Source organism: Cupressus sempervirens, chromosome 10 (assembly GCF_028749045.1).
Source record: "Cupressus sempervirens isolate cs-2001-9-10 chromosome 10, ASM2874904v1, whole genome shotgun sequence".
Lineage (NCBI taxonomy): Eukaryota > Viridiplantae > Streptophyta > Pinopsida > Cupressales > Cupressaceae > Cupressus > Cupressus sempervirens.
In genome coordinates this window covers 700289577-701443009 of record NC_143127.1, presented here as the reverse complement: position 1 = coordinate 701443009, position 1153433 = coordinate 700289577, and the positions used below count along the sequence as shown (strand labels likewise).

General features: G+C 33.7%; 1 pseudogene; it reads left to right on the top strand.

Moving 5' to 3' along the window:
• The first annotated feature begins 1151322 nt into the window (after positions 1 to 1151322).
• Positions 1151323 to 1153433, top strand: part of LOC149535755 (nucleosome assembly protein 1;2-like) — a 2845-nt pseudogene continuing 734 nt past the window's right edge.

Here is a 1153433-nt window from a genome sequence, read left to right as displayed (position 1 = left end):
TTTCCATTCACACAACATAGTGGTGGCAAGTCATTCTTGGCTACATAACATATTCTAACCTACATGAAAGATTCCACATGAACATGTATCAAGTTACCTCTGTATAAATCTCAAGCTACTAAAGAGTCTCTTTTATGAATGCTTAACCTACTTTCTAAGGGCTCCGACTAGGATTCCTATAGAAACTATAAACCTAATCCATCTACTTCAAAGAAAAGCACTAATAGCATAATCTGGCATGCATTTAGGTAAGGAAAAGTAGGGAAACAGTTACTTGGGAAGGAAAAGGAAGAATACAGAGTGACCCAAATGTTCTAACAGCACTAAGATTAAGACTTTGGCTTGTGCAATAAAATACAACTGACTATTTTAACCTTTGCTACTTTGGAATTACCAAAGCCTGGAATGAGCTGTGAAAATAAACAAGGTGGTGGGAAGAATATATAGTAGAAGGTGCATGATTGATAGCCAATGGGGGGCTGAGTAGATCTGATATTGTAACTTTAATGTGTACAATCATGTCTGAACATCTTTACAGCTCCACCATACATTGGAAACCAATCACAAATATGGTATTGCTTCTCGGCAGTAAAGTCTACTATTACTTTATAGCTTTAGAGAAATATGTCTAATAATACAAGGTCATAAAAGGGGAATGTAGGGACGCATAACATCACACACTAGAGCTTCATTCCTAAATTAAAAGTGTTAAGTTTAAATTTTATCTAAGTGTGGAATGTTTAAGAATGGTTGAATGCATGTACAGATACCAAATATTAATCCCAATTAAAACAGACTGTGAATTAACTGAAAATGGTTGAGTACTGTTAGAATGCAGCTTTTAAAGATTCCCACTTTCATATCCTAAATAGGCAATTGAATGCTTAAAATTTTAAAACTTGTAGCTAAACAGTAGTTAAATACAAAGTGACGGCTACTGTTAGAATTGTGCTCAGATAGGATAATCATAGACCTAGAGGCCATGAACAAACTATAGACCTCGATAGATTTACATTCACATAAATATTGGGTTAGTCGCGATTTATATTTATAAACTGAAATTCAGTTGAATAATAAATTAAAGATTGAAATTGAAAATAAAAACAGATACGATTAAAATTTGAAGTATCTTAACTAAAAGTTGATCTTCAGCTGAACTGTCTCCATGAATATAATCAATTTGAGTTAAGAAGAGTTTGAAAACAAATTAAATCTTAACAACTGACATAATCCTTACCAATTGTTTTGTGCATTTCATTAGTAAATATAGTGTTTTATGGCATTGTGCCTTGACTATTATTGATATGTGTTAGGATTCACATACTTCCCTGGGCCGAATCTTTGCTATACTTTTTCTAATTACGATTGTGTTCATTAAATTTTATGTTAAAAAAAATTTGCGAGTGAACAAAATTATGCATGTCTCTCACGATTTACATTTTATGTATACTTTCATGTCTGTTTTAGAATCTGAAATATGAGAAGTCTCTTAATCTAATAGTGGGCATTTTATACTATTTGGTTCAAGCTCATTATAATATGTTAAGTAGGTGACTATTTATTTATTTATGGAATGGGACCTTTCCAACCGATTATTATCTTCAGGATGGCGATTTTACCATCTTCCTGGGTTTGTTGTTTTATGTATATTTATGTGATGGATTTTATTCTTGATTGTCACGTTTTTTAATTTGTTCACTTTTCTAATAAGTAAAATGTAGGTTTTTAGAATCTTTTAGTTTCACCAGAAATCATAGTTAATTTGCTGGCTTCAAAGCTTTTGTGTCAGTGAAGGTATGTATCTACTCTTGGTTCATCTTGGCATCATGAAATAGATTTCCTCTCAATGTCTTATTGTACAGCTGGTCAATAGTTCTATTTTTTTTATGGAGGATCTTGATTATAACAATTGTGGTGTAACTTATGGCATTACTATGTATTGAGGTTAATGTAATCTATGGTTTGGATGATCTTTTAATCTTTGGCTTCATGTTCAATATATTCCTTTGGGTTAGGGTTTTTACTAACAATGCAATCTAAATCAGATATTTTCATTACAGAGGAAAACAAGGCATGACATGAAAATCACATGTAGAAATATTATCTTTTACTTGACGTAAAATCCACTTACATAATCATCTAAAAGATCTAAAATGAAATAATAAAAGGATGCCATGATTTGAAACTCAAATCTAGGCGAGAAAATAAAACGTTCACCTGGCCTATTAAATACACCCCTTAATTTTGGTCTATCTACATTATAATATTTTCAACACTAATAATTCCCAATTGTTTTAGAATTCAAAATTTGCTTTAGCTAGAGGCTTAGTAAATATGTCTGCCAATTGCTTTTAGAATTGCAATGTTGTAGGTTTATTTCTCCATTGCTGACCAATGCTTTGATGAAATGATAATTTGAGTGTCAATGTGCTTGCTCTTCTGATGAAAGAATAGATTTCTAGAAAGTACAATTGCTGAGTTGTTGTCACAAAGATGGAGATTGGATTCTTTTTTGTTGTTGTTTCATGATCACTTATCAATATCTTCATCCATACTACTTGACAGGCTGCTGAAGTGCATGCTATGTACTCTACCTCTACTGATGAAATGGTGACAATTGGATGCTTCTTGGATGCCCAAGAAAGTATAGATGTACCCAAACAAAATGCAGAACATTATGTGCTTGTTTTCTTGTCTACACTTCCAACATAGTCACTATTTATAAATTCAATTAGTTGGTTTTTTTCATTACAAGTACATACAAATATAATGTTTAATTGTTCCCTTAATACATCTTAGTATTGTTTTGCCAATTTTCCAATGTTATGTCTTTAGTGATTCCATAAATCTAGAGAGAAGGTTGATTGAAATGATAATGTCTAGTCTTGTTGCTATCAAGTACATTAGGATGCCTAGTAGTTGCTTGCATAAAGTTAATTTCACTGCTCCACCTTCATCACTTTTGCCCAATTTTGTACCTTGAATAATAGGTGTGCTAGTTGGCATGCAATTATTCATCTTGGATTTTGTCAATACATCTTGCGCATACTTCTTTTGACTGATGAAAATGCCATATTCCAATTGCTCAATCTCTAAACCAAGAAAGTACTTCATGTGACCAAGATTAGTCATTTCAAATTCTTCCCATGTCAAGCCAAAATTCTTTAATATGCAAGTTACCAGTATATAGTAATCATCAACATAGATACATACAATCAAAATCTCACCTTGTAAGTTTGTTTTGGTGCACAATGTTATTTCATTGTTGCTGCACTTGAACCCTTTGTTGAGCTGATAGGAATTAATTCTTTTGTACGAAGCCCTTTTTACTTTTTTAATCTATATAAGACCCTTTTAACTTATTGACCTATTGTTCTTGTCCTTTGATCTCAAACCTAGGTGGCTGATCAACTTATACTTCTTCTTATAAAGTTTTATTTAAAAATTTTGATTTCACATCTATTTGATGAACTTAGCAATGATGTTTTGTTCCTATTGCTATTAAAATACTTCTAATTGTTCCTAATCTTTCTATTGGTGCAAAATTTTCTTCATACTATATATAAGGTTGTTGTACATAAACTTTGCCAATTAGCCTTGCCTTGTACTTTTCAATTTGGCCTTTCTCATTAAACTTTTTCTTATAAACCCATTCAATGCATATTTTGGTCTTTTTCTTGTGGCAAGTTGTAATGATCCCATCTTTTAGCAGTTGACCAAGTGTGTGTGTGTTAGCCTTGTTCTACATGGTCCCGAGGGCTAACGAAGGGTTTAATGGGATCTTGGAGTGTTTTGGCCTAGTCATTTCCAGTTTGGGCCAAAACGAAGTTGATTTAGTCAGTTTCAAGCATACTTACTATATTTAGTAAGTCGACAGAACACAGTGCAGGTCAATTTTGGTGATTGGATTCGATACTCCTTGGTGAGAGCTTTCCGATGAGCTATCACTCGCATTATTCGAAGTCCGATTGCTAATACATTTTAATGCCTGAAGTTTTATTAAAGTAACGTCTAATTTAATTGTAAAATATTAAAGTGTTACTTTAATATTTATTTTATGGTGATGTGTACCCAAGGGAGACATAAGGGGTATTTTAATATATGTTTTATATTACACATCTTTTATCCCACATTGTCCATATGAGTTGAGCAGACCCGTGGGAATAGAATAAAAGGAAGCATTTGTGGCTTCATTAGGCAGGTGGAATATGAGAAGAAATTGGTGTGTGAGTTGCAACTTTGTTCTTGGCATTTGAGGACGTCTATCCTCTCTTGTAACATTCTAGACGTCATTCCCTTGGGGTTTGGCCTTTGGAATTCTTTCTTATTGGCTTCATTATTAGGCAGTTTAAGTGCATTTCCGGCTACAGGCAGATTTGATATTTTGCTCATATCTTCTTCCCTACTTGTCCGACGCTTATGCCACTTTGAGGGAATGGTATTATGAAGGTAGTGGACTGATTGAAGGACAAAGTATTGTAGCAGCAAGTTCGGAAGCATGGGCTGGAGTATTATGTCAATACTGCTGAAGTAATTAGTGAGTTGATAAATCTGCCATGTATTTGGTTTTATGAATTCTGAAAATAACATTTTATTAGCAGCCGTTCACTTCCACTTTGCATATTATTGTAGTTTCTTTCTTGTTTATGTTGTATGATACCAATTCCATGCATGAAACACAACAAACAAATAAACGTTTGATTTCTGGAGTTATAAGGGGTTTTAAGAAGTTGAATGCAAACTGTTTGACATAATTCCTTTCAGCAATTTGGTTTAGTTTTTTGGGACATCCAGGGGTGCCCACTACAGTGGTATCAGAGCTATAAGTCCTGCCATCCTGTGGAGGTCTTATAGGGAATTTGAAACAGCCAGATAGAGGGAAAAAGTGTTTGACAAAATGTCAAAACACTAAAATCAGAAATAAGTAAAACACACAGGCTAAGCATTTATGTTTGAGCATGCGACAAGGGTCTTATAAATTCTATGATACCAGAGCAAGAAAAAATAGGATTTCAGACTTGCAAAGCAAACGGTCTAGTACATCCATGCAGGTGGACATTGAATCCAACCATACAGACACGGAGGAGATATTCTTTGATCAGGACAACAATATGGGTGATCGAGATGACAGGAATACAAGATTAGGCGGAGGCGGGAATGCTGGTCTAGATCAGGGGGAGGTACTGTTCAGACAGTTATTGGGTACATTAGAGAAGGGGCAACGTATGCAACAGGAGCAGAATAGGCAAATGGATATGATGTTGCAGCTTATGGCTAGACAGATGGGCATCAACATTGATGATTTGTATGCTGCTCCAGAGCAGAAGGTAGTTGATTGCTCAGGTGGGATCGAGACACGTATAGAGCCAACTAGTTATGATGTTGGTGATGTGGGCATTTCGACAAAGTCTGTAGACACATGCGTGCAAAGTCAGGAGACCACATATGAAGCCTTGTCAGGGGATGATGATGTAGCAATAGTGGAATTAGGAGAATGCAAGGGAACTGTCATATCAACAACCACTTCTATGTCAGTTGAACCATCCAATGAGGAGTTTGGTAATAAGCATGCGGTTGTAGATGTGTGCTCTGATGATAATACACTTGTTATTGCTAATGAGGTGAGCAATATAGTGACAGAGTCATATTATACTATCGATCAACAAAGTGTTAATGTTCACTCTTGGGATAGTACTATGTTCAACATGGATGCAACATCATCTTATGACAATCTGATGCTGGAGGCTGATGTTGATCATTCACTTGAGTGGAGTTGGGCTCAGTTTTCACCATCTACAAAGATTCAGTTTTGTGTTGCAGCAGTTGGGAGGAAGAGGTTGCATAGATCTTCTATGGAGCCGCCTTCTGGTGACATCCAGACTTATACTTCATCAGCACAAGTTTTGGGAGCTAACTTGCAGGACATGTGGTTGGTCCTAATGATGTTCATTTGCAGTTTGTTTAATGTCTATATGGATATCACACATTACTTCAATTGGGATCCAAGTGGAGGTTGGAGTTCATTATGTTACTTAATTGCTTGAGGACAAGCAATTTCAAGGAGGGCGGATTTGTAATGATCCCATCTTTTAGCAGTTGACCAAGTGTGTGTGCGTTAGCCTTGTTCTACATGGTCCCGAGGGCTAACGAAGGGTTTAATGGGATCTTGGAGTGTTTTGGCCTAGTCATTTCCAGTTTGGGCCAAAACGAAGTTGATTTAGTCAGTTTCAGGCATACTTACTATCTTTAGTAAGTCGGCAGGACACAGTGCAGGTCAATTTTGGTGATTGGATTCGATACTCCTCGGTGAGAGCTTTCCGATGAGCTATCACTCGCATTATTCGAAGTCCGATTGCTAATACATTTTAATGCCTGAAGTTTTATTAAAGTAACGTCTAATTTAATTGTAAAATATTAAAGTGTTACTTTAATATTTATTTTATGGTGATGTGTACCCAAGGGAGACATAAGGGGTATTTTAATATATGTTTTATATTACACATCTTTTATCCCACATTGTCCATATGAGTTGAGCGGACCCGTGGGAATAGAATAAAAGGAAGCATTTGTGGCTTCATTAGGCAGGTGGAATATGAGAAGAAATTGGTGTGTGAGTTGCAACTTTGTTCTTGGCATTTGAGGACGTCTATCCTCTCTTGTAACATTCTAGACGTCATTCCCTTGGGGTTTGGCCTTTGGAATTCTTTCTTATTGGCTTCATTATTAGGCAGTTTAAGTGCATTTTCGGCTACAGGCAGATTTGATATTTTGCTCATATCTTCTTCCCTACTTGTCCGACGCTTATGCCACTTTGAGGGAATGGTATTATGAAGGTAGTGGACTGATTGAAGGACAAAGTATTGTAGCATCAAGTTCGGAAGCATGGGCTGGAGTATTATGTCAATACTGCTGAAGTAATTAGTGAGTTGATAAATCTGCCATGTATTTGGTTTTATGAATTCTGAAAATAACATTTTATTAGCAGCCGTTCACTTCCACTTTGCATATTATTGTAGTTTCTTTCTTTTTTATGTTGTATGATACCAATTCCATGCACGAAACACAACAAACAAATAAACGTTTGATTTCCGGAGTTATAAGGGGTTTTAAGAAGTTGAATGCAAACTGTTTGACATAATTCCTTTCAGCAATTTGGTTTAGTTTTTTGGGACATCCAGGGGTGCCCACTACACAAGTCCAATGAATCCCATGTGTCATTTTTCTCTATTGTTGCAATGTAATTGTTCAGTTATTCTACCCACTCTTTCATCTCAACTACTTCTTCAAAGCATATAGGCTGACTAGATTGGGTTCTAGAGTCTTTTGGTTCAATAATTCTACTAATGCGGAGTCTAAATTGCTACTAGAAGAAGGAAAATGCACTTGTTGTCCTTGGTTTTTTCATGCTACTATAACCCTTAATAGATGCATTCTTTCTCTTGGTTGATCAACATCTGGTGGTTCATAAATATGCAGAGTAGGCTGACTATGAGTTGTTCCATTATCTTGTTCATACCATGACTTATTTTGAAGAAACATGACATCTCTAGACACTATTGTCTTCTTAGTTATACAACTTGTAGGATTTTGATGCATCACTATAACCTACAAATATTCATTTCTCACTTCTATTGTCAAGCTTTTTTCCCTAGGTCCTTGGGTACATGTGTATAAGCTACACTTTCAGAGATTCTCAAATTTGTTACACATGGTTTTACTCCACTTCATGCTTTTAGAGGTGTCTTATCCTTCATACTTTTTGTAGGTGATTTACTAAAGCTATAGATTGAATATGCAACTTCCTCTACCCAATATTCATTTGGTAAATTTTTATCCTTTAGCATACTTCTTTCCATGTTCATTATTGTTTGGTTTTTTCTATTTGGTACTCCATTTTTTTGGAGTATAATAGGCAGTAAATTGTTTATGAATTCCTTGTTTTGTACAATATGCAGTAAATCTTTTGGTATAATATTCAACTCCTCCATCAGACCTTAACAATTTATTTTTTCTACCACTTTGATTTTTAGCCACTACCTTAAATTGTTTGAATCTCTCGAATGTGTTTGATTTGATCTTTGATAAAATACACACATGTCATCCTAATACAATCATCAATAAAAGTTAAGAAATAAGGGTCTCCTTTAATTGATTCTATTTGCATGGGTCCACAAAGATTGGCATGCACTAGCTCTACAAGATATTTGTTTCTATAAGTTATAGCATTTGGAAAGGTACACCTCTTATGCTTGGAAATCATGCAAGCTCACAAGGATTATGGTGAACATTTGTTATTGGTAGACATACAACCATTGACCTTTTTTTACAACATATCTAGATTGTTAAATGCTAAGTGACCATATCAAAGATTTCATTATTGGGAATATGGCTAAGCAAGATAAGTTGGTATAGTTATTGGGTTATCATTTATGATAATATATATCTTATGTGAAGAAGGTACTATGTATAGATAAAGTTTATCCAATTAGATATAGAAAATTATCTAAGTATCAAACAATTATCTAGTATAGTAGAGGCAATTTTGATGTGTGTGGATGACAAAGTAATAATTGACACATGCACATTTAAGGAAATATAATACAATATGTTAGAATGATGTGACTAAATGTGCAAGTCTGTACAGACAACATAAAAGAATTTATGCAATAAACACCACTAAAGGTAGTGTACAGAGTAGAACATAATATAACAGTAATTATGGGCTAAAAAATTATTTTGTTGACGAAATAATTATTTAAGTAATTAGGGACATGATTTTAGATGTTAACCCTATGTTAGAAAGAACAAATTTTGTATTGTGATAAGTGTGTGAAAGCTTGAAGACCGACTAGGCAGGCTTGTAAAATATAAAGTTATAATGGAAAAGATTGTATTATGCAAAGGTTTGTGTAAGTTGAATGTGATATGCAAAGTGACATGCATACTATACTAATGTGAATTCTAATGTATGATTATAATTATGCGAAGAGTGGCAAAGGAAAGATAAGATATTGAAGATATCAATAGTAAGAGGTTTTTGGATCTATCTCTTTTTGTATTAAGGAACTATATTATATAATTTCATGTTTGGGATTGGGCTCATCTTGCATACATCTTGTAATTGTATATACCAACTCCTAACAGGGTTGAAGCAACTCCTAATAGAGTTGAGGCTTTTAACACGGCCTAGTTCTCTAACAAGGAATGAGCCACTATACATATGTAATAGAGTCCTAATAGGGTCAACATCCTTAACAAGATACTTTTTCTTAGTGGATTATTTTGTGGGTGCTATCCCCACCAAGGCCTTCCCTTGGCTAGGGTTTACCTAGTTAACAAAATATGGTGTTATGATTTCTCTTTGTGTATGGTTATGTTTACTGTTCAACATTGTTAGTTTACTTTCATGTGCAAGTTATAAAGTAATTAACAACATTCATTTTTGGGCTAAATTTTGTAAAATACTTATTAAACCCTCACTCAATATTCCCTATTTCTAACAATTGGTATCAAAGCCTAGTTACTATGAAGAGGCTAAACAGCTTGAGTAAGATGCCTATGAATATGGAACAATTATAGAGGATTCTTGAAGAAGCCCTTGAGAAGATTGATCTTCTTACTAAAAAAGGAGACGACATAAAGGAAAGGTATGACGATAATAGAAAACAACAAAGAAAGAATTACCTATTTAAGGAGGTATAGAGCCAAACTTTAAGTGTGTGCAGAGAAGAAAAGAGAATATGCATAGAGAGAACATAAATGCACAAGGGTGAACACACATGTGAATGTAAGGACAAAGAAAAAGGAATTGCTTGCACAAATGCTACTAATATTGATAAGTGAATCTAAGAAAAAGGGTTAAGTTTTAATGTGAAGGGCGATGATCACTTAAAGAGCTACCAGGTAAGTTAAGGAACAAAGATGACAATGGGGAGCTTTTCAACAAATCAACAGATGAATTGAATAGTAATCTGAACCTGCAAAAATGAATTGTAATCATACTAATAAAAATCCTATTTTTTCCTTTATAATCATTGTAAATAGTTTGTATTGAAATCCTTTTGATAGAGGTTGACCTAACTTTAATTTGAAGGACTTAATAGTCTATTTAAATCCTTTAGCAAGGTGACATTTTAAATGGAAAGATAAAAGTTCTCTAACAAGGCCACTCCTAACAGGGTGATTAAATCCTCTAACCAAGTTAGGTTTAATAGTGTGTATTGTAACCTTTAATAGGATTGGCTCCTAACAGATCTCACTTTGAAAGAGTGACATTTAGCAGTGACATGTTGCTAGTGGTTTTTCCCAAATTGGGTTTCCACATAAAATCCTAGTGTCAAATTTGTGTTGAATGTTTTATATTTGATAAAGTTTACATTTAGCAAAGTATGCTATGATTAGTATAGTGATTTTTTATTGGTATAGTAGAGACTAGGCAATAGTAGAATAAGAAGAACAGTGATAGCTGAGCTCACTTGGGCATAGAAGGCAGTTTCCTATATATGCTGACCATTTAGTTGTAACCAACTTTAGAGACAGTATTGACTAAGCTTAGTCGATTAATGAAGAAAAGTCTATATTGACTTAGTTCAATGAGTTATCAAAGGAAAATCAACATGAAGTTAGTATTGAATGAGTTGGGTCAATTAATGAAGGGATCCTCTATGTTGACCAAGTACTCAATTATATATTAGCTGACTGTCGACATTTTTATTCTAATAAATTCACTGGTTAATATAAGATGACTTAAGTGATGAAAAATGTTTGATTAAAAGAGTATTCATGCTGACTTGCTAAGATAAATCATATATATGAAAGGTTAAGATGAGGATTGAAATGTGAAATTAAAGAAGATGAATTAAGGAAGTGAATTTGAAGGATTTCTAGAAAGGGTAGAGTATTGATGTTGACTGAGCTACAAAGAACATTTTGATCAAGGAGGATCAAGTAATCAAGCCATAACCAGGATCTAAGGCAATAAATTTAGTTGCATCAGCAATCAAGTCAAATCATTGTTACTCTGTAATGATTGTAGCAGTGAATCAAATCTCCTAATAGAGTTAACCTAATAACTATTCAACAAATCCTCTAACAAGGTGACATTTCTAGATTGAAGTGTCTAAAGACCTCTAACAAGACCACTCATAATAGCATGAATTTAATCCTCTAAAGTGGTCAAGCCTAATAGTGTGTTTTGTAACCTTTAATAGGGTTGGATCCTAAGAGGGCTCACTTCAGAAGAGTGAAAAATATTAACTAGTTGCAATTGGTGGTTTTCTCGAATTGGGTTTCTATGTTAAATCTTGATATCTTTTGTGTTCATGTTATTTCCTTTATGTTTATGCAACTAATTTAATGAAGGCTAATCAAATTAATATATTAACATCTAATTATATTTCTACTATCCATGTGATAGGTAATATATTTAGTGTTAACCAAGTTACAATAGAATATTCAGTATTAACCAAGTTACAACAAGATTTTGTTTTATATTGTGCTGACATCTTAAAAGGGACTTGGATTTGTTTTTTTAGTAACTGATTAACCCCTCCCCTCTAAGTTACTCCTTTCCATTTCCAACAATAAAGTTTCAAGTACCTAACCTAAAGATCAAGACATCTTACAGAAGGGAAATTCCTAAGTTGAACATAGATAACTTCCAAGCATGGCAAAAAATTATGAAGTTGTATTTGGAAAGCATTGGAAACAAACACCTAAAATACATAAAGAACAAGTATGTGGCACTTTCCAAACCTTTGTATATGGACCAAATTGTGGAAAGGAAGAATTAAAACATAATGATGATTTGCATTACTTTTACTGTCAATTATGTTGAATTTGATGAAGTCAAAGATTGTCCTACTACTCATAAAATATGGATCAAGATGAAAGATACCTATGGATGAGATGAAAATGTGAGGAGAGTTATGATGGATACAATTGATTAATTGTGTTATCTTTGATGTTACAAAATGTCATATCAATTAACAGTCAATGCATACCAAGCTCACTTGGTCAGTAAATACAATTTTCCTAGTCTACCAAGTGTTCCTAAGTTTACTCTATGGAGAAGACAGTTTCTATTGAGCTCACTTAGTTAAAGAATGGAAAGTTGAATAGAGTTAGTGGCAACCGAGTTCACTCGGTTACCAAAGGAATTTTGTATGTTCATAGTGTTAACTAAGATTCTATTGGTTAACACAAGAAATCATTTCAGAATTAGTTTCTAATGTCCTGGGTTGACTACCAAAGGATTTTCTTGTTGTGGCATATAAAGATTAATTATTTTACCTATTGATTCTAGCTGACTGAGGTGATGAATATTGGTTATTCTAATATTTATTTGAGCCGACTTGACAATTTGAAAGGTATAAGTAAAAGATCAAGTTGTGATTTCAACCTCAGTGTGAGATGCAAGTTGAATGAGTTGAGAGAGATAAGAAGAGGAAGCTGAACTTCAAGGATAAGGAGATATCCTTGTGGTGCAAAAAAGTATTATTTTATCAGGAAGGATCAAGTATGAACTAGAACAGAGATCTATAATTATAAATTTAGTTGCATCACAATTAGGTCATTTTATTGTTACTCTCTAACCATTGTAGCAATGATCTAAAATCTCTTAATAGAGTTGGTTTAATAGCCATTTGTAAATCCTCTAACAAGGTGGCAATTCCATTAAATTGTTTCAAGAAGTTTTCTAAGGCCACTCCTAATAGGGTGATTAAATCCTTTAACAACGTCACACCTAAGAGTGTGTTTTGTAAGCTTTAACAGGGTTGGTGACTAACAAGGCTCACTTTAGAAGAGTGAAAAATAGTAACTAGTTACATTGGTGGTTTTTTCCAAATTGGGTTTCCACGTTAAATCCTAGTTTCTCATGTGTTCATGTTATTTCTTTCATGCTTGCAAATAATTACTGATAACATCTTGAGATTCACTAAAATAATTCACACTCCGCATTTACTGAGTTACAACAATTTCTATGTGTTTACCGAGTAAGAGCGGTAATTTGTTTTATCAGTCTAAACTTTATAGTTGACATCTAAGAGATCTAAGATTAATTTTAGTGGTAACTGATTCACTCCCCCACGCCCCACCCCCACCCCTCCCCCTCAGTTACTCGTCTTATATTTCCAACAATTGGTATCAGAGCTTTTGGTGCTTGCAGAGAAAGTTTTAAGGACCTAAGCTAAAGATCAAGATGTCTTACAAGAGAGAGATTTCAAAGCTAAACAAAGATAACTTTGCAACATGACAAGGACTTATGAGGCTTCATCTAGCTACCATAAGTGATGCAAGATGTAAATATCTTGATGAAGAATATAAAACTCCCTCTAGAACATTATCAATTGATGATATTGCTGAGAAGAAGAACCATAACATCATGATGATTGACATTGCATCTGCTCTTAGTTATGCTAAATTTGATGAAGTCAAAGATTGTAAAATTTATTTTGACATGTGGAACAAGCTGAAAGAAATCTATGGAGGTGATGAAAATGTAAGAAGAGCCAAAGCAGAAAGCCTTAGAGGATAGTTTGATCAAATGAGGATGAGAGAAGATGAAAATGTAGCAAAACATGTGGAAAAAATCAAGGCTAGCATAAGTGCAATCAGAGCATCTAAACAAGAAATCAAAGAAGAAGTAAGAAAAGTACTTAGAACTTTGCTTCCTATCTATGTAATTAGAGTATTTTCTATTCAAGAAAAGAGATGTGATCCAAATCACAAGTTAAGTTTGGATGCCCTAGTAAGAAGATTGACTACTTTTGAACTAAACAACATTGACAACTATGTTCCTACTTTCAAGAATATTGAATCTACATTTGAAGCTAAACTCTCACTCAAAGAAAAAGGCAAGAAAATAAAAGATAATCAATTAGAAAGTGAGGGAGAAATTGAAGAAAGTTCAAATAGTGATCTAAAATTGTTGAAGCTTTACTTGCAAAGAAATATTCTAGGAGTAGAGGAAACTACAAAGGTAAAATCCCACATATATATTTTTCTTGTGAAGAAATTGGTCATATTGCTGTTAGGTGCCCAAACAAAGAAGGCAATGAAGAGAAGAAAAGCCACAAGTACAAAGGCAAGAAGGAATTCAAAGGTCACAAATCCTACAAAGACAAAGGTAAGATTTTTTTTTTTTTTATGGCTAAAGATTCTTATAATAGTGAAGATGAAATAGTGTATATTATTGTAAAAGATGAATATGATGATGAAGGAGATAAGATGACACTTGTCTCTCATGTTAGCAAGAATGACACATAGATCATAGATAGTGGATGTACTCACCATATGAATGGAGACAAAACTAAGTTTGAACATTTTGAACACTATGATGGAGGAAGTGTAAGGCTTGGAAATAATGAACCTTGTTGCATAAAAGGGAAAGGTAGAATCTCATTAATCAATGAACTTGTATGTGATAATGCCTATTGGGTTGAAGGACTGAAACATAATTTGTTGAGTGTGGCACAATTGAACAACATTGGATGCAAGGTAGAGTTCATGAATGGAAAGGAAAGACTACTGGATAACCAAGGAAATCCAATTGGATCAGGTAGGCAAACAAAGGGTAATCTATTTTATCTTGATCTTGTTCATTGTTCATGTTTTATTGGTCAAGTAGAAGAAAGTTGGTTATGGCACAAAAGACTATGCCATGTAAACTTTGATAATATGGTCAAGATCAATAAACTTAGAATAGTAAGAGGTCTTCCTAATTTGAAGAAACTTGATGTTGGATTATGCAAAAAATTGCCAAATTGCTGAAATGGAAAATACTAGTTTTAAAAGCAAAAACTACCAATCAGAAGATGTCTTGGAAATTGTGCATACTGATTTGTTTGGACCCATTAGAAAAGGAACTTATAGTGGAGAGAAGTTTTTCATTCTCTTTGTTAATGATTATTCTGAGAGAAAAATTAGAAGCTTTTGAGAAATTTAAATGGTATCTTGCTAAAGCAGAAAAGGAAACTAGAAAAAGATTGAAATGCTTAAGATTAGATAGAAGTGGTGAATTCATCTCAAATGAATTGAACAATTTCTACATTGCAAGTGGAATCAAAAGACAAGTATCAACCCTTAGTACTCCTGACTAGAATGGAATAGCTAAAAGAAGAAATAGATCCATCATGAATTGTGCAAGGATGCTAATGATTGAGAAGAATGTTGCTATCAAATACTAGAAGGAAGCTATTAGCACTATAATTCATACTTTGAACTGAGTTTAGTTGAAGAAGGACTCAAACAAAATTCCCTAGGAACTATGGTATGGCTACAAACCCAATATAAGTTACTTGAAAATATTTGGTAGAAAATGTTATAGCTTCAAAGAATCAAGAAAAGGCAAATCTAATGTAAAAGGTGATGAAGGTATATTTTTAGGATATTCTTGCAGAAGTAAAACATATAAATGTCTAAATTTGTCTACTCACAAAATCATAGAAAGTGTACATGTGAGAATTGATGAGTTTGCAGAAAATACTAAAAAAGAAAGCAAAAATGAACTATGAGATTATAGAAGATTTGTCTACTACAAACTTGATACATTGTCGAACACGTCTGACAAAAAGGAGACTTCATCTCCCGAGTTGACCAAATCTCCATTAGCTACCAAGCTACAAGAAGTTTAAACTAAGTCATATGGACCTAAGTCACATTTAGAGGCTACTAATTTAGTGCATATAGAGTCTAAAGAACCTGAGCCATAGATAGAAGGACCCAAGCCAGAAGTTGCAATTCAAAATGAAGATAGTACAATTCATTGAAATGTCAAAGAACCTGTATTGGCTAAATATGTGAGAAGGCTTCATGCACTTGATCAGAATATTGGAGACAAATCTAATGGAACAATGAAAAGAAGAAAATTAAAAGGTACATGTTTACTTGTTGAATTTGAATGTAGAAGTGTTAAAGATGCATTGGAAAATGAAAGTTGGATTGAGGCTATGAATAAAGAAATAGAACAGATAGAAAAAAATAAAACATGGACTCTTGTACCTAGGCCCAAAGATAAAAATGTAATTGGTACAAAATGAGTATTTAGAAATAAGCTGAATGAAGATGAAAAAGTGTCAAGAAACAAAGCAAGATTGGTATGTAAAGGATATTCTCAAGAAGAAGGCATTGATTATGGTGAAGCTTTTGCCCCTATTGCAAGATTAGAAGGTGTTAGGACTTTACTTGCTTATGTAGCTCACAAAGGATTCTGTAAGAATTTGTCAAGGGAAAAATTCACCCAGGAAATAAGAACTCAAACACAAGCACAAATATAGACTAGAAAGAGAGAGTATGATCAGAATGACGATATATTCAATATGCCATACTAAGAGTACACTATGAGTGCCAATATATAAAGGCCTCTAAGATATAGCTAGAATGCCTTGTAATCAGCATCATGATAAGTCATACAACTAGGTACATGTCCACCAGATATGGGTTATTCTCCATTAAGCATGGAAGTATGTGTGGTGATGAGAGGTTAAGCCTACAAGGGTGTGACATGCAAATCAATGTTGTAGACACCATGTACTAAAATAGAGTTGTGTACTCTTGTGTTGTCAACATGACAACTCAAAAAGATGTGTAAACTCCTAAATGTCTCACAAATAAAAATAATAAAATAATGCATTAACCTAAGTAAACTTAAGTAAGTGTAAATAGTAAATACTAATTTACACCAACAAAATAGTAGTGTAAATAGTGAATAGAAGAATGTTGACAAGTGAAAGCTGCTCCGATGAAGAAACTAGTCAAAGAATGCAGAATGGTGTTCCTCCCCTTAGGAAGTAATAAATGGAAAGGTACAATCCTGAAGATGTATTGTGGCCCTGAAACCTGCTCAAGTATCCCTGTGTTGATTCTAGTGTTCACCCCTTCCAACTGCGCTGAAAAGAATAAATGTAGATCTATCAAGGATGTTTGTTGAACCTATTCCAGTGAACTATCTATGTCCTCTACTAACAAAGAAACCTCCACTAATTGCTATTCATAAGGATCCACAATCACACCAACCTGTGAAGATTGATCATGTAGAGAATGGACATGAGGGTTAGAGTGAGCCCTCACAACAACTGTAAAAGGATCACCCTCATCAATGAGAAGATGTAAGTCCTCAAGTCTATCTCCCAAGTCAATTGAAGTTGGAGCCAGAAGAAAAGATGTACCAAACTATAATGGACCTTTCACTATGGCAATATAAGGATGTGGACTATGATGTGACCATCTCACTACAACTGTCGATAGAACCCCACATGTCTCAACCTATTGAAGCACTATCACATGTATCATTGTCAATTTCCACTATGTATGATGTGTGGAGAGGATTAGAGGATAAGCTGGGTGAACTTTCCTCAAAGTGAACATCCTTCTCCACATAAATCTCATGTGTCTTGGGATCCATTAGTATGTAAGCCTTTGCATTGTCTTCATACCCAATGAAAGTACACATCCTAGGTGCTGGTGTCTTACAACCCCTGGAAGATAGATTTGCCCATGTTGGAAAACTGAAGACTTTGAAGTGACTCACAACTGGTTTTCTATCGCACCGTGCCTCAAAAGGAGTCTTCTCGTTTAGGGCATTATGAGGAGACCTATTAATATGTGAGTAGCATTGCTAATGGCTTCAACTTCAAGTGTTGGATCGATAGACTTGGCCTTTATTATGCAACTTGCCATGGTTTTGAAAGTCCTAATCCTCATAGCTGCAACATCTATCTTGTGCAGACTGAATGCTGGTGGGTTCTGAAGATCAATCCCCTTAATTCTGCAAAAGCTCTTAAGTCTTCTATCTACATATCTATTCTCATTGTCCACCCTTAGTACCTTGATTGATTTCCTTGACTTGTGTTCTACATGAGTCTTGAAGTCTTGAAGGTTATGAACCACTTCATTCTTATGATGAAGGAAGAAGACCCAAGTGAATCATGAAAAGTCATTAATGAATGTGAGTACGTAGCAGCCTTGGTTGACTAAAGTCATTGCAAAAGGTCCTGCTAAAACCATGCAAACTAGATGAAGAACAACTGGAGCTCGAGAAGACTTCCCTTTATCATACTTCTCCTTGAGATTCATATCCAATGAACAAGATGAACATTCTCCATTAGAAAAGCTAATATTAGGTAGACCTTTGACCATATGTTTTGAGCAAAGTTGCTAAAGAGAGTAAAAGTCAAGGTGACCAAACCACTCATGCCATAAGTTGATGTGTGAAGTAGAGTGAGTCAACAAGGCTTCAGAAGGAGACTTAGGCACAAAGTGGGAGAAGGAATAAAGCCTCTTGTCATCATTGACTTGCCCCACTGCAACCAATGTATCATCTCGAAGACTTTGCACCATCACTAAATTTGGAAGGAACTCAACTTTATGACCATCTCCAAGGTGAGTGACTTGGTAAACTAATAGGAGATTGGAGCTAAGGTTTGGAATGTAGAGAACATATTTGAGTTCCCCATTTTCCATTTCCACATGTCCTTTTCCTTCAACTTCCATTTTAGTATTATCTCCAACAAAGATGTGTGGTACCTTTGACTACTTCAATGAAGAAAAGTCTTCCTTTGAAGAACCCATGTGGTAAGAGACACCAGAGTCAACTATCCATTCCAAAGAAGAACTTGTGTTTTCCATAAGTGCTTTCCCTTTATCCTTTGAAGAGGTTGGAGTTGAATCCTTTGAAGTACCTAGAACTTGAATCTTATTTTTCCTAAGTAGATTTTCTAACTCATCAATTCTTTTTTTCTTGCAATGATGCTCGTCATGATTTGGCTTTTTGCAGTATTCACAAAATAGTTTGTCCTTCTTTTCATTACTTCCCTTCTTGCTGGAAGAAGTATTGCCTTGTTAAGAGGAGGAATGTTGTGTCTCAGATTGTGATTTCTGCTTCTGCTACTTCTTCTTGTTATTGCTTGTCCTTCCTTGACTTGATTTATACTTATCACTAGCCACCAAGGCTTTGGTCTTTGATGACTTGAGAAGTCCTAAATGCATCAAGTGAGATTGCTCGGCAATCAACATCTCTATAAATGCATCAAATGAAGGCTTTTGGTAAGGAGATCCCATGGTCAACTTGTGAGTATTAAAATTCAAAACAAAGTTAGCGTACTCAAAAGGTAGTCTCTTCAAGATGTGATGAATCAACCTATCATCCTTCATGGGATTTCCACAATCTTTTACTTGTGCCCTATACTCATTGACTTCGATGATGAAATCTTGAATTGTGTCAAAATTCTTTGGATCCAAGAGAAGTAGATCATCTTCAATCTGAAATCCCTTTTCTTCATCCACCTTATCATACAACTATTCAAGTTTATCCCAAGCTTCTTTAGATTTTGAACAATTTTTAATGTGAAAGAGAAGATCCCCATGTATGGAACTCTTGATAACTCCTAAAGCCTATTGGTCTTGAATTTTCCAATGAATGAGTTGTTTAGCATTAGTAGGCTTGGTAATTGTACCTTCAACATAAAGACTATATCCTTTTTCCATTAATCTACTCCATGCAATATCTTTCCATGTAGAATAGTTGCGTAAAGTTAAAGGAGGACATTTAAAACCCATGATGTAGAAATTAAAAGAGCACAATAGAGAGACACAAAGACACAATACACCCCCCCACCATTTTCACTCAATCAAAAGACACCCCCACCCCCCCCGGCCAAAAAAGAAGAAGATGCTTTTAACACTTTATAAGTAGTGCATTTACAATGGGCCACTTGTCAAAATGAACAAAGTGGACTTTCTAATTTTTCTTTTGCAACTTCCTTATGAGGCCCAAGTCTATCACTAAGCACTGTAGCTTAAATTTACAACAACTTTGAAAAAGAATTAGAGCTTTACAATGTTGAGAAAGGCCTAATTCTGAAAGTGAGATTTTGGTTGACACAACCCTAGAATCTAACTTTAGATCTAGAAAGTAGATGAAAAAATACACACTTTCAGAAAAAAAAAAAAAGAACTTGAAAAAATGACCAGATGTGTCCCTACAGAGTGTTTGAAGTTGTAAAATGTAGGATTATGTAGGTACAGTTACCAAAAATCATAATTTCTGCAAAATCTGTGCACTAAAACTAGAAAACAACACCACTACTAAAAAATTTAGGAAATTTTACCCAATTCCAAAAGAAATTGCACCTAAATCAGAGTCGTGATGTTTGAGATATGAGCTCATGAAGTCAAGTTCCAAAATGAAAAGCAATCTGGAGAGGGGTCTAGAGCAAAAATTATGAGTCTAAAATTGATGGTCAAATGGCCATCACTGTAGTTGTAAAATTCTTGGGAATGAAAGTCAAAAGGCTATCAAATTTAACCCACCAAAATGTTGACATCAACAAAAAATTTGGGCCCCCTACTGATGTGTTAGGCTGAGGTAGCATCTGTACCATACAGATTTGGACATGTGGATGTATGAAACAACTCAATGTCAAGTGCAGACCACTGATGTGTGTACATGCTGTCAAATGATGTAGCTTATGTGGCAAGCTCTGTCATGGAGGTGAAGGTGCCTAACATGGCGAAAGCTGAGAGGTCCACATGTTGCCATTTTACTGCTTGCATGGAAGCAATCGTGGGTGCACAGTTGTTGTACCTATTTCCTTATAGCATCGACACAGGGTTGAGATTTTTTGGTATATACTATCATTGTCCATGTGTTTTAAAGCTTCACCAGAATAGCAACAAGTCCCAGAAACTATATAATGGCCAGGGCTCAGATTTCACAATAGATCTTTTGCTATTCGCTGGGGTTCAAGCTTGTTTATCCCACATTAGTGGGAGGGTAGCCATGTGGAGTTTTTAAAAAGAAAAGCCCATGCTACTCTTTGAAGAAAATCCTACGAGACTTGAAGGACTCGTTGATGAGTTGTACCGTCAGTGGAGAAACGTTGATAGATTAAGTTAGCCAGAATTTTTGTAATATGACCTACGATTAATAAACCCCCTTGTGACAAAATAATACCCTCCAAATGGAAGAGCCAAGGTGTCACTATCCAATTCTGCTAAATTTTTTTTCCTCTACCAGGAAGTAAATTTTGAAATTTTTTGAAAAAATGTAGAGGAAAAATAAATATTGTAGATTTGAATAATTAAATTATAGATCTATAAAAGACCATACCCAAACTGCAAATCAGGGCTTGCGTGTTCCAATTTGCAAAATTTTTTTGACTCATGGTAGACTTTGGGCCAAGTTAGCCAAGTTTATAGTCAATTTTCATCGACTCAGTGTTTCAAAGGCAATGACAATTTCAGATCTTGCTCTAGACACTCCAATTTCTGGAGTACTTCAGATTTGGGCTAAGGTTTTGAAGAAAGCATGGTCTCCTAACAGGTATGTGATGAGAAAATCTCCAAGCTTTGATACCATGTAAGAATTTTCTTAAGGGAAAAATTCACCCAGGAAGTAAGAACTCAAACACAAGCACAACTATAAACCAGAAAGAAAAAGTATGATCAGACTAACTATATATTCAATATGCCATACTAAGAGTACACTAGGAGTACCTGTATATAAAGGCCTCTGAGATACATCTAGAATGCCTCGTAATTAGCATCATGATAAGTCATACAACTAGGAAGATGTCCACCAGATATGGGTTATCCTTCATTAAGCATGGAAGTATGTGCGGTGATGAGAGGATAAGCCTACAAGGGTGTGACATGCAAATTGGTGTTGTAGACTCCATGTGCTAAAATAGAGTTGTGTACTCCTCTATTGGCAACATGACAACTCAAAAAGGCACGTAGACTCCTCAGTGTCTCACAAATAAAAATAATAAAATAATGCATTAACCTAAGTAAACTTAAGTAAGTGTAAATAGTAAATACTAATTTACACCAACATATCCAAAGTATATGATATGGATGTTAAATCTACATTCTTAAATGGAATTCTTGATGAGGAAGTCTACATTGAACAACAAGAAGGTTTTGTTGATCTAGACAAAAGGGACATGGTCTACAAATTACATAAAGCTCTGTATGGTCTCAAATAAGCTCCTAGAGCCTGGTATGAAAGACTACATAACTATTTGATATAGATTGGTTTTCAAAAAAAAAATGATAACAAAAACTTATATATCAAGGACTAGATCAGAAGATTGTGTTGGCAAAAATATTTGTGGATGATACTCTATTCACAGGAAATGATGACTTATGTAAAGCATTTTCAAAAAAAATGAATAAACAATTTGAGATGTCCATGTTTGGTGAAATAAAATTCTTTGTTAGATTGTAGATACAATAGAACATAAATGGTATCTATATCACTCAATCTAAGTATATCAAAAAGATACTCAAGAAATTTGGAATGGAAGATTCAAAACTAGTTGGAACCCCTATGTGTACTGGACTTAAGCTTACCAAAGATGAAGACTCCAAAGAAGTAGATTAGACCTTATATAGAACAATGATTGAGAAACTACAATATGTGGTACATACAAGGCCTGGCATTGCCTTAGTAGTTGGGATAGTGGCAAGATTCTTAGCTAAATCTAGAGAAAAATACATGATGGCAATAAAAAAATCTTGAGATACCTAAAACATATTGAAGACTATAGCTTATGGTACAAACTTGGAGGCAACCTTGACCTAAAAGTATTTACTAATGCTGATTGGGTAGGAAATCTTGATGATAGAAAGAGCACCAATGGTGGAACATTCTTTCTTGGTAAAAGACTCATATCTTGGACAAGCAAGAAGGAAAATTGCACATTTCAATCTATAGAAAAAGAAGAATATGTAGCAACAATAGTGAATTATTCTAACATTGTTTGGTTCAAATAGATGTTGGATGGAATGAAGGTTGAAATCAAAGAGCCAATAGTGATGTATCATAATAACACCAGTGCAATCAACATATCAAAGAATCTAGTTATGTATTCCAAAACAAGCCATATTGCTAACAAATATCACTTTGTAAGAGAATTAGTATAGGACAAAGAAATCATATTGGAATATGTATATACAAAAGAATAGGTTGCAGATATATTCACCAAGCCATTATCTAAGGATGCATTTTTTTTTATCTAAGAGAAAAGCTAAAGGTCATTCCCCTATCTGAAGCTCACTAAATAAAGTTCAGTGATGTATCAACATGAACCAAGTTGAAGATCAATCAGTTGATGCAGTATTGACAAGGATATATTGTAGATGAATCTATACTCAAGATACATTGATACTAATCAAAATTATCTTTGGCATGTGTTGTCAAAGAGGGAGAAGTTTATTGTCATATTTTTTTGAAATATTGTAGATGGAGAAGTTAAGTAGTTCCTTCACAGAGGGAGAACACTTTAAGAGAAGTTAGAGGGAGAAACTTGTTCTCAAAATTTCATTGTTGTATGACATATTGTGTTGCCATAATGCCAAAAAGGGACATTGTTGGATACAACTAATTACTTGTGTGTTGTCTTTGATGTTACAAAAATGTCATATCAGTTGATAATCAGTGCATACCGAGCTCACTTGGTCAGAAAAGATAGTTTTCTTAGTCTATCAAGCATTCTTGAGTTTACTTTTTGTAGAAGGTAGTTTCTACCAAGCTCACTGGTTTAACAAAGGGAAAGTTGAACAAATTCAGTGTCAATCAAGTTCACTTAGTTACCAAAGGAATTTTTTATGTTTGTAGTATTAATCGAGCTTCTGTTGGTTAACATAAGAAATCACTTCAAAATCACTTTCTACTGTGCTAGGTTAGCTACCAAAGGATTTTCTTGTTTTGGCATGTAAAGCTTAATTATTTTACATATTGATTCTAGCCAACTAAGGTGATGAATATTGGTTATTCTAATTTGTTTTTGAGCTGACTTGACAATCTAAAAGGTATAAGTAAAAGATCTACTTGTGGTTTCTAGATGAGTGTGACATGCAAGTTGAATGAGTTGAGAGAGATAAGAAGAGGAAGTGAACTCAAAGCATAAGGAGATATCGTTGTGATGTACAAAAGTATTATTCAATAAAGAAGGATTAAGAATGAACTAGAAAAAAGATCTGTAATAAAAAATTCAGTTGCATCACAATCAGGTAATTTCATTGTTACTCTCTAACCATTGTAGCAGTGATCTAAAATCTCTTAACAGAGTTGGTTTAGCAACCATTTGTAAATCCTCTAACAAGGTGGCAATTCCATTGAATTGTTTCAAGACCTTTTGCAAGGCCACTCCTAATAGGGTGATTAAATCCTTTAATAGGGTCACACATAATAGTGTGTTTTGTAACCTTTAATAGGGTTGGCTCTTAACAGGGCTCACTTCAAAAGAGTGAAAAATAGTAACTAGTTACATTGATGGTTTTTCCCAAATTGGGTTTCCACATTAAATCCTGGTGTCTCATGTGTTCATCTTATTTCTTTCATGCTTACAAATAATTAATGATAACATCTTAAGACTCACTAAAGTAATTCACACTCTACATTTATAGAGTTACAACAATTTTTATGTATTTATAGAGTAACAACGGTAATTTGTTTTATCAGTCTAAATTTTATAGTTGACATCTAAGGGATCTGGGATTTATTTTAGTAGTAACTAATTCACCCCTCTCTCAATTACTCTTATATTTCCAACAAGCTAAGGTAGACAATTTAGGAGGCTAATTTGATCAATTGAAGATGAGAGAAGATGAAAACATTGTACAATACAATGAAAGAATCAAAGGACACGTGAGTGCAATCAAAGCCTAAGAAGGGAAAATAGATGATGTGACAATGGTAAAAAAGGTACTTAGAACTTTTCTTCCTATTTATGCAATTATATTTTTATCTATTCAATGAGATGTGATCTCAAAAATGATTTAACTTTGGATGCACTAGTGGGAAGGTTTACAACCTTTGAGTTAGATAACTTTGATAACTATATTCCTAATTCTGGTAGCATTGGGCCTGCTTTTCAAGATAAACTATCACTCAAGAAGAAAGGTGAAAAATATAAAAGAAAAAGGTCTAATAGTGAAGATGGAGATAATTCTAATGATTACCTTGAAATTATTGAGGCCCTTCTTGTAAGAAGATTCCCTAAAGGAAAATTAAAGTACAAAGGTAAAATCCCCCTAATATATTTTTCTTGTGAATAAGTTGGTCACATTGCTGCAAGGTGTCCAAACAAAGAATGAAAAGAAGAAAAGAAGCATGACAATCACAAAGGCAAGAAAGATTTCAAAAGATACAAAAGGCTACAAGGATAAAGGTAAGAAATATTGTTACATGGCTAAAGACTCTAATGGTAGTTTATGAAGATGAAAGGGTTTACATTGTTATTAAAGATGAATTAGATGATGAAAATGATAAGATAACCCTCATTTCTCATATTAGAAAGAATGACAAATGGATTATTTTTAGTGGTTGTTCTCACCACATGATTGATTATAAATCAAAATATGAGCACTTGGAACACTACGAGGGTGGAAGTGTTAGAGTTGGAAATGATGAACCTTGTTATGTAAAAGGAAATTGTTGCATTACATTGAATGATGAACTTAGATGTGACAATGCTTACTAGATCGAAGGACGTAAGGATAATCTACTTAGTGTGGTATAGTTGAACAACATTGGATTCAAGGTAGAACTCATGAATGGAAAGCCCAAGTTGTTTTATGGAAAATGAAATCTAGTTGTGACCAGAAATCAAACAAATAGTAATCTATTCTATCTAGGTCTAACTAAAAGTTCATGTTTCCTAGCTCAAGTAGAGGAAATTTGATTATGGAATAAAAGGTTGTGTCATGTGAATTTTAATAATCTAGTCAACATAAGAAAGAATAAAAGAGTGAGAGACATTCCAAGTCTAAAGAAACTTGATATGGGGATGTACAAAAATTTTCAAATTGGGAAGATTGGAAAGACATGTTTCAAAAGCAAGAATTATCATTCTAAAAAATTTCTAGAGCTAATTCAAATAGATCTTTTTGGACCTATTGGCATAGAAAGCTACTATGGAGATAACTATTTATTTAATTTGTTGATGATTATTCTAGGCTGATAACAGTGATGTACCTAAAAGAAAAATCTGAAGCCTATGAAAAATTCAACTAGTATTTGGCTAGAGTAGAGAAAGAAATAGGAAAGAATCTAAAACTTCTAAGGTTAGATAGAGTAGGATAATTCATCTCAAATGAATTCAATGAATTTTTTAATGAAAGAGGAATAAAAAGACATGTATCTACACCTAGTACACCCTAGCATATTGTCATAGTAGAAAGAGGAAATAGATCCATTATGGATTGTGTAAGAACACTAATGATAGAAAAAAATGTTGCAATCAAATACTAGAAGGAAACAATTAGTACAATAGTTCATACCTTAAACCAAGTTTAGCTAAAGAGATCTTGACACCTTATGAATTATGGCATGGCTATAAACCTAATGTTTGTTATTTCAAAGTATTTGGAACAAAATATTATATCTTGAAAGAAACAAGGCTAAGAAATTTTGATGTGAAAAGTTATGAAGGAATATTCTTAGGATAATCCAACAAAAGCAAAGCATATAAATGTCAGAATCTTACTACTCACAATGTCATAGAAAGTGTACATTTAAAAATTGATGAGTTTGTAGGAAAGAGTGAAGATCAAAGAAGAAAAGAACCTAAAAAATACAAAAAAAAATTCTACTTTGAACCTGACACTTTACTAGAAATTTCAAAGAAAATGCAATTGGAAATCAATAGTCTTCACCACTCGAGTTCACTAAATCTCCAGTTCAACCTGAGTTGCAGCCAGTCCAACTTAAGTCACAATCAGAAGGGCCCAAGTCGTAGTTTAAAGGACCTAAGTTTCAACTAGTGTAAACAAAGACCTAAGTTACAAATAGTGCGACCCGAACATGATTCAGAAGATCATCTTGAGCATGGGAAATAGTGTTAAACAAGTTCTAAATCCAATAGAAGGTACCTATACTTGCTAGATATGTTAGAAGGCATTATGTACCGCAAAAATCATTGGAGATCAATCAAAAGGAACAGTGAAAAGGAAAAAACTAAAAGGTACATGTTTTCTTACTAATTTTGAATCTTGAACTATTAAAGATGCATTAGACAATGAAAGTTTGATTGAGGAAATGAATGAAGAGATTGAAAAAATTGAAAGTAACAAACCTTGCACTCTTGTTCCTAGACCCAAGGATGGAAATGTAATTGACACACAATGGGTATTTTGAAATAAGTTGAATGAAAATGCAGAAGTTTCAAGGATCAAGGAAATGTTAGTATGAAAAGGCTATGCTAAAGAAGAAGGTATTGATTATGGAGAAATTTTTTCTCCTTTTGCAAGATTAGAAGGTGTTAGAACACTAATTGCTTATGTTGCACATAAGGGATTCAAAGTATATCAGATGGATACAAAGTCAACTTTCTTAAATGGAATCCTAGAAGAAGAAGTCTACATTGAGCAACTTGAAGGTTTCATAGCTCTTAAAAAAAGGGATATTGTTTGTAAATAAATTACAGGTAAAAGTGCAAAGCTATGTCACCTTTTAGGCTAACTTATTAGAATGACTAAATTTGAGTATTTCTATCTAAAATCAATTTAACCAAACATATGACCTAGGCAAATTCATTCAAGCTAAGTTATATATGGTGTCACACTTTTCCAAATGGAAATGTCTATTAAATGCATGTTTTATACTAGTTTGTATCCAATTACTAAAGAAATAAAATTATTTTAGAAAATTGACGTTTCAATGACTCTTACTACTTTTTATGATGTTTTGAAAATAAAAAATAAACACCATTTTATAGAGATTAGAGTCAAGAATATTCTCATATAGAGTTTATAGTGTTTTATTTAGATATACTATATTATAATTAAAAAATTCTACAAGTATGCATTTTAACACTCGAGAAGATGTCAATTTTGAGAAAGGAAAAAATATTAGATCATATCAAAAAAAAAAAAAAATTTACATGACGTTCTAGAGGAGAGAGTCGTCTTCAAGAATGTGTAATTTTTCTTTTGGTTAGAATAGATTTGTTTTGAAAAAATGTGGTGGGAGATGAAAACTATCTACTTTAGGTGAGTTGAAATGCGAATCATTATAAAAGATAAAACATAGGTCTAAAGCCAATTTTTACTTTTGATTTTTCTACCTAGATATGTTATCTATAACATCATCTAAGATTGAAGGGAATAAGTTTATTTCCATATAGTTTTGTGATAGGAACTAGACCCCTAAATTTCAACATTTTGTAGGATGTAAAAATTTGACATTAAAAATTAGAAAAATATATCAATTCTTATGCCAAATAATTATTAAAAATTATAATCCTATAATTTATCCATTTCTACACCTTTCATTAGTTTACTTCATAATCAAATTCTCTAAAATACTACTAGTTTTATGTCATTGAAGATGAATAGTTATACTTTTGTTATCCTTTTCCTTTATAAAAGGGTGACATAGGTTTGTGCTTTAACCCTTACTCAAAGATTTATGTAGTCTCAAAAAAGCCCCCAAAGCCTGGTATGGAAGATTACACAGTCATCTAGTAAGAATTGGTTTTTAAAGGACAAATGACAATAATAGTTTATACATCAAGGAAGGACTAGAAAAGAAGATAGAATCAACAAATTTTTTGTAGATGATACATTATTCACTGGACATGATGACTTAAGCAAATATTTTTCTAATGAAATGAGTGAAGAATTTGAAATGTCAATGTTTGGATAGATTAAATTCTTTGTTGGCTTCCAAATTCGATAGAAGAAAGATGGTATCTACATTACTCAATCAAAGTACATCAAGGAGACATTGAAGAAATTTGGAATGCAGGATTCTAGACCAATTGCGAAACCTATGTGTACTGGACATAAGATTTCCAAAAATGATGATTTGAAAGAGTTATATCAGACTACATATAGATCAATGATTGGAAAATTTTAGTATGTGTTACACACAAGACTCGATATTACGTTAGTAGTTGGCATGGTGTCAAGATTTTCTGCTAATCCAAAGGAAAATCATATGATGAAAATAAAAATAATTATGAGGTATGTAAAAGGTACTGAAGATTATGGTTTGTGGTATAAGAAAGGAGACAACTTTGAATTGAAAGCCTTCACTGATGTTGATTGGGTAGAAAGTATTGATGATAGGAAAAACACTAGTGGTGGATCATTCTTTCTTGGAAAGAGGCTAGTGTCTTGGATAAGAAAGAAACATAATTGCATCTAGACATACTCACCAAGCCATTACCTAAGAATGCATCTCCCAGTCTACAACAGAAGAAAAATATGTTGCAATAGCAACTAATTATAACATCATCATTTGGATCAAACAAATATTGTCAAGTATAAAGGAAAAAAACAAGGATCCAATCATTACCTTCTTTGATAACACAAGTGCAATTATCATACCCAAGAATCCAGTGATGCATACCAAGACAAAGCACATTGCAATAAAGTATCATTTTCTAAGAGAATTAGTGCAAGACAAAGAGGTTAGATTGGAATATGTGAATACAAAGGAACAAATTGTAGACATACTCACCAAGCCATTACCTAAGAATGCACTTTTGTATCTAAGAGGTAAGCTAGAGGTCATTCCCCTATCTAAAGCTCACAAAACAAAGTCTAGTAATGCATCAACCAAGCATTTTGAAGATTAGTAAAGTTGATGCAATATTGTTAGAGATAATTGCATATGAAATACTACATCAGGTACATGGAAAATACATTAATTGTTGTTGTTGGCATGACATGTCAAAGAGGGAGAGTTTTCTTTCATATCAAAGAAATTTTGTCAACAACTTCATTTTACATAAGAAGAGATGAATAAGTACAAAGGAGAGATTTAAGTTAGAGAAAATCATTCCAGAGTGAGAGATTGATATCAGAGCAAGTTGTCACTAATAGAGGAATTTCTCATGGATGAGAATCAGAATGAAACTAGGGGTATTATCCTTACTTTTGTTTTGCTCTAAAATTTCTTTATATTATGCCATATCGTGTTTCCATGAATGAAAAAGAGTGAGATTATTGAAAATAATTATTCAATTTTAGGTTGTCTTTGATGTTACACAAAATGTCAAGCCTTTACCAAGAAATTAGTGATAGTCGAGCTCACTCAGGCATTGAAGGAAGTTTTTGATATATGTTGAGCATTTAATTATAACCAAGTTTAGAGATAGTATTGATCGAGCACAATCATTTAATGAATAAAAAAATTTATTTATCGAGTTTAGTCAGTTATCAAAGGAAAATAAACATGAGGTTAGTATTGACTAAGTTGGGTAAGTTAACATTAGAACTCGTACTCTAATTAAGTTGGCTTAGTTAATGAAGGGATCCCCTATGTTGACTAAGTACTCAATTTTGTATTAGCTGACTGTTAGTGTATTGAGTCTGATAAATTTATTAGTTAATACAAGCCATCTAAAGGGGTGTAAATTGTTTGATTCAAAGAGCATTCAAGCCAAATTGACAATGTGAATCATATATAACAAAGGTCAAGTTGAGGATTGAAATATGGATTTGAAGAAGATGAATTAAGGAAGAAAATTTGAAGGATACCTGTAAAGGACAGAGTATCCTAGTTAACCAAGATGTAAAGAACATTATAGTCAAGGAGGATCAAGTAATCAAGCCAAAACTAAGATCTAAATCAGAAAAGTTAGTTGCATCAACAATTAGGTCAATTCATTATTACTCTCTAATAATTATAGTAGTGAATCAAATCACCTAGTAGAGTTAGCCTAATAGCTATTTAAAAAATCCTCTAATAAGGTGGCATTTCTAGATTGAAGTTTCTAAGGAACTCTAACAAGGCCACTCCTAATAAGGTGAATTAAATCCTCTAACAAGGTCACATCGAACAATATGTTTTGTAACCTTTAACAAGGTTGGCTTAGGCTCACTTTATAAGAGTGAAAAATAGTAACTAGTTGCAATTGGTGGTTTTCCCAAATTGGGTTTCCATGTTAAATCTTGGTGTCTCTTATGTTATTGTTATTTCCTTTATTTTTTTGCAAATAAGTTAATAAAGGATAATCACATTTAATATCTTAACATATAATTATCTCTATGCTAACTGGGCGATAGTAATACATTCAATGTTAACCGACTTACAATAAAATATTCAATGTTAGCCAAGTTATAGTAGGAATTGGTTTTATATTGTGTTTACATCTTAAAAGGGACTTGGATTTGTTTTTATATTAACTAATTCACCACTCTCGTCTGAGTTACTCCTTTCCATTTCCAACATAGGATAATGATTTTGTTTATTAGTACAATAGAGACTAAACACTAAAAGAATAAGAAAAACATCGAATGTTTGATGTTTAATTATTCAAATGGTACTTATGGACCTTGAGTAACTAATTCACCTCCCCTCTTAGTTATCCTAAACATTTCTAACAATTGTTATTAGAGCTAAGTGCTTATAGATAAAAGTTTGAAGGTATTTGAAGCAAAAGATGATGGCTCACAAAAGAGAGATACCAAAGATGAACAAGGAGAACTTTCGTACATGGAAAACCTTGATGAGTTTGTATGTATCTAATATCAGTGATGCTACTATCAACTTTGTAGATAATGTGTATATGTGAAGATAACAACTATACTCCTCTAATAGTTAAACAACTAAAGAAAAAACAAGAACATGATCAAACAATTTTGGAGATTTCCTCAACCCTAAGCTAACTCGAGTTTGATGATATAAAAGAATGTGACTGTGCAAAGAAAATGTGGGTAAAACTGAAGACCATATATGGAGGTGATAAAAATATCTTTAGAGCTAGATTCGAGAGCCTAAGAGGTAAATTTGATGACATGAGAATGATGGAAGGTGAGAACATAGTTCAATATTGCACAAGAGTCAAATAAGTTGTTAATGCTATTCATGGTGCAAATGTATAAATCAAATATGAAAAGCCTATAAGGAATTTACTCCCTCTATGTTCCATTAGAGTATCTACTATTCGAGAACTAAGATGCACACCATTTAACACATTGACCTTGGAAGGTGTAATTGGTAGACTTACTACTTTTGAGATGTCTCACATTGATAACTATACACCTACTACTGTTGAATGTGGTTTTAAGTTACAACTAGTTCTTAGCAAAAGAAAGGAAAACATGCAAAGAGTGAAAATGATAATTCTGATATTGAACTTAATGAAATTCAAATCCTTATTTAAAAAATATCTAGAAGAGGTAGAGGTAAATACAAAGGTAAACTACCTATTATTTTTTTTTCATACAATAAAGTTGGTCATAATGTTTTTTTGTTAGATGTCCTGATAGAGAGGATAATGATGAAAGAAAGGAAAAAAAGTACAAAGGAAGAAGAGATGAATGAGACTAAAATAGAAACAAGGAAGATAAACCTAAAAAATCTTGTTATATTGTTGAAGAAGAAATTGATAATGAATCTAAAATTAATGATGATGAAGATATCTATGTTTCTATGAAAGAAGATTGTGATGAAGATGAGAACAATACTTTAATCTCATATGTTAACAAAAGTGATAGATCAATAATTAATAGTGGATGATCCAATAATATGATTGGTGATAGAGATAAATTTAAGGGTATTGGTCCATACAAAGGTGGATGTGTTAAATTTGGTAATGATATTCCATGTAATGTAAAAAGTAAAGGGACTATTCCAGAGACTAACAAAATCAAATGTGATAATGTTTCCAAGGTTGAAGGACTTAACTATAATTTGATAAGTGTTTTATAGCTAAAAAAATTAGGTTATTGAGTTGAATTCCATCTCAGGAAGGCAAAGATATATGGTATTGATGGTAAGCTGATTGGAAGTGGTGAGCAAACAAGAGGTAACTTGTTCTATCTAGATTTATCTAATGAGATATATTTGTTTTCAAAAAAAGAAGATTTTTTGTTATGGAACAAGAGGTATTTCATGTGAATTTTGACAATCTGGTAAAAATTAATAATATATAGAAAGTAAGAGAGTTTCCTAAACTGAAGAAGCCTGATAATACTATGTGTAAACAATGTCAATCGGGAAAAATTACCATGTCTAGTTTCAAGGGAAAAACATACACTTCTAGTAATATTTTGGAATTAGTTCATACTAGACTATGTGGACCTATTGATGTTCAATGATATTGTGGAGACAAGTATTTCATTATATATGTTGATGTCTATTCTAGGATGATATATGTAATGGTTCTTAAAGATAAATATGATATTTTTCAGTTATTTAAGTGGTATTTAGCCAGAGTTGAAAAATACATAGGGAAGAGTTTGAAGTTTTTGAGATCTAAAAGAGGTGGTTATTTCCAATGAATTCAATATATTCTATTGTGACAGACGAATCAAAAGAGAGATGCCAGCACCAAGGACCCCTCCTTAGCATGAGATAGCTAAAAGGAGAAACAAATCAATAATGGGTTTTGCAAGAACATTGACGATGGAGAAGAGTGTATCAAAGAAGTATTGGAGAAAAGTTTTTAGTATTGTTGTCTATACCCTAAACATAGTACAAGTCAAGAAAGGTACATATGCTACACCATTTGAACTATGGTATGGATATGCTCCTAATTTGAAATATTTCAAAATCTTTGGGGGTAAATGCTATATACTCAAAGATAATAGGAATGAAAAACTTGATGCAAAGAGTGAGGAAGGTATATCCCTAGGATACACCATGGAGAGTAAAGCTTACAAGTGTTTAAATTCTAACCCTAAAAATGTTGTGGAAAGTGAAAATATGAAAGTTGACAAGTTTATAGAAAGAAGTGGCATTTCATGCAAAGAAGAATCTTAAGCCTATAGTACATTCATCTATCTGAATGATGATTCTCTTAGCACTACAAATGGTCAAGAAAACCAAGATGCAGTTTACCAATAGAAAGGAAATTATGATGTGTAACAATGAATATCTAAGTAATAGATAGTGGTTGTTGAGCAATAGATTGAAGATGCTGAATCATAGATGGGAAATGTTGACCATTAGAGAGAAAATGCTGAGTATTTAGAAATAGGGCTAGACCCTAAAGAAAAAAAGAGGAAATGAGCTTGAAATTATTTTTCAAGATGAGCCTATTGAAGAGTAGACAAGGAAACCACCTGTGCTAGCCAAATTTCTAAGAACACATCATAAACCTAAACAAATCATTGGTGATGTTGAATTAAGTGTTATGACAAGGGAAAGACTCAAGGATGATCCATTTTTACTTTGCGAATTTGAGTCTAAATCAGTAAAGGATGCTCTAGACATTGAATATTGGATTTAGACAATGAATGAGGAAATTGAATAGATTGAGAATAACAATACTTGGACCCTAGTACCAAGAATTGAAGATAAAAAATTTATTGGAACAAAGTGAGTTTTTAGGAAAAAAACAAGGAACAAAGAAAGACTGGTATGCAAGGGATATGCTCAAGAAGGAATTGACTATGGAGAAACTTTTGCTCTAGTGGAAAGACTAGAAGGAGTCAGAACCTTGCTTGCATATTCAGCCTACAATAATTTCAAGGTCTATCAAATGGATGTCAAATCTACATTTTTGAATGGTATACTTGAGGAAGAAGTATAAATTGAACAACCTAAAGGATTTATAGATCTAGACAAGAAAATATCGAATGTAAAATGAAAAAAGATCTTTATGGATTGAAATAAGCCTCTAGAGCATGGTATGAAAGACTGTATAATTATTTGGTAAAGATTGGTTTTGAAAGGAAAAATGATAACAACAATCTATATTTGAAGATGTGCAAGAATAATGAAGCACTAATATCTGAAATATTTATTGGTGGCACTATATTTGGAGGAAAAGAAGAACTTTGCAAATCATTTGCTAATGAAATGAAGATGGAATTGAAATGTCTACATTTGGTGAAATCATTTTTTTTGTTGAATTGCAAGTATATCAAATGAAGTTTGATATTTTCATTACTCAATCCAAATACATCAAGGAGATACTAAATAATTTTGCAATGGAAGATTCAAGACTTGTGAGTACACCCATATCTACAAGACATAAGTTATCTAAGAATGATGAATCTACTAATGTGAACTAGACATTATATAGATCCATGATTGGAAATTACAATATGTTTTTCATAGTAGACCCGATATTGCATTATTATTTTAAATAGTTGCTAGATTTTCAGAATATCCTAAGGATAATAACATGATGGAAATGAAAAGGATCTTGAGATATCTAAAAAGTACAAAAGACTACAAATTATATTACAAGAGAAGTGATAGATTTGAATTGAAGTTATTCATTTAATCTAATAGGGGAGAAAATATTGATGATAGGAAAAGCACTAGTGGAGGTGCATTCCTTTTAGGAAAGATATTGATGTCAAGGAAAAGCAAGAAAAACTATTGTATTTCCCAATCAATAGTTGAAGCTGAGTATGTAGTAGCTACAAGGTATGTACATGATCATTGTCAACCAAACTATGCTCTTAAGTGGCAATAAAAGATTAGGAAATCAGGGTTATGTCAACTTGACGTGCAATTTTCTACTTGTTATTAACTTTATATCAAAAAGTTGAGAGAAAACAATATCTAGCACATTGAATGTAGTTTCTAAACTACTAGGACTTATCTCAAAAAAATAAAAATTGATTGGTTAAAATTTTGAATTTTAATGCTATATTACAAAAAATTTAGAAAAAAAGAAGAAGTAGATGTATGTCTGATCACCTTAATCAAAATCAAATGATAATATTTTTTAATAATATTCTTGATATAAGTAGTAGACTCATGCGTAGATGTGACACATTTTTTTGGGTATTTTTATTCTAAATAAATAATAATTAATTAATTTTTGGCTTTAGTATTTTTGGAATAAAAAAACTCTTGTGTCTAACCACCTTAACTAATTCAAAACTCTGCAAAATTCAATTTTTCATTTTTTTCCCTTATAGTAGAAGAAACATAGAATGCAATGCATCTTTTGAATTTAAAAAATGTTGTACCATTTGAAAGTTATAGTTGTTTTTCAAGTAGTGTGTTAGTCAACACTTTATATGTAACTCCATTAGAAAATAAGTAATAATTACTTACTAAACTCATAATTTGACAAATCTTACATTCATGGAAAGATAAGAACATTCTTAAGAAACCCTTTTCATTTGATCAACTTTTGGTGAAAAAAAGTCATTAGCTACATATTTGAGGTAAAAATCACATAAAAATAGGCAAAAATCACATTTTTAGGATGATTTTAAAGTTGACCATATAGTTTTGATATCAAAAGAGATAGTAGATTTGATAAATATATTAATTGTTTTCATTTAGTATTAGGGGAGGTGGGAAAAAATGTTGGAATAGATTTTGAAATGGTTTGAGATATTTCAAGACTACAGATTTTTTAGATCGCCAATTTTTGGCACACCATGGTCTTGCACATACCCTACAGTGAACTATTCAAACACTATGTGGATCAAGGAGTCACTAGAGGGAATGGAAAAAGAGGTTGCATATCCAGTGGTTATCTATTGTGAGAACACAACTACTATTAATATTTTTAAGAATCCAATGATGCACACAAAAACAAAGCACATTTCTATCAAGTATTGATACTTAAAGGAACTAGTTTAAGAAAAAGAAGTGAAGTTAGAATATGTATAGACCAAAGAACAAATTGTTGACATATTCACTAAAGTCTTACCTAAAGATCCTCATGAATATCTTAGAGGTAGATTAGGGGTGATTCACCTAAGTAAAAATACTTAAGGTGAAGAGGTGTACTACATCAAATGTGCTAACCAAAATATCATACACAGTGATGCATACAACTCTACTTTGGGAGATGCCTAAGGTAGACAGTCAAGGAAAGTATAATAGGTTAGTCATAGAAAAATGATAAAGAATTCATATAGACATGTAAATAAATAAATAATTCAGATGTATGAATTGATTGAAGGTAGGAATGTTAAGTTTCTTTGGCATTATTGTCAAAGAGGAGGAGATATACAAAAATAGCAAAAAATATATAAGCCTACAAAGAGGGAGAGATATTTAGTCAAGGAGAGATGTAGCAAAGAGAGAGATATAATAGAGGAAGTTTCTAAACTTGTAGAGATTAGAATCAAAATGAAACGAAGGATATTTATTTTTGGATTATTTGGTAACAAAGTGGCGGGGGGGGGGGAGGATTGTTGTAAATATATGAGTTTAAAGATACATTCAAATGTTACGATATTGAGGTTTTTCTATCAATGCCAAAGATGGAGATTGTTGGAAACATAAAATTGGAACAATTATTGCTTTGTCATTGATGTCAAATCTAGTGATAAGACATATTTTTACCTAATCTAAATGTTATATCTATTTGATTGATAAAGATGATTTGAGAGATTACTCATAACAATAACACCTAGAGGAAAGGCTGAGTTATGGAAAGGAAAATATAATGGAAAATTTATTAGTTAGACTTTGACAAGATAAAGCAATTTTTTAATATAAAAACTGTAAATTGCAAAGCCAAACATTAAAGTAAAAGCTTAAGGAATGTTGAGTGATGCTAGTATTAACCAACCCATAGTAAGTGTTGAGAAAATTCAGTGTTGACCAAGCATCAATATCAACTAAGAAAGTTAGTTGATGTCGAGCCAAGGAGTTCTATAATGACTAAGAGATTAAGTGATAACTAAGTATTAAAACTTAGTGATTGTCGAGTGATTACATTTTGAATATACTCTAAGGAATTGAGTTTTCTAGCTGACTTAGTTGATTTCTTGGCATATGTAAACTATGTTGAAGATAATATTGATGATTTGGATCATTAAATTAAAGGATAAGATTAGTTATTATATCTATGATTTTTGATGGATGAGAAGTTTCTAGAAAAGAAGGAAGATAAATGAATACAATGAATTTGATGAACTAGATGTTAAACCATAAGATCTATAGTGATCATGGAAAATGGAAAAGTAAGCATTACCAATTTAAGGAGGTATAGAGTGTAAGAATTTGGTATAGATCTGATACCATGTAAGAATTTTCCTTAGGGCAAAATCACCCAAGACTAAGAAGTTCAATAAATAGCACAAAATAGACTAATAGAATATTATTAGAATAACAATATGTTATTCAATTGATGTTATTGATTGATTTACAAGTATAGTAGAAGTGCCTATAAATAAAGGCCTCTAGAATGCATCTAGAATGTCTAGGAGTTAGCAATATGATAAGCTCCACAACTAAGCACATGTCCACCAAGAGTAGATTATCCTCCATTGAGCACATGAGTTAGTATGATGATGAGAGGATAAGCCTACAAAGATGTGTAATGTAAAATTATGTTGTAGACACCATGTGTTTAATTAAGAGTGTGAATAACTGTGTTGTCTACATGAAAACTCAGTTAATTATGCAAACTTCAATGTTGTATCTACAACATGTGCTAAAGTAGAGTTGCTAAATCTTATGTTGTCAACAAGACAACTCATATGAGTACGGATACTCCTAGGTGTCTAACTTAATAAATAATAAAATAATACATTTCTCCTAAGTAAACTTAAGTAAAGTGTAAATAATAATTATTTACACTAGCACCCCCCCTTAAGTACAACTTAGGGGAATGCACTTAAGCTCACAAAAGCTATGATAAAATACATAGTGGGTCCCAACTACTAGGCCATGTTAGATACAAAAGTACAAATGCAATGTTGTACAAACAATGTAATGTAATGAAATGCAACACAATCTCTCTAAAAATGGAGAAAGAGGGAAAAACTCATGGGAAAAACTCTCTCCCAAAAAGAGAGATAAGTGCAATAAAGAAAGATTCATGTATGGATGGAGTAATTAAGACCCCCCCCCCATTATTCCATTCATCAATCATATAAAATAGAGAATCTCTCCATGAAATCCACCCCTTAGTGAAGGATCTGCTAATGATGAGTGCTTGAAGACAAAAGAGAATCCAATGCCTACAAGCAATATTTCTCCCTTTAGGAAAAAGATACTCCAAGTATAGGTGCAAATATACTTCCCACTGTGGATAGGAACATGGAAGAGGGATCTAGATGTAGTATGGTGTGGATGCTACCTCTGAAGTCTGCTCATATGTTGACAAGTCCTTGATGTCATATGTCAACAAGTCCTTGATGAATGTAGATGCCATAAACCAATCTAGTTGATGCCCAAAAAGTGGTGGCAAACAAGGTAACATGTCCATGTAGGAAACTAAAACAACCTCCAAAGATGATGAAGCGACCAGATAGGAAGATATAGGAAGAGAAGTAATGTTGCCTCCCCTCAATATTGTATGCACACCTATGATAGAAGCTCCTTGATGACTGAACACGCTGCACCATGAAAGCTAAATGATGTTCCTATTGGTAGGAAGAAATGGTGCCATAGGTGTAGTAGAGAACAATCCCCAACTAATAGGAAGAGTCCTCAAAAAATATGATGTCTGAGGAAATTGGAAGACAATCTCAAAAGACTAATATGACTCCTTATAAGTGAAAGAGTTATTCTCCATCTACTATAAAGAAATTTCCACAATCATGTCAGGATGATCAAGTGGTTGAGTGTCAGAGTGTGCCCTCACAACAAGTGAAGAAGTCTCCTCAATAGAGATGAGATGAATGTCATTGATGATGTCTCCCACATCTTCAATGTAAGACTCCACAAAAAACCCTACAATTTCTAGAAGGAAGTCATCCCATGAAGCTGAAGTATGAAGACATGGTATAGCCTATAGTACTAAATTAGGAGCATCAATGGTTGGAACTAGATTAGTATAAGTAATAGGAGCATTAGGAGGTAGGATCTCATCTAGAGTTGAAGGTACTATAATTGGAGTGACTGAAGATAGAATGTCTTTTGGAAATGGAGGAATTATTGGATCTCCATATGCTTTCCAAAGAGCCATCCAAATGTCATAAGGATGACTAAAATTGTTCATAATTTCAAAGCAAGAATGACTGACACTAAAATAAATGACATCCAAAATTATTTTAACAATTGGTAGATCAAAGGAAGAGGGAAGTTCTTTGGAACATAGATAAGGAAATACTTCCTTATGCTCTCTTCTTAGATGATCAATTATCAAGGCACTCCATTTGTGATAATTCCTCTTTGTCAACCTTGGTCTAACACCAAACTGACATGTGAGAAAAAAACTCCATGAGATCAATGTATGTATGCACCCCCTAAAATGCAAAAATAATCAATTAAACCCCATAATGCATGATTTGGCATCCTATATGTAGTGTGATTATAATAGCCACTTGCCAATTTTGGCCTTAGTGGTCTTCTGATTCACTATTGACAACTTCCTTTTGAAGTTCAAATCTAGAACTTTACAATGTAGTGTAGAAATATAACAATTTTGAAGCAATACAATGCAAAGAAAGGACCTATTTCTTAAAGTGGTATTTATGTCCACACAAGCCTATAACCTAATTATAGATCTAGAAATTAGACGAAAAAATATACACCTTCAAAAAAAAATGGAACCTGATTATGTGTGTAGACAAGCCTATACTAAGCATTTGAACTTCCAAAAATCAGGATTTGCAATTTGCAAAAACTTCAGGAACATAGATCTCAAACATCTTGCCCCAAAAAAAAACAAAATTTCTACAAAAAAGTAGTCCATTTGGGGGAGATATCGTTGTTTGAAAATCACCTCTATAATTATTTTTCTTGAATTGCTGCCATCGTAGCTCCAAAAATCAATTGACTCTAGATATCACCTTAGATGTCTAATTTTGATGAAACAAAAGTCAATTTGAGGGTTTTTTGACCTTCTGAATATGATGCCAATATCTAATTTTCACTAACAAGCTCCAATCTTTTCCTACAAAAGATCTCTCCTCTATAGATTTCATGGCCAAAATGTTTTTGAAGAAAATATGAAAATCCAAAAAACAATGTAGAGAAATTGCAGAGATTAAAATAATAAAAACATGTAGATCTAAAAATTAAGTTTAGAGATCTAAAATTACCATACCAAATTTACAAATCAGGCCTTCAGGTGCCAGTTTGCAAAAAAAATTGCCTCAAATTTGACTATGGCCCATAATAGGAAAATTTATAGTCAAATTTCACCAAATCAATGCTCCAGATGCAATGGTGAGGTCCACTTTGGCTCTAGACACTCCCAATAGCCACAGATACTCCAAATCTAAATCAAGGTGTCTTCAGAGGGGTGAAGCAAGAATGATCTCCAATTTCTATGAAATGATGCTCCTATGGCTCTAATACCATGTAAGAATTTGGTATAGCTCTGATATCATGTAAGAATTTGCCTTAGGGAAATATCACCCAAGACCAAGAAGCTCAATATCTAGCACAAAATAGACCAATAGAGTATGATCAGAATAATAATATGATATTTAATTTATGTTATTGATTGATTTAAAAGTATAGTAGAGGTGCCTTTATATAAAGGCCTCCAGAATGCTTCTAGAATGTTTAGGAGTTAGCAATGTGATAAGCCTCACAACTAAGCACATGTCCACCAAGAGTGAATTATCCTCCATTAAGCATAGGAGTTAGTACAATGATGAGAGGATAAGCCTACATAGGTGTGTCACATAAAATTATGTTGTAGACACCATGTGCTTAATTAAGAGTGTGAATAACTATGTTGTCTACATGACAACTCAACTAATTACAAAAACTCCAGTGTTGTAGACAACATGTGCTAAAATAGAATTGCTAACTCTTATGTTGTCAACAAGAAAACTCATATGAGTACACATACTCCTAGGTGTCTAACCTAATAAATAATAAAATGATGCATTTATCATATGTAAACTTAAGTAAAGTGTAAATAATAATTATTTACTCTAACATAGAGACTAACTTTAATTGTGTGTGGAGAATAAAAGAGAGTATGTGCACAAAGAACAAAAATGCACAGGGGTAACACAAGTATGAGTGTTAAAAAAATAAAAAGGAATGGCTTGCTCATATGTTGTTGATATTGATAAGTGAATTCAAGAAGAAGGATTAACTTTGAATTTGAAGGGGGATGACCTCTTGAAGAACTCTTGAGTGAGTTAAGGAACATAGACGACAATGGGGAGCTTATTAATGAATCAACATATTAAAAAAAAAGTGATCTAAACCTAGAAAAGTGATGCAGAGTTGTATGTTAGTTAGTTGGTGAAGTGCTTGTTTGACAACATTTGTATTCGGTGCCGAGTTGTCTAGATTGGTATCAAGTGTCGAGTTGTTTAGAATTGTATCAGGTGCTAAGTGATGTAGAGCTGTATGTTTCTTACCAAGTGAAATTTTGTACATGCCAAGTTTTGGTGCTAAGTTTAAGGCTTTCAGTTGTCGAATAAGTGTCGAGTTTCCTTGGTAACAGAGTACATGTTAATAAATGTCACATGATTTGCTTAGAAAAATTTATGATGACGTGACTCGTACAGTATATTTTAAGTGCTTCAATTCTGATTATTCCCTAACAACATTGAATTTTTTGATATTGGGATTTGATTTTCTCATGTGGCTAAGTTCGAGTCATTAAAATACACTATTGCTAGTACTTTTTTTTAGCTCTTGCAAGGACATTCTCTTGTGCGAATATAGATGACTTTTAGCATGTTGCATTGTATAATTTATTACATGAGGATTGCAATCTTTATTTACCTCAGTCTTCAATTACATTTTTTGCAAGAGTACAATTTTGTGATCTAGTTACAAGATGAATTATGGGTGGGATATTGCTCAGGCTTGTGATATGTGTCACAAACAGCACCATGCCATCATGCCAAAGAATTTTTGTATTTTCTTATCTTCATCTTTGGAGGAAAAGGTGTTATCGAATATTATTATGGATGAAGTGTTGGATCAAATGTTTTAAATTTACTCAACCATAGTTCGAAGAGCTATTTAGCATATTATTGGTGAAGAGTTCTTTTGCTCTTCGTCACTTATGTTTCTATATCCATCTCAGTTTATTTAAATTTTCCTTTCTAATGTAATGGATTTAATATAGTCACCTATTTTGCTTCAAACATTGGCCCATAAGGTAATCCATCCTCATTATCTGGTTGATAATAAACTGATTTTGGCTATGCAAAAGTATGACTTATGGAATGGAGCAACACTAGTTGGTGGTTTGTTCTCACATTATGAACTTCTGCATAAACATGAGTTCTTTGATATTTTTGAAGCAATTAAGAAAGCTGTAGACACTGGCAGCTTTAATTATTTGAAATATGCTTTGCCCTCTACACCAAATGTAATGGATGTTCAATTGGTGGATCATATTAAGTTAGTAGGTCAGGCTTTGTTTGATTTATAGATGGATTCTACTACTTCAGTTTCTAGGGGTATGAATGTAGCTGCAGTGCTGCTGATTGAATAGAATTTTTGGGAATTAATTGATCAGGTTTACTTGGATTTGGAATGGAATCAAACCTCCTCAGAGTTTTGTACTATCTTGGGCCCTCTTCTTGGTGAGCTAGGGTCATTTGAAGGTGGTTTTGGATCTGATTGGGTAGATTTGTAAGATTTGTATTTTTTGCTTGGTCATTGTCATGAAGATAGTGCTTGGGGACTGCCAAAATGCCATGATACTTTCTGTTTTGCAATGGGTGGTAGTTGAATTACCTCTTGTATTTATTTGTTTAAACTATCTATACTTTTGTATCTATTAGGGATGATGTTGGGTTTTCCTTTCTGATTCTTTCCCAGTTGACCTCGTTGAATCATAATTAATAAAATAATATAGTGGCTTGCCACTTTTTCTTTTAAAAAATAAAAATCATACAAATAGAAACCCTACTATTTTCTTTCTAATAATTATAAATAGTTTTTATTGAAATCTTTTTAACAATGGTTGACCTAATAGTCATTTGAAGGACTTAATAGTACATATAAATACATGAACAATGTGGCATTCTAAATGGAACAATCAAAGTCCTCTAACAAGGCCACTCCTAATAAGGTGATTGAATCCTCTTATTAAGTCACATTTAATATTGTGATTGTAACCTTTAATGGGGTTGGCTCCTAACAAAAATCACTTCAAAAGAGTGAAGTATTGGTGACATGTTGCTGGTGATTTTTCCCTAATTGGATTTCCACATATAATCATAGTGTCAAATTTAAGTTAAACATTTTATATGTTTTACATCTGATAAAATTTACATTCAATAAGGTATATTATGATTAGGATAGTGATTTTATTTATCAATACCATAGAGACCAAGCAACAACATGATAAGAAGAACAATGGATGTTTTAATGTTTAATTATTCAAATGGTACTTATAGACCTTGAGTAACTAATTCACCGCCCCTCTCAGTTATTCTAAATATTTCTAACATATTTGTGAGAAAAATTAAAGGTGAATTGAAGCATTTTAATTGGGAATTGAAGAAATATCTAGTTATGCACAAACCTTGAGTATTTTCCAAATTTATGGTTGAGTTTCAAAGCTTTTTTAACCACTAAATGGAGAACCCTACTATATGTGATGTTATTTAGAGGCCAAGGTACAAGTTCAAGAAACATCCACATGTATCCATGGAAGATGATTCCTTAGGAGCATTTTCACAAGTTACACACAATGTGTTACACATAGAGGATGTGAAGGTGTACATACATCATGAATTTGATAGTATTGGAGATAGTGAAATTCATAAGGAATTATACCTTGTATGCAATGGAGACCTACCATTAAAATAGGAGTTTGCATACTTGAATTGTTTGAATGTTGTGAACAATATATTCTCTATAGAGTTGAACAATTATGAGTGGAGTCAAATCAATATAAGTAGAAACCATGAATGAATATTTTTGGGTAGGAGATATTCTTAAGTTGATTGACAATAATATGATCCATAAGCTCACTTTTTTGAGCAATGAAGGTAGCCATCTAGTAAATGGTAATAATTTGAAGAAACTGGTTGAAACCAATATTAAGATTAAATCTAATGGAAGGAACATGAGGATAGACTTGATAAGTAAGAAAAATGTTAGAGTTATCAACAAGATTATTGGATATAAGATGAGCCATAGCTCTAGAGTAAATTTAGTGCCTATTGGATTCATCCATGCAACCTACTTAGTAAGCATAATGAAAGAAAATGAAAACATGTGTGACGTTATGAAGCAACAATTATTGGACAACATAGAGAAGCTAAATAATAAAAAATGTAGTGTCCAGATTTGAATCCTTGCTAACACACCTATTCTTCCAAGTAATTAGAAAATTCCCTAGCATGCTAGACCAAGAATGCGATGTAGATCAATGCACTACAAGGTTGATAACTAAACATTACAAAGTGTAGTCACATGAATTGATAACTACAAATATATCCAAAATGTTGAAAAAAATTTAGTTAGCAATGAAACAAAGATTTAGGATTCCTTCTACACTAGTTGAGAAGTACAAGGATGACATATGTTTCATAGTTGAAACTCATGTGATCCATGTATGTATGAAGTTAAGCCTAGAGTCAAGATCATAGACCCCATGGGCTATGAAGTGAGGGAAGATATCATAGAAGAGTATAAAAAGATCATATTAGAGTTAGAAAGAGACAAGGAATTTCCTAGATGGGAGACAAGTGATGAAAAAGTAAGATAACTACAAAGTGAACTTTACAACAAACAAATCAAATGGAAAGTTGAGAAGATTGAGACTATTCTCAAGAAGAATGACATCACAAAAGAAGAATATAAAGAGGAAAATTAAATTTCCATGGAAATCAAGGCCAAAGGATAAACAAAAGTGTTGGTAGCTACACACCTAGAAATAGTGGGACCAATAGAGGGAGTTACATTAACTAGACCCTCTAGATAGATACCAAATGCCCCTTATGCCATAGTAGAAAAAGTATAACCTACTATTGTTTAACCAATTGAAAAGAAGAAGAACAAGGATGAAAATAATTGATGTAAAATTAGTCACTCCTCTAGGCATAAGGAAGTCAGAGAGACTAGCCAAAGTTAAACACAATGTAGAGTCACATCCTAGGAAGAGAACTAAGGAATTGTCAAGTGAACGAGGAAAGAGATGGAAAAATATATAGATGATTGAATCTAATGAATTAAAAGGAGAAGAAGAATAGAAGGATAGCACCATAGAGAATATGACAACTAAAGTCCAAGAAAACTCGGGCAAGAAACCTTGGAAACCAAAGATAGAGAATCTAAATTTTTATATTATTGATAATAATGCCTTTTTTCTATTTTTTGATAAGAAAAATAGGTTTTACAGGGATCTTGAAACCTAAGAGTTAAAACATATCATAGGCTAATAATAAGTAGTTAAAGTTGAGCTAAAAATAGAAGGCCAAATAAAGGGCCAGTAAAATAGACAAACAAAAAGCCAAAGGCTGATAATAAGTAGCTAGAGTGTAGCTAGAAAATGAAGGCCAATACAATAGATAGAAAAACCAACTAGCCAAAAAACTATAGTAGTCTAACAGTGCAAACGATAGGAAAAGAAAAATCAAATTTATTCCTCTATCTTTCTCTCAAGCTCATGCATCATTTCCACTATTTCATAGGATTTGTTAATCTCCTTAGCCATCTATTCCTACTTCTTTTGACCACCCTAATCCATGCTACTAAAGGTAATGTTAGTCATCACATACTCTTCCATTCTAGCTCTTTCTCTATCCTTTTCCTCATTTTCATCCAGAAGACCTCTATCTTTTAGCAATCCAATAAGGGATGAGATATTATCATTGATAGAAGTCAGAATGGATGTCATTTGATTTTCTAGATTATGATTGTAGTTTTCCAAAATTTGGATTCTATTCTTAGCCAAACTTAGTCAACCCCTTTGTTCATTCAAATTACCATAATTTGGCATCTTCCTTTTATTTTCTAGTTGGTCTATTTTTCTCTGAACTCCTCCATTTCATGATAAAGCCATTTGATCGACCTAAAATTATCAATCATATTGTTTCTAGCATTATTAATAAAATTCATGCTAGTATCCCTTGCATTATCTATTATGGCCACTATTGCTGGATCAATGAGATCCTCCAACTATAGTTGACCCTATTTTTCTTCTAAAATGTGTGGGTTCATAGTCTCTCTTACTATACCCATTTTGGAAGTTCTAACATTAAAGTTTCTCTAGGCCATGTGCCTATCCTTAATTACCACCTCTCCTCCCTCACCATCTTTCTTCTCCTTATCTTGTTCCTGAGGATGAACAGGGGAAAGAGGAATGGTAGAGAGCTCTAGCCTAGAATCCAAAATCCCCTCTACATCCTTCTCTTTAGAGCTCCTCTATTTTTTAGCCACCGACTTTGCTGTCTTAGTTTTTGCCTCCTTTTCAACCTCTTCATCAGTTTTCTTATCATTCCCTTCCTCATTTTACTCTTCATCTCCTTGGCCTAAGGATTTAGACTCATGTCCTCTAGGGCTCTTCCTACTCTGGGTTTGATTAATGAGGGTGATTTCTTTTCTAAATCCTTGGTCTTCTTTCTAGGGGAAATGTTCTCTTCACCCTCTGAACTAATACTTTGGGCATCCTTTGAATTAGACAAGAAGCTAGAGCTACCTATATCCACAGATGCATCCACACCTTGCAGGGGGGTTTTGCTTATGGTTTGAGCCTTGAAATGCTCATAAATTAGAAGCAATAACCCCTCATGTAGGGCCATACTCATAGAGGGTTTCTTCTTGTGTCCAAAAATACCCTTACAAATTGAAGTATATAGATAAAAAGGGAACAAAATCTTGACACCATAGTGAAAGTGATTGAGTAAAACAAAATGGTGTTTTCTTACTCTATCAAATCTAGTGTCCCAAGAAATATACTCTATAATAGCCCGTAAAACATACCTACATAACTTCTTGGTAGAATCCATTTCATAGTAAGTTTCACACTTTACCAATTCATTTATCTCCTTAGTATTCTTTGCAAATTCCTTCACAACATTCACTGACACCTTCTTATCTCTGTAAAACTTCAGCCCCTCTACTGACATTTTAGTTACAAGGGAAATGACTTCCTTGGTGACTTGAAACAAGACCTCATCCACTTTAAGCCTCCCATCCTTTTGTGAATCAACCATACTATTAGTGATCACATGGTCAAAACCATGAAGAATAGTAATATATTTGGCTATACCACCCCTTTCTAGATTTTCCCAAACTTTAGTCCTTTGCTTCCATTTATTTGCTTCACCAACAAGTTCCTTCCTACTTCTTTCCCCCACCATTTCTATATTTTCAATACTAACTATTCTCATAAACTCCAACCTCTAATATCCCTTGTCCAACCTCTAAAAACCCTGATGGCTACCTCTATGATAATTGCCAATATTTCTTTCTTTTCCTCAAAAATGGTAAAGGAAGAGAAAAAAATTGATCGAAGAAACATGTTGATTTGACGTTGATAACCTCATGTGACTACATTTTTTGTAAATGCCATAATTATAAATACTCAAATCCCAACTCTCATTAATAACCATTATAACAATTAGATATCCACTATACCTCCCTAGATTTTGTCTAGCTCAATTAGGATTTTTGCTTCTTCTAGGATATTTCTATCAAAATTCCAAATCATCCCCTTTTCTTGCCTACCTACTTTGTTGGCAAACTAGTCTACCATGGAATTTGCCTCCTTGTATTCATGGGTGACATAGACACTTTCAAAATTGCCAAGAAAGGAGTAGGCCTCTTCAATAATATTAGCTATGGACCATGATGGTAAGGTGACCCCTTTAATGCACCTGATGATGTTATTTGAATCACCCTCCAACCATAATTTTTTAACTCCCATGTCCAAAACTAATTTCACTATTTTACATGTAGCACTGGCTTTTGCATAATGGTTTGTCTAATAACTTGAAGGATGGGAAAAAGCCATCACCCCTCCACCATAGCTATTTCTACTGATACCTTCACAACTTGAAGGTCCAAGGTTTCCTTTAGCTGCACCATCAAAATTTTCTTTATGTCATCCCTCAGGAGGGAGCAACCATTTCATCTCCTATCTTTTAGTCCTCCTCTCTATCTTTCTCCTTCTTATTACCACCATTTTCAATATCTCCCCCATTTCTAACTTGGTAATTTTGCTTCATGCTTCTATATATCTTTTCCACCAAAATAAAAGCAAGTTCCTCTCTATCTCTGAAGATTCTATTGTTTCTTTGCTTCCAGACTCCCTAACAGAAATGAGGCAAAGACCAACTACTTAAATCCTACAAATCTATAGCTTTCAACATGTTATTCCATTGACAAAAGAAATCTAGTACATTACCTGGCTTGCACCAACCTACCCCAAGATTCTTGGTTAAGCTATCCCAAACCTCCCTTGAATAAAGACAATGGATAAACACATGATTAGCTAATTCCATTTGATGTTTACATAGTATACATTTATTAGGCATATAATTTATTCTTTTGATCAAATTGTCCTAGGTAAGAATTTTTTCTTGTAAAGCCAACTACAAAAAAATTTTAATCTTTGGGGTAAGACTAGGTACCCAGGCTTTAGCCCAAGGGGGCTTCTCATTCAAGCTCCAAAGAGAGTTATATCCCATTGCAATTGAGTGAAAACCATTTGGGTTGTCTACCCATATTAATTCATCCCTCATGTTATTAAGAATCATAGAGTTTAGCATCATCATAATTGTCTTGAGGTCATCTAAAATGAAAGATAGGTCTCTCCAACCCTAGTCAGTTCTATAATCACTAACTTTCAAACCAAATTGCCTAATACAAATATTTGGCTAGTTTTTGAAGATAGGATTATTTATAAGGGGGCCTTGAACCAGCCAATTATCATGCTAGAATAGAATCTCCTCACCATTACCCACTTTCCACTTAATCTTAGCTTTGGCCAAGTCCCTTGCCTTAAGGATTCCATTCCAAATGACAAACCCATTCAAGATGTCTTCATTATTGAGCAAGAACTGAATAGTAGGTATTCTATCATACTTATTAATAGAAACATCTCTTCATTCCCCTATACTATTTATAATATGCAAAATCTATTTACCTAGAAGAACCTTATTAAGATGCTTCAATTTCCTTATTCCAAAGCCCCCATAGCACTTGGGAAGATAGACATTATCCCAAGCCATGAGGGGGATATCTCTTCTGACCCTCAAGGCTAGACTAAAGAAAAGCTCTTTGAATCTTTTCCATTTTGTTAGAAAACTTGACCTATATCCTGAATAGACTTAGGGAATACATCAGGAGATTCTAAAGAGTGGATTTAACCAAAAGACATTCACTTGCTTGATTAAGAGAAGCCCCTTTCCACCCCACTAGTTTCTTACTAAACATGTCAAGAATCCCATTCTAGAAAGAATTAGGAGGCTTAGTACCCATAGGGAGACCAAGGTAAGTAGAAGGGATCTTTCCCACTCCACACCCAAGAATCCTCACAATTTTCCTTTTTTCTGTCCTCTGGAGTATTAATGAAGAAGATAGAACTTTTCTTCCAATTAATAAGCTATCCTAATCCTCTAATATACATATCTATAATATCCTTCATCACTTTTTCCTCCGTAACTAATACCTCCACTCTCATAATGGTATCATCCAAAAATGATTGATGAGCAAAAGAAGCACTCCTTGAAGATGGTTTGATCCCTTTAAGTCTTCCTTCTTGTTTATTTCTCTCAATCAACCTTCCAATACATTCAACCATGATAATGAACAAAATAGGAGAGATATTAGGGAGCCCCATTTACCAAGATTGCAATAGAAGAAGAAGCAATAAGCTGAGATATAAGGTTGCAAATTTTCTAATCAAAGCCAAAAGTCTGAATCACCAAACCAAGGAAAGTCCAGTCCACCTAATCATAGACTTTATAAATATCTAGCTTAAGAAGCATACCTTCTCTTTTTCCTACTTCCATGGAATGAATCACTTCATGAACCATCATGATAGAATCCAATATCTATCTTCCAGGCACAAAAGCCTTTTTTTGCTATGATATAATCAAAGGGAGAAATTTAAGAATTCTAGAAGTTAACACCTTTGAGATAATCTTGTAAAAAGAGTTACAAAGACTTATAGGTCTAAATTTATTCAAAGAATGAGCCCCAAGGACTTTAGGAATGAGGACCAAGAAAGTAGAATTGATCTTCTTTAGAACATTTCTTGCTCCAAAAAAATCTTGAATAGCCTTCACCACATCTTCCATAACCACCTCTCAAAAAGTTTCTAAAAAGAAAGTTGGAGAACCATCCAGTTCAGGGGATTTGTTAGTAGGCAAAGAAAATAAAGCTTCTTTAACTTCCTACACTTTTGAGATCACCCTCAACATTTTGTTATAATGGGGTTGAATAATCTATGGGAGACAAGAGAAAATTTCATTCTAGTCCATCTTCAATAACAAGGAATCCCAGGATAGAAGAGAAGAGAAATAAGAAACAACCTCAATAGAAATATAATTCTTTCTTGTCAAAAGAACTTGCCCCTTTTTTAAACCTAATATTCTGTTATTTTCTCTATGCTTAAGAGTAGAAATATGAAAAAACTTGGTGTTCTGATCACCCTATTTAAGCCAATTGACTCTTGATCTTTGCTTCTAGAACTTCTCTTCTTTGCTTATAATATTGTGCAAGTCAGTCAAAATGGACATCTCAACATTCCTATTCATATCATTATTCCCATCTTGTTGAATAGTGTCCTAAATAGAAGTGAGCTTGATAGATAGCTCCTCTTTGTCCTAAAAAACATGGCCAAAATCCATCTTATTCTAGAAATTAATCATTCATTTCACATTACTCAACTTCTTAGCAACTCTAAAGATAGTTGTTCCTTCCACTTCCATACCCCACCAATAACATATCCTATTCAATAAATTAGGATGGAAAGTCAACATCTTTTCAAACTGAAAAGGAAAGTTCCTCCTAGGTTCAAGAGAGACAACTAAGAGGGATATAAGGGAGTGATCCAAGAGAACTCTTGGGAGCAGGGACAACTTACAAGAGAAAGAATTCAGCTAGTTTGGAGAAATAAGAGCTCTATCCAACCGAACCTAAATATAATCACTACCAATACTTTTATTGAACCAAGTGTAAGTTCCACTCGAAAGATCCACATCCAACAAAGCCAAACTATTAATAAAATTGGAGAGATCCATCTTGCTTCCCCATTTCGAGGCCAACCCTCCCAATTTCTCCTCATCTATTATCTTTAAGGAATATTGAAGTCCCCCATAATGATACCTTTATTCAAATCACTAGTCTAAACCATATCGCAAATCTTAGTCCAATAATTGTTCCTTTCCCTTTTAGAATTAGGGGCATAGATGAATGCACATGAAACACTTTACAAACGAGAATATTACCATCATTATACAAAGAAACAAATCTAAATTGTTTATTATTAAAAAGAGTAAGAAAACCTCTTGATGCACCTTCAAAGTCTACAACCTCACCAACCATATCATTGCTAAAGGACATCTTATTCATAATCTCCTTCTTCATTTTTGTCTCTTGAATCATCAAAATGTCAGGTCTTTGATCTCTAATCATATTCCTAAGAATTTCTTGCTTATGGACCCCATTAAGGCCCCCTATATTCCAATAAATTATCTTCATTTCAAATTAGAAGTACATTCCAAAATAGTTCTTTGGCTCCCATCCATAAAACTCCTTCTTGTCTCATGTTGTATGACTTGACTAACAAGCTTCCTTCCTACTAACCTTAACCTCCCTCCCATATCTAGTCTTCCATGACTCCTAGTCTGTGCTGGAGAAGCTGGGGAGGGCTCTTGGCTATTTTTCTTTTTAGGCTTTCCTTTTTTTTTCCTTCAAATAGTCATCAACCCTTCCCATCTTAACTAGAGATAATGAATTGTCCATCTCCAATCTCTCTTCTAGATTACATGAAACAAAATGGTCCTTCCTAGAAGAAGGAACTCCCAATACTTCATCTTGATTTTCCCTCTCTAACTCCCCTTCATTAATCAATTCTTTCTCCCCCTTTATCTTCAATAGACTATCATTCTCTATCCTACTCTCCTTCCTCTCTACTTGAAATGAAGCTAAAATAGCCACCTTAGCTAGGGAATCCACCTCCTTGACTTTGGGGAAACCAGGGTTCTTGACTAGATCTTCCACCTCACTTAACTTAGATCCAAAACAAACGGTATCCACTATCTTGTCTACTCTTATGATAGGGCCTTTCACTATTTTGAATGCATCTTCCACCTCAATAATCTTTGTTCCAAATAAGACTTTTTCCACTTTCTTGTCTACCTTTGGTTCATTCTAGCCTAGTTTGTTCTCTCCTATGATAGGAGCCTCTAGGACCTCCTTTGAAATCTCTTAGGTCTTCTAGGCTTCCTTTATATCCTTTATTTTCCAAATATTTTTCTCCTTTTGATGTTTAGAAAAAAATGGAATCCTTTTCTTTTCAGCTATAGCCTTAGGACATTGATTTGCCTTATGCCTAGATTTCAGGCAGTAAAAACAAGCAAAAGGAATGCTTCATAATCCAATTTTTGAATATGTGTTCCAAGTTTTGAGTGAAAGCACACAAGTGATAGCATATCAACCTCTTCCCTCACTCCAATACAAATCCTATCATACGTTAGTCTCCTTCTACAAGTTGTTATCAGTTCTACAGACAAAAGCTCACCAAAGGAATTTGCCACCCCCATGAACACTTCCTCATTCAAGAACTCTAGAAGAAACTCTAGAAGTCTTACCCAAATAGGTGCTTGCACAAAAAATGAGTCATTCAAATCTAGCTTTGAAGATCACTTTTGGAGCACCAAGGTTGAGCAACCTATGGTCCAAGGCCCTTCACACAGGATGTTTGATAGGTCCTCAATGCAAGAGAAATCAAAAGATAGGAAGCCTTTCACCATTTCCATTACATTGACCTATCCTTTAAGGTTCTATTTATTCGGAGTGAAAGATCTTACAATATCTATGTTCAGCCTTTGACCAATAAACTTTCCCACTAGGGTAGAAGCCATTGAAACAATGCTATGGTCTATCAACTTGTCTAGACTAGCAATTGCACAAGAACCCTTTTCCAAGCTCTATAGAATTTTAACCAAAGGAAAGGAAGACTTACCAGTAGGTTTGAATCCAAAAAGAGATGACCATTTTGTCAAAAGTACCCTAGACCGATCCACCTTAGGTGGTGAAAAATCCTTGTCTGGACCTCTACTCTTGTCATGTGGGTCCCCATCTTCATTCTCTATCGCATCTCTGATTTCTACTATCCCTTGACACTCTGTAAACCCCTCCTATGTTCCAAGGTTTTGATTCCCTCCTCCCTAAGGAATCTCACCTAGGGAAAGTTTCAAATTTTGAAAAGGTGCACTTCCCCATCCTCTTCAGTATCCATTCCCACTTGCCATCTTCATTCCTAATGCCTTTTTCAAGTCGAAAAAGTATTATTATTTTTATAAAAACATGGATAGAATGCAATTAGAGAATGTAGTTGTTAGAAACATGATTATTGAAAATAAAAGGTTTGAGGATATTCATAAAGACATTCCTTAGGACTTGTTAATAGGTTACTTAATAGATAAAGAAGAGTACAAGAAGAGGATAGAGGAATAAGGAAGAATTAGATAAGAAAACTGTGTGAAGAAAATAACAATAAGGAAATGAAAAATATAATGAAGGGTACTGAGCCCTTGTTGAGGAATAAGAGAAGAACAACTTTGTTGATGTGTAGAAACTATGAGGAAGTGAGTCAGGAAACTAAGAAAGATATTTTTAGTTTCATGACTTCTATGCCCACTATTACTAAACCAAGCAAGGAGTTAAGGGGAACTATCTCTATGTTAGTGGAAAAGTATGCATCTACACTAGCAATAGTGGAAACTAAAGACACTACGATGCTAGAATCATCATGACATAGTATTGAAACCATGCAAGTGGACAACAAAGAAATAAAAGTTGATGATAAAGAGGTTCCTTTTAAGGATTATGGTTCCAATATTATTGTCAATCTTACTAGTTACTCTAGTATAGATAGGGAATAAAATGAAGAAGAGGAGAGCAGAAAGAATGAGGAAGAAGAGAAAAACAGAAAAAAGAAAGAGAAAAGAAAGGAAGAGGAAGAAAAAAATAGGCAAATAATAGAGGGTGGAAATAAGGAGAAAGAAGAAGAAGACAAAAATAAAAAGAAGGAGAAGGAAGAAGAAGAAAAGAAAAAGAAAGAAGAAAAGGAGAGAAGAAAGGAAGAAGAAATGAGAAAAGATGAAGTTGAAAGATTAGAGAACAATTGGAAAGTTGTGATGTAGGAGCCAATATTTAAACTCTAGTTGAAGCATGTTGCAATGGAGATTCATAAAGTTGAATGTCAACACAAGGCTGACATTTTGTTACTAGCCCCTATTAGAGGTAAATATTCTATGATAACATAGCTAGTTATTGCATCTAATGATGAAGATGTTCAAAAGGGACTTTTATTATCTTTAAGAAAAGTGTTGGAAAAGAAAAGAAGGCTTGAAAGCTTGAAAAGACTTTTGATAACATGGTTCAAAAATTGAAGAAAATAGTCATGATTAAGGTGATAGAGCAAGATTTATAGTTAAAGGTAGAAGAGTTATTGAGGCATTTTAATAAATAATTCACTACTTTATCAAATATTGCATCAGTTCAAGCCCAAATAAATCATAATTCATAGTTGTTTGGTAGTATTTACAACAATGTGAAGAATGATTTTTAGACCCTTGATACCGATATCAAGGAATTGAGAAAGTTTTTAGAAGAAGGAAGGAAATTGTATGGATAGTGCACCATGTTAGAAAATTATTGGAAAGATAGAAATGATGAGATAATTTCAAAGTTGAATGAACTTTAGACATTGATATAGACATTGCAATAGCTCGGTACAATGATTGAAGATCTTGAGGCCGCAGTATCTAAATTTCATGATGATATACAAATCATTGAACTTCAGAAAGAAAGAGTGATTAAATAGTTCTCTCTACTCAGAGAACACTTGATACCAAAGGTTAGTATTGTACATCTAAGAATTTGGATGAATTCCATACAACTAAGGCATCTTTTGAGAAATTTTCCTATATGGATCTAATGTTGGAATTCTTTATAATAACTGAGAGGGTGGGTGAATTAGATATCAAAGGTCTAGATGTACAAATCAAAATTTTCACATCTTAGTGAATCCATATCTATAAAACATTTTCATCATGCATGCATCTATTACATTACACAATCACTTAAACTTATAGGTTTCTATCAAATCAATTTGTAGAAATGTAAACATGAAACATAATAGATACAATAACATATTTGACACAATATTTTAATGTGGAAACCCTCTTTGGGAAAAATGACCAGTAATATGCTATTCATTCTCACTCTTCTAAAGTGATGCACTATGAAAGGCCAACCTTGTTAAAGGTTACAAGACACAATGTTAAATGTGACCTAGTTAAAGGATTTCAATCACCTTATTAGGAAGGAGCCTTGTTAGAGGAATTCAAATCATTCACTTGTAATGTCACCTAGTTAAAGGATTTACAAATGACTATTAGGTCAAGCATAATCCAAAGGATTTACCCTAGACTAAGACAATGATTAGAGAGTAACAGTAGGGCTTGACCTATCAACTTAAAAAATCATTTGTAGATTAGAAATCTCTATTTCAGTCCTCCATTTTACTTGAATTTCACACTCTTCATTTTTGATAGCTTGTCCACCCTTCAAGAATCCATACTCTTAAAACTTCTTACTTTGTTTTACAATGCAGTCTCTTGTCCTAGCTCACCGAATGAAGCAAGTACCCTAAACTCCTTGTCTTCCTTAGGTTCTTGCACATTAACTCTGTCTTCTAACTAGCCATCTCTATAAATAGAAAATTAAAATATTTTTCTATTTCAATCTCCATTGTGCATTTTAAGGTTAAGTTGGATTAGGTAGGATTCAATGAATCTACCCCTCATTTCATTTCATTCTCTTATAGAAAATTCTCCTTCAATCCTCTTTGAATTTGCCTCAATATAGTTCATCTTGAATTTTGTGCCACTAGCTCATCAATCTTATTTTCCATACTGTTCACACAATCCAGGAAATTAAACTTCTCAGCTCAAATTCATCAAATTCTTGATCTTTCTCATAATTCTGACACCTGACATTAACTAGCTTCTGATGTTGAGCTATAAAAAGCACAAACCAGTGTCACCTTTTATGAAGAAATGGGATATCAGAATGCGATAGTTCAATATTAATGACGAAAAAATGGTATTTGTATTTAGAATTTGAAGATGATGTAAACTGATGAAATGTGTATAATTGGATGAATTTTATGCCTATCATTTTTTTAAATTTTTTGAGTAAGAATTTATTAATTTCTTTTATTTTGAATTCCCTTTTTTAACTAAAAAAATTTAGGGTGTAGTTCTCGTCAAAAATAAATATGCAAATCATCTTTTTTTGTTTTGATTTGAAAATATCTTATATATGAAATGTATAGCTAGGGAAAAAAAAAAAGAAATAATTATTTTTGATCCATATTTTCTTTGTTATAAGTACTCAAGCTCAACCTTCTCAGAAGCTCAACCCTCTCGTCAAAACTTCCCAATCAAATCTGCACTTGTTGGCATTATATTATATTTGTCATTAGTGACAACACTTATTCGATTGTAAATGATCACCGAGCTCATCACTTAGTCTACAATGTATACTGAGCATTTAGTGGTTATCTTGTAGGTTCATCACTTAAGCAGTTCACATTGAGCATTCCTAAAGCTACTAAGTAAGTGTGCAGTCTAGCAGTTCACACCAAGTATTCCTGAAGCTATCGAGTGAGTGTGTAGTCTAGTAGTTCACATCGAGCATTCTTGAAGCTATTGAGTGAATATGCAGTCTAATAGTATCTACCAAGCCTACAATGTTCATCGAGCTTCACAGTGTCTACCGAGTCATTAGTTTGTGTGATGGAAGTGTAGTGTTTACCGAGTGAAAGCAAGGTAAACAAAGGATTCAATTTTTACTGAGTGACATTGTATCTACCAAGTCTCCAATGGTTATCGAGTTCCAAGCTACATTGTGTGATTAGTATGGATTGAGCTTCTAATTCTACCGAGTGCATGATGATGCTGAGTAATGCAGTGGATGCCAAGTATCAAAAGGTTACCAAGTTAGCTTGAAGAACTCGAGTTTTCTACTACTTTGCTGACTCAGTAATATTTTGTTCACTTGTGTTTTGGCTGACCTTGCAATTGTAATTATTGGAATGGTATATATGTAATGTATTATATCATTTACAATGTGTATTAAGGAATGGACATGTAATTCTTTGAGAAGAATAAATGCAAATTAGTAGTAGAGTATTCAGCAATGTCTACAAGGAACAGTAAAGATTCATTAGTCATAAGAGGTGATTTGTACTTCAAGGATCTAATCAGTAATCGAGTTGTAAGTAGATCCACTATTTCATCCTAATAGGTGAGTTAGTTTTGTAAATCCTTTAACAAGGTAGACTTAATAGTCTCTGTATAAATCTCATAATAGAGTGCATACTTCATTATATGTTTGTAAATCCTCTAACAAGGTGAATCTAGCAGTCCAAATTGCTCTTAACAGGGCAGATCATTAGAAGTGATCGATGTAAGCCCTAACTGGCCAACTTTATACTATAGTATTGAATTTTTGTGGGTATCACCCCCCCTAGTTTTACTTTCTATTTGGAAGGTTTCAAGGTCACCAAAATTCTGTGTTCATGTGTTATAAATGTTTATCTTTCTCATGCATACAATAGATTAGATGAATGAATGATAAATGGATTAAGTATTGAATTGATTTAAAGTTTTTGTGGTTACCGATACACCCCTCCCCTCTCAGTAACCTAGCTAGTCTTGATTATTTCCAACAATTGATATCAAAGACTTGTGGTTCTTAGGATAAAGTTTGACAGCTTGAGCAAAGATTTAAAGAACAAATGGAGATATTTAGACTTGACAAAGCAATTGAAAATGAAAAGCTAGATCTGGAAATGGCTATGGCTCAACTCAAAGAAGAAAAAGAGCATATTTCTCAATCCCTGAAGAGAACGAAGGAACTTGCAAGACAAATGAATGACCATCAGTATGTTGAAGAAAAGATTGAAGATCTTTTACTATCAAGTAGCTCAAATGAAGCTGATGAGGCAATCAAGGAACTCCTAGCAAAGAATGGCTCTCTATAGGAAGAAGTAAGAAAACTTTAAAGAGAACAAGAAATCCAATCAATCTGGCTATGTGAAGTTTTGGAATAAAGGAACAAGGCAAATGAAGACTTAGAGGCAAGAAAAAATCAATCCAATCAGCATGAAGACCTCATGAATCAAATCTCTAAAGAAAATGAAGAAATTAGGATTCTCAAAGCACAAAACGACAGAATAAGAAGTGATCTAAATAGTGAAATGGAAGTTAATGAAATAATACTAAGAGAATTAAGATGTGAAAAGAAAATTATTGAGAAATTAAAGAATGACCTAAATGTAATACCCCAAAATTGGCTTATTGCCATGATCACCAATTATGGTCTATTTTTGATCAATTCTAAAGTCCTATTTCATTAGGCAAATTCTTGTTCTAACATTTGCTACTTGACTTAATTGTCAAATGTAGAAAACCCCAATCTACATTCATCATACTTTTTATTTAATATCTATAGTACGCACTCATATTAGCCATGTTAAACCTATTTGATTTCAAATTGATTTAATATAAAGTGTTCATACTTTATTAAATTAAACTATCTCCTAAGGTTAATGTTCTACGGGATTAAGTCTATTTAATTTAATAAATATTCCTATTCTAATTAATTAAATGGAATTATTTAATTAAATGGAGAAGCTTCTTCTAAATTATTTAAACAAAGTCATTTAATTAAATGGAAAGTTATTCCTAAATTAATTAAATGGAGTTATTTAATTAAATAAGAAAAGTGTCTCTAATTAATTAAATAGAATTATTTAATTAAATAGAAAATGGTAATTATGAGAGCATATATCATTTTATTAAATTAAATATCTCTCCTAATTTTCTCTTTAGTTCAAGAATGGAAATTCCTAGTTCACTGCTGATCAAATTAGAAGTGACCCAGATCACTTGTTCTCACACTAAAGTCTATCTGAGTTGACTGACTCTTACACTTAGATCTGAGCTAGTTAACTCCCTCTAATTTGGGAATCGTCCACCTTAACTAAACCTCATCTTCAATCTTGACCGTTGATTGAAATCGATCTCAATTGTTGATGGATTCTAGGAAAGTCTATTTAAGAGACCCTCATTTCTTCATTATAGATGTTAAATTTTCATGCTATTGAATTGATGTTGAATTGAGTACTCACCTTATTTTCTAATCTCCACATTGCTATCATTTTAGATTCCTATCTAGCTTACCAATGCATACATCTAGTTGAATTTCTTTTATTATTTAATGGAATAAATTGCATCTCTCATATAGAATACTTTGCACATTCACTTAGATCAATTGCATTCAAATCCTTCATTCTTAGAGGGTCTGGTTGTGTGCACCTCGATTCTAAGGATATTAATAGGAAAAATCCCTTTAGATAGAAGGCAATAGGTTGACTCACAAGGCTAGTCTTGGGTGAACAATCTCATGTTCATTCTAGGATGAATCCGTGTATAATGACCATGTTGAAGTATCTGTGAGGTTTAGAGGCCCACAATTCATAGGTACACTAAATACTAAAAATAAAATTAATGAGCGAATGATGAAGTCTCAAGAAGACATGAATCAACTAATAGAGCAAAATGAACAGAATCTTCATAAGCAAAATAGTAAAGCAAGACTTGGATACAATGAAGAACAAGGTGAATCTTCCAAGCAAGGTGCTTAAAGGAATCAAAGACCTACTCGCAATCACTGTGGTAAGTTAGGTCATACATCAAACAAATGTTGGAGTAATAGAAAAGAAAAATTCAATGGAAAATGCTACAACTACAATCAGCATGGTCACAAAGCTAATGAATGCATGTAAAAACTAAAATTTGAAGGCAAATGTCACAAATGCAAGAAGCATGGTCACAAGGCATTCCAATGCAGATCAAAATCATTCAATCTAGTTGAGAAACTTGTTAAGGCAATATTTGGATGGGATTAAAATACATGGTGCAAATGTCATTATTGTGGAGAATATGGACACATTGGCAAAGACTACTCAAGGCATCACTTGAGAAAAAGAGATACAATAGTAAGATGTTATACATGCACTAAACTCAATCATATAGCCAAGAATTGCATGAATATAGGAAGAATTGAAGATGAAAAGAAAGCTAAAGCTGATAAAATTTGGAAATAGAGGAGACAATTCCTAAATCTACCAAGCATAATAGTTCAAATGATGGCCACGTCAGTCAAGAAGTGGGTGACTCCACCATTTCCAATTAGATTCATGAAGGAAGGTCTGGAACTGTATCATCAAGCTATATCTAGAGTAGTTCCAAATGAAAGAAAGCAAAAGATCCAATCAATATTTCAGATACAAAGGGTCACAAGAAATCAGATCATGCTGAGCTAGGTCAATCACAGACTCAACCAAGCTAGATCGGGAGTAACAAAAGTTTTGTTCAATCACCAAGTCACAAGTTTCTACCAAGCAAGTGAGTGAATGATAGCTTGTCAAGCACTATGTCATCACTATAACTTTTGTACTTAGCATTAATCGTAGAATTTACATCAAAAAGGTAGAATTTGATTTCATTTTTCATCATTTTTTCAAAATTCTTAGAGCTAAGTGATTTTAGGTGCATATAAGCTATTTCAAGAAATTTTAGAGTGAAGGATTTGTTCAAAAAATTTCTATCTTTTACCAAGCATCAATGGCATCTAGGAGTAGCAGTGGTAGCAAGGCAAAAAGAGGTTCAAAAATGCTAGTTAAGGGTGTGGAGTGGAAAGCACAAAATTTCAAGCTAGTTCTAGCAATTGTAGAGTCGCTTGACCCCAATGGAGCTCAATTGCAAATTCCACCAAAGGTACTCTTTATCAATGATATTCGTACACATTTCAAATGTTCTATTCAAGAGATTAGAAACCTAGAGATGGATAATGCCCTGGGAGAAATGTTTGTTGATGGCTCTTTGAAACCTAAGCATAAGCATCTAGAAACCAAAGGATTAACCCATATCTCACATATGCCGAGGAGTTTCCAGATTAAGTGGATTAGGTACATCCTTAGTTGTGTGCACAATGGTCAACTATGGTTAAAGCATCTAGTATTAATCACCAAGAAGATGATTCATAAGATTACTGGTCTCCCCATGCTAAGTAAAGAAAAAACTACCAAAACCCTAGGTTAGGATGAAATTCAGAAGAAAACCCTATCTGAATGGGATAGTAGAGGTTTGAAGGTTAGCACTATTTCTAATGTTGAATTAAGGTTTGGTATTCATGTCATTACTCACAAGATTTATAGCTCTAGTCATTTGAACAGTGTGCCCTATGAGGCCATGGATTTTCCATTCAAGGTTGTGAAGAAAAATATGGAATTTGATCTATCAAAATTATTGTTAATACAACTGAACAAGAATATAGAAAGCATTAGGACTTCAAAGAACAACCCTTGCAAATTTGGTTCTTTTTTGACATGTCTTTTCTTCTGTGTACAAAAATTCTTTCCATCCAAAGGAACTATTGCATGGAGAAAAGATATTCCTATTCTATATCAGATAAATGAGTTTGTAGTAGAAATGGGTGTAAACTTTGATAGCATCATCGATAATTATTTTGAAGATGTCAAGGAAAGGATGAATAACAAGTTTCAAATTCCACCAAAATTGGTTGTAGACTACAAAAATGATGTATGCTTTATGGTTGATTGTGATAGAGTGTACATTCAGGTTGTCAGGCCCAAGGTTGCATGGGTGAAACCTCTTCCTTATAAGGTCAATATTGATGAAACCAAGGATATTATTGAAGCACTAGTGAATGAGCCAATAGATCCAAAGAAACCAATTTTTGAAACTTATGATGAGGGAAAGGCCAAAATAGAACTGGAAATCAAACTTCTTAAAGCAATTAATAAAGGCAAGAGAAAGGTTGCCAAGTTAAAAACTGCTACCAAGCCCTTAATGACTATTGAGGGACAAGGTGAAGATGAAGAAGAGCAACAACAATTAGAAGATGAAGAAGAATCTAAGAAAGAGGCAGAGCCAGTAAAAAAGAAGGGCAAGGTAATCATCACCAAGCCACCCAAAGCATCCACAACTGTGTTTACTAGAAGATCAAAGAATAAAGGAGGGAGTGAAGTTGTATTCAGTAAGCCCCCTCTTACCTTCAAAGAAAGAGTGAAACAAATGGAAGAAGGCACAAGCATCTCAAAATTCAAGGCTTTAAAATATGAAATTAGAACAGATGCTAAGAAAATGCAAATTGAGGAGCTAGTACTCTCCAAGATGGGAAAATGGAAATATTCCCTTGATCAAATTGCCTCTCAAATTTCTAATGAGTTACTAGCAAGAATACAACCTAGATGGGAATCAGCTATTCAAACTGCAAAAGATATATATGAACAATCTTTGAGACAGTTGCTACCAAGTCTTACCATTGTAGAGGTAAAGGAAGTAATGAATAAGAATGAAGACAAGATGACAATTAGGTTTCATATTTGTTTAATTTTGATAAAGGCATGTAGTTAAGGATGCTACAAAAATTTGGAAGAACATCTATCATCTGCATAAGCCAAGTAATAATCTTGTAGAAATCAAAGATGATGATAATGATAGTGACAATGATGAAGATGATAATGCTCCATGTATCACTTTTTATGATAAGGACTATCAAGCACTAAACGATGATGATGAAGCTGAAGAGGAAGACAAGGATGTAGAAGATCTAGTGAAAATTGCGTCAGAAGTTATTGCATCCCTTCCTCACTCTCCACCAAAGACTGTTACATCTACTATGGAGATAGCTTCTACAAGTGAGACTGTGAGAACAACTGTCACATCAATAGCTCAATCATTACCTATCACCTCCCACTTATAAGTATCTTCAATGGAAGTGTCAAACACTTCATCTACCAAGCTCCAACACTCTTCATTAGCTCCTGAGTCATCTACTATAGCATGTGCAGTAAGTTTTCTAGATTGTTCTATAGTTTTGTCATCCATAGCTTCAACTGCATCAATTTTTGTTCCAATTAGTTCTTCAGTTGTAAATATTCCAATTGGTACATTACCTATTGATATTTCATTTTTGAGAAGCACATCAATTTTGGATATAGTTAGCACCTCTCTTAGTTTTACTCCACTTAGATCAATTCAAGTTTTTTCTACTAGTCCAACTTCATCAACTATTGTTTTTGATTCTAAATCCAAGGAAGTAAGCACTTAGTAAAACCAAAGACTCCACTAAAAATTCTACTTACTGGCAAAGAAATTGATGAGGATATAGACTTGGACAAGGAAATTATTATACCTAAGATAGATCTAGATACTACCATACTTGATGAAATGAGACTGGTCAGTCAGCGTTTAGAGAAAAGAGTAAGGTAGAAACAACTTAGAGATGAGAGGGATAGAGAATTCACTATAATTGAAAGTGCTAAAAATATAATTATTGAGGCAATAGGTGTTAATGTGGATTCATCTCAACACATTTTGTTACAATTAGAAGAGGCCATACATAAGTTCAATGAGGACACTTCTAGTCAAGAGAAGCTTATAGAAAAGGCAGAGAAAAAGTTTAACTATAAAGTGGTTGAGCACATTTCTCAGCAGATAGCCATTAAGCAGATGAAACTTTCTACGATTTTGGCTAATCTCAAAAATTCTTTTACAAATGTAACATCCCTTTTTGCCAAGCTATGTGATGTTACCGAGTACACAAAATAAATAAAGGTAAAATTGAATAAAATTGATGAGGATTTGAAGGTCAATGCTCAAAAGTTGCAGCTTGACCCCAGTTCAAGCTCCACACATCACATAAAGATCAGATTCTTGTCAGATATGTAGGCTGAACTATTGAGAGAGGAAGCAAGGATCCGGTCTACACTAATAGAAATCTAGAACATGATCCTTCCTATCATGGACATAATGCATAAGCACATTGCTTATTCAAAAATATTGATCCATGATAACAATTTTTTAGTTGCAAATCATATGATGGAACTATCAGTAGAAGTCCAAGGTACACTTCATATTTGCAAAAATTTGCAAGAGAGCTGGGATAAGACATTAGCTCTTATTCTTAAGGTACATTCTAAGTTTCTCTCACATTTTGATGTCTCTATATCAGTATGATTACCTTTGGCATTATTGTCAAAAAAGGGGGAGTAAGAGATAGTAAAAGTCAAAGGGAGTAAGAGACAATGGAGAAAATAAGGGAGAATATAATAGATTGATATATGTACAATATATACCATGCCATATGTATGGGGGAGATATGTAAAGACATGTAAGAAATGTATATACAATAGGTTTACAAAGATCAATTTTGAAAAATCAAATCCAGTATGTCAGTGTACACAAAGTTTGGCTCATAAGTTTTTTGTCACTAATGCCAAAGGGGGGGATTGTTGGCATTATATAATATTTGTCATTAGTGACAACACTTATTCAATTCTGAATGATCACCAAGCTCATCACTTAGTCTACAATGTATACCAAGCATTTAGTGGTTATCTTGTAGGTTCATCACTTAAGCGGTTCACACCGAGCATTCCTGAAGCTATCGAGTGAGTGTGTAGTCCAACAATTCACATCGAGCATTCCTGAAACTACTGAGTGAGTGTGCAATCTAGCAGTATCTACCAATCCTACAGTGTTCACTAAGCTTCATAGTGTCTACTGGATCATCAATTTGTGTGATGGAAGTGTACTATTTACTGAGTGAAAGCAAGGTAAATGAAGTATTCAGTTTTTACCAAGTGACACTATATCTACTAAGTCTCCAATGGTTACTAAGTTCCAAGCTACATTGTGTGATTAGTATGGACCAAGCTTCTACTTCTACTAAGTATATGATGATGCCGAGCAATGTAGTGGATGCTGAGTATCAGAAGGTTACCAAGTCAGCTTGAAGAGCCCAAGTTTTCTACTATTTGGCTGACTTAGTAATATTTTGTTCACTTGTGTTTTGGCTGACCTTGTAATTGTCATTATTGGAATGGTATATATGTAATGTATTATATCATTTGTAATGTGTATTAAGGAATGGACATGTAATGCTTTGAGAAGAATAAATGTGAATCAATAGCAAAGTAGAGTATTCAGCAAGGTCTACAAGGAACAATAAAGATTCATCAGTCACAAGAGGTGATCTATACTTCAAGGATCTAATCAGCAATAAATTTGTAAGTAGATCCATTGTTTTATCCTAACAAGTGAATCAATTTTGTAAATCCTTTAACAAGGTAGACTTAACAGACTGTGTATAAATCTCCTAATAGAGCGCATACTTGATTGTATGTTTGTAAATCCTCTAACAAGGTGGATCTAGTAATCCAAATTGCTCTTAATAGGGCAAATCAATCGAAGTGATCAATGTAAGCCCTAACAGGCCAACTTTATACTATAGTATTGAAGTTTTGTGGGTATCATCTCCACCCTAGTTTTACTTTCTATTTGGAAGGTTTCCGGGTCACCAAAATTCTATGTTCATGTGTTATAAATGTTTATCTTTCTCATGCATATAGTAGATTAGATGAATGAATGATGAATGGATTAAGTATCAAATTGATTTAAATTTTTTGTGGTTACTGATTCACCCCTCCCCTCTCAGTAACCTAGCTAGTCTTGATTATTTCCAACAACACCTTCTTGAAAAAAATTACATATTCATGAAGAGGACTCTCTCCTATAGAGATAAATATAATTTTTTAGTTTTCTTGATATGATTTACTATTTTTTTTCTTTTTTTAAGTGAGCATCTTTTTAAATGTTAAAAGATCGACTTATAATATTTTGAAATCATAACATATTATAAGTAATCAAAAAACTCAAAAATTTATATAATGATGATATTGAATCTGAGATCTATAAAAGGGTATTTTTAGTTTTTGAAAAAAATTGAGTTTTGATAGAGAAATAAAATTTGACCAAAATAGGTTTTGGTATCACGAACAGTGACACAGATCTGTGCTTTTACCTCACTAGCACATGTTGCATTGGATGACATCCATTCTCAAAACACTCCACATGAACTAAATTTTATTGGTGCTCAACATCAACTAAAATTTACTCAAATTACACTGATATTGACTTTTCTTAGCTCCAGCCAATGTGTTGCTCAATTTGCACTAACTTTTCTAGATACCTAGTTTCCACTCAGTCAAGCTTGGCAGAGAAGCTTTGTTTAACTTGTTCTTCTAAACTAACTTAGCGTAACCAATGTTTGTAACCTTAAGTAGATTATCAATACACTATAATATTAGTGTCTTAACTGATCCTTGTACTCCTTTTCATATTATAACTCAACCTTTCCTCTAGGTGCTATTGTTACCTCATTTGATCAAATCCTCTTCATCAATCAAAAAATTGATATTACTTAAATTATATAAGTAATTATCTTACTAGAAAGTCATAGGTTTGGGATTAGTGACAAAACAATTCTTGAAACACATTTATCATACTTGCATCAATCTATTTTCAACAATCTCCCTCTTCGGCATTGATGGCAAATCATACTAACCAATTTTAATTAGTATGACCAATCAAAATACCAAAAAGAAAATAATTCCTTGTATTGCAATCTCTCCCTCTATTAGAAAATTTCATCTTTTGAATAGGATACAAAATTCTATTATGATCAATAGATAATCAACTCATCCTTATGACTCCCTCTTGGTCACTTCTTATATCTTTCTCAACATCATCTCTCTCTTACTACGTAAGATCCATTGCATCAATGTGTAACATATGTAAATCAACTTGTTTGATGTAGGGTACTCCTCATGTTTCTTAGATATCCTTTAATAGGGGTATCACCCCTAGATACTCAAGAGAATACTTAGGTAATGCTTTTGTGAAGATATCAACTATTTTCTCTTTTGTGTAGACTTGTTCCATCCTCACGTCTTTATCTTGAGCTAATTCTCTCAAGTAATGATACTTGATTGAAATGTGCTTAGTCTTTGTACATATCATAGGATTCTTTGATATATTTATAGAACTTGTATTATAGTTGTTGGAAATATAAGAGAAGTAACTAAGAGGGGAGGGGTGAATTGGTTATTACTAAAATAAATCCTAGATCCCTTAGATGTTAGAACAAAATAAAGTCTAAAAACTAAATACTAGTAATGCTCGTTAAATACACATAAAATGTTGTAACTCAATAATTACTGATCAAGCAAATCTTTAAAAGTTATATATGATTACCCTTACTTTAACTTAGTTGCAAACATATAAAATAAAATAGCATGAACACATTTGACACTAGGATTTAACATGGAAACCCAATTTGGGAGAAACCACCAATTGCAATTAGTTACTATTTTCACTCTTCAAAAGTGAGCCCTATTAGGAGCCAACCCTGTTAAAGGTTACAAAACACACTATTAGCTGTGACCCTATTAAAGGATTTAATCACCCTATTAGGAGTGGCCTTGTTAGAGGCCTTAAGACAATTTAATAGAATTACCACCTTGTTAGAGGATTTACAAATAGTTGTTAAGCCAACTTTGTCAAGATATTTAGATCTTTGCTACATCAGTTAGAGAGTAACAATGAGATGACCTAATTTGAATGCAAGTGAATTTCTAGTTACGAATATCTATTCTAACTTGTACTTGATCCTTCCTAATTAAATATAGCTTTTCTACTCCATAAGGATATTATTCTTATCATTCAAATTTGCTTCCTCTCTTCATCATTAAATATTCAATAAATTCATAACATCTTCACACTTGCACTTTGAATCCACAACTTGACCTTATACTTATATCTATCATATTGTCAATTTTTTCTCATATGCAACTTAGAATAACTAACATTCATTTCCTTTGTTAGTTAGAACCAATAGATAAATCAATCAAGCTTAATATGCCAAAATAAGAAAATCCTTTGTTAGCCAACCAAGCTTGGTAGACACTAACTTGAAAATTATTTCCTATGTTAACCAATAGAAGCTTAGTTAACACTACATATTTAAAAAGATCGTTTGTCAAGTAAGTGAGCTTGGTTAACACTAGTTCCATCAAAATTTTCTTCATTAACTGAGTGAGCTTGGTTAACACTCATCTTCTATAGATTTTCGTTCGAGGCCTAAGTGAATTTGATAGATACTACCTTTTGAACTAGGCAACCATAGGAATGCTCAGTAGAGATAGAAAAGTATTTTCACTGCCACAATGAGCTCAACATACACTAGCTGATAATGATATGACATTTATGTAACATCAAAGACAATATACAATTAATCAATTATATCCAACAATCTCCCTCTTTGGCATTGATGGCAACATAACATTTCATAACACAATGAAATTTTGGAACAAGAATAACATATCTTTAGTTTTATTTATGAGAACTCCCTTTGTCAATATGAGCTCTTCCTTTCACTAGATTCTCCCTTTGTTTGCAACAACTTCTACAAAGTTCAAGCCCCTCTTAAAGCAAACTTTTCCTTCTTTGGAATGACCAAAATTTCTATGTGATATGATAGTAAATTTCTCCCTCTTTCACAACACATGCCAAAGACAACAATTCTATTAATGTTAATGTACCTTAAGTACCAATTCATTTGTAATGTACCCTTTTCAATTTTGCACCAACTAATTGATCTTCAACTTGTTCTAGTTGATACATCACTAAACTTTATTTAGTAAGCTTTAGATAGGGGAATGACTCCTAGCTTACCTCTTAGATACAAAAATGCATCTTTAGGTAATGGATTGGTGAATATATTTGCAATCTATTCTTTTGTATTAACATATTCCAATCTAACTTCTTTATTCTATAACAACTCTTGTAAGAAGTGATATTTTATAGTAATGTGTTTTGTTTTGGTATGCATCACAAAATTCTTTGATATATTGATTACACTAGTGTTATCATAGTATATGACTACTAGATCTTTGATCTCTATCTTCATTCCTTCTATCAATTGTTTGAAACAAACAATGTTAGAATAATTAACTGTTGCTACTACATATTCTTCCTCTATTGTGTATTAAGAGATGTAATTTTGCTTCTTTCTTTTCTAAGACACTAGTCTTTTACCAAAAAAGAATGCTCCTCCACTAGTGATTTTTCTGTCATCAAGACTTCCTGCCTAATCAGCATTAGCAAATACCTTTAAGTCAAAATTACCTCCAAGTTTTTATTATAAGCCATAGTCTTCAGTACCTTTTAGATATCTGATGGATTCTCTTGATTGCCATCATGTGATTTTCTCTGGGATTTGCTAAGAATCTTGCCACCATACCAGTTGCTAGTGCAATATTAGGCCTTGTATATACCACATACTACAATTTTCCAATCATTGATCTGAATGTGATCTAATATACATCTTTGGAATCATAATTCTTTGAAACCTTATGTCTAGTAGACATAGGGGCTCCAATTGGTCTTGAGTCTTCCATTCTAAATTTCTTTAGTATCTCCTTGATATACTTGGATTGATTGATGTACATATCATTTTTTCTCTACTATAGTTGTAACCCAACAAAGAATTTTATCTCACCAAACATGGACATCTCAAATTCTTTACTGATTTCTTATGAAAATGCTTTGCACAAGTCATCATTTCATATGAACGAAGTGTCATCAACAAATATTTATACCAACACAATCTTCTTGTCTGGTCCTTCTTTGATATATAGACTACTATTATCATTTGTTCTTTGAAAGCCAATTTGTACCAAGTAATTATGAAGTCTTTCATATCAAGCTCTAAGAGCTTTCTTGAGACCATATAATGCTTTGTGTAACTTGCAAACCATGTCTCTTTTCAAGAATTCCATTCAAGAATGTAGATTTAAGATCTATTTGATATACTTTAAATCCTCTATGTGTTGTATATGCTAGTAAAGTTCTAACACCTTCTAATCTTGCAATAGCGGCAAAAGTCTCACCATAATCAATACCTTCCTCTTAAGAATAATCATTACATACCAATATCACCTTGTTTCTAGAAACTTTTCCATCTTTATTTAGAATATTTCTAAACACCCATTTTGTGCCAATTACATTTTTATCATTGGGTCTATGAAAAAGAGCCCAAGTTTTGTTTGTTTGTATCTATTCTGTCTCTTCACTCATTGTGTCAACCCAACTTTCATTATCCAGAGCATATTTAGCATTTCTAGGTTCAAATTCAACAAGTAAACATGTACCTTTTAATTTTCTTCTTGTCATTGTTCCATCAGATTTATCTCCAATGCTCTAATCAATTGCATGATGCCTTCTAACATATTTTTCTAACATAGGTTCTTTTGGTTGAGAATGAGTTCTATTGATTTCATCATGAAATTCAATATTAAGCTTGATGGGGTCAAGCCAAATAATAGAATGGACACAACAGGAAAGGGGGAAACTTTATTAACTATGTAAATATTCTAATACATCTAGTACAGAGAAAATAGACTTCAAAACATGCCTTAAGGGCTTACAATAGTATAAATCTGGAGATAATTTCTCTTTTTAGTACCTCCTCTCAAACTCCACTCCAAACTTCCTTTTACAATGCCAAAAATATTCTTAAATAGAGCTTGAAGGGTTAAGGATTAGGAATACATTCTAGAAAGTGATAGTTGGCATCCACCAACCAAATAGAAGGCTCTAGAAGTCGTATTAGAAGTCGGCACAAAGTTAGAAGAATCTTGAAATGGTAACCAAATTTTTGGGAGGCATAACTTTTGAACCCTAGCTCCGATTGACAAACTGTTTACATTTCTAGAAGGCTCTTGAAGTGCTCTATAGCCCTATGGATAGGCTTTTCCTCTCCCCCATTTTTTGGTCCTATTTGAGGTCATTTAATTCCCCTAACCTAACTTTGAAGCATTCTTAGGATGTCTCTAAAAATCAAAAAATTGTGATAACTTTCAAACCGTGGGGCCTTTTGACCTAATTCTTTTTCTAGAATGCTCTAAATTACAATGAAAATCATCTAACCAATTTACAACTTCTAGTTCACCAAAATGATGGCTCAATTACATACTCCTATTTTTTTGGCATTTACACGTATCCCAAGGTGATTAAAAACTCTAACCTAGAACACTAATAGTAGAATTTTGAGAGTTGGAACCTTTATTTGACCCAAATGGGTATCTAGAAATGAAAACACATGAAATAGAAACTAAGTCTAAGTACATTTTTTTGGAGGCCATGTAGTCTTACCACCTCTCTGAAAAACAAGTCTGCAATATGGACAACATCATGAGTTTTGGGCATGGAATGAAATGTGCCATTTTGGAGAACCTATCAACCACCATAGATATTGAGTCATTACCCCTTTGCATCCTTGGCAATCCAAGAACAAAATCCATACTTATGTCCTCCCACGACTTTGATGGAACAGGCAATGGCTGATATAGTCTAGTATTGTGACTAAATCCCTTGGCCACTTGACAAACCTGGCAATTATGTACAAACTTCTTCACATCCTATCACATTTGAGGCCAAAAATAATGTTCTTTGAGAATGGCAATGGTCTTATCTCGACCAAAATGTCCTACCATCCCTCCACTATGTTTTTGCTTAATTAGATTTTCCCTCATGGAACTCCTTGGAATGCACAATTGACTACCCTTGAACAACATACCATCCTGAATCAAATAGTCTAGCCACTTGGTTCTATCTACAACAACAAACTCTTTACAAGCTTTCCATGCTTTAGCAAAATCAAGATCCTTAGGGTGCAAATTCTTGAGTTCATCAAACCCAACTACTTCAACCTGCATTACTCTAAGCAACAACTATCTCCTACTTAGTGCATCTACAACCCTATTAGATTTTCCACTTCTATGCTTCAACACAAATTTATAGCTTTGCAAGAAATCTACACACTTCATATGTCTCTGATTCAATTTACCTTGGCTATTTAGGTACTGTAATGCCTGATGATTAGTATACAAAAAAATTCCTTTGGCAATAAATAATGCCTCCATTTCTATAAGGCCTAAACTATTGCATAGAACTCTTGATCATAAACATAGTATTTCTTCTCGGCATCATTCAATTTTTCACTAAAATATGCAATAGGCTTACCTTCTTGGCTCAATACAGCTCTAGTAGCACTGCCACTAGCATCACAATCCACCTAGAACACCTTTCTAAAATTTGAAAGTGCCAACATAGTTGTTCTGTTACCTTCTTCTTTAACAATTCAAAACTTCTCGTAGCTGCTACAGTCCATTTGAACTCTTTTCTATCCCCTCTTATTGTGTCAGTCAGGGGTGTACATATGCCACTAAAATTCTTAATGAACTTCTTGTAAAAACTAACTAGACCATGAAATTATCTTACCTCAGTAGCAGACCTTGGAGTAGGCTATTCCAAGATGGCTTTTACCTTCTTTGGATCCATTTTGAGACCTTCAGGTGATATAACAAACCCCAAGTAGACTAATTCCTTCTTAGCAAAGGTACACTTCTTCAGATTAATTAACAATTTCTCTTCCCTTAACCTTTCAAGGACACTACGAATATGCAATAAATGTTCTTCCAAAGTCTTGCTGAAAATTAAATTATCATCCAAATAGACAATAAAATTTTTTCTCAAGAACTTCTTAAGTACCTCATTCATAAGCAGCATGAAGGTGCTTGGGGTGTTCGTCAATCCAAAGGGCATGACTAATCGCTCATAAAGACCCTCCTTGGTCTTGAAGGCAATTTTCCACTCATCTCCTTCTCATATCCATATCTGGTAATAAACACTCTTGAGATCTATCTTTGTGAAGTATTGAGCTCCACTCAAACCATCCATAAGATCATCTATTCTTGGAAAAGGAAATCGATAGTTGGTTATCCTATTTATAGCTCAAGAGTCCGTACACATTCTCCACTCTCCATCCTTCTTTGGTGCCAGTACTGTAGGTACTTCACATGGACTTAGGCTCTCTCGAATCAACCCCTTCCTCAATAGCTCTTGAACCTATCTATTTAGCTCCTCAGTTTTAGTAGGAGTCATCCTATGAGCAGCCTTAATAGGAAAACTAGCTCCTGGGATCAAATCTATCTGATGACTGATTTGCTTTACCGGTGGCAATCCTTCTGGAACATTATCAGAGATGATATCTCCAAACTCACCTAGTAAATTTAAAACTTCAAGTGGTATTTCACTAGTACCTTCTTTATCTTTCCTAGGAAACAAAGCATAACACATACGCTAATGTTTAATGCCATCTAAAGACTTCCTTCCATCAACAAGACAAAACCTAGCACTACTACCTACCTTTTCACCTTCCCTTTTCATGGGCTTTAGTTTGTGGTGAACTCCATCATTTGTTAGACAGTATGTCTTTGCATGACCATCATGTACTGCATGCCTATAAAACTACCATGGTCAACCCAATAATAGATGGAAAACATCCATTGGAATAACGTCATAGAGAACTTCATAATGGTAACTCCCAATTTTGAACTTTACTAAACATTGTTCACTTACCAGGACCTTATGATCATCCTTCACCCAAGTGATCCGATAGGGCTGGGGGTGTTTCTCCCTCTTGAGCTTCAACTTAGAGACCATCTCCTCTGATACCAAGTTATCAGTGCTACCATCATCAATGATCACATCACAACATTTATCCTCACACTTGCACATGGTACAGAATAAAATTCTCCTTTGTCCTGGTTCAATCTCACCACTTAGTAGGACCCTTTCATTTACTAGAGTCTCTCCTCTTTTTGCATCCTCTAAATGTGATGATTGTGCATCCTAATCCACATGAGCAACCCTAGCTTGACCCTCAGCTCTCCTATATGTCTTTCTTTGTCATTGAGGGCATTCCAAGGTATGATGACCTTCTTCATTGCAATGGAAACAAGTACCATAGAAACCTCCTCTTCCTTATCCATGTCCTCTGCCTCTTCCTCTCTAATTTCCAAAGTCTTGATCATGGGAGCGATTGAAACCCTCATTCTTCTAGTTCCTACTAGTACCCACATCTTCATTTTTCTTTTGGGTCTCATTTTGTCCTCCAAATGACCTACCACTACCCCTTCCTCCTTGACCATGCCCTCTTTGTATCACTTTAAACCTTTTATTTAGCTTCTCTTCAACTCATAGGGAAAACTAGTATGCCTCTTCAACATTGGTCATTCTTACCAGACTTAATTCCTCTTGGATGCTAGGTCGCAATCCACTGATATATTAGGAAACCTTCTCCTTATTTGCTTCTACATGCCCTGATCTAATTAGAAGTTGGTAAAACTCCTCTATATATTCTTGGACTGATTTTCATGCTTGCTTTAGCCCATGCATCTTCTTAAACAAATCAAGCTCATAATCAACAAGAATAAACTACTTCTTTAGTTTGTCCACCATGTGATCCCCACCTTGTGATCTTATCCTTTCCTCTTCTATTTCTTTCCAATTGAACCTCTTACCACCAAATTTTGGCATAGCCTTTTAGTTTTTCCTTTGCAAACTTAACCCTATCTGGATCCCTGATATCCTCACTCAAAGTACTCTTCTAGTTCATTAATCCAGTCGATCAACTCATTTGGTTTTAGATTTCTTGAAAATACACCCACATTAATTGTAGGTCTTTTCCAAAACTTAGTAATGGCTCTAAAAAGTGTCTCCTCTACCTAATTTAGAACTTCCTCATCAACTTCCCCTTCTAGTCTAATTTCTTCTTCTTCATTGTCATCCTCACTTTTGTCACTTGTAGCAACATTTGTTCCTCTACGAAGCTCCTCCTGCAACGCTTGAACCTACCTTTGGAGGGCTCTAACCTCCATAGGATTAATAGCTTAAGCCCTTCCACCATGCTCTCTTTGTGGATTCATCTTCTTAATTCAAATTCATAACCACATAGTCCTAGTGCAAACTGCCTCACAGTCGGTGCTCTATCTGCACACTCAAGAAAACCCGCTCTGATACCACTTGATGGGGTCAAGCCAAATAATAGAATGGGCACAAAGAGAAAGGGGAAAACTTTATTAACTATGTAAATATTATAATACATTTATTATAGAGAAAATAGACTTCAAGACATGCCTTAAGGGCTTACAATAGTATAAATCTGGAGATAATTTCTCTTTTTAGTACCTCCTCTCAAACTCCACTCTGAACTGCCTTTTACAATGCCAAAAATGTTCTTAAATAGACCCTGAAGGGTTAAGAATTAGGAATAAATTCTAGAAATTTCTAGTTGGCATCCACCGACCAAATAGAAGGCTCCAGAAGTTGCATTAGAAGTCAGCACAAAATTAGAAGAATCCAGAAATGGTAACCGAACTTTCGGGAGGCATAACTTTTGAACCGTAGCTCCAATTGATGAACCGTTTACATTTTTGGAAAGCTATTGAAGTTATCTATAGCCTTATGAATAGGCTTCACTCATCCCCTTTTTGTCCCTATTTGAGGTCATTTAATGCCCCTAACCTAACTTTGAAGCATTCTTAGGATGTCTCCAAAAATTGAAAAACTGCGATAACTTTCAAATTGTGGGGCCTTTTGACTTGATTCTTTTTTTGGAATGCTCTAAATTACAATGAAAATCATCTGACCAATTACACCTTCTAGTTCACCAAAATGATGGCTCAATTACATACTTCTATTTTTTTGACATTTACACGTATCCGAAGGTGATTAAAAACTCTAACCTAGAACACTAATAGTGGAACTGTGAGAGTTGGAACCTTTATTTGACCCAAATGGATATCCAAAATGAAAACACATGAAACAAAAACTAATTCTAAGTACATTTTTTTGGGTGACAAAGGATTGCCCTTATACCTCTAGATGCTCCTGCATCAAAGCTCGAGTCCTTCTATCTATGACTTAGGTTCATTAGACTGTGGCTCAGTTTGAACTAGCTTGATAGCCTCTGATTATGACTCAATTTTCATTGTCTTGTTTCTAGAAACTTTTCCATCTTCATTTAGCTTATTTCTAAACACCCATTTTGTGCCAATTATGTTTTTATCATTGGGTCTACAAAAAAGAGTCCAAGTTTTGTTCTTTTGTATCTATTCTATCTCTTCATTCATTGTGTCAACCCAACTTTCATTATCTAGAGCATATTTAGCATTTCTAGGTTCAAATTCAATAAGTAAACATGTACCTTTTAATTTTCTTCTTGTCATCATTCCATCAAATTTATCTCCAATGCTCTAATCAAGTACATGATGCCTTCTAACATATTTTTATAACATAGGTTCTTTTGGTTGAGAATGAGTTCTACTAATTTCATCATGAAATTTAGTATCAAGCTCAAGTCCTTCTATCTATGACTTAGTTTCGTCAGACTGTGACTCAGTTTGAACTAGCTCAATAGCCTCTGACTGTGACTCAATTTGCATTATCTACAACTCAATAACTATTGGTGATTTTGGGGACTTGGGAGATGAAGCCTCCTTTTTTCGATAGGTTTGGTAGGGTATCAATATTCATAGTAAATAAATCTTCTATAATCCTTTGGCTCCTTATTTCTTTCTTCTTCACGCTTATCTACAAACTCATCAATTCTAACATGTGTAGTTTCTATTATTTTATGACTAGACAAATTCAAACATTTGTGTGCTTTATTTCTATAATAGTATCCTAGAAATATTCCTTCATCATATTTTACATCAAATTTTCCTTTTCTAGATTCTTTCAAGATATAACATTTGCTGCCAAATAATTTCAAGTAACTTACATTAGGTTTGTAGCCATACCATAGTTAATAAGGAGTTTTGTTTGAATCTTTCTTCAATTGTACTCTATTCAAGGTATGAACTATAGTGTTGATAGTTTCCTTCCAGTATTTGATAGCAACATTCTTTTCAATCATCAAGGTTCTTGCACAATCCATGATAGATCTATTTCTTCTTTTAGCTATACCATTCTGTTGTGGTGTACCAGGGGCTGATACTTGTCTTTTAAATACTCTTTCAATGCAAAAATTATTTAATTCAATGGAGATGAATTCACTAGCTTTGTTTGATCTTAAATATTTCAATCTCTTTCTAGTTTCTTTTTCTACTCTTGCCAGATACCACTTGAACTTTTGAAAGGCTTCTAATTTCTCTTTTAGATACATTACAATCATCATTCTAGAATAGTCATCAACAAAAAGAATGAAAAAATTTTCTCCACTATAACTCTCTATTCCAATAGGTCCAAATAAGTCTGTATGAACAATTTGGAAGACTTCTTCTAATTGATAGTTTTTTCTTTTGAAACTAGTCTTCCCCATCTTACCAATTTGGAAATTGTTGCATAAACCCATATCAGGTTTCTTCAAACTAGATATACCTCTTACTCTTTTATGTTTTCTTATCTTAACCAGATTATCAAAGTTTACATGACATAAAATTTTATACCATAACCAACTTTCCTCTACTTGAGCAATAAAACATGAACATTCACTAGGATCAAGATAGAATAGATTACCTTTTGCTTGCTCTCCAAATCTAACCAAATTTCCTTTTCCATCTAGTAGTTTGGCCTATCCATTTATGAATTCTATCTTGAATCCAATGTCATTCAGCTATGCCACACTTAGTAGATTATTCTTTAGTCCTTCAACCCAATAAGCATTGTCACATACAAGTTCTTTAGTTAATGAAATACATCCTTTTCCTTTTATGTTTCAAGGTTCATTGTTTCCAAATCTTACACTACTTCAATTATAATATTCCATGTGCTCAAATTTTCTTTTGTCTCTAGTCATAGGACGTGAATAGACACTCTCAATAATCCATATATCATTTTTTCTAACATGAGAGGTAAGTGCCATCTTATCTCCTTCATCATCAGATTCATCTTTTACAATAATATACACAATTTCATCTTCACTATTATCAAAATCTTTAGTTATAAAACAATATTTCTTACCTTTGTCCTCATAGTTATTGTAGCTCTTGAAATCCTTTTTTCTTTTCTACTTATTAGTTTTTTTTCAATCTTTGATTTCTTTGATTGGACACCTTGCAGTAATTGACCAACTTCTTTATAGGAAAAGCAGATCAGAGGAACTTTACCTTTGTACTTTCCTCTACCTTTGGAATACTTTCTTGCAAGTAGGGCTTCAAAAACTTCAAGCTCACTATCTAAAATTTCTTTTATTTCTTCTTCTTCACTTCCCAATTTACTAGTCTTTGATTTATTACCCTTTTCATTGAGTGCGAGTTTAGCTTTAAAAGAAAACTCAATAATCTTTGAACTAGGAACATAGTTATCAATGTTATCTAACTCAACAATTGTCAACTTTCCAACTAGAGGATCCAAAGATATTTTATTATTTGGATCACATGTCATCTCTTGAATAATAGACAATATAATTGCATAAATGAGAAGAAGTTTTCTAAGTATCTTCCTTACAACTATTTTCTCTTCAATGTCTCCTCTAGATTTTTTGATTGCACTTACACTTGCTTTGATCCTTTCCACATATTTTTCAATGTTATCATCTTCTCTCATTTTCATCTGGTCAAAATGACCTCTAAGACTTTCAACCTTAGCTCTTCTTACATTTTCATCTCCTTAATATATGGCTTTTAGTTTGGTCCACATCTCATGAGCTATTTTGCAGTCTTTAACTTCATCAAATTCAACATAACTAAGAAAAGATGCAATATCAATTATGATGATGTTATGATTCTTCTTTTCAGCAATATCTTCAACAAATAATGTTCTAGTAGGAGTCTTGTATTTAGTATCAAGATATTTTCACCCTAAATCACTGATAGCAGCCAAATGTAATCTCATAAGTGTTTTCCATGTTGTAAAGTTGTTTCTATTCAACCTAGGAATCTGTCTTCTATAAGATGTCCTGATCTTCTGCTTAGGTCCTTGAAACCTTCTTTGCAAGTGCCAAAAGCTCTGATACTAAGTTTTAGAAATATGAGAGAAGTAACTGAGAGGGGAGGGGCAAATTAGTTATTACTAAAATAAATCCCAGATCCCTTAGATGTTAGAACAAAATAAAGTCTACAAACTAAATATTGTTGATGCTTGATAAACACACATAAAATGTTGTAACTCAGTAATTACTAATCAAAAAAATCTTTAAATGTTATCTATGATTACCCTTACTTTAACTTAGTTGCAAACATATAAAAGAAAATAGCATGAATTGTGATATCTCCATTTTAAGATAGAATTTTAATAATAATTAGATAATAAAATGTTATTAAATAAATAATGATAATAAAGTTATGTTTATAAAACTAGAAAATATTAATTATTTAATCTATATTATTAATGAAATAATATTTACCATGATATTTTAAATAAATAAATAATAATAATTTTTCAAAAAGTGAATAAAGAAATAAAATTGAATACAAGAGACAATATTGTAGAAAGTATCTTAACTTTCTAAATAGAATTTCATAATAAATAATAATAAACACAAATAAGTAAGTAAATAAATAGTACAACATAGAATAATATAAATTAACTAAATATAATGAAAAAATCAAGAGAGATTTAACAAATAGATATGACTCCTTAAAATTAAGATATAAAAGGGAGGAGAGTATATTTTAGAGGGGCGTATATTTTAGAGAGGAGTTCAAAAAAGAAAAATGGAAGAGGAAAGTAATATGATAAAGAAAATAAGAAAGTGACTTTGTGAAATGGTATGAATGATATTGAAAGAATTCTAACTTTCAAAAGAGTCATAATTATGAATAGTTTTGACTCTTCAAAAGTATTGTGATTATAAAGTATTGGGATTTTTCTAAAGGATTTTAGTTATGAAGTGTTGTGAGTTTTTGAAAGGATTATAACTATGAAGTGTTGTGACTTTTCAAAGGAATTGTATTATGGAAGGTTGTCAATCTTCGAAAAGAAAAAAGGTAATAAGGTGAACATTTGTTATTTTAAATGTTGTTTAATATTAATTATAAGAAGGAGGCAACATGATTATATAGAAATACCAAGGTAATAAGAATGAACGTTTTCTTTCATTTGATATAATTAAATAAAAAGAAATAAACATCTAATCAACATAATTAATTAAGAAGAGATAATGATTCAAGAAAGATCTCAAGATTATGATAATCTGTAAGAACTAGGTGGATAATAAGGTAGGGCTAAGTCCTGAGGCAAGAGGCGAATTTACTAACTCTTGGGCTTAGGTTTATCAAGCTTTTGGACCCCACCCCAATGTTTGAGGACAAAGGTATGGTATAGCATCTAGGCATGGTGAGGGATTGAAAGCACTCATTTGAACATATATGAAGAATTATCTTTTATTAAATAATGCAATGATAATATTTTAAATTGATTCCTTGGAAAAAATAGGACAATATTATAAGCCCTTGAAAGTAGGGACATTAAATAAAAAGAAATAAACATCTAATCGAAGTAATTAATTAAGAAGAGATAATGATTCAAGAAAGATCTCAAGATTATGATAATCTGTAAGAACTAGGTGGATAAGAAGGTAGGGCAAGTCCTAAGGCAAGAGGGGAATGTACTAACTCTTGGGCTTAGGTTTATCAAGCTTTTGGACCCAACCACAATGTTTGAGGACAAAGGTATGGTATAGCATCTAGGCATGGTGAGGGATTGAAAGCACTCATTTGAACATATATGAAGAATTATCTTTGATTAAATAATGCAATAATAACCTTTTAAATTGATTCCTTGGAAAAAATAGGACAATATTATAAGCCCTTGAAAGTAGGGACATTACATGATCACATTTGACACTAGGAATTAACGTGGAAACCCAATTTGGAAAAAACTACTAATTGCAACTAGTTACCATGTTTACTCTTTTGAATGAGCCCTATTAGGGGCCAACCTTATTAAAGGTTACAAAACACACTATTAGGTGTAACCCTATTAAAGGATTTAATCACCTTGTTAGGAGTGGACTTGTTAGAGGTCTTAAGAAAATTCAATAAAATTGCCACCTTGTTAGAGGATTTACAAATAGATATTAAGCCAAATACATTAAGAGATTTAGATCACTACTACAATGGTTAGAGAGTAAAAATGAGATGACCTAATTTGAAAGCAACTAAATTGCTGATTATAGATCTCTACTCTTGCTTGTCCTTCATCCTCCCTGATCGAATATATCTTTTCTACTCCACAAGGATATTCTATTATCCTTCAAATAGCTTCCTCTCTTCATCATTAAATCTACATTCATAACATCTTCACACTTGCACTTTGAATCCATGACTTGACTTTATATCTTTCATATTGTCAAGTTAGCTCATATGGAACTTAGAATAACTAATATTGATTTCCTATGTTAGCTACAACCAATAAATAAATCAATTAAGATTAATATGGTAAAACAAGAAAATCTTTTGTTAGCTAAGCCAACTTGGTAGACATTAACAAAAAAACAATTTTATGTATTATTCAATAGAAGCTTGATTAACAATAAATATTCTCAAAGATAATTTGTCAACTGAGTGAGCTCAGTTAACACTAGTTTAATCCAACTTTTTTTCATTAATTGAGTGAGCTCAGTTAATAGTCATCTTTTGCAAACTTTCCTTCGATTCCTGAGTGAACTCGATAGGCACTGCCTTCTGAACTAGAAAACCATAGGAACACTTGGTAGACACAAAAAACTATCTTCACTGCCCGAGTGAGCTCGACATACACTGACTAATAATGATATGAAATTTGTGTAACAACAAAGACAATAGACAATTAATCAATTGTATCCAAAAGAAGTATTATAGTTTTAGTGATTTCTTCCTTAATACCTTTGAGTAGCATTTGATCAATTCAATGTTTGTTCAAGTTATTGTGGCAAAAACATATTCAACTTCAATAGTAGATTGAGATATGTATTTTACTTTCTTGCTAGTCCAAGAAACTAGCCCTTTGCCTAAGAAAAATACTCCTCCATTGGTGCTCTTTTTGTCATCAAAATTTCTAGCCCAATCAACATTAGTATAGGCTCTCAAGTCAAATTTTTCATTTTTCTTATCCTTTTAGATATCTTAGTATTATCTTAACTACCATCAAGTGATTCTCCCTAGGATTAGTATAGAATATTGCAACTATCCCTATAGATAATGCAATATTAGGTCTACTATGTACTACATATTGCAACTTACCAATCATAGATCTGCACAATATTTGATTCACCTCAATGGAATCATCATTATTTGACAATTTATGTCATGTCATCATAGGTGCACTAATTGGCTTGGAATCTTCCAATCCAAAAGTTTTTAGTATCTCCTTCAAATACTTTGACTGAGTGATGTATCTACCATATTTCATCTGATGTACTTGCAAACTCACAAAGAACTTGATCTCTCCAAACATAGACATCTCAAATTCTTGCTTCATTTCATTTGCAAAAAGCATTACATAAAGTATCTTGACCTCTAAATATGATATCATCAACAAAATTTAAGATAAAAAAATACCTTCTCTTTTCTCTATCATCAAGTATAGATTGTTGTTATCATTAGTACTCTCAAATCCAATCTTTACAAGATAAAATCATGAAGCCTTTGATACCATGCTCTTGGTGCTTGCTTCAAACCATAAAGAGCTTTGTGTAGTCTACATACCATATTTTTTTGTTGGCATGAACAAATCTTTCTAGCTATTCTATATAAACATCTTCCTCCAATATACCATTCAAAAATGCATTTTTAGCATCCATTTGATAAATGTTGAAACCTTTGTATGTAGAGTAAGTAGAGTTCTTAGTCCTCCAGTCTTGCAATTAGGACAAATAACTTTCCATAGTCTATTCCTTCTTCTTATGTATATCCTTTATAGAATAATCTTTCCTTGTTCATTGTGGCTTCACCATTTCCATCTAACTTGTTTTTGTATACCCACTTGGTACCAATCACATTTTTGTCTTCTAGTCTAGGAACTAGAGTCCATGTCTCATTTTTCTCAATTTGTTCAATCTCTTCTTCCATGGCTTTACTCCAGTCCATATCTTCTAAGGCATCTTTTACTAACTTGGGTTATTGCATGCTCAGTAAACATGTATCATTTCTTAACTTTTTTGCTGTCATTGGTCTAGCATCTTTATCTCCAATGATTTGTGTAGTAGGATGATGTCTCTTGATATACTTAGTCAATATTGGTTCAACATTGGCTGCTACATTGAGTCTCTCAACTTCTAAATTACTATGTACCCCCCTATTAAGTAGTCCAACATCTCTTTCATGTACACTAATATTAGAATCAAAATGTGCCTCATCTTCATTCTATAACATGACACTTGAATGTAGATTAGTTCCTAAATGCAACTCAACATTCATAGTACATGACTTGGTAGTCACTAAAACTTGTTGTTGGTTTGCAACTTGATTTAAAAAATCTTCTTTAGTAGGCATACCTTAATAAAAGTATACAGATGATTTGCATTCTTTTGGTTCCTTCATAGGTTCAACCTCGTATACTTCTGTATATTCATCAAATTTCACATCTTTACTATACACAACTTTTTTAGTGTTAGTATTTAAACACTTATGAGCTTTACTTCGTGTGGAGTAACCAAGAAATATACCTTCTTCACTTTTTTCATCTAGTTTACCATTCTTGAAATCTTTGACAACAAAAAAATTATTTGTAAATACCTTAAAATATTTTACATTAGGTGAATATCAATACCATACTTCAAAATGTGTTTAATGAGTACCTTTCTTGACTTGTACATGATTCAAGGTATATACAAATGTATTTACAACTTCTCTGTAATATTTGAAAGCAATATTTTTCTTATCATGGGTGTCCTAGCACAGTTTATTTCAAACTTGTTCCTCATTTCAACAATTCCATTTTGTGGAGGGGTTCTAGGAGAAGTTTTTTGTCTTTTAATTCCTCTATCATTACAAAACATCTCAAACTCATTTAATGTAAATTATCCTCTGCTCTTAGATCTCAATTATTGTATACTTTTACCCATTTCCTTCTCAACTCTTGCTAAGTACCACTTAAGCATTTGAAAAGCATTAGATTTCTATTTTAGAAACATAGTTGTCATCATTCTAGAATAATTATCAACAAGAATTATAATGTACTTATCTCCTTTGTAGATTTGTTCTCCAATTGGTCCACACAAATCAATATGAATTATCTCTAATATTCCTTTAGAGGAATTAGTCTTACTCTTAAAACTTGACTTTGTCATTTTGCCTAACTGACATTGTTTGCAAATTATATTGTTAGGATTTTTCAACTTAGGTAAGCTTCTAACTATTTTCATGTTACTGATACTAACCAACTTATCAAAATTGACATGACATAACCTCTTGTTCCATAGTCACACATCATCAAATTCTATAACTAAACAAGTAGCATTCTCTATATCAAGGTAGAATAGATTACCTCTAGTTTGATCACCTTTCCCAATCAATTTTCCATTAGTATCATATATCTTAGCAATTTTTTTCTCAAACTCAACCCTAGAGCCTAAATTATTTAGTTGTGACACACTCAATAAGTTATAGTTAAGTCCTTCAACATAATGACATATAAAAAGGTTTTTGTGAGCTTGATAGAACCTTTTCCTTTTATTTGACATAGTGCATCATTACCAAACCTTACACTATTTCTATCATAATAATTCAAGGTAATAAAATTATTGTTATCTCTAGTCATGTGATGTGAACACCCACTGTTAATAATCCATATATCATTCTTGTTGACACAAGACACTAGTCCAATTGCCTCATCTTCATCAGATTCATCCTTCATTGCAACATACACTACTTTATCATCATGATCTTCAGATCCATCTTTTGTTTCCTCCTTAGCAATACAACAATACTTCTTGCCTTTGTCTTTGTATTCTTTGATGTCTTCATCACTTCTAGTTTTGTACTTGTGACCAACTTTGTAATTCTTCTTCTTTTGACATCTAGCAACAATATAACCAACCAAAATGTAATTGAAACACATGATAGCTAGATTACCTTTAAACTTTCCTTTAACTTTGTGAAATCTCCTTACTAGTAGTGTTTCAAGTTGATCTACATGTTCCTCATGGGTATCACTATCACTGGACATACATTTAAACTTTTTCTTCTTCTTCTTATCATTGGGTTCCTTCAATGATAACTTAGCTTTGAAAGCATATTCAATGTTTTTAGGTTTGTAATTATCAAAATTAGATATCTCAAAAGTAGTGAGCTTACCTACTAGACCTTCAAGAGTTAGATTATTCCCTATTATACATCTCAGTTCTTGTATTACAAAAACTCTAATAACATAAATAGGTAGCAATGTTCTCAAAAATTACTTAGTACATTATCATCATCTATTTTACCAGTAGCTCTTATTATTGCATTAATGACATCTTTTTATCCTAGAGCAATATTGAGAGATATTATCACCTTCTTGCATTCATGTCATCGAACTTACCTCTAAGACTTTCAACTTTAGCTCTTAGAACATTCTTGTCACCTCCATAGATTGTGTGTAGAGCATCCCACATTTTCTTTGCACTATCAGAACCTTTGATATCATCAAACTCACCATAGCTTAGGGTAGAGGAAATATCCAACATTTCTTGGTTGTGTTCTTTATTCCTTTTCAAATTTTTAGGATCAATATGCTCAACAACAATGGTAGATTATGCATGATCTCAAAGACCTCCTAGGTGTAGATTCATCATACTTTTCCATTAAGGGAAGTTATCTCTATTGACCTCAGGAACTTCTATTTTTGACATTTTGATCTTTGTGCTTCTTCTACCTTCAAACTAGTCCTCTTAAACAAATGGCTCATATAACAATTGTTGGAATTCTTTACAATAACTGTTGGGGGGGGGGGGGGTTGGGGCGGGTGAATTAGATATCTAAGGTCTAGATGTACAAGTAAAACTTTTCATAGCTTAGTGAGCCCATATCCAGAAAACATTTCCATCATGCATGCATCCATTAGATTATGCAATCACTTAAACTTATAGGTTACTATTAAATAAATTTGTAGAAACATAAACATGAAACATAACATATTTAATAACACGTCTCACACAATGATTTAATGTGGAAACCCAATTTGGGAAAAACCACCAATAACATGCTACTCATTCCCACTGTTCTAAAGTGATGCCCTATGAAAGACCAACCCTATTAAAGGATACAATACACATTGTTAATTGTGACATGGTTAAAGGATTTCAATCACCCTATTAAGAGTATTCCTTGTCAGAGGAATTTATATCATTTACTTGGAATCTCACACATTAACTCTTGCTTTTGACCAGCCATCTCTATAAATAGAGAATTAAGATATTTTCTCATTTCAACCTCCATCATCCATTTTAAGGTTAGGTTGGATTAGATAGGATTTAATAAATCTACCCCACATTTCATTTCATTCCCTTCTAGAAACTTCTCCTTCAATCATCTTTGAATTCACCTAAAAATAGTTTATCTTGACTTCTATGCCACCAACTCATCAATCTTATCTTTCATACAGTTCACACAATCCAAGAAATGAAACTTGTTGGCTCAAATTTGTAGAATTCGTAATCATTCTCATAATGCTGACACTCGACATTAACCAGCTTCTAATGCTCGACACATACTACATTGCATGACATCCACTATCAAAACACTTGGCACAAATTAAATTTTAGCTGTGCTTGACATCAACTAAACTCTACTTGGCTTAAACTATTTCATTCAAATTACACTAAAATAGACTTTTCTGGGCTCTAATTGATTTTTTGTTTGGCTTGTAGTAACTTTTCTTAGCACCTACTATCCACTTGGTAAAGCTTGGCAAACAAACTTTGTTTAACTTGTTCTTCTAAACTTACTTAGTGTAACCAACCTTTGCAACCCTAAGTATATTATCAATACACTATAATTTAACTATCTTAAGTGATCCTTGTACTCTTTTTCATATCATAACTCAACCTTTTTCTCTATATGTTATTGTTACCTCATTTGATCAAATCCTCTTCATCAATCAAACAAATGATAATACTTAAATCATATAAGCAATTTTCTTACCAGCAAGTAGTAGGTTTGACATTGATGACAAAACAATGATTGAAACAAATTTATCATACTGGCATCAATCTTTTTTCAACATCTAAATGTAGTTTAAGTAGCCTCTTATAGCTTGTGTGCATTTCTTAGGACAATAGAGGTAGCAAGCGACACTTGGAAAAAGGAACTTGAGTTGCTCAAGATTTTTCTTCATATTGTCTCTCTAGAATCTCAAATTAAGAAGAGGTAAAATATTTTTGACTTGTATATATAAAATTTTGACACCTTTGTCATCGATCACAAAGGGGGAGAAGTATGAGGAAAATTCTATATATCATATGATGTATGTAGAAAGAGGGAGTAATAGAGTAATATCTATGAATAGTATATTTTATATTATACTAGGAGTAATAATGAAAGATAATTATAAATATACTTTGATCCAAAATTTTACAATTTTGAGTTTTTGCAAAGGCCAACTTTTTAAGGAATTTTTTAATAAACATTTTGGAATTTAACAAAAAATTTCATATGTTGCCATCAATGGAAAATGAGAAGATTATTGGCCAAATGGATAAGTAAGATAAGTTGGTATACTGATTGGGTTGTCATTTATGGTAAAATATATCTTATGTGAATAATGTACTATGTACAAATAAAGTTTATTCAGTTAGACATGGAAAAATGTCTAAGTATCAAACAATTATCCCATATAATAGAGACAATTTTTATGTGTATGGATGGTTGAGTAATAATTGGTGCATGTATAGTTAAGGATATATAGTATAGTATGTTAGGATGACATGACTAAATGCACAAGTCTAGATAGATAATACAAAAGGTATTATGCAATAAACACTACTAAAGGCTATGTACAAAGTAGAACATAACATATTAGTAATTGGGTAATTCTGGGTTAAACCAATATCTTATTTACAAAATAATTATTTAATTGATTAGAGATGTCATCTTATACGTTAACTCAAAGTTAGAAAGAACTAATTTTGTATTGTGCCCAATGTGTGAAAGATTGAAGGCTAACTGGGCAGGTTTTGTAAAATATAAATGTATAAAGGAAAATATTATAGGATGCAAAGTTGTGTGTAAGTTGAATGTGACTTGCAAAGTGACATGAAAAAAAATACTAATGTGAATTCTAATGTATCATAAAAAGTATGTAAAGAGAAGCAAAGGAAAGACTAGATAGTGAAGATATCAATAGTAAGAGGTTTCTGGATCTATATCTCTTTTTGTATCAAGGAACTATATTGCATAATTGCATGTTTGTGCAGTGGGTTCATCTTGCATAGATCTTGTAATTTAACATACCAACTCCTAACAAGGTTGAAGAAACTCCTAATTGGGTTTAGGCTTTTAATAGGGCCTAGTCATCTAACAAGGATCATGATGTTGTATATATGTAATAGACTCCTAACAGGGTCAACATCCTTAACAAGATAGTTTTTTTTAGTGGATCATTTTGTGGGTACCATCCCTGCTATGGTTTTCCCTTGGCTAGGGTTTACCTAGTTAATAAAATATGGTGTCATGAGTTCTCTCTAGTATGGTTATATTTACTATTCAACATTGTTAGTTTACTTTCTATGCAAGTTATAAAGTAATTAACAACAATCACTTTTGGGATAAAGTTTGTAAAATATTTATTCACCCCCTCTCTCACTATTCCCTATTTCTAACATCCATAACTAGGAATCATAAGAATTTGTAACATACTACAGCATAACCAATAGGTTTTTTGTAACTTCTCAAATTTAGAGGATACAATTTATTTCTTTCTATTTAGACTCTAGTTCTGACCACTTTTCTTGGGGGTTCGTCTTGTATAATTCAAGTGGCTCCTTTGAAATTAACTTCAAACCCATTATCACTCATTTGACCCACACTCAATAGGTTATGCTTCAAATTTGAACTATATAATAAACATTATGGATATCTTTCTTTTTTTTTTTCTTATTTACATCAGTTAGATTACCTCTTCCTAGGACATGAACCAAGTGATCATCTACTAGCTTTATCTTGGTCTTTACCATTTCATCAAAATTAATGAAATGGATTTTATTGAATTCCATGTGATTGATGTAGGTGTCATCTAACAACCATGTGTCTTCTTGGTTTTTATCTTATGCTAATAAACATGATGGAAATATTGAATGAGTTTGTTCTTTTATGTTGGACACATTATCTCTTCATTTGTTTTGGTTTGCTTATTTTTTCTTGTGCTCACTCTCATAAATGTCCATATATTTTTTAGTATTAGCACTATATGTTGGATTTATCAAACTAAAATCTTCCTTTATTTCTTCTTCTCTTCCTCTTCAATTTTGTTGTTATGACAACAACTAATCATCTTGATTTTTAATACCATGCCTGCTATCAATTTTTTTTTTAAAAAATCCTCTTCTTCCTCTTCCTTTGATGATTGTGGCTTATGTTTGTATAGAAATCTCTAAAGATTCATTTCTCTTTCATATTATAGATTCATGGTTTACCATTGAACTGAATAAATCTTCAATGGAATAAGTAGAAAGATCGTTACATTCTAAAATTGTAGTTACCAAATTATCATATGAGTGTGAAAGACTTCTAAGGATTTTCTGCACAACTTTTTTATTTGTGACATTTTCACCATTATCTCTTAGCCGATTCATGACATCCATAGCTTGAGACATGAACTAGTCTATAGTACCACTATCCTTCATTTGGAATCTTTCAAACCTTTCTCTCAAAATCTGTAGCATTATCTACCTTTTCTACTACTTGATATGTTATTGCAAATTTATCTTCCATGCCTAATTTTCTTTAGTAGTTGCTAATTTTTGGAAAGATGGATTCTTCAACTCCATCATATATGTTATACAAAGCTCTTGAATGTTTCATTTTTCTCTCTATAGTTTCACTCTTTTTTGCATTTTTAAAATGAGCTAGTTCTTGTATACTGAGTTTTTCATACTTAGTTTCTATAGCCTCCCGACAATCCCATTTCTTCAAGTAACTCTTCATTTTAATGACTCATATAGAATTTTTTTTTAATCTAATAGTGGTTATAGTGTGCTAGGATTAATTTTGAAACCATGACCACTTTAATCTATTTTTTCATTTTTCCTAAGCTAAAAACCAAATTTATTTTCAAACAATTAGCTAGACACTTTATCACCTTGATCCTCTCTTTTTCCGAAAGATATTGTGTAAACTTGGAAACTTTTTCTTTATATGTTTCTATCTCTAAAGGTTAAATAGGATTGGTGTAACGTTGTTGGTTAATATCTTGTCCTCCTATTAGATTCTATAACCTAACTCTTTGATACCTAATGTTTAGAGAGGCAAAAGGATATTTACCAACAAATGGCTCAATTTATGTATTCTACCATTGCCCTCTAAATGAATAAGTACAACTCACTATGATTTGCAATGGTATACAATGAATATATTTTAATGAGATCAAAATTTTTGACATCATAAGCTCTTAATCTTAGAGTAGTAAAGGATAACCAAGTTGTTAGTAGGCACAAACAATTCAGGAAAGATGGATTTGAATAACCTTTCACACTAAATGGAATGAATTGAGTAGATTATCTTGATATTTCTAACCCTTAATTCTATTCTAAATGTAGATTAACCATCTAAATGAAGAAGAGGAATGAAGATATATGCATATGAGGGAAAATGAATTTTATTTCACTATCAACCTTGAATGAAATGGAATCCAACTAATAACTGATATATTCATACACATTTATCTTTCATTTTCCAGTGAAACTATCTAATATGTTATAAAATTAACAAGAGAAGAAACAAAACCATATATGAAGAAAGTAAATAGAATCACTATACTACAAACATCACAGTGAAATGGAATTCATATGATTATTCATAGAATCATACATGATTGTCTTTCAACTCTTAATACAAAACCAATCTATGCATGGGCCATAAAACATAATAAGCAAATAGCATAAATAGAAGTACAAACCAATTCACTGTCAAGTTTTTTGAATTTTATATTATCAAAAGAGATTAAATTTATAGTTTTCTATCATTGTTTAGTTCAACAAAGCAATAGTCATAAAATAGAAAAGGAAATAAAATACAAAAATTATCTAATGATAAGAACACATGGCATGTTTTCTCTATTGAAAATTTTAAATCCATGGTACTTCTGAAAATACATGATGACTATTCAACTTCATGCAATCTCTTGAATTCTATAGAAAATCATCATTTTCTTCATATTCTATTATTTGGTACCAAGTCTATATAATTCATATTATAACGATCATTGCAAATTTGAATTTCCATTGTTGATCTCAAATCAATGGTCAAGATTAAATCATTATAAAACAATTCATTTCTTCCATTGTACTTTCCTTCATGGGTCCCTCTATTTACACATGTCAAATTGTCATTTCCCCATATTAGTTATCTTTTTCACATCTCATAAAACTAGGAAATCAATGATGGTGGTGATAAAATATCTTAACTCTTTGTTTATTTTTTGGTGTGGGTCCACTTTCCAACTATGCACATTATGGCAAATATGTGGCACTATTCAATTGCTTGGAGAATCTAACATTGGATTGCCTTGCTTCATGGCACTTCATGACTAGGTTTTGATTGTATCTCATGGAATATGATCAACCCAATAGGAAACATGTTTCTTTGTCATTATGTCACTTTGGTTTTTTCTTTGCATAACTCTTTATGTTGACATAACTTTGAGTGTAGACTATTTAAGATTTGATGGCTATAGAAAATTTGTCTTATATTGAAGGTGAATTGACTCATCAACTTGATGGCATGGATGTTTAGATGTCTTTTAGACCATCAATTTGATTTCAACTTAGTTTCCACCACCTTTGACTGTGTTCTTTGCCATTTCTTCATCCTTCAGTATTCAATCTACACCAAATTCCACTGATACAATTTTTGGCTAGTTCTCACAATCTAAATATCATCTTTTAGGTTTGGTCTTCAATGTTCTCCATTACCATTTTCTGTAAATATCTCTGTAATCTCTTTTAGATGCATCTTTCCTTTAGATAGAGACCTTTTACAGGTTCTTCACCATTTTTGATGATTTATTTTCTTCTCTTGCACTCTATCTTGATCATCTCCAATGTCTTTCATGAAAATTGCAATATAGCATGAATTTTTTTCTCCAACATGATTAAGAATAAATACATATAAATCATTGAGATATCCAAACTTCTTCTCATCAGGGAAACACATAACAAACCTTTCAAAACCTAATCACCTTGTCATCAGATTGGTGCATGGTTCATATGATTTCTCATATCAAGTCAGCACAAAGGAATGATGAGAAAAAAGGCCATCCAATGGGAAATCTAGACTTAGACTCAAGATATTAGCACTTGACTTGACCCAAAACCCTAGAGAAAAAAGATATGAACTAAAAATTGGGCATCAAATCTTTGTCTTTGCTAGGTAAAAATATGACTGAATCATCCAAAGATTTTACGAACTCCAAAATTCTATTCTAGAAGAACTATTTTCTCCAATAAGCTCTTGATCATCCTCCACTTCCAAATATTAGCTCTCTACCATTACCTTTCACTCATTATCTTTCAACCATCATCTCAGATACCATATAAGATATTTTTAGAACAAAGGAAAACATAACATAACATTAAAAGAATAGGCATAAATATTACTTATTACTTAATTAGAACCCACTTACAAAATCATCTAGAATATTGAAAGTAAAGGAAAAAAAGGATGCCATGATTTTAAAATCAAATATGGATGGGAAATCATAATGTTCACCTAACTTATTAAATACAAAAGATAACTACCAGAAAATTCAAGCATGCATTTAGCACAATGTATGGACAAGGTTAACAAAAAAACAATTACAAGAAACTTATAGATTCAATAATTACATTCAACAATCTTGGTTTATGTCTTATTTTATCACTACTAGAGACTTAGTTTTTAAGGGTTTCTTTAGGAGATAGATATAACAATTGAATAAATTTTTTTTTTTTTTCATTTATATATAATAATATTTAGCAGTACACATTAAAACTTTTCTTTTAATATAAAAATGGTAAATAGTGCTAAATTTTATTAATTTTATTTATGAACTTGGGTCAAAAAGCATCAGTAGGAAATAAATAGGAAAATAAAACCTCTATTCTTTCTCATGAAAGAAACATAAAAACCTTAATCTCTAGTGCAATCAAAATAGAGAGACCAATACAATTATATTGTTATAAATGGGCACTAAAAATTCCACCTTAAAAGTGCATTGAATAAAAAACCCACCATTAATATTGGCATATACACCCAAATGGTGTGCAAAAAGGTGGACAACATGTAAAAATTGGTCAAAAGTACACATAACACAATCACATTATCTATGCTTTCACTCAAACTTCAAAATGGGCCTTCGCTCATTATAGAGCCAAGAAAAAAACATTTAAAAATTTGAATTTTTACATAATGTGATTGCATTAGGATTAAGAAAACATTATCAAATTTTTAGGAACTAGAAGCATGGCTTCTAGTTCTCCATAACCTCGTCAATTTATGAAGAACTAGAAGCATTGCTTCTAGTTCTCCATAACTCCATTGTGTTATGAAAAACCAAAAATAATGAGAATATATATATATATATAAAGGCGGGGGCATGAAGGATATGCAGAGAGAGAGAGAGACAGAGAGAGAGAGAGAGAGAGAGAGAGAGAGAGAGAATTCATATTGCTCTATTGATAATTCCACAACACGTGTCACTTCTCTATCTACAAATTTTTTTTAGTGCATGTGTAGTGAAGACCTTCTATCACTACTTGAGGTACTAGTAGATGGAGTGTATTCACTAGCATCATCATCTAACATAGGCTCACATGCATATCTTACTTCTTTCCTTTATTTTGTTACTCTTTTTAGCTCTTTAGGTCATCATTTGTAACTTTTGCAATGGGACCAAGAAGCTCTTCCCACTCTTTTTCATTAACTAGGAAGGATTTGTCTCTTAATACCAAGTAATTAGTTAATAGCTTAATTCTTAACAAAATTCATAACTAAGGATGTAGAAATTACAGAGGAGCCCACTGCTAGCTCCAAAAAGAAGTAGAAGAGGACTAAAGAGGAGGACATGCCTCTAGAGGGGGAAAATGATATGGTACCAGAGATCTTTGTGCCACATCCCCTTACCATTCTCCCATAGGAGTAGGAAAATGACAAAATGGTGGAGGGAAGAGGTGAGGTTGTTATAAAAGATAAGTATATGGCTTGGAGAAATTTCAATGCCAAAACCTCAAAAATAGGGATTTTGAGAGAAGTTATGAATCCTCAAATCCTTGAAGAAAAAGAGGACAAGATATAATTGGAGGAACTAATAGAACTGGCATTGGTGGCCATCACAAACAATTGAGGGAGGTGGGTATGAATTTATTTAATAATGCAAAAAACAACATGATTGATAACTTTGAATCTATTAAACGGATTTTTCATGAGTTGGAGGAGGTAATAGATAGAATGGGATAGATGGAAAGCTAGGGGAAGAGGAACGAGCAAGGGATGCAAAATCTAGAGAATTACAACCATAACATGGCTAATCAAATGCTCACTATTATAAATTCTCTCAATGAAAACATTGTCAGTCTTGGTGGTAAGCCGAATGCTAGGGGTTTTTTTGTGGAGAAGGATGAGAAAGAAAATGTTGAAGATGCGACAGAAGAGGACACCATAACAGACATAACCCAAATCCACTTGGATTGGACTTATGATAAAAGCTAGGAGCTCATGGAAGAGGAGAATCAAAGAGCCTATGAAGCAACATAGACTATCCATGACCTCAAAGGGAATGTGGGGGAGAAAGTGAAGAATTTTCAAATTTTGTACATAGTTTCTGTAGTCTCTCTAGGTCTCTGTCATTTTGGTTTTTCACCTTTTTTTTGTTTTCATGTTTCTATTGGCCATCATTCTATTGTTGAGCTTGTTTTGTTAATTTACAGCCCTTTGTTATGTAAGAACTTTTGGGTTTTAGGATTCTTATAAAACCTATTTTTCTTAATAAAAAAACAAAATTCATAATTAGATTCTCTATAGCTATTGTTCTTGATTACTATAATATTTTCTCCTCAACTGAATATTTTATAATTAGATGATATACAATCACAATTTTCTTCTTTCTAATCCTTTAGGCATATGATGTTAGAATATGGTTTATGTTGCACCAAAAGACCAATGTATCAATGCCTAAAACAACCACTCAACTTATAGTACACAGGATATAGTTTAGTCCCCATCATGAATCTCGAGGGGAGTGTTGAATTTTTTTATAACAATCTCCCCCTTAACATTACTCGAGGGTCTAAGGATTTGAATATGTGACCAAGCTCTAATACCACTTGTTAGAATGGGGTTGTTGCTGCACCAAAAGACTGATCTTACAATGCATGACACAACCACTCAACTTATAGTACATAGGAAGTGGTTAAGCTCTTGTCACAAATCTTGAGGAGAGTGCTAAACAAATTTCTAACAGATGATTTCAAGCCTTTAGATCCACAAAAGAGTTGAACTCTAGATATGATAGAAGAATATTTTTGATTCCCCAATTTTAAAACTTCATCACCCTATAAATTTTCAATTTTGAATGACACCATTTGATAGTTTCTATTGGAACCAAGACCTTCTAAAACTATAAGCATTTTAAGGTAGACATCCCCTATCATCCTCATAAGATCAAGGCTTGAACTTCTTTCTAGTTGTTCTTTATCCAATGATTCTAAAGCGAATAACATTCTTACTAGCAATTAAGTTGCCAAGCTCATCTTTTCCTTTTGGTTGTGTGGATTAGATTTTAGTATCAAAATCATCTTGTTATTTTTTCCCAATGTAAACAAGAATGTACAACCATTGTAATGTGCTCCATATTATCATATTCATTCATTGTTGTTAGAGTTTACATAAGTGTAAAGGTTTTATCAACTTCATAAGATATAGACCCCCAAGGACCACTAACAATTTGATGCCTTCCATCTACTGATAATTTGAATGAGGGATAGGCAAGATATCTATGGATAATCATATACATACCTTTTTTGAAAAGACCTTCTCCTACTAAAATCCTATGCAAATAGATGATAGTTGAAACATACACCTCCTTTTTCTATACTGCTTGTGATAGTTTTTGAGCTATAAGACTCTCACGCATTGATAGACTTTGACGATCCCTTATACTATTGAGACTAGGAAGATGTAGTTAACATTCACCTTGGTTGTGTGTATCAAGTTTTAGTATCAAATCCTCTTGATGTCTTTTTCTCAATGTACACAAGAATTTACATCTACTATAATGTGCTTCATCTTATCATCTTCAATTATTACTGTTAGAGTGTGCATAATTATGAAGGTTTTATCATCTTCACAAGCTATACTCCAAAACATCACTAGCAATTTCATTACTTCTTTCTGACGATAATTTGAATGATTGATAGGAAAGATATCCAAGGATAATCATATACAAACCTTTTTTGAAAAGGCATTTCTTTGTTGAATGCTAATGCAAATAGATGAAAAAATTGAAACATATACCTCCTTTTTCTACACTGCTTATGATTCCAGTACCTAGAATATGGATTCCAAGGATCACTCAACATCATAAATCAAGAATGAAATCATCCCACCATAAAAATAACATACATACTTGTCTACTATTCATATTGTGCTAAATATGCTTTTTGATGTCACATGATGATGATGAATACTGATGCAGGAGCATCCAGAGGTATAAGGGCAATCTTGTGTCAACCAAAAAAATGTACTTAGACTTAGTTTCTATTTCATGTGTTTTCATTTTTGGATACCCATTTGGGTCAAATAAAGGTTCCAACTCTCACAATTCCACTATCAGTGTTCTAGGATAGAGTATTTGAACACCTTGGGATACGTGTAAATGCCAAAAAAATTGGAGTATGTAATTGAGCCATCATTTTGGTGACCAAGAAGGTGTAAATTGGCCAAATGAATGTAATTGTACTTTAGAGAATTCTAGAAAAAGAATCAGGTCAAAAGGCCCCACAGTTTGAATGTTATCGCAGTTTTTCAATTTCTGGAGACATCTTGAGAATGCTTCAAAGTCAAGTTAGGGGCATTAAATGACCTTGAAAAGGGATTAAAAATGGGGGATGAGCTAAGGTTATTCATAGGCTATAGAGAACTTCAAGAGCTTTTTGAAAATGTAAACGGTTCGTTAATCGGAGCTACAGTTCAAAAGTTATGCCTCCCAGAAGTTCGGTTACCGTCTCTGGATTCTTCTAATTTTGCACTGACTTCTAATGCAACTTATAGAGGCTTCTATTTGGTTGGTGGATGCCTACTAGCACTTTCTAGAATGTGTTCCTAATCCTTAACCCTCCGGGGTCTATTTAAGAACATTTCTGGCATTGTAAAAGGCAGTTCAGAGTGGAGTTTGAGAGGAGGTACTAAAAGGAGAAATTATCTCTAGACTTATATTGTTGTAAGCCCTTAGGGTATGTTTTGAAGTCTATTTTCTCTATACTAAATGTAATAGCATATTTACATAGTTAATACAATTTTACCTTTCCTGTTGTACTAAATGTAATTGCAAAGGCCAAACTGAAAGGACATGCCAAAATTTGGTGGCAAAAGGTTCAATTAGAAAGAAATAGAAGAGGAAAGGAGAAGATGACAAGGTGGGATCGTATGGTGGACAAATTGAAGAAGCAGTTCATTCCTGTTGATTATGAGGTTGATTTGTTTAAGAAGATGCATGTGTTAAAACAAGTACGAAAATCAGTCCAAGAATATACAGAGGAGTTTTATCGACTTCTGATTCGAGCAGGGCATGTAGAAGCAAATAAGGAGAAGGTTGCTCGTTATATTAGTGGGTTGCGACCTAGCATCCAGGAGGAATTAAGTCTAGTAAGAATGACTAGCATTGAAGAGGCATACCAGTTTTCCTTACGAGTTGAAGAGAAGCTAAATAAGAGGTTTGAAGGGAGACAAAGAGGGCATCGTGAAGGAGGAAGGGGTAGTGGTAGGCCATCTGGAGGCTGAAATGAAACCCAAAAGAAAAATGAAGATGTGGGTACTAGCAGGAACTAGAGGAACAAGGGTTTCAACTGCTCCCATGATCAATACTTTGGAAATCAGAGAGGAAGAGGTAGAGGACATGAAAAAGGAAGAGGAGGCTTCTATGGTAGCTGTTTCCATTGTAATGAAGAAGGTCATCATGCCTTTGAATGCCCTTAACGACAAGAAAGGATAGATAGGAGAGTTGAGGGTCAAGCTAGGGTTGCTCATGTGGATGAGGATGCACAATCATCACATTCAGAAGATGCAAAAAGAGGAGAGAATTTGGTAAACGAAAGGGTCCTACTAAGTGGTGAGATTGAACCTGAACAAAGGAGGAGTTTATTCCATAACAGGTGCAAGTGTGAGGATAAATGTTGTGATGTGATCATTGATGGTTGTAGCACTGATAACTTGGTATTAGAGGAGACTATCTCTAAGTTGAAGCTCAAGAGGGAGAAACACCCCTCGCCCTATCAGATTGCTTGGGTGAAAGATGATCATAAGGTCCTGGTAAGTGAACAATGTTTAGTAAAATTCAAAATTTGGAGTTACCATGATGAAGTTCTCTGTGATGTTATTCCAATGGATGTTTTCCATCTATTGTTGGGAAGACTGTAGCAGTTTGATAGGCATGCAGTACATGATGGTCATGCAAACACATGCTCTCTAACAAAGGATGGAGTTCACCACAAACTGAAACCCATGAAAAAGGAAGGTTAAAAGGTATGTACCAGTGCTAGGATTTTTCTTGTTTATGGAAGGAATTTTTTAGATGGCATGAAGCATCAGTGTATGTGCTATGCTTTGATTCCTAGGAAAGATAAAGAAGCTAGTAGTGAAATACCACTTGAAGTTGTCAGATTTACTAGGTGAGTTTGGAGATATCATCTCTGATAATGTTCCAAAAGGATTGCCACCAGTAAGGAAAATAAATCATCAGATAGATTTAATCCTAGGAGCTAGTTTTCCTAACAAGGTTGCTCACAGGATGACTTCTACTAAAACTGAGGAGCTAAATAGACAGGTTTAGGAGCTATTAAGGAAGGGCTTGATTTGGGAGAGCTTGAGTCCATGTGCAGTACCTATAGTACTGGCACCAAAGAAGGATGGAGAGTGGAGGATGTGTATAGACTCTCGAGCTATAAATAGGATAACCATCAAGTATCAATTTCCTTTGCCAAGAATGGATGATCTTATGGACTGCTTGAGTGGAGCTTAGTACTTCACAACGATAGATCTCAAGATTGGCTATCATCAGATACATATTTGAGGAGGAGATGAGTGGAAAACAACCTTCAAGACCAAGGAGGGTCTTTATGAGTGGTTAGTCATGCCCTTTGGATTGATGAATGCCCCAAGCACCTTCATGTAGCTTATGAATGAGGTACTTAAGAAGTTCTTGGGAAAATTTGTTATTGTCTATTTGGATGATATTTTAGTTTTCAGCAAGACTTTGGAAGAACATTTATTGCATATTTGTAGTGTCCTTGAAATGTTAAGGGAATAGAAACTATTAATTAATCTAAAGAAGTGTATCTTTACAAAAAGGGAATTAGTCTACTTGGGGTTTGTTATATCACCTAAAGGTCTCAAAATGGATCCAGAGAAGGTAAAAGCCATCTTGGAATGGCCTACTCCAAGGTCTGCTACTGAGGTAAGATCATTTCATGGTCTAGTTAGTTTTTACAGGGAGTTCATTAAGAATTTCAGTGGCATATGTGCACCCCAAACTGACACAATAAGAGGGGATAGAAAAGAGTTCAAATGGACTGCAGCAACTACGAGAAGTTTTGAAGTACTAAAGAAGAAGGTGATAGAACAACCTGTGTTGGCACTTCTAGATTTTAGAAAGGTGTTCTAGGTGGATTGTGATGCTAGTGGCAGCACTATTGGGGATGTATTAAGCCCAGAAGGTAAGCCTATTGCATATTTTAGTAAAAAATTGAATGATGCGAAAAGGAAGTATTCTTTTTACGATCAAGAGTTCTATGCAATAGTTCAGGCCTTAAAGAAATGGAGCCATTATTTATTGCCAAGGAAATTTGTTTTCTATACTGATCATCAGGCTTTACAGTACTTAAATAGCCAAGGTAAATTGAATTAGAGGCATATGAAGTGGGTAGAGTTCTTGCAAAGCTATACATTTGTGCTGAAGCATAGAAGTGGAAAATCTAACAGGGTTGCAGATGCACTAAGTAGGAGACAGTTGTTGCTTACAGTAATGTAGGTTGAAGTAGTTGGGTTTGATGAACTCAAGAATCTGTACCCTAAGGATCCTAATTTTGCTGAAGCATGGAAAGCTTGTAAGGAGCCTATTGCTGTAGATAGAACTAAGTGGTTAGACTATCTGATTCAGGATGGTATGTTATTCAAGGGAAGTCAATTATGCATTCCAAGGAGTTCCATGAGGGAAAATATGATTAAGGATAAACACCGTGGAGGGATGGCAAGACATTTTGGTCAAGATAAGACCATTTCCATTCTCAAAGAACATTATTTTTGGCCTCAAATGTCACAGGATGTGAAGAAGTTTGTAAAAAATTGCCAAATTTGTCAAGTTGCCAAGGGATTTAGTCACAATACTGGACAATATCAGCCATTGCCTATTCCATCAAAGCCATGGGAGGACACGAGTATGGGTTTTGTTCTTAGATTTCTGAGGACACAAAGGGGTAATGACTCAATATTTGTGGTGGTTAATAGGTTCTCCAAAATGACACATTTTATTCCATGCCACAAAACTCATGATGTTGTCCATATTGTAGACTTGTTTTTCAGAGAGGTGGTAAGACTACATGGCCTCCGAAGGAGTATAGTTTCTGACAGAGATACTAAATTTGTGGGGTATTTTTGGAGAACATTGTGGAAAAAATTGAGAACGGACTTGAAATTCAGTTCCACACATTACTCGTAGACTGACGGCCAAAGAAAAGTGGTAAAATGAAGTTTTGCAATTTGCTGAGATGTTTAGTTAGGGATAAGCCCAAGGGGTGGGATTTTATTCTACCACAAGAAGAGTTTGCTTACAATAACTCTATAAATAGGAGTACTGGCAGATTACCATTCCAAATTGTATATGGAAGTAGCCCAAGAACTGCACCAAAATTGAGGAAGATAGAGCAAGGGGAGAGGAAAAGTGCTGAAGCTAAAGAATTTGCTAAAATATCAAGCATCTACATGGGGAGGTTTAGGAAAACATTACCAAGATGAATCAAGAGTATAAAGCTAGGGCTGATCAAAGGAGAAGACATAAGGAATTCCAAGTAGGGGATCTAGTCATGGTACACTTATGAAAAGAAAGATTTCCAGCCGATACTTACAACAAGCTGAAAATGAAGAAATTTGGCCCCTACAAAATTTTGAAGAAACAAGACTCAGGAAATGCATATGAGGTGGATTTGCCAGATGGTATTCACATTTCTCCTATTTTCAACATTGCAGACTTAACAAAGTATCATGATGATGGTGCAGATGAGGAACTGATGTTAGAGCCATGTCCAATTCCTGCTTCTAAAAAGGAGGGGATAGAAGATATTTTAGATCATCGTGTGGGTAAGAGTACCAAACATAGGCAGTATGCAGAGCATTTGGTCAAGTGGAAAGGATGACTAATCAAGGACTCAACTTGGATATCAACAGATGAGGTTTCCCATTTGGGATTTCCTCTACCATTCATAAAGTCACACGGTCACTTTTCAATCTACCTTGGGTGTCTGATGTAGGAGCATCCAGAGGTATAAGGGCAATCCTATGTCAACCAAAAAAAATGTACTTAGACTTAGTTTCTATTTCATGTGTTTTAATTTCTAGATACCCATTTGGGTCAAATAAAGGTTCCAACTCTCACAGTTCCACTATCAGTGTTCTAGAATAGAGTATTTGAACACCTTGGGATACATGTAAATGCTGAAAAAATAGGAGTATGTAGTTGAGCCATCATTTTGGTGAACAAGAAGGTGTAAATTTTCCAGATGAATGTAATTGTAATTTTGAGCATTCTAGAAAAAGAATCAAGTCAAAAGGCCCCACGGTTTGAAAGTTATCACAGTTTTTCAATTTCTGGAGACATCCTAAGAATGCTTCAAAGTTAGGATAGGGGCATAAAATGACCTCAAAAAGGGCCAAAAAATGGGGGACGATCTAAGCTCCTCCATAGGGCTATAGAGCGCTTCGAGAGCTTTTCAAAAAAGTAAACAGTTCGTCAATTAGAGCTACGGTTCAAAAGTTATGCCTCCCAGAAGTTCGGTTACCATTTTTGGATTCTTCTAATTTTGTGCCAACTTCTAATGCAACTTCTAGAGCCTTCTATTTGGTCAGAGGATGCCTACTAGCACTTTCTAGAATGTATTCCTAATCCTTAACCCTCTGGGGTCCATTTAAGAACATTTCTGGCATTGTAAAAGGCAGTTCAGAGTGGAGTTTGAAAGGAGGTACTAAAAGGAGAAATTATCTCCAGACTTTTACTGTTGTAAGCCCTTAGGGCATGTCTTGAAGTCTATTTTCTTTGTACTAAATGTAATATAATATTTACATAGTTAATAAAATTTTCCCTTTCCTGTTGTGTCATTCTATGCTTGGGTTGTGTCCCCATCAAATAGTCACCATCTACTAGTAGCTAATGTAGTGCCAAAAGGTATTCATTACAAATGTTTTCATAAACAAAATTTAGAGAGATCTTATGGGATCCTAAGGGATCCTAATGTCTTTTTTGATACACTAGGAACCCCCATGAATCATTTTGATACATTAGAGCCAACAATTCTCTGTAAGAACTTGTACTTGTAAATAGAGGAGATACACCCATTGGTTCTAAAATAATTTTAGATATCTCACCTTATTTTATGTTATGTAAGTATTGAAGATTTATCCAAAATAAACCTCCTAATCATTTTATAGTACCTATATAAAAATAGAAATATGAAGTTTAGTGATAAGCTATAAAGAGACCTTGTAAAAGAAGGTGCAGTAAAACACAACTTAACATTATTTTAAAAAAGATATAGGAAAGATGACAACAAATAAAGAATTCTAGTTAGAAAAAATATCATACTGTACTTCATTGAAAAATGTTTTTTTTTATCTTGACTTGATATGTTTGTCCATCTCTATGTATTTGTTCTTATTCTTGATCTTGACACTCAAAATAATTTTGTGAATTAGGATTCAATGGTTTTACAAAATCTATATGAGAAATCTAAAATTAATATTTATTTCTAAATAATAACAGTATTTAAGCCATGCTACATACCCCATTAACATCTAGAGGCATAATTACATACTTAAACCCAAATACTTATGAAAACATTTGTTACAATTGAAAAAAGCTCATGTTTACAAGTGGTGAAATGATTGCAACATATGAAATTAAATGTAGTACATATGATAATTATGGTTTCATTTCCATGCCCTCCAAATCTGGTGGTGGTGGCATATTGATAGGCTTAGATGATTTATGAGATTGTTGAGACTGGGAAGACCTAGTTAACATTTTCCTTGGTTACACTTAACACATTATATGAATGTGAGCCTATGTTAGATGATGACTATGAATACTCACCATCTACTACTAGCTCAAGTAGTGACTAAAGGTCATCTATTCACATGTTCTTAGAAATTTTTTGATGAAGATGAAACCTTCAACTACTAGACCATCATGGAAAACTTGTGATGAAGATGACACCTCCAACTACTAGTATGTCATGGAAAATTTGTGATGAAGATGGAACCTATAATCACTAGAGTGCTTATGAATACTTTTCACCATTTCAAGATCTACACTAAATTGGTTATCGATGTTGAGGATCAATTTTAATTTCATCTTGACAAGAGATCTAATAATTTTCTAGCTATTTGAGAAGAATATTGTTGTAGGTTTCCTTGTTTGTCATGGTGATGCACCCTTAGCTTAGTTTCAAACACTTCTTCTTCCTATTATTTCCATACACACAAAAACCCATCACTGAATTATCCTACATGATAAAAATCAAAGAGAAAGTTTAGTAAAAGGAATTGATGTAAATTATATCCTTCAGAGAAAGTCTTTGTGATTTCTTCAAAGGAAGATCTATCTTGTAGTTTAAACACAAGAATATCTCTCTCATATCCCAACCTTACATTGTATTATTGCATTACAATTAGATCTTGCATGCAAGGGTCACCATTTTTATGAACAACAAGGTGAATGATTCCAAGACCCACAGTCTGAGTTCCATAAGCTAACCATTCCTTGATAGAATTTGCATTTGAATCTTTGTATAAAAGAAACTTTGCATCTTCCCTTCACCACACTTTTTCTTTGTATAAGACCCATTGTGCATCATGTCTCTAATAATTTATTTGACAAAATTAATCCATTTTTTTGTAGTTGCTTCATTAATTGGGCCTAATTAGGCTTATTAGGCCTCTAAATGATTGACTATACTTTTACAGAGACATAACACAACCACATTATGTCTAGTAAAGTCATACTAGACATAATGTGATTGAATTATGTCTATTAGACATAACATGATTGTTTTATGTCTAGCATGATAATTTAGTCATATGAATAATAACACAATCACATTTTCTTATAAAAAAAGGTGTGCTCAACTTTAGGCTTAGGTTGATGTTTTCCCTTCATTTTTTGTTAGTTTAGAAAAATTTTCAACTTCTAAAATCAATTCTCATCTTTGACTTCATCAAGATTACAAATGGTGAAATGGGCATATATATAATTACCAACTTAATCTCATGCATTATCTTACCTTTCTAACCATATTATTATTTTAATTTTGGACAAGTTTAGCATTGTGAAGTTGATTTTTCTATATTAGTGTCTTGACAATCCTCTTAGACATATGTCTACCATTTTTTTAATAAGCTTTGATCTACTTAACCAGGTGGAACATAAATTACATATTATTGGTCTACACTTGATTCTATACAATTTCTTTTTGAAAAAATGTTGATTTTAGATTATTTTGATGCAAGTTATGCCCAATGCATGAATACCAAAATTTTAGGATGGAGTCATTTTAAAACATTATAGGAAAAAAACTACTCATGAATAAATTATCAAAAAATACACAACTTCTAGATCTCAGTCTTACCTATCATCCAACCAAAGGGTTTTTCAAGTATGCTATCAATACATCATTTAACCATTGGCTTAACTGATCCTTGCACTTCATTACAATATCATAACTCAACCTTTCCCTTAGGTACTCTTGTTACATCTTGTTGATCAAATAATCTTCATCAATCAACTAAGTGATAGTACTTGTATCTTTAAAAAAAATGTCATTCCTACAAATAGCAAGTTTGACATCAATGACAAAATAACGATTGAAAACATTCTATTAACAACAATCTCCCTCTTTCAATCAATTTTATTTGGCAATGATCTTTTCAATCAGATTTCCAACAATCTCCCTCTTTGGCATTGATGGAAAACTAAATTGATCAACCATTAGACTAAACTATTTAACCAAGTTAAAGTTAACTAGGTTAGAATAGTAAGTCAAATCCCAAAAAGTAATTGTGTAACCATCAATTTTCACATCTCCCTCTTTGGATCTATTATCCTGATTGCTTCATTTCTATTTCTCCCTCTTAGCTATTGTATCCTTCTTCTTTGTTTTCTTCCTTCGTATATTTTCTCTCCCTTTGTATGCATTACTCATCTTCTACTATTTTCTATTCTAATCATTTTCTCCCTCAATCTTTTGATCAAAACTTTTATCAATTGAATGTTGTTAATTAGTTTTTTCTCTTCCTCCCATCATTGATAAGTTTTTGCTTTACTTCTCCCTCTTTGACAACAATGCCAAAGACACAAATTTTTAGCATCTTAATATGCAAGTGTAGCTTTTGTAAGTTCTTCCACTTTCTCCCTCTATCACCTTCCTTATGACTGATTTGGAACTTCATTACTTCAATTACTTTAGGAATGAATCCTAAAGTAAGTATCCTTTGCATCAGCATGTAATATTTCATCAATCAATTCATTTGATGCAAGGGAGCCTTGTATTTTCTTAAGTAGCCTTGTCTAGGGGTATCACCCCTAGGTTACCTCTAAGATACTCGAAAGCATCTTTAGGTAGTGCTTTTGTGAAGATGTTAGCAATCTGTTCCTTTGAGCAAACATATTAAATCTTCACTTGTTTGTCTTCCACCAATTCTCTTACATAGTGATACTTGATTACAATTTTTTTGGTTTTGGCATGCATTACAGGGTTCTTTGATATATTGATAGCACTCTTATTATCACAATAAAGTATCACAAGCTCATTTACCTCTTCCTTAATACTGTGTAGCAAATGTTTGATCCATATAATATTGGTACAATTTATAGCAGTTGCAACATATTTAGCTTCTGTTATGGACTGTGAGGTACAACTTTTCTTTTTACTGGTCCATGTAATAAATTTCTTTCCCAAGAAAAGTGCTCCTCCAATAGTTTTTTTCCTATCATCAATATTACCTCCCCAATTTTGCATCAGCTTAGGCTTTTAGCTCAAACTTTTCACTTCTATTGTAGTACAAACCAAAGTCATTAGTTCCTATTAGGTACCTCAGTATTCTATTTACTACCAACAACTGATTTTCTCTTGGATCTATAGAAAATCTTGCCACTATCCCAAAAACTAATACAATGCTTGGTCTACTATGTACAAAATACTGCAACTTTCCAATCATTGATCTATACATTATTTGATTCACTTCAGCTAATTCATCATTTTTAGATAAATTGTGTCCTGTTGCCATTGGTGTGCTAATTGATTTTGACTCTTCTAATCCAAATGTCTTGAGTATCTCGTTGATTTATTTTCATTGGGTCAAAAATATGCCATGCTTCAATTGATTTCTCCAAACATTGATATTGAAAACTCATGTTTCATTTGATCAGCAAAATATTTGCATAGAACATCTTTTCCTCTAAATATTATATCATCAACAAAGATTTTAGATATCAAAATATCTTTACCTTTTTTAGCTTTGATATACAAGTTGTTGTTGTCATATGTTCTCTCAAATCCTATCTTTACAAGATATTTGTGCAATCTCTAATACCATGCTCTTGGTGCTTGCTTCAAACCATAAAGTGCCATATGCAATTTTTAGACCATATCCTTGTTATTGTCATCAAAAAATCCCTCTGGTTGTTCAATGTAGACTTCCTCTTCTAGTATACCATCTAGAAAAGTAGACTTGACATCCATTTGGTAGACTTTGAAACCTTTGTATGCAGCATATGCAAGTAGTGTTCTAACTCCTTCCATTCTTGCAACAGGGGCAAATGTTTCACCATAATCTAGTCCTTCTTCTTATGCATAGCCTTTGCAAACTAGTCTAGCTTTGTTTCTTGTCATCTCACTATTCTCATCAAATTTTTTCCTAAACAACCATTTGGTACCAATTACATTCTTATTAGCTAGTCTAGGAACTAGGGTCTAGGTTTTCTTCTTCTCAATTTGATCTATCTCCTCTTCCATAGCTTTATACTAGTCATCATATTTTAGTGCATCTTTTATTGTTTTAGATTCAACCTTTCTCAATAGACATTCCTAAATCTATTCCTTGTCATTGGTTTGGCATCCTTGTCACCAATGATTTGATCTGCAGGGTGATGTCTTCTCACATACTTGGCTAGTCTTAGTTTTTTCCTTCTTTGCATGTTTGATCCTTTAGCTTCAAAGTCATTTTGATCTTCTCCATGTAGTATTTCAAAATCTCTTTCATGTATACTATTTTCAAAATCAAAACGTGCATTTCCCTCATTTTGTAGCTGAGCTTCTGAATGTAACTTGACATTCACTGGGTGTGACCTAGCTAATACTAAAATTTGTTGTTGATTCTCAACTTGATTAGTAGCATTGTCTTTAGTAGGTATTCCTTCATAGAAGTATACAAAAGATCTATAATCCTTTGATTACTTAGTTCCATCAACTTGAACTTCTACATGCTCATCAAAATTTACGTTTGCACTCTTCACAATCTTGTTAGTCTTAGTATTCAAACACTTTTATGCCTTATTTCTAGTGGAGTAGCCAAGGAATATGCCTTCATTAATTTTTTCATAAAACTTTCCATTTCTAATATATTTAAGAATATAGCATTTATAGCCAAATACTTTGAAATGTTTTACATTAGGTGAATGACCATACCATTCTAAGGTGGAGTTCTTGGTGCTGATAATTTCCTTTTGATATCTTTATCATTGCAAATTATTTCAAATTCCTTTGATGTAAACTCACCTCCTCTATCTGACCTTAGGCACTTCAGACTCTTTCTTGTTGCCTTTTCAACTCTAGCCAAATAACACTTGAACATTTGAAATGCATTATATTTTAGCTTCAAGAACATATTAGTCATCATCCTTGAAAATTCATCTAAAAATAGCATTATGTATATGTCTCCTAGGTATCTTTGTACTTCTATTCGTCCACATAGGTCTATATGGACTAGCTCTAGTACTTCATTGGAAGTGTATATTTTTCTTTTGAAACTAGAGTTAGTCATCTTCCCAAGTTGATATAGTTTGCACATTATATTTTCAGGTTTCTTCTATTTAGGAAACCCTTTGAATTTCTTCTTTTTTTTGATGCCAATCAAATTGTCAAAGTTAACATGACACAATATTTTATGCCATAACCACACATCATCAAGTCTAACAACAAGACAAGTTACATCTTCCATATCTAGGTAATATAGATTACTCAAAGTTTGTTTATATTTTCCTATCAAATTTCCATCAATGTTATAGATCTTGGTAGTTTTGTTTCCAAACTCTACTTTGCAACCTACATAGCCTAACTATGATAAACTTAAAAAATTGTAGTTCAATCCTTTAACATACTATGGATTATCACATGAAATTTTCTTAGTAATTTTAATGGAACCTTTTCCTTTGATTTGGCATGGAGTATCATTTCCAAATCTAACACTATTTCCATCATACCGAGTAAAGGTAATGAACTTACTTTTGTCTCCTATCATGTGATGTGAGCATCCACTGTCTATAATCCACTTTTCATTCTTGTTCACATAGATTACCAATATTGTTGCTTCATCTTCATCTTTATCTAATTTATCCTTCATGGCCACATAGACTACTTCATCATCATTCTCATCGAAATCTTCTTCAACAATGTAGCATCTTTTGCCTTTGTCCTTATAGTCTCTTCTATCATCTTCTCTTTTGTTCTTGTACTTGTTTGCTTCTTTGTAGTTCTTCCTTTGTGTACATCTTGTTGCAATATGACCTACTTCATTGAAATTGAAACAAATGATGGGGAGTTTACCTTTGAATTTACCTTTGCCTCAATAGAATCTCCTAGCCAATAGTGCTTCCAACTATTCCACATCTTCCTCATCTGTGTTGCTATCACTAGATGCATGCTTTCCTTTTCTACTCTTCTTCTTTCATGTCACTTCCTCAGTGTCTTTCATTGTCAACTTGGCTTTGAAAGTAGATTCAATGTTCTCAGGTCTGGAGTTGTCAAGGTTGGACAATTTAAATATAGTAAGTCTTCCCACTATTCCTTCAAAGGTCAATGCATTTCTTGGTATACAATTTAACTCTTGGATGGCTGAAACTATAATAGCATAGATAGCAAGTAGGGTCCTCAAGTATTTTCTATTGATAGTCTCTTCTTCTAATTGACCACCTAGACTTCTTATTGCACTTACCACTTATTTCATTCTAGATCCATATTGAGAAGCATTCTCTCTTTCCTCCATTTTCATGTCATCAAACTTTCCTCTGAGGCTTTCTCTCTTTTCTCTCTGAACATTCTGATCTCCTCCATAGATATCTGACAAGGCTTTCCACATCTTGAATGTAGTATCACATCCTTTGATGTCATCATATTCAACATAACTAAATGCAGAGGCAATCTCTAGCATTGCTTGATTTTGCTCCTTCCTTTTGTTCAAATCTTCTGTAGTAAGAGTTCCAGCTAATTCTACATGTTCTATTCCAGTTGAGGTTTTTGCATAATCACCTATTCATCCAAGGTACAATTTCATCAAACTCTTCCATGAAACAAAGTTGTCTTTGTTGAGCTTGGGAACTTCTTTCTTGGATATTTTGATCTTCCTACTTCTAGTACCTTGAAACTAAATCAACAAATGGCTCTGATACCAATTGTTAGAAATTCTTTAGAATAATTGAGAGGAGGGGGGGAGGGGGTGAACTAGTTATTCAAAGTCCTAATGTCCAATTCAAATTTTTTAACTAACTAGAGTGAGCCCATTCAACCATTAATTCATCCAAGCTTTAACTTTCCTATTTAGCAAGTTACTGTCAATCGACATGCAAGCATAACACATAAAAGATCAAGACATAACATAGTGATTTAGATGGAAACCCAATTTGAGAAAAACCGCCAGTAACATGCTATTCAATTCTTAATCTTTTGAATTGATGCCCTACGAAAGGCCTACCCTATTAAAGGCTTACAACACACTATTAAATGTGACCTTGTTAGAGGACTTATCCACCCTATTAGAAGTGGGCCTAGTTAGAGGACTTTAGAACATTAACTTGGAATGCCACCCTATTAAAGGATTTACAAATGGCTATTAAACCAACCTAGGTCCATAGGATTTTTATGTCTAATATAGTTGCTAGAGAGTATTAGAAAATCTTTGACCTGATTACAACATACAACTTAACTTGTAGATCTCAGATCACTCTTTAGCTATTTACATTGTCTGGCCTTCAATCTTTGCAACTCTAACAACTTGGCCTCCTTTCAAGCTTTGTCTCCTTGAGTCTTTATGTTTAATGTACTAGTGCAATCATCTTTCTTTGACCACTTATTGAAGTAGATCCTCTGTGCTCTTCCTTCTCCTAGATGTCTTCTTCTTGATACCCTTCTAACCACTTCACAATTTTTTGCACTTCAGAAGCAATAGTTGCTTCTTGGTTTATGACTCCTTAAATAAAAGTCTTCAAGTTTCTTTTCTTGCTTGATTATTCCATCCTTTAATTTCAATTTGTATGGATTAGGTAGGATTCATTGAATCTAACCCATATTTTGTTTCCTCTAGAAACTTTTTTAATAATCCTTTTGAATTTGCCCAAAAAATGATTTACATAGAATTCTGTGCCACCACCTCATCATCCTTATCCTCCAACTAGTTTAGAAAATTTAAAATAACAACTATGTCATCTCAAATCTGGTGAATCTTTGAAATTTCCTATAATGCAACAACTCGGCACTATTGAAATACTGGTGCTTGACAAATACTGTGTTACTCGGCACCTACTATGTTTTAATGATGCTCAACACCTAAAGTTCACTCTGCACCTACTAAGATTTTTTGATGCTTGGCACCTGTTACTTTGATTGACACTTGAACTTCACTTGGCACCTAAAGATTTCTTAGGACATGCTAGATTTTTCATTTGCTCGGCTCAACCTAAAAATTTGGTCAGCTTCAACTAGCTTGCTCGGCACCCATTAATGAACTTAGTTTAAGCTTTGCAGTTAGCCTTGTTATAACTTATTCCTCCAATGTTTCTAAGTATGACCATCATTTCTATCTTCAAGTATGCTATCAATACATCATTTAACCTTTGGCTTAACTGATCCTTGCACTTCATTACAATATCATACCTCAACCTTTCCCTTAGGTACTCTTGTTACATCTTGTTGATCAAATCCTCTTCATCAATCAACTAAGTGATACTTCTTGGATCTTATAAGAAAATTTCATTCCCACATGTAGTAGGTTTGACATCAATGACAAAACAATGATTGAAAACATTCTATTACCAACAATCTCCCTCTTTCAATCAATCTTCTTCATTAATGATCTTTTCAATCAGATTTCCAACATGTATAGTTAACATTCAGCATAAATATCAAATGGAAATCAAATTTATTTATTCTCTATATGTAGGATATGATATTCTCTTAATTAGAATATTAGTTTACTAATTAAAAATTTGTGTAGAATTTCATGGCAATTCTATAAAATAAATTAAAGATCTTGGTGAAAGAAAGAAGTCAAAATTATAGATTAAAAATAGAGAAAAAAAAAGGTTATAGGACAAATAATCTATTCATTTAATGAAATATAATTTACAAAGAATGAATATTTGTATAAATATAATCAGTATTTGAAAGAGCAATTTATAGTGAAAGAATAGGAAAAAATCATTGCAAATCCTTAGTAATGCATGAAGGATAATTGAAGGTTACAAGATTATTTAGTGTAGGAATTATACTAAAGTTCTAGTTATAACTATTAATGCTATCATTCCCTTAGTTTCAACTAACATGAATAAGAAATTTAAATAAGAAAAGAGGAAAAACTAAGTGGGAACAAACCCCACCCTAAAAATAGATGTTAATAAAGAAAGTGATCTATTGTAGTATAGTTTATTTCAGTCCAAGAAGGTGTTAGGATGAATGTTGATGATATTCCTATGAGGGAGTATATTAGCATTATTTGAGACATGATTCAATGGTTATGTGTTGCATTCATGATAGTGATTTCATTGATTAGTCAACATACTTGTTATTTTGGGAAGATTCGTAAAGTTAAAGATGAGGAAGTGTTCAGTGCAGTTTGAGGAGTGAGTATCATCTTATGTATATTTAAGGATATTGTCTTTGTGTAAAGATAATCACTATTTTAAAGAGTAATGTACCATGAAAGAATGGGAAAAAAATCAATGCATATCCTTAGTAATGCATGAAGGATAATTGAAGGTTACAAGATTATTCAACGGAGGAATATTAGAATTTCTTTAGAATAACTAAGAGGCGAGGGGTGAATCAGTTATTCAAGATCCAAATGTCCTATTCAAAATTTTCACTAAGGATAATGAGCCCATTCAACTATTCATTCATCTACATTTTAACTTATCTAACTAGCAAGTTATTGTAAATCAACATAAAAGCATAACACACAAGAATTGAACACATGACACAGTGATTTATGTAGAAACCCAATTTGGGAAAAACCACTAGTAACATGCTACTCAATTCTGAATCTTCCGAAGTGATGCCCTTTGAAAGGCCTACCCTATTAAAGGTTTACAACACACTATTAAATGTGACCTTGTTAGAGGATTTAACCACCCTGTTAGAAGTGGGCCTAGTTAAAGGACTTTAGAACATTCACTTGGAATGTCACCCTATCAAAGGATCTACAAATGGCTATTAAACCAACCAAGTCCATAGGATATTCATATCTAATACAATTGCTAGAGAGTATTAGAAAATTCTTGACCTGACTACAACATAAAACTTATCTTGTAGATCTTAGATCACTTCTCAGCTCATACCCTTGCCTAGCCTTCAATCTTTACAATTCTGATAGCTTGCCCTCCTTTCAAGCTTAGTCTCCTTGAGTCTCTATGCTCAATTTACTAGTGCAATGATCTCTTCATGGCCACTTATAGAAGTAGAGCATCTATGCTCTTCCTTCTCCTAGATGTCTCCTCCTTGACACCCTTCTGACTACTTCACAGATTTGGCTCTTCAGCAGCAACAGTATCAACAGCTCTTTGCTTCTTGGTCTATGACTTCTTAAATAGAAGTCTTTGAGTTCTTTTTCCCACTCGATTCTTCCATTTTTTAATTTCAATATGTATGGATTAGGTAGGATTCATTTCATCTAACCCATATTTTGTTTCTTCTAGAAACTCTTGAATAATGCTTTAGAATTTGCTCAAAATAGTTTGCATAGGATTTTGTGCCACTAGCTCATCATCCTTATGTTCTAACTTGTTCATAAAATTCAATGTAACCATTATATAGAATCAAATTTGGTGAAGTTTTTTCATTTGAAATAATGCAATAGCTCAACACTATTGAAATACTAGTGCTCAACACATACTATATTACTCAGCTCCAACTATGTTTCTCCTGATACTTGGCACTTTAAGATCACTCGACATAAACTAGAAATTTTCTAATGCTTGGCATATAATCTTCACTTGATACCTAATCTTAACTTGGCACCTAAAGATCACTCGACACACACTAAATTTTTTGTTACTTGGCTCCAACTGAGAATTTTCTCTACTTCAACTGACTTGCTCAACATCCACTAATGATCTTAGTTTAAGCTTTGCATTTAATCTTATTACAACTTCTTCCTCTAATGTGTCTAAGTGTGACCAACCTCTATATTTTTGAGTATGCTATCAATGCATCATTTAACCATTGTCTTAACTAATCCTTGCACTTCATTACAACATCATAACTCAACCTTTTCCATAGGTGCTCTTGTTACATCTTGTTGATTAAATCATCTTCATCAATCAACTAAGTGATAGTACTTGGATCTTATAAGCAAATGTCATTCCTACAAGTAGTAGGTTTGACATCAATAACAAAAAAATGATTAAAAACATTCTCTTCCTTTTTTCCAACAATCTCCCTCTTTGATCTTCAACAATGAGCTTTTCAATTAGATTTCCAACAATCTCCCTCTTTGGCATTAATCGCAAACCAAATTGATCAACCATCAGACTAAACTATTCAACAAAATGCTAGCTAGGTTAGAACAGTAAGTCAAATGCCAAAAAGTAATTTGTAGCTTCACATCTCCTTCTACTATTCTAATTACTTCAGTTTAGCTTCTCCCTCTTTGCTGCTATATCCTTGTTCTTTATCTTTCTCCCTCTGTATTGCTCATCTTCTACTATTCTAATCAACATCTGATTATTTATATCAATTTCTCCCTCTATCTTCATGTGATCAATTTTCTTCTATTTCTCCCTCTTGATCCTTCTCCTATTGATCAGTTTCGAACATCTTCTCCCTCTTTGAGAACAATGTCAAAGACATATTAGCATCTTAATATGCAAGTGTAACTTTTACAAGTTCACTCAATGTTTCCCTCTATCACCTTTCTTATGATTAATTTGGAATTTTAGAACATCTATTACTTTAGGCATGAACCCTAAAGTAAACATCCTCTACATCAATGTGTGAAATCTTCATTAATTAGCTTGTTTGATGCAGGGCATACTCAATTGTGCTTCAATTAGCCTTAGCTAGGGGTATCACCCCTAACTTACCTCTAAGATACTCAAAAGCATCTTTAGGTAGTGCCTTTGTGAAGATGTCAGCAAGATGTTCCTTTGAGCTAACATATTCCATCTTCACTTATTTTTCTTCCACCAACTCTCTTACATAGTGATACTTGATTGCAATATGCTTGGTTTTGGCATGCATTACAGGATTCTTTGATATGTTGATAGCACTTGTATTATCACAATAAAGTATCATAGGCTGAGTTACCTCTTCCTTCATACCTGCCAGCAAATGTTTGATCTATACAATATTGGTGCAATTTATAGTAGCTGCCACATATTCAGCTTCGACAGTAGACTACAAGGTGCAACTGTTCTTTTTGCTAGTCGATGTAATCATCCTTTTTCCTAAGAAAAATGCTCCTCCACTAGTGCTTTCTTCTATCATCAATGTTACCTCCCCAATCTACATCAGTGTAGGCTCTCAGTTCAAATTTTTGACTCCTCTTGTAGTACAAACCAAAGTCATTAGTTCCTTTGAAATACCTTAGTATTCTCTTCACTTCCATTAAGTGATTTTCTTTTGGATTTATTAAAAATATGGCTACTATTCCAATAGCTAATGTAATGTCTAGTCTACTATATACAACATATTGCAGCTTTTTAATCATTGACCTATATAATGTCTAATTTACTTAAGCTTACTCATCATTCTTGGATAGCGTATGTCTAGTTTCCATTGGTGTGCTAACTAGTTTTAACTCTTCTAACCCAAATTTTTTGAGTACCTCCTTGATGTATTTCAATTGGGTCACAAATATTCCATGCTTTAGTTGATGTACTTGTAATCCAACAAAGAATTTGATTTCTCCAAACATTGACATTTCAAATTCATGCTTCATTTGATCAGCAAAATCTTTGCAAAGTACATATTTTCCTCCAAATATTATATCATAAACAAAGATTTTTGATATCAAAATGTCTTTACCTTCTTCAACTTTAATGTATAAGTTGTTGTTTTCATCTATTCTCTCAAATCCTATCTTCACAAGATATTTTTGCAATCTCTCATACCATGTTGTAGGTGCTTGGTTCAATTCATAAAGTGCTTTGTGCAATTTACAAACCATGTCCTTATTTTTCTCATCAAAAAATCCCTCTAGTTGTTCTATGTAGACTTCCTCTTCTAGTATACCATTCAAAAAAGCATACTTAACATCCATTTGGTACACTTTGAAACTTTTGTATGCAATATATGCAAGTAATGTTCTTACTCCTTCCATTCTTGCAATATGGGCAAATGTTTCCCCACAATCTAGTCCTTCTTCTTGTGCATATACTTTGTAAACAAGTCTGGCTTTGTTTCTTATTATTTCTCCATTCTCATCAAGTTTGTTTCTAAACACCCATTTGGTACTAATCACATTCTTATGAGCTAGTCTAGGAAATAGAGACAATGTTTTGTTCATCTAAATTTGATCTATCTGTTCTTCCATGGCTTTATACTAGTCATCATCGCGTAGTGCATATTTCACTATTTTAGGTCCATCCTTTCTTAAAAAACATGATTCATTCTTGAGCCTATTCCTTGTCATTAGTCTAGCATCCTTGTCACCAATGATTTGATCTACAAGGTGATGTCTTCTCACATACTCAGCTAATATTGGTTATGTCTTTCTTTCCATGTTTGGTCCTTTAGCTTCATGGTCATTTTTTGCTTCTGTATCTGGCGCTTCATCATTCCTCTCATGAATACTATTTTCAGAGTCAGAATGAACATTTTCTACATTTTGCAACTCAACTTCTAAATGTAACTCGACATTCACAGGCTGAGACTTGACAAATACTGAAGTTTGTTGCTAATTCCCACCTTGATTTCCAGCATTGTCTTCAACAGTCATTCTATCATAGAAGTATATAAAGGATCTATAATCCTCTATTTTCTTGAACTCATCAAGCTAAAATTTTGCATGTTCATCAAAATTTACATTTGTACATTCCACAATCTTGTTAGTGTTAGTGTTTAAACACTTATATGCCTTACTTCTAGTGGAGTATCCAAGGAATTTTCCTTCATCTCTTTTAGCATCAAACTTTCTATTTTTAGTATCTTTTAGAATATAACATTTATAACCAAATACTTTGAAATGTTTAACGTTGGGTGAGTAACCATACCATAATTCAAAAGGTGTTGTATTTGTACCTTTCTTGACTTGAACTCTATTCAATGTATAGACTACAATGCTTACAACTTCTCTCTAGTACTTTAGTGCAACATTTTTCTCCATCATCAAGGCTCTATCACAATCAATTACTGACCTATTTCTCATTTTAGCAATACCATTTTGTGGTGGAGTTCTTGGTGATGATGTTTTCTTTTTGATAACTTTGTCATTGAAAAATATTTCAAACTCCTTTGATGTAAACTTACCTCCTCTATCTAACCTTAGGCATTTCAGGTTCTTTCCTATTCCCTTCTCAACTCTGGCCAAATACCACTTAAACATTTGAAATGAATCAGATTTTTTATTTAAAAACATAGCAATCATCATCTTGGAGTAGTCATCTACAAATAGCATTTTGTATCTATCTCCTAGGTAGCTTTGCACTTCTATTGAACCACATAAATCTATATCAACTAACTCTAGTACTTCCTTGGAAGTGTATGTTTTGCTTTTGAAACTAGACTTAGTCATCTTCCCTAGTTGAAATTTTTTGTATATTATGTTTTTAGGTTTCTTCAACTTAGGCAACCCTCTGACCTTCTTCTTCTTGCTAATGCTAATTAGATTATCAAAGTTAACATGACACAACCTTTTATGCCATAGCCACACATCATCAAGTCAAAAAAAAAGATATGTTGCATCTTCCATATCTAGCTAAAACAAATTACTCCTAGTTTGTTCACCTTTTCCTATCAAATTTCCATCAGTGCCATAGATCTTAGTAGTTTTGTTTCCATATTCAACTTTGCAACCTACATTGCCTAACTATGATACACTCAACAAGTTGTAGTTCAATCCTTCAACATATTATGCATTATCACATAAAATTTTCTCTGTGAGGTTAATAGAGCCTTTTAATTTGATTTGACATGGGGCATCATTACCAAATCTAAAACTATTTCCATCATATTGAGTAAAGGTAATGAACTTACTTTTATCTCCTGTCATGTGATGTGAGCATCTACTATCTATGATCCACTTTTCATTCTCATTCACACAGGTAACCAATGCTATTGCTTCATCTTCTTCTTTATCTAATTCATCTTTCATGGCTACATAGACTACTTCATCATCATTCTCATCAGAATCTTCTTCAACAATGTAACATATCTTGCCTTTCTCCTTGTAGTCTTTGCTATCATCTTCTCTCTTGTTCCTATACTTGTTTCCTTCCTTTTATTTCTTCTTCTATGTACATCTTGAAAAAATATGACCTACTTCATTACAATTGAAACATATGATAGGAAGCTTACCTTTGAATTTACCTTTGCCTCTATTGAATCTCCTAGATAGTAGTGCTTCTAACTATTCCACATCTTCCTCATCTATGCTGCTATCATTAGATACATGTTTTCCATTTCTTCTCTTCTTGATTGATGTTTCCTCCCCAGTGTCTTTTATTGTCATCTTGGCCTTGAAAGAAGATTCAAGGTTCTTAGATCTATAGTTATCAAAATTGGATAGCTCAAATGGAGTAAGTCTTCCCACTATTCCTTCAAAGATTAGTGTTTTCCCTTATACACACCTTAGCTCTTGTATGGCTAAAACTCTAATAGCATAGATAGGGAGCAGAGTTCTTAAGTATTTGTTGATTCTAGTTTCTTCTTCCAATTCACCACCTAGACTTCTTATTGCACTTACCACTTCTTTCATTCTTGTAGCATACTAAGCAACATTTTCACCTTCCTCCATTTTCATGTCATCAAAATTTCCTCTTAGGCTTTCTCTTTTAGCTCTCTAAACATTTTGATCTCCTCCACAAATTTTTGATAAGATCTTCCACATTTTGAATGCAGTGTCACAGTCTTTGATGTCATCATATTCTGCATAATTAAGTGTAGAGGCAATCTCTAGCATTGCATGGTTGTGTTCCTTCTTTTTGTTCAAATCATCTACAGTAAGAGGTCCTACTAGATTTATATGTTTTGTTCCAATTGAGGTTTGTGCATAGTCACCTATTGATCCAACATGCAATTTCATCAGACTTTTCCATGTAGTAAAGTTGTCTCTGTTGAGCTTGGGAACTTCTCTCTTGGAAATCTTGATCTTCCTATTTCTAGTACCTTGAAACCAAATCAATAGATGGCTCTAATACGAATTTTTAGAATTTCTTTAGAATAACTGAGAAGTGGGGGGGGGGGGGGGGGTTGGTTGAATTAGTTATTCAAGGTCCAAATGTCATATTCAAACTTTTTCACTAGTATAGTGAGCTCATTCGACCATTCATTCATCCAAGTTTTAACTTATCTAACCAACAAGTTACTGTAAATCAACATGAAAGCATAACACTCAATAAATCAACACATGACACAATGATTTACGCAGAAACCTAATTTGGGAAAAACCACCAGTAAAATGCTACTCAATTCTCAATCTTCTAAAGTGATGCCTTGTGAAAGGCCTACCCTATTAAAGGCTTACAATACACTGTTAAATGCGACCTTGTTAAAGAATTTAACCACCTTGTTAGAAGTGGGCCTAGTTAAGGGAGTTTAGAACATTCACTTGAAATGTCACCCTATTAAATGATTTAGAAATGGCTATTAAACCAACCTAAGTTCATAGGATTTTCAAATCTAATACAATTGCTAGAGAGTATTAGAAAAATCTTGAATTGACTACAAAATACAACTTATCTTGCAAATCTTAGATTACTTCTCAGCTCATACCCTTGCATGGCCTTCAATCTGTGCAACATTGACAACTTGCCCTCCTTTCAAGCTTAGTCTCCTTGAGTCTCCATGCTCAATGTATCAGTGTAATCATCTCTTCATGACCACTTATAAAAGTAGAGCCTCTGTGCCCTTCCTTCTCCTAGATGTCTCCTCCTTGACACCCTTCTAACTACTTCACAAATTTGGCACTTCAGTAAAAACAATATCAGCAACTCATCACTTTTTGGTCTATGACTCCTTAAATAGAAGTCTTGGAGTTTCTTTTCCCACTTGATTCTTCCATTTTTTAATTTCAATTTGTATGGATTATATAGGATTCATTACATCTAGCCCATATTTTGTTTCCTTTAGAAACTTCTTGAATAATCCTTTAGAATTCACTCAAAAATGGTTTGAACAAGATTTTGTGCTACAAGCTCATCATCCTTATCTTCCAACTTTTTCAAAAAATTCAATGTAGCCATTATGTCAACTCAAATTTGGCAAATCTTCATCATTTGAAATAATGCAGCAGCTCAACACTATTGAAATATTGGTCCTCGACACATATTGTGTTACTCAGCTCCAACTATGTTTCTCCTAATGCTCGGCACCTGAAGATCACTCAACATGAACTAAGAATTTTCTAATGCTCGACACTTGATCTACACTTGGCATCTAAAGATCACTCAACACACACTAGAATTTTTGTTACTCAACTCTAACTGAGAATTTCCTTGGCTTCAATTGACTTGCTTGGCATTCACTAATGATCTTAGTTTAAGCTTTTCATTTAACCTTGTTACATCTTCTTCCTCTAATGTGTCTAAGTGTGACCAACCTCTATATTTTTGAGTATGCTATCAATGCATCATTTAAGCATTGTCTTAACTAATGCTTGCACTTCATTATAGCATCATAACTCAACCTTTCCCTTAGGTGCTCTTGTTACATCTTGTTGATCAAATCCTCTTCATCAATCAACTAAGTGATAGAACTTGGATGTTATAAGAAAATTTCATTCCTACAAGTAGTAGGTTTGACATCAATGACAAAGTAATGATTGAAAACATTCTCTTCCTTCTTTCCAACAATCTCCCTATTTGATCTTCAATAGTGCACTTTTCAATTAGATTTCCAGCATAGGAATTATACTAAAGTTCTAGTTTTAATTATTAATTCTATCAACCCCTTATTATTGAATAACATGAATAATAAATTTCAATGGAAAAGAGGAGAAACTAAGTGGGAACAAATCCCACCCAAAAAATAGATGTTAATAAAGAAAGTGATCTATTGTAATCTAGTTTATTTCACTCCAAGAAGATGTTAGGATGAATGTTCATGATATTCCTATGAGTTAGTATATTAGCATTATTTGAGACATGATTCAATGGTTATGTGTTTCATTCATGATATTTCATTGATCTGTCAAAATACTTATTATTTTGCAAAGATTCATAAAGTTAAAGATGATGAAGTGTTTAGTGTAGTTTGATGAGTGAGGATCATCTTATGTATACTTGAGGATATGTTCATGAGTAGTTATAGATAATAAATCCATGAGTGTATATGTAAATATGAAGACTAGTTCAAGTTATGAAGGATTTAGTTAAGTTAACTTTCAAACAATATATGTTACTAGAAAGATGGTTCAATTGTCCTCCTTTCAACTCCCAAAAGGGTTGGCACAACTCTTGACTTGGAATCATATGTATTGATTGTATTTATTGACTCCTAAGAAGGGCTATCCTTTTACAAGGAACTTTTATATTATTAAACTATCTTGTTGGAATCAATCCCACTAGAGTTTTCCCTCTAATAAGGGGTTTTTCTTCAAGTATATTGTGTTATTATGCATGGTTATCTTTCTATGTTTTTGCATCTAATATTTACATGTTTCAAAATAAATATGGATATTGAGAGACATTTTAATTGCATTAACTAATTCACCCCACTCCCCTCTACATTATCTTGGTGAGCTTACTCTCTAACAATTGATATCAGAGCTTCAAGTTCTTGAAGTAAAAGTTCATGTTGAGGAGATCCATGGTGTATTTCAGAAAAGAAATTTTGAAGGTTGATGAAATTAACTATGATAGGTGTAAGGAAAAGATGAAGACACATCTTCTATGCATGATTTTGGAATTTTGGTTGGTTATAATAAATAAGAAGAGTGTGATTGAAGAAGGTAAACTTGACTCTTGTAGAAAAGTTGAGAATGATATGTCCATGTAGAATATGCTTGATAGAGAAGCAAAATTGATATCCCTTCTTGAAATAGAATATGGATAGGTAAAAAAAATAAGACTTGCTAATGAGATTTTACTTAAGCTTTATGAAGAATAGTTGAAGGTGGTGAATGTGCTAAGAAGGCTAGATGGAAAAGGTTGGATATATTTATTTCAAGACATAAAGGTGTTGGAAGATGGAATTGTAATGGGTTATTTTGTTATGATATTAGAGATTGTTATAGGAATTAAGGGTTGTGGAGGTACATAGATAGAAGATGGATTTGTGTGGAAAATCTTGAAGACCTTAACACTTTCTTATCATCAGGTAGAATAGATGATTGAACAAATTATTCATTGCACACAAAACTTTACAACAAAATTTCTTCTTGTGAGATTATATACATCTATTTAACGTGAATGAAATAGAATAGAGAGTTGCCTAGAATAGAGCCTACTTTTAGCATACAAAGTGATAAACCTACATTGACAAGAAGTGGAAGTATAAGTGTAGATTGTTCTAGAAACAACCAAAAAAAAAAGTGAAGAAGACAAGAAGATTGAGGAGGGACTTTCCCTTCTTATGAAAAGAGAACCTAAAGGAAACAAAGTTCTTATTTTTTGGACATGTAATGTGCTTTGTCATCATTCTTCAAAATGTTAGGCTAATATCTAGTAAATATGTTCGGCTAATATAACTAAAAATCCATACAAATCAAAATTACCTAAGGATTATTTCTTTATTGAGAAGGATGGTGAAGTTTACTTTAAGAGAATAAATTTATTAGAAGATAATGATGACAAGCATGATGAGATTGGATTAGTTTCTATTAAGAAAGAAAGCCCTAAAAAGAAGAAATTAGAGAAGAAAAAATACTATTATCAAAAAAACTAAAAAAAATAATTATTATGATTTGATTATATAGATAGTACTTGTTCGCATCACATGACTAGAGAATTTTTTTTGGAATTCAGTCATTGTGATGGAGGAGTGCTTAGAGTTGGAAATTATGCATCCTATCACATATTAAAAAAATGATCTATTACACCTGATGGAAATAATAACACTGAAGATATTTAGTTTTTGAATGGTTTGGAACATAATCTTTTGAGTTTTGGGCAGCTTATCGAAAATGGATATCAATTGGAGTTTAGAGAAAAGATTTGTATTATCAAGGACACAGATGGTGAATTGATTGATATTGGTACAAGGACACTCGGTAATGTATTTAAGTTGAATCCTTCTTAACGGACATGTTTAGTTGCTAAAGTGGATGATAGTTATGACATAAGAGATTTTTCCATATCAAAATTGATAACATTGTAAAGATCAGTACTACATTTTCAGTTAGAGATTTTCCTAAGATTGTGAAACCTACTAACATGATGCCAAAAGAATGTATACTAATAAAGAAAAATAAAATTTCATTTTCAATAAAGATATTTACTACTTTGGTGAGATTGGAGATTGTACACATAGATTTGAGTGGTCCTACAAGACCAAGAAAAATTAATAGTGAAAGGTATTTCATGCTTCTTATTGATGATTTCACTAGAATGATGTGTGTTGCATTTCTTAGAGATAAATTTGAAACTTTTGGGAAATTTAAGATATTTAAGAGTAAAATTGAGAATAAATTTGGCCTAAAAATTAAATTCTTGAGATCTTATAAAGAAGGAGAATTTATTTGAAATAAGTTAACAATTTTTGCAAGGATAATAGTATAAAGAGACAACTTTGAGCCTATAAAACACCATAGAAAAATGGAAAAGTAGAGAGAAGAAACATATCACTAACATAGGAAGAAAGAGAAATGAAGTTTAAGAACAATGTATCAAATGCATTTTGGAGAGAAGCAATAAGTATATTTTTTGCATATGCAACTAATAAGAACTTTATAGTTTATGAAATGTATGTACCTTTTCTAACTTGAGAAACTGAAGATGTATACATTGAACAAACTAATGGTTATCCTTTGGTAGATAAACATGATATGTTTTGGAAATTGAAAAAGGTACTATATGGAATGAAACAAGCTCCTAAAGCCTAGCATACAAGATTGGACAAGTATTTGACAAGTTTGGGATTTTTTGAAAGTTAATGATAATAGTAACTTGTATCTAAGAAAGAATAATAATAGCTTACAAATTGTTGAAGTATTTGCGGATTGCATTATTTTTAGAGGTAATGAAGAACCAAGTAAAATGTTTATAGAAAATATAAAGAAAGAATTTAAGATGAGTATGATTGGAGAGATGAAATACTTCTTAAATTTGTAGATTGAATAGAAAAAAGATGGAATTTTTATATGAAAACCTAATTATCTTAGAGATTTGCTGAAAAATTTTGGATTGGAAAGTTGAAAACCTATTGAAACACCTATGGTAATTGGTTATAAACTATCTAGTAAATATTAATCCCTTAGTTTTGAAAAGAAAAATTACATATCTATGATTGGTGGACTGTACTATTTGACACATAGTAGACCTAATATAGCTAAAGTACTTGGAATTGTGGAAATATTTCAAGTAGATCCTAAAGAGACACATTATGTTTTAGTAAAATGAATTTTTAGATATTTCAAAGATACATCTAATTATGATTTATGGTATGATAGATCACATGATTTCATTTTATGTGTGTACATTGATGTTGATTGTGAAAGAAGTGTAGATGACACAAATATGAGCCATGGTGGAGCATTCTTCTTGGAAGGAAGATTGGTTTCATGGATAAGAAAGAAATAGGATTGCATTTCACAGAAGACAATAGAAGTAGAGTATGTAAAAACATAAAATAATTGTAATCAAATTATTTGGATGAAGAATACATTGAAGGAAATTGGGATAGATTTCATTGAGTCTATTATCATACATTATGGTAATAGTAAAATGAGTATGCCAAAGAATACAGTTTTAAACATTCAAAAACAAAGAAAATATCTATTAAGAATGACTTTCTAAAGAGAGAAATTTGTAGAGAGAGAAATCATAGTGGAAAATGCTATAACAAAGGAGAAAATAACATATATATTTACAAAACCTTTGGCTAAGGACACATTTGAGTACCTTAGAGTTATGGTTGGGGTTATGCCCCTTCAAAGTAGTTGATGAAGAGATTGCATCAGTCCAGGTGGTAACATAGCACTATTTCTTTATCTAGTCCTAGTATTGGTATTTAATAGTGTTCTTGAACACTTGAGTTGGGTATCTACAGGATCATGGTGTGCCAAAAGTGGCAATTTGAAAAACATGTAGTTTTCAAATGCCTAAAAGCATTTCAAAATGTACTTTGACTTGTCTCCCACCCATTGTGGTACTAAAACAAAAATGTAATACCTTTCCTAATCAGGTATCAAATTTGAGAATGGGTATCCAATTTGAGAATAGGTATCTGATTTCAAAATGGATATCCAATTTGGGAATAGGTATTCAATTTAAGAATGGGTACTCAATCTATGTTACCAAATCATAGTGCCAAATTCAAATGTAAAGCGAGTCGGGACCAATTTTAAAGTTATATCAAGTCCTAGTATAATATAGTTATAGCATAATTAGGAGGAGGCCAATTATTACATATAGTTCCTAAAATTTATTATATAGTATTAAATAATAATAATAATATATTATATAACTAATTTATATATAGTTATTGTATAATTATATATCATATATGTTATTATTATGTATTATATATATATTAATAACCTAATTTAATAAACTATATGATGATGTATGTTCCTAGGGGTCCCCCAAATTACATACATGTGTTCCAACAAGTCCAAATTGGTCACGGGATAACCTATGACCTATTTTTACCCATTATACATGACAAAATATCTTCCTAAGGATCAAAGGATGCCTAGGGACATACATCTTGTCTTTCAATGGGTAGAATGGGGTTATGGAGTATCCTATGATGCCTTTTGACCTATTACATGATAACATATGTTCCTAGGGGTCTTAGGATCTTTATAAACATATACATTGTGTTCCAATGGTTCAAAGGGGTTATAGAGTATCTTATGACCCTTTCAACCAATTACATGACTACATATGTTCTTAGGGGTCATAGGACACCTAGGAACATATCATGTATATCCCTAGGGGTCCTAGGTCCCCTAGCAACATGCATCATGTGTTTGAATGGGTTGAAAGGGGTCATAGGGTTCCCTATGATCCCTTTTGACCCATTCAATGATAACATATGTTCATAGGAGTCCTAAAACCCCTAGGAAAATATATCATGTGTTCAAATGAGTCAAAATAAGTCATACAGTACCCCATGACCCCTTTCAATACATTATATGAAAATATATGTTCTTAGGAGTCTGAGGACCTCTAGGAACATAAATCATGTGTTTAAATGGGTTTAAAGGGGCCATAGGATAACCTATGACATATTTTGATGCATTAAATAATAACATATGTTCCTAAGGGTCCTAAGACCACTAGAAACATATACCATGTATTCAAATCAGTCGAAAGGTGTCATAGAGTACCCTATCACCCCTTTCAACATATTTCATGACAACATATGTCTACCAAGGTCCTCTGAGTACTAGGGACCTATTTTATTTGTTTTAATGGATCAAAAGGGGTCATAGGATAATCTATGACCTCTTTTAATGCATTTCATGACAACATATGTCCTTAGGGGTCCTAGAACCCCTAGGAACTTGTTCCATTTGTTTGAATGGGTGAAAAGGGATCTTAGGATAACCTATGACCCCTTTTGATACATCTCATTCTAGAATATGTATTTAGAGGTCCTATTGATGTATGAAAAGGGATGAATAACTAAGGCCAAAGGCTCACCTAGCTATCTAAACCATCTTGCGAGAGTTAACACAATAGAAGAAAACACAAGGAACAATAAAAAAAGGAGGAAGAAGAGTGAAATACTTTTATTGATTCATCAAAATACCTTCATACATGCCCAACTATAAGGCCTTTTGGTTTATAGCCAAATATAATACATTCACATTCAAAGATCCAACAACGAATTCACACTTTAAAGTTTTGCTCTACAATCCTCTTCCCCAAAAAAGAAAAACTTCCTATCTCTATTCCTAAACACTCTATATATACTTGCCAAAATAGCTTACAAATCATTCTAGAACATTACATAAGAGGAAGGCTGACCCAACAATGGTCTGGACACATCCCAATAAAATATCTTAACATACATGTCATGATCAAAATAAATCTTACAAGTTAGCTCACAAAAATCATGTCCAAATGTTGACACTTGGCATACACTGGATAGTTCAACACATACTAGAAACTAGCAACTTAGCATCAACTGGAAACTAGCAACTCGACATCAACTAGAAACTGGCAGCTTGGCATCAACTGGAAACTAGCGACTTGACATCAACTAGAAAATGGCAACTTGGCAACCACTGGAGACTGGCAACTTGACATCAATTGAAAAATTGGCAACTCAAAATCAACTAGAAACTAGCAACTCGACATCAACTATAAACTAGCAACTCGGCATCAACTGAAAACTAGCAACTTAGCATCAACTAGAAACTAGCAACTTAACATCAATTGGAACTTGTTAGCAACTAGAAAAATGAACAAAAATGAGCAAGATAACAAGGAAACCTAAGATGCTCCTGCATCAGAAAAGAAAGGTTGAAATAATTGATTCTCCTTAATCATTGAGATGTCACAACCTAAGCTAAATCCACTTCACCAAATATTCATAGTAATCTTTTCCTATTGTGCTCTTGCCAACTCTTTGATTCAATATATGTTCAACTTCTTCAATTTGCATCTTAGGATAATTATCTAACTCATGATACTTATATAGATCAGCAATATTGAATATAGGAGATATATCCATGTCATCAGGTAACTCAACTACATAAGAATTACCACTGTCAAACCTCTTCAAGATCTTACAAGGCCTAAACTTCTTCATCTTTAGCTTACTATATGTTCCAACTAGGAATCTTCCTTTCTTTAGATGAACCATCACCTCATCACCTACTTGAAAATCATGGTGTCTTCTAGACTAATTAGCATTCTTCTTATACTTTTGATTACTTTGTTTCAACCTCAACTTCACGTCCTTATGCAAAGACTCCATAAAATCAAAAAATTATTTTCTTGTAGTGCTTCTCTTTTCTTCACCAGTAACATCTCTCAAATCTGATATACCTCTAGGATGCATTCAATAACAATCTCAAAAGGTGTCTTCCTTGTACTCCTATTCAAAGAATTGTTATATGCAAATTTAGCTTGTGCCAATACCATTTCCTAATTACATGGCTTATTCCCAACCAAACATCTCATAAAATTACCCAAGCTTCTATTCACAACCTTTGTTTGTCCATCTATCTATGGATGAAATGTAGAACTAAACTTCAACTCAGTACCCATCCCCTTCCACAAAGTCTTCGAAAAATATCCAACAAACTTACTATCTCTATCAGAAATAATACTTATTGGTAATCCATGCAATCTCACAATCTCTTTAAAGAAAAGTTCAGCAACATGCTCAACATCTAATGTCTTCTTACATGGTATGAAATGAGCCATCTTAGAAATTTTTTCCACTACAAAAAATATGGAATCATACACCTTCATTGTCTTAGGTAATCCAAGAACACAATGCATATTGATGTCACTCCAAGGTTTCTCATGAATAGTAATAGGTGTATACAAACTAGTATTTTGACTCACTCCTTTTACAACTTGACGGACTCCACAACTCTTTACAAATTTCTAAACATCCTTATACATTTGTGGCTCTCTTTTAGCAAACTCATTGTCTTATCAATTCCAAAATGTCTAGCCAATCCACCACTGTGATTTTCTTTAATCAGATTCAACCTCATTGAACTTCTAGGAATACACAACTAAATACCTTCAAAAAACACACCTTCTTGAATGAAATACTCATTATGCTTACTTATGTGATCTATTAGATTTGATGCTCTACACTCTCTCCATGTCTTAGAAAAATTAGGATCAACATCATACAATTTTTTCATTTTAACAAAACTAAGAACTTCAACCTTCATTTCTGTCAACAAAGAATGTCTTCTACTCAAGACATCAACAACTCTGTTAGTAATTCCACTCTTGTGCTTAATAACAAGTGTGAAACTTTGCAAGTACTCAACCCACTTCATATTTCTCTAATTCAATTTACATTGACTTCCCAAGTATTGTAAAGCTTTATGATTACTATACAACAAAAACTCCTTAGGAATCAAATAATGTCTCCACTTCTTCAATGCTTGGACAATAGCATAAAATTCTTGATCATACATAGAATACTTCCTTTTAGCATCATTAAACTTTCCACTAAAGAAAACAATAGGTTTACCTTCTTGACTTAATACAGCTCCTATTGCATTACTACTTGCATCACATTCAACTTGAAATACTTTGTTGAAAACAACCAAAACCAATACAGGTTATTCAGCAACCTTTTGCTTCAAATTCTCAAAACTCTTATTAACTGCATAAGTCCACTTGAATTCCTTTTTATCTCCCCTCATTTTCTTAGTCATAGCATTACAAATAACATTGAAATTCTTTATAAAATTTCTATAAAAGCTAGCCAAACCATGAAATGAGCATATCTCACCCAAATTATTAGGTGTAGGCCATTCCAAAATTGCTTTAACATTCTTAGGATCCATCTTCAATCCATTAGCTGAAATCAAAAATCCCAAATACAAAAGCTCCTCTTGCATAAAAGAACACTTTTTTAGATTAATCAACAACTTTTCTTCTTTCAACTTCTACAATACTTGTCTAATATGCTCAAGATGTTCTTCCTTAGTCTTACTAAATATCAGAATATCATCCAAATAAACAATCACAAACTTACCCAAAAATATTTTTATAACTTCATTCATCAACCTCATGAAAGTACTAGGTACAATAGTTAAACCAAAAGGCATAACCAACTATTCAAATAAAGTATCTTTTCTCTTGAAAGTAGTCTTCCATTCATCACCTTCCCTGATTCTGATCTAATGATAGCCACTCTTCAAATCAATCTTGGTAAAATACATTGATCCACTCAAAAAATCCATTGTGTCATCCATCCTTGGCATAGGAAACCTATATTTCACTATTATCTTGATAATGGCTCTGGAATCAGTACACATTCTCCATTCTCCATTCTTTTTAGGTGCTAATGCAATAGTACAACACATGGACTCAAGATTTCTCTAGTCAAACCTTTCTGCAACAACTTACACACTTGTCTATTAAGTTCTTTAGTATTCATAGATGTCAATCTATATGGTCCTTTGTTTGGAAAACTAGCTCCAGGAATCAGATCCATACAATGACTTATACTTCTTACTGGAGCTATACCATGAAGAATATCATTAGCAATAATGCCTTTATACTCATTTAGCAATTCTATAATTTCTATTGGTACTTGGCTATCACTATTTGTTGTCACTCGGTCATTATAGCTTTTGCTGCTCGGGCATTACTACCAACACTCGGTCCTCTAGGAAATATGGAAAAACAAACTTGATTATTTTTCATTTCCTTTTCAAATTGTTTCCCATCAACCACGCAAATTTTTATAGCAGTACAACTAACCTTATTTGGACTTTCAATTAAACATAGCAATGTTTGTTTCTTCCTATTTACCTAAAGATTATATTGATTCAATCTTCCATATGTACAACATATCTATCATATTGCCAACGTCTACCCAACAAAATATGACAACAATCCATGGGCATAATATCACACAAAACTTCATAAAAGTAATGTCCAATCTTGAACTTCATAAGGCATTGCTCACTTACCAATATCTTATGCTCATCTTTGATCCATGAAACATGGTAGGGTTTAGGATGCTTCAGCCTCTTCAATTGCAAATTGGTAACCAGCTCTTCTAATGCTACATTTGTAGAACTTTCACTGTCATTGATCACTTTGCACCATTTCCCAACCATCTTACATCTTGTCTTGAAAAGACTTCTCCTTAAAATAGGTTCCTCATCACTTCCCTTATTACATAAGGTTGTTCTGACCATTAGATTTTCTCCAGCCTTAGGGCCACTTGGTGAAACCTCATTATTTCCTTGAATCATAGTATTTTTATTACCTTGTGCACTTTTAGAGGATCTACATTCAAAAGATCTATGTCCTTCTTTTCCACATCTGAAACTATTACCATGAAATCCACCTCTAGAATAAGAATTACCTCTTCCTTGGTAAGAATTAGTACCTCGCCGATAAGAATTACAACTTTACCATTTGGTCTTGCATTTGTCATCATTATTCCATTTAGATTTGCTTTTATCCTATACAAAATTGTCAGATCTGCCTCTTTTACCATTAGATCTACCTTTGCATCTATGGAATCTACCACCTCTACCTCTTTGTCTTTGTTCATGCTTCTTTGTCAAGATCTCCTCAACTTTCAAGGCATATTTATATGCTTCTTCTACACTTTCAAACTTCACAAAATTTATTTCATCTTGTATTCTAGATCTCAATCCATTAATGTACCTTGCAATTTTCTCAACATCATCATCCACATTTCTAGATTTGATGTACAATTTAAAGAATTCCTTAGTATATTCTTTCATAGATATGTCCTTTTCTTTCAAATTTTGCATCTTTCTCAAAAAGCTAACCTAGTAATCAGTAGGAAGGAATTTTTTCTTTACCTTGTTCACCATCTTTGGCCAAGTTTTGATCTTCTCCTTTCTTCTTCTTTGTCTATTAGTTTGCAAGTGCTCCCACCATAGTGATACATGACCTTTCAACCTAGTGACTGCAATCTTCACCTTTCTATTATCAAGAGTGTTTCCATACTCAAAGAAATTCTTCATATTAGAGATCTAATCCAACACAACATTGATATCCAATTTTCCATCATAAGGAACAACTTGTACAATAGGCTTTGAATTTTCCCTAGACAATACTCACAACAATCTTTCATCATCTTGATCTTCTAGAGCTCCTAGATTATGGTTTGGTGCTACTACTTCATCATCCCTTACATCATCAAGATGTGCTCCTCTCCTCTAGGTTGTCTCTATAGCATCTAATCTAGCTACAATTTCTTTGAACTGATCCAATATATCATTATCAACATTATTTCCTCTACCATGAACCATGTTTACAAATTAGGTTCCTGCAAGATTGTAACCCTCTACAAGTTATAGGTTAAATCTACACATCTTCAACCCTACAACCAAATTCAAATCAGGGTTCTACATGATCCAATCTCCACAAGGATGAACCTCAAGCTCTAATACCAACTAAAGCAGGCAAAGGGATGAATAACTAGGGCCAAAGGATCACCTGACTATCCAAGCCACCTTGCAAGAGTTAACACAATGAAAGAAAATACAAGGAACAATAACCAAAGGAGGAAGAAGAGTGAAATATTTTTATTGATTCATCAAAATATCTTCATACATGCTAAGTTATAAGGCCTTCTAGGTTACAACCAAATACACTACATTCACATACAAAGATCTAACAACAAATTTGTGCTTTCCAGTTCTGCTCTACAATCCTTTTTCTCGAAAAAAAAAACTTCCTAACTCTAAGCCTAAACACTTTATATATATTTTCCAAAATGGCTTAGAGATCATTATAAAACATTACATAAGAGGAAGGATGACCCAACGATAGCCTGGACACATCCCAATAAAATATCTTAACATAAATGTCACAATCAAAATAAATCTCACAAGTTAGCTTGCAAAAATCATGTCCAAATGCTAACACTTGGAATACATTGGATAATTTGGTACATATTGGAAACTTGACATCAATTAGAAATTGGCAACACAGTAGCAAATGGAAACTATCAAATCGACATCAATTGAAAAACTAGCAACTCAGCATCAACTGAAAACTAGCAACTCGACATCAATTGGAAACTAGCAACTCAACATCAATTGGAAACTGACAACTCGACAATAATTGGAAACTAGAAACTCGGCATCAATTGCAAATTGGCAACTTGACATCAATTGGAAACTAGCAATTCGATAACAATTGGAAATTGGCAAGTTAGCATCAACTGAAAAATTGGCAACTTGGCATCAATTGGAAACTAGCAACTTGACATCAATTAGAAATTAGTAACTTGACATCAACTCAAAATTGGCAGCTCAGCATGAATTGAAAACTAGTAGCTCAGCATCAACTGGAATTTGATAGCAACTGGCATAATGAACAAAAGTGAGCAAGATAAGAAGGCAACCCAAGATGCTCCCGCATCACCTACATCCCCTAAGTACTTATAAAATTTTCTCAAATGGATTGAAAGGGGTCATAGGATAACCTATGGTTGCTTTCAACATATTTCATGATAACATATATGTCCCTAGGGGTCTTCGAACCTCTAGGGACTTAATTCATTTGTTTGAATGGGTCAAAAGTGGTCATAAGATAACCTATAACCCTTTTGACACTTATTGTGACAACATATGTCTCTAGGGGGTCCTAGGAACCCTAGGGACCTATTTTATTTGTTTGAATGGGTTGAAAGGGGTCATAAGTTAATTTATGAGCCCTTTTGACATGTTTCATGATAATATATGTTCTTAGGGGTCCTACAACTCATATGAAGATATTATGATTGTTTATATGGGTTAAAAGGGGTTGTAGGATAACCTATGACCCTCAATGCATTTCTTGACAACATATATCCCTAGGTGTTTGAATGGGTCAAATGTGGTCGTAGGGTACCCTATGACCCCTTTTGACCCATTAAATGATATCATATGTTCGTAGGGGTCATAGGACCCCTAACATATATAATGTGTTTGAATGAGTTGAAAGGGGTCATAGAATACCCTATCACCCCTTTTGATGCATTATGTGTCAACATATATTCATAGGGTTACTAGGATCCCTAGTGACATATAACATGTGTTTGAATTGATCTAATGGGGTCATAGGGTGTGTTATGACCCCTTTTGACCCATTAAATGAGAACATATGTTCCTAGGGGTCTTGGGATCCCTTCAAACATATATCATGTGTTTGAATAAGTTGAAAGGGGTCATAGAGTACCCTATGACCCATTTAGACATATTATATGACAATATATGTTCGTAGGGGTCATAAGACCCCTAAGGACATACATTATATTTTATGAATGGGTCAAATGGGGTTATTAAGTTCCCTATGACCCCCTTTAACCTATTAAACAAGAAAATACATTCCTAGGGGTCCTAGGAACATTTATTATGTGTTTGAATGAGTCAAAAGGGGTAATAGAGTATCTTGTGACCCCTAAGAGCACTTAATGTCATCAAATGGGTCAAAAGTGGTCATAGGATATTCTAAGGCCTATTTGAGACATTAGATCACATAATTTGTGTGGTTAGGGGTCCTATGATTCATAAGCACACATATTGTGATTGAATGGGTCAAAGAGTGTCAAAGGGCACCCTATGACCCCTTTTGACCTTTAGAAGCATTATATGTATGGTTAAGGGTCCTAAAGCCTTTAAGAAAACATATTAAAGATCCTAAATATGGGTCATACTATTATAAAATAAATTGAGAAAATTTAATTTAAATTTTTTTAAAAAATTAATAAATCAATAAAAAGAAAAAAAATGGGAATCTAATTTGGGAACGGGTGTTCAAGTTGGGAATGAATACCTGATACTATTGGGTACTTGATTAGGCTTGGTTTTTCTCTAGATGCCAACCCTCCATGGTCAACACTAAAATATCCCAAAAACATATTTTTAGTCTACTATTGCGTGTTTCTAACTTTGATGATGTAGTTGATGACTTTTTTTCATCCAAATTTGATGAATTAAAAAGGGTCTCTTGATAATGTTCTCAGCTTACCATCAATATAATGTCTATCAAATTATGAGTTTAGAAAGTAATTATTACTTATTTTCTAATGGAGTAATCTAGAAAGTGTTGATTTACATACTAATTGAAAAATAGCTATAAATTTCAACCCATATAAAGTTTTTGAAATCCTAAAGATGTATTGCATTCTATTCTTCGACTACTATAAGGAAAAACAAATTAAAAAAATATAATTTTGATTTTTTTTTTAATTAGTTAAGGAGGTCAGACATGGGTGTTTTTAAATTCTTAAAATAATATAGTAAAAAAATCATAATTAATTAGTTATTTGGAATAAAACTACCCAAAAGTATGTGTCGCATCCAGGCATGAGTCTACTTTTATATCTATAATTATATTTAAAATTATTATCATTTGATTTTGATTAAGGTGGTCAGACATACACCTTTTTATTTTTTCCTCGAAATTTTTGTACTACTGCACTAAAATCCAAAATTTTCACCAATTAAATAATCTTTTCTCTAGGTAAGGCCTAGTAGTTTAGAAACTACATTGAATTTCCTATAGATTCTTATCTTACAAATTTTTGATATAAAGTATAGAACTACTTTAATATTACATGTCAAGTTGGCATAACCTCAATTTGTTAATATTTGGCTACAAGTTAAGGCCATATTTTGGTTGACCATGATCCTACACATACCCAACTTGAACATAATATTTTGGATATGATTGAAATTAGAGAATTGAATAATGATAACTTTTTCATTATGTCAATGGTGGGGGGGAGAGATGTGTTCATGAAAAATATCCTTTGAGGGAGAAAATAGTGCATGCAAAATACTAATTGATGTCATTGGGGGGAGGTTTGGAAGAAAATATTAACACTTATGTATGGGGGAGATTAAAATCCTTCCTTATGCATGTTTTTTATTGTATGGTTGTTATTTAAACATTAAAAACTCTTTACAACCATTGTCAAAATGAGATGTAGATTGCTTTCATGAGCAACATGAATGGGGGAGCAAACAGAGTTGAGAAAAGTATATATTTAGTATTCAAGGAACTTAGATGTTTTTCATCTATGTTGGCATCAATGCTAAAGTGGAAATTTTTATATTAATGTTACTGATATTCCTATGGAGGAATATATTAGCATTGCAGCAGACATGATTCAGTGGTTATGTGTTCCATTTATGACAACAATGTTTTCCATTGATGTCAACATACCTATTATTTTTGTTAGAAATGCTTTAGAATAACTGAGAGAGGGGCTAAATCAGTTATTCAAGGTCCAAATGTCATAATAAAACCTTTTCATGAAGTAAAGTGAGCCCATTAATCTATTCATTCATCCAAGCTTAAACCTTTCCTACTTAGCAAGTTACTATATATCAACATGCAAGCATAACTAATGAAGAATCAACACATAAGATAGTGATTTACATGGAAACCCAATTTAGGAAAGACCACCAATAACATGCTACTCAATTATCACTCTTCTAAAATGATGCCCTATGAAATGCCTACCCTGTTAAAGGCTACTACACACTATTAAATGTGACCTGGTTAAAGGATTTAGCCACCTTGTTGGAAGTGGGCCTAGTTGGAGAAGTTTAGAACATTCACTTGGAATGTCACCGTATTAAAGGATTTACAAATGACTATTAAACTAACCTAAGTCTATAGGATTTTAACCCTAATTGATACAATTGCTAGAGAGTAATAAAAAGAGGTTTTGACATAATTATAATCCACAACTTATCTTGTAGATTTTAGATCTCTGTTTAGCTCACAACATTTTCCTAGCTTTCAATCTATTCAACTCTGATAGCTTGGACCCTCCTCTCAAGCTTTTTCTCCTTGAGTCTTCATGCTTAATGTACTAGTGCAATCATCTCTCTCTAACCACTTATCAAAGTAGAGTCTCTATGCTCTATTCCTTCTTCTCCTTCACATCTTGTCCTTGACACCCTTCAACCACTTTGCAATTTTGGCACACCAAAAACTCTTGCTTCTTGGCCTCTGACTCCTTTAATAGAAGTCCTGAATCCTCTTTCCCACTCCATTCTTCCTTCCTTTAATTTTATTTTGAATGGATTAGGTAGGATTCATTCAATCTAACCCACATCTTGCTCCTTCTAGAAATGTCATGAAGTATCCTCCATAATTTGCTCAAAAATGATTTATCTAAAATTCTGTGCCTCCAGCTCATCATCTTTATCCTCCATGTAGTTCAAAAAATTCAAGGTAACAACCTTTTTGGCTTGGATTTGGTGAATGTTTGACTTTTCACATAATGTAGCAGCTTGACACTATTGAAATTCTAGTGCTCGACACATACTGTGTTACTCGGTACCAACTATATTTGACTAATTCTTGAGACCTACTATGAATTCACTTGGCATCCACAAAGTTTTTCTAATGCTCAACACTTGTTACTTTGGTTGGCACCTAAGCATGCTCGGCTCCTTCTATATCACTTGGCACACACTAGATTTTGCATTTGCTTAGCACCTATTGAAAATTTGTTTGACTTGAACTAGTTTGCTTGGCACTCACTAATGAACTTAGTTAAGCTTTGTAGACAACCTTGTTACAAATTATCCTCCTAGTGTTTCTAAGTGTGGCCAACATCTATATCTTCAATTATACTATCAATACATCATTTTAGCATTTTATTAACTGATCCTTGCACTTCATTACAAAACCTTAACTCAACCTTTCCCTTAAGTAATTTTGATACATCTTGTTGATTAAATCCTCTTCATCAATCAACTAAGTGACAGTACTTGGATCTTATAAAAAATTGTCATTTTGGCAAATAGCAGGTTTGAAATCAATGACAAAATAATGAGTGAAAACATTCTTTATCAGCCATCTTCCTTCTTTAGAAAAATCTCCCTCTTTGATGGTATTCTTTTTCTTACAATGATCTTTTCAATTAGATTTCCAATAGTCTCCATCTTTAGCATTGATGGCAAACCAAACTATTCAACCAAGTTATCAAAATGCTAACTAGGTTAGAATAGTAAATCAAATGACAAAAAGACAGTGTGTTACTATCAGTTTTGACATCTCCATCTCTAATCTATATCCTTATTACTTTACTTCTGCTTCTCCCTCTTAGCTATTGTTTCCCTTTTCTTTTTTTTCTGTTATATCTTCTTGAACATCCTTTTTCTCCCTCTTTTTTGTGGCTTACCATTGTTCACTTTGATCTTTTACTACTCCTAACTCCTTCTTACATTTTTTCTTCCTTTGTATATAGTGATCATGTTTCCTTTTTCTATCCATTTGATCCTGTAGCTTTTGATCAGTTTCTTGCTCCTTGTTCTTTCTCCTCAAATGTTGTTGATCAATTTTTGCATATCTCTCCCTCTTTGACAAAAATTCCAAAGACATATTATTTTAGCATCTTAACATGCAAGTATAGCATTTTTGAAGTACTCTAATTTCTGCCTCTGTCACCTTGCTTTATGATCGGTTTGGAATTTTAGTACTTTGATTAGTTTAGGAAAAATTCTAAAGTAAGTATCCTCTCCATCAATTTGTGATATTTCAATAATCCACTCATTTGATGCAGGTTAGTCTTTCTTGTTCTTAAGTAGCCTTGGCTAGGGGTATCACCCCTAACTTTCCTCTAAGATACTCAAATGAATCTTTAGGAAGTGGTTTTGTGAAGATTTCAACAATCTATTCCTCTAGGCTAACATATTCCATTCTCACTTCTTGTCTTCCACCAATTATCTTACACAGTGATACTTAATTGCAATATACTTTTTTTTGGCATACATCACAAGATTCTTTGATGTGTTGATTGCACTTGTGTCATCATAATAGAGTATCACAATTTCAGTTACCACTTCCTTCATACCTTGCAATAGATGTTTGATCTATACAATATTGGTCCAATTGATAGTAGCAACAACATACTCAGCTTCTGTTATGGACTATGAGGTACAACATTGATTTTTTCTATTCCAAGTGACTAACCCTTTTCCTAAGAAAAGCGCTCCTCCACTGGTGCTCTTTTTGTCATCAATATTACCTCCCTAGTCTGCATCATTGTAGGCTATAAACTCAAACTTTTCACTTCTCTTGTAATATAAACCAATGTCATCAGTTCCTTTTAAGTACTTGAGTCTTGTAATCCAACAAAGAATTTAATTTATCCAAACATTGACATCTCAAACTCATGGTTCATCTAATCAGAAAAATCTTTGCATAGAACATCTTTTCCTCCAAATATTATATCATCAACAAAGATTTTAGATATAAGAATATCTTTACCTTTTTCTGCCTTGATATATAGGTTGTTGTTGTCATTTTTTCTCTCAAATCCTATCTTCACAAGATATTTATGTAGTCTCTCATACCATGCTCTAGGTGCTTGCTTCAAACCATAGAGTGCTTTGTGTAGTTTGCAAAACATATCCTTGTTGTTGTTATTAATAAATGCTTCTAGTTGTTCTATGTAGTCTTCCTCTTCGAGTATACCATTTAGAAAAGTAGACTTCACATCCATCCAATAGATTTTGAAACCTTTGTAGGTAGCATATGCAAGTAATATTATGAGTCCTTCCATTCTTTCCTTTTCTTAATATTATGAAAACTAGTCTAGCCTTATTTCTTGTAATTTTCATCAGGTTTGTTTGTAGAGACCCATTTCATACCAATCACATTCTTATTAGATGATCTTGGAACTAAGGTCCAAGTTTTGTTCTTCTAAACTTGGCCTATCTGTTCTTCCATAGCTTTATACAAATTATCATCTTGCAGTGCAACTTTCACTAGTTTGGGCTCAATCTTGCTCAGCAGGCATGATTCATTCCTTAATATATTCCCTGTCATTGGTCTGGTATCCTTATCACCAATGATTTGTTCTATAGGGTGATGTCTTCTCACATATTTGGATAGTCTTTGTTCTGTCCTTCTTGCTTCCATGTTTGATGTTTTAGCTTTAGGGTCATTATGCACATCTCTATCAAGTATTCCATCATCTCTCTCATGTGTACTAACTTCATAGTTAGAATTTGCATTATCTTCATTTTGCAACTTGGCTTCTGAATGTAGCTTGACATTCACTAGATGTGACTTGGTTGATACTGAAATTTTTTGCTGATTCCCAACTTGATTAGAAGCTTCATCATCAATTGGCATTTCTTCATTGAAGTATACAAAAGATCTATAACCTTCTAATTTCTTAGATTCATCATCTTGGACTTGTGCATGCTCATAGAAAATTTTCATTTTCACTCTCTACAATCTTGTTGGTGTTAGTATTCAAACACTTATATGCCTTACTTCTAGTGGAGTATCCAAGGAATATGCCTTCATAAATCTTTGCATCAAACTTTCCATTCCTAGCATCTTTAAGAATATAAAATTTACAACCAAATACTTTGAAATGTTTTACATTAGGTGAGTGACCATATCATAATTCAAAAAGTGTTACTTGTACCTTTCTTGACTTGAACTTGATTCAGAGTGTAAATAGCAGTATTGATAGCTTCTCTCTAGTATGTTAGAGCAACATTTTTCTCCATCATTAATGGTCTAGCATAGTTTATCACTAATCTATTCCTTCTTTTGGTAATGACATTCAGAGGTGGAGTTCTTGATGTTGATTTTTGTCTCTTGATTCCTTTATCATTGCAAATTATCTCAAATTCTTTTGATGTAAACTTTCCTCTATCTGATCTTAGGCACTTCAATTTTTGAAATGCATTAGATTTTTTCTTTTAAGAACATGGTGGTCATCATCCTAGAGTAGTCATCTAGAAAAAAAATTATATACATGTCTCCTTGGTAGCTTTGGAGTTCAATTGGGCCACATAAGTCTTTACGGACTAGCTCTAATACTTCTTTGGAGGTGTAGGTTTTACTTTTGAAACTTGACTTAGTAATCTTTCCTAGTTGAAATTTTTGCACATTCTGTTTTCAGGCTTTTTAAATTTTGGTAACCCCCCAACTTTATTCTTTTTGCTAATACTATTCAGATTATCAAATTTAACATGACACAGCCTTTTATGCCATAACCACACATCATCAAGTTTTACAATGACATAGGTTGCATCTTCCATATTTAGGTAAAACATATTACTCCTAGTTTGTTCACCTTTTCCTATTAGATTTCCATCAATATCATAGATTTTGGTAGTTTTGTTTCCAAATTCTACTTTTTCTAATTGTGATACACTCAACAAATTGTAGTTCAATCCTTCAATATAGTATGCATCATTACATGAAATTTTCTCTGTAAGTTTAATAGAACCTTTTTCTTTGATTTGACATTGAACATCATTTTCAAATCTAGCACTATTTCCATTATACTGAGTAAAGGTAATAAACTTACTTTTATCTCTTGTCATGTGATGTGAGCATCCACTATCTATGATCCATTTGTCATTTTTGTTCACATAGGTTATAAGTGATGTTGCCTCATCTTCATTTAATTCATCCTCCATGGCTACATAGACTATTTCATCATCATTCTCATCAGAATCCTCTTCAACAATATAACATCTTTTTCCTTTGTCCTTGTAATCTCTACTGTCATCTTCTCTTTTGTTCTTTTACTCATTAACTTCTTTGTAGTTCTTCTTCAATGTACACCTTGCAACAATAAGACCAACTTCATTACAATTAAAACATATGATAGGCAGCTTGCCTTTGAATTTACCTTTGACTCTATGAAAGCTTTTGGTCAGTAATGCTTCCAATTGTTCCACATTTTCCTCATCAGTTTTGCTATCACTAGATGCATATTTTCCCTTTTCCTTCTTCTTTGGTTTCACCTCCTTAGGGTCTTTCAATGTTAGCTTTTCTTTTAAAATAGATTCAAGATTCTTAGGTCTATAGTTATCAAAGTTGAACAATTCAAATTCAATAAGTCTTCTCACTATACCTTCAAAATTTAGTGCATTTCTTGGTACACATCTTAACTCCTGGATGGCTAAAAATCTAATTTCATAGATAGGGAGTAGTATTCTTAAGTATTTTCTATTAATAATGTCATCTTCCAAATGACCACCCAAACTTCTTATTGCACTTAACACTTCTTTCATTCTAGAGACATATTGGACATCATTCTCACCTTCCTCCATTTTCATGTCATCAAGATTTCCTCTAAGGCTTTCTCTTTTTGTTGTTTGAACATTTTGATCTCCTCCATAGATATCTATCAGGGCTTTCCACATCTTGGATGTAGAGTCACATCCCTTGATGTCATCAAATTCAACATAGTTGAGTGCAAAGGCAATTTCCAACATTGCTTGATTGTGCTCCTTCCTTTTGTTCAAATCATCTACAATAAGGATTCTAGCTAGACCTACATGTTCCACTACAATTGAATTTTTTGTATAGTCACCTATTGATCCAAGGTGTAATTTCATTAGACTTTTCCATGCAGTGAAGTTATCTTTGTTAAGCTTGGGAACTTTAGAATAACTAAGAGGGGGGGTGAATTAGTTATTCAAGGTCCAAATGTCCTAATAAAACTTTTTCATCAAGTAAAGTGAGCCCATTAAACTATTCATTCATCCAAGCTTAAACTTTTCCTACTTAGCAAGTTACTGTATACCAACATCCAAGCATAACTCATGAAGAATCAACACATAACATAGAGATTTACGTGGAAACCTAATTTGGGAAAAACTACCAGTAACATGCTACTCAATTCTCACTCTTTTGAAGTGATGCCCTATGAAAAGCCTACCCTGTTAAAGGCTATAACACACTATTAAATGTGACTTGGTTAAAGGATTTAACCACCTTGTTAGACGTGCACCTAGTTAGATGACTTTAAAACATTCACTTGGAATGTCACCCTATTAAAGGATTGAAAAATAGTTGTTAAACCAACCTAAGTCCATAGGATTTTAACCCTAAATTATATAATTTCTAGAGAGTAACAAAAAGGGGTTTTGACCTAATTACAATTCACAAATGATCTTGCATATTTTAGATCTCTATTCAACTCACAACATTTTCCTAGCTTTCAATCTCTTTATATTTGATAGCTTGTCCTCCTCTTAAGCTTTGTCTCCTTGAGTCTTTATGCTCAATGTATGAGTGCAATCATCTCTCTTTAACCACTTATCAGAGTAGATTCTCTGTGTTCTATTCTTCATTCTCCTTGATGTCTTCTCCATTACACCCTTCAACCACTTAATAATTTTGGCACACCAAAAACTCTTGCTTCTTTCCCTATGACTACTTCAATAGAAGTCTAGAATCCTCTTTCCTACTTGATTGTTCCTTCCTTTAATTTTAGTTTGAATGGATTAGGTATGATTTATTGAATCTAACCCACATCTTGCTCCTTCTAGAAACATCATGATGTACCTTCCATAATGCACTCAAAAATGGTTTATCTAAAATTCTGTGCCTCTAGCCCATCCTCCTTATCTTCCATTTGGTTCACAAAATTCAAGGTAACAACCTTGTCAGCCAAGATTTGATGAATCTTTTACTTTTCACATAATGCAATAGCTCATCACTATTGAAATTTTGGTGCTTGACACATACTGCATTACTTGAAACCAACTATATTTTACTAATGCTCGACACCTACTATAGATTCACTCAACATCCACTAAGTTTTTATGATGCTCAACTCTTGTTACTTTTCTCAACACCTAAACATGATTGGCTCCTTTTGTATCACTCGACACACACTAGATTTTGCATTTTCTCAGCACCTATTGAAAATGTTCTCGGCTTGAACTAGCTTGCTCAAAACTCACTAATGAACTTAGTTAAGCTTTGTAGATAGCCTTGTTACAACTTATTCTCATAGTGTTTCTAAATGTGGCCAATATTTTTACTTTCAACTATACTATCAATACATCATTTTACCATTGTCTTAATTTATCCTTGCACTTCATTACAAAACCATAACTCAACCTTTCCCTTACATACTTTTGTTACATTTTGTTGATTAAATCCGCTTCATCAATCAACTAAGTGATAGTACTTGGATGTTATAAGAAATTTTCATTCCAACAAATAGCAAGTTTGACATCAGTGATAAAATAATTATTGAAAACATTCTTTATCAACCATCTTCCTTCTTTGCAATAGTTTCCCTCTTTGATAGTATTCTTTTTCTTAAAATGATCTTTTTAATTAGATTTCGAACAATTTTGTGAAGACTGACATAGTTATAGAGAAAAAAGTATTTAGTGTGATTCAAGGTGTAAAGATCAGCTTATAAGAATCTAATGATATGTTCATTAGTATGTCTAGATGCTAACCATGAGCACATATGGAAATATGAAGAGTGGTTCATGTTATGAAGGATTTAGTGAAGGAAACATTCATATAGAATTTCTTGAAAGTGAGTACTATTTTTTTGTTTCTATCTCCTTAGAGGGATGGAATTAGTTTAAGAAGACCAGGACAAAGGTTGAAGACAAGATAGAGATGTATTGGTTAAGAGGGAATAGTCAAAAGATTATTGTATGAAAAGTTATAAAGATTTTTTTTATATAACCTTGAATAAGTGTATAATTGCAATGAAGTGTATATTGTAATATCTAAAGAATGTCCAATATTATTATTGTAAATTGGAAAAGCCTCAAGGCTAACTCAATAAGTTTCTTTAGGACTTGGTATAAGGAAAAGGTAATTTCCTTATGCTAGTGTGTGGTTTTTGATTAGTGAGATGAGGTTTTGTAATGCAAAATTTAAAGAGAGATATAGTGAGGATAGTTACTGTGTGAGCAAACTTAAATGTGAATATATTTTGACAAGAGAAAATATTGATGAATATTAATGTGTTGTATGTTTCAAAGGAATTGTATTGGCAAAGTAGTTTTTATTTGTTATTTCAAAGATCTTAGATATGCTTATCCAGAAGATTGTCTAGTGAAGACTATTTTTGAGGCTATTTGGACAATGAGTTCAGTTCTCCTCCTGTCAATTTCTAATAGGGTTGGAATCTCTTAATAAGGATTAAAATTATCCTAACATAGACTCTGGCAAAGGGACCACAACACCCTTACCAACTCAAAACCAAGAATTTAAATATATGGAGACAAAGAGAAGATGAACTGCTTTGAAAGCATGCTTTTATAATTTAAATTCATTACAATGTTCTCTAAATGAGAGAACTCCAAATTATTACAATATAAGAGAGCTTCCAAAACAAGAGGTTCTAGAAGAAGAGCTTCCCAACTAAGATCTAACACATTAAGATCTTTCATCTCCAAAGCTTATATACAAGAAGAGATCAAAACTTGAGATCTTGACTACAAGAGCTTACACTTGAAGAGCTTATAATTGAAGAGCTTCATTACAAATTATTATAAGCCTTTCTTAGATAGACACTTACAATCAAAGATGTTACAAACACAACCAATGTGGGATAAAAGGTAAATATAACTACCTTATAAAAAATATTAATTTCCCATCCAAATACAACTAAGATCCACCCTATGGTCCAATTAGAAAATTACATTATCATTGTGGATCATAATAAATATAAAATGCATGATTTAAGGAACTTTCCATAAACTTCAAAGATGCCACCTATATGCCTCAATAAATGGAATGAAAACTATTTTTCTTTTTTTTCTATTTATGTCATTTATGCACCTTAAAAATAGAAATTTCTCTTTCCCCTATTTTCCCACTTTTTTAATTAATTTATTTATTTTCCTCTAATTTTTGTCACTTTCTCTCTCCTCTTTTTTTTTTAAAATTTAAAATTTCTATTTTTTTTATTTTAAAATTTTTATCACACCCCTTTTCTTCATGATGCAATATACTCTTGCATTAAACTCATATGTACTGATTGTATTTCAATAAATCCTAACAGGGTCTATCCTTTCACAGGGAACTTTTTGATGCAGAAGCATCTTAGGTTTTCTTTATGACTACTTTGAAGTTCATGGGAGGAGGCTCAGTCATTTCTTTGGAGGGTGCTTGGACTGGTACTCAATCAAAGAAGGACTAGTGCTTGACATGCTCTAGGAGCTCTACATGCTCTGGGACCTCAACATAGTCTTCGAGCTCAGCATGTTCTATGGAGCTTGGCATGGTCTTGGAGCTTGGAATGGTCTATGGAGGTTGACATGATCTTTGAGCTTAGCATGGTCTTGGTTGCTTAGCATGGTCTTGGAGCTCGACATGGTCTTTGGTTGCTCGACATGGTCTTTGGTTGCTTGACATGATCTATGGAGCTCAGTCTTGCTTAGGAATTTGGTGCCAATTGCAAACTATGTTAGTAATTTTTTATAATAATTAAGAGGATGAAAATTTAATAGGTTTTAGAGGACATATATTTTTACCTACAGTTTGAAGCTCAATTTCTAATTCCATTAGATATAGGAGATATCATGATTTTACTCGGATATCAATTTTGGTCATTTAATTGTTGTTGTAGGCTAACTTGTGGCATTTAATTTATGTATTTGTATTTAATTTATGTTTTCTAGTTTGACTTGTGGCTTAGATTGGTATAAGTAGGGTTTGTGGTGGAGTCATCTATTCATCCATCATGGAGAAGAGGAGGTAGCTAAAGAGAAAATTTTCTTGAGTCTATGAATAGAGCACTGAATGTGAGGCAGTTTATAGTAGGATTGTGATGGAATTATGAATGTGTGGACAAAGCATTGAATGTGAGATAGTTTACACTTGGATCTTGGAACTTGGAGAAGAGCTAGTAGCTATGTCTTGGAAAACAAGGAGATTTCTTGGTGGGCTTGCGAGCACAAGTTGAGATTGTCCTTGGAGGTTTCTACTAGAGTGGGGATCTAGACTAGCTAGTGTTTGGATTGGATCTTGAGAGATCTTGCAAAACTATTATTGTAATTGCTGTTGAATTTGGCTATAACCAAGAAGACCTTAAAACTTGGCACATTGCATGTAACATTTATTTTATGAATATATTATTGTCATTTTCTATTACATCTTGCATTATTGTCTTTTGTGTTTGTGTTTCCGCTATGTGGTTGTATTGTTGGGGCCTAGGAAATATCCTTTCCAGATTCTCCTACCTTACACTACACTAGGTGGTAATAAAGTGAAGGTTGTTCCTAAGTGGGTAGATAGATCACCAAAGTTGAGGTAGTTTGCACCAAGACTTGGGTGGAGAAGTAGATCTTGATCTAGTGGTGTTTTATTCTTTTTGGAATCCTAGTTCTCTTGGTTGCAAGGTGGTAGATTGTGGTTCTAGCTTGCAATTATAGAGGGTTTATAGATGGATCAATGGATGAAAATATGGAAGACTAATCTTGTTGAGGCATGGTCATAGAGAGCTATGGATTGCAGATCAATGGTCTTGGACTTATGATATGGTTTCTGATTGTTCATGCAAGGTGGTAAGTTATGATCTAACTTGCAAATAGTTTGAGGTTGTCACAAGGAGCGTGGGAAGGATTTTTTGTAGAGGGTTTACAAAGATCTTGGTAGATGGCTCCAAGAGGATTGGACCCTGAGCTGATTGCAAATCTATGTGATGTGGTGGACAGAAAGTTTTTTGAGATGACTATTCAATTTGAAGCTAGCTTGGCTGATTGAATTAAGGATGGGGTGAGGAAGGAATTATGTAGTTGTTTCTGGAGTTGGAGTCTACCAATCTAGAAGAGATTTGTTTGGCTAGTTAAGAGACTTGTTTGTGAGAGAAGATGGCATACCAAGGTTGAGGTAGAAGAGGTTGGTTTTGTTGATCGGATTGTGGAGTCTAATGCAAAACTTGTAGGACAACTAGGGGTTGTTGCTGAAGATATTCCTAACCTTGTTGATGCCAGGATAGAGATTGGTTTTCATGATTAGCTGGTTGAGTCTGACATGGAAATTGCAGAGTACTTGGTTGTAAATGATTTGGTTGCTATTGATGATGACTTGTGTGTTGTAGAGTATCTTGTTGTGAGCATTGAGATTGCTAGAGTTGTGATTTTGGCATGTGTTGATGGAGATCTACATGTTGTTTCTAATGTGGAGTTTGTTGCTACTGGTGTGGATTCACTAGTTGCTGATATGGATGAGGATTTGATGTTGAAGTATTATGTTTAGTTTGTTCCTAGGAGTGAGCATGCTAATTAGGTGGTTGAGATTTTGGTGTTTGATAAAATGATGTGGATGTGGATGATGTAAAGATTGGTTTTCTTGTCCCTATTGGAGTGGAAACCTTTGGTGAAGATGCCGATGGTTATCGCTCTTTTTTTGGGCATCAAAGTGTGGGACACGCTTTTCTATTTACCTGAGGAGTCTGATGTAGGAGCATATTATATTTTCTTGGTGACTACTTTAGATTTCATGGGAGGATGCTTAGTAGTTTCTTTGGAGGGTGCTTGGACTAGTACTCAATTGAAGAAGGACTGGTGCTCGACATGCTCTAGGAGCTCGGTATATTCTATGGAGCTCCGCATGGTCTTGGAACTTGGAATGTTCTATGGAGATTGGCATGGCCTTAGAGCTTGGCATGGTCTTGGAGCTTGGCATATTCTTGGTTGCTCGGCATGGTCTTGGAGCTTGGCATGGTCTTTGGTTGCTCGGCATGATCTGTGGAGCTGAATGTTGCTTAGGAATTGTGTGCTTGTTGTAGGCTATGCAAATAATTTTCTATAACGAGTTAGAGGATGAAAATTGAATAGGTTATAGAGGACCTAGATTTATACCTATAGTTTGAATCTCAAGTTCTAATTCCATCGAAGATAGGAGATAACATAATTTTACTTAGATATCAATTTTGGTCATTTAATTGTTGTTGCAGGCTGACTTGTGGCATTTAATTTATGTATTTGTATTTAATTTGTGTTCTATGCTGACTTGTGGTTTAGATTTCTATAAGTAGGCATTATGGTGGAGTCTTTTATTTATTCATTCATGGAAAGTATTATTCATCCATCATGGAGAATAGGAGGTAGCTAAAGAGTGAGTTTTCATGAGTCTATGAACAGAGTGTCGAATGTGAGGTAGTTTACAGTAGGATTGTGATGGAGTTGTGAATGTGTGGACAGAGCATTGAATGTGAGGTAGTTTACACTTGGATCTTGGATCTTCGAGAAGAGATAGTAGCTATGGCTTGGAAAACAAGGAGATTTCTTGGTGGGCTTACAAGCACAAGTTGAGATCATCCTTGGAGGTTTCTACAAGAGTGTAGACCTACACTAGCTAGTGTTTAGATTGGATTTTGAGGGATCTTGTAGAACTATTGTTGTAATTTCTATTATATTTGGCCATAACTAGGAATGCCTTATAGCCCTATACATTGCATGTTCTAGTTATTTTATGAATATATTAATGTCATTTGGTATCAGATCTTACATTATTGTCTCTTATGATTGTGTCTTCACTGCATGGTTGTATTGGATGGGGCTAGGAAATCTCTTTTGCGGATTCTCTTGTGTTGCACTACATCACTTTTATATTAGTACATCATCTTGTGAGCATCATTCCCACTAGGGTTTTCCATCCAATAAAGTGTTTACCTAGTTAGCATATCTAATGTTATTATGGATGGTTATACTTCTATAGTTTCTGTATTTACTATTTACATGTTTAATAATTAATAAAGATATTGAGAGTTGTTTTGATTGCATAACTGATTCACCCTCCACCCCCTCATTTATCTTGGAAGACTTTACTTTCTAATAGAAGATATTTGAGAAAATGGAACTATAGAGTAGATAGATTTCTCGACAATGTGTAGTCAATGGTAGATGCTCAAAATTTTGTCAAAAAAGGAGGTCCATGATCTTTGAAAAATATTTTTCCCATTAGGAAGAAAGAAAAAATGTCTTAATTAAGTCTCCCCAATTTTGCAAAGAATATTTAGGAAGAAATATCAAGATGTATGATGTCTTTGAAAATTGCTCCATAGAGTTTGTATTAATTATGAACTGACTAGAATATTTTAGAAACTTATGTAGAAAAAAATAACAAACAAATTTATCACCTCAAAATAAGAATATTTGCCCATAAAATAATGTGCAAATATATCCAAACTCTTATCAATTTGTGAAGAATGACCATAGAGAAGCAAGAAGAGCATTAGGAGATTCCCTCACATCAACTAAAGAAGAGTCTCTTTCATCAAAGAGAAGATGTATGAAATCAATACTATCTTGTATATTAAAAATGAGAGATCCATGAAAACAAAAATGACATGCCTAGTAGTAATTGATTCCAATGAGCTAAATCTAGAAGACAAAATTGATCAATGCTATAAAAAATAATTGGAAGCTTTCATTCAAGACACTCTAATCTATAAAGAAACAACATGAGCATTTGGTTTATCAATAAATTGATAATCCAAGAAGGATATTTTGACATAAGATGGGAAAAAAATATCTTAATATCACTCATAGAAGCTTAGTTATCCAAAGAATCATCTCTTTCAGATGAAGAGTAAAATTTTCTATACAATTGTCGGATGATGGTCCAAGAAATGAAAGGGCACTACATGTGGTCTATATGATGCAAAATCTCCTCGAAAATATTAATGCACATTAATTCATAGAAAATATCTTTAATATTTGACCATGGATTTTTTTTCATAATTGCTTGATTCAAAAATGTGTACAAGAAGATAGGGCAATAGATCTCACTCAAGTGATTTCTATCCCATTTTTTCATTACAATTTTTGGGGTAAGGATGAGAATAAATAATAGAGATCATTGATATAGCCAAAGTGAAATTTCATCTCAATTAATCATCACAAAATGGAACATAATAAAGACCCTAATGTAATGAAAAAAAAATGTTCTAAAACGGTTTTGATTGCAATACCTACAAAGGAAATTAATGCTTCCTCTTCCATCTCCCATGGCCTCTAATATCATGTACAATTATGTAAAATAAATTAAAGATCTTGGTAAAATAAAGAAGCCAAAATTGTAGATTAAAAGTAGAGAGAAAGAAATCTATAAAATAAAATAATGAATTGATTCATTGTGATGCATATTTGTACAATGAGTACTATCATCTAAAAGATAAATTAATACCATAATTTAGAATGGGCAGAAATCAATGCAAATTCTCAATAATGAATTAGGGATAACTAAAGGTGAATAGATTAATCAGTGTAGGAACAAAACTAAATTGGTAAAAGAATGAAAAAAAACCAATGAAAATATTAATTAATGCATGAAAGATATTTACAGGTTACCAGATCTATTAACATAGTACACCTAAACTAAACTATTTGTTAGGATTATAAATGCTAACACCATGCACACTTGTCTCTAGTGCATACATTAGAAAGAATTATTTTCCAACACTTACATCATGCACAATTGAATATAGTTTCTATGCTTCCATAAAATAATTAAATGATGGGAAAATGGTAAATCTTAATCTTTCCTTATTATAGTCAATCAATTAAAGTGTAGGAATTCAAATTAAGCATTGGGAAGAAGTGGGAGGCTAAAAATAAGCACAAACTGCTTAGTAAAAAATGTGAGGTGGCTCCACAGATTTATTTCCCTCTTATTTTTCTTGTTATTACTAATTTTAATCCAAAATAAAATAAATACAAAGTAAGTAGGTGGCTTCACAAATTTATCCTAAAAATGTCAAGCAATGGGTGCTAGCCAAAATAAGCTAAGAAACTACATAGGGACCTACCCTTAACTAATTATAATTATTATTTTGGTTTCTATTAGAAAAGATGAACATTGTGGCATCTACAATGAGTATAAGGGTTAAAGAATAGTGATTTTAAAGTGGTGTTCAAAAAATATTTTCTATTATTCTTACTTTTAAGTACAAAAAGTAAATGTTGCAAAACTCTTTTATTCTTAAAGGTCAAAAAATGCTTTTCAAAATCTTTCATGATGCAGGAGCATCTAGAGGTATAAGGGCAATCTAGTGTCACAAAAAAAAATGTACTTAGACTTAGTTTTTGTTTCATGTGTTTTCATTTTTGGATATCATTTGGGTCAAATAAAGGTTCCAACTCTCATAGTTCCACTATTAGTGTTCTGGGTTAGAGTTTTTAATCACCTTGGGATACGTGTAAATGTAAAAAAAAATAGGAGTATGTAAAATAGCCATAATTTTGGTAAAGTAGAGGGTGTAAATTGGCCGGATGAATGGAATTGTAATTCCAGAACAAGAATCAGGTCAAAAGGCCCCACCATTTGAAAGTTACCACAGTTTTTCAATTTTTGGAGACATCCTTAGAATGCTTCAAAGTCAGGTTAGGAGCATTAAATGACCTTGAACAGGGCCAAAAAATGGGGGATGATTGAAGCTATCCATAGGGCTATAGAGCACTTTGAGATCTTTCTTGAAATGTAAACGGTTCATCAATTAGAGCTACAGTTCAAAAGTTATGCCTCCTGAAAGTTTGTTATTGTTTCTGGATTCTTCTAATTTTGTGCTGACTTCTAATGTGACATTTGGAGCCTTCTATTTGGTCAGTGGATGCCAACTAGAAATTTCTAGAATGTATTCCTAATCCTTAACCCTTCAGGGTCTATTTAAGAACATTTTTAGCATTGTAAAAGGCAGTTCAGAGTGGAGTTTGAGAGAAGGTATTGGGAGAAGAATTTATCCCTAGATTTATGCTATTGTAAGCCCATAGGGCATGTTTTGGAGTCTGTTTCTCTGCACTAAGTGTTTTATCATATTTTCATAGTTAATAAAATTTTCCCTTTTCTATTGTGTCCATTCTGTGCTTGGGTCATGTCCCCATCAAGTGGTATCAGAGCAGGTTTTCTTGAGTGTGTAGACAAACTGTCGACTGTGAGGCAATTTGCACCAGGACTGTGTGGTTGTTGGTTTGAATTAAGAAGATGCCTCCATGAAAAGAGCATGGTGGAAGGGTCAGAGCTATTAATCTTGAGGAGGTTAGAGCCCTCCAAAGGTAGGTACAAGCATTGCAGGAGGAGCTCCATAGAGGAACAAATGTTACTATAGGCGACAAAAGTGACGATGATAATGAAGAAGAAGAAATTGGACTAGAAGGGGAAGTTGACGAGGAAGTTCTAAATCAGGAAAAGGAGAGTCTTTTTAGGGCCATTACTAAGTTTGGGAAGAGACCTACAATTGATGTAGGTGTATTTTTATGAAATCTGAAACTAGATGAGTTGATCGACTAGATTAATGAACTAGAAGAGTACTTTGAGTATGAGGATATCAGGGATCTAGATAGGGTTAAGTTTACAAAGGCCAAACTGAAAGGACATGCCAAAAATTGGTGGCAAGAGGTTCAATTGGAAAGAAATAGAAGAGGAAAGGAGAAGATCACAAGGTGGGATGACATGGTGGACAAACTAAAGAAGCACTTCATTTCTATGGACTATGAGCTTGATTTGTTTAAGAAGATGCATGGGTTAAAGCAAGTTGGAAAATCAGTCCAGGAATATATGGAGCAGTTTTACCAACTTTTGATTAGAGTAGGGCATGAAAAAGAAAATAAGGAGAAGGTTGCTCATTATATCAGTGGGTTAAGACCTAACATCCAAGAGGAATTAAGTCTAGTAAGAATGACCAGTGTTGAAGAAGCATAATAGTTTTCCCTACAAGTTAAAGAGAAGCTAAATAAAAAGTTTGAAGGGAGATAAAGATGGCACAGTCAAGGAGGAAGGGGCAGTGGTAGGTCATTTGGAGGTCAAAATGAGACCCAAAAGAAAAAAGAAGATGTGGGTACTAGCAGGAACCAGAGGAACAAGGGTTTCAATTGCTCCCATGATCAAGACTTTTGAAATCAGAGAGGAAGAGGTAGAGGATGTGGACAAGGAAGAGGAGGCTTCTGTAGTACCTATTTCCATTGTAATGAAGAAGGTCATCGTGCCTTTGAAAGCCCTCAATGACAAGGACGGGTAGATAGGAGAGCTGAGGGTCAAGCTAGGGTTGCTTATGTGGATGAGGATGCACAATTATCACATTTAGAGGATGCAAAAAGAGGAGAGACTTTAGTAAATGAAAGGGTCCTACTAAGTGGTGAGATTAAACTAGGGCAAAGGAGGAGTTTATTCCGTACCAGGTGCAAGTGTGAGAATAAATGTTATGATGTAATCATTGATGGTGGTAGCACTAATAACTTGGTATCAGAGGAGATGGTCTCTGAGATGAAGTTCAAGAGGGAGAAACACCCTCAGCCCTATTAGATTGCTTGGGTGAAAGATGATCATAAGGTCCTAGTAAGTGAACAATGTTTAGTGAAGTTCAAAATTGGGAGTTACCATGATGAAGTTGTCTGTGATGTTATTCCAATGGATGTTTGCCATCTATTGTTGGGTAGACCATGGTAGTTTGATAGGCATGTAGTACATGATGGTCATGCAAACACATAATCTCTAACAAGGGATGGAGTTCACCACAAACTGAAGCCCATGAGAAAGGAAGTTGAAAAGGTATGTAGCAGTGCTAGGATTTGTCTTGTTGATGGAAGGAAGTTTTTAGATGGCATGAAACATTAGCGTATGTGCTATACTTTGATTCTTAGGAAAGATAAAGAAGGTAGTAGTGAAATACCACTTGAAGTTTCAGATTTACTAGGTAAGTTTGGAGATATTGTCTTTGATAATTTTCCAGAAGGATTGCCACTAGTAAGGCAAATCAGCCATCAGATAGATTTGATCCTAGGAGCTAGTTTGCCTAACAAGGCTAGTCATAGGATGACTCCTACTAAAATTGAGGAGCTAAATAGATAGGTTTAGGAGCTATTGAGGAAGGGCTTTATTTGGGAGAGCTTGAGCCCATGTGTAGTACCTGTAGTAGTGGCACGAAAGAAGGATGGGGAGTGTAGAATGTGTGCAGACTCTCAAGCTATAAATAGGATAACCATCATGTATCAATTTCCTTTTCCAAGAATGGATGATCTTATGGACTGCTTGAGTGGAGCTCAGTACTTCAAAAAGATAGATCTCAAGAGTGGTTACCACTAGATATGGATATGAGAAGGAGATGAGTGGAAAATAGCCTTCAAGACCAAGGAGGGTCTTTATGAGTGGTTAGTCATGCCCTTTGGATTGACGAACACACCAAGTACCTTCATGCAGCTTATGAATGAGGTACTTAAGAAGTTCTTGGGAAAATTTGTTATTGTGTATTTGGATTATATTTTAATTTTCAGCAAGTCTTTGGAAGAACATTTATTGCATATTCATAGTGTCCTTGAAAGGTTAAGGGAAGAGAAACTGTTAATTAATCTAAAGAAGTGCATCTTTGTAAAAAGGGAGTTAGTCTACTTGGGGTTTTTTATATCACTTGAAGGTCTCAAAATGGATCTAGAGAAGGTAAAAGCCATCTTGGAATGGCCTACTCTAAGGTTTTCTAAAGAGTTCAAATGGATTGCAGCAGCTGTGAGAAGTTTTGAAATGCTGAAGAAGAAGGTGACAGAACAACCTATGTTGGCACTTCCAGATTTTAGAAAGGTGTTCTAGGTCTATTGTGATGCTAGTGGAAGCACTATTGGGGCTGTATTAAGCCAAGAAGGTAAGCCTATTGCATATTTTAGTGAAAAATTGAATGATGCAAAAAAGAAGTATTTTGTTTACGATCAAGAGTTCTATGCAATAGTTCAGGCCTTAAAGAAATGGAGTCATTATTTATTGCCAAAGGAATTTGTTTTATATACTGATCACTAGGCATTACAGTACCTAAATAGCCAAGGTAAATTGAATCAAAGGCATATGAAGTGGGTAGAGTTCTTGTAGAGCTATACATTTATGTTGAAGCATAGAAGTGGAAAATCTAACAGGGTTGCAGATGCATTAAGTAGGAGATAGTTATTGCTTACAATAATGCAGGTTGAAGTAGTTGGGTTTGATGAACTCAAGAATTTGTACCCTGAGGATCTTGATTTTGCTGAAGGATGGAAAGCTTGTAAAGAGCCTATTACTGTAGATAGAACCAAATGGCCGGACTATTTGATTCAGGATGGTATGTTGTTCAAGGGTAGTCAATTGTGCATTCCAAGGAGTTCCGTGAGAGAAAATTTGATTAAGGAGAAACATAGTGGAGGGATGGTAGGACATTTTTGTCAAGATAATACCATTTCCATTCTCAAAGAACATTATTTTTGGCCTCAAATGTCACAAGATGTGAAGAATTTTGTACAGAATTGCCAAGTTTGTCAAGTGGCCAAGGGATTTAGTCACAATACTAGACTATATCAGCCATTTCCTGTTCCATCATAGCAATGGGAGGACATAAGTATGGATTTTGTTCTTGGATTGCTAAGGACACAAAGGGGTAATGACTCAGTATTTGTGGTGGTTGATAGGTTCTCCAAAATGGCACATTTCATTCAATACCACAAAACTCGTGATGCTGTCCATATTGTAGACTTGTTTTTCAAAGAGATGGTAAGACTACATGGTCTCCCAAGGAGTATAGTTTTTGACAGAGATACTAAATTTGTGGGGTATTTCTAGAGAACATTATGGAAGAAGTTGAGAACATACTTGAAATTCAGTTCCATACATCACTCACAGATTGATAGCCAAATAGAAGTGGTAAATAGAAGTCTGAGCAATTTACTGAGATGTTTAGTTGGGGATAACCCCAAAGGGTGGGATTTGATTCTACCACAAGAAGAGTTTTCTTACAATAACTCTATAAATAGGAGTACTGGTAGATCACCATTCCAAATTGTATATGGAAGTAGCCTAAGGACTGCACCAAAATTGAGGAAGATAGAGCAAGTAGAGAGGATTAATGTTGAAGCAGAAGAATTTGCTGAACATATCAAGCATCATGAGGAGGCCCAGACACACATTACCAAGATGAACCAATAGTATAAAGCTAGGACTGATCAAAGGAGAAGACATAAGGAGTTCCCAGTAGGGGATCTAGTCATGGTACACTTAAGAAAAGAAAGATTTCTAGCCAGTACTTACAATAAGCTGAAGATGAAGAATTTTGGCCCTTGGAAAATTTTGAAGAAACATGACTCAAGAAATGCATATGAAGTAGAGTTTCCAAATGGAATTCACATTTCTCCTATTTTCAACATTGCAAACTTAATAGAGTATCATGATGATGGTACAGATGAGGAGCTGATGTTAGAGCCATGTCCAATTCCTACTTCTAAGAAGGAGGAGATAGAGGAGATTCTGGATAGTCTTGTGGGTAGGAGTACCAGAAATAGGTAGTATGAAGAGTATATAGTCAAGTGGAAAGGACGGCCAATATAGGACTCAACTTGAATATCAATAGCTGAGGTTTCCCATTTGGGATTTCCTCTACCCTTGATAAAGTGATAGGGTCACTTTTCAATCTACCCTAGGTGTCCGATGCAGGAGCATCCAGAGGTATAAGGGCAATTATGTGTCATCCAAAAAAATGTACTTAGACTTAGTTTTTGTTTCATGTGTTCATTTCTAGATACCCATTTGGGTCAAACAAAGGTTCCAACTCTCATAGCTCCACTATTAGTTTTCTAGGTTAGAGTTTTAAATCACCTTGGGATACATGTAAATGCCAAGAAAAATAGAAGTATGTAATTGAGCCATAATTTTAGTAAACTAGATGGTGTAAATTGGTTGAATGAATTTAATTATAATTCTAGAAAATGAATTAGGTCAAAAGGCCACACGGTTTGAAAGTTATCGTAGTTTTTCAATTTTTGGAGACATCTTAAGAATGCTTCAAAGTCAGGTTATGGGCATTAAATGACCTAAAATAGGGCTGAAATATGGGGATGAGCAAAGCTTTTCAATAAGGCTATAGAGCACTTCAAGAGCTTTTTGAAAATGTAAATAGTTCGTCAATCGGAGCTACGGTTCAAAAGTTATGCCTCCCAAAAGTTCAATTACCATTTTTGGATTCTTCTAATTTTGTGCCGACTTCTAATGCAACTTTTGGAGCCTTCTGTTTGGTCAATGGATGCTGACTAGAACTTTCTAGAATGTATTCCTAATCCTTAACCCTTTGGGGTCTATTTAAGAATATTTCTGGTATTGTAAAAGGCAATTCAGAGTGGAGTTTGAGAGAAGGTACTGGGAGAAGAATTTATCTCCAGATTTATGCTATTGTAAGAACATAGGGCATGTTTTGGAGTCTATTTCTCTGCACTAAGTGTATTAGCATATTTTCATAGTTCATAAAATTTTCCCTTTCTTGTTGTGTCCATTTTGTGCTTGGTTCATGTCCCCATCATTTCTTTATGAATTAATTATTGGTATTCTATTGGAAAATTTAGATAGTAAGAGGGGGAAGGGGGCGAGGGTTCAATCAAGATCTATACAACTTATTTGTTTTCAAACAATTAATATCACTGATATCTTCCACTTTAAGTCCTTATGTCAACATATCACATACCACATAAATATTTATCGCAATAATGTATCAGATCTAAAAGCTAATTGTATCATTGCAACATGCAATAAAATGATCACAATAAAACAAAGATTTTGGTTACCCAAAAACAATCCAAGGTGAAGGTGCAACTAGCATTGGGATGACACCCACAAATATTCACTTCTACAACAATAAAGGTCGCCTATTATGGCTACAATTTTGATCACTTTTGATGATCTACCCTATAAATGATTTTCCCTCTTAAGAGATTACAAGACTTATTTTGTCTACCTTGATTAAAGGATGTAATATTTACAACTAGGTAAGCACTAGGTTAGGAGATTTGCAAAGGTATGTTAGGACCACTCTATTAAGAGATTTACCTTGAAATAATAAAGGTCACCTATTAGGGCTACAATTTTGATCCCTTTTGATGATCTACCCTATAAAGGATCTGCCTTCTTAAGAGATTACAATACTTATTTCATCTACCTTGATCAAAGGATCTAAAATGTACAACTAGGTAAGCACTCAGTTAGGAGATTTACAAAGTTCTTTTAGGACCACTCTATTAAGAGATTTATGCTAAGATACTTCACTAGAATGTATTAGTACCCAATCCTTTAGTTTGCACTTAATATGAAAATTATAGATCTCCTCTTTTCAATCCTTTATTTGATCTCCAATCTCATATATCTGTATGTTTCCCTTCATTGCTCTATTTAGTCACTATATCTATTTTACCTTCACACTTTGCATATGGAATCCAAACTTTTCTTCTCTAATACACAACTGAAATAGGGTTTGGATCCTTATTTTATAGCCATTTGATGAAGGTTCTAGATCAAGATCAACATTTCATATCTCTTCTCTTTTGCTACTTAGTCCTTCTATTTTTCTAATTGGCTGATCAACATGCATAAGGATTGATAATCCTTAACAAAATGCATGATCACTTATGTAATTGATTGCATGAACAAAAACATACATCTTTGGATCATAAAAAATTGATTACCTCATTGTTTGTGTCACTCCAAACAATTATGTTAAAACTAGTTTACTTGACACTTGAACATTATGATGCTTGATCATAACTATTCTATAATGTTGTCACTCAACCTCTATCTACTTGGCTTATACTATGTGACTCAACATGTATATTCTCTACATGAACTATATTATTGATGATTTAACATATATTGGAGTAAGTTCAGTGACCATAGATGTGTTTGATAGTCAATATTTCTCATTTTGTAGATGAATATATATAAGTCTCTTTAATATGGTTTCCCATCATAGGATGGATCAGTTGTAGTGATGACCGACCAACTCTGTCAAATATATGACTATTTGACATAAATAAGACAACATAACTTAGGAATCAATAATCCCCCCTTTGGTATTTGTGACAAAAATACTTTGTCGTGATCAAACATTACATATAAATACAAAAATTACTCCCCCTTAGACTATAATTCAGAAATCTTATGACTCCAAAACTAATATATAATTTAAAATTTTAATATTTACATACATGATCAGATAAATATACAATCTTTTATACTATCATACTATTAATCATGCATCATAATAATTTCCCCTTTTTTTTTCATGGATGTTCTAACACATAATGGGGGTCAAGAAATGAATCCATATCTCTCTAAAAATGATATCTAGGACTTTAGAATCATGTATATTGTCTTCTCCAATTTGCCTTGAATTCATCAAGAATGTGACTCATAATTTCTAAGGTGGTGAAAAGATTAACCATATTTTCACCAATGGAGAGATGATGATTTCTCTAGATTAAATATTTATCAATCTTAAAAAAATTTTACATGACTTCCAAATGTAGAGTCATTAGAGCTTAAATTGTAAGCATCTCGAATCTTATATTTCCTTCTTCATGCAAAAGTTCAGATGGCTTCTTCTTAAAAATTTGTAACTTTGAAAAGTTCAAACTTCTTTCTCTAATACTATTTGTTGGAAGTCTATATTAATCTCATAGGGTAATGGTGTCAACTATGCTACACTAGTTGGAAGTCTATATTTGTCAACAAGTGACTTAGGGATCCTCAATCTATTTTTTAATCTTTGGTTTCAAATCTTTAAATTAAGTATTCATCACACTCTAAAAATTCTCACCAATTTGTCAAATAAAATCACCAATCTTCCTATTCACAGGTTTTCCTTGTTCCCATACCATATCACCAATTTTAGGGAAAGAATTATGAACATAAAGGAATACGCATACAATAAGTGATCCTAATTTACACATAGAACTATTTTCTTTTCTAATTGAGACCAAATTCTTAGCAAATTTTGTCCATTGTAGCTTGATAATGTTGTATTTGTGATTCTTCTTGAAAAATTATAGGCTTGGTCAATCACTAGAAAGGGCTCGTTGTTTAGTCAACTTGACTAATAAAAATTTTGCACTATCACTTAAACATAAAGATCAATAAGAGGGTTTTCAATGGTTGTGATCGTCAATACTCTTTCATTCTATAGTGCCTTTGTATTCTCCTCAATTACCTCTCTACTTTGAAATCGTATTGTCTTCTTTCGATCACATGTAGGGTATCTAGTCACAACATGAATAATTTCCTTTGTAATATTGATTGGTCCAATTTCCAATAACAACTACATATTATGAATTTGACTGAGAAAAACTTTGATCTATTCAGCTTTGAAGTTCTTTACGAAATCTAGCACAAAATTTAACCCTTTCTCAACAACAATTTTAAATTCATCCATCAATATTCTTTCTTTGTACAACTTCTCATAAGCCTTTGTTATCTCATAATCTCCCACTTCACCAATTTTTCATGTATAAAAATCATACATCTTGTATTATTATAACCTTAGAATTGATGATAGGGCTCTCATAGAATCTTTGTTCATTGTAATTTTAGGTACAACCTTAAACTTTGGAGGTGGACAAGCATTATTCTTTACTAATTTTTATTACTGACCTCAATTTATTGCTTCTTTATGCTTGTAGATGATCTAGTTGCCATTTTATCATTCTAGGGTTTGATTGTAAGCTTCTATAAAACTCACAACAAAAATCTTCTAAATTTCAATTCACTCTGCTGATGGCATCCACTTAGATCTTTACAAGTTTTGTATAAATTAGCCTACAAGCACCTTAGTATTGCTTTGAAAGTTTTTTTTTTTCCCTTGGTGAATGAAAAATGAATCACAATATTTTTTAAATAGGTTCAAATGGTCAAATTAGGTCTTCCATTAATTCTCTATACATAGGAAGGTGTAATACAGTTATCTTAGTGATCACTAAACAACTTGGTCACCATTTTCCATTTTTCTTGCTTGGTCAACAACTTGACTTGGTCGTAACTACAATCTTAATCTTAATCTCAACTCTCTCGATCATAACATCTCGGTCGATATGGGGCTTGGCCCACTCAATAACTTAGTCACATCTTACATTGATATTGATGATCGATACCAAGCACTAGTACATTGGAGCCAAATTGTGAGGATAGGTCATCACAATTGTGATGAAGACCATTGCCTAAGCAATAGTACTAGGAATTAGCTCCTATTGGACAAGCCTCAAACTTTTGGCAGCACAAATTGTGATGAAAAGCTCCTTTGTCGCAAATATGATGCAAAAATTCATCACAATTTGGTAGAAGGCAAGGCCAAAAGTTCATCATCACATTGTCATAATTGCGATAGGCCACTATCTCATTTACAACATCTTATACTTTCACTGTGTTATTGCAATAGAAACACTTGCACTCTAAGGTCTGTAGTCATCCTTTGGAATGTCCACCACAAGTGCAATAATATGTGATAGTAGTGTTGTGGGTGTGATGACCATCCATTAAATGTATCCATCACAAGTGCAATAGATATGCGATGAAAATGATATTGGACCAATGACATTCCATTGGACCAGGCCATCACAATTGCGACGACCTACTGAAATATTTATTTTTGTTCTTCTTTGTTAGAAATACATTTTACTATGTTGATCAAACACATACATTATTTAGCTTAGGTGATGTAGTTTCCTGTTGGGCCCCTCACAAAGATTGTGTTTGACATTCTTCTAAGTTATCTAATTGATATTGCTTCTACTCAAGTGTTTGACAAATAGTGTTGCATTTCTATTTCCTTTTCATAGTACTATAGGTAATAAGCCCAATGTCATGATTATTTCTCCATGTAGGAAGCCATGGATTCAACATACATTTTTTCTACATCATTAGTTTATTGAGGACTTGACATGGAAACAAGAGAACCACTACCAAGTGTTTCCAAGTGGCCTTTTGGATATGGTCCACCTATTTTCATGTCAAGTACTCAATAAACTAATATTACACACAAAATTTATATTGAATCCATGACTTCCTACATGGAGAAATAATCACAATTTTTGGATTCTTATCTATAGTAATATAAAAAGTAAATGGAAATTCAACACTTCTTGTGAAATGGTTGAGGAAAAGTAGTATCAATAAACAACTTAGAAGAATGTCAAACACAATCTCCATGAGAGGGGCCAAAGAGAAAACTACATGACAGGTGCACTAAATAATGTATGCATGTCATCAATATAGTAAAATGTATTTCTAACAAAGAAGAACAATTTTTTTTAACATGCTCAAATATTTTCCTTGTGGTATCATTCAATGTTCGTTATATCTCATGTCTTGACACATGATGAGATATTTTGTTGTATTTATTTATCTACACATCTCCTAAGGGATTTACCATGCATTTTTATAGCTTAGCATTTCTTTTACAAGATCCTTTCAATGTTGTGCAACTTTATTCATGTAGCACAAATTTCCTCCTTCTGAAGAACACTCCATTTTCTCTCTTGTAGGTCTACCTAATATTGCATATGACCTCAATTGTACAAGGTCTACTTTTACTATTTTATTCTAAATATATTTTTCTTTTATTATTTTTTATAGTAGCCAATTTCAATAGAAAATATTTAATATAGAGAATTATATAAGTATCCCCTAAAATTAATGAGAAATGAATGTGATTTTGTAGAGTGTTTGAAAAGAATCACTTGCCTCTAAATAATGTGTACTAACATATTACAAGTATGATCTTAAAATTATTCTTAATTACTCACAAAATTATGTAGAAGATTAGATGATTCAAGAACATGTTGTCATGGTTCTAATTGCTTCTATCATAGTTTCAGTTCCTCTTGTTATTGGTGATGGTTTCAACAGAGCTCATTTCCTTGGTCCTTGCAAGGTCATGTCCACTCTGCCTATTGGTAATTAAATGGGCGATGTGTGTCTTCCTTGCTCATCTCTTGCTTGGAGGTTCCTCTTTCTCATATGATTTTGGTCACAACTTCTATTGGTGTGATTGTCCCTATGGTTGCTAAGATTTGAACTTAGCAAGCATGTCTATTCCATCTTTGAATTAGTATGTTTTGACAAGGCTCATTGAATAGAACACATATCAAAATAATATTCAATAGAGGATAATTGAAATCAGATCACAAAAATCAATTAGAATGCAATACTCTTATTTTAGTAATTTTCCAATGGAGAAAGTGGTATCCCAAGGAATGAAAATATCTAAATTATCATATGGAAAGGGCACAAGTACAATGTTGTGCATCTCTTCTTCAAGCTTTTACATATATGTTGTACTAAAGTTAAATATTTTCTAGATACATTTATTGTTTATTTGTTCATTAGTAGTTGTAACTAACTAATACAGACATGCATGTGGTTAAGAAGATTACTTAGAACTCCACAAAAAATGTTAGAAAAGGAATGACTGTTAAAGCATCTTCCTCCATCCATGAGAAAACAACTAATCCTAAATTGTTAGAAAATGAATGATTGTCAATGCTTTTATCCTAAATTTGTTAGATACTATTGTTATCTAAATTCTACACACTTTACCACCTTTTTTTTGTATCTTCCACACCATTCTACTTAGTTCTTGACTAAAAGTGTTTCAGTGGATAGTGAGATAGATTTCATACTATACACAACTCGATCTAAGTTCAATTGTTTTATTTGCTATATCAAGTGATGACATGAAAAAAAATCTTAGAATATCCTGGAAAATGCATCCAATGTATTTCAAAACAATAACAACATTAGGTCTATTGAAGATGTTTCTATAGTAGTAGAAAAAAATACAATGCTCCAGATTTTTCAAATCAGCACATGCCATGCTCTTTAAGAATAGAGCTTCAAGCATATTTATTGTTCAAATAAGTCCCATTAATGCAGTTTGGGAGCGGATCAAAATATTATTGATTGTTGTCATTTATTTATAATCATATGTTCAAGGATGTAAATGATCAATTGTCTCTAGTGTGTGCTCATTTCTATTATGACTGGCATTTCTTTCCATTTTTCATGTTTGGGCAAGTTTGCTATAACTTTATGTTGAATAGTCATGTTTTAGTAATCAACAATCTTTATTGTGTGTTCAAGTCTATAATGGAAGTTTAATATATAGTAGAATGATTATTCTAAATATATAAGTACACCAAAATATGCTATGATAATAAGAAGTTCAATTCCATTAAGAATCTTTTAAGATTCATCAATCAAGAGGAAAAATCTACATCCCACAAGGCATTTTTTGTTTTGAAGGTTTAGTGGTATGCTTAATTTTGAGAGCTGTAGATACTGATCTGAATTTTCTTTTGATTTCATTTTTTCCTTTGTTTGAGTCATATATTGTATTCTTTTTAATGTATTTCTTTTATTATACATTGTGATCAAATTACATGCATTATGGTTATGGTGAGCTAATGGGCAGCTTTGTCCAATTTCTATATGCAGCTAGCAAAACGTGAATGCCACAAATAGAGCGTCCTCATTCAAGGGTATAAAGTCATCATAGTTTTAGCACAATTAGCAATCATGCCTCTTAAAAATGTGATTAATCTATCTCTAGTGTACATTTTTGGGAAAGTATGACTTTAAAACTCTTTTGCCCCAAATTTTTGTGGCTACTACATACATGATTATAGTATTATTACATAGATTGTAGTAGGGAAAATATATTAATAATAATGAATATTATTTAATTTTGTATTTTTGAAGTATTAAGCACTGCTACTCTATTGAATATAGGTAATGATAATCTTGTAATTGAAAATTTTCTTCCTTCTCTTATTCTTTGAAGGATAATCAATTATTGAGCTTGTGGATATGGTGAAGGGTGCCCCCTTAATACCATAAACTCATAAAAGAAACAAAGAAACAATAGAAATGTTGCAAATGCAGTATTACAAAATCCACAAGTACAATATGCTAACCCACATGGGTGCTTTCATGACAATAATCTACAAGACAAGCTGCAAACTATCACCCAGAGTTGTCCTAGACAATGTCAGTGCCTTTCTTAAATGGGCTATTTTATGCTACCCGATAAGGTTCTAGATGCTGAAAATTAATACCTAGGGCCAACAAACCTTAACAATACATATATAGAGTTGGGCAAATACATTTTTGACATTTATTTTAGATATTTTAGGTAACCCAACTTCAGAAGGCCATAACTCTTGAACTGTTACTCTGATTAGCTACTATAAACACTTTTTGGAAATGCCACTTTTTGGAAATGCTAGCTTTTGATCTATAGGTATGGAATGGTGCAAGAACCTTTCCATCAAGATTTTAGACCTCATCTGGGCACTCTAAGGCATCCAATAGTGAGCATGAAGACTTTTTTACAATTTTTTCCACCAAAAATCCATAATAAATTCTCCAATACTTAAGCTAGAGCAATGAGATTTTTATGGTAGGCTTACAACTCTAAAATGAACCTTCCTATAGAAAATAAGAACATTTCAAGCTCATATGGAAAACTTAGTAAAAATAGCAAGCCTCCATAAATAATAACCGCCCTATCTACTAGTCCTTATTAAAATAACAAAGGCTGAAAAGAAAATATTTTTTTGGGTGATGCAAGATTGCTCTTACATTTTTCTAGATAAGGCAAGACAAGCATTCTCCAAAGATTCTTAAAATGAAATTCTTCTCATATAGAATCTATTTCATCTTTGCAATTGTCATTTTTTTCCTAGTTATATAATATAAACACCAATTATAGCCTTTTATTGATTAAAAAAGACTACATTCTTTCATGAAGATGCCAGGATATAAAAGTGATTATGATCTCGGTAAGAGCCTGGGTTGTGAATAAGGAAACACACAAAAGATTAATGTGGATCTATTAGCAAAGATAGAGTGTAGATTTATGAAGGCTTCTATGGATAGATTTATGAGTATATATAGGACTATGCAAATTTACAAAGCATTTTGAAGAGGTTATTATGAGAAGTTTCTATGGAAGTTTTATTAGACTTGAAAGAAGTTTGGTGGAAAATTTGTTTTCATCATAATAGGAATTTGAGGAAGAGGGATTGTGGAGAAAAAATTGTCCATCATCTATAGTAGAAGCAACATTTTAGACAATTTATTACCACCTCCTTTGGATTGTATCTAAGCAAGTTGAGATTTCCATTATATTGACCAACTCTACATATTAGAGGATATTTAATACTAATTTCATATGTGTCTTCTAATAGCATGTGCATACAAGAAAGGATAAGAACTATTAAATTTATCACTTTTTTTAACAAATTTCCCTAGATGCTCTTCAATTACAACCTAAAAAGACTTGTTCTAGTTGTTTATATCATCATTTATATTGGAGGCCTCATAATTACAATGCATTCTCTTTCAAAAATACCTTGCCAGATCAGACATAGCACCAACCATTGCTACAAAAGGCTATGATTTTGACTATTGTGCAAGGATAGCATATATTTTAATTCAAATGTTAATATGCATTCAAGGTTGTTGCACCACATTCTCATAATCAATATATTTAATGATCATGGACAATAGGAAATGAGTAGAGTGACCTACAAATTGACTAGTAAAAAAGCATAAAATATCATAAAATATTAAAAGAAAAATGTGAACTTGGCATTTGGAAAAAGTAACTGAAATATTTATGTATAAATTATAACTTAACCAAAGTATTTTGAAAGTAAAATTCAAAATTCAAATTTGTAGATATCATATATTAAAACCTAGCTTGAGATGTATCCAATTAAGTTTGACTTTTTCATATTGTAATTTGCAACAAGAATTTTATATTGTGAAATTATAAATTTTACTTGCTTGTTCTATTAAGCATTGCATGTGATATAGACTTCATGATCCTCTCCTTCCTCCCTATAATATTATTCAACATATCACCACAATTAAAATAAATAATGAGAATAGTTCATGAATCAATGTATACTTTAGAATGATCTAATATTATTCATTTCCACTATTCAAATTCTTCTGTATGTCTTTCAATTTACAACAAAAGTCATCAAATGCAATCAGACATAATTGTAGATAAATAGAAACAATAGAATACCTTATAGAGGAATAACTTGAGGAAATCCCATAGAAGGTAATTCTTTCAAATACTTCATACACTATAACTAAATTTCATAAATAAATTAGTTTGATTATGGTGTCCTTCTGCATTTCCTGAAACCAAGAGATTCACACAATTAGTTGTCATGCAATCATCGGTTAACGTTGAGCTTCACTTGGTCTCAAGAATAGTTTAATATTCTCTACTAATTAGTACCAACCATGTAAAGGTGGAAGATCATTTTTCCCCACCCTCCCTAACATCCACATTCACTATTAACATCTAAAATTCATTCATTTTATTAATAAAATGTAACATTCATGAATTATGACAAGATAACATTCATTAACACAATAGTTTCATTAGAGAATTCACATTAACATTGAAACATAAGATTCATTAGAACATTCACATGAACATTCAATAGAACATAAATACAACATCTATACATAAACATCATTCATTAAAAATTTAGTTACATAAAAAAGTTACAGAAGTTCACATGAATCATTTCTTTTGTCCTTCCCTATATTGTTATAGAGGCATATCCATGTGGTCATTGATATTTCTTCTCACCCATAAATGTGCACTTGCTATCCTTTGCAAAGGTTGGTCCTCTACAATAACAAATAAAAGGTTAAATTTAAAATAATTAAGACTTTAAATATTTTAAAGAATAATATTGTAGTGTTCTTTACCTTGTCCAACCACATCTTCTTTCCCAATGGATTCAACCTCAACATGCTCATCATCTACATCCCTTGCAACTGCAATACAAGATGTTTTCTTAATTCCAACAAATATTATAGTAAAATTTGTATTACTACACCAAATTAAAATTAAAATGTTTAGTTGTATTAATAATTTAGAAATGAAAGATCAAATAAAAAATATTTATTTGTATATTATGAAACAATAGTCCACCAAGATAACTAGAGAGGGGGGGGGGGGGATGGGTGAATTAGTTATCCAATAATTAAAACATTTATCTTCTTTAAACATAATTATCCATTCAACCAAAACAAAAAACAACCTTAATAGAATGCTCATAGAGAAATACACTAGATATGTTGACTTTGATAAGAGGGAAAACCCTAGTGGGAGTGACGCCCACAAGATTATGTATGAATATAAATATTCCTTGTTAGAGGATGGACCTTGTTAGGAGTATATTGCAACATTTAGTACAATGAGTCCCTCTTAGGAGAGTTTGAATCCCTCTTAGGAGATTCCAGCCCTGTTAGGAGTTGTGGTATAATGTATGCAAGATGAGTCCATTGCCCAAAAAAGCAATTTCAACTACAAGAAGAGATCACAACACAAACATGTAATTTAGTATTATGTCCTCCTTTCCTTTGTTATATCAATCAAATCAATCACTATCAAACATTGTAGACTAGGTCATGAACCTTGGATCACTCTTCAAAACCTCAGTAATGAAGTTTCCTTCACTTCTACACTGCTATACTTAACTTCACATTCTACACTCTCTGCTAATTATCATCAATCACCATAAACATATCATTCTCTTAGTGATAAAGAAAAATGCAATTCATTTATACAAAGTCCTAAAAACAATTCCTTGAGTTGGCTATTAGTCCTTCTCAATTAATTATTATAGGACCACATTAAGAACATGTTACACTTAGCGATAACATTAATCTTCTGCCTTGCAATTTTGAATAAATTTTTGTAAATGCAACATTATGATGAGGTATCTTGACCATGTCATCACCAACATGTCTTCTTCATGTCCTCAACCTTGATTCTTAAAATAACAACTCTACTAGGAGATATAACAAGTTTACTAGAACATGCCTCTGTAAACTCTATCTTAGAACAAACATTACCAAAATTCTCATAACTTCTTCTAGACTTATCATATCTTCTTCTTGTTGGTGTTTTCAAACAATTTGTTTCAAATTATCCCGATGAGAACAAGATAAATCTGGGGCAAGTACTTCCTATCCCTAACATATCCTTCCAGACACTGGGCCAACTATAAGGCTAGACTCTCCTTTTACTTTAGGCTCTACAAAACCTAGGCAGGTGTACCTCAGATTAACTTATATGTTACCAATGTAATTAAAGATATAATCTAAACCTATTAATAGCTGATTTAGCCCTTATTTCTCCTATTTATTCATGCAATAACATGGATCTGTAGTAGCTAAATGCAACACAATGCAATTTATAAGCTGAGTGAGGGCATTCTATTTTAGTTCTTCAACATTAAAGGGAAAATACTTGATTAATGATGTTGATTTTCAAAAAAACATGACATGAACAACATAATACTTTGATCCTTCAAAATGATCAATGCCTTATCTATTGGGCAATTTCACAAAACACATAGTATACATCCTTGAAAGTCATTGGAATATCCCATACATCATGACTTCTTGATCTATCTATTCACCTTGTGAATAGACATCTGCATCTTTTTGAACCTCACACTCATCCTATCCCTTCATAAGATCTATAATCCTATGATGATAAATCAAGAATTTATATAACTCATTGAGTCATAAGAAAAATAATTCAACATATACAACCAATAGATTGCAATTGAGTTTCATAATCTTTGTTTACAAAACACAAAAGATCATGAACAACATGAATGGGAGACAAGATATCAGAATGAATACAAAATTTTTGTTGCCTTTTCATTCATTTCTTTGAAACAAAAAAAATGAGATGCATGAAATTGAAATGCAAAACTACCTAATAGATCATAACTATCTGTATTCTCATTTCTTGTTGTTCATTACAAGAGAAATTGCTGAAGGAAATGGCATCATAGTCATGAAAACATATCAAGAATTAAAACCAACCATTTTCATAATGAAAAAACTAGAACCCAAATGGTATCATAGCAATGAATCTTTTTTCTCCAAAACTTGAACCATTACAATATGAAGGAAAGAGAATGATATAGATGAATGAATTCCCAGATCTACTCTATGTCTAACATGTGTCCACTTGGAAAACTTCCTTAAGAAAATAAAAGAATCACTCTAATCTCTCTCTACAACTAGTAAATCAAATCCTCCATCATTTTAGCTCTCAAAAGCACAAAATATCTCAGATATTTGATGCAAAGGATAACTAATTTTAATGCCCATTTTGAAATCAAGGAAAAGGCAAAAGATTAGCTAAAAATGACCTCTAGAAATAAGAATTTTTTTTTTACAATTCACTTAGGCTTCAAAAAACTTCAATTTTTTCCTTCCAACTGATTTTGATACTCAATGATGAAATCTACCCATTCTACTGAGAATGCCCCAGAAACTACAAATTTTCTTATAGAGTTAACTGATGAATATTTGTGGAAAATTTGACCTCATATTTGGAAAATTCATGTTGTCTCAATTACAACAATATATTGTAGTGCACATTTTGGACAAAAGTTGCCCTCCTGGTGGCCATTCAAAGTTTCATATTCCCAACCATGTGTTTCATATTTCAAATGAATAAAATTGAAAAATTGAAAATATTTCTATAGCATAAACTATAGAAAATCATTTTTTTAAAACAAATTTTCCAAACTCTACCCAAAACTAAAAAAATATCATTTTAAAAATGTAATATTTCCTTCCCTTAGCCATTTAGACAATGCCACGTGTTAGCCTTTGATTTTCCAATGACCTTGGATGGGCCCCACAACATCCCACAATCTCCTTGCTAAATTTTTGATTTTCTAGGAGGTCATCATGGTAGTTGTTAGAAAACCTCCAATTTTCTAGTGCCGACATGGTAACCACTAGAATCTTCAAACTTTTTTGGCACCTCCTAATCATGCTGATGTCATTAGTTTTGTTCAAAATGTATCTTCCCAGATTTTGAGGTCCTTTGGCTGACCACAGGCCCCACCACATGCCTCTCCTTTTCAAAAGGCTTATGTCTTGAATACACTTACCTATTGATGCTTTAGTATTTAAACGTTTAAATCTATCCTTGCTTTGGTAATGTGGGATAATGGTATTATGGTTTTTCCTCCACTCTTACATCTTGCAAGTTGATTGCCTCTTGATTTATCTTCATTCTTTGATACTATTTTAAAGAGCAAGATAAAATATAAGAAATATTTCTGTATTGAGGTGACAATCCATCTAATCTAAAGTATACTAGACTAGAATGCTCTGGTGTGAGGGGATTTTAGAATTTTATTGTAACATTCAATAGATGACCTTCAATGGGTTGTTGCAACATTAGAGTAGTTAGGCAAGATTTATGATCATATGAGAAGGTTGTCACTGTAGATTCTACGAGACACTTTGTTGGCCTTATTGATCGATAGTCATCAAATCTACCACACCCATGAATTATTATCTTTGTTGTTTGTGATTGTGCTTCATATTCTAATTTGTGGATAGCTCCTTCAACATTGAACATGTCAATTAGGCCCAGTGAAGCAAACAAAATGCCCTCTCTTCAATTCTTTATATGTTGTGCCTGCGGATTATTTTACCACTATATCTTTTCTAGTTCTAATGACCTCAACCTGTTAAAAAAAAATTCTCATCTTTTCATCATCAACATTTAACTTCAACAAATTGTTTTCCCATTTTTTTTATTCAAGTGATTCTTGTTGAACCTCTGTATATTCAATAAGATTCTAGTTTTACTCTTCGATATATAATACCGTTGCTCTACACTGGATGTCCTAATTTTGCATCTAAATCAATGCATTCCACAACAACATTTCCCTTGCATGGAGCTCTTCTTACAAGCCATGCATTGCCTCTAAATGGTTGATGTCCTACTTGACCTACTCTAATTTGCCTTATTTGCAAAACATGGAGCTTTCATCTTCACCCATGCCAAGCCCCTACTGCTTGGGATTGCTCCTCTTTAACATGGCAACCCTCTAAAAACATGGTTCCCTACTAGCAAAGAGACCCCTGCCTCTACTTTGCATGAGTTACTCCTCATATTGTTGCAACTTAGTCTTTTATGGTCTGCCTCTAATGTGGAGTTGTCCCTTGCTGTTGACGTGGATACTATATTTTGGTAACAGACGTGGGCTTCCCCCTTTCTACCAAGCCATGGGCTTATGGCTTTTGTGAGTTTTCCCTACCTTCCTTCTGTGTGGTATGAGAACTTCAGCTTGCATGGGTAATTTTTCATTTAGTGGATTATTGTTAGGGTTTATTATGACCAAAGATGCTATAGGATCAGGCATCGAACCCAAGATGGACATGCGTCTTCCACAAGGTTGAACAATCAAAATTCCACATGGGTCAAAATGGTTGTGGATATTATGTAAATAACTTTTTATAATAAATGAGCTACTTCAGCTTCACACACATTTTTGCCCACTCAAACATCATTCTTCAATCATACATATTTGAAATTTCTAAAGCTCATATTTTTAAGAAATAAGATGACAATTTGATGTCTCTATGAGATTCTTTGGCCTATAAGATTTTACTTCTTACAAATTTCATAGAAAATGGAAAGGTTTCTTGGTTGACCAATAGATCATCCTCCTCATTAGAATCCTTAGCAATCTCAAAAGCACTTATAATAGGAGATTTGGGGGTCATCAGTCTAATCACTGGTGCTACTACTCTCTTTCTAGAACTAGGGTGATTGAGAGAATTGGTTGCTTCCATGCAAGGAAATTTGGCATCTCAAGGCTCACAAGTCATGAAAAATCATGAAATCATACTGATTGATATCATTGAAACATCTCTTTTAAAATCTATGTTTGATCAATTTGCTGAAATAGGTTAGGCCCCAAAGTGGGTCCAGCGAATTTTTTTTTGAATTTAAATACTTGAACTATCAAATTGATCTGTTAATCATCTCATATTCACTAGAATTAATTTCAAGTAATTGATCATTAAAACTCATTTAGCATCTTCTCTTCAAACTATGATTTTCTACTAATAGGGCCTGTCAGTTGGCTTTAAAAACTAACCCAAACAGATAATGAGGCTTTGAATTCAACATACTAATTCTTTATTCCACATAATTTTACTCAATTGAATCTTGTCTCATGACAAATTCTCAGTCAAAAGCTATCAACTATCAAAGTTATCGTTTCAAAATTTCCTAGAAGCAAACATGTCAGAAAACCATAATTTGCATTTGGATTTGACTTTAAACATAGGGTAAACTAACACTTGGGGAAACAAAAAATGGGACATTAGTTCACTATCCTGAGGATAATATGAGTCTACAATTACTAATCATGAAAAATAACTAGATGTATGTGGTGAATGGTCAAGGTTGGCTACTTGGAATTTGCAGACTAGAAATACTGGCAAAAAGGTGCTTTTTGCAAACAAAATGGACTTGGGAAAGTGCATTAACAGATTCATCAAGACTTCCAAATAGGCACACTTAAAGTATTTCTAGAATAGAACACAATGATACAATTCATTCAATCTCACATATCATGGATTCAGAGTTATGACATCATGAACCAGGGTACTAACAAATCTGCATTTGCTAACACTAGTAAAAAGTTACAAATTGCATTTGGAATCATATTCAAAAACATATCAAATGGATTTGTCATAAGCTCAAAATTTAAAAAAAGTAATTATTTGACCTATAAAATGTAACACAATAAGAATTGTATGATTTTAGTCAATTGGGTCAAAATTATAACAAGTCAAATATAGCCTCCCAGAATTTATAACAAATTGCATCATCATGACAACAAGAAATGACCAACTTTGAGGGGTTCAAAACCTAGTCAAATAGATTCAAAACAACTCAAAATTTGAAACATAGGCTCTTTGGTATGGACACTAAATAATTACAAAGTGGTGAGTCATGAAATGTTATTGGTTGTTAAATATTCAAATGCAAACACAACCTGATGTCATTGTTTGACACAGGCAAAAATATAGAATTAGACATTGCTCAAAATGGGACTTTACAAAATGGCTTAGAATGGAAATTTATCTTCATGGGACATATAGACATATAGAATGCATTGTGTTAGAACCATTAGACACCTGTTAAGCCTTGAAAGGACAACTAGGTACACATGTATCAAAAAGCACTTATGGGGCTTAATTTTTCAATGGTACTCAAAATCGGGGCTTCAATTTTGAGTCTCAAAAATTTTGACATTAACTACATATAATAGATACTAATAATTATCTCTCATAACCTCAGATAGTTATAATAATCAACTAGCCATCTGTACCAACTTGATCTTCTATTATTCTTCTATTAGATACCATAACAAATTGCAATGTTGATATCCATGACAAACTCAGTCATGAATGTAACATATCTACAATACTCCCCCATAGGAATATCATCAGCATTCATGCTTGCAACCAATCTTCTAACAATCTCAAAAATCTTCCAATAATCTCCCCCTTTGGCATTGATAGCAACGTATATTAAAAACATCTAGTTCCAAGAATACCAATAAAATACTATTAATCTTCTTTTCAAATCCCCTTCATCAACCATTATCTGAATTTTCTTTCTTTAATACTTCTCCCCATGTTGTTCCATGATGTTTTTCATGCAATACTCTTCCCCATTGACATCAATGTCAAAGGTTTCAATAACCAACATCTCTACATCAAACTTTGTAACAATTGATTCTTACTAACTCGAGTGTCAAAAGACACTAGTCACAACAATATCCAATAAAAGTCCTAGATGACTCTATCCATTATAGATACTCTCCCATATAGGAAGCATCAACATTTAGTCCAAAAAATACCTAGGGATTGATGCATTCTTACATCCTCTACTCTGATGTAGGTAGGGGCATAGCCTCAAGCATACCTTGCAAATACTCAAAAGTTTCTTTGGGAAGAGGCTTAGTGAATATATCTACAATATTCTCTTTAGTGCTCAAATACTCCAATCTAATTTCCTTGTCTACAAATTTCTCTCTCAACATGTGATACTTTATAGAAATATACTTAGTCTTAGAATGTAACACTAGATTCTTAGACATGTTTACCATGCTTGTGTTGTCACAATGTATGGCAATAGGTTCATTGATTTTATCCTTATATCCTTTAGCATCTCCTTCATCCTAATGACTTGAATGTAATTATTTGCTAGTACAACATACTATGCTTTTACTATACTTTGTGATGTACAATTCTGCTTCTTGTTTAACCAAGAAACCAATCTTCCTCTAAGAAAGAAAGCTCCACTACTGGTGCTTTTTCTATCATCCATGCTACCTACCCAATCTACATCAATATAAGTACTTAGAGTTAAATTATTAGATATGTCATATCATAATCCAAACTTTGAAGTTCCTTTCAAATATCTAAATATTCTTTTTACTACTACATAGTGTGGTTCTCTAGGATTGACCTAGAATATTGCAATAATTTCAACTACATTTTCTATATCTTGCATTATGTGAGTTATATATTGCAATCCTTGAATCATAGATCTATACTTTATCTTCTCAATAAAAAGTGTCTCATTCTTTGTACCTAACTTGTGTCCAATTACCATAGGTGTTACAACAGGTTTACATGCTTCAAAACTAAACCTTTTCAGTAAATTGTTCAAGTACTTAGTCTAAAAAAATAAAGATTCCTTCTTTATTTTGTACAATCTAAAATACTAGGAAATATTTCATCTCTCCTATCATACTCATCTCAAATTCTTTCTTCACCTCTTCAGAAAATTTTTCACTTTCTTTATCGTTTCCTCCAAATATGATATCATTGTCAAATATTACCAAAATCATCAAACCATCATCAATTTCTTTACAATATAGATTACTATCTTCCATAACTTTTCTATATCCAAGCTTTGTCAAATACTTGTCCAACCTCGCATAATAGGTTATTGGTGCTTTCCTCAATCCATACAATGCTTTCCTTAGTCTGCACACTATGTCCTTGTCATTTGTGAAAGGACATCCTTTAGGCTACTCAATGTACACTTTTTCTTCAAGTTATCCATTTAAAAATGCTGACTTGACATCCATCTAATATACTTTGAATTTCTTCTATGTTGCATATGCAAAAAATAATCTTACTACTTCTATTCGAGCCACTAGAGCATGGGTTTCGTCATAGCCTATTCCTTCTTGTTGTGAGTAACCCTGACATACCAATCTTACTCTGTTCCTTACAACTTCTCCTTGTTTATTCATCTTGTTCTTGAATACCCATTTGGCTCCTATCACATTCTTGTCTGCTGGTCTAGGAATCAATTCCCATGTTTCATATTTTACTTTCTAATCCAATTAATCTTTCTTAGCTTGTTTCTAACAATCATCTTTTCTTCCTTCATTCACATTCTTAGGCTCAACTTGAGATATTAAACATAGTTCTTCATTGACTCTACTTCTTGTCATCACTCATTTGTCTTTGCTTTTGATGATCTGTTTGGATGGTTGATTTTTTGTTATATTATTTCTTGAAGTAGGAGTTTCTATCTCAACTCTTAGCTCTACATGAGGTTGTGGTTTATGATTTTTGGGAAATATTGTGTAAGAATTTTTTCATCAACATTTCAGATCATAGTACATGATCCATCATCAGGACACCAGAAAGTTAATGAGAACATGAGGTTCTAATCTTTGTTCCTACCTTGGCTCTCCTTTATTCTACAAATCATTGTTAGTCTCGAGAAATACCTTAGCATTCCTTGGCTTGGTAACAACATCATCATTTGAATTGTAATAAACTATTCTCTCTTGTATTATAAATTTCTCATCAATACTCATGTTTGGGATTTCCATATTATTCTTAGTTCTCTGATTATAATATCTATAAGCCTTTCTTTTTCAATGAATAACCAAGAAACATACCTTTGTCACTTCTAGCATCAAACTTACCAATATCTTCATCTCTTTTGATAGAATGCTTACTCTGAAAATTTTGAATTCTTAACTGTAGGTGAGTGACCAAACCATAGTTCAGAAGGGGTCTTTTTTGTGTCTTTCCTAACTTGCACTTTATTCATAGTATATATTCTTGTATTCACAACTTCTCTCTAGAATGTCTTGGAAAAATCATTTTCAGCTAACATAGCTCTTGTAGCTTTTGTAACTGACTTGTTCCTTCTCTCTACAATGACATTCTATTCAAGGGTTCTTGGAGCTAATAGTTGTCTTTTAATTTCATTTTCTTTAGAAAAAAGGTTAAACTCATTCAAACTAAATTACCCTCCTCTATCTGATGTTAAACATTCAATCTTCATACCAGATTCATTCTCAACCCTATTCTTGAATATCTTAAACTCATCCAATAGTTCTTTTATTGCTTCATTAGCTTCACCTAAATTGCTTGAAGGGATGTCTTTAACTCTTTCTTCAATGTAGAGTGAATCATTCATCTAGATTGCAAGGTCTTTTCTTCTTTTCAGGGTCTAAGAGAGTTTCTCTTTTGCTTTCTTGAGTTGTCCAATGGCCAATTCCAAATCTAGCTTCTCATTGTCAATAGCCTTATCAATTTTGAATACCTCCATCGTCTTTGATCTTTGTTCAAGATTTTAAAATTTTTACTAAAAACCACATTTCTTTGATAAAAATTGTTCAAAATATTATGATATGCTAAGTTACTAAGAGGGGAGCAGTGAATTAGTGACTTATCAAACAATTTATCCCAGTTATTAATCAAACCTTTATGTGAATTTTGATCTAACTACATGCATAAGAAACTAAAAAAATGAAAGCATACATAACACTTCAAAACAAGATTTGGTGACCCCAAAACCTTCCAAATAGAAAGTAAAATTGGGGTGGGGATGACACACACAATATTTAGTACTGTAGTATAAAGTTTGCCTAATAAGGCTTACAATGATCACTTTTAATGATCTACCCTATTATGAGCAATAAGCACTACTAGATTCACCTTGCAAAAGGATTTACAAACATACAATGAATTAGTATGCACTCGGTTAAGAGATTTACATAAGACTACATTAGGTCTACCTTCTTAAAGGATTTGATCGATCCACCTGTTAGGATGAAGTAGTGGTTGATCTAATCTACAACTTGGTTTGCTAAATAAGATTCCTTTAAGTGTACAAATCACCTTGCTATGATAGATGAATCTTTGTTACTCCTTATCCTAATGTAGCCTTTTTAATTCACTCTTCTAATCTTATCTAATGATTATATTACTTCTATTTTTGATGATTTGGATGTGATACAATACGTTAGATATATACCAATCCAATTACATAATTACAAAGTTGACCACAATAAAAGTTTACATAAATATTACAAAGTTGGCTAAAGAGTAGAAACTTGAGTTCTAAAGGTTGACTCAGTGAGGTTCTGATACTTGACATCCAAAATCAATGCTTGGCATTATCATGCACTCGATAGAAATAGAAGCTTAGTCCATAGTGATCACTTCCAAGTAGTCTTGAACTTGGTCTGCACTGGTGACTTGATGAATACTACAAAACTTGGCATATAAATTGAATCATTTGACTTACATTGAATAGCTTGGTCGATGCTATCACTTTGAGCTTGATATAAACTAAGTCTCTTGGTTCACACTAAGTAGCTTATTTAATACTAGAGTCTCATCACATCAACTACAATTTCAGTAAGCACTGCACAACTTGGTTTGTATTGGTAAACTTGGCATACACTAAGATGCTCGATTTACACCATCAATCATCACCTTGGTAGTAGCTACTTGGTGGAAACTAAAATCTATCCATAAGACTCAGTAGCAACTATAGAACTTGGTAATAAGTGAAACTCTTGGTTAACATTGCTAGCTATATAATATGCTCGGTATGAATTCACAATCTGAATAAGTGTATGTCACTAAGAACAAACATGATTAGAATATCAACAATCTTCCCCTTTGGCATTAGTGACAAACACTTATTAGTCAAAACTAAATTCAATAATGTTCCACAACACCTTTATTCATTACCATATATCTCCAACTTGATAGAGTATACTCTTTTGATATATAATGTTCATTTTCTCTACAATATGCAAATTTTATTTTCATTTTCATTCTTATTCAATATTCTCACATCTTCTCCCCCTTTTTGACATTAATGCCAAAGAATTATGCTATATGTATTTATATAGTAATGCCAAAATGAGACAAGAAATCTGAGTGCACCTTAAGTATGAGCACCAAAGTCTTGTCACAATTCTCTTGCAAGACCCTACATGTGTACAATGCCACCTTTAGTTCTACTGAAAATTCAATCATGTGGTCTGCAATAGAGAAATTATTATCATGAATGATGGTTTTTGAATTTGTAATATGCTTTTGTAGTGCATCCATGTTAGGGAGAATCATCTTATGGATATCTATCAAAGTTGATCTTATCCTTGCTTCTTCTTGGAGTAGTTCTTCATACATATCTGTATGAAATCTGACCCTATTGATGTGAGTAGAGCTAGAAATTAGGTCAAGCTACAACTGCTATGCACTTGCCTTTAGATCTTCATCAATTTTATACAATTTGACTTTTATTTCTTTTGTGAAAATTGATGTATCACATAATTTTCCAAAAAGTAATGATACATTAGTGCAAGAAGTTTCTAGAGAGCCCAAAATAGTAGATAACTCTACTTGGTGAATGTCAATCTATTGAGCAATAAATTCTAAAACTTTATTCTCAAACTTTTTCTCAGCTTTGTACAATAATTTATCCTATCCATTCAAATCTTCATTGTATTTTTGGACTGCCTCTACCAACTAATACAAAATTGGTTAAGAAGTGTCAATCTCTATACCTAGGGCTTCTACTAGAATGTTCTTGGCATCCTCAATGATCTTGAACTCCTTGTTTCTTTCTTCTCTTAGCCTTTGCTACTCAACTTTCTTTTGAAGAAGTTCACCAAAGGTTTGTATCTGATTTGGAGTTAGATTTGAGATGTCCCATTTTGAAATGACAATCTCCTCATCAAGATCTATATCCTCGTCTTTTTCTTTTTCCTTGCCCAAAAATTTTGTGCTTGGTTGAGGCTTGGTCTCAACGATCCTTGCACTTATTGCTTCTATACTAGGAATGGAAACAATAGTTAAAATAGTAGGACTTGTTGCAAAAATTAATACTATACTCATTATTGAAATACTAGCAGAAATACTTGTTATAGCCAAAATTAATGTCGAGGGTAGAACTTGCAGCTCGATAGATGAAGTTCTTGGTAATTTAGTCAATGATATGCTAAGTTGGACTGGTATAAAGACTGATTGAATGCTTGTGCTTGCAGTGCTAGTCACAATCAATCTTGCTGAGGTTATCTCCATACTTGATGTTATTAATGTTTCACTTGGAGAGTGAGGAAGTGAGGCTGTAACCGCTGCAAAATCTTAATTGGGTTAGTTTTCTCAACATCATGTCCATCTTCCTTGATAACCTCTTGCTCTTATTCCTCTTCATCATCAACATTATCAAAATGAGTTACTCTTCATTATCATCATTATCCTTGTCACTTGTACTAATTAGAAAATCAATCGACACATGAAGGAGATAGACATTCTTCCATGTATTTGTAGCTTTCTTCACAACATGCTCTATTTCATTCAACAAAATAAGACAAGTATTGAATCCTAAGGTTAACTTTTCCTCATTTTTCTTTAAACATTATTTTACTTCCTTCTCCGTCAAATATGGCATAAGTTTCCTTAAGGTTTTCTCAAAAATATCTTTTGTAGTTTTCATTTCTTGTTCCCATCTTGGCTTGATATTATCCATTAAAGTATTGGTAATGTGGTGAGTGAGCTGGTTTGGTGAGTATTTACACTCACCCATCTTGGATATTAGTATATGTTCAATCTGCTTCTTCTCATAACTAGTTCTGGTCTAATATTTTTATGCTTTGAAGTTTGTTATTCTAGAACCTAATTCCAATTCTTTCATTCTCTCCTAAACTGTTGGTGAAGACTTCTTAAAAATTATGTCTCCTCCTTTTTTTGTTTTCTTTCTAGAGGGTCTCTTGGTGAACATAGCAGTGCATGTCTTGGCAGACTTGGTAATGATTACCTTTCCCTTCTTCTTCAATGGATCCTCTTCCTCTAATTCTTCATCCTCTACTTCCTCATCTTCACCTTTTTCCTTAGTCAATAGGAGAGTAAAGCTTGTTTTCATCATGGCAGTACTCTTCTTGCCTTTGTTAACTACATAAGGGAGATTAATCTCTAGTTCTATCCTGGCCTTTACCTCATTACATGTAAAAAAATAGCCTACTTTAGGATTAACTGGTTCATTTATCAGTGCCTCAATTATATCTTTTTTTTCATCACTATTCACCTCATATCCTAGAAGTTTCACCCATGCAATTCTAGGCCTAACTTCTTGAATGCATACCTATTCACTATCTACCATAAAACAAACATCATTTTCATAATCTTGAACTAGTTTCCTTAGCATTTGGAATATATTATTCATTTTTTCCTTGAATAAATCAAAATAATTGTCCATGATACTAGTATAATTTTTTACCATCTCAATAATGTATTCATTAGTCTGATAGAGTATCGGCACATCTTTCTTCCAAACAATAGTACCTTTTGATGGAAATAATTTTTGAACGTAGAAAAATAAACATGTCAATAGTAAACCAAACTTACATGGATTTTTCTTTGATGTCCTGATGCTCTCCATGTTTTTTTTTGAATTGATTCAATAGTAGCTTGGCAAGGTCAAGAGATAGGTTGTCCTTGACTACCTTGTAAGCTAAATCAATTTCTTTGCAAGACACATTGTTCAATCTAGTCAAACTATAGGTTTTGTGGATAATGACGTGAATACTAAACTTTAGTTCCATGTCTATCACACTGCTTATTTTCATTCCCCTTCCATCCCACTTAGCTAGTGTTTTCTTCTCCAATTCAATCTGACCTAGGGTTTTAGTCATTTTAGCTTTTGATAACATGGGCAGACTGGTGTTTTTGTGGATCATCTTCTTTGTGATCAAAATTAGTTGCTCCAACCAGAACTGACTTTTATGCACATGACTTAGGATGTATCTTATCCATTTAACTTGAAATTCTTGTGGCATATGAGGAATGTGTTAAACCTTTCACTTCAAGATGTTGGTGTTCAAGTTTCAACATGCCATTAACACATAGCTTCTCTAGGGTTTCATCCATTTCTAGTGTGCCAATATCTTGAATTGTATATTTGAAATGAGAGTAGATATCATTAATCAATAGTATCTTAGGAGAGATTAGAGACTGTACTCCACTTGGATCTAGAGTTTCTGTAACTGTAGGAGTGTGCTTGAAATTTGGTGCTTTCCATTCTACACCACAAACCAACATGTTTGAACCACATTTTGCCTTACTGCTAGCAGCTACATTTTTTTCTTGGTAGGGATTGAGAGAATTCAAAAACTTTTTGTAACAATTTTCTTAAATTGCTTGATTACTCTTCAAAATTGTTCTCTACGAATGGCTTAAAAGTTCACAATGAAAAATTACTTCAATTTCATTCCTTTTATCAATTTTTTCCATAAATGCCTTGTATAAATGTTAGATCAAATTAACAGACTATCATCCACTTCACTTGCATTGATTACTCAATGGAGTCTTTTGTGACTCAGTAACCACATAAGACTTAGTTACTCCTGACCTTGTTTAGTAGAGTCTATAACCTGACCTCACTCAATAAGGAATATAACTTGGTAGTAATTGGTACCTCTTACTTGGTGATCCCTTTGCATCTTGAATGCTGATATTGATCTTTTGTCCTTTCAACTAGAACTGATTTAGATGTCTTCTTTAGTAGCCTAGTTCTAGTTCTCCTCTAAGAAATCAAGTGGAAATGGTGGAGTCACCCAATTCTAGAGTGACTTGATTATCATTTCTTAGACATGCATTCTTAGTAGACTTTGGATCCCATTGTTGTCTCATTCCTTTTCATAATGTTATCAACTTTTTCCTCCTTTTCATCTTCTATTCTTCCAGTATTCATATAGTTCTTAGCAAGATGACCAAGTTCTATATAGATGAAACATCTTTTGCTAGTATCTCTTTTCCTCGTGTGATGTTTTACAGAATTCATTCCAATGTGTCCAAATTCTCCATAGTAATGACATTTACACCAAGTGTTATAGTCCAAACAAAATATAGCATTCACAATTTTCTCTATTGGATTCAATATCTTAGTTTTACATTCTGATGACTTTTGTCCATGCTTCTTACATTTGTGGCATTTTCCTTCAAATATTGGTTTTTTTATTGCATTCATTTTCTCTATGACCATGATGATTAAAATTATAGCATTTTTCATTGAATTTTTCTTTCCCATTGCTCCAACATTTGTTTGATGTATGACCTATTTTACCATAGTGATTACATATAGCTTTTTGATTCCTTTAAGCTCCTTGCTTGGATGTTTCACCTTCTTTTGTATATCCAATTCCCACTTTTCATTTTTGTTTGAAATGACTTTGCTCATTTGTCTAATTCATGTCTTCTTGTGATATCATCATTCTTTCATTGGTTTTTTTTTCAATGTTTAGATCATTCTACAATATTTCATTCTTTGATCTTAGGTTCATGATTTCTTCATTTGTATTCGTGAGCTAATCCATGAAGTTTGCTTGCTGAAGGGATAGGTGTTGAATTTCATTGTTCTTTCCTTCTATCACTTCTCTTATCTTGTTTTTCTCTTTCGTGACTTCACACATTCTTACTAACTAAATTTCTTTCTCTCTTCTTAGTTTTCTTACTTCTTCTTAAAGAGTACTATTCTTCTCCAATAGTTCTTTGATTGCTTCATCAGCTTCATCTAAATTGCTTGATGGATGTCTTCAATTATTTCTTCAATGTAGAGTGAATCATTTATCTAGATTACAAGGTCCTTTCTTCTTTTTAGCAATTGAGAGAGTCACTCTTTTTCTTTCTTGAGTTGTCCAATGGCCAATTCCAAATCTAGCTTCTTATTGCCAATATCCTTATCAAGTTTGAATACCTCCATTGCCTTTGATCTTTGCCCAATCTTTTAAAATTTACACTAAGAACCACAATGCTTTGATACCAATTGTTGGGAAATATTATGACAGGCTATGTTATTGAGAAGGGAGGGGTGAATCAATAAATTATCAAATTTTTTATCCCAATTAGCAATTAAACGTTAATGTGTATTATGATATAACTGCATGCATGAGAAACTAAAAACATGAAAGAATACATAACACTTTAACATAAGATTTGGTGACTAGAAACCTTCCAAATAGAAAGTAAAACTATGGTGGGATGATACCCACAAGCTTAAGTACTATAGTATAAATTTGGCCTATTAAGGCTTAGAATGATCACTTATGATGATCTACCACTGCTAGGTCCACCTTGCAAAAGGATTTACATATATACAATGAAGTATGCACTTGGTTAAGAGATTTATATAAGACTGTTAGGTCTACCTTGTTAAAAGATTTGACTGATCCACGTAGTAGGATGAAGAAATGGTTGATCTCTGATCTACAACTTGGTTTGTTGAATGAGATTTCTCTAAGTGTACAAATCACCTTGCTATGATAGATGAATCTTTACTGTTCCTTATACTATCATAGCCTTTGTAATTCTCTCTACTGATCTTCTCTAATAATTACATTACTTATATTTTCAATGATTTGGATGTGATACAATACATTTCATATATACCAATCAAATTACATAATTATAAAGTTTGCCACAATACAAGTATACACAAATATTACAAAATCAGCCAAAGTGTAGAAACTTGGGTTCTGAAGATTAACTTGGTGAGGGTTTGATACTCGACATCCACTATCAATACTTGGCATTGTCATGCACTTAGTAGACATAGAAGTTTGGTCCATACTGATCACTTCTAAGTATTCTTGAACTTAGTCTGCACTGGTGACTTGGTGAATACTATGAAACTTGGCAAATAAACTAAATCATATGATTCATACTGCATAGTTCGATCAATGCTATCACTTTGACCTTAGTATAAACTAAATCTCTTAGTTAACATTTAGTAGCTTAGTTAATATTAGACTCTGATCACATGTATTATAGGCTTGGTAAACATTGCATAACTCAATTTACACTGGTGAACTTGGTATACACTGAGATGCTCAGTTTACACTGCTGATCATCACCTTGGTAGTAACTCCTCAGTGTAAACTAAAATTTATCCATAGGACTCAGTAGCAACTATAAAACTTGGTAGCAACTAAAATGCATGGTTAACACTATTAACTATACAATATGCTTAGTGTGAACTCATGATCTAAATAAGTGTATGTCACTAATAACAAACATAAGTAGAATGTTAGCATCCCGTTGTACTTTTTCTCTCTTTTAGGACACTTAGATTCATAATGACCATATTCATCACAAGTCATTTGAAAATTCTCTTACCTCCTTTTTCTCTTCTTATTAGAAGGGATACTCCTTCAATATTTTTGTCCTCCTTAGATTTACTATTGCTAGAAAAATATCCTCTAGCACTTGTGCTCCATGATAGATTAGGTCGAATATTCAAGGCACTAAAAGTTATCTCTATTCTGGTCAATTCTTTGAACTATATAAGTTCATTGTCAACTGTTTCAAGTCTTCCAATCAATGTCTCCTTTGTGAAATCGTTAGTACAAGATATCAACAACAATATCATCTAAATGGCTGACTTAAATGGTGTGTTAGAGTTTTAAATATCTTCCATATAACCTTATCATCTTATTTGGTTCCTCCTTAAGATTTAATACCTACAATAATTTATAGTATCCTACCTATATATGTTCTTGCAGATTCATCTTCAATCATTTTAGCATCTTGAAATGCACAAATCCAACTTTATAACCTCACCTTCTTAGAATGTGCATCACCTTCAAAACTATTTTTCAAAGGTTTCCAAATCAAATGTGAAGTAGCAAGTGATTTTATCTAATTGTACTCAATTACAAGAAGTGCGGCCAATAGTGCTTCTCTAGCTCTCAAGTCACACATGAAAATATCTCTTTCTTCCTTGGTACAAGTTTCCAAGTCTTCTTTAGTAATGATTATGTTCTCTAATTTTGTCAAGATCCAATATCCTGAACCCATACACAATATATGTGTCTTCATCTTTTCCTTCCAGCTATCATAATTTTTTCCATCGAACTTCAGACTATCTTTCTTCAACATATTAACCATGGATGATGCAGGAGCATCAAGAGGTATAAGGACAATCCTGTGTCACCCAAAAAATGTACTTAGACTTATTTTTTGTTTCATGTGTTTTCATTTTTGGATACCCATTTGGGTCAAATAAAGGTTCCAACTCTCACAGTTCCAATATCAGTGTTCTAGGATAGAGTATTTGAACACCTTGGGATATGTGTAAATGTCAAAAAAAATAGGAGTATGCAATTGAACCATTATTTTTGTGAAATAGAAGGTGTAGATTGGTTGGATGATTGTAATTATTAGAGCATTCCAAAAAAGGAATCAGGTCAAAAGGCCCCATGGTTTGAAAGTTATCGTAGTTTTTCAATTTTTGGAGACCTCCTAAGAATGGTTCAAAGTTAGGTTAGGGGCATTAAATGGCCTTGAATAGGGACAAAAAAAGGGGGATGAGAAAAACTGATCAAAGAGCTATACAACACTTTGAGAGCTTTACGAAAATTAAAATAGTTCATCAATCGGAGCTACGGTTCAAGAGTTATGCCTCCCAAAAGTTCGATTACCATTTTTGGATTCTTCTAATTTTGTGTTGACTTCTAATGTGACTTCTAGAGCCTTCTATTTGGTTGGTGGATGCCAAATAGCACTTTCTAGAATGTATTCTGAATCCTTAACCCTCTGGGGTCTATTTAAGAACATTTCTGGCATTGTAAAAGGTAGTTCAGGGTGGAGTTTCAGAGAAGGTACTAGGAGAAGAAATTATCTTTAGATTTATGCTATTGTAAGCCCATAGGGCCTGTTTTGGAGTCTATTTCTCTATACTAAGTGTACTAGCATATTTTTATAGTTAATAAAAACATTTCTTTCCTATTGTATCCATTCTATGCTTGGTTCATGTCCCCATCAATGGATCTCCCAAAGTTATTAAACTTTATCTTCAAGGACCTAATGCTCTAATACCAATTGTTAGAAAGAATAGTCCACCAAGATAACTAAGAGGGAGGTGTGAATCATTTGTCCAACAATTAAAACATTCATCTTCTTTGAATAAACTTAACTATTGAACCAATGCAAACAACAACCATAGTAGAATCCTCATAGATGAATACACTAGATATGTTGACTGGGAAACCCTTGATCAGAGGGAAAACCCCTATGGGAGTGATGCCCACAAGATGATGTACTAATATAAATATTTCTTGTTATAGAATGGACCTTGTTAGGAGTCTATTAAAAAAATTAGTACAATGAGTCCCTATTAGGAGGCTTTGAATCTCTCTTAGGAGATTCTAACCATGTTAGGAGTTGTGGTATAATGTATGCAAGATGAGCCAACTGCCCAAACATGCAATTTCGACTACACGAAGAGCTCAGTAATCAATCATGTAATTTAATCTTATGTCCTCCTTTCCTTTGTTTTTTCAGTTGAACTGATTACTATCAGACCTTGTAGACCAAGTCATGAACCTCAAATCCAAATACCAAATCTTTGATCACTCGACAATGAAGTTTCTTTCACTTCTGCATTGCTCTGCTTAACTTTGCATTCCATAGTCTTTTCTACTTATCACCAATCATCATATACATATCATTCCCTTAATGATAAAAGAAAATGTCCTTCCTTTTTACCAAGTCCTCAAAACAATTCCTTGATTCAATTTTTAGTCCTTCACAATTAATTATTATAGAATCACATTAAGAACATGTTATACTTAGCAATAACATTAATCTTCCACCTTGCAACTTTAATAAATTTTTGTACACATAACATTATAATGAGTGAGCTTGGCCATGTCATTACGTACATGTCTTCTTTATGTCCTCAACCTTGATTCTTAGAATAACAACTTTTCTAAGAGATATAAGAAGTTTACTAGAACATGCGTCTGTAAACTCTATCTCAAAAAAAAACATCACCAAAATTCTCATAGCTTATTTTAGAGTTATGATTTCTTCTTCTGATGTCAATTTCATATACCAAATAGTATCCTTGACAACCTCAGATAGTTATAATAATCAACTAGCCATCTATACCAACTTGATCTTTTTGTTGTTCTTCTATCAAATACCAAAGAAAGCTGCTATATTGACATCAATGATAAACCTAGTCACGAATGTAGCATATCATCATAACTTAGCATATCTACAGTACTCCTCCATAGGAATATCATCAACATTCATCCTTGTAACCAATCTTTTAACAATCTCCCAAATCTTCCAATAGTATATACATTGATATTATTCTTCATCCATCTCATCATCAGGATCATCATCAATGATATTATCACCACCACTATCTTGGTCATCATCATTCTCTTCATCATCATCATCATCATCCTCCTCCTCCTCCTCATCCTCCTCCTTATCATCATCATCTTCATGATTAGTAGAAGCATCATCTACTAACTCTTGATCATGATCCACTTCTTCCACTTTCTCATGAGTATCTTCTTCTTCCATCATATTATACTTTATTGACATTCCCTTTGGAACATGTCTAACTATAAATGACCAACCCTATTTATATGGATTTTCTAAGTAAAATACTAGCTTCCATTGCCTTGGAAGAACATAGAGCTCATACCCAATTGGCTCAAACAACCTAGTATTAATCACTGTAAATCCATTCTAATGCTCAATAATAGTTCTATTGAGATCATTTTGATTGAGTTGTAATCTATATCATTTGATGATGAAGAGAAATGATTTGAGGGAATCAAAGTCACAGCCAAGTATATCAACAAAAATGTCATAACTTATCAAATTTGAGATAATGGAGGATGTAATTCATTTCTATATGAAATATTGGTCACTTGGAAGACTGCACTTATCCTAAAATCACAAGTTCTCTTCACGTCATCTAAGTCTTTGATGCAAAATTTATAACTATTGTAAAATGCATTCTTGTAGTGTTTCACCTACAATAATGTCAGACATGTATAAATTATTCCATCACGAGTTGAAAAACATATGATTGATTAATAAATTTATAAGTACCTGGAGATCTCTTAAATCATATGCTAAATCTATTTCCTTTTGTGTAACATTTGGATCTTTATTAAAATGAACTTGTTTAACTAATAAAGACACGTATTCTCATTTTAATTGATAACATAAATGTTGATATCATTTAATCCATACCATCATCTAATATTGATTGTTTGCAATAAACAAATGTACTGCATCTCACTCTTTAGTAGCTATACAACAGTAAATAGATGACTTAGAATAGATTTTTTTTTAAGATTAAGAATTAATTGACTACAATAACACCACATAATTTATTACCTTTCACTTTCCTAAATCTACCTTTCACCACCAATTACTCCCCTTCAAATTTATAAATGGAGTTAAGATCCCAAATGCTATTTATATCAGTATTTTTTGCAAGATTAAGAATATATTGAGTTACATACACAATCATTTGGTATGCCATATATCCCTCAATCATAGAACCCTTGGGATATGCTCTTTTTCAAACCAAACCATTCAAAAATTTCAAGTGTCTCTCAACCATCCACATTGACGTAGGTTGTGTTGAGAACTGTGTCTCAACATTGCATGCTTTCTCAAAAAAACTTTAGAAATTTTGTAGAAAATTCTAGAATTTGTTTGTGGTATTTTTTCACATGTTTATGAGTTGAAAAAAGGTGTATGAGTTGTTAAAAGTGTGTCTAGTCTCTAAAAAAATGTAGAAAGGCTATTTTTAGAGTGTAATAAACTCATTGTTGACAATTAACTATTTGTGATATGTAATTGTTGTCATTCATATATATATATATATATATATATATATATATATATATGTATATGTATATATGTATATGTATATGTATATATATATATATCTATGTGTGTGTGTGTGTGTGTGTATGTATATATATATGTATGCATGCACACACACACACACACACATATGTATATATATGTATATATATGTATATATATATACATATACATATATGTATATACATACATACATACATACATGTTAGTGTAGTTTTTTTTTTTTTTTTTTTTGCTAGTTTTTTCTTACACTTTTAATAATCTCGCTTAGGTTAATAAAGCATGTCTTATTAGGTGAATGGTTGTGAGGTGTCACCTTCCTACATGTGAGCATCCATTAGCTATCTTGGGAAGATACTTTGCTATCTTTAGTCCGATAGATGGTTGCTCCTCATTGGTTGGTGTTGCCACCTCCTCCCTCTCCCTAGCCTATATAAGCATGCTACCTGGCTTGTATTTGTATCTCTTGTTTTTGCATCCTCTTAATGCTATTTTGCTTCCAACATTTGCATTACTCTCTTGGAGACTAACTCTATGATGCTATTTTGATTTTGTATCATTTGCATTCATAGTTTAGATATTTACTCTTTGCACTAGTTTTCCGAGTTATTAATCTTATCAGATTCTAACATGGTATCAGAGCTTTTCTATGTGCAAGAGTAGATTTTAGTTTCATTATTTGAGAGATTCGAGGGGGGCAAATAAACTTTATTGTAGTTTTTTGAAAAACAAAGTATGCTCTTCTCTTGCATCTTTGGATGATCCTGAGAATCAGAAAAGTTTTGACAAAAACAGTCTTTCTCTAGGGTTTCAATCTCAAATCTAACAACCAACTCGCATATTTGGAGTTTTCAATCAGTTTTGCAAGTTCCAGCATGCCATTGATGGACTTAGGAAGCTGATCTAGCATTTGCATGTCATATTCTGGTTGCTGGAGTCATTTTTTGATTTTTGGAGCCATTTTTTACTATTAAAGGCGTCTAATTTACACTACAGCAACATCTTTTGTACATCAGCAAGAAAAACACTTTCTGGGTTTTGTTCGCAGCCCTGAAAAACCATCTAGGTATCTTTTAGATTTTGCATGCAAGCTGTATATTTTGTATAATCGAGCATGCAAAGCTACAGCCAAACCCCTCTCCATTAGCAGTCACAGATTTGAACGCAGTTTTCAAATGTCTCATTCTTGCTCATACGGACTCCAATTTTGATGATTCTTGTTATGAACTTGGCTATTTTTTTGTGCTCTATCCAGTAGTGGAGTTGTTTTTTGATTTTTATGCATGAATTCTTTAGAAATTGTAATTCTCAGTCGTGACTGTGCACAGTTCTCATTTTGGAAATTTTGGAGGATCATAACTTTCTCATACGACCTCGTATCGAGGTGATTTTTTTTTTGGAAGTGCATGATTTTTCGAGTAGATCGTAGTGGTGCTATTTGTTTCCTTGATTATTGTACTCAAGTTTCACTTTTAGCATATGCTCTTCATGAGGAGGCCTTGTTGGTTTTTCTTCTGTAACATGAGCATACAGACATATTTTTTTGATCTGAAAAATGTGTCGAAAAGCTGGTTCTGAGACGGAGATGATGGTATAGGTTTTTTTGATTTTCTCTATAGTCTAGTTTCTTGTTTTGGCAGTCAAAGCCAGATGTTCTATTTTACCTTCCGGGAGCCATATCTCGCTCATTCAGACTCTTTTCTGGGCTCACCAGATATCATTGGAAAGCTGGTTTTGTGAGTTATTTATTTGCAGAGGTCTTTTATCTAGATTTTGCTCTAGGTTCTTTCTCCTTCAAGTTTTGCACTTTCGCACTCTGGCAGATTACTTGGATTCTACAGGTCCTGGAATCTCTTCTTCTGTTCTTTTAGCTCACTCTTCCTTCTGACTTCTGAGCATTGTATGCTTCTATTCTGTTGCACTCCTTTTTCTATAAATGTACAAAGATAAAGTGTCTGCTTTTGTATATCTGGGATCTTGTACACCTTGTGTTTGTTTGTACTCGCACTCAATTACAAAGTGTCGTGGGGGGTCATGATGTTTTGCCATTTTGTGCTCATCCACCTTTGTCAAGTGAATTTTTTTCCCATGACATTAGCCCATGCAGTGTGTCGGTGACATCACCCTTTATCATGTGCTTGTACTTCTATTGCACTGTTGGTGTTCCTGATTCTTCTTCTTGCAGATGTTTTTGGCATTGCATTTCAGTGTTCCTGTCACCCCTCTCCTTGTTCGGCATTATGGGGGGGGGGGGGGTTCACCTGTTGGCTCTTTTGCTTCCTTGGTTTGGTTGAGTGATCTACGTATTTAGTTTTTGTTCCTATGTACTAGGCAGATGCAGTGGCTAGGCACCTATGCATTTCGGTGAGATGGTTCATCTACTATATAGACACTCATTCATTCTTACTTTTGGAGGTCACCTGTTCGATTGATCAGCTCTTCAGGCTTTGCCTTCTCTACCTGGTCATGCATTATTTCAGTGGGGGTTCCAGCGGTTTCTTCTGATAGTGTTTGCAGCTTCATGCTTCGGAGATGCTTCATGCTCTTTGTTTTCCCTCTCTTTGGGACATTTCCTAGATTGGAGGCTTAGTTTCCTTCATCTAGTTCTTTTTCTTGTATTGGGTACCTAATCAGGCCTTGTTGCCGGGACCCATTTTCCTGCTTTCATAGCTTTGCTACGTTAGCATCCACCTAAGCTTCTCTTACGGGGGGTTGTTAGGGTAGTTTTTTATTTTTCCTATTTTGCTAGTTTTTTCCTACACTTTTAATAATCTCGCTTAGGTTAATAAAGCATGTCTTATTAGGTGAATGGTTGTGAGGTGTCACCTTCCTACATGTGAGCATCCATTAGCTATCTTGGGAAGATACTTTTCTATCTTTAGTCCGATAGATGGTTGCTCCTCATTTGTTGGTGTTGCCACCTCCTCCCTCTCCCTAGCCTATATAAGCATGCTACCTAGCTTGTATTTGTATCTCTTATTTTTGCATCCTCTTAATGCTATTTTGCTTCCAGCATTTGCATTACTATTAATCGGTCATACATTCCATTCAGCTATACCATACAGCCATCGTGACCTAGTGTAGGTTTGTCTTGAGTTTTTGGAGTTCCCTGAACAACAAAACATTACAAGAATGATATGTCATAATTCTACATTTTTCCACCTAAAACCAGCAAATTCTTGCTCCAAAGTTGCCAATGTTCTTCAAACAACTTCCTCAAAAGGTAGAAGATGTTTTTTGTCCACACCTAAAAGCAATAAGAATACACTTAAGAAGAGACTAAGAATCTGTCTTTGAGTCCCACCGGGCATGCCAAAACTATTAACTACCAAAATTTGCACCCTTTACTGGACTGAAAAAGTCCAATAATTTTGTTATAACATGGGAATCACTTGGATGTGGGACATGCAATTGAAGTTAGACCTCTAGATTCTAGGCCGGTTCCTCTAAAATGCTTCGCTTAAAACTTGTAAACTTTCTGAGGGAAAGGGATAGTAAGATAATAAAAAATGAAACTAAACCTATGGTGATGCACCTAAAGTTTGAAATGATGATATTTAGATAAACTTTAACACTTGAAACCCAATAAGATCAGTAATAGATTTACACAGCTTGGCTATGTGATTCATGCACAACAGTTTGAGCCACTGCTACTCGGCCGCCACCCGTGGACCACCTCGATGCTGCCCTCCCACAGAACTTTGCTTGCCACTACCACCGACAGTGCCATCGCAGAGCCACTACGGCCCTACCACTTCCCACGGGCCACCGTGGCACAACTTCTCCAGCACCTTCACTTGCATAGAGCTCCTTCCCGCCACCTCTGCTAGTGTTCCTCCTGTGCACCGCTCAGTCCTAGTCAGCATCTTTGTCGGGTTCATTGCACACTCAACACTATTGCACAATACTTTTTTGTAGGCCATGTCAGCAGCTATGGGGGTGACACGTGGCCTAGGTGCCACATGGCACTTTACCACATGGACCCTACCACGTCACCTGCCACATCATCATCTGCCATGTGGATACCATGTGGACATACCACATGGCATGCCATGTGGCTTCTTTTTTGTAGCAACAGCCTCTAAGCCATCAATTTTAATGCTATGACTTGCTAACATCAGCATGACATCAACACTACATCATCAAGCCTCTTGTACATCTCTTAGGGTCATTTTGAACCTACTTGTATTTTTTGGCCATAACATGAGCATACAGAGGTATTTTTCTGATCCGAAAGAAGCATTGAAAAGCTTATTTCAAGATGGAGACTTTGGTGTAGGTATATTAGGTTTTGATGCTTTTTCATTGCCCTTTTTTTAGTTAAAATCCAAAGTTCTATTTTTTACTCTGGCAACCATATCTTTTGCGTCCCATGCCTATTTTTTGAAAACTTTATATTTTTGGAAAGATGGTTCTGTCACCTTTTCAGAAATGTGGTCCTTTTTCTTAGTTTTTGGGTCATCCTCTTTCTATCATAGTTTTGGAATTTTTGCTATATGGTGGATATTTTGAGTGTTTTAGGCTCGAGGATCATTTTGTTGGCATGGTTTCTTTTTTTTTAGTTGTACTTTGTTTTTATTGCAGCTCTTTTTTAGTTTTTATCATTGTAGCTATCATTTTGAAGCACTTTTTTGTATCGCACTAAGATAAAGTGCCACTTTTGCATTCTGGGAGTCATGAACATTGTTTTGAGTTAGTTGTACATGCACTATTTTCATAAAGCACCATGGGGGGGATAGTTTTTTTGCTATTTTAGGCATTCTCCCTTTGTCAAGTGAGTGTCCCTTCCACAACATTAGCCCCATGCAGAGTTAGTTTGACCGTGTCTTTATGGGTGTTTTGTACCTCTCTTCCTCTCTCATCATTCTTGGTTCATCTACAGGAGACTTTGTCCCACCTTCTCCGTTGCCTATCATCAAACCCCATTTGCATTAAGGGGGGGTTATGTTGTTGTTCTAATGCATCCATGGTTCGATGGTTCGTTAGTGTGAACTATGCATTCAATGGTTGATCCTATGTACAAGGAAATTGCATTGGCTAGCTACCTATGCATTTCACTGAGACGAATCATCTACCATATAGAAATGGTCAGTTTGTTCCTTCTTCCATGGAGGTTCTTCAGTTCTTCAATTTGACAGATTTGTGGCTTCTTCATGCTTCAGTGATGCTCGTCATGATCACTCCTTGTTCCTATTTTAGGGGACATTTCCCTAGTTGGAGGCTTCTTCAGTTCTTCACTAGGTTCTTACCTCTTTTTGGGGGAGGATTTTTCCCACGTGGTTTTCTCTCTTTCCCCATTTTATAGAGGTTGCATCTTTTGTTGCATTGTACTTGGGTACCTAACATGGCCTCGTTGCCAGGACCCATTCTGCATTTATCTTATTTTTGTGAGCTTAAGGCATTTCCCTAAGTTGCACTTAAGGAGGGGTGTTAGAGTAAATAATTAATTTATTAATTATTTATTCTATTTACTTAAGCTTACTTAGGTAAATGCATTTATTTAATACTTAGTATTTAATGCATGTAGTGGTTAGTTGTTGACAACACGGGAGTTTGTTCCCTTCTAGCATGTTCCACCTTTTGTGGATGTGTGCTGAGTTGTCATCCTTATCTTCTACCACCTTCCAGCTTGTTCTATAAGCTTCCATGAGCTCTTTATAAGTGGGCTCCCTCTTTGTATTTTCAACATAATCACATCATTCTCATTGTAAATACATTTTCATTGTGTTTCAATATCTTGTGGTCTCTCATGTCCGTTTAGGGTTTTTCCCTTGCTCCATGCTCTTCCTGTCCTTAGCTTCTCTTTGATAGGTTTTTGCATGCAGGTGATCTTGGGCATCTTTGGAGTTGGCTTTCATCAACTCCAACAACATTGAAATAAGATGATAAAGAATTTCATAAGTACAATATTATTGTGAAAGGTGAATTGAAATAGTGCAAACAATAGCTTGAGAAATTTTATTTTAGTAGAAAAAAGCTTCATGATTCTAAGTCTATACAAAGGCCTTCTTATTACAAGACTAGTGCTAGATATTTAATTAACTTGTCTATGAAGAAACCTAAGATTAGATCAAATCCAAAAGAAAAAGACCAATCCGATGATAAGATTGAGTGAAGTCAATCTTCTGAGTAACCAAAGGAAATTGAGATAATTAGGGAAGTTGAAATCTTAGATGAACCAAAGCTAGTGGAGACTCTTAAGGAAACTTGGTATGAATTTAGATGTGTCTTTTATGTAATGAAATAATTCATATGAAAAGAGATTGTACTAATAAGTCATTTAATCATGTTAAGGAATTTCATTGTCATAATTGTCATGGTATCGATCATAATGCAATTGATTGTAGGAAACCCAATTATGATAATGATAGAAGAAATAGTAGAATGTCTAGAAATACTATCCCTACAGGTGGAAGGAGATCTTATGATGATAGAAGATAGATCGTGTGTTATAAGTGTAACAATTTAGGGTACATTTCTCAAAATTGTCATGCACCTAATGATGAACATAATCCTAGAAGAAGAGCACCTGTAATTCAGTTATGCAATAAATTTAGACACATAGAAAGGTACTATAGAATGGAAAAAAAACTATAGAGATAGAAGGAACAATGGAAGAAACTTTGGGAATAGAAGGAATGATGGAAGAAACTCTAGAAATGGCAGAAGGAACTAGGAAAGGAACTCCAGAACTAGTAGAAGCAATGAAGAAAATAGAAATATTGTTAGTGAACTTTGAGAAGAACTTTATGAAGTATTTGTGAAGGGAACAAATATCTCAAAAGAAAATTTAGATGATGATGAGATAGGAGGATTGAAGTCAATTGTTGAGTTTGATTTAATAAAGTTGAATTAAGCTTGCTCACAACATCAAAATTTGAGAACTTTAGTTAGAGACAAAATTAGAAGTAGCGAAGTTGGGAAATGGTGTATCCGGTTGCTTTTAGATGGTACCTAAGCCTACTTGTGATTTGGAGCTCATCTAAACAAGTTATGATGAGTTCTAGAGTTACTGGTATTATAGTAAAGGGTAATTCTATAACAGGAGATGAAAAGTACATTTTTGCAATGAATTTCATGATGCAAAGTTTTGAGGATGTTTGTCATGATGAAAGGAGGCTATACTAAACCTTAGATGACGTTTGAAGATCAAATAGATTATTCTGGATACTTATCTAATTATAGAACACAAATAGTAGCTTTTTCATATTTACAAAGTACGCAATTAATGTAGTTTCAAGTTGATGCATAAATGGAATATAAAATTGATTTTACTTCATTACAAAAAATTTCAAAGTGAAGAGCATTCTAAAGTGACTTTTTAAAGTTATTTCAAAGAAAAACCTATTTTTGAAAAGAGGTATTTTATCATTTTTTCACAATATTTATTCAATAAAAGATATTGTTGATAAGAATTATGGATATGTCAATTTTTTGCAATGTAGAGAATGAGGATAGACCTAAGTTTAAGGTAGTTTCTATAAAACCTAGTAATGGAAACCCTAATTCTGCATTGTCTATCACCTCGAACAATGTAGTCTATTTGGAAGATGTAGAAAACTATTTGAATTGCAAGTTTAAGTCTATTGGCAGTGAATATATGAACAAAGATATGGAATTAGTATTAAACCACAACATGACAATGAAGGCTAGATTTGAACATTTAAGTGAACTGGAATTGTTTAAATATAATTCTTATTGTAAACTAGATATAGATTAATGAACTCAAATCATATTGAGTAGGATTCATGATGGAAAACTGTGGATGCAAGATAATGTAGTAGACATTTATGCTAACATTATACATGAGGTAACTAGTCTTAGCAAATAAGCCAGTGTAACAATCAACTCCATCAAGCAGGATGATGTGAGATTTCCTAGCAAAATAATAACTTATTTAGTTGTGCAAGTTCTAAGATAGATGAACTTTCAGTAGGTTATATATATGTAGCTTACAAGATTTGTGTTGAGAAAGAATAGGTGGATTTGAGTGAAATTATGAGAATGCAAGTCCTAGAGAACCTTGAAAAGATTGAGAGGAAAAAGAATGGTGTATTTAGATTCTGATCATTACTAAATCACATATTCTTTCATGTGTTGAAGAGATCCCCTTACTTGTCAGTAATAGATATATTGAGTAGTGATAAATTCACTATGGAGAAGATATTAGAGGTATGTAGAAGACACCCTATAGACAAGGTATTGAATAGTGAAAATTTGATTACAAGAGCATTCCAAAATGAGATGAAACAAAGGTTTGGGATCTCACCTACAATTTTGGATAGGTTTAAGGAAGATATATGTATTTTAGTTGATACTTACTATAGATACATTCAAGCAATAAAACCTCAGGAAATTTTTTTGGATCCTTTGAGCTATGAGTTAAGTGATGATATTGCAGTTGCCTACATAGATTTATTGTTGAATTCTAGGAAAGATAAAGCAGAATAAAAATTTGGTACATTTGATGAAATCACATAGCATGTTCACAACCCTAGAAAATGCGTCTCACAAGAAAGTTGAGTCATTTAGGAAGAAAGCATTATCTAAGTCTAGAATGATAGAAAGTGAGTCTAAGGTAGTGAGATAGACATTGAAACAAGGTGTATTAAATATTCAACCTTTGTTAGTTTTAGTTGCAGAGATAACTTTGGGATAGAGTATACCATATGCAGTAGTATTCAATGTTTAACCCAGTAAACATAAGGAAAAAGTAGAAACATTAACTGAAGTAGTTCCTATAAAGACTAAGAGAGTCAAACGAATAGCTTCAAGACATGGCAAGAAGTAGAAATAATTGTTGACAATTGAATCCAATAGTGATGAAGAAATTGAGGAATAGGAAATCAAGCAAGCTAAAAAGGTGACTCCACCTAAACAAGTATTAGGAAAAGCTCAACAACCATGGAAGCTAAAGATTGAGAAGATTAATAGAATAATTTCCAATGAAGGAATCTTTGTTCAATTCAATAAATTTTATGATCTTTATAATAATTTTGAGAAGGATCAAATTGATAAATCTACTACAAGACATACCATTGCGAATAATTTAAGAATGAAGGATATAAAAGGAGCAGTGAACCAAAAATTCTATGAGCGACTTATAGAGATCTTGCAAGGGAAGAAGACCTTGAACTTTGGAAGTCTATGCTAAGGACAATTTGCAAGACTGATGATGAAGATGATAGTAAGATATTGCTAAATAAACTTGCACCATACTTGAGAAATAAGTTGAGGCCATTCATATTTATGGTTGGTGGTAAGGATAAGTTAAAGAAGGAGATTGTAGCAGCCATCAATCAGATGTTGTCAGAATAAAAAACAACAACTCCTCTAGCTTCTAGAACTGTAGAAGTATCTGTTAGTGGTGATGCAATGAAAATTGGTCAAACCATCTTATAATCAGCATTGATGGTAGAAATCCATTTGGTGGTTCCCAAAATGTACATAATACTGAAGATGTTGAAGATAAGTTGAAAAAAATTGAGGAAGAAAAGAGGCTAATAGAAATTGACAAGTAGAAGATAGAGGAAGCCAAGTAGAAATTGCTTGAGGATGAAATAAAAAGAAAAGAAGATGAAGATAATAAGAGAATTACAAAAGAATAAAGGAAAAAGAAATCAAAAGAAGAAGAGAAGAAAATATTAGAAGAGAAGAAACAGAGAGAGGAAAAGGAAAGGAAAGAAGAGGAAGATAGGAAAGCTAAGGAAACAACAAAGAAATAGAGGGAAGATGAGACTAAACCATCTAGTTCACCTACTCCACTCTCTTGCTAGTTGGCCACTGATGATGATGATTAGGCTAATCTGATGTCATTCTTATACAAAATCCTATAGAAAAATAATAAAATGAAGAATTTGTAGAGATCATCAATGAAAGTAACGGGTAGATTACATAGTACTTTGATAGTATAACATATTGAGTTAGATCCCAAATTGAGAGCACAAATAGTGCTAAAATCTTTTGAGAAAGAGTTTACAAATTTGCTCAATGTTGCAAAGGAAAAACCTCAAATTCCCCATGATGCTAACTTCTTTAACACCATCTACTAGAATACCAATAATGAATTAGTCAACCTTGATACACGCACCAAATATCTTCGAAAGTATCAGCATGAAGGGAAATTCTTGTATGTTCAGTGTACCTTATCATACAAATTCTAAGGATTTGGATAGTTAGTTAGAGGCTTTATCCAAGTTAATCCATCAAGTAAAGGTAATGATATTGAGAGTCAAGTTGCCAATGTTCATAGCAAGATCAAGAAACTAGAACTTTGGAAAGAGTAGATATTGAAGAGAACATCTGATTTTAGAGAATCCATTACTTTGAAGTTATCATTTGTTGAAAAATAGTTAGAAGAATGTGTCATGTCCTAAGACACATAAAAAAATTTTGTATTCCAATCTAAATGTAGTTGAGATTGCATCATATACATTATGTACGATTCTCACATCAACAGAGTCTACCAAAGAAACATGGAACAAAGTTTTGGAGAATTTGAAGGGTATTTTTGATGATTGTATGAAGTTTATTTCAGCATAAAGGAAAGGACAAGTAGTTTTGATAGTTTTGAATAGAATCTTGACATTTTGAGACCTTTGTCATTGATGTCAAAGGGGGAGTAATAGTAGAAGAAAATTGGAAAGCCACAAGAAAATTAGAAAGCAAAAAATTTTGATGGAAAAGGGGAGAGATACATGTGTAGTTTGAAGTATATTGTAAGGAGGAGCATATTTGTAAAGTTGTAATAGATGTAATTTTTATTTTGATAGTTTGTTTTTTTCACTTCACCGATTTTGCCTATTTTTTCACCATTAATGCCAAAGGGGGGGATTGTTGATAATCGGCTAATTGTGATATGTAATAGTTGCCATTAATGATAACACATGATGTACATGTTGTAAGGAAACCTTAGAAATAAAGATACTTAATGTTTGTTTATTAGAAAATTATCTAAGTATAGAATTTGTTTTACAATAGTGTATCATTTTGATTATAACATGTGGAAAATGTCATATTATGACAATCAAAGTTACATGGAGATAGTATACATGTTGGTGATGATGTGTATAGCCTTGGAAGGTATTATTACTCACTTTAAACCAGTCATAAAAAAGAAATAAATTAATGCTAAATAGTAATAGTAACAATGCACAAAGATAACTCATAAAACCATATTTTGTTAACTAGGGAAACCTTGGCCAAGGGAAAACCCTGATGGGGATGATACCCAATAGATAATATACTGATATATATGTTCCTTGTTAGGAGTCAATGAGAAAATTTAGTATAACAATCCTTGTTAGGAGACTTTGAATCCTTGTTAGGAGATTCCAACCCTATTAGGGATTGTAGTGTAATGTATGCAAGAAGAGCCCATTGCCCAAACATGCAATTTCAACTACATGAAGATCTCATTGCTCAATCATGTAATCTATTGTTATTTTCCTTCCTTTACTGATCTCTAATCTTCTTCTCAATCTTAGATCACTAGATAGTTCATACAAAACTTTGCATGTATCACTTTCACAAAAGTTTGCACACTTCATACAATAACATAATCATGGGCACACACACTTCTTATTGCAAGAAGTCCTTTGCATAAGTACCATGCCTTTACATAAAATATTGTTGGGTCGATTAAGACCACAATTCACTTTTCCAAGTTAGAGTGAAGACAAGAATGAAAAGATCGCTCGATCAAAATAACACAATAAAACTATTGGATCCATTACACTCCATGAACATACATTTACAAAATACAACACAATCAGGAAAGAATAACAACACTCTGAATGAGAAAACCAATAGCATATATTATTGCATCAAAATTGAGATAGTGCAAGGAAAGAGTATCCCCAAAGGAGATGTCCTATCCCCCAGCTATATAACCGCATAGTGGAAACATGACAACAAGAAGCAAAAGTGCAAGATTTTATACCAATTTACAGTAATTTGATCATATAACATAACTAATTACATGCAATATTCCTAGCTATAAGGCCCTCCGAGTTAGGGCCAAATACAAATAGAAAATTAAAAAATTAATTCAGCAAGATCCAACAAGATCCAATATACAACTAATCTTAGCTTGTTTGGATGCACAACTAGATAAGAACACCAAGAAGAACCCACATTTGTACCCTAAGGTGCACCAAGAGATCCTCTAGTTCCTAAGCTAGAACTCTAGCTCTTAAAATTCACATCCATCTTTCCTTCCATCCCAACTCTATAATGAATAAAATAGTCCAAAAGATTCCTAGTTATACCAATCTAATCGACAAGTTATCATAGAACACAAATTAAATAAAAATACATAAATTAAATGCCACAAGTCAGCCTACAACAATAATTAAATGTCCAAAAATTGATATTCAAGTAAAACCATGATATCTCCTAGCTCTGATTGAATTAGAACTTGAGCTTAAAATTTTAGGTATTAATTTAGTTCATCTACAACCTCTTAAATGTGTCAAAGTTTTTCCCCAAGGAAAAGTGTGCATTCATCTTGAAAGTCATGCATAATAGATTGTCATACAAAATTGCTAGCAATCAATACTCTTAGAGAATTACCATATCTCCAAACTTATAATGAATTAGGACTTGCACCCTTAATAAAAAGATAGTAATCTAGTCCCTCTTCAATCCCTAAAGTGTGCAAGCTCTCATTCATTAAGGATAATTAGTTACATGGTTTGCAATAGGCACCTAGAAATAAGAAAAATATAGTTTTAGTAGCAAGGGAAAAACAATTCAAACTTCAACTCAATCCATTCAATCTCTATGCAATCATGAGGAAAGGTTCTCCAATGTGTCTCCAACACAACCTAACCATGAAAAAATAACTCCACCAAAATCCAAGCTAGATTCTCCTCAACACTTAACCAAAATCCCTCCAAACATGCAAGATTGCATGAAAGCCTAGGAAGCTCCTGCATTAGACAACCCTAGTTTGAAAAGATGTTCTAGTAACTTGAAGAACATCTTTTGGGATTCAGCACATAAATCTCAAATTGGATCTTCAAATACATATACTCCAAGTCTTCAACTTGCACATTCTTTCCCTTGTTTTTCTTCTTCTTCACATCCACCATAGCTATTCCATAGGTCTTCTTTCCATGCTAATTTGTGACCTTCTCAAAATATGCTAACTCAACTCACCTGCCAATACTCAAGTTCCTCCTATCAAGCTCTTCACTCTACAATGGAATCAAGAAAAACTTCCTACCACCTTTGTCAATAGTAAACACATTCCTAACACAATCATGCACAACCATGCAATCATACTACCAAGGTCTGTCAAGTAACACATGACAACTATGCATATCCAGAATATCACTTGACACTTGATCCTTATATTTCCAAATCCAAAAATCAACATGACATATTTCCCTCACTTCCAAATATGCTCACCTTCCAACCAACCAATCCTATAAGGATAAGGATGTCTCATTCTCTTCAAACTAAGTTTTTGAACCATCTCTTCAGCAACAAGGTTATCAATAATACCACCATCCATAATCACCTTGTAGACTTAACCATGAGACTTACAACAAGTCCTAAACAAACTAGTCATCTAACAACAATCTAATGCCCTGTCCCAAACCAATACTCACTAACCCAAAAAACTCTTTCCTTGCCTATGCTAACTATCCTAGACTGCATCCTCATTCACAATAGTAGTTGTCCTCCTAATTGGACATTCAAAAGATCTATGCCCTTCTTGACCACACTTGAAACAATTATCTCTAAACCCACCTCCACTTGTCCTTCTTTTCTGTTCAATAGGTTTTTTTCACCTTCTACTTATGATTTAGCTTGTGCCAAACTATCTTGCTTCTCCTTCCCTTGGGAACTACCTTAACTCTTCCTCTTCAACTTCTTCTCTGCTTTCAAAGCATACTAATAAGAATCCTCAACTAAAGAAATATTCAGCATACCAACCTCATATTGAATATTAAATCTAAAACCGCTAATATATTGAGCTACTTTCTCTTTTGACAATTCTCTATGCCCAGACCGAATAGTCAACTTGTAGAACTCCTCTGTATAACCTTTCATAATCATATCCTTCTACTTTAGATTCTACAACCTATTAAACAAATCAAGTTCATAATCAACAAGAATGAACTCAGTCTTCAACTTAGTCACCATCAATTTCCATCTAGTGATCTTCATTTCACCTTCCTCTTTTCTATCTCTTTGTAGTTCTTTCCACCAAAGAACGACATGTACCTTCAACGTAGTTTGTGCCAACCCTACTCTAAGTTGATCCTCAATATCCTCAAGCTCAAATTAGTCTTCCAATTCACCAATACAATCAATCATGTCATCAGGATTCAAAGTGCCCAAAAAATTAGAAACCTCCATCTTATGCTTCAGTTTCAATTGAGATCCATGTCGAGCAAACTAACCAACCCTATTTTCCATAGGTCTCTCCATATGATCAATTCTGTCCTCACCACTTGATTCAAAAAATTCAAAGTCTTCAGCAGCTTCCTCATGACCATCTTCACTACCCACATTTCTAGGTACACCACCTAAAGCACTTACAATTTTAGCAATGATGTCACTCTTCATCAATGCAATCTCATATCTAAATTTTGCTCTCATCTTCTCTAAAATCCATTCTTCTACAACATTTCTAAGATCATTAATTTCCCTAGGGTCTAATCTTCTTAGAGGATTATTCCAAAATTTTAGGAAACCCAAAGCAACAAATCCACCAACAGATCAAGATCAACTCAAATCTACTTCTTCAACCCAAGTCTTGGTGCAAATAGCCTCAACTTTAGTCATCTATTGACACACTCAAGAAAAACCTTCACTCTGATACCACTTGACATAGTGCAAGGTAGTAGCATCCCTAAAGTAGATGTCCTAGACCCCAAATATATAACCACACAATATAAACACAACAATAAGAAGAACAATGCAAGATCTGATACCAATTTACAATAATTTATTCATAAAACATAACTAATTACATGCAATATGTCTAGCTATAAGCCTTTCAGGTTAGGGCCAAATATAAATAGAAAATTACAAAATTAGTTCTACAAGATCTAACAAGATCCAACTTAAAACCAATCTCAGCTAGTCTGGATACACAACTGGACAAGAACACCAAGAAGAATCCACACTTGTACCCTTAGGTCCACTAAGACATCCTCTAGTTCCTAAGTCATAGCTCAAGCTCTTCAAATTCACATCTATCCTTCCTTCCATCCCAACTCTATAATAACTAAAAGATTCCACAAGACCCATTCTTACACCAATCTAATCCACAAGTCATCCTAGAATAAAAATTAAATATAGCTACATAAATTAAATGCCACAAGTTCGCCTGCAATAATAATTAAATGTCCAAAAATTGATATCTGAGTAAAATTGCAATATCTCCTAGATCTGATAGAATTAGAATTCAACCTTTGAGATATATGTATTAATTTAGGTCCTCTACAATGCTACAAATGTGCAAAGGTTTATTCTCCAAGAAAAAGTGCGCATCCATCTTAAATGTGATGCACAACAAATTATTGTGCAAAACTGTCAGAAATTGATACTCTTGGAGAATTACCATATCTCCCAACTTATAATCAATTAAGACTTGTACCCTTAAATAGAGATATTAATATAGGTTTTCTTCAATCCTTGAAGTGCATAGCCTCTCATTCATTAAGGATAATTAGTTACATGGTCTGCAACAGGCACCCAAAAACTAGAATAACACAGTTCAAGCAACAACGTAAAAACAGTTCAAACTTCAACTCAATTCATCTAATTTCCATAAAATCATGAGGAAAGGTTCTCCAATGTGTCTCCAACACATACATAACCTTGAAAACATAACTCCACCAAACTCCAAGCTTTATTCTTCTCAAAACTTAACCAAAATCCCTCCAAACATGCAAGATTACAAGAAGCCTATGATGCTCCTACATAAAAAAATAACAACCTAGAATACATATTTAATGGACTCAATTTATTGGAAATATTCTCCTCAATTTTTGTTGAGAGTGAGAGATTACTTCATGAAAATATATGCTTCTAAACTAATAAAAGAAATTTATTTATGTACAATCTGAATCTCTAACTAGTGCTAAGTAGGACTCCACCCTTGTTTATATCATTTAATGGGTGCATGAAGCTTAACATGCCTTAAAAAAAATAAAACATGAGAAAGTAATAAGAACAAATCCACTAGATGATGTAGGAGTCTCAGGAGATGCCAAAAATAGAAATTTAATCTTCTTTTGATGTTTGTAGGAGTTAAACTATCATTCGAATATGTTTTCAATGCACGGAAAGCTCTAAATTTGGAACTAGTAGTTAACTTTTGGTGCACCTAAGAATTCTTCAAAAACTTTTGGTGCACCTTTAGATAGGCATACCTTGGGAGAAGCTCATCTTGGAAGACAAGGTTCAAAAAAATGTAAAACTTTACCAAGTGTTAAAACTGAAATTCTAACTTCTGGGTTGTGTTCCCCTTCATAACAAACCTATTTCTGGATATTTGTTCTTGAATTTCTCTATAATATCCATTACCTAGGTTACATATTGCAAATCTAAAGCATCATATTTATCCTTTAGTTTTTTTTGATAGTTGTCCACCTCTATACAAATCTACAAAACCTCCCAATTTCACATGCAATTCTAGCAAAACCTCTTTAGTCTTAAATGCTTGTCTAATATCCTTATCAATGGAATATTCTTCAAAAGTCTTCTAAAATTTTTCAACAACTTCTTATACAATCATGAGTCTATCCCTTGAATCATCTTCAACAATGTCAAGGAAAGCATTGTCGTAATGTCTCTGTACTTCCAAAATATTCTTTTGGGCTTGATCCTTGAGCTTATGAATATCTAGATGTAATGTTTGCATTACTTTATTACCATATACAATCTTCTCAATCCAATCATCTATTTTATCTAACTCATCCATAGTATATACATCCATCAACATCTAGTACCTCTGACCCTTTATTGATTGTAATGCTTATAGGTCATTACCCTAGGTATGTATTTCATCTATCAACCCAAAATATTAGTTCAATGTAGCAACCAACTTGTCTTCATTATTCTTCATGTGGTACAATAACTTAATATTTCCTTATATGATTTACCCACCTTTCTATTCAAAACATTCCTATCATTATTGACAAGCCTCCAAAAGTGGATCTAATTGTACATTATCCTTATCCCTCTTATCGAGTACCATACCTAAAGTATTCTTAGGATTTTTAGGATCTAATGGACCAACTACTTCATGCAAATAACCTCTTAGGACTTCATTCTTCTTTTGGAGGTTTAACAATTCAAACTCATCTTGTTCTAAATGTCTAAACACTTCTTTGATTCCTGTAGTGATCATCAATTTGGTAGTATCCATAGTGGGTTTCCCAAGTAAGACCTCTTTGATTTGATAACCTTTTGCAATCAAATCCTGAATATTTGCATGTAGAGGAGTGATAAAAACATGGGTGAACAAGTCCTAATTTGATTAGTCATAACAAAGGAAAATGTTCATTCATCACCCAGGGGTATCTTAGGTTTCTTGAGAGCTTCAATTAATTCACTCATTCCCTCTTCCTCAGTACAATACAACTACCTTTTATGTCTAACGATCACCTCTTTTCTCAATGATCTTGGAGTATCTTTCATTAGAGACTTATTCTTAGATGAAGAGGGAGCTCATACCTCTAAGCCCTTTCCTTTATCACTTCTCTCCAAAGTCTTCTCATTTTGTGAGAGATCTATATCAGGCATCTCTGTGTCTGTTGAGTCCATAGTTCTCACCTCTACATCTTGGGAAGTCTATTGAGGTTCCTCATCTATTTTCCCCTCCTTTGATACTTCATCGGTGGGTCTTTTTTCTAGCTCTTCTACTTGTTCATCTTGTACCTATTCTTCATTAACTAGAGGAAGAGGAATAATTAAACCTTTATCCAAGCAAGATAAATCTTGACTTGGTGATGGTGGAGCAATTAAAGGTCCTTGTGGTTAAGATGGCAATTGACTCCAATCCTCTTGTGGAGGTTGATTTTTTGATGTATCCCTTATTTGATCTCCTACAAGTTTAGTGCCTTCATGAATGAAATAAAAATATGGCATCTTGAAGACATCAACCCCTTTATCCTCTTGCTCATCAATCCATTGTTGTAAGTCATCCTCTAAAGTTGTAACCTGAATAGTTTGTGTAGGAATGTATGGTGGTTTTATAGTGGACTTTCTTCTTTATTCTACCTCAGTATCTCTATCAAGATGAGTCCATTGAATCAAGGGAAGGTTATCCTCTTGGTCTTCATAATTCTGCTTTTCTTCCTTCGAAATAACTTCTAGGAGTAATGGAAAAGGAATAACCTTTCTCATCATCTTTTGTCTCCTTGTTCTTTTAACTAGATTTTTCATCTTTCTTTTCTTGGGAGCCAATGGAGATGTTTCTACCTCTTGGGCAGGCAGAGACACTTCCTATGCTTCTTCTTCAACTTATTGCCCTTGTTCTAGCAATGTCACCAATGAATTATCCTAAGTCTAGATAACTTTTGTATTCTGTACCCATTGGTTCTTAGGTGCCTGAGTTGCGTCCTCTTTAGGCTCAACTTTCTAAGGGAAAATTCTTTTTATTTTTTATTTTTACCCTTATGTGCCCTAAAGTATCCCACTTCTCTATCAAGATGATGTACCATTTTCAACCTTATTGGGGATTGAGCTATGAATGTTGGTACTATCACTTGGCTCCTATACCTTTCACTAGGCAAGCTGTAGCTTAGAAAACTATTATTTGTGGAATAGGATCCAACGTGAATGGTCTCTTAATCTATTCCTTGGCTAACTAGATGATATGCCTCACCCTATGATTGATATCTATGTTTTCTTCTCTATAAATCTCTGCATTCACTATAATATAATCATATCACTTATCTTGGTTATATAAGGCATCTAAGACCTCTTTAGTGTCTTGCTACACAACGTATAATGGGACCTTCATTTTCAAAGCGCTGCCTACCAAATAAAGAGTCATCCTACAATAATCCCTTGGTCAGATCTTGTAGTCATCTATAGCATTCATCAAATGGTCCTTTATGGCATCTTCATGTTTAAACTATTTTCCCACCAAGTGCTAAACTTTTCCAATCTTATCAAAACACGGATGAGGGGAGTTATAATCCTCCAAGGGATATTGATCCTATTCTAACTCAAAAGTTGTGATATCCTACTTTGTTTGACACCAAATGGACCTACAAGTGAATGCACAAAGTTCGGTTACAATTCTGCAGAAGTCAAATCCTTAGAATGAGACCTCTTAGAAATGAATACGTCATTTTAAAAATGGGCACCCATTTTCAGCTTGGGTTCCTGACCCTAAATTTAAAAAATGGGCACCTATTTTTAAAAAAATTGAGTACCCATTATTATTTTCAAAAAATGGATACCTGTTTCTCAAAAATTAAAATTTTGAATTTTTTAGAAATAGGTACCCATTTTTTAAAAGTAAAAAGCATGTACTGGTTTGTAAAAAATTCAAATTTTTTAGGTTTGGGGGGATTTCACATGTGGCTTTTAGTTTTCCAAAACAGGTACCCATTTTTTGAATTTCAACTAACAAGTGCCCGTTTCTTACAACATGAGGCAAGATTTTTTTCCTACCTTGGATTTTGGTTTGGGACAGGCTTGGTGAGACCAAGCCTATGCCTTGGCATCTCAAGATTTGGCTAAGACATTGAACTAACAAATTCATGCCTTGCCATAATTTTTAGAGAGTCTTCCCGATCAATTTTTTTACGAAACAAAAACCCATTAGAGCTCTCATTGTCCTTATTTTAGAAATATAAATTTTATAGTGTTATGATTTTATTTAATATTTTTGCATTATTTTTTAATCAAAGGTGGTACCTAAATGTCAAATAGAAATGTTTATTAAAACTTTAATAACTTTTTTATTTTATGATTTTTCTTAGATTAATTTATATGTCATCAATCTACATTCAATTCTTTTGAAGTTAAAAAAATATGAAAAAGTGAAATTTTGATCAAATTATGGTGTCCATACATGAGAGGTTTTAAAATTTACCTTTATAGCCAATTGAAAATTAATTTAAAAAAATATTCATTAAAAAATTTAAGAAAAATATTCTCATCAATCCTTGTTGTGTCAGGTAACTCCGTTTAAAATGATTTATGAAAATTCAATTAGTTGTGTCAAATAATGGTGTCCATACACAAGCATGGTATGGTCCTAAAACATCCATTTTGAAAAAGTGGTTTTTAAAGATCCATAACAAAAAAAAAAATCTATCATATGGGTATACAAATAAATTGCATATTCAAAGAGAAGATTCAAGCACTACAATTTTTATTTTTGAGGTTTTTTTATATTTGATTTCTAAATGGCTCAAATTTTAGCATCAATTGACAAAATATTTTAAAATTAGGAAAAACACTTCCACTTTTTGTCCAAAAGTGAGACCCAACTTCTTGCACTGACCCATGTTACTTCATTACTCTATTGTATGTAGATGAGAGTTGTTGTCTAATCTTTAGCAATATGAGTATATCACATCGACACTTAGGGAGATTCTTTGGATTTATAGTTGTACTCGTTACCCTTAAATATGTGAATGTCTTGAATTGGATGTAGTAGGCACTTTTTCTATAATCCTTGTTGTTCGCTCTTTTGACATCCTTTTTGCGTAGTCCCCCTTAATGAACTAGATGACTATAAAAATGAAATCATCATTCATTATTATGTATTCCTTACTGTGATTTGATATATTTTTCCTCACTAGTTGGGGGTATACCATAATGTAAGGTCATGTATTAGCATCTTGCAAGTTGCCCCTTTTAAACAACCCTAGACAATTTGGGTAAAAGTACAAAGTTGTGTAATCTTTTGAGCTGACTTATTAGATGACTAAATTTGAGTATTTCTATCTAAAAATCAATTTTATTCAAACATATGATCTAGACAAATTCATTCTAGCTAAGGTATATATGGTCTAACACTTTTCCAATTGGAAATGTTTATTAAATGCATATTTTATACTAGTTTCTATCCAATTACTAAAAAAAAATTAAAAATTCAGAAAAATAATGTTTCGATAACTCTTACTATTTTTTATGATATATTTTTATTAAAATATAAACACCATTATAAAGTTAAAAGTCAAGAATAATCTCATATAGAGTTTATAGTGTTTAAATAGATATAGTATATTGTACTTAAGAAATTCTACAAGTATGTATTTTAACACTTGAGAAGATGTCAATTTTGGGAAAGGAAAAAATATTAAATCATATAAAAAAATTTTAAAAAATCACATAGCATTCTAGATGAGAGAGTCCTCTTCAAAGATGTATAATTTTTCTTTTGGTTAGAGTATATTTGTTTTCACAAATGTGGTGAGAGATGAAAACTAGCAATTTTAGGTGAGTTCAAATTTGAATCATTATAAAAGATGAAATATAGGTCTAAAGCCAATTTTTATTTTTTATTGTTCTAGCCATATATTTTATCTATGACATAATTTAAGATCAAAGGGAAATAAGTTTATTTGCATATAGTTTTGTAGTAGGAACTCGACCCCTAATTTTCAACATTTTTGAGCAAGTGAAAAATTGTTTTTAAAAATTAGAAAAATCTATTAATTCTTATTTCAAATAATTATTAAAAATTATAATCCTAAAATTCATCCATTTCTACACATTTCATTAGTTTACTTTATTGTCAAATTCTAAATAGTAGTACTAATTTTATGTAATTGAAGGTGAACATTTATACTTTTGTTAGTCTTTTCCTTTATAAAAAGGTGACATAGGTTTGTGTTTTTAGCCATCTTTTTCTCTTGTTGCTAATAGATACAACAAATAAGATGTCATATATAACCTTAGCTCATTTTTAACCACCACTAGTTGGTCATCTAAATTCTCACTAAGAATTGTTGCCTAGTCAATTGGCATCTTTGTCATTCTGATAGTTCCAATGAAGTCTACCATCCCTATATTTATTGCTATTGTTACCAGACTTTGATGGACTAGTTTTATGTAGATGGATTAGTGGTATTGTTTTGACAATATCAGACATTATGTTATGGATTCAGTTATCATGTGATGAGATCATTTAGACTTCACATTTCATGTATGTATGATGATCATTATATTGTTTTTAGTTAATGCTGATGATTAGTTAGATGGTTGATTATCTTATGTGCTTTATTATGGATACTTACCCCATACTTGCATGTGTATGGTGTGTGTGTTTTCTTATTGTATGGCATTTCTAATGTGGTTAAGGAAGGGAGTCGTAGTCACCTGCTTAGTCAGGATCTACACGATGCACCACTTCCTGCCATTGCTTGTTTAGCTTAGCACTATATATTTTGTATGTACATGCATGGCTTTTCTGCAGGTTGCAGGTACTGGGTATCAACTTCCTTGAATTGTCAGGATGAGCGTACCCTATTATACTACCTCAATGATAAGAGAGGGGAGATAAATTCTCAAGTCCAAATCCCAAACCCTAAAACCATTTGTCCTAGTGAGTTAGGACAAGTATCTGAGTTGAGTACCCACTGAATGTGTCGGATGACATATTTTGTGATTTTTAATCTTTTAGACTGATTTCGTATGAATTGCCCTATGATGGGTTTTCATATTTTATAATGAAGGTCTATGGTGAATTTTCTATTAACTAAGTTTTAATAAATAGATTTAATTAACAAATTAATTATTTGAGAGATTAAATATCATGATTTTGATATATTGATTATAATTAATTCAAGGAGAATTAATTGAGAGAAAAGAATTAAATTAAAAGAAAATTAGAAATTAAAATAAATAATAATTATAAAATATTAATAAATTAATAAACAAATATTTATAATAAAAATTATAAAAATTAAAATAAAAGTTATGAAGATTAAAGTGGGAGTTATAAATATTTAAATGAAAATTAATTTTAAAAGTTATTGGAGTTATAAGTTTGCATAGGAAATAATGCAGTTCCCTATTTTTCATGTGTCAACAACACGGGGGTTAGTGCATCAATTAAGCACATGGTGTCTACAACCCTAGGGCTTATCAAAAAGGTTGGAAATAGGTCCATGCTTAGTTGGCGATATCTTCCAACTGATTCTAGAAGCATTCTAGGGTTATCCGAAAGCTCTTTATATTCAGGCATTCCTTAATAGCTTGGAGATAGCGGGGACATAGCGTGGATAGTATGGTTAGCGTGGAGAATAGTTGAGGCATTGGAGGATTCGAGAAAATTCTGAAGAAGGGGAGCTTGCTCGGCGGGTTGTCTAAGGATAAGCGAGTTTAGCATCAGAATCCAGGTAGATTCTTGTGATTTCATTATGATACTTCTGCATCTTGCTTTCCCCTGTCTTCTTCGTATTTTCCATATGTCTTCATTGTGCATTTTCAATTTGGGCAATTAAGTTTTATTTAAGGATTCTATATGTTTAGATCTGAAAATAATATGGACTAGGGTTGTAATTTCATGGACAAACCCATTAGAATTAGTCATCAGAGAATTTTAAAAGAACAAGTTTCATAGAGAGGTTCTGAAAATGAAAGCTTGTATTTTTATAAACATACTGTGATTCTGTATATTATTATTATGTATTCATATATATATATATATATATATATATATACATAACCCTTAATTTTATATATATATATATATATATATATATACATACATATATATATAATATATATTTATATATATTCATAATCTTACTGCGGCAGAAATGTTTTAATAAACAAATTTCGCAACTTATGAAATTGCATTGCTATTTTATGTTAAAATATATATATTAATGCATGCTTGGGTGGGGGCGAAATTGCACCCCGTACCCGTGCTTTAAAGGGGCGCGCGGTACCTGCTGCGCAATGTACCCACGACCGTATTGGTCGCAGGGTACACACGGTAATTGTCACCACAGTGACAGCCGACGACATAATTGATTCGGCTTTGTTCTAAGGAAACTTTGTTATTCGATTTCCTTTATGAATCGAAATTAATAAAATTCGGTTCCATTTTTTATAAAATGCAAAAAAATAAATATTATATTATATATGTATGTATGTATATGTTTAAATATAAATATATATATATATATATGTATATATGTAATATATATATATGTTATTAAAAGATTTAAAGTTGATAATAAAAGATTTATAAATTCATCTCTTTTTAATGATGAATAGTTTTGTAATTTTATAGTTTTAACTATTATGAATTAATAGTTTAAGATTATAAGATATATGAAGCATATGAAAATTAAGTTAGTGGAAACGTCTTTTAAATGTTATAATTGGAAACTGAAGTTTAGAGGGAATTTTTAATCCATCCAAAAATTAATACATCGAAAAACGTAGGAAAATGTTCTTTATCTAAACTTGGGATACAAAAACTGAGATTTTGCATATGAATTCAAATTTGAAAACTTAGCAAAACCAAAACATGTGTTTACATTGTGTATTCATTATGCTAATGTTTTGGGTTTTGGGTTGACTAGTGTTGACCGGTATAGGACGTCTACAAGAGGCTTGGGGGTTACGTGAATGTGATGTCTTGATGATGTTTTAATCTCGATCTTTATAAACCCAACCATGATTATGTGATGGAATGCTCTATGAATTGGTTGTGAATACTGATTGTTATAGTTGAGATTTCTTATATCTAGAACCCTTGACTTAACCATCATTTTGGTCATCGATCAGTTATCCTTGGATATATTCTAGTCACCATGATGGGACTAATATGTGGATTTATTATTGATGATTTCATGATGTGACATGTTTGACTCAACCATTTTGGAGTCTTCGATCAGTATGATTTTGAGATATATTTTGGTTATTGAGAACCAATGGATATTTTGATTATCAATGATACTTCAGTTGCCAATAGAGAGCTGTTGTGTTCATGATTTTCTATGGATGTTGCTCATGGTGATTTGATGCTTTTATGCATATTTAATCATGGATATTTGTTGATCCTTATTATGGTGATTTTGTGGATTTTCTTTATGTTTATGATACCATGAGCATTAGGGTAGGATATCTGCATGTAGTGTCGGGAAGTGGCTTGCAATGGGGGTCGGGGCCCTAAGAGGCTACCAGGGTAACTCATTGTAAGTTGGTTAATAAGTGATAACATTCACACACTTAATACTAACTGAATGAACCTAAAAAGATAAGAGTTTTTGGTTCTCGCCCATGCCTTGAGTGCTTGTATAGGCTAGGATGGGAGTAGAGAGAACGCATGGTTGCAACCTTGCATTCCATAGTATGCCTCGTCAGTACGAAAGGATACTAGTGGCCGCATGAGATCTGTATGGACCCGTGGAGTTTAGCTAACTACTAGGGTAACTTGTATGAGATAAATGCAATGACACTTTCCCGCTTGCATAGTAAGTTCCTACATGTCATTGTGTGCCTCTAGGAAGTAGATGTCTGTTTTGTGATTGAAACCTTTGAGCTAGTATACTTTTAAGATTCCTAGACTTTAGAGTTGTGTGCTATGTGGTTTTGATAACTTGTTTGGGACTTGAGATTATCTCCTCAGCATGGTGGGAGTGGACCACTTAGGTACCACGCGGTCGGGTGGTAGTGTATTTTCCACTCTTATCATTTGAGATTCATTGAGACCTTGTGGTTAATGCGTCCTTCGTGATGGTGGATATGTATCCTTTCATTGATGATTAGCATATGTTAGATGATGATATCTTATGCTTTACTTTTTATGTTAGTACGATGTTTAGGAGTGACATTCCTACTATGATAATATCGATGATCTCTTCGGTGCTTGGAATGTTACGCACGAAGGGATGGCTAGGATCCACGATGGTCTAATGATGCTATTAACGGTTGGGAGGAATCGTGCACTTAGTTTATTTATTTGATCTTTCTGATAGATGTAAATGACTTTTATGATGATGTATCATGAGTATCATGTGATTATCTTTACTTTGATGTATCATGGATTAGAATAGGATGATGTACCTTGTTCTACATATGTATATTCTTTTAAGCCTTCATACCTTGTGACATGTACAGTGGATGAATGAGCGGTTGGATATGTAATAATTGAACATTGGACTTATCATATTATTTCATGTGGATGTTGTACTAGATGGATTCATGTAAGTAATTCACGTTAAGGGGATCTTAAAGAATGTAATCTGTTGTATATGTTAAGTTTATTCTTTAGATGGACATTGCTATTGCTTCCATTATTGTGGATAAGTTGTATGTGGTAATTACCTCCAGAAAAAAAAAAAAAAATGCTACCAAACTTAGTGAAATACTAGGTTAATTCATTGGATCCCTTGACGGGGCATTACATTTGGTATCAGAGCCCGAGTTTCTACATTGGGAACTCTGGGTATTTCGGAACAACTAGAACTTGAACTATTAAGTGTATCTCTTCAACTTGAACTAGGTAAACTAAAAACAAAACTTGAACTGTACTTGTATGGTTCTCATACTTTAACACTTAGTTGTCAAAACAGAAAATTTACTTAGACCTAAACATAGAACTGAACTTAGTTTATTGTAACATGTGACTCTTGATTGTAATAGTACTCTGTACTATTGCAGGATGGTATCTGGGACTAGGTCTTCCGTTAGAGGCTGAGGTAGGGGCCATGGAAGAGGCCGTGGTCATGGCAGAATCGTCAGCGCCCATGAGTCTGCCCATGAGGGATCGGTTCGTATAGAGAGCAAGGAAGAGCACTCTAATAGGCAGCAAGAAGAGAGCCGTAGAGAGGACCAAGTTGAGTCTGAAGAGGTTGGTCTGAGACAGTTGATGCAAACTATTCTAGAACGTCTACCTCCTGTTCAAGAATAGCCTAAACTGCATCAGATAGAACAAGAGCATAGACCCAGATCTAGAAGCCCTCGGAAGGATCATCAGAGGTCCATTATGTCCACTCAGATGAAGGATCTTTCAAGATCCAAGGTTAAGCCTTTCAATGGGCAAGGGTCTGGTTATGTGGCTGAGCAGTGGCTAATTTCTCTTGACAGGATTTTCGCTATGCAAGACTTTGACAACAATGTTAAGGAAAGATTTGCGATCACCAATTTAGAGAACTTTGGAGCCACTTGGTGGAAAATTGAGGAGAAGAAACTAGGGATCGATATGAGCAGTGTCACTTGGGAACTATTTTTGGAGAGTTTTCGAGAACGATTCCTACCAGAGGAATGGAAACAGCAAAGGGCAGATGAATTTCATCATCTCAAGCAGTGCACTATGTCAGTGACCGAGTATGAGCGTAAGTTTTATGAGCTCATGTCTTTTTCAGGATTCAGTGAAAATTCAGCTCAGTTGACACAACATTTTATTAGAGGTTTGAACAACCGTATTATTGGGGGTGTCAAAGTATTTGAGCCAAAAACCCTCAAGGATGCGGTACATCGAGCAATCCTTGTTGAGAAAAGCATCAACCTTGGTCAAGGTGGTTTTGTAGGAGCGCCAGCAGCGTCAGGATCTAAAAGAAATTTTAATTCAGATGGCAACAAGAAGCCCTTCTCTTATAAAGGAAAACAGTTTCACCAGCAGTCTCGGCAGACGCAACAACAGAAGGGATTTAATTCTCAGGCTCAAGGTGGTGGCAAAGGTTCTAACTTTAAGAACAATCGCAATGCTCAACGCAATAAACAAAATCAACCCAATCAGCAAGCTCAGAGTAGTCAGTCGTTTGTTAGCAGGAATAGCCGACAAAAATCAAATGTACCACCTATGGGTAGAGGGTCTGGCAGGAATACAAAATGTTTTTCATGTGGACAGATTGGTCATTATGCAGCTCAGTGTCCACAACAAGCGCCTCAATTTTCTGGACCTAGGCCTACAACCTTAGAGCCTACAGTAGGTGATTTAGGTAGAGCTCATAGAGTGTTTGCAGCAGTTGATCACCATTAGGTGGATCATCAGGGTATAGTGGTTGAGACCACAGGTGCTATTCGAGGTATATCTTTTTCAGTATTATTTGATTCAGGAGCTACAAATTCATTTATTTCACCATCTATAGTTTCTAAGTGTAAGTTGGATGCGGTGAAGCAAGATCATGGTTGGCAAGTGGAACTAGCCTAGGGTATCAAGGTCTCCACGAATTTTGTAGTTCATAAGTGTGGGCTTAACTTAGGAAGCTTTGTTTTGGTAGTGGATCTTCGAGTCATACCCCTTGGTTCCTATGATGTGGTTTTAGGCATGGATTGGCTTGGAACTCATAAAGCCAGTATAGATTGCAGGAAGAAGATAATTATGTGCCAAGATGACCAAGGGAATGATGTAAGGATAGTTGGGATACCAAGGCCTATATCTCTGTGGATGATTTTTGCTATGCAAATGAAGCAAAGTTTCTGTAAAGGATGTCAAATATTTTCTGTTATGGTAAATGATCTTGATGAGGAAGATCCTGTGAGGAAGACTTTAGATCACCCAATTTTGCAAGAGTACGCAGATGTTTTTCCAAGTGAGATCCCAGGCATGCCTCCAAAGAGGGATATCGACTTTAGCACTGATCTAGTTCCTAGAGCAGAACCTATTTCTAAAGCTCCTTATCGTATGACCACATAGGAACTGGGAGAGTTACGTCTTCAGTTAGAGGAACTTCTGGCCAAAGGGAGCATTCGACCTAGTGTATCACCATGGGGAGCTCTAGTGCTCTTTGTGAAGAAGAAAGACGGTTCTTTGCACCTTTGTATCGATTATAAACAGTTGAACAAGGTGACTATTAAGAACAGGTATCCTTTGCCTAGGATTGATGACCTATTCGATCAGATCAAGGGGGCTACAGTTTTCTCCAAGATTGACCTTAAGTCAGGATACCACCAGCTTTGCATTAAGCAAGCTGACATTCACAAGACCGCTTTTCGAACTCGCTATGGTCATTATGAGTTCACAGTGGTACCTTTTGGGTTGACTAACGCTCCATCAGTATTCATGAGTTTGATGAATGGTGTTTTTCGATCATATCTGGACAGATTCGTACTTGTGTTTCCTGATGATATATTGATATATTCCAAGAATCAGAAGGAGCATGAGGAACACTTGCGGTTGGTATTGCAGTGTTTGAGAGACAACCAGCTTTATGGTAATGCAGCCAAGTGCGAATTCTTCAAATCAGAGATTCAATATTTAGGGCATGTTATCTCAGGTGATGGTATATCAGTGGATCCTGTAAAGATTCAGGTGATAATAGATTGCCCAACACCGACTAATGTGTCAGAGATTCGTAGTTTCATGGGTTTAGCTGGTTATTATCACAGATTTGTCCAGAACTTCTCTAGGATAGCACATCCTATCACTTCTCTTCAGAGGAAAGGAAAGAAGTTTGTGTGGACAGAGAAATGTGAGGAAGCGTTTCAGAAGCTCAAGGAACTTTTAACTAGTGCACCCATTTTAGCAGTACCTTATCCAGAGGGAGATTTCATGGTGTGTACAGATGCTTCTCTTGAAGGTATTGGGGCAGTGTTGATGCAGAATGGATGGGTGATAGCGTATGAATCACGCAAGCTCAAGGATCATGAGTTAAATTATCCTACGCATGATCTTGAGTTAGCAGCAGTAGTTCATGCCTTGACAAGATGGAGACACTTCTTGTTGGGGCACAAATTTGAGCTACACAGCAATCATCGCAGTCTTCAGTATATTTTTACTCAGCCTAATTTGAATGCTCGCCAGAGACGATGGATGGAGTTTCTATGCGAGTATGATTTTGAGGTTAAGTACATTCAAGGTAAGGAGAATGTGGTGGCAGATGCTTTGAGTCGCAGGAGACATGTGGTATCATCTATGACACTTAGTGTTGATTTGAGGGGTCGGACTCTTCAGGCAATTCCCATGGATTCATGGTATCAGGAAGTGTGCAGAGAGTTAGATTCAGGAAGACCCTTGGAAGGAAAGTTTGCAGGCTATGTTCGAGAACCAGATGGTCTTTTGAGACATTTGGGGAGGATTTATGTGCCTTTAATGGATGAGCTTCACAACTGGATTCTAGCAGAAGCCCATTGTACACCATACTCAGCACACCCAGGTGTTAAAAAGATGCATGCTGATTTGAGACGTTTGTTCTTTTGGTCCGGAATGAAGCGAGATATTGCTAATTTTGTGGCTAGGTGTCTTGAGTGTCAAAGAGTCAAGGTAGAACATCAGCACCCAGCTGGACTTTTGTAGCCAAATCTCATTCCTTCTTGGAAGTGGGATATTATTTCCATGGATTTCATTATAGGATTACCTTTGACAGTTGGTCGTCATGATGCTATCATGGTCACTGTTGATTGGTTGACTAAGGTGGCACATTTTTCACCTATCAGGTCTTCTTACACAATAGCTTCTGTAGCTAATGTCTTCATGCGTGACATTGTGAGATTACATGGTATTCCTAGAAAGATCATTTCTGACAGGGATCCTGTATTCACATCTGCATTCTGGACATCGTTGCAGCATGAGCTTGGAACGCAGTTAAACTTCAGCTCGGCATATCATCCAAAAACTAATGGTTAGACGGAGAGAGTGAATCAGGTTTTGGAGTATATGTTACGGATGTATGTGATGGATAGGTAGACACAATGGGAGGACTATCTCTATCTAGTGGAGTTTGCTTACAACAATGGATATCATAGTTCTATTGGCATGGCACCTTTTCAGGCATTATATGGTCGTCCTTGTCGTACACCCTTGAGTTGGGACAACCTTGAGGATAACATTATGTTGGGTCCTGAGATGCTTTGTGATATGGAGCAATAGGTAGTGCGTATCCACGAGCATTTAACTACGGCACAGGATAGATAGAAGAAGTATCCTGATGCTCATAGGATAGATAAGCAGTTTGCAGTGGGAGATAAGGTTTTCTTGAGAGTGCGACTGCGAAAGAGTCCGATCCGATATGGAAAGGGTTCTAAGTTAGCACCTCGTTTTGTAGGACCATTCAAGATTTTGGAGAGGATTGGCCCGGTTGCTTACCGCCTTGCTCTACTGCCCAGCCTAGCTCGCATTCATGATGTTTTCCATGTTTCAGTGCTTAGGCAGTATATTCCTAATATTGTGCATGTTCTTGATTGGAATGCATTGCAGGTAGAGGACGGGCAGCTGGCTTTGGAGCTGGTTCGTATTTTGGAGCAATGGGGGTTGACCCTCAGGGGTCGAACCATCAAGCAGGTAAGGGTCCAATGGGACCCTACTGATGATTCTTAAGCTACTTGGGAGGATGCAGCTAGATTGAGGGAGTTATATCCCTATTTGTTTGTAGGCTTCCAGAAGTAAGCCTAACCCAAGGGGGGGTGGATGTAGTGCCTACCCTCGTTCACATCTTCTCTGGACATATTATTGCTATTGTTATCAGACTTTGATGGACTAGTTTTATGTAGATGGATTAGTGGTATTGTTTTGACACTATTAGACATTATGTTATGGATTCAGTTATCATGTGATGAGATCATTTAGACTTCACATTTCATGTATGTATGATGATCATTATATTGTTTTTAGTTACTGCTGATGATTAGTTAGATGGTTGATTATCTTATGTGCTTTATTATGGATACTTACCCCATACTTGCATGTGTATGGTGTGCGTGTTTTCTTACTGTATGGCGTTTCTGATGTGGTTAAGGAAGGGAGTCGTAGTCACCTGCTTAGTCAGGATCTACACGATGCACCACTTCCTGCCATTGCCTGTTTAGCTTAGCACTATATATTTTGTATGTACATGCATGGCTTTTTTGCAGGTTGCAGGTACCGGGTATCGACTTCCTTGAATTGCCAGGATGAGCGTACCCTATTATACTACCTCAATGATAAGAGAGGGGAGATAAATTCTCAAGTCAAAATCCCAAACCCTAAAACCATTTGTCCTAGTGAGTTAGGACAAGTATCTGAGTTGAGTACCCACTGAATGTGTCGGATGACATAGTTTGTGATTTTTAATCTTTTAGATTGATTTCGTATGAATTGTCCTATGATGGGTTTTCATATTTTATCATGAAGGTCTATGGTGAATTTTCTATTAACTAAGTTTTAATAAATAGATTTAATTAACAAATTAATTATTTGAGAGATTAAATATCATGATTTTGATATATTGATTATAATTAATTCAAGGAGAATTAATTGAGAGAAAAGAATTGAATTAAAAGAAAATTAGAAATTAAAATAAATAATAATTATAAAATATTAATAAATTAATAAAAAAATATTTATAATAAAAATTATAACAATTAAAATAAAAGTTATGAAGATTAAAGTGGGAGTTATAAATATTTAAATGAAAATTAATTTTAAAAGTTATTGGAGTTATAAGTTTGCATAGGAAATAATGAAGTTCCCTATTTTTCATGTGTCAACAACACGGGAGTTAGTGCATCAATTAAGCACATGGTGTCTACAACCCTAGGGCTTATCAAAAAGGTTGGAAATAGATCCATGCTTAGTTAGCGATATCTTCCAGCTGATTCTAGAAGCATTCTAGGGTTATTCGAAAGCTCTTTATATTCGGGCATTCCTTAATAGCTTGGAGATAGTGGGGACATAGCGTGGATAGTATGGTTAGCGTGGAGAATAGTTGAGGCATTGGAGGATTCGGGAAAATTCTGAAGAAGGGGAGCTTGCTCTGCGGGTTGTCTGAGGATAAGCGAGTTTAGCATCAGAATCCAGGTAGATTCTTGTGATTTCATTATGATACTTCTGCATCTTGCTTTCTCCTGTCTTCTTCGTATTTTCCATATGTCTTCATTGTGCATTTTCCATTTGGGAAATTAAGTTTTATTTAAGGATTCTATATGTTTAGATCTGAAAATAATATGGACTAGGGTTGTAATTTCATGGACAAACCCATTAGAATTAGTCATCAGAGAATTTTAAAAGAACAAGTTTCATAGAGAGGTTCTGAAAATGAAAGCTTGTATTTTTATAAACATACTGTGATTCTGTATATTATATAGATACATACATATATATATATATATACATAACCCTTAATTATATATATATACATACATACATATATATATATATATATATATATAATATATTTATATATATTCATAACCTTACTACGGCAGAAATGTTTTAATAAACGAATTTCGCAACTTATGAAATCGCGTTGCGATTTTATGTTAAAATATATATATTAATGCATGCTTGGGTGGAGGCGGAATCGCACCCCGTACCCGTGCTTTAAAGGGGCGCGTGGTACCTGCTACGCAGTGTACCCGCGACTGTATTGGTCGCAGGGTACCTGCGACAGTAGGGTACCCACGGCAATTGTCACCACAGTGACAGCCGATGACATAATCGATTCGGCTTTGTTCTAAGGAAACTTTGGTATTCGATTTCCTTTATGAATCGAAATTAATAAAATTCGGTTCTATTTTTTATAAAATGCAAAAAAATAAATATTATATTATATATGTACGTATGTATATGTTTAAATATAAATAAATAAATATATATATATGTATATATATATATATATGTGTTATTAAAAGATTTAAAGTTGATAATAAAAGATTTATAAATTCATCTCTTTTTAATGATGAATAGTTTTGTAATTTTATAGTTTTAACTATTATGAATTAATAGTTTAAGATTATAAGATATATGAAGCATATGAAAATTAAGTTAGTGGAAACGTCTTTTAAATGTTATAATTGGAAACTGAAGTTTAGAGGGAATTTTTAATCCATCCAAAAATTAATACATGGAAAAACGTAGGAAAATGTTCTTTCTCTAAACTTGGGATACAAAAACTGAGATTTTGCATATGAATTCAAATTTGAAAACTTAGCAAAACCAAAACATGTGTTTACATTGTGTATTCATTATGCTAATGTTTTGGGTTTTGGGTTGACTAGTATTGACCGGTATAGGACGTCTACCAGAGGCTTGGGGGTTATGTGAATGTGATGTCTTGATGATGTTTTAATCTCGATCTTTATAAACCCAACCATGATTATGTGATGGAATGCTCTATGAATTGGTTGTGAATACTGATTGTTATAGTTGAGATTTCTTATATCTGAAACCCTTGACTTAACCATCATTTTGGTCATCGATCAGTTATCCTTGGATATATTCTAGTCGCCATGATGGGACTAATATGTGGATTTATTATTGATGATGTCATGATGTGACATGTTTGACTCAACCATTTTGGAGTCTTCGATCAGTATGATTTTGAGATATATTTTGGTTATTGAGAACCAATGGATATTTTGATTATCAGTGATACTTCAGTTGCCAATAGAGAGTTGTTGTGTTCATGATTTTCTATGGATGTTGCTCATGGTGATTTGATGCTTTTATGCATATTTAATCATGGATATTTGTTGATCCTTATTATGGTGATTTTGTGGAGTTTCTTTATGTTTATGATACCATGAGCATTAGGGTAGGATATCTGCATGTAGTGTCGGGAAGTGGCTTGCAATGGGGGCCGGGGCCCTAAGAGGCTGCCAGGGTAACTCATTGTAAGTTGGTTAATAAGTGATAACATTCACACACTTAATACTAACTGAATGAACCTAAAAAGATAAGAGTTTTTGGTTCTCGCCCATGCCTTGAGTGCTTGTATAGGCTAGGATGGGAGTAGAGAGAACGCATGGTTGCGACCTTGCATTCCATAGTATGCCTGGTCAGTATAAAAGGATACTAGTGGCCGCATGAGATCTATATGGACCCGTGGAGTTTAGCTAACTGCCAGGGTAACTTGTATGAGATAAATGTGATGACACTTTCCCGCTTGCATAGTAGGTTCCTACATGTCATTGTGTGCCTCTGGGAAGTAGATGTCTATTTTGTGATTGGAACCTTTGAGTTGGTATACTTTTAGGATTCCTGGACTTTAGAGTCGTGTGCTATGTGGTTTTGATAACTTGTTTGGGACTTGAGATTATCTCCTTAGCACGGTGGGAGTGGACCACTTAGGTACCACGCGGTCGGGTGGTAGTGTATTTTCCACTCTTGTCATTTGAGATTCATTGAGACCTTGTGGTTAATGCGTCCTTCGTGATGGTGGATATGTATCCTTTCATTGATGATTAGCATATGTTAGATGATGATATCTTATGCTTTACTTTTTATGTTAGTAGGATGTTTAGGAGTGACATTCGTACTATGATAATATCGATGATCTCTTCAGTGCTTGGAATGTTACGCACGAAGGGATGGCTAGGATCCACGATGGTCTAATGATGCTATTAACGGTTGGGAGGAACCGTGCACTTAGTTTATTTATTTGATCTTTCTGATAGATGTAAATGACTATTATGATGATGTATCATGAGTATCATGTGATTATCTTTACTTTGATGTATCGCGGATTAGAATAGGATGATGTACCTTGTTCTACATATGTATATTCTTTTAAGCCTTCATACCTTGTGACATGTACAGTGGATGAATGAGCAGTTGGATATGTAATAATTGAACATTGGACTTATCATATTATTTCATGTGGATGTTGTACTAGATGGATTCATGTAAGTAATTCAAGTTAAGGGGATCTTAAAGAATGTAATCTGTTGTATATGTTAAGTTTATTCTTTAGATGGACATTGCTATTGCTTCCGTTATTGTGCATAAGTTGTATGTGGTATTTACCTCCAAAAAAAAAAAAAAAATGCTACCAAATTTAGTGAAATACTAGGTTAATTCTTTGGATCCCTTGACGGGGCATTACATCTTGTCATATCTACTTTTTCTATTTTTTGTCCAAGAGGAGTTCCATCAATGAGATACGAGGACTGAATAATTTCCGTGACTTCTTGTTCATGCTCTCTATACCAGCTTTTTGCTTGATGATATGTTAGCCTAATGTACTGATATTCCATTAAAAGATGAAAAACTTTCTCTATGTTCTTATATCTCAAATCTAGAATGATCTCTCCAGTTATTCTTTTACAACTCTTTTCTCCAAAATATAATTTATGCTAATTTGATAACCAGCTCAAATGATTGTATTGAAACTCGGTGTGAAGTTGCATTTACTAATCCTGATCTGATGAGTGTAGAAACCATTGGGGCGCTCTAATTTGGTTTGTTATGTAGGACCAAGAATTTTTTCTAGTCAATATGGCCTAACTTAGTGTCTTGGATCTCCGAATGAGCATACAAGATGCATGACTTTTATGGAACACCTTGAAATTTGAAGACCACCAGTTATGGAGCCATCTTTGCAACAAGGGAGGACTAGGAGGAAGCCATTTTATCTACCCAAAATAGACATCCATTAGTCTAAAAGGTTGAAAAAAACTCCAAACAATCCCTAGTTAAGATAAAAAGAAACCCAAAATGTAAAACTATCATAAAACACCTGAAAATCCTATTTTACACCTCTAATAGACAAATTTGGCACACCTTATGCACCTTGAGGGTGTGCTAGGTGTGCCTTCTCCTTTGGCCAACCTACAACTAAGAGTGCACACATAGAAAACATGAAGGAGTGCTCTAGGTGCACACCCTTGCAATGCAAAATAAAGCCAAGTGTTGAAATAAAAAGGTTCCCACATAGCACACCTTGTGGGGTGCGCTATGTGTGCATCCTTACTTTCCATGTGGGGGATTCTTTTCCTTTGAAAGGTGCACATGCACACACCTTGGATAGGTGTGCACATGCATACTTTTCACTTAAGTGAAGTGTTTGGGTTTTAAATTTTGATTCAAAAAAAGGTGCGCACCATGCACACCTTGGATAGGTGTGCAAGGTATGCACCTTTTCCTTAGCTATTTTAATGTGTCTGTGTGTGTAGGTATAGGAAATGAAGTACACCTCACAAAGTACAGAGGTGTGCTCACTAGAGAGCAAGAAGAAGCAATGAGATAGGAGGAAGGAGGGGTCTTCAGCTTTTATAGGCTCGGGATGAAGCGCACCTTTGGAGGTGTGCACTTCCAAAGCGAAGTGCTCCCACACTAGTGTGCTTCACACACTAGTGCAACTTGAATGGTGTACTAGGTGTGCTATTGTGCACCTTTTGACTCCAAAATCACTTTTCTCCACAAAATCTCCAATTTTTGGGAAATGAGTTTCGCAAACAGATGGCCAAACTAGGCTTAGGCACTATGCAGATCCCTAAAAAATACTAACTCTAGACTAGGGGTTTGGAAAATAAAAAAATTATACTAGGGGGGCCCTATTTATAGGAGAAATTGGTTGTGCATTGTGAAACCACAATGACTTTGATACTTAGGTTTTTTGTGGAGGAAGTTCCTATTCTCATGAAAAACCTACTTTCTTAAACTTTTGGAATAATGAGATTTCATCTTTAGACCACACATTGGACATGAAAATTTTCCCTTTGTTTGAAGACCTATAAGATAATGGTATAATTGGATTAAATATGTCCATTTTTGGAATTAGTACTATTACGTACAATTAGATTTTGGCATAACATACCACAGAAATGTGTCAACCCTGGGACATCATGAATTGTCCACACAAGCATTGCATGAAATTGAATTTTTTTTTGTCCAATTGGTCTAGAGATATCATACCTAGTGAAACCATTCCATAACACCCACAACCTTTCGATAAGAGGTGCAATATATACATTCATATGTTTCACTTGGTACTTACCTAGTTGAATGAACAACATCAAATAATTATAGTGGTCATTTCACTCCAAGACTTATAATTACATGTAAAAAATAAAGTAATTAAATACCTAGAACAGTCATTGCGAACATAATGTGCTTCCTCTTTATTGAAATCCATGGAGGAAGCTTATTATTGATAACAAAAATAGGCCAAACCACATAAATGAATCTCATCTCTTCGTATGGATTGACATCTTCAATTGCCAAAGAAAACCTAAGATTTTGAGGTTCTTTTTTAAAGTGTGGCCACTTTTCCTCTATGTTCTTAAATGTTAAACCATCTATAGACATTTGAATAATTTCATCCAAACTTCTACTATGTCCATAATAATCCATAAACTATGCCAACCTACTACATCTGAATAATTTTTTATGATACAAAATAATGGGAATGTAACAAAGAACCTTGCAATGCATCCTTTTTTTTACTTGATCATCTTGATATCTTCTCACATGACATTCAAGGTATTCTATTTCATTTTCATGTTCTTTATGATAAATTACATGATCTTGAGGACAAGCATCTATTGATTGATACTTTATTGGACAATATGTTTTATAGTGGCACATAACTCTTGGTACAAGTGAGGGAGAACATTTGATGGTGGCAAAAAATAGTTACCTATCAATATATAGAAAAAAGTATTAGTCATTGGTATAAACAATCTTAATTATACATATTTCACCTTTTATAGACTATAATGACATATATCACAAACCTTAGCACATGTGACATGGTTATGTCATATAAACCATTCATAACCTTCAAATTCACTAACAAAAATACAACAAAGAGAAGAGTTGATTGGGATCCTTCATAAAGGGTTGTGTTTTCCTTCTCAAGTAGTGGTATATCATGGACAATCTCAATGTCATCCTTGTCATCCTCATCATTAACAACAACACCACTAGTACAAATTGTGTCATGGATTGAAGCATTTGTACCATCATCTTCAAATATGTTTTTTGGCACATGATTTTCATCCTCAATGGTATCATAATCTTCTCCTTCAATACTCACACCTCCATGTTCCTCCATATTCACACCTCCATGTTCCTTCGAGATGTGTCGATCCATATAATGTACTACCCTATGGAGATCAACCTATATAAAAATGATGATAATAAAACCCTTGTTCCATGGTTCATATGCATATTAGTTGTGAAAACAATATAAAAAAAGAACTTACCAATGGATGTTAATCAAACTCCCCTTTATTGTGGCCATTCTCCCAATAATGTCTCTTAGTTGTTTTGATTTTGATTATATTTGTCTTTAAGCTATTATAATGCTTGCAAGGACAATAACATTTGTCATTCCCTACCCTTTGAAAGTTAGACAATAATCAAGAAATTATTTCCCTATTTTGATCAAACTCCATTGTATTATCTAACATGATCCTTCTTCATAGGAATAACTTATTCATGTACCCTTATTGAGTTGGTTGGCACATATGGTTTTGAAAGAAATATTTGGTATAATGTGTATATCTACAAAAATATTGGACATGTTGTACTTGATGTTTATATCTACACATATGGTTCTGAAAGAAAAATTTGGTGTAATTAATGTGTATGTCTACAAAAATATTGGAAATAATGTAGTTTAAATCTACACATATGTTTCTGAAAGAAACATTTGGTATAATTAATGTGTATATCAGTACAAATGGTTTTGAAAGAAACATTTAGTGTAATTAATGTGTATATTTACAAAAATATTGGATATGTTATACTTAATGTTTATATCGTACATATGGTTTGGAAAGAAACATATGGTGTAATTAGTGTGTATATTTGAAAAAATATTAGACATGTTACATACTTAATATTTATATCTACACATACATTTTGAAAGAAAAATTTGGTTTATTTATGCCTCTTCATTTTAACTTTGTTCAAGGGAATCTCGTCAATGGTAATAGAAAACAAGAATGCATTTTCTAAGAGTTTATAATTATTCAACAAAATTAATGTTTTACGAAAAAATCAACCTGAAGAATTGTTAGCTCAAAAGAAAGAAAATGGTGTTGAAATTAGATCTACCTTGCTAACTCCTAATGGGTTGTGATACTACTATTTGTCCCCATGACATTCACTTTGATAGCCATGTTAGGAAGGGGATCTCATCTAGTTCATCCTCATGACTTTGAGGTCCTTAATCATGATCTTGGGTTTCATGTTGTGTATGGTTACCATGTTGATGTGGACCCATCCTTCATCATCCTCCTAAGAGTGCAAGCCTTGACTCTTTATATTTCTTGAGTTATGAACCATTTTATGTGGTCTTTGACCATATTGGCCATTTTATTGGACATTGATGCAATTTGAAAGGGAACTCTTTATTTGTCAAGATTAAAAATGAACTCCTTTCCTAGTTTTTGATAAACTACTCTAAGGACCAAAAGATATGTAGAAAACAACATTCCTTGATTATGATTTCTACTATACGCTCATCAAATACTCTTTCATACATAGGTCCATGAAGCTCAAGGGTGATTTCCATAAATGGACCTAATTTAAATTGATCGTATATTATACTGACATATTGATTGTATGTTATACAAATATATTGTCCAGAATGGAAAAAAAAATTGAAACAAAACACAAAGAATTAAAGGGTTCAAAGTGACTAAGGATTAATTTTTTTAAAGTATCTAAGATAGTCCAAACTAACTGTTAAGTAAAGTAAAATCATTTTCTAGAAATATGGATGGTTATCCAAGAATCTTAATACACACAATACCTTCATATCTAATGTAGGGCATAAAGCTAAATAATATCTAAAGGACAAGAAGAATTCACTTTCTAGTGTATACTGTGGCTTTTCACCCTCACAATAGACCAAAAAAAGGGGAAGGTTTGTAGTGTAGGATGAAAAAATCCCCATGTACTATACAAATTGATCTATTATGAATATTCATCTTTTTATCATTTGGTCAATATGGCCCATCATGAAGAATGGAAAAGACTTAAAGAATAGATTTTATATTATTAAATAATAATAGAAAACTATCATCTAACTCTAAAAAAATCAGACATCATAGAGACTAAACTTAAAATCTATACCAGAAGATAAGCTAGAAACATAGAAAAATTGACTCTCAATGAGAGAGAATAAATTAAGATATAAAGAGAAATATCCAAGGGAAATAATTTATGGGGAGATAGTTATGATTGGGAGTACTAGTCTCAAACATACTACATCATTAAAAATAATTACCCATAATTATAATGCACAAGATTATGTTGTTTCTTCTAAATGAAGGAGATATAATGCTTATCTTAGAAATCAAAGCCATGTGGTTTCAACCATATATACTGAATATGATATAAATAGAAAATTAATCTTATTACTATCCAAATCCTTTATCTTATAAAAAAATATTGTATATAGTAAATTTGTAGATGCAAGGAGAGGTTTACAATGAAAATCAAGAGTTTCTATAGGAACAAGTCACGAAGATAAGACTCCTAATATAATATGAATTTTTCTTTGTCAATAATTGTATTAATCCTTTGAATTGGGAGTTTCAAATTAGAAATGATTATTTTTCAACCTAAATTAGAATAGCACCTGCCAAAAATTGGATTATGTGCTAAAAAGCTATTATACACATGATTTGAATTATTCCCTTTACTATTTGTTTTATTGTACCTAATCCAATGAAAGTTCTATAGGAATTTGTAATCAACCCAACTAATCAACAACTACACCAATTTACCTAGGTTATGACTTGTTTCTTTCTAAAAATATCTTCTATGATATTTTTTTGTAAAATTTGTTCTGAAGTCTACCAATTTTTCATGGTCTACACTATTTTTGTGCAGGATCTTGAGGCAAGTCACTTAGCATGGGTTGAGTAAGTTTGATTGTTTTATCATTTGGATTCTAGAATATGTATGTAGCTGGATCATTTTTGATAAAGTTGATTGTTCATTTTATTGTGCCTAATTTGTTGACAGTTCCATATGAATTTGTAATCAACCCAGCTAGTAAACAACTAGACCAATTTAATTTGGTTATGGCTCGTTTCTTTCTAAAAATATCTACTATGATATGTTTTTGTAAAATTTCTTGTGAACTCTGACCATTTAAATGGTTTGCATTATTTTTGTGCAGGATCCTGAGGTAATACACTTAGCATAGCTTGAGTGAGTTTTATTATTTTATTATTTGGATTCTAGAATATGTATGCAACTAGATCATTTTTTATAACTTCTTAATTGTTCATTTCATTGTAGCTAACATGATGATAATTCTATAGGAATTTGTAATCAACCCAACTAAGAAACAAAATTTAACTCAGTTATGGCTTGGTTCTTTCTAAAAATATTTTCCATGATATGTTTTTGTAAACTTTCTTGAGAACTTTGCCCATTTTTGGAGGTCTACATTATTTTTGTGCAGGATCTTGAGGTAATTCATCATAGGTTGAATGAGTTTTATTGTTCTATTATTTGGATTATGGAATATGTATACAACTAGATCATATATGTAATAAGCACCTTGAAAAAAATCTCATTGAATATATAAAGAGATACATACTTAGAAGGAAATATAAAGGCATACATGTTTACAAGGAAAAGAGCAAAAACATTACATACATACCTCTTCTCACCGTTGAAGAAAATCGTAGAGCAAGGGTACATAGATCACAATGGTATGACATGAAAATGAAATCATAGAGCAAGGGCATAAAACGACAATGAAATCATAGAGCAAGGGCACAACTGACAATGAAACCACTGAGTAAGAGCATGAAAACAAAATGAAGAGATCATGTGGGCACAACAACAAAAAATGCACTAATCACAAGGGCCATGACAATGTTCACATCTCTCCACCCTTGTTTAGAGCTCTCCACAACTTTTGCATGTAACTCTCCAAAATCAAAACAAATGAAAAATGATTGTCGTGTTTTTTTAATGCTCACAAGAGCATAACAATTACAATGTAGACATCAGTATTGCAATAGCCTCAGGGATAATTGCAAAAAGAAAAAACCTTTAAAATAATCACAAATTACACCACTGACACAAATTTGCATCACAATTTGACCCCAAATGCTAGTGAATTGTGCTCTGATTTAGTTCAAGTACCCTTTTCTTAGTTTAAACTTTAGATCTCTCCTAATGCATCTCATCTCACACAGATCTCATCTAATGTGGATATGGACTTTAACAAATAATTTGTCTGGAACTGATGTAAGATATAGCATTTAAATGTGTAGTTCCTTACATACCTTCTTTACTTAGTTTGATGAGGTGCAATCATCTAATCAAGTGGATTGGGTGATCTCAAAATTATTTGCTCCACTAGTGTTTCCTTAATCCTGCTTGCTCCATGTTTAATTCATCTGATTTCTTCTTTGTTCAACATCAACAATACCTTTTCCTTTGTTTTGTTCATTTCTAGGTGCTAGTGCTTGAGTTTTACAGTCTCTACTCAAATGTCCAATCTTATGACAACAACTATAACAAACTATATTGTCATTCATCCAATAGTTGGAACTTTCTCTAAAATGTGTCTTGATACAATTTACAACAACATGACCATATTGACCACATAAATGACAATTTTAACATGTATTGTAATCCTAATTATATGAATTACCTTTCTTAAATGTATTTCCTTATTCCATGGGTGTCTGGTTGGGTTTTTCCTTTGATTTGCATTCTTGTGCTCTATGCCCATACTTCTGACAATTGCAACAATATCTGTCAAATCTAGGTGCAATTGGTGTATTAGTCTCTTTTGATCTACACTCATGTTCTTGATGTACTTGCTTGTTACAATTATAAAAGTATTCATTCAATTTGGGCCTAGGGTTTTGCTTACCAATCTTGCTTCCGCATACATTTGTTTTGTCCTAGTTTTCCATAGTAATAACATATAGGCTTGTTGTTCTTTGGCTTGGAATTTAGATCTATTCTCCACTCTTTGATGATTCTCCTTCCTTAGTAGATGATAGGTACTTGGCATAGCCTAGTCCAAATGTGTCATGGGGTTTTATTTGTGATTTCATCAACTCTTCATAGTATCTCATAGCTTCTTTGGGTTTATTCAACCTTTCAATTAATTCCTTTTTAGATCTTAGATTGTTCCTCATATGATCATTCTTTGATCTTAAATTTGCAATATTCACATTTTTCTTATTCAATTCTTGATTTGAACTTAATAGTTTATTGGACATATTAAATTGCTTGTGTGTGAGCTTCCGCACATCACATATCCTTTCATCAATTCTTGTGGCCATTTGTTTCTTATCATCATCAACCATTATCGTAACTTCTTCAACTTTCCTTTTATATTTGGTCACTTCACACAATCTTACTAATTATATTTCATGATCTTTCTTTAGTCCTCTTATTTCTTTAATAAGTATGTTGTTCTTCTCCAATTGATTTTCTATTGCCACATCACTTTAACTAGAATTGTTCTTCTCCAATGGATTGTCTATTGCTACATCACTTTAATTGGAATTTCTATCATGAAGAAAACCTTTAGTGTCTTCCTCTTGATATGAACAAGTTTGTCATTCTACAAGGTTTCTATCTCCTTTCTTCTCTTTAAGGATTTCTTCAATTCTTCTCTTTCAATAACTTAATATATCTAATATCTTTCACCTTAAACCCTTATCTCAACAATATTGCAAATCATATAAATATTTTCTACAAGAAGGTATATGATCTAACAACTAATCACATTAATGAAATATGCAAGAAAATGATTAGCACAAAACAAAAAGATTTTGATTACCCAAAAATCCTCCAAGGTGATGGTAAAACTAGGAGGGGATGGCACCCATAAATCTTCACTATTGTAGCAATACAATTTTTCTGTTATGGCTACAATTTTGATCACTTCTGATGATATACATTGTGAGGGGTCTACCACGTTAAGAGCTCATTAGACATATTAAGTCTACCTTGATTAAAGGATTAAAACTTACAACTAAGTAAACACTATATTAGGAGATTTACAAAGGTCTTTTAGGACCACTCTATTATAAGATCCAACCTGAAACACTTTGCTAGAATGTATCAATACTTGATCCTTTAGGTTGCAAGTAATATGCAAATTATGGATCTCATCTTTCCAATCTCTAATTTGATGTCCAATATGATATATATGTATTTTTCCATTCACTACTCTGTTCAATCACTATATCTTGTTTACCTTTGCACTTTGCCTGTGACATCCAAACTTTGATTCTCTTGCACACACTACTGAAATAGGGTTTGGATCCTCCTTTTATAACCGTTTGATGAGGGTTCTAGATCAAGATCATTGATCTAGATCTCTCCTATTTTTCCACTTAGTCATATTTTTTTCTTTGGTTGATCACCATGCATAGGGATTGATGATCCATATTAAAATGCATGATTACCTATGTAATTGACTCCTTGAACAAAAACATACATATTCCAATCAACAAAAATGGTTTACCTCATTGTTTGTGTCATTCCAAACTAGTTTACTTGACACTTGAATATTTTGACACTCAGTCATAATTGTTCTGTAATGTTGTCACTCAGCCTCTACCTGCTCAGCCTACACTGTGTGACTCAACATGTATATGCTCTGCATGAGCTATATTTTGGTTGACTTGACATATACTCAAGTACTTGACATATACTCAAGTACTTGACAATCAAAAACTTGCTCGACGGTCACTACTGCTTGGTTCGTACATAAAATATATACAAGTCTAATTACAACACTCAGCCTTCATATGATGGTTCGGTCATAGTGGTGACCCACCAACTTTGCCAAATATATAAGTGTTTAGAAGAAATAGAGAACGTAACTTGAATATCAACATTACTTTTAGTAGACCATTATTTATATCAGTAAAGTTGCATACTTAATGTAACTAATACCTTGTTTTAAAAAAACCAAAAACAATCAGTTGATACATGTTAATTAACAAAATCCAGTATAGAAAAGCATGTTCCATAACTTCAAACTTCCCCTAGTATAAAAGGATAGTATCATAAGAACTAATCCGAATGATGAATTGGATTTGAAAAACTCTGGGTACGTGACCAATACGCATTTCACTCAATGGGATAAGGACATGTAATAAAGTGGGCTATTTGTCTTGAGATCACAAGGTTCAAGAAGTAATTGATGATCCTTGGAAGAGTAAAATTTGAAATGTCTTTTCAGTTGGTCATTGAGTTCGGACTCAACAAAATGCAGTGAGCCACGCAGTCCTTATCTATCGTGTGGTGTGTGGGTCTCACAAGTTATTACGAACCAATGAAAAGGGATGGAATGGAATCTATGTAAGATCATGCATCTAGTCATGTAAGTAGTATGTACATACAATTCACATTGAAAAAGGAACCACTAGAAACAGCTGCATTTCCGTTGCCCAGTAGCAGAGAGTGCAGTTATTCACACCATTGGAGTTCCTGTTTTAATTATTGCACTCTGTAATTCTTCGTACCACCCAATGTCCTCGCATTTTCATGTTGGCACTTGAGAAATTCCGAACAATGAATAATTAGATGCTTTACAAAATCAATCAGTCCGAGGAGAATACCCAGACAGTGAATTCGATAGGTGCTTAGAACACTTTGCAAAAGTTGTCAGATGACAACAGACAAAAATGTCGCTATTCATTAAAAAAAATTAAAAAAATCAGTTCGATCAGTAAGAGCAAATGGGCACTGGCTAAATAGCAGAATATTTGCACTGTTATAGCGAGTGCCAAATATTGCCAAGGATCGTATTTCTCTCAAATGATTATATTATGATAAACGATTATATTATGATTATGTTTTAAAGTTTTTCAATGCAATTGATTATATTTTAATATTTTGTTTTTGAGTCTAGAGGTTTCAATATTAAAAATATATAATGCATCTATTTAAATATTTGAAATTTATAATAGTGAATATTTTATTTTAAGTTATTGATTTAGTTTATAAATTAATTTTAATTAAGCCGAGAGGCTTCTACAATGGGAGCAAATTTGGTTGTAAACAATCTAGCATTTTAAAAAAAATTGACAGGCAGCTGCCTGTATGACAGGAATTATAAATTGTTTTTAAAAATCTGATGGCATGGCAGGCAAAAGGCAGATCCAACATGGCAACGTGTAACGCTCCGCTGATGTGGAAATGGAGGAAAATGAAGGTAAAATCCTACTGAGGACCAGAGGAGAGGAAACAGACAAAGAAGTGGATGCCTTTACGAGGAAGCACAAACGGTAAGATCACAGGAATTAAGGCTAGATAATGTAAATTTTTTGTAGGTGTGTTTGCAAGGAAGTGGAAATGGCAAAACTGTAGTGCTTAGGGCTTGAATAATGTAATTTTTTTTGTAAATGCCTTTCTAAGGAAGTGCAAACAGTAAGATCAGAGGTCTTAGGGCTAAATAATCTAAATGTTTTGTGCACGTCTTTACAAGAATGGCAAACGGTGAGATCCCAAGGTTTAGAGCTAAAAATATGTAAATCTCAGCTACAAAAGGATTTTCTGAAATGGAAGTTTATCTTTTGTTTTCAAAATTTTGAAATAGAAATATATAGAATATGCTATAGAGTCATGGTGAAATTTCGTATGTTAGAGAGGAAGTGAATTTTTGTTTGAATTTTTTGACACTATGGAGAAGTAGGATTTCGAGTTAGATTGAGTTAGAGGAACATGAAATATGTTAATTTGTATTAAATGCCTCGCATAGATGGATTTTGTGAAACATAAAATTTTCTAGGTAAATGCAGATGGATATAGAGTCAAAAGAATATGTCATGGACCAATTTTTTAGTGTAAGCATGTTGATTTATGTTAAATGCATTCTATAGAGGGATTTTCTTTAATAGAAGTTTGTCTTTTCTACTTTGTAATTTTCAAATAGAAATATAGAATGGGTTGTACAATCACTGTAAAATGCCATATGTGGGAGAGTTAAAAGTGATTGTAATTTGTAATTGTGATAAAATATGAATTTTACTATAATTATTACTCAAACTATGCAATTTTGTTTTCAAAAATTAAAACACTCGGATCTTAGAGCCCTTGCTCTCCCTAGTAAAATCTCAGTTTTCTTGAGAAAATATAAAACTAGCTTTTATATATATATATATATATATATATACATTTGGAAACAAATCTGAAGTGTGGTGAGGCTTAGAAAACTTAGCTCATCCTAAATAGACCATTGAAGGCCATTTAAATACCTTGCCACCTTGATACTCTCTACTTTTTATAGCCTTGACCTTAGTGCCAACTTTTGAAACTCTTTAGTGTAGGTAGCCACATAAGGTTCCCTTTGTCTAAGATTTTTCCTCTACTTATGGATCTAAATCTCATAATCCTCTAGTAGGTAGGTCTCTTTAATCTTTGCCACCATTTCCTTCCAGTTGACTACAGGCTTCTTTCCCTCACTTTTTCTTTCTTCTTGCACAAATTTCCACCATGTCAAGGCTTGACCTTTCAACCTGGATTTTGCAAACCTCATCTTTTGGGCCTCTTTTTTCCCTTCACACAAAAGATTGTTCTCAACACTTTCCAACCACTCCAAGACTACTTCTGCATCCATCTTGCCATGGAATAGAGACACATTCTGTAGAATTTTCCCTCCAAATGCTTTGAGGACTTTTAGGAATGGCTCCTGCTCACCAAGTGGAGGATCTGGTTTAGGAACTTCATCTTCCAAACTTACTTTCTCTTTACCCTTTCTACAATTTCCAACTTCCTTTGCTTGGTTTGTATCCTCTATTCCTTTCATCTTGTCTCTGACCTCCTCTAGGACATCAAAAAGAACCCTATTCTTTTCTTTTAAGAGTTTCTTTCTCTCATCCACCTCTTTCTCCATCTCGACATTAGTCACCATTTTCACTACCCACTTGATTTAGTAGGTTGGAACATCTACCACAAGCCACAAATCTTTAGGCTCTAAGACCACTTTGATGAGGAACTTCCTTCCACAAGATCTCACTAGCTCCAATAAGGTATTCCTTGGCCTCCTAGGGTTTTTTATTCAACCCTACACTCAGGAATCATATTCTAGATAGCCTTCCTCCAAGAAAACTCCCCAATATTTCAAGTTTACTTTCTATCCTTCCCACTCTTTCCACTAGGCACATTTAAGCCTCTAAGGGAAAATCCCATCACACTATCAATTCTAGGTTTTGATAAAGCTTAGGCTCACCTAACAAGTTTCTTATTCCATTCCCCACCATTCTACATCATTCTTTTAGCTCCATCACACCCATAATCCTGAATTACTCAAATTGGCCTTGAAGCACTAAGAGCCCTTGTTAGCCCTCCTAAAAATAAGGGTTTAGCATTTCCTCTTAAAAATCCTTAATAAGGCCAGGTGGAGTCTAAAGGACATTGTTTCCTATGGAGCAAGGCTATAGGATTTTGGGGGTCTTAGGTCATAGTACTATGCGTATAGTATAGTTTCTAAAAATCCCTATTTTGAGGGTTTCTAAGGTAAAAGCAAGGTTTCTCTCCTTCTAAGGAATTTCTCTTCATTTCCTGCATCCTCCTCTGAATCCAACACTCTTAGTATCCTACTCCTGCCATACCTTATGGGTATGTGCAGGATCATGGTCAACCAAACTAAGCTCTTAAGTGGCAATAAAAAATTAGAAAATTAGGGTTATGTCAACTTGATGTGCAATTTTCTACTTGTTATTAACTTTATATGAAAAAGTTGAGAGAAAAGAATCTCTAGAAAATTGAATCTATTTTCTAAACTATTAGGACTTATCTCAAAAAAAATAAAATTTAATGGTCAAAATTTTGAATTTTAATGCAATATTAGAAAAATTTTAGAACAAAAATAAGTAGATGTATGGCTGGCCACCTTAATCAAAATCAAATGATAATATTTTTAAATAATATTCTAGATATAAGTAGTAGACTTATGCTTGGATGTGACACATATTTTTGGGGTTTTTATTCTAAATAAATAATAATTAATTAATTTTTGACTTTAGTATTTTTGGAATTAAAAAACTCTCATGTCTGACCACCTTAACTAATTCAAAACTTTGAAAATTTTAATTTCTCATTTTTTTTCCTTATAGTAGAAGAAACATAGAATGTGATGCAACTTTTGGACTAAAATTGTTTTATACCATTTGAAAATTATAGTTGTTTTTCAAGTAGTGTGTCAGTCAACACTTTATATGTAACTCCACTAGAAAATAGGTAATAATTAGTTACTAAACTCATAATTTGACAAACATTAGATTTATGGAAAGATAAGAACATTCTTAAGAAATCTTTTTCATTTCATCAAATTATGGTGAAAAAAAAGTCATCAGCTACATGTTTGAAGTAAAAATCACAGAAAAATAGGCCAAAAGCACATTTTAAGGATGTTTTTAAAGATATTAATTGTTTTCATTTAGTATTAGGGTGGGTGGGAAAAAAGTTGGAATAAATTTTTAAATGGTTTGAGATATTTTAGAACTAAAATTTTTTTAGATCACCACTTTTTGGGACACTATGATCTTGCGCATACCCTTATAGAGATTGATTCATACCAATCCACTATTCACTATTGTATCTTCTTACAAGCATACATTGCACCTTGCCAAGCTCTGCTAACTTGCCTAGAGCTCACTTGTAACCATCAACAACTACCTTACACAAACTCCAACTTCCATATTTACAACATGTACAAATGCTATTGCCTAACTTCCAAAGGCCATGAGAGTTTGACTATGGAGGTTCAAGCCATAGCCATCTCTATCCTAACAACTCAAAACTAGACAACAGTATCAAAGAAAGAAAATGATTTTCTAAACCTAAATAAATGAAACTCTTGAATCCAAACAACTATAAATATTTTCAAAAAATGACCCAAGTAAGACAAATCAATGAAAAGAGAAACACACTCAACTCCTCTAGTTCATTAATTGACAAAAACTGCTCCTAACGTTCACATAGTGATGTATTAATAGATATTGTCTGTACATCTAAGTATCCAACACCTAAATTAGATTGAAGGATGTTTAAATAGTCTACCCCCTCCTTCTTGACCATTGAACTGATCCATAACTACTAGAAGTAGTTCATTTCCAAAAATTGCCCAACTTTGCAAAATTTAAAAGTTGTCAATGAGCAACTTTTCAACAACTTTTACAATTATTGTAAACCAAGACCCCAACCTTGACTAGTTTGGTACCAAACCTCTCCACATGGATTCATATCATCAATTGACCATTTTTCACCTAGGTTTAACCACTCATTGGGTCTTTTCACCTTATTTTTCCAGTTTAACCACTTTGAGCAACTTTTTCTTCGTACGACCTACTTGACAACTTCTAGCTCCTCTATTCAAATCAACCAAATTAACTTTCCTACACTCACCTTGGGACTCTAAAAGTAGTCCTTATTTCTTCAATGGATGGTTAGACCGTGTACAAATCAAAATTCTCTTAGGGTTTGACCTTACTTGTAGGTGCTCCAGCACCGAGTAAGAGGGTAGTGGGAAGATCAAGATAAAGGATGATAAGGATATATGACATGATAAATAGAACTAAAAATAGAAGAAAAGAAAGAAGGGTAAGGTCAAATGAAGATATAGAATGATAAAGATAAATGAGGTTATTGAATAATAGATAGATTGAGAAGCTCAAAGAGAAATAAAAAGTAAAATAAAGTCAATTGAGATGAACTTTGCAAATGAGTCACATGTGTTTAGAATATTATTTCTTAAAATAAAAAATGAACATAATTTTCACACATATGGAGTAATATACATATAGATTAATAAAGATGAAATTTTCTAACCAAATATTTTACTATATACCAAAAAAAATGTTATGAGTAAATCCATAAACAAATCTAGTGACATAATTTAACTTCTACAAAACTATTGGCTTAACCCTTGTAGCCTTCAAAGATGAAAGTGCTAGTTACTTTAATCTAAAAGGTATTGCATTTTTTGTTATATGAACATTTTGTCACAATGCCATAAGCTAATTAATTATCTGGTATCCATGGATTGTTTGATTCCATTTTTATTGATATGTGGTATAGTACATCTCATTTGATCTTAATTTCTAAAATAGTTTATCTAATACTAGAAAAGGAAATAATGATTAGGTAGAAATTAGAGGAGAAAAAATAGTAGGTAAGCACTCTAGCTATGCTCTTGTCATAATATTAGGTCAAAATATCAAATCACTTTCATTTTTTTTTCACATTTACAATGGCTTATTTAGAAAAAAAAGTGAGAGCAAACACAACTCCCCCGAAAAGTGAGATTAATGGTAGTGCAAAAGGGACATCCATAGTTGTCTAGTGAGTGTGGCATCACATAAAAAGTTTGTTTAAAAAAAAGGAGATTCATTTCATTCAACTATGAGTTGTAATCATCAACAAAAATAACTTTAAAATCACAACTATTGGTGTGATTTTAGAAACAATATTTTATTAAATCAACAACCATTGCCCCAACTATTGAAACGTGTTTAGGTACCTAGCATTCCAAGGGAAGTGGGAGTACATGAAAAAAAATACTTTAGATGTGGGTATAGAAGAGGTATTGTAATTAAAATGGTAGAGGTACTATATTTTCAATATTAATAAAGGAATGAGGTGTTGAAGTGTCGTACATATTATGATTTTTGGATACCATTATAAGAGTTTTTCCATGAGCTATGAAATAAAGTAGAAACAACTACAAAATTGCTAGGTACTAAATGGTAGCTAGTCCATCTCTCCCAAAATTTATCATTAATCCTTGTACCATCACAACTTAAAGTATATTTTCTTAGACTAATAATCTAGATACTTCATAATTTTTCTAGGAACTACATAATTGATTGTTAAATCACCATTTTTCTGATGTGTGTCGACCACCAACCCTATTTAGCCATCTATTTCCTATTTTGGGCTTGCACAGGAAGGTGTATTTCACCTACATTTGACATTCCTACTTATTAATCCTGTGTAATTTGCCAACCTAGATTGAAATATAAGATATTATATGCTCCTCCAACTCTAGTTAAACTTACTCCACCTACAATTGTATTTTGACGATTGCCAACATACTGAAGATGGCCCATTCCAAATCCTGGCATTTTAGGACTATTTTTACTATTTTGTATAGAAGCTATAGGTGCATACATTAGTGAAGTAACTACTGATGGTGCTTGTGGTGTCATTCTCATAAATTTTTTCTTTTTTGCACAATGTTCATCCATGCTAGTGCTAGTACTAGTGGGATCAACTATAACTGTATTTGAAGATTTAACAAATAATGTGTTGGGATGACCTTCAGAAGAAAAAGTAGAATGTTTTTTTCCCTTTCTAGATGAATCATCTTCAATGTCATTAAAGAGTCCAATGATTGGTTTACCTCCTCTTTTGGGTGGGTCTTTTATTGGAACAGTATTCCAAATCCCTTCACAACTTGCACCAATGGGCCCTATACCCACATAACACATTTCTTATACCATATTTTCCCCTTTAGTATATGTTTGTTTAATATAATCACTAAGTTGAAGATTAAAAATATGTCTACCCTTGGTTGACCCGAAATCCTAAGTACCTTGAATGTTTCCATTAGACTCGAGGTCCTTCTATCTTTAACTATCAGTGTAACTGCAACTACCAAAATTATATAGTACAAGTGGATGCTCTATATTCCAATAATCGCTAAAAAGTTCATCCTCCTTAATTTTCTCAAAACCTATTGATGTCTTTGGTTCACCCAAATTTTGCCTCAATTTCCAAAAATCAATCATCTTGGTTTGACACCATAATTCAGATGTACATGCCTCTTTAACTACTTTTGGCATAAACCTCTTAGAAGGTTGAGATACATTCTTGTAGAAATTTAAGTATGTCAGAGGCTTTGATTTGGGTGACTTTGATGTGTGCAATATCGTAATTTGGTATGATAATTCTTGCATTGAAATATTATTCTCGGTTGCATGTTTCTCCATCTCTCTCTTAACCTCATCCCACAAATCCTTTTTTTAAACTTTTCTATTAATGACAACTCTTGATATTGATATTTGCTCGTAGGGTTCCCATTGGCAATAAGTCTTATTTTTATTATATTCAGTAGATCATAATTCCAATGACTAACAAAATCAAAGCCAAAAAAAGTTACCAATTCATTTGCCACTTTGAAAGCCTTTCTCTCAAATGTGAGGCCTCCAATTATGAAAGGGAAGGAAGGAAATATTGTTTTCTTTTGTTGTCTAGTCAAAAGTTCATCTACACTTTTCATCTATTGTACATATTCTAGTGCAAAAAATATTTCTGTAACATGCATTGAGAGTTTGCCTAGTTCAACCACTGAACTGTAAAACCTTAAGACATTGTACTCTTCCATGAAGAACCAGTTAGCCAATTCAATTTCACTTCCTAGTTGAATGCAATATTTACAAGACATAGGCAATCTAGACATTGAAGGGCCTATGATTTTATGGTAAATAGGTGCCAAAAATAAGTCTACAAAATGGTTGTAGTTATTATTGTTAGCAATCATCCTCATCTTATATGTCCACTCATATACTAGACTTGTAGTCTCTGATTTCTTTTGGGTTCTATCATCAAACTTATAAACCTCAATATCAAGCTTGTTGTTCTCTATCTCAAATATTAGGTAATGCTTTGCTAATAGAAGGTAGAAGTAACTTTTGAACCTAAATATCTTCTTCTTTCCTCTAGTTGTACTTTGCTTAATCATTAGTAATTGTTGTTGCATAGAGTCAACAATGTGCTAAACAAAATTATATCTTACATCTACCTTCTCAACTGACTTACCTCAACAATAGATATTATAAATCATTTCAAGAACACTAGCCCCCACTTCCTTGTTAGTATTCAACCCAAGACAAAATGATAATAAAAAAATAGTATTTTGAACCCATGGCACAAATATATCATACTGATAAGGAGGCTTATGGTCTATGTCCAGTGTAACACTAGTAGATGACTCTGAGTTTATTAAAACCTTAATATATGAATCTTAAAAAACTCTTTCCAATTTGTCATAAGCTTGTGCTAGTTTATCCAAGTCATTGCACTCATTAAAACCATCTAGTTTAAACCCTAGCCCTAGGTCTAACGGAGTGAAAAATTCACTCTCAGTTATGGATAAAATTTCTTCCTAAATGTCTTGGATTACAATTGCCTTTCTAATTTCATGATAATTATGAGTTCATAGCATTACAATTTTTAGGCAAGTGAATACTTTGGGTACAGTGAGGTTTGCCAATGTAGTAACCAAAGCAGCTAGTTTATTAGTATGTGCATGAATACTATTGTTAAATTTGTAATAATTTCTCCCCTTTTATGGATCTTTCCACTTATTAAACAATGAATTTATAATTTTCATGATTCCAAAACCTCCATGGATAATAGGATAAAAAATATCATGACATTCATCGGTGAAACCTGGGGTTTGTAACACTTGCCTGAGTTCTATAATGTCTTTCTTTTTCTTTATGTTTGCACTTGTACTGGAGGTTTTTGACTTTGTTTTTCCCATGCCTACTACTAGTTATTACAAAATGTAAAGTGTAAATCTAAGACAATAAAAATCAAGATTTCTATTGCTGCAAATTACAATGAAATAAAAATTAAATATGAAAATTTGAGATTCAATAATTGGTGTTGTCCCGTGATACTCAAGTTTCACACTTTCAATCTTCAAGACAAAAAATGGAATTCAGTCAGTCTTTGAAAAGTTGAAATTTGAAAACCCTATCGTATCAGACTCTCGACTTGGAGAACTTTCAACTTCATACTTTAAAAAATTCAAAGGTAAATAATTAAAAGTTAAAATGTAACTATTAATTAATTAATGATTTTATGTACTTTACTAATACTATGTACAATGTACATGTAAATGACATAAACACTCAATAATTTAGTAATGTTAATAACCATAATAATAAAAAGTAAAAAATTATTACATTAATATTTTTAATTTTAAATAAATAAATTAATATAAATTGAACTTAATTATCGATATGATTTTTAGGTTAGTTTGTGGAATGCTATCACTAGTGTCAAGAGTCATCTGGAATCATGAAACTTGTCAAGGACAACTGTCAGGATTCTAGATGTTTCTTAACAATAGCGATACTGAACCCAAAATTTACCCAATATTCATCCCAGGCCATTGTCATTGGCATTGATCTTTCTTTTAGTTAACAATCATGGCATCACTAAGTCAAGATTAAGTAATAATTTTTTAAAAGACTAAACATAATTATTAATAATATTAATCGAGTCCTACACTTAATTAAGCTTTGTAATGACTGGACATGTGTCACAATTCTGAATGAATCTAGGCACATGGAAAAACATTCCCGAAATCTACATAAAATTCATCTTGGGCTGTCAATCTTTCTTTTAGTCAATAGTCAGGAGTTAGGAGTCGGGAGTTGCCAAGTCGGACATAACTACAAATAATAAGTTATAATAAAGAATCTTTGAGTACACATGTCCTCATTTCAGGTAGAAATAGAATTTAACTTTAATCTTTTAAAATTTGGCCCAAAGTAGAGCCATGGTCACTGATCTATCATTCATTGAATAGTCTAGAACAAATCATGAATCATTAAAACTTAAACCTTTTGAATAACTAATAATAATAATTTAAACAAGGTTCCATAGCAACTAAGTTCATGGCAAAAAAATTGCTAGAATTAGTAAAAAAAATTGATTTAAAAAAATATTAGCATAAAAAGAATTTAAATAGCATATTAATTGATATAGAGAAAAATATTGAAATGAATATTGTTAAAGAAATTGTTATTAATTATTATTATTTTATTTTTATGTTTGAGCATGTCAAAATCATGATGTTAATTTAATTATTTATATAAAATATTTTATATATATATATATATATAATTTAAAATAATTATTATAATAGTTATACTATAATATAAATAAAAGATTTTCTTTTCTATCATAAACTTTTTATTGTAAAGATGATATGAAAAATTCAATGGAGATATAATAAATTTTATAAAATAAAATTGATGCAAGATATGAAATAGTAATGACAATAGTTTCATTTAAATAAAATAATTAAAATTAAAAAATATAATTACAAAAGCTATATTTTTATTCATATTTATTATTTACTTTCAAAATTAAAATGTAATATACTTTAATTATCTATAAATTATTAACATATATTGAAATGTGCTTGTGATAATTGTTTATAGACTATTCTTTATCATTTAAAATATTTCATAATGAAAAAAAGTTAGGTGAGAAGATAGGTATAAAATAAGAAATTGGCACATTAATTATCAAAAATTTATTTAACTTTGTTATGGTTATAATCTTTAGTTTTCCTTGAAATCGGCTCTTATTGCACCATTTGTTTTAACCAATCAAATTAAAGAAAAATAGTTTTAGAAATTACAAAACTTTTAAATTATGCATTTTACTTTATCAAATATTAAAATTTGATATGTAGAAGAAAAATTATGAAAATTGATTGGTTGATGTTCAATAGTTTAATTAATAGTTAAAAAAAGATGATGCCTATAGTTCTATAGCCTACAACATAGATTAATTATGATCACCCTATCATGAACTTCACCTAGTGGGTTGCTGGTGAATCCCACCCCCATGGGCAAAATCTAATGCTAAGAGGAAATTGAAAGAGGGGGCCTTGCAGGAGGAGGAGATAGATTCAAAGGATTTGAGCTGCCCCAAATGGAGCATGAAAGAAGAGGCAGTTAATTTTGAGATGGTTGGAATGGACGAGGAGGAAGAGGAGGTTTCAGACTCTTCTAGGTCTATTTCAAGAGAAGGGAATGTTGGAAATATTCAAGACTATGCTAAGTTACTAAGAGGGGAGAGTTGAATTAGTAACTTCTAAAACTTCTACCAATTTCAATTCTTAATTTAATAAACCAATTAGCATTTAATTCATCACATCTGATCTAGTTTCATGTATAAGAATCCAAAAATATAAAAGCATCCACAACACTTGAAAACAATGATTTGGTGACCCAGAAACCTTCCAAATAGAAAGTCAAACTATGGTGGGGATGATAACCACAAACATTAGTACTACTATATAAAGTTGGCATGTTATGGCTTACATTGATCAGTTTTGATGATCTACCCTATTAGGAGCAAATATGACTGCTAAGTTCACCTTGTGAGAGGATTTAAAAACATACAATGAAGTATGCACTCAATAAACAGATTTAGAAAAGACTGTTAGGTCTACCTTGTTAAAGGATTTTGACTAGTTCACCTATTAGGATGAAGCAATAGATCTCTGACTTGCAACTGAGTTTGGTGATAGAGATTCCTTGGTGTACTGATCACCTTTCTATGATAAATTTGTCACTACTACTCCTTATGCTGATATGGCCTTCATAAATCTTTATCTACTACTTACATTCACATTCTTACACTTGCATTACACATTCATTACATTCCATACTACATTGGATATGATACAATACATCACATATATATACCAATCTAATTTACAAAATTACAAAGTTGGCCATGACACAAGTTAACACAAATATGACAAAGTCAGCCCACATGAAGATACTTATGTTCTAAAGACTGACTTGGTGAGGTTTTGATACTCGAAATCCATTGTCACTGCTTGACATCATCATGCTCTTGGTGAGGATAGAAGCTTGATCCATATTGATCACCTTCAAGTAGTCTTGAACTCGGTCTACACTAGTGACTCGGTAGATATTGTGCAACTTGGCAAACATTGAATCACTTGGTTACCATGAGTGGCTTGGTCAACACTAACTTCACATTGCATGAACTGAGAACTCGGTATACATTATAATGCTTGGTAACCACTGACTTCACATCACATGAATTGTGAACTTTGTAACCACTGATAAACTTGGTATATACTAAACTACTCGGTTTGCATTGTTAAACTTCACACTAACTAAATCTTCTTGGTAACCAGTGGAGATTACTCCAAAATACTTTGTAGCAACTATAAAGACCAGTGGCTACTGAATTACATGAAAAACACTATAAACTATTCAATGAGCTTGTCAACTACATAAAATCTGAATAAGTGTGTGTCACTAATAACAAACTTGACTGATATGTCAACAATCTTCCCCTTTGACATTAGTGACAAAAACACTTATTAGGCCAGAACTGAATACCTTGTATTCATCACCATGTGATACTAGCTTGGTCTATTTTTTAGATTTTTCAAGATTGATCTTTGTAATCTATATACAAAGTATATCTACATCATAGCACATATCTCCCCCATACTATATAATATACTATGTACATGTAACTTTTCTCTTATATACATTTCTCCCCTTGTAAATTTTCTTTTCTCCCTCTTTAACTTTTCTCCCACATCTCATCTCTTCTCATATCTCATCTCCCCCTTTAACTCTACTCTCCTCCACCTTTTTGATAGTAATGCCAAAGATTTGTTCTAGCATATTTACATGGAGACACCAAAAAAGATATAAGAATTCAAAGTGTACCTTGAGGATAATTGCCAATGTTTTATCCTAGTTCTCCTACAATACCTTGCATGTTTGAATGACAATTTGCACTTTTGCTGACAGTTCAATCATGTGATCAACAATAAAGAAGTTATTATCATGAATCAGGCTTTTTGAATAAACAATGTGTTTCTACATAGAATCCATGATAGGTAGGATCATATTTTGGATATCAACCGGTGTGGAACAAATCCTTGTTTCTTCTCTTAACAACTTTGCTTGCATATTTGACAAAAATCTAATCTTCTTAAAATGTACAGAGCTTGAGCTAGGGTCAAGTTGCAACTGTTGATCACTTTCCTTAAGATCAATATCCATTTTGAAAAATTTGTCCTTAACTTATTTGGTATACTCGATGACATCACAAGCTTAGCAAAAGGTGGTGACACATTAGAATAGGACACCTCAAGATTGACCAAAATTGTTGATAATTCAACTTGATTAATAGTAATTTTCTAAGCAATGTGCTCCAACACTTTTATTATTGAACTTCTATTTTGCCTTTACAATCAATTTCTCTTATCCCTTGGTGTCCTCTTTAAACATTTGAACTGCCTTTTCAAGCTAAAACAAAATGGACTGAGAAGAATCAACCTCAACTCTAATAGCCTTAGTCAAAATTTTCTTAGCATCATCTAATATCTTATATTCTCTATCCCTTTCTTCTCTCAATTTTTGTTTCTTGGCCTTTTTCTAAAGAAGTTCACCAACTATGTGCATTTGATCTATAGAAAGATTGTAGAAATCCCATTTGGGAATTTTTATTTCCTCATCTAGATCTATATCTTCTTCTATTTCTTTTCCTTTCAAAAACTTTGTACTTGGTTGAACCTTAGGTTCAACTATCTTTTTACCTATTGCCTTATTACCTAGAATGAAAATAATGGTAGACATACTCATGCTTATAGTAAAAATTTCTATAACACTGACTAGTGGAATGCTTATAGAGATGCTAGAAGAATCCAAAATTGATGATGACAAAATTGTAGATTCTAAAATTGAAGTAGACAAAATTTGAGTGCTTTCCATGGATGAGCTCAAAACTAAAGAAGTCAAAATTGAAGAGGTGATGACTAAAGAACTTAACTCAGTAGATGAAGAGGGAATCTAGAGCTCGATTAATGAAGTGGAAGTCACTTCTATTAATGATATACTGAGCTATTTAGGGGCAAATATTGATTGGACATTTGATGTATCTATAGTAGTCATAGCCACACTTGTTGAAGCTACCTCCATACTTGATGTTGTCAAGGGTTTGCTTAGGTAGTGAGCAAGTGAAGCAATGACTATAGCTATTGTCTTTACTAGGTCAGTATCCTCAGTAGCTTCTGCACCTTGCTCCTCTTCATCTTCCTTTTCTTTAGCTTCTTGCTCATTATACTCTTCATAATCAATAGTAACATAATGAGTTGATCCTTCATCATCGTCTTCATCCTTAGCTTCTCCTTCTTCATCATTCTTTACATCCACTAGGAAGTCACTTGGTTTATGAAGATGATAAATGTTATTCCACATGTTTGTAGCAATCTTAACTACATGTTGTATATCTTTAATCAAAATTAAACATGCATTAAACCTTAAAGTCATTTTGTCTTCATTTTTCCTTAAAGACTCTTTTACCTCAGCATATGTCATGCTCAGTAGTAACTGCCTCAGGGTTTGTGCATATATGTCTTTTTCTATTTGCATGGAAAAATCCCATCTTGGCTTTATTTTCTATAATAATTCATTAGAGATTTGAGAGGTGATCTAGTCTGGTGAATACTTCCATTTTCCCATTTTGGTCAACACCAATTCTTCAACTTGTTTCTACTTTGCCTCTATTCTTGTCTCATACTTCAAAGATTTGAATTTTTTTATTCCAACACCTTCTTCCATCTACTTCAAATTTTGCTGAAAGGTGGGAGGATTTATACTAAGAACAATGTCGCTTCCTTTCTTCCTGGACCTCCTTTTGAAGACTGTAGTGGATGCCTTTGGAGGCTTGGTGATGATCACCTTGCTCTTTTTCTTCAAAGGTTCTTCCTCTTCTTCTATTTCTTCTTCATCCTTTTCCTACTCTTAATCTTCACCTTTACCCTCGATTAACATGAGAGGTGCACTAGATTTCAGTTTCGCTATCCTCCTCTTTCCTCATAAGTGCCAAAGTAAGGGGCCTTGGGATCCATAGGTTCATTGATAAGGGCTTCAATGATATCCTTGGTCTCATCAATGTTTACATCATAGCCAAGAGGCTTGACCCACATGATTCTAGGCTTGACTGCTTGGATGTATACCTTGTCACAATCAATCATGAAGCGCACATCATCCTTGTAGTCCTCAAGTAACTTCTTAGGTATCCTGAACCTATTGTTCATTTTGTCTTTAAACACATCAAAGTAGTTGTCCATGATGCTACCATAGTTTTCTCCCATTTTTGCAATGTATTCATTTATTTGGTACAATACTGGCACATCCTTTCCCCAGACCAAAATGCCTTTGGAAGGGAAAAAAATTTGCACATAAAAGAATAAACATGTTAATAGAGAACCAACTTTGCACAGGTTATTCTTGGAGGTTCTAATGCTTTTCATATTTTTGTTGAATTTCCTCAATAACAACTCAGTGAGGTCATAAGACAAGTTATTCTTCACCACTTTGTACACCAAGTCCACAACTTCACATGATACGTTGGTGAGACAACTTGGACTATATATCTTGTGAGCTATAACATGAATACCAAACTTGAGTTCTACATCTGTGACACTGCTTATCTTCATTCCTTTTCCATCCGACTTGGCTAGGGTTTTCTTTTCTAACTTAGCTCGACCAAATGTTTTGGTGGTTTTGGCTCTGGTGTGCATGGGAAGGCCAGTGATTCAATGGATCATCTTCTTAGTTATCAATATTGGCTGCTCCAACCATAGTCGACCACTATGCACCTGGCTAAGAATATACCTAATCAATTTAACTTGAAACTCTCAAGGCATATGGGGAATGTGAGTTAATCCTTTCACTTCCAAATTTAGATGCTCGAGTTTTAGGGTTCCATCAACACACAACAAAGCTAGGGCATCATCCATCTCAAGAGTACCAATTTATTGAATTGTACATTTAAAATGAGTCCTAATGTCACTAATAAAGAGTAACTTGGGAGAGATTTGCAATTGAGCTTTGTTGGGGTCTAGGGTCTCTACAACGGCGAGCATGAGCTTGAAGTCTAGCACCTTCCATTCAATACCATGAACCAACATATTGGATGCCACTTTTCTCAATAGCTTGAGAGAACTTTGAAAATGATTGTAGGAAATTCACTCAAGTCACTTGATCACATAGAAAATAGCACTATGCAATAGCTCTTCAAAAATTCACAGTGAAAAATGAATTCGCTTCCATGCCTTTTGTTAAAAAAATTCCATTAATGCTCAGTACAACAGTAGGTAAGTCAACATAATGCTTCACGGGCTATCATCCACTACTCTATTTTGATCACTCAGCAAAGTCTTCATGGTTTGGTAACCATAAGTGCCTATGTTACTCTTGACCTTGCTTGGTGGAGTCTATGACCCGACCTCACTCGGTCGAGCAAGTAACTCAGTAATAAGTGATACACATCTTGCTTAGTGATCCCTTTTTATCTTGCATATGGATTTGGATCTTTGTCACCTTTCAACTATAACTAATTTTGATGTCTTCTTTGATAGCCTAGTTCTAGTTCTTCCTTAAGAACTTAATTAGAAGTGGTAGAGTCACCCAATTCTTGAGTGACTTTACCATCATTAATTAGACTAGTATCCTAGGTAGACTTAGGGATCCATTGCTATCTCATTTGCTTTCCAATGTTATCAACTTTTTGCTTCTTCTCATCTTTAATCTTACTAGTATTCATACAATTCTTGGCAATATGACCAATTTTTTTACAAATGTAACATCTTATAGTAGTATCTCTTTTCCTCATATGATGTTTAACACAATTCATACCAATTTGTCCATATTCTCCACAATAATAACATCTACACCAAGCATTGTAATCTCAACCAAATATTGCTTTTACAGTTTTCTCTATAGGATTCAATGTCTTTGGTTTGCATTCTAATGCCTTGTGTCCATGTTTCTTGCATTTATGACAGTTGCCTTCAAATTTTGGTTTCTCTTTTCATTCATTAGCCTTGTGACATTGCTGATTGCAATTTTAGCATTTCCCATTGAATTATGCTTTTCCGTTATACCAACATTTGTTAGATGTATGACCTATCTTACCAGAGTGATTTCAAGTAGGTCTTTGATTCCTTTGAGCACCTTGTTTGGAGGATTCACCTTCTTCTTTGTATCCAATTCTTGCTTTTCCTTTTTGCCTATAAAGGTTTTTCTCATTCAGTTGAACCATGTCTACCTGAGATTTCATCATTCTTTCATTAATTTGCATATCAGTGTTTAGGTCATTTTTCAATCTTTCACTGGTTTTGTTTTCAGATCTTAGCTCATTTCTTATTATTTCATTGATTTTTCTTTCAAAATTTAGATCAATTCTTAATCTTTCATTGATTTGTCTTTGGCTCATGATTTCCTCATTTATATTGGAGATTTGATCCATAAGGTCTACATGCTAAAGGGATTAGTTTTGGATCTCATTGTTCCTTCCATCCATTCCTTATTTTATCTTGTTCCTCTATTCCAAGATCTCACATAACCTTATTGACTAAATTTCTTGCTCTCTTTTTAGCTTTCTTACTTCTTCTTGTAGGGAACCTTTCTTCTCTAGGAGTTCTTTGATTGCATCATTTGCTTCATCTGAACTGCTTGAAGGGAAAAAATCTTCAATTCTTTCTTCAATGTAGAGATGATCATTTATTTGATTTGCAAGTTCCTTTCTTATTTTTAGGGATTGGGAAAGTTGCTCCTTAGCTTTCTTGAGTTACACAATGGCCATTTCCAAATCCAACATTTCATTGCCAATAGCCTTATCAAGTCTAAATATCTCCATATGCTTGATCTTTGCTTAAGCTATTAAACTTTCTCCTAAGAACCACAAAGCTCTGATACCAATTGTTGGAAATATTCAAGACTATGCTAAGTTACATATAGGGGAGGAGTGAATTAGTAACTTCTAAAACTTCTATGAATTTCAATTCTTAATTTAATAAACCAATTAGGATCTAATTCATCACATCTAATCTAATTACATGCATGAGAAAGTGAAAATGTAAAAGCATCCACAACACTTGAACACAATGATATGGTGACCTAGAAACCTTCCAAATAGAAAGTAAAATTGAGCTAGGGATGATACCTGCAAACTTTATTACTACAATATAAAATTGGCTTGTTAAGGCTTACATTGATCACTTTTGATGATATGCCTTGTTAGGAGAAAATAGGAGTACTAGGTCAACCTTGTGAGAGAATTTACAAACATAAAATGAAGTATGTACTTGGTAAAGAGATTTAAAAAAGACTGTTAAGACTACCTTTTTAAAGTATTTTGACTGGTTCACCTATTAGGATGGAGTAGATCTCTAACTTGCAACTGAGTTTGTTGATTATATTCCTTGGTGTATTGATCACCTTTCTATGATAGATTGGTCATTGTTGCTCCTTATGCTGATGTGGCCTTCATAAATCTTTATCTACTACTTACATTCACATTCTTGCACTTGCATTAACCACTTCTTTGGATTATATACTAATCTAATTTAAAAAATTACAAAGTTGGCCATGATACAAGTTAACATAAATATGACGAAGTTGGCCGACATAAAGATACTCAGGTTCTAAAGACTGACTCAATGAGGTTCTAATACTTGGCATCAACTATCACTACTTGGCATCATCATGCTCTTTGTGAAAATAGAATCTTGGTCTATATTGATGACCTTCAAGTAATCTTAAACTCGGTATGCACTAGGGACTCACTAAATATTGTGCAACTTAGCAAACATTGAATCACTTGGTTACCATGAAGTGGCTCAGTCAACACTACCTTCACATCACTTGAACTAGGAACTTGGTAGACACTTTAATGCTTGGTATCCAGTGGCTTCACATCACATGAACTAAAAACTCGGTAACCTCTAAAAAACTTGGTATACCTTGAGCTACTCAGTTTGCACTACTACACTTCAAACTAACTAAATTTTCTTGATAACCATTAGAAATTAGTCCAAAAGACTCAGGAGAAATTGTAAAGCTTGGTGGCTACTAAATTACATGGAAAACACTGTGAACTATCTAGTGAGCTTGGTAGCTATACAAAATTTGAATAAGTGTGTGTCACTAATAACAAACTTGACTAATATGTCAATAGGGAAAAAAGAGAATAAGGATGTTTTGCATGTTTTAGCTATAGTTGATTTGGGGTTTGTGGACCTAATGAGGGATCAGTTCCCTGATATAGTGGATAGGGTGCCCTCCTCATAATGATCTCCTCCCCTGTTAAGGATTTTTCTAATGATGCAACTAATCCCTCAATTGTGCAGGAAGCTACATAGACTAGATCTGATGGTTACCAAAGTGAGTTGAAAAAGGCTAGTAATGAGGTGTCAGAGAGAATCCATACACTAGAGGAGAGAATGTGCTTAAGGACCAAGTTCATAGTTAAAGTGACACATGTAACTGCCACCACATTGAATCTTCTTAAGGACATAGAGGGAGACTTTCTTAAGGAGGATTCTAACATGTTGTTTGACTTCCTTGCAGAAGATTGGGCAAACATCCTCTTGGGGAGGAAGGAGGCCAAGAAATCTTAAGGGTTTCCTCCTTTTTATTTTTATGCTATTTATCTACTAGTTTCTAGACTTGATAGGTTGCTAGGTTGTTAAGCATTTGTTTATATTTTACTATAGTTTCTTTAGTTTGAAAATGGGCTATATGTTTAAGCCTACTAAATTTTTTTTAATTATGGTTCTAAACCTTGTTTTTGTTTTACTTAGTGGTAGGGGTTAATTTTGTTTGATGGTAATCTGGTGGTAGTTGACTAGTTTGTCTATTATGGGCTAGGCCCTTTGTTTTGGCTACTTTTAATTCAAAAACATAGAGTCCAATCTTCAAACACAATTTTACTATTATATTATATATTTTAATTAATTGAATTATTTGTACATATAAACAAATTTAAATGTTGACAAATTAGTATAGATATCTTAAATAAATCTATCTAAAGAAATGTCGGTACATTTCCACTACAAAATAATAATAATTTAATTTACTACATCTAAAATTATTTATATTTCCTTTATCTCCATTTCTTTAGTTTTTTTTACTAACTTAAGCTTTTTATTTTTATTTCAAAGAAAATTGATGATTTATATTTAACTTTTTGAAATAAGAAGTGACCAAAACAATGGGGTTGACTCTTACAACCAAAAAGGTGACTACCAACACACTACCAACAAAAACAAGAAGATGGCAGTCACCACTTTAGAGAATTACAACTATCAACCAAAAAACACCATACAAAAAAATATAGCTAATAAAGAGTCATCCATACTAAATCTAAAACTATAGTACTAAACATACTATGAATGTTCAAAACATAAACTATTGGCATAAAAAAAACAACCCAGCCCAAAAATAGCACATGATCATTTACAACTACCACAGTATCATCTATACTAACTATGAAGGCTATAGTATTAAACATACTATTAAAGTTTAGAACATAAAACTATTGGCATAAACAAGTCAACCCAAGTCTAAGAATAAGTTGTAGACCAAGAAACCAAATAGCAGTAGGGAAAAAAAATAACTAGGGTAAAAAAACCCCGAGAGACTACCGCATTATTTCCCATCCTTATCTTTTCCTTTCCAAGCCAAAAGCACCCTATCCCAATCCTTAGCAAGAAATTTATACAAGAGCTTGTTGTCCTCCATGTCCAACCTCATCTTGTCCTTCTCCTATACTACTAATTGGAGGGTAGTAGTAGCAACATGGATAACCTTCAAGGAAAATTTAGAGGAGTAAAACCCATCCTCTAAAGATTTAACCGTTTTCTCCATCTGTGCATTCTTCTCGTTCTATTCCTCCTCTTTCTCCTTGTTTCTTTTTTCTATTTTCTTATGTGCCTCCTTGGTCTTTGTCAATGGCTATTTCTCATCCTACAAAACTTGGGGTTAATAAAAACATTGGTTTTTTCCTTTGCGAGGGAGGAGATAGTGATAGAGGAGGTATCCACTTTATTTATGTCCTCACAGAAGGTAATAGGCTTCAAGGTAAAACTAGCCAACACATGCTTAGTCTTAGTGTTATTGACATTACCAGTAGACACCTATGTGTTATCAATAGAGTTTTCACTTTTTTCTTTCTCGTCATTCCCATTTTCTCTCTTGGAGTCAAAATTTTTCTCCTCCTCCAGCTCTCTTTCATTATTCTCAAAATTCTCCTCTTCCGCCTCCTCAACCCAAAATCTATTTGCCTTTTATTTATACCTTTCTTATGTTTTGGCTAACCTTCTCAACCTTATCCTACTATTTTCTCCCTCCTCTAAATTTCCAATGTCCACCTCTGATGGCTTCTCAATTTTGAATTTTTTACTACCCTTTTGTTCAATTACAAGGTCTAGGCTCTTCTTTCTCTTATTATCCCTACTAGGGGAAGGGTGTGGCGTGTTGATTTTGGTTCTAGTGCTAGTACTCAGAGGTGAATTTTAGTGGTAGCATTGATTATCAATTAGACCTTGGTGAATGATAGTAAACTTATTACCCTTCTTTTCTCCCTAACATCACCTATCATGTCCTCAAGGGAATGTAACAGAAAGAATGGAATAGAAATAAAATCCCTATTTCTAAAATGGTTAAGGGAAAAGTGATAATAATAATAAACTCGTACTTCATGATCACCAGATAGAAATCGTCCCAAGGAGTTGGTAGCTTATCCCTCTTGAAGCCTCCCCTATAGTGAGCATGTTCTTCATCCTCAGCAAAAAAGCTATTCATGCTAGCCTCATCATTTACTTGGAACATGATACCATTTATGGTAACCCTGCAGTTATTCCACCCATTCACAAACTGAAGAGCACAATTTTTGTCTTAGCCCACCATTGCCTGCATATAAGGAATAAATAACCCTTATTGTAATAGGAACTAGGTCACCATTCTATCCTTAAAAATTTCCATCTTTGTTGTCTCTAATCGATTCAAATATCCACCCATTTCTTCCCTAGTGATTCTTGACCCCCCAACCTCAATAATTTGCATCTGAACCTTCTTACCCTCAAGCTTGCTAACAACGAGGATATTTTTAGTCAATAACAACACTGTGATGTTGAAAATAACATTTTTAGGGCCTTTAAACATCCTACAAGAAAGTTTTTCAGGTACTTTGAAATGCCATACCTTTTCATTATGGGATTCATGTATACTTTATATCATAACTCTAACATCTCTTAAATATCTGACAGTGTCTATTATGATATTTTTCGTATTTTGAAAAAGAAAATATTTAAAATTTTGCATTATGTTACCATAATTGTGAAGTAACTCTTGCCTCAAATTGCATCAATTTATTATCTAGCCTATATGATGATGTCTCGTCAGTTTCCTTTATACATGATTCATGATGTTACACGTATCATAAGTTTAACTTTAGCAAACTATTTTTTTATTTATTTAATATTTTTAAATAAATTAATAATAGTTAAAACTATTATACTTAATAACTATTAACTTGCATGGCCCTGGCCCCTGCATTCATCTATTATCAAATTTTAAAGGTTTTGAATTTAAAGGACATACATATATAGATTATAAATTTATAAATTTTCATTAGATAATTTTAAATTGAATATTTTTTAGCTATAATTTGTTAATCAAATATGAAACCATAAAGGGATTTTTGAAACCCTTTTTTTTGTTTCTAACTTTATAACTATTAACAATTAATTTTTTATAACAAAGTCACAGACTAAGATTTCAATAGGGCATTGAGATTCTCCAAAATTGGTTTTCTGGGTTAGTTTTTCTTAGTGCCTTGGGATATGTGCCAATGCAAAAATAGGTTATTTAAGAATTGACCCATAAATATGATGAGTTAAAGGGTGTAAGTTGGATGGAAAATTATACTTGTAATTTAAAACACTCCAGAAAAAGAATCAGGTCAAAAGGCTTTATGATTTGAAAGTTATTGTAGTTTTAAGTTGCCCAGAGACCCCCTAAAAGTGCTTCAAAGTCATATTTGAGGAACTAAATGGACTCGTACAGGCAAAAAAAATGGAGGAGAAAATAATTTCCATAGAGCTATAGAGCGCTTGGAGAGCTTTTAAAAAATGTAAATTGTTCATCAATTAGAGTCCCAGATCAAAAATTATGCCTCCTAGAAATTAGACTACCATTTCTAGATTCTTCTAGTTTTGTACTAACTTTTGACATGTTTTCTAGAACCTTATGTTTTGGAGGTGGATGTCAAATGGCATATTCTAAAATTTATTCCTAACCCTAAACCTAATTTGGGTTACTTAAGGTCATTTCTAGCATTGTAAACATAGTTTTGGTGGAGTTTGGGAGAAGGTACTGTGAGTAGTGTTTTTATCTCTAGAATCAAACAATATTGTAAGCCCCTAGGGCATGTCATTGAGTTTTTTTTCATTAAAATGAATGTAATAGCATATCACTTCTAATAATAATATTCCTCTTTTCCTAGTTTATCTATTTTGTCTTATGTTGTGCCCTCATCAAGTTGTATCAGAGCTAGGTTTTCCTGAGTGTGTAGATAGAGAGCTGAATGTGAGGTAGTTTGCACTAGGACTATGTGGTTATGGATTTTTATATAGTGAGAAGATAGCTACATGAAGAGAATGTGGTGGAAGGGCCAGAGTTGTTCCCTTTGATTTTAAGCGTAATGCCCCACCCGAAGATCCTTGGAAACAAGGATTCAAATCAAGCCAAGATTTTTTTTTTACAAGTATGAATGCACATGACAACATCATACAGGGATCGCAATGGAAGACTTCAACACAGTCTTGGCAACCAACGAATCTCCAAACACCACTAACAAACTGACACACACAAAAAGCCAACAACGACAACGCACATGATGAGGGATCAAGAAACAACCACTCATCAACAACACACCAAGCTGGGGTAAAATGCAGAATCCTAAAATTTGGCTAAGCTTGAAATCTTGAAGCCCTGAAAACTGGCTAAGTTTGGATTTTTGAAGCCCTGAAATTTCCTAGAATCTATAACTTATACTTAAACGATATACTTTACACCCCAAGAGACTAAAACAGAAACACAAAAACTCAATTTCAAGAGAAATTGACAGAATTCAAAAAGTGATGGGGACACAACCCAACAACAGAATAGACACAATAGAAAGGGGGAATTATATTAACTGAGAAAATAAGCTGGTACAAACAGTGCAGAGAAAATAAACTTCAAAATATGCCCTACGGGTTTACAATAGCATAAATCTGGAGAATATTTCTCCTTTTAGCACCTCCTCTCAAGCTCCAATCCGAACTGCCTTTTACAATGCCAAAAATCTCCTTAAATAGACCTCGGAGGGTTAAGGACTAGGAGTACATTCTAGAAAGTGCTAGTAGGCATCCACCGACAAAACAGAAGGTTCCAGAAGCTGTGTTAGAAGTTGGTGCAAATCTAGAAGAATCCAGAAACGGTAGCCGAACTTCTGGGAGGCATAACTTTTGAACTGTAGCTCCGATTGACGAACTGTTTACATTTTCAGAAAGCTCTCGAAGCACTCTATAGCCCTATGGACAAGCTTCCCTCGTCCCCCATTTTCAACCCTTTTTGAGGTCATTTAATGCCCCAAACCTGACTTTGAAGCATTCTTAGGAGGTCTCCAAACCCCGAAAAATTGCAATAACTTTCAAACCGTGGGCCCTTTTGACCTGATTCTTTTTCTGGAATGCTCTAAATCTCAATTACATTCATCTAGCCAAGTCACACCTTCTAGGTCACCAAAATGATGGCCAAATTGCATGCTCCTATTTTTTTAGGATTTTCAAATGCATTGATAGTTGAACTATGAGAGTTGGAACCTTTATTTGAGCCAAAATGGGTATCCAAAAATGTAAAGACATGAAACAGAAACTAAGTCTAAGTACATTTTTTTTTTGGGTGACACAGGATTGCTCTTATACCTCTGGATGCTCCTGCATCAGACACCTAGGGTAGATTGAAAAGTGACCCTGTCACTTTATGGATGGTAGAGGAAATCCCAAATGGGAAACCTCAGCTGCTGAAATCCAAGTTGAGTCCTCGATCGGTCGTCCTTTCCATTTGACCAAATACTCTTCATACTGCTTGTTTCTGGTACTCCTACCCACACGATGATCTAGAATGTCTTCTATCTCCTCCTTCTTAGAAGCAGGAATTGGAAATGGCTCTAAAACCAGCTCTTCATTTGAACCATCATCATGATACTCTGTTAAATCTGCAATGTTGAAAATGGGATAAATGTGAATACCATCTGGCAGCTCAACCTCATATGCATTTCCTGAGTTATGTTTCTTCAAAATTTTGCAGGGGCCAAATTTCTTCATTTTCAGCTTGTTGTAAGTACCAACTGGAAATCTTTCTTTTCGTAAGTGCACCATGACTAGACCCCCTACTTGGAATTCCTTATGTCTTCTCCTTGCATCAGCCCTAGCTTTATACTCTTGATTCATCTTGATAATGTGTGCTTGAACCTCCTCATGTAGACGCTTGATGTGTTCAGCAAATTCCTCAGCTTTAGCACTTGTTCTCTCCCCTTGTTCTATCTTCCTCAATTCTGGTGCAGTCCTTGGGCTATTTCCATATACAATTTGAAATGGTGATTTTCCAGTACTCCTATTTATAGAGTTATTATAAGAAAACTCTACCTGTGGTAGAATCAAATCCCATCCCTTGGGCTTATCTCCAACTAAACATCTTACCAAATTGCCCAGACTTCTATTTACCACTTCTGTTTGGCCATCAGTCTGTGGGTGATGCGTGGAACTGAATTTCAAGTTTGTCCTCAACTTCTTCCACAATGTCCTCCAGAAATACCCCACAAATTTAGTATCTCAGTCAGAAACTATACTCCTTGGAAGACCATGTAGTCTTACCACCTCTTTGAAAAACAAGTCTGCAATATGGACAGCATCATGAGTTTTGTGGCATGGAATGAAATGTGCCATTTTGGAGAACCTATCAAGCACCACGAATACTGAGTCATTACCCCTTTGTGTCCTTGGCAATCCAAGAACAAAATCCATACTTATGTCCTCCCAGGGCCTTGATGGAATAGGAAATGGCTGATATAGGCCAGTATTGTGACTAAACCCCTTGGCAACTTGACAAACCTGGCAACTCTGTACAATCTTCTTCACATCCTGTGTAATTTGAGGCCAAAAATAATGTTCTCTAAGAATGGCAATGGTCTTATCCCGACCAAAATGTCCTGCCATCCCTCCACTGTGTTTCTCCTTAATCAGATTTTCCCTCATGGAACTCCTTGGAATGCACAATTGACTACCTTTGAACAACATGCCATCCTGAATCAAATAGTCTAACCACTTGGTTCTATCTACAGCAACAGGTTCTTTACAAGCTTTCCATGCTTCAGCAAAATCAGGATCCTCGGGGTACAAATTCTTGAGTTCATCAAACCCAACTACTTCAACCTGCATTGTTGTAAGCAACAACTGTCTCCTACTTAATGCATCTGCAACCCTGTTAGATTTTCCACTTCTATGCTTCAACACAAATGTATAACTCTGCAAGAATTCTACCCACTTCATATGCCTCTGATTCAATTTACCTTGGCTATTTAGATACTGTAATGCCTGATGATCAGTATACAAAACAAATTCCTTTGGCAATAAATAATGCCTCCATTTCTTTAAGGCCTGAACTATTGCATAGAACTCTTGATCATAAACAGAATACATCTTCTTTGCATCATTCAATTTTTCACTAAAATATGCAATAAGCTTACCTTCTTGGCTTAATACAACCCCAATAGCGCTACCACTAGCATCACAATCCACCTGGAATACTTTTCTAAAATCTGGAAGTGCCAACACAGGCTATTTAGTCACCTTCTTCTTTAGCAATTCAAAACTTCTCGCAGCTGCTGCAGTCCATTTGAACTCTTTTCTATCCCCTCTTATTGTATCAGTTAGAGGTGCACATATGCCACTGAAATTCTTAATAAAATTCCTGTAAAAACTAACCAGACCATGAAATGATCTTACCTCAGTAGCAAACCTTGGAGAAGGCCATTCCAAGATGGCTTTTACCTTCTCTGGATCCATTTTGAGACCTTCAGGTGATATAACAAATCCCAAATAGACTAACTCCCTTTTTGCAAAGACACACTTCTCATTCATGAGCCGCATGAAGGTGCTTGGGGCGTTCGTCAATCCAAAGGGCATGACTAACCACTCATAAAAACCCTCCTTGGTCTTGAAGGCTGTTTTCCACTCATCTCCTTCTCGAATCCGTATCTGATGATAGCCACTCTTTAGATCTATCTTTGTGAAGTACTAAGCTCCACTCAAGCAGTCCATAAGATCATCCATCCTTGGTAAAGGAAATCGATACTTGATGGTTATCCTATTTATAGCTTGAGAATCTGTACACATCCTCCACTCTCCATCCTTCTTTGGTGCAAGTACTGTAGGTACTGCACATGGACTCAGGCTCTCTCGAATCAAGCCCTTCCTCAACAGCTCCTGAACCTGTCTATTTAGCTCCTCTGTTTCAGTAGGAGTCATCCTGTGAGCAGCCTTGTTAGGCAAACTAGCTCCTGGAATCATATCTATTTGATGACTGATTTGCCTTACTGGTGGCAATCCATCTGGAACATTATCAGAGATAATATCTCCAAATTCTCCTAGTAAATCTGAAACTTCAAATGGTATTTCACTACTACCTTCTTTATCTTTCCTAGGAATCAAAGCATAGCACATACGCTGATGTTTCATGCCATCTAAAAACTTCCTTCCTTCAACAAGACAAATCCTAGCACTGCTACATACCTTTTCACCTTCCTTTTTCATGGGCTTCAATTTGTGGCAAACTCCATCCTTTGTCAGAGAGTATGTGTTTGCATGTCCATCATGTATTGCATGTCTATGAAACTACCATGGTCTACCCAACAATAGATGGCAAACATCCATCGAAATAACATCACAGAGAACTTCATCATGGTAACTCCCAATTTTGAATTTTACTAAACATTGTTCACTTACCAGGACCTTATGATCATCTTTTACCCAAGAAATCCGATAGGGTTGGGGATGTTTCTCCCTCTTGAGCTTCAGCTTAGAGACCATCTCTTCTGATACCAAGTTATCAGTGCTTCCACCATCAATGATCACATCACAACATTTATCCTCACACTTGCATCTGGTATGGAACAAACTCCTCTGTTGTCCTGGTTCATTTTCACCACTTAGTAGGACTCTTTCATTTACCAAAGTCTCTCCTCTTTCTGCATCCTTTGAATGTGATGATTGTGCATCCTCATCCACATGAGCAACCCTAGCTTGGCCCTCAGCTCTCCTATCTATCCTTCCTTGTTGTTGAGGGCATTCAAAGGCACGATGACCTTCTTCATTGTAATGGAAATAGGTACCACGGAAGCCTCCTCTTCCTTGTCCACATTCTCTACCTCTTCCTCTTTGATTTCCAAAGTCTTGATCATGGGAGCGGTTGAAACCCTCATTCCTCTAGTTCCTGCTAGTACCCTCATCTTCATTTTTATTTTGAGTTTCATTTTGGCCTCCAGATGATCTACCGCTTCCCCTTCCTCCTTGACCGTGCCCTCTTTGTCTTCCTTCAAACCTTTTGCTCAGCTTCTCTTCAACTCGTAGGGTAAACTGGTATGCTTCTTCAACGCTGGTCATTCTTACCAGACTTAATTCCTCCTGGATGCTAGGTCGTAACCCACTGATATAACGAGCAACCTTCTCCTTATTTGCTTCTGCATGCCCTGCTCTAATCAGGAGTCGGTAAAACTCCTCTATATATTCTTGGACTGATCTTCCTGCTTGTTTTAACCCATGCATCTTCTTAAACAGATCAAGCTCGTAGTCCACAGGAATGAACTGCTTCTTCAATTTGTCCACCATGCGATCCCATCTTGTGATCTTCTCCTTTCCTCTTCTAAGTCTTTCCAGTTGAACCTCTTGCCACCAAATTTTGGCATGGCCTTTCAGTTTGGCCTTTGCAAACTTAACCCTATCTGGATCCCTTATATCCTCATACTCAAAGTATTCTTCCAGTTCATTGATCCAATCAATCAACTCATCTGGTTTCAAATTTCTCGAAAATATACCCACTTCAATTTTAGGTCTTTTCCCAAACCTAGTAATGGCCCTAAAAAGCCTTTCCTCTACAGGATTCAGAACTTCCCCATCAACTTCCATTACTTCCTCTTCATTTTCATCCTCACTATTGTCATCTGCGGCAATATTTGCTCCTCTATGAAGCTCCTCTTGCAATGCTTGTACCTATCTCTGGAGGGCTCTAACCTCCTCAGGATCAATAGCTCTGGCCCTTCTACCACACTCTCTTCATGGAGACATCTTCTAACTCGAACCCACAACCACACAGTCCTGGTGCAAACTGCCTCACAGTCGGCGCTCTGTCTACACACTCAGGAAAACCTGCTCTGATACCACTTGATGGGGACAATAACACAACAACAAAATAGACACAATAGAAAGGGGGAATTATATTAACAAAAAAAATAAGCTGGTACAAACAGTGCAGAGAAAATAAACTTCAAAATATGCCCTACGGGCTTACAATAGCATAAATCTGGAGAATATTTCTCCTTTTAGCACCTCCTCTCAAGCTCCAATCCGAACTGCCTTTTACAATGCCAAAAATCTCCTTAAATAGACCCTGAAGGGTTAAGGACTAGGAGTACATTCTAGAAAGTGCTAGGAGGCATCCATCGACAAAATAGAAGGTTCCAGAAGCCGCGTTAGAAGTCGGTGCAAATCTAGAAGAATCTAGAAACGGTAGCCGAACTTCCGGGAGGCATAACTTTTGAATCGTAGCTCCGATTGACGAACCGTTTACATTTTTGGAAAGCTCACGAAGTGCTCTATAGCCCTATGGATAAGCTTCCGTTGTCCCCCATTTTTTGACCCTTTTTGAGGTCATTTAATGCCCCAAACCTGACTTTGAAGCATTCTTAGGAGGTCTCCAAAACTCAAAAAATTGCAATAACTTTCAAACCGTGGGGCCTTTTGACCTGATTCTTTTTCTGGAATGCTCTAAATCTCAATTACATTCATCTGGCCAAGTCACACCTTCTAGGTCACCAAAATGATTGCCAAATTGCATGCTCCTATTTTTTCAGGATTTTCAAATGCATTGATAGTTGAACTATGAGAGTTGGAACCTTTATTTGAGCGAAATGGGTATCCAAAAATGTAAAGACATGAAACAGAAACTAAGTCTAAGTACATTTTTTTTTTTGGGTGACACAGGATTGCCCTTATACCTCTGGATGCTCCTGCATCAAAAAGCAACAACATAAGTTCGAAGAATGCCCAAAAGGGTATCCAAAACAACTCTCAAAAAGATCAGATTATGAAGAGAAGTGCTCGCTGATGGCACGCATAGGTTTTTCACAAAAACCATGCGACACTTCTTACTAAGGGAGGGCGACACTTCTCCCTTAGTGCGTATGACACTTCTCAAGAAGGCATGCGATACTGGAAAAGTATCGTGCAACATTTCTCATGAAGCCGTGCGACACTCTTCTAGTGTCGTACGATACTTCTCCAGTAATGCGTGCAATACTTTATAGTATCATACGACATTCTTTCTATGGGCATGCGATACTTTAACAGTGTCAAGCAATGTTGAACAAATGTCGCCCATAGAAAACAAAAACACTTCAAGAAACTCGAAAAAGGCCAAACACATAGAAAAAGCTCCACACTGGGGAGTACCAGATCCACATTTCAAGGCGAGAGCACTCAAACAATAACAGAGTAACTGAAAGATAGAACACTAGATTCTAACCATCTACCAAACATAAAAGGGAAAAGTACAGAAAGAAAACATCACATTCAATTGAAAGAAACATCACAATAACATAGTTAACATTGCCATGAGAAAAATAACCAACTAAGTACGTGATTCCTCCCAACCGTTAATGGCGTCATAGGACCATCATGGGCCCTAGCCATCCCTCACGTGTAACATCCCAAGCCACCGACTAGATCGTCGGTACTGGGTATGTGCAAGATCATGGTGTGCCAAAAAGTGGCAATTTGAAAAATATGTAGTTTTGAAATGCCTCAAAGAATTTCAAAATCTATTCCAACTTTTTTCCCACCCATCCAGATACTAAATGAAAACAATTAATACCTTTATAATTCCTACTATATCTTTCGATACCAACCTTATATGGTCATCTTTAAAACATCCCGAAAATGTGTTTTTTGCATGTTCTTATGTGTTTTTTACTTCAAGCATGTAGCTGACGACTTTTTTTAAACCAAAATTTGATGTAATGAAAAGGGTTTCTTAAGAATGTTCTTAGCTTTTCATAAATGTAAGGTTTGTCAAATTACCAGTTCAGTAAGTAATTATTACTTATTTTCTAATGGAGTTAGCTGCAAAGTGTTGATTGACATACTGGTTGAAAAATAGCTATAAATTTCAAACCGTATAAGATTTGTGAAATCCAAAAGATGCATCACATTATATGCTTCAACTAGTATAAGAAAAAAAAAAAAAAAACTTAATTTTGATTTTTTTTTAACTAGTTAAGGTGGTCAGACACGAGAGTTTTTTAATTCTGAAAATAGTATAGTAGAAAATTCATAATTAATTATTTATTTGGAATAAAAATTCCCAAAAATATGCATCACATCTAGGCATGAGTTTACTTTTTATATCTAAAATTTCATTTAAAAATATTATCATTTCATTATGATTAAGGTGGTCAGACATACACCTACTTTTTATTTTCGCCCTGAAATTTTTGTAGTACTGCATTAAAATCAAAACTTTTAACCAATCAAATATTTTTTTCTCTAGATAAGGCCTTGTAGTTTAGAAACTAGATTCAATTTCCTACATATTATTTTCTTACAACTTTTTGATATAAAGTCTAGAACCACTTTAAAATTATGTGTCAAGTTGACATAACCCTGATTTGTTGGTTTTTCACTGCCACTTAAGGCCATAGTTTGGTACACCATGATCCTGCACATACCCTACTATTGTAATAGGGACATCACTACTAAAAACATGCAACAAAATAAGCATAAGAAAATCTAACATGCTAGTAGAAAAACATAAGATAATCCTACAGTAAATAACATCACCTATCACATGCTAACAGCAATAAGCAACAGATATGCTAATACAACAATTCACAGTATCTAATCATATGCTAAACATCATAATAAGGGAATGTGTCAAATAAAATAATATCATCTAAACATGATATACAAGCATCCCAATGAAAGCATAAATCACCAGAAAGCATACTCTAAAACTCGAAGTACCAAGTGAAGACATCCAACAACAGTCGTACTAGGAAAAAAGATCGTCTTTGTACACCGATCCCTAGCAGTGGTGAAGGTAGTTACACCTCCCAACCACATGGAACCCATAGTTCTACACCTGCCATGCTAATGGAGATAATGATCCAACCACAAACACACAAAAACAACATCCATGGCTAACACTCACGCTGGATAGTATGATGGCTGCAACCAAGAACCTAAGACAATGCAAGGAGAACAGGTCCTGGTCAGATACTCAAAAGGCTACTAAGTAGGGACTGACATCATGGAGAGTTGCTTGGCATCAAAAAGCCCAAGTTTGGATCATGTGTCCTCAAACTTAAATGGGTGCTCACACATTATTTCCTTGAACTTAATCGGGTGCTCACACATTTTACTTATCTTAAGTTTTATTAACAATTACACATTTTCTTTAATTATCACTTATTTAAAACTTCATATCCTCCGTCAATCTCTGGCACCATAAATGCTGAGCTACGAGATAGAAGCCCCCTCCATATGCTACCCTACCCTACCCATGCTCATCCTACAACAAGTGCCCATGGGCATGCATACTCCCATCCCAACCCTAATGATCATAACTTCTAGCAAATCCATGGAAGATTGAGCCTCACAAGTCATGCAACAAATGTACCTGCATGTACTCGTGTGTGGCATACCACCATCACAAAGATCATAACACAAGGATAAGAATGAGAGCACAATGCAAAAAGGTACACCCAACTGAAAGCAACTCAAGAGGACGGATTCTACACGAATCCCAAAGCCAATAAAACCATACATCATAAAATCACTCAATTGGCTTCAATCCAAGAGTATGGATTCTACACGAATCTCAATGATACGACAAGACCAAACATCATGAACCTACTCAACCAGCCTCAATCCGAGAGTATGGATTCTACACAAATCCTAGCATTCATGAAACAAAAGCAAAGGTCTTAAAGACACAAAAATAACAGGTATAAAATCACTCAATCGAACACAATGTCGGGAGTACGGATGCAACATGCATCCCAATGCAACATAAAAGTGCAATAGTGGTCTGATTGATATCCAAATGGATCATCCAATTCAATGACCCACATTGTGCCAAGAAAACCTGAGAAAACAAGGTGGCATGCAAAACGAGGTAAGAACCCCAAATTTTGAAAAACTTTCAAAATTAAAACCCATTTGACCTTTGGGCATAAAAACCCCAAAAATCCAAAAATAAATGGAATTGGACACCATATGCAAAAATGGCCAGCATAATGATGCAAAATCAAAAACCCTCATCTCGAAAAATAAGAAAATGTTCATACCTGCCCAACCGGGTAGAGCTAGCATATAGAAATGGAGGGGAACACTAGTTCTCAATCTCCAAACAAATGGCTACCAAAAACAGAAGCAAAAACAAAGAAGAAACAATAAAATGGGAAAGCCCTACCTCACAGCCAAAAGGGTAAAACGAGAATCTGAACTATAAAATAAATAGCTCGCAGAAGTAGCTGAAAATCATGGCAATCCAAGGTTTTCCCGAGCTGGATCCAACGAGCCCAACCTCGCAACGATCTCACGCCCGTAGCTCCCACAAAGAACAAAATAGTAAATCCTCATGAAGAGGATTTTGGGTTTTACTCTCCAACTTTCCAATTTGAAAGTGAGAAGTGAGGAATTAAATTCCTCTTTGGATATTTATGAACTTTTTGAGTGAATAATCGATTAGGAAAAATAACTAGCCAACTTAGTTAAACCCCGAATCGACCCAAATGAAAACAGGCTATTCCTATAAATAGGAATTCATCTATGGCAAAGCTATCAGAAATTAAAATAAAACAATTAAAAAGCTCAAAAACCCAAAAACACATAAATCTCCTTAATAACTTTTGCAACAATGTGAACCTCTAAATGCACAGACAAGCTTACTGGTCTAATCACATAATGCAAATGAGTTCAGATTTAATAATCACTGAAAGGTTTAATTTAAACATTTAATAAACGATATGTCGACCATATAAGGATGACATTGGTAAAATATGAATGGCTGAATCACTAACTCCATGTGCCACTGCCAAGGATATAAATCCTGCACACTAAACAACATGATCAAGTGCAATTGCATATAATAACATAGCCAAAGAAATAATGCATTAAATCACTTAATTTAACCATTTATTTAATTAGATTAAAATAATCTATTTACATCACTCACGTTCGCATAAAGCATAACAACATAGGAATGAAGTAAATAACCATAGCATTAAATCCATCACATAACATAATCAGAGGTATGTCTTTGAAATACCAGATATCATCATAAAACACACTATCATCTCAAAATGGCATCATCATGCAATATGATCAACTGAATAGCATAATAGTCTAAAATCTATGATACTGAAATCAAGGTATAACATCTGACCCTCAGGTCGTCTCAAATGTAAAACATCACATAAGAATAGATATCTCTCAGATCAAAATGTAACAAGGTAAATGTATGCAGCACATAACCAAATAATCCAATTCTATTTACTTAAGCATTAAATAATGATTGTTTACTCTGCATTAAAAAGGCATTTAAAACATATAAACAACCATAGTCATAAACATGACTAACCACTGCTACAAGAACCTAGTCCAATGTAGCATGGTAAAAAGTATGCAATACAATCTCTACACACATCTCAAGGTAATCATGAAACAACCTCATGATACCACATTGATCCTAGTAACCACTGGTACAAACCTCAGTGAACCAAAAATCAAATCATAATCTCAAAGATCAGTCAAAAGCATAATCAAAGCAACTGATATAGAAACATAAAACGAAACACCTAAACGGTGTAGAGCACTCAAGGTCACAATCATGATCCATCACAGCAAAAGATCAGCAAGGTTGCATCCATCAGGATGACTAACAAAAGTCAAATGGAAGAGGCACTACATTAAGCCCTCCAAAGAAAAGTTCAAGAATTGCAAAAGGAGATTTGTAGAGGGATGAATATTGTTGTAGGCAACAAAAGTGAGGAGGAAAATGAAGAAGGAAAAATTGTGCAGGATGGGGAAGGAGATGGAGAAGTCCTAAACTAGGTGGAGGAGAAGCTCTTTAGGGCCATTACAAACCTATGAATAAGACCTAAAATTGACGGCAACATGTTTTTGGGAAATCTAAGCCTAGATGAGTTGATCAACTGGATCAATGAGCTAGAGGAATTTTTTTAGTATTAGGATATTAGGGACCCTGATAGGGTTAAGTTTGTGAAGGAAAAAATGAAAATCCATGCCAAAATTTGGTGGCAAGAGATTCATTTGGAAAGAAATAGAAGAGGAAAGGATAAAATCACAAGATGGGATTGTATGGTGGATAAACTAAAGAAGTAGTTTATTCCTATTGATTACAAGCTTGATTTGTTCAAGAAGATTCAAGGGTTAAAGCAATTGGGAAAATATGTCCAAGAATACATAGACAGGTTTTACCAAGTCCTTATAAGGGTGAGGCATGCAAAAAAAAACAAGAAGAAGGTTGCTAGTTACCTTAATAGGTTAAGACCTAGCATTCAAGAGGAGTTAAGTCTTATTAGAATAACTAGCATTGAAGAGGCATACTAGTTTTCCTTGCAAGTTGAGGAGAAGTTAAAGAAAAAATTTGATGGAAGGAAAATAGGGTGTAGTCAAGGAGGAAGCAGTGGTGGTAGGGCATTTGGAGACCGAAATGAGAACCAGAGGAAAAATGACGATGTGGGTACTAGCTAAAACTAGAGGAATAGGGGTGTCAACCATTCCCATGATCAAAACTTTGGAGATTAGAGAGAAAGGGGTAGAGCACATGGACAAGGTTAAGGAGGAGTAGGCTTTTGTGGTACCTATTTTCATTGCAATGAAGAAGGTCATCATTCCTACGAATTACCTCAATGCCTAGTAAGGACAGATAGGAGAGTTGATGGTCAAGAAAGGGTTGCTCATGTGGATAATGATGCATAGTCATCACATTCAGAGGATGTTGAAAGAGGAGAGGTTTTGGTAATGAAAGGGTCTTGCTGAGTGGTGAGACTAAACTTAGACAAAGGATGAGTTTGTTTCATACTAGGTGCAAGTGTGAGGTTAAATGTTGAGATGTGATTGATGATGTTGGGAGCACTGACAACTTGGTGTTAAAGGAAATGGTCTCAAAGCTAAAGCCCAAGAGGTAGAAACATCCCCATCCCTATTAGATTGCTTCAGTGTAGGATGATCATGAGGTCCTAGTTAGTGAGCAATGTTTGGTAAAATTCAAGATTGGGAGTTACCATGACAAGGCTCTTTGTGACATCATCCCAATGGATGTCTACCATTTAATGTTGTAAAGGCCATGGTAGTTTGATAGGCATGCTATACATGATGGTCATGAAAATACATACTCTCTGCCAAATGATGGAGTTTTCCAAAAATTGAATCCCTCGATAAAGGAGGCTGAAAAAGTATAAAATAGTGCTAAGCTATGTCTTGTTGATGGAAGAAAATTTATGGATGGCATGAAACATTAACACGTGTTATGCTTGAATTCCTAGAAAGAATAACGAAGGTAGTACTAAATTTCCACTTGGAGTTTTAGGTCTATTAAGTGGGTATGCAAATGTAATCTCTGACAATGTTCTAGAATAGTTGCCACCAATAAGACAAATCAGTCATCAAATAGATTTAGTCCCTAGAGCTAGTTTGCCTAACAAGGCTGCTCATTGGATGACTCACACTGAGATTCCAAATCTAAATAGACAAGTTTAGGAGCTATTGAGGAAAGGTTTAATTTGAGAGAGTCTAATTCCATGTCCAATACCTATAGTGCTAGTACCAAAGAAGGATGGAGAGTGGAGAATGTGTACAAACTCTTAGGCTATAAATAAAGTAACCATCAAGTACCAATTTCCTTTGCCAAGGATGGATGATCTTATGGACTACTTGAGTGGAGTTCGATACTTCACAAAGATAGATCTCAAGAGTGGCTATTGCCAGATATTGCAATACCCCAAAATTGGCTCATTGCCATTATACCAATTCTGGTCTATTTCTGATAATTTCTAAGTCCTATTCTAATAGGCAATTCTCATTTTGCTATTCGCTACTTGACTTAATTGTCAGATGCAGAAAACCCTAATCTGCATTCATCATATTTCTTATTTAATTCCTATAATACGTACTCATATTAGTCGCATTAAACCTACTTGATTTAATTATAATTTAATTATTAAGTATTTATACTTTAATTAAATTAAATTATATCCTAAGGCTAACGTACTATGGAATTAAATTTATTTAATTTAATAAATATGCCTATCTTGATTAATTAAATGTAATTATTTAATTAAATGGAGTACTTACTTCTAATTAATTAAAAAAAGTTATTTAATTAAATGGGAAGCCATTCCTAATTAATTAAATGAAGTTATTTAATTAAATAAGAAAAGTATCTCTAATTAATTAATAGATTATTTAATTAAATAGAAAAGGTAATTATGAGAGCATATCTCATTTTATTAAATTAAATATTTCACCAAAATCTCTCTTCAGTTCAAAAAAGGGAAATTTCCAGTTCACTATTGATCAAAAATGAGTTAAATTAGTTAACTCCTTTTTCTACTCAAATTGAATCAGTTAACTCCTTATTTTACTCAAATTAAATCAGTTAGCTCCCTTTAATTTGGAAATCTTCCTTTATGACTGAACTTCACCTTTAATCCTGACCATTGATTGAAATCGATCTCAACTGTTGATGGATTCTAGGAAAGTCTATTTAAGAGACCCTCATCTCTTCATTTTGATAGGGGGTTGAATGAAAATTTGCATTGAATTTCTGCTGGATTGTGCATTCATTTGAGCTTCCTACTTTCATATTCATTTTCTAGATTTAATATGCATACATTTTACCATAGCTTTCTTTTACATGTTTTTAGATTAAACGTGCACACTCCATTCTAGATTAATCTACATTCTCATATAGATTAGTCATATCTTATTTTTAAATCTTTCATTCTTACAGGGTCTGGTTGCTTAAACACCTCGAATCTGAGGATATCTGACAAGTAATTCTCTTTAGATAGAAGGCAATAGGTCACTTCGCAGGCTAATTTTTGGATGAACAATCCAATGTTCATTCCGGGATGAATCTGCATACAATGACCATGTTGAAGTGTGTGTGTTAGCATAGGCCACATATTCATGCATACAGATATAGGTATGAGAGAAATATGAGTGGAAGACTATAGTCAAGACCAAGGAGGTTTTATATGAGGGGTTAGTCATGCCGTTTTGACTGACCAATGCGCCAAGCATCTTCATGCAACTTATGAATGAGGTACTAAAGAAATTTTTAGTGATTTTTTTTATTGTCTATTTGGATGATATTTTGATTTTCAATAAGTATTTGGACAAAAATTTATTGTACATTCATAGTGTCCTTGAAAGGTAGAGGACAGAGAAATTATTGATTAATTTGATGAAGTGTAGGTTTGCAAAAGAGAGTTAATCTATTTGGAGTTTTTTGTATTAGCTGAAGGTCTCAAAATGGACCCACAGAAGGTGAAGGTCATCTTGGAATGGCATACTTAGAGGTTTTCCATCGAGGTGAGGTCATTCCATGGTCTTGCTAGTTTTTATCTGTGTACCCTTAACCGAAACAATGAGGGGGGATAGAAAAGAGTTCAAGTGGACTATAGGAGCTGCAAGGAGTTTTGAATTATTAAAGAAGAAGGTGATAGAACAACTTGTGTTGGCACTTCTTAATTTCAACAAAGTGTTCCAAGTGGATTGTTATGGTAGTGGTAGTGCTATTGGGGCTATGTTGAAACAAGAAGGTAAGGTTATTGCCTATTTTAGTGAAAAATTGAATGATGCAAAGAAGAAGTATTTTGTTTATGATCAGGAGTTTTATGCAATAGTTCAGACCTTAAAGAAATAGAGGCATTATTTATTGCTAAAAGAATCTGTCTTGTATACAAATCATTAGACATTGTAGTATCTAAATAGCCAAGGTAAATTGAATCAAACACATTTGAAATTAGTAGAGTTCATGCAAAGTTATACATTTGTATTGAAACATAGAAGTGAAAGGTCTAATAGGGTTGTAGATGCATTAAGTAGGAGACAATTATTGCTAATAGAAACTCACATTGAAGTGGTTAGGTTTGATGAAATCAAGAATCTATACCCTAAGGCCCTAACTTTGTAGAGGCTTGGAAGACTTGTAAAGAACCTATTACTCTAGATACGACCAGGTGGCTAGCTTACTTGATTTAGGATGGTATCTTGTTCAAGGGGAGTCAATTGTGTATTCCAAGGAGTTCCATGAGGGAGAACTTGATCAAGGAGAAACATAGTGGAGGGATGGAAGGACACTTTTGTAAAGATAAGACCATTGCCATTATTAGTGAACACCATTTTTGGCCTCAATTATCACAATATGTGAAGAAGTTTGTGCAAAGTTGTCAAGTATGTCAAATAGCCAAGGGATTTAATCAAAATACTAGACTCTATCAGCCATCGCCTCTTCCATTGAAGCCTTGGGAGGCCATAAGTATGGATTTTGTTCTTGGATTGCCAAGGACAAAAGGGGGTAATGACTTATTTTTTGTGGTTGTTGAAAGGCTCTCCAAGATGGCACATTTCATTCCATGCCACAAGACTCATGATGTAGTGCACATTGTAGATTTATTTTTTCAAGAGGTGATGAGGCTACATAGTCTCCCAAAAAATATTATTTCTGATAGAGATACTAAATTTGTTGGGTATTTCTAGAGGACTTTGTGGAAGAAGTTGAAGATAGAATTGAAGTTCATTTTTGTACATCATCCGTAGACTGATGGACAATTAGAAGTAGTAAATAAACGTTTGGGCAATTTGTTGAGGTGCTTAGTAGGAGATAATCCCAAGGGATGGGATTTGATTTTACCACAAGAAGAATTTGCTTACAATAATTTTGTAAATAGGAGTACTAGTAGATCACCATTCCAAATTGTGTATGGGAGTAGTCCAAGGACTACACCAAAGCTAAGGAAGATGGAGCAAGGAGAGAAAACAAGTGTTGAGGCAAAATAATTTTTTAAACATGTCAAGAACCTACATGAGGAGGTCCATGCACATATTGCCAAGATGGACATGCAGTATAAGGCTAGAGTAGATCAAAAGAGGAGACATAAGGAGTTCCATGTTGGGGATCTAGTTATGGTATACTTGAGGAAGGAATAATTTCCAATTGGTACCTACAACAAGCTAAAGATGAAGAAATTTAGTCCCTACAAAATTTTGAAGAAACATGATTAAAGAAATGAATATGAGGTGGAGTTGCTAGATGGGATTCACATTCCTCCTATTTTCAATATTGCAGACTTAACATAATATCTTGATGATGGTATAGAGGAGGAGTTGATGTTGGAGCCATGTTCAATTCCTAGTTTTGAGAAGGAAGAGATTGAAGAAATTCTAGATGGCCATGTTGGTCAGAGTACTAAAAATATATAGTATCAAGAATACCTGGAAAAATAGAAAGGATGACTAGTGGAAGATTCAACTTGGATATCTATGGCAAAGGTTTTCGATTTGAGTTTTCCCCTACTAGTCGTAAAGTGACAAGGTCACCTTTCAATTTACCCTGGGTGTCTAATGCAGGAGCATCCAATGGTGTAAGGGCAATCCTATATAACCAAAAAATATGATTAGTGTTAGTTTCTATTTAATGTTTTTTTATTTTTGGAAACCCATTTGGGTCAAACAGAGATTCCAACTCTTATAGTTCCACTATTGGTTTTTGGGTTTTTTTTTAGCACATTGGGATATGTGCCAATGCAAAAAATATGTTATTTTGTAATTAAGCCATAATTATAATGGGTTAGAGGGTGTAAGTTGGAGGAATAATTATTCTTTTAATTTAAAGCACTGTAAAGGAAGAATTAGGTCAAAAGGCTTTACAGTTTGAAAGTTATTGCAATTTTAAGTTGCTTGGAGACCACTTAAGAGTGCTTCAAAATCATATTTGAGGCACTAAATGGCCTTTTTATGGGCCCAAATAATGGGGGAGGAGTAAAGCCTATCATAAGGGTATACAATTCTTGGAGAGCTTTCCAAAAATATAAATAGTTCATCAATTAGAGTCCCAGATCAAAAGTTATGCCTCTCGGAAGTTAGACTACCATTTTTGGATTCTTGTAATTTTGCATTGACTTCTCATGTATTTTCTAGAACCTTCTATTTTGGCAGTGAATACCAAATGACATATTCTAAAATGTATTCCTAACCCTAAACCTAATTTGGCTTACTTAAGGTTATTTTTGACATTGTAAACGTAGTTTTGGTGGAGTTTGGGAGAAGGTACTATGATGAGTGTTTTTCTCTAGAATCAAACAATGTTGTAAGCCCCTAGGGCACATCATTGAGTCCATTTTCATTGTACTAAATGTAATAGCATATCTCTTCTAATAATAATATTCCCCTTTTCCTATTGTGCTCATTTTTCTTGGGTTGTGCCCTTATCAGTTACAAGCCCAGAATTTTCCATTACATTCTCATGACACACTTACCGTAATAATATACTATGAGTTAACACTAAGAATTTTTTACATAAAAATATAATAAACTATTTTTGAATTGAATAAAATGATTTGGTTGAGAAATTGATTGAGTTGATATAAATTGGTATGGTTTTCACTAATGTCAAATTGATATTGTTATCATTAATCATTACTTGTGTGGAACCTATGTTGAGTAGTTTTCTCTACACATTCTATGCATTTTGAAAATGTTGTTGAGATTTTGATGTGTTGTTGAAAACTATTTTGAGTTATCAAATTCATTTTGTGGTTCAAAATAAGGTACTGTAGATTTGATATTTTTTGTGTACAGTTTTCACTTATAGTTGTTTCTGAGAAAATTACATGCTTCAAATTTATTTTCATTATAATTTTTGATGGCATGCTTCTTAAAATGAGATATGTCCTTAACTTCATTAAATTTACATGACATGATTTTTTTTTTCCATAGATTTGGTTTCAAAATTCACTCATGTGCTTACTTTAAATATAGCCAATCTTAGGAGTTTACTCTTAATTTATCTATCTTGTTATTTTCAAGATAGATTATAGAATTTATGATGACATTTTTGGTCCTAGACATAATCTGGCATGATCTACCCTTTATACCTCGCCACCATGGGAATAATTTATTTAAACCCATTTAAAATTATCTTTTGGCTAATTGCTTGGTTTACATTGGGAGATTCTATAAGTTATAGATTAGTATAAATAAAGTTCAAATCACTATTAGATGAGTGTAGAGAGTGCAATTTGAATACTTGTGTGATGTATTTTTCAAGTGGAGTCGTATACAAATAGGATGCATGAAATACTATCTATCACTTTGGTTTCTTAAGTTTCTATAAACAACATATTTATCAACATACAACATATTCATAAGTTATACACTAGAAACAATGAGTTGAAAATATCTATAGATTATTTTTTGAGTTGGTGTTATACATCAATGGTGGGTCTACTCTTTATTATTTGTTCATCTTTTAGCACTGAATAATTTCTCTTTGGATAGTGAATCCTTTGGGATAAATATTTCTCTATAAAGCTAATCTCATCTAGTGTCATCTTAATAAGTATTCAAATTTATGAGACTAATCTTCCTTGCAATTTTCCTATTAATTGTAACTTCTATGTAAATCCAAAGCTTCATGTGTTTGGTGATTAGGTTTCTTTCATATTTTTTTCTCTCTTCTATTAAGGATTAACATGTATTTAGTGGAATTAAGGAAGGTTGCATTAAGTGTTAAAAGTTTCTAGACAAATAATTTACCCCCCACAGTTGTCTTGAATATTTAATAATTGGTATCAAAGTTGTGGTTCACTAGAGATGAGGTAAACTACTTAAGGACCTCTTGATGGTGTAAAACTAATAGCTACTAGCTTTGGTGGAGTCAATTATGATTTTTGAAAATTACAGATATGATTCAAACATTTTATCTTTCTAAGTTATTAGACTTCAAGAGTTATGAAAGGTTAATATGTGAAACTAATAGGTGGTTCATTAATATTGCATATGAGACTGAAGAAAATAAGTATAATGAAAGGGAGACATATGCAATTTTTATCACTCTAACTAAATCTAAATTGACTAGAGTTGTATCTTTGGAAAGTTCTCATGATGTTTGGGAAACATTTAAAAAATATAAATAAAAGAAATGATATGGTCAAATAAGATAAGATGTAGAATGGAAAGGATAAATGTGAAATATTGTGGATGGAAGATGATGACATCAATATGAAATACATGAAAAAGATTGATAATATAGATAATAAGAATAGAAGTTTTGCTAAAAAATTGGATGAAAATGGGGTGGTCCAAATGATACTTAGACCCCTTAAGTTAAAGCTTGTAGATCTAAAGTCTTTGCTAAATTGAAGAAACTTATATTTGGAATTATTCCTATGGAGAGAAAATATAACAGTGCATTTATTGTGTTTGAGATAAGACAATTTGTAAAACTAGCACAAAAATTAATCTCAAATTCATGACTACTAAATCCATAGAAAAAGAGAAATCAAATGAATATTTTTTGATGATATAGAAGTAAAAAATTTAGGAAGAATGAAGAAGGAAAATAAAAAGGAAAATGGTTGTGAAATAAGTAACAAGTCCAAATCTATGATCATTTAGATACAAAAAAAAGCCTTGATTGTATTAGTTTAAAATTGTTAGTGGATACCATTTTATGTATCAGATCAATGGGAGAAATTTCTATGTTTAAAGGATGCATCTTGACAATACTAGAAACATGATGAAGATAAACTCATTGTATAAGGTACAACATCTACCAAACTTGAAAATACCTTCTAACAAAGAGAAATAAAGAAGGATGATCTTCCTAGCGAATGAGTTATTCATCATCAAACTAGTGGAATTTGTGTACACAACTAATATATGCTAACCAAAAAAATTGAAGTTTTTAAGGACAAAGTTACCTTATACATTTGATGTTGGCATAACTAATGATGTAATTAGATATTATTAGTAATGTTGTAGTGTTGATTTGATTGCATGATGATTTTTATTATATCAAATTAATTTTAATTATTGGCCTAGTGTTCTTAGTATTTTGTTAAGACTAATTATGGTACATAAAGTATTGTACTGACAATTAGTGAGTATGATTATTAAGAGAACATAGGGGTTATCTCTTGAAGAGTATATATTGACCATTGTAGTCACCAAAAAGATGGTCTAGTAAACTCTAAGCCCCTTCTCAACATATTAAATCTCTATGCTAGACTACAGATTATGCTTAGTGAATTTTACATAATTTATCAAACACTTATCTTTGGTCAAATCACCATTTTATGATTTATTTGCTTATAACGTATGGCTTTCCACCTTATCCTAAGTCTTTATTTCATTAGAAGAACATATCCTCTTTTAATTATAATCCCTCTTATCCTATGTGTGCACATGAGAAAGGAATTTCCTAATTTAAATAAAATAAAAGTCATTGTTGTCTACACTTTGAATGCACACTTTTCTAGGTTGAAGGAATCTCTTTTTCCTCTTATCGTGCACACATATTTTTCCTCTTAACCATATCCTTAGATTTTTTCTGTTGAGAATTAGTGCACCAAATTTAACATGAGGATTATTATCCACCATAGATTTTGCCTCTACATCTATCATTGTCCTTTTCTCTTTAAAAGGAGGCTCTCTCCTCACTTTTCATCTTCCAATTTTTCTTTTAGAGCTATTCAAACACTCATTGCATTCTTGCACTCTTGCATCTTGTTGGACCATTGTTGCATGCACACTTGTTTTTTAAAATTCTAATTAATTTGAATTTTAGCTTAGTTTCATTTAATGTACTTAGCTTAGCTCACATAACTTAAATAGGAGGTATATTAATCTTTGTCATCTTGCTAGCTTAGCTATATCGTTCTTGTCATTGATTTCCATTTTAGATTAGCTTTCAGTCTCATCTAGCATCATTCACACTTTCATATTGATTTGATTCTTGGATACTAACACTATTTCTCCTATCTTTGAAACTTTCATTCTTTGGTTCACCTTGCAAGGGTCTCCTATTGAGGTTAATTTGAGAGGCATATACATTGATACTGATGAGGACACAACCCAAAAAAAAATAACATAGCAAGAAAGAATACTTTTATTGTTCAGAAATGATATGATAGTACATTTATTACACAAAGAATAGACCCAACTATATGCCCTATGGGCTTACAACATAATCAAATTTTGGAGAAAACCCCTTCTCTTAGTACCTCCCCTCAAATTCTACAAATACCACCTTTACAATACAAGAAATGACCTTAAGTAACCAAATTTTGGTTTAAGGTTATGAATAAATTTTAGAATTTTCCATTTGGCATCACTACCAAAGAAGAAGGTTCTAGAAGACATGTCAGAAGTTGGTGCAAAATTAGAAGAATCTAGAAATGATGGTCCAAGTTTTGAGAGGCCTAATGTTTGATTTAGGACTTTGATTGACAAACCATTTACATTTCCATAAAGATCTTTGAGTCCTCTATATTCCTATGGAAAAGCTTTGTGTGTCCCCCATTTTTTGGGCCTCTACAAGGCCATTTATTTCCTAAAATCTAACTTTAAATCATTCTTAAGAAGTCTCCAAGCAACTTAAAAATATTATAACTTTTAAACTGTAAAGCATTTTGACCTGATCCTTTTTCTTGAGTGCTCAAAATTATAAGTAAAATCATCCCTCCAACTTACACCCTTTCAATCATCATAATTATGGCTTAATTACAAAATAACCCATTTCCTACATTGGCATGTATCCCGAGGTGCTAAACACTAACCCACAAAACTAATAGTGGAACTATCAGAGTTGGAATATTTGTTTAGCCCAAATGGGTATCTAGAAATAAAAATAGATTAAACATAATTTAACACTAACCATATTTTTGGATGATACAAGATAGCCCTCACACCATTGGATCCTCTCGCACTAGATACCACTTGCTTAGTTTTCCCTTTTACATCATAGATAGGAATTTCTAAGTCCTCATTCAATGTTCCTAATCAAGACACCTTAATTAGAATGTCTTAGGGAAGTGTGTTTAATTTTTGGAATACATTTTCTATGCCTATCATGGGGCTATACTCTAGGGTTGACCTCATTTTCTCAAATTTCTTCTAAGTTTCTAGAATATCACTACGATTTACTATGAAATATCATCTCCCTTTTGGTCAAATATGGTTTCACATTGGCATACTCTATCTACTTGACACAGTGCTAGGTAGGAGAATCCTCAAAGTAGATGTCCTAACCCCCAACAATAAGCACACAGTGAAAATACAACAAAGAAGCATAATCTAATACTAAATCAGAGCTCTTTATTTATAAAATAATTGTTTACATGCAATATGCCTAGTTGTAAGGCCTTACAGGTTAGGGCCAAATAAAATAGTAATGGCAATAACAGTGTTGCAAGATCCTACAAGATCCAACTCACAACACTAAACCTAGCTAGTCTAGATCTGCACTCTAGTAGAAACCGCCAAGGATGATCTCAACTTGTGCTCACAAGCCCACCAAGTAATCTCCTTGTTTTCCAAGCCACAACTACTAACTCTTTAAAGTTCTATCCCAAACTCCTTCCTCTTTTTCTAGCTTGCAACTCCACCATAATCATGTTCTAAACTACCTCACATTTGGTTCTCTATCCATAGACTCAATAAAACTCTCCCTTCAGCTCCTCCTCCTCTCTACACTACTCTAACTCTAAGCCTCAACATCCTATTTATAGTTTCCAAAATGGCTTGCAAAACATTCTAGAACATTACAAAATAAAAAGGTTGACCCAACAATGGTTTGTACACATCCCAATACAAGATGTAATCATAAACATCATGATAGAAATAAATTCCACAAGTCAGCTTGCATGAAAAACACAAAAAACATGTACAAAATGCTAACAGTCAACATCAACAGGAAAACTTGGCACATGAAAGATCACTCGGCACATGAAGAATAGCTCAAAACACGCTGTAGAGTGAGATGGGATAACACACTAACCTAAGTGTTAACATGACATGGGATAACTTTAACTTGACTTAAACTACAAAATTACTAGCACTCGGTAATTTCAATAACTCAGCAGCAACTAATAGAATTAGCAAGATAATGTGATGGTCAGGATGCTCTTGCATTAAAAACTCCCAAGGTAAATAGAAAACTATGTCCCACACTTTGATGCCCAAATAAATATCAACAACCATCTTTATCTTCACCAAAGGCTTCCACTCCAACACAGACAAGAAAATGGATGCACATCATCCACATCTACATCATTCTAGCAAACCCTAGAATCTCAACCATAAAATCAGCATGCTCATTCCTAGGAAAAAATTGAACATAATGCTTTATCAACAAATCCTTATCCACATCAAAAACTAGTTAATCTACACCAACAACAAAAAAGTCCACATTGATAGAAATATGTAGATCTCCATCAATACATGCTAGACTCTCAACACCAGCAATCTCATTGCTCACAAAAAGATGCTCTACAACATACAAGTCACCACCAATAGTAAGTAGATCATCGATGACCAAGTGTTTTCCAATCTCCATGTTAGACTCAACTAATAGATCATGAAAACCTATCTCCATCCTAGCATCAACAAGGTTAGGAATATCCTCAGCAACAACCTCAAGTTGCTCTATAGGTTCTACATCAGACTCCACAAGCTGATCAACAAAACCAATCTCTTCCACCTCAACCTTGTTATGCCATCTTCATTCTCAAACAACTCTTCTAACTAGCTACACAACTCTATTTCAGATTGGTAGACTCCAATTCCACAAACATCCATAGAATGCCTTCCTCATCCTATCCTAAACTTGATTATCCAAACTAGCTTTGAACTAAGAAGCCATCTTAGAAAACCTCCTCTCCACCACATCAAAGAGATTTGCAATCATCTCAGGGTCCAATCCTCTCAGATCCATCTCCCAAGGTCTTCATAAAACCTTGTACAACAAGTCCTTCCTATGCTCCTTGTGATAAACCTCGAATCATCTACAAGTAAAATCACAACTTGCCACCTTCCATGAATAATAAAGAACCATATCACAAGTCTAGTACCATGGATCTGCAATCAAAAAATTCTCTATGATCATATAACATGAAGATTAGTCTTCCATCTTCACATCCATTGATCCATCTGTAGGAACTCTATAATTTCAAGTTAGGACCATGATCTACCACCTCAGAACCAAGAGATCTAGGATACGTAAAAGAAAATCTACCACTAGATCAAGATCTTCTTAGATCTAGTTTTCCAACCCAAGTCCTGGTGCAAATTGCCACAACTTTGGCAATTTGTCTACACACTTAGGAACAACCTTTGCTCTAAGACCACCTAATGTAGTGAAAGGTAGTAGAATCCCCAAAGGGGATATCCTATCCCCCAATAATAACCATATAACAATAACACAACTACAAAGAAAGATCTGATACCAAATCGCAACTCTTTATTTATAAAATAACTATTTACATGAAATATGGTTAGCTATAAGGCCTTATGGGTTAGAGCCAACTACAAAAAAATTTATAATAATAGTTCTATAAGATCCCACAAGATCCAATTCCCAACACTAATCCCAATTAGTCCATATCTACACTCTCGTAGAAACCCCATAGAAAGATCCCAACTTGTGCTCAAAAGCCCACCAAGTAATCTCCTTGATTTCCAAGCTACAACTACTAACTCTTCAAAGTTCTCTCCCACACTTCTTATTTTTCTAGCTCACAACTCCATCATAATCCTATTGTAAACTACCTTAGATTTGGTGCTCTATCAATAGACATAGGGAAACTTTCCCTTCAGCTCCTCCTCTCCATGTTGCTCTAACTCTAAGCCTAAACACCCTATTTATACTTCCCAAAATGTCTTATAAAACATTCTATAACATTACAAAATAGAAAGGACAACCCAAAAATGGTCTACACACATCCCAAGACAATACCTAATTATAAATATCGTGGTCAAAATAAATCTTGCAAGTTAGGTCACACCAAAAATGTAGAAAACATGTCCAAATTGATGACACTCAACATCAATAGGAAATCACCCAGCACAAGAAGAATAGATCGACACACGCTATGGGACTTGACACACACTACAGAGTGAAATGGGATAACATGCTAACCCAAGTGTTAACATGATTGATGCAGAAGCATCTAGAGGGATAAGGGAAATCCTGTGCCAACCAAAAAAATATACTTAGACTTAGTTTCTGTTTCATGTGTTTTCATTTCTGGATACCCATTTGGGTCAAATAAAGGTTCCAACTCTCATAGTTCCACTATCAGTGTTCTAAGATAGAGTATTTGAACACCTTGGGATACGTGTAAATGCCAAAAAAATAGGAGTATGTAATTCAGCCATCATTTTAGTGAACAAGAAGGTGTAAATTGGTCAAAAGATTGTAATTGTAATTTAGAGCATTTCAAAAAAAGAATTAGGTCAAAAGGCCGCACGGTTTGAAAGTTATTGCATTTTTTTGGTTTTTGGAGACCTCCTAAGAATGCTTCAAAGTCAGGTTAGGGGCACTAAATGACCTTGAATAGGGCTGAAAAATGGGGGATGAGCGAATCTTTTTCGTAGGGCTATAGAGCGCTTCGAGAGCTTTTCAAAAATGTAAACGATTCGTCAATCAGAGCTACGGTTCCAAAGTTATACCTCTCGAAAGTTTGGTTACCATTTTTGGATTCTTCTAATTTTGTGCTGACTTCTAATGTGACTTCTAGAGCCTTCTATTTGGTCAGTGGATGCCAACTAGCATTTCTAGAATGTATTCCTAATCCTTAACCCTCTAGGGTCTATTTAAGAACATTTCTAGCATTGTAAAAGGCAATTCAGAGTGGAGTTTGAGAGGAGGTACTAAAAGGAGAAATTATCTCCAGACTTATACTGTTGTAAGCCCTTAGCATATTTACACAGTTAATACAATTTTCCCTTTCCTATTGTGTTCATTCTATGCTTGGGTGGTGTCCCCATCAAGTGGTATCAGAGCTGGTTTTCTTGAGTGTGTAGACAAAGCACTGACTATGAGGCAGTTTGCACCAAGACTGTGTGGTTGTAGATTTGAGTTAAAAAGATGCCTCCACCAAGAGAGCATGGTGGAAGGGCCAGAGCTATTAATCCTGAGGAGGTTAGAACCCTCCAAAGGCAGGTACAAGTGTTGTAGGAGGAGCTTCGTAGAGGAACAAATGTTGCTGTAGGCGACGAAAGTGAGGATAAAAATGAAGAAGAAGAAATTGGACCAGAAGGGGAATTTGACAGGGAAGTTCTGAAGTAGGTAGAGGAAAGGTTTTTTAGGGTCATTACTAAGTTTGGGGAAAGACCTACAATTGATGTGGGTTTATTTTCAGGAAATCTGAAATCAGATGAATTGATTGACTTGATTAATGAACTAGAAGAGTACTTTGAGTATGAGGATATTAGGGATCCATATAGGGTTAAGTTTGCAAAGGCCATGCTAAAATTTGGTGGCAAGAGGCTCAATTGGAACGAAATAGAAGAGGAAAGGATAAGATCACAAGGCGGGATCATATGGTGGACAAATTAAAGAAGCAATTTATTCCTATTGATTATGAGATCGATTTTTTTAAGAAGATGCATGGGTTAAAGAAAGTGGGAATATTAGTCCAAGAATATACAGAGGATTTTTACCAACTTTTGATTAGAGCAGGACATGCAGAAGCAAATAAGGAGAAGGTTTCTTGTTAAATCAGTGGGTTGCGACCTAGCATCCAGGAGGAATTAAGTCTGGTAAGAATTACTAGTGTTGAAAAGGAATACCAATTTTCCCTACAAGTTGAAGAGAAGCTAAATAAGAGGTTTGAAGGGAGACAAAGAGGGAGTGGTCAAGGAGGAAGGGGTAGTGGTAGGTCATTTGGAGGTCGAAATGAAACCCAAAATAAAAATGAAGATGTGGGTACTAGCAGGAACCAAAGGAATGAGGGTTTCAACCGCTCCTATGATTAAGACTTTGGAAATTAGAGAGGAAGAGCTAGAGGACATGGACAAGGAAGAGGAGGCTTCTATGGTACCTATTTCTATTGCAATGAAGAAGGTCATCGAGCCTTTGAATGTCCTCAATGACAAGGAAGGAAGGATAGTAGAGCTGAGGGTCAAGCTAGGGTTGGTCATGTGGATGAGGATGCACAATCATCACATTCAAAAGATGCAAAAAGAGGAGAGACTTTAGTAAATGAAAGGGTCTTACTAAATGGTGAGATTGAACCAGGAAAAAGGAGGAGTTTGTTCCATACTAGATGCAAATGTGAGGATAAATGTTGTGATCTGATCATTGATGGTGGTAGCACTGATAACTTGGTGTTAGAGGAGATGGTCTCTAAGATGAAGCTCAAGAGGGAGAAACACCCCCAACCCTATCAGATTTCTTGGGTGAAAGATGATCATAAGGTCTTGGTAAGTGAACAATGTTTAGTGAAATTCAAAATTGGGAGTTACCGTGATGAAGTTCTCTATGATGTTATTCCAATGGATGTTTTCCATCTATTGTTGGGAAGACCATGGCAGTTTGATAGGCATGTAGTACATTATGGTAATACAAACACATACTCTCTAACAAAGGATAGAGTTCGCCACAAACTGAAGCCCATAAAAAAGGAAGGCGAAAAGGTATGTAGCAGTGCTAGGATTTGTCTTGTTGATGGAAGGAAGTGTTTAGATGGCATGAAACATTAGTGTATGTACTATGCTTTGATCCCTAGGAAAGATAAAGAAGGTAGTAGTGAAATACCACTTGAAGTTTTAGATTTACTATGTGAGTTTGGAGATATCATCTCTGATAATGTTCTAGAAGGATTACCACCAGTAAGGTAGATTAGTCATCAGATAGATTTAATCCCAAGAGCTAGTTTACCTAACAAGGCTGCTCATAGGATGAGTCCTACTGAAACTGAGGAGCTAAATAGATAGGTTCAGGAGCTATTGAGAAAGGGCTTGATTCAAGAGAGCCTGAGTCCATGTGCAATACCTATAGTACTGGCACCAAAGAAGGATGAAGAGTGGAGGATGTGTAAAAACTCTCGAGCTATAAATAGGATAACCATCAAGTATTGGTTTCCTTTGCCAAGAATGGATGATCTTATGGACTACTTGAGTGGAGCTCAGTACTTCACAAAGATAGATCTCAACAGTGGTTATCACCAGATATGGATTCGAGAAGGAGATGAATGGACAATAGCCTTCAAGACTAAGGAGGGTCTTTATGAGTGGTTAGTCATGCCCTTTGGATTGACGAATGCCCCAAACACCTTCATGTGGCTTATGAATGAGTTACTTAAGAAGTTCTTGGGAAAAAATTTTATTGTCTATTTAGATGATATTTTAAGTTTCAGCAAGACTTTGGAAGAACATTTATTGCATATTCGTAGTGTCCTTGAAAGGTTAAGGGAAGAGAAACTGTTAATTAATCTAAAGAAGTGTATCTTTGCAAAAATGGAGTTAGTCTACTTGGGGTTTGTTATATCACCCGAAGGTCTCAAAATGGATCTAGAGAAGGTAAAAGTGTAATGCCCCATCTGGAGATCCTTGGAAACAAGGGTGAAATACAAGTCAAGAATTTTTCTTTTACAAGTATGAATGCACATGACAACATCATACAAGGATCACAAAGATCGCAACGAAAGACTTCAACACAATCCTGGCAACCAACGAATCTCCAAACGCCACTACCAAACTGACACACCCAAACAAAACCAACAACCACCACAATCAAGATGAGGGCACAAGAAAAAACCACTCATCAACAAAACACCAAGCTGGGGTAAAATGCAGAAACCCAAATTTTGGCTAAGCCTGAAATCCTGAAGCCCTGAAAATTGGCTAAGTCTGGATTTTTGAAAGCCTGAAATATCCTAGAATCCATAACTTATCTCTGAGAGGTCTGAAACCTATCTCAAATGATTTTTCGCATATATTAAAATATATCTTAATTCTTATACTTAAACGATATATTTTGAACCCCACGAGACTAAAACAGAAACACAAAAACTCGATTTCAAGAGAAATCGATAGAATTCAAAATGCAACAACATAGGGTCAAAGATTGCCCAAAAGGGTATCCAAAACCACTCTCAAAAAGATCGGATCACGAAGAAAAGTGCCTGTTGTCCGCCCGCGTAGGTTTTTACAAAAAACCGTGCAACACTTCTTACCAAGAGAGGGCGACACTTCTCCTTAAGGCGTGCGACATTCTTCCAGTGTCGTACGACATTTCTCAAGAAGGCGTACAACACTTTACAGTCTTGTGCGACATTTCTCAAGAAGGCGTGCGACACTTTTCCTGTGTCGTATGACATTTCTTAATAAGGCATGCGACACTTTACAATGTCGTATGACATAGTTTGTATGGGCGTGCGATACATTTTTATGTTGCACAATGCTAAACAAATGTCGCCCATAGAAACATGAAAACACTCCCAGAAGCAAAAAGGACCAAAATGGAGCAAAGAACCTCCACACCAGGGAGTACCTGATCCACAAAGGCTCAAGGAATGAACACTCGAGTGCAAGAACAACATAGAATGAAGAACATCAAACCATCTAAACTACAGCAGCAAAGAACACATTGAATATAAACATCACAGAGAACAAAAGCAACATCTCAATGTGTATAAATACATCTCAGGAACAAAACAACCAAACTAAGTACGCGTGTAACATCCTAAGCCATCGACCAAATCGTCAGTACTGTCGTAATAGGAATGTCACTACTAAAACATGCACAATAACAGCATAAGAAAATCTAACATGCTAGTGATAATGCATAAGATAATCCTACAATAGATAACATCACCTATCACATGCTAAACAGCAGTAAGCAACAGATATACTACTAAAGTAAATCACATCATCTAATCATATGCTAAACATCATAATAAGGGAATGCGCCAAATAAAATAACATCATCTAAACATGATATACAAGCATCCCAATGAAAGCATAAATCACAAGAAAGCATACTCTGGAACCCGAAGTACCAAGTGAAGACATCCAACAATGGTCGCACTAGGACAAAAGATCGTCTCTGTATACCGGTCCCTAGCAATGGTGAAAGTAGCTATGCCTCCCAACCACGTGGAACCCATAGGTCCACACCCGTCATGCTGATGGAGATAATGATCCAACCAAAAACACAAAAAAGAACATCCATGGCTAACACTCACGCCAGACAGTATGATGGCTGCAACCAAGAACCTAAGACAATACAAGGAGTACAGGTCCTGGTCAGACACTCAATAGGCTACTATGTAGGGGCTAACATCCTGGAGAGTTGCTTGGCGTCAAAAAGCCCAAGCTCGGATCGTGTGTCCTCAAACTTAAACGGGTGCTCACACATTGTGTCCTCGAACTTAATCGGGTGCTCACACATTGTGTCCTCGAACTTAATCGGGGGCTCACACATTTTACTTATCTTAAGTTTTATTAACAATCACACATTTTATTTAGTTATTACTTGCTTAAAACTTCTTATCCTCCATCAACCTCCGGTGCCATGAACGTCGAGCTGTGAGATAGAAGCCCCCTGCAGATGCTACCCTACCCTACCCATGCTCATCCTACAACAAGTGCCCATGGGCATGCATACTCCCATCCCAACCCCAATGATCATAACTTCCAGCAAATTCACGGAAGATTGGGCCTCGAAGTCACCCAACAAATGTACGTGCATGTACTTGTGTGTGGCACACCACCATCACGAAGATCATAACACAAGGACAGGAATGAGAACACAATGCAAAGAAAACACCCAACTGAAAGCAACATGGGAAGGATGGATTCTACACGAATCCCAAAGCCAATAAAATCATACATCATGAAATCACTCAATCGGCCTCAATCCAAGAGTATGGATTCTACACGAATCCCAATGATGTAACAAGACCAAACATCATGAACTCACTCAAGCGGCCTCAATCCGAGAGTATGGATTATACACGAATCCCAGCGTTCACAAAACAAAAGTAAAGGTCCAAAAGAAACCATAACAGGTAACAAATCACTCAACTGAACACAAAGTTGGGAGTACGAGTGTGACACGCATCCCAATGCAACAAAAGGTGCAAAAGTGGTCTGACTAATATCCAAACGGATCATCCAGGTCCATGACTCACATTGTGCCGAGAAAACCTAAGAAAACAGGGTGGCACACAAAATGAGGTAAAAACTCCAAAAATTTGAAAAATTTCAAAATTAAAACCCATTTGGCCTTTGGGTTCAAAAATCCCAAAAATCTAAAAATAAATGAAATCGGACACTGTATGCAAAAATGGCCAGCATAACGGCGTAAAATCCCAAACCCTCATCCCAAAAAATAGGGAAATGTTCATACCCACCCAATCGGGTAGAACTAACATACAGAAACGAAGGGGAACACTAGTTCTCAGCCTCCAAACAAATGGCTACCAAAAACAGAAGCAAAAATAGAGCAGAAACAATAAGACAGGAAAGCCCTACCTCACAGCCAAAAGGGCAAAACGGGAATCTAAACCATAAAATAAATATCCTGCCAGAAGTAGCTGAAAATCACGGCAATCCAAGGTTTCCCCGAGCTGGATCCAATGAGCCCAACCTCGCGATGATCCCACGCCCGTAGCTCCCACAACGAAAAAAACAGTAAATCCTCATGAAGAGGATTTTGGGTTTTACTCTCCAACTTTCCAATTCAAAAGTGAGAAGTGAGGAATTAAATTCCTTTTTGGATATTTATTCACTTTTTCGAGTGAATAATCAATTAGGGCAAATAACCAGCCAACCTAGTTAAATCCCGAATCGACCCAAATGAAAATAGGCTATTCCTATAAATAGGAATTCGTCTATGGCAAAGCTGCCAGAAATTAAAATAAATCAATTAAAAAGCCCAAAAACACATAAATCACCTTAAACAACTTTCGCGACAATGCGAACCTCTAAATGCACAAACACGCTTACTGGTCTAATCACATAATGCAATGAGTTTAGATTTAATAATCACCGAAAGGTTTAAATTAAACATTTTAATAAAGGATACGTTGACCATACAAGGACGACATTGGTAAAATATGAAAGGCTGAATCACTAACTCCATGTGCCACTGCCAGGGATATAAATCCTGCACACTAAACAACACGATCAAGTGCAATTGCATATAATAACATAGACGAAGCAATAAATGTATTAAATCACCTAATTTAACCATTTATTTAATTATATTAAAATAATCTATTTACATCACTCACGTTCGCATAAAGCATAACAACGTAGGAATGAAGTAAATAACCATAGCATTAAATCCATCACATACCATAATTAGAGGTATGTCCAAATACCAGATAACCAAATATCATCATAAAACACATTGTCATCTCAAAATGGCATCATCATACAATATGATTAACTCAACAACATAGTAGTCTAATATCTATGATACTGGAATCAAAGAGTAATATTTGACCCTCAGGTCATCTCAAATGTAAAACATGTCATGAGTAACAAATATCTCTCTAATAAAAAATATAACAAGGTAAATGTCTGCAGCACATAACCAAGTAATCCAACAAGAACAATCCATTCTAATTACTTAAGCATTTAATAATGATTGATTACTCTGCATTAAAAAGGCATTTAAAACACAGAAGCAAACATAGTCAAAAACATGACTAACCACTGCTACAAGAACCTAGTCCGATGTAGCATGGTAAAAAGTACACAGTGCAATCTCTACACACATCTCAAGGTAATCACGGAACAACCTCATGATACCACATCGATCCTGGTAACCAATGGCTCAAACCTCAGTGAACCAAAAATCACATCATAATCTCAAAGATCAGTCAAAAGCATAATCAACGCAACTGATAAAGAAACATAAATCCAAACACCTCAACAGTGTAGACCACTCAGGGTCACAATCATGATCCATCACAACAAAAGATCAGCAAAGGTGCATCCATCAAGACTACTTACAAAAGTCAAATGGGAGAGGCACTACAAAAAGCCATCTTGGAATGGCCTACTCCAAGGTTTGCTACTGAGGTAAGATCATTTCATGGTCTAGTTAGATTTTACAGGAAGTTCATTAAGAATTTCAGTGGCATTTGTGCACCCCTGACAGACACAATAAGAGGGGATAGAAAAGAGTTCAATTGGACTGCAGCAGCTGAGAGAAGTTTTGAATTGTTGAAGAAGAAGGTGATAGAACTACCTGTGTTGGCACTTGTAGATTTTAGAAAGGTGTTCCAGGTGGATTGTGATGCTAGTGGCAGTGCTATTGGAGCTATATTAATCCAAGAAGTTAAGCCTATTGTATATTTTAGTGAAAAATTGAATGATGCAAAAAGGAAGTATTCTATTCATGATCAAGAGTTCTATGCAATAGTCCAGGCCTTAAAGAAATGGAGGCATTATTTGTTGCCAAAGGAATTTTTTTTGTATACTGATCACCAGGCATTACAATAACTAAATAGCCAAGGTAAATTGAATCAAAGGCATATGAAGTGGGTAGACTCCTTGCAAAGCTATACATTTTTGTTAAAGCATAGAACTTGAAAATCTAATAGGGTTACAGATGCACTAAGTAGGAGAAAGTTGTTGCTTATAGTAATTTAGGTTGAAGTAGTTGGGTTTGATGAACTCAAGAATCTGTACCCTGAGGATACTAATTTTGCTAAAGCGTCGAAAGCTTGTAAGGATCCTGTTGCTGTAGACAGAACTAAGTGGTTAGACTATCTAATTCAGGATGGCATGTTATTCAAGGGCAGTCAATTATGCATTCCAAGGAGTTCCATGAGAGAAAATATAATTAAGGAGAAACATAGTGGAGGGATGGTAGGACATTTTGGTCAAGATAAGACCATTTCCATTCTTAGAGAACATTATTTTTGGCCTCAGATTTCACAAGATGTGAAGAAGTTTGTACAGAGTTGTCAAATTTGTCAAGTTGCCAAGGGATTTAGTCACAATACTGGACTATATCAGCCATTGCCTATTCCATCAAAGCCATGGGAAGACATAAGTATGGATTTTGTTCTTGGATTGACGAGGACACAAAGGGGTAATGACTCAGTATTTGTGGTGGCTGATAGGTTCTCCAAAATGGCACATTTCATTCCATGCCACAAAACTCATGATGTTATCCCTATTGCAAACTTATTTTTTAGAGAGGTGGTAAGACTACATGGTCTTCCAAGGAGTATAGTTTTTGACAGAGATACTAAATTTTTCGGGTATTTCTGGAGAACATTGTGGAAGAAGTTAAGAATAGACTTGAAATTTAGTTCCACACATCACCTGCAGACTAACGACCAAATAGAAGTGGTAAACAGAAGTCTAGGAAATTTGCTAAGATGTTTAGTTCGGGATAAGCCCAAGGGATGGGATTTGATTCTACCACAAACAGAGTTTTCTTACAATAACTCTATAAATAGGAGTACTGGTAGATCACCATTCCAAGTTATATATGGAAGTAGCCCAAGGACTGCACTAGAGTTGAGGAAGATAGAGCAAGGGGAGAGGACAAGTGCTGAAGCTGAAGAATTTGCTAAACATATCAAGCATCTACATGGGGAGGTCCAAGCACACATTACCAAGATGAATCAATAGTATAAAGCTAGGGCTGATCAAAGGAGAAGACATAAGGAATTTCAAGTAGGGGATCTAGTCATGGTACACTTATGAAAAGAAAGATTTCTAGCCGGTACTTACAAGCAACTGAAAATGAAGAAATTTTACCCCTGCAAAATTTTGAAGAAACATGACTCAGAAAATGCATATGAGGTGGAGTTGCCAAATGGCATTCACATTTCTCCTATTTTCAACATTGTAGACTTAACAGAGTATCATGATGATGGTGTAGATGAGGAGCCGATGTTAGAGCCATGTCCAATTCCTACTTCTAAGAAGGAGGAGATAGAAGACATTCTAGATCATTGTGTGGTTAGGAGTACCAGACATAGGTAGTATGAAGAGTATTTTGTCAAGTAGAAAGGACAGCCAATCAAGGACTCAACTTGGATTTCAGCAGCTGAGGTTTCCCATATGGGATTTCCTCTACCATTCATAAAGTGACAGGGTCACTTTTTAATCTACCCTGGGTGTCTGATGTAGAAGCATCCAGAGGGATAACGAAAATCCTATGTCAACCAAAAAAATGTACTTAGACTTAGTTTCTATTTCATGTGTTTTCATTTTTGGATACCCATTTGGGTCAAATAAAGGTTCCAACTCTCACAGTTCCACTATCAGTGTTCTAGGATAGAGTATTTGAACACCTTGGAATATGTGTAAATGTCAGAAAAATAGGAGTATGTAATTGAGCCATCATTTTAGTGAAAAAGAAGATTTAAATTGGTCAAAATATTATAATTGTAATTTAGAGTATTCTAGAAAAAGAATCAAATCGAAAGGCCCCACGGTTTCAAAGTTATTGCAATTTTTTGGTTTTTAGAGACCTCCTAAGAATGCTTCAAAGTTAGGTTAGGGGCATTAAATAACCTCAAACATGGATAAAAATGGGGGATGAGCAAAGCTTGTCCATAGGGCTATAGAGCACTTCGAGAGCTTTTCGAAAATGTAAACGGTTCGTCAATCAGAGCTACGGTTCAAAAGTTATGCCTCCTAGAAGTTTGGTTACCATTTTTGGATTCTTCTAATTTTGTGCCGACTTCTAATGCGACTTCTAGAGCCTTCTATTTGGTCGGTGGATGCTAACTAGCACTTTCTAGAATGTATTCCTAATCTTTAACCCTCTGGGGTCTATTTAAGAACATTTTTGGCATTGTAAAAGGTAGTTCAGAGTGGAGTTTGAGAGGAGGTACTAAAAGGAGAAATTATCTCTAGACTTATACTATTGTAAGCCCTTAGGGCATGTTTTGAAGTCTATTTTCTCTGTACTGAATGTAATAGCATATTTACATAGTTAATATAATTTTCCCTTTCCTATTGTGTCCATTCTGTGCTTGGGTGGTGTCCCCAACAATGATGTGGGATAACTTTAACACATCTTAAACTGCAAAATTACTGGCACTCAAAAATTGGTGTAAAACCAACAGAATCAATGGGATAGCAAAATGTCTAGGATGCTTCTGCATTACTTCTTGATGCATCTTGATGAAGGGTGCTCCCCTTAATACCACAAATAAACACAAAAATAGAGAACAAGATAATTTTTGTAGAATAGAAAATTGGATTTTTATTATGTCAACAAATAAAGAATTGATTTTTTTTTAAAATATAATATTATAACCCACATGGATAATTTCTTTACAATACTCTTAAACATAGATCCACAAAACACCCCCCAATTACTGCCTAAAGATCACAAAGGACCTTTCTTATATAGGAAAATTTTCACCTCCTAGGAAGCTTCTAGACATTAACCTGAGCCCTTGAGGTTGAGAAAACTCAAATTAAAAATTATTTACTAATTTATTACATAGGGTTGTCCCTATTTATGTTTTTACGTAGCCCAACTTCTAGAGGCCATAACTTTCAAACCATACATCTTATTTTCAACTAGAAGTACTTTTAAGAACTACCAACTTCCCAACTATAGCAGTAGATATGCACAAGCATCATTCAACATAGGAACAACCTTATTTTAGAGCCACTAAGGCCTTCAAATATATGCTCAGAGGTTTTGTAACAAAAAATCTCAATAGTTTATGCAATTCATATGATATTACAATGCATCTCTATTGGCTGGTTGATATGACTAAGATGAACCTCCACACATGAAATCAAAACATCTTTGGGTCATATGACCCACTTAATATAAGTATTAAGTTTCCAAAAATAGTAAATCTAGGCTGAAATAACTTTTATTGAAAATAATAAAACAAATATATCTATTGGGTGATGTAAGATTGCCCTTACTCCTAGGATGCTCTTGCATTAGACATGGGGTAATTTAGGAAGTGACCCTATCTTCTCTAAGGTATTCAAACAAAAACAAAGGTCGTTAACCTTTTCTCTTGTCATCGATGATAAATCCTCAAATGGTCATCCTTTGTCCCATTCCTTTTACTTCTCCCAAATCATGTTTCAAGTATTTCGTCAATCTCCTTTGTAGTTGAAGTAGCTACTAGAATAATCTATTGCACTTTTGTTTCTTCATTACCATCACCTCCTGCATGATACTCTATTAGATCTAAAATTTTAAATATTGGTTGAATATTTAGTTCAAGAGGTAACTCTACTTCATATGATTTTCAATATTTATGCCTTCTCACTATCTTGCATCATCCAAACATCTTCATTTTCAACATATAATTAGTGCCCATTAGAAATCTCTCTTTCCTCAAATGAAACATGACTTTAACTCCAATATAAAATTCCATATATCTCATTTTCAAATCTTCCTAAGCACTATATTGTGTATTTATCTTTGTGATGTGCTTCCTCACCTCATTATGGATGTTCTTCAAATGTTTAGCAAAATCTTTTAGTTTAGCACTACCTATCTCTCCTTTATATAATTGCCTCAATTCAAAAGCATTTCTGAGAGTACTATCATATAAAATCTAGAGTAATAATTTACCAGCACTCCTAATCAAAAAATTACTATATGTAAATTCTTCCTCTCGTAAAAGTAGATCCCATTATTTCTCTTATCTCTAACCAAGTGATGCATCAACTTCTAGGAGTTGTAGCTTTTGACTCAGACCTCAATTTTCTCTCAAATTCTTATATTTGTTTCATAAGGGGGAATTTCATATCTTAATAATTTAGCTCTGCTTGATTCTATCTTGAATTATTTATTTTTCAGGTCCCATAAAATCCATTTAGACCCCCAAAACTCAGTTGTCATAATCTTGTATGTATTTTAGAGTTTGTATTTTGTAATCACTTCAAATGGACATTTCCAAATTTGAAGATTAGTTGGAAAGTCAAGTTATTGTAGCTTAACAAAAGTCTAGTTTTATTTTCATCATTTTAGTTGTTGATTTCCAAGGTTGGCTAAAATGGAAAAATTGAAGATTTTTTTAAATTTACTAAAAAGGGTAATTTTCTATTCTTTTGAATTTAGAGAGTTTTTAGTTATTTAAGAAGCAATAAATTGATGTAGAAGGAGGTTGGTTAATGGAAGATATGCAAGTTTTGAAATATGTTTACTACATCTATAATTTTTTATATGTTTTCCTTCTCTAGAATGCATCACTATGAATAGCCACTTGGGTACCACATCATTTTGTATCAAAGTTGGAAGATGGCTAGGAGAGGAAGAGAAAGAGGAAGAGGAGGTGTCACTCCAATGCAAAGATTGATACTATATATACAGAGATAGATCGTTCCACTAAAAGAGAAAATGTATAATCAAGGGATACTAGGAGTGCATGGAGGAATGAATTAGATGAAGAGGGAAACCAAAGTGTGCTAATAAAAATGAATAAAATGAAGAAGAATATTTAGAAGAGTTGAGTTATGAAGATAGAGTGCTTTGGGCTTTAGAAGGTAAAAATAAAGGAATCAAGATTGAAGTTTTAGACTATGATGGTAGTCTAAAGCTAGAAGAATTGATAGATTGGTTAAATGAGATGGGGAAAGTTTTTGAGTGGAAGCCTATGGTAGAGGAAAAGAAGATGAAGTTTTCATGCATATTATTAAAAGAACATGCAATGATATGGTGGGATTACCTCCGAAAGGAAAAAACCAAAAAAAAAAAAGAAGAAAGATTAGAATGTGGAATAAGATGGAGAAAAAGCTAGAGAAAAAGCTACATGAAAAGTTCTTACCCTTGGATTATTCAAAAACCCTCTTTCATAAGTTCCAAAATTTGAAGAAAAAATTGTTTGCTAAACAAGAGTACATAAATGAGTTCTATAAGTTATCAATGAGAAGATATCATTAAGAAGATGATGAGAAGATGGCTACTAGATACATGAATGGCCTAAAACTTTTTATTCAAGATGAGTTGAGCATGCATCATATTAGTAGTATGGAAGAAGCCTACCAATTGGACCTAAAGGGTAAAGAAAAAATAAATTGAGAGTACAATAAGAGGAATAGAGGAGGAAGAAAGGGTTCCTTAACATCATTTTGAGAAGGTCCTAATTATGGTCAATGAGAACCCTCCCGAGGATTTGAAAGAAATACAGATTCTAGACAAGACCCTACAAGATAGGAAAGTTGAAGGGGGTTTAAATGAGGATGAGGTTATGGTAGTGGAATAGGCTAGGAAAACTAATGGAGGCCATTTACTTGTTTTAGATGTGCTAAAGAAGGACACATTGCCTTTGAATGCTCAAATTATAAGACAATAGAAATAAATCAAGGAAGACAATTGAGAGTGATCCTAGTTTAGATAGAAGAGGGAGAGCAAGAAGTTTCACTAGAGAAGATCAATGATCATTCTAGAAAAATATGAATTTCCTACAAAGAAATTCGATGATTCATGGCTCTAGACCAACATTTTCAGAACTAGATGCACTTATGGTGGAAAGGTATGTCAAGTTATTCTTGATGGGGGTAGTTGTGAGAATATGATTTCTAGAGAAATGGTAGAGAAATTGAATTTACAATGTGAAAAAAATCCTTATCCTTACTATATTGCATAGTTTAAGAAAGGAAATAAAGTAACCATTTATAAAAGGTGTTTAGTCAAATTTACCATAGGAAAGATTTATAAGGATAAAATACTAGGTGATTTTATCACTATGGGTGGTTTCCATATATTGTTGGGAAGACCATTGCAGTTTAATAGGAAGGTCATACATAACGGGGAGAAACATACCTACACATTTTGAAAGGATGGCTCTAAATTGGTTCTCTTGCTACTTAAAGATGAAAAGAAGAATGAAACCATGTTGCTTTCAAAAGAAGTTGTCAAAGAAATGAAATTAGTAGGATGCTATTATACACTACTATTAAAAAGATGAGAAGAACAAGAAAACTTCATGCCACCTATGGCAATAAAGATACTGGAGGAGTTTGTTGATGTTGTTCCTAATGAACTACTTGTTGGTCTCCCACCAAAAAGAGATATCCAACATCACATTGATCTTATTCCTAGAGAAACTCTACCTTGTTAGGCAAGCTCTTAGTTGAATCCAACACAACATGCAAATTTTAATAGACAAGTGACAAAACTAATGCAAAAGGGTTTGGTCAGAGAAAGCATGGGTCCATGTGCAACACCCACATTGTTGAATCCAAATAAGGATGACACATTGAGGATGTGCATTAATAGTAGAGAAATTAATAAGATTACCATTAAGTACTGATTTCATATTCCTTGGATAGATCCACAAGATCCACATTTGAGAAGGTGGATAAATGGAAGACATCATTTAAGACAAGAGATGTTTTGTATGAATGAATGGTTATTCCTTTTGGGGTTTCTAATTCACCTAGTACATTTATGCCATTGATGAATACTATGGTATGACCTTACATTGGTAAGTTTTTTGTAGTTTATTTTGATAATATCTTGATATATAGTAGAAGAAAGGAAGACCACTTACAACACTTAAGGATCATCTTGAGTGTAGTAAGGAAGGAGAAGCTCTTTTCAAATTTCAAGAAATATAGATTCAAGAAAACTAGTTTGACCTTTCTAGGGTTTTCCATTTCTCAAGTTGATTTTTAGATGGATCTAGAAAAAGGTAAAAGAAATACTAGAATGGCCTAGTCCTTTTAGTATAATATGAGTAAGAAGTTTTCATGGGTTGGCATCTTTCTACCAAAATTTTATATAAAATTTTAGCAATATTGTACCACCCATAACAAGTTGTGTACCAAAGTAAGTGAATTCACATGAACAATGAATACTGAGGAGAGTTTTCAATTCTTGAAGAAAAAGGTAATTGAAGCTCCTATATGGACACCTCGAGGTTTTGATAAAGTTTTTGAAGTAGAATGTGATGCTTGACATGTTGGGATAGGCACTATTTCTAGCCAAGTAGGTTAGCCTATAGCATTCTTCAAAAAGAAATGGAATGAAGTGAGAAATACATATTCTACCTATGATCCAAAGTTTTATGCAATTGTGTAAGCATTAAGACACTGGGGGCACTATCTAGTCCCACACAAGTTTGTGTTATTTACTAATTACATTACTCTAAAATATCTAAACATTCAAAATAAGTTGAATAATTGACATGACTAGTGGGTATCTTTCTTATAGGACTATGCCTTTTTTCTAAAACATAAGTTTGAATTATTTTTTAGGTTGATGATGCTTTCAGCATTCTTGCTACACTATTAACCACAATGGAAATTGAAGTCACTCATTTTTATTTTGTTAAGGCCTTGTATGAAACTAATGATGATTTTTGGGAAATTTTTGAACAACTAAAGGCTTCACCTTTTAGTAAGTTGGATCATGTGAAAGGTGATTATTTTATGCAAGATGGTTATCAAACTAGAGATTGAACAGGAAGGAGAAAAATGAAAACAAAGATAAGATGTGAATAAGGAAGGATATTTGATTAAGGGAAGAATATCTAAGGAGCTACAAGAATATTTTGATCAGGAAGGATCTAGAGGATAAACTATAATAATGATGTAAATTTGAAAACCAGTTGCTCCATCGACTAGGTCAATCATTGTTACTCTCTGACAATTGTTGTGGTGAACAAATCTCTTAACTAAGTTGACATAACATTCATTTTGTAAATCCTCTAAAAAGGTGGTGGTTTTAGATTGAAGTTTCTTAAGACCTCTAATAATTCCACTCCTAGGAGGGTGATTCAAATCCTTTAACAAGGTTACACCTAGTAGTTTGTTGTAACCTTTCATAGGTTTGGCTCCTAATAGTGCTCACTTAAGAAGAGTGAAAAGTTGTAACTAGTTTCATTGATGGTTTTCCAAAATTGGGTTTCCACATTAACTCTTGGTGTCACTTGTGTTCATGTTATTTTCTTACTACTTTATTTTTATTCAACTAAGTCACTAGAGGTTAATGCACATTGATATCTCAAGTTTTCTTTGTTAACCAAGTTACAGTGAATATCTAGTTCTAACTAAGCTCAATAAGGATTTGAGTTAATAAGAAGTTTGTACTAACATCTAAGGGATTTGGAATTATTTTAGTGGTAATTGATTCAGCCCTCCCCTGTTAGTTACTCTTCTTATATTTAAAACAATTAGTATTAAATTTTTTGGTGCTTGTAGATAAGGTTTCAAGGACCTAAGCTAAAGATCAATATGTCTTACATAAGAGAAATTCCTAAGTTGAACAGAGAAAAATTCAAATCATGGTAGGAACTCATGAAGCTGCATTTGGGAACCATTAGAGATACAAGCTTATACATCTTGGAGAATTAGTATGTGAAACCTCATAATCCTTTGATTGTGGATCAAATGCTGGATATAAATAATTACAACACAATGATGATTGATATAGGTTCCTCTCTCAATTATTCTGAATTTGATGAAGTCAAAGATTATCCTACTACCTTTGATATGTGGAACAAACTAGAAATTATGGAGGATATGAAAATGTGAAAAGAGACAAAGAAAAAAGTCTCAGAGGCCAATTTGATTAGATGAGAATGAGTCAAGATGAGAAAATTGTAAAATATAGTGAAAGAATCAAAGCAAGTGTGAGTGCAATCAGATTTGTAGGAGGAAAAATAGATGATGCAATAGTAGTTAGAAAGTTACAAATAAATCTTCTTCATATATATACAATTAGAGTTTAAGCTATTCAAGAGATGAGATGTGATCCTAAAAATAATATAACTGTGGATGCACTGGTGGAAACATTAACAACTTTTTTGGTAGTATGGTCAAATAGATGTCTTGATGGTTGTCATTTATAGAAACATGTATTCACATATCTTAAGAGTATGGATGACTCATTGAGAGTTATCTTATACATAGTTAAGTAAAGCTTTGTGACATTGTCATGATGATGTGGTTAAGTATACAGATGTGTACAGACAATAAGGTGCAAGTTATGATTAAAATACTAGTGTGGGTATTTAATAGAGCATAACAAAGCATATTAGTAAATAGAGTTGTATGGCCTTAAAAATTATTTTTGTTATTAAATAATTACTAAGTTATGATGAGACAACTTTATGGACATTATTTTATATTGTTTCAAATGTGTGAACACATGAAGGATGACTAAGAAAAGTTTTGTGAATGTTCAAGGTATAAGTAGAGATCTTATATTGCACAGTTTGAAAAAAGTAGTGAGATGTTGTAGATGTGATGCAAGCTATTATGCAAGCCTTATGCGATGCAATATCTAATGTATGACCAAATCAAGTGTAAGTTACAATAGTAAAGTAGGTATTGTATGTATTTCTATCTTGTAAAGAACTAAATTGTATAATTACATGTTAGGGAAGTGAGCTCTTCTTGCATATATTGTATTTGTTTTAGCAACTCCTAATAGGGTTGAGGCTTCTAATAAGGCCTAGTCTTCTAACAGGGACTTGAGACACTATATGTATCTCATAGACTCCTAATAGGGTCAATATCCTTGTCAAGATCCTATGGTTTAGTGAATCATCGAGTGGGTATCATCCCAACCAGTGTTTTCCCTTGGCCATGGTTTCCCTAGTTAACAAATAATGGTGTTATGAGTTCTCTATGTGTGTCATTATATTTACTAGTCAACATTGTTAGTCTACTTTTAGATCCATGTTATAAGGTAAGTAGCAATTATTTGAAGAATGAATTATGTTGATACTTCTATGGGAGAGTGTTGTAGAAACATGATTAAATCACTATCATGAGGATATGTTACATTAATGATTATGTTTGTCACTAATGTCAACATAGAAATTTTTTGTGGTATCTTACAGAAGAAAAGCAGTAAAGATTAAGTTGGTACAAATAGATAGTTAAGCATTTTTACTAAGAGAGGTTAAAGGGAGATAATAATAAGTGTCTAGTATATGTAGCTAAACAAAAAAGCATAAGATATTAATTTTGTAAGAAGCTAGTAAATTTTTGGTAAAGACCATATTGAGATAGAGTTACAAAAGCATGTTTTGGTAAACTTGTTATATCTCTTAGCAGATTTGTTATTCTGAGAACCCAAAGTTAAAGGTGTGAAGAAGACATTTTGGAGATAATGTAGCTAAGCTCACTCATCCTAATGCCACACATATGAAAATTTATGAAAGTTACAAGGTGAAAGATTAATGTTATCACTAAGTTTAATGTGTTTTGAATGAGGTCCTAAATAATTAATTGAGAAGGTGTAATAGATGATTCAATGAATTATTTTATGGATTTAGTATAAACGAAGGACATTTTCCTTTATTATCGAAGGAATATACTAAATGATTGTAAGAAGCATAAAGATAAGTATGTGAAGATAAACAAAGCAGAGTGAAGGTGAAGAAAATATCACTGCCTAGGTCTTATTCTGAGATTTGAGGTTTGATATTTGGATCTGAGGTTCGTGACCTAGTCTACAAGGTTTGACAATGATTGGTCTAGTTGATAGGATAGAGAAAAGAGGTTAAAGTATAGTACAAACAATTATTCTACAAGGAATAGTTGAAAGATTAGTTGGATAGTGAGCTTAGTAGTCTTCCCCCAAAAGCTGTTTGGATAGTGGGTCCTTCATCCTTCAACAACTCTTAATAGGGTTGGAATCTTCTAACAGGGATTCAAAGTCTCCTAAAAAGGAATCATTTATGTACTAAATGTTGTAATATACTCCTAACAAAGTCCATTCTCAAACAAGGAATATTTATATTGGCGCATCATCTTGTGGGAATCATTCCCACCAGGGTTTTCCCTCTGATCAAGTTTTTTCCTAGTTAACAAATCTGGTGTAATTGTGTATGTGTATCTTGGTATGATTTCTATTTACTCTAAGTGAATGGTTAATATTAATTAAGGTTGATAATTTTTTTATTTGGATAAATAATTTATTCACCCCCCCCTCTTGTTGTTTTGGTGGGCTATTATTTGTAACAAATGGTATCAAAGCTTTAGGTCCTTGAAGATAAAGTTTCACAATTTTGGGAGATCCATGGAAAACATAGTTAGAAAGGATAGTCAGAAGTTCAATGGAACATATTATGATAGTTGGAAGGAAAAGTGGAAGACACATCTACTTTGTAAGGGTTTAGGATATGGGATCTTGACAAAATTAAAAAAGACAATTATTGCTAAAAGTTCTTTGGAATCTTGTACCAAAGAAGAGAGAGAACTTTTCATGTGTGACAAGAGAGCTAGAGAAGCACTATTATTCACACTTCCTAAAATTGAGTACAACTAGGTAAATCATTTAATACTTCGCATTAGATTTGCGAAGCTTTGGAAAATATTTTTGAAGGTGATGAACATTCTAAGAAGTTGAGGCTACAAAGCTAGATTTTTGTATTTCAAGATGCTAAAATGATGGAAGATGAATCTATAAAAACATATGTAGGTAGGATATTAGAAATTGTTATAGGTATTAATTCTCAAGGAGGAACCAAGAAAGATTTGATGAGGTGATGTAGAAGGTATTGAAAAGATTAACACCACCATTTAGGAAAGTAGTTCAAATGATAGAGTTGTTGATCTCATATACCAAAGATTTCACAAAGAAAAAATTACTTGGGAGGCTTGAAGTAGTTGAGAATGAGCTTAGATAGTCTAGAAAATTGACCAAAATAGAAAAAATTTGAGTGCCCTAAATATTTGACCTAGTTTATCAAGGAGCACAAGTGCTAGAGGAAATTTTTCTAGTAGTAGATGAGGATAGAAAAATAAAAGAAGGAGTATCCCTTTTGGTAAGGAGACAAAATAATGGCAAGAAAATTTTTAACTATTGGACTTGTAATGAATTTGGTCATTATGCATCTAACTGTCCTAAAAGAGAGAAAAATTATAAAGAAAAGTTCAAACCTAGAAGAGATAGATATTGTTTGTATGCAAATGAAGAAGATGATTCTGATTAACAAGCAATAAGTACTAGTGATGATGAAATAAAATTTGTAGCTATTAAAGAAGAAAGTCTAGAGAAATGGCTTTGGTATCATAAGTTGAAAAGAAATTTGATTGGATAATTGATAGTGGTTGTTCACATCATATGATTGGTGATATAAAAAAGTATTTTGACTTCAAAAATCATGATGGAGGCATTGTCAAAATTGGAAACAATGTAGTGTACCATGTTAAAGGTACTAGATCTATAACTCTTGATGGTAAGACTAACACTGAGAATGTATATTTTATTGATGGTTTGAAAAAAAATGTTCTAAGTGTTGGACAACTAGTGGATAAAGGTCATCAGTTACAATTCACAAAGAAGACATGCATGATCAAAGACAAAAAAGGAAAGGTAATTATAATAGGAACCAGATCTAGAGGTAATGTATTTTAGTTGAATCCCACTAAAATGACATGTTTGGTTGCTAAGGTGGATGATAGTTGGTTATGGCATAAAGTATTTTCTTATATAAACTCTGACAACACTATGAAAACTAGTAGTATGTTTGTAGTTAGAGAGTTTCCTAAGATTGTGAAGCCTACTAGTTACATAATTTGCAAGGAGTGTGTATTAGAAAAGCATGCCAAAACTTCTTTTCATAGAAAGAAATTTACTACTATAGAAAGTTGGAGATTGTACATATAGATCTCAGTGGTCCTATGAAGACTAAAGGATTCTATGGTGAAAGGTATTTCATGATTATAGTTGATGACTTTTCTAGAATGATGTAGGTTAAATTTCTAAAAGAAAAATATGAGGCATTTGATAAGTTAAAGATATTCAAGAATAGAGTTGGGAATGAATCAAGTATGAAGATTATATGTTTAAGATTGGATAGAGGAGGAGAGTTTTTTTCAAATGATTTTAATATCTTTTGTGAAGGTAATGTAATCAAAATATAGTTCTTAGCTCTAAGAACCCCTAAACAAAATGGCATTGTAGAGAGAAGAAATAGGTTAGTAATAGAAGCAACAAGAGCTATTTTAGCTAAGAATGGTGTATCCAAGATTTTTTGGAGAGAAGCTATGAATACATAAGTCTACACTATGAATAGAGTGCAAGACAAGAAAGACACAAACAAGATCCCTTGTCAACTATGGTTACATCACTACTTATAGTTAAGTATTTTATAATTTTTGGTAGCAAATGTTTCATTAAAAGAGATGACGATGTTGGTAAGTTTGATGCTAGAAGTGATGAAGGTATGTTTATTGGTTAATCATTAAAAAGGAAATATTTTAGATGTTATAATCAGAGAACTAACACTATTGTTGGAAGTACAAATGTAAGAGTTGATGAGAAATTTAGGATATAAGAATGAGTAGTTGATTACAATTCTAATGATGAGAATGTTACTAAACCAAGGAATGATGAAGCATTCTTTGAGACTAACAATGATTTGAAAAATGAAGGTGAGAAAAGACATGAACAAAGTGTAGAACCTTCAATAGAGCTAAGTGTTGAGATAACAACTCCTACTTCTAGTAAGAATATGACAAAGAATCATCCACCAGAGCAAATCATTAGAAGTAGAGATAAAGATGTGATGACAAGAAGTAGAATCAATGAAGAACTATGTTTGATATCTCAAGTTGAACCAAAACATGTAGATGAAACATGTAAATATGACAATTGGAAGCAACTAATAAAAAGAAGAATTGGATCAAATAGTGAAGAATGAGACATGGTAATTGGTCCCCAGACTAGGAGACAAGAATGTGATAGGAACAAAATGGGCATTCAGGAACAATATGAATGAACAAGGTGAAGTTGTAAGGAATAGAGAAAGATTGGTATGCAAAGATTACTCACAATAAGAACAAATAGACTATGATGAAACCTATGCTCTTGTGGAAAGAATAAAAGTAGTAAGGTTATTCTTAGCCTATGCAGCACATAAGAAATTCAAAGTATATTGAATGGATGTCAAGTTAGAATTTCTAAATGGAGAACTTGAAGAAGAGGTATACATAGAATAGCCTAAAGGATTTTCAATTAACAGATGACAAGGACATATTATGCATATTGAAGAAAAGAATTTATGGCTTAAAGCAAGCACCTACAACCTAGTATTCAAGGTTGGAAAATCATTTAACAAAGCATGGATTTAACAAAGGTATGGATAAAAGTAATCTATGGTGGAAAGAAATAGATGATGTATTAAGGAATATGGTAATATTTGTTGATGATATCATATTTGGAGGACATGATGATGAAAGTGACAAGTTTATAGAAGAAATGAAGAAGGAATTTGAAATGAGCATGATAAAAGAGATGAAATATTTCCTAGGATTATAGATTATGTAGCACAAAGAAGGAATCTTTATTTCTTAGACTAAGTATTCGAAAGATCTACTAAAAAATTTTGGTTTGGAAACATGTAAACTAGTAGGAACACCTACGGTAACTAAACACAAGTTATCTGCAAAGAATGAGACACCTATTATTGAGTAGAAGAAGTATCGATCTATGATTGGAGGGTTGAAATATATAACTCACATAAGACTAGATATAAGAAATTTTATTGGAATTCTTGCAATATTTCAAGTTGATCGTAGAGAAGCACATTATGAAGTATTCAAAAAGATATTTAGATATCTTAGAGGAACACTAGAGTTCAGATTATGGTATGATAGAACTAATGAGTTTACTTTATATTCTTATAATAATGTTGATTGGGAAGGAAATATGGATGATAGAAAGAGCACCAGTGGTGGAGCCTTATTTCTTGGAGGAAGATTGGTTTCTTGTTTAAGCAAGAAGTAGGACTATACCTCACAAAGTACAACAAAAGCAGAATATGTTGCAATAGAAAACAATTGTAATCAAGTTGTTTGGGTGAAATAGATACCAAAGGATATAAGGATAAAATTTATTGAACTTGTTGTGATACATTGTGATAACACAAGCACAATGAATATTTCTAAGAATCTAGTCTAGAATTCTAAGACTAAGCACATTTCTATCAACTATCACATGTTGAGAGATAAAGTTGCAAAAACAAAAATAAGATTGGAGTATGTAAACACCAAAGAGTAGATTGCAAATATTGTCACCAAGCTTCTTCCCAAAGAGACTTTTGAGTATTTTCCAGGTATGCTAGGGGTTATGCCCCTTCCTACATCAAAGTAGATGACGCAAGAGTGCATCAATCCACTGTAACAGAGCACTATTTTTTGTCTGAACTAAATGCTGATGCTTCCTATATGGGGCCATATCTATGATGGATAGGGTCATCTAGGACTCAAGTGTTAGATGTTATTTTGAACAATGTCTTTGGACACTTGAGCAAGTTAGAGATAGTTATTGCAGAGATTGATGGTTGTTGAAACCTTTGACATTGACGTCAATGGGGGAGATATTACATCATGAAAAATAGTTAGATATAGAGTACATTGAGGTATATCAATGAAGAGATTGATGATTGATGAAGAGGATTTGAGAAGAAATAATAACAATCTTTTTCAGTTGGTATTTTTGGAACTAGATCTTTTTCATCTATCTTTCCATCAGTGTCAAGGGGAGATTGTTGGAAGCATGAATGTTAATGATACTTCTAATTTGGGGCATAGGGGGGGGTGGGGGTAATTTTAGAAAAATTATTAGATCATTATCATGATGATATGTTACATTCATGACTATATTTTTCATTGATATCAACATAGTAGTTTTTCGTTTCTAATAGAAGAACTATGGTAAAGATCAAGTTGGTACAGACATTTAGTTGAGCATTTTTACTGAGGTTAAAGAGAGATAATACTAATTTTTTAGTATTTGAATCAAAACTTAGAATAATAAGATATTAAGTCTAGAAGAAGTTATGCAGGTTTTGGTAAATACTATTTTGAGGTAGTCTTTACAGAAGCATGCTTTGATAAACTTGTTGTATATCTTAGTAGATTTGTTATTCTGAGAAGCCAAAGTTAATGATGTGAAGAAGACATTCTAGAGATGAAGTATCTAATATCAATCATCATAATAACATACATACATAAAGTTATTTAGGTTACAAGGAAAAAGATCAATGTTATCACTAAGTGTAAAGTGTTCTTAATGAGGTCCTATAATAATTAATTGAGAAGGTGTAATAGCTGACTTAGGGAATTGTTTTATGGATTTGGTATAAAGGAAGGACATTTTCTTTTATCATGTAAGGAATGTAATGAATGATTGTAAGAAGCATGAAGAGAAGAATGTGAAGATAAGTAGAGTAGAGTGAAGGTGAAGAAAACTTCACTAACGAAGTTTTATTATGAGATGTAAGGTTTGATATTTGGATCTGAGATTTGTGACCTAGTTTACAAGGTCTAACAATGATTGGTCTAGTTGAAAAGATAGAGGAAAGAGGTTAAAGTATATTATAGAAAATTATTTTACAAGGAATAATTGAGATATTAGTTGGATAGTAAATTCAGTGGTCTTGCCCTAGAAGCTATTTTGATAGTGGGTCCTTCTGTCTTCTACAACTCCTAATAGGGTTGGAATCTTCTAACTGAGATTCAATCTATCCTAAAAGGGAGTCATATGCACTAAATGTTGTAATAGACTCCTAATAGGGTCTATCCTCTAACAAGGAATATTTATATTAGTACATCATCTTGTTGGCATCATTGTTACTAGGGTTTTCCCTCTGGTCAAGGATTTCCCTAGTTAAAAAATATGTTGCATCTTGGTATGGTTGTTGTTTACTTCAATTAAATGGTTAAAATTAATTAAGGTTGATAATTGTTTTAATTGGATAATTTATTCACCCCTCTCTTAGGATTATCTATTTCTAACAATTGGCAATAGAGCCTAGTGAGGAATTTTAACATCTAAAGTAAGATCATAGTGAATAAGGAAAAATTGAAGAAAAACCTAGAAGAAGCTCTAAGCAAATTGACCTTCATAATGAAGAAAGAGATAACCAAAAAGATAGGTACGAAGATGCAAAAGTTTACATTGGCAAGTTAAAAGACAAGATTGATTATTTAGAATATGACAAGGAACTAATTGCATAGACCAATGACAATGATGTAGTAGGAGATATTTAGAAGGAAAATGAGATCTTGAAGCATGAATTAAAAATAGTTGAGCTTAAGTAAAGTCTTAAGAAAAATGGTGGCATTAGTGAACTAGGACTAAAACCTAAGAATGTAGATCTAAGATCTCAATTAAGTCAAGTTACCTCTGAATTAGATACTATCAAAATTGAACATGTTGAGTTAGAAAAATAAAACATTATTGTGAAAGGAGAATTATCACGAGATAAACAATAGTTATAGAAACTTTATTCTAGTAGTGAAAAGATAGATTAGCAGATATTTCATTAGAGACCTTCTTATGATAAGACATGACTTGGATATCTGATTGGAGTGAAATTAGCCAAGAAAGTTGAAATTAGAAGAGAACTAGATCTAGTTACTAAATCCCCTAAGGAATCTAATCTAAGTAAAGTAGAATCAAGCACATCTACTAAAGTATCAAAGGGAGCTAAGTTAATTAATTTGATAGTTAAACCTAATGAACCTAAGAAACCAAAGCAAGTTGATGAATCTAAGAAAGATGAACCACCCAAGGAAGTAAGACTTGAGTTCAAAGGTACATGTTTCATTTGTAATGAAGTTGGACATACGAAGAGAGATTAAAATTGTAAGTCTTTTAAACCCATTATAAATTTTTACTGTTATAATTGTCATGGTTATGGATGTAAAGTAATAGATTATAAGAAACCTAAATTTGATGGTAATAATAAGAATAGTAGAATTTTTATGAATACAAACCCTATAGGGAATGGAAGAGGTAGATCTCAGAGAAGATCTAATGATGGAGAAAAACCTAATGGTGAAAGGAAGCACTTTGTTTATTACAAATGTAACAATCCTAGACATATTTCAAGGAATTATAGAGCACCTCAAAGTTAGTATAGAACCAATCAAAGGAGGAATGCACATGTATGTTAGCTATGTAATAACTTTAGACACACAACAAGATTTTATAGAATGGAAATAAGGAAATTTAATAGGATTCCTAATCATAGAAGGAACAACAATAGAGATAACAAAATGAATGAGAATGGAAGTGATAATCATAAAAAAGAAATAGTTAAGGAACATGTTGATGAGTTCAAGCAAGCAGTTGTGAAAGCTTGTAATCTAGAGAGTTCACATGTAGTATTAGAAGAATGACATTTTGATGCACCTAATATAAAGTTGAAGTCACAGATTGTTTGTGGCTCATCCTACCTGAATTAAGTAGCTCTAGCAGTAGGAGAGCATCAATTGGTCATAAGTAATGTTAGAGAGAAAGTTGGAAGTTGTGGAGCCAATAAGAGGTAGAAGACATGGAGAGGATGCACAATTGTTGATATGATCGAAGTAAGCAAAGATTTAGAAATCAAGCTTACTAATAAATAGAGATAGTATTTTTAATTTTTGGTAGATACATATTTAATGCATAGTTTGATTTGAAATAATTTAAGGATTGAAAGTAGGATTGAGTGTACCATTTGTTCATGTGAAGTGTCTAAAGAAAATTGAAGAGAGATTTGATAATGAATTGAAGTGTGAAGTAAAGTTTGAGAAGTCAAAAGTTGCAAAAGCCCTAAATCATGAATTTGAAGTATTTTACAAAGTATTGAATCCAATTTATTATAGTATTTATAGGTTATAGAGTTATGGCTAGTTAAAGAGTGTATGATAGTAGTGATAGATTGAGGGATGAGTTCAAGAAATACCCAATTTTTTTTTATTAGATGATCCATTAGAAAAAAATTTGCCAGTTCTAGAAAATGTGTTGCAAGTAGAAGATATCAAAAGTTATATACACTATAAGATTGAGAGCATTGGTAATGATGAAATTCACAAAGGCTTAGGTGACAAGTGTAATAATGATTTACCCCTAAAATATAAGTATGTGCACCTAGAGGAATTGAATTTAGTAAATTATATATTTTAGAAGAAATTCAACAATCATGAATGGACTCAAATATATATGGGTACAAGTTGAACCATGGATTAAGGGTTAAATCTGTACTAACTAGATTTATTCATGTGCAACATATGTGATGGTTGTTGAAGGAAGAAAAGTGAATTTGTGTGATATTATCAGATTACAACTATTGGACAATATTGGAAAGATCAAGAGAACAAAGATTTTTGTATTTAGATTTGAGAACCTATTGACTAATATATTGTATTATGCTACAAGGAATTTTCTTGGACTAATTAATTGGGATAGCAGTGAGTATGCAATGAAGTTGGTGAGTCGATGCTATAGATCTAAGCCAAAGAATGTGATAGATAATGACATAGATAAAATGATGATGAGTTTCCAATCATAGATGAAACTAGGGTATAGGATATCTCCTTCTATGGTGGAGAAATATAAGGATGATTTATGCTTCATTGTGGAGACTGAAAACACCTACATTGAAGAAGTCATTACCAAAATGAAATTAATTAAGCCTATGAGTTATGAGATGAGCATAGTGCTGAGAGAAGGGTATGTGTAGATCATACTCGATCTGATAAGGATATAGAATTTTGTATATGGGGAACCTATGATGAGAGATTAAGGGTAGTTGAATATAAACATCACAGAAAAGAGCGAAAGAAAAGGTAGAAAAGGAGATAGATTCCATCCTCAAGGAATTTGGTATTTTAAGGAAATAATTCAATGAGAAAAAAGGAATTGCATTGGAGATGAAGGGTAGTGGGAAGACTAAAATGCTAGCTACAACACCCATTCTAGTAGCAAGACCTTTAGAGGGAGTAATAATGGTAAATCCTTGTGCACAAGTGCAACTAGTAAGAGCAAGTTTTGAAGAGACAAGGAGATAGCCAGAGGTCAAGGTACCTACTGCACAAAGGAAGTATGGTAGATTGGTGAAGGTTAAGTAAGAACCTACACCACAACAAAAGAAAAGGGTCAAGTAGACCACTAGGGGGTAAATAAGTAGTTCTAAGAGTTCATAGGATGGTGCTAAAGATAAATCTGTTAAACAAGATGTGTACGAAGCAAGGAAAACAACAAGCAAGAAAGCATGGAAACCAAAGGTAGAAAATCTAAATATGTAGACTATAAATGATGATAATTTTTTTTAGTTAAACAAATTTTATAACATGTATAATAATATGGATAGGAGTTAGTTAGAGAACACCATCATAAGAAACATGATTTTGAGAAATAATAGGTTTGAAAGGATACAAAACAAGATTCTTGAAGACCTATAAAATAGGTTGGTTAATAGGAAGGAAAGGGTATCAAAAGAAGGTCAAAAGATGAGGATCACATCAATGAATAAGTTATGTGATGTTGGATCAAAAAAAGAGTCAGAAAGAGTTTTGAAGGGTATTGAGAACTTGCTAAGAAACAAAAGAAGATAAATTCTTCTAATGGGAGGCAATTATGAGGAAGTTAGGAAAGAGAAAGAGGAGGCTATAGTAAAATATATGTACTTGGTACCTAAGGTGAGTAAACAATCTAAGACTGATAGTCCAGTGTATGTATAGGCAGATACACCTTCCAATGATGAGGAAGAAGTAGAGGGGATACAATAGCACTTTTACCACCTCACATTATTATGGGTACTAAATCCATGCAAGTGGATAATACACACATAATTGTAGATACAAAGGACAATCCTTTTGCAAGATATGGAGCAAATATTGTTGGGAATATTAGCACTATCACTACTTATATCAGCTTAGATGATGAGGAAGAAGAGAAGAAGAAGGAAGGAAGAACAAGAAAAGAAGAAATAGGAAGTAGAATAAAAGAAAACAAGTGAAGGTGAATAAAAGAAGAAGAAAGAAGAAGAGGAAAATAAGAGGAAAGAAGAAGAGGAGGAGGAAAAGAGAGCAAAAGAGAAGAAGAAGAAAAAAGAGGAAGAACAATAAAAGAAAGAAGAGGAAGAAAAAAGGAAGAAACAAGAGGAAAAGAAGATAAAGGCTACTGCAAATTTAGTAGTATATGCAACTCAAACATCAATAGTAGTACCTATTCCATCTAATGATGAAGATTAGAAAGAGCTAATGAGAACTTTCAAAAAATTGTTTGAGAAAGACAAATCTATAAAGTATTTGGAGAAGACTCTTGCTAAAGTCTTGGAGTAGATGTAGAAGATAGTTTCTATAGTTGTAGAAAATTTAGACTTGTAGGTTAAGGAAAAAGAGTTGGTGAAGACCTTTAATGAGGAGTTTGAAACTTTAGCTAAAGTAGTAGCAACGCAAGCATAGACAAAGCATGATGCATCACTATTTGACACAATATGCACAAATGTTAGAAATGATATGAAAACCTTAAATGTATGTATAAAGGACCTATGGAAGAGATTAGATGAAGGTAAGAAGTTGTATGAAGAGTGCATAGTGTCTTACAATTACTTATTAGATTTGATGCAAAGATCAAAGGCCATATGAGTAAGCTTTAGATACTCACTAATAGATTGCAGCAACAAGAGGTCAGAATTGGAGATTGTGAAACTAAAATTAAGAAGATTCACAATGTTGTTAAAGAATTTGAGTTTGACAAGGAGAAGGTATTAAGGATATTATCTATTCTCTGAGAATATTTCACACCCAAAATTGTCATTTTGTAGAAGCAATTGAAGGAATATCTTGCAACAAAGACACCCTATGAAAAATTTTCGTATAATGACTTGAGCACAGTTGAAGTATCATCTTATGCACTTTATGCACTCATCAATATATTAGATACATTCCAAGGAAATTTGAAGAAGGACATAGATAGGATGAAGATTTGTAGTTTATATATCTAGAATGATGAGTTTATCATCAACAAGTAGCAAGTTTTGTGATACAGTTCTTGACATCTTTTTCATTGATGTCAAAGGGGGAGTATTGTGTGTGTGTGTGTGTGATATATGATCCATCAAAATGTGAATAAAATTGTTCTGTTTTCAAGACATTTTTCAAAGTTAATTTATTTTTCTTTTTTATATGAATGACATCATTTTGGGACTTAGCCAATTTTCCCAAATGTTTCTATCAATTCCATAGAGGGAGATTTTTGGCAATATGGTCAGATAGACATCTTGGTGGTTGTCATTTATGGCAACATGTATTCAACATTTCATTTATGCATTTAGAGTTAGAAAATTGTGTAAGTGTTAGACAATTTGCAATAGTATAGAAAACATATCTTATGTATGTTTCAATGTAATGGAGTGGTAAGGAATGCAATGATCCATCAAAACATGAATAAATTGTTATTTTTTGAAGACAATTTTGGAGTTACTTTTTTTTTTGTTAATTTTTTATGTATGACATCATTTTGGGAATTCACCAATTTTCCAAAATATTGCCATGAATTCCAAAGGGGGAGATTGTTGGAAATATGTTTAGATAGATGTCTTGATGGTTGTCATTTATGCCAAGATGTATTCAACATTTCATTTATGCACTTAGAGATATAAAATTATTTAAGTGCTAGAAAGTTTGTAGTAGTACAAAGTATAGATCTTAAGAGTAAGAACGAATCATTGAGATTTATCTTAACATAGTTTAGGGAATCTTTGTGACACTATCATGATGATATGGTTAACTGTGCAGGTGTGTACAGATAATATGGCATAAGATATGATTAAAATGTCAGTTCGGGTATTTAACAGAGCAGAACAAAGCATATAAGTAAACAGAGTTGTACAACCTTAGGAATTATTTTTGTTACAAAATAATTGCTAAGTTATGATGAAGCAACTTTATGGACATTATTTTATAATAGGTCAAATATGTGAGCATGTGAAAGCCAACTGAGTAGAGTTTTTAAAATGTATAAGGTATTAAGTAGAGATGTTATATTGTGCAGTTAGCAAGAAGTGGTGAGATGTTGTAGATGTGATGCAAACTATTATGTGAGCCTTATGTGATGTGAGATCTGATGTATGATTAGAGAAACTATGAGTTACAATAGTAAAGAAATTATTTTATGTATACCTATCTTGTGAAGAAGTCAATTGTATAATTGCATGTTAGGATGGTGGGATTTTCTTACATACATTATATTTTTCTACCAACTCCTAACAAGGTTGAATCTTCTAACAAGGCCTAGTATCCTAACAGGGACTTGAGACACTATATGTATTTCATAGACTCCTAGTAGGGTCAATATCCTTAATAGGATCCTATTGGTTAGTGAATCATCTTGTGGGTATCATTTGCACCAAGATTTTTCCTTGGCTAGGGTTTCCCTAATTAACAAATAATGGTGTTATGTGTTCTCTATGTGTATGGTTATATTTATTGTTTAGCATTGTTTTTTTACTTTCATTTGCATGTTATAAAGTAAGTAACAATATTTAGTCATGGGTAAAAGTTTCTAGAATACTGATTCACACCCCCCCACTAAGTATTATCTATTTCTAACAAACTTTTGAGTTCAACAATTTTAATAACTATTTTCCTAGCTCCTAGAATATACAATCTACTTTCAAAGCCAAACTAACTCTTGGTAGAAAGGGAGGAAACTCAAAAGGAAAATAGTCTAACAATGAAGAAGAAGAAGAAGAATTTGATGATAATCTTGAAAGTATTGAATCCCTACTCATAAGAAGGTTACCAAAAGGAAAAGGTAAATATAAAGGAAAAATTTGATTGATTTGTATCTCTTGTGAAGGAGTTGGTCACATTGCTTCAAGTTGTCAAAACAAGGAAAGAAAAGATGATAGAAAATTTAAGAAAATTCAAAGGAAAGAAAGATTTTAAGAGCTACAAAGACTACAAAGAAAAATTAGGTAAGAAATTTTGTTATATTGCTAAAGATTCAGATAGTCATGATGAAGATGAAATGGTGTATATAGCTATTAAAGATGAATAAGATGGTGAGGAAAATAAAAATATGGAACTTATTTCTCATGTTAGCAAGAATGACACATGGATAATTTGTAGTGGCTATTCTTATGACATGACTAGTGACAAAAACAAGTTTGGCCACTTAGAGCACTATCATGGTGGAAGTGTTAAATTTGGAAACAATAAACCATTTTAGGTGAAGGGAAATGGATGCATTGAATTGACCGATGAAATCAAATGTGAAAATGCCTCTTGGGTTGAAGGACCAAGACACAATGTTCTAACTGTTGCACAATTGAGCAACATTGGATTCAAGGTAGGATTCATTAATGGGAAGGCAATGCTTTTGGATGGTAATGGAAACCTGGTTGGAATCAAAAACCAAATAGAAGGTAATATATTCTATCTTGATCTCATTAAAATTTCATTTTATTTGGCACAAGTAGAGGAAAGTTGGCTACGGCATAAAAGAATGGATCATGTGAACTTTGATAATCTAGTTTCTATAAGTAAGAAGATAAGAGTAAGAGACATTCCAAATCCAAAGAACCCTAAGATGGCTATATTTAAACAATGTTAGATCAAAACTATGGGTAAAACTAGCTTTAAAAGTAAAAATTATAATACTAGAGAAGTTGTTGAACTAGTTCATATAGATCTTTGTGGACTAATAGGTACAAAGAGATACACTAGAGATAAAATTATCATTTTGATTGTTGATGATTATTCTAGGATGATGAAAATAATGTACCTAAAAGAGAAATTTGAAGCTTTTCAAAAGTTCAAGTGCTATCTAGCTATAGTTTAAAAGGAAAGAAGAAAGAAGCTAAATTGTCTAAGGTTAGATAGAGGAGGAGAATACATCCCAAATGAATTCAAAAATTTATACAATGGAAGAGGAATCAAAAGACAAGTATCTACACTAGTACACCTTAGCAGAATGGCATAGCAAAAAGAAGGAATAGGTCCATCACACTAGAATGAAGCAATTGACAGTGCAATTCATAACTATAGAGAAGTTTAACTAAAGAAAGGTACAGATCAAACACCTTAAAAATTATGGTATGGCTATAAACCTAATGTCTACTAGTTGAAATTATTTTAAAGCAAATGTTATATCTTGAAAGAATCAAGGAATGGAAAGTTTTGTGTGAAAAGTGATGAAGGTATATTCCTAGGGTACTCCAACAAGAGAAAAAGATACAAATGTTTGAATCTTTCTACTCACGAGGTTATAGAAAGTGCACACATAAAAATTGATGAGTTTTTAGAAAAGAATGAAGAACAAAGTAGCAAGGAACCTAAAGACCAAAAAAATTTGTTTAATTTGAACCTGATACAACAAAAGTACAAACAAATGTGATTTGGCAAAAGAAAGAAACAACACTTGAGTCACTTAAACCTATAGAGAAACCTTAGTTGTAGCAAGTTCAACTCAAGTCACTACTAGAGCAACCCAAGTTGTAGTTAGTTCAAACCAAGTCTTGGATAGAGGAACCCAAATCACAAAATGAGAGAGCTGAATCTTAGATAAGAGAAACATAATAGTATTTAGAAGTTCACAAAACCTTTGAGCATGGTCAGCCAAGTGGATCATGTCTAGAATCCAAAACCATGCCACCTATAGTTTCTAGATATGTCAAAAGGCATCATGTACTTGAGAAAATAATTAGAGATTAAAGAAAGGGAACAATGATGACGAGTAAACTAAAAGGTATATGTTTTATCAGTAAATTTGAAACTAGTACTATTAACGATGCATGAAATAATGAAAGTTGGATTGAGGCAATGATTGAAGAGATTGAACAAATTGAAAGGAATAATACTTTGAATCTTGTTCTTAGACCCAAGGATAAAAATTTAATTATTACAAAGTGGATATTCATAAACAAGTTAAATGAAAATGGGGAAGTATCAAGGAACAAGGTAAGGTTAGTGTGAGAAGGATACACTCAAGAAGAAGGTATATCAAATGGATGTAAAATCTTCTTTCTTGAATGGAATTATAGAAGAGGAAGTTTACATTGCTCAACCTAAAAGTTTCATTGATCCAAGGAAGATAGACATGGTCTTAAAGTTACATAAAGCTTTATATGGTCTAAAGAAACCTCATAGAGCATGGTATGAGAGACTACATGGATATCTGGTAAAGATTTGTTTTCAAAGAAAAAATGATAAAAATAATGTATATTAAAGAAGAACAAAAAATAAAGATATTATTGGCAGAAATATTTGTGGATGATATACTATTTATAGGTCATGATGACTTATGCAAGTCATTCACTAAAGAGATGAGGAAAGAGTTTGGAATGTTAATGTTTGGAGAGATAAAATTCTTTGTGAGATTACAAGTTCATCAAATGAAGGATGACATTTACATTAATTATTTAAAACACATCAAGGAGATATTGAAGACCTTTGGAATGGAACATTCCAAACTAGTTGGACAACCTATGTCTACTAGACATAAACTATTGAAGGATGATGATTCAAATGAGATAAATTAGTGCAGAAGCACCTAGGGTAGGGTAAAATTGTAACTCAATTTTTGGTTTATAAATGGTCTAAAAAACCATTGAGTGAATAAGGACTCAATATACAGTACCAACATAGGTTTAGGATGTATGGATAGGTGGGATTTGGAGTGTGAGTCAAATGTTGTCAATTAGGCCCTAATAGGCAAAAATTGCTCAAAATTGCTCTATAAGGAAAAACATGGAAAATTTTCTAAAATGGTGAAAAAAAGTGTCCAAAAGAGGTCCTTAGGTGTTTTAGGTTCATTTTTTGAGGTTTGAAACAAACTATTCAAGGTTGGAGGCTTGAATTGCAAAATTGCAAAAGTTGTCTAAAAGTTGCTCATTGTCAACTTTACAACTTTTGCAAAATTGCATTAGCAACCTTTTACACAATTTTAGAGAAAGAGAAACATTAGTAGTCATGGTTCAAACCAAAGGCCAAGATGGAAGAGGGAACCTATCCAAACACTTTCAAACTTATTTCCAAGGGTTGGAAATTCAATTGTATGGACAACTCATGTTTGAAGGAGAGTTTTGTTTGAAAGGAAATAAGTTTTTGAGGACTGAGTAAAGAAAATTGATTGAAAAGCTTATTATTTTGAATGAGATACTTTATTGGATTGATGTAGTGATTTTGTGATCACTTTTTATTATTATTAGTTATGATTTATCTAGGTTTGCAAAATTAGTTAGCTTCTTCATTCCTGTTGTCCAATTTTGAGAGGGTTTCATGAAAATGACCAAAGCTTGATTTCCTATTTTTGAAAACCTATGACCTTGGGGAATTAGGTGATGGTCTATATACACTATGTAAATAGCCATTTTAGAGAGTGTGGTAGTTTGGTTGCCAGTTTTACAAGCAAGCCCTAGGCAAGTAAGAAAGTCTTGGCAAGGTGCAATGAAGGCTTGTAAGTAAGTTTTAAATAGAATAAAAGATTGAAATGTGCCAATCTAGGATGGCCAATGGAAGGTTAGAGTTTTATGGGTCATTAGAATAGATGAGATGGTCTGGAACAAAGTTTTGATTTTCTGGTAAGATTTTGGTCGTCATTGCCCATAAAACCATCAAAATAGGGGCAAACTAGAATCATATAGTATATACACCATAGGGGCTTAAGACACAGAAAATATTCAAGCTTAGGTCATTAGGAATAAAATTATTTAAGGCATCAAGTAGCCTTGTGAATATTTTTTGGGTGTTATTACTAGTTCCTTATTTTTAAGAGGGCTAATAGGGGCTCTTAGGGCTACAAGGGAAAACAAGGTAAATTAGAGTTGTGGATACAGTAGACCTATCCAAAGGATGTAAAATGAAGTGAAAAGAAAAAAAGAACCATAGGAAGATGTTAGAAACTTGATTTCAACCCTCTGTATGCATTTGGTTTATTTTTGGCTCACTAGGTTAAAAGATGCATAGTTGGGGTTGCAGAGCAAGAAGGTTGGAAACTTGAGTTCATTGGTGATTTTCTTGGAGAAAGGGGATTGAAAGTGAATCCTCTAGGTTGTGGTTGAGATAAGAACCCTAAGTAGGCTAGGATAAGAATTGGTAGAGAAAGAAGGCTCTAAAGTGAAGATGCACACCATCAAAGTGGTATCAAAGTCATAAGATTTGTGGCTTGTGGTGGTATGTTGTAGTCTATTGCATCAAGTGGATATTCAAATATGGTTACTACAAAATTGGCAAAGGAGGTAGATGAGAAAAAGAAGCTCATGGAAGAGAAGGTCATGCTTCTTGATGTGGCCATAGTGTAGATGAAAGATAAGTTGAAAGAAATGGAAGATACAACCCAAGAAAAAGAAGATCAAGACTTTAGCAAGGGTAAAGAGAAGGTGAGTTTTGATCATGAGATACCTAAACTAGATCCTTCACTTGGTGAACAAGAACCATTCCTCAAGGTACTAAAAGAATTTGGATGGAGGAGTCTTATAAAAATTTCATTGTTCCATGGAATGATGGGTGCAAAGGTGGTCTTAGAATGGATTGAGAGCATTGAAAATTACTTTGAGTATGAGGGGACAAAAGAGGCCCAAAAGGTGAGATACACAAAATTCATATTGAAAGGTCAAGTATCTACTTGGTGGAAGTTTGTGCCAGAGCAAAGAGAGAGTGAAAGGTAGAAACCAATAGCCAATTGGAAGGATATGGTAGAAAAGATAAAGGAGACCTATTTTCTAGAAGATTATGAGATTTAAATTCACAAGCATACGTAGAATCTAAAATAGAAGGATCTTTATTTGGCTGCCTATAGTCACGAGTTTCAAAAGTTGGCTCTAAGGTCAAGGGTATAAGAGGAAGAATGCATCAAGGTGGAAAGGTATTTAAAATGGCCTTAAGTGGTCTATTTAGGATGAGTTGAGTTTATTTAGTCTCACCACATTAAAATCTATTTTTAGATGGCTAGGAAAGTGGAAGATAAGTTGAGGAGAAAAGGGGACTCAAGTTCCAAAAATAGAGGTAGAGGTAAAGACTTCAAAGGTGGCTCAAGTGGAGGTTCTTCTATGATGACCAATGAGAAGAGAGGCTATGGGAATTCAAAATGGAATGAGTAGGCTAGGGAGACTAGTCAAAGATGAGGCTCTAGTAGAGGTAGAGGATCCAATAGTAGAGATAAAGGCAGACATGGGAATATAAGTAGAATCTCACACTTTAGCAATATGAAGTGTTACAACTATGGCAAGTTGGGGTGCCTTTCCTTCAAATTTCTAGAGAAGGCATCATCATCTTATGGGGATAAGAATATCACTTACATCCAAGAGAAAGACAATCATAAAATAGGAGAAGTAGAATTTGACATAGAGAAAGGTGAGAACCTCATGTTGAGAAGAGGCTTGGTTAAGGAGCCAATAAAGGATGAACCCAAGTAGAGAAGACCGCTATTCATAACTGCTTGTAAGATACTAGGTAAGGTACTTGTCACCACCTCTATAGTTCTTCTTCTCTAGACATCTAGCAGAAATATAACCAACCTCATTGCAATTGAAACAAATGATAGGTAATTTACCTTTGAAATTTCCTTTACCTTTGTAGAATCTTCTTGCCAGTAGTTCTTCAAGCTATTCTACATCCTCCTCATTTGTATCACTATCACTAGAAACATCATCTTTTTCTTTTTCTTCTTCTCATCAAGTCCCTTCAATGACACCTTAGCTTTGAAAGTAGATTAAATATTCTTAGGTTTTTAATTATCAAAGTTAGATAGCTCAAATGCAACAAGTCTCCTTCAAGTGATAGATTATTTCCCAGTATTCTTCCTAGTTCTTGAACTATAGAAACTCTAATAGGATATATATGTAGTAGTGTCCTTAAAACTTTTCATAGTATAGTATCATCATCTATTTTTCCAATAGCTCCTCTTATTGCATTAAAAAATTCTTCTATCCTTGCAACATATTGAGAAATATTTTCACCTTTTTCCATTCTCATATCATCAAAGTTACCTCTGAGGCTTTTAGCTTTGGCTCTTAGAACATTAGTGTCTCCTCCATAAATGATGGCTAAGGCATCCCACATTTTATTTGCACTATCAAGATGTTTGATATCATCAAACTTAGCAGAGCTTAGGGTAGAAGTAATCTCAAGCATTGCCTGGTTGTGTTCTTTCTTCTTTTTCCTATCCTTAATAGTTGGGGCTCTAGCAAGATCAACATGCTTAGTAGTAATAGTAGATTGTGCATGATCTCCAAGTCATCCAAGGTGTAGCTTCATCAAACTTTACCATGCAGGAAAGTTATCTCTATTAAGCTTGGGTACTTTTCTTTTTGACATCTTGAAGTTATTTTAGTACCTTCAAACTAGTCCTCTTAAGAAAATGTATCTAATACCAATTTTTGGAATACTATTAGAATAACTGAGAGAGCCTCTCATTGAAGATAGTCAAGGGTTAGCTTTGTCTTGTTTTCATTAGTTAAAGGTGATCAGGTATCACCTCTACCTTATCATTTGCTATTGAGTTTCTTTAGTTTTATGAAGTGGGGGGAGTGAATTAGTTATCCAAGGTCTAGATGTATAAATAAAACTTTTCATAGCTTAGTGAACCCATAAAACATTTATCATCATACATGCATCCATAAGATTATACAATAACTTTAAACATGTAGGCTATTGTCAAATCAACTTGTAGAAATGTAGCAATGAAACATAATAGATTAAACAACACATTTGACACAATGATTTATGTGAAAACCTAATTTGTGAAAAACCACAAGTAACATGCTACTCTTTTTCACTCTTTTGAAGTGATGCCCTATGAAAGGCCAACCCTATTAAAGGTTACAATACACAATGTTAAATGTAACCCTACTAAAGGATTTCAATCACCTTTTTAGGAGTGAGCCTTGTTAGAGGACTTTAGACAATTCATTCAGAATGCCACCTAGTTAAAGGATTTAAAAATAACTGTTAGACCATCCTTAATCCAAAGGATTTATGCTAGACTGGTACAATTATAAGAGAGTAATAGTAAGGCTTGATCTGATAACAACTTACAACTCCATTTATAGATTATATATTTCTATTCCAATCTTCCATTCTGCTTGGCCTTCATACATTTTAGCTCTAATACCTTGTTCACCCTTCAAGTATTCATACCCTTATGCCTTGTTGCTTAACATTCCAATATAGACTCTTCTTCTTAGGTCACTTGATGAAGCAAAACAACTAACACATTGTCTTCCTTAGGTTCTCATACATGAAAACCTTTCTCTATTCATTCCTATAAATAGGAAATTAAGATCTTTTGCTACTCATTCTCCATCATCTAATTTACTTTTATGATAGATTAAGTAGGATACAATGAATCTAACCTTACATATCTACTCTAGAAATTTCTACTTGAATTCTCTTTGAATTTGACTAAAAATGGTTTATCTTGAATTTACTGCCACCATCTCATCAATCTTATTTTCCATCTAGTTCACACAATCCAAGAAAATAAAATTGTTGGCTCATATTCATTAGATTTATGATCTTTCAAATAATGTAGCCACTTGGCATTATTTGGCTTATGATGCCTAACACATACTGCATCACTCAACATCCTCTATAAAATCACTTAGCATGAACTAAAGTTTAATGGTGCTCAGCATCAACTAAACATTACTCAACATCCACTATTTTTCTTAGCATACTCTAAAATATACTTTTACTTAGCTCCAATTGATTTTCTACTAAGCTTGAACTGACTTTTCTCGACACCTACTATCCAATCAGTCAAGCTTGGTGGACAATATTTGTGTAAGTTGTTCTTCTAAACTTTCTTAGTGTAACCAATCTTTGAAACCTTAAGTATATTTCAATGCATCATGTTATCATTTTATTAACTGAGTCTTGTACTCCTTTGCATAATCATAACTCAACCTTTCCTCTATGTGCTATTGTTATGTCTTTTGATCAAATCCTCTTCATCAATGAAATAAGTGATACTACTTAAACCATATAAGCGATTATCTTACCAGCAAATAGCAAGTTTGATATCAGTGACAAAATAATGATTGAAGCATATTGATCATATATGTATAAATATGTTCTCAACAATCTCCCTCTTTAATAGTCTTCTTCAATCAATTCTCAACACAACATTACCTGCAAAGAGAGCCATAAGTCATCAAATTGACTTCATACTCAAAGCATCACTACTAAACAAAACTACATACAAGATGACTCTAGAGTAGAACAAAGAAATTTCAAGACAATTCTAAGAGCTTTTGGATTAGGGGTTGATTAGGAAGAGCATCATTTCATGTGTAGTACTAGTGGTCCTAGTACCTAAAGAGGGAGGTAAGTGGAGATTTTGCATTGATTCTAGGGATATCAATAGAATCACAATTAGATATTGATTTCCTATTCCTAGACTAGAAGATCTAATGGACTATCTTGAAGGGGCTAGATATTTCTCTAAGATTGATCTCGAGAGTTACTATTATTAAATTAGGATGAAGAAGGGTGATGAATGGATGTTTGGATTCAAGACTACTAAGGGTCTTTATGAGTGGTTGGTAATTCCATTTGGCCTTACCAATGCAACAAGTACCTTCATGAGAGTCATGAATGAGGTCTTAAAATACTATATAGGAGTGTTTATTGTTGTGTATTTGGATGATATCCTCATCTTTAGCAAGATAAAGGAGGAGAATATGAAGCACTTAGAAATGATGTTGAGGAAGCTTCAAGAGGAAAACTTGGTAGCGAACATAGAAAAGAGTGATTTCATGAAGGAGGAACTAGTGTATCTGGGCTTTGTAGTATCCAAGGAAGTTTAGAAATGGAAAAGGGTAAGGTAGAGGCTATCTTAAGTTGGCCTACTCCTAGATCAGCTAATAATGTCAAAAGTTTTCATGGTCTAACATATTTTTATAGGAAGTTTGTAAAAAGCTTTAGTGAGATTTGTGCACCAATGAATGTCACCATCAAAGCAGGCATGAATACCAAGCTCACATAGACCAAGGAAAAAGATGAAAATTTTGAGAGATTGAAGAAGGAAGTGGCAACTCAGCTAGTATTTCTTTTTCCTAGTTCTAAAAATAATTTTGTGGTGGAGTGTGATGCTAGTAATGTAGTAGTTAGGGTAGTTGTAAGCCAAGAGTTCTAGCTAGTAGCATTTTTAAGTGAGAGGCTTAATGGAGCCAATACAAGGTATTCAACACATGACTTGGAGCTCTATGAACTTATTCAAGCTCTTAAGAGTGGATGCATTACCTATTGCCTAAGGAGTTTTTCATCTTCACAGACAACCAAGCCCTAAGCTTTATCAATTCACAGGATAAACTAAGTTTGATGCACACCAAATCGATGGAGTTCTTGTAGTCCTACACTTTCACAATTAAGCATAAGAAGGGAACAAATAACAAGGTGATAGATGCTTTGAGCAAGAGGTTTTAGAGCATAGGATTGAATGGATTTAATGACTTATAAGAGGAGGAAACTAATTTTTTAGAGTCTTATAAGGTATATTCTAACTTTAAAAATCATTTCCATAGTAACTTTTTTGAATATACCTTGCCAAATGGGTTATTGTTTAAGGGTTAGCAGTTCTACATCCCAAGGGGATCTATGAGGGAGAATCCCATAGAAGAAAAGCACAATGGGAGCATGAATGGGCATTTTAGGCTTAACAAGACCCTAGACCTTTTGGAAAGGTTTTATTACTAGCACAACATGCAAAGGGATGTAAGGAAGTATGTGGAATAGTGTGGTATATGTCAGAAGGTAAAGAGCACTTCTTCCAATGTAGGACTCTACCAATCTCTACCCATTCCTAATAGGCCTTAAGAATGTATCATCATAGATTTAATAGTGGGATTGCCAAGGACTAGGACATGGTTTGGTAGTGTGTTTGTGGTAGTAGATAGGCTCCATAAGATGATCCATTTCATCCTATGCAAGAGAACACATGATGAAAGTAACATAGCCAATCTATTCTTCAAGGAGGTGGTTAGAATACATGGATTACCAAGGAGCATAATGAATGAAAGAGATGTCAAATTTATTTGGTGGTTTTGGAAGACCATATGGAAGAGGAAAGGAACAAAGCTGGCTCATTTTTCTTCTTACCATCCCCAAATAGATAGCTAGACAAAGGTCATCAATAGCAACATAGGAAACCTCTTAAGGTGTCTTACCTAGGAGTATGGAAAAAGTTTGGAGCAAGTCATCCCTTAGGCAAAATTTTCCTCCAATGATAGCAAGAAAGAGACAATAGGGTTAAGTCCTTTTTAAGTAGTATATGGCACACATACAAGGGGCATTATGGAGTTACAAGACTTACAAGCACATGACAACATTAGTGGGCATGTTGATGACTCTGTGTAATCTATGAAAGAGGTGTATGATCAAGTTAATCAAAACTTAATGGAGGAAAACCAAAAATTAAAGGAGAAGAAGGATGAGGGAAGAAGGGATCTATAATTTCAAGTCAACTCCTTGGTGATGGTCTATTTTAACAAATACAAGTTACAAAAGGGTATCTCTAGCAAGTTGCAAATGAAGAGGATTGGGCCATGTAAGGTACTTGTGAAATATGGACATAATGCCTACAAAATAGACGTACCCAAAGACATGGTTATCTCTCCAATCTTCAATGTCAAGGACCTAATCCATTAAAAAGGTCCAAATTTTGATGAAGCAAAGTATCAAGAAGAGAAAAGAAAGGACATCTTAGAACTATAGGTATCTTAAAGGAAACAACCACATGTGGAGAGGATTTTGGATTTTAGAGTAAAAAAGAGCACAAGGAATAATGTTTTTAAAGAACATATAGTGAAGTTGTTAAATACACCTGAAGCTGAAGTAACTTGGAATTTTTATAGTGATTTCAAGAAGCATGGAATCAATAAGGATTTCCTCTCTCCACAAGTATCTTAGGCTTCTTCTTGCAAGGGGAGAATGGTACAAGAGCACCCACAGTAAGGTAAATCCTTAACTCAAGTTTTGATTTGTAAATGGTCTAACCATCCATCTAGTGAATAAGGACTCAAAGTATCAAGATTGGATTAGGAGATATGGATAGGTGGGATTTGGAGTGTGAGGAAAATGTTGTTAATTAGGTCTTGATAAGAAAAAATTTCTCAAAATCACTCTATAAGGAAAAACATTGAAAAATATCTAAAAAGGGGAAAGAAATATTCAAAATAAATCCTTAGGTATTTTAGGTTCATTTTATGAGGTTTGAAAACAATATAGTCAAGGTTGGAAGCTTGAATTTAAAAATTGCAAAGGTTGTCAAAAAATTACTCATTGACAACTTTGCATTTTTTGCAAAATTGCATTAGCAACTTTTTGCATAGTTTTGGAGAAAGAGAAACATGGGTAGTTATGGCTCAAAAAAAAAGCCAAGATGGAATAGGGGACCTATTAAAAAACCTTACAACTCATCTCCAAGGGTTGGACATTCAATTGTATGAACAACTCATGTTTGAAGGGGGGTTGTGTTTGACAGGAAACAAACTTTTGAGGATTGAGTGAAAAAAACTTATTGAAAAACTTACTATTTTGAATGGAATAGTTTCTTGGATTGATGTAGTTATTTTTTTCACACTTATTATTATTATTATTATTACCATTTATCTAGGTTTGCAAAATTAGTTAGATTCTTCATTCTTGCTATTTAATTTTGGCAGGTTTCATGAAAATGACCAAAGCTTGATTTTCCATGGTTGAAAAGCTATGGCCTTTGGGAATCTAGTGATGGTATATATATACTCTATGAATTTCCATTTTAGAGGGTGTGGGAGTTTGGTGGCCATTTTTACAATTGAGCCCTAGGAAAGAAAGAAAGCCTTTTCAAGGTGCAACAAAGGCTTGTAAGTAAGCTTTAAATGGAACAGAGGATTGGCACATGCCAATCTGGGATGGACAATGCAAGGTTAGAGTGCTATCTATCCTTATACTAGAGGAGAAGGTCTAATATAAATTTTTGAGCTTTTGGTAAGAGATTGGTTGTCATTGCCCATAAAACCCTCAACATGGGGGCAAACTAGAATTGTATAGTATTGAAACAATAGGGGCATGAGATCTAGAAAAAATTCAAGATTAGGTCATTAGGAATCAAATTTTTGAAGGTGTTAGGTGGCCTTGTTGAGAGTTTTTGAGAGTTATTAATAGTTCCTTGTTTTTAGAAGGGCTAATAGGGGCTCTTATGGATACAAGGCCAAAAAGGGCGAATTGGAGTTGTGGGTATGGTAGACCTATCCAAAGGATGTAGAATGAAGTGAAAAACAATAAGAACCATATAAAGATGTTAGAAACTTGATTTAAACCCTTTGTATGCATTTGGTGGATTTTTAGCTCACTAGGTCAAAAGATGCACAGTTTGGGTTGTGGAGTGAGAAGGATGGAAACCTAACTTGATTAGCTAGTTTCTTCGAGAAAGGGGATTGGAAGTGAATCCTCTAGGTTGGTATTGAGATAAGAACCATAAGTAGGCTAGGATAAGCCTTGGTAGAAAAAGAAGGCTCTAAAGTGAAGAAGCTCCCTACCATAAATAAGAAAAGCTACAAATCTATGATTGAGAAACTTTAGTATGTTGTTCATAAATGATCTCATATTTCATTAGTAGTTGGTATAGTTGCAAGATTTTCTAAAAATTATAGAGAAAATCATATGATGGAAATAAAAATAATCATGAGATATCTATAGGGCACTCAAGATTATGGTCTATGGTACAAGAAAGGAGGAAGCTTCGAGTTGAAATCTTTTACTAATGTTTATTGGGCTAGAAGCATTGAAAAAATTATTTCTTGGAAAAAATTTAGTATCATGGACAAGAAAAAAGAAGAATTGGATCTCTTAGTCTAAATAAGAAGCAAAATATAATGCTAAAATAGTTAATTGTTCCAACATAATATAGATAAAGCAACCTTTTTTAGGGATGAAGGAAGAAATCAAGGATCCAATGGTTATCTATTGTGATAATACAATTTTAATCAATATTTCCAAAAATCTAATGATGCACACCAAGAAAAAAAATATTGTAATCAAGTATCATTTTTTGAAAGAATTAGTTCAAGATAAAGAGGTCATATTAGAGTATGTGAACACAAAGGAGAAGTTTGTTGGCACATTTATCAAATCATTACCTAAGGATGAATTTTTGTTTCTAAAAGGAAAGTTAGGGGTCATTCTATAATCTAATGCTCACTAGAGTACAGATTAGTGATGCATCAACCAAACTACATTGAAGATCTATCAAGTTGATGCAAATAAGTCAAAGCTCACTACATATGAATTAGTGCATCAGGTACATTGCAATTTCCTTGTATCAAGTCTTTTGCACTTGGTGTCAAAGAGGGAGAGATTGAATCATGTCATTTATCCATTAAGGGAAATATTAATTAGAGGAAGTGATCTATATATTAGAAAGAGGGAGTTCTAATGGATAAAGAATCAAAATGAAACTAAGGATATTATTAATAAAAAATTTCTATATCTTTTTGGCTTATGATATGTTGTGTTTCCATGAATTCCATAGAGGGCTATTGTTGATAAAAATTATTAAATTATATTCTTTCATTGATGTCATATAAATATTTAGTTGTAACCAAGCTACAAACACTCCAATTTTAGCAGAGCTAAAGTTTAGAGAAGAAGAGAGTTTAGTGATCAAGTTTAAGCCAAGATAAACTAGTCATTGAATGAATTCTAGTGCTAACCAAGTTAAGTCAGTTACCAAAGCATTTTAGTGTAAACTGAGTCGAGTTGGTTACTAAACAACTTAGTGGCAACTGAGTGACTTAGTTTCAGTTCAAGCTAACTTGCAACATAATAAGTTTATTTATTATTTAGTTTATGCAAGACAACTTAGTGAATGTTATTTATTTATTTGTAAAGGTATTCAAGCCGACTTGGCAATAGATTTCATATATGAAAGGTCAAGTTGTGGATTGAAAAAGAAGGAGAAAGATGAAAAAGAAGATAAGATGCAAATATGGAAGGATATATGATTAAGGGATGAATATCCAAGGAGTTGCAAAGAATATTCTAATTAGGAAGGATCTACAGAATTAACTAGAATAGTGATCTGAATTTACAAATTAGTTACTTCATTAATTAGGTCAATCATTGTTACTCTCAAATAATTGTAACAATGAAGAAATATCTTAACTGAGTTGCCTTAAGAGTCATTTTCTAAATCCTCTAACATGGTGGAATTTCTAGATTGAAGTGTCTTAAGAATTCTAATAAGGCCACTCTAAATAGGGTGATTCAAATTCTTTCATAGGGTCACACCTAATAGTGTGTTTTACAACCTTTAACAAGGTTGCCTCCTAATAGGGCGAACTTCAAAAGAGTGAAATTTTGTAACTAGTTGCATTGGTGGTTTTCCCAAATTGGGTTTCCATTTTATATCTTGTTGTCTTTTGTGTTCATTTTATTTGCTTACTACATTATATTTATACAACTAAGTCACTATAGGTTAATACACATTAATATCTCAATCTTTCTTTGTTAACTGAGTTATAGTGAATATCTAGTTCTAACTGAGTTGTGGAAGGATTTGAGTTGATAAGAAGTTTGTATTGACATGTTAGCAATTTGGAATTATTTTAGTGGTAACTGATTCACCCCTCCCCTCTTAGTTACTACTCTTATATTTCCAACAAGTGGATGATTTCTTTTCATGGAAATATGATTATTCCTAGAGTGGGTGATAGGTTATCTTCTTCTTATCTTCTAGTTATCATGAATTACATATTTATATGTGTGTACATGTATATACATATACATATATGTATATGTAGATGTATGTATGTATAGATGTATATATGTGTATGTGTATATGCGTATGTATATGTGTATGTCTATGTGTACATATATCTATATGTCTATGTATATGCATATTTAAATGTATATGTATATGTATATGTATATATATGCATATGTATATATGTATGTATATACATGTATGTGTGTATATATATATAAACTTATGTATGTATATATGGATATATGTATACAAGTATATATATGTGTATGTATGTGATGCAGGAGCATCCAGAGGTATAAGGGCAATCCTGTGTCAACCAAAAAAATGTACTTAGACTTAGTTTTTGTTTCATGTGTTTTCATTTCTAGATACCCATTTGGGTCAAATAAAGGTTCCAACTCTCACAGTTCCACTATCAATGTTCTAGGATAGAGTATTTGAATACCTTGGGATACGTGTAAATGCCAAAAAAATAGGAGTATGTAATTGAGCCATCATTTTGGTGAACTAGAAGGCATGAATTGGTCAGATGATTGTAATTATAATTTAGAGCATTCCAGAAAAGGAATTAGGTCAAAAAGCCCCACAGTTTGAAAGTTATTGTAGTTTTTTAAATTTTTGGAGACCTCCTAAGAATGCTTCAAAGTCAGGTTAGGGGCATTAAATGACCTCAAAAAGGGCCAAAAAATGAACGATGAGTGAAGCTGGTCCATAGGGCTATAGAGTGCTTTGAGAGCTTTTCGAAAATATAAACAGTTCATCAATCGGAGCTATGGTTCAAAATTTATGCCTCCCAAAAGTTCGTTTACCATTTTTGGATTCTTCTAGATTTTGCATCGACTTCTAACACAGCTTCTAGAGCCTTCTACTTGGTCGGTGGATGCCAACTAGCACTTTCTAGAATGTACTTCTAATCTTTAAACCTCTGGGGTCTATTTAAGAACATTTCTGGCATTGTAAAAGGCAGTTCGGAGTGGAGTTTGAGAGGAGGTACTAAAAGAAGAAATTATCTCTAGAATTATACTATTGTAAGCCCTTAGGGCATGTTTTGAAGTCTATTTTCTCTATACTAAATGTAATAGCATATTTACACAAATAATACAATTTTCCCTTTCCTATTGTGTCCATTCTGTGCTTGGGTGGTGTCCCCATAAATATCTATATATATGTATATATAGATATGTGTATATATCTATATGTATATATATGTGTGTGTTTGTTTGTGTGTCTGTATATATGTATATATAGATATCTTCATTGTAATTGATTCTAATTGGATAATTATCTTTGATAAGTTGTGATTCATTTTTTGGCAGAATAAAATTTATTCTTATCATATAAATTGTTTCTTAAGTTCAACTCATTGGAAATTTATTTCTTAAAATATTTCCTTAATAAATTTATTACACTACATCAAAGAAATTGTTACATGGTATGTTGTTCCAAACTAGTACTAGGAGGTTTAATCAATATTGTAAACTTTCCTATGTATTTCTATTTTGTATCTACTCCTATTCTTCTTTTATAGATTTTATCCAAACTTCATCTTTACAATCTTCATCTGCATTCTCAGGTTCAAATTATGATATCAAACAAAATTCCTCACTTAATGTATTTCTTGTCATGACTCCTTTGTTTTCAGTCCCAATGATTTTACTCATGGGGTGATTTCTCCTAACATATGTAGGTGATCCCTATTTTTCTATGACCTATGATATTGGTTCAGTTCTTTGTTGTTCTCTCTTTTATTCCATTTGTAATTTAGTCTAAAAATGAGTGTCACTTGAATGTAAAAAATTCCTACTCAACATTCTAATTATTGTTGGACCTTTAATTATACTCTCCATCAAAATAGTAATCAAGTGTTCTTTATTGAATTATAGACTTTTCATCAACTCTCATGTCAAAACTTTCAACAATAGTCATCAATATTTGTTCAAAGCATCTATATGTTTACTCTTCAATAAATATCCAAGAAAGATACCTCCACGTATTCTAGAGCCAAAATTCCCAATATTATCATCTCTTTTAATATAACAATTACTTACAAAGACTTTAAAGTATCTCATAGTAGGTGTATAGCCAAATCAAAGTTCATAAGGTGTTGTACCAATGCCTTGTCTAACTTGTACTCTCTTCATTATATATACATAAGTGTCCATTGTAGACACCTAAATTTGATTACACCACTAGGTAATCATATTTAGTCATCTCCTAGGACATTATTGATTAAATATTTATTATTTAATTAATTAATCATCATCTCCTAGTTAATTAATTAATTTAATTAACTATAGTCCAATTGATAAAATCAAATGATCACCCAAAATCAATTTATCAATTAAATTCCAATTCCTCTATTAAATTGAATAAATCATCAAATCTATTCAATTTAATTCCATACTCTTATTTTATTGAATAAAAAATTTAATAAAATATGTAAAATCCTCAAACCCTATCCATTCACCCATACTAACCTCACTTAGCATCCTAACTAACCCATCCCATCAAAGCTAAATAACTTAACTCCTCACCTCCCTTCTAAGCTAATCCTAAACCCCCTTCTAATCATGTGCACAATCATAAAAATGGGTTAAAACTTGCTAACCCAACCCAAAGTCAACAAATATCTTCTACCCTCACCTTGCAACATTTATGACTCTTACATACTCAACCACCCTCATCAAGCCTTTGACCAACCCTTATCCTATCCTCTCACACTCATCCTCCTTGTGACAAGTGTCACCTCCCCATTTGTACTAAACAAGCACAATCCTTGTGCTCCCTTTTGGGTGCATCCTAACCCTCCCTCATCATTTCATCATCTTTGCATCTTGACCCTCCATTCCTCCAAATCTTGGTCTATAAATTGAACCTTCTTCCTTCACAAAATCATCCACCTTCCATGCAAAGTTATAATTCTATTCTGAGAGCTCATAAACTACCAAAATACCATTATAATATTGGAATCACTCCATGAATCCATTGTTGAAACCTTTCTTCAATAATTCTACCCATCCATCTAAAGCTTGAGCATATCTTGTGAGCATACACATCTTAAATTAGGGACAGATCCATTGCATTATGATGTTATACCATTAGGAGCCTACCATTCTTGGTTTGCTTCCTTTTGTGATGATAACGATCAGTCTTATCTTAAGTGTTGATTTCTTTAGTTGTAATAATGCTTTCTTTATTAGTTAGAATTAAATTTGCATTACTAAACTAGGTGATAAATTTTGGCATGCCTGGTGGGACCCCACAATTGGGTCAATCTAATCGATTATTGGGTTTTTTTAATTTCAACTAACCAAGGTAACCTTGTTTATTTGTGTGTTTTTGTGATAAGATTTCTGATTTTGTTGCAGGTATGTAGGTCATCCTTTGGAAATTGTGCTCCCAAAAATCTAATCATTTTCCATTTTTTAACACTTAAAAACTAGCTTATTTTGCGATTCTACGACCTCGAGAATGCAATCTTGTTACCGTGAGAACGTGGCTATTCATCGGTAGGAACGTAAACCCATGACTATGAGTTTGCAGTTCATCCTGAACTAGTTGCTACCACATGTTATAGAATAGTCCTACATCCCCACCAGTTCTTTGGTGGGAATGTTATAATCACTTGCAGGATCACTTATATTTGTCTATGAAAACACGACCTTCAACCATTCAAATTTTCAATCTCATTCCTATCATTGATCTCTCAAACATACTAAAGAATTCCCTTGTGGGAACATTGATAAGTCTACTTGCGAGATCGCTTGCTCATAGGATTGCACTATGCTATTTGAACTTGCGGCCTAAAACTTTCACAATTTTCACCAATTTTTTTCCCTCATTCCCATGAAGCTTTTCTCGCATTCCTGCGCCTAAGGGATTCCTGCCTAAACCTATGGGTTCCCACTGTTAGCTGATTTGCTCACAATTTTGATAGTTTTTGGTGCAGGTTTTTATTCTTTCTTATTTTTTGTAGGTTTTATCATCATATCTTTAAGCTCATAATCAAATCATAATCATTTGTTTTTTTTTTTAGGTATAAATCAAAAATTGACTTTTAGTGGTTCCATAGGATATGGACTATTCTGAGTTGATTTACACATATTAAAAATATCAAAAAAAGTTAAAAATATTTTTTCCATTGTTAAGCTTTGATTTTGGTGATTTTTGGGTGAGTAATCAAATTGATTTTTTCTAGCATTGTAGGTTGGAGCATCTTACAAACCTAATCATGTTTTTTGTAGGTTGTTCTTAGAATGAACTTGCATGTTTACACACATCTCTCATTGAATGAATGTCACTTAAATCAATCTTGAATGCCATGGACTAAAATCAACTTTTTATTAGAATGCATGCTTAAAATGACAAACACAATCTTGAATGCCAAAGATCAAATCATCATTGTAGTGCCTTGCACTTCAAACTTGGGCATAAAACACTTTAACTCAATCTTGAATGCCTAAAGATCAATGACTTAACATTGTAAATTAACACACTTGAGTGCTCTAAAATGTAAAAAATTCTTATCCTTTTCAAAGCTTTCACACTTGAATTTATTTATATTGGTTAACTCTCAATTTCCATTATGCTAATGACACTGTCAAGTTAGAATGAACATTGTATGTCATAAACATGAGTGTCTTCAATCATAGATTACAAAATATAAATCATCAATTGAAAAAGAATGAGTGTTTTTAAAAAAAAACCTAGGATCACTTATGTGATCTTGTTTTACACTTTCTAAGAGGCCTACTTGTGGATTTCATCACCCCTTGGGACAACCTCAACTCTAGCATTCTGGCAGATTATAAATATTGAGAGGTGAATCAAAAGACACCTCTCTTGAAAACATAATCTTGTTGCTCTTGGCTAAGCCCCAAAGAACTTTATACCTTTGGGAAGTGAAGGTGGAGATTTGGGCTACCATCTCCTCCCGACTGAGTGGCATTATTTTCTTTCATCTACAGATTTGGGCCTCACATACCTTGTGTATATTGAGGATAGCTCTAGCTAATCTTGTATATCCTAGCAAACATCTTCTAGGGTTGTTGGTTTGTTTGATGTGCTTGAGTGTTCAAAATCCTCCCCATATTTGAAAAACTATCAAGACCTTTTGCTAAAGAGATCACTTATACACCATTCACAAAAGTTGTTAGCAAGTCCATTCACAACAACCCTAAGTCTAGTTTGTTCCACTTTATTGCTTGGTAAATCATTCAACCCAAAAGAAAGGCATACTTAGCATAGTCACTCCCTCATCAAAGGTTCATCCACAACTTCCAAAGCATTGTCATCATAATCACACTTTTTCCTACATATTCTAGTCTTCCATCAAGTCTTCCTTATCCTGAGATAGCCAAAGTCTTCTTAGTCATCTCCCCACCCTATTTCCATATCCTTTGGAGTCAGTCTTTCCTTTCATCATGAGCTTAATCCAAATCCAAATCTGAGCTTCCCAACTTATCCTAAAACTATATTTTCATATCCATCCATATACATCCTTCATCCCCATCCAACTCATCATTAAAACATAATGTCACAATCCTATTACAATGAGTTTGGTCATCCCAACTTTTCTCCCAACCCATCATATTCTAATGATGATGATGATCTTATTGACTACAATGGGTACATTGAAAGCCTTAGAGATATTCCTCCAAACATCCTCCAAAATCCAAACATTCCTCGCAACTACTCCATCCTTCCTCCATGCATACACACTAGTACTTCTTAGAATACCTTTGACAAGGGAAATCCATTACCATCTTCATCTTTACCTCCTCCTTATATGGTGTCCACATATTCCTCTTATACATAAGTCTTACCTCCATCTTCCCACACCTTCATCTCCTAGTCTCCACCATTCTAGAACAATTCTAGCAGCTACATCCCTAGTCAAAATCAACCATCCCAATATCTTCCAAATCCTCCAACCAATCCTATTCATACAACATATCACTCCAATCCCCTTACTCCTCCTAGTCCAACACACTCATCTCCAAGTAATTTTACAAGGAAACCCAAAGCAAATCCATCTCGCACACCCATCACTCCTCTTACATCATCCTGTTGCTACCATCCCTATCTCATCCATCCTACTTATCAAAACCCTTCCATCTTCTACCTCCCATCCATCAAATCCCTTCAAATTCAATCTACATCTTGTCCTCCTACCATTACCCAAATCTCATGTACTAAACCTCATGAGTCCAACTGCCCTCAACCCATCCCTATTGCAGAGCCTCCCACCCATCCATATACCTCACTTCAAGAAACCATCCATACTTCTCCTATCACACCATCCACTCCCATCTATTCCTATCATGATCTTGTCCAAAATCATGTTGAAATATCCCCTAACACAAAAAAAATCCCACCGTCCCACTTATTCCCCTACATGATCCACTTTTACCATTCACTCTATCCCAAGAGCAGTCACTATCCCCTCCATATCTATATCCTACCATCTTACATACTCCATCTCAAGATCCATTTCCCTCAACCCATCCCTATCAATATCCTATCCTTCCCTCTCCTCTACATCATGCTCATATGTACCCTATCATCCATGATGATAGATCCATCGAAGAAGAACTAACTATCATAGCCGAACATTCAACCCCTTTAGCTAGTAATAGACTCACATCTTGTGTTCCAACTAATGATCATATTGAAAAAATAATTAAAAGTATATCTCTCAATGTTGGTATCCCTCCTACACCTTCAAGGTCCCAAGGCCTTCCATCTTCAGCCCAAAGTTCCCATCCATCTTATTCTCCATCTATTTTAGGCCCTTATCCTATTACTTCTTTTCAACCGTCCATTTTGGGTCCATATATCCCTTATCTAAATCCCACACCATTTCCATCCATTTTGGGCCCATATCCTATATTCCAATCCATCATTTCATACCCTCAAATCCACAAGCTAGATCATCAAAGGCACTCATCCATGAATCCCTTCCAACCTTTAACCTATATCACCCCATCCATAATCCCTCCACATCCCCCATTCTCTTATTTCCATACCATGGCTAATGAAAGCATATTGGATGCCAAAATAAAAAAGCATAAATCCAAAAATCCACAATAATCCAAGTCTCAAAATGTCCCTTCTAAAAAACATGTTCAAGAAGAGAAACATTTAATCCCAATCAAAGAAAAAGTCAAAAGGCCACAAAGGCCCAAGCTGAAAAAGTCAAAATCATATGGATACACAAGATGCACATAAAAGAAATGCATCTCAAAGAAAAATCTCAAAAAAGCCTCATCCATTCATCCTTTATCCAAATCTCCATACATACATCCTTCATCGGCCCAATCCCCTCTTTTTCCATATGCTTCTTATCCTAAATTTTCCATTCTCCATCTTCCAACTTTACTTGTAGTCCTTATTTTTGTCTTCCTCCATTTTCTCCTTAACCTTATTCAATACCACCTTTCCTACTGCTTTATCACCTCTCAAGGTCTGTGCCAATAATGATCTTTCCAAATTCCTCATCCATTTACCCATAAGCCTTATGTCTTCCCATCCCTTATATCCCAACTCCCATCCACCATACCACCCATTTAATCTAATCTTTTCCTCCCCATCCTACAACCATCTATGAGTAAAACTACATCAAAAAAATAAAAAATAAAAAATAAAAAATCTTCTAATGGTGAAAACTTGGCTATTCAAGTGCCTTGGATAAGTACCGTGATGACAACTTGGCAAACAAGTGTCATGCGTAACCCCTCCATCCAAATTCTCTATACACTTGGGGGCATGTTCCATCACCCACCATATGTATCTCATCCCACCATACCAACCATATCCTATCCATTTCACCCACCATCCTCCTTTAGATATTGATAAAAATAAAGTCCACCACACGATACATGCTTTTGGTCATCCCCTTGACATTCATCTTCCATCAAAGTTTGTATCCACCTATCCATTATCTACCCATTCTTTCATCCATACAATCCCTCCATCAGCCTCATCCACACATCCTACTTATCCTCTACCTCATTAACCTTTCACATCCTAGCTTCCGTCTATCTCTCTCATCTTCTTGTTGACCAATCTTCCATCGTATCACATCCCTCAAAAAAAAAACCCTCTTGAATAGCATATTATAACTACGGGCACTATATTCCTTGGAGATTGTGTTGTGTCCATCTTTCCATCCATCCTTATCCTTTTGCATTCCTCTACCCAAATCCTTCTGTCCACCATACCCCTTTTCCCTCTATCCTTGCATCTTCTAGCATTACCTCCATCTTTCCATCACCTAGTACATCCCTTGTCATCAATATCTAGCCCTCAACTATCCCTCATCCTTTGCTTTCCATCCACTATCACGTTATCCTGAGCTTCCATTTTCTATCTTCTCATCTTAAGCTTTTCATCCTTTATCTCCCAATCCCAAGCTTTTCACCCGCTATCTCCTCATCTTGAGCTTTTTACACCCACTATCTTCTCATCCTAATCTTTTCATTTGATATCTTCCCATCCCAATCTTTTCATCCCCTCTATCTTCTCATCCCATGCTTTTCTTCTATCTCCTAATCCCAAGCTTTTCATCTACTATCTCCTCATCCTAAGCCTTTTACTCTTGCCATCTTAAGCTTTTCACAAACTATATTTTCATCTTAATCTTTTTATCCTCTATCTCCCAATCTCAAGATTTTCACCCACTATCTCCTCATCCTTAGCTTTTTACACCCACTATCTTCTCATCTTGATCTTTTCATCTGATATCTTCCCATCCCAATCTTTTCATCACCTCTATCTTCTAATCCCATGCTTTTCCTCTATCTCCTAATCCCAATCTTTTTATCTGCTATATCATCATCTTGAGATTTTTACTCCCACCATCTTAATCTTTTCACAAACTATCTTCTCATCTTGAGCTTTTCAACCTCTATCTCCTAATCCAAAGCTTTACACTTGATATCTCCTCATCCTGAGCTTTTTACAACCATTACCTTCTCATCTTGGTCTTTTCATCTGATATCTTCACATCCCAATCTTTTCATCCCCTCTATCTTCTCATCCCATGCTTTTGCTCTATCTCTCAATCCCAAGCTTTTCATCCTCTATCTCCTCATCCTGAGCTTTTTACTCCCACCATCTTTCACTTTTCATAAACTATCTTCTCATCCCAAGATTTTCTTCTATTATCTCCTCATCTTAAGCTTTTCATCTACTCTCTTCCCATCCTTAGATTTTCATCACCTCTATGTCCTTATTCCACACTTTTCCTCTATCTGCCCATCTTGAGCTTTTTATCTATTATCTTCTCATCCCAAACCTTTCATCCACCATCTTCTCAACTTTATCTTTCTCACCAGTATCTTATCATGTTGAGCTTTTGTACGGTAATCCCTTGTATATCCTTGGATCTATCAGCTATATATTCCTTGCACATTAGTCCTTAACTTGGTAATATTGTATATCTCTCATCTCTTCATGTTAGTTCATGCTTGATCACAAATTGCAGTTCTCTTGGTTAGGTGCTTTAGCGAATCCTTGTACAAGATTCCTTTTCATCAACATGTTTTCCTAAAAAGTTTTGATTGCCCATTTGATTCTAGTCCTCGATATTACTGATAGATCCTTGTAGGATGCATCCTTCCTCTCATCTAATCTTGGTCTATCAGCGTCCCATCCTACCAATCTCATTGGAAAAAGGTTAATTTTTTTTTATGGATTTACATTTTCTTTCAATTTTTTTTTCTTTTTGGGATTTCAAATTTGGTTCTTAAAGTATCTCTTCTAACTGATTTGGGTTATTCCCTCCTTAAATTCACCATGATCTTTTATATCCTAGTGTGCTATGAATGGGGTAATTCAAGTGCAAGGTCTTGATTAGGTCTTTCATCTTTTCTTTTTTCTACTTGTGGGTTCCCCAGTATCATTCCCATTCTGACTCTTCCTAGATTCATATGTGATGTTGGGGTAATCCTTTCATATTTTTTTTGTGTCAGTCCTATGTAATATTGGTACAAAGGCCTTGATGTTCTTAGTAACCTTGGCATATCTCCAATATTCCTATATCAAAGTAACTGCTCAAATGCATGGTGGTGCTCCCCTGTGAAACACCCCCATGCTCAAGTTTCAATGGAGTACTTCAAATCATTCCATCCTATCCAAGTCTTCCATCCAATCAATCCTACAAACATGACTCCTCCAATCTCTCAATCATAATCGTATCTCTTGATTCATTCATAATCATCGCTCTTGATTCAATCATAAACATATCTCTTGAAAAAATCATAATCATATCTCTTGATTCAATCATAAACATATCTCTTGAATCAATCATAATCATGTCTCTTGATTCAATCATAGTCATCACTCTTGGTTCAATCATAAACATATCTCTTGAATCATTCATAATCATTTCTCTTGATTCAATCATAAATATATCTCTTGAATCAATCATAACCATAGCTCTTGAATCAATCATAATCATAGCCCCTATATCAATCATAATCATAGCTCCTATATCCAACCTAACCATAGCTCTTGCATCAATCATACTCATAGCTTCTACATCAATCATAACCTTAGTCCTCACCCAATCTAATCCTAGCATCATAATCTCCTGAACCTTACAATCTTCTAAATCACTTCTCTAGGCTCAATTTCAAACAACCAATCACCCTCTCCCCCCTCCCCTATAACTAGTGTTCATACCCATTACTTATCATTGTGCACAATTTTTTCCTTTTTATCATTCTCCCATAGTGAGAGTATGAGCTCCCCCCCCCCCCCCTCTCTTAGCCACTCTTAGTCCTCCTTCTCACCCTAGATTCTTGTACTTTAGTAGAAGCTATCAGGCCTTGCCTTCTCTCCCCAAAACCTTCTTGAGGGAGCATCGCATAGTCCATTCTCTCTTTCTAATTGAGATTGGCAAAACCATGTTGCTTTCAAAGTCTTCTTCACATTTTTTACGTTCAAACTTCTTTGAAATAGTGTTGTTTCAACACTATGTCAAAGAGGGGCAAAATGTAGACACCTAAATCTGATTACACCACTAGATAATCATGTTTAGTCATCTCCTAGGACATTATTGATTAAATATTTATTATTTAATTAATTAATCATCATCCCTTAGTTAATTAATTAATTTAATGAACTATAGTCCAATTGATAAAATCAAATGATCACCCAAAATCAATTTATCAATTAAATCCCAATTCCTCTATTAAATTGAATAAATAATCAGATCCATTCAATTTAATTCCATACTCTCATTTTATTAAATATAACATTTAATAAAATATGTAAAATCCTAAAATCCTAAAACCCTATCCTAACCCCTAATCCCATCCATTCACCAATACTAACCTCACTTAGCATCCTAACTAACCCATCCCATCAAAGCTAAATCACTTACTACCTAACCGCCCTTCTAAGCTAATCCTAAACCCCCTTCTAATCATGTACACAATCATAAACATGGGTTAAGACTTGCTAACCCAACCCAAAGTCAACAAATATCTTCTCCCCTCACCCTCCAACATTTATGACTTACATACTCAACCACCCTCATCAAGCATTTGACCAACCCTTATCCTATCCTCTCACACTCATCCTCCTTATGACAAGTGTCATCTCCCCATTGGTGCTAAATAAGCACAATCCTTGTGATCCCTTTTGAGTGCATCTTGAACCTCCCTCACAATCTCATCATCTTTGTGTCTTGACCCTCTATTCCTCCAACCCTTGGCCTATAAATTGAACCTTCTCCCTTCACAAAATCATCCACCTTCCATGCAAAGTTATAATGCTATTTTGAGAGCTCATAAACTACCAAAATACCATTATAATGTTGGAACCACTCCATGAATCCATTGTTGAAACCTTGCTTCATTCACTCTACCCATCCATCTAAAGCTTGAGCATATCTTGTGAGTATACATATCTTAAATTAGGGACAAATTCATTGCATCATGATGTTATGCCATTAGGAGCCTACCATTATTGGTTTGCTTCCTTTTGTGGTGATAAAAATCAGTCCTATCTTAAGTGTTAACTCTTTTAGTTGTGATAATGCTTTCTTTATTCATTAGTATTCAATTTGCATTACTAAACTAGGTGATACATTCACTGCTTCTCTCAAAAAGATACGTGATATTTTATTTTCCAAAATCAGTCCTCTATCATTTTCCCATTTTGATATGTACCTTCTTTCTACTATGTCATTCTATTATAGTGTCTTGGGAGATGAAAGTTATTTCTTTATACCATTATCCTTACAAAATATGTTATATTCATTTGAAATAAATTATCCTTCTCTATCTAATCTCTAACATTTAATCTTAAAAAGAAAGTCATTCTCAAATCTTATGTCATATATCTTAAACTTCTCAAAATCTACATTTTTTTTTGTAAAAATTATTACCCATGTCATCCTAGTAAAATCATCAATAAGAAACATAAAGTAACTTTCACTGTGAAATTCTCTTGTTATTGTAAGACTGCTCAAGTCTATGTGCATAATCTCCAACTTTTCTATAGTAGTAAATATCTTACTTGGAAATAAACTTTTCTTCTATTTTTCCATCACACATTATTTATAAATTATGTTAGATGATTTCACAATCTTAGGAAGGGGTACAAGCATAAACCTATGTCACCCTTTGGGATATCTTGAGGGGTTACAACCAAAACCCTATCAGTCATACGTACATGATGCTTTCTTAGGTGACGTGGTAGGCAAGGTTATGCCCAAAATGTTTTTGGTCATAACTATTTCTGCCAAAATAGTTCAAGATAATATATATATATATTCTAAAATCACTTTGGGAGGTCATTTTCACTATTATGGTTTTTGAATTTCAGGGTACAGGTTAGGGTGTTTTGGTCATAACTGGTAGGTGGTTCTATTATTATTTTGTTTTGTTAAGTTGTTCTTAGTTATTAAATGTTAGTATTAATTAAATTAAGTATATTTTAAGTGTTTTACTAGTTAGTTATTTAGATTAAGTTATTTTTATATAGTTAAATGATATGTTAGATAGAGTACAAAATATGTATATTAGGAAATTTAATCTAAAGTCATTTTTAGTTTAATCAACCATAGGTATAGATTTTGCATATAGATAACTATATTATTATTTAATTAAATATCTAGTAAATTTTGATAGATATAGATGTTACATAAAACTTAGAAAACTTAAGTTTAGACTTGGATAATTAAATTAATTACATTTTAGAAAATATTCATATAGTAAACCTATATAGTTATTTATATATCAAATGTTTTAAAGATATCTAGAACTAACATGTAGTGAAACATTACGTAGAACTAAATAGAATAACTTCTACTTATTCAAACTTGGAAACACAAAACTTAACCAATTTCAAAAGATATATATACATACATACATACATACATGTGTGTGTGTGTGTGTGCGCGTGCGCGCGCGCGCGCGCGCGTGTGTGTGTGCGTGCGCGTGCGCGCGTGTGTGTGTGTGTGTGTGTTTGTTTGTGTAATAGATCTACATGTACATAAAACTTAGAAAACTTGTTCAGGCCTATTGGAACATGTAGTCAAAAATTAGGTAGAAAGTTAACTAGAATAACTATGTTTCAAATTAATTTGAAATCAATTTTTTTATCAGACATACATGTGCAAATTTTTCCATCACATACATGAGCTATACATCAAGTTGATATATATAATATGTATTTTAAATAAAATAGTCTATATTTTTTAGTTGTTCAACTTTACATATATGTACATGTTTTAAATTAAATTTAACATTCAATTTGATTTTTATTTACACAAGTATGTTTATATGTTTATATATGCATCTATAGATCTAGATCTTTATCATATATACATATATCTTAGCTCTTCATTTATAAACATATCACCTTTGTATATCAGACATTATGACATATGTTACTAGTGGTACACCTATATCCTTAGGGGAATGTAGCATTCAAGGAGGGGTCATAGTGCTGAGTCTAGTACAATGCATAGATCAACATCATATACTGAGGAGAGAAATCATTTATTTAAAGATACAAAGTTACACGACTTTCTCATGCTATTGAGTTCCTAGATTCTACATTTTTGGCTTCTACCACCCTCCATAATAGGGAAAAGATTACTTGTATGAGAGATGAGTTATGTGGTATGATTTAGATGATTGAGTCATACAAGCCATATGATGATATTAGTATTGAGACTTTTTACTCTTCTCTTTGTCATAGTGTTATTGGCATTGTTAAGTATAGATAGATTGATACTAAGGTATCGATTACTATGGTGAATAGCATATATCCATTTTATACATATAGGTCTAGGGTTAGAGGTTATTTGGTTATAAAGTGTATAGATCAACTTGTTGCACCATTTATATATCCTTGCTAGTTAGTCGCACATCATAGGTGGCCAAAAAAGGATGAGTTTCATCTCTATTTCTACAAACAATTGCTTGAAAAATTTTATTCACATGATGATGTCGACTATAGCAATTTTTTAGGTCATGCTAGATAGGGCCTCAGTAGAATATTAGAAAGATTTAGATATATAGTCACCCCTACATCTGTTAATAAATGGTCAATGGTGTGTCCAAACCTTTTGGTCATGCCAAGAGTTCCACAGATGGTTGTTGTGAGCATGCTTATTCTAGATGATATAGTTATGAATCAGATCTATTCTACAATTTCCTTAGTTGCTATGCAATTTTAGGAGATGTTATCAGATTGTTGTGTGTTATGATCTAATGGTACTATTTTGATAGCCGCATCCTTTAGCATAGGAGTTGATGATGCATTTGGGATAGAAGATATATCATCCCCACTATATTTTTATGCTATATCATATGTGGATGCATTGCATCATATGGCATCCTATTTAGCATCTAATCTTTTTTGTTTGAATATTAGGTATTATCAACAGTCATAGGGATTCCTCTTAGTGACATTGGGTGACAAATCAACCTTATTCTCTCATGCACAATGGGATAATAGGGTTCACAAAGACAAGAGGATATTCCTGCATCGTCTACAACTCCCTCTTGTATATAGGGCCCTATAATACCTTCTCATGTATAAGGACCTATAACACCTGATCATATATAGAATCCTATAGCACCTCCTACAACACCCCCCATGCTCAGGCCCTCACAGTATGACAATGTCTATTTACCACTATCCTTTTAGATGAGATGGTTGACTTAGACTTGAAACATTTTTTTTTATCACTACACAATTAAGATACCAGTCAAATTAACAAAGCATTATATGATGCTATGGTAAATACATTTATATGTTTGAATTTATTTATTACTATTTTAACACTTATAGGTTTACACATAATTGAGCTTAAATACATGTACCTAGAGACATACATATATTCTTGATAAAATCTAACTTGTGTATATACATGTCTGCTATAGGGTCTTAGTGATAGTATGTTGCATTCTGGTAATCTTCAGACCCTAATAGATCCCACATGACATGAGTCATAGGTATGTTACAATTTATATATATTTCATACATACATGTGATATAATGTGTGTACATAATTTAATAACACTAGATTTTAAAAAAAAATCTTTTGTTTGACATAGGGTTCAGACCCAGATCATAGAGCCTTGTGAGGTCATGGATCAGGAGAGGGATGTGGCTAATCTTCCTGTATATGTAGTGAGCTTATCTCATTTCATATGTTTGTTTCATTGATATAGAGACATTATATATATATATATATAGTGTGTTATTTGCATATAATTCATATGGAGACTTCGATGATTTGTATGTTATTTGGATACATTTGATATGGAGACCTCGATGTTTTTAGTATTATTTGGATACATTTGATATGGAGATCTTGATGTTTTTAATGTTATTTGGATACATTTTACATGGCCACATTATTTATAGATGTGTTAATTTGTAGATGAACATGTTATGTTCATGTTTGTGTTCACATGTTACACATGTTCGTGTTGAATGTATGTATGTTTTCAATATTCATATTTTTATTTCACAAATACGTTATTTTTTAGATATACATGTTATCTTCATGTCTTATGTTCATGTGTTACACATGTTCATGTTGAATGTATCTATGTTTTCAATATTCATATTTTTATTTCATAGATGTGTTATTTTGTAGATGTATATGTTATGTTCATGGTTGATATTCATGTTTATGTTCACATGTTACACATGTTCATGTTGAATGTATTTATGTCTTAATCTATGTTTAATTATCTATAAAATGTCATATCATAAGGAGAGGTCTTAAAAATACATAAGAATGTAGATTAAATAATAGGTAAGAAAATAAATAATAGAATATGTACATAAGACCATAAAAAGTACAATAAATAATACATGTGTTACAAAATTTATTCAATAAATTTAATACATATTTAAGAACACAAAGAGTACAATAAATAATACATGTGGTACTACATTCAATCAATAAATTTAATACATATAAGAACATGAAGAATAAAATAAAGAATACATATGAACATAAAGAGTGTAATATTCTATAGAATAGATAAGAGTCCATTTAATTATTAAAGAATACATGCAAACATAAAGAATGTACACTAAAAAATAGACAAGAGAATTTAATCACTAAATGGTCCTAAGGGATTATCTTAAGGGGAGGTCCTAATGGGATGTCTTAAGGGGATTTTTTAAGGGGAGATCCTAATGGGATGTCTTAAGGGGTTCTCTTAAGGAGAGGTCCTAAGAGGAGGTGCCAATGAGATGTATCGAGGGAAGGTCCTAAGGGGATGTCTTAAGGGGTCGTCTTAAGGGGAGGACCTAATCAGATGTCCTAAGCAGTTGTATTGTTAGGATCCTCTCTATTGTTTATTACCTTTAGAATATTTGCATGTTCTTCCATAAACAGATTCCATTTTTTATTTTTGTGGTGTCCTCTTCTTTGTATTGTGTCAAATTGCAACTTTTTCACTATAATATGGTTACTGCAATGTAAAAAAAACTCTCTAGGTAAGTATTCAATAAATTCAATACCACTATTGGTTATCATTGTTTGTTGATAATATATTCCTTCAACAACAATTGATCCAATTGGATATGACTATCCATTGACATCTATAGTTCCTTCTAGCAACTTGTGTTTTGCTTTTGTGCATCATAGAAGATAATACTCTACATTTTCCAAATTATTCGCTAAGGCGTGGACAAAAAAATATCTCCTTCATGTACATAAAAATAGACATGTTTATAAAGTGAAAAATTAAATATATAAATTTATTTTAATGAACATACATACATACATACATACATACATATATACTCCATAAACTTGTCATAACTAAATCAGAAACCTACTCATAATCCATTGAATATATAGGATCATGAATGTCAATGTTAGCATCTTCAAAAGGAGTCTTTCTACCTATCTACTTCAAATACCAATGTGAAACATGTCAATTCATAATATTTTCAGATACATTCATTCGATTATCCTTAATGTAGTCACGTGTACTCTAACCATCAGACCAAACTGAGTGTTTTGAAAATATTATTGTAAGATCTTTAGAGAACATTTTAAAAAAATGAGCCACATAACTCCTATCATGAAATTTATCATCACCAATACAGAAATGAACTTCCTTGGTGATAATGCATTCATTTTCGTCCAAACTTTCTATCTCATCCACCTTAAATTGTGCATGTTTATAAGTCACTTGCACAAATATTGCAACCTTTTCAAAATGATAATGGTCCAGGAGAACCCACTATAAATGGTCACTCATCAAAGTCCCAAGAGCACCTAGAATAGGTTAGAGTTATCAATTGGACATCTACACCAAATTTTAATACCTAGTTCCAAGATTGGCACAGTTATAAGCCCTTGGTCAACTAAGGTCAAAGATGGTCAAAGGGCCTAGAATATAAGGATTTTTCTTTATTTCATTTTTTATCATGTTTAGGACCTATTTGAGTTATTTTGACTAAGTTTTGTTAGTTTTACTTGTAAGTTTGCAAAAAATGCAAAAAATGCTTAAAAGGTTGTCAAGCAACTTTAGCAACTTTTTGGAAAATGTTGCAAAAATTTTTGCATCAACTTAAAAAAGTTAGAAATATTGTTATGACCATTAGAAGGCCTATAATAAGCCCTTTTAATGATGTTCTCTTTTAAGTCAAATTTTCATAAAAAATGGCTACTAGCCTTTTTGAGTGGCTTAACAAAGAAACTATATGCTAGAAGTTTCATAGTTGGTTTTTAACCATTGGTTCATTCCATTTTTGACCTAAATAGACCATTTCCATGAGTAGGAGTCTCCCCTAGTCATTTCATGAAGTTTATGGTTATTTTACCAAATTTGGTGAAATTGTGCATTGTGAGTAATTTTTGATAAGTTATCTTGTTTGTAGGGTTCCCTTGTGATTAGGATTTCCCCTGTTTGAATGAGTGATTGTGATAACCTATTTGTTGATATATGATTGAAAAGATCATTTGAGTAGAAAAATTGTTGAAGAAGTGTTTCAATCATTGTTTTGACACTGATGTCAAACCTACTATATGATGGTAAGACAATTTCTTATATGTTTCAAGCACTATCACTTAGTTGATTGATGAGGAGGATTTGACAAACAAGATGTAACAAAAGTACCTATAGGAAAGGTTGAGTTATGAATATGTATTGAAGTGTAAGAATTACTTAAGACAATGATAACATAATGTATTGATGGTCTACTTTGAGGTTACAAAATGATTGGATACACTTGAAAAGTTCAAAATAATATGGTTGAACAAAGTTCATTTGCCAAGCTCGACCAAGTTGATAGAAGGTGTTGAGAAAAGTTAGTGCAAGCGAAGAAAAAAGTCAGTTGGAGCTGAGTGAAAGAAAATTCTAGTGGATGTTGAGCAAGTTAGTGGGTGCTGAGTGATTTTACAATAGATTCTAAGAAACACAGTATGTGCCAAGCATTAATAAATTGATAATATCGAGCTACTACATTATGAAAAAGATTGAAGATTTGCCAATTAAAAGCTAACAAGTTTGTTTTCTTGGAACTTGTAAATTAGGAGGAAGATAAGATTGATGAGCTAGAGGCATAGAATCTTATGTAAACCATTTTGGAAGTGAATTCAAATGGATTCTAGGAGAAGTTTCTAGAGAAGACAAGATATGGGGTAGATACATTGTATCCTTCCTACTCTATCAAAAACCCTAATTTTTCTAATGGATAATGAGCAAGAAAAAAATTCTAATTTCCTATATGTAGGAAGCAAAGAGGTTAGAGATTTTTGAATGTGAAAATCTTACAAGGAGAAGGAAGATTGTTTTGCTTCATCAAGTGACCCAAGAGAAGAAGTCTACAATGGTGAACTAAGCAAGAAGGCTTAATGAGGATGAATGCTTGAAGGGTGAACAAGCTATCAGAGCTATAAATATTGGAAGCCAAGTAGATTTGAGGACTGAGTGATGATCATTAATCTATAGGGAAGGTTGTAAGTTGTATTAGATCAAAGCTCTACTATTACTTTCTAAAAATTGTATCAAATTAGGGTAAATCCTTTGGAGTAAGTTCGACTTAACAGTCATTGGAAAATCCTTCAATGGGGTGGGATTCTAAGTGAATGGCCTAAAGTCCTCTAACAAGGCTCACTTTTAATAGGGTGATTGAAATCCCTTAACCAGATCACATTTAATAGTGTGTGTTGTAACCTTTAATAGGGTTAGCCTTTCACAGGGTATCACTTGAGAAGACTAAAAAGGGAGTAGCATGTTACTGGTGATCTTTCCCAAATTGGGTTTCCTCGTTAAATCATTGTTTCAAGTGTGCTAATAAATATGTTGTGTTTTATGCTTTACATTTCTACATGTCAATTTTATTGTAACATATCAGTTCTAGTTAACACAAAATGAATGCATGCATGGTTGAGAAAGTTATATGGGGTCACTAAATTGTGAAATGTTTTTTTTTTGTACATCTAGACCTTGAAAAACTGCTTGACTACCCCCCACCCATCCCACACCCCCACCCCCCACCCCCCCTCCCTCCCTCTATGTTATTCTAAAATAATTCCAGCAATTGGTATTATAGCCATAGTTTCTTGAGAGGATTAGTTTTAAGGGACTAAAAGCATAAATATCAAGATGTCAAAAAGAGAGGTACCCAAGCTAAATAGAGATAACTTTCCTAAATGGAAAAGTTTGATCAAGGTACACCTTGGAGGACTTGGAGATTATGCATAATCTTTCATTTTAGTAGTACATGTTGATCTAGTAGGAGCTCTAACTACTCAAAATTTGAAGAAAAAGAAAGAGCACAATCAAGCAATGTTGAAGATTGTCTTTGCCCTAAGCTATGTTGAGTTTGATGATATCAAAGACCTTAAAAGTGCAAAGCAGATGTGGGATGCCATAGACACCATCTATGGAGGAGACAAAAATGTTCAAAGAGCCAAGTTAGAGAGCCTCAGAGGTACATTTGATGAAATGAGAATGCAAGAAGGCGAAAACATTGCTCAATATGTTGCAAGAATAAAAGAAGTTGTTAGTGCAATAAAAGGTACTACTAGTAAAATAGATGATGATACTATGCTAACTAAAGTCTTGAGAACATTGTTGCCTATGTATGCCATTAGAGTGTCTGTAATCCAAGAGTTAATATATATGCCAAGAGATGATCTAACCCTTGAAGGTCTAGTAGGAAGGCTTACTACTTTTGAGTTATCTAATTTTGACAACTATGGACTAGAGAGTATTGAATTATCTTTCAAAGAAAAATTATTACTAAAGGATTATGAAGAGGTAAATCCAAAGAAGAAGAAAAGAAAGATAAAGTATGCATGTAGTGATAGTAGTATAGATGAGGAAGACATTGAACAATTGGAAGCATTGTTGGCAAGAAGATTTCATAGAGGAAAAGGTAAATTTAAAGGTAAGCTGCCTATCATTTGTTTTAATTGTAATGAAGTTGGTCATATTGCTAGAAGATGTACATAGAAGAAGAACTTCAAAGAAGGGAACAAGCACAAAAATAGAAGAGAAGATGATGGAAGAGACTATAGAGATAAAGGAAAGAAGTCATGCTACATTGTTGATGAACATCACTCTGATGAAAATGATGATGAAGTGGTGTATGTTGCAATGAAAGATGAATCGGATGAGGATGAGGCTACTTCACTTATGACTTGTGTGAACAAGAATGACAAATGGATCATTGATAGTGGATGCTCATATCACATGACTGGAGACAAAAGTAAGTTCATTACCTTGACCTGTAATGATGGAAATAGTGTAAGATTTGGTAATGATGCACCATGATTAATTAAAGGGAAAATAGTCTATGAAGTGCATAGACAAGATTTCATGTGACAATGATTATTATGTTGAAGGATTGAATTATAACTTGTTAAGTGTGTCACAATTGAATAATTTGGAGTGTAAAGTTGAGTTTGAAAATAAATCAGCCAAGATATATGATACAAATAGAAACTTGATTTGAAAAAGTGATCAAACTAGGAGTAATATGTTCTATTTGGATATAGAATATGCTACTTGTCTTATTTCAAAATTTGATGATGTATGGCTTTGGCACAAGAGATTATGCCATATTAACTTTGACAATCTGATTAGTATTAGTAACATGAAAAGACTTGGAGGTTTGCCTAAGTTGAAGAAACTAGAAAATATAATGTGCAAACAATGTCAACTAGGAAAAATCACAAAGTAAATCTTACACCTCTAAGGAAATACTTGAAATTGTTCATATTGACTTGTGTGGACCTATAGAACTGCAAAGCTAAAAAGGAGATAAGTATATAATGTTGTTAGTTGATGATTACTCTAGAATGATGGGAGTCATGTTTCTAAAAAATTAAATTAAATTCTTTGTAAATGTTTAAATGGTACTTGGCAAGAGATTAAAAAGAAATAGGTAAGAATCTAAAATGTTTAAGATCAGACAGAGGAGGTGAATTCACTTCACATGAGTTTGAGGTGTTATGCAATGATAGAGGAATCAAGAGAGAAACGTCTGGACCTAGGACCCCTCCACAAAATAGAATTGCTGAAAGAAGAAACAGGTCAATAATGGGCTATGCTAGAACACTCATGATGGAGAAAAATGTCGCTCTAAAATACTAGAGAGAAACTATAAGTATTGTTGCATACACCTTGAACCATGTGCAAGTAAAGAGAGGTACTCACTCAATGCCTTTTGAAGTACAGTATGGTCATCCACCTAATATGAAATATTTTAAGGTATTTGGAAGAAAATGTTATATTCTTAAAGATGTTAGGAGTGAAAAGTTTGATGAAAATAGCAAAGAAGGTATATTCCTTGGTTACTCCACAAGAAGTAAAGCTTACAAGTGTTTAAATACTAACACTAACAAAATTTTGAAAAGTGCAAATGTGAATTTTGATGAGTTTACAAGGGCACATGAAGCTGAACCTACAAAAGAACTAAAGGATTACAAGAAATTTGTATACTATTATGAAGGAATGCCTACTAAAGAAGATGCTACAAATCATGCAGCAAACTAACAACAAGTCTCAATAATTGTTGAGTCACATCTTGTGAATGTTGAGTTGCATTCAAATGTTGAGTTACAGAATGAGGAGAATGCACAATCTAACTCTAAGATTGGCATGCATGAAAGAGATGCTGAAACACCTAATAGAGATGCACATAGTGATACTGAAGCTAAGAGATAGAATGCAGCCACAAGAACTGATCCTAGACTATCCAACTATGTGAAAGGACACCATCCTATAGATCAAATCATTGGAGACAAAGATCCTAGGCCAATGACAAGGAATAGGTCAAGAAGTGAATCGTGTTTGTTAAGCATGATGAAACTTAAGATGATGAGAGATGCATTGGAAGATGATGATTGGAACAAGGCTATGGAATAATAAATTTAGCAGATAGAAAAGAGCAAGACCTAGAGTCTAGTTCCTAGACTAGAAGACAAGAATGTGATTAGGACAAAATGGGTATTTAGAAAAAAGCTAGATGAGAATGATGTAGTGACAAGAAACAAAGCAAGACTAGTCTATAAAGGGTATGCACAAGAAGAAGGACTTCACTATGGTGAAAATTTTGCCCCTATTGTAAGAATGGAAGGAGTAAGAATTTTTCTTGCATATGCTACATATAAAGGTTTCAAAGTTTATTAGATGGATGTTAAATCTACATTTTTAAATGGCATATTAGAAGAAGAAGTTGACATAGAACATTGAGAAGGATTTGTTGATAAAAATAATAAGAATATGGTATGCAGACTGCACAAAGCCCTGTATGGATTGAAACAAGCACCAAGAGCATGGTATGAGAGACTTCGTACTTATCTTGTGATTGGGGACACGACCCAAGCAAAGAATGGACACAACAGGAAAGGGAAAATTTTATTAACTATGAAAATATTCTAATACACTTAGTGTAGAGAAAAAGACTCCAAAACATGCCCTATGGGCTTACAATAGCATAAATCTAGAGATAAATTATTCTCCCAGTACCTTCTCTCAAACTCCACTTCGAACTGCCTTTTACAATGCCAAAAATGTTCTTGAATAGAACCCAAAGGCTTAAGGATTAAGATTACACTCTAGAAAGTGCTAGTTGGCATCCATCAACCAAATAGAAGGCTCCAGAGGTCACATTACAAGTCAAAACAAAATTAAAAGAATCCAGAAATGGTAACTGAACTTTCGAGAGGCATAACTTTTGAACCATAGCTCTGATTGATGAACCAATGATTAGGTAGGACAAATTTCTAAAGGAAACAACAGAGGAAAAAAGTCTTTTAGGATTAGAGGAAGAGGCAATGGCCCTCTTACATGCTACATCTATAATCAAGTAGGAAACCATGCAAAAAAGTTCCCTAAGAAGAGGAATAACAATCAAGGGGAAAGAAGAGAACAACTTGTGGAGGAAGAATAGCTTGGTTGCAGAGACCTAGAACCTAAGGAAGGAGCATGTCTGATGATGAGGCAAGCATTTTTGTAGATCCCTCACACCTAAGAGCCACCCCAAGGAAAGAATATCTTCATGAGAAAGAGCAAGTACCAAGGAAAGGTATGTAGTTTATTGATTGATTCAAGCTCAACTAAAATCTCATTTCTTCTAAAATAGTAGAAAAAATAAAACTACCTAAGAAACCCCACCCGTTTCCATATCATGTTTCTTGGCTAACAAAGGGTCAAAAGGCCTTAGTAACCAAAAAAGCATAGAGTTTTCCTTTAGTAGATTTCAATAATAAAGTACTTTGTGATGTTGTAGAAATGGATTCATCTCATATACTCCTAGGATGGCCCTAGAAATATGATGTTGATGTCATCCATCATTGCAAAAAGAATAACTACTCTATAACCTTAACCATGAAACCCATGCCTGATCCCAAAGTAAAGCCTACTGTGGTAACCATAAGGGAGAAAGAAATGATAAAAGCCTTGAAAGAACCTAATGCCCAAGGTTTTATGTTGGTCTCTAAACAAAATGAAATAATAACTTCAAATGACAAAGATCCTATTCCACAAGAGATAAAAGACCTATTTCAAAAGTATAGTCATGTCACTGCTAGTGATCTTCCCACATACCTCCATCCCATTAGAGATATCAGTGACTTGATACCTAGCTCTTCCCTAATAAATAAGGCACCTTATAAGATGACCCCAAACCAACATGCTTAAATTTCCAAGAAAGTGAACAATCTTTTGGAAAAAGGCCTAATAGAGAGAAGCCTAAGTTCTTGTGTTATTCCATTTGTCCTTGCTCCCAAAAAGGATGGAAAATGGAGGTCGTATACTAATATAAGGGATATCAACAAGATTAATGTAAGGTATAGATTCCCCATGCCAAAAATTAAGGATGTATTTGATCAACTAGGAGGTCCTTATTATTTCATCGAGATAGACTTTAAGTCTAGATACCATTAGATCATAATCAAACTAGGTGATGGATGGAAGACAACACTCAAAACTATTAAAGGTTTCTTTGAATGATTAGTGATGCCCTTTGGGTTAAGAAATGCCCCTAGTACTTTTATGAGGCTTGGAAATGAGATATTCATTGATTTTATTAGAAAATTTGTTGTAATTTAACTTGATGACATACTAATATTCCTTGATCATGTGCAATAAGTATTAAGAATGCTTCACTTGCACAAGTTAGTGATCAACATGGAAAAGTGCATGTTTATGAAGAAGGAACTTGTGTTCCTAGGTTTTGTGATCTCACAAGGTATTCTCAAGATGGACCCCGAGAAGGTTGAAGCAATCATTAGCTAAGCTCCACCAAAGAACCAAGGTAATCTAAGAAGCTTCCATGGACTTGCCACCTTCTATAGAAAGTTTCTCAAAAAAATTAGTCATGTGTGTGCACCAATACTTGACACCATTAAATTAGGGAGCAAGACTAAATTTTCTTGGACAAAGGAATCCAATGATGCATTTTAGTACTTGACTAATATAGTTTCTAAATAACCAATCTTGGTCATACCTGATTTCAAAAAAGTTTTCACTATGGAGACAGATGCAAGAAATTTGGCCATAGGTGTAGTCCTAAGTCACGAAGGTAAGGCAGTAATTTTCTTCTATGAAATTAAATGAGGATAAAACAAAGTTCTCAACTTATGACTTGGAATTTATGCCATGGTTCAATCCCTCAAGAAATGGAGGCACTATTTAATACAAAAATAATTTGTATTATACAATGACAACCATGCATTGAATTTCTTCAATTCTCAAAAAAAGCTATATGAAAAACATCTAAAATGGATGGAGCAGTTGCAAGCCTACACTTTCAACATCAAACACACGAAAGGTGTTGCAAATAAGGTTTTTGATGCCCTTACAAGTAGAGTTGGTCTAGTTGAAGAAGTACAACTTCAAAGCATGGGAATTTATTCCCTTAAGAATTTATATGCTGATGATCCTTATTTTGTAGAGATTTTTCAAGTTTGCACAGAGATGGTTGGAAGATACCATACCAATTTTTCTGAATACCTAATTTTGAATGGACTCCTATTCAAAGGAGCTCAACAATGCAATCCCAAATTCTTAATGAGGATAAATATAATAAGGAAGAAACACTCTGGTGGACTAGAAGGACACTTTTGCATTGACAAGACAATAGACATGGTTAAAAGAATTTATTTTTAGCCAAGGATGAACAATGAGGTAAGGAATTTTATAAAGAGTTGCACCATCTATCAGAAAACTAGAGGTGTATCAACAAATTAGGGGTTATACCAATGCTTACTAATCCACACAAGACTTTGGGAATCAACCTATATGGATTTTGTCATGGGGCTACCACGAACAAAACAAGCTTTTGATAGTGTTTTTGTAGTAGTGGAAAGATTTAGAAAAATGGTACATTTTATACCATGCAAAAACACAAATGATGCTTCTCATATGGCACATATTTTCTTTAAAGAGGTAGTTAGGATCCATGGTTTACCAAAAAATATTGTATCTAATAGGGATGTGAAGTTTCAAGGCCACTTTTGGAGAATGCTCTTCAAGAAACTTGGTACTAACTTAACTTATAGCTACACCTACCATCTACTCTTGCCTTAAGAAGAGTTTGCATTTATTGATTCCATGAATAGATAAATAGGAAAACACCTTTCTAAGTAGTGTATATCTTTCATCACAAAGGACCATTAGACATAGTAGAACTATCATCTAATTTCAAAGTCAGTGCTCAAGGAGAAGAATTAGCATAACTTATTTCAAAGGTGCAACATGAGGTCAAAGAAGAATTACAAAGATCCACATTGAAATAGAAGCAGCATGGTGACAAGAAAAGTAGGGAACTCCATTTCCAAGTTGAAGACAAGATTTGGTAATTCTTTAGAAAAGAGAGACTACCTAAGGGTAGATATTCCAAACTTCAAATGAAGAAAGTAGGACCATGAAATATACTCACCAAGATGGGTGAAAATGCATATGCCATCTCTCTCCCCCCTACCTTACAAATTTCTTGAATCTTCAATTTTGCAGACCTCACACCCTACAAAGGCATAGTAGATTAAACAAGTGAACAAGGTGAGCATGAAAACATAAATGATGAAGACTATGCAACTAATCTACCTCAAAGAAAACATGTGGTGTTAGAAGAAATTTTGGACACAAAGTTGTTGAAGTAGAAAAGAACCAAGAAGTATATGTAGTATTTTTTCAAGTGGAAAGGGCTGCCATATATTGATGCAACTTGGCTGACAAAAGACCAAATCAAACAACATGGCACTTTTGTGGAGGAATTGCCCTCAAGTAGGAGCTTTACTTTAAAAATTCAATGGAATTATGGTGTAGGAGCACCTACAATAAATGGTTACTCATAAAATTCCTAAAATCACCTAGGATAGGTTAGATTTATCAAATAGGCATCTAGATCAAATTATAAGAACTAGTTCAAAGATTAGTACAGTTATAAGCCCTTGGTCAGCTATGGTCAAAGATGGTCAAAGCTTCTAGACTATTAGGATTTTTATTTATATCATGATTTATCATGTTTAGTACCTATTTGGGTAATTTTGACTAAGATTTGATATTTTTACTTGTAAGTTTGCAAAAAATCTAAAAATGCAAAATTGCTTAAAAAGTTGTCTAGCAACTTTATCAACTTTTTTGGAAAATGTTACAAAAACATCCCCAACAGCTCAAAAAAGTTCAAAATATTTTTACGACTTTTAGAAGGCCTATAATAATCCCTTTTAGGAAGGTGATAGGTAATAATAATGTTACCTTTTATGTCAGATTTTCATCAAAAAGGGCTACTAGCCTGTTTGAGTGGCTTAACAAAGCAACTATATGCTAGAAGTTGCATTGTTCATTTTTAACCATTGGTTCATTCCACTTTTGACCTAAATAGACCATTGACATGAGCATGAGTGTCCCCTAGTCATTTCATTAAGTTTAGGGTTAGTTTACCAAATTTGGTCAAATTGTGCATAGTGAGCAACTTGTGATAAGTTGTCTTGTTTGTAGGGTTCCCTTGTGATTAGTGGTTCCCTTGTTTAGATTAGAGGTTTTGATAACCTAGTATCATCCTTGAAGAACTTGTGATTTTTTCTTACACTTTTGATCATCGTACCAAGATATTTGGTTGAAGGACTTTAGTGAAGAGGGTTTTTGGACCAGTTGATTATCATTTGATCAATCTATTTGAAATATTAAAGATAAGATAGGTTACTGAGAGGGGAGGGGTGAATTAGTAACTTATAAAACTTTCAAACAATTCAACATTTTAATCATTCACCATTCATTCATCTAATCTACTGCATAACTGAAATAACAAACATTCATTGCACATGTACACAGAGATTTGGTGACCCAAAATTCTTCCAAATAGAAAGTAAAACTGAGGTGGGGATGATGCCCAAAAAAATTCAATACTACAATATAAAGTTGGCCTATTAAGGCTTACAAGGATCACTTCTGGTGATCTTCCCTATTAGGAGCAAGTAGGACTGCTAGATCCACCTTGTTAGAAGATTTACAAATGTACAGTAAAGTATGCACTCTGTTAGGAGATTTATAGAAAGACTATTAAGTCTACCCTGTTAAAGGATTTATAAACTGATTCACCTATTAGGATGAAGCAGTGGATCTACTTAAAACTATTTTTTGATAAGATTCTTTTTGCATTGATCACTTGATGTGATAGATATAACTTTTCTGCTCCTATGTTGACCTTGCTGAATCCTTTTTACTTTGTTGCTGATCTTCAATATCCTCGTTACATATGAACATCAATATCTTCCTTTATATATTTTTCACACACCTCATATATCTCATACTACAAATTATATCATACATTACATATATACCATTTCATTATTTACAACTACAAGGTTGGCCAAAACATTATTGAGTCGGTGAGATAGTAGAAAAATTGAGTTCCTCAAGTTGACTCAGTGACCTTTTGATACTTAGAATCCACTACATTACTCAGAATCATCATGCATTTGGTAGAAGTAGAGGCTTGGTTCATACTAGCCACACAACACTGCTTGGAACTCGATAACCATTGGTGACTCGATAGATATAGTGCCACTTGGTAGAAACTAACTTCTTCATTTACCTTGCTTTGCTCGGTGAACACTGAGTTCTTCATTTACCTTGCTTTGCTCAGTGAACATTGAGTTCTTCATTTACCTTGCTTTGCTCGGTGAACACTGAGTTCTTCATTTACCTTGCTTTGCTCGATAAACACTGAGTTCTTAATTTACCTTGCTTTTCTCGGTGAACACTGAGTTCTTCATTTACCTTGCTTTGCTCGATGAACACTGAGCTCTTCATTTACCTTGCTTTTCTCGGTGAACATTGAGTTCTTCATTTACGTTGCTGAACTTATAAGGTAACCACTGAATGCTTGGTATACACTTTAGACTAAGTGATGAGCTAGATAAGCATTCAGAATTGAATAAGTGTTTGCGCTAATGACAAATATACCATAATTCCAACAATCTCCCCCTTTGGCAGTAGTGACAAAAACACTTATGAGCCAAAACTTGTGTGCAAAATTTGTGGTACTGATTTACATATATCTCCCCCATACAATATGCATAGAATGTATACAAATATTTCTATCTTTACACAATGCTTCCTTATTTACATATATCTCCATCTCTTTTCTCTTTTCTCTATCTCTTCTTTGGTACTCTATCTCCCCCTTTTTGACAATAATGCCAAAATAAACAATATGTATTTACACAGAAACACAAAAATGAGAGATAAACTCATAATGTACCTTGAGAATAAGAGACAAATTCTTATCCCAATTTTCTTGCAAAATTTTGTAGGTGGAGAGTGCTATCTGAACTTCAGCTAAAAGTTCAATCACATGATTTGCAATTGAAAAATTGTTGTCATGGGTCAATATTTTGGTGTATACAATGTGTTTCTACATTGTGTCCATGATAGGAAGGATCATATTCTAAATGTCAATCAAGGTAGATCCAATCCTTGCTTCCTCTCTTAACAATTTTGCCTACTTTTCTGACAAAAATCTAATTTTGAGATGATGGGATGAACTTGAATTGGGGTCAAGTTGCAACATTTGGGTATTGACCTTCATATCCTCATCAATTTTACTTACTTTTTCTTTGATCTCCTTGATATACTCGATAACATCACAAAGTTTGGCAAAAAGTGAAGTTACATTATTAAAAGAATTTTCAAGATTGACCAAAATTGTGGACAATTCTATCTATTTTATTACAATGTGCTGAGCAATGTGCTCAAGCACCTTATTATCAAATTTTCTTTCAACCTTTTCAATCAATTTTTCTTGACCAGAGTTGTCCTCATTGAATTTATTTACAACCTCTTCTAACTAAATCAAAATTTGTTGAGTAGAATCTACTTCAACACCTATAGCTTTTGTGATTATATTCCTGGCATTCTCAATTATTTTGTACTCCTTATCCTTTTCAGACCTTAACTACTTCTGTGTATCCTTCATCTCTATTAGTTTACTAGCATACCTCATCTCTTCAATGGTAGCATTTTCATTGTTAATTTTTGGAATTACTATCTCTGTGTCTAAGTCAATATCTTTAGGAATTTCCTTTCCAGTGATCAAAAGTCTTAATGGTTGCTTTTGTTTGACTTCTATCATGACTGGTTTGACCTTAGGAATAGACACAATAGTGGAGATGGAAGGACTAGTAGTGAAAACTAGTATAGGACTTGAGGATTGAGTGCTAATAGGAGTATTTACTAGATCAAAAACTAGAATACTTCCCAAAAGTGATGATACACTCGGTAATGTAGTATCTGAACAAACTGGATTTGAATTAGATGCAGATAATGCTGAAAAAATTGTAGAACAAGCTAGAATCAAAATTGTAGAACTTACTATTACATTGATTGGTGATGATGGAGCTGAGGAGACTAGCTTGGTAGCTAAAGAAGTAACAGTTAGCTCGGTAGATGAAGTGCTTGGTACATCTGTCTTAGATACTTGGAGCTGGGAGGAGGCCGGTGAAGATTGAGCAATTGATGTGGCAATTGTGCTCACAATCTCACTTGTAGAAGCTATCTCCTTAGTAGATGAAACATTTTTTGGTGAAGAGTGAGGAAGGGATGCAATCACTACTACTACAATTTTTACTGGATCATCTTCCTCCTTATCTTCCTCTTTAGCTTCTTCCTTCATTTCTTCTTGCTCCTTGTCTTCTTCCATTAATGCATGCAGCTCTCCTAGTGAGACTGTGATGGATGGAGTGCCATCAATATCATCACTGTCACTGTTGTCATCATCCTTTATTTCCACTAGGTCTTCACTATGCTTATGTAGATGATAGATATTTTTCCACATGTTTTTAGCATCATTTACAACATGCTCAATGTCTTTGATCAAAATTAAACATGTGTGAAATATTATCATCATCTTACCTTCATAGTTTTTCATTACAGTTTTTACTTCTGCTCCAGTGAGACTTGGTTGAAGATTCTTCAGGGATTGCTCATAGATGTCTTTTATAGTTTGGGTGGCTGATTCCCATCTTGGTTGCAATCTCTCCAATAGTTCTTTTGAGATTTGGTAGGCAAACTGGTCCAGGGAGTATTTCCATTTTCCCATCTTGCTGAGTACTAGTTCCTCTATCTGCATTTTCTCAGCATCTGTTCTAGTTTCAAATTTCAATCCCTTGAATTTTGTGATGCCTACTTCTTCTTCCAATTGTTTAAGCCTTTGCTCAAATGTGGTTGTAGGCCTGACTAGTATAGGTTCCTGCTTACCTTTTCTAGTTCTTCTTGTGAATACTATAGTAGGCTTCTTCTTAGATTTGGTAATTATTACCTTAACTTTCTTCTTCAGTTTCTTGTTCTTCTTTTTCTTCTTCTCCTCCTCCTTCTTCATCATCTCCTTCATCTTCACTTTTTCCTTCTGTTAGCATAAGAGAGCCGGATGCAGTTTTCAATTTTGTTATCTTCCTCTTGCCTTTGCTTTATGCCTATGGTAGCTTGATTTCAAGCTCAATTCTGGCCTTTGCTTCATCATAGGTTCCAAAAATTGGTTGCCTTGGGTCTACTGGCTCATTTATCAGTGCTTCTATGATGTCTCTGGCTTCATCAATATTTACCTCATAGGGAAGAGGTTTTACCCATGCAACTCGGGGTCTGACTGCCTGGATGTACACCTTATCACAATCAACCATGAAGCATACATCATCTCTGTAATCCTCAACGAGCTTAGGAGGAATCTTGAACCTATTATTCATCCTCTCCTTGAAGTATTCAAAATAATTTTCCATAATGCTATCAAAATTTTCACCCATCTCTGCTACAAACTCATTTATCTGATACAAAATTGGAATGTCTTTTCTCCATATGATAGTTCCTTTAGATGGAAAATTTTTTTTAATGTAGAAAAATAAATAGATCAATAGAGAACCAAATTTACAAGAGTTATTCTTTGAAGTCCTTATACTATCCATATTTTTATTCAATTGTTTCAGCAATAACTCAGACAAATCAAATTCAAGGTTTTTCTTTACAATCTTGAGTGCCAAATCCATAGCTTCACAAGGTACACTATTCAATCTACTAGAACTATATAATTTATATGCAATTACATGAATTCAAAATCTTAGTTTGACATCAGATACAATGTTTACCTTCAAACCTCTACCATCCCACTCAGCTAGGGTTTGGTTTTGTAGCTCCTCCCGACTTAGGGTTTTGGTGGCTTTTTCTTTACTGAGCATAGGGAGACTTGTGATTTTATGAATTATCTTCTTTGTGATTAGCACTAGCTACTCTAACCATAATTGTCCATTATGCACCTGACTCAAGATATACCTAATCCATTTGGTTTGGAAGTTTCTAGGCATATGCGAGATATGAGTCAAGCCTTTGGTTTCAAGATGCTTGAACTCAAGTTTCAGAGAGCCATCTATACTCATTTCACCTAGGGCACTGTCCATCTCTAGGTTTTCAATTTCTTGAATAAAACATTTGAAATGAGTAGGAATATCATTGATAAGAAATACCTTAGGTGGTATTTTTGATTGAGCTCTAGTAGGGTCGAGTGATTGTGTAATGGCAAGAACAATCTTGAAGTTGGGTACTTTCCATTCTATACCCTTTATCAACATTTCTAAACCTCTTTTTTCCTTGGTGCTGCTGGTGCTTATGGATGCCATAGCTGCTTGATAAGTATAAGTAAATCTTGAACAAATTCTTCGCTTGAAAATCACTTGAAATCTTAGCTCTGAGTATTCCTAAGTCGCGGTGAAAAATGAAATCAAATTTTGCCCTTTTGATGGAAATACTATCATTAATGCTTGGTATGAAGGTAGATGAGATGACATAGTGCTTTCTAGTCTATCATTGATTTACTCAATAAAACCTTACAACTCGGTGTCCAAACAAAATCTTTGATACTCCTGACCTAGCTCGATAAGGTCTTTAACCAACCTTGCTCGGTAGATGAAACATGGTGAATGATAACTTTTCTTTACTCCTTGTATTTGAAATACTGATTTTAACCATTTGCACTCTTTTACACTAAAACTACTTAAGATATGGCTAGAGGATACAGTTCTTGATTCTTCTTAAATTTAATTGGAAATGGTGGAGTCACCCATTTCTTGAGTGATATGACCATCATTTGTATTGTCTTGCTCAGTAGATTTAGGAATCCATTGTTGTCTCATCTGCTTTCGAATGTAATCAGCTTTAGCTTTCTTTTCATCTTCAATTCTTCTAGTATTCATGCAATTCTTGGCTATATGAACAAGTTCAGTACATGTGTAACATCTTATAGTTGTATCCTTCTTTCTTAGGTGATGTCTTGCACAGTTCATTCCAATGTGTCCATATTCTCCACAATAGTGACACCTACAACAAGTATTGTAGTCCCAACAAAATATTGCTTTGATAATTTGTTCTACTGGATTGAATGTTTTTGATTTACATTCAGATGCCTTGTGACCATGTTTCTTGTATTTGTGACATTTGCCTTCAAATTTTGGTTTTTCTTTGCATTCATTAGCTTTGTGACCATGTTGATTGTAGTTGAAGCATTTTCCATTGAATTTTCTTTTTCTATTACTCCAACATTTGTTTGATGTATGACCTATCTTGCCACAATGATTGCAAGTGGGTTTTTGATTCCCTTGGGCACCTTGTTTGGAGGATTCACCTTCTTCCTTGTATCCAAGACCAGTTTTACGTTTTTGTCTATGAAGATTCTGCTCATTTTGTTGATTCAATTGGTTCATGTCTATTTGAGATTTCATCATTCTTTCATTGACTTCCCTTTCAGTGATCAAGTCATTTTCCAAACTTTCATTGATTTCTCTCTCAGATCTTAGATCACTTTGTAAGTTTGCATTGATTTGTCTTTTAGTGATTAAATCATTTCTCAAACTTTCATTCTTAGTTCTTAGATTCAAAATTTCTTCATTTTCATTAGATAGATGACCTACAAGATTTTCATGCTAAAGGAATTGATTATTTCCTACCTCTAAGTCTTCATTTTCTTTGTTTCTCTGTTCCAAAGCTTCACATAGCCTGATTGATTGTATTTCTTGTTCTCTTTTATGCTTTCTTACTTCTTCCTCTAGAGAACCATTCTTTGCTAGGAGTTCCTTGATTGCTTCATTAGCTTCATTTGAACTACTTGATGGTAAAAGGTCTTAAATCTTTTCTTCAACATAATGATGATCGTTCATTTGTCTTGCAAGTTCCTTCCTTCTTTTTAGAGATTGAGAAAGATGCTCCTTTTATTCTTTGAGTTGAACCATGGCCATTTCCAGATCTAGCTTTTCATTTTCAATAGATTTGTCAAATCTAAATATCTCCATTGTCCTTGATCTTTTCTCGAGCTATCAAAATTTATCCTGAGAACCACAAAGCTCTAATACCAATTGTTGGAAATATTCAGGATAAGACATGTTACTGAGAGGGGAGGGGTGAATCAATAACTTATAAAACTTTCAAACAATTTAGCATTTTAACCATTCACCATTCATTCATCTAATCTACTGCATAACTAAAATAACAAACATTCATTGCACATGTACACAGAGATTTGGTGACCCAAAAACCTTCCAAATAGAAAGTAAAATTGGGGTGGGGATGATGCCCAAAAAAATTCAATACTGCAGTATAAAGTTGGCCTGTTAAGGCTTACAATGATCACTTCTAGTGATTTTCCCTATTAGGAGCAAGTAGGACTGCTAGATCCACCTTGTTAGAGGATTTACAAACATATAGTAAAGTATGCACTCTGTTAGGAGATTTATAGAAAGAATATTAAGTCTACCCTGTTAAAGGATTTATAAACTGATTCACCTATTAAGATGAAGCAGTGGATTTTCTTACAACTGTTTGTTGATAAGATCCTTTTTGCATTGATAACCTGATGTGATATATATAACTTTTCTACTCCTATGTTGACCTTGCTGAATCCCTTTTACTTTGTTGCTTATCTTCAATATCCTCTTTACATGCGAACATCAATCTCTTCCTTTATATCTTTTTCAAACACCTCATATATCTCATACTACAAATGATATCATACATTACATATATACCGTTTCATTATTTACAATTGCAAGGTCAGCCAAAACATAAGTGAATTAAACATTACTGAGTCAGCCAAATAGTAGAAAACTCGAGTTCCTCAAGCTGAATTGGTGACCTTTTGATACTTGGCATCCACTACATTACTTGGCATCATCATGCATTTGGTAGAAGTAGAGGCTCAGTTCATACTAGCCACACAACACTGCTTGCAACTCAGTAACCATTGGTGACTCTGTAGATATAGTGCCACTCGGTAGAAACTAACTTCTTCATTTACCTTGCTTTGCTCAATGAAAACTAAGTTCTTCATTTACCTTTCTTTTCTTAGTGAACACTAAGTTCTTCATTTACCTTGCTTTGCTCAGTGAACATTGAGTTCTTCATTTACCTTGCTTTGCTCGGTGAACACTGAGTTCTTCATTTACTTTTCTTTGCTCGATGAACACTGAGTTCTTCATTTACCTTGCTTTGCTCGATGAACACTAAGTTCTTCATTTACCTTGCTTTTCTTAGTGAACACTAAGTTCTTCATTTACCTTGCTGAACTTATAAGGTAACCACTAAATGCTCAGTATACACTGTAGACTAAGTGATGAGCTAGATAAGCATTTAGAATTGAATAAGTGTTTGCACTAATGACAAATATACCACAATTTTAACACAATCAACTAGGTTCTATTACATCAAGCACTTATGATTGGTGCTTGCACATTTGATCATCATACCAAGATATTTGGTTGAAGGAATTCATTGAAGAGGGTTTTTGGACTAGTTGATCATCATTTGATCAATCTCACTAGGTTCCTTCAATACAATTTTTTCGAATTCAACTCTTGTCTTATTTTGGTATATGTCATATTCTATCTCATCCATGAAATTGGTGTCAATTGATTAATATTATCAATTTGCAATGGAAATTTACGTGAATCTCCACAATTTTCACATTGATTTTTAAAATATTGTACTTTGAACTCATGAATATTCTAATTTATCACATAATATAGACTTCACAAATTGTATCGTACTATTCAGGATGATCAAATTTTGAGTAAAGTATCACCATAACTATTTTATATGATTGCATGTGTAGACCAAATTTAACATGCTTTCGACAACAAAAAGTTTCATGTATATTATGTATGCATACAAAGGAAGGATGCAGGCTCTCTAACATTCTCTAACATATTTTTACATTTGAAACTTTTTACTTGAATGTTTGAAATAGTTTACTTTGTGTTATATTGATAAAATGTTTTGGATGTTTAATTTTTTCCCCTATCTCTTGATCTTTAATTTTTATAGTATCACATCTACTGGAAGAAATAGAAGAGGATGTGGTCCAAAATTCAATAACCTACCTTGTTGCATCTTCAAAAATTCTATCTTTTCTAGGAACTTTGCAAATATTCACCCAATTATTCACAATGTTTTCATCTAGCATATTTCTCCTCCTAATGTATCTTTCAACAATTCTTCTCAGTATATGTAGTAAATTTTGAATCACATACTACTTTTTTATGTGTCAACTTTCTACTAGATATAGTAGTCATCAATGCTCTATATGTAATACTCAAATTGCCTCCTCAAGTTGTGTTGTCAATTTTTTTATATGTAGTTTGCAAATTTTTAACTATTATTTTATTAACATTATGCACATGACTTTTCCTATTATCAACACCCAACAACTCCAAAATAAACCTTATATATTTTCTCCTAAATAACTTGATGAATAGTTGCTCCTTTCCAAATATACTTTTATTTTTGAAATATTCATCGCACATATTTTGGAAATGCTTTTTAATAGTGTCCCTTTTACCATATGTTGATATGGAATTTGACTAAAAATTAGGTCCTCATCCAAATCCATCAAATTTCCTACGCTTAATAATTTTTTTCTATCTTTAGAACTACCAATTTGTTCATCTTCTTGAATCTCATCCTCTTCATGAATCCCATCTTCTTCATCAACTTTGGTAGGTTGGTTTTGATTACATTTTTTATGAGCTTTCATTTTATCATCTCTATTGTATCATATTTCCTTGATCTAGCTTTTTTATTATCCATTGAATACTTTTATCTATTGAAAAATATTTTAATTTAGATTCCACTAGAAATATAATTCAATTATTTAATATAGATTACAAAAATAACTATGTGAAAGAAACATACCTTATTGATGATCTTTTGTAGTTGTCATTAAACTCCGTGAAACAATTGATAAATATGTCTTCAAAATATATTTATTTATAATAATGCTCCTCTATATTTCTTTATTTTCTATATTTATTATTATTATTTTTTAAATTATATGAAACCATCAATGTGACTACTACTAGTCAAGTTGGCCCAATAGGGGTTATAGCCAAAATGGTTACAATTGAAAGTGTTTCGTCATAACTCTCTATGTGGCATCCTAAGTGGATTCCACACAAGAAAAAAATGCAATTTCTCTAATCTTTTTAATTTTGAGGCTGATTTCTCCATGGAAAATTTTGTTTCTTCATCTTCTTGAATCTCATCCTCTTCATGAATCCCATCTTGTTCATCAAGTTTGGTAGGTTGGTTTTGATTACGTTTTGTATGAGCTTTCATTTTATCGTCTCTATTGTATCATATCTCCTTGATCTAGCTTTTTTATTATCCATTGAATACTTTGATCTATTGAAAAATATTTTAATTTAGATTCCGCTAGAAATATAATTCAATTATTTAATATAGAGTACAAAAATAACTATGTGAAAGAAACATACCTTATTGATGATCCTCTGTAGTTATTGTTAAACTCTACGAAACAATTGATAAATACATCTTCAAAATATATTTATTTATGATAATGCTCCTCTATATTTCTTTATTTTCTATATTTATTATTATTACTTTTTAAATTATATGAAACCATCAATGTGACTGCTACAAGTTAGGTTGGGCCAATAGGGGTTACAACCAAAATGGTTACAATTGAAAGTGTTCAGTCATAACTATCTATGTGGCATCCTAAGTGGAATCCATACAAGAAAAAAATGCAATTTCTCCAATCTTTTTAATTTTAAGGCTGATTTCTCCATGCAAAATGATGTTTCTTCAAAAACTAAAAATACCATTTTGTAGATCTCAGAGTGAAGATTTTGGTCATATAGATTTTATAGTATTTTGAGTAGTTATAATATGTTATAATTTTAAAATATTACAATTAGGTATTTTAAGATTCAAAAATATGCCAGTTCAAAAAAAGAAAAAGAAAAAGTATAATATTTTCAAAAAATAAAATAAAAATTTTGTGTACCTCTAGAGGAGAACATTATCTTCAAGAATATATAATTTATTTTAAAAAATATATAGATTTGATAGAAAAAGTTTGGAAGGACAAAAAATGTCAATTTCAGATAAGTTTAAGTTTGATTACTTATAACTTGAAAGTTATAAATCCAAAATCAATGTTTTCTTTTTTGATTGACTAGATATATATGGTATCTATAACATATTAAAAAATCAAACCAAAACATGATCATTTGCATCTATTTGTTTGGTGGGAATGAAACTCTATATTTTTTCAACATTTTAAAAAAATAGACATGAAAATTTTGAAAAATAATAAAATTTTACCTCAAATTTTGTTTTTTAAAATTACAGCCATAAATTTCATCCATATTTACACATTTCATTAGTTGACATCATCTTCAATTTCTAAACACAAATGACCCTTTTCTATCATTAAATTTGAACAGTTTAAGTTATAATATCCTTTTACCCGAAGGTCTCTTACTACATGTGTTGTACCGATCTTCATAATATTATCAAAGTTAATGTGACAACATATTGAATGCCATAACAAACTACTATCCACTTTAGCAACCTAGAATGTCAGCTCAGTGGGATTTAATAGAAAAAACATTACCTTTAGTTCTTATAACTATACTAATTAATGTGTCATCTTTGTCTTTGATTATACAAGTCTTCTCTATAACCTTAAGTTGATATGCCTTGTCAAAAAGTTGTCCTACACTTAAAAGATTACATTTCAGTCCATCTATGAAGAAAACATCTTTACTGTTAGCCTTTCCATCAAGAGTAATGGATCATTTTCACTTAATCTTAAATAGTACATTGTTTAAAAATCTAATTGTACATGCTTCATAACTATTGAATTCAATAAACTTATTCATATCTCTAGTAATATGATGAGAGAATCTACTATCTATAATTTAATCAATTTTTTTTCTTTTCAACATGAGATACTAAGGCATTTTCTTCCCTTCATCTTTTTTAGTCCCTTCTTCCTTAATTAAAGAAAAAACATATCTCATAATCTTCTTCTATCTAGGAAATTTCACATCTTAAAATAAAGTTTATCATCATCATTAACAAAGAAGAAATCCTTTGGAATTTTAGGTTTGTAAGGCTTTTTAGGAATAAATTATTTATTTCTCTTTTAGGAAAACTAAATGAAAAGTGACTAAGTTCTTTGCATGTTCAAACAGAAAATAAATTCTTACCTTTAGGATCTCTCTTCATAAGAAATGAAAGTCCATCAATTTTATTTTCTTCTTCTTGTTTTACTCACTACTACATTTGGGCTTGCAATACGATAGTAATCCATCACAATTGCAATAGCCACACATCACCCAAGTGACACCATCACAATTTGGTTGCCATTGGATAGGCATTAGACTTTTGATATCACAAATTGGGATGGCAAGGGCTTCCATCACAATTGTGATAGATAAGGCTATTGTAATTTGGAAGAAGACCACAAAAAGAGTTCATCTTCACAACATCACAATTGTGATGGCTAGCCATTAGGGCCACCATCATAAGTGCTAGATATGAAAGTGATAGAAATGATATGGGAGTGACAGTTACCTATCAATACATTGTGTCACTATTGCGACAGGTATGTGACAAGAAGGTTCCAAACTTGCAAAAGTGACATCATTTTCGCATCTTCTGGTGCATGTCATTTTTTTGTCACATCCAAAATAAGATTCTTCCACTTTTAATTGAGAGTGCATGTACAGCTACATTTAAATGCATGGATAATAGGTGGAGCTAAAAAAGCACAACATGATTATATTTATTTAATAGGTCTATTAAGTTTTTAAAATTATATACCATCATGATCAATGTTCATGATGGTTTATAACTTAAAATACCTAATTAAATACCTCTAAAAAAAATGCAAACCTATTGCATTTGTCAGCTCCACCTGATCTTGTATGCATATGAATTGAGATTGCATATTGAACTATGGAATCCTTCTAAATTGCCTCAAATTAGGATATTTTCATAGTTAATTTTCATGGAATCATAGGTTAATGTTGAGCTTCACCTAGTTTTGAGATTAGTTTAATATTCTCTACCAATCAGGACCAACAACGTGAAGGTGGAAGCTCATTTAGCTTCACCCCCTCACCAAAACATCTAAATTCCTTGGTAACATCTAATTTTTTTAAGAAAGGATCAATCTTTAAAGTATCTGGAATGCCATCATCGCCTCCTACTAGTCTTAGGGAACAATTTCTCAGGAGAAATTCATCACACAAATATGTCCAAGAATGTACTCATCACCTCCTATGTAAAATGAATCCAATATTATAAAATATTGTTAATCTCATATTGGTTTTGACATATAAGTGAAAATACATTGAAGTCATTTATCAAATAGAACCTAGTTCATGTGGAACAAGTAATGTATGTTGATCATAAGTTTTCAGATAGTATATGCCGAGTGAGATATATAGTATGTGCCAAGTAACTAGTAAGTGTCGAGTCACTCAAGTGTCAAGTAGATAGTTGATGTCAAGTGATTTAGATGTTGAGTGATCAATGGATACCAAGTCATTTAGAGGATAAGTTACAACAATGAAGATACAATGGATGTTGAGTAAAACAATTTTGGACATAGTTGTTTGTAATGACATAAATTTTTATGTAAACCATTTTTGAGCTGACTTAAGGATTGTTTTGTGATTCTAAAGAATAAGAACAAATGTATATTGAGAATCCCTATGTAGGATATGCAACTAATTAATTAAAGACATGGACTAAGAAAAAAAATAGATAAATCATAATCATTGATTCATACCTAACCCTATGTCACTTGGGTTTTCTTAAGGAAAGAAAACCCTAAAGCATTATATGTGGAAAGAGAGAAGTTTACATACATAGACATAGCATTCATAGTGACTAAGAAGTTGTGAATCAATTTATACATAAATAAGAACAAAGGAAAGAATTTAGAGGATAGAAGTGACACATTTGATTATAGAGAATCAAGGATACATCTAGAGAGGTGATCTGTTATCTAGCAACAGAGTGCTAACCATAGGATCATTGCTGAGACATTCTAATAGATGAATCATTTAAATATGTTAGCAAAGTAGTCCTAAAAAACTATTTTAAATCATTTCATAGGGTTCTTACTTCATTGTAAGTTTAAGTCCTTTTATCAGACACACTTCTAACAAGATGTTGAAATCCTTTAATAGGGTATGATCTAACAATCATGTAAGCCTTTAATGGGTAGACCTTTCACAAGGTAGATCATATTTTATGATCAAAAATTGTAACATTCATTGGATACACTTTACAACTACAGTACTAAATATTTGTGGATGTCATCCCCACCCCATTTTTACCTTCTCACTAGAGGGTTTCTGAGTAACCAAATATCTTGTGTCATATATGTGTTGAATGTTTATTTGATTTCATGCTATGGATGAACATGTTTAATTTGGTATTTCAGTTTATATGTAAATTGTGAGATGGATGTGTGGTGAATGATTTTATGGTTAAATATTTGAAGGATTGATTCACCCCCCCTCCCAGAGTTTACTTTCCTTGTTATATTTCCAATAATTGGTGTCAAAGATTTGTTTTCTAGTAAGGAAAGCTTTATAGCTTTGAGGAAAGATCTTGAAGATAGAAGTATACAAGTTGGAAAGACAATTGTGAATCATAAGATTTAAATCTAGCTTAGCCTACATCAGCTATATGAAACAAGAGAATATTTAAAGCTCTCATTGAAGAGAAGGAAAGAGATAGATATTGAAGAGAATAAAAAACATTACTAAGAGGAAGACACTAATGAATTATTTGCAGATGGAATCTCAAGTGAATTTGATGCAACAATTGGAGATCTAATGGAAATGAATGGTTCCCTAACTAAAGTGTTCAAAAATCTTAAGATAGAATAAGAAGTCCAATCAATATTTCTATGTGAGGTGAGAGAGAAGAAAAAGAAAGTCAAGGGAGACAAATTCATGATTGAGGATGATAAAAGGACACTAACCAAAAGACACGAAGAAAAGACATCAGAGGTGAGTAGGATTGGACATGTGCAACTAGAAATAATGAATCAAATGATGATTTCCAATCATGAGTTTAATGGAAAGGATATTGAGATCACAACCCTGAAGTTGCAGAATGAACAATTGAGAAATGATCTAAAAATAGGAAAATTGTTCGCTAAAAGTTTCAACAGATCTAGTGAAGCCATCAAGTACATTGAGAAATTGATGAAATGTCCTAGATTCAATAGTGATACTAATTTATTGGGTTACACCAAAAATAAAGAAGGAGAATCATCTAAAAGTGGTGAACAAAGAAGCAAGAAAGGTAAGAACTAAAAACCTACTTGTCATGATCGTGGAAAGATAGGTCATACAGCAAATGTTTGTAGGAGCAACAATGCAAATTAGAACCCTAAGGAGAAATGCATGGGTAACTCTAATAAGTTCAACAATCAAGGAAATTAGGCACATGAATCCAAGACCAAGACATCAAGCACACAAATATTTGAAGGCTATTGGTACAACTATAAGAAGTATGGACACAAAGCATATCAATGTATATCTAACCCTAACTAGTCATCAAACAAGCAAGCCAAGGTAAACCATACAGGTGAATTCTACAATTGGGCTTACAATAGACGGTATAGTTGTCACTATTGTCAAGAGTATGGACATATTGCTAAAAATTGCATTAAACACGTTTTAGAAGTAACAATAGTAAATGGTTGAGTCAAACTACATGTTTTAGCTATTTGAAGACTGGTCACATTAGTAGAAATTGTCCAGCAAGGTCAAAAAAACCTAGCAATAAATTCAATAAATAAAAAGGAAAGGTTGATGATGAAGAAGTCAAAGTATAGATGGACAAGACATGGAAGAAAAGGGAAGATTACAAAACATCAAGTTTATATGGGATCAATTCATCCAATGGATTGGGTGATTGTTGGTGTAAATAAGTATTTACTATTTACTCTTACTTAAGTTTACTTAATTTAATGCATTATTTTAATATTTATTTATTAGTCACCTAGGAGTATGTGCACTCTTGTGAGTTTTCATGTTGATAACATAGGAGTTCACACCTCATTTATGCACATGTTGTCTAAAACATAGGAGTTAGCACTTTATTTGAGCACATGGTGTCTACAACATCTCCACACATGGAATGCCTTGTCATGCTTATCCTCTCATTATTGCATGTACATTCATGCACAATGGAGGATGTGCACTTAGTTGTCAAGCTTGTCTCCTAGCACCTTCTAGAGACATTTTAGATGCATCTTAGAGGCCTTTATATACAAGCACTACTAGTGTGTACACTCATCTGAACATATAGTGATGTATCATGACATGCTATGATATATTGGTTGTACTTTTTTTGGGTCTATAGTTGTGCTTGTGTTTGAGTTCTTCGATCTTGGATGAATTTTTTCATAAGGCAAAATCTTGCATGGTATCAGAGCTCTTGGAAAATTTCTCTTCACATAGCCATTCAAGACCATCTTCTTGCTTTAGGATCTTGGCCTGAATCTTGAGTATCTATTTCGATTTTTAATTCAATGAATTGACTATAAATTTGCATATGGTGGGCCATAGTCAAAATTGAGAAAATTTTTTTTTTGCAAACTAGCAACCCAAAGGCCCAATTTGCAAAATTGGTATGATCATTTTAGATTTGTACATTTAGTTTTTAGATCTACATTTTTTTCATCTACATCTCTACAATTTTTTTAGATCTGCATTATATTTTGTGGAAATTTTTTGTCCATTAGGTGATAGGAGAGATTTTGTGTAGGCAAAGATTGGTGCTTGTTGGTGCAAATTAGATATTTGCATCACATTCAAAAGGTCAAATAACCCCAAATCAACTTTTGTTTCACAAAAATTGGACATCTGAGGTAAAATCTAGAGTCATTTACTTTTTGGAGGCATGATGGCAATTTAAGAAAAATAACAACAATGATGTCTTCCTCATATAGATTCCATTTTGCAAGCATTTTTTTTTGTTTTGGGGTAGAATTTCATGATCAACACATTGGTGTAGGTGGTTTGATATCTCTATTCCTAAATTTTTCTACAACTTGCAAATCCCAATTTTTGCCACTTAAAATGCTTTGTACGGGACACATAATCAGGTTTTGTTTTTTTTGAAAGCATAATTTTTTTGTCTCTTTTCCAGATCTACAATCAGATTATAGGTTTTGTGGGCAGAAATATTGCTTTCTGATATAGGCCCTAAATTGGCTATTATACACACACTACTTATAAAGTTCCTAAATCATACATTAGGTGTGTTCTTTGATTTATTTTGTATCTTTAGGGGTTGCATTAGTCCATAATGAAAGAGGAAGATTTGATTATCTTAACACTGGAAAACTATAAGGAATGGAGTCAATTGGTTATCCCATATCTTAGTCAGCATAATGCACTACCATATGCAAGAGGACTTTTATACAATGAGGACACATGTTCCATCCTTTGTCATGCACTCTTTATATTTATGGATATGGAGGTTATTGATTCACTTGATGATTTGAAGTCAAAATATTTATATGATATTTGGATTCATCTTTGGGAGATGTATGGAGATCCATACATTCCTCCTTTCCCAAAAGATCTTATATCTCTAGTTGTAACTGCATCCTCTCTAGATGAAATCACACCTCCAGATGCTCCTGTTGCTCCTATTGATCCTATTTTAGTCATAGATGTTTTAGATTTAGTGTAGTAAGACCTTTCATGTCTTCCTACTTTACGTTCATGTGATGACTTCCTTTTAGACATTGCATAACTATTCATGAAGTCTTACATTGAATATGTGGGGGACATCCTCAATGATATTTTTATTTTTTTTGAGGAAAATTCTTCATCTATTGCAACAATGACTGATTCATGTACTTTAGCACAACAGGGTACACTTTGTCTTCTAGTTCTCGCATCAATGGATGACTTCTTGGTACATATTTTAGGCTTGTTTGTGGAGTCACACATAGTAGACTTGGGAGACTTCTTTGATGATATACCACTTCTCTTTGCTGAGGATGATCCTTCTACAGGTGTTGTGAGGGCTCACTCTGACCCTCATGTCCATTCTCTACATGATCAATCTTTATAGGCTGATGTGATTGTGGATCCTTACGTACAGTAGTTGCAGAAGGTCTCTTTATCATTTTAAGAGACTATTGGTTCTTTAAAATAGATTCTATAGCAATCCTTGCTAGATTTGCACTTCTTCTTAGTAATTTTGGGAGTTGCCACCATCATTATCGACATAAGGATAGTTGAGTAGGTTTTAGAGATACCTTTCATCATCAAGATTTTTTCCACACATAAGGAAAGTATTTCTCCTTTACCTCTACCATTGTTTCTTCCAAAGGGGAGGAACATCATTCAATAGTTATGGATCAACTTCTACATTGGAGCATTTCTCACTTATTGACACACTACATTTAGGGTGGGAGGACTACCTTGTCTCTGTTGGGTGATGTGATGCACTCCCCTACCCACAAGTGGTTAATTATGTGGTGTTCCATGTTCACTAAAAGTCATGGCTTTTGGTGCAATGGTAAATGGGCCCTACAATTGGTATCAGAGATTGGTTTTGGCCTGGTCATGGGTTCAAATCTCCTTGGTGCCTTCCTGACTAGCGTAAGTACCTGGTATGCACATCAAGGGGGAGATTGTTGGGTAATGTGACGCGCTCCCCTGCCCATAGGTGGTTAATTATGTGGTGTTCCATGTTCACTAAAAGTCATGGATTTTGGTGCAATAGCAAATGGGCCCTATAGTCTCCTTCTTCTTCTCTTTTATGGGGGGAACTTTTTCCTCTTAAGGGATTTTTTCCTTGAACTCCTCTTTTGTATATACTTGATGTATGTCATTACAGGGGGGTCCTGATTACTCCATCCATCCATACATTTTTTCATCTCTATTTTTAGGGGAGGATTTTTCCCATGAGATTTTCCCTCTTTCTCCACTTTATGAGAGACTATATTGCATTTCATTATGTACATGGGTACCTAATATGGTCTATTTGCCAAGACCCATTATGCATTTCATCCTAGTTCTTGTGAAATTAAGTGCATTCCCCTAAGTTACACTTAAGGGGGGTTGTTGGTGTAAATAAGTATTTACTATTTACACTTACTTAAGTTTATTTAGGTTAATGTGTTATTTTAATATTTATTTATTAGTTAGCTAGGAGTATGTGTACTCTTGTGAGTTGTCATGTTTACAAGACGAGAGTTCACACCTCATTTATGCACATGGTGTCTACAAAATAGGAGTTAGCACTTGATTTGAGCTCATGGTGTCTACAACATTTCCACACATGGAACACCTTGTCATGCTTATCCTCTCATTGTTGCATGTACATTCATGCACAATGGAGGACATGTGCTTAGTTGTCAAGCTTATCTCCTAGCACCTTCTAGAGACATTCTAGATGCATCTTAGAGGCCTTTATATATAGGCACTCCTAGTGTGTACACTCATCTGAACACATAGTGATGTATCAGGACATGCTATGATATATTGATCATTTTTTTTTTGGTCTACAATTGTGATTGTGTTCAAGTTCTTCAATCTTGGGTGAATTTTTCCCTAAGGAAAATTCTTACAGTAATCACACCACCCCAAACTACAAAATCAAGAGGTATGTGTGGAACTAATATTTTAAAGTTTAATTATACATCAATTCCAAGGATTTAGTTATGAAAAGATCGTATATGCATGAAGTAAGATGCAAATTATTGGTTAGAACTTAGAAGAAATCTATAAATTTTCATGTTGCTAGCGAGCATGAAAAGGCTCACTATTGTTGTCAAGTGAAATTTTAGTTGTTGTTGAGCTATTGAAGGTGATAGTGTTGGCCAAGCTCGCTATGGTTGTTGAGTGAGTCAAAATTTCTATTAGAGCCCATCTTAGAGCTATCTAAGCATTGAGCATTTATTGTGAAGTTTCAAGGGCTATATGGTCAATTTTGTATTCACTTGTGATCATTCAAGATTGAAGAGAGCATGAGGAGCTTAAGGAAAATTGGAGAAATCAATTCAAGCATTTTCAGACAAAATTCAATTGCTACTTTCCACTAAACATCATATTTTTCAATGTATTTATCGTATGTTGAGCAATGTTGTTTGAATTTATGCAAACCCTAGATAGTTGTTATGGCATCTAGCTCTTTTGTTGTCATGTTTAAGGAAGGAAAGGAAGTTTTAAATGCATAGTTGATTAGTAATGATATTAAAGAACCTTATTTCTAAGAAATTCCTAATATTGCATACAAAGGAGACCTATCTAGTGTGTTATTTATGATAGTGCCACAAGTTTTAATGATACAAGATGTAAGGTGTTGCTACACTTGTAAGGTAGGGAGTATAGGAGACATGGAAATCAGATAATTATATGGAAAATCATATGAAAATGGAGCATTGAAAGAGGAAAACAAAATTACCGAGAGAAAAGTGTTAATCCATGTCCTAGATTTTCCTAACATATTCAAGACAAGGTGGATTAAGATAGTTCACTTCAAAATACATGATAACATTGCATGGTTAGAAGATGACCCTATCAAGATTACAAAGAGGATTATTTAAAGAGTAAAAGGGTATCCTACCCTAGATAGAAGAAAAGTCTATAAGGAGTGATGAAAAAGAGGCAATTAAAAAGAATATAGGGCCAGTGTGGAACAAGAGAGTGATCACCATAGACATAATCATTGATCCCCTAATTACATTTATAGTAAGGATCATTGCACATAAGTTATTTTAATCTAGAAAATTTAACAGTGTATCATGTATAGCTATGGATTTATGCTATAAGATAGTAAAGAAGGACCATTCGTATGACCTTGTTGAGTTAGAACTCCAACAATTATCATAAAAATTGGGAGCCATAAGAAAGACAAATGGTGCACAATGTAGATTTGGTTTGATAATTGTTTGTATATTTTTCTAAGTGCAAAACACTTTTCCCTCATTTGGAAATGTTTCTTGGAAGACCAATAGGTCTATTACAGCACAGATTGGAGAATAGATAGAGCAACTTGGAGATAATTTTGAGACTATAATGACAAGTTATTTTGAAAACTTTAAGAAATCAATGAAACAAACATTGAGAATACCAGTTGTTAGAAATAGTAGTCCACTAGTATAACTAAGAGGGGGGGGGGGGGGGAGGGTAGGATGAATCGGTTATACATATCAATCTTAACAAATTCTTAATTAATCAACCAAAGAAGACAACAAACATAAAATAGTGCACATACACAAATACACCAGATATGTTGACTGGGAAACCCTTAATCAGAGGGAAAACCCTAGTGGGAATGATGCCCACAAAATAATGTACTAATCTAAATATTCCTTGTTAAATGATGTACCCTATTAGGAGTCTGTTACAACACTTAGTACAAAGAGTCCCAGTTAGGGGACTTTGAATCCCTGTTAGAAGATTCCAACCCTGTTAGGAGTTGTGGAAGGTAGCTGAACCCACTATCCAATTGATCTTGGTACTTTTCCTTTCAGAATAATAGATATGTGAAAATCTTCTACTTCCTTCTCCATCCAATATGTTAGACTTCTTCACCTTTAGATCACGCAATTAGATCTGGAACTCTATATCCATTAGTAGTAGCCCTTAAGGTCACTTACATCCATTAGCAGATTACTTTGCTCCTCTACTTCACAATTTGCAAGTCTCCACTACTTCTCGATCTTAATGATGGTGTTTAAAACTTGGAAAACATCTTTCCCTTATATCATACTCAATATTAATTCCTTGAGTCAGCTCCATACACTTAACATTAATTCCTTGAGTCCATTCCATGAAATACACATTTAATTAATCTTGTTAGCTCATAGTTATACACAAAATTTCACATGTGTGACTTCTATACCTGCACACTTGCTAACATCATCAATGGTTAGTATACTTCCTCTAGTTAACTAAACAACCCTTCATTCCAAACACAATGTGCTATATCGATCATACAATAGAAACTAATTTCCCATGCTCTATTTTCCTATGGTTCTCTGTAAATCATTAATATCTTTTGTAAGCTATTGATTCAAGTTTTGCACACTTTCCCACATGTCAAATACATGCTATAGTATATGCTAGTAACTATGTATAGGAAGATATGCAATGTGATGTCTTTAATACATGAAACTCAATTTTTTGTTCTATCAATCTTTTATATGCTGGTAACTATGCATAGGTAGATACACAATGTGATGTCTTTAATACAGGAAACTCAGACTGTTGTTCTGTCAATCTTTTACAAAGTTATTGCTATGTTGCCATCAATGACAATCATAGTCATAACACTATTCTGCAAGGCTCCCACATAGCATTAGCATTCATGCTAACAATCTCCCCCTTTGGCATTAATGGCAACATAGATGAAAAACATCTAGTTCCAAGAATACCAACAATCTTCATACAAGTCTTTGGTTGCAACATTTCTCCTCCATTATACAAACTCTCTCTAATTTTTTTCATATCACACTCTCTCCCCCATTGACATCAATGTTAAAGGTAGTACAAAAATTCAACAAATAACAATCTATTAGCACGATCACAAACTAGTCTATTGCTTTACAACTTTTGTATATCATTCTATAAGCAATACAAGTGTCAAAAGACACTATTGCATACCAATTACCCATTTCCAAGAGTCCTTGGCTGATTCTATTAATCATAGATATTCCCCCATTGAGGAAACATCAGTATTTAGTCTAGTCTAACAATGGTGTTGTGTACCCTAGACTGATGCACTTTTGCATCTTCTACTCTAAGCTAGATAGGGGCATAACCCCAAGCATACCTCTTAGCTACTTAAAGGTATTTGTTGGTAAGGCCTTCATGAAAATGTCTACAATCTATTCCTTAGTATAATTGTACACTAATCTAATTTATTTCTTTGTAACTTTTTATTTTACACATGATACTTTATTGCTGTTTTTTTTTTGGAATGCAAAATAGGGTTCTTAGACATGTTAACAGTACTATTGTTATCACAATAAATGATAATAGGTTCTGTGAATGTAATTCTAAAATCCTTCATCATCTTCTTCATCCATATAACTTGATTATAGTTTTTTGCTACTACAACATACTCTACCTCTGCAGTGCTTTGTGAGGTACAATCTTTCTTCTTGCTAAGCCAAAAAACTAGTCTACCTTGAAGAAAAAATGCTCCTCCATTAGTAGTTTTACTGTCATCTCTATCCCAGTCCAATCAACATTTGTATAAGTATAAAGAGTAAAGTCATTATTTCTGTCATACCAAATGCCATAATCTAATGTTCCTTTTAGATATCTAAATGTCCTTTTTACTACTACATGGTGATATTGTTTAGGATCAGCTTGAAATATTGTTACAATTCTAAGTGCATTAGCTATATCTAGTTTGTTATGAGTTAGATATTGCAATCCTCCAATCATAGATCTATACTTATTTTTTTCAATAGTAGGCATCTAATCTTTGCTTGATAAGTTATGACCAGTTACCATAGGAGTCCCAACAAGTTTACAATTTTCTAGACCAAATCTTTTCAGCAAATCTTTTAAGTACTTGGTCTGTAAGATAAAGATACCTTCTTTGTTCTGAACAATCTATAATCCCAAGAAAAATTTCATTTCACCTATCATTCTCATTTAAAATTCATTCTTCATGTCTTCTAAGAATTTTTTACTGGCTTCATCATTTCCACCAAAAATGATGTCATCAACAAATACAATGATTATTAGCAAGCCATCTTCTTCTTTTTTCAAGTACAAGTTACCATTTGTTGTTCCTTTACCAAATCCAAGCTTTGCTAAGTATTTTTCCAATGTTGCATACCAAGTTCTTAGAACTTGTTTTAATCCATACAATGCTTTGTTTAGCCTACAAACCATATCCTTTTCTTTTGTTAAAGGAAAACCCTCTAGTTGTTCAATGTAAACTTCTTCTTCAAGTTCTCCATTCAAGAATGTTGACTTAACATCCATCTGATATTCCTTAAAGTTCTTGTTTGTTGCATATGCTAGGAATATTCTAACTTCTTCCATTCTTTTCATAGGTGTACATATTTCTTCATAATCAATTCATTCTTGTTGAGGGTAACCTTTGCATACAAATCTTGCTTTATTTCTTATTACTTCTCCCTATTCATTCATTTTATTTCTGAATACCCATTTAGTGCCAATCAAATTTTTGTCCTTAGGTCTAGGAACTAATTTGCATGTGTTATTTTTAATTATCTTTTGGAATTCTTCCTTCATTACTTCTTTCCAATAGTCATCTTTGATTGCTTAATATGCACTTCTTGGTTCTACTTGAGATATTAGACATTGTTCTTCATTAATTCTACTACTTGTCATTCTCCTTTTTCCTTACCTCCTATTATTTGATCTATAGGATGATTTCTTATCAAGTTCCTATTTGGAGTAGGATTTTTTGTTTGAATTCTTATTTCTAGTACTACACTCTTTTCTTCTCTCACATCTTTAACTTGCAAATTATTATGCATGTCATTGTTAGTCTTGATAAATAACTCATTACTTCTATTATTCATTCAAGACTAATCATCTCCATCAGAGTTATAATCCAATATCATTTCCTTGTTACCAAACTTTTCACCAATTTTAACATTTGTGCACTCTACTATAGTTTTTGTTCTATAGTTGAAACATCTACAAGCTTTACTTTTCAATGAATAACCAAGAAATATACATTCATCACACCTTGGATCAAACTTATCGATATCATCATCTCTTTTGATGTAGCATTTGCTTCCAAGTATCCTAAAGTACTTGAATGATGGTGAGTGACCAAACCATAATTGATAGGGTGTTTTATTCATACCCTTCCTAATCAGCACTCTATTCAGTGTGTATACTACTGTATTGATAGCTTCTCTCCAAAAAGTCTTTGGTACATCATTATCAAATAACATAGCTCTTGGAACTTCAACAATTGATTTATTTCTTCTTTCAACAATCCCATTCTTCTTAGGTGTATGGGGTGAAGATAGTTGCCTCTTGATGCCATACTCTTCACAATAGGTATTGAATTCTCTAGAGGTGAATTCTCCTCCTCTATCTGATCTTAAGCTTTTGATTTTAACTCCAGATTCATTTTCAACTTTATTCTTAAATATCTCCAAATTATTGAATGCTTCTAATTTTTCTCTAAGAAAAGCTACCCACATCATTCTAGTAAAATCATCAAAAAAAATCATAAAGCACCTTTCTCCATAGAATCCTTTTGTTCTTGTAGGACCACTCAGATCTGTATGAACAAATTCCAACTTTTGTGCAGTACAAAACTACTTGCTAGGAAATGAGACTCTCTTTTACTTAGCCAAAATGCATTCCTGACAAATAGTGTCACGAGGCTTAGTGATCTTGGGTAAAGCTCTTATAGTAGTTTAATATGACAAAATCTTCTATTCCATAACCAACTATTGCCAATCTTTGCCACCAAACATGTTATTTTAGTGGAGTTTAATTGAAATATATTACCCCTAGTTTTTGTGCCAGTGCCAAGTAGTTTACCTTCCTTATTCTTGATAATGCAAGTGTTATTACCAAATTTTAGTTGATAGCCTTTGTCCATAAGTTGTCCAACACCCAACAGGTTATGCTTCAATCCATCAACAAAGTAAATATCATCAGTGTATGTTTTTCCATCAAGTCTTATAGATCTAATTCCTATAATATGACAGGCTGTATTATTTCCTACTTTGACAATTCCTCCATCATGGCTTCTAAATTTGACAAACTTGTTCATATCACTAGTCATATGATGTGAACAACCACTCTCAATGATCCTGTTGGCTCCTTATTTAATAGTTTTGAAAATAACCAAGAAACAAGATAAATGAATCTAAGGCTAGCAACTTCCTATGATAGATACACTAGACTGGAGTCTTGGGCCAACTTTAAGGCATAAATCCTTCTTCTTCTTTAGGCTCTGCAAGACCTAGGTGGGTAAACCTCAAATTTAATTGATATCATACCAGTGTAAAACATATCCCTGAATCCATTTACTATGGATGAAAACCCCTTATATCTCCTAATAACTCATGAAATGACATAGACCTATAGTAGAAAATTGCAAATCTAGAAAATTCATAAGTAGAGTAAGGGTTAGAAATTTAGGTCTTTCAACATGTGCGGGGAAAATACATTTTTATTAATCATGTTGATTTCAACAAAACCTTAGATATATAGCAATAAGACCTAATGATCCTATAACTAATCAGTGCCTTAACCATTGGGAAAATCCATGAATCACAAACATACATATCGATATCTGATACTTATGTATATATTCAGATATATGATCTATCTATTTACCTTGTAAATAAACATTGGTGCTCAATCCAAACCTCATTCTTACATGATATCCTTCTCAATAAACCTACAATCCTGTTGATTCACTGAAGCATTTACATAACCCCTTAAGCTACAAGAAATAATAAGACAACATATAGCCTTAAGGGACTGCAACTAAGACCTAGGTTCTTTGTTCAAATATCGTAAAACATTGAAGCTCACTGAGATAGGAGACAAGATTAAAGATGAAACTAAACCATTTGCTACTCTTTGCATTTATTTCCTTGAAATTAATACAATCATATGCATGAAAATGAAAACATGGAAATATCTAATAGATCTAAACTATTTGTATTAACCTTCCTAAGGCTATTCATAGAAGAGAGAAAGTGTTGAAAGAATGGTTTGATAGTAAAACACTGGAACCCTACTGGTATTACCTAGAGAAAATTGCTAACCCTTGCAAAAGAGAAGAAGGAAGAAAGATATAGGAAGGAAACCATTCTAGGATTGAATCTATAACTAACAAGTGTCCATTTAGAATTCCCTCCCAAGAAGATGAAAAAACCTCTCTCTACCTTCTCTCTATAATTGCCTATCAAAACCCCATGATTTTGGCTTTCAAGTGCATCAAATATCTCAAAAATTTGGTAGAAAAGATAACTGATTTCTAATATCAAATTGAACTCAAAGTAAAAAGTAAAAATTAGTTAACTAGCCTTCAGAATACAAGATAATCTTTTCTAGCTTACTTTTACCACAATCAGGCTTCAAAAAGTTTTCAAATCTACCCTGGAACCAACTTTGATGCTCAATGATCAAATTTTCTTGTACTAGTGTCAATGCCCTAGATTTTACAAAATTTGGCTTATAATATGAACTAGTGAAGACTTGTGCACAAACTGACTTCATATTTGGAAAATTTAGATTCTCCTAGTTTCGGTGGTATATTGGAACACCCATTTTGATTAAAAATTGCCCCTGATATGCTCCTCTAAAAATTGAGCTCCCATTCATGCCAGCATCATTAAAAAGATCAATTTGAAAAGATTAAAAAATCCTATAGTCATAACTATAGCAAATTATAACTTTAATTTAGATTTTCAAATTTTGGAGGTTTCCACATAGTTTTAGAAAAATTTAATTTTAGGACTCTTATCTTTTTCTCATTTTTCTAGCTAGGTGAAACTTGTTGAAAAACCCTCACCACGTGTCAACATGTGATTGGTTGACTGCTATGACACTTTCCATCTAGATGCCATGTGGCATCATTTCATTGGCCCTCTATTTTGCTTCGTTAGCATGCCACCTCATCATGGTCACTATGTTGATATTGAAGTCATCATTTGCCACATCATTAGTGACATTGTGACATTGTGAAAATTTTCATATTTTACCACATAAGCACCTTTAGAAGTGTGCCATATCAAGAACCTCCACCATGTGTCACCATCAGATTGGTCCACCATGTCATTAGTACACTCAACTGCCACTTGTCAGTTTTTGATTTTTTGATGCCGCCACATCACCTTCAGGACCCACAACCTTCTTTGCTAGTTTTCAAGGTTTTTCGACACATTCCTTCAAAATTTAATCCTTGTCATCACCTCCATCCTAGCATGCCATCTAGATTAGGCCCAACAACCATTCATTTTCCCTTTACAAAGGGTGTGTCCTGTAAGACACCAAGCCTTTTGCAACAAATAGTATTTTATCATTTGAAAAGTTCCCCAACTTACCAATATGGGATAATTAGGTTCAAATGGATTCTCCAATGCATTGACTATCTTTGGAGACTTCTCTGCTCCTCTTTGTTTTAACATGTGTAGATCTAGCCTTAGTGATTGCTAGCTTCTTCTATGTGTATTTGGTGTGTAGATCTCCTTTGTACTAGTGTGAACCCTTTGTTTACATGCTTGCACTTTCTTTTAAACCATGCATAAGGTCTTTGCCAACTAGCTCTTCATTTTTAAATTGTCCTCTACCTTGGGTGAGGCTATCCTATTTTGGTGTGAGTTTTGTTTATTTTCTCTTGCTGAGTCCATAGCTCATGGGCTTTTCTTTGTCACTAGTGGACTGCTCCAAAGATTGTGTGTGAACTACCTCATTTAGCATGATCTTCTTTGTTTATTGGGTGTGGGTTTCTTTAAAAAAAGGCATGGGCTACTTGTTTTATGCAGCGGCTAGGTTGTCTTTTTTTCTTGAACTCTTGCTCCAACTGGCTGCTCATTTGACATAAGGGTCTTCATTGCATTGGGTGGCCCTATTCTCTTATTGTTGGTAGCTATTTATGATGATTTCTTTCCATTGACTATTTGAAAATGTTGTTAATTCTTCTTGATCTGGCTTCAATTGCTATGGCAACTACTTCCTGTATGTACTTTATTATCGCAATGGCTTGCTCTGTACTTTCATGGTGTTACCATCTTCATTAACTGCTGAGCATTCAAAATTACCAATTCCTTGACTTTGAGACTCTCGTAATGCAAGACCTTCAATAGTTTATTGTTTCATATCCAAGTGAATGGGAAACTAGAATCTGTCTTTTTAACTCCAAATATAACACACAATGGCCACCTATTTTGATATCTTCCATTGCCCTAGCAATGGGTAAAACTACAAGAATGACCTTGGTATGGTTCTTAGGATAATAATATTTGTATATTTCAAACAATAGTGCCTTGGGACATTTGATTTTTTTGTAAAACAAAAAAGTCAATGAATTGATCACTTCTGGTGCCATGCATCATTTATCTATTCCTTCTTAATGCATTCATATAGAGGAAGCATTGACATAAAAGGCATAGCACTTTGCTTTGAAGATGAAAGATGAAATTGACCAAAAATGTTGTAGAGATGCCCTAGATATGATAACTGTGCTCCTTGTAGTTGCCCTTGATCTTGTGCATTGCACAGATTTCAGCTTCAGATTAGTCAAGCCCCCGAATTGGGTTTGACTAAAAAAATTTCGTTTCCAAACAACTAAACCACAAAACTAATCCATTGAGATTTTCAAATTGACTGAAATCAAAATCAAGTAGTGAATTATCCTTAAAAACTCATTTTTACCCTTTACTACCCACTATCATTTTAGTGCCAGAAGGTCCTTTGACTGGCCTTAAAAACTAACCCAAACAACTGATCAAGCCCTGGAATCTGATCCACTAATTCTCTATTCCACATACTTACACCCTATTAAATCTCATCTCATGATGAATTCCTAGTCAAAAGATATTTACCATCAAAGTTGCCTTCTCAAAATTACCTGCGAGTAAACACAAAAAAATAACAAATTGGGTTCGGATTTAGCTTTGAAAATTAGGCAAACTAACACTTGGGGAGATGCAAACTGGGATGTTGGTTCTTTGTCACAAGGTGAGTATGAATCTATGATTTGGGCTCATGAAGAATAAGAAGATGCAAATGGCGAGCGTTCAAAGTGGGCTACTTGGATTTTGTAAATTGAAACAATGGCAGGAAATCATTTTTTTGCAAATGGAGTTGACCTAGGAAAGTGTGCAAATGGATTCGTCATGACTTGCAAACTGATAGACTTGGAGGACTTTCAAAGGACAACATAGTGGTATAATCCATTCAATCTTAATGATCACAAATCTCAGGTTATGACATCACAAATAGGGGTACCAAACAATTTGCACTTGATGACACCAGTAAAACTTTAGAAATTGCATTTGGAATCGAGTTTGAAAATTGATCAAACAAATTTGTTATAAGCTGAACCTTGAAACATAACAATTCTTTGACCCCTAAAATGGAACAAAAAAGTAATTTCAACATTTTGGTCAACTGGGTCAAAATTATAGCTCATCAAACAGGGATTCCCAAAATTATGAACATTTCATATCAGCATGACATTGATAACTAACCAAATTTGAGGGATTCAAAAGGTAATCAAACGAACTCAAAATGACTCAAGATCTAAAACATAGGTTCTTGGATATGGACACTAGACACTCCCAAAGTGGTGAATCACAAAACATTTCTGGGTGTGAGATATTTAATGGCAAACACAGCTTCCTGTCGCTATTTGACACTTTGATGAAAATGCAGAAATGACAATTGCTCAAAATGGGACTTCACGGAATAGCTCGGAATGATAGTCTATCATCATAGAATTCTTGGACATGCTAGATGAAAGGTTTTAGAAGCATTGAACACCTCTTAGGCCTCAAAGGTACAACCAGGTACAATCTCATTTATGGCATTTAAAAGGGCTCAAATTGATTCAAAATTTCAAATAGATGCTCAAAATGAGAATGCAATTTTTAACAACAATAGTGGCTCTATTTGGGGATGCATGTCCCTTGTAGGCATGGAAAGATTTTAGATCTCTGGAGGAAGCAGACCATTCTTGAAACAAAAAAATTTTCTCTCTTGAGCAACTTTATTTAAAACTAGAAACAACTACAACTACTATGTACATATGACAACCTCGGGCCAACAAACTTCAGCAAAATTATTTACCTCTATTGTAAACCTGATTCTCATTCCTTTCCTCAAGAGGTAAATTGAAATTACTACTCATATTAGTTTCACCAATTAGATACACATCATGAAATGAAACACTTGGAAAAAAAAAATCGTCACCCTTACTTCCATAGTGCATGTAAAAAATTGGCATGATTTTAATCTCTTGCTCACCAAGAAAAAGAACATCTCAGCATGCTCATGAATCTTGACATTAAACTGAAACTGATCTTTATTGACTAATTCATGCATGCTATCTACTAGAAATAGAAAGTACCCATATTCAAATTCATGGTAAGAATTATATATATCATGAATTTTCAACTCACCTTGACTTTGCATTTCCTCAAGTGTTGCCAGCTGAATTTCAAATGAGCAATCAAATTCATATTCACACATAAAAACATCATGAAATATGAATTCATTTCATAACCTTCTGATGTATCTTCACAATCAGCAAACATATTAGTCCTCACATTGGAAAGCTCATCATAAAAATCTTTACAAGGTGTACACTGATTTTCAATAATAGCTTCATCAAGCACCTTGTTATCATAATCAGATGCAATCTCATCAATGCTTTAATCATCATACTTAGAAGAAGAACCAACCGACCTCATACAACAATAAGATAAATTATTAGTATTAAGATTATTCTCAACTAAATCTAAAAGTTCCATGTCTTTTTCGAACAATGGGTTAATGATTCCATGCAATGACCCTCTTTGAATGTTTTGACAAAAAATGGGCTAATCATCATCATATAAATCGTTAGTGTACATTTCAAAACCACTACCCATTTCATCTTCATGGAGACTTTCAACATGTGAACAAAAATTAGAATCATTACCTGTAGACATACTATTAACTCCATCAACGAAGCATGTAAAATATGAATCAATATTACTTTCATTGTCTTCATGTAGGTGATTCAAATGTCTTGCAAACCTATCATTATTTATCTTACCAATAGATGTTGATACATTAATCTTAGGATCACTCATATACTAATCATCACTGCACTCATTCTCAAGACATTCATCTACACAATTAGGTAATCTATCTTTATGGATAATTTATTTGTCTTCATATTGTCTAGACAAATCTTCCTCACAACTTTCAACATCTAGTTGACTTACATAACTCTGAACTGAAATTTCACTTTCAAATTTAGAAATGGAACTCATACCTTGATTGACATAAGAATACTCACTCCTGTTATTACTTTCTTCTTCCCAATTTGCATCTAATTCACATGAGGATGACCATGTACTAGCACTATCCTCTTCTTGACTTGAGCAACCATTCTTATCATTGTCTTCACACGATGCCTCTTCATAATACAATGGATCAGTAACTTCATTATCACTTGAACGATGACTTTTAGCTTCATCATACTCACATTGATATGACTATCTTTCAAATTCAAATTTAATAATGTTCTCAACATGATGCAATCTATGAAGAAGATAAATCATTTCTTGCCTATCTGACTGATCAAGTGAATCCATATTACCATTTATTGCTGAAACATTACAAACATGTGAACCTTGTTCTTTCGACTGTGACTAAGATAAGTGTGATTCACATTCTACATCTTGTGTCATCTCTCTATGGCATGTCAGATCAGCAAGATCAAACTCATGAGTATAGAGATAACCTTCAATCTCCTCACTTGCACAAGATTGAGATATAGATGCAGCAACTTCAAAATTTGAAATATTAGTTACACCATCATACATATAATTATCATGAGAAGAACTTATTGGTGTAACTAAACCTTGATATATAAAATCCATATGATGCTAAACCCTATCAAAGTTTGAGATATTTCTTCTGCTATAACACCAAGAACATGTGTAACTTCATTTGCAATAGACTCACTCTTCTCTACACACACACACATTGATTTGGAATTTCAACCTAATTATTCATTATAGTAAGGGTGTAGATATTCTAACTTGGGATTAAAGTATCAAGACTATGTTCATCCTTTCTTTCATAACCATTATACCGGCAATCATTTTTAGCAAAGTGACTTCTAGTCAATCCATATTTCAAATTGTTTTCAATATCCCTAGTGGTCATAAAAGCTTGATATAATGTCTATGGTTCTTTATCCCTTAGTAGATAATTCATGTTCTTGTCAAATGCATCAAAATATATATCTAAACACATTTGATCATCAGGTCTATAACTCTCAAGGATTTCATTCAAAACTCTTGCAATTCTAATGTTAAATTGAGGGACAAGTTCATCACTCTGAATATGAATCTTCAAGAACTTGTCATAAGAATCATATATGGTTACCCATTCTCCAAATTGCTCCATGAAGGTAGAATTTAACTCACCCCAAGATGAAATAGAGTATGCTGGTAGAAAAGAAAACCAATCTCTAGCATCATCTTCCAAAGTCTAAACAAATAGCTTCATGTGAATGTCCTCATGAGCAATCTCATAGTCACCCATCAAATCAGTGAATAACTCAACATGATTGCTAGGGGAAACAATATGGTTCCCATTAAACTTAGGAAAACTTTTTCTAACATTATTAGAAATGACATTCGAGAAACCATAAATACCATTAAAACATAATGGCATATATTGCTTGGTAGAAATGGATCTAGGAACTTCACTAATTGGCTACATCTTAGGCAAAATGAATCTTGATATCCTTTAAAAATTTGAACCTCATTCACACTAATTCTAATTTGTAATTTGTAGCAAATCTATCCCCTTCTACCAAATAAACTTTCAAACACACTTCACAACTTTATACAACAAGCTAAAAATGATCCAATGAAGTGTATAACACCTTTTACACTATTCTCCTCCTTTTAGAGCTAAAAATCACTTGATAGAGAATACACTTTTTCACAATCAATTTTCATGAAAAGAGAATACATGAAAATGAGAATACATTAAGATCTAGATGGGTAAAAAACTTTTTCCTACCATTTACAGCAATAGACCCAAACTCTTATCAAATCCTTACTGAACCTTTTGAATCAACACACCACAAATCTTGCAACCACTTAAATGTTTCAACCTCTTCAGATCCATTCTTCTCCTGCAACAACTAATCACAATTCATGCATAGAACTGCACTAGTATGGAAATTAACTTCAAGTTGCCACTCACATTAAGTGAGACATGAATTGCATTACATTTGAATAGAACTACAAATTGATTTGAAACAATAGCAGATAGAAGAAACTTGTTTAGATTTATCTCAAATTTGAAATCTCTAAACAAAGTTGAAACATAACTCTCTTAGCATCATTAGATTAGAACTAGACTTCTCTTTTCAAACAAAAATTTCAACAACAAATTCAAATCTACCAACAAAATACACATACAATTAAATGTAATTGGTTGCAGAGATAGAGTTGTCACTCACAATTGTGTGAAAAGATTTTGAAACAAAAATTATTACTTATCGAATTCTGAACCAAACTTTAAAATGAAATAAACTTGTAGATCCTCAAACATTTTGAAAAGAGAACAAAATAATGATCTATCCTTTGACTTAGAAACTTTATAACAACACTTGTAGAGACCAAACTAATTGAATAGAAACTTATGAAATTCATAAAACACAATTTAAATCCAAATCTCACAACATACTACTGTAAAGGGATAAAACTTACTAGGGTGCATGAATTTCAGCAAGGATATGGAAAACACCTCACAACCCCACTATTGTAGCAACATTTTTCTGATGTATTGAATCTTCTTCAAATTATCAAGTTTTTTCAATCACATAGATTTAATATGTTCCCTAGTAGAGTCACCATTTTTTTGGCTCCTAATTTAATAGTTTTGAAAATAACCAAGAAACCAGATAAATGCATCTAAGGCTAGCAACTTCCTATGACAGATACACTAGACTATAGTCTTAGGCAAACTTTAAGGCATAACTCCTTCTTTAGGCTTTGCAAGACCTGGGCGAGTAAACTTTAGATTCAATTGATATCATACCAGTGCAAAACATATCCCTGAATCCATTTATTGCAAATAAAAACCCCTTATATCTCCTAATAACTCATGAAATGACATAGATCTATAGTAGCAGATTGCAAATCTAGTGAATTCATAACTTTAATGTAGATTTTCAAATTTTGGAGGTTTGCACATAGTTTTACAAAAATTAAATCTTGGGACTCTGATCTTTTTCTCATTTTTCCAACTAGGTCAAACTTGTTGACCAACCCTCACCATGTGTCAACATGTGATTCGCTGACTACTATGACACTTTCCATCTAGATGCTACATAGCATCATCTCATTGGTGTTGGAGTTGAGGAAAGCCAACTCCGAAGATGCCAAGATCACCTGCATGCAAAACCTGTCAAAGAGAAGCCATAGAAGGGGAGGAGCATAGAGCATGGGCAAAAACCCTAAATGGACATGAGAGCCAAAAATGCAAACACAATAAGAAATGTATTTACAATAAGAAATGGCTTCTAATATGTTACAATGAGAGAGAGCCCGAATATAAAGAGCTCATGGAAGTTTGTAGAACAAGCTGGAAGATAAGTGTGACAACTAGAAGGGAACAAACTCCCGTGTTGTCACAACATGCATTAAATATGAAATATTAAATAAATGCATGACCTAAGTAAACTTAAGTAATAGAATAAATAATTAAATATTAATTATTTACTCTAACACCCCCCCTTAAGTGCAACTTAGGGAAATGCCTTAAGCTCACAAAGCTAAGATGAAATGCATAATGGGTCCCGGCAATGAGGCCATTTTAGGTACCCAAGTACAATGCAAGAAAATGAAACCTCTGTAAGCAGGGAAAGAGAGAAAACCACATGGGAAAAACCCTCCCCTAAAAAGAGGTAAGAACCCAGTGAAGAGCTGAAGAAGTCTCCAACTAGGGAAAATTGTCCCCTAAAACAGGAACAAGGAATGATCATGAAGAAGCAGCATCACTGAAGCATGAAGAGCCGCAAATCTGTCAAACTGCTGATCTGAAGAAACCTCCATGGAAGAAGAAGGCACAAACTGAGCATGTCTATATGGTAGATGATCCATCTCACCGAAATGCATAGGTAGCCAGCCACTGCAATCGCCTTGTATGTAGGATCAACCACTGAATACATAGTTCACACTATCGAACCATCGAACCACGGATGCATTAGAACACAGCATAATCCCCCCTTAATGCAGACGGGGTGTGATGACAGGCAATTGAGAAGGTGAGCCAAAATCTCCTTAACCAAGAACGAGGAGAGAGGAAAAGAAGTACAGACACCGATAAAGACACGGTCTAACTGACTCTGCATGGGGCTAATGTCATGGAAGGGACACTCACTTGACAAAGGGAGAATGCCTAAAACAGCAAACAAATAATCCCCCCCATGGTGCTTTATGAAAATAGTGCAAGTACACCTGACTCAAAACAACGTGCATGACCCCCAGAATGCAAAAGTGACAATTTATCTCAGTGCGAAAATAAAAAGTGCTTCAAAAAGATAGCTACAATGATCAGAACTGAAAAAGAGTTGAACCAAGAGAAAGTACAGCTGAAAAGAAAGCAAACCATGCCAGGAAAACGATCCTCAGGCCTAAAATACTCAAAATATCCACCATAGAGCAAAAAATGCCAAAACTATGATAGAAAGAGAAGAGGCCAAAAGTGAGGAAAAAAGATGACAGTTCTGAAAAGTACTTAGAACCAGCTTTCCAGAAATATAAAGTTTTCCAAAAACAGACATGGGACGCAAAAGATATGCATGCCGGAGTCAAAAACAGGACTTCAGACTTTAACTAAAAAAACAAGCAATAAAAATGCATCAAAACCTAAAAATACCTGCACCAAAATCTCCGTCTTGGAACTAGCTTTTCGGTGCTTCTTTCGGATCGGAAAAATACCTCCATATGCAAGAGTTATGGCCAAAAAACCACAAGTAGGTCCAAAAGAGAACTTGAAGGAGAGTGCAAGCAATGATGATGCAGTGCTGACGTCAGCAAGTCAGGCAATTAAATTTGACGGTTTGGTGGCCATCGTGGCAAAAAAAGAGTGCCACGTGGCAGTGCTGACGTGGCAGGGGTGACGTGGCGGGTCCACGTGGAAAGGTGCCACGTGGCACCCATGCCACGTGTCACCCCCGCTGGTGCTGAGTCAGCAAACCCTGCAGATGTGGCGTAGAGCGGGCGGAGGCGGTGGAACCGGCGGAGGTGGCCACAGGGGCGGCGAAGCCGGGAGGAGCCGCCGACGGAGGGCAGCGGACGGGCGGCGGGCTGGAGAGGCGCCGCCGGTGGAGGGCGGCGGCCAGGAGGCGGCCAGGCAGCGGCGGAGCGCGGGCGGCACTGCCTGCTGCGGCCACTGCGAGCGGCGCACAGGTGGCGCGGTGGCGGCGGCGGAAATATATATATTTTAAAAAAATTTTACGCCCTGCGTCTGTACGATCCGTACGGCAGCGACCCTGGAAGCCTCAGAAAATTGCCAAAATTGCCCTGTCTCCAAAAATGAAAAGCTTTATATGAATCCTAACTGCAAACGGCCTTCCGGATCCAATGGTGATGTCCGTTTGGGCTGAAAGTGCTCCGAAAAATTGCTGATCCCCTGATTTGAAGAAAAAATGCATAAACAAACTAGGGTTTGTGACTTCAAATCATGGCTTCAAAATTTCTTCAACGAAGCTATAGTAGGAAGGCTCTGATACCATGTTGGAGTTGAGGAAAGCCAACTCCGAAGACGCCAAGATCACCTGCATGTGAAACCTGTCAAAGAGAAGCCATAGAAGGGGAGGAGCATGGAGCACGGGCAAAAACCCTAAACGGACATGAGAGCCAAAAATGCAAACACAATAAGAAATGTATTTACAATAAGAAATGGCTTCTAATATGTTACAATGAGAGAGAGCCCAAATATAAAGAGCTCATGGAAACTTGTAGAACAAGCTGGAAGATAAGTGTGACAACTAGAAGGGAACAAACTCCTGTGTTGTCACAACATGCATTAAATATGAAATATTAAATAAATGCATGACCTAAGTAAACTTAAGTAATAGAATAAATAATTAAATATTAATTATTTACTCTAACAATTGGCCCTCTATTTTGCCTCATTAGCATGCCACCTCATCATGGTTGCTATGTCACTATCAGAATCAGCATCTGTCACATCATTAGCGAAATAGTGACATTATGACACATGTCAACTTTTGCCACATTAGCACCTCATGAAGCATACCACATCAAGAACCTCTGCCATGTGTCACCTTAAGATTGGTCCACCTTGCTACCATGCCACATCATTAGTACACTCAGCTGCCACTTGTCGATTTTTGATTCGCTGATGCCACCACATAACCTTTGGGACCCATGAACTTCTCGCCAATTTTTAAGATTTTTTGGCATGTCGCTATGTCACTACCAGAAAACCCATCCATTTTTTGATGGTGACATAGTGCCTTGCTGGATTTTGCAAGTTTTGGATGGGTTTCAATATGCTCATGATGTCATCTAATATTGCACGTTCCTTAAAAATTTTATCCTTGTCATCACCTCCACCCTAGCATGCCATCTCGATCAGGCCCACCAACTGGCCATTTTCCCTTTAAAAAGGGCATGTCCTTTTAGACACCAAGAATTTTCCAATGAATAATATTTAACCATTTGAAAAGTTCCCCAACTTACCAATGTGGGATAGTTGGGTTCAGATGGATTCTCCAATGCATCGACTATCTTTGAAGACTTCTCTACTCTGCTTTGTTTTAACATGTGTAGATCTATCCTTAGTGATTGCTAGCTTCTTCTCTATGTATTTGGTGTGTGGATCTCCTTTGTACCAACGTGAACCCTTTGTTTACATGCCTGCACTTTCTTTGAAACCATGCGCAGGGTCTTTGCCAACTAGCTCTTCATTTTTGAATTGCCTTCTACCCTACGTGAGGCTATCCTATTTTGGCATGAGTTTTGTTTATTTTCTCTTGCCGAGTCCATAGCTCGTGGGCTTTTCTTTGTCGCTAGTGGACTGCTCCAAAGACTGCATGTGTACTACCTCATTTGGCATGATCTACTTTGTTTATTGGGTGTGGGTTCCTTTTAAAAAAGGAATGGGCTGCTTGTTTTATGCATCAACTAGGTTTTCCTTTTTTTAAAACTCTTACTCCAACTTGCTGCTAATTTGCAATGAGGGTCTTCATTGCATTGGGCAGCCCTATTCTCTTATTGTTGGTGGCTATTTATGATGATTGCCTACCATTGACTGTTTGAAAATTTTGTTACTTCTTCTTGATGCAACTTCAATTGCTATGGTGACTACTTCTTGCATGTCCTTTGTTATGTTGATGGCTTGCTCTGTACTTTCATGGTGTTACCATCTTCATTAATTGCTAAGTGTTGAGAATTACCAATTCCTTGACTCTAAGACTCTCATAATGCAAGAACTTCAACAATTTATGGTTTCATATCGAAGTGAATGGGAAACTTGAATCTGTCCTTTAACTCCAAATATAATGCACAATGGCCGCCTTTTTTGATATCTTCCATTGCCCTAGCCATGACTAAAATTGCAAGAATGGCCTTGGTATGGTTCTTAGGATAATAATATTTGTATCTTTCAAACAATAGTGCCTTGGGATATTTGATTTGTTCATAAAATACAAAAGTCAATGAATTAATCACTTCTGGTGCCATGCATCATTTATCTATTCCTTCTTAATGCATTCATATAGAGGAAGAATTAACATAAAAGACATACCACTTTTCTTTGAAGATGTAAGATGAAATTGATTAGAAATGTTGTGGAGCTATCCTAGATATGATAACTATACTCGTTGTATTTTCCCTTGAGCTTGTGCATTGTACAGATTTCAGCTTCAGATTAGTCAAGCCCCCGAAGTGGGTTTGACTAAATTTTTTCATTTCCAAACAACTAAACTGCAAAACTAATCCATTGACATTTTCAAATTGACTGAAATCAAAATTAGGCATTGAATTATCCTTAAAAACTCATTTTTGCCCTTTACTGCCTACTGTCATTTTAGTGCCAGAAGGTCCTTTAACTGGCCTTAAAAACTGACCCAAACACCTAATCGAGCCCTTAGAATCTGACCCATTGATTCTTTGTTCCACATACTTACATCTTGTTGAATCTCCTCTCATGAAAAATTCCCAATTAAAAGATACTAACCATCAAAGTTTCCTTCTTAGAATTACTTGCAAGTAAACACGTCAAAAAACAACAAATTGGGTTTAGATTTATCTTTGAAAACTAGGCAAACTAACACTTGAGGAGATGAAAACTAGGATGTTAGTTCTTTTTCATGAGGTGAGTATGAATCTATGATTTGGGCTCATGATGAATAATAGGGTGCAAATGGCGAGCATTCAAAGTGGGCTACTTGAATTTTGCAGATTGAAACAATGGCAGGAAATCATTTTTTGCAAATGGATTCATCATGACTTGCAAACTAACACACTTGGAGGAATTTCAAAGGAAAACATATTGGTACAATCCATTCGATCTGAATGATCACAAATCTCAAGTTATGACATCACGAATAGGGGTACCAAACAATCTACAGTTGCTGACACCAATAAAACTTTAGAAATTGCGTTTGGAATTGCATTTGAAAACTGATCAAATGGATTTGTTATAAGCTGAAACTTGAAACATAACAAGTTTCTGACCCCTATAATGCAACGCAAAAGTAATTTCAACATTTTAGTCAACTGGGTCAAAATTATAGCTCGTCAAATAGGGCTTTCCAAAATTATGAAGATTTCATATCAGCATGATATTGATAATTGACCAAATTTGAGGGATTCAAAACCTAATCAAATGAACTTGAAATGACTCAAGATCTAAAACATAGGTTTTTGGATATAGACACTAGATACAGCCAAAGTGGTGAATCACAAAACATTTCTGGGTGCGAGATATTTAATGGTAAACATAGCTTCCTGTCGCTATTTGACATAGATGAAAATGCATAAAGGACAATTGCTCAAAATGGGACTTCACGGAATAGCTTGGAATGACAATCTATCATCATGGAATGCTTGGAAATGCTAGATGAAATGTGTTAGAAGCATTGAACACCTCTTAGGTCTCAAAGGTACAAGTAGGTACAATCTTATTTATGGACATTTAAAAGGCCTCGAATTGATTCAAAACTTCAAATAGATGCTCAAAATGAAAACACAATTTTGAGCGCCAATAGATCCAATGTTTCTTTTCAACTCGTGAGATTAGCACACTATCGTCCCTAATTTCTCTACCAAAATCATCCTCCTTTATAGCTACAAACCCTAATTCATCTTCACTTATGTTTTAATCATATTCCTCTTCTTCTTCTTCTTCATTAGCATATAAATTTTTTTTAGATCTTTTAGACTTGAACCTTTGCTTAAACTTTCTTTCTCTTTTAGGACACTTGGATGCATGATGACCATAATCATTACATGTCCAACATTTGAAGATATTCTTCCCATCTTCTTCTCTTCCCACAAGAAGAGCTACTCCCTCTTGGATCTTTTCCTCAATGGAATTGCTACTACTGGCAATGTCTACCTATGCTTTTTTGTTCCTTTCTAAACTAGGTTTGAAGTTTAGTGCACTAAATCCTATCTCTACTTTTGCCAATTCCCTAGACTCTTTTAGATCAAATTCTGTAGCTTCCAATCTACCAAGCAATGTTTCTTTGGTGAAATTAGCAGTACAAGGTATCATCAACTGAAACATTTGTGCTACTATTTTGAAAGGTGGTGTCAAACTTTTCAAAATCTTTTGTATCACTTCATCATCAAACTTCTTTCCGTCATGAGATGTGATTCCTGAAACAATCTTAGATATTTTCCCAACATAGCTTCTTACAGATTCATCTTCCATCATTCTAGCATCTTGAAATGCATAATACAAATTTTGCAATCTAATCCTTTTTGCATGCGTATCACCCTCATAATTAGCCTCTAGAGTTTTCCAAATTTCATGGGATGTTTTGAGTAATTTTACCTTACTGTACTCACTTTTAGGTAACACTAACAATATTGCTTCTCTTACCTTTATGTTGTACATAAATACTTCTCTTTATTCCTTGGTACATATTTCAATATTATCTTCTTCTGGAATGCTTTTTGATGTCTTTGTTATAAGCTAATATCTTGGACCCATGGACAAGAGATGAGTCTTCATTTTATCTTTCCAACTATCATAGTTTGTGCTATCAAATCTAAGACTTTCCTTCCTGAACAAATTTTCCATGGATCTCCCAAAGTTGTTAAACTTCCCTTCAATGACCTAATACTTTGATACCAATTGTTAGAAATAGTAGTCCACCAGTATAACTGAGAGGGGGAGGGGGGTGAATTAGTTATAGATATCAATCTTAAAAAGTTCTTAATTAATCAACCAAAGTAGACATCAACCATAGAGTAGTACACATACACAAATACACCAGATATGTTGACTAGTGAAACCATTGATTAGAGGGAAAACCCTGGTGGGAATGATGCCCACAAAATAATGTACTAATCTAAATATCCCTTGTTAAAGGATGAACCCTGTTAGGAGTTTGTTACAACACTTAGTACAAAGAGTCCCTGTTAGGAGACTTTGAATCCCTATTAGAAGGTTCCAACCCTATTAGGAGTTGTGGATGATAGCTAAACCCACTCTCCAAACAACTTCAAGATTAGATCAATGAACCCACTGTGTAATCAATCTTGGTACTATTCCTTTCAGAATAATAGATATGTGACAATCTTTCACTTCCTTCTTTTTCTAGTACATCATAATAATAGATATGTGACAATCTTTTTCTTCCTTCTTTATCCAGTACATTAGACTTCTTCACCTTTAGATCATGCAATCAGATCTAGAACTCTGTATCCATTAGCAGTAACCCTTAAGTTCACTTACATGCATTAGCAGATTTCTCTACTCCTCTACTTCATAATTCACAAGTCTTTTCTGCTTCTCGATCTCAATGATGGTGTTTAAAACTTGGAAACATATTTCCTTTATATCATACTCAATATTAATTACTTGAGGGGGCTCCATACACTTAACATTAATTCCTTGAGTCGACTCCATGAAACACACATTTAATTAATGATGTAAGCTCACAGTTATATGGCAACTTTTACATGTACGACTTCCATAACTGTGCACTTGCTAATGTCATCAATGGTTAGTATACTTCCTCTAATTAACTACACAACCCTTCATTCTAAATATAATGTTCTATATTGATCATACAATAGAAATTGTTTTGTCATGCTCTATTTTCTTGTGGTTCTCTATAAATCATTAATATCCTCTGTACGCTATTGATTCAAGTTCTGAGAAGTTTCCCATATGTAAAATACATGCTATAGTATATGCTAGTAATTGCACATAGGTAGATATGCAATATGATGTCTTTAATACATGAAATTTAGTCTATCGTTCTATCAATATTTTGCAAACTTATTGCTATGTTGTGATCAATGAAAAACATAGTCATAACATTGTTCTACAAGGCTCCCCCATAGCATCAACATTCATGCTAACACAAGTATCACTGGTAGAGAAACATTTCAATGATGTTTGTTTTCTAGATGATGTTGGTGTCACTTATGTTCAAGCTATTGTTTTAAGGGTTAGATGGCTCATGCTATTGCCTTATGAAATTAATGTGGATGAGGCATTTTCATCCATCACTACTTTACTAGCAAAGGAAGTAGATAAGAAGGCTACTGCATTTGGAAACTATGATGTAGTCAAGTCTAAAATTACAGTGGACTTGAAGAAAGCTTTTATGATAAATAAAATGAACAAAATTGTGAAAAAGCTCAAGGAACAATTTGGTGAAGAGGAATAAATAGATGAAGAAGAATATGATGAAGATGATGAAGAAGATACACCTACCCAAGCACCACTTTCTCACTCATAGGTCAAGGTAAGGACTAAGGAGAAAAAGAGGCATAATTTGATGAAGGTGTTAAGGGAGAAAAAGCCAATGAAGCACCTATTGCTATAGAAAGGAAAAAATAAAAATAAAAGAAGCCAACAACAAGCAAACCAAAGAAAGATGTGAAACCTACAAAAAAAAAGCCTATAGTTCCTATCACTAGGGCTAGCACAAGAGCTACTACTAAGAAAACTCAAGAAGTTGAGAAACCTAAAGGAAAGAGAGCTAGTACAAAGACTAAGGAAGATGAACCTGAGTAGATGAAAAGGAGGAAATATATAGATCTAGATGAATCAAATGAGGAGAGGACTAAGTCGAATGAAAATAACTAATTCAAAGTGGTAAGTCATAGTCCCTCTTCTAATTTGGAGAACTTGTGTGATAATATCAAGATCAATGTTTATTTATTAGGATTCACACATGTTGAATTCAATAAACTTAGGAAGGTTAAAATGTATAAGTAGAAGAATTTGTATATGCCATGATGGAAACTTGTAAGAAAAATCAAATTGAGATTGCCAACTCTTTACCCAAAAGTCTATATGATAGAGTTGAGCAAAGGTGGCAATACAGTAAAACAACTGAAAGGAATATCAAAAAGACTACTCCAGCAAGAGTAATGCAAGACTTGGACAAGTCTATAATAATAAAGGCTATTAATAAGTATAAGGGGAGATTTTATCCAAAATATAGAGCCTTTAACATTTTACAGAACAATATTAAAGATGTTTTCCAAAAGACCACCCAGCTGTGGAAAGAGATATAAGAGGTAACAATAGATGAGTCAAACAAATAGACACCTGTGGAAGTAGGTGAAGAAAAAGTTGAACAAGAAGAAGTTGAAGTGACAAAGGATAAATTTGTAAAGTAAGGACATGAGGAAGGAATTATAAAAGAAGAAAATATAGAGGCTATAGCTTAGGAAGAGTGACAACAAGATTAGAATCTACCAAAGGTACATATGCCAAGTGTTAGTTTGCCTCATGTGGACAAAACAGATCAACAAGAATAAATAATAAAGAGAAAGGATGTCTTTAAAAAAACCACATAGAACATCAATTTCATAATAGAGGAGGATATGAAGAAGATATTGATTAATATTACGACCAAGGAAAAACTATGTAGCCATTCTATATTGGTGAGTGTGGATGAGATTGAGAAAGCAAAACTGGCATCTATAGGGGAGAAAACTCAAGAACTATGCATTTAGCATCCTCAATTTATAGAAGTGAAATCTACCATGCCTATGGTAGTATATCAAAGGAAGGACACAATTTCATCACATGTCAGCATATTGTTACAAAATGTTTTAGTACATGTAGTTTCAATAGTTGAGAAAAATGGGACACCAGCCTAAACAAGTTAGGAAGCTAGTCTTGCACCTACAACACAAGCATAGGGTGATCCAAAGATCATAGAAAAAGAGAAGGATAGGAATAAAGATTCATTCTTGACTATGAAACCCAAGGAAGTGATATCAATTTAGACACTTATTACCATACTAGATACTGCTACTCCTATTTTTAATCAAGTGCTTTATAGGCCAAGTGTAGAAGATACACCATTGCTATCAATAAGGCCTAGTCCTAGCACATCTATGGGTGATGAAGTTACATCTTATGATGATATCAACTTAGATGATGTGATTAAACTACCAAATTTTGGTCTTGCATCAATAACCATAGAGAAAATGGGCATATTGTAGAATGCTCTAGCTAGAAAGAAACACCAAGAACCTCTCAGAAGGGAGCATAGGTAGAAAATAGAACTACATGACATCAAGGAAATATTTGTTGATGCATTCAACCTAAATGCACCTAATGAAGCAAAGCTAATCTTTGAGCAGTTGGAAAATATTATGGAGAAGGTAAATGATGAAGACCTAGACAAAAATATCAAATTACTAGAATCATCTAAGAATAAATTTCATGCCAAGGTAATTGAAAAGATATAAAGTGCAATTGCACTTAGTCAGGTTGAGTTAGCAACCAAAATTGATGGTGTGAAGAAAGTGTTGGAGAACATTTTCTCTCTTTACACCAACTTATGTTATGTAACTTTTTTTGCACAAAAAGTGAAGAGACACATTGACCATTTGGAGGGAGATTTGAAGTCAATAGGTAAAATCCTAAAACAATATCCTATTCAAAGTCAATCTCATTTTAGAAATTTGTTGTCAAAACAGGGTCAGTTAGTAGCATTGCAAGCTCAAGATGCCAATATTTGGGCTACATTGATTAGCTTCCAGTCCATGTTGACCTATCACATGGACATGTTGCATAAGGAACTAGCCTTTGCAAACACATTGATGAATATAGATCCCCATCTTTCTACTCATGAAGGCCTAGTTAACATTTCTTCCAAGATAGATATTCAAATAAAATCTCTACAAGTAGTGTGTGACAATTGGGATGCAACACTAAATCTCATAATAGAGGTCTATAAATCATTCTTTTACAAACATACTATTCATGTACCACCCATGAAATAAGTGTCAAAAAGGGGGAGAATCAATTTTGAATAAAACAAAAGGGGAGAATGAATAAGTTTTTGAAGAGTCCAAAGCAAAGGGTGGTTAGTATAGAGAAAGAGAGCACATTAGTACATTAGATTTTCTCAGTAGCAGTATTTAGATTTAGAAAAGAACAATCATCTTAGGGGGAGTTATAAATTTTGAGGTATGATAGATAAGTCACAAGTTTTGCAAAATTTTGAATTTTTCAAATTTTGTATGTAAGTCAAAAAATGAATAGAGATTATCCAAGTTATTCTCATAAGATAAGGTTATTCATGCATTACCAAGTGTCTTTTCCACTCATGTTAAAGGGGGAGATTGTTAATCTCAGATTAGTTTTGAGATACGAGTAATAATACACTTAAGTCATTTATCAGATAAAACTAAATTCATGCTAAACAAGTAATGTATGTTGAGCATAATTTGTCAAATACTACATGTCGAGTGAGATATATAGTATGTTCCAAGTAACTATTAAGTATCAAGTCACTCAATTGTCAAGTAGATAGTTAATGCTAAGTGATTCAGATTTTGAGTGATCAATGAATGCCAAGTCATTCAAAGGCCAAGTCATAACATTAAAGATATAGTGGATGTCGAGCATCAAAGACTTCAAGTTTCAAGTAAAATAATTTTGAACATAAATATTTGTAATGGCACAAACTTTTATATAAACCATTTTTTAGCCAACATAAGAATTGTTTTGTGATTCTAAATGATAAGAATGAATCTATATTGAGGATCCCTATGTAGTACATGCAATCAATCAGTTAAAGAGATGGATTAAGTAGAAAAATGGATGAATCACATTTTTTGACTCATACCTAACGCTAAGTTTCCTAGGTCTTCCTAAGGAAGACAAACCCTAAAACATTGTTTGTGTGAATAGAGAAGTTAGCATGCATAGATAGAGCATTCATGCTAGCTAAGAAGTTATGAATCTAGTTATACATTAAAAAATTAGTTAAAGGAGAATAGAGGAAATGACACATATAATCAAAGAGTATCAAGGATACATGTAAAGAGTTGATCTACTATCTAGTAGCAGAGTGCCAATGATAGGATTATTGCTGAGACATTCTAATAGATGTATTAGTTAAATCTCTTGACAAAGTAGTCTTAACAGACTACTGCAAATCCTTTAATAGGGTGCTTACTTCATTGTAAGTTTAAGTCCTTTTATCACTCACACTCCTAACAAGGTGTTGAAATCCTTTGACAGGGTAAGATCTGACAATCTTATAATCCTTTAACAATGCAAAACTTTCATAGAGTGGATCATAGTTTATGATCAAACATTGTAACCTTCATTGGATATAGTTTACAACTTCACTAGTAAATATTTGTGGGTTTCATCCCCACCCTACCTTTATCTTCTCATTGGAGGGTTTCCAAGTAAGAAAATATCTTATGTCATATATGTGTTGAATGTTTATTTGATTTCGTGCTATGAATGAACATGTTTAGTTTTTTATTTCAATTTAGATTAATATTGTGAGATGGATGTGTGGTGAATGATTTAATGGATAAAGATTTGAAGGAATGATTCACCACCCCCCAACCCCCTAATAGAGTTTACTTCCCCTATTGTATTTCCAACAAATACTCTCTAAGAAATTATAGTTCAAGTGAAATAAATAAATGAAAAATGAGAGAGCTTTATTGTTTTTCTATTGTGCCAAGATCTCTTTGTTTATATGCATACATCCATTCAAAAACACACACAAATGTGTGTATACATACATACATACATACATACATACATACATACATATATATATATATATATATATATATATATATATATATATATATATATATATATATATATATATATATATATATATATATACAGACATACATGCATATATTGAGATCACAAGGGAACAAAAATGAGATGGAGAGATCACTAGGGCACAACAATGAGATCTTAGATTTCCATTGATTTCCACAATCCACAAAATCTCTTTGTATACATACATACATAAATACATACATACATATATACATACATATATGTATATACATACATGGGTGAAGTTACTATTGGCTTCAGTACTTTATAACATTCTAGATCATATAGTGATGCCAAAATTGAAAACAACAATAGACACTTGTGATCTAGTGTGGTTTCACAATGTACACCCCATTTCTCATAGAAATGGGGGCCCCCTTATAAATTTTTTTCACCTAGACCCCTAGTCAAGGGGTCTGGATCATTTTGAGACTCTCCTTTCAATCTGGGTCTAGCCTTTTTCTCTAACTAAGAAGACCAAGTTGAGTCAAAGCTAGAGAAAATAGAGAAAAGTGTGTTTTTTAGTCCATAAATGTACACTAGTGCACATGTGCACCTATCCAAGGTGTGCAAGTGTGCACTTATCTCCCTCTAAAGATACACACGTGTAGGTGCCCACCAAAAAAGGGTGCACATAGGGTCTGGGCCTATATAAAATCAGAACCCCTCCACCTCTTTTCATTATCCTTAGCACTCCCACTTTGACCACACCTCTGCACCTCCAAAGGTGTGCTTAAACCTACACAACACATAACACAAACATGTTAGACATCAAAAAGTGTTCATATATGCACCTACTCAAGGTGCACTTATGCACACCTTTATTCACAAAACCTAAGAAAGGAAAAGCTAAAAGGAAACCTAAAACACTTAAGTGTTGGACGGTGTGCACATACACACCTATTTAAGGTACACATGTGCACACCTTTCATTTTTGAAAACTTAAAAAAACACAAACAAAGGTAATGGTGCACAAATGCACACTGTTAAAGTACCTTGCATGAAGTATATAACGGTGTGCATGTACACACCCTTAAGAAAGAATTGAAAGGGAACTTAAGTTTTCCTCAAAATGCACTACTACAACACATGTTCACACCTCACTAGGGTATGCATGTGTGTAGGTGTGCAATTGTGCATAAATTTACCAACTAGGGGTCATGTAGCACACCTAGATGTGCTAGGTGTGCTAAGTTGCATATCGGGGCCTTAAGGGGAGATTCAAGCAATTTTTTTCACTGTTTGGAGTTTTAGGTTATGTATTCTAATAATTAGGGGATTTTTTAAGTTAGATTTTTTTTGTCTCATTAGACTAATATCTTTCTTTTGTGTAGATGAAATGACATCTTTATCATCCTTGCTCATGCAAAAGATTTATCCAAAGCCTATAGTTTTCAAATTCCAAGATACAAAAAAGAAATCTCATTTCTATGATGGATACTCTAAGATTAGAGACATTGAACTTGGTCATATTGATTGGAATACATTCCTTATAATCTACAAAAAGCATAAAGAGAGGATTGTGATGGTGTCAACACTTATTAGATTAGGGTTAGTGAGTGCATTATCACATCCCACATCTATGCAGTCTTTGGAACTTATCATGGCATGAGTAGAGAACTATGTACCTAAAGAGAAGGTTGTCAAGAGCATTATAGGGAAGATAGTCTTGGACCTTAGACCTAGGAATATTGACAAAGTATTCCATCTCTTGAGAACTGATCAATATGCTAAGATAACCTATGATTGTGTAGAAAGATGGTATTGGGAGAATGAAAAGGAAGCGACAAATACCATACAATCATCATTTTATATTGATAGAATGTTGGTGACATGCAAAACAAGAAAGGTAGACATGAAATTAGGGTATATGAAGGATGACATTGGATACACTATTATTCTTTTGAGTAGAGCCATAGGCTTACTAGTAGCGGGATATCTTAATATGTGGATGGTCCATTTCAAAGAGACAATAAGAATAACCAAAATTCCAATAGACAAGGCTACTATTTGCAGTGATAATTTGTATGAGAAACTTATAGTAGTGAAAGCCAATCCAAGATTCTATATGACATCATACATGATGTATTTACTGGCGACTAGAATGACTAACTACCTAGGACTTTACAAGAAGGGGAACATGCAAGATGTCAATGCCTAGACCTATGTAGTATATCCTCAATTGGTGAAGAAGCTCTTGGATTAGAGAAAGGAATACCAAATAGTGAATGATGGTTTTATATTTGCAATCATCCATTTTATAGAGGGGTATTATGCCAAAAGGATGTTAGTAGAGGCAACAATAAGGATCATAGAGATCAGTGCCTACTACATCTAGTTCAAAACATTAACTTACCTAAGGGTTGCTCGTACTATGATAAATCCAAGAAAACTCTCAAGATATTTAGTGGATAGGCTAATCTTATTGGAAATTGCTAGGAAACTCACATTTTCATATGATAAAGTGAGAAATAAACATAAGAAAACATGGGTATGTCCTATTACTATAGGTGCATTTGAGGTCAAGTAAAAACAAGATATAATAACATTTGATTTGGAGTGGTATCAATATCCCTTGGAAGAATACAACTCCCCTTGCCCATACTTTGATAATATTGGGATGGTCAACCATTTTCTAAGGAAGTAGTTTGTCCATGAAGATGCTATAGAGGACCATTAGATGAATTTAATAGATGAATATGATACTTGAATAAGGAAGTATTGTGGTAGGGTGACTCTATATCTTGTAGAAAAGGCCTTAAAATGATGATCCAACTTAAGACTATTTAGAAAGACACTGAGGATGTCTTAGATCCCTTGTACAACCATGACAAAATTTATGATAGGCCAATCATGAATATAGAGATTGATAGGGATGAGAACATGGATATCAACAATAATGCCAAGCATATAATCTAGCTAATGAGGGAATGAATAAAGAAAACCTTCAACCTTGACCTAGTTCCTCAAACTATGTCATGTCCCCTTTTCAAATAATTAAAAAAGAAAATCTTTGCTAAGGCAGGCAGGCCCAAGAAAGTGAAGTTTCGGAAAAAGGGGGTTAATCTTTGGAAACCGTTGGACTAATAAATGAAAATTATTATTAAAATAAGTTTCATTAACCTCTCTTGGACGTGAGTTACAGTTATGCCCTCTTTTAAGGGGTTTGGAGGCATTTTGGGCTCATTCCAGACTTGATTTTCACTCATTCTTTGTTATTCTTCAGAGGCTGCCAAACCTGTGGAGAAGGAGACCCAAGAATGGGAGTTTGCAGGTTTCCAGGGAGACCCAAGAACGGGAGTTTGTAGGTTTCCAGGAAGGCTAAGGATAGGAGTTTGAAGCCATTCCATGTGCATGCTCATACAGAGTTTGCCTTTGTGCTGAACAGTGTAGATTTGTGGGTTTTTGGGTGTGTTTTTTGCATGAGTTTGGTGTTTTCAGTTGAGCATTTCATATCAGTTTTGGTTGCTGCTGTATTTCAGAATTTCAGCTGTTAAAATAGAGCTGAATATATTTATTGGGACGTGATTAATCTTTTGAGATAGTTTATGGGTGTTTTTGTGGTCTTTCCGGGCATTTTGTGTTAATTTCGGGAGCCCGATGAGCATTGTTTTTGTCCTCCATTTGGGAACTATTGTGTGCATGTTATACAGATCTAGAAATGACATTTTATAGGCTGTTATGCTGCTCAAATTTCTGTAAAAATGTCTACTTTAAGATTTATTAATAACAGGTGAAGCTGTGAAGCTTTTTGGCACTATTTTCGACATACCCAATTTGGGGTTTCTTAAGAAATTTGGTGGATCTTTGTGATAGCAGTTGTTTGATCTTAAAGATCTGATTAAGGTTGGAAATATCATACAAAATCAGAAAAGGGACATTACAAACTATTACTCTTCAAGCCACAACACACCCAATTAAGGGTAAAGTTGCTAAAGTTAAAGTACCAACCTTCCCTATTTAATCACCAGGTAGGTTGGAAATGGTGCATCAACAAGAGAGTGATGATGAGTACTTTAGGGTGGATAAGGGAAAGAACAAAAGGAAGAGAGTGACAAAGGGTAGCAAACAAATAGATTAGGCCCAACCACCTCAATAATTGCAACAAGTTTCAGCAAAACCATAACCACAATATGAGCAAATAGCTCAAGTCTAAGAGATTGACAAAGTGTGTCATCTAGGGGAGGAACAAGAACCAGAAGAGGAAGAATAGAGGGTGCCAGTAGCTAGTTAAGAGGAAGAAGCCTCTCCCTTAGTTCTTAAGAAGGCCAAGATTGAGTCTACTATTGAAAGGACATGTATAAGAAAATTGAAGAAAAAAATACTCCACCCCCACATGTTCTAAAGACCATCCCTAAAGTTGATGTAAAAGAAGAAGATGATGAATTGATCGATAATGTTCCCTTGAGTTAGAGCACTCACTCAACTAGGGATATGGAAGAAGAGAGGAGATGAAGCTCCACCATGATGCCACCATCCATCCCTAGGAAACCTATTTAGGCTAAAACTTTAGAAGGTGAGAAACAATAGTGGATTGAAGACCAGGAGGGGCAAAAAATTGATGTCTTCAAAATTTTTGATGTTGACGTTATGCCAATAGGAACCAGGATGGTGGGTGACAAAATACAACACACTCCAACAAGCTAGCTCTTAGGAGAGGATTGTCATCAATTGCCACCTAAAGCTCAAGGACCCTTGAGCTTATAAGGAAACTTGCAACAAATAATATAACCATTTCAACATAACCCATAATAGATCTGAAATAAATAGGGAATTAAAATTCACATGGAAGAGATTAGACAACATACCCACAAAAGTATGACATAAGATATACCCTAGAAAACTGTCATTGAGGGAGAAAACCCAACCTCCAAAAGCATGCACTAGCATGTATTATTTAGTAAAAAATACCATTACAATACAACCATGGAAGCCTTCAAAGTCATAGCCACAACCAAGCAATCCATGTGAACAAGCATGTATCCACACATCCCATGCCATGCTTCCAACCTTCACAAATGCTCTCCTTGGCTAACCTATCATTCCTTATCCTGCTCAACTCTTTTCCTTTTTGCCTTCTTCTTCTCACTCCAACAACTACCCTTTTGGATGCTTATATAGTAGCAAATCCCACAAAACCACCAAGTGGTATTACATAAACCATGTGCTACCTTACCCCTTGACCTCGACTTTTAATTATTTTCCCCAATATTAAATAATTACATGAAATATTATCACAATGTTCCAATACAACTCATCAATTATATCCCATGGGAATCTTTACATGTTGCATGTCCATCTAGGTGCAACATTAAATAATAAAATAAAATAATACAATATAAGAATACTATGCAACTTTTGCAACACCCATTATCTCAACAATCTACCACTTGTTGTATACATTACATAGGCTCAATTTGTAGCCACATAAAATAATAAGGGAACAATCCCTCTTAGCACATCCACCATCATGGATCAAAGTACACCATGTGCTCCATTCTAGTATCTACAACAAAATAAAAGTGTCCAACATCTCAAACATGAATGATCTCACCTCCTATTATGCCACTGCTACTAAACATACATAGAAGCCATTCAAAGAGAAAGCCACCCAACCTATCCACTTAGAAGATCATAAAATCCTATACCAAATGAAATACTAAGCACAAAAACCTGATCTAAAAATAATCACATGTATCCATAGTTGTTAAAATTTCTATAGCTAAAATAGCACCCAAAACAAGTGCCAAACACATCCAACTATCCATAACTCCAAAGGCATAACTAGTGAATCTCACATCATCAAAATATCTAATCTGCAACTTGCAATCACAAGCCTTAAGAGCAATACCTACCACATATATACCAAGAAGCTCCCACTAAAAAAGATAATGTCAAATCTATAACCAATCCACACACAACATATGAAAGAAGTGAATTCATGTAGTCTCAAGGACATCCACAATACATAAACTAATACCTGCAAGATTAATTCTCATAACAAGTCTCCAACACTCTCCCAAGTTCTCCACAACAAATAGAGGAAAGAGATAAAGGAAGAACCATGTTATATCTCAAATGAAATAGATGAGGACAAACTAGTGATCACAATATCTAACCATTCTCAAATCCAATGTAAGAAAAGTTGAACATTCATGAAGATAACCAAGACCAAAGAGAAACCACACAAATCATAACATGTATCATGTCCTTCTACATATGCTTCTAGATGTAAATTGTGAAAGTATGATCTCCTCCATAAATCCCCAATAAGAAGCCTCAAAAACACCCAAACCATATCACATAACTAATCATTGATGTAAGCCTCTCATGACAAGATCAAACTCATAAACCATTCCTAATCCAAGGAATATGCCCAATATAAAGCCATCTCCCAAACTCAACTAACATAACAACATATGAAAATGGAGATAATCAATGTTAAACTATCTCTCAAATGAAACATCTAGATCTAATTCATGTACCATTGCTAAAGATCCATATCCATGAAAGACAAGCATAAACATAATGCATTTGAGAGAAACAATGGCCTATACCTCTCAAGTGGAAAACCATCAAGTAGACCAAGAGTGGGGAATGAGAATTCTTATCAAGATATCTAAGTCTCCAACAAAAACTCAACTAAGAACCATTTCCTCTCAAGTCTATATCAAGTGAATACCCCTTAGACTCTCTTGTTGAAACCAAACAACCATTCCAAGAAATACTTCTCTAATCTAAGAGAAATCAACATCACCATTGTCGCTAAGTATCAGTGAGCACATGTAACTAATCAATCCATGCCAACTCCAAATGCAATATAGCAATATCATGAAGTATCTAGCTTATAATCAATGTACTCAATGTGAAGAATCTAAACCAAGATTGATGTCAAAGTTCCAACCATGGCCTTAGGATTATAGACATGACAACATAATCTTACCATCTCAACCAAAGAGATAGCATGCTCCATATGAACATACTATAACATTTTACAACTCTAAATACATAGCAAGAGTATACCATGACATAATAATGAAACCCTCCTCACACCAAGGATAGCATGCCAAATGAAAGCATAAACCACACCATTACCAAGAACCCTATTAGTCCTCAAGATGCAACTATCTCCACAAACCATGAAGAAAAAAACATCTCCACATACCATGATCTACACACCATGATGATAACCAACAAGCCCATGAGTCCTCAAGATCTAACCATCTTCACACACTATGAAGATAACAAGTACACCATGCAAATGTCAAAGGTGCTTATATAGAAATAGGATCTAAGACAAACCTCCAATATTTGCAAACACTCAATAAATATATCAATGCCAAAAAAAAATCCCCCTCAACCATGGTACCAAGGCATCATAAAAACCATCTCCTACATGAAGATCCTCTAGGTCTACACTCACAAAACCAAAGTTTCTATACCAAGTAAAATCAATATCTCTAAACCAAGAAGATATAAATCAAACTAGGAACTAATCATGTACTATCACCCCATCACTATCACAAGCTCCCACTAAACCATGTATCCAAGTTATCCATGACATCATGATGAGAAAAACTATTATCTAACCATAAGAATCTACCAACATATCAAACCATCAAAGAAATCAAAGTGTACATCATGAGCTCCTTAAAAGAAACCAAATAACCATGATCCTTAACCAAGAAGATATATCACCATAACAAAATTAGGAATCCAAACCAATGAACATCAAGGATGGACTTATATATTCAATCATGTCATGCCAAAATTCATGACACTATGATCACATCCATGAACCAAGCAACTGACTCTCAATATGTCCAACTTATCAAAATAAAATAGTCAACTACAATCCTCCACCATGACTATACCTATTAACAACATATCATCTATTCTACATGAAGAAAAAATTAGAAAATCATATGACTTAGGGCATAGACAAACTAAATCCAAGCCACCAATATGAATATGAATCAATAATGAAAGATCAATGGGCAAAGACAACCCATATATAAGCCATAAATGCAACTTGTAAGTAAAGACTACTTATAATATTTTACAACTTGTATACCCAAAAAGTCATCATATATATCCAAACCAAATACAGTTAACCATTTCATCATTAGACCAATCTAAAATATGAACTAAGTATACAATAACATCAAATCTTAAATCTCCAAATATACAATGTCATAAACTCACAATGCTACCATAGTCAAAATATACCATAAATTGTTCAAATCAATATATCACATAATAAACCGTGCCAAACCTACACCAAATTTGAACAAATGTGTAGAGCTCTCTAAGAGCTTTCTATTGACTATTCAAAGTCCAAAATCTAACTCTATATGCCTAAGTTATTCCCTAATCTGTCTTAAAAATAAATAACATCTAACATATTGGATCTTAAAATCTAACAAAATTTCAAAATCATAGAACCAAACCTACACTAAGTTGTAGATTTCTAAATTAGCTTTCCAATGCTTATAAGAAGTCTAAAATCTGATATAGTAAGAGAAAGTTATGGTTGTTTTACTAAGACAATCTTTTTACCATTTTAACTACAATTTTTTAATTTTTTATTTCTTTTATGATGAAAATTTTGACCATATTAAATTCAATGGCCATCATGGGCTAAAACTTAAAAACTCTTTCATTTCCTTTAAACGTGGCCAAACTCAAGTATATTATATATCAAAATTTATGTATACATTGACCCAGATCCAATGGTAAGGTTTGTTTTTACCCAGCAGGTCATTTTTGCAAACTACCCCCTAAAACCCTCATTTAAATGAAACATCTAAAAAATTTATTTGGTCCAATAATTTCACATACCCAAAATGTATCAATATCCCATCACAACAACAAACTCAAAACCCTCAAATCTGCAATAAACAACTCATATATCTTGCCCTTTCTTTTATACTTGCATGCATTCCCATGGATTCAATATAGGGTTACAATAATAAAACCATGGCTCTGATACCACTTGTAAGGAAAGTTGCAACAAGGAATATAATAGTTTCCACATAACCCATAATAGATCTAAATTAAATAGGGAATTAAAATCCACATGCAAGAGAATAGACAACATACTTGCAAAAATGTGACACAAGATATACCCTGAGAAACCCTCAATGAAGGATAAAACCCATCCTCCAAAAGAATCCATCACCGTGTATTATTCAACAAAGAACACCATTGCAATAAAACTATGAAAGCCTTCAAAGCCATAGCCACAACCAAGAAATCCATGTGAACAAGAATGAATCTACACATTCCATGCCATGCTTCCATCCTTCACAAATGCTCTCCTTGGCTAACTTGTCAAGCCTTGTGCCACTCGATTCTTTTCCTTTTTGCCTTTTTCTTCTCACTCCAACAACTACCCTTATGGTTACTTATATAGTAGCAAGTCCCACAAAACCACCAAGTGGTAATACATAAACCATGCACTAAAACTATGTGATACCTATCCCCTTGACCCCACATTTAATATTGGAATTTTAGTTCTTTTCCCCAATGTTAAATAATTACATGAAATATTATCACAATGTTACAATAAAACTCATCAATTATATCCCATAGGAATCTTTACATGTTGCACGTGCATCTAGGTGCAACATTACATAATAAAATAAAATAATACAATATAAGAATATTATGCAATGTTTGAAACACCCATTATCTCAACAAAGCCTACCACCCCTACCATCTTAGGATATATCATTTTTGGACAAAGGTTCAATCATACCACTTCCTTCCACCATATAAATAGAAGAATAGGGAGTAGAGGAGGAAGAGCTCAAACAAATGCCAAGTAATGAAGTATTAGAGGTGGGTCAAATACTAGAAGAACCTCAGAAAACTCCTCATGATACATAGGCTAGGACCCCTTGTTAGAGTAGACATGGAAACTCCAAGTATGGATCTTTCTCCAAAGGACAAGATGCTAAAAAGGAGTGATAAGGAGAAGCATCCTATAGTACAATCCCCCTCTTTAGCCAAATACATGTCTCCAATGGGAACTACACTATCCTAGCTAAAGAGGGAGGTTATGATTCAACAAAAGATATAGTTGAATGTACATATAGATGAGGGAATGGAGGAGCTAGTGAAAGCTATCAAGAAGCCTAAGCCACCTATAGATGATGTGCAACCATTGGCCTCCACAATGAAGAACCAAGACCAAGAATTTCTTGCACATATTTTAGTCCCTTCTCCACATGCTGGCACTGAGTATTTGACTCTTAAAGACTATCAAATAAAAGAGGCCTTATTAGGAAGAGCTACAGTAGATATCGCTAAAGTATTAATCACTACAAATATAAAGGATGCATCTAGACCAATGGACCAAGGCGAGTTTGAGTTAATAATACTAAGGAAACAAAACAAGCTTATGAGAGGCTACTTACATGGAGTAGTGGGCCCTATAGATGTAGATAATATAGAGATCACTCTTGTTGTAGCATTAAAGAGGAAAGAAAAGGGGAGTGTACAAATAGATTCATTATGGGTGCATGTCAAAAATGGCATGACAATTTTGAGGATAAAGGTGTGTAGATTATATAGGCTAATTTGAACCTATTGCTCTAGATTCAGTCTAGTGTGAATAAACTAGTAACTATATTGAACTAGGATTTTTGACTAATGGATGAGGTACATATCTAGGTTAAAAACCTTCAAGTGCTCCAATCACTAAAATTTTAGAGGTATCGTATGCTGATGGAGGTGTACTTAGTGGAAGAGCTTGATAAATTAGAAAATAGGATTGAGAAGATAGCTACTAGGAATAAACTAATGGAAACATTACATAAGGAGATACAACAACTAAAAGATCAAACTCAAGAGAAGATTTTGGAGGAAGAGAATTATTACAACAATGTTTGCCTTCACATTTTTGAAGATGAGTAAAAAGCTAAGCTCATTTCAATGCAATCATTAGTCCAACAGCTCTAAAAAACCTTCAAAGATGCTTCATTAGATGAAGATATTAGACAAGCATTTAGGACTAAAGAAGTATTGTTGGAGCTAGACACTAAACTTGAGGATTTTGTGGCAATGCATATAGAAATTAGTAATTACTATATTTTAGTAAAAGATAAGTATGAAGCCTTTGATTTTCCAAATTCTACCCAAGTGATGGAGATTATAGAGAAATTCAAGAGTAAGCATCCAAAAAATGCTCTGGTATAAAGGGGAAGAAAACCTAGAAACTAGAAATTCAATTTTAACACTTGGAAAATTTTTGTATTTTTTGATCCTATCATCAAAGTGCACTTTTCACAGAGGTGCAAATAAAATTTTGAAGAAGTAACCATTCATCAATAGTTAACTACTAGTTCCTAATTTAGAGCATTCCATGAACTAAAAATGCAATTTGATGGTAGTTCAACTCTCAAAAATGCCTAGAGAATGTTAAGCTTCCATTTTTAGAGCTTCCAATAACTCTTAGATCCTCTTGCAACTTCCTTCTTCTTATCTCTTTCTTCTTTTATTGTTTTAATTCATGTAAAGGCTCATGCACCCATTAATAATATAAAAAAAGTTGGAGTCCTACTGAGCACCATTTAGAGAGTCATTTTTTATATAATTAAATTTTTTTTATTAGTTTAGAAGCATATGTTTGGAATAGGAGATCTATCACTCTCAACACAAATTGAGGAGATGATTTCTTATAAATACAAGGATGTAATATGTATTCTAGGCCATTATTTTTATGCAATAATATATGTTATTACTATTATCATTCTTAGTATAGTTATCCTTGTTGGAGTGTGTTATTTTTGTGCATGCATTTTCATGAATTATAATGTAGATAATGGTTTTTTTCATTTTGATTTGATTGTGCAATCTTTTAGTCCTAGTATTTTGCACATGTTGATATACACTATTGACATACCAAGTTGGAGAAGAGATCACCTTATTGTTCCTACATAGCTTCTTGTCTCACATGAGCACATTTTATATGGCCTTGTGATTTAATGGGAAGTGAAACATGTTTCAATTTTTACTAAGTTCCCATCAATGATTGCATCAATGGAATTGAGGAAGTGCTTGTCCTATTTTCATTGGTTTCCTACCTGGTCTTTTCAATGATTATCTCATAGATGTGTTGTTACCATGGTTTATGTCCATTAGGAATTTCCCTTTCAAGTTATAGAATTTCATCTCTCATTACCTTATCTTTGTTACTTTCTTTGCTAACACTTGGTTACATTAAGAATTCATATAATTGCATTGTTAAATTTCACTTTGTTATGAAGTAGAAAATGCCAAAAATATATCTTTTTTTAGTTACTTTTGAAAATAGTAGATCAAATGTCTTATTTGAATTGGTTTGAATCAGCAAGGCCTCCTTGAGAACAAACACATTTATCTTCAATTGAGAAGATTCCCCTAGGTCACAGGATCACCCATAACCTTGGAGTTGATCCTAGATTATCTTTTCAAGAGAAGAATTCAAAAGGATTCATTTAGTTAAGCATAATGGAAAATGATAATTCAACAGGATCCTCATAGGAAGAGCATGCAAAGACATGCATGGTTACATCCTTGGCTTCCATTATTGAGCCATCATATGGAGCCTTTATATCCAACCATTCATTCTAAATTAGGGAATTCACTTTATGTCTGACATTCAAGTGATGCATCGACATATGAATTTTATTAAAGTGGAAAACTGTATTTGATCTTGCTAGCTTGGAACAACTAATTGTTCATTTTACTAAACCTAATCTGATGATAGTTCTACAAGAATTCATGACCAACCTGGCTAATTAGTAACTAGACCAATTTTAACTAGGTTATGGCTTGGGCATGTGTTATTCCCATTTTTCATATGGTTGCAATATTGGAGGCAACATTTTTTATTTGTGCAGGATCTTGAGGAAGAGAAGTAGTGTGATTTAGATTGTGTAATGCACATGATTCAAGTCTATGTATAACATTTGATAAATGAGGAAGAATAGTCATGTTATTCAGAGTTTTTAATGCATTGGATTATTTTTGAAGATGTTGTTCAATACAAATTTGGTGTCAAGTCTCTAGAGTGATGCATAATATATGAAAATTATAGAACTAAAAATGAAATAGGTGCCATGGATGAGATAGTATGCTATTGAATCACTATAAAATTCTTTTATATTTATCATAGTCTTGAACTTGGTAGCCTTTGGGTTGAGATTGATGAGTGGAAAGTGACAAGATTATAGTGGACTATAAGAGAAGACATCACTCACAAGATAGAATAGGAGGTGTTCAGCAAGATATTCTAGCCTTTTAAAGAGTTATTTGGTGAGAGGATTCTATAGGAGAATGAGCATTGTGATTTAACATATAATATCCTAGAATAGTTAAGTGCTACCTAACTATGCCCAAGGTGTCTGCACACTAGAGGCATGCTCTACCTACTAGGCTACCTACATACCTGTATCCACAGGATCAAAACCCTTGAACTTCTCACTCTAAAAAATATGTAGTTTTGGTTTCTAATTCCTTTGATGTAGTTGTAATCCTATAACCACTTGTGATCTTTACTCACCTAATACAACTCTTCATCATCATACACCCACTTGGGCTAATCAAGGAGTTTTCTATAATTATAATACTGTAATACCCTGTTACAACCTCTGTGTTGTACTTTACAGTTAATGTAACATTAATCTATATACATCCTAACTCACTCCTTATATATTTATGTTTAAAATATTTTGATAATAATCAATGGGTCTAAATAGACCAGCCAAGTTAATGACAAAACTCAGAGTTTAGCCTTCTATTTTCAAAAGCCAAGTAGACTAGGTTGCATCTATTGAAAAGTCTTAGATAGACCACAAGTACATATTCTTTTTTCTATAAGGGGAGCCTTTATTCAAATGTAAAATTGGTTATGCATGCATGATTCTTTTGTTTAATGAAAAGCTGATTTGAAGCACATATTACTTTTATTAAATGTAAGGTTGATTACTTGAACATCCATAGATGCATAAGTATGGTAAGTTACCTACCTAAAATGTCATGAGATCAATCTTTAAAGTACCTAGAATATCCTCATCACCTCCTACTACTCTAAGAAGAAGTCCATCTTCATTGCTCAACACATTTAAAATGAGAGAGAAAAGGGGGAATCTACTTACCAATAGCAATTTCCATTGCATCTATGGCCATGCTACTTGTTGAGTGAGTTGTAATGTTTTGTTATTGTGCCAAGATCTCTCTATTTATATAGATACATACATACATACATATAAACATATATATACATATACATATACATATGTATATATATGTATATCTATACATGAATACATGCATACATACATACATACATAGACAACGATCACAAGGGCATGCAATAAGATGCAAAGATAACAAAATCTTAGATCTCCACAATCCATAAGAGCTCTCTCTCTCTATATACATATGTACATACATAGACACACACACATATGTGTATGTATGCATATATACACATATATATACATATACATATGTATATACATATATACATACATATAGATACATACATACATATATATACACATACATACATACATACATCTGCATATGCAATTTTATCATGTTGGAAAATTGTATTTGATCCTATTATCTCGGAACAACTGATTATTTATTTTATTATACCTAATCTAATAACAATTCTATAGGAATTTGTAATCAACCTGGCTAATAAAAAACTAGACCAATTTAACTAGGCTATGGCTTGTTTCTTTCTAAAAATATCTACTATGATATGTTTTTCTAAAATTTCTTGCAAACTTTTCCCATTTTTTCTAGTCTACATTATTTTTGTGTAGGATCTGGAGCTAAGTCACTTAGCAAGGGTTGAGTGAATTTTATTATTTTATTATTTCGATTCTGGAATATGTATGTAGCTTGATCAATTTTTGTTGTGCTAATATGTAATAAGAACCTTTAAAAACATCTCTCTGTATATATAAAGAATAGAAGTTGTGCAATTTTTCATGTATTGCATCTGTATTTTCTTTTCCATTTCTTATAAAAGTGTTTCAAGATTTAGAACCACTTCAACATCCTTTGCATGGTTTAGAGGTAATATCATTGTGGTAGAGAGAATAACTTCAGTGAAGAATTGAGTGTAATTAGTTACTACCTTTAACCTATACTACAAATTCCTAGGAGCCAAGGGACCCTAAACCTATGCTAAATTTTCTAGAGACATGGGAGAAGTTACTATTGGCTTCAATAATTAATAACATTCTGGATCATATAGTGATGCCCAAAGTAATTTCAATACATGTATGGTTACATCCTTTGCTTCCATTATTGGGCTAGTGTATGGAGCCTTTATATCAAACCATTTTTTATAAATTTGGGAATGTGCTTCATGTTCATTATGTAAGTGATGAATATGCATATGCAATTTTATCACCCTGGAAATCTATATTTGATCCTGCTAGCTAGAAACAAGTGATTGTTCATTTTATCATACCAAATCTGATGAAAGTTCTACAAGAATTCATAATCAGCCTAGCTAATCAACAACTAAACTAATTTAATTGGGTTATGGCTCAGGCATGTGCTATTCCTAGTTATCATATGGTTTTAATGTTGGAGGTAGTAGGTTTTGTATCATTGGCTTTGTTCAAGTCCTAATTTTAGTGAAGTAATAAAGTGGTCTTTAGGGTGGAAGGAATTGTATAATGGATAGGAAACTTGAAAGCTTGAATGTTGAAATGAAAGATATTGAGGATCAAATACCTATGCCAAAGTTACAACACAATGTGAAGTTGATTTTAGATATTAAAAAAATAATGATATAAATCATTCCCCATTTTTTTTTTTATGGAGAGTTGCATGTGAAAGAGGGTGCAAAGCTCTGAATGAGGGTGAGGAGCTCTAAACATTGGTGGATATTTCACTGTCATCCCCTTGTGGCTATTGCATTTCATTTCCATTCCTTTATGATCTCTACATTTCATTTCTATGTGATTGGTGGAGATCACTAGAGGTCTATAATTTCATTGCCATGCCCTTGTGATCACTGCATTTCATTGTCATGCCCTTGTAATATTTTTATTTCATTGTCATGCCCTTATGATCTTCATGCATTTCTTTGTATTTTTTTTCCATGTCATGCCCTTGTGACCTCTATACCCTTTACAACATTTGGGTTCAAATTGCGATGACAATTTGCAATGGCAGTGTAATTTTTTTTGTATTTGCACCCAGATGTTGTAATGCTTGCTCTACAATTTTCTTCAAGAGGATAAGAGGTACTTGTTAGGATTAAACCATGAATAGAAATAAAATATAACAATGACAAAGAAATAATAGATCACACAGAAAAGAAAATATGGCACCAAGATTTAATGTACCTCACCCAATCCTTGAGCTACTTCCACCAAACATCAAGTCTGATAATATTACAATCTAGTGATTACAACCTATTTACAATCTATAATCCCTTACAACTCAATACTAATGTTGAGGTTCTTGCTTCAAGCCATATAAACTTTTCTTCAATTTGCACACTAAGTTCTCCTTACCTTTGACCACAAATCCCTATGGATGAGCCATATGTATCTCATCACCCAAATCTCCATGAAGAAAGACTATTTTAACATCAAGCTGCTCTAAAAGAACATCTTCAATAGCCACAATACTTAAAATAGTACATATAGAAGTCATCTTAACAACAGGAGAAAATATCTCATCAAAATCAATGCCCTTTTTCTATGCAAATCCTTTTACAACTAACCTGGCTTTAAATCTTTTCTTACCTCCTTCCTCTTCTTTCAACCTATAAACCTACTTATTCTATAAAGCTCTTTTACCTATAGGAAACTTGCATAAATCTCATGCCTCATTCTTTAGCAAGGAGTCCATTTCATCTTTTATTGTAGACTCCTATTGAATCTTAGTAGTCACCTACATTGCTTCATCATAACATTTAGTTTCACCAGCATCAGTAAGTAAAATTGAATACAAAGAGGGAGAAACTATTTTTGGATGTCTACTTTGCCTTGTTGTCTATCTAACATTCGCTAGTGTATGTGGTATTTGTTTTCATAGTTGTTTCACATCATGAGGACCAGTTGGAACATCATCTATTGGAGTATCACCCAACACTACATAATCATCTTCTTTCTTCTCATGTTGCTATAATAGATCTTTGTACAACACTTTCTCATTGAATATGACATCCCTACTTCTTACAATTTTATGATTTTCAAAATCTCAAAGCCTATAACCAAATTCATTAATGCCATAACCAAAAAATACACATTTCTTTGACTTAGCTTCTAGCTTGGTTCTATTTTTAGAATCTATGTGAGCAAATGCTTAACAATATAAGATTTTGAGAAAAGAATAACTCACCTTATTAATAGTCCATGCTTTCTCTGGAATACCACAACCCAAACGAGTAGAGGGACCTCTATTAATCAAATATACAATAGTATTAATAGCCTCTACCCACATGTGTAAGGGCAACCCAAAATGCAACCTTGTGCTCCTTGCATACTCCATTATAGTCTTGTTCATGTGTTCAACCACTTCATTTTCCTATGGAGTCCTAGGAACAATTTTTTTTCTATGAATACCATTATTGGAGAAATAATCTTCAAATTAATGAAAACAATACTCACCACCATATAGATCTGAGACATTTTAATTTCTTACCAGTCTCATTTTCAGCCAAGTATTTCCATTTATTAAAAGTTTCAAATACATTAGATTTCTATCTAAGGAAATAAATCTATACCTTTCTAGTTACATCATCAATAAATGTAACATAATAATTAGAGCCTCCAAGGGGTGATACCTAAGTTGGTCCCCATACATGAGTATGCACAAGCTCTAATTTCTCCTTTTTGTTTTCCTTCCCAATCTTTACGAAACTCACTCTCTTTTGTTTTCCATACACAACTTTCATAAAAATCCATCTTAAAAAAATTTAGACCTGGTAGAACTTTCTTTGAATGAAGTACTTTCATACCTTTCTCACTCATGTGCCCAAGTCTATTATGCCACAACGCTATATCATAATTTATAGCAACTATTTGTTCTCCTTTCTCAATTGTAGCAATTGTTCATGAACATTCATTTTTCTATGAAAGAATTAAAGTAGAAGAAAAAATATGACCTATACAAAGATATAAGGTGCCTACTTTCACATCTTTTGCTACTACAATGGAGCCTTTCCTAACCTTCCAGTTTTTATCATTAAAAGTAACTACACAATCCTCATCACTAAGTTTCCCTAGTGAAACTAAATTTCTACTTAGCCTTGGAACATGTCTTACCTCATGTAGTAGCCAATCATTCCCATTCTGCAACTTAATCTTAACTTTTCCCTTTCTAACAATTTGATAGGGTTCACTATCCCCCAAATTAACAAGTCCAAAATCCCCTTGGACATAATCAATGAAATAGCCTCCATGAGGTGTAGCATGAAATGAAGCACCAAAATCTAAAACCCATGAATCATAAACACTTTCTAAAGACAAAAGCAAAGCATCCTCTTTGAATTTGTTACTTACCATATTTTCCTCCTTGTCTACATTTGGTTTATCTCCTTCATTTTTCTTTTGATTCCAACAATCTTTCTTTTTATGCCCTAGTTTCCCACAATACCTGTAGTCATTTAGTCCTCTTCATTGAGACCTCCTCCCCTTTGAATTTCCTCTTGATTTTCAATGATTTTTGGAATTACTTCCTCTCTTAGTTGTTCTATGTTGACTTTATACATTCAAAGCACTTTTAGATATAGATCCTCCTTAGGATTCCCTACAAGTTTCCTCACTCAAAATAACACTGATCACTTCATCATATTATAGGGTACTAGATCTAAGAGCAAAATTACTGACAGCCATTACCAAGTCATTCTAGCTTTTAGGAAAAGAACACAAAATTAAGAGAGCCCTAATTTATTCATCAAAATTGATACCCACAGAAGATAACTAACTAGTAATAGTATTAAACTCATTTAAATAATCTGCAATAGATCCACCTTCTACTATTTTCATATTAAATAAATGCTTCATGAGAAATACCTTATTTGAAGCATAGGGCTTTTCATACAGTGGTTTTCATCAACTCTTCTATTGTCTTCATTGTTGTAATATTAAATGCCACTGATGGTGCCAGGCATAATTGAATGCTTCCAAGTGCCTTTTTATCTAAAAATACCTTGTCATCATTTGAGATAGATCCCTAATTCTTGTTTTTTCCTTCTAATAGCTTCCATAAATCCTTCTGATAAAGATAGTTTTCCATTTGCATCTTCCATAAATAAAAGTTCTAGCCATTAAACTTGTCAACCCTTAGCTTACCCTTGTCTACCATCACTCCCACTTAACCATGAGACTTCTACTCAACTGTGAGACTTTCCTACATAGGATAAATGAAAAAACAACCTCACTCTAATACCACTTGTTAGGATTAAACCATGAACAAAAATAGCAATTACATGTAAATATAACCAATAACAGAAAAATAATAGATCACACAAAAAAGAACACAAGGCACCAAGATTTAATGTGGTTCACCCAATCCCTGGGCTACATCCACCAAACAACGAGTCTAATATTATTATGATCCAAAGATTACAACCTAATTACAATCTGTAATCCCTTACAGCTCAATACTACCGCAAGAACTAATTTTGCATCACCACTTAATGAAAATACCTAACCCTAAGCCCTTTTATAAATATAATTTTATGCCACTTTAGGGCTAATATGTTGGCCACAATGTTAGCCACAACCAAATTTTTTTATGAAGTATGTACAGTACTTACCTGATTAGTCACCACAAACTAACAATCTCCCATTTGGGGACTGATCAAACTCCACACTAGACAACATTATAACCTATATAAATGTTCTTTTCTTTTTCTTCTAAAAATGTATCTCTTCATATTTCCCCTAGAGGGTGATAAGAGAAGCTTCTCTTTGTGTATATATACAAATATACATACATATATGTATGTCTATGTATGTATGTATGCATGTATATATATATATATATATATATATATATATATATATATATATATATATATATATATATATATATATATATATATAGAAGATTTTCTTTATGTATATGTATACATATATATACATACAGACAGACACATATGTGTGTGTCTATGTATGTATGTATTTATATATACATATAGATATGTATATATGTATACACATACATATACATACATACATACATACATACATATATTTGCATATGTAATTTTATCACCTTAGAAAATTTTATTTGATCTTTACTCAATCACCATGAGATAATATAATCTGTAAGTACATAATTCTACATAGTTAGTTTGGTATGAATAGTTTTGATTGAATTCGTCTAAGGAGAGTGAGTCTACTCATGATGAAAATGGCACCATGTATTGGGTCTTTAGAGGAGAGAGACTTACAAAATATTAGATGTTGTTTATGGATATGGGATGATTCATTTGTGATACCAATATATCCTTCTCTATATTGAATTTCTAAATGGTATGGGCTACTTGGAATTTTCAAACTTGAACCATTGAACTTTACATTCAAATTGATGAATCAACACTTTGAATCTCTAGTTTCATGTTTAGAACCTTTGGCCTTTGAAATGTAAACTTTGATTTTGATTTGTGGTGCATGAACTATTATGAACCCAAATACTCCTAAATTTTCTTGGAGACATCTGAAAGAATCTATGCAAATTGATATGAGCTATTCAATCTATAATATAGAGTCCTTGAATATCACTACTCCAATCCAAGTCAAGAGCCTTCTAAACATTGAAACCAATAAACTACCTAGGACACTAAACTTATTGAACATATGAACCTCCTTGAACCAATGGAATGAATTGTGAAATAGGTTTAATGAGGTTCAAAACAAAAAATTTACCAAGATATAAACCTCAAACAAGAGTTGGGTGCTATGGTGGGGTAGGAGCAATATGGTTGTGTGGATGGCTAATTCGGCAAGTTGCAAAAAAATTAGGGTGTTTGTTGCAAGTAGTTTCATTAATTTGATAAGGGAATCAACTTTGAAAGTGGGATGGTCAAAATTGACATGTCTATCCTTATAATAGATGTCTATAACTAAGAATAGAAAATTAACTCAAATGACAATTGACAAATTATTAAATGTATGGAAAATTGGAATAACATTTACCTATAACATTAAATGTGTGGAAAATAAGATAATATAATCTATAAGTACAAATTTCTGCATAATTAGTTTGGTATGCATAGTTTTGATTGAATGCAAGAATAATTGCTTGTGTGAATTCAAGACATGAATAATTAATTTAATTTAAAACAAGTACTATTCGAGTGTGTATGTATACATATAAAGAAGTTCACATAGTGAACTAATATACATACATACATGCACATATGCATACAATCATCATAATCAGTTATCCTCAAATCTAACCAAAGATATTATATATGAACAAGAGATACATGTTTAGAAGGAAACTTTTTTGGAATAATCAAATGGGAAGAATACTTCTAAGAGAGTGGGTTGAATTAGAAGTATCACACTTTAACCTTAAAAAATTTTAACTGAAAATAAATTGTATGCATGTAAACATATTAGTTAAGAATAAAGTAAACACATGCATCAAAACACATAACACCAAATTTGGTAACCCGAAAACCCTCCAAAATGAGAAGGTAAAACTAGGGTGGGGATGATACCCACAAAATATCACTATAGCAATAATGTTTGACCACTTCTAATGGTCTTCTCTAATAAATGTGTGCCCTATTAAAGGCTTTACACTATATCAATAGTGACCTATTTAAAGGATTTACAAACACTTTACATGAAGTGTAACCCTATTAAAGGATTGTATCACCTTGTCAAAGGTTCTACAACCTAGCTATTAAGCTAACCTATCAACATAGGATTTTATTTCTAATACAATTGCAAGAGAGTATTAGATTAATAAATTTGATAGTTTACAATCCTTGACTTCTGAATTCAGGCACTTGATCTACTCTCTCTGATCTTGATCCTTTGAGATTTGATATCTATTGATGGCCTTGCTCTATTCTGATCAACTAAATATGTGATGTTGATCCAATCACTAAGTCTTTAACAACCTTATTGCTTTCCCTATTTTGCTATTTTCTTACCATAATTATTCATCTACTTAGAAACTTCAAATCAAGGGGTCTTTCCCTTCTTATAAAGGCTTCAAAGACTATGTGTTTGAAATGAATCCACAAACTAATTTTTCCTACTCAAATCCTTGGATTTATCCTATTGGTTGCATGCAATCTCCACTTTTCTTATTGGCTGTAGGTAAAAGAAAATATTTGAACTTATCTCTAAAATCCTTTAAGACTCATCCAAAAATGTTTTTCATCTAAGTTTGTGAAAGCACAAACTCATATATTAATTCTGTATTAATTAGCACATACTAGATTCATGGTGCTTGACACATGTATGATTTTGGTTTGCTCAACACCTATAGCATTCTAGCTTGCTTTACACATATAGAATTCTCTCTCACTTGGCATATGTAGTATTTTGTCTTGCTTGGCACATGTAGCATTCTAGCTTGCTCAGCATCAACTGTGACTCGGTACCTACATAACACTCAGCTCTTATGGTTCACTCAGCACCTAAAGTCACTCAATACCTATTGAAATTCTAGCTTGACACATACTGTGGCTCAACATATATAGTGTACTCAACTTCTATATGGAAGTTGGTTAAATGTGTTGACACTCGATTGTCAAAACCAATCTGAGACCAAAAATGTCCCCCTTTGACATGAGTGTCAAAAATGCTTAACTAAGCATTATACTTGATATTATGAGTACATTATTCATTCTTCTTGGCATATGTACAAAAATTTCAAAAACTTGTTCAAAATTTTCTAAGGAACAATATACCTCAAAATTATTATGACTCTCCCTAAGCTAATTGTGCCATTTCCATTCCTATAACAAAAATTCTTGTCCTAAATTTATCTCATGCTAATGTATCTAATACTCTTTTCCTTTGCCCTATTTCTATACTCTATACTTGTGTTATCTTTCATTCTTATTTACAACTCCCCAAAACATTATATCTCTCCCACACTATGTCTTATCTCCCCTTTTTGACACTGATATCAAAGGGTACTAAGGGTTAAACCCCTATTTTTCCAAAAATGTACTGTTTACTTTCATAATCATCTTGAGAGCTACAACCCAATTCTCTAAAGAAATTTCCAATGATATATGTTGGATGGTAGTCTCTGCTACAATATGTACAAGTCCATCTAAATTAGATAGATTAGGATCTTTCTTGATAGCATTCTCTACATAGGCTTGTTCATTATGGAGTACTTCCAGATGTGGGTTATGGAAGACTGTATCTACATAAGTTTGGCCTTAATATTGGCCTCGTCAGCTATCAACATAGCTAGTTCTTTTTGAATGTGAAGCATTTGAGAAAAATTCTTCTCACTTTGGGCTAGATATTTTGGTAGCTGCATCCTAGAAATCTTTAGATTTTTCTCTAGGCTCAATATTCTTTGGCTTGTCTCTTGTGTGCAATAGGAAAAATCACACAACTTTTTGTACAATGAGAATACATTCTCAAGTATACTCTTTGTCTTTTCAAATTTCTTTGCCAATTTTACTCGTGAAAGTGCTACATTACTAGATATTTTCTTATTTACTTTTCCTTGGAATTTCTTCTCAGACCATTCCATGAGATTCACATTAGTTTCTTGGTCTTCATTTGTCACCTGTTCTACAATGTTTGATAGTTGTTCCATTATTGGCTTAGTTTCATCAAGTGTTTGTAAGCTGAAAGCAATCAAAAAGATTTCCTTAATCTCATGTAATGCTTGCCTTTTATTATACTCCTTCCTAAGTATTTCTTGCCTCTTTCTCTTGTTTAATGCAATCTACATTTTAGTGATTTGCTCAATGCTTTTTTTTTTGAGTTATAAATAGGTATGACTATCTCCTCATCTAACTTAGGGTCTCCATAGTGAAGTACCCTTGTCACTTTTGTAGAGCTTGAGCCTAGTGCAAAATTTGCAATGGTATTACATCAGTGCTCAGTTTCTGTAGGACTTTGATAGGAGTTCCATTGGTTGGTAGTTCTACTAATGTTCATATTGCAACCTACTTCTCCTCCTTTGGTGTGTCCTTGTCCTCATCTAATCTACCCTGATCATTTACAATTAGTTGGGATGTACCTCATGTTTGTACTATAGGATCAGATGTAGCAATCTATCTTGTTTGTTGTGTTGATCTATCTTTGTCTCCTTTTGTACTCGGCTTCTGCACTATGGTGTCAACTATTTCTAATGTATCAACTATTTGCATTGGTGATGGAAGCATTAGAAGTTAACCAATAGTATTTGTAGAAATGATCAGAGGTGATTCCTATGGATTCACCTTATCTCTAATCGAGTTAGCTATTGCCTTTTGTAACTCATCCACACTGACCAATACAAGATATGTACATAATTTTTCTTGTTCTTTGGATTGGTCAAGGATCTTTGTGAGATCCTCTATAGTGAGTGGATTGATGTTTTGACAAGATTTTTTAGGAAGATCCTTCATAGTTATTGTTTCTATAGATGTGGTGATGACATGTGGAGGGCTAGGAGGTGGCAATTGTGTGCGTTACACACTCTGGTCTTCTTCTTACTACTATTGATTAGTTGTTGCCATTTTCTCTCCTTTTTTTATGTCCTCCTCTTCTCCTTTTTCCTATGTCTATAGATGTGGTGATGACATGTGGAGGGCTAGGAGGTGGCAATTGTGTGCGTTACACACTCTAGTCTTCTTCTTGCTACTATTGATTAGTTGTTGTCATTTTCTCTCCTTTTTCTATGTCCTCCTCTTCTCCTTTTTCCTATGTCTGTAGATGTGGTGATGACATGTGGAGGGCTAGGAGGTGGAAATTGTGTGCGTTACACACTCTGGTCTTCTTCTTGCTACTATTGATTAGTTGTTGCCATTTTCTCTCCTTTTTCTATGTCCTCCTCTTCTCCTTTTTCCTCTTCCTCTTCATCTTTATTCTCTTCTTCTCCTTTCTTTGTTTCCTTTCCCTCCTTTTATTCCTCTTTCTTCTCCTTCTCACTAACCTTAGCCTTATTTGCATCTTGATCTTCCTTAGTTATCTATTCATCTTCTTCTCCATCTTTGTTAGTAGTCAAGTTATATATTGACTTCAACAATTTTGTGGACTTATTCATAACTTCTTCAATTTTGTTTTGCAAGATGCTAAAGGTTCTATATTTTTGTGCAAACTTGCATCCATGTTTCTTATTTGCCTTAGCAATTTTCCCTCTAGACACTTTTGGCATCACTTGTGCCAAAGTGGATTCTCTTATCTCCTTTTCCATTTTCAAACAATAATGCCACTTATTTTCAATAATTCCATATAGTTCCTTGGGCATGGTATTGTCTAATTCAAGAGGTGTATTCTTGAATTATGCCATCATGGCATATATAGATTCTTCTACCTTTTTTTGATCTTCTTTACTTAATTTATTAAAATCAATACTTTTCAAAATAGAGAAGTCTACATTCTTTGTAACATTATCAAAAATTTTATCAATAACTATCTTAGGAGGATGGCTTACCACTCTAAATTGGTTGATCTCCTCTGATTTTGTCTTTTCCTTATCATCAGATTCTAGTTGTGCAACATATTTTCTTCTTGGTTTCTTTTGTACTTGATCAGTCAGCTCACTAGCCTCCTTCTCTTTCACTTGATCCTTGGCCTTTTAAGTTAAGGCCCTAGTGGTGACTTTTATCACCAGTGTCTTTGGCTTAGCTTGGGTTGGCTTGGTAACCTTCTTGGCTTTAGGTTGAGCTACAAGTTGAGTTTTAGCTTTTCTTTTCTTGAGCTAGTGCTTCCTCAGCTTCTTCTTCCTCAACACCATCTTCCTTCTCTTTATCCTCACCTAAGCCTTGTGTAATTTGTAGTGGTCCTCGCCCCTGTTCATCTTCTTCACTATAATCTTCTTCCTGATCTACATCCTCTGCACCTACTACCCCTTCAATTTCTTCACCAAATTTATTCTTTATCTTCCTTACTAGTTTATCTTTCCTCTTAATGATAGAGGCTATCTTCAACTCCATTTCAACCTTGGACTTTATAACATCATATGTTCCAAAAGGTTTGGCAGTCTTATCAATGTCTTCTAAAAGCAATGTTGTGATTTTTGGTAATGTTTCATCAATGTTTAACTCATATCCCAATGGTCTTAACCATTTAACCCTTGGAAATACTACTTGGATATAAGTTTGATCAATGTCAACTAAGAAAAAGATGTCATTGATGTGTTGTTCCACTAGGGAAACTTGTATCCTCAGTCTTTGTTTCAAGAAACTGGAATCCTCAAAATAACTTGTCATTTGGTCTTCAAAGTTATCACCCATTTGCTCAATGTATTCATTGATTTGAGTAATAGCTAACTTTTTTTTATTTCCAATTTAGTTTTCCAATTGAGGGAAATTCTTCCAAAAAATAAAAGAATATGCAAACCAAAATTGATCCAAACTTACATTCAACACCTCTAGATCTTCTAATTGCCCCCATATTCTCCATGATCTTATGTAACAAAAATTCTGCTAGATTATATGTATGATCCTTCTTGACAAGCTTATAAGCCACATCCACAACAATACATGGTACACTATTCAATCTACTTGATTGATAGAACTTGTGTGAAATCATTGTTACTATAAAATCTAGAAGGGGATCTGTGATTATCTCAATAGTCAGACCACTTTTGTTCCATTTAGCCCTAGTTTTCTTTTCAATGGCTTCTTTAGAATCACTATGCAGGGTCTTTTGCTAATCTAGGGTTTGAAAGCCTATAACCTTATGCACTATTCTCTTCACTATCTTCATGGGTCCTCCTTCTAACCAAAAACAACGATCATGAATTCAGCTGAGAACAATTTTGATCCACTTAGTTTTGAAAACAATGGAAAAAACTAGGGCATGGGTTAAGCCCTTGTTTTCAACTATATGAAATTCCTCCTTCAACACTCTATTATCACATAGTTTATCATATGCTTGAAAAATTTCTAGGTCTCCTCTTGCCCCTAGCTTACAATTATAGCACTTCCTTACATCCTACACCATAACAACTTTGGACAGAATAATGGAGAGTGTAGTGGTAGGGTCATTTTTATAAGCTACCTCTAGAATTTGCCTAAAATTGGGTTGTTTAACCTTATTTCTAACCAATTGGAACTCGTGACCTTCCTTTTCCTTAGGATTTTTGGAACTAGAAGCCATATTGTAGATCTAGGGTTTTAACAGGTTTTAAACTTTCAGACTATGCAACTCGGTAATTGAAAAATATTTTAGATCACTAAAAATGGCTCTTGATCTTTGTTAAAATCCATGCTAAATCTTTAATTTTACTCTTCAATCATTTCTATGCTCTTCTTGTTCTTGCTCTACACTCAAATGATGAGAAATGATTCTAGAATTTGACCTTATACACTTCAAAACATAGCATTAAATGCTTAGTACATATATAGTTGTACACTCAACTTTTGAAGATTTCAACATAATTTAGCTTCCATTGGTTTTCCATCACTTGGCTCCAACTGGATTTCCTCTTTACTTGGCTTCCATTGCTAACTCGATTGTGGTTAATCACTCGGCTCCTAATAGAAACTCGGCATACATTGACATTTACTTGGTAGAAACTTCAAGTATTAACTTTGCATCTTTTCTTATGTTGTTTTATCTTTTGTAGTGCTTGTTTGTCTTTGGACTGATGTGTGATATAGCTTTTTATATCAGTCCCATACACCTATCCATGCTTAGTTGGCTGAGGTGTGACCATTTGACCTCTTGGGTGAAGTGATCCCTCCACTTGATGTGTTGGGTCCATCTCTTCTTTGTCATATTCTATTCATTTCTCCTCTGATGTATTCCATATCACCTTTTCTTTCCCCTTTCTGAAATTAAAACTTGGTGCCTTGGACCTTGTTGGACAATTCCTACTAATATGACTCATTGTCAAGTAACTAAAACATGTGGTTTGACTTAGCCATCTATTGTAGTTCCCTCTAAAATGTGTTCTTATGCAATTTTTAGGAGCATGCCCATACTCCTGACAATAGTGATATCTTTTCTTGGTATTGTAGTCACAATTGTAGTGGTGTCCATGGTTATTTATCTTTCTAGGCTGATTAGGTGTCCACATAGGATTTTACCTACACTTAAAGGCTCTATGACCATACTTCTTGTAGTTGTACCACTGGCCATCAAATTTTGGTGTTATGATAGTCCTACTCTTGTAGTTATGTGCTTGATGTCCTTGTTTTTTGTAGTTGTGATAGTAATCCTCATTCTTGGGTTTTTCCTACTGATTGGTCTTCTTATTCCTACATACATTAGCAGTGTGTCCCTTTTTACCATAGAAATGACAAGTGGGTTTAGTGATCTTACCTTTATCACTTCTTTCTTCTACAATATTGAATGATTCTCCTTGTTTAGTGCTAGTGTAACCAAGTCCTAAAGTGTAATTACTAGCCCTTGGTGATTTTAGTAGCTGCTCAAAGTACTTAATTTCCTCATTGGGTTTGTTGAAGCTTTTTACAACGTTCTTCTCTCTTTTTAGGTCATTTTGCAGTTGTTCATTCTGCATCTTCAATGTAGAGATCTCAAAGGCTTTTATATTTAGCTCATGATGTGCATTCATCATCTGGCTTAGGGTGTCTAGCTGCATGTTTGAGATTCTTTCAAACTTAATTGTCTTTTGCTCTAGTCTATTGGTAAGATTTCTCTTTTCATCTTCTATCATGGCTTTTTCTTCAATGGCTCTTTTCTTCTTTTTAGTTACTTCACAAAGCATCATGGCTTGTAATTCTTGTTCAAGCTTGAGTATTCTAATTTCTTCTACTTGAGTTCTATTTTTCTCCATCAGGTCTGCTATTGCTGCATCAAACTCTTTGAAATATTCATTTGAAAATAGATTTGAGGTGTCAATCTCCTTGTACTGTGTCTCATTCTCAGCTATGGAAATTTCATTTCTTCTCTTTAAGGATTTTATCAGTTCTCAATTAGCTTCTTCCAAAGCATGTAAAGCAAGTTGTATGTCAATTGTTTGATTCTATATGATCTTCCCAAGTTTGTAGACTTCTATTTCTAGATCTTTTGTCCAAACTATAAGGCTCCTTCTTGTGAGAACTCAACTCTAATACCAATTGTTGGAATAATTAAATGGGAAGAATACTTTTGAGGGGGGGGGGGGGGGGAATAAAAATTATCACACTTTAACCTTAAAAACATTTAACTAAAAATAAATTGTATGCATGTAAATATATCAGTTAAGCATAAAGTAAACACATGCATCAAAACACATAACACCAAATTTGGTAACCCGAAAACCCTCCAAAATGAGAAGGTAAAACTAGGGTGGGGATGATACCCACAAAATATCACTATAGCAATAATGTTTGACCACTTCTAATGGTCTTCTCTAATAAATGTGTTCCCTATTAAAGGCTTTACACTATATCAATAGTGACCTATTTAAAGGATTTACAAACACTTTACATGAAGTGTAACCCTATTAAAGGATTGTATCACCTTGTCAAAGGTTCTACAACCTAGCTATTAAGCTAACCTATCAACATAGGATTTTATTTCTAATACAATTGCTAGAGATTATTAGATTAATATACCTAATAGTTTACAATCCTTGATTCTTGAATTCAAGCACTTGATCTACTCTCTTTGATCTTGATCCTTTGAGTTCTGATATCTATTTGATGCCCTTGCTCTATTCTGATCAACTGAATATGTGATGTTGATCCAATCACTAAGTCTTTAATGCCCTTGTTGCTTGCCCTATTCTACTATTCACTTACCTCAATTATTCATCTACTTAGAAACTTAAAATTGAGGGATCTTTGCCTTCTTATAAAGAATTCAAAGACTTAGGGTTTGAAATGAATCCACAAACTAATTTTTCTTTCTCAAATCCTTGGATTTATCCTATTGGTTGCATGTAGTCTCCACTTTTCTTATTAGCTGCATGCTGATTGCATAGGTAAAAGAAAAGATTCAAAATTATCTCTAAAATCCTTTGAGATTCATCCAAAAATGATTTGTATCTAAGTTTGTGAAAGCACAAACTCATATGTTGATTTTGTGTTACTCGACACATACTAGATTACTGGTGCTCAACACATGTATGATTTTGGTTTGCTCAGCACCTATAGCATTTTGTCTTGCTCAAAACATATAACATTTTGGCTCACTTGGCACATGTAGTATTATGGCTTGCTTGACACATGTAGCATTCTAGCTTGCTTGACATCAGCTCTGACTTGGGACCTACATATCACTCGACTCATATGGTTCATTTGGCACCTAAAGTCACTTAGAACCTATTGGAATTTTGGTTCAACACATATCGTGGCTCAACATATATAGTGTACTTGGATTCTATATGAAAGCTAGTTAAGTGTGTTTACACTCAATTTTCAAAACCAATCTTAGACTAACAAAAAGAATTACATTTTCATAGGCACCTCTTCTCTACTTGAACAAAATCACAAAAAAAGGGTATAGAGATCACAAGGGCACAACAAGACAATGAAATGTAGAAACCACAAGGGAACAACAACAAATTCTTAGGTCTCCATTGATCTTGACCAACATTTATAGCTCTCCACCCTCTTTGACATGAAACTCTCCACAATCAGTCAAAACAAATAGGGAATGATTAATGTTATCGTTTCTTTTCCTTTTTGTTTGTAATGCATAATCCACAATCCAAAAAAACTCTATGTACATACACAGACATACATACATACAAATATGTGTGTGTATTTATGTACATATATATACACATACCTATCTATACATACATATATACATACATACATACATACATACATACATACATACATACATACATACATACATACATACATACATACATACATACATACATACATGAAAAAAAAAATTTACTTTCTAAGAGTTTACAATTGTTCAACAATATTAATGTTTTACAACAAAATGCATTTAGAGAACTATTAGCTCAAAAGCTAGAACATGGTGTTGAAACAGTAAAGAAAGTTCTTGACATGGGAGGTCCACAAGTGAGGATGTTGACAAATCTTGAACACTTGAATATTGAAATGAAATATATCAATGATTAAACACCTATGCTAGAGTTATAACACAATGTAAAGTTTATTTAGATAAGGTAGAGGTAGATATTTAGAAGTTTGATAATCAAAATTTAAAGCATGCAAGTGAAGGAGTGGATTTAGAAAGAGAATGAGGAGAAAATTTAGAAAGAGACTAAATGATATTTTCAACAACTAGACAACATAGAGGATATTATGGGAGCCAATGGATAGAATCTGGGAAAGTGTCGCAATAAGTACTATGACATTTGAATCATTTGCAAGTGTCTTTGAGAATTTACAATCCAAATATCAAATGCTTATATGAGTTTTCAAGTGTTGGCATAGTCTCCATGTGATGATCCCAAGTATCAAATGCTTTTAAGAGTGTTTCAAGGTTGGGAACCACTGCAACATCCTTTGCATGGTTTAGAGGTATTATCATTTTGGTAGAGGCTTCTACGAGTGAATGAGCCTCGTGATTATAGAATTTACATAGAAGTAGAACTTGCTTCTTCAACTCCTTACACTCAACTCTTCACTGAAATTATCATTCCAGCAATGAGAATAGCTACTATAAATTTCTCGAAGCCAAGGGACCCTAAACATATGCTACATTTTCTAGAGACATGGGAGAAATTACTACTGGCTTTAGTAGTTCATAACATTTAGGATCGTATAGTGATTCTCAAATTAACAACAATAGTAGATACTTGAGATCCTTGTACAAGAGTGCGCTAATACATGCATGGTTACATATTTGGCTTCCATTATGGACCAGTGTATGGAGCCTTTATAAACAACCATTCTTTATTAATTGGGGAATATGCTTCATTCCTAGCATCCAAATGTGCATCTGCATATGCCATTTTATCATGATTAAAAACTATATTTGATCTTGCTAGCTAGGAACAACTAATTTTTCATTTTATTGTACCTAATCTAATGAAAATTCTATAGGAATGTGTAATCAACCCAACTAATCAACAACTAGACCCATTTAATTGGGTTATGGCTAGTTCCTTTGTAAAATTATCTGCTATGATATGTTTTTGTAAAATTTCTTGTGAACACTACCCATTTTTCTTGGTCTACATTAGTTTTGTGGAGGATCTTGAGGTAGGTCGCTTAGCATAGGTTGAGTGAGTTTTATTATTTTATTACTTGGATTCTAGAATATGTATGTGACTAGATCAATTTTTCTATTGTGCTAAGATATAATAAGCACCTTTTAAAAGATCTCTAAATATAGATGTTTACAAGGAAATATAAAGAGATGCCTATTTAGAAGGAAAATAAATGAACGTTTACAAAGCCCTTGAAGAAAATTGCAAAGCTAGGGAATGGAGAAGAAATCATAGAGCAAGGGCACAATACATAAACAAAATCATAGAGCAAGGGCACAAAGATCCAAAGGGCATGACATGGCAAAAAAATCACAAAGAAAGGGCATGATAAAGAAATCATAGAACAAGGGAACAAAAATGAAATGCAGAGATCACATCAGCACAATGACCAAATCATAGATCAAGGGAATGAAAATGAAATGTAGAGATCATAGAAACAAAATCATAGAGCAAGGGAACATAAATGAAATGCAAAGATCACACTAATGAAATGCACTAGTCATAAGGGCATGCAAATGTTCATGTCTCTCCACCCTCATTTAGAGCTCTCCACCCTCTTTTGCATGTAACTCTCCATGATTAAAAAAAATGGGGAATGATATATGTCATGGTTTCTTTTTTTTAATTTATACTCACAAGGGCATCACAATTATGACATCAACATTGGAACTGAGACAACATAGGGGACAATTGCAAAAAGAATATGATAATCACCACAAATTATACCATCATCACAAATTGTTGTCACAATTTGACCCCAAATTTTGTAGTGACTCTACCATAATCTCCACTTTTACTCACACTCCTTGTATGTGTCAGTCTATCCATTCATAAACTAAAAGCTTTCTCAACTCTAGGTAATCCTTCATTCTATTTCATCCATAATTTAAATACTTACAAATTTTCATGAAGAGTTTCTCTAGTAAAGTTAGGTGTACAAGGAATAATTTCTTCAATGATTTGTGCCTTTTGATGAAAAGTAGGTGTTAAGGTTTTAAAAATCTTCCAGACAATCTTATATTCTATTTTAGTTCCACCAAATCTTCTAATTCTTACAACAATCTCAGACATCCTCTTAAAGTATTCCCTTTAAGTTTCATCTTCCTATAGTTTAGCACTTTGAGACATACATAACTAACTTTTAAACCTAGACTTCTTAGAATATTCATCCGCTTCAAATATATTTTGTAATCCAATCCATATATCATGTGCAAGATTTAAAGTTCTTAGCTTAGCAATTCAAGTAGAGCTAACAACAATGCTTCTTTAGCAAGCACATTTTGCATGAATAGATTTGTAGTCTCTTCTTCATGTGAATCAATCTTATATTCATATATTATATCTTTTCTCTTGAGTGTAACTAGCCAATATTATAGAACCATGCACATAAGATGAGTCTTCATCTTTTCCTTCCAACCATCATAGTTTATTCCATCAAACTTTGAAATTTCTTTTCTAAAATAAGATGCATCTAATGGATAGCTAGATCTGTTTTAGTATATGGTTATATTATTCATAATTTTGATATGCAATGGGGTAAAGTTAAATGCATCTAATTTATTTCAAGTGGACAAAATTTTTATAGATCCCAAGTTACACACCACCCCCCAAGTATCTTGGGTTCCCAATAAACTTCCAACAATTGGTATTAGAGCCTAATTCTCTTAGAATAAATCTAACCACTTCAGGGTTGAAAACTTGGAGATGGAGGCTTATAAGCTGGGAAAGATCATTGAGAATCAGAAGCTTGGCTAGCTAGATCATACTACAATAGCTTGAAGCAACAAGAGAGGAGTTGAAGAGATCCTTAAAGAGAAAGAAGGAATTGTTTATCCAATAGAATGACACTCAATATCAAGAGGAAGATACTCAAGTATTACTTGATGATAGAAATTCAAATGAAAGTGATGTAGCAATTAAAAAACCTACTAGAGAGAAAAAACACATAGAAATAAGAGCTAAGAGCACTAAAGAAAGAACATGAAATTCAATTATTAAGACTATGTGAAGTCGTTGAATTGAAAAAGAAAGTTGAAGAGGATAAAGATCATATATACAAAAGACTTGATGACAAGAATACTAAAGTATAAAGGCTTGCTCAAAATCAGTTTGATATGGCCAATAGACTACTCCTTATAAATCAAGAGTTCAACAAAAAGGATGTGGAGATTACAAATTTTAAATCCAAGAATGAGAATTTGACGAATAAATTGAAACATGAAAAGGAATCTATAGAAAGTTTAAAAAACATAAAGAATATGTTACATATTATGAAGAGCTAATGAGATAAGAAAAAAGAAGACCCCATGACACATCTAAGGAAGGAGAATCATCAAAGAGTAGAGAGAAATGATATAAAAATTCAAAGGATAAAGATACATGCTATCATTTTGGTATGCTAGGCCACACAACAAGCATTTGTAGAAGTAAGATTTTTAAGGAAAATCCTAAGCCAAAATTTATTGGTAATTATTTTAATTGCAAGAAGAAAGGACATCAAGAAAATGAGTGTAGATCCAAAGTGAACAGTACACCACATGAACCAAGATTTCAAGGTTCATTGCTACAATTGTCAAAAAATATGGACATAGATCTCAAGAATGTAGATCGAAGGAAAAATTTAAGTAGACATCCAACAAGAAACAAAATGCACCTAAGAAAGATAACTCCTATAACTAGGATTGCAAGATATGGTAAAAATTTCATTATTGTGGTAAGTATGGTCATGGTGTAGAAAATTTCATAAGATCATGTCTCAAATGTAAATATAAGAGTTGGATGAATGGATGTTTAGTTTTATAAAGTTTTCACAAGATTGGACATTAATTGAGTAGGAAATGTAGGACCTAAGCATCAACACCTAACAATAAATAGAAGGAAGGAAAAGGAAAAGTTGATACATAGAAAAAACAAGGATTGAGATTAATCAAAACTAGAGAGAGAGAAAGATAAAAATAGTGGAACTAGTGTCGCCCAATCCAATGGATCAAGTGATTACCCTACTTCTAACTAAGAAAAAAAGGTATGTAAGGAACTGTACATTTGCATGCTACATTATAAACAAGTTCCTAACATAAGGTTTGTTAAAAGTCCATATCTACATAAATCAAGATGCATTAGGATGGATTTCAAGAAAAAACTATGAAAAGAGTTCATATACATAATTGATGTGAAGTATCAATTTTAGTGTCTATAATGACTAAGTATCGCTATGTGAACTAGGCTCCCATACATACCAAGTTCATATATTGACTGAGCCAAGTGTGAAAATAGTAATAATCATTGATTTGTCATCTTGACCAAGTAATGGGAGGACAACATTGTATTAACCAAGTTCTTATGTTAAGGTTGAGCTAGTTGTATTTTACCTACCAATGTGTAGAGCATTTACTGACAACCTATTTTGACTATTTGAGGGCATGCAATAAATTTTTTTATTCATTTTTTGAGGAAAGGGGGAATGGAATAGCTAGGCCCAAAGGCACATCTAACTATCCAAACACCTTTCTGAGTAAACACAACTGAAGAAAACAACACATAAAACAACACCAATAGGAGATAAGAAATAAAAACACTATATTTATTTATCGAATTATTAGAATACATGCCTAGCTATAAGACCTTATAGGTTATGACCAAATACAATGAATATCCTACATACTATATCATATAATATAATAAAATATATTAAAATATAATATAATAAATTTTATATTATACTATATTATAATTTACTATATAATGTAATATAATATAGTATGCTATATATAAATTATATTTTAATATAATTAAACATATTCTAAGACAAATAAAAACATCATTTGTAATAGAAAAACCCTCATTTACATAACAATAAAAAGCACACATGACTTGGACATCACATGGATCATTGAGGGGATAATCACAACCCTACGTTAACTTTCAATAACCAACCTCAATTTTCAATGTGATCCATTTACATATTTGGGTGAGAGGATATTAAGTGTTTGATATTTTACTAGTGAGCTTTTTTTAAAATTATTTTGGTCCTCTTACCCAAGGCATGCAAATATCCAAACTCTTTTAAATGGGTTTTGAGAGTTGTAGAGCCAAAATACAAAATTTGGGGCCCAAACTTTATAAAAGTGGTTGAATCAATTGATTTGGTGTATTGAAATTGCTGACCTTATTGATTGAAGAAAAGACTAAACAAAAGAAGTAGGTGAAAAATGAAGCAATTGAAGAGTATCGGGGAAAATATAGGGAAAGCCATTGTAGAAAGAGACAATGTATGTTAAATGTCGATGAGATTGAGCCTGTAAAAATAGTTTTTAGTGAAAATGGTGTTGAATTTGATAATATGAATCAAAATTAATCTTTTGAATGACAATGTATTAATTGAAGAAGAAATTGTATAGGTTGAAAGGGAAAATATAAAAATTGAAAATGATAGTGATAATGTTGCAAATGAACCTTAAATGTCTCCTCATTATAATCAAAATGTGGTTCCTTGTAATGAAGGAAGACATACATTTAATCCTAAACCTAGTAGAATGCTAAAGTTATTAATGGAGATTAATGAGACCATTTTGAGGACACTAGAAGGGAAGAGATTAGATAGAATTGTTTAGTTTTAGGCTTCAAGATTATAACAACAATATCATTGCAACAAGACACTGTTGAAGCCATGCTAACTTTTTGTTCAATTTTTAAGGATGCAAAAATTAAGACCTATGCTATCCTAATAAAAAAATTGTGTCAAAAATAAAATGGAGAGAAATGTCATTATTGTGAAGAATAGTGCTCTTAATAGAACAAGACAAAATATCATGAAAAAGGACAAGACATCCTCTCCTATAAGTATTATAACTTACATGGTAAGTCATCATTTGAGAAAAGAGAGATTTATTAGAAAAACTTGTCTTGACTTGAACATATGTCATATGAATTTTAGCAGAGCACTCGAAAGAAGAGAGATATTTGATGATCATCTTCAAATTGATACATGACCTTATTGTCAGAGACTTCTATATTTTGATAAGAATCTAACTAAGGGTGTGACAGAAAAAATTATACAATTTTGCCACTCAAGCTCAATAGTCTCACCAAATGTGATGGATGTTTTAAAGTTTATAATTGGCAATAAAGATAGTACCCAACATCAAAAAATTATTTCAAGATAATTCAAACAATATTGTTCAAATAGTTTTGTGAGACTATTCCAACATTTCATATATCACAAAAGGCTTTTGAATCAATGAAGTTATTTTATTATCCACCACTTAATATTCAAAATACATGTTGTTGCAAATATCATGTGGATTTTTCTATGCACCATGAAATATTACACTCCATCTATTATTCTTTGTATACTAATAAAATGTTGGAAAGTTGTAGTGCTAGTTTCATTCCAAAATGATCAAGATCATTACTAGATCAATTCTTATGTCCTAGAGATGATGGTTGTTTTTATTATACAAATAATTATAATGTAGTAGTTTATCACAAAAATTGACACATTTCCATGAGGAGTACAAAGAAGATATTGGAAAGATGATAGCTTTAAAGAAGGTTTATGAAATAGTGAAATACACATTGAATAAGGGAGGTGAAAGCTCTAGATGTGAGCTAGTTGCAAAACAAATGTGTGTGGTTGATTTTATTTCTAATTTCAAGGAAACTCTTATCTATAAGTATGCAAGGCATAGTCATAGGTCTCAGTGGTTGGATCAACAATTTAGACTATGTAAGGAAACTTTCCCCATTGGCACTATTATATCAATTGTTGACATTGTAGAGACATTTACATTACAACCCAAAAATGAGACACAATCTCAATATTAAAACTCCATTCAGATTGCTATTTTTTTCCACATAACACATAGACATGCCTCATATAGTGCAGAAGATAATATGAAGATAATCAAAAAGTATGACATTTATATGAGCAATGATATAGCTCACTCTCTTGAGTTTTTAAAACATGGTTTCAAGAATTATTTTAAATTCTTTTAAGATCATGGTATTGATATTGATAGACATCTCATTTGGTAAGTAAATTATACATGTCAATTCAAGAATGTTCCCATATTTTATTGGTAATTTAGAGTCCATGTAAAGATTAGTGTACTTCATATTTGGATCTTTTTAGTCTAGACATGGGAAAGGGGATCATTGTGGAGTGGGGGCATGTGCAAAGAGAGCTCTAGTCAAGGAGAAAAAGAAGATTTCAGCAATAGAAATGCTTGATGCTCATAGCATAGTAAATTGGAATACATCCACATTATCAAAGGGAAGGACTCTTGATTCATTAATATGCAATTTATTTTTTTTGGTTGATTGCTCCTTAGGTGATAGATTTGATTGTGTGATAGTGAGAGGATATTGAAAGACATTCATTCCACAACCCTAATTGTAGTACATAGACCATTTGGACATGATAGGTAGCTTTCTTTTGTCATAGTTTTTTTCAGTGGGATTGAGATCACTATGAGTTGAGTTGGTGGGTGGATACATGGGATCCACATTATTTTACTCCATTATCTTTCATTCCCTCTATCAAAAATGATGGTAGGGAAAGTTTAGTTGACCATAACCATTTAGCATACCTTCTTCATCCTAGACAAGTCTTTACATTGGTTGCACCACATGGGAATGATGATAAATTAGTTTATTGTTTAGCACATTGTGTAAGAGGTAAACAAATATTTTACAATTTATTGCAGATGATGATAGATTCATATATCCTACTATTTTAGTTGTGGGTGCTGGAACATGGCTATAAACATATATGCTTAAAAGGAATGGAATTTCCATAGTCAAAGGCTACGAGAAGCACTAAACTATTCTCAATTATTCACACCTAATTATATCATAAAATGTAAAGTTGGTGCACCACTTTGCAACTTTTGAACCATTTTTCATGACATCATTTTGTCGGTGCCATTAGCTCAAAATGATCAGATGAATCCCAACATCACTACTATTTCATCCATGGAGTCACTAGAATATTTGTGAGCACCACACATCAAATTCCCCCCAAGGTCCACTAAGTACATTTGAGCAACAATATTTGAGGGTCATAACTCAAAGACCTTGTTTATTTTTTTATTCATTGTCTTCCTAGTTAATTGGATGTTGAAAATTTTCAAGGGCTTGTCTTTTCTTTTGGCTATTTTTTCCTGAAGGAGGGATTTTTTTGGGGGGGCTTGTTAAATCTTTGGAGGAGTTCAATTATTTTCTATTATTGTGATATTAATTTCATTAACCATATAAAAGATTCCAATGACCATGAATCAAATTAAGAAGATTCTAATGATAATGATTAAAATAAACAAGATTACATAGACTATACAAGTACACATACAAAAAAATTTACAATAATATAATATATCAAAATATATAATCATATATAAATTTGATGCAAATATATTTGAAAATTTACATCCATATACAAAAATGGCACATGCCTTCAAAATATGTCCATGAAATCAAAGCTTCTATATAAAATATGGAATATTCCATCTTAAAATGTGCCTTACAACATCCCTAAAAGACTGTTGTATCCTATGTTGCTAGAGGATCGTAAAATCAAGCCTGTTTGATGCACTCTTTGATCTCACTAGAGCCTATATGAACAAAAAAGATAAAATTCAAGTTAGAATAGTTAATTAAATTTTTTATACATATAAAATATAAATTTATTCAAATGCATATTGATCAATAATGAAGGCAACTTCATTTGCCTCTCTCCACACCTTCCTCTAGTACTCAAGAGTCCTCACATATGTCCTAAGAAAAGAAAACACCTCGCTAAGTGTGACTTAAAAATGTTTGTATGATAACATAATAAATTAATTACATAATTAAGAATTCATATTATAATTACCTTAGGTGATCTATGATCGAAAAATGTCAGAAAAGTGAGAAAAGATACAAGGCCCTTTCGATTCCTCTCCATTGCATTAGGTGTTTCCTACAAAAGTTACAAAAATTAGTTGTTACAATGATGAAAATAAGTTATTTATAATATTAAAATATTAAGATAAGTAAAAAATAAATTATGAATATACATAATATAGGGCTTTCACTATGAATCGAAATGCTTGAGGTTGTGCAATTGTGAATATGGGTATGTGGATCATCAGAGGCCACCCCATGTAAAATAATCAATGTAATAACATTTCATTAGCACAAAAAATGGAAAATTACATATCTATCTATATATCTGCATTTAATGACTTGTAAACATATAATTACCCTCCCCTTCTCACTAGTTGGTGGTGAAACCCCCTTACACTCTCCCCTACTAACGAGTGAAACCTGCAAGAGAAAAAGAAGATGAGAAATCATGTAAAATACAATATCCAAAATAAAATTAGTGAGTAATCAAATAATACATACCATGGAGGTCTCAAGGCAAAATGAAATGACCAAAAGTGTGACAACATCAAAATGTCTCATCTCCTCCTATGTCATCAACTTGACATAAATGAACCACATAATGCACATAAGTATGAAGTTGATAATTTTTCTTTAATATAAATATTTATTTTAAATTAACAATTCTATGAAAAATAAAATGTATAGAATTACAATAACAGAAGGACTCCATGTCCCTTCCTAATGTAGGATGCTCCCCTTAATACCACCAACTCATAACAGAAACAAATAAAAAATAACAAATGCTAGAATGAAATATGGACTTCCTATTGTCACCACAAATGTGGAATTATAGAATCCATGAGTACAATATGCTAACCCACATGGGTGCCTTTAGTATAATAATCTGCAAGATAGGTTGCAAACTATCACCCAAGGTTGTTCTAGACAATGTTTGGGCCTTTCTTTTAATAGGCAATTTTATGCTGCCCAAGAAGGTTCTAGATGCTCAAACTTGATACCTAGGTCTAAAAAACCCTAACAAAACATATAGAGTAGGCCAAATATATCTTTGAAAATTAGTTTAGAAATTTTGGGTAGCCCAAATTCAGAAGGTCATAACTCATGAACAATTGCTCCAATTAGCTACTATAAACACTTTTTAGAAATGCAAACTCCTAATCTATAGGCTTGGAATTAGGCTAGCACCCTTCTGTCAATTTTGTGTACCTCATCCGGGCACTCTAAGGTCTCCAATGGTGAGCCTAAATATTTTACTACAATTTTTTCCAGTGAAAATTTGCAATCACTTCTTTAATACTAGAGCAATGAGGTTTTTATGGTAGGTTTATATCTCTAAAATGAACCTTCCTGTAGAAAATTAAAATGTTTTGAGCTCATATGAAAAATTTACTAAAAATAGTAAGTTCCCATAAATATTAACCACCCTATCTACTATCCCTTCTTAAAATTGAAAAGATTAAAAATAAAATATTTTTGGGTGATGCCAGATTGCCCTTATAGCAGGATGCTCCTGCATCAGACACTCGGGGTAATTTAAGAAGGGACACATCTCAGGTTTTTAAGGGAAAACCAAGATGGTTGAACTCCTCCCTTGCTACCCATGATGAATCCTTTATTGTTCTCCCTTTCTATTTGACCAAATATTCCTCATAAGTTCTATTTCTGGTAATTTTGCCAACGTGACTGTCCAATATCTCCTCAATATCTTTTGTAGCCAAACTAATGCTTCATACACCTCCTTCATTAGACTCTATCAAATTTGAAATATTAAATACCAATGAAATATTCAATTCAGCAAGCAACTCCACTTCATACACATTTCTAGAATCATGCCTCTTTACTATCTTGAACGATCTAAGCTTTTTCATCCTCAACTTATTATATGTACCTACTGGAAAATACTCCTTTCTCAAATGAACCATGACTTCATCTCCAATCTAAAATTTGTTATATGTCCTTGTCACATCATCCTTAACCTTATACTATGTATTCATCTTTATGATGTGCTTCCTCACCTCCTCATGGATGCTTTTCAAATGTTCAGCAAAATCTTCTACTTCAGCACTACTTATCTCTCCTTTATCCAACTACCTCATTTCATAATCATTTCTAGGACTACTCCCATATACAATCTAGAATGGTGATTTACTAGTACTCCTATTGATAGAATTACTAAATTTAAATTTTTCCTATGGTAAAATTATATCCCATCCTTTTGGTTTATCTCCAACCAAGCATCTCAGCAAGTTTCCCAAACTGTAATTCACAATTTATGTTTGTCCATCAGTTTGTAGATGATGTGATAAACTAAACTTCAAATCTATCTTTAAATTCTTCCCCAATCTATGCTAGACATACCCAAAAAATCATCAGTACTTTCACCATCAATTATCACATCACAACACTGATCCTCACATCTATACCTTGTGCAAAACAAGCTCCTTCTTTTTTCAGGTTCATTCTCACCACTCAACAAGACTCTTTGGTTAACTAGGACTTCTTCTCTTTTAGCAACTTTGGAATGTGAAGATCTGGCATCTTCATCAACATGTTTAACTTTTTCCTAGCCTTCTATTCTTCAATTTTTCCTTAATTGGCACTAGGTACATTCAAATGCTCTATGCCCTTCTTCTGTGTAGTGAAAACATTTCCCACAGAAGCCTCCTCTTCCTCTCTGATCTCTATTGTTTTGATCATGGAAATGATTAAAATTGTTTCCCCTTTGGTTCTAACTGCTACTTTAACCTCATTCTTTTTCTTTGGTCATTATTATGACCACCATAATATCATCCACTAGATCTTTCACCATGACCCCTTCTACTATTCCTAATTTGTCAAACTTCTTGCCTAGTTCCTCCTCAACTCTTAGGGAAAACTAGTATGCATCCTTAATACTATTCATTTGAACCAAACTTAGCTCATCCTGAATGCTTGGCCTTAACCCATTAAGATAACTGGTGACTTTCTCCTTGTTAGCTTTTGCATGGCCTGTTCTAATGAGCACTCGGTAGAACTCTTTGGGATACTCTTGAATAGATTTTTTTGCTTGCTTCAACACTTGCATTTTCTTCAATAGATCAAGATCATAATCCATGAGAATGAATTTTTTCTTCAGTTTATTTTTCATCCAATCCCATTTGGTGAGTTTTTCCTTTCCCTTTCTATTTTGCTCCAATTGAACTTCTTACCACCAGATCTTTGCATGTCCCTTCATTGTTTCCTTTTCAAACTTGACGCTATTAGGATCATCAATATCTTCATACTCAAAGTACTTCTCTAGTTCATTTATCTAATCAATCAGCTCCTTTGTGTTAAGATTTCCCAAAAATGTGAGAACCTAAAACTGAGGTCTTTTTCCAATCTTGGAGATGGCCCTAAAAGCCTCTCTTCCTCTAGGTTTAGAATCACCTCTTCTCTGATATTTTCTTTTACTTTTTCCTCATTGTTGCTTTCATCTATTATAGGAATATTTATTCCTCTTTTCATTTTTTCTTCCAATGCTCGCATTTGTCTTTGGAGGGTTTAGAAACACTCAAGTGTGACACCTACAACTCTTCTGCCATGCTCTCTTTGTGGAGCCATTTTTGCACTTCCGCTAAAACCCTAGTGCATACTACCTTAGAATTGGTGACATGTCTACAGACTCAACCCAAACCACAATTTTTGTGTGAACTCATTCACAATTAGTGATCTATCCACACATTCAAGAATTCCTTCTTTGATACCACTTGATGCAAGATGCTCCACTTAATACCATAAACTCATAATAGTAATAAAGAAACAACAATAAATGTGAGAACAAAATATGGACTTCTTATTTGCATCACAAATGTGAAATTATAGAATTCATGAGTACAATATGCTAACCCACATGGGTGTTTTTAGTACAATAATGTGCAAGATAGGTTGCAAACTATCACCCAAGGTTATTCTAGGCAATGTTCAGGCCTTTCTTAAATAAGTATTTTTATGCTACCCAAGAAGGTTCTAGATGCTCAAACTTAATACCAAAGGCCAACAGACCCTAAGAAAATTTATAGAGTTGACCAAATACATCTTTGACAATTATTTTATAAATCTTGGGTAGCCCAACTTTAAAAGTCCATAACTCACAAACCATTGATTTGATTGGGTATTATAACCACTTTTCAAAAATTCCAACTCTTGATCTACAAAATCAAAATTGTGCTAGTGCCCTTCCGTCAAGTTTTTAGACCTCATCCAAGAATTCTAAGGCCTCTAATGGTGAGCCTAAAGATTTTTTTCCAATTTTTCACACCAAAAATCTGCAAAAACTTCTCTAATACTTAATTTGGAGCAATGAGATTTTTACCATAGGCTTATATCTCTAAAATGAACCTTCCTGTAGAAAATGAGAATATTTCAAATGCATATGAAAAAATTATTTAAAATAGAAAGTTCCCATAAATAATAACCATCATGTCTACTAGCCCTTATTAAAATAGAAAAGACTGAAAATAAAATATTTTTGGGTGATGCAAGATTTCCCTTACACCTAGGATGCTCCTACATCAGATACTTGGGGTTATTTGAGAAGTGACCCTATCACATCTCACATGTTCAGAGGAAAACCAAGATGGTTAACTTCCTTACTTACTAGCCATGAGGAATCCTCTACTGGTCTCCCTTTTCATTTGACTAGATATTCCTCATAAGTTCTATTTTTAGTACTTTTTCCAACATGACTATCTAGTATCTCCTTAATCTCCTTTGTAGCCGAACTAGCTGTCAAAATGGTCCACTGCACTTCTGCAACTTCATCTCCATCACCTCCTTCATAGTACTCTATCAAATCTAAAATATTAAATACTAGTAAAATATTCAATTCAATAGGAAACTCCACTTCATATGCATTTCTAGAATCATGCCTCTTCACTATCTTGCATGGTCCAAACTTCTTCATCTTCATCTTATTATATGTACCTATTGGAAAATGCTTATTTCTCAAATGAACCTTGACTTCATCTCTAATCTAAAATTCATTATATCTCCTTTTCACATCTGCCTTAACCTTATATTTTGTATTCATCTTTATGATGTGCTTCCTCTACTCCTCATGGATGCTCTTCAAATGTTCAACAAATTTTTTTGCTTCAGCACTACTTATCTCTCCTTTATCCAATAGCCCCTATTCAAAAGCATTTCTAGGAATAATCCAATATACAATTTGGAATGGTGATTTACCAATACTCCTATTGATAGAATAATTATATGCAAATTTTTCCTGTGGTAAAATTATATCTCATCCTTTTGGTTTATCTCCAACCAAGCATCTTAGCAAGTTTCCCAAACTGTGATTCATAGATTTTGTCTATCCATCAATCTGTGGATGATGTGATAAACTAAACTTTAAATTTTTCTTCAACTTCTTCCATAATATACGCCAAAAATACCCAACAAATTTGGTATCTGAATCAAAAACTATACTTTTTGGTAGACCATGTAGCCTCACCACTTCACTTAAAAATAACTCTGCTACATGAACATCATCAATAGTCTTCTTGCGAGGAATAAAATGAGCCATCTTTGAAAACCTATCAACCACCACAAAAATATAGCCATTCCCATGTTGAGTCCTTGGTAATCCAAGAAAAAAATCCATGCAAACATCCTCCCATGGCTTCTCTAGTATAGGTAGTGGCTGATACAACCCTATTTTCTGCTTCACTCTTTTTGCCACTTGACATACTCAGCAAATTTGTTCAAACTTCATCACATCTTGCTATAAGTGTGGCTAGTAATAATTTTTGGCAGCCAAGGCTATAGCTTTATCTTTGCCAAAATGTTGAACCAATCTTTCACTATGCTTCTCCTTTAGTGGCTTCATCTTATGTTTCACTCCATTCTTAGAGTGTTGGTATTTGCTCACCCCTCATGTATAGTATGCCTATCAAACTACCACAGCCTACCCAACAACATATGACACATGTCCATAAGTATGATATCACATAGTACCTCATCCTGGTAGCTTCCAATCTTGAACTTCACTGAGCACTACTCATTGAGCATGACCTTGTGGTCATCTTGCACCTAAGCAATATGTTATGGACAGAGATCTATCTCTTCAACTTAAACTTAGTGACCATCATTTTAACACCTAATTATGAGTACTTACACCATAAATGATTGCATCACAACACTTATCCTCAGATCTACACCTTGTGCGAAACAAGCTCCTTCTTTGCTTAGGTTCATTCTCACCACTCAACAAGACTCTTTGGTTAACTAGAACTTCTCCTCTTTCAACATCTTTAGAATGTGAGGATCAGACATCTTCATCAACATGTGCAACACTTGCCTAGCCTTCTATTCTTCAATTTTTCCTTCCTTGGCATTGGGTACATTCAAACACTCTATGCCCTTCTTCTCCATAGTGAAAAAATTTCCCACAAAAGCCTGCTCTTCCAAATCCTTGTCCTTTGCCTCTTCCTCTCTAATATCTATTATTTTAATCATGGAAATGATTGAAAATATTTCCCCTCGATTTTTTACTACTACTTATAGTCACATCCTTGTTCTAGTGATCATCATTACGACTATTATAAGATCATCCACCAAATCTTCCACCATAACCTCTTCCACTATTCTTATTGTCAAACTTCTTTCCTAGTTTCTCCTCAACTCATCGGGAAAACTATTATGCCTCCTCAATACTATTCATTCAAACCAAACTTAGCTCATCTTGAATGCTTGGCCTTAACTCATTAAGATAACATGTGACTTTCTCCTTATCAACTTTTGCATGGCTTGTTCTAATTAGAACTCAGTAGAACTCTTCGGTATACTCTTGAAAAAATTTTCCCACTTTCTTCAACCCTTTCATTTTCTTCCATAGATCAAGCTCATAATCTAGGGGAATGATTTTTCATTTTAGTTTATCTTTCTTCTAATCCCATCTGGTGATTTTGTCCTTTCCCTATCAATATCATCAATATCTTCATACAAAAAGTACTCCTCCAGTTCATTGATCTAATCGATCAGCTTCTCTAGGTTAAGATTCTCAAAAAATGTGGGAACTTCAAACTTAGGTCTTTTTCCAATCTTGGAGATTTCCCTAGAAATCCTTTCTCCCTCTGGGTTTATAACTACCTCTTCTCTGGCATTTTCTTCTACTTCATCCTCATCCTCACTTTCATCTCTTATAGATTCATCTTCATTTTTGTTCTTCCACTGCTTGCATTTGCTTTTGGAGGGCTCAAAAACCCTCAGGTGTAACACCTATCGGTCTTCCACCACACGCTCTTTGTGGAGGCACTTTTGTGCTTCCGCTAAAACCCTAGTGTAGACTGACTCACAATTAGTGATCTATCTACACATTTAGCCCAAACCATGGTCTTGGTGTGAACTACCTTACAATCAGTTATTTCACCACACACTCAAGAACTCCCTATTTGACACCACTTGATGTAGGATGCCCCCCTTAATACCATATAGTAATAATAGAAACAAAGAAAAAATAGAAAATTCAAGATCAAAATATGAACTTCTTATTTGTGCCGCAAATGTAGAATTACAGAATTCATGAGTACAATATACTAACCCAAATTGGTACCTTCAATACAATAATGTGCAAGACAAGTTACAAACTATCCTCCAGGGTTGTTCTAGAAAATGTTTAGACCTTTCTTAATTAGGCAGTTTTATGCCTCCTGGGAAGGTTTTAGATGCTCAGACTTAATACATAGGGCCAATAGACCCTAACAAAACATATAGTGTTGACCAAATACATCTTTGACAATTATTTTAGAAGTTTTAGATTTTCCAATTTCAGAAGGCCGTAACTCACTAACTGTTGCTCCAATTGGCTATTATAACCACTATTTGGAAATTAAAGCTCCTAATATATAGGCTTGAAACCATGCTAGCACCCTTTTATCGAGTTTTCACACCTCATCTAGACATTCTAAGGCCTCCAACGATGAGCCTAAAAATTTTGGTACAATTTTTTCCATTGAAAGTCCTTAATGACTTCTCTGATACTCAAGTTGGAGCAATGAGATTTTTATGGTAGTCATATATCTCTAAAATTAACCTTCTTATAGAAAATGAGAATATTGTAAGGCCTTATGAAAATCTTACTAAAAATAGCAAGTTCCCATAAATAGTAACCACTTTGTCTACTAGCCCTTATTAAGATAGAAAAGACTGAAAATAAAATATTTTTGGGTGATGCAAGATTTCCCTTATAGCCAAGATGATCTTGCATCACTTCCCACCCTTACTCATTTCTCACATGAGTTGTGTGTGTCTCTACTATCATTCCCAAAACTAGGGCAAAAAAACAAGAACATTTTTTTTAAAAATATAACAACAACTATGTTAGTTTGACACACATACTAATGTCAAATACATTGTTGAAAGATGACAACATGATAAAGTGATTTCACGTCACAAGGTTTAGATAGAAATTGAATTTAGATTACAATACATGATGATGCAAATTTGGTATTCAAGCATACAGCATAGGTTTGAAACCCTGAGGCCTAGTGCTATATGAACACCTAGTTTTGGTTTATTCAATCAATTGATAAAACTTTAGTTTCATGTTTAGGAAGGTATGAAATTATGTTTGAGGAACATCTAATCCATAACAAAAGTTATGTTAGGTTTTATTAGATACCTTAACACTTAATTAATTATACTAGTTTAACCCCTAGGTGTACTAATCTGCACTTGTAGGTTAACATATCAATATACTAATACTCCAACTTGGTTGTTAACATAAACTATGTGATCTAATTAAAAATATTAGAAATTCACCATTAACCTAGTTGTGAAATAAAATCTATCCTTTGACATAACCCTAAAGTATCTATCAAGATATCGATACAAACCTTCCTATAACACTTTATATTCCCAACATTAGCAACATTTAACTAATTAAAACCCATAATTAAATCCATAATATAATTATGGAAACATTGCAAAAATAATTACATTAATAAGATATAAACATATTTCCAATAATACTCTATCAAGGAGTAAAAATATGGAACATAATGTAATGCCCCACCAAGGGATCCAAAGAATTAACCTAGAATGTCACTAAGTTTGGTAACATTTTTTTTTTTACATGAAAGTAAATACCATACATAACTTATTCACAATAACGGAAGCAATAGCAATGTCCATCTGAAAAGTAAACATAACATACATAATAGATTACATTCTTTAAGATCCCTTAACGTTAAATTACATACATGAATCCATCTAGTACAACAACCACATGAAATAATAATGATAAGTCCAATGTTCATACATTACATTTCCAAATGCTCAATCATCCATTGTACATGTCATAGGGTATGAAGGCTTAAAAGAATATACATATGTGAAATAAGGTACATCATCCTATTCTAATCCATGATACATCAAAGACAATCAAATGATACATCATCATAGAAGATATATACATCCATCATAAAGATCAAAAAAAATAAACTAAGTGCACAGTTCCTCCCAACCGTTAATAGCATCATTAGACCATCGTGGGCCCTAGCCATCCCTCCATGTGTAACATCCCAAATCACCAAAGGGATCATCGGTATTAACATAGTAGGAATGTCACTCCTAACATATACAACATCATATGTAGAAAGTAATCTAACATGCAAATATAAGCATAAATAACATCATCTAACATATGCTAATCATCAATAAAAGGATACATATCCACCATCACGAAGGACGCATCAACCATGATGTCTCGATGAATCTCAAATGATAAGAGTGAAAAATACACTACCACTCGACTGTGTGGTACCTAAGTGGTCCACTCCCACCGTGCTGAGGAGATAATCTCAAGTCCCAAACAGGCTATCCATAACACATAGCACAAATCTCTATAGTCTAGGAATCCTAAAAGTATACTAACTCAAAGGTTCCAATCACGAAACTGACATCTACTTCCCAGAGGCACACAATGACATGTAGGAACCTACTATGCAAGCGAGAAAGTGTCATCACAATTATCACGTATAAGTTACCCTGGTAGTTAGCTAAACTCCACGGGTCCATACTGATTTCATGTGGCTACTAGTATCCTCTCATACTGATGAGGCATACTATGGAATGCAAGGTCGCAACCATGCATCTCACTACTCCCATCCTAGCCTGTACAAGCACTCAAGGCATGGGCGAGAACAAAACACTTATCTTTTTAGGTTCATTTTGTTAGTATTAGGTGTAAATATTATCACTTATTAATCCAACTTACAATGAGTTACCCTGGTAGCGTCTTAGGGCCCCAAGCCCCATTGCAAGCCACTTCCTGTCACTACATGCAGATATCCTACCCTAATGCTCATGGACTCATAAATCTCAAAATCACAAAAGATAATCCATAAAATCATCAAATATGCATAAAAGCATCAAATTTCCATGAGCAAACATCTATAGAAAAACATGAACACAAGAACTCTCTATTGGCAACCGAAGTATCACTGATAATCAAAGTATCTAATGGTTCTCAATAACCAAAATATATATCTCAATTATACTAATCGAAGACTCCATAAATGGTTGAGTTAAACATGTCACAACATGACATCATCAAGAATAAATCCACATCTCAGTCCCATCATGGCGACTAGAAAATAATCAAGGATAACTAATCGATAACTCAAAAATGATTAGCTCAAGTGTCTCATACACATACATCTTAGCTTCACACATGAAGACTGATGAACAAATACAAATAGTAAATAAAAACATTTCATAGAGCATACAATCACATTACCATGGTTGGGCTTATAAAGATTGAGACCAAATAAGATCAACATGCCAACACATCTCATAACCCCCGAGCCTCTGGTAACAACCTAGGACTGGTCAACACTAGTTAACCCAAAACCCAAAACAAGAAGCATATAGAATACACGATGCAAACACATGTTTTGGTTTTGCTAAGTTTTCAAATTTGAATTTAAAAGTCTCAGTTTACGTATTTCAAAGTTATATTAAGTGGAGAAATTTCATATTTTTTCTAACCCATGTATTTGTTTGATAGATAAAAGTTTCTCCATTAGACTCAATTTGCTAATTGTACTAATAATATTTTGTCTATATAAACGTTGTTTGAAAAAGATCCCTATCACAAACCAATAAGACTCATTGTAGATTTTAACATGAATAATCTCCAAATTCTTAACATTATCATCTTCATTAAACAACTCTAAAATTGTTTAATGTATATTAAATAGTATTCAATATACATTATAAAAATTCCACTATATTAAAATGTCTTTTCTTTTAATTTTTTCTCATTTAAAAATCCATTTACTTAGATTGACTAATAATTAATTACACTTCTTCTACTATTAACTAATCTTAATTAAATTTGATTTAATTAGATTAGATAATAAACCATATAAAACTAATGCATATTAATAAGATTCTAATAAGGGAAGATTGCAATAATATCTTAAATCCATTCCATGCTTTGGTATATTATTTTTTTCTTGTGAGGTTTTAGCATAAAGAACTCTTGGTTATGGGAAATGGAGAAATATCTGTCCTTGAATAAAATAGTCTCAGTACAAAGGCCATATCTTCCTAATGAACTGTTGGATCGAACTGAAATTGAAATATGTTGGAGAGGTCCAAGTCGCGCCAATTCTGACTAAAGCGATCGAATAAATTTGATCACAATAAAAAGTTATGAATGACTGAGTTTGGGTCTATCCAAGGGGCAACGACAAGGCAGTTTGTGATGAATTAAAAATTTCCTCTTAAAATAATTGTTCTCTAAATTTAACCATAAAAGGGTTTATTCATGCGCATCCAAAAATATAATTGTTAGAAAGATTACATCTATTCATTCGAATTTTCACCATAAAATTTCTATTTTAATTCCAAATATTGTCTTTCTAATTTAATATAAATTCGAACCCAAATTCGATTCATATTTAATTGGATCGAGGGTTTTTCTATTGTTTTCTTCTCAACCAAATAGCATATCTTGATTCCAATTTCAAATTACAGATTCAATCATAGAGAAGTTTCAGACACATAAAACAAACACGATGAAGACAGGAATGCATGATGTGGAAATAGCATAAGTAAAATCACAAGAATCTACCTGAATTCTGATGCTAATTTGCTCTTCCTCAGAAAACTCGAAGAGCAAGCTCCCTTCTTCAGAGTTCTTGAGTCCTCCAATGCTCCAATTGCTCTCCACCCTCTCCCTAAGCTTCTATGAATGCCTGAATACAAAGAGCTCTCAAGAAACCTTTGGAATGCTTCTTGAAACTGCTGAAAGGTGTCACCAACTAAGCATGAGTCTTTTCCAATTCTTTTTGATGAGTCATAGAATTGTAGACACCTTGTGCTTAATTGATGCACTAACCCTCGTGTTGTTCACACATGTTAATTCCCATGCAAGCTTATAACTCCAATAATTTCTATTTAAATTTTATAACTTTCATTTTAATCTTTTATAACTTTTATTATTATTATCTTATTTATTACTTTATTATTATTTTATAATTATTATTAATTTTAATTTCTAGTTTTCTTTTATTTAATTCCTTTTCCCCAATAATTCACATTACAATCAAAATATCAAAGATCATGATATTTTATTAATTTTCTTAAATAAATAATTTATTAATTAAATCTATTTGTTAATACTTAATTAATGAAAATTTCACCATAGACCTCCAAGATAAAATATGAAAACCCATCATAGAAAAAATCATACAAAATAAATCTAAAGGGTTAAAAATCACAAAATATGTCATCCGACACATTCGGTGGGTATTCAACTTTGATACTTCTCCTAACTCACTAGGATAAATGGTTTTTAGGTTTGGGATTTGGACTTGAGAATTTATCTCCCTTCTCTTATCATTGAGATAGTATAATAGGGTACGCTCATCCTGTCAATTCAAGGAAGTCGATACTCGATACCTACAACCTGCAGAAAAAACCATGCATGTATATACAATATATAATGCTAAGCTAAATAGACAATGGTAGGAAGTGGTGCATCGTGTAGATCCTGACTAAGTAGGTGACTACGACTCCCTTCCTTAACCACATCAGAAACACCATACAATAAGAAAACACGCACACCATACACATGCAAGTATGGGGTAAGTAACCATAATAAAACACATGAGATAATAAATCATCTAACTAATCATCATTAATAACTGAAAACAATGTAATGATCATCATACATACATGAAATGTAAAGTCTAAATGATCTCATCATATATCAACTGAATCCATATCATAATATCTGATAGTGTCAAAACAACACCACTAAACCATCAACATAAAACTAGTCTACATAGTCTAATAACAATAAGTCTAGAAAAGATGTGAACGAGGGTAGGCACTACACATAACACTGATCTACTCATTGTATATTCTTAATCTCGATACTTAACCACAAAGGCCAAAATCAACAAAAATAATGTAAAATTTAAAATGATTTAAAAATACAAAATATACATATGGTATTTATCATTAAAAACTATTCTTAACTTAACCATATAACACTAACAACTAACCTAGATTTACTTCATACACGTAACCCCTTTATTTCTACTAACCTCCATCTATCTAAATCACAAAACACATTTAGGAATCATTAACACTACAAATTACTAGCTAAATAAAAAAAACCCATTTAACTAAGAAAAATTTAGTAAAAACCAATAACAAGCATATGCAATCTAAACATAATATACACTAACCCCTATTAACCACTAGATAATTCTACTTTCTCTCAAACATTCCCTAAACACCCTTTAATCCTTATCTAATTACCTAGGCCACTTGTCTAAGTGGACCCACGTGGCCATCGATTCTCCCCAAATCCTTTGCACACCACCTAAGACTTGGCATATGTTGCCCATGGTCTACCAAGTTGGTACATATGTAGAGAAACTATCAAAAGATAAGTTATAACAAAAAGTGGGAAGGGCGGCTTGTGGGTATAAATATTTGCTTCCCAACAATAGAGGGACAGTCAACCCATACACCTCCCCATGTCCCAATGTGGATAATGGTGTAGAGCTATTAAATGAACACTCCACCTAGAGAGAGAGAGAGAGAGAGAGAGAGAGAGAGAGAGAGAGAGAGAGAGAGAGAGAGAGAGAGAGAGAGAGAGAGAAGGGTGGCATTAGGAAGGAGGAAGAGTTTCGATGGATGGGGGGTGTTAGGTGGCAAGTGGAGAGGGTAGATCATTTAGAAATTAGTAATGTAGGTGTTTTATTTTTTATTTTTTTAAAGACCTTCCTACACTCCATCTATTGCTCTCGTCATTGGGAAAAGGAAGATGTGAAGAGGGGGGTGGGGACTATGGAGTGTCCCATTCCCTTCCATGTTTAATATATATTATTGAAGTCCTACCCTCAAATTTTTTTTTAGGCAAAGTGGACAAGCCACTGATATATATATATATATATATATATATATATATGTATGTATGTATATATAATTTAAAACTAGTTCAAGAGCTCCACTGGGAAAGAACTAGTAAAGAAAACCTAGCATCATCATAATATGTACAAATCACAATCATCAATATTGACAATCATAGTTTATCGATGGAAAAAAACATAATTTCACCATAATTCAGCCTTTGTCAAGTTTTTCATTTTTGAGCATTTCAAAATAGTAGGCATAACAACCAAAATTTTCAAACATTTTACAAAACAAGCCTGAAGTTTAGAAGAAAAGTCCAAAAAAATAGAAGAATTCCAATAAACTATTTTTCTTCCATATCCTCGGCACCCTTTGCAAAAATTTGTATGGAGTGACCCCAGCCAAAATTAGAGCATGGTAGTGGAGCCACCTCCCATCTTGAGCTTGAGCCTTCAACAACAACATGAGAAATAAACCCCTAGGTTGTTGGTTTGAGATTATCCAATTGGGGTTTTTGTACAAGATTTCCTAAGCCAACAACACTAAGAGTAGGAACCAACCAGTCACCAGTTTCATGAACCATCTAAATTGAGGGAGGCAAAGGCATCTTCTTATGAGGAGATACAACATGTGCATCAAAAATTGGAAGACCCAAAATTTCAAGTAGTGCAAAACTAATTTTCTTTATATCTTCAGACATCTAAAAACCTAGAGCTTTTGCCATGGTTTGCAAGGTCTTAGTCAAGAAACATGAGTTGTGCTTTTCACATGTCTTCTTTAGTGCATTGAAAGTCACCAAAATGTGATTATGGGTGATTAAATACTTATTTTCAAAGAACCTTTCTTCCATATTAGTCTTACTTCAAGCTTTCAACAAATAGATTTTGATATTTTAAATATATTAGAGAGAACCATATGGGAATATTCTTTGCATTATATTGAAGGGTTTTATTCTATTCTCATACATTTTCCAACATCCTATAGGTGTTCATTTTGGTTTGTTTTTCTCAAAATCTAATTTTCTTCCTCAAATCTTATAATATTTTCTCATGGTCTAGTTAAATGGTGTTTTCCATTTTCTTATAGATTGTGGGGGTGATTTAATATAGTTTTAAATATGTCTCAATTAGGACTATACTATATTATCTATGTTAGAATATATAGTCCACTAATATAACTGAGAGGGGGAGGATAAGTTACCCAACTATTATCACAATTATTTAACTTAAACAAACTTAACCATGTGAGTAATATAAACTAAAACCACAACAAGATACTCAAACACAATTAAGACCAGATATGTTAACTAGGGATAGCCTTGATGAGAGGGGAAACCACTATAGGGATGGTGCACACAAGATGATGTACTAATATAAATATTCCTTGTTAGAGGACAAACCATATTAGGAGTTTGTTATAAAATTTAGTACATATGAGTCCCTGTTAGGTGACTTTGAATCCCTATTAGGAGATTCCAACCCCATTAGAAGTTGTAGAAGATAGCTATACCAACTACCCAAACAACTTCAAGGTTAAGATCAAAGAACCAATTACTCAAATGATCTCTGTATTATTCCTTGCAAACTAATAGAACTGAAATTTACTTCCTTCTCCTATCTTTGTCCTATTAATCAAAAATTTTCTCCTTCAGATCTTACAACCAGATCTCATACTATGCATCCAATGATCCCTTGGATCAGTTGAACACATTTAGTAAGCATTATGCTCCTTCTCAAGTTGCACACTAATATTTCACATTCCACTTGATCCTCTAATCCAAGTATTTCTTTAAAAAAAAGAAAACAACTTTCATTTATAACATATCTTCATAATAATTCCTTGAGTTGGCCTTGAGGCTTACCCAATAAATTAAAATAAGATAATTATTTAATTTACAATTATAATAGCATTGTTAGCTCATAGTCTATACAAAACTTCAAATATGTGAAACCACATCTTGGGCACATGTTTGCATCACCACATGATCATCCTCTATTAGTTTATTTGCACATTACCTTCATTACATTTCAAGTGAAAGATAGCAATAGATCATCAGAACTCTATTTTCTAAAGCTCTATTTCTACTCTACTAGTAAAACAAGTGTAACTTCTATACAACATTGAATCAAACTTATTCCTTGAAGCCACATCATCAAGACAACCTCAGGATCATGTCTTGCACTATGCATCATCTAAAATTCACTCAACTTTTTTGGATACTAAGATTACTGATTGCTATTCTTACAATCTTAATAGAATTACTGCTATGTTGACATCAATGACAAATAAAGTCATCAATGCACCATATCAATACTCAACTATGCTAGTTGGCATCCACCAACCAAATAGAAGGCTTTAGAAGTTGCATTAGAATTCAGCACAAAATTTGGAGAATCTTGAAATGGTAACTGAACTTTCGGGAGGCATAACTTTTGAATCATAGCTCTGATTGATGAATTGTTTACATTTTCGGAAAGCTCTAGAAGTGCTCTATAGCCCTATGGACCAGCTTTGCTTGTCTCCCATTTTTTGGTTCTATTCAAGGTTATTTAATTCCCCTAACCTAACTTTGAAGCATTCTTAGGATGTCTCCAAAAACAAAAAATTGCGATAACTTTCAAACCGTGGGGCCTTTTGACCTGATTCTTTTTTTGGAATGCTCTAAATTATGATGACAATATTATGACCAATTTACACCTTCTAGTTCACCAAAATGATATCTCAATTACATACTCCTATTTTTTTGGCATTTACACATATCCCAAGGTGATTAAAAACTCTAGCCCAAAACACTAATAGTGGAACTATGAGAGTTGGAACCTTTATTAGACCCAAATGGGTATCCAAAAATGAAAACACATGAAATAGAAACTAAGTCTAAGTACATTTGTTTGGTTGACATAGGATTTCCCTTATACCTCTAGATGCTCTTGCATCACATTGACATCAATGTCAAAGGTGTCAATCACAATACCAATTGCTACTAAGCTTCTCAAACAATCAACTAGCTTGAGTGTCCAAAGACATTGTTCAATACCAAATACCAATTATCAAGAGTCCTTCATGACTTAGTACATATCAAATAATCTCCCATTCAAGAAGCTTCAACATTCAGTCTTGTCTATCCATAGTGGTTTGTACCACTGGACTAATGCACTCCTTGCAACAACTACACTAAAGTAGGTAGGGGCATAACCCCTAGTATACTTCTTAGGTACTCAAAAGCATCTTTAGGAAAAGGCTTTGTAAAGAGATCTGCAATCTTATCTTTAATGCTTACATATGCTAGCCTTATTTCTTTCTCTACTTCCTTTTCTCTCAAAACATGACACTTTCTAGATATTTTCTTTGTCTTAGAATGCAATATTGGATTCTTAGACATACTAATTTTACTTGTATTATCACAGTAAATTATAATAGGTTCTATAAACTCAATTCCAATATCCTTCAACATTTTTTTCATCCACATAACTTGATTACAATTATTTGTTTTTGCAACATACTTTGCCTCAGCTATACTCTGAGATATACAATCATGTTTCTTGCTAAACCAAGAAATTAATCTTCCCCCAAGAAAGAATGCTCCACCACTAGTGCTCTTTCTATCATCTATACTGCCTACCCAATCTACATCAATATATGTGCATAAGGTGAAATCACTTGATCTATCATATCAGATTATGTAATCAAATGTATCCTTCAAATATTTGAATATCCTCTTTACTACTACATAATGATACTCTTTTGGGTGAGCTTTAAATCTTGTTATAATCCCAACTACATTTTCTATATCTAGTCTATTGTGAGTCAAATATTGTAATCCTCCAATCATAGATCTATACTTCTTATGCCCAACTGTAGGTGTCTCATCTTTACTAGATAACTTGTGAGTAGTTATCATGTGTGTACCAATAGGTTTGAAACTTTCCAAACCAAATATTTTCAACAAATATTTCAGATATTTAGTTTTTGAAATAAATATCCCATCTTTGTTCTATGCAATCTACAATCTTAGGAAAAACTTCATTTCTCCTATCATGCTCATTTCACATTCATTTTTCATCTCTTTTCCAAGCTTATCACTTTCTTCATCATTTCCCCCAAATATTATGTTATCCACAAATATTACAATGATAAATAGACCATCATTTTTCTTCAAATAAAAATTACCATCTGTTGTACCTTTGATGAATCCAAGCTTTGATAAATACCTATCCAACCTTGCATACTAGGTTCTAGGTGCTTGCTTCAAACCATAGATCACTTTCTTTAGTCTACATACAAAATCTTTATCTTCTATTAGAGGGAATCCATTAGGTTGCTCAATGTAGACTTCTTCTTCAAGCTTTCCTGATGGGGACACAACCCAACAACATAATGGACACAACAGAAAAGGGAAAATTATATTAACTGAGAAAATAAGCTAGTACAAACAGTACAGAGAAAATCAACTTCAAAACATGCCCTAAGGGCTTACAATAGCATAAATCTGGAAATAATTTCTCCTTTTCGTACCTCCTCTCAAACTCCACTCAGAACTGCCTTTTACGATGCCAAGAATCTCCTTAAATAGACCCCAAAGGGTTAAGGACTAGGAGTACATTCTAGAAAGTGTTAGTAGGCATCCATCGACCAAATAGAAGGTTCTAGAAGCTGCGTTAGAATTCAGTGCAAATCTAGAAGAATCCAAAAATGGTAACCGAACTTTCGGGAGGCATAACTTTTGAACTATAGCTCCAATTGACGAATCGTTTACATTTTCAAAAAGCTCTCGAAGCACTCTATAGCCTCATGGACTAGCTTCACTCATCCCCCATTTTTTGGCCCTTTTCAAGGTCATTTAATGCCCCTAACCTAACTTTGAAGCATTCTTAGGAGGTCTCCAAAACTCAAAAAACTGCAATAACTTTCAAACCGTGGGGCCTTTTGACCTGATTCTTTTTCTGGAATGCTCTAAATCATAATTACATTCATCTGGCCAATTCACACCTTCTAGTTTACCAAAATGATGGCCCAATTACATGCTCCTATTTTTTTTGGGATTTTCTAGCTCACTAATAGTGGAATTGTGAGAGTTGGAACCTTTATTTGACCCAAATGGGTATCCAAAAATGAAAACACATGAAACAAAAACTAAGTCTAAGTATATTTTTTTGGGTGACACAGGATTTCCCTTATACCTCTGGATGCTCCTGCATCAGACACCCAGGGTAGATTGAAAAGTGACCCTGTCACTTTATGAATGGTAGAGGAAATCCAAAATGGGAAACCTCAGCTGCTGAAATCCAAGTTGAGTCCTCAATCAATTGTCCTTTCCATTTGACCAAATACTCTTCATACTACCTGTTTCTGGTACTCCTACCCACACGATGATCTAGAATGTCTTCTATCTCCTCCTTCTTAGAAACAGGAATTGGATATGGCTCTAACATGAGCTCCTCATCTGCACCATCATCATGATACTCTGTTAAATCTATAATGTTGAAAATGGGAGAAATGTGAATACCATCTGGCAGCTCCACCTCATATGCATTTCTTGAGTCATGTTTCTTCAAAATTTTGCAGGGGCCAAATTTCTTCATTTTCAGCTTGTTGTAAGTACCGGCTGGAAATCTTTCTTTTCGTAAGTGCACCATGACTAGATCCCCTACTTGGAATTCCTTATGTCTTCTCCTTTGATCAACCCTAGCTTTAAACTCTTGATTCATCTTGGTAATGTGTGCCTGAACCTCCTCATGTACATGCTTGATATGTTCAGCAAATTCCTCAGCTTCAGCACTTGTCCTCTCCCCTTGTTCTATCTTCCTCAGCTCTGGTGCAGTCCTTGGGCTACTCCCATATACAATTTGGAATGGTGATTTTCTAGTACTCCTATTTACAGAGTTATTATAAGAAAACTCTGCCTGTGGTAGAATCAAATCCCATCCCTTGGGCTTATCCCCAACTAAACATCTCAGCAAATTGCCCAGACTTCTGTTTACCAGTTTTGTTTAGCCATCAGTCTACGGCTGATGCGTGGGACTGAATTTTAAGTCTGTTCTCAACTTCTTCCACAATGTCCTCCAGAAATACCCCACAAATTTAGTATCTGTGTCAAAAACTATACTCCTTGGAGACCATGTAGTCTTACCACCTCTTTGAAAAACAAGTTTGCAATATGAACAACATCATGAGTTTTGTGGCATGGAATGAAATGTGCCATTTTGGAGAACCTATCAACCACCACAAATACTAATTCATTATCCCTTTGTGTCCTTGGAAATCCAAGAACAAAATCCATACTTATGTCCTCCCATGGCCTTGATGGAATAGGAAATGACTGATATAGGCTAGTATTGTGACTAAACCCCTTGGCAACTTGACAAACCTGGCAACTTTGCACAAACTTCTTCACATCCTATGAAATTTGAGGCCAAAAATAATGTTCTCTAAGAATGGCAATGGTCTTATCTCGACCAAAATATCCTGCTATCCCTCCCCTATGTTTCTCCTTAATCAGATTTTCCCTCATGGAACTCCTTGGAATGCACAATTGACTACCTTTGAACAACATGCCATCCTGAATCAAATAGTCTAACCACTTGGTTCTATCTACAGCAATAGGTTCTTTACAAGCTTTCCATGCTTCAACAAAATTAGGATCCTCGGGGTAAAAATTCTTGAGTTCATCAAACCCAACTACTTCAACTTGCATTACTATAAGCAACAACTATCTCCTACTTAGTGCATCTGCAACCCTATTAGATTTTCCACTTCTATGCTTCAATACAAATGTATAACTCTGCAAGAACTCTACCCACTTCATATGCCTTTGATTCAATTTACCTTGGCTATTCAGGTACTATAATGCCTAATGATTAGTATACAAAACAAATTCCTTTGGCAATAAATAATGCCTCCATTTCTTTAAGGCCTGAACTATTGCATAGAACTCTTGATCATAAACATAATACTTCTTCTTTGCATCATTCAATTTTTCACTAAAATATGCAATAGGCTTACCTTCTTGGCTTAATACAGCCTCAATAGCACTACCACTAGCATCACAATCCACCTAGAACACTTTTCTAAAATCTAGAAGTGCCAACACAGGCTATTCTATCACCTTCTTTTTTAGCAATTCAAAACTTCTCATAGCTGTTGCAGTCCATTTGAACTCTTTTCTATCCCCTCTTATTGTATCAGTTAGGGGTGCACATATGCCACTGAAATTCTTAATAAACTTTATGTAGAAACTAACCAGACCATGAAATGATCTTACCTCAGTAGCAGACCTTGGAGTAGCCCATTCCAAGATGGCTTTTACCTTCTTTAGATCCATTTTGAGACCTTCAAGTGATATAACAAACCCCAAATAGACTAACTCCCTTTTTGAAAAGTTACACTTCTTTAGATTAATTAACAATTTCTCTTCCCTTAGCCTTTCAAGGACACTACAAATATGCAATAAATGTTCTTCCAAAGTCTTGCTGAAAATTAAAATATTATCCAAATAAAAAATAACAAATTTTCCCAATAACTTCTTAAGTACCTCATTCATGAGCCGCATGAAGGTGCTTGGGGCGTTCATCAATCCAAAGGGCATGACTAACCACTCATAAAGACCCTCCTTGGTCTTGAAGGCTATTTTCCACTCATCTCCTTCTTGAATCTATATCTAGTGATAACCACTCTTCAAATCTATCTTTGTGAAGTACTGAGCTCCACTCAAGCAGTCCATAATATCATCCATCATTGGCAAAGGAAACCGGTACTTGATGGTGATCCTATTTATAGCTCGAGAATCTGTACACATCCTCCACTCTCCATCCTTCTTTGGTGCAAGTACTTTAGGTACTACACATGGACTTAGGCTCTCTCGAATCAAGCCCTTCCTCAACAGCTCTTGAACCTGTCTATTTAGCTCCTCTGTTTCAGTAGGAGTCATCTTGTGAGTAGCCTTGTTAGGAAAACTAGCTCCTAGAATCAGATCTATTTGATGACTGATTTGCCTTACTAGTGGCAATCCATCTGGAACATTATCAAAGATAATATCTCCAAATTCCTCTAGTAAATCTGAAACTTCAATTGGTATTTCACTACTACCTTCTTTATCTTTCCTACGAATCAAAGCATAGCACATATGTTGATGTTTCATGCCATCTAAAAACTTCCTTTCATCAACAAGACAAATCCTAGCACTGCTACATACCTTTTCACCTTCCTTTTTCATGGGCTTCAATTTGTGGCGAACTCCATCCTTTGTCAGAGAGTATGTGTTTTCATGTCCATCATGTACTGCATGTCTATCAAACTACCATGGTCTACCCAACAATAGATGGCAAACATCCATTGAAATAACATCATAGAGAACTTCATCATGGTAACTCCCAATTTTGAATTTTACTAAATATTGTTCACTTACTAGGACCTTATGATCATCTTTTACCCAAGCAATCTGATAGGGCTGGGGATGTTTCTCCCTCTTGAGCTTCATCTTAGAGACCATCTCTTCTGATACCAAGTTATCAGTGCTACCACCATCAATGATCACATCACAACATTTATCCTCACACTTGCATCTGGTATGGAAAAAAATCCTCCATTGTCCTAGTTTAATCTCACCACTTAGTAGGATTGTTTCATTTACCAAGGTCTCTCCTCTTTCTGCATCTTCTGAATGTGATGATTGTGCATCCTCATCCACATGAGCAACCCTAACTTGGCCCTTAGCTCTCCTATCTGTCCTTCCTTGTCATTGAGGGCATTCAAAAGCATGATGACCTTCTTCATTGCAATGGAAATAGGTACCATGGAAGCCTCCTTTTCCTTTTCCATGTCCTCTACCTCTTCCTCTTTGATTTCCAAAGTCTTGATCATGGGAGCGGTTGAAACCCTCATTCCTTTGGTTCCTGCTAGTACCCACATCTTCATTTTTCTTTTGGGTTTCATTGTAGCCTCCAGATGATCTACCACTTCCCCTTCCTCCTTGACCACACCCTCTTTGTCTTCCTTCAAACCTTTTATTCAACTTCTCTTCAACTCGTAGGGCAAACTGGTATGCCTCTTCAACACTGGTCATTCTTACCAAACTTAATTCCTCCTGGATGCTGGGTTGCAACCCACTAATATAACAAGCAACCTTCTCCTTATTTGCTTTTGCATGCCCCGCTCTAATCAAGAGTTGGTAAAATTTTTCTATATATTCTTCAACTAATCTTCTTGCTTGCTTTAACCCATGCATCTTCTTAAACAAATCAAGCTCATAGTCCACAGGAATGAACTGCTTCTTCAATTTGTCCACCATGCGATCCCATCTTGTGATCTTCTCCTTTCCTCTTCTGTTTCTTTCCAATTGAACCTCTTTCGACTAGATTTTGGCATGGTCTTTCAGTTTGGCTTTTGCAAACTTAACCCTATCTGGGTCCCTGATATCCTCATACTCAAAGTATTCTTCGAGTTCATTGATCCAATCGATCAACTCATCTGGTTTCAAATTTCTTGAAAATATGCCTACTTCAATTGTGGGTCTTTTCCCAAACTTAGTAATGGCCCTAAAAAGCCTTTCCTCTACATGATTTAGAACTTCCCCATCAAATTCCCCTTCTGGTCCCATTACTTCTTCTTCATTGTCATCCTCACTATCGTCACCTGTGGCAACATTTGCTCCTCTACGGAGCTCCTCTTGCAATGCCTATACTTGCCTTTGGAGGGCTCTAACCTCCTTAGGATTAATAGCTCTGGCCCTTCCACCATGCTCTCTTCATGGAGGCATCTTCTAACTCAAACCCACAACCACACAGTCCTAGTGCAAACTGCCTCACAGTCAGTGCTATGTCTACACACTCAGGAAAACCAGCTCTGATACCACTTGATGGGGACACAACCCAAGAACAGAATGGACACAACAGAAAAGGGGAAATTATATTAACTGAGAAAATAATCTAGTACAAATAGTTCAAAGAAAATCAACTTCAAAACATGCCCTAAGGGCTTACAATAGCATAAATCTAGAGATAATTTCTCCTTTCAGTACCTCTTCTCAAACTCCACTCTGAACTACCTTTTACGATGCCAGGAATCTCCTTAAATAGACCCCAGAGGGTTAAGGACTAGGAGTACATTCTAGAAAGTGCTAGTAGGCATCCACCAACCAAATAGAAGGTTCCAAAAGCTTTGTTAGAAGTCGGTGCAAATCTAGAAGAATCCAGAAACGGTAATCGAACTTTTGGGAGGCATAACTTTTGAACCGTAGCTCCGATTGATGAACCGTTTACATTTTTGAAAAGCTCTCGAAGTGCTCTATAGCCCTATGGACGAGCTTCACTTGCCCCCCATTTTTTGGCCCTTTTTGAGGTCATTTAATGCCCCTAACCTGACTTTGAAGCATTCTTAGGAGGTATCCAAAACTTGAAAAACTGTAATAACTTTCAAACCGTGGGGCCTTTTGACTTGATTTTTTTTTTGGAATGCTCTAAATCATGATTACATTCATCTGGCCAATTCACACCTTCTAGTTTACCAAAATGATGGCCCAATTACATGCTCCTATTTTTTCAAGATTTTCTAGCTCACTGATAGTGGAACTGTGAGAGTTGGAACCTTTATTTGACCCAAATGGGTATCCAAAAATGAAAACACATGAAACGAAAACTAAGTCTAAGTATATTTTTTTGGGTGACACAGGATTGCCCTTATACCTCTAGATGATCCTGCATCAGACACCCATGGTAGATTGAAAAGTGACCCTGTCACTTTATGAATGGTAGAGGAAATCCCAAATGGGAAACCTCAGCTGTTGAAATCCAAGTTGAGTCCTCCTTCGATCGTCCTTTCCATTTGACCAAATACTCTTCATAATGCCATTTGGTTCCTATCACATTCTTGTCTTTAGGTCTAGGAACTAATTCCCGTGTCTCATTCTTCACAATCTGATGTAGTTCTTCTATCATAGCTTGCATTTAGTGGTCATCCTTGTCATGCCCAAAATTTACTGTAAAAAATAACACAACAATTTTTATTTTTTTTCCAATTCTCCTTATCACCCACTAATTCCTTAGCTCATGATTAAATAAATATGCTTCAATAACTCAATTTAAATTTCCACAATTGAAATATGAACTAATTATAAACCTTTTGTTGACTTTTCCACTCATATGATGTTTTATCTGAAGGTCGTATTGATAAAGTGATCATAGAGTTTTTCGTTGAGGATTACTCTACTAGCGCAACTATGACTAGATACTCTCTTTCAGAAATTAGGATCCATACCTCCTAATAAGAGGATTAAACATTATCTCTTCACTAATTCCTAATTATTAAATCATACAATCAATTTTTGATTACACATAAAACAATAAATCTAATCTTTTTCACTTAATAATTGAATTTTATATATATATATATATATATCTTAGTAATTTCAAATTAATTAAAGCATTTGCCAATATCTCCCTTTAATAATGTTCATTGTCAGTTCACCAATCTTCTAGACGAATCTTTCCATTTGATTAGGTTGATTCAACAATACATTCATCACATACTACTAAAATCATAAGCTTATTGTCTTCTTTCTATTTTATTCTAATGGCTAACTTCCAACATTAACAAAAGGCTCATTAATTTCATAATATAATTGTTCCAGCTTGATTAGCCTCAGGACATAATTTTAAAATCTATTAAAGTTGAAGCAAATCAATTATTCTATTACCCCTAACACTTTTCCCTAAATTTTTAACTACATATGGTCTACCTTTCTATTCCATTTAATTTATTCAATCTTAATTACTCACTCCTTATAACTATTACTTTTATTGACCTTAAATAATGCTTAAACACTAGGGTGCTTTCAAGTGAATCTACTTGAGACAACAAGACCACTAATTAATCATCGAATACCAATATCTTTCCAACAATTCTTCATGGACTTATAGTTGATGGTGCTATATCCATAACATTACATAAGTATGAGAGACTATCTCTACATAAGAGAGTGATAGGTCAATTTTTTTAATAATATAATTAAATACTCGATGGATCCAATGATATTCTTTATCTTGCATACGCATGCCTACCTAAATGTGTAGCTATATATTATACATTAGATCCTACTCACAATTTTTCTCATAAATATATACTACGAGCATCTAATACTTATCTTCTAGTAAAACTCCATAATGTACCCACTAGTAATTACTAATTTGTGATTTCCACTAATTCTTTATTAAATGATTCAATAGTCCAATAGTTTTAACTCACTCAAATGTGTTCTAATATCTTAAACCATAACTTAAAGTTGATAGAATTGCCAAGTTCTTAACACAAGAGTTACCAATTTTACTAAATTCTACTAAACTATCTACTATATAAATTTTATTTGCTAATTTAGTTATAACCTTCTAATTATTAATCTATTTTTAATATTAGTTTTTCTTAATTTAACTATCATCTCAGTTATAGGTTAAGTTATCTAAATAGCCCACTAACTAGTTATATCCCTCTCTTATCACAAAAAGAATATATTTAATAAAGACACTACTACCATTATACATTATTCTAACTCATTTCCCTTAATTATCTTAAGTAAATCTACTCCTAACCCTATAGCAAGAACATTTGTTAATAACAAATCTGCACTACCCCACAACCAACACAACATCCTTCACCACACACAACCAATAGCTTTAGCTTTCTACAAATCCATACTTTATTTACTTCCTTTCTCACCAATTTTTTTCCTTATCCCCCCCCACCCAAGGCAAAATATGAATATAAAAATGGCATAGAATGGAGCCCATGCTCCAAGGTCCTCAACTATGCAATCCAACTGCTGGCCATTCACCCTAGACTTCTCTTTCCTTTCCACAAGGGTGAGTGTAAGTCCCACACCCATAATAACACTCAAGCACAAACAAGAAAACAAAACCAAGTAGAAATAAAACAAGAAATTTTCAAGAGCACATCACATTTTCACAACACAATATCAACACCCATAATACAACAAGGAAATAGAGGAAATCCAAACCTCATACTCATAATACTCCACACAATACAACAAGATGCACAATGGTGTCACACTAATCTACATGGAATGAACACCATTCAAACACTCACATGAATGCTACTCCACAATGCAATGCATACTCTATTGATAAACTCCACACTTGCAAATTTGCTTAACCATGCTAAAAGAAAGAAATGAAAAAGAAGCAAGTTTGAGATACCAACCCTGGTCCAAGCTAGGATAAGGATAGTTGTAGTAGAGCTCCCCTAATCTCCATTCAAAACCTAATTGTCTCTAAAATTAGAGAGTGGGTAGACACCACACTAGTTTGGCCTAGACCCTATAATAAAGCCTTCCCACTAACTTATTTTAGAAAAAACACTAAGCCACTACTTTTTACAAACTGGTCTCCTCTAACTTTTATTTTTTTTGACTTAGTGGGAACATAGATATGACAACTCCAAATTCGAATTGATGGAAGAAAGCATGGGTAAATGGGCCCTCTAGGTTGTCCAAGCACTCACATGATCAAAATTAAGCCTCTAACTTATTGTACTATCATATGGATAACTTATTCTGACATAAAAGACACTTTGGGACCACCTAATGACCCCTAAAAACCCTAGCCAAGTCCAAATTCGAATTTCCTTCGATTGAGACTCCTCATGGCATTTTTCTATGTGAGGTTAACTTGGGTTCTTCATCAAGGTTAGGTTTAGGTTAGGTTACTTCTTGAAAAACCTTCAATGACATGGCATCTCCAAATGGACAACACAAGTGTCAAGTGACACACACAAAATATCACATTACATTAAAAATGACTTGTTTTACAATAATACATGAACCAGGCTACTACACACACATACAATTCACATATACGAAATAAAACACATTACAATGAGGTTCAATTCTTTTCCACTGATTCAACCTTGGTTATGTCATGTTTGTAGTAGTTTAAGCCTTAATTCCCCTTTAAACCCATGGTCAAATTCTTGCACACTAAACTCGAGCATTAGTAGTCCAAGAAAATCATATAAGCATATGTAAAATAAATCATTACCTCATTCAACATTAGACTTGCATATATTTCATCATCTCAAATTAACTTTCCCTTTCTTAATCATTTCAAATATAACCTTCAAAATATTAAAATATCAAAACTTACATATCACATTCGACATTTGAGTTCCATACTTCATTCTTTCTAATTAAATTACTTTTTCTAATAATTTCCACGTAAAATGCTCAAAATACTATAACATCAAACTTTACTTATCAACATAACATGGTCAATTTAATGTTCTAAATAACTTCATAGTCTATTTTTATCATTGCGACAAGATGCTAAATCCACAACTATTGAATCTGTAGGTATGTAGGTTAGGTCTCAATGCATAACAAAATTTATCTTTTAACTCTAATTTCCACTTTAAACATTACATTCTTACATTACAAGAATTTCTACCATTCAATTTATATTAAAGCAATATAAATAGCTTAAAACATGAATAGAATCATTAAATGCATCAATTAGGTCATAATATGCAGAAGTAATTGCGGATCATCAAAATGTAGATATTAAAATGACATAACCCTATAGTCTCAAAAGTGTATCAAAACATAGGATTAAAATCACCATAATTCAATTTTCTCATTGGTACTATGATGGATTAGGTGAGGCCTCACAATCCTTATATTCCTCATTTGTGCTCTTATGTTTCACTTGAGAAATTTCAGACAATTCCTCATTCACTTTGTTCCTTGTCATCACACCTTTATCCTTGGTCCCAATTATTTTCTCTAGAGGGTGATTCTTTGTCATGTTTTTGTTGGAAGTAGGAGTTCACATCTTAACTCTAATCTCTTTCCTAGGTTTAGATCTTTTTTCTTCTCTATGATCAACATATATTTCATTCTAAAAATCATTGTTAGTCTCAAAAAGAAGTTCAACATTTTGTATAACAATTCTAGAATTATTCTCTTCTTCATCAAAACTATAATCTACCATCTTCTCTTTAGTACAAAAATTTTCATCAATCTTTATATTTTTGCACTCAACTATTGTCTTAGTTCTATAGGTGAAACATCTATATGCTTTTCCTTTCAATGTTTTGGGACTCAAAACTATTTTCCCACTTTTGAGTATCATTCCAAGTTTTTGAGCCTCATGAGCACTCTAAATACATGTGTACCTAGCTATCTTCTTGAGGCCTAGGAGGTGTTTAATGTTTCTAACACTTTTCATTTAGTATATCCATGCACCCCATGAAGATAAACTATCATTGTGATTCTTTTTGTCAATTTTTTTTTTAGCAATGTTCATTTATGCATTTTTGCCTAAGTTCCAAACAGCAGCAGGAGGCCTTGTTTGTAATTGAATATCTTGCATCTAGTTATATTTCATGACTCACCACTTTGGGAATGTTTGATATGCATATCAAAGAACTTATTTTTTATATTTCAAGTCATTTCAACATGTTCTAGCTAGGTTTTGAATCCTTCAAAGTTGGTTGTTTATTTTTGTCATGCTAATGCAAATTGTTTAGAATTTTGAGAGGCCTTGTTTGACTTGTTATAATTTGACCCAGTTGACCAAAATGAAATTTTTTATTTTTCATTTCATTCTAGGAGTTAGAGACTTATAATGTTTCAAATTTAAGCTTATGAAAAATCCATTTAATTAGATTTTGAATGTGATTCCATATGCAAATTGTAAAGTTTTATTAGTGTCATAAAGTGTAGATTGATCAATACCCCTATTTGAGATGTCATAACTTTGAATCCATGATAGGTGAGACCAAATGGAATGTATCATTGTATCCTATTCTAGAAATTATTTAAATATGCTAGTTTGTAAGTCTCAATAAATTCATTTTCACACTTTTCTAGGTCCATTTTGTTTGAGGAAATCACTTTTTTGCCACTATTCCTAGCTCTACAAATTCAAGTAGTACACTTTGACCCCTCACCAAGTACATCTAGTTATTCATCATGAACCCAAATAAAAGATTTATACTCTCCTCATTAAAGTGAACTAATGCCCTAGTTTTTGGGCCCTCAAGTGTTCATTTGACCTATTTTTGAAGCCAAAACCAAATGTGATTTATGGTTTTCTAACATGTTTTCTTGCAAGCAGTTTTGAGAAGACAACTTTGGTAGTCAATATGTTTTGACCCAAGTTTTTTCATGAGACAAGATTTAGTAGGGTAAGAGAATGCCAAACAAAGGATTAGTGTATCTATTTTTAGAGCTCAGTTAGGTGTTTTGGTAAGTTTTTAAAGTTGGCCTATGGGCCTCCCTATCAAAAAAATCATTGTTTATAGAATGAGGTGAATTCAGTTTTGAATGGTAAATTAGTGGTTGAATTTGATCTCGATCAGTACCAGGTTTTTGTTGGAATTTTTCAAGAGGTTAGTAGTTTGAAAATGAAATTTTTTTAGTTAGACCCACTTTGGGGCCCGAGGAATTTCATCAAGTCATTGAGAAAGGTGGAGACATAGAGGAGACATTTATGCATCCATATCAGCATACAATGGCCAATGAAGTGAGATCTAAGTTTTTTTTTTCCTCTAAAAATCCATATTCAAAGGACCAATGGAAAAAAAAAAGATTATTTTAACTATTCATGAGATAGCTTGCATGGGTACATGGTGTTGGTAATATTTTTATGAAAGAATGCTCAAGATGAAAATATAAGAAAAAATTGGATTGCTCCCACTTTCCATTAGCATTCCAAAACAATAGGTTCAACTTGTTATCAAGTCATGGTTATTGATCATTGATTTCATGAAACAAGTGTTTCATGAACAATTTCAATGCTCTATTTCCATTTGTAAAAAAATCCAACATGTCATGGGAAAATGTGGGGAAATTTTTAAATCCAAGTGTGATTGTGAGTGTAGTTTTTGGTCATGTAAAAGAAAATTAAAGTTAAATATATATATATTTTTTTTCAAAGAAGGGATCACACATTGATTTTAGTGGAGAAAATAGATCATAGCTATGTGACACTACTATTAGAAGCACATTTTGATAATACATTATGTGCTCTTTAGAAGAAGGTGGTTTGGAGAATGGTGGGGGTAGAGGATTATTTGTTACCATCAGGAAAAATCCATATACACGTGATCACCATATCCTGGCACTAGATGCAATTTTGATCCAAGAAATGAATGGATTGTCTTGAATTTCCATCAACACCATTAAGTGTATTAGAGATATCATTAAATGTCCTCCAATAAATGGTGTGTGGTTTTAACAGTGGATTTGGACATTGAATGAGGAGGTGACACCATGAATAAGACCATGTGAAAAGAAATTGTAAGACATGATTGAAATTTTTTTGGTGTCTATTTCCACTCACAACCTCCCACTACCATTAGAAAATAGAGGAGTCACTACTCTATTTCAAGCTCATTCAGCTTGTAGAAACTAGGTTGAATCAACCAAGAGGAAGAGGATGTGCGCTCAGTGTCAGGCATGAAAAGATTCATTGATTACTAGTTCATTCCTTCCCCACCCACTTCTAATTCCTTGGTTTGATCCTTCCAACTTAAGCTAAGGGATGGAGCTATTGGTTTTCTATTGGGGGAGATAATGTAGCATTAGACATGTTATTATCTAGGCCTTATAGACCTAGATTTGGATATGTCCATGAAGACTAGGTTGACTTATCCAATTGAGCAGAAATCAACCCCTAGATCTTCTACATGCACTGGTACAAAGGTTTTCTACACAATGATCCAAGTATTTAATATACTTCCCAGATTGTATAAAGGAGATTTGTTTTAAAAAAAGTACCAATGAACCATAAGAATCATAGATTTGCAAGTAATGCATAGCATCCTTGAGAAAAAATTATTATCTTTTATCCCACATAGTTCATGGGTGGGAACTTACAAAATTTTTTATGCTATCATGTTTATATGTTAAGTGTCTTAAGCTTTGTCTTAATGACAAAAGTCTACCATTGCCTAAGGCCCACCTGACTGGCTTGGCAAAAACATGCTAAAATTTTGAAGTAAAACTAATGTAGCATGTTGACTAGACATGTATGGACCAAAAAAATGAGGACACTTTGTACAAAATTTGAGGTGGCCACATTAGTGAGGATGACACATGGAAACTTCCCAAATTCCCACATTGATGTGATAGTCTACTGACTAGGAATGTAAGAAAGTGTCTCACTGACATGTGGTGGTCAAGAATGATGTGGCAGTCCCAAAATTATAGTTCACCAGATTGCACCATGTGTCCAATCTAACGGTTAGTGCTTCCCCACATTATGAAGATGTACAGAAGTTAATGAACACAAGGAAGCACCTACTTGACACATGATAGTAGGTATAGGTTGGTGATGATGTTGTAGGGTAAACTTCTAACAAATTAAATATTGACACATGGCAATTAAATGGCAGGTGTCCACTAGGAGATGACATGGCATAGCTGACTGTGTTAGAAATACAAATTATTGAGGAGGGGGTGAATTAGTAATCTACAAACTTTAGTCACCAACCAGCTATATTTATTACTTTAAACCATGCATAAAAAAGTAATAAAGTAATGACAAATAGTAATACTAATAGTGCACACATATAACTCATAATACCATATTTTGTTAAGAAGAGAAACCCTGGCCAAGGGAAAACCCCAGTGGGGATGATACCCACTAGATAATATAATGATATATAAGTTCCTTGTTAGAGGATGGAACCTGTTAGGATTCAATGAGAAAATTTAGTATAAGGAGTCCCTATTAGGAGGCTTTGAGTCATTGTTAGGAGATTCCAACCCTATTAGGAGTTGTAGTATAGTAGATGCAAGATAAACCCACTACCTAAACATGGACTTCTAATTACAAGAAGAGCTCACTACTCAAACAAGTAAATAGGCCAAATATAAGTATTGTCTCTTCTTCCTTGGCTAATCTCTAACCTTTAGCTCAATCTCAAATCACCAAATGGCTCTTTTAAAACTTCACATATATCACTTTCAATAGTTTGCATATAATCACAATTACAAGATAGCACTTGCAATCATGATCACAATCTTACAATTTGCACTTCTTGCTTCACTCTTCACACTTCTTATTGAAAAATATCCTTTGCATAAGTACCATGCCTTTATAAAAAAATTTTTAGGGTTTCCTAAGACCACAGTCTACTTTTCCAACTTAGAGTAAACATCTAGGATGTCAAGCCTAATTGGACAAGTAATTATTTTGTAAACAAAATAATTCTTTCCTTTAATTCTATTGTCCTATTTCATCAAAACATGAATATATCTATTCTATATAGTTTGTACTAGCTTCTAAGGTTATATACATCATCATCAGCATGTATACTATCTCCATCTAAGTTTGCTAGTCATAATATGATGTCAATGACAAGTTATAAACAAAACAATACACTATTGTAAACCAAATTCTAGACTTAGACAATTTTCTAATTACCAAACACTAAGTATCTTTATGTCTGAGGTTTCTTGTAATTATGTACATCACCTGTTAACATAAATGACAACAATTAAATATCACTATTAGCCAATTTTCAACAATCTCTCCCTTTGGCATTGATGGCAACAAAATAGGGAAAATTGGTTAAGTGACGAAAACTACATCTAATCTATTATTGTCTCTTATTGTGTTAAGTTTTTACATATGCTCCCCCTTACAATATACTTTACAATATTCTCCCCTTTTGACAATTCAATTTCTTGCATTTACCAATTTTGTGCAATTTCTCCCCCTTTGACATCAATGACAAAGGTGAAAATGTTAGAAATCTGTCCAAAAACTATCCAAAAATGCTGTCTTTTTTAATGCTGATATGATCTCCATGTAATCATCAAAGTTTACCTTCAGACTATCAATACCCTTAGTCCATGTCTCGTTGGTGGACTTAGTTAAGGTGAGTATTGTATATAAAGAATATGACACAATCTCAACTACATTATGATCTAAATATAAGAAGTTAGAATATGTGTCCTTGGCCTTGAGAGATTGCTCTAATTGCTTCTCAACAAAAGATAATTCCAAAGCAATAGATTCTCTAAAATCAGATATCCTCTTCAAAATTTGTTCCTTCTGAAGTTCTAGTTTTTTTATGTCACTTTGAATACTAGCCACTTGTCCTTCAAAATCATTTACTTTACAAGATGGATACTAGGTCTAGTTGGATAAAGCCTCTAGCTCACTCATCTTTCCTTCTATTTGACTATCAATGTCTTTAGTCAATTTGTATGATAAGGTACACTTAATATATAGATCTTTACCATCTTGTTGGAATTTTTGAAGTTCCTTTATACAAGTATCAATACTACTAAAATCATTCTTGATATTTTGATAGATGGTGGTAAATAAGTTAGCATCATTGAAAATATGTGTCTTTGCCTCTACAACATTCAATAGATTGGTATATTCTTCATCAAATGATTTCGACACTATGTGTGCCCTCTATTCAGGCTCTAATTTAGTGTGTTGTACTACCAAGGTACTGTGCATTCTATTGGTAACTTCCATCAAGGTTCTCTATAAGATTTTCACTTTCTTGTTCTTCTCAATAAGCTTTGTTAGTGATGAGATCAGATTTGTTTGATCATCATCATCAATAGCTAAACTGGTAAGAGAGAGTGGAGTGGATGAACTAGATGGTTTAGTATCATCCTCCCTTTATTTCTTATCTACCTCTTTTCTTCTTCTCTCTTCTTCTTCTTTCTTTTCTCTTTCCTCTCTTTCCTTTACTCTCTTCTCTTCCAATTTCTTCTTCTCATCTTCCTCTATTTTCTTCCTCATCTCTTCTTCTGAAAATATTCTCTTTTCTTCTTCTTCCTTTCATTCCTTTCTTCTTCAAAAAATTTATGCTTGTCTTCCTCTATTTTCTTCTTCTTTTCTTCAAGTAGCCTTTTATCTTCTTTAATATGTCTCAACTTTTTTTCAATATCCTTGGTGTCTAGTTCATTGGTTTTGGAACCACCAAATAGATTGGTATCATAATTGTTAATGGTAACATTGGTCTGATCAATTTGAATAGTGTTTTTTGGTGTTTTAAAACTACTAAACAACAAAGGCTCAATACCAAAATAATATCACTTACATAATCTAATGGTTAGTTATTTCCTATCAACAATTATGTGTGTAAACCATTTGGAACCAACTTCAATAAAACCAAGACTGGCTTTCTAATCTTTAGGCTCTATAGAACCAAGGTGGCTATACCTAAGGGATGACTTAAAATGAATTTTTTTGCATGAGAATTATATTAGTTTCATTCTAATTCTCATCTTCATTCCCTAATACATACATAGTTTATTTATTTCTTCACACTCTTAGATGAAATACACCCCTTATAAATAGATTTGGTCACAATTCTTCTTTGATTTGCAAGTACTTCCAGCAATAGCAGCTAACTAAAGCTAAAATGTTTCATGGAAACAAGTGTTGACACCTTTGAAACTCTTTGAAACAGTGAAATAAAAATGATTTTGATTGTAGACTTGATGCTTATTCATGATCTACCTTTTTGTAGACTAGATTAATTTGATTAGTGCCTATTCCATTGGGATTGAGAGTCTACTACAATTTATAGATCTAATTTGTTGCATTACAACAAATATGATCAGCAATTCCTATAAGAATTCATTCTTACATAAGAGTAAGTGCGAGAAGTTGGGTCTCACTTTTGGGAAAAAAGTGAAAGTGTTTTTCCTATTTTTGAAATTTCTTGTCAATTGATGTAAAAATTTGAGGCATTTAGAGATGGAAAATAAAAAAACTTCAGGAATAATTTTTTTTGTGCTCGGAATAAAGTTTTTGAATATGTAATTTATTTGTATATCCATATGATAGATTTTTTTTTGGGTATAGATCTTTAAGAACCACTTTTCAAAGTGCCTATTTTAGGACCATACCACACTCATGTACAGACACCATAATTTGACACAAATAAATGAATTTTTATAATTCCTTTTAAAGGGAGTTACCTAATACACCTAAGATTGATGACAATATTTTTCCTTAATTTTTTATTGAATAATTTTATTATTAATAATTATTAATTAGCTATAAAGGTAAACTTTAAAACCTCTCATGTATGAACACCATAATTTGATCAAAATTTCACTTTTTTCAAAAATTCTTTTTTTTAACCTCAAAAGAATTGTATGTAGATTGTTGACATATAAATTAATTTAAGAAAAATTATAAAATAAAAAAGTTCTTAAAGTTTTAGTGAACTTCACTATTTTACATTTAGGTACCCCCTTTCATTAAAAAATATTGCAAAAATAGTAAATAAAACCATAGCACTATAAAATTTACATTTCTAGAATTAGGACAGTGAGAGCTCTAATGGGTTTTTGTTTTATGAAAAATTCGATCGAGAAGACCCTCTAAAAATTATGGCAAGGCATAAATTTTTTAGTTTAGTGCCTTAGCCAAATCTTTAGAGGTCAAGGCATAGGCTTGGTCTCACCAAGCCTATCCTAAACCAAAATCTAAGGTAGGAGAAAAAAATCCTGCCCAATGTGCTAAGAAAGAGGTACCCATTATTTAAATTCAAAAGATAGGTACCCGTTTTGAAAAATTCAAATCAGCATACAAAATCTCCACCCCCCCCTCCCCCCCCAAAAAAAAAAAAGAATTTTAAATTTTTAGAAATGGGTACCCATTTTTTAAAAGTTAAAAAGTAGGTACCTATTTCTAAAAAATATAGTTTTTTTATGTTTTCAAAAATAGTTACCTATTTTTTGAAAATAAAAATGGGTACCTGATTTTTTTAAAAGCAGGTGTCCCTTTTTTAAATTTCGGATTGGGCACCCAAGCCTAAAATGGGTACCCATTTCTAAAAGAGTATGATCTCAATCTGCGGACTTTTGCAGAATTGAGACCCAACTCCTTGCTTCTACCCATAAATCCTTTCTATTACCATAGCAATCCCATCAAATTCATTAAAGCTTTTACTTAATTCATTGAATCAATAGCTATAATGAATTTACATACAACCGAAGTGAATTGCATTCAATTGGATAAGCTTTACTTCACACAATATTAGAATAACCAAGTAATAACTAAGGAGACAAAATTCAACAAGAATAGATATGGGGACAGCTTGATTTTGTATTTATTTTCCTTAAGAATTGTATACAGTTGCAGTAAAACTTAGAATGACTATAAAAAGACACATGATATCAATGTATTCTCAGAAAATTTGCAAAGAAGATACATCATAAAGTTTTCTCAATAACTAGACCAAAACATACTCAATGTAACCCTAAAATTGTATTAGAAATTAGACCCTTCTCTTGCCTTGGAATCTCACTTATATAATATGAGATGTAATAAGCTTCAAGTATAGAGAACTGACAAGTGTCCTCAAAAAAAGATATTTATATTTTTCTCCCACAAAAAGACAAAATTGTGTGTAACAGAAAAAATTATACATCATTGCATTCTTTTGGTAGGCCTTTTTTCTGTTCCATCTCTTGGAATAATAAAACTCTATAATTTGATTCTCTTATTATTCTGAATCTTTGGAATAAGTGGCTATCAGGCTTGAAAGTGATGTGTCCTCTTCAGTTACCTGCAAGCTCACCTCAACTTGGGGATTCTCCTTGTCTTCATCATTAATTGTTAAGGTAATAGTTACATTTACATCTTCTTCTACTTCATCACCTTTTGCCATCTATTCTATAGAAAAAAAAAATTCCTTCCATTAATTGTAAATAGTGTCATCAGACCAATCAAAATTTAAAATCTCCCTTTGTAGAGTTACTAAAGAATTTCCGATTGCTTCTATTTCAACAAAGTCTTTTCTGATGGCACTATAGAATAACTGCACTTTAACCAACTCCTCATCGGTCATTGCCCATAATAAATGTCTAGTTTTATTTATGACATTATTCAATCTTTCACAAAATATTTCATTCAATTCCTTTTTCCACTCTTCCTTTTCCTTTATTTTATCAACAATTTTTAGAGCACTAGGAAATAAATCAAACTTTTTAGCTATATATTTGGAGAAACAAATTGTCACTCTTTTCTTAAATGAATCCTATTTGTCATCAAAATTCTCCAACTTATCTAACAAATCAAAAATCTTTTCTATCTGATGACATGACAGCTGGATGACAGATATGTACATGATAGTAATATCATTATTTCTTTCAATCCACTTCTATAGAATGGGTTTTATTCTATCCTCATTTCCCTTTAATTCATCTTTGATTGTTGCAATCCTTGCCAATTGGTCAAAAAATGTTGGCCATTCAATTCTATCTATCAAATACATTACTCCCTACCTTATTTTTTCTTCATATTGATTGTTCAACTCTACATGTAGTGCATACAATTTATTCTTTTCTTCTTCAAATTCCTCCATAGTGTAGAATTGGGGCCTCTCTGTGATGTCTAGTATCTCAATAATGGGAGTTGATTTAAATGGTTCAATAGGTGTCTGGGAGTATACAATTTTGGGCCTACTAGATTCTCCCACCTTCCTTTTCCCAAGTCTCTTTTCCATTTGAGATACTTGGTTTTCTAATGATTGTATCTGCTTACACTAGTACAAAAACAACAATATATTACTAAATAAACTACTAAAAATTGTAGATATGTGACTAATTTTGATCACATGACCAATGGTAGTTTATTGCCAGACATTTATCTCCCAACCAAATTTATGACTAAACTATTTTAATCATTAATTAGGTCATTGATTTAGGCGTTTATATGGTAGTTTATTTGGTAATTTTGGTAGTTTATTTGGTAGTCTATATGGTAGTATATTTGGTAGTTGACTTGGTAGTTGATTTACTAGTTGATTTGGTACTTGATTTGGTAATTTGTCGGGTTGTATATTTGGTAGTTTATTTGGTAGTATATTTGGTAGTATATTTGGTAATATATTTGGTAGTTTATTTAATCATTAATTTAGTCATTTTAGGGCATGATGGAATTGAACCACCATCCTCCTACTTATAAAGCAGGTGCTCTTCCATTGAGCTAGTACCCTTTAAAGATTTAAAGCAAAAAAATGACAAATTTGTCTTCCCAACATTAGATCTATCATGATCATGGTCATTGTAACATGATATATTCTTCTCAAAGAAATTTAAGTTATTATGGAAAATAATTATCTAAATCTTTATCAATAAAAATTTAGAACAACAAATTTTAATGTTCAAGTATTTTAAAATTATATTTCATATCAATTACACTTCTCTAAATTATTGTAGTGAATGTCATGCCCAAAATTTCAAGGCAAAAAGTCACAACTACAAATTTTATTTTATTTTTTAAAGTTTTTTTTAATTATCATTATTATTATTTTATTTTATTTTTACATTTATTTATTTATTTATCTTCAAAGTTATACTTAAGGAAATCACTTACTGACTTTTACTCAAAGTAACTAGGTTATCGAATAGTTATGTATTCAAGATTCATCCGCTCATGGTAATTGAGTAACAATTGTGTTCATTAGGTGATACATACTTCAGTCATTATAGATGTATATGATAGTCAAATTTATAATCTTCATCACCAAAAATAATGTACATTTTTAATAGTGTTTAACTATTAAATCTCCAAACTTAAGCATCTTGACAATTGTAGTATGCAACAATTAGCTAAATAAACCATTAGTCTACTAGCCTCTATATGGTTAATTTATCTATACTCATTTCTAATAGCAATTAGATTATTAACAAGCCTCTTGTTAGAAACGTCTAACATCCATTTCTACTATTTAATATTGTACCTACTTACCAATTTACTTACCTTATCTTAACAACTAATTATAATCTATTTCTCCTTACTTAATAATCCCTATATACTTTAACAATGTATATAATATACTTACCATTAAACATTTAATTACTAACTATCCCTTCTAGTCATTCCTAGCAACTAATGTCCAACTATCAACTTATCAACTTTCTAATATGTTTTTGAGTTCCTTGCAACATTCTATGCTAATCAAAACCATATAGGTGAGATAATAGATAACCTACTGACATGGAATTTTGTATTCAAACTGATATCCTAAAGGTGATCTTAAGATTAAGTGATTGTATTTGATGGGTACTCAAATAATAAGAGGAACAATATTGAATCCATATGAATTGGTATCATCATAGGATTTCTTGTATTCTAATAAGGTTAAGATTTGTATATGGAGCACATGTTACAGATTCTCGTAATGAATGATATATAAAAAAAAAAAAATGAATCCTCAAAAACATCTAAACCTCTATGTGTATGTATATATGTATATATATATACATATCATATTATACATTACTTATAATATACTAAGTTCATTGATTGTAGATTATGAAGTAAAATAATTATAAAATATGATACATCATACATATATAATAACTCTCAACACACCTTAAATACTTTAACTATAAATAATAATAAAAAGATTAATTATAAAAAAAATTCCCTAAACCACTAACGAAATACATTGCTACCACAACTCCTTACCGACTTATTTAATTACCTATTACTAACCCTTGTCTAACATATGTTTCCTAACACTAAATTCTGCAATGTATAACACTAAATCCCTACTTACCTTATTACTATTACTAACTATAAAATCTATTTGATATTTCTAACACCTCCCATTAATAGCCCCTTAAATCCTAATTAAACCCATGTGTCCCCATTCAAGAATGTCCTCTACCTTCCTAGGTTCACATGCCCTCCCATCTCCCCACAACATGACTTCCCCCTTACATACCTATACCCTTGGGTTCCATGGACAATGGTGGCAGGAGGTACATAGGCCTTTCAACGGTCCTTGTCTTGAGTCGATGGGTGGAGTGGGATCATGTGCCCATTACATCTTCCTTAGTGGGCTATTCAAGCCATGTACTCATCAAGGAAAAAGGCACTTGGAAGAGGTGCCTACATGGGAAGGAGGCATGACACACCCGAGTGGGGACTAGCCAACAAATATTAAAACTAAAAATAGTAGAAAGAGATGAGGCATGTGAAGATATTCATACCTTATTAACATACACAAAGTGTCGTAGTGTTTGACAAACATGTTTATTATTACTAGTACTATTATTACATTTAACCTCTGTGATCTCCCAAACAACAGTAAAAATGATGTCTCAGGAAATATTTTTTTATTATTATTTTTTTTGTTATGTTGTGTCTCTAATATCAAATTGCATGGAGACCACAAAATACTGCACATGGCTAACCTGCATGCCAAAGAAACATGCAACCATGCCAAGTGTTGAAAAAATAGAAACCTCAACACTCACTACCAAAATGATTAGCTGAAAACTTTGATAGTCCATCCCTTCATGCAAAAACACGCCTTCTGTAAAAACCACTTGCAAGATTGGTAACCCTAATAAAGTCATTTCAATTTTTACCTCTTCTCTTTCATTAAAACTTACGAGAACATTGATCTGGCCAAAAGAAATGTGGTAGCGTGTATATTGGGAACATTGGCAATAACAGTCGATCATTTTTTTCTATGAAAAAGAAGAAAGAATAAAGTCAATATTAGAAAAGGATAATAAAACAATATGATTGGTCCTGGGGAAGAAGATTAATCACTAGTTATATTGGAGCCTGGGCATGAGTTCTCTACCACTGGTAGGAACTAATAAACACATAACTTAACAACATCCTATATTTAAATAAAAGTTTTAAGCACATACCTCAAAGTAGGTAAAATAGTGAACGAGTCAATGGGGTTGAATATATCATGAATCATTCCAAGATCCGCCATTTAATATATAGTAGTCTTCCTTTTGCATTAGTTTTAGAATATAATAAGAACCTGGAATCAAAATCCAAAAGGATGCTTTCTACCTCTACTGATTAGAAAAAGACTACACACTTGCTCAATTCTAATTGTTCCAATGAGCCATCTATTTCAGATCTTTAGTGCCAAAGTATTTGAGTGTCTCTTCCTATCTACATAGCCAACCTTGGTGTTACTTTTCTTTTGAAATCCACCACTTATCCAAATATGCAACTTTAATAATACCATCCAAAATTAATGCTCAGTCCAAATAGAGTATTGAATAGAATTATGAAAGAAATGCCAATAAGCATAATAAGTTTATGCCCATATTTATCTGTAGCCATTCCCCATAGCACAGAGACAAAGAGTCACCAAAACATGAAGGATGATCCAATATATCCTCCACAGTATCCAATATCTTATGTCTTTTTCATATGAAAATCTTGTACCATAAAAAAAGGAATAGGCAGAAGGAATATATCGGATGAAAACTGTAGAGTACAAGGAATGCAACAAGGCTCAAATCTCTGATAGGATAACCCTTTTGTCTTTCTTTACATAGGTCAAATTATAGCCAAGGAAATTATTATAACATTTGGCATCATTATTTAATAGGGGCTCCTTGCAATATGACTTGAAGAAATTTTCCTCTGCTAATCCATATGGCATAGAGAAAAATGTTGATATATAACTATAGATCTAAGAAATGTCAAGACTTTTCAAAGAAGTACTTGGAATGCCAAATGGAAAGGTATGCATTCGATATTTCTATATGAAATTTTTATAAGCTTTGGAACAAAATTAGTGACTTCTTGGTTAGAAATATTGTTAGTGTTCTCTCCAAGAGAAATTGAACAAGTATATTTCATACTTGTACATGTTGCAACCATTTATTTAGGATATGTGGCAAAAATTGAAATTTGATGCATGTTGGTCCAACTCAAAATTCAAGGAAAAATATGTCAACAAAGTATATAGGTTCTCACTCTAGAATTATTTATAATATTAAACTTAAATTTAGCTTGATATAAAAGGCTGAGTTAATTGGATAAATTTAGGAAAAAATATTGAAGCAATTGTTATAGCTCAATAGACCTAAAGAACTTAGATGAACCTTATATAAAGGTAATGTGATTTCAAAGAGACTTTGAAAAAAATATTGTAATCTTATATACAAAATGAACCACTCTATGGGCGCTACAAAGGAATTGATAAAACTAGAACATGGCCAAAAATAGGAAAACTTGAGATTTTGGAAATTTATAGATATCTTAGGTGACATAAATATTGCACATGACTAAGGTATGGAGGGGCTCAATAGTTGCAATTGACTTGATAGATTATATCTACAGTTTTACCATTTTAGATAAATTATCACCCCTTCTTTGAACATAATGTAACAAAGAACCTATCATAATTTATGTTTATTTTTAAAAATTAAAATTTAAAGATGGAATCAAACTATTTTCCATACTCATATTTAAACAATAAAAACTATGATATTGGAAGGGAAGTTAAATCCAGTGCTCTAATAAATATTTGTTAGAAATTATTATTATCCCCAATATTTCTATGCAACTATTGGATGGAAGACTATAGTCAACACTAATATGTTAGAAATCACCGTGAAGGAACATTTTTTGTTACAAAAAATATTATTAATTCTAAACTTTGCACAAGTGAATATAGGTGAGCATCCAAGTTTGAACAAAGACTTCATCATTTCCATGAGGAGTATCAAGCACACAAACACTCACTTCCATAAGTAATAAGACTTTTGTGTCATTGCTAGGGGGAAGTACATGGTTGGGCTTAGAGTTTAGTGCATAGTGGTTCTCATTATGATAGTCTATAGTTGCAGTGCAATCATGGCAACTTATGTCTACAATAAGTGGTTGTATTAAAGGAATGGAAAAGTTTGTAATGCTCTATTATAATCATTGGATTTTGAAATTTTATTTATGCTACATAAGGATTACTTACATTCTGGAAATTTTGTCCTCGAGTACTTACATTGAATTCTAGTTTAAAGTGGCATAGTTTTGTTATTGGACTTTATTAATGTTAAATAATTTGTGGCTTGGTCACAAGCTAGGAATCCACTGAATGCGAATGTGAAAAGGCCCCAATCCTAAATTCTGATGGAATCAATGTTAAGTGCTTAATTTGTTACATTTAATTTTATATTCAAAATTTCCTAATAATCTTAAAGGATAATTTACCATCAAAAATTTCCTAATAATATTCTAGAATTATTATCAGGCACATAATCAAGGATTTTGGGATGCGGTTAGTTCTCGTTAGACCCCTCTGCTACATTTGTATTAATTTTTGTCCCCAAAAATGAATGTCATATTAGAAAGTTTGTAAGGTTAGATTTTATAAATAATTATAATATACTAATTTTAATTTTTTGATTGGTTGGTGAATAATTTTCTGGGGTTTATGTCTATTTTCATAAGCAAAAAAATTAGAAAATTCAAAGGTGGTACTCTTATGGTGATGCTCCTATAATAATAAAAATTATTTTTTGTAGCAAATTTTCTAAAGCATACTCATATACCATGGATGCTTACTCATATATGTATATGTAACATAGAAAGACCACAGAAATGCTCTGATACCACATAAAGACCTACAAAGAAAGCAACATCCATTAAAAATAATGAGTGTGATGCTATTTGGCTAGGGATTAGAAGGTTTTTGCAACTAAGAACACAAATTATGGAGCATTTTGGAGGCATCCAAGAATTTCATATGTTTTGCCCAGTCAAATAATGATGTCACTAGGCAAGGTCATATGACCTTGGAGATGGAAAGCCCTTAACTGCAAGCTTAAACAAGCTATGTCTGGAAGATGGCATGCAAGATTCATGGTCCCTGTTGGATCATTTTTCCATGTATTTAAAGTCTTGTGGGTTTGGATTGTTCATGTTTCATATTTCAAACCCTCACTAGGTTGTTAAGCTGGCAAACTTTCAGCCACTTTTAGGCTGATGTGCTTATGCATTTAGACTATTGTTAAGTTGTGTTCATACTATGCATTCATTCATTCTTGCATAAAATTAATCATCCTCACCCCTTGAACTTGATGTAGAGGGGTCTAAGAGTGAAATATTGCCTTTTGTGTGTTTTTCTTTTCACATTTTCAAATATTTGGCTTTAAGAGAATGTAGTTATTTTGTAGGGCACTCAATGGATTTGGATGAGATTCCTTAGGTAACTAGATCATTGAGCCAGCTGCTCTAGCATTGTGTTCAAGTTACAGGCTATATACACATTTTCTTTAATTAGGGGAATATGAAGCCTTTAAATCATTTCAACCAATGATTCAATTTAAATAAACCTTGCTAAAATATTCAAAGCCCTAGAATTTTTTTGAACAAAATAATTTGAGGCACCAATCTTTGTGACTTCCTGATAGGCATTTATGTATTCATTTAGTATGTCCTCAAACTCGAAGCCATGGGCCATGTAAGAATGTACATGCACAATGTATAAATACCCAAAAAAATATACATGCATGCCCTAGACTATCTCTTAACATCTTATAGAAAAATCTTGAAAATAATCAATTTTTTCACAAAATAGAGTGAATAATCCCCTAATTATGAAACAAGAGAGAACCCTAAAAAATGATTTACATAATGAGTTTTTGTACCTACTTCAACAATTAGCATACATGTTTGTAAGTCATAAAATATTGTATTTCACAAATGGTTGTATTAGCATAATCATAGCCTTATAAATTGTAGAAAGTAGCTATAGTTGTAATCACCATTACCCAACTATAAGGATTCTAAAGCCTAAAGCCTAGGAATATAACACCCATCAATCTCTCCATTCTCATATTTAGGATTCTATTTCATCGGCATGGCACAACTCTTTGGTTTGGAAATCAAGCTGTATGAGCACAATCGAGTGCATCTAGCATTCACAAATAAGGTTTGTAATAGGCTACGCTAGATTTTCTCTATTCTTCCTCATATTCCTAAGGCTAGAAAGGATAATAAAAAAGAAGAGTCAATTCAAGCTAACTCTACATATCCTACAATAATTTTAGTCTATAAGAAAACATATCTTTGTGGCATTATGTCAAACACTTTACTTGCCTTCCGCATTTTGCATAAATGTCTGCCAAGGAAATTTCAACTACTTCTAACAAAATGCCCTTATCTAGTACACTAACACTTTGATAGATGTCCATATCTTTTTCTAATGCTCTCATTTTGGCTTAGGCTGGGATGGTCTCACCAAATTTGAACTGATTAGGTAGGAGACTTGCTAATTGTATTTGGTGAAACATAGTGACTATTTGATGATGTTACACTGTGATAATTATTTTCAAAGAGACACTCTTATTTTGTCATTTGTTCAAAAAAATTATGAGTATTATCCAAGATTTTACACTTGGCAAAAATGGAAAAAAGCATAAAATTTGGACTAAAATTCCCCTTCATCCACCTCCAAAAACCAAAACTTCCACCACCAAATGAAACATTGATATCCAATATTGAAAATGCTCTAATTTCATTTCATAATTCCATTAAAACAAGATTGGTAGCCCACCCTTAAATCCATCAACCTTTGGAAATAACATTCTTCACCATCATCCAACAGCTTACCTTCCATGCTAAGTGCATTGGTTTCCATCCTATTCCTTTCCTCTAAAAGAGATCCAGTGGGTGAATTTTCTATGTTGATTTGGATTTTGGCAATCATCTAGTTTTTTATTTTTTTGGATGCAGGTAAATATTTGTCTTCTTAAATTTTTTGGAGAAAGAATTTTCTCTTGGAATTTTGTCCTACATAATAGGCTCACAAGCTTTTCCTTGCAAGGATGATGTAGATATTCTTGAGCTTACAAATATTTTTTTAATAAGATCTAGCAAGATATAACTATATAATGTGAAAATAGATTTGTAAATAATGAATTAAGATGTGATTCCAAATACCAATGCTAAAAAAAATATGACCAATCGGTGTATATTTTTCCAACTTGATGTAACTATAGCGAAGTAATTATGTAATGGTAATTAGAAGGGAATTATATCTATGGCATCATTGGAAGTAGAGGGAGCTCAATCTAAGGCTACTTTGAGAGTAGTGTAGATGGTTTTGGTTGCAGAAAAACCTAGTTGCATGGATTCTTGCATCTTATGTCAATTGTACATATGATCTCCAATAGAGGAGGAAGATTAGTCCATTTCCTCTAAGACAGAGAAAATACTCATGAGTTTCTATGAGTATTATTTAAAGCCTAATTATGAAAAAGTTTCAAAACTAGACTCATACCAAATTCAACATCCTATAAACTCAAATATAAATGGAAAGAAATTCAATCAGTGGAGATCTTGTATAGAAATTGAATTGGCATCTATCTTTTCCATGACATAAAACTTGAATCACTTACCAAAAAAAAAAAAAGATTAACCCATAGGACCTCTTTAGATAATGCTTTGAACTAGAACATTAAATATTTAATCTATATAATAAACAAACCCTAACAACCTAGTCTGAGAAAATGAAAGAAATATGCATTAAATTGAATAGAATGGAATTAATAGTTAACTATACATTACCTTGAAATTATTGATTCTTCCTAATCAATTACTTCAAGCCATGGGTGAATGATGGATCAAAGCAACTAGCACCAAATGGGCATAGTGTGTGATGCAAGATTCTATATAAATCCCCAATCTAGTTACCAATTACAAAGGGCAGGCAATAGCCCATAGGGGGTGGAGGAAGTCTTAAGCTTTCCATAAGGGATAGCTGATCATTGCTTATAAATTTTGTGGGTTTTTGGTGGTCCTCATTATTTTGGTTATTGAATTTTGAGTTCCTATTGTTGGTTAAATTCTAGAGCCTATAAAAATAATGGGTATGCAATAGAAATGAAGTGTAAGACCTTTGAAACTACTAATATAGAAAAACCTCGCTAAACTATTACTGTCACTTATGTTGTTAATGCCCCTTTTTTTTCCCTTGTACAATTCTTCCCCAATGCAAAATTAATCAATCAATATTTTACAAACCCTATGTCGTACCATGCCAATCATTAATCAATCAATCTTTTATAAACCTATGCCTTACCATGACAATTTTCTATTTAGTTATTATGCTCATAGATATATCAAAGATATGTAGAAGGAGAGTGTAACATTATATTTATATAATATGTATCTTATAATTTTACTCTATCATCATTAATTATTCTTAATTTTTTAATAAATTTAATTTTGATCTTAAAAATCTAAAAATAACCTTTATAATCATATTAGAATAAATTACACTAATTGTACTATCTAATTTATTATCATGATATTAAGTCTTCAACATGTTATTTATTAGACCATTTTAAAAAAAAAAATTATTCTTCATCATGAAAAAATGAATTTTAGTTTAAACATTAGTATTAAAATTAAAATAATTAATCTTATTAGTATAGTGACCAAACTCTTTTCTCACTACTTGTGAATTTAACACAAATTCCCAAACTATTGGTCCTTTTAAAATTAATGTAAATAAGAGCTTACATATTAATCTCAATAGTAATACATATATATCACTTAGACAATGGGTTATAAATTAAATCTAATTCATGACTTCCCAAGATATTAATATGTAATTATTGATCTTGAGAATTAGTTTCCCATTCACTCTAGTTTTAAAACATAAATACATGGTAATAATAAATCATTGGTGAATTGATCTAAAAAAGGCAAGTCAAAATATTAGATGAATGAGGTTTAAATAGAGATGCACCACCAATGACATGATTTTGTTTTAGTTTTCTTTATGAATGGCACAATATGATCATAAACTCATAAACAATGAGCCCTAGTGGTGGAATGGTAGAACTCTAAAGAAGATGAAGAGTTTGTAACATAAAAGAGAAAATAGAAAGAACTTTATTCAATTTTAATTATATTAGAAATAGTAGGATAAACTTAAATCATCCTATTTTAAATGGAATTAACTGACCCTATTTTGATAGGATTATTTATAGAGTATTAGAAATAGAAGGACATCAAACACTTCTAGTATTTGGTAGACAATACAGATACCATGTTTAAGTGTAAACAAGGCAAATGAATAGTTTTAAAAATACCTCAAAGAAATGTGAGCTCATAAAATGTGATGATCACATGGTAAGCTCAAAAGGATTTTTCAATAAGTTCTTAGAAGCATTAATTATCATTTTTTTCCGATCAATGCATGTTGGAATGTAAAATCCATGCTCTAGTTTCTACAAAGAATGTTCATCTTCCTCTAAGAATGGACATGCAAGTTTTGTGTAATTTCTTCAAAGGTTTTGAATTGAGGTTTACGAATAATTGGGCTATTGTAAAAATAAGAGTGAATATATTGAGTCAAATAAAAAACTTAATTTTTAGTTTAATATTAGTCAAGGGGATATTCAAGGAAGTTAATTGAATAAGGAAAAAACTTCATAGTAAATAATAAAATCTATAAAAAGGTTAAAGAATGTATTAATATGATAAAAAAAAATCGATCATTCATTTAGTCATTTGTTTAGGTGACTAATTATTAGTGACCAATTTTTTAGTTATTTATTCGATCATTTGTTTAGTCACTTGTCTTTTTCTAACCTTGTGATTTTACCTAGTGACCAAATTAGTCATTCATTTAGTCACTTATACTAATAAATTATAAAACATTACTAGATTTTAATCACTTTTAGTCATGCAACTAAATATTTTAGTTTTAGTCATGTTGTCATTTATTTTCCAAAATTCTACTAGTGTTACCCCCTTTCCTCATATAGCTTCAAAACCTCTTCAAATCTAGCATTAAGTTTCAAAAACTTATCCTCTTCCTATCTAGACACCACATTGCTGAATTTTATCATTTTTGATGCCATTCCAAATTTTTTTTTGATACCAACCTTACTAGCCCTAAATATTGTAAGTGCACTAGTATGCTCTGCATTAGAAATTTCGTGTATTCTAGTTTTGTCTCTCTTCTCAATTGACCAGATCACTAGCGCTTGGTGGTCATCACTAAATTTAACTCCCTTGTGGGCCTACAATATTTCTTCCTCTATTTTATATTGAAAATCTTTCTCTTTTCTAATTGAATCAAAAATCATAGCATTATCTATGATCCATTCTGGAAAAATTAGGACCCTTGACTCTTTGAGAAATTGCCTCCTAGCCTCAGGTGTGACCTAGGAAAAGTCACTCAAAAACTTGGCTTTTACCTCTTCTTGAATAATAGAGTCTAGTTTTCCAGGTTGCTCTATTTTTATTTTCTCACATGTTTTTTCAAAATTTCCTATATTCTTCCTCCACAAAAATTGTGTAAAAGCCCTAGATTTAACAAAATTTTCATCATTAATAAATTTCTCAAAAGCTTGGGCAATTATTGGATCTATCTCCTTACCTTGATAATCAGCAATTGTAAGGTTCAAGGAGGGTATTGAAGGCCCTTCAGGTACTCCATTTTATAGGTCTATAGTGGTAACAATGACATCCCGTTCTCCACCAATCTATCTCAGTTGCTCCCTTAAGGATGCTTCATCATCTATTCAAATTAGGGTTTGTCTTGGGGAGTACTCTTCTACATAAGAAGAGGATCCTTGTTCCATCTTTTGCCTCTTTGGGACACTAGCTATAGATTGGGTCTCTGGCCTTAGTCTTTCATGAGGGGGAACCTATTGTATATGCTGCACCATCACATATCCTACCCTCTTTTGCAAAGTATATTGACCAAGGGCTACTATGTTTCTATTGTTTATTCTTATCTATACCTTAGCAACCCTATTTGGATAGGTTTTGGCATATGTAGCCTTTTTCTCAGTCATTGTTTGCATTATTGCAGCAAAATTGTTCATCAACACATGCATTTTGGCTCCCCAGTATTTTTTATCCTTCAAAGGATCATAGGTAGAGTCAAAAGCATTGATAAATTCTAACACTTTTCTAAACACTATCAACTTTTCTTTCCTAACTTCCTACTCTTGTAAAGAGAAAATATTCCTTATAACATCCTTAGGAAAATACACCTATAGTGTCATGTGGGCAGCTTTTGTCCTTTCTCTTAAAAGATCATAAAATCCTTCTGGATCAATAAATCTTGCATGGGACTCTACCATGTTGTACCTATCCAAAAATAAACTGAGATGTTTCCATCCCTTTCTCACAAAACAAAATCATGTGCCACAGTAACAACTAGGAAGAAAGTACCTTTCTTAGTCAAATCTCTTTCATCAATACTTCCAATTGTCCATAACAATTCTACTATCCCTATCTTCAAAGGCACATGGAAAGGTAGCACATGAGGCTTCCCTAGAAAGCCATATACTCTAATCACTATAGAAACATTGTATGAGATTATATTCCCCTATTTATGACTAACCAAAAGCCCCTTTGCATAGTTTTTGGGTCTAACCAATTGTAATAGTGATTGTGGAATCCTAGGGCTATCTCCTCTTAAAAGTACTCTAAGCCTAGATGCAAAATATCTATTGAATCTCACAAAACTAGCATCTCTAGCCTCTAAATTCATGTCAACACTCCATATTGGACTAGATTCTTTTCTCCATCCCTTGTTATTTCCAACTCCATACCCTTAGAGAAAAAAGTAACTCCTTTAAAAAAACATATATGCATAAGAAATGAATACAAAAAAAAGGCTTTGTTTACCTTTCCTTGTGATATTCCCACCAAACCATTATCAATTTCTTGTGCAAGAAAAGTGGAAAATCAAGAATACTACTCATTACAAATTGCAATTTCTGAGCCACGATAAGAATAATGGAACTTTTAATATGTTTCTCCTTGTCCATCCCAAAATTTTTGCATAGGGTAAAGTATAATACTTGAGCCCTAGGATTGAAATGTTTTCTCATTAATGGTTTTGGTGTATGGGTTATAACCAAAGGCAATGTACCAATCCTAGCAAAATGTTGTTGCAGAGACACTATCCTTAGGTATGTTCTTTGTGCATCATACCTTGCCTGAAGGTCATCCATGTCAATGGTCTCATGCATAACATGGTTAGGGTCAAGATTGAAAAATTCCCTAATCAATTCAAGAGAAACCTTAATAAGATTGTCTCCAGCATAATTCTTCACAAATCTAGTAATATAATCATACTTCTTAGCTAAATTAGTAAGTAGATTACTATCAAAGAAAACCCCAGGTACTACTAGTTTCCCAATGTCAAATTATTAAACATTGCTCAAAGGGGTGTCAAGATTTCTCTCAGCAAACCATTTTAAAAAAAAATCTAGACCTCCCGTAGAATCCCTTATGTCTCTTACCAAATTTTCTCTATCATAGAAACCTTCTGCTACAACTACCCTAGGGTTCTTTGGAATAAGCTCTCTCCCCTTAGTTATTTCATTTATAGATAGTGGGAGTTTTTCAAGGAAATTGTCATGTAATGCCATCTTAAGGTAATTAGTATGTCTAGAGAATTTCTATTGTGGAGGCATTTTTAAAGATTTTAAATTTTCACAACACCAAATACATAATTTTACAAGTTACAAACCTCTTACCCACTAAATTTGTGCTTCTTTTCTATAGAATTTCTATCACAATTTTCTGATTTACTTGGTAGAATTTTTGTGCCCTAGCTCAAAAAGTTCTTTTGTGCTCTAATAACTTTTTATGCTTTGGTGGTTCAATAATGGTGAGATTTTGAACTATATTAGGGCATTGAAATCACACGAATGAGTTATGAGTAGTATTAACTTCCATTATCCATTATTTTCATGTTGCTATCAAATTTGAATCTCATTCATTAATTTTAGTAGATCATACAATCATAATTCAAAAATAGAATTGCTTTATTGCTTTAAAAAATTTGGCCACATATCAAACTGGCACTTCCCCACATTTCTTGAGCTTCTTATATTTTGAAATTGCGGGCAAGCACTGGCCATTGATCTTCCTCCAAATCAATGGCCAAGAGAAATAAAACATTTTTATGGCAATAGGTGAAAAGTGTAATACAACTAGCTTAATAAATATTCCAACTTAGCACACATCATCCCACTTTGGTCGCAACTGCTCCCACTTTGCCACATGTCACATTAGTAGTTCCCTACATTGTTTAAATTTATTTCACCTTGAAATTATAGGCAAGCACTAACTCTTGCTCATAGTTGAATAGATGATCATGGATTAGTGTACTTTGATGAAACCCAATTAGCTGTATTAACCAATAAGAACTCTCCATGTGAATCAATGCTTTTTGACAAACTTCCACACAAGTGGGTCCCATTTTATCTTCTAAGAAAGTGGGTCCTTGACGTCACCTTTTCCATGTGTCAGGCTAGTGCTTCCATGCTTTGTTTAACCAGTGAGCATTTTCTTGATGCAGGAAAGTGCTAGCTATCAATCTCTATAAGATCAATGGTGCCATAGTCTAAACCCTTTTGATAGCCTAAGATGGAGGTGCTGAAATCAACATGGACATGTGACCACATGGTGCTTACTCGCTTTTCTTAAACTTCTTACAAGTTCTTGATGAGCGCAAGTACCCTTTGTCGACCTGACCAAGATTGATGCTAGGTCAAAATCTTTGTCTCTGATGGTCCAATCACCCAATTTGACCAATAAAATAACATATTTTAACCATCATGATCTGAAAAGTTTGTCTACCCCATTAATTATTGGAGATTCCATGCCCATGACATCTTCACTCCTAGCTTGGTAGTCACATCCCATTTGACCAATGAACATGCTTGAATTATTACAATTTTATAGCATGGCACAACTCAACACATACCCTATGTAGTTGGTCCCATCTTGCCATGCATCAGATTTGTGCTTCCTTGGATTGTTTAGCATTCATACAACTTCATAAAGCAGGTATGTGCTAACCATGGATCTTGCATAGATCAATGGTCACAAAATCTTGCACCCATAAAACATCGAGTTAGCTGGAATGACCAATGAGACACTTCATTTTAATCCAAATCATCTGATAACTCCAACAAAAAGTATGTCATTATTATCCTTTGAAAAGGCGAGCCCATGATGTCACATTGTGCTAGGTGTCTTGTTGGCAATTGCCTGCATTGTCTAATTCTCATGCATTTTCAAATTGCAGGCAAGTGTTGGCCTTTGATCTAAATAAGATCAACGTGCATAAAAATTGAATGTAAAGTAATACCTTCATTAATAGACCAACCAATGACATCACATGAATTTTAGAATGTGCATTTAAGGTACTGAAAACTCTATAAAAAGTTCTAGTGAACTCTGACAAACCATAAACTTTGTGGCACACTGGAGTTTCATCATGAGCAAGGGCTATGTGGCATGAAGGTGCTTTCCTACTTTATTTGAAAACCTTGCATTTCAATATTGCAAGGATATGCCATCTGTCAATCTAACTGAGATTGATGGTTGATAAAAAGGTGCTACAGTTAATATTTTCAACAAAATATTCAAAATAAGTATGACTAAAAACAAGGATATAAAAGGTTTTGACAAAAATTAATGAAGCCATCCTTGTGTAAGTTAAACCTTAGGGTAAAAATGTCTTACGTAAAAATAGTTTGAAATATTATTTTCAATTTTTTTCAAAAACTATAGTAAAACAGGATAAAAAATTAGGGTTTTTTGATGAATTTTACCTAGGGTCATAACCTAATTTCAAAATTTTCAAGGCACATAGTAACGGCTTTTCACTAATGAATTCACAAAATAGGAATGGTGAAAAACTAGGCCAATAGTGTCATCGCTCACTAACACTTCCAAGGTTCTAGGTGTTGTAGGAGATGTTACCTTTGACTCTCTCAATATTTGACTAATGGCAGCCATGGTCTCACTTCTTAGTTTATCCTTTTCACCAACCATGAATAGAAATGGTCTCAATTCATTTGTTGTGTATCATGCAAGGTTATTCACCAATATTTTAATTTCTTCTTCATCATCAGTCTTGCAAATAGTTCTAAGAAAAAAATTCTAAGGTTCTAGATCATCTTCCCTTGTAAGAGCATTTTTTTAAATGAGTCTCTCATAGACTTTCTAGTTAATTATGCTGTCAAGATCCTTCAATTTCAGATTGTTTTCTATGATATATCTCATAGTAGATATATCAATTTTTTCCTTTTCAAAATTTGTATACAAATATTAAAATTTGTTCATCTAAATAGAGTTACATTCATTAGCAATAGTGGTGTTGATCTTCTCTATCTTTAGCTTCCAAGGTTGTCAAGCTTTCCCTACTGATTTCTTTGCTAGAGTCACTTTCTCTGCTTGATTGGTTTCTTGTTCCTCTACTTCTTCATCATTGGAATCAATTGTCAACAATGCCTTTTTCCTAGTCTAGTGGCTTGTTCATTGATGATCTTGGTCTTAGTAGTTACCTCTTCCACCAATCTTTCATATTTTCTTTTTGGTTCACTAGGCCAAACATATTATACTACTGCATACAGAATGCTCTATTCTAAAGACGTCTCTATAATAGATATCGACAAAGGTTGAATGTTCATTATTCCTTGCTTCATCATTTGACTTACAACCTCATATCCACTCTATGTCATTCTAGCCTCTGATAGTGCCTTCTTTATTATAAACTCTACTTTCTTGTGTGATGCCTTCTCTAAGATTTCTTGATAAGTTGACTTTGTGATCTCATCATAAGTACCAAATTTGTACTCTACTTTGTCATTTTTTGAATTCAACAATAAATCAATATAACCAACTACTAAATCATCATTTAATTCATAATATAAGGGATCAAGAAATGTTTCCTAAGGTTCTACTTCTTGAATATAGGTATAATCTGTATCAACCAAAATCCAATAAATTTCATCCTTAAATTTTTCCACAATTCTAGGTGCAATTCTAGATATTTGTTTAATTTCATTCTAAAATGTTCTCATTATTAGGTTGCCATTGTCTAATATCTTATCTATAGGATGCCTTCTATAAACTTCTGTAGTCTTCTCCATTCTACATCTGTCACTACTCATTATTTCTATGATTGATAAATAAGGAAATATTTTTAGTACATGAAAGAATATGTGATTGATCAATGAATAGAATCTAAATACACCATTCTTTGCCCTCTTAATATTTTATAGGTTCTCTAAGAGTTGCATTCTCAATATTTCACTAAGATTCACTTTTTCTTTCTCTACACATATCTTATATGTTGCATAGAAAAATCTTGTTGAAAGTTCATCAATCTTTGAAATTGTACAAATAGAATAGGCAATAATTTGACTAAAAAATCTTGTGTCATCTTGCTTGATGGTGCTGATCACCATAGCCTTTCCATTATACACTACTTTGGTATAATTCTAAACCTTCCTTTTGACCAATTTCTCACCTATAGGTACACTACCTTGTTTACCAACTAGTTACCTCATTAATAAGGTTGGTAGAAATATCAATTACATTTTCTTGCATCCATAATGTTCCATCATGTATCCTACTCAATATGATCTGTGTCCACTCATCTATGTCTAACTTATGTTAGAAGTGATATTTAGACAAGACTAATTCCTTTAGATGTTCAAATCTAGGCTTCATAGTCATGTTGTTATTAAAAACCAATTCCATATTTGTGTTCATGAATTCACTACCAATTGATTCAAACTTACTATTCAAATAACTTCCTACATCTTCAAGATATAATATGTTGTTTAGCTAAGTATGGTAGGGTTGCATGTGAAAACAAATATGCTAAAAATAAAAAATCAAGTATAGTACGGTTGCATGATTTGAGAGATCAAATACATGTGAAAATAATAATTGTATGTGTATTTTTATTTTATATAATTTAATTTTTGGATTTATTTATTTAAAATAAATAAATAATTTATTAGTTTCAAAAATTAAATAAATATTATTCATCTAGTTTAAGTGGATGTTATCATTATTGATCCTTTAAGTCTAACTAAACTCTTAGTTGCATATAAATGATTTTATATTTATTAATGTAGGATGGATGTTAATAAATAAATATTTATAATTTTATTATATTTTAAGAAAGTTGTGGTGAAGTTCACTTTAGTTAATAAATATTTGACTTTATGAGAGAAATTATAAATTATTTAAGTAAATTTATAGTTTTATCTCTATCTGCATTATGCATTAAAGGAAAAGTAAATATTAATATTAGACTTAAATAAAAGTCATATTAATATTTTAGAGATTGAAACTAATATAAATATTTAAATATAATAATATACATTTATGTTATTAATCAAATCATTTATGATTTAAGATTATTTAATTTAAAAATATAATAATATTGCATGATATTTTATATGCAAAGAGATAGAATATTTAAATATTTATTGTTTTAAATATGTATATTAGCATAGCAATTTATTTTAAAATTTATATTCTTACTTTATTTTAAAAAAAATTCTTATGACCCAAACTAAACAAGAAAAATTGGTGGAATTAAATCATGTGGTTGAAAACTATGTGTTTTCTAGTATTCTTTTTATAGTCTTGTGATGTTTATTTTCTTAATAGTTTTTCTTTGTGGCTTGTTTAGTTGGCCAAATTAGGATGTGCACTAGAGGTGTGTTTTGAGATTTTGTTTATAATTATTTGACTGAATGTCATGATGAACTTTATGATTCAAATTGAGATTTATGTTTTATGAGCTTTATGCTATTCAAAATTAATGAGAACTTGGCTTTCAAGAACTAATTTTATTTTTTGGGTTTCCTATTAAGGAACCAAATTCGATCATTATTACTCTTGTGGTGTCAGACTCTATTATGGTTGGTGACTTTTGGGAAGGTACTCTAGGTGCATTTCTATGGGAGTGGCTTACAATGGGGGTAGGGGCCCAAAGTGGCTACTAGGGTAACTCATTGTAAGTTGTGTAACAAGTGATAATATAGTAATTAAAATACATGCCTAGCCCTTTTCCTTGAGATACATTAAAAAGATAAGTTAGATATTTTTCCTCATCCATGCCTTGAGTGCTTGTATAGACTAATAATGAGATGGAGATGACACCTTGAGAGGTATGACTAGTTTCTTTGTCTTGATGAGAGGTTAATCTAGTTCTGCATAGAGTCACTAGGGGGTCGGGGATTATCTAAATACCATAATTTTAACTCAGTGAATAAAAAACAAGAATCTACTTGGTTCTAATGCTAAATTCAAAAACACCCAAAAGATTCTGATCAATAAATTTTTCCTGAGGTTTTACTGTTTGAATATAGGTATAATCTATATCAACCAAAATACAAATGTCATCCTTAAATTTATCCACACTTGTAGGTGTAATTCTAAATCTTTGTTTCATTTAATTTTAAAATGTTCTCATTGTCAAGTTGCCATTATCTAATATCTTATCTGTAGGATACCTTCTGCAAACTTCTGTAATCTTCTACATTTTGCATCTATCACTACTTAGTATGTCTATAATTGATAGATAAGGAAATATTTTAAATGCATTAAAGAATATGTGATTGATCAATGACTTGAATCTAAACACACCATTCTTTGTCCTCTTGATCTTTTATAGGTTCTTTAAGAGTTTCATTCTCAGTATTTCACTAAGATTCACCTTTTATTTCTCTACACATTTCTTGTATGCTGCAAAGATGAATCCTGCTAAAAGTTCATCAATATTTGAAACTATAAAAATAGAATAGGCTATAATTCTGCTCAAAAATATTGCATCATCTTTCTTGATGGTGCTAATCACCATAGCCTTTCCATTATACACTTCTTTGGTATATTTTTCAACCTTCTTTTGACCAATTTCTCACCTATAGGTACACTACCTTATTTACTAAGACCAGTTACCACATTAATAACATAGGCAAAAATATCAACTACATTGTCTTACATCCATAACTTTCCATCATTTATCATATTCAATATGATTTGTGTCCACTCATATGTGTCTAACTCATGGTAGAAGTGATATTTAAACAAATCAAATTCCTTTATATGTTCAAATCCAAGATTTATAGTCATGTTGTGATTAAAAACCAATTCCATATCTATGTTCATGAATTCACTACCAATTGAGTCAAACTTGCCATTCAAATAACTTCCTACATCTTCAAGATATAATATGTTGTTTGGAATGATGGAAAATTCTAATTTAGGCTTTCCTTTAGTAGTTTTTACAAAAACAACCTTCAACTTAGGTACATCCTTGTTCTCAAAATTAGGCACTATTGACATGTCCATGATTCTATTAGAAGGAACTTTTACCAACCAAATTTGTGAGAAAATAATAAAATACCTCTTTTTGAAAATAGGGTTTGCTTCAAACTAGCCTTAACAAGTCACTTATGAGTTCTTTTTGCTTTGGATGTATTTGCAATGAAGTTTGGAATGATGGAAAATTCTAATTTAGGCTTTCCTTTAGTAGGTTTTACAAAAACAACCTTCAACTTAGGTACATCCTTGTTCTCAAAATTATGCACTATTGACATGTCCATGATTCTATTAGAAGGAACTTTTACCAACCAAATTTGTGAGAAAATAATAAAATACCTCTTTTTGAAAATAGGGTTTGCTTCAAACTAGCCTTAACAAGTCACTTATGAGTGCTTTTTGCTTTGGATGTATTTGCAATGAAGTGAGAATAAATTTTATACTCGATTTATTCCATCAACTTGAATTGGCATTAATTGTGTACTTTGTAGACATGAAAAAGATGTTAATTATGTTTGTAATCAAATAACTACTGAAGATTATATGTCTAATCTTCAAATCCTACCCAAGGTTTACTATAGCCTCCTTTCATCATGAAAAAACTCTACTAAACTTTACATCATGAAACTCTCTGAGAAAACATACTTTTCATCTTCTGCTACAGAATTAACCCTTTTCTATAATACTAGTAACTCTAAATATCATATCTTCATAACTTTTTTTAGATAAGCTGCAAATTATAGGCAAGCTTTGGTACCATAGAAATGTATCTTGTGTCAAAATTTACAAGTAGGAAGGTTTTCTTCTAAGAGAGGTGGTGAATCAGAAGTAACTAACTTTAACCTTTTAAAATTGTTTTAGCTAAGATCATTCACATGCATCTAACATATCTACTTAACATGAAAAATAAAGAAATGCATGAAAATAGATAACACTAGATTTTGGTAACCCAGAAACCCTCCAAAATGAGAAGGTAAAATTGGGGTGGGGATGACACCCACCAAGAATCACTGCAACAATATGTAACTATTTAATATTACAAAGTTTGACTACTTCCAATGGTCTGCCCTGTGAAAGGCTTGTCCTGTTAAAGACTTTACACTTTGTTAAAAGTGACCTAGTTAAAGGATTTACAAACACTCACTTGGAATTTTACCCTATTAAAGGATTTAGCACCTTGTTTAAAGGCTTAAAACATGATTGTTAGACCAACCTATCATCATAGGATTTTTATTCCTAATACAATGGCTAAAAAGTATTAGAATTTCTTAACTTGATGACTTGGAATCTTCAATTGCTTATTATAGATCCTTGTTTTGCTCTATCTATTTTGATCCTTCCTTGATTTGATATGTCTCTCCTCAAAGCTCTGATACTCTATTCTTGATCAACTAAATTATGCAATGTTGTTCTAATTTTTCTAAGTCTTTACACCTCTTTGCACTTTGTTATCATTCTCCCATAAACTCTTACTCATACATATGAATAATGGGGTTTCATCCTCCTTATAAAGGCTTTGAAGACTTAGGGTTACGTATGAATCTATGATCAATATTCTTTCTTCTTTTCCTACTCAATTCTTTCACTTTTCCTATTGGTTGCATGCCTTCTCCATTTTTCTTATTGGTTGCATGTTGATTACATAGAAAATGCAAAAGATTCAATCTTATCTTCAAGATCCTTTGAGATTCATCTCAAGTTGAATTCAAAAATGGTTTACATCTAAGTTTGAGAAGACACAAACTCATATGTTTATTATGTGTTACTTGGCACTTACTAATTGCTAATGCTTGACACATATAGGAATTTTGTCTCACTTGGCTCCTATAGTAATCTTTTTTAGCTTGGCTTCTATAATTTTCTCTACACCTATACTTTTCTCAACACCTATAGTGACTCGACATCACTTATCACTTGGCAGTTGAATCTTGCTTGGCACCTGAAGTTCACTCAGCACCTATTGAATCTCTGGCTTGGCACATACTATAACTTGGCATCTATATTATACTTTGAATCATCTTGAGAATTGGTTAAGTGTGTTGACACTCAATTGTCAAAACCAATCTAAGACCAACAATCTCCCCCTTTGACATGAGTGGCAAAAACACTTAACTAGGCATTATGAATCTAGTCTCTATGAGTATAATATGTACCCTATTCAAATATGTACAAAATTTCAAAATCCTATTCAAAATTTTATAGAAGACTATATACCTCAAAAACATGTAACTCCCCCTAAGCTGATGTGCCATTTCTATAACCAAAATTCCCTTAAGCTGAATTTGTTTCATGCTAATATGTCTAATACTCTTTGCCTTGTTTGCTCCATGTCTGGTCTGTATTGTCTTTGTTTGTACTTCCCCTTTGTTTTTTCTCTCCCTTTCATGCATCTCCTTGTAGTTTTTGTTATCCATTTGGTTGTATCTTCTTCAAAACTTTTTAAAAATATTTATATCTCCCCCTTTAGGTATATCTCCCTCATTCTTAATATTTCCTTCTTTATTATATTTCTCTCTTTTATGAATATCTCCCCCTTTTTGACACTTATGTAAGGGTCCTAGGAATGAATGGAGTATTTAGAAAAAAATATTTTATTTACCTCCATTATCATCTTCAAAGAAACATCCCAATTATCTAAGGCAATTTCTAGTGCTTTGAGTTGGATGGCTATCTTTGTTGCAAGATGTACAAGGTCTTCTAAGGTAGAAAGATTAGGATATTTCTTTAAAACATTTTCTACATAGGCTACTTCTTTATGTAGTACTTCCAGATATGTGGTGATAGCAAACTAAATTTGTATCAATTTGGCCTTATCATTAGCCTCTTCTACTATTAATACAACTAACTCCTGAGTGTGAAGTGTTGTGGTAAAATGCTTCTCACTTTGAGATGGATCCTTAGGTAGCTATGTGTTAGATATCTTAAGGTTCCTCTCCAAGCTTAGTATTCTTTGGCTAGTCTCTTGTGTGGAATATGATGAATCACATAGTTTGGAGTACAATGAGAATATGTTCTCAAGTACTATTTTAACATTTTCTATCTTCTTAGCTAGTTCCACTTGTGATACTACTATCTCATTGAATATATTCTCATTAACATTCATTTCAAATTTTTTTTTTTTTCAAACCATTCTAATAATTTAACATTAGTATCAACATCTTCATTTTGTACCTAGTCCACTATGTTGCATAGTTGCTCCATGATTGGCTTTGTTTCATTAGGTACTAGCAAGCTGAATGCATCAATGAATATGTCTTCGATTTCTACTAATGCTTGCTTTTGTCTATATTCATTTCTTAGTATCTCCTACTTCTTCTTTCTCTCTAGTGCCTCTTGCACTTCATTTATCTATGCTAGGTTCATTGTCTTATAGTCATAGCTTGGTATGGCTATTTCCTCTTCAAGTGTAGGGTCTCCATAGTGAACTACCCTTGCTACCTTTGTGGAGCTCAAGTCTGGTGCAAAAAATTGTAGTGGTACTGCATTAGTGCTCAACTACTTTGTAGGAGTCCCTGAGGTAGGAAAATTCACCAATGTCTATATTACCTCTTGCTCTCTTTCCTTGGGGGTTTTCTCCTCTTCCTTATCCTCTTCTCTTTTTCCTTGATCAATTACAATGAATTGAGGATGTGCACCTTGGCTTTGTGCCATAGGATCCTTTTGTCTTGTTTGCTCCTTTGTTGACTCCTCAGTAGTTGTTGTTGCTATTACTGTGGGATCAACCTTAGCAATTGTGTCTTGTGCTGCATGCTCTTTTGGTTGATCATTTCTAGCTATAGGAGGTTGTGAAGGTGGTTCTTGTGTGTTCACCTTCTCCTTAGTAATTCCAGCTACAACTTTTTGTAACTCCTCTACACTCACCAAAACAAGATTTGTGCACAACTATGATTGCAACATTATTTGGTGAAGGATCTTTCTAAGATCCTCTATAATTAATGGGTTAATATTCTAACCAGTAGTGTCAGGAACATCTTTCATAATTACTTTTTTTGTAGAAGTAGGTGATATATGTGGAGGACTGGGTCATAGCAATTGGGCATCTTGGATACTCTATTCTTGTTGTTGCTCCTCAGCTATTGCCTCATCACCTTTTTGTGTCTCTTTCTCCACTATTACCTCTTCTTTCTCTCTCTCTCCTTCTTCATCCTTTTCATTCTCCTCTTCTTCCTCATCATTTCTTCCCTCAAATAGATCTTGTTGTCCTTCTTTGACTTTTTAGAGTCCATATATAAATTTCCACATAAGAGTGGATTTCTTCACAACATCCTCAATCTAATTTTGTAGAATGCAGAAGGCTCTGCATTTGGGTGCAAAATTGCTCCCATGTTTCTTACTAGCCTTACATATTTGATCTTTTTTAAGTTATGGAATTACATGAGCCAATGTTGACTCCCTTATCTCCTTCTCCATTTTTAGCTAGTGATGAATTATCCAGTTCAAGTGGAGTAGTCTTGAACTTGGCCATCATAGTGTAGATAGATTCTTCCACTATGTTTTGCTCTTCTCTACTTAGCTTATTAAAATTGATGCCTTTTAAAGTATTTAAATCTACATTATCTCTTATGTTATCACAAACATTCTCCAAATTAGATTTTGTGGAGTGTCTTACCACTCGGAATTGATCATTGTCAAATTATGTCTTTTCTTCATCTGACTCTGGTGGTGTAACATATTTCCTTCTTTTTTCTTCTATTGCCCCTCCTTGATCTGTGGATTTTTATTTTCCTATTCCTTAGCTACCTTAGTTATAGCCTTTATGTCTACCCTTGTAGTAGATTTGGTTGAGCTTGACTTTTTTGTTGTTTTCTTTTTCCCTTTGGGCCATGCAGTAGGCTGTTTCTATGCCTTTATCTTCTTAGGCTCTAGCTTTGGTGGTTCCTACTTGGCACCTTCTTCTTCTTTTTACCTTGGGTTAATTTAGGTGGCCCTTGTTCTTTTTCATCTTCATCTTCTTCTACTTCTTCAGATTCTTCTTCTTTAGTGGTCCCCTCACCAAATTTAGCCTTTAGTTTCTTTACAAGTTTGTCATTTTTCTTTAATGTGGAGGCAGTCTTCAATTCCATGTCCACCTTTGATCTTACCACATCAAATTTACCAAAATGTGGTGCACTCTAGTCCACTTCCTTTTCTAATAGTGCAATTATGTTGCAGATGCCTCATCTATATTTATTTCATAGCCAAGAGGTCTTAGCCATCTAACTCTTGGTGTAGCAGCTTGAATATAGGTGTAGTCAATAACTAAAAGAAAGAATACATCATTTACATGCTATTATAATAATGAAATTGGTATCCTTAGCCTTTGTTTCATGTTCTTCTTGAAATCTTCAAACTAACTTGTCATAAGAGTTTCAAAATTAGCTCCTATTTGTTCTATATATTCATTAACTTGATCTACTATTGAGCTGTTGGATTTCCAACCTACTTTTCCAAAGGATGGAAATTCATTCTATACATAGAAGAATATGTAAATCAAAATTGCTCCAAACTTTCACTGTGATCCCTTTGTTCTCCTTATCGCTGCTAAGTTCTCATTTATCTATCACTATTGTAGTTCTGCAAGATCATAAGTATGATCCTTTTTCAGTAGTTTGTAACCAACATCCACTACGATGTATGGTATATTATTAAGTCTACTAGATTGATAGAATTTCTATGAAATGACTCTAGCAACAAAGTCAACAAGAGGGTCTTGAATAGTATCTATAGTCATTTCTCTCTTGTTCCATTTTGCACCTGTGTTTTTCTCAATTGCTTCCTTGGAATCACTTCAAAGGGTCTTTGGCCAATATAGGGTTGGGAAGCCTATTATTTTGAGCACAATCCTTTTTTTTATTTTTAGTGGACCATCCTCTTGCCAAAAACTTCCATCATGAATCCTGCTTAGCACTATCCTAATTCATTTAGTTTTGAAAATAGTGGGGAATTCTATGGCATGTGTCAAACACTTCTACTCAACAATTTTGAATTCTTCCTTCAAAAATCCATTGTCACACAACCTATCATAAGCTTCCCTCATCTCCATATGTCCTATGGTTCCAATTTTGCAATTGTAACATCTCCTAACATCTTGGACCATAACTAATTTAGGTGGAATAACAAATAGGGCTCCACTTGGGTCATTTTTGTATGCTACTTCTAGGATTGGCTAGAAATCTAGTTGTTTCAATTCATTTGACAAAAATTGGACCTCAAGCGACTCTTTCTCTTGTGGTTTCCTAGAACTAGAGGCCATTTGTGCTAACTAGGGTTTTAAACACAATGAAATGTGTAACTCGACACTAGTGTAAATACCTTTAAGTCGATGAAATTTTGTTGAATCACTATTGAAATCTTCTCAAATATTGGATTCTCTACTTGGAAATCATTCTGCACTCTCCTCTATCTTTGCTCTTCATTTTTTATGAAGAAAAATGGTTCAAAATGTGATAATATACCCTATTTTCATAGCATTTAATTCATGGTGCATTTACAACTATCCACTCAACTTCTTAAGCTTTTCTGCATTACTTAGCTTCCACTAACTTTCCACCACTCAACATCTATTGAAGTACCCTTCACTCAGCTTCATCTAAAAAATTTCCTTCGCTCAACTTCCACTATCAACTTAGTTGCAACTAATCATTTAGCTTCTATTGATTTTGGCAATCAACTCAACATGCACTAGGATTTTACTTAGGATATGAAGGCAACTTTTTTTAACTTGGCAACACTTATGCAATCTTGAAATTTTAACTTTGCATCTCTATTCATGTTGATATTTTCTTTTTAGTACTTGCTTGTTTTTGAATTGATGTATGATAAAGCTTTGTATATCAATTCCACATGCCCTCGTGTGCTTAGTTTGATGAAGTGTGACCACTTGTCCTTTTAGATGAAGTGATCTCTTCATTTGATGTGCTACTCCCATCTTTCTTCTTCCATGTAATATTCATTTCTCCTCTGACATGTTCAACATCCACCTTCTCTTTTCCTTTGTTGATCTTTGAGTTGGGTGCCTTTGAACTTGTTGGGAAATTCCTGCTAATATGACCAGTCTTCAAACAATTGAAGCATATAGTTTGGCTGAGCCATCTACTGTAGTTTCCACTAAAATGTATTCTTATGCAATTTTTAGTGATATGTCCATATTCTTGATAGTAATGGTAGCTATACCTGGTGTTTAGTCCCAATTGTAGTGATGCCTATGATTTTTTCCCCTTGTTAGTTGATTAGGTGTCCACACAATCTTTGATCTACACTCAAAAGTTTTATGTCCATACTTCTTGCAATTGTAGTAGTGACATTCAAATCTTGGTGTTTTGATAGTCCTAGTCCTACAGTCATGTGCTTGATGTCCTTACTTGTTGCATTTGTGACAGTAACCCACATTCTTAGGTTTATCATGCTAATGGGCATTCTTGCTCTTGCATACATCAGAGATGTGTCCCTTTTTACCTCATAAATGACAAGTAAGTTTAGTGTTCTTACCTTTCTTACTTCTTTCTTCTGTAGTCTTGGATGACTCTCCATGTTCAATGCTAGTGTATCCTAGTCCTAAAGTATCATTGCTAGCTCTTGGTGATTTTAGTAATTGTTCATAGTACTTGATGGCCTCATTAGGTTTGTTGAAGCTCTCTACAATCTCTTTTTCTCTTTTTAGGTCATTTTTCATATTCAATGTAGAGATCTCAATATCCTTGACATTCAGTTCATGCTGTGCATTCATCATTTGACTTATGGTTTCTAGCTACATTGTTGAAAATCTTACAAGTTCAATTGACTTTTCTTCTAGTCTATTGGCAAGAATTTTTTTGTCTTCTTCTAGCATAGCCTTATCTTCAATGGCTCTTTTCTTATGTTCAATCACCTCACAAAGCATCATGACTTGAGATTCATGTTCAATCTTGAGTATTCTAATTTCTTCTACTTGAGCTCTATTCTTTTCCATTAGGTGTGTTGTTGCTGCATTAAACTCTTTGAGATATCCATTTGCAAATAATTTTGTGGTGTCAATCTCCTTGTATTGTGTGTCATTCTCAGCTATGGCAATCTCTCTTCTTCTCTTTAAGCATTTTCTCAGTTCTTCTCTAGCTTCTTCCAAAGTGTGTAGAGCAAGTTGTACATCAATTTATTGATTCTATATGATCTTCCCAAGTTTATAGATTTCAATTTCCATATCTTTTCTCCAAGTTGTAAGCTCCTTCTTGTGAGAACTTTGCTCTGATACCAATTGTTGAAATTCACAAGTAGGAAGGATTACTTTTGAGAGGGGGGTGAATCAGAAGTAACTAACTTTAACCTTTGAAAACATTTTTTGTTGAGATCATTCACGTGCATCTAACATATCTACTTAACATGAAAAATAAAGACATGCATGAAAATAGATAACACTAGATTTTGGTAACCCAGAAACCCTCCAAAATGAGAACGTAAAATGAGGTTGGGGATGACACCCACAAAGCATCACTATAGCAATATGTAACCATTTAAGGTTACAAAGTTTGAAAACTTCCAATGGTCTATCTTGTGAAAGGCATGTCCTATTAAAGACTTTACACTATTAAAAGAAACTTGGTTAAAGGATTTACAGACACTCACTTGGAATGTTACTCTATTAAAGGATTTAGGACCTTGTTTAAATGCTTACAATATGCCTATTAGACCAACCTATCATCATAGGGCTTTTATTCCTAATACAATGGCTATAGTGTATTAGAAAGACTTTACCTGATGACTTGTAATCTTCAATTGTTGATTCTAGATCCTTGTTCTACTCTATCTATTTTGATCCTTCCTTGATCTGATACATCTCTCCTTGAAGTTCTGATACTCTATTCTTGATCAACTAAATTTTTTAATGTTGTTCTACTTCTTCTATGTCTTTACACCCCTTTGTACTTCACTATCATTCTCCCATAAACTCTTACTCATACATATGAATAATGGGGCTTTCTCCCTGATATAAAGGCTTCAAAGACTTAGGGTTAGGTATGAATCTATGATCAATATTATTTCTTATCTTTTTGCTCAATTATTTCACTTTCCCTATTGGTTGCATCCCTTCTCTATTTTTCTTATTAGCTGTATGCTAATTACATAGGAAATGAAAAAGATTCAATCTTATCTTCAAGATCCTTTGAGATTCATCTTAAGTCAGTTTCAAAAATGATTTACATCTGAGTTTGAGAAGGCAAAAACTCATATGTTGATTCTTTGTTACTCAACACTTAGTAATTTTTGATGCTTAGCACATATAAGAATTATGTCTCACTTGGCTCTTGTAGTAATTTTGTTTAGCTTGGCATCTATACTTTTCTCAGTACCTATACTTTTCTTGACACCTATAGTGACTTGGCATCACTTATTACTCGACACTTCAATCTTTCTTGGCATGTAAACTTCACGTAACACCTATTGAATCTCTAGCTTACCACATACTATAACTTGACATCTATATTATACTCAGCATCATCTTGAGAATTGGTTAATTCTATTGACACTTAATTTTCAAAACCAATCTAAGACCAATATCTTGATACATCATTTCCCAATTTTTCTACCTTTGGTTCAATTTTTGTATCAAGTTCTCAAATTCTAATATTTTGAAAAAGCTTAATTCAACATAGTTGAATCAAACTCAACAACCAACTTTGGTGTTCTTGTCTCATCATCATCTAGCTTTTCTTTTGAGATATCTATTCCTATTACAAATTCCTCATTAATCTCTTCTTAAAGTTTAGTAACAATATTTCTTTGTTTGTCATTGTCTCTATTAGTTTTTCAGAGTTCCTTTCATGGTTCCTTCTATCATTTCCAACATTATTTCCCTCATTCCTTCTATTCTTGATGTTTCTTCCATTATTCCTTCTATTGCCAATTTTTTTATCCATTCTAAAATACTTCATTATGTGTCTGAAGTTGTTACATAACTAACATACATGTACTCTACTTCTAAGATTTTACTAATCATTAGGTGCATGAAAATTCTAAGCAATGTGTCCTAGGTTGTCACAATTATAATACACAATCTATCTTTTGTCCTCATAATATCTTCCTTGTCTTGATGTCCTTTCATTAGATCTTCTTCTTTCTATAGGGTTAGTATTTCTAGACATTCTACTATTTCTTCTATCATTATCATACTTAGGTTTCCTACAATCAATTGCATTATGACCTATACCATGACAATTATGACAATAAAAGTCTTTAACATGATTAAATGACTTATTAGTACAATCTCTTTTCATATAACCTATTTCGTTACATAAAAATAAACCACCTCTAAATTCATACTTGGTTTCCTTAGGAGATTCCACATGCTTTGGTTCATCCAAAATTTCAACTTCCTTGTTTTGCCCAATTTCTTTGGATTTTTTAGAAGATTGATTGGATTCAATCTTATCATTAGATTTGTCTTTTTATTTCATATTTGATCTAATCTCAAGTTTCTTTATAGACATGTTAATTAGATAACCAAGACCAATCTTATCATAAGTAGGTCTCTGTATTGACATGGAATCATCAAGCTTCTTTCAATGTTTCAAACTTAGATCTTTTCTTTGCCAAAATTTCTCTCAGATCTACATTTTCAATCTTCAAATTAGATTCAAATTTAGATTTGTAATCTTATATTCATTCTTCAAGATCTTGTGCTCTATCTTTAACTTTGAATAGTCATCATTACTAGTTCCAAATTCTACAGATTCAGGCTTGGATTTAAGATGCTCATTGTTTTCCCTCAATTGACCAATGTATGCTTTGGAGTCTTCATATCTATCCTTTAGGTTATCTCTTTCTTCAATAATGAGATTAATTTGTTCAAGAGCTTCTTCAAGGTTCTTCATAAACTACTCCATATCCATAGGGATCTTACTTAAGTTGTTAAGCCTCTTCAAAGTAACTATGCTCTGATATTAGAAATAGGGATTACTAGGAGAGGTGGTGTGAATCAGTAATCTACAAACTTTAGTTGCCAACTAGATATTATTTCTTACTTTAAACTATGTATAAAAAATCAATAAAGTAATGCTAAACAGTAATAATAATAATGCACATAGATAACTCATAACACCATTTTTTAAAGCTAGAGAAACCTTGGCCAAGGGAAAACCCCGGTGGGCATGATACCCACTAGATAATATATTGATATATAAGTTCCTTATTAGAGGATTGACCTTGGTTGGAGTTAATGAGAAAATTCAATATAAGGAGCCCCTGTTAAGAGACTTTGAATTCATGTTAGGAGATTCCAACCCTATTAGGAGTTGTAGTATAGTAGATGCAAGATGATCCCACAGCCTAAACATACACTTCTAATTACAAGAAAAGTTCACTACTAAAACAAGTAATTAGATAGAATATAAGTACTATATCTTCTTCCTTGAATAATTTCTAATCTTCAACTCAATTTTGGATCACCAAATGGCTCATATATAACTTCACATATATAGCTTTCAATAGTTCACATATAATCATAATTAGAAGATAGCACTTGTAATCATAATCATAATTTTACAATTCACACTTCTTGCTTCACTCTTCATACTTCTTATCATAAAATGTCCTTTGTATAAATACTATAACTTTACACAAATTTCTGTTAGGTCAGCTAAGACCAGAATCTACTTTTCTAGATTAGAGTAAACATCTAGGATGTTGGCCCTCATTAGACAAGTAATTATTTTGTAAACAAAATAATTCTTTCCTTCAATTCTATTGTATTGTTTCATCAAAACATAAATAAATATGTTATGTACAATTTGTATTGACTTTCAAGGTTATATATGCCATTACCAACATGTAACTATCTTCATCTAACTTTTCTGCTCATAATATGACATTAGCAACAAGTTATAAATAAAACAATATACTATTGTAAACCAAATTCTATACTTAGACAATTTTCTAATTACCAAACACTAAGTATATTTATTTCCAAGGTTTCCTGTAATCATGTACATTATGTGTTGCCATAAATGATAATAATTACATATCACTATTAGCCAATTGTCAACAAATGACACATGGAAGCTTATTACATTCTTGTATTAACATGGTAGTTTGTTGACTAGGAATGTGGGAAAGTGCCTTGTTGACATGTGGCAGTCAATAGTGACATGGCGGGCCCAAAATTATAGCTCACCAGATTGTGCTACATGTCTAATCTGATGGTCAATGCTTCCTTGCATTATGAAGATGTGCAAAAGTTAAGGAATGCAAGGAAGCACCTAGCTGACATGTTGTAGTGGGCCCAGGTTGACAATGATGTCATAGGGTAAACTTCTAAAAAATAAGAGATTGACATGTAGGTGCCCAGTGGGAGATGATGTGGCATAGCTAACTATGTAAGGATGATCAATAAGAGATTTCCTTATGGTAGACTAGTGGACCAATCATAGGGTACCACATCTCACCCGAGTGGTAGGTGATGGTGCAAATCCTAAGCAATGGTAGGATGACATTTGTTAGGCCTAGCCAAACCCTAGTTTGACTCAAATGGAATTTTTTTTTCAAAATATGAAAATATTATTTTTTATTATCCTCTAGTGTTGAAAGTGCATAAATTTTCAAAAATCAAAAGGGGATATATGGTAAAGTGTAAAATTTAGAATATGTTTAAATTTTTGCATAAAGTTTTAAAGGCATATGCATACCTTTGAGGCTAGTCTAGGGGCATGGTTTTCAAAATGATCTTCTAGGTACGTTCGATGTGCTCATATATGACTATTATATATGGTCAGAATTGGAAGAGAATAAATTTTATATTTTTGTTGTTTATTTTTGCACATGCAACCATTGGTTCAAGTTATTGAAGGTTTTATCTTAGGTACTTAGTTTTGAACCACATTTAGGTTTAGAAGTTCCATTGTGATTTTTAGCAAGATGGTGAACAGGGTGAACAACAAGGGTAGTAGGGATGTAGTTAGGAACAAATTTTGTCACCTCCAAGTAAGTTAAATGAAGATATTATCAGCATTTCAGATGCATATATAGTAGTTCTTTTTGAAATAGGGTTTCTCATTAATTAGAGGAGATATTTTTAGTTTGTTATAGAATAATGATGAGAATCATATCAGATTTTTGTTATGGAAAGATGAGAGATTCTTTGAAATAAAAAGGAATGAAGATTTAAGTGGATAGATGTCACTTCCAAATTAGATCCAGGATTTCATTCCTTTCCTATATCTTTCTCTATCTCTTTTATTGTAGGGGTTCTAATTTTTACTGTTAGACTAGTTGGTTCCAGTTTTTGATATGTTTTTATTACTGCGATACCATTTTTGTTCAGCATTTGTCTTGTATGAATAACAAGTAGTAAGAATATAGATAGTTTTGATATAGTAGGCATTTTCTATTTCTCAATTTCATTTATTTTATTGTATTTGTTTCAAGAAAATGAATAAAAGTGCAACAATGAGTTAATCTTCTATCTATGTTTTGTCTCCAATTCATGCTATTTGTGATCTTTTATGATATATGTACAAGGTCCATATTATCCAGTTGCAATATATTTTAGATCATATATGTTAAAAAAAAATTCTTGTGATTCAAAGAGTCATGTAAATTCTTAGTTTATCATCATAGGGTTTCAAATCTCATGAAGGGATAGGTTGAGTATGAGATTCAGAAAGATGTAGGTGTTTGATTCACAAGGTGAATAAATAGATCAAGAAGTCTTGATGTATGGGATATATAAATGTTATGGAGGATCATCCTAGGTGTAGTTACAATCTTGCATCACCCAAAAATATTTTCTTTTCATCCTTTTCTATTTTAATAAGGACTAGTAGACATGGCAGTTACTATTTATGGGAATTTGCTATTTTTAGTATGTTAGTCATACAAGCTCAGAATGTTCTCATTTTCTACATGAAGGTTCAGTTTACAATTATAAGCCTACCATAAAATATAATTGCTCCAACTTAAGTAGCAGAGAAGTTATTGTAGATTTTTGGTGAAAATATTCATAGCAAAATCTTCACGCTCACTGTTGGAGGCGTTAGAGTCCCTAGATGAGCTCTCAAAACATGATGGAAGGGAGCTAATGCCATCCCATAGATCATGGGCTCAAATTTCTAAAAAGTGGTTATAATAGCCAATTAGAGCAATGGTTCATGAGTTATGACCTTTCAAAGTTGGGCTACCCAAAATATCTCAAATAATTCCCAAAAATGTATTTGGCTGACTGTATATGTATTGTTAGGGTTCGTCATCCCTAGGTGTTAAGTTTCAATATCTAGAACCTTCCCAAGTGGTATAAAATTTCCTATTTAAGCAAGACCCAAATATTGTCTAGGAAAACTCTTGGTGATAGTTTGTAACTTGTCTTGCAAATAATTGTAATGAAGGTGTCCATGTGGATTAGCATATTATACTTGTCAATTATGTAATTTTACATTTGTGGTGCATATAAGAAGTCCATATTTTGTTCTCACATTTTTTTTCTTTGTTTTCTATTATGTTTTATGGTATTAAGGGGATCACCCTTGATAAAGTGGTATCAGAGCTTGAGTTCTTGAGTATGTGGATAGATCAATAACTATGAGGCAGTTTGCACCAGGACTAGGGTTTGGGCTAAGTGTGTAGATAGATTGCCAATTGTGAGGTAGTTTTCACTAGGGTTTAAGTAATAATGGGAAAATGCCTCCATGAAGAGAGTGTGGTGGAAGAGGCAAAGGTGTTACACCTAAGGATTTTAGAACCCTCAAAGGAAAATGCAAGCAATGCAAGAAAAAATTCATAGAGGGATGAATCTTGTTGTAGGAGATGATGAAAGTGAGGATGAAATAGAAGAAGAAGTAAACATGGACCTAGATGTAATAGAGGAAGTTCTTAACCTAGAGGAGGTGAAGCCTTTTAGGGAAATTTCCAATATTGAAAAATGACCTAAGTTTTATTTTCCCACATTTTTGGGGAATCTCAACCAAGAGGAATTGATTGAATGGATTAATGAATTGGAAGAGTACTTTGAATTTGAATATATTGAAGATCCAAATAGGATCAAGTTTGCAAAGGCCAAACTAAAGGGTCATGCAAACATCAAGTGGTAGGAGATCCAGTTGGATCGAAACAAAAGAGAAAAAGACAAAATCACTAGATGGGATCAGATGGTAGTTAAAATGAAGTGATAGTTCATTCTTGTAGATTATGATCTTGATCTTATGAAAAAAATGCAAGGGTTTTTGCAAGTGAGAAAATCTATTCAAGAGTATACTAAAGAGTTCTATTGAGTTCTCATTAAACTAGCCATGCAGAAGTTAATAAGGAGAAAGTCACTCATTATCTTAATGGGTTATGCCCAAGCATTTAGGATGAGATGAGTCTTATTTGAGTGACCAATATTGAGGAGACATACCAATTTTCCCTAAGGGTTGAGAAGAAACTAAGAAAGAAGTTCGATAACAAGAATAGTGGAAGAGGTCACAGTGGAAGATCTAGTGGATGATCATTTGGAGGTCATAATGATGAATAGAAGAACAAGGATGATGCTAGAAGTAGCAATCAAAACCAAAGGAAAAACAATTTCAATTGTTTCCATGATCAAAATAATAGAAATCAAAGAGGGAGAGACAGAGGACAAGGATATCGATAAGGAGGCTTCTGTGGGAAATGTTTTCATTGTAGAGAAGAAGGGTATAGAGAATTTGAATGTACCCAATGCCAAGGAAGGAAAAGTAAAAGAATAAAGGGATAGACTAGAGTTGCACATGTTGATGAAGATACCAGATCATTGCATTCTAAAGATGTTGAAAGACAAGAGGTCCTAGTTAATAGAAGAGTCATGTTGAGTGGTGAGAATGAACTTGATCAAAGATAAAGTTTGTTTTGCAAAAGGTGTAGATTAGAGGATAAGTGTTGTGATGTGATCATTAATGGTGAAATTACTGACAATCTAGTATCAGAAAAAATGGTCATCAAGTTGAAGCTAAAGAGATACAAGGGTAAAAGCACAGATCTATGTCACCGTTTGTGATACAAAAACCTATTTTGGTCAAATCTCATTTCTCCATCAGAACTCAATTTTTTTCAAAAACTAAAAATACCCTTTTATAGATCTCAGATTCAATATCGTCATTATATAAATTTTTGAGTGTTTTGATTAGTTAAAATATGTTATAATCTCAAAATATTATAAATTGATATTTCAACATTTCAGAAGATGATCTCTCAAAAAATGAAAAAAAATAGTAAATCATATCAAAAAAATAAAAAAATTATATTTATCATTGGAGGAGAGAATCCTCTTCATGAATATGTATTTTTTTTTGAAGAAGGTATAGATTTGATAGGGAAGTTTTGATGGGAGGAAAAAATTATTGGATTCTAACAAGGTTAAACTTGAGTACTTATAACAAAGAAAATATACATAAAAAATAATTATTTCTTTTTTTGTTCACAAGCTATACATGTCATCTATAAAATATTTTCAAATCAGAACAAAAAAAGATGATTTGCACATACTTGTTTGATGGGAACTACATGCTATATTTTTTACAATTAAAAAAGGGACGTCAAAATAAAATAAAATGAATAAATTCTTAGTCAAAAAAATTATAAAAATTATAGGCATAAAATTCATACAATTCTACACATTTCATCGATTTACATCATCTTCATATTTTAAACACAAATACCATTTTTTTTTGTCATTAATGTTGAACTATCACATTTTGATATCATGTTTCTTTATAAAAGGTGACACAGATTTGTGCTTTTACCCAGAAACACTCGAATCCATACCATATTTCTTGGGTTCAAGATGATCACAAGGTCATGTTCAATGAACATTGCTTCATGAAGTTCAAGATTGGAAGCTACCAAGATGAGGTACTATGTGGTATCATACCTATGGACATATGTCATATGTTGTTAGGTAGGTCATGGCAGTTTGACAGGCATGTTGTACACAATGGGCAAGAAAATACCTACACTCTAACTAAGGATGGAGTGAAGCATAACTTGAAGCCATTAAAGGATAAAGAAGAAAATGTATGTAGTGCTACCAGAATATGTTTTGTTGATGGAAAAGAGTTTCTTAAAGGCATGAAGTGAGCATATGTGTTTTTCTATAATTCCAAAAGATAGTAAAGAAGAAGTAGAGGAGGTGCCTGCAAAAGTTATATATATGTTGTGTAATGCCCCACCAAGGGATCCAAAGAATTAACCTAGAATTTCACTAAGTTTGGTAGCATTTTTTAATTTTATTTTAAACATGAAAGTAAATACCACATATAACTTATGCACCATAACGGAAGTAATAGCAATGTCCATCTAAAAGTAAACATAACATACATAACATATTACATTCTTTAAGGATCCCTTAATGTTGAATTACATCTAACTCAACTAACATTATTGAAACCATCTAATACAACAACCACATGAAATAATAATGATAAGTCCAATGTTTATACATTACATTTCTAAATGCTCAATCATCCACTGTACATGTCACAAGGTATGAAAATCTTAAGAGAATATGAATATGTGAAATAAGGTACATCATCCTATTCTAAACCATGATTCATCAAAGTAAAGATAATCACATGATACATCATCATAGAAGATATAAACATCCATCATAAAGATCAAACATAATAAACTAAGTGCACGATTCCTCCCAACTGTTAATAGCATCATTAGACCATCATGGGCCCTAGCCATCCCTCCGTGTGTAACATTCCAAAATCATCAAAGAGATCATTGGTATTAACATAGTAGGAATGTCACTCCTAACATATACAACATCATATGCAGAAAGTAATCTAACATGCAAATAAAAGCATAAGATAACATCATCTAACATATGCTAATCATCAATGAAAGGATACATATCCACCATCATGAAGGATGCATCAGCCATGATGTCTCAATGAATCTCAAATGATAAGAGTGGAAAAACACTACCACCCGACCGCGTGGTACCTAAGTGGTCCACTCCCACCATGCTGAGGAGATAATCTCAAGTCCCAAATAGGCTATCCAAAACACATAGCATAAATCTCTATAAGTCTAGGAATCCTAAAAGTATACTAACTCAAAGGTTCCAAACACAAAAATGACATCTAATTTCCAAAGGCACATAATGACATGTAGGAACCTACTATGCAAGCAAGAAAGTGTCATCGCATATATCATGTACAAGTTACCCTCATAGTTAGCTAAACTCTACGGGTCCATACTGATCCTCATGCGGCCACTAGTATTCTCTCATATTGACTAGGCATACTATGGAATGCAAGGTCAAAACCATGCATTCTCTCTACTCTCATCCTAGTCTATGCAAGCACTCGAGGCATGGGCAAGAAAAAAACAATTATCGTTTTAGGTTCATTTAGTTAGTATTAGGTGTGAATGTTTTCACTTTTTAACCAACTTACAATGACTAACCCTGGCAGCCTCTGAGGGCCCCGACCCCCATTGCAAGCCACTTCCTGATGCTACATGCAAATATCCTACCCTAAGCTCATGGAATCATAAATCTCAAAATCAAAAAAGATATTCTATAATAAAATCATCAAATATGCATAAAAGCATCAAATCTCCATGAGCAAGCATCCATAGAAAATCATGGTCACAATAGCTCTCTATTGGAAACTGAAGTATCACTGATAATCAAAAGCATCAATTGGTTCTCAATAACCAAAATATATCTCAATCATACTGATTGAAGAATCCAAAATGGTTGAGTCAAAACATGTCACAACATGAAATCATAAAGAATAAATCCACATTTCAATCCCATCATGGTGACTAGAAAATAACCAAGGATAACTGATCGATAAACCAAAAATGGTTAAGTCAAGTGTCTCATACATATGAATCTCAACTATAACAACAACATTACATAGAGCATTCCATCACATAACCATGGTTGGGTTTATAAAGATCGAGATTAAAATATCATCATAACATCACAATCACATAACCCCCAAGCCTCTGGTAGACGTCCTATAACTGGTCAACTCTAGTCAACCCAAAACCCAAAACAATAGCATAAAGAATACACAATGCAAACACATATTTTGGTTTTGCTAAATTTACATACTTGAATTTAAGTGTAGAGGTCTTAGTTTACGTTTCCAAGTTGGATAATGAATGGAGGAACATTTTGTATGTTTTTTTCCCAACCCATGTATTGTATTGACTGATAATGCTTTTTCCCTCTAACTCTTAGAATCAATTTTCTAATGTTCTAAATGTCTTTTATATACACATTTTTATGATAATGACCCCCATCATTTTCAAAATAATAATTGAAATTCTTTTCATATACATCTTTCCAAATTAAAAAGATTAAATTGAACCTATATTGCTCAACATTATAAAATAATTTGTTATTAAAGAATTACTGTTTAAATTACAATCATCTATCGATATATTAATTATTTATCATTAATAATGTATATACATATATATACTTATATATATATATATATATATATATATATATATATATATATATATATATATATATATATATATATATATATATATATATATATATATATATATATATATATATATATGTATGTATGTATGTATTTACACATATATATATAAATACATATACATATATAATTATCATTTTATGAAAACGAATTATATAAAAAAAATTGAATTAACAAAACATATGACAACCGCACATTATAGATGGCGAGTTTAATAATTGTTAGTCACAATTATATATATGCATCCTAAGGATCGTAAGTACATTTTGGTCATAGGTACTCTGTGGTACCGTAGTCTACGTGGTCATAGCTGTAAGCAGGGGTGGGGAAATAAGTCCCTCCCGTCGCATTCAAATTTTTTTAATTTTTTTTCATAACATTTTTTTTAGTAAATGTTATCATGCACGAATACAAATCGCGATTCTATTTTAATGAGATTTCACTGCGGAATTTCATTCGACTTTTTAATTAAATAAATATATATGTATATATACATATGTATATATATATATATATATAAAGGCATATATATATATATATATGTGTGTGTGTATATATATATATACATACAGAGCTTTATCAAATAACATAGCATATAGACACGTATACATATATATATATACATATATATACATATATATATATATACATATATACACACACACACACACACACACACACACACACATATATATATATATATAATTGTATATATATGTATATATATGTATGCAGATTCAAAAATATAAACATATATATACACAATTTATTTAAAAATTCCAATTTTTGGAATTTTCCTATAAACTTTTGATCTCAAATTTATCCAATAATACATCTAATGGTTTTGGCTACAATTTAAACCCTAGCCCCATGTTCTTTTCAGATTTATGCAAATAAGATTCTCAAATAAATTTTAACTACCCATATTGAGAATGCATACAATTTAAATAGGAAAAACCTTAGAAGACATATGGAAGACACGAAGAAGACAGGAAGTGCAAGATGCGGAAATAGCATAAGTAAAATCACAAAAATCTACCCGAATTCTGATGTTAATTCGCTCTTCCTCAGAAAACCCATAGAGCAAGCTCCTCCCTTCTTTAGAGTTCTTGAGTCCTCCAATGCTCCAAAATGCTCTCCAAACGCTATGTCTAAGCTTCTAGGAATGCCTAAATATAAAGAGCTCTTAGGAAACACCTAGAAAGTCTCTAGAAACAGCTAGAAGGTGTCACCAACTAAGCATGTGTCTTTTCCAACCTTCTAGATGAGTCATAAGGTTGTAGACACCATGTGCTTAATTGATGCACTAACCCCCGTGTTGTTGACATATGAGAAATGAAAAGGTGTGTTAACTCCTAGACAAGCTTATAACTCCAATTTACTTTTTATATAATTTCTACTTAAATTTTTATAACTTTCATTTTAATTTTTATAACTTTCATTATTATTATTTATTTATTACTTTATTATTATTTTATAATTATTATTAATTTTAATTTCTAATTTTCTTTTATTTAACTCTCAATTAATTCTCATTTAATTAATTATATTCAAAATATCAAAGATCATGATATTTTATATTAATTTTCTCAAATAATTAATTTATTAATTAAATATATTTATTAAGACTTAATTAATAGAAAATTCACAATAGACCTCCAAGATAAAATATGAAAACCCATGACAGAACAATTCACACAAAATAAGTCTAAAGGGTTAAAATCATGAAATATGTCATTCAACACATTCGGTGGGTAAAATATCCAGATACTTGTCCTACCTCACTAGGACAATTGGTTTAAGGGTTTGGGATTTGGGCTTGAGAATTTATCTCCCTTCTCTTATCATTGAGATAGTGTAATAGGGTATGCTTATCCTGGCAATTCAGGGAAGTTGATACCCAGTACTTGCAACCTACAAAAAAACCATGCATTTACATATGATATATATAATACTAAGCTAAATAGACAATGGCAGGAAGTGGTGCATTGTGTAGATCCCGACTAGCAGGTGACTACGGGTCTCTTCCTTAACCATATCAGAAATGCCATACAATATAAAAATATGCACACCATACACATGCAAGTATGGGGTAAGTATCCATAATAAAACACATGAGATAATAAACCATCTAACTAATCATCAACAATAATTGAAAGCAATGTAATGATCATCATGCATACATGAAATGTAAAGTCTAGATGATCTCATCATATACCAACTAAATCCATAACATAATGTCTGATAGTCTCAAAAAAATACTACTAATCCATCAACATAAAACTAGTCTATCATAGTCTGATAATAACAACAACAATGTCAAGAAAAGATGTAAACGAGGGCAGGCACTACATGTTGGGAGAGTTTTTTGATATTATATCAGATAATGTACCTGATGGATTTCCCTCAATGAGGAAGATTAGTAACCAAATGGATTTGGTTCCAAGAGCTAGTTTTCCAAACAAGGAAGTGCATAGAATGACACCAGTAGAAAGTGAAGAGTTGAAAAGAGAACTTCATGAGTTGTTGCAAAAGGGATTGATTCAAGAGAGTCTTGATCCATGTGTAGTACTAGGTGTATCAGAAACAAAGAAGAATAGAGAATGGAGTTTGTGCATAGGTTCTCATGCTATCAACAAGATCATAATCAAGTACATATTTTCATTGCCAAGGATGGATGATATTATAGACTATTTAAGTGGAGATGAGTATTTCAAAAAGATAGATCTAAATTGTGGGTACCATAAAATTCATATTAGAGAAGATGATGAATGGAAGACTACTTTCAAGACAAGGGAAGGATTGTACGAGTGGTTAGTCATGCCTTTTGGGTTAACCAATGCACCAAGAACTTCCATGAGGCTCATGAATGAGGTGCTAAAGGAATTTCAAGGAATATTTGTCATTGTTTACCTAGATGATATTTTGATTTTTAGTAAGACATTGGAAGAGAATTTAATCCATTTTCAAAAGATGTTTGATAAGTTGAGGGAAGAAAAGTTGTTGATAAACTTGAAGAAGTGTAGTTTTGTAAAGAAGGAGTTGGTGTACCTAGGATTTGTAGTCTCACCTGATGTTTTGAAAATGGACCCAAAGAAAGTGAAGGTTATCCTTGAATGGCCTACTCCAAGGAGTGCAACAGAGGTAAGATCTTTTTATGGATTGGCTAGTTTTTATATAAAGATTATAAGAGATTTTAGTAGTATTTATGGACCCTTGATTGAAATAATGAGAGGGGATAGGAAATAATTTAAGTGGACTATAGGAGCACATAATAGTTTTAATTTGTTGAAACAAAAAGTTACTAAGTAGCTTGATTTAGCACTTCCTAATTTTAACAAGGTGTTTTAAGTAGAATGTGATGCTAGTGGTACTACAATAGGAGCTATTATGAACCAAGAAGGTAGACCTAGTGCTTATTGTAATGAGAAGTTGAATTATGATCAGTAATTTTATGCTATATTTCAATCATTGAAGAAGTGGAGACACTATCTTCTTCCTAAGGAGTTTATTTTGTATACTAATCACCAAGATTTGCAATATTTGAATAGTCAAGGAAAATTAAACCAAAGACATTTGTAGTGGGTTGAGTTTTTGTAGAGTTATACATTTTTTTTGAAACATAGGAGTGAGAATTCTAACAAAGTTGCAGATACTCTTAGTAGGAGACAACTTTTACTGACAAAAATGTAGATAGAGGTGGTTGGGCTCTAGGAACTTAGTACTTTGTATCTAGATGATCCCTATTTTGGTGAAGCATGGAAGGCTTGTATAGAACCTATTACGCTTAATAGGGAAAAATGGTTGGATTTCATGATCTAGGATGGTATGTTGTTTAAAGGAAGCCAGTTGTAGATTCCTAGAAGTTCAATGAGAGAGAATCTCATCAAGGAGAAGCATAGAGGAGGATTGGCTGAACATTTTGGCAGAGATAAAATCATATCTTTGGTTGCTCAGAATTAATATTGGCCATAGTTGCAGCAAGATGTGAAGAATTTTGTATAGAGTTGCAGAGTATGTCAGATTGCAAAAGGCGTGAAGCATAATAAGGGGTCTTATTAGCCATTACCTATACCAAAGATGCCATGTGAGGATGTTAGCATGGATTTTTTTCTTAGATTACTAAGGAATTAGTTTGGGTACAAGATACTTATGTTGTGGTGGTTGACATGTTTTCAAGGATGGCACATTTTATTCTTTGTAGGAAGACTAGTGATGTTGTTTATGTGATAGAGTTGTTTTTTAGAGAAGTGGTAAGAGTACATGGTTTGACAAAGAGTATAGTTTTAGATCGAGATACCAAATTTTTTGGGTATTTCTAGCATACATTGTGGAAGAAGTTGAAGATATATTTGAAATTTAGTTCATCACATCATCCATAGACTAATGGACACACAAAAGTTGTGAATCATAGTTTGGGAATCTTGCTGAAATGTTTAGCTAGAGAAAAAGCAAAAGGATGGGATCTAATTTTACCACAAAAATAATTTTCATATAATAATTCTATGAACATGAGTACTGGTAAATCACCATTCTAGATTGTATATGGGAGTAGTCCTAGAAATGCTTCTAAATAGAGGCAGTTGGATAAAGGAGAGATCAGTAGTGCTAAAGCAGAAGAATTTGTTGAGCATTTGAAGAACATCCATAAGGAGGCAAGGAAATGCATCATAAAGATGAATACATAGTACAAAGCTAAGGAAAATGTGAAAAGGAGGTATAAGGAATTTCATATTGTAGATGAAGTCATGGTTAATTTGAGAAAAGAGTGTTTTCCAATGAGTAAATATAATAAGTTGAAGATGAAGAAGTTTGGACTATGCAAGATATTGAAAAGGCATGATTTTAAAAATAATTATGAAGTGGAGTTGCCTACTGAATTGTATATTTGACTAGTATCTATCATTTTAGATTTGATAGACTACTATGAACGAGGTGATGGAGATGAAGTTACAGAAGTGAAGTGGAGTATTCCAATAGCTAGTTTGATGACAAAGGAGATTGAGGAGATACTAGATAGTTATGTTGGAAAAAGTACAAGGAACAAAACTTATGAGGAATACCTAGTCCAATGGAAAGGAAGGCTAGTAGAGGATTCATCATAGCTAGCAAGGGAGGAGGTTGACCATATTGGTTTTCCTTTGAACACCTAAGACATGACGGAGTCACTTCTAAAATTACTCTAGGTTTCTAATGCAAGAGCATCCTAGGTGTAAGAGCAATCTTGCATCACCCAAAAATATTTTATTTTCAGTCTTTTCTATTTTAATAAAGAGTAGTAGATAGGCTGGTTACTATTTATGGTAACTAGCTATTTTTAGAAAGTTTGTCATACAAGATCAAAATTTTTTCATTTTCTACATGAAGGTTCATTTTAGAGCTGTAAGCCTACCATAAAAATCCCAGTGATCTAGATTAATTATAGGAGAAGATATTTTTGGTGGAAATATTTGTAGAAAAATCTTCATGCTTACCATTGAAGGCCATAGGGTGCCTGGATGAGGTCTGAAAACTCCTTGAAAGGGTGGTTGAGCTATTTTGAGCCTAGACTAGGATGTAGCATTTCCAAAAATGGTTATAATAGCCAATCAAAGCAAAAATTTGTGAGTTATGGCCTTCCAAAGTTGGACTACCCAAAATATCTCAAATAATTATCAAAGATGTATTTGGTTGACTTTATATGTATTGTTAGGGTCTGTTGGCCATAGGTATTATGTATCAATATCTAAAACCTTCCTGAGAGGAATAAAATCTATTTAAGAAAGGCCTAAACATTGTCTAGGATAGCTCTGGCTAATAGTTCATAGCTTGTATTGCAACTTATTGTAATGGATGCACACATGTGTGTTAGCATATTGTACTTCTAAATTTTGTAATTCTATATTTATGGTGCATATAAGAAGTCCATATTTTTGTTCTCCCATTTTGTATTATTTCTTTATTTTCTTTTATGGTTTACGGTATTAAGAGGAGCACCCTTCCTCACAATGACTTTCAGGGATGTGTGTTTGTGTTTTTGGGATTTCCCAATAGATAAGGCACTATTTAGCTACATGATCAAAGTATTATCTTGTTCATGTCTTGGTTTTTCTGAAATCAACATCATTAATCAAATATATTTTCCCTTTAATGTTGAATGAGTTGAAAGGATGCCCTCACTTAGCTTATCAATTTCCTAGGTCATGTTATTAGCAATTTCATGTCTATGATCTTTGAATACTAGTACCATACAAAGAATTTATAGGTCCACTTACCTAGGTTTTGTAGAGCTTAAACTAGGTGAAGGGTCTAGCCTTAGAGTTGGCCCTATGTCTGAAATGATATGTTGTAGATGGGATGTAGTTGCCCCTAGATGCATTTTTTTCTCAACAAGATAATTTTAAACTCTAGCATTTCAAAACACCAATACAATGAGTGACCAAGAAACATACCTTCATCATTTTTCTTTATGTAACATGTACTTAAAAATGTTCTAAAATATTTGACTAATGGTGAGTGACAAAACCGTAACTCACAGGGTGTCTCTCTTATACCTTTTCTAATCTATATTCTATTCAGAGTATATACTGGGTATGTGCAGGATCATAGTGTGCCAAAAAGTGCCAATCTGAAAATTTGGTAGTTATAAAATATCTTAAACCATTTCAAAATCTATTCCAACTTTTTTCCACCCACCCTAATACTAAATGAAAAAAATTAATATCTTTATAAGGTCTACTATACCTTTTGATTCCAAACCTATATGGTCAACTTTAAAAACATCCTACAAATGTGCTTTTGGCCTATTTTTATGTGATTTTTACTTCAAACATGTAGCTAACAACTTTTTTTTCACCAAAATTTGATAAAATGAAAAGGGTTTCTTAATAATGTTCTTATCTTTCCATAAATGTAAGGTTTCTCAAATTATGAGTTTAGTAAGTAATTATTACTTATTTTCTAATGAAGTTATGTATAAAGTGTTGACTGACACACTACTTGAAAAACAACTATAACTTTCAAATGGTACACTATATATTTTTAATCCGAAAGATGCATCGCATTCTATGTTTCTTCTACTATGAGGTAAAAAAATGAAAAATTGAATTTCATAGAGTTTTGAGTTAGTTAAGGTGGTCAGACACGAGAGTTTTTTCATTCCAAAAATACTAAAGTTGTAAATTAATTATTAATTATTTATTTGGAATAAAAATAGCCAAAAATATGTCTCACATCTAGGCATGAGTCTATTTACTATATCTAGAAAATTATTTTAAAATATTATCATTTGATTTTGATTAAGGTGGTCAGACATACATCTACTTCTTATTTTTGTTCTAAAATTTTTTTAATATTGCATTAAAATTCAAAATGTTGACCGATCAATTTTTATTTTTTTGAGATAAGTCCTAGTAGTTTAGAAACTAGATTTGATTTGCTAGAGATTCTTTTCTCTCAATTTTTTGATATAAAGTTAATAACAACTAGAAAATTACACGTCAAGTTGACATAACCCTCATTTTCTAATTTTTTATTGCCACTTAAGAGCATAGTTTGGTTGACCATGATCCTACACATACCCTACTATAGTGTTAACTTCTTCTCTCCAAAATGTCTTTGAGACATCTTTCTCAAAGAACATTTCTCTTACTACTTTTGCTACTATCTTGTTTCTTCTTTCAGCAATCCCATTCGGTTTAGATGTCCTAGGTGTAGATAACTATCCTTTTGTTCCATTCTCTTCATAGAACATGTTGAACTTTCTACAAGTGAACTCTCCTTCTCTATCTGATCTTAAACACTTAATCTTGACACCAAATTCATTTTCAACTCTATTCTTGAATATCTTAAATTTCTCAAAAGCTTCAGACTTCTCTTTAAGAAATGCTACCTACATCATCCTAGTAAAGTCATCAACAAAAATCATAGAGTACCTTTCACCATAGAATTATTTGGTTCTTGTAGGACTACTCATATCTATGTGAGCAATCTGCAACTTTTCTATAGTAGAGAACTTCTGACTAGGGAAAGACACTTTCCTCTATTTAACCAAAATACAATCCTTACAAACAACATTAGTAGGCTTAATAATATTAGTCATATCTTTTACTGCAAATGTACTACTTTCATAATATTATCAAAGTTTATATGACAAAACCTTCTATTCCATAACCAATTGTTATCAACCTTTACAACTAAGCATGTTATTTTAGTAGGATTTAACTGGAATACATTACCTCTAGATCTAGGTCTAGTACCAATCAACTTACCATCTTTGTCTTTGATAATGCAAGTCTTTTGTATGAACTACAACATAAATTCCTTTTCTACCAATATTCCGACACTTAAGAAATTATATTTCAAACCATCAACAAATTAAACATCATAAATTTTAGTTTTACCATCAAGAGTAATAGATCCAATCCCTACAATATGATAGGCTCCATTGTTACCAACTCTAACAATACGTCCATCATGATTTATGAACTTAGCAAAATTTTTCATCTTACTAGTCATGTGATGTAAACAACCACTATCAATTATGCAATCCAATTTCTTCTCAACTTGGGTAACTAGAGCTTTCTCTTTTCTAATTTCTCTATCAATGTTATCTTCCTTAATAGCCACACATCCTAATTCATCATCACTTTCACTTTGATCTTTTTCATCACTTTCTTCATCCTCATTAGCATATAAACAATTTCTATCCTTATCTCTTCTAGGCTTAAATTTTCCTCTAAACTTTTTCTATCTTTTAGGACATTTAGATGCAAAATGACCATATTCATCACAACTCCAATATTTAAACATTTTATTTCTATCTTTCTCTCTTCTTACTAGAAGTGGTATTCCTTCTTGAATCTTTTTATCTTCTTTAGATCTTATACTACTAGAAAAGTCTCCACTTGCACTTGTACTTCTTGATAGATTAGGTTGAATGTGCATAGAACTAAAAGATGTCTCAACTCTGGCTAATTCTCTAGACTATCTCATTTCTACTTATATAGATTCTAATCTTCCAAGAAAGGTTTCCTTTGTGAAATCTTTGGTGTAGGGCATTATTAGTTGAATCATCTGAGCTATTTGCTTGAATGGTGATGATAAACTTTTCAAAATCTTCCATATAACCTCATCATCATGTCTAGTTTAACCAAGAGATTGAATACCCACAACAATTTCTTATATTCTTCCTACATAATTTTTGATGGATTCATCTTCCATCATCTTAGCATCTTGAAATGTGGAAATCCAACTTTGTAATTTCATTCTTTTTGAATGATCATAATCTTCAAAACTAATTTCTAATGCTTTCCAAATTTCATGAGAAGTTTGAAATGTCTTCAACTAATTGTACTCATTCTCTAGACGAGCTGACAATAGGGCTTCTCTGACTCTCATCTTATAAAGGAATAGATCTGTCTCCCTCACCACATTCCTCTAGCTTTGATTCATCAACAATTTCCTTCTTAGCTTTCATCAAAAGACAATATCCTAGACCCATGCAAAGCATATGAGTCTTCATCTTTTTCTTCCAACTATCATAGCTGGCCCCATTGAATCTCAGACTATCCTTCCTAAACATATTTGACATTGATCTCCCAAAGTTGTTAAGCCTTATCTTCAAGGACCTAATGCTCTGATACCAATTGTTAAAATATATAGTCCACTGATATAACTAGGGTGGTGAATCAATTATCCAACTATTATCACAATCATTAAGTTTAAAAAAATTAACCATGTGAGTAATATAAACTAAAACCACAACAAGATACTCATACACAATTTACAAAAGATATATTAACTAGGGAAACCCTTGATTAGAGGGAAAACCCCAATGGGGATAGTACCCACAACACGATGTACTAATATTAATATTCCTTGTTACAAGATAGACCTTATTAGGAGTCTATTACAACATTCAACACATATGAGTCCCTATTGGGAGACTTGAATCCCTGTTAGGAGTTCTGTTAACCCTATTAGGATTTGTGGAAGATAGCTAGACCCTTTGCCCAGACAACTTCAAGGTTGAGTTCAAAGAATCAACTGTCCAAATGATCTTTTTATTATTCCTTGTAGAATAATAGAACTAAAATGTACTTCCTTCTCATGTCTTTGTCCTTTCAACTAGACTTCTACTCCTTCAAATCTTGTAACCAAATCTCATACTATGCATCCAATGATCCCTTGGATCACTTACACACATTCAATAAGCATTTTTCTCCTTCTCAAGTTCTGTACTAATACTTCACATTCCACTTGATCCTCTAATCCAAGTTTCTCTTAAAATCAAAGAAAACAACTTTCCTTTATACCATATATTCATAATAATTCTTTGAGTCAGCCTTGAGGCTTTCCAATTAATTAACATACGATAATTAATTAATTCACAATTATAATAGCAATGTCAGCTCACAGTGTATATAAAAATTCACTTGTGTGAAACCATGTCTTGCACAGACACTGACATCACAACATGATCATCCTCTATCATTGTTATCTATGCATTACCTTCATTACATCTCAGATGAAAGATAGTGATAGATCATAAAAAATCTATTTTTTAATGATTTATTTTTACACTCCTTCTAGTAAAACAAGTGTAACTTCCATACAACATCAAATTAGGCTTAGTCCTATAAACTACATCATTAGGACAACCTCAAGAACATTTCCTCCACTACACATCATTTAAAACTTTCTCAGCTTTTGCACATACTAAGATTACTGATTGCTATTCTTCTAGTCTAAACATAATTACTGCTATGTTGACATCAATGACAAATATAGTCATTAATCCAAAATATCAATAATATAAAATTCATACAATACTCCTCTAGTGTAGTATCATCAACATTCATACTAATAGTTTAACCATTAAATTTTCTAGGTAATACTAAAGTGTATTATAGTTAAATGTATACATTTTAACATTGAAAATTTTAACAAGATCTTATAGGAAATCTTATTGAAACTAGATTTAAATTTCCTCATGAAATGAAGTGCACCTATTAATGCCAATATTTATTACTTTCATTATTGGAATTCAATATTTCAAGAGATAATTTATGGAACAATTAACCTTTTCCAACTATACTATCTTAATGCATTTGAAGACAAGATTTGAATTGAAATCAAATGAAAAATTGTCACATAATATAAATCTTTTTCATAATACAACTTCATTTCTATTATCAAATTATCGAATTTACCACATTTGATCTATTTCATAGATCTTCATCAAGTTACAGCTCATCTTCAAACATGAATGAAAAATACAATAGGAGGTATTACAATGGATAGTCTCTAACACAATAACTAAAAAAAATCCTCAATGCTCCAAGTCCAAATTTTCTCCATCATAAGGACCTTTCCAAAATTTGAAAATACACATAAAAAAACCATGGAGGTCTCACATCCCATCCTAAGTCTCATGGAAATCATCCATTGAGCTAGGAGAACCAAGAACTAATGGGTGACAACCAAGTCCACAGAAAATAACACTAGACAAAATAAAAACACCTATCTAAGGCTTACACAATGGGATTCACCTTGAACCCATGACAAATGGGTGAAAGTGGAATAACATGTAGAAGATTTAAAAATATAAAACACACAAGAAGCATGCCTCTTCCAAGTCAAGAATTCATGTACAATTTCCATACTTTCTTCTCCTTATCTCCCATAAGGCAAGATCAATAGCATTGGCAAGCAAGGACCCATACACCTTGCATTTCTTCCCTCTTCTCACAATGAGAATAAAATCTAAGCTTCCATGGACTCTAATAACCCCTTCTCTCATACTTGGCCACCTCTTCCCTATAAAATGGAAAGTAATTCCATTACATGCTTCTCAATTTTCCTCATTAAAAATCAAAAGATGAACACAATAAGAATAATTTAAAACTAAAATCCAATTGTATTATATTACAACAATGGAAAATTCATGAAGCACATATGAAAGAGAATGAAAAAACATACTAATGTATTTGCAAAAAAGAATAAGAATTCCATGGAAATGGAGGTGACTGACCTTCACAAGTGTTATGGAAAAATGGTGTTTGAGAAGAGCCCAATAATTTTTGTTTCCTTCAATTTGAAACCCTAATGTCTCTAAAATTAGAGAGTGGGTGAACCCCCTCTAAATACTAAAAGGACCTCTAAAAAGGCCTAAAAAATCTACCAACCAACTATTAATAAATTCATAATTGACTCCATGTCCTTTAGCCATCGTCATGTCCCTTATCATAAATGTGAGATTGGAAAGTAGTGTGGGTTTGGAGAAAGGTCAAGAGTCCACTCAAATTTCACAACATGTGGGAAATGGGATATTAAAAGGGTCACCAAGGCCACAAGGGTGTTCTAGTAGTGTCAGTAATGTTCCTAACCCATACCCCTAACACTTGGGTACTTAGATTTAATTAAAATTGGTCCCTAGGATCACTTTTTAACCTCTAGAAGTGGCTATAAAAAGTTGAGTCCATGTAACCTAATTGGTGGGCCTTTAAAAGTATTTTAAATCAAGGGGGATTAATTAGGTTCCTAATAAGTCAGTTACATTTAGGGTTACATTTCCAACCTTAGTAGATATTATCACTATAGATACATATGACAAGTACCAAGTGACACTGTAAAATCACATTACAAAACATTGATATGTCACTAATTACATAGTGAAATTACCTAATACATACATATATATTATGATCATGAATTAAATCACTTAACAATGAGGTTAGAAACTCTTCCTTAGATTCGACCTTGGCTTTATAGTTTGTATATAGATTGGTTACTATTTCTCTAATAATTTCCATGGTAACTTACCTGTACACTTTATTTGAATAGAAGTAGCTTGATAAAATCACACATGCACACACACGCGCACGTACACGCATGTGCACACACACACACACACAAACACACCAAATTGCATAATCAATTGAGTAAACATTCTACATTTACATTTTAATAGCTTTTTCATTACTGCACCTGATAAAACATAAATTGATTGGACAATCAAAATACCATAAAATATTCATCAATTCAAATTAAAATATTGAAATGGTCATCATAATGCATACATATACCTACAACATCATAAACATCATCAATAAAGCTTACTAAACTATTTGAATGCATATAACATAATAATCAAGGTACCATAAATAATATCACCACCATGAGGTAAAACAACACATAGCATTATTAGTACAATATAATGTTTAAATAGTCAAATGATGTAGAAAGTCCAAGTCAAAGGTATCAATACATGAACATATCAACTGATCTCAATTTACTTTAGAACACCTAAACCATAGAACCTTAATTCATATCAATCATCATAATCACCTATGTCCATAACTTTCTATCACCTAGTTACAAAGATCATCCTAGAGAATGCACACAATGTTTATGTTTTAAATTATAATTTTGAGTAATTGAATAACTCATCCCAATATAGAAGTATAACTTCTTGTACACGATACCCTCAGAGGGTAAATATTAAGTTATATTATTGCAAGAATCATCAAATTTGGAAGATAGCCACAATTATCATAATTTACTATACATGGTTTCTAGCAAGAGAAACAAGATTTCCCCACACTATTGTATTATTGTGCTCATATATCCATTCGGATCTCTCGTAAAGGATTGAATATAGAAATTCATATCTTAAAAAATACATATGAGGAGGGGTCTTACATCTACAACCATGTCTTCTATGTCATCATCCCTAACCTCAAACTAAAACTCAAAACTAGTAATGGGACCTTGATAATGACTTTTATCCATAACACAAGTATTCTACACATAGACATGTGAAAAATTGCTAGATGTACTAGTGCCAACACCATCAACGCAAGGGGAAAAAATAACCTAGTTTGGGTGACTAGCAGATTGATCAAATGATGAATGGCTCTAATAGATATTACACTAGCCTCAATGATGATCTCAGGATGTTGCACTAGAGGAGGGGTAGGAACATCACAATGGGGGGGGCTCAAATATGGCAGCTTTCTTTCACTTTTCCCTATGTCTATCCTACAAAGGTCCACCTCCTATGCCCATATTTGGCCTCATGGTCTAATAATTATCTTTAAGCTCTGAAGAAATATATGGGCACCTCCAAATTTTTGTTTGGTGGTTTGTCAAAAACCATCCATCCATGATCCCAAAATGACTTCAAATGGACTCATTAGTGCACCATTGGATTGACAATTCAAGTTATTTTTGGGTCAACTATTTTACTAGTTTTGGGGTTGGAACATAGATTGGTTAATACTTTTTTACTAAAATTAAGGACCACGATCCCATCATAATCCAAGTCATCATCAAATTAGTGGTGCATCTCATCATGCAAACAAATAGTTGGAATATGCTACTTGGTAAAGGTATGAATATGCAATATGCATGAGAGATAAAATAGGGATAGTGTTATATGTTTTTTGTGCAACTCTCAATTAATTTATATTTTCTTCAATTAGGTCTTGAATTTATCGAGGGATTTGAGAGGCTAGTGGTGGTTCTGGATTGTTTTGAGGATTATTATTTGGTACATGATTTTTTAGAGGTTGGTTAGGATCTTCAATACCTATCTATAATGGAAATAAACATAGAAATAAAATTTGAATGAACAATAAAACATTCCATTTTCATTAGAAAAACCTAACTTAAAAAAAAAAAAATCAATTGAAAAACAATAAAAATTGAGCCTACTTGTGGTTGGATGCAAGGTGGAGTGATAAAATGGAAAGATATTTTTGTATACCCAAATTTTTATCCTATACATGATACCAAAGGTTGGTGTGTTGAAGGAAAATGAAAATTGGCATTCAAATTTTTTTTAAAACCCTCTGTTCAAGTTTCAATTTTTCGATATATTGGATTACCCAATATTCCTAGGTAACTTTTTAAAAATTTGTATAAGGACTGGGGGAGAAAAGTCAAAGAGGATTTTAAAATTCTTTTGGAAATTTTTTGAGTAGTTATTTTTTTCACATCACCAATTTTTGACCCACCATGATCCTGCATATACATGCCTATCTTGTGTTAAGTGCAACCTAGGTGAATGTTGACTAGGTCTTCATAGTCTCAAAAATCTTAGGAATCATCATAGAATGTCAATATGTCACCACCACTAGATTTGGAGGGAATGAAAATTCAATTGTCATTATCATATGTAGTACACTTAATTTCATATATTGTAATCATTTTGTCAATTGTAAACTTGACCTTGTTTCCATTGTAATAAGTGTTTGTATAATTATTTGGATTTAAGTATGTAGTTATGACTATGCATGTTAATGAGGTGTGTAGTATGGGTTAAATACTATTATTTCTAAGAAATAATTATTTCTTTTGTATTTTTCATGAAGCTTTTGTACAACCATTGAATCTTAATTCATAAAATTCTTCAAAGTGGAAAAAGAAAGAACAAAAGCAGTCTGGTAGAGATGGACAAAGGTATCAAGTCAAGACAAAAATAACATTTTTGAATCAAGAAAATTTTGATATGGTTTCTTAAAACTAGAATATTTTATTTGTTATCATCCCTCCTATACCTTTTTATAAAATCATGTTAAGTTGTGTTTTTGTGCACCTTCTTTTTCAAGATATTTGTAGATCTTATCACTGAAATTTAGATTTCTAATTTCATGTAGGTACTATAAAAGGAAAAGGAGGTATAGTTGGGGGAAAGCTTCAAAACTAACATGAAATCAATTGAGGTGAGATATCTAAGAAAACTATAGATCCAACTAGTGCATCTCAGTTATTGACAAGTATAAGCTATTACAAAGGCTTGTTGGCTCTAATGTACCAAAAGGGGTCATGAGGGGTCCTAGTGTGTTGAAAGATACATTAGGATCTATTAACTTATCATTATACATGATTTGAAATGATAGGGATCCTTGCAAATTTCTCTCTTGAAAAGATAATTGAGGATCAACTCCAAGGTTATAGGTTACAACCTTACTAAAATCCACTTGATTGAAGATAAATGTGTATGTTCATGAGGAGGCCTTTGCTGGTTCAAACCAATTTTGGATAAGATATTTGATTTTCTATTTGAAAACACACCACAAAAGAGATTTTTTTTGGTATTTTTTTGCTTTATGATGAATGCAATTTATCGATGAAACTATATGAAATGATATTTTAACCAAGTGTTAGAAAATAAAATAAAAATGATAGGGTAATGAGAGATTAGAGAAAATAACTTGAAAGGGAAATTCCTAGTAGACATAAACCATGATAAGAACATATCTACAAATTAAATCATCAAAATGATTGGGTAGGAAACCAATGAAAATAGGAGCAATGCTTCCTCAATTCCACCAATGCAATGATTGATGGGAACTCAATAATACCCAAAAGATGTTTCATGTTTCATAAAATCACAAAGCCATGAAAAGTACACTCATGCAAGACAAGATGCTATGCAAGAGAAAATAGGTGATCCTTTCTCCAACTCAGTACATTAGTAGAATTTCATAACAGGAGGCAACCACTAGAACTAAAAAGATCAAAAAATCATAACAACATAATAAAAAAATTGGCTCCATTGTTATTCATGAACATGCATTCACAAAAATAACACACTCTAGCAAGAAGAACTACACTCAGAATGAGAGCTCAAATAGGATATATTACTGCATCAAAATAGTGGCCTAGTGTACATATTACAATCATTTATTTATAAGAAATAATCTCCTCCCTTTGTGTTAGAAGTGAGTGTTCTTAAAATTCAAAGTTATGCTAAAAACTAATAAAACAAAATCTAACTATATACAAAATGACTCTCTAAATGGTGCCAAGTCTCCCCCCTTTCTTATATAAATTAATGGGTGCATGAGCTTTTAAATGACTTAAAATAATAAAACAAAGAGAAGATAAGAAGATTGAAGCTATGAGATGATCTAGGAGTCTCTCAGAGTTCTAAAAATGGAATCTAGGCCTTGTCTAGGAGTTTTTGGGAGTTGAACTGCTATCAAAATATGTTTTTGGTGCATGAAACGCTTTAAATTAGGAACTAGCAGTTAACTATAGGTTTATTTTTTCTTCTTCCAAACTATTGGTACACTTCTATTAATAGTGCACCTGCACACCATGGTGACAGATTCCAAAAATCCAAAATTTTCCTAAGTTTCTAAAACTGAATTTCTAGCATCTGGGTTTTCTTCCCCTTTAGACAAAAAAGATGTCTGCATATTTTCTCTTAAACCTCTCTATTATTTATGTTACTTGGGTAGCTTATAGAAAATCCAAAGATTGATACTTATTCTTTACTACTAGCTAGTAATTACTTACCTCTATTCCCAATTCTGCAAAATCTTCAAGCTTGATGTCTAATTCCAACAATGCTTCTTCAGTTTTGAAGGATTTTATGATGTCATCTTTTGATGAAGCTTCTTCAAATGTACCATTGAACTATTTGACTACCATTTGCATTGAAAAAATCATGGTTTTGGACTCATCCTCAAAAACCTCAAGACAAGCAGTGGTGTAATATATTTTTGCTTCTAAAAATGTCTCTTAAGCCTTATATTTAATCCACTGGATCTCTTTGTGCAATCCCTCCATAACCTTATTACCTACTAATATTTTATGTATCCAATCATTGAGCGTATCAAGCTTCTTAGCTATGTATACCTCCATAAGTGTCTAATACCTTTGACCCTTCATAGATTTCAATGCTTTTAGGTCTTTATCCTAGGTGTGTACTTCATCCATTTGCCCAAAATCTTGGTTCACTATAGAAACCAACTTGTTGGCACTTGATCGGATGTGGTGAAATAGGTTTAAGTTACCCTATATTATCTATACACCTTTCTCTTCAAAATTGTCATGTCATTGCTAACATGCAAAAAAGGGTCTAAGTGCATTGTTCATGTTTCTCTTTTCTCTAATGTCATGGCTATAGAAATCTTAAGATTCTCTAGGTTAATAGGACCCACAACCTCTTGCAAATAACCTCTTAGTAGCTCATTTTTTTTATGTAGTATTATCAACTCAGACTCATCTTGGTCAATATGCCTTGAACACCTCTTCCATACCCATAGTGATCATCACTTTGGTGGCATTTATTATGGGTTTTCCCAACATGACCTCCTTGATTTGGTAATCTTTAGGAGTCATTTTTCTTGGTGTCAGCATGTGGAGGAGGAATGGCTATATGTACAAGAAGGTCCTAATCTTGGTTCTTCATTATGAAGGCCAATGTTTGCACTTCATCTTTTGGTGATTTAGGCCTCTTGACTACTTTTATTAACTCCTTAGTTACCTTCTCGATGGTAAGGTCCAATTTCCTTATCCTACATAACATAATTTCTATATTTAGCCATGTTGATGATGTTCCCATAGGAGACATGTACTTTATTGAAGATGTTGTCAGTACTGCAAGCTCCTTTCCCTTATTAGTCTTCTCTAGAGTCTTCTTCTATTGAGAAAGATCTTCTATTTGAGCTAAGTTCCTAGCCTATATATACTAAAGAGTTTGATGAGGCTCTTCAAGAATTTTCCCTTCCTTAGATACTTCATTGGCATGGAATTTTTGGGGTTGGATTTCCTTGGTCACTTTTTCTTCTTCTTCTGTAGCTTGAAGAAATGGAGACACTAAACATATATGCAAAAATACCAAGTCTTGAGATGGTGGTGGTGGAATTCCTAGAGATCCTTGAGGTAGAGGTAGCAATTGATCCTAGTCCTCACCTAAGGTTTCACTCATGGGAGTATCTCTTATTTTCTCACCCACTATTTTAGTGCCCAATGGAATGAATTCAAAGTTAGAGAGGTTGAAGACATTTGTTTGTTCACCCTCCATCTTAGGTATTCACTTTTTTTGTTCATCTCCTAAAGTTGATACCTAGATAGACTCTCTTGGAGTAGATGAAGTTTCTATGTGGAGCTCCTTCTCCTTTCTTCCTCTATGGCTTTAGCTGATTGGGTTCTTTGGCTTAAAGGGAAAAATTCTATTTTCTCCCCTTCATCTTCATCATCTACTTCTTGGCTGGTCTCAGGCACTTGTGGGGTATAGTTTTTTTCTTCTTTAGCTTCCTTCTCTAAGTTCCCACCATAATTGTTTCAACTCTTGCCTTCTTTGGAGCCAAGGGGAGGGAATCTTCCTTTTGAGTTATAAATGGGGGTACCCTCTATCCTTCTACCTACTCTTCCTCTATCAATTCTAGTAGTGGAGGGGATTGTGGATCTTATGTAGGCTCTTGAGCTTTAGGCTTAGCTTGAGGCTTAGCTTATGATGCAAGAGCATCTTGGGCTTCCTCACACTCCTACACTTTCATCTTGCTAAGCTATAGTGTGGACCAAGTTGTTCCTATGGTGATGAAGTTTCATCAATACTAATAGAGCTATTCCTATGCTAACCAAGTTTCATTAGTTAGAACCAACTTGTTCCTTTGTTGATCAAGCATTCCTTCTATCACCAAGTAAACTTGTTGTTTATGTTGTTCGGGTCCTTCTTTGATTGAGTTGTCTATGTTTTGGTTCTTACTAGTAGCCAACTCTTGTATTTAATTTAGATTGTGGATATAATAAGGGGATCTTGCATAGAGATGAGTGTTGACCACTTTGAGGTTGACAATCTTCTTTGTAATGTTCTAGAATTATCTGTAACCCATTTTGGCAAGTATAAGTAGAGGTATTTGGTTAAGTTTAGGAAGAATTAGAGAAGAATTAGAGAAAGAAGATGTTACAAGCTAAAGATGGATTATAGATCTTGAAGTTACTTTTTTGTGTTTGGCCATAACATAGAAGGCCTTATAGCTAGGCATGTATGCTGAATATTTAATAAATCAATAAAATTATTTTCTCTCTCTCTCTCTCTCTCTCTCTCTCTCCTTGGTATTTTTCTCTATGTATTTCTTTGTTGTATTTACTATGAAAGGTGGTTTAGGTGTTTGGGTGAGCCTTTGGCCCTAGTTCTTGATTCTTCCTTGCACTAGATGGTATCAAAGCCTAGTTCATCCTTGTGGATATTGGATTGTGTAGAACCCTAAATTAAAATTGGTTATCGGGTGGCATATTGAAGGAGTTGACCTATAACTTTTAGATTGCAAGAACCTACTTCTAAAGATGGTTTGAGGTAGAGGAAATACTAATAATGCCATATTGGATCCATTGAAATAAATGAAAGCTATATTAGATGTTGTGGAGATAGCCTAGAGGAGAGGATCACATCGTTATGATGTGAGTGATGATGAAGCAATAACACCTAACTTTAATCCATAATCTAAAGAAGATCAGGATGTTGTTGAGAGTATTGTCTAGGGAACATTCAAAGCCTATCGTAGAAGTTATTCCTCATGTTGGAAAATTGGACACCAATGTTGTGTTGGATTTGATTGCTGATATGGAGAAGTTCTTTGAATTTGAAAACACTCCTAATAATAGGAGGATGGAACTTGCAATTGCTAGGTTTAAATGTCATGGTTCACTATGGTGGGAGCTTTGACAAACTAATAAAAAAAGTAGAGGAAAGGAGAAGATCAAGAATTGGCTGAAAATGGTAAATAAGGTGGAAAACAAGTTCCTTCCTACTAATTAACAAGTTAGCTTGTTGAGAAAGATGAAAAATTTGAGATAAAGAGACATGATTGTAAAGGAGTATACTTAGAAATTCTATAGATTGGACACCATATTTGGATGTGTGGATGATAATTTTGAGAAAATTGAAAGGAATGTAAAGGGATTGAGACCTCAAATCCAACATGAGATAATTTTTGAGAGATTAGAAAGTGTGGAAGAAGCATACCAATATGCCTTAAAATTTTATGAAATCTTGACAAAGAAGCATGAAAAAAGATAAAGAGGTAGAGCTGGTAGAGTTAGAGAGGTAGAGGTAGGTCTATTGGAGAAGGTGGAAGATCTCACAATTCTATACAAGATAAGGGTACATTTGAAAGGAAAGGTGATGACAAAAGAAATATCAAATGGAAAATTCATAATTCTTACCAATAAGGTACCAATTCTTATAGAGGAAGAGGTAATTCTTATTCTAGAGGTGGTTTTCATGGTAATTATTTCAAATATGGTAAGGAAGGGCATTGATCTTATCAATGTAGATGCTCTAACAATGAGAAAGGTAATAGAAATTTCATGATTCAAGGAGACATTAGGAGTTCACCAAGTGGACCTAAGGCTAGAGAAATCTAGTGGTGAGAACATTAGAAACAATAGTACACCAAGATAACTTGGGGGGGGTGGGTGCTGGGTGGCTGGGTGGGTATGGGTGTGTGAATTAGTTAGCCAGAAATAAAAACATTTATCTTCTTTAAAAAAAATTAACCATTCAACCAAAGTAAACAACAACCATAATAAAATGTACATAGATAATTACACTAGATATCTTGATTAACCCTTGATCAGAGAGAAAACCCTAGTGAGAATGATGCTGACAAGATGATTTACTAATATAAATATTCCTTGTCAGAGGATGGACCCTATTAGGAGTCTAATACAAAATTTAGTAAATATATTCCTTGTTAGGAGACTTTGAATCCTTATTAGGAGATTCCAACCTTGTTAGGAGTTGTAGTACAATGTAAGCAAGTTGAGCCCACTACCCAAACATGCAATTTCAACTACAAGAAGAGCTCACTACTCAAACAATCAATTTATTATTATTTTCCTATTTCCTTTGTCTTGTCAACTAGACCAATTAATATTAGACCTTGTATATTAGGTCACAAAACTTGGATCCAAATACCAAACCTTAGATCACTCAGAAAAACCTTGGGCATTGGTTTTTTTTGAGTCAAACACTTTGTGGCCCAACTAAATGGTATTAGATTGAAGATTTTAAGAGGGATTATAATGATTTTTTTCATTATGACTATTCAATATTTTTTCCATAAATTGATATCAAATCATTGCATGGTTCAATACATCATAAGGACAATCCAGCTGAATTTTGTGTTTTTCAAAGAGAATGGATCACACTAGTTTCTCGATATGATTTTGGAGTGAAACATATAAAGGGTTTTTCAATTTTTGCATAGTGTTAGCAATGAAAGCATTTGAGAATCTCATATTCCCAATTTGAGAGATTTTTTTATCATATATCATCATAGTTAACCTTTATCTTTCTCATTTTTTGACTTTGGAGACAAAGGATGTTAAGAAAATTAGGTGCAAATTCTTAGTAGTAGTTTTATCCATCTTTGTTCTCATCAAACAATTTTGAATGCATCCAATAATTCTAATGTCAGTGATCCCTGATATATTCCCATGCAATGATATTGAACTATTTTAAAACACATTCCACCAAAGTAATTGGATGCATGTCTCTCAATGATCTGTGGCTTAGGAAGGCACATCTCTATCATGAAGATCACTTGTTTCTATGACATTGAGAAGGATGGAAAATTGGAAAAGTCATCTAAAGTAGAGTTTCTATTTGAATAGGATCACTATGCATCCTAAGCCAAAGATCTTTTCTAGTTCTAGATACTGCCACCTACATTAAAAAAAACTTAGCCTTCAAGGGGAGCTATGAATTTGGATATTGCACATTGTAAATGCCTACAAAGGATCACAACTTCCAGATGCACCTCTTCTAAGTTATTTCTCCTCTCAACATTGCATAGGTCTCTAGTCATAGTGGGGATTAGAAACGTATAGAAGTTTTTTGTTAATAAAAAATAGGTCATCTCAGTTGTGACATGTGCAAGAGGATTGCCACCTTGCTTTTACACTGCTTTTCCATTAAAGAAAGGATTAGTCAATGCATGAAGATGTATTTGCAAAGGATGAAGGAGTCAAAATTATTTTTAACATGAAGCTCTTCCTGACAAATTAAATGTAGAACCTTAATGGGACCTCTATAAAGATGCAATTTTGTGATAGAGTAGCCTCACAACATTTTTACAGGAAGGTCAAAATAAGTTAATGCCACCATTTTGGTAAATGAAGAGGAAAATCACTTGGGTAGGCATCTTCATGGGACTTAGAGATAAAGTGAACCTTCTTCACATGCTTAGGAAGTGGTATTTTTAATGGCTCAACTCTATTAATTTGTGAAAGAACATATCAAATTTCCCTTCCAAAAGTTATGAATCCTAGCGAGGAGTTTGTTCCTACTTCACATTACTGATGAATGCATGTACAATCACAAAATGTCAAAATATCAATAAAATTTTAAGGAGGAAGTCTATGTAAATAACTCATGTAATGACAAAACATGGAGGCCCATGGTTTGTGAAAAAGAATTCAAAACTTATAATCCCACATCCATTCAATGGGGGGCTTTTTGGCCTTTTAAATACTTTAATGTCATATAACAAGTTGTCCTAAAGATTTTTTTTTTTGAGGCATAAGCTCAGATGCATATAGACCCCACTTGGCTAGCTAGAAGAGAAGACTAAGAAATTTTGACCCAGACATGCCAAATGAGATTATGACACAAAATCTAAGGAAAAATAAAAATTTGACACATGGATTCTAAATGGATGAGTTGTGCAATGACAAGTGTCAGGGGTGACCCAACATGGCAAGAAAAATGAGGGGTTGACATGGCACGAGGGGGACATGTGTCACAAAAGTGTATTCCTACATAAACAGTCAGTAGCTATTGATTTTGCATGTGGGGATGCACCTAGTCAACACATGGTAGTGGGCCCTAGTTAGTAGTGATGTGGCATGCATGAGGGAGAAGGTTATGTGGTGCTAACAGGGCAGTTTGAAAGGTTGTGATATATTGACAGATGGTGGTAATGTGTCAACCAATTAGAGGGTTCCACATGGCACCTAGATAGAAGGTGATGTGGTAGGTGCTAACCAATGGCATGTTGCCATGTGGCACAAAAATCAAACTTAGTTGACTCAAATTTGTGGGTGAGGGAAAAAGTAAAAAATAATGAAAAAGTGATTTATTATTATTTTTCTCAAAATCACATGCAAGAATTTTGTAAATTTAAATAGAGGATATAACCTAAAGTTTGAACTTTTGAAAATGTAATATTTTTGCATAAAAATTTAAAAGGCAAGTGCAGACCAAAGATCTATGATAGGGGCATGATTTTCAAAATGGTATTGTGGGCATTTCTAGTAAGTATATATAGCAATATTATATATCATCAAAATTGGTAGAAAATGATCTTTCCATTTCTGAAGTTTTTTTTTGCATAGTGGGCCACTAGTTCATGTTGTGTGAGGATTTGCTCAGGTGTCCATTTTTCAATTTCATTCAGTTGAGGAAGTTTAGATTTGAGTTTTGGTGAAATGGTGAACTGAATGAACATAGGAGGTAGTAAAAATATTTTTATGGGAATTTTTCTTTACCTCTAAGTTAGTTGAATCAAGGGATTATCAACATTTCATGATGCATTTCAGATATTTTGGTAGCACAAGGGGTTCATCATTGAAGAAGAGATATTTCAGGTTTGTTAAAAAAATAATGAAAATCATATCAGGTTTCATGGGTATAAAGATGAGAGATGTTGTACAACAACAGGGAATGAGAATTCAAGTGGACACATGTCACTTCCAGATTAGATTTGGGATTCCATTCTTTTCTATATCTTTCTCTTTCTCATCCATTGTAGTGTTTGCTTCCAGTTTATCTGTAAGACCACATTGTTGGATCTAGAGCTGTGATAGCACATTCTTCAACAAATTTCTCTTGTATGAACATTAGTAATTAAGATAATATAGCTATTTCTGACATATTTAGCTATTTTATGAATTATTTTACATGCATCTAAATGTATAGTTTCAAAAAAATGAATACAAATGAGCAAGAATCTCTTACTTTCATTCTAATTCTCATCTCCTATCTTTGTAATCTGCAATCTTATGTGGTCTAGGGATAAATAACTAAGACCCTTTTCCATCCCATTACAATTTTATGTTTGATATGTTTTTCTATTGGAATAAAGGTCCAAGTAAATGCTTCATGTATTTGACAGGGTCGCTGATTATTTGAGATAGATACTTCATGCGAATGAGGTCTTTATGAACACTGATGTCTAATTCACAAAGTGATAAGATAGATCTAATATCTCGATGTATAGAATACATCATTGGTATCACAAATGTATGTGTGTGATTCATGAAACTGCCCAATAGACAAGGCACTAATCAGCTACATGATCAACTTGTTCTTACTACTGCATATTTTGGGTTTTGTTGAAATTAACATCATTAATTAAAATGATTTCCCTTTCATGTTGAAGGAACTAAAATGTGATGCCCTCACTTAGATTATAAATTTCTCTAGCCATGTTAATAGCTATTCCATGCCTAGGATCTTTGAATAAGTATTAGAGGATTAAGGGTTTTATTTGCTTTGTTTAGATTTAGTCTGTGCTTTGAATATTGGTATCATATGAAGAATCTAATAGGTCTACCCACCTAGCTTTTGTAGAGCCTAATGTAGAAGAAGGGTTTACCCTTATAGTTGGTCCGATGTCTAAAAGGGTATGTTGAAAATAGGAAGTAGCTGCCCCTAGATGTATTATGTTCTCATCAAGGTAATTTGAGACTGTGACATTTCAAAACACCAATAAAATGGAAACTCCACTAGGGAACATATTAGATTATTATGGGAGACAAACCTTGAGAATTTGAAAAAGGAAAATTCAATATAGTAGAAGAAGTGCATGAAAAAAGTTGTAGCAGTAAACTTTTTGATGGTCATTCTAGTTTCTTACTCTAAGTTATGCACTCCAGTAAGGTTTTATCCATTTGGAGTAGTATCTTTGAAGGTTGAGTGCAACTTGTTTTCTTAAGAGTGTTCATCTTCAATGAATTCAGCCAAATTTTGGTTTTCAAAGTGCTTTTGTAAAATCAAAGTCAAGAATGAACAAAATGTTTTGTTCTCTTTTTCAAGTTTGTGAATCTACAAGAGTGGTTTGATGATTTGTATTTATCCTTCATCTCAAGGTCTAGTTAAGATTTTTCATGTGAAAATTACATTTTATTTCTCACATATGTGAGTGGCAATTCTAAATCTCTATACCAATTATTTACTAGTTGATTTCATAGCAAAAGTTTGATGAACTTTCAAGTTGTATGGGTAGATTTGAAGCTTTTGATAGTCTATTGAAAAAGAAAGTTGAAGTTCTTGATAAGTTTTAGAGTGTTGTCTTCAATCTTCTATTAAGAGAAATTGAAGTTTTTTAAAAGTAAATCACAATAGTTATTTCTTTATGCTCTTGCAAGGAGGTGGTGACTCTACAAGGTTTTTATCAATGGTGTGAAGGATTTTCAGTATGCACCCATGTCAAATTAGTAGATTAAAGCCTTGGTTCAACACTTGAGGTATTTACTATTTTCATGTTTCTCTTTCATGGAAGTCAAATGTTAAAAATGGTTGCCTCTATTCAATGATTTTCAGCAGTAGAAGAAAGAGATAGAAATTTTGTTTTAGGATGGAGTTAAATCTCAGATCTGAGATTAGTTTGCCAAGTTTTGAAAGTTTGGAGACTATGGGTAACAATATTGCTATGTTGAATGAACTAATCTATAATAAGATTGTCAGTGCCATAAGAATTGAAGTAGAAAGTACTTAAGGTCTAAATGTCAAAAAATATTATCTAAAGCTTAAATGGGTAATCAAGAAGATGTATTTTCATTCTAGACCTAACGAATCTTCCTTGCCTAGTGTTTTCCTTGATGTTCAAGTGCCTAATTTAGTTAATTAGCTAGCTTCTATATGGCTATGAGAGTTTTTGCAAGTTGAAAGATTCATTAACGAGATGGAAATTGATAATTATAGAGTTCATGTTTTTTGGGCTTAAATATAGAGTAATTAAGAGGGGAGGGTGAATCAATTACTCACAAAAATTAATCCATAGATCCCTTATATGTCTTAAAGATCTAGTTACTACTGATACTTGGTAAACAAATGTTGTAACTTGGTAACTTAAACTATTACTTATCTTCAAGCATTCATGCATGTAACTGAAAATAAAATGAACACACGAGATACCAGATTTAACGTGGAAACCCAATATGGGAAAAACCACCAAGTAACTAGTCACCAATTTTTCACTCTTCTAAAGTGAGCCCTATAAGGAGCCAACCAAGTTAAAGGTTACAATACACACTGTTGGGTATGACCCTATTAGAGGATTTAGTCACAATGTTAAGAATGGCCTTGCTAGAGGTCTTTAGAACAATTCAACTAAACTATCACCCTATTAGAGGATTTATAAAATGGTTGTTAAACCAACTCTATTAAGAGATTTGAAATCACTGTTACAATGGTTAGCAAGCAACAATGAATTGACCTGAATAAGATGCAACTGAATTTGCTAACTACAGATCTTTATTCAACATCATAGATCCTCCTTGATTAAATATAGCTTTTCTACTCCTCAATGATCTTTGATCATCCTTCAAAGTTTCTTCTACAATAATTAGTCTTCATATCACATTAATTCCACTTCCTCTTCACTCACACTTAGAATTCACAATTTGACCTCTTAATTATACCATTCAGATTGTCAAGTCAGCTCATTCACATGTTACATTTCCCAATAAACCATACATTAGTTTGATACAAATATTACTCTAAACAAATAAGTGTTATTTCATAAACAATAAAATACTTTACTAGCTAACCCTACTCGGTAAATACTACTTCAAAAAATTTCCTGAGTCAACCTTCTTGAGTTGGTTAAAATTGCAATATCTGTAAAATCCTTTGGCTGCTGTGTTTACTCGATAAGAACTGAATTCCTTCATGAGAGCTTGATAAGAATTGTTTTTGCCACATTTCCTTTGATGATCGAGTGAGCTCAGTAAGAACTAATTTTGCCACATTTCCTTTGATGACCGAGTGAGCTTGGTAAGAACTAATTACTTAGTAGATACTACAAGTTTTCTTTACTAACCTTCCGTTGGAAATATAGATGAAGTAACTGAAAGGGGAGGGGTGAATCAGTTACCACAAAAACTATTCCAAAAAACCCTTAGATGTCTATAATGCTTACTTACTGTTGATACTCGCTAAATAGTGCAAGAATACTATAACTTGGTAGGTTAACTAATTATTGATCATCTATCTTTCATTGTTATTAATGTGCATGCAAAGGTTAGATAAATGAACACAAGAGACACTAGATTTAACATGGAAACCCAATATGGGAAAAGCCACTAAGTAACTAGTCACCAATTTTCACTCTTCTGAAGTGAGTCTTATTAGGAGCCAACCCTGTTAAAGGTTACAATACACACTGTTAGGTGTGACCTTGTTAGAGGATTTAATCACCCTATTAGGAGAGGCCTGGTTAGAGGTCTTTAGAACAATTCAATTAAACTGTCAACTTATTAGAGGATTTACAAAATGGTTGTTAAACCAACTCTATTAAGAGATTCTAAATTCACTATTACAATGATTAGAAAGCAACAATGAGGTGACCTAAATGATATGCAACTTATCTTTTGCTGATTACAAATCTCTGTTTGGCTTTACTAGATCCTTACTAATTGAATACAACTTTGCAACTTCTCTCGGATATCTAATCCTTCATCAGAATTCACTCAATATTCGCTTATTCCATCCTCATCCATATATTTCACACTCACTTTAATTCACAACTTGAACATCTAAATATGTACCTTTCAAATTATCAAGTCAGCTCAAATATAAGTTACAACAACTAAAAAAATCATTACATCAGTCGACTGCATGAAACAATTGAACTTAATATTAAAATAATAAAATCCTTCGTTGGCTGACCTAGCTCAGTGACCACTGCTCCAAAATAGTTTTCTAGTGTTAACCAAGTGAGGCTCGGTAAACACTGCAAACCCTGCAAAAATCCTTTGGAGACTGAGTGAACTAGGTTAGCACTGACCTTCCTTTGCTAACCTTGTGAGCTCGGTAGAAGCTAACTCTCTACTACATTTCTGTTGATAACCAAGTGAGCTCAATAGACATTAACTTTTCTTTGTTAACCTTGGGAGCTCAATTAACACTAACTTTTATTTTTTAACCTTGGGAGCTCAGTTAACACTAAATTTTTGTTACAAAATCCTTGATGCCCCAGTGAGCTCGGTAAACATTAACTTTTCTTTGTTAACCTTGGGAGCTCGGTTAATACTAAATTTCTATTTAAAAATCCTTTGATGCCCAAGTGAGCTCAATGAATATTAACTTTTCATTGTTAACCTTGGGAGCTCAGTTAACACTAACTTTCTGTTACAAAATCCTTTGATGTTCGATTGGGCTTGGTAAGAACTGACTTTACTAAGTAATGTTCAGCAACATTTAGTAGATGTTGTAAATTGCTTTGTTGATCATCTGAGCTTGGTAGACTCTATCTGATGACTAATATGACATTTGTGTAACATCAAAGACAATACACAATTAACAAATGTATCCAACAATCTCCCTCTTTGGTATTGATGGCAACACAACATGTCATAACAGAATGAAATTTGAAAATAAGTTTAACAAGTCTTTTTCCATCAGAACAACCTTTTATATTAGATAGAAAACTCTCCCTCTTTCGATAATCTTCCTCTGTGAAGGAATTTCATAGCAAACTTTTCTTCTCAAACAAATTTTAGAAAGATATGACGGTAAAACTCTCCCTCTTTGACAACACATGCCAAAAAAAACACAACTTAAATGAATTTTAATGTACCTTTAGTACTGAGTCATATGCAATATTTCCTGATTGTGCTACATCAACTAATAGATCTTCAACTTGGTATGCGTTGATGAATCACTAATACTTCATTTTAGTGAACTTTAGATAGGAGAGTGACCCCTAACTTACCTCTTAGATACAAGAATGCATCCTTAGGTAATGGCTTTGTGAATATGTTAGCAATTTGTTCCTTTGTATGAACATATTCCAATCTAATCTCCTTATTTTGCACCAATTCTCTGACAAAATGATATTTTATTACAATGTGCTTGGTTTTGGAATGCATCACTAGATTCTTAGATATTTTTATTCCACTTGTATTATCATAGAACATAACAACTGGTTCTTTGATTTCCACCTTCATGCCTTCCAACAACTATTTAAACCAAACAATATTAGAATAGTTTACTACTACAGCAACATACTCTTCCTCTATTATAGATTAGGATATACAATTTTGCTTTTTGCTTGTCCAAGAAATCAATCTCTTTCCAAGAAAGAATGCTCCTCCACTTGTACTTTTTTTGTTATCAAGGTTTCCTTCCCAATCAGCATCAGTAAACACTTTGAAATCTAGATTACCTCCAAATTTGTACCATAAACCATAATCTTCAGTTCCTTTCAAATATCTCATTATTCTTTTGATTGCCATCATGTGATTTTATCTTGGTTTTGCTGAAAATATTGCTACAATACCAACTGCAAGGGCAATATTTGGCCTAGTATGAACTACATACTGCAACTTTCCAATCATAGATCTATACAATGTTTAATCTACTTCTTTTGATTCATCTTCCTTGGTAAGTTTTAATCTAGTACACATAGGAGTCCCAACTGGTTTACAATCTTCCATACCAAACTTTTTCAATATCTCCTTGATTTATTTTGATTGAATGATGTAGATACAATTTTTATTCTACTGAATTTGAAGACCAACAAAGAATTTGATCTCTCCAAACATAGACATTTCAAATTCCTTGTTCATTTGCTCTAAAAATTCTTTGCAAAGATCATCATTCCCTATGAAAACAGTATCATCTACAAATATTTCTACCAAGACAATCTTATTATCTAGTCCTTCCTTTTTATACAAGCTACTATTATCATTAGTTCTTTGAAAACCAAGCTAAATAAGATAGTTATGAAATCTTTCATACCATGCTCTAGGGGCTTGTTTTAGACCATACAATGCCTTGTGTAATTTGCAGACCATGTGCTTCTTATTTGGATCAACAAAACCTTTAAGTTGTTCAATGTAAACCTCTTCATCCAGTATACCATTGAGGAATGCTGACTTGACATCTATTTGATAAACTTTGAATCCTTTGTGAGCAACCTATGCTAGTAAGGTTCTGACTCCTTCCAATCTTGTAATAGGAGCAAAAGTTTCTCCATAGTCTATTCCTTCTTCTTGAGCATATCCTTTGCATACTAGTCTAGCTTTTTTTGTTGATACCTTACCATCTTCATCCAACTTGTTTCTAAATACCCACTTAGTTCCAATCACATTTTTATCTTTAAGCCTAGGTACAAGAGTCCATGTCTTATTTTTCTCTATCTGCTCTATTTCTTCATTCATAGCCTCAATCCAACTATCATTTCCTAATGCATCTTTGATATTTTTAGGTTCAAAATCAACAAGTAAACAAGTACCTTTTAATTTACTTCTTGTCATGGTTCTTTTAGATTTGTCTCCAATGATTTGATCTGTTGAATGATGTCTCCTGATATATTTTGCTAATACAAGTTCCTTGCCTTTTAAAAGAATTTCATTGTTATCTTTTTGTGCTTCAACTTTGGGTTCTAGCTATTCTGGCTTGGTAGATATTGGCTCGGATCTTTCAGACTCAGTAGACACTTGCTTAGTAGCATCTGAATGTAATTCGAGTTGTTGTAGCTCAGTTTGAACTTCTTGTAACTCGATTACTCATGAATTGGGAGTGGAAGATTCCTGATTTATTGGTACTATATCAGGTTCAGTGAAAACAAACCTTCTATAATCTTCTAATTCCCTTTTGCTTTCTTCTTTAGTCCTTTCTACAAACTCATCAGCTTTCACATGTGCACTTTCTATGACTTTGTAAGTAGACAAGTTCAAACATCTATATGCTCTACTTTTGCATGAGTATCCCAAAAATATTCCTTCATCATCTTTTACATCAAATTTTCCTTTGCTAGATTCTTTCAAAATGTAACATTTACTTCCAAATACTTTTAGATAACTTACATTAGGTTTATATCCATACCATAGCTCATAGGGAGTTTTGAATGAGTCTTTTTTAAGCTATACTCGATTCAAGGTATGAACTGCAGTGCTGACAGCTTCATTCCAGTATTTGATAGCAATGTTCTTTTCAATCATTAAGGTTCTTGCACAATCTATGATAGATCTATTCCTCCTTTCAGCTATTCCATTTTGTTTAGGAGTTCCAGGGGCTGATACCTGTCTTTTGATTCCTCTTTCAATGCAAAAGTTATTGAACTCATGTGAAATGAATTCTCCACCTCTGTTTGACCTCAAGCATTTCAATCTTTTTCCTATTTCCTTTTCTACTCTTGCCAAATACCATTTGAATTTCTCAAATACTTGTAATTTTTTCTTTCGATACATGACAGTCATCATTCTTGAGTAATCATCAACGAAAAGAATGAAGAACTTTTCTCTAGTATAGCTTTCAATTCCAATGGGTCCACATAAATTAGTATGCACAATTTCTAATATATTTTCAGACTGATATTTTTTACTTTTAAAACTAGTCCTTCCCATTTTACCAATCTGACAATTCTTACATAGACCAACCTTAGGCTTCTTTATATTAGGAATGCCTCTTACTTTCTTGAATTTTCTTATCTTCACCAGGTTATCAAAATTGATATGACACAATCTTTTATGCCATAACCAAATTTTGTCAACTTGAGCAATAAAACATGAACATTCACCAAGTTCAAGATAAAATAAGTTACCTTTTGTTTGAGTTCCTAATCCAATAAGTTTTTCTTTTCCATTCAGCAATCTTGCTTTTCCATGCATGAATTCTAATTTGAATCCATTATTGAGTAGTTGTACTACACTTAACAAATTATGCTTTAGTCCTTCTACCCAATAGGCATTATCACATATAAGTTATTTGGTTAGAGAGATTCTTCCTTTTCCTTTTATACAACAAGGTTTATTATTACCAAATCTTACACTGCCACCATCATAGTCTTCAAATTATTCAAACTTAGTCTTATCACCAGTCATGTGATGAGAACAACCCTATCTATGATCCATGTATCATTTTTGCTCATATTAGAAATGAGTTCCATTTTCTCATCATTATTAGACTCATCTTTCACAACAATGTAGACAATTTCATCTTCTTCTTCATCAGTAGAATCATTAGAATTTTTAGCCATAAAACATGTTTTCTTACCTTTATCCTTGAATGATTTGAAGTCTTTCTTGCCATTGTATTTCTAACCTTTCTTCTCATCTTTTTTCTTCTTGTTTGGGCATAGCAGCAATACGACCAATTTCTTCACATGAAAAATAGATTAGAGGAACTTTCGCTTTATATTTTCCTTTTCCTCTAGAATATTTTTTTTCTTGTAGAGCTTCAATCACCTCAAGATCACTGTCTAAAATTTGGTCTGATTCATCTTCACTTCCTGACTAAGATTCCTTTTTCTTTTTACTTTTCTCCTTGAGTGAAAGCTTGGCTTCAAATGTTGATTCAATGTTTTTGGAAGCTGGAACATAGTTGTCAAAGTTGTTTAGTTCAAATGCATTTAATCTTCCAACTATGGCCTCTAGATTTATCTTATGATTTGCTTCACATCTTCTTTCTTGAATTGCAAAAACTCTGATTGCATAAATGGGAAGTAGAGTTCTAAGAACTTTATTTATAACTGTCTCCTCCTTGATATCTCCTCTAGATGCTTTGATTGCACTGACACATGCTTTGACACTTTCAACATATTTGGCAATGTTTTCATCCTCTCTCATCCTCATTTGGTCAAATTGTCCTCTCAAACTTTCTACTTTTCCTCTTCTTACATTATCATCTCCTCCATAGATTTCTTTTAGCTTTTCCCACATTTCAAAAGAAAATTTCCAGTCCTTGATGTCATCAAATTCTTCATAACTTAGAGTAGATGCTATATCTATCATCATAATGTTGTGGGGTTTCTTTTTAGCAATATCATTAACAGATAGTGTACCAGCTAGTTTTGCATTTTTTTTGTCAAGGTATTTTAGTCTTGTATCTCCAATAGAAGCTAGATGAAGTCTCATCAACCCTTGCCATGGTAAGAAGTTGTCCCTGTTAAGTCTTGGAATTTCCCTCTTATAAGACATCCTAATCTTTGGCTTAGATCTTTGAAATCTTGTCCTGTAAGCACCAAAAGCTCTGATACCAATTGTTGGAAATATAGATGAAGTAACTGAGAGGGGAGGGGTGAATCAGTTACTAAAAAAACTATTCCAAAAAACCCTTAGATTTCTATAATACTTAATTACTATTGATACTCAATAAATAGTGTAGGAATACTATAACTTGGTAGATTACCTAATTACTGATCATCTATCTTTCATTGTTATTAATGTGCATGCAAAGGTTAAATAAATGAACACAAGAGACACCAGATTTAACATGGAAACCCAATATGAGAAAAACCACTAAGTAACTAGTCACCAATTTTCACTCTTCTGAATAACCCCTGTTAGGAGCCAACCTTGTTAAAGGTTACAATACACATTGTCAGGTGTGACCTTGTTAGACGATTTAATCACCCTATTAGGAGTGGCCTAGTTAGAGGTTTTTAGAACAATCCAACTGAACTGTCACCTTATTAGATGATTTATGAAATGGTTGTTGAACCAACTCTATTAAGAGATTCTAGATTCATTGTTGCAATGATTAGAAAGCAACAATGAGGTGACATAAATGATATGCAACTTATCTTTTGCTGATTACAGATCTCTATTTGGCTTCACTGGATGCTTACTGATCGAATACAACTTTGCAGCTCCTCCAAGATATCTAATCCTTCATCAGAATTTGCTCAATATTTGGTTATTCCATTCTCATCCATATATTTCACACTCACTTTAATTCACAACTTGAACATCTAAATATATACCTTTTAGATTATCAAGTCGGATCAAATATAAGATACAACACGTGAAAAAATCATTACATCAATCAGTTGCATGAAACAATTGAATTTACTATTAAAACAATAAAATCCTTCACTAGCTAACCTAGCTCAGTGACCACTACTCCAGAATGGTTTTCTAGTGTTAACCAAGTGAGGCTCGGTAAACACTGCAAACCCTACAAAAATCCTTTGGAGACCGAGTGAACTCGGTTAGCACTGACCTTCCTTTGCTGACCTTGTGAGCTCGGTAGAAGCTAACTCTTTTCCACATTTCCTTTGATAACTGAGTGAGCTTGGTAGACACTAACTATTCTTTGTTAACCTTGGGAGCTCGGTTAACACTAAATTTTCTTTGTTAACCTTGGGAGCTCGGTTAACACTAACTTTTTGTTACAAAATCCTTTGATGCCCGAGTGAGCTCAGTAAACATTAACTTTTTTTTGTTAACCTTGGGAGCTCAGTTAATACTAACTTTCTGTTACAAAATCCTTTGGTGCCCAAGTGAGCTCGGTGAATATTAACTTTTCTTTGTTAACCTTGGGAGCTCAATTAATACTAACTTTCTATTAGAAAATCCTTTGATGCCCGAGTGGGCTTGGTAAGAACTAACTTTACTGAGTAATGTTCAGGAATGTTAAGTAGACACTGTAAATTGCTTTGTTGATCATTTGAGCTTGGTAGACTCTATCTGATGACTAATATGATATTTGTGTAACATTAAAGACAATACACAATTAACAATTGTATCCAACACCTTCTAGGCTCCATAGATACTATCCTTTTTCCTCACTGACCATCTAAGCTCGGTAGACTCTATCCTTTACCTTGCTGACCTTCTAAGCTCAGTAGACACTATCCTTTGCCTTGCTAACCTTTTGAGCTCAGTAGACACTATAATTTTCCTTGTTGACCTTCTAAGCTTGGTAGACTCTATCTAATGACTGATATGACATTTGTGTGACATCAAAGACAACACACTATTGATCAATTGTATCCAAAAATCTCTTTCTTTGGCATTGATGGCAACACAACATGTCATAGCAGAATGAAATTTGAAAACAAGTCTTTTACTAATAGAATACTTCACTTTCTTCTTCAAATATAGAACACTCCCTCTTTCATAATAATCTCTCCCTCTTACACAGACTCTTATTATTTTTTTGCAAATTTTAAAAAGATATAATAGTATACTCTCCCTCTTTGACAACACATGCCAAAGACAACATGAAACAACTGAATAGCATTGTACCTGATGTATTGATTCATATGCAATATTTTTATTGGTTTCCTACATCAACTGATAGATCTTTAATTCTATGCCTATTGATGCATCACTAAAACTATATTTTAGTGAGCTTCAGATAGGGGAATGACCCCTAACTTACCTCTTAGATATAAGAATGCATTCTTAGGTAAAGGTTTTTTGAATATGTCAGCAATTTGTTCCTTTGTATGAACATATTCCAATCTGATTTCCTTTTCTTGTACTTATTCTCTAACAAAGTGATACTTTATGGCAATATGCTTAATTTTTGAATGAATCACTGGATTCTTGGAGATGTTAATTGCACTTGTGTTATCACAAAACATAACAATAGGTTCTTTGATTTCTTTCTTCATACCTTCTAATAATTGTTTGAACCACACAATGTTTGAGCAGTTTACTACTGTTGCAACATATTCAACCTTTGTTATGGATTGAGATGTACAATTCTATTTTTTACTTGTCCAAGAAACTAACCTTTTTCCAAGAAAGAAAGCCCCTCCACTTGTGCTCTTTCTGTCATCAATATTCCCTACCTAATCTATATCAGTGAACACCTTTAGATCTAGATTTCCTCCAAGTTTATACCACAATCCATAATCTTCAGTTCCTTTTAAGTATCTCATGATCCTTTTTATTGCCATCATGTGATTTTCTTTTGGTTTTGCTAAGAATCTTGCTACAATTCCTACTGCAAGGGCAATGTCTGGTCTTGTGTGTACTACATATTGTAACTTTCCAATAATAGATCTATATAATGTCTGATCCACTTCCTTTGATTCATCATCCTTGGTAAGTTTTAATCTAGTACACATAGAAGTCTCAACTGGTTTGCAATCTTCCATACCAAACATTTTCAGTATCTCCTTGATGTATTTAGATTGAGTGATATAGATGCCATTCTTACTTTGTTTAATTTGAAGACCAACAAAGAATTTGATTTCACCAAACATTAACATTTCAAATTCTTTGTTCATTTGTTTTGAAAATTCTTTGCAAAAATCATCATTTCCTATGAACAAAGTATCATCTACAAATATTTCTGCCAAAACAATCTTATTATCTGGTCCTTCCTTTATGTACAAACTACTGTTGTTGTTAGTTTTTTGAAAACCAATCTGAATAAGATAGTTATGCAATCTTTCATACCATGCTCTAGGGGCTTGTTTCAGACCCTATAATGCTTTATACAATTTTTAGAACATGTCCTTCTTGTCTGGATCAACAAAACCTTTAGGCTGTTCAATGTAAACTTCTTCATCCAATATTCCAAAGAGAAAAAATGAATTAACATCCATCTGATAAAATTTGAATCCTTTAAATGCAGCATATGTAAGTAAGGTTCTGACACCTTCCAATATTGCAATAGGAGAAAAATTTTCTCCATAGTCTATACCTTCTTCTTGAGAGTATCCTTTGCATACCAGTCTAGCTTTTTTCCTTGCTACTTTATCATCTTCATTTAGTTTGTTTCTAAATACCCACTTTGTTCCAATCACATTCTTGTCTTTGGGTCTAGGTACAAGAGTCCATGTTTTGTTTTTCTCTATCTGTTTTATCTCTTCATTCATAGCTTCAATCCAACTTTCATTGTCTAGTGCATCTTTGACATTTCTAGGTTCAAAATCACCAAGTAAACAAGTGCCTTTCAACTTACTTCTTGTCATTGTTCCTTCTAATTTATCTCCAATGATCTGATCTGGTGCATGATGCTTTTTGACATAATTGTCTAATATGGGCTCCTTGCCTTTTGAATGACTTACATTGTTATCCTTTTGTGTCTCAACTTTTCATTCTGATTCTGGTTGCTCGGGCTCGGTAGATGCTAACTCAGTAGCTTCTATTTTGCAACTTAGATTCTTGCAGCTCAGTAGGTACTGATTCAATTTGAACTTCTTGTGACTCGATTAATGAAGACTCTCGAGTTGAGGATTCCTGATTAATAGGTATATGTGACATTGTATCAAGTTCAATGTAAACAAATCTTTTGTAGTCTTCATGTTCCTTTTTGCTTTATTCTTCTGTTCTTTGTGCAAACTCATCAACTTTCACATGTGCACTTTCTATGACTTTGTGAGTAGATAAGTTCAAACATCTATATGTTTTTCTTTTGCAAGAGTATCCCAAAAATATTCTTTCATCACTTTTTACATCAAATTTACCTTTCCTAGATTCTTTCAAAATGTAACGTTTGCTTCCAAATACTTTTAGGTAACTTACATTGGGTTCATAGTCATACCATAACTCATAGGGCATTTTGAATGAGTCATTTTTCAGCTATACTTCATTCAAGGTATGAACTATAGTGCTGATAGCTTCCTTCCAGTATTTGATAGCAATGCCTTTCTCAATCATTAAGGTTCTTGCATAGTCCATGATAGATCTATTCCTTCTTTCTGCTATTCCATTTTGCTCAGGAGTTCCAAGTGCTGAAACTTGTCTTTTGATTCCCCTTTCAATGTAAAAGTTATTGAACTCATGTGAAATGAATTCACCACCTCTGTCAGACCTAAAGCATTTGAGTCTTTTTCCTATTTCCTTTTCTACTCTGGCCAAATACCATTTGAACTTTTCAAATGCTTCTGATTTCTCTCTTAGGAACATGACAGTCATCATTCTTGAATAATCCTCAACAAAAAGAATGAATAATTTTTCACCAATATAACGTCCAATGCCAATATGTCCACACAAATTAGTATGTACAATTTCTAGAACTTCTTCAGTCTGATAGTTCTTGCTTTTAAAACTAGTCTTCCCCTTTTTACCAATTTGACAATTCTTGCATAGAACAACTTCAAGTCTCTTTATTTTAGGAATACCTCTTACTTTCCTGAATTTACTGATCTTTATCAAGTTGTCAAAGTTTACATGACACAACCTCCTATGCCATAACCAACTTTTTTCAATTTGAGCAATGAAATATGAGCATTCACCAAGTTCAAGATAAAATAAGTTACCTTTTGTTTGAGTGCCTAATCCAATCAGCTTTCATTTGCCATCCAACAATCTTTCTTTTCCATGCATAAATTCTACTTTGAATCCATTATTGAGTAGTTGTGCCACACTCAGCAAATTATGCTTTAGTCCTTCTACCCAATATGCATTATCACATACAAGTTCCTTGGTTAGTGAGATTCTTCCTTTTCCTCTTATACAACAAGGTTCATTGTTACCAAATCTTACAATGCCACCATTATAGTCTTCAAAGTATTCAAACTTAGTTTTATCACTAGTCATGTGATGAGAACAACCACTATCTATGATCCATGTATCATTTCTACTCATACAAAAAATGAGTGCCATTTCTTCATCATTATTAGACTCATCTTTCATAGCAATGTAGACAATTTCATCTTCTTCATCATCATTAGAATCATTAGAATCTTTAGCCATGAAACATGTTTTCTTACCTTTATCCTTGAATGATTTGAAGTCTTTCTTTCCATTGTACTTGTGACCTTTCTTCTCATCCTTATTCTGCTTATTTGGGCACCTAGCAGTAATATGTCCAATTTCTTCACAAGAAAAATAGATTAGAGGAACCTTACCTTTGTATTTACCTTTGCCTCTTGAATATTTCCTTGCTAGAAAAGCTTCAACCACTTCAAGATCACTATCTAAACTCTATTTTGATTCTTCATCACTATCTAATTGAGAATCCTTCAATTTTTTTTCTTTTTCTTTGAGTGAAAGCTTGGTTTCAAATGTTGATTCAATGTCCTTAGTAGCTAGAACATAATTATCATAGCTGTCTAGCTCGAATGCAGTAAATCTTCCAACTATGGATTCTAAATTCATTTTATGATTTGCCTCACATCTTCTTTCTTGAATTGCAAAGACTCTGATTGCATAAATGGGAAGTAGAGTTCTAAGAACTTTACTTATAACGGTCTCCTCATTGATATCTCCTCCAGATGCTTTGATTGCACTAACACATGCTTTAACACTTTCAACATACTTTGCAATGTTTTCATCCTCTCTCATCCTCATTTGATCAAATTGTCCTCTCAAACTTTCTGCTTAAGCTCTTCTCACATTATCATCTCCTCCATAGATCTCTTTTAACTCGTTCCACATTTCAAAGGCGGTTTTGTAATCCTTAATATCATCAAATTCTTCATAACTTAGAGTAGATGCTATATCTATCATGATGTTGTTGTGAGTCTTCTTTTTAGAAATATCATTGATAGATAATGTACCAAAAGTTTCATATTTTTCATCGAGGTACTTTAGCCATGTATCACCAGATGAAGCCAAATGAAGCCTCAACAATCCTGGCCATGTTGAAAAGTTGTCCCTGTTAAGTCTTTGAATTTTCCTTTTGTAAGACATCCTAATATTTAACTTAGATCCTTGAAATCTTTTCCTATAAGCACCAAAACCTCTAATACAAATTGTTGGGATTAAAGATAGAGTAACTAAGAAGGGGGGGGGGTGGTGAATCACTTACTCACAAAAATTAATACACGGATCCCTTAGATGTTTTAAAGATATAGTTACTACTGATACTCAGTAAAAAAATGTTGTAACTCATTAAATTAAACTATTACTTATCTTCAAGCATTCATGCATGTAATTAAATACAAAATAAACACAAGAGACAATAGATTTAACATGGAAACTCAATATGGAAAAAACCACCAAGTAACTAGTCACCAATTTTTCACTCTTCTGAAGTGAGTCCTGTTAGGAGCCAACCCTATTAAAGGTTACAATACATACTATTAGGTGTGACCCTGTTAGAGGATTTAATCACCTTGTTAAGAGTGGCCTTGCTAGAGGTCTTTAGAATAGTTCAACTGAACTATCACCTTGTTAGACAATTTACAAAATGGTTGTTAAACCAACTCTATTAAGAGATTTGAAATCACTATTACAATGGTTAGAGAACAAAAATGAATTGACCTGAACAAGATGCAATTGAATTTGCTAACTATAGGCCTTTGTTCAACATCATAGATCCTCCTTGATGAAGTATAGCCTTTCTACTCCTCAATGATCTCTAATCATCCTTCAAATTTGCTTCCACAATAATCAGCCCTCATATCACATTAATTCCACTTCCACTTCATTCAAACTTAGAATTCACAATTTGACCTCTTAATTATACCATTCAGATTGTCAAGTTGGCTCATTTACAATAAATCATACATTAGTCGGCTACAAATATTACTCTAAATAAATAAGCATTATTTCATAAACAATAAAATCCTTCATTGGCCAACCCTACTTGGTAAATACTGCTTCCAAAAATTTCCTCAGTTAACCTTCTTGACTTGGTTAACATTGCAATATCTATAAAATCCTTTGGCTGCTGAGTTTACTTGGTAAGAATAGAATTCCTTCATGAGAGCTTGATAAGAACTATTTCTGCCACATTTCCTTTGATGACCAAGTGAGCTCGATAAGAACTATTTACTCGGTAGGTACTGCAAGTTTTCTTTACTAACCTTCTAGGCTCGGTAGATTCTATCCTTTTGCCTCACTGACCATCTAAGCTTGGCAGACTCTATCTTTTTCCTTGCTAACCTTCTAAGCTTGGTAGACATTTTCCTTTGCCTTGTTGACCTTTTGAGCTCGGTAGACACTATCCTTTGCCTTGCTGACCTTTTGAGCTTGCTAGACTCTATCTGATGACTAATATGACATTTGTGTCACATCAAAGGCAATAAAAAATTGATCAATTGTATCCAACACATTTCATATCTTCTAGTGATGGTAATGGGTGTGATGAAAGTCAAGGTAGTAATGAATATAATGAATCTATATATAAAGATGATTTGTCTTCCAAATGTGAAGAGATGGATTCACATGCTAATGAATCAAATAATTGCAATCAACATAAGGAAGATGAATATGAAAGTGAAAATGAACATTATTATAATTAGTATGAGGTTGAGGAGCTATATAATAGCATTGGAGGTAGTTCTTTCCATGATGAGAATGAATGTTGTAATAATTTTGATGTTCCAAATTGTTATACTAATGATTTTTCTATTGTAAGTTCTTTATGTTATCTGAGTGATAATCATAGCTAGGAGAAGATTTGTGTGGCAATCTTCTTGATCCCTAATAAAATTACAGATTTTTTGGCTCATGATTTTGAAAATAATGTAAGTGTTTCTAAGGATGCTCATATTTTTTCTCATAATATTTTTTCATTTAGTCAAGTCAATTTCCCAAAGTTTGATGTAGAAAGAGATATAGAATCCAAACAATCTTTGTCATATTTTGGACATGTATATAATAGTACCCCAAATGTATTTGCACATGATGACTTGTTAGATGCAAGGGATGTTAGTGAAAGGAAATCTCATACTGTTTCAGATTCTTCTCTTGTTGGTCTTGTTGCAAAGTGTTTTGATGTTTCATGTGGTGAAGAAGGAAACAGTGAAAGTTGTCAATCCAAAAATGGATTTTCTTTATGTGTTGATGAGTTTTGTAGTGATAAGTTCAAGGTCACATTTTGATATTTTTTTAGATGAAGAAAATTATTCTAATCAACATAGTTTAGATCAGCACTATCAGGATATGTTTTCATACCTGGTGACTAATCATTCATTTGGGTGTGAAGAGGTTTCAGCAAAAGATAAATATGATTTGATGAGTAACATGACTACAAGTAGGTAGTATTAGATTTCATATGCTCCTCACATTTGGTTAGGCAATGTGAGTTGCAAAATTTTGACACAAGTAAGTTTTTGAACAAATTAGAATATGAATCCTTCATGTTTCAAATTGATGGAATGTATCCATCATTTGTTCATGATGGTTTTCAGATTGATCCTAGTTTGCATGAGTATGCTGATTTGTTTTCTCATAGTGAGCATGATGTAGAAGTTAATGATGATTTATGTATGCACTATGAGAATGAAGGAAGTTATTTCATTTTTCCAAGTCAATTATTTCATCATACTAATCTAATTGGTGAAACTGATAGGAGAGATGATTTGAGCTTACCTCATGAAAGTGCAAATGAAAATTAGATATATAACAGAGGTAAGAAGTTTTGATAAGTTTCGATGGCCCAAGGCCATCATTTGTAAGTTTAGGAGTAGTTGTTTTTTCTTTCAACAAAATTTTTTGAGAGAAAATTATTGTCTATCAAGTGTATGGTCAGCTTCTTCTAGAGATCTAAATTCTTACTATGCCTACAAGGGACATTAATCCCTGATAGAGCCACTATTGGGACTCAAAATTGAAGCCCTAATTTTGAGTACCATTCTAAAAATCAAGCTTTATAGGTTCTTTTTAATGCATGTGTACCTAGTTGTCCTTTTGAGTCCGAGAAAGTGTTTATTATTTCTAACACCTTGCATTTAGCATATCCACTCATCCCATAAAGATAAATTTCCATTCTAAGTCATTATGTTAAGTTTCCTTTTGAGCAATGTCCAAATTTGTATTTTTGCCTATGTCAAATAGTGATAGCAGACCTTGTTTGCATTTGAATATCTTGCACCTAGTAATGTTTCATGACTCACTACTTTATGAGTGTTTAGTATCCATACGAAAGAACCTATATTTCATATTTTGAGTCATTTGATATATTTTGAGTAGGTTTTGAATCCCTCAAAGTCAGTCATTTATTATTTTCATGCTAATGCAAATTGCCCAAAATTCTAGGAGGCCTTGTTTGATTTGTTATAATTTTGACATAGTTGACCAAAATGAGAAAAATACTTTTAAATTGCATTCTAGAGGTCTATTTGATTAGTTTTCAAATGTGATTCCATTTGCATTTTGTAAACTTTTACTAGTTTCATAAAGAGTAGATTGGTCGGTACCCCTATTCATGATGTCATAACTCTGAAACTGTGATAGATGAGATTGAATGGATCGTACCATTGTGTTCTATTCTAATTTTTTTTAAGTGTGCCAATTTGTAAATCTTGACTAATCCATCTACACACTTTTTTAGGTCCATTCCAATTGTGAAAAATGCTTTTCTACTAGTGTTTCCAATTCTACAAATCTCAGTAGCCTACTTTAACAGTTTTCCAAATGTGCCTAGTTATTTATCATGAGCCCTAATCATAGATTAATATTCTTCTTGTGACAATCAACAATTTTCCCATTTTTTGTTTCCCCAAGTTTTAATTTTCCCTATTTTCAAAGCCAAATCCATATGTGTTTTGTGGTTTTCTGACATGTTCTCTTGCCGGAAGTTCTAAGGAGGTAGTTTTCATAGTCAATATCTTTTGACTAAGAATTCATCATGAGACAAGATTTGATAGGGTAAGGTTATGTAGGGCAGAGAATAAATAGGTTTGATTTCAGAGCCATATTAAATGTTTTGGTCAATTTTTAAACCCAATCAAAGAACCCCTTGGCATGGAATTAGAAGTAGGAAAAAAATAGTTAAAATAAGTTTTAGTGGACTATTTACTGGTCAAATGATTTTTAGTTAGTATCAGATGGTTAATGGATTATTTTGACATTTTATTTGAAAATGATTTTTATAGTTAGACCCACTTTGGGGCCTGACTAAATGGTATTAGATTGAAGATTTTAAGAGAGATTCTAATGATTTTGATCATTATAACTCTTCAATATGTTTTCCATCAACTAAGATTAAATCATTGCTTCGTTCTATACATCATGAGGACAATCCAAATGAATTTTTTGTTTTTGAAAGAAAATGGATCACCCTAATTTCTCAATATGATTTTGGAGTGAAACATAAAAAGGATTTTTCAATTTTTGCACAGTGATAGCAATGAAAACATTTAAACACCTAATATTCCTAATTTGAGAGATTTTCTTTTATCATATAATGTCATAGTTAACCTTGATATTTCTCCTCTTTCGACTTTGGAGACAAAGTATGTCAAGCACATTAGATGCAATTTCTTACTAGTAGCTATATCCATCCTTGTTTTCATCGCACAATTTTGAATGCATCCAATAATTTTGATGCTACTAATCCCTGATATATGTCCTATGTAATGACATTGAATTTTTTCAAAACACATTCCATCAAAGTAATTGGATGCATGTTTCTTAATGATTTCTGGCTCAGGAAGGTACATCTCCATCCTGAAGATCACTTGTTTCTATGACATTTAGAAGGATGGAAAATTGGAAAAGTTGACTGAAGTAGAGTTTTTATTTGAACAAGATCACCATGCATCCTAAGCCAAAGAACTTTTCTAGGTTTGGATATTGCCACCTACATTAGAAAAAATCTTAGCATTCAAGAAGAGCTACAAATTTAGTTATTGCACATTGTGAATGCCTACAAAGGACCACAAGTTCTAGATGCACCTCTTTCACATTATTTCTCCTCTAAACATTACATAGGTATCTAGTCATAGGGGGGATTAGAAAATTTTGGATGTTTTTTGTTAATGCAAAATGGATCATTTTAATTGTGACGTGTGCAAGAGGATTGGCACTCTACTTGTACATTGCTTTTCCATTGGAGAAAGCAACAATCAATGCATCAAGATGTATTTACCAAGGATGAAGGAGTCAAGATTATTTTTAACATGAAGCTCTTCCTTACAAGTTAAATGCAAAACCTCCATGGGACCTTTATAAAGCCATAATTTTATGATAGAGAAACCTCACAATATTTTTATGGGAAAGTCAAGATAAGTTAGAGCCATCATTTTTGTAAATGAAGAGGAAAAATGCTTGGGGAGGTGTCTTCATGGGACTCAAAGATATAGTATAACTTCTTCACATGCCTAGAATGTGGAATTTTCAACAAATCAACTCTATTAATTTGTGAAAGAACAGACCTAATTTTTCATCCAAAAGTCATGAATCCTAGCAAGGAGCTCATTTATACTTCACACCATTGATCAAAACATGTATAATCTCAAATGAGGAAATAGCAGTAAAGTTTTAAGGTGGAAGTTTGCACAAACAACTCATTTAATTAGAAGACATGGAGGCCTATGGTTTGTGAAAAAGCATTCAAAACTTATAATCCCACATGCATGTAGTGCAGGGCTTTTTTTCCTTTTAAATACTTCAATTTTATATAACAAGTTGTCTTAAAGACAACATTTTTTGAAGGGGTAGGCTCAGATGCATAGAGACCCCAATTGGCCCTGGCCAAAAGGGAACACCAAAAAAATTTGACATGAACATGCCAGATAAGATTATGACATGGAATCCAAGGACAAATCAAAATTTAACACATGGCTACTAGATGGAAAAGTTTTGGAGTGATACATGTTAGGGGTGACCTAGCATGACACAAAAAGTGAGGTACTAACATGGCACAAGGGGGCATGTGTCACAAAGGCACATTCTTGCATATATAGTTGGTAGGTACTAACTATGCATGTGGAGATGCACCTAGTCAACACTTGGTAGTGGGCCCTGATTGGTGGTGATGTGGGGTGTGAGGAAGAAGGTTGTGTGGCACTGACAGGGTAGTTTGGAAGCCAATGATATATTAACATGTGGAAGTGACATGTCAACTAGTCAGATGGCACCCAAGTGGAAGGTGACATGGCAGACACCAACTAATGGCATGTTGCCATGTGGCACAAAAGTCAAACTTAGTTGACTCAGATTCATGGGTGAGGAAAAAAATCAAAAATTAAGTAAAAAGTGATTTTTTATAGTTTTCTCAAAATCATGTGTAAGAATTTTTTTAATTTAAATAGAGGGTATAACCTAAATTTTTAACTTTACAAAATGTAAAATTTTTGCATAAAAATTTAAATGGCAAGTGCAAATCATAGAGCTATGATAGGGGCATGATTTTCAAAATGATATTCTGGGCATTTTTGGCAAGTAAATATAGCAATATTGTATATCGTCAATTTTGGGATAGAAGGAGCTTTCCATTTCTAGAGTTTTTTTTGAACAAGGGGTACTGGTTCAAGTTGTGTGAGGATTTTTCTCAAGTGCCTATTTTTCAATTTTATCCCATTGAGGTAGTTCAGTTTTGATTTCTGGTGAAATGGTGAACTGAATGAACATAGGAAGTAGTAAAAATATAGTCATGGGAAATATTTGTTACCTTTAAGTTATTTGAATCAAGGTATTATCAACATTCCATGATAAATCTCAGAAATTTTGGTAGCACAAGGGTTTTCATCATTGAAGAAGAGATATTTCAGGTTTGTTACAAAATAATGATGAAAACCATATTAGATTTCATGGGTAAAAAGATGAGGGATGTTCTACAATAATAGGAAATGATAATTCAAGTAGACACATGTTACTTCTAGATCAGATTTGAGATTCCATTCTTCTTTTATATCTTTCTCTTTCTCATCCATTGTAGCAGTTGGTTCTAGTTTGTCTGTGAGACCACATTGTTGGATTCAAAGTTATGATAGCACATTTTTTAGTAGATTTATATTGTAAGAATAGTAGTAGTTAAGATAATATAGCTATTTCTAACCTATTTAGTGATTTTATGAATTGTTTTACATGCATCTAAATATATAGTTTCAAAGAAATAAATACAAATGACATGGAATCTCTTAGTTTCATTATGATTCTCATCTCCTATCTCTATAATCTACAATCTTATGTGGTTTAGGGACAAAGAATTTATACCCATTTGCATCCCCTTACAATTGCATGTCTAATATGTTTTTCTATTGGAACAAAGGGCCAATTAAATGCTTGATGTATTTGATAGGGTTGTTGGTTATTTAAGAAGGATAATTCACGAGAATGAGGTCTTTGTGAACATTAAAATCTAATTCAAAAAGTGACAAGATAGATTTAATATTTTGATGTATAGAATATGTCACTTGTATCATAGATGTATGTGTGTGGTTTGTGGAACTTCCCAATAGATAAGACACTAATAAGCTATAGGATCAACTTGTCCTTACTGTTGCATATTTGGGTTTTTTCTGAAATCAACTTCATTAATCAAAATCTTTTCCCTTTCATGTTGAAGGAACTTAAATGTGATGCCCTCACATAGCTTATCAATTTCTCTGGTCATGTTAATAGTTATTCCATGTTTGGGATCTTTCCATTAGTGTTAGAAGATTAAGGTTTTTATTTGCTTTTTTTAGATTTGGTCTATGCTTTGAATACTGGTACCATATGAAGAATCTAATAAGTCTACCCACCTAATTTTTGGAGAGCCTAAAGTAGAAGAAGGGTTTAGCCTTATAGTTGGTCCAATGTCTAAATTTGTTGAAAATGGAAAGTAGTTGCCCCGAGATGTATTCTATTCTCAATGGGGTAATTTGAGACCATTACATTTCAAAACACCAACATCATCAATCATCAACTCATCATCTCATACCATGATAAATAAAAATAACCCTCCTTTATATTCAGTCCATAAAAAAATTCCCCGAGTCAGCTATTAGACATTCTCAATTAATTATTATAGGACCACATTAAGAACATTTTACACTTAGTGACAACATTAATCTTTCACCTTGCAACTCAAATAACTTTTTATACTTGCAATATTATGGTGAGAAAGCTTAACCACATCATCCTCAACATGTCTTTTTCATGTCCTCAAAATTGATCCTCAAGATATCAACTTTGCTAAGAGATATAACAAGTTTACTAGAACATGCCTCTGTAAACTTTATCTCTGAACAGACATCACCAGAACATACATAACTTCTTCTATACTTATCCTTTCTCCTTCCAACATTAATTTCATGTACCAAATACTTAGAAGTATGTCCCATAACCTTAGGTGGTTATAATGCTCAACTAGCGATCCATACCAACTTGATCTTTCTATTGTTCTTTTGTCAAATACCACAAAAAATTGCTATGTTGACATCAATGACAAACTCAGTCATGAATGTTAGATATCATCATAGTAGTACTCCCCCAAAGAAATATCATCAACATTCATGCTTCCAACCAATCTTCTAACAATCTACCAAATCTTCCAACACAGAAGAACCTTGTGTAATAAGGGAATTGATGAGGAAAATATCCCAAGGAGAACTCTTTTAAAACCATATGTAAGATAGCTAGAAAGTTTTTCAAAGAGATTATTGATAGTAGAAGTTCAAAAAATTTGTCATCAGAAGAGCTGGTTATAAATTTGTACTTGCAAAGACTAAAGCATCCTAAACCCTATTTCTTGGATCAAGGATGAGCATAATATATTGGTAAGTGAACAATGTATTGTGAAGTTCAAAATTCGACATTACTTTGATGAAGTTATGTGTGATACTATGCCTATGGATTGTTGTCATATTCTATTTGATAGACCTTGGAAATATGATAGATATGTTGTGCATGATTGAATATTGAATCAATATACTCTTTGGTTGAATGGAAGAAAGAAAATATTGATTTCTTTGATTGAAAGTCTAGATAGGGTTAATTGTACTACCATGAGAATTTTCATGGTTAATCAAAAGCAATTTGGAAAGGAAGTGAAAAAGAATCAAATTGATTTTTTCATATTTTTTATGAGACCAATTTATGATAGTAATAACCGAGTAACAAAAAACAATGCTAACTAAGTGAGAGATAGTAGTAATTGAGTGACAGTCAAAGATGCTAGTATAGATCAAGTACCATAGGAAATTGCAAGTTTCCTAAAAGAGTATAAATAAATTATTGTACATGATATACCTAATAGTTTACCACTAATAAGAAGTATAAATCATTGTATGGATCTAATTCCTAGAGCTAGTTTTCCAAATAAAGAACCATATAGACTAACACCTATAGAGAATGCAGAAAGTAATAGGCACGTGCATGAGTAAGTATGATGATTATTCTATTCAAGAAGGTATGCTGTTTAAAGGAATTTAGTTGTGTATATCAAGAAGTTCTATGAGAGTTAATTTGATTAAGGAAAAATAATTTGGTGGATTGGATGGACATTATGGAATTGATAAAACATTGAGTTTGTTGAATGATAAGTATTATTGTCCACAAATGTATAAGGATGTTCAGAATTTTATAAGGAGTTGTGTAGTTTGTCAAGTTGCAAAAGGAGTAAGTTAGAATACTCGATTATATACACCTATTTTTGCTCCTAAGAAACCTTGGGGTGACATCAGTATGGATTTTATTCCTCGATTACCTAAGTAAATATGGTATATGACTACATTTTTTATTTTTTATGGATAGATTTTCTAAGATAGATCATTTCATACCATGTAAGAAGACATCATATTCTAAGCATGTTGCTAAAATTTTCTTCAAAGGGATTGTTAGATTGCATGTATTACATGGAATTATTATTTCTGAAAGGGATAGAGGCATATTATGGGGCATATATAGAGAGATTGGAAAGATATGTATGTTTTTATTTATGTGTATAAGTGTGTGTGTGTGTGTGTGTGTGTGTGTGTGTGTGTGAGAGAGAGAGAGAGAGAGAGAGAGAGAGAGAGAAGGGTGGGGGGGTGACTAGGTGGCATATGTAAAGAGGGAGAGTCAAAGTATTTTATTATGTTTTTCTATGGAAAGATAACATATATATGTGGTGTAGAAGAACATTAATAAAAATCTCTAGGTTTTTTTCTTTGTTTCCATTTCTAGTTGGATTTTTGCAATGTACTAGCTCTAGGTAAGTTAGGAGTGTGAGTTTGGACCTTTCAAGGTCATCTGCTTGTTTAACTTTTTCCTAGAGGGATTTTCCATATAGGTGTTTGCTTTTGGTTGTTTACTATTGGTCTTGAACTATCTTTTCCTCCATGATGTTTTTACATCCTATTCAATGGATTGGAGATCACATGTCATTTGGAGCAATAAAGGGAAAAGATGTCAAAAAAAAGATGTCAATTATGTAAAAGTTGCCAAATAGAAAAGAATGGAAAAAACCATGAAAATTAATTTCCTAAAGGCTAAATTATGCATAGAAATAATTAATGGATCATAATAGTTAGTTTTAAATTTCCCAAGAAAAGGAAAGCAAAGCTGCTCACAGATGCAAAAAAATTGCCAAAGTTGTGCATTTTTTGAAAAGTTGCATCACAACTTTTTTTGACACAAAATTTGCATAATTCAAGAATTTTTTTTATATTTATTCCAACCTCCTTCAACCTCTTGGAGAATTTATAAAACCATGAAGAAAATCAATCCCAAGGGTTGGGAGTTGTAATCAATATTTTTGTGCATGTGAATTTGCAAGTTACATCATAGTTTCTAAGTTTCTTGGTTATTTGTAGAAAATAATGCATTAAAAATGTAATTATATTGTTTTATCCTTGTTTCTCATATTACTAGAGTACTTTTCTATTTACATTTCAAGTTTTTAGGTGTTCATTCAAGTAGGTTTTAAAATTCATTTGTAGATACTCTATGAGTTGGTTTAGTTTTGACCATTTGTGCAAGAGTGGCTCCACCATGAGTTCTTCATGGCCTTAGTGGACATGGGAGTAGAGATAGTGTAAATAGCGTACATAATTTTTGGAGCCCTAGAGAGTTGGATAATTAATTTAAATGTGATGCCCTAGGAAAGTCATTGATACTTGGTTAGGTGATCACAATATTGATAGCAAACTAGTGAGGTTTGAATGTGAACAATACTTCAAACCAAGGATTTCAAAAGGATGAGGGATGAGTGGTGTCATTATATGCCAAAGGATAAGGTCTCATAATGATTTTTTCTGACGGAATGATCAGACCCTAGTCAACTTTATCATTCTTATTGTGAAACTGTTAAATATAGGCATAAAAATTGCTTTTAGGTGTATCGATGATTGTGAGACTTGAGACCCACAAAATACTTGAGGTTTTCCAAAATGGTACTTGAAAAAAATAATTTTTGTCATCTTGTTCAGATAAAAATGGAGTTAAAACCTAAAAACCCAAGTAGGAGGGCCAATTCAATTAGGCCTAATTGGTGTAACTTGGGTAGTTTGGAAAAGATCAATAAGAAACCCTATTGGTTTTGAGTCTATAAGCTTGGGTGATGTCCATAATTTCATAAGGGAACCCCTCACCCCTTAACATGGCTAGAATGGTGAAGAAAAAAATGGTAGTTGCCAGAGTAGCTTGAAGAGGCATTGATATGTCCAAGAAGCAATCCCATTGGTGTATCTAGGTAGGAAGTGGTTAGAGGATAAGGTATAGATCCTCTAGGGATTAGGGTATCAAAGGGAACCCTAATAAGCTAAGAGAAAGCTTAAGTAATTCCTTAAGGAGCTAAGGGCTAAGAAATCTAATTACCTAGCATTAAATTAGAGTGACATCAGAGCAAGAAGATTTGGGTTAGATGTTTCAGACTGAAGAATTCGCTAGAGAAATAATTATGGTGAGAAATGAAAATTTGGCCAAAGAAATGGGTGAAAAAAAGGAGAGAAATGAGATCCTTGAGGAAGCCATAGAAGAAGTGAAGTCCAATTTGGAAGAAGTTACTTAGGTAGCTAAGAAGAAAGACCAAGAAGGTGAAAGTATTAGTAAGAGTAAAGAGAAGCTTGATGAAACAGACCTTATCCCTTAACTAGACCCTCCAATAAATGAAGAATAATTCCTAAAAGACAACAAGGGATCTTGTGGAAAGGCCTTAGAAGGAGTTCCTTTGTTTAGTGGGAAGATGGACCATGAATTGGTAATGGAATGGATTGAAGGAATGGACAACCAGTTTGAGTGTGAAGGTGTGAGTGAAGCACAAAATGTTAGGGTAGCCAAAGCTATGCTAAGAGGATCAATGCTAACATGGTGGAAGTACCTCTAGGAAGAAAGGGAGAAAGTGGGAAAGAAACCCATTGAAAATTGGAATTCTATCGTAAAAAAATTGAAGGACCAATAACTACCAAAGGGCTATGAGGTTCAATTGCAAAAGAAGGAAGTCCAGGAAGAGGAGGTTTCATAAGAGGTAGAGGCTCTAACACTAGTTGTAGAGGAAGAAGTAGTAACCAGAGGAGAGGGTCCTATTTTTCTACCATGAAGTGTTATCATTGCCTTCAAATAGGACACCTTATGTATAAGTGCCCTAAAAAAGGTTCAACTTCTAAACAAAACACAAAAAGTATCAACTATGTGTAAAAAGAATCTACTAGTAGCAACAAACATTCTAAGGTCCTCTTGGAATTGAAGGAAGGGGAGAATATGATGATAAGAAGAACATTGATCAAGTACCCAATAAAATAAGGACAAAGTCATAGAGGAGAACTCTTTAGGATTAGATTCAAAATCATTGGAAAGGTGTGTAGAGTCATCATTGACTTGGGATCAACTGATAACATACTTAGTGAAGAAGTAGTTAACAAGATTAAACTAAAAATAATCCCTCATGTCAACCCATATAATGTTACATGGCTCAATAAGAGAGAACACATTCTTATTGGAAAGAAAAAAAATGGATGGAGTTCACCATGGGAAGATAGAAGAATAGGGTGCTATGTGATATTTTTCTCATGGATGCATGCTACTTTCTACTTGGAAGGCAATGGAAATTTGATAACTAAGCCATACATGATGGGGCCAAGAATTCCTACGCATTCAAGAAGGATGGTGTGACTTTCAAGATCCAATCCTTGCTAGAAGAAGGAGATTTAGACACCTCAAGTCCAAGTGTGTTCATGGTTGGTGAGAAGGAGTTATTGAAGACCCTAGAGGAAGGAGATGGAGTTTGGTTTGCATTGGTTTTGAGACTTAAAGATGATTTTTTTGTCAAGAAAATAGAGATACCAAAGGAAGTACACGAGTTTCTTGAAGAGTACAAGGCCATTATCACTGATGGAAAACCTAACACCCTACCTTGTAAGAGATGTGTTAGGTACTAAATACACTTTATCTTAGGAGCTACCCTACCCAATCAAGGCTACTTATAAAATTACTCTCCAACAAAATGAAGAAATTTCCAAACAAGTCCAAGAGCTCCTAGACCAAGGCCTAATTAGGAAAGGAATAAACCCATATGCAATCCTTACTACTTTAGTACACAAGAAAGGAGGAACTTGGAGACTTTTCCCTAGTTCTAGAGCCACTAATAGGATCACTATTATGTATAGGTTTCCAATACCTAGAATTTAAGACCTAATGGACTGTTTAGGGGAAGCAAGGTATTTCACCAAGATAGACCTAAAAATTGGCTACCATCAAATTAGGATAAATGAAGGGGATGAGTAGAAAAAAACCTCCAAAACTACATAAAGTTTATATGAATGGTTTTTTATGCCATTTGGCTTATCCAATGCTCCATCTACTTTTATAAGGTTGATGAACGAGGTATTGTTAGATTATGTTGGTAAGTTTGTTGTTGTCTATTTATATGACATCTTAATTTTTAGAAAAACTAAAGATGATCATATCAAGCATTTGAAAATTGTTTCAAGAAATTTATTGAATAAAATTTAATGATCAATTTGGAGAAGTGTGTGACCTCATGAAACTGGAGTAGGTTTATCTTGGCTTTGTTTTGTCTCAAGGTAACTTCAAAATGGATTAGGAAAAGGTAGATGCCATTTTGAGTTCACTAACTCCCAAGAATACATCAAATGTTACAAGATTCCATCATTTGGCCCAATATTATAGGAATTTTATCAGACATTTTAGGGGCATATGTGCTCCTATGTTAGATACAATCAAGGGAGGAATGAAGATAAAGTTCTTTTGGACCCCATAGGAAGATCATGGTTTTGAAACACTCAAAAGGAAGATAGTAAACTTTCCTACACTCATACTTCCAAGTTTTAAGAAACCCTTCCAAGTAGAGTGCAATGCAAGTACTGTAGCCATTATGGATGTTCTAAGCCAAGAAGACAGGCTAGTGCCTTTTCATAGTGAGAAGCTCAATGATGCCAAGAAAAAAAACTCCTCCTATGACTTAGAGTTATATTCTCTAGTGCCAGCACTAAGGTAGTGGAGGCACTATTTTCTTCCTAAATATTTTTTTGTATACTTAGACAACCAAGCTCTCATTTTCCTTAACTTCCAAGACAAGCTCAACAACAAGAATATGAAGTGGGTAGAATATCTACAAGCCTATGCATTCACCATCAAACATAAGAAGGGGATGCAAAATAAGGTAGCTAATGCACTAAGTAGAATACTCCTTATAGTTCAAGAGATTCACTTGTAAATCATTGGCATTAAAAGCTTCAAGGACCTATATATTGATGATGAAGATTTTGCTAAAATCTACACGGTATGTAAGGAGTTCAAAAATAACTTCTATGGGGAGTTTTTTTTTAATACATTGTAGAATGATTTATTGTTTAAGGGAAGTGGTATTTGTGTTCATAGAGGATCAATGAGGGAGAATTTTATCAAAGGAAAGAATAATGGGGCACTAAGTTATCATTTTGGAGTCAATATGACTCAAGAGTTAGGCATTAGGTTCTATTTTTGGCCTAGGATGACTTTAAATATTAGACATTATATTGAGTGTTTTATAGTGTGCTAAAAAGATAAAGGATTATCCTAAAATATTTGTCTTTAACAACCACTTACAATCCCTAGAAGACCGTTGGAATGCATCTCTATAGATTTTGTAGTTGGCTTACCAAGGACAAGGCAGGCGTATGATAGCATCTATGTGATTGTGGATAGATTTAGTAAGATGGCCCATTTTGTACCTTGAAAGACCATACATGATGCTTGTTAGGATGCTCATTTATTTTTCAAAGAGGTGGTTAGGTTCAATGGTCTAATTATGAGCATTTTTTTAGATAGGGACACCAAATTCATAAGCCATTTTTGGAAGACACTAGGGTATGGCTAGGGAATAACTTGTCTTTTTGATCTGCGTATCATCCATAGACTGGTGGCCAAAAAAAGGTGATTAATAAGATTCTTGGAAACCTATTAAGGTGTCTCACAAAGGAGTATGGTAAAAAATGAGATAAATCCTTTGGTAGGCTAAATATGCCTACAATGACACATTGAATAGATCAATAGGTAAGAGCCCTTTTGAAATAGTACACGGATTGCATCCTTGAGGAGCTTTTGAGTTGAGAGAGTTGGAAGATGGAGTACAAGTTAGTGTATATGCTAAGGAATTTTCCCAATCCATGAGGGGAGTCCATGAAAGTGTAAGGAATATACTAATTGAACATGCTGACAAACTGAAGAAAAAGGTGGATGCCTCAAAGAAGGAGTTACAGTTTCAAATAGGGGATCTTGTAATGACACACCTAAAAAAATAAATATTGCCAAAGGGGATACCACAAAAACTCCTTTTTATAAGGTTGGGTCCTTTTAAAATACTTTCCAAGTATGGCAACAATTCTTATAAGGTAGCACTTCCAAAAGACCTTGGACTATACCCCATTTTCAATGTCATAGATTTGGTTTCTTATAAAGAGCCTATTTTGAATACTGATCAAAGTCTTGAAGAGGTCACACAAGATGTAGAAGACATAAACCTAACCACTACTCCACCTCTATAGGTAGATATGATATAGTATTCTAGGGTCTACAAAAATACTAGGAATAAGAACTACTTGGAACATCTTTCAAATGGTTTCGAGAGGATGATATTGATGCTACTTGTATGAGGGAGACAAACTTCAAGAGGTTGAGTATTTATTCCACCTTACCCAATTCAAGGATGAATAAACCTCTTTTGTTTTTTGGTGGGGGGTGGGTGAGGGGGATCTATCATGTAGGGGAACCTTAATCAAACTCCCTAATACTTGCTCTTTGTTTTGGTTTCTAGTTGTATTTTTGGCATGTACTGAATCTAGTGAAGTGAGGAGTGTGAGTTTGGACCTTTCAAGGTCATCTAATTGTTTGAGTTGTTCCTAGGTGAACTTTCTATTCTAGGTGTTCTTATTTTGGTTTTTTAGTGTTGGACTTGACCTATCTTGTCCTCCATGATGTTTTTACATTCCTTTGCATGGACTCGAGATCCTATATGTCATTCGGAACAAGAATGGGAAAATATGTCAATTATGTAAAAAAATTCAAATAGACAAGAATGGAAAAGGCCATGCAAATTGAAGTACTGAAGGATAAATCATTCCTAGAAATCATTAATGGATCATAATAGATAGGTTTGGAAGTTTCTAAGCCAAGGAAAGAAAATTTTCCCAAAGATACAAAAATATTGTCAGAGTTGTGCAATTTTTGAAAAGTTACATAAGGAAAGTAAAAATTTGATGGTTATTACAACCACCTACAACTTTTGGGGGTTCTTATAAAGCCATGAAGTAAACCAATCCCAAGGGTTAGGAGTCGTAATCAACAATTTTGTGCAAGTGAATCAACAAGTTACAACTTAGTTTTTGATAGTTTTTGAGTTTCTTGGTTAATTGTATGGAATAATGGAATGAAATACTGATTATATTGTTGGATCCTTCTTGCTCATGTTATTATAGTACTTTTATATTCATATTGCAAGTTCGTAGGTGTTCATTCAGGTAGGTTTCAAAATTCATTTATATATACTTTTTGTGTTGATCCAATTTTGACCATCTATGCAAGAATGACTCCCCCATGGTCCAATTTTGACCATCTGTGCAAGAATGACTCCCCCATGAGTTCCCATCATGAGTTCTTCATGTATTTAAGGGACATGAGATTAGAGCTAGTGTATGTAGGTTTTGGGGCTTTGGAGAGTTGGATAAGTAATTAATTAAATGTGATGCCCTAGGTAGGTCATTGATACTTGGTTAGATAGATCACAATATTGACAACAAGTTATTGGGGTTTGAATGTGAAGGATACTTCAAAAAAAGAATACAAAAGGAGGGTTAATTTGTGTCATTATATGCCAAAGGAGAAGGTCTCATAATGAGTTCTTTTAAGGGAATGATTAGACTCTAGTTAGTTCTTTCATTCTTATTGTGAAACCCTTAAATATGGACATAAAAATTTATTTCAGGTGTATGGATGATTGTGAATGTTTTTGAAAAGGCTACTTGAATATTAAGTTTTTTTTTTGGTGTGTGTGCATGCATGTGTGCACGTGTGTGTGTGTGTGTGTGTGTGTGTGTGTGTGTGTGTGTGTGTGTGTGTGTGTGTGTGTGTGTGTGTGTGTGTGTGTGTGTGTGTGTGTGTGTGCACATGTGTGTGTGTATTCATGCACTCATGTGCATGCACATGTAGGGGTGTGTATGTGTGTGTGTGTGTGTGTGTGTGTGTGTGTGTGTGTGTGTGTGTGAGAGAGAGAGAGAGAGAGAGAGAGAGAGAGAGAGAGAGAGAGAGATGTTTTCAATAGAGATGTTGTAAGGGTAGGCAAAGAAATATAATGGTGAGATGTGGAAAGGGAGAAAGAGATAGAGAGTTATTGGGGGGCATATCTAGAGATAGAAGGAAAGGAGAGTTGGGAAGTTATTATAGGGTTGTAACTAGAGAGGGAGGGAAGAGAGGGGGGAAAGAGGGGAGACAGAGAGTCGAGGGAGAGAGATAATTGTTAAAATGACCATAAAATTAAAGTTATGTAAATTAAATGCAATATATAGATTTTTTAAAAAAATGTTTAAGAATAATTTAATAATAATATTATATACCTATAATTAAAAATAAATTAAAATGCTTCTCATTGAACTGTGATTATGACTACCTTATATATATATAATGCCAAAAGTAATCATTCTAGAGGTGCATATATTTCATAAATTTGAACTAAGATAATATAATTTTGAGATTTAATAGACACCTTGAGAGTGATTAATCTTGACATATGTATATATACATACATACATACGTACGTACGTACGTGCGTACACACACACATATACATATACATATACACATACACACATACATAGATATACTAGTCTATTTCATCCACAGTCATAAGAAATGACTAGATCAATACTATGATCTCTGCAAGATAAATATAAAAGACTTGTAATTTTGAATATTGGCTAAAACTTATATTAGAATTAGAAAATATATAATTAAGAATTGTATTAATAGTAAATTAATTTCATGTTATCATAGCTCTATCTTTCATATAATTTCCTTCCAATATTCTTTTCACTAATTTTGAGAATTATAAAATTTACTTTTCCCACAATAAATTGTATCAACCAAAGAAAAATTTAGATTTTGACATTTAAAAATTATTTAATATTTTCTAATCTCCCAAACATTGAAGTTTGTGTTCAATATGTGTGAAGCCATAATTGCCAATGATGAAAAATGGAAAAGGAAAACATCAATCTCTACCTATGGAAACTAACAAATATAATTGCATTAGTACCTAGCTTAGAAATGAAGGGTGTTTGCCTTAATTCCGTAAACTCATAACAACAAAAAAGATACAAAAGAAAATGCAAGAACAAAATATGGACTTCTTATTATCTCTACAAATGCATGATTACAAAATTCACAAGTAAAATTTGCTAACCCACATGGCTACCTTCATTATAGTTATTTGCAAGACAAAGCTAGAAACCACCACCCAAGGTTGTTCCAGACAATGTTTGAGCCTTTCTTAAATAGGAAATTTTATGCTGCCCAAGAAGATTCTAGACATTGAAACTATATACCTAGAGCCAATAGACCTTAACAATACATATAGAGTCAACCAAATAGATTTTTGACAATTATTTTAGATATGTCAGGTAGCCCAACTTTGCAAGACCATAACTCATGAACAATTGGTCTGATTGGCTATTATAACCACTTTTCAGAAATGCTAGCTCTTGAACTATAGGCTTAGAATGGTGTAAACACTCTTCCATCAAGTTTTTAGACCTCATATGGGCACTCTAAGTCCTCCACCAGTGAGCTTGAAGATATTTTTGCAATTTTTCAATTGAAATTTTGCAATAAATTTTCTGATACTTAAGGTGGAGCAATGAGAATTTTATGGTAGGCTTATAAGTCTAAAATGAACCTTCATGTAGAAAATAAGAAAATTCTAAGCTCATACAAAAAAACTACTAAAAATATAAAGTTCCCATAAATAGTAACCACCCTATCTACTAGTTCTTATTTAAATAGAAAAGATTGAAAATAATTTTTTTTGGGTGATGCAAGATTATCCTACATCAAACACACAGGTTAATCTGAGAAGTGACTCCGTCATGTCTCAGGTGTTCAATGGAAAACAAAGATGGTAAGTTCTCTGCTAGCCTTCCTTTCCATTTGACTAGATATTCCTCATAAGTTTTGTTCCTTGTACTTTTGCCAACATGATTGTCTAGTATTTCCTTAATCTCCTTTGTAGCTAAACTAACTACTAGAATAATCCACTATGCTTCTACAACTTCATCTCCATCACCTCCTTCATAATACTCTATCAAATCTAAAATGCTAAATACTGGTGAAATATTCAATTTAGAAGGCAACTCCACTTCATAAGCATTTCCAGAATCATCCCTTTTAATTATCTTGCATGGTCCAAACTTCTTCAACTTCAACTTATTATATGTACCCACTAGAAAATGCTTCTTTCTTAGACTTCATCTCCAATATGAAATTCCTTATACCTTCTTTTCACATCTACCTTAGCCTTACACTATGTATTCATCTTCATGATGTGTTTCCTCACCTCCTCATGGATGTTCTTAAAATGTTCAGCAAATTATTCTACTTCAGCACTACTTATCTCTCCTTTAACCAACTATCATAATTTAGAAGCATTTCTAAGACTACTCTTGTATACAATTTGGAATGGTGATTTACTAGTACTCCAATTGACATAATTATTATATGAAAAATCTATCTATGGTAAAATCATATCCCATCCTTTTGGTTTGTCTCCAACTAAAAATCTTAGCAAGTTTCCCAAACTGTGATTCACACTTATGTTTGTCTATTAATCTGTGGATGATGTGATAAACTAAACTTCAAATTTGTCTTCAACTTCTTCCACAATGTATGCCAAAAATACCCAACAAATTTTTTATCTCAATCTAAAACTATACTCTTTGGCAGACCATGTAGCCTAACCACTTCTTTGAAAAACACCTCTGCCACATGAAGAAGATCACTAGTCTTCATGCAAGGAATCAAATGTGCCATCTTTGAAAATGTGTCAATCACCACATAGATAGAATCATGCCTACATTGCATCCTGGGTAATCCAAGAAAAAAATCCATGCTAGCATCCTCCCAAAGCTTCTTTGGTACATGTAATGGCTAATAAAATCATGTATTTTGCTTCACTCATTTTACCATCTAACATACTTTGCAATTCTATATAAACATTTTCAAATCTTGTTGTGACTTTGGCCAGTAGTAATTCTAACCAACCAAAGCTATGGTTTTATCTCTACCAAAATGTCTAGCCAATCCTCCTCTATACTTCCCTTTGATAAGATTCTCCCTTGTTGAACTTCTAGGTATGAACAACTAGCTTCCTTTGAACAACATACTATCTTGGATCATGAAATCCACCCACTTTTCTCTATCAAGTGTAACATGTTCTATAAAAGCCTTCTAGGATTCACCAAAATTAGGATCATCTAGATATAAAGTACTGAGTTCTTTGAACCCAACCACCTCTATCTACATTTCTGCTAGCAAAAGTTGTCTTCTACTAAGAGCATCTACAACTTTGTTAGAATTCCCATTCCTATGTTTGAAAACAAATTTATAACTTTGCAAAAACTCAATCCACTTCAAATGCCTTTGGCTTAATTTTCCTTGACTATTCAAATATTGCAAAGGTTGATGATCAATATACAAAACATACTCTTTAGTAAGAAGATAGTGTCACCACTTCTTCAATGCTCAAGCTATGAAAAGAAAATTCCTAATCTTAAACAAAATATTTTATTTTGGTATCATTCAATTTCTCGCTAAAGCAAGAAACATGTCTACCTTCTTTGCTCATAACAACTCCTATTGCAGTACCACTAGCATTACAATCCACTTGAAACACCTTGTTAAAATCAAGAAGTGCTAAAATAGCTACTCAATTACATTCTATTTCAACATATTAAAACTCTTATCCACTCCAACAATTTACTTAAATTCATTTCTATTCCCTCTCATTTTTTCAGTCAGGGGTCCACAAATACTACTAAAACCTCTTATGATCTTTCTATAAAAACTAGCCAGTCCATGAAAAGATCTTACCTCTATCACACTCCTTGGAGTAGGCCATTCAAGGATAGCCTTCACCTTCTCTGGGTCCATTTCAAACATTTTTTTGAGACTAAAAATCTCAAGTACACCAACTCCCTCTTAACAAAACTACACTTCTTCAAGTTTATCAACAACTTTTCTTCCCTCAATGTATCAAACACTTTCTGAATATCGATCAGATTCTCCTCCAATATCTTACTAAAGATCAAAATATCATCTAGGTAAATAATGACAAACTTACCCAAAAATTCTTTAAGTACCTCATGAAAGTGCTTGGTGCATTAGTTAGCCCAAAAGGCATGACTAACCACTCGTACAATCATTCTTTTGTCTTGAAATTAGTTTTCCATGCATCACCTTCTCTGATACGAATCTGATGGTATTCAAACTTCAGATTTATCTTAGTAAAATACGCAGCTGCACTCAAATAGTTCATAATATCATCCATCCTTGGCAATGGAAATATGTACTTGATTGTGATCTTGTTGATAGTGTGAGAATCTATCTACATCTTCCATTCTCCATTCTTCTTTGGTGCTAATAGCACCAGTACAACATATGGACTCAAACTCTCTAGAATGAACCCCTTCTACAAAAACTCACAAAATTGTCTATTCAACTCTTCACTTTCTACTGGTGTCATTCTATGCACTATCTTTTTTGGCAAGCTATCTCTTAGAACAAAATCCATATGGTGATTGATCTTGCTCACTAGGGGCAATCCATTAGGTACATTATCTAGCACAATATTAAAAAACTCTCCCAACATATCTACAACTTTTGTAGGTACCTCCTCTACTTCTTTAACATCTTTTTGAATTATAGCAAAACATATATGCTCATGCTTCATACATTTGAGAAACTCTTTTCTATCAACAAAACATATTCTAGTAGCACTACATACCTTTTCTTCTTTCTCCTTCAATGACTTCAAATTATGCTTCACTTCATCCTTGGTTAGACTATAGGTATTTTCTCACAAATCATGTACATGTCTATCAAACTGCTACAACATACCTAAAAACATATGACATATGTCCATAGTTATGATATCACATAGTAACTCATCTTGGTAGATTTCAAAATTGAACTTCACTAAGCACTTCTCATTGACCATGACCTTGTGGTCATCTTAAACACAAGCAATATGGTATGGAGCGATGTGTTTCTATCTCTTCAGCTTCAACTTTGTGACCATCATATATGACATTAGATTTTAAATACTTCTACCATCAATGATCACATCACAACACTTATCTTCACATATGCACCTTGTGCAAAATAAGCTCCTTCTTTGATTAGGTTCATTCTCACCACTCAGCAAGACTCTTCTGTTAACTAGGACTTCTCTTCTTTTAGCATCTTTTGAATGTAAGGATTTAACATCTTCATCAACATGTACAACTCTAGCCTAGCCTTATGTTCTTTGATCTATCCTTCCTTGGCACTAGGAATATTCAAATGCTCTATGACCTTCTTCTCTGTGGTAAAAACATTTCCCATGGAAGCCTCCTCTTTAGATCCTTGTCCTCTTCCTCTTTCTTTATGATCTCCATTTTTTTGATCATTGAAAAGATTGGAATTATTTCCCCTTTGGTTCTGACTGCTACTTCCAACCTCATCCTTGTTCTTTTGATCATCATTATGACCTCTCTAAGATTGTGTGCTAGATCTTCCACCATGACCTCTTCCACTATTCTTGTTGTCAAACTTCTTGTTCAATTTCTCCTCAACTCATAGGGAAAACTAGTATGCCTCCTCAATATTATTCATTGAAACCAGACTCATCTCATCTTGTCTATTCAAACATTCCAAAATGTAGGAAACAAACCAAAGAGACATAATAATAAAATTATTTTCTCCAGTAGCTATATTTCTAAAGCCTATTAGGTAATCTACCCATATGGTGAGTGGGTAGATAGTAGACACTTTTTTTAGGATTAAACTTAGAGAGAAATAACAACTACATGCAAATATAAACAATATCAGGAAATAATAAATCACATAAAAGAGAACACAAGACATCGAGATTTAACATGGTTCACTCAAACCTTGGGCTATGTTCACCAAATAGCAAGTCCAATATTATTATGATCTAGTGATTACAACCTAATTACAATCTGTAATCCCTTACATGCAAATATAAAGAATATCAAGAAATAATAAATTACATTAAAAAAAAATGAGACATCGAGATTTAACATGGTTCACTCAAACTATGGGCTATGTTCACCAAAAAACAAGTCCAATATTATTACAATCCAGTGATTACAATCTAATTACAATCTATAATCCCTTATAGCTCAATACCACCATAAGAAGCAATTTTTGCAACGCACCTTATAGAAAAATTAGTAACACTAAGCCCCTTTATACAAGTATTTTTTTTCCTTAGGGTTATAGTTAATTGCAATATGTCAGCCCAAAGTTATTGATAAAATATTCACAATAAAATAGGCCCTAATAAAATGAATTATGAGGTATGTATAGTACTTTCTTGATTGGTCAACACAAACTAACAATTTTTTGAAACTGTAGAATACTACTTCAAAGTAGTTTGTGCATGAAAAATTGGAAATTATCTATTTTTCAAAATGAATAAACTTGGCACACCTACTAGCTTATCAAAAATTCAAAACTAGAGCATTGTAGTAGGGCAAAACCAACAATCTTCAACAAAATCCCACTTAAAATTAAAGGGTTAAATTAAGGAAGAGTGCACTGGGGCTCACTAAGAAGTAATGCATTCATGGTAGATGTGTTAAAGTAGGTTGAATGTGAACGGTAACATGTGACCTTTTCATTTCCTTCTACTAGGATGGGCATTTTGAATGGCTAAAAAATATATAAAACATTCATCACTTCTATTTAGGAAGCATGCTTCATTATGAATATATTTTCATTTTTTTGGGGCACAAGAACCAAGTCTTGGGAGCCAATAAAGACATAGAACTTCCCTTGATGACCAAATCTTGTATGCTTTAGGGTTTTAAGGAAAATGTCAAATATTCTAGAGTCTTAATGCAAAGGAGGTCAAAATGGGTCAAAAACACAACACAAACCTAGAAATAAAAAGAGTTTACAATTTTTTATAAAAGTCACCAATAGATTTATAGCTCTATTTAGAAAATCTTGCATCTACATGTTTTACTATTAGCCATAAATTTTTTTAAAGGGGCTTGATTGAAGGTGCAACCTGAGATCATGGGAATGTTGTTAATGGAGTTTATTTAAATTGACAATTTATTTCTTATGATGTATTTTTTAAGGATCTCAAACAACAGCCAATGGAGTAAAGCGTCATAGGAAGCACATATATCATCCATTTGTTTTAGCCATGGAAAAGAAAGCCTTAAATATTAAGATGATAGATGCCATCATTTTATATTCTTCAAAGTTGCAATATATTTTAACATTCTCTATATTTGTTGTCAATCATAATGATTTGGAAAAGCTCAACAATCAGTAAATATTATTGAATATACCTCCCCTTGCTAAATAAAATAAACTCCATCACCTCTCCCATCCTCTTTGTCAAGGTACTTGACCTAATCTACAATACATACATTAGATACTCCCTAAAAGTAATTTAAAAGATTGCAACACATATAGGAGACAATGAAAAATGCAAAATATTGAAGTCCAAGAATCACCAAAGTATCCAAATGGAACAAACAAGTATAGGCAATATAATAAGAAATAATTTGAAAGTGCCTCATGCTAAATGAAATATAGCAAAACATAGAAAAATTGTGAAGGAAAGAATTGAAGAAGTGGGCCCCCTTTTGACTTATGTATTCCTTTTGTGGTTTTTTGAATCTAGAGAAAGGGTTAACTCAAGATTTAGAAGGAAAATAAAGTGAAAAACTAAAGATTTCCTTCTCCTCGATGGGTTTTCAACCCATGAGGGCAATTTTTTGCATTCACAGAGAAATCAACTCTTTAAATAGATTGGGTTCACAAATTGCACATAAGACACCTTAAGATGATAATGGAAATAAGATAGTCACAATTGGAAAAGTGTAGTGAGCAGAATCTAGTTGGGTAGATATTTCCTTACAAAGTATTCTGTTCTTAATTCTCCAACACTAGGTGAAAAATGGGAAGCTAAGTATTTAATAAAGGAAAAGTTACTATTGTGTCAACGAAAATAGTGAAAACACATGAGAAAGTCTATTAGAAATTCTAGCATTCACTTATCTAATGGATTTATCCTTTATTTCATTCTTGTGGTGCAGATCTTGAAGATTAATGGGTCGATTAGGATTTCTATATAGAGAGAAACATAATAGTTCTTCAAATTACCGCTTTTTCTTGAACTGTTATGATGTTGAATTGCACAACATTTTTAAATCTTTTATACTTGTGAATTCTATCCTCCACACCTCCTTCAATTTAAGGTTTTGATTCACTTCTACCTTAGATAAAATGGCAAATAGAGTTGTTGGGTTTGATGGACTTAATGGGATAAAATCCACATTGCAGAGTTTCATAGATACCTCACTCCATTTCTATGACATGCAAGATTTTCAAAGGATGCTGAGGTCAGAGCCAATTCACCCCATAATTGAGAAGCTTCAAGGAAGTGGGCTAGTAGAGGTAGCTTGATTTCTAGTGGTGGTTCAAGCTCTTGAGTTGATTTTTGAATGCATAAATTACTACAACCTAGATACCAAACAAATTCTATTGCCTAATCATACGATTCTAATATCTATTGATAGGAAAATTGTGGTAAATTGCCTCTGAGTTCAAGAACAAGAAGAGTTCTCTAAGTTGACAGTAGGAGGGGCAATGTCTAAGTTCTCCTTGAAGAAAATGGTGTGGAGAAAAGAAATTATGAGGTCCTGGTTCCAAAAGCTATGAGATGCTAAGAGTAAGGTTCCTTAGATTCTATTCAACACTAATTTCAAGCCCGAGATCATAGATATTTTGGTTCTCTTGCACAGATTGAAAGGTGAGGTAGAAGCACTTAATTTTGTTGAAAATATTTCTTTCTAGTACAAATTATATGTTCAAATACACATTATGTTGATTGGGTCTATGAGGTAAGTGAGCATCTATCCAAAACCCATATCATCACAAAGTTTTACAACACTTTTTACATGTCGTCTTTCCTAATTTATATGTTAGCTTATCTACAATTATGTTCAGGCCTTCCTAGAAGAGAGAACTTCCTTGATGATGTGAAAAGATATGAATTCTATCCATGCTTAAAATTGTAGAATAGCTACGTAGAATATGTCAAAATTAATGATGAATTTACAATAAGAATTTATTGGGAACTCCAAGGATGCTCAGAGAGGAGGTTTAGCTCAAAGGCAATGGTGGGCATCAGTTAGTTTGGTAGCTATTTTATCCAGTTCTCATCCTTTTCATATTTGCATCTTGCAGCTTTCGACATATTTCCTTTGAAGCTGACCAGGTATCCGAGTGATATGATCATGCTAATAGAGATTGTGAGGTGGGTGATCCAAGTGAATGTGCTGAGTGCAAGCCTAAAGAAGAAAGGGTATGAATTCCCTATGAAGTCTAGGGCTTACAATTATGAGTTTCACTCTGATGCAAAAAATATGCTCAAAGCATTTGAGACTAAATATCAATAAGAAGCATATAACATCGTAAGACCTATGTTTGACCCAAATGGGTATGCAAGAAAGGTGTTGTAGATTGGGAGCATGATCAAACATGTTACTAATGTCGAAGATTATTGGGTAGACTATAGAGATGAGCTCAAAATTAGAGATCGTGCTTTGGCTAGGCTCACAATGGAGCAAATCAAAACATACGATATCAACTTTGATATAGAAGGCTTGGAGAACGATGGCCAAAATATGTATAGCAATACTTATTTGAATAAGTTAAGGGGGATTCCTATCATTTCGAAGCCATATGTAGATTTTGAGGAGAATTTTGACATCATGATGGACAATATTATCAACAGAATGGGGAAATGGGTTGAATGGAAAACCAAAAGAAGTCAAATTAAAGGTGTAGCCACTCAAGCTTCTCCAGCAGTTGTAACACCTACTTTACCTTGGAGTGCTACACCATGCATAATCATCTCTTCCACTCAAGAGCTAGCTCAACCTTCAAGTGGAGGTGATCAACATCCAGATAAGAATGTCCCCACAGAGAAGACCTATCATGATGGTTACCTCCTAGTCATTGGAACCCCAACTGGTGCTAAGGAAAAGAAGATGGAGGAACCAAAGGATAGCATCGATGCCTCAATTCCATCCCCCCATGTCACACTAGTTCTATCACCTCATGTTTCTCCAAATCCTTCTCCCAATACTACTCTAGTTCTATCTCCTCATCATAGTCTCATTTCACTAGCAAGTGCTACACTTTTGTAGCCAAGTGGCTCTTTAATACAAATAGTAGACTTAGGAGATGGAAAGAGAAATAGTAGTGAGTATACTAACTTAGATGAAGTGGTAAAGAAAACTCTAGAAGTGGATAATGGTCAAAGTTCCTCTAAGCTCATCTCTGGAGATCCAAAGAATCCTTTCTCTTTGGCTACTACAATAATCACCCCAACTAAGAGGAAGATGTTCAATATAGAATCAATTGGGATGACCTCCAAGGTGATAGGTATTGACTCCTAGCTGGAAGATACTCTAGAAAGAACAAGGAAAAGGAAAGGTGAGAGCACTTCCACTAAGGATACTATATCTCTCACTATCCACTCTAGATCTACATTAACAAGAGTTAAGAAGTAGAAAACCTTGTCCATGCTTGGAAAAGATTGAGAAATAGGTCACTTGATAATGGAGATCATCGAGCCCAACAAAGGAGGGTGGATTGAGGACATGACGGTTGAAGATTTTACTTTTCACTCTATGGATCTTGGAGAAACAAGGCATGACATCAAAGTTGGCTTATGGAAATCAACCAATGAGGTGATTGAGGGGTAGCTAGAAGGTCTAAAGTTGTCTAAGACTAAGATGAAGGTAGAGATAGAAGAATTAAATAAATTCATTAAACAACTAGTCACTCCATTAGTAGCCATCTCTGGAGTATTAGTGACTAAAAATCCTACTGTTGCTAAAGTTCAGGCCCTTATCTCTCATCACCAAGAAGATAGACATTTTGGTCAGATTCATAAGGAATGGATTGAGAAGCTCAAATTAGGACGTACTATTGTTGAGCAGATTGGTAATGTTATCTTAAGGTTGGAAATAGAAAAAGATAACATTATATCAAATAACAATACACTGGTTGGAGAAAGGGTGGAGTGTGATGATTGCATCTCCATCTTGAAGCCGATCATCCAAATGAAGGCCAAGGAAGTAGTTGAAGCAAAGATGTTGCCAAAGAGGGATGAACTCCTATTTGAGTGGCCTCAAAGCATGCAATTTAATACTAAGATGATCTAGTCTACAGAGAAAGGGCTTAGAGAAATAGTGGATAAGTTAAAGAAGATACAAGACAAAGGATTTGAACTTTTGAGGGGATTACATAAAGACTCTCAGACTAGTAGCTAGGGAAAAGAACTTATTGGTATCAATGTCATGAAGGATAAATTTTCCATATTTATGGAGAGTTTTTCTTATGTATCTTCCCATAGTCAAGATAGGATTGCTAAACTATAGGCACTTAGCAGATGCATACACATGGCCAAAGAGGAACTTCCAAATCAATTAAATGCTATGAAGGAGTTGGCTAGAGAGCATTTTAAATGGTTCTTAAGGTATACCAATATGCAAATGCCTAGACATGAAGAGCTCATCCCAATCATAATTTCCACCAATGCCTATAGAGAAAAAGCAGAAAAGGGGAAGAAGTCAAAAGTGATTCACATTCTATGTTTCCTTTTGTTTTCTTTTATAATTATTGAAACATGGAAATTTGGTGCCTTTCCATTTGTCAATATTGAGATGATGAACTGATTAAACTTCTATTGTAATGGTCATCTTGAAATTGTATATGAATGAGATTGAAAGATTAATGAAAGGTCAGTGAATTTTTGGTGTGGAGTACTTTTTATTACAGAGATAATTGAATGGTATTTGATAACAATTATTTCCTATTCTAGTTTCTACTAGTTTTAGTCTTATGTTTTCTCTTTGTCGAGTTGAAATGAGGAAAGAATAGAGTTTCACTTCCCTGTTTCAAAGCAATGAATGAATGGGATAGGTAGTGTCATTGTTCATTCAAAGAGAAATCCCTTCAACATTCTCTATTTGTTAATCATAGTTCTAATTTAGGTTAATTTAGCTCCATACTAGTTATTACTCAGTTAAGTTTTGTGAATTCGTAAGACATGTGGATTCATAAACTTGTTTGTATATTTAGCATTTTTATTTTCTTGAGTTAGATTCTATTTAGGTCTAGCTTGGTTTTAACTCTTCTATTCTCAAGTTAAGAACATACCCCAAATTAGTTTAGGAGAAAAGAATAATTCATCATAAACCTATTTTAGGGAGTTGTACCTACCAATTCAGAGAAAATCCAATTCATTCATAAGTGGTTTTTCAACTATTTGTAAATAGATATTGTTCCAAGTTTGGGCATTTGAGATATTAATTAAAAAGAACAAATCTATTTACCAAAAAAAATTTGGTGACTCTTCTAGGGAAACGAATAGTTGCTTAACCAAAAAGCCTATGTCATGATGAAAAATGGTACTACCTCATGAAAGCATTATTCCAGTGCTACAACCCAACCTTGGTTTTCAAGATGACCAAGAAGACATAATTTCATCCCTTAATAAATTTTTTGGAGACACAAGATGAACATTGAACATTATATGAACACTTGTTAGATATTGGAAGAAGAAGAAAGAAGGGTTGAAGATTTGGAAAGAGTTGTTCAAAGGAGGGACATCCAAAGAGTAGAAAGACATTTGAGACAAGTAGCTTAAATAAAAAATTGACTTAGCACCCTAGAACAAAAAAGGTTCCTCAGAAGTATAAAGGAATAGAGTGGGCAAGACCCTATTTTGATAAACTTACAAAGCTTGGTTTTCTCGTCTTAGATGTTCCAAAGTGGAAAGGTGAAAAGAAAAGTTAGAGTAGACCACCTTCCCCTATTAGGAATCAAGACACTATTACCTCACCTACTACTTGTCAGGTATTGGCCCTGCATGGAATTACTATTCCCCTAGTTGTTAATTTCCCTTCAAGGAAGAATTTCCCAAAATTCTTAGGAGATGGGAAGGTTACTACAGATGAACATGTTAAAGCCTTCTTCATAGCTACTCACATCCTAGGTGTTGGGCATGAGGATTTTGCCATAAGATTATTCATGGAAACCTTGGTAGATAATGCAACAGATCAGTTCTATCATTTGGATGATGGCTCAATTAGTGATTGGGATAAAATAGAATAGAATTTGAGACAAGGTTTAAAACTATGAAAGATATTAAAAAGCAATCCACCATGAGCACAAGAGATTGTGTTTTCAAGTTCAATAAGATCATTAGTAGAATTCAAACTATTGATAGACCTACAACTAATAATTTGAAAACCTTCTTTATAAGTGTGATTCCCCAAAAAAAAAGAAGGCAATTAAATTTGAAGATGATTTGATTCTGGTGGGAAAATTGAAGTGAGAGCTTCAAACTAAAGGAAGTTCTAGTAATACCACATCATCTGATGAAATGATCCAAAATTGTCAAATGAATTGATAATAGTAAAAAGACAATTACTTGGATTTAGTAATTTTTATCAGCGGAATTATCAAAACTTGCCAGGAAGGAATAATGATGAAAAATATCGACAACTTATAGGTTCACAACCTAGGTTGCAGATTGAGGCAACACCAAAGAAAGGAAATATGTGTGTATTTCATTTGACAATAGATCATGATGGTGAGAGCTATCTAGAAAAAGCCCATATGATGAAGTTATTATCCACCAATGAGTTGAACATTGTGACCCTTTGCCCAGAATTGGATTCATGCTCAAACAATGACTCTAGAAATTTAGTTTTATAATACGAGTCAAATTCTAAATTAAAAGGTGAGTGCTATGCAACTATTGATGGGACTTCTTACATAGTGTTGGATCAAGGTCAAAGGCAAAAGAATCAATCCCCCAGTCATGCTCACAAGAATGATCCTAGCACTTCAGCAAGTAATGTTCATATTTATCAAGGAGTATTCACCCGAAAAATGGGCAAAGACAAAATGTCTTTTGATTTCATCCAATTCTATGAATAAACAAGGATTCAAATTACCCCTATAGACTATTTGAAGTCTTATGCCTCTAAATCAAAAAGATTAGTGGATAGATGTAAAGGGAATACCTTAGATTTGAATCATAATGTAACTATTGAAAAAGAGGATGAAACATTAATAGCTAATCTATTTAGCCAAGAGGATTTTACTATTTTAGAAACCTCCCCTAGGTAGAAACTCAACTCATTTTATATTTCACTACATATCAATGGGTACAAATTAGGAAATTTCATAATAGATTTGGGTGCATTAGATAATGTTATGCCATATTCTGTAGGTAAAGCATTGGGTCTCAATCTTACTAAAGTGCATGGAAGGTGTTATTCTATGGATGCCAAACAAGTCCCTTTGTTTGGGCAAATCAAAGATGTTCAAGTAACCTTGGTCTCACATCCAGAGAAGAAACTCTTATTGACTATCCTAGTAATAGATATTTTGGTGAGCTATGGACTTATTTTAAGAAAGATTTTCTACCAAGACTTAGGAGGAGAAATTAAGTTGGACTGGTCCCAAGCAATCATATCTATCGGGAATAAGAAAGTTAAGTTAAAACCCAATGAAAAGGAAAAATTCACGGTTCTAAAATCGGATAATCCTAAAGCCTAGATCCTCTATCAAGAGCTAGAATTTGGCAACTATATGTTATTTACTAAAGAGGCTCTAGATGAACAAAGAGATGAAGATCTAAGAAAAGGAATTATGAATGGGGAAAAATATGTAACAAGCATATGGACACTTGAATTTTATGGAAGTTGTGCTTGCTTAGGTTCTAGTGTAGGTGTAGTGGTTATGAGAGCTTAGGGTGATGTAGGACTCATAGTCAGACAAATTAAAGGACAGTATTCTGTGAAAAATCATAGGTTAAAAGAACTATATAAATAGAGTTTGGAATTAGATAGAAGGTTTAAATGCCTTTTCTGTTGAAGTGGTGCCAAGGGAGATGAACACCAAGCTGATTCTCTAGTAGTTTCTACTTCTTTGCTACTACCTCATCCAAAATTCAAGGATAAGAAATACCAAATTGAAATTGTGTATCAAGCTTCTATTTTAGACAATGTGGAATCCTAGCAAGTTTTTGAAGATGACAAGAGTTTACAACTATTCCTAGAAAATGACAAATCTAGTTCTGCACACAAAAACAAGGATGATAATCATGAAATTTTTGATGTTGAGAAGAATCAAAATTATAAAGTTCAATTGCAAGGTAATATCATTCCCCCATACTTTGTAGCCTTAAAAAAAAAATTTAATAGACATGATGCCTACATAAAGCAGAAGAGAGTAGAAAGGGGACCTACCACTAGAGAGTATGAGGGGTTAAATAGTGGAGACACCCATGATCTTAAAATGATCAACATTTTAAAATTTTGTTAGCCTGAAGAAAAGGAAGCTTTGAAACAACTCTTCATGGAATATGGGGATATTTTTGCTTGAAGTTATGAAGATCTAAAAAGCTATCGAGGTGGCGAGGTAAAACATCAAATTCCACTCATACCTAATGTGGTTCCTTTTTGGTAAAAATAAAGGAGTTATAATCCTAAGGTCATAGATGCCATTTTTTAGGAGGTAGATAAAATGTTGAAAGGAAGAATAATCTACCCCATCCATCACTCTACTTAGGTAGCTAACATAGTACTAGTCAGAAAGAAGAATAGAGAAATAAGGATCTACATCAATTTGTATAATATGAACCAGGCATCCCTGAAGGATAATTTCACTCTCCGCAATATGGATTACTTAATAAAAATAGAGGGTTGGATCTAAAATGATGTCCATGCTTGATAGGATTTTAGGTTACAATCAAGTTGAGGTAGATAAGAAAGACCAACATAAGACAACATTTACCACTTCTTAGGGTACATTTGCATATCATAGAATGCCCTTTGGGCTCATCAATATTGGTGCCACATTCCAAAGATGTATGAGCAAGACATTCACTAATCTAAAGGACCATATTATAGTTATATACCTGGATGATCTCACTATGTTTTCAAAAAAGACAAAATACCACATGGAAGATTTAAGAAAAGTCTTACAAAGATGCCGAGAACATAGAATCTCACACAATATGAAGAAATCAGTTTTGCATGTGACAAAAGTAAATCTCCTTGGTCATATAGTGTCTCAATAAGGCATCAGAATTGATCTCAAATAAGTTGAGGCCATCTGAATGTTAAGTTTTCCTTCAAATAAAATAGGGGTTAAGTCATTCTTTGGGCAAGTGAATTTCCTCAGAATGTTTGTACCAAATTTCACAAAAACCACTAAGCATATCATGGATATGATGAAGAGAAATTCAAATTTCAAATGGAATGAGGCAAAAAAGCATGCCTTTTAGAATATAAAAACTACTATTGCTCATGCCCTAGTTTTGAGTCACCCAAATTATAAGCAAGATTTCTTTATTTACTGTTATGCTTCTAAACACAATTTATCAGCAATACTTATGCAAGACAATGATGAAGGGGTACAAGCCCCAATAGCTTTCATGAGCATACCTTTGAAAAATCATGAATTGAAGTATTCACAAATTGAGAAGCATGCTTATGTAGTAGTCAAAGCACTCAAGAATTTTCAATTCTATATCTTGCATTTGCACTCTCTCATTTTTTTCCTAGATGTAGTAGTGAAAAGTGTGTTAACACAATAGGATGTAGGTTGTAATTCTAGAGGAGCATGGATAGCAAAGAAACAACAATATGATATAGAAATCAAGCCTACCAAGCTAGTTAGGGGTAATACTTTGTGTAAATCGCTTGTAGAAAACAAGATCACTAGAGAATCAAAAGAATTAAGTGGAAAGTAGCTAGTATTAGGTGTAGGTCTTCATGATTCTTGGTTTGAAAATATTTCTTACCTATTAAGATATAGAGAATGTCTAGAGGGCCTAAATGCAAACCAACGAAGGGATCTTAAATTGAAAGAAACTAAGTACATAATTTGGGATAGAAAATTGTTTAAAAAGGCTATTGATGGCACTTTTCTTAGATGCGTAGAGAAACAATAGCAAGAAAAGTTGTTGAAAACATTCCATGATGAAGCTTGTGAAGGGAATTTTTCATCCTTAGTCACAACTTTCAAAATATTGAGACACTACTAATGCTGACTCAGAATGTTCAAAGATGCCTATTCTTGGGTAGAAAAGTGTGAAAAATGCAATATATTTGCAAGGCGTCCTCAATTAGTTGCTCGACCATTATGGCCCATCATCATTGAAGGACCTTTTCAACAATAGTGTCTTGATTTTATTGGTCTAATTAGTCCAACATCTAGTGCTTCTCATCAACATGTGATAACTACAACTGATTATTTCACTAAGTGGGTGGAAGCCAAAGCAACCAAGTAAGGAGAACATACTGGTCAAGTTTGGTGTTCCTATCAAATTAGTAATGGATAATGCAACCTACTTTTCTTCAATTGATATTACTAATTTTTGCTTTTAGGATGGAATTATTATTAGTCACTCATCTAATTATTTCCCACAAGGAAATGGTCAAGCTAAGTCTAGGAACAAGAATTTGTTAAACATTATTAAGAAGCTGGTATCGGATAATCAAAAGATTTGGCACAAGAAAAATCATGAGGCATTGTGGGCAGATAGGGTGACACCTCAAAGAGAAATTAGCATATCTCCATTTGAATTAGTGTACGGGGTAGAAGATAATCTACCATTACCTTTAGAATTGGCTACAAAAAAACTCAGAATAGTGATCAAAGATGATATCTACAAAGATTGTCTAGACGAGAATTTTGTATCTAAGAAAACTTGAAGAGGAAAGAAAATAAATGGTGGATCACATCACACAACATCAGATGCAGATGAAGGATCTATTTGATAAAAATTCTAGACCATGGGAATTCATGGTAGGCGACAGTGTGTTACTCTGAGACAAGCAAAGTGCTCCAAAAGGTACGCATAAGAAGTTTTACACCTTATGGAAAGATCCATTTAGAATTCATCAGGAATTTGAGAATGATTCTTTCAAATTGGCTTATGAAGATGGTGAAGTACTACCCTTGACCTATAATGATTAGGAACTAAAGCTTTATCAAATTGCAAATTGAAAATACATAACCCCTATATTGTATTATACTTAGGTTTAGTTTCTTTTCATGTTTCCTATTTAGTCTCCTTTCCTTGCTTTTTTTTTCCTATTCTTTTCCTCAATTTTTTTTTGTTGTGTTGTCACCTTTTATCTTTTTTGTGAAACCAAAGATTTTGAGTTCCTTTCTTCGGTATGCTCTACCCAAGTCCCTAGTTAGAGCTAGTTGTTGCCCCAGTTTTCATCCTGTACCCATTTTGCAAAGTGGAAAAGATTTTGTGTTTTGGTTTGGTATGAATATGTCTTAGTCTAGTCTTTCCTCCTTAGGTGAAAAGTGTTTCCATCAGATTTCCCACCTTTTCCTTCTCTCACATTAGATAATCGGGTGGGTCTTCCTTGATGTCATGAGTTTGTGGGTAGTCTAGAACCTAATTTGATGGACATCCATGTGTTTCATAAATATTTTCACAAATTTATTTTTGAGGATGGACTTATTCGTGGCTTATCATGATTTACACATTAAAAAATGAACCTTGTAGACAATCGAACATTGCCTTCTCCTCATATGGTTTTTGTCCCATTAAGGTTGTTCGGTCCTAATTTAATAATGTTTCAATAACCAAGTATACAAGGTAAGAATGCATCTATGGGTAGCTATCTCAAAGGATGCAATTCACCAAGAACCTGAGCCATCTATAAGGCTACACCCCTTTTGCACTTCAGGCTCTATAAAACCTAGGTGAGTAAACCTATTAAGATCTGATCATGTGACTAGTGTGCTGGTCTAATTTTTCACATAATGAAATATCCCTTGCCTCATTGAGAAAATCAGATTGAGTCCATCATTGGTGAATAGAGCTTTTGGTTTAGTCTTCCAATTTTTTGTTTGCCCTTTTGAAAAAATTACAAACCCTGTGCTTTGTTCTTTTTGAAAGCATTGGGCATGAAGTCTTTTGAACTCTCACAAATATTATATTTTCATAAAAAATCCTATACCCCCAAGCTATTATCTCTCCCCATCCAATCTTGGTGAGATCTATGACATTCGTTACTTCGCTATGGTGAGTTGTAGACCTCTTATGTATAGCGAGATAGTGAATGTTGTGAAATGGGGATATGGTGGTCGGGAAGTATGTTGCATCTAAAGTTTTTAGTCATGTGCCCTTTGTTAGTATTATCAAAACAAGTAGGAAACCAATAGAAAGTGGTTAGAAGAAATAAAATTTTGAGGTGACCATAAATTTTTACAAGTGACATGATGAGTAATAATGATTATTGCCAGAAGTATTTAACAAGGGTGCTGATGACTAGAATCACCTTTATTTTATGACACTGAGTTTTTTTGAGACCCCGAAGCTTGCTACTTTGCTATTGGAAAAATTAGGCATCTCGGCATTAGCGACATAGCGAGTTGCCATGAAATGGCACATGGTGGGACCTCAAGCAACATGGAAGAATGATTATTATTAAAGTATGGTTTCATTATGCTAGCAATGTAGGATTTCTAACATCATCAATATCCTAGACCCATGCCCATTTATAAAAACACATGAGGTATTCAGATTGTAAGGTCAAGATGAAATCTATGGCTATCGCTATCTCGCTATGGAAAGATACAGAATTTTTACTTTATGTGACATAGAGGATATGGGACCCACCACATACAAAGAAGTACATGCATTTTCCATGCCATCTGATCAAGTTCAAATCTATGGCCATCACTACATCACCATGAAGAATTGCATGATGTTTATGTATAGCGAAGTAGTGAATGGGGGTGCCACCTATTTTCTCTTAAGTGTTGTATTGAAATGTCTTCTAGATGATCAATACAAGATCAATGGTAGTCACTACTTCACTATAGTGAGATGCTTGAGAGTTATGTATAGTGAGGTAGCAACTTGATGACATGTTTCCCTAGTCTTTAGTGGGTCCAAACTAAAATGCCAGCAACAAAGGAAAGTTATAGGTCAACATGCTTTATTGGTTTGACTTCTAGCATGCTAAGAGGAAAGATGAGTTAGCTTCATTTTGATCCCTGAATCATAGGATTTTTTATAAATCAAAAGCACAAATTCAAAAGGAAAGATGATGCCACACTATCGTTTTCCACTCTCTGCATTTATGAATCTTGAAGGCTTCGTGTGTGAAGGAAATTGGAGTATAATACAAAATATTTTTTTAGGTCCGTCTTACATGAACAAATATTACAAAGTTTTCTGAGTAAAAGCCATTACTAAGAAAGTTGCGAGCTGAACAAGAATGTGAATGTAAATTCCTAGTGGTCATGAAGACATTGTAGAGTTATAGAAAAGAGTTAGATAAGTATTTACACTATAGTCTCTCTAGTATCTTAATTCTATAAATTACAATTTAGAATGCCTCTAAAGAGGGATTCTTTGGTTTGGTGAATTACTTGGATAGGAATGTCCATGATGATTTGCTTGAGCTACTTCCCAATTCCACCACTAAAACTATGCAAGTCAAAAATCTTACAACATTAGACCCTAGGTTGAGGGTAGTAGATGGATTATACGACAAGGTTAATTGGGTCAGGGATGCTAGTATCACTCAAACTGGTCTAGAAACTTTTAGAAAATTGTTTTCAAAGAGGAACCTTTTTTCCCCACACACCAATATCTAGAACTTTGATCAAGGGAAACTGGAGGTTCCTATTATGTTCATGGACTATGATCTTCTTGAAGCTGTAGCCAAAAACTATGACCAAACCATTAGGGTTGTAAGAAGAACTAATGGCTAGGTCTTAATTCTATTCAGCCTAGATGAGATTAGGAAATTTTTTGGCTTAGTTCCTATCAGTGATTACCATGTGCCCATTGATTTGGAAAGACTAGAAATGGAGTACATGTCCAAAAAGGACCTCATTAGAAAAGGTGCATTGAAGGCACATAGAGGTAAAATTGGAACTGTACCAGCAATAATAGTAGCCTCTAGGGAACCTTTCAAAAGGGCATATTTCAATTCCAAGGCTATAGAGATATATAGGATCTTGTGCATAGTTTTTGGGAGAGACAAAGAAGAATTTATGCCTATGGATTTTATGTATATGGTTGTTTAGATCTCATCTTCGGTGTGGACATCATTTTTTATTATGCTTCTTATTTGGTTGAGGAAATTCACAATGGGTTAATTGGGATTGGCAAGAGCAAGATAGAGAAAACCTTTGGTCATTAGTCATTGTTGTTGCATATGTTTTTGTTTCAAGGAGTTTCGTATTTTGGTAAAGAAATTAAATTAAATAGAGAGGAGAATGGGGAAGCATTGTTAGTCTAGTTCTAGAGTGTAGATATGATGTGGGATGCATAGAATTCTAGTTTTGTTAGATTTTACAAGTATTTTGCTTCCAAGTTGAGATGCCTCTTATTGACTGACAATCCCAGAATCCCCAAAGCATTGATGGGTCTCATAAGGCCTATGGATAGCCCCCATAACTTGAATGTTTCACATAATTGGGGAGCTATAATTCCTTACTCTATTTGTACTATTTTGAGAATTTATAGTTTTAGTGGAGCACTCATGTATTACCCTACTAGGTGCCTTTGAAGGTAGGAGCAACTAAGTTTTTGTGGCAATTGAGAGGAGTAGAGGAAATATTTTTGCTGAAAATATCAAGAGGATCAATTTTCCCCACTTGCACAATAGCCCATCATTTTGTAATCACAAAAGGGGGTTGGAACACTTTGTATAAAATTTTGGATCCTTGCAAGATGGATATTTCTCACTCGCATTTTTGTGATATAGAAGGATTTTTCAACATGGCCTTGAGGCTTAGAATTAAGCTTGGACAAATTGAACTTAAATTTTACTTTCTTGAAGATATAACAAATAATGAGTACCCTTTGCAAGAGTAGGAGACAAGGAAAGGAAAATGGAGAGTCTTCTCTAAAATTTTGGATTTCATTCATTATTTTGACCTAGAATATAGTCCTCTGGATAATGTAGTCACAAATGTAGATAAGGTAAGAAAATTTATGAATACTTTTCCTAAAATAATAGAGGTAATGAATGAAAAGAAATAATTATTTATTATATTTTACCTAGATAAGGCCAAGGAAGCAATGAGAAGATTGAGTTCTACTCCCAATATAGGGGTAGGTCAATCAACTATCCAGAAAAGGGAAGGGTACACTCTTATTCAAAATAAAGAGGCCTCTGTAGACAAAGGAAAACAAATAATGGCCTCCACTAGTGTTGTTGTGGAGCAGAGGCCTTCTAAACCCTCTCTAAAAATGAGAAAGATAATAAGGGAAGAGGATCCTAATGTTAAGGAACACTCACCCTCATAGACCCCCTTGAGAATTGAAGAGGAGCAACTCACTGAAGAGCAGATTGAGCAATTGGGATCACAAGGGGAAGTCTTGGTTACATAAGAAGAAATAAATGAAGGAGAACCTCAAAAGCCTCCAATGCCAAATTTTGAATTAACAATTGTAGATTATAGAGGAAGGGAATTGGATTCTATTTTGGAGCAAGCTAGTCGACAATTTTTGTCTGATGATAGTTTTGTCAAATGTAGGGTCTTTCATCAATTTACATGGAGGGAAAATATGAGCAATTTTGAAGAAATGTGCCAAAAATTGATAGCAAACCATCTAGAAATGGATAAAGCCTCTATAAATAATCAAATAAAGAAACAAATGATGCAAGAGTTCCAGAACATAACCCCTGAAGAGGGGAGGCAAATGGTAAAGGCTTATAATATATTATTGTTGCCTGATGGAATATTACAGATGATTTGATTTTTAATTCTATTTCTAATAAATTGGAATTATAGGACCCAAATAAAAAAGGAGTTTGTAGGGACTTCATTTCATTAAGATCAAGCTACTTTGGTCATATGGTCATTAAGGAGAGGGTCTAGGATTGTTTTGTCATAGCCAGATGAATCTAGACTAACAGGAAACATCATTGTGAGGAGGGTGGCTGAGACTTCTCATGTACAAGTAGCACAATGGAATGTGGATTCATTTGAATTTGTTTTGGCCACTACTAAGAAAGAAGAATAGGCCATGTCTGAATTATAGAGAAAATATGAAACAATTTTAGAGGCCTATAATAATGAGGTCAAAAAGAGGATTGGGCATGAAAACAAGCTAATGGGGAGGTCAATAGCACCAAGAATAACATACCCTTGCCCCCTAGTTGAACCCTTAAAATCCACCCCCCACATAGAAATACCAGATACACCCCAAAGGCCATAGTACTACACTGCTAAAGATTTTGAAGAAGAAAAGATTAAACTATGGACCCTACATGTGGATTTGGAGGCAAAATATGAAGATAAATTAAGTATAGCTCTCACATATTTGGGGGACAAAGTTGAATGGTCACTAATTCATGATTACTTGGCTAGGGTGATTAGCATCTGGGAGGAATTGAAAGCTAGTTGTGAGGCTTTAAAGTCTATTGTGAATAAATGGGTGAGAAGGGAGAAAGAAATGACATTTTTATGTTACTCTGTCATAAAAAATTATCAAATTGAATTTTTTTTTGATATTGTTTCTAATCTTTCTGATTTTGACAATAGGAGGATTCATTTACAAAGAAGAATAGTAGGCTACTTGAACAAGTACAAGAGTCAAAAGTTTAGTTTTTTTCCTTGTGCCCTAGATAAGAGAAATAATTTGAAAAATAAAGATGAATGGGAAAAAGAACTTGATGATATATTTTGTTTAAGGATGAATAGAATTATAAATGAGATAGGGCATGCATGGTGGGCTACCAAAATCAAAAGAGATATTGTAAGCCCAAATATTCTTTGATTCTTTAAAACAAATTTTTTTTTATTAACAAGAAGGTGGAATATGTTATGAAAAGGAAACAAGATATTCTGTAGTTTGATTGGCTGGATGACACATTGTTTGACAAATGGATGGTAGAAATTGCTCCTAGTGAACAATTTGAGGAAGTTGAAACTAACAGTGATGAGGTGTAGGATGATGAGATCCAAATCATTGACACTATTAGTACACAAGGCCAATGGGAAGAAGAAGACAAGAATGACCAGTTAGCTCCATTAACAGATACAGAAGCCTGAGATGAGGACGTGACACAGAAAAAGTCAAAGATAAAAGTGATATTGTCCATCCAAGGTGAAAATAGTGAAAAGCCAAAGGTAAAACTTGATATAGAAATGCCACAAGACTCATCATTGGCCAGCCAGATGAAAACATACTCAGAGGAGTCAGAATAATGGTGGCAAATCAAAAAGACCAGTAACTCATTTTGATGTAACAAAAATGGGCCTATCCAAAGTACACATTGTTGTGTTAATTTTTTTTTACATTGATTTTTTGTTTTCATAGACACGTATCTAGTTTTCCACACCTGAAGCTTGTTGCATCTCACATATTTAAGTGAGATCCCCAGGTTGGAATGAGGATCTGACTTCTAATGATGTTAGTGATACTTAGTTATTTTTTTATCCAAGCAATTTGAACAAGCTTTATGATGTATTTTCTTAGATAGTTTATGGGAATACATTAATAAAGAATGATCTCTATGTTTCTTCCTATGGTCATTCTGAGTTTGTTTTAAAATGTATACAATTTTAAAAGAAAATGAATACAAATTATGAGATGTCCCTATATTATTTCTTTTTGAATTTTGTCTCCTTTGGGTTACTTAGTTATCTTGATGTTGTATGAGTAAAAAACTTGTGCTATTGAATGCAATCCTTCAAGTTGTATATCTATTCACCATTGATATTAGTTCAATGAATTGAGTAAATTCTTTGATGAATTTGATAAGGTTGCTGTAGTAATGAGAAGGATATTTTGAATGATGGATTTTAGTAAGAACTATTGATAATATTTGTTCCAATGCAAAAAATTAGATCTATAGATTTGTAGTAGACTCTAAACCCTATTGGATTAGGCACTGGTCAAATTGATTTAGCTACAAGAGAAATAGATCATAAATGGGTATCAAATGAAAAATTTCAATCAATTTTATTTTTATTTCCTAAAGATCTTCAAAGTCATTCAATACTTGTTTTCATGAAATATTCTAGCCATAGGTAGCCACTGTTGCAAAGAATACTTGTAGATCTACATAAGACTTTATGATCAAATCTGTTATAGGGGATGTATTCTATTTAAAAAGTTACAATTAGCTATGTGTTTATGAATTGAAGATGAAAATCAGAATGAAACTAAGATAGTTTGCATACAACAACAGTCAGATTGAGTCATCCCTTAGGTACACCCACCTTGGTTTTGTAGAGCCTAAAGAGAAGAAAACCATTCCTAGTTTTGTTAATGTTGGATCCAATTGGTTTTCATGTGTAATTGAATATAGGAAATAGCTAATCCTTGGGTTGCATAAGTATTTTCCTTTTGGTATTGAGGCTCTCTATTGCTCAGTAGTTTTAAAACTCCAACAAAATGGTGACTCTACTAGGGATTTGTTCAACACATTGGTGAAAAGAACTGTAGTTTCTTTGGTCTTGTTGTGTATGTGTGTGTGTGTGACTATGCAAGTTTTTCCTATGATTATAAGGATGATTGGTGACAAACCTTGAGAATTTATAAAGAAAGAAAGAATAGCCAAACTACCACAAAGCTTCACTAATGTACCTAGCCTTGCCAGGTGTCTTATCTAACAAGAAAGAGTTGTTGTCTTATAGTATTAGTAATTGGTCAATCTGTGTTAGATATTTCCACTTCCATCTATGGTTTTTTTTTCTTAAAAGTTAGAAATAGTTATATTTGTGTATTTTCCCAAGACAAGGGTGGCAACTTAGTCAAGGTTTTGAAGCTAGTTCTTATTTAATGAAATGGCTGACAAAAGAAAAAACACAAGAGCTTACACAAGATCTCATCCTGATGAACCAATGTATACTGATTTGCCTAAAGGTGGTAGGAAAAAAATGAATAAGAAAAGGATAGATCCAAATCCCACCTAGAAACCCAAAGGTAGTGTATCCATCAATTCCCAGTATCAACTAGTGATAGGAAGAGAGTCATCTTCACTCAGCACTGAATCAGTAACCACAAGACTCTTAAGAGGGATATTCAGTACCCTAGTACTAGATGAAAGAGCATATCAAGATAAGGATATGTCACCTGTGGGGAATATATCCCCTCAACTAGATTTCATAGCTAAAATGAATCATAGGTTAGGACTCAAAAGTTCTTTTGGGATCCATATAATCATAAAATAGTCCCATAGTCTAAACCAAATCTTATAGGTCTAGATGACCTTGTTGATTTAGAAGCTACTTCTATAGATCCTATAGAAGTACAATCAGAGATAGGATATCTGAAGAAATGGGTTGCTAAAGAAGAAGCTAAGTGCATTTGTCTTGAAAAAGAGAAGGATCAAGCCACCTTGGATGCCATAATAGAAAGAGATTATTTACTAAGAAGGATGGCTGCCTTGAAAGAGTAGAATAAAAAGTTAGAAGAGAAAACTACAACTCTCCATACTGATGTTTTTGGAGATGTAGATAGTCTAAAAGTTAAAGTTCAAGAACAAGAACAATGCCTGAATCAAAAAGAAAGAACCAATTATTATTCAAGTCTAAGACCATAAACCTATGCAAGTAAATCCTATAGAACCCATTGTGAAAGTTGCAGACAAAGGAAAGGGTAAAGCTATAGGAGTCTAGATAAATGAACCTCAAGCTCAACCCAAAAAATCCTTAAAAAATTTCATGTCCAAATTAGATTCAGATCTAGAGAAGGCTAGAAAGGAGAAAGAAGATCTTTCAAAAGAGCTTGAAATGGTGGAAAATGAAGCTCAAGCTGTAGAAAGGAGGAGAAAATTTTAGTTCATTAAGACTAATTTTGCATTAGCCTCATGGCCAAATTTATCCATCCTAGCTTCAATTTTTGTACCTCCTTGTGGACCAGTAGTCTTAGTTCAAGGAACATCTCAATATGCTCCTACTTCATCATCCACCACTTCTATTCAAGCCCCTGTTGTCCAACCTCAACAATCCCACAGTGTTCCTATAAACCAAGAAAATATAGCAAGCACCTCAAATGTTCTTGTTTTTCAAAGAAACCTATATACATGGAAAAGTATAGACAAATATCATTTGCAGGTATTCCTAGTGCTCTACATCCCATGGCTTTTGATTTAAGAGATAAAGAGGTAATTTTTTTTAGAAACAATGCTATCATTGGTGAAGAGAATTTGAGAATTTTCATAGACATGTTAAATAACTATGAAGTTGAACATGAAGATGTGATCATGAAGTTGGTCATACACTCACTAACTGAGGATGCAAGGGATTGGTTCAGAAGGCTATGTGATGATAGTATTAACTCATGGAATGATTTGGAGAAGTTATTCAAAGAACAATATGGAGACAACACTAATGCTGGATTTATGTTCAATGAATTCAACAATATCAAGAAGAATCCAAATGAGACTGCATTTGATTTCAATGTATGATTCTAGAAAGGTATGCACAAATTATTTCAAGTTATGAGATTGAATGAGGATGTTTGTCTGAAAACATATTTTAATGCTTTTGATAGCAAAATGACTTATCAATTAAGGGATAAGGATCCTAAAAATTTAAGGGATGCCTATAAGGTTGTAGTAATTATAGAGAATAATAGGAAGGCATCTGGAAAACTAGGTAGGAGAGATGATCCAAAGCTTTTTAATCCCAAGAATAACAACAAAAGGGAGGTTGATAAAACTCCTATAGGAAAGAAGCCAGAAGAACCTACAATAGGCCAGATGTTGGAATTGCATAAAAAGATGAATGCTACTAATTTCAATAAGCCAAATGTTGCTAAGAAAACCCCTGTGAATAATAGCAACTTCAATAGATAGCCTAAAATGTAGAACTACCCTTATACTACCCAATGGAAGGATGGTAAGCCAATCCCTAACTAGACTCAAAACATAAAGGATAAGGGTACACTAGACCCTCTGCAAAGAAGTTTAGTAAATATGAATGATAATGTGCCATGATGTATTATTTGTTAATCACCCCACTCAACAGAATATTGTGTAGTTGCTCAGTCATTTGTTTCTGATCACAGTATAAAAACTAAGGAGGAGGAAGAAGAAAAGAGTCATGATGATGTAAGTTGTAATATGGTAAGCATGTGTAGTGACTATTTTGATTCTAATTTAGAAGAAATAGAAAATGATTTAGAAAATAAGAAAATTGCTTATCAATTACATCATCAACAAGTTTTTTCAAACAATGAAGGCTATGATGAAGATCGAGAATGTGTTACATCTTCTGAAGTAGGTCATGTAAATTTAAGTATGCCTTCCAAAGAACAAATTGATAGGATCACTACAAAGATGATTTATCAACTACACAACAATTATAATTTGAGGAACAAAATAATTAACAATAAAGTTGGGAAGCCTTTTGTTATATTCATAAAAGATATCACACATAAGATGAAAGATGAAGATAAGAAGACTAATATAGAGACTATCAAGGCTAAAGATGTTAAAAATCAGAAGTGGGAACCTAAGAAGAAAGTGCAATTCCAAGACAATGAGACATCAAAAGCAATTGTGCAAGAGAAGGGATCAGGGTCTCATAATTCCAAGCAAATAATAATCCCTACTGCTCAGAAGGCTCCTACTCTAGGTATGATTATTAAACCTACTATGTCTAAGCCAATTGATATGATATCCATGTTGTCTCAAATCACTGTTAAAGTACCTTTGTCTGAACTCTTTAGAATTGAAGAGCATAAGAATAAAGCCTTGTCATGGTTGGGAGGGATAGGAATTAGCAATAACAATGTAGAACAAAGTGTTATTTAGCAAACTCCCTTACTAATAGAGGATATTGGTATCATGTCTCAAATTCCCCAAATGTTCTTGGATGATTCATCAGTAGCATACATAGAAGATATTGCCCAATTCTTTCATAGTCTAATGATTAAAGGCAAGACCCTAAAAAATTGCATGATAGACTCAAGAGCCTCTAACACCATAATGCCTTTCAAAGTAATGGAAGCCTTAGGGTTGAAAGTAGACACTAAGCAAGGCCGATGTAGAGGTATGGATGCTAGGGAAGACCCAGTCATAGGTACTATAAATGCTTTGCCATTTAAACTAGCTACATATCTTGAGGTAGAGTTGACTATGTCAGTCCTTGTAGTTGATATACCTCCACACTATGGAATGTTACTTTCTAGAAAATGGAGTGCTGCTATGGGAGGTAGCTTGCAATGTGACTTAACTTATACAACTTTTCACATAGGTGATAAGGCTTTAAAAGTAGATAGAGGGCCAAGGCTTAGTCACATCTTGGGTGAAGAAACTGACAAAGATGCTACTTGCTTTTTAGATACTGGGGTGAATGCATTTAGAGCTGATATGATAATCCAAGAAGTTGAGAATTTTCCTACTATAATTGAACATGAAGTAGAGTGTTATATGAATTCACCAAAGTTATGGACAATGTTCTTTGACAGAGCCAGTTCTAAGGAAAGTGTAGGGTAGGGGTAGTATTTTTCTCCACTGAGAAAAACACTTTTAGATACTCTTTTACCTTAATTTTCTTGTGCACCAATAATATAGCTGAGTATGAAGCCTTGTTGTTAGGATTGAAAATGGCTACCCATCATGGGATAAAGAAGTTACATGTTATAGGTTATTCAGAATTGATTATCTCACAAGTAAGGGGAACATATGCTTCTAAGAATAGAAGGCTGAAATAGTATAGAAATGTTGTATAAGATTAGATTGAATTCTTTGAAGCATTTGGTATATCATGGAGGGATAAAACTCAAAATAAAATCGCTGACTTATTAGAAAATGTAGCAATTAAACCCCATGATGTATCATTTGTAGAGATATCACAAATTGAAGTTCAAACTAAGCCATCAATACCTGACAATGTTGAACATTGGCAAGTCTTTGAAGATGAAAAATACATTGTGAATTTTTTTCTAAATGAAGATAAGTATCATGGTTAGGAGATGGATTACAGTGATTTGGTTGAGACCATAGATGGGAATGCAACAATTTTTGGCCAAGAAGTTATACAACTAAAGACTAACAAAGTACCTAAAGGTCTGGTCATTTTGGAGAATATGTTTGATAACTAGGATAGGGTGAGACATGGAACTAAGGATTGTAAACCTTGGGAGTTAGAAGAGATAAATCTGGGCACTTGTGAGGCCCCAAAGAAGGTCTATATTGGTCAAAATTTTTCAACTAAAATTAGGAAGCCTTTGATTGACCTATTAAGAAAGTAAAAAAATGTTTTTTCCTAGTCATATGATGACTTGAAAGCCTACAAAGAAGATCTTTTTCAACATGTCATACCTCTGAAGGATAATCTCAAACCCTTTAGGAAAAAATAGAGACCAGTTAATCCTACTCTAGCCCCTAAAATGCAAGAGGAATTAATGAAGTTAAGGGATGGGGGACTAATCAAGCCTATTAGATATTCCACCTAGGTTTCAAACTTTGTCCCTATTATAAAAAATAATGGAGATATTAGACTCTGTGTAGATTTTAGAAATCTGAATATTGCTTCCTTAAAAGATAATTATGGATTGCCAAATATGGAAGCCATGCTATAGCAAGTAACAAGGTTTGAACTTATGCCAATGATGGATGGATTCTCTAGATATCACCAGGTCTTGGTAAAAGAAGTAGAACAATTCAAGACAACATTTACAACTCCTTGGGGGACTTATGTATAGGTAAGAATGCCTTTTGGATTGATTAATGTTGGTGCCACATTCCAAAGAACCATAGATGTGGCTTTTCATGAATATATCAATAAGTATATGGTGATATATAAAGATGACCTCATAGCTTATTCCAAAAAGGCTGAAGACCACTATTGGCATTTGGAAAAGATTTTTATCAAAGCATCGAAGTGTGGAGTGTCATTAAACCCTAAGAAATGTGCATTTGGGGTGGCTGAAGGTAAGTTGCTGGGACATATAGTATCAAAAAATCGGGTGAAGATAGATCTTGAGAGAGTAGTAGCTATTGATAAAGTCCCCAAGCCAAAGAATGTAAAAGGAATTTGATCTTTTTTTGGGCAAGTTGATTTTCTGAGAAGGTTTGTTACTAACTTTGCTAAAATCAGTAGACCTATTTCAAAGATACTCAAGAAGGGTGCTATTATAGATTGCAATGGTGAGCCTTCACAAGCATTCCAGGATATTAAAATTGCAATAAAAAATGCTCTAGTACTAAGAAATCCTCATACACTAAGCCCATTACACATTTTCTTTTGCTTCTTTTCATACTGTAGCTACAGTTTTATAACAAAAGAATGAGGAGGGATATGAACAACCAATTGCATTCTTTAGTAAGTCATTGTAGCCAGCTGAGTTAGAATATAAAATAAATGAAAAGCAAGCATATGCTCTAGTAAAAGTTGTAAAGGCTTTTAGATGCTACTTGGTAGGTGCTATTATTATTACATTTGCGCCTAGTGCTACTATGAAAGATATATTTTCTCAACATGAAGTGTCTAGAAGAAGATGTAAATGGATGAATAGGATCCAAGAATTTAACTTTGAGATACAGATAACAAAGTTGGTAAGAGGTCAAGGTTTACATAAACTTATGGCTCAATCAAATTTGGATGCTAACTAGATTAATATGGTAACATATGACCTTAGATCTGATTCATGTGATATGAGCCATTGTGAGCCGTATACCAATGTTATTCACTATCTACAACACTTAGAGGTTTTGTCTCACTTAATTGAAAATGAGAAAAAAAGCACTAAATTATAGGCTATCAGGTATATAATTATCCAAGGTAGTCTTGTTGGTGTTTGAAAACGTTACCCATTTCCAATTACCCTGATGAGAATATGACACATCTAGGGGCAGCTAACTCCCATTATAAACACATCCATTCAGACACCAGGCCAAATATAAGGCATGACCCTTCTTCTATTCAGGCTCTGCAAAACCTAGGCGGGTAGACCTGTAGATTCTTTATATGGTACCAGTTGTCAAAGCATACACTGAATCTAATATGAAGCAAATAAAACCCTTATTTCTCTTGATAATTTATGAAATAACATATATCTACAGTAGCTAGATGCAAAACAATGAAATTCATAAGTTGAGTGAGGGCATTCTGTTTATAGTTTTTCAACATGAAAGGGAAATTCATTTGATTAAAGATGATTCAACAAAACCTCAAAAATGCAATAGTATAACCAGTGATCCTATAACTGATCAGTGCCTAATCCATTGGGAAATTCCATGAATTCAAAACATACATATGTGACATCAGGACGTATCTCATATACCTAGACATCAGATCTATCCAACCACCTTGTGATTCAGACATCAGTGTTCATTCAGGTCTAATTCTCATGAAATATCCTTCTCAAACAACCAATAACCTTGTTTAAACATATCAAGCATTTACTTGGCCCTTTGGTCCAACAGCAAAATACATCAAACATACTACCTGAAAGGGATGCAAATGGGTCTCAAATCTTTGTTCCAAAACCACTTAAGACTTATAGATTGCTGAGACAGGAGACAAGAACAAGAACAAAACTAGTGAAATTGTTGCTCATATGTATTCATTTCCTTGAAACTATACATTCAGATGCATAAAATCAAAACATGAAACAACCTAATATCTCAGAACTATCTATATTATCTCTACAATGTTGTTCACATGAGAGTTCTGTTGAAGAAAAATGGTGTCATAGTCATGGAAATATATCAAAATACTGGAACCAATGGTCTCAGTGCAAAAACTGGAATCCCTAATGGTATCACAGCAATCAACTTTTTCTTCCCAGAAACTGGAACCTACTGGTTTCTCAGTAACAAGAACTAAAACTAAAAATTGGAACCCTTACAAAGTATCAGAGAAAGAAAGATATAGACAAGAAAGAAATCTCGGATCTGATCTTTACTTGACAAGTGTCCACTTGAAAATCAATCTTCTGGCAACTGAAAACTTCTTCTTTCCCTCTCCCATCTTGATCTAATTTTGTTTCATCATTATATGCAACTGATTTGCAAAATATCCCTAGCTAAATGATAAAATCCCATATTTGCTAAATATGTCCTTGTCTTTTACGCATATTCAAGCTATTAATCTTGCCAAAAATCACAACTGAACTTCTTGGTTTGAAAATGGTTGCAATTCAAGTACCTGATAGAAAACCTCCTGTAGCTTGAAATAGGTACTACCTGTGCAAAAACTGACTCCAGAATCGGATAGTTCATCTTCTCCCAATTTCGGCGGTATATTGGAGTCCATGTTTAGCTTATCAGAAACCCACTAAATCTTCATTTGAAAATCATCCCTTTGGTTAAAAGTATTCAAGTCTGCACTTTAAATTTTAAAATTTTCAAAAATTTAAAGTTTAAAATTTATAACAAAAGCCTTGTTTTGCATTTTAAAATCTGAACGTGCATATCCTTTTTTGAAATAATAATTTAAAATTATTATTATTTTAAATTTGGGAATTTTCCTCTATGCTTCTTTGGGCCCACTGGGTGCCACCTAGGTTGCCACGTGGAGGCCCCTGATTCACTGGCTTATTCCCCACCTCATTACCCCTGGCCCTACCATGTCACCTACTTGCTTGCTCCATCGCCACGTGTCAACTGCCCACATTCCCGCATTATTTAAACTGGGCGCAACTTCATATTGCAGGGATGCAGAATGCGTCGAATCTGGACACGTGTCCTCATCTAGTCACATCTTAGTTTTTGATGCCATGTCATCTTTATAGCATTTTCATTTAAAATTTTATTTTATTTGCATCCAGCTGACGTCACATCTCCAAGTCGTTTCTCCATGGGGCCCACCTAGACATGCTTTGCCTTTACAAAAGACATCTTTCTTTAAGTTACAATAAGAGATATGTGCAAGAGTATTTAAACTTTAAAAACTTCTTCCCAAATTTGAATGTGGGATATTACCTTTACATTATTTTTTCCTCTGACTGCGATCTTTCTCACGGGCTTCCTACTCAACAGTGTGGTCTTCATTCTGGGCGGGTTCCTCTGTTTTTAATCACGCCGTTGCCTCATCTTTCCTGAGTGTCTGTTACATCTAAGGCTTTGCCTTGTAATGTTTCTTTCTTCATTCCTTACAGTAGTTTTGTCATTATCTGGCATTCGGTATTCTTTTCCTTGCGTTCTCCTTGTGCTCTGTGCTGACTCGTTTTGTGATCTGCAGGTTGGTTCTTGTGGCATGGGCAGTCTCCTTTAACGTGCAGCCTTGCTTCATCCTTGCATAGGCATCTAATTTTGATGGTCCCTCCTCTCTTACATCATTGGGCGCCTCTATGAAATGCACCCACAGTATGCACACATGCATCTTCCACTCACAGGATTTTTTATTTCTGTATGCTGTTAAGCAATTTCTACACTTGCGTATTGCTTCTCTGGGCTTTGACTTGACACCACCACTATCTAGAGCACCCACCTTTACTGTGGCATTAACTATAGAAGAAGAAATCTATTATGTTTTTATTTTATGAAACATTGCCTGCTGAAGCTGCGGGTTTCCTATGATGTGGTGTTTTTTATGCTGCAAAATTGCATACATTGCCAAAAACGTGGATTGCCTGCAAGTTTCCTCTTCTCCCATGGAATTAATATACCATATTTTTTCCCTTGCCTAGACACTCTTAGATGCATAAAAATGCTTTTATTTTGGTCTTCAAAATTTTATTTCAAAACATTTGAGACTCCATTTATGTTGTGTCATAAATATATGGTTCTCAAATGTAGGGGTTTACACAAATGCCAATATATTTTTAAATAAATTTATCTTCAAAACCATATAGTAGAAAATTGTTTCAAACACTTCTATAGGCAACATTGGCAAAGCTGTTACTGTCAAGACTCTGACTGATGAAATCAGACGGGCCCCAAAGTGGGTCCGGCTAAAAAATTTCAATCTCGAACAACTAATATTGCAAATCAATCCATCGATCATCTTGAACTATCTGGAATCAAATTTGATCACAAAGTTGCCACAAAAAAAAAAACTTTATTTTAATCATGTCAGCACCACTGTGAAATTTGTGTCTGGAGGCCTGCCAGTTGGCCTTAAAAACTAACTCGATCAAGGAACTAGGCCACGAAAAATGGCATGAGTGTCCAATCCTACCCACTCTACCATATTGCAAATTTTTAGCCCATGAGGAGATTTTAGTCAAAATATTTTAATTGCCAAACATCCATACTTAAATTACCCTGTAGGCAAACAATGTTAAAAAACATAAATTGGACTCGGGTTCGGCACTATAAACTGGGTTATTGATCACTTGGGGTTTTGAAAACTAGGATATAAGTTCTTTGCCATGAAGAGAATATAATTCCATGTTTTGGGCTCATGACGAATCACAAGGCACATTTGGCGAATTTCCGAAAATAGGCACTTGGAAATTTTAACTGGGAAATGTGTCAAAAAGTAATTTTTAGCAAATGTACGGACATGTGAAAGTATGTAGAAGGATTCGTCATGACTTAAGAACTAGCATACTTCAAGGATTTTCAGGAAAAAACACAATGGTACAATTCACGTAGGCTTACCAATCACAGGATCAAAGTTATAACGTGTCGAACAAGGGTACGGGTCAATCAGGATACCTTAGCCGTAACAAAATAATATAAACTGGGTTTTTAATTATGTTACCAAATTGATCAAATGGATTTGTCATGATCTCAAAATTGGAAAATATGAAGTGTCTAACCCCTGAAACATAATGCAAAAAGAATTTTTCATTTGGGTCAACTGGGTCAAAGATATGATTGGTCGAACAAGGCTTCCTAGAATTGTGAACAACTAGTCAAATGCACAAAATAGTAAATGACCAACTTTGAGGGGTGCAAAACCTAGTCAAACAGATTCAAGATGACTTGAAAATTGAAACATAGGCTCTTTGATATGCATAATAGACATCTCCAAAGTGGTGAGCCATGACACTTTCCTGGGTAAAAGATATTCAAATTCAAACTGGGCCTCTGATCGCTATTTGACACTTGGGCAGAATTGCAAATTTTGACACTAGCTCAAAATGGGACTTCGCAGAATGGTTTGAAATGTCAGTTTAACTTCATAGAACACATAGACGCACTAAATGAAAGGTGTTAGAAACATTAAAAACCTCTTAGGCCTTAGACTGACAACCAAGTACAATCTCATTTAAAAGCATTTAAGGGCTTGATTTTTTCAATGGTTCTCAAAATTGACCATGCAATTTTTAGTCCCAACAGTGGCTCTTTTTTGGGATGCATGTCCCTTGTGGGCATTGCAAGATTTTAGATCTCTGGGAGAAGCAGACCACACACTTGGCAACAAAAACTTCTCGAACAACTTTATTGAAAATAGGGAAACTACTCTACTATGTACACACGATGACCCGGGCCACCGAAAAATTTCAAAACTCCTTACCTCTATCATAAACCTGATTCTCATTTACATCTCCCTAAGGTAAACTAAAATTCTCATTGTCATTTGTTTCACCAATCAGATCATCATACTGAAACAAATAACTTGGCAAAACAAAACAGCTTCCTTCATTCTCATAGCGCATATAAAATTCAAAGACCATTTCATCTTCATGCTCACCATGAGAAAAAGCATCAGCATGCTGATGACTACACAAACTGAACTAAGAATCAAAATCCAATGATGATTCATGCATGCTGATCGGAAACACAAAAACTTCAAAATCTACATCATTCACCAAGTCGCAAAGACCAAAAACTTGCAACTCACCTTGTGTCTCCGACTGCAAAGAGTGTTTGGAATCTGATTGTTGTCTACTTGCAGTCATATCATTCACTAAATCAGATTCATCCTTTACTGAAACCTCTTCACACTCAAAACATTGATTAGTCACCATACATGAAAATTCATTCTGAAAGTGTTGATCTAAACTATGCTGATCACTATCATTTTCTTCATCAAATTGAATGTTGGAATACACCTTGAACTCATCTTTACAAGACTTATCAGCACATGAAGAAAATCTATAATCTGATTGACAACCTTTACTATTTTCCACTTCATCATATGAAACATCAAAACAATCTTCAGCAAGATCAACATGAAAAGAATATGAAACAGCATTAAACTTCCCTTCATCAACATTCTCTACATCCAACAAATCATCATGTGCAAAAACATTTGAGGTTCTATTATATACACCTCCAAAGTTTAACAAAGATTGTTCAGATTCTACCTCTTTTTCCACATCAAACTTTGGGGAATTGATTTGACTGAATGAGAAAGTATTATGAGAGAACATATGAAGATCCTTAGAGATACTTACTTGCTTTTCAAACTCACGAGCCAACAAAATAGAGATTTCATCAGAACTCAAGAAGATTGCCTCAAAAATCTTCTCATGGCTGTGATTGTCATCTAGACAACATGAAGAACTTACAAAAATAATATCATTAGTGTAAGAATCTGGAAAATCAAAATTATTACAACATTCTTTCTTATCATGGAAATCACTGGATCTACTGTTGTTACAACTTTCTTCAACTTCATATGTACTATAACTTAATTTATCTTCTCTTTTATATCCATCCTTTTCATGCTGATTGCTATTACCTGATTCATTAACATTTGAATCCACCTCTTCACAATCAGAAGATAGATTATCTTGCTCTATGGAATCATTATATTCATTGCTACTTTGGCTTTCAACACATTCATTATCATTAGGAGATATTTCATGAAATCTATAATCACCACTTTCCATCTCGTCAATGAATTTTTTAGTCTGCAAAATTATTTGTAACCTTATAGGTGCTGGCCAATCGACTGAATCAAGTACTAGAACATCAAGGAAAATATTTGGCAAGGAAGATTCCTTAGGTCTACAATGAAAAGGCATCTTACTGATTACTGACTTAAGCCTTAAATAACATTGTTCGATACTTAGACCTTGAGTACTACCTACCTCAATTCTTATAAGATTTAAAATCCTTTTGTAAACCATTGTATTCAACATAGTAATGTTATTATTCACGATTTTCAAACTCTCAGAATGTGGTGAACTAATCTCAAATCTGAGATTTGATTCCATCATAAAACAAACTTTCTACCTCTTCTTTCTAGTGCTGAAAATCACTAAATAGAGGCAACTTCTTTAAACACTTGACTTCCATGAAAAGAAAACATGAAAACCATAATACCTCCAGTGCTGATACTGAACTTGGATTTTCTGATTTGGCATAGGTGCAAGACTGAAAATCCTTCACACCACTGATCAAACTTTGTAGAGTCGCCATTTCCTTTCAAGAGGATAAAGAGGTCACTGCTATGATCTACTTTTTACATTTCAATTTCTTTATAACAACAGATTTCAAACAACACTTCAAAACTTATCAAGAATTTAGATTTCCTTTCCAAGAAACTACCAACAGTTTCAGATTTGCCCATGCGACTGAAAATCCTTTAAAATTTTGCAATGAAATCAACTAGGAAAAAACTAGTACAGAGATTTGAGTGTCGCCACTCACACTTTGTGAGAAATAAAACATAATTTGTCACTTGACAAATCTGAACCAGACCTTCAATGTACGAAAAAATACTTGCAGATCATTATTATCTTGGAAGGAAAATATACTTTATAAATGAATACTGACTCTGGAGTTTCTTAACAACACTTGCAAACTGAACTGATTGAAGATAGACCTATGACAGTCATAGAACACAATTTTCATCCAGTTTCAACATACTGCTGATAATGAATAAAGCTTAACTGGGGAACATGAAACTTCAGCAAGGAAAAGGAACACATCTTGTTATTGATATGCTATATCCACTCTGTTTCACATCAGAGGCTCCTATTCTTTCAACAAAATGGATTGCCATCTTATCTCCCCAGCAGACTCGTCATTTTGTTGGTGTTTGAAAACGTTACCCATTTCCAATTACCCTGATGAGAATATGACACATCTAGGGGAAGCTAACTCCCATTATCAACACATCCATTTAGACACTAGGCCAACTATAAGGCATGACCCTTCTTCTACTTCAGGCTCTGCAAAACCTAGGCAGGTAGACCTGTAGATTCTTTATATGGTACCAGTTGTCAAAGCATACACTGAATCTAATGTGAAGCAGATAAAACCCTTATTTCTCCTGATAATTTATGAAATAACATATATCTGCAGTAGCTAGATGCAAAATAATGAAATTCATAAGTTGAGTGAGGGCATTCTATTTATAGTTCTTCAACATGAAAGGGAAATTCATTTGATTAAAGATGTTGATTCAACAAAACCTCAAAAATGCAACAGTATAACCAGTGATCCTATAACTGATCAGTGCCTAATCCATTGGGCAATTCCATGAATTCAAATCATACATCTATGACATCAGGACGTATCTCATATACCTAGACATCAGATCTATCCAACCACCTTGTGATTCAAACATCAGTGTTCATTCAGGTCTCATTCTCATGAAATATCCTTCTCAAACAACCAGTAACCTTGTTTAAACATATCAAGCATTTACTTGGCCCTTTGGTCCAATAGAAAAATACATCAAACATACTACCTGAAAGGGATGCAAATGGGTCTTACAGATTGCTGAGACAGGAGACAAGAACCAGAACAAAACTAGTGAAATTGTTCCTCATATGTATTCATTTCCCTAAAACTATACATTCAGATGCATAAAATCAAAACATGAAACAACCTAATATCTCAGAACTATCTATATTATCTCTACAATGCTATTCAAATGAGAGTTTTGCTGAAGAAAAATGGTGTCACAGCCATGGAAATATGTCAAAATACTGGAACCAATGGTCTCAGTGCAAAAACTGGAATCCCTAATGGTATCACAGCAATCAACTTTTTCTTCCCAGAAACTGGAACCTACTGGTTTCTCAGTAACAAGAACTAGAACCAAAAATTGGAACCCTTTTAAAGTATCAGAGAAAGAAAGATATAGACAAGAAAGAAATCCCGGATCTGATCTTTACTTGACAAGTGTCCACTTGAAAATCAATCTTCTGGCAACTAAAAACTTCTTCTTTCCCTCTCCCATCTTGATCTGATTTTGTTTCATCATTATATGCAACTGATTTGCAAAATATCCCTAGCTGAATGATGAAATCCCTTATTTGCTAAATGTCTAATTTGCATCAAAATGATGATAAAACTTCATCTAACTGACTCAGAAATACCCCCAATTGAAATCTTCTTATGTTTTACGCATATTCAAGCTATTAATCTTGCCAAAAATCACAACTGAACTTCTTGGTCTGAAAATGGTTGCAATTCAAGTACCTGATAGAAAACCTCCTATATCTTGAAATAGGTACTACTTGTGTAAAAACTGACTCTAGAATTGGATAGTTCGTCTTCTCCCAATTTCGGCGATATATTGGAGTCCATGTTTAGCTTATCAGAAACCCACTAAATCTTCATTTGAAAATCATCCCTCTGGTTAAAATTATTCAGGTCTACACTTAAAATTTTCAAAAATTTTCAAAAATCTAAAGTTTAATCTTTATAACAAAAGCCTTGTTTTGCATTTTAAAATCTAAATGTGCATATCCTTTTTTGAAATAATAATTTAAAATTATTATTATTTTTTATTTGGGAATTTTCCTCTATGCTTCTCTGGGCCCACTGGGTGCCACCCGGGTTTCCACATGGAGGCCCCTGATTGGCTGGCTTATTAGCCACCTCATTACCCCTGGCCCTACCATGTCACCTACCTGCTTGCTCCATCAGCACGTTTCAACTGCCCACATTCTCACATTATTTAAACTGGATGCAACTTCATATTGCGGGGATGCAGAATTTGTCAGATCTGGACACGTCTCCTCATCTGGTCGCATCTTCATTTTCGACGCCATGTCATCTTTATAGCATTTTCATATATAATTTTATTTTATTTACATCCAGCTGACGTCACATCTCCAAGTCATTTCTCCATGGGGCCCGCCTAGACATGCTTTGCCTTTACAAAAGACCTCTTTCTTTAAGTTACAATAAGGGATATGTGCAAGAGTATTTAAACTTTAAAAACTTCTTCCCACATTTGAATGTGGGATATTACCTTTACATTATTTTTTCCTCTGACTGTGATCTTGCTCACGGGCTTCCTACTCAACAGCGTGGTCTTCATTCGAGGCGGGTTCCTCTATTTTTAATCACGTTCTTGCCTCATCTTTCCTGAGTGTCTGTTACATCTAAGGCTTTGCCTTGTAATGTTTCTTTCTTCATTCCTTACGGTAGTTTTGTCATTATCTAGCATTCGGTATTCTTTTCCTTGCATTGTCCTTGTGCTCTGTGCTGACTCCTTTTGTGATCTGCAGGTTGGTTCTTGTGGCATGGACAGTCTCCTTTAACGTGTAGCCTTGCTTCATCCTTGCATAGGCATCTACTTTTGCTTCTCCCTCCTTTCTTACATCATTGGGCACCTCTATGAAATGCACCCACAGTATGCATACATGCATCTTCCACTCACATGATTTTTTATTTCTATATGCTGTTAAGCAATTTCTACACTTGCGTATTGCTTCTCTGGGCTTTGACTTGACACCACCACTATCTAGAGCACCCACCTGTACTGTGGCATTAACTATAGAAGAAGAAATCTATTATGTTTTCATTTTATGAAACATTGCCTGTTGAAGCCATGGGTTTCCTATGATGTGGTGTTTTTTATGCTGCAAAATTGCATACATTGCCAAAAACGTGGATTGCCTGCAAGTTTCCTCTTCTCCCATGGAATTAATATACCATATTTTGTCCTTTGCCTAGACACTCTTAGATGCATAAAAATGCTTTTATTTTGGTCTTCAAAATTTTATTTCAAAACATTTGAGACTCCATTTATGTTGTGCCGTAAATATATGGTTCTCAAATTTAAAAGCAATGTATGGTTCTCAAATGTAGGGGTTTACACAAATGCATATATATTTTTAAATAAATTTATCCTCAAAACCATATAGTAGAAAATTGTTTCAAACACTTCTATAGGCAACATTGGCAAAGCTGTTACTGTCAAGACTCTGACTGATGAAATCAGTCGGGCCCCAAAGTGGGTCCGGCTAAAAAAATTTCAATCTCGAACAACTAATATTGCAAATCAATCCATCGATCATCTTGAACTATCTGGAATCAAATTTGATCAGAAATTTGACACAAAAAAAAAAAACTTTATTTTAATCATGTCAGCACCACTGTGAAATTTGTGTCTGGAGGCCTGCCAGTTGGCCTTAAAAACTAACTCGATCAAGGAACCAGGCCATGAAAAATGGCATGAGTGTCCAATCCTACCCACTCTACCATATTGCAAATTTTCAGCCCATGTGGAGATTTTAGTCAAAATATTTTAATTGCCAAACATCCATATTTAAATTACCCTGCAGCCAAACAATGTTAAAAAACATAAATTGGACTCGGGTTCGGCACTATAAACTAGGTTATTGATCACTTGGGGTTTTGAAAACAAGGATATAAGTTCTTTTCCATGAAGAGAATATAATTCCATGTTTTGGGCTCATGACGAATCATAGGGCAAATTTGGCGAATTTCCGAAAATAGGCACTTGGAAATTTTAACTGGGAAATGTGTCAAAAAGTAATTTTTAGCAAATGTACAGACATGTGAAAGTATGTAGAAGGATTCATCATGACTTAAGAACTAGCATACTTCAAGGATTTTCAGGACACAACACAATGGTACAATTCACTTAGGCTTACCAATCATAGGATCAAAGTTATAACATGCCGAACAGGGGTACGGATCAATCAGGATACCTTAGCCGTAACAAAATAATATAAACTAGGTTTTTAATCATGTTACCAAATTGATCAAATGGATTCGTCATGATCTCAAAATTGGAAAATATGAAGTGTCTAACCCCTGAAAGATAATGCAAAAAGAATTTTTTCATTTGGGTCAACTGGGTCAAAGATATGATTGGTCGAACAAGGCTTCCCAGAATTGTGAACAACTAGTCAAATGCACAAAACAGTAAATGACCAACTTTGGGGGGTGCAAAACCTAGTCAAACGAATTTGAAATGACTTGAGAATTGAAACATAGGTTCTTTGATATGCATAATAGACATCCCCAAAGTGGTGATCCATGACACAGTCCTGGGTAAAAGATATTCAAATTCAAACTGGGCCTCTGATCGCTATTTGACACTTTGGCAGAATTGGAAATTTTGACACTAGCTCAAAATGGGACTTCGCAGAATGGTTTGAAATGTCAGTTTAACTTCATATAATACATAGACACACTAAATGAAAGGTGTTAGAAACATTAAACACCTCTTAGGCCTCAGACTGACAACCAAGTACAATCTCATTTAAAAGCATTTAAGGGCTTGATTTTTTCAATGGTTCTCAAAATTGACCATGCAATTTTTAGTCCCAACAAGTCTATCTGTGGAGAAATTTCGAAGGGGTATTACTAAAATGTGTTGATCAAGAAAAGGCCCAAGAAATTCTGAGTGAGATGCATACTGGAGTGTGTGGGGGACATTATATGGCTAAAACCACTACACACAAGATAATGAGAGCTAGATTTTGGTGGCCATCTCTATTCAAGGATGCTCAAATCATTTTTAAGAAATGTGACTCATGTCAAAGGTTCACTAGAAAACTTAAATTCTCAGGTAATACTCCTTTAAAGCCGGTTGAGGTGCAACCACCATTTCTGCAATGGGGTATGGATTTCATAGGTGACATTTCTCCTAAATATAGTACTAGCTATTCTTGGATTCTAGTTGCTACCTACTACTTTACAAAATGAGTAGAGGCTATCCCCACAAGAAATGCAACAAGTAAATTTGTTAACAATTTCTTGCATAGTAATGTTATTTCCATATTTGGTTTCCCTTAGAGAATTGTGACAGATAATGCCATGTGTTTTAGGTCTAAGGAATTTATAAAGTTCTATGACAAACATGGAATAACTAGAACAACTCCTTCCCCATATCATCTGCAAGGGAATGGACAAGCTGAATCTACAAATAAGAGCTTGTTAAAAGTCATTAAGAGGACCTTGGATGATAACAAGAAGGCATTGGACTCTAAGTTGCAACTTGCAATATGGGCTGACAGAGTGACTGTAAAAAAGGCCATTGGAGTAGCTCCTTTTGATCTAGTATATGGAATTCAGGTAAAGATGCCTCAAAATAACTTAATGGGACTCTACAATTATATCCAATTATATGATGAGGATATTACAAAAGATATGGAAGAAAGGCTTGATGAGCTTGTAGGGCTAATAGAGACAAGAAAAGAGGCACCAGTTAGAAACCAAAAGTTGTAGTTACAAATCAAGGCACTATATGACAAAAGAACAATAAGCAAAAGATTTTAAGATGGAGATTTAGTCCTAATGTAGAATGCTAGAATAGAGGATAAAGGAAAACATGGTAAGTTTGATCCTATCTAGCTAGTTCCCTATTTAATTAAAAGTTCATGCGGAGAAGATTCTTATATCATTAAGGATTTATCAGATAGTATTCTAGAACTGGTAGTTCATTGATAGTTCTTGAAGAGATACTTTTCTTAGGGTATCTAATTTTCCATGAATGTTAGTTTTAGGTTTCCTTGTGTTCTATTACATTGTGTATATATTGTAAATCCATGTGAATATCCCTGTATAGTGTTTTTCCTTGTTTTTGTGTTCTGCCTTGTGCTTTCTAAAGAAGTTGTCATTGGTATATTATTTTTGTGGTCTACTCTCCCAAAGATTCTAATTTCTTGCATAGACTCAAGTAGTCTATCATCCCTAGGAAGAGCCACTGTTGATCTGATTTTTTGCATAATGAAATCTCCCTTGCCTTGGTGAGAAAATTAGATTCAGTCTGTCATTGGTGAATAGAGCTTTTGGTTTAGTCTTCCAATTTTATGTTTGCCCTTTAGAAAAAATTGTAAACCCTGTGCCTCATTCCTTTTGAAAGAACTGGGGGAAAAGTCTTTTGAACCCTCACAAATATTGTATTTTCATAAAAATTCTTGCAACCCCAAGTTGTTATCTCTCCTTGTTTGATCCTGGTGAGATCTACGACATTCATTACTTTGCCATGGTGAGTTTTTCACTTCTTATGTATAGCGAGGTAGTGAATGACACAAAAAAAAAAAATGGTGCCATGAAATGGAGATACAACGGTCAAGAAGTATGTTGCATCCAAAGTTTGTAGTCATGTACCCTTTGTTAGTATTGTTAGAACAAGTAGGAACCTAGTAGAAGGTGGGTAGAAGAAATCAAATTTCTAGCTGACCATAAACTTTTCCAAGTGGCATGACAAGTAACAACTATTATTGCCAGAAGTATTTAATAAGGGCACTGATGACTTGAATCACCTTTATTTTACGATGCTGAGTTTTGTTGAGACACTGGAGCTTGCTACTTCATTGTCAAAAAATATAGGTATATCATCATTAGCAACATAGTAAGTTGCTATGAAATGGCACATGGTGGGACCTCAAGCAATGTGGAAGGGTGATTAGGATTAAAGTATGGTTTCATGATGCCAGTGATGCAGGATTTCTCACATCATCAATATCTTGGACCCACACCCATTTATAAAACATAGGATCTATTTGGATCATCAGATCAAGATGGAATCTATGACTGTTGCTATCTTGCTATGGAAAGATAAGAGATTTTTACTTTATGTGACATAGTGAATATGGGACCCACAACATACAAAAAAGTACATGCAGTTTCCATGCCATCTAATCAAGTTCAAATCTACAGCCATTGCTACATTGCCATGAAGAATTGCATGAGGTTTATGTATAGAAAAGTAATGAATGGGGGCCCCACCTATTTTCTCTTAAGTGTTGTATTGAAATTTCTTCCACATGATTAGTACAAGATCAATCGTAGTCACTACTTTGCTATAGTGAGATGCTTGAGAGTTATGTATAGATAGGTAGCGAATTGATGACATGTGTCCCCAATCTTTAGTGGGTCTAGACTAAAATGCCGGAAATGAAGGAAAGATATAGGTTAACATGCTTTATTTGTTTGACTTCCAACATTTTAAGAGGAAAGATGAGTCAGCTTCATTTTGATCCCTGAATCATAGGATTTTTTATAAATCAAAAGCATAAATTAAAAAGGAAAGATGATGCCACACTATTGTTTTCCACTCTCTGCATTTATGAATCTTGAAGGATTTGTGTGCAAAGGAAATTGGAGTACAATACAGAAGATTTTCTTAGGTCCATATTACATGAATAAATATTGCAAAGTTTTCTGAGTAGAAGCCATTACTAAGAAAGTTGCGAGTTGAACAAGAATGTGTAAGTAAATTCCCAGTGTTTGCGAAGACATCATAGACTTACATAAAAGAGTTAGGTAAGTATTTACATTATAGTCTCTATAGTATCTTAATTCTACAAATTACAATTTAGAATGCCTCTAAAGAATGGATTCTCTGGTCAAGTGAATTACTTGGATAGGAATGTCGATGATGATTTACTTGAGCTACTTCCCAATTCCACCATTGAAACTGTGCGAGTCAAAAAGCTTACAACATTAAACCCCAGGTAGAGGGTTGCAGATGGATTATACAATAAGGGTAATTGGGTCAGGCATGCAAATACCACTTAAACTAGTCTAGAATTGTATAGAAAATCATTTTCAAAGAGGAACCTTTTTGCCCCCACAAAACAATATCTGGAACTTTGATCTAGGGAAATTGGTGGTTCCTAGTGTGTTCATGGACTATGATCTTCTTGAAGCTGTGGCCAAAAACTATGACCAGGCCATTATGGTTGTAAGAAGAACTGATGGCCAAGTCTTTATTATAGTCAACCCAGATGAGATTAGGGAAGTTTTTGTCTTAGGGATTATAACTGATTACCATGTGCCCATTGATTTGGAAGGACTAGAAAAGGAGTACATATCCAAAAATGACATCATTAGACAAGGTGCATTGAAGGCACATATAGGTAAAATTGGAACTCTGCCAGTGATAACAACAACCTCTAGGGAACCTTTCAAAAGGGCATATTTCAATTCCAGGGCTATAGAGATATATAGGACCTTGTGCAGAGTTTTTGGGAGAAACAAAGAAGAATTTATATTGTGGATTTTATGTATATGGTTGTTCAGATCTCATCTTTTGGTGTGGACATCATTTTCTATTTTGCTTCTTATTTAGCTGAGGAAATTCACAATGGGTTAATTGGGATTGCCAAGAGCAAGATAGAAAAAACCTTTGGTCATTACTCATTTTTTATGCATATGATTTTGTTTAATCAAGTTTCATATTTTGGTTAAAAAATTAAATTAAATAGAGAGGAGAATGGGGAAGCATTGCTAGTCTAGTTGTGGAGTATAGATATTACATGGGATGCAGAGAATGCTAGTTTTGTTAGGTTTGATAGGTATTTCACTTCCAAGTTGAGATGCCTCTTACTGAGTGATAATCCCAAAATCCCTAAAGCACTGATGGGTCTCATAAGGCCTATTGATTACCCCCATAATTTGAAAGTTTCACATAATTAGGGAGATATTTTTCCTTACCCTATTTCTACTATTTTCAAAATTCATGGTTTCAGGGGGAGCCCTCATGTATTGCCCTACTAGGTGCCTTTGAAGGTAGGAGTAGCTAAGTTTTTGTGGAAATTGGGAGGAGTAGAGGAAACATTTTTGCTGAAAAGATCAAAAGGGTCAATTTTCCCCACTTGCAAAATAGCCCATCATTTTGTAATCACAAAAGGGGTTTGAACTCTTTGTACAAAATTTTGGATCCCTACAAGATGGATATTTCTCACCCGCATTTTCGTGATTCAGAAGGATTTTTCAACATGGCCTTGAGGCATAGAACTAAGCTTGGACAAATTGAACATGAATTTTACTTTCTAGAAGATATAATAAGGAATGAGTACTCTTTGCAAGACCAAGAGATAGGGAAAGAAAAATGAAGAGTCTTCTCTAAAATTTTGGATTTCATTCATTATTTTGACCCAGATTATAGTCCTCTTGATGATGCATTCACAAATGTAGATAAGGTAAGAAAACTTATGAATACTTTTCTTGAAATAATAGAGGTAAAGAATGAAAAGAAATAATTGTTTATAGATTTTACTCAAATAAGGCCAGGGAAGAAATTAGAAGATTGAATTTTACTCTGAATATAGGGGCAGGTCAATCAACTATCCAGAAAAGGGAAGCGTACGCTCTTATTCAGAATAAATTGGCCTCTGTAGAAAAAGGAAAATAAATAATGGCCTTCATTAGTGCTATTGTGGAGGAGAGGCCTTCTGAACCCTCTCTAAAGAGGAGAAAGATAATAAGTTAAGAGGATCCTCATGTTGAGGAATACTCACCCTCACAGACCCCCTTGAAAATTGAAGAGGAGCAGCTCACTAAAGAGCATATTGAGTAGTTGGGATAACAAGATGAAGTTTTTGTGACACAAGTAGAAATAAATTTAGGAAAACTTTAGGAGCCTCCAATGCAAAGTTTTGAATTAACAATTGTAGATTACAGAGGAAGGGAATTGGATCCTGTTTTGGAACAAGCTAGTTGACAATTTTGTCTAATGATAGTTTTATCAAATCTAGGGCCTTTCATCAATTTACATTGAGGGAAAATATAAGCAATTTTGAGGAAAGGTGCCAAAAATTGACAAAAAAGAATCCAAAAATGGATGAATCCTCTATATAGAATCAAATAAAGAAACAAATAATGCCAGAGTTCCAAAACATAACCCCTAAATAGGGGAGGCAAATGGGAAAGGCTTCTAATATATTATTGTTGCCTAATTGGGATATTGCAGATGCTTTGATTTTTAATTCTATTTCTAATAAATTGGAGTTACAAGACCCAAATAAAAAGGAGTTTGCAAGGACTTCATTTCATGAAGATCAAGCTTCTCTAGTCATATGGTCATTAAGCAGAGGGTCTAGGACTATTTAATCACAGCCAGATGAATATGGACTAACAGGAAACATCATTGTGAGGAGGATGGTTGAGGCTTCTCATGTATAGGAAGCACAATGGAATGTGGATTCATCCCAAAAAAATTTGGCCACTCTTAAGAAGGAAGGACATGGCATGTCTAAATTACAGAGAAAATATGAAACAATTTTAGAGGCCTACAATTAAGAGGTTAAAAAGAGGATTGAGCTTGAAAATGAGCTAATGGGGAGGTCAACAGGACCAAGAATAACATACCCTTGCCCCATAGTTGAACCCTTCAAATTGACCCCCCTCATAGAAATACCAAATACACCCGAAAGGCCATAGTACTAGATTGCTGAAGATTTTGAAGAAGAAAAGAGTAAATTGCGGACCCTGCATGTGGAGTTGGAGGCAAAATATGAAGATAAATTAAGAAAAGCTCTCACATATTTGGGGGACAAAGTTGAATGGCCATTAATTCATGATTAGTTGGATAGGGTGATCAATATCTTGGAAGAGTTGAAAGCAAGTGATGAGTTTTTAAAGCCTATTTTGAATAAATGGGTGAGAAGGGAGAAAGAAATGACATTTTTATGTTACTCTATCATAAAAAAAAAAGTATTATCAAATTGAAAAAACCTTTGATATTGTCTCTGATATTTCTGATTTTGACAATAGGAGGATTCATTTATAGAGAATAATAGTAGGCTACTTGAACAAGTACAAGAGCTAAAAATTTAGTTTGTTTTCTCCTGCCCTAGATAAGAGAAATAATTTGAAAAATAAAGATGAATGGGCAAAAGAACTTGAGAATATATTTCATTTAAGGATGAATAGAATTGTAAATGAGACAGGGCATGCATGGTGGGCTACCACAACTGAAGAGATAGTGAAATCTTAAATATTCTTTTATTCTTTAAAACAAGATTTTGTTGATATTAACAAGAAGGTAGAATATGTTATCAAAAGGCAACAAGATATTCTATAGTTTGATTGGCCAGATGACACATTGTTTGACAAATGGATGGTAGAAATTGCTCCTAGTGAACAATTTGAGGAAGTTGAAATTGATAGTGATGAGGTGCAGGATGATGAGATCCAAATCATTGACACTATCAATACACAAGGCCAATAGGAAGAAGAAGACAAGAATGACAAGTTAGCTCCACTAATAGATACAGAAGCCTAGGATGTGGATGTGACACAAAAACAATCAAGGATAAAAGTAATATTGTCCATCCAAGGTGAAAATAGTGAAAATCTAAAGGTAAAAGTTGATATAGAAATGGCACATGACTCATCACTGGTTAGCCTAATGAAAACATACTCAGAGGAGTGAGAATAATGGTGGCACATCAAAAAGGCCAATAACTCATTTTGATGTAATAAAAATGAGCCTACCTAAAGTACACATTGTTGTGTTAACTTTCTGTTACATTGAGTTTTGTTTTCCTGGACACGTGTCAAGTTTTCCATGCCTGAAGCTTGGTGCATCTCACATATTTAAGTGAGATCCCAGGGCTAGAACGATGGTCCAATTTCTAATGTTGTTAGTGATACTTAGTTCATTTTTGGTCCAAGTAATTTGAACAAGCTTTATGATATATTTCCTCTATTATTTTATGGGAATACATTAATACAGAATGATCTCTATGTTTCTTCCTATGGGGATAAAAACATAGATCTTTGTCACTGTTTATGATACCAAAACCTATTTTGGTCAAATCTCATTTCTCTATCAAAACTCAATTTTTTTCAAAAACTAAAAATACCATTTTATAGATCTTAGATTCAATATCATCATTATATAATTTTTTGAGTGTTTTGATTAGAAATAATATGTTATAATCTTAAAATATTATAATTTGATATTTCAACATTTCAGAAGATGCTCCCTCAAAAAAGGAAAAAAATAGTAAATTATATCAAAAAAAATTTAAAAATTATATTTACCTCTAGAGGAGAGAATCCTATTCATGAATATGTAATTTTTTTTCAAGAAGGTATATATTTGTTAGAGAAGTTTTGACAAAAAGAAAAAACTATTAGATTCTAATATGGTCAAACTTGAGTACTTATAAAAAAGAAAATACACATCAAAAATAATTATTTCTTTTTTTATTCACTAGCTATACATGTCATCTATAAGATATTTTCAAATTAGAACAAAAAAGATGGTTTGCATATACTTGTTTGACAGGAACTACACTCTATATTTTTTACAGTTAAAAAAGGGACTTCACAATAAAATAAAATGAATAAATTCTTATTCAAAAAATTTATAAAAATTATAGGCATAAAATTCATTTAATTCTACACATTTCATTAGTTTACATCATCTTCATATTTTAAACACAAATACTATTTTTTTTGTCATTAATGTTGAACTGTTACATTGTGATATCTCGTTTCTTTATAAAAGGTGACATAGGTTTGTGCTTTTACCCATGGTCATTTTGAGTTTGCTGCAAAATGTATACAATTTGCAAAGAAAATGAATACAAATTATGACCTATCCCCATATCAGTTCTTTCTGAATTTTGTCTCCTTTAGGTTACTTAGTTATCTTGATGTTGTATGAGTAAAAAACTTGTCCATTTGAATGCAATCCTTCAAGTTGTATATAGTATCACCACTGCTATTAGTTCAATAAATTGAGTAAATGCTTTGATGAATTTGATAAGGTTGATGTAGTAATGAGAAGGATATTTTGAATGATGGATTCCAGTAAGAACTGCTGATAATATTTGTTGTGATGCAACAAATTAGATCTATAGATTTGTAGTAGACTCTAAACCCTATTGGACTAGGCACTAGTCAAATTGATTTAGTTGAAAGAGATATAGATCATAAATGGGCTTCAAATGCAAAATTTCAATCAATTTAACTTTTATTCCCTAAAGATCTTCAAAGTTGGTCAATACTTGCTTTCATGAAATATTCTAGCCATAGGTAGCCACTATTGCAAAGAATACTTGCAGATATACACAAGACTTTATGACCAAATTTGTTATAGGGGATGTATTCTATTTAAAAAGTCACAATTAGATTTGCATTTATGAATTGAAGATGAAAATTAGAATGAAACTAAGATACTTTTCATACAACAATAGTTAGATTGAGTCATCCCTTACATATAACCACCTTGGTTTTGCAAAGCCTAAAGAGAAAAAAACCATTCCTGGTTTTGTTAATGTTGGATTCAATTAGTTTGCATGTGTAATTGAATATAGGTAACAACTAATGCTTAGGTTGTATAAGCATTTTCCTTTTTGTATTGAGGCTCTCTATTGTTTGGTAGTTTTAAAATTCCAACATAGTGCAATGAGCATAATCAGGATCTAAGATAATAGATGAAAACCCTAAATCTTCTATACTTAATAGAGAAATCATAAGCATGAAATAGCTAAGAACATAACTCATGAAACTAGCAAGCTAAGTGTGGGTTAAACTTTGAAATAACTTTCAACATGAAAGGGGACATGTTTGATTAATGATGTTGATTCAACACAACCTCAAATATATAGCAGTATAACAAGTGATCCTATAATTGATCAGTGCCTAATCCATTGGGCAATTCTATGAATTGAAAACATGCATATGTGACATCAGGACATATTTTGTATACCCAAACATTAGATCTATCTAATCACCTTGTGATTTAGACATCAATGTTCATTTAGATCTCATTCTCACAAATATCCTTCTCAAGTAACTAGTAACCTTGTTAAACATATCAAGCATTTACTTGGCCCTTTGATCCAACAAAAAAATACATCAAACATACAACCCAAAGGGGATGCAAATAAATCTCAGATCTTTGTTCCAAGACCACATAAGACTTACATATTGTTGAGAAAGGAGAAAAGAACTAGAATGAAACTAGTGAAATTATTGCTCATATGTATTCATTTTCTTGAAATAATACAATCAAAGGCATGAAATTAAAACATGAAACAACCTAAAAAATATGAACTATCTATATTATCTCTACAACTGCTATTCACATGAGAGAATTATGCTGAAGAATGGTGTCTCAGTATTGGAAATACATCAAAACTAGAACTAGAATATGGTGTCACAACAATGAGCATTTTTTCTCCAAAAAAATTGGCACCAATAATGGTCTCACAGTGAAAAATTGGAACCTGTCAAATGAGAAAGAATAAGAATGATATAGAGGAAGGGATTCTGGATCTGCTCTATATTTGACATGTTCCCACTTGAAATTCCTTCTCTTTGCCATGAAAAGACTCTCTCTAATCTCTCTCTTCAACTAGTGAATCAAATCTTTGACCAATTTGGTTGTTAAAAGAATAAAGTATCTCAGAAACTTGATAGAATAATAACCACTTTTGATGCCAAATCCCAAAACAAGGCAAAGCCAAAAATTAGTTAAAAGGCCTCCAAAATGCAACACAATCTTCTCATAGTTGCTTTTTCCACATTCTGGCTTCAAATAGTCTTCATACTTGCCCTCTAACCAATTTTGATGATCAGTGACAAATTTTGGTCCTTATACTTAGAATGCCCCAGGAATCACAAATTGTCTTACAGACTGAACCAGTGAGTACCTATGAAAAAACTGACCTCAAATTCAAAAAATTTATCTTGTTCTAATTTTAGTGGTATATTTGAGTGCCCATTTTTGTTAAAAAATGCTCCAGTTATGGCCATTTGAAAATTAAGCCTCTTCTCCATAGGTTTGTATATTAAAATGCCAAAATTCAAAAAATTAAAATAGTTTATAGTTTGAACTATAGAATACTGAACAACTAAAATCAAATTTTCAAATTTTACTGAACATGCACACATGAGCGTATTTTTTAAATTTAAAATCTCCCATTATACCCTTCAGCTAATCAGACAGCTCCACTTGTCCTCATCTTACTAGCCTATACTCTAGGTAAGCACCACTTGCGAATCTCTAATTAGCTCTAGTCTACACAAAAACACCATGTGTCACACTAAGATTGGCTAGTAACCTAATGCTTCATTTCCATGTGTCATCACCACCATAATGCTCGCTATGTCACCATGTTATCACGTGAGCAACTTCTCCTTGGAAAGATAGCAATGGCCACACAATTCGTCACGTGGCATAATTTGGTACACTGGATACCACATTGCATTTTATGTTTTATTTTACCTTGGTTGAATTTTCATGGTTTCCTGACAATTCGCTATGTTGCATGCCAAAAAACCTTGGATTTTCTATCTAGAAAAGTAGTGAGTTGCTGAATTTTTCAACTTTCCAATCTTGATGATGTCATCAATTCATCATGCATGTTAGTTCAAAATTTTACCAGCAACTCCAGCTAACTAGGACCCTCAACCACACACTTTCCCATCATGTGTGTCAATTAAAAATTTTACTGGCACCTCCAGCTGATTGGGACCCTCCACTGCACACTTGCCCTTTTAAAATGGCATGTCCTTTAAGATACAAGTGATGTTGCTTGTTTTTGTATTTAAAGACATACAAAAGACTCTCAAAAGAAATGTGGGATAAACCTTATGAACTATTTTTTTTTTACTACATTCTATTCATGTGTGTTTGCATGCCTCTTCCTACTTCTTATGGGCCTAAGGCTTTTTTTGTTTAGCACTACTTCTATGGACTAGCGTTAACTGTCCCTTATCATTTCTTTTATTATTGTAGATTCTTTCCTTTTAACATGCATGAGCTTTGATGTTTTCTAGGATGCCTCTTCATTTGGTATGCAGCCCTTTTGCACATCTCTACCTCTGTCAAAGCATAGAGCATGCTTAATCAACCAACATGCTTGTGCTCTCTATTCTTATCATGAGCTGCCCTGTGGGCTTCTTGGTGCAAACTGCTCATTCCTTATGGATGTTTGTTTTATTTTGGCATGTGCTATCTTTTTAAAATCCTTCAAATTTCCATGGCCTTTTATCAACATGAGCTTCCCTATCTTTAATAGTAATCTCAAAGTAATAAAGAATTCTCTAGATAGGGGCTAGACAATACACCTATGCTGCAGCAATACCATGACCATCCTTTCCCTCACCACTGTAATATGTAGAAATTTTATCAGGGGAGATGACCAAGCAAGGAGAGCTAGAGTTTGTATTCAAATGCTTGGGAACTGGCTCATCTTCTTCCATAGACTCTTTGTCACCAAATCTCCTTGTCCATCCCATTTGTGCAAGGTTTACATCATTCAACCTAACTTGTGACCAATCATCTCCATTCAACATCCCCTATTCTACATGAGACTACTAGAATTCCATGCCCATCCTTCCTTTTAGCAATGGCTTTCTCCTCTTTCAATTGCATGGACTCCCTTTTGTCTGATGCGAGCAGCTCTTAAGGGTGTACTTTTAACAAAACTCCCTTCTTTTATTTAAATGCATGAACAATAGGCATGGAATCCTATTTTCTTAATGTGTGGGAGCTCTTGGGTTTTACTAGCATGAGTCTCCTTTCTTTACCTATTTGGCTTCTTGGTTGCAGTAGCTTGGAGCTTCATCTTGCCACTTTCTTTGCATGATGGTTGTGTCTTCTTTGTTGCCTGTTTTGCATGAGGCTTTTGTTTCAATACCATGTGCTCTATTCTTTTATGCTTTCCATGAGCTTTGTGTGAGCCTTATCTTTTTTGGCCTATTGCTTCTTCTTTTTTTAGCAATAAGTGGATCCTTCCTTCAATGAGCTCCCCATTTCATGCTTTTCTTTACCTTCTTTGGTGCCTTAGACACTACGATTTCCTTTTTTTTTTTTAAAGCTCCCTTGTGGTGGCCTCTTTTCAGCTCCCCTTTGACTATGGATTTCTCTTCTTTATTTGCCTGGTCTAATGTTTCTTTCTACTATGGCACTTACTTTTCAACCTAAGATTCTTTTTAACTTGGCTACAGTGGACTACTCTTTCAATGGCATGAACATCCCTACTACTACCATTTTAACAAAGCCTACTTGTGTGGGCACTTTATCTCTAAACTTGGCGTGAGTATCTTATTTTAACCTTGGCATAATTTTATGCATGTTATCACATGGCTTTGGACCTACCTTTATTGATTTTTGTTTCTTTATATGGCTACGTGCTCTTCAATGCGTGAGCCTCTCAAATATCATCTTTGCCTTGCATTGAAAATTCTCGTCCAAGTCATTCCCTACAACCTTTGCCTTCTGTGGCTTTTCTTTAATAAAAAATAGGGCATCCTCCTCAATCATGATGTACATAAACTAAGATCAATTAATAACACCTAGCTTTTTCTACAAAGATACATAGTGAGGCCATAAGAAAAGATTGAATTTAAGGCCAATTTACTCTAAGCCAATAGTTGAAGATAAGACACGTTGAAACTGATGCAAAATGTTTTTTCATTTCCACTGGTGGTTTTTCCTTTTTTGATTTTTTTCCAAGTCATTGAGAATGATATCAACATCATTTTGATTTACATCCTTTTCCTCTTTAAACATAGACAACTTATAATCTTTCTTAAAACATTCACTGTCTAAAATCTCAAGTATTATGATTTGTACCTTTGGACTAGGATCTAAGATCCTTGTGATAAATTTCTTTACACTTGTAGAAAACCACAAAAGACACATAAAATCTACTTTTTAAATCCTTTTATATAATGTCATGAGATTTGAATCATCAAAATGAAAATACCCTGCCATCAAAACAAATAGGATAATACCAAATAACCACAAGTCCCTTCTTACCCCATCATAACCTTTATCATTGATAACTTTAGTGACAACATAGCTGGGAATTCCACAAGTGGTTTGAAGTAAACCATCATCCCTGACTTGATGAAACAATGCATTGAAGCCAAAATTAGATACTTTTAGAATCCCATATGTGTCTAGAGGTAGACTTTCTAGCTTCAAATCTATATGGTAAACATCTCTACTATGGCAATAATCAACAACACTAATGAGTTGCTAAAGTATCTCCTTGCTTCATCTTTAATTTTTTGAATGTTGAGAGATGCATGCCCAAAATTATAAGGATTACAATCATTATGACCTTTCATCTTTAAAGAACTTTTAACCCCTGATATGCCTTATCAATTTGATATCATTTAGCCAGGCCCCAAAATGTGTCTAGCTAAAAAAAAAATTGTTTACAAATAAATAATATTCACAACTGATCCATTAACCATCTGGAAATAATTTGATCAAAAATCAATTACTAGAAACCAATTTTGAAACTCATTTTATGTCTTTCTACAAACTACAACTTTCAGCTAGCAAGGCTTGTCAACTAGCTTTAAAAACTAACCTCAACATTTGACCGAGCTCTAAAATCTAACTCACTAATTCTCTCTTCCTCATACTCTTATCCTGTTGAATCTTCTCTCATGAAAAATTCTCAGTTAAAAGATATTGACTGTCAATGTTGCCCCTTCAAAACTACCTACAAGGAAATATGTTAGAAAATGCTAAATTGGGTTCAGAATTGACTTCAAAAATTGGGCAAATGAGCACATGGGGAAATGAAAATTGGGGCATTGGTTTACTGCCATAGGGAGTGTATGGATCTACAATTTGGGGTCATGATGAATAATAGGATGCAAATGGTGAGTGATCAAAGTGGGCTACTCAGAATTTGCAAACTGGAAACGTTGACAAGATAACAATTTTTGCAAATGGAATTGACCTAGAAAAGTGTGCAAATGGATTCATCATGAGTTAAAACTAAAAAAATTGAAATATTTTTAGAGGATGATATAATGGTACAATCCATTTGATGTCACCAATCACAAATTTTAAGTTATAATGTATTGAATAGGGGTACCAATCAATCTATACTTACTGACAGTAGTAAAAAGTTAGAAATTACATTTGGAATCACGTTCGAAAACATATCAAATAGATTTTTCATAAGCTGAAACTTGAAACATAACAAGTCTCTAACCTCTATCATACAAAACAAAAGGAATTTTAGCATTTTGGTCAAATTGGGTGAAAATTATAGCTAATCAAACAGGGCTTCCCAGAATTATGTGCAAAGTGCATCAGCATGAAAACAATAAACTACCAACTTTGAGGGGTTGAAAACCTAGTCAAATAGACTAAAAATGACTCAAAATCTAAAACATAGGTTCTCTATTATGGACATTAGACATTTTCAAAGTGGTGGGTCATGAGACATTTCTGGGTACGAGATATTCAATGACAAACACAACCTCCTATCATTGTTTGACACTTAGGGTAAAATGCAGAATTGACAATTGCTCAAAATGGGACTTCACGAAATGATTCAAAATGTCAAGTTATCATCATGAAAAAAGTAGATAGGCTGAATAGAAGGTGTTAGAAACATTAAACACCTCATGGGCCTGAAAGGCATAGCTGGGTACATACACATTAAAAAGCACTTATAAAGCTTGATTTGATTCAAAATTTGAAATAGACACTCAAAATGAGAATGCAATTTTGAGTGCCAATAGTGACTCTATATGGGTATGCATGTCACTTATGGGCATGGTAAGGATTTAGATATCTGGAAGAAGTAGACCACTCCCAAAACTTCAAAAACTTTTCTTGAACAGTTTTATTGAAAGCAGGAAACAACTACACCTACTATGTACAAACAATGGTATTGGCCCACAGAAATTTCTCACAACCTTTACCTCTATCGAAAACCTAATTCTCATCTAAGGATTCATGAGGTTAGGTAGAAACATTATTCATATCAGTCTTGCTAATCAGATCAACATCTTGAAACAACTCATTCAACAAAACTAAATCTAAACCTTGACTTTCACAATGCATATAAAAACTTGATTCACTTTCTTCAACAACTTGCACATCATGGAAGTTTTTATCAGCATGATTATAACTATCAGACTCAAATTGAAAACTTTCTTAATTTACTGAATCATGCATTTTATCAATCTCAAATATAAATGCATCATATTCAACATGCAGAAAAGGATCACTCATACCTTCAAATTGTATATCCTTTTGCATAACCTGGGGATACTCAAATGAACAATTTGACTGGTACTCACATATGTTATCAATGTTCGAATTTAAAAATAATTTGGAGTCCTTTAATGGTTCTAAATCTGAACCGTCCATGCACTCTTGAAACAATGGGTTGATAATTCCATGTAGTGACCCCTTTTGAACATCTTGACAAGAAATGAGGTGATTGTCATCACAATCTTCATCATATAAAGTGATAGCATATACTTTAAAACCATTACCCATTGTATCTTCATGGAGACTTTTAGTGTATGAAGAAAAGTGAACTATATGAAGATTCATTTTCTTCTCCACCAATAGAGCATATAGAAATTAAATCAATGCTTTTCTCATTGTCTTCATCAAGGTAACTCAAATGTCTCACAAACAAATTAGTATTTATCTTACCAATACATGTTGATGTATTGATCTTAGAATCATTAGTATACTACTAATTATCATTTTATATATTTTCAAGACATTCTTCTACACAATTAGGCAATCCATTGTTATATATAATCTCTTTGTCTTTGGATTGTGTAGACAATTTTTCTTCACAATTTTCAAAATCAAGTTGAGTTGTACAATTCCGAAATGGAATTTCACTTTCAGATTTAGAGAAAGAACTTATACATTTAATTTCATGAGAAAATATGCTCTCATCATTTCTCTCTTCTTCCCATGCCACATCTGATTCATGTGAAGATGAATATCCACTATCACTGTCCTCTTCTTTCCTTGAGCAAAAACCCTCGTCATTTTCTTCACATGATGCTTCTTCATAATTCTTTGGATCAACAAGTAAACTATGCATAAGTTTCAGCTTCTTTGTCCTTATACTGAATTGGACATATTTTCTCTTCATGATCAGTTATGTTTTCAACATGAAGCAACTCAACATTAGGAGAAAACACCACTGCATTTTTATCTTGAATATATACTTCCTCAAGTGAACTAACTTTATCTTCTGCTGATGTAAGATTACAAACACATGCACTATTTTCAGCAAGGAAAGAATCTACTCCTCTTTCCAACAAAGAATCTTCAGCTACACATGTTTTTAATTCTAAAATTTCAGCAAGATCTTTTACAATAGCAAGCATATGCTTTCTTATAACTACGTATTTGAGATTGCATTCAATATCGCTAATATAGACTTTGTGGTTGTTTATCCCTCAGTAAGAAACCCATCTTCTGGCCCAATGAACCCAAATAAATAACTAAAAAAAAATTATCATGGGGCCTATAATTTTCAAGGATATCCACTAATGTTTCATAAAATCTACTATTAAAGCTTGGGATCAATTCATCTTGTTCAATCCAAATTTCCATCAATTGATCCAACATTAATTTTACATCTACCCACCCATCAAACTATTCAATGAATGATGAACTTAACTCATCACATGAAGCAATTGAAACTATAGGAAAGCATGTGAACCACTCTCTTTCATCTCCTTTCAGATTTTTCACAAAAAACCACATCCATAGATCTTCATGGCACACATCAAATTCATAAATCAAGTCCGAAAAAACTTGGACATGCTTCTTTGCTGATTGGGATTGGTTTCTACCAAACTTTGGGAAGTACCTTCTAATTTCATCAAGGATTTTATTAGGGAAACTAGGTATGCCTTCATAACAAAATGACACATATCCTTTGATATTCATTGATCTATAGTTTTAAGTAACTGGCTGCATCCTAGATGAAGGGAAATTTGACATTTCTCAAACTTAAAACTCATTCACCATTAAACAATTTCAGAATTCATAACTTGCAATAGATCTAGAAATATCTTCTACCAACTCAACTTTAAACATACTTTGAAATATGACAACATTTTATGGATCTACCTTTCACAAAGTGTGTTGAACCATATTAGACCATTCTCCTATTTAGTGCTAGAAAATCCACTTGACAGAGAAACATTGTAAACCTTACATTCATATAAATGAAAACACATGAAAGTGGAGAATACCTTTTGATACAAATGCTTGCAACCACCTCAATGCTGCACATAACAATAGATTCAGTGCTTATTTGGATTTAATATTTGTGCACTACATCTCATACAAATCTTTCACCCATTGTCAAGAAGCTTGAGATAAATACTTCAAATCTACATTCCAATTACTGTATCCTTCAAAATACCTTCACATTCATGAAGCACTAGTACAAAGATTTGACCTTGAGTCACCACTCACTTAGTGAGAAAATATTTACCAACTTTGTAAAACAAAAAAGGTTGGTCTAGAATTTACAACTGGTATTTAAAAACTTTATTCAACAACACTTTAGGAATTTCATACTCTTGACAATATGAAAGAACCTTGACAACAACTCTAAATTCTGACAACATATAAAGATGCCAAATGACTTTGAACTTATAATTTCATTCAATTCAATCAATCTTCTAGTGTCAATGAATAAGAACACTGGGGGACATAAAACTTCATCAAGGAAATAAGAAACACCTCTTGCTATCGATTTTCTATATCTGATCTATTTCATGCCAGAGATTTTGGTTCTTTCTGTATGCACGTCCCCAATGAAGTCACCATTTTGTTGGATCTTGATTTAATAGTGTTTCAATAATCAAGTATACAAGGGAAGAATGCATCTGTGGGCAGCTATCTCCAATAATGGACACAATTCACCAAGAACTTGGGCCAACTATAAGGCTACACTCCTTCTACACTTCAGGCTCTATAAAACCTAGGTGGGTAAACCTCTTCAGATCTAATCATGTGATTAGTGCAATGAGCATAATTAGGATCTAGGATAATAGATGAAAAACCTAAATCTTCTATACTTAACAAGGAAATCATAAGCATGAAATAGCTAAGAACATAACTCATGAAATTGGCAAGCTAAGTGCAGGTTAAACTTTGAAATAACTTTCAACATGATAGGGGAAATGTTTGATTAATGATGTTGATTCAACACAACCTCAAATATCCAGTAGTATAACAAGTGATCCTATAACTAATCAGTGCCTAATCCATTGGGCAATTCTATGAATTCAAAACATGCATCTATGGCATCAGGACCTATTTCATATACCCAAACATCAAATCTATCTAATCACCTTATGATTCAGACATTAGTGTTCATTCAGATCTCATTCTCACAAATATCCTTCTTAAGTAACTAGTAAGCTTGTTAAACATATCAAGCATTTACTTGGCCCTTTGATCCAACAAAAAAATACATCAAACATACAACCTGAAGGGGATGCAAATAGATCTCAGATCTTTGTTCCAAGACCACATAAGACTTAGAGATTGTTGAGATAGGAGATAAGAACTAGAATGAAACTAGTGAAATTATTGCTCATATGTATTCATTTCCTTGAAATAATACAATCAAAGGCATGAAATTAAAACATGAAACAATCTAACAAATCTGAACTAAAATACTATTCACATGAGAGAATTATGCTAAAGAATGGTGTCTCAGTATTGAGAAAACATCAAAACTAGAACCAGAATATGGTCTCACAGCAATGAGCATTTTTTTCTCCCAAAAAATTGGAACCAATAATGGTCTCATAGTGAAAAACTAGAATCTGTCAAATGAGAAAGAATGAGAATGATATAAATGAAGGGATTCCTGGATCTGCTCTACATTTGACATGTGTCCACTTGAAATTCCCTCTCTTTTCCATGAAAATACTCTCTCTAATCTCTCTCTTCAACTAGTGAATCAAATCTTTGACCAATTTGGCTATCAAAAGCATACAGTATCTCAAAAACTTGATAGATTAATAACCACTTTTGATGCCAAATCTCAAAACAAGGCAAAGCCAAAAATCAATTAAAAGGCCTCCAAAATGCAACACAATCTTCTCAAAGTTTTTTTTCCCACATTCTGGCTTCAACTAGTCTTCATAACTGCCCTCTAACCAATTATGATGATCAGTATTAAATTTTGGTCATTCTACTGAGAATGCCTCAGTAATCAAAAATTGGCTAATAGACTAAACTAGTGAGTACCTATGTAAAAACTCACCTCATATTCAAAAAATTCATCTCATTCCAATTTTGGTGGTATATTGGAGTGCCCATTTTCAATAAAAAATGCTCCAGTTATGGCCATTTGAAAATTAGGCCTCTATTCCATAGGTTTGCACAATAAAATGTTAAAATTCAAAAATTTAAAATAGTCTATAGTTTGAACTATAGAATATTTAACAACTAAAATCAAATTTTCAAATTTGGCTGAAAGTGTACACATGGGGATATTTTTTTAATTTAAAATCTCCCTTTATACTCTTCAACTAATGAAACAGCTCCACTTGTCGTCATCTTACTGGCTTGTCCTCTGGGTAATTGCCACTTCTCAATCTTTGATTAGCTCTGGTCTACACAATAGAGCCATGTGTCACACTAAGATTGGTCAGTGACCTTGTATTTTGTTGCCACATGTCATCACCACCTTAATGCTCACTATGTTTCCTTCTTATTGCATGAGCAACTTCTCCTTGGTGAGAAAGTGATGGCCACACAATTTACCACATGGAACAATTTGGTGCACTAGAATCCACATTGCATTTTATGTTTGATTTTACCTTGGTCAGATTTTCATGGTTTTTTGGCAATTCACTATGTCGCATGCTAGAAGACCTTGGATTTTTTGGCTAGCAAAGTAGTGAGTTGCCAATTTTTTCAACTTCCTGATCTTGGTGATGTCATTAGTTTGTCATGCATGTTAATTCAAAATTTTATCGGTGCCTCCAGTTGACTAGGATCCTACACCACGCACTTGCCATTTTAAAGGGGTGTGTCCCTTAAGACACAAGTGATGTTGCTTGTTTTTGTATTTAAAGACATACAAAAGACTCTCATGGGAAATGTGGGATAAACCTTATGACATGTTCATTTTTCACTAAATTTTGTTCATGCTTGTTCACATGCCACTTGCTGCTTCTTGTGGGCTTGAGGCTCTTTTTGTTTGGCCCTATATGGACTAGCATTATCTATCCCCTATCATTTATTTTATTGTTGCAGGTTAATTCCTTTTAACATGTGTGAGCTTTGATGTTTGTTGGGATGCCTCTTCATTTGGTATGTAGCCCTTTTTGAATAGCTCTACCTCTATTATTACATAGAGCATGCTTAATCAACCAATGTGCTTATGCTCTCCATTCTTATTTTGAGCTACCTTGTGGGCTTATTGGTGCAAGTTGCTCATTCCTTATGCATGTTTTCTTTTTAATTTTGGCATAAACTATCTTTTTAAAATCCTTCAAATTGCCACAATCTTTTATCAATGTGAGCTTCCCTATCTTTAACAATAATCTCAAAGTAATAAAGAATTCTCTTAACAAGGGCTAGGCAATCAGCCTGATCTACACCAACATCATTACCATCCTTTCCCATCTTCACCATCAAATCTCCTTGTCCATCCCATTTGTTCAAGGCTTACATCATTCAACCTAACCTGTGACCAATCATCTCCATTTGACATCCCCTGTTCTGCATGAGATTGCTTGCATTCCATGCTCGTCCTTCCTTTTAGCAACAACCTTCTCCTCTTTCAATTACATGGACTCCCTTTTGTCTAATCTATATGATGTTTTTTTCATTTTTGCTAGTGGTTTTTCCTTTTTTGATGTTTCTCCAAGTCATTGAGAATGATATCAACATCATATAGATTTACATCCTTTTCCTCATTAAACATAGATGGCTTATAGTCTTTCTTAAAACATTCATCATCTAAAATCTCAAGTACTGTGATTCATGCCTTTGGACTGGGATCTAAGATCCTTGTGATAAATTTCTTTACACTTGTAGAAAACCATGCAAGAAACATAAAATTTTCTTCATAAATCCTTTTATATAATGTCATGAGATTTGAATCATCAAAATGAAAATACCCTGCCATCAAAACAAATAGGATAATACCAAATAATGACAAGTCTGTTGTTATGCCATCATAACCTTTATCATTGATGAATTTAGTGACAACATAGCTGGGAATTCCACAAATTGTGCAAAGTAAACCATCATCCCTAACTTGATGAGACAATCCACTAAAGACAAAATCAGATACTTTTAGAATCCCATATGTCTCCAGAGGCAGACTTTATGGCTTCAAATCTATATGGTAAACATCTCTACTATGGCAATAATCAATAGCACTAATGAGTTGCTAAAGTATCTCCTTGCTTCATCTTCAATTTTTTTAACTTTGAGAGATGCATGCCCAAAATTATAAGGATTACAATCATTATAACCTTTCATCTTTAAAGAACTTTTAACCCCTGATATGCCTTATCAATCTGATATCATTTAGCCAAGCCTCAAAATGGGTTTGGCTAAAAAGAAAATTCATTTTCAAACAACTGATATTCAAAATTGATCCATTAACCATCTGGCACTAGTTTGATCAAAAATCAATTGCTAGAAACCAATTTTGAAATTCGTTTTATGTCTTTCTACAAACTACAACTTTCAGTTAGCAGGGCGTTTTAGCTGGCTTAAAAAACTAACTTGAACATCTGACCAAGCTCTGAAATCTAACCTACTGAATCTCTCTTCTACATACTCTTATCTTATCCAATCTCATCTCATGATGAATTCTTAGTCAAAAGATATTGACTGTCAAAATTAACCCTTCAGAACTACCTACAAGGAAACATGTCAGAAAACACTAAATTGGCAAATGAGCACATGGAGAAATAAAATTTGGGGCATTAGTTTACTGCCATAGGAAGAGTATGGATCTGAAATTTGGGCTCATGATGAATAACAGGATGCAAATGACAAGCGGTCAAAGTGGGCTACTCAGAATTTGCAAACTAGAAACATGGACAAGATAAAGATATTTGCAAATGGAATTGTCATGGAAAAGTGTGCAAACAGATTCATCATGACTTAAAAACTGACACATTTGAAGTATTTTTAGAGGATGATATAGTGGTACAATCCATTTGATCTCACCAATCACAAATTTTAAGTTATAATGTCTCGAATAGGGGTATTGGTCAATCTGCACTTACTAACACTAGTAAAAAGTTAGAAATTGCATTTAAAAACATATCAAATGGATTTTTCATAAGCTAAAACTTGAAATATAACAAGTCTCTAACCTCTACAATACAACACAAAAGGAATTTTAGCATTTCAATCAAACTAGGTCAAAATTATAGCTCATCAAGTAGGGCTTCCCAGAATTATGTGCAAAGTGCATTAGCATGAAAACAATATACTATCAACATTGAGGGGTTTGAAACCTAGTCAAACGGACTTGAAATGACTCAAAATTTGAAACATAGGTTCTCTATTATGGATAATAAGCATTCCCAAAGTGGTGGGTTATGACACATTTTTGGGTGCAAGATATTCAATGACAGACATAGCCTCCTATTACTATTTGACACTTAGGGTAAAATGCAAAATTGACAATTGCTCAAAATGGAACTTCACAAAATGATTCAAAATGTTAATTAATCATCATGAAATGAGTAGATAGGATGAATGGAAGGTATTAGAAACATTAAACACCTCATGGGACTCAAAGGCATAGCTAGGTACATACACATTAAAAAGCACTTATAGGGTATGAATTCCCTATGAAGGTTGGGGCTTATAGTTGCGAGTCTCACTCTAATGCATAAAATATGCTCAAATCATTCCAGACTAAATATCAATTAGAAGCATATGAGGTCATAAGACCTATCTCTAACCTGAATGGGTATGTAAGGGATGTGTTGCAGATTGGGAGCATGATCAAACATGTTACTAGTGTCAAAGATTATTGGGTGGACTGTAGAGATGAACTCAAAAGTAGAGATCGTGCTTTTTCTAGGCTCACAGTGGAGGGAATAAGAACATATTATATCAACTTTGATGTAGAAGGCTTGGCAAATGATGGCCAAAATGTGTATAGCAATACATATTTGACTAAGTTAAGGAGGATTCCTATTAGTTCTGAGCCATATGTAGATGTTGAGGAGAATTTTGATATCATGATGGCTAGGATTATCAAGAGAATGGGGAAATGGGTTGAATGGACAACCAAAAGAAGTGAAAGTAAAGGTGCAGCCACTCAAGCTTCTCTAGTAGCTACAATGCCTACTTTATCTTAGAGCGCTACACCAGACATAACCATAGCTTCCACTCAAGGACCAGCTCAACCTTTAGGTGGAGGTGATCAACCTGTGAATAAGAATGTCCCCATAGTCAAGACCTATCATGATCGTTCCCTCCCAATGATTGGAACCAGACTAGTGCTGAGGAAAAGAAGATTGAGGAACCAAAAGATAGCATGGCCACCTCAATTCCATCCCCCATGTCATACCAGTTTCATCACCTCATGTTTCTCCAACTCCATGTCCCCATACTACTCTAGTTCCCTCTCCTCATCATAGTCTTGTTCTGCTAGCAAGTGCTACACTTCTGTAGCCAAGTGGCTCTTTAATACAAATAGTAGACTTAGGAAATGGAAAGAGTAGTAGTAGTGAGTCTACTAAGTTAGATGAAGTGGTAAAGAAAACTCAAGAAGTGGATAAAGGTTAGAGTTCCTCTAAGCTCATCTCCTAAGATCCAAAGAATCCTTTCTCTTTGACTGCTACGAAAATCACCCCAAGAAAGAGGAAGATGTTCAATATAGAATCATTTGGGACAACCTCCAAGGTGATAGGTATTGACTCCTAGTTGAAGGATACTCTAGAGAGAAAAAGGAAAAGGAAAGATGGGAGCACTTCTGCTAACAATACTACATCTCTCACTATTCACACTAGCTTTGCATTGACAAGAGTTAAGAAGAAAAAACCCTTGTCCATACTTGGGCAAGATCCAGAAATAGATCACTTGAAAATTCAGATTGCCAAGCCCAAAAAAGGAGGGTAGATTGAGGACATGATGGCCAAAGATTCTACTCTACACTCTGTGGATCTTGGAGAAGCAAGGCATGACAACAAAGTTGGCTTATGGAAATCAACCAATGATGTGATCGAGGGGCAGCTAGAAAGTCTAAAGTTGCCTAAGACTAAGATGAAGGCTAAGATAGAAGAATTAAATAAATTCATCAGATAGCTAGTCACTCCATTAGCAGCCATCTCTGGAGTATCTGTGACTAAAAATCCTATTGCTGCTGAAGCTCAGGCCCTTATCTCTCAACTCCAAGGAGATAGACATTTTGGTCAGATTGAAAATGTTATCTTAAGGTTGGAAACATAAAAATATAACATTATATCAAATAGCAATATTCTCACTTGAGAAAGGGTGAATTGTAATGATTGCATCTCCCTCTTGATGATGATCATCCAAATGAAGGCTAAGGAAGTGGTTGAAGCAAAGATCTGGCCAAAGGGAGATGAACCCCTATTTGAGTGGCTTCAAAGCATGGATTTTAAGATTGAGATGCTCCAGTCTGCAAAGAAGCAGCTTAGAGAAATAGAGGATAAGGTAAAGAAGACACAAGAAAAATGATTTGAATTGATGAGGGGATTACATACAGACTCTCAAACTAGTGATCAAGGAAAAACACTTATTGGAATCAATGCCATGAAGGAGAACTTTCCCAAATTTTTGTATAGTTTGTCTGATGTATCTTCCCATAGTCAAGATAGGGTTGCTAAACTATAGGCACTTAGCAAATGTGTACATGTGGCCAAAGACAAACTTCCAAATCAATTAAATGTTGTGAAGGATTTGGGTGGAGAGAATTCTAATTGGATCTTAGGGTATACCAATATCCACATGCCTAGACATGAAGAACTCATCCTAATCATAGTTGTTGCCAAGGCCTATAGAGAAAAAGAAGAAAAGGGGAGGAAGTTGAAGTGATTTGCATTCTATTTTTTCTTTTTTAATTATTGAAAGGTGTCAAATTGGTGCCTTGTCATTTTTCAATCTTGAGAAGATGAACCAATTGAACTTCCATTGTAATAGTCATCTCAAAATTGTATATGTATGAGATTGATAGATTACTGAAAGGTCAAAAAAAATTTGGTGTGAAGTAATTTTTGTTGTAGAGACAATTGAATGATATTTGATATCAATTGTTTTCTATTCCAGTTTCTATTAGTTTCTATATTATGTTTTCTCTTTGTTAAGTTGAAATGAACAAAGAATAGAGTTCCACTTCCCTATTTTGAAGCAATGAATGAATGTGATAGGTAGTGTCATTGTTCATTTAAAAAGAAATCCCTTCAGGATTCTCTATTTGTTAATCATAGTTTAGATTCAAATTATTTTAGCTCCATACTAGTTATTACTTAGTTAAGCTTTCTGAACTTGTAGGATGTGTGGATTTATAAACTTGTTTAGATATTCAAAAAAATTAATTTGCCTAAGTTAGATTCTATTTAGGTCTAGCTCGATTTTACCTCTTCTATTCTCAGGTTAAGAACATACCTCGAATTAGTTTAGGAGAAAAACATAATTCATTGCAAACCTATTTTAGGGAGTTATATCTACCAATTTAGAGAAAGGCCAATTCATTCATAAGTGATTTTTCAACTATTTGTAACCAAATATTGTTCCAAGTTTGGGAATTTGAGAGTTATAATTAAAAAGAACAAATTTGTTTACCGAAAGAATGTGTGTATATAAAGGCCTCTGAGATACATCTAGAATGCCTCAAAATTAGTACCATGATATGTCATACAACCAAGCACATGTCCACTAGATATGGGTTATCCTCCATTAAGCATGGAAGTATGTACGATGATGAGAGGATAAGCCTACAAGGGTGTGACATGAAAATCAGTGTTGTAGATACCATGTGCTAAAATAGAGTTGCATACACCTATGATGTCAACATGACAACTCAAAAAGGTGTGCAAACTCCTAAGTGTCACACAAAATAAAATAATAAAATAATGCATTAACCTAAGTAAAATTAAGTAAGTGTAAATAGTAAATATGTATTTACACCAACACCCCCCCTTAAGTGCAACTTAGGGGAATGCCCTTAAGCTTATGAAAACTAGGATGAAGTGCATAATGGGTCCTAGCTACTAAGCCATGTTAGGTACCCATGTACATAATGAAATGCAATCTCTCATAAAGTGGAGAAAGAGGGAAAACCTCATGGGAATAACCTTCCCCCAAAAACAAAGATGAAAAGGATGCATGGATGGATGGAGCAATGAACACCCCCCCATTACAACATATATCCAGTATATACAAAAGTGAAAGAATGAGAAGAACTAAACCTTATAATAGGAAAAGGTCCCTCCTTAAGAAAGAAGAGGAAGAGAGACAAGGTAGCCCCCCCCCAGATGAAGAATGCTTGTTAGTGAAAGAGGATCCAAGAAAGAAGTTGGTCCATAAATGTTGAATAGTTTTTCTCCCCTTTGGAAGCAACAAAGGTAAAGGTAAAATCCTAAAGATGTATGCTAGTCCTAAAACCTACTCAAGTATCCCTATGCTAATGCTAATGTTCACCCCTTCCAAGTATGCTAAAAAGAATGAATGTAGATTTGGCAAGTATGTCTATTGAACCTGTTCCAATGAACCATCTATCTCCTCAACTAACAAAGAGACCTCTGAAAACTACTATTCATAAGTATCCAAAATCACACCAACATGTGAAGATTGATCATGTAGAGAATGGACATGAGGGTAGAGTGAGCCCTCACAACAACTATAGAAGGATCACCTTCATCAAAGGGAAGATGTAAGTCTCGAAGTCTATTTCCCAAGTCTGTGGTATTTGACTCCATGAACAAACCTACAATGTCTGCCATGTAGTCATCAACTAAAGTTGAAGCTAGAAGATGAGATGCACCATGTTGTTCTAGACCTTTCATTAAGGCAATATAACCATTTCGACTGGACTGATGATGTGAGCTTTCATTACAATTGTCAATAGAACCCCACATGTCTAAATCTATTGAAGCACTATCACTGGTGTCACTATTAGTTTCCACTGTGTATGAGTTGTTGAGAGGAGTGGAGGATAAGCTAGGTGAACTTTCCTCAAAGTGAACATCCTTCTCCACAAATATCTTGTGAGTCTCTAGATCCATAAGTCTATAAGCCTTCACATTGTCTTCATAACCAATGAAAGTATAAGACCTAGGTGCTGGTGCCTTGCAACTCTTGGAAGATAGGTTTGTCCATGTTGGACAATCAAACACTCTAAGGTGACTCGCAACTAGTTTTCTACCACACCATGCCTCAAAAGGAGTCTTCCTATCTAAGGCAATATGAGGAGACCTATTAAGTATGTGAGTAGCACTGCTAATGGCTTCAACTTCAAGTGTGGGACAAAGAGACTTGGCCTTTATCATGCAACTTGCCATGGATTTGAGATTCCTAATCCTTACTGTTGCAACATTTTTCTTGTGTGGACTAAACATCAATCCCCTCAACTTTACAAAAGTCATAATCCCCTGGTAGTGGATTTTGAAGATCAATCCCCTCAAGTTTGCAAAAGTCCTTAAGTCTTATGTTGACATATCTATTCTCATTGTCCACCCTTAGAGCCTTGATGACTTTCCTTTGTGTTCAACATGAGTCTTGAAGTCTTGAGGCTTATGAACCACTTCACTCTTATGATGAAGGAAGTAGACCCAAGTGAATCTTGAAAAGTCATTAACAAATGTGAGGATGTAGTGGCCTTAGCTTACTGAAGTCACTGTAAAGGGTCCTGCTAAAACCATGTGAACCAACTAAAGAACAATTGGAGCTCATTAATACTTCCTTTTATCATACTTCTCCTCAAGATGCATATAAATTGAACATGATGAACACTCTCCCTTAGAAAATTTGATATTAGGTAGACCTTTGACAATTTTTTTTGAAGAAATTTGCTGAAGATGACAGAAGGCAAGATGACCAAATAGCTCATGCCATAATGTGGTTCATGAATTAGAGTGAGTCAACAAGGCTTGAGAAGGAGACTTAGACACAAAGTGGGAGAAAGAATAAAGCCTCTTTTCATCATTGAAATTCCCCACTACAACCAATGAATCATCTCTAAGACTAGGCACCATCACTAAATCTAGTAGGAACTCAACTTTATGACCATCTCCAAGGTGAGTGATTTGGTAAACTAATAGGAGATTGGAGCTAAGGTTTGGAATGTAGAGAACATCTTTGAATTCCCCATTTTCCATTTCCACATATCCTTTCTCTTCAACTTCCATTTTAGTGTCATCTCCCATGAAGATGTGTGGTATCTTTGATTGCTTCAATGAAGAAAAGTCTCCCTTTGAAGAACCCATGTGATAGGAGGCATCGGTGTCAAGTATCCATGCCAAAGAAGAACTAGTGTTTACCATAAATGCTTTCCCTTTACCTTTGAAGAGGATGGAGTTGGATCCTTGGAAGTACTTGGCACTTGAACCTTAATCTTCCTAAGTAAATTTTCCAACTCATCGATTCTTTTAGTCTTACAATGATGCTCATCATGATTTGGCTTTTTTGCAGTATGCACAAAAGAGTTTGTCCTTCTTTTCATTACTTCCTTTCTTGTTGGAAGAAGAACCATCTTTTTGTGAGGAGGATTGTTGTGTCTTAGATTGTGATTTCTACTTCCACAACTTCTTCTTTTTGTTTCTTTTCCCTCCTTGGCTTGATTGGTGCTTATCACTAGCCACAAGGCTTTGGTATTTGATGATTGGAGAAGTCCTAAATCCATCAAGTGAGATTATTAAACAATCAACATTTTTGTGAATGCATCAAATGAAGGCTTCTGGTAAGAAGATCCCATGGTCAACCTATGAGTATTAAAACTCAAAACACAGGAAGCGTACTCTAAAGGTAGCCTCTTCAAGATGTGATGAATCAACTCTTCATCCTTCATGGGATTTCCACAATCTTTAAGAAGTTCCCTATACTCATTTTCTTTGGTGATGTAATCTTGAATTGTGTCAAAATTATTTGGATCCAAAAGAAGTAGAACATCCTCAATCTAAAATCCCATTTCTTCATCCACCTTACCATATAATTGTTCAAGTTTATCCCAAGCTGGTTTGGATTCTTTACAACTGGCAAAGTTGGAAAAGAGATATGTATGAACACAACTCTTGATAGCTCCTAAAGCCTATTCATCTTGTTTCCTCCATTCAATGAGTTCTTTAGCATTAGAAGGTTTGGTAATTGTACCATTAACATAAAGACTATATCCTTTTTCCATTAATCTACTCCAAGTAATATCTTTCCATGTAGAAGAATTATCTAAAGTTAGAGGTGGACATTTAGATGAACCCATGATGAAAAAAATGAAAAGAGCACAAAAGAGAGACACAAGAACATAGTACACACCCCGAATTTTCACTCAATCAAAAGACCCCCCCCACACAAACACACAAAAAGGACATTTTTAGCACTTTATAAGTAGTATGTGTACACTGGGCCACTTCTCAAAATGACCAAAGTTAACTTTCTAATTTTTCTTTTACAACTGCCTTATGAGGCCCAAATCTATCACTAAGCACTATAGCTCAATAATTCTGAAAAGTAATCAAAGCTTTACAATGCAAAAAAATCCCTAGATCTAAAAGTGAGAATTTAATCCACACAAGCCTAGAATTTGACTCTAGGTCTGGAATGTAGACAAAAAATAATGCACTTTCAAAAAAAAGGAACCTAAGGAAGTGACTAGATGTGCCTATACGGAGCATTTGAAGTTGCAAAATGTAGGTTTATGTAGGTAAAGTCACCAAAAAATGTAATTTCTAAAAAATCATTCACTAAAAATATAAAATAACACCATGACTAGAAAATTTAGGAAATTCTACCCAATTTCAAAAAAAATTGCTTGAATTGGAGTTCGAATGACCAAGTTCTGGGCTCACAAAGTCAGGCTACCAAATTGAAAAGTAATATGGAGAGGGGTCTAGTAGGAAAATTATGTAATTAAATTTGGCAACCAAATGGCCATTATAGCAGTTCTAAAATGACTAGTTTTGATGGTCAAATGACCATCAGATTTAACCCAATGCTCTATTGATGTCAATAAAAAATGGCCCCTTGTTGACGTATCAGGGTATGTTTCATCTAAACTATATAGAATGTACACATGGAAAAAATTTGTACACTACTGTGTTGTATAGAAAAGGTGCAATGGTAAGCTAACATGGCAATCTAGTTGGATTTGTTGACTATGCATGGGTCTACCGCATTGCAGAATTAGATAACTCCACATTTCTTGTGCTATGTTGGAACTTAGTCCGCATGGTAGACAGGCTGGAGGACACTATGCTCCCATATGGTAGGTGACTAGAGGACTAAATCCACATGGCCAGTTGTTACAGGGACATGTGTCATAATTAGATTGGTGCTATGTGGCTATCTTCAAATGCACATGTGGGAATTTTTTATTGTCACTGAGTATTTTGAAAGCTGAAGCTGGAAAAAATGAAAACTTCATCGAATATTTGCAATGTGGAATCTTCTTCACAGCTGGGAGGACTTGCAACAGTATGGCCAAAACTACCAATTGTAGAGGCTAGAAAAGCATGCTACTAGGTAGTTTGACCATGGGTGGAAAATTAGATGTGGGTACTAGAGGGATATACTTCACCGAAATTATTTGCAACATGCACCAAAATTATTTGCAATGTTGGAGACTTCATTCAATGGTGCCAAATTTAAAACTTTTCCTGCCAGACTTTATAAATAAAATCCCACATGCATCATGGTAGTCTATGAAATATTTAAATGTAAAGGTCCATAGTCACTTAAACAAAAGGAAGCCCTTCCTATGTTTGGGGCTCAGCCGATGGTGTTGTGCTAGTGACATTGGAAGTGGTTGTCGGTTGGGTCACTAGTATTTCACACTAGATTTGGTATGGTTGCTGCAATAAAATACAATTTCTTTGCTAAATAATAGAGGAATCTTCCTTTGCAAAGGGTCAAGATCTGACAGTTGGATTCTATAAAAAAAATTCTCTACTGGGTGCCCAAAGGGAAAACAAAATTTCTTGAATTTGCAGTTGAAAAAGCAGAGAAAAAAATATAGATCCACAAATAATCAAATAGATCTGCAAAAAATGACCATATTCAAACTACAAATTAGGGCCTCTAGGTTTAGATTTACAAATTTTTTTCCCTCACAGTCAACTTTGAGCCAAGGTAGGCGAGTTTATAGTTGATCTTCACTGAATCAGCATTTCAGACACAATGGTGAGGTCATATCTAGCTCTAGACTCTCAAAATTTTTGCAATACTATGGATTCAGGCTTAGTTGCTAAAGCAACAATGGTCTTCAATGACTATGTCATGAGAAAATATCTGAGCTTTGATACCATGTAAAAATTTTCCTAAGGGAAAAATTCACCCAGGAACTAGGAACTCAAACACAAGCACAACTATAGACCAAAAAGAGAGAGTATGATCAGAATGATAAAATATTCATTCAATGTCATACTAAAGTACAATAGGAGTGCCTACATATAAAGGCCTCTAAGATACATCTAGAATGCCTCAAAATCATAACCATGATATGTCATACAACTAGGCACATGTCCACTAGATATGGGTTATCCTCCATTAAGCATGAAAGTATGTGTGATGATGAGAGGATAAGCCTACAAGGGTGTGACATGCAAGTTAGTGTTGTAGACACCATGTGCCTAAATAGAGTTGCATACTCTTGTGTTGTCAACATGATAATTCAAAAATGTGTAAAAACTCCTAACTATCTCACAAAATAAAATAATAAAATAATGCATTAACCAAAGTAGACTTAAGTGTAAATAGTAAATACTTATTTACACCAATAGATAGAACATTGGGGTCCCCAATCTTTTCAATTTACAAGGCCAAAAATGTAGGATATAGAAATTACTAGAGATGTATTATGTCATCGAAAGAAATAAAAAGCATGTAAATCAAAATAAAGAGAACAGTGACATATTTTTCCATTAAAGATAGACTAGAAGTAGAAAGCTTTAGAATGTCATGCAAGATGATTGATCCATGAACAAGGAATGTAGTGTGGGATGGTTGATCCCAACATCTGTCAAGAAGGACAAGTTTGTGTCTATGGAAGGATGAAGGGCAATCTAGGACTATAAATGGGATTGGAATTTCTTCATAACATACATTAACAATAACAATAAAATGTCAAAGGGAAAGGTGTTGATGAACATCAATAGATAAAATAGTGCCTTCAAGGACTAAAGCTTGCAATCACAAAGAATAGAACTCACCAAATTATTTGAACTTGATTAATTCTATAAATTTTTCACTAATGAACTTGGCAATCTTTACAAGAAAGGTATAGAGCCTAAAATTCCATCATTGTAGGAAGAAATAATTATAAAATTAAAAAGAACCATAAATGAAGCAAACAAAATCAAGGAACGCAATGCTAAAAGTTTATTGCACCTTGTTAAAATGAAATTGTTCTTTCTTTATTTCAAATACCCTTCACACAAATTGTTATACTTTTCCATATCAAGTATGACAAACCGAGGGAAAAAGTGGGCTCCAAACTTTGTCATATTTGTAAAAAACATCACTAAGATTGCAAATTTTTTTATAGAAATAAACCACAAGAACTATGTAAGAATTGATGTGTAAGTATCTAATGCTCTAACTTCTATCCACCCATATCTGAAAGAAGGTTTCTTGTCAATATTTGATGTGAATGATACTAATTTGATTCTAAGTGAAGGTGGGTCTAAAGAAGACAAAAGCTATTTTTTATTGGCTTACACCAACTAGTGTCAATAAGTTAAGGAACCATTAGGATTGTTTAGTTTATGTGAAAATTTCAAGAAAAATAGTTTAAGAACTAATTTTTAAAAATTAAAGTACATTTCCATAGCATAGATGATTAAATGATGATTCAAAGCACTTGCATAGGCTCCTCTTGGGATATTTTAAAAAAAGTAATCAATATTTTAATAGTGATTTTTCTTGTATAAATTTCAATCAAGCTTTGATTTCAAGAAACACAAAAATATAATGTATTGATCTACACATTACAAGGACAAATAGAATATTTTGCACCTTCAATCCAAAGAGGGCTATTAGAGTAGGTCATGAGTTTAAGATCAAGCATATGACACTTTATATTATCTTTCATAAACATATATAGCATCTTTTCAAAGCTAACATAATGATCGAAGACACAATGCAACTCAGTTACATTAAGAAATTTTTATACAACATTGATGGGCTTAGAAAGAAAACTAAACAAGAAATCAACAAACTCTCTACTAGCCTCTACATATACATGATGTGTCAAACCTTGATAATTTTATAAGCAAAATTGTTTAGGAAATTATTGCACAAAGGAAGTAGAGTGAAGGCCATAATTTAGACATGCTAGAATATTATAGATTTATGAGAATTGAGTTGGAGAAAACATGTATTGAATGGAATGGAAGAGAAGCACCCCCTTCTAATAGCCAATAAAATCACCAATCACATGGTCCCTATATCTCTGAATCTTGTATGCCTTCAGTATTCTACAAAAGAAATAGAAATAGCAATCCATGCACACATTACGTAAGCCAATCATGAAACATGGTTCAATAAATTTGACTTAAAAATGCACAATTAAATATTGATAGCAATATGGCAATAGTACTTGCAATCATAATTGTTTGGAGGTAAATCCATGCACATATTACATAAGTCACTCCTCTACTGTAGCTTGCATGAAGGAAATGAGCCCAATATTTTCCATTTGGTGTTTTTTTTGTCCTAGTAGAAATTGGCATTGGACTACCCTACACAGCCCCTAGGGGCTAGCTATGCATAGCCTGACCTTTTCAAATTGATAAATACAAAGAACCTCTATGAATCTTACAAACCTTTTTGCAAAGCTAATCACAAGTGACCAAAATATTAGATAAAAATTGTGAAACTTAATGAATGTGGTAAAATTTAAATTTGTCACATTCTGATTGGTTTTTGGTTGTTGGCACAAAGTTTAGTAAATGGAATTGACAAGGGTAGAACATTGGGGTCCCCAATCTCCACAATTTACAAGGCTAAAAGACATAGGATAAAGAAATTACTACCAGTTGCACCTTTTCAAGGTGCAAGGGTTATGCCAATAGTTATATATATATATATATATATATATATATATATATATATATATATATATATATATATATATGAAATAATGTGATAAAAAAATTCTAATAATATTTTCTATACATAGTAAAATATTAGAAAGATAATTTTAATTTTTTTATTATTTTTTCCACATAATACACCCTATTAAACCTTTCTTTCATTGAGGTTTGTCCTTTCTTTTCAATAATTTATCTTCTACACAAATTTTGTTGGTACCTTTGTACCCTTTGCTACATGAGCATTGGCATTTTTTATTAATGAAGTACAAACTATTGTAGTGGTTTCCGTTATGATATGAGACATGAAGTGTGAGTGGTTTTGAGCTATCAATATTGTAGGTTTGGGGTACTTGGAACTTCAAATAGTGCACATAAATGTTAGTTTGAGTCACCATGGAGGCTACGTAAATCTCATAATGGTCCATCCAAATTCCATCCTCTACCATTTTTCATGGTATTCTTCAAAATTCATGTCATCCTTTTGAGAAATGAAAGGCTCATAGTATGAACAATTCTCCATAATGTACTCCACTACCATGTTACGATACTTTGAGTTTTTCTCTTGGTCACCTTCAAGTTGATCTACTAGGACTCTGAATTTTTTTTTTGCATCTAGTAGCATTTGCACAACTATTATCTACAATCCATTATTTCGAACCTTTATTTCTTCTTAGCTCACCTCCTCACTATTTACTTCATCCAAAATGACACTTGATTGAGATTGTTTGTCTTCTTCTTCAATGAACATGTTTGTGCTGAGAAAGAGGTAGTTCGGGTTAAATATTTCTTGAACATATAATTCAAATAGATAAAAAAATGTATAATTAAACCTTATATACAAGTCTTAAGCATCTTATTTGAAAAGAGAATAATGCTATATTCAATAATTTTGCAATGATCTCAACATTTGCCTAAATTATTAAATGTATTCATGTGTGATCTTAGAAAACATGAAAATGACCAATTGTAAAATTCATTTAAATGAAACCCTAAATAGTAAAAATTACATGAATTTAAGTTTATGAACCTATACATGAGACAATACCTCTTAAGGTGTAGGAGAAAACTAGTTACGATCAAAAGTGACTAGAGTGCCAAAGGCGAGGCTAATACATATTTGGTAAGATGTGAGAATCTAGTACTAATATGTTGTTGACATTCAGTCAACTTTGTTATTATTACAACACTTATTCAAATTCTGTATGGTTACTGAGCTTATTAAACAGTCTACAATGTTTGCCATGTATTTCAGTAGCCACCAAGCACTAAAGTTCCTACCGAACATTCTAGTGGTTACCAAGGGAATTCAGTTAGTGTGAAGTGCAATAGTCCAAACTGAGAAGAATCATGCAATGTGAAGTCCGACAGTTCAACTTGAGAACTTCAATGGTTACCAAGCTTTGTAGTTTCTATTGAGCTATCAGTTCATGTAAAGTGAAGTTAGTGTTAACCAACCTATGTGATGATTAGTGTTTACCAAGTGCAATCATGGTAAACATGTAATTCGATTTATACTGAGGTACATAGTATCTATTGAGTCACCTATGCAGACCAAGTTCAAGACTACATTGAAGTGATTAGTATGGACCAAGCTTCTACTTCTAATGAATTCATAATGATACCAAGTAGTGACAATGGACACTGAGTATCAAAACTTCACAAAGTCAGTCTTTAGAACCTTAATGTCTTCATGTTGGCTGACATTGGAATATTGGTGCTAACTTGTATATTGGTCAACTTTGTAATTATGTAAATTTGATTGATATATATGTATTGTATTGTATCATATCCAATGCAGTATGAAAGTGTGACATTAATGTGAAATAGAAGCATGTGAATGTGAATCAGTAGAAGACATAGAGTATTGCAAGGCCATATTAGTAAAGGAGAAGAATAGTCATATTTATCACATAAAGGTGATCATTATTTCAAAGAATCTCTATCATCAAATTAGTTATAAGTTAAAGATCTACTATTTCATTCTAATATGTGAATTAGTCCAAAACTTTTAACAAGGTATACTTAATAGTCTTTTCTCAAATCTCTTAATAGAGTGCATACTTGATTGTGTGTTTGTAAAACCTCTAACAAGGTGGACCTAGAAGTCCAAATTGCTCCATACAGGGCAACTCATTAGAAGTGATCATTGTAAGCCTTAAAAAGACAACTTTATGTTGCAGTATTGAAGTTTTGTGCATATCATCCCCACCCCAATTTTACTTTCTATTTGGAAGGTTCCTAGGTCACCAAACTATTGTGTTCAAGTGTTATGAATGTTTTATGTTTTTATTTTCTCATGCATATAGTTTGATTTGATTTGATGAACTAAATGGTAATTGGAATCTTACAATTAAGATCTGAATTTGGTAAAGTTTTTGAGATTATTGATTCACCCCTCCCATCTTAGTAACCTAGCTAGTCTTGAATATTTCCAACAATTGGTATCAAAGCTTTGTGGTTCTTAGGATAAAGTTTGATAGCTTGAGCAAAGATAAAGGACAATGGAGATATTAAGACTTGACAAAGCCATTGACAATGAAAAGATAGATTTAGAAATGGCCATTACACAACTCAATAAAGCTAAGGAGAAACTTTCTCGATCCCTAAAAAGAAGGAAGGAACTTGCAAGTCAAATGAATGATCATCAATACATTGAAGAAAGAATTGGAGACTTTTTTGTTTCAAGTAGTTTAGATGAAGAAAATGATGCAATCAAATAACTCTTAAAGAAGAATGGTTCCCTACAAGAAGAAGCAAGAAAGCTCAAAAGAGAACAAGAAATTTAGTCAGTAAGGCTATGTGAAATCTTGCAACTAAGTAACAAGATGAAAGAAAAAAATGGATGTAAGACACAATGAGATCTCAAATCAATCCCTTCAACATGTAGATCTTATAGATCAAATCTTCAATGCAAATGAGGAAATCATGAGCCAAAGACAAATCAATGAAAGACTAAGAAATGATCTAAATCTAGAAATACAAATCAATGAAAGAATAAGAAGTGAGCTGAGATTTGAAAAGAAAATCAGTGAAAGATTCAAAAAATGACCTAAACTCTGAAAAAAGAATCAATAAAAGAATGATGGAATCCCAAGCAGACATGAAATAATTGAATCAGCTAAAGGAGAAGGATCTCTATAGACAAAAGGGTAAAGTAGGAATTGGATACAAAGAAGAAGGTGAATCCTCCAAACAAAGTGCTCAAAGGAATCAAAGACTTACTTGCAATCACGATGGTAAGATGGGTCATACATCAAACATATGTTGGAGTAATGGTAAAAAAAAAAAATCAATAGTAAATGCTATAATTGCAATTAGCATGGTCACAGGGCTAATGACTGCAAAGAGAAACCAAAACTTAAAGGCAAGTGTCACAAATGTAAGAAACAAGGTCACAAGGCATTAGATTGCAAAACCAATTCATTCAATCCAATAAAAAAAATTATGAAAGCAATATTCAGTTGGGACTACAACACTTGGTGTATATGTCATTATTGTGGAGAATATGGACACATTGGCATGAAATATGTTAAACATCATACAAGGAAAAGGGATACCACCATAAGATGTTTCACTTCTACCAAATTTGGTCATCTAGCCAAAAATTGCATGAATACAAGTAGAGTTGAAGATGAAAAGAAAGAAAAATTAGATAACATTCAAAAGCAGATGAGGCAACAATGGATTCCTAAATCTACTAAGGAAGCTAGTTGAAGCTGTATATGAGCAATGTTAGTATGCTAATAGAAACCAAATTTAAATAAAGCTTCTACAAACTAAAAAAAATTCATAAACTTCAAGATAGACTAAGATGAGCTCTCAATTGAGAATAATGAGCCATTAATGGGCTCTCTCAATGAGAAGCTCTCTTGTTGAGTAGCTTTGTTTGAATAGATAGGATGTATGCTCAAGCTTTATGCTTCAAAAAGAGCTTCAAATGGAGTTGGAATTTGGGTGTGAGTGTATGGTTTTGATGTAAAATGGCTTCTTAAAATGGCATTATGACTTTACTTCATGGATTGTGTTATTTTGCAAAGGGGAAGGATCCAATTTATAGGCAAGAGGCTTGAGGGATTGAGGGCTAAGATGCAAGGATGGGAAAAAGCTCATGGAGGGCTCTGATTGCATGAGAGGAGAGCACATGGATTGTGCTTTCTTACAGCCAATCAAAAAGTGACACATGTCATAGGGTGAGAGGATGGAGGAAAGGGGAAGGATGAGTCAACAAAGGAGGCTCAGGGGATAAAATCTTCATAAAGACCCTCATAATGGCTTGTAAGAGCAATAAGAGGGCTTTGGAAGAGTCATTTATGGCCTAGTGGGCCTCATAAAGTTTTACGGTTGGGATATTTTGAGGGAGATGAGAGGAATTTCGACTTGGGCTTGATTAGGAAGGTTTTAACCTTGCTTAGGCTTGTGAAAATGATTAGAGGATGGATTAGGATGGTTTAGGATTAGCTTAGCGATACGCAAGTGGATGGCATGTAATGAGGGTGGGTGAAGGAGGAGATATTTGTTAACTTTGGCTTGGGTTAGTAGGTCTTAACCCATGTTTAGAGAATGTGACAAGGTTAGGAGGGGATTAGGATTAGGTTTACAGACATCTTCTAGAAGAGTCTAGACTTTGGATGAGGATAAAGACTTTCTAGAATAGTCTAGAATTTCCTAGGATGAGGATGAAGAATTTCTAGAAGAGTCTAGAACTTCTTAGGATGAGGATAAATTAGATTTTTAGGAAATAAATAAAGTTTTATTTATTTCAAGGGTTTGGGTTGAGGAGATATTTATTAAAACTTTTTTAATAAACATAAGGATTAATATTTAATCTTAATTAAATATTTTGAGTTGGGATTAGGGGTAGGAAATGATGGGATTAGCCTTTAATCAAAATTAAAGAAGGATTAGAAGATTTTGGAAGAGGTTAGTGGTCTTAAGGAAATTGGCCAAGTTTTGGGCAAAAAAAAAAAATTTATTTATTTTGGGTTTTTTGGTCAATTTATTAATTAAATAATTAATAAATAAGGAAATAATGCTTAAATAAGATTTAAACATTTTTGGGAGGGATTCCTTAATTAAATATTTTTAATTAAGATAAAGGGATTTAATGGCATAAAAATAAATAAATAAATTAAATAATTAATTAATTAATAAATGATGATGTCATCAGGAATTTTTCAGAAAATAAAAATACTTTATTTTCTAAAGGTTTTTAGGTGTCTACATTTTTCCCCTCTTTCATGTGAAGCCGCAAGTGGCATGGCATCAAAGATAAGAAAATAAGATGCCCGAGGCTAGAGTAGAAGAGGAGAGAATGGACTGCAAGATGCCCCCTCAAGAAGGTGGCGGGGAGAGAAAGCGAGGCTCGACAACTTCTTGAAAAGTACAGGAATTCAAGATGAGCAAGAAGACTCAGATTGGCTTAAGAGAAGAGGTTTAGTTAGCTCAAACTCTCACTACGAGAGAATGATAAAGGGAGAATCAGAGGCACAAAAGGAAGCAAGCTTAAGATCTCAGGGATTGTAGAGGATGAAGGAGCGGAGTGCTATAAAAAGAATCTAGGATGGGGAGATGGATGAGGGGATTAAAAAGCTGATGCAATAGGATTTCAAAGAGTCAGATTGGTGGAAGATGGGTTTCGGAGATCCCTAGGGCTAGGATTGTGGATCTTGAAAGATGAGGCTTGGTGGATTGATTTGGATTGGTGGATCTCTGAAGCTAAAGGTGAGGAGTGATTCAAAGAGATACTGATGCATAGGCTGGGGTAGGAGAGATGGATGTTGGATATTGATGGGGGATAATGGAGATGAAGGAAAACCATTGAAGCTTTTTTGAGCAAGGGGATACTTCAAAGAGAAGTACCACCATGTCATTGGTTAATTGCCAAGGTTACCAAGAACATCAAGGCCTTTTCACCAACTATCTAGAGGACTGACGAACTGACTCAAAACAAACACGCAAGAATTGCCCCAGTATGACACATGAATCCTAGAGGAAGCACTGTGGAAATGACACTGGGTAACCCACAAGCAGAAAAGAAAACAAGAAAAAGACATGATCAAGACCTTACGCTCTGATTGCCCCATTCACAGTATACCATGATATGGAAGATCATGGAAACCTTGAGGAGGGAACAAGGAGATTGCTTGGAAAAGATATTTCAAGACCCAACAGGGAAGAGTCCAAATAAAAAGAAAGTGAAAATCCAAAAGAGAACCGTTTTCCAATGAGATGGGTAGGACGAGGTACTAACGGACCAAGATCAGACATGAGGGAAGCTATATCCTACAAGGACCTATCAGAGAGCACCTAAGCTGGTGGATTTGGATGGGTGATGTGTCTAGCAAGCTGAACTAAGAAATATAACACTTTGGTGATAGGAAATCTAGCTAAAGGATGCATTGGAATAGCTAACCAAGATGTGCGATGGGTGCAAGATGTTGATCAAGGATGAACTGACATGAACGCTAGATAGATACAATGGTACTAAGCTAAAGAGGATGTACAAGCTGATGGACCAAGATATGTTACAAATGTACAAGCTTTTTCATGTTTTGGTTTTTGCGAGATGGAAATGTTTGTGAAGGATGGGATGTCTATAATAGGTGATAGGAGGATAGGTAGATGGTTTGCGAAAAGCTTAAGTGAAAATGGGGTTTTGTGTGTGCACGTGATAGTATACAAGCTAGGATACCAGATTATTTACAGGCTGGAATATGGTACAAACTTTGGACAAGATTCGGATATACAAGGTATGGTACAAGATTTACAAGGTATTATACAAGCTTTGGTACAAGATTTTACAAGCTGGGGTACAAGATTTTACAAGCTATACAGGAGGTATTTACAAGCTCCATTAGATTTTGGATATTTGGTTGGAACACCAAGGGAACAAGCAGGTGTTTTATGGGATGGTGGGTGAATGGATGAGGGATAGGATAGTGATAGATAATGGATTAGTCTTAGTACACAAGGTGCCTAAATTACCAGGTTTTCACCAAGGTACCTATCCAAGGTACTTGAATTGCCAAGTTTTCACCATTGGATGCTTATTTCTCTTTACTATTTTATTTTTTTATTTTTTCAAAAGCTGGGTATACCAAGGATTTTCAAGCATAGAACTTCTTGAGATGTTAGTAGGATCATTCAAGAGTTCTCCTTTGGGTGTAGATAGCTGATAGGCTTTGGAGCCAAAGGATGCAGTGAAAACATAAGGACCAAGCCATGTAGGTTCAAACTTGCCTTTCTTTTCTCGATCTGCTTGGACTTTCATGTTTTCTTTGAGGACCATGTCACCTGGCTGAAAGTGTCATGGAAGCACCTTCTTGTTGAAATTCCTTTTGAGATGAGTTTGATAGACTGTGAGATGATCATAGGCTTGTCGTCGCTTCTCATCTAAGAGATCTAGCTGGGTGAGCTGAGCTACTCTGTATTCTTCATCTGATATTTTCCCTTGCAAAGATATGCAAGGACGGAAGTTCAACCTCTATAGGTAGTACGGCTTCAACACCATAGACTAGAGAGTATGGAGTTGTGCATGTGGATGTACGGAAGGAAGTTCAAGAGGCCCATAGGGCTGGATTTATTTGTAGGTGACAATCACAGCCGGAATCATTGACAACTTTCTTTAGGATTTTGAGGAGGGTTTTGTTAGTTTCCTTTGCCTGGCTGTTACCTTGTGGGAAATATGGGCTAGAAAAGCAGTGATGGATTCAAAGGGAAGTGCATAATTCTTCCATGTTGAGATTTTCAAAGTTACCTCTGTGGTCGGTGAAGATGGTGGATGGGATGCCGAAGTGGCAAAAAATGTGGTACAAGATGAACTTGGAGACTTGAACTCCTATAGCTGAGACTAGGGGGACTACTTCCACCCATTTAGTGAAATAGTCTGTAGCTGTTATTATCCATTTATGTCCATCAGATGAGGGTGTGATAGTTCCAACTAGATCAAGGCCCCAACAAGCGAAAGGCCAAGGTGGTGCAATAGGCTGTAGATCTTGTGCTGGAGTGTGCACAAGATTTGCATGCTGCTGACATGGGAGACACTTTCTGACAAAGTCACAAGAGTCTTCTTCAATGGTAGGCCAATAGTAGCCTGCTCTAAGGATTTGTCACGCTAGGACAATACCACTTGTGTGGGCACTGCAAAGTCCAGAGTGTACTTCTTTTAACACCATCGCGGTCTCATTTTGGTCTAAACATCGAGAGAGAGTATCATGATAATCTCGACAATATAGGGTATTGGCTATGATAATATAGCGGGAGGATTTTTGAATGAGGTTCTGGCATTGGGTATGTGTGAGCTGAGGGGATATGATACCATCGTTAAAGTAAGCATGAATCTCATGGTACCAAGGGGATTGGGGACCAAGATACAAACACGGTTTGAATCCTCATTCGCATAGGCGGGTGTGACGAGCTGCTCCACTAAAAACTCATACTGTATAGCTGCTTGGGGAATTTTCAAGAGCAAGCCTATAGTAGCCATAACATCTGTTGCTTTGTTCTGTATTTGAGGCACTTGTGTAAACTGAAGCTTTGTAAAATGCTGGGTTAGTTGATCAACTAGCTCTTTGTAGGGTAATAGCTTTTCATCTTTGGTTTGATATTCATTTAGGGCTTGCTTGATGATGAGCTAAGAATTACCAAATATTTGTAACTCAGTAATGTTCCATTCTGCAACTATCTTTAATCTTGCTATGAGAGCCTCATATTCAGCTATATTGTTGGTGCTAGGGAATTGTAGCTTGAAGGCTTTTGGAATGTAATCTCCTTGAGGTGTGACCAACAATATTCTTGCCCCTAATCCATGAGATATGTATGAGCCATCAAAATAAAGTTTCCATGGGGGTTGTTCTTCAATTAGACAGATATGCTCATTTGGAAATTCAATGATCAATAGATAAGCATCTATTAGAGGTGCATCAGCTAGGTGATCTACTATAGCTTGCCCTTTGATTTCCTTTCTGTCCACATACTGGATGTCAAATTCGCTAAGGAGCATAACCCATTTGGCCAAACGGCTTGTAAGTGCTGTTCTGGAGAGCATATACTTGAGAGGGTCAATCTTGGAGACTAGTTGGATGGTATGACTTAGCATGTAATGGTGAAGCTTTTGAGTTGAGAAAACAACTGCCAAACAAGCTTTTTCCATAGGAGTATAATTGAGTTCATAACCAACTAGGGTTCTACTGATGTAGTAGATGGCTCTTTCTCTGCCATAGTCATCAAGATATGCTAGAAGTGCCCCTAGAGTAGTAGGCATTGCTGATATGTACAAAATTAGGGGACGAACAGGAACTGGTGGAACCAAGATAGGGGGATTGGTGAGATACTGCTTGAGCTGATCGAAGCTACGCTGACATAAAGGATCCCACTTGAAGTTCTCATCCTTCTTTAGTAAATGTGAAAATGGTGTACACTTATCTGCAAGCTGGGAGATGAAGCGCTAGACAGATTGAAGCTTTCCCTGAAGAGAGTGAAGTTGTTGCAGTGTCTAGGGAGGAGGCATGTCTAAGATAGCCTTGACCTTCTTGGGGTTGATCTCTATACCTCGTTTAGACACTATAAAGCCTAGAAGCTTGCTAGATGTGACCCCAAAGAAACACTTCTTGGGATTCAGCATGAGATGATATTTGGCTAACCTATCAAAGACTTTCTCCAGGTTAGCAAGATGATCCATAAAGGTATGATATTTGACCAAGATATCATCCACATAATCCTCCAAAATGTTATGGATGAGATCATGAAAGATGGTTGTCATAGCTCTTTGATAGGTAGCCCTAGCATTCTTTAGGCCAAAAGGCATCATGTTGTAGAAAAAGGTTCCCCAAGGGGTAGTGAATGCTATCTTATGCTAATCCTCTTCTGCAATCTTGATTTGATTATACCCAGAAAATCCATCCATGAGGGACAAAATTTCATGTCCAGCTGTAAGATCTACAATCATATCTATGTTGGGCAAGGGAAAATCATCTTTTGGACAAGCTTTGTTAAGATCTCTAAAATTAGTGTAGATTTTGATGTCACCGGAGGGTTTAGTGATGAGGACCATGTTGGAGATCCACTCTGAGTAGTCGATAGGTCGAATAACCTTAGCAGCTAACATTCTTTCTAATTTATCTTTGACCAATAATGCCACCTTGGGGTACATTTTTCTAAGCTTTTGTCTGACGGGCTTGATCTTTGGATCGACTACAAGATGATGAACTACAAGCCTTGGATCAAGTCCTGGCATGTCTTGATATGACCATGAAAATTGGCCAATGTTCTCTCTTAAGACCTCAAAGAGGAGATCAGCTTGGTCTTGTGATAGGGATGCAACAATGTGAACAAGTCTGGGGATCTCTGAAGAACCAATGTTGACTTCTCGAGTATCCTCAAGTAGAATAGAAGACACCTCTGGTCGATTATCTTGAGGAGGCAATGCTAAATCTTCATGTTCTACTTGTGGCTCTAGATTTTCTTGCTAAGGGGTTCTCTTCGCTACCATAGCTAGTCTCAGATTCACCTTAGTTCCAATTTTGGGTGTATCGGAACTAGGTTGGGGATTTTCTCCAAAATACCCCTTGGGATCTAGCTTGTAGATATAGGCAGAATCTAGCTTTGTTTTCTTATGAGGAGTTTTGACTCCCATGAATCTCAGAAGTGCTTCCTCTAATGTGAACTCATCAATGTGTATGACACTTGGTTGGTCCCAATCTATGAGTTGTGGATGGGTGAGTGGTAGGTCAATGAGGTGGATGGATAGTTCTTGGAGAACAAAGTCTCTGAGGGAGATTTGGCCTAGGATATCATCGTAGGCTCTCTTTTCAACTTCCTCAGGAATGTCTTTGATTTCGACAAGATCACGGTGAATGTTCAAAAAAGCGTGACCATTCGTATTGGTGCCCTCAGTTGTGGGTATGCCAAAGCCAAGACCTGACTTCGATTCCCACTTGTGTGTGTTGATGGGGCACTGCATGCCTCTTTCTTCTGGTCCTAGACCACCACCTTGATAGTTCCATTTTTCAGTGATGAGCTTATGTTCTTGGGGATACTTCTGGCTGAAGTGATCAAGGCATGTCTGATTCCTTTGAGGTGCATCCTTATGTAACCAATTGTTGATATCTGGAGTGAGCTCCTCATGAAGAGGGATTTTTGAGGATACAAAGGTTGTTGGGCCAAACTGTTTGTATCGAGGAGGTGGAATCTCCTTAGCTTTGTGATATGTTAGTCATCCATGGGCATGTGGATCAAGTGGGAGTGCCTCGACAGAAAATGCATCCGACAAACAATACTCTCCACAGCCCTTGTTATTAATCTTCATGGTAGATAGGGTAGAGGTGAGGATGGTTTCTGGGTCATTACAAGTGTGGGATGAGTTGGCGATGGATGTGCTAATATCAATTCCAGGGCAATGTTTTGTATATGAAGCTTCAACCGCATTGCAGTAAGCAAAGGGTTCTGGATCAGCATGGATGGTTACCTCAGTGCCTTGATGAAAAAATTTGACGCATTGATGGTAAGTGGATGGAATGGCTTTCATGGCATGAATCCATGGGCGATTGAGGAGGATGTTAAATGGTAGGTTTAGATCAATAACATGGTAGAGTGTCTCTTGCATGACTGGCCCAACCTTGATTGGCAGCAAAATAGTTCCTTCTGTGGTTATTTCCAAGTTGTCATAAGCTTTGATGGTGATAACCTCACTGATGATATCTGCCTCAGTATACCCAACTTTTTTTATGAATTTTAGGGTGCAAATATTCACAGCTGATCCATTATCTATCATTACTCTTTTCATGGAAAAATTGGATACCATGATGGCTATGCAAAGTGAAAGGGTCTGATCTAGCTTGACCACAGGTATGTCAGTGGGTTTGAACGATAGGGCACATGAGGATGAAAGGTGTCCAACAAGATTACAAAAATTAGTAGCATTGATATCAGAAGGGACACGGGATTCTATGAGAGCACTGTCAAGGATGTTCTTGTACATAGGACTAGTGTGAAGAATGTCTAAAATGGAGATTTGGGTGGGTATGTTCCCAAGGTGTTCCAAGATATTGTGCTAGCTTTTTTATGGAGCTGATGGTGTTGGTGAAACGGGTGGGCCTACGATGTTAAATTGGGCTCTTCGAGTGGTGATTGCACACTCATTGTTTGGTCCTTGGATATTGATAACATTGACAGAAGGCTCTTTCTTAGATATACAACCTATAAGGCTACCATAGTCTATATAGGATGAAGTGTGGTCATTTTTCTTCCCATGCTGTTGGTTTGGCTGACGGTTGTTGGTGTTGTTGTTGTTGGCTTGGATAGTTGCTTTTCCCAGATTTTGGTTGTTGTGAGGAGGAAAAGAATTTTGATATATCTGTAAGCCTGCATTGGGAGAGGTTTGGGCACCAACGGTGATTTCTTTGCGATCAATGAAGTCCTGCACATAATCTTTTAGTTTCATGCATCTGCGGGTAGTGTGACCTTTTACCCTATGAAATTTGTAGTACTCATTGTCTTTGTACCATGCAGCTTTGGATTGGCTTGGGTCAATTTTCTGGGTAGCAAGAAATTTGATGAGGTTTTCCTTGACTAATTTCTCAAAAATGACATCCAAAGGTTCACCAAGGGGTGTATAATTTCTAGGTGTAGGTTGGAATCTGGGCTTTTGCCCTGCAGCTACATTGATGGCATTAGCTTGATTGCTAGACCCTTGAAAGTTGGGTCATGGATTGTGATTTTGATAGCTTTGGTTATTCTACTATTGGTAGTTGATAGCTTGTTGATTATTTGATTGATATGGTGGGTTAGACTAATTTTGGGAAGGACCAACAATATCCACATGTCTGGTGTCAGTGACGCCATCTGTTGCAATGTGCTTATTTTTGTTCCAATACCTAGACTTGTCATTGGAATGTGATTGATTTTGGTTGGCTTCCTTGTAAATCTTGACCACACCATCTTTAATGAGTCCTTGCTCAAGGATCATTCCTTTCTATTTGATGTCTTTGTAGGTCTACAAACAGTTCATGGTCATGTGGTGAGCCAAGCTAGGATGGGCATTATCAATAAACATTTTCACCAAATGGTGCTCTGGCAAGGTGCAAGATATGTGGGTGGTAAGGGTTTTCCATCTTTGTAGATATTCAGGAAGGCTTTCTCCACCTTTTTTCTTAGTGTGGACAAGATCAACTATTGATAGCTCTGTTTCAACAAGATGGGCATATTGGGCTACAAATGCCTCAGACAATTCAACAAAAATTTTAATTGTGCTATAGGGGATTCTATAAAACCATTCAAGAGTTGTTTTGGCCAAGCTTTTGGGAAAGAGACGCAAGAGGAAGATGTCATCATATGCCACTTCTTGGTAGTGCATGTAAAATTCTTTGATGTGTGTGATAGGGTCTCCTTTTCCTCTGAATTTGTCAAACTTGGGTGTCTCAAAATGCTTGAGAAATGGTGTCATGGTAATGGCTCTGTCAAATTGGTAAGGACACACATTCTCAAACTTGAAGGTTTTTGGATCATTTCCCTCTTGGATGTTCTTCAAAGCTATTTTCATGGCTTCCCATTCTGAATTGATGGGTGACATCTGGGGTGCCCCCAATGTAGGAGTGCCCTAATGTAGGTATGTGCTAGATGGGGCAATGGAATATGGATGGCTTTGAGGTATGGGCTGGTAGGGATTGTACATGGCTTGGGCAACTGAATGGTGGATGATGGGTTGCTGAGGTGGAGGTGGCACATATTGCTGCATATGTTGTGAGGCTTGCTGCTGATATTGGATTTGAGGTTGGGATTGAGGAACATAAGCTGGCTGTGGGATAAATGGATTTCTTTGTGGAGGTAAGGTATAAGATGGGTGTGAAGCTTGGAGAAAGGATCGGGGAGCTTGTGGAACTTGACTTTGGATTTGAGGAGTTTGACCAATATATGTGGGTTGTGCCCCTATTTGGGAAGGTGTCTGCATGGTAAAAGAGGCCAAGTAATTGGTGGTTGGTGGTGATGGATTTCCTCCTAGAAGTGGCATAGAAAAATAGTTGGTAATATGAGGTAATGGATTGGTTGGTGGTGGAGGTGGTGGGAATTAAAATCTTGGGAATAGAACTGATGGGGTTTGATAGCTTAGTGGTTGGATTCGAAAGCTTGGTAAAGTGGTGGCAGGAGCTTGGGTCACTTGAGAGATTGGCAGAACATTGGTAGTAGCTTGTGGATTTGTGGCTGATGGCACTGAGCTCCAAGGACCTAGTGGAAATGATGGAATTGTGTTCTGAGTGGAGCTAAATAGGCTAGGGGTCATAAAAGGTTGATTACTTGGCCCCATGGGTGGCATCCCAGTTGTATATTGTTGCAGTTGGCCAAAGATGCTAGCATTGATTTGGGAGATGGGTGGATTTGGAAGGCTGGGTTGGGGGCCAGCAGCAGCAATAGTGAATGATGAGGTGTTTTAGGTGAAGGGGGTTTGGGATGAAGTGGTATGGACCAATGGTGGAGTGGTGGTGGCTGGATTGGCTTGTGGGAGGGAGATTTCAACTTGAGTGGAGGCTGGTATGTTTGGGTCTGTTGGATCATATGGGGTGGGTTGAGGCTCCTCTTTTGGCACATATTGAGGATAATTTGAATCATAAGAGCCTATGCGTGGTGGCAGCTACCCAAACAATGGGTGAGATGGATCTGATAATGAAGGGGGTCTTCCAAAGCCAAAGGTTCCTACATTGTCCCTTTGAAAATTAGCCATGATTGTCTCTTTGTTCTTTTCTATAATGGCGTTTACCAATACTGCATTTCCTGGTTGGTTCATGAAAGCTTCAATGTTAGTAGATGATGGCATAGCTTTCTCTAGACTAAAGGATGGCTGAGTGCTCAAGGGGGGTGAGGCTGTTCGATCCAAATGATAGGGCTTCATTGTTTCTTTCTTCTTGGCTAAGCGAGTGACGTGTGGCATGAAAAATGCTCCTAGGGATGAGATGCAACAAATGTTGGTGGATGCAAAAGGGAGGAAGGCTTTTCTATGCAAATTATTTCCTAGGTTGAGGCAAAGCTATATGAAAAAACCTAAGGAGGTTTGGGTTGGGGATTCTAAATTCAAAGATATGTTGCCAAAGCACAAAAAGTTTTCTTTCCTATGTGCAAGCTTGGTGGTGATTGTGTCAACTTAAGGATAGACTAATGATCCTTTAGGAAGAACACGAGATTGACCACTTGTGGATCCCAACCTTTAGCTCAAGGTGATGAGGGATAACAAGTGGAAAAGCTAGATTACCCTAGACAAAGCTTTGTCAAAGGGATAACCTTGGTGAGATTGTTGGTTTTGAAAGATTTTAGGAATGGAAAACTTTTAGCAAGGTGACAACAATTTTTGAGGGCTTGGATGTGAATATTTTTTATTGTTGGCTAGATGGTTTGGTCCTAAATGAGATGGATGAGCTAATAATGCTTAAGGGGATAACCTAAGATGGCTGACTTTTCTACAAAGATGACTCTAAGGTGAAGCTTATCCAAGAAGGTGTGGAGAAACAAGGGTGTCTAATCATAGAAATCATGCCTAGTTGGTAAGGCATAAGCAGGATTAACTCCTGGATGTTGGCTAAATTTGATGATGTGCTCTAACCAAGCAACTTAAAGTGCTTCGTTGCCAGCTTTATGCTCTACTTTGTGGAGTTTGACAATTTGAGGACTTGGTGTTAGTTTCTTTCTCTTGGCTGAAAGTTCTTGGTATGCCTGAGATGGTTTGAGTTTAGCTTTGTGGAACTTCTGTTTGGGTTTGGGTTTCTCTGACATCAATTCTTGAATCTGCTTGGCTTATGAGAGACCTTGGTTATTTTGCTTCAACTTATTCAACTTCTGGAATAGGTAGTGACTATGCTAAGTGTGCCCTAAGCTAGGATTGACCAAGTTTGGCAAACATGTATTCAATAAGTAAAAGACCAAGAAATAGATAGAAACAACCAGATAGAAGTTTTGATTCCCAAAATGTGATACTTGCGCCAAGGAGTGTGTATGTTTTACAAATGTTTCGATCAGTCACTTCAAACACATTAACATCTTAGATGGTTGTCTACAAGGCTGACAGTTGGTTTAGCTAGGGAGTCCTCGATATACCCAAGGTACGTGAGGCCCAAATCCGTAGATGAAACCAAAAAGATGTCACACAGCCGAGAGGAGCGGTAACTCACTTCTCCTCTTTCACTTCTCAAGGGTATAAAGTTCCTTGAGGCTTAGTCCGAGTGACAAAATCTTGATCCCAAGAGAGGTGTCTTTCGATTCACCTCCCGATTCTTATACTCCACCAGAATGCTGGAGTTGAGGTCATCCAAGGGGTGATGAAATCCCCAAGTAGGCCTCCTAAAAAGAAACAAGGTTTTGGATCCTAATCTTATGCACCCAAGATGGCCTCGAAAGATGACAAGGGGAGACAAGACTTGGATGATCTTGGGCTAAAAGACATGCTTTTTGTTTTTACCAACTGACTCTTATGTGTGCTGATCTAGACTTTGCAAGCACTCATGTTTAAGAGACAATGTTCAATTCCAACTTTGAAATGCGCCAACAAAGCAAAATCGAGCGAAGAATGAATACAAGAAGAAGAGATAGGGTCAACAAAAAAGTAAACCCGTGCGCCCGGAGGCCCTCCATGTCAAGTATCGATTAATTTTCTTTAAGGCATTCAAGAGTTGGTGTGATTTTTTTTTAAGCCCAAAAAAAAGATGTGCGAGATTCGATTTCAAGCACGTGCCCGAAGGCCCTCCATGTCAATAGTTGTTCAATTTTAGTGCCCAAACTTGAAGTGTGATTGATTTAGTCTAGAGTTTTGGTCATTTAAGAATTTTGATAAAGTTAAAGCAAACGTTCAAAGACCAAGTGAGTGAGTTAGATTGTGGAACATTTAACACCTTTTTCAAGTAGACCCATCCCCATAGATGGCGCTAAGATTGCAACCAATGGTTGAATTGATGGGTGATTAGAAAAGAGGTGAGTCCAAGGAACTGCTCAAATTGATTTTTGTAAATTTGTATTTAACTTAACAAAGTTTCTTAAATGTCCAAAAATCAAACTTTGCTTAAATTGCATGTGGAAAAGAGATTTGTTTTGTTCAATTTTAAAAGCTCCAAATGAAGTGTTTGATATTGCAATGGTTAATTGATCCTTGGCATTCAAGATTGGATTTGTTGTTTTAATCATGCATTCAAGGAAAATTTTATTTTAATCCATGGCATTCAAGAGTGTGTTTAGCAACATGCATTCAAAGACAAGTGATTAAACATTCAAGTTTTTTCCTTTGAGCATTCAAGATTGAGATTTTGTGTGTTGTTTTAAGAACTTTGAAGTGCTTTGTTTTAACCTTAGATCATTCAAGATTGTTTTGGACTCAAAAGTGAAAATGACTCTTTGAACTTTGGTTTTTATTCAAGATTTTGTGTTCTAGTTTGCATATTTTAAGGCCAAAAATGATATTCCTAGATTGTTTTGATGCATGAAAAACCTAAGAAACATTCAAGATTTTGCAACAAGACATTTGTTTGAAACAAATAACAAGCTTTTAGGACAATTTTTGGCAACCATTTAGGACTCTTAGTTTTCATGAGATTTTTAAAAGAACTTTAAAATATTTGCAAATGAGGTTCATTTTATCCTTGATTGATGCTTTGAGTTTGATTTAGATTTTAGTGTGCACTTAGTGTTGATTTTGAACTTTTTGAAATGGAAACTTGAAGTTCTTTTTAAATTCCCAAAAATGAAGTGTTCCTAACTTTGCATGAATGCATCTAAAACCTTGATGTTGCAAGGATGCAAATGATTGGATTGGTTTAGTTTCACTTGTTAAAATATTTTTTCTTTTTTGCAAATTTTTAATTTTTTAATGGATTTAAGTATGATTTGGGGGTTCATTTTAAGCACTAAAAAGAAGTGTGTATGATTTTTCTTCCTTAAAAAATAATGGCCAAGATCTCCCACAAGAAAAAGAAGAAGAAGGAGATGGAATAAAAAGAATATAGACAAGAAGAGGAAGAAGAATTTCAAGTGCTTTGTCCACCTATAAGCTTGAAAAATCTGCAAATACTATGAGATAGACTATGAGTTCCTTTGTCTTCTTCAAGCTCATGTGGACCTACAATGTGACAAGGTTAGGAGAGGATTAGGATTAGGTTTAAAGACATCTTCTAGAAGAGTCTAGACTTTGGATGAGGATAAAGACTTTCTAGAATAGTCTAGAATTTCTTAGGATGAGGATGAAGACTTTCTAGAAGAGTCTAGAACTTCTTAGGATGAGGATAAATTAGATTTTTATTAAATAAATAAAGTTTTATTTATTTCAAGGGTTTGGGTTGAGGAGATATTTATTAAAACTTTTTTAATAAACATGAGGATTAATATTTAATCTTAATTAAATATTTTGAGTTGGGATTAGGGGTAGGAAATGATGGGATTAGCCTTTAATCAAAATTAAAGAAGGATTAGAAGATTTTGGAAGAGGTTAGTGGTCTTAAGGAAATTGGCCAAGTTTTGGGCAAAAAATAAATATTTTATTTATTTTGGGTTTTTTGGTCAATTTATTAATTAAATAATTAATAAATAAGGAAATAATGTTTAAATAAGATTTAAACATTTTTGGGAGGGATTCCTTAATTAAATATTTTTAATTAAGATAAAGGGATTTAATGGCATAAAAATTAATTAATTAATTAATTAATAAATGATGATGTCATCAGAATTTTTTCAAAAAAAAAAAAACTTTATTTTCTAAAGGTTTTTAGGTGTCTACAGAAGCAATGATGCTCATGTCACACAAGAAGTGGGTGACTCTACCATTTGCAACTAAGTTCTTAAGGAAGAATTGGAACTACGTTGTCAAAATCACATCCAAATAGTTCCAATTGAAAGGAAGCAAAAATCCAAATCAATATTCAAAATACAAAGGGATCACTGATGATTGGTATCAATTATCAGCAATTTGACTTCTCTACTGAGCAAGGTTAGGTCATGGACTCTACTGAGCAAGGTCGAGAGTAAAAAGCTACACATGGTTACTGAGTTACAAAGCCTTCACCAAGTAATAAATTGAATAGTGGATGACATCCTATCAAGCATACTATCACACATGATGTCATCACAACTACCTTCATACTAAGCATTAATGGTGAACTTTTAACAAAAAGTAGGAAATCAAATTCATTTTTCTTTGAGAATTCTAAGTGTTATTAAGAACAAGCATCAAGTAGCCATGGTAGCATCAAGTAGTAATAGCAAAGCAAGGAAAGGGTTAGAGATGTTAGTCCAAGGAGTAGAATGGAAAGCACTTGATTTCAAACTTGTGCCAATGATTGCTAAAACACTCGACTCAAATAGAGTGCAATTGCAGATTCCACCTAAGGTACTACTCATTAATGATATCCAAACTCATTTCAAGTGTGCAACTCAGGAAAATAGAATTCTATAAATGGATGATGCTGTAGGAGAATTATGTGTTAATAGTGTTCTTAAACCTAAAAATAAACATTTGGAAGCCAAGGGTTTGACCCACATTACCCGCTTGCCTTGAAGGTTTCAAATCAAATGGATTAGATACATCCTTAGCTGAGTTCACAATGATTAGTTATGGCTTGAGCAACCAATTTTGATCACTAAGAAAATTATTCATCATATCATCATCATCCCCATGCTCTCTAAAGCCAAAAGTACTAAAACCCTAGGTCAGGTGGAGTTAGGAAAGAAAACCCTAGCTGAGTGGGACAATAGAGGTATGAAGATTAGTAGCATAACTAATTCAAAACTAAAATTCAGCATACATGTGATAGCACACAAGATTAACAATTCTAGCTATCTAAATAGTGTATCATGTGAGGCTATTGACCTAGCTTACAAGGTTGTGAAGAACACTCTATCATATGATCTTGTAGATTTATTATTGAAACAATTCAACAAAAAACATGGAAAGTATTAGAACCTCCAAGAACAACCCTTGCAAATTCAGTTCATTGTTAACATGTCTATTTTTCTATGTTCAAAAGTTTTTCCCTTCCAAAGGCATGGTAATAAGGAGAAAACATTTGCCAGTGTTATATCAGATTAATGAGTATATTGTAGAAATGGGAGAGAATTTTGTTAGCATAATGGATAACTATTTTGATGTATTCAAGGAGAAAATGAATAACGTATTCAAGAAACCCCAAAAATTGGTTGAAGAGTACAAAGATGATGTTTGTTTCATGGTAAACTATGATAGAGTTTACATTCAAGTAGTGAAGCCCAAAATTGTATGGGTAAAAGCTCTTCCCTATGAGGTGAATATAGATGAATCAAAGGACATAATGGAAGCCTTGATGAATGAACTTTATGATCTAAAGGCTCCACACTTTGGAACATATGATGAGGCTAAGGCAAGGATAGAGCTTGAAATCAAGATTCCAAAGGTTGTTAACAAAGGTAAGAGGAGGATAGCCAAGATAAAAACAAGCACAACTCTTATGTTAACCAAGGGAAATGGAGAAGATGTTGATGAAGTAGAGGATGAGGAGGAATTAGAAAGGGTAGAAGAACTAGTAAAGAAGAAAGGAAAGGTGATCATCACCAAGCCATCCACTACAATTTTCATGAGAAGATCAAGGAAGAAAGGTAGTGAAATATTCTTTAGCAAACCTCCTCCCACCTCAAATTGAAAAAATTAGAAGAAGATGCAGGTATAATAAACTTCAAATCCTTGAAGTATGATACCAGGATAAAGGTTGAGAAGAAACGGGTTGAGGAACTAGTATTAACCAAGATGGGAAAATGGAAGTATTCCCCTGATCAAATAGCCTCCCAAATCTCTAATGATTTATCAGAGAAAATAAAGCCAAGATCAGACTTTTCTATGCAAATAGAAAAATATATCTATGCACAAACCTTAAGGTAGTTGCTACCTAGCATGACATATGTTGAGGTAAAAGAGTCCATAAAGAAAAATGAAGATAAGATGACTCTTAGATTTAATGCTTGTTTAATTTTGATAAAGGATATAGAGAATTTGGTTAAGACTGCCACAAGTACATTGAAGAATATTTATAATTTGCATAAACAAAGTGACTTCCTCGTAGAGGTTAAGGATGATGACACTAATGATGAGGAAGAAGGAACTTATACTGAGCCAACACATTTTGAAAATGACAAAGTTGAAGAAAATAAAGATGAAGAAGCTATAGAGGAAGACAAAGAAGATGACGAGGAGACTGGTCCTATGAAGATAGCAACTGCAGTGATTGCCTCACTTCCTCACTCTCCATTCATACTAGTAGCCATATCAAGCTCAGAGGTAGCTTCAACAATTTTGATTATGACCACAACAGATACATCAAATGCCCAATCACTCTTCACTCCCACACAACTTAGCACATCATTAATAGAAGTGTCTACCACTTCATCTACCAAGCTACAACCTCCGTCTTCATTAGCTACCAAGTCATTAGGTGTGAGTATAGTGGCTTCTACAATTTTGAGCTCTCCTGTAGTAAGTACTTTAGTTTTGAGTTCTCCAATTTTGGCTTATGTAGTTCTCGATACTTTTGTAAGTACTTTAGTTTTGGATTCAATCAACATACCAATTTATATTCAATCAGTTGGTACTATATCAATTTTCACTACTAGTCCTACTATCTCTACTATTGTTTCCATACCAGATTCAAAGGCATCAAGTACAAGGATAGTTGAACCTAAGGCTTAGCTGAGTACAAGATTTTTGAGTAGTGGTGAGGAGATAGAGGAGGATATAGATTTAGATGAGCAGATAGAAATTCCCAAATGGGATTTTGATAATATCACTAGGTAAGTGAACCAAGTTGTAGTGCCAAAAGGGGGATATAAGTGGACACCTTTTTCCTAAAATCAAAAATTTCTAAACTTACAACAAGAATTTGAGGATAGTTATGCTCAAATTTTAAGATATGACAAAAACAAAAGTCATAGTCCTTTGAATCTAGTTTCTAAACTTCTATTTGTTTTCAAAATAGTTTAGTTTTAGGTCCTTAAAAAAGGGGCCACAAAAAGTGGTACTGTTTATTCCAAAAAAAATAACATATTACAAAGTGTGCCCCCCATAAAATTTTAACTTTTTTTTTGAAATTATTTAATTTCTCTAGTCAAAAGTTACTTAACACTATGTAGTTTATCCAAGATATTTCTGGTAATTTTATAGTGTGCATATTTTTTTATTGAATTTTTCAACTAGACACATCCTAAAAATGTGAAATATATGTGTGTTCCCTCTAGAAATAATTGAAAACTAATCTAAAATCAAAAAAATAAAATTTCAAAGTGTGTAGAATGGAGTCTAGTTTCTAAAAAACTAAGTTGTTGCAAAATTTGATGAACAAGCTAAAATCTATAGCCCAATTAGTACATGGTGATTTTTGACAAAAAATGGACATACATTCAAAAGAAATTATAGATGAAAGGCTTGAAATAGTTCAAATTAAAAATAAATTATATGGTTATATAGCTAACACAAAGACCTACAATGTCATGTAACCTAATCTTATCGATGCCCAAGCACGAGGAATCTTGAAGGAGAGCACACAAGAAAAATCAATCATTTTTTATATCTTTGCAAAAAAACACATCTCATACCTATTTGTAAACTCCAAACCTTTGAGTTGGATCCAAGGTCAAACAAAGCCTTAGGCTTTCTTTTAATGCAAACCTTTGAGTAGCACGTACACCCTATAGCACATGTATGCTATAGCATGCACGTGCTATTTAAAGCTTTTAAATTTGGGTCTCAATAGTGCATGTGCACTATAGTGTGCATGCACTATTGAGACCTAAATAGTGCATAGAGAAGGAGGAAGAGATGCAAAGAAAGAGTGAGAGAAAGGGGGGAGATGGCTATGTGTGTGAAAGAGAGAGAGATAGAGAGATAGTAGGGGATGGGAGAGGGGAGAGAGAGAATAGGGGATAGGAGAGAGAGGAAGTGAGAGAGAGTAGGGGTGGCAAAGAGAGTATGAGATGGGAGAGAGAGGAAGTGTGAGAGAGAGTAGGAGTGGCAAAGAGAGAGTACGAGATGGGGGAAAGAGATTGAGAGTAAGGGATGGGAGAGAGAGGAAGTGTGAGAGAGTGAGTAGGGGTGGCAGAGAGAGTAGATGATGGAAAAGAGACATTATTTAGTGGGAAAGGGAGTCAGAGAGGGAGAGAGAGAGAGAGAGAGAGAGAGCAAGGCATGGGAGAGAGTGTGAGCATGTGAGAGAGAGTAGGGGTGGTAGAGAGAGAAAGTATGGGATGGGAGAGGGGAGAGAGAGAGAGGGCATAAGGGAGAGAGAGTGAGAAAGAGATAGTAGGTAGTGGAAGAGGGAGTAGGAGAGGGAGAGAGAGGGGAGATGGGAGTTTTTGTGAGAGATCTAGAGAGTAGGGGATGAGAGAGGTGAGAGAGAGGGGGGATGGGAGCGTGTGGTGTGTGTGAAAGAGAGAGAGTAGGAGATGGGAGAGGGGGGAGAGAGTAGGCAGTGGGAGAGGGAGTGTGAGGGGTAGAGAGAGAGGGGGGGAATGGGAATGTGCGTAAGAGAGTATAGGGGATGGAGAGAGAGGAAGTGAGAGAGAGTAGGGGTGGAAGAGAGAGAGTACAAGATGGGAGAGAGAGATTGAGAGTAGGGAATGGGGGAGAGAGAGAGAGTAGTTGGTGGGAGATGGAGTGGAAGAGGGAGAGCAAGAGAGAGGAGGATGGGAGTGCATGTGTGTAAAGGAGAGAGAGTAGGGAATGTGAGAGGGGGGAGAGAGAGAGTAGCTTGAGAGAGAATAGGGGATGGGAGAAAGAGAGAGTGGGTGGTGGGAGAGGGAGTGGGAGAGGCAGAGAGAGGGGAGATGGAATGTGTGTGTGTGTGTGTGTGTGTGTTTGTGAGAGAGAGAGAGAGAGAGAGAGAGAGAGAGAGAGAGTAGCAGATGGGAGAGAGAGACTAGGTGGTGGGAGAGGGAGTGTGTGTAAGAGATTATGGGAGGGGAGATAGTGTGAGAAAGAGTAGGAGGTGGTAGAGAGAGAATGGGATGGGAGAGAGAGAGTGAGAGTAGGGGATGAGACAAAGTGAGAGAGAGTAGGTGGATGGGAGGGAGAGTGAGATTAGGAGATGGGAGAGAGACTAGAGAGAGAGAGAGAGAGAGAGAGAGAGAGAGAGAGAGAGAGAGAGAGTAGGTAGTGGGAGAGGGAGTGGGAGAGGGAGAGAGAGGAGGGTGGATGGGAGTGTATGTGAGAGACATACAAAGTAGTGGATGGGAGATAAGAGAGGGTGAGAGAGAGTAGGTGGTGGGAGAGGGAGATTGAGAGAGAGGGAGTATTGGATGTGAGGGAGAGAGGGAGAGGACAATAGGGAGAGAGAGAGAGAGAGAGAGAGAGAGAGTAGGGAATGGGAGAGGGGAGGAAGGGAGAGAGAGAGAGATAGAGAGAGAGAGTGGGAGGGAGATGGGAGTGTGTGAGACAGAGAGAATAAGGGATAAGAGAGGAGAGAGAGAGTAGGGGATGGGAGAGGATAGAGAGTGAGAGAGTAGGGGATGGGAGAGATAGAGGAGGTGATGGGAGAGAGGAGAGGGAGAGTGAGTGAGAGAATAGGCAATGGGAGAGGGAGTAGGAGGGGAGAGTGAGATAGAGTAGGGGATGGAAGAGGAGAGAGAGACTAAGAGAGAGTAGGGGATGGGAGAGGAGAGAGAGACTAGGGGATGGGGGATGGTGGGATAGGGAGAGATGTGTTTTGACATAGTACATATGTGCTTTATAGTGCATATGTGCTATAGTGCATATGTACTATGTCAAATCACCCAAAATTGATAAAAGAGCAAGTTTGGGTCCCATTTCATCCATTCTTTGCTTTTGGTCTATTGTGCATTCTGTTGTTATTATAGAAAAGACATGTTTCAACATAACAAACGCTATTTGAAGACTTTTTGAAGCTAGCAAACACCAAATTCAATCATTGGATACGTGATTTGAAGACTTTTTGAATATTCTTTATATAGAAAAGGTTATATCAATCCTTTTTAAATATTGTTTGTTAATATATAGATTCATATTTGATTATAATTTGACATGTTGTATAATATATAGTTAATTCTTTGATATTTGTATGTTTGAATGAAATGTTATTTTGAAATGGTTAGAAATTTGACAAGTTGTTTGATATATATTATGTACTCATTCAAATAATTGTAATTTTTATATGTATTTGAATGATTTGTAATTTATATATTGTAAGTAATTCAGACGTTTGAATAATTTGACATGTATAAATCATCATCATGCCAAGGAAGAAATCAAAGACTCAAAAAAATGAAGATAGGGAGAGAGATTTGGTAATTAAAATAGATAAAATGAAACTACTACGTGAATAAAGAAAATTAAAAAGAAATAATGAAGAATTGACTTTCAAAGAGGATCAAGAACAACCAATACAAAGAAACAAAGAGAAAGATTTGGAAAGAAAAAGAGAAAAAATGCGACTATTACACTCAAGAAGACAATTTAATTCTGAAGCTAGACCATCTTCCAATGTTGGAGTCATATCATCCTCATGTTGAAGAGACACTAATTTGTAGATCTAACAATGTACACACTCCATCATGTCATGTTAAAGATACAACATCAACACATCAATTAGGTGATATTCCATCGTTTGCATCTTATTTCCAAGGCACATCATCTTCAATTCAAGGTACACAATACACTCAACCTTATGTTGATGTTCAAAATGTTTAGAGAATGAAAGAGATTATAAGACCTTCTAGAATTCATTTTAGAAGACCAAAATATTTGATTGATATTGATACTAACATTTTGAAATCAATGCCTGACAAGATTAACAAGCATACTTGTCAAAGAAAAGTTAATCATATGTGGAGATTATTTTTTGGAGAATTAAATATTATAGGTCAATGTTGATTATTTGTTGAAATGATGAGGAATTGGAAATTTAGTCCTATCATGAAGATTCTTGGGCTAAGAATGATGGATGATTCAAATGAAAATGCCATTGTAAAGAATGTAATGAGTGCTCATGACAAAGTGGGTTCTAAATCACACACCAAAGATAGTAATATCACAAGATGAGTACTTACATCGACACTAGTAAGTAGCCAAATGAAGAAATCTTGACTCATGAGAAAGATTAAAAAACCATTAAAAATTGGTAGAGGTACTCTAAGGAGAGCCATGCTAAGGCGTCAAAGATTGGAAAATCCAACAAAAAATGAGTTATGGACATTTAATAGTAGACTACTGCAAAAGGATAAAGAAATTAGTGAACCTTTGAAATCATTGATCGAAGATTTTTGGAAAAATAACATGTGTTTCTCCTAATCAAAGAGATGTTGTAAGAAGGAAGATTGGTAGCCAAAATCGTGACCCGCATGCAAAACATTTTTTTGACTCAACTTAGACATAATTTTTTGCAAAATTTATTGGCATTTATCCTCAAATTTGAATAAGTCAAAGATTTTTTGAGATGGGTAAACCTTTTTATGTGAGGATAAATCACACATGCACAACTTGTTGTTGTAGGATACATATTGAATTTTCTAACCATTTTGATGTTTTTAGGCATATATGTTTTTTTTTGCATTCTGAGTTTGTTTTGTAGGATTGCGACATGAATAAGCCACCAAGATCTTCAAGGGAATTCATATCCAACATTTTATGTGAAATAGGGGACTGCCAACAATTTTACAAGACATCATGCTTGGATGGTGCAAGCTTATTTTGTGGTTCTTTGCAACTTTTATCAACTTGCCAAAATATGGATAGTACACATGCAATTGGAAATGAAATAATAGATTATGAAAAATTTAAGATAGTGACATATGCTCTAAAAGATGGGAAACAAGGTAAAATATGTGATTTAGTCATTGAAAAGATTCTAGCATATGAGTTCATGAAGATTTTTTGTGAAAAGATTATTTATGAGTATGCAAGGCATACACATAGAGGTCGATTGCTGGATTTGCAATTCAAGTTGTGCAAGGATACATTTCCACTGGATACCATTGTTTTAGTTGTAGATTTCATAGAGAACTACATGCTACAACCACAAAATGAGGTTCAAGCAAAGTATTATACTTCTCAATAGGTTTCCATATTTGTTCACATAACATTCATTCATTCACCTACAAGTACAGAGGATGATAGGAAGATTTTGAGGGAGTAACATTTTTACATTAGTGATGATCAAACACATTCTATAGAGTTCGTACATGGTTGTCTTCAACTATTTTATGGAGATTTTGCTAACATGGGCATAATATATCATCAACACATTATTTGGTCAGACAATTGTGCATTTCAATTCATGAATCCATGGATGTTCTATTGGTTGAGCAGGATGCATAGGTTGTGTAGAATTTAATATATGTAGAATTTCATAGAGTTTGGTCATGGAAAGGGAGAGCACGATGGTGCAGGCACATGCATCAAAAGAGCCTTAGCTCATAAAGAACTAAAGTACAAAGATGGAGTAATATTAATAGATGTAAAATCCATCATCTAGTGGTCTAATGCTACAATGGGTCTAGGTAAAGAATGTGAATGTATAGTTCATAGATTTTTTTGATTGATAGATAATACTAACATTGCACCATATGAGGATTGTTGCACACTAACAGGATCTAATAAGTTCCACTCTTTTAGAAGCTTTAATATAGGTTCATGGAGTATCCACACATGAAAAATGGCATGCTATTGTCCATCATGTACAGAGGAAAATTGGGATGACAGTGAGTCAACTAAATGGGTGGACAAATGAAAGATACGGGTTTTCAACTCAATTGACACCTACTATCCCCCACAAGCATTGGAAATGGTAGAGATGGATTTTTCTATTGAATTTGACTACTTGTCTAATCTAGTGCAACCTAGTAATATACGTATTTATATATCTTTGTAATTTCAATATGTAACTTTATAACTTTTACCTAAATATTTTATGAATTAATGACCACATTTTGTACATTCATCACTACATGCCATGTTTTTTCTATTATTGTACCTAAAGACAATGAAGAAGGGATAGATTATTATTTGTGTCCTTGTGTCCAATCCAAAAAAAAAAAGGATCACTCAGTTATAGATGGTGAAGGTTTAGAGTACCATGTCGGTGCAGTGGTTGTAACTGGCACATGGCTTAGATGATATTCTATGAGGAACCCTAACTTGTGGTTATTCAAGGATTGGAAAATAGAGAGGAAGATTCTTCATCATTCCAACCTTGTTGTTGCATCAAATGTCCACTTGATAAAATATGGTGGAAAACCACATAATAAGATTCTTTGGAAAGTTCACAAATCAAACCATGAGGTAATACTTGAGACATTAAAATGTGCAGTAGATCTAGTTGGCTCATTAGATTGAATTGGATCCAAATACAATGTTGCAACCTCTCCCCCAAGGTTGTCTACATGACAAGGAGGGTATTGTTATTATGTGTAAATGATGAGATAAGTTTAAATCATAGATTTTATGTAATGAAAGAACATGAAAATTGTTAGAACATGAATTCTTTGTGATGTAAAGTCATGATTGTGTGCATGTAACCAAAAACTTCAAATTGGCAAAAGTAAGGATACAATGGGAGAAGTTTCCAATACTCATCAAGAAAGGGTTATCGTATAACTCAGAAAGCAAGAATTTGTACAAATGGATAATTCTTAATGAAAAGTTAGATTAAATTTTTTTCATTCTCTAATTTTAGTGGATTAATCTCATCTTATATTTTTTACAATGTTAATTCTTCATTTGTAGGTCACCAAAGAAGAGGGCTAATAAAGTTGAAGCACTAGTGATAAAGGGTGAGACACCAAAAACACTTGCAAAATAGTATTATAAATTCACATCCTCAATGTTTATTAGTGCCTTTTGTTCAATTACCATTGTGTGTTAATCATCTTATGCCTGGGATTGTAGAGGATCACAATCATCAAAAAGTAAGAAGGAAAAAAAGTCTCGATCTTATGATAATGGGGTAGTTACAGATATAGTTCTCTCTAAGGATAATGTTGTTTAGCTGATGTATAAGTTGAGAGAACCAAACCTCTATTTAGGTCTATTGAAAACAAATGGAACTTTTAATATTTTAGGATATAAAATGTTTATTGATGGATTTGACAAGCATTGAAAATATACAGACAATCAATTTACTCTTCCATAAAATGGTTCCTATGTTAACAATTTTTATTGTATTTCTTGATTTTGTTTAAGCATTTAATGTGATTGTAATATTGGTTTGTAACTGAAGGAGGATAAAGCAAAAAGTGTAAACAAGTTGCACTGAGATCACGTAGAATGCACAGAATGGAGAATGCATGGAGATCACATGCATGCACTGATTAGTAGACTTTGGGAGTCAGGCTTCACTTCAAAAATATATGAAGAATGTGAATAGGTATTGGAAACTTCTCAGATTGCTTAACATACCTGTCACCTTTCAAAATAGTTTCTACAAAGACAATACAAGGAATTTCACAAAACATTGTAGTGATCCTTTATAGCACTACCTTCCTAAGTGGCTCATGATGGAGGTTATAATGTTTTAGAATGTTATGACTAGTTTCAAGTTGATATCAGCCCATTTGTAAAGGCTTGAGACTCATTGGTGTTTCTATAAACCTTAAGTCCTTAAGACCTATAGGGCATTTAGTATCTAGGGAAATAGGTAGAAATACCTTAAATAAGGATAATTTAGGTCCTAGGGTCCTTAGAATAAACTAGTCTTTTTAATAGGATAAACTAGTATTTTTAATAGGTTAATAAGTCCATTTAAATGATTTGGTAAAGTTTCATCACTTAGCAATTTCAAACATTCAAAAGTTACAAAGTTGTAAATTTGAATTTTCAAATTATAATGGTCATGGACATTTATGAGACAATTAGTTTCTTTATTGTTTTAAGAAAAATTAAACCATCCAACCAATTTGGATCAGTTGGGGTAGTTGATAGGAGTTTATTAATTTTTTCACAAATCCATTGTATGGGAAAAGAATCCATGGTACGAACTGCTACAACAAATTGAATAAAAAAATTTAATTTCTTGCAAAGTTAAAGAGTTTTTTGGTATGATTCAAAGTTCTTATTGATTCGATTCCCTTGGAAAATGTTTTTATCAATCATATTTCATCTCTTTTAATTATTTCATGTTCTAAAAACCCTACTACAGTCACTATTAATCATTTTGGTACTGTTCAGTCTTTGGAAAATCTGATTTTAAGATAGTTTTGTATAGATTTCACACTATGAATGTAGCACTCATATTCTCATAGAATAGCATCTTATTTACATACATAATATCAATTTGACATGTATAGTATCTTACTAGTCTTGGAAATGCAAGTTTGATTAATTTATGTGGTGATCACCATAAAGAAGACTAAGAAACTAAGTGAATTTGGAGGATAGGTTGAAGGTTAGAGAGTTTTAGCCAAACAAGGGAACTATTTTATGACGGAATGTGTATAGAAATTTTTTATACAAGGTGTTCTAACCTTTATTTTTTGTAGGAAACTTTGGGAAGCGTGACATTGAGGAAGCCCTAAATTTAAGGGTTTCAAGGGCACAATTTGGGGCTTTGGTACCTAGAAACCTCTTGGAGTCAAATTGACTTCATATTAATTTTATTTGAACCTATTTATGACACTATAGAAAGATTTGGAGCCTAGGAGTTTGAATGGTTAGCACTTCCTTTGTAAATGCATGAGAATCCGGCCTTAAAAATCTAAGAAATAGTGAAAACAGTCATATACCTTCCAAATAAACCTACCATATCCTTTTGGTATGTTAAGTTAATGTATAAAGGGTACTCAAATATATAATTTATTTTCCTAGTGTTTTGGAAAAAGTTGAAGAAAAATCCTTGTGATTGCTGCTCCAAGGCTACAAGGCATGACATTAGGCCTAGTTTGAGGAATATTGAAGTTTTGGTGTCTAAACCATTGAAGAAAGTCTAAAAAATGTTCAATTTATGACCAAGTTGATCCTATTATTACTCTAGTGATGTGACTAGCATCACTACAAGCCAAAAACACCAAAGAAGCCCTAGGCCTACCCTTAGGCTACAATGGAAGCCAACAAATAAGCCAAATCTCACACAAGCTTCAAATTTGCTCCAAGAGTTGAACAGATGTTATGTTTTAATCTCACAAGTGTATATCACTCCTAGGAATCATTGAGGAAATTTTCAAGTCTTACCATTCCAAGCAAGACACAAAGCTAATTTGAACCCAACTTGAGCGAATAGAGCGAACTCCCTTAAAGTGGGAAAAATAGGGATTTTCTATTCTAAGCTTTACAATTTCCAAAAAAGGCTTGGAAAAACTTAGAATCAACCTAAATAAGGTAAATTCACTATTGGTTGCACTCCCAACAACCCTCAACTAGATTTGCAAGATTAGGCCTAGAAGCCTATTAGGTCTCCTAATGTTGATTTTGACCAATAACTCTAAAACTCACCAAATGACCCAAGGAATAAATTATAGATTTAAGTACCCTTTTCATAGTTCTTCCTAACTCCAAAGTTGCAAGGACCAACTCCACTCTAGTATATCCTAACCACAACCAAGTATACAGACTTAATAAGTTACTTTAGGCTTGGTTTTCAAGGCAAGTGATCAAAAATAGGTGCATGGAATCTAGTCTCCACTTCTAGGTTGTTCTTCAGGCTAAAATAAGGGCATTTTGTTCCAACATCAGGTCCTTAAACCCTTTCCATCACTCTGTCCACTCAAATTTCTCCAAAACAAAGGTCAAATACACGAGAATATTTGACCTAGGGCTCGTCCCCAAAAATCATCAACACAACTTCCTACTCCCAAACTACCAAAATATGATAGAGTACATCCCTAACTTTCTCCATACCAAGGAAGAAGGAAAACCATTTGGAGGAACTCAAGTTAGGGTCATTTTTATGATCAAACCCTGAAATTAAGGGTTTCACTGACCAACACCTTAGAAAATTTGATAACTTCTACAAGGTAAATGATGAAAACTCCAAACCAACACCAAAATCTTCTAAAAAGATAACTTTAACTTCTTAGAGTCCAAAGATCACTTATAGACCTTGTATTCTGTAATGTACAAAAAAAACCAATAAATTGTACAGGAAATCAACAAATTTTATTGATTTTAGGAGTAAAATACAATTGAATCTTCACACCCTCACCATCCTTGAATGCTCTGAGCCTAAATAGGCCATTTCCAATAGGTTTAACCACCCCTTGATAGTTTTGAACCATTGGAAGTTACATTTCAAAAAGTTGTCAACAAAAATACAAAAGTTGCTAAGCAACATTTTAGCAATTTTGTGCTTATGACAAGTTTTATTGCAAGAATGTTTGCAAATGGACTTTACTCACTCGTAGGAACCTTATTAATGTTCTAAACACCTATACATACCTAGAAAATCTAAAAATGACCAAAAATCCACATATTGGACTAATTGATGCCCAATGCTTATAGTTGTACGATGGGGTCTTGTGTCCATTACAAGGTGGATGGGTCATAGGGAGATCCTTATTACATCATGAAAACAAAGAGGGTTAGGTACTCTACACTGTGGTGAAGAGTTGGATCATGGTAGATAGGCACACATGCATGGAGATCATGTGTATGCACTAATTAGTCAAAATGGGCAAAATGAGAATTTTGTTGTTCTAGGCTTTTCCACCAATAGCAAGGGCTTGGGACAACTTAGTCTCAACACAAATAAGGAAAACCAACCATTGGTTGTACTCCCAACAACCAACAACTCAAATTGAAATTTTAGACCTAGTACCATATTAGGTCTCCTAAAAATGATTTTTACCAATAACTCTAAAACACATCAAAGGACCTAGGGAATAAAATGCTGATTCAAGTACCCTTTTCCAAATTTTAACAAACTCCAAATTTTCAAAGAACAACTCCACTCTAGCATATCCCAACCCGCACCAAGTACTGAGGCCTAAATAGCCACTTTAGGCTTGGTTTTCAAGGAAAATGGTCAAGAAAGGGTGCATGAAATCAAATCTCCACTTTTAGGCTATTCTTTAGGCTCAAACAAGGGCACTTGCTTTTGACACAAAGTCCTCAAACTCTTTCCATCATTATATCCACTCCAATCTCTCCAAAACAAGGTCAAATAGATGTAGATATTTGACATAGGGCTTCCTTCCAAAATTCACCAAATTTTCCTCCTACTCCAAAACTACAAAAATTCGATAATATATAACCCTGACTTGCTCCATACCAGAGAAGAGAGAATTCCACTCCTGGAATCTCAAGTTAGGGGCATTTTATTGTCCAAACCATCAAAACAATTGTTTCACAAACCAACAAGGAATAAAATTTGATAACTTTTTCCAAAAAAATGATAAATTCTTCAAATCAAAGCCAAAACCTTCTAAATAGGTAACTCCAACTTTTCAGTGCAGAAGATTCACCCCCTAATTAGTGGATTCTATACAATACATGAAAAACTAGAGAAAAGTGTTGGAACAATAGGAATTTTATTGATTCTTGAAAGAAAATACAATTGAAACCTCTATATATCTCCCTCTTTGAATGCCCAGAGCCTATATAGGCTATTTACAACTGATTTAACCAACTCTTGGTCAGTTTTAGTCATTGAAAATTCTATTTTAAAAAGTTATCAAGAAAATTGCAAAAGTTGCTAAACAAGTTTTTTGCAATTTTGCAATTTTTGTGCTAATTCAACTTTTATTGCAAATATGTTTGCAAATGGACTCTACAAAATCCTAGTGACATTATTAATGTTCTAAAAACCTAGACATGCCTAGAAAACATAAAAATAACCAAAAATCCACTTATTGGACAAATTGATGCCCAAGGATTATAGTTGCACCATGGGGTCTTGTGTTCATTACAAAGGTGGATGGTCATAGTAAGATCATTTTATCTATCCCTAGACCTTATTACACCAAAAAAAATAAAGAAGATTAGGTTCTTTGCACCAATTTTTTTCTAAAACCCTTGATTTCTAGCCCAAGAAATGAGGGTTTGGTGGAAGTGTGCATAAATATGCATGGATGCTTAAAAAAACTTGAAAATACTTGTATTTAATACATTTCTTAAGACTATTTTTGGTTTTGGAGTCATGGAAGTAAAAGGATACAAAATTTCCTTCTTTGAGCAAGGCCTAATTAGGCCTAATTGAAGGGTAGGTTGTGAAGGAAGTCTTCGCCATTCTAAAGGTTAGAAACTAAGAATTATATAACTTATTATATCTTAAAAGGGTATTCAAAAGTGTGAAAAAATTCATAGGTTTCTTGAGAATATTTGAAATGAAATGCTGATTTTGATGTTGGCAGGCTACTATATAGGCCTCGAAGGCCATAGTTGAAGAATAGTGAAAGATGGGTTGATAGGAATGAATGGGGAGTTGGAACATGAAAAATTTATTATTTTAATATGTTCTAAGGTGTTAGGATCAAGGGTTAAGGTCAAAATTGAGTTTTGGTGTGTTGGAGGTACTAGGTACACTAGGTGGCCTAGGATGGAGTTGGTAAAATGAGAGATTGGAATAAGGAAGTGGGAAGGTGAACTTGATTGGTATGGTTGTGGAAGTGATTTTAAAAGTTAGAGAAATCTATTTGACCTTTGAGTAGGACTAATTCCTTGAGTTAATTCCAAGTTTCTTGTTGAATCCTCGAGTTGAGTTAGCCTACTTAAGGTGAAAATGAAGGGCTCTACATCATAGGTCTTGGTGTACCTTGTAATTTCACATGTCCACTTCCTGTCCCTACACCAAATAGCAACAAGAAGCATGAATACCGTTTAGAGCCTTCATATCATCACTAACTCAAATCCCAAATCATTTTCAACACTAATCAACAAGAATACTAAAATATTGAACTCAATCTAATAAAAGATAGATTATTATACTCGAACTCATGAAAAACACTAGCAAACAAAAGATAGATTATTATGCTCAAACATTAGGCTCCTCCTCATTTCTTCCATTTGTGATGATGTAAAAAGTGAAAAAATGCATAAAATGTTGTCCTCTTACATAAAATGTTTTCCTCTTACATTTTTCTCCACAATTTTCCATAGCATCAAGAAAATAAATTGCATATTAGGATATCAATTTCACTTCTCTATAACATATCAAAAGATGAGGTATGGTTGTTTTGGACAAGTCTCTGTGCTTACAATATGGGCCACTTTTTAGGCATAAAAATGAGCAATATAGGTGCTTTTCAAGGAAAAAAACATTTTTGATGTTTCTTGGAAGGTTATAAAGGTCCTTTTGGTCATTAGGTTAAGTTTTAGGCATCTAGGAGTTAAGATATCAAAAATTGCAAAAAATTGCAAAAGTTGTCAAAGCAAATTTGCACAAATGGTTGACAAGTTTGCAGGAGTTTGGGAATTGGTGATTGGTTGAGCATTTGGAAATAATTTATTTTACTATTCCCAAAACTTTTCCAATTTTTAGAATTGGAATCAAGTGAAAAATGTAAAAAATGCACCTTTTGTGCAAAGTTGCATTGTTGAAAGTTGTAAAAGTTGCTCAAATTTGCAACTGAGTGGAAAAAGGGTCCTAGGATTGAACTATCTATTCTGTTAGCTCTAGGTGGGTGGAAAAACCCTATCCCCAACCTCATCCCATCCCATTCAGTGCTCAGACATTCTTAGGCATGCCAAACTAGAACTTTCCTAAGGGTCACTAAATGCTATAGGGCTGCAATCTTTGATGAGGCATATCTTGGAGCTCATGTGAGGTATGATGTAACTCTAGTTGCTATAGGACCATGTTGCAGAGACCTACAATAACCTCTCTCACTTTTTGGAGAACATACTCCATTTTGATTTTGTGATGCCATCTCTAGTGATGCTGAAATTTGTAGTGTTGGCCAGTACGAAGTTGCCAACTACCAAATCTCTCTTACCTTTCATTGTGGGATTGAAATATCTACTCTGTTAGCTATAGATGGCTTGGTAAACCCTATTTCCAACCTCATACCATCTCATTTAGTGCTCAAACATTATCGGGCACGCTGAACTACAACATCCCTAAGGGTCACTAAACGCCATAGGGCTGCGATCTTTGATGGAGCATATCTTAGAGCTCATGCAAGGTATGGATGCGATTCTAGTTTGTATAGGACTATGTTACAGAGATCTACAATAACCTCTCTCACTCTTTGGAGATCATACTCCATTTTGATTTTGTAATGCCATCTCCTGTGATTTTGAAACTTGCAGCGTTGGCCAGTACAAAGTTGCCAACTACCAAATCTCTCTCACCTTTCATTGTGGGATCAAACTATCTACTCTATTAGCTCCAAGTGGCTAGGTAAACCCTATTTCCCAACCTCCTCCTATCCTATTTAGGCCTGAAAAATTCTTGGGCCATCAAACTGAAACGTCCTTAAGGGTCACTAAATGCCATAGGACTATGATCTTTAACAAGGCATATCTCGGAGCTCATGTGAGGTATGGATGTGATTCTAGTTCCTATAGGACTATGTTGTAGAGACCTACAATAAAATATCTCACCTTTTAGAGATCATGCTCTATTTTGATTTTGTGACACCATGTCGAGTGATGCTAAAACTTGTAGTGTTGGCTAGTACAAAGTTGCTAATTGCCAAATCTCTCTCACCTTTCATCATGGGATCAAACTGTCTACTCCGTTAGCTTTTTGTGGCAAGCTAAAATCTATCCCTAATCTTATCCCATTATGTTTAGTGCTCAAACATTCTGAAGCATGCCAAACTAGAATGTCCCTAAGGTTCACTAAATTCTATAAAGTTGTGATCTTTGATGGGGCATATATCGAAGCTCATAAAAGGTATGGATGTGATTCTAGTTCCTATAGGACTACATTGCAGAGACCTATAATAACCTTTCTCTCTTGTTGGAGATCATACTTAATTTTAATTATGTGACACTATCTCGGGTGATGCTAAAACTTGCTAGTACAAAGTTGCCAACTGCCAAATCTCTCTCACCTTTTTTGATGGGATTGAACTATCTACTCAGTTAGCTCTAGGTGGCTAGGTAAACCATATCACCAATCTTGTCCTAACTCATTTAGTGCTTGAACATTCTCAAGCACATCGAACCAAAACATCCATAAGGGTCACTAAATGCCATAGCGTGCAAGGTATGGATGTAATTCTAGTTCCTATAGGATTGTGTTGCGGAGGCCTATAGTAACCTCTGTCACTTTTTGGAGATCTTACCCTATTTTGATTTTGTGAAACCATCTCAGGTGATGCTAAAATTTGTAGTGTTGGCTAGTAAAAATTTTCCAACTATCAAATCTCTCTCACCTTTCCTCTTGGGATCAAACTGTCTATTCTGTTAGCTCCAGGTGGCTAGGTAAACACTAGCCCCAACCTCTTCCCATGTCGTTGAGTGCTCAAACATTCTTAGGCATGCTGAACTGAAATGTCCCTAACAAAGATAATGAATAATTAAGGGGTTTACAAGAGTTAATAAGTTTATATTTATCTCCCCCACATTGAAAATATCATGGAGAAAACATGGTGTGATGTGTGGAAGGATAAGATTATAAAGGGCTGGTAACTTTATCTTCTCATCATAACTCATGATCTTAAGGGTTTAAGGTAGGCTTAATATGGCACATATTCTAATGTGCCATAGGTTTATAAGATTGTGTCAAAACTATCACAAAAATGATAGAGATCACTATTTTGCATCATTATGAGGGTTTGTGAAGGAATAATCAATGCATCACTATTTTGCATCATTATAGAGACAATGTTAATGATAATCAATGCATAAGGTAAGGGCATTACATAGGAATGAGATCAAAGGAAAATATTCAAGGCAACAATAGTGAGTGTGATGAACAACTTTTTAAACATTTTTAGTAATTAGATCTTTGCTTCATTAATGTTTCATTCAATCTTGAGAATCCTATTATGTACACCCTATTTTTCAAAGTGGTAGGATTAGCATAAGTGTAGCATTAAAAATATTCATCCAATTTTGGGGTGGAAGTTTGGAAATTTTGTGGGAGCATGTTTGTCCAATTCTCATAAAAAAATGTGATGTCATCTTTTACACTCACATTAGGGCTAAAGGTGGGTTGTATTTAGCATAGGTGAAATGCCAAGATAGTCTAGATTCAAAGAACTAGGAACTAGTTGCATCATAATTGTCTCAACATGATGCCATAAAAGTATTCCTCTTCAAAGGTCTTCTCCTTTTTAATTGCAACAAGTCTGAGTCCACAAGTTGCTATGGGATGGATCATACTGTTATTTCTAGGATAATATTTTGATATGCCCAAATGTAATGAATGAATGATAATAGCTCTTTGCATTTAGATAGGGAATTAGTAGTTAAATTTCTCTGTCTTACCTTTAAGTAGTTCAAAATTGATTTCATATTTTTCTATTGATTTTGTAGAACATTTAAATTGTGGTTAACTTTTTCAAAGGTAACTCTTACCATTTGGTAACACATATAAATACTTTACAATTCCTATAAAAATGATGAAAAACTATTGATGACTAGACCTACCATATAAATTTTATGTATTAGTTTGTTAACAACAAGGAAATATTTTCTTTAATGTTTCATACTAAGAAGTTGTTTTAGAAATCACATATTGTTGAATTGATTGCTTTATTATTTGTTTCACTGGCAATAATGTACAAAAAGTTACTATCAATACTAAATAGAATAAAACTAAAACAAATACATGTGTGTAATTTTAATCATTTTATAATCATAAAAAAGTGTTACTTATATATATTTAGTTGGTCAAATTCATTTGGATTGGTTAATGGATTCATGTCGAGCTTCTAATTGTTAACCGATAGCCATTAAATAAGACCAAGCTAGTTAAAATTTTGTTGGGGATACTTTGGAGGACTTTATGACATTATTGACACTCCCATCCTCAACTCATGAAAAAAGAAAAATATGGAAAAGATGACATGATCTTGGGTTGAAGTAAAATCTCAAGAAGTGATGCACTTAATAAGCCACAAGAAATCTACATGTACATTCCCCAACTTATAATGAATGGTTTGATATAAAGGCTACATACACTAGCCCAAAAATGGAAGCCAAGGATGTAACCGTGCATGTATTGGCATAGTCTCCCTACAAGGATCCCAACTATCTACTATTGTTATTGATTTGGGCATCACTATATGATCTAGAATGTTATGAAGTACTGAAGCATGTAGTAACTTCTCCTATGTCTCTAGAAATTGTAGCATAGGTCCAGGGTCTCTTGGCTCCTAGGAATTTGTAGTAGTTATTCTCAATACTATAACATTAACTTCAATGAAGAGTTGAGTGTAAGGAGTTGAAGAAGCAAGTTCTGATTCTGTGTAAATGCGAAAATCATGAGGCTCATTCCCTTGCATAAGCCTTTGCCACAATGACATTACCTCTAAACCATGAAAAGGATGTTGAAGTGGTTCCCAACCTTGAAATACTCTTATAAACAATGCTAGAGCTAAACATTATGCATAATAGAGAACATCTTATCTAGTGTAGTACAAGATTGAGTAATTCTACCTATAAAATTCTATCTTTGATAATGTACAACATTGACCAATTGTGCATATAAGGAATTATATGCATTGGAATACATGTGAGTGCCCATTACAATTGGTATTCTATGATGGTAGATCTAACATATGGAATTAATGAAACCTTGAGAATCCTATTAGGCTCTACATGATAACTAAACCTTGGAATTAATGTAATGTATTGTTTTTAGTTTCAAATTTGTTATATGCTTGTAATAATAATTTATGTTAAATGTTTAGATGCATAACATAGAAGGCGGACTTTAAACATGAACACGAAGATAATAAATCAATATGACAATGACATAAATTGTAAATGATAATTTTTGGCTTTAACACTGATAAAGTTTATTGCTGATCAATATTGTATCAAAAATTCAAACTAATTAGGTATTGAATTAAGCTTGATAAAAAAATGACAGAGAAGGAAAACTTTAAACATGAACAAGATCATAAATCATATGACGATGACATATTGGAAATGAAAAAATTATGCTTAAACAGTGATAAAGTTTATTGTTAATCAATATTCTATCAAAGTTTTGAATTGATTAGGTATTGAATTTAATGTCATCCATTAACATATCTAATTTAATGTCATACACAAACATATCTAATTTAATGTCATACATGAACAAACATATCATTTATTAATCAATAATGTCATAAGTCTAATAATGTCATGCATCAAATAAATGCCATACATTAAATATAAAATGTCATATATACATCAAATGTATATCAAATATGTCCACTGACATAAAATCCAACATATATGTCCATTGATGCTTAGACATGTACATGTCTATCAATTATATCTTCTCCTTCCCATGAGGGGAAGGAAACAAACCTCTAGAGGTCTTTGGTCATCATGTGGAGGGAGACAGTGGCAATCATGTGGTCTTCCTCACATGCTCTCTTGTCCTCTTGTTGAGGCTCTTCTCTAACTCGAGTTGATACAAACAAAGTAGATATGAGTCAATAATTATTATACATTAAAATCAAATATATGTACAAAAAAAATTAATTATTTTCTTACCACCATCATATAGTCACTCTACAAGTCCACCTCGAAGGCTCATGGATGATTAGGTGTGACAAGACACTACAACAATTGAATCAATATAATCACTTATAAATAAAATTAGAAATTTTGATACTAAATATTATAAACAACAACTAAAAGCAAGAAAATTCTTTCATACTTCTATCAATGGCTGTGAACTAGCCATAGCTGTAGCTACTCCACGATATATGAACTGTTGGAGATGAGGATGAGTCTCTAATGGCAAGAACCACATTTCATACAATACATATTAAATGTAACATGAAACAAATATAGTCAAATAAATTAAATTAACATGAAACCAATGTACCTCTACAAAGCTCATGTTGTGTGTAGGCTTATAGCCTAGAGTGAATGTCGATAGTCTTGTAGAGAACTGATGCACATGCAAAAAAAAATTGTTAATCCTTCATATGATTACTTAATAAAAACAACTAAAGGAATAGTCACATGCTCACCCTGTGGCATTACCACAGGTGCCCTAACTACATTAGGGTCATGACGTGCCCCTGGCCTCTCAAATGATGACTCCCCACCTCTACCTTAAGAGTCTAATATATCAAAATAATCCAGGATCTCCCCAAGGACAAACTCACAATATAATTTCCTTAAGAAATACATGGGGACCTCATGATTATTGCAAGGAGGGGCATCAAAAACCATCCACCATCTATCCAAAAAATTATTTCTAATGGCATCGTGTATAAACCAATGGATGGGGAACCGTTCAGTACCCTCTCTAATAGTATCTTGTTCACCAGGTTTTCTAAATAATGTACATATTCTACCTTTTGGTATATCTTTTTTTTTTAACATCTTGATATGATAATTTATTTGTATAATATCTTTTTTGTTCTCCCCTCTTAACCCACCAAACATCTAACTGACCACTAACAGAAGCTATGTGGGTCTTAATGAACTCGAGGGACAATGCCAATTGAGCTCTTATTGGATTGGTTTGTCCACATTGTTTCAACTAACCAATGAGTCCTTCTAATTCAATTTTTTACCTTTCTATTTCATTTATTATAGTTTCCTTTGTGCCAAGAGGAGGTCGTGTAATTGGTTCAGGTCGCAGAATTTGTTGTTCTTCTTGTGGAGGGTTTTGGTTTTGATGTTCTCGAGGGTTTTCATTTTGATCTTGTTGAGGGTTTTGGTTTTGACCTTCCTGGGGATTTTTTGGTTCATTATTGACATTTCCTGATAAGAAATCAATTAAAATCTAAATAAATAAACAAATTTTTAAAAAAATTGAAAAAACCTACAAAACAATATGAAAAACATATCAAATAATGCAAAAAGAAAGTTAGATAACATACGGCATGCTCGTGATCTCAAACTTTGATGGTGAGGAGGCATATTGGAAAGGCAGGTGGTAGAAATTTTTTTTTGTTGCAATCCATGAATGTGTTGTAGCAAGGAGAAGTAGAAAAAGATATTTAAAATGAATGGGTTGTGGGTATGCAACCCATTTATAAAAATTAGATTTTTTTAAAAGCATATATGTGCTATAGCACGTACACACTATTGGAAATTAGAAAAAATAAAAATTGTGTCACCTTTTTGGCACCACAACTTGGTGCACTTACCCCACTACAGATCAAATGCATATAGCTAGTCAACTCCTCGAAAAGAAGGCAAAGTAGAAGAAATTGAGAGAGGAGAGAGATAGAGAATATAAAATTATTGATGATGCCAAGAATATTTTGACTGAGGCGATAGGTGTTGAAGTTGATACTTCTCAACACATTTTGTTTCAATTAGAAGAGGCACTCCAAAAGTTTAACGAGGACTCTAGTGGTCAAGACAAATTGATTGAGAAAGAAAAAAATAAGTTTGATAATAAAGTGCTTGAGCACATTGCCTAGCAAACAACTATTCAACAAGTAGAGCTTTCATCAATTTTGACCAATCTTGAAATCTCTTGCACAAATGTAACATCACTTTTTGGAAAGTTGTGTAATGTTACCGAGTTTATAAAGGATATAAAGATAAAACTAACAAATACTCATGAAGATATGAAGGCTAGTGCACAATAGTTGCAACTTGACCCTAGCTCAAGCTCTACATATCATATGAAGATCAAATTCTTGTCAGATATGCAGGCAAAGTTGTTGAGAGAAGAAGCAAAGATCTAGTCTTCACTGATAGATATTCAAAATATGATCCTTCCCATCATGGATACAATGTAGAAGCATATTTTTTATTCAAAAACATTGATCCATGACAATAACTTCTCTATTGCATATCAAAAGATAGAACTCTCTGCAAAAGTGCAAGTTTCTCTACATACGTACAAAGTTTTGCAAGAGAATTGGGATAGAACTCTAGCACTCATCCTTAAGGTACATTTTGATTTTCTTTCTCATATTGGTGTCTCCATGTTAATAAGTTTTGAATAAATCTTTAGTATTATTGTCAAAAAGGGGGAGAGACACTTAGTATGTATATATGGGAAGAGACACTTATTATGCTATGTATAGTTAGATACTTTGTATATTTTATGGGGGAGAATCATGCAAAGGGAGAAAAGTGTATATAACAAAGAATTTGCAGATATAGTATATTGTATATACTTACGAAGACAAATTTTGGAAAATCTCAAAAACGGTATACCTTACCGAGCTAGTATCACATTGAGAGGTATATAATTTTTGGCTGATAAGTGTTATTGTCACTAATGCCAAAGGGGGAGATTGTTGAAATTCAATCAAGATTTTTTTATTAATGATAACACTTATTCAGATTTTGTATGGCTACAGAGCTTATTGAATAGGCTATAGTGTTTGCCATGTATTTCAGTAGCCACTGAGCACTACAGTTTCTACCAAGAATTCTAGTGGTTACCAAGGGAATTTAGTTAGTGTGAAGTTGATGCAAGGGCATCACAAAATTCAAACTATTTCACACATTAAATGCATTATAAATGTTTATTTTTCAATGTCAATGTAATCAGTGGGATAAAGTCGGGTAGATGTTAGTATTTTTAATAATGTTTTGTCATGATAATTTACCAGTTTATTTAGTATCTGATGACAAATTAGTCATTTTGGGTCGGTTAAAAGGGGAAGTTAGAAATTAGTTTTTAAATTTAGTTATAGGGTCTTACAATCTTTAAAAAACTACTATGTACAACCAAGAATGAGGAGTGATTAGAATAGAATGGAGGATAAAGAGAAATTGATGTAATCAATGGAATACAAAAAGAATGAATAAAAAAAACTTTTGTATTTACATCTGATTATCTCTTGACTATGTAGATTTAAGAAGGTTATATATTGTATTGGAAGTCTTTGTTATTTGCTATTGGTTTAATTATTCAAATTTATTAATATTTTCATCAGTAAGATCATGAATTTTTTATCAAGTATAATTGGTTATACAATAAGTTATGTTTGATTGTTTGAGATTTTTTTGGAGTTATCAATGCATAGAGTTTTGATTGGGCTCATTCATCATTTTGCTATGTACTTTGCATCAGAAGTGCAACAGTTCAAACTAAGCAACTCCAACCTAAGCACTTCAGTGGTTACCAAGCTTTGTAATTTCTATTGAGCTATCAGTTCACGTAAAGCAAAGTTCGTGTTAACCAAGCTATGTGATGATTAGTGTTCACTGAGTGCAGTCATGGTAAACATGTAATTCAGTTTATACCAAGTTACACAATATCTACCAAGTCACTAGTGCAAACCAAGTTCAAGACTACATTGAAGTGATTAGTATGGTCTGAGCTTCTACTTCTACCGAATGCATGATGATGCTGAGTTGTGATAGTGGATGTCGAGTATCAAAACTTCACCAAGTCAGTCTTTAGAACTCGAGTGTCTTCATTTTGGCTGACTTTTTAGTATTGGTGTTAACTTGTATACTGGCCAACTTTTTAATTATGTAAATTGGATTGATATATATGTAATGCAATGTATTGTGTCATATCCAATGTAGTATGAAAGTGTGAAATTAATGTGAAATACAAACATGCAAATGTGAATCTACAATAGAAAAAGAGTATTATAAGGCCATATCAGTAAAGGAGAAACATAGTCATGTCTATCACATAAAGGTGATCAGTACCTCAAAGAATCTCTATTAGCAAATCGGTTGTAAGTCAAATATCTATTGTTTTAGTCTAACAGGTGAATCACTCCAAATCCTTTAACATGGTAGACTTAATAGTCTTTTCTCAAATCTCTTGACAAAGTGCATACTTCATTGTGTGTTTGTAAAACCTCTAACAAGGTGGACGTAGCAGTTCTAATTGCTCCTAACAGGGCAGATCATTAGTAGTAATCATTGTAAGCCTTAACAGGCCAACTTTATGCTGCAATATTGAAGTTTTGTGGGTATCGTCCCCACCCTAGTTTTATTTTCTATTTGAAAGGTTTTTGGGTCACCAAATTATTATGTTCTAGTGTTATGAATGTTTTATGTTTTTAGTTTCTCATGCATGTAGTTAGATCTGATTTGATGAACTAAATGGTAATTAGATTATTGCAATTAAGATATGAATTTGGAAAACTTTTTGAGGTTATTGATTCACCCCTCCCCTCTCAATAATCTAGCTAGTCTTGAATATTTCCAACATATGTCTTCTATATATAAAAACCATGTAGATGTCCTTCACACACTGTGAGGAGAATGCAATTGCATATTTACAATATATTGACATGATTCTTCTTGAGGCAATTATAAATATAGTTTTTGAGCTCTATTGTGTTCACATGCATGTTTGATAAACTAAGACATTGTCGGATCTATTTCTTTCTCATGATATTTTACCATAAATAACGCATATACTTGCATTTTAGAATTGTCCTTCAATTGTGTTTTTTTGAAACCCTCTATCCTTAGTATGAAATATCTAAGGTCACAACTAACTCTATGATTGACCTTTAGAAGGTGGTGGAAAATAATATTTTAGAGCAAAATTGTGTTGTAAATCCTATACTTAGAGGATTTCAATGATAACCTTGCTGAAAATATAGACTTACAAAAAACTTGTTCTTTTGCATCCATCTAAATAAATTCTCATCCATGTTCAACTCTTTCAATCTGCAATTAGAATTTAGGATCAAATTTGAGTTAATAAAGTTTGTACCACATCCCATTGTCCTAAGGAAGAAAAGAAAGATTTCATTTGAGGCAAGGATGCAAAGAGGAACCAGAGTACTTGTCCCTTGTACAATTTTGAAAATGTCAAGTCTCTAGTAGTGGTAATTAGCATATTTACTTTACTAAAAAAATTATTAGTATTTGTTTTATTGGAGGAATTGAGTTGTTGTAGATTATATCTTATGATCATGTGTCTACTATAGAAAAGTTTAATTAATTATATCAATCCCAACTTCATTTTACATATTCGTTATTCTTCTAAAAAAAAAAAATCATATTATAACTAATATTCTCTCCAAGGCTCTCATGAATCTTCCTTTCTTAGTCTTTGAGAGATCAAGTCTCTAGTGGTGGTAATTAGTATGTTTATTTTATGACAAAAATCATTAGCAATTTGTTTTTCTAAAGATTAGAGGAATTGAGCAGTTCTTTATTCTAGATTGGGAAAATTATATCTTATAGTCATGTGTATATTATAGAAAAGTTTTTTGTTATTTATTTATAGTATATATATATAGTTTTTGTAGTAGTTTAATATTCTATTTTAAAAGAATTGTTTTTTAATTTTTTCTTTCTTTAAATTTAAGATTTAATTTTGAGTTTCTATTTAAATCATTTTTTTTTTAAGTCTAGAAGTTGTTATTAGTGTAGTAACAAAAGTACAACCATTAATGAAAACTCTTGAACTCTAGAGAAATCATAGAATGGGTATCTGGAACCAATAACTAAGATTTCATTAAGACATGAGTAAAGTTTAAAATAGCTTTGATAATTTCTCTAAAATAGAAACCATTAAGGACTTCACTAAATATGTGAATAAATATGTGAAACTAATTAAATGTCTAGTCATATAAACTAATTGTTGATTCCTTCTTTTAGCATTAATTAAAATTGATTTTAAACCTTTGTATTAATGCAAATCAAATGTCACACGTATGTAAACAACTAAAAATTGACATCATTATTATAAAATAAGAATGTCCTCAGCATAATGTCAAACATTGGTATTCTTAAAAATTATATTTTCACTCTTTATTGTAACAAAACATATTGTCTTAGATAGCTAAATGTAAAGATTACATTTGTGAACAAATGAACCTAATTAATTAATATCTTTGTATTATGAAGAAAAATATTCTCGACCTTAACTCCCTTCCCAAATTTTAGAGGGAGGATTGGTTGTGACTTGTGGATATTCATAAGGGAGTTGTTCTGGCCTACATTAGCTCATTCCTTCTTGGACCCCAATTTGAGATATGTCTAATATAAGACAGATTGGACTAGGCCACTAGAATACCTGTGTAACATCACATTTAGAAATTTACAAGTAGTGTTAGAATTGGCATTTTCTAACCTTGGTTAACAACCAAAACTAATTGTAGTTGTTTGTTTGTTTAATGTTGTAAGACATGGCATGTTTTCTATGCACAATTCATGTACTATCTCTCTATCAAGACCTCTTTGTTGATCACGTCGCCACAAGGGAAATACTATAGTTGAAGTGGGCTCTTTCAAGACCCAATAGAAAATTAATTTAAGCACAACTTGAGGAAACACAATTGTAAACTTCAAGCAATTAAGATTACTTTCTCTCTTCACTCTCATTTCCTTGAGTACATTGTAGGTGTACATATTTTTGGGTACATTGAGTACAATGTCATTGTTGTTCCTTGCTAATCTAAAAAGCTTCATTCCATTTGAAGGTGGAAAGAAACATTCATTTTCTAGGCAAATGGATGGGATCTTAAGAGAGCCTATGACCTCTCGGCTCCTAAATAGTACAGACTACGCAATGTACAACTCACAGTTATGTTTGTTTTCATGCAATCAACTTAGTAGATTTTATACCATACAAAGCCAATTATATCACAGGAGTACTTCTAATAGGTATTTCGGAAGCCAATTATATGTGCTTGTTATTATTGATTTTGAAATATCTCTCAATAAAAAATTATTCTTACTAATATTTATTTAATTTATTTCTTTCTATGATATCACCTGAATTTAAAAGAAAGTCATAGTTTTATTACAATATACATATTTAAATTAGATTTCTACAAATTCAATTAAAATTATAATCTCATGAATACAATATATTAAGATATTTAAAATTTTACTATATAAATTAAATTCGTAAATTGAAATATTTCATTTCAATCAGGATTTATATATTGAATACATTGACAGTTAACATTTGCATCTTTATAAGTGTGACAACTGTTGATACTCGCTGAAAGACAACTCCACATGTTTCTTTGCCGTACAAAGGAAAGGAAAGAAAGAATAAGAAAATTTTCAATTTTAATAATTGCTGATCATTTATTTTGAGATTTCTTGTCTTGAACGAATATTTTAATGTTCAAAAGCAGACGGAAATCTGTGAGTCTCGTCCGCTCGGCTGCAGAGAATAGTTCAAAAAAAGATTGTTATTCTTCACTTAGATAATCCACGCAAGCAGTTTCAAGCGCTATTCGCTTGTCTCATCGCTACGAGTCCCTTGCCGTCAGAGATCCCACACTCGATTTTTCAGCAACCTTTCCATTTTCTGCAGCATCGGTTTTGCTTTTAGCGGTGTATGACTGCCAAAATATCGGAACATTCCGGCCAGTGATTATCAAGGAGGCTTAACTAGAGATGTACGCTGCCGTCCAAAGAAATACAAAGTATGTCGATCAAAATAAAGAGAATAGTGACATATTTGTCCATTCAAGCGGAAAGCTTTGGAATTTATCTGGAGTAAATCGGCCCACAAGGAACGGTTGATCCGTCAAGAAGGAATGAAGTGCTACGGTTAATGCCAACATTTGATCTCAATATTCGTGTATGTGGAAGGCTGAAGGGCGATCACAGTCTATAAATGGGATTGGAATTCCTTCACAACATACAGCAATAATAACAATAAAATGGTAAAGGGAAAGGGAAGGGCGCTCAAACTGTCTTGCGTGCTGCTAATAACAGTGGCACTGGTAGCGAGCATGGCAGGTAATAGCCTCATCGTCATCATCATTATTATGATTATTTTTATTGCATAGATTGTGACCAAGTTTGGTATTATAATTGGCAGGTACGGGAGAAGCTCAGCTGGATCATCCCTGTTTGCATTTTGCTTGCAAACTAGATTATGTTTGCGGAACAAATTATACATGCTGCGAGATGGAGGACGATGCGTGTGGTCCGGGAATCGGATTTTGCTGTAATCCCTGCGACTATCCCTGCTGGACCAGTGCTGGTTGTAAATATGGTTGGGAATGCATCGGTCCCGGAACCTGTACTGGAGGAATGGGATACTGCTGGCGAAATGAAACCGCCCCTCACCCCGCCCATACGCCCACCCCTACGCCCGACCCATGCTCCGAACCTATTCTTCGCTGCTCTGCTGATAGTGAATGTGGCGAACGCATTGAATGCTACGGCGTCAAGATCAACCGCTGTGGTCCCGGACTCGGATATTGCGACTACGCCGATTAAATCTCTCTGCTTCCCAACTGCAGCTGCACTTGCTCTCGGATTATTATTATTATTACTACTACTATTTGGTATTTGCTATTTGGACATATCCTGATTTTAATTATGCTTTATTTGGTTAGATTTTGAAAAAAACGTGACAATAATATTATATAATAAAGCTATCTGTTCTTACTGTGTAATATGACATCTTTTCTTAGATTATTTATTATTGCATAGATTACTAAAGTTAGAAAGAAACATACTTATTTTGTATCTTAATTTTTTATTGGGAACATGTATAGTTCTCTCAATTCTCTTAGGTTCTATTCAATTGTAGAACTCATCATAATTACAACATAGATGGTCCATTTATTACATGCATATATAATTCTCTTAGATTGGAAATAGATAAAAAGGAAAGGGAGATGATTATTTTGTGAGAGAGATTTTTATAATTCTGTAATGATTATGTTAGATAAGTGAGATGATTATGTTTGCTAATCTACAAGAATTTTTTGGTGCCTCGTTCTAATTTAGTATCTATTAACATGTTTGCAATGTCTTCATCTACTATCTTCCGAAGTAAATTAATATCCTTGTTTGAGGACCATTCCAATAAGGAACACAATATGTTTGTACTTTTCTTTTTCTACTTATTCCTATCTACATTCATGAAACTAGATTTTTTTATGAATTGAATTATAAAATATTCTTTTTTCTAATGGTTCCTATAGGAGATTACTATACCCCTTAATGTGTCTACTAATTGACGAAAGAATTTATTATCTATTAAGTGTTAGGATAAACCACAAACATAAATAAAATCTACATGCAAATATAACCAATAACAAAAAATAATAGATCACATAGAAATGAACACAAGGCACCAAGATTTAGTGTGGTTCACCCAATCCATGGGCTACGTCCACCAAATAGCAAGTCCAATCTTATTACAATCCAGCGATTACAACTTAATTACAATCCGTAATCCCTTATAGCTCAATACCGCCGCAAGAACCAATTTCGCATCATAACATAATGAAAAAATACCCAACCCTAAACCCTTTTATACAAGTATTAAACCACTTTAGGGTTATAACATGTTGGCCATAATTAGCCATAACTTTAGTGGCGAATCTATGAATGGTGAATAGTACCAAAAAATTTCTACGAATGGCAAATAGTACCAAAAAAAAAAAATCGGGGCGATGCCCCAAACCCCACTAATTATGAAATATGTATAGTACTTTCCTGATCAATCACCACAATCTAACAATCTCCCATTTGGGGACTGATCAGGCTCCACACTAAACAACAATCTCCCACTTGGAGACTGATCTTGTAGCAATACCACTACCACAGGGGGCTCCCACTGGATCAAACCACCCTGGACTCTGTTGTTCGTTTATTCATGTGTATGTATCTTCTCCAGTTGTAACTGTCCATCCTCCAAAATTAACCGAATGAAATGGTACCGCAACTGTATGTGTTTGGTCTTACTGAATTCTTTGCAAGATGAATGGCACTCTGACTATCTATGAACAAATAATTATCCTTCTGAGGATATCCCAATTCTTCCAAGAAGAATTGAAGCCATATCATCTCCTTGGCTGCCTCTATAGCAGCAACATACTCTGCCTCTGTAGTGGATAGAACATTAATCTTCTGTAACCTAGAAACCTAGCACATAGCTGGCCCACCAACAGGAAAGACATAACCTGTAGTACTCCACCTGGTATCAATATCCTTTGCCAAATCTGAGTCAACATAGCCCTGTAAATTAGTAGTAGAGCCCCCAAAATGTAAACACTTATTGGATGTTCCTCTCAAATATCTGATAATCCACTTGACAACATTCCAATGCTCAAATCCTGGATGACTCATATACCTGCTAACGACTCCCACTACATGGGCAATATCTGGCCTAGTGCATACCATAGCATACATCAAGCTTCCTACAACTGAAGCATAGGGTACCTTGGACATCTTATCCTCCTCTTCTTGTTTCTTAGGACACATCTCCTTAGTCAACTTCAAATGACCAGCTAAAGGCGTGCTGACAGCATTCTCCATAGAGAAACGTTGTAACACCTTCTCAACATAATTAGCCTGAGATAGCATCAATGTTCTATTCTTCCTATTTCTGCAAATCTTCATATCAAGGATTTGTTTTGTTGCCCCCAAATCCTTCATAGAAAATGCATGTGCTAACTGGTGTTTCAACCCCTTAATATGATCCATGTTAGACCCAGCTACAAGCATATCATCAACATAGAAACATAAAATAATGTAGCTATCATCATCCAACCTTTTAAAATAAACACAAAAATCTAAATGACACCTGTTATAGCCATGCTCATACATAAACCTGTGAAATATACTACAGTATTGATAGCCTCTACCCACATGTGTAAGGGCAACCCAGCATGCAACCTCATGCTCCTTGCACGCTCCATTATAGTCCTGTTCATGCATTCAGCCACTCCATTTTCTTGTGGAGTCTTTGGAATAGTTTTCTGTCTACGAATACCATTAGAGGAGCAATAATCTTCAAATTCATGATTGCAATAATCACCACCATTATCAGATCTGAGACATTTTAATTTCTTACTAGTCTCATTTTCAACCAAGCATTTCTATTTCTTAAAAGTTTGAAATACATCAGATTTCTGTCTAAGAAAATAAACCCATACTTTTCTAGTTGCATCATCAATAAATGTAACATAATAATGAGAGCCACCAAGGGAAGATACCTGAGCTGGTCCCCATACATTTGTATGCACTAGCTCTAATTTCTCCTTTTTGTTTTCCTTCCCAATCTTTACAAAACTCACTCTCTTTTGTTTTCCATTCACACAACTTTCACAAAAATCCATATTAACACATTTCAGACCTGGTAAAACTTTCTTAAACTGAAGTACTTTTATACCTTTCTCACTCATGTGCCCAAATTTGTTGTGCCACAGTGTTGTATCAGAATCTAAAACAACTATTTGTTCTCCCTACTCAACTACAACAATTGTTCCTGAACATTCATTTTTCTCTAAAACAATCAAAGTAGAAGGAACAATATGACCTGTACAAAGATATAAGGCGCCTACTTTCACACCTTTTGCTACTACAAGGGAACCTTTTGAAACCTTCCAATTTTTATCATTAAAAGTAACTACACAACCCTCATCACCGAGTTGCCCTGCTAAAATTAAATTCCTACTCAGCCTTGGAACATGTCTTACCTCATGTAGTAGTCAATGATTCCCATTTTGCAACTTAATCTTAATTTTTTCCTTTCCAACAATTTGACAGGGTTCATTATTCCCTAAATAAACAAGTCCAAAATCCCCTTGGACATAATCAATGAAATAACCTCTATGAGGTGTAGCGTGAAATGAAGCACTAGAATCTAAAACCCATGAATCATCAACACTTTCTAAAGATAGAAGCAAAGCATCCTCTTCGGATTTGTTACTTACCACATTTGCCTCTATGTCTCCATCTGATTTATCTCCTTCACTTTTCTTTTGATTCCAACAATCTTTCTTTTTGTGCCGTGGTTTCCCATAGTACTAGCAATCATTTGGTCATCTTGATTGAGACCTCCTCCCCTTTGAATTTTCTCTTGATTTTCCACTATTTCTAGAGTTACTTCCTCTCTCAGTCGTTCTACCCCTGCTTTGTGCATTCAAAGCACTTCCTGATGTAGATCCACATGAGGATTTCCTACGAATTTTCTCACTCAAAACAACATTGATCACATCATCATATTTTAGGGTACTAGATCCAGGAACAGAATTACTCATCACCATTATCAAGCCATTCTAACTTTCAGGCAAAGAACACAAAATCAAGAGAGCCCTAATTTCTTCATCAAAATTGATACCCACAGAAGATAACTGACTAGTAATAGTATTAAACTTATTTAAATGATCTGCAATAGATCCACCTTCTGCCATTTTCATATTAAATAAATGCTTCATTTCAAATACCTTGTTTGAAGCGGAGGGCTTTTCATACAGTGTTGTTAGGGTTTTCATCAAATCTTTTGTCGTATTTTTTTTTGTAATATTAAAGGCCACCATTGGCACAAAGCATAACCGAATGCTTCTGAGTGCCTTTTTATCCAAAAGGTCCCATTTAGCCTCTAACATAGTTCCCTGATTCTTGACTTTTCCTTCCAACGGTTTTCATAAATACTTCTGATATAGATAGTCTTCCATTTGCATCTTCCATAATTGGAAGTTCTACCCATTAAACCTGTCAACCCTTAGCTTATCCTTATCTGCCATCGCTCCCACTCAACTGTGAGACTCCCACTTAACCATGAGACTTTCCTACAGAGGATAACTGAAAGACAACTAGGCTTTGATACCACTTGTTAGGATAAACCATGGACAGAAATAAAAACTACATGCAAATATAACCAATAATAGAAAATAATAGATCACACAGAAATGAACACAAGGCACCAAGATTTAACATGGTTCACCCAATCCCTGGGCTACGTCCACCAAATAGCAAGCCTGATCTTATTACAATCTAGTGATTACAACCTGATTACAATTTGTAATCCCTTACAGCTTAATACCACCACAAGAACCAATTTCGCATCACAACATAATGAAAAAATACCCAACCCTAAACCCTTTTATACAAGTATTAAACTGCTTTAGGGTTATAACATGTTGCCCATAATTAGCCATAACTTTAGTGGCGAATCTATGAATGGCGAATAGTATGTACATCACTTTCCTGATCAGTCACCACAATCTAACATTAAGCATCTTTTGTGATGCTTGATCTATTCAACTATCTACTTACTCTCAATTTACAAAGTTCCCAAGTTATTAGAGTTGAAATATGCTTCATTCCTCCTCTCAATTCAATAACCATGAGAAAAGGGAGATGGTCTAGGTTTTTCTTACTCTTTTTTAAATATATGTATTTGAATTTTTTTCAACATTAGAAAATGAAGGAGATTCTGAGATAAAATAGAGCTATTGTAGGTTTGCAATCTCACCATGTCTAATAAAGTTTCAAACAAGGTACAAAAGCTTTCATTTGTATTTTGTTATTGTATGATATATGAAATATTTTGTACATTCAACAATGGATGATCTATATTTCAAGACATATTTTGTAGTCAATGTAGAAATTTAAAAATCATTTAAAATCTAATATAATTTTAGGTTGAAAATGATTCTAATCTTTTAAATTCAATTGCCAAATATAGTTATTTCACAAAATATTTTGCAGCCAATATAGAAGTTAGATTATTGAATTTTTTGTTAGAAAACACCAGCTAGGACAAAATCATAAATCAAGAATTTTAACATGATTGGGTGTCCTATTTCCAAGATTAAATAGTCTACAAGAAAAGGAAAGTGATTCACTCATAAAATTCTAAAATGTTCCATTGAGTATAAGTTATTTCATGTTATCTTCATGAAGTTCATTTGGTTGGTCATTATCTCAAAACTAGTCATGTATACAGATCAATTATAGGGATAATCGTTTATAATTTTTGTATGAACAAATTTAGAATAGTTTATTCTAAAAATATTGTTTTTCCATTTCATTCAATTGTAATAACAATTTTGTTTACTTTAAATCTATAAGTCGATATAGTAGATTAAATAAAATGTCTCACCATTTCTATATTCATCACTTCTTATAGGTGAAAAAAGAACATTCAAGCATTCAAGAACTATTGTGATATTTTTCATGCAAGCTTACAATGCCCGATAGAATTTCAAACAAGTAGAATACTTCATCACATGTACAAAAAATTTCATTTGTATTTGGTTATTATGCAGTATATGAAATATTTATATATTCAACAATGAACAATCTATTGTACTCTTGTAACATTTAGCAAAGACTAAATACTTGACTTGCTATAGTATTTTGCATGCACAGCTTTGAGGAGCCAAATGACAAAGATGAGGATGAAATATTTTCAAATGTGATCCTTTTTATATGAGTTATTATGACCATATTTCAAGATAGATTGAAATATACATGCATATTCATATCACACACTTATGTAGTGCACACATTTACATATGTGTAGTTACTATAGTTACTTTGAAATATGTTAATCTAGTGTTAGTAACAAAATACCTAATACAAGTCTAGGTTGAAAATGCTTCTAATATTTTAAATTGAATTCACCAAATAAAGCACTTTTGGGATTATTTTATAGTCAACATAGAATTATTTTGTGGTTGAATAGGGTGGCATCATGGGCACCAGTGATCATATTGAACATGTGGGAGTGGAGGCTTGCATTTGTAAGAGTGAAGCTATGATGGTTTATCTGTGGAAGGCTATCTTATTACCATTTATGGAAGGGATGACAAATCATGGTGAAAACATCTTGATGCAGTTCTTCAACTTGTGGAATGAAAGGAAAGTGAAAATCAATGGGATGGGTTTCAAGATCATGGAAGAGGTTATTGTGAAGGTTGGTGGGTTTATCTTGGAAGCTAAGAATTGGCACAAGCAAGCCAGAGTGAATGAGGAAACCAGTCTACGAAGTTCTTCAAGATGAAGGAGGAACCAGTGTGAATGCATGGTGTGTTTTTGAGGGAAGACCTTCCTAAACCCTTGAATATGATCTACTATGCTATAATGAGATACATTACCCTCAAGGATCAATTTTAGGTACTCTATTTTTATCATTTCCCCATTCTCAACCATTTCAAGAACTAGTAAAATATTTCCTTTCTCTTTCTTTTGTTGAATTCTATAGAAGAGAGTATCAATAAGGCTAAGAAGAAAAAAGTGGAGGGTAAACCTTTTTATCTCATTCACTAGGGTTTCATGAATAAGTTGAATATCTACCACCTTGTCCAAAACTTTTTGATTTTGGTCAACCCACTAGCTTTTTCCACTCCCCAAGTTTCTTTGGACCCTAGTCCTAGCCCTAGTCACAAAAAAACTAAGAAAACCCCTACCCCTGAGGCTAAATTAGCCTTAGTGATTCAAATACAAATACTAGGAAGAGCAAGAAGAATGCCCAAAGAACTAGCAAATGTCTCCATCTGGAAAAATTCAAGTTGCACCCCAACTATGATTCCATCTCTTAATCTACCAAGGGTGACATTAAACCTGCCAAGTGGAAGAGACCGCCCTAGGTCATGAAACCTTTCTCTAGCTCCTCTAGTCCCTCTCACATTTATGATACCATTGGAGCTACCCTAGCTAGAAGCAGGGGGAGGATATTACCTCCCCATGAAAGGTACTACCAAAGGTGGTCAGGGCGGGGGGGAAGGGAAGCATTGCCATGGCTAGAGCCACAACAAGGCTTGATTGGAGAGGTTAGAGTAGTTGATGAGGGAATTGGTAGACAATCACATTAGTATCTACCAAAAACTTGACACACTGGAAGAATTCTCCACTAAAGTTATGCATTTCATGGCTACCACCCTTTACTTCTTGAAGATGAATAAGGTTTTAAAGGACTTGGGCAAGGAAAGAGGCTACCCACTCCATTTACAGATTTATGGTGGAGGACTAGTTGAAGACACTCTTGGACAAACCTATCAAAAAGGAGGGGTGGACGTGAATATGGACAAGCCTTAGGAGAAGAAGGATGAGGATCCCGATAAGAAGGAGTGCAACTAGCCCTATTTTGGGTTTTATCTCTTTTTGTTGTTATGTTGTTGACTACTATGACCAGGATACCCTATGGGGTTTTAATTTATATGTATATGTTTATATGTGGGACTAACAATAGTAAGTTGTTTCTTTGTTGTTGGAATGTTTTTAAGTTTTTTCTATCTATTAGTTATAGGACTAATGATAGTGTTAGTTCTATTTTGGAACTTTTTCTTTTGAAGTTCAAATTTGGTATCAGTCAGATGACTTGGAGGTAACCTTTAGTTGACTTCGAGCCCTTTTGTACTCTAGGGTTAGCCCCCCGTCCTTTTGGTTGCTATCTAATACTTGAAAAACATATAAATTGTTATTTATTATTTTTTTCTTCTTTTGTAGATCATGAAGTCAAAAAAAGGAAACAAAAGTGATGAAACTTTGTTCATCTTATGTTCAATGATATAAATATTATCTATCACTTTTTTCAAAATTGAATATAAATCTTTAATTTATTTTAAATAAATCCTAGATTTATAAGGAAACAAAAGTGATGAAACTTTGTTCATCTTATGTTCAATGATATAAATATTATCTATCATTTTTTTCAAATTTGAATATAAATCTTTAATTTATTTTAAATAAATCCTAGATTTATACTTATTTTTGTTTTATGATGGAGGTTCAACATTTTTCACCTTCCCTCTTCGTTTAAAAATCAAGGACTTATTCAATGTTTGATATATATTTTTTTTAAAATAATTTGTAATCCACATGAGGATTTTTGCTACATAGGACATCTAAATGATCTTTGAGAAAGGTTATATCTTATATCTTGAAAGTCTTATGGATTAATTTGGTTTACATTATATATAGTTAATCTTATATATGCATATAAATTTTGAGAGAGATTGAGTTATTTAAATATTTTGTTGCTTCTTATAGTACCAATCATATAAGTATAATATTAAATGTTCACCACACGAAGAGTCTTTTCTATGATGTGGTCTATTCACCAAACAAGAAGTATTACCAATATAAGATGGAATGGATTCTTTATTATATCATCTCCAAAATACCTCATTGGGAAACAAGAGGTAGCTTCGTTATGAACATTCCATTGAGTTTGAAGATAGTTTTGGAAAAAATATGCATTTTCAGAGAAGTTTTGACACTAAAAAGACAAGTTACCTAAATAGATCATTGAATTTTTTGTTAGAAAATATTAAGTATGATAAGACTATCAATCAAGGAGCACAACATTGTTTGGTATCTTATTTCCAAGATAAAATGGGCTACAAGGAAAGGAAAGTGATTTGTTGGTAAAATTCTAAAATGCTAATTTATGTATAAATTGTGTCTTGTTATCTTTATTGAGTTCATTTGGTTGGTCATTATCTCAAAACTAGGAATGTATAAATGACAATTATAGGGCTAATCATCTATGCTTTTTTTGATGGAAAAATTAGTATATATTATATTAAATATATTAATTTTCCTTTTAATTTAGTTATAGTTAGAATTTCTTTTTGTTAACTCAATAGGATGGATTAAAGAAAATATCTAATTATTTCTATATTCATCACTTCATATATGTGAAAAAAGTCCATTCAATAATTCAAGGACTATGGTGATTTTTTTTAAACAATAGTTGAAGGAGAAAAATTATAAATAAATTATTTTTAAATATAATTCTCTCTTTTTTCTATATCATCAAATATTATCTTTCTTTTTATAACCTATTTGATTGTATTTATCTAATGACTTTAAGAGAATTTTGTTACAAATTAATTAACCTTTCATTTCTTATATCTTATGAATAATATTACATAATATGAGGTAAAGGACAGGGAGTGAGTGAAGGAGAATGTTCTCTTTGCATGCGAAATTGCTACTCTTTGAAACTTTGCAAAATTTCTCATAGGTATTGTCTATACAACAAAAAAGCTCTCTAACACTAAAATGGAAGTTCAGTTTGAGTCCAGTTTACCGCAAGTGATCTAATTCAAGTGATTTGTACAAGGAACAAAAGAACTATTTGATATTTTAAATTTAATGAATCATGAGGGATTTAAAATTCCTTAACATGAATATCTTTGTCAACTCAAGAAATTTTATTTTGTATTGATCTATAGTTCTCATCAATTAGGACATATGGTTATGCATGAGTGATTCCTAAGACAAGTGCTTTTTGTTTCTATTGTAAAAGTTGTCATGTTTAATTTATTTCATTATAAACATGCTCAAAGATTCTATTTAATAATAAAAAATTTAGTAGATGGGAGTAATAAATTTTTATGTAACAATCTAATGCAAAAGTATCCTTGGTTGTACTGCAATCTTGCATGTTTTCAGTTCTTATCCTATTGCTGAAACTGTGTTATGCTGAAACTGCATTTTCTGGTTTATGGGTGCCTATTACAGACCATGTAACTAATTTTCCATTATGAATGAAGGGCTGAATACTTCAGGGATTGAAGAGGGCCTAGATTACTATCTTTTATCTAAGGAAAAATCTCTAACTCATTATGAGTTGGTAGATATGGAAATTTCCTGGAGCATCAATTTGTAGCAGTTCTGCACGATAGTTTCCTATGCTTGACTTTCGAGGTGGATGCAAAATTTTCCTTGATGAATAAGAATTTAAAAAATTAATTGGTTGTAGAGGACCTAAATATATACCTATAGTTTGAAGCACAAGTTCTAACTCAATTAGATCTAGGAGATATCACGATTTTTCTTGGACATCAATTTCTTGAATTTATTTGCTAATGCAAGCCGACTTGTGGCTCTTCAAGAACTTAATGATAGGTTTATTTTCATTTAATATTTGGTGAGATCCAACTTGTGGCTTCTATATTTTCTAGAATGATCTGTAAGCCATTTTGGCTATTATAAATAGAGTGTTTAGGCTTAGAGCTAGGTAGTTTTTGGAGAGTTTTGAAGAGATGATTTGAGAGAAGAACTAGAAAGTGCAAATGTTGTTTTGGATCTTGGATTTGAATGTATTTGTATCTAGATGTAACCTAGAAGGCCTTATATCTAGACATGTATGTTGAATATTTGAAGAACAAATGAAATTATTTTACTCTTCTTCCTCCTTTGGTGGTTGTTCTTTGTGTTTGCTTCCATTGTGTTAACTCTTGCAGGGTGGTTCGGAGAGTTGGGTGTGCCATTGGCCTTAGTTTTCCCTATCCTTCCTTGCATCAAAACCAACCACATTAATCTCTAGCCTCCTTGAGTTAATATGGATAGTTATCATATATAAATTATAATATATTTGATTGTTGAACTATAATTTAATATTCACTAATTATACCTTACTTAAGATTATTTAGGATAGTGTATTACATAGTTATATAATTGTTGCACACCTAGAAGTTTGTAGCTTATTATTGTAGATTTCTTAAGAGAATTTCTATTTTAGTTGGTCTAGTTTTTATCATTTTCCACTATATGGGTGAGATCCACCTTTAATACATTTACCATAATATCATCCTCTACATGCTTCACATACTTTAATTTATAGTAGAGGTATTGATAACAATTATTCATTGACTCTATTAAAGGGTGTACCCAACTTAGTTGGCCTTTGTGTCACATCTTGGGTGACATAGGGAATTTCCTCACAATCCTTGATCATTATGACTCACAACACACATAAAGTGAAGGCAATGTGGTTGTAGACACCTTGGCAGGATTGGGGTTTGATTTCAAGAACATAAAAAGCTAGAAGAGTGTTGAAATATTACTTAACTATTTAAATTACCTCATCAATAGGGAAAATACCTCTCTAAATAAAGTTTGATGACCTTTAAATTTTGGAGAAGAGGTGATTTTAGTAGAATTTCTGTTCTTATGTTTTTTAAGATCGTCTTGATTTTGATAAGATGTTTCACAAAGATAAACTATATGGGTCACTTCATTAAAGGGAACAAAAAAGGGGATGCAATAAATAACACCAAATTTAAAATTAGTACCATCATTATTTGGTGTTATGTTAGGATTATAGAGAAAATTCACATTATTACTAAGGTCAGATCATTAAGATACTATGTACAAATTTTTTGCACTCCCTATAATGATATTTTAAACTGGTTGGTACATTCTAGAATTCATAGTCTCATGAAGCATAAGAAAGAAAGCATCTTAACCACCAATTGCTTCATTTTTAGCTCCATCTTGGTGATTTTCTAGGTGCAAATGAGAATTACTAAGATTTAGGAAGGAGATATCATTGAGGAGGCTATTTCCATGGGTGAAGACCTTAACATATTGGAGCCCATGAAGATGGAAAACTTTTCCAAAGGTAGGCCACATGGATATTGTTAAAGGAAGGAGGGTTTGTCCCATATAGGTTAGGTATAGCTCACTACAATTAGAATCGTTCACAATTTTTTTTGCTAGCTGGAAGCATATATGGGTGACTATCAATGGCATGAGATTTAAGGAAAATGAAGAGTCCATTGCCATGGTGACAAACCTAAACATTATGGGTAGCAAATAGTAGAAGATTACAAAGGTGGTGGATGAAGCTAGCCTGTCTAGTTTCTTCAAAAGCAATGAGGCCCCAGATTGCTACTATAGTGGTCTTAGGAGGGATTAAATTTTGAATCCCTAGAATGATGTGTGTCTAATGATTATGAAGTATCTGATGCTAGAAGGAAGACATGATGTGTATTACTTTTACCATTTCCCTCTACCTAACCACTTTCCTAACATGGAGTTAGTCTACATTCCATTATTTCTTATGCACACCCTTGAAGAGACTATGATGGATATTAGAGAGAAAAGGAAGAAAGGGGCCATTTTCACTATCCCACACCATAGGCTCATGTTTCATATTTTTCAGTTTCACCTGGCCTTTTGCCCTCACCATGTGATAGCTACTGATAATTTCATCCCCTTTAGGACCCCTTGCATTTGGAGTTTGTAGGTGGTAGCTATGCCCCTACCCTTCTACTCTCTCTTAGCCAAACCTTTATTACAAACAGGAAGAAAAAAACTCTAACCTCAGAGTTGACCACCAATAAAACAATTAAAATGGATAAGAGGGTAGAAGTAAAAATTAGAGATTCAAATGAAGAAATTGGTGGTATAAGAAGAAGTTCAAGAAGAATTTCTAAAACCTATGGTAGATATAAAAAAATTGTCAGTCGCTCTTAGGAGGAGGAGGAGGAAGATACTAACTTTGAGGAGAGAAAAAAGATCTTGATGGATGGCGAAGAGAAGGGGAAAGAAGAGACATACAAAGACATTGAGAAATGCGATGATACTCTAGATGGGAATTGTAATTTTGAGGTGGAGAATCCTACCAAGGACCCCTCCCTTGACCCCACTCATGTCTCTGCCATCATCACCCTGCCTTTTGTTGACAACTAGGAGAACCCCAAAGGTATTAATGACTCCCTTGATACTATATCCTCCCCAGTTAAGAAAAATGGTCTAGAAATCATAAATGCCCCCACTAACAATCTTGTGGTGTAGGACAATAGGAATTCTCTAGTGAACAACAAGGCTCTTAAGATGGGAACTTAGGAGAAAGGAGTTGTTACTTGCAAGGAGCTCTAGGAGCTAAAAGATAGGTGCAATGCAATGGAGGAGGGTTTCACCCTCTTCACAAAGTTCACTCTTAATGTGACTTATGCGGCTACCACCACTCTCCCGCTACTGGCTAATGCATTAGAGGAGGAGGTCCTTGGGAAGGAGGACTTGAAGCTTCTCCATAGCTTCCTTTTTGAAGATTGGGCCAAGGAGCTCTTGGCCGAGAAATGAAAGAAAAAAGATGCTAGTTAGTGGCCCCTTGTGCTTGGTTTTTTTGGGTACTCTGCTAGTTGTTTCTATTCATCCTTTAATGTTGGTTTTTTTTTATATGATGAGCTTTGTTTTGGGCTATAGGTGGTTTGATGTGATGACCACCTATATGCATTAAGTTATTTTGATAAACTTGTTTGGTTTTAAGGGTAGGATCCTTAGTACTATTAAATATAGTTATATTGTTGCTTATGTTTTTTTATGTAATTTTTTAGGTAGGTATTTGTATGTTTTTATTGGTTGTCAGTGTATTTTTGTTGGTTGTGCCACCACTCTTGTAAAGGGCTAGCCCTACTTTTGGCTTCTTTTATATCAAAAAAAATTTATTCGATTATATTTTATCATTGATGCCACACAAATGTTATACTCTAACTAAGCATTTCTAGTTGCAAACAAGCTTAGAAGAGTCTAGCTAAAGCCAAGATAAAGTTTAGTGATCAAGTGTAAAGTGAGACTAGTCAGTCATTGAAGGGATTTCAGTGCTAACCAAGGTAGATTGTTTACCAAATGAGTTTCTTGTAAACTATGTTAGATTGGTTACCAAAGAACTTAGTGGCAATTGAGTGACTCAATTTTAGTGCAAACCAACTTGCAACATAATAACTCTCTTTATTATTTAGTTTATGCAAGAGAACTTAGTGGATGTCATTTGTTTATGTGTAGAATCTATAAAGTGGCTAAAGTAAATTCACATAATAAAGGATTATACATTCCTTTACATGCTCCATTGTGTCTAAAATAAAAAATTTTAGGTCCTAGAAAATTGATTTGGACCCCCAAAACTTAGTTTTCGTAATCTTTTTCTATTTTTAAATGATTGTTTTTTGTAATAACTTTGAATGGACATTTCCAAATTCAAATATTTGTTGGCAAGTTAAGCTAACATAGGAGGATCCTGGATGTAAGAGCAATCTTGCATCACCCAAAAATAGTTTATTTTCAGTCTTTTCTATTTTAATAAGAACTAGTAGACAGGGTGGTTACTATTTATGAGAACTTGCTATTTTTAGTAAGTTTATCATATGAGCTCGATATGTTCTCAATTTCTATAGGAAGGTTCACTTTAGAGTAGTAAGCATATTAAAAATATCTCATTGCTCCGACATAAGTATTGAAGAAGTTATTATGGATTTTTAGCAAAAAAAAATTGCACAAAAATCTTTCGGCTCATTGTTAGAGGCCTTATAGTGCCTGGATGAGATTCAAAAGCTCAACAAAAGGGCACTTGCATGGTTTTGAGCCCATAGATCAGGAGCTAGTATTTCTAAAAAGTGGTTATAATAGCCAATCAGAGAAATGCTTCATGAGTTATGCCCTTTCAAAGTTGGGCTACATGAAATATCTAAAATAATTGTCAAAGATGTATTTGGCTAGCTCTATATGTATTGACAGGGTTTGTCAACCCTAGGTATTGAGATTTAATGTCTAAAACCTTCCCGGGTGGCATAAAATTTCCTATTTAAGAAAGGCCCAAATATTATCTACAACAATTGGTGGTGATAGTTCATAGCTTTTCTTGCAGATTACTATAGTGAAGGTCCCCATGTGGGTTAATTTATTGTACTTGTGAATTCAATAATTCTGCATTTGTGATGTAAAAGAAGTCCATAATTTTTTCTCACAATTTTTGTTGTTTCTTTTTTTTTGTTATGGCTTATGGTATTAAGGGGAGCTCTCTTCATCAAGTGTTATTAGAGTTAGAGTTCTTGAGTGTGTGGATAGATCGCCAACTGTGAGGCAGTTCACACTAGGACCGTGGTTTGGGTTGACGATGTAGATAGATTGTCAATTTTGAGGTAGTTTTCTTTAAGGTTTTATCAAAAGCGTGAAAATGCCTCCATGAAGAGAGCATGGTAGAAGAGTTGTAGGTGTTACACCTAAGGGTTTTTGAGCCCTCCAAGGAAAAATGAAAGCATTGGAAGAAAAAATGTGTAGAGGAATAAATCTTCCTATAAGAGATGAAAGTGAGGATGAGGATGAAGTAGAAAAAACCATCGAAGCACAGGTAGTTCTAAATCCAGAGGAAGAAAGGATTTTCAGGGCCATGTCCAAGATTAGAAAAAGACCTAAGTTTGAGGTTCCAGTTTTTTTTGGAAATCTTAACCTAGAGTAGCTAATCAATTAGATCAATGAACTAGATGTGTACTTTGAGTATGAATATATTGAGGATCTAGATAGGGTCAAGTTTGTGAAGGAAAAACTAAAGAGACATGCAAAGATCTTGTGGTAGGAGGTTCAATTGCAGTGAAATAGAAAGGGAAAGGAAAAAATCACCAAATGGAATTGGATGATAGCTAAAATGAAGCAAAAATTCATTCCTATGGATTATGAGCTTGATTTGTTCAAGAAAATGAAAAGTATAAAGTAAGTTAGAAAATATGTTCAAGAGTATACCAAAAAGTTCTACTAAGTTCTCATTAGAATTGGCCATGCAGCAGCTAATAAGGAGAAAGTCACTCAATATCTTAATGGGTTAAGGCCAAGTATTCAAGGTGCACTAAGTCTGGCTCGAATAAATAGTGTTGAGGAGGCATACCAATTTTCCCTAAGAGTTGAGGAAAAACTAAGCAATAAGTTTGACAACAAGAATAGTGGAAGTGGTCATGGTGGAAGATTCGATAAACAATCTTATGGTGGCCATAATGATGATTAGAAGAACAAGGATGATGTTGGGAGTAGCATTCAAAACTAGAGGGGAAAACATTCCAATCATTTCCATGGTTAGAAAAATAGAGATCACAAAGGAAGAGGCAAAGGAAAAGGATCTCGAATAGGAGGCTTTTATGGGAAATGTTTCTATTATAGAGAAGAAGGGCATAGAGCATTTGAATGTACCTAGTGCCAAGGAAGGATGGATTGAAGAGTAGAAGGCCAGACTAGAGTTGCACGTGTTGATGAAGATGTTGGATCCTCACATTCTAAATATGCTAAAAGAGGAGAAGTCCTAGTTAATACAAGAATCCTATTGAATGGTGTGAATGAACTTAATCAAGGAAGGAGCTTATTTTGCACAAGGTGCAGATGTCAAGATATGTGTTGTTATGTGATCATTGATGGTGGGAGTACTAATAATATGGTGTCAGAAATGATGGTCTCAAAGTTGAAGCTAAAGAGAGAAAAACACCTGCATCTATATTGTATTGCTTAGGTTCAAGATGATGATAAGGTCATGGTCAATGAGTAGTGCTCAATGAAGTTCAAGATTCCAAGCTACCAAGATGAGGCACTATGTGATAACATACCTATGAACATATGTCATATGTTGTTGGGTAGGCCATGGAAGTTTGACAAGAATGTTGTACATGATGGGTGTCCAAATACCTACACTCTAACCAAGGATGGAGTGAAACACAAGTTGAAGCCATTGGAGGACACAAAAGAAAAGGTATCTAGTACTGCTAGAATTTTTTTTTTTGATGGAAAAGAGTTTCTCAATGGTATGAAGCATGAGCATATGTTCTTTGCTATGATTCCAAAAGATAGTAAAGAGGAAGTAGAGGAGGTACCTACAAAATTTGCAGTTATGTCAAAGAGTTTCCTGATATTTTATCAAATAATATACCTGATGGACTACCCCTAATGAGGAATATCAGTCACTAGATGGATGTGGTTACTAGTAGAAAGTCAAGAGTTGAACAAGAAAGTTCATGATTTATTGTTGAAGGGGTTGATTCAAGAGATTCTGAGTCCATGTGTTGTACTTGTAGTATTAGTAGCAAAGAAGAATGGAGAATGGAGAGCATGCATAGATTCTCACCCTATCAAAAAGATCACAATCAAGTACAAATTTCCATTATCAAGGATAGATGATATTATGGATTGTTTGAGTGGAGATGAGTATTTCACAAAAATAGATTTGAAGAGTGGGTACCATCAAATACGTATCAAAGAAGTTTATGAGTGGAATACTACTTTCAAAACCAAAGAAGGACTATATGAGTGGCTAGACATGCCTTTTGGGCTAACCAATGCACCAGGCACTTTCATGTAGCTCATGAATGAGGTACTGAAAGAGTTTTTGGGTAAATTTTTCACTTTTTACCTAGATGATACTTTGATCTTTAGTAATATGTTGGAGGAGCATTTGATCAATATTTGCAAAGTGCTTGATAAGTTGAGTGAAGGAAAGCTATTGATAAACCTGAAGAAGTGCAGTTTTGTAAAAAAGAATTTGGTGTACCTAGGATTTGTAGTCTCAACAAAAGGTTTTAAAATGAGCCCAAAGAAAGTGAAGGCTATCCTTGAATGGACTACTCTAGGGAGTGTGACAAAGGTAAGATCTTTTCATGGATTGGCTAGTTTTTATAGAAATTTCATAAGAGGTTTTAGCAATATTAGTGGACCCCAAACTGAAACAAAGAGAGGGGATAGGAAAAAATTTAAGTGGACTATAGGAGTAGATAATAGTTTTATTCTATTGAAACAAAAAGTTACTAAGAAGCCTATTTTAGCATTTCCATCTTTTAACAAGGTGTTTCAAGTAGGTAGTGATGCTAGTGGTACTGCAATAGGAGTTATTTTGAGCCAAGAAGGTAGACTTGTTACTTATTTTAGTGAGATATGGAATGATGCAAAAAGAAAATATTTTGTTTATGATCAAGAATTTTATGCTATAGTTGAAGCATTGAAGAAGAGGAGACATTGCCTTCTTCCTAAGGAGTTTGTTTTGTGTACTCATCATCAAGCTTTGTAATATTTGAATAGTCAAGGAAAATTGAACCAAAGGCATTTAAAGTGGGTTGAGTTATTGCAAATTTATACATTTGTTTTAAAACACGGGAGTGGGAAGTCTAATTGAGTTGTAGATGCTCTTAGTAGAAGACAAATTTTGCTGATAGAAATGCTTTTTAATTAGGGCAGTTGGATAAAGGAGAGATAAGTAGTGCTAAAGTAGAAGAATTCGCTAAACATTTGAAGAAAATACATGAGGAGGTGAGGAAGCACATCATAAAAATAAATACATAGTATAAAGTAAAGAGAGATGTGAAAAGGAGGTATAAGGAATTTCAAATTTGACATGAAGTCATGGTTCATTTGAGAAAGGATCATTTTTTAGTGGGCACATATAATAATCTAAAGATGAAGAAGTTTGGACCATGCAAGATAGTGAAAAGGCATGATTCTAGACATGCGTATAAAGTGAAGTTTCCTCCTGAATTGAATATTTCACCAGTATTTAACATTTCAGATTTGACAGAGTATTATGAAGAAGGTGATGGAGATGATGTTGCAGAAGCATAGTGGAGTATTCCAATAGCTAGTTTGGCTACAAAGGAGATTGCAGAGATACTAAACAGTCATGTTGGAAAAAGCACAAGGAACATAACTTATGAGAAATACCTGGTCAAATGGAAAGAGAAGACAATATAGGATTCACCATGGCTAGCAAGGAAGGAGGTTAACCATCTTGGTTTTCCTCTTAACACTTGAGACATGATGGTGACATTTCAAAAATTACCCCGGGTGTCTAATGCAGGAGCATCCTAGGTGTAAGAGCAATCTTTCATCACCCAAAAATATTTTATTTTCAGTCCTATTTATTTTAATAAGGACTAGTAGATAGTGTGGTTACTATTTATGGGAGCTTTTTATTTTTAGTAAGTTTTTCATATGAGCTCGAAATGTTTTCATTTCCTATAGGAAGGTTCACTTTAGAGTTATAAGCTTACAAAAAAAATCTCATTTCTTTAGCATATGTATTGGAGAAGTTATTGCAAAATTTTGGTGAAACAATTTGTAGAAAAATCTTTAGGCTCACCATTGGAGGCTTTAGAGTGCCCGAATGACATTTGAAAACTCAATGGAAGGGTGCTTGTGCCATTCCAAACCTATAGACTAGGAGCTAGCATTTTTCAAAAGTGGTTATAATAGCCAATTAGAGCAACGGTTTGTGGGTTATGGTCTTTCAAATTTGGGCTATCCAAAATATCTAAAATAATTGTCAAAGATGTATTTGGCTAACACTACATGTATTGTTAGGGTCTATTGACCCTAGGTATTATGTTTCAATGTCTAGTACCTTGCCAGTTGGCATAAAATTGCCTATTTTTGAAAGGCCTGAACATTGTCTATGATAGCTTGGGGTGATAGTTTGCAACTTGTATTGCTGATTATTATAATGAAGGTATCCATGTGGGCTAGCTTATTGTACTTGTGAATTCTATAATATTGCATTTGCGGTGCAAATAAGAAGTCCATATTTTGTTCTTGTAATTGTTGTTTTTTATTTGTATCTATTATGGTTTATGGTATTAAGGGGAGCTCCCTTCATCACAAGTTGTCATAGGTTAAGGAAAGTCCAATTTTATTTTCATCTTTTTAGCATTTAATTTCCAACACTACCTAAAATGGAAAAATTGAAGATCTGTTAAACTATGTCAAAAAGAGTTTTCTTTTTTTTTTTTCTTTTTTTTCAAATTTATAGAGTATTTAGTTGTTTAAGAAGCTTCAAAATGGTGTATAAGGAGGCTAGTTAATAGAGGATATGTGAGTTTCAAAATATATTTATTACATATGTATTTTTCTATGTGTTTTCCTTTTACAGAATGTATTGCTCTGAATAAGCACTTAGGTAGCTCAACAAATTCCCCAAACATTGATACACAACTTCTATTTGTCCACCAGTCTATGGGTGATGTGATGAACTAAACTTCAAGTCTATCTTTAACTTTTTCCACAATCTATGCTAGAAATACCCAAAAAACATGGCATCTTGATCAAAAGCTATTCTCTTTGGAAGACTATGTTGGATGAAGTTCTAAAAAAAGTTTAGATTTAAAGTGAAATTCCTATATATGACCACAAGTTTTGTCAAAGCTAGCAAGTATGCTATTATGATCAATGGGTCCCCTACATTGATCATCTTAGTTGGGGTTGGCCTTATGAAATGAGGACCCTTATCTATGTTTCTTTGTATCCTTGTTGCAAAGGTTCTAGGGAGAAACCTATACAGATTGAATACTAATCAAGATCTAAATAATGTCAAAGTTTCCTATAGACTCTATCCCTCGATAAATCAACAAGTTTTTGATGATACCATTTGGTTTGGAGAAGATCTTATATAGGAAGAAAAAAAATGGAAAAAACTCCTAAATGACTATGCTATAATCTAAGAACAAGACATTAACCTTCAAAAAAGTAAGGTATTCTTCTTTAATACTAGGAAAGACATATAGGTTCATATATGTTTATTATCAATTATTTTATATCCCTATTTCTTACATTTACTTGGGCCTTTCTTTCCCCCCTAAAAATCCCCCTTAATCCTTCTAGAATAGCCTTTTGAAGGGATTCTAGAAAAAACTTGCAAGGTAGAAAGGAAAGTTCCTCAGTCTTGGAGGAAAAAATCAACTTCTTAAGGTCTATCTTTTTGGAATCCTATATTTTTCATGGTAATGGTTGTCATGACAAATAAAGTTGTGGACACTTTGGAAAAAATACAAAATATTTTTTTATGGATAGAAACTGAGGATAAGAGGGAAACATCTCTAGTTAAATGGGAGAAACTTTTTACACCAATTTACTAGGGAGGTCTTGGCATTAGAAGATTTTGAGAAATAAATACAACCCTTATTACCAAGGTGATTTGGTAGCTGATGGAAGGAAAAAAGAATGGGACAATATAAATAGAGTTGAATAGTTACCCCATGACCAAGCTAGAACCTTCCTAGAAATAACTAAGACTAATAGTAGCTATTCCCCTTGGAAAGCCATCAACAAGACTAAATATATTCACAAATAGGGTAGTAGAAAAATTTAAGGGAATGGTAGAAATATTTTCCTTTGGTCAAAATACAAAAAGAGGAGAGAAAACTAAAAAATGTGTTCATGAACAATCTAATGATGGAATAGTTGAATAGAATAGTGGAAGATTGTTGGATACAATTGTCTAATTGTTTGTTGTCTTTGATGTTACACAAATGGCATATCAATTGGAAATCAATGATTACTGATCTGACTTGGTTAGCAAGGCAATTTTCCTTGTGTACCAAGCATTCCTAGAGATTACTTTGTGAATTTAGTGTCTACTGAGCTCACTTGGGCATCGAGGGAAATTATGACAGAAGGTAATGTTAATTGAGTTCTCATGGTTAATGAAGGAAAGTTGGTTAGAGTTAGTGTTTACCGAGTTCACTTAGTTTCCAAAGGATTTTGCAAAGTTTGCAGTGTTAACTAGGCATCTATTGGTTCACACAGGAAATCATTCAAGATCAGTGTTTACCAAGCAGGGTTAGCCAATGAAGAACTTTGTTAATTTCAGATATGAAGTTTAGTTATTTCAAGTATTGATTCTAGCTGACTATGGTAATGTTTATTGGTCATTGTAAGTTCTATTTGAGCTGACTTGATAATCTGAATGGTATAAATGAATGTTCAAGTTGAGATTCCAATGTGTATGAGTGAGTATGAAAGTGTATTGATTGTTTGAGAAGGCAAGTGTGTGTGAACTTGAAGGATGGTTAGATATCCTTGAGGAGTAGCCAAGTTATATTTGATCAGGAAGGATCTAGTGTGAAGCAAAATAGAGATCTATAATCAATAATTTAGTTGCATCTCATTCAGGTCATTTCATTATTACTTTCTTACCATTGTAGTAGTGATTCTAAAATCTCTTAGTAGAGTTGATTTAACAGCCAGTTGTAAATCCTTTAACAAGATGATAGTTCTATTGAATTGTTATAAAGATCTCTTGCAAGGCCACTCCTAATAGGGTGATTAAATCTGCCAACAAGGTCACACCTAACAGTGTGTTTTGTAACCTTTAACCAGGTTGGCTCCTAGCAAGGCTCACTTTAGAAGAGTGAAAATCAGTAGCTAGTTATTTGGTGGTTTTTCTCATATTGGGTTTTCGCATTAAATCTTGTGTCTCATGTGTTCATTATTTTATGCTTGCATGTTAATCACTATGAATGTTTCAGATTTGTTAAAGAACATACATTGTATCTACCAAGTTACAACAATTTCTATATGTTTACTGAGTGATAGTAGTAATTAGTTTTATCTGACATCTAAGGGATTTGTGAATATATTTTCTAGTAACTGATTCCCTCTCCCCCTTTAAGTTACTCCATCTATATTTACAAAAATTGGTATCAAAGCTTTTGGTGCTTGCAGGAAATGTTTCAAGGACCTAAGCTAAAGATTAGAATGTCTTACAAGAGAGAAATTCCAAGGCTTAGCAGATATAATTTTTTAGCATGGAAGGGTCTCATGTGACTTCATCTAGTTTCCATTACTGATTCAAGATTGAAATACCTTCATGAAAAACACACAACTCCTTATGGTACATTATCTATTGGTGGCATTGCTGAGAAAAAGACTCCTAACACCATGATGATAGAGATTGCATCTACTCTAAGCTATGAAGAGTTTGATGATATCAAGGACTACAAAACTACCTTTGAAATGTGCAACAAGCTAAAATATATATATGGTGGTGATGACAATGTGAGGAGAGCCAAAGAAGAAAGCCTTAGAGGACAATTTGATCAGATGAGAATGAGAGAAGATGAAAATATTTCCAAATACATTGAAAGAATCAAAGCAAGTGTTAGTGCACAATCAAAGCTTTTAGAGGAGACATCAAGGAAGAAACTGTTGAATGTAAAGTTCTTATAACATTGCTTCCTATTTATGCAATTAGAGTATCTACAATTCAAAAAAGAAGGTGTGAAACAAATCATAAGATAACATTGGATACCTTAGTAGGAAGATTGACAGCCTTTGAGCTAGATAACTGTGACAATTATGTTCTAGCATCCAAGAATATTGAATCTGTATTTGAGGCCAAGCTTTCACTTAAAGAAAAAGGCAAGAAAATAAATGACACTTAACGAGAAAGTGAAGAAGAATCAGAGGAAAGTTTTGACAGTGATCTTGAAGTTGTTGAAGCTCTACTCACAAGGAAATATTCTAGAGGTAGAGGAAAATAAAAAGGTAAAGTTAACCTAATTTTTTTTTCATGTGAAGAAATTGGTGATATTTCTGCTAGGTGCCAAAACAAAGGAAGAAAGAATGAGAAGAAAGGTCACAAGTGCAATGGCAAGAAGGATTTCATATCATTCAAGGATAATAGTAAGAATACATGTTTTATGGCTAAGGATTTTGGTAATAGTGAAGATGAAATAGTTTACATTGCTATGAAAGATGAATCTGATGATGATGAAGAAGATAAGATGGCACTTATCTCTCATGTGAGCAAAAATGATAGATGGATCATAGATAGTGGATGTTCACATCATATGACTAGTGACAAAACAAAGTTTGAACACTTTGAAGACTATGGTGGTGGTAGTGAAAGGTTTGGATTTACTAAACCTTGTTGCATAAAAGGGAGAGGACAAATCTCATTAACCAAAGAACTTCTATGTGATAATTCCTATTAGGTTGAAGGACTAAAACATAATCTATTGAGTGTGGCATAGCTAATCAACATTAGATTCAAGGTGGAATTCATGCATGGCAAGGCAAGACTGCTAGATGACAAAGGAAAATTGATTGGTTTAGGCAAACAAACTAAAGGTAACTTGTTTTATCTTGATCTTGGTGAGTGCTCAGGTTTTATTGCTCAAGTTGAAGAAAGTTGGTTATGGCACAGAAGTTAATGTCATGTAAATTTTGATAACATGGTGAAGATAAGAAAATTCAGGAAAGAAAGAGGCATTCCTAGTTTGAAGAAACTTGATGTTGGTATATGCAAGAATTGCCAAATTGGTAAGATGGGAAAGACTAGTTTTAAAAGAAAAAACTATCAATCTAAAGATATCTTGGAAATTGTGCATACTGATTTGTGTGGGCCTATTATAATTGAGAGCTATAGTGGAGAAAAATTCTTCATTCTTTTGATTGATGACTACTCTAGAATGATGACAGTTATGTATCTAAGAGAGAAGTTAGAAGCATTTGAGAAATTCAAATGGTATTTGGAAAGAGTGGAAAAAGAAATAGAGAAAAGATTGAAATTCTTAAGATCAAATAGAGGTGGTGAATTCATCTCCAATGAATTCAATAACTTTTATAATCAAAGACCAAAAGATAAGTATCAGCCCCTAGAACTCTTGAGAAAAATGGAATAGTTGAAAGAAGGAATAGGTCTACCATGGATTGTCCAAGGACTCTAATGATTGAAAATAACATTGCTATCAAATACTGGAAGGAATTTGTCAGCACTATAGTTCATACCTTAAATTGAGTATAGTTGAAGAAGGACTCATACAAACCCCCCTATGAGTTATGGTATAGCTATAAACTGAATGTAAGTTACGTGAAAGTATTTGGAAGTAAATTTTATATCTTGAAAGAATCTAGAAATGGAAAATTTGACGTGAAAGGTGATGAGGGCATATTTTTAGGATATTCTTGCAAGAGTAAGGCATACCGATGTTTGAATTTGTCTACTCATAAAATCATAGAAAGTGCACATGTAAGAATTGATGAGTTTGCAAAAAGGATTGAAGAAGAAAGAAAAAAGGAACCAAAGGACCATAAGACATTTGTCAATTAGGAGACTTCTACTCCTAAGTCTTCCTTAGTCATCGAGTTGCAAGAAGTTCAAATCAAGTCACAAGGACCTGAGTCACATTCTAAAGCTACTGAGCAAATGCCTACTAAGTTTGAGCAGCTAGAACCTAAAGTTGAAGTTCAAGAGGATGACAATGGAATTCATTCAAAAGGAAAAGAACCTATAGTGGTCAAGTACGTTAGGAGGCATCATGCACCAGATCAGATTATTAGAGATAAAATAGAAGGTACTATGACAAGAAGTAAGCTAAAAGGTACTTTTTTAATTGTTGATTTTGAACCTAGAAATGTCAAATATGCATTAAAAAATGAAAGTTGGATTGAGGCTATGAATGACGAGATAGAGAAAACTGAAAAGAAAAAAACTTGGACTCTTGTACCTAGGCCTAAAGATAAAAATGTGATTGGAACAAAATGGGTATTTAGGAATAATTTGAATGAAGATGGTAAGGTATTAAGAAACAAAGCTAGATTAGTGTGTAAAGGATATTCTCAAGAAGAAGACATTGATTTTGGTAAAAATTTTACTCTTATTGCAAGATTGGAAGGTGTCAGGACCTTACTTACATATGTAGCACCTAAAGGATTTAAGGTATATCAGATGGATGTTAAATCTACATTTCTCAATGGTATTCTTGATGAAGTCTACATTGAACAACCTGAAGGTTTTGTTGATCTAGAAACAAGGGACATGGTTTGCAAATTATACAAAGTGTTGTATGGTTTGAAATGAGCTCCTAGGGCATGGTATGAGAGATTGCATAACTACCCTATTCAGATTGGTTTTCAAAGAACTAATGATAATAGTAGTTTGTACATCAAGGAAGGACCAAATAAAAAGATTTTTTTTGGTAGATATATTTGTGGATGATACTTTATTTATAAGGAATGATTATCTATGCAAATAATTTTCAGAGAAAATAAACAAAGAATTTGAAATATTTATGTTTTGTGAGATTAAGTTCTTTATTGGTCTTTAGATATAGCAGATCAAGAATTGTATCTACATCACTCTGTCTAAGTATATCAAGGAGATACTCAAAAATTTTGGTATGGAAGATTCAAAACTAGTTGGAACCCCCATGTGTACTGGACTAAAGCTTACCAAAAATGATGACTTAAAAGAGGTAGATTAGACCTTATATAGATCAGTCATTGGAAAATTATAGCATGTAGTTCATACAAGCCCTAATATTTCCCTTATAGTTGGTATAGTGGAAAGATTCTTGGCATAACCTAGAGAAAATCATATGATGGTAATCAAAAGATTCTTGAGATACTTGAAAAGTATTAAAGATTATGGCTTATGGTATAAACTTAGAAGAAATTTGGACTTAAAAGTATTTACTAATGTTGACTGGGTAGGAAATATTGATGCCAAAAAGAGTACAAGTGGTGGATCATTCTTTCTTGGAAAAAGGTTTGTATCTTGGACAAGTAAAAAGAAAAACTGCACATGCCAATCTACAGTAGAGGTAGAATATGTTGTAAGAGCAATAAGCTATTCTAATATTGTTTGGTTTAAATAGTTTTTGGAAGGCATGAAGGTTGAGATCAAAGAACCAATTATCATGTTTTGTGATAATACAAGTGCAATTAACATATCAAAGAATTCAGCGATGCATTCCAAAACCAAGCATATTGCCATAAAATATCATTTTGTCAGAGAATTGGTGTAGGATAAAGAAATTAGATTGGAATATGTCCATACAAAAGAATAGATTGTAGACATATTTACCAAGCCATTACCTAAGGATGCATTCTTTTATCTAAGAGGTAAGTTAGGGGTCATTCCCCTATCTGAAGCTCACTAAAATAAAGTTTTAGTGATGCATCAATAGGAACCAAGTTGAAGATCTATTAGTTGATGCAGCATAATCAAGATAACATTGCATATTAATTAGTACTCAAGGTAAATTGATACTAATTTGGTATGTATTGTCTTTGGCATTTGTTGTCAAAGAGGGAGAGTATATTGTCATATCTTTCTAAAATTTGTTTAGAGAAGAAGCCATATAATTTCTTCATAGATGGAGATTACTGCATTAATAGAGATTACTACATTAAAGAAGTTTGTGGCATAAAATCTAATAGGAAGAAATTTTCTGTGAGAGAAAGTATTATTTTCAAATTTCATTATGCTATGACATGTTGTGTTTCCATCAATGCCAAAGAGGGAGATTTTTGGATACAATTGTCTAATTGTGTGTTGTCTTTGATGTTACACAAATTTCATATCAGTTGGTAGTCAGTGCTTGCCAAGCTCACTTGGTTAACAAGGAAATTTTCCTTGTCTACAAAGAATTCCTAGAGATTACTCTGTGAATTTAGTATCTACTGAGCTCACTTGGGCATTTAGGGAAATTATGATAGAAAGTAGTTTAAACCAAGTTCTCATGGTTAACAAAGTAAAGTTGGTCAGAGTGTTTCCAAAGGATTTTGCAAAGTTCGTAGTGTTAACCAAGTGTCTATTGGTTAAAATAGGAAATCATTTTAGGATTAGTGTTTATCGAGTAGGGTCAGCCAATGAAGGATTTTGTTAATTTGGGATATGAAGTTTAATTATTTCAAGTATTGATTTCAGTTGGCTTTGGTAATGTTTATTGGTTATTGTAAGTTGTATTTGAGTCAAATTGATAATCTAAATGGTATAAATGAAAGGTCAAGTTGAGATTCCAATGTGTATGAGTGAGTATGCAAGTGTATTGATTATTTGAGAAGGCAAGATTATTGATTATTTGAGAAGGCAAGTGTGAGTGAACTTGAAGGATGGTTAGATATCCTTGAGGAGTAGCAAAGTTATATTTGATCAGGGATGATCTAGTGTGAAGAGAAACAAAGATATATAATTAGAAATTCAATTGGATCTCATTTAGGCCATTTCATTGTTACTTTTTTACCATTGTGGCAATGATTCCAAAATCTCTTACTAGTGTTGGTTTAACAACCAATTGTAAATCATCTAACAAGGTGATAGTTCTATTGAATTGTTCTAAAGACCTCTTCCAAGGCCACTCCTAACAGGGTGATTAAATCTTCTAACAAGGTCATAGCTAATAGTGTGTTTTGTAACCTTTAACCAGGTTGGCTCCTAAAACGGCTCACTTTAGAAGAGTGAAAATTAGTAGCTAGTTACTTGGTGGTTTTTCCCATATTGGGTTTCCACATTAAATCTCTTGTCTCATGTGTTCATTCTTTTATGATTGCATGTTAATCACTATGACTGTTTAAGATTTGTTAAAGCATAACATACACTGCATCTACTGAGTTACAACAATTTCTATATGTTTACTGAGTGATAGTAGTAATTAGTTTTATTTGACATCTAAGGGATTTATGCATATGTTTTGTGGTAACTAATTCTCCCCACCCCCCTCTCAAGTACTCCATCTATATTTCCAATTGAAGATAAGTTGGGGAATCACTTAGTTTAGGAACGTGATAATGTTAGATGGATCAACCTAAAGGATATCTAGGAAGATCACTATACAATGAGAAAAAATCCTAATATAAGAAAAGAAGATATTACTTCTCTAATTGCTTTTTGCCATGCCCCTAGTTATTCTTTTCTAGTTCTAATGATAGATGGATTTGGAAATATAGCAGCAATGGCTCCTTCTTGGTTAAATCTGCATTCTTTTCTCAATACAAGAATGTGGAACCATATCCTATATGGAACATGGTTTGGATGCCTAATATCAATTTATTTTGGTGGGTAGTGACACATAAAAAGATTCAAACTCTAGACATCCTATCAAGAAGGGCTTTCTACCTCCATACAATATAGGTTTTTTTTTAAAAGAGGCATCAATTGATTGCATCTTCCTAAAAGGAAATATGGCTAATAATCTTTGGGGTCTTGTGTTTCAATCTCTTCAAACTCAATGGATTATGCCAAATACTATTAAATAAATGCTCTAGCTCTAAAAAGGTGTTCTTTTAAATCACCTAGTTATATAAAATATATGGCTTCACATTCTTCCTACTCTCACCTTGACCCTATATAAGGAGAGGAATAATAGGAATTTTAGAGAAGAAACAAAATCAACACAAGACTTATTTTATCAAATGATTGGTCTGGATATTTTTAATTCCACTACCAGGTATGTGTAGGATCATGGTCAACCAAATTAGGGTTATGTCAACTTGACATGCAATTTTAAACTTCTTATAGGCTTCCAATAAAAGAGTTGTCAGAAAAGAATCTATAGGAAATTAAATTTAGTTTCTAAACTACTAGGCCTTATTTGAACAAAGAAAAAATTGATGGTCAACAATTTGAATTTAATGTATTAGTATAAAAATTTAGGACAAAACTAAGAAGTAGGCATATGGCTGACCACCTTAATGAAGATCAAAGGATAATATTTTTTATTAAGATTATAGATATAAGAAGTAGACTCATTCCCAGATGTGACACATATTTTGGGCTATTTTTATTCCAACCAAAGAATTAATTATGAATTTTCTCATATAGTGTTCTCAGAATAAAAAGACTCCCCTATCTAACCACCTTAACTAATTCAAAACTTTACAAAATTTAGTTTTTCTTTTATTTTCATTATAGTAGAAGAAGTATATAATGTGACCCATCTTTTGGATTTCAAAAATATTATACCATTTGAAAGTTTTATTTGTTTTTCAATCAGTGTGTTAATCAACACTTTATGCATAACTCCATTTGAAAATGAAAACTAATTACTTATAGAACTCGTAATTTTCAAGATGTTGCATTTATAGAAAGATAAGAACATTCTTAAGAAACTCTTTTCATTTCATCAAATTTGGGTTAAGGAAAGGTCATTAGATACATGTTTGAAGTAAAAAAACACACAAGAATAGGCCAAAAAATGTTTTGGGACATTTTTTAAGTGGACCATGTATGGTTGGTATCCAAAGACATACTAGGCCTTATAAAGCTATTAATATTTTGGTTAGGTATCACAATGGGTGGGAAGAAGCCATAATATATTTTGAACTGCTTCAAAGTGTTTCATAACTACATGTTTTTTAGATCACCACTTTTTGGCACACCATGATCACTCACATACCCTACCTATCCTAATGAAACTTCCTTCTCCAATATGATTTAATCTTGACATTAAAACAAATTTTGTATATCAATTAAAGTTTAATCAACTAGAACTAGGCCAATATAACCCACCCAATTTAGACTACCAAAAATTTAATGTGGATGGTTTCACCAAGGGTAACCCTAGTGTCTCTAGAAAACAAAGTTTGGTGAAAAATGATAAAGGTGAAATGATTCATGGTTTTTCTATCAATATATGTGTGATTTCTAACAATTATATTGACGGAAAATTTGTGAAAATTGGGTCCTAGGCTATCTGTAAGGAAGGTATGTGTCACCTATGAACTGTGCTAAAGAAAGCCAAATCTTTTTTGTCAATGGTATTATATAAGTGTTTTAGATTGGGAAAGAATAAGGTTTAAAAAATATTTTATTGGTTTTCTAGGAGGGATATTAAAAAGTATATTAATGTTATAATGTATGAGGCAAATAAGTTACCTTCAGTGATTTTTAGAGAGGGAGGGAGGGAGGGAGGGAGAGAGAGAGAGAGAGAGAGAGAGAGAGAGAGAGAGAGAGAGAGAGAGAGAGAGAGAGAGAGAGAGAGAGAGAGAGAGAGAGAGAGAGTTTTGAAGAATCAAGAGATATTTTACTCAATAAAGGTAAAGCTTTCCCCAATTCTACAAATGAGGTCCAAAAACTTAACCTTGTCTCAAAGTCTGGCAATCTATTATTTTCTCTAATTGGGCCATCTTGAAAGAGATAACTCATGGTAGAATTCATGAAAATATTTTAGAAATATTTCATAAGAATAAGGTAGAGGAAGTATTGTTTTTTAATAAATCATATCAAATCCTCTATAAAAAACATTTGTGTGAGAGTTTCTAGTGCAAATATATGTTATTGTACCCATCCCAAGGACATCTATTTTCTAAGGGATGTTTCATTAATGATTAATGTTGATTATTTTAAATATTGACTTAAAAATTACTAAAATTTGTGAATCTCAAAGCCTCCTTGTGTAAAAGTTCCTATGAAAGAAAAGTGTCTACCATGAAAATATAGAAAGTTGCAAAAAAAAAGACAAAGTAAGCTAAGGAAATAGAGGATATTAAGGAAGTGCTTGAGGAATTGAGGATAATAAAATTGTGGGAGGGATGTTAAATAAGGTGAAGCCAAGGGATAGTAGATAACTAAAGAAAAACATGGAAATATGGAATTAATTCAAAAAACCTGGGTTAAGTAGCTATGTTGAAGCCATGAGAGATTTAAACTGTGAACTATCCTCTAGGTTCACTAAGTTTTGGCACAAGGGTACAATTATGATAGGCATAATTCAATTGTTGGTTACTGAATAAATAATTATAGAGGCTACTGGTCTAAAGTGTAAAGGATTCTAGGTAGAAAAAAAGAGCCCGGCTAGGTACAACCTCTACATAAGGAAATTCTTCAAGGACAAAGAGAAGGTGGAACAAATAAATTCCAAAAATAGGTATGACAGATTCACTCTTCCTCCCCCCTTTTCTATTACTTGTGTAGGGTTCTTTAATCCCTACTATGATGACCATTTCTCCTTGTTAAACTTCGTACATAATAAAGAAAAGATAAATGTACCATTTTTCTTACTATCTTCTCTTGAACATAGTATTGCTAGCGATGAGAACCCCCTTCTCCATCAAGGGCTGATTTTTGTGTTCTACCACCATTTTTTTTCACTTGTCTCTAATTTTATTAGGGGTATTACCTTTGTAGAGGATGATTTTGGCACTAGTTCCTCTATGAAAATCAAAGAGATTAGCTCCTCTCCCCTAAAAGATAATCCCATCAAACTTAACACCTATGCAATAAAATGGTAATGAAGAACCTTTGAGCCATAAAAGTGACTATATGAAAATATCTCCCTTGAAGAATTCGTTCTATTGGAAAACTCATCCAATAGGAAGACATCACCTCAAAATATTCCCCAAGGAACTAACCCTAAATGTAGGAAAGTGGATAGGGAAATTATAGATGTGGTCACATATGGGCCTATTGAAGAGGCTAGAAAAGATGAGAATACTAGGAGTAAGGGAAAAAAATAGGAGTTTGATTTTTTGGGGAGGAGGTTGGAATGCATCCATAAGAATAATAAATGATAATTAAGGAGGATAAGAAGTATATAAAAATTTTGTACCAGGAATTGAAGTACTTGGAAGTTGAAGTTGAAGTGTTAGATCATATTGAGAAAACTAACTTAGAAGATGAAGAGTATGTAGAAGGAGAAAAAGAAAGTTATGGGGGGAAGGATGAAGATACATAAATGGAAGAATGTGAGGAGTAAATTAAAATGGACTTAGCAGTGGTTAGTCCAATCCAGAAGATTCTCATAAAGGAGGAAGCCCAAAAGTAGGGGAGTTTGAATAATAGTCTAGAAGAGGGGGATATGGGGAAGATTGATATAGAAGCTCTATAGGAAAGGATAATGGAGATGGAATATAGTTTAATTAGATCCTTGGATAATATGTAGAGTAAAATTGAATCCCTAGAAAAAATGTACAAGGAGGGTATAACTTACATTGAACTAGAAGCCATGGTTTTCACACTCTATAAAATTCAGTGTCAGATCCTAGAAAGAACTATTCTTGGAGTTTTCACATGTAGGAGAAAAATGAGAAAGGCCAAGGAATAACATATGAGAGACAAGAAATATGACTAGGGAGTTGGAGACATCACCAACTAATAATATGATCTCTACAAGCTAGAAAAAGTATTAGAACGCTATCAAGTAGGCTTGATAGCTCTATTTCTCTTTTGTATTTGCTCATTTTTCAATCTTTGGGTTTTGAAATATTTACATTTTGAAGAACAATATGAAATTTTTTTAATGTTTAAGTTAGATAGTTGTTGCAATAATGGTCTTTGCTAGATGAACATTATGAGATATATATTTTTGTTTGATTTCAGTTGAAATAAGTTTCTTATTAGGCTTAGTTCTATGATTTTATTGAACAATATTATTTCTATTTATACTATGATAAATCATAGTGATTTTTTCTTAGTGTGGTTATTATCTATTTGTGATGCTTTAGCCTATTGTTTGGATGTAGTGGCCTAGGGAAATGCTAAATATCTATAATGATTCTTCAAGTTTAGGGCCCTCTCCCTACCTTCATTATAAGAAAAATACTACTTGAAAACTATACCATTTTAAAATATATATTTATTTTTTAAAAGAACACTATTTCTAAGAAGATTTAAAAATAGTTTCTCTAGCAAATTCACTAGAAAGCTATATATCTGGCTTTTTTGGTAGATTGGTTGGAAACATATTTCTCTAAAACTAGAATGTTTGCATAATATTAAGATTTTAGAAATGGTTCCCATACTTTATAAAATATATATTTTAATTATAAAATATTTAATTTAAATTTAAATAAATTAATACAAATTATTCTAAGTATAATTATTCCTCATTATTAAAACTAAGTTAAAAAATCTCTTAAGATGATAATCAATTTTTAATTATAGTTATAACTTAAATAAAAATTCAATTTTATCCAAATCCCAACCTTAGCAAAATATCTCACAAAAAATGGTGTGTGTTGTGCCAAAGAGAGGAGGAAACAATTTCTCATCCCCTAATTCACTATACCTATTCTACTGAGATGTGGAAGGAAATCTTGCACAAATTTAGGATTCAATTGTATTCAATGGTGATCTTTACCAATTTATACTAGGTTGGGAGGCTCCAACTACTTACCCTCTCATTAATATGTTATGGAAGGTTTTATCCCCATATGTGTGTCGACACTTATTGAAGGAAAGGAACAACCACATTTTTAGAGACAAGTCCTCTTCCCCTCAGGTTACTCTACAAATCGCTATTAATCTAGTAAAGGAATGCATCCCTGATTGAAAATGGAAGACTCCTCCCCATCCTCCTACTCTCAATGATTATATTATTGCAGACAATTGGGGGCTTCTTGATCTAGTTTCTAAATTTGACAATTCCAAAGCTATAGCCAGGAAGAAAGTGAGATGGAAGTTTTCCTCATCTCCTAGTTTAAAACTAATTTTAATGGTTTGGATCATAGTGATCTTGATGCTCCAAGAGGAATTATTAGGTTAATAAAGGTAGTCTTGTGACGACTTACACTAGCACTTGCAGTGAGAACACTAGCAGCTTTGTAAAATTTATGACATTATTTTGGGCAGTCAAGCATGCTAGATAAATTGGTATTCAAAATTTCATTATTGTGGGTGACTCACACCTTATTATTGAGGTGGTTAAGAAAAATAATCTAATTAATTGGAAATCTTCCCCAATAATCAATGATCCCCATACATTCATATTGGTATTTTGTGGAAGTGGCTATTCAACATATTTACTATGAAGGAAACTAGGTGGCTGATGCACTAGTGGAAATTAGACATGAGAGGGTTGACATGTGCAATTGGGATAATATTGTAGACACACCAACTAATATATAGGTCTTACTGATAAAATAAATTTTATGAGGTAAATCATTAATTATTTTTAGAGATTCACCTTTTAGATAATCATTATTATGAGTTCCTTTTTAATAGATGGCTGAAATAACTCCTATAAATTTAGAAAGACCATTATTGGCCTTAAATATGGTGATCAAATTCTAAGATATTTTTGCATAAGAGGGAATACCACGTTGGGTAAGATTTGGTGCAATCATGTCCAAAAAGAGAGGATTTGGATTTTAAATAATAATAGTACAATCACCATTGGTAGGAGCATATGTCGCTAGCATTGAAGGGAGTATACTTGAACCCATTATAATTTTTAGTGTTGTGGGACCATGATTTATGATCATTACTTGAGAATTTATCATTTGTTTGACTACCATTTGAACTATTACAATTTCAATTTTCTCTCTGCAATTTTTCTTTCCATTTTTAGATTTCATAGTGGGCAAGGTGGGGTAATGTTATCCTTTTCTGAGGATTTCATTGAGAATTTTTCAAAGATTACATAAATGGTTGGAAATCATATGCATAGTAAAATGGATATAGTTAAATATTATAACGAGGCTTCTTGGACATATCTAAAGGAGGATGAGTTGCTACCTTATATGCAGTGTATTAAAGGCTATGACAAGTATATTTGAATGTAGTACATTAACTCTTGAAATAACACAAGGGTGATTTTTAATGGGATCTCATTTTAAATCATGGAATAGATCATTTTGAAGGTTGGTTGTCTCTCCTTAGTTAGCTAGAAATGGACAAACAAAACAAGGGTCCTAGATGAAGCCAACCTCAACCAATTCTTCCACCTGAGTGAGAGTTTGAGTTGTGACCATTGTGGGTTCATGAGAATTGCCCAATTAGAACCCTAGAAAAATGTTTTTTATTATATTATGTGTTATATCATGTTGGAAAATAGTTTCTAGATTTTCTACTAATAGCATTTCCCCATTTTGATCTATTTTAGGAATTGTGATATCCTTTTGTTCCCCTACCTTATTTTGCATTCTATAGAAGAAATTATCCTCAAAGTTAGGAAGTAGATGAAAGATGAAAAAAATTACAATGTCCTCCATCAAGATTTTATGTTAAACTATACAATTTCCACAAAGCCCTTTTCCCACTACATCCTATCAATTACTAGGTTATTCTACCTAACCTAACTATTTTTGTGTCTCTACTAAGGTGGTATCCACTATGAAAACCATTCACCTTAACATCTCCCCATCAAAAATGTTTCAAAAAATTAAAATGGAGAAGGATATTTAGATTGTGGAATCTGATTTAGAGACACAAGAGGGGAGAAGGAGGTCCTTTTAGAATAAGAAGAAACTAGTGAGAAAGTATTCCAAGGCCGAGCATGAGGGCCCTACTAGCTAAGATTCCACTGGTAGAAAAAGGAATAAACCTCAATAGAAAAGATATAAAAAGTAAAGCTAATAGGAAAAGATACATATAGGATGATGAAAACATGGTAGTGATGAGAAAGTGGGGAAGATTAGCTTCATTTCTATCCACGTAAGCCCTATGACATCACATGTTGTGGATACCTTAAAAAAAGATACACCTGGTAACTCCAAAAGGGAAAGATATAAGGGGGATTCCCTCACCTCCCCTTCTTGTTAGCATGGGAAAGATAAGCATAGCCAAGAAAAAAACCTCTAGTTGACATCAATATGTGAAACCCAAACCCAAAAAGAGGAGCATTCTTCTCTTGATAGGAGCTTTAAGAAATTTGAGGGGAGGGAAGAGGTTGTAGAAAAAGGATTCATATTGTGGCCCAGTTTGTAGTTTGGGTTCTCCATTTGGTTGCTTCAAGTCTACACCTACTTCATGTTGAAAAAAAGGACTCACTATTGTAGCGATATAGAAACCATTGGTTCACTATATAGGTTTTTGGATCATGACTAGTTGTAGATGCTGATTGATAGGCCATAGAGGAAGGAGAAGAATAAGGATAACTAGCTCTCTATTTATTAATAGGTTTTTGTTATGTTTTTTGACTTCAACACTCAACCCATTTGGGATTTTTTCATTATTTTTTTATGGATTGTTCATAATTACTAGTTTTATATATATTATGGTTGTGGTTACTGGGAAGTTTGTACTATTAGACATTGGGATACTCTAGTTTGGGGGTTTTTGAAATTAAGAAAGGGGGTAGGTTAAGTACATTATGTAACTCACTTTTAGTTGGTTTACAACATTGTTTTTCTTGAGTCAGCCCTTAGCTTTGTCTTCCTTTTAATTTTAAAAACAAATCTCACAAAATTGCATAATCAAATCAAAAATTGAAATAATTAATTTATCAAAAATAGTAACAAAGCTTGAAACTTAATATTTTTCATTAAATTACTAATTAACTAAAAATAACAATGTATATATTATATATATTTCCCATTTATATATCTCTACTAGTGTAACTAATGCACCTCCTTTTGGTGCAAATGCTAGTTAACTAGTGTAAATATTGTAGGATTTTGAAGTATAAAATATATTCTTACAACAAGATTAAAAAAAACTAACTATGTAACTTCAGAAAAAATCATTTTATTTTAATTTGTCAATTCTTAAAGGAGAGAACTATGAAACTTGAAAAAAATTGATTGTATGTCAATTTGTCAAATTTTAAAATACCACTTAAAAAGAAACAACTATGAAACTTGATAGAAAAATTGATATTATGTCAATTTATCAATTCTAAAAATGAGACAAATATGAAACTTCATAAGGAACAATTAAGAAACTTGATTTAAAAAATTGAATCTATGGCAATTCACCAATTCTTAAACGAAAACAACTGTAATACTTTATTAAAAATTGATTCTATTTTTATTTGTAAATTCTTAAAATAAAACTATGAAACATGAAAAAAATGTTGATTCTTAGTGAAATAACCATTTTTAAAGTGGATTTGTAAATTATTAAAAGAAAACTATGAAACTTCACAAAAACATTGATTCTAAGTTAAATAGCCAAATTTTAAAATGAAACTTATAAAAAATGATTTGATATAAAAATATTAATTGAAGTTGAATAGCCAAATTTTAAAAGGGTTGAATTATGAAACTTGATAAGAATTATGAAACTTGACTAGAAAAAAATGATTCTATGTTAATTTGTCAAATTTCAAATGTCATGCAAGCCTTTAATTATTTACACTTTATATTAAGTTTCAAAAATGTACACATATTCCATATGATGGAGATAAAGAAAGTGAATTGGAATTGTTAAAATAATCAATCCAAAATACCAATTAATGGATGAATTGAGAAGGGATAATTAAGTCTATCTGATTTCCATAATCCACATTTATGAATACATTTTCTGAGGATCAGTTGTGCAAATATTTTTGGTATCAACATTTTAGATCATAGTAGAAGATCCATACTAATTGTTGTACAATGAAAAGACATGGATTCCTCATTATCTTTGAAATGTCAAAGAAACTGAGACATAAAATATGGGTTTTGCGATATGCTTTTCCCATTTTCTTTTCTTAAAATTTTATACAAAAATATGAGGACTTTATCTAATTTAATAGTTTAATTTTTTCAAAAATTAATTAAATTAAAATTTTTCATGAAAATTATAAGAAAAATAAATTAAGGAATATATTATTTTATGCTAAAAATATTATTTTGATTTATTTAAGAACTAAGGTTCAATTGTTCTAGTGTTACTATGAGCTAGACCTTGAGTTAGGAGAATTTGGTTAATGTTCTTGAATTGTTACTAATTTTAACCATTATAAATTTTGTATGCAATTTGTTTCACATAATTATGAAAGCCAAGTACATAACATTAAAATATTCACATCTAAATCACACTATTTTGAAATAATAATGATAGTTTTGTTTAGATTGAATTTGTGACAAGAGTCTTAAATGCAATAGGGGACCTATGAGATGATAGTTGTTGAGGTAGGTAACAAGGAGCAATAGGAGGTATGTAAGTTGAGATAGGATCTTGTGTTGAGATATTAACAAAACATTGATAAAAATAGGGAACTCGATACATGGCTAGAATAGGATGTAGACAAAGAGGCAGAGAATAATGAGAACTTTGTGAATAATATGGTTCACTACTAAATTGATGAGCACAATGCTTACAATCACATAATGAATTTCAATCATTAAGATGAATTACCAAAAAGTTATGAAATGAATGAGTTCAGAACAAACACTAGAATCACACCACACATTAAAAAGACTAAATCAAAGCTTACCATGAAGAATCTATCACTCACACAATAGAAATTGTAAAAAAAAAATTGAAACAATCTCACCCATGTTCCAAGAGGTGGTCCATCCGCTGGTCCTTGTGGTGAGAATTTAACTTAAATCAGTAGAAACTCTCACAATGTATAACCATAAAATGAATATGTTGATCAAAAGTTTATATATATATATATATATATATAGGTCTTGTCACATTGTTTTCATACTATCTCCTTCTCTCTAAATGTCTGAACATACACATATTTATAAGTATTTTGAATCTTTTGTGCCCATAAATTAAGTTTAAAAAATTGAGAACCAGTTGTAGTTGATTAATAGTCTTAACAAACCGATATTATGGCTTTGGCCATAGGCCAAAAGCCATAAATAAACTAAATACTATCCAAAGAATATAAACTAACTACATAAGGGAAACAATCAAAATGATGATTCATGGAAATCCATATATTCTATTTCCTTGTCAAACTTGTCCTGTAGCATCCTTAGCATTGTTCACCTATAATATTCAAACATGTGTCACATAAGTACCAAAACAATAAAAATCTTATTCTTTCTAACCAATAATCAATTAGGCATATTATATGTATTTCCATTGATTAATTGGGAACTTAGAAATCAAGTGGTCATGAAAAATGAAGGAGATGTAATCACAAACTATGGCAATTTTAACCCTCATCACAACATATACACATTAGATATCATATATGCACCATAATAGTCACATAAGCAACATACACATCGTACATCATAAATTATATTAATATCATCATAAAACATCGTAATTTCATAGCATATAAGGTACATATATCCATCATATATAGCAACATCAATAGAAAAATATAGATCTACATAAAAGGCCATCAAATAATGTCACATGTATAAATATATATATATATATATATATATGAAAAAATCATCAATGTCCATATACAATCTCAAATAGAATCATAGAGTCCATTATACATCATTATACATCTAAAATACAAAATCACTACATCTACATATGTATCTATAACTAGAAAAACTAATTGCTCCAAGGATCAATTGCCTAGCGGAGGTAGCCATGTTCCTCTTGTGTCAACTCTTCATGGAGGTTGCGACTATCCTTCTAACTACTCAAACCTCTATTGGCCCCCAATGGTCTAGGAATTGGATGCCTCCTAGAAATCTAGTCATCACTACTCTACCGACATGGCCTCATAGTATAGCACTCAATAGTATATTCCCTCCCTAAGGGCCTATGCCTCATAACATCACATAGTCAAAGCCTCATGCATGATGGTCACTAGTCCTCTATCCTGAATTCCCTAAATGTTGAAATCTCACTAAGAATGCTACTCATATATTGGTCATTGAAGAGCATCTCAATCTTCTCTAAGGGTGACTTCATCTTAGTGAAGGGCAACTAGCTCTGCTAGGTCCTCTACATCTCCATAATCCATAACCTCTATGAATTACCCTACATCAACTCTAGCCTATAGAAAACCTAGGGCCTCCTAAGTGTTATCTTCTTGCACCCTCTATGTCTACACCTCTACCTCAAGGAATGCAACCTCTACTTTTAACCATCCAATCTCTATTTAAGCATTGAAAACCCTGACCCCCTCCATAGCTACCTTCCCTAGCAAACGAGTCAACTCTATTTGGAGGTTATCTCCTTTAACCCTTACAATATCATACATTGCATGTTGTGCAGGAGGAGACCACTATAGTATCTATGGAGAAGACATTGGTTATGTTCTATGTGTCTTTCCCTATAGATTTTTTTGTACCCATGAATGTGATGGTGACACTAGTGGTGTCTGCCCTACCCATTGTCACACTCATCATCCCTGTCCCTTGCCTCTAGCTTGTTCTACCCTTCCTACTCCTCTGACCCCTCCATTACCTTTGTCATCCCACCCCCTACACCATTGCATATGTCATGTGTGTCCTCTTCTAGTGGTGGTTGTCTTGACACTTTAAATCTTATGGAATAATGTGGTGTCCACCACTATGTATATGTAGGAGTTATCTATACACTTCCCGATCTTGTCCTCAAACCCATGGCTCTAGTTACATCCCATGCTATGATATCCTAGAAAATCATATGGTACTACCCCATATCCATAGTCTCCCTACCTCTAACAACACTACCTAATAAAGGAAGTTTTCATGTATTGTGTCTTGAATCCTATCAAACTACTGTTGCAACTTAGAGGACATGTACTGAAAAAAGATATGCACTATCTAACTAATCAACCAAGAGTCTCACTACATGAACTATAGGTGGAGTTGATCCTTAGAGTCATCCTCACCACCTGTAGGAAGTGTAGGCCCCAATACTTGAAGCCTACATATTGATTCTAGTCAAACATAATAATCTCATAGAGACACTGACACCAAATCCCATTGACTTGGTAGAAGTGTACTAGCTGGGAAAACTTTATCAACATAAAAAGGGTTCATCAGTTTGTTGAGTATCATGTTGTCTAATAATTTGGGTCATACCTATATGCTCCCATGACCAAACTAATAAAAGTGTATAACCCATTCTCATAGTCCTCTACATCTAGTATACGCATACATGAAGGGTGTAGTATAGTTTGGCCAAGATAGTATGACCCTAGTAGAAAATTGCTTCATCATCCTATAATGGAGTACTCAGTACTCATGTTCACCTGATAAGAAACCCATTCTTGACACAATTTCATATCATCCTCCATATTAAAGAATCTAGGTATAAGGGTAACAAAAGGAAACCCCTAAACCATCGACTATCTCCATGAGAGCCATCTTTGGTTAATAGGAAGTTAGTGCCTCCTCCACTTGAAGCACTCCAACAAATAAGGATTTGCACCCTCTAAAACATACTTTGGGTATGACCCTTGGATAAGGACTCGTCGTATCCTCCAATATCTAGTAGTGTCAGCGTCACCTCCCCAATTGGCAAGTTAAAACCACATGTGGGTTTGTGCCACCTCTCAATCAATGTGGATAACTAATCTAAATGAACCCTTAGATCGGGCCACTCATGGACATGCTCAAGCCAAAAAAGCTAAATATGCATTCACTCTACCTCTATTAGTTGATCTCCTAAGATCATAGTTTCTAAATAGTGCTCCCATGACCAAAACATCATCATCCCTTTATGTAGCACAAACATGCGGTAGTCAATCCATTATAAGTTATTTTACCATAGTTTATTAGCATCCTAGTAGTTTCACCCATCTTGCCCCATCATCACAACCTACATCTGTCACTGATGGATTGATGTCAACTAGGATGTAGATCTACAAAGATGTCAATCCATAAAGATGCTAATCCAACAAGATACCAATCAATGATTATGTTGATCAGGCCATCTCCAGTAGCTAAAAAATCATTTACCATCTACATAGCCACCAAATCCCCTTTCCCCTGTAGAGATGACATCATATTGATTATAGCCTCTAAGGTTCTTTATGCCTTGTTTTTCATAATCATAGATGATAGTTTCTAAGCTGATGATAGTTTGAAGAACTGTCATCTCCACCCCAACCTAGGTTTTCTTTGGTTCCCTACCCAAAAAAGTGCCTATTCTATAGAGGAAGAAAAATGACAAGAGGGGATAGTCAACTTACTAATGGTCTTATCTCTGACAATCGTTGGTGCACTTAGATGAGCTCTCCAAGATATAGACTCTTGATTAGGTTCATCCTTCACTCTAGTTCTCTACTCTCTAGGTGTGTAAATGAGCCTTCTAGGGGCTCCTTAGGGTCTTATATAGGCCCCTTAGGGTCTCTTTTTGTTTTAGACTCTACTTTTTTGTCTTGATCCTTGTTCTTCACTCTAATCAATCTTGTCTATTCCATAAGACATGCAAAATCATATTTTAAGTTCTTTTCATCCCTTTTCCTTCTACCACTTTTTTCAAGGCAATTGATCAAAAGTTACCTTTTTCTCTATTTTCCTGAGGGGGCACTCTTCTCCCCTATTGTTGCTATGTCATGATTCCTATGACTCCTCTCCTCTCTAGAGAAACCTATATTTTCTTTTCTACAATGCAATCTCATTGTAACACTATATCAAAGGGGGACAAAATGTAGAGGTTAAAAATTATCCCAAAAACTATATTAATTTAATTGATATTTCTTGTCACATTATAATTGATTATTTATTAATTAATTATATTTTTCATATTCTTCTACTTATTTAATTAAATATTTTCACTTTTTGAAAGTATTTGCATTTAATATAAATGCATGCTTCTAATGTATTAAATTTATTTAATACAAAGTGCTTTATAAATATTCTTTTTAATAAATTTCATTTATTTAAATTCCTTATACTTTATTAATTCTCTAAACCCATCAATAAATTAAATCCTAGCTGAAGCCTAGCTACCACCCATCACTCTCATCCTTCTAAGCCTACTCACTAGTTAATCTAACTTATTGATCCTAAGTACCATTGTAACCCATTCTTAACTCTTCAGCAGCTGCTAACACATGTATGAGAAACTTAATCCCAAGGATCCCCCCTTTCATTACTTTATCAAAAAGATACTCTTACACCTTTATTCCCCACTCCTTTCCCCAAGGTTTCTCACACATGTGTGAGCACACCTTGATCCACTAAAACCATAAAGGCTCTTTATGGCTTTTGCAAAGCTTGTCCTTTAGCCCATATGTCTCCCTTGTGGCACCTATGTGGATACCACATAGAGGCAACCTTCTCAAAGTCTCCCTCAAACCTTTAAATAAGACCCTTGTCTTAAGCATTTTTATCACACTTCATTGCATTTTTATCATGTTAGTTTAGTGTTTGAGATTTTTAGAGATTTTATGCTGAGAGCTAATCTTTGGTATTTTTTAGCATTTTCACCTTACTTCTTACATTTTCATGGTAGATTTTGCATTGGTAGTTTATTTATTTTGCATCCACATTCACCTCCTTTGAATTCTCTCAAGAATGGTTACTTCTACAACCATCTCTCAAAGCATTCTTGATCATTTAGCATAGGTTCATATTCACCACTGTGCATTATTTATCAATCTTGGGATTCCATAGCTGTGTTTGGGGATCTACACATCTACATTGCTCAATCTTGAGCACAACAACAAGGTCTATTTGCATGACCTTTATAAGTTTCTCTAAGGTTGCATGACACTCTTTTTGTTGGTTGCATTAGTGTACCAAAGCTCAAAATAGTCAATAGTTTCTTTGATTCAAATATTTATATGCACATGTTATTAATGTTTGCTTGTTTACGCATGCTCCCAATAGATTAGATTTTCATGTATCCACATACTTCTTTAGAAATAAGGACTTATTTTTAAAAACTAGGCTGTTGTATTAGGATCAAATGCATTGTGCAAATTTCAAAAAAAGTGCACCCACTTTTTTAAAAATAGATGCCAATTTTTTGAACAAGGATTAATTTTAATTAAAGGAAAAGGTCTATTCATTAAAAAAATAAGGAATTTTTTTTTTTTGAAAATGGGCACCCATTTATCAAAAGTCCAGTGTCTATTTTTAACTTTTAAGAAAAAAGTGCCCATTTTAATTTTTAATTTTTAATTTTTTCTATTTTCTATTTAAAATGCACTTTAAACATTGATTTTAATTTTTCAAAATAGGTGCTCATTTTTTGAATTACAAATAACGATTGCCCATTTCTTACAACATGGTGCATGACTCTTTTTCTCTCACCCTCAATTTTGATTTGGGATGGGTTTTGTAGGACCAATCCTATGCCTTGACCTCTCAAAATTCAGCTAAGGCATTGAAGTGACAAATTCAAGCCTTGTAATTTTTAGAGGGCCTCCCAATCAAAAGTTTTAACAAAATGAAAACCTATTACACTTCTCAGTGTCTTGATTTGAGAAATGTAAATGTTATAGTGTTATAATTTTATTTAGTATTTTTGAATTAGAGGTGTTATTTAAACATAAAATAGTAAGGTTCACTAAAATTATTATAAATTTCTTAAAATAATTTATATGCCATCAATCTATGTACAATTTTTTTGAAGTTCAAAAAAGAAGAATTTTGAAAAAAAAAGAATTTTTGATCAAAGTATGTTGTCTGTAGATGAGAGGTTTTAAAAATTAGATTTATAGTCACTTTAAAATTAACAATAATAATAAAATTATTCAACAAAAAATGAAAGAAAATTATTCTCATAAACTTTTTTGTGTTAGCTAATTGTATTAAAAAGGATTTACATAATTTCAATTATTTGTGTCAAATTATGATGTCCATACATGAGTGTGCTATGGTCCTGAAACAATCATTTTTTAAAATGGTCTTTCAATATCCATACAAAAAATAATTTATGTCGTATGGGTATACAAATAAATTACACATTCAAAAAGTAGACTCTGTGCACTAAATATTTATTACTGAAGATATTTTATATTCAATTTCTAAATAGCTCAATTTTTTACATCAATTAACAAGAAATTTCTAACATAAGAAAAATGCTTTCACTTTTTGCCCAAAAATGACACCCAACTTCTTGCACTTACCTAGATGTGCCTATGTGTGTGTGTGTGTGTGTGTGTGTGTGTGTGTGTGTGTGTGTGTGTGTGTGTGTGTGTGTGTGTGTGTGTGTGTGTGTGTATGTATATGTCTATGTATATATATGTATGTGTATGTATACACACACACACACACACACACACACACACACACACAGATATATATGTGTGTGTGTGTGTGTGTGTGTGTGTTGGAAATATAGATGGAGTAATTGAGAATGGGGGGGGCGGGGGGGGGGGGGGGGGGGGGGGTGAATCACTTACCACAAAAGAAAATCTGTAGATCTCTTAGATGTCTTATAAAACTAGTTACTATTGTCACTTGATAGATATACAGAAAAATGCTATAACTTGGTAGATGCAGTGTATGTTATCTTTAATAGAACTTAATCATTCACAGTGATTAACATTCAACCATAAAGAAAATAACATGAACACATGGGAAACCAAATTTAACGTGGAAACCCAATATGGGAAAAACCACCAAGTAACTAGCTATTGATTTTCACTCTTCTAAAGTGAGCCCTATTAGGAGCCAACCCTGTTAAAGGTTACAAAACACACTGTTAGGTGTGACCTTGTTAAAGGATTTAATCACCATATTAGGAGTGGCCTTGCTAGAGGACTTTAGAATAATTCAATAAAACTATCACCTTGTTAGAGGATTTACAAAATGGTTGATAGACCAACATTGTTAAGAGATTTAGAAATCACTACTACAATGGTGAAAAATTAACAATGAATTGACCTGAATGAGATGCAACTGAATTGCTAATATAGATCTTAGTTCTACTTCATTGGATCCTCACTAATCGAATACAACTTTGCTGCTTCTCAAGGATATCTGATCCTTCTTTAAAATTTTCTCACACCTTCCTCTTAACACAATCAACACACTTGCATGCTCACTCATTACAATTTAGAATTCACAACTTGACCTTTTATTTATACCTTACAAACTATCAAGTTGACTCATTTACAAGTTACAATTACCAATAATCATTACCTTAGTTGGCTAAAATCATTACAGAAAACAATAAAGCTTTAATTCCCAAAACAATGAATTCCTTCATTGGTCGACCTTGCTCAATAAACACTATTCCATAAATGATTTCAAGTGTTAGCCAAATGAAGCTTGGTGAACATTGCAAACTCTGAAAAATCCTTTGGAGACTGAGTGAACTTGGTAAACACTATCTTTCCTTCGATAAACTTGTGAGATTGGTTACCACTAACTTCTTCCTCATTTTCCTTCAATGACCAAGTGAGCTCAGTAGAAACTATTTCCATAGAGTAATTTCCAAGAATGCTCAGTACATTGAAATTAGCTATGCTAACCCACTGAACTCGGTAAACTTTGTCTGATAACTGATATGAAATTTGTGTAACATCAAAGAAAATACATAATTGAACAATTTTATCTAGCAATATCCCTCTTTGGCATTAATGGCAACACAACATGTCATAGCAGATAAAATTTGAAAACAAGACTTTTTCTGATAGAACATTTCTCCCTCTTAGATTTTATGCCACAAACTTCTCTAATGCAATAATCTCCCTCTGTAAAGGAATTACATAGCTTCTTTTCTAAACAATAAACTCTCCACAAAAGAATTCAAATTTTAGAAAGATATGATAGTACACTCTCCCTCTTTGACAATACATGCCTAATGAGTAACAATGTACCTTGAGTACTAATTCATATGCAATGTTTTCATGACTATGCTGCATCAACTAAAAGATCTTCAACTTGGTTTCTGTTGATGCATCAATAAAACTTGATTTTAGTGAGCTTTAGATAGGGGAATGACCCCTAGCTTACCTCTTAGATACAAGAATACATCCTTAGGTAATGGCTTGGTGAATATGTCAGCAATATGTTCCTTTGTATGGACATATTCCAATCTAATCTCCTTATCTTGAACCAATTCTTTGACAAAGTGATATTTTATTGCAATATTCTTGGTTTTGGAATGCATTACTAGATTCTTTGATATGTTGATTGCACTTGTATTATCACAAAACATAATAACCGGTTCTTTGATCTCAACCTTCATGCCTTCCAACAATTGTTTGAACCAAACAATATTAGAATAGTTCACTACTGCAGCACCATACTCTGCTTCTACTATAGATTGGGATGTACAATTTTTTGTTTTACTTGTCCAAGAAACCAATCTCTTTCCAAGAAAGAATGCTCCACCACTTGTACTTTTTCTGTCATCAATGTTTCCTACCTATTCAACATCCATAAACATTTTCAACTCCAAATTTCCTCCAAATTTGTACCACAATCCATAATCTTTAGTGCCTTTCAAGTATCTCAAGATCTTTTTGATTACCATCATGTTATTCTCTTTGGGTTTTTCTAAAAATCTTGCCACAATACCAACTACAAGAGCAATATCAAGCCTTGTATGAACTAGATACTGCATTTTTTCAATCATTGATCTATATAAGGTCTGATCTACCTCTTTTGATTCATCATCCTTCGTAAGCTTTAGTCCAGTATGCATGGGTGTTCCAACTAGTTTACAATCTTCCATACCAAACTTTTTGAGTATCTCCTTGATGTATTTAGATTGAGTGATGTAGATACCATTCTTGCTTTGCTAAATTTGAAGACCAACAAAGAATTTAATTTCACCAAACATAGACATCTCAAATTCCTTGTTCATTTTCTCTAAAAATTCTTTGCATAGATCACCATTCCCTATAAACAAAGAATCATCCAAAAATATTTCTATCAAAACAATCTTGTTATCTGGTCCTTCCTTGATATACACGTTATTATTATCATTAGTTCTTTGAAAACCAATCTAAATAAGATAGTTATGCAATCTTTCATACCATCTTTTAGGGCCTTGTTTCATGCCATAAAATGCTTTATGTAATTTACAAACCATGTCCTTCTTGTCTCGATCAACAAAACCTTCAAGTTGCTCAATGTAGACTTCTTCATCCAGAATACCATTGAGAAATGCAAATTTGACATCCATCTAATATACCTTAAATCCTTTGTATGTAGCATATGCAAGTAAGGTCCTAACATCTTCTAGTCTTATAATAGGAGAAAAAGTCTCTCCATAGTTTATTCCTTCTTTTTAAGAGTAGCCTTTACATACTAGTCTAGCTTTGTTCCTTGATACCTTGCCATCTTCATTCAACTTATTTTTGAATATCCACTTAGTTTCAATCACATTTTTATCTTTAGGCCTAGGCACAAGAGTCCATGTTGTTTTCTTCTCTATTTTCTCTATCTCTTCATTGATAGCCTCAATCCAACTTTCATTTTTCAATGCATCTTTAACATTTATAGGTTCAAAATTAGCAAGTAAACAAGTGCCTTTTTAGCTTACTTCTTTTCATAGTAGCTTTAGATTTGTCTCCAATAATTTGACCTAGTGCATGATGTTTCCTAATAGACTTGGCCAATACAGGTTCCTTTCCTTTTGACTAACTTCCACTATCTTCATTTTGAGTTTCAACTTTTGGCTATGGTTGATTTGTCTACTACTCGAGTCCTTTAGAATTGGTAGGCATTGGCTTGATAGAATCTGAATGTGACTTGGGTTCTTGCAACTCAGTGACTGAAGACTCAGGAGTAGAAGTTTCCTAATTGATAGATGTATTTGGCAATGTATTAGGTTCAATGAAAAAAAAATACTATAATCTTTTGGTTCCTTTTTTCTTTCTTCTTCAGTCCTTTCTACAAACTCATCAACTTTCACATGTGCACTTTCTATGACTTTGTGAGTAGACAAATTCAAATATCTATATGTCTTACTCTTGCAAGAATATCCCAAAAATATATCTTCATCACCCTTCACATAAAATTTTCCTTTTCTATATTCTTTCAAAATGTAACATTTACTTCCAACTACTTTTAGGTAACTTACATTGGGTTTATAGCCATACTATAACTCATAGGGCATTTTGAATGAGTCCTTCTTCAACTGTACTTAGTTCAAGGTATGAGTTGCAATGCTGATAGCTTCCTTCCAGTATTTGATAGTAATGTTCTATTCAGTCATTAGAGTACTTACACAATCCATGATAGATCTATTCCTCCTTTTAGCTTTTCCATTTTGCTGGAGAGTTCTAGGAGATGAGACTTGTCTTTTGATTCCTCTTTCAATCCAAAAGTTATTGAATTCACAAGAGATGAATTCACCACCTTTGTCTAATCTCAAGCATTTTAGTCTTTTCCCTATTTCCTTTTCTACTTTGGCCAAATACCATTTGAACTTCTCAAATGCTTCTAGTTTCTCTCTAAGATGCATGACAATCATCATTCTAGAGTAGTCATCAACAAAAAGAAAAAAGATTTTTTCTCCAGTATAGCTCTCAATTCCAATAGGTCCACACAAATTAGTATGCACAATACAATTCTTTAGACTAATAGTTTTTAATCTTAAACCTAGTCTTTCCCATCTTACCAATCTAATAGTTCTTGCATAGACCAACATTAGGTTTCTTTATATTGGGAATGCCTCTTACTTTTTTGAATTTTCTTATCTTTACCATGTTATCAAAATTCACATGACATAACCTTCTATGCCATAACCAAATTTCTTCAACTTGAGCAATAAAACATGAACATTCACCAAGTTCAAGATAAAATAAGTTACCAAGTATGAAGAGTATTTGGTCAAATGGAAGGACGATAGATCGAGGACTCAACTTGTCTTTCAACAGCCAAGGTTTCCCATTTGGGATTTCCTCTACCATTCATAAAGTGACAGGGTCACTTTTCAATCTATGCTGGGTGTTTGATGCAGGAGCATCCAGAGGTATAAGGGCAATCCTGTGTCACCCAAAAAAAATACTTAGACTTAGTTTTTGTTTCATGTGTTTTCATTTTTGGATACCCATTTGGGTCAAATAAAGGTTCCAACTCTCATAGTTCCACTATCAGTGTTCGTGTAAATCTCAAAAAAATAGGAGTATGTAATTGAGCTATCATTTTGGTGAAATAGGAGGTGTAAATTGGCTAGATGAATGTAATTGTAATTTAGAGCATTCCAGAAAAAGAATCAAGTCAAAAGGCTCCACAGTTTGAAAGTTATTGCAAATTTTTGAGTTTTGGAGACCTCCTAAGAATGCTTCAAAGTTAGGTTAGGGGCATTAAATGACCTCAAAAAGGGCCAAAAAATGGGGGATGAGTGAAGCTGGTCCATAGGGCTATAGAGCACTTTGAGAGCTTTCTAGAAATGTAAACAGTTCATCAATCGGAGCTACGGTTCAAAAGTTATGCCTCCCAAAAGTTCGGTCACCATTTTTGGATTCTTCTAGATTTGTGCCGACTTCTAATGCAGCTTCTAGAGCCTTCTGTTTGGTCGGTGGATGCTTACTAGCACTTTCTAGAATGTATTCCTAGTCCTTAACCCTCTAGAGTCTATTTAAAGAGATTCTTGGCATTGTAAAAGGCAGTTCGGAGTGGAGTTTGAGAGGAGGTACTGAAAGGAGAAATTATCTCCACATTTATGCTATTATAAGCCCTTCGGGCATGTTTTGAAGTTTATTTTCTCTATACTAAATGTACTAGCTTATTTTTTCAGTTAATACAATTTCCCTTTTTCTATTGTGTCCATTCTATTCTTGGGTTGTGTCCCCATCAAGTGGTATCAGAGCCTAGTTTTCTTGAGTGTGTAGACAGAGCACTGACTGTGAGGTAGTTTGCACCAAGACTGTGTGGTTATAGGTTTGAGTTAAGAAGATGCCTCCATGAAGAGAGCATGGCGGAAGGGCTAGAGCTATTAATCTTGTAGAGGTTAGAGCCCTCCAAAGGCAGGTACAAGCATTTCAGGAGGAGCTCTGTAGAGGAACAATTGTGGCCACAGGTGATGAAAGTGAAGATGACAATGAAGAAGATGAAATTGGACCAGAAGGGGAATTTGATGGGGAATTTCTAAATCATGTAGAGGAAAGGCTTTTTAGGGCCATTACTATGTTTGGGAAAACACCTACAATTGAAGTGGGTGTATTTTCAAAAAATCTGAAACCAGATGAGTTGATTGATTGGATCAATGAACTGAAAGAATACTTTGAGTATGAGGATATCAGGGACCTAGATAGGTTTAAGTTTGCAAAGGCCAAACTGAAAGGCCATGCCAAAATCTGGTGGCAAGAGGTCCATTTGGAAAGAAACAGAAGAGGAAAGGAGAAGATCACAAGATGGGATCGCATGGTGGACAAATTGAAGAAGTAGTTCATTCTTGTGGATACGAGCTTGATTTGTTTAAGAAGATGCATTGGTTAAAGCAAGAAGGAAGATAAGTCAAAGAATATACAGAGGAATTTTATCGACTCTTGATTAGAGTGGGGCATGCAGAAAAAAATAAGGAGAAGGTTTCTTGTTATATCAGTGGGTTGCGACCTAGCATCTAGGAGGAATTAAGTCTAGTAAGAATGACCAACATTGAAGAGGCATACTAGTTTGCCCTACGAGTTGAAGAGAAGCTGAATAAAAGGTTTGAAGGAAGACAAAGAGGGCACAGTCAAGGAGGAAGGGGAAGTGGTAGATCATCTAGAGGCTATAATGAAACCCAAAAGAAAAATGAAGATGTGGGTACTAGTGGGAACTAGAGGAATGAGGGTTTCAACTGCTCCCATTATCAAGACTTTGGAAATCAGAGAGGAAGAGGTAGAGGACATGGACAAGGAAGAGGAGGCTTCTATGGTACCTATTTCCATTGCAATAAAGAAGTTCATCAAGCCTTTGAATGCCCTCAATGACAAGGAAGGACAGATAGGAGAGCTGAGGGCCAAGCTAGGGTTGCTCATGTGGATGAAGATGAACAATCATCACATTCAGAGGATGCAGAAAGAGGAGAGACCTTGGTAAATGAAAGAGTCCTACTAAGTGGTGAGATTGAACTAGGACAACAGAGGAGTTTGTTCTGTACCAGATGCAAGTGTGAGGATAAATGTTGTAACGTGATCATTGATGGTGGTAGCACTGATAACTTGGTATCAGAAGAGATAGTCTCTAAGCTAAAGCGCAAGAGGGATTAAACATCCCCATCACTATCAGATTGCTTGGGTAAAAGATGATCATAAGGTCCTGGTAAGTGAATAATGTTTAGTGAAATTTAAAATTGGGAGTTACCATGATGAAGTTCTCTATGATCTTATTTCGATGGATGTTTGCCATCTATTATTGGGTAGACCATGGCAGTTTGATAGACATGCAGTACATGATGGACATGCAAACACATAATCTCTGACAAAGGATGGAGTTCGACACAAATTGAAGCCCATGATAAAGGAAGGTGAAAAGGTATCTAGTAGTGCTAGGATTTGTCTTGTTGATGAAAGGAAGTTTTTAGATGGCATAAAACATCAACATATGTGCTATGCTTTGATTCCTAGGAAAGATAAAGAAGGTAGTAGTGAAATACCACTTGAAGTTTCAGATTTACTAGGGGAGTTTGGAGATATTATCTCTGATAATGTTCTAGATGGATTGCCACCAGTAAGGCAAATTAGTCATCAGATAGATCTGATTCCAGGAGCTAGTTTTCCTAAGAAGGCTACTCACAGGATGACTCCTACTGAAACAGAGGAGCTAAATAGATAGGTTCAGGAGCTATTGAGGAAGGGCTTGATTCGAGAGAGCTTGAGTCCATGTTTAGTACCTGCAGTACTCACACCAAAGAAGGATGGAGAGTGGAGGATGTGTATAGATTCTCAAGCTATAAATAGGATAACTATCAAGTACCAATTTCATTTGCCAAGGATGGATGATCTTATGGACTGCTTGAGTGGAGCTTTGTACTTCACAAAGATAGATCTCAAGAGTGGTTATCACCAGATATGAATTCAAGAAGGAGATGAGTGGAAAATAGCCTTCAAGACCAAGGAGGGTCTTTATGAGTGGTTAGTCATGCCCTTTGGATTGACGAACACCCCAAGCACCTTCATGCAGCTCATGAATGAGGTACTTAAGAAGTTCTTTGGGAAATTTGTTATTGTTTATTTTGATGATATTTTAATTTTCAGCAAGGCCTTGGAAGAACATTTATTACATATTTGTAGTGTCCTTGAAAGGCTAAGGGAAGAGAAACTGTTAATTAATATGAAGAAGTGTACCTTTGCAAAAAGGGAGTTAGTCTATTTGGGGTTTGTTATATCACCTGAAGGTCTCAAAATGGATCTAGAGAAGGTAAAAGCCATCTTGGAATGGCCTACTCCAAGCTCTGCTACTGAGGTAAGATCATTTCATGGTCTGGTTAGTTTTTACAGGAAGTTTATTAAGAATTTCAATGGCATATGTGCACCCCTAACTGATACAATAAGAGGGGATATAAAAGAGTTCAAATGGACTGCAGCAGCTATGAGAAGTTTTGAATTGCTGAAGAAGAAGGTGATAGAACAGCCTATGTTAGCACTTCCAGATTTTAGAAAAGTGTTCTAGGTGGATTGTGATGCTAGTGGCAGCGCTATTGGGGCTATATTAAGCCAAGAAGGTAAGCCTATTGCATATTTTAGTGAGAAATTGAATGATGCAAAGAAGAAGTATTCTATTTATGATCAAGAGTTCTATGCAATAGTTCAGGCCTTCAAGAAATGGAGGCATTATTTATTGCCAAAGGAATTTGTTTTGTATATTGATCATCAGGCAGTATAGTACCTAAATAGCCAAGGTAAATTGAATCAAAGGCATATGAAGTGGGTAGAATTCTTGCAGAGTTATACATTTGTGTTGAAGCATAGAAGTGGAAAATCTAACAGGGTTGCAGATGCACTAAGTAGGAGATAGTTGTTGCTTACAACAATGCATGTTGAAGTAGTTGGGTTTTATGAACTCAAGAATTTGTACCCTGAGGATCCTGATTTTGTTGAAGCATGGAAAGCTTGTAAAGAACCTGTTGCTATAGATAGAACCAAGTGGTTAGACTATTTGATTCAGGATGGCATGTTGTTCAAAGGTAGTCAATTGTGCATTCCAAGGAGTTCCATGAGGGAAAATTTGATTAAGGAGAAACACAGTGGAGGGATGGTAGGACATTTTGGTCAGGATAAGACCATTTCCATTCTTAGAGAACATTATTTTTGGCCTCAAATTACACAGGATGTGAAGAAGTTTGTACAGAGTTGCCAGGTTTGTCAAGTTGCCAAGGGGTTTAGTCAAAATACTGGCCTATATCAGCCATTGCCTATTCCATCAAGGCCATGGGAGGACATAAGTATGGATTTTGTTCTTGGATTGCCAAGGACACAAAGGGGTAATGACTTAGTATTCATGGTGGTTGATAGGTTCTCCAAAATGGCACATTTCATTCCATGCCACAAAACTCATGATGCTGTCCATATTGCAAAATTGTTTTTCAAAGAGGTGGTAAGACTACATGGTCTCCCAAGGAGTATAGTTTTTGACAGAGATACTAAATTTGTGGGGTATATATGGAGGAGATTGTGGAAGAAGTTGAGAATAGACCTAAAATTCAGTTCCACGCATCACCTGCAAACTGACAGCCAAACAGAAATGGTAAATAGAAGTCTAGGCAATTTGCTGAGATGTTTAGTTGGGGATAAGCCCAAGGGATAGGATTTGATTCTACCATAGGTAGAGTTTGTTTATAATAACTCTATAAATAGGAGTACTGGAAAATCACCATTCCAAATTGTATATGGGAGTAGCCCAAGGACTACACCAGAGCTGAGGAAGATAGAACAAGGGGAGAGGACAAGTGCTAAAGCTGAGGAATTTGCTGAACATATCAAGCATCTACATGAGGAGGTTCAAGCACACATTACCAAGATGAATCAAGAGTATAAAGCTAGGGTTGATCAAAGGAGAAGACATAAGGAATTCCAAGTAGGGGATCTAGTCATGGTGCACTTACGAAAAGAAAGATTTCTAGTCGGTACTTACAACAAGCTAAAAATGAAGAAATTTGGCCCCTGCAAAATTTTGAAGAAATGTGACTTAGGAAATGCATATGAAGTGGAGCTACCAGATGGTATTCACATTTCTCCCATTTTCAACATTGTAGATTTAATAGAGTATCATGATGATGGTGCAGATGAGGACCTGGTGTTAGAGCCATGTCCAATTCCTACTTCTAAGAAGGAGGAGATAGAAGACATTCTAGATCATCGTGTGGGTAGGAGTACCAAAAATAGGCAGTATGAAGAGTATTTGGTCAAATGGAAAGGACGACCGATCGAGGACTCAACTTGGCTTTCAGCAGCTGAGGTTTCCCATTTGGGATTTCCTCTACCATTCATAAAGTGACAGGGTCACTTTTCAATCTACCCTGGGTGTCTGATGCAGTAGCATCTAGAGGTATAAGGGCAATCCTGTGTCACCCAAAAAAATATACTTAGACTTAGTTTCTATTTCACGTGTTTTCATTTTTGGATACCCATTTGGATCAAACAAAAGTTCCAACTCTCAGAGTTCCACTATCAGTGTTCATGTAAATCTAGAAAAAATAGGAGTATGTAATTGAGCCATCATTTTGGTGAACTAGGAGGTGTAAAGTAGCTAGATGAATGTAATTGTAATTTAGAGCATTCCAAAAAAAAAATCAAGTCAAAAGGCCCCATGGTTTGAAAGTTATTGCAATTTTTTGGGTTTTGGAGACCTCCTAAGAATGTTTCAAAGTCAGGTTAGGGGCATTAAATGACCTCAAAAAGGGCTAAAAAATGGGGGATGAGAAAAGCTAGTCCATAAGGCTATAGAGCACTTTGAGAGCTTTTCAAAAATGTAAATGATTTGTCAATCGGAGCTACAGTTCAAAAGTTATGCCTCCCGAAAGTTCAATTACTATTTTTGGATTCTTCTAGATTTGCACCAACTTCTAATGCAACTTCTGGAGCCTTCTATTTGGTCGGTGGATGCCTACTAGCACTTTCTAGAATGTATTCCTAGTCCTTAACCCTTCGAGGTCTATTTAAGGAGATTCTTGGCATTGTAAAAGGTAGTTCAGAGTGGAGTTTGAGAGGAGGTACTGAAAGGAGAAATTATCTCCACATTTATGCTATTGTAAGCCCTTAGGGCATGTTTTGAAGTTTATTTTCTCTATACTAAATGTACTAGCTTATTTTTTTAGTTAATACAATTTCCCTTTTTCTGTTGTATCCATTCTATTCTTGGGTTGTGTCCCCATCACCTTTCCTTTGTCATCCAGTAGTCTTGCTTTTCCATGCATGAATTCCACCTTGAATCCAATATTGATTAGCTATGCCACACTCAATAGATTATGTTTTAGTCCTTCAACCCAATAGGCATTATCACATACAAACTCTTTGGTTAGTGAGATTCTTCCTCTTCCTTTTATCCAACAAGGTTCATTATTACCAAACCTCACACTACCACTATCATAGTCTTCAAATTGTTCAAACTTTGTTTTGTGACTAGTCATATGATGAGAGCAACCACTATCTATGATCCATGTATCATTTTTTCTCACATGAGAGATAAGTGCCATCTTATCTTCCTCATCATTATAAGATTCATCTTTCATTGCAATGTAAACAATTTCATCTTCACTCTTATTAGAATCCTTAGAATCCTTAGCCATGAAACATGTTTTCTTCCCTTTGTCCTTGAATTATTTGAAGTCTTTCTTGCCATTACACTTGTGGCCTTTCTTCTCATCCTTTTTTTTCTTGCTTGGGCACCTAGTAGCAATATGACCAATTTCCTCACATGAAAAATAGATTAGAGGAAATTTACATTTGTATTTTCCTTTGCCTCTAGAATATTTCCTTGCAATAGAGCTTCAACCACCTCAAGATCACTATCAGAACTTTGTTCTAATTCTTCTTCACTTTCTAACTAAGAATCCTTTATCTTTTTTCCCCTTTATTTGAGTGAAATCTTGGCTTCAAATGCTTATTTAATGTTCTTGGAAGTGGAACATAGTTTTCATAGTTATCTAGCTCAAATTGAGTTAATCTTCCTACTATGGCTTCTAAATTTATCTTATGATTTGCTTCACATCTTCTTTCTTGAAATGTAGAAACTCTAATTGCATAAATGGAAAGCAATGTTCTAAGAACTTTATTTACAACTGTTTCCTCTTTGATATCTCCTCTAGAAGCTTTAATTATAATGATGCTTTCTTTTACTCTTTTAACATATTTAGCAATGTTCTCATCCTCTCTCATTTTCATCTAATCAAATTGTCCTCTTAGACTTTCTACTTTGGCTCTCCTCACATTTTCATCACCTCCATAGGTATCTTTCAACTTGTTCCACATTTAAAATATAGTTTTGCATTCCTTGATATCATCAAATTCATCATAGCTTAGGGTTGATACAATGTCTATCATCATGGTGTTATGGGTCTTCTTCTCAGCAATGTCATTAATAAATAATGTACTACAAGGAGTTGTATATTCTTCATCAAGATATTTCAATCCTATATCTCCAATGGAAGCCAGATGGAGTCTCATGAGACCTTGCCATACTGAAAAGTTATCCTTGTTAAGCCTTGGAATTTCCCTCTTGTAAGACATCCTGATCTTTAGCTTAGCTCCTTGAAATCCTTCTTGTAAGCACCAAAAGCTCTAATACCAATTGTTGGAAATATAGATAGAGTAACTAAGAGGGGGGGTGAATCAGTTACCACAAAAAAAATCCATAGATCCCTTAGATGTTTTATAAAACTAGTTACTACTATCACTCGGTAGCTATACAAAAAAATATTGTAACTCAATAGATGCAGTGTATGTTATCTTTAACAAAACTTAATCATTCATAGTGATTAACATGAAAACATAAAGAAAATGGCATGAACACATGAGACACTGGATTTAATGAGGAAACCAATATGAGAAAAACCACCAAGTAACTAGCTACTAATTTTCACTCTTCTAAAGTGAGCCCTTTTAGGAGCCAACCCTGTTAAAGGTTACAAAACACACTGTTAGGTGTCACTTTGTTAAAGGATTTAATCAACCTGTTAGGAGTGGACTTGCTAGAGGACTTTAGAAAAATTCAATATAACTATCACCTTGTTAGAGTATTTACAAAATAGTTGATAGACCAACTCTGTTAAGAGATTTAGAAATCACTGCTACAATGGTGAGAAAGTAACATTGAATTGACTTAAATGAGATGCAACTAAATTGCTCATATAAATCTCAGTTCTACTTCACTATATCCTCACTGATTGAATACAACTTTGCTACTCCTCAAGGATATCTGATCCTTCTTGAAAATTTTCTCACACCTTCCTATTTACACAATCAACACACTTGCATGCTCACTCATTACAATTTAGAATTCACAACTTGTCCTTTTATTTATACCTTTCAAATTGTCAAGTTGGCTCATTTACAAGTTACAATTACCAATAATCATTACCTTAGTTGGCTATAATCATTACATAGAAAAATTAAGGTTTATTTCCCAAAATAATAAAATCCTTCATTGGTCAACCTTGCTCAGTAAACACTACTCTAGAAATGATTTCTAGTGTTAACCAACTGAAGCTCAATGAATAGTATGAACTTTGAAAAATCCTTTGGAGACTTAGTGAACTTAGTAAACACTTTCTTTCCTTCAATAATCTTGTAAGCTTAGTTACAACTGACTTCTTCCTCATTCTCCATCGATGACTAAGTGAGCTCTATAAAAACTTTTTCCATAGAGTAATTTCTAAGTACACTTGGTAGACTCTAAAATTTTCTGTGCTAACTGATTGAGCTTGGTAAACTCTGTCTGAAAACTGATATGAAATTTTTGTAACATCAAAGACAATACGTAATTGAACAATTGTACCCAACAATATATGCACACACACACACACACACACACACACACACATTCAAACATACATGTATATATATATATGCACACACACGCACACGTACACACACACATTGTTGGAAGTCTTAATTTGAAACCAAGATATTGAGAGGTGAATCATGATCAGTAACCCTTTTAACCTTTTCACAATGCTATAGTACATACACCGCATTTACCATCTCATGTCCAATTTCTTATGCATGAATAACTTAAATAATCAAATTGTAATAACATATAGATCTAATCCATTAATCACATGCATGAAAAATAATCACATGAGTCAAATATTTTGGTTACCTAGAAACCCTCCAAGGTGAAGGTAAAACTAGGATGGTGATGCCATCCAAAAATCTTCACTACTACAGTAATATGGTTAACCTATTATGGTTACAATATTTGACCATATTCAATGATCTCCCTTGCAAGGGTCTTCCTTGTTAAAATATTTTAAGACTATCAGATCTCACCTATTAGAGGATTTTACACTTACAACAAAGTAAGAACCTTGTTAGGAGATTTATAAAGATGTATTAAGACTACTCTATTAATAGATTTACCCTGACTCAATCTATTAAAGTTGATTTACTACCTGATCCTTGGTTTTCTCTAATAAGTTTTTTTTTTTTTTTTTTATCTCCTCCCTTCAGTTTTATTTGATCTCTGATTTGATTTAGTTTAGTTTTCCTTCAATTCTTTGATAAGGTTGTTTTCTCTATTTTTGAATAATGCCTCTTCTATAATGTTTTCACTATCACACTTATTCTACTTTGTGATTGGATTAATAACTTATTTTCTTTTTCATATCACCATACACTTCACCATATCTCCTGTATCATTCTCTCTTGAAATAGGTCTAGATCTATTCTATTTAATTATTTCATAAACAATTTTATAGATGCTTCCATGATTTTGCCTCTTCATCTAATTCATTCATCACAAACCATAGGGATCAATGATCCATGTCACAAAATGCATAAAACTCTCTGTAACAACTTGTACAAGTATTAAATATCTTGTGTGTGTCCGCCTGAAATGGTTTACCTCAAATTTTATATCATTCTTAATTTTAACATAAATTTTGCTTTCCTTGGTAGTAACCATCTCTAATACCCGGCACTTATGTATATGTTACTAACACTAAATATTTACTATGCTCAACACCTTCTTTATAACTCATCTTCAATGTGCTTATACTACTTGGTTAACATTAGACTCATCTTACATTGAAAATAATCAGTGATAATGGACTTGCTCGATTCCTATAGAGCTTGGAATATACATGTTTATATATAAGTCTATCTCATGACTTAAGCTATATAGAGTAGCTCTTTCGTAGTGATGACCATTTGACTCTACCTAGTATATGACTAAGTGTTTGGGACTAATACACAACAATAGGTAGAGATATCAGCAATCTCCACCTTTAACATTAGTGGAAAACAATACTTTGTCATGATTACATCATTACAATTCTAATATGAGTACTCCCCCTATGCCTATGACTTAGGTCATGTAGAACTTCAAAACTTTGACTCGTGCCATATAAAAAATGAACATTAAAAAATGTATCAATACTTATATACACATGACTCCAAGTAGTCTAATTTTTTCAGTGCCATACCATGTTTTCCTTCTGCATTCTAAATGCTAGTCTTTGAATTCTAACTTGTTTGATCTAACATTCCCTTCTGATTATTACATTCCCCTTTGTTTTTCTTTCTTTGTTCTTGTCTCCATTTAAAATATGTAATCATCAACATCAATACAATTCCCCCTTGAATTTTTCTTCTTTCCCTCTTGTTTTTTTCACTTATGTCTATTGCTAGGAATTAATGGGTGGAATCAAATCGTATTTTTCAATAAAAGGTTTGTCAGCTTGGTTGATGATCGCAAGTGCACATGATCCCAAGTGGTTCTTTCTGATCCCAAAGTATTGTTTTTCAATTGTAACCTAGTTGCCTAATCAATCAAACTATGAGCCACTGAAAGATAATGATCTTCATTAATAAGATCTTGTGTTCATTTATTTTCTTTCTACATAACCTCCAAATAAGGTATCAACTTTGATTGAATGGAGATCAAATTTGATCTCATGGTCCCATTAACTGCCTAAAGCTTGACCAATTTATCTTGACCATTCAATAACTTATTATAGTGTTGCGAGCTAGATTTGGATGACTAAAAAATAATGTTCCTTGTTTTCTTTATATCAAATCAAATATACTAGATGTTCAAGTCTAAAGATCACTAATGAATCTTGACACATCACATAAAATGTTGTATAAAATTTACATGTTTTGTATAAGCTAATTTGTGTTCTATATACATTCTTATAATAGAACACTCAACTCAACAATGATTGTTGAGACTTTGTTGACAACTTCAAATTTTCTTGTTGACCAATCCATCAATTTTTCATTTACTCTCTATCTACAACATTTATTAATTTAATGATATTTACAAGATGGGAAATGAATGGGGCTTACCCAAAAAAAAATTTTATATCAAATCCCTCAAGAAATATGTCTTTGATATCACGTAGTACCTCTTTTTGTTGATGCTCTCTTCTTAGCACTTCTTACTCCTTTTTGGCCAAAATTTTTTGCAACGAAAATTTTTGCGCAAGAATGAGATTTTCCAAATCCAATTATGACATCTCAATAAATTCATCTAGAATAACTTCAATATTGAGTGAGATGGCCTTTATTGCTTTCCTTATGAAAGGTGTCAAACTATTGCTAATCAATACTATTTTAGTAGATGGTGAAGGTGTATCACCACTCAAACTTGTTTGTACTTTAGTTCTAGAGAAAACAATAGTAGTACTTGGCACAATTTTATTTTCCTCCTTATTTACCTCAATGTGAGGTCCTAACACATTTGGTTCTTCTTGAGTTGAAATCTCTACATTTGTGTCATTATCAGTTTCTTCTACCTCTTTCATCACCTTGTCTACATCTAAGGGATTCTTTGGAGTTCTAGAGGTGTTGGCATGGATTGATGACAAGCTTCCTTGTGGACTCAATACACTTGAACCTATTTCATCACTTTCATCATCTTGAACAATTACCATATCAATATCCTTTTGTTTAGCTATGAGACAAAAAATGCTTTTCCAAAGTAATTCATATGGGTGAATTATAGCATCAACCTTATTTTGCATGATTGTAAAAGTTCTATAATTAGGAAAAATTTGGTTCCTATAGTTCTCCAAAAATGTTTCCTTTTGTTTCTATGAAAAATTATACATAACTATGGCTAATGCACTAGTTCTTATGTCTTTTTCTACTTTTACTGACTATTGCTACCTCCTATCAAGTGTACCATACAAAGCCATTATAATTTTTTATTCTAACTCAAAAACAACCAACTTCATATTTTTCAATCACATCCACCATGCTTCTTCAATCTTATATTTTTCATCACCATTCAATGTGTCATATTTTACATATCCAAAACTAGATAAACCAAAAGAGGCTCATGTGTTAATACATACCTCATTGATAGATTTTGTTTAAATTTTTTCTAGTACCTTGACTAATCTTCTCCTCTTTGGTTTTGATCCACTAGAATTAGTAGTCTCCACTAGTCTTTTCTTCGTAGAATACTTGGCACTATATGATTCTCTAGTCCACAGTTTGTTTGGTGATCAAAGAGTGGGGGATGTCACCATTGGCTTCTTTGTAGTTCCTTTAGCTTACTTGCTAGGTGGTGTGACAATAACTAGGGCTTTACCCTTGAGTCCTTGTTGCTCTTCCTCATCACCACTACCCTTTCCCTTATCTTCTCCAAGACCTTGTACAATCTGTAGAGGTTCCTTGTTCTTTCTTTGAGTGGCTAGCTTTGCTTCTAGGTCTTCAATCATTTTCTTTCTTTTACTTTCCTTGGAAGAAATCTTGATGTCTACAGTGATTTTTTCCTTAACTTCTTCAAACTTCCCAAGTGATTTTGCTTCATTATCAATTTCTTCTTTTAATAATGCAATACTATTTGTATTCACTATATCATGATCAATCTCATAATAAAATGTTCTCAACCATAGCCTCCCTAGCTTTACTACCTACACAAATGTGTTGTCCATGTCTACTAAGAAACATACATCATTATAATGTTCTTTTACTAATTATTATTGTATCCTTTTCCTCATATTCATTCTTTTCTTGAATTCCTCAAAATATGTATCCATGACATTTTCAAATTTCTCTCCTAATTGAGCTATGTGTTCATTTATTTTCATTGTTACTAGTTTCCCTTATTCCCATACAATATTTCCAAAACTAGGAAAATATTCATTCTTTTGGTAGCCTTTTCATCATATTCATTCCCTTCTTGAATTCCTCAAAATATGTATCCATGAGATTTTCAAAATTCTCTCCCAACTAAGTTATATATTCATTTATTTTTGCTTTTCCTAGTTTCCCTTATTCCCAAACAATATTTCTAATACTAGGAAAATACTTCTAAATATAAAACAAAATACACATGATAAGTGATCCAAACTTACACATTGAGTTATTTTTCTTAATGGATGTTAGTTTTTTTGCTAGTTGCAATTTTTGTAACTTAGAAAGATCATATTCATGATCTTGCATGACTATTTTCCATGCTTGATCCATAGGCATACATGACACACTGTTGAATCTTCTAGATTGGTAGAATTTGTGAGTGATTAATCTCACTAAAAATTTAATCAATGGATTAGAAATATTTGTGGTGGACCACCATTTTCTATTCCAATTGGCTCCTTTATTGGCTTTGACTTCCTCACGATTCAAACTTCTCATAGTCTTCTTCTTATCTAGTGTAGGATAACCAATATCCATGTGAATCATCTTCTTGGTTATTTCAACTGGTACTTTGTATAGCCAAAGCTTCATGTCATGGATCTTTCTTACTATAACATTAATCCATTCAATCTTGAAATTTCTTGGGAACTCTAGGGTGTGAGTTGGCCTTTTTCTCTTGACAATTTTGAATTCCTCCTTTAGAACTCTTTTGTCACACAATTTCTCATACACTTTTTTAATTTTGTAATCACCAACATCTCTAATATTACACATGTAGAAAATTTTCACATCATGTATCATAATCATCTTAGGTGGTATTGATGATGATGCACCAATCAAGTCACATTTCACTGAAATCTTAGGAATAACACAAAATTTAGGTGGAGGATGGGTTTCACTCCTCACTAATTGACTGTTACTAACCTTTACTCCTTGACTCTTTCTTGGGGATGATGAAGCTTCCATATTTATTTATTAGGATTTGAAAACATTTTCTCTTTGGATAACTTGACATTACTCAAACCTTCACTCAATTTAGCTTTTGTCTCATGTTTTCTCTTCAAAATGCCTTAGAATCTCCTTTCACTCAAATCATTCAATGCTCTCCAAATTTGGTATGCAAGGTATGAAATAATGTTTTCAAATTTTGATATATACTTCCTTCTACTCAATTTAGGGGCTCCAATAATGTTGTATACTCAAGTTGGTGGAAGCTAGCTATTGCAATCAATATTGTGCCTTTTAATTAGTTCTTCACTATACAACTTGGTCTCTTCCATCTAACTTGGCCTGTACATCATTTCTTTTCTGAAGTACTCAATCCATATTGCAAGGCTCGGTTGATATAGATAATTTTATTGATTTTTTGGTACTATCTATATAAATGATTCTTTTTGCACTAGTTCTTTCTTAGATCTTTTCTTATGCATCTTTACTTATGAAAATATGAAATTTAGCACACTTTATGCTAGGAAGTGATGTATTATCATATAAATATATAGGTTCATACATACCATTTTTTATTAGTTTGAAATTATGAGATCATCTTTTCCATTGGATTGGGTGATATCAACTCTATTTTCTCCACTATTTTTGTCTTTTGCGTTTTTCTTCCATGTTTGATTCATCTCCTTTCTTGTTTGATCAATGCCCACTTTACCTTTACCATTGATTTTGTGATTTTCTATTGTTGCTCAAGTTTTGAAGTATTTTCTTGAATGTCCAAATTTGTGACAATTGGAACATACATTGTTAATGTTGAGAAAATATTGATAAAGTATGAAGATGTCTTTCAATCATTGTTTTGTCACTTATGTCAAACCTACTACTAGATGGTAAGATAATTTCTTAGATGATTTGAATACTATCATTTTCTTGATTCATGATGAAAATTTGATAAAATGAGATAACAAGAGCATCTAGAGGAAAGGTTGAGTTATGGTATGAAATAGGGGTACAAATATTAGTTAAGACAGTGATTATATAGTGTATTTTTTCTCTACTCAAGGATGAAAAGGTTGGATGCCCTAATTAAGTCTACAAGAACAAGTAAGAAACATTGTGCTTGCCAAGCTTGATCGAGTACATAGTAGGTACTGAGAAAAGTTAGTGTGAGCCAAGAAAAAAATCAATTGGTGCCAAGTAACGTGAATATTTAGTATATGCCAAGTGAACATAGTGTAATTTGAGTAAATCTTAGTTGATGCTAAGTGTCAGTAAACTTTAGAGGTTTTTGAGTTAACTATAGTTGACTAAGTGGAAGAATAGTATGGAAGTCAAGTGAAAACATATTGATGTTGAGTGTTAGTATTCATGTTAAATCATAAATTTGACAAATTTTTGCTAAATATTTTGTTTTCTTTAATTGTGTGAATTGTGTGGAAGATAACTATGATGAGCTGGTGGTATAGAATTCAAGGTAAACCATTTTGTGGGTAATTCAAGGAATATTGAGGAAGAAGTTTATATAGGAACCAAATGGAAAAGTGGGTAGATTCATTATATCCTACCTAATCCTACCTAACCATAAACTGGACAATTATGGTTAAATGGAAAAAGATCTTACATCTCTATTTATAGAGAGAGTTGGTCAAAATAAAAGCTTGTCATGTCTACGAACCTAAAGGAGACAAGGATTCTATGGTATTGCTTCATTTAGTGGCCGAAAAAAGGAGATTGCAATTGATATACACAACAAGAAGGATTAAGAATATGGATTCTTGAAGGGTGTACAAGCTATCAGAGCTAAAGTGTTTGAAAGCCAAGAAAAATGCATGACTAAAATAGAGATCTATAATTTACAAGCAAGTTACAATTTGTTATCATATCAAGCTTTATTGTTACTTTCTAATCATTGTATTAGTCTAGGGTAAATCCTTTGGGTTAAGTTTGATCTAATAGTCATTTGTAAATCCTTAAACCTAGTGACATTCCAAGTGAATGGTCTAAATTCCTCTAATAAGGCTCACTCCTAATAGGGTGATTAAAATTCTCTAACTAGTTCACATTTAACGGTGTGTATTGTAACACTTAATAGGTTTGGCCTTTCACAGGGCATCACTATGGTGTTTTTTCCCAAATTGGGTTTACCCATAAAATCCTTCAATCAAATATGTTATTGAATCTATTATGTTTCATGTCCATATTTCTAGAAAGTTGTTTTGACCTAGGACAATAACCTATAAAGTTTAAGTGTTGCGTGATCTAATGGATGCATGCATAATAAAGTTTTATGGGTATGGGTCTACTAAGAATTAAAAATTTTTATTTGTACATCTAGACCTTGGATAAATGATTCATCCCCCTCTTAGTTATTCTAAATAATTCCAATAATTGGTATTAGAGTGACATAGTGCTGAACAGGACTAGTTTGTAGATATTAGAAGCAAATGATCAAGATGTCAAAAAGAAAGGTGCACAACATAATAAGGAGAACTTCCTTGCATGGAAAAGTCCAATCAAGCTACACCTAGGAGGTCTTGGAGACCATGAACAATATACCATCAACACTAATCACGTCAATCTTGCTAGAGCACTAATTGTTGATGATCTAAAAAAGAAGAAAGAACACAATCAAGCAATTTTGGAGATTGCATCTGCCCTAATTTTTGTTGATTTTGATGACATCAAGGGCTATGATAGTGCAAAGAAGATGTGGGATGCTCTTCACACAATTTATAGAGGAGATGCAAATGTTTTGAGAGCCAAATTTGAAAGTCTTAGAGGTAAGTTAGATGATATGAGGATGCTAGAAGGTGAGAATTCTAAGGAAACTTGCAAAAAAGAATATAACCATTTCCACATAACCCATAATAGATCTAAAATAAATATAGAATTAAAATCCACATGCAAGAGAATAGATAGCATACCCACAAAATGTGACACAAGATATACCCTAGAAAACCCTCATTACGGGAAAAACCTAGCCTCCAAAAGCATCCATCACCATGTATTATTTAGCAAAAATACCATTGCAATACAACCATGGAAGCCTTCAAAGCCATGGCCACCACCAAGCAATCCATGTGAACAAGCATGAATCCACACATCCCATGCCATGCTTCCAACCTTCACAAATGCTCCCTTGGCTAACTTGTCAAGCCTTGTCCTGCTTGACTCTTGCCTTTTTTTTTCCCCTTCTTGTCACACCAACAACTACCCTTGTGGCTGCTTATATAGTAGCAAGTCTCACAAAACAACTAAATGTTATTACATAAACCATGTTCTAAAACCATGTGCTACCTAACCCACTGACCCCACATTTAATACTGGGCATTTAATTCATTTCCCCAATATTAAATAATTACATGAAATATTATCACAATGTTACAATACAACTCATCAAGAATATTCCATAGGAACCTTTCCATGTTGCACGTCCATCTAGGTGAAACATTACATAATGAAATGAAATTAAAAAATATAAAGAAATATTATGCAATGTGTGAAACACCCATTATCTCAACAAGAATGTCGGTCAATATTTCTCTAGAATAAAATATGCTATTAATGCTATAAGAGGAGCTACTAGTAAGATAGTTGTTGATACTATATTAAGTATTAAGAATGTTATTTTTCATCTATTCTATTAGAGTTTTTTTCCATACAAGAATTAAGAAGTATACTAGGTTTTAATCTGATTCTTTAAGGTTTGGTAGGTAGGCACACTAGCTTTGAGCTCTCTAATTTTGATAACTTCAAATCTAACAATGATGAATCTACTTTCAAAGATAAAATAGCATTAAAGGAACCTAAAGAAAAGAATAAAAATGTCAAATATATTTCTAGTGATAGTGATATAGAAGAGGAAGATGTAGAGCAACTTGCAGCACTACTTGCAAGGATATTTCATAGAGGCGAAGAAAAATTCAAAGATAAGTTACCTATTATATGTTTTAATTGTAACAAGGTTATTCATATTGTTGCTAGATGTCCAGAGAAGAAGAACAATAGAAGTGGAGAAAAATACAAAAGTAGAAGAGATGAAGACAAAAAATATTACAAATAAAAAGGCAAGAAGTCTTGTTACATTGTAGAAGAGGAAACCAAAGATGAATCTAATGACCATGATGATGAAGTGTTGTATGTTACAATAAATGATGAATCTAATGAGGATGAGGCAATTACATAGGTGTATTACATGAAAAAGAGTTATAGATGGATCATTGATAGTGGGTGTTAACATCACATGACTGAAGATAAAAGTAAGTTCATTACGTTGAATAATTATGATGGAAATAGTGTAAGGTTTGGTAATGTTGGACCTTGTTTAATAAAAGGAAAAGTATCTACCAAACTAATAGAAAATATTATGTGTGATAATGCTTATTATGTTGAATAACTTAAATATAATGTGTTGAGTGTATCACAACTAAATAGTTTGGGTTACAAAGGTGAGTTTGAGAACAAGATAGCTAAGATCTATGATACTGATGGGAAGTTATATAAATGATGCTACTTGCCCAATTGTCAAATTTTATGATACATGGTTATGGTACAAGAGGCTATGTCATGTTAACTTTGATAACTTGGTGAATATCAGTAACATGAAAAGAGTCATAGTTTTTCCTAAATTGAAGAAACTGGACAATATAATTTCCAAACAATGTCAGTCAGGCAAGATGACAAAATCTAGTTTTAAAAGTTAGAATAAAAACTCTAAGGGAATTCTATAGATTGTTCATACTAACTTGTGTGGACCAATTAATGTGCTTGAATCTACAAGGGTAACAAGTACATTATCCTATTTGTTGATGATTATTTTAGGATGGTGACATTTATGTTTTTAAAATAGAAATCTAATGCTTTCCAAATATTTAAGTGGTACTTAGATAGAATTGAAAAGCAAATAGGTAAATACCTAAAATATCTAAGATCTGAAAGAGGTGGAGAATATACATCAAATGAGTTTGAGATGTTCTACAATGATAGAGGAATCAAAAGGTAGACATATGCACCTAGGAGCCCTCCACAAAATGGAATTTCTAAAAGGAGAAATAAATATATAATGGATTGTACTAGGAAACTCATGATGGAGAAAAATGTTGCTTTGAAATACTAGAGAGAGGTTGGTGTAGTGGCAGACCAAACAGTTTCTGCTATAGGAAGTTATGCAGAAAGTTAATGCAGACCAAATAGTTTCTGCTATAGGAAGTTTTGCAAAAAATTAATGTCATGTTTTAAAGTTTAATGTTTGTAATAATGTCCTACAACTTGGTGGCATAAATGGAATAAAGTTCTTATAAGCTCTCCAATTATAGCCACCTAGGACAACGTATGTTTGTTTTCAGTTTTAATCAGAGTTTTTTGAGTGTTTAAATAATTAAGCAAATCAAGTACTGGATAGTGATAGGAAGTTGGCAGCAGATTTCTAAGTTTTGATTAATCATGATTCTAAAACAGTTTTCCTTTTTTGTTTTGGGTGGACGTTTCAGATTCCCAGCCGAAAAAGAAGGGAAAGTATTTTAAATGGTAGATTTTTGAATGTAAAGAAAGAGAGATCAGATTGAGAAGAATGGAATAGAAAGTTTTTTCTTAGTTTTTTCTGATTTTTGAGTTTTTCAATTTGGATGTGTGGTTCTCTTTGTTTCCTTGGTTAAAACAATACTCAAAAGTTCCAAGATTTTAGTGATGCTTGTGTTTTAGAACAACAACGTATCAGTTAAGTTTTGGGATCAGATTTTAATTTTCTATTTTGAAATTGTTATAGGAAAAACATTCTTTTCAAAATATTTGAACGTAAATATTTAATGTTTTGAGAGTCACATCAGTGGATGGTAGTCTATTAGACTCTCTACAATTTGGGTGATCCCACAATAATGGGTTCCACTTTTTGACCAATTTTGACACTGAAATCAATATTTTTGCAACAAACATCACGTTCAAGTCACTATATCTCAAAAACTATAAATAATTTGAAGATGACATGAACTAATGATTTTGAGTACTCTATTCTTACTTTGTAATCATATTTTTTAATCTAAAAAAAAAATTTATTTATGTCAAACTTTTTTATCTCCTCCGAAAAGTGGTACATATTAAAATTCAATATTTTAAAAAGTGACAATCTGTTTGACACACAACTTTTTTTTCTAGAAATGATAATGAAGTAATTCTTTCAACATTAAATTTATAACTTCAATATCCAAAGGATACATTTGGTTTGATTTATTTTGGTTGAATATTGTATAGTTTATGAAGTTTTGAAGTGACATGAACCATAATTCAGACATACGTTCCGTTTGACACAGATAATTTGAAGTTAATTTATCATAAACCAAATTTTTTTTTTGAATAGAAAGGTATCTCAATAAGCCATTTCCTCCATATTTTTCAAAAAAAATTGACCTAATTTACTAATTTTCCTGAGGTGTCAAAGTTAGTTTATGTTCAATCGGTAATGAACCTATAATGAGTTAAACTCATATTTGAAAGTCTTAATGATTAAAATATGTATTAAAATTATAGTCGTTGGAAAGTTTTCTCCAAGCTGTACATTTTGACATTTTTTATTTTATAGTAGGAGATCATTTATCTGCAATTATGGGTGTCGAAAGAGAAAAAAAAATTAAAAGAAAAAAAGGGCCCAAAAAATGTAATTTTGTATGTTTGCGCAAACATTATGTTCGTACGAACATACAAAATATGTTCACGCGAACATATGGTCAACTCAATTTCCCATTTTGCAATTTTTTTCATTTTTGTTTGTCCCACTAAAGTGGAACCCATTATTGTGGGTTCACCCATCTATTTCCTAGGATCGCAGTAGAGCCATGTATTATACCTTTTTATTTTTCATTTGTTTTGTTTTTCTGGTCAATTTAGCCCATGTCTGCATGGAAAAGAATTTCATGTTCATGGTGAATATATTCATGTATTCACCAAATTATTGAAATCACATAGTTGTTATGTGACAAAGGGAAAAGTTGTTTTATGTTTGGAATATGCAAAAGTTTTGAGTGTCTTGAACATCTCAGAATTGGTGGTCGAGTTTGTGCTCAAGTTTAAAAAAAAAATCCACGCATGAAAAGATGGTGTAGATTTAAAGATTAGTGAATGTTATTTGCTGGTCAGTCTATGGTCGGGTTGATTTTAGGTTTTATTTTCCTAAATATGTATTAAAAATACAAATTACAAAAGATTCAGGTCAAATTTCATTAAGTTTGGTGCAGAAAAATGTTGCAACAGGAGGTCAAGAAAGTTCATGTTGCATGTCAATTTTCACTACATATTGAAAAATCAGTTTGTTAAAAGTCAAGTTTAGTTTTAGTTTGATCCTGGAGGGTGTATGTGCCCCTTGAAGCAACTGAGTTGAGTGACTATTTTCCTCTTGAGTTTTCCAAGGTGAGGCTCTGCATCATTTTTGGTATCAGAGCTCAGCAAAAGGTTTGGGAAAAAGTGGTTGTGTGTGTTTGTGGAGTTATAACAAGTTGAGAGAAGAATCTGAGAAGAAGTCCAAGAGACTAGAAAAAAAAAAATCCTAAGTGAGACACAATGGAGCAAGGGAATGCAACTTTAATAGTGGGGTTGTACCTATTTAGAAAGTATCAATAGAGAAAGGATCCATAGCTAAGGAAGGAGAAAAAGAATAAAAGAGAAGAAGAAATGAGAAAACAAAGAGAAGAGATAGAAAGTTTGAGAAGGAAACTTGAAGAGAATGAAGCTAAGTTGGAAGAAAATAAAATGCAGAAAGAGGAAGTGAAAGAATTTTTAGTGAAGGCTAATGAAATTGTAGAGAAGGCAACCATAAAGAGTGTAGATGTATGTGAAGTTGGGATAGAAATCTCAACAATGATAGATGTAAGTTTTCCTTTGGAAGGGAAAGAACATGAAGTGTAGAAAGAAGAAGTGCAGCAAGTAACTATTGATGAGAGTAGTAATGAGACAATTCCTATGGGATTTGAATGCAAACAATTTGTGGTTGGAATAGTAACATGTCTTTTGAAAATAGAGAAGAGTACAATGCTAGAAGGTACTCCTATGGAAAAGATTTTGGAGGCAACTAATGAAGCCTTAAATATGCATGATGAAGTAAAATGTCAAGAGGAATGGCATGAAGATAAAGATAAAGAATGTGTAACAACAAGTTCTGAAGAAGAATCTAATTTATGGGAAGAGTTTACAGCTATCATGGGAGAATGGAAAGGAATGGTGGTAGTATGGAGACTCAAGATGAAGAAGTTTGCAGAGAAGAGGTATCTAATGATGTTATGGAAAAAGAAGATGAGGCTAAATATGTTTATGAGAAGATAAAAAATTCTGAATGTGTTTATGACAAGGTAATAAATTTTGATTATGTTTATGACAAGAATGAAGAAATACAGATTGAGAAATATGATTTGGTTCCAAGAGAAGAAACTTTAGAAAATTTGGTTATGGGTTATGAAAGGGATCAAGTTTTTGTGTATTCTCTATGTATGGAGAAATGGTATGTTTGTGAGGACAAGAAAGAGGAATTTTATTGGAAAGCATATTTGGTGGAATTAAAAATGTCTATAGTAGTGGAAGTGTTATAGGGAATAAAGTTGTTGCTGGAAATGAATGATCAGCAACAAATAGTTTTAATGTTACAAAATAGAGACAAACCGAAGATTAAGATGAAGAAGGAAAGACAAATACAATGGAGTCATGGCCAAGAAAATGTAGGATAACAACTAGAAGATGAATATAAGCCTAAGGTAAAGATGAAGAAATGTTTTTCTTTTCTGATATATCTTTTTGCAGGTGTTTCCAAGAAGACTCAAAGGAGACAATATACTCAGTATCCAGTAAAATGGAAGAACAAACCTCCAATAGAAGATATTTAGATGGATGAGGAACAAAGCAACAAGAATGGCTCATTACTACAACACCTCATCTCAAGAGGAATTGAGATTCATTCTACAGGGGAGTATGCTATAGTGGTAGACCAAATAGTTTCTGCTACACGAAGTTATGTAGAAAGTTAATGCAGACCAAATAGATTCTGCTACAGGAAGTTCAGTTTACTGTTTGTAATAATGTCCTACAATGTGGTGGCATAAATGGAATGACCTTCTTATAATCTCTCCAATTATAGCCACTTGGGACAATGTATGTTTGTTTTCAATTATGTTAGTTTTCAATTTTAGTCAGAGTTTTTTGAGTGTTTAAATAATTAAGAAAATAGTGTACTGGATAGTGACAGGAAGTTGGCAGCAGATTTCTGAGTTTTGATTAATCATAATTCTAAAATAGTTTTCTTTTTTTGTTTTGGGTGGACATTTCATATTCCCAGCTGAAAAAGAAGGGAAATTATTTTAAATGGTAGATTTTTGAATGTAAAGAAAGAGAGATTAGATTGAGAAGAATGGAATAGAAAGTTTTTTCTTAGTTTTTTCTGATTTTTGAGTTTTTCAGTTTGGATGTGTGGTTCTCTTTGTTTCCTTGGTTAAAACAATATTCAGAAGTTCCAAGATTTTAGTGATGCTTGTGTTTTAGAATAACAACTTATCAGTTAAGTTTTCGGATCAGATTTTAATTTTCTATTTTGAAATTGTTATAGGAAACACATTTTTTTCAAAATATTTGAATGTAAATATTTAATGTTTTGAGAGTCACATCAATGGATGGTAGTCTATTAGACTCTCTACAATCTATTTCTTGGGATTGCAACAAAGCCATGTATTATACATTTTTATTTTTCATTTGTTTTGTTTTTTTGGTCAATTCAGCCCATGTCTACACGAAAAGGAATTTCATGTTCATGGTGAATATATTCATGTATTCACCGAATTGTTGAGATCACATAGTTGTTATGTGACAAAGGGAAAAGTTTTTTTATGTTTGGAATATGCAAAAGTTGTGTGTGTCTTGAACATCTCAAAATTGGTGGTTGAGTTTGTGCTCAAGTTTAAGATAAAAAAAAAATCCACGCACGAGAAGATGGTGTAGATTTAAAGATTAGTGAATGTTATATGTTTGTCAGTCTATGGTCGAGTTGATTTTAGGTTTTATTTTCTCGAATATGTATTACAAATACATTGCAAAATATTAGGGTCAGATTTCATTAAGTTTGGTGCAGAAAAATGTTGCGACAGGAGGTCAGGAAAGTTCATGTCACATTCCACTTTTCAGCGGGTATTGAAAAAAATCAATTTGTTAACAGTTTGTAGGAGTTTTTAATCATCCATGAAGTTCATATCACGAGTTCTCATTTTAAATATGTATGCAAAGGACCAGTTAGTCAAGTGTCGAGTTTGATTTTAGTTTGATCTTGGAGGGTGTATGTGCCCCTTGAAGCAACTTAGTTGAGTGACTATTTTCCTCCTGAGTTTTCCAAGGTGAGGCTCTGCATCAGAGGTTACAACTATCTATACCTTGAACTATGTGCAAGTCAAGAAAGGTACTCATTCAACACCTTTTGAATTATGGTATGGATACTCACCCAATGTAAAATATTTTATGGTATTTGGAATTAAGTGCTATATTTTTAAGGATTTTAGGAATCGTGAATTGGATGTTAAAAGTTAAGAAGGTATATTCCTTAGCTATTCCACAAGAAGTAAAGGTTATAACTATTTAAATACTAACATTAACAAAGTATTGGAAAGTGAAAATGTGAAGTTTGATGAATATAAAAAGGTACATGAGGCTAAACTTATGAAGAAACCAGAGGAATACAAATCTTTTGGATACTTTTATGAAGGTATGTTTGTCGATGAAGATGTTGTAAATCAAGTTGTAAATCAACATCATGTTTCAGTGGCTACCAAGTCACATATAATGAATGTCAAGTTGCATTCATGAATCAAGATATGATTAGGAACTCAACTACTAACTAAAGTTTAAAAAAATTATGATTCTGAGATTAGTGTACATGAAAGATATGTTCAATTAACTAATAGAGAAGTACATAGTGATTTAGAAGTTGATAAACCTAATGAGCAAGGTAGAGGAGAACTAATATTGTCAAAGTGTGTCAAAAGACATCACCTAATTGAACAAATTATTAGAAACAAGGATGCTAGATCAATGAAAAGGAATAGGTTGAAAAATCATACATGTTTACTAAGCATGGATGAACCTAAGACAATAAAAGATTACATAGAAAATGAGGACTAGAGTGAAGCCATGAAAGAATTGATTGAGCGAATTGAGGAGAATAAGACATGAACTCTAGTTCCTGGACTAGAGGATAATAATGCGATTAGAACCAACTGGGTGTACAAAAACAAGTTAGATGAAAATGCTGAGTCCCAAGAAATAAGGCAAGATCAATCTGCAAGGGGTATGCACAAGAAGAAGGGATAAAGTATGGTAAAAATTTTCCCCTATTGCAAGATTGGGAGTAAGAACTCTTCTTTCTTACTCTGCATACAAAGGTTTCAAAGTTTATCAAATGGATATGAAGTCAACATTTCGAAATGGTATGTTAGAAGAAGAGGGTTACATAGAATAGCTAGAAAGATCCATTGATGGTAACAACAAGAACATGGTATGTGGACTATACAAATATTTATTTAGTTTAAAGCAAAGACAATGAGAATTGTATGAAATGCTTCACAATTATCTTGTAAAGATTGGATTTGAGAGGACTAATGATAAAAAAAAATCTATATTTGAAGAAAGAAGGTGGTAAAGGTATTTTAGTAGCTAATTTTTTTTTGATGATATCATATTTGGAGGTCAATATGGATTATGTAAGGCATTTGCAAATCAAATGAAGCAAGAATTTGAGATGTCTATGTTTTGAGAGATCAAGTTTTTTGTTGGTTTGCAAGTATATTAGATAAAATATGGTACATACATAACTTAGTCTAAGTATGTGAAGGAAATATTGGAAACTTTTGCATTAGAAGATTCAAAACTAGTTAGCACACCTATTGTGATAGGACACAAGTTGTCAAAAAATGATGATTCCTCTGATGTGAACCAAACGTTGTAGAGGTCTATGATTGGAAAATTACAATATGCAACTTACATAGTAGACCTAACATTGTATTATCTATTTGGATTGTTGCAAGATTATCTACTAATCCTAAGGGATATTATTTGATGCCTATTAAGAGAATTATGAGATATCTCAAAGGAACAAAAGACTATGGTCTATACTACAAGAAAAATTAAAAATTTGAGTTGAAAGCCTACACTAATATTGATTGTACTAGAAAAATTGATGACAAAAAGAGTACAAGTGGAGGAGATTTTTTCTTAAGAAAGAGGATGGTCACCTAGACTAGAAAGAAACAAAATTGCATATATCAATCTACTATTGAAACTGAATATGTGGCTACTACAGTAAATTCTACAAAAAATTTATGGATCAAACAACTACTCAAAAGTATGAAGGAAGAAATCAATGAACCTATGGTACTTTATTTTGATAATACAATTGCTATAAATATATCAATGAACCCTATGATGCACACAAAGACTAAGCACAATGCAATCAAGTATAATTACTTGACAAAATGTTCAAGACAAAGAAGTGTGGATGGAATATGTGAATACAAAAGAAAAGAAAGCTGATATCTTCACAAAAATATTACCTAAGGATGCTCTTGAGTATCTAAGAAGCAAACTAGGGGTGATACCCCTATCCAAAGATACATAAGAAGCATGAGTAGTTCCCTACATCAACCAAGTTGAATGTTGTATCTTACAACTTGATGCAGTGGATATTACTTTAGGATTTGCCTAAAGTAATGAAGGAATTGAATCAAAAGAGTTACAATCACAAGTTAGCTAAGAGAGGGAGAAACTAAAATTTTTTACATCTACAAGTTGAGATGAAAAGTCTTTGGCATTTTTGTCAAAGAGGGAGATAGTCTACCTAACACTTACTAAAGAGGGAGATATATGCTCTATTGAGGGATTCATGACAAAAAGAAATAAATCTATCTAGTAATAGGGAGAAAGTTAGAAGAAGTGTTGTAAGATGTTAGATGAAGTGAGTCACAAGAAAGAGTTGATTTTCTATTGATCAAAACATAATTTTATACCCCATATAGAAGATGAAACCTTTTGATATAGAGAGAGATTTCAATACAAGGAATTTTTTCCTTTCTAGTATTATTGTTGGTATTTTTTTTCCATCAATGCAAAAGAGGGAGATTGTTGAGGAAATATTTATAGAAGTATGAGGATGTGATTCAATCATTTTTTTGCCATTGATGTCAAACCTGCTATTTGCTAGTAAGACAATTGCTTGGTTGATTTGAGTGCTATCATTTGTTTGACTGATGAAGAGGTTTTGATCAAATTAGATAACAAGAGAACCTAGAGGAAAGGTTGAGTTATGTTATGAAAAATGTTGACAATTGGCTATGTGAAGTGATGTAATTTTTATCATTAATGGAAACACAAGATGTACATACTTATAGTAAATCTCAAAAATAAAGATACTTAGCTTGTGCTACTCATAAAATTGTTGAAGTATGAAATTGGTTTATAGTAGTACATTATTTTATATTTAAAATGTTTATGATGTCATATTATGACTAGAAAAGTTAGATAGAGATAGTATGTACATGTTGATGATGATGTGTATAACCTTAAACATCAGTATAGACAATATAGAAAAGAGATATTCATGATTTACTAGAGAAAAAAAATAGTGAAATTAAAGGTAAAGGAATTATTATTTTTATAAAATAATTACTTGACCAATTCGGGCCAAGATCCTAGATGTTTACGTTAAGTCAAAAAAGTATATTATGTTCTTAGCCGACCTAGTAGCAATTTGTGAAAAGGCATGATATTTATAGGAAGGACATCTTGCAAAATGAAGTGTGTAATTGTATTGTAATAAGTGATATGCAAACCTTTTGTGAAGTAATATATGTGAAGTTTTTGATAACCTAATTTTCTAATCCGAGATTGAGCTGAGGTCAAAGATCAATCAAGAAATAAGATATGACACTTATATACCTAAAGACTAATTAATTGTTTGGGTAGTGAGCTCTTCTTGCATCTATTGTACTACAACTCCTAATAGGATTAGAATCTCCTACCAAGGATTCAAAGTCTCCAAAGAAGGACTCTCCATACTAAATTTTCTCATTGACTCCTACTAGGGTCCATCCTCTAACAAGGAACATACATATCAGTATATTATTTAGTGGGTATCATCCCCACTAGGGTTTTCCCTTGGCTTAGGTTTCCCTAGTTAACAAAATATGGTGTTATGAGTTCTCTTTATGCATGGCTAATATTACTATTCAACATTACTTGTTTACTCTCTTATGCTTGGTTCAAAGTAACTAATAATATCTAGTTGGGTACAAAAGTTTTTAGAATACTGATTCACACCCCCCCCCCCCCCCCCCCCACCCCCTCCCCCCCTAGCTTCTCAATATTCCCTATTTCTAATCATTGGTATCATAGCACAATTACTGAAAAGAAGCTTAAGATCTTGAGTAAGATCCCTATGTATATGGAATACTTCATGAAGAACCTTGAAGACACACTTGAACAAATTTATTTCCTTACCAAAGAAAGAGATAAGCTAAAAGATAGGTATGAATACTCCAAAGCATACATTGGACAAATGAAGGATAAGATTGAACATCTCAAATCCAAGCCCAAATCTATTGAATTTGAAGCTAGTGACGATGACTATTCAAAATTTGAAACATAGTACAAGATGTTGAAGTATGAATTGAAGATTACCAATCTAATGTTGAGTATGAAGAATGGTCTTAGAAATGTTGAATCTAATTTGAAGACTGAAAATTCAAATCTTAGAGTGAGCCTAGCAAAGAAGACATCCAAATTTGAAACATTGAAAGAAGATCATGAAGAACTTCATAAGTACAACACTATTGTGAGAGGTCAACTAACTCAGTACAAGAAAAATCTTGAAAATCTTTACACTAACAGAGAAAAACTTGATGAATCTATGTCAATACAAAGACCTACATATGATAGGACTAGTCTTGGCTATTTATTTAACATGTCTACAAAGAAACTTGAAAGTAAATTAGATATGTATTTAGAAGTAAATATTTTTCATGTAAAAAAATAGGAAATATGAAAAGAGATTCTACAAATAAATCATTTAATCATGTTATAAAATTTGACTATCATAATTGTCATGGTATTAGTCATAGTGTAATTGATTGTAGAGAACCTAAATATGATAATGATAAAGGAAATAGTAGAATGTCTGGAAACACTAACCCTACAAATAGAAGAAGATATAATGAAAGGAAACCAAGAGAAAGTAGACCTTATGAAGAAAGAAAGAAGATTGTGTGTTATAAGTATAACAACTTTGGAAACATCATTCAAAATTTTCAAGCACATATTGATCAATAGAATCCTAGAAACAAAACCCCAGCATGTCAATTATGCAACAACTTTGGACACACAAAAAAATCCTATAGAATAGACAAAAGAAATAATAGAAGAAACTTCATAAATGAAAAAAGGAATCATGGAAGAAACTTTAGAAATAGAAGCAACAATGGGAGGAACTTTAGACATGACAGAAGGAATCATGAGAGTAACTCTGGAACTAAGAAAGACAATGAAGAACAGAAAAATGTAGTTAGTGAAATTCAAGAAGAAATAAATGAGGCATTTTAAAAAGGATTAGATATTTCAAAGGAAAAGTTAGTTGATTCTGAGATAGGGAAACTAAAGTTAGTAATCGAGTTTGATTCAACCAACTTGAATGAAGCTTGTTCATAGCACCATACTTGGAAACTTCATTTAAAGATTTAGCTACTTATAGTGAGGCTGAGAGAAGATGTATTATAATATGTCTAGATTGTAGTTAATATTTCTTGCAATTTGGAGCTTATTGGAACAATTAAGGAAGGAAATAAGAGCTATTGCTATAATAGGGATAGTTTACTCTATGACAAAAAATGGAATCTATGTTTCAATAGAAAATTTTGTTAAGTGAATTTTTTTGAAGCATTGTCATGATGATATAAAGCTATGGTGAATCTTGGATAGCATTCAAAGATTAGACAAATGATCCTGAGCAGATATTTGATTTTAGAGCAAAATAAAAAACTTTTTTAATTTAGAAAAGTATGTAATTAATGCAAGTTCTAGATGAATAAGAGGAGTAAAAACTTCATTATTTCTATATTGTGATCATCTCAAAAGCTAAGAGCACCCAAAAATAGTTTAGAAATTTGATTTTGATCAAAATGCTACTCTAAAAAATGTACTTTTTTGTTCTTTGTATAGAAAATTTTCAATAAATTTATTTTTATTGTAATCATGGATATGTCAATTGTTCAGAATGTTGAGAATATTGAGGAACCCAAATTAAAGGTTGTTCTTGTGATACCCCCTAGAGGAAAACCCTAATTTGGCTTCATCAGTTACTCTAAATAGTGTAGTTTTCTTTGAAGATGTAGGAAGCTGCCTATGCCATAAGTTTGAAACTATTGGAAGTGATTTTATGAATAGAGATATGTAAATTGTTTTCAATCGTGATATGACTATTAAGCCCAGATATGAACATTTCAATGACTTAGAGTTAGTTTGATATCATTTCTACAATGAACTTGATGCAGAAGAACATGTTGGTCTGATTTTTCACATTTGCAAAAATTATGAAAAATTTAATGAAAAATCATTTGAGTCTTTAAATATTGCAGATTAGGGTTTTTTCTCTTGTATTTTTCAAACCCTTAGATTGCCCTAGTTTTGGAAGACCCTAAAAATATTTTCAATTTTTTTTTTTTAATGATATAACATTTAACCTAAGGAAGGGCTTGCACAAGCATGAGTTCATTCTAGTTTTGTTTAAACCTTATGTGGCCATACTTGGCTTGCATAATGCTTAATTATTTTATTAGGAAATACTTTTGATAACACAAAGTCTTTATAATTGTTGATCTTGTTCAGATCAATGGGTATCACATTCCCACATTTTTGAGATGCAAGCTTTTGAAATAATGTAGGCATGTGACTTGGTGACACATGGCCCTTTTCTAAATTTCCAGAGAACCATAAAAGGAGTCATAAGTTGTCAGAAACTTTTGTAGGTTTGTCAGTACTTTTTTGCACATTCTGGATCTCTCCTGATATCATTGGTTGAATTACCAACAGAGATATGCCTTTATCACCAAGAAGTGTCAACCATTTATTTTATTTGAATCAAGGGCTAGTGCTTTCCCGTAAGAAGGAGATGCTCGTCAGATAAATAATGCGGGGAAGCAAAAATTTGACAAGTGGCAATCTCTGCCAAGATGGGCCCACCATTCTCAAGGATGGATGTCTTCCATGGCAAGTGTCAGACAAGTTGGAATGGTTGGAGATTTTTATTCATCACTCTAGCCAATATAGTGATAAGGATACCTAATTCTATAATCGTTGATTTGTCAAGGATCAAAGGCTAGCACATGCCCACAATTTGAAGCTGCACGAGAGGTAAATAATGTGGGCAAGCAATTTTTTGATGTGTGGCAAGGTGGGGTCAGATAGTTTCTATTGTATGCTATAGTATGGCACAGTGTAAAATTATTGCTGACAAGTACTGCCAAATGTGCCATTGAAGAAGTTTGACTACCAAATGGAAGTGAAGTCTTATTAGCCATAGATCTTTCAAAGATCTATGATTAATACAATCTCGCATTATGAAGCTACAAGTTAGATAAGAAAAGTGGGTATGCACCTTTGCGACATATGTCACAGTGGGGCCAAATTATGGAAGAATGATGAGTCATTCCATGTGGTCTGCCACTTGTGCTTAGCTGGAAATATTTATGATGTGGGTGCAGAAATTAATGCAATAGTCAGATGAGTCAAAATACACAGATTGAAAGTAGTCATTTCATTGGCCCAAGTGGATGATGCGAGTGTAGGATGCAGAGTTGTTTCTAATCATTGATCTTATCCTAATCAATGAAGGGAGCTTGCCCACAATTTGAACTTGAGTGAAGTTTAAACAAAGTGGGAATACACTATGTAGACATGTGTCTATGGTGACATCTAAAGTTTTAACTCAAAAGCTCTACAGGGTAAAATTAGTGTCACCGTTGATCTTTTGAAGATCAACGACTGGCACAAACCTGCAATTTGAAAGTGCTCGTTAGATAAGAAAAGTGAGAATGCACCAGTACAACATGTGGATTGAATGATGTCAAGTACCTACTCACTCAAAAGAAGATATGGGATCTATTGGCATCGAATATTGTCAAAAGGCACGAACTCATATGGAGCTTTCCTATTGGTTACTATAGCTGACTTGATTTTATTAGAATGTGAATTGACTTGATCATTGATCTTGTCTTGATCAATGAATGGAACTTCCTTGATATTCTAAGGTGCAAGGAATTTAATAATGCTGGCAAGTGCTATTGTCACATGTAGCCTTGTTTTTAAAAGCCATAAAGCTTGTTGCCTTTTCAATCAGAGGCTTTTGATCTAGTGAAAATCTACGGATAGGATTCAAATTTGTTTACAATTTGGAGGTAACGGTTACTGAGAGTAAATATGATTCAGATTTCATGTGTGTGATTTCAATGTATGAAAAGAACCCATGAACTCACCATTAATAAATAACCAAAGCACAAAAAGAACATTAGGGCATACAAAATTTTTAGAGCTAGGACACAAAAATTCTTAGCTAGCACTCCAATAAAATTGGAAAAGATATCACATAGTGTAGAAGTGTGAGTTTTAGCAGGTAAGTACTCTATGAATTTTTAAGAAATTCAAGTATCTGCTATTGTAAAATTTCTCGGGTTTTATTCAAAATGCCTCCCTGAAAAGAATTCACTAGGCAAACAGATTATTTGAAATTTTCTATGCATGATGACTTTCTTGAAAAATTCCCCTTATTGGTACATGAAATAACTAAGGGGAGGGAACTCATTCTAAAACATCCAAGAGTAGTTGTAGCAGAAGGTTTTTATGACAAAGCTAATTGGGTAAGAGATGCCCAGGTTTCCACGGGGGGTTTGGAGTTGTTTAAGAAATGGTTTTCAGAGAAAAAATTGGATACTCCTATGAACAATGTCTGGGAGTTCGATATTGGTAAATTAACAATCCCCATAGTTTTATTTGATAGTGATTTATTGGTGGATCTGGCAAAGAAATTTGATCCAATTACAGGGTGGGTAAAAACCCATGTTGGAGTGAATTTTTTTAGGGTTTGTCCTAAATTATTTAGTGAGGTTTTCAACCTCAATCCTAACCATGCTATACATGAAACTATTGACATAGACGACCTTCAAGCAAGGTATGATGCACAAAGAATTTACCTAAGAACAGGGTCACTACAAGAGCATGTTGCTAAAATTGGCACTTTTCTTGTAGTTATAGCTAGTACCCCAGAGCCATTGTTGAGAAGACATTTCAACCTGAGAGCTCAAGCACTATATTTTTCTCTTTGCAAGATGTTTGGGATAGATGAAGTTGGCTAAATTCTAGGCTCTATTGTCCTTATCATGGCTCAAACTCTTCAATTTGGAATGAGTACTAATCTAGATTTTGCTAATTTTCTTGCAAAAGGAATTCACAATGGCCTAGTGGGCATAGCAAGGGGAAAAGTGGGCAAACCATTCTGTTGGTATTCATTTCTTATGCATGTATGCTTATACAAGGGATTCACCTTTTTCTCCAAGGGTATGGAGTTGGAAACAACCAGGGATGGAGAGAGGAATCCAGTGCAGTTGTGGAGTGTAGATATGACTTTAGAAGCTACAGATGCCAGCTATGTGAGATTTGATAAATACTTTGCTTCAAAGCTTAGGTTTCTCTTAAAAGGTGACAACCCCAAAATTCCACAAGCATTGTTGGAATTGGTTAGACCTAAGGACCATGCACAAGGAAAATTGGTTAGTCATAATTGGGGAGACATAATCCCTTATAATGTTTCAACTGTAATGCAAGTATATGGTTTTGTGGGAAAGCCACATGTGTTTCCCTTTCATGTGCCCTTGAAGATAGGGCTCGCTGAGCTCTTATGGAAGATAGGCACTATAGATGAGAGGGAATTATCTAAGAAGGGCACCTTCTTTCCAATTATTACTGTAGTACATGATTTTGTCTTTGTCAGGAAACGGTGGAAGCACCTTAATTTTTTTTGGATAGATATAACATGGTAGAGTCTCATGCCAGATTCATTCATCTTGAAGGATTCTATGACCTCTTAAGAGAGAGGGTGAAAGCTTCTTGTATGGTACATCAAGCTTATTATCTAGAGGATATAATTAGAAATGTTTTCACATTTCAAGAACAAGAATTGAGAAAAGGAAACTAGATAGTATTTAGCAAGACCCTTCAATTTATTAATTCTTTTGACCCCTAGTATGACCCATTGAAAGATAAGAAATATTGGGGAGCTAAAATGCAAGCACTAATGAATAATTTTTCTATAATAATTGAAACCATGAGTGAGAATAAAGCCATATATGTTGAGACACATCTAGACAAGGCTACAAAGGTACAAAGAAGAATAAGCAGTAGAAATGTGGTGGCTCCTAGCTAGTATACATTACAGAGATAGGTAGGTTATGTCATGATTTAAAATGTACAACAGGCACCCCTTCATCAGAAGCCAAGGTCAAGAAGTCCATTTGCAGCTAGCTCTCCAAAAAGGAAAAAATTAGAGTAGGGGTCTTCTTCTTTTCAAAAAGAACAATACTCCCCAAGCCAGTCCCCAATCTAGATAGATGATGAAGCATCTCTAAGGGAGTAGATTAGACAAATAGGTGGAGAAAGGGATGTGATTGTTTCTTCTCTAGATTTGGATGTTGGAGATCCATAAGAACCTCCTACACCTTCCTTGGACCTAACCATTGCTGATTACCAAGGTAAGGAAATTGATCTAATAGCTGCCCAACATTCTAAAATTTTTATTAATGACAAGAATTTTGTAAAGTCTAGGGATTTTGCTCAATTTTTGTGGAGGTTAAACATGAGCAATTTTGAGAAAACCTATGAGAAGATAAAAGCAGAACAGTCAGAAAAATATGGTTTGGATATTAAGGAAGAGGTGAAATCTAAATTTTTGAATGATTTTTCCCAGTTTACTCCTGAAGCTAGGAGGAAAATAGTTAGACACTCACAAGTCCTCCTTCTACCAGAATGGGATATAGCAAATGCCATTTTTTTTGATTCAGTAAGAAAACAGAGGGATCTTCAACTCAGGACTACTAAAGAAATACTATAGGCTCATAGAGGAGTCAAATTTAGTGATGACCACCAAGCCCTTGTTATATGGTCCATCAAAAAAAGGAAAATACCAGAATGCATGAGATTCTCACTGCAGAGCATACTAGTGCATTCACAATGTTTAGGGTTAGTAAGGTAGGTAGTAAATAGATAATTGGAATGGCATCAAAGATGCTAAAATTTGGTAGCATAGTGTTTGGCCAAGAGGAAGATAAATTTGCCCAACTCAATGCTAGGTTTGAAGAAGTTTTGAAAGCATATGAGGAAAGGGGTATGCAGATATAGTCACTGGAAAATGAAGTATCTCAAATGGTCAAGGTCCTTGGGAAAAGAAAAGTAGGAGAATCTAGCAGACCCAAGATTGTATACCCTCCGAAACCACCTTTTGAACCTTTCAAGTCCACTCCAATTATTGAGATACCTGATACACCAAAAAGACCTTAGTTCTATACTGCATAGGATTTTGAAGAGGAGAAGAATAAGTTGTATGCAATGCATGTAGAGACTAACAATCAGAATGATGAAAAATTGAGGCAAGGTATCATGTACTTAATAAACAGGATAGAATGGCCCACATTTTTTGATCAATTATCAAGGATTTCAACAATCAGGGAGCTATATTTAGACCCATTGTATAGAAGTGGATAGAGAGAAGTTTAGATATCATTGCTATGTGTATATTTGTTATTCCTCTAACATATAATCAAATAGAAGGAATTTTTGATTTACTAAATAATTGCAAGGTTTTGATGATAAGAAAGATTCATTCTATAGAAGATTAACTAATTATTTATCCAAGTATTTTGTAGAAAAATTTGATTTATTCCCTCGTGATCTAAAGTCAATTGATGAAATAAAGGAAAAGGAAGAATGGAAGAGGGAGCTAGATGAAGCCTTTTGTGAGAGAATAAAAAAGGTTATAAATGAAGTGAGCCATCTATTTTGGGCAATCACAAATGAGGAGTTGGTAAAAGTATAGTTATTCTATAATATCATCAGAAAAGATTTTGTTGATTTAGAGGCAAATGCAAATTCTTTAGTAACTATACAAAGAGAAATTATAAATTTTGATTGGCTCGAGGATACTATTTACAATAAATGGAAGGAAGAATATATGTCTACAAAATAGATAGAAGGAGATGATGAGGTGGAAGATGATGAGAAAGAAGAGAGTACAAAAGTAGAAGCCACCTCTGCTACTGATGATAAAGACAAAGAGGATCCTCAGGCAGTAGGAGATGACTCATCACTATCACATTTGATGGCCACATATCCTGAGGAACCAGAATGCTAAAGGAATCCTATCAAAGTATTCTTGCCTTTCCAAAGGAAATAATTGAAGTGGACCCACAAAGGAAATTTTGATATATGTAAAAATCCTTCTAAAGGACAACTTTCAGTCACATTTTCCCTTTGCTTGTTGCAACTCATGCCTATATAAATGAGTTTTCAAGGCAATGTGAGGGTCCTAATTTTGTACAATTTTAAGTCTTTGAGAGAATAAAGTCAGTCCAATGGTGTGTATTTGTTCTAAGTTTATTCTCTAGTTGTACTTTTTGATGATATATTGAAATGACAAAACCAACAAGTTGTTCTAGGCTTTCTTTTTAATTCTATTGGTCATTGTATTAGTCATTTGAAAAGATAATACAAAGGGTATTTACACTATATTTGTGTCATCAATTTCTATCTCCTTTTTATGGGTTTGTCTACTTTGAAGTCATTTTAAATAAGGTTTAATTTGGCTGAATGCAATCTGGATGGGTTGTATGCTGATATCACTGTTGCTTTTAATTCAAGAAATTATAGAAATGCTTCAATGAATCAGTAAGGGTTATGAATTTATGAGAGGGATACTTCATAAGAATGGGAATGAGTGATTACAATTGATAAATTCATTTACAAGTTATTTGAATTAGATCTCTTCCCAATAGCCAATTTTTTGCCCAATGGATAAGGCACTGGTCATATAAGTTAGAAGTGAACAAGGATAAATTCTGTTGCTGCATATCAAAACAATTTGAAAATCAAAATCATTTTTCATTCAATTTTGTTCAAAGTTATAAATGCTGGTCAATACTCATTTATATCTATTCTTTGAGTCTTAAGTAGCTACTATTTCTAGGAATATTTGTAAATTGAAGGAGAAAGATGACCATATGTACTAATAAAGGATGCATACAAGTTTGAGAATAGTAAAAGAAGTGAAGTAAACTACTCATGTGTTAGTGGGTAATAGATGAGAATCAGAATGAAACTAAGAGAATATTTACACAATAGTTTGCATTAGAATCATCCCTAGGTACACCTGCCTTGGTTTAGTAGAGCCAAAAGAGTAGGAAACCATCCTTTGGTTTTGTTGAAGTTGGATCCAAATGGTTTATTTATATAATTGACAATAGAAATTAGCTGATCCTTAGGTTATGTGAGTGTTATCATTCTAGTATTGAACATTTTGTTGTTCTATATTTTTCAAACACCAACAAAATGGTGACTCTACTGGGGAATTACTCTTAGTATTGTCATAAAAAATGAATTATTAGAGATCTATGTCCCCTTGGGTAGAGTTGTAGATTTTTTATGCTGAAGTTTCCCATGGATTTGGGAGTTGTACACATTTTTCTTGAGATTGTTAGTAAAGGATTTATCATTTGTTCAGTTCTTTTCCCATTCTGATAGAGTGGGTGGTGACTCAAGAGGTTTTAACCAGTGTCAAAATTAAGAAAATTGTTGTCCCAAATTATGGAGAATAAGAGAAATAAATGAGAAAATATGAGGAAAAACCCAACCATCAAATTACAAACTGATCTGCCTCCTAGAGGAAGATAGAATTGGGATGTGAAGGGAAACCAGATATAGAAAGGAAGCTATTCACAGGAGTAGGTAGTAGGTAAAGATAGTGCTCACCATTCTACTATTGAAATGGTGCCTTTCTCCAAAGGTCTGAGATCTCATCCAGTTTTGTCTAATGATGATTTCTATAATACCCCTGAAATGATATGCCAGGAGAAGATTATGCAACCACATCTATTTAGTCTAGAGGGTAGGACTAGTAACAATGTTTTCTAGTGTAGTACAAACCCTTTCATGTTAGATTATTCCCCTGAGAAGGTTAGACCTAGACACCTAGAACCTAAAAGTTTTAATGATGAGAAAACATCTAGGTCTAAGTTCACTATCCCTGATCCTAATGAGAATGAAATTTTGAAAGCACATTTTGCTGAGCAAGAAGCTATAAATAGGAGATTTCAAAAGGAAAGGGAAGAAGTGATTACAAAGAACTATGAAGAAAAATAAGAATTACTAAGGTAAATTGCTACTCTAAAGAAGAAGAATGAGATAGCAGCTAGTACGTGGCAGCCTGAGATTGTGGGACAAGTTGAACAACTTAGGAGGCAAGAGCAGAAGTTGTTGGAAACTTAGAAAATTAATCTAGAAGGACCTGTGATACAACAAGTTAAGAACTATATTGCTCTAGAAGTTGATAACATTAGAATAAAGAAGGTGGAACCTATTGTAGGGGCTAAGGATAAATGAAAACAAAAGGAGATTGGTGTTAAGATCAATGAGCTAGTAAAGATAGTTCAAATCCATGATTCTATTTCACTCTCTAATATTGAATTGCAAAATAGAAGGAAAGAAAGGGATGCTTTGGCCAAGAAATTGGAGATTGCAGAAAATGAGGCTACTATAGCTAAAATGAACAATAAGATCACATTCTTGGAAAATACCAAGAAGTAGTCTACAACTCTGCTTAAAGATAATGATGGATCTAATGATGCAAATTAGAACATTACTAAGGTGTCATTTTCTTTCTTATCTTCATCTTCATAGAAAGTAGATCTCAACAAATCTATTGGTGATGCTAGCACTAGTAACACTATGAGTAATAATAAGAAAGAGTGCTAATCAGCTTAAGATTGATGTACAAAGGAGACCTGTCCACTTAGAAGGTTATAGGAAAATATGTTTTTATGGGATCCCTAGTTTTCCTAATCCTATACCATGAGAAATGAGGAAAATATTGCCTAAGTTTGATGGAAATAATGCTATCTCTTGTGAGGACCATTTGAGGAGTTTTCTTGACATGATGAGTGATTATGAGGTTGAAGCTGAAGATGTCATTATGAAGTTGTTTATTCAGTCACTAACTAAAGATGCTAGAGAATGGTTCAAGATACTCCCTAAATTATCTAATATTGATTGGAAAGATATTGAGTATTGTTTCAAAGAGCAGTATGGTGATAAGAAAAATCAGAGTTATATTATAAGTGAATTCAATAATATTAAGAGGTTGCCTAATGAATCTATCACTAAATTTAACACTAGATTCTAGAAAAGGATGTACAAGCTAATGCAAGCCATGTGAATTGATTACAAGGTATGTCTAATTACTTATCTAAATGCTTTTGATGGTAAAATGGCATACCAGCTTAGGGATAAGGAGCCTAGGACTTTAAGAGATGCTTTTAGAATTGCTATTAATATAGAAAATAACTTAAGGATTTCAGAGAGGTTAGAAAGAAAAAGAGATGATCGTAGGTTATTTTGGAGGGAAAAAGAAAGATTTTAGTGAAATGAGTCAAATTCTAAATGCTATAAAATGTTTGAATCTTCCTCAGGTAAAGAGTGATAGGAACCCCACTAAAAATAGGGTCCCTTACCAGTCAAATTTTAGTAGACAAAATAGACTACAAAATTTCCCTTATAATAGTACTTGGAAGGATGGTCAGCCTAATGTCCCTCACTCGAAAAACACCAATAACAAAGTGACCCCTAATCCTTTATCCAAAAACTCTATAAATTTGGTAGATGATCTTGAATTCACTGTTGAACCTACATGGTGTTCTGCTTGTCAATTACCTCATGCCCCTAAATATTGTACGGTAGCCTTGTCATTTCCTGGAAATCAAAATATAGTGGAAAAATGTTAGGAACAGGAGGAAACCAATGATGATGTAGGATGTAACATGTTTGATTCAAATTTTTCTAACAATGAAGGTTGTGACAGAGATGTAAATGATTAGAGATGTTTTCATAGTGTCAATCAACAGCAAGTATTTTCTTATGAAAGTGATGTTGATGATAATGTGTGTAACATGGTAGGTTCAAAGGAAGAAGTGACCCTAAGAAAGCCCTCTAGGGAGGAAATTGACCAAATCACTACTAATATGGTGGCTCAGGTTCAAACTAGAAGTATGGTTCAAGAAAATGAGGGGAATAAGGTAGCTCGTATTTTCATAAAGGGGATGAACCTTAAGAAAGGGAAAATTGTAAAACATAAAGAGTCCCCTACTATAAAGGGTAAATTTGCAAATAAAAAATGGGAACCAAGGAAAGGGGGCAACCCTGAGGATATAGAGCACTCAGATAATATCTCCAAGAAAAGAGATGGGAAGATATCAAAGAATATCGTTGAGCAAGATAAGAGTCATCATAATCCCTTGAACACTTTGAGTAAGCATGATGAGAAAGGGAATGTGAGTAATGATAACCTTTCTGATTCTTCTATTGATATGTTTTCTATTTTTTCTCAGATTAATATTAAGGTTTCTCTGTCTGAGTTACTAAGAATCCCAAAGCACTGAGATAAAGCCATAGCATTGTTGGGGAATACTGATGTAAAGGTAAGTCAAGAATGTAATGAAAATCATGTTCCCAAAAGAGTGAAAAAGGAAAATGTGAAGGAACAAGATACTAAAGTGGTTGTATCTCAGATTCCTCAAATGTTTTTGGATAACTCTGTTAGTGAATGTTTTGGAAATGTTGAACCATTTTTCTTAAGCATCTTAGTGAATGATAAGACATTAAAGAATTGTATGATTGATTTTGGTGCTTCTAGTACTATTATGTCTTTTGAGATAATGAAAGAATTAGGTATGAAGGTTGACACTACTCAATGAAGATGGTGTGTCATGGATAAGAGGAAAGTTATAGGCATAGGCACTATTAGTACCTTGCCCTATAGATTGATAGCCTATCCAAATAAAGAACTCACTATGAGCATATAGGTTGTTGACATACCACCTCAATATGACATGTTATTATCTAGAAAATGGAATGCTGCCATGGGAGGAAGTTTACAATGTGACCTATCATTTGCTACGTTTAATATTGATGGAAATTTTGTAAAGATCAACAGAGAACCAAAAAGTATATATATGATAGTAGAGGAAATTGAGAATGATATGAAAAATTTTGTGGATATAGATGTTAATGGATTCAGAGCCAAGGTCCTAACTCTGAAGAAAAACAAGCACAAATCTCAGATAGAAATGGAAGTTGATACAAAGTTAGATAAAGATGACTTATGGGCCATGTTCTTTGATGGTGCTTATTGCAAAGATGGAGCAGGTGTAGGTATTTTACTAATTTCTCCTACTGGGGTAACTTACAAATTTTCTTTCACATTAAATTTCCCCTGTACTAATAACATAGCAAAATATGAGGCTCTATTGTTAGGACTTACACTAGCTCATAAGCATGGGATAAAATGTATACATGTAATAGGGGATTTTGAGTTAATTATATCCTAGGTGAGAAATGTTTATGTGTTAAAGAATAAAAGGTTAAAATAGTATATAAATTTAGTATGGGACATGATTGAGTGCTTTGATGCATTTGGGATAATTTGGAAGGATAGATCTAACAATAAGATGGTGGATTATTTGGAAAATATAGCAATAAAACCTGAAGACATTACATTTGCTATCTAAGGTGGAAATCCAAGCTAGACCCTCTATTCCCAACAATGTCCAAAATTGGCAAGTATTCGAGGATGATAAAGATATTTTAAGGTTTTTGAATTGTGAGTATATGTTATCAGTGCAAGAAATTGATTGTTTAGCATATGTAGAAAACATAGATGGAAAAGATACTATTTTTGGACAAGAAGTTATGCAATTGAAAACAAAGAAAATACCAAAAGGTTTAGTTGTCTTGGAAACTATTTTTGACAATCATGATAGATCTCAAATGGATACTAGTGAATATAATGCTAAGGATTTGGAGGAGATAAATTTGGAAACTAAGGAAACCCCTAAGAAGGTATATATTGGTAAAAAATTATCTTGTAAGATAAGACAAGGTTTGATAGGTCTGCTAAGGAAATATAGACATGTGTTTGCATGGTCGTATGATGATCTAAAGGCTTATAGAGAAGATCTATTTCAACATGAAATCCCTTTAAAGCAAGATGCTAAGCCTTTCAGACAAAAAAAAAGGCCAATAAATCCAACCTTGGCTCCCAAAATGCAAGAAGATATGATCAAGTTAAGAGATGTTGGGATTATAAAGGCCATTAGACATTCTTCTTGTGTATCCAATCTAGTACCAATAAGAAAGAAAAATGGAGATATAAGGTTATGTGTTGATTTTAGGAATCTCAACATATCTTCATTAAAAGATAATTATGGTTTACCCAATATGGAAGCCATGTTGCAAAGGGTCACTGGTTCAAAATTGATGTCCATGATGGATGGGTTTTCAAGATATAATCAAGTGGTTGTCAAAGAATCAGAACAATTTAAGACTACTTTCACCACTCCATGGGGTACATATGTTTATGTTAGGATGCCTTTTGGGCTTACTAATGCTGGAGCTATTTTCCAAAGGGCCATGGATGTGGCTTTTGCTGATATTATTGACAAATTTCTGGCTATGTATCAAGATGACCTTATTGCTTACTCCAAGGATGAAAATGATCATTGCATGCACCTAGAAAAGGTATTTATGAGATCCCTTAAATATGGAATATCTTTAAATCCAAGGAAATGTAACTTTGGCATCACTGAAGGAAAATTGTTAGGACACCTAGTTGGCAAGCATGGAGTGAGGATTGACCCTGAAAGGGTAGAAGCAATATATAAGATTCAAAAACCAAAGAGTTTCAAAGGCATCCAATCATTTTTTGGGTAGATCAACTTTCTTAGGAGATTTGTGACAAATTTTGCAGAAATTAGTAGGCCCATATCAAAAATGCTAAAGAAAGGATTTGAGATAAAATGGGATGGTGAACCTAGTATTGCATTTCAAAAAATTAAGCAAGCTATTAAAAATGCCCTTGTTCTTAGAGCTCCTGATTATGACAAACCAATGCATACATTTTATTTTACCTCTTTTCACATTGTTGCTGTAGTACTATTACAGAAAAATGAAGAAGGTTATGAACAACCAATTGCATTCTTTAGCAGGTCATTGCAAGTAGGTGAACTAAAGTATGATATTAATGAAAAATAGACATATGCATTAGTCAAAGGAGTGAATGCCTTCAAATGTTATTTAATGGGGGCTACTGTTATTTCTTTTCTCCCTACTGCTACTGTGAAAGACATTTTCTCACAACAAGAGGTATCTGGTAGGAGTTGTAGGCGGATCAATAGAATACAAGAATTCAACATTGACATCCAGATTACTAAATTGGTCAAAGGTCAAGGTTTGGCCAATTTGATGATAGAAGCAAATCTAGAGGCAAACCAAATTAATCAATTGGATGATAATTGTAGAGAAGACCTCTGTTATATGGACAACTCTGATTGGTACAAAGATGTGATTTATTATTTCTAGAATATGAAGTCCCCACTAGAATTAATAGATAATAAAAAAAGAGCTATAAGGTATATTATAGTGGAAGGATAGTTATGGTGGAGAGACATGGAAGGAGTACTTTTGAAATGTGTAGATGAGACTAAGGCTATGAAAATTTTTAAAGATATCATAAAAGTGTGTGTAGAGGTCTTTACATGGCTAAAACCACAGCCCACAAAGTCCTTAGATCTAGTTTTTAGTGGCCAACACTTTTCAAAGATGCTCATGAATTTGTTAAGACATGTGATACTTGTCAAAGATTCAGTGGAAAGTTGAAATTTTTTGGGAATTTACCATTAAGACCTGTAGAAGTACCGACACCATTTCAGTAGTGGGGGATTTATTTCATAGGTGAAATTTCAAACAAGTCCAATGGTGGACATTCTTGGATTCTGGTGGCAACTGATTACTTCACTAAATGGGTTGAAGCTATCCCTACCAAGAATGCTATGAGAAAAGTGGTGATCAATTTCATCTTAAACAATATTATAACTAGATTTGGTTGCCCATAGAAGATAATAACTGATAATGACATGTGTTTCAGATCTGATGAATATAAAGAGTTTTATATAAAATATGGCATTATAGAATATACATCTTCACCTTAAAATCCTCAAGGGAATGGTCAGGTAGAATCTAGCAATAAGAGTATACTAAAGATTATCAAGAAGATTTTGGGGGAAAATAAGAAGGCATGGGATTCAAAATTTCCATTAGCCCTATGGGCTGACAGGGTTACTATAAAAAGGGCCATTGGTTGTGCCCCATTTGACTTGGTTTATGGTATATAGGCTATACTTCCCCAGAATAATCTAAGGGAGATGTATAAATTCATTCAGCTATATGAAGATGATATCATTGATGAGATGCAACTTAGAATGGATGACATTAATAGTTAGAAGAGACAAGAAGAGATTCCTCTATTCAGAATGCTAAGCTCCAATCACCGATGAAGCACTTATATGATAAAAAGGCCATTGAGAGAAAATTTGAAATAGGAGATATGGTACTAATGTGGAATGTCAGAATCAAAGATAAGGGAAAGCATGGTAAATTTGACCCAATCTAGCTTGGCCCTTATAACATTTGTGATAAAAATGGAGAAGACTCATATTTTCTGAAGGATTTAACTAGAGGTATTCTTGAATTTCCAATTCATGGACAACTCTTGAAGAGGCACTTTTCTTGAAGTATCTATTTTCCATGAACATTAGTTTAAGGATTCCTAGTGTTTTTTGTACATTCTGTATATTTTGTGAATCCCTGTAAATAGTCTCTCTTTATAGTGTGGTTTCCTATTTCTTGTTTCTATGTGTTGCTTTATGCTCTTTGAAAAAGTTGTTGTCCCTGTACCAAGTATGTGGTCTGCTCTCCAAAAAATTTTGAATTCTTGCATAGGCTCAAGTAGTCTATCATTCCTAGATAGAGCCACTATTGGTCTAATTTTTCACATTTGCAGAAATTATGAAAAATTTATTGAAAAATCATTTGAGTCTTTAAATATTGCAAATTAGAGTTTTGTCCCTTATATTTTTCAAACCCTTAGATTACCCTAGTTCTGGAAGACCCTCAAAATATTTTCAAAAAAATGTTTTCAATGATATACCATTTAACCTAAGGAAGGGCATGCATAAGCATGAGTTCATTTTAATTTTGTTTAAACCTTATGTGGCCTTGCTTGGCTTGCAAAATGCTTAATCATTTTATTAGGAAATACTTCTAATAAAACAAAGTCTTTATAATGGTTGATCTTGTTCAGATCAACTAGTATCGCATTCACACATTTTTGAGATGCAAGCTTTTTAAATAATGTAGGCATGTGACTTGGTGACACATGGAAATTAATTTTCTAAATTTCTAGAGAACCGTAAAAGGAGTCATAAGTTGTCAAAAAAATTTGCAGGTTTTTTAGTACTTTTGTGCATGTTCTGGATTTCTCGTGATAGCATTGGTTGAGTTACCAACTAAGATATGTCTTTATCACCAAGAAGCATCAACCATTGATTTCATTTGAATCAAGGGCTAGTGCTTTCTTGCAAGAAGGAGATGCTCGTCAAATAAATAATGTAGGGAAGTAAAAATTGGACAAGTTGCAAGGTCTGACAAGATGGGCCCATCATTCTCGAGGATGGATGTCTTCCATGGCAAGTGTAACACAAGTTGGAATGGTTAGAGATTTTTATTCGTCACTCTAATCAATGTGGTGATAAGGATACCTAATTCAATAACCATTGATCTATCAAGGATCAAAGGCCAGCACATGCCTACAATTTGAAGTTGCACGAGAAGTAAATAATGTGTGGCAAGGTGAAGTCAAATAGTTTTAATTGTATGCTATAGTGTGCCATACTATAAAATGATTGCTGACATGTACTGCCAGATGTGCCATTGAAGAAGTTTGATTGCTGAATGGAAGTGAAGTCTTATCATCCATAGATCTTTCAAAGATCTGCTGTTAATGCAATCCCACATTATGAAGCTACAAATCAGATAAGAAAAGTAGGTATGCACCTTTTCAATGCATGTCATCGTGGGGCCAATTTATGGAAGAATTCTAAGTCACATCATGTGGTCTGCCACTTGTGCTTAGCTGGAAATACTTATGAAGTGGGCACAAAAAGTGTCAAAAATTAATGCAATAGTCAAATGAGTCAGAACATGTAGATTGAAAGTAGTCATTTCATTGGCCCAAGTGGATGATGTAAGCATTGGATGCAGAGTTTTTTTTTATCGTTGATCTTATCCTAATCAATGAAGAGCAGTTGCCCACAATTTGAACTTGAGTGAAGTTCAAATGAAGAGGGAATGCACCATGCAAACATGTGTCTATGGTGAAATCTAAAGTTTTAACTTAGAAGCTCTGTAGGGTAAAATCAATGTCACCATTGATCTTTTAAAGATTGATGACTAGTGCATGCCTGCAATTTGAAAATGCTCGTTAGATGAGAAATTTGAGAATGCACTAGCACAACACATGGACTGAATGATGTCAAGTACCTACTCACTTAGAAGAAGATATGGGATCTACTAGCATGGAATGATTTTAGAAGGCACAAACTCATATGGAGGTTTCCTATTGGTCAGTATAGTTGAGTAGATTTTATAAGAATGTGAATTGACTTGATCATTCATCTTGTCTTGATCAATGAATGCTTCCCCACAATTCTAAGGTCCAAGGAATTTAAATAATGTGGGCAAGCACTATTGTGACATGAAGCGTTGTTTTTAAAAGCCATAAAGCTTGTTGCCTTTTAAATCAGAGTCATCCAATCTGGTGAAAATTTATGGATAGGATTAAAATTTGATTAAAATTTGGAGGTAACAGTTACTGAGAGTAAATATGATTTAGATTTTATGCATGCAATTTCAATGTATGAAACAACCCATGATATCACCATTAATGAATAACCAAAGAACAAAAAGAACATTAGGGAATACAAAAAATTTAGAGCCAAGGAACCAAAATTCTTAGCTAGCACTCCAGTAAAATTGTAGAAGATATCACATAGTGTAGAAGTGTGAGTTTTAGCAGGTAAGTACTCTGTGACTTTGTAAGAAATTCAAGTATCTGCTGTTGTAAAATTTCTAGGGTTTTATTCAAAATGCCTCATTGAAAATAATTCATTAGAAAAATGGATTATTTGAAACATTCTATGCATGATGACTTTCTTGAATACTTCCCCTTATCCATACATGAAATAACTAAGGGGAGGGAACTAATTCCAAAACATCCAAGAGTAGTTGTAGCAGAAGGTTTTTATGACAAAGCTAATTGGGTAAGAGATGCCCAAGTTTCCATGGGGGGTCTGGAGTTGTTTAAGAAATGGTTTTCAAAGTGAAAACTAGACATTCATATGGGAAATGTCTTGGAGTTCAATATTGTTAAATTAACAGTCCCCGCAATTTTTTTTGATAGTGATTTATTGGTGGATCTAGCAAAGAAATATGATCCAATTACAGGGTGGGTAAAAACCATGTTGGAGTGAACCTATTTAGGGTTTTTCCTGAATTATTTAGTGAGGTTTTCAACCTCAATCCTAACCATGTCGTACATGAAACTATTGACATAGATAACCTTCAAGTAAGGTATGATGCACAAAGAATTTACCTAAGAATCGGGCCACTGCAAAAGTATGTTGTTGAAATTGGCACTTTCCCTATACTTACAGCTAGTACCCCAGAGCCATTGTTGAGAAGACATTTCAACTTGAGAGCTCAAGAACTATATTTTTCTCTTTGTAAGATTTTTTTGATAGATGAATGTAATCAAATTCCAGGCTCTATTGTCCTTATCATGGCTCAAACTCTTCAATTTGGAATGAGTACTATTTTGGATTTTGCTACTTTTCTTGCAAAAGAAATTCATAATGGCCTAGTGGGGATAGAAAGGGGAAAAGTGGATAAACCATTCTGCTGGTATTCATTGCTTGTGCATGTATGCTTGTACAAGAGATTCACCTTTTTCTCCAAGGGTATGGAGCTAGAAACAACCAGGGATGGAGAGAAGAATCCAGTATAGCTATGGAGTGTAGATATGACTTTAGAAGTTACAGATGCTAGCTATGTGAGGTTTGATAGATACTTTTCTTCAAAGCTTAGGTTGCTCTTGAAAGGTGATAGCCCAAAAATTCCACAAGCATTGTTGGAATTGGTTAGACATAAGGACCATGCACAAGGACTATTGGTTAGTCATAATTGGGGGGATATAATCCCTTATAATGTTTCAACTATAATAAGAGTATATGGTTTTGTGGGAAAACCACATGTGTTGCCCTTTCACGTGCCCTTGAAGATAGGGATCGTTGAGGTCTTCTGGCAGATAGGCACTATAGATGAGAGGGAATTGTCTAAGAAGGGGACCTTCTTTCCAATTGTTATTGTAGTGCATGATTTTATCTTTGTCAAGAAAGGGTGGAAGCACCCTATTTTTTTTTTGGATAGATATAACATGGCAGAGCCTTATTCTAGATTCATTCATCATGAAGGATTCTATGACCTCTTAAGAGAGAGGGTGAAAGCTTCCCGTATGGTACATCAAGTTTATTATCTAGAGGATATAATCAAAAATATTTTGACATTGCAAGAACAAGAATTGAGGGAAAAAAAATGGATAGTATTTAGCAAGACCCTAGAATTTATTAATTTTTTTGACGCTCAGTATGACCCATTGAAAGATAAAAAATACTGGGGAGCTAAAATGCAAGAATTAATGAATAATTTTGTTGTAATAATTCAAACCATGAATGAGAAGAATGCCATATATGTCGAGACACCTCCAAACAAGGCTACAGAGGTACAAAGAAGAATAAGAAACAAAAATGTGGTGGCTCCTAGCCAGTATAAATTGTAGAGAAGGGAAGGTTATGTCATGATTCAAAATGTGCAACAAACACACCTTCATCAAAAGCCAAGGTCAAGATGTCCATTTGCAGCTAGCTCTCCAAAAAGGAAAAAATTAGAGCAAGGGTCTTCTTATTCTCAAAAAGAACAATACTCCCCAATCCAATCCCCAATCCAGATAGATGATGAAGCATCTCTAAGGGAGCAGCTTAGACAAATGGGTGGAGAAGTGAATGTGATTGTTACTTCTATAGATTTGGATGTTGGAGAGCCACAAGAACCTCCTACACCTTCCTTGGACCTAACCATTACTGATTACCAAGGTAAGGAAATTGATCCAATAGTTGCCCAAGATTTTGAAAGGTTTATTAATGATGACAATTTTGTAAAGCCTAGGGCTTTTTGCTTAGTTTTTGTGGAGGTTAAACATGAGAAATTTTGAGAAAACCTGTGAGAAGATAAAAGTAGAATAGCCAGACAAACATGATTCAGATATTAAGGGAGAGATGAAATCTAAATTTTTGAATGATTTTTCCCAGTTTGCTCCCAAAGTTGTGAGGAAAATAGTTAGACAGTTAGGAGTCCTCCTTCTGCCAAAATGGGATATAGCAAATGCCATTGTTTTTGATTCAGTAAGAAAACAGAGGGATGTTCAACTCAGGACTACTGAAGAAATACTACAAGCTCATAGAGGAGTCAAATTTAGTGATGACCACCAAGCCCTTGTTATATGGTCCATGGAATAAAGGGAAAAGACCAGAATGCATGAGATTCCCATTGCAGAGCATACTGGTGCATTGACAGTGTTTATTGCTAGTGAGGTAGGTAATAAACAGATAATTGGAATGGCATCAGAGATGCTAAAATTTGGTAGCATAGTGTCTAGCTAAGAGGAAGATAATTTCTCCCAACTCAATGCTAGGTTTTAAGAAGTTTCAAAAGCATATGAGGAAAGGGGTATGCAGATACAGTCATCGGAAAATAAAGTATCTCAAATTGAGAAGGTCCTTGGGAAAAGAAAAGTAGGAGAATCTAGAAAACTAGGAATGTATACCCTCCTAGGCCACCTATTGAACCTTTCAAGTCCACTCCAATTATTAAGCTATCTGATACTCCAAAAAGGCCTTAGTTCTATACTACAGAGGATTTTGAAGAGGAGAAGAATAAGTTGCATGCAATTCATGTTGAGCTTAACAATCAACATGAGGTAAAATTGAGGCAAGGTATCATGTACTTAATAGACAGGATAGAATGGCCCACATTTTTTGATCAATTATCAAGGATTTCAGCAATCAACGATGAATTCAGGAAAAATGAAGCTATATTCAGACCCATTACACAGAAGTGGATAGAGATAAGTTCATATATCATTGCTATGTGTATATCTATTATTCATATAACATATCATTAGATAGAAGGAATTTTTGATTTACTAAATAATTTGCAAGGTATTGATGATAAGCAAGATTCCTTCTATAAAAGATTAACTAATTATTTTTTCAAGTATTTTACAAAAAAAATTGATTTATTCCCTTGTGCTCTAAAGTCAGTTGATAAAATAAAGGAAAAGAAAGAATGGAAGATCAAGCTAGATGAAGCCTTCTATGAGAGAATAAATAAGGTTATAAATGAAGTGGGGCATCTATTGTGGGCAATGACAAATGAGGAGTTGGTAAAAGTATAGTTATTCTATAATATCACTAGAAAAGATTTTGTTGATTTAGAGGCAAATGTAAATTCTTTAGTAATTGTACAAAGAGAAATTTTAAATTTTGATTGGTCGGAGGACACTATTTACAATAAATGGAAGGAATAATTTATGTCTACAAAAAGATAGAAGGAGATGATGAGGTGGAAGATGATAACAAAGAAGAGATTACAAAAGTATAAGGCACCTTTGCTACTGATGATAAAGACAAAGAGGATCCTCAGGTAGCAGGAGATGACTCACCACTATTGCATTTGATGGCCACCTATCTTCAGGAACCAGAACACCAAAGGTACCCGATCAAAGTATTCTTTCCTTTCCAAAGGAAATAACAGAAGCAGACTCATAAAGGAAATTTTGATGTATCAGTTTTTGTTTTTTTCATAGTTTTTTCCTTTTGTTATAGATGTATGTAAAAATCTTTCTAAAGGACACCTGTCAGTCACATTTTCCCTTTGCTTGTTGCAACTCATGCCTATATAAAAGAGTTTTCAAGGCAATGTGAGGGTCCAAATTTTGTACAATTTGAAGTCTTTGAGAGAATACAGTTGGTCCAATAGTGTGTAGTTGTTCTAAGTTTATTGTCTAGTTGTACTTTCTGATGATATATTGAAATGACAGAAGCAACAAGTTGTTCTGGGCTTTCTTTTAAATTCTATTGGTCATTGTATTAGTCATTTGAAAATATAATACAAAGGGTTATTTACACTATATTTGTGTCATCAATGTTTGTCTCCTTTTTATGGGTTTGTCTACTTTGAAGTCATTTTAAATGAGGTTTAATTTGGCTAAATGCAATCTTGATGGGTTGTATGCTTATATCACTATTTCTTTTAATTCAATGAATTATAGAAATGCTTCAATGAATCAGAAAGGGTTATGAATTTATGAGAGGGATACTTCATAAGAATGGGAATGGATGATTACAATTGATAAATTAATTTACAAGTTATTTGAGTTAGATCTCCTACTAATAGCCAATTTTTTGCTCAATGGATTAGGCATTGGTCATATAAGTCAGAAGTGAACAAGGATAAATTTTGTTGCTGCATATCAAAACAATTTTAAAATCAAAATCATTTTTCATTCAATTTTTTTCAAAGTTATAAATGCTGGTCAATACTCATTTATATCTATTCTTTGAGTCTTAGTTAGCTACTATTTCCAAGAATATTTGTAAATTAAAGTAGAAAGATGACCATATCTGCTAATAAGGGATGCATACAAGTTTATGAATAGTAAAAGAAGTGAAGTAAACGTCTCATGTGTTAGTGGGTAATTGATGAGAATCAGAATGAAACTAAAAGAATCTTTACATAGCAGTTTGCATTAGAATCATCCTTAGGTATACTTGCCTTGGTTTAGGAGAGCCAAAAGAGTAGGAAACCATCATTTGGTTTTGTTGAAATTTGGTCCAAATGGTTTATTTATATAATTGAAAATAGAAATTAGCTGATCCTTAGGTTGTGTGAGTGTTATCATTTTAGTTTTGTTGTTCAGTAGTTCTCAAACACCAACAGAACAGATACAAATCATATTAAGTAGAATTCATAATAGAAAGGTTTGAATGGGATACAATTTAGTTGACATCTCTGTCAACCTTATTCATGAGATTGGTGGTCTTAGCAAACAAGGTAGTGCACCTATTGGTGAGAAACTAGTTGGGTAAAAGCACAAACCTATGTCACCCTTTAGTAAAGGAGAAGACTAACAAAAGTATAATTATTCACATCAAATGACATAAAATTGGTATTATTATTTTGAGTTTGAAAATGAAGTAAACTAATGAAATGTGTAGAAATGGATGAAGTTTAGGATTAAATATTTTAGTAATTATTTTGAGAAGAGTTGATATATTTTCCTAATTTTTATAGATAATTTTTTAGTTCTTAAAAAACACTAAAAATTAAGGGTCTAGGTCCCCCCACAAAACTATACGGAAATAAAATTATTTCCCTTTGATCTCAGACTATGTTATATGTTGGTGCTCAAAATTGTCACCCAAATTTTGAGCACTTTTCAGAAAATTAAGCCCCTATGAGCGCTTTTAATGCATTTGTACGTGGTTGTACCTTTGAGGCCCCTGAGGTTTTTAATGTTTCTAACACTTTCCATTCAGCCTGTCTAAGTGTTCCATGAAATTAAATTGCCATTTTGAGCCATTCTATGAAGTCTTGTTTTGAGCAAATCTCAAATCTGCATTTTACCCTGTGTCAAATAGCAATAGGAGGCCATGTTTGCATCTAAGTATCTCGAACCCACAAGTGTTTTGTGATTTTCCACTTTGAGAGTATCTAGTGTCCATACTCAAGAACCTATTTTTTAAATTTTGAGTCATTTCAAATCTGTTTGACTAGGTTTTGAATCCCTCAAAGTTGGTTAGTTTATTGTTTTCATGCTGATACAAATTGTGCATAATTTTGGAAAGCCCCATTTGACCTGCCATAATTTTCACTTGATTGACCAAAATTATAAAATTCCTTTTGCATTGTATTGTAGGTGTTAGAGACTTGTTATGTTTCAAGTTTCAGCTCATGATGAATCCATTTGTTCAGTTTTCAAATGCAATTTCTATCTTTTTACTAGTGTCAGCATTTGCAGATTTTTTGGAACCCTTGTTTGTGATGTTATGATTCAAATTCCATGACAGGTGAGATTAAATGGATTGCACCACTATGTTTTCCACTAAGAATACTCCAAGTGTGTCAATTTTTAAGTCATGACAAATTTGTTTGCACACTTTTCCAGGTCAATTCCACTTGCACAAAATGCTTTCTGTCAGTGTTTCTAGTTTGCAAAATCCAAGTAGCCCACTTTGATTGTCTTCCATTTGCACCCAGTTATTCATCATGAGCCCAAATCATAGATCTATAATTTCCTCATGATAGAGAACCAATTTCCTAGTTTTCTTTTTCCCATCTGCTTATTTGCCCAATTTTCAAAGCCAAATTTGAACCCAATTTGTTGTTTTCTAGCTTGTTTACTTGCAGATAATTCTGAGAAGGAAACTTTGATAGTGAATATCTTTTGACTAGGAATTCTTCATAAGACAAGATCTAACAGGGTGAAAGTATGTGAAACAAAGAGTCAATGTGCTAGTTTTCAAAGCCTAGTAGGTGTTTGGATCAATTTTTAAAGCCAGTCGCCAGGCCCTACTAGCTGAAATTCACAGTTTGCATAGAGTGGGTAAGCAAGTTCTGAATGATTGTTTTAGTGCTCAAGTCTGATTCTAGTCAGTATCAAATGATCAATAGATCAGTTTTGCATATCAGTCATTTAGAAACAATTTTTTTTATAGCCAGACCCACTTTAGGGCCCAACTTATCTTGGCAGAATAATAGGGCATTGTGGGGTTTTCAAGATGATTAAAAGGGGATTAGAATAATTTTGATTTATTAATCATCTTGGTCTAATAGTGATTGTAAATGATGCTTGATACCATATCTTGGATTATCAAGTAGGCTCATTATTCCCTGTGCATTAACCACCTTGGATCACTGGTCTCTGATATGGAGGGAACAATTTTGGAAATTGATAATGGAAATCTGGGCACTGCAAATATTATGTTCATAGCATTATTTAGAAAGCTTGGTGTGTTTATTAAAACAACAAATTTTTCTAATATTCTTGGGGATGCTCTAAATGAAATAGTGAGCATTAGATCCTTACCACTTGGAGAGCCTACCAGTGACAAGGTGGAAAAGCAAGGGGTTCACTTCATTGGGGTAATTATCACACAAAGAGCAAGCTAAAGCTGGGCTAGTTTTTAGAGTCACTTTACCTCCTCAAAGAAAATTTAAACTTCTTTATTTTGAGCAAGAGGCAACTAGTGACTATGGGTTAGCTACATAGGAATAGGAAGATAGTGAAAAGATTGGTGAAGTTGCTTCAGATGGAATGTATTTCTTACATTTTCAAATCTATCATCTTGATTCATTAATCAATGCATTGGTTATAGATAAGGATCCTGATGCTGCATTTCAGGGATATTTTTCATTCAAAGAATAAAACTTTAGAAATTGGTGGAGGAAATGCTCTTAAAATTTAAGGTGAACACATCAATGGCATCTGTAGAAGTCTAAGTCAAAAGCAGGGGCTGATTAAGATGGAGAGACCCAAAACATGAGTAGAGGAGTACCGGGAGGGTCAGCACATATATATATATATATATATATAAGGAGAATATAACACATTAAATAGAAGAGGAAGGTGCAACCCATAAAGAAGGGACTTTAAAACATCCTAGTCATTAGCAATAGTCAATGCCATCCAAAGAATAGAACACACTAAACAATGAAGCAAAAGATAGTGCCAAATAGGTCTTCATAAAATGCCAAAGGGAGTAAGAACGGACTACAACCCGTAGTAAAATGAAAAAAATAAGATTGCTATGAAAGCCCATGCATATAAAAAGAGGGGTCACACCGTAATATAAGATGAAGCCTGCAGCATGCAAGGAGTAGGCAACATCCAAGCGGTAGCAGACATAGAAGAAAGGAGCAATTCCTTTGAAGATAGAGTCCATGCCAAAATAGCAGTTAGCACCAGTTAAGGAGGAGTTGTCAACTTTAGGCATTTAGGAGCTTGACACAGTGTAAAGAAATAGAGGAGGCATTTAGGAGCTTGACACAGTGTGAATACATTGATTTGAGGTAGATCCATGTTTGTAAAAGAGCCTTCACACCAAGAAGATGACATAAGAGATGTCATCATAGTAATCCACGGTCTACATGACAAAGAAGGGAACGAGTTTGTAAAGAGGTACCTTGAAAGGTAAAGAGAAACTCACATAGGGAAGACTTAAACAACCAAGCCATAGGGACCTCCAGCTTTGAAGTAGCCCATACCATAAAAGAATAAAAATATAGGTAATCGTAGGTACAAAAAACATAGTCAAAGAGAAAAATTGAAAGCAATTTATCCCACATGCCTCATGGGAGAGACTTATAATATCTTTAAATATGAAAGCACACTCATTATGTAGTTTCTTGAAGACAAGACATGTTTTATAAAGCCGTGTGGTGCAATGTGGGCCCGTGGTCGACCAACCAGTTGGACGCAGTTAGAAATAAATTTTGATGTGGAATGCATGACAAAGTCGTTGGAAATGAAGTGCTGCAAAAGTTGGAAGAGGTGCCCAAAAAGCCAAATTTTTCAATGGTCACCATGTTGCCACTAGAAAATGGGAGGGTCTCACCGTTAGCAACATGGAGACCTCCTGAGAAATGGAGATTTTGGCTAGTGACCCACCGAAAAACTAAAAAATTTGGCGAAGGTAAAGTGAGCATGTGGGTCCCACTTGAATGTGTTAGCATGAACCAAAGAATGAAAAAAGGCAATCAGAAGTGATGTGGCAAGAAATTTTCAATGATGCACCAGATTGTGCCATGTGGTAGATCTGACGGTGATCGTTATGTCTCTAGGGCGAAGATTCTCAAACGTTAACATAGTGACATAGTGACCATGATGTGGTGTGCTGACCTAGTGGTGAGTAGGACCAATAATGTAGTGACATGGCAGCAAGGTGGACCAATTTGACAGTGACAAATGGTTGAGGTTCCTGATGTGGCTCACTTCTCAAGGTGTTGATGTGGTAGAAGTGACATTTGTCGCAATGTTGCTATATCACTAATGATGTGGAAAATGTTGACTTCAATAGTGACATGTGACCATGATGAGGTGGCATGCTAACAATAAAAATAGAGGGCCAATGAGATGATGCCATGTGGTGAGGGCTGGTCAACAAGTTTGAACTGATTAAAAAAATGAGAGAAAGATCAGAGTCCCAAAATTAATCTTTTGTAAAACTATGTGAAAACCTCCAAAATTTGAAAATTTTAATTAAAGTTATAATTTTCTACAGTTTTGACTATAGGATTTTTAAATTTTTTCAAATTGATCTTTTAGTTACTCTACCATGAATGGGAGCCTAATTTTCAAATGACCATAACTAGAGCATTTTTTATCAAAAATGAGCATTCCAATATACCACAAAAACTGGGAAGATCTAAATTTTTCAAATCTGAGGTCAGTTTTTGCACAGGTGCTCACTAGTTTGAGCTATAAGGCAATTTGTAGATTTTGGGGTATTCTCAATAGAATGAGCAATTTTCATCATGGATCATCAGATTTGGTAAGAGGATGGTTTTAAAGACTTGTTTAGATTTGAATGTGAAGAAAATCATCTATTAATATTTTTCTTGCATTCTGGAGGTTAAATTGAACTGATTTTCACCTTTTACTGTGAATTCACTTTGGCATTAAAAATTAATTACATTCTTTCATGATCAGATTTCAGAGATATTTTTTCCTTGAGAGCCAAAATCATGGGGATTTGATTTTTAGTTATATAGAGAAGGTAGAGAGAAGCTTTTCATCTTTTTGGGAAGGAATTCTGAGGGTACACATGTCAATTGCAAATTCAATCTGAGATTTCTTTCTTTCTATTTATACTTTCTTCTTCTCTTTTGTAAGGGTTGGAAAATTTGGAAAGTTCCCTGGAATGAAGGAATTTAGTATAACTAGCCCTGGAATTGATGAACTCTGAATGGAAGGCCTGGGATGTGCTAGTTCTAGACCATGAAGCTTTGCTTTGGCTGTGATACCCCCTTCCCACCCCATTAGTTTCTCATTCCTACCATTTTCTCTCTTGTATGACAACATATGTTATTGTATAGTCTGGTTTATGAGGTCATTTATGAGTTAATTTCATGCATTTTAATTTATTATTTTAAGGAAATGAATACAAAGAATAGAAAGGGTTGAGTTTCATTTTAAATCTTGTCTCCATTCTCACTATTGTAATGTTTTATGATCTTTCAACAAAGAGCTTAGATCATAGTTGTAGTCCCTGAAGGTTGTATGTTGTTTCATTGTTGCTTAGAATTCAAGGAGTTATGTTAATGCTTCAAAGAAATCAATAGGGTTGTAGATTTATTGAGGAGGATATCAGGTAAGAATGAGATTTAAATTGAACATTGATGTCTATTTACAAGGTGAATGGATAGATCAAATATCTGATTATATGAATAAGTATTAGATATACAAGATGCATAAGAGAGATTTATGAATTTTCCCAATTGATCAGGCACTAATAAGCTATAGGGTCATTAAGTTTTTGTCTATACATGGTTTTCATCCACTTTCCCCACCCACATAAAATCAAATCAAATTCAAATCATCTTTACATTTTATGTTGAAGGACCTAAATGTTTAACCCTCACTCAACTTATGAGATTCATAGCTTTGCATTTAGTTACTGTAGATCTGTGTCATTTCATGAGTCATTAGGAGAAATAAGGGTAAAATTTTCTTAATAGATTTAGGGATATGTTTTTGCACTGGTATAGTATCATTTGAATCTAAGGTCTACCTACCTAGGTTTAGCAGAGCCTGAAGTAGAAGAAGGGTCAAGCCTAATAGTTGGCCCTATGTCTGAAATGATATGTTGAGAATGGGAGTTAGTTTCCCCTAGATATGTCATATTGTCATGGGGATAATTGAAAACCCTCCAGCATTTTCAAACACCAACATTATAGATAACATATATAGCTAGAACAATCAAACATAAAAATAGTCTTTAGACCTATAGTTTCTCTTTTTATAATGATTCAAATTTCAACTCACTTGAAAGTGATAGTTTTCATCTCCCACTACATTTTTCAAAAATAAATCTATTCTAACTAGGAGAAAAATTATAGATTCTAGAAGAGGACTCTCTCCTCTAGAATGGTATATAATTTTTTTAAAAAATCATATGATTTAATAATATTTATTTCTCGAAATTGATTTTTTTTTTAGTGTCAAGACTAACTAAAACACTATAAATTTTATATGAGAATAGTCTTGACTCTGAACTCTACAAAATGGATTTTATATGTTATTAAACATATATGATAAATTTTTTTATTTGTTTAGTAATTGGATACAAACTAGTATAAAAGATGCATTTAGTAGACATTTCCAATTGGAAAAGTGTGAGGTCATATAAATCTTAGCTAGAATGAATTTATCTAGATAATATGTTTGAACAAAACTAATTTTATACAAAAATATTCAACTGCAGTCATTTTGATAAGTTAGCCTGAAAGGTGACACAACTCTATACTTTTACCTAGTTAAGAAAAAGGTTGAAAATTATGCTAACACAAATTACAATGGTAAAGCAATGGTTATCAGCACCATCAGATAGCATGATGTAAGATTCTTGAACAAAATAGCTTATAATAAAATTATCAAAGTACAACTTATTAAAAACTTAGAGAAGATTAAGAGAACCAAGAATGGTACATTTAGATTCTAGTCTTTGATTAATCATATTTTATTTCATGTACATAAAAAATTTCCATTCTTATCAATTACTAATACTATGATTAGTGAAGGATGTACTATGGACAAGATAAGAGATGTATGCAGAAGGCATCCAATAGAGAAAATCTTGGACACTAAAAATTTAATCATGAGAACATTGTAGAATAAGATGAAACAAAGATATAGAATTATTGATGAAATTGTTGAAAGATTTAAGAATGATATATATTTTACAGTGGGAACTAACCTAACCTAAATTAAAGTAGTAGAACCTTGTGAAACATTTCTTGAGATTATAGGTTATGAATTGAGTGAAGATATAGCTATTAGTTATATTGATTTATTTTTGAAATTTGATATTGATCAAGCATTATATAGATTTGGAACATATGAGAAGATGACCTAGTCAATCTACCAGGCATCATTAGAAATAGATTCTCATAAGAAGATCTCATATCTAATGAAGAAATCATTATTTGAGGCTAGTATGTTAGAAGAAGAATCATAAGGAATAAGACAAACTATCTTTGGACTGAAACAAACTGGTCAGCAAGGTATGATGTATGTGACACCTCTTGTAGTTGGCCAAGAATCCGGTGTATCCATTGTAGAAAATTCTATAGAATAGAGAATTTTACGTAATTTTATATTAGCCAAGCAACCAAGTGAACCTTAAAGGAAGTCCAAAAGGCTAGTTGAGACTCACAAGTTTAAAAGAGTTAAGTAATAAGCTACTGGACCTGTGAAAAGAAAGAAAACATTGTTGACAATTAAGGATACTAGTGATGAAGAAGAAGAAGAAGATAAACCAAAAGAAAAATAGCTAGAGAACATTACTATTTATAAGAAGCCAATAGTTAAAACAAGGAAATCATGGAAACCTAAGATAGAGAAGATTAACAAAGCCATTTTCAATGAAGGAAACTTTGTACAGATGAACAAGTTCTATGAGTTACATAATGAAATTGAGAAGGAACAAATAGATATCTCTACTATGAGATATATGATCCTTAATAACTTGAAACTTGAGAGTATTAAAGGAATGATGAATCAAAAACTCTATGTGAGACTTGTAGCTAAGAAGACACCTATTCATGAAGAATACTTGGAACTTTGGAAGTCAATGTTGAGAACTATGTGTCAAATAGATGATGAAGATGAAATCAAGAAATTGATGAATAAAGTAGCATCTTACTTGCAAAGTAAGATGAGAAAATTTCTATTCATGGGAGGAGAAAAGATTATTATTAGAAGCAAAAGTATAGAAACTATTAGTCAAATGATTTGTGAGTTAAAGGCAGAACCTACTACTATAGAGAAAACCTTGAAAGTATTAGTAAGTGGTGATACTATGCAGATTGATAAGACAAATGTTATTGTTAACATTGATGAAGATCTACTTAATCAGCCTAAACCCCATTTTGAATATATTCAAGACCATTTGAAACTAATTGAAGAAGAGAAAAGATAGATAGAAGAATAAAAGAAGAAAAAAGAATATGAAAAGAGGAGAGAAGAAGAAAAAGACAAAAAGTTGGAAGAAGAGAAGGAAGAAAGAGAAAATAAAGTAAGATAAGATAAGGAAGAAGAAGAGAGAAGATCTAAGAAAGCAATAGAGAAGAAACAAAAGGAAGATGAGGTGAAAGCATCTAGCTCATCCTCTCCTATATCTCTTGCTAACCTTATAGATGGTGATGATTATCAATCCAACTTGATCTCATCCTTGACAAAACTATTTGAGAAGAATAAAAAGGTGAAAAGTCTATAGAGAGCAGTAATGGAGGTGATTCATAGGTTGCACACCACCCTCATAGTCAAACACACTAAAGTAGATCCCAAACAAAGAGCACAATCAATTGTGAAATTATTTGATGATGAATTTACAAGTTTGTTGAATGTTGTTGAGTCTAAGGCTCAAATTTCATATGATGCTAATCTTTTTAGCACCATTTTTCAAAATATTCAAAATGATTTGTTGAGCCTTGATACTTATATTAAGGGACTCTGAAGATGTCAACAAGTTGGCAAGGTACTATACATCAAATTTAATTTATCTTATATGTTGAATAAAGATGTGGATAAAAGGATTCAAGGGAAGCTAAATGAGCTGGAAGCACTAACTAGTGAGTTATAGCAACCCTCTTACAGAGTTGATTAGTTAGAAGGACAAGTTGCTAGTGTTCACTTAGACATCAAGAAGTTGGCACTTGAAAAAGATCTAATAGTGAGAAGACTATCAAAATTTAGAGAGTTTATTTTTTTAAAGATATCAGTTGTTGAAAGAAAATTGGAGGAATGTGTCAAAGCTAAGGACACTTATACAAAACTAACCTACTCTAACCTTAATGCAGTTGAGAATGTATCATATTCCTTATGTGTAATGCTTACCACTACCAAAGTAGAAAATGACACTTGGGAGAAAGGTATGGACAATTTGAAGGAAAATTTTGATGATTGCATGAAGATTTTAACAACTTAAGGTAGTGAGATAGTGTTTTGATAGTAGTCAAACAATGTTTTGACAATTTTTGGATTTTCTAACCTTTCTCATTGATGCTAATGGGGGAGATGTTGAAAAATAAAATCTATAGTAAGTTATGTGTGTAGTAATCATATTCAAATGGTGAGAAATTAAGCAATTGAATTTTTTTAATATGAATTATATGTAATGTAATAGATGATAATTATTGTAATTTTTTGTTAAGGTTTTGTCACTAAGCCAATTTTCCTTACTTTGTTGCCATGAATGACAAAGGAGAAGATTGTTGACAATTGGTTATACGTAGTGATGTAATTATTGTCATTAATGGAAACACATGATGTACATATTGTTAGGTCTTGATTCATATGCAATAATATAAAAATAAAAAACTAAATGCAAAAATAAACGAAGAAAACCATAAAAACACAAATAACAAATAGATTTAACTTGCTTCATCCAAAAACCTATGTTACATCCACCTATATATTCATCCAACCTTTCTTATTATCCATTGATTACAATACAAACCCTTAAATCTCAATACTACTACAAGAACAACTTATCTCATTATACATCACATTCAATAATACCTTACCCTAAGCTATCTTATATAAAATCTTATATGAAGTATGTATAGTACTTCTTATATTAGTCACCACAAACTAACAATCTCCCACTTAGGGACTGATCAGACTCCACCCTAGACAACAATATTCCACTTAGAGATTGATCTTGAAGCAATACTTCTACCACATAGTGCTCTGACTGGATAAAGCCTTTGTTGTGTATTAAATCCATGATCATTAGTCAAGAAGCCTAATAGAAGTTGAGAAAGAAACTAGCTTCTCCTTGGGGACTATTGTCATGAACATGCTTTTAGGAGTATTACTTCTATGAATCTTTTCATGCTGTAATTGGATAGTCTCCAAAATAGACCATATAAAATGGTACCTAAGTTGTAGGTTCTTTGTCCTTGAATGAAAAGAAGAATTATTTTCAGGATGAATGACAAACTGGCCCTATTAGTACTCCTATAGTTAAAACATACCCTATAGTTAAAACATACCCTATAGTACTCCTTCTTGTATCAACATCTCCTAGTAGATCAAAAGAAATAAATCCACTCAAAGCAAAACTGGATCCTATGAAACATAATGCCTTTTTAGCAGTACCTCTTAGATATTAAAGTATCTATGCCATTTTCTTGTTCAAAACCTTTTACCACAAGTTTAACCTTATACCTTTTCTTTCCTCCATTTTCCTCCTTCAGCCTATAAAACCATTCATTAGGCAAGGCTCTTATTGCTTTAGGTAAAGGGAACTAACTCCAAAGTCTTATTTTTTAACAAGGAGTCCACCTCCTCTTTCATGCCCAAGTTCCACTATTGTCTAGCATCTACTTGCATTGCCTCTTTATACTCCTTTGGTTCACCAGAATCTATCAATAAAATAGAGTATAAAGAAGGAGAATTTTTTTTAGGAGGTCTACTCAATCGAGTAGAACATCTAACACTTATAGGAGTTTGTGGGATAACCTATTGTTGCTAAGAATTAGATACCAATGATATTTCTTTTTTAGGAGCCTCATCAAAAACTTCATAGTCTTCTTTGACATGTTCATGCTTCTTTTTCTACAACTATTCTTTGTACATGAACTTCTCATTGAATATAACATCTCTACTTCTAATTATTTTTATTTTTTCAAAATCCCATAACTGATAACCATAGTCATCTATTCCATATCTAATGAAGGTACATTTTAGAGATGTAGCATCAAGATTTCCTCTATTTTCTTTATCAACATGGACAAAAGATTCACAACCAAATTTTCTTAGAAATGAATAATTTAACTTTTACCAGTCCATGCTTCCTCTAACATACCATAATCCAAAGGATTTGAAGGTCCTTTGTTTATCAAATAGACAATAGTGTTTATAGAATCTACCTAGAAATGAAATGGGAACCGAGTATGTAATCTCATGCTCCTTACATGTTCCATGATTGTCCTATTCATCCTCTTGGGCACACCATTTTCCTATGGGGTTCCTAGAATAGTCTTCTATCTTCAGATTCTAGTAACATAATAGTAATCTTTAAAGGACATATCATAATACTGAACTCCTATTGATCTCAGATTGGTTTTGACAATTGAGTGTCAACACACTTAAAACATTTACTTAGTTTATGTTGAACTAGTAATACATATCAAGTACTATATGTAAATACAAGACTATGCTAAGTCACTCATGTGTCAAGTCACTCAAGTGTCAAGTAGATAGACCGTTCCAATTGATTCAAGTGTTGAGTGGACAATAGATGTCGAGTGGTTTAGGTGTTGAGTCAGAATCAAAATTAAAGTATGTGTTAAGCATCACCAACTTCAAGTGTTGAGTAACATAGATTGGACATACTTGTTTGCGATTGCACAAACAACTATGTAAACCATTTTTCAACCAACCAAAGGATATAATACAAAAGGGATGAATCTCACCCATAGATTCATACTTAACCCTAAGTTTTCTTATCTTCTTAAGGAGGATGAAACCCTAAACTTCATATGAGTGTGTAACAGGTTGAAGGAGAAGAATAGAGAAGTTTGCATGTGAAAAAAAGCATTGATGGAGACTTAGAAGTTATAGAAAGTGAATTGGAGAATGAGTTTGATGAGAAAAAGAATAGAAGGTTATAGTAATTGTCACATCAGATCAAAAAGGATCAAGAAGAATACTCTACAATTTTGATATTTAATTAGGCAACGAGAGCCAATCACAAGATCTATGCTAAAACATCCTAATAGGTTATTTTAGTTGAATTTTCTAGGTGGAGTAGTCTTAAAAAACTTTTAAATCCTTTAATAGGGTGACATTCCAAGTCGATGTTTTGAAGTCCTTTGGCTAGACACACTTCTAATAAGGTGTTGAAATCCTCTAACAAGGTGGGACTTAATAGTCCTTGTAAGCCTTTAATACGGTAGGACTTTTACAGAGTAGATCATGATTCATGATCATATTATTGTAAACTTAATTGGCTACACTTTATTGCTATAGTAGTGAAGATTTTTGGGTGTCATCTTCACCCCAGTTTTACCTTCTCTCTGAAGGGTTTCTGGGTAATCATATCTATGTCAAATGTGTGATTGCTTGTATGTTTACATGATTTAGATGTATGTGTCTTACATGTTATTTCAGTTTATCTATTGAATGCATGAGATGGATGAGTAGTGAAATTTTTTATGGGTGCATGTTTTAACTATTGATTAACCCCCCTTAGATGTTTACCTCTCCTACTTGTAATTCTTGAAATCAGTATTAGAGCTAAGTTATCAAAAGCAGAAGCTTCCCAACTTAAAGGAAATATCTTGAAATGGAAGTCTACAAGTTGGGAAAAACCATTGAGAACTAGGAGATTGAGATACACCTCATAACACATCAACTAAATGAAGCCAAAGATGCTTTGAAGAGTTCCTTGAAGAGAAGGAAAGAGATTGCTATTGCACAAAATGACACACAATACAAAGAAATTGACACCACAAATCTATTTATAGATGGTAACTCTAATAAATTTAATGCAGTGATTATAGATCTAATGGAAAAGAATAGAGCAAAAGCTAAAGAGATCAAAAATCTCAAGTTGGAGCAAGAATCACAAGCTATACTATTGTGTGAGGTGACTAAACAAAAGAAGAAAGCTATAGAAGACAAGGCCATGATTGAAGAAGAAAAAAGAATTTTGGCAAATAGATTAGAAGAGAAATCAAGAGAGATATCCAAGATCTCAAACATGCAATTGGATATCTTTAGTCAAATGATCAATGTTTATCATGAATTGAATGTCAAGGACACTGAGATAACTACATTGAAGTTGCAAAATGAACAACTACATAATGACTTGAAAAGAGAAAAGTAATTCATTGAAAGTTTCAACAAGCCAAATGAAGCCATAAAGTAATTTGAGCAATTATTGATATCTCATAGATCTAATAGAGACACATCAGGATTGGGTTGCACAAGCACTGAAGAAGGAGAATCATCCAAAGCTGCTGAGGAAAGGAATAATAGAGGTAAGAACTCCAAACCTACTTGTCATAGTTGTGGTAAGAAAGGACATACTACTAATGTGTGTAGGAGCAAGAATACAAATCAGAATGCTAAGCCTAAGAACATGACTCATTGTTGTAAGTGCAACAAACAAGGTCATTAGGCACATGAATGTAGAACTGAAACCATGCATGCACCAAGATTTTAATGACACTACTACAATTGTCAAAAGTATGGACATAGAGCCTTTGAATGAAGATCCAAGTCCACATGGTCATCAAGCAAGCCAAAAAAGGTAAGAAGCAATGAAAACTCTTATAATTGGGATTACAATACAAGATGTAGCTATCATTATGTTAGGAATATGGACATGTACCTAAAAATTGCATTAGGACTCACTTTAGTGGTAACTACAAAAGATGGTTGAGTCAAACCACATGTTTTAGTTGTCACAAGACTAGTCACATTAGTAAACATTATCCAACTAGGTCCAAGGCACCAAGTTATAAATTTGATAAAGGTAAAGGCAAGGTAGATGTTGAACACATCAAGAATGAGATGAACAAGACATGGAAGAAGAAGGATGGTAGTAGTACATCAAATGGAGAAGGGATCACTTTACCCAATGGGTCAAGTGATCACACCTCATCAAACTAACCAATCAAAAGTTATGTAGGACTAATATTTAAGTGCTATATCATACATCAATTCCAAAAGGAGTTAGTACTAAAAAGACTACATTAGCATGTGTAAAGATGCAAGAAGTTTTAGAAAATTCAAGGTTAAATATTCAAGTTTTCGTGTTGTTGTCGAGCATGAAAAGTCTTGTGTATATGTCGAGTGAAATACTAGTTCGAGCTGAGCTACTAGTCAAAGGTAGTTACAGCCAAGCTTGTAGTAGTTACCAAGTAAGGGAAATCTCTATAGATGCTAAGTGGAACAAAAATTGTGTTGATGCAAAGTTTACAGCTATACAAGTACAAAGCATTAAATACAAATTTTTGAAGGGTGCATGAACTCAAGTGAGAGAAAGTAGAGTGAAGAGGTGATTCACAATCTAGTTTGATGTGATTACACTAATTCCAACAATGATCTAACTCTAGCTCATCGAATTTCTAGGGTATTCTTCATAAGATGAGTTACATAGTTTAAAATTTGTTAAACCCTAGTTTGAAAAAAATGGCTTCTAGTTCAAATAATGTGAGGGAGAAAAAAGTTTTTGATGTCTAATTAGTTTGTAATAAGGTCAAATAATCAATTTTAAATCCATCCTAGACATTTCTTATAAACAAGACCCATCGGGTGCATTATCCATGATTCCACCTAAGGCTATACTGATCCAAGATGTAAGAAAATGTTAAAAATGAAAAGTAGGATGAATATGTGATATGGAAATAAAGCAAGCTTATGATAAGTTGTGTTCAAATGACGTTTTGAAGGAAAAATTTAAGATTGTAGAGAGAAAGGTTTTAACCCATGTCCTAGATTTTCCAATGGTGTTCAAAATAGAATGGATCTAGATAGTGTTAAGTATGATACATGATGGATGTCTATGCTTGGAAGGAGGACCAATCAAGATTTCAAAAAGAATTATTCATAGGGTGACTAGTTTTCCAACCCTAGATTGGCCAAAGACTCTACGAAGTGACTCAAAAGAGGTAATTGAGAAGAACACAAGTGCAAAATAGAATAAGCATAGAATGACAATAGATACCATCATAGACCCACTACTTGACTTTGTAATTAGGGTTATTTCTCATAAGTTTTATTAGTTTAGTAGGTTAAATATGGTATTGTGCATTGTAGTTGATGTTGGCTATAAAATTGTCAAGAAAGATCATACTTATGATCTTACAGAGCTTCAATTATAGAAAATAATTTAAAATCTTGGAGTAGTTAGGAAAACCAAGGGTGCACAATGAAAATTTGGATCAATACTCATGTGTATATTTTTCTATGTTCAAAACACATTCCTATCTTTTAATAAAATAGGTTGGAAGACCAATAGATTAGAGGTTGTACAAATCAATGAATATATTGAGTAGATGGGTGAGAACTTTGAGATAGTTATGACTAGCTATTTTGAAGACTTCAAGAAGTCTATGAAGTAGAGGTTGAGGATACATGTTTCTTTAGTGAAAAATACTACAATGACATATGTTTTTCTTGTAGATATTGAGTACACGTACATAGAGGAAATAATACCTAGGGTAAGATGGCTAAGACCCTTAGGATATTAGATCAATGTGGATGAAGACTCAGCTACTACCACTACACTTCTAGTTGAAGAAGTTGATAAATCAACTAAAATGTTTGGAAACTATGATGTTATGAAATCCAAAGTTGAGATGGAGTTAAAGACAACATCCATAATGAAGAAGAAAGACAAATTGGTGAGAAAATTAAAGGCCAAATTTGGAGAAGATTAAGGTGAAGAGGAAGAATAGGAACAAGCCCAAGAATCTCTTACTTTGACCCAAGGCATGGGTGAGGACATTAAAGAAGAAGGTTCCAAGGAAGAGAAAATCAAAGAAGCACCAATACAAATAGAACCTAAGAAAGTAAAGGCCAAGGCACAGCCTATGGCAAATACAAAGGCAAAGAAGACTACTAAGCCTAGCCCAAAAAAACCAACAACACCAACAACCAATGCAAAAATAAGGGATAATATACAAAAGGCCAAAGAGAAAGCCAAAGAAAAGACAAAGGCTACTGAAAAAAAGGACCTAGAAAAAAAGAAGCAAAGGAGAAAATACATTGCATAGCCAGAGACTGATGATGAAAGGATAGAATCTAGAGATACAAGCCAGTTTAGAGTGGTAAGTCACACACCAAAATATAATCTTGAAAATATTTGTGAGAATGTTAAGTATAATGCAGATTTCACAGGTTTGAAAAATATTGATTTTGGAAAACTTGGTAGAGAAGAAAAAAATTCAATTGAGGAATCAATATATGCAATGATGTCTAAATTCAAGAATAGTCCACTTGAGTTAGATAATACAATGCCTAAGGATTTGTATATTATTGTTGAAAATAAGTGGCATTATTGTTTAAACCTAGAGAAATGAATCAAAGAATCCACACTAGCCCAGGTGATGCCAGAATTGACGAAAGGACAAATTGTCAAAGAAAATAAGAAAGATGGTGGAAGGTTTGAACCAAGATACAGGGCATTTAGCATCCTTCAAAACAATATTGAATATTTTGTCAAGAAATCCACTCAAATGTGGAAATTGATCTATGGGTTGATAACTATTAAAGAAGGAGAAGAAGATCCATTTGAAGACAAAAACAATGGAAATGAAGATGAGGAAAATGAGGAAGAAACTAAAAAAGACAACACTATTGTGGAGGAGATAGACACAAAAATAAAAATATGACATGTCTACAATTGAAAAGTAGCAAGAAGAATAAAGTGTGCAAGATACACAAATGCCTAGTATGAGCCCTTCACATGACACAACCATGTCTATAGAAACTTGATGCAAGAACATCCAAAGGTATAAGGGCAATCCTGTGTCACCCAAAAAAATGTACTTAGACTTAGATTCTGTTTCATGTCTTTACATTTTTGGATACCCATTTGGGTCAAATAAAGGTTCCAACTCTCATAGTTCAACTATCAGTGTGCTAGAAAATCCCAAAAAAATAGGAGCATGCAATTTGGCCATCATTTTGGTGACCTAGAAGGTGTGAATTGGCCAGATGAATGTAATTGTGATTTAGAGCATTCCAGAAAAAGAATTAGGTCAAAAGGCCCCACGGTTTGAAAGTTATTGCAATTTTTCAAGTTTTGGAGACCTCCTAAGAATGCTTCAAAGTTAGGTTAGGGGCATTAAATGACCTCGAAAAGGGCCAAAAAATGGGGGATGAGCGAAGCTTGTTCATAAGGCTATAGAGCGCTTCGAGAGCTTTCCAAAAATGTAAACGGTTTGTCAATTAGAGCTATGGTTCAAAAGTTATGCCTCCCAGAAGTTCGGTTACCATTTCTAGATTCTTCTAGATTTGTGCCAACTTCTACCGCAGCTTCCAAAACCTTCTATTTGGTCGGTAGAAGCCTACTAGCACTTTCTAGAATGTACTCCTAGTCCTTAACCCTTTGGGGTCTATTTAAGGAGATTTTTTGCATTGTAAAAGGCAGTTTGGAGTGGAGTTTGAGAGGAGGTACTGAAAGGAGAAAATTATCTCTAGATTTATGCTATTGTAAGCCCTTAGGGCATGTTTTGAAGTTTATTTTCTCTGTACTGTTTGTACTAGCTTATTTTCTCAGTTAATACAATTTCCCTTTTCTGTTGTGTCCCCATCAAAACTATAACTATTAAGAATGTCTCTAATATCTGTACTCAAAATATCAATCCTTTAACTATAGAAGATCTAAAGAAGATTCTTGACCAATCCAGACTGCAAGCTAGATTGTGTGAAAATCTAGTACTAGTCAACATTGATGAACTTCAAAAGGTAGTAGCTAAGATTACAAGGGATAAGGTTAACACACAAGAACCACTTTCTACCATCCCTTTAGCTACTAGTTCTCAACCTTTAATACAAACATCAATAGACACATCCACAAAGGTTGACACAACTATTAAAGTTGATTTGGTTGTACACCAACAGATTGTAATAGAAGAGAAAGAAACAAAAAATGATCAACCTGATGCACAAACACAAGGTGCAAGTTAGATGATTGTAATTGATCATAACAGATCTAAAGAAAGTAAGGACATACCAAAGGAGTCAAAACAAGAGGACAGTCAAGCATTGTTGATATTACTAACATCTAATATTCCTACAAAAGTTCATCAAAAACTAAGCACTAAAGTTGTAACACTATAGATCTCAACATTAGGGTCAAGTTCCTCCAAGTTTGCTAAAGTAATTTACTATGGAGATGTAACTCTAGATGAAGAAATAGTGATACATAAGTATGATTATGCAACCATAACATTAGAATAGATAGGCATAATGCAACAGGCCTTGGAAAAGAAGAAAAAATAGGAAATACTCATAAAGGAGTATAGACAGAGGCAAGCATTACAAGAAATCAAAGACATCTTCTTAGATGCATTCAATTTTCCAACACCTAAGAATCCAAGCCACTATTGGAATAGTTATTAGAAATTGTGGAATAGGTTAACAATGAAGACCAAGACACGAATGCCAAACTTTTGGAATGGTTTGAAAGGAAATTTCAAGGGAAAGTAAATAAAAAGATATCTAGTGACATAGCACTAATGCAAGTTGAATTGGCTACAAAAATTTGAGAAAGTGAAGAAGGTACTTGAGAACATATTCTCGTTGTACACCAAACTATGTGATCCCACACTCTTCACTCAAGAAACAAGCCATAGAATTTTGAGTCTACAGATAAATTTAAAAGTCTCTAGTATGCAATTACCCCAGAACCCAGCTCAAAGTGGGAAGAATTTTAACTCATTTCTTCAATCACAAAGTCAACTAGCTATGTTGTAGTACCTCTCTCATTTGACTTCTGTAAGTCATCCTAATGGATGGAACCTTCTTGATATGTTTTTTGTGATGGATCATGATTGTGACCATGAGTGGTCTACACCGTTGATGTGATTTCAATTACCTCTTTTGCATCTATTGATTTGATTATTCTTATGACTAATTTATGAGACTATGATGTGACTTATGGTTCACTAAGTTTTGTACTAGTGGTTATGAGGATCAATGTGGTATCATGAGGTTGTTCCATGATTACCCTAAGATGTGTGTAGAGATTGGCCTATGTACTATTACTTGCTACCTTGGACTAGCTTCCTGTAGCAATGGTTAGTCATGGTTATGACTATGTTTTCTTATGTGTTTTAAGTTCCTCCTTACTGTTGGAAATGATTGAATAAGAATGATGTAACTGGCAAAGAAAGTCTTCAATCATTATTTTGTCATTGATATCAAACTTGCTACTTGCAAGAATGACAATTTTTTTAGTGATCCAAATACTATCAGTTGGTTGATTGACAAGGAGGTAGCAATCAATAAGATGTAACTAGAGTACCTATAGAAAGGTTGAAGTTATGATGTTGTAATGAAGTACAAGGATCAGCTAAGCCATTGATGAAATAGTGTATTGTTGACATATTATAACACACATATAATAGACACATTAAAGCATGTCAAAGATGTAAGGGTTTAGCTATGTTATTTGTGACAGCCTAACTAAGTTCATGAGAGAATGCTAAGCAAGCCTAAGTTAGTGCCAAACAGATTCTTAGTTGAAGCTGAGCAAGTTCACTTTTAGAGTGTGCTGAGTAAATATCAAGTGCCAAGCAGAAAATAAGTGCCGAGTAAAGATATAGATGCCAAGAAGAAAACAAGTACCAAGTAAATATCAAGTGCCGAGCAAAAAAACAAGTGCCAATTAAAGATATAGATGCTGAGTAGGATACAAGTGTTGAGTAAACATCAAGTGTCAAGCAGGATACAAGTGTCGAGTAACATAGAACAAGCTGATTATTAGTAAACCAATAATGCTGAGCTGCTAAATTATTTTTGAAATCAAAGATTTGCTAGATCTTAGCCAAAAAGGTTGTTACATAGAAGTTTGTAAACCAGATAAAAGATAAGAGTAATGAGTTGGTGGCATAGAACACTATGTAAAAAGGTTTTTAGCAAATACAACTAGATGCTAAACAAGGTTTCTAGATGAAGACAAAATATGGGGTAGATACATTGTATCCTACCTAATCCATTGAAACCCTAAAAATTGGAGAGGGAGAATTGAGCGGGAAAGATATTTCAGATTTCTATGTAAGAAGTCATAAGGTCACGAAGCAGTAGTGTGGTGGTGAGAAAAGTATGAAAGCATGAGCTGCTAAAGAAAAGTGCTAAGGAGAAAGAGAGAAAAGAATACTCTATTTCGCTGGATGACCACATATATGATTGTATTGGTATGATGAGTAAAGAAGACTCAAGGAAACAAAGCTTGAGAGGAAGACAAGCTAACAGAACTGAAGTGATTAAAAGACAAGCAAAGGTTTGAACTGAAGTGTGATCTATAATCTGCAAGTTATGTTTTAAGTTGTATCAGATCAAAGCCATTATTGTTACTTTCTAGCAATTGTAATAGTTAAGATAAATCCTATGGACTTAGTTTGGTTTAATAGCCATGTTGTAAATCCTTTAATAGGGTGACATTCCAAGTGAATGTTCCAAAGTCCTTTAACTAGGCTCATTCCCAACAGTTTGGTGAAATCCTCTAACAAGGTCGCATTTAACAATGTGTTGTAGCCTTTAATAGGGAAGGCTTTTCATAGGGCAGACCATCAGAAGTGGTTAAAATCAATTGCACAGTTATTTTGTGGGTATCATCCCCACCTCAGTTTTACCTTCTTATTCCTAGAGGGTTTCTAGGTTATCAAATTCTTAGTGTTATGGTGTGATGCATGTCTACTTTTCTTAGTTGGTTCAATATTTAAATTGCATGCATGATAAGTTCAGTTATGCACCATTAAGGATTTGTAGAGAAAAAGGGAAAAAAATTTATTATGGCATTTGGACCTTGAATAACTAATTCACCACCCCCACCCCCCCCACCCCCCCCCCCCCCCCCCCCTCTTAGTTATTCTAAAAAATTATAACAATTGGTATTAGAGCCATGACTACTGATTTAGTTTAAAAGGACCAGAAGCAGAAAAGGTCAAAATGCCTAAGAGACAAGCTCCCAAGCTCAACAAAGGCAACTTTGTTGCTTGGCAAAGCTTGATGAAGCTACATCTTGGATCCATAGGAGATTATGCCAGAAATTCAATTGATACTAAACATGATCCAACTGGTGCTCCTACTGCAAAAGATTTAAAAAACAAATAGGAACACAATCAAACAATGCTAGAAATTGCTTCTGCACTCAACTACACTAAATTTGATGATATCAAAGGATGTGACACTACATTCAAAATGTGGAAAGCCCTATCTAACATTTATGGAGGAGATAAAAATGTCCAAAGAGCAAAAAGAGAAAGTCTTAGAGGAAAGTTTGATGATATGAAAATGGAAGAAGGTGAGAATGATGTTTAGTATGCTGCAAGAATAAAGGAAGTAGTAAGTGCAATAAGATGCTTGAATGGTGAATTAGATGATGATACTATTAATATTAATTTTTTAAGAACCTTGCTCCCTATATATGCTATTAGAGTATCAGCTATACAAGAGCTAAGATGTGTGCCAGGAAACAATTTAAGTTTTGAAGGCATAGTAGGTAGACTCACTGCATTTGAGTTATCTAACTTTGACAACTACAGACCTAAGAATGTTGAATCTGCTTTCAAAGCCAAGCTATCATTAAAAGATGTTGATTAGGTGAAATCAAAGAAAGAAAGAAGAAAGATGAAATATTTATCCAGTGACAGTAGCACTGATGAGGAAGATGTGGAACAATTGGAAGCACTACTAGCTAGAAGATTTCACAAACGCAAAGGAAGATTCAAAGGTAAGATGCCTATCATTTGTTTTAATTGCAATGAAGTAGGACATATTGCTGCAAGGTGTACATAGAAAAAGGAATACAAGGAAGGCAGAAAGTACAAAAATAGAAGAGAAGATGATAAGAGATATTACAAAGACAAAGGCAAGAAGTTCCATAATGCTGAAGAGGATTCTGATGATAATGATGATGAAGTTTCTTATGTGGCCATGAAGGACCAATCTGATGAAGAAGAGCCAATAGCACTGGTAACATGCATGAACAATAATGATAAATGGATCATAGACAGTGGATGCTCACATCATGTGACAGGAGACAAAAGTAAGTTTGTTAACTTTACTTAGTATGATGAAAATTGTGTTAGATTTGGTAATGATGCTCCATGTCAAGTCAAAGGAAAAGGTTCCATTAAGCTTACAGAAAAAATTTCATGTGATAATGCATACTATGTTGAAGCACCAAACTACAATTTTCTAAGTGTCTCACAGTTAGGCAATGTAGGTTGCAAAGTAGAATTTGGAAATAAAATTGCAAAGATCTATGATACTAATGGTAGATTGATAGGAAAAGGAGATCAAATAAGAAGTAATATATTTTATCTTGATCTGGAAAATACCTCTTGTCTCATTGCAAAATTTGATGATGCATGGTTATGGCATAGAAGGTTATATCATGTCAACTTTGATAATCTAGTCAATATTAGTAAAATGAAGAAAGTCAGAGGTTTACCTAAACTAAAGAAATTTGACAATATCATGTGCAAATAATGTTAGCTAGGAAAGATGACCAAGTCAAGTTTCAAAAGTAAAAAATATACATCTAAAGAAGTACTTGAGTTAGTCCATACTAACTTATGTGGTCCAATGGAAGTACAAAACTACAAAGAAGACAAATATATAATGTTGTTTGTTGATGATTATTCCAGGATGATGACTGTTATGTTTTTAAAGAAAAAATTGGATGCTTTTAAAATGTTTAAGTGGTATGTGCCTAGAGTTGAAAAGAAAATAGGAAAAGGTTTGAAATGCCTGAGATTAGATAGAGGTGGTGAATTTACATCAAATGAATTCAAGATATTCTGCAATGACAAAGGAATCAAGAGACAAACATCAGCCCCAAGAACTCCCCCACAAAATGGAATTGCTGAAAGAAGAAATAGATCTATGATTGACTATGCCAGAACATTAATGATGGAAAAGACTATTGCTCTAAAATATTGGAGAGAAGCTATAAGTGTGGCTGTTCATACACTGAACCGAATACAAGTCTAGAAAGGTACAAATGCAACACCTTTTGAATTATGGTATGGTCACTCACCCAATGTAAAGCATTTCAAAGTATTTGGCTGCAAATCTTTTATCCTTAAAGATGCTAGAAATGGAAAATTTGATGCAAAAAGTGATGAAGGCATATTCATTGGTTACTCCACTAGAAGTAAAGCATACAAGTGTTTAAATACTAACACTGACAAAATTGTGAAAAGTGCAAATGTAAACTTTGATGAGCATGTAGATGTCCAAGTTGAAAAACCAAAGAAAATGGATGACTACATAATCTTTGTGTATTCTTGTGAAGGAATGCCCATTGACAAAGATATCATCAATCAAACTGGGATTCAACAAAAAGTTTCAATTTCAGCTGACTCACAACTAGTGAATGCCAAGTTGCATTCAGAAGCCGAGTTGTGAAATGAAGAAAATGCTCATTCTAACTCTGAAGTCAATACACATGACAAAAATGTAGAACTACCTGACAATGAAGTGCATAGTGATCCTAAATCTAAAAGATCAAATATGGAAACAAGGACAGGACCAAGATTGTTCAAATATGTGAAGAGACATCACCCTACTGAATAGATAATTGGGGACAAAGATGCAAGACCAATGACAAGGAATAGACTAAGAAATGAATCATGTCTACTAAGAAAAATTGAACCTAAGATAGTCTATGATGCATTACAAGATGGTGACTAGTATAAAGCTATGGAAGAAGAAATTGATCAAATTAATAAGAACAAAACTTGGAGTTTTGTTCCTAGACCAGTTGACAAAAATGTGATTGGTACCAAATGGGTATTCAGAAACAAGCTAGATGATAATGGAGAAATTACTAGAAACAAAGCCAAACTAGTATGTAAAGGTTATGATCAAGAAGAAGGATTAGACTATGGGGAAACATTTGCCCCTGTAGCAAGAATGGAAGGAGTAAGAACTTTACTTGATATGCTACATACAAAAGTTTTAAAGTCTATCAGATAGATATAAAGTCTGCTTTTCTGAATGGTATATTGGAAGAGGAAGTCTACATTCAACAACCAAATGGTTTTGTTGATGAAAACAACAAAGATATGGTTTGTAAACTACATAAAGCACTCTATGGTCTAAAACAAGCACCTAGAGCATGGTATGAGAGACTTCACAAGTATCTAGTGCAAATTGGATTTGAAAGAACTGATGACAACAACAACATGTACATCAAATCAAAAGAAGGAAAGGACATTATTGTATCTGAAATTTTTGTAGATGACATCGTGTTTGGAGGAAAGAAAGTGCTTTGCAAAAGTTTTGCTGACAAAATGAAACATGAATTTGAAATGTCTATGTTTGGAGAAATCAAATTCTTTGTTGGTTTACAAGTACATCAGCTAAAACATGGTATATTTATGACAAAATCAAAGTACATCAAAGAGATACTTAAAAAATTTGGATTAGAAGATTCCAAACCTGTTAGCACACTAATGGAAATAGGACATCAGCGATCCAAAAATGATGTATCAGTTCAAGGTAATCAAAAAATGTACAGATCCATGATTGGAAAACTACAATATGTTGTACATAGTAGACTAGACATAGCATTAGCAATTGGAATAGTGGTTAGATTCTCTGCTAATCCCAAAGAGAACCATCTCAAAGTAGTAAAAAGAATAATGAGATATCTTAAAGGAACTGATGACTTTGATCTATATTATAAAAAGAATGAAAAGTTTGAGCTCAATCCATACATAGATACAGATTGGGGAGGTAACATTGATGACAAAAAAAGTACAAGTGGAGGAGCACTATTTTTAGGAAAAAGATTAGTTACTTGGACTAGCAAGAAGAAAACATGCACGTCTCAGTCCACTGCAGAATCAGAATACGTGGCAACAACACTCAATTGCAAAAATATTGTATGGTTCACACATTTATTAAAAGGAATGAAAGAAGAGGTAACCAAACCTATAATATTGTATTGTGATATCACAAGTTCTATAAACATATCCAAGAATCCAGTAATGCATGCAAAAACCAAGCATGTTGCAATCAAGTATCACTATGTCAGAGAACTAGTAGAAGACAAACAAGTGAAGATGGAGTATATTCACACAAAGGAACAAATTGTAGATATCTTCACCAAACCATTGCCCAAGGATGCTTATGAATATCTAAGAGGAAAAATAGGGGTAGTGCCCCTAACTCAAGTAGTTTAAGGCAATAAAAGACGTTGCCCTGCATAAACAAGAGTAGATCATTGAAATATTAGAAGAGTGATGCAGAGGATGACAACAAAAACAAGAAACTCCAAATCAGTCACAAGCATGGTGACAGGGGGAGAAAATATGAGATGCAAAGCTTATATTTCACATGTTAAAGATGTACATCTTTGGCATTTATGTAAAAGAGGGAGATATGAAGAAACTGATCAAAATAAACAAAATAAGAGACAGATACTCATGAGGGAGATATATATGAAAGAGGGAGACTTATGAGAAATTGAAAGGTAAAGATATATGATCAGTAGTAAAACTATGGCAAAAGAGGGAGAAATAGAAAGTGGTAGAAAAATGTATGTAATTTTATGATAACTAAGTTGATCAAATGATTAGTTTAGTTTTCCATCAATGCCAAAGAGGGAGATTGTTGGAAATGATTGAATAAGAATGATGGAATTGGCAAAGAAAGTCTTCAATCATTGTTTTGTCATTGATGTCAAACTTGCTACTTGCAGGAATAACAATAGTTTTAGTGATCCAAATACTATCAGTTGGTTAATTGACAAGGAGGCAAAAATAAATAAGATGTAACTAGAGTACCTAGAAAAAGGTTGAAGTTATGATGTTGTAATAAAGTACAAGGATCAGCTAAGCCACATAATAGACAAATTAAAGCATATCAAAGATATAAGGGTTTAGCTATGTTATTTGTGATAGCCTAACTAAGTTCATGAGAGAATGTTGAGCAAGCCTAAGTTAGTGCCAAAAAAATTCTTAGTTGAAGCCGAGCAAGTTCACTTTTAGAGTGTGCCGAGTAAATATCAAGTGTCGAGCAGAAAACAAGTACCAAGTAAAGATATAGATGCCGAGCAGAAAACAAGTGTCGAGTAAATATCAAGTGCCAAGAAAAAAAAACAAGTGCTAAGTAAAGATATAGATGCCGAGTAGGATACAAGTGCCAAGTAAACATCAAGTTTTGAGTAGGATACAAGTGTCGAGTAACATAGAACAAGCTCTGTATCAATAAACCAATAATGCCAAGTTGTTGCATTATTTTTGAAATCAAAGATTTGCTAGATCTGAGCCAACAAGGTTGTTACCTTGAAGTTTGTAAACTAGATAGAAGATAAGAGTGATGAGCTGGTGGCACAAAACACCATGTAAAAAGGTTTTTAGTGAATACAACTGGTTGCTAGACAAAGTTTCTAGATGAAGAAGAAATATGAGGTAGATACATTGTATCTTACCTAATCCATTGAAACCCTAAAAATTGGAGAGGGAGAATTAAGTGGGAAAGATATTTGAGATTTCTATTTAAGAAGTCATAAGGTCATGAAGCAGTAGTGTGGTGGTGAGAAAAGTATGAAAGCATGAGCTACTGAAGAAAAGTGCTAAGGAGAAAGAGAGAAAAGAATACTCTATTTCGCTAATGACCACAGATATGATTGTATTGGTATGATGAGTAAATAATACTCAAGGAAACAAAGCTTGAGAGGAAGACAAGCTAATAGAACTGAAGTAATTAAAAGCCAAGCAAAGGTTTGAATTGAAGTGTGTTTTATAATCTGCAAGTTATGTTGTAAAGCTATATCAGATCAAAGGCATTATTTTTACTTTCTAGTAATCGTAACAGTTAAGATAAATCCTATGGACTTAGGTTGGTTTAATAGAGATGTTGTAAATCCTTTAAAAGGGTGACATTCCAAGTGAATGTTCCAAAGTCCTTTAACCAAGTTGATTTCCAACAGTTTGGCGAAATCCTCTAACAAGGTTGCATTTAACAATGTGTTGTAGCCTTTACCAGGGTAGACCATTAGAAGTGGTTAAAATTAATTATGCAGTTATTTTGTGGGTATCATCCCCACCCTAGTTTTACCTTCTTATTCCTAGAGGGTTTCTAGGTTATCAAATTCTTAGTGTTATGGTGTGATGCATGTCTACTTTTCTTAGTTGTTTTAATATTTAAATTGCATGCATGATAAGTTTAGTTATGCACCATTAAGGATTTGTAGAGAAAAAGGGAAAATATTTTATTATGGCATTTTAACCTTGAATAACTAATTCACACCCCCCCCCCCCCAGTTATTCTAAAGAATTATAACACTTACTGTTGTTTAAACAACCATTATTAAATGCTTAAATAATTAGAAATGGATTGTCCATGTTGGATTCATTTGTTATGTGCTATGGATATTTACTTATGTTTTATATTTAAGATGACCTAAGGGTCAAATGTTATAACTTTATTTTAGTATCATAGATTTTAGTCTACTATGTTGTTCATTTGATCATATTTTCATGATGATGCCATTGTGAGATGATAGTGTGTTTTATGATGATATCTGGTTATCTAGTATTTGGACATATCTTTGATTATGTTATGTAATGGATTTAATGTTATGGTTATTTACTTCATTCCTACATAGTTATGCTTTATGCAAACATGAGTGATGTAAATAGATTATTTTGATATATGATTTTATTGGTTAATAGGATTCGTATAGAATCCATCCTCCCAAGTTGTTTTTGATTGAGTGTTGTTTTGCATTGTGTTCTCATCTAGTTATTGTGTTATGATCTTTGTGATGGTCATGTGCCACACATGAGTACGTGTACATACATTTGTTAGGTTACTTGCACGGCCCAATCTTCTATGGTACTTCTAGAATTATTATCATTGGTGTTGGGTTTGGAATATGCATGCCCATGGGCACTTGTCATAGGATGAGAATGGGTAGGGTAGAGTAGCATATGGAGGGGGCTTCTTTTCCACAACCCAATACTTATTTATTGAGGTTTGGCATGCAAAATTTTTAAGTGAAAACTAAATAAAATGTGTGAATGGTAATAAAATTTAAGATAATATAAATGATTCAAGATGTGCTCCTTCTATTGAGAAGTGGAGAGCTACTAGTACTAGCTTGGGCTTGTCAATGCCAAGTGACTATCCATGATGTCAGCCCCTACTTAGTAGCATTTTGAGTGTCTGACTAGGACCTATACTTCTTGTATTATCATAGGTTCTTGGTTACAATCATCATTACTATTTGGCATGAGTGATAGCCTTGGATGCTTGCTTTGAGTGTTTTTGGTTGGATCCATCAGCATGGTGAGTATGGACCTATGGGCACCACATGGTTGGGAGGTGTAGCTACCTTCACTACTACTAGGGATTGGTGTATAGAGATGATGTTTTATCCTAGTACATCTGTTGTTAGATATTTTCACTTGATGCTTTGGGTTTTGACCTATGCTTTCTTGTGATTTATGCTTTCATTGGAATGCTTTTATATAATGTTTAGATGATGTTATTTATTAATGCATTTCCTTATTATGATGGTTAGCATGTTATCTACTTGTAGGATTATCTTATGCTTTACTACTAGCATGTTATGTTTCCTAATGCTTATATTGTAGCATGTTTTAGTAGTGATTTCCTATGACGATAGTATCGATGATTTGATTAGTGGCTTAGGATGTTATGTGCAAGGGATGGCTAGGATCTGTGATGGTCTTATGATGCTATTGACAATTGGGAGGAACTGCATACTTAGTTTTTTTGTTCATTGCAACATTATTTCTATGCATTGTGATGTTGCTTCTATACACTGTGATGTTTCTTTTAGTACATTCTTTTATTGCTATGGTTTTGATGGATAGATGCTTCTCTTTCTAGTTTCATGGTATTCTATTGTTTTAGCACTTGAGTGTTCATTCCTTGACTCATATGGATTTGGTACTCCTTAGCATGGAGATTATGATGTTGGTTTATCTCTTGTGCTTGCCCTTTAAGAGTGTTTCCTTATTTTCTTGGGTGAACATGTGTTAGCATGGGGCAATACAATAATGCATTACACATCCATTAAATTTCTTTCATGTGATACTAGAAAGTATCACACCCACCTTGAGGGAGGTGTCACCCAATCCCTAAAAGTGTCACTTTTTTTCTTTAGAAATGTCAACTGATACTAGAAAGTGTCACCCAATGCTGATTTAAAGTATTGTCTAGTATTTGTGAAAACCTATCTAGGTAGACAATGGAAATTTTTTAGTAAGACTCAAACTTTTTGGATAGTGTTTTGGGTAGCCTCTTAGGTGTTCTTCAATCCTTTGGTTTCACATTTTGAATTCAGAATGTTTGATTTGAATTCAATTATGTATTTCTCATTGTCAGTCATTTGTTTGGTAGTGGCATTTAGAGATTTGTTGATTTCTTAGATTGTTGGTGAAGTCTTATATTGTGATCTTTGTGATCCCTGTATGATGTTATAATGTGCATTCATACTTGAAATTTTTATTTTTATTTTTATCTTGGCTTATATTTACCCTTTTTTCCAAGGCTCTCTGAGTGGGACATTACATCTAGTATCAGAGCCCATTTTTAAGAATTGGGATCTCTATGTATATGTTGCCCATATGGTAGTTGCTATGTTGGTTGAGTTTGAGTGTCTTGGTGAAGAGCTCGTGATCTTTATTGCTTTGGTATCTACCTAGGATGGACTTTCTTGTCCAGTAGATATAATTAGAGCACTATGAGAAGAATGAAGTGAGTCTTCCTAGTTTTGTTGATGGAATCGATGTGCTTTATTTAGTTGATTACTTGTGTGACCCATTTTAGATGGAACTATTGATTGGTGTCCATGTGTTGCCTTTGAGTGCCTCTTTTCTTTCTCCTTGTGGAGCTAGGTGCATTATTTCCCTATTTTCTCCTAATTGTAAGTAAATAAATGAATCTTATTTGTGATTTTGTGTTTTGTCATTATAGTAATGAAATGGTTCCTTTCATTGAGAAATAAGTGTTTATTATGAATAATCGCAAAGGAGTGGGTCTTCAATTAGATCTTTTGGGTTAATGACTTAAGTCTCCAATTTGATTAATTCTTAATCTAATGGAAATTTTCATTAAATTGATGAATATTTAAATATTGCATTGCATGGAAAAATAATTAAGGAAATTATTATTGTTTGCATATGCATGAGATTACTGATAGTATATTGCTTGATGTGTGTGAGTGTGTTCTCTAACATTTCTAGGATGATGTATTCATTAGCATTGTGTGGTGATTTATCCCTCTTGTGTGATTGTCCTCAGTCATGACATGTAATGTGATTTGATTGATTCCTTAGTTTATTTTCCTGGAGGTACTTTCCTCATGTTTTTGGGCTAGTATTGGTTTTCAATATTTTCCTCTCTTGGAATAGTCATCAAATTTCATCTATCACTCTCTTTGTGACTATTGTCACATTTGACTTATTGTTGAAATGTGCACTTTTTGATATTTACTATTCGAATTGACAATTTTCCCATTCAAGTTTTTGTTTTATTTCATGATGACTTTTCTGAATTTTTTTTAGTTGTTGTCCAATTATGTGTTTTGATTCTACCATGTTCATCATGAACCTCTAGTAGTACATATAAGAGATAATGGCATGGAAAACATGCTAGTGTGTCTTTGATAAATATAAAATTGCTAATGTAATTGGATTGTTTAAAATATGAGTAAACATAATTTTATTCCTAGAAGAAATTGAAAGATATGTACTTGATTTATGGTGACTCTTGAACCCTTTCTTTGAAAACCTTTTAGTTTCATATAGCATTACTGCTCATGTTATGTTTAAGTAATGATGGTTTTAGTGTGTGAATTACCTTTCATTACATGCCTTATTTTGTTTTGGGTATGTGTGTTCTTGAATGGTTTTGGACATTTTGTTCATCACTTGTCTTAGTAATAGAGACTATTGTTTTTGCCTATGCAATTTTATCTTGAGTGGTGACTCTTAAGACTCTCTAAGCTCCATCATGTCATAGGCCTTGTCAATATCTTTTCAATTCTTTTCAAATGGATTCAATTTGAGTCTAGATGTGAAAGTTACAACCTTAAGAGAGAAGGAAATTTTCGTGTTGATTTGAAATTTCATGCAAGAATCTAGTGATCAAGCACTTTCTCACCTTGTTAATTGTACTTTTTCACTTGGTTTATTGAGAAACTTCATGCAAGATTGTGTTAATGAAATTTTTTTCCTAGGGGACAACAATCATCTCATTCATACTTCAAGAGTTGTTGATTGATGATCTGGGTACCCTTTATCAAGTAGAGGCTAATTCAATCATGAAACATCGCACTTATGGCCATTGGAGAAGGTAACCCTTCATGTTACTCTTAGAGAGGTGTTAAAAAAAAAACACTTCATAATCTACTAGGTACTTGTTGGGTTCATGATTGGGATTGTGTGTTTCCCATAGCACCTACCCACCCTTGTGAGGTGAAGTGTGGTTTGTGAGTATTCCTTGTTGTGGTGGATGTTGCCTTGTCATTTTAGAATGACTCAGTCTTTTGATGAATCTAGATCCACTTTTTTGATGTTGACTTTGGTGAATCTTTGTATCCTTTTCTCTCTTGTGAGAGTAGGCTAGCATGGTTATGCCACTAGCGCAGTTAGTGTTTTCAAATGAGTATGTTGATGTTTGGTGGAATTGTGAGTTCCCTAATACATCTTGGGCTAATGTAGTGCAAAGGTTAAGAGAGACTCCCTCTCAATCCTATACTCTATAGTTTCCTTCTCCCTAAGCTTGTTTCTTCAAGAGGATTGTCTTAGTCAAGTTTTATCATTAACCGTTGACTTGAGTCTAGAGATTGACTTTAGCAACATGTTGGGTGTGGTATTCCTAGCATGGTGCTAGAGGGAAATGGTATTGTTGGACACATGTTACCATCTTGGGAGTTGGTATGAAGTTTTACATGATTTTGTCCACTATTGAATTCTTTCTAACCTTGTGGGAAGGTGATATCTTGTCTAGTTGGGTTATGTAACCCTAGTTCCTAGTGGTAGTTGAGCTTTTGTACCTTGGAGATGCATTGTGCTCCAATTCATGGTGGTGATTAGTCATTTGGAGTGTGTAATTTTGTTGGTAAATTTTCAACCACTTTGTTTTAAGGGTGAGTTTACATGGATTCTAGAATGATCTTGTGTGACATGATAGTATTCTCGAGAATTTTGGGATGGTTATTCCTCATGATTCCAACTCTTGTTGGAAGTGCATAGTGTGTTGACCTAGTTTTGCATTCATGTGGTAGGTACATGGTGTAGTTGGGCACAAGTTAATGAGGTAGAGTGGGTTTTTCCTTACCTTGTATTGTTGACTTTATGGCTAGATGGGATTTTCCTAGTGCATAGAAGGTTTCCTATTGGAGAACCTTGTGTTAGTGTGATAGCTATTCTATTGTGGTTGACTTGTTTGGGGGTTGATGTGATGGTTTGTGTATATTGGAGTGATTTGGGTTTGACTTGTGCTGAGTTGTTGAGTCATTCCTATTGCTTGCTTTTGATTTTTAGTTCTTGGTGCATTTTGGTTTCTATTCTTGGATTGCAGGCTTCCAAGAATAAGCCTAGTCTTTAGGGGGGATGATGTAGTGCCTCTCCCATTTGACTTCTGTAAGTCATCCTGATGGATGCAATCTTGTTGATCTTTTGTTGTGATGGATCATGATTGTGACCATGAGTGGTTTACACCATTGAGTTGATTTGATTTATGTTTCAATATTTGTTGATTTGATTATGCTTATGACTGATTTATGAGATTATGATGTGATTTATGGTTCATTAAGGTTTGTGCTAGTCATTACTGTAATACCCCAAAATTGGCTCATTGCTATGATACCAATTCTAGTCTATTTTTTTACCAATCCTAAAGACCTATTCGATTAGGCAAATTCTTATTCAGCTAGTCGCTACTTGACTTAATTACCAGATGCAAAAAACCCTAATCTACATTCATCATGCTTATTATTTAATTCTTATAGTATTTACTCATATTAGTCACATTAAACCTATTGATTAATATTTAATTTAATTACTAAGTATTTATATTTTAATTAAATTAAATTATATCCTAAGGCTAATTTACTATCAAATTAAATTTATTTAATTTAATAAATACGCCTATCTTGAATAATTAAATGTAATTATTTAATTAAATGGAAGGCTATTCTTTAATTAATTAAGCAAAGTTATTTAATTAAATAGGAGTAATTCCTAATTAATTAAATATAGTTATTTAATTAAATAAGAAAGTGTCTCTAATTAATTAAATGAAAATATTTAATTAATTAGGAAATATATTTATGAGAGCATATCTCATTTTATTAAATTAAATATCTCTCCAAAATCCTTCTTCAGTTCAAAAAGGGAAATTCTCAGTTCACTATTGGTCAAAAAGGAATTAAATTAGTTAACTACTTATTCTACTCAAATTAAATTAGTTAACCCCTTATTCTACTCAAATTAAATCAGTTAACTCCCTTTAATTTGGGAATCTTCCTTTATGACTGAGCTTCACCTTTAATCTCGACCGTTGATTGAGATCGATCTCAACCGTTGATGGATTCCAAGAAAGTCTATTTAAGAGACCCTCATCTCTTCATTTTGAAGGAGGATGAATTTGGAATTTGCATCAAATTGCTACTGGAATTCATACTCACATTTGCTCATATTTTACATACATTTGCATCCTTAGCTTAATTTCATTTAGCATAATATGCATATGATTAATCTAGTTTCCTTTACTTGTTCTTAGATTAGAATGCATTTCTCATTCTAGATTAATCTGCATAATCATATAGATTAATTTCATTTCTTGAATCCTTCATTCTTAGAGGGTCTGGTTGCTTAACACCTCAAATCTGAGGATATCTAACAAGCAATTCCCTTTAGATTGAAGGCAACAGGTTGCCTTGTTGGCTGATTCTCGGATAGACAATCCAATGTTCATTTCGAGATGAATCTGCAAATAAGGACTGTGTTGAAGTGTGTGTGTTAGCATAGGCCACATTTTCATGCATACAATTACCAAGATCGATGTGGTATCATGAGATTATTCTATGATTACCTTAAGATGTGTGGAGAGATTGCACTATGTACTATTACCTACTACCTTGGACTAGGTTCCTATTGCAATGGTTAGTCATGTTTATGATTATGTTCACTTATGTGTTTTAATTTCCTTCTTTTTGTTTAAAAAACCAGTATTAAATGCTTAAATAATTAGAAATAGCCTATCCATTTTGGATTCATTGGTTATGTGCTACAGATATTTACTTATGTATTATATTTGAGATATCCTGAGGGTTAGATGTTATACCTTGATTTTAGTATCATAGATTTTAGACTACCATGTTGTTCATTTGATCCTATTTGCATGATGATGCCATTGTGAGATGAAATTGTCTTTTATGATGATACCTAGTTATCTTATATTTGGACATATCTCTAATTATGTTATGTGATGGAATTAATGCTATGGTTATTTATTTCATTCCTGCATTGTTATGCTTTATGTGAACATGAGTGATGTAAATAGATTATATTGATATAATTAAATAAATAGTTAAACTAGGTGATTTAATGCATTTATCACTTTGGCTATATTACTATATGCAATTGCTCTTGGTCATGTTGTTTAGTGTGCAAGATTTGTATCCCCAGTAGTGGCACATGGAGTTAGTGATTAAGTGATTCATATCTTACCAATGTTGTCCCTATATGGTCAATTTATCCTTATTTTGATTATTTAATTAAACCTTTTAGTGATTATTAAATCCAAAATCATTTGCATTATGTGATTAGACCAGTGACCATCTCTGTGCATTTAGAGTTTCACATTGTTGCAAAAGTTGTTAAGGAAATTTCTATGTTTTGGGTTTTTGGGCTTTTTAATTGATTTATTTTAATTTATGGTAGCTATGCCATAGATGAATTCCTATTTCTAGGAATAGCCTATTTTCATTTGGATTGATTCAGGATTTAATTAGGTTGGCTAGTTATTTGCCCTAATTGATTATTCACTCAAAAAGTGAATAAGTATTCAAAAGAGAATTTAATTCCTCACTACTTACTTTCAAATTAGAAAGTTTGAGAGTAAAACCAAAAATCCTCTTCATGAAGATTTACTATTTTGTTTGTTGTCAGAGCTACAGGCATGGGACATCATGAGGTTGAGCTCATTAGCTCTTTTCCACAACCTAGTGCCTATTTCTTGAGGGTTGGCATGCACAAGTTTTAAGTAAGTGATAACTAAATAAAATGTGTGAATGGTAATAAAATTTAAGATAATAAATATTATTTGAGATGTGCTACTTCCATTAGGAAGTGGAGAGCTACTAGTACCAGCTTGGGCTTGTCAATGCCAAGTGACTATCCATGATGTCAACCCCTACTTTGTAGCCTTTTGAGTTTCTAATTAGGACCTGTACTTCTTGCATTGTTGTATGTTCTTGGTTACAGTCATTATTATTGTTTGAAGTGAGTGATAGCTTTGGATGTTTGCTTTGAGTGTTTGTGGTTGGATCATTATCTCTATCAGCATAATGGTTGTGGACCTATAGGTGCCTCATTGTTGGGAGGTGTAGCTACCTTCATTACTACTAGGGACCAATGTATAGAGATAGTCTTTTATCCTTGTGCATCCATTGTAGGATGTTTTCACTTGATGCTTCAGGTTCTAGAGTCAACTTTCCTGTGATTTATGCTTTCATTGAAATGTTTGTATATCATGTTTAGATGATGTTATTTATTAACACATTCCCTTATTATGATGATTAACATGTGATAGGTGATGTTATCTACCTGTATGATTATCTTATGTTTTACTACTAGCATACTAGATTTCCTTATAGATATATTATAACATGTTTTAGTAGTGACATCCCTATTACGATAGTACCAACAATCTAATCAGTGGCTTGGGATGTTATGCATGGGAGATGGCTAGGATCCATGATGGTCTTATGATTCTATTGATGGTTGGGAGGAACTACATACTTAGTTGTTTTGTTCATTGTGATGTGATTTCTATACATTGCAACATTACTTTTGTACGCTAAAATGTTGATTTTAGTACATTCTTTTACTACAATGGTTTAGATGGATAGATGCTCCTCTTTCTAGTTCCATTGTATTCTATTGTTTTAGCACTTGAGTTTTCATTCCTTGATATACATGGATTTAGTACTCCCCAGCATGGAGGTTCTAATCTTGGTTCACCTCTTTTTTTTTTTTCCCTTTAAGAGTTTTTCCTTCTTTTCTTGGGTAACCATGTGTTAGCATGGGGTGATACAATAATGTGTTGCACATCCATTAAAGTTTTGTCATGTGATACTAGAAAATATCACACCCTCTTTGAATAAGTGTTGTACATTGTTGGTAAAGTATCACACTCCCTTGAGGGAGGTGTTGCCCAACCCCTGAAAGTTTCATTTTTTTGCTATAGAAATGTTCCATCATACTAGAAAGTATCGCCCAGTGCTGATTTAAAGTATTGCCTGGTTATTTTGAAAACCTCTCTAGGTAGACAGTAGACATTTTTTAGTAAGACAGGTAGTGTTTTTGGTACGCTCTTAGGTATTCTTCAATTCTTTGGTGTCATATTTTAAATTTATAATGCTTGATTTGAATTGAATTATGCATCTCTCATTGTCAGCCATTTGTTTAGTAGTGGCATTTGGAGATTCATTGGTTGCTCAAAGTTGGTGTAGTCTCCCGTTGTGATCTTTGTGATCGCTATATGATGTTGCCATGTGCATTCATACTTGTAAAAATATATATATATATCTTAGCTTATATTTATCCTTATTTCCAAGGATCTTTAGGTATGCCATTGCATGTGTTAGCAACATAAGAGGCTAATATAAGAGCTAAGTTGACTAATATTCAAGCCTCCCTTACCCCCCATATGGAGATAATCCATAAAGAACTAGGATATGCAGAAACTTTGTTGAAGAAAGATCCTAATCTTTTTACATCAAATGGCCTAGTTCACCTTTTAGTAGAGATAAAAATCCAAATAAAGTCATTGAATGTTGCATGTGAAAATTGGGATGCTACTCTAAAAATAATCATGGAAATCCATAAATCTTTTATGGACAAATACACTCTTAGTGTATAGACCCTTTGACATAAGTGTTGAAAGGAAGAGATATACAAGTGAATGAAATGGGTGAGATAAATAAAAAAAGGGAGAAGCTAAACCAAAGGGGCAAAAAATAGGGAAAGCAATAGATAAGGAAAGAAGACAATAATGAAAGGGGGTACCTAAATCAGTTTTTAACCATAGTGATATACATTTTGAAGAATACAGATATAGAGACAAACTCAGAGCAAAACACATATTAGAGGACAAACCATCAATTGAAAATGTATTGAAGACAAAGAGTATCATCAAGATACAAATCTATTTAGAATGGAGAATAGATTTTTGATATAGATCAGGTACATTAACTTAGGGGGAGTTATAAAATTTTGAGGTATATAGTCTATTACAAAATTTTTCAATTTTGAATTTTTGTATATAAGATGAGTTGTGAATATGTTATACTTAAGAAGGTTATATTGATTATGTATAGTTAATTATTTTTGACACTCATGTCAAAAGGGGAAATTGTTGATCTCAAATTGGTTTTGACAATTTAGTGTCAACACACTTAAAACATTTACTTAGTTTATGTTGAACTAGTAATACATGTCGAGTATGATATGTAAATACAAGATTGATATGAGTCACTCATGTGCCAAGTCACTCGAGTGCTGATTACATAGACAATGCCAAGTAAATAATAGATTTTGAGTAGTTTAGGTGCCAAGATCGAATCAAAATTACAATATGTGCCAAGCATCAGTAACTTCAAGTGCTAAGTAACATAGATTGGACATACTTGTTTGTGATTGCACAAACAACTATGTAAACCATTTTTTAGCCAGCAAAGGATAGAATATGATCTTTTGAAAATAAGGACAAATCTGTAAGTGAATTCTCTATGTGTTTACATGCAACCAACCCTAAAATAGGAAGGATTAAGTAGCCAAAAGGATGAATCTCAACCATAGATTCATACATAAGCCTAAGTCTTCTAGTTTTCTTAAGGAGGATGAAACCCAAAACTTCATATGAGTGTATAAGGGATTGAAGGAGAAGAATAGAGAAGTTTTCATGCAAAAGAAAAGCACTCATGGAGACTTAGAAGCTATAGAAAGTGAATTGCAAAATCTGTTTGAGGAGAACAAGAACAAAAGGTTACAACAATTCTCACATTAGATTAGAAAGGATCTAGAAGGATATTATACATATTTGATCTTTAATCAGGCAACCAAAGCCAATCACAAGATATATGCTAAAACATCCTAATAGGTTATTTTAGTTAAATATCTTAGGCAAAAAAATCCTAACAAACTATTGTAAATCCTTTAATAGGGTGACATTCTAGGCGATGTTCTGAAGTGCTTTAGCCAAGCACACTTCTAACAGGTTGTTGAAATCCTCCAACAAGGTGGGACTTAACAATCCTTGTAATCCTTTAACAAGGCAGGCCTTTCATAGGGAAGATCATGATTCATGGTCAAATCATTGTAACCTTAATTGGCTACTCTTTATTTCTGTAGTAGTGAAGATTTGTGGGTGTCATCCCCACCCTAGTTTTACGTTCTCTTTGGAGGGTTTTTGGGTAATCGTATATGGTGTCAAATGTGTGATTTCTTATATCTTTACATGATTTAGATGTATGTGCCTTACATGTTCTTTTAGTTTATCTATTCAGTGCATGAGATTGATGAGTGGTGAAAAGTTTTATGGGTTCATGTTTTAACTACTGATTCACTCCCCCCTTTGAATTTTACTTTTCCTAATTGTAATTCCAACACTTCCATTATCCAATCTGAGGAACTTTAGCTTCTTTCCTATCTCATTTTCAACCAAAGCTTTCCATTTCTTGAGAGTTTCAAAGACATCAAATTTTTTCTTTAGATAATACACCTATGTCTTCTGAGTTGATTCATCAATGAAATTAACATAGTAATGAGAGCCACCAAGATATGATATCTGAGCTTGTACCTACACATCCAAGTGCACTAACTCTAACTTCTCACTCTTCTTCTCTTTTCCAACTTTGAGAAATTTGACTCTTCTCTATTTACCATAAACACAATTTTCATAGAACTCTAAATCAATATTTTGAACCCTGGCAATAAATATTTAGAGTGAAGGATTTTCATCCTTTTCTCACTCATGTGCCCAAGCCTATGGTGCCAAACAAATAAATCTATTTTTCCAATATTTACAGTAACTTTCCTTGCATTATCAATATTAATAGAAACTAAAGTGGAATAAGTGTTCCCAGTACACAAGTACAATGTGTGAACCTTTAGCTACTACTAATAAACCTATATTTATGTTCCAACAATTTTCTATAAACATGACTACACAACCTTCACTATCCAGTTGTCTTACGAAAATTAAATTTCTTCTTACATTAGGGACATGCCTTACCTCCTATAGCATCAAGTCTTTTTTGTTTGGCAACTTGATCTTTGTTTTTCCTTTTCCAACAATAGGACAAGGTTCATCATCAGCCAAATATACTTGTCCAAAGTCACCTTGAACATAATCTTGAAAATATTTCCTATGGGATGTAGCATGGAATGAGTCCTTTGAATCTATTACCCACAAATCATTAGCATCTTGTAAATAATTACTTGCAACATTAGTTTCATTACTGTTATCTTAATTTATATCTCCTTGTTTCTTTTTTCAAGACAAAAAATCTTTCCTTAGGTGACCAAGTTTTCCATAGTACTAGCAATATTTCTTTCTTTTAGATTGAGAATGTACTTTCTTTGATTTCCTTCATGACTTGTCATGTGACAGGCTTTTTCCTCTTTGACTTGTTCTTCCTCTATTCTCCACATTCAATGTAGAACCTAATAAGGTTGAATTTTTACCTATGTTTTTCCATTGCATTTCCTTTCTTAGGATAACACCAACAACTTCATCAAATTTTAAAGTATTTTAACCAAAGATAGAGTTACTTACAACCATAACCAAGCTATTCCAACTTTTAGGAAAAGAACAAAAAATTAAGAGAGCCCTAACCTCTTCATCGAATGAAAATTGACTACTGACTATGTTAAACTCATTTAAATGATTCGCTATAGATCCTCCCTCACCTATTTTCATATTAAATAAATGCTTCATAAGAAATACCTTATTCAAAGATGAGGGTTTCTCATATAACTTAGCTAGTGTCTTCATCAACTCTATAGTCATTTTTTCCATTGATATATTAAATGTTATAGATAGTGCAAGGCATAATTGAATAGATCCTAGTGCCTTCCTATCCAAGATCTCCCAATCTCCATCCATGATTGTTCCTTGTCTCTTAGTTTTCCCCTCTAATGGCTTTCGTAGACCCTTCTAATATAGATAATCTTCCATCTACATTTTCCATAACAAAAAATTATGGCAATTGAATTTAGAATCCTCCATTGCTTGCACTCAAATCTGAAAGTCTTGTCAATATACAACAATAAACTTGGCTCTGATACCAAAAACCTAGGCTACATCCACCTCAATAGCCACCCACCCTTTTTATTATCTAGTGATTACAATACAAACCTTTACAACTCAGTATCATTACATGAACAATGTATCTCATTATACATCGCATTACAACAATCCCTAACCCGACACTATCTTATATAAAATATTCCCACTTTAGGGTTATAGTATGCCTATCTAAATATGTTCAGTACTTCTCTCTTCAGTCACAACAAACTAACACATACTTGTAGTAAACCTTGGAAATAAAGATACTTAGCTTTTGGTATTCATAAAATTGTCTATGTATAAAACTGATTTATAGTAGTACATTGTTTTATATGTAAAATGTTTCTGACATCATATTATGACTAGAAAACTTAGCTGGAGATAGTATACATGTTGATGATGATGTGTATAATTTCAAACATTAGTATGGATAATATGGAAAAGAAATATTCATGATTTACCAATGAAAAAAAATAGTATATTTAAAGGTAAAAGAATTCTTTTGTTTATAAAATAATTACTTGACTAATTAGGGCTGACATCCTAGATGTTTACTCTAAGTTGGAAAAGTATATTATCATCTTAGCTAACCTAGAGGAATTTGTAAAAAGGCATTGTATTTATGCGAAGGACATCTTGCAATAAGAAGTGTTCAATTGTATTGTAATAAGTGATATGCGAACCTTTTGTGAAGCGATCTATGTGAAGTTTTTGAGAACCTAATTTTGTGATCCAAGATAAAGCTAAGGTTAGAGATCAATCAAAAAAAAAGATACAACACATATACCTAAAGCCTAATTACTTGTTTGGGTAGTGAGTCATTCTTGTAAATGAAAGAGCATGTTTGGGTTGTGAGCTCTTCTTGCATCTATTGTACTACAACTCCTAACAGAGTTGGAATCTCCTAACAGGGACTCTCTATATAAAATTTTCTCATTGACTCCTAATAGGGTCCATCCTCTAACAAGGAACATATATATTAGTATAGTATCTAGTGGGTATCATCCCCACTAAGGTTTTCCCTTGTCAAGGGTTTCCCTAGTTGACAAAGTATGGTTTTATGAATTCTCTTTATGCATGGTTAATATTATTGTTCAACATTACTTGTTCACTTTCTTATGCATGGTTAAAAATAATAAATAATATCTAGTTGGAAAAAAAAATTTGTAGAATATTGACTCACCTCCCCATCTTAGTATTCCCTAGTTCTAACAATTGTATTAGAGCATAATTACTTAGAAGAGGCTTAACAACTTGAGTAAGATCCCTATGTATATGCAAGAGTTGATGAAAAACCTTGAAGAGGCACTTGAACAAATTGATCTCCTTATTGAGGAAAGAAATAAGTTGAAAGATAGATATAAAGACTCCAAAGTATACATTGGAAAATTGAAGGACAAGATTGAACATCTCAAATTGAAGCTAGAATCCAATGAATCTGAAACTAGTGATGATGATTATTCAAAATTGAAAATTGAGTATAAGATTTTGAAGCATGAATTAAAGATTACCAATCTAAAGTTGAGTTTGAGGAATAATCTTAGCAAAGTTAAATTTGATTTGAAGACTAAAAATTTAGATCTTAGAGTGAGTCTAGCAAACAAGACATCTAAATTTGAAACATTGAAAGAAGATCATGAAGAACTTCATAAGTACAACATTATTGTGAGAGGTGAATTAAGTTAGTCCAAGCAATAGCTTGAAAATCTTTACACTAGTAGAGAAAATCTTGATGAATCTATGTCAATACAAAGACCTACTTATGATAAGACTACTTTTTAATATTTATTTAGCATGTCTATAAATATACCTGAAATTAAATTAGATCTAGAAGAGAAAGCTAAGTCTAATGATTACATTGAATCTAGTCAATCTTCTAATAAATCCAAAGAAGTTGGACAAGAGTAGGGAATTGTGAAATTGGATGAACCTAAGCAAGTGGAATCTCCTAAAGAAACTAGGTGTGAATTTATGGGTAAATATTTTTCATGTAATGAAATAGGTCATATGGAAAGAGATTGTATAAATAAATTAATCATGTCACAAAATTTTACTATCATAATTGACATGGTATTGGTCATAATGCAATTAATTATAGGAAACCTTTAAATATGATAATGATAGAATAATGATTGAATGAATCAAATCACTAACCGTATGGATAGAAGAAGATATAGTGAAAGGAAATTAAGAGAAAGTAGACTTTATGAAGAAAGAAACAAGACTATGTGTTATAAGCATAACAACTTTGGACACATTGCTTGTATTTGTCAAGCACCTATTTATTAGCAATATACTAGAAGTAAAACCTCACTATGTCAATTATGCAACAACTTTGGAAACACAATAAAATATTTTATAATGTACAGAAGGAATTGTTGGGACTCAAAATTGAATCCCTGATTTTGAGTACCATTCAAAAAATCTAACTTTATAAGTACTTTTTGATGCATGTGTACCTGACTATCCATTTGAGGCCTAAGAGGTGTTTAATCTTTCTAACACCATTCATTTAGTATATCTTCTCATCCCATGAAGATAAATTTCCATTTTGAGGCATCACGTGTAGCTCAATTTTGAGAAATGTTAAAATCTACATTTTTGCCTATGTCAAACAACAATAGGTGGCCTTTTTTGCATCTAAATATCTTGCACTAAGTTATGTTTCATGACTCACCACTTTGGGAGTGTTTATTATCTATACCAAGGAACCTATGTTTCATATTTTGAGTCATTTTGATATGTTTTGACTAGGTTTTGAATCCCTCAAATTTGGTCATTTATTCTTGTTGTGCTGATGCAAATTGTTCATAATTTTGGAAGGCCCTATTTGGCTTGTTATAACTTTGACCTAGTTGATAAAAATAATAAAATTACTTTTTCATTGCATTTTATAGGTCTGAGACTTGTTATGTTTCAATTTTGAGCTTGTGATGAATTTGTTTGATCAGTTTTTGAATGTGATTTCAAATGCAATTTATGATGTTTTATTGGTGTCAAGAAGTGCAGAGTTGTCAGCAACCCTACTTGGGATGCCATAACTTTAATTTTTTGATAGGTGAGATTGAATGGATTCTACCATTACATTCTACTCAAAACATTCTTTAAGTGTGCTGGTTTGCAAATCTCAACAAATTTGTCTGCACACTTTCTTAGGTCCATTCCATTTGCAAAATTCACTTTTCTACCAATGTTTCTACTCTGCAAATTTGAGTAGCCCACATTGATTTCTTTCCATATGAACTAAATTATTCATCATGAGCTCTAATCACAAATTTATGTTTTTAGCATGACAATGAACCAATTCCCTACTTTTTGTACCCCAAAGTGTCAGTTTTCCCTATTCTCAAAGCCAAATTCAGATGCATTTTATGGTTTTCTAACATGTTTCCTTCTAGGTAGTTCTGAAAAAGCAACTTTGATGGTCAGTATCTTTTGACTAAGAATTTTTCATGAGATGAGATTTGGTAGGGTGTGAGAATGCAAAGAAAAGAATTAGTACATTTTATTTTAGAGCTTGGTCAAGTGCTTTTGTTAGTTTTTAAAGCCAGATAGAGGACCACTTGGCACAAAACTGGTAGCTTGTGGGAAAGGTTGAAGATCAATTTTAAATAATGTTACAGTGCTTGATTTCAATCTTAATTATTGCTAGATGCACAATGGATCAATTTGATAAGTTAGTTGTTTGACATTTTTTTTTTTTTACCAGGTCACTATATGATCTGACTCCTATGATCAAGATATGTTTTTTTTTAAAAGATAATATGTCCTATTTTAAATGTTTCTTTTAAGGAACCAATGAAAATAAATGTTTTCAAGGCCACATTCCATATCATTAGAAAATCAAATGAGTTTGCAAGGATACAATTGTCAATCATTGAGGACTAGTGGGAAATGACATTAACATGTATGTGAATGTTCTCAGTGCAAGTAGAGGCCATAATGTAAGGAGTGGATTGTAAAGACCCTAATGTTTTCACCTAGTTGTTTTAGTTGAGGACTATGGACAGCTAATATGCTAAAGTTGAGTCCAAGGCATCAAGATTATCACAAGACATATTGTGATACATGGGAAGAATGTCTGAACATTTTTTACTATAAGAAACATTGTTATTAATGAATAATCATCAACACCTTATGTGAAATTATTTACTCTTTTGTACACTCCCATTTTGGGATAGTAGATCTGCACACTTGGGCACAAGGGAAAATATAATATATGTTAGCACTTCCATCTTCATGTATCCAATCAAATTCAACTTGGGGAAGAACATTGCATTTGTTTCTTCTAACTTGGGGAAAATGTATTGATTAGAATCCTAGTCAAGTGCTAGATCATGCCAATGCATGTGTAGGATTTGAGAAAATATGTAAATCAAATCCGCCAAAGAATACCTACATGTAGAAAACCTTATCATGGAGAAGAAAAAGACAAGAGGAGACAAGGGTTTGATCTTGTTGGTGTAAATAAGTATTTACTTATTACACTTTACTTAAGTTTACTTAGGTTAATGCATTATTATATTATATTGCATTATTTAATTATTTATTTAGGTGAGACACTTAAGAGTTTGTGTACTCTCATGAGTTGTGATGTTGACAATACAATTATTTGCACTCCTAATTTAGCACATGTTGTCTACACCATTGATTTTCATGCTACACCATTGTGGGCTTATCCTCACATCATCACACTTACTTTTGTACTTAATGGAGGATAACCCATATCTAGTGGACATGTGCCTAGTTGTATTACTTATCATGATGCTAACTTCTATGCATTCTAGAAGCTCTCTAGAGGCCTTTACATACAGGCGCTCCTAGTGTACTTGCATATGGCATATTGAATGAATATATCACCATTCTAATCATACTCTCTCTTTGGTTTATTATTGAGTTTTTGTTTGAGTTCCTTGGTCTTGGGTGAATTCTAGCCCAAGATAAATTCTTACATGGTATTAGAGCTCAGGGAGATTCTTTACACATTGTTATTCGAGACCGTTCATGCTTCAACACCTTGACCCAAATCCAAAGGATCTACATAAATTGGGAGTGCCTAAATCTAGATATGACATGGCCATTGCATCCAAGGTGTTGATTTAGTGAAGATCAACTATAAATACACCTATGTTGGGTGAAAGTTGATCGCGAGGCAAAACCAATTTCAAACTAGCACCCAAAGGCACCGATTTGTAATTGGGTATGATCTAATTTGATCTGCACATTTATTTTAGATATGAATTTAATTATTTAATCTTAGCATTTCTCTATATTTTTTGGATTTTATTTTGCGGAAAATTAATTTGCCCAGTCGAGCTAGTTGTGGAGAATTTTTTTTCCGAGAACTGGGCTATCAGATCTTGGCTCTGCAATTTTGAAATTATATTTATTTCATAGGGCTTATTATTAATTTCATGCATATATACAAATTTTCCCACAAAATTTTTGGCTACTAATTACTAGTTGAAGTAGGCATATTTCCAACATCCATAATCCAATTGGTAGCTGCACTACCCATAAACTTGTGGCCTTCATTATTTCTAGTCTACAGAGAAAAGGTTTTAAAAACCTTCAAACATTCCCACCCCACGAATGTGTGATTTTTGCATAAATTCCAATGAGACTAAAGAAGATTCTAGTGAGCACATTTAGCAGTCTAGCAATGGAAATTTGATTCCAGCATTTGCTATGCCAAATTCAGCATCCATCACCAATTATAATTTGGTGGTTTGCATTCAAATAGTCTAGCACTACAAAAAATAAAAATTGGCAAAATGTTAAAAAATTTGGCGTGCGTAAATTCCTCTAGCCCCTACGAGTTAGAAATATGGTGAGAGCCCATTGCATCGTGCAACAAACAAACAAAGTATGAGTTGCCATGTGGCCCCATAGCATCTTGCCACATGGAAAATCTAAAACATTAGGAATGCAATTAGCACCAATGTGTAGCCCAGTCAGTGCGTAGCTATCAACATGTCAGCAAAAATTGTACTATACAGTTAGCAGTCAAATCATTAGTTGTACCCTACCATGCTAATTTTCTTGATACAATCTGTATGGTATTGTGCTACCACATCATCAACTGAAATCATCATCCTTGTAGCTAAAGTAATGCTAACATCATCATAGGGGCAAGGTGCACTCACGCCATCATTTCATGACCCTAAATTTAACAGTTGTCTGACTGTTATTTTAGGGCCAATTGAACTACTCCAACAACCACCATCAAATTTAACCTTGTCTTTTGCTAATGCAACCCCTCTCAAATCGATTTTTGATTTTGCAGTTCGATTTTGGGAGGTCATATCTCAATCATTCAGACTCCAAATCAGGTGCAATGGTTTTTGAAATTAGGCAAATTTTTCTAAACTTTTTAGTGGTGTAGCTCTTTTCTTATTTTGGTGCATGAATTTGTTAGAATTTGCATTTTTTGGTGATTGTACTTGCATAATCTTGCATTTTGCAACTTCAAATGCTCTATACGAGCACATCTAGAGTCAAAAATATGTTTCATTTTTTTTGAAGGTGTGTTATTTTTCATCTACTTTCCAGATCTGCTATCAAATTGTAGGGTAGTGTGGATAAAAGTGTCACTTTTACCAATAGGGCCTTTCTTTTCTTTGTAACATTTCAGAATTGTAGCAAATTGTAAAGTTCTAGATTTCTATTTCATATAGAAATTGTAAAAAGAAAAATCAAAAGTCCATGAAAGCCAAAATTGGCAAGTGGCCATTGTAATTACACTACTGAGAAAGTGCCAAAAGAACCTCTTTTTGGGGGGTTTCTTGGTGTTGTTTTTTCTCTTTTTTGCACTTTTCTTTCATTTCCTACATTATGGGAAATTTTAAGTTTCCAAAATTAACTCCTCATAACTATGCTACATGGTCCATCAAAATGTGGTATCATTTAATGCATAGTAGAGTTTCTCAATATGTAGATGGTACTCTTCCTAAACCAATAGGTGATAAAGTAGATCAACAAGTGATAGTTTAGCTTGGGTACCAATGGATAGGAAAGCCCTAGGTGACATATGTTTGGGGGTTGATGACAAGATCATGTATCAAATTAAGAAGTGTTCTACATCCAAGGATGCTTGGGATACCCTCAAAAGCCTATATATTAAATCATCTAAAGAGGATGTTTTCAAAATTGAACATAAGCTTGTCTCCTTAGATCCTAAGTCATATGATTCTATACAAGATTTCATCATCAAGGTGAATGAACTAAGGACAAATCTTACTGATTGTGGGAATTCTATCAAAGATGATAGATTGATCTATTTAATACATAGCAAGCTACCATGAAGTATTCCACATTTGTTTCTTCTTTTAACACCTCAAAGACTACCTTAGGGTCTACCTATAAGAATGTCACTTTTGATGAAAATGTTGATATGTTGGATACTGAAGAAAAGAAGTTGAAAATAATGGGGATTATCAAATCACCTAAGTCTAAAGCATTGGTGGCCAACAATGAGGGTTCTCAAAATTCAGCTAGACAGTCTTCAAATAAAGGAAAGGGTAAAAAGAAGTGGAAGAGAAAATTAGAGGATGTAGAAAAGAAAACACCACAATCCAATTAACAAGGAATGTCTTCCTCAAATTCAAACAAGAAGGGGGACAAGAATAAGGAGAAGAAAAAGTGCACCTATTGAAAGAAAATAAGTCATGAAGAACATGAGTGTTATCTTAAGAAGATTGATGAGTTGATCAACATCATGAAGAAATATAATGTTCCATTACCTAATGCTTATAAGGATAAAGGCTCTTCTTTTCATTCCAATGGAAAAGGGAAAGCACTCATGGAAAATTCAAATTCTTCAAAGAAATAGATACTTGATTTAGGTGCCTCATATCACATGGGTTCTTCAATGATGCACTCAAAGGTACCACAAATCTTCATGGAAGATGATACCAAAATGGAAGTTGAAGGGAAAGGAAACATGGAGATGGAAAATGGAGATTTTCAAGATGTTCTCTATGTTCCAAATCTAAGTTCAAATCTCCTTTCAATCTACCAAATCACTCACCTCAGAGATGGACATAGAGTTGAGTTCCTTTTAGACTTAGTACATTTACACAATCTAAAAGATGACTCATTGGTTGCAGTGGGGAAAGTGAATCATGACAAAAGATTGTACTCTTTCTCCCATTTTGGCATGATTAGTATGGTCATCTTGACTTCTGCTATCTTTGGCAACTTTGGACAAATAGAATGGTCAAAGGTCTATCTCAAATTAACTTTTCCCATAGTGAATGTTCAATAGATTCAATGGATATGCATCTAGAAGGGAATTTACAGAGAGGGAAGTCTTCAAGAGCAACAAGAGTTCTACAAATGGTTCACATGGTATTAGCAAGTCCTTTTGCATATAGCCAAGGTCACTACATACTGACCTTTGTTGATGACTTTTCATGATACACTTGGGTCTATTTTATTCATAATAAGAATGAAGTGTTAGAAAAGTTTCTAACCTTCAAGACTCGTGTAGAAAAGAAATCTAGAAAAGTCATCAATGTTCTCAAAATGGACAATGGAAGCATGTATCTAAATAGAAGACTTATAGAATTTTGTAGACATAAGGGAATTGATCTTCAAACTTTGCTAGCATTCAATCCATATAAGAAAGATGTTGTAGCATTGAGGATCTGCACTCTTAAGTCTATGGCAAGTTGCATGATACAAGCCAAGTCTCTAGATCCATCACTTGAAGTCAAAGTAATCTCTAGTGCCACTCACATTCTTAATTGATCTCTTCATCTAGCCTTATATGGAAAGACTCTTTTTAAGGCATGGTGTGGCAAAAAACCTATTGTGACACACTTTAGAGACTTTGGTTATCTTGCATGGGAAAATAGATCTTCCAAGTGATGCAAGGCACAGTCACCTCATCGTTGTACTTTCATTGGTTGTGAAGATGGTGTGAAGCCATATAGACTATTGGATCTAGAGACACATCAGATTTTTGTGGAGAAGGATGTACATGTTGAGGAAAGTTCACCCAGCTTGTCCTCTAATCCACTCTACACATCATATAGAGTGGAAACTAATAGTGACTCTAGTGATAGTACTTTAATAGATTTAGACACGTGGGGTTCTATTGATAGTTGCAATGAGAGGTCACTACATCTATTTAGTCCACATGCATATATAGCCATAGTGATAGGTCCAACATAGTAGGATACATCCAGTCTTCTAGGTCTAGCTTTAGTGATAGTATTGATGATCTACCTCTTTTTCTTGATGCACTAGCACCTTCTTCAGTTGTCACAAGGGCTCCATCCGACCCTATTTCCATTCTCTACATGATCAATCATTATAGGTTGAAGTGATTATGGATGCTTATGATTAGCAGTTGTAGAGGGGTTCTTCATCAGAGTAGCAAATAGATAGTTCTTTGAGATAGGTTCTTCAACTAGTTGAGTAGGTTTTAGAGACATCACTTATCCATGGGATTCTTTCCATGCATAGCAATAGCATCTCACTTGTACCTTTGGCTTTGTTTCTTCCTAAGGGGAGGAACACCATTCTATAGTCTTGGATCAGCTTCTTCATCAGAGTGTCACTGGAAGACATTCTTCTTTTGGGGGGGGAGCCTATCCTATCTCTCTTCTTCTTCTTATCATTCTCTAATGTATATATTGGATGCATGTTGTAATGGGGCGGTCTTCATTACTTCATCCATCCATGTATCCTTATTCATCTCTCTTTTTGGGGAGGGTTTTTCCCATGAGATTTTCCCTCTTTCTCCTATTTATGAGAGCTTGTATATAATTGTGTACATGGGTACCTAACATGGCCAAGTAGCCAAGACTCATCTTGTATATTATCTTAGGTTTTGAAAGTGCAAGGGCATTCCTCTAAGTTGCACTTAAGGCGGGGTGTTGGTGTAAATAAGTATTTACTTATTACACTTTAGTTAAGTTTACTTAGGCTAATGCATTATTATATTATATTGCATTATTTTATTATTTATTTAGGTGAGACACTTAGGAGTTTGTATACTCTCATGAGTTGTCATGTTAACAACATAGAAGTACACAACTCTAATTAAGTACATGGTGTCTACAACACTGGAGTTTGCATTATTCACTAAGTTGTCATGTTGACAACATAGTTATTTGTACTCCTAATTTAGCACATGTTGTCTACACCATTGATTTGCATGCTACACCATTGTAGGCTTATCCTCACATCATCACACTTACTTTTATGCTTAATGGATGATAACCCATATCTAGTGGAAATGTGCCTGTTGTATGACTTATCATGATACTAACTTCTATGCATTCTAGAAGCTCTCCAGAGGCATTTACATATAGGCATTCCTAGTGTACTTGCATATGGAATATTGAATAAATATATCATCATTCTGATCATACTCTCCCTTTGGTCTACTATTTTGCTTGTGTTTGAGTTCCTTGGTCTTGGTGAATTCTAGCCTAAGCCAAATTCTTACAAATCTAAAAAACATGAAAATTGTATATTTAGATGAAGAAGAGATTGAAGAGGTAATAATTACAAAGAGATCAATCCTTATAAAAGGAGATCAAAACCTGAAAGGGGTAAGCTAATAAGTTACAAAGGGTAACCTAAACACAAAAGCTATTTAATAATTATAAAATAATCATTAAATAGAGAAAAATGAAAAATGCATAAAGAAAAATCTTAAGAAAGGAGAAAAGGTAATTTAATAAATTAAATTAAATTAACCTTTTTATCTAACACCCCCCCTTAAGATGATCAGCAATGCAGCTACAAACAAAGCAAAAAGATCAAGGAACTATAACGAAAAGTTGAAAGAAAACTTAGGTCCTAGAAACAAGGCCTAATCAAGTACCCAATCACAAAAAAATCTTTTTGAAATGGAGAAATAGAGAAAACCCAGTGGGAAAAACTCCACTTTAAGAAGAGATAGCTAAAAAATCTAGTGAAGGACTATAGAAGCCTCTAACTAGAGGAATGTCCCAGAAAATAGGAACAAAGAGTGATCATGAAGAAAACCACTAAAGCATGAAGAAACTACAAACTCTATCAAAAAGAAATTGTTGATCTAACAAGAAACTAAAAAAGTGGGCCAAAAAGGAACTGCATGTCAACGATCCATGATCAAAATTCTCAAAAAGTAAATATCTATTTTTAATTTTTTTAAAGGTTTTTTGCCTTGTTTTTCCTTCTGATTTGAGTAGTGTTATCTGAGGACACTAATGTAGATTATTGTATTCTTGGGATTCACTATGTTTTGTGCTTTATTGTACATGTACTACTTTGATACCATGTAGGATTTGAGAAAATATGTAAATCAAATCTATGAAGGCCAAGAATACTTGTATGTAGGAAACCTATCACAAAGAAGAAAAAGACAAGGAGAGACAAGTGTTTGATCTGAAAAATATGCAAATTGTATATTTAGAGGAAGAAGAGATTAAACATGTAATAATTACAAATAGATCAATCATTATAAAAGGAGATCAAAACCCAAAAAGGGTAACCTAATAAGTTACAAAGGGTAATCTAAAGGTGAAAGCTATTTAATAATTATCAAATAATTATTAAATAGAGAAAGCTAAAAAACACATAAATTGAAATCTTAAGAAGGGACAAAATGTAATTTAATAAATGAAATGAAATTAACATTTTTCTCTAACAGCATGTACACCTTCACCCACTTCACAAAGTTTTATAGAAAACATCCAATAGGAGACACCTACCACAGTTTGTTTTGCAGAAGAGAGGAAGTCATATCATATACTTTAATGAAAAAATCTTAACCTCTAAAAAAACTAGATTTTTCAATCCTTTTAGGTGAGGAGTTTTTTGGTGATGCACGAATTCTTGTAAGCTGAAGGATATATTTTTTGTTTTGTTTGAAATAGTGAATTGTTATTATTTTGGTGTGGCAAATTAAATTAATTGAGGCTTCACAACCATCCATTATACTAATTGGTGAAGCGAAGAATGTAGTGGGGCTACCTACCTACTCTAGTACTTAGATTACTCTAACTTACCACAATTTCTAGTTTGCAAGCTCCCTTCCTAACTACACTAGATTGATGACTCTTCTCTCCATCTTGATGAAGGTTAAAATGAAATGATTGAGGTGATCCTTCTTGGAAAAGTTAGTTCAGTACATTCAGTGGTGACAACTAGCCATTAGGATATAGGGGCATAATGTGATCCAATATTGGATTTTCATAATCAATCCCATATATTTACCTACATGATCATCATATGGCTATTTGTGTCATCCAAAGAGATGTTCATTTTGTCAGCCTGGGTCTTCAAGGGAGTTTTTGTTTTGAAGAGACATCCTTTTGTAGCTAATCTTTGAAGCATTTTCAACATAAAGGAAGAAGGCAAAATCATGGTTTGGTGTAGCATAATTAAATTCATGGAGAATATGACTATATAATGGAGGGTACTCCCCTTAATACCATGAACACATAATAAAAACAAAGAAGCAAATGCGAGAACAAAATATGGACTTCTTATTTGAGTCACAAATGTGGAATTATAAAATTCATAAGTACAATATGCTAACCCACATGGGAACCTTCATTACCATAATCTACAAGACTAAGCTACAAACTACCACCCAGAGTTGTCCTAGCCAATGTTTAGGCCTTTCTTAGATAGGTAATTAGATGCCACCTTGGAAGGTTCTAAACATTGAAACTTAATACCTATGGCTGACAAACCCTAACAAAACATAAAGAGTTAGCCAAATACATATTTGACAATTAGTTTAGATATTTTGAGTAGCCCAAATTTGGAAGGCCATAAATCTTGAACCATTGCTGCGATTGGCTATTATAACATCTTTTTGGAAATGCTTGCTCCTAATCTACAAGCTAAAAATTGCACAAGAAACCTTTTCGTTAATTATTCAAACCTCATCTGAGCACTCTAAGGCCTCCAATGGTGAGCCTGAAGATTTCTCTGCAAATTTGTCCACCAAAAATCTGCAATAACTTCTTAGATACTTAAGCTCAAGCAATTCAATTTTTATGGTAGTCTTATATCTCTAAAATGAACCTTTCTTTAGAAAATGAGAATATTTTGAACTCATATGACAAACTTAATTAAAATACCAAGTTCCCATAAATAGTAAGCACCCCACCTAATAGTCCTTATTAAAATAGAAAATACTGAAAAAAAATAATTTTTGGGTTATGCAATATTGCTCTTACATTGGGATGCTCTTGCATTAGAAACCTGGGGTAGTTTGAGAAGTGACTCTATCATGTCTTAGGTGTTGAGAGGTAAACCAAGATGGTGAACCTCCTCCCTTACTAGGCATGATGAATCTTGTACTAGCCACCCTTTCTATTTCACTAGGTATTCCTCATAAGATCTATTCCTTGTACTTTTTCCAACATGACTATCCAATATTTCCTCAATCTCCTTTGTAGTTGAACTAGCTGCTGGAATACTCCAATGTGTTTCTACAACTTCATCTCCATCACCTCCTTCATATTTCTCTATCAAATCTGAAATATTAGATATTGGTGAAATATTCAATTCAATAGGCAACTCTACTTCATAAGTGTTTCCAGAATCATGCCTTTTCACTATCTTGCATGGTCTAAACTTCTTCCTCTTCAACTTATTATATATACTCACTAGAAAATGTTTTTTTCTCAAATGAACCATGATTTCATCTCCAATATGAAATTCCTTAACTCCTTGTCACATTTTCCTTAGCCTTATACTATGTATTCATCTTTATAATGTACTTCCTCACCTCCTCATGAATGTTCTTCAAATGTTTAGAAAATTATTCTCCTTTAGCACTACTTATCTCTCCTTTATCCAACTACCTCAATTTAGAAGCATTTCTAGCACCATCCCATACACAATCTAGAATAGTGATATACTAGTAATCTTTTTTATGCAATTATTATATAAAAATTATGCCTAGGGTGAAATCATATCCTATCCTTTCACTTATCTTGAACCAAACATCTCAGCAAGTTTCCCAAACTATGATTCACAACTTTTGTCTGTCCATCAGTCTCTTGATGATATGATGAACTAAACTTCAAATCTATCTTCAACTTCTTCCACAATGTACACCAAAAATACACAAAAAATTTAGTATCTTGATTTGAAACTATATTATTTGGTAGACCATGTATTCTCACTACTTCTCTAAAAAACAACTCTACTACGTGAACAACATCACTAGTTTTCTTGCAAGGAACAAAATGTGCCATCTTTGAAAACTTGTCAACCACCACAAAAATGGAATCATGCCCATGCTATGTCCTCGGTAATCCAAGAACAAAATCCATGTTGACATCCTCCCATGGCCTCTCTGGTATAAGTAATGGCTAATACAACCTTATATTCTACTTCACTCCTTTCGCCATCTAACACAGTCTACAACTTTGTACAAACTTCTTCACATCTTACTACAACTATGGCTAGTAATAATTCTTAGCAACCAAAGCAAATCCCCCACTCTTCTTCTCCTTGATGAGATAATCTCTCATTGAGCTTCTTAGAATGTACACCTAGCTTCCTTTGAACAAAATACTATATTGGATCATGAAATCAAACCACTTTTTTCTATCAAGTGTAATAGGTTTTGTACAATCCTTCCATGCTTCACCAAAATTAGGATCATCTAGACACAAAGTATTGAGTTCCTTGAACCAAAACACCTCTATTTATATTTATATCATAAAAAGTTGTCTTCTTCTAAGGGCATCTACAAGTCTATTAGACTTGTCACTCCTGTGTTTCAAAACAAATATATAACTCTACAAAAAATCAACCCACTTCAAATGCCTTTATTTTAATTTTCCTTGACTATTCAAATATTGCAAATTTTGATGATCAATGTACAAAACAAACTCCTTAGGGAGAAGATAGTGTCTCCACTTCTTCAATGCTTGAACTATAGCATAAAATTCTTGATCATAAATAGAATATTTTCTTTTGGCATCATTCAACTTCTCATTAAAGTAAGCAATAGGTCTACCTTCTTGGCTCATAATAGCTCCTATTACAATATCACTAACATCATAGTCTACTTGAAACACCTTGTTAAAATTAGTAAGTTCTAAGACATGATACTCAAAAACTTTCTATTTCAACAAATTAAAACTCTTATTTGTGCCTTCCACTTAAATTCTTTCCTATCTCCTCTTATTATTTTAGTTAGAGGTCCACAAACACTACTAAAACCTCTTATGAAATTTTTACAAAAACTAGAGAGTCCATGAAAAGATCTTTCCTCTATTGAACTCCTTAGAGTAGGCCATTCAAGGATAGCCTTCACTTTCTCTGGGTCCATTTTCAAACCTTCTGCTAAAACTACAAATGCCAAATATAGTACTAAATCCTTTACAAAATTGCACTTCTTTAGGTTTATCAACAACTTTTCTTCCCTCAAATTATCAAACACCTTGCAAATATGAATCAAATGCTCCTCCATTGTATTACAAAAGATCAATATATCATCTAGGTAAACAATGACAAACTTTCCTAGAAACTCCTTGAGTAGCTCATTCATGGGCCTCATGACAGTGCTTAGTGCATTGGTTAGCCCAAAAGGCATTACTAACCACTCATACATACCTTCTATTTTCTTAGAAGTAGTCTTCTACTCATGACCATGTCTGATATGAATCTGATGGTACCCACTCTTTAGATCTATCTTTGTGAAATACATAGCTCCACTCAAACAATCCATAATATCATCTATCCTTAGCAATGGAAATTTTGTACATGATAATTATCTTGTTGATGGCATGAGAATCTATGCACATCCTCCATTCTCCATTCTTCTTTTGTGTTAATATGGCTAGTATAGCATATGGTCTTAGATTCTCGAATTAACCCCTTCTGTAACAACTCATGAACTTGTGTTTTCAATACTTCACTTTCTGTTGGTGTCATTCTGTGTGCTACTTTTTTTGGAAAACTATCTCCTAGAACCAAATCCATTTGGTGATTGGTCTTTCTCATCAGGGAAAATCCATCATGTACATTATCTAATACAATATCAAAAAATTCTAACATATCTCCAACTTTTGTAGATACTTTCTCTATTTCTTCTTTACTATCTTTTGGAATTATAGAAAAACACATATGCTCATGTTTCATACCTTTAAGAAACTCTTTTCCATCAACAAAACATATTCTGGAAGTACTACATATCTTTTCTTCTTTTTCCTTTAACAGTTTCAACTTATGTTTCACTCCATCCTTGGTCAGAGTGTAGGTATTTTCTCACCCATCATATACAATATATCTGTCAAACTATCATAGCCTACCCAACAACATATGACATATGTCCATAGGTATGATATCACATAGTACCTCATCCTAGTAGCTTCTAATCTTGAACTTCATTGGGCATTTCTCATTGACCACAACCTTTTGGTCATCCTGCACATAAGCATTATGGTATGGATGCAGGTATTTTTGTCTCTTTAGTTTCAACTTCATGACCATCATTTTTGGATCTAGATTGTTAGTACTTCCACCATCAATGATCACATCTACACCTTGTGCAAAACAAACTCCTTCTTTGATCAGGTTCATTCTCACCACTTAATAGGACTCTTCTGTTAACTAAGACTTTTCTTCTTTTAGTATCTTTAGAATGTGATGATCTGGCATCTTCATCAACATTTTCAACTCTATCCTAGCCTTCTATTCTTTGATCTATCCTTCCTTGGTGCTAGGTACACTCAAATTCTCTTTCTAATGAAAACATTTTCCATGGCAGCCTCCTTTCCTAGATCCTTGTCCTTTGCCTCTTTCTCTTTAATCTCTATTATTCTGATCATGGAAATGTTTTGAATTGTTTCCCTTTTGGTTCTAACTACTACTTCTAGCCTCATCCTTGTTCTTATGATCATCATTATGACCACCATAAGATCATCTGCTAGATCTTCCACCATGACCTCTTTGGCTATTCTTGTTGTCAAACTTCTTTCTTAGTTTCTCCTCAACTCTTAGGGAAAACTAGTATGCATCCTTAATACTATTCATTCGAATAAGACTTAGCTCATTCTAAATGCTTGACCTTAACCCATAAAAATAATGGGCCACTTTCTCCTTATCAGCTTCTACATTGTCAATTCTAATGAAAAATTAGTAGAAATCTTTAGTATATTCGAAAAAATTTTATTGCTTGCTTCAACCCTTGCATTTTCTTCAATGGATCAAGCTCATAGTGCATAGGAATGAATTATCACTTCAGTTTAGCTATCATCTATTTCAATCTAGTGATTTTATCCTTTCCCTTTCTGTTTTGCTCCAACTAAACCTCCTACCACCAAATCCTCGCATGTCCCTTCATTTTTTCTTTCAAAAACTTGACCTTATCAAGATCATCAATATCTTTATACTCAATGTACTCCTCATGTTCATTGATCCAATTGATCAGCTCCTCTGGGTTAAGATTTCCCTAAAATGTGGGAACCTCTTTATCCAATCTTGGAGATGGCCCTAAAAGCCTTTCTTCCTCTAGGTTTAGAACTGCCTCTACTTCAACATTTTCTTCTACTTCATCCTCATCATTAATTCCATCTCTTATAGGAATATTTATTGCTCTATGCATTTTTCTTTGGAGGGCTCTAAACCCTTAGGCAAAACACCTACAACTCTTCTGCCATGCTCTCTTTGTGGAGGCATTTTCACACTTTTGTTGAAACCCTAGTGCAAATTGCATCACAATCAATGACCTATCTATATGCTCAACCCAAACCATGGACCTGGTGCAAACTCCCTCACAGTTGGCAATCTATCTACACACTCAAAAACTCTAGCTCTTATACCATTTGATGAAGGGTAGTCCCTTTAATACCATAAACACATTATAGAAATAAAGAAGCAAATGCAAGAACAAAATATGGACTTCTTATTTGTGCTACAAATGGAAAATTATAGAATTCATAAGTATAATATGCTAACCCACATGGGCACCTTCATTACAATAATCTACAAGACTAAGCTATGAACTACCACCCAAATTTGTCCTAGACAATGTTCGAGCTTTTCTTAAATAGTCAATTTTATGCCGCCTGAGAAGGTTCTAGACATTGAAACTTAATACTTAGGGTAGAAAGCCCCTAACAATACATAAAGTGTTGGCCAAATACATCTTTGATAATTATTTTAGATATTTTAGGTAACCCAATTTCAAAAGGCCATAACTCTTGAACCATTTCTCTGATTGGTTGTTATAACTACTTTTCAAAAATGCCAACTCCTAATCTATAGGAATATAACCACACAAGTGCCCTTTCATCAAGTTTTTAGACCTCATCTAGACACTCTAAGGCATCCAATGTTGAGCCTAAAGATTTTTCTGTGAATTTTTCTACCAAAAATCTGCAATAACTTCTCTAATACTTAAGTTGGGCAATGAGATTTTAATGGTAGACTTATATATCTAAAATGAATCTTCCTATAGGAAAAAAGATCATTCCAAGCTCATATGAAAAACTTATTAAAAATAGAAAGTTCCCATAAATAGTAACCACCTTGCCTACTAGTCCTTATTAATAGAAAAGACTGAAAAGAAAATATTTTTGGGTGATGCAAGATTGCTCTTACACCCAGGATGCTCCTGCATCACTGTAGCTCCAAAGTGTTTCTATTTTTTGATCCACATTGATGCATACTTCAAGCACTAAGACCCACTCATGTTATCCAACTATAATGTTACCCAATTATTATGCATACAATATCAAGTGACAGGCTAGTTTTTTCCAAATCACATTTTTATCTAGTTTGATGACTTTTTTCTCAACAAAACACCATTGTCTTGTTCTTGACATGCAAGGATGGGATTTTTCTACCGAACAATTATAATGTGAAGATGGATAGTCATAGTAGGAGAATATTTTGTAATGGAGTAAAAACAACAAATTTTGTTTAAGCCCATATTGGTGGGAAAGACATGTGACATTGTGTTTTTAAACACAAACACTCCAGTACTAAGTGTCTTGAAGACACAACAGTTTTGGGAGCCTCAATCATGCACATGGAGTCCACTTTGGAAAATGGAGAGAAGTCATAAATTTTGAACAAACACATGAACCAAAATGATGACATGGTAGTATGACTAGACTACTCATCCAACCAAATGATGACAAGTGGAAACATGCTACTCCAGTTGGATGAATCTAACATTGATATATTGTAGAGGCTTCCAAAAGTGGTACACTACCTAAGGTGCTAACAAGATAGAGAGTGACACGTTTCACAATGAGGTGGCACCTTGTTGACATGTCATGTGACATAGCAACTGATGATGTGGCAAGATAATATGGCACACTGACAAGGTGATGATATGGAATTGCCGATCAGATAATGATGTGGATCAAGGTGTCATGTGTCACAATGTCACCATGGTGTGATGATATGGCACAATGTTAACTAGAATAGTGACATGGAAAACAATGACATGGTAGGATGATGTGGTTGCCACATGGTAGAATAGAGGACTAATAAGGTGGTGACACATGGTTCCTAGGTGGTGGCTATTAGGTGACTATGTAGGAATCCAACAAATCACACATTGCCATGTGTTAGGGTTGGTCAAACTAGTTTGACCCAAATGGAATTTTGGAAGGAAAACAAATTTGCATAAAATAATATTTTATTATTATTTTCCCTTACTAAACATGCTACAATAATTTTATATAAGTTTCATTTTAATCCTAAATTTTTGACTTTGAGAAATTTTAAATTTTTGCATTTAAAATTTAAAATGAGGTGCAGACCAAAGAGCCTTGACTAGAGCCTGAAATTGAAATTAAGATTTTGGGCATTTTCGATCAGCAAGCATAGTAGTATTATATATTGCCAAAATTGGGAGAGAATAAACTTTCTATTTTTGGAGTTTTTTTTGCATAGAAAGCCATTGGTTCAAGTTATGTGAGGATTTGTCTCAAGTACCCAATTTTCAATTTCATCCAGTTGGGGCAGTTCAGAGCTAATTTCCATTGAAATGGTGAACTAGGTGAATGGAAAAGGTAGTTAAAATGTAGTTATGGGTGAATTTTGTCACATCCAAATTAGTTGAATCAAGGTATTATCAGCATTTCATGGTGCATTTCAGATATTTTAGTAATAAAAGGGTTCATCATTAAGGAAGAGATATTTTGGGTTTGTTACAAAATAATGATGAAAATCACATTACATTTCATGGGTAGAAAGATGAGAGATGTTTTACAATAGTAAGGAATGAAAATTCAAGTGGACACATGTCACTTCTAGATCAGATCTAGGATTTCATTCATCTTTTATGTCTCTCTCTTTTTGTTTCATTATAAGTGTTCCAATCTTGAGTTTTCTCAAATCTATGAGACCAAGGGTTTCAGTTTTGAACATATTTCACTATTGTGATACCACATATATCAACAATATCCCTTGTAATGAATAACAAGAAATAATATTACAGATAGTTCTGACCTGTTAGGCCATTTTACATTCCAATTTCATGCATCTTATTGTATTTGTTTCAAAGAAATGAATGAAAATGCAACAACAAGTTAATCTTCATTTTGATATCTTGTCTCCCATTCATGTTTTTTGTGATCTTTTGTATTTTGTAAACAAAGAGTATGAAACTCAATTCTAATCTATTGGTTGTATATGTTTATTTATTGTGCTTATGACTCAAGGAGTCATGTAAATGCTTGATTTATCATCATAGGATTGTAGATATCTAACTCACAAGATTAATAGATAGATCAAGAAGTCTTGATGTATGGGATATGTCAGTGACTTTTAGGGATGTATGTTAGGGGTTTGTTGGATTTCCCAATAGATAAGGAACTAATCAAGTACATGATAATAGTGTTATGTTGTTCATGTCATGTTTTTGTTGAAATCAACATCATTAATCAAATATCTTTCCCTTTAATGTTGAAGGAACTAAAAAGGATGCCCTCAATTAGCTTATCAATTTCTTTGGCCATGTTATTATCTATTCCATGCATAAGTATTAGGAGATTAAGGTTTTTATTTACTTTGTTCAATTCAAGTGTATGTTTTAGCCCTAGTACCATATAAGTGAATTTGAAGTCCACCTACCTAGGTTTTGCAATGCATGAAGTAAAAGAAGGGTCTAGCCATATAGTTGGGTTGGTGTGTGAAAGGGTATGTTGAAGATGGGGAGTAGCTACCCCTAGATGTATCTTGTTCTCATTGGGGTAATTCGAAACTGGGAAGTTTTAAAACACCAATAGGAATAATGGAAGAAACTTTGGAAGTGACAGAAGGAATCATGAAAGAAACTTTAGAAATAGAAGCAACAATGGGAGGAACTTCAGAAATGACAGAAGGAATCATGAGAGTAACTCTAGAATTAAGAGAGACAATGAAGAAAAATCAAATGTAGTTAGTGAACTTCAAGAACAAATCAATGAGGCATTTGTAAAGAGATTAGATATTTTAGAGGGAAAGTTAGTTAATTTTGAGACAAGGAAATCAAAGTCAATAATCAATTTGATTCAACCAAGTTGAATTAAGCTTGTTCATAGTACAAGAATTGGAAAATTCATTTAGAGATCAAGCCATAGTGAGCTTGAGAGAGGATTTATTATAATATGCTTAACTATAGTTAAGGTCACTTGCAATTTGAAGCTTATTGGAACAAGTTAGGAATGAAATATGAGATATTGTTATAATAGAGATAGTTTACTCTGTGATAGAAGATGAAATCTATGTTTCAATAGAAAATTTTGTGAAGTGAAGTTTTATGAAGTGATTTAATGATGAAAGGAAGCTATGGTGATCCTTGGATAGCATTCAAAGATTAGACAATTGATCATCAACAGATATTTGATTTTAGAGTGAAATAAACAACTTTTTTTAGTTGGAAAAGTATGTAATTAATGCAAGTTATAGATGAATAAAAGGAGTATGAGCTTGATGATTTTTAAATTTTGATCATCTCAAAAGCTAAGAGCACCTAGAAGTAGTTTGGAAAATTGATTTTGAGTAAAATCCTACTCTGAAAAAGGTATTTTATTGCTCTCCACACAAAAAATTCTTCAATAATTTTTTTTTCAATGTAATCATGGATACATTTGTTGCTCTGAATGTTGAGAGTATTGATAGACCTAAATTAGAGGTTGTTCCTATGAAACCACTAGAGGAAAACCCTAATTTAGCTTTATTAATTACTATGGATAACATAGTTTTCTTGAAAGATGTAGTAAGCTAGCTATGCAATAAGTTTCAAACCATTGAAAGTGAGTTTATGAATGGAGATATGGAAATTTTTTTCAATCATGATATGACTATTAAGCCCCAATATGAGCATTTGAAAGACTTAGACTTAGTCAAACATCATTTCTATCACAAACTTGATACAGGAGAATGGGAACAAATCATATTAAGTGGAATTCATAATGGAAAGATTTGGATGGGAGACAATGTAGTTGACATCTTTTTTGACCTTAGTCATGAGGTCACTGGTCTTAGCAAACAAGGTAGTGTACCTGTTGGTGAGAAACTAGTTAAGAAAAAGGTTGAAAATTATAATAAGGTAGTTTACAATGGTAAAGTGATGTTGATCAACACCATTAGACAACATGATGTAATATTCTTGAGCAGAACCATTTCATATTCTCTATGTGCAATTTCTAAAAATGATGAGTTATCAGCAAGATTAATTTATGTAGCTTATATGATATGTGTTGAGAAAGAACAAGTGAATTTTAGTGAAATTATGAGAGTACAACTTATTGAAAACTTAGAGAAGGTTAAGAGAACCAAGAATGGTGTATTCAGATTCCAATCTTTGATTAATAATATTTTCTTTCATGTTCTTAAGACATTTAGATTATTATCAGTTACTAATATTATGAGTAGTGAAAGATGTACTATGGACAAGATAATAGATGTATGCAAAAGGCATCTAGCAAAGAAAATCTTGGATAGCTAAAATTTCATCATGAGAACATTTTAGAATGAGATGAAACAAAAGTACAATATTGCCCTTGCAATTGTTGAAATATTTGAGAATGATTTATATTTTATGATGCACACTAGCCTAACCTGTATTGAAGTAGTAGAACCTCAGGAAACATTTCTTGAGCCCCTAGGTTATGAATTGAATGAAGATATAGCTATTAGTTATATTGATTTATTGTTGAAATCTGATATTGATCAGGCATCATAAAAATTTGGAACATATTGGAATATAACCCAATCAACCTACCAAGCATCATTAGAAAAGGTATCTCATAAGAAGATTGCATCTGTAATTAAGAAATTTCTATTGGGGGCTAGTATATCAGAAGAAGAATCACAATTAGTAAGACAAACTATCTCTAGACTAAAACAAACTAGTGAACAAGGTGTAATGTATGTGACAACTCTATCAATTGGCCAAGTATCTAGCATATCCATCATAGAAACTCCTATAAAGCCAAGTAGCAAAGTGAACCTAAGAGGATTTATGGAAGGCTAGTTGAGACTTACAAGTCTAAAAGAGTTAAGCAGCAAGCTATTGGACCCAAGAAAAGAAAGAAAACATTATTGACAATGGAGGATTGAAGTAATGAAGAAGAAGATAAACTAGAAGTAAAACAACCAAAGAAAGTTACTATTTCTAAGCAGTCAACATGTAAAACAAGGAAACCATAGAAATGCAAAAAAGAGAAGGTTAACACAGCCATTGTCAATGAAGGAAACTTTGTAGAGATGAACAAGTTCTATGAGTTATGCAGTGACATTGAGAAGGAACAAATGGATATCTCTACTAGGAGATATATGAACCTTAATAACTTGAAACTTGAGAGTATTAAAGGAATGATGAATCAAAAAGTCTATGATAGACTTATATCTAAGAAGGCACCAATTCATAAAGAAGAAATGGAACTTTGGAAGTCAATGCTAAGAACTATGTGTAATATAGATGATGAAGATGAAATGAAGAAATTGATGAAGAAACTAGCACCTTACTTGTGAAGCAAGATGATACCATTTCTATTCATGGGAGGAGAAAAGAATGCTATTAGAAGTGAAACTACAAAGACTATCAATCAAATGATAAGTGAGTTAAAGGAAGAACCTACTACTACAGAGAATACCTTGAAAGTATTAGTAAGTGGTGATAATATGTAGATTGATTAGACAATGTTACTATTAACATTGATGAAGATCCATTCAATAAGCCTAAGCCCCATTCTGAAGATATTTAGGATCAACTAAAATTTATAGAAGAGAAAAGATGGATAGAAGACAAAAAGAAGAAGATTGAAGAAGCCAAGCTAGAATTTCTTGAAGAAGAAAAGAAGAAAAAAGAAGATGAAAAGAAGAGAGAAGAAGAAAAAGACAAAAAATTGGAAGAAGAAAAGAAAGAAAGAGAAAAAGAAGAAAGAGAAAGGAAAATAAGAGAAGAGAAGGAAGAAGAAGAGAGAAGACCCAATAAGAAGGGAACAAAGAAGATGAGATGAAAGCATCTAGCTCATCCTCTCCTATATCTCATGCTATCCTTACAAGTGATGATGATGATCTATCCAACTTGATCTCATCCTTGACAAAACTATTTGAGAAGAATAAAAAAGGTGAAAAGACTATAGAGAGAACTAATGGAGGTGGCTAATAGATTGCACAACACCATCATAGCCAAACATATTGAAGTAGATCTAAAATTGAGAGCACAAGTAGTTGTGAAATTGTTTGATGATGAATTTAAAAAATTGTTTAATGTTTCTGAGTTTAAGGTTCAAATTTCACATGATGGTAATCTTTTTAGCACCATTTTCCAAAATATTCATAATGATTTGTTGAGTCTTGATACTTGTATCAAGGAAATCTAAAGATGTCAAAAAGTTAGCAAGGTATTGTATATCAAATATACTTTATCTCATATGTTGACCAAAGATGTGGATAAAATGACTCAAGGGAAGCTGATTGTGCTGGAAGCTCTAACTAGTTAGTTACAACAATCCTCTTGTAGAGTTGACGAGTTGGAAGGACAAGTTACCAATATTCACTCAGACATTAGGAAACTAGAACTTGAAAAAATAATAATTGTTAAAAGACTATCAAAATTTAGAGAATCTATTGCTCTAAAGATATTAGCATTTGAAAGAAAATTGGAAGAATGTGTCAAAGCTAAAGACACTTATGCAAACTTCACCTACTTAGACCTTAATGCAGTTGAGATTGCATCATATTCCTAATATGCAATGCTTGCTGCTACCAAAGTAGAAAAGAAAACTTGGGAGAAAGGTATTAATAGTTTGAAAGTAAATTTTGATGGTTGTATAAAGATTTTAATAGCATAAGGCAATGAGACAGTGTTTTGACAATAACAAGATAACTTTTTGACTGTTTTCAGATTTTCTAACATTTGTCATTGATGTTAAAGGGGGAAAAGTTGAAGAAGAAAAATGTATCATAAGTTATGTATGTAGCACTCATATTCAAAGGGGGAACAATTAAGAAATTTATCATTTGTATGAAGTATATGTAATGTAATAAATTATAAGTCTTGTAAGCTTTTTTTAAGGTTTTCTCACTTCACCAATTTTATTTACTTTGTTGCCATCAATGACAAAGGGGAGATTGTTGAAACTTGGCTATATGTAGTGATATAATTATTATCATTAATAGCAACACATGATGGACATACTTTTAGTAAACCTCAAAAATAAAGATACTTAGCATTTGGTATTCAAAAAATTGTCTTAGTATGAAATTGGTTTACAACAATACATTATTTTATATGTAAAATGTTTCTAACATCATATTATGACTAGCAAAGTTAGATGGAGATAGTATACATGTTGAAGATGATGTGTATAATCTCAGACATTAGTACAAATAGTACAAAAAAGAGCTATTCATGATTTACTAGTGAAATGGAATAATGGAATTAAAGGTAAAGGAATTATTTTGTTTACAAAATAATTACTTGACGAATTAGGGCTAACGTCCTCTATGTTTACTCTAAGTTGGAAAAGTATATTGTGGTCTTAGCTGACCTACCAATTTTTTTTTAAAAGGCATGGTATTTATGCAAAGGACATCTTGAGAAAAGAAGTGTGCTATTGTATTGTAATAAGTGATATGTGAATCTTTTACGAAGTGATATATGTGAAATTTTTGAGAACCTAATTTTGTGATCCAAGATTGAGTTGAGGTTAGAGATCAGTCAAGAAAGAATATATAACACCTATATGCCTGAAGACTAATTACTTGCTTGGTTAGTGAGCTCTTCTTGTAATTAGAAGTGCACATTTGGGTAGTGAGCTCTTCTTGCATCTATTTTACTAAAACTCCTAACAGGGATTCAAAGTCTCCTAACAGGGACTCTCTATACTAAATTTTCTCATTGACTCCTAATAGGGTCCATCCTCTAACAAGGAGCATATATCTTGATCAGTATATTATCTAGTGTGTATCATCCCCACTAGGGTTTTCCCTTGGCCAATATTTCCCTAGTTAAAAATATATTGTGTTATGAGTTCTCTTTATGCATGGATAATATTACTATTCAAAATTACTTGCTTAATTTCTTATGCATGGTTCAAAGTAATTAATAATATCTAGTCAAGGACAAAAGTTTGGAGAATACTAATTCAACCACCCATCTTAGTATTCCCTATTTCTAAGAAAAAGGAATACAAAGATCAGTTAAGACGGTGATGGTATGGTGTATTGTTTACCTACTCAAGGCTACAAAGGTTGGATGTACTAATTAAGTCTACAAGAACAAGTAAGAAGTATTGTGTCTACCAAGCTTGACCAAGTGCATAGTAGGTGTCTAGCAAAGTTAGTGCAAGCTTAGTAGAAAATTAGATGGTGTTGAGAAAAGTGAAGATTCAATATATGTCAAGCTAACATAGTATAAGCCATGTTAAGTTTAGTTGATGTCAAGCATTAGTAAAGTTTAGCATTTTCTAAGTTAGCTAGTATTGACTAAGTGGAAGAATAGTAAGGAAGCTGAGTGATGACATATTGATGGTGAGTGCTAGTGTTCATTTTGAATCATAAATTTGATGAATTTGAGCTCACTATTTTGTTTTCTTTAATCATGTGAAGCATGTGGAAGATAACTATGATGAGCTAGTGGTATAGTATTCGAGGTAAACTATATTGTGGTGAATTTAAGGAAGATTGAAGAAGAAGTTTCTAGAAGAATCAAATAGAAAAGTGGGTAGATACATTATATCCTACCTAATCCTTCCTAACTCTAAAATGGATGATTGTGGTTAAACTACAAAGTATTGTAAATCTCTATTTATAGAGAGAGTTGGTTAGAAGAAAAGGTTTTCATGTGCGAGAACCTAAGGAAGACAAGGAGTCTAGGGTATTACTTCATTCAATTATTGAACATAATAGTTTACAATTTGCACAAAAAGTAAGAAGGCTTAAAAGTATGGATGCTTGAAAGGTGTAGAATCTATTAAAGCTAAAGTGTGTGAAAGCCAAGAAGATTGGAGGACTGAAAAAAAAAATTGTAATTTTTAAGTGAGTTGTAATTTGTTATCAGATCAATCCTTATTGTTACTTTCTAATCATTGTATCAGTCTAGGTTAAATCTTTTGAATTAATGTTGACCTAATAGCGATTTGTAAATCCTTTAACTAGGTGAGATTCCAAGTGAATGGTCTAAAGTTCTCTAACTAGGTCACATTTAAAAATATATATTGTAACCTTTAATAGGGTTGATCTTTCAAATGACATCACTTCAAAAGAGTGAGAATTAATAGCATGTTATTGATAGTTTTTTCCAAATTGGTTTTCCATGCAAAATCCTTGTCTCAAATATGTTATTGAATCTATTATGTTTCATGTTTACATTTCTACAAAGTTATTTTGACCTATGATAATAACCTAGAAAGTTTACATTTTATATGATCTAATGGATGCATGAATAATGAAATTTTATGGATATGGGTCTACTAAGCATTAAATAGTTTTATTTGTACATCTAAACCTTTGATAATAGATTCACCCCACTCTTAGTTAATCTAAAGAATTCCAATAGTTTGGTGCATAGTTCTTCCTTTGATTAGTCCAATAGGGTTTTTTCTATGATCTACATTCATATTCTTTATGTCCATACTTTTAATAGTTATAACAATAGCCTTCAAATCTAGGTGTCCTAGATACATTATTCATTATTGATCTACACTCATGCACTTGATGTCCTTGCTTCTTATAGTAAAAATAATAACTAGTAAGCTTAGGTTTAAGATTTTTCATACCATATTTTCTTTTATAGATATTTGTAGTGTGACCAAGTTTTTCATAATGATAGGATGTTGCTTTACCCTTTGATCTTGCACTTCTCATTTCTCCACTCTTGGATGATTCTCCTTGCTCAGTAGATGACTATCCTTAACCAATAGTACTACTAGATGACATCATAAGTTGTTCAAAGCATTCCATTACTTCATTAGGTTTGTTGAATCTTTCCACAAGTTAATTCTAAGTTTCAAATTCATTCTTTAGTAAGTCATTTTTGCGATATTGTATTTTGTATTTCCACATCCTTTATGTTCAATTTCTAATGTGCAAATATCCATTGATTCATCATGTGTAATTGAGTGTTTGTGAGCTTTTGCACATAAGATATCCTTTCTAGAAGTCTATTTTGTTGAAAATAGATTAATACAAGTATGAGAAAATGTTTCAATCATTGTTTTGTCACTAATATCACACTTACTACTTGCTAGTAAGACAATTTCTTAGTTGATTTGAGTACTATCATTTGTTTCATTGATGGAGTGGATTTGATCAAATGACATAATAATAATTTTAAAAAAGAAAAAAAGAGAAAAGAAAGGTTGAGTTATGGTATATAAAAGGAGTAAAAGGATTAGTTAAGACAATGATGATATAGTACACTAGTTATTTGCTTAAGTTTGCAAAGGTTGGATACACTGACAAAATCTAGAAGAAAAACTAAGAAGAATTGAGTCTATCAAGCTTGATCGAGTGGAAAATAGGTGTCAAGAAACATTACTGCAAGCCAAGTAGAAAAATAGTTGGAGCTGAGCAAAGTCAAAGCTTAGTCTGTATTGAGTGATATAGTGTAAGCTGAGTGAAGTTTAGTTGATGCTGGGTACCATTAAACTTTAGTGTTTTCCAAGTGATCTAGTTGATGATGAGTGGAAGAATAAAATGGAAACTGAGTGACAAAATATTGATACCAAGTGCTAATATTCATGTTATATCATGGATTTTATAAATCTGAGATGACTGTTTATTTTCTTAAATTTTGTGAAGCATGTTGAAGATAACTATGATGAGTTGGTGGTACAAAATTCACAGTAAACCATTTTGAGGCAAAGTTAAAGAGGATTGAAAGGATTTTTTTTATAAGGGACTAAAATGAAAAGATGGGTGGATTCCTTGAGTCCTACCTAATCCTACCTAACCCTAAAATTGACGATAGAGGGTGAACAATAAAATATCTTAATTTTGTATTTATAGAGATAGTTGGTTAGAAGAAAGGTTGGTCAATGTTTGAAAACCTAATTTAGACAAGAGGTCTAAGGTATTTCTTCATTCAGAGACCAAATAGAAGAGACTTCTATTGGCAAGAAAAGAAATAAGGCTTAAGGGTATGAATACTTGAAGGGTGAACAAACTATCAGAGCTGAAGTGTGTGAAAGCCAATAAGAATGGAGGACTAAAGAAAAAAAGATCTATAATCTACAAGTGATTTGTAATTTGTTATTAGATCAAGCCTTACTGTTACAAGTCTAGAGTAAATTTTTTGGATTAAGGTTGACCTAACAGTCATTTGCAAATTCTTTCACCAAGTGACATCCCAAGAAAATGATCTAAAGTCCTATAACAAGGTTCAATCCTAATAGTGTGTATTGTAACCTTCAATAGGGTTGTCCTTTCATAGGGCATCACTTTAGAAGAGTGAGAATCAGTAGCATGTTAATGGTGGCTTTTTCCAAATTCGGGTTCCATATTAAATCATTGTGTCAAATGTGTTATTGAAACTATTATGTTTCATGCTTATATTTATGTAAAGTTGATTTCATAGTAACTACAAAGTATAATTGATTGTATGATCTAATGGATGCATGAATGATAAATATGTTTTACAAATATGGGTTCCCTAAGCTATGAAAAGTTTTATTTGTACATCTAGATCCTAGATAAAGGATTCACCCCCTCTTAATTATTCTAAAGAATTTCAACATATCTTATATTTTCCTTTTGTCTTCCTTTGAAATAACCTTGTCTTCCTTAGCTTTCTTCTTTTTCTTGGTCACTTTATATACACTCACTAATCAAATCTCATATTACCTTTTTATTTCTCTAACTTCTTTATTTAGGGGTCACATATTCTTTTCTAGTAGATCTGTAGATGTTGTCTCATTTTAATTTACTATTTCAAATATTCCTTCAATTTCAACTTCTTCATAATGAAACACTTTTATCTAAATAAACAACCCCGTTCTCCTTTTTGTGAAGCCTCACCTTGACCCATCATAGCATAATTGATACATTATTATTTTGATACTCATGACTTGATATGTCAGGATATTATTTGATGCACTAAACATTATTATGCTATTTTATGATGTGTGATGCTTTACTTCTAGATATTTGAATTTTTCATTTAATGCTTTATGAACATGTATAATGATGAAGTAAATGAATGCAGAACTAACACTTTGATTATGTAATCTTAATGGTCAAAAATATGAGTAAATTGAGATAAATAGTTGATTATAAGAAAGATGGATGTTTTAAATTTTAAAGATTTTCCTTATACATAATTTACATATATGCATGTGATTTCTTGAACTACTGATGTGTGCAATTAGTGTGTAGGATATTTAATCGAGAAATCTAATGGAAAGACAAAATTGAACCCCTTGCTATTTGTGCTAATTTACATTGTCTTTCTTTGAAGGTTTTTATATAGTCTTAAAATTATCCTAGCTCTTGTTATTTTCTATTAAGTCTTTAAGGCCTAAAAATATTAAATTTAAGCACCCTAGGGGTAAGAATATGGATTGGGAGTACTTCCCACCCCCTTAGCCTCTTTGGTTGACTTTTAGGTCACTCAAAAACCTTGCTTTTGATTGATTGCGAAAATTGATTTGTCTCCTTCATGGGTTGGTGACTCAAAATCCACCTTGGGGTTACCTAAAGTCTAGTTGAGTTAGGATCATATTTAGAGGCATTTTGGAGAAGATTTGGGGTTGTTATCCAATCTCTAGTTTTAGAGAGAAGTGGGAAGATTAAAGGAAAGGAAGGAAAAGATCTTCTCAACTAATCATTTTACCATAACTTTTTGTGAAGGTAGGGTTCTTCACTCTTTTGATCATGTTCTTCATATTGGTCATGCTTTGACTCATGGTTATGACATTGTGTTGTTCTTTGTATTGCTTGTATGTGTGTTGAGGGTATTTGGGAGGGATCTTAACTTGTTCTTGGATGTCATGCTTATGCTTTGTTTTCAAATTTTGAGGGGATTTCATGGGGATTGTATAGGTATTACTCACCCTTAGATAGGGAAGAAGTGGCCATGTACATAAGAAGGGCGTTAGTTGGGCCTCAATAGTGTAGAGTCTCCTCTGATTGTGAGAAAAGGGAAAGAGGGTAGGGTGTTATGGGCCCTACTTGTCATCACATAACATGTTTGAAAATTTGAATTCTTGAAGAAGGGAATGAATGAAAATATTTGTTGTACTGGCCTCAAAAGGGCATTTGTAGAAGAACAGAAGTTCTTGAGTTTTAGCCCCAAAAGGGCTATGTTATGGTATGGTGATTGACATCTCCTATTGAGAAAATCTACCTCCCCCCTAGTCTGGTTCAATGTTGAACCTATTGTGCAAAACTAGGTTGGGGATACATGCTTGAATTGTTCATCATATTATGTTGTTTTACCTCTGGGTCAGTTCTCATTTTTTCCATGATTCCCTTGATGCATTGAAGATATTGGAAAGGATATCTTGTGAAAGACCTAGAAGATAATTCATTTGAATTGTAACATTATACAAAATGTATTTCAATTGAGATGTAATGGAAAGGATGTCAAGTTTTCTTACTGGTTCTTTTTCGATGGAGCCTTGAACTAGGTTAATTAATAAAGAGAAAAGATTGAGAAAACCTCCTTGCATTGTATCTTATGATTTTTCAATTCATATATATGTGTGTGGAAAAATAGATTAAATGGTGATGATTAATTATAAAATTTTCAAGTTTAATTATGCTAAGGAAGAAAGTATTTTATGTGGAAAATTTGATTCATATTGTGACTATTGGAAACAAATAATTTTACATTGATGACGGATACAAATGATTCAATCTTCTTGTGCCAACTAAGTGATTGTAAAATCCAATTTGGGAGAAAACATATGCCCTTGTTATAAGATTAACTGGAAAACATAAATTGACAAAAAGAAATATACACCCTTGCATTAAAATGTCTGACTCAAAAAAAAAAAGCTTACAGAAAAAATAACACTTAGAAAAAAAAAAATCAATAACAAAAAAAGATGTACACCTACAGGAGCATTTTGCTCTCTGAATTTGTATGAGCATACAATTTTAATTCCTTTAGATGACAGAGAATATTATATATTGATTCTATCTTTAATTCAAAAAAATACTTCATTATATCCTATGGGACTCAAATATCATCCACCTAACTTTAAAGAAAAACTACCTTAACCCGCCCCTCCCTCACACCTTTCTCCTAGGTGAATGTATCAAGTGGGTTGGAGTGAATCCCACCCCCACATACCTGGCATATCTGACATGTTGTTTGAATTAAATTCCAAGTATACCAATCCTAATTTAAGTCTAGCAGGGGGGGTATGTTTAAACATAATTCTTCCTTCTTTTTGGAGCCTGCGATATTTCCTTGTCACCAACTACCATTAGTAGTTCGGGATCTCGTGCAGGTTGGTCAGCACTTGGGAAAGAGCGTAGGAGCTTGGAATTTACTGAGGAAAGTGGATAACCTCAATACCCTTAGGCTACTACCCACACAAGTTAGACCTTGTTTTAAGCAAACACTTACTCCTTCACTGCATGTGTTTTGCATTCCATGCCAGTGTACGTTATGGAAACTTGGCCTTGGGTAGCGCAAAACCTCAGAATGTGTATCATGGAAGGTTTGGGGGCTAGGGCCAAGTGACCATGTAGGAACTAAGGGTGTGGCATTTTATTTCTTCCTACTCTTTTAAAGCACTAGGACGATAGGTAGAAAGGGCTGGTCAGAGCTAGAGGTGCTTTGATGCACATGGGGTAGGGTGTGACGTGGGATGGTAGGCCTTAGGTTAGTGGGGTAGGTTAGTTGGTAGGTAATGAGTAGGATAGTTTACTTAAAGTTTTTTTTTCATTTTATATATTTAGTATAAACTTTAGATTAGTACATTTTCTTTAATTAAGTTAAATTTTAAATTAGTGATAATTAAATGTTAAGTTTTAGTAATGTTAATAAATTTTAATTAATGGAATTAAGTTAGTTTAATTTAAGTTAGTTTTAACTTAAGTAAGTTTTAAATTATGTTAGTTTGTTAATTAATTAATTTATTTATTTTACCAAAGTTCCCTTTAAATTAAGATAATTTTGTAGTTATGTTATTTAGTAATTAAGTTATACATGTTAAATTCTAGTAATGTATTAATAGTTGTGTTCTTTTTATAATGGCATTTAATAATTAGTTAATTAAATTCTAATGGTAGTTAGAGGTAGCATTCATCAAGGTGATTATGAGTGTAAGTAAATATTCAGAGTTACTTTAAGTGGCTAGATAAGGTAATATAGATTTGTGGTTGTTTTAACAATTGAATATTTTAAGTATTAGAATATTTAGTATTGGTTGTGATTAGAAAAGGGAAGTTTCTATTACCAGTCTTAATATGTTGTTAAAAGGTTAGTTGTTTAATTTGATTCCTTAAGGAGACAGTTTTTAAATATCTTGTTGATAGAAACCTAGTGTTAGTTGAGTCAAATTTTTGTATTAATCAAAGTTAATTGAAGAGATTAGTTAATTAGATAATCTTTAGGTTAGTGGTTATATTGTTCTTAAATAGATTGTTACTAAAACAAAGGTTATGTGATTAAGTGTAAGATGATATTTAGTTAAAGTGTTATTCTAAACTATTAGAGCAATTAGTTTTAAAATAGTTGAATATTCAAATCAATTGGTTAAGTTGTTCATTTACTTGTTGCTTAAATAGGTTGCTATCGAATAAAGTTAATAGGACTTGAAATTATTGTTAATTATGGTTGCCATCACTCTAAGAATGTATTAATAAGAGGTTGTTTAAAATTAATAAAATGTTTAGTCCTTCAACTAGTTGAACTAGTTGTTTAAATTAATTAATTAATTAATTTAGCAATGAACATTTGTCAACCTATTCCTTATGGAGCTTTCAACAGAGTCATAGCTTTAATAGTTTGATCAGAGACCTTGTATCTACCTTGAATATAATTTAGTTTTTAATCATTTTTTTTGAATGTCTCATCTTAGGGAATTTGGGTTTTAATTATTAAATTGAAAAATAAAATAAAAATTGTTGTGTGTGTGTGCTCGCCCTCATACTTTTTGGGCATGACATTTTGGTATCAGAGCTAGTGTTTCAACCCAAGGAACCTAAAATCATTATGCTTTTGAATTTAACTAAAACTTTAATTGTGTAGCATGCCTCCTATTACACAAAGCAACCATTGAGGCAGAGGTCATAGGGTGAGAGGTGGTAGAGTGGGACAGGAGGATGGACCACCACCACCTCCACCCCTAAACCTAAATTAGGATATTTTGGATGCCCTCCAAACATTGATTGGTGTAGTCCAATAGAGGGTGAGTCGATACATCAGAGAGGACCACCACTTGATAGACCTCCTAGGCATATAGAGATGCCATCAAAGAGTTGATACGACTTGAACCACCACTCTTTTTTGGTTCCACAGAGGGGACAGTAGTAGAGGCCTACTTTGGATTATGTCCTTATGGGAGTAATCTGAAGGCACATCTTATAGTTCATCAGCTGAGAGGAGATGCCTCCAATTGGTGGCATTAGGAGGAGACTATAGGAGGAGTGAGGATAGATACCCTCACATGGGAGTCATTCTTAGAGAGATTTAAAGAGAGGTACCTATTTGAGCACTTCAGACAGAAGCAAATTGAGAATTTTCATTCTCTATATTAGAGGGGTCTCACAATAACTCAGTATGAGAGTAGATTTCTCAAGCTCCTTCCATATGTTGAGTACATGAAGGATGAGAAACTATGAGTGCATCGATTCATCGTGGTCCTAAATTTCTCTCTAGGGTCCAATTCACTTGGCTTTCCCTACCACTTTCTGATAGGTGGTTGAGGTAACACTTGTTGTAGAGGATACTTGTGGTAGACAGGAGTCATAGGATAGGTCTCAGAACCAAAACTCTACCCAGTAGAAACCCCCTTGGAAAGGGAATTAGAACTACACAATAGGGTCCTTTAAGGGCCAATAGTCTTAGTAGTAGTAGTAGAAACCCTCACATGGTTATCAACACTCCAAGACCAAGAAATGGCAGTCACATGGTCTAAGGCAAGATCAAAAAATACAAGCCCCCACAGTCTCAATCAGTGAAGACTCAGCAGTCTTCTAGGGGTGGTTTCAATGGATTTAGCAGGTCAGGAGGCCCACAACAGTCTGGATCTCAAGGTGCATGATCTTATTCATGAGAACCATGTTACACTTATGATGGCATGGGTCATATTGCTAGAGAGTGTCCTCAAGGATAGTCCTCTAGTGGTCAAAGAGGGGTATTTTTAGAGTTGACAGTTGGTGATGTAGGTAGATCCCATAGAGTTTTTGCAGTGGTTGATAACTGCCAGGCTGATCATCAAGCTATAGTTATTGAGGCTATAGGTATTATTCAGGGTAGTATGGTTACTATTTTATTTGATTCTAGAGCTACTGATTCATTTATATCTGCTTATGTTGTGGAGCATTGCAAGCTAATGGCAGTTAGGTAGGATGTCAGTTGAGAGTTAGAGTTAGCCTTTGCAGCCAGAGTGTCAGTTAGTTTCATGGTGTATAATTGCTTGATTCAGATTGGAGACATGTCCATGATGTTTGATCTATACATTACCCCTCTAGGTTCTTATGATGTTGTTCTTGGCATGGATTGGCTTTATGCCCACAATGCCAAGATGGATTTTCGATAGAAGAGGGTGGAATGTGTGGATGAGGATGGTATATCTAGAGTGATCCTTGGGGTTAAGAGACCCATATCCCTTTGTATGATTTCTACTATGCAGCTTAGATGGTGCATGCAAAAGAGATGTCAGTTGTTTGCTATCACCATCAGTATAGGGAGGAAGATTCAGAGGGGGAAGAATCCCTCAATGTTTTCCAATATCGTAGGAGTTTGTAGATGTCTTTCCTTCAGAGCTCCCTAGTAGGCCTCCACCTAGAGCAGTGGATTTTTATATTGATCTTGTGCCAGAAGTAGAGCTAGTATCGAGAGCACCATATAGGATGACTACTCATGAGCTTAATGAACTAAAGATTCAGTTGGAGGAACTCTTAGAGAAGGGGCATATTTGACCTAATTTATCACCTTGGGGTGCACTAGTGATCTTCATTAAGAAGAAAGATGGATCACTAAGGTTATGTATTGATTATCAGAAGTTGAACAAAGTAACCATCAAGAACCGATACCCTCTTCCCAGGATTGATGACCTCTTTGATCAGTTGAAGGGTGCCCAAGTATTTTCAAAGATTGATCTTAAGTCAGGTTATCATCAATTGAGGATTATGGATATTGATATCCCTAAGACTATATTCCATACTAGGTATGGTCACTACAAGTTCACCGTGGTACCATTTGGTCTCACGAATGCTCCAGCTATATTCGTGAGCCTCATGAATGGAGTATTTTGTACCTTTTTGGATAAGTTTGTGGTTGTTTTCCTAAATGATATCTTGATATATTATCATGATGAGAAGGAGCACGAAGAGCACCTGAGACAAGTATTGCAAAAGTTGAGGGAAAATCAGTTGTTTGGTAGCTTGGCGAAGTGTTCATTCTTTAGACCTAAGATACATTATTTGGGTCATGTCATATCAGGTGATGGGGTCTCAGTCAACCCATCAAAGATTAGGGCCATCATGGATTAGCTAGCACCTACCAGTGTCACTGAGATGAGGAGCTTTATGGTACTAGCACGTTATTATCAATGCTTCATTGTAGGGATCTCTATATTGGCACACCCCATCACATCTCTTCAGAAGAACAGAAAGAAGTATGAGTGGACAAACAAGTGTGACAGATCTTTCCAAGAGCTCAAGGGATCCCTCATGAGTGCATCAATTCTTGTAGTAGCAGATTCATCTATGGATTTTGTGGTGTGTACTGATGCATCTTTGGATGGTATAGGAGCAGTTCTTATGTAGGATGGGTGACCTATTTCCTTTGAGTCTAGGAAGTTGAAGACTCATGAACTCAATTACCCTAACCTAGAGCTTGTAGTAGTGGTTCATGGTTTAGTGAGGTGGTGACACTTCCTACTAGGTCATAGATTTGAGCTTCATTCTAACCACCAGAGCTTGTAGTACATATTCACACAACTGAACCTTAATTCTAGATAAAGAAGGTCGATGGAGTTCCTTTGTGAGTGTGATTTTGATGTTCATTACATCAAGGGAAAGGAGAATGTAGTTGCAAATGCCTTAAGTAGGAGACACCATGAGCTTTCATCTATGAATACTTGCACTAACTTGAGAGAGAAGATTCTATAGCACTTGCCAATAGATGAGCTTTATGTAGAGGTTAGTCAGGTGCTGCATTCTCAGAGACCCTTGGAAGGGAAGTACTTAGAGTATTCTTTGGAGTCTGGTGGGATCTTGCATCATAGAGGATATATGTATGTACCTTCCATTGGGGGTTTGCGTGAGCTCATTATAATTGAGGCTCACAGAGCACCTTATGTGGCGCACCCTGGTGTTAAGAAGTTGAATGCAAATTTGAGACAATTGTACCATTGGCCAAGCACGAGAGTGTACATTGCCAACATAGTTGCAAGACAACTCAATTGTCAGAGAGTGAAGGCAAAGCATCATCATCCTGGTGGGCTCCTTCAGCCTCATGAGATTGTAGAGTGGAAGTGGGATGCTATATCTATGGATTTTATTGTTGGTCTTCCCATGTAATCTCACTACCATAATTCCATTTTGGTGAAAGTTGACATGTTGACCAAGGTTTCCCATTTCTCACTCATGTAGACTACATTCATAGCATGGAACATAGCTCAGGTGTTTTTGTGGGATATTTTTAGACTTCATGGCATTCCCCATAAGATCATCTCTGAAAGGGACTCATTGTTCACTTCATCCTTTTGGAGAGAGTTGCAGGCAGCATTGGGCACTAGGCTCAATTTCAATACAGTGTATCACCCTCAGACCGATGGTTAGACCAAGCAAGTGAATCAAGTTTTGGAAGACATGTTACATATGTATGTGATGGACCATCAAGTCAAGTGGGAGGAATAATTACATCTTGTTGAGTTTTCCTATAACAGTGGGCACCATTCCTCCATAGGTATGCTGCCTTATGAGGCCTTGTATGAAAGACCTTGCAGGACACCCTTGAGTTGGGAGAGGATCAATGATCGGATATCTATTGGACCTCAATTAGTTAAGGAGATGGAGCAACAGGTGACCCTGATTAGACAACACCCGAGAGAGGCACAAGATCATCAGAAGAAGTATGCTAATGCAGAGAGGAAAAATTGAGAGTATCAGGTTGGAGATAGAGTGTTCTTAAGGGTGTGACTACACAAGAGTTTGATTTGATTCGAAAAGGGCTCAAAGTTGGCACCTCAATTTTTTGGACTGTTCAAGATCCTAGAGAGGATAGGACTAGTTGCCTACCATTTAGCCTTGCCACCTAGCTTGTCACACATCCACAATGTGTTTCACATTTTAGTACTTAGAGGATAAATTTATGATGATTCTCATATTATAGATTGGTTTGCTTTGTAGGTGGCATTAGATGGCTAGTTAGTACTGGAGCCTATCTATATTATTTTTTGACAGACCCTAGCATGTCAAGGTCGAGAGCTGGACTAGGTTAGGGTCCAATGGGATTGCTATGATAAGGTTATGGCTTCATGGGAGGATGCAAAGTAGATGCGATCTCAGTTCCCATATCTTTTCGATGAACTCTAGGAGGAAGTTCATGCCTAGTGGGGGAGGATGTAAGGTCTCGTCTCGACCCATCATATCATAGTTGATACATTATTATTTTGATACTCATGAATCAATATGTCAAGACATTATTTGATGCACTAAACATTATTATGCTAATTTTTGATGTGTGATTCTTTACTTCCAAATATTCAAATTCATAATTTAATGCTTTATGAACATGTATAATGATGAAGTAAATGAATGTATATCTAACACTTTATTATGCAATCTTAATGGTCAAAAATATGAGTGGAATGAGATAAAAAATTGATTATTAGAAAGATGGATGTTTTAAATTTACATGATTTTCCTGATATGTAATTGACATATATGCATGTGATTTCTTGAACTACTAATGTGTGCAATTAGTGTGTAGGATATTTAATCAAGAAATCTAATGGAAAGATGAAACTGAACCCCTTGCTATTTGTGCTAATTTACATTGTCTTTCTTTGAAGGTTGTTATATAGTCTTAAAATTCTCGTAGCTCTTGTTTTTTTTCTATTAAGTCTTTAAGGCCTAAAGATATTAAATTTAAGTACCCTAGGGATAAGAGTATGGGTTGGGAGTACATTCCACCCTCTTAGCCTCTCTAGTTGACTTTTAGGATCACTCAAAAACCCTACTTTTGGTTGATTGCAAAAATTGATTTGTCTCCTTCATGGGTTGGTGACTCAAACTCCACCTTGAGGTTACCTAAAGTCTAATTGAGTTAGGATCATATTTAGAGGCATTTTCAAGAATTTTTGGGGTTGTTACCCAATCTCTAGTTTTAGAGAGAAGTGGGAAGATTAAAGGAAAGGAAGGAAAAGCTCTTCTAAACTTGTCATTTTACCATAAATTTTTGTGGCGGTGGGGTTCTTCACTCTTTTGATCATGTTCTTCATATTTTTCATGCTTTGATTTATGCTTATAACATTGTGTTGCTCTTTGTATTTCTTATATGTGTGTTGAGGGTGTTTGGGAGGGATCTTAACCTACTCTTGGATGTCATACTTATGCTTTGCTTTGATATTTTGAGGGGATTTCATGGGGATTGTTTGGGCATTACTCACCCTTGGATAGGGAAGAAGTGGCCATGTACAGGGGAAGGGCCTTAGTTGGACCTTAATAGTGTAGAGTCTCTTATCATCGTGAGAAGAGGGAAAGAGGGTAGGGTGTTATGGGTTGTACTTGTCATCACATACCATGTTTGAAAATTTGAATTCTTGAAGAAGGGAAGGAATGAAAATCCTTATTATATTGGCCTCAAAATGACATTTGTAGAAGAACAGAAGTTCTTGAGTTTTAGCTCTGAAAGGGCTATGTTATGGTATGGAGATTAATGTCTCCTATTTAAAAAATCCACCTCCCCCCAATCTGGTTCAATGTTGAACCTATTGTGCAAAGATGGGTTGGAGATGCATGCCTGAATTATTCATCATATTATGTTGTTTTACCTCTAGGTCAGTTCTCATCTTTTCCACGATTCCCTTGATGCATTGAAGATATTGGAAAGGATCTCTTGTGAAAGACCTAGAAGAGAATTCATTTGAATTGTAACATTATGCAAAATGTATTTCAATTGGGATGTAATGGCAAGGATGTTAGGTTTTCTTACTAGTTCTTTCCCGATGGAGCCTTGAACTAGGTTAGTTAATAAAGAGAAAAGATTGAGAAAACCTCCTTGCATTGTATCTTATTATTTTTCAATTCATATATATGTGTGTGGAAAAATAGATCAAATGGTGATAATTAATTATGAAATTTTCAAGTTGAATTATACTAAAGAAGAAAGTATGTTATGTGGAAAATTTGATTCATATTGTGACTATTGGAAACAAATAATTTTACATTGATGATAGATACAAATGATTCAATCTTCTTGTGCCAACTAAGTGATTGTAAAGTACAATTAGGGAGAAAACATATACCCTTGTTACAAGATTAATTAGAAAACATAAATTGACAAAAAAAAATATACATCCTTCCATTAAAATGTTTGACTCAAAAAGACAAATCTTGCAAAAAAAATAACAGTTAGAGAAAAAAAAAAAAATCAATGGCAAAAGAGAGGTACACCTATAGGATCATTTTGCACTTTGGAATTTGTATGAGCATACAATTTTAATTCCTTTAGATGACATACACTATTCCCTATCGATTCTATCTTTAATTCAAAAAAAATACTCCATTATATCCTATGGGACTCAAATTTCAACCACCTAACTTTTAAGCATAACTAACTTAACCAACCCCTCCTTCATACCTTTCTCCTAGGTGAATGTATCGAGTTGGTTGGAGTGAATTCCACCCCCATGTACCTAGCATATCTGACATGTTGTTGGAATTAAATTCCAAGTATACCAATCCTAATTTAATTCTGGTAGGGGGGGATGTTTAAACATAATTCTTCCGTCTCTTTGGAGCCTGGGAGATTTCCTTGTCACCAATTGCCATTAGTAGTTTGGGATCTCATGCAGGCTAGTCAACACTTGGGAAAGAGCATAGGAGCTTGGAATTTATTGGGGCAGGTGGATAGCCTCAATACCCTTAGGCTATTGCCCACACAAGTTAGACCTTTTTTAAGTGAACGCTTACTCCTTCACTACATGTATTTTGCATTCCATGCTAGCATACATTATGGCAACATGGCCTTGGGAAGTGCATGGCCTCAGAATGTGTATCATGACAAGTTTTGGGGCTAGGGCCAAGTGGCCAAGTAGGAACTGAGGGTGCGGCATTTTATTTCTTCCTACTCTTTTAAAGCACTAGGACGACAGGTAGAAAGGGTGGGTCAGAGCTTTAGGCACTTTGATGTGCATGGGGTAGGGTGGGGGGTGATGTGGGATGGTAAGCCTTAGGTTAGTGGGGTAGGTTAGTTGGTAGGTAATGAGAAGGATAGTTTAGTTTTAAAAAAATTTCATTTTATATATTATGTATAAACTTTAGATTAGTTATTTTCCTTTAATTAAGTTAAATTTTAAATTAGTGATAATTAAATGTTCGATTTTAGTAATGTTAATAAATTTTAATTAATGGAATTGAGTTATTTTAATTTAATTTAGTGTTAATGTAAGTAAGTTTTAATTTATGTTTGTTAATTAATTTATTTATTTATCTTACCAAAGTTCCCTTTAAATTAAGATAGTTTTTTAGTTATGTTATTTAGTAATTAAGTTATACATGTTAAATTCTAGTAATGTATTAATAGTTGTGTTCTTTTTATAATGGCATTTAATAATTAGTTAATTAAATTCTAATGGTAGTTAGAGGTAGCATTCATCAAGGTGATTATGAGTGTAAGTAAATATTGGGAGTTACTTTAACTGGCTAGATAAGGTAATATAGATTTATGGTTGTTTTAAGAATTGAATATTTCAAGTATTAGAATAATTTAGTATTGGTTGTGATTAGAAAAGGGAAGCTTCTATTATCAGTCTTAATACATTGTTAAAAGGTTAGCTGTTTAATTTGATTCATTTAGGAGATAGTTTTTAAATATCTTAATGATAAAAAACTAGTGTTAGTTGAGTCGAATTTTTGTATTAATCAAAGTTAATTGAAGAGATTAGTTAATTAGATCATCTTTAGGTTAGTGGTTATATTGTTCTTAAATAGATTGTTACTAAAACAAAGGTTATGTGATTAAGTGTAAGATGATATTTTGGTTAAAATGTTATTCTAAACTATTTGAGCAATTAGTTTTAAAATAGTTGAATATACAAATCAATTGGTTAAGTTGTTCATTTACTTGTTTCTTAAATAGGTTTCTATCAAATAAAGTTGATAGGACTTGAAGATATTGTTAATTATGGTTTCCATCACTCTAAGAATGAATTAATAAGAGGGTATTTAAAATTAATAAAATGTTCAGTCCTTCAGCTAATTGAACTAGTTGTTTAAATTAATTAATTAATTAATTTAGCAATGAACATTTGTCAACCTATTCCATATGGGGATTTCAACTAAGTCATAGATTTAATAGTTTGATCAAAGACCTTGTATCTGCCTTGAATGTAATTTAGTTTCTAATCATTTTTTTTAACTTATCATCTTAGTGAATTTGGGGTTTAATTATTAAATTAAAATTAAAATTAAATAAAATTGTTGTGTGTGTTCTTGCCCTCGTACTTTTTGGGCATGACACTTTTCAAGGATTTCTTGAGTTCTTATCTTGCTATCTCAAGTTGTTGTAGTATGAGCTAGATATCAATCTCCTATTTGTGAATAAATTTTTCCAATTTATAAGCTTCCATCTCCAAGATCTTAAGTCTAAGTTGTTAAACTTCTCTAGGAGAACTTTTCTCCGATACCAATTGTTGGAATTCTTAATTAGAAATGAAGATACTGAGAATCGGGGGTGAATTATGATCTATAATAGCTTTAATCTTTTCATAATACTATAGTACATTCACCATATTTACCATCTCATATCTAATTTCTTATGCATGCATAACTTATATAGTCAAACTGTAATAACATATAAATCTAACCTATCGATCACATACATGAAATTTAATCATATGACTCAATTATTTTGGTTACCTAGAAACCTTCCATGGTGAAGATAAAACTAGGGTGGGGATGACACCCACAAACCTTCACTACTATAGTAATAAAGTTAACCTTTTAGGGTTAGAATATCTTACCATATCCAATGATCTACCCTATGATGGGTTTCCTTTATTAAAATATTTTAAGACTCTTAGATCTCACCCTAATAGATTATTTTACACTTACAAAAAATTAAGGACTCTATTAGGAGATCTAAAAAGATATTTTAAGACCACTTTGTTTAGAGATTTACCCTAACTTAATTTGTTAAAAGTAATTTAGTGCCTAATCCTTGATGTGCTTTGATAAGCTATTTTTGGCTTTTCTCCCTTTAGTCTAATTTGATATCTAATCTGATTTATCTTTTCCATCCTTCACTACTTTGATAAGGTTGCTTGCTCTATTCTGGAATAATAGAACTCTTTGCCTCTTTTGAAATGTTCAACAAATATATTGTTCACTACTTCATATCACCATACACTTCACTATATCTCCTATATCTCACTCTCATGAAACATGTCTATATCTTGTCTATTTAAAGATTTCATAAAGAGTTTTCTAGATGCTCCCTTGACTTTTCCTTTTCATCTAAATCATTCATCATAGAACATATGGATCTCTGATCCATGTCACAAAATGCATAAAACTCTCTATAAAAGCTTCTACATGTATCAAATATCTTTCTCATCTCATACTAAAATAGTTTACCTCAAAATTTGTATCTTTCTTGACTTGACTATAAATTTTGCATTACTCAACACTAACTATCTCTGAAACTCAAAAGTCATTGTCTATGTTGCTAATGCTCGATCTTTACTATACTTTGCACCTTCTGTGTAACTCAGCTTCAATTGCTCAATCTACTTGGTTAACATTACACTCATGTTACATTAAAAATAATCAATGATAAGAGACTTTCTTAGCTCCTATAGAGCTTAGTATATACAATTTTACATATGAGGCTGTCTCATGACTTGGCCTCTATAAAATAGCTCAATCACAGCAATGACCATGTGACTCTTCCTAGTATATTACTAAGTGTTCAAAACTAATAGATAACAATAGGTAGAGATACCAATAAATATATGTATGTATTATTGTATATATGTAAATGTAAATATGTGCATTTACACATACATATATAAATGTATCTATACATTTCTATACATACATACATACATATATATATACATATATATATATATACACACACATGCATACATAGATATATGTGTGTGTATTTGTGTGTGTGTGTGTGTGTGTATATATATATATATATATATATATATATACATATACATATACATTCACATACATATTAAAGTTCACACACACACACAACTAAGAGGGGAGTAGAGTAAATTTTTTGTGACAAAATTTATCCTAAATACAACTTACTATATCCAACTTCAATAAGACAAATAATGATGAATAAGAAGATATAAATATTGCATGATTAAACAATGATCTATTGACTAGAGAAACACTTGATTAGAAGGAAAACCCTATAAGAGATGCCACCCACAAGATAGTGTAACAATATATGTTCCTTGTGAAAGGATGTGACCCTCTTAGGAGCCAAATGTAATACAATCAATACAACAATCCCTAGTAAAGGAAATATCTATGTTAGGAGAACTTGAACCCTTGTTAGATGGTCCTAACCATGTTAAATTTAATGAGCGAAATAACTAGACTCATTATCAAGATTTGTCCATCCACTATAAAGAACAACACTTAAGGATAACATACATACCCAAAATACAAAGTTAAGAAATCCTACAACTCAATTACCAATAGAATTCCTTTGAAGATCAACATCGTGTATCAAACCAATATCTACTCTTCTATGATTAAGAAGTCTTTGTGCTTGCATCATATCACAATACATGGATCATCACTATGATACCTATCCAAAGAAAATATCTTTCCTTTATAACCTTTCCAGATATCCATATAGGTCATGCTCTTAGGCCTTTCTCAATGTACAAATAATTTCATATGATCACACTAAGGCATACACTCCTTCTCAATAATTGTTACAATTATTATAGTAATGTCTCGACATGTCCTAATACAATTAATATGATCATTAGTGAGAATGAACATGCTACATCAACACTATCAATTGCTAGAAAAGCATTTCACAAGATTCACTTTAGCAACATTTATAAAATGATCTCTAAGATGTGCTATCATGAACATAGAAAAACAAAAATTTCTTCCACCATTATCCAAGATTTCTAACCTTATTTCCATATTTCTAATAAGATATATCCAATTCATCAACAACTATCTCTAACAATATTTCTTGCATACTTGCCTACTATTAATCTTTACCAAATAAACTCTAACTCAACCAATACTCATTATAAAAATTAAAGAACATATGTGTAGAATGTACATTCATCTATGAATATATTCCTAAGCTAACACATATTATCTTATTTTGTGCTAAATTAATTGTGTTGAAGATCCTTTGCAATGTGTAGAATCTTTCTCTATCATAAGCTCTTAAATATATATTATCATAAATTAAAAATTATCTCATAAATACAACATATAACTATAATATCAAATTGCCAACAAAATGTGTATTCCCAACAATCTCCTCCTTTGGAGTCCATGACAACAAATGATGAAAATCTATCAACTTAGAATTTTTTTTAGAATATAATCAACATGCATAGTCTTCCAAATAGTCTCCCTATCAATCAATCTTGTGAATACATTTTTCTAAATATCCTTAAGATAGAGAACCTTTACATGATTTTGTACTACTAATTCAACAACAATACTTCATCCCTATTAGATTTGAATTTATATTTGTTTGATATCAATGGTAGAGGTGCCAATATGTCAAATGTTAGTTTTAAGTACTTTTCATTTGATGAACATCTCCATCAAAGTAACTATATTGGGCCAAGCCAATTCACAATCAAGAAAATATATTCCAAGTTCTAATAGACATTATTATATAAAAATTCAAGCATAACAACTCTTTAAATAGTAATACCTAATTTTACCACTCCCCCTAGGGTGTAGCACAAAGCATTATGTTCAAGTTAATGAGAAGTACTATGGTTGTACTTGATTGATAAAATTATATATCTTTTACTCTATACCAGGAGGGTACATGATGAAGGGCCACACCACCCTTATAAATTGAAAACCAAAATCATAACAATATGGAGACAAATAGATGACAAAATGCTTTGTAAAGTATGCTTTTATTATACTTGAAAATTCATACAATATTAACAATATGACATAATAGATGTGAATTCTTCCAAAAAAAAATTATGAATACTTCAACATAAGAAAACTCCCAAATTAAAGCTTCCACAATAAGAGTATTCACACCAAGAGCTTCATTAAGAGCTTCCACCAAGAGAAATTTTACCTCCAAGCTTTCTTACAAGAGATGATCACACCACAAGAGCTTCACTACAAGAGCTTACACATCAAGAGCTTCACCAATAGCTTAAACTTGAAGATCTTATACTTGAAGAACTTGATTAAAAGTGCTAATATGCCTTGTTTAAATAGGCACTTACCATCCAAGATATTACAAACACAACCAATGTGGGCTAAAAGGTAAATACAACTACCTTAACAAATATTAAATTCTGGGCACCCAAATACAACTAAACACCACCATGTGGCCAATTAGAAAATTAAATTTTCTTTATGGATCGAAACAATTATTAAATGCATGATTTAAGGATTTTTCCACAAAATTCTAAGATGCCACCTACACACCTTGATAAATGGAGTAACTAATATTCTTATTTTTCTATTTACTCCACCTATGCACCTTAAAAATAGAATTTCCTCTTTCCCCTCCTTTTAAGTTTTTAAAAAAATTCCTCTAATTTTTGTCACTTTCTCTTTCCTCCACAACTTTTTTTAATACATTTATAATTTTGACCACACCCCCTTTCATGATGCAAGATGCTCCTACATCAAACACCCATGGTAGGAATTTTTTTGTGGATATGAATTTACAAAATGAAGCAACTAATAATGACATTGTTTTTTTCTTCTCTTCTAAAACCTCATGTACATCACCCCAAGAACAATTCTAAGATACTAAAAAGTATCCTTAGACAATGGTTTAATAAATATACATCTTTTATTTGTTCCCTATTACACACATATTCCAACCTGGGCTCTTTCTCTACAACTTTCTCTCTCAAAAAATGATCTTTGACATACTCACAGTACTCGTATTATCGCAACACATAATTGTATGTTAGAAAAATTAAATAATCAATGTCCTTCAAAATTTATTCATCCACATGATAAGATTGCAATTGTATTCTACTACAACATAATTTTTTTAAGTTGTGTATCATGAAATATATTTGTGTTTGTCACTTATTCAAGAAACCAATGTTTTACCAACAAATAAAGCTCTGGCACTTGTTCTTTTTCTATAATTGACATTACCTACATAATCAACATTATTATATACCTGGACAATATAAAATAGTTAGATCTATGATATTAAAAGTTCAAAAGTCTAATGTTCCATTCAAATATCTAAATATTCATTTTACTACTTCCAAGTGTGCCTCTTTTGGATCTTCTTGGAGTCTCTCAACTATTCCAATTATATTTACTATATCTATCCATGTATGTGTCAAGTATATCAATCATCTAATCTAGTTTGTATAGCACTAGGTTATACATCTTTGTTTGACAATTTTCATCAAGCAAGCATACTTATTCTAATAGGTTTACAATTTTCTAAACCAAATATTCATAATGAATCCTTAAGATACTTATCCTAAGATATAGAAATATCATCTTTGTTCCCTATTATTTGTAATCCTAGAAAATATTTCACTTCACCAATTATAGACTTTTCAAATTAATTCTTCATTTTATTAGAAAACTCTTCATCAACCTCATAATTGCCTACACAAATGATATCATCAAAAAATACAACAATGATAAAAAAACTGGTTGAATCTATTCTTAAATACAAACTTTTATTTGCATTACTTTTCTTGAAACAAAAACTTAGTATATGTTTATCAAGGGTTACATACCATTCTAAAACTATTTTCTTTAGTCCATAAGGGTAAAATCACAAACCTATGTCACCCATTTGTATAGGAAAAGGCTAAGAAAAATATAACTATTGACCTTCAATGACATAAAAATGGTATTATTATTTAGGATTTGAAAATGAAGTAAACTAATGAAATGTGTAAAAATGGATGAAGTTTAAGATTATAATTTTTAATAATTCTTTAGAATAAGACTTGATATATTTTCAAAAAATTTATAGATAACTTTTTAGTTGATGAAAAATGCTGAAAACTAGGGGTTTAATTCCCACCACAAAATTATATGGAAATAAACTTATTTCCATTTGATCTCAGACTATGTTATAGATAACATATATAGCTAGAAAAATGAAAAATAAAATTGACTTGAGACCTATATTTTCTCTTTTATAATGATTCAAATTTAAACTCACATGAAATCGACAATTTTTATCTCCCACAACATTTTTCAAAAAAAAATCTATTCTAACTAGAAGAAAAATTATACATTTTGAAAGAGGGCTCTCTCCTCTCGAACGTCATATAATTTTTTTTTTTTTGATATGATTTAATAATTTTTTCTTTCTTAAAATTGACATATTTTTTAATGTTAAAATACATGCTTATATAATTTTTTAGTTACAATATACTATATCGAATTAAAACACTATAAATTCTATATGAGAATATTCTTGACTTTGAACTCTATAAAATGGTGTTTATATGTTAGTAAAAGCATATCATAGAAAATATTGAGAGTTATTGAAATGTCAGTTTTCTAGAATAATTTTATTTCTTTAGTAATTGAATACAAACTAGTATAAAACATGCATTCAATAGACATTTCCAATTCGAAAAGTGTAAAACCGTATATAACTTAGCTAGAATGAACTTATCTAGATCATATGTTTGAGAAAATTTGATTTTTGGATAGAAATACTCAAATTCAGTCCATCTGATAAGTCAGCCTAAAGGGTGACACATCTTTGTACTTTTACCCATAAAGAAATTTCTTAACTTTTCACACCATGTCTTTTTCATCAATTAGTAAAAAACTATTAGGTTGTTCAATATACACCTCATCCTCAAGTTTTCCATTCAAGAAATATGACTTTAGATTCGTCTAATATACATTGAAATTTTTGTTAGATACATAAGCCAAAAACATCATAACAATTTCTAATCATTCAAAAAAAATAGATGTTTCTTCAAAATCTATACATTCTTGTTGCGAATACCCTTTTCATACTAACCTTAATTTATTACTTAACACATCACCTTATGCATTCATATTGTTCCTAAATACCCATTTAGTACCAATAATGTTCTTATCTTTAGGTCTAGGAATCAATTTTCATGTTTTATTTTTCTTTATCTAATCAAGTTTGTCTATCATTGCATCTATCAAAATTCATCTTTGGATTCCTTGTAAATAGTTTTAAGTTCAACATGTGGTGATCACACCATTCTTCTTTTCATTACTTGTCTATAGATGTTTCCAATAATTTGATGTTCAAAATGATTCCTAGAAACATATTTAGGTGTCCTCTTCTCATCTCTAGGTTCTTTAGGTTCTTCTTCAATCTCTTCCTTATATTATTCTTCAATATGTATTTTTATTTCATTTTCAAATTCAAAAAATTGTTCCTTTTCTATATTCATTACAATCATTGGTCTTTGAATTTTACTAGACAAATTTGAATTGTCATTTGAATAATAATCAAGAATTTTCTCTTGTACCTAAAATTTCTCATCAACAATTACATTTGCACCCTCAAAAATCTCTTTATATCTCAGATTATAACATCTATATGATTTTCTCTTCCTAAAATATCCAAGAAAGATACATTCATCACTCATAGGGTCAAACATCCCTATATAATCATCTCTCTTAATATAACACTTACCTAAAAATATTCTCAAATATTTCAAAATAGTTGTATGACCATACCATCAATCATAAGATGTCTTATATGTCCCTTTCTTGATCTAAATTGTATACATGGTGTATACTCTAGTAGTAATTTTTTTCTCCGATGAACATGTACTACTTTTCTTTCTAGAAACATCCCTCTAGCTACATCACTTACTATTCTATTCCTTCTTTCTTCTATTCATTTTTTGTGTAGGTTCCCAGGATCTTAAATCTCTCTATGAACTTCATTGTCGTCACAAAAGTGTTAAACTAATTTGACATAAATTCTCCTGCTCCATCAGAACCTAAACATTTGATTCTCATACAAGATTCATTTTTAACTTTAACCTTGAATATCCTAAACTTGTCAAAATCTTTTGATTTCTCTCTTAGAAATGTAACCCACATTGTTCTTGTAAAATCATAAATGAATCATATTAAATTACACTCACCATGAAAGGGTCTAGTCTACCTAGGACCACACAAATCTATATGAACAGTCACCAAAATTTATGAAGTGGGGAATATCTTGGAAGGAAATGAACTCTTTCTATATTTATCTATCATTCATTCGTTGTACATTATGTTAGAAGTTTTCACAGTATTTGATAGATCCATTATAGTATTAGAGTTATACACTTTTACTATATTATGAAACTTATATGAAAAAATATTATATACCATAACCAACTGCCATCTACTTTAGAAACTAAACAACTTATCTTAGTAGAATTAAATTAAAAATTATGATATATGGTTCTTGTACCTATACCAATTAGTTTCTCATGCTTTTCCTTGATTTTGCATGTCTTCTTAGAGAATTTTGATGATAGCTCTCACCAAAAAGTTACGCAACACTCAACAAGCTATATTTTAAACTATAAACAAAATATGCATCCTTAGTGTTCATTTTATTGTTAAGTGCAATGAATCATTTTACCTTAATATGACATGGAACATACCAACTCTAACTACACTACCATCATAACTATTAAACTCAACAAATTTATATTTATCCCCTACAATATGATATGAACATTCATTGTCTAGCTAAGTGCACCAATATGGTGTACAAAATGTAGAGTGTAAGTAGACATATTTTTTCTAAAGTTGGGTAGACTTAAACTTGGACAAGATGTTTGAGGGTCATCCACTCAAAATGACAAAATGTGTAAAACATATAAAATGTAGTACTCTGAATCTAATTTCTAAAATACAAATTTTTTTCTAAAAGGATTATATTAGATGGCTCAAACCATGTGCACACACAAAATAGTTCCTGAGCTTTTAAGAATATGTAACATAGTTATTTCATGTATGAGACAAAAAGCATGGTTATACTTAGTATTTTGAAAATACCTTTGGAGGAAAGATAAATAAGAGTGATATCTAGAGGTTGTCTATACTTTTTTGATTTTCTAATGAGTATTTTTTCATGATTTATTCAATTGAGCACGTCCCAAAATTTAGTATCTATTCGTGTGTTGGAAACAACTTGCACAAAAATATTTGAAAATGAATATTTTTCTTAGTGTATAGAATCAAGTGTAGAATAATAATATGTGATTTATTTTGAATCTAATTAAGTATATAAAAATCTATTGAAACTAAGGTAGACATATGTCTATGAGGATTGTCAAGGAATTAGTAAAAATAATTAAAGTTTACATTATTAATACTGTCCAAAAACAAAATAATTTATATGGTTACAAAGATAAGAGGATATATAAGATTATGGTGGTGATTTTAGGGATACCCACTTTAGCATTAACAAACTTGGTGAAGCAAAAGATGAGAATTCATCTTAGAAGATAAAATATACCTAAATGAAAAAATGGAGGAAAAATGGTCTCCCAAGCCTTTGGGACATTCCCCTAGGTTGTTACCAAGCCATACTTGAATCAAGTTTCTAGGATTCAAGTAACCTAATCAGATTATGAAACCTAATTGAGTTTTGAAGATATTAAAATTTTGTGATATTTCTATGAGGATTTATCTATGCACTTTTTCACTCAAAAACATTGACCAATATATCATGAGTAGTGACTAAGATGAATCCATGTCTCATGAGAATAAATGGAACACTTACCACTCATTAGATCTAGGTGATGCCCACAAACATAAAGTAGTTGGACTTCTTATGAGGTCACCCATCCTAGTACTAATCTATCTTGAGCATTCTTAACTATGGATTTTCCTCCATGGTTTAACCCACTTTGATCATAATGCCAATTAAAAAACCTTGATCAATTATTTTTCATTATGAACCATTAATTATAAATCACCTTAAGCAGATCAACTAATAAGTAGGATATACTTATGTGTTCAAAATACAATCGAGTGTTGAATAAATAAAATTGCACTCTACTCTAGAAGTCATCACCTGTACATATTAAGTTCTATTGACTCAATTAAATATGTGTTAGAATGATATTCAAGAGATCTATAACATGATGGAGGTAAAAGAAATACTAAGAAATCAAAAATTTATTTCCATCCATTTGAATAATGCATGGTTTAAAATAGATAGTCATTATTTCCCAAATATGGAACCAAAAGGTAAAAAGGAATACTAACATCTCTCTCTCTCTCTCTCTCTCTCTCTCTCTCTCTCTCTCTCTCTCTCTCTCTCTCTCTCACACACACACACACACACACACACACACACACACACACACACACACAATCCTTTCTCTCTTAATAACTACTAACCTTCTCATTCAATCACTAACTAGTAACCTCTCTTTCTCTCTCTAGATCATAACTCTTAACCTCTCTCTCTTTCTAAATAACCCATAACTCCCCCTATCACTCACACTAACTCCTTATCCTCCCAACCATCTCTAACTTTTTATTAAACACAAAAAAAAACTCATAGTATCCATCTCTCACTAACTCCTAACATCTCTCTCAAACTTGTAACCCTTAACTTATCTTTTTAAATTAGAGAGAGAGAGAGAGAGAGAGAGAGAGAGAGAGAGAGAGAGAGAGATTATGAATTGGTGATATAATGATAGTGGTTAGGAATGAGTAAGAGAAATTAAGTAAGAGAGCTTAGGAGTGTGTGTGTGTGTGTGTGTGTGTGTGTGTGTGTGTGTGTGTGTGTGTGTGTGTGTGTGTGTGTGTGTGTGTGTGTGAGAGAGAGAGAGAGAGAGAGAGAGAGAGAGAGAGAGAAGGTATTATGCACTCTTACCTTCCTATTCATTCCATATTTGGGAAATGATGACTGCCTATTTTAAACCATTCTTGAATTGAATGTATGGAAAATTAAATCTTCACTTCTTAGGATTACTTTACTTCCATTATGTTATAGATATTATTAATAGCTTTCAAACACATTTTGAATGGAGTCAATCAACCACTAGTTATGAAAGTCATGGCTTTCAAAGCTAAAGCATATTTTTTCTTCTATAAAACTCCATCAATTTTTGAAGAAGTAACATTTTTTATTCTCTTCTCCATAGTGCAATCAGGTTTTGAAGAGATTTTCATCCATGGAACCTAATTGAGTTTCAATCCTTATTGGATTTTGATGAAAATTTTGTCCTTTGAACCCAATCGATTTTTGTTTTTAATGTATTTTGGCTAGGCTTGGTAACCATGCCTAACCTCTTTTGTAAATTTCAAATAACTCAACTAGGTTATTCACAACTTAATTGGGTTATTGACTTCTTCTTTTTTCATGTGCACTAAATTGTAAACCATCTTGGTGCACACACTTCTGTTAACCAATCAAATTTCATTTTTACAATATGTGATACATGTTAATTTTTGTCTCTAATAGGGATTTCATCCTTAATAGGTCCAAATCATAACTCATATTCATCATCACCATCCAATAAGCTTATTTCCTTAAATTCAAGACCATCATCACTTGCATACAAAAAATCCTTTTACATGTTTGACTTGTAAGGTTTTCTAGGCTTAACCTTAGGTTCTCTCTTTGGACATCTCAAAGAAAAGTAAGCAAACTCCTCAAATGAAAACAAACAAAATATTTCTTAGCTTTTAGTTCTCTCTTTTTAGTCAATGAAATTAGCTTTTCCATTTCCAATTCCTCTTGTTAAAGTTATTCCCAATCTCTATCATAGTCTCCACTTGTACTTGAACTTATTGCTTGTACCTATTTATCATAATGTACACTAGCTTTGCAATTATTTTTAATTCTAGGATAATTATCTCTTAATATACTATTCTCAAAAGATTGTAATTTTTTAATAAAATTTTCTTTGTTAAAATATTTATAAGAGAGATAAATTCTTCAATAGCATTCACCTTGTTATTGTAAGTAGGGTTTCAAGATATCAAAAATTTGTAACATGCCTCATCTTTTGATATAGTTCCTCCAAAGCCTCCAATGCATGTGGAAATTTTAATGATCCTTTAAACATATTGTTGGCATTATATTGCATTTTTCATTAGTGACAACACTTACTCAATTCTGAATGATTATTGAGTTCATCACTCAGTTTGTAGTGTATACCGAGCATTCTTGAAGCTATTGAGTGAGTGTGTAGTCAAGTGGTTCATATAGAGCATTCATGAAGCTATCGAGTGGGTGTGCAACCCAGCAGTATCTACCAAGCATATAGTGCTCACTGAGCTTCATAGTGTTTACTGAGTAATGAAAGTGTAGTGTTTACCGAGTGAAAGAATGGTAAACAAAGGATTCAATTTTTACAAAGTGATACTATATCTACCGAGTCTCTAATGGTTATCAAGTTCCAAGCTATGTTGTGTGATTAGTATGGACCAATCCTTCACTTCTACCTAATGCATGATGATGTTGAGTAATGCAGTGGATGCCAAGTATCAGAAGGTTACCAAGTCAACTTGAAGAACTCAAGTTTTCTACTATTTGGCCGACTCAGTAATATTTTGTTCACTTGTGTTTTGGTCAACCTTGAAATTGTAATTATTGGGATGATATATATGTAATGTATTATATCATTTTACAATGTATGCAAGTAAGTATCAAGAAATGGACATGTAATATTTTAAGGTGAATAAATGTGAATCAGTAGTAGAGCAGAATATTCAGCAAGGTCTACAAGGAGCAATAAAGATTCATCAATCACAAGAGGTGATTTGTACTTCAAGGATCTAATTAGAAATCAAGTTGTAAGTAGATCCACTATTTCATCCTAATAGGTGAATTAGTTTTGTAAATCCTTTAATAGATTAGACTTAACAATCTTTGTATAAATCTCCTAACATAGTGCATACTTCAGTGTATGTTTGTAAATCCTCTAACAAGGTGGACCTAGCAGTCCTTTGTGCTCCTAATAGGGCAGATCACTAGAAGTGGTCAATGTAAGCCTTAACAGGCCAACTTCATACTGCAGTACGAAGTTTTATGGGTATCATCCCCACCCCAGTTTTACTTTCACTAATACATTTGGTACCAAAGTGCAACGGCAGTGCCATTGCAGTTTTTTTGTCACAACCTTATCGTCATCGCAATTGTGATAGTAGACCATTACAATTGCGACGACAACAAGGTTGTGACAAAAAAATTGCAATGACACTGCCATTGCAATTTGGTACCAAATGTATTAGTGTTTCTATTTGGAAGGTTTCTGGGTTACCAAATCATTATGTACATGTGCTATGAATGTTTGTTCTCTCATATATGTAGTCAATTAGATGAATGAATTGTAAATAATATATATGGTTAAAGTGTTGAATTGTTTAAAGTTTTGAAGTTACTAATTCACCCCTCCCCTCTCAATAACCTATCATATCTTGAATATTTTCAAGAATTGGTATCAAAGCTTTTGTGGTTCTCAGGATAAAGTTTGACAACTTGAGGAAAGATCAAGGATAATTGAGATAATCAGACTTGATAAAACTATTGAAAATGAAAAGCTAGATCTAGAAATGGCCATGGCTCAACTCAAAGAAGAAAAGGAGCATCTTTCTCAATCCCTAAAGAGAAGGAAGGAACTTGCAAGAAAAATGAATGACCATAAGTATGTTGAAGAAAAGATCGAAGACCTTTTACAATCAAGCAGTTCAGATGAAGCTAATGAGGCAATCAAGGAACTCCTAGCAAAGAATGGCTCTCTATAGGAAGAAGTAAGAAAGCTTAAAAGAGAACAAGAAATCCAATCAATCAGGCTATGTGAAGTTTTGGAATACAGAAATAAGGCAACTAAAGACTTAGAGACAAGAAATAATCAATAAAATCAGCATGAAGACCTTGTGGATCAAATATCTAATGCAAATGAAGAAATTATGAATCTGGGATCTGAAAATGGAAGCCTAAGGAATGATTTAATCAATGAAAGACAAATCAATGAAAGCTTACAAAGTGACTTAAGATCTGAAAGAAAAATCAATGAAAGTTTGGAAAATAACCTAAATGCTGAAAAAAAAATCAATGAGAGAATGATGAAATCTCAAGCATACATGACTCAATTAAATCAACAAAGTGAGTAGAATCTTTATAGACAAAAAGGTAAAGCTAGACTTGGTTATAAGGAAGAAGGTGAAACCTCCAAACAAGGTGCCCAAAGGAATCAAAGACCTACTTGCAATCACTATGGTAAGTTAGGTCACACATAAAACAAGTTTTGGAGTAATGAAAAAGGTAAATTCAATGGAAAATGCTACAATTGCAGTCAGCATGGTCATAAAGCTAATGAATGCAAGGAGAAACCAAAATTTGAAGGAAATTGTTAGAAATACAAGAAGCATGGTCACAAGGCACTGCAATGCAAATTCAAATCATTCAATCCACCTGAACAACTTGTTAAAGCAATATTTGGATGGGACTACAATACCTGGTGCAGATGTCATTATTGTGGAGAATATGGACATATTGGTATAAACTGTTCAAGGGTCACCTAAGGAAGAAGGAAACTACTATAAGGTGCTATACATGTATAGAACTTAGTCATATAGCTAAAAACTACATGAACATAGGAAGAGTTGAAGATGAAAAGAAAGCTAAAGCTGAAAACATTCAAAAATAGATGAGGCAATAGTGGATTCCTAAATCTACTGAGCAAGATAGTTCAAATGATGGCAATGTAACTCAAGAAGTGGGTGACTCCACCATCTCCAGCTAGATCCATAAACGAGGATGTGGAACTGCATCTTCTAGTGATATCTCAAGTAGCTCCAAAATAAAATAAAGAAAAATGATCAAACCAGTAGTCTAGATACACAAGGATCAAAGAAAGTGTATCTATCAAGGAGATTCAGTTGAAGACATAACTAAGCTAGGTCGGGAGTAACTAATGTTCAGTTTGATCACCAAGTTGTAAGTACCTACTAAGAAAGTGAATGATAGCCTATCAAGCACTATGTAATCTCAGCTGCCTTTGTACCAAGTATTTATGGAAATTTTTTTGACAAAAGGGCAGAATTTGATTTCATTCTTCATCGTGATTATAGAGCTAAGAAATTTCTAGCAATTCCAAAGCAAATTCCTAGCGATTTCAAGCAATTTTCAAGCGGAAAATTTGTTCAAAATTTTCTTACACCTACCAAGCAGCGATGGCATCTGGGAGTAGTAGTAGCATCAAAGAAAAAAGAGGTTAAGAAATGATAGTTAAAGGCATGGAGTGGAAGGTGCAAAATTTTATGCTAGTTCCAGCAATTGCAAAATCGCTCGACCCCAATGGAGCTCAATCACAAACTCCACCAAAGGTACTTCTCATAAATGACATTCATACATATTTCAACTATTCTATTCAAGAGATTAGAAACCTAGAGATGGACAATGCCCTAGAAGAAATGAGTGTTGATGGCTCTTTGAAACTTGAGCATAGGCATCTAGAGACCAAAGGGTTAACCCATATCTCGCATATGCCAAGAAGTTTCCAAATTAAGTGGATTAGGTACATACTCAGTCATGTTCACAATGGGAAACTATGGTTATAGTAGCCAGTGTTAATCACCAAGAATATGATTCATAATATTACCACTCTCCCCATGCTAAGTAAAGTGAAAACTACCAAAACCCTAGGTCAAGAAGAGTTACAGAAGCAAACTCTAGCTTAATGGGACAATAGAGGTTTGAAGTTCAACACTATATCTAATGTTGAATTAAGGTTTGGCATTCACATCATTGCCCACAAAATTTATAGCTCTATTCATTTGAATAGTGTACCCTATGAGGCTATTTATATGGCATTCAAATTTGTGAAGAAAAATCTTGAATTTGACTTTTTAGAATTGTTGTTAAAACAACTGAACAAGAATATGGATAGTATAAGGACTTCAAAGAATAATCCCTACAAATTTGGTTCTCTGTTAATTTGTTTATTTTTCTATATTCAAAAATTCTTTCCATCCAAAGGAACTGTTGTGTGGAGAAAAGATATTCCAATTTTATATTAGATTAATGAGTTTATTGTTGACATGGGTGAAAACTTTGAAAAAGTTATGGATAATATTTTGAAGATTTCAAGGAGAGAATGAACAACAAGTTCTAAATTCCACCTAATTTGGTTGAAGATTACAAAGATGATGTATTCTTCATGATTGACTGTGATAAGGTATACATTTAGGTAGTCAGACAAAGAGTTGCATGGGTGAAACCTCTTCCTTATGAGGTTAATATTGATGAAGCCAGGGACATTATTGAAGCACTAGTAAATGAACTTGTAGATCTGAAGCTTCCTAACTTTGGCACTTATGATGAAGCCAAGACTAGAATTGAGCTTGAAATCAAGCTACCCTAGGCTATAAGCAAAGACAAGAGAAAGATAGAAAAGTTGGAAACTGCAACTAGCCCTCTTATGCTTACTAAAGGAAAAGGTGAGGATAAAGAAGAAGAAGAAGGAGAAGGTAAAGAACTTGAATCTGAAAAAGAAGAGGAACCACCAAAGAAGGAAGGGAAGGTGATTATCACCAAACCTGAGAAGTAGCCTACTACATTATTCTCTAGAAGAACCAGACAAGATGAGTAGGAAATTGTACTTGTTAGGCCTCCACTCACATTTGAGGAAAGGTTAAAATAATTGGAAGAGGGAGCTGGCATCACAAATTTCAAGGAATTGAAATTTGAAACAAGGACTGATGTAGAGAAAATGTAGATTGAGGAACTGGTACTCAATAAGATGGGAAAGTGGAAATACTCCCTAGACCAACTTGCCCCTCAAATCTCCAAAGAGCTATTAGAGAGATTGCAACCAAGATGGGAGTTAGCCACCCAAACAGCCAAGGACATATATGAGCAATCCCTGAAGAATCTTGTACTGAGTCTTATTGAAGTAGAAATAAAGGTAGCAATGAAGAACCATGAAGGTAAAATGATGATTAAATTTCACACATGTTATATTTTAATTAAGGACATTGAGCATGTTGGAAGAGATACAACAAACATGTGGAAGAACATCTATCATCTACAAAAGCCCAGTGATGATCCTATTGAAATCAAGGATGATGATAGCAGTGACAGTGATTATTTTGATAGTACTCCATCCATCACAGTTACTCTAGGAGAGTTCCATGCACTAATGGAAGAAAAAGAGGAAGAAGACAAGGGGGAAGAAGCACATGACAAAGATAAAGATGAAGAAGATCTAGTAAAAATTGTAACTGAAGTTATTGCATCCCTTCCTCACTGCACCAAAGATTGTTACATCTACTTTGGAGATAGCTTTTGCAAGTGAAATTATGAGCGCAATAGTCACACTAATTGCTCAATCTTCACCAACCACCTCCTAGCTCTAGGTATTTAAAATAGATATGCCAAGCACTTCATGTATCGAGCTGTCTATCACCTCTTCAGCCACCGAGTCAGTCTCCTTAGCTCCTTCATCAACAATGAGTGTACCAGTAAGTTCTACAATTTTGTTTTCATCAATTATAGTAAGTTCTATAGTTTTGTTTCTATCAACATCATTTGTATCCACTTAGACTCCAATCAGTTTAGATACTACTATGGGTACTCTACTGAGTATGATACCATTTTTGGGAAGTGTTTTAGTCTTTTATCTAGTTAGCACTTCTATTTGCATTCAATCCTTGAGTCCTATCCCATTTTTCACTACTAGTCATTCTATCTCCACTATTGTGTCTATTCCTAAGGTTAATCTAGTCGCCATAGAAATCAAACAAAAGCATCCATTAAAACTTCTGATCATTAGAAATGAAATTGGATAAATCATTGACTTAGACACAAAAATAGTGATTCCAAAGATTGACTATGACACTACTACCATTGAAGAGATTAGGTTAGCCAGTCAACTCATAGAGATGAAAGCTATGCAGAAATAGTTAAGATCAAATAGGGATAAGGAATATAGAATAATTTAGAATACCAAGGATATAATTGTAGATGCTATAGGTGTTGAAGTAGATTCTACTCAACACATTTTGATTTAGTTAGAAGAGGCAGTATAGAAATTTAATGAAGATTCTTCCAAACAAGAGAAACTTATTGAGAAAGCTGAAAGTAAATTTGATAATAAGGTGCTAGAGCATATTGCTCAAAAGATAGCAATCAAGCAAGTTGAATTGTCAACATTTTTGGGAATTTTGAAAATTCTTTTAATAATGCAGCATCACTTTTTGCTAAACTTTGTGATGTTTCTAGTTTTACTAAAGAAATAAAGGATAAGCTAAATAAGATTGACATTGATATGCAATCAAGTGCATCCAAGTTAAAGGTGGACTCCTCCTCCACAACCTCCCATCACACCAAAATCAAATATTTGGCAGATGTATAGGAAAAACTATTGAGAGAGGAAGCAAGGATTTGGTCTACACTCATAGACATCCAACACATGATCCTTCCTATCATGGACACAATGCACAACCATATTACTCATCGCAAAACATTGGTCCAAGATTAGAACTTCTCAGTGGTTGATCGCTTGATCCAATTATTAGAAGAAGTTCAAATTGCTCTCTCCACCTATCAAATTTTGTAGCAAACTTGGGATAATACTTTTGCCACCATCCTTAAGGTACATCAAGAATTTCTATCTCACTTTGGTGTAGTCATATAAACTATATATATATGTAGTTCTTTGGCATTATTGTCAAAAAGGGGGAGAGATTTAGCATAATAAGTGAGGAGAGTTATCACTATAAGTGATAGGGGGAGTTAGGACTCAATAGAGTTAGCATGTGTACATAAGTATCCTTGTATATACATCATCAAGAAAATATATATAGATTGTTTGCATCATATTGTATTTATCATTAGTGACACAACTTACTCAATTTAGAATGATTAGCGAGTTCATCACTCAGTTTGCAGTGTATACTGAGCATTCTTGAAGCTACTAAGTTAGTGTACAGTCAGCAGTTCATACCAAGCATTCATGAAGCTACCAAGTGAGTGTGCAGCCCAGCAGTATCTACTAAGCATAAAGTTTTCACTAAGCTTCATAGTATTTATTGAGTAATGGAAGTGTAGTGTTTACCAAGTGAAAGCAAGGTAAACAAAGGATTCAGTTTTTACTGAGTGATACTATATCTATTGAGTCTCTAATGGTTACCGAGTTTCAAGCTATGTTGTATGATTAGTATGGACCAATCCTTCACTTCTATCAAGTTCATGATTATGCCGAGTAATGTAGTGGATGTCAAGTATCAGAAGGTTACCAAGTCAGCTTGAAGAACTCGAGTTTTCTATTGTTTGGCCGACTCAATAGTATTTTTTTCACTTGTGTTTTGGCTGACCTTGCAATTGTAATTATTGGAATGATATATATGTAATGTATTATATCATTTTACAATGTATGCAAGTAAGTATCAAGAAATGTAACATCTAATATTTTAAGGTGAATGAATGTGAATCAACAGCAGAGCAAAATATTTAGCAAGGTCTACAAGGAGTAGTAAAGATTCATTAGTCACAAGAGGTGATCTATACTTCAATGATCTAATTAGCAATCAAGTTGTAAGTAGATCAATTGTTTCATCCTAACAAGTGAATCAATTTTGTAAATCCTTTAATAGGGTAGACTTAACAGTCTTTGTATAAATCACCTAATAGAGTGCATACTTCAGTGGATGTTTTGTAAATCCTCTAACAAGGTGGACCTAGCAGTCCTTTGTGCTCCTAACAAGGCAGATCACCAGAAGTGGTCAATTTAAGCCTTAATAGGCCAACTTCATATTTCAGTAACAAAGTATTGTGGGTATCATCCCCACCCCAGTTTTACTTTCTATTTGGAAGGTTAATGGGTTATCAAATCACTGTGTACATGTGCTATGAATGTTTGTTCTCTCATATATGCAGTAGATTAGATGAATGAATGGTAAATAGTATATATGGTTAAAGTGCTAATTTTAAAAAAGTTTTGAAGTTACTGATTCACCCCTTCCCTCTCAGTAACCTATCATATCTTGAATATTTCCAACAATGAACTACAAAATTCATCTTCACGTGAACTAACACTTTATATAATGACCTTGCACCTTATCCTTCCAATTTTATTAATTATCTCCATAAAATTTTGGTATCTCCTTTCTATATGTCATCAGTATGCTATAGTTTCTAAGATTTTTCTTTGAAAATGACCTAATGCTTTGATACAAATTTTTAGAAAGTAATGCCCACACACACAACTAAGAGGGTAGGTGGGGGTGGGAGGAGGATTAATTAGTTGTGATAAAATTAAACATAAACCCAACTTCAATAACCAAAATAACAAAGTATAGAAAGATATCAATAATACACAATGACATAATGGCTTGTCGACTACATAAAAGTTTGATCAAAGGAAATATCACTATGGGGATGGCACCCACAAGATAATATAAAAATATATTATTTCCTTGTGAAAGTTTGTGATCTTGTTAGGAACCAATTACAATTCAATTAGTACAATAGTCCTTAATAAAGGATAGATCCCTATTAGGAGACCTTTAATCCTTGTTAGAAGGTTCTAACCTTGTTAAATGTTAATAGGTAAATAATTGGACTCATTGTCCAAATTACTCTAGGTGCTATAAAGATCAAAACTTAAGGAAATCGTATCCAAAATACTAAAATGACCAATTTTCTATAAATCAATTGCCAATAGAGCTCCTTTGGATCTCGAGACCATGTATAAAAATGATATTTTCTCTACTTATATTATCCATCCATTAAAATCACATAATATAACAACACATGGATCATCAGTATGATATCTAACCAAGTAAAATATGTTTCCTTTATACCCTTTCCAAATAACAAATTAGGTGAGCATGTTAGGGCTTTAATAATGTACAAATAATTACATAGGACCTCACTAAGGCATTAATTCCTTCCTAAGAATCATTGTAATTATTGTAATAAGGTTCCAATATGCTACAATAAAATTACAACGTTATTCAATAAGGATCAACATTCTACACCAACATAGTCAACCACCAATAAATTATAACGCATGTTTCACTTCAGCAACCTTTCTAGAATTATCTTTAAGATATGCTATCACAAACATAGGAACATGAACATATCTTCAACTATGATCCAAGATCTCTTATCTTGATTCCAACTTGAGCTGATGACATATAGACAATTCCTCAACAATTGTCTCTGACAATGTTTCTTGCAAATTGGTCTACTATTAGTCTTCACTAGATGAATCATACATCTTCCAATACTTATTATAAATATTATAAAAACACTAGTATAGAATCTACACTCATCTAGTAATTTATTCCTTAGTTTTCATAGGTTAAAATATTCTGTGCTGATTTTATTATTCCAAATACCCTCATCGATGTACATAATTTATCTATCATGAACTCTTAAACATATATTATCATCAAAGAAAAAAAATTTCTTTAATACAACACATAATGAGCATATTCAAGTGTGAACAAAACTTGTATTTGTAACAATCTCACCATTTCACATTAATGGTAACATATGATGAAAAAATGTCAATCCAAAGTGATATCCTTGTTGGAAATCTAATTGGAAAAGTGTGATAGTGAGAGTAGGGAGAATCAAGAACACTAAAACTTTTTACACTTCAAACATGAAACATATTTGAGATCACTGCATAGACCCTCATTTCAAAATTTATGTTATATTAATGCAATCATTCACATTAATATAATATCATATCTAACTTCTAATGGCATGAATGAAAACTCATAAACACATAACATATTGACATGTAGATTTGGTAACACAAAAACCCTCCAAGGTGAAGGTAAAATTGTAATGGGGATGACACTCAAAAAATCTCCACTACCATAGCAATAAAGTTTTTCCTATTAAGGCTATAATATTTAATCACTTCTAGTTATCTACCCTATGAGGGATCTACCCTATTAAGGGGTAAAATAAATACTAGGCTCTACCTTGATTAAAGGATTCTACGTCACAACTAAGTGAGTGCTAAATTAAGAGATTTACAAAATCTAGTTAAAGCTACTATGTGAAGAGATTTAAACCATGCAACACCTATTAGAATATTTAGTACCTCATTCTTCAATATGAACTTACAATGCTGATATTAGATCTCCTCTATTCAATGTGTTATCATTGTACTATGATTGATCTTCTTTATCTCTGGATAAAAGTGTTCACTACATTGCTCAGTCTCTTTTGTCTAATGCACCTCCAAGACTTCACATACAAAAAGACTCTTCATCCATAGATACTCAAACACACGAATCATAGACCCTCCTTATATATTTTTTTGGTGAACCTTATAGATCAAAATCAATGATCTAGATTGATTTATGTTTATATTTAGTCCTTGCAATTTTATAATTGGTGATTTGCCTAACTTAGGGATTAATGATCTTCTATTTGACATGTAATCATCTCCTTGATTGCCTCCTCAATCTTCAAAATATTCTTCCATCTTGATCAAAATGGTTAACATCATATTTTGATCCATTCCAAACAAACATTTGAAACTATTTTTCTTAGCACTAACACCATATTGATGCTCAGCATAAACTATTTTATCATGTTGTCCCTTAGCCTTAACTACACTCAAAATATATTAAATTTCTTAGCCTCTATATCAGTTGATGTCAACTACTATCCCTGATAAAATCAGTAATCTCTAGCTTGTTATATAGTAACTACTACTTGATACATAAATTGAAATATGTATAGGTCTTCAATAGTTAGCTCAACCTCTATAGGATGGCTTGGTCACACTGATGATCAAACAACCCTACCTTGTTAATTACTAAGTGTTTGACACTAATAGACAAGGTGACTTAGGGATTAACAACCTCCCCCTTTTAAATTAGTGAAAAAAAACTTTGTAATGAAAATAAATTATTCATTACAAAAAGGAAACACAAGTACTCCCTCTTAGAATATAATCCATACCATAACTTGATATACATTATACATGTTCTTAATCTGCATTTAGTATATAAATGTTCAAAACTTCAAAAATTCATGATTACAAAACTCCCCTTGATCATGTCCATTATGTATTATCTATCTACCTTTCTTCACTCATTGATGCTAGGGTAGAGGAGTCAAACCAATCTATCAAAAAGTGGTTTGTGAATATGCAAAATTTTACCTTATGTATTGTCCCAATTAATTCTTATGGATTCAATGGCAAGAATCTTAATTTCCAATTTTGTTGCAAGATCCACCATGCAATTAAAAATTGACAAATTTGGATCTATTTGGACCAACTCTTTTTCATTCTTCGAATGCATCTTTTTTTATACCATGACAACATATATTCGACCACTAGGGACATACATCATATTCTTGAATGGGTTAAATGAGATCGTATGATGCTCTATGACCCCTTTTGCCCCATTAAATGATAACATATGTTCCTATGGAACCTAGGACCCCTAAGGAGATACATCATGTCCTCAAATGACTCAAAATGCATCATAGAGTACACTATAACACCTTTTGACCCATTATATGATAACATATGTTCCTAATTATACTAGGACCCCTTGGGACATACACCATGTATTTGAAAGGATTGAAAGGGGTCATATGGTACTCTATGGTCCCTTTTGACCCATTATATGACAAGATATGTTCATAGGGGTACAAGCAAAACTAGGGACATAAATCATGCATTTTAATGGATTGAATGGAATCATGGGGTGCCCTATGACCCTTATTAACCCATGAAGTGAGATCATATGTCCCAAGGGGGCCTAGGACCCCTAAGAACATAAATCATGTGTTAAAATGAGTCAAAAGGGGTCATAGAGTACTCTATGACCCCTTTTGATCCATAATATATCAACATATGTTCTTAAGGGTCATAGGACTCCTCAATGTATTATATGACAATATATGTTCCTTGGGACATACATCATGTGTTTGAATGGGTTGAACACAATCAAAGGGTTCCTTTTCACCTTATTGACCCATGAAATGAGAACATATGTCCTGAGGGGGCCTAGGACCCCTAGGAACATATATCATGTGTTCAAATGAGTCAAAAGGGGTCATAGAGTACCCTATGACCCCCTTTGACCCATAATATATCAACATATGTTCTGTTGGTCTGACTTTTCATTTGATAAAAATCCTTGTCCAATTGTAGAAAAGTCAAATTTTACATTTTAGTGGTGAATAGGGTTTAGGTAAGTCATTGGTTTTCTTCGTTTCTGAAAATTTTATGGAAACACTATGTTTCTCTCCATTTGTAAATTGTTAGGCACGAACTGTTTAAATTTTAAATCAAGCAAATATTCTTTTCCTTTTATGTCTTCTATGCCCCAAGATTCTTTCCCTCTCAGTTTCTTGGCCGTCTGATCTATGTAAATCCACCGTTGTCATTTCCTCGCTATGAAAACATGGGCACTCTTTATGTATAGCAAGGTAGTGAGTGTCATAAAATGCTGAGATAGGACCGTAAAATGAAGACACGACAATCAAATTTTTTAAAAAATTGGTCATTCAGTCACGAACACCTGGCCATTGCTATCAAAGCCGAAAGAAGGACCTAATTAAAAAAGGAATAGAGGTCAGCATCAGAATGAGTATCTTTTTGACCCTTCGCTACCTCGCTATCAAAAATCTTGAGCATCTCGCCGTTAGCGAAGTAGCAAGGCACCATAAAATTGAAGAGTTGGTGACCTTGAAATTTATCGGTGCCATGATTAGTCCAGATGGCATGATTTGTAATAACTACCATTGTTAGAAGAAGTTAATAGTAGCAATAGTGATCTGATGGATCCTTGCATTTTACGGTGCCAAGATTTATTAAAGTTGTCGGAGCTCGCTACTTCACTATCGGTAAATTCCAACATCTCACCATTAACGAAGTAGTGAGGCGTCATAAAATCAACAGCTAGTGGTACCTTTAGTAATGTGGAATGATGAATAGGACTAAAGTAAAGTCTTATGGGGTGCCAACTGTGCAGAATTTCATACTTCATCAATGCTCTCGACCCATGCCCCATTGATCAAATGTGTAAGAGATCCTGACCATCAGATTAGAACAAAATGAATCGTCCTCGCTATCTCACATAGGAAAGTTGCATGTTGTTTAAGCTATGTGATGTAGCAAGTATAAGGCCCACCATTTATCAAGAAACTTCATGCAGCTTCCCAACCTTTGATTCAGTCTCTTATCAACGGTCGTCATCTTCTCACTATGAATATTTGCTAGGGGGATACATATAGCGACATAGAAAATAAGGGCCCACCGCCATCTTTCTGAGCAAGCATAGTAACATATCATCTGTTGAATTAAGATTAGATTGATGGTTGTCGCTGCTTTGCTATGGCAAGGTGCTCATTCTTTATGCATAATGAAGTAGCGACCTACTGACACATATCCTTAGTTTTTAGTGGGTCCGAGCATAAGCACCATCAAGGAAAGATTTATGTACGTGGTAAATTTTCATTGGATCAATTGACCAACATGTCAAGTGCAACGCCTAGTTTTTTTCTCCGTATCACATGATTGTAGGATTTTTGAAGATCAACGGCGTAGCTTTAAATGTAGAATGTGGTTCCACTCTTTGTATTAATTAGACATGAATGCATTGTACATGAAAAAAATAGAGTATAACACAAAAAGATTTCATCAGTTTCATCTTATGCGAGCAAAGATTTTGAGCCATTCCTAAGCAGAAGTAATTACTAAAGGAAAGCATGCTGAAGTTTGGCAGAATTTGTGAAATTGTCTATTCACGAAAAGTTTGCAGAAATACAGAGGAAAACAAAGACAGAATTCAAGTAAGTAGTACTACTATAATCTCTGTAGGCTTTTCAATTCTATAAAAAATAATCCAAGATGCTTCTGAAGAAGGGATTTTCAGGTAAAATAAACTATTTGGATAGAAATGTGCATGATGACTTGCTTGAGTTACTCCTAGAGTCTACTATAGAGACAGTGCAAGTTAAAAGGTTAACCTCATTAAACTCTAGGTTGAGGATAGCTAATGGATTGTATGATAAGGGTAATTGGGTCCAAGATGCTCAAACTTCACAAACTGGTTTGAGTTTGTTCAAAAAATGGTTTACAGAAAGGAAATTGTTTGCCCCACATGCCAATATATGGAATTTTGATCTGGGAAAGCTAGTTGTTCCCAGTGTGTTTATGGATTATGACCTTCTTGAGGCTGTGGTGAAGAGTTATGATCAAGCCACTATGGTAGTGAGAGGAGTAGATCGTGAAGTTTTAATCACCATTATTCTAGAAGAGATTAGGGAAGTTTTCAGTTTGGGACCTCTCACTAGGTATCATGTGCCCATTGATTTGAAAGAATTAGAAAAAGAATATATGTCAGAAAGGGATGTAGTTAGACAAGATGCACTGAAGGCCCACATAGGTAGAATTGGAAACCTACCAGCAATAACATCATCTTCTAAAGAACCTTTCAAGAAATCATGCTTCAATGCCAGGGCAGTAGAGATATACAAGACCCTGTGTAGAGTCTTTGGAGAGGGTGAAGAAGATTTTATTCCTGTGAGCTTCATGTATATGATCACTCAAATCATGTCTTTCAGTGTAGAAATTTTTTTTGATTTTGCATCTTACCTGGCTAATGAGATTCACAGTGGATTGGTGGGGATTGCAAAGGGCAAGGTGGAGAAGGTTTGGGGTCAGTACTCCCTATTAATGCATATGTTTCTATTTAAAGGGGTTACATATTTTGGTAAAGAAATGGTACTAAATAGGGAAAAAGAGGGGGAAGCACTACCAATTCAATTATGGAGTGCATACATGACTAGGGAAGTAGAAAATGCTAGTTTTGTTAGATTTGATAGGCACTTTGCTTCCAAACTAAGGTGCCTCGTATTGAGTGACAATCCCAAAATTCCTAAGGCACTAATGCACCTTGTTAGGCCTATGGACAAACCCCATAGTCTAAAAGTTTCACATAATTGTGGAGATATCATCCCATATCCAGTCTCAACTATCATTAGAGTTTATGGATTCAAAGGGACACCCCATGTACTACCTTATTAGGTGCCTTTAAAGGTAGGAGTAGCTGAATTTTTATGGCAGTTGGGAGGAGTGGAGGAGACCTTTTTGCACAAAAGGGGAATAGGATACATTTTTCCTACTTGCACTGTAGCTCACCAGTTTGTAATAACTAAGGAGGGGTGGATCTTCCTCTACAAATTTTTGGATCAATATAATATGGTAGTATCTCACCCTCATTTTTGTGATGCAGAAGATTTCTTTAATTCTGCTCTTAGGCATAGGATCAAGCTTCGTCCAATTCAGGATGAATTTTATTTCACTGAAGATGTAATAAGGAATGAGTACTCTCTCCAAGAGCAAAAAAAAAAGAAAGAGAAATGGAGAGTCTATTCAAAATTTTTGGAGTTTATTATTTGTTTTGACAAAGATTACAGTCCTCTTAGTAATGTTGCAACTAATGCAGATAGAATAAATAAGCTCATGAGTACATTCCCCAAAATAATGGAGGTAATGAATGAGAAGAAACAACATGTTATTGATTCTTCTCTAGATAAAGCCAGGGAAGTAATGAGGAGATTGGGTTTCACCCCCAACATAGGGGTAGGTCTACAGGTTGGGCGAAAGAGGACAAGATATACTATCATTCGAGATCAGACGCCTACTGTAAACAAAGGAAAGCAGATAATTGAATCTAATAGTGTTGTTTTTGAAGAAAGACCTCCTGAACCCTCTCCCAAAAGAAGAAAAATAATAAGGGAAGAGGAATTACATGATGAAGGTTACTCACCTTCCCAAACTCCTATGAAAATTGAGGAGGAGCAGCTCACCAATGAGAAAATTGAACCAATGGGATCACAAGGAGGAGTTTTTGTTACCCAAGTAGAAATTGATGAAGGGAACCCCCAAGAGCCTCCTGTGCTAAGTTTTGAACTAACTATAGTAGATTTTAGGGGAAGGGAATTAGACCCTATTTTAGAACAAGCCAGTCAACAATTTTTGTCTAATATTAGTTTTATAAAATATAGGGCTTTCCATCAATTTTCATGGAGGGAAAACATGCACATTTTTGAGAAAAGATGTAGGAATATGAAAATAGAGCATCTAAAAATGGATGAAGCCTCTATTTAGAATCAAATAAAGGAACAAATGATACAAGAATTCTAGAATATAACCCCTGAAGAGGATACAAATATTTTATTACTGCCTAATTAGGACACTGCTGATGCCTTAATTTTTAATTTTGTGTCAAATAATTTGGGATCACAAGATCTAGATAAAAAAGAATTCTTGGGAACAACATTCAGTAATGACCAATCTGCTCTTGTTATGTGGTCATTAAGAAGAGGATCCAGGACTACTCCATCATAGCCTGATGATTCAGGACTAATAGGGAATATCATTGTGAGGAGAGTCACTAATACTTGACATGTACAGGCAGCCCACATGAATGTGGACTATTCTAAATTTGCCTTGGCCACTGCAAAAAAGGAAGAAAAGGAAATGACTGACCTACAGAGTAAGTATGAAACAGTGGTGGATGCCTAGAATAAAGAAGTAAAAAAGAGAATTGAGCTTAAGAACAAACTATTGGGAAGAACCACTAGGCCAAAAATAACATACCCTCACCCCCCAGATGAACCTTTTAAATCCACCCATCTCATAGAAATACCAGATACACCCCAAAGGTCACAATACTACACTACTGAGGATTTTGAAGAGGAAAAAAGCAAACTATGGGCCTTACATGTAGAATTGGAATCCAAATATGAAGATAAATTGAGAAAACCTCTCACATATTTGGGGGACAAGATTTAATGGCCACTAATTTATGATTAGTTGGCTAGGGTGATCAGTATCCACGAGGATTTGAAATCTAATGATGAGGCTCTAATGCCTATTTTGAATAAATGGGTAAGAAGGGAGAAACAAATAACACTTTTGTGTTTCTATGTCATAGATGATTCTTTTGATCAAATTGAAAAAACATTTGATATTATTTCTGATCTTACTGACTTTAATAATAAAAGGGTTCATTTACAAAAAGTAGTAGTAGGCTACTTTGAAAAATACAAGAGCTAGAAATTCAATTTGTTTCCTCATGGCTTAGATAAAAGGAATAATTTTAAAAGAAAAGATGAATGGGCAAAGGAACTTGATGATTTATTCTGTTTAAGAATGAATCAAGTCATTAATGAATCAGGGCATGCATGGTGGGCCACCACAACAAAAGAAATGGTGAAGGCCCAAATATTCTTTAAAGCAAGAATTCATTACCATTAATAAGGATGTTGAATATGTGCTAAAAAGACAGAGGGATATTTTATAGTTCAATTGGCCAGATGATACATTATTTGACAAATGGATGGCAGATATGGCTCCCGTTGAATAGTTTGATGAAGATGAAAATGATAGTGATGAAATGCAAGACGAGGAGATCCAAATCATTAAGCCTATCACTACTCAGACCCAACTGGAAGAAGAAGACAAGGATAATCTATTACCTTTAGTTACAGACCCAAGACCATAGGATGCCGATACAACTAAAGAAAGGGAAAAGGTAGAAGTTATTTCCCCCATACAGGATAAAGATGGTGAAAGCCCATAGGTTGAGGTTGACGTGCCATCATCAGAAAAAACTTAATCATTGGTTAATTTGGATGTTGTATGCGAGGAAGGATCAGAATAGCAACCGACTTAGCAACACAAGAGCGTGTAACAAAAGGGCCCACAAAAGGAATGTCTGATGTAAAACATTTGTAGTTACTCGCATTTTTGTCATCTTGTTACAAGTATATGTGAGGGTCTTTTAAAGGACACCTATCATTGTTTTTAGTCTAAAGGTTATTGCATCTCACACTATTTAAGTGAGATTCCAAGGCTAAAAAAGGGTCCAAATTCTATTTTTCTAAGTAATATGCTTAGTTTCTTTTTGGTCCAAATTTTGAAAGCAAGTTTATGATGTATTTTCTCTATCAATTCTCTGAGAATACATCAATATAGAATGAGCTGTGTTTCTTTCTAAAGGTCATTCTGAGTCTATTGTAAATGATATACCATTTTCAAAAAAAATGAATACAAATTGTGAACTATCCCCATATCAGTTCTTTCTGAATCTTGTCTCCTTCCAATTACTTGGTTGTCTTGATATTGTATAAGTAAAGGCTTGTAAAATTGAATGCAATCTAGTTAGGTTGTATATCTATTTATCACTGCTATTAATTCAATGGATTAAATAAAAGATTTGATGAATGTGATAAGGTTTCTTTAGTAGTGGAAATGATTTTGAATGATGAATTCTGATAAGAATTGCTGATAGAATTTGTTGTAAGGCAACAAGCTAGATCTAAGAACTTGCTATAGACTCTGAACCCCAATGGATTAGGCACTGATCAAATTGATTCACCTGAAGGAGAAGAATATCATAAATGATTATCAAAATGCAGCATCAAATCAAATTTTACTTTTATTTCTTGTAGATATTCAAAGCTAGCTAGCACTTGTCTGCATGGAATGTTTTAGCTTCAGTTAGCCACTATTGTTAAGAACATCTATAGATGTATAGAAGAATTCTTTGCCATATCTATTTTATGGGATGTGTTTATCAAGTTAGTAAAGAATTATGTATACGTTTGAGGATTTTTGAAATGAGAATCAGAATGAAACTAAGAATAATCCTCATACAGTTGTCCTAGTTTTGAATCATCCCTGGGTATACCCACCCTAGTTTTGCAGAGCCAAAAGAGTAGAAAACCAGCTGTGGTTTTATTAACGTTGGGTCCAAATATTTTGCATATGCAATTGTTAATAAGAATTGGCTAGTCTTTAGATTGTGTATGAACTTTCATACTGGTATTAAGCATTTTGTCACTTAGTAGTTTTATTGCAATTTAAATCACCATGTTACCTTGTAGGTGCTACTATTATCACTTTTGTACCTAGTACTGTAGTCAAGGATATATTTTCTCAACAGGAAGTATCAGGCAGGAGGTGTAGATGGATCAATAGAATCCAGGAATTCAACATTGATATATAGATAACAAAGTTAGTAAGGGGTCAAGGTTTGGCCAAAATCATGGTTGAAGCTAATATAGAGGCTAATCAGATAAATTTGGTAAATGATGATCTCAGAGCTGACTTATGTGACATGGACCAATGTGATTGGTACACCAATTTCATATATTACTTGCAACACATGGAAGCTCCTCCCCATTTGCCTGAAAATGAAAAGAGGAATACTAAATTACAAGCCATCAGGTATGTAATTGTCCAAAACAACCTATGGTGGAGAAATTTTGAGGGAGTATTATTGAAATGTGTTGATAAAGAAAAGGCAAAAGAGGTCTTGAAAGAAATGCATGCTGGAGTGTGTGGGGGACACTATATGGCCAAAACTACTGCACATAAGATAATGAGGGCTAGATTTTGGTGGCCTTCTCTTTTCAAGGATGCCCAAGTTATGGTTAGGAAGTGTGAACCTTGTCAGAGGTTTGCTGGAAAACTAAAATTCTCAAGAGATACTACATTGAAGCCAGTGGAGATTCAAGCACCTTTTCAACAATGGGGTTTGGATTTCATAGGAGAGATTTTCCCCAAGTCTAGCACTGGCTATTCTTGGATTTTGGTGGCTACTGACTACTTTACAAAGTTGGTAGAGGCTATCCCCACAAGAAATGCAACAAGCAAAGTTGTCAATAATCTCCTACTGAATAATATTATTTCTAGATTTGGCTATCCACAGAAAATTGTAATAGATAATGCTATGTGTTTCAAGTCTGAGGAATTCACTAAATTCTGTGATAAATATGGAATAACAAGGTCATCATCTACTCCATATCATCCACAAGGGAATGGACAAGCTGAGTCCACAAATAAGAGCATGTTGAAAGTCATTAAGAGAACCTTGGATGATAATAAAAAGGCATGGGATTCCAAGTTATAGTTGGTAATATGGGCTGATAGAGTAACTATAGAGAAAACCATTGGTGTAGCTCCATTTGATTTAATGTATGGAATTCAAGCTAGAATGCCTCAGAACAACTTGATGGGACTCTACAATTACATCTAGTTGTATGATGAAGATACTATAGATGAAATGCAAGAAAGAATGGATGAATTGGTAGGACTGACAAAAACCAGAAGAGAATCATCTCTAAAGAACCAAAAGTTGCAATTGCAAGTCAAGACACTCTATGATAAAAGAACTGTAAGCAAAAAGTTTGAAGATGGAGATTTAGTCTTAATGTGGAATGTTAGAATTGAAGATAAAGGAAAACATGGCAAATTTGATGCTATTTGGTTAGGCCCATATCTAATTGAAAATACTTGGGGTGAAGATTCTTATATACTCAAAGATGTATTCGACAGTATTCTTGAACTGCCAGTTCATGGATAGTTCTTGAAGAGGTTTTTTTTCTTGAAAAATACTTATTTTCTCCATGAATAGTAGTTTTAGGGTTTCCTATTGTTCTGTACATTCTATATATTCTATAAATCTCTGTTAGTATCCTTGTATAGTCTGGTTCCTGGTTTCTATGTGTTTCTTAGTGCTCTCTGAAGAAGTTGTCACTTTTACGAAGTATGTGGTCTGCTCTCCCATAGATTCTAAATTCTTGCATAGACTCAAGTAGTCTATCATCCCCAAATAGAGCTACTATTGGTTTGACTTTTTGTTTGATAGAAATCCTTGTCCAGTTGTAGAAAAGTCAAATTTTTCATTTTAGTGGTGAATAGGGTTTAGGTAAGTCATTGGTTTTCTCCCTTTTTGAAAATTTTATAAAAACCCTATGTTTCTCTCCATTTGTAAACTATTAGGTGTGAAGTGTTTAAATTTTAAATCAGACAAATATTCTTTTCCTTTTATGTCTTCTATGCCTTGAGATTCTTTCCCTCTTAGTTTTCCAGTCGTTCGATCTAAGTAAATCCACCGTTGTCATTTCCTTGCTATGAAAACATGGGCACTCTTTATGTATAGAGAGGTAGTGAGTGTCAAAAAATACTGAGACAGGACTGCAAAATGAAGACACAACAATTAGATTTTTTTAAAAACTGGTCATTCAGTCACAGACACTTGGCCATTGCTGTCAAAGCCAGAAGAAGAACCTAATTAAAAAGGAATAGAGGTCAGTGCTAGAATGAGTATCTTTCCAACCCTTCTCTACCTTGTTATCAAAAATCTTGAGAATCTCACCGTTAGTGAAGTAGCGAGGTGCCGTAAAATTGAAGAGTTGGTGACCTCAAAATTTATTGGTGCCATGATTAGTCTAGGTGGCATGATTAGTAATAACTACCATTGTTAGAAGTAGTTAATAGTAGCAATAGTGATCTAATAGATCCTTGCATTTTATGGTACCAAGATTTATTAAAGTTGCCAGAGCTCGCTAATTCACTATCGTAAATTTCAGCATCTCGTTGTTAATGAAGTAGCAAGGCATCATAAAATTAATAGTCGGTGGGACCTTTAGTAACATGGGATGATGACTAGGACTAAAGTAAAGTCTTACAGGGTGCCAACTATGCAAAATTTCATACTTTATCAATGCTCTTGACCCATGTCCCATTGAGCAAATGTGCAAGAGATCCTAAGTGTTAGATTAGACCAGAATCAATCATCCTCTCTATCTCACATTGGAAAGTTGCATGTTGTTTACGCTATGCGACATAGCAAGTATAAGGCCCACCATTTATCAAGAAAATTCATGTAGCTTCCCCACCTTTGATTTGGTCTCTTATCAATGACCGTCATCTTCTCACTATGAAGAGTTTCTAGGGGGATACGTATAGTGACATAGCGAATAAGGGCCCACCACCATCTTTCTAAGCAAGCACAGTAACATATCATCTGCTGAATTAAGATCAAATCGATGGTTGTTGCTGCTTCACTATGGCAAGGTGCTTGTTCAAGTAAGTAGTACTACTATAATCTATGTATGCTTTTTAGTTCTATAAAAAATAATCCAAGATGCCTCAAAAGAAGGGATTTTTAGGTCAAATAAACTATTTGATAGAAATGTGCATGATGAATTACTTGAGTTGCTCCCAGAGTCTACTATAGAGATAGTGCAAGTTAAAAGGTTAACCTCATTAAACCCTAGGCTGAGGATAGCTGATGGATTGTATGATAAGGGTAATTGGGTCTAGGATGCTCAAACTTCACAAACTGGTTTGAGTTTGTTCAAAAAATGGTTTGCAGAAAGGAAATTGTTTGTGCCACATGCCAATATATGGAATTTTGATATGGGAAAGCTAGTTGTTCCCAGTATTTTTATGGATTATGACCTTCTTGAGGCCATGGCAAAGAGTTATTATCAAGCCACTACAGTAGTGAGAAGAGTAGATGGTGAAGTTTTAATCACCATCAGTCCAGAAGAGATTAGGGAAGTTTTCAGTTTGGGACCTCTCACTAGGTATCATGTGCCCATTGATTTGACAGAATTAGAAAAAGAATATATGTCAAAAATGGATGTAGTTAGACAAGGTGCACTGAAGGCCCACATAAGCAGAATTCGAAACCTACTAGCAATAACATCATCTTCTAAAGAACCTTTCAAGAAATCATGCTTCAATGCCAGGGCAGTAAAGATATACAGGACCCTATGAAGAGTCTTTGGAGAGGGTGAAGAAGATTTTATTCCTGTGAGCTTCATGTATATGATCACTCAAATCTCCTCTTTCGGTGTAGAAATAATTTTTTATTTTGCATCTTACCTGGCTAATGAGATTCACAGTGGATTGGTGGGGATTGCAAAGGGTAAGGTGGAGAAGGTTTGGGGTCTGTACTCCCTATTAATGCATATGTTTTTGTTTAAAGGGGTTACATATTTTGGTAAAGAAATGGTACTAAATAAAGAACAAGAGGGTGAGGCACTACAAGTTCAATTATGGAGTGCAGACATGACTGGGGAAGCAGAAAATGCTAGTTTTGTTAGATTTGATAGGCACTTTGCTTCCAAACTAAGGTGCCTCATATTGAGTGACAATCCCAAAATTCCTAAGGCACTAATGCACCTTGTTAGGCCTATGGACAGACCCCATAGTCAAAAAGTTTCACATAATTGGAGAGATATCATCCCATATCCGGTCTCAACTATCATTAGAGTTTATGGATTCAAAGGGACACCCCATGTACTACCTTATCAGGTGCCTTTAAAGATAGGAGTAGCTGAATTTTTATGGTAGTTGGGAGGAGTGGAGGAGACCTTTTTGCACAAAAGGGGAACAAGATCAATTTTTCCTACTTGCACTGTAGCTCACCAATTTGTAATAACTAAGGACGGGTGGATCTTTCTCTACAAATTTTTTGATTAGTATAAGATGGCAGTATCTCACCCTCGTTTTTGTGATGCAAAAGATTTCTTTAATTCTGCTCTTAGGCATAGGATCAAGCTTCATCCAATTCAGCATGAATTTTATTCCCCTGAAGATGTAATAAGGAATGAGTACTCTCTCCAAGAGCAAGAAACAAAGAAAGAGAAATGGAGAGTCTATTCAAAAGTTTTGGAGTTTATTAATTGTTTTGACAAAGATTACAGTCCTCTTAGTAATGCTGCAACTAATGCAGATAGAATAAATAAGCTCATGAGTACATTCCCCAAAATAATGGAGGTAATGAATGAGAAGAAACAAAATTTTATTGATTCTTCTCCAAATAAAGTGAGGGAAGTAATGAGGAAATTGGTGTTCACCCCCAAAATAGGGGCATGTCCACTGGTTGTGTGAAAGAGGATAGGATATACTATCATTCAGGATCAGACGCCTACTGTAAACAAATGAAAGCAGATAATTGAATCTACTAGTGCTATTTTTGAAGAAAGACCCCCTGAACCCTCTCACAAAAGAAGAAAAATAATAAGGGAAGAGGAATCACATGATGAAGGTTACTCACCTTCCTAAACTCCTATGAGAATTGAGGAGTAGCTCACCAATGAGAAAATTGAACAAATGGGATCACAAGGAGGAGTTTTAGTTACCTAGGTAGAAATTGATGAAGGGAACCCCCAGAAGCCTCTTTTACCGAGTTTTGAACTAACTATAGCAGATTTTAGGGGAAGGGAATTAGACACTATTTTAGAACAAGCCAGTCAGCAATTTTTGTCTGATAACAATTTTGTAAAATCTAGGGCTTTCCATCAATTTGCGTTGAGGGCAAACATGCACATTTTTGAGAAAAGATGTAGGAATATGAAAATAGAGCATCCAAAAATGGATGAAGCCTCTATTCATAATCAAATAAAGGAACAAATGACACAAGATTTCCAGAATATAACCCCATAAGAGGGTAGACAGATGGTGAAAGATGCAAATATTTTATTATTGCCCAATTGGGACATTGCTGATGCCTTAATTTTTAATTCTGTGTCAAATAACTTGGGATTATAGGATCCAAATAAAAAGGAATTCTTGGGAACAACATTCATTAATGACCAAGATGCTCTTGTTATGTGGTCATTAAGAAGAGGATCCAAGACTACTCCATTATAGCCTAATGATTCAGGACTAACAGGAAGTATCATTGTAAGAAGAGTCCATGATACTATTCTAAATTTTCCTTGGCCACTGCAGAAAGGGAAGAAAAGGAAATGACTGACCTACAGAGAAAGTATGAAACAGTGGTGGATGCCTACAATAAAGAAGTAAAAAAGAGGATTGAGCTTGAGAACAAGCTATTGGGAAGAACCACTAGGCCAAAAATAACATACCCTCGCCCTCCAGTTGATCCTTTTAAATCCACCCCTATCATAGAAATACCAGATACACCCCAAAGGCCACAATACTACACTGCTGAGGATTTTGAAGAGGACAAAGGAAAACTATGGGCCTTACATGTAGAATTGGAATCCAAATATGAAGATAAATTGAGAAAAGCTCTCACATATTTGGTGGACAAGATTGAATGGCCGCTAATTTATGATCAGTTGGCTAGGGTGATCAGTATTTGGGAGGATTTGAAATCTAATGGTGAGGCTCTAATGCCTATTTTGAATAAATGGGTAAGAAGGGAGAAAGAAATAACACCTTTGTGTTTCTCTGTCATAGATGATTCTTTTGATCAAATTGAAAAAACATTTGATATTTTTTTTGATCTTACTGACTTTAATAATAAAAGGGTTCATTTACAAAAAGTAGTAGTAGGCTACTTTGAAAAGTACAAGAGCCAAAAATTCAATTTGCTTCCTCATGCCTTAGATAAAAGGAATAATTTGAAAAGCAAATATGAATGGGCAAAGGAATTTGATGATTTATTCTATTTAAGAATGAATCAAGTCATTAATGAATCAGGGCATGCATGGTGGGCTGCCACAACAGAAGAAATGGTGAAGGCCCAAATATTCTTTGATTGTTTAAAGCAAGAATTTTTTACCATTAATATGGATGTTGAATATGTGCTGAAAAGACAGAGGGATATTTTACAGTTCAATTGGCTAGATGACACATTATTTGACAAATGGATGGCAAATATGTCTCTCGTTGAACAGTGTTATGAAGATGAAAATGATAGTGATGAAATGCAAGGTGAGGAGATCCAAATCATTGACCCTATCACTATTCAGACCCAACTGGAAGAAGAAGACAAGGATAATCTATTACCTTCAGTTACAAACCCGGGACCACAGGATGCCGATACAACTAAAGAAAGGGAAAAGGTAGAAGTTATTTCCCCCATATAGGATAAAGATGGTGAAAGCCCACAAGTGGAGGTTGACGTGCCATCATCAGAAAAAAACTTCATCATTGGTTAATTTGGCTATTGTATATGGGGAAGGATCATAATAGAAACCAACTTAGCAACACAGGAGTGTGTAAAAAAAGGGCCCACAAAAGGAATGTCTGATGTAAAATATTTGCAGTTACTCGCATTTTTGTCATCTTATTACAAGTATATGTAAGTGTCTTTTAAAGGACACATATCATTGTTTTTAGCTTGAAGCTTGTTGCATGTCACACTATTTAAATGAGATTCCAAGGCTAAAAAAGGGTCCGAATTCCATTTTTCTAAGTAATATGCTTAGTTTCTTTTTGGTCCAAATTTTGAAAGCAAGTTTATGATGTATTTTCTTTGTCAATTCTCTAAGAATACATCGATATAGAATGAGTTGTGTTTCTTTCTGAAGGTCATTCTAAGTCTATTGTAAATGATATACCATTTTCAAAGAAAATGAATACAAATTGTGAACTGTCCCCATATCAGTTCTTTCTGAATCTTGTCTCCTTCCAATTACTTGGTTGTCTTGATATTGTATAAGTAAAGGCTTGTGCAATTGAATGCAATCTAGTTAGGATGTATATCTATTTATCACTGCTGTTAATTCAATGGATTAAATAAAAGCTTTGATGAATGTGATAAGGTTTCTTTAGTAGTGGAAAGGATTTTGAATGATGAATTTTGATAAGAATTGCTGATAGAATTTGTTGTAAGGCAACAAACTAGATCTGAGAACTTGCTATAGACTCTAAACCCCAATGGATTAGGCACTGATCAAATTGATTTAGCTGAAGGAGAAGAATATCATAAATGATTATCAAAATGCAACATCAAATAATATTTAACTTTTATTTCTTGTAGATCTTCAAAGCTAGCTAGCTCTTGTCTGCATGGAATGTTTTAGCTTCATTTAGCCACTATTTTTAGGAACATCTGCAGATCTATAGAAGAATTCTTTGCCATATCTATTTTATGGGATGTGTTTATCAAGTTAGTAAAGAATTATGTATATGTTTGAGGATTTTTGAAATGAGAATCAGAATGAAACTAAGAATAATCCTCATGCAGTTGTTCCAGTTTTGAATCATCCCTAGGTATACCCACCCTGGTTTTGCAGAGCCAAAAGAGTAGAAAACCAGCTATGGTTTTGTTGAAGTGGGGTCCAAATACTTTGCATATGCAATATTTAATAAGAATTGGGTAGTCTTTAGATTGTGTATGTACTGTCATCCTAGTATTAAGCATTTTGTTGCTTATTAGTTTTAGTGGAATTTAAATCACCAACATGTTCTTAGGGGTCATAGGACCTCTAGGGACATAAATCATGTGTTTGAATGGGTTGAAAGGGGTCATAGGGTACCATATGGCCCCTTTTTTTGCATTAAATGAAAAATATATTCCCCAGAAACATATATCATGTCTTTGAATGCATCAAAAGGGGTCATAAAGTATACTATGATCTGTTTCAACCCATTATATGACAACATATGTTCATAGGGTTACTATGATCTCTAGGGGCATTTATCAAGTATCTGAATTGATCAAAAGGGTTCATAGGGTACTCTATGACCATTTCCAACCCATTATATGGCAACATATATTCTGAGGGGTACTAAGACCCTTAAGGCATACATCATGTGTTTTAATGGATCAAAAGTGGTCATAGGGTATGCTATAACCCCTTTTGACCCTTTATATAACAATATATGTTTCTAGGGCTCCTAGGATGCCTAAGGACATACATCATGTTTTTGAATGGGTCAAATGGGGTCATAGGGTGCCCTATGGAACCTTTTGACCCATTAAATGAAAACATTTATTCCTAGGGCTTGTAGAACCCTTGAGGACATATATCATTTGTTTGAATGAATTGAAAGGGGCCATTAAGTACCATGTGACCCCTTTCAAACCATTTAAACACATGATGTTTGTCCCTATGGGTACTAGGACCCTTATGAATATATGTTGTCATATAATGGGTTATAACATACCTTATGACCACTTTTGATCCATTCAAACATATGACATATGTCTCTAGGGGTTCTAGTACCCCTGGGAAAATGTGTTATCATATGATGGGTCAAAAGGGGTCATAGGGTAGCCTACAACCCTTGATAGCTCCTATTTTCACCAAGCTTAATGTTCAAAATTTATGGTGAAAAATACTAAGAGTTGTGTTTACTAGGGTTGTATTTTTTTGTTTACATTTGTAGAAGAAACCCCTACATTTTTTTCCTTCATCCAATTATTTTTCATTGTAGTCCCAAGTGTGAGGTTTAGTGCTCCAATATTTTTGTTTTATCCTGCATTGCAAAAAAATTCATAATTTCACAGTCTAAGCCCTAACCCTAGGTTTTGAAACTAAATAGGTTTTAATTTTGTCTTATACATTGCCTCCTATGATGTTACAATAAGAGGATTAATGGAGCATCATGACAAAGAATTTTTAATGTCTTGATCTTAAGACAAATGTGTTGTCATGGTATCGTAATGTTAAAGTTTATCTTTCTAATCACATGATATCTTTTGTGTTGTATGATCGTATTGTAGTTTAATAGTTTTGTTTCTTGGTGATCTCTAATGTTTCATCAAGGGAGGTCATCATGGCATCGTAAAAAATGAAATAAGGTACTAAGATATTATGAAGCGGTGGTCATCGTAGGATTGTGAAGGAACATTTGAATGTTGTAACACTGTGAGGTACCTATGGTCATAAGATTGTAAAGGTATTAAAGCTAAGAAAAGGTGATGGTGCACTATTAGACATGTGTCCAATTTTTGATTGGCCAAAATAGAGGTACAAATACTAGATATATGCCTAGTCAAGATTAGTGGGACTAAAAAAGAGTTTTATATTATTTTTGTGTGGCATGTGGCATTTATGACCTTATGATAAATGGTTCATCATGAGATTTCAATGTAATAAAACATGTTTTCTAATGTTATGAGCAATCCATGATCCTAAGATAAAAAATAAAAATTGTAAGCTCTATGATACTATGGAGGAAAGGATTAATAGTTTGTTAGAGTATTGTAGAAGCTTAAAAGATAACTAGAGATGTTATGAAGTGACAAAAAAAGATCATATGCTAAGAAAAGGTTAGTGTTGATTCCATGACAAAAAATAGGTCATAAGATTTTAGAAGGGTTTCACCATGGTTTCCACCTAGTCGACAAGGGTTTTTCAAGGGTTTTTGTAATATCAATTGATTGTTTCTTCAATAGTAAGATAATATGAGAGGTCTTTTCATTAGTCATGATCCTAGAATGTAAGGCCCTTTTTTTATATTAAAGAGTTAAGTCACTTTTCTTCGCTAGAAATGACAATAAACTTCTTGACCAATTAGATTTAAGAGTAGTATGAAAGGTGCATGGTTGGACATAAATGGTGATGCTCCCCTGAATTGAGGGAATAAATTGATATTATGTTTCAAGCATGTTAAAAAATCAATTCAAAAGTGAACATTGATTTGCATGTATTATGTTGTAAATATTTTCCTGCTTTACAATTACGGTTTGCCATTTGCAGAGAAAGAGAGAATTTGAGTAGTTTCAAAGTTTTCAGTGCAATACAAAATGTTATTTTTAGAGCTCTAAGAATAGATTCCTAGTTTCCATATCTTGTGTTTGCTAGTATAGTGTCAAGATGTCTAATAAAGAGGTTGAAGAAATTCAAGCATCAGACATGGGAGCTACAGAGCCTTCAACCTCTAAAGGAGGGAAAACTAGATAGTAGAAACACAATAGGTTTGTTGAAGAATGGATGAAACTTTTCCCTAGTTCCTCTAATGCAAATGCCACAGATGATCAAGCCTTCATTGATCCATATGGTCTTTGTAGGGATGTTGTATGCCTTAGTGTTATTGGTTATGATCTTTTCAAGTATTTCTATTATAACAGGGAAAAGAAAATTCTTGTGTGTAACTCATGGAAGAATAATTTAGCTAAGCTAATATTTCCAGAACTCTTTGTTGATGTAGACTTGGTTAAGGTCCTATTTCAATGCTATAATCTAGCCACTAAATCCTTCCATAGGAAAGATGGAACCATCCTCTACACTCTTGATCGAGAATCACTTATTGAAGCTTTTGGATTGGATGGAGCTATGGGCTAGCTTGTAGATTTGAAGGATTTGCAAAGAAAATTTGAGGAAAATACCAAGGCTTATACTGGGAAATCTATGCTACAACACATTCCCATGGATTTTGAGGAAGTTGGTGATTACCCTAAGAAGGTGGAAAAATGATGCCACTAGACATATTTAAGTACTATTTTGTAAAAATAGCATATGGTGTCCACAAGGTGGTTGACAAGGATGGAACAAATATTGTTTATGGAGTTGAATTCATAATTGCTAGAGATGTACAAGACTAATACCATGGTGGGTAGTATGATTATGTGAATTACATTATGGAGGTAATGAAAGAGAATAATGCCAGGGCTTAGAGTGGAGAATTAAAGAATTTTAAGTTCCATCATTATTCACTATTGATGCACCTAATACTCTACAACAATGTAGGGTATATAAGTTCTAATTTCACTGACCATACCTCTGATGCAAATGGAGATCTACTAGTTTAGATGGGATAGCAATTATTATTTTTCTGATTATGTCTCATTCTTTAATAATTCTAGTCTTGTTATAATGAGAATGTTAGATCTAGGTTACTTTAGGGCACCTAAGATCTTCAAAGGCCTTTCAGGACCAACCCTTCTTACTTAAGAAAAATTACTTGACCATAACTGGGGAAAAATCTTTTTATTTCCCACATTTTCTTTAATGAGAGTCTATGGTTCTCCTTAACCACCCTACATGGTACCAAAGTTTATCCCTCCTAGGTTGGGTATAATTGAGTTTATATGGCAATTATTTATGAACAATATGGAGTACTTGGGACCTAAAGTGCTTAAGAGCACTTTCTTGTGTAGATTTTTTAGGATTGGGAATTTCACAATTAGAAAAGAGGCCTTGGATCAGATCCATTCTTTTCTCCACCATTACAATTTGTCTACTAGGCCCTATAGAATATATGACCCTAATAATTGGATGATAGTTACTCTTAAAGATATGAGAAATTATGTAGTGCTTGTAGACACCTAAAAACCATTAGAAAATAAAGTATTTTTATTTTCTGAAAAAGTCCTGATGACATCATCATTTATTAATTAATTAATTATTTAATTAATTAATTAATTTTTATGCCATTAAATCCCTTTATCTTAATTAAAAATATTTAATTAAGGAATCCCTCCCAAAAATGTTTAAATCTTATTTAAACATTATTTCCTTATTTATTAATTATTTAATTAATAAATTGACCAAAAAACCCAAAATAAATAAAAAAATTTATTTTTTTCCCAAAACTTAGCAAATTTCCTTAAGACCACTATCCTCTTCGAAAATCTTCTAATCCTTCTTTAATTTTAATTAAAGGCTAATCCCATCATTTCCTACCCCTAATCCCAACTCAAAATATTTAATTAAGATTAAATATTAATCCTCATGTTTATTAAAAAAATTTTAATAAATATCTCCTCAACCCAAAACCCTCGAAATAAATAAAACTTTATTTATTTTCTAAAAATCTAATTTATCCTCATCCTAAGAAGTTCTAGACTCTTCTAGAAAGTCTTCATCCTCATCCTAGGAAATTCTAGACTATTCTAGAAAGTCTTTATCCTCATCCAAAGTCTAGACTCTTCTAGAAGATGTCTTTAAACCTAATCCTAATCCCCTCCTAACCTTGTCACATTCCCTAAACATGAGTTAAAACTTCCTAACCCAAGCCAAAGTTAACAAATATCTCCTCCTTCACCCACCCTCATTAAATGTCATCCACTTGCCTATCCCTAAGCTAATCCTAAACCATCCTAATCCATCCTCTAATCATTTGCACAAGCCTAAGAAAGCTTAAAACCCTCCTAATCAAGTCCAAGTCGAAATTTCTCTCATCACCCTCAAAATATCTCAACCATAAAATTTTATGAAGCCCACTAGGCCATAAATGACTCTTCCAAGCCCTTTTATTGCTCTTACAAGTCATTATGAGGGTCTTTATGAAGATTTTATCTCTTGAGCCTCCTTTGTTGACTCATCCTTCCCCTTTTCTCCATCCTCTCACCATGTGACATGTGTCACTCCTTGATTGGTTGTAAGGAAGCACAATCCATGTGCTCTCCTCTCATGCAATCTAAGCCCTCCATGAGCTTTTTCCCATCCTTGCATCTTAGCCCTCAATCCCTCAAGCCTCTTGCCTATAAATTGGATCCTCTCCCAAGCCATTTTAACACAATCCATGAAGTAAAGTTATAATGCTATTTTGAGAGCCAAATCCATACCAAAGCCATCTATCCACACCAAAAATCCACAATCATCCATTGAAGCCTTTGGAAGCATATTGAGCATACATCCTATCCATTTAGATAAAGCCACTCAACAAGAGAGCTTCTCATTGAGAGAGCCCATTAATGGCTCATATTTTCAATTGAGATCTCATCTTAGTCTATCTTGAAGTTTATGAATTTTGTTTAGTTTGTAGAAGCTTTATTTAAAATTTGGTTTCTATTAGCATACTAACATTGCTCATATACATTTTGGCATGCTCGGTGGGACCCCGCATGGGTCATCTTCATTAGCTTTTTTAGTCAAGTTTTGTATGTCATTTGCTGATTTTGGCTAATTTTTCTTGTTTTTGTGATTGGCAGGATTTTATAAATTGGTTTTGTAGGTCCACATGAGCATGAAGAAGACAAAGGAACTCATAGTATATCTCATAGTGTTTGCAAATTTTTCAAGCTTATAGGTGGACAAAGAACTTGGAATTCTTCTTCCTCTTCTTGTTTATATTCTTCTTATTCCATCTACTTCTTCTTCTTCTTCTTGTGGGAGATCTTGGCCATTTTTTTTTAAGGAAGAAAAATCATACACACTTCTTTTTAGTGCTTAAAATGAACCCCCAAATCATACTAAAATCCATTAAAAACTAAAAATTTGCCAAAAATAAAAAAAATCTTTTAACAAGTGAAACTAAACCAATCCAATCATTTTCATTCTTGCAACATCAAGGTTTTAGATGAATTCATGCAAAGTTAAGAACACTTCATTTTTGGGAATTTAAAAAGAACTTCAAGTTTCCATTTCAAAAGGTTCAAAATCAACACTAAGTGCACACTAAAATCTAAATCAAACTCAAAGAATCAATCAAGGATAAAATGAACCTCATTTGCAAATATTTTAAAGTTCTTTTAAAAATCTCATGAAAACTAAGAGTCCTAAATGGTTGCCAAAATTGTCCTAAAAAGCTTTGTTATTTGTTCCAAACAAATGTCTTGTTGCAAAATCTTGAATGTTTCTTAGGTTTTTTATGCATCAAAATAATTTAGGAATATCATTTTTGGGCTTAAAATATGCAAACTATAACACAAAATCTTGAATGAAAACCAAAGTACAAAGAGTCATTTTCACTTTGAGTCCAAAACAATCTTGAATGATCTAAGGTTAAAACAAAGAACTTCAAAGTTCTTAAAACAACACACAAAATCTCAATCTTGAATGCTCAAAGGAAAAAACTTGAATGTTTAACCACTTGTCTTTGAATGCATGTTGCTAAAATCACTCTTGAATGCCATGGATTAAAATCAAATTTTCCTTGAATGCATGATTAAAACAAAAAATCCAATCTTGAATGCCAAGGATCAATTAACCATTGCAATATCAAACACTTCATTTGGAGCTTCTAAAATTGAACAAAACAAGTCTCTTTTCTACATGCAATCTAGGTAAAGTTTGATTTTTGGACATTTAAGAAAATTTGTTAAGTTAAATACAAATTTGCAAAAATCAACGTGAGTAGTTCCTTGGACTCGCCTCTTTTCTAATCACCCATCAATTCAACCATTGGTTGCAATCTCAGCGCCATTTATGGGGATGGGTCTACTTGAAAAAGGTGTTAAATGTTCCACAATCTAACTCACTCACTTGGTCTTTGAACGTTTTCTTTAACTTTATCAAAATTCTTAAATGATCAAAACTCTAGATTAAATCGATCACACTTCAAGTTTGGGCAATAAAATTGAACAACTATTGACATGGAGGGCCTCCGGGCGCGCGCTTGAAAAATCAAGTCTCACACATCTTTGCTTTGGGCTTTAAAACAAAATCACACCAACTCTTGAATGCTTTAAAAGGAAATTAATCCATACTTGACGTGAAGGGCCTCCAGGCACGCGGGTTTACTTTTTTATTCACCCTAACTCTTCTTCTTGTATTCATTCTTCGCTCGATTTTGTTTTGTTGGCGCTTCAAGTTGGAATTGAACATTGTCTCTTAAACATGAGTGCTTGCAAAGTCTAGATCAGCATACATAAGAGTCAGTTGGTAAAAGAACAAGCATGTTTTTTAGCCCAAGGTCATCCAAGTCTTCTCTCTCCTTTTCGTCTTTCGAGGCCATCTTGGGTGCATAAGATTAGGATCCAAAACCTTGTTTCTTTTTAAGAGGCTTGCTTGGGGATTTCATCACCCCTTGGGACGACCTCAACTCCAGCATTTTGACGGAGTATAAAGATCGGGAGGTGAATCCAAAGACACCTCTCTTGGAATCAAGATTTTTGTCACTCGGGCTAAGCCTCAAGAAACTTTATACCCTTGAGAAGTGAAAGAGGAGAAGTGGGTTACTGCTCCTCTCGGCTATCTGACATATTTTTGGTTTCATTTATGGATTTGGGCCTCACGTACCTTTGGGTATATCGAGGACTCCCTAGCTAAACCAATTTTCAACCTTGTAGACAACCATCTAGGATGGTAATGTGTTTGAAGTGACTGATTGAAACATTTGTAGAACACACACACTCCTTGGCGCTAGTATCACATTCTGGGAATCAAAACTTCTATCTGGTTGTTTCTATCTATTGCTTGGTCTTTTACTTATTGAATGCATGTTTGCCAAACTTGGTCAATCCTAGCTTAGGGCACACTTAGCATAGTCACTGCCTATCCCAGAAGTTGAACAAGTTGAAGCAAAATAATCGAGGTCTCTCAAAGCCAAGCAGATTCAAGAATTGATGTCAGAGCAACCCAAACCCAAATAGAAGTTCCACAAAGTTAAACTCAAACTGGATCTTAGGCATACCAAGAATTTTCAGCCAAGAGAAGGGAACTAACGCCAAGTCCTCAAATCGCCAAACTCCACAAAGTAGAGGACAAAGCTGTCAACAAAGAACTTCAAGAGGCCTGGTTAGAGCGTACCATCAAATTTAGCCAAAATCCAGGAGTTAATCTTGCTTATGCCTTACCAACTAGGCATGATTTCTATGATTAGACCCCCTTGTTTCTCCATATCTTCTTGGATAAGCTTCACTTTAGAGTCATCTTTGTAGAAAAGCCAGCCATTTTAGGTTACCCCCTTAAGCATTATTAGCCCATTCATCTCATTTAGAACCAAACCATCTAGCCAACAATCAAAACCTCACACCCAAGCCTTTAAAGAGTTGTTGTCACTTTGCCAAAATTTGCTATGCAATCAATCTATCCTACCAATCAACCAATCTCACCAAGGTTATCCCTCTGACTGAGCATTGTCTAGGGTAATCTAGCTTTGTGACTTGTTATCCCTCATCACCTTGAGCTAAAGGTTGGGATCCACAAGTGGTCAATCTCATGTCATGCCCATAGGATCATTAGTATATCCTCAAGTTGACACAATCACCACCAATCCTATGCATAGGAAAGCAAAACTCTCACCTTTTGACAGCATGCCCTTGAAGTCTTCCATCCACAAGAAAGCCAAAAATCTCCAGCCAATCCTCCTTAGGTCTGTCATACAGCTTTGACTCTCCCTAGGAAATCTTTCATCAGCCAATACAAAATCTGTGCTTAATCCAAATCCAACCATGAACTTCCATGTTCATCCATATGCAAGACCTCATCCCCATCAAACTCATCATCAAAGCATGAAGTACCAATCCTATCATGATGTGTTTGGTCGCATTGTCTTTGCTCCCGCCACCTCCTATTCCAATGATGATGAAAATCTTGTTGACTATGATGGGTATATTGAAAGCCTTAGAAACATTCCCCCAAGCATCCCCCAAAATCCAAGAGTTATTCAAAACTATCTAGTCATGCCATCTGATATCCTAGCTTCCCCTCCATCACCCCATCAACCAAGCTTCCAATCTTCCACCCCCATCACACTAGCTATTACTATCAATCCACCTCCACCTTCGACACACGAGTCTCGAAGGAATCTCCTAGAGGAAATACAAGAAAAGTTGACTCCAACAGTCGATAAGCCATGTCATCTAATCCAACCATGTGAAGTAGTCAGTCATGAAGCTTCCCCATCTATAATATCACCTCCATCTCCCATAGCTATCATCCCCATACCATCCATCAAATTGCTTAAAATCCTTCCACTTCCCGCAAGCATCAAAATCCCACCACCTATCAAATCCCTCCAAATCCTATCCACATCGCCTCCAAGCATTTCCCAAATCTCTCGTAATGACCCTTATGCATCCATCTTCTACTCACCCATCTCCACTATTGAATCTCCCATCTATCCATCCGCTTCCTTTGAAGAATCCATCCCTTCACCTCCTATCGCACCATCCACTCCAAACCAATCCTATCAAGATCCTGCCCAAAATCATGTTGACATCACCCAAAGCATAAATGAAGATATCATCATGCCATGGCTTCCATCCATAGTGCAGTCATCATCTCCTCCATCTCCAAAACCTCAAGCCATATCTCCTCCACTACAAGATATCTTTTCATCGTACCAGCTACATCAAGATCCTATCCTTCCATCTCCCCCACTCCATGCTTCCATCTTACCACCTATCCAAGCTATTCCACCATCTATAATCTACCCTCTTGGTTCACTTACATTCATCCACGGTGGCCCTCTCTCAGCAGAAGAATTAAGAACAGTATCTCCCCATTGCAATACACCTAATAAATCACTTCTACCATTTTTTGCACGCAAAAAGTTTCCTCAGCTTGTTCAAATGCTCAATCGATGGCATTATCAAGGTCAAGGTTTAGGACCACAAGAGCAAGGAATCAGAGAGCCTATTATTGCACAAATAAATCTAGGATTTCATGGTCTTGGATATGTATCCAAAGGCTCACCATCTAAAGGTGTTGGTACACCACACCCCCAAACCAAGCCTATCTCCAAGCCCACCATGCCAGCCTCCCATCACTCCTTCAAGAAATCTTATGTCATCCCCCCTCCACCATCTTTGCAACCCAAAACAACCTACCATATCCCCCCTTCATCCGCTAAATCCATTTTGGGTCCCTATGTCCCAAAATCTACCATCCTCCATCCTCCTATTAGCCATCATAAAAATCCTATTCCATCCATTCCTATGCAAGATCAACAAAGGCACATATCAGGGCACATCATCCATCATCATCCCCCTACATGCTCTATCATATCCTCTCCATCTCACAAAGCTTCTCCTAACCATCTTCCCAAAGCTTACCACAACAATGTAAATGCCAACTTCAAAATGCATAAAGCTAAAAATCCACATCCTAGGCAATCATATGTCTATTCTAAAAGACATACTCCAAAAAGGCAAAATCCAATCAAAGAATGCAAAACAATGCAAAAGCCTATGAAAAGAAAATCCAAAACCATGTGGATCCCCAAGAAAAAATTTTAAACCCAATGCATAATGGCATCCACCATTGCTAATCCCCCATCTAGTGACTCATGTCCCCCATCTCCTAACTCCATCTTGGGTGCCTATATCCCCAAGCATGCTTCCAAAAATCCTCCATCATGCCCACATCTACCATCTATCCCCCATATGCTCTTTTCACACCCGTCCCAACATGTGCCAATGTTGCTCTTGCAACCATCCCCATCTCATGCTCCTTTCCAACCTTTTCATCCCTCCATCTCTTACCATCAATCCCATCTAATCCAATCTATTGCATAAATCACACATCCGGTGTACCAACAACTAGCAACAAAATTGAACATTCCAACAGCTAGTGAAAAATCCCAAAAAAGCCAAAATAGCTAAAGAAAGCCAAAATCATTCCAGCTAAGTCCAAAGTCAAAAAGTCAAAAAAAAGTAAAGAAAAATAAAGCGTCCACTGGTGAAAACTTGGCAATTCAAGCACCTTGGACAGGTACCATGATGAAAACTTGGCAAACAAGCGTCATGCGTAATCCTGCCATCCCTAGCTTAGCCTATCACCCTCATGCTTTTGGTCATCTCTTGACATCCAACTCCATCTTCCAATCTATCCACCTATCCTCCATCCTCCAACTTCCATCTCACACCTTCCACTAATCTTATTCAGCTTCAGCCAATCATCTCAGCTATCATCCATCTCCCTAGCCCCTTCAGCTTTTTCCATCCTAGCTTCAATCCTATCACATCCATCATAAGACCTCCTTCCGCATGTTATCTTCTGATTGGGGGCACTATATTCCTTGGAGATCTTGTCTTGTCCATCCTCCCTTTTCATTGGTATCTAGCTCTAGGCTATCCTCATGCAAACCCAATATCATCTCTTTATATCCATCATAATCCTAACTATCTACCATCCTATCCAGCCATCTCATCCTGCTCCTCTAGCTATCCTTGGTCACAAAATCTCTCATCATCATTGGATGCATCCTGCCAAATCCATATCTTTCGCTATCACCCCAACCTTAGCTTTTGTATCTTGCACAACATCGAACCATCCCGCTATCCTATCATCCTAAGCTTTTGCCTGCTTGTAACTATCTTGGTCCGTTAGCTTGTACCATATCTTGATTAGCTCACTTGTAAATATCTTGGTCTGTCAGCTTGTACATCCTCTTTAGCTTAGTACCATTGCATCTATCCAGTGTTTGTGTCAGTTCATCCTTGATCAGCATCTTGCACCCATCGCACATCTTGGTTAGCTATTCCAATGCATCCTTTAGCTAGATTTCCTATCACCAAAGTGTTATCTTTCTTAGTTCAGCTTGCCAGACGCATAACTCATCCAAATCAACCAGCTTAGGTGCTCTCTGATAGGTCCTTGCAGGATATAGCTTTCCTCATGTCTGATATTGGTCCATTAGTACCTCGTCCTACCCATCTCGTTGGCAAACGGTTCTCTTTTGGATTTTCACTTTCTTTTGATTTGGACTCTTCCCTATTGGGTCTTGAAATATCTTTTCCAAGAAATCTCCTTGTTCCCTCCTCAAGGTTGCCATGATCTTCCATATCATGGTATACTATAAATGGGGCAATCAGAGCGTAAGGTCTTGATCATTTCTTTTGCTTGTTTTCTTTTTTGCTTGTGGGTTACCCAGTGTCGTTTCCACACTGCTTCCTCTGGGATTCATGTGTGATACTGGGGCAATCCTTGCGTGTTTTTTTTGCGTCAGTCTGTCAGTCCTCTGGACAGTTGGTGAAAAGGCCTTGATGTTGTTGGTAACCTTGGCAATTAACCAATAGTCCTATAGCAAATCTAGTGCTCAACTACGTGGTCGTACTTCTCTTTGAAGTATCCCCTCGCTCAAAAAGCTTCAATGGTTTTCCTTCATCTCCATTATCCCCCATCCATATCCAGCATCTCTCTCTCCTACCCCCAGCTTATGCATCAGTATCTCTTTGAATCACTCATCACTCTTAGCTTTAGGGATCCATAATCCTAGTCTCAGGGATCCACCAATCCAAATCAATCCACCAAGCCTCATCTTTCGAGATCCACAATCCTAGTCCTAGGGATCTCCGAAACCCATCTTCCGCCAATCTGACTCTTTGAAATCCTATTATATCAACTTTTTTAATCCCCTCATCCATCTCCCCATCTTGGATTCCTTTCATAGCACTCCACTCCTTCATCCTCTGCAATCCTTGAGATCTTAAGCTTGCTTCCTCTTGTGCCTCTGATTCTCCCTTTATCATTCTCCTGTAGTGAGAGTTTGAGCTAACTAAACCTCTTCTCTTAAGCCAATCTGAGTTTCCTTTCTCATCCGATATTCTTGTACTTTTCAAGAAGCCATCGAGCGTCGCTTTCTCTCCCTACTACCTTCTTGAGGGGGCATCTCACAGTCCATTCTCTCCTCTTCTGCTCTAGCCTTGGGCCTCTTATTTTCTTATCTTTGATGCCATGCCACTTGCGGCATCACATCAAAGAGGGGCAAAATGTAGACACCTAAAAACCTTTAGAAAATAAAGTATTTTTATTTTCTGAAAAAGTCCTGATGACATCATCATTTATTAATTATTTATTTATTTAATTAATTAATTAATTTTTATGCCATTAAATCCCTTTATCTTAATTAAAAATATTTAATTAAAGGCTAATCCCATCATTTCCTACCCCTAATGCCAACTCAAAATATTTAATTAAGATTAAATATTAATCCTCATGTTTATTAAAAATTTTTTAATAAATATCTCCTCAACCCAAACCCTTGAAATAAATAAAACTTTATTTATTTCCTTAAAATCTAATTTATCCTCATCCTAAGAAGTTCTAGACTCTTCTAGAAAGTCTTCATCCTCATCTTAGGAAATTCTAGACTATTCTAGAAAGTCTTTATCCTCATCCAAAGTCTAGACTCTTCTAGAAGATGTCTTTAAACCTAATCCTAATCCCCTCCTAACCTTGTCACATTCCCTAAACATGAGTTAAAACTTCCTAACCCAAGCCAAAGTTAACAAATATCTCCTCCTTCACCCACCCTCATTAAATGCCATCCACTTGCCTATCCCTAAGCTAATCCTAATCCATCCTCTAATCATTTGCACAAGCCTAAGAAAGCTTAAAACCCTCCTAATCAAGTCCAAGTCGAAATTGCTCTCATCACCCTCAAAATATCTCAATCATAAAACTTTATGAAGCCCACTAGGCCATAAATGACTCTTCTAAGCCCTTTTATTGCTCTTACAAGTCATTATGAGGGTCTTTATGAAGATTTTATCCCTTGAGCCTCCTTTGTTGACTCATCCTTCCCCTTTCCTCCATCCTCTCACCATGTGACATGTGTCACTCCTTGATTGGTTGTAAGGAAGCACAATCCATGTGCTCTCCTCTCATGCAATCTGAGCCCTCCATGAGCTTTTTTCCATCCTTGCATCTTAGCCCTCAATCCCTCAAGCCTCTTGCCTATAAATTGGATCCTCTCCCAAGCCATTTTAACATAATCCATGAAGTAAAATTATAATGCTATTTTGAGAGCCAAATCCATACTAAAGCCATCTATCCACACCAAAAATCCACAATCATCCATTGAAGCCTTTGGAAGCATATTGAGCATACTTCCTATCCATTTAGATAAAGCCACTCAACAAGAGAGCTTCTCATTGAGAGAGCCCATTAATGGATCATATTTTCAATTGAGATATCATCTTAGTCTATCTTGAAGTTTATGAATTTTATTTAGTTTGTAGAAGCTTTATTTAAAATTTGGTTTCTATTAGCATACTAACATTGCTCATATACAGTGCCTAGCACCAAAGAATTACCCCATGAGGATGTCATTCCAAATATAGTTACAAAAGGTTGAGGTGGATGATAAGCTAGCAAAGTTAGATGATGGTTTGAGGGTGGAGAGAGAGTTAAAAAGAATAGGTCCCCAATTTTTGGGATTCTACATGGATATTCCCTATCATTAGAGGATTAGGAAGATGGTCATTGACCATGCTGAGATCATGGCTAAGATTCTTGAGGGACCAATAGGAGAAGAATATAGGGTATGTCCTAACATCCATGAGCTTGATGTAACCTTTGAAATAGAAGAAGATGATGTTCCTAAGGCATCATGGATGACAAAAGGAAATAAGACACAAAAGGTTGTCCACATCTTTCCTAAGGTGAAATAGAGGACACTGCAGATCTTACCTAGGAGTAGTTAGTATTTTGCTAACTTAAGACAAAATTACCTCTAGAATAAAATAAATTTAGCTAAGACTATGCTCACATATTTGGAGGTAGTAGCAGGAAGGCTAGATGATAGGATCATCTAATGGGGATGCAACCCAAGCACAAAATGGACATAACAAGAAAGGGAAAATTTTATTAACTTTGTAAATAAGCTAATACATTCAGTACAGAGAAAATAGACTTCAAAACATGCCCTATGGGCTTACAATAGTATAAATCTAGAGATAATTTCTCCTTTCAGTACCTCCTCCCAAACTCCACTTTGAACTACCTTTTACAATGCCAAAAATGTTCTTAAATAGACCCCAAAGGGTTAAGGATTAGGAATACATTCTAGAAAGTGTTAGTTGGAATTCACTGCAAAAATGGAAGGTTCTAGAAGTCACTTTAGAAGTAAGTGAAAAATTAGAAGATTCCAGAAATGGTAGTCAAATTTCTGGGAGGCATAACTTTTGAACTGTAGCTCCGATTGACGAACCATTTACATTTTTGGAAAGCTCTCAAAGTGCTCTATAGCTCTATGGACTAGCTTCACTCATCCTCCACTTTTTTTTTCCCTATTCAAGGTCATTTAATGCCCTAACCTGACTTTGAAGCATTCTTAGGAGGTCTCCAAAAATTGAAAAATTGCAATACCTTTCAAACCGTGTGACCTTTTGTCCAGATTCTTTTTTTAGAATGCTCTAAATTACAATTACAATCATCTGACCAATTTACACCTTCTAATTCACCAAAATTATGGCTCAATTACATAGTCCTATTTTTTTAGTATTTACACGTATCCCAAGGTGGTCAAATACTCTATCCTAGAACACTAATAGTGGAGCTGTGAGAGTTTAAACCTTTATTTGACCCAAATGGGTATCTAGAAATGAAAACACATGAAATAGAAACTAAGTCTAAGTACATTTTTTTTGGTGACACAAGATTGCCCTTATACCTCTAGATGCTCCTACATTAGACACCTAGGGTAGCTTTAAAAGTGACCCTGTCACTGTATGAATGGTAGAGGAAATTCCAAATGGGAAACCTCAGCTACTGATATCCAAGTTGAGTCCTTTATCGGCCATCCTTTCCACTTGACCAGATACTCTTCATACTACCTATTTTTGGTACTCCTACCCACATGACTATCCAAAATCTCCTCTATCTCCTCCTTCTTAGAAGTAGGAATTGGACATGGCTCTAACATTAGCTCCTCATCTGCACCATTATCATGGTAATCTGTTAAGTCTACAATGTTGAAAATAGGAGAAATGTGAATTCCATCTATCAACTCTACTTCATATGCATTTCCTAAGTCATGTTTCTTCAAAATTTTGTAGGGGCCAAATTTCTTCATCTTCAACTTGTTGTAAGTACCTATTGTAAATCTTTCTTTTCTTAAGTGTACCATCACTAGATCCCCTACTTGGAACTCCTTATGTCTTCTCCTTTGATCGGCCCTAGCTTTAGTTTGCTGGTTCATCTTGGTAATTTGTGTTTGGACCTCCTCATGTAGATGCTTGATATGTTTAGCAAATTCTTTAGCTTTAGCACTTGTCCTCTCCCCTTGCTCTATCTTCCTCAATTCTGGTGCAATCCTTGGGCTACTTCCATATACAATTTGGAATGGTGATCTACTAGTACTCTTATTTATAGAGTTATTGTAAGAAAACTCTACTTCTGGTAGAATCAATCCCACCCCTTGGGCTTATCCCCAACTAAAAATTTCAGTAAATTGCCCAAACTTCTATTTACCACTTTAGTTTGTCCATCAGTCTACAGGTGATGTGTAGAACTGAACTTCAAGTCTTTTCTCAACTTCTTCCACAACGTTCTCCAGAAATACCCCACAAATTTAATATCTCTATCAGAAACTATACTCCTTGGGAGACCATGTAGTCTTAGCACCTCTCTAAAAAACAAGTTTGCAATATGGACAACATCATGAGTTTTGTGGCATGGAATAAAATTTGCCATTTTGGAGAACCTATCAACCACCACAAATACTGAGTCATTACCCCTTTGTGTCCTCAGAAATTCGAAAACAAAATCCATACCTATGTCCTCCCATGGCTTTGATGGAATAGGCAATGGTTGATAAAGTCTAGTATTGTGACTAAATCCCTTGGCCACTGTAGACACCTAAAAACCTTTAGAAAATAATGTATTTTATTTTTTGAAAAATTCCTGATGACATCATCATTTATTAATTAATTAATTATTTTATTTATTTTTATGCCATTAAATCCCTTTATCTTAATTAAAAATATTTAATTAAGGAATCCCTCCCAAAAATGTTTAAATCTTATTTAAACATTATTTCCTTATTTATTAATTATTTAATTAATAAATTGACCAAAAAACCCAAAATGAATAAAAAATTTATTTTTTGCCCAAAACTTGGCCAATTTCCTTAACACCTCTAACCTCTTCCAAAATCTTCTAATCCTTTTTTAATTTTGATTAAAGGCTAATCCCATCATTTCCTACCCCTAATCCCAACTCAAAATATTTAATTAAGATTAAATATTAACCCTCATGTTTATTAAATTTTTTTTGATAAATATCTCCTCAACCCAAACCCTTGAAATAAATAAAACTTTATTTATTTCTTAAAAATCTAAATTATCCTCATCCTAGGAAGTTCTAGACTCTTCTAGATATTCTTCATCCTCATCCTAGGAAATTCTAGACTATTCTAGAAAGTCTTTATCCTCATCCAAAGTCTAGACTCTTCTAGAATATGTCTTTAAACCTAATCCTAATCCCCTCCTAACCTTGTCACATTCCCCAAACATGGGTTAAGACTTACTAAGCCAAGCCAAAGTTAACAAATATCTCCTCCTTCACCCACCTTCATTAAATGCCATCCACTTGCCTATCCCTAAGCTAATCCTAAACCATCCTAATCCATCCTCTAATCATTTGCACAATCCTAAGCAAGCTTAAAACCCTCCTAATCAAGTCCAAGTCAAAATTTCTCTCATCTCCCTCAAAATATCTCAACCATAAAACTTTATGAAGCCCACTAAGCCATAAATGACTCTTCCAAGCCCTTTTATTGGTCTTACAAGCCATTATGAGGGTCTTTATGAAGATTTTATCCCTTGAGCCTCCTTTTTTGACTCATACTCCCCCTTTCCTCCATCCTCTCACCTTGTGACATTTGTCACTCCCTGATTGGCTGTAAGGAAGCACAATCCATGTGCTCTCATCTCATGCAATCTGAGCCCTCCATGAGCTTTTTCCCATCTTTGCATCTTAGCCCTCAATCCCTCAAGCCTCTTGCCTATAAATTGGATCCTTCCCCTTTGCAAAAAAACACAATCCATGAAGTAAAGTCATAATGCCATTTTAAGAAGCCATTTTACATCAAAACGATACACTCACACCCAAATTCCAACTCCATTTGAAGCCATTTTTGAAGCATAAGCTTGAGCATGCATCCTATCTATTTAGACAAAGCCACTCAACAAGAGAGCTTCTCATTGAGAGAGTCCATTAATGGCTCATATTCTCAATTAAGAGCTCATCTTAGTCTATCTTGAAGTTTATGAATTTTTTTTAGTTTGTCGAAGCTTTATTTAAATTTGGTTTCTATTAGCATACTAACATTGCTCATATACAGCCACTTGACAAACCTGACAACTCTGTACAAACTTCTTCACATCCAATGACATCTGCAGCCAAAAATAATGTTCTCTAAGAATGGAAATGGTCTTATCTCAACCAAAATGTCCTGCCATCCCTCCACTATGTTTCTCCTGAATCAGATTTTCCCTCATAGAACTCCTTGGAGTGCACAATTGATTGCCCTTGAATAACATACCATCCTGAATCAAATAGTCTAGCCACTTGGTTCTATCTACAACAACATGCTCTTTACAAGCTTTCCATGCTTCAAAAAAATCAAGATCCTCAGGGTATAGATTCCTGAGTTTATCAAACCCAACTACTTCAACCTACATTACTACAAGCAACAATTGTCTCCTACTTAATGCATCTGCAACCCTGTTAGATTTTCCACTTCTATGCTTCAACAAAAATGTATAGCTCTACAAGAACTCTACCCACTTCATATGCCTCTAATTCAATTTACCTTGGCTATTTAGATACTATAATGCCTGATGATTAGTATATAACACAAATTCCTTTGGCAATAAATAATGCCTCCATTTCTTTAAGGCTTGAACTATTGCATAGAACTCTTGATCATAACAAGAATACTTCTTTTTCACATCATTCAATTTTTCACTAAAATATGCAATAGGCTTACCTTCTTGGCTTAATACAGCCCCAATAGCACTACCACTAGCATCACAATCCACCTAGAACACCTTTCTCAAATCTAGAAGTGCCAACAGAGGTTGTTCTTTCACCTTCTTCTATAGAAATTCAAAACTTCTCGTAGTTGCTACAGTCCATTTGAACTCTTTTCTATCCCCTCTTATTGTGTCAGTCAGAGGTGCACAAATGCCACTAAAATTCTTAATGAACTTCTTGTAAAAACTAACCAAACCATGAAATGATCTTACCTCAGTAGTAGACCTTGGAGTAGGCCATTCCAAGATGGCTTTTACCTTCTCTGGATTCATTTTAAGACCTTTAGGTGATATAACAAACCCCAAGTAGACTAACTCCCTTTTTGTAAAGATACACTTCTCCAGATTAATTAACAGTTTCTCTACCCTTAACCTTTCAAGGACACTAAAAATATGCAATAAATGTTCTTCCAAAGTCTTGCTGAAAATTAAAATATCATCCAAATAGACAATAACAAATTTTCCCAAGAACTTCTTAAGTACCTCATTCATAAGCTGCATGAAGGTGCTTGGGGTGTTCGTTAATCCAAAGGGCATGACTAACCACTCATAAAGACCCTCCTTAGTGTTGAAGGCAATTTTCCACTCATTTCTTTCTCATATCCATATTTGGTGATAGCCACTTTTGAGATCTATCTATGTGAAGTACTAAGCTCCACTCAAATAGTCCATAAGATCATCCATTCTTGGCAAAGGAAATCGATACTTAATGGTTATCCTATTGATAGCTCAAGAGTCTGTACACATTCTCCACTCTCCATCCTTCTTTGGTGCTAGTATTGTAGGTACTGCACATGGACTCAGGTTGTCTCGGATCAAACCCTTCCTCAATAGCTCTTGAACCTATCTATTTAGCTCCTCAGTTTTAGTAGGAGTCATCCTGTGAGCAGCCTTGTTAGGCAAATAGCTCCTAGGATTAAATCTATCTGATGATTGATTTTCCTTACTAGTGGAAATCCTTCTAGAACATTATCAGAGATGATATCTCCAAACTCACCTAGTAATTCTTAAACTTCAAGTGGTATTTCACTGTTACCTTCTTTATCTTTCCTAGGAATCAAAGCATAACACATACACTGATGTTTCATGCCATCTAAAAATGTCCTTCCATCAACAAGACAAATCCTAGCATTGCTACATACCTTTTTGCCTTCCTTTTTCATGGGCTTCAGTTTGTGGAAAACTCCATCCTTTTTTAGAGAGTATGTGTTTGCATGACCATCATGTACTGCATGTCTATCAAACTACCACAGTCTACCCAACAATAGATGGAAAATATCCATTGAAATGACATCACAGAGAACTTCATCATCGTAACTCCCAATTTTGTACTTCACTAAACATTTTTCACTTACCAGGACCTTATGATCATCCTTCACCCAAGCAATCTGATAGGGCTAGGGATGTTTCTCCCTCTTGAGCTTTAGCTTAGAGACCATCTCCTCTAATACCAAGTTATTAGTGCTACCACCATCAATGATCACATCACAACATTTATCCTCACAATTGCACCAGGTATGAGATAAACTCCTCCTTTGTCCTAATTCAATCTCACCATTTAGTAGGACCCTTTTATTTACTAAAGGCTCTCCTCTTTTGGCATCCTCTGAATGTGATGATTATGCATCCTCATCCACATGAGCAGCCCTAGCTTGACCCTTAGCTCTCCTATCTATCTTTCCTTGTCATTGAGGACATTCAAAGGAATGATAACCTTCTTCATTACAATGGAAATAGGTACAATGGAAGCCTCCTCTTCCTTGTCCACATCCTCTACCTCTTCCTCTCTAATTTCCAAAGTCTTAATCATGGGAGCGGTTGAAATCCTTGTTCCTCTGGTTCCTACTAGTACCCACATCTTCATTTTTCTTTTAGGTTTCATTTTGGCCTCTAGATGACCTACCACTACCCCTTCCTCCTTGACCATGCCCTCCTTGTCTCCCTTCAAACCTTTTATTTAGCTTCTCTTCAACTTGTAGGGCAAATAGGTATGTCTCCTCAATGTTGGTCATCTTACCAGACTTAATTTCTCTTGGATGCTAGGTCGCAACCCACTGATATGATGAGAAACCTTCTTCTTATTTTCTTCTGCATGCCCTACTCTAATCAGAAGTCGATAAAACTCCTCTGTATATTCCTACACTAATTTTCCTTCTTGCTTTAACCCATGCATCTTCTTAAACAAATCAAGCCAATAGTCAATAGGAATGATCTGCTTCTTTATTTTGTTCGCCATGTGATCCCACCTTGTGATCTTCTCCTTTCCTCTTCTATTTATTTTTAATTGAACCTCTTGCCACCAAATTTTGGTATGTCCTTTCAGTTTGGCCTTTGCAAACTTAACCCTATCTGGATCCCTAATATCCTCATACTCTAAGTACTCTTCTAGTTCATTCATCCAGTCTATCAACTCATCTGGTTTCAGATTTCTTGAAAATACACCCACATCAATTGTAGGTCTTTTCCCAAACTTAGTAATGGCCCTAAAAAGCCTTTCCTCTGCCTGATTTAGAACTTCTCCATCAACTTCCCCTTCTAGTCCAATTTTTTCTTCTTCATTTTCGTCCTCACTTTTGTTAGCTGTAGCAACATTTGTTCCTCTATGGAGCTCCTCTTGCAACAATTGTACCTACCTTTGCAGGGCTCTAACCTCCTCAAGATTAATAGCTTCAGCCCTTCCACCATGCTCTCTTTTTGGAGGCATGTTCTTAATTCAAACCCACAACCACACAGTCATAGTGTAAACTACCTCACAGTCGACGCTCTATCTACACACTCAGGAAAACTAGCTCTGATACCACTTGATGGGGACACAACCCAAGCACAGAATGGACACAATAGGAAAGGGAAAATTTTATTAACTTTGTAAATAAGTTAATACATTCAATATAGAGAAAATAGACTTCAAAACATGCCCTATGGGCTTACAATACTATAAATTTGGAGATAATTTCTCCTTTCAGTACCTCCTCTCAAACTCCACTTCGAACTACCTTTTACAATGCTAGAAATGTTCTTAAATAGACCCCAAAGGGTTAAGGATTAGGAATACATTCTAGAAAGTGCTAGTTGGCATCCACCACCAAAATGGAAGGTTCTAGAAGTCACTTTAGAAGTCAGTGCAAAATTAGAAGATTCCAAAAATGGTAGTCGAACTTTCAGGAGGAATAACTTTTGAACCGTAGCTCCCATTGACGAACCATTTACATTTCTAGAAAGATCTCAAACCGCTCTATAGTCCTATGGACAAGATTTTCTCATCCCCCATTTTTTGGCCCTATTCAAGGTCATTTAATGCCCCTAACTTGACTTTGAAGCATTCTTAGGAGGTCTCCAAAAACTGAAAAACTGCAATAACTTTCAAACCATGGGGCCTTTTGTCTGGATTCTTTTTTTAGAATTCTCTAAATTACAATTACAATCATCCGACCAATTTACACCTTCTAATTTACCAAAATTATGGCTCAATTACATACTCCTATTTTTTTGGCATTTACATGTATCCCAAGGTGCTCAAATACTCTATCCTAGAACACTGATAGTGGAACTGTGAGAGTTGGAACCTTTATTTAACCCAAATGGGTATCCAAAAATGAAAACACATGAAATAGAAACAAAATCTAAGTACATTTTTTTGGGTGACACAGGATTGCCCTTATACCTTTGGATGCTCCTACATCATCATCCAAGCCCAACAGTTCCTAGAAGATGACAAATTCATAAAATCTACTAAATTCAAGAGTTTTTTGTAGAAAATAAAAAAGAGTGAGCTGGTATTGAAGATGAAACCAGGGGAATCTGATGAGAAGAAAGTGGAACTAGTAGAGAAGCTAAAGGCCTATGATCTTAAAAGTGAGATAATGATTCTAGAGGAGGTCAAGGATCTTTTATAGAGGAGTGGCATGTTATTAGTGCTTGGATGGGACTTAGAACAAGAATTTATGCTTGATCAAATAAGGAGGTAGGAAAAAGCTATTTCATGTGAGGCATTTGGTGTAGATGGATTGCAGAGAGGGACTAGTTTCAACATTGATACAAAAGCTTTAGCTGTCTGAAATATGGCTCCTTCCTCCAACAAGCCAAAATTAATTGATGTATAGAGTACAAAGAAGGGTAACATGACTGTATGGAATCTATAGGGCACCTCTAGCATACATATTTCAAAGGCACTAAAACACTTTTTATTTAGGAATGAAGCCAAGGTAGAAGAAATAGAAACTAGATTATCAAAGTCCATGTACATGATTACATAGAAGTCAGAAAATTTTATGAAAATGAGCTTAGGAGCAGTCATGTATATAAGGAGAGAATTTCAAAGCTTGAGGCTAAGGTCTAAGCACTTGAAAATGAGGTTGCATCTCTTAGAGAGAAACTTACACAAGTAGAATAGATGGTTGTTGCATAAAAAAAGGAAGAGCATGAAGATCAACAATAGCAAGCTAGGGATACAATTGAAGCTCCAACACAAACAAAGTATTTTGGGGAAGAAGAGGCATTAGAACCTAGAAGGACAAGCATTGATGCTCAATCTACTTAGTAGGGAGGTGATATAAGGATAGTTGTCTTTAAGAATGTAATGAGGCATAGAGTTGAAGTTTTGAAAAGCATGTCATAGTAGGCTCATAGTTTTTATGTTTCTTTACAAAGTGCTGAGCAATTTTGCAATGAGGCACTTTCATGGCTATCACCCAAACTTATCTTTTGGAGGCCATATATTTAATTTTTGGAGAGGCTAATTGTACTAATGGCTAAAAAGTCAGATTTGGCTAATAAAATAATTACAATGAAGGAAAGCTTGGAAGTAGTAAAAGAATTAATTGGTTTCTTCACTAGGAAATTATATATCTTACAAGGAAAGTCAAAGGTTTTATCTAAGGGAATACAACCCTACATATGATCAATTTTTGATGTTGCTAGCACAATGATAGACTTTCATGGATGTCGAGCTGAAAAAAGCCACTCAGGATTTGTAAGAGGTAAAAAGTAGAGAGTGGCCCACAAAAAGGGAAATTTATGTCTATAAAGTAGTTGGAGAGATCAGCACTTTGTTGGCAAGAAGTAGTTGAGATATTTTGTGTACAAGTTAGAGAACGAAAAAGAGAAGAAAAATTAGGCTAGTGATATAAATGTTCATTTATTACCTCAAATACTTATCATTTTCTAATAGATCTTTTGGAAGAATGTTTTTCATACCTTTTTTGTTCCCATCTTCCAAAGTTTTTGTATTTATTAACATTTTGACATGTGTCCTCCTCTCATCTGTAGCTTTTTGAAATCCTACATATGGATTTCCAAGATTAAGAGTAGAGGAGGGGTTGTTTGTAGAATTTTCTCATTGTCATGTATTATTTTACAGTTTGTCCATGTGTTTTGTAGTTATATGAATGAGTTTAGTTATTACATACTTGAATACAAAAAAAGTGAACATTTGGTACTTATGGTTTCTTTTTGAGTTGTATAATGACTTTTCTTTTAGCAATATAAAGGTTTGAATAAGAAGGATTTTTCCTAAATTCTCATTATCTTTGAGTTTTTTCTCCTTTCTCATATATCCATAATTTGGGGACTAAATGAACAAGTTTCATTCAGTTTTAATGCAATTTACACAAGTTGTCTATCGGTTGTTGATTGTTGCTAATTCAAAGAATTAGGTTATTGCTTTTTTTCATGTAAAAGGTTTAGGGTTTGTGAAAAAGGTGAGAATTAGAATCAAACTTAGAGTGTAATTTTGACAATTTTAATCACAATTTGATTAAAAAGGTCTAAATCTACTAATCTTTGACTCTATATATCCCACTGGATAAGACATTGGTCCATTTTAAAAATTCAAGAGTACATTGATGATTAATTTAATTATAGAACATTAACAACAACAAATCAATTTATAGTTTAATGTATTAAGAACTTAAGTGTTGATCATCACTTATTTGAATCTACTTTTTCGTGTAGTTAGCTACTATACTCAAGATGTTTATTAGTAAATTATAGAAGAATATTGACCATTTTTTCTATAAGGGAGAGTCTTATAGAGAAAAGTATCAAGTTAATGAGATCAATCCTTAAGTTTTTCCTGCCTTGGCCCTGTAGAGCCTAAAGTGAAGTGAGTCTTGATGACTTTGCTAATGTTGGCCTTGAACTAAGATATAGCCTTACTAAATATAGGATTTAGCTCATGCTTAGGCTTGTTTCTATCTTTATTTCTTGGTACTAGGTTTAAACCAACTTGATACATTCCTTAGCTAGAATGAACTCCAACAAAATGGTAACTCTACTATGGAATACTCTACACTAAGTGAGCATTATTTTTAGGGTTATTGTTATTAGTCTTTTGTGTTACTCTTCATTGTTCAAGATTTATTTTATACTTTCCCTTCATAGGGTGGTGGCTCAAGTCTAATATTTTGTAGCTAGTGCTATAATTTTTAAAGAAAATCCTAAACCAATGGCTAAGAAGAAGAAGAATACATGTGTTTTTACAAAGGATCACTTTGAAATACCACTTTTAGCTAAGTTACCTCCTAAGGAGAAAAAGAACCAAAATAAAAAGAAGTCTAAGTTTAATTCTACATGGGTTCCCAAAGGTAACATATCAACCCAATCATTATATCATCCTATGGTAGAGAAAGAGTCATCCTACAAGAGTATCAAATTAGAGGAGGATACCTTATTAGGAGAAGCTTTCACAAGTCCACTTAGAAAGAAAAGGGTTTTTCATGATAAAAATATGTCTCCTATGGGGAGTATCCCTTATAAACCAAACATGGGAAATGAAATGAACCATAGTAGGGGTTTTAGTGAGAACTTGGATATAAGCTTTAGTCCTAGACAAGAACCATATGTAGCAAATCCTAAAGATTCAGATGACTGAATAGATTTTGATGCTACTAGTGCAGACCATGAGGAGCTATATCTAGAACTTGTCCTTCTTAGCAGAAGAGTTTTAGAGGAGGAAGCTAGACATATGCACATGGACAAGGAAAAGGGAAAAATTATCTTGAATAATATTATTGAAAGAGATAACTTACTTAGGAGAATGACTTCCTTACAAGAACAAAACAAAAGATTGTAGGAAAAGACTTCTAATTTACATTCTAATATCTTTAGGGATATGGATGTTTTAAAGTATAGTTTTCAAAAGTACGAACAACTTCTTAAAGAGAAGAAGGGCCCTATTGTTGCACAAGTTCAGCCTTACTAACCATCAGAGACTATAGTGGAAGATGTTAATAAAAAGGATTTAGACAAGGGGAAGCAAAAAGTTGTTGGGATAAAAATTAATGAACCTTATCCTCCTAATAAGCCCACTTAGCTAGTTATGTCAAGACTTGATTTGGATTTGGAAAAGGCAAAAAAGGAAAAAGAAGATCTAGTAAAGGAAATTGAGAAGGTGGTTAATGAAGCCCAAGCTGCTGAGACTAGGAGAAAGATCCAATTCATTAAGTCAAATTTTGCTCTAGCTATTTATCTTTTCCAACCATCACAAGTTGCTTCTACTATATCTAGTATTGGTCCTTTAACAATAGGCCAAAGCTCTTTACAATTAGCTCCTATTTCCACTTCTACTACAACTAGCCAGATTTCCCTAGTTCAACAAACCCAATAGACTCAAATTCCTATCCAAACTTAGTCTACTAGAGCAAGTACCTCAAGTATTCAAATTCCCCAAAGGAGACCAATTTTTAAGAAAAAATATAGATAGAGGTCTTTGTTAGGTATCCCTTGTTTCCTTCATCCAATCTCAAATGACCTGAGGGATAAGGTTATAAAATTTTCTAGAAATAATGCTATCACTAGTGATGAGCATCTAAAAGAATTTATTGATATGCTAAATGATTATGAGATGGAACATGAACATGTAGTGATGAAACCTTTTGTTTATTAACTAATTAAAGATGCTAGGGATTGATTTAGAAGATTGCCTAATGGTAGTACCAAATCATGGAATGATATTGATAAGACCAATGTTGGTTTTATGCTAAATGACTTCAACAATATCAAGAAGAATCCTAACAAATTAGCTTCTAATTTTAATGTCAGATTTCAAACAGGTATCTACAAGTTATTCCAAGTAATGAGATTGAATGAAGATATTTTTCTAACTACTTACTTCAATGATTTTAATTGAAAGATGGCTTATGCTTGTAGGGATTAAGATCCAAAAACATTAAAGGATGCTTACACAATGGTTTTGAACATTGAGAATAAAAAAGGAGCTACTGGTAAACTTGGGAAAAGGGATGACCCTAAATTGTTAAATCCTAGAGGTAAAAATGATAATGAAAAGCCTATCATAGGAAAGAAACCTAAAGAGGATACAATGGGACAAACTTTAAGTTTACTAAAGAAATTGAATCCTCTAGCTTATTAGGAAAACCAATCAAATTTTGTAGAGAAAGTTACTTTTAATAATAATTTTAATAGGCAACCTAGGATGCAAAACTATCCTTATACTACTTAGTGGAAGGATGGTAACCCAATCCTCAATCCCACTCAAGGAAATAAGGATAAAGGAACAAAAAATCCTTTGCAAAAAAACTTTGTGAATATGGAAGAAGATGTGCCTTGGTGTATTACTTGTCAATCTCCTGATTCCCCTGATTATTGTGATGTGGCTCAATCTTTTGCTACAAATTAGCAAGTACAAAATGATGAGGAAGTAGAAGAAGAAAATCAAGAAGATGTGACATGTAATATGATCCATCTATGTGATAGTGATGGAGAATTTGATATTAAGGAATATGAACATGATATTGTAGACTAAATATTTGTATCATATGTATCACCAATAAGTGTTTTCTAATAATGAAGACAAGGACTAGAATGTTACATGTAACACTTTGACTGCAATGGATTAGATAAATTTGAGAGAACCTTCCAAGGAGTAAATTGATAAGATTATTTTATAAATGGTTACACAAGTCCAAAGCACTTATAATTTGAGGTATAGGACTATAAATGGTGCTTTAGTGTAGCTAGTAGATATTTTTCTCAAGGACACTACTACAAAGTGTACTATTGAGAATGAAAAGAATATTCTTGAGACTTCTAAGACCAAGGAAAATAAGAATAAGACGTGGGAACCAAAAAAGAGGGTACATTTTCAAGAAGTTGAAGTTGCCAAGCCAAATGCATTAGAAAATGGTATCAAAACTTGAGATCATTAAGCAAAAGGAGTCATCTTTTGTTCAAACTCATGTACCCATAGGTATTAATATTAAACCTACCAATTATGATCTAGTTGATATGATTTCAATATTATCATAGATTACCTATCAAGGTTCTATAATAAAAAATGTTCAAAATAAATGAACATAAGAATAAGGCTCTTTCATGCTTAGGAGTGATAGGAAGTAATAATGTTGCTACACAAGAACCACTAGTTACACAGCAACTCCCAACCTTAGAAAAAGAAAAGGAGGATAAATAAGTCATGTCCCATATGCCCCAAATGTATTTGTACAACTGTATAATTCTAGTGCCTCAAATAATATAATTTATTTTAAGGTTATGAAGACCATTGATTTAGTGATAGACACCAGGAAAGGTAGATGTAGGGACATGGATGCTAGGGGAGTACCTATTATAAGTACTATTAATGCTCTACATTTTAGACTTGCTGCATATCTTGATGAAGAACTAATTATGTCAGTCCTCGTGGTAGATATTCCACCACATTATGGGATGTTGTTATCAAGGAAGTGGAGTGTTGGAATGGGAGGAAGTATGCAATGTGATTTGTCATATGCTACTTTCCAAGTAGGGGAAAATCATATCAAGGTAAATAGGGAGCCAAGAGTAACTTGCATTTTTGAGGAAAATATTGATAGAGATACAACTTGTTTCTTAGACATAGATGTGAGTCCATTTAGAGCTAAATTTGTCATCCAGGAAGTCGAAAAACTTCCTACACTAATTGGAAAAAAGGTCACATGTTGTATGGATTCACCAAAATTATGAAGCAAGTATTTTGATGGAGCAAGCTTAAAGGAAGAATCAAGAGTAGGAATAGTTTTTGTATCCCCAAACAAAAATAAATTTAGGAATTCCTTTTCTCTTAATTTTGCATGTACTAATAATTTCATAGAATATGAGGTCTTACTATTAGGATTAAAGGTTGTAGGAAGCCATGGAATCAAGAAAATACATGTCATACGTTATTCTGAATTAATTATTTCCTAGGATAGAGGAGTGTAATTTTCAAAAAATAAGAGATTGAAACAATATAGAAATGTTGTCTGGGATATAATTGAGTCATTTGATGCTTTTGGAATAATGTGGAAAGATATAAGTAATAGTAAAATGGCTGATTTATTGGAAAATGTGGCCATAAAGCTTGATGACATATCATTTGCTAGTGTATCTACTATGGAAGTGCAAAATAGGCCTTCAATGCTAGATAATGGTTAACAAGTTTTTGAGGATGATAAGGATAGTTTAAAATTTCTCCTTAATGAGGATAAATATCTTGGATAGGAGCTTGATTTTAGTGCTTGGGTAAAAATAGTAGATGGAAAGAAAAAGATTTTTTGCCAAGAAATTTTATAGCTGAAGACTAACAAGGTGGCTAAGGGATTGACTATTTTGGAGAGTACTTTTGATTATTAGGACTAAGTGTATTCACATGCAAAAGACAAGAAACCATAGTAATTAGAAGAAATTAATTTGGGCACAACTAATTCCCCAAAGAAAGTATACATTGGTAAGACCTTATCCCCTGAGATTAGGAAATCCTTGATAGGTCTGTTAAGAAAAATTGGATATGTTTTTTCATGGTCTTATGATGACCTAAAAACTAATAGGAAAGATTTGTTCCAACATGTAATACCTCTCAAGGATGATGTAAAACCTTTCAGATAAAAGAAAATACCAGTGAATCCCACTCTAGGTCCTAAGATGCAAGATGAATTATTGAAGCTTAGAGATGGAGGGATAATTAAGCCAATCAGGCATTCTTCATGGGTGTCTAACTTGGTATCTATCAAAGAAAGGAATGGTGACATTAGACTTTATGTTTACTTAAAAAATTTAAACATTGCATCTTTAAAAGATAATTATAGATTGCCTAATATGGAGGTTATGCTACAACAAGTGATTGGTTTAGACATAATGTCTATTATGGATAGTTTTTAAGGATATAACTAGGTCTTTGTTGATGAGAAAGAATAGTTTAAGATATACTTTACCACTCCTTGGGGAACTTATGTGTATGTGAGAATCTCTTTTAGTCTTAGAAATGCAGGAGCAAATTTTTAGAGGGCTATGGATGCAGCTTTCAAAGAATATATTGATAGATTCAAGGTGGTATATAAAGATGACTTGATTGCTTATTCCAAGAAAGATGAACACCATTGCAAGCATCTAGAAAAGATTTCTATTAAGGCTTTGGAATATGGTGTATCTTTAAACCATAGAAAATGTATTTTGGGATTCACAGAAGGAAAGCTTCTTAGACATATAGTTTCAAAAGATGGGGTAAAAATTTCTCCTGAAAGGGTAGCAACAATTGATAAAGTGCCAAGGCCAAAAAATGTGAATGGTATACAATCTTTCTTTGGGAAAGTTAATTTCTTAAGGAGATTTGTGACTAACTTTGTTGAAGTTAGTAGACCAATTTCAAAAATGCTTAAAAAATGAGCTATAATAAATTGGGAAGGTGAGCCTAATTTTACATTCCAAAAAAATTAAAATGATATTAATAATCCTCTAGTCCTTAGAACCCCTAATTATGAAAAGCCTATGCATATTTTCTCTTTTTCATCTTTTTATACTATTGTAATTGTTTTACTTTAGAAAAATGAGGATGGATATGAACAACCTATAGCATTCTTTAGTAAATTCTTGCAACCTATAGAACTTAAGTATGAAATAAATGTCAAGAAGGCATATGCCCTAGTCAAAGCTATTAAGGCCTTTTGGTGTTACCTAGTAGGTTCTATTATTATTTCTTTTGTGCCTAATATAGGAGTAAAGAACATGTTGCCTCAACAAGAATTATCTGGCAGAAGATGTAGATGGATTAATAGAATCCAATAATTTAACATAGATATTCAAATTACCAAGATAGTAAGAGGTCAAGGATTAGCTATGCTGATGGCACAGATCAATTTAGATGTTAATTAGATAAATGTTTAAGATCAAAACCTCACTCTGGTACATTTGATATGGATCAGTGTGATTGGTACAAAGGTGTGATATATTATTTACAACATATGCAATCTCTACCTCATTTGATAGAAAATAAAAAGTGAACAATAAAATTGCATGCAGTTAGATATATTATTGTAAATGGAGACTTGTGGTGGAGGAATTTTGAAGGCATGTATTGTTGAAGTGCATCAATCAATAGAAATAAGAGAAAATATTAAATGATATGCATGCAAGAGTATGTGGTGGGCATTATATGGCAAAGAATTACTGCCCATGAGATTATGAGAGCATGCTCTTTGTGGCCTAGTTTGTTTAAAGATGCCCAAATCCTGCTTAGGAAATGTGACTCTTGCCAAAGGTTTGTAGGAAAATTAAATTTTTTTGGTGGTTTCTCTTGGATACTAGTTATAACTAATTATTTTACAAAGTGGGTGGAGGCAATCCTTACTAGAAATTCTATCAATAGAGTGGTTAACAATTTCTCACTAAATAATATCATCACAAGGTTTGGGTTTCCTAAAAGAAAAGTAACTAATAATGCTACATGCTTCAAGTATGAGGAATTCATCAATTTCTATGAAAAATATGGCATTACTAGATCAATTTCATCACCTTATCATCCACAAGGGAATGGACAAGTAGAATCTACAAATAAGAGTCTGTTATAGGTCATAAAAAAGGACCTTGGATGATAATAAAAGGGTTTGCAATTCAAAGTTGTAGTTAGCTATTTGGGTAGATAGAGTAATAGTGAAAAAGGCAATAGGTGTATCACCTTTTGACCTCATATATGGAATTTAGGCGAAAATGTCTTAAAGCAATCTAATGTGTTTGTATTACTATATTCAGATGTATGATGATAATATTGTTGATGATATGCATGGAAGAATAGATGAATTATTGGATTAGGTAAAATAAGAAAAGAGGCCATTGCAAGGAATATGAAATTGTAGACAAAACATTTATATGACAAAAAGGAAATGATTAGAAATTTTCAATCGGATGATCTTGTTTTAATGTGGAATGCAAGACTAGAAGATAAAGGTAAATATGGAAAATTCGATCCCATCTAGCTTGGTCCTTATTTGGTTCATTCAACTTGGGGTGAAGATTCATATTTCTTTAAGGAGTCACTAGAAAAATTTCTAGAATTGCTAGTACATGGACACTTTTTGAAGAAATACTTTTGATGAAGGTATTTATCTTCCACGAATAGTAGTTAAATTCTATATTTGTGTAAATCTCTATAAATACCTATACATTTGTATATACACTAATATATATGTATATTTTTTGTATATTGTTATATAGAGGATTAGGAAGATGGTCATTGATCATGCTATGATCATGGCTAAGATGCATGAGGGCCCAATAAGAGAAGAAAATAGGGTATGTGATAGCCCTAAGCCTGATGTAACCTTTGAAAGAAAAGGATGATGTTCCTAAAGTATCATGGATGACAAAAGGAAATAAGAGACAAAAAGTTGTTCACTACCCTACTGAGGTGAAACAGAGGACACTGCAGATCTTACTTAAGAGTGGTTAGTATTTTGCTAACTTAAGAAAAAATTACCTCTAGAATAGAATAAATGTAGCTGAGAGTATGCTCAGAGATTTTGAGTTAGTAGCAGCAAGGCTAGATGATAGGATCATCCAAGTCCAATAGTTCCTAGAAGATGATGAATTCATAAAATATATTGATTTCAAGAGTTTATTGTACATAATAAAACATAGTGAGCTAGTACTAAAGATGAAACCAAGGGATTCTGATGAGTAGAAAATGGAACTAGTAGAGAAGTTGCAGGCCTATGATCTTGAAAGTGAGGTAATGACTCTAGAGGAGGCTAGGGATCTTGTAGAGGGGAGTGGAATGCTATGTTGGATACAATTGGTTAACTGTGTGTTGTCTTTGATGTTACACAAATGGCATATCATTATCAACCAGTATATGCTGAGCTCACTCGAGTAATGAAGATAGTTCTCAGTGTCTACTAAGAATTCATGTGTTTGCCTAGTTCAAAAGGTAGTGTTTACAGAGTTCACTTGGGTGTCAAAGGAAAATTTGTAGTAAGTTAGTGTTAACTAAGCTCACTCATGTAATGAAGGAAAGTCGGATGGAACCAGTGCCAACTGAGCTCACTCAGTTGCCAAAGGATTTTTGTAAGTTTTTAGTGTTAACCAAGCTTCTATTGGTTAATAAAGGAAATCATTTTTTTAGTTAGTTTCTACCAAGCTAGGTTGGCTAATGAAGGATTTTTCTTATTTTGTTGTACTAAGATTAATTGATTTATCTATTGATTCCAACTAGCTAAGGTGATGAATATTTAATATTCTAAGTTGTATTTGAGCTAACTTGGTATAGTTGAAAATATAAGTATAAAGTCAAGTTGTGACTTCAAATTGTGCAAGTGTAAGTGCAAGAGATGATGGTGTGATTAAAGATTTAATGATGAGTACAAGCAAACTTGGAGGATAAGCAAAATATCTTTGTCGAGTAGCAAAGCCATATTTAATAAAGAAGGATCAAGTATAAGCCAAAATAAAGATTTGAAATTAGCAATTTAGTTGCATTCAAATTAGGTCAACTCATTGTTACTTTCTAACCATTATAGCAATGATCTAAATCTCTTAATAGAGTTGGCTTAACAACTATTTGCAAATCCTCTTAAAAGGTGTCAATTCCATTGAATTATTCTCAAGACCTCTAACAAGGCCACTCCTAATAGGAAGATTAAATCCTATAATAGGTTCAAACCTAACAATGGATCTTGTAATCTTTAATAGGGTTGACTCCTAATAGAGCTCACTCTAGAAGAGTGAAAAACAATAACTAGTTGCTATTGGTGGTTTTTCCCAAATTGGGTTTCCACATTAAATCTTGGTGTCAAATGTGTTCATGCTATTTCCTTTTATGTTTTTGAAAATAAGTTAAAGTGATGTTAATCATAGATAATATCTAAATTTTTATATGTTAACCATTTACTGAGCTAATCCAGTTATTACCAAGTTACCACATTCTCTATGTTTACTGAGCTTCAGTAGTAATCAGTTATCTATTTGCATTTTGTACTAACATATAAAGGATTTGAGATTTATTTTTGTAGTAACTAATTCACCCCTCCCATCTTAGTTACTCCTCTTATATTTCCAACAATTGGTATTAGAGTTTTTGGTGCTTGTAGAGAAGGTTTCAAGGACCTAAGCCAAAGATCAAGATGTCTAACAAAAGAGAGATTACCAAGTTGAACACAGAGAATTTTGCAACATGGCAAGGATTTATGAGGCTACATCTAGCTACCATTAGTGATTTAGGTTGCAAGTATCTTAATGTTGAATATAAGACTCCCACTGGAACATTATCAATTGAAGAAATTGCTAAAAAGAAGAATCATGATATCATGATGATAGATATTGCATCTGCTCTTAGTTATGCTTAATTTGATGAGGTAAAAGAGTGCAAAACTGCTTTTGAAATGTGGAACAAACTGAAAGATATCTATGAAAGAGATGAAAATGTAATAAGAGCCAAAGCAAAAATCCTTAGAGGACAATTTGATCAAATGAGAATGAAAGAAGATGAAAAGATTGAAAAATATGTGAAAAGGATCAAGGCCAATGTAAGTGCAATCAAAGCATCTAGAGGAGACATTAAGGAGGAAACTATTGTAATTAAAGTGCTCTAAACTCTACTTCCTATTTATGCAATTAGAGTATCTTGTATTCAAGAAATGAGATGTGATCCAAATAATAAAATAGGCTTGGATGCTCTAGTTAGAAGATTAACAACTTTTGAACTAGACAATTATGATAACTATGTTCCTACTTCAAAGAATATTGAATCTACATTTAAAGCTAAAATTTCACTCAAAGAAAAGGGTAAAAAGTCAAAGTCTAGTCAATTAGGAAGTGGAGAAGATGGATCATCATAAGAACATTCAAACAGTGATCTTGAAGTTTTTGAAGCCCTGCTTGCAAGGAAGTATTCCAAAGGAAGAGGAAAATACAAAGGTAAAATTCCTCTAATTTGCTTTTCTTATGAAGAAATTGGTCATATTTTTGCTAGGTGTCCAACTAATGAAATCAAAGATGAGAAGAAAAGCAATAAGAATAAAGGAAAGAAGGACTCCAAGAGCTACAAGAGCTTCAAGGAAAAAAGTAAGAAATCTTTTTTTATAGCTAAAGATTGTAATAACAGTGAAGATGAAATGGTATATATTGCTATGAAAGATGAATTTTATGATTAAGGAGATAAGATGGCACTTATCTCTCATGTTAGCAAAAATGACACATTGATTATTGATAGTGGTTGCTCACATAATATGACTAGTGAAAAAACAAAATTTGAGCATATGGAATATTATGATAGAGGTAGTGTAAGAATTGGAAGCAATGAACCTTGTAACATAAAAGGAAAAGGATGCATCTTGTTGACTAAAAAACTTGTATGTGATATTGCTTTTTGGGTACAAGGACTAAACATAATCTATAGAGTTTGGCATAGCTGAATAATATTGGATTCAAGGTAGAATTCATGAATGTACAAGCCAAACTGCAAGATGAGAAAACAAATTTAGTTGGATCTGGAAAGTAAACAAAAGGTAATCTATTTTATCATGATCTTAGTGATTGTTCATGTTTTATTGCTCAAGTAGAGGAAAGCTGGTTATGGCCAAAAAGGCTATGTTAAGAAAAATTTGTTAATCTAGTCAAAATAAGCAAACATAGAAGAGTAAGAGGTATCCCTAGTTTGAAGAAGCTTGACATGGGTCTATGCAAGAACTACCAAATTGGTAAGATGGGAAAGACAAGCTTCAAGAGCAAAGACTATCAATCAGAAGAAGTCTTGGAAATTGTTCATATGGATTTATGTGGACCTATTGGAATAGAGAGTTATAGTTGAGAAAATTTATTTATTCTTTTTTTTTTATGATTATTCTAGAATGATGATAGTAATGTACTTAAAAGAAAAATCAGAAGCTTTTCAAAAATTCAAGTGGAATTTGGCAAGAGTAGAAAAAGAAACTGGAAAGAAGTTGAAATGCTTAATATTAGATAGAGGTGGTGAATTCATCTCCCATTAATTCAATAATTTTTTTGTTGAAAGAGGAATTAAAAGATATGTATTAGCCCCTGGTACACCATAGTAGAATGGTATATCTAAAAGAAGAAATAGATCTGTCATGGATTGTGCAAGAACCCTAATGATTGAAAGAATGTTGCTCTCAAATACTAGAAGGAAGTTATAAGAACTATAGTTCATACCTTGAATAGAGTTCAATTGAAGAAAGATTCAAACAAAATACCTTATTAGCTATGGTATAGCTACAAACATAATGTAAGTTACATGAAAGTATTTGGCAGCAAATGTTATATACTAAAAGAATCTAGAAAAGGAAAATTTGATGTAAAAGGTAATGAAGGCATATTTCTAGGATACTTCTATAGAAGTAAAACATATAGATGTTTGAATTTGTCCACTCACAAAATTATGGAAAGTGCACATGTCAGAATTGATAAATTTGCAAAAAAGAGTGAAGAAGAAAACAACAAAGAACCTAAAGACTATAGAAGATTTGTTTACTATGAACCTAACACTCTACCAAATTTATCTAAGAGGAAACAAGCTTCATCTTTCAAATCCCTAGAAATTCCAATAGTTATCGAGTTACAAATAGTGCAACCGAAGCTACAAGGATCCAAGTCACAATAAGAGGCTGCTGAGCTAGTTCAAACTGAGCCTGATGGACCCAAGTCATAGATAGAAGGACCCAAGCATGAAATTGAAATTCAAGAAGAAGATGGTGGAACTCATTCAAAGACCAAAGAGCTTGTGTTAGCAAGATATGTTAGAGGACATCATGCACTTGATCAAATCATTAGAGGCAAATCTGATGGAACAATGACCAGAAGCAAATTAAAAGATACATGTTTACTTGCTGAATTTGAACCTAGAAGTGTCAAGGATGCTCTAGAAAATGAAAGTTGGATTGAAGAAATGAATGAAGAAATAGAAAAAATAGAAAAGAACAAAAGTTGAACTCTTGTTCCTAGACCCAAGGATAAAAATGTAATTGGTACAAAGTGGGTATTTAGAAATAAGTTGAATGAAGATGGAAAAGTATCAAGAAGCAAAGCAAGATTAGTGTGCAAAGGTTAATCTCAAGAAGAAGTTATTGACTATGGTGAAACTTTTTCTCTTGTAGCAAGACTAGAATGTGCTAAAACTTTACTAGCATATGCAAAACATAGAGTATTTAAAGTATATCAAATGGATATCAAATCTGCATACTTGAATGAAATTCTCAAAAAGAAGTCTACATTGAAAAACTAGAAGGTTTTGTAGATCCTAGAAAAAGACACATTGTTTGCAAGTTACACAAAGCACTATATGGTCTCAAACAAGCTTCTAGGGATTCTTATGAAAGACTTCATAATTACTTGACACATATTGGTTTTCAAAGGACAAATGATAATAGTAGTTTTTATTTCAAGGAATGACCAGATAAATGTTAAAAATGCTTTAGAATAATTGAGAGGGGGGGGTGGAGAGTGAATTAGTTATTCAAGGTCAATATGTCCAATTCAAAACTTTTTACTAAGTGTAGTAAGCCCATCAAACTTATTCAATCATCCAAGCTTTAACTTCCTTATTTAGCAAGTTACTGTAAATTAGCATGCAAGCATAACAGATGAAAAGATCAACACATAACATAGTGATTTACATGGAAACCCAATTTGGGAAAAACCACCAGTAACATGCTACTCAATACTCACTCTTCTGAAGTGATGCCCTATGAAAGGTTTGCCCTGTTAAAGGCTTACAACACTCTGTCAAATGTGACCTAGTTAAAGGATTTAACCACCTTGTTAGAAATGGGCTTAGTCAGAGGGCTTTAGAATGTTCACTTGGAATGTCACCCTATTAAAGGATTTACAAATGGCTATTAAACCAACCTAAGTCCATAGGATTTTCCTTCTACCCAAACTAATACAACTACTAGAGAGTAATAATATGGGGTTTTTACTTGATTATAGAATACAACTCAACTTGTAGATTTTAGATCACCATTCAGCTCATATCTTTGCTTGGCTTTCAATCTCTGCAACTCTTGACTGCTTGCCCTCCTTTCAAGCTTACTCTTCTTGAGTTTCCATGCTCAATGTATTAGTACAATCATCTCTTTCTAACCACTTGTTAAAGTAGAGCCTTTGTTCCCTTTTCTTCCTTCTCCTAGATGTCTTCTCCTTGACACCCTTCTAACCAATTCAAAATTTGGCACACCAATAGCTCTTGCTTCTTGGTCTATAACTCCTTAAATAGAAGTTTGGTGTAGACACCTAAAAACCTTTAGAAAATAAAGTATTTTTATTTTCTAAAAAATTTCTGATGACATCATCATTTATTAATTAATTAACTATTTAATTAATTAATTTATTTTTATGTCATTAAATCCCTTTATCTTAATTAAAAATATTTAATTAAGGTATCCCTCCCAAAAATGTTTAAATCTTATTTAAACATTATTTCCTTATTTATTAATTATTTAATTAATAAATTGACCAAAAAATCCAAAATAAATAAAAAAATAATTTTTTACCCAAAACTTGGCTAATTTCCTTAAGACCACTAACCTCTTCCAAAATCTTCTAATCCTTCTTTAATTTTGATTAAAGGCTAATCCCATCATTTCCTACCCCTAATCCCAACTCAAAATATTTAATTAAGATTAAATATTCATCCTCATGTTTATTAAAAAAGTTTTAATAAATATCTCCTCAACCCAAACCCTTGAAATAAATAAAACTTTATTTATTTCCTAAAAATCTAATTTATCCTCATCCTAAGAAGTTCTAGACTCTTCTAGAAAGTCTTCATCCTCATCCAAAGTCGAGACTCTTCTAGAAAATGTCTTTAAACCTAATCCTAATCCCCTCCTAACCTTGTCACATTCTCTAAACATGGGTTAAGACTTACTAACCCAAGCCAAAGTTAACAAATATCTCCTCCTTCACCCACCCTCATTAAATGCCATCCACTTGCCTATCCCTAAGCGAATCCTAAACCATCCTATCCATCCTCTAATCATTTGCACAATCCTAAGCAAGCTTAAAACCCTCCTAATCAAGCCCAAGTCGAAATTTCTCTCATCTCCCTCAAAATATCTCAACCATAAAATTTTATGAAGCCCACTAGGCCATAAATGACTCTTCGAAGCCCTTTTATTGCTCTTACAAGCCATTATGAGGGTCTTTATGAAGATTTTATCCCTTGAGCCTCCTTTGTTGACTCATCCTTCCCCTTTCCTCCATCCTCTCACCCTGTGACATTTGTCACTCCCTGATTGGCTGTAAGGAAGCACAATCCATGTGCTCTCCTCTCATGCAATCTGAGCCTTCCATGAGATTTTGCCCATCCTTGCATCTTAGCCATCAATTCCTCAAGCCTCTTGCCTATTTAAGGAATCCTCTCCCAAGCCATTTTAACACAATCCATGAAGTAAAGTCATAATGCCATTTTAAGAAGTCATTTTACATCAAAAGCATACACTCACACCCAAATTACAACTCCATTTGAAGCCCTTTTTGAAGCATAAGCTTGAGCATACATCCTATCTATTTAGACAAAGCCACTCAACAAGAGAGCTTCTCATTGAGAGAGTCCATTAATGGCTCATATTCTCAATTAAGAGCTCATCTTAGTCTATCTTGAAGTTTATGAATTTTGATTAGTTTGTAGAAGCTTTATTTAAATTTGGTTTCTCTTAGCATACTAACATTGCTCATGTACATTTTGGCATGGCCGGTGGGACCTTGCATGGGTCATCTTCATTAGTTTTTTTTAGTCAAGTTTTGTATGTCATTTGCTAATTTTGGCTAATTTTACTTCTTTTTGTGATTGGTAGGATTGTATAAATTGGTTTTGTAGGTCCACATGAGCATGAAGAAGACAAAGGAACTCATAGTTTATCTCATAGTGTTTGCAGATTTTTCAAGCTTATAGGTGGACAAAGCACTTGGAATTCTTCTTCCTCTTCTTGTCTATATTCTTCTTATTCCATCTACTTCTTCTTCTTCTTCTTGTGGGAGATCTTGGCCATTTTTTTTAAGGAAGAAAAATCATACACACTTCTTTTTAGTGCTTAAAATGAACCCCCAAATCATACTTAAATCCATTAAAAACTAAAAGTTTGCAAAAAAAAAAATTCTTTTAACAAGTGAAACTAAACCAATCCAATCATTTGCATCCTTGCAACATCAAGGTTTTAGATGCATTCATGCAAAGTTAGGAACACTTCATTTTTGGGAATTTAAAAAGAACTTCAAGTTTCCATTTCAAAAGGTTCAAAATCAACATTAAGTGCAGACTAAAATCTAAATCAAACTCAAAGCATCAATCAAGGATAAAATGAACCTCATTTGCAAATATTTTAAAGTTCTTCTAAAAATCTCATGAAAACTAAGAGTCCTAAATGGTTGCCAAAAATTATCCTAAAAGCTTTGTTATTTGTTTCAAACAAATGTCTTGTTGCAAAATCTTTAATGTTGCTTAGGTTTTTCATGCATCAAAACAACCTAGGAATATCATTTTTGGGCTTAAAACATGCAAACTAGAACACAAAATCTTGAATGAAAACCAAAGTCCAAAGAGTCGTTTTCACATTTGAGTCCAAAACAATCTTGAATGATCTAAGGTTAAAACAAAGCACTTCAAAGTTCTTAAAACAACACACAAAATCTCAATCTTGAATGCTCAAAGGAAAAAAACTTGAATGTTTAATCACTTGTCTTTGAATGCATGTTGCTAAAATCACTCTTGAGTGCCATGGATTAAAATCAAGTTTGTTTTTTTTATGAATGCATGATTAAAACAACAAATCCAATCTTGAATGCCATAGATCAAATAATCATCTTTTGGGGCATAAAAAGAATCCGCATTTTTGAAATCTTCTAAGTTATAAAAACTAATAAAGATGCTTTGAGTAAGTTTGTAGTTGGACTCACCCTCTTTAATCACCCATCCATTTAACCATTGGTTGCAATCTCAACACCATCTATGGGGATGGGTCCACCTAAGAGGGTGGTAAGTGCTCCACAAAGATCAAACTCCACTCACTTGGGTCTTTAGTGGTTTTTCTAAGTTAGAAAATTCCTTGAATACACATTAATCTCGCTCACACTTCATTTGGGCATAAAAATTGGACAAATCTTGACATGGAAGGCCTCCGAGCATGTGCTTGGCAATCAAGTTTCGTACATCTTTGTTTTGGGCTTTAAAAAAACTCACACTCAATCTTGAATTCCTAACAATCAATGAACATTGCATGGTTTGGATGCATTTTCAATGATGCTCGCATTTCTTATGTTGACGATCTCTCGACTTTCATTATGCTGACGATGCTGTCAAATTGGAATGAACATTGTATACCATAATCACAAGTGTCTTCAATCATAGCTTACAAAATCTAAATCATCAATGGGAATAAACGCATGTCTTTTAAAGCCCAAGATCATGTATGTGGTCTTGTTTTACACTTTTTAGGAGGCCTGCTTGGGGATTTCATCACCCCTTGGGATGACCTCAACTCCAGCATTCCAACGAAGTATAAAAATTGAGAGGTGAATCCAAAGAAACCTCTCTTGGAATAAAGATTTCGTCACTCGGGCTAAGCCTCAAGGAACTTTATACCCTTGAGAAGTGAAAGAGGAGAAGTGGGTTACCGCTCCTCTCGACTGTGTGACATCTTTTTGGTTTCATCTACAGATTTGGGCCTCATGTACCTTGTGTATATCGAGGACTCCCTAGCTATAACAAATTTCATCCTTGTAGAAAGCTTTCTAGTATGTTGGTGTGTTTGACGTGCTTGCTCCAAAATTTTGTCTGCTTGTTTGTTCATAGCTTTTGAATGAATGTTTGCCAACTTTGGTCAAAATCCCAAAAAAATAGAAATCTCCTAGCTCAAGGCATACTTAGTATAGTCACTGCCACATCAGAAAATCATCCAAGCTCCCCCGCTGCAACTGAATCTATCTAGTTCCTTTCTTTAGAACAATCCCAAATCCAAAGTCTCTCCAAATCATCCCCCCCCAGCCAGCTAGCAACCCAATCCAAAATCACACCCAAGCCTTTAGAGAGTTGTTGTCATTCTGCTAGAATTTGCTATCCAATCAATTTGACCAATCCACCAGCCTCACCAAGGTTATCCCTTTGACAGAGCTTTGTCTAGGGTAATCTAGCTTTGTCACTTGTTATCCCTCATCACCTTGAGCTAAAGGTTGGGATCCACAAGTGGTCAATCTCATGTCATGCCCATAGGATCATTAGTCTATCCTTAAGTTGACACAATCTCCACCAATCCAGCACATAGCAAAGCAAAACTCTTACCTTTTGACAGCATGCCCTTGAAGTCTTCCATCCACAGGAAAGCCAAAGATCTCCAGCCAATCCTCCTTAGGTTTTTCATACAGCTTTGACTCTCCCTAGGAAATCCTTCATCAACCAATCTAAAATCTGTGCTTAATCCAAATCCAACCATGAGCTTCCATGTTCATCCATATGCAAGACCCCATCCCCATCTGACTCATCGTCAAAACATGAAATCCAAAACCTATCATGATGTGTTCGGTTGTATTTTCCTTGCTCCCGCCACCTCCTATTCCAATGATGATGAAAATCTTGTTGACTATGATGGGTATATTGAAAGCCTTAGAAACATTCCCCCAAGCATCCCATAAAATCCATGCATTCTTCCAAAGTATCTAGTTGTGCCATCTGATATCCTAGCTTCTCCTCCATCACCCAATCAACCAAGCTTCCAATCTTCCACCCCCATTACACTAGCTATACCTGTCGATCCACCTCCACCTCTGACAGACGAGTCTCCTAGGAATCTCCTAGAGAAAATACAAGAAAAGCCACCTCCAATAGTTGATAAGCCATGTCATCTAATCCAACCATGTGAAGTAGTTAGTAATGAAGCTTCTCCATCTATAATATCACCTCCATCTCCCATAGCTATCATCCCCATACCATCCATCAAATTGCTTAAAATCCTTCCACTTCCCGCAAGCATCAAAATCCCACCATCTGTCAAAACCCTCCAAATCCTATCCACATCACCTCCAATAATTTCTTAAATCTCCCATAATGACCCTTATGCATCCATCTTCTACTCACCCATCTCCACTACTGAATCTCCCATCTATCCATCCACTACCTTTGAAGAGTCCATCCCTTCACCTCCTATCACACCATCCACTCCAAACCAATCCTATCAAGATCCTGACCAAAAGCATGTTGACATCCCCCAAAGCATAAACGAAGATATCATTGTACCATGTCTTCCATCCATAGTGCAGTCACTATCCCCTCCATCTCCAAAACCTCAAGCCATACCTCCTCTACTGCAGGATATCTTTTTATCCCATCAGCTAAATCAAGATCCTATCCTACCATCTCCTCTACTCCATGCTTCCATCTTACCACCTATCCAAGCTATTTCACCATCTATAATATACCCTCTTGGTTCACTTACATTCATCCATAGTGGCCTCCTCTCAGCAGAAGAATTAAGAATAGTATCTCCCTATTGCAGTACATCTGATAAAGCACTTCCAACATTTTTTGCAAGCAAAAAGTATCCTTACCTAGTTCAAATGCTCAATCGATGGCATTATCAAGGTCAAGGTTTAGAACCACAAGAGCAAGGAATCAGAAAGCCTATTATTGCACAAAAAAATCTAGGATTTCATGGTCTTGGATATGTATCCAAAGGCTTACCATCTAAAGGTGTTGGTACACCACACCCCCAAACCAAGCCTATCTCCAAGCCCCCCATGCCAGCGTCCCATTACTCCTTCAAGAAATCTTATGTCATCCCCCTCCACCATCTTTGCAACCTAAAACAACCTACCATATCCCCCCTTCATCCGCTAAATCCATTTTGGGTCCCTATGTCCCAAAATCTACGATCCTCCATCCTCCTATCAGCCATCATTCAAATCCTATTTCCTCCATTCCTATGCAAGATCAGCAAAGGCACATATCGAGGCACATCATCCATCATCATCCCCCTACATGCTCTCCCATATCCTCTTCATCTCACAAAGCTTTTCCTAACCATCTTCCCAAAGCTTACCACAGCAATGTAAATGCCAACTTCAAAACGCATAAAGCTAAAAATCCACATCCTAGGCAATCATATGTCTATTCTAAAAAACATAATCCAAAAAGGCAAAATCCAATCAAAGAATGCAAAACAATGCAAAAGCCTATGAAAAGAAAATCCAAAACCATGTGGATCCCAAAGAAAAAAGTTGAAACCAATGCATAATGGCATCCACCATTGCTAATCCCCCATCCAGTGACTCATGCCCCCCATCTCCTAACTCCATCTTGGATGCCTATATCCCAAAGCGTGCTTCCAAAAATCTTCCATCAAGCCCCCATCTACCATCTATTTGCCATATGCTCTTTTCACACCCAACCCAAACCTTGCCAATGTTGCTCTTGCAAGCATCCCCATCTCATGCTCCTTTCCAACCTTTTCATCCCTCCATCTCCTACCATTGATCCCATCTAATCCAATCTATTGCATAAATCACACATCCAATGTACCAACAGCTAGCAACAAAATTGAGCATTCCAACAACTAGTGAAAAATCCAAAAAAAGCCAAAATAGTTGAAGAAAGCCAAAATCATTCCAGCTAAGTCCAAAGTCAAAAAGTCAAAAAAAAGAAAAAAGAAAAATAAAGCGTCCACTGGTGAAAACTTGGCAATTCAAGCACCTTGGACAAGTACCATGATGAAAACTTGGCAAACAAGCATCATGTGTAATCTCGTCATCCCTAGCTTAGCCTATCACCCTCATGCTTTTGGTCATCTCTTGACATCCAACTCCATCTTCCAATCTATACACCTATCCTCCAGCCTCCATCTTCCATCTCACACCATCCACTTATTTCCTGTAGCTTCAGCCAACCATCCCAGCTATCATCCATCTCCCTAGCCCCTTCAGCTTTTTCCATCCTAGCTTCAATCCTATCACACCCATCATAAGACCTCCTTCCACATGTTATCTTCTGATTGGGGGCACGATATTCCTTGGAGATCTGTTCTTGTCCATCCTCCCTTGTCATTGGTATCTAGCTCTAGGCTATCCTCATGCAAACCCAATGTCATCTCTTTATATCCATCATAATCCTATCTATCTACCATCCTATCCAGCCGTCTCATCCTTCTCCTCTAGCTATCTTTGGTCACAAAATCTCTCATCATCATTGGATGCATCCTGCCAAATCCATATCTTTCGCTATCACCCCACCCTTAGCTTTTGCATCTTGCACAACATCGAACCATCCCACTATCCTATCATCCTGAGCTTTTGCCTGCTTTTAACTATCTTGGTTAGCTTCAGCTTGTAAATATCTTGGTCCATCAGCCTGTACATCCTCTTTAGCTTAGAACCATTGTATCTATCTAGCTTTTGTGTTAGTTCCTCCTTGATTAGCATCTTGCACACATCGCACATCTTGGTTAGCTATTCCAATGCATCCTTTAGCTAGATCTCCTGTCACTAAAGTGTTATCCTTCTTAGTTTAGCTTGCTAGATGCATGACTCATCCAGATCCACCAGCTTAGGTGCTCTCCGATAGATCCTTGTAGGATATAGCTTTCCTCATGTCTGATCTTGGTCAGTTAGTACCTCGTCCTACCCATCTCGTTGGCAAACGGTTCTCTTTTGGATTTTCACTTTCTTTTGATTTGGAATCTTCCCTTTTGGGTCTTGAAGTATCTTTTCCAAGAAATCTTTTTGTTCCCTCCTCAAAGTTGCCACGATCTTCCATATCATGGTATGCTACGAATGGATCACTCTGACAGTATAATTTTGATCAAGTCTTTCATTTGTTTCTTTTTTGCCTATGGGTTACCCAGTGTCAGTTCCACACTGTTTCCTCTAGGATTCATGTGTGATACTGGGGGCAATCCTTGCGTGTTTGTTTTGAGTCAGTTCGTCAGTCCTCTGGATAGTTAGTGAAAAGGCCTTGATGCTCTTGGTAACCTTGGAAATTAACCAATAGTCCTATAGCAAATCTAGTGCTCAACTACATGGTGGTACTTCTCTTTGAAGTATCCCTCGCTCAAAAAGCTTCAATGGTTTTCCTTCATCTCCATTATCCCCCATCCATATCCAACATCCGTATCTCCTACCCTAGCTTATGCATCAGTATCTCTTTGAATCACTCCTCACCTTTAGCTTTAGGGATCCACAATCCTAGTCTTAGGGATCCACCAATCCAAATCAATCCACCAAGCCTCATCTTTTGAGATCCACAATCCTAGTCCTAGGGATCTCCGAAACCCATCTTTCGCCAATTTGAGTCTTTGAAATCCTATTGCATCAGCTTTATAATCCACTCATCCATCTCCCTATCCTGGATTCCTTTTTATAGTGCTCTACTCCTTCATCCTCCACCTTCCCTAAAGTCTTAAGCTTGCTTCCTCTTGTGCATCTGATTCTCCTTTACCATTCTCCCATAGTGAGAGTTTGAGCTAATTTAGCCCCTTCTCTTTGCCAATCTAAGTTTCCTTGCTCATCCAAGATTCTTGTACTTTTCAAGAAGCCATCAAGCCTCACTTTCTCTCCCTGTCGCCTTCTTGAGAGGGCATCTCATAGTCCATTCTCTCCTCTTCTGCTCTAGCCTTGGGCATCTTATTTTCTTATCTTTGATGCCATGCCACTTGCGGCATCACATTAAAGAGGGGCAAAATGTAGACACCTAAAAACTTTTACAAAATAAAGTATTTTTATTTTCTAAAAAATTCCTGATGACATCATCATTTATTAATTAATTATTATTTTATTTATTTATTTATTTTTATGCCATTAAATCCCTTTATCTTAATTAAAAATATTTAATTAAGGAATCCCTCCCAAAAATGTTTAAATCTTATTTAAACATTATTTCCTTATTTATTAATTATTTAATTAATAAATTGACCACAAAACCCAAAATAAATAAATAAATTATTTTTTGCCCAAAACTTGGCCAATTTCCTTAAGACCACTAACCTCTTCCAAAATCTTCTAATCCTTCTTTAATTTTGATTAAAGGCTAATCCCATCATCTCCTAACCCTAATCCCAACTCAAAATATTTAATTAAGATTAAATATTAATCCTCATGTTTATTAAAAAAGTTTTGATAAATATCTCCTCAACCCAAACCCTTGAAATAAATAAAACTTTATTTATTTCCTAAAAATCTAATTTATCCTCATCCTAAGAAGTTCTAGAATCTTCTAGAAAGTCTTCATCCTCATCCTAAGAAGTTCTAGACTCTTCTAGAAAGTCTTCATCCTCATCCAAAGTCTAGACTCTTCTAGAAGATGTCTTTAAACCTAATCCTAATCCCCTCCTAACCTTGTCACATTCTCCAAACATGGGTTAAGACTTACTAAACCAAGCCAAAGTTAACAAATATCTCCTCCTTCACCCACCCTCATTAAATGCCATGCACTTGCCTATCCCTAAGCTAATCCTAAACCATCCTAATCCATCCTCTAATCATTTGCACAATCCTAAGCAAGCTTAAAACCCTCCTAATCAAGCCCGAGTTGAAATTGCTCTCATCTCCCTCAAAATATCTCAACCATAAAACTTTATGAAGCCCACTAGGCCATATATGACTCTTCCAAGCCCTTTTATTGCTCTTACAAGCCATTATGAGGGTCTTTAATAAGATTTTATCCCTTGAGCCTCCTTTGTTGACTCATCCTTCCCCTTTTCTCCATCCTCTCACCTTGTGACATGTGTCACTCCCTAATTGGCTGTAAGGAAGCACAATCCATGTGCTCTCCTCTCATGCAATCTGAGCCTTCCATGAGCTTTTTCTCATCCTTGCATCTTAGCCCTCAATCCCTCGAGCCTCTTACCTATTTAAGAAATCCTCTCCCAAGCCATTTTAACACAATCCATGAAGTAAAGTCATAATGCCATTTTAAGAAGCCATTTTACATCAAAACCATACACTCACACCCAAATTCCAACTCCTTTTGAAGCCCTTTTTGAAGCATAAGCTTGAGCATACATCCTATCTATTTAGACAAAGCCACTCAACAAGAGAGCTTCTCATTGAGAGAGTCCATTAATGGCTCATATTCTCAATTGAGAGCTCATCTTAGTCTATCTTGAAGTTTATGAATGTTTTTTAGTTTGTAGAAGCTTTATTTAAATTTGGTTTCTATTAGCATACTAAAATTGCTCATATACATTTGGAACTTCCTTTCTTGCTCGACTCTTCCCTTCTTTAATTTCAATTCGTATGGGTTAGGTAGGATTTATTGTATCTAACCTATATTTTTTTTTCTTCTAGAAACATCATGAAAAATCCTCTTGAGTTCACTCAAAGATGGCTTACATAACATTTTGTGCCACTAGCTCATCATCCTTATCTTCCAATTGGTTCACAAAATTCAAGGTAACAACTTTGTCAGCTCAGATTTGGCAAATCTTCAACTTTTAAAATAATGCAGTAGCTCAAAACTATTGAAGTAGTAGTGCTTGGAACATACTATATTACTTAGCATCAACTACATTTTTACTGATGCTTGGCACCTAAAGTTCACTTGGCACATACTAGATTTTCTATTTTCTCAGCTTCAACTAGCTTGATTGGCACCCACTGATGAACTTAGTTCAAGCTTCGCAATAACCTTGTTCTAACTTATACTTCTAGTGTTTCTAAGTGTTACCAACTTCTATATCTTCAATTATGTTATCAATACATCATTTAACCATTGTCTTAGTTGATCCTTGCACTTTATTACAATATCATAACTCAACCTTTTTCTTAGGTGCTCTTGTTAAATCTTGTTGATCAAATCCTTTTTATCAATCAACTAAGTGATAGTACTGGGATCTTATAAGAAATTATATTTCTTACAAATAGTAGGTTTGACATCAATGAAAAAAAATGATTGAAAACATTCTTTATCAGCCAACATCCTTCTTTGCAACAATCTCCCTCTTTGATCTTCAATCTTTTCTATCAGATTTCCAACAATCTCCCTCTTTGGCATTGATGCCAAACCAAATTGATCAACCATCAAACTAAACTATTCAACAAAATGATAACTAGGTTAGACCAATTAGTCAAATACCAAAAATTAATTATGTTATCTTTAGTTTTCACATCTCCCTCTTATGATCTTTTATCACAATTGCTTCATTTCTACTTTTCCCTCTTTGTTGTTGTACCCTTTTTCTTTTCTTCTCTCCCTCTGTGTGCATTGCTCATATTTTTCTATTCTCTATTCTAATAAGCTTTTGTTTCTTCCTTCCTCAACTGTTGATCAGTTGTGCTATTTCTCCCTCAATCTTCATTTGATTAGTTTATGCATTTTCTCCCTCTTTCTTCATTCTTTATCTTTTCATCAGTTGTTGATTAGTTTCTTGACATTTCTCCCTCTTTGACAATAATGCCAAAGACATATGTTAATAGCATCTTAACATACAAGTTTAGCTTTTGTAGGTCCTTTTCAATTTCTCCCTCTGTCACCTTACTTGTGACTAATTTGGAACTTTAGCACTCTAATCACTTTAGGCATGAATCCTAAAGTAGGTATCCTTTGCATCAATGTGTTGCCTTGGATTTTTCTTTTGCTTCAAGTTTCCTTGGCTAGGGGTATCATCCTTAACTTTCCTCTAAGATACTCAAAAGCATCTTTAGGTTGTGCTTTTTTGAAGATGTTAGCAATCTATTCCTTTGAGCTAACATACTCTATCTTCACTTGTTTGTCTTTTATCAATTCTCTTACATAGTGATACTTAATTGCAATGTGCTTTGTTTTGGCATGCATTACAAGGTTATTTGATATGTTGATAGCACTTGTATTATCACAATAAAGTATCATAAGCTCATTTAATTCTTTCTTCATACCTTGCAAGAAATGTTTGATCCAAACAATATTCGTGCAATTTATAGAAATTGCAACATATTCAGCTTCTGCACTGGACTATGAGGTGCAACTTTTCTTTTTGTTGGTCCATGTAATCAATCTCTTTCCCAAGAAAAGTGCTCCTCCACTGGTGCTTTTTCTATCATCAATATTACTTCCCCAATTTGCATTAGTGTAGGCTCTTAGCTCAAACTTTTCACTCTTCTTGTAGTACAAACCAAAGTCATCAGTTCCTTTTAGGTACCTCATTATTCTCTTTACTGCCATTAGATGATTTTCACTTGGATTTGCAAAAAATCTTGCCTCTATTCCAAGAGCTAATGCAATGTTTGGTCTACTATGTACAACATATTGCAACTTTCCAATCATTGATCTATACATTGTCTGATTCACTTCAAATGACTCATCATTCTTGGATGACTTGTGTCCCATTGCCATTAGTGTGCTAACTAGTTTTGAGTCTTCCAATCCAAATGTTTTGAGTATCTCCTTGATGTATTTTTATTGGGTCACAAATATTCCATGCTTCAATTGATGTACTTGCAATCCAACAAAGAATTTGATTTCTCCAAATATTGACATCTTAAACTCATGTTTCATTTGATCAACAAAATCTTTACATAGAACATCTTTTCCTCCAAATATTATATCATCAACAAAAATTTTAGATATCAAAATGTCTTTACCTTTTTCTACCTTGATGTACAAGTTTCTATTATCATATGTTCTCTCAAATCCTATCTTCACAAGATATTTGTGCAGTCTCTCATACCATGCTCTAGTTGCTTGCTTTGGACCATAAAGTGCCTTATGTAGTTTGTAGGCCGTATCCTTATTTTTGTCATCAAAAAATCCCTCTAGTTGTTTTATGTAAACTTCCTCTTCTAGTATACCATTTAGAAAAGAAGACTTCACATACATTTGGTAGACTTTGAAACCTTTGTAAGTAGCATATGCAAGTAATGTTCTTACTCCTTCCATTCTTGCAATAGGGGCAAATGTTTCCCCATAATCTAGTCCTTCTTCTTGTCCATAGCCTTTGCAAACTAGTCTAGCTTTGTTTCTTGTTATGTCACCATTCTCATCAAGTTTGTTCCTAAAAACCCATTTGGTTCCAATTACATTCTTGTCAGCTGGTCTAGGAACTAGGGTCTAGGTTTTTTTCTTCTCAATTTGATCTATCTCTTCTTCCATAGCTTTATACTAATCATCATCTTGTAGTGCATCTTTTACTATTTTGAGCTCAACCTTGCTCCACTAACATCGTTCATTCCTTAGTCTATTCCTTGTCATTGGTCTAGCATCCTTGTCACTAATGATTTGATATGCAGGGTGATGTCTTGTCACATACTTGGCTAACCTTGGTTCTATCCTTCTTTCCATTTTTTAACCTTCCACTTCAAATTCATTTTGCTCTTCTTCTTTTGGTACTTCATCATCTCTTTCATGTGCACTAATTTTAGAATCAAAATGTTCATTTTCTTCATTCTACAACTCAACTTTTGAATGTAGCTTGACATTCACTAGTTGTGACTTGACTAATACTAAAATTTTTTGTTGAATCCTAACTTGGTTGGTTGCATTATCTTCAACAATCATTCCTTCATAGAAGTATACAAAATATCTATAATCTTTTGATTGCTTGGAATCATCAGCTTGGACTTCTACATGCTCATCAAAATTTATATTTGCACTCTCCACAATTTTTTTAGTGTTAGCATTCAAACACTTATATGTCATACTTCTAGTGGAGTATCCAACAAATATACCTTCATCACTTTTTGCATCAAACTTGCCATTTTTAGTATCTATAAGAATATAGCATTTACAACCAAAGACTTTGAAATGTTTTACACTAGGTGAGTGACCATACCACAATTCAAAAGGTGTTTCATTTGTACCTTTCTTGACTTGAACTCTATTTAGGGTGTAAACAACAGTACTTATAGCTTCTCTCTAGTATTTTAGAGAAACATTTTTCTCCATCATCAAGGTTCTTGCATAGTCTATTACTGATCTATTCCTTCTTTTAGCAATACCATTCTGAGGTGGAGTTTTTGGTGCTGATGTTTTCCTTTTGATACCTTTGTCATTAAAAATATCTCAAATTCCTTTGATGTAAACTCACCTCCTCTATCTGATCTTATGCATTTTAGACTCTTACCCATTTCCTTCTCAACTCTGGCCAAATACCACTTGAACATTTGAAATGCGTTAGATTTTTGCTTCAAAAATATAGTTGTTATCATCCCTGAATAGTCATCTACAAATAGCATTATGTATTTGTCTCCTATGTAACTTTTCACTTCTATTGGACCACATAAGTCTATATGGACCAACTCTAGCACTTCTTTGGAAGTGTATTTTTTGCTTTTGAAACTAGATTTAGTCATCTTCCCTAGTTGACATTGTTTGCACATTGTGTTTTTGGGCTTTTTTAGTTTTGGCAACCCCTTGACTTTCTTCTTTTTGCTGATGCTAATAAGATTGTCAAAGTTAACATGACACAACCTTTTATGCCACAACCACACATCATCAAGTTTAACAACAAATCAAGTTGCATCTTTCATATCTAGGTAAAATAGATTACTCCTAGTTTGTTCACCTTTTCCTATTAGATTTCCATTAGTAGCATAGATCTTGGCAAATTTGTTTTCAAATTTTACTTTCCAACCTACATTTCCTAACTGTGATACACTCAATAGATTGTAGTTTAATCCCTCAACATAGTATGCATTATCACATGAAATTTCCTTTGTGAGTTTAATTGAGCCTTTTCCTTTGATTTGACATGGAACATCATTACCAAATCTAACACTATTTCCATCATATTGTGTAAATGATGCATGATGTGATACCACTTGACGGGGACACAACCCAAGAATAGAATGGAAACAACAGAAAAGGGAAATTATATTAACTAAGAAAATAAGCTAGTACAAATAGTGTAGAGAAAATAAACTTCAAAACATTCCCTACGGGCTTACAATAGCATAAATCTGGAGAATATTTCTCCTTTTAGTACCTCCTCTCAAGCTCCAATCCGAACTACTTTTTACAATGCCAGAAATCTCCTTAAATAGACCCCGGAGGGTTAAGGACTAGGAGTACATTCTAGAAAGTGCTAGTAGGCATCCACTGACAAAATAGAAGGTTCCAAAAGCTACGTTAGAAGTCGGTGCAAATCTAGAAGAATCCAAAAATGGTAGCCGAACTTCTGGGAAGCATAACTTTTGAACCGTAGCTCTAATTGACAAACCGTTTACATTTTTGGAGAGCTCTCAAAGCACTCTATAGCCCTATGGACGAGCTTTTCTCATCCCCCATTTTTTGACCCTTTTTGAGGTCATTTAATGCCCCAAACCTGACTTTGAAGCATTCTTAGGAGGTCTCCAAAACTTGAAAAACTGTAATATCTTTCAAGCCGTGGGGCCTATTGACCTTATTCTTTTTCTGGAATGCTCTAAATCATGATTACATTCATCTAGCCAATTCACACCTTCTAGTTTACCGAAATGATGGCCCAAATACATGCTCCTATTTTTTTGAGATTTTCAAATGCACTGATAGTTGAACTATGAGAGTTGGAACCTTTATTTGAGCCAAATGGGTATCCAAAAATGTAAAGACATGAAACAGAAACTAAGTCTAAGTACATTTTTTTTTGGGTGACACAGGATTGCCCTTATACCTCTGGATGCTCCTGCATCAGACACCCAGGGTAGATTGAAAAGTGACCCTGTCACTTTATGGATGGTAGAGGAAATCCCAAATGGGAAACCTTAGCTGCTGAAATTGAAGTTGAGTCCTCAATTGGTCGTCCTTTCCATTTGACCAAATACTCTTCATACTTCTTGTTTCTGGTACTCCTACCCACATGATGATCTAGAATGTCTTCTATCTCCTCCTTCTTAGAAGCTGGAATTGGACATGGCTCTAAAACCAGCTCCTCATCTGCACCATCATCATGATACTCTGTTAAATCTACAATGTTGAAAATGGGAGAAATGTGAATACCATCTGGCAGCTCCACCTCATATGCATTTCCTGAGTTATGTTTCTTCAAAACTTTGCAGGGGCTAAATTTCTTCATTTTCAGCTTGTTGTAAGTACCAACTGGAAATCTTTCTTTTCGCAAGTGCACCATGACTAGATCCCCTACTTGGAATTCCTTATGTCTTCTCCTTTGATCAGCCCTAGCTTTATACTCTTGATTCATCTTGATAATGTGTGCTTGAACCTCCTCATGTAGACGCTTGATGTGTTCAGAAATTTCCTCAGCTTTAGCACTTGTCCTCTCCCCTTGTTCTATCTTCCTCAATTCTGGTGCAGTCCTTGGGCTATTCCCATATATAATTTGAAATGGTGATTTTCCAATACTGCTATTTATAGAGTTATTATAAGAAAACTCTGCCTGTGGTAGAATCAAATCCCATCCCTTGGGCTTATCTCCAACTAAGCATCTCAACAAATTGCCTAAACTTCTATTTACCACTTCTGTTTGACCATCAGTCTGTGGGTGATGCGTGGAACTGAATTTCAAGTCTATTCTCAACTTCTTCCACAATGTCCTCCAGAAATACCCCACAAATTTAGTATCTTTGTCAGAAACTATACTCCTTGGAAGACCATGTAGTCTTACCACCTCTTTGAAAAACAAGTCTGCAATATGGACAACATCATGAGTTTTGTGGCATGGAATGAAATCTGCCATTTTGGAGAACCTATCAACCACCATGAATACTAAGTCATTACTCCTTTGTGTCCTTGGCAATCCAAGAACAAAATCCATACTTATGTCCTCCCATGGCCTTGATGGAATAGGCAATGGCTGATATAGGCCAGTATTTTGACTAAACCCCTTGGCAACTTGACAAACCTGGCAACTCTGTACAAACTTCTTCACATCCTGTGTAATTTGAGGCCAAAAATAATGTTCTCTAAGAATGGAAATGGTCTTATCCTGACCAAAATGTCCTGCCATCCCTCCACTGTGTTTCTCCTTAATCAAATTTTCCCTCATGGAACTCCTTGGAATGCACAATTGACTACCTTTGAACAACATGCCATCCTGAATCAAATAGTCTAACCACTTGGTTCTATCTACAGCGACAGGTTCTTTACAAGCTTTCCATGCTTCAACAAAATCAGGATCCTCGAGGTACAAATTCTTGAGTTCATCAAACCCAACTACTTCAACCTGCATTGTTGTCAGCAACAACTATCTCCTACTTAGTGCATCTGCAACCCTGTTAGATTTTCCACTTCTATGCTTCAACACAAATGTATAACTCTGCAAGAATTCTACCCACTTCATATGCCTTTGATTCAATTTACCTTGGCTATTTACGTACTATAATGCCTGATGATCAGTATACAAAACAAATTCCTTTGGCAATAAATAATGCCTCCATTTCTTTAAGGCCTGAACTATTGCATAGAACTCTTGATCATAAATAGAATACTTCTTCTTTGCATCATTCAATTTCTCAGTAAAATATGCAATAGGCTTACCTTCTTGGCTTAATATAGCCCCAATAGCGCTGCCACTAGCATCACAATCCACCTGGAACACTTTTCTAAAATCTGGAAGTGCCAACATAGGCCGTTCTGTCACCTTCTTCTTCAGCAATTCAAAACTTCTCGTAGCTGCTGCAGTCCATTTGAACTCTTTTCTATCCCCTCTTATTGTATCAGTTAGGGGTGCACATATGCCACTGAAATTCTTAATAAGCTTCCCGTAAAAATAGATCAAGATGATTTGAAGATTGTAGCAATAGAGGAAACATATAGTGCCTTTTTTGGAGATCAAGCAAGTGAAGAAGTTACATGCATTTTTGACAACATGAGAGAGGCAAGCAAAGATGAGAATGTCAAACAGGTAAATTCTTATGAATCATGCGATGTTGTGTTTGATATGAGTTTAAAAGATATTGGTGATGGTTTGCATGAGGATATTGTTAGTGATGTATGGTAATTTGCATGTTGGTTTTCTTGTCCCTATTGAGGTGGAAGCTTGTGGTGAAGATAAAGATGGTGGTATATCATTCTTTTGGCATCAAAGTGTGGGACACACTTTTCTATTTACCAAGGGAGTCTAATGCAGGAGCATCTTGCATGAAAAAATTAATTTATTAGAAAAAAAAAAAGAAAGAGAAAAGAAAAGGACAAAAAAAAAAAAATTTGTGGAGGAGAGAGAAAGTGACAAAAATAGGAAGAAAAATAATTAAAAATAGAAAATAGGAAAAAAGGAGAAAAGAGGAATTTCTATTTTCAAGGTGCATGGGTGGCATAAATAGAAAATAATAAAAATAGTTGTCATTCCATTAATCAAGGTGTGTAGGTGGCAATTTAGAAGTTTATGGAAAGTTCCTTAAATCATGTATTTAATATTTGTTGGGTGCTTAGTTGTATTTGGGTGGGAATTTAATATTTATTTAAAGGTAGTTGTATTTACCTTTTATCCCACATTGGTTGTGTTTGTAATGTCTTGGGTTAGAAGTGCCTATTTAAGAAAGGCTTATTATCATTTGTAATAAAGTTCAAGAAATGGAAGCTCTTCTAATGGAAGTTGGAGAAATAGAAGCTCTTCAAGACAAGCTCTTCAAGTAGAAGCTCTTTGGATGTAATTTCTTGTAGAAGCTCTTAGCGAGAAATGTCTCTTATATTGTAAGAATTTGGAGTTTATCCATTTGGATAATATTCTAATGAATTTCAAGTATTAATGGACGTTTTATGAAGCATTTTGTCATCTCTCTTGTCTCCATATTATTGCATTTTTGGTTACGATTTGGTATGGGTGGTTTGGCCCGTCATTAGTGGTATCAGAGAAGGAGTTCCTGAGCATGCGGACAGATCACCGAACGTGAGGCAATTTGCACCAGGACCTTGAGTTGGGAGAATTTTGTCAAGAAGTTCTTGATTGTATAGACAGAGCGTCGATTGTGGGGCAGTTTGCATGAGGTTTTTGTTTTGGACGAGATTTGTCTTCTGAAGACTTGATTATGGAGAAGAGAAAGAAGAAGATGACTTTTCTGATTGGATGGATTCTAAGGATTCCTCGACTAGAGAAAATTAGAGCAAGAAATCAAGAGGCATTGATAGTTGATTTAAAGAAGAAAGTGAATGAATTAGAAGCTAAGTTGCAGATGAGAAGAGCGCATTACCAAAAAAAAGACATTGATAATTATTTGGATGCAGAAAAGAAAGAAGATCCAGTGGAGTATGAGACATGTGGTACAAAAGAAGAGCAAGAGGATGTAGAGGAAATTATTTTCGAACCTAAAGTGGAAGAAGATGAAAGAGAAGAGGAAGAGCATGAAGATGGCAAGATTTATGAACCTAAAATAAATCAAGATGATTTGAAGATTGCAACAATGGAGAAAAAGTATAGTGCCTTCATTGGGGATCAAGCAAGTGGAGTAGTTACATGCATTGTTGACGACATGAAAGAGGCAAGCAAAGATGACTATGTCAAAGAGGTAAATTTCTATGAATTATATGATGCTGAATTTGAGATGAGTTTGAAAGATATTAAAGATGGTTTGCATGAGAATCTTGTTAGTCATGTGTGGTATGCAAGGGAAGATTGGTATGGCGTTGCTAGGTTTATTACAAGTGTGATTAATTCAACAAGATTGGATGAGGATGAGATTTATACTTGGATAGAGTTCATTACAAAGGAGAAATTTCAGCATTGGATACTTGTTCCAGCTATGTGTTGGAGGAAGAGGAAAAAAAATTTTCAACAGTGGCTACTTCATTTTGTGAATCCATATTCACAAAATTTTTCCTACCATGGGAGTCGGATGCAGGAGCATCATGCATCAGCAAAAACAATATGGAAGATTTGCATGTTGGTTTTCTTGTCCCTATTGAGGTGGAAGCTTGTGGTGAAGATGAAGATGGTGGTATATCATTCTTTTGGCATCAAAGTGTGGGACACACTTTTCTATTTACCAAGGGAGTCTGATGCAGGAGCATCTTGCATGAAAAAATTAAATTATTAGAAAAAAAAAAAAAAAAAAGAGAAAAAAAAAAAGGACAAAAAAAAAAAAAATTGTGGAGGAGAGAGAAAGTGACGAAAATAGGAAGAAAAATAATTAAAAATAGAAAATAGGAAAAAAGGAGAAAAGAGGAATTTCTATTTTCAAGGTGCATGGGTGGCATAAATAGAAAATAATAAAAATAGTTGTCATTCCATTAATCAAGGTGTGTAGGTGGCAATTTAGAAGTTTGTGGAAAGTTCCTTAAATCATGTATTTAATATTTGTTGGGTGCTTAGTTGTATTTGGGTGGGAATTTAATATTTATTTAAAGGTAGTTGTATTTACCTTTTATCCCACATTGGTTGTGTTTGTAATGTCTTGGGTTAGAAGTGCCTATTTAAGAAAGGCTTATTATCATTTGTAATAAAGTTCAAGAAATGGAATCTCTTCTAATGGAAGTTGGAGAAATAGAAGCTCTTCAAGACAAGCTCTTCAAGTAGAAGCTCTTCAGATGTAATTTCTTGTAGAAGCTCTTAGCGAGAAATATCTCTTATATTGTAAGAATTTGGAGTTTTTCCATTTGGATAATATTCTAATGAATTTCAAGTATTAATGGAAGTTTTATGAAGCATTTTTTCATCTCTCTTATCTCCATATTATTGCATTTTTTATTACGATTTGGTATGGGTGGTTTGGCCCATCATCAATGGTATCAGAGAAGGAGTTCCTGAGCATGCGGATAGATCGCCAAACGTGAGGCAGTTTGCACCAGGACCTTGAGTTGGGAGAATTTTGTCAAGAAGTTCTTGATTGTGTAGACAGAGCGTCGATTGTGGGGCAGTTTGCACGAGGTTTTTGTTTTGGACGAGATTTGTCTTCTGAAGACTTGATTATGGAGAAGAGAAAGAAGAAGATGACTTTTCTGATTGGATGGATTCTAAGGATTCCTCAACTAGAGAAAATTAGATCAAGAAATCAAGAGGCATTGATAGTTGATTTGCAAAAGCAAGTGAATGAATTAGAAGCTGAGCTGCAGATGAGAAGAGCGCATTACCAGAAAAAAGACATTGATAATTATTTGGATGCGGAAAAGAAAGAAGATCCAGTGGAGTATGAGACATGTGGTACAAAAGAAGAGCAAGAGGATGTAGAGGAAATTATTTGCGAACCTAAAGTGGAAGAAGATGAAAGAGAAGAGGAAGAGCATGAAGATGGCAAGATTTATGAACCTGAAATAGATCAAGATGATTTGAAGATTGCAGCAATGGAGAAAAAGTATAGTGCCTTCATTGGAGATCAAGCAAGTGGAGTAGTTACATGCATTGTTGACGACATGAAAGAGGCAAGCAAAGATGACTATGTCAAAGAGGTAAATTTCTATGAATTATATGATGCTGAATTTGAGATGAGTTTGAAAGATATTAAAGATGGTTTGCATGAGAATCTTGTTAGTCATGTGTGGTATGCAAAGGAAGATTGGTATGGCATTGCTGGGTTTAGTACAGGTGTGATTAATTCAACAAGATTGGATGAGGATGAGATTTATACTTGGATAGAGTTCATTACAAAGGAGAAATTTCAGCATTGGATACTTGTTCCAGCTATGTGTTGGAGGAAGAGGAAAAAAATCTGTCAACAGTGGCTACTTCATTTTGTGAATCCATATTCACAAAATTTTTCCTACCATGGGAGTCGGATGCAGGAGCATCATGCATCAGCAAAAACAATATGGAATATTTGCATGTTGGTTTTCTTGTCCCTATTGAGGTGGAAGCTTGTGGTGAAGATGAAGATGGTGGTATATCATTCTTTTGGCACCAAAGTGTGGGACACACTTTTCTATTTACCAAGGGAGTCTGATGCAGGAGCATCTTGCATGGAAAAATTAAATTATTAGAAAAAAAAAAAAAAAAGAGGAAAAAAAAAAAGACAAAAAAAAAAAAATTTGTGGAGGAGAGAGAAAGTGACGAAAATAGGAAGAAAATAATTAAAAATAGAAAATAGGAAAAAAGGAGAAAAGAGGAATTTCTATTTTCAAGGTGCATGGGTGGCATAAATAGAAAATAATAAAAATAGTTGTCATTCCATTAATCAAGGTGTGTAGGTGGCAATTTAGAAGTTTGTGGAAAGTTCCTTAAATCATGTATTTAATATTTGTTGGGTGCTTAGTTGTATTTGGGTGGGAATTTAATATTTATTTAAAGGTAGTTGTATTTACCTTTTATCCCACATTGGTTGTGTTTGTAATGTCTTGGGTTAGAAGTGCCTATTTAAGCAAGGCTTATTATCATTTGTAATAAAGTTCAAGAAATGGAAGCTCTTCTAATGGAAGTTGGAGAAATAGAAGCTCTTCAAGACAAGCTCTTCAAGTAGAAGCTCTTCGGATGTAATTTCTTGTAGAAGCTCTTAGCGAGAAATCTCTCTTATATTGTAAGAATTTGGAGTTTTTCCATTTGGATAATATTCTAATGAATTTCAAGTATTAATGGAAGTTTTATGAAGCATTTCTTCATCTCTCTTGTCTCCATATTATTGCATTTTTGGTTGTGAGTTGGTACGAGTGGGGTGGCCCGTCATCAGTTAAGGTAATGAACTTACTTTTATCTCCTATCATGTGATGTGAACATCCACTATCTATGATCCACTTGTCATTCTTGTTCACATAGGTTATTAGTGTTGTAGCTTCATCTTCATCTAATTCATCTTTCATAGCCACATAGACTAATTCATCATCATTCTCATCAAAACCTTTTTCAAAAATGTAGCATTTTTTTCCTTTGTCCTTGTAATCTCTGCTATCATCTTCTCTTTTGTTCTTGTACTTTTTTCCTTCTTTTTAACTCTTCTTTTATTTACACCTTGTAGAAATATGACCTACTTCATTGCAATTAAAATAAATGATAAGCAACTTACTTTTGAATTTACCTTTCCCTCTATGGAATCTCAGAGCCAATAGTGCTTCCAACTATTCCACATCTTCTTCATTTGTGCTACTATCACTGGATGCATGTTTTCCTTTTCTTCTCTTCTTATTTGATATCACCTGCTCAATATCCTTCAATGTCAACTCTAACTTGAAAGTAGATTCAAAGTTCTTAGGTCTATAATAGTCCAAGTTTGACGATTTAAATGTAGTAAGTCTTCCACAATTTCTTCAAAGGCTAGTGTGTTTCCTTATACACACCTTAGCTCTTGAATGGCTGAAAATCTAATAGCATAGATGGGGAGTAGGGTCCTTAAGTATTTGATATTCATAGTCTCCTCTTCTAATTCACCACCTAGAATTCTTATTGCACTTACCACTTCTTTCATTCTAGATCCATATTGAGCAACATTCTCACCTTCCTCCATTTTCATGTGATCAAACTTTCCTCTGAGGCTTTCAGTCTTTTCTCTTTGTACATTCTGATCACCTCCATAGATATTTATTAGGGCTTTCCACATCTTCAATGTAGCATCACATTCCTTAATGTAATCAAATTCAGCATAACTGAGTGCAGAGGCAATCTTGAGCATTACCTAATTGTGCTCCTTCCCTTTGCTCAAATCATCTATAGTAAGAGGTCTAGCTGGGTCTACATGTTCTATTCCAATTGAGGATTTTGTATAATCACCTATTTATCCAAGCTACAATTTCATTAGAGTCTAGCATGCAACAAAGTTGTCTTTGTTGAGCTTGGGAACTTCTCCCTTGGACATCTTGATCTTCCTACTTCTAGTACCTTGAAACTAAATCAGCAGATGGCTCTAATACCTATTGTTAGAAATGCTTTAGAATAACTAAAAGGTGGGGGGGGGGGGGGTGGTGGGTGAATCAATTATTCAGTTCCATATATCTAATTCAAAACTTTTTACTAATTCTTGTAAGCACATCAAACTTATCCAATCATCTAAGATTTAACTTCCCTATTCAACAGGTTACTATAAGTCAACATGTAAGCATAACACATGAAAAGATCAACACATAACACAGGGATTTACATGGAAACACAATTTGGGAAAAACCACTAGTAACATGCTACTCAATTCTCACTCTTCTGAAGTGATGCCCTGTGAAAGTCTTGCCCTATTAAAGGCTTACAAAAAACTATTAAATGTGACACAATTAAAGGATTTAACCACCCTATTAGAAGTGGGCTTGGTTAGAGGACTTTAGAACATTCACTTGGAATGTCACCCTATTAAAGGATTTACAACTGGCTATTAAACCAACCTAAGTCCATAGGATTTTCCTTCTACCCAAACTGATACAATTGCTAGAGAGTAACAATAAGGGGTTTTGACCTAATTATAGAGTACAACTCAACTTGCAAATTTTAGATCACCATTCAGCTCATATCATTGCCTTGCTTTCAATCCTTGCAACTCTTGATTGATTTCCCTCCTTTCAAGCTTAGTCTTCTTGAGTCTCCATGCTCAATGCACCAGTGCAATCATCTCTTTCTGACCCCTTATCAAAGAAAAGCCTTTGTGCTTTGTTCTTCCTTCTCCTAGATGTCTTCTCCTTGACACCCTTCTAACCACGTTGTAATTTGGCACACCAGTAGCTCTTGCTTCTTGGTCTATGACTCCTAAAATAGAAGTCTAAAACTTCTTTTCCCACTCGATTCTTCCCTCCTTTAATTTCAATTCATACGGGTTTGGTAGGATTCATTGTATCTAACCCATATCTTTTTTCTTCTAGAAACATCATGAAGAATCCTCTTGAATTTTCTCAAAAATGGTTTACATAAAATTTTGTGACACTAGCTCATCATCCTTATCCTCCAACTGGTTCAAAAAATTCAAGGTAACAAATTTTCCATCTCACATTTGGTGAATCTTCAACTTTTAAAATAATGTAGTAGCTTGGCACTATTGAAATACTCGTTCTTGGCACATATTGTGTTACTTAGCATCAACTACATTTCTACTTATGGTCAGCACCTAAAGTTCACTCAGCACCAACTAAGATTTTCTAATGCTTGGCACCTTCTATATCAATCGACACTTGAACTTCACTTAGCACCTAAAGTTCGCTCAAAACACACTAGATTTTCCATTTGTTCAGCTTCAACTGAAAATTCACTCAGCTTCAACTAGCTTTCTTGGCACCCATTGATGAACTTAGTTTGAGCTTTGTAGTCAACCTTGTTCTAACTTATACTTATACTATTTCTATGTGTGACCAACCTCTATATCTTCAAGTATGTTATCAATACATCATTTAACCATTGTCTTAGCTGATCCTTGCACTTCATTATAATATCATAACTTAACCTTTCTCTTACATGCTCTTGTTACATCTTGTTGATCAAATCGTCTTCATCAATCAACTAAGTGATAGTACTTGGATCTTATAAGCAATTTTCATTCCTACAAATAGCAGGTTTGACATCAATGACAAAATAATGATTGAAAACATTATTTATCAAACAACTTCCTTTTTTGCAACAATCTCTATCTTGGATCTTCAATCTTTTCAATCAAATTTCCAACAATAAATAGATTGTGTTGGCAGAAATATTTGTTGATGGTACTCTATTTACAAGAAATGATGACTTATGAAAAGTATTCTCATAAGAGATGAGTAAAGAATTTAACATGTCCATGTTTGGTGAAATAAAATTCTTTGGTGGATTACAAATATAGTAGAACAAGAATGGTATCTATATCACTCAATCTAAGTATATCAAGCAGATACTAAAGAAATTTTGAATTGAAGATTCAAGACTAGCTGGAACACCTATGTGTACTAGACATAAGCTTTCAAAAAATGATGACTCCAAAGAAGTAGATAAGACCATATATAGATCAATGATTTTAAAATTTTAGTATGTAGTACAAATAAGGCCTGATATTGCTCTAGCAATTAGAATAGTGGATAGATTCTTAGCAAATCCTAAGGAAAAAAACATGATAGAAATCAAGAGAATCTTGAGATATCTAAAATGTATTGAAGACTATGGTTTATGGTACAAGCATGAAGGCAATTTGGACTTGAAAGTATTTACTGATGTTGATTGGGCAAGAATTCTTGATGATAGAAAAAGAGCTAGTGGTGGAGCATTATTTCTTGGTAAAAGACTAGTATCTTGGACAAGCAAGAAACAAAATTGTACATCTCAATCCAAAACAGAGGCATAATATGTAGCAACAATAGTCAATTGTTCTAACATTGTTTGGTTCAAACAACTATTTATAGGAATAAAGGTAGAGATCAAAGATCTAGTTTTCATATATTGTGATAATACCAGTGCAATCAATATATCAAATAATCTAGTAATGCACTCCAAAACGAAGCATATTACTATAGAATATCACTACTTAAGAGAGTTAGTGCAAGATAAAGAAGTTAGATTTGAATGTGTGAATACAAAGGAACATATTATAGACATATTCACCAAGCCATTACCTAAGGATGCATTTCTATATTTAAGAGGTAAGCTAGGGGTCATTCTTCTATCTAAAATTCACTAAATAAAGTTCAATGAATGCATCAACCAGAACTTATTTAAGATCAACAAGTTGGTGCAGAATTAGCAAGAGCATATTGTAAATGAAATATTACTTAAGATACATTGGTATTTACAAAATTATTATCTTTGGCATGTGTTGTCAAAGAGGGAGAAGTTTACTATCATATCTTTGAGAAATTTTTAGAACCTAAATAAAGTAAGGAACCTAAGAGGGAGAAGTCTTCCAAGGAAGAAGTTTGCTAAAAGAGTGAGAATGTTTTGAATGAACTTGGTAATAGTTGTTGTAGACAAAATATAGTGAAAGGAAGAGCTCATATTGACAAAGGGAATTCTCTAGTCTAAAATTTAAAAATTCATCGTGCTATGACATGTTGTGTTGCCATCAATGCCAAAGTGGGAGATTGTTGAATAGAATTGGTTAATCGTGTGTTGTCTTTGATGTTACACAAATGTCATATCATTATTAGTCAGTATATGCTGAGCTCACTTAGGTAATGAAGATAGTTCACAGTGTCTATCAAGTATTCCTACGTTTGCCTAGTTTAGAAGGTAGTGTTTATTGAGTTCACTTAAGCATCAAAGGAAAGGTTGCAGTAAGAAAGTGTTAACAGAGCTCACTCAAGTAACAAAAGAAAGTTGGATGGAAATAGTGCTAACCAAGCTGACTTAGTTGTGAAAGGATTTTTGTAAGTTTGTAGTGTTAACTAAACTTCTATTGGTTAACAATGGAAATCACTTTTGAGTTAGTTTCTATTGAGTTGGATTGGCTAATGAAGGATTTTCTTATTTTTTTCTACTAAGCTTAATTGGTTTATCGATTGATTTCAGCTAACTAAGGTGATGAATATTGATTATTCTGAGTTATATTTGTGCTAACTTGACATAGTGGAAGATATAATTATTAGGTCAAGTTGTGACTTCAATGTGTGCAAGAATAAGTGCAAGAGATAATGATGTGATTAAATATTTAATGATAAGAAGAGGAAGTGAACTTGAAGGATAAGAAGAATATCCTTTTGGAGCAGCAAAGCTATATTCAATCAAGAAGGATCAAGTATAAGCCAAAAAAAAGATCTAAAACCAGAAATTTAGTTGCATTCAAATCAAGTCATCTCATTGTTGCTCTCTAATTATTATAGCAATGATCTAAATCCCTAAATAGAGTTGGCTTAACAACTATTTGCAAACCCTCTAATGAGGTGGCAATTCCATTGAATTGTTCTCAAGACCTCTAACAAGGTCACTCCTAATAGGGTAATTAAATCCTTTAACAGGGTCACACCTAATAGTGCATTTTGTAACTTTTAATAGGGTTGGCTCCTAATAGGTCTCACTTCAGAAGAGTACAAAATAGTAACTAGTTGCTATTGGTGGTTTTTCCCAAATTGGGTTTCCATGTTAAATCCTGGTGTCAAATGTGTTCATGCTATTTTATTTTATGTGTTTGAAACTAAGTTAAAGTAATAGTAATCACATATAAAATCTAATGGTTTATATATTAATCATTTACTAAGATAATTCAATTATTACTAAGTTATAGCATTCTATGTGTTTATTGATCTTCAACAATAATTAGTTACTTGTTTGCATTTTGTACTGACATTTAAGGGATTTGAGATTTATTTTTGTAGTAACTAATTCACCCATCCCCTCTCAGTTACTCCTCTTATATTTCAAACATGCTATTGGTTCTTGGATGGGACATGGAACAAGCATTTATGCTTGATCAAATAAGGAGTTTGGACAATGCCATTTCATATGTGGCATTTGGTGCAGATGGATTCTAGAGAGGGACTAGTTTCAACATTGATAAAAAATCTCTAGAAATCTGAAGTATGGCTCCTTCCTCCAATATGCCAAAATTAATGGATTCATAGAGCACATAGTAGGTTAACATGATTGTATGGAATTTATAGAGCACCTCTCTCATAGATATTTTGAAGACATTAAAACACTTTTCATTTATCAATGAAGCCAAGGTAGAGGAAATAGAAATTAGATTATCAAAGTCATACATGATTACATAGATATGAAATTTTTTTATCAAAATGAGCTTATGAGCACTCATGTATATAAGGAGAGAGATGCAGAGATTAAGGCTAAGGTCCAAGAACTTGAAAATGAGGTTGCCTCTCTTAAAGGACAAATTACACAAGAAGAGCAGGTGATTATTGCTGAACAAAGGGAAGAGCATGAAGATCAATAGTAGCTAGCTAGGGATACAATTGAAGCTCCAATAAAAACAAAGGATTTGGGGAAGAAGAGGCATCAAAACCTATAAGGATGAGCATTGATGCTCAATCTACTTAGTAGGGAGGTGATATAAGGACAGTTGTCCTTAGGAATGTAATGAGCCATAGTGTTTATGTTGCTTTACAAAGTGTTGACCAATTTTGCAATGAGGCACTTTCATGGATATCACCCACATTTAATCTTTGGGGACCATATATCCATTTTTTGGTGAGGCTAATTGTACTAATGGCTAAAAAGTCAGATTTTCTTGATAAAATAATTATAGTGAAGGAAAGCTAGGAAGTAGTAAAAGAATTAATTGGTTTCTTCACTAGGAAATTACAAATAATACAAGGAAAGTTAAAGGTTTTATCTCACAGAATACAACCCTACATACCATTAATTTTGGATGTTGTTAGCATAGTGATATATTGTCATGGATGCTAGGTGGACAAAAGCCACTCAAGATTTACAAGAGGTAAAAGATATAGAGTGGCTCACAAAAAGGAAAATTTATGTCTGGGAAGCTGTAGGAGAAATTAAGGCTCTTCTGGCAAGAAGTAATTGACATATTTTGCATAAAATTTAGTGAAGGAAAAAGAGAAGAAAAATCAAGCCAGTGATATAAATGTCCATTTTCTACGTCAACTACTTATCTTTTTTTGATAGATCTTTTGGAAGAATGTTCTACATAACTTTTTTATTCCAACCTTCCAAAGTTTTTGTATCCATTAACATTTTTACATTTATCCTCCTCTCATTTGTAGCTTGTTGCAATCCTTTATATGGATTCCCAAGATGAAGAGTTGGGGGGTTATCTATAGAATTTTCTCATTCTCATGTATTATTTTGTAGTTTTTCCATGTGTTCTATACTTATATGAATGAGTTTAGTTATTGCATACTTGAATTAAAAAAAAGGTGAACATTTGGTACTTATGATTTTTCTTTGAGTTGTATAATGAGTTTTCTATTAGCTATATAAAGGTTTGATTAAGAAGGATTTTTCTTAAATTATCATTATCTTTGAGTTTTATCTCCTTTCTCATATATCCATAATCTTAGGACTAAATGAACAAGTTTCATTCAATTTTAACGCAATTTACAAAAGTTGTATATATGTTGTTGATTCTTGCTAATTCAAAGAATTAGGTAATTACTTTTTGTGATGGAAAAGGTTTAGGGTTTGTGAAGAGGATGAGAATTAGAATGAAACATAGAGAGTAATTTTGATCATTTTAATCAAAAGTTGAACAAAAGGTCTAAATTTGCTAATCTTTGACTCTATATATCCCATTGGATAAGACATTGGTCCATTTTAAAAGTTCAAGAGTAGGCTATGATTCACTTAATTGATAAACATTCACAACAACAAATAAATTTATGATTTAATGTATTAAGAACTTAAGCGTTGGTCATCACTTATTTGCATCTACTTTTTGGTGTATTTAGCTACTATGCACAGGAAGTTTATCAACAAATTATAGAAGAATATTGACCATTTCTGTTATAAGGGATAGTCTTAGAGAGAAAAGTATCAAGTTAATGAGATCAATCCCTAAGGTTTGACCACCTTGGCCCTATAGAGCCTAGAAGTGAGTCCTAATGATTTTGTTAATGTTGGCCTAGAACTAAGATTTAACCTTGCTAAATATAGGATTCAACTCATCCTGAGGCTTGTCCCTATCTTTGTTTCCTAGTATTAGGTTTAAACCCACCTGATATGTTCCTTACCCATAATAAACTCCAAAAACCCCTTTCAATCCATTCAAACACTTGATAAATGTCCCTAGGGGTCCTAGTAACCATAGGAAAATATGTTATCATATAATGGGTTGAAAGGGGTCATACATACTCTATCACCCATTTTGACCCAATTCAACACATTTGAAAGGGGTCATATGGTACTCGATGACCCCTTTTAAGCAATATAATGGTAATATATATTCCAAAGAACATATATCACATGTCTAAATAAGTTAAAAGGGGTCATATAGTGACCTATGACATCTTTTGACCTATTATATGAAAACATATGTACCTAGGATATGCATCATGTGTTTAAATAGATCAAAAGTGGTCATAGGATACATTATGACCCCTCTCAAGTCATTAGATGACAATGTATGTTCCTTAGGGTCCTAAGATAGCTAGGAACATACATCATGTGTTTTAATGTGTTGAATTTGATCATAGGGTGCTCTATGACCATTTTTGACCAATTAAATGATAAAATATGTTCTTAGTGATTTGAAGATCCCTAAGAACATATATCATGTGTTTGAATGAGTCAAAAGGGGTCATAGAATAGACTATGACCACTTTTGACCCATTATATGGCAACACACATTCCTAGGGGTACTAAGACCCTTAGTAACAAATATCATGTGTTTAAATGGGTTAAATGTACTCGTAGGTTTCCTTATGACCTCTTTTGATCCATTAAATGAGAACATATGTTCCTTGGGATTGTACAACCCCTTGTAACATATATCATGTATTTAAATGAGTCAAAAGGAGAAATAGGCTATCCGATGACCCTAGACCAATTATATGACAATATATGTTCTCAGGGGTTCTAGGAGGCCTCCGAACATGCATAATGTGTTTGAATGTATTGAATGGGGTCATAGAGTTCCCTATAACCCCTTTTGACCCATTAACTAAAAACATACATTCATAGGGATCCTAGGAACCCTAAGAAAATATAACATGTATTCAAATGAGTTGAAAGGGGTCATAGAGTGCCCTATGACCCCTAAGTGAAGTTAATGTCATCAATTGCGTCAAAAAGGATCATAAAGTTCCCTATAACCCATTTTGACCCATTTGATCAAATTATCTATGTCCTTAGTGGTCCTATCACCCCTAAGAAAATTTGATGTCATCAAATGGTTCAAAAGGGGTCATAGGGTCCTTATGACTCCCTTTGACCCATTTAATCAAATTGTCTTTATGGTCAGACATCTTAGGAACCAAAATAAGAATTAATATCTTTAGATGGGTCAAAAGGGGATGTATGGTATTTTATGACCCTTTTTAACCCAATAGATCATATTACCTATGTGTTTACAGGTCATATGACCCCTAAGCATAGTTAATATCATCGAATGAGTTAAAATGAGTCATAGGATATCCTATGACTACTTTTGACCTATTAGATCACATTAACCATGTGGTTAGGGGTCCCAGAACTCTTAAGAAAACTTAATATCATTAAATGGGTCAATTGGGGTCATATGATGGATCCTTAGACCCATAAGAAGACTTAACGTAATTGAATGGGTGAAAAGGTTTCATAAGGTACCCTATATCCCCTTTTGACCCATTTGATCAAATTATCTATGTCGTTAGTGGTCCTAGGACCCCTAAGCACATATAATGTCATTGAATGGGTTGAAAGGGTATCTTAGGACTCCTTTTGACCCATTTAATTGAATTATTTGCATGGTTTGGGGTTCTATGACCTCTAAGCACACTTAATATCTTTAGATGGTTCAAATGCGGATATGGGGTATCTAATGACCCCTTTTAACCTATAAGATCACATAAGCTATTGTGTTATGGGTTTTAGGACCCCTAAGCATACTTAATATTATCAAATGAATTTAAAAAGGAGTCATAGGATATTGTGTGACCCCTTTTGACCTATTAGATCATATTAGGTGTGTGGCTAGGGATCATAGGACTCCTAAGAACACTTAATATCATTGAATGAATTGATGGGGGTCATAGGGAGGGTCCTTGGACCCCTAAGCACAATGTCATCAAATGGGTTAAAACATGTTATAAGGTACCATGTATTCCCTTTTCACCCATTTGATAAAATTATATATGTCCTTAGTGGTCCTACGACCCCTACACACATATAATTTCATTGAATGGGTTGAAAGGGTATCATATGACTCCTTTTGACCTATTTAATTGAATTATTTGCATGGTTAGGGGTTCTAAGACCTTTAAGCATACTAAATATCTTAAGATGGTTCAAATGGGGACATAGGGTATCTAGTGATCCCTTTTAACCCATTAAATCTCAATACATATTGTTTTAGTGGTCTTAGGACCCCTAAGAACACTTAATATCTTTGAATGGGTTAAAAGGGGTCATAGGGTATCCTATGACCCATTTTGACCTATTCGATCAAATTATCTATGTAATTAGGAATCATTGGACTCCTAAGAACACTTAATATCATTGAATGGATAAACAGGGTGTTGATATCTAAGCCTATGTTTTCAATTAGTGACCAAACACTTAGTCATTTGTAAGTCATTTACTTGGAAAGATTTCAATGTCATGATTGTGAATGTGTTATATAGTAAAGGTTGAGAAAGTAACACTTAGATCAAATAGAACAATGATCATCAAGAATTTAGTAGAGACTAAGAAGATATGTGATTCATGGAATATAGTATGAGACAATTAATATGATGAAGACCAAGCATATTGAGAAGTTAACAAGTGCCAATTGTTAGAAATAGATAATACTAAGATAGGGGGTGAATCAGTATTTTCAATCATTTTACCCACAACTGAATCTTATTAATTACTTTTCCATATGCATGAGAAATTATACTAATAGTGCTAAACAAACTAAGAAACCATACAAGAAGAGAACTCATAAAAACACATTTATTAAGTAGGGAAACCCTAGCTAAGGGAAAACCCTGGTGGGGATGATACCCACAAGATGATTCACTATATAAAGTATCCAATTAAGGATGTTGACCCTGTTAGGAGTCTATGAAACATGTATAGTGTCTCAAGTCCCTATTAGGAAGCTTAGTCCTTGTTAGAAGCCTCAACCCTATTAGGAGTTGTTGGATCAAATAAAAACATGTGTAGGAAGAGCCCACTACCCTAACATGCAACTATACAATAAGTTCTTCAAGAGAATAGATATACAATACTGGATTTTTTTTCATACTTTGCAAATATTTAGATTTTCACTTCTTCATAAGAATAATGACTATGCACATATTAATTCACATTATATCTTGCATATTATTGCTTTGCATCGCAACTCATAACATACCACTCACTTGTACTCTCATTTCACAAGATTATATCAACTTCACAATCAGATTCCTACACACTCAATTTGTAAATGAAGTTCTTTACTTATACCAAACATATTGGCAAATTATTCCTTTAGTTGGCTTGCATAACATTCTTAGAGTTGGCTCAAAAGAGAAATAATAATTAAAATAATTAATCAAGTCGATTAATACATTCTACTAGTATGCTCTATTCTGCGATGTAACATAATTGCATCACTAATTCCTTCATAACTCATACTTAGTTGGTTGAATGGACAGGCACACTGGTATACTTCATTATTATGATCTCATTATTGGTTAACTACACAAGAGAATATTCTAAGGGAATTTCCTGCTATCATCAAATCTATCGTGCTACTATAATGTTGTCTAATACCTAGACAATTTTCCTTCACAAATAAACATGACTAATCTACAAAACAAATATGTTGCCATAAATGAAAACCATATCACTTACATTATTTGATTGATTGGACATATTTCCAAAAATCTCCCCATTTGGCATCGATGGTAACATTTTGGGAAAATTAGCTAAGTCCCAAACATGTTGTCATACCAAAAAAAAAAAAGACAACCATAACACAATAGAACATTTTATTCATGTTTTCAAAAGATTACATCCCTTATGACTGTGATTACAAAGTTAGCGAAAACTTACTACTATACTTTTCCTTATTTCTCCCCCTTACAATTATAACAATTATAATTAATCACTTATAGTTTACCATACTTCTCCCCCTTTGACATCAATGGCAAAGGTGCCACAAAAAGAAAAGTTTGTCAAAATTTGGTAGCTACATCAAAAATTGGAAAAGCAATTAGTGAAGTTGGTTTTCAATTTTGCAAAGTGTTTCTTTCAAATCTCTTTTAGTGAATTAGATACACTAATTAGCATACATAAAACATATGCAACTAACTCTATTGTGTTCAAATCTGTAGCCAAAAACTTGTCATATGAATATTTTGCTAACAAGAATTCCTCCAATTGATTCTCTAGCAACATGACCTAAGGGAACAAGTGTTCTCTCACAAGAGTGTATCTCTTTAGAGATTTCTCTTTTTCTACTTCAATTTACCTTATGCTGTCATGAAGTGTCTACATTATATCCTCAATGGTATTTAACTTTTGATTCTACTTTAGAAAGTTGTTAGTGAGTGTCTGAAACTCAGTTACCTTTTCCTTGATTTGATCATCAAATTCTTGAAGACGGATATATGCCAAGTTGCACTTAGCATAAGCCTATTTTTCTTCTTCTATACACTATCTCAATGCATTAATGTATACATTCAAGGTTTCTATGTCATTCCTTATATTTGTACACATGGTATTAAGGAGTTTACCATTACACTCTGTTTGTGCTTAAATTTAAGCCACATCAGTGAGTGTTGTGAACTCATCATCAAAAGCTTTACATAGAATTGATGTACACTATTGAATATTAGTAGGTGTGTCTACAAGGCTTACTGTATTTTCCATTATATCGAAAACTAAAGTCAAAGTCTTTTCAATAGACTTGATTGAATTTTTCTTCTCAAGAAATTTACTTAAAGAAGATATGAGATATTGTGCTTCATCTTCTTCATCTAATTAAATTGCTACTAATGTGACCACTATTGCATGAGTAGGTGGCATAGAGGGTGTTACTACTACTGCTGTTGAGGGCATGCTTGAAGTAGCTAACTCAATGCTGGGCTCAATCTTCTTTGTAGAAAGTGCAACTTCTTTCTTATGCTCCTAATATTTTTCTTCATCAAATGAGCCACTATAGTCCATAATATTGCCAACAATGTTGGCACCAAAATCTTTGAATGTGTCCTCGATTCTATCAACTACTACATTGTGTTATCTACTTGCATATATTCACTACCGATGGTGATACATGATGATTCACTAGAAAGTGGTGTTGCTAATTGTTGCTCAAAATTGTGAGGTGGAATTCCTACTATTGGAATTTCTTCCTCTATCTATGCACACTCCTTAGACATTGGCTTGCCTTCTTAGGCTATGCACTCTTTTATGATATAGGACTTACCTTTTTTATCTGCACACTCTTCTTTGGCATAGTAGACATATATGTAACTATAGTCTTTTTAGTTTCCTTATTCACTTCTTCATAATTTCCTCCCATTTGGAGAAAATATCTCCTTTTTCTTCTCAATAGAGGTGATATACCTTTCATAATTTCTGTTATCTCTTCCTTATTATTTACAATGCATAGTTTTTTCACCATATTGATTATTATTTTCTTATCTTCCTCTATTACTCTACTTTTTCTATTTCTCAATCTATCATAAAAGTATTCAAGTATCTGTCCTCATATACTATCAAACCTTTTATCTTTAAGAATCATATTTCTAACTACAACATTCTCTATCTTGGGTTTGCATGCTTTTCATCTAGTTGAGGTCTCTACTTCTTGACCAGCTAGCTCTACTGGTCTATCACCAATTTCTTCTTCAGATTTAGAAGAGCTAATCTACAAAGTTCTTCTCTTCTCACTAGTACCTCTTGTTGTTTTCTTGAATATCTTCTTAGGAGGGGTTTTGGTCCTTTCAAGTCTTGTGGACTTCCTAGGTGCATGTGTTTCCTCAGTCTTTACTAGATTCCTTTGTGGTTGTTGTTGCATAACTACTACATATAGTAGGTGCTTGTACACTTGTTTGGGAAACTATTACCTCTTCAGTAGGTCCTACCATTGAAAATGGTGTAGGGGTCAATAACTCAAATTGACCACTAGCCTTCATTTCCATGGCTATCCCTTTTACCTCATCAAATTTTTTTCTTGTCATTCTTGATTCTTTCAAAATAGAATCAATCATGTTTTCCACCTTCTTCTTGGAGTCCTTTATTATCTAACTAGTTTTGACTTCTCTCATTTTCTTAGCATATGTCCCCCATCCAAGACATTCAAAACCAAATTTTGAGTGAAGGATTATCTGTGCATATCCTTCAATCTATTCCTCACTAATTTCATAGCCCATAGGTTCAATGAATTTGACTCGAGGAATTATAGCTTCTATACAAGTGAAATCTATCTCTACCATGAAGCACAATTCATCCTTGTAATTTTCCACTAGCACAGGATTTTTCCTATATCTTTGCGTCATTTCTACTTGGAAATACTTCATCATTCTATCAATTTCATTGTCTCTAACTGCTTCAGCTCTTTATCTGTATGCATGAGTGATTGTTTGCATTGCGCACTCACTTTCATACCAATTCATGATACTAGGAAACTTCTTAGATGTGTAGAAGAATATGTGTGTTGGTAGGGATTCAAACCTAAAGACTGCACTCCCTAACTTCTTGATTCTTGATATATTATTCAATAGCTATGTTTGGATAATGTCACATAAATTAACATCTTCATCTTTTACTGCCAGGTAGGTTGCATTAAGAAATCCTACAAGGAATGAATCTATCCTAGATCCATGATTCACTTTGTATCCCAAAAATTTTCAAATCAGTCTTACTCCTTAATCTTGAATGTTGTTGACCGTCATGTTTCTTCTATTGAAACATGTGTTGGGATTTTCCTCTCCTATCTTACACACATTCTTAATTCTTACTAGATTACTTCTTCATTACTCAAACCTGTGACCTTGTGAATTAGGTCATTATCAATACATATGATAGATTCTCCCAACCATAAAAGATCATCATGTACTCTACTTAGAATTATCCATATCCATTCATGATTGTTGAAGTCTATGTAGAGTATATTCTTAACTAGGTTCAGTTGCTCTAGATATCCATATTTAGGTTCTAGTGAAAAGTCATTTTTGTATATGTTCTCCAATTCCTTATGAATTTATGTGTCACCTATGCTTTCAATTTTGTAGTGGATATAACCTCTTATATCCTCGATGTGAAGAACATTTTTTGGAACTTACAAAAATGCTCCAATTGGGTCATGAAGCAAAGAAACAAATGTGTGTTTCTTGAAATTGTATCTAGGTCTATTTCTGACATTAAAAACTTCTTGTCTTACTATTTTTGAAATATTGTGCTCAACAAATTTAGAAAATACCTTAACTTTGTTTATTAGGGGTTTTGGTGACTTTGTGTAACTACATGACTCTTTAACTTTTCAAATCTTGCTCCGATCTTGCACTTAGATTTCACAAAAATAAATGATGTTTGAAAATCAATTTGTGTGCTTTAAATCTTTCATAATCTATACTTTGAAATAAATGCATATCTACCACTAGTTTAGTATACTATCTCTGTATAATAGAGAGGTCATTCTTCTTATATATCTTTATCCTGATCATATTAATAAATATACACTTCACTATAGACTCCTTTCAATGTTTAGATCATACTATTAACTATGCAACCTCTGATATTCTTCTTAACATTAGTTATTAATAACTAACACTCTGTTTCACTGATAATGTTTAATTCTGGTAGGATGAGTCATAGGCAAAAAGTGACTTCTTGTCTTGTTAGCTACATCTTCTAGAGCTACATGATAACTTTTAGGTTCATTTGCCTTTACAAATGTTTCCTTGAGTTCTTTTGCTTGCTCCTTCATTTCTTCTATTCTTCCTTCTATAATTCTAACTTCTTTTTAGGTCTCTTCTATCCATTCTACAAAATTTTGTTGTGTGCCCAAAATTATTACATAATTGCTAGACATGTACATTTTTCTTTTGTTTAGTTTTTTGGTTATCAGGTGCTCTACAATTCCTTGCAATGTGTCCAAGTTTGTTGCATCTATAACAAACAATTTTTCTTCTTTCTCCACTCTCATTTTTGTGAGATCTTCTTATGTTTCCAGCATGGTTACTATTCCTAAACATTCTACTATTTGCATTACTACTATCAAATTTAGGTTTCTTACAATCTACTGTATAATGCTCATATCCATGAAAATTATGAAAATAAAAATTAGAGATAGGTTTGAACGAATTTCCTTTGCAATCATCTTTGAGTTCATCACACTAGGCATGAGATTCCTTTCTTCTATTGTCCTTATCTTGATCAGATTCTTTAGGTTTCTTAGAGTAAGTAACATACTCTTTGGATGTATCATCTATTTTTTTCAAATCCTTCTTGACTTTAGGAGTATCAAGTTCTTCTTTCTCAATAGGTTTCTTGATAGATTGTCCAAGGAAGAATCCAAGTCCAGTCTTGTCATAGCTAGATCTTTGTGCCCATATTTGTTCTTCAATCTTTTCATTGTTAGTATATAATTTCTCAAGTTTCTATTTTTTTTGCACTAACTCACCTTTTAGTATAATGTTATATTTCTCTAACTATGTATGCTCTAACTTAATAGATTCTAGTTCAGATGTTACCTTGCTTAACTGGGATCTTAGATCTACCTTTTAGCTTTAATTTTAGAGTAATTATTTCCTCCATTTTTCTTAAGACATAACTTAAGTTCAACTATCTTTAACTCATGTTTTAGGATCTCATTTTATTTCTTCAAATCTTCAATATCATCATCATTAGTTTTCTTACTAGGTCATTTTTGTTTTAGCTCATCCATCTTGTCCTTTAATTTAACAATGTAGGCTTTTGCATCTTTGTATCTATCCTTAAAGCCATCTCTTTCATCTATAAGTAGATCATTTTGTTCAAGAGCTTCTTCAAGATTCTTCTTCAAATTTTACATATCCATAGGAATCTTATTCAAGTTTTTAAGCTTCTTCTAAATAAGTAGGCTCTGATACCAATTGTTAGAAATAGATAATACTGAGGTGGGGGGCTGGGTGAATCAATATTTTTAATATTTTGACCCACAACTATATCTTATTAATTACTTTTCTATATGAATGAGAAAAAATACTAATCGTCCTAAAAAAAATAAGGAACCATACAAGGAGAGAACTCATAACACCATATTTGTTAACTAGGGAAACCCTAGCCAAGGGAAAACCCAATCGGGATGGTACCCATAAGGTGATTTACTATATGAAGTATCTAGTTAAGGATGTTGAACCTGTTAGGAGTCTATGAAACATGTATAGTTTCTCGAGTCCCTGTTAGGAGACTTAAGCCTTGTTAGAAGCCTCAACCTTCTTAGGAGTTTTTGGATCAAATACAAATGTGTGCAAGAAGAACCCACTACCCTAACATGCAACTATAGAATAAGTTCTTCAAGATAATAGATATATAATACTTGATTATTTGCTATATTTCAAAAATATTCTAATTTTCACTTCTTCATAAGAAGAATGAGTACGCACATATCAATTCACATCATATCTCACATAGTATTTCTTTGCATCACAACTCATAACATCGCACTCACTTGTGACTCTCATTGTAGAAGATTATATCAACTTTGCAGTTAGATTCCTACACACTAACTTTACAAATGAAGTTATTTAATTATACCAAACATATTGTTAAATTATTCCCTTAGTCTACTCACATAACATCCTTAGAGTCAGCTCATAGAGAAATAATAATTAAAACAATTAATCACGTCGATTAACACATTCTATTGATATGCTTTGTTTTGTGATGTAAAATCATTGCATCACTAATTCCTTCAAAACTTGAACTCAGTTGGTCATATGAACATGCACACTAGTATATGTCATCAACATGATGTCATGCATCTCTAGTTAACTATGTAAGAGAATATTCCAAGGGAATATCCTAGAATCATCAAATCCATCATGTTGCTATAATGTTGTCTAATCCTTAGACAATTTTGCTTCACAAATAAACATAACTAATCTACAAAAAAAATATGTTTCCATAAATGAAAACCATATCAGTTACCTTATTTGATTGATTGGAGATATTTTCAACACTAATAACATAAAATTATAGAAGCTAAGATACAAGATACATGATTGAGCATCAGAGCACTTATGTGCTAAGAAATGTAGTTTTGATATGTGATTTTGTAATGGCAAAAACTCATATGTGAATCATTTTGACTGACATTTCTATGATATAATATCTATAGAGATATATCAGTTTCTAATTATGCATCATTAGTAGAAGGTGATGATCCCTATGCAAACAACTCAACCAATTAGAAAAAAGGGATACAAATGGTAAAAGATGATGAAGTTTAAACCAATGATTGAGATCTAGAAGCTTCACAAGAAATATATTTAAAGATGATTTTAACCCTAGAATCATATAAAATTATATATATATATATATATATATATATATATATATATATATATATATATATATATATATATATATATATATAGAGAGAGAGAGAGAGAGAGAGAGAGAGAGAGAGAGAGAGAGAGATCATGATGAAATGTGGAAAGGATACACACATGTGAAGGAGCTAAAGAGATAGATCTAGTAGAGATAGAAATTAGAGCAATGAAGGACTGAACAAATTTATTAGATTAGGATAATTAGACCAGAGATAAAAGAAAGTGGAGACCCAAGATCAACTTGCAAAAAATACCAAGGGTCATGTACTTAATCATTTATTCTATCACTAAGATAGTTATAATCTCTTAACAAAGTGGTCCTAACATGCCCATATAAATATCTTACTAGAGTCTTTACTTTACTATAAGTTTCAAGCACCCTAACAAGGAAAGACTTAATAGTCTTTTAATTCTTCAACAAAAAAACCTTTCACCAAGTAGATCATATCTTTTTGTTGACCATTGTAACCTTAACAAGTTAAATTTATTGTTGCAACAATGAATATTTATGGGTTTCATTCCCACCCAAGTCTTACCTTCATCTTGTAGTGTTTCTAGGTAACCAAATAATTCTATAATGTGTTGAACTATTATGGATGTGGTGAAATTATTTTATATTTTTGATTAAGTAAAACAAGTTTTATAGGGATCCTAAAATCCAAAACTTTTTATAACATATTTGAAATAGAAATATTAAATAATGTCTTGCTACAATGCATCTTCTTATCAAAAGCCAAACCCAAATGACAGGCCCATGGCTAGGATACAAAAAACTAGCTACACTAGAAAAAGACAAGACAAAAAGAAAGCACTAACTATTAGTTCTCCCTATCAAGAACATGTACGGTCTCTATAGCTTCATTGGTCTTCCAATTGTCTGCATCCTCCTGGTCCTAGTTCTAAGCATCTATTGGATCCCTACTTTCTTTCAAATCATTCTTAGCCTATCCAATGTCCAAGCTAGCCTTCTCCATATTTTCCTTGCCAAATCTAGCACTCATCAGTGATTCACCTAGACTATTAATATTCTCATTTAGGGTGTTCAATGTAGCAATCACCTGATTAGCTAGGTTCTGATGGGAGAACTCCATCCTTTGGACTCTTTGTTCAACCTTGGTGATTCTATCCTCCTAGTCAAAATTGTGTCCTTATACATTGTAGTGCCATTGGCTTCCATGTTGGCTTCTCTTCTCTTCATTGTGCCCATGGTCGTTACTGATTCTCTAGCTTCCTTCCTGGGTTCTTTTCCCCTTAAGGTCTTCAATTTCATGGAACAACCATTTGATAGATCAAAAATCATCTCTCATGTTGTTCTTTGTGTTCTTCAGAAGATTAAGCTCAGTTTCCCTCACATTACCTAAGATAATGACAAGAGCAGGATCAATGAGCTCATCAAAGTGGGCTTTGCCATCATTTTCTTCCATCACTTGGAGATTCATCAGCTCCCTAACTATCCCCAATTTATGGTTTTTGTGTTAAAATTCCTCCAAGACCTCCTCCTATTTTTCATTATCACTTCTCCACTTTCTTTCACTAGAATTTATATCTTCCCCTTAAATAGAGAAATAGAAGGGCTAGGGCCTGGAGTCTCAGGACTGTAGTCATTGGTTAAGCCTCATCTGCTTTCCTTTTCTTGGGATTCCCTAACATGTCAACTAAATCCTCCTCCTTCTTATATATTATAAAAATTTCAATAAATTATACCTAATTTATCATAAAAAATTTAGAAGTAAAAAGTTTAAGATATTTATTCACTCCCCTCTCAGTATCTTATTTCCCATATATATTCCAACAATTGGTATCAGAGCTCAGTTCTCTTGCTAGGATCTTTAGCAACTTGAGAGGATAACATCACAAAGATGGAAATATATAAGATGGGGAAAATCATTGAGAATCAAATAATTCAAATAAAACTCAGGTTGTAATAATTAGAGACAACTACAAAAGATTTGAGAAAATTCCTCAAAAGGAGAAGAGATATAGCTATACAACTAAATGACACTCAATACACATAATACAAAAGGATCATTGGACCATGGAAGAACTGGTAACAAATATGAAGCAATGACAAAACTACTAGAAAAGAATAATACCCTAGGAAATGAAGAAAAATATCTAGAAATAGAACAATAAATTCAATCTATCACACTACATGCATCCATTGAACAAAAGAATAGAGAAATAGAAGATAATTTCATAGCTAAAGAAGAAACATCATTTAAAATTTAGAAGCTTACAAATACTCAGCTTGTTATGATAAACCAATTGGTAATTTCAAAATAGGAAGAAAATATAGAAAATATTTGGAGATTACAAATCTAAAGTTACAAAATGAGAAATTAGAGAATGAGTTAAGGTATGAAAAGGAACTCATGGAAAGGATGAACAAACCAAATGAAGAAATAAAACATTCTAAAGACATGATGAAAAAACCAAGAGAAAAAGACACATAAAGATTAGGATACAACCAATTTTCAATTAATGAAGAAGGAGAATAATCCAAAAGTGATGTAGGGTAGGTTGGGAGTAACTAAGGCCAATAGGTACACTCAGCTACCCAAACTACCATGTGAGAGTTAACACAATAGAAGAAAACACAAAAGAGAACAATACTATAGAGAGAGAAAACAATATTCTTTGTTGACTCATGAAAATATCATCATACATGCCCAGTTGTAAGGCCTTCCAGGTTATAGCCAGATACAAATACATTCATGATCTAAGATCCAACTTCAAATTCACATTTTCCAGTTCTGCTCTCCAATCCTCTCTAAAAATTTCTCTAGCTCTAAGCCTAAACACTCTATTTATACTAGCCAAAATCACTCATAGATCATTCTAGAAGATAGAGAAGCCACAAGTTGGCCCTCAAAAAATATTAAATACCCATCATTGAGATAAACCTAACATTAAATATTTGAAGAGCTACAAATTGGCTTGCATCAATAGTTAAATGTCTAGAAATTGATCTCTAAGAAAAAATTGCAATACCTCCTAGCTCTAATTGAATTAGAACTTATGCCTTAAATTTTGGGTTAAATTTTAGGTCCTCTACAACCATTTAAGTGTGCAAAGGCTGATTCACCAAGGATAAGTGTGCATCCATCGCGAAAGTCAAGCACAAAAAATTGTCGCACAACACTGGTAGAAATTGATACTCTAGGAGAATTTCCATATCTCCTAGCTAATGCGGAATTAGAACTTGTTCCTTTGATAAAAGGAATTAATATAGGACCTCTTCCATCCCTAAAAATACCATCCTTTTATTAATTATATAAAGCTAGTTACATGGTTTGCAACATGCACCTAAAAACCAGAAAACATAGTTTTAGCAACAAGGTAAAAATTGAAAACATGCAGGATAGCAGTGCAACCTAGGATGCTCCTGCATCAAATAACTAGGGTTGGAAGAAATGGTTATACTAATCATTAAGATGTCACAACCTAAGTTAAACCCAACTCAAATTGAAATATCCATGAAGCATCTTCCATAGGTCTATTCTTCCACTTCACTAAGTATTCATAATAATATTTTTCCTTTGTGCTCTTACCAATTCTCTAATCAAATATCTATTCAACTTCTTCAATCTACTTCTTAGGATAGTCCTCTAATATAATAACTTCATCATATGACTCGTGATACTTGTATAAATTAGTAACATTGAATATAGGAGATATATCCATGTCATCAGGTAACTCAATTTCATAAGTGTTTCTACTATCAAACTTTTTCAAGATCCTACAAGGTCCAAACTTCTTCATCTTCATCTTACTGTATGTTCCAACTAGAAATCCTCCTTTCTCTAGATGAACCATCACCTCATCACCAACTTGAAAATCATGATGTGTTCTAGACTGATCAGCATTATCCTTATACTTCTGATTACTTTGTTCTATCCTCAACTTCACTTTCATATGCAAAGATTTCATAAAATTAGAAAATTCTTCTCCTACAACAGTTATCCCTTCTTACCAAAAATATCTCTCAAATATGATACTCCTCTAAGATTCATTCTAGTAATAATCTTAAAAGGTGTCTTCCTTGTACTCCTATTCATAGAATTATTATACACAAATTTAGCTTGTGCCAATACCATCTCCCAATCACTTGGCTTATTCCCAACTAATCACCTTAGAAAATTACCTAAGCTTCTATTCATAACCTATATCTATCCAATAATTTGTGCAAGGAATTTATAACTAAACTTCAACTTGGTACCCATCTTCTTCCAAAAAGTCTTCCAAAAAACTAACAAAGTTATTGTCTCTGTCAGAAATAATACTTCTTGGTAATCCATGCAGTCTCACAATTTCTTTAAAGAAAAGTTCAACAACATTCTCAGCATCTAATGTCTTCTTACATGGTATGAAATTAGCTATCTTAAAAAAAAATTTCACAACACCAAATATTCAATCATACCCCTTTAGTTTCTTAGGTAATCCAAGAACCAAATCCATCCTGATGTCACTCCAAGGTTTTGCAGGAATAGTAATAGGTGTATACAAACAAATATTTAGACTCACTCCTTTTGCAACTTGAAAAACTCCACAACTTTTTACAAATTTCTAAACATCCTTATATATTTTTGGCGAATAATACTTCTCTTTCAGCAAACTTAATGTCTTATCAATTCCAAAATGTCCAACCAATCCATCACTATGCTTTTCCTTAATCAGATTCAACCTCATAGAACTTCTAAGAATACACAACTAAATACCATTGAACAACATACCTTCTTGAATGAAATACTCATCATACTTACTGATTTGATTTGTTAAATTTGGTGCTTTGCACTCTCTCCACACCTTAAATAAATTAGGATCAGCATCATACAATTCTTTCATTTCATCAAAACTAAGAACTTCAACATTCATTTTAGTCAACAAAGAATGTCTTCTACTCAATGCATCAACAACTCTGTTAGTAACTCCAATCTTGTGCTTAATGAAAAATGTAACATTCTACAAGTACTCAGCCCACTTTGTATGTCTCTAATTCAATTTATGTTGATTTCACAAGTATTGTAAAGATTTATAATCAATATACAACACAAACTCCTTAGGAATCAAATAATGTCTCCACTTCTTCAATGTTTGAATATTCTTAAACATACATAGAATACTTCCTTTTAGCATCATTTAACTTTTCACTAAAGAAAGCAATAGGTTTACCTTCTTGACTTAATACAGCTCCTATTGCATTACCACTTGCATCACGTTCAACTTGAAATACCTTATTGAAATCAGGAAAATCCAATGTAGGTAATTCAATGATCTATTGTTTCAAAGTCTCAAAACTCTTATCAGCTCCATGTGTCCACTTGAATTCCTTTTTATCTCCTCTCATTGTCTCAGTCATAGCATTGCAAACAACACTAAAATTCTTTATAAACTTTTTGTAAAAACTAGCCAGACTATGAAATGATCTTACCTCACCCACATTCTTAGGTAAAAGTACAAAGTTGTGCCACCTTTTAGGCTAACTTATTAGAATAACTGAATTTGAGTATTTTTATCTAAAAATCAATTTTTATCAATTGTATAGCCTAGATAAATTCATTCTAGCTAACTTATAAATGGTCTCACACTTTTCCACTTGAAAATGTCTATTAAATGCATGTTTCATACTAGTTTATATCCAATTACTAAAGAAATAAAATTATTTTAGAAAGGTGGCATTTTGTGATATACCCATTTCAGTATATAAATTAATTATACATAAAGAGTATATAATATTAATAATCGTAAATATTATAATTATATTAAGATATAATTTATAATATTATAATAATCATATATTATATTATTTAATTCATAATTATATATTATATAATTATAAGTATTAATTATACACATAAATCTATCTATGAGTTAGATATTTATATGCCATAGATAATTAGTACATATTTGTATCACAATAATATATGATATTATATCTTTATTATATATTAAAGTAATATTTAATTATGATTCATATATAACATATAACCATATATAATATAATAATATATAATATACAGTCATATATTATTATGGTAATATATAATCATATATTATTAATATATAATTATATATAACTGTTATAGTAATATAATAACTACCTTATTAAATATATTAATGAAAAGATACAACCCTAGGAAGTGTTGATATGTGTGTGTGTGTGTGTGTGTGTGTGTGTGTGTGTGTGTGTGTGTGAGAGAGAGAGAGAGAGAGAGAGAGAGAGAGAGAGAGAGAGAATTTCAATCGTTAAAGGGAGATCAGATATGAATAATCATGAAAGATTTTTGGGAATAAGGAAGCAAATTAGATAGAAAATTAGAAAATATTATAGAATGGATTCAGATAAGAGAAAAACCTGAAGATGTCCTTAAACGGGACATTACAAGTGGTATCAGAGCATCGAACCTACCATCCTGTGAGATATTCAAATGAATTTTATGAGAAGAAAATTTTGTTATTGTGGTGAATATTGAATAGTTTAAATACTTACTATCAATGATTCTAATCAAATAATTACAAGGAAATGACATTGATTTTTAAGTTGACAATAACCAAAGAATGTTGTTAAAGGGTCATCATCTTCCAAGATAAGGTAAGGCCTATGGTGGAATGGGTTGGGTGACATCACTCGAGATATCGGATAAAGCCTATAAGTATTGGGTAAGGCCTCGATGACAGGATATCTCAGGGTACATCATACAAAGGTGCTATCTTGGAAATGATGGTCAAAGAGAGATAACAATAATGAGGGAGAATAGTGAGGCCCACTGATTGGGTAACAGGGCACCACATTATGGTTTCACCTCCTATAATTGAATGACAAGATTAAGTATCTAATATTCCAAAGATTATGCTTTAAAAGATTTCTTATTGGAAACTAGTTGATAGAATCACCTTAAGATCATGATTCTCCAAGTTGAGATAAGGCCTACGGTGGAATGGACTGAGTGACATCATGCGAGGTATTGGATAAAGCCTACGAGTACTAGGTAAGGCCTTGGTGACAGGATATCTCAAGGTACATCATACAAAGGCACCTTCTTGGAAATAATGATCGAAGGAAGGTAATGATAATGAGGGAGAATGGTGAGGCCCATTGGTTGGGTAATAGGGCACCCTATTATGGTTCCTCCTCCCATATTTAGGAAATGATGAGACTATAAAAACTTTGTGAGGAGATTGATTTATATATAATGTGTACTAATGACTTTTTTGGTTGCAGCTTCACAATTAAAGAAATGCATAATGCGTGTCTTATGTGTTTGCATCGTGTTTTCTATGTGTCTTCATCTGTTTGCATCGTGTCTACTTCATTTTTTCATGATCTATCTACATCGTGTATGCTTCCTGTTTTCATTCAATGTATATTTCATAAATCTTTTTGGTATTTTAAATGCAAGTATGTTTTATGTCTATGACAAAGCTTGCGTATGAATAATTTTATTGAGGACAAGCGAATTATAGAGGGGATGGCTATGATATCCCCATTTCAGTATATAAATTAATTATACATAAAGAGTATATAATATTAATAATCGATAATATTATAATTATATTAAGATATAATTTATAATATTATAATAATCATATATTATATTATATAATTTATAATTATATATTATATAATTATAAGTATTAATTATACATATAAATCTATCTATGATTTAGATATTTATATGCCATAGATAATTAGTACATATCTGTATGACAATAATATATGATATTATATCTTTATTATATATTAAAATAATATTTAATTATGATTCATATATAAAATATAACCATATATAATATAATAATATATAATATTTTGTCATATATTATTATGGTAATATATAATTATATATTATTAATATTAATATATTTTATTAATATATAATTACATATAACTATTATAATAATATAATAACTACCTTATTAAATATATTAATGAAAAGATGCAACCCTATGAAGTGTTGATATATATATATATATATATATATATATATATATATATATATATATATATATATATATATATATATATATATATATATATATATATATCTGTGTGTGTGTGAGAGAGAGAGAGAGAATTTCAATCGTTAAAGGGAGATCAGATATGAATTATCATGAAAGCTTTTTGGGAATAAGGAAGCAAATTAGATAGAAAATTAGAAAATATTATAGAATGGATTTAGATAAGAGAAAAACCTGAAGATTTCCTGAAACGAGACATTACAAGTGGTATCAGAGCATCGAACTTGCCATCCTGTGAGATGTTCAAATGAATTTTATGAGAAGAAAATTTATAGAAGAGTCTATGAGAAGGGGTCTTTTAGGAAAAAATAATAATAATAACAAGATTCAAAAACATATTCATATTGATTTTTGAAGCAACTGAACGTGTATTTACTAAGATTAAAATTTCTAAGTATGACCCTCTAATTCAGCTTGTGAAAATATTTAGTCATATCAAGCCATATCAAGGACTTCACAAATTGACAGAATGTTGGAGATGAATGTATTTGAAGGACTGGAAAACAATCTCTTCCAACACTTGGTGCATTATATGGTGCAAGTGGTAGTAGAGAAAAGGAAACTCGTTTGTTTATATCCTCTACAACAAAGCACGGGAGCTCTAAGAAATCATTTGTGGTAATAAAATGAGAAGTATTGACTTCCAAAATATTTCATATCATTGTTAGAGCTTTCAAAAAAAATATTTGGTATACCCTATTTTAAGTGACAAGGTATTTGCCAGACTAATACTGTTAAGCGAACTATTGATTAAATTTTGCTGGCACTAATGAAGATTGTTTTTTATAATATTTTGGGAGTGAATAATGATATCGTTAACCCTATGAGTTTATTTGGCACCAAATTTCAAGTTCTAATGGTTAGCAGAAGTGTAGTTGTTATAGCATAATACTTGGCATTTGAAATATTAAGTTGTCGTGAATATGGAAGATGAGAAATGCAAGGATGAATCTATATTAATGGCCATGTTATATTTTTACATTGAGACTAATGTTGGGAGATAAAAGGTGTCGAGTTGGTACCTACAGAGGATGTCTAATCTAATTTAAACTGCATACTTCACTAGTGCTTGAAGCATTGTCTCTTCCTTGGGATCGCAAATGAAAATGTCTACAGAGAATGTAGTGGATGGATTACATAGGAGAAAAATGAATCAAGTTGAAAGACTAGATCTTGTGCACAAGGTGGATGTGCAGATCTAACTCATGCTTGGATCACTGGAGAATTTTTTGATCAATGTTATCAATATACTAGAATATTGGTGTTTGATCGATATATTGTTATTGCATCAAGAAAGGATTTTTTTATTGAAGCTTGAATCATTGTGCCAGGCCCACAATCCAAGAGCTAGAAGACAATGGAGATGCCAATTTCTCTTATGAAAATATGTGAAAATCATTTCCCATCCCATACATGAAGTTTGCGGTAGAGATTATCATTAACTACGGTCTCTACGTGCTCAATTAAGTGTACAACCACTGGGCAAAGCTGATGCTAGGTACACAGTCACTGGGCAAAGCTAACACTGGATTATCATCCTTTGTACATTGGTTAATAAGTTATGAATAACTTAAAATACCTTTTCGATAATGGAAAAAGTAACAAGGTTGGAAGATGCAATTGATAATTGAATTGATATTAGTTTCAATTGAAGAATATGCATTTAAACTCACAATTGAATTGACATTAATTCATTATATATATATATATATATATATATATATATATATATATATATATATATATATATATATATATATATATATATATATATATATATATATATATATATATATATATAGTGAATCATTGAATTGACATTAGTTTTTTAAAGCATATACGTCTAAGGTGATATTTAATATTCAATTCCTCCATTAAAAATGTATACCAAGACTAATAATGTATTTGTCTGTTTCCTTTTGACATTATCTAAGGATATTATAATTATGGGAGATATGTGACATTATATATAAATAATAATAACTGAAATGCATATAATAGGAATGTTAAAATTAAATTGATGATGTAAACATTAATATTATTAAAAAGAGTTAATAATAGACATCAACTAGGAAATATAATTAAATCACTATATTGATTTATTTTTATAGTCGATATTCTCATACTATTATTGTCATTTCTGTTGAGGCATATTTATCAACAAGTGCTATAGAAAATGACAAATTGTTTGCTAAATTGTGCTAAATGAGGAACACATTGTAAGGGAGAAGAAAATGGAACTTTATCAAATGAAGATCATTATATACCTAATCAAGGAACAAACTTGTGCAGTACTCTACACATTATTGAGAAACTTGATCAATTTAAGCATATGAGACAAGTCAAGTCAAGAAAGTGAGCTTGGTAAGAGTCTAATAACCACAATGATATCAATATGGAAGAAGTCTAACTATTCATATCAAATGGATGGAAGAGAGGAATACCTTAAGTGGATACGAAGATTACTTCATACTCATAAATTGCCACTTCAAACATAAAGGTGAGGACGTAAATTATATGTTTTCTTCATATATTATGAAATAATTGCTAGTGTCTTTGTTATTATTGACACATTTTGTTATTGTGGTGAATATTAAATAGTTTAAATACTTACCACCAATGATTCTAATCAAATAATTACAAGGAAATGACATTGATTTTTAAGTTGACAATAACCAAAAAATGTTGTTAAAGGGTCATCATCTTCCAAGATAAGGTAAGGCCTGCGGTGGAATGGGTTGGTGACATCACTTGAGGTACTAGATAAAGCCTACAGGTATTGGGTAAGGCCTCGATGACGGGATATCTCAAGGTACATCATACAAAGGCGCTATCTTGGAGATTATGGTCAGAGAGAGATAACAATAATGAGGGAAAATAGTGAGGCCCACTGATTGGGTAACAGGGCACCACATTATGGTTTCTCCTCCTATAACTAAATGATAAGATTAACTATCTAATATTCCAAATATTGTGCTTTAAAAGATTTCTTATTGGAAAATAGTTGATAGAATCACCTTAAGATCATGATTCTCCAAGTTGAGATAAGGCCTATGGTGGAATGGACTGAGTGACATTATGTGAGGTACCGGATAAAGCCTACGAGTATCGGGTAAGGCCTCAATGATGGGATATCTCAGGGTACATCATACAAAGGCTCCTTCTTGGAAATGATGATCGGAGGAAGGTAATGATAATGAGGGAGAACAGTGAGGCCCACGGGTTGGGCAACAGGGCACCATATTATGGTTCCTCCTCCCATATTTAGGAAATGATGAGACTATAAACACCCTATGTGGAGATTGATTAATATATAATGTGTAGTAATGATTTTTTTGGTTGCAGGTTCACAATTAAAGAAATGTATAATGTGTGTCTTATGTATTTGCATCATGTTTTCTCTGTGTCTTCATCTGTCTGCATCGTGTCTACTTTGTGTTTTCATGATCTGTCTACATCGTGTATGCTTCATGTTTTCATTCAATGTATATTTCATAAATAGTTTTGGTATTTTAAATGCAAGTATGCTTTATGTCTATGACAAAGCTTGCATATGAATGATTTTCTCGAGGACAAGCAAATTAGAGAGGGGATGGCTATGATATCCCCATTTCAGTATATAAATTAATTATACATAAAGAGTATATAATATTAATAATCGATAATATTATAATTATATTAAGATATAATTTATAATATTATAATAATCATATATCATATTATATAATTTATAATTATATATTATATAATTATAAGTATTAATTATACATATAAATCTATCTATGATTTAGATATTTATATGTCATAGATAATTAGTACATATCTCTATGACAATAATATATGATATTATATCTTTATTACATATTAAAATAATATTTAATTATAATTCATATATAACATATAACCATATATAATATTATAATATATAATATATAGTCATATATTATTATGGTAATATATAATCATATATTATTAATATTAATATATATTAATAATATATAACTATATATAACTATAATAATAATATAATAACTACCTTATTAAATATATTAATGAAAAGATGCAACCCTATGAAGTGTTGATATATGTGTGTGTATGTGTGTGTGTGTGTGAGAGAGAGAGAGAATTTCAATCATTAAAGGGAGATCAGATATGAATTATCATGAAAGCCTTTTGGGAATAAGGAAGCAAATCAGATAGAAAATTAGAAAATATTATACAATGGATTCAGATAAGAGAAAAACCTGAAGATGTCATAAAATGGAACATTACACATTTCAAAAACTCTTACTAATTTTTATGATTTTTTAAAATAAAATATAAACACTATTTTATAGAGCTCAGACTCAAGAATATTCTCATTTGGATTTGATAGTGTTTTAATTAGATATAGTATATTGTAATTAAAAAATTCTACAAGAATATATTTTAATATTAAAAAAGATGTCATTTTTGAGAAAGAAAATAATATGAAATCATGTCAAAAAATTTCAAAATTATACAACATTCTAGAGGAGAGAGTCATTTTCTAGAATATATATTTATTCTCCTGGTTAGAATAGATTTGTTTTGAAAAATGTGGTGGGAGATGAAAACTATCGATTTAAGGTGAGTTGAAATTTGAATCATTAATAATGAGAAAATATATTTCTAAAGCCAATTTTTATTTTTTATTTTTCTAGCTATATATGTTAAATATAACATAGTCTAAGATCTAAGGGAAATATGTTTATTTGCATATAGTTTTGTGGTGGCAACTAGACTGCTAATTTTTAACATTTTTAAGTAGCTAAAGAGATATCTTAAAAAATTAGGAAAATATATCAATTCTTAATCTAAATAATTATTAAAAATTATCATGATAAACTTCATCAATTTCTACACATTTCATTAGTTTACTTCTTTTTCAAATTCAAAATAATAATACCAATTTTATGTCATTGAAGGTGAATAGTTATATTTTTGTTAGCCATTTCCTTTACAAAAGGGTGGCATAGGTTTGTGCTTTTACCCTTAGATCAGGTGTAGGCCACTCCAAAATTCTTTAACCTTCTTAGAATCCATCAACTAAAATCACAAATCACAAATACACAATCTCCTCTTGCATAAAAGAACACTTTTTCAAATTAATCAACAACTTTTCCTCTTTCAACCTCTACAATACTTGTCTAATATGCTCAAGATGTTCTTTCTTGGTCTTATTGAATATCAAAATTTTATCCAAATAAAGAGTCACAAACTTACCCAAAAATCTTTTCAAAACTTTATTCGGTGCATTTGTCAAACCAAAAGGCATCACCAACCATTCATACAAACCATCTTTTGTCCTAAAAGTAGTATTCCATTCATCACATTCTTTGATTTTGATATGACGATAGCCACTCTTCAAATAAATCTTGGTAAAATACTTTGCTCCACTCAACCAATCCATTATGTCATCCATTCTCAGCATAAGAAACCTATATTTCACAATGATTTTGTTAATAGCTTTGGAATCAATACACATTCTCCATTCTCCATTCTTTTTAAGTACTAATACAATAGTTACAAGACATGGACACAAAATTTCTCTAACTAATCCCTTTTGTAGCAATTCATGCACTTGCACGTTAAGTTCCTCATTCTCTATAGGTGTCAATATATATGGTTCTTTGTTTGGCAAACTACCTCCAGGAATCAGATTCATGCAATGACTTATGTTTCTTATTGGAGGTAAACCATTAGGAATATGCTCAGAAACAATATCTTAATACTCATTCAAAAATTCTATAATTTCTTCTATTTTTTTCATTACCAACTTTTTTTGCTTGGTCATTACTACCAACACTCAATCCTCTAGGAACTATAGAAAAAAAAACTTGATTCTTCTTTACTTCCTTTTCAAATTGTTTTCCATTAACCATGCAAACTTTTATTGCAGTACAACTGACCTCATTGAACATTCAATCAAAGGTAGCAATATTTGTTTCTTCCCATTTACCCAAAGAGTATATTGATTCAATCTTCCATCACGCACAACATATCTATCATATTGCCAAGGTCTATCCAACAAAATATGACAACAATCCATTGGCATAATATCACACAAAACTTCATTGAAGTAATGTCCAATTTTGAACTTCACAATACATTGCTCACTTACCAATATCTTATTCTCATCTTTGATGCATGAAACATGATAAGGTTTGGGATGTTTTAGCCTCTACAAATTCAACTTTGTAACTAGCTCTTCTAATGCCAAATTTGTAGAACTTCCACTATCAATGACTACCTTGCAGCATTTTCCATCCATCTTACATCTGGTCTTGAAAAGACTTCTTCTAAGGACAAGTTCCTCATCACTTCCCTTATTACATAAGGTTCTTCTCAACATCAGATTTTCTCTAGCCTCAGGTCCACTTGGTGAACTCTTAATGTCTCCTTGAATCACAACATTTCTATTATTCCGCTCACTTTTAGAAGATTTACATTCAAAAGATCTATGTCCTTCCTTACCACATCTAAAACAATTACCAGGGAAGCCACCTCTAGAATAAGAATTATCTCTTCCTTGGTAAGAACTAGTACCTCCTCAATATGAACTAACACCTTTCCATTTGGTCTTTTCTTTATCATCATTCTTCCATTTATATTTTCCTTTATCATGCATAGAATTGTCAGATCTACCACCTTTTTCATAAGATCTACCTTTGCCTCTCTAGAATCTACCACCTCTACCTCATTATCTTTGTTCTTGCTTCTTTGTCAAGATATCCTTAGCTTTCAACGCATATTGATATGCTTCTTCCACACTTTCCAACTTCACAAAACTTATTTAATCTAGAATTCTAGATCTCAATCCATTTATGTACCTTGTAATTTTCTCAACATCACTATCCACATGTCTAGATTTGATGTCTAATCTATAGAATTCCTTAGTATACTCTTTTACAATCATGTTTTTTTGTTTCAAATTTTGCATCTTTCTCAACAAGCTAACTTGGTAATTAGTAGGAAAGAATTTTTTCTTTACCTTGTTCACCATCTTCGACCAAGTTCTAATCTTCTCCTTACCTCTCCTTTTTCTATCAATTTGCAAATGCTCTCACCACATTGAAGCATGACCTTTCAACCTAGTAATTGCCTTCTTCACCTTTCTATTATCAAGAGTGTTTTCATACTCAAAGAAATTCTCCATATCTAAGATCCAATCTAACATAGCATTGGTATCCAATTTTTCATCATAAGGAACAATTTCTACAATAGGCTTTGAATTTTCCCTAGACAATACTCTCAACAATCTTTCCTCATCTTGATCTTCTTCAAGTTTTGGATTTGGGTTTGGTGTTGCTAATTCATCATCACTTACATCATCAAGATGTGCTCCTCTCCTTTGGGCTATCTCCACAACATCTAATTTGGCTACAATTTCTCCCAATTGATCCAATATAGCATTACCAACATTTCCTCTACCATGAACCATCTTTACAAATTAGGTTCCTACAAGATCATAACCCTCTACAAGTTGTAGGTCAAATTCATAGATCTATAACCCTACAACGAATTTTCAAATTAGTGTTTTACATGATCCAATCACCACAAGGATGAACCTCAAGCTCTGATACCACCTAACACGTTGTAGGTTGGGACTAACAAAGGCTAATAGGCACACTTAGCTACCAAACCACCATGTGAGAGATAACACAATGAAAGCAAACACAAAAGAGAACAACACCATAGAGAAAGAAAACAATATTCTTTATTGATTCACGAAAATATAATGATATATTCCTAGCTATAAGGCCTTCTAGGTTATGGCTAGATACAAATACATTCATGATCTAAGATCTAGCTTCAAATTCACATTTTATAGTTTTGATCTCTAATCCTCTCTGAAAATTGCTCTAGTTCTAAGCCTAAAAAGTCTATTTATGCTAATCAAAATGACTTAAAAATAATTATAGAACATAGATAATCCATAAATAGGCCCTAAAATAATATTAAATACATATAATGAAAATAAACCTAACATTAAATACTTGAAGAACTACCGGTTGTCTTGCATTAGCACTTAAATGTCTAGAAATTGATATCCAAAAAAAATTGTGATATCTTCTAGCTCTGATGGAATTAGAACTCATGCTTCAAACTATGGTTAGTATTTTAAGTCCTCTACAACCCATTAAGTGCACATAGGTTTATTCAAAAAGGATAAGTGTGCATCCATCCTAAAAGTCAAGCACTAAAAACTATCATGCAAAACTACGAGAAATTGATACTCTAGGAGAATTACCATATCTCCTAATGTATGAGGAATTAGAAATTTTGAATTTTATACAAGGAATTAATCTAGAACCTCTTTAGTTCCTAAAAATTGCATCCTTTCATTGATTTTAAAAAATTAGTTACATAGTCTGCAGCACGTACCTAGAAACTGGAAAACACAATTTTAGCAACAAGGTAAAAATTGAAAGCATCTAGGATAGTAGTGCAACCCAAGATACTCCTACATCAAAAAGTGGATAATAGAGGAATTTAAAATCAAAAGAAAAATATAAATTTTATTAGTATGGAAAGACTAGAAATACAAAAAATATTTGAAAAACCAAAAATGGTAAGAAAACTCATAAAACTAAGCCAAGTGGTAATTATTCTAAATGCAAGAAAGTAGGACATCAAGCTAATGAATGCATAGAAAAGAACATAGATTCAACTAGAAATATATCTAGATTCCAAGGTCACTACTATAATATTCAAAAGTATGGGCATAAGGCTTATGAGTGTATACTTAAGAAGAAATTACACTAGTCACCTGGAAAATATGCTCATGTAGGAAAGAAAGGCAATTCCTATGACTAGGATTATAACATGTGGTATAATTGTTACTATTGTGGAGAATATGGATACATTCTAGATAATTTCTTTAGGAAAATTTTTAGAGGAAATTACAAGCAATGGTTAAATGGTGAGATAGTATGTTCTAGTTGTCTCAAAGTGAGACACATCAGTAAGAACTAAACAACTAGGACACCTACACCAACACCAAGAAATGAAGATGACAAACTAGAGAAAAGTGCGCATGTTTAGAGGTAGTAAAAGATGGAATAAACAAAGTAGAAGACATTGTGATCACCCAATCTGATGGATTTGGTGATCACACCACATCTCACTAAAAGAAATGTAGGAACTTTATAGTTGAAATCTATATTTTACATCATTTCCTAGTATTAAAGTGATGAAAATATATATTTGCATAATTAGAGATGCATTGAGAAATGTTAGAAATGAAAATTTAGGAAGTACCAAGAATTAGTGATATAATCTATATTTACTAATTCTAGTATATAAAACAAGTGATCAAGAAGGATGATATACTGACCATGTAAGTTTTTTATGACTAAGTGCATAACTTTGATTGAACTAAAGTTAAGACCAAGCCCATTTATCGCAAATTATCTAATTACAAGGATATTTATTGCAAACCTAAATTGAAAGATCAAAGGTATATATCAAATTTTAATGATTATTTCTCTTACATGACAATCAAAGAGTTTACAAGAAGATTTGAGGTGATCTCAATAACTAGAGAAAGGAATCATAGCAAGGTACTATAATGTTTGTGAATAGAAGTAAGTATTACTCTTAATTTTGAGTAAGGTATTTTTTTGTGAAAAGATTTATTAAAAGCCCTAGTTCATAGTGGCATTTGAAAGTGAAATATCAAAGGATACTAATGCACAAATCATAAGGAATGATCACAAAGCTCTACAAAACTTCATAAACATATTTAATATTGAAAGCTTTGTTGACAATTTTGGATCATTGTCATCTATTCTAGTATAGTCTTGACTATGAAAGACATTAGATCATGTTATCAATGTATGATTGGAGAAATAGGAGACTTTGAAAAAGTTATAGCTTATGATAAGATATCTCTAGAAGGAATTTGAAAACATGAATTCAAAATAATTGCAAACAAAGGGCTTACTTGTGCCCTAGATTTTCCTAAAGTTTTCAAGAAAAATGGATCAAAATTATTGTAAGTCAAGTTCACGACATGAAAGTACTATTGGAAGGTGGGCCAATAAAATCCAACAAGGAAATTATTTGAAAATTAATTAGGTATCCTACATTGGATCAACTTAATATCATAAGGAGTGGCACACTAAATGAAATTGAAAACCTAACCAATGAAAATTTGAATGGACATGGAATGTCAATGTACAATATTGAGGACCCACTAATTGAATTCATTGTTCATGTGATCACACACAAGTTTTATCAATGTAGAAGATTGAATAATGTATCATATATTTTAGTTGATTTTGGATATAAAATTGTGAAGAGAGATCACAAATATGATCTTTTCAAGCTCTAGTTACAACACCTTACAGAGAACATGGGAGGACTAAGAAAAGATAAGAAAACATAATGTAAGTTTGGTTCCTTATTAGTTTTCTATTCTTCTATGTCAAGAACTATTTCCCTATTATTAGAATGGTAGGATGGGATAGAAATATGACTAATGTAGATAAATTGAATGAACTAATAAAGAGGTTTGGAGATAATTTTGAAGTAGTTAGCAACAACTATTTTGAAGAATTCAAAACTAAAATGAAGAATAGGGTGAGGATTCCAAAACTAGTTGTAGATAAATATTATGATGAAATATGTTTCATTATGTACATAGATTTTGTGTATGCGCAAGAAGTAATACCAAGGGTAGCATGGTTGAGGCTTATCCCCTATGAGGTAAATGTTGATGATATTATAGCAACTATCATTACACTATTAGTAGAAAGCATAGATGCAAGTGTCAAGAAGTTTGGCACATATGAAATAGTTATTAATGAGTTGACTACTAAAGCTAGCACACCTAAGGTAGGTAAGAAAAGAAAATTAAAATCTTCCAAAGTGAGTAAAATGAAATAAGGAGAAGGTTTAGGTCAACCCTTAGAGGTCGAGGAAGGAAAAGGAAAAGTTCTTGTAATTATGGAATAAAAGGTTTCAAAACATAGGAAGATTTTCATAATTGCACCAAAGGTAAAGGAAGACCTCCAAAGAGATATGCAAGAAATATTAACACCATCAAGGAAAAAGGGATATGTTATCATTACAAAAAGGAGGTCAGCACAACCTACTATTTAGCTACTACTAGGAAGCCTATCAAAGAAGAGAAAGTAAGAAGATGAGCAAGAAAAACCAAAGAGGAAACTAGTAGTTGCACAAGAGGAGGAGGAGGGAGAAAGCATAGAGTCTAGTGAGACTAGAAAACTAGTAAATTGTAAAGAGACTCCATCCAAAGAATTTGGATTAGGTATGTGAGAAACTGATAGAATTAGAAAATATTAAGGGTCTTGAAGACTTATAGTATGATTCTTTGAGAAATGAAGATCAAGATAAACATGAAGAAGCTTTCTTTAATAAGTTAATCAAGTTTATGTGCACACTAATGGAATTGGGAATAGAATTCCCATGAGATTGTATAATAGAGTGGATGCTAAATTGAAATGGGCATTGACCACAGAGAAGAAAATAAGAGAAATAACATTGACACATATCATGCTAGATTTGGCAAAGACAAATATGTCCATAGCCCTTAAAGATTTTGTTAAGAAGCTTATGTCAAGGAATAGGGAATATAAAGGTTCAAATAATAAAGTTTTTGAAGTTGAGGAAGCTAGTATTAAAATCAAGAAAGAAGTATTTGGAGTACTCACTCCAACTGTAGAGGTGAGGGGAGGCCAAGATGTTATAAAATATGAAGATGAAGAAAAGAAGGAAGTTTCCAAGCTAGTAGCATAAATTGAAGTATTTTTTAGTGGAATTAATTTAAGGATATTGTCACAATTGAAGACAATACTGACATCCCTCATCCTAAATATACTCACTAAAGAAGAAATTCAAGGATCAATGAAGGACTCAATAAAACTCTGTACAAATCCAATTTTATTATAGGTAATTTAATATTTGAAGCTTGAAGTTAATGAGATTGATGATGCTATAGTCACACCAATTATAGAGGCTACACGTGCTAAGAAACACGGTAAGGAATTGGTTGCATATTTTATACCAATGAATTGTATGCAAATTTTGAAAAAAGGAAGTAAATTCTAAGAAAGTTACAAGTAAAAATTTGGTAGATAAAGAAATTAAATAGAAAGAGCAAGAAGCTACTCAAGACCTCATTCAAATGTTGAGTGCAAAGCTTGGAAAACCTAAAGTAGTGACACTTACACAATAGATGATATCTACACTAGTGCAACAACCAAATGAGAGATCAAGTGAGAAATGGAAGCAATTATAGCTATCATTGTCAAGTGATACACCCTCATGATCTCAAGCTATGAATCATGTAGAAGAGGTTGATGATGAGTCAGTAGACCTTAATAGGTAATTACATTAAAATAAATGAATGAACTTCAAATCTTGTTGAGTCAAAAGGCCAAACAAGAATAGCTAAATATAGAACATAAGAGAAGATGTGTATTGCATACAATCAAAGACATTTTTACAAATACTTTTGGTATTATAGATGTAAATCATCAACATATAATTTTGGATCAACTAGTATATGCATTTGATAGAGTTCAGATAGAAGACATAGAAACAAATGAGAAGTTGTTATAATAGTATAATAGAAGAATGGAGCATAAAGTATTGTAGAAAGTCTCTCATGAACTTGTACAATGACAATTCTAGATTTCTATAGTTGTTACACAATTGGAGACAATTTTGGAAACAAGGGGATTTCTTTATAAAAATGTGTGATATAGGTTTCTTTACAGTGGATATTCAATGATCATTATAGTTATTACATGCAAGTATGAAAACCAATGTTCACTCATTAAGCAAGAATTCAAGTTCAAGTTCAAGTTCACTTTGACTCAGTGAAATTACATTTAGTTAGATAAGGTTAGCAAAGCTCAGAACTAGAGATGCAGAAATATAGACTAAGTTGGCATTAATTCAACTTCAATTATTGCCATTAATTGATATAATTAAAAAGGTTATTTCTTTTTCTACAATTTTTTTTATAGAAATACACAAATTGTGATAAATTTTAAAGATTCATCTATTGAGTTAGAGATTTAGTTTCAAATTATTGAAAAGGCATAAGAAATATAGAACACAAGCTATATCAATATTATGGCAAGTCATTAGAATTTTTTTGAGAAGTTCCAACTCAGCACAATAGCTCCAACTTCCATTAGTGACAAAAATAGGGGGATACTTGATGAGGATCAAGAAGTAACAAGTAAGGGGGAGTTAAGGTTAGAGTTAGAGTTAGAGTTAGAGTTATGAAGAAAATGATATCAGTCATAGACTCAAATTTTGGTCTCAAAGGGAGAATACACTTTTGAGAGAAATAATTTCATGAAAAAGTATTTTTGCCACTAATGTCAAAGTGAGAGATTGTTGATCTCTAAGCCTATGTTTTTTATTAGTGACTAAACACTCAGTCATTTTCAAGTCATTTCCTAAGAAAGGTTACAAGGTCATCAATATGACCAAGTTATCTAGTAAAGGTCGAGCAAGTAACACTTAGACCAAGAAGAACAATGATTGTTGAGAATTTAGTAGATACCAAGAAGATATCCAAGTCGAGGAATATAGTATGAGATACTAATATAATGACAACTAAGCATATTAAGAAGTTAACAAGTTTCAAGCACACAGACTTATAGAAGTTAAGAAATAACATACATGACCAAGCGTCAGAGCACTTAGGTGTTGAGATATGCAATTTTTATATGTGAGTTTGTAATGGCACAAACTTGTATGTGAATTGTTTTGACCTAAATTTCTATGAGGTTTAATATATGCAGAGCCAAATCAGATTTTGATTACGCATCATTAGCATAAGGTGATGATCCCTAGGAAAGCAATTCCACCAATTAGAAAAAGGGATAGAAAAAGAAAAAGATGATGAAGCTTACACTAGTGATCAAGATCTAGAAGATTCACATGAAGTGTATTTAAGGAGGATTCTAACCCTAGGATCATATAATATATAAATATAAATATAAAATATATATATATATATATATATATATATATATATATATATATATATATATATATATATATATATATATATATATATATAGAGAGAGAGAGAGAGAGAGAGAGAGAGAGAGAGAGAGAGAGGATGAAATGTGGAAAGGATACATGCATGCAAAGGAGTTAAAGAGACAAGTCTAGTAGAGAGAGAGAAATCAAAGAAATTAAGGACTCAATAGATTTATTAAAATAAGAGAATTATATTAGAGATAAAGGAAAGAGGAGACCCAAGATTAGCTTACAAAGCATACCGAGGGTCAAGTACTTAAACAATTATTTTGTAATTGAGATAGGGAAAATCTCTTAACATTGTGGGCCTAACAAGAATCTCCTAATAGAGTCCTTACTTTATTGTAAGTGTCAATCCCTTTAACAAGGAAAGACCTAATAGTCTTTTAAGTCTTTAATAGGGTAGACTTCTCACTAGGTAGTTCATATCTTATGGTAAAACATTGAACCTTAACAAGTTAAGTTTATTGTTGCAGTTGTGAAGATTTTTGGGATTCATCCCAACCCAAGTTTTACCTTCATCTTGAAGTGTTTCTAGGTAATCAAATTATTATGTTATGTGTTGAAATGTTATGGATGTGATGAACTTATTTTATGTTTTAGCATTACATTTTTAATGATGAATTAGGTATAATTTAATGAAATTCATTTAAAAGTCAAAATTTTAAGATCTTGAAATTAATATTATGGTTAATTTGTCTATTAGTGACTCAACTTTTAGTTAGTTGGTTGTATTGCTACCAAGCTCTACAGTAGCTATTGCGCTCATCATTCATCTAAGAGTGTAGTTGATGTCATGCTTTAGAATGTCTACCAAGAATTTGATATACTTTACAACATAACTCAAGTGTAGTAGATTCTACTGACCTATCTAGTAGAGGTGATAAATTTCTTAGTGTTAACCAAGCTTTGTAGTGTTAACTTAGTTGTACAATGTCTACCGAGAAAATCTAGTGTTGATTGAGACATGGAGTGTATACTGAGTGATTTAGTATCTACAATGTTTCTTAGTGTTCATTGAGTCACACAGTGCTAACTGAGTTCATGCTACTTGAATTGATCAATATGGATTGAGCATCAATGCAAAGAAAGTGTCATAGTTTGTCAAGTATTGATAGTATTTTTCATGTTTCAAAACATTGCTAAACTTCAAGATCAACCAAATTCCAAAGCTTGTTGATTGTTGATAATGTTTGTCAAGTGTTAGAATATTGCCAAGTTGTCTTCTAAACTAGAGTTACAATAGGGTAAAAGTACAAACTTATGTCACCCTTTTGTAAAAGAAAAGGCTAACAAAAGTATAACTGTTCACCTTCAATGACATAAAATTGGTAGTATTATTTTGAATTTGGAAATGAAGTCAACTAACGAAATGTGTAGAAATGGATGAATTTTAGGATTATAATTTTTAAAAATAATTTGGAATAAGAATTGATATATTTTCCTAATTTTTATAGATAAAATTTTTGGTACTGAAAAACACTAAAAATTATGGGTCTAGTTCCCACCACAAAACTACATGGAAACAAAGTTATTTCCCTTTGATCTTAGACTATCTTATAGATAACATATACATCTAGAACAATAAAAAATAAAAATTGGCTTTAGACCTATATTTTCTCTTTTATATGGATTAAAATTTCAACTCACCTGAAATTGATACTTTTCATCTCCCAGTACATTTTTCAAAACAAATCTATTCTAACTAGGAGAAAAATTATACATTCTAGAAGAGAATGTCTCCTCTAGAAAGTTTGTATAATTTTTAGATTATTTTGATGTAATTTAATACTCTTTTCTTTCTCAAAATTGACATCTTTTCGATTGTTAAAATATTTGGTTCTGGAGTTTTTTTAAATTATAATATACTGTATCTAATTAAAACACTACAAACTCTATAGGAGAATATTCATGACTCTAAGTTCTATAAAATTTTATTTATATGTTATTAAAAATATATCATAAACAAAAGTAAGAGTTATTGAAATGCCACTTTTCGAAAGTAATTTTATTTCTTTAGTAATTGGATACAAACTAGTATAAACACATGCATTTAATAGACATTTCCAATTGGAAAAGTGTGAGACCATATATAACTTAGCTACAATGAATTTTAGATAGAAATATTCAAATTTAGGCATTTTGATAAGTCAGCTTGAAAAGTGACACTGGTTTGTACTTTTACCCAGTAGTTGGCCTGACTTTGTGAATTATGGTAAATTTGGTATTTTAGTCGAATCTAGTAAGTATTTAATTAAATTAATATATATGTAATGTATTATATCATATCCAAAACAAGAATTCATTGAGTATATGAAGAAGTATAAGAAGAAGAGTGTGAGTTGAAGGCTACGAGTAGTATATGGTACAACAAAAACTTATCTATCATAACAAGGTGACTATTGCAATTCAAGGAATCTCAACTAGAAAATCAAAGTTGTAGACCAAAGATCACCCACTGATTCATCCTAATAGGTGCATTAGTCAAATTCTTTAACAAGGTGGACTTAATGATCTTTTTCTAAAATTTCCTAACATAGTGCATACTTCATTTTTATGCTTGTAAAATCCTTTGACAAGGTGGACTAATTTTCCTTATTACTCCTAGTAGTGTAGATCATCAGAAGTGATCAATTGTAAGCCTTAACAGGCCAACTTTAAACTACAGTACTAAAGTTTGTGGGTATCATCCTCACCCTAGTATTACTTTCTAATTAGAAGGTTTCTAGGTTACCATATCTTATGTTAGAGTATTATGAATGTTTCATTGCTTTCATTCTTTCATACATGTAATTAGATGAAAATAATATATGAACAATAAATTGGTGAAGTGAGTTAAAGTTTTATTGGTTCCTAACTCACCCCTCCCCTCTCATTAATCTAGCCTACCTTATATTTCCAAGAATTGGTATTAGAGAAATTGATTCTCTTATCAAAAGTTTTTTAGCTTAACAAAAGATCAGAGGTAATGGAGGTTTATAGCCTAGAAAAGGTTATTAAGAATAAAAAGTTGGATCTAGAATTGGCTACTGGACAACTTAAGAAAGAAAAGGAGCAACTCTCTCAATCATTACAAAGAAGGAAATATATTGTAGCACAAACAAATGACAATCTCTACAGTGAAGAAATAATTGAAGACTTATGCTTAGAAAGAAATTCAAATGAAGCTGATATAGAAATCAAAGACCTACTAGAATGGAATAAAAATCTTCAACAAGAAGTCATAAGTTTTAAGAGAGAGCAGGAAATCCAATTAGTCAGATTGTGTAAAGTCATCAAATAAGAGGACAAAGCCAAAGAAGAGATAATATGAAAAGATAGTGAAATCAATCAACTACCCTTTTAGCAAGTAGACTTTATTGATCAAGATCAACTCCATGATGCACATCCAGAGCTTATCAATATGAGAATAAGGAATGAAAGATTGCAAAATAATCTTAGGATGGAGAAAAAAACCAATGAGAGAATGATGAAATCTCAAGAAACCATGAATCAATTGAATGAGAAAAATCAATATAGACACAAAGATAAAGTTGGACAAGGATATATAGATGAAGAAGAATCATCTCAGGAAGGAGCATAAAGGAATAAAAAACCTTCTTGAAATCATCATGGTAAGATAGGTCATACATCAAATAAATGTTGGACCAATGGAAAACCAAAATTAAATGGAAAGTGCTACAATTGCAATAGTCATGGACATAGAGCAAGGGAATGCAAAGAGAAATATATGTTTGAAGGAAAGTGTTTTAACTACAATAAACAAGGAAATAAATATTTAGAATTCAAGACCAAGATGTTGAACCCAATAGAGAAAATTGTGAAAGTAATATTTGGTTGGATTACAACACATGGTTTAGATGTCACTATTGTGGTCAGTATGAACACATTGGAGGAAATTGTATTAGACATCACATGAGAAAGAGAGACAAAACAAAGAGAATATTTATTTGTACAAAACTTGGATAGTTGATAATATTAGAAGGGAAATGAGGCAGAAATGAGTGCAAAAATCTCTAGAGAATGCAAGCCAAAGTCTTGAAATTCTTGACACCCAAATCAATGATTTGGGTGACTCAACTATTTCAATTTAGTCATCTATGGAGATTACTAGAACTAAATATTAGAAGTAGACATCCTACATCAGTTCTAATTCACAAGAAAATGATCCAATCATCATTCAAGATGCACAAGGATCATTGAATAATAATTAAAGAAGGACCAAGAAAGGTTGAGTCACAAGACCTTATCGAGTGAGGTCAAAATACCCTAGAACTTTGGATGCAGACACTGAGTTGGTGACTCTACCAAGTACCAAGTTCAGACTAAGTAGGTGGAAAACTTACCAAGTTCAAAGTTTTCTAAGTTGGTATTTCCTACCAAGTTAGAAGACATTATCAATTTGAAGGCGTCTTCAAATCATTTAAAACCAAACTAAGTGGAGGTCAACCTGTCACTAAGCATATATTATGAAGCATTAATGGTGATTAAAAATATTGAAATTCATTAAAAGAAAAGAAATTGAATGTATTATTTCACCATGAATTTTCAAAGCATATAGTAGAGAGAAAATTGAGAACCTCCAAGTGATTTAGGTAGTTATTGTTAAAGATTTCTACCATGTTCAAAATCCTACTAAGTGATGACATCTTCTAGTAGCGAGGTTAGGAAAGGTTCTAAGATTTTGGTTTGTGGACTTGATTTCAAGGATCTCTCATTAAAATTAAGTCCAAAAATAGTAGAGGCACTTGACCCTACTAGAATGCAATCCAAAATTCCACTAAAGGTACTTCTTGTTCACAACATTTGGTCATTCTATCATTATTTGATTCAGAAGCTTGGAACCCTAGAGATGAATGAAATGTACAACCGTGTGTGGATGGCATTCTAAAAAATGAACACAAATGTTTAGAGATAAAGGGGTTGATGCATATTTACATATGTCAAGGGATTTTTGAGTAAAATGGATATACAAGATTACTAGATTGCCTATGTTGAATAAAGAAAAGACCATGAAAACCCTAGGTTGTGTAGAATTGAAAAAAAGGACTCTTGCCAAATGGGATGGAAGAGGCATGAAACTAAGTGGAGTAACTAAAATTAAATTAAATTTTGGCATCCATGTAATAGCTGAAAAAAGTTATAGCTCAAGCTAGCTGAATAGTGTGTCAAGTGAAGCAATTGACCTGGTGTTCAAGCTAGTAAAGAACAATTTGTCCTTCAACCTTGTCACGCTAATCCTAAATCAATTAAGAAAGAATATGGAAAGCAACTAAGTATCCAAGAACAACTTGTGTAAGTTTGGTTCTCTCTTGACATGTCTATTTTTCTATGTTTAGAAATTTTCCTCTTCAAAAGGTATTGTAGTATGGAAGAAAGATGCTCCATTAGCGTATGAAATCAATGAATTTATAGCAAAAATGGGAGAAAAATTTGATAGTATCATGGATAATTATTTTGAGACATTTAAGGAGAAGATTCAAAGAAAATTTAGGATACTAAGGAAACTTGTAGAAGATTGTTAGTAGGATATTTGTTTTGTGGTTGACTAAGACAAGGTTTACATTCAAGTAGTTGTACTTAGAGTGGAATGGGTTAAACCTCTAGAATATTTGGTTAACATAGATGACACTAAAGATATCATTGAAGCTCTATTGAATGATTTTGTGAATCCTAAGGCAAAATATTTTGATACTTATGATGAGGCTAAAGTGAGAATTGAACTTGAGATCAATTTACCCCAAGTAGTGAACAAAGGAAGGAAAATGATAGAGAAAATGATGAAGAACACCAAGAAATCAAGCTATTCTCTCATGAATACTGAGGGAAAAGGAGATGATATTAAGGATGAAGATGAAGATAATGATATAGAAGAATAAGAAGGTGAGGAAGAGAGCCTTCCAAGAAGAAAGGAAATGTTATAATAACCAAACCTACCAAGTCTTCTTGTGTTTTGTTAACAAGAAGATTTACCAAATCCAAGAGGAAACTGAAGTTGGGTGAAGAAGATGAAGCTAAATACATTATCTTTTAGAGGTCTGCCTCTACCCTTTAGGAAAGATTGAAGAAAATGGAAAATGGAACAAGTATGGCATGTTTTGAGTCACTTAAGTATGAGACTAGGAACCAAGAGGAGAAAAAGAAGATTGAGGATGCCTTGCTGGAAAAATTAGGTAAGTGAAAGTACTTAGCTAATGAACTTTCATAACAAGGTGTTGATACACTTTTGAAGGAAGTCAAACCTTAGTAGGATAGTGTAATAAAAGATACTAAGGAAATTAGTAAATAAACCTTGAGATAGCTTATGCCAAGTCTCAGTGATAAAGAGGTGAATAAAATAATGAAAAAGAATGAGAAGAAGTTCATACCAAAATTCAACACATGTATAGTATTTTTCAAAGACATTGAATCTATGGTGAGCTCTTCTACTACCATACAGAAAAATATCTATGGGCTACATAAGCCTAGTGATTTTCTTGTAAAAGTACCTAACAAAGATGGTGAAGAGGATGATGAAATAAATAATGAAAATTTTGATGACAAGGAAGAAGATCAAGAAGCTACTAGTGGGAGTCTTCTAGAAATTCATAGCATTGAAGAAACTAATGGAAAAAATATTACAACAAAAGTTATGACTTCCTTCCCTCATTATCCATGCAAAGAATTAGTGCAATGAGGCTCTAGGAAGGTTTGTATTGAGAACTAGATGTGATTATAGCTAAAGTAGCTAGCACCCAACCAATTTTTTGAATTTATTTGTTGAGTTTTTCAAATGACTAAACTATCTAACACTTCATCTATTGAGCAACAAGTCTTTCCATCATCAAACTTAACCAATAAACAACAAGGTATTCTTGTTACTAATTTTATTTCTAGTATTATTATATTTGGTGCTATTCCTACTTTTTCAACTATTATTTGCACCATATACAATGCAATGATAGTTGAGAATCAGTCTCAACTAAGCACTAAAGTTTTGAATAAGGGAAAATAAATTGTTCATTATTCTATTCCAACAAAAAAGGTTAAAGAAGAGAAAGACATTGATCTACATGAGGACATTGTTATTCCAAATTAGTGTACCTCTAACCTCACTCCTAGTGAAATGGATACCCTGGGAGAACTATGGAAAAATAGCGCTAGGTGGTAGAAGCTTAAAGAAGAGAGAAGAAATAAAAATCAAGTTCTTGAGGATATAAAGATCATATTTTTTTGATGCTCTAAGTATTGAAGCTAGTGAGAAATAACCTATTCTGGATCAATTCATTGAAATTACCCACAAGTAAAATGAACAAAAGAATGGACAAGAAAAACTATTGTAGAGAGTTGAGAGAAAATTTTAAAATAAAAGTTTGGTGTAGGTAGCATAGAAGATTTCTATTGAATGAGTATATCTATTTACTATTCACTATTCTTTCTTCATTGGAAGGATAACTCAATAATGATGTTTCTTTATTTGTCAAATTCACTGACATATCTATCTTTACTAAGGAAATAAAGGATAAATTGTCAGAGATAGATGAGAATGTGAAGGCAAGTGCACACTAGCTATTGCTTGATCCTAATTATAGTTTTGTACACTTTACAAAGATCAAATATCTGACTAATCTCTAGGAAGAATTTTTAAAGGAAGAAGCTAGAATTAGGGCCACACTTGCAAAAATTTAGGGCACAATTTTTCCAAACATGGATGCACTACAAAATCACACTACATGACAAAAGAATATTGCACATGCAAAGACACTCATCCATCATAATAACTTCTCCATAGCTAACCACATGATGGAACTATCAGTAAAGGTACAAATGTCTATTCATCCAAGTAATGTATTGGAAGAGAATGAAGACAAGACTATGACAATCATTTTGAAGGTACAAATTGATTTCTTTTCATATTTTGGTATTAAACTATAAGTATTTTGGCACCTTCGATATTTATGTCAAAAAGGGGGAGAAGATATGTTTATAAGGGGAGAAGGTTATTTGTATAGAGTAGATTATCATACTCTAGATATATTTATGGGGGAGAGATATATATGTATGGGGTCATAGTAGTATATAGGTAAGTACACTAGTAAATTTTGACCTATTTTTTGATGTTTGATCATCAAAAGTTTGACATTTATTTTAAAAAATAATGTTGCTAGAAATACATCAAAATTTTGATGCACTCCACTACTATCAATTTATCAACTTGATTATCCATGAAAAATTACCCCCATCTATGTAACATGGTGACATCAAACAACTAGTCTAAAATGTTGAAATATCAGTTTTCTCCAAAGATGATTTGATGGGCTTGTCATACCATCAATGCCAGCTCATGTCAGAATATTGAATCTTGCGAGAGAAGATTTGATGGGTTTTCCATATCATCAACATTAGTAGGCATCAAAATATTGGCTACATCCAAAGATGATTCAATAGGCTTGTCATACCATCAATGGAAAGCTATGTTGAAATATTGATGACTAGTAGAGTTTTAAAAAAAAGAAAAAATAGTTTCATTGTACATGAGGCTACTAAGACTATTACTATGACTATACTTTGGAATCTCAAAAAAAAGAACAACATGAAAGATAGACATCAATATGAAAGATGAAAAACTTTCTCATAGCTTAATCTTATTATATTTTAGCAATCTCATTGCGCTCATATGAATTTCACATCCTTTATATAATTAGTCTATCAAATGTAAGATAAGAAATGAAATCAAAATAGAAAACAATGATGGATGAATTTGTTCTAGGCCAAATCTTATGTCGCAAAGCATTGTATCACCACAGAGAACAATGTAGATTTACAATTTTAAAATATGGTATATGAGGTATTGGAAAATTCAAGGGTAAGTAATTATTTTCCATGCCGTCCAATCTCCTTTGGTATTTTAAAGCTAGAGACAGTGACTAGTTCAAGATTGAAAATTTGATTAAAAAGTTATAAGTAATGTTGAAGAATTTTTAATCAAGTTCCACCAACGAATCATGTCATAGAATTATGATAATAGTCATAGAGTAGAAGAACTCTATATGTTTAAGGTGATTTAATGTCATTAATATTGAAATATGCACACCTAGCTAAAAACAATATTTCAAAAAATTACATGGATTAAATGTATACTATTACAATCTAGTTATTTCTTCTTTTACTCCCTCAATCCTATTACAATCCAATTATTCTGAGTAAAAAATATTTAGAAACCTTATGAAATAAACCTAGACTAACACATGCAAATAAAAAAAAATAGTTAGAGCAATAAACATTACATAAAAATAAAAGATCCACATAACAATATTGTTGGTGTAAATATGTGTTTACTATTTACACTTCCTTAAGTTTACTTAGGCTAATGCATTATTTAATTATTTTGCATTATTTTATTATTTTATATTATGAGACACTTAGGAGTTTGTGTACCTTTTTGAGTTGTCATGTTGACCACATAGAAGTATGCAACTCTATTTTAGTACATGGTGTCTACAACAATGATTTGATTGTTACACCATTGTAGGCTTATCCTCTCATCATCGCACTTACTTTCGTACTTAATGGAGGATAACCCTTATCTAGTGGACATGTGCTTGGTTGTATGATTTATCATGTAGTTGATTCTAAGGTATTCTAAATGCATCTCAGAGACCTTTATATACAAGCACTCCTAGTGTACTCTCAAAGCATACTGAATGAATATATCATCATTTTGATCATACTCTCTCTTTTTGGTCTACAATTGTGCTTGTGTTTGAGTTCTTAGTTCTTGGATGAATTTTGACCTAAGGAATTCTTACATGGTATTAGAGCTATACCAAATTCTTACATGGTATCAAAGCTATACGAAATTCTTACATGGTATCAAAGCTTCGAGATTTTCTCATCATATAGTCATTCGAGACCATTGTTGCTTTAGCACATCAGCCCAAATCTAGAGTATTATAGAAATTAAGGGCATCTAGAGCCAGATCTAACCTTTCCATTGCATTTGAAATGTTGATTCAGTAAGATTGACTATAAACTTAGCTACCCTATGTCAAAGTCAATTGTGAGGGAAAATTTTTTTGCAGATCGGCACGTGGAGGCCCTAATTTGTAGTTCAAATATGGTCATTTGTAGATCTATTTCATTAATTTATTTGGATCTACATTTTGAATTCTTTACCATTTTTAATTTTTCAACTACATTATTTCAAAAAAAAATTCCCTTTGGGCAGGTAGCAAAGAATTTTTTTGTAGGAACTAGGCTATCAGATCCCAACCCTACACAAAGAGTATTCTAGCCTTCAGAGAATATTTGTATAGGATATTCTATTTAATATTACACAGGCATTAATCCAAACTGGCAACATATTTTACAACAATCTTGTAGTGACCATATTATAATGAGTGCCCTCTAACCGGTGGCTCATTCACCTTCCACCATTGGCAAATTTGTTTTTAAAGTTGGGGACTATCTCTTTTAAAGAGCTTATTGTTAACCCACCCCAAAAATGTGGGATCTTTTATCATAAATCTAGAAACCAATTTTTAGTTCCTAGCCCCCGATTCTTATCCTTTGACATTGCTAAGTACTCGATGACCACTCTTTACATCTCTGGCATTGGTGATTGTGAACTCTCTGGTGATGGCGTACTATCTATCCTTCTTTGAGAGCTATTTATGGCAAATAGTCTCTGATGCATTTAAAACTCACAATTCTATTGTTTGATCATTGTTTGTAAAATGTGGCTCCCATCTATAGTTCTTCCAGTGTAGTTTTAACTACTTGCAAAGAGTTTGGAATTTGTACTACACCAAGCCAAGTGGATGAATTTTCATATGCCACATAGGTAGTTGCTCCATCAAAACACTAGAATTGCCAAGTATGCCACATGGACTCTGAACTTTTTTTATTGCCACATAGGATTAAATATAGGAAAACATGTCATCATAGCTATACTATGCCACATCATCATCCATATGACACCACATGTATAGTTTGTACTATATGAATAGTCCAATCAGCTGCCACATCACCCTAGATTGTTGATTTTTTGTTGATGTCAGCATTTTGCAGGAAAAAATTTGATTGATATCTGACTACCATTCCTAGGTAATTTTGGACTATTGCAATGACCATTTGATTTAAAAATTTAAGCACACTATTTTCCTACTAGACCCCTCTCTAGATTGTTGTTTGATTTGATAGCTTGACTTTGCAACCCCATAACTTGGTTATTCAGACTTCGATTTAGGTACAATTTTTTTTTGAAATTGGGTAGAATTTCCTAAACTTTCTAATGGTGTGTTCCTTTCTAGTTTTTGTGCAAGGATTCTTTATAAATTGTATTTTTTGGTGACTATACCTACATAATCCTACATTTTGCAACTTCAAATTTTCCATGTGAGCTCATCTAGTCACCTTTTTAGGTTTCATTTCTTTGAAAGTGTGTAATTTTTTGTCTACTTTCTAGATCTGCAGTCAAATTCTAGGGTTGTGCGAACAAAATTCTCACTTTCAGAACTAGGGCTTTTTCTACATTATAAGCTTTGATTGCTTTTCATAATTGTTGCATATTTGAGCTACGGTGCTTAGTGAGAGATTTTTGGCCTCAAAAGGAAGTTGTAAAAGAAAAATTAGAAAGTCCACTTTGTTTATTTTGACAAGTTGCCCATTGTACATGCACTACTTATAAATTGCCAAAAGCATCTTTTTTGGGGGTTCTTCTCATTGAGTGAAAAGGGGGGGTGTATACTATATTCTTGTGTCTCTCTTTTGTGCTCTTTTGATTTAAATGTCCACCTCTAACTTCACAAAATTGTTCTATATGGAAAGATATTGCATGGAGTAGATTAATGGAAAAAGGTTATAGTCTTTATGTTGATGGTACAATTACCAAACTTACTGATGCTAAAGAACTCATTAAATGGAAAAAAATATATATCAATAGGATTTAGGAATTATTAGGAGTTGTGTACATAGAGATCTCTTCTTTCACATTGCTAGTTGTATGGAATCCAAACCAACTCGGGACAAACTTGAATCATTGTCTAGAAAGGTGGATAAAAAAAAGGGAGTTTAGATTGAAGATGATCTACTTCTCTTAGATCTGAAGAAATTTGACACAATTGAAGATTACATCAACAAATCTAATGAGTATAGGGCACTTCTTAAAGATTATGGAAATCCCATGAAGGATGACAAGTTGATTTATCACATCTTGAAGAGGCTAGCTTTAGAATATGCTTCCTTTGTTTTGAGTTTCAATACTCAAAGGTTTACCATGGGAACTACTTACTAGAAGCCTACATTTGATGCCTTTGTAGAGATGTCGATTGTTGAAAAATCTCACTTGATGAATTTATGACTTCTCATGATGCCAAAGACCAAAGCCTTGGTGGCTAGTGATGAGCACCAAAAAAGTCAAGAAGGGAAAAGTTCTAGCAACAAGAAGAAGAAGCAGAAGAAGCAGTAGAAGCAAAAATCACAATTTGAGACACAACAATCTTTCTCATTGTAAGGAAATTCTTCTTCCAACAAGAAGGGAAGTAATGAAAAGAAGGACAAACTTTTTTGTGCATATTATATAAAGCCAAACCATGATGAGCATCATTGCAAGACCAAAAGAATCGATGAACTAGAAAACCTACTTAGGAAGAACAAGATTCAAGTGCCAAGTACTTCCAAGGATTAAACTCCAACCTCTTCAAATGAAAAAGGGCAAGCACTTATGGAAAATTCAATTTCTTCTTTAGAATGGATACTTGACTCAGGTGCCTCCTACCATATGGGTGCTTCAAAGGAAGATTTTTCTTCATTGAAGTAGTCAAAGGTACTGCTCATCTTTGTGGGAGATGATACTAAAAATGAAGTTGAAGGAAAAGGACATGTGGAAATGGAAAATGGGGAATTCAAATATGTACTCTATGTTCCAAACCTTAGCTCCAATCTCCTATCAGTTTACCAAATCACTTGCCTTGGAGATGGTCACAAAGTTGAGTTCCTTCTAGATTCAATGATGGTGTGTAGTCTAAAAGATGATTCATTGGTTGCAGTGGGAAAATTCAATGATGACAAGAGGCTTTATTCCTTCTCCCACTTTGTGCCTAAGTCTCCTTCACAAGCCTTGTTAACTCACTCACATTCACAAAACACATTATAGCACGAGTGGTTTGGTCATCTTGCCTTCTACTCTCTTAAGTAGCTTTGCTCAAAACACATGGTCAAAGGTCTACCTAATATCAACTTTCCTAAGGGGGAGTGTTCATCATGTTCAGTGGATATGCATCTCAAATAAAAGTATAATAAAGGCAAGTCTTCATGAGCACCAGTTGTTCTCCAATTGGTGCACATGGTTTTAGCATGACCTTTTGCATTGACTATAGTTAGCCAAGGCTACTAAATCCTTACCTTTTTTGATGACTTTTCAAGATTCACATGGGTATACTTCATCACAAGAATGAAGTGGTTTATAATCTTTAAGCCTTTAAGAATCATTTTGAATGCAAATCAAGGAAATCCATCAAGGTACTATGGGTGGAAAATAAGAACAGATATGTGAATAGAAGACTTAAGGAATTTGCAAACATGAGGGGATTGATCTTCAAAATCCAATAGCATTCAGTCCACACAAGATAGATGTTGCAGCACTAAGGATTATGACTCTCAAATCCATGGAAAGTTTCATGATAAAAGTCAAGTCTTTTGATCCTACACTTGAATTTGAAGCCATTAGAAATGCTACTCACATACTTAACAAGTCTCCTCACAATGCCTTAGATGGTAAGACTACTTTTGAGGCATGGCGTGGTAGCAAACCAGTTGTGAGTCACTTCAGAGTCTTGGGTTGTCTAGAATGGGCAAACCTATCTTCCAGGGGATGCAAGGCATAGTCACCTTAGTTTTGTACTTTCATCAAATATGAAGACAATGCAAAGGTTTATAGACTTATGGATCTAGAGACTCATGAGATCTTTTTGTAGAACTTTGAGAAAATTTCACCCAACTTATCCTCTAATCCTCTTCACACTTCATACATAGTGGAAACTGATAGTGACACCAATGATAGTGCTTCAACAAATTCAAATATGTGGGGTTCTATCAATAGTTGTAGTGAGAGGTCACATCATCAATATAGTCAACATTCTTACATTTCCACAGTGAAAGGTCCAGCATAAAAGGGTACATGTTTGCTTCTAGCTTCAACTTTGGTTGATGACTACATGGCAGACATTTTAGGTTTGTTTGTCAAGTTACACACTGTAGACTTGGGAGATAGCCTCGAGGACTTACATCTTCTCATTGATGACAATGATCCTTCTATAGTTGTTGTGAGGGCTCACTCTAACCCTCATTTCCATTCTCTACATGATCAATATTTATAGGTTGGCATGATTGTGGATCCTTATGTATAATAGTTGTCAAAGGTTTCTTTGTTAGTTGAGGAGATAGATGGTTCATTGGGACAAGTTCAACAAACATCCTTGCTAGATCTCCATGCATTCTTTTCAGCACAGTTGGAATGAGTAAGCACTAGCATCAACACAAGGATACTTGATTAAGTTTTAGGGCCACCATAAATATTTAGAATTGTACCTTTTCCTTTTTTATTTCAAAGGGGAGGAACATCATGCTGCATTCTTGGACTAGCTTCTTCCTTGGAGTGGCTTTCACTAATAGGCATTCTTCATTTGGGGGGAGGGGGGACTATCTTATCTTTCTCCTCTTCTTTCTTATGGGGGGGACATTTTCCTCTTATGAGGTTTAGTTCTTCTCATTCTTCATTTTTGTATATACTAGATGTATGCTGTAATAGGGGGGTGTTCATTACTCCATCCATCCATGCATCCCTAGTTATCTCTCTTTTTGGGGGAGGGTTTCTCCCCTGAGGTTTTCCCTCTTTCTCTAATTTATGAGAGATTGCATTTCTTTATGTACATAGGTACCTAACATGTCCTAGTAGCGAGGATCCATCTTGCATTCCATCCTAGTTTTTGTAAGCTTAACGACATTCCCCTAAGTTGCACTTAAGGGGGGATGTTGGTGTAAATATGTATTTACTATTTACACTTACTTAAGTATACTTAGGTTAATGCATTATTTAATTATTTTGCATTATTTTATTATTTTATTTTGTGTGACACTTAGGAGGTTGTGTACCTTTTTGAGTTGTCATGTTAACAACATAGAAGTATGCAACTCTATTTTAGCACATGGTGTCTACAACATAGATTTGCATGTTACACCCTTGTAGGCTTATCCTCTCATCATCACACTTACTTCCATGCATAGTGGAGGATAACCCATATTTGGTGGACATGTGCTTAGTTTTATGACTTATCATGTAGCTGATTCAAAGGTATTCTAGATCCATCTCAGAGGCCTTTATATACTGGCACTCCTAGTGTACTCTCAAGGCATATTGAATGAATATATCATCATTTTGATCATACTCTCTCTTTCTAGTCTATAGTTGTGCTTGCATTTGAGTTCTTCATTCCTAGGTGAATTTTTCCCTAAGGAAAATTATTACATGGTATTCAAGCTATACCAAATTCTTACAAATATAATGGATCAACAAAGAAAATGTTTTACAAATGCATTTATTCCTTTTCCTTCTTGTACTATTGGATCACTTACAACAAATGTCACACAATTATTTTAGAGATTTTATATATCTAGTATTAGAAATTTAATAGCCTACTCATTATTTTCTTCTAGTTTTTAAAATGGGGAGATATTTTATAGTCACATGTGAATGATTACCATATAGCTTTGATGCAAGAGCATCCTAGGCTTTCTTGCAATACTGCATGTTGGAGCTAAGTGCCAATTGTTTCCAATTTTTCTATTGCATTGCTAAGTTGTTTAGTGAATGTTGAGTTACTATAGCTCTAGTGTGTGTCAAGTTATTATAGCTCTAGTGTATGCCAAGTTATTGCAGCTCTAGTGTATTTTGAGTTACTATATAGCTCTAGAGTATTCTTAAGTTATTTTAGCTCTAGTGTATGTCAAGTTACTATAGCTCGTAGTGTATGCTAAGTTAGTGTAGCTCCTGGTGGATGTCAAGTTACTACAGCTCCTAGTAGATGTTGAGTGAACCTATTTCTTCCAAGTGTTTCTATTGGTGTTGAGTGCTAGTATTGGTCTTGGTTCTATTCGTGTTGAGTCTTCCTATTGCTATTGAGTGCTAGTATTGGTCTTGGTTTTGTTCATGTTGAGTTTTCTATGAGCCAACTTTTGGCATTTAATTTAGTGTTATAGCCAACTTGTGGATTTTCCTATATTTAGTGTAAGGGATTTAATTTAGTTTGTAATAAGTGAGGTTGACTTGTGTCTTAGTTGGGTATAAGCAAGGGTTTTTAGGGATTTTTCAGGTAGTAGTGATCATTCTAGCTTGGAGAAGGGGATGAAGTGTAGATGCAAACTTTGAAGAGCTAGGGCTGTAGCTTAGGAACCAAAGGATTTCTTGGTGGACCTTAGGGTAAAAGTATGTATTCTTCTTGGTGTTCTTATCTAGTTGTGTATCTCGACCAAATGGGATTGGCTTTGTAAGTTTGATCTTGCAAAACTAATTTTGTAATTGTTGTTAGTATTTGGCCCTAACTTGGAAGGCCTTACAACATTGTGATTTGGTATCAGATCTTGCATTATTATTTGTTTTTTTTTGTATTTCCATTATGTGGTTATTTTTGGTGTGTTTGAAGATCTCCTTTGGGGATTCTCCTACCTTGTACTACATTAGATAGTATCAGAGAATAGCTATTTGTGAATGTCTATACAAATTGCTAAAGTTGGGATAGTTTGCACCAAGACTTGTAGAGAAGGTTGATCTTGTGGCTAATTGATCTTCTAGATTGGTGGATTTGTTGCTTAGGATTTGCTAAATTTTGGAAGATTCCTCCAAGAAGATTGGACCCTAGGGCATTTGATGATCTTAGTGATGTTGTGGAAGAAAGTATCTTAGACAAGATAAGACTAGACTTCAGATTTCAGATTGCATTAATGAAGAGTGACATCATTGTTGAAATTTGTAGTGCTTTAGGTAGTGTACATAGGCATGTGGGAACTAAAGGTAGTTATGATGAATTTTTTGAAGAATTTGAAGTTATTACATCTAGTGGTGAGGATAGAACTAATCATGTGGAGAGATCTATTATAACTAGGGTTGGTTAGTTTGTTTGACCTAGATCTCAATTGAAGATGAAGCACAAGATGGAAGTTTGTAATTTCTCAGGAACTTTGACTCCTGAAGACTTGATTGATTAGATTGCTGAATTGGAAGACAACTTTGAGCTTTAAGATATTAAGGATCCACTCAAAGGGAGGTTGGTACAAACTAAGTTGAAAGGACATATTTCTCTTTGGTGGAAAGAATTACAAAGAGATAGAGGAGAGGAAGGTGAAATGAAGACCACTAAATGGAGATTTATGGTGACTAAGTTGAAAGCTAAGTTCATTCCTATTGACTATGAACTTGAGTTGTTTAAAAGGTTGTAGAATTTGAAATAGAAAGAAATTATTATGAAATATTATATTGAGGAAATCTACAAGTTGAATATTTGGTCTAGTCATAGAGAATTGTCAAAGGAAAAGGTAGATCAGTACAATAATGGTTTGAGATTCAATATTAAGGATGTGGTTGGTACACTAAATATTTCTTCTATTGGGGATGCTTATCAGTATGCTTTGAAGGAAAAAGATAAGTTGAAAAGGAAAAGTAAACATAATGCTAGAGGTAAGGAGAAACAAGATAGATTGGCACAAACTAAATTGAGTGCTGAATGTGAAGAAAAATATGCTAATTAGAAAAGGAGAATAGTTGGAGGTGGATTCAGAGGTGATTATTTCAAATATGTTAAAGAAGGGCATAGATATTTTGAATGCCTAATTGGAAGGACAACTATTTTTGTGAATGAGGTTGTAGTTCAAGATAGTCGGCTTGAGAAAGGAGAAAGTTTGCTAGCTCAATGAGTACTAGTTGGTGAGAGGATATTGGATCCTTGTTAGAGGAATAGTTTGTTCAAGACTTGTTATAAGTCAAGTGGTAAAGCCTACAAGATAATTGTAGATGGATGTAGCATTTATAACCTTGTTGCTAAAGAGATGGTTTGGAAACTTTTTTTCGAAGAGAGTGAAACATCTTTTTCCTTATAGGATAGGTTGGTTGCAATCTGAGCATGCTTTGGAAGTGAGGGAGAAATGCCTTGTTGATTTCTAGATTGGGAAGTATAAGGATCAAGTGTTGTGTGATATTATGGACAAGAACAATTTTCATGTGGTTCTTGGTAGACCTTATCAGTATGATTGCAAGATTGTGCATGATTGTGTAAAGAATGTATTTACTATTGAGGAAGGTGGCAAGAAGTTTTCCCTAATTGTGTTGTAGAATGAAGAGCTCAGTAGGATGAACCTGAGTATTTACAGCCTGATTGAGTTGGTAGGTTTTTAGAAGGTTACAAATTAATGTGGAAAGGAGTCCTTAGAACACCTAAGATGGATGCCAAGAAGCAAAGAAAGGACAAGGAAAAGAGTGTACAAGTTTAAGATATGGAGGATATATATGTGAAGAACTAGTTGGAGATTTATGTGTTGAATCCAAAAAGATGTTCTTCCAGTGACTAGAACATCTTTTTGAACCTATCGTGTCTAATGTATGACCATCCTAGTCTTTCTTGCAATCCTACATGTTGGAGCCGAGTGCCAGTGGTTTCCAAATTTTTTTTTTGCTACAAAGTTGTATAGTGTATGTTGAGCTATTGTAGCTCTAGTGTATGTCAAGTTACTATAGCTCTAGTATATGCTGAGTTAATGGAGCTCTAGTATATGCCAAGTTACTATAGTTCTAGTGTGTGTCAAGTTAGTGTAGCTCTAGTGTATGTTGAGTTACTATAGCTCCTAGTGTATGCTGAGTTACTATAGCTCCTAGTGGACACCGATTTACTATAGTTCTTAGTGGATGTTGAGTTACTATAGCTTATAATTGATGCTAAGTGAACCTATTGGTGCTAAGTGTTCCTATTGGTGTCAAGTGCTAGTATTTGTCTTTATTCTATTCATGCCAAGTTGTCTATGAGATGACTTTTGGAATTTAAATTTAATTTATGTATGGGTATTTAGTTAAGTTTTGTAGCTGACTTGTGGCCTTTTTGGGTATAAGTGAGGGGTTTTTTGGAGTATTTAGGTAGTAGTGACTATGTTAATCTCATATTTCTTTTGACAATTGAGTGTTGATATAGTTTAGTCATTTATAAGTTATCTACTTAGTTCATGTTGAACAAGTAATAGACGCTAAGCATAACATGTCAGACAATTCATGCCAAGTCAATCAAGTGTCGAGAAAGTAGTAAGTGACAAGTCACTCAAGTGTCAAGAAAATAGTATATGTTGAGTTATAAAAATTTCAAGTGATCAATGGATGTAGAGTCATTCAGAGATTGAGTTATAGAATTGAAGTTATAGTTTATGTCGAGCATCAGGGACTTCATATGCTAAGTTATATAGTTTTAACATAGTCATTTATAATGGAATAAACATCTCTATAAACCATTTTGCAGCCAAATTAAGGATTTTTTTACGATCTTAGATAATAAGAATGAATCTTTATTGTGAATCCCTATGTAGTACATCCATCCATTAAGAAAAAGGGAAGGTTTAAGTAACTAGATGAATGAATTATAATCATTGATTCATACCTAACCCTAAGTCATGTAGGTATTCTTAAGGAAGATTAACCCTAAATCTTTTATGTGTGTAGGAGGAGAAAATTGAATGTTTGCATGCACAAACTAAGCTTTCATGGTGACTAAGGAGTTGTGAATTGAGATACAGAGTAGAATTAGTTAGAGGAGAGTAGTGGAAAGGAATTAGAAGACATCAAAGATACATCTTATTAGAATTGATCAAGTACATATTTGTAAAGAAGTGATTTATCATCAAGAAACATAGTCTTAACCAAAGGATAATTGATGAGACATTTTAAAATGTGAATTAGTTAAATCTCTTAACAAAGTGCTTGCTATATTGTTACCTAAAGTCCTTTAATCACACACACTTCTAACAAGGTGTAGAAATCATTTAATAGGGTAAAACCTAATAGTCTTTGTAGGACTTTAATAGGGTAGACCTTTCATAGGGTAGATCATGTCTCATGATAAAAACATATTAACCTTCATTATATACACTTTATTACTACAGTAGTGAACATTTATGGGTGTCATCCCCACCCCAATTTTACCCTCTCCTTGGAGGGTTTTTGGGTAACCAAATATCTTGTGCCATATATGTGATTTAATTTTTTAATTCCATGCTATGGATATATGTAATTGGTTTGGCATTTCAATTTTATATGCATAGATTGTGAGATGGATGTGTGATGAATATTTTTGAGGTTGAAAGTTTTAAGTGCTAATTTTCCCACCCCTGCTCTTAGAGTTTACTTTCCCTATTATATTTCAAACAATTGGTATCAAAGAGTGTTCTCTAGAAGTAAATCTTTGTAGCTTTGAGGAGAGTTCTTGGAATTGGAAGTCTGCAAGTTGGGAAAGACTATTGAGAACCAATAGATTGAAATGCAACTTGCCCTACATCAGTTGAATGAAGCAAGAGATGAGTTAAAGTGACCATTGAAAAGAATGAAGGAAATAGCTATTGAAGAGAATGACACACATTACCAAGAGATTGAAATTATTAATTTTTTTGTAAATGGAAACATAAGTGAATTTGATGTAGTAGTTGCATATCTGATGGAAAAGAATGAAACCTTAACTGAAGATGTCATAAATCTCAAGATAGAACAAGAAGTCTAATCAATATTACTTTGTGAAGTTGCCAAACAAAAAAAGAAAGCCATAGAAGACAAAGCCATGATTGAAGATCAGAAGAAGGATTTTGACCAATAGACTAGAAAAGAAAACATCAGCGGTAAATAGGATTGCTAACTTGCAATTAGAAATATTGAGTCAAATTATGATTACAAATCATGAACTGAATGAAAAGGATATTGAGATCTCAAACACTAAAGTTGTAGTATGAAAAATTGAGGAATGATCTAAAAAGAGAAAAAGAGTTTGCTGAAAGCTTTAACAAACCTAGTGAAGCTATCAAGTACTTCAAGCAATTGATGAGATCCCCTATATCCAATAGTGATACTACTAGCTTAGGCTACACTAGTACTAAAGAAGGAGAATCATCTAAAAGTGGTGAAGAAAGAAGTAACAAAGGTAAGAACTCCAAACCTACTTGTCAAAATTGTGGTAAGAAAGGTCATACTACTAATGTTTATGGGAGAAAGATTGCAAATCAGAATCCAAAATAGAAATTCATGGGTCACTCCCACACATGAAATAAACAAGGATATTAGGCACATGAATGTAGAACCAAGACCATAAGGACACAAATATTTGAAGGATACTACTATAACTATTAGAACTATGGACATAGAGCATATGAATGTAGATCTAAGCCTAAATGATTATCAAACAAGTAGACAAAGGTAAAGTGCAATGGAAACTCTTATAATTGAAATTATAATACTAGGTATAGTTGTCACTATTGTCAAGAGTATGGACATGTGGTTGAAAATTCCATAAAAACACATTTCAAAAGTGACTACAAAAAAGGTTGAGTCAAACCACAAGTTTAAGTTTTTTGAAGACTAGTGACATAAGAAAGTATTGTCCAACAAGGTCAAAGCCACCTAGCACTAAATTCAATAAAGGAAAAGGAAAGGCATATGTTGAGAATTTCATAGATGAGATGAAAAAGATATGGAAGAAAAAGGAAGATTGCAACACATCAAGCTCAGATGACATCACTTCAGCGAATGGGCCAGGTGATCACACCACCTCCAATTAAGAAATGAAGAGGTATGTTGAGACTAATATTTAAAAGGCATAATATGCATCAGTTCCAAGGATTTAGTTGTAAAAATATTATATGTGCGTAAGGTAAGATGCAAAGTTTTGGTTATAATCTAGAACAAATCTTTGAGTTATGATAATTTTCATGTTATTCTTGAGTATGAAAAGTTTCACTTTGGCTACTGAGTGAAATGTTAGATGATGTTTAGCTATTATCGGTGATAGTTTCAGTCAAGCTTTTAGTAGTTTTTTGATAGTAAAGGGAACTTCATGGAAGCTGAGTGAGTCAAAATCTCTATTGAAGTAGAGCTTATAGCTATGTAAGAAATTAGCATTAAATGTGAGGTTTTAAGGTCTATATGATCAATTTTTACTCATTTTACATCATATGCATTTGAAGGAGAGCTCAAAGAACTAAAGAAAAATTGAAGAGCTCATTCCAAGTGTTTGCAAATATGATTCAATAGTTTCTCAACATCATTTTAGAAGATTTACAAAGGTATTTATACTATGGCAAACTATGTAGTTTGAATTCTTACAAATCCTATGTTTACATAATGGCCTCTAGTTCTTCAAAAATAAAGGTTAAAGAGGGTAAATAAGTTTTGAATGTATACTTGAAAATAAATGAGATCAAAACACCTAATTTTAGGCTCATTCCTAATATTTCTTACAAGCAACATCTATCTAGTGCATTATTGATGATACCACCATGAGTTTTGATGATTCAAGATGTGAGATGTTGCTATACATGTAAGGTAGGTAGCATAGGTTACATGGAATTTAGGTAAATCTATGGGAAATTATATGAAAATGGAGGATTCAAAGATGAATTCAAAATTGTAGAGACCAAAGGGTTAACCCTACCCTAGATTTTCCCAATGTTTTCAAAACTAAATGGATAAATATAGTTCTAAGTAGAATTCATGATAATTCTATGTGGTTGGAAAATGAACTAGTGAAAATCACTAAGAAAATATTACATAGAGTGATAGGGTATCCAACCCTTGACCGACCTAAAACCATGAGGAGCGAAGCTAAGGAAGTTATTAGGAAAAATAAAGGGGCTATGTGGAGTAAATGAGGTATGATAATTGATAGAAAATTTGGGAGAAATAAGGAAGACAAAGAGTGCATTGTTGATCTTAGATTGGTTTTGACCAATGAGTGTCAAAACACTTAAACCATTTACTTAGTTCATGCCAAACTAGTAATACATGCCAAGCACAACATGCAAAGATTAGACCATGCTGAGTTATAATCAATTTCGAGTCACTCATATGCCAAGTGAACTCAAGTGTCGAGAACATAGACCATGTTGAGTGAATTTAAATGCCTAGTAAATAGTGGATGTCGAGTAGATTAGGTGCAGAGTCAAAAATAGAAATACAATGTATGCCCAACATCAAAGACTTAATATGCCAAGACAAGTTGGACAGATTTATTTGTAATGGCACAAAAAAGTAGGTAAACTATTTTTTATTTGACTTAAGGATAGATTTTGATCCTTTGGAGATAAGGACAAATCTATATGCAAATTACCTATACAATTGCATGCAGCCAATTAGAAAATTGAAAGGTTTAAGTGGAAAAATAGATGAATCTTAGCTAGAGATTCATACCTAACCCTAAACCACCAGAGTCTTGTTAAGGAGGATGAAGCCCTAAATTTCTAATGATGATGAGAACAAGATACAAAGGGTGAATGATCAAATTGGAAGAGAAAATATGACAATTAGCAGAGCATTCAAGGTGACTTAGTAGTAAGAGTGAATTGCAAAATTAGTTAAGTGAAGACCAGAGGATAGAGAAGGATACAACTTTGATACATCAAATCATGAAGGATTAATTAGAGATTGCATAGAGGTGAACTATTATTAGGAAAGCAAGTGCCAACTGTAGGATCTATGCAGAGATATTTTGACAAGTGATTTTAGTTAAATCTCTTAAAAAAGTAGTCCTAACAAGCTATATGAAATCCTTTAATAGGGTGCTTACTTAATTGTAAGTTGAAGTTCTCTAACTAGGCACACTTCTAATAGGGTATTAAAATCCTCTAACAAGGTGGGACTTAATAGTCTTTCTAAGCCTTCAATAGGGCAGGCCTTTTATAGGGCAGATCATGATTCATGATCAAATCATTGTATCCTTAATTGGAAATCCAATAATTGGTATCAGATCCTAGTTCTCTAAAAGAGAAGCTTTGTACCTTACAGGAAAGATATTGAAATGGAAGTCTATAAGCTGGGAAAGACTATTAAGAACTAGGAGATTGAAATACATTTTATAGTACATCAACTGAATGAGGCAAGAAAGGAAATAAAGAAATCCTTAAAGAGAAGAAAAGAGATTGTTATTGCAAAAAATGACACACTATACAAAGAGATAGGCAACACCAAGCTATTTGTAGATGGTAACTCTAGTGAATTTGATGAAGTAGTTGTAGATCTAATGGAAACAAATATAATCCATCCAAGGAAATAAAAAATGTCAAGTTGGAGCAAGAATCACAATCTATATTGCTATGTAAAGTGACTAAACAAAAGAGGAAAGCCATGGAAGACAAAGCCATGATTGAAGAAGGAAAAAGAGTTTTGGCAAATAGATTGGAAGAAAAGTCAATATAGCTAACAAAGATCTTCAACATGAAATTGGATACTCTAAGTCAAATGATGAATGCCAACTATGAACTAAATGTCAACAAAATTGCTAAAAGTTTCGACAAGCCAAATGAAGCCATCAAATACTTTGAGCAATTACTGAGATCCCCTAGATACAATAAAGATAAAATAGGATTAGGTTACACAAGTACTGAAGAAGAAGAATTATCCAAAGTTGTTGAAGAAAGGAACATCAAAGGTAAGAACTCAAAACCTACTTGTCATAATTGTGGAAATAAAGGACATACTGCTAATGTGTGCAAGAGAAACAATGCAAATCAGAACATCAAGCCTAAGAAAATGACTCATTTTCATAAGTGCAACAAACAAGGTCATTAGGCACATGAATGCAGATCCAAGACAATGCATAAACAAAAATTTGAAGGATATCGCTACAATTGTCAGAAGTATGGACATAGAGCCTTTGAATTCAAAGTCAAATCCATGACGTCATCAAACAAGCCAAAAAAGGTAAGAAGCTATTGAAACTCTTATAATTGGGATTACAATACAAGATATAGTTATCACTATTGTCAAGAATATGGACATGTCACTAAGAATTGTATAAGAACACAATTCAAAAGTAATTACAAAAGATGGTTAACTCAAACTACATGTTTTAGCTATTTGAAGTGTGGTCACATTAGTAAGCATTGTCCAACTAGGTCAAAGGCACCAAGTTATGAATATGATAAAGTTAAAGGCAAGGCAAATGTTGAACATATCAGAGATGAGATGAACAAGACAAGGAAAAATAAATATGTTTGCAGTACATCAAATGTAGAAGGGATCACTTCACCCAATGGGTCAAGTGATCACACCTCATCAAAATAAACAATCAAGAGGTATGTGGGATTGATATTCTAGTTTAATATCATACATTAGTTCCTAAAAAGGGTGGTAGTACTAGAATAACTACATTAGCGTGAAATAAGATGCAAAATGTTGTTGTAAATTCAAAGTTAAATCTTTAAGGTTTTCATGTTATTGTCAAGCATAAAATGTCTCCTATGTATGTTGAGTGGAATGCTAGTTGATGTTGAGTCTATAGTAACTACTGAATTATTGTAATATTAATGGATGCCAAGTGATTCTGAAATTGAGTTAATGTTGAGTTTATAGTTGTACAAGCACTAAGCATTAAATGCAAGGTTTTTTCAAAGGTATATGATTATTTTTCACTCATCATTCATCATCTCAAATTTGAGCAAAAAGAAAGTAGAGTGAAAGGTGATTTAGAAATTTGTTCATGGCATTTCTGAAGAATTTAACAATGATCCTCCACTAGTGCCCCACATTTTACAAAGTATTTATCACAAGTCGAGCTATGCAGTTTTAATTTGCATAAACTCTAGTTTGATAAATGGTGTCTAGCTCAAAGAAATTAGAAGGGAAAGAGGGTTTGAATTTTTAGCTTGTTAGTAATGAAGTTTAATAGCCTATATTCAATCCCATCCTTGACATTGCATATAAGCAAGATCCTTCAAGCACCTTATCTATAATACCAATGAATGTCATAATGGTTCAAGATGTAAGAAGATGTTATAATTGCAAAATTGATAGCATTAGAGACTTAGAAATAGGAGAAGTGCATGATAGATTATGTGAAAATGGTATTCTAAACGAGAATATAAAATAATTGAGAAGGGTTTGATGCATGCACTAGATTTTCCTAGTGTATTTATAACTGAATAGATTAGAATTGTGTTGAGTCTAATACATGATGGATCCTTATGGCTAGAGGATGGACCAATTGAGATCACCAAAAGTATAATTCATAGGGTTACTAGCTACCCAACCATAGATTTTCCCAAGACTCTAAGGGGTGATTCAAGGGAAGAGAAAAATTATAGGGGCAAAATGGAACAAAAGAGGCATGACAATAGACACTATCATTGATCCATTGTTAAAAATTTTTGGTAGCATAATTTCTCACAAATTTTATCAATCTAGCAGATTGAATAGTGTATCCTATAGTGCAGTGGATTTTGGCTACAAGATTGTGAAGAAAGATCATACTTATGATCTAGGTAAGCTTCAACTCCAACAATTGATGGAAATTCTTGGAGCAATCAAAAAGGCAAAGAGTGGTCAATGTAAATTTGGTTCAATACTTGTCTTTACATTCTTCTATGTACAAAACACATTTCCCTCCTTCGGTACAAGAAGATGAAAAACAAATAGATCAACAAAAGTGTAGATAAATGAATTTATTGCATAAATGGGAGAAAATTTTGAATCATTAATGACAAGTTATTTTGAAGATTTTAAGAAGTTAATGAAGAAAAGAATGAGGATAGCTATTTCAATGATTGAGCATCATTACAATGATATATATTTTTTGGTTGATGCTAATTACACTTTTGTATAGGATGCCACACCAAGGGCTATATGGTTAAGACCACTTGGATATGAGATTAATGTTGATGAAGCACCAACAACAATAATTGCACTCCTAGCAGAGGAAATTGACAAGACTACTAAAGTCATTCAGAATTATGATGTGATGAAATCAAATATTTAAATGGAGTTGAAAACTAGCTCCATGCTTAAGAAGAAAAATAAGCTAGTAAAGAAGCTAAAGGTAAAATTTGGTGAAGGTGTAGGAGAGGAAGAAGAGGAAGAAGATGAAGACCTGATGAAGAAGAAGAACAAGCAAAAACAAAAGAACCTCTTGCATTGACTCAAGGAATGGGAGAGGATAAAGAGGAGTAAACAGAAGGTGCTGAGGAAGAAAAAACCAAGGAAGCACCCACACATGCCAAGCCAAAGAAGAGAAAGGCCAAGGCATAGACAATGGCTAAGGTAAAAAAAATTACCAAACCTAGCCAAGACAATCTAAGTGCACCTACCGCCAAAGCTAACACATGAGACACAATACAAAAGGCCAAGGAGAAATCCAAACAAACAGAGCAAGGAGGCCAAGTGCAAAAGCAGCATAGAAGAAAATATGTTGCATAGCAAGATTTAGATGAAGAAAGGACTAAATTGGATTACATAAGCCAATTCAAAGTGGTAAGTCATAAACCACTTTCTAATATTGATAATTTGTATGAAAATGTCAAGAATAATGTAGATTTATCTAGTTTAAAGCATATTGATTATGAGAAACTTGAGTAAGAAGAACAAAATCTAGTGGAAAAGGCCCATATGAAATGATGTCCAACTTTAAGACTACACCATTAGAATTTTCCAACTTGGTACCCAAGAAATTATATGACTTAGTTGAGCAAAAATGACATTATTGTTTAAATTTAAAAAAATAAATAAGGGAAACCACTTTGGCCCAGGTAATGCTAGAAATAACAAAAGGGTAGATTGCTAAGGCTACCAAGAAATATGGAGTTAGGTTTACACCTAACTATAGAGCCTTCAATATACTTTAAAACAATATTGACAATGTGGTCAAGAAGTCTACCCAAATATGGAAACTCATCTATGGGCTGACCACTATTAAGCAAGGAGAAGTTGATCCCTCTGAAGGAAAACTTGAGGATAAAGAGAATGATAATGATGATGATGACAAAGAAAAGGATGATAAGGAAGATGATACACTAGGGAAGGAAGCTAAAAAATAGAGTGATGACAAGGCCATAGTTGAACAACAATAAAATCAATAGTGTGTGCAGGACATATAAGTGCCAAGTGTTAGTCCCCCACATGAAACAGTCAAGACTACTAAAACCATCATTGTAAAAGAGGTCTCTGATATGTCAACTTAGAACATAAATCCCTCAATTGCAAAATACCTAAAGAAGATACTGGACCAAACAAGACTACATGTTAAGTTATGTGATAATCCAATTTTGGTCAGTATAGATGAGCTCCAAAAGGTAGTAACTGATGCCACAAGGGACAAGGTGAATCCACAAGAACCACCTTCTACCATCCCTTTAGTCACTAAAGTACAACCTATAACCCAATCAATAGTAGATACATCTACCAAGGTTAATACATCTATTAGAGTTGACATAGCGAAGGAGAGGCAAATTGGAGAAGAAGAAAAAGATAGTACAACTAAATGATAGGAAGTAGGACAGACAGATTCTTTTGTAACTAAAGCATAAGGACCAAGTACTATTCATGTCATCATGATAGATAAAATAAAATATTTATAAGGTGAGAAAAAACCTAAGGTAAAGGATCAAGAAGCCATCTAGACAGTGGTAACTCTATCTACATCTATCATTTCTCCTAGAAAAGTTCTTCAAAAGTTGAGCACAAAAGCTATACCATTACAAATCTTAGTGTTAGGCTCAAGCTCTTAAAAAGCTGAAAAGTTAATTCACTATAGAGATATTACTCTAGATGAAGAGATTATTATTATTCCCAAGTTTGATTATGATACAATGACACTGGATCAAATAAGCATTTTACAGCAAGCTTTAGATAAGAAAAGACATCGAGAAATGCTTAAGAGAGAACATAGGTAGAAGCAAGCACTTCAAGACATAAAATACATCTTTCTAGATGCATTTAACTTGCCAACTCCTAAAGAGACCAAGCCACTACTAGAGAAACTATCAAACATAGTGGAAAGAGTCAACAATGAAGATATTGAGACTAATGCTAAACTTTTAGAGTGGTCTAAAAAGAAATTCTAGAGCAAGATAAATGAAAAGATATTTTGTGATATAACACTTACCCAAGTTGCATTGGCAAAAAAGGTTGAGGATGTGAAGAAGGTACTTGAGAATATATTCTCATTATACACCAAATCATGTGACCCTACACTCTTCACCCAAGAAACAAAACTTCATATCCAAATCGAGAGAGAAATCTAAACATATTAGGTATAAGGTTACCTCAAAATCTTGCTCAAAGTGAGAAGCATTTTCATACATTGCTTCTAACAAAAAGTCAATTAGTTGTGTTAATAGTAGAAGAAGCTAATATAAGAGCCAAATTGATATGTATTTAGGCATCCCTCACACCACACATGGAAATACTACACAAGGAACTAGGTTATGTAGAAACTCTACTGAAGAAAGACCCTAATATTTCTACTCTAGATGGCCTAGTACACCTTGCTGCTAAGCTTGCTATCCAAATCAAGTGATTGGATGTTACATGTGACAACTAGGATGAAACTATTAAAATCATAATGGAGGTCCATAAATTATTTTTGGACAAACACACTACATGTGTATAACTCATTTGATGTAAGTGTCAAAAAGGGGGAGATAAAAAAAAGGGAGAGATAAAGAAAAGGGGGAGAAGAGAATAACATAGAGAATAAAAGCAAGGAATAAATAACAAACGGGAGCCTAGTAATAAAGTTATCTCATTGGGGTGATATACATTTTTGAGAAATTTTGAGATTCATTTTTTTAAAGAAAGAAATAGCAATAAATAGATATAGATATCAGCTATGAAAAAATATATCAAATGAAAAGAGTATCATATCACATAAAAGAGTATCAAATAAAGTGCATTCAAGTTAGAAAGAAACATAGATACAAAAAAAAAATGCATTAACTCAGGGCAAGTTATGAATTTTGAGGTATATAGGTTATTGCAGAATTTTGAATTTTTGAAGTTATATATATAAAATTTGAGCCATGGATATGTTATTCTTGAGAAGTTAAGGAGAAAATTGCATATTTAAGTGTTTATGACACTCATGTCAAAGGTGGAGACTGTTGATCTTAGATTGGTTTTGACAAGTGAGTGTCAACACACTTAAACCATTTTCTTAGTTCATGTCAAACTAGTAATACATGCTGAGCACAACATGTAAATATTAGACCATACCAAGTTGCAATGAGTGTTGAGTCACTCATGTGCCGCGTGAACTCAAGTGCCAAGTAGATAGAACATGCTAAGTGAATTCAAGTGTTGATTAAATAGTGGATGCCAAGCAGTTCAAGTGTTGAGTCAAAAATAGAAATACAATGTATGTCGAGCATCAGAGACTTCATATGCCAAGTAAGACAATTTGGACATATTTTTTTGTAATGGAAAAAAAAACTATGTAAACCATTTTTGAGCCAACTTAGGGATAGATTTTGATCTTTTGGAGATAAGGGCAAATCTATATGTGAATTTCCTAGGCAACTGCATATAGCCAATCAAAAAATGGGAAGGTTTAAGTAGCAAAATGGATGAATCTTAGCTGTAGATTCATACCTAACCCTAAGACACCAAATTCTTTTTAAGGAGGATGAAGCCCTAAATTGTTAATGATGATGAGAGCATGATACAAGGGGTGAATGATCAAATTAGAAGAGCAAAAAAGATAGTTACCAGAGCATTCAAGATGACTTCTAGGAGTAAGAGTGAATTGTAGAATCAATTAAGTGAAGAGTAGAGGATAGGAAAGGATACAACATTGGTACCTTAGATCATGAAGGATCAATCAAAGACTGGATAGAGGTGATCTATTATCAAGCAAGCAAGTGTCAACCACAAGATCTATGTTGAGACATTTTGACATGTGATTTTAGTTGGATCTCTTAACAAAATAATCCTAATAGGCTGTATGAAGTCCTTTAAGATGGTGCTTGCTTAATTGTAATTTGAAGTCTTCTAACTAGGTACACTTCTAACAGGGTGTTAAAATCCTCTAACAAGGCTAGACTTAACTATCTTTGTAAGCCTTTAACAAGGTAGGCCTCTCATAGGACATATCATGATTCAAGGTCAAATCATTGTAACCCTAATTAGATACACTTTATTGCTATAGTAGTGAGCATTTATGGATGTCATCCCCACCTTAGTTTTACCTTCTCACTTGGAGGGTTTTTGGGTAATCATATCTGGTGTTATGTGTGTGTTTGATTACATGTTTACATGATTGATGCATTTGTTTTACACTCTATTTTAGTATATTAATGCATGTGATGGATAAATGGTGAAATTTTAATAGATCAAAGTTTAAACTCCTGATTCACCCCCACTCTCATAAGTTTACTCTTTTACCACTTATAAATCCAACATGCACAATGTAAATCTGGTTCAATTCTTGTATGTATATTCTTTTATCTATAGAATAGATTCCTTACATTTTATAAAATTGGATGGAAGACAAAAAGATCCATTGCAGTGAAAATTGGTGAGTTTATTGTGGATCTTGGAGAGAATTTTGATTATGTATGATGAGCTACTTGGAAGATTTTAAGTAGTCAATGAAGAAAAGATTGAGGATAATAGTTTCACTAATGGAGAAACATTTCAATGAAGTTTTCTTTCTAGCTGACATTGATTTTACATATTTTTAGGTTGTAGTGCCTAGGGTAAGGTGGCTAAGGCCACTAGGATATGAGATGAATGTGGGTAAAACCTCTGCAACAATCACAACATTACTTGTATAAGATGTAGATGCTAAAGCTACTTCCTTCAAGAACTATGATGTAGCTAAATGTAAGATCACAATGGACTTAAATTTTTCCTTAGTCATAAGGAAGAAGAACAAGACTATGAAGAAATTCAAAGAGAAATTTGGTGAAGGTACATAAGAAGATGAACAAGAAGAAGATATTGATGCCCAAGCACCATTGACATTAACTTAAGTTCAAGGTGAAGATCAAGCCAAAGAGGTGGAAATTGAAAAAGGTGTCAAGGGAGAAGAAGCTAGTGAATCACCTGAGACAAAGAAGAAGAAATAAAAAACCCCAGTAGTGAGAAAACCATAAAAAGTTGTAAAACCTAAGTCTGTAGTTACAGCTACTTTAACCAACATAAGAGCTATTGCCAAGACAGCCCAATAATTAGTTAAACCAAAAGAGAAGAGGGCCATATTAGCCACCAAAGAAGAAGATTCTAAGAAGAGACCAAGGAGAAAGTATATAGCTCCAGCTAAATCTAATAAAGAGAAGATTAAATCTGATGACAATAGCCAATTTAAAGTGGTAAGTCATAGTTCATCCTTAGATCTAGACAATATCTGTGAAAACATAAGTAATAATGTTGATTTATCTGGTCTTACACATGTTGAGTTTAGTAAAATTGGAAAAATTGAGACGAGCCAAGTAGTGGAGTCAATATATGTCATGATGGTTAGAGTAAATAATTAATATCTAATTATTTATTCTATTACTTAAGCTTACTTAGGTCATGCATTTATTTAATATTTTATATTTAATGCATGTAGTGGTTAGTTGTTGACAACTCGGGAGTTTGTTCCTTTTTTAGCATATTCCACTTTTTGTGGATGTATGCTGAGTTGTCAATCTTATCTTCTACCTCCTTCCAGCTTGTTCTACAAGCTTCCATGAGCTCTTTATATTCGAGCTCTCTCTCATTGTAACATTATCATCATATCATTTCTTATTGTAAATAGATTTCTTCTTGTGTTTGCATTATGATGGCTCTCATGTCCGTTTAGGGTTTTGCCCATGCTCCATACTCCTCCCCTTCTATGGCTTCTCTTTGACAGGTTCGCATGCAGGTGATCTTGGCATCTTCGGAGTTGGCTTTCCTCAACTCCAACATGGTATCAGAGCCTTCCTACTGCTGCTTCGTTGAAGAAATTTTGAAGCCGTGATTTGGAGTCACAAACCCTAGTTTGTTTGTGCAATTTTTCTTCAAATCAGGGGATCAGCATTTTTTTGGAGCACTTTCAGCCCAAACGGACATCACCATTGGATCCGAAAGGCCGTTTGCAGTCAGGATTCATATAAAGCTTTTCATTTTTGGAGACAGGGTATTTTTGGCAATTTTTTGAGGCCTCCAGGAGTCTGCCGTACGGTCGTACGGACGCAGCAACGGTTTTTTTTTTTTTAAATATATATTTTTGGCAACGCCGCCACCGCGCCACTGCGGGGCCGCCGCCGCGCCACCTGCGCGCAGCCCACAGCAGCCGCAGCAGGCAGCACCGCCCGCGCTCCGCCGCGGCCCGGCCTCCTCTCGGCTCCACCGCCTGCCCGCCGCCTCTGCCCGACACCTCTGTTACCAGCACTGTCAGCCGAATCAGCCACTGTGGGGGTGACACGTGGCATGGGCGCCATGTGGCACCTTGCCACATGGACCAGCCACGTCACCCCTGCCACGTCAGCAACGTCTCATCCGTACTGTCACGTGGCAATGCCACATGGCACTATTTTTGCTGCGATGGCTGATGGGCCGTCAATTTAAATCTCAGGGCCTGCTGACATCAGCATGACGTCATACCTATGTCATCATCCCTGCTTGCACTCTTCTTCAAGTTCTCTTTTGGACCTACTTGTGGTTTTTTGGCCATAACTCTTGCATACAGAGGTATTTTTCCAATCCAAAAGAAGCGCTGGAAAGCTGGTTCCAAGACGGAGATTTTGGTGCAGGTATTTTTAAGTTTTGATGCTTTTTTATTGCCTGTTTTTTCAGTTGAAGTCCAAAGTCCTATTTTTGACTCCGGCATGCATATCTTTTGCGTCCCATGCCTATTTTTTGAAAACTTTATATTTCTGGAAAGCTGGTTCTGTGTGCTCTTCAGAAAAGTAGTCCTTTTTCTTTGTTTTTGGCCTCTTCTCTTTCTATCATAGTTTTGGCATTCTTTCTCTATGGTGGATATTTTGAGTTTTTAAGGCCCGAGGATCATTTTCCTAGCATGGTTTGCTTTCTTTTCGGCAGTACTATCTTTTGGTTCAGCTCTTTTTCAGTTCTGATCATTGTAGCTATCTTTTTGAAGCATTTTTCATTTTTGCACTGAGATAAAGTGTCACTTTTGCATTCCGAGAGTCATGAACGTTGTTTTGAGTGAAGTGTACTTGCACTATTTTTATAAAGCACCATGGGGGGGATTATTTGTTTGCTGTTTTAGGCATTCTCCCTTTGTCAAGTGAGTGTCCCTTCCACGACATTAGCCCCATGCAGAGTCAGTTAGACCGTGTTTTTATTGGTGTCTGTACCTCTTTCCCTCTCTCCTCGTTCTTGGTTCGTTTGCAGGAGATTTTGGCTCACCTTCTCAGTTTCTTGTCATCACACCCCGTCTGCATTAAGGGGGGGTTATGTTGTGTTCTAATGCATCCATGGTTCGATGGTTTGATAGTGTAAACTATGTATTCAGTGGTTGATCCTATATACAAGGCGATTGCAGTGGCTGGCTACCTATGCATTTCGGTGAGATGGATCATCTACCATATAGACATGCTCGATTCGTGCCTTCTTCTTCCATGGAGGTTTCTTTAGATCAGCAGTTTGACAAATTTGTGGTTCTTCATGCTTCAGTGATGTTGCTTCTTCATGATCACTCTTTGTTCCTGTTTTAGGGGACAATTTCCCTAGTTGGAGACTTCTTCAGCTCTTCACTGGGTTCTTACCTCTTTTTGGGGGAGGGTTTTTCCCATGTGGTTTTCTCTCTTTCCTCGCTTACAGAGGTTGCATTCTTCTTGCATTGTACTTGGGTACCTAAAATGGCCTCGTTGCCGGGACCCATTATGCATTCATCTTAGCTTTGTGAGCTTAAGGCATTTTCCTAAGTTGCACTTAAGGGGGGGTGTTAGAGTAAATAATTAATATCTAATTATTTATTCTATTACTTAAGCTTACTTAGGTCATGCATTTATTTAATATTTTATATTTAATGCATGTAGTGGTTAGTTGTTGACAACTCGGGAGTTTGTTCCTTTTTTAGCATATTCCACTTTTTGTGGATGTGTGCTGAGTTGTCAATCTTATCTTCTACCTCCTTCCAGCTTGTTCTACAAGCTTCCATGAGCTCTTTATATTCAGGCTCTCTCTCATTGTAACATTATCATCATATCATTTCTTATTGTAAATACATTTCTTCTTGTGTTTGCATTATGATGGCTCTCATGTCCGTTTAGGGTTTTGCCCATGCTCCATGCTCCTCCCCTTCTATGGCTTCTCTTTGACAGGTTCGCATGCAGGTGATCTTGGCGTCTTCAGAGTTGGCTTTCCTCAACTCCAACAATGATGAGGACATTCAATTAGACTCCAATTTCCAACCCATTACCAAAAGATCTATATGATAGAGTTGAGAAAAAGTGGCAATATAGTCTCAAGATAGAAAGAAAAATCAAAGAGACTACACTTTCCCAATTGATGCCTTAATTGGATAGGGTCACGATGAAAAATGAAATAAAGAAAAATGTAGAGAAATTTCCATCAAATTATAGAGCATTTAGCATACTATAAAATCACATTGAGGATTTTATACAAAAGACCACTTAGATTTGGAAATCACTATATGGCTTGATAGCACCTAAGGAAATTTGGTAGACACCTATTGAGGTAGGTGAGGACAAAGATGATAACCAAAAATTAACTAAGATTACTATAGCTGACACTGAGATAGTTGCACAAGAGGAAGGCACTGAGACACATACAGATACATAGGCTACAACTAAGGATGAGCAATAGACAAAATAGAATGTACAAGATGCACTAATACCGAGTGCTAGTCCTCAACAAGAGTTGAATTTAGATATTGATAATGTAAAGATTAAAGATGTTTCTAATACTATCAATCAAAAAATCAACCCCCTTATAAAGGAGGAATTGAAGAAGATAATGGTAGAATCCACTACCCAAGCAAAGCTATGTGAAAATCCTACTTCTATACTAGTAAGTGTTGATGAGATTGAGAAGATAGAAAAGGCATCTATAAGGGAGAAAATTCAAACACAAGAAATATCTACAATACCTTCTCAATTCACCTTGATACAACCTACATTACCCCTTGTAGTGTATCAAACAAAAGAGCCATCCATGATCCATATCAACAAAATGGTACACTGTGTGTTTGTAACAAAAGTTGCTTCAGTTGTAAAAAATACAACACAAGTTCCAATAGGTCAAGTACATACTCCTACACCTACAACATAAGCACAAGGTGCAACTAAGCAAGTAGAGCTAGTCAAGGATAGGACTGGAGAGATAGATTTGACTACAAATCTTGAGGAGCAACTAGCAATACAAACATTGGTGACTTTAATAGGAATTGTTGCTACTCCTAGTCAATCTCTTGATAGGGTGAGTATAGAAGCTATACCCCTACAATCATCAAGGTTGAGTCCAAGCACATCCAAGGTAGATTAATTTACATCAACTGGTGAGATGAACTTGGATGAGGTGATTGATTTTCCCATGAATGATTTTGAAACTATCACTATTAAACATATGAGCATGCTATAGGATGCTCTTGCAAGGAAGAAACACCAAGGACTACTTAGATAGGAGCATAGTTAGAAGCAAGCATTACTAGATATCAAGGGAATTTTTCTTGATGAATTTAGTTTACTAGCACAAAAGCAACCAAGCCAATCATAGAGCAACTTACTAGCCTATTTAAGAAGGTAAATAATGTAGACCTAGATTCAAATGTCAAGTTACTTGGATGGTCTAAAATAAAATTTCAGAATAAGGTCAATGAAAAGATATCAAGTGTCATTGCACTATCACAAGTTGAGTTAGCAACCAAGATTGACCATGTGAAGATTGATCATGTGAACATTTTTGGATAAACACACTCTTAGTGTATAAACCTTTGACATAAGTGTCAAAAAGGGGAGAAACAAGAAAGGAGGAGACACATGAGAAAGAGACAATGGAGAAGATAATATTTTTGAGGAAGTCAATGATAGAGATAGAGTATGTAGTTCAGCTTATGCACATCTACTTAGCATAAGAAATGATTTTGGTTTAGATACAAAATAACATAACTAACTCAGGAAGATTTATTAAATTTTGAGGTATGAGAGGTAAGTCAAGATTTGCAAAATGTTGACATTTTGAAATTTTTTTTATAAGCCAAATGAAGATATTGGATATCTGAGTTATGCTTGTAAGTAAAGTTCATTCATGTATGGCCAATTGTTTTTGTCACTCATGTCAAAGCGGGAGATTGTTAATCTTAGATTTGTTTTGATAATTGAGTGTCTATATGTTGTACACATTTATACATTATGTGCTTAGTTCATTCTAAACACATAATACATGCCAAGCATAATGTCTTAGATGGTGCATCTTGAGTCCCTCAAGTGTCCAGTAATAGTAAGTGTCGAGTTAGTGAAATACTGAGTAACTAGTAAGTGTCGTGTCACTCAAGTTCCAAGCATATAGTATATGCTGAGCTATATAGATGTCAAGTGATGAATGGATGGTGAGTCAATTGAAGGCCAAGTTGTAGATTATAGTTGATGCTAAGCATTAGGGACTTCAAATTCCAAGTCATATAGTTTTGAAATAGAAAAATCTTTAGCCTCACTATTGGAGGCCTTAGAGTGCTTGAATGAGGTCAAAAAACTTGATGGAAGGGCACTAGCACTATTTTGAGGCTATAGATCAAGAGCTAGCATTTTTGAAAAGTGGTTATAATAGCCAATAAGAACAATGGTTCATGAGTTATGGCCTTTAGATGTTGGCTACCAAAATTTCTAAAATAATTTGAGAAAGATGTATTTTCCCAACTCTATATGTATTGTTAGAGTTTCTTAGCCCTAGGTATTAAGTTTGAGCATCTAGAACCTTCCCAGGTGAGATAAAACTACCTATCTAAGAAGGGCCCGAACATTGTCTAGGGGAGCTCTAGGTGATAGTTCATAGGACTGCTTTGCAAATTACTATAATGAAGGTACCCATTTGGGTTAGCATATTGTAATTGAGAATTTTGTAACTCCACATTTCTAGTGATAATAAGAAGTCCATATTTTTTTCTCACATTTGTTGTTGTTTCTTTTTTCTTTGTTATGAGTTTATGGTATTAAGGGGAGTCCCCTACATCAAGTGGTATTAGAGCTAGAGTTCTTGATTGTGTGGATAGATCACCAATTGTAAGGTAGTTTGAACTAGGACCATGGTTTGGGCTAAGCATGTAGATAGATTTCTGATTGTGAGGTAGTTTGCACTAGTGAAGTGTTAAAATGCCTCGATGAAGAGAGCATGGCAAAAGAGCTGTAGGTGTTACACCTTAGGGTTTCCAAGCTGTCCAAAGGAAAATTCAAGCATTGGAAGAACTAATGTGAAGAGGAATAAATCTTCCTATAAGAGATGAAAGCAAGGATGAGGACAAAGTAGAAGAAAATGGTTAAGTAGAAGTAGTTCTAAATCTAGAGGAAGAGAAACTTTTTAGGGCCATCTTCAAGATTGGAAAAAGATTTAAGTTTGAGGTTTCCACATTTTCAAGAAATCTTAACCCAGAGGAGGTGATTGATTGGATCAATGAACTAGAGGAGTACTTTGAGTCTAAAGATATTGATGATCTAGATAGGGTCAATTTTGTGAAGGAAAAACTGAAGGGACATGCAAAGATCTAGTGGCAAGAGGTTTAGTTGGAGTGAATAGAAAGTGAAAGAAAAAAATCACCAAATGGGATTGGATGATAGCTAAAATGAAGTGACAATTCATTACTATGGATTATGAGCTTGATTTGTTAAAGAAGATGCAAGGAATGAAGCAAGAAAGAAAATTTGTTCAAGAGTATATCAAAGAGCTCTACCAAGTACTCATTAGAATTGGCCATGTAGAAGTTGATAAGAAGAAAGTTGGCCATTATCCTAATGGGTTAAGGCCAAGCATTCAAGATGAGCTAAGTCTGGTTTGAATGAGTAGTAATGAGGAGGCATACCAATTTGCATTAAGAGTATAGGAAAAACTGAGCAAGAAGTTTGACAATAAGAATAGTGGAAGAGGTCATGGTAGAAGATCTGGTGGAAGATCTTATGGAGGCAATAATGATGATCAGAAGAACAAGAATGAAGCTAGAAGTGGCAATCAAAACCAAAGGGTAAACAATTCTAATCATTTCCATGAAAAAAAAAATAGAGATCAGAGAGGAAGAGGTAGAGGACAAGGATCTAGAAGAGGAGGCTTCCGTGGAAAATGTTTTCACTACAAAGAAGAAGGGCATAGAGCATTTGAATGTACCCAGCACCAAGGAAGGACAAATCAAATAACAAAAGGTCAAGTGAGAGTTGCACATGTTGAAGAACATGCTAGATCCTCACATTTTGAAGGTGCTAAAAGAGGAGAATTCCTAGTTAATAGAAGAGTCTTGTTGAGTGGTGTGAATGAAACTAAACAAAGAAGGAGTTTTTTTCATACAAGGTGTAGATGTGAAGACAAGTGTTGTGATGTGTCATTGATGGTGGAAGTACTAAAAATCTAGTGTCAAAAATGATGGTCATCAAATTGAAGCTAAAGAGACAAAAAAACCTACGTCCATACCATATTGCTTGGGTGCAAGATGACCATAGGTTATGTTTAATGAGTAGTGCTCAATGAAGTTCAAGATTGGAAGATAATGCGATGAGGTACTACGTGATAACATACCTATGGAGATATGTCATATTTTGTTGGGTAGTTCATGGTAGGTTGATAGGCATGTTGTACATGATGGATGAGCAAATACCTACACTTTGACCAAGGATGGAGTGAAACATAAGTTGAAGCCATTGAAGAATAAAGAAGAAAAGGTATGTAGTGATGCCAAAATATGTTGTGTTGATGGAAAAGAGTTTCTTAAAAGTATGAAACATGAGCATATGTGTTTTTCTATAATTCCTAAATATAGTAGAGAATAAGTAAAGGAGGTACCTACAGAAGTTGCAAATATGTTTGAAGAGTTTTCTCATATTGTATTATATAATGTACCTGATGGACTGCCCTCAATGAGGAAGATCAATCACTAGATGGATTTGGTTCTAGGAGCTAGTTTGCTAAACTAGGTAGTGCACAAAATGACACCAATAGAAATTGAAGAGTTGAATAGGAAAGTTCATGAGTTATTTCAAAAGGGGTTGATTAGAGAGATTTTGAGTCCATGTACTATACTAGTAGTATTAGCACCAAAGAAGATTTGAGAATGGAGGATGTGCATAGATGCTTGTGCTATCAACAAGATTATAATAAAGTATAGATTTCCATTGCCAAGGATGGATGATATTATGGATTGTTTGAGTGGAGCTTAGTATTTCATAAAGATAGATCTGAAGAGTGGGTACCATCAAATTCATATCAGACTATATGAGTGGTTAGTCATGCCTTTTGGGCTAACTAATCAACCAAACACTTACATGAGGCTCATGAATGAAGTACCTGAATGAGTTTCAAGGTAAATTTTTCATTATTTCTCTAGATGATATATTTATTTTTAGTAAGAAATTAGAGGGACATTTGAATCATATTCACAAGGTGTTTGAAAACTTGATAAACCTAAAGAAGAAAAGTTGTTGATAAACCTAAAGAAGTGCAGTTTTGTAAAGAAAGAGTAGGTGTACTTGGGATTTGTAGTCTTAGGAGAAGGTCTAAAAATGAACCCAAAAAAAGTGAAGGATATCCTTGAATGGCCTACTCCAAGGAGTGTGACAGAGGTAAGATCTTTTCATGGATTGGCTAGATTTTACAGAAAGTTCATAATAACTTTTAGCAGTATTTGTGGACACTTAACTGAAACTATGAGAGGAGATAGGAAAGAGTTTAAGTGGACTATAAGAGCAATAAGAGTTTCAATATATTAAAACAAAAAGTTACTAAGTAGCCTATTTTAGCACTTCTTGATTTGAATAAGGGGTTTCAAGTAGATGATGATGCTAGTGGTATTGCAATAGGAGCTATTTTGAGCCAAGAGTTTAGACTAGTTGCTCATTTCACTAAGAAGTTGAATGATGCAAAAATAAAATATTTTGTTTATGATTAGGAATTTTATGCTATAGTTCAAGCATTGAAGAAGTGCAGACACTATATTCATCCCAAGGAGTTTTTTTTATATACTGATCAACAAGCTTTACAATATTTGAATAGTCAAGGAAAATTGCACCAAAGGCATTTAAAGTGGGTTGAGTTTTTGTAGAGTTATACATTTTTTTTGAAACACAGAAGTGGGAAGTATAAAAAAGTTGTAGATGCTCTTAGTAGAAGATAACTTTTTCTAGGAGAAATACAAATAGAGGTGGTTTTGTTCAAGAAACTTAGTACATTATATCTAGATGAACCTGATTTTAGTGAAGCATGGAAGGCTTGTACAAAACCTGTTACACTTGATAGGACAAAGTGGTTGGATTTTATGATCCATGATAATATATATTTTTTAAAGGAATCTATTTGTGCATTCCAAAAAGTTCAATGAGAGATAACCTCGTCAAGGATAAGCATAGTGGAGGATCAGCTGGAAATTTTGGTAGAGATAAAAATATAGCTTTGGTTGCTAAAAATTATTACTAGACATAGTTACAACAAGATATGATGAAGTTTGTACAAAGTTTTTGATATGTCAGAAGTGAAAGGAGTGAAGCAAAATACAGGGTTGTATCAGCCATTACCTATACTAGAGAAGATGTGGGAGGATGTTAGCATGGATTTTGTTCTTGGATTATTGAAGACACAACATGAGCATGATTATATTTTTGTGGTGGTTGATAGGTTCTTAAAGATGGCACATTTTATTCCTTGCAAGAAGACTAGAGATGTTGTTCATGTAGCAAAGTTTTTTTTAAGAGAAGTGGTGAGATTACATGGTTTACTAAAGAGTATAATTTTAGATTGAAATACCAAATTAGTTGGGTATTTCTAGCATATATTGTGGAAGAAGTTGAAGATAGATTTGAAGTTCAATTCATCACATCATCCACAAATTAATGGATAGATAGAATCTATGAGTTGTAGTTTGGAAAACTTGCTGAGATTCTTGGTTGGAGATAATCCAAAAGGATGGGATACGATTTTACCGTAGGTGAAATTTGCATATAATAATTTTATCAATATGAGTACTGGTAAATCATCATTATAGATTGTATATGGGAGTAGTCCTAGAAATGTTTCTAAATTGAGGAAGCTAGATAAGGAAGAGATAGGTAGTGCTCAAAAAGAAGATTTTTCTAAACATTCGAAGAACATCCATGAGGATGTGAGGAAGCACATCATAAAGATGAATACATAGTATAAGTTAAGGTAGATGTGAAAAAGAGATATAAGGAATTTTAGATTGGAGATGAAGTCATGGTTCATTTGAGAAAGGAGCGATTTCTAGTAGGTACATATAATAATCTAAAGATGAAGAAGTTTGGACCATGCAAGATAGTGAAGAGGAATAATTTTAGAAATGCGTATGAAGTGGAATTTCCTGTTGAATTGAATATTTCACAAGTATGTAATATTTCATATTTGATAAAGTATTATGAAGGAGGTGATGGAGATGAAGTTGCAGAAGTGTAGTGGAGTATTCCAATCTCTATTTTAGCTACCAAGGAGATTGATGAGATACTAGACAATTGTATTGGAAAAAGTACCAAAAATAGAACTGATGAGGAATATCTAGTCAAATGGAAACAAAGACTAGTTGAGGATTTATCATGGCTAGCAAAGGGGTTAGTCAAGCATCTTTGTTTTCCTCTGTAGACCTAAGACATGACAAGGTCACTTCTCAAATAAGCTCGAGTGTCTAATGCAGGAGCATCCTAGGTGTAATGGAAATCTTGCATGACCCAAAAATATTTTATCGTCAATCTTTTCTATTTTAATAAGAACTAGCAGATAGGGTGGTTACTATTTATGGGAACTTGCTATTTTTAGTAAGTTTTTCATATGAGCTTAGAATGTTCTAATTTTGTAATCTCATTGCTCCAGCTTAAGTATCAGAGAAGTTACTGCAGATTTTTGGTGGAAAAATTTGAAGAAAAATCTTTAGGATCATCATTGGAGGCCTTAGAGTGCTTGGATGAGGCATGAAAACTCGATAAAAGGGAACTAGTGTGGTTCCAAGATTGTAGATTAGGAGCTGGCATTTCCAAAAAGTGGTTATACTAGCCAATCGGAGCAATGATTCGTGAGTTATGGCTTTCAAAAGTTGGTCTGCCAAAATTTCTAAAATAATTTGTCAAAGATGTATTTGGCCAACTCTATGTGTATTGTTAGGGTTTTTTGGCCCTTGGTATTAAGTTTGAGCATCTAGAACCTTCCTGGGTGACATAAAACTACCTATCTAAGAAGGGCCCGAACATTGTTTAGGGGAGCTCTGGGTGATAGTTCATAGCACTATCTTGCAAATTACTATAATGAAGGTGCCCATTTGGGTTAGCATATTGTAATTGAGAATTCTATAATTTTGCATTTGTGGTGATAATAAGAAGTCCATATCTTGTTCTTACTTTTTTTGTTGCTTCTTTGTTTCTATTATGAGTTTATGGTATTAAGGGGAGTCCCCTTGATCAAGTGGTATCAGAGCTAAAGTTCTTGAGTGTGTGGACATATCACCAATTGTAAGGTAGTTTTCACTAGGACTATGGTTTGGGCTAATTGGTAGATAGATCACCAATTGTGAGGTAGTTTGCATTAGGGTTTTAGTAGAAGCATGAAAATGCCTCCACAAAGAGAGCATGGTAGAAAAGTTGTAGGTGTTACACCTGAGGGTTTTTGATCCCTCCAAAGGAAAATGAAAGTGTTGGAAGAACAAATGTGAAGAGGAATAAATCTTCCTGTAAGAGATGAAAGCAAAGATGAGGATGCAGTAGAAGAAAATGCCAAAGTAGAGCTAGTTCTAAATCTACAAGAAGTGAGGCTTTTTAGGGCCATGTCCAAAATTGAAAAAAGATCTAATTTTGAGGTTCCCACATTTTTTAGGAAATCTTAAGCTAGAAGAGCTAATCAATTATATCAATGAACTAGAGGAGTACTTTGAGTATGAAGATATTGAGGATCTAGATATCAAGGCAAAACTAAAGGGACATGCAAAGATCTTGTGGCAAGAGGTTTAGTTAGAGTGAAATAGAAAGGAAAAGGAAAAAGTCACAAGATGGGATTAGATGATAGCTAAAATGAAGAAACAATTTATGGATTATGAGCTTGATTTGTTAAAGAAGATGCAAGGAATGAAGCAAGCGGGAAAATCTATTTAAGAGTATATCAAAGAGTTCTATCGAGTTCTCATTAGAACTGGCCATGTAGAAGTTGACAAGGATAAATTTGCCCATTATCCTAATGAGTTAAGGCCAAGAATTTAGGACAAGCTAAGTCTAGCTTGAATGAGCAGTATTGAGGAGGCATACTAGTTTTCCATAAGACTTGAGGAGAAACTGAGCAAGAAGTTTGACAATAAGAATAGTGGAAGAGGTCATGGTGGATGATCTTATGGAGGCCATAGTGATGATCAAAAGAAAAATGATGAGGTTGGAAGTAGCAATTAGAACCAAAGGGGAAATAGTTTCAATCATTTCCATAATCAAAACAATACAGATTAGAGAGGAAGAGGTAGAGGACAAGGATCTGGAAGAAGAGGTTTCTATGGAATATGTTTTCACTATGGAGAAGAAGTGCATAAAGCATTTGAATGTACCCATTGCCAAGGAAGGATAGATTGAAGAAAAAAAGGTCAGGCAAGAGTTGTAAATTTTGATGAAGATGCTAGATCCTCACATTCTAAACATGCTGAAAGAGGAGAAGTTGTAGTTAATAGAAGAGTCTTGCTGAGTGGTGAGAATGAAACTGAACAAAGAAGGATTTTGTTTTGCACAAAGTGTAGATGTTAAGATAAGTGTTGTCATGTGATTATTGATGGTGGAATTACTAACAATTTTGTGCTAAAAACTATGGTCACCAAGTTGAAACTGAAGAGGTAGAAGCATCTGCATCCATATATTGGTTGGGTGCAAGTTGAACACAAGGTTATGGTCAATGAGCAATGCTCAATGAAGTTGAATATTGGAAGCTACTAGGATGAGGTACTATGTGATATCATACCTATGGAAATATGTCATATGTTGTTGTGTAGGCCATGGTAGTTTGACAAGCATGTTTTACATGATGGGAAAGCAAATACCTACACTCTAACCAAGGATAGAGTGAAACATAAGTTGAAGATGTTGAAGGATAAAAAAGAAATGGTATGTAGTGATGCCAAAATATGTTTTATCAATGGAAAAGAGTTTCTTAAAGGTATGAAACATAAGCATATGTGTTTTGCTATAATTCCTAAAGATAGTAAAGAAGTAGAGGAGGTACTTGCAGAAGTTGTAGATATGTTAGACAAGTTTTTTGATATTGTATCAAATAATGTACTTGGTGGATTGCCCCCAATGAGGAAGATCAATCACTAGATGGATTTGGTTCCAGGTGCCAATTTTCCAAACAAGGCAGTGGACAAAATGACACCAGCAAAAAGTGAGGAGTTAAATAGGAAAGTTCATGAGTTATTGCAAAAGGGGTTGATTCGAAAGAGTTTGAGTCCATGTACTATACCAATAGTATTAGAAACAAAGAATAGTGGAGAATGGAGGATGTGCACAGATTCTTGTGCTATCAACAAGATCACAATAAAGTATAGATTTCCATTGCCAAGGATGGATGATATTATGGACTATTAGAGTGGAGCTTAGTATTTCACAAAGATAGATCTGAAGAGTGGGTACCATCAGATTCATATCAGAGAAGGTGATGAGTGGAAGACTTCTTTCAAGACAATGGAAGGATTGTATGAGTGGTTAGTCATGCCTTTTGGTCTAACCAATGCATCGAGTACTTTCATGAGTCTCATGAATGAAGTACTGAAGGAGTTTCTAGGTAGGTTTGTCATTATTTATCTAGATGATATGTTGACTTTTAGTAAGACATTGGAGGAACATTTAATTCATATTCACAAGGTGTTTGAAAAGTTGAGGGAAGAAAAGCTCTTGATAAACTAGAAGAAGTGCAGTTTTGTAAAGAAAGAGTTAGTGTACTTGGGATATTAAGTCTCAAGAAAAGGTATGAAAATGGAGGCAAAGAAAGTGAAGGCTATCATTGAATGGCCTACTCCAAGGAGTGTGACAAAGGTGAGATCTTTTTATGGACTAGCTACATTTTATAGAAAGTTCATAAGAAGTTTTAGCAGTATTTGTAGACCCTTGATTGAAATAATGAGAGGAGATAGGAATGAGTTTAAGTGGACTATAGGAGCAGATAAGAGTTTCAATCTATTCAAATAGAAAGTTATAAAGTAGCCTATTTTAGTACTTCCTAATTTTAACAAGGTGTTTCAAGTAGACTATGATGCTAGTGGTACTACAATAGGAGCTATTTTGAGCCAAGAAGGTAGACTAATTGCTTATTTTAGTGTGAACTTGATTGATGCAAAAATAAAATAAAATATTTATGATCAAGAATTTTATGGTATAGTTCAAGCATTGAAGAAGTGGAGACACTATCTTTTTCCCAAGGAGTTTGTTTTGTATACTCATCATCAAGCTTTGTAATATTTGAATAGTCAAAGGAAATTAAACCAAAGGAACTTAAAGTGGGTTGAGTTTTTTTAGAGTTATACATTTGGTTTTAAACACACAAGTGGGAAGTCTAAAAAAGTTGTTGATGCTCTTAGTAGAAGACAACTTTTGCTAATAGAAATGTAGATACAGGTGCTTAGGTTCAAAGAACTTAGTAGATTATATCCAGGTGATCTTGATTTTGGTGCAGTGTGGAAGGCTTGTACAAAACTTGTTACACTTGACATGACAAAGTGGTTGGATTTTATGATCCAAGATAATATTTTGTTTAAAGGAAGCCAGTTGTGCATTCCAAGAAGTTCAATGAGAGATAAATTCATCAAGCAAAAGCATTGTGGGGTATTCATTGGATATTTTAGAAAAGATAAAATGATAGCTTTGGTTGCTAAAAATTATTACTAGCCATAGTTATAGCAAGATGTGACAAAGTTTGTACAAAGTTGCTAAGTATGTTAGATGGTGAAAGGAGTGAAGCAAAATATAGGGTTGTGTTAACCATTACCTATACTAAAGAAGCCATGGGAGGATGTTAGCATGGATTTTATTCTTTGATTACCAAGGACATAGTGTGGGCATGATTCTATTTTTGTGGTGGTTGACAAGTTTTCAAAGATGACATATTTGATTCCTTGCAAGAAGACTAGCGATGTTGTTCATGTAGTAGAGTTGTTTTTCAAAGAAGTGGTGAGATTACATGGTCTACCAAAGAGTATAGTTTTAGGTCAAGATACAAAATTTGTTGGATATTTCTAGCATACATTGTGGTAGAAGTTGAAGACATATTTGAAATTTAGTTCATCACATTTTCCATAGACTGATAGACATAGAGAAGCTATGAATCATAGTTTGGGAAACTTGCTGAGATGCTTGGTTGGAGATAAACCAAAAGGATGGGAAATGATTTTACCATAGGTGGAATTTGCATATGATAATTCTATCAATAGGAGTGCTAGTAAATCACCATTCTAGATTGTATATGGGAGTAGTCCTAGAAATGTTTCTAAATTGAGAAAGTTGGATAAGGGAGAGATAAGTAGTGTTGAAGTAGAAGAATTTGCTAAATATTTGAAGAACATCCATGAGAAGGTGAGGAAGCACATCATAAAGATGAATACATAGTATAAGGCTAAAGAAGATGTCAAAAGAAGATATAAGAAATTTTAGATTGGATTTGAAATCATGATTCATTTGAGAAAGGAGTGATTTCTAATAGGTACATATAATAAGCTAAAGATGAAGATGTTTGGACCGTGAAAAATAGTGAAGAGCCATGATTCTGGAAATGTGTATGAAGTGGAGTTTCCTGTTGAATTGAATATTTCACCAATATTTAATATTTTAGATTTGATAGAGTATCATGAAGGAGGTGATGGAGATGAAGTTGTAGAAGAGTAGTGGAGCATTCTAGTAGCTAGTTTGGCTACCAAGGAGATTGTGGAGAGACTAGACAGTCATATTGGAAAAAGTACAAAAAATATAACTTATGAGGAATATCTAGTCAAAGGGAAAGAGAGACCAACTGAGGATTCATTGTGGCTAGCAAAGGAGAAGCTCAACTATCTTGGTTTTCCTCTAAACACCTAAGACATGATGGGGTCACTTCTCAAATAATCCTGAGTGTTTGATGTAGGAGCATCTTTGGTGGTGCAAGAGCACCCCACCAAAAGTAAGTGATCAAAAGGTCTCCTAGGCCTTCATACCTCTTGATTCTAGCATATTTGACTATTAGACTCCTTCTTTGTATGTTGATCCTATTTGTGTGATCCTTGAACAATCTTTGGTGCTTATATAAACCAATTGTTTCATGAGGTCACAAGGATCTAGTAAGCTTCTAGGGTCATGTTAAAAGGTCATAGGGTGTGTTAGAGTCATGTTAGAATCATAGGATCAAAATAAGCTGCATAAGTATGGTAATAATGCAACATACAAAGTTTATAATTAAAATTTTGTTTGTAATAATTCCCCCCAATGGTCACGACCTTCAAATTTCATTTGGATTAGTTGGTGGAGGGTCTTCATAAGCCCTTGCAGGTGGGTGGAAGACTTATGGATGCAAGATTTACTTTTGAATAAATAAAAACCTACTATTTTTCTTGAAAAACTCTAATTTAGCTTTTTTGTATGAATTATACAGATGCAGTTTAGTGGAGGACTAGGTTTTGATAATGTTAGAAGAGTTAGCTCTCAATTGATCCTACTCTGAGCCCTTGAAATGACATAAGATAGAAGTTATAAGGATTTTTGTAAAAACTGTGTACAAACCCTAACCGCCTAGGGTTTTATATTCAAATGGCAATATCTCCCATTCCCTCCCATGGAAAAAATTTATTTTCAAGGAAATGGGAGATATGTATGTGTACTACAAGATTATGGTGGTTTTCAATCAGGAGCAATTGGTATTCATACAGAACAAGCAGATTTGATTTGGCATCTCTATGTCACAACTCTACTGATAACTACAATTTTCAAAAATGCACACCTTAGGGGTTGAATCAATCCATGAAACTTTGGAATCTCATCATTCATGTCCCAGCCTAACTATTCCTTACTTTGGTTTTGCACTGCACTCCCTATTTCTAGTACTTCCTTTGTAAAGTAGGCCTAATAGGGGTAATTAGGTCTATTATTTAATGTTGTTTTGGAAGGATAAGATGTGATGTCAAAACTTGTCCTCTTAGGAGCATGTGTAACTCAATGAAGGATATTGGAATCTATAAGTTACCCTTTGGATCCTTTATAAATTTTTCATTAAGGGCACATGTTTGTTTTGAGAGGGCTACTAGGCCTTGCTACATTCTTGGGACATAATATTAAGATTTGGGTCTAACCTTTTTGTTGGGTAGTGATCCCTTAGTCTTTGGATTATGAGTTCAATCCCTATCACACTAGTAGACTTAATTTGTGTGAATACACCATTTGAAAGTGAAAGGTAAAGTTTTGCTAAACTTGAGTTGCATGCATTAGGAATTGTCCTTTGATCCCACTTTCATTCAACAATGCAAAAGTTTGAGTGTCTTGCCATTCATGTTGGCTTAGTGATCAACACAACCTCAAACTTCTCCAAAGTTTTTTATTGAAAACCCATACCTTGACATCAAGTGATATCAAAGCCTTAAGATATCTAAGGCTTAAGATTTTTCCATCATGTTTGAGGAAGAAGGAGATGGATTATCATCAAGGATGGAAAATGCTAAGATTGTAATGTAATTGAGGGAGCAAAAACAAAAGGAATCTAAGAAGAGAAGTAAGGAAGATCTTAGGAATACTGAGATGAGGCAGATGAGGGATGAGATAACTAGACTTAAAGAAGAGCTTGAAAAGAGTAGTGGGAACTCCAGTGAATGTGAGCAAGGGAGTGATGATGAACCACTTTTGGATGAAGAGGAAGAAGATTGCCCTCCAAATTAGAGGCTACTTGTGAAGACTCTAAAGTCCATGAAAAGGATATCCTTGGATGCTAAGTTTGATTTGACCACTTACGATGGCAAGATGGATCTTGATGGTACTGTGGATTGGGTGAATGCCCTAACTAGTTTCTTTATCCCTAAAATTCAGAGGGTTAAGATAGGCAAGTCAAGGCTAAGAGGATCTACCTTGATATGGTGGAACTTTATCCAAGATGATAGGATAAACAAAGACAAAAATTAGGTCTCCATATGGAAGAAGATGGTGGTCTTGCTCCAAGAAGCCTATGTACCTATAGATTATGAGGTACAACTCCACAAAAGGAGGATGGGATTGAGAAAAAAGGACATGGATGTCTCAACCTACACTAAATAATTTCACAATATTGTGATGAAGTTTGGCATTGTAGAACAAAAGAACTTGAGACTTGCAAGGTACTTGCAAGGACTTAAATTGTCAATTCAAGATGAATTGAGCCTAGCCACAATAACTACTATCCAAAAATGTTTCATGTTGGCCTCCAAGGTAGAAAAGAAGTTCAAAAGGAGGAGTGAACAAGGTGGAAGAGGTAGAGGAAGGAATGACAAAGCAAGAACTAATTGTTGGAACAAAAGGAAATCAGAAAAATTAGACAAGTCCCTTGATCAAGAGACCAAGGAATAGGGAGAATCTAGTTCAAGGAGATATGCAAAAGGTAGAAGACCCTTTGTTAGGGGTAGAGGTAGATTAGATAAACCTCCAAAATGTTATAATTGCAACCAAATGGGACACTACTCCAACAAATTCACTGGGATAGAAAATAAAAATGAAGGTGAAAGGAGAGCACAACTTGTCTATGAGGAAAGAGACCTCAAAGTAGAAGAGGGCCCAACATTGATGATGAGGCAAGCATTTTTCTAAGTACCACACACTCAAGAACCCCCACAAAGGAAGAACTTGTTTAGAACAAGGGTCAAATTCCAAGGGAAGTTCTATAACTTGTTAATAGATTTTGGTCCAATAGAAAATCTAGTTTCTAAAGAAATGGTACAAAAGTTAGAATTAACTAAGACTCCCCATCCTTTCCCATATCATGTCTCATGGCTTACTAAAGGCCAAAAAACCCTTGTGACTGAGCAAACAATGCTAGAATTCTCCTTGGGTAATTTCAAGAACACTATTTTGTGTGACATAGTAGAGATGGATGCCTACCATTTGCTACTTGGAAGACCTTGGTAGCATGACATGGATGCAACATATAGTTTTAGGAAGAACACTTACACCATAATCAGACATGGTAAAACTTACACCCTAAATCCATTACCTAATTAGAAGAAATAAAAGGAACCTTTGGTTGTTGTTGTGAGTGAAAAAGAGATGTTAGAAGCAATCAAGGTAGTAGATGTGGGATATGTTCTGATACATAAACATAGAGAGGAAGTGAAGTTTGAAAAAGATAAACCAATTCCCAAAGAGGTGAAGAAACTTCTTAAGGAATATCATGGGATAGTGGCAACTGATTTACCCTCATAACTACCACCCATTAGGGATATAAGTCACCAAATAGACTTTATACCTAGTGCTTCATTACCCAATATGGCTGCATACAAAATGACACCTACACAAAATGTTGAAATTGGTAAACAAGTCAATGAACTATTAGGAAAAGGTTTGATTTAGAAAAGCCTTAGTCCCTATGCTATGCCTATTGTTTTAGCTCCAAAGAAAGATGGCAAATGCAGGTTGTGTACTGACAGCAGGGAAATCAACAAGATAACCATTAAATATCAATTTCTAATTCCAAGAATAGAAGATCTTCTTCATCAATTGGGTGGTGCTTCCTATTTCTCAAAAAATTATTTAAAATTAGTTCATCATTAGATAAGGATAAAACTAAGTGATCGATGGAAAATATCATTTAAAATCTTAGAGGGTTTGTATGAATGGCTTGTTATGCCATTTGGATTGAGTAATGCAAATCAGCCTTCATGAAGTTAATGAATGAGATCTTCCAAGACTATAATGGAATTTTTTTGGTTATTTATCTTGATGATATACTAATATTTAGTTGTAGTTTGGAAGAGCATCTCAAACACTTAGTCTTGGTATTCAAAAGGTTTTAGGAACATAAGTTGATTATTAATCTTGAAAAGTGCACCTTCTTGCAGAAAGAGCTCACATTCTTGGGATTTGTGATCTCTCAAGGCACCTTGAAGATGGATCCTTCAAAAGTTGAGGAAATAGTCAATTGACCTACTTCTAAAATCCAAGGTGATATGAAAAGTTTCCATGGGTTAGCCACACTTTATAGAAAATTTGTGAAAAACTTTAGTCATGTGTGTGCCGCAATACTAGACACCACCAAGGGTGGAAGGAAAGTTAAGTTTGTCTGGACAATGTCATAGACTAACCCTCCCTGATTTCAAAAAAAAATTCATAGTGGAAACATATGCTATCAACCTAGCTATTGGTGTAGTCCTAAGTCAAGATGGAAAGCCCATTGCATTCTTTTTAGAGAAACTAAATGATGCCAAGAGAAAATACTCCACCTATGACCTAGAGCTTTATGCTATGGTCCAAGCACTTAGAAAATTGAGGCATTACCTCTAACCTAAGGAATTTTTAGTTTTCACTAATAATAATGCCTTAAGCTATCTAAATTCATAAGATAAGTTTAATCTTAGACATATCAAATGGATGGAATAGTTGCAGGCATATTCCTTCAGCATTAAGCACAAGAAGGGTCAAGCCAAAAAGGTGGCTGATGCATTGAGTAGGAGGATCACTTTGGTGCAAAGGATACAACTCCAAAGCATTAGGATAAGTGCTCTCAATGACCTCTACATGGATGACACTAATTTTGGCAACATTTATCAAGTATGCACTACACTATTGGGCAGATATAACAATAATTTTTCTAAATATCTTATTCAAGATGGCCTACTTTTTAAAGGACATCAGTTATGTATTCCTAGATGCTCAATGAGGGATAAAATTATCAAAGAAAAACACTATGGATGAATGAGTGGCCATTTTATTTTAGACAAGACATTAGAAGCAATTAGGAGGTACTACCACTAGCCAAAAATGGAAAATGATATCAGAAAGTTTATTGAAACTTGTGTCATATGCCAACAAGCCAAAGGTACATCAACTAATAAAGGTATTTATCAACCCATTCACATACCTTCTAGACCATGGCAAGCTATTTCAATGGACTTTTTTATGGGACTCCCAGGGACAAAACAGGGCTATGGTAACATTTTTGTGGCAATTGACCATTTTCGCAAAATGGCACATTTTATACCCTGCAAAAGTACTCATGATGCATCACACATTGCACAACTATTCTTCAAAGAAATTTTCAAAATTCATGGTCTACCTAAGTCCATTGTTTTAGATAGGGATGCCAAGTTTCAAGACCACTTTTGGAGAACCTTGCATAAAAAGTTGGGTACAAATTTGCAATTTAGTTCTGCCTACCATACACAATTGGATGGGAAGACAAAATTTATAAACAAATCACTTGGCAATCTCCTTAGATGTCTGACAAAATAGTACACACAAAGTTGGGACCTCCTATTACCTTAGGCTAAGTTTTCTTTTAATGACTCCTTGAACAGATCCATAGGTAAAACATCCTTCCAAATAGTCTATGGAATGCATCCTAAAGGACCCATGGAGCTTAGATAACTTCCTATTGATTTTAAAGTTAGTGCAAAAGGGGAAGCACTGATAGAAATGATAAAATAGGTGTAGGAAGAAGTCAAGGATAGTTTGGAACAGTCATCTCAAAAGTACAAGGCATTGGCAAATAAGAACAAAAAGGAAGTTCACTTCAAGATGGGTGACAAAGTGTGGGCCTATCTAAGAAAGGAAAGGCTTCCTAAGGACCAACACACCAAGCTACAAATGAAGAAACTAGTACCATGCACAATCTTGCATAAATTTGGTAAAAATGCTTATGAAATCACTCTCCCACCATCCCTTTCCATTTCTCCTATTTTTAATATTTCTAATCTAACTCCTTTTAAAGGAAATGCAAATATGATAGGTACCATGGATGTTGAGGAGTCACATGCTGATTGGCTGCAAGAACTTCCTCCAAGAAAAACCCCTTCAGTTGGAGAAAATCCTTGACACAAAAGTCTACAAAAAGACCAAGCATAAAACTTATTTGCAATACCTTGTCAAGTGGCAAAGTCTTCCTAACATTGATGCCACTTGGATGACTGAGCAAGACATCATCAAGCATGGCTACACTTTGGAAAAATTAGCCTCAACTAGGAACTTGATTTTCAAACAACTTGGGTGGCATGGTGCAGGAGCACCCCACCAAGACTAAGTGATCAAAAGGTCTCCTAGGCCTTTATACCTCTTGATTCTAGCATATTGGACTATTAGACTCCTTTGTATGCTAATCCTATTCGTGTGATCCTTGAAATTTTTTTGGTGCTTATATAAACCAATTGTTTGATAAGGTCACAAGGATCTAGTAATCTTCTAGGGTCATGTTCAAAGGTCTTAGGGCATGTTAGAGTCATGTTAGAAACATAGGATCAAAATAAGTTGCCTAAATATAGTAATAATGCAATATACATATTATATAATTAAATTTTTATTTGTAATAATTCCCCCCAATGGTCACAACCTTCAAATTTTGGTTGGATCAATTGCAGGAAGGTTTTCATAAGCCCTTACAGGTGGGTGCAAAACTTATGGATGTAAGATTTTCTTTTGAATCAATAAAATCCTACTATCTTCCTACAAAAACTCTATTTTATGCTTTTTTGTATGTATTGTATAGATGTAGTTGATTAGAGGACCAAGTTTTGATAATGTGGGAAGAGTTAGCTTTCAATTAAGCCTACTCCGAGCCCTTGAAATGATAGAAGACAAAAGTTATAAGGATTTTTGCAAAAATTATCTACAAACCCTAATTGCCTAGGGTTTCAGATTGAAATGCCAATATCTCCCATTCCATCTCATGAAAAATTTTGATTTTCAAGGAAATGGGAGATATGAATGTGTACTATAAGATTCTAGTGGTTTTAGATTAGGAGCAGTTGGTAGCCATACACAACAAGTAGATTTGAGTTGGCATCTCCATGTGACAACTTTGTTGATAACTACAATTTTTGAAAATGCACACCTTAGGGGTTGAACTAGTCTATGAAACATTAGAATCTTATTAGTAATGTCCCAACCTAAATATTCCTTTCTTTTGTTTTTCAATACACTCCCTATTTATAGTACTTCCTTTGTAAACTAGGCCTAATAGGGGCAATTAAGTCTATTGTGAAATGGTGTTTTAGAAGGATAAGATGTGATGTTAGAACCTATCCTCTTGGGAGCATGTGTACCTCAATAAATGGTATTGGAATCTACAATTTATCCTTTGGATCCTTTGTCCATTTTGCATTAAGGGCACAATTTTGTTTTGAGAGGGCTACTAGACCTTACTACATTCTTGGGACAAAATATTGAGAGTTGGGTCTAACCTTTTTGTTGGGTATTGATCCCTTAATCTTTGGATGATGAGTTCAATCCCTATCACACTAGTATACTTGAAATGTGTGAATACACCATTTGAAAGTGAAAGGTCAAGTTTTTCTAAAATTGAGTTGCATGAATTAGGAATGGTCCTTCGATCCCACTCTCATTCAAAGGTGCAGAAGTTTGGGTATCTTACCATTCATGTTGGCCTAGTGATCAATACAACCTAGGACTTCTCCAAGGTTTGTTATTGACAACCCATACCTCTACATCACTGGGTGTAAGGACAATCTTGCATCACCCAAAAATATTTTATTTTTAGTATTTTTGATTTTAATAAGGACTAGTAGACAGGGTGGATACTATTTATGGTAACTTGCTATTTTTAGTAAGTTTTTCATATGAGCCTGAAATGTTCTCATTTTTTATAGGAAGGTTTGTTTTAGAGATATAAGCCTACCATAAAAATCTTATTGCTCCAACTTAAATATTAGAGAAGTTATTACAGATTTTTGGTGGAAAAATTTGCAAAAAAATCTTCAAGCTCACCATTAAAGGCCTTAGAGTGCCCAGATGAGGTCCTAAAAATGGATAGAAGGGTGCTAGCACAGCTTCAAGTCTGTAGATCAGGAGTTGGCATTTTCAAAAGGTGCTTATAGTAGCTAATTAGAGAAACAATTTATGAGTTATGGCCTTCGAAAGTTGGGCTATCGGGGTTTCTACAATAATTTGTCAGAGATGTATTTGGCTAATTCTATGTGTATTGTTAGGGTTTGTCGGCCCTAGGTGTTAAGTTTGAGTATGTAGAACCTTCTCGAGTGACATAATACTGACTATTTAAGAAGGGCCTAAAAATTGTCTAGGGGAGCTCTAGGTGATAGTGTGTAGTACTATCTTATAGATTACTACAATGAAGGCACCCATTTGGGTTAGCATATAATTGAGAATTTAGTAATTCCACATTTGCAGCAATAATAAGAAGTCCATATTTTTTGTTGTTTTCTTTTTTTTGTTATGAGTTTATGGTATTAATAGGAGTCCCCTACATCAAACTCTGCCAAAGTCTTTAGCCCAAAGTGAGAAACATTTTAAAAATCTCCTAAAGGCTGAAAATTGTTTAGTAGTTTTACATGCAGATTTGGTAAACATTAAGGCTAAATTGATCAGCATCTAGTCTATGCTCACAACACATATGGAGATATTGTACAAGGAACTAACCTTTGCTAAAACACTCATGAAGAAATATTTGCATCTTTCCACTCATGAAGGCTTAGATCACCTTGTTTTTGAGCTAGTCACCAAATCAAATCATTGGAGGTAGCTTGTGATAATTGGGATGTTGCTTTGAAGATAATACTTGATATCCATAAAACATTTTTGGATAAACATACTCTTATTGTATAACCCTTTGACATAAGTGTTAAAAGGGGGAGAAACAAGAAAGGACAAGACACAAGAGAAAGAGACAATGGTGTAGATAATATTTTTGAGGAAGTCAATAATAGAGACAGAGTATTTAGTTTACCTTATGCATACATACTCAGCATGAGAAATGATTTTGGTTTCGATACAAAATAGCATAACCAACTCATGGGGATTTATTAAATTTTGACATATGAGGGATAAGTCATGTTTTGCAAAATTTTGAAATTTTGAAATTTTGTTTATAAGCCAAATGAAGATATTCGATATTTGAGTTATGCTTGTAAGTAAAGATGATTCATGTATGACCAATTATTTTTGTCACCCACGTCAAAGGGGGATATTATTAAACTCAGATTTTTTTTGACAATTGAGTGTCTATATGCTTTAGTCATTTATAAGTTATGTACTTAGTTCATGCTAAACACATAATACATGCCAAGCATAAGGTATCAGATAGTACATCCTGAGTCCCTCAAGTGTCGAGCAATAGTAAGTGTCGAGTGAGTTAATTATCAAGTAACTAGTAAGTATTGAGTCACTCAAGTGCCAAGCATATAGTATGTGTTGAGCTATGTAGATTTCAAGTGATTAAATGATGCTATGTCATTCAAAGGCTGAGTTATAGCATTGAAGTTATAGTTAATGCCAAGTATCAAGGACTTTAGATGCCAAGTTATATAGTTTTGACATAGTTGTTTATAATGGCATAAACTTCTATGTAAAGCATTTTGGAGCCGACTTAAGGATTTTTTTTTGTGATCTTAGATGATAAGAAAAAATATTTATTATGAATCACTATGCAATACATGCATCTAATCAGAAAAAAGGGAAGTTTTAAGTAGCTAGATGGATGAATTAAAATCATTGATTCATACCTAACCCCAGGTCACCTAGGTCTTCTTAAGAAGGACTAGCCCTAAATATTTTTCTATGTGTGCAAGGAGAAAATAGAAGGCTTATATGCGCAAACTGATCTTTCATGGTGACAAAGGAGTTGTGAATTGAGATACATAGTAGAATTAGCTAGAGGAGAATAAAGGAAAGGAATTAGAAGACAATAGAGATGCATCTGATTAGAAAGGATCAAGTACACATATGTGAAGACATGATCTATCATCAAGAAACATAGTTCTAACCAAAGGATCATTGCTAAGACATTCTAACATTTGAATTAGTTAAATCTCTTAATAGAGTAGTCTTATCAAGTTATTGTAAATACTTTAATAGGATGCTTACTTCAATGTAAGTTGAACTCTTTTAATCAAGAAAACTTATAATAGGGTGTAGAAATCCTTTAATAGGGTAATACCTAATAGTCTTTGTAGGCCTTTAAGAGGGAAAACCTTTCATAGGGTAGATCATGTCTCATGATCAATACATTATAACCTTTGTTGGATACACTTTATTACTATAGTATTGAAGATTTGTGAGTGTCATACCTACCCTAGTTTTACCTTCTCCTTGGAGGGTTTCTGGGTAACAAAATATCTTGTGCCATATATATGATTAAATATTTTAATTTCATGCTATGAAAGTATATTATTGATTTGGTATTTTAGTTTATGTGTATAGATTGTGAGATGGATGTGTGGTGAATTTTTTTGAGGTTGAAAGCTTTAAGTGTTGATTCACCCCACCCCGCCAAACCCTCCAAAGTTTACTTTCCCTATTATATTTCCAATAGATCATTCAAGCTTGGAGAAGGGGATGAAGTGTAGATGAAAATTTTGATGATATAGGGTTATGGCTTAGGAACTAGAGGATTGGTTAGTGGACCTAAGGGTATAAGTGTGGATTCTTCTTAGTGTTCTTATCTAGTTGTGTATCTACACTAGCTAGGATTGGGTTTGTAAGTTGGATCTTGCATAATTGATTTTGTAATTATTGTTGGTGGTTGTCCTATCTTGGAAGGCCTTATAGCTGGACATATTACATGTAATTAGTTACATATATGAATGAAGAATTGTGATTTCATATCAAATGTTGCATTATTGTTTTTTTGTTGTTCTATTTCCACAATGTGGTTGGTTACTAGGGGTTTGGACATCTACTTTGGGGATTCTCTTGCCTTGTACTCCATCAAGCTCTCATGTATTTTATAAAGAAAATTATAAGTGATATAGATTCAAAAACTCATAGATGTAAATATTTTTATTTAAATGGATGAGAATTACAAACAAAACATTAGAAATTTTTTTATTATAACATAGCCAGCTTGTTGAACTTCAAACTTGTACCTTGTTCATCTTCTTTGATTATATTTTCCTTCTCCTCATGTAATCATACATGGAATGAATGCAACAATGTGAAAACATACTTGACTATTTGTATGATAAGAGATGCCCTTTCTACTAACAAGTACTTTGAGTGAAAACAAATTGTGTATTGTATGATAGTGCATCGCACACATCATCTCGTAAAGAGAATTGTATGATTGAATGATACACTCACCTACTTTCTCGATTGTTTCTACTTCCTCATCTCCTTTGATTGGTTGGTCAATGTTGGGACTAACATTAATGTCAATAAATGCATCTTTACCTCAAGAACCTTGTGCTAAGAAACATATTGAATGGAAGAAAATTGTGAAATGTGTTATCATACATTGCACAAATCATCTAAAAATTGTTCTGTTATTTGAATGATACATTTACCTACTCTATAATTTGAATGATTAAATTACCTACTTTCTCAATGTTCACTATCTTGTCTATCTCAATTATTGCTTCTTCATCTCTTAAGTCACCTAGAAAATAATATAAATGAAAATGATTATGAATTATGTTATTGTAGTATCAAAAAAGTGACACCATTATGAATTATTGCTTCTAATTTCTTCAAAGCATCATGTAGTATCAAAAAAGGTGACACCATTTCTCCTATCTTTTTTTATATCATAGTGGAACCTATGGGTAGATATATTGGAAGATTTATTCAGGATGATAAGAATTTTTGTCTCTAACATTTTTCTAATCTTTCTTCTTATTTCTACAAGAAATTTTTTGATGACACTATCATGAGGCCAAATGCTAATGGATTTTGTCAAAGAGGCAAAAAAAAAAGATTTATCTTTCTTCCTATACTTAATTCTAAGGGAAAACTTATCAATTGCACCAAAAGTTCTATTATCTTTATCAATAATCCAAAAGAGAGACAAAAAAAAAAAATCTAAAATCCTTTATTATAAGATTGATTTTTTTTCCTTTTTCCTATCTTGGTCTCCCATTAGGGATCAAGCCTTTTAATTCTTTTTTGAATTACATTATTAATAAAGTTAATAGCAAGTTGACTAGTTAGAAAGGAGCCCTTTTAAGACAAGATGGGAAAATCCAACTTTTGAAGTCTATTCACCAAAATATGCATGTGTATGCATAAAGTGGTTTCTTTATTCTCACTAAGTATGATAATATGACACAAAAATATAGGGGAAGTTTCTTTAGATGGAAAAAAAGAAGAAGGATCATTTTTGTTAGTGTCTTAGGAAAATTCCTACAAACCAATTAAGAAGGGATTTATTGGCATCAACACTATCAAAATGATTAACAAATTTCTTCTCTCTAAACAAATTTAGAAAATATTTGAAGAGGAAAAAGAATGGAACTCTCTAATTAAGAAAAAGTATGTCTTTGCAGCTCCTAACCTTGAGTATTACCTCTATTTAGATGTTTGGATTAATGGTTACTAGATCTCGAATAGTTTCTTTAAAGATAAGAACATGCTAAGCAAGGAAGATGATGGAATCTTGGTAATGGAAGGAGGATCAAGTTTAGGGATGACTATTGGATTATGGATTATCATATTTTTGAAGATCTTATCTTCTTCTAGCATGAAAAGAAAATGCAAGAATTGACCACAGATTGAAGTTAGAAACTACTAGAAAAACAATGAATGAATTATACTTGAGAATGTGAATCTTTCTCTTACTCCTATTAACTAAAATCCAAATTCCTATTTTACTAGACCAATTTTTAATGATGATATGTTATACAATCACAATTTTGATGGAAGGTTCTTTGTTTCCTCTATTTTATCTATGAATTTTAAAGACTTTGAGAGTTCATTTTGGTCTAAAGCTTGGATTAACTCTATAATTCTTAAAATAAATATCTTTTACTAGTTTTTCTTTCAAAATAAGGTTTTGACTTCTAACAATTTATGCAAGAAAGGCTTTACTCTTTCTAATCAATCATGGGAAAATATATTATTTTCCCATATTTTAATAAAATATCTTTGGATTGCTATTCTTTAGCCAAAATGGTCCTATGTGGGAAAATATTACTTACTTTTTCCTTAATGAAATTCATGAATCCCTTTGACAAGTTTTCTATGTATGCTCATTTCTTGAGATGATCTATTCAATAGCCTTGGAAGACCATTTTAATCCACATTAAGGGTATAGTAGTGTATTGTTCCATTTTTTGGATCAATTTTCAAGTTTTAAGGTATGTGTACATTTCAAGCCTTAAGGTTAATTTTCTTAAGGAAATTTATGTCTTTTCTGGTCTTGGGTCTAACAAATTTCATCGTGTCTTTTAAATTTCATGGTCTAATTTTTTTTCCAACTATAGGCTAATTAGATTTTTGCATTCATGTATTTATAACCAATCCTTAGAGTCTGGTGAACCATCATTCATTTAATTATTCATCTTTAAACCCTAATCAATCACTATAGGGATTTTAAATTTATTTTAATAATATTTACATGTCAAAGATATTCAATCTTGTTCAAAGGTGTCTCTAATGACCAATCTATAGAGATTGTTTGTATGTGAATAAATCAAGTTCCCCTAATGGCCAATCTATAAAGATAAGGGTATCTCATTCAAGGGTATCTCTAATGGCTAGTCTATAAAGACACCAAAGATGTGGAGAAATAATGGAAATCTGATTACTTATCAAGTGAGATTTCACTCAATAGACCTCTCAATGAAATTTTTAGTCTATGGGAAAACCCAATTTTTGAGAAATTGGGCACGACTTATAACCAAGTAAATAAGATATGAAGGATACAACCTTCCATTTGGTCTTGCAAATAGCATGAATCATGAAATATTGATTTCCTCTAAGATAATGTGATGTATGCACTTAAGAAAATAGAAGAGTACTAGATGAAGAAAAAATGAACTTGGTTTAAAACAAGATAAGCCTTTCAAATTATTTTCTGGAAACACTTACTTTCAGTAGCACTATAAAAGTATTTGTGAAGCCTCCCTCCCACCCACACTTTGTTACACAAATAAATGAAGTTTCATTTTCGTTTTTTTTGTTTATATCCTCCACAATGTCAGAATTTTGACACCAAATTTAAGTATCATCATACTTTTGATATTATTGGGATCATTTTTTAAAAAATGAATTTGACAAGATAAATTGGCCTACTGTTAAAAAATTTCATCGAAAATGACCCCCAAATGTACTAGTGGCACATGCACAACTAAGCAGAAAATGTTTACAAAAATAATTTTGGAAAAAAAGACTAATTTATAGAGCTACAATAGTAGAAAGTCAAACTAAGTTCAAGACATAAAATGTTGATTAAAGAAGCATTTGACTTGTAATATTTAAATTCAATTTTTTTTGTATGATAAGTATTTTTGTCACTAGTGCCAAAGGGGGAGATTGTTGACATTAAGGTCAATTTGTCTATTAATGACTCAACACTTAGTTAGTTAATTACATTGCTACCAAGATCTATAGTAGCTACTGAGCTTATCATTCATCTAGTAGTATTAACCAAGTGTTTCAATTTTTAACAAGCTAAATAGTTAGAGTGCAGTTCATGCCAAGCTTCATAGTGTCTACCAAGCATTTGAGATAGTTTATAGTATAACTTGAGTAGCAGAGTCTACTGAGATATCTAGTAGAGTTGATGAAGTTCTTAATGTTAACTAAGCTCTATAGTGTTAACCAACTTGTACAATGTCTACCTAGCTTGTAGTGTTGACAAAGTGAATCTAGTATTGACTAAGCCATGGAGTGTCAATTGTGTGATTCAATATCTACCAAGTTTCTCAGTGTTCACCAAGTCACATAGTGATAACCAAGTTTTTGCTACTCAAAGTGATTTGTATGGACTGAGCTTCAACATCAACTCAATGTTAAAGCTTTCTAAGTGTTGAGAACATTTGCATAGTGTCAAAACATCACCAAGTTGTCTTCTGAACCCAAGTTACAATTGTTATCCTGAATTTTTGAATTATGATAAATTTGGTATTGTACCTAACTCCAATATGTAGTTAATTGGATTGATATGTATGTAATATATTCTATCATACCCAAAATAAGAATTTATTGAGTATATGAAGAAGTATAAGAAGAAGAGTGTGAGTTGAAGGCTATAAGAAGTATATGGTACAATAAAGACTTATATACATAGTAAGATGATCATTGTAATGGAAGGAATCTCAACAAGAAAATAAAAGTTGTAGACCAGAGATTAGCCATGTTGGTGTTTAAAAATATTGGAGGGTTTTCAATTATCCTCATGAGAATATGACATATCTAGGAGTAGCTAACTCCCATTCTCAACATATCATTTTAGACACAGGGCCAACTATAAGGCATGACCCTTCTTCTACTTCAAGCTCTACAAGACATAGGTGGGTGGACCTTAGATTCAATTGATATTGTACAAGTGAAAAACATATCTCTAAATCTTTTTAAGAAGATACAACCCTTATTTATCCTAAGAACTCATGAAATGACACAGACCTACGATAGCTAGGTGCAGATCTATGAACCTCATAAGTTGAGTGAGGGTATTACATTTAGAGCACTCAACATAAAAGGGAAATACAATTGATCATGAGTGTTGATTTTCAACAAATCCCCAGACATGCAGCAATAAGAAAGAATTGATCCTACAACTGATCAGTGCCTAATCCATTCGGCAATTCCATGAATTCAATACATACATATGTGATATCAAGATAATTCTACATATACCCAAACATCAAATCTATCTAATCACCTTGTGATTTAGACATCAATATTCATCTAGATCTCATTCTCACAAAATATCCTTCTCAACATAACCAATAACCTTGTAAAACACATCAAGCATTTACTTGGCACTTTGTTCCGATAGTAAAATATATCAGACATACAACCTAAAGGGGAAGCAAATGGATCTCAACTATTTGTTCCAAGACCACGTAAGACTATAGATTATTGAGATGAGAGATGAGAACCAGAATGAAAGTAATGAAATGCTTATTCATATGTATTCATTTCCTTGAAACAATACAATCAAATGCATGAAATTAAAACCTAAAATAACCTAACATATCAGAACTATCTGTATTATCTACACTATTTTTGTTCACATGAGAGAATTATGTTGAAAGAACAGGTGTCACAGTCAAGGAAACATATCAAAACTAGATCCAAAAACCTAGTATCTTAGTAATGACTGGCCTTTCTCCCAAGACTGGAACCAACTGGATTCTCAGTGACAAAACTGGAACCCTTACAAAGAGAAAGAAAAAGATAGATATAGGAAGAAGAAAATCTTGGATTTGATTAGGAGATGACAAGTATCCCTTCAGAATTCCTTCCCAAGAAGTAGAAAAACCCTCTCTCTACCTTCTATCTGTAACTAAAAATCAAATCCCCATCATTTTACCTCTCAAAGGCATCAAAATATCTCAGAAATATGATGATGAAAGGATGTAACTGATTTTGGTGTTGAAATGAACTCAGTAAAAGTAATAAATCAGTTGAAAATCGCTTGTAAAAAACTATTTAAGCTTGATTTTCTTCATATTTAGATTCCAAAAGGTCTTTAAAACTGCCTTGTAACTAATTTTTATCATCAATGAAGAAATCTGCTCATTCCACTGCCAGTGCCCCTAATTTCACAAATTGACCTACAAAATGAATTGATGAATATCTGTGCATAATCTGACTCCAAAAATGGAAAATTCAACTCTTCCCAGTTCTGATGATATATAATATCACTATGTTTTCTTACCAAAAATGCCTAGAAAGTTGTTTTGAAAAATGCCCTTCTATTATGAAATTCTGGCTTGTCTACAACTTTAATTTTAAATTTTTAAAATATTCTAAAGTTAAAACTTTAGAAAAATCCTTTTTCAATTCAACAAGTCACTAATGTAGTAGTTTTGAATATGAATAATAAAAAATAGAAATTTCTCTTTACCCCTTTGAATTCGGGGTCAAACTGGGTTTGACCATTCTTGACATGTGTCACATTGAGATTGGCTCTATTAGTCTACACCTCCTACCATGTGTCATCATCATATTAACCCTTTCTATGTCATTATCTAAGTCAACAACTGCCATGTCATTAGCGACATAGCGACAGAACAACATGTGTCATCATTTGCCACATCATCACCTTAGAAACTGTGCAACATCAGGGACCTTTTCCATGTGTCACTGTCAAACTCATCCCCCTCACCACGCCACCTCAACATCGCTATCTCACCATTTTAACTCTCGTGCATCTTCTTCTTGGCAAGATAGAAACAATCGTTCGATCGTCCACATGGTGCCATCTCGTGAATCTGGATATGTTTCCGACCATGTCATCTAGCATGTAGTTTGGTTTAAAATTTATATGATCACTTCATCCAACTAACATCACTCAGGCCCCTTGTGCATTGCATGCCTTTAAAAAGGCTTCTCTTCAAGACATTTAAACAATGTGCATGCCTTTTATTCTCATTGTGTGGAGCTTCTTTTAAATGTTGGAAGTTCCTTCATTTTAATGCTTGAGTGTCCTTCTCATACTGGTGCCAACACCTACTCAAGAAGTTTCTTTTGTTTAATTGCTACATTTTTTCCTTTGGCTGGCTACTTATACCTCTTCAACATTTCTGATATGCTTTGCATGTGAAAAACTCTACCCTCTAACAAGTCTGATCTCATTGTTTCATTGTGGATTACCTCTTCTCTGATTGGCACGAAGGTTGCTTTGCAAAAATGCTGCGGGTTTCTCAAAGTTTTCATAAACACTTAGAAGGATAATTTCTAATCTAAGTGAGCACGACTAACTATAAGGTGTCTTCATTTGATAATTTGTATCTTAGTTTTGACAAGAACTTATTTAACTCTTCCCCTATTTTGCCACTGATGAGTTGAAGGGGTACACCACTAACTGTAATATGTTGTTACTTCTCAACCTTGAAGATTTTGATAATTTCAATGTAACTCAGTAATAGGGCTTCAATGTAAAAGCACATAGTCACTCACTATGATACTTTCAAGCCAATACATCCATACAATGAGCTTCCCTCGATAGAGAAAAAGAGCTTGGCATCACTATGACTTTGTTGACATTTAGTCAAATAGTTTGTAATGTGCGCATCTCATTTGTGATTTGAGCATATATTCTCTCTAACCCAATGGCCCGAATATGAGATTATTAACAACACAATTATTTCTTCCTTTTTGTGATCAAGATTCTATCTTAAAAATTTTAGGTCCATTGATTGATGTTTCATCAAACAATTCATGACTATTATGTGACAATGACTTATTTCTCTACTTTGTGCCACAGACTACTACTTATGAGCTGCGCTACCATGTATGAACTTGATAATATGTTTCATTGACGAGGTTGAACTTTCTAGCATGCTCCACATCTGACTATTTTAAAAATCTCTCTTAGCCGCTTCAACTGATCCATAAGAAGGTTGAACTTTAGAACCTCAATGTCTTATCATTTTGCAATAATCAGTTGGAATTAGTTGGGCCCCAAAGTGGATCTAGCTAAAAAAAAAATTCATTTCCAGACAACTAAAATGTTGACTTCATCCATCGAACCCATCAGACTGATTAGAATCAAATTCAGCTGCTAATTAATCAATTTGAAGCTCATTTTACATAATCTAAAAGCTGTGAATTTCATGTCAGAAGGTCCATTGATTGGCCTTTAAAAGCTAACCTGGACAATTGGCCAGGCTTTGAAAATTGGCATACTAAATCTTTTCTCTGCATACTTCTACCCTGTCAAATCTAATCTCATGACAAATTTCCAGTCAAAAGATATTGATCGTCAAAGTTTCCTTCTTAGAATTACCTACAAGTAAACAAGTCAAAAAACAACAAACTGGGTTCAAATTTGGCTTTGAAAACTAGGCAAATGAGCACATGGGGAAATGAAATTTGAGGCATTGGTACTTTTTCATGAGATGAGTATATATCTAGGATTTGATCTCATGAAAAATAACAAGATGTAAATGGTGATATGTCAAAGTGAGCTACTTAGATTTGCAAATTGAAACAAATGGCAGAAAGTGAATTTTTGCAAATGAAATTGACCTAGAAAAGTGTGCATATGGATTCATCAAGACTTGCAAATTGAAACACTTGGAGTATTTTTAGAGGACAACATAGCAGTACAATCCATTTGACTTGACCTATCATGGATCAAGAGATATGATGTCTGGAATAGGGCTACTAATCAATCTACAAATACTGACACCAGTAAAAGTTAGAAATTGCATTTGAAATTATGTATGAAAACTGATCAAATGGATTCTTGATAAGCTAAAACGTGAAACATAACAAGTCTCTAATGTCTACAATACAATGCAAAAGGAATTTTGGCATTCGGATCAACTAGTCAAAAGTTATAGCATGTCAAATAGGGCTTCCCAGAATTATGTGCAAATAACAAAAGCTTGAAAACAGTAACTAACCAACTTTAAGGGATTAAAAACCTATTCAAACAAACTCGAAATGACTCAAAATCTAAAACATAGGTTCTCAGATATGGGCACTAGACACTCCCAAAGTGGCAAGTCATGAAACATTTTTGGATGTGAGATATTCAATGGCAAACACAGCCTCTTTTTGTCGTTTAACACTTAGGGTAAAATGCAAATTCGGGAAATGCTGAAAACAAGATCTTACAGAATAGCTCAGAGTGGTAATTTAACATGGAATACATAGATGCATTGAATGATAGGTGTTAGAAACATTAAACACCTTAGGGGGTTCAAATGGATAGTCGGGTACAACCTCATCAAAAGCATTTATAGGGCTCAATTTCCTCAAAACTGTTCAAAATTTGGACTACAATTTTGAGTGCCAATAGTGGCTCTATCTGGGGATGCATGCCCCTTGTAGGCATGGCAAGATTCTAGATCTCTAGGAGAAGTAGACCACACACCTGAACAACAAAAGCTCTTTCGAATAGTGTTATTGAAAACAGGGAAATCTACAACTACTATATACAAGGGATGGCCCCAGGCCACCAAAAAGTTTCAAAACCTTTTACCTCTATCATATACCTTATTTTCATTTACATTCTCTTAAGGAAAATTAAAAATCTCACTATCCTTTATCTCACCCAACATATCAATATTTTCAATCATTTCATTAGGGAAAACAAAACTATCATCATCATCTTCATAATGCATATAAAAATCAGACAAACTTTCTATACCTTGCTCACTACAAAAATATGCATCAGTGTGATCATAACAACTGAAATTAAACTGAAATTGATTACTACTAATAAAGTCATGGATTCCTTCAATCAAAAACATAAAAGCTTGATATTCTACTTCATTGAACAAGTTACATGAATCAGATGGTAACTCACCTTGTGCCTTCGAATATGAAGAGTATGGAAATTTTGATTTATCCTCACTTGCAACATTAGTAGACCATATATTAGATTGAATATATGCTGCATTTTCTTCATATTCCAGCAAATGATTAGATCCAAAATCATAAGAATTATCATGAAATTGCATTCGTAGAATGTATTGATCTGTATCTAATTCTTTCTCAAATAGCTCACTGGGATAAACCATTTCATTACTATTTCTCTTATCACATGAGCTATATGAACTTATCTCAGCCTTATGAAAACAAGAAAGCATTAAATCAAAAACAATTCTTATCTCTCTATTTTCATTCTCAACATAGAAGTCGTCATGTGTATTGATGCATGAATTACCATCACATAAACCTCCCAAAATTGATAGAGCATACTCTGAAACTGTATCTTCTTTAGCATCAAATTTAGGGGAAATGACTTCACCACATGAATTTTCATAACATGGAAAAACCCAAGCATCCTTGGATAGGTTAGCATACCTTTCAAAATCATGAGCCAAGAAGACAAAAATCTCATCAACACTTAACAAGACTTCACTACTAGTTTCTTCTCCTTGGCTGAGATTATTATCTAGATGGCTTGGCACATTTGTAATAGTAGATTTGTTAGTAACAGAGCATGAGGAATCAGAATTATGATCATCATCTAGATCTTCTTCTTTAGACAATACCTCAACAACCGGCATCGCAACACATTCACATTTATCACTAGAAGAAGGACTACTACTTTTGTCACATATTTCTTCTTCTTGATTCTCACCATTAGAAGATGAATCTACATTATTCATATGATTAGCCTACTTATTATTATCCTCTAATTCATAAAACTGAGACTCTTCATTTTCTATATCACTTTCAACAAATTCATCACATTCACTAAAATTATACTTATTAGCCTTTAACTCACATTCAATTTCTATGATAGTGTCATGAAATTTAATAATCTCTTGGGATCTTGCCTCATCTGGCCAATCAACTAAATGTAGTGTAAAAATTTCTAAGAGAAACATTGGCCATGAAGACTTCTTTGGTCTACAGGACTCATGAAGATTCATGATTGTGGATTTGAACTTCATGTAAATTTGCAATCCATCAAGACCCTTAACATCACCAATTCTACTTCTTAATATGACAACCAGATTATCGTGATCTTCTCTTTCTAATCTAGTGATCTCCACATGAAGATTTTCTAACTCATCATATCCAGACTTAGAATCCATTCCTTAAGATTTTAAACTTTCTACCTCTTTTTTCTTAGTGCTGAAACACTGGATGGAGGCAACCATTTCTACCATTCAACTTTCATGAAAATAGATACGTGAAAACTGAAAATGCCTTTATGTGTTGCTATTGAACATTGAGCTACTGACTGGCATAGGTGCAAACATGAAACCCTTCACACCATTGATCGAATCCTTTGTAGAGTCGCCACCTCCTTGAAGAGGAAAATAGAATCACAATAGTGATTCACCCTTTGAAATGAATTACATCAATAGATACAAACAATCACATAAAGTATTGATCAAGAAGCTTATACTTCTTCTTTCCAAGAAACCAGATCTACCCACAAATACTGAAAGTCTCTAATATTTAAAAAAAGAAGAAGCATGCATTGGCATAGAGACTTACTTTAGAGTCACCACTCACAATTAGTGAGAAAGATATTAAACAATTGACCACTTATACACTCTGATTCAGACTTTCAATATGAAAAACTTGCAGATCACTAACACTTTTAGAAAGAGAATACACTTCATTCTTAGATTCTTGACTCTGACTTTCATTATAGTAGCTCACAAAATTGAACTGATTGAAGATAGACTTATAACAATCATAGAATGCAATTTTCATCCAATTTTATAACATACTACTATCCATGAATAAAACTTAATTGGGGAACATGAAACTTCAGCAAGGAAAATAGGAAATGCCTCTTTCTATATATATGCCATATTCAATTTTTTTCATGCAAGAGATTTTGGTTCTTTCTGAATGCAACTCCCTAGTAGAGTCACCATTTTGTTGGTGTTTGAAAATGCTGGAGGATTTTCAATTATCCCCATGAGAATATGACATATCTAGGGGTAGCTAATTCCCATTCTCAATATATCATTTCAAACATAGGGCCAACTATAAGGCATGACCCTTCTACTTTAGGCTCTGCAAGACCTAGGTGGGTGGACCTTAGATTCAATTGATATCGTACCAGTGAAAAACATATCCTTGAATCTTATTAAGCAGATACAACCCTTATTTCTCCTAAGAATTAATGAAATGACGTAGACCTATGATAGCTAGGAGCAGATCTATGAACCTCATAAGATGAGTGAGGGTATTACATTTAGAGCCTTCAACATAAAAAGGAAATACAATTGATCATGGATGTTGATTTTCAACAAATCCCCAAACATGCAGCAATAAGAAAGAATTGATCCTACAACTAATCAGTGCCTAATCCATTGGGCAATTCCATGAATTCAATACATACATCTATGATATTAGGATAATATTACATATACCCAGACATCAGATCTATCTAATCACCTTGTGATTTAGACATCAATGTTCATCCAGATCTCATTCTCACAAAATATCCTTCTCAACATAACCAGTAACCCTGTCAAACACATCAAGCATTTACTTGGCACTTTGTTCTAATAGAAAAATATATCAGACATACAACCTGAAGGGGAAGCAAATGGATCTCAGCTCTTTGTTCCAAGACCACATAAGACTACAGATTACTGAGACAGGAAAGGAGAACTAGAATGAAACTAATGAAATGCTTGTTCATATGTATTCATTTCCTTGAAACAATACAATCAAATGCATGAAATTAAAACCTGAAACAACCTAACATATCAAAACTATATGTATTATCTGCACTACTACTATTCACATGAGAGAATTATGCTGAAAGAACTAATGTTACAGTCAAGGAAACACATCAAAACTGGGTCCAAAAACCTAGTATCTCAGTAATGACTGGTCTTTCTCCCAAGACTGGAACTAATTGGTTTCTCAATGAAAAAATTGGAACCCTTACAAAGAGAAAGAAAAAGATAGATATAGGAAGAAGAAAATCTCAAATTTGATTAGGAGATGACAAGTGTCCCTTCATAATTCCTTCCCAAGAAGTAGAAAAACCCTCTTTCTACGTTCTCTCTATAACTAAAAATCAAATTCCCATCATTTTACCTCTCAAAGGCATCAAAATATCTCATAAATCCGATGATGAAAGGATGTAATTGATTTTGGTGTTGAAATGAACTCAGTAAAAGTAATAAATCAGTTGAAAATGGCTTGTAGTATGCAAGAAAACTGTTCAAGCTTGATTTTCTTCACATTCAAATTCCAAAAGGTCTTCAAAACTGCCCTATAAATGATTTTTATCATCAATGAAGAAATCTACTCATTCCACTACCAATGTCCCTAATTTCACAAATTGACCTACAACACGAATTGATTAATATCTATGCATAATTTGACTCCAAAAATGGAAATTTTAGCTCTTCTCAATTTTGAAAATATATAATATCGCTATGTTTGCTTATAGGAAATGCCCAAAAAGTTGTTTTGAAAAATGCCCTTCTGTTATGAAATTCTAGCTTGTCTGCAACTTTAATTTTAAATTTTTAAAATATTCTAAAGTTAAAACTTTAGACAAATCATTTTTGAATTCAACAAGTCATTAACACAGCAATTTTCAATATGAATAATAAAAAATAGAAAATTTTCATTATTTTCAAATTTCTCTTTACCCCTTTGAATTTGGGGTCAAACTAGGTTTGACCATGCTTGACACGTGTCACATTGAGATTGGCTCTATTAGTCTACATCTCCTTCCATGTGTCATCATCATATTAACCCTCGCTATGTCACTATCTGAGTCAACAACCACCACGTCATTAGTGACATAGCGACATAATGACATGTGTCATCCTCTACCACATCATCACCTTGGAAAGTTTGCAACATCAAGGACCTCTGCCACATGTCACTATCAGACTCATCCCCCTCACCATGCCACCTCAGCATCGCTATCTCACCATGTTAACTCATGTGCATCTTCCACCTTGTGAGATAGCGACAATCATTCGATTGTCCACGTGGCACCATCTCGTGAATCTAGATCTGTTTCTTGCCATGTCATCTAGTGTGCAATTTGGTTTAAAATTTATGTAATCACTTTGTCTTGCTGACATCATTGGGGCCCCTAGTGCATTGCATGCCTTTCAAAAGGCTTCTCTTCAAGAAATTTAAACAATGTTCAAAGAATTATATTTAAACAATTAAAACTTCTGCCACCCACCCAATGTGGGATATTTCGTTTGCTTATTCTTCTCTGCCCTATGCAAAAACTAATGGCTTTGACACCATGGAAGTTGATTTTTAATGTCTTGGGTAGTTTTCATAGCCCCAAGCATTGGCTTCTTCTTCTCATTGACTGGCACCTCATTTATTATAGCATGGCTTCATCATTTTTTAAACAAAAAAAAAGCCTTCTCTGTTTGTTCACGTGGGTGTCCAACTGACTCTTCTTCATTATACACTAGATGACTTTGCTGGCTCTTTCTGATTATTTGACAATAGAAAATTTTGGAAAATTTATGTGATTACAGTGTGGTGAGAAGATTCCTAATGCTTCCTCTTTTTTTATGCTCGTTGAATGTCCCCTACCAGGCATGGATGGTGTTCTTTAGCTTTGGTTTTTGTGCAAACTTTTTGCTAGTTTGACCACTAGATTCTTGCATGAATTTGTTCTATATTTTACTAGTGTGTTTCTCCATTACTGGCTATTCCACACTATCATGGGTAGCTTCTTCTTGGCCCTCATGCATGGGCTTTAGATTCTTTTCTATCTACCTCTTTTTCTAACGCATGCTACCTATAATGTGGCGTGTTCACCTTTGCTTTGTAAAAGTTCCTCTGCTCCTCCTCTTAGCATGGGCAACTTTGTTTCTTTGCTATGGACTGATGGTTTCCTTCTCAAGGGTGTAAGTCTTGATGGCACTCCTTTCCTACCAGCTATTCTATTCTACTCATGAATTGCTTTTTTATTCTCAGCATGTGGAGCTGATTTTAAATGTTGGAAGTTCCTTCATTTTAATGCTTGAGTGTCCTTCTCATACTGGTGCCAACACCTACACAAGAAGTTTCTTCTATTTAGTCACTACATTTTTCCCTTTAACTAGCTACTTATCCCTCTTCAACATTGCTAATATGCTCTGCGTGTGAAAAACTCTACCCTCTAACAAGTCTAATCCCATTGTTTCATTGTGAATTACCTCTTCTTTGATTGGCATGAAGGTTACTTTGCAAAAATGCTTCAGGTTGCTCAAAGTTTTCTTAAACACTTAGAAGGATAATTTCTAATCTAAGTGAGCATGACTAAGTATAAGGTGTCTTCATGTGATAATTTGTATCTTATTTTTGACAAGAACTTATTTAACTCTACCCCTATTTTGCCACTAATGAGTTGAAGCAGTACACCACTAACTGTAATATGTTGTTACTTCTCGACCTTGAAGATTTTGATACTTTCAATGTCACCCAATAATCAAGCTTCAATGTAAAAGGACATAGTCACTCACTATGATACTTTCAAGCTGATACATCCATACAATGAGCCTCCCTCGACAGAGAAAAAGAGCTTGGCATCACTATGACTCTGTTGACATTTAGTCAAATAGTTTGTAATGTGCTCATCTCATTTGTGGTTTGAGCATATATTCTCTTCAATCCAATGGTATGAATATAAGGTTATTAACAACACAATTATTTCTTCCTTTGTGTGATCAAGATTCTATCTTAAAATTTTTAGGTCCATTGATTGAAGTTTCATCAAAAAATTCATGACTATTATGTGACAATGACTTATTTCTCTGCTTTGTGCCATAGACTACTACTTACGAGCTAGGCTACCATGTATGAACCTAAGAATATGTTTCATTGATGAGGTTGAACTTTTTAACATGCTCCACATCTGACTGTTTTAAAAATCTCTCTCAACTGCTTCAACTGATCAATAAGAAGGTTGAACTTTAGAACCTCAACATCTTATCATTTTGCAATAATTAGTTGGAATTAGCTGGGCCCCAAAGTGGGTCCAGCTAAAAACAAAATTCATTTCCAAACAACTGAAATGCTGACTTGATCCATTGAACCCATCAGACTGATTAGAATCAAATTCACTTGAGCTAATTAATCAATTTGAAGCTCATTTTACATAATCTGCAAGCTATGAAATTCATGTCAAAAGGTCCATTGACTGGCCTTTAAAAACTAACTCGGACAACTGACCAAGCTCTAAAAATTGGCATACTAAATATTTTCTCTGCATACTTCTACCCTATCAGATCTCGTCTCATGAAAAGTTTCTAGTCAAAAGATATTGACCGTCAAAGTTTCCTTCTTATAATTACTTGCAAATAAACATGTCAAAAAACAACAAACTAGGTTCAGATTTGGCTTTGAAAATTGGGCAAATGAGCACACGGGGGAAATGAAATTTGGGGCATTGGTACTTTCTCATGAGGTGAGTATATATCTAGGATTTGGGCTCATGATGAATAACAAGACACAAATGGTGATCAGTCAAAATGAGCTACTTAGATTTGCAGATTGAAACAAATGGTAGAAAGTGATTTTTTACAAATGGAATTGACCTAGAAAAGTGTGCATCTGGATTCATCAAGACTTGCAAACTAACACACTTGGAGTATTTTTAGAGGAAAACACAGTGGTATAATCCATTTGACTTAAACTATCATAGATCAGGAGATATGACATCTTGAATAGGGCTACTAATCAATCTACAAATACTGGCAATAGTAAAAGTTAGAAATTGCATTTGGAATCGCATTTGAAAACTAATCAAATAGATTCTTCATAAGCTAAAATTTGAAAAATAACAAGTCTCTAATGTCTAAAATACAATGTAAAAGGAATTTTAGCATTTGGGTCAACTAGTCAAGAGTTATAGCACGTCAAATAGGACTTCCCAGAATTATGTGCAAATTGCAAAAGCATGAAAATTGTAACTGACCAACTTTGAGGGATTCAAAACCTAGTCAAATGGACTCAAAATGACTGAAAATCTGAAACATAGGTTCTTGGGTATCGACACTAGACACTCCCAAAGTGGTAAGTTATGAAACATTTCTGGGTGTGAGATACTCAATGGCAAACATAGCCTCCTGTCGCTATTTGACACGTAGGGTAAAATGTAGATTTGGGAAATGCTCAAAATGGGATCTTATAGAATAGCTCAAAGTGGCAATTTAACATCATGGAATACACAAACACACTGAGTTAATGGTGTTAGAAACATTAAACACCTTAGGGCGTTCAAATGGACAGTCGAGTACAAACTCATCAAAAGCATTTATAGGGCTCAATTTCCTCAAAACTGCTGAAAATTTGGACTACAATTTTGAGCACCAACATGGCACTCCTTCATCCTAGTAGGTGCATCAATTGAATTCTTTAATATGGTGGACTTAATGGTTATTCTAAATCTCCTTAGAGAATGCATACTTCATTTTATGTTTGTAAAATCCTTTTTGTAGATGGACTAATAGTCCTTATTTCTCCTAACAAGGAAGATCATTAGAAGTGATCAATTGTAAGCCTTTACAAGATAAATTTATACTATAGTAATAAAGCTTGTGGGTATCATCCCCACCCCATATTTATTTTCTAATTGGAAGGTTTCAAGGTCACCATATCTTGTGTCAAAGTGTTATGAATGTTTTATTGCTTTCATTCTTTCATGCTTGCAATTAGATCAAAATAATAGATGAAGGATTAATTGGTAAAGTGAGTTAAAATTTTATTGTTTCCTAATTCACCCCTCCCCTCTTAGTATCCTAGCCTACCTTATATTTCCAACACTTGATTCATCCCACTCTCAGTATCTTGTTTCCCATATATATTTTAACAACCCTTTTGACCCTTTACATCAAATTATTTATGTGGTTAGGGGTCCTGAGACACGAAGCACACTTAATGTCATTAAATGGTTCAAATAGGGTAAAAGGGTATTCTAGGAACCCTTTTGAGCTATTAGATCACATCATCTATGTGGTTAGGGGTCCTAGGATCCCTAAGCACACATATTGTGATGGAATTGGTCAAAGAATATCAAAGAGTGACCTATGAATCCTTTTGATCCTTTAGAACTGTTATATGTATGGTTAAGGGTCCTAATGCCTATTAAAAAACCATACTAAGGATCCTAAAAAATGTCATAGTATCATTAAAAAAAAATTAACAAAAATCAATCTTCAATTTTTTATTAATTTTTTTTTAATAATTTGAATTTAAAAACTAAATAAAAGTATTTGATTTTGGAATGGGTACCTGATAATATCAAGTACTTGATTAGGCTTGGTTTTCCTTTAGATACCAATCCTATATGGTCAACACTTAAAAGATCCCATAAATGTGTTTTTAGCCTATTATTGTGTGTTTCTGACTTTGGCCATATAGAAGTTGACTTTTTTCCATCCTAATTTGATGAATTGAAAAGGTTTTCTTGAGAAGGTTCTTAGATTTCCATTGATATAATGTCTATCAAATAAAGAGTTTAGAAGGTAATTATTACTTATTTTCTAATGGAATTAGTGTTAGAGTAAATTATTATTATTTACACTATACTTAAGTTTACTTAGATTGATGCATTTATTTAATAGTTTTAGTTGATGAGTTCTTGATAACATGGGAGTTTGTTTCTATCTAGTCATACTTATCCTCTCACCTTGATCATGGAAATTCCACCTTTTGTGGATGTATGCTTACTTGTCAAACCTATCTTTTAGCACTTTCCAGCTTGTTCTACAAGCTTCCTTGAGGCCTTTATATTCAAGCTCTCATTATATTTTATAACTCATTTTCAAGGCATATTTTATAGCAATACATTTTTCTTTGTTTGCAATATCTTCTCTCTCTCAATCTGTTTAGTTTTTTCAAGCTCCAACTCTTCCTTCTTTGGTTTCCCTTTGATAGGTTATTTGCATGCAGTTGATCCTGGTAAGCTATGAAGTTGGCTTTCATCAACTTTTAGATGGTATCAGAGCCTCCCTATTGCTTCTTGGCTGAAGGTTTTTTGAAGCTGCAATTTGGAGAGACAAATCCTAGTTTATTTGTGATTTTCTTCTTCAATATGTGGTGAGAGAAATTTTTTGGAGCACTTTAGGCTTACACAAATGCTACCTTTGAGTTTAGAAGGCCCATTACAGTCAAGATTAATAAAAAAAAATTTCCTATTTTTGGCTTTTGTAGTGTTTGGCATATTTTTTAGCCCCTAGAGAGGACTGTACAAACAAGTTTTTCAAAAAATAAAAAATAAAATTTGGCAGTGCTACCTAGCGGCTACGACCTCTTCACAACCAGCTCATAGCCCAGGAACTGTCACAACTGGCCACACCACCACAGTGACATCATAGCTAGGTTACCACCCATGGGCCTCCCACTAGACACCTCAACGCCACTTTTGCCAGTCCTCCACTCTATTTCATGGCCCTACCTCTGCCTCAGTCAAGTTTTGCAACCCACTTATAGCCTCTACCACATTCATAACATACTTGGCATTTCCAACACACAGGGAAAGTTTTTTGAGCACCACATGGCATAGGTGTTATGTTGGCATCTACCACATGGCCCCTACCATGTCACTTACCACATCAGCATATTTCCATGTGGCTCCTTTTTTGTCATGATGTCTATTAAGCCGTCAATTTTAACCTAGTGAAATGCTAACATCAGCATGACATCATCCTACATCAGCACCCTTGCTAGTACTCCAAGTCCCTTTTTGACCTACTCACAATTTTTTGGCCTTAACTTGAGCATACAAAGGTATATTTCTAATCCAAAAGAAGCATTGTAAAGCTGGTTCCAAGACAAAGACACTAGTGTAGGTATTTTTGAGTTTTGATGCAATTTTGTGGCTTGTTTTTTTAATTAATTCATGAAGTTATTTTTTTCACTTCGACAAAAATATCTTTTGCATCGCATATCCATTTTTTGAAAACATTATATTTTTGGAGAGCTAGTTTTGTCATCTTTTCAAAAATGTTATGTTCTTTCTATCATGTTTTTGGTGTTTTTCTCTATGGTGGATATATTGGGTGTTCCAATTTCGAGGATCATTTTTATGGCATGAAATCTTCTTTTTTGGGTTGTACTATCTTTTGCATCAGCTTTTTTCTCTTTTTGATCATTTTTGATATCATTTGTAAGCATCTTTATTCAAACACACTGAGATAAAGTGCTACTTTTGCATTTTGGATTCATGAACATTGTTTTGAGATAGTTGTACTTGCACTATTTTATAAAGCACCATGTAGGATTAGTTGTTTCCATTTTTGTGCCCTCTTCCTTTGTTAAGTGAGTGTCCCTTTGATGACATTAGCCCCATGATGTGTCAGTGACATGTGCCTTTATAGGTGTTTGTAGCTCTTACTCTCTTTTGTTGTTCTTGGTTCTTTATGTAGAGAATTTTGGCCCACTTTCTCAGTTGCCTATCACCTCACCCTATTTGTATTAAGGGGGTTATTCTATTGCTCTAATGCTTCCTTGGTTTGATGGTTTGATAGTGTGAGCTATGTATTCAGTATTTGACCCTGTATACTAGGTGATTGTAGTGGCTGGTTACGTATTCATTTTAGTGACGTGGATCATCTACCATATAGACATGCTTGGTTTGTGCCTTCTATTTTCCATAGAGATTCTTTAGATCAAAAGTTTCTTTCAATAGAGTTTGTAGCTTCTTCATGCTTTAGTGATGCTCTTCATGATCTTCTCTTGCTCCTATTTTTTGGGACATTCCTTTAGTTGGAGGTGCTTCTTTAATCTTTCACTAGTTTTTCTTGCCTCTTTTTGGGGGAGGGTTTTTCCCATGTGGTTTTCTTTCTTTCCCAATTTTTAGAGGTTGCATTTATTTGCATTGTACATGGGTACCTAATATGGCCTCATTGCCGAGACCCATTTTTCATTTCATCTTAGTTGTTGTAAGCTTCAGTCCATTCCCCTAAGTTGCACTTAAGGGGGGGTGTTAGAGTAAATAATTATTATTTACACTTTACTTAAGTTTACTTAGGTTAATGCATTTATTTAATAGTTGTAGTTGATGAGTTGTTGACAACATGGGAGTTTTTTCCTATCTAGTTATACTTATCCTCTCACCTTGATCAAGGATATTCCACCTTTTTTGGATGCATGCTTAGTTGTCAAACTTATCTTCTAGCACTTTTTAGCTTGTTCTACAAGCTTCCTTGAGGCCTTTATATTCAAGCTCTCTCATTGTATTTCATAACTCATTTTCAATTCATATTGTATAGCAATACATTTTTCTTTGTTTGTAATATCTTCTCTCTCATTCTGTTTAGTTTTTCCAAGCTCCACCTCTTCCTTCTTTTGTTTTCCTTTGACAAGTTATTTGCATGTAGGTGATCTTGGCAAGTTGTGAAGTTCGCTTTCATCAACCTCTACAATTGGCTATAAAGTGTTGATTGACATACCAATTGAAAAATAGTTATAAATTTCAAATGATATAACATTTTGAAGCTTCACATCCTATAAGGGAAAAACAAGAAAAAAATAATTTTGAAAAGTTCTGAATTAGTTAAAGTGGTCAGACATGGGATTTTTTTAATTCTTTTTTTTTTGTAATCTAAAATTTTTATGTTAAATATTAGAAATTCATAATTAATTATTTATTTTGAATAAAGGTAGCAAAAAACATTTGTCACCTACGAGAACGATTTTAGTTATTATTTCTAGAATCTTATTAAAAGCTATTATAATTTAATTTTGATTAAGGTGGTAAGACATAAACTTACCTCTTTTGATTTTGATTTTGGTGCTCCAATTTTGATTTTGATCATGAACACTAAACATAACTATAAATAGAGAGAAATCATAACACCATATTTTGTTTACTAGGGAAACCTTGGCCAAGGAAAAACATTGGTGGGGATGGTAGCCACAAAATGATCCTCTAAACAAAACTATCTTGTTAAGGATGTTGACCCTTTTAGGAGTCTATTACATACACATAGTGTCTTGGTCCTTGTTAGAGGACTAGGTCCTATAAAAATTGTCAAAACTATTAGGAGTTGTTATATACAATTACAGAATGCATGCAAGATGGGTCCATTTCCCAAACATGAAATCATACAATACAGTTCTATATACAAAAGAGATAGCTACAAAAACCTCTATACAATGTTGACATCTTGAATATCTAATTTTTCCTTTTCTACTCTTTGCATACCTCTAATTATATGTAAATAATGCCCCTACAAATCCAATGCCACATTAGCAATCTCCATATAATGTGGAATATTCAACAAGATTCAAAGTCATCTAAAATTTGACCTGTCAACATTAGTTGATGAACCTTCATTACATTTAACAAAATGATACATATACATATATTCTCAAATCTAAAAGGATACCATAATTTAGTTACCAGAATACCAAGATGTACTAGTTATTTGTTGATTTTGATAGAAGCTCCAGAACCTGTCCAAGTATAGAAGGGCAAGAATATTGTAGGAGTTCTTTTCCCCCCTTCCATGAAGCTATTAAGGTTCCTCAAAATCTTTCCTGACATGAAAGATACTTAGCCTAGCAACAAGGAAGACTAAACAAGAAAAACTAAGAGGAAAGTAATGGAATGTGTATGCATTTTCTATAATATGACCAAAAAATTTCATTCATAGTTTAGTAAGGCATGCAACAAAACCTTTTAAAGCCAATGAAAGATAACAAATTCAATCATTTACATAAAAAAATCTTTTTTGACCAAATAACTTCCTTCTCATAGGTCCATTAGGAAACATATCACAAGATTAGAACTTTATCAAGTAGTTTAATCTTCATTTCATAAACATCAAATAATTCATTAACTCTCACTGTGATCTATAGTTCAATTCAATGTATGTCACAATAGACCTAAATAATGACCACAATATCAATAAGATTTACCAGGCTAAAAGAAAATTGTGTACAATGTTTCTAATTATCATATCCAAAGAAAACAAACTCTGCTGTGGTGAAATAATAGCATCTATCAATTAGAACTATGTAAATCACATTCTTATAAATTAGACCTTTACTTAACAAAAGAAAAATTAAAACAAAAAAATACTCCTTTTTTAAAATTCCATATTCTACGCAAAATTTCTCATTCAAGAAAATTTAATGAGTAATGAAGACACATCTCATAATCATTCATTTGAGGAATACATATGTTGGTGTTTAAAACTATTGAACTGCAAAACGATCAACACCAAATTGATAATACCCACACAATCTAAGGATTGGCCACTTCATATTAACAATTCTATGTGCAAACCATTTGGACCAACTTCAACAAAACAAAAAATGGTTTCCTACTCTTTAGCTTCTGCAAAACCAAGGCGGGTTTACCTAGGTGACGTCTTAGATAACCACTGATATATGAGAATTGTATTAGTTTAATTTTGATTCTCATCTCTAATTCCAAATACTTACATAGTTCATCTAATTTTTGATACCTTCAGATTAATATGCATCTCTTATAAGTAGATTTGGTCTTGATTCTCCTTAAATTTACAATTATTTCAAGGAATAATAGCTACCTAACATCCAAAACTAAAATATAAATGAGTGCTAATAAAAATTATGACTCTAAACAAAATGGAACAGGAATGATTTTGAATTTGTGATTAATTTGATATGCAGAAGCAAACTTTACCCCAACTCACTCCTAATTCATGAGACCACTTTCTATTACATCACAACAAGTTACTAGCTCCTTTGATTTGCCACCACTATTCTGACTCTTTTGAATATGTAGCTACCATGCTGGTAAATGATGAATCCTGTGGTAATGTTTGCAAATCAATTTCTACTCATGGGTTTTCACTATTTTCATCTTGAACTATCAAAACCACTTTTACCCTTAGTTGATCTTCTATCATTTCCATGTCCTGGGTCTCTGAGCCTATAGCTAGAACCATTTGGTGACCTTTATCTTCCTCATTTTTTTGATTTGGTGTTGTTGTGTCAATAATCTACACCTCGTCTTCCTATTCCTCATCATCATCTGTACCAACCTCTTCTAACTGCTCACCAAAAGTAATACCTACCATCCGGGTGTCAAATTGTGCATCATCTGGCCAATTCAATTACAAAATATCATTTTTCTTCTTAAGTATATACTTAGCTTCATTATCATTACCAAAAAATTCTTGTTTCAAAGAATCAAAAAATAACTGGACTTTAACCAATTCCTCTTTCATAGTATCCCACCAAGCATGCCCTTTTTTGTTTATAACCTTATTCATCCTCAAATAGAACAAGTCATCCAATTCCTTAGCCCATTCATCCTTATTCTTCAATTTATTCTTTCTATCCAAGACATGAGGAAAAAAATCAAGTTTTTGATTCTTGTACTTGCTTAAATAAGAAACAACTTTCAATTGAAAAGTAACTCTCCTATTATCAAAATCTGACAGATTATTAGCAATATCATGTCTTTTCAATCTGGTCATGAGAATACAATATAACTGAATAACATAAAAAATTAATTTATTTCTTCAACTTTCTCCACTTATTAACAATAGGCTTGAGGACTTATGTTAGAATTCTTTAGAATAAATGAGAAGGGGAGGGGGGGGGGGGCAAGGTGAATCAATTATCCAAGGTCCAATGATGTCCAATACAACTTTTTCTACAAATCCTTAATAACACTTAAATGAAATTATCATGCATGCAATTGAACATTAAACAATCATGAAAAGTAAACATGCATCACAACATAGCACTAAGGACTTGATAACCCAAAAACCCTCTAGGAATAAGAAGGTAACACAGGAGTGGGGATGATACCCACAAAATAACTGCACAATTGATTTCAACCACTTTTGATGGTCTACCCTATTAAAGGCTACAAGACATTGTTAAATGTGACCTTGTTAAAGGAATCAAGAACATTCAACTTGGAATGTCACCCTGTTAAAGGATTTACATAGAGCTGTTAGGCTCACCCAAGTCCATGGGATTTACAGTCACTTTCTCAAAAGAATCTTTTATCCCTCTCTAAGGATCTCCTATCCTCCTCCTAAGGATCTCTTTATCCTTCTCTTAAGGATCTCTTTATCCTTCTCCTGAGGATCTCTTTGTCCTTCTCTAAGGGATCTCTTTATCCTTTTCCTGAGGCTTATCCACCTAGCTATTAAGCTAACCTAGCAATGTAGGGTTTCAATATCTAATACAATGGTACGAAAGTATTAGAAGGATTTTGAACTGATACAAATTTTCAACCCTCACTGTGCAGATTTCAGATCACTTCTTTAGTTCTCTTCTTTGCTTGGCTTTCCTCCTTTGTAGTACAGATAGCTTGTTCACCCTTTGAGATCTATCTCCTTGAGTTCTTTCACTTGTTATACCAATGCAATCACTAGTCACTTGATTAACTCAGAGTCTTGATGCTCTATTCTTAATCCTCTAGGCTTCTTTGCATGATCACACTTATGACCAATTCCCTCTCTTGCATGTGCATTTGATCTCTAACCTATAACTCCTTATAAAGAAGTTATGTTCTTCATTTCTCGCTCAAATCTTAATTTACTCTTGAGAAAATGGTACTATTTTTCCCTCCAAATTTTTTCTTTCAAAAACTTCATGATAAATCTATTAGCATTTGCCTTGGATTAGTTTGCATGGATTGCATAGAATTCTATGACATCTACTCATCACTCATAACTTCCAACTACTTCACAAAATTTGATGTAACAACCTTATGCTGCTGATTTGGCAAATCTTGTCTTAACAAATAATGCAACAACTCGACATTATTGGTTTACTGATGCTCAACACTTTCTGTGTTACTCAGCTTCTTAATGTTATTTACTGGTGTTTGGCACCTTAAGCATTTTTGGCTTTTCTCGGCACTTGAAAACTTAGTCGGCATCCATTATCTTTTTCTACTACTCGGCACTTGAAGGATTCTATGTTACTCGACATCTGAGTAATCAATTGGCTTATACTGAAGTTGAACTTGCTCGGCTTCAACTGAGAATTTGTTCAACACCTAACTGGAACTTAGTTAATCCTTACACCTTTAATATGTCTTAGTGTGTCCATCCTTTGTGTCTTAGAGTATGTCATCAATATAATATTTCATCAATGGCTTAGCTGATCCTTATACTTCATTACAACATCATAACTTCAACCTTTCTCTAGGCACTCTAGTTACATCTTATTCATTGCCACCTCCTTGTCAATCAACCAATTGATAGTTTTTGGATCACTAAAGCAATTGTCATTCCTGCAAATAGCAAGTTTGACATCAATGATAAAACAATGATTGAAACCATTCTTCACCAGTTCCATTATCCTTCATTCATGATCTTTTTAAATCATTTTCAACAATCTTCCTCTTTGGCATTGATGGCAAACCAAACTGATCAAATGGTTAAGCTAATCAACTTAGTTACCACCAAAATTTGAATCCTTTATTTTGCTTCTCCTTCTGGGCTGTTGCATCCTTACCTTGTATTCCTAATCCTTCATTGTTTCTTGCTGAATCTTATTTCTTCTAAATCTCCCTCTTTCTTATACATCTTTCATATATATCTCCCTCTTACTTTATATTGATCAATTTCTCATATATCTCCCTCTTTGACATAAATGCCAAATATGTAGCATCTTTAACATGTGAAATATAAGCTTTGCATCTCATGTTTTTCTCCCTCTGTCACCATGCTTGTGATTGATCTAGAGGTTCTGCTCCTGTTGTCATCCTCTACATCATGCTTCTGATATTTCAATGATCTACTCATGTTGATGCAGGGCAGCTTCTATGTTTCTTTAGACTACTTGGGTTAGGGGCATTACCCCCAACTTGCCCCTAAGATATTCATAAGCATCCTTGGGCAATGGTTTCATGAAGATGTCTGCAATTTGTCCCTTTGTGTGAATGTACTCCATCTTCACTTATTTTTCTTCCACCAATTCTCTGACATAGTGATACTTGATTGCAATATGCTTGGTTTTTACATGCATTACTGGATTCTTGGATATGTTTATAGCACTTGTATTATCAAAATACAATGTCATAGGTTTAGTTACCTCTTCTTTCATTCCTTTCAATAGATGTTTGAGCTACACAATGTTTGTGCAATTGACTGCTACTGCCACGTATTTTGCTTCTGCAATGGACTGAGAAGTGCATGTTTGTTTCTTACTAGTCCAAGTAACTAGCCTTTTACCTAAGAATAATACACCTCCACTTGTTCTTTTACTGTCACCAATGTTTCCTCCCCAATCTACATCTATGTCTGCATTGAGCTCAAACTTCTCATTATTTTTGTAATATAGGCCAAAATCATTAGTTCCTTTGAGATACCTCATTATCCTTTTTATTGCCATGAGATGATTTTCTCTAGGATTGGTAGAGAATCTAGCCACTATACCAACTATTAGTGCTATGTCCAGTCTACTATGTACAACATATTATAGTTTTCCAATCATAGATCTGTACATTGTTTGATTGACTTCAGTTGATTCATCATTTTTAGATAGCTTTTGTCCTGTTGCCATTGGTGTATTGACTAGTTTGGAGTCTTCCAATCCAAACTTCTTAAGTATCTCTTTGATGTATTTTGATTGTGTTACAAATATGCCATGTTTTAGTTGATGTACTTGCAATCCTACAAAGAACTTGATATCTCCAAACATAGACATTTAAAACTCATGTTTCATTTTGTCAGAAAAAATTTTGCATAGTACTTCCTTTCCTCCAAAAACTATATCATCCACAAATATTTCAGATACAAGAATATCCTTACCTTCTTCTGATATGATGTACATGTTGTTGTTATCATCAGTTCTTTCAAATCCTACTTGCACCAAATACTTGTGAAGTCTCTCATACCAAGCTCTAGGGGCTTGCTTTAATCCATATAGAACCTTATGCAGTTTACATACCTTATTTTTGTTCTTTTCATCAACAAAACCTTCTGGTTGCTCTATGTAGACTTCCTCTTCAAGTATTCTATTTAGAAATGTGGACTTAACATCCATTTGATAGACTTTAAATCCTTTTAAGGCTACATATGCTAGTAAGGTCCTTACTCCTTCCATTATGGCAACTGGAGTAAAATTTTCTCCATAATCTAGTCCTTCTTCTTGTGCATACCCTTTATAGACTAATCTTGCCTTGTTTCTTGTGGTTTCACCATTCTCCTCTAGCTTGTTTATGAATACCCACTTGGTTCCAATCACATTCTTATCAAATGGTCTCAAGACTAAGGTCCATGTCTTATTCTTCTCAATTTGTTCTATTTCTTCTTTCATAGCATTATACTAGTCATCATCTGTTATGGCTTCACTTACTATTTTTGGTTCCTTTTTACCGAGCAGACATGTTTCATTTCTGATTATATTCCTTGTCATTGGTCCTATCTCTTTGTTTCTAATAATTTGATCTATAGGATGATGTCTTTTAACATACTTTACCAATATAGGTTCTTTCCTTGTTTGCATGTTGTCTCTTTTAGAATCTGTATCCTCATGCATATTTCCATTAGGTATTTGTTCATTTTCTTCTTGTTGGCTATTCTCAAAATTTGAATGAACATTTTTTGTATTTTGCAGCTTAGCTTCTAAATGTTTCTGTTGTTTAGCATTCACTGTCTGTGACTTGGCAAATACTGGATTCTATTGCTGATTGTCATTCTGAGTTGCAACTTCACCATTATTAGGTATACCTTCATAAAAGTATACAAAGGTCTTGTATTCTTCTACTTTCTTGGTATTCTCAATACTTTGAACTTCTGCAAGCTCATCAAACTTCACATTTGTACTTTCTACTACTTTTTTAGTGTTAACATTCAAGCACTTATAAGCTTTGCTTCTAGTAGATTAATAAAGAAATGTGTCTTCCTCACTCTTTGAATCAAACTTTCCATTTCTAGACTCTTTGTATATATAGCATTTGCATCCAAATATTTTGAAATATTTTACATTAGGAGAATGCCTATACCATAATTCAAAAGGTGTTGCATTTTTACCTTTCTTGACTTGAACTCTGTTGAGTGTGTAGACAGCAGTACTTACTGCTTCTCTCCAGTACTTGAGTGCAACATTTTTCTCCATCATTAAGGTCTAGGCATAGTAAATAACTAATCTATTCCTTCTCTCAACTATACCATTTTGAGGTGGAGTGCTGGGTGCTGATGTCTATCTTTTAATTCCTCTTTCCTTGCAAAACTCTTCAAATTCTCTTCATGTGAATTCACCTCCTCTATCATATTTGAGACATTTTAGGCTCTTTCTAGTTTCTTTCTCAACTCTGGCCAAGTACCATTTGAACATTTGGAATGCATCTAATTTTTGTTTTAGGAACATGATTGTCATCATCCTTGAATAATCATCTACAACTAGCATTATGTATCTGTCACCTTTGTAGCTTTGTACTTCAATAGGAGCACACAAGTCAATATGAACTAGCTCTAATACTTCATTAGAAGTATAAGTCTTGCTTTTGAAATTTTATTTGGTTGTCTTCCCTAGTTGGCATTGTTTTCACATGATGTTATCAGGTTTCTTCAACTTTGGTAGTCCTCTAACTTTCTTCATCTTGCTGATGCTTATCAATTTGTCAAAATTTATATGACATAGCCTCTTGTGCCATTACCATACATCATCAGTTTGAACAATGAGACAAGAAGCATCTTCCATGTCAAGATAAAACAAGTTACTCCTAGTATGATCACATTTTCCTATTAGACTTCCTTGAGAATCATAAATCTTAGCAATTCCTTTTTCAAATTCAACCTTTCATCCTATGTTTCCTAACTATGAGACACTTACCAAGTTATAATTCAGGCCTTCAACATTGTATGCATTATCACATGATATCTTTTTAGTAACCTTGATACTGCCTTTCCCTTTGATCTGACATGGTGCATTGTTACCAAATCTAACGCTATTTCTTTCATATTGAGTAAAGGAAATGAACTTACTTTTATCTCCAGTCATGTGACGAGAGCACCCACTATCTATGATCCATCTATCATTCTTGTTCATGCAGGTTACTAGGGTAGTTGCTTCTTCTTCATCTGATTCATCCTTTAAAGCCTCATAGACTACTTCATCTTCATTTTCATCAGAGTCTTCTTCAACAATATAGCATCTTTTTCCTTTACCTTTGTAGTCCTTGTTTTCCTCTTTCTTATTCTTGAAGTTTCCTCCATCCTTATAATTTTTCTTTTGTGTGCATTTGGCTGCAATGTGACCAACTTCATTACAATTAAAATAAATGATTGGTAGCTTACCTTTGAATTTGCCTCTTCCTCTATGAAATCTTCTTGCTAGTAATGCCTCTAATTGGTCTACATCATCTTCATTAGTGCTACTATCGCTAGATACATACTTTTCTTTTCCATTCTTTTTCTTTGTTTGAATCTCCTCATTGTCTTTCACTGCCATCTTAGCTTTGAATGCATATTCAAAATTTTCTGGCTTGTAATTGTCAAATTTGGATCACTCAAAGGCAATGAGTCTTCCAATTATTCCTTCAAATGTCACTATGTTTATTGGTACACACCTTAGCTCTTGGATGGCTAATACTCTTATAGCATAGATGGGAAGCAAAGTTCTCAAGTATTTGCTACATACTATTTCTTCTACTAACTGTCCTCCTAGGATTCCTATGGAACTGACTACTTGCTTCATCCTTGCACCATATTGAGCAACATTCTCTTCTTCTTCCATTTTCATATCATCAAATTTTCCTCTTAGGCTTTCTCTTTTGGCTCTCTTGACATTTTCATCTCCTCCATAGATTCTTGATAATGTATTCTACATCTGATGTGAAGTATCACATCCTTTGATGTCATCATACTCGACATAGCTTAGTGCTGAAGCAATATCTAACATTGCTTGATTGTGCTCCTTCTTCTTGCTCATATCATTTGAAATGAGGGGTCTCGTAGGGTCTACATGATCAACTATAATTGAGGTCTATGCATAGTCACCTATTGATCTAAGGTGTAGCTTCATCAGACTTTACCATGCAACAAAGTTTTCTTTGTTTAGCTTGGGAACTTCTCTCTTGGACATCTTGATCTACTTACTGCTAGTACCTTGAAACAAATCAGCAGTTGGCTCTGATACTAATTGTTAGAATTCTTTCAGTTATCCAAGATCCAATGATGTCCAATACAACTTTTTCTACAAATCCTTAATAACACTTAGCTGAAATTATCATGCATGCAATTGAATATTAAAAAATCATGAAAAGTAAACATGCATCACACATAATACTAAGGATTTGATAACCTAGAAACCATCCAAGAATAAGAAGGTAAAACTAGAGTGGGGATGATACCCACAAAATAACTATGCAATTGATCTCAACCACTTCTGATGGTCTGCCCTATTAAAGGCCCGCCCTGTTAAAGGCTACAACGCATTGTTAAATGTGACGTTGTTAAAGGATTTAAGAACATTCAACTTGGAATGTCACCCTGTTAAAGAATTTACATAGAGCTGTTAGGCTCACCCAAGTCCATGGGATTTACAGTCACCTTCTCAAAAGAATCTTTCATCCCTCTCTCAGAATCTCCTATCCTCCTCCTAAGGATCTCTTTATCCTTCTCTTAAGGATCTCTTTATCCTTCTCCTAAGGATCTCTTTGTCCTACTCCTGGGGATCTCTTTATCCTTTTCCTTAGGCTTATCCACATAGCTATTAAGCTAACCTAGCAATGTAAGGTTTAAATATCTAATACAATGGTAAGAAAGTATTAGAAGGATTTTGACCTGATACAAATTTGCAACCCTCACTGTGCAGATTTTAGATCACTTCTTCAATTCTCTTCTTTGCTTGGCTTTCCTCCTTTGTAGTGCAAACATCTTGTTCACCCTTCAAGATCTATCTCCTTGAGTTCTTCCACTTGTTATACCATTGCAATCTCTAGTCACTTGATCAACTCAAAGTCTTGATGCTTTGTTCTTACTCCTCTTGGATTCTTTGCATGATCACACTTATGATCAATTCCCTCTCTTGTATGTGCATTTGATCTCTAACCTGTAACTCCTTATAAAGAAGTTATGTTCTTCATTTCCTGCTGAAATCTTAATTTGCTCTTGAGAAAATGGTATTGTTTTTCCCTCCAAATTTTTTCTTTTGGAAACTTCATGATAAATTCATTAGCATTCACCTTGGATTGGTTTGCATGGATTACATAGAATTTTGTGACATCTGCTCATCATTCATAACTTCCAACTACTTCACAAAATTTGATGTAACAACCTTATCACTGCTAATCTAGTGAATCTTGTCTTAACAAATAATGCAACAACTCGGCATTATTGGTTTACTAATGCTCAACACCTTCTATGTTACTTGGCTTTTTAATGTTATTTATTGGTGCTCAACACTTGAAGCATTTTTGGCTTTACTCAGCACTTGAAAAATTACTCGGCATCCATTATCTTTTTATGCTACTTGGCACCTAAAGGATTTTGTGTTACTTGGCATCTGAGTAATAACTCAGCTTATACTGAAGTTGAACTTGGTCAGCTTCAACTGAGAATCTGTTCGGCACCTAACTAGAACTTAGTTAATCCTTACACCTTTGATATGTTTTAGTGTGTCCATCCTCTGTGTCTTAGAGTATTTCATCAATACATTATTTCATCAATGGTTTAGCTGATCCTTATACTTCATTACCACATCATAACTTCAACCTTTCTCTAGGTACTCTAGTTACATCTTATTGATTGCCACCTCCTTGTCAATCAACCAATTAATAGTATTTGGATCACTAAAGCAATTGTCATTCCTCCAAATAGCAAGTTTGACATTAACAAAAAAACAATGATTGAAACCATTCTTTACTAGTTCCATTATCCTTCATTCATGTTCTTTTTCAATCATTGTCAACAGCTTCATCATGGGTTTTTAGTTCTTCCCATATACTTATTACTCTTGCCAATTAATCATAGAACAGGGGCCATTCAATTTTATCTTCCAAGTACATTAGAGCCTTTGTAAGTTTATCCTCATATTGTACTTCCATCTCTACACGTAATGCCAAAAGTTTACTTTTTTCTTCCTCAAAATTGTCTACTCTATAATATTGAGGCATCTATGGGGTGTCTAACATTTCTATAAGAGGAGTGGATTTAAAAGGCTCCACTGGAGGGCAAGGATATGTTATTTTTGGCCTGGTAGACCTTCCCATAATTTTATTCTCCAACTCAATCCTCTTCTAAACCTCTTTATTGTAAGCTTCCAAAATTGTTTCATATTTACTTTATAATTCAAACATGTTCTTTTCATGCTTTTTTGTAGTGGCCAAAACAAACTGAGATAAATCTACATTCCAATGTGTAGCCTACACATGAGAGGTATCAGCCACTCTTCTCACAATAATACTTCTCATCAAACCAGAATCATCTGGTTTTAATGAAGTAGCTCTTGATCCCCTTCTCAATGACTAGATAACCAAGGCACCCTGGTCTTCACTGAAAGTAGTGCCCTAGAAGTCTTTCTTATTTTTGTCTTGTAAATCAATTTTATTTGAAATATAATTAAACACAAGAGCATTAGTAATGTCCTAATTGGGCAACAAAAAAATGTTCGATGCTTTGACCATTTGCCTACCTTCCTCAGGGCTTGTACTCTAAAACTCCCACATCATTTCCTCTTTCACTTGATTTTTGAAGGTAGTTTCATCCATTTCTGGGTTCTCTTTTCTCAGCTTGTTGCATCTTTCTTCAAATCTACACATATTGGCCCACCATGTAAATTGGAGAAAAGGTCTAAACTTAACAAAACTATCATCAAACAAAAATTGATAGCTGGCCTGTTCTAATATAGGGTCCAATTCCCTACCTCTATAGTCTACAACTGTTAAATCCAAACTTGACATAGGAGGCTCTTGAGGGTTTCCCTCATCCAATTCTACTTGGCTGATAAATACACCTCCTTATAATCCTATTTTTTCAATTTTCTCACCAGTGAATTGTTCTTCTCCAATCTACAAAGGGAACTGAGTGGGTGAATATTCCTCAACTTGAGGACTCTTTTCCTTTATTGTCTTCTACCTCTTAGGAGAAGGTTCATCTGGTCTCTATGATTGCACTAGTGGATCCCATTATTTTCTTGCCCTTATCCATGGTAGCCTTTTTATTTTGAACTAGAGTATAGCCTTGTCCCTTTTGAACAATTATTTGACTAGCTCATACATTAGGAGTGAAAGCCAACCTCCTCATGATCTCTTTTGCCTTATTTGGCTATGAATCAATAAACAATTATTTCTTCTCATTCACGACTTCCATTATTTTAGGGCAAGTATTCATGAGCTTATTTATTTTATCAGCCTTTGTATTAGCATTATCTAGAGGACTATATTTTTTATCAAAATAATGAATGAATTCTAAAACCCTGGAATATACTCTCCACTTTTATTTTTGGTTTCTTGTTCCTGCAATGAGAACTCATTCCTTATGATATCCTCTAGATAATATGAGTAATTTTTTACCTTTCCTATTTTAATTCTATGTCTTAACTTCTAATTAAAAAATGCCTCAGTATCACAAAACAGGGATGGGAAATAGCCATTTTGTATTGATCCAAAATTTTATGTAAAAAGAGCCATCCCCCTTTAGTAATTGCAAATTGATGGGCCACAATAAAAGTATGGAAAATTGAACCTAGTTGCCTTTTCAATAGAAACATCTCTTCCACTCCTCTTAACTGCCACAAAACTTCAACCATTCCTACCTTTAAAGGTACTTGGTAGGGCAACACATGAGGGCTCTCCTTAAAACCATAAACTCTAAAAATAGTACAAATAGAGTATGGGATGATATCTCTCCAATTGTGTGAAACTTCCAAACCACTAGGAGTGTCCATAGGCCTAATAAAATTCATTAGTGCCTTGGGGATTCTAGGATTGTCACTCAATATGAGGCATCTCAACTTGCAAGAAAAATACCTATCAAACTTGACAAAGCTAGCATTCTCTGCATCCTAGGTCATATCTAAACTCACCAACTAGACTGGCAGTGCTTCCCCATACTCATCTCTATTCAACTCCATCTCTTTACCAAAGTATGTTACTCCCTTAAATAATAACATATGAATCAACAAAGAATAATGGCCAAAAGTTTTCTCTACTTTCCCTTTTGCAATTTCGACCAAACTAGTATGAATTTCTTTAGCTAAATAAGAATAAAAAAAAAAAATAACATCTACACAAAAGGAAGCAATTTGAACCATCATATAAATAAGGTTGATGGGCATGAAATTATGTTTTTCTTCACTAAAGACACAACATAGGACCTTGTATATTTCTATAGCTTGGGAAGTGAAAAGATCATTTTTAAAAGGTTCCCTAAAGGCTGTAGTGACTACTAGCATAGTTCCTATTGTGCCAATATATGCCCTCAGTGCACCTCCCCTAATCACATCCTTTTTTACCTTGTATTCATTTTCTAGTTCTTGCAGATTAATTGGCACATGATAATCTATCAATGGCTCTAGACAAAAAACCTCTCTAATTTCCTCACGACTAATTGATATCAGAGGCACACTATTAGTTCTTCTCACCACCCTAACAACTTGGTCATAATTCTTTGCAATGGCTTCAAGAAAATCATAATCCATAAAAACACTTGGATCTACTAGTTTTCCCAAATAAAAATTCTAGACGTTAGCATGCGGGGCAAACAAATTCCTCTCTAAAAACCATTTTTTGAACAAAGCAAGACCATTTTGCAAAGTTGTTGAAAATTAATTAATATTTTTGTAAAAAATAATGTTCATGCACATTTATGATACTGCAAGGGAATTCTATGGTCACCATCAATTTAAAAAATTATTTCTTTCTTCATATTTTTATTAGTTGCTACATCACTACTAGTAGGATGCATAGATTTTTTGGTCACGACATGGTGACTCACCAAAAAAATTTGAATTTTGCTAACACCACTTGAAAATTGCTCCACATGTATCCTTTCTAATACTAACAACCCTCAAATAGAGCACATGACCATAACATTTCCAAATCAATGCACCTTTTTGGTGTTGGACCTCATTTTTTAGTACCATAACTCAATTTTTGATAGTCACCATGCTAGTATAGTAAAAAACCCTACATTTTGTTATAATGACAAAATGGCAACCATGGATCTAGCTAAGATCAAATGGTGAGGAAATATTTTGACAAAGGTATCTTAGCATGACAAGGATTAAGCAGGGAAGGAATATCATGACCAAGTTTGGATGCCCTCAGAAAATCATAACTAATAATACTATGTGTTTTAAATTTGAGGAATATAAAATTTTTTTGTAAGAAGTATAGCATTATAGAGTAGACATAATCACCCTATCATCCTCAAGGAAATGGTCAGGAAGAATCAAGTAATAAAAGTATATTGAAAATCATCAAGAGGATTTCAGGAGAAAACAACAAGGCTTGGGATTCAAAATTGTCATTAGCTCTATGGGCTGGTAGGGTTATTGTGAAAAAGGCCATTGGATGTGCTCCATTTGATTTGGTCTATGGTATACAACCTAGACTTCCATAGAACAACCTAATGGAGATGTATAAATTTATTCAACTATATGAAGATGCTATCATTGATGAGATGCAACTTAGAATGGATGATATTTTGCAACTAGAAGAAGCAAGAAGAGAATCATCTATTTAGAATACCAAGTTACAATCACAAATGAAGTACTTATATGACAAAAGGGCTATTGAGTGGAAATTTTAAATAGGTAATATGGTGTTAATGTGTAATGCTAGAATGGAGGATAAAAGAAAACATGGTAAATTTGACCCAATTTAGCTTGGCCCATATGACATTTGTGACATAAATGGAGAAGATTCATATTTTCTAAAGGATTTAACTAGATATGTTCTTGAATTTCTAGTTCATGGACAATTCTTGAAGAGGTACTTTTCTTTAAAGTATCTATTTTCCATGAACAATAGTTTTAGTGTTCCTTGTTTTCTTGTACATTTTGTATATTTTGTAGATCCTTGTAAATATTTGTATATAGTTTGGTTCTTGGTTTCTATAGTTTTGTTTTGAGCTCTTTGAAGAAGTTTTCATGGCTATGTCAAGTATGTGGTCTATTCTACCAAAGATTCTAAATTCTTGTATAGACCCAGGTAGTCTATCATCCCTAGAAAGAACCATTATTGGTCTGATTTTTTGCATAATAATTTTTTCCATTTTTAGGATTAAAAAATCAGACTTGAGTCCATTGATAGAGGCTTGGTTTTCAAGTTTTTGGGTTGTGTAGTTTTTATCCTTTGAAAATTTTTCCTAAGCCTTAGGTTTTGTTTTGTTTTGAATTTGTCCTAGCACCAAATCTTTTTTAAAAATGCAAATTTTTTTTAAAATGAAACTAATCACTACTTTACTTGTTGCATTCTTAGTAGGAATTGCTTCAACCCATTTTGTGAAGTAATCAGTAGCCACCAAGATCCAAGAATGTCCACCACTAGATTTGTTTGAAATCTCACCTATAAAATCATTTCCTCATTGTTGAACTGGTGCCTGTACTTCCACAAGTCTTAGTGGTAAATTCCTAGAAAATTTTAACTTTTCACTAAACCTTTGACAAGCATCACATGTTTTAACAAACTCATGAGAATCCTTGAAAAGTGTTGGCCACCAAAATCCATCCCTAAGAACTTTATGAGTAGTGGTTTAAGCCATTTAATGACCACCACATATAACTTTATGTATATCTTTCAAAATCCTTGTAGATTCAATTTCCTCTACACATTTTAAAAGTATCCCTTCCATATTTCTCCACCACAATTATACCTACACTATGACATACCTTATGGCCTGCAACTTAAGGGATCTTTTTTGATTGTTTGTTAGCTCTTATGGAGATTTCATATTTTGTAAGTAATAAATCACATCTCTGTACCAATTAGAGGTGTTCATATCACAAAGATTATCCTTGTAACTATCATCAAGTTAATTGATCTAGTTTTCCTCTAGATTGGCTTCTATCGTCAATTTGGCCAAACCTTGACCCCTAACTAGTTTAGTAATCTAAATATCAATGTTAAAATCTTGTATCCTATTAATCCATCTACATCTCCTATTGGATACCTCTTGTTGTGAAAAAATATCCTTCACAGTAGCAATGGGAACAAAAGCAATAATAGTAGCTCCCATTAAGTAACACCTAAAATCCTTGACTCCTTTCACCAGTGCATATACCTATTTCTCATTTATATCATACTTGAGTTTTGTTGCCTACAAGGATTTTATAAAAAATGCACTGGGTTTCTCATAACCTTCCTCATTTTTTTGTAACAACACTACAACAATAGTGTGAAATGAGGCAAAGGAAAATATATGCATTGGTTTATCATAATTTGGAGCTCTGAGAATAGAGGCATCTTTAATAGCTTGCTTAATCTTTTGGAATGCAATGCTAGGTTCACCATAACATTTTATCTCAGATCCTTTCTTTAGAATCCTTGATATAGGCCTACTAATTTTTGCAAATTTTCTCACAAATCTCCTAAGAAAGTTGATCTATCAAAAGAATGACTGAATGCCTTTAACACTCTTGGGTTTTTAAATCTTATCTATTGCTTCTACCCTTTCAGGATCAATGCTCACTCCATGCTTACCAACTAGATGTTCTAACAACTTTCCTTCAATAACACCAAAACTACGTTTCCTTGGATTCAAAAGAATACCATACTTAAGGGCTCTGATAAATACCTTTTCTAGGTGCATGCAATGATCATTCTCATACTTGTAGTGAGGTCATCCTGATACACAACCAAAAACTTATTAATAATATCAGCAAAAGCCACATCCATAGTCCTTTGAAAAGTAGCCCCAGTATTAGTAAGCCCAAAAGGCATCCTGACATAAACATAAGTACCCAATGGAGTAGTAAAATTAGTCTTGAACTATTTTGATTCTTTAACAACCACTTGATTATAGCCTAAAAATCCATCCATCATAGACATTAGTTCAGAACTGGTAACCCTTTGCAACATAGCTTCCATATTTGGAAATCCATAATTTTCCTTTAATGAAGATATATTAAGATTCCTAAAGTCAACATATAACCTTATTTCTCCATTTTTCTTCCTAACAAGAACTAAATTGGATACTCAAGAGGAATGTTCAATAGGCTTTATGATCCCAACATCTCTTAACTTGACCAATTCCTCTTACATTTTGGAAGCCATGGTGGGATGTATTGACCTTTGTTTTTGCCTAAAAGGCTTAGCATATGGTTTTAGAGGGATCTCATGCTAAAAAAGATCTTCCCTATAGGCTTGTAGGCCATCATATGACCATGCAAACACATGTCTATATTCCCTTAGTAGGTCCATTAGATCTTTCCTAATTTTAGGGGCCAATTTCTTACCAATATATACTTTTTTAGGCATTTCTGGAGTTCCCAAGTTTACCTCCTCTAGATCTTTGGCATTATATTCACTAGTATTCATTTGTGACCTATCTTGGTTGTCAAAAATAGTTTCTAAAACAACTAAACCCTTTGGGATTTTATTTTTCTTTGACTGCACTACTTCCTACCCAAAAATAGTATCCTTTCCATTTATATTTTCTACATAAGCTTCACAATCAATTTCTTGTCCTAACAACATATTCTCATAGTTCAAAAATCTCAAAATATCGTTATCATCTTCAAACACTTGCCAATTTTTGACATTATCAGGAATGAAAGGTTTAGTTTGAATCTCAACTTGGATATGCTAGCAAATATAATATCATAAGGTTTTATTACCATATTTTCTAACAAGTCTACCATTTTATGTTTATTCCTATCTTTCCAAACTATCCCAAATGCATCAAAACATTCAATCATATTCCATACAACTTTTCTATATTGTTTTAATCTTTTATTCTTTGATACATAAGCATTTCTTACTTGGGATATAACAAATTCAAAATATCCTATAACATGTAAACATTTTATCCCATCCTTATGAGCTAGTCTAAGGCCTAATAGTAAAGCCTCACATTCTGTTATATTATTGGTACAATGGAAACTTAAAGTAAAAGAGAATGTGTATGTTACCCTTGCTAGAGATGTCAACAAAATACCTACACCTACTCCATCTTTATAGTAAGCACCATCAAAGAACATGGTCCATAAATATCCTTTATCTTTTTTGTATCAGCTTCTACTTGTGTCTGAGATTTATGCTTACCCTTCTTCAAAGTGAGAACCTCTACTCTAAATGCATTGACATTTTTATCCACAAAGTCTTTCATATCATCCTCAATATCTGCTTCTATCATATATATGCTCTTTGGTTCTCTATTTATTTTTACCAAATTCCCATCAATGTTAAAAGTAGCAAATGATAAATCACATTGCAAACTTCCTCCCATGGAAGCACTCCAATTCCTAGATAATAATATACCATATTGAGGTGGGATATCAACAACCAGCACACTCATAGTAAGTTCTTTGTCTGGACAAGCTATCATTCTATATGGTAAGGCATTAATAGTACTTATGACTATTACTTCTCTTTTATCCATGACACAACATCTTCCCTGACTAATATCAACTTTCAAACCCAATTCCTTCATTATTTCAAAAGGCATAATAGTATTGGAGGCACCAGAATCAATCATGCAATTTTTTAATGTTTTACCATTCACTAAAATACTCAATAAAAATGGCTCAGCACTTCCCAAGCATTCATTAAATGAGCTATCCAAAAACATTTGAGGAATTTGAGACACAACTACTTTAGCTTCTTTATCTTTTATATTTTCTTTGCTTCCCTATGTGGGATCATGAATTTCATTGCATTCTTGTTTTATCCTTACATCAGTATTTCCTAACCATGCTATGGATTTATTTTGGTGTTTAGGGATCCTTAATATTTTAGACAAAGCAACTTTAACAGTGATCTATGACAGAACATTAAGCATATCTATAGAAGAATCTAAGGAATTATCAATAGTCATATCCTTCTTCTTGTGATGTTTATTAGAAGTACCTTGATAATTCTTGTCATTTATAGTGATCACTTTTGATACCTTCTCATCTAATTTCTTGGTAAAATTAATTGAGAATTCTAACTCCTTAGGATTTCCTCCTTTCTTTGGTTCCCATTTTTTACTAGAAATTTTGACCTTCACAGTAGGAATTTCTTTAGGCTTTATAACTTCCTTTTTCTTAGGGTCAACTTTCTTGATAAATATACTAGCCACCTTACCATTATTAGCATTCTAAGCCATATATTTGGTTTGAACATGAGCTATCATGCTAGCAGTAATCTGATCAACCTCTTCTCTCAAAGGCTTCCTTAGTATCACCTCCTCTCTAGTAGATGCCATGTTACATACATTGTCCTCGACATCACTCTCCTCATCAGAAAATACCTACTACTACATATTACTTTGAGACTATCTTTGCTCCATTACATCTCTATCATGGTCATCACTATCATAATGGTCATAATGAGACTCAAACATATTACATCCTACATCCTCACTACTTTCTTCATGTTCTTGATTTTCTTCTAGCTCACTTTGATTTCCAGAAAATGACAAAGCTATTGCACAATATTTAGGAGCATGAGGTAACTGACAAAAAAAACACCATATGGGTTCAGTAGTCAGTTTAGGGTCATCCACCACATTTATGGAATTTTTGGATAAAGGATCAGGGTTAACCTTGTTACTAGTATTATTAGGAGGAGGGATACTAGGTTGACCATCCTTTCAAGTAGTGTTATAAGGAAAATTTTACAATCTATTTTGTCTACCAAAATTGGACTAATAAGGGACCTTATTTTTAGTGGGATTCCTATCACTTTTCCCTTGAAGAAGATTCAAACCTTTTATAACATTCAAAACTTGACTCATCTCACTAGGCTCCTGCTTTTTTTCGTCCTATAGATTTGTGCTCTTCTTTACTATTTCCCTTACTCCCAAATAACCTAGGATCATCTCTTTTATTCTCCAACCTCCCTAAAATCCTCAAATTATTTTGCTATATTGATAGAAATTCTAAAAGCATCTCTTAAAGTCCTAGGCTCCTTATCCTTAAGTTGATATGCCATTTTACCATCAAAGGCATTCAAATAAGTAATCATGCATACCTCATCATCAACTAGCATGGCTTGCATTAGCTTATACATCCTCTTCTATAACCTAGTGTTAAAGTTAGTAACAGATTCATTATGCAATTTATTAATATTATTGAACTCACTTATAATATAACTTGGGATTTTTTTATCATCATATTGTTCCTTACAACAATATTCAATGTCCTTGCAATCAGCAATGATCCAGGGGATGAAAATTACTGAAAAGTAAAATGTTCCCAATGCTCCAAGAATCAACATCATTACAAGTGTTCACAATTTTGACTTCAACATAACTTGAACGATCAAAATTGGAGTTCAAGTGCAAAAATTATGACTGGTCAAAATTTGGTCAAACTGGGACCAAAGGTCATAAAAGGGTGAAAAAATAATCATCTCAAAAGTATTTGACAATGGATTCCAAATGAAAGAGCTCATCAAAAGCTTTCCAATGGCATTCGTTTCATCAAGAACGGAGATCAAATATAAAAGTTATGATGGTTTCAAATTCCAGTAAAAGTATGGATTTTGATGACATCAACATGACATCACGAAATCATAAAGAGAGGGAAAACATTCAAATTTGAATTAAAATAGCTATTTAATTCGAATTAAAGGAATGAGATAATGGGAGTTGAACTCCTAACCATTGGCCTCCTAAAATTAAGGCCAACCAATGGGCTATTTATGGCATATGTAATATTAAGGGAACAGTTGTTATCTATTCAGAACAAATCCGCCCAAGCTTATTTAATTAGGGGTATTTGTTGAAAACAAACCCATAATTTTGGTGTCAAATCATATCCAAATAATGGTAAAAGGGGTAAATTTGAAATATGTAACCAAAATGGGGGATTTTGTTAGTTAATTGTTTTAGCCCATTTTTGGCTAAATTTGATGTATAAAATGGGGGTAGTAGGCTTTGGAAAGGCATCCAGGTGATGAGAAGGAGATTATGATTTTGGAGACTTGATGATTATTCCTGCACATTGGAGAGTAATGTTATAATTGTGCTTGAAGGGAAGATCTTGAACACTTGTAATTGATTTTGGAGCAAATCGGATTGGTCCCTCTATTGGAGCAGGACCCGGAGATGTAGTCCGACCCGCAGATGAACTCCGTTATCAATCGTGTTTTGCCTTATGTCTCTCTACTCTCTTTCTTTCAGTCATTACCTTTTTATGCTTTGTTCATTTCAGCATTTCAGTTGTGTTAATTTGCTAATTAACGCTTTGAAATTTAACTTTATGAAATAATGTTAAGCATTCCTCTGTAATCGTCCTAGATCCTAATCAGATCAAATTTGGTATCAGAGCTTCTGTTGGACTAGTATTGCAGATTTGAATGCTAACAAGATCTAGGATTCAGAAGGGCAAAGGAAAGCTCGAGGAATATAATCCTGAGATTGGAAAATGAAGGACTAAACCATCATCACAAATGGAAGATGAAGGTGGTGGACAAGGTTTAGAAGACCGAAGTATCCAGAAGACTCTTCAGAGTTTGCAGACAATGGTAGAAGTTTTGGTACAAGAAAGAGAAGAGAAGATGAGAAGACGTGCAGCTCGAAAGGACAAAGGGAAAAAGAAAGGCGCTGATTGTGATCCGCCAAATACACCTCCATCTTCTCCTTCTTCTCCCTCTTCTCCTTCTTCCCCCTCTTCTCTTTCTTCTACCCATTCTGAGTCTTCTAATATTTTTAAGGGTGGACATAAGCCTCGAATCAATTTGGATGTAAAATTTGACTTGCCAAAATATTGTGGGGAGTTAAATGCCGAGAAACTAGATGATTGGATTTAGCAAGTAGAAGTCTACTGTAGAGTTCAAAACCTTGTAGATGATGTTGATAGAATTTAGTTAGCCACTCTTTGGTTAGGTGGTGTAGCCTTAACTTGGTGGGAGAGTAGGTCTCGGGATGAAACTTCACAGCATGGTAAGTTTAATTTGTCTTGGTCAGAATTTGTTACTGCTTTAAAGAAGCAATTCTACCCCCTAGGCCATATGCAACAGTTAATGATGAACTAGCAACATTTTAGGCAAGGGAAAGGTCAGTCTGTCCAGGATTACACCCATGAATTTCGTAAAAAGGCTATTTCATTAAATGTCCCATTATATACCCAGGACACTTTACTCAAGTATATAGGTGGTCTTCATTCTTACCTAAGGCATTCTATTCTCATCCTAAATCCTTGTAATTTGGATGAAGTATGTGTCCAAGAAACACATTTAGAATCAAGGGGTAAGGGCACTTTCATTGATAAGTTTGATAAAAAACCATCTAAGTCTGAGGAAAAGTCCAAAGGAAAAGGAAAGGGTAAAAAGATAGCAATAGTAAAGAAAGAGGGTGAGAAACCCACATGCTCACATTGCAAGAAAGAAGGGCATGATGATTCTAAGTGCTGGAAGCTGCATCCTGAAAAGAGGCCAAAGCAATATGGTGGAAACAAAGGTAAACAAAAGACTGCTGCTATAACTCAACAAGATCTTAGATCTAACTCTGGAGATGAGACAAAGATTGTTACTACTGGGATTCAAGGTAAAGGAAAAGGTATATCTCTTTCATCAGCTCCAAGTTCTTCTAGCATAAGTGCAAGTACAAGTAAAGAATCTTCTCCTAAGAATGATAAGCAAAGGAATGAATTATTTCACATTCGAGTTGTTATCAAGCATAATAAGGTTGATACATTATTCGATATGGGTTCCCAAGTTAATTTGATATCTGAGGAAGTTGTTAAAAAGCTTAACTTGACTACAACACCTCATCCAAAACCATACCCTCTTGGATGGGTTTGCGATGATGCACAGTTACAGGTAACTAAACAATGCAAGTTAAGATTTGCTATCACTGCAAACTTTGTAGATGAGGTAGAAGCTGATGTAGTCCCTTTAGATATATGTGGTCTTGTACTTGGGAGTCCCTATTTGTTTGATCATCAAGCTATCTTTTATAGGGGGGAAAATAAATATCATTTGTTTAAAGACAAGATTGAATACATTGTACGGGCACATAAGGTTAAGACTAATCTGGCATTAGTCAATGATGGTCAAATGAAAAGGTTAGTCAACTCTAGTAAGAATTTCATGTTGATGATTGTAAAAGCCAAAGAAGATGAAACATCTAAGGCATTTAAGGGATGTGATCCAAAATATAAGGCTGAAATAGTCAAAGTTGTTTCCACTTACGATGACTTGTTTCAGGAACCAAAAGGATTGCCTCCTAAGAGAGAGATACAACATGAGATCCAATTGCAGCAAGATGCACCAGTTCCTAATATTGGCATGTACCTCTTATCAGTGTTGCAGAATGAAGAAATCAAGAAGCAAGTTCAAGAGTTGGTCGAGAAAGGAGTTATCCATCCTAGTACTTCTCCTTGTGGTTCTCCTATTGTGTTGGTTCCAAAGAAAGATGGGACTTGGAGAATGTGCATTGACTACAGGGCTTTGAACAAGATAACGGTAAACAATAGGTACCCTCTTCCTAGAATCGATGATTTACTTGATCAGTTGAAACATGCAATTTATTTCACTAAGCTAGACTTACGTAGTGGATATCATCAAATAAGAATTGCAGAAAGTGATATTTGGAAAACTGCTTTTAAGACAAAACAGGGACTTTATGAGTGGTTGGTTATGCCATTTGGGCTTTGTAATGCACTAGCTACATTCATGAGAGTCATGAATGATGTCTTTCGTCCCTTTATTGATGATTTTGTCATAGTCTATTTAGATGACATTCTTGTATTCAGTAAGTCTTGGGATGATCATGTAATTCATGTAAAGAAAGTATTTGATATACTGAGAAAAGAAAAACTCTATGTAAAGATGTCAAAATGCGAATTTGCAAAGACATCTTTAGTGTACTTAGGCTATGTCGTAGGGAATGGTCAATTGAAAGTAGACCCTACGAAGGTTGAATGTATTGTAAAATGGCCTAAGCCAAGTACAGTTACATAAATCAAGAGTTTCTTAGGTGCAGTTCAGTACTGGAGGAAGTTCATTGCAAACTTCTCTTTTATTGCATCATCATTACATGCATTGACTAGTACCAAGGCAACTTTTCAGTGGGGAGGTCCAAAACAAAAGGCTTTCAACACTTTGAAGGAAAAGTTGAGTACTGCACCATTGTTAGCTCTACCAGATTTACATCAACCATTTGAGATTGAGACAGATGCGAGCGGGTTTGCCATGGGAGTTGTACTCATGCAAGGAGGTAAACCAGCCTACTACTAGTTTGAAATTTTTCAGGAGCAGTAAGTAACTATCCTACGTATGATAAAGAACTTTATGCTTTAGTTTAGAGTGTTAAAAAATGGAAACATTACTTAATGGGAAAAGAAACTATAATCCACACTGATCACTAGCCACTACAATATTTGCACTCACAATCTAAGTTGCAACAAAGTAGGCACTTTAGGTGGATGGGTTTTCTACAATAGTTTCATTTGGTAATTAAGTATAAGAAGGGTTCCCATAACAAAGTAGCAGATATGCTATCTAGACCTCCTGTTCAGAATGCTTTGATAATCCTTCAAAATAGTTCTATGGCTCATGAAACTTTTTAGGAACAATATACTAATGATGCAAACTTTAAGGATATCTATTCAGCTTTAATCCAGGGTAAACATGTAGAAGAGAAAGATTACTATGTATAGGATAATTTGTTGTACCACTTGGGAAAGCTATGCATTCCTAAAGATGAGCAGGCACATGTAATCTGTGAAGCACACACCTCATTGATTGCAGGACATTTCGGGGTAAGTAAGACATTAACTCAATTGCAAAAATATTGTTACTGGCCTCGTATGTAGGAAACTATCACTAAGTATATAAAAGGATGTGTAATGTGTGCAACCAGCAAACCAAGTAGTAGGAAATTGGGTTTGTACACACCACTACCTATACCATCCCGTCCATGGGAAAGTGTGTCTATGGACTTTGTGGGAGGTTTACCTATGTCTAGGAAGGTTCATGATTATTTGTATGTAGTAGTTGATCGATTCAGCAAAATGTGTATTTTAATGCCTTGTAAAAAGCAAGTTACTGCTGAACTGACTACTCATTTGTACTTTCAAAATGTATGGGTTCATTTTGGGTTACCCACTTCTATTGTATCAGATCGAGATTCTTGATTCTTAGGGGAATTTTGGTCATCTTTGTGGGGACTCATGGACACTAAGCTAAAGAAGAGTACAACCTTCCATCCACAAACCGATGGACAAACAGAGGTAGTGAACAGGACAATTGTGCATCTACTTAGAGGTTACTGCAGAAAACATCCTAAGTTGTGGGATGAAAGTATTCACTATGTGCAGCATGCTTACAACCATGCAACACACTCTTCTACAAAGAGGTATCCTTTTGAGACTTGCTTCGGTTACTTGCCTAAGACACCAATGGATTTTTCTTTTGGGAAGAACAATGTTGTAGATGGACGCCATGATGCAGAAAAGGCTTTAAAGTTCATCCAAAAGGTCCAAGCAATCCATCAGGTAGTAGAACCACAGTTGGGGCAGAGCCAAGCAAAATACAAGGCTCGCCATGATAAGCATCGTATTGATCACCAATTCCAAGTTGGTGATAGAGTTTGGTTACATATCAGTAAGGAAAGAATGCAAGGTGAAGGAAGGAAGCTCAAGCCTATCAGGTATGGTCCTTTTGAAATCTTAGAGAAGATTGGTACCAATGCTTTCTGCCTTAATCTTCCTCCATACATGCAAATTTACTCAGTTGTCAATGTTGAGAATCTGAAGTTGTATGAGCCTCCAATGATCTTGGATGAAGATGTTAGTGTTCAGGTTCCATCAGTTGATGACCTTTCACCAGAGTACATGTCAGAATTGCCACAAGATGTCATCCTTGATAGGAATGTCAGAACTTCATGAAGAGGACCAGTTGAATACCTTCGAGTGGGATTGAAGGGGATGCATCCAAGCAAGGCAAGATGGATGGAGATTGGTAAAGTGAGGGAACTATACCCTCACCTTCTTTCTGAGTAATCCAAACTTTTAGAGGTCCGAAAGCTCTTCAGTGGGGAGGCTTGATCCAGGGGATGAAAATTACTGAAAAGTAAAATGTCCCAAATGCTCCAAGAATCAACATCATTACAAGTGTTCACAATTTTGACTCCAACATAACTTGAACAATCAAAATTGGAGTTCAAGTGCAAAAATTATGACTGGTCAAAATTTTGTCAAACTGGGACCAAAGGTTGTAAAAGGGTGAAAAAATAATCATCTCAAAAGTATTTGACAATGGATTCCAAATGAAAGAGCTCGTCAAAAGCTTTCTAATAGCATTCATTTCATCAAGAACTGAGATCGGATATAAAAGTTATGATGGTTTCAAATTCCAGTAAAAGTATGGATTTCGATGACATCAACATGACATCACGAAATCATAAAGAGGGGGAAAACATTCAAATTTGAATTAAAATAGCTATTTAATTCGAATTAAAGGAATGAGATAATGGGAGTTGAACTCCTAACCATTGGCTTCCTAAAATTAAGGCCAACCAATGGGCTATTTATGGCATATGTAATATTAAGGGAACAGTTGTTATCTATTCATAACAAATCCGCCCAAGCTTATTTAATTAGGGGTATTTGTTGAAAACAAACCCATAATTTTGGTGTCAAATCATATCCAAATAATGGTAAAAGGGGTAAATTCGAAATATGTAACCAAAATGGGGGATTTTGTTAGTTAATTGTTTTAGCCCATTTTTGGCTAAATTTGATGTATAAAATGGGGGTAGTAGGCTTTGGAAAGGCATCCAGGTGATGAGAAGGAGATTATGATTTTGGAGACTTGATGATTATTCTTGCACATTGGAGAGTAATGCTGTAATTGTGCTTGAAGGGAAGATCTTGAACACTTGTAATTGATTTTGGAGCAAATCAGATTGGTCCCTCTATTGGAGCAGGACCCGGAGATGTAGTCCGACTTGCAGATGAACTCTGTTATCAATCGTGTTTTGCCTTATGTCTCTCTACTCTCTTTCTTTCAGTCATTACCTTTTTATGCTTTGTTCATTTCAGCATTTAAGTTGTGTTAATTTACTAATTAACACTTTGAAATTTTACTTTATGAAATAATGTTAAGCATTCCTCTGTAATAGTCCTAGATCCTAATCAGATCAAGCAATGGATGATTTAGGAAGCCTGTTGAACCATTCTCTAGAATATTTAGTTAATGACTGAACAACTAATTTCATAATAACATCTTTAGCCTCAACCTCATAATCACTCATCATGTCAAGAAAATTCCTCAAGTGATCCTCACAAGTGATAGCATTATTTCCAACAAACTTGGGCAATCTTTTCTTCATTTCCTGTGGGATAGGGTTAGGAAAACTAGGAATACCTTCAAAGTGTATCTACCTATAGCCTTCTAACTAAATAAGTCTTCTTTGTAAATCAACTTTAGAAGCATTGATAACATTTCTTTCATTATTGTTAAAAACATTACTAGTACTAGCATCTATAATAGATTTATTAAGATCCATTTTGTATGATGAAGAAGACAAGAAAGAAATATTCAATTTAGCAATATTTTGATTTGTAATTATTTTTCTATAATTATCTTTAGGAGAAAATATAGATTGCTTCTTAGCATTTTCTAAAAACTTAATCTTGTTATTCATCTTAGCTATGGCTGCCTCATTCTCTACAATTTCCAATTTCTTAGCCAAAGTATCCTTCTCTTTCCTCCTTTTTTCTAATTCAACATTAGAAGGTGAAAAAGAATCATGGATTTGGCTGGGCTTTGTTGCACTAGTACATTTGACCCCATTTTTAGACCAAAATTTTTGACCATCTATTAAAATGTTTTAGATTGGTTGGAATATGGAAGTAAATTATTTTTTTATAAAAAATTCAAGCCCATGTTGGTCAAAATTTTGACCAATGCTTAGTCCATACTCATGCAATGGTGAGAAAATCATAAACATAATCAAATCTCAGCCTACACTTTTGGTCACAAGTGCGGAAAGAGTGTTGGAGCTGAAGATTCAACTGCTACAAGATTTCAGCATTTGGAGGGAAAATCTAAGCGAAATTGTATTTGGGTTGCCTCGGATCTTAACAACAAAGGTAGAAGTCCTCCTCTCCAACATTGAGCTTCTCAAGATTATATTTTTGATAGATGATTTGTTGATTAGAGCAATTAGGAACTATTGCTTTCTTCATGGAAAATACTTGCAAAAAAATTTGGGAGGGTTTTGGTTTTCATGGAATAGAGCTCACCATGTTTTTGTCGATAGATCCTTGTATTTTGAGGTGTAGTTCTCTGACCCTAGAGAAACTTGATCTCATTTGAAATATTGGCATTTTCAAGGAAGGAAAAATGTACAAATATGATGTGAGCATGGTGGCCATAACTCCTATTAAAGTGTTACAGGCTAGGATAGACAATCTTCAACTTTGCAACCTCTTCCAAGTAGTTAGGGTTTTCCCTTTGATTCTCACAATGCAAGAGGAAAGCATTAAGAAAAAATGGACTTTATGCTCAATCACATGAAACTCTCTATAGACTTTGTGGAAAAGCATTCATGCCTATTTTCAATGAGTTTGGACAAGTTAATCAGGCCCAGGCTTTTAGTTTTGCAAACTATAGAAGCAATAAATGGAGTAGGGTAGGTTAATTCGAATAAGCTTTTTTCAATGTTGATGCTATCTAAGGCCAAGTTTCTTGCCTAGATCATTCAAGTGCATTCTAAATTTGGTGCTCTATGGATTGTCTATAAAAGTGTAATGTCTCAAAAGCTCATAGACAAATAGAATATAAGCTTCTTAGCAATTCATGTGTTTGGATTTGTCAAGCCCATATGATTAGGCTAGTCCATCCAATGTGAAATGATGATGATACTAACCTTGTTCTTTTTGAGAGCACCAATAGGTGGAAAACATCTTGCTTTACAAACTATTATCCACGAATTAGGCTTGTAATTGCACTCATAATAAAGGTATGCTTCTGCCATTCTACCCAAAAAATCCATTATAATAGAAAATATTATGTTTTTCACAATTTATCTGAGTTCTTTTGGATTCACAAACTACTGCCCTTGGATTGGAATTATAATTACACTGCTAATTTATGCTCCTTGTTTTGAATTTCTTACTTTTACTGATAAATTAGGACTATAACTGCACTGCTAATCAAGGTATGCTTCTACCATACTACCAAAAATTTCTATTATAATTCAAGTTATTGTGCTTTTCACAATTTGTATGAATTCTTTTAGATTATGAACTACTGCCCATAGATTGGGATTTCAACTACAATGCTAATCAAGTTATGCTTCTTCCATTGTACTAGAAAAATCTATTATAATACTAGTTATTTCATTTTTCACAATGTTATTTCTAACCACCTGAATAGGGAAACCATTTGATCATCATGTGACATCCCATAGAACAAACTCTTATGCTATTTGTAATTGGTTTTCTTGATTCCACTCTTAAGTAAAGTAACTCACTTTGTATTAAGTAGATGATAAGAAAAGTTGTCACAAGGTTCACTCTCCTACTTAGTTTTTTGTATCCTTATTTACTAGCAAATACATTGAATAATGCTTCTGGATTGAATAGTGTCTGCAATTTTTTTTATACAATCTTTTTTTTTCTTTTCCTCTTGATGATGGATCACAGAGTGTAATCTGAAAAATTACAACTACATGTTGTAAGCATAGTTTAATTCAGAATCATTATTCAATATAAGCATGAACTTTAGAAATTGAATGAAACTAAGCAAATACATTAGTATACTCTTTTTCCTTGACTCCTCAATCAGCTTAGTATATAATAAGGTAATGTGCAAAATAATTTAAATAATCCTTGGGCAATGTTGTGTTAGGGTGTATTAGTAACAACAGTGTGCATCTATCTTGGAGTCATAGACTATAACCAAGGATAACTCATGTATCTAATGTTGTGCCTGCAACCCAAATGATATTGCCCCTAAACTCATCACTTTACTTGTCATTAAACTAAATATTTAATATAAAATAATTGAATAACCTGAAGCATAATGGATTTAACCCTTGGTCACTAGGAAATGGGGATGGAGATAAGATGAGTATGCCATTTTTTTGGAATGAAGACCCCATACAACTGATTCTTGATTATTCTTATTTTAATGTTCCTTCTTGGGATCTTCCAGATTTTTTCTCAAAAATAAAAATTTTAACTTAAGTTGGAGTATGCAATTCATTTACAAAGATAACTTCTATAAAATATTATTAATTTTGATTCATATATGAGATAATTCTGGTTTAGATATTACATTAATATGAATTAATAATCATTAAATAGTAAGAATATATGATAACAACTACTCTAACGAGTATTATAATTAAATATCAATAGGTTTTCATGGTAACATATAAATTCATATGAGCATCACACATCTCTATACCAAAGTGTCTCAATAGCATTAATAATTTTTCCAAGGGAAATTTCTACTGTAATCATATCAAGAATTTGTTGGAAATATTTTCTAAACATAAATCTCAAGGATGGTTGTCTTTGTATTGTGAGAGCATGGGCGAATTCTCTATTCATTCATCCCTATGTGGAAGTAAAATTTCTAAGGCCCAAGATAAATTGGCAATGCCTTTGCTAGATAGAATCTGGTTTATAATAGAAATTTCTAGTTATCACTAGATTTAGTAACTCTTCCATGATATGTTTCAGGAGAAGTTACAGAATCTTGTCAGTACCTTGTCAAGCTACATTGAATCACCTCCTCACAAAGTAAAGAAGCAAGTGGAGGCATTGCAAGATCTATAGGTATTGATATGTTTAGATTGTGATTTTTTATGTAAATATATTCATGCAAAGGGATTTATGATTTTTGTGCTGCCAATAAAGGTAAACATAAGGAGATAGGGACCAATTTTTTTGAAGAAAAAGCTACGTTGGAGGCAAAGTATCAAAAGCTTTACGAACCTTTTTACAAGAAGGTATCTATGTTTAGTTTTTTTTCTGTGTGTTCAAAATTGAAAGCTTCATATAATCTCTTGATCTCTTGCTTTTCTAAGCAATTACTAAATTTTCAAGCACTATTGTATATTGTTATCTTTATCAGAAAACTTGGTCCAATAGATTGAAACTTGCTTACTCGTAGGAGTTTTCACACATGTAGTTGATATATACAATGAGAGTCAAGTACTTTTCATATTATGATATTTTACTTGATGTTGTTGTCTTCTTTCTATGTACATCAAACCATTTAAAACTTAAATAGGTTTATTCTAATGGATTGGAACTTGCAAATTTGTACATATTTATTTAGATAATTGGTTGATATTAAGCTATCACAAAGGTTGATAATTTAAGTCAGGTACTTTGTACTCATTATATAGATTGTACCAAATGTTGTTGTCTACTTCTAATTTATTCTTATTAGTTACAGTATTGGGGTCAGATAGCACATGATTCATTATAGATCGACTTTCTTGGAACATAATATCTAGCATCGCCTGTGTAGCATTTCCTTGTCATATTCTTGATTGTCTTTTTGCTCTAGGATTCCTATATGATCTAATCTGCTATATCTTTGATTTTTTGAGATGCTATTTTTTCATGATTATTGCATCTTCTATTTGCATGATTCATAATAGAGATTTTCCTATATAACAATATCTTGTTTCACTTGTGTAGTTTCCTCAGCATTCTCTAAAATTTATTTTTATCCTATGATTCCCACGTAACTTTATTTGTTCTGTTTCATAATGTCTTTCCTTCTTATAACCTAGATTTCATCCCCAACTAAACATGATGTGCATTCCAACAAATATTGTGAGATGCAGGTCTTCTTCATTTACATTGTAGACCCGAGTTTTCAATGTTGACCATAAAATATCTCAGAATAAGAACAAGAAAATGGAAGAATAGATGATGTCTAATCAAGTGCAAATAGGATAATATCATAATAGAAAATTCTTTTTGGTTCTATTACATGACATTCTTAAAGCATAGATGGAACTTTTACAATCCTTTAGGAGCAACTTGATCTGTAATAAACTATATTTTATTCAAATCTTTCTCTTGGATAATTATATCTTGGTAAGAAATTAAAGAGACAAAATAACTACTTCAGTTTGCAATTCTCAGTACCAAATTTTGTAAAAAGATGTTTAGCTCTTAGGGTAAAACTTTTTTGATTATGCTTGACACTCTGTAATCTATATTCTTGTAATGAAATATTCTGTTGTAGTGATATGACATTGTGAATGGAGTAGTGGATGTTGAAGATGATAAAAAAGAGGAGGAAGATTCAAAGAAAGATGATGCTAGTATGTAATAACTATATCCAATTCAAGGTTCATTTGATCTGTGATATTTGGTGGGAAGTTCTTATTGTGATACTTTGTCATTATGGCAGAAAAGGGCATTCCTGAATTTTGGCTGACTGCCATGAAGAAAAATGATGTTTTGGCAATGCAAGTAGCATGTTGCTCCTTTTCCTTGTATCCAATACTCACTTTGGATATAGCAAGGAATATTACCTATCTTCAAAATGTAGTGAATTTACTGACTTATAAATAGATTATATAATGTGATGAAGATGCCTTGAAGTTTTTGGAGGATATACAATGTTCTCGCCTTGACAGTGACAAGGGTGAGAAAGGTTTCAAGTTGGGGCTCTTTTTCAATGAGAATTCTTGTTTTAAGAATTCTATGGTAAGTACTCACATTTTAGTGCCCTTGGAACACTTCCAATGTCTATTTTATCTTTCAATTTCTTAATATATTTGTTACCTTCCTAAGCTATCATATTTCCTTTGTGAAAT